Genomic DNA, 1,099,146 nt, shown 5'->3' with positions numbered 1-1,099,146 from the left:
TTAGCTCAGTAAGGATGTTATTCTGCAAAGTGTAAATTTGGATCTGCTGCCGGGCTAAGAATGTCTGTCATTGCATGGTTAAAGGTCTGATCAGGTCTGAAGTGAATTAATGTAATTATTTTCCTACATTTTCTCTCCATTAACTGTGTGGTTATTTAGCTCTTTACTGAAGTAGTTGGGCTTTTCCCTTTCTGTCACAACACAGCAAGGAAACCTTTTGCCCTGCCAGGTCTGAGAGCTTGACAGATTAGTTCTATAATTTGAGAGCCACCATCCAGAAAGTAACTACTGCTTTTAATATGAAAAGAATATACTGAATTCAACGAATGAGAGCTGTTTCTGCACACTTGCTTGTTTCTCCATAAAGTTTGCTCTTCTTCATTATGCCACAAAATATTACTATTAATCATCAGCTTTTTACAAAATATTTATATAACACATTTTTTTACAGAGATATTAGTTTTGTACTAACATTGTTTGTAGCCTTAACATTTAAAGGTGATATCCTTGAACTGAAGAAACTTGATTACTATTGATTACTGCAAAGGAATTTGTTTGTTTTATAAAAGGAAAAACAAACAAACACCAAAAAACCAGTCACAAAAGTAGCATCTTTAGCCAGATTCTTTTAGCATGAGGTTTTGTGGTTTATGGATTCCTAGCTAGTCCGAGAGGATGTCTCCAAGTGGCCAAGACAAAATAACTGCATGTCCTAGTTGGAAGAAAACTTCTCCCCTTCCTTTGCAACTAAGCTGACTGTGTGTGCTGAGTCTCAAGAGCATGTAGTATCCACTTCTCTTGCTAAAACACCTTACTCCTGACCATAATCTTCTTGCTTGTGCCAGCTTGCACTTCAATTGCTGGCAAATTACAGACACCTTCCCTTAGAATAACATCAGGGAAGTTCACCTCACAGGTTTTCATAGTAGCAGAGAAAATGCAGGTCTTACTTTCCTGTAGTCTCACTTCCAGGTACAAGTTACCTCTGAGACATTGTCAAGACCATTATAGGCAATTCAGGCCATTCACATTCTGCAAGAATACAGCTTTTCTTTGACTGCTGCCAGCCTATATATTGCTATGATGGACAAAATAAAAGGAGGTCTTTGGAGGGGGAAATATGAAATTTCAATTCTTACCTTTCTTCTCAACTTCCTTTAAAGCATTGACAATGTGGGGAAACTGAAAAAGGAATTGTGACAAAGGAATTCTGCTTACCAACAGAACCTATTTATTTTTACATCATTATTTCCTGCTAAGATGATTAATTATAAAGTTTTTGGCCCACATCAGCAACAATAATAATAATGCACTGGACACCACCTGTGACCCTTTACTCCTAAAGTTTGCCATTAAAAAGTTCAGAACATATATGATAGCATATCCACATATATATTAAGAAAGTGTTTAGATGATCAGTGCTGCCAGGGTTGCATACAAGCTAAATGAAAAACGATTACTTATTTGCAATTACTCCAGGAAATTCTGAGGACATGCCAGAATAGTAGAACAGCTGGACAAGGAGAGGAATACGGTCTATTCAAGCTGGCATTCGGAGATCTGTGCAAAGCCATAGTCTTAGTGGCCTATCATGTTTATCCCACTGTTGAGGTGGTACACAACAAACGTGCACTGATAAAGCTGTATGCTAGTGATATCTGCCCATCAGTGGGTTATTCCACCAGCCTTCATTACATTTGAACTGTCAGCATCAAGTGCCACAAGAGCCACAGATCAATGTATCAATGTATCACTGAAACTAGGACTGTCTGGCTGTGAGACTATTCCTTGTGTCTCCCTGGGTAATAGCCACATTTTCATTTTCCAGGCGCACCATTAGCTAGAAAGCAGAGTTAGGAATGGTTGAATAGCTACTTGAAATATTCATGTGAAAATAGCTTCTAATGAGCAGTAAAGAACAGATAAAGTTCTGTGTAGCCAACACAAAGAAAGAATGCTTACAAATTAGTCATTTAAAACAAAAATTAGACCTAAGAGCAAAACTTCTGGTTTCATACTCTAAAGGATGTGCCAACAGCCCAGGGAAAACCTTTCTGTTTCAACTGCATCATAGTTGCCTGTTCTGATGCTGACCCACAATTAAGTGCATTACATAGTCTCAGTGGCCTGTGCATGTTCCTGAAATCTTTTACTGGCAAAGCTTTCATATTATATTACTGCCTTACACAGAGCCCTCTGCAAATGCTAAACAAAAGGAAATTATATCCAACTGCTAACAAAGAAATTTCATGTATTCAAATCCCCCCATCCCCACAACCAAAGTGACAGTCAGACAACAGCTTTTTCTGAATCCTTGCTCGTTTAGCAAGTACAACTCAAAACAGTCGCAAAAAAAGATGCTAATCATAGTCTTCCATAACTCTACAACTGCTTTTTAACATTATACTGCGTGCTGAGTATAGTTTTCAGTGTTTGCAGACTGCCAAACAAATACAGCCTTTATCAAAACAATGAGGGTAGTGGTAGTCCTTTAGCAGGGACTCCTCCACAGCCAACTTCAGCAGTTTGTAAATATATGGATTTTCAACAAAAGTTAGAGGGTTGCTTGTTTTAATAGCTGGAGATGTTTTATTTTGTCGGTTCTTTTCCCTTTGAAAAAGAGTTGATTCTTGTCATTCAATGCCCAATACCTGAGGTCAAAAAGGACTTCATACATTTGGCCAGAAGCATTTCCTTGCAAGAGATACAGACATCAGAAAGTTAAGACATCAACGGTATAAGGGAGCACAGGGAACTTGAATGAAAACAATTATAAGTCTTAAATCAATAACTGTCAGAAGGCATCTGCCTATAGATGCAGTTGGTTTCAGTAAACATCTGTTGAGTGTTTTTCAAGAAAATACTTTGGAATGACTTTTTATGGGTTTCTGGGACATCAGATTACTAACTTCCAAAAAACTTCAGCACAACTAAAAGGTGTAAGAGTCAGGCAGAATACTTCAGACATTAGTTACAGCACATTCTGAAGATTTTCCAAGTGAAATGGAATTGTTCAGGGTTTGTGCACTACTTACTACTTAAAGATGACAAAATCTGTCTAAGGAATAATTACTGAACAAGACAGCTGTAGGGTGGGACACTTATCCTCATATGATCCGTGCACAAAAAATGATTAATCGAGAATTAGGTCTGAGATACAGTATAGTCATAAGACCGAGGGTCCTTCTCTCAGAGTTCCTTTCCTCCATCAAAATGAAACTCAGAAAGCCTCTGCTATTTCACAAACTCAAAGTTGCTCCTAAGGGCAAGAGCTACTCTGCTATGTCATAGTTTCCCATGGGAAGCAGTGGAAACCCCTTCAGCTTGATACAGACAAAGAAGGGAAAAAACAGACTGCAGGATTGTTCTCTGCATTGGCAGATGGGCTGAGGAGATGACCTAACAGGTCTTTTCCATCTATAATTTTATTCTGGGCCTTTGATGCTGAAGGCCCTGTTGACATCCACAGTGCTATTGCTTTCCTGGAAGCTTTATTAAATATCTGGTTTTGAACTTGGAATCTAACCCCACTGAGCAAGTAACTCTACTTATGAGGTGACAGTAAACAAGAATGCCAATGAGAACATGCCCCATCATGGCAGTTAGGTTTATCCTGGGCCTAAAACCAAGATACCCTGAAATACTTGCATCAGCATATAGTAGGTGCAGTGGATATCAGTGTTCTGCTTGATTCAGTGCAGAAGTTAAGCAGTATGCAACCACCTACTGCACTATATACCCAAGGTGTTTGAATTTATAATCGCATCTAGCATGAACTGAAAACTTAAGAGATGCAGGAATTCAACTAGAAATCCTCAGTCAGCCACAATGTCAGTATTTCTTCCCTATTCTCCTGCCATCTAAGTTAACAGAAACATTACTCTCTCTTTACTACAAAACATTCATATGTAAAAGATTGGTACAAACTCACAAAAGCCTCTTCATCATTTGTTCTTCACTTGAAGGACAAGTTTCTACTTTATCTCATTGTCAGGAGTTACTTCTGCAGCCAGCACAACTAGTTACACCTCAAAGCACAGCAGGAAGGTCTGTGACCTCTGTTGTTGCAAAGAACTTGGGAAGGTGACAAGGCTTGATTCTCAGTGCGAGATACACCACTAACCTCAAGGGCAAAACAACTCTGTAATGTTTCTGTTGGTCCATAGAACAGAGCTCCTCAACTAGTGGTCAGCTCTCCAATAGCTTGCAATGCCTAAAGGTATTTTGCCAATACAGCAACTAGATGAAAAATGGTAGAACGCAGCCTACCACAACCCAGATCTGAATCTGGAAATCTAGCCTGCAGAAGTACGGTGGTACTGGAGGAATATTCTGACTCAGCTGAAACAATTTCTCAGATCTGAAAGAAACTTTGCCCAGTGGGAGCTCACAGCAGGTCACAGCTCTTTCTTATGAGGTTGGCTACATCTGTTCCCTTTTATGCAAGAGAAACACTTCATTAGAACCCTGAGTAACCTTCTGTTGGGCAACACTGGGCACTTCTGGTTTCATCAACTGATGAATCAGTGTGTCCCATTATTGCTTCATACCTCATACAGTAAATTTTGGGTGGGTTCTTTTTGCCTACAAAATACATTTGTTATGGCAGCTTTGGGCACAGCCATACTGTTCTTTTGTAATAAATGTCTGAAATATTGTATTTTTTTTACTTAAATCATTAAGTATAAAATGAAAGCTGTTTCTTTTACTACTGTGTAGCATTAAAAGATAAAAACAAAGCAAACAAACCAGCACTGGTATAGCTCTTATTAGAGTTTGGGAGTTGCATCTCCTGCAGTTTCCCACTCACCCAGGTGCACTGTGTGATTTAGGAAGGTATCTTATATTCTAAACCTTTACATCTGCAGCAGAAAGATGTGTGGAGATGCCTTCTGTAGAGCTGAAAGCAGGCTGTTGGGGGTCCACACAGGCCAGCATTCTGACATTTAGCAGAGCAGACTGCACAGGTGTGGGAGGCAGAGCAGAATTTGTCATTTCATAATGAAGAAATTGCCATTTTAAAAGCTATATCAGTACCTTTTTAACATTTTATGACTTCAGTGGATTGTTACTTGGCTCTATCACAATTCACTTTTCTCTATTTCCTGCTAATGGCAGAAAGAATTTGAAGCACATTAGAAAGCACGAAGGACTTGGTTGTTATGTCAGTACTGATGGTAGCTGTAATTTTTTTTCAGAAGGGCAGTGGGATAAATCCCAGCTTTGCTAAAACTGGTGACATTCAGACTGGGATTTAACAACAGAACTATTTTTAAATTGAATGAATACAGAGAAAGACTTTGAGTCTCAAGCTCTTGGCCTTTATCATCCTTCTCCTTTCAGAGAAGGCATGAGGAAACTGGGCTAAAATTCTGTCACTCTTAATCCAGCTGTGGGCTTAAGACAGAGCAAGTGTAAGTGGACATTTGGAGTTAGACTTGGTTCTGCACCTGTACTGATACCTGAAAAGCTTTTAAGCGTGGAATTGAAGGTACAGACAGGACATTCAATCAGCACAAATCCAGTCCCAGGTTCATCATCTCTGAATCTAAGAAAGCCTTCAGTAGAACAGGAAACTGAACATATTATCACTGAAAGCCTATTTAGCAAGTTGATCCCTCACTTTAGAGAAAAGTTCTTAGCGGATAAGAAGTTCTGTTCGTTCTCATTTTTACCTCAGTGTAATGCTGCTGCTGTATGTTATTCTCCAGAAAGCACCAGGGACTGTGGCATCACAGCTTTTTCTTTCCACTAAGTGCCTCATGTAAATGACACACCCTAGCAGTGCTGGGCCTTAGCTTGGGAACCTCAGCCCGTTCCAAAAGCCAGAATTCCCACATAACTACATAATTTGCTGCTATCGAGTTACTGACTGCCCGCAAATTGACTAACGCAATACTCACTGAGGATCAGGAGATTGTAGCATGAGTCTTTAATTTCCAGGAGAGGATGATTTGTCCTTTAACATCTTAAACATTTTAATTATTAACACACAAATTAATACTAAATCTCTATCTAGCAACCAGACACAATACAAAACAAAAAACAGAATTCATATTAGTGAGGATTCTGAGACCTTTCACTTGCTGTGATCTACCTAGACATTAGGGTCTTCTAAAGTCTGTCAGCAAGATTTGCACCGCCAGTGTATCTCTGGTTGTGGGGTACAGGCCAAGGAGAGGAGAGGAGAGCAACTGAGATTCAGTACTGCTTACCTTACTACAATCAAGGAAGACCATTCTCAAGTTGGATATCCCTCCCTCTCACTTTGTGTTTTCAGCCCACAAACAAGACAGCAGCAGCTACAGAGAGACATTTTACATCCCCTGTGAGCCTCCCCAAAGGAGAAAAGCTTTTGTTAAGAAAAAATTTCAGTCTTCAGAAATATCAGAAAAGTTTTTTTCTAAGCCAGAAAGGTATTTTGAAGTGCTCCTTAAACCTAGGCTTCACATCATTCCTTCTGTGTTTCTCAAAGTCTCTTGGCAACTGAACTGGTTCACAACCTGCAAGGATAAATTTTGTTCCAGCTATAACAGCAGCTTTGATTTGGAAAAACAGAACTTACTTCCATCTCCAACAGCTCAAAATCCTGAACACATTGATTCTACTTTCTTCACCAGATCAGCTCAGCAGTCCTACCAGTCCAGAAAGTAGGTGTAGGAGAACAGGGTATAATTATTGGCTGCAGCTGTTCACACCAGCCAGTCTCCTGCTAGCTACCTTGAATTGCCAGCATTCTCCAGCACAGGAGAGCTACATAAACATTTGCAGCTGTTAACAGACATTTCTTGCTTATGCAACTTCCAAAGGTTATATAAAGATTTTTTTTATACTAAGAAGGAAAGATTCATGCTACAGCATTTAAAAAAATCCCCAGCCCTTAGACAGCACACTGAAGAGAAGAGGCAAACTGCTGCAGAAAAGGATTCTCTGAACTCATTGATAGAGAACTTGCAGGGAAGGTTTGTTACAGGTGTATTTATCTCTGTTAGGGCTAACAATCTTTGTAACAATATGTTTTCTGGAACTGTAAAGTCTGAGCTGGGAAGCCATTTTAGAGCAGATCATCCTTCTCTGGATGAGGAGGAACATAAGCAAGCCTTTCCTAGCATTTCACATACGTATTAATCAGTGGAGGATTTAACCCTAATGCTTTAGTCTACTGTTGGCTCTTCTATTCACTGTGTTATTTTATTTTATTCGTCTTAATAAACCCCAAGTGCAGAGAGAACAGCTCAGTTATCCACACACATGTATGTGACATCCATGGGTGCTGACTGTTTTCTATCTTAATAACCCAAAGATCAGGTGGAACAAAGAAGTCAAATCAGGTCCCAGAGCAAACTGCATACACAGGGTCTTTTCCTGAATGCTTTGCAAAGGAAGCAGGTGCCTCTTGTTTGGTGGCTATATTAGACCATGCTGTACTGAGAGCTATTAAGGAAATCTATTTGTATTTCTATTCTTCCTAAAAGGAAATGTGGCTTTTATACCATCTGCTTCTTCTGACCTTGAAGGACCAAACAACCACAGATTCCATTGAAAATGCTGTAGGAGTTTTTGTCTTAGACTGATTGCTCCTTTGGACACATTCTCTTCCCTGAGCAATGATTCTGAAGCCATGAAACCACTGGCCAACTATCTTTGAAGTGACCATGAAAAGCAGAAAGGAACTGTGCATCCCAAGGAGTGAAAGGGAAATTAAAATAATGGAAGGATTTCAGAGTCCTACCTGATATGGATTTGGCTGTAAGTAAAAACCTGTGTGCTATCTCAGCACAAGGACTATTTCTAACCCACCTCCTCAAAAACCAAAACAAGACAGAAGGCACTCACAAAACTTCAGAGTCAAAGAAAAAAATAACAAGAAGCACTTTTGTAATTAGCCTCTATTGTGAGACAGAGAGGAGTGGAAAGAAATCTCTGATACTGGTTGAAACTGTGGCAAATACTGCACATTTGAACTTCTTCATGGAGATTATAAGCCATGAGCTAACTTCAGTTCTTGGTGTTGCTTTCTCTGTATTAATGCCCAAGCACCTCCTTTAATAGCAAAGCTGCTGGTCAACTTCAGCCAAGCAGAACCAAGTGGTAAATGTCAAACAGCTGCTGTGCTCACACAGCCTTCTAGGAAAGCAAGCAGTGACAGGCGGATTAGTTACCACCCCCGTGAAAGGATGGGGCATGAGCTTCACCCTTATTAGACCACAGTGGGAAGGATGTGTTTCTCATGTTCTGTCTCTGCAGGGACTGAACCCAACTGAACTTTGGGTCTTAAAAAACATTAAAAAATCCATGTATAATTCATGCCTTTACAGTAACAGGCTGCTTTTATCTCAGATTTGAACCCTCCACCCAATACTGGTGTTAAAAGAGCTCCAAGTATCAGAAATCCCACAGCATAGTTTAGAAATGAGCTCACCTGTGAGCTGTGGGAGGACAATTCTAAAGTGTCAAAGAGTTGCTTGAATTCAAAATGGAGGAAATGTAATGGTCAGATCAGCAAATGAAGATGTATGGAAAAGTCAGCCAAACAAGAAGAAACCAGTGACATAACTTACTTACATAACAGCATGTAACTTCCTTAGCACTATTTTCTGGAATAAGGTGCTAACCTTGCTTGTTCATTTACCTGGGCAGGTGGGAAAGGAGTTGTATAAACTGGGGTGATGAGAAAGCATATGAGCAGGAAGCAGTTCAGTGGCTGCAAAGAAGCTGGGCTCGATATAATGCACCGTATCCAGCTAATGGACTGGCCTGAGCTTGAAGGTAGATAAAGCAGCTTCAGTTATGGGTCATTTGAGTTCTCAAGTGACAGATCAGACCTGTGAAGGGGCAAGCGTAGCATCATTACTGAAATAAGTGTTGGCAAGGATTATGTGTGTGCCGTTATGTTTAATAATGTTTAATTTCATAAGCTGTTCTGGATGATATCAAGTAGCTGTTCAGTCAGTTAAATGCACGCAGCACAGTCACTAGAGAGGCTGGGTTACTGGCACTGAGCTGAGGGTGTGATATCTCTCCATGCATAGAAAATTTTATTTGTTTGTTACTTATGCTCTGGCCCTCTGAGAGCTCAGGGCATGACTCCAATAACCTATAAAATCCTGTTTCTGTGCCAAGGTATCTCTGTCAGCTGCTTCAGATGCACAGCAATCTCACAGCCAGGCCTGCCGGCGTTGCTGGAGTGGTATTCTCAGCACATCCGCTTGAGCAGGACCCAGGATCAGCTGAGGGAGCACCAGGACCCTTCCCTGCTCTGTTTCTTTTCTCCCACTGGAACCATGGATGGTTTTGCTGAGCACGGTTGAGCTCCCATGGGCGATTTGAAGGTTGGGGTAAAACCTTACTCCAGTGAGATCAGTTTTGCTATTGACTTTGGTGGGGCCTGCCTTCATTCATAAAGCGTTGACTGTTATAATAGATTTACCAGCCCTGCAGGCAGCTCATGCAAGAAGAGTAATAGATTTAGCACTCTTGCTTCTAGAAATGAATCCCCTGGCTCAGGCTGAGGTCTGCAGAGAGCAGCTTCCCTGGGCCAAGTTCTTTATCCGGGAAGCCTACCACCCAGTACTGCACAGCAAGCCCGGAGCCGGCCGGAGCTGACTTGCACCTCCACCACAGGAGGACAGGCTTGTGCTGGCACACCGGCCGGCTCAGGGAAAAGCCAAAACCCCACGGAGGTGTGGCCCTGGTGGTTCTGCATTGCAGCAAGCCAGTCCCTCGAGGAACAGCAGCAAGGGCGGATTTCCCCGGTTTGCACCATAGCCAAGATGGCCTTCAGCAACCTCGGCTCAGAGGAGGCATGAGCCACTGTCTGAGCCAGCATCAGAGTGAGTGAAGGGATAGAGTCTGGCCTGTTACAGGGCAGGGAACTGCCGCAGCAGCCAACACTGACCCTGTGCTGCAGCTGCAGAGAGGACTGTGGTCTGAGCGCTGCCTGTCATGTGTACGGCCCTGGCAGGATTTAAAAAGAAGAAAGGAGAGAAAGGGATTCCTGCTCCATTGTCCTTCTGCAAGTGGAAAAGGGCTGAACTAATTCAAACCAAACTCAGAACAGAAACTCCTCCCAGGCGGAGACATTTTTCTGTCAAGTTTCAGCCCTGGGAGAATTTTTACAGCTGAGCAATAAACTCTTGAAACAGAGGTTAAGGGCCTCACTAGCTCCAGGCTTCTAATACAAGGAGCAGCGCAGAGCAATGCGCATTCTTTAATCCATAGGAATGTGTCAGGCTGGCAGGAAGCTGAAGGTGCCAGGGGATGGAGAGGGTTAATCACCACAATTGCCCAACACACATTTCCTAACATTGTCACTTTTTACCCACAAGTTACAATTTCTCTGTTACTATAGAGGCAAGATGTTGATACTGGATTCATTTTCTGGGTTTTATTCCTCTTTGTCAGTTTTCCCATGAACTAATAAGCCACAGTGGATTTGAAAGTATGAGCAAATGTGAACATTATACAAAGCACTTTTATGTTCTATTGACATTTTCTTCCCACCCTAATAATTTAGAGCTGTTAACATAAAAAAAAATTAAGATGATCATACTTCCCATCACTTTCATTTCCCAAGTCTATGAAGGAAGAATCATGAGTAATTTCCCATAGTTATTGTTTGCAGCGCAACACATGGTCTCAATTACTGGGATAAGAAACATGGAGAGGGTATTGGTGAGGATAAATCATTTATCTGTGCATTTCGTTCAAAATTCATTTTCCATGCCATAGTTTATGTTATACTGATCAACCATAATCTTTCTTACTTCACTTTATAAACATAACCCAGCTATTCTGAGCAGGGCACCAGGTCACAAGAGATCAGTTTGCTGATACATTTCTGAAGCAGTGATGCACACAGATCCTTGATCAAACCTACCTGCCATTAAACGAGTCTGCCCAAAAGGGCATCTCTGGACAGATCTGTACTAAGAGGGCACAAAATAACTCTTTGCCCATATCTAATCTCAGCAGTGTGAGCTCCATCTATGGAGCAGACGTACATCAGCCTTGTGGTTCATTGCTCATGCACAGGTAGCAGGCAGGTATGGGCAGTGTGTGACTGTGCTGACCTGCACATGCTGTAAACCAGTGGCTTTAGCACATACCAGAGCAGCTTGGATGTGGCAGAACTATCATTTCAGGACTTTGATCTTGCAGTGGATTTGTACAGTGGATTTGTACAGTGTTGTGCTGCCTGGCTGAGGTGAGTTGATTGCACAGCTGAAATTCATAGCAAACGGAGGGTTCTGTTTCTTGCAGATTTGCAGTGTTTGGGGTTTAGCCCTGCTGACTTTAAAACCAGGATTCCGTGCTCTTTCACCCCACCTTCCTGATGCTCAAAGTGCAATGAGCTGGTACTCTCACAGGACTAAACTTGCATGGAACACAAGGGGACTACTTAGGGGGCTGGTAAACAGGTCCCACTTATTAAACCCTTTACCATTTCTCTACTTTTCAAATGGATTCCAGGCTGTTCTGTGGAGAGCCCAGAACTGTGCTATTTGTTAGCTTGAATGAATCAAACACAACTAATTGGCCTTTTCCAACTGAGCGTTGTGCAACTCCTGCCAGACTTGGCCTTCAACCTCATCCCAGCGGTTGTGTTGAGACCCACAATTTCCTTCCCTGGTTTTATCTATGCTGTCATTGTGGAGAAGAAAATGCTCTGGTTCCCAGCATATTCTGGGATAGACGAGCATGTAGTAGACTATGTATAGACGACAACACGATCTTTCGTAAATTCAGCCTCATAAATGATGTCATCACCTTACAAGGTGATGACCTTACAAACAAACAGTGGGCAGTTCACACAGAGTTGGCTTAGTAGAAACACAGTTCCACATCCATTATCTTGTCTGTGCTCTGAGAACATGAACAGTGTTATTTTGCAGCCTTTTTTGTTTGTTTTTTTTTACTTCCCTTTCTTTGCTAGGTGCTGCTTTCAGCTTTAATCTGTGCAATATGGACATGATACAGTGATTAAAAGTTGAAGTGAAGAACTGGTCTGCTTAGGTGGCTTTTCTCACTCTCCCCTCCATCCTTCATCCAGTCTATGCTGTGCTTTCTTGGCTGGAGCAGGATTCTCCAGCTCTAGAATGATGTTTTACACCACAGGAGTAGAAATAGTCACTGGTCTAACATATGGCAGCATCTCATCTCCAGGGAGGTTTGGTGTAAGAGCATTATGGAAAGTGCTTCAGATCTTCAACTGGGGCTACTTCCTAGTGCTGGGAGAACTTGGAAAAAGCACTGAGGTCTCTTACAGTGGCAGATTTGAAAACTGCAATTAAATATTGATGGTGAAAAGCTTTTGATGAAGGGTTTTATGCCTTTGGTGAGTACAGTTTCAACACGGGCAGCAGGAAATCTGTTAAACTTTTGCTTGCCTCATTACACTTTTGAATACAAAATGAGAAATTGTCTTTAAGGACTTAATAATCTACACTCAGTACCTGCTAAGGTCACATAATGGTCTGGTTCTGATGTGCTTTTGGGACTTTTCTGTTTGACTCATTTGGTAACTGCTTACCCACCCCACAAATAGGCTGCGCCCTCCAAAGATGAGCTACAGTGAGCCACAGTCCCACGGCCCTTAAACCACAGCAAGCAGATACAACTTTTGTCCAAAAAATGCATTTTTCCTGCTGAATATTTACAGAATTTCTTAATTTGAAAAACAGAAATACTTTGGAAGGACAAATTTTGCACTGGAAAGACTGGTACCAGGTTTTGCTCACCTTAAAGACCTTGCCTTCCACATCCATCCTGCAAACTGGCCATGCCTGGATCACATCTGTGAGCTCCGAGCAGCTGAAATAACTCTACCTTTCCCAGCTGAGTAAGAGACTATTTTTGCTAGTGGAGATGGGAGCTGGTAAGCAATCAGGAGAGTTTGCCCCATGCAATGACCTCTGCCTCTGGATTAGGATGAAATGGGTGAGCTCATTCATGAACGAATGAACACCGCAGGAAGGCAGCAAAGAGGGAGAACTAATAGTTTGCTTGACTGCACACAGAAGGAAACCTGGAAACATACAGCAAGTATGTGATAGTTATCCATCTACCAAAGCCTGAAATTCTGTGTTCCTCTCTGTTCTTCTTTTTGTCCTTTTAACCACCTTCCTTGCTATGCTTTTTGCCTAAGGAGTTTCCTTATTGCCCTTTTAACAGTGGAGAACCTAGGACAGGGATATCACTGCCAAGGCCCCAAAGTCTGCTGGTCCCAAAGCTCCCCACCGGGCCCCAGTTCCAGTAACTCACTGGGCAGACCCCCCTCTCTCCTTACTTGATCCATTTTAGTGCAGATGCTGTACAAAAAGCACCATGTCCATCGAGTGCTTGTTGGCTCAGGAGCACCAGCTGAGGGAGTAGGCTTCACACTAGTTTGTAGCCTGGTGGAGCTGGCTACGAGAGCAGATGGCTGCTGATACATGTCAAAAAACTTTTGAGCAGCCTTCCTGAAGCCAGCAGAGCCAGTGCTGCTGAACTGCTATTCCCTTTCTCCTTTCTCCTCGTTTCCTGTTGTTTCAGCTTTGCACTGATGTGAATATAGACTGACAGTGCGGTTCCTTGTCTGCTCCGCACTGGCACCTTCCTTCTCCCTTCCTGCCCATCCCTCCAGTCACGTGCCTCTTAAAGCAGCAGCAAACTGTGCTATCACCTTCTTCTCTGGATTCAGCACTTACATTCCCAGTTCAGCTGTTCATATTTTGCCTGGTAGTTGGAGCCAGATCCCGCTCAAATATTTTCCATCTACAGTTTATGTTTGGCACAAAAAGAATCTCATGATCAAGGGGTTTAATGATGATACATACTTTTTTATTTAAAAGGACAAGTTTCTGTCTGGAGATCCCTTTAAAACTCCTGAAGGAATCTAAAGACATCTGCATGAAAAAGTCTTCTGAGCTCTTTTCTGTCTTCCAGGTATCCGTGCAGTGGCAGATCTGGCAGGACTGGCAAGACGACACCTGTAGCCCCATTGGACACCTCTGGGCTGGAGAACTGATGCTGCAGTGCTCTGTGTCACGGGAGTTCACTGAAGCAACAGGTAGAAAGTCTGTTTTCCCACTTGATGGCTTGGATGTGAGCCATGTTGTAACACAGCACAGGGATGAAGACCCTAGGTCTTATTCACCTGCATAGACTTCTTGTCTGAATTCATCCTTCAAAATGTGAAAATGCAGCATGGACTGGATTGTGGTTGCACAAGTCATATCTTAAGTCAGTGTACTCCAGTCTTAGAAACTGCACATGCAACTTCATATTCAGAGTTCTGAAGAAGGCTCAGTTGTTTGGACGACTTACAGAAGCAGCACTGGTGGGACATGTGGGAACACCTCTGCTGCTGGCAGATCATCACAGATTTGTGCTTTAGTGTGGTGCAGGGCTTTGGGCTTCCACCCAATGAACCCATTTCTACACTGTTTATTCACGGGACTCACCTTTCTGTCCCAGCTGTTTTGGGTTTAGGGTCAAGACTCAAGATCAAAGCGAAACTTAGCCAAAATGCCAAGATTTCCTGGTTACAGAGTGAAACCAAGCTAAGACTTCAGAGTACGTATGGTTTCTACCTAAAATCATAAATCATCTCTTATTCACCTAAAATTTGTTCCAAATTTACTCAAAACTTGGACCAGATTTACCTGAAACTTTGCCCAGGACTGCTTGAAACTGAGCCCAGCTTCAGAAAGAGGTTCATGAACCTCAACAAACCTGGCCTGAGCCTCCAGTATGTAATGAAACCTAAAACCAGGGGAGTTTCACCTGGTTTGTGTTTGGTTATACTGTTTCTCACTGCTCTAGTGCTTACCGTGATTACAATAACAACGCATCTATGCAGAGCTGTAAGCATACACATAGCATAACAAAGGAGAAGAGTCGAGGCAGCTTTCCTACCTGTCTGAGCTTACCTATACTGCCACACATCTGCAGTCAGACTGAGCCCCAGTGCACACTGCTTAAAAAAAATCTCATAAAATTCTTCTGGGTTGTCACAGAAAAAATAAAAACAATCACCCTGAAGCACCTCACATAGGAATGATAGGAATAAAAGATCAATCTCCAAAGAAAACTAAGCAGTAGCCCTGTTTTCCTGGCTGCTTCATCCCACAGCCTTAGTGACGAGCTGGGAAAGCTGGCAGAGCCAGGCCCTGCTCACCAGCAGTGTCACTTTTGATTACCTCCGTGCAGTCTGCTGACCTGGATACTCACCCAAAACCTCTTATCCAGCAGAAAACCACCAAACCACCAGGCACTGCCACTCTGCATTTCTCTAAGTGCTGCCCGCAGGGACAGCTTCCCATGTGGATCCCTGTGGGGAAATGGCAACCCCCAGGGGCTGGGGCTGAGACGTGTTTTTCTGCAAAGGGGCTGTTTCTATGGCTTCACACGTGCTGGGCCTGTCATAGCAGATGAGCCCATTTGGCTTCTTACCCTTCATTGCAGAAACACTCCAGTATTTCAGAGCTGCTCCAGGCAGGACGACCACTGACTATAGGCTCTTCCAAACTGAAAGATCTGGTTCTTGATTTTTACCCTGTAAACAGAGGATGACAAACACATCCCAACCTCACAAGGGTGTAGTAAGGATCAGAACATGTGTCTGCAGGGCGCTTACATCCTACAGCCCTGGGAGCCATAGAGAAGGTCATAAACAAACAAACCCACAGATGTGAATGCTGAGCCAAGGCCAGGGCTGGGCCCACAGTGCTGCCACACAGAAGGGAAGGGTCCTGCCCAAGAGACAGAAGAAGAAAAATCTTTTCCTGGGCACTTAGCAGAGGTTTAGCAACAACATGAGTTCAGTCTGAAAGCACTGACGAACAGTTACCCCTCTCAATTCCTTAGAAATTAAAATACACATTTCCACACATGCATGTGAACAATTTAGGACTCAGCCATATACTAACACACAGCAGTAGCACACACTGGATCCACCAAAATGAACTCCAGGTTTTGAGCCAGCTCTGCCAACACGCTCCTACTGCCCAAACCACCCCAGCCTCCACTTCCCACCTCAGCAGTGCCACTTACGAGCACATCAGAAATGGGAGAATCTGAAACAAAAACACTCTTTGGTAACCTCTCTGGCCTCAACACTGCTGCACTGAACTCAAGGGGAAGCTCATAACCGAGGAGTTGGCTTGGGCACAGTATTCCTCAAAAGCATTTGTTACAAGGGTGTGATGTATTTGGCAAGTTCTAAGGACAACAGAAGTAGATGGTTGGAATTTGTCAGAGCTGAAGTCATCAACATCTTCAAGGCTTTGCTGGAAAGCAGAGGGTCTCATCTTTGGGCAAACCAAAAGGCACAACCCCCTTGGGAGAGTCCAGGATCTGTCCTCAGAGTCTCTGTGTGGGCACTGAGGGCCTTGGCAAGGCACACAGTGAACACAGCAACAGCACCATCCAGCCCTGCCACGGAACGCCTCCAAGGTACCAGGGACAGCACAGGACCTGTGCCTGCAGGTGAAACAACAACCACGTGCATTGGGGTGTTTTTAACAACTGCTGCATTCACCCCTTCCTCTTTTTTCCCCCCCTTCTGGTTACTGCTGCAACCACTGCAATCATTTGCCATTTACTTCAGTGTAAGTGATGGTACACTCTTCCCCAAAGCACAGCCATATGCTCACCCTCTCCTCAAGTTTTCCTTAAGTTCTCACAGCATCCAAAGCCATTATGATCTTGCAGTTTAACTCAATGCCTGGACCCACAGTGCTGATGCATGGGCTTGCACGCAGAAGCCCTGCATACAAACACAGAACTGCAGGAGCTCACCCAGGAGCTGTGCAGGTTTCTGCAGAGATCCAACGTGTTCAGGCCACTGCCAACAATGAGAAGCCCTGTTTTTTTTTTCTGAACAGTTTTAGCTGAGCATTACATTGCCAACACTGTGATAGTATGAGGGCTTATTCTGGGCGAATACCCTGGATTTACTGGATTAACCTGCTGTACATTGTATCTTGGCTACTTCTGCAAGCATGAAGCCAACTAAAACAGACAAAGCTTAAAGACTTGCTCGAGAGAGAGGGACTAAGTGGGTAAGATCCTGGGCTCAGATGTCCCAGCTTAGGGAATTCCATGTGTCCCATTAGCTCCTGTGCTACCTGGCACAGGGCAGCTGCAGGGGCACTGGGATGGGCACACAGCTCCTGCTGCCCCGCACACAGCCACAGCCTCAGCAGCTGCTGAGTTATGACTTCCTCTCTACAGGATATCTTCTACAACAGTGAAGCTGAAAGAAGAGAGACTTACTCCTTCCCATCCCATTCCTACTCAGAAAGTAGCAGTACCACGCTGCAGCATAAGCTGCCAACCTTGCTCAATGCAGTCTCATTTTGGCAGAAGCCATCAGAACTATAAGAAGTTTTAATGATTCCAACACAGCATCATTTTAAAGGTGGAATCCTAAAAATTCTTTTGCAGCAAGTAACAGTTTTTAAAGGTGGTGAGAAGACTTCTGCAATGCCAGCACCTCCCCCACCCTCCCCTCCAGTCTGGTGTAGTGCAGCTGCAGGCTGCTCTGCATGGCACTTACCTGCAACAGCGCTGCCAGCAGGGACCAGATGTTCCCAAACACGGATGGGGAAGCTGTCAGGCAATGCCTGTGGTGTCTGTCTTGCTCTTCAAACAGCCCAGGCCTCTCTGTGCTCAGGAGTCTTGTCCAGAGGAGCTCTTCCAAAGCACGAAGCTGAACTTGAATCACAGCGTAGAATATTTATTTTAGAGAAAACCTGAGTGTGACCCATTGAGACCTGCGGTAAGAAAGTAAACACTTGGGGTCCTTTGAAAGTCTGCGTAAATGAGAGACTGTGGAAAAAGCCACATTCTGCCAAAATACATGTCAGCCATCAAGTTTACAAGATACTGTTACAATACACAATGAGTACGATTAGATGTGCACAGTCAGAAGCCATCTTTGTTTAACAGTTAACCAAAACCTATATTTATTATCCATGCATGCATCTACACCTAGTCATATGCACAGCTGTGACAGAGGGAAGCCACGGAGTTATTTCACATATTTCATCATTTCATTGAATTTGAAGAATAGCCTTTAATTGCAAAAGCACACACATTGGATAAAGCCTCCAGTGTACGTCGTGCTCAGTCTCTGGAATCCCACTGTCAAATCAAACACAGGAAAATACTGTAAATCACACTTACAGGTTAAAACCATTTCTTCATTGCAGCTCTCATGCAGTGTTTTCATGCAACCTTTGTGCTTCAAGAAAACTGCAGAAATTCAAGCTAATGTAAATAATTATATGTATATGGCAACTAAAAGTTACAGGCAAGACTGGGCGCTTTGCATCTTTAAACCACTAAAAGAGATGCTGCCAAAATCATATTGGAAGTATTTGAACATTATCTTTTAGTCAATGGAAGGATTGAACTACTTCAAATTGGTCTTCTCTCTGTGTGACAAAATACCAACACTCTCATCTGTCCTTATTTCTGCAGCGCAACAAAGATGACTTGTAGAACTGTGCAGACAACGCAGGGGCTGCTGGAGCACCATCAACGAGGTTTTAGCATATTAAGGTGTTACAAATGTGAAGCCAACACCACTTGGCAGAGCTATTTGTGAACCATTCCTTTCAGTTCCTCTCAATATTTGAGGGCTGGAGAGAAAATACCCAAACCATACACTATAACCAGAAACCATTACAATCTTACACACTGAAAAAACCATCCCAATGTGCTGAAGTTGAAGTGGCACATACAGCTGTAAAGCTCTGATTACATTTTGCCATAGTTACACAAGATACGGAAAAATAAAAATACCATTTAAGGTTTTGGCACATCAACATGTAAAATCCAGACATAGTCTATTATAGATATCAAGGTAACCCTATGAGCAAGTACCAGCTTCATTCTGTATAGTTGTATTTGTTAAGCAGAAAGAAATCCAAGAGAGCTGAAGTTGAATTACAGAGAACAATACAATTGGGGGTAAATTGTTACAGTGCATTTTCTTTTCAAAACGAGTATAGCTCAGTGTACGTTCCCTCTATCAATTACAACACAACCCAAACCGTATTTTCATTGCCACTACTTGCTCCATTTCTGCCCCCAGGTTTTGAAGCATCACATCTCAGTAGAATGTTCTTCTGCTGCTCAAAGATGTACTGCAGCACTTGAGTATATGAGAACATTTGCATCACCGAGTAACTCCTTCCACATTAAAATGCATCTACAACTGATGGCTGTTTTTGGTATCGGGTTATGACTTTGTGATCCATCTTAGGTTATTTGAGAACAGCTGTTGCAGTAGGGGTAAAAGAACTGAATATTTAAAACAAGGCACTTTCAGCAAATGACATTTCTAATGATTAAATGCTGATTATTACTTTTTTTTTCTGTACAGTGACTTAACATCCACTTCTGCATGCTTTGGCTGTCAAAGTTACTGACTGACGTGATTATTCAGGTAAGAGTCATCAGAAATGTTCTAATGCACTTTCTGGAGCCACACAATTATTTTGGAGTTCCGCTGCTGCTCAGCTTTGTGAAGCTTTCTGTATTTCCTTTGCACGAAGAGTGAACAAACGATGGCAGCATCCCTTCATGAAGAAATCACCTGTGCACACATACAGACAACAAACCCTACCAAAAATGCCTGAAACGTAAGAATTCAGTTTATCATTTTCAGCAAGAACACAAAGCCACAGAATAAACTAAAAAAAGAACTGTTTTATTGTGACATTTATGACATTGAACCCTTGCTGATATGAATGACTATGGGTACTCTTGACATGTTACATAATGTCATGGCGTAGGATGGCACTGATTGTCATCTGACTTTTGAGAATGTTTAATGGTCCCTACTGACCTCAGTGCATTTTGGCAAGTCACAGAAACTTTATCATCAGGTTTGTGTATACAGTTAACAAGTAGTTGGTCTTATAAGCACCATTACAAACCCTCACATTAAGGGTATTATTAATCTAGTTTACAAATGCTTCATTGATAAAAATAGCATGATTACAGTATACACACACTTAATTTACATGTAATGTATTATAGGCATAACTGAGATAAACTACTGAGCTAACTTTGGTTGATTGAAGTATTTAGACTGAATAATGGCAATTTTGGCTTCTAAGTTGTGTAAATATTACAGTGCATTTATAAATCTAGGTTGAAAATTTACTAGCACCAAATGGATATCATAAATGGCTGACCTAGTAAGTTGTAGTTGGAGAAGCGAAGTTTAAGAATTACAAAAATAGAGCTGTCCATTAGTTGAAAGCACATTCTTGTACCTCTGCTGAAATGATGACGCGTCTCAGCATCAGTGGCCAACTTCCAAAGGCAAAAGTCCCAGTTTTCAAGATTCAGCATATCAAGGTAGCTCAGCTACAGTTAAAAGCCTGAGAAAGTGGTTGTTTTGAGCTAGGGTATTCATCCTGTACCTTGTTTATGTATATAATAGTGCTTGTTCATACAAATGTACTCATGTAAGATTGTACCTATGATATGGAGAATCTGATTGGGAGAAATATTCAGTCCTACCTATCTATCTTTGGTTTAATTATTTGGTCTTTGGTTGATGAATTAATGAAGCAATATCTGAATTTTCATTTTCAGGTTATCTCCCAGCTCACCACTGAGGTAGTCTTTGTCATGTTTCTCTTCAAGCTGGTTAAGTTCCTTCTTTTTATAGAGTGGAATACTACTGATTTGTAATGAATAGTTTCCAGGCACTGGCTTCTTCTTTGTGAAATGAAGGTAACTTATTCCGTCCTTCTTATTGATTCTAAAGAAACCATCTTCATTTCCGGAGTCAATTAAATATCGGTTATGGTTTGTCAGTGTTGTGAGGGCAGGAAGCAGTTTCAGGATGCGATCTTTGTTACTGAGATCGGAGATGTTGATAGAAAAGACTGCTGCTTTCTCAATATCCCAGCTGGCAAGACTGATTGGAGGCTCCAGCTCTTGCTCATCCTGCACAAGAACAAATGATGTTAGCTGCCTTTGTCAGAGAACAATTCACAGGCATCAACATGTGTATTTCTTACCCAGCTCATCCATTATTAATGAAATAGTTTTTAAAAGGAGGTCCTGTTAAGTCACCTGTCTAAACCACTCTTGGAGGCTTACTGGTTGTCAGAATCAAGTATGGTCTTTGACACCGGCCCTGCGTGGTGATGGGAGGCACACAGTTTCTCTATGTGGGTCCTGCTGCCTGACATCTGATTGTGCTCAGTGTCTGTGCTCAGAGTCCTACACTCTGCAAAGGGCTGATCTGCTCCGGTCAGGGGGAATCACAAGCTAATGGGAACGATGCACAGAAGACAGCATGGTCTGTGGGAGAGGCATATCGTTTAGGTAGGAGTTTTCTACTTTGTGATATTCGCTGTTTAGATGTGAAACTGGGGGGAGGCTGCTGGAGAAGCAGCACTACCCCTCACCTTCAAGTGACAGTTACTGTACTTCCCAAGTCTTGTATGTGTGAGTCGCACTGCAGGAGCAGCTTTTTCATATAAATATGGGTTCTGGAAGCAATTGTTAATGTTTGGTTAATATAAAAGAAACCAATGACAACAGCTAGGAAGAAGTGGAGTTGAGTGAGCACTGCGATAGGTTTTACACGTTCACTGGCACACAATTATCCCACTGAGCAGCAAACAGAAACCTGCCTCTGTCCCTACCAACTTCCAGGTGATGAAAGATGAAGCTCAACCTCCCTAATTCTGCCTGGACCAGCAGAGAGCAAAATACATGACCTCACCTACAGCTTTGCCCCCAGGCTGGCAGCCTGAGTGACTGCGAGTGTGGATGAGCCTCAGGAAGAGCTGCAGCACTGGGACACCCTGGACTCCCTTGAAGTTCATTGTTCACATCCAGGGCACTTTGTTTGCTTTGATGTGGGCTCCAAACCCAGACACAACATGGTCCTGCTTGGAGGGGTCACCATCCACCTTGTCCAACGCATACTGCCTTTCTGGCCACAAGGTCACACAGATGTTTTACATACCCATCATCCTCTAGAATCAAGAGCCTGTTTTGCAGGTGAGAGCACTGCTGTCAGGACAGCTGGGTGGTTGTTATTTTAGTGTTGGATGCAATGATGTAGGTAGTAGGAATCAAAGGGCTGCAGGGGACAATCTTTGCCTGACAGTGACAGAAGTTTCAGAAAGCCCCGTCCCAGACACCTCCCGTCCAAAACCCAAAGCCCTTTGGTCTACTTTGGGGTATAAATTTTTCAATGAGATTGCTTCTTGGCATTCAACAATCCAAGACTGGCTTTCACAAGATAACAGCAAACCCTTTCCCCCCAGAGGGTCAGTTACCTCTGCTTCATTTGCAGTTTCATTAGTACTTCTGCGCTTCCTTCCTCTCTTGGGGTAGCCATTGATTTTACATTCGTAGCAAGCTTCTGGAGAGAGGGAGTTGTCATCCATTTCTCCGCTGAGGGAAAGCTCTTGTCCTTGACCTTTGCCTAGCCCGACTCCAGATACACAGTGTCTAAGGAAGGGAGAAATCCAGATTTAATTCCAGTGAGACAGATACCTTAGCAAGAGCTCAATTTGGGGACTGTGCATACAAATAATAAAGCAATTGTGTTGCACTCATTTCCCAGGAAATTTTCTGTTCAGTTTAACAGGCAAAATTCTCACTGAATCACAAAGCAGCTACCTCTGGTTTCAAGAATCTGTTTCCATGGGGCTCTGTCTAAAAGAGCCCTGCCAATATGTAACAGATCTAAAAACACCAGTTTAGGCTCTGAGAAGTTGTTAGTTCTTTCTGTCATCCAACCTTAAGCACATTAAGAGTGACCAAGTTTTAGGAGGTGCTGAAAAATTTGAGAATTGTGGTCTTTCATAATGTAGTTCAAGTGAGCATCCCAAAGTCACTTCTAAAATGTAAAGCACAATGTTTCTGCTTTCCAACTGAGTGCTTGGTCCAACATGATGCACTGCCCTAATGCTCCCACTGGGGCAAGTGAAAATTGGTTTCCTTGATAAAGCAGACATTTATTAAAAAAGTAATTCATTTGGAATGCATAAGAATATGAAACACACAAGAACATATAAGAGCATATGAAGTTGTAATTCCAATCACCACTTGCATAATATCATTTGTCCTTGGAGCTGGCAAGGCTTATTTTGCTTTGCTTTTAAAGCGGACAAGTGATACAGCACAAATCAGAGTGAGAGGTGTCAGCTCCCAAGAGGTGAGCTCAGATAGCTTGGCTGGCTGCTGGGGTGTGCGAGAGAGAGGTGAAAGCAGTGAGTTAAAAGGGATTATGGAATCTGGTAGTTGTGACCAGGTTCCCTTTAACACTAAAACCATGTAACTCCCTTCTCTCTGTTAGCTCTCCCCTCCCTCATTTCCAAAAGAAGCAGGTGAATCCAAACTCCTGAGCACCTCCACAATCCTGTCCATCTCTCATTGGTGATAACAGCCTGGTTCTGCTGCTCCACACTACAGAGAAGGGAGCGAGTTACGTCGCCTTTATGTCTGTTAGTTTAAAATGAGAATCCCTTACCCTTGTCCTATTCTGAAGTAACCAGGTGGACATCCACAGACATAGCCACCTTCAGTATTTGAACAACCATAACTGCATGGGGCTTGTGCAGAACCGCATTCATTGATATCTTGGCAACCTCCACTAAACTGTTCATACTGAAATCCGGTAGGGCACATACATTTATAGCTTCCCAAAGTATTGTGGCAAGATGCTCCTCCACAAATGTGTGCACTTAGACATTCATTTTCATCTGGAAAGGAAGAAGAACACACCATGTTAATTTCCACTCTCAGGTCAGTCCCTTCAGAAAGAAGTGCTGCGGTTCCAGATGCACAGAAACAAACCACAGGACTTGGCCTCAACCTTGGCTGCTAGGAGGCAACTATTCCATACAACAGAGCAACATCTGGGCTACTCTACTGAAGATGTCTCAGACCATGTCAGCTTGTGCTCCGAACAGCTGAGAAGCAGAGGAGGGAACATTTCTTGTCCCAGAAAAAAGCCTGAGGATAAAACTTTACACGGTTGAGAATCTGGTCTAATAATCCCATGTTCATAATTTGTATTCAAGATTAAAGGAGAAAGAGAGGGAATCAGGCTCTGACACCTTTTCCAGGCACTGAAAAGCCCTGAATGGATTAACATACAAAGCCCAGAGCAGCATCTCCAACCTTCACATCCAGGTTAGAGATGATAGAGAATTAGATTAGATGATTAGAGAATAAGTGCCAATTCAGAGCATTATTGTCTTTTCCCAAACAATGTGACTGTTTGCTCTTCATTTAAGAGCAATGCTCTACTTTTTGCAGCATGATTTATGGCAGGGTGCTCCACAGAATTGTCTGGGCAGGGGACACAGTCACACACAGCACAAGGCATGGGAGGAACCAAAGCATTCTTCAGTGATTATCTAAATATGTGTTGCAGCAACATCAAAAATCCCTGAACACTTCATCAAATAAGCTAAAAAAGGCAGAAACTGTTTGCAGAGCTGGGATTGCCAAATAATATGAAGGAGTTGTTACAGAAAAGCCTATTACATGGATTCTTCCCCCGTGGTATGCCCAGGAGAGCTAGAAAAGTATCAAAAGCATATAATTACAGACATTAACAGTGAACCTGTGAGGACCCTAAAGAGTTAAACTTGGGTCTGAATTCTAACTAAGTCCATAAAAGCTTTGCCATTAACTTAGACTGATGTTTCAATACTCAAGGTACCTAACACAGCTGAATTCATAGCAATTAGGTCTACATCATAAATGAACATTTGAAACACAGAAACTTGTTGCACCGCAAGGATACACACTCACTTTGCCTTGTTCCACAGCAGATAGAGTGTGAACATCACCAAGGTTAGGTAGCTCCTACAGGCTTGTTTGATTTTTCTTTTGTGCCAATTTTATTAGATTCTAATTTAACCCTATGCTCTGCTATTTTAATTAGCATTCAAGGCCATCCTGTGTTTGAGCTCCCTCCTTGTTCTCTTGTATGCACTGGAACACAAGCAAGCAAATGTTACAGCAAGGGCTGCATAAAAGGTCAGGAAATTTGGTAAGCACAATGAAAAGCAGAGATCCCCCAGAGCACCGCAGTGCTAACAAGGTAAGGCATTTTGTTTCTGAAAGCAAAGGAAGCTGAACAAAGAGATATGAAGCCCTTTGTTCTCAATGAGGTAATCAAACACATCTCCGCTATCTACACAAGAGGAACTTGTGTGAAAGCACATTAGATGTAACTGAAACTGCAGGAAGCTGTCACTAGAAGAAAACTTATTTAAGTGCTTCTTCTGTTTGAACAAACTACATGTTACACCATGGGGAGATACAGAGACATTTCTCATGACTCCTGCAGACGGCCCAGCTCTATCTGCTCAAGTCACACCCTGCAGCAACGCAGCCTCTGCACATGCAGCCTCATCTAAGAGGGCTCAGAGAACCAAGTTTTAGACAAGGAAGAAATACGCATTTTAATTTTCCAGTGTATTTACTTCTTAGCATAAGTAACGAGCGCTGGCTTTTAGTTCTTATAACCAAAGGTGAGCTGTGAGCGCTTGTTACTACAGTCTATCTCAAAGTTGCAAGGAAACGTCTTTAGACAGATGGCAGCAGCTGTAGGATGTTAATAGAATTCAAAATGCTTTACTCCAGAAGTTGAATTTTACTGTGTAACAACCCAAACTTTTAGTTTTGATTCTGCCAGGTTTGACCAACAATAAACTCAGGTTGTTGACTGCTGCATGGCTGGGAGCACTTCCTTTGTTCACATCACAAGACATGTGTGAGTAACGCACTTTTCCTCAGAATCAGTCCAACTTCAAGCACCCTCAGAGCTCACCTTGTTTGTGCTTACCTTATCGAGTCAGGATACGAGCTACTGGCTGTTTCAAACCAACTGCCTTTCACCGGACAACTCACTTGAAATGTAACTCCACTGAACATGGTAAATTATGAGCAGAACGTATGGCAAACTGACCCACTGCCCTTCACTTGTTGCTGCATGCATTTCCATACATAAACTATTAAAAATGACTTGCCAACGCATTGGTTCCACTGGTAATGCTGGAGATATCCTTGTGGGCAGCTACACCTGTATCCTCCGATTATGTTTTGGCAGCCGTGCTGACACCGATGGTTTCCATCGCATTCATCAACATCTAAAAAGGTGAGAGACACTCTGAATTCAGGGAGAGAGGCTCAAGTTACACTACATTTGAAAACTGTGTTACAAGTAATCAGCCATAAGTACAGGGATATTCCAGGATTTTCCAAAACCCCAACCAGCAATGGGAGTCCACTTCTGGCCTTTCAGGTTCACAGTTCTGGCTCCCAGAGAGAGGAACCCAGAGAAGTGAAGTCAACAGCTCACGAACTCCCAGCAGGTCACCTTGCAGATGCAAGACTTCCTGCCCTTGGTGAGTCCTTCAGAAATCCAGGCAGGATTTGACAGAAGTTCACTGAACTTGTGATTCTTAAACTAAAACATTCCAGACTAAATTGAAGCATCCTCAGAAGTACCAGCTCTCTAGAACCCTGCAGGTTATCTGTGTCTTCAGACCCACAAAGAGAAATACGTCCCTGCTGATTAACTTCCAAACCCCAACCTCCCTTCAATCTGAGCATCCTTACTACATAGGATTTGGTTCTTACACTGTATGTCCCTCCTTGGACAACAGCAGGATGAGGAAAGATATAGGAAAGCAAGATGAGATGAAATTAAATGCACTGTGCTGTACCTACCTTCACAGCTAAGCCCGGTCTGGTCAAGTGAGAAGCCACGCTGACATTCGCACACAAAACTTCCCGGAGTGTTCTGGCAAATACCTTTTGCCCCACATAAATTAATTTCAGTAGCACATTCATTATTATCTGAAGGAAACCAAAGTCTGAGTGTTACTTCTTATTCTTCATTGTAAAGATGATGATTTAGCAATGCTGACAATGAAAGGTCTGTGACAAGCAGTACAGAAACATTAGCAATATCGCTGTCTTAATGACCGCCCCATTTTTTACCTCTTACTGACAATTTTAATTTGAAAAAAATTAAGAACAGCTATGGGAAGGGAACGCTCCTTTTTTTCCCCAAGAACGTGTAGTTTGATATCCCAGTCTTCAACCAACCACACCTTCACACCAATAACAGAGGATCAACAGAAGAACAATCCAACACGCAGAGCACAAAGGATGTTTTGTTGGAGGAGTTTCATTTGACATTTCCACAGACCTGAGGTGCTTCTGGTTTTGTGTGTTTCTCACACCACTTACCAATGCAGGCTGTATGGTGCTGAGTGAATCCGGGAGGACATTTACAAGTAAAACCCCCAATAGTGTTGACACAAAGGAACTGGCAGTTGTGCTGCTTTGTTGCACATTCATCAAGATCTAAAAAACAAGCAAACGTTTTTCATTTGTTTCCTTGGGAGGATCGGACATTTCAGCTGGACTTAGAAGTGGCTGCAAATAAGTGATGTGTCAGATAAAGGTATTTGAATCTAAATCTCATTTCCACACTGGCATTGGTTTCCTTGAACATGGAGTCCCTCACATTATGAAGGGGACATCATAGCTACAGTAGTGTCTGTGCTAATGCAGGATTACAGACACCACTCTCACCTGTCTGTAAAATGCTGTTATACTACAATGCCCACTCTGGCTGTACTCAATCAATGTGAGAAGCAGTGGCAGATTGAAAGCATTGTATTGAAGAATGCCAAATTTAGAATCACTGCTCAGGCTTGTGTGGTTTCAGTCAGAGCTCTGGTAACAAGATAGAGACATAAGTGAGAATACAATGAATGTTTCAAACTCTCTCCTGCATTGTCTGTTATTCAGCACAATGCAGAGGAAGTAGGTTACAACTCTGCTTATGCTGGACAATGCACTGAAAACAGTGTTCTCATTTGAGCTGAAGGTCATTAGAATTATTATAACTAGCATTTGTAAAGATTTACATAATTTAAATGTTCTTGGATTAGTATTTGCCCACAAAACATCAAGTTTCTGCAATAAATTGCTTGTTTGTTACCTTTGCAGCTTCTCCCATCTTCTTGAAGGATGTACCCTTTTGGACACGAACACTGGAAGCTCCCCTCTGTGTTTTTGCAGATGAAATTGCAAGGTTTGGGGGACTCGTTACATTCATTCAGATCTAAAATAAGCAAAACCAGACACTGTCATGGTAACAACCAACATTTGTGATGGTTTATAAAAGGCTCAAAACCTCTTAAAGAAACACATTTTTTTCCTTGTTTTTCAAAGTTTTTGTGTTCCTTTCAACAAGCCATCTCTTAGTAATAAGCATTATGTACATACAATATAAATAACTTTATATTCGTAGAACATAACGAAAATCCTACCTATGCAAAGAGTGCCAGTTATATCTGTAGTATAGCCGAGGTTGCAATGACAACGGTAAGATCCCCTTTCATTGATGCATTCCCCATTACGGCAGACATCATGGATAACCTTGCACTCATCAATATCTGCAGTTAAATGAAAGTTAGTCCACAAGAGAACATCATAAAGAGCTCATCTTATAAAGTTACAGTATGTTCTTGTGATCTGACATTAAAAAGCCCTACATAAAGTAAAAAACTTTATAACAGAACACTGAACAGATTGGGGGGAAATACTAAGTAGAATAATATGGAGCATTAATCTAACTTTCAAATACTGTAAGTGTAAGTGTAAGCAAACAAGTGGAACTGATCGCATATTAGCCTCCATGAATCAAACATCACTTTGCTCTCACGTACACAAACAGCTCTCGATGTGTACCCACAGTGCAGTCAAATGCGAGAATGCAAACTCCCACCTGAGAGTGTGTCAATCAGCCGGCATGCCAAATAAATATCTGCCAAGCAGGATGGATGCCTTCTCATCAAAGGTCTTAGGCTACATACCTTCCTCCCAAGTGACTGTGTTCTCTCAACATGAAAACTCTCAGAGAATTTGGATTAATATCCAAAAAATGTAAATGATCTAAGGTGGTGTTTACAAGGTAAGTCAGTACCTGCTCCATTGGACATGTATCCCCGACCATGAGGACAAAGCTTCTTAAAGGCCACAGTGCCTGGGAAGGGGCAGACCTCGCAGTTTGGCCCCCAGCCTCGGCCACCATCACAGCAGCATTCAGACTTGGTGACAGGATTCCTGTTGCTTGATCCAATTTGACACATACTTTGTAAGACTTCAGTGAAGCAGTAGCCTTCCCTGTTGTCTGGAAGACAAATTATGCATTACAGAGAATCCTAATGGCGATGACCTACAGAAGGTCATGAGATATTAGGAATTCAGTTAGAAATATAAAAGAAAGGGCATACTTCACCCTGAGACTGTGCAACTGAGAGTGAAAGACTACCAGCAGTAAGAAAGAGAGCGCGATGTCTAAGGGAAACAAAGAAGACAGGAAATTTAGCAGAAGGTGGAAGACAAGTTACATTACACTTGTAAAAAGATACATTTCTGCTTCATTCCAGACAAGAAAGGTTGGCTGAAAATCTGACCCAGAGAAAAGGCAGCGCAATTCCAGGCTGACTGATACTACCCACTGTCAGCTCGCACAACTAGCCAACCCAATGCAACTGATCAAAGCAGGCATACAGTTAGCACACAATGAGTGAAACTGCAGGAGGACACCTACTTAATAAGGTCCCTTCTTGCAGGAATGTAAACTCAAGACCATGTTTTCACTGTTATATTTCTAAGTTTAAGCTTCTGAGTACTTTTGCAAAATGAGACAACTCACTAAGTTGTAAAACCGCCTCAAACAAGAGTCACATTTGACTGCCAAAGAAACGCAGCTAGTGTGACTCCCAGAAAATGAATTCCCGTTACCAAAGTGATTATTCATTAGGGCGTTACTGTTGGACTTACCAAGGCATTCGTTCTGAGTGTCACTGACTGTGAATCCCTCATTGCATTCACATCTGTAACTTCCCACTGTGTTGACACACCGGCCATTCTCACAGAGCCCAGGCTTGGTCTGACATTCATTCTCATCTGTTTTTTTAAAATGATGTGGGAAAAATCAAGTTCATTACTGTTTTAAAGCAGACTGATGAAGTTTGTATGAATTTTTTAAGCTGAACATTCTATTTTGTTAAGCTTTATTTTATTTATTTATTTTCATTATAAAGATCTATTCAGTTTTCAGAAGAAAGATGGCTGTCCAGCTCACTTTACAGCTGCTGTTTCTAAGCTATCTCTGCAATACACTCCTCAGTGGTTTTCAAAACTGCTCACACTTGTAGCTGCACTTCTTAATGTCATCCAAAGTTTTACAACAATTCAGATCTACCTTTATTCTTGTTAACAGAGATCAACAAGCGCACAGCAGTGAGCCCAATTCTCTGCTCACCATGAGCAATTCATCAACAGCATTGCAAGCTGGTTGTACAGACAGCCATATTCAGATTTTCTACTTAGCGCTCAGATGTGTGAACACCTGCACAGCAAAACAATGTGTGTATAGCACCGATGATCCAGTATGCAGGTAAGTGCATAATTCTTCCCCTGAATTCTTTAATGTTTTGTTAAATCCAAAATTTTCAGCTCTAACGAGAGAGACTGTGTGTTTCAAAAGCTACAACACTCCAGGGCCACCTACCTATACAACCTTCTCCATCTGGTCTGCGCTGGTAACCTGGTCCACAGATGCACATATAGGTACCTATGAGGTTTTTGCACTCCATTTGTTTTGAGTCACAATCATGAATGCCTTCTTCACACTCATTCTGATCTAAAACACAAAGTTTAGACTTCATTATATGGAGAGATGCTGTTGGAAATTCATAATAATAAATTCTGACTTTGGAATTTTAATGCAATCAAATTTAGCACTGTTATTGTGCTAAACTTTCTACCAGATATAACAGTCTAGAGCAAATTCATTTCTCCCAAGTGCCCTTTCTATCAGGGCAAGAGAACTCCACTTTCTGATATGATCTCACTTATTCAGATGTCCAGGTTTACAGGCAGGATAGGACTAATACCACCAACTGTGTAATACAAACCATAGAATTTCATCCCGAATTCTTTCTGACTCTGTTACCTCCTGGGATTTAAACTCTGTCCCACTCAGTGAGTCAGAGCCCTGCCCCTGCAGGAACTTGAAATTATTAGCTCACAACTGTGAGATTCTGGTAGGAGCTTTACCTCTGCACATTCTCCGGTCCTCTCGTAGAACGTATCCTGCAGGGCACTTGCACTCATAGGATCCAAAAGTGTTCACACAGCGGAAAGCACAGAGCAGAGGGTTCTGAACGCACTCGTTGACATCTGGATTCAGAGCAGCAAAAATGAAGTGAAACAATCTTTTGCAAAATGAAGCAGACTTGAACGTGTGGGTTTTAGTTACAGCCAGTACCAAAGATCCCAGTTTAACACTGGTTAAATTTTAATTGTTGAGGACTCACGTTTCTACTTGTTATGGATATCTGTACAGGAAAAGGCATCAGACATGCCAGCATGTTTGCACAGCTACCTCAAGTCTCAATATCTCCAAAGGCAAAAAGACAACGCAAAGAATTTCCAGATCTATGCTGCCAAACTCCTGTAAGTGAAAACTGCACCTTTTTCATGTCTAGGCTCAATTTTTATTGATATTTATTTTTAAATCCTAGGTTCACTAATTCAGCTTCTTCATACACTGAATTCCTTAAAACACTGTTCTTACTAGGAAAGTGCATTTACGTACACTCCGGGCTACTTGAATAATTACTGCCATATATAATGATGTTTACACTCTCTGCTAACTCCTCTGCAATTTGAGCTTTTGACCAAATTCCACAGGGAAGTAAATGAAGCTCTAACTGTATATAAAACTAATGCGAGCTGATGCAAAAATAGAACCATTCCTTTGTATGGGTTTGCAAACTAGATTGTAGCAGATAATGGAAGAACAGCTGTGTCAGGTCAGATAAAGTGTCAGAATGTCCGAGGACATTCCCCTCTCTCTGGCGATAACTTAAGGGGAAAAGTATTTAAAATAAAGGCACCATGTATGCAGAGATCTTTCCCCTGATACAGCCTCTCAAGTTTAAGGCCTTCCACAGCCAAAAGCCACACAGAAACTATCAAGCTTAATTTCCACTGATGGATTCCCACACAAATTTGTGCAAACTCCTTCTGGATCAATTTATGTTTGTGGCCTCACTAATGTTCTACAGCAAAGAGTTTCACTACTTAAGTAAGCACTATGCATATAAAAATGTTTGCTTTGGTTTGTCTAACATGCTCCCTCCAGTTCTGATACCCTCACCACTTGTGGCTTTATAAATTTAAATCATATATCTCTTCAACCACATTTACCACACTGAAAGATTCTAGTCTAATTAATTTTCTCTGTGCTCCTTCTATAACTCTGCTCTTCCTCATTCCTCCCCTCTTTGTGCACTTTCACACTTTAACTTCTGAAATAAAAGACCGAAGGATGAAGAATATTCAGCGCAGGGGTACCACTGCAATCTTACAGTACTGTGCTAACAGCATCTGTTCTGTTTCTTTCCTAACAAACCGAAGTAGTCCATTTTCTACTTTCACCTTTGCTTAGCATTTCAGAAATCCTCCACAGAGCTGCTTTACTCTCCTCGATTGTTTTCTAAAATGAAGAAACTGTTTCAGCACACAACTGCAATGGCTGTCCTTAACATGTGGGAGTCTCACCTTCACAGGTCATCATTGGTCCAGGCTCAAACCCATCAACACAGGTACATTCAAAACCACCCACCACGTTCCTGCAAGTTCCATTTCCACATGGATTTCCAACAGCACATTCATCAGTATCTGCAAGCAAATAAACCAAGGCAAGACTACACAGTTATTCTCAAGTAAAAGGAACAAAACTCTAGTAAGCAACAACAGCAAAACAACAAACATAACATAAGAACTCATTTAAGCTACTGAATTATGGTCACTTGAGGTTTTCTTGGGCAAGCTCCCAGCCAAGGAAGTCTGACCTAGAACAGGTTGCTCAAACCCTGCCCAGTCATGTTTTGATCACCGGCATGGATGGAGACTCTATATAAGAATGATATATCTCCATTATGTCCTTAATGTCATACTCAGCAATTCAGGAGTTCTTTTAAAATGGAAGATGAAGCAGCTATACCTACCCACACATTGAGTTTCTTGTAGGATGTAACCATAGGGACATTCACAGCGGAAAGATCCATCTGTGTTGATACACTGGCCAAATTTACAGTTATCCGGATCAAGGCACTCATCCACATCTGAACAAGAAATACAAACAACACATTAAGTGTAGTTTATTTCATGTGGTTTTAGACTTCTCTCAAAGAGCAAATGTTATTCTAGTGAGAAACATTCCTGATCACACAACAAAAGTGCTATTATTTGAATTCTGATAGATTAGGATGTGGGCACAACATTTGGCTTACAGGGAAGCTTTTGGAACTCAAAAAAGGAATTGGTTCTGAACGTCGTATAAAAATCTGTCTGAGTGAGGCCACGAGGGGCAGGTAAGAAAAACAGCAGCCATTTAGTGCTCCTTGATTAACACTTTTGCCAGTGAGGCTGAAGGGGAACCTGTCTTGGGTGAAAGCAGAACGTACTGAAGGGACAAACTGTATCTGACAAACTGTGGCTTGCACTTCTGGAGCCTGGGAACATGTTACATATATTGTACAAGGAAAGGTGGGTACACTGTGATCCATGCTCTGGATCCTGCACAGGTTTCCTAGCAAGTCTGAGAAGCTTAAATTAAAAATGCCAAATTAATTTCTAACATATGAGACCTTGAGATTTATTTTTAAAACTGGCTTAAATAATAGAAAAAAAAAAAAAAAGGTTGAGAAGCTTCCAAAAAGTTACGTCTTTTGGAAATATTGATTCTCAATTGGAAGGGACAATGGTCTATGGATAAAAAATGGCATATTGCTGCAATAGAAGCATTGGCAATTGTGTAGCTCATTCACTTACCCAGTCTTGCATCACCAGGTCCAACAAGGATGCCAATCCCAAATGGACAAATTTGTCTGAATGCCTCTGTTAAAAAGAACAAAACAGAAAGTTCAAACCGTAAGTAAAATTATGTTGTGGAGGTGAGCATCATCCACGGGCTTTGCAGTCAGACAGCAATGCATCCTTCTCGTGTTCAGATCCAGAAATACAGTACAGAAAGTAAGGAATTTATGTTGGTCTTACAGCCATGTAGTGACTGTACTTTACTTTTCACCTGATATCCTCTGTGTGCAAATGTAAAACCCTGTGAACAATGAGCATTATATAACTTGCTTCAAGGATCAAACAAATGCAACATTTCCATCTTAAAAGCATCAGTACCAGTGACTGCATTCTTTTCTACTGTAAATTAAAGAACTCTAAGATTTTCTGAAGAAAATACAATCTCATCTGTAGTTACTAGTTAGTAGAAATAACTTTACTACAGGTAGGATGAGAGTGTAATTTTGGGGTTCAGCTTAGACTGAAGTTACTGTTCTGTTTTCAGGTCCACAGAATGCTGTGATACGTAGTACAGATTTTCAGCTGATTGGTTCAGATGCTCCAAGGGCAACTGAATGACTCACACGGGCAATATGCCTAGAAGGAATATTGCAGCTGGCACATCTGATTTCTCTTTTCTCCCCTTGTTTTTGTGTGGACTGTCTGCAAAACATCCACATGACATATTAGTGAAATGAGCTCTATTAATGTATTGCTGAAACCAGTAATGCTGTTAACCACATCTGTCAGTATGAATTAAAGTGTGTTCAGCAAATTGCACTATGATGGTACGAGGGCCTGTTGACTTGTTTGATGCTTAGTTGCAGTCTTACAGAGGGTACTAACAAAGGAAAGTGTTTCTTTAGTACCAGCCCATGGAGGCTTTCCCTCATAGAGGCCTCTGTTTTGTCATTCTCTGTTATTTCTGCAAGCCATTCACGCTGAAACTAATGCAAGTCAGACTTTTTCAAAAGTAATAAATTTTAGTCACAAAATGCAACATAATGATTAAGGTGTGGATTTAGTTCTATTGTTTGTAAAGTAAAAACACACTTAGATTTCATTTCTATGGCATCTCTTCCTATACTTGGGCTAATTCTATTTGCAACTTGCAGGTGTTTCCTCACAGAGCCTATTACCTTCCTACTGCAGTATGTGACACTTCCACAGCTAAACATTCAACTCCTGATCATACTAATAAACCTATAAGCAAACCCTGAGTGCGGTTGAGAGATGCTTTTTGAGACTGCAAAACCACCTACCTTAAAGAGAACAAAGGTTAAACAGCTATGAAAAATTATTATTCTTACTTCTTTCTTATAAGAAGCCCAGACTCCTTTCAGTTCTGAGCAATTACCACAACACTAAGGTCACCAAGTCAACAACGCACCATCTGCTTCCTCTGGGCAGAGTTCACAGGGATCTCCCCATCCCTGTCCTTTCAGGGCACAACAACACTCTTGTTTGGAGTGGTTTCGGGACTTTGGCACAGAACATTTTCCATCTTCAAATTTCGTAAAGCAGTAACTCACTCTCAGATCTGTAAAGAGAAAAAGAGTTGTTGTTATGTGCAGCTAGAGTGACTTTGACACAGTTTTCAATTAGAGGTGTAAATTGCACATTACATCAAGCCCACCCCCCAGGCCTCCAACAAAACACAGTTTCCATCTGAGTCTAACAAGGACAATTACTGCCTCTGACTGGAGAAGACTGGAAGAAGGAGAAGCACTCTAACCCAGTAAAGGAAAGCTACGAGGTAGAGTGTCCTATCTCAGTCAGGGAAAATATTTCCTCCTTTGTCTGGCAGAAATGTGAGGGCCTCCCACCTTCACTCCTTTTTGTGAGAACTGAATACTGATTTACACTTTGTTATTAGTAAGAATCACTTCAGTCAAGAGATTTGAGTAAACTTGCAGTGATAATACTGCTCAGTGATGAACTGAGGAGCAAGCTTCAGCAACACTTTCCTTCTTCATTCTTCCCTGAGGCACACACAGCAAAGAAAACTGGACTTGTGGCACTCCTTCAAGCTGGGCAACCAGGATGCTGGAGTAGAGCTGAGATCACAGACCACAAGCATCCAGCAGGCAGAGCTGGCAGCTCCCTGGGCTGGCAGGGGAACAGCAATGGGCCAGTTGTGGAAGCAGCTGCTCATCCAGTTTTCTGGCTACTGCATCAAAGCTGGGCTATGTCCAGACTTTACAAAAGCAAAGTAACAGGAAGTTTTAAACAAAAGTTCGTTTGCCCCCAGATACCAGAAAAATACCCTCTTTTGGGGAGGATGGGGAAAAACATACTTCCTGTGTATATACAAGCATGCATTTTCCTCTGATATTAAATGTGAAACAGTGGTCTGTCTTTTACAAAGAAGATTAAGCTGCATTCTTTATTACAATTTTGTTTCTTGGTTGTTGTTTTCTCCTTACCTGGAGAGAATAATACTCTCAGGGTAAAGAAACCTCATTTATATGAGCTACAAAAGCACAGCAACATAGCAAAAGCAGCCGTGAGACTTTCTTGAAGTTAAGGGAAGTAGCTGCACCAAACTCTGTGGTGGTTTGAAGACTTGGATCAACATTTACTGCAGGTTGGGTTCCTTTTTTTTTTTTTCTTTTTTTAAAACCAAAACCACAGTTTCATTCAGCCCACTGTGAAGGGAAGAACTCCCCACGGTGTTAATAAGTATCACCACTCGGTGCCAAGCAAAACTACACAGGTCCTTATAAAGGTCTTACTCATCAGTGGTTACCACTGTGCACACTGTATACAGGACATTCAATGATGAATCTATTTAATGGTTTCCCAAACCTTTAAAACAACTCACTCCCTAATTTGCTGTGCTTTTTTTTTTTATCCACGCAATTAACCAATCTGTGGGTTTTCACTGCTACATGTTCAGCTTTTAGCATTTAACCTCTGTTTTAGTGCCCATGTTTATGCTCTGAACAGTGTACATGGTAATTTTGAAGCCTTACATCTTGTGAAAGCTTCTGCTTCTCTATTGTCCACAGTATTCTGTTTGCTTATGTTTTCCATTGATCTTGTTTCCACCCACACATTCGTGGAAAGCAACAGCATTTAACAAGTATTATGTAGCATTTGGGAAGTGCTAAGAGCTGCCTTCTTCCTGGAAACGCTGCCTGTAGCACTGCACGACAGCAATCTCTGGTGCTCATGCTTCATCACTATGTCAAACGTGTCACAGTCTATACAGAATCTAGGTAGTCTCAGCATTTCTTCCAGGAGTGCAATAAAGGGCTGTGGAGCAACATGATTTCCCCACTTAACTTAGAGCATTTAACATAATCTTCACCCCTTTTATTGCAATGCTCTCTTTAATGACAATCAGATGTTAGAGAAAGGCAGAACCTGGCCACAACTGAAGAATTATCCTGTTTTTCTTGTGAAAAATACTGTTGGAGTCCAGAGCTTCCTTAGTATATTAGAAACAGGCAGCTAGCAAGGCTTTTATGAAACAGAAAACAAATTCTGAAATGCCAAAAAATAAGGATGAGATTACCTTGGCATCGCCTTCCTGTGGAAGACAACACAAAACCTTCTGGACACAAGCATTTAAAGCTGCCTGCAGTGTTGCTGCATGTGCCCAGGGCACAAATTTCTGGCTGTTCCACACACTCATCAATATCTGTAAGAGAAGCAATTAGAGAGATGAGAAACAAGAATGTCTACTGACAGATGTTCTACATCAAATGTAACTTTACATCACTGCTGATATCTAACATCTGAAAATACAGATGTCAGCAGAAAGACAGACAGAAAGAGGAATAAGAAATCCAGGTACAAAATCTAGGGTTAGTTTTTCAAAGCCTCCAGCTGTGGCTACACCTCCAGCCATGTGCCAGCAACACGTCTAGGATCAGATTATTCTCTTGGGATCTGATCAGGTAGTTGGGATTCAAAACAAAACTTGACCAGACTTCATCAGAAGCAAGTAACTCATCAGTGGCTACAGTTCAGAATTGCATACCGTCACACAAAAAATAAACATTACCCATGTTTAGATGCAGAGGAAAGTGGCAACAACTATGAGTGGCTAAGGAAATGGACAGAACAAGGACTGATCTATACACACCTTCACATCTGTCAACTTGCAGGACATATCCAGGAGGACAAATGCATCTAAATGACCCATCCAAGTTCTGGCATGTGCCTGGCGCGCATTTTCCAGGCTCCAGTGCACACTCATTGACATCTGAAAGAAAAGAAAATCAACAGCAATTATCTCAAATAAGTTATCACAATACATTTGCCATTGAGGCTGCTATACATTTGATTCCAACAAACTAACTGTGGAACCTTCCAGGAGCAGAAGAGTCCTCAACCACTTCATCTAGGTACAGTGACAGCAGTTTCGACAGCTCTCTGACCTCTCTCACTGTTTTACTGAACACTGTCTACTCAAGGTCTACTGCACCTTTTTCCTCCCCTAAAAGAAGGCACTCACCAACACAAGTCCTTCCATCCAGAGCCACCTCATAGCCGTCATTGCACAGACACTGGAAGGATCCAATTGTGTTCACACACTGGCCATTCCTGCAGAGCATCCCATTTCCACTTGCACACTCGTCGACATCTAAAAAAAAAAAAAAAAAATTGAAAAACACCCGCACCAAGTAAAATTGGATAGATGGGATTTCTGTTTCCACTGTATAAGCACAGTAACTGAATTCATCAGTAATCCCGTTTCAAAAGGAAGTGAAAGAAAAGTATTGCTACTGGTCTAATTTAAAAAGTTGTCAATGCAAGAGTTAAAAAAGGAATGGGGTATTTCACATGCAAACATTTAAGTGGTTGCAGAAAAGTGAAGGGTAAATAATCAGAGGCCTTCTCAGACTGAAGAAATAGCTTTCTGTCTTACAGACCATTCAAGTGTGATCCTTTAATGCAGAAGATGGTACTAATGTTAATTTTATTAAAAGCAAAAAGTCTTATAAACCCTTAACTGGTCTCAACACTCCTCACCTATGCAGTCGTTGTTGTGTGAGAGGATAAATCCCAAATTGCAGCGGCAGTTGAAGGAGCCGATGGTGTTTCTACAGGTTCCATTTCCACAGGCATCTCTCTCACACTCATTAATATCTAAAAAGGAGAAAAAAGGAGCAGCAAGAGTTTTCATCTTTGACAGGGCAAGGAAGGCTTGTAGCTGTCCCACAGGCAAGAGAAGTAACCTACTGCCAACACAGACCAAATACAAGTGAAAAAGATTTTCCTATCTTCCAAAAGGAAGATTTTACAAAGGTTTATATATTTGATAGTAACACCTATAAAAATGATCAAGTTTTCAATAATCACTTATCTTTCTGTAGCTCCTGTCTCAGCTTTCCCAAAACATTTCTAAGCTATCTGTGTTTACAAACATCCTGAAATTTCCCTGTCTTACCCAGACTACAGACACTAAACTAACAGCTTTGAATGGGTTAAATACAAAGTTTCCTTCTTTATGAAGATGTCTCTGTTTCTGAAAAGGCCACTTTTTTGGCAGGAAATCTATCCCTGACTTCTCTGTTAACAAGCAGGCTATAGAAAATTGTTGCACTGCAATATTCATCTACTAGATTTCTTGCCCGAAGGAATGAATGAGACAAAACGTTTCAGAAAACTCTGAAGAAAGAATTATTTTTATGAAACAAATGAAAGCATTAGCAGTTTAGAAAACAGGATATATATATTTAAACTGTCTGTCTACTGTACTGAGACATTCTCCCTTTCATTATCAGCTTCTTATCATCTCCAGCTGTCAGCTATGGCGGATTTGCATCTTTGCCTGGAGGTAGATGGTTCACAATCAGTTTTGTAATGCCATTCCTTGTGGCAAGGAGATTAGACTTCCATTAACACAGTTATTAAGTACAACTTAACGTGATATACTTGCCTATACACATTGTTCTGTCATCGTTGGTCTTGAACCCATTGTGACAAATGCAGTAAAAACTTCCGACAGTGTCAATACACTGCCCATGGCTGCAGATATTGGGAATTTCTTGACATTCATTCCGATCTTAAAACAAAGACAAATAGGACACGATAAGCTCAAACAACAAGAACTACTGTTGTATGAAGCAAGAAAGTGTTTTGCTAACAGAAGCAAGCACTCATCTGTATAATTCTGCAGAGAAAGATGGGGAAATCTACCCTGCCAACATGTGATATGCTGCCTTATAATAGCAGGGCATCTACTACACTGGTATAACAGCTGACTGCTTCCTGCTGCTTTTGTTATAAAGAACCACAGGACTGCAGGGGTTGGAAAGGACCTCAGGAGATCACAGAGTCCAACCCTGTGCTAAAACAGGTTCCCTACAACAGGTCGCACAGGTCAGCGCCCAAACAGGGCTTGAATATCTCCACAGAAGGAGACCCCACACCTCCCTGGGCAGCCTGATCCAGTGCCCTGTAACCCATACTGCAAAGAAATTCTTCTGCACTTTTGCATGGAACTTCCTGTGTTCAAGTTTTAGGCCATTATTCCTTGTCCTATTGCTACACACCACCAAGAAGAGCCTGGCCTCATCCATTTGCCTCCCACCTCCCTTTAGATATTTATAAACATTAATCAGATCCCTCCTTTAGTCTTTCCCCCATTTATGAATGCTTTTAGGCAGAACACAGGATTTTACCCACAGCAAGTGAAACAAAATGTCAAAGAACAAAATGTTTGCTGTCCAGTACAACTTTTCCATAAAAGAACCAGAAACATAAATCAAACTAGGTCTCTTTTTTGACCTTGTCAACAACAAAAGCTGGTTTGATTCAATATGCTCCTTGGCATTTTGCCTGATGCAGCTCCAAAACACAATAACTGAGGTGCCCTCATAAGCTTATACTAGAATCCATTAGATTTTAGTGTTCTGTAATTTTCTTTTACGTATAATTTAAGTGAAACAGACCCAATTTCATAACAAATCAGCTCCAGTGCTTTGCAAAACAAAGAGTGAAGTTGTTCATAATTGCAAAGAACTGCATGTACCAAATCTTGTTTTTCTTCCTCCACTGCCTGTTCTTCTCACTGCACTAAATACGTGGAGAATCCCAATAACCCCCATCCTTAGGATTACTGTATTTCCACTGGGGACATCAGTAGCTTTAAATGAGGGTTCACTGATGACTGAGCTCTCCCAGTGCTATTAATGATACTGCTGCTAAATAGAGTCCAAAGAAGGCAGGAAGGAAACCTCTGCTGGATAACATTAAAACTTAAGAAATCCAAATTCTCTCATCTTAGAAGACTGATGGAGAAAGAAAAATTTGGACTTTCTTCAGTGCTCTGCAAACAGTGAATTAGAGCCCCAAGCAAAAATAACTTCTTTTGGGGTGAGGGGAGAAGGGTCTTTTCAAGGCCATCTAGTTCAGCTGCCCGACCACTGCAGGGCAAAACAAAAGTAAAAGCATATTGAAGAGGGCATTACCCTGTTGTCTTTTGAACACCGACAGGCATGTGGCATCAAATACCTCTCTGAGAAGCCTGTTCCACTGTTTGACCACCCTCACAGTAAAGAAACTGGGAGGCAGAATATAAGTGTTTCTATGAAAAATTATGTACTGTATCACAATAGAATATCACCAGAAGAATGCTATTTTTATAGTAAGTTAAGTGTGGTACACCAAGTAAACATGATGCACCATAGTTTTGATTCAGGAAGATACAAGCCACTGAAGTGTAATCGTTTCTCATGCAGTAGTATGACTGATTCAGTATTGCAAGGTGTTTAGCACTTTGCTCTCCGCAGAGTCATTAGGAGTTTCCTTTCTTCGTTGGACCAAGTACTTTAATCAACCACTCTTATTTTTACTCTAATTGTTTATTTTCACTAAATGTAAAATAAGAGCAAAATACAGGGAAGTATTACTCTTTGTGCCAATTCACGCTGGTTTATTGTAATCCATATCAGAACCTTTCCTGGCTCTTCCTGTACTACTGTAACGAACCCATAAAAACAATTACATTGAGAATATATTGGATATTTACATATGCCATTGCATAGATTTACAAAGCAAAGTTTCAGTTCTCATGGTAGGGTTCTGGTTGTCCCTACGCCCTTTTCCCTCAAGAGTCTCACAAAACAATGAAAAACTACTCTGCAGTGAAAGTGTACTTCCTCAAACTCAAGTACTCAAGCAAAATCTCAAACGTCACCAATTTCCTTTGTACTTATTATTTTGTACAGAAATGTATATAGTATTTACAGCTGCTTGGCTCCCAGCACTCTAAAATCTCTGCAGTTCTTCAAGTAATCAACACAAATGCCTCTCTGGACTATGATTTTAAAAGAAATAGCAAATAGATTAGAGAAGGGCAGTCCTATTCAGGGAGTATTTAAAAATAATGTTCTGGGGCCCACTTAAACCCACAGAAAAGTTAGGAAGTGTAACAATAACCTTTTTAAGTTAGCTATTGCATATGGCCTAGCAGATAAGTCCACCTTATCAGAAGAGACCCCAGCAAGCAGTGTTATCTGAAAATATAGCAATATAGCTGGCAAATAAATTACTAAAACACATCCTGAAAATTAAAATGAAAATCAAATAATTTATGCAGATGAAGGGAGAAATACTGTATGTTCTCTGTACAGACAGTAGCTGAACTATTAGTGTCAGAGAATAACTAGACAAGAAACAGTGAATATAACTTGGGCTACAGAAACATCTTTGCAGTCAGTGGGATAGAGTGGAATGAACATCATTTATGCCCAATAGATTTCTGGTAATTAGAAGAATGATTATGGGAATCCCTAACGGGTTTTAAGAGTAGGGTTCCTGGAGCCCAGATCATCATAAAATATGTCCTGAAGTGGAGACTTGCTTTATTAGTTTCTATCTGAAGCTACTACTTTCTGCAGACATTCATGCAAAGAAGACAGATGTACTCACCAGTGCAGCGGCCAGTTGATGTGAACCTATAGCCAGGTTTACAGTCACAGCGGTAGCTTCCAGCTGTGTTGACACATTCTGCATTTTGCTGACACACTGGTCCATTTTGGCATTCATCAATATCTGTCAATGCAAGAAGGAATTTGATCACTATGGTAACCACAAGAATGACAACAAAACCACTTTGTTTTTACTGCAAAGGAAATACTGTCTTACCAAGTATATGCACATCTTTCAAACTGTGAGAACATCGACATATTGACAAAAGTAGACTTTTGGTCAAATTTAGGACCAGGACCACCACATGCTATTTCTGCTAGTAGTAGGATCTCAGAGACCAATACCTCAGGTACTAGTGACACAGACAAAGAATGTCTGATGGAAAAAGTTAGTTTCAAAAGGCATGAGAATAAAAATTAACTCTTAGAACTGGATTTGTTTATAAGTTCTGAAGATGGATTCACAGAAGTAGAGTTTTACTGTGGGTGGACTGCTTCCAGCTCACTGCTTCCCAAAATATGGAAGGGAGATGAAGCATTTTATAGAGAAGATGGTATAGCCAAGAAATAACTGTAAAAGAACCTTCTTAGAGAAATACAGTGTAAGAGAGTTGACTCACAATCACTTTCTATTAATGGATACTGACTGCAATAAATAAACATTATTCTAGAAAAAATAAAAAACAAACACACAAAGTGAGGGTGGAGCACTGTGCTTAAATGCAATTTTAGTCTCATGCACAGCATGCACAGTGTTGGGTGACAAAGCAGAGGATATCCCCTGAACTGATTCAAGCCTGGGTCAAAGACAGTACAACCCTCATTTTCACTTGGGTTTTCAAATTAAATAGAGAACTTTATTTCCCTGGAAATCTAACTGTGTTTCAGTTAGAAGGTGTGTACAGAAGATGCCTGGATTTGAAGCTCCTCGATACCATGTTCTGCAGTACCCAATTGGTCAGCAGTCATAAACCCCAACAGGGAATGAAATAATTCATATTACTACCTTCAGTTTGTTCACAAAACTGACAACACAATGTTAAAAAGTGTTTAAATTGGCAAATAAGTTATCATGTGTTTTTACTATTTACAGAAATCTTTGTTCCATAAGAAAAAAAAAATATTGGAGTAAAATAATTATTCTCATGATCTGACTTAAGGCAACTATTTTTTCTTGGCTTTACTGTCAAATGTGAAAAACAATGTTTATTCCCATGACTGCTGATTCATGCTCCTTCAAGCCCTGAGATGTCTGATGAAAGATCTGGTATTTTCTATGCAAAGGAATTCAAAAAGTCTTAACTAACACAGACCTATTAACGCTGAGGCCGGTATTGTCCTTTGTTAAGAGTGACTTGCAAACATATCATAATTGCCACTGCCTGAATTGCCAGTTGGTGAAACAAAACTTCTCTGAATGGGATTAACATTGTACCTTCACAGATCAGTAGCTTGTCATTGTAGAAGAAGCCCACCGGACACTCGCACCGGAAGCTGCCAACCATGTTGATACAGATCCCATTTTCACACACTCCAGGAATCTCTCTGCACTCATCAATATCTGCAAGAAGAATTTTTAAAAATACTTGTAAATGGTACTTTGTGAAATTCTCTGCTACATGATACATCTTGCATTTGTCCTTTCTATAATTATCTAATGTATGTGATCACCAACATTCCCAACTGCAATGGACAGTGAGCATGGAACACAGAAATCTGCTGTTTCCCAAAGTACTTTTCATTGTAGCCCAGCTCTATCCTGCCACATGGAAGCCAGAAGATGGCATCCATTCTTCCTCATCTCTCCCACCCACAGCCCTGATGAACATTCTCATTCATTCTGAGTGCTGAAATGGAGTTACTGGGAAGAGCTGAATGGAGAGAATGCAAATTGCTTTGTCTTATTATAGGAGAACTGAAAGCAAGCACTGATCAGAACTCACTTTGCACTGTTTTATCCTTGCTAATCTGGGTAATAGCCATGCATTTCTTTAACAGTTTGGGAGTGTCAATGCCAGGTAACATCTGAAGTGATGCCAACATACTATTAATTAGATTGATTAAGCCAGGTGGCCAGAGTTTGCTATTATTCTGTATACATGTGGATTATGTAATTGATTTTGGCAGAAAAAAGCATATGTTATTTCAATTATATATGTCCTGTCTATTGGGTTCCTAAATTAATTATGTTTAATATTCTGACAAGAAGAAACAGAGAGTCCCCCAAAACCTCTCCCTTTAGTAATAATTGCTACATGAATTGTTGTGTATGAGAGAGAATATAGTGGGGAATGAGCAGGTAATGTGAGTTTTAACCAGCTAATGTCTTTTAAAAATAACAAACTAATTTTATTTTTTTATTACTAGATTTGAGTCCTCTGATTAAAAACAGAGATTAGTAAAACTAACTCCCTCTCTGAAACAGCCACCTGGGGCAAGTATATTCAATCCAAACAACAGATGAGTAACATGTAAAGACTGTGACCAAATATTGCAAGGTACATAGAGCAGTGTCCCTGCAAAGCATATGATATCTTGTTCCCATGCTCAGTGCTTACAGATAAAAGGTAAAACAGGAGATGCTCAGCAAAAGCAACAGGATGAATATTTCAGCCTAGTGACACCCACCAAGACACCAGAGCGGCAGGAAGAGCCCCTGGTTTGCACGATGTAAAGCTGTGTGTTCATCACTCTCAGTGATGCACTGGAGGACGTTGGTGGCCTCCCTGGTATAATCCTTTTGTTTCAGTTGGCTCCTGCATGTGCACTGCTCTGTGGTGTGATGGGGTGGAGAGACTGAACACTCCTGGCACACAAGCTGCTACAGGTGCAACTTTTATTTCTATGAATGTTAGGATAATCCAAGGTCTTTCTGCAGTGCAACACCCCGTTGAGTTTATATGGCTGAACATAAATTCCCATGATACTGAATAGATCAGGTCAAACCTTAGTGCTTCTTGCCTTTTTTTGATGAATGGCCCAGCTGATAATAATTTGGGTAATGTAACAATGAGAAGTGGGAACTTGGCTTGTAAGAAACAAGCATGGTATATCATAAATACAGTTCAGTAACTTATTTAAAAGAAGACATTTTCTACTTTAACTACAAATACTTTCACCTAACTAGCTGAACACCACATCACAGCAACAGCTTATTACAAAAGCACCTGATAGTTGTCTGTATATTGCCTGTGTTTGTTAAAGGGCACACTATCTGCTTCTTATTTGCATTCTTCTGTGAATAAAAGCAAAATGGAGTCCCAGTAGGGATTTACTCAGATCCTTGTCTTTGAATTTCTCATTCTCTCCCTCTTTTTGTTTTGCAACTTGTTACTCACCATTCGAAAGTTATACACAATAACACATGTGAGAAATATTACAGTTAAACAGAAGAAAGGATTTTTGTGTCAAACCAATACACTTGGGGACTGGTGTGAAATGTCAAATTAAATCTGTACTTCAGTCTCAGGGAAAGACTCCTAATTCTACCCAGACCAAATGCTGATTGGCCTTACTCCCAGTTCTTGTATGCTTGGTAATCTGTGCCCTGCTCATGTAGGCCTGATGACAATTTCTTTTGAGCTTTATTTTGCCTTAATAACAAGCAGCAATAATCATTGCTGCCAGCTAGGAGGAGCTATACAGAAAGCTCGCAGGTTCAGAGCTAGATGGGAGGTTCAACTCCATTACACTGTTTGAAATAAATAACTGGGAAAGCAAACTTCGCCTCTTTCTTGGGCAGAGGTAGTATAGGATTTAGTTCAGAACAGAAATCACGACTCACCAACTGGTAATCCTGTGTAAATGTCAATGAAGAAGCCAGGCCTTTGACTTCCACAGAGTGTGGAGAACTCATCTGGAACAGGGAAACAAAGCAGCAGGAAAATAAAGCATAGTTTGAGTTAATCAACAGCCAAAAATTCACTATATCCTTAATCTACAGTCCATAATTCACAACATCTATTGTCTAAGAATTTTTTTAGTCTGCTTTTAAGCACCTGAAGGGCACGCAGGAGTACGCAGACCTCCAGGGCTCACCCTATGATGTGCTTGGTACACACGCAGGTTTTCATTTAAAGGCCCCTGAGAACAGCGTATACAAAGATACAGAACACTTGGGCTCACATCCTGGTTTTCCTGTGCATATGCTTATCTTTGCATTACATTTTCTGTGTACAAGTCAGATCTGACTTTAAAAAAATCTAAACCATAAGTTGGAAGTTATCCAGTTAATTGTCTAGAAGTTTGATCTTGAAGAAAACCAACTCCAAACAGAATGGGAAGTCCTAGGCTCAGCTATTTGGTCTAAACCAATGTGGAGGTTTCCTGTATGCCCACAGAATTCATCCAGAAACTGCTACTTCTTATATGCAGCTGCTTGACACAGATCATTCTCAGAAGAAACTGAGGTACTTCTGTCAATTCATGGTAAACAAAAAAGCCCCCTATTGCAATCAACAGTCAGGGCACAGCAATGTTTGTTGGAGCAATGCCAGCCTTGTCCCTGCCTCAGTATGCCTTGAGTAACAGACATGTGCAAAGAGACAAATGAAGTCTCTCATACAGGGAAAACATCACAGAGGAGGCATGTATGGCCCAGCAGTCTGCACACACACCACTCCAAAAGGATGTGAACATACACCTTCATTGTGACTAGGGCTGATTCCATATAGACCAAAAGCAATCACTACATTTTAGACACATAAGACAAAAGTAATCCATCTCTTCCCCTAGCAATATTGTGCCTGCTGATTGTAAGCACATTACTAAAGCTTTTGCAATGCTTTGCAGTGGGAAAAAAAAAAGTACCAGTGCTAGGGATAGGACACTGTTCACAAGGCTTATTCCATGCACGTCCAATGTTGTAGGAACAGCAGCACATTTTCTTGGTCATGTTGAAGAGTAGTTCGCCATCACAGGTTTGATTGTCAGCATAGTAATTTCTGTAGCATAGACTTCTTCTCATATCTGTAAAAATGAAAAAAAAACAAAAACAAAACAAAACCAAAGGAAAATGTTTTAGCAGCTCTTATGGATGATGATGAACTTGAAGGGCTTTGGAGCTATCTCCTTCATATATGCACTTATTAGATGCTTGTCACTTACACAGGTAGATGCTGTGGCACTGTAAAATACTTCGTTAAAATTTATTCCTACAGTATTTCTAGTTTTACTAATCACCTGCAAAGCTTTCACCTGAAAGGGTGAGGTGAAAACTGGAGTGAATATAGAAAATATCAAATCAAAGGAGAAATTCTGTTGAGATACTAAAAAACCTTATAAAAGTGACCTACCATGATTTATGCAATAAGATTAATGAAAGAAGCTAGATCTTTTATTTGGTTAACTCTCATATAATTACATTTGAGGAATAATTCTGATTTGTGCCAGCCACGCCCCTGGCCCATAAAGCTTAAGAAAACCCTACATACCCATACAGTTGTTCCCTCCATTGACTTGCATGTAATCAGGAGGACAGATGCAGGTGTAGTTCCCAACAGTATTGTAACATGTGCCAGGTCCGCAAATGCCAGGTGTATCACACTCATTCACATCTAGAGGAGAACAAAATGGCAGTGAGTGGCCACAGCAATTTTCTCATTATGCTCCCAAAAACACAGCAATACCTCAGGCTCATTTTCAAGGAGAGATCAATTCTACAACATGTAGATTTTTCATCATTTTATACAAATAAAAGCAGAAGAATAGTTAAGCGAATGCAACCTACCATCACATACTCGAGTCTCCTCATTCAAATAGTAACCTGATGGACATTGACACTGGAAGCTTCCAAATGTATTAATACATTTCCCTCCTTGGCAGAGCCCAGGCAGTTCTTGGCATTCGTCAATATCTGTTCAAACAAATTCACAGATATTATATTATCTCATTCATACTTTTCCACAAAAAACAACACTGAAGATTTTCATGGTTTTGGATGTGTAAAAATAGGAAAATGTAAATATTACCTTCTAAAATAACTGTAATAGGGTTTGGTCGGAATCCTTCTCCTCCTGGGCAAAGAACCTTATACTCAGCTGTAAACAAAATAGAATTATGAATCTGCAATAGTAGAAACATTTTCAGCATAATTATCTTTGAAAATTAATCAAATTATTGTGGGAAAATTTAGACATAAAGGTGCTCAGTTACCAGATATCAACATTAGGTTTTACAGCTGTTATTCCATTTTGTAATGTCAAGTGTTTTATGTAATAGAATACATACATAAAAATGACCATAATATTCTAAATAGATAATCTTTTTGAAAGGTATGTAAAAGTTTTGATTAACAGTGCTGAAGTTCTTCAGAAACCTCTTCCCTGCATGCATACAACAAACGATCACCCCAGTACTCATTAGAAAAACAAGACAAAACAACAAAAAAAGATGTATTGTTAACTGTAACCAGGGAAAGCTGACTTACTTGTGTTCACAGATGGGCACTGTTCACAGGGAACTCCCCAAGCTCTGCCCAGGGAGCAGCAACAGGAAGCCTTAGAAACACCCACTCCAATCTCATTGCTACAGAAGGTGCCACCATTATCTCCACGAGTTTTAATGTCCAGGTAACAGTTGCCAGATCGTGTATCTATTTGGAATGCACATAATAACAAACATATTACCAGAGAAGAAAGCAAGTAACAGAAACATGTCATGATAAGCACACCCTTAGAAAGCCCTCCTTCCTTTTACCACATCTAAAGTAACTTGTGTTGTCCGTGAGGACCCAGCCCTCCTCTTTTAGGATAGTGCTGCCCATCTCTTTGTTTTGTTGGACTTTTCACAAAGTAGGGAATATATTCAATATGACCAGGGGAAGTTCAGCCACATTTGAACAGAATGAAAACATCTACACATTAGGGATTTTAAATACATTTGAATTTTTTTAGCATCTCTATGCCCATATAAAATAAAAGCCAAAAAAATATCAGAGGAGTACCAAGCAGTTGGAGTCTAATACAAGAGCTCTTCCATGGGTCATGAAAGCTGCATCTAGCCAAGCTGCACTCAATACTACAAGAGCATGAGTGACTTTGTGCCACAACTTCATTTGCCTTCCACCTTGAAGCCAGCTGGATGTTGGTTTAAGGTTGCTGAATTTTAAAACAGTCTTATGCTTATTTTAAATTGTGGATACCTATAACAAGCAGCAAGGTGTTGGCCCTGGCAGCAAGGCATTGCTGGCATGTTACATCACTCTGGACATATTCCCACTGCTCTATTAGAGCTTCTAAAGCTGTGGGCAGTGGGGTGAGAGTTTCTAGCCCTCCTCCATGAGCTAAAACATTATTCCTAAACAGTTAGCCTTACAGCCTCTCTGTGCAGCTTCACTTGTTAACGAATGCAATGAGTGGTTCCTTACCAACACAGCCAACACGGGTGGGATTCAGCTCAAAATCAGGAGGGCACTCACAGGTGTAACTACCAGCAGTATTGACACATGTGCCACTAATGCAGGTTGTTGGGTCTGCACATTCATTAACATCTGCAAGAAAAAAACAGCAGGAGGTAAGCAAGTACACACTATCAATATATCAGATACCACATGCTGACCACCATATATTCATTTGTTCTGAAGTGCTTATCTCCAAGAAGCTTTCAAATGTACACAGGCACTTTAGAAGTATAACACTAGCCTAAAATCAATTCTTCATTGCACTCAGAAAAAAAAGAACAATCTATGAATTCACATACAGTATTCAAAAATACTTAAAAGGAAAGCTACATAGCAAGCTCATTGCTTATGATACAGTGCTGTGAATGGAAACTACGGGGCACAACACATCTATGCCTGGAAGATGTGAACAGGCAGAATTGGTATCTTTGCTGTAATTCTTTCCTTCTTTATTTAAGCCAATGTGATATCAGAGGCTGACAAAGAATGGGAAAGAGCAATTTAGAGAAGGCCACTTAGAGTACAGTCCCCAGATTTTTAATGGAATTTTCTATGGAGTTGATAATAATACTAACAGAAAATTAAAAAGTGTGCTGTTCAGAATCATCTTTACCTGTGCAATTACCACCACTTCTGTCCAACTCATAGCCCACTTCACATTCGCATCGGAAAAGTCCAGGAAGGTTATGACAAGTTCCGTAGACACAAATGTTAGGAAGTGAGCACTCATCGATATCTGACAGAGAAACAGGAGGGGAAAAAATATGAATTTTCTTTATCTTTTTAATACAGGTACAGGAAACTACGAAATGGTTCAGAAAACGTGCATCTGGAAGCCAACTGCTCCTGCGCACTGCATAAGATCAGAAAAAATAACATGCAAGGTTAATATTTGAGGCCTAAGTAACCTAATCCATAGCCTTTGTTTTGGGTAAAAGGTTCTTTGCAGTGTCACTAGAAGCCATGCCAGGAACAATCTGAGCTTATTAGTGGGCTAACCTGACAACTAGCAAAATTAAACATGGCAGGAGATAAGGTTTAAAAATGAAGTTTCTTCTAAATCAGCAGCCATCTCCAGAAAGCAGGGCTTCAGTGAAACAAAACCTCCCAAAAATAATTAAAAATCAGAAAACAACAACTTGGGCACAAAAGTGAATACTAATATTCAGGTTTGACTGATTTTGAGCTTGGCACACCTGGAGCTCACTTTTGTGTGCTATTTGTCCAAATCATCACATCTGATTTAGCATTTAAGCAATGCTGCACTGCACAAAGAACAGCTAACTTGATACAAAAAAAGAAGAATGTTTACAAAGTACCTTGAAATCCTGCATTTAGCATGCACATCTGAGGCTTCCAGGATAGACTGTTTTAGCAACAGGAGTTAGACTCTATATAAGCTATTTAAAGTTAGCTAAAAGCTTTCTAAGTAAATTGTTGCATGAAACACGATGAAACCTAATATTGTTTCAGTTTATAGAAAATTCAAGCTCATAAATTATTTCCCTTGGTAGATTACTTAAAATAATGCACAGAGAACTTCTGGGGGAAAAAATGCTATTTATAGTGGTGCACTTATGAACTCCATTGAACATCAGTTCTTATTAGTATGTCTGATGATACAGCTGGTGCTTCTTAACTGTCTTAACTGATAAGTGCCACACAAACTGTGGATTTCAAGTATTACTACTGAATACAAGACCTTAGTCACACTGGCAACATATTTAATTTCTTGGTTCTTATTTTGTTAATCTTGTTATACTCAAAGCTCTTACAAAAGACTGGTAAACAGGTAAGTGACAAATTACTTTCAAAACAGTAAAAAACTTTCTGTGGGGTTTCAAATTCTGATTCTGCACATGGCAGAAGCCCCCAGAGCACATTCACTGTGTTAGCTTCAAAACCAGCGTTTTTCAGCTTCAAGGCCAAAATAACAACTTCTGCTTAACTGTAATGAATAAAATGAAGAACTGTTTGCAGACTAACCAAGATGAAACGGCTGTTGGTCACATCATTTGGGTCATCAATCAGACCACAAATAACGTGCAGTAAGATGACAGTCTCCAAAAACAATTTCTCTCTATACAACAGGTCAATGAAGATACAAGGGCTCATAATAAACATTAGCAACCTTTTTCTGTTTATATGACTGTAAATGAAAAAAAGGCAGTTTGCAGAGTGCTGTTCAAATCCTATGGAGAGTTACCTTCGCATGCTTTCCCATCCAGACTTGGCAAAAATCCCATATCACATTCACAGCGATATCCTCCTGGGGCATTGAGGCACTGCCCATTTTCACAGAGATTCAAGTTTTCTGAGCATTCATCTAGATCTGTAGAAGAAAGAGAAATTGCAGGGTTACAATAAACACAGTGTTATCTGTAACACTTGTTTCAGCTGCAGTATGCAGTGTCCAAGGATTTTCACAATTCTGTACATGCAGAAGAAACCATAGTCTACTTAAGCTTAGAAGCTACTACATGCTACAGATTGGTATATTTTCTACATTAGGAAAATGCAGCTCCTAATAAAAAAACAAATTCAGATAGAGGGACAGACTGCTAACATAGCTACAGCTAACAGAAACTGGAGGCAGAATACATGGTCAAATTTGGACTCAGAATGAGCATGTGAGTTTTATTATTGTTATGACTTCTATTACAGAAAGGCCTAGTGGCAGCAACAGAGATAAGAGGTCTACTGTGAAATGAACAGGTACAGTAATAGGTGGTCTCTATGCCAAACAGAAAACACTAGCAAAGTGGCACTGAGGTGAAAATATAATCAAAATCAAACTGCAGTTAAACAGTTGAGAAAAGGAGTCTTGGTAGTACTGGGTTACACAACCCTTCAGATAGATTGTGGCCATTATTTTCTAGCTGACATTTTATGCATCACAACCCAGGTGTTGCAGCTGGCAGTGTGCAGGCTATGGAGGCCACCGAGGAGATGGATCAGATTCAAGACTAAATTATAGAGACTGAATTAATTATTCAAAATCACCTTAAACCTGTGGAGCCATTTTCTCAGATGCCAAGAAAACTACTGTCATTCATAAAGTGAGACTAGGTATAATACACAGGATCTTTCAAGTTTGGGCATCTTGTATGAATTAGAAGACAGTGAAGGATGACATTCAAGAATAATTTCAAATCTTTAAAAGGTGGCTGTTTTGTTAGTTTTTTTTAATCTGATATTGAATCATAGACTAACTTAGGATGTAAGGGACCACTGGAGGTCATCTGGTCCAGCCTCTGCCATAAAGATTAATTTTAAAATTAGATCTGATTGCTCACAGCTTTGCACATCTCAGTTCCTAGTAACTCCAAAGATAGAGATCTTACAATCTCTTTGGGCACTTGCTGCAGCTTAAATGCTATCCTCTGAAATAGCAACCAAATATTGGGAGCATCAGACTTAATACAACACAATCCTTGAACCAACTTGCACTTTATATTCCAGTTGAATGGGAATTATGAGTACAAAATCACAGAGTTTACACTGTGAATATTAATTCACTGATATTTATGCTTAAATTTTAATACTAAGAAGTGTAAGTGCTGGGTGAATATTCAAGCACGGTGCTTTTATTGTTCCTAAGAAAGCTCACCTGTACAAGTGAAGCCATCTCCGGTATAACCTTCTTTACACAGGCAGCGGTAAGAGCCCATTGTATTCTTGCAGTCAGCATGTGGGCTACACATGTGGGTTCCATTGGAGCACTCATCCAGATCTTTAAAATAATAGTAATTTTTTAAAAATCAACATTAGTCAACAAAACAAAACCATTTCAGCACAAATACACACTTTAAATAGCATATGGCATACAGAACCTCTACTTAAAATAATCATCTGTATATATATATGTATATATACCTACACATATGTGGAGTCATGTGATTGGAAAAGCAGGCACAATTTATTTGCCACCCAGAAAAGCAGTCTGACAAGGTAAGTGTGAATGAGGAAGACACATGGCACCCCTCAGGCTAAGAACTTGTGTTACATCTTGTTTTACTGAGAGACCTCTCACTGTCTCTCAAGAGCCACAAGCTGCTCTGAAGGACGCACTGTCTCTCCCCATGGTCCAGTCCATTTCCACTGTCTCATAAGCCAAACATGAGATAATGTTGATTTCAGTTACCATGGCAGAGAATTTGCCCTCCAACGGATCATGTCGAATTGACCTAACAAGCAGGATAACAGTTTCTCTTCTCAGTTTGTAGGTGTGGTATTGTTTTTTCCAGAGTTGCTGAGCTCCGGTGTTGATCAGACCTTATAAGTAAATACAAATGCATACAACTCTCACCTGTGCATTTGATACCATTTCCAATCCAGCCGGTGCTGCAGCTACATTTGAAACTTCCTGCTGTGTTTGTACAAATGGCGTGTCTATCACAGTTATGGGCTCCAATTTCACATTCATTGATATCTGTAAACACAGAGATGTTTGAAGAGCTCATGGATCAAACTTTCTCATAGACAGACCACTGATACGGTTATTTCTCAGGAAAGAGAACATGAATATGAGTCAGCACTTCTTTACAACATGACGTTTAAAAGTGATACAGAGGAGAAATAAAACTAAAAAGAAGAGCAAAGCAGCATGCAGTGTGTTTCACACATACCGTCTTTCTACCTATTTTTCTAGTAAGTATTTAAAACAATGGTTTTGCATTTCGCTCCAACACTTTTTACAACTAAGGAGGAAACATGTAGCATAGTTTATCTTCTTTTTCTAACCAGTGCATTCACAAAGAAGATGAGGACACAGCCTTTGGGAAGAAGAGGACTAGCAACTATAAAGATTACCACTGCAGATGTTTAGCATCCAGGGATGCTGCATTCCCATTTGCCCATCCTGGGGTCCACAGAGAAGGACTCAGGTGGCTCTGCAGTGCATGGCTTACTAAAAGGTCTCAGAGGAGACTACTGCACAGAGACTCCTGCAACATAGCACTCCCATGTTCCTCGTAGGTATCTTCAAGGATGCTGATGAACATCAGCTGGGTACCATCTGCAAACTACTAGAATCATCCCCAGACAGTTAATGAAGCCAGGTTCTGCTTTGCCAGATACTGTGTGGAAGGTGGAGAATGGGCTCTGTCACCATATTTCATGTGATAGCTGATGGAGGCAAAGATTACCAGGCATGTAGTCTATTAACACAGTGAAAAAAAGGTTAACATCCTCATCCTTAGAGATACCAGGCAGCAAGCAATCCAAGCTTTTATGTAACACATTCATGCCAGCACATTCTACTTGAATATTTGCTTTTTTTCACATTATTTTGATTCTCAGACATTCTCTGGCAATGTCAAAACGTATAGACAGAAAAAAAACAAACTGAACTCCACTCTTCCTTGTCATTAAACAATATTAATGTTCCGTATAAGTACTTGGAGAATGTATAAACTCAAAGGCAAAGTTTTCAGAAATTACTACTGGTAACTAAAACAAATCCATCAGAAATTTTCTTACACATCTGAGCTACAGATTTTACAGTGCTCTCTGTAACCAAGACCTAACTGTGCTTTACAAATATACAGGATGTAAATCATTTAGAATTCACATCAAACCACTTAATTTTTTAATCAGTTTTTCAGCACTCCCAGATGCCTTTGCTATTGCAGTAAGCCAAAGCACGACATTTTGTACAAAGCTGATTGAAAAGGGAAAACAATGCAAATGAACTATGCATTATTCCATACATAAAAATCCAGCTCAGATCCTTTTTGGGAAGATGACTAAGAAAGGATATGAGCCATTGACCAGTTAGCAGTCACCAGGGCTCTTAGTCCCAAAACCCTTAAACCTTACCTACCATAGCGCCTAAAAGTAATTAGCTCCTTAAGGAGGGCAAGAGAGTGGAGCTACTAGGGAGACTGTCCAGATAAGATCTTAGCCATTTATTTATATTTATTTATAGCCCATAGGTTTTCTGCTCACCCTTCTTTAGATGTAAGGCTTGATGCCCTACACATTTATTCTGTCTTTTCACAAAAGCTACATGTTGCTCTGAGAAGCAGATAATACATAACTTTCATCCTACTGTTCAATTCTCAGGTCCAGAAATTACCCAAACACACCAATTACTTAAGTCTATGTAGGGAAACTGCATCTAATCTTATTCCTCTGAGTTTTTATTTCTAAACAAGACACTGAATCAAAACTCCAGACATGAGTATTCCCATAATCCGAACACTGAAGTTCAGATACAGATCTAAGTCTGGCAGCTGGAATCTACTACTAATGAATGCTGACTGCACCAACAAGATTGAAAAAATACAAACAGAAACTAACTTTCAAAAACTTTAAAAAACAAAGAAGCATCAGGAGCAGAAAATCTCAGAGAATATTTGCCTTCATCATGTGCAGAACCTCATATGCCGATAACATCACCCTAACAGGAAACTAGCGTCTGTTCGAAATCTTCAGGGTGGTCAGAAAAAAAACACTCATTTTGGCTTGGACTGAAGGGAAAGACTAGAAGGAATTTCTAGAGGTCAGTTATGGTATAACACTGACATAAAAAAGCTGAGGCAAACACTCCATATTTTAACCTTTACATGATTTTTAAAACCAAATTGTTAAACTTCAGCTAACATTGTGATTGCTCTGCATTTGATTATTTGATGCTTTGAAATAATCACATGCTTCCTTATACCCTTTGAAGCACAACAAAACAACAAAAATCATCATCAGTTGAGATTCTTCTGCCAAGAATTCTTCTGAACTGCCAGCAAACACAAACAGAAACTTGCATGCAACAGCTACGCCACAATGAAGTCATGTTCAGGCTCAATTTTAAGGCAATCTAAAAACAATTTTCAATTCTACATGAAGCATCTCCATCCCATTTTGCACTGGTTCACTAACAGCTTGCACCCAAGAGTCTCCATCAATACCTCCCAGTGGAAGAGAAAGAAATTGCTGCACATTCTCACAGCTCATGAGCTGAGCACCTTTCTCCCACCACTCTTCTTGTTCACCCGCCAACTCTCTGACACAAAGGCTAAAAGGCTTGGAATCTCCTGTGGGATGAAACTTGTGAACACAACTGTATATCTAAACTGAGTTTGGATATCTAACTCAGATATCACCCACTGAAATGCCATTCCACTTTGAACAAAACCCTGAAATCCTTTTTAGTTTTTATCCACACACAAATAAAATAAAATAAAATAAAATAAAATAAAATAAAATAAAATAAAATAAAATAAAATAAAATAAAATAAAATAAAAAAATAAAATAAAATAAAATAAAATAATAAAATAAAATAAAATATTTTTAATGCTTTTTGCCTGGGTAAAGATCAAATGAGGAATTAAATATATCTTCTAACACCATCTACCTCTAGAGGTATGTTGTAGGGATCATCTCATTGATGTGTGGAAAAGCTTTCATATATTAGATGAAAGCTGATCGAGGTATATAACATACCATCACTAGCTTTGTCCCAGATTTTACTTATTTTCAAATCTATCAGTATTTAACTCGCTCATTATTTTACTGTAATCCCTATTCTCTCCTTTCATTGCATAGCTGAAGTACAAGCCTAAATTTATTGCATTGCAATTATTTCCAAGGCAGAAGAGATCTCAGACCAAACATGGTCCTGTGTAAATGGGGCAGTGAAATCAATGGAATTTATGCCTGCTTATACTGGAGCTTAATATGGATTTATGTTGCCATAAGTATTGAATTATGACTTCACAGAACGAAAGAAAAAGGAGAAGTTGAGCTCTGCAGGGGAAAAATTAATACAACATAAATATCTTTAATAAGAGCAAGAGTCCAGATTGTGCTGTCTGCATGGCAGTACAAACAGTACTACTCTTCAGATAGCTCCAACTCTTTCCACGCAATTGTTTGAAGAGTAAGGCATTACTCAGTATGAAGTAAAGTTATCAAGACCCAAAGAGCACACACGAGGGTGCTACTCAGGACAGTGTTTAACACAAGGATGGCCTATTCCTACTGACTTCAGTGGGATTTTCATTAAAGAGTAAAAGAATGAGTCACTGATTTATATCAACCTTCTACTTCTGCCTCCAGTATGTGGCTGTAACAAGCCAAAGAAAATAAAGACATTCCAAGACTGACACTGCATCCTCAGCCAGTCCCACTGTGCCCCAGTCCTGCTGCACACATGTTCTCAGCTTTGTAATTGCACAACTCCCATTAATACTAAGGGAGTTGTCTGCCTACAGCAGATGAGAATACGCATGATAAATAGTATGCAGATCTGACATCATAACAATCCCAAGCACTATGGGAAAAAAAAAAACAAAAACGTCAGTCACTCTATTTTCTTGGCTTCTTTAGTTCTCTTCTCTGGACAAATACTTTTTCTCTCAAGCAATTAATAAAGCATCTCTTCCATTAATCACAGAGGTACAAGTTCTTAGGGCTGTGCACGTGCAGCAGAAATGCACACTTAATATAACCTGTTGTGTAGGCAGTATGTTTGCAAATACATCAACTGAATGCAAGAGACAGACAGAACCTGCATGGAGAATCTCCATATAGTCTGCAAGTGGATCATTAAAAATCGGTCGGGGAGCAGTAAAGAGATAAATCACTTCATTCTCACTTGTACTCTGGAAACATCCAAAATTAGAGGAAATTTTATATTTGAACAGAGTGTGAGTAAACACTAACCCACGCCATGACAATTCACACATCTGCCATAATACATGAAGGCATCAAGGTACTCTGTGCACATTTTCTTTTCATTTTCCCTGTGGATTCAATAGCCTATAATGTTTCTTAGCAAAGTGTGAATTTAGTCTCCACCTATAAATTAGTGCTGCTTGTCAAAAATTATGCAAATCCCTTAAGCATTTTTCTGGCTTTTTAATTTTTTTTGGCACTCTTTGCAGATCTGTGCATTCTATTCCACTGACGTTCCACTGGTATTTCAGGCCTGGGCCCAATTCCCACCAGGCCGGTCGTCTGATGGAAGTCACGAGGCATTTCCTCCTTCTGGGATGCTGCCCATGTAATCAGGTGAGTAAAGGGAGCCATGAAGGGGGGAATACTTTTCAGAAAGGAGAAGACTGTGAATTTGAGCTTAGTGCTCATTGTAACATAATCAGTAGAAACATACATGGAAAATTTCTCTAGTCTAGCTCTATGCCTGTAAGATTGTTTTCTTCTTTTGGAATCATTCTTAGATTTTATTTAGCATACTGCACCATGAGTTGAGTTCCTCTTGGAATTTCACAAGGGGCAGATCAGTTCTTGCCTTACATCACCATCTTGGGGAGCAGTGTGTTGTTGCTGGACAGATGCCTACTCAAAATACTCTCCTTCTGTAATACCCCCAAGCTGGCGGGCATTAACATTATCATTTTTTGGTGCTTGGCCTGATACAGCCTGCTCCCAAGTTCATAACAGGAAATGCATGTGTTTCACTGATACCAGAATTCTCTTGTGCCATCAGACTGAAGCACAGTGTACTACGAAGGGCAAGAAGCCAAAGGAAGGGGAGAGAGAGGCAAGCACACTGTACAAGTGTTATGGACCTACTTCTGAGGGAACAAGACAGGGCTTACCTCCTTCTTTCACCTTATCAGGTATCTTTATCTTTTTAGTCATTATTTTCAGTCATGTAAGTATCGAATAGTGTGCACTCACTCTATGATTATCATTATTGAGTTACAGCAAGTAGCATTAAGCAAAGTGCCACCTCACCAAGGTCATTGCCATACACTTGCCTCCAGCCTTTCCCAACACAATACCACCACAGCCCACATGAAGTCATCAGAGCAGAAACCAGCCCCAGCTCTCCAGTCCCAAAGGCACACTGGGGAGAAGGCCAACCAGCTATCTGAACATCTCTGATTTTGATCTGATGAATGTCTCAGGCAACTTCAGCCCCCAGGTTCCACTTACTCAGCTTGACTTTGTGAAGAGCACCCCAACCTCATGTGTGTTCAAGGAGAGCTCCACCAGGAGCACACAGCTCTAACTGGCAAAGATGGGTGGGACCAGTCAGAGAAAAATATTTTCCTCTGTGAAAGTATCAGAGCAAGGAAAGTTAAGACTCTGCATCAACAATGAAATATTGCAAATTTACAGGCAATGCTCCAGAGTGGTTATGAATCACAAAATGCAGATGCATGTGCCAATACAGAATTTAATCTCTGCACAAACACACAAATACTTTATTAACAGAAAAAGAAGACAAATTTGTCATGAAACTCAGCAGTCTGGAACTGGGATAGCGGAAAGCTTGCAGTCTTTTCACTAGTGGCTGTGTACCACTGCCTGCCTAGAAAAAGCCAAAATGAACTGCTCTGTGTCAGCCTTGTAGCAGTTTGCTTTATGAAAGGAAATTAAGCCATCTGTAGCGCTTTACCTTTACTTTATCACACAGTTACAATGTGTAGCTGTGCATACAATATTTTTACTTTTATATTTGTTACTAAACTCAGTCCGCATTCTTAGTGAGAACCAGGGAGGAGGGGGGAATAACATCTGTGTGGGATGGGAATGTCAGTCAGTGGGTGGATTCTGAATCCTGTTAAGTGATTGGGGAAAAAAACATGTTTATTTGTTAAAATGGAAACAATCACTAATGACAAGGGAGATGAAATATTTAGACAAAACTGTAATGGAACCCAGAGGATGTTATTTAGTTGTTCTCATGGAACAGAGAACCTCCCATTGAACACATTTTTGTAATTTTTTTTCATGGGAGTTCCTAAAAACTGTGAATGCTTTTGATCTCTCTATAAGACAAGAGTTTAGCCCTGGGGTCAAGGTGCTGTTGATAGCGTCACTCCAAAAGATGTCTTATAAGATGCTTTTATGGTCTCCTTTACCTGAGTGTATGAAATTCAGCTCTGATAACTAAGGCCATGCAAATATGACATGTGGAATCCACAGGTTTTCACCAGTATATCAGGCCTTTTAAAAGTCAGAATACAAGAACCTGTACACTGCAGACCCTCCAGCAGTACATGTAACCTATGCTTCAGTCCATACACAGAGCCTCTTCAGCAAGAAACTAGCCTAAGAAGGCTCTGCTTCCTCCCTTCTCTGAAGAGTTAAATCCAAAAGATTTTGGTGATATGAATATGATCCCATCTCAGATTTATCATTGTAACTTAATACTTCACCTTTTTACTTTGGGCATCTTTTGAATTACTGAAGGCTTCTACAGCATCTGCCATAATAAAGGTATCCTGGTGAGTACCATCCTCTCTGGGACATTGGTTTTCACCCAGGATAAGCAAAGGATGGGCTGCAGGAAAGGCAAATACATGGGAGGCAGTGGGAAAGACCCACATGGCAGATAGCATCCACCCAGAAGGCTGGGCTTGGCTGAGACCAGGAGGGAGGGATTTCCCTGCCTCTCTGTTAACAGAAAAAGTGTTTATTGGGACATTTGCTACTACCCAGAGCCACATGCTGCCAAAATTGTGGTTATTTCCAGGCACTTCCTCAGAAGCCATACCTCAGATTACTCTTGCCTCCAGAACTTTTCTCTGCCTTTTGTCTTCTACTAGTTGCTTCATCTTCCCTGACTGCTCCTAACCATCAGTTATTATACTGGGAATGATAGTTGCACCATGTGTAACTGATCAGCATGAGGGTTTTCAGGTCTAGAGAACTGAAGAGCTACACATAATTTAGGGTAAAAACAAAGAACAATGAAATATTGGTCTACAGGGTACAATTAGGTTTTCTTGGATTTAGATCAGTTCATATGTAAGTCAAAGGCAGCTGTTACTAATGCATAGCTATTCATACGCAATCCAATATGCAATGTACAACTTCAGCTCATGGATTGTTCTATGAGAGCTGTTAAAAACCAGCTTCTATACTTGGGGCACTTACAGAAGTATATTATTAACTCTGTACAATAAGAGCAGACCAAGAATAAAAGCTTGTCTCAAAAACACTGCCAGAAATGTGTTTACTCGAAGTCTACATTGAAAATTATATTAAACATATGTTCGTATTCATATTTTGGGCAAAGCTTAAGACTCTCAACACCTTGGCTTAAGACACCAGCACTATGATTATTAATATCATGCCCTCTAAGTCTGTGCATTTGAAGCTCATTTATGTTAGTTGGCAATATATTAACTACTCCAAATTCTGATTTCACTCATATAATGTAGTTGGGTAGCTGTATTGTTGCCTCTTTGCACGGACTGAGAATATATTTCAAACGATTTTTGTTTGCCAAAACCACACTTGGAACAGATACCTGCTATATGCACCCATAGTATACAATTAATTAATTTTAAACCACTGTGGTCCTCAGTTGTCTTAAGTTACAGCCAGCAGCATTTTCTGTTCTACTAAATCAACAACAATGTGGTGAGCTCCTAGCAGCCATTTTATCACTCATTCCAGCAGAAGGTGCATTGGGCAGAATGCTGTGCCGCCCAAGATCAGCAGAAGTTCAGCACATTTGGATAAGGATTACATTTAAAGCAGATAAGTAAAAGAATCTCAGTAAGAGGAGAAAAAAAAAAGACTTGCAGAATCACAACTGTAACCCAAGGTTAACTATTAACTTTAAAACATACCTGTGCAACCAGTCGTGCCTTTCTTGCCTGAATATCCCATATCACAATGGCAGATAAACGAGCCTTTTGTGTTCTCGCAGGTTCCACTCAGACAAATGTTTGGATGCAGATCACATTCATTAACATCTAAAAAAAACCCACATTATTTAATATTTATTAAATAAAATTCTTAGAAAATAACCAGCAAAATCTCTGAGACACAATTCATTGGAAAAAACTCAGAAGCATTACTACTGTCCAAAGAATGACTATGGCTGTTCACTTATGTTTTCTATGTGTATCCATGTTTGTGTGAACACAGTTACAGATGTCCTTATATGCACACACAGCTGCATACATTATCCTGTTTTGCACAAAACCTTTATAAAAAATATCCTCCAGATTTTTTATTTAAATATGAAAATCCGGTTTGGATTCACTCTTTCTCTACTTTATTTTACCAAAGCACAGTACTTGCAATTAGTTTGACTTAGTGACTTGTTTAAATCAGTGCTGACAATTTAACTTCCACAGTGTCACCCATCTGCAGTTCCTCTCCACAAACCCGCTTTGGTTTTAGCTACATAAAATCTTACTGGAAGAGCATCCAGAGATACACTATTGTAGATCACTATGTCTGCTTTTCAACTTGGTCTGGGAGTTTACAGGAACACACACAGATTACACCTGAATTTGAAAAATGCAGCTTGTGCACTGGAGCTCTTCCTATTTTCAGGTGGCCAAAACAAGAGCATAAGAGCAATACTCTGCAAGTGTCATTGTATGCCTACTTGGAAACACTGCCTTAATAAATATTATTTCCTTAGTTAAGGCAGAAAAGGTGTATTTTCACTTACCTACACAAGTCTTCATGTCTTCAGATGCCATGAATCCATCATAGCAAAGACACCTGTACTCTCCTGGGATATTTGTGCATTGGCCTCCATCACAGATATTAGGATTGTCTTCACACTCGTCAATATCTGCAGGGAAAATTCGGATTAAAACATGGTTACCTTTATGCAGTGCAACCAGCCATAATCATGGCAAGCAAACATTTAATGCTCTGGTAATCATAATTAAGACTGAAATCCTGTAAATAACTGAGTGGTATGTTGCAAAATCCTCATGATGAGTAATATCCCCTTCCTGGGAAAGTCAGTGGTAAACATTTCCCGCTGAATCCAAGAGGAGCAGGAACCGGATTTGTCAGTAGAAAAGTCATTAAGAGAAACAAAACAACAACAACAAAAAAAGAAATAGAACCTTTGTCACACAACATGGCTACATGTAATTGGAGACTCTGAGATACAGTCCGTTGTTGTTGAAGTCAATGGAAGCTCTGAAGTCAAATTCAGTGACAAAAAAATATCAGACTTCACATAGCTTAAAAATGATATCGTGTGTACATGTCTAGAGAGTGGTGACAAACAGAAAAACTGGACAAACTGGAGTCAAAGCCTTGATGGGAATAAGTACAGGATATATATTTAGTTCACTAACAGAATTTATGTTTGCTTGTTAGGGGTTTTGAGGGGAGGTGGTAGGGAAGGGTTTTTTTTAAATGTGCATGTGTGTAATTATTATTTCATTTACTTATTGCCATTTCAATTGACTGGCCAGCCCAGACACATATTTACATCTGCTAGCATATAAGATGCTTTTTCAGTTCTTGAAAGTGGCCATCAGTGATGGAGGCCAACTGCAGGAGCAGACACTTTATTATACTAATGCAGCCCTGCTAGCGTCTGGAGTCTTTCAACGTCTCTGGGGTTATATTAGTGTTCCTTGTAAAAATTTTAGAATCTCCCTGTGTCAGCACCAACATAGACCAGCAAGAACAAATATCAGAAACTGTGTAGTGATTCCATGGGAAAAAAATCAGCACAAAAAGCACAAGATTCAGGAACCCCCTCTGAGAGAAAGGGTGTAATTCATTATCAGTCTGGTCTATTGTGGATTGCAGTAATTATGCAGCTGCAGAAAATGAACTCACTTTAACTTAAAATATTATGTTCATTATTCTATATTTCTAGCAGCTAGTGCTTTTGTGAATACACAGTTTTTGCAAGGAAGAAGGCTGACCCATCCTTGTTCATCTTAAAGAGCAAATAATGTTGGCATGGACATTAGCCTGGAAATGTTAATTTGGAATGGAATTTGAATTAACATGCAAAATTAAGCTCTAGAAATGGGGATAATAATGACAGAAATAAAGAACTTTATTTACTAACCTGTCACTGTATTGATTTCACAGTTGGGGGAAAATCATCTGACAAAGAACTTGTTGTTTCTCCTAATTGAGTGGATTATTTATGCATAACCTCACCAATTCAAACCTGACCTACTACTGAACTGAACAGCATTCTTACCAGCTCAATTATCCAGAAATGTATTCTGTAGTGGCTTCTGGCTTTGTATGATGTTAAAAATAAAAGACATGTTCACACAGAGTGCAAGCAGAAAATGTAAAAAAGGTATTTCACATACTCTGGTCACAGAGCTACTAAATCATGTATCTTGCACTAACATACAACATACAAAAATCAGACATTCTCTACAAAGTAGAAAATGTCACAAAAAATACTCTTTCTCATTTTTCACTAACCTCGGGTAGAGACCAAAATTTCAACAAGCAGACTGAATATTCACAATATATTTATACACACAATTGATTTCTCTTCATGAGAAGGTGGCAGAATTTTTAGATACTAAAAGAGTGATGGAGATGTCCCCTCACTGCTCTGGCTATTTTCTTTAGTAGAGTTTTTGACTTGACATTCAAAAGTATCTGGAATTTCTGCCATCAGCATATGACATACATGAACAGATAGCTGAAATCTGGCTACACAAATGGTATGAAAAAACCTCTGACCAAAATATAACCGCTTTTTGTGCCCACAATTAATTGTATCTACAGTCTTTTCTGGACATGCTCAGAAAGATATGTAGTAATACTAAAAAATTCCATCCTCCAAATCCCACCTATTGGCTACATCTCTTATTAAAATTTCTTTCACTGTCATGATTTATACATTTTTTAAAAAAACTAAGACAAATACAGTATAAAGGAAATACCACCATTTCTTTATAAATACAAGATTATAGTGCTGTGAATTGGCTTTAGAAATGAGGACAAAAACTAACTTTTAGATTTGGCATAGCATCCTACTCTACTATAGTAACCTGTTCTAGCATGACATCAGTAGGTCTCCACAGATGCAATCAGTTTTTGGAAGTGTTAGCCATCTATTTATGGTGACACTTTGTGTTAAACACATGAACAGGCCTACAGATATCAGCAGGATTATGTAGACCTCCTTACACATTGGCAATAGTATTCAAGCCTTTCTTAGAGGATAAAACGAAAAAACATGCTATTAATGGCTAGCCTATAAGTGAAATATGATTTTTTAGGGTCCAACTAATACATAGAGATGCAAAAATTAGCAGCATCATATGCTTCTACAGTCCTCTACTAGGTAAAACCTGACTATAAACCTCTAAGGCCTATCATCAAGTTAATGTGTGACAAAAACTCTGAGAATCCATGCTCTTCACTCAGAAAAGACAACTGCTTCCTCCCTTTTTAACTCTGAAAATATTATAACTTTCTATTCCAAAGTTTGTAGCTTAATAGGAAGGAAGATGCTCTGATCCACTCTCTTCCTGGGTTTAGAGATTTGTCTGGGTGACAAGGGGCAAGTAGGGCAAAACAGAGAACGGTTTGTAGCCTGCAGACCTGAAATCCCTAAGACTTCCCGAACACACACTTTTGTTATTCATTTCCCAGTCAAGCCAAGAAGAAGAAAACACAAACATGTATCACTGACTGCTCCCCATCTTCCCTTCCCTCTCATGTACATACAGTGTAGTCCTATCAAGTTTAGATTTTGGTTGAGGGACAATTTTGATCGAATTGTTTTACTTTTTGCACTGAAAAGGTGCCCAAAAGACCAACGCTGATGTTTTCTGCATGGAATAGCCTTTACTATAAACCTGACCTATCCCTGGTCACTAAATTAAACTGGCTCTAATTGAAGTATTGTATGTTTTTAAATACTTAACTTTCTAGAATTTTCTCATTGAGCAAGGGTCAGACGCTTGCTGAAGATTGGCTGCTTTACAGCATTGTGACAGTGTAATCTTTCAATGGGGGGGAAACTAAATTTGACTATAATTTAAAGGCTCTTTTATTCTTTGCAATGGTAGCAAGTGGCCTCAGGGTACATTAGACCCTGGTCAGAGGTTTATAAATATTTACAAATTCTGAATGTGAGCTTTCTCTACTAATTCTGTATAGAAAACTCATTTGTTCAACTTGAAAGGTGATTCTATTCCAAGGGATTAACCCTGTTATATTTCCCATGCTCTTCAAGGAATTGGCAAACAGCTGGCAAATACATGTGCAGTAAGATGTAAGAAAAGAGCAGAGAAGAAATATCTTTCCAGTAACCTATGTGGTAACTTTCCTGTAACCAAGTAGAATTCACTTATTGGGATTATGAATCCCAATGGAGAACACCCGGTTGATACAGCTCAAACAATTTTCTCAGCAGTTCTGCTTAGAGTGCAAGAGAGCTGTTTACCTACAAAAGTTTAGGACTATTCAGATTTTAGTTTGTCTGAAAGTCATTTAGTTTTGAAGTACTGCAGGATATTTGCATTCAACTAAATGAAGATTAAAAATAGGACTTATTTTTGCTTGCTTGAGGGCGATAACACGCAATGATAGAACAGGATAAAATAGCCAATTTTATAGCATTTCTGCCAGTTAGCCCTCCAATATAATTATACAGTATACAAACATGGCATTTTGACTTATGTTTACGATGGTATTTGTTATTTCAGATTTTGATCTATTATAATACCTTAAGGGAAAAAACTCATCTGCTACCAGAAAAAAAATCACAGCCTTTTGTTACCAAACTCACACTCAACTTACTGAAATTATGAACATCCAAGTTCCTTCCAATTCAGCCTACAGTTGTCAAATTTTGATACTTTGGAGACCTTTACTTTAGAAAAGGAATTTCACCTTCAATGCATTAATTACATTATTTAGTCAGAATATTCTTAATAAAAATTTTAATTAAAAAAAAAATATTAAAAAGCCCATTTAAAAAAAAATACTGAAATGATCCATTACAGAAGAAAAGACCCCAAAAATCTCCTTACCTGTGCACGTCCTGTGGTCTGGCATGAGTGCAAATCCTTGTTTACAGCTACATTCATAGCTGCCCTCCGAGTTTGTACAGAAGTTCTCACAGCCACCATTCATTATGCTGCATTCATCAATATCTAAAATGGAGAAATTTACAATTAAAACCCACAATATCATTTACTTCGAAGCACATTTCATAGTCATACTCATGCTAGCTTCCCAGAACAGCAGCAATCCAGCTTCTACACTTGAGTTTTGCAAGCTCCTTGAACATTCAAGTGCTTACAAACAGAGGCTGAATGTCAGGCAAACCACAGAGGAAAAAATAGGAGATTATCTGACTGCATATACAAATACCTCTGAACTTCCTTTATGTATAAAAGCATCACTGTTGGGTTACCACAGTGTCATGAAGGTAACAATATTTTTGTAAGGATTATCTAGTAGGCAGAATTAAAGCCTGCAGATTTTTGCATGCAATTCCAATGCATGATAAAATGTAAGCAAATACAAGAGTGCATAACAGATTATTTAAGCTAAATGTTATTTACAAAATGTGGCTTTTGGGAAGCAGTTACAGAAAAAAAAAAATATCTGAGATGATTGCAGATCAAAGTAAGAAATATTCCACTGACCCACATGATTCTACCTCATGGTCTCTCAAGAACACAGATTTTTAATAAAAACGAGTACTCAGGAGTTAACAAAGAATTCCTGCTTCATGATCAAAGCCCTAAGTGTTAGTCCATTTAAAACTGTGTTCAATTTTGTGCACTGTGATTGATTCACTAGAAAAAACAAGATACAGTCAGTTAACTGCAGAACTGTCATAATTTTACTCCTCTCAGGAAATGGCTTGATTTTTGAATCACAGCTAAAAATGTCTTAACTACTAGAAATAATTATTTTTATTTTATCTTCCCCATTCATAGACATTCTGAGTAGACTTTGTCCTTACCAATACAATATAACTTGTCAGGTGTGGATTGATAGCCAGGGTTGCAAGCACACTGATACTTTCCAATCAGGTTGACACAATGTCCATTTCGACACAGGTTGGTGCTTAGGTCACATTCATTAATGTCTGTTGCAAAAGAAAAGGACAAACACATTTTTCTGTCTGCATGGATTGTATACTAAAGCAAACAAAATAAATGCCAGGGCAGCACAATATCAGTATAAACAGTTGTTCACAATACTGATTTTGTCTCCATGCCTCACCTATACACGCAGAGATATTTGGTGATATGTGATGGCCTGGAGGACAATCACACCGAAAACTTCCCTCTGTGTTGATGCAGGTGCCACCTCGGCAGAGAAGGGGATTGCGCTGACACTCATCGATGTCTGTGAGGAGAAAGGAAGGCACATCACTACAGGATCCAGCACTGCCACCACAGCAGCCTAGATAATGCCTCAGCATTGCATTTCTTGTGAGTGTACCTCTTTACCCAATCTCTTCCTATGTACCGACCCTGCTGCCCCCCTAGAGGTCCAATCCACAGGCTGAGACAACTACAGCTAGCTATCTCTTAAATCACAGTGCAGCATAAACAAACAAATAAATGAAAAAAGGCTGCTTTTAAATTTTAACCTGCTTTAACCTGACAGTTCAGGATGATATCCCACCCACTGCAATGGGGACTCCTGGGATAATTTTAACCACCTAAAATCCTGACCATTGCTCATTTATACTTTGACATCCTACAGAACTAGGGAATTCACATTGAGGGTGGAAATCAAGTCAAAGTAAGCTTTAATAAGATTCAAAAATAAGAGGGAACTAAACACACATTCAGGACCTTGAAATAATCCAAGTGCTTCATAGAAATAAACTTTACATAGGATACTACTGCACATCTGTGCCTATAAAAAAACATACCCATGCAGTTTTTCATCATCATAAATCCACTTTCATAGCCTTCAAAGCATTCACATTCAAAGTCCCCAGGGGTATTGACGCAGATGCCTTGGCCACAAAGATCAGGAGAGATGCGACATTCATCAATATCTGCAACACAAAATAACATCCACAGTATTTTCAAAGTAGTCCAGTTTTTCCTTTTCCAAATCAAAGCTATGAGAGAGAGATCTACGCAGTTTACCTGTACAGTTTCTCTCTTCAGAATCAAGGGCAAATCCACTGTCACATCTGCATTTAAAACTGCCAATGGTGTTTCTGCATTTTCCATGAGTACAAAGACTGGGGACCATTTTACATTCATTGATATCTATAAATGAAATGGATTGATATTAGGCATTTTGACTGTATAGTGAGCTAGCAAAATGTCCAAAATGTTTCAAGGACAAGTTAGTAAAAATGTATGTTCTGCAATAAGGAGCCAACCACAATTTACACATGCAAGTTATACCTCCGACAACATAGCAACAATCATTCATAAGCAACTACATCTTTATTATCCTTAACATTGGATTTTGGAAGAGCTTCACCGGAACATAAGTATTCTCCATCTCTCAGAATCTGTAGAGTAACAAATGTGCTAAACATCTCTGTTCAGTGCAATGATATTCTACCACAGCACAAATTTCCTGCTTCTTCTCCTTCTAGCCCTGAAACCTCAGAATGTCTGAAAAAGAGGTGATATAGGCCATGCAAGATCTTGATAACATATTCTCTTTAAGAACCCATATTTCACAGTCCTATTACCTCCCAGTCTACACCTGCAATGATACAGACATATGACTTCTTGCAAAAACAGCAAACAAAAGAACAACATTGACACCAGAGGTCATTCATTCTTACAATAGTGATCCCTCCTTTTGGGAAACTTGTAGGACACACTACATAAATTGATGCTGCTTTCTGTATAGACATTCTGCAACACAACTGCCAGAGTCACCTTTCTGTTATTAAACACTACTCACTTTTCCTTTTATCTGCAGAACCTAATTGCAGCTCAACAATAAGATTTCAGCAGATGGAAGATCAAACCTACAAAGGGAACTTCCAGAAGATCTACTCTATCTGCTGGTTTCTGAGAAAAAATGTGACTATCATGAGTCACAGAAAATATGACTGTAAAAAATAGCACGTCATAATTCTTCATGTAAAATTAGTAACTTAGCAACTGTTTATAAAACTAAGACTGAAACTACCAACAGCAATTGTCATTCGTGTGTATTTTCTCATCCTTCAAAATTTCAAAATGTTTAAGTATTGGTAACTGGTTTTCTTTAAGTATATTCACATTCATTTGTGCTTCTTCCAGCTTAATCCCACTGGAAACCCTGGAAGATGGCTTTAAAAACATGACGCCAGGGTGTCACTGTGTGATTTCCATTAATTTTTCTGGAATTTTACCAAGAACAATCATAACAAAACGTAGTCTACAGTAAATTCAATTCTGCTGATTTGCGCTATCATGCTGGAAACATTTTTCTCTACTTCTTCCAGTAGCTCCACTAGAAATTATCAAAATTATTCACCCTTCCTTGCTTGCTCCACAGTAGAACTGAAATTAGTGTATCTTGGGCAGGTAAGAAAGACTGCTCTTTCCCTATGTCCAAATCTGACTGTACAGCTTGTTCCATTTCTTGTAGCATGAAGTTCCAGGTTTTCAAAGCTATTTCACCAGCCAGAGATGTCATTAGATGCATCACAGGAGGCAAAGTCATGCATAATTTAACCTAGCTAGCAGACAGAGATTTAGTACTTTGAGGCTGTAATGCCATACGGTTTTTAATGATCTGACACAGACTAAACAAGCTCATGTTTTATTCTGGCCTTATTTTCCATGAAACCTAATAGGATTTTAAAGTGTGACTCAAGACAAATGAATTGCCTACTTAACAACTCCCACGAATTTACCACGAGAATATCAATAGGGAAAGTTAGCAGGATTTAGTAGCAAAGAACCACAAACACATCACATACCTTTAGAGAAAGGTTTCCCAGTTATCTCTATCTTTGTGGAGAACCCAGGCCCTCGGGGACAAAGGGCTTCAAATTCAGGTGATCCCTTTAGAGGGCATTCCTCACACTCAAAGCCCCATGCTGCCCCCACTGAACAGCAGCAAGCATCCATTCGGTGTCGGCCTGGTATCTGTGCAGTGCATTGCTCATCTTCATGTTGCAGGTAGCAGCTCTCCAAGCGAATGTCTGTTGGGCAATTGAACAACATGTTGAGAGAGAAAGAGAAAATTTAGTTCACCGCAGAAGAATTCCTCTTCCAGAATCCCTTCATAAGACAATTTGTTCCATGTTGTTGAGGTCTTTGGCAGAGCGCTGACACTGCATAGCTCCTAACAGCAAAATATTAACAGTATACTTGAAAACTAACAACTGAAATAAGTTTAAAGTTTTGTGTAAAATAATGCTCAATACTTGGAGCATATTTTGGATCAAAAAAAGTTGTTCCACCAGCCTTCCCAGCCTTCTCAACTTTGGTGGGGATTATGATGAAGAGCACTAAGAGCAAAGATCAGTTGTACAGATCTGTCAGATGAACAATTTTGAACCAAATCTATGTCATTAAAATAGTCAGCAGATAGTGATGGACTTTTACCATTGCAATCTGTTCGTATTCCAATTGAACAAGTTCATGTCCCTGATCAATTCTACTTGAAAATGGCTTATGTTGACAAAAGTAATGCCCCTTATTTGCAAGAAAACGATCAGTAAAAATCGATTTGCTCACCAGACAGCTTTCCCCTATTAGATCTGTAAACAGAATAAATACCTACCAAGACATGTCCGTCCAGAAGCATCTAAAGTCATTCCACTGGGGCACTGGCAAACAAACGATCCCAGGGTATTGACACACTGCCCATTGGTACAGACTCCAGGAAACACCTCACATTCATTTACATCTATTTCCAATCAAAATGTGATAAAAGACATCATTAGTGTGCTAAACATTCACAAACCAGAAAAAAACCGCACAACATTCTAACTTTTAAGATAAAATTCAAAACCACATAAGTTTATGACCTGAAAAAATTGCAAATATTTATGATTTCCTATGCAAGTTTGCCAGAATCCACTAATTAGAGAAAACAGCTTATGATATAAATATAAATATTACATGCTGTTATTCACTATTCTCACATATACTGAAATAAAACTCAAAAATGACATCTGCCTCTCCCACCAAAATTAAAATAGTAGTGATTTTTATTTAGATTTTTGTCCATATTTTTAACTCATACGGGCATAGAACGAAAAAGGCAACTGCGTAACGAGATCATGTGTTATTCTGTCAGGATGTAGCTATGGCGCATTTTGTAATGTTTTTGAAATGTTTGCACTCTTGTTTCTGCCTCTTCAGGCACACCTCTGAATGTCTGGAAACTACAGCACTGAAATCAAATTCTATGACCACCTATGACTGGTGGGTCCAACCACTACTGTCCTTGGTGAAAAGCATATGCTTTGCAACTGCCTCCATAAAAAAGCCTCCTGGCTTAAGTATGACCCAGGATGAAGCATAATGATTTTGAAAAAGACAATTAGAACAAGGAATCAGAAAGAAATGACTGGACTACAGCTGAACGCTCACATATAGAGAGCAATAAAAAAGTTGGTAGGCTGAATTCACTGATCTTCCAAACAAAACTCCTAGTGTCAACAGCCTCTGCAACACTCAGACTGCAGGGAGCAGTGTGGAAGATACACATCCAAGTGGACATTGGTGGCCACTGCCCTTTACTAGATATTATAAATAAAAGGTTCATCTTGACTGAAAGGCAGGAAGTAAAGCCAAGGGTCTATTTGAAACCAGCGGAACACAGTTCACAGCTTGCGAACAATATTCCAGCTGACAATTCCAGGGCTCACCCATAAACTAGAGAAAGACTGCCAATTTAGTTTGCTTATTTCCTTGCACAAGTTCCATTACTAATTTTACAGGGGCTGTGTATGGGAGAACTGAGTATCACCTTTTGGGAACTAAATTTACTCCCTTGTCCTGTATCTCACTTGCCAGTAAATTTCCTAGAGCTCTTCCCTTGTCTTGAAAAATGCTTACATTGGTGGGAGCCCAAATACCACTTTAGTATGTTAAAACCAGGAGAAAGTTCTCTGAAATATCTGGGGCTATCCAGGTCCCATTGAAATCAGAAAGATGAAAGCATATAATAGATGTAATCCAAAGTGCTAGTAAAGGAAATGCTGAAAACAGTTATGTCTACATCTTGGAAGGATAAATTTTCCATCCCAGCAGTGTTGAAAATGTTCTAAGACTTTCCCTGTATATAGAGAAAGGTGGGGCCACTTTTTTTTTCTTTTTTTTCTTTTTTTCTTTTTTTTTCTTTTTTCCCTTTTTCTTTCACTTACTCCAAGAAGTGTTGCTGAGGTCAAATAAGTTATGTACAATGGGTCTGCAGCACGGATGTGCCAAGATATTCAGTCATCATTTGGAAAGCAAAGAATATGTGTGAGGGTGTTCCTCTTTCTTTCTTTCCTTGTTATTGTTTGTTTTATTTTATTTTTCTGTTACAGGGAAGAACAATGTTTCTTTATGGAAGTTACATATGGGAGTAATTTTTTAAAATATTTTAACTGCAGTGTCATGTCAGATGTTGTCAGTCAGGATGACCCATAGCAGTACAAGATGCTCTGAGCTTCTGCATATTATGGAAATACGCAGTTCTTTGTCAGGGGTTCAAATCAATTCAGATGAAGATGAAATAGGGTGGGACCTTCAATTCTCACATGACACTGTATAGTCTTCAAGCAAAAAGCTACACATTTAAAAAAAAAAAAGATCAATCTTTAATGAAAATTTAAGTGTGTGCTGATGCCCGTTTTTTGTAAGACAATAACTGTGCTTTGGAACATGTCTTATTTAATATAGTGTTATGTGGAAAAAAAGCGAAGCTTAAGAAAAAAAACGTCCATTTGAAATATATCCTTTAAACAGGTCTTTTTTATAGCACAGAAATGGCACTGCATATTGTATCAATAATGTCATGTTTTATTGCATATATAAAATGCATTATTTGCCTGCATAGGTTACACATTAAATAGTATTTGAAGGGAGAGCCATCTCTGTATGCTGGCAGATACTGTATTTTCAACTGTGTACTTTGAGATAAGCCGTATGTAGGAATGTTAAATAGACTGAAAACAAATTCATCTCTGACATAACCCTAAGAAAATCAATAGAATTATACGAGGTAAGAATTTGGCTTCGTGTTCCTCTATGCTAAATTAACCACTTAACCCAAAACACTGGCTTTTTTTTTTTTTCTTTTTTTTTTTTTTTTCATTCAAGCTCTGATTTATATCAAGGCAACAATAAATACCTTCACATACTGTTCCTCTTACTCTTGAAAATCCCTTTTGGCATATTGGGTCTGTAAAACAAACAAAATGACCTTTTAGAATTGTGTAGTCCAAAACTCACCATTAGCTTCTTGTGTAAAAATGATCATGTGAAATATCTACAGTTCATTTTTGTTAGTGCTCAGAATGCTTAGACAATATCTTAGTATTTTCTGAAATAATAAAGAGGCAAGATGGGTCAACTAAATAAACTATGCATACTGTCAGCCATTATCCTGCTTTGACTCCAGTGTATTTCAGTTAGCTTACCCCAGTGTGGTTACATTATTCCTGCTTTGTTCAAATCATTCATTTAACCTGGTCTCAGCCATATTTAAAAATGATAAATGATGATGGATTCTGCTGAGATATCATAGATGAAGTGGACTTGAACAAAATAGCAACTTTCAGCACGTTTAAATAACATCTCACCCACATTTCTGCATTCACCTGATTACCCCTGGGTTCCTAGCTCATCCCACAGATAAATCTAATTATCAGGTGCTTATGCAGACACCTCAACTGATCAAACACATGATTCTCTAGACTATCAGTTAATCTACAGAGTATAATAAGGTTTCTCCCTCTCCTCCCTCCATTACTGCACCAAAGATCGATTTGATGCAAACTTTACCTTGAAAACTCTGGGGAACAGGCATCAACTGCTACATCATTACCTACTCTAGATCGCTAACTATAACAATGCAAAAGTTATGCGCAAGTTACAAGCTGTAGGCGTGGTCCTCTCCTTTCAGAATTTAACTTCCTGAACTGTTTACTATAAAATCCAATGTTACTGGAAATCCATCTACTTGCCACCTTTCAATATTGAGATGTTTTTATCTACTTATTTATTAATTTATTTCCCAGACGGAATAAGCAGTTAATGCTGCATAATAGGAAAAGTAAAGTAACAACTCTGGTATGCGACCAAACTTCTATGACAACATACGGCACCAGCCTCAGAATAGGAAAAATCCTATAGCTTCCTGAGAATACTTGTTATATCTTATGCAATGACACCTTCATCACAATAAAGCAAACCTAAAGAAGACACAGAACAGCTCCTCAGTCTTCTACAAATTTATGGATTAATTGAGAATAAAAGCTGTTTTGTTTGTTTGGTTTTTTAATATGGGTATACAGCAGGGATTTCATAGCTAGATGCTATTATACAGTCAGTCTTCTTAAGCTTATTCCCTTGCATGGAGTATTAGATTATTCATGTATTCAAGTAAGATGGACAGGCTCTTGTAATGTCACAGTTGTGAGGTTTAAGAGCTGTGAATGGAAATTTTAAGAGAACAAACAGACAGTGTTACCTCGTTCACACTGCGTACACGGGCTACCCCAAGCAGCACCTAGTGTTGAACAGCACTCAGACTTCAGAGTTGCTCCATTGATATTTATCTCACATCTTCCATCTACCATGTTCTGCCAACAGGTACCCTTAACAGTTTCTGTCAGGAAAAATGAAAAGGTATTGTCAGGCAGATAGCTAGAATTATACATGAAAATATTAGAAAATACATCTGAATTTAGCCATAAAAAGAATCACAGAGATCAGATCTTAAGAAGAACGTGTCCACCCCTCTTGCAGGATGACTTAAGTGGGTAAGTATATTCCTAAAGAACTGCTCTGATCATTCCTACCTATGTGTTACAAAACTTTTTTTATCTCTTTCAATTTTGACATGAAATCACTCCCATGTGCAATCACACTTTGTTTTCATCATTACTGTGAGTACATAAAACTTTAACATTGTTTCTGGAACATATTCCACACTAACATAAGTTATTTCAAAGTATTTTCTAAACTGTTTGAATGTCACTGGACATGTTCAACCAGACAACAAAATTTTTTTAAGAAAAAATACCTATGCAGATAGTTCTTGTTGGATCCAAAGTACTTTCAGGAGAACATTCACAAGCAAAAGAACCTGGTGTGTTTTTGCATACCCCATTAACGCAGGGATTAGATTCACACTCGTCAATATCTGTAAGGGAAACACGCTGACATTAGTGCCAGGAAACACTAACAAAAATACACATGACATTCATTGGCTGAGGTTGAACTGGAAGAAGCACTTCTAATAATAGGATTCCTCATATTCTGGTTCAGTCATGAGGCTTTCCACACCACACAGATGTGTGTGCCCTAATAACATTAGAACATTAAACAACTGAACTCAGCAGCAGCATCTCACTTTTCTGAGATATCCACCTGTTGCCCTGCTTCTGTGGTGATACCTTATTGCTTAAGTGACTTGACACACATCCTGTCTATGGATCAAAAAGGATTCAGACAAGCACACTTCTGGCTCTTTCTTACCCACAAAAGAGAAAAGATGTGTAAAGCCTAGTGACTGCCATATTTCTATCACTCTTGGCACAATGCAGGCCCAGTGATGGTCATCAGTAAGGAGTGCTAGTATAGACCCGATACAGGCCATTCCACAAGTTTATCTAATCTAAAACTTTCATGTTTGGGTCTTGTCTTTCCTCATTTCCCTACTTCCCCACATCATTTTATTTTTTTCTTTTTTTGGTTTATGTTTTATATACAATAATCTCAAGACTCAAAGTACACCTGACACAACACAAGAACAAATCCAACGAATCAAATTGGAATGAAATGAAGTGCTATCCATTACCTTCACATGTTTTTAGGTCAGGAGTGTATACAAATCCTTTGGGACAAGTGCAAGTGAAACTTCCAGGGGTATTCCTGCATTGCCCATTGTCACAAAGCAGCATGTTCAGCGCGCATTCATCAATATCTAAATTGAAAATTAAGAACTGTTAAGATAGAAAACAAAAACTAGAATAAAATTTCCATGTTTATAGCCACATTTTATTAAATTTTGTGTATGTGGAGAGAAGAAGGAGACGAAGGGATGAGAGAGAAAGAATACTCATACACACACCTTGCACTGTTTACCAAAGATTTCAAGATTCTTGAGCTGACAACAGGTTTGGAGTTATTTTTACATGGAAATAACTACTCCAAGTAAACTAAAACTGTACTAAAGATCCCACTTACTTTACTCTCCTTATTCACAACAACTCATCAAAATAACAAAAGCAATAAGTTATATAATTCCAAATCACACAAATATTACTTACAAAAAATACCTTTTTGGGCTTTTTTTGCTTTTAAACATGGAGTAAAGCACAATGTTTTTCTCTGTACTTTTTTTTTTGTGTGTGGTTTTTTTTCCCATGCTTTATAATTTAGAAGGCTATTTTGCTTTTACAAGAGTTTATACTTGATTTCTATATGAATTCATAACATGTGATAGCCATAGCACTGTTTAAAATAAAGCTGAGAATCACGCTTTCATCTTGCATTTATTACGGAATAGGTCTATGCAGACTCTAATTCCCTGAGCAACAGCCACCACACTCATGAAAGAAAAGAGGAGATGATTGTTTTGGAAAGATTTGCTTGTCATTCTGTTCTTTATATTGACATTTTTTGCCAAGTCTGCTCTGAACTGTCTTAGATGTTGTGGTTAATAAGGCCAATGTGAATCTACATTTGTTTCAGAGTTGAAAAATTTAAACAGAAATGCCAGTGCTAAATTTCAAGAGCCCTTAGGAAATCTTTGGAAGAGCTGTGATCATTAGAGAAAAGTTCCAAGAAGGTGGCAATGGGCCACGAACGGCAGGTGAAGATCAGGAGAGACCCCAATAGCAGACAGGAACAATTGGCTAAGTCAGGGAGGCCTCAGAAAGTGTTGAGAGAAGTTGGAAAGACTCAGAGGGTCGGTTCAGCAGCTGGGAACAGCAGAATTACTAGGAAAGGCAGGGAGATTTGCAGAATAAAGCAGACCGTGTGGGAAGCTTCACAGGAGTTCAGAAAAATTGAGAGAGGGCCAGGTAGAACATTATGGAGGAATGGGAAACAGCTGTGATGGAGCATGGATGTGGGCTGCAACAGGGCGGGCTGGAGAGCAGCTGGAAAAGTTACAGATGGAAGGGGAGAAGAGAAAGGATGCCATAAGCTACAGACAGACACTGAAATGGGACGTGGATAATCAAAGCCAAAGAAGAAATGGGAAAATGGGATAAATTACATCATGACTTTTATCAAAGATGGATCAATTCAGATTTTTTTTTTTAAATAAGATAGTGGATAGTTTAGAGTGGAATAACAAAGATGACTTAAGCTGTTTAGGTTTAAATAGAGAATACAGAACCTACATAAAATTACTATGTAAGCTGGCAAAAAAAGGAAGGAATTTAAGAACTTAAAGGTAGATCCAGATCTGTCTGAAGGAGATATTACAGTAAGGTACATTATAAAGGAGAGTCATCATAATGGAGAGACAACATTAAGAATGCTTTAAAAGGATCAGTCTTGGGACAGGTCCTATAAAAAATGTTTGAATCTAGAAATAAAAAATTAATGGGACCAAAAACTACAAACAACAATGAACTGTGTTTTGAGAAACACTTAGGCTACAGAGCATCTGTGAACTGATCTGAACTGTCAGTGATTTCAATTATCAGTAGCACTGGTCACTTCTATCCTTACATTGGAGGACTTCACAAGCACTGCAAAGCACCAAAATTAAACAAACAAAAAAGAAAAAAAGCAAAAACATCCAGAAGAGTAGCTATTGGATCTGACAAAATACTGAAGGAAAAGGCAAAGGAGGATAAACTCACATATCAAATTTCACAACAAAAAAAGTGTGACATTTCATACCGATGCAATTTCTCCCAGTTGAATCCACTTCATAGCCAGGATTACAAATACATTTGTATGTTCCATGCAGATTCTCACACCGTCCATTAGGACAGAGATCAGGATCCAGTAAGCACTCGTTAATGTCTACATAAAAATTAAAAAATAAAAATAAAGAAATAAGGAAAACAGTAACAGTAAAAAAACACTGTCAATTATTGACGACTGCAGACTCCCCCTTCTTATTCTCCAGACTAGAATAAGATACATTTTTAATATCACTAACCTCATATGTTACAAATGTTTTAATCATGTATTTCTGATCTGATTTAAAACCATCTCTAGCCCAAAGACATTTAAAAGAACATACATCATAGGTATGAATTAGGATAATAAACATCCCTCCTTTCTGAATGTTCTCCCTTCTCTACTGGCAGTAAATCTACTAGTGAGCATTGACTGACTTAATGTTTGCAATTTTTATGGTACAACCACAAAGCATTTGCTGTAATCACTTACTCCTGCTTTGTAATTATTAACCAAACACTGCAGCTTGGTCTTTGTGACTGAGATGAAAATAAGTGAGGAAGCTCAGTGTTCAGTATGATTTTATTCTTCAAGATCATTTCAGTTGAAAAATGTAAATATGACTTATGTGATTTCTAAGTCATATAGGTAATAAAACTGCTTAAAGATTTGGAGCTATTTTGTAAGAGCTATCACACGCATTCAAAGGCATAAAGTAGGCCATGCTGATGAAATGGCACGTTCCACTTATTTCACCATAAATTCATCTATTCTACTGTGTTACAAACATTCTCCTGGATAAACCTTCCTACCTCTCTTTCCAGCCATCATTTCCTCCAGCACATTTAACAAATCAAGAATATCCAGGTTCGTATTTTCAGTTAGAACATAAATAGTTTGAACTATATAAGATGATCTTACCATTTCCTCCGGCAGTCATACCAGATCCACTACTGCACAGAGCCTGATATTCAGCTGGAAAAAAAAACAACAACTTACTAGAATACTTTTTCTTATAACTCACTGCTTTCATTTTCATCATCTACAGCATACCAAATAATTATTCCAATTTAACGTTAATATTCAATGCATTTTGGTGACTAAAAAAATAACAAAAAATGTCCTCATGATATTCTGAACCTGTGAAACATTTTCGCAGACTCAAGGTCTGCACCTTCTGATGAGGATGGAGAAGTAAAAACTTCAAATGTAATTGAGTGGAATCAATTTGTCTGTCAAACAAAAGCAAGTGATGCAAAGATATTCTGCATTACACAGCTTAGAATAGGACTTTACAAGAGAAAGGATCACCTCCTGTGACAAGATTGAGCCCAAAGGAATTCACCACTTCCCTCCTACACCCTGCTGCTTGAATCCCTGCCACTGAATGTGCACCTACCCTGGACATCCATTAACAAGATTATTAGTTTAGAATGGAACAAACTTGTGCAGAGAATTTCTGAGGAGCAGAGAGACAATGTCTTCTTTTGAGGGATTCTTTTCAATCTCTCTGATGTGATGTTTCTTTGTAAGAAAATTTCTCCTTTACTCCTCCACTCAAAGCCCGAAGAAATGTTCCACTTCACTCTTAGGGAGGTTATTTTGTTGTTGTTTGGTTTGGTTTTTGTTTGTTTGTTTGGTTTTTGTTTTAATTAAAAACACAATCAAGAAGGCAGACAAAACAAAAATGAAGAATAGCTTCCACTTGTGTAAGTGTTCTGCTAAAGTCATTCAGATATAAAAGTCAATGATACGGTGCCCAACATTTACAAAAGATTTCAACTCTACTGCACAGTATGAAGGTCCCACTGATTACAGCAGAGGATGCTGGAAAGGCTCCTTCTTACTGTATTAAAATTCCCAAGGTGTTATGCTATTCTAAATAGCATGGAGCATTACAACACGGTGGCCAATAAATTCTCACTGAACTGTTCACATAAGCTCAACAAGCTTGATCTGTTCCATTTGTTCTTGTCTCTCTAATGCTTTACATAAAGCCACCAGTTTAAAACTGAGATTTAAAAAAATGAACATAAGATATTTTTGTCCACAAAGCAGATATCAAGTCAGCGTGAGATGTTTTTTGAGCTACATATTGAGTGGCATATTTTGTCAAAACAACAAATTTGCTGAGTGAAAAGAATAACTTGACAAAGTTGTGCTTCAAATTAGTTCCCTTGCAGTCACCTCCACAAAACCAGGGTCTCTTTATTTACTGGCTTTAGGACAAGGATTGTGTCAGTATAGTCTTCTTGGAAGAAGTGCTTTCCTAAAAGCAGATTCTACCCATGAGAATGATTAGGATTCCTGTCTTGCCAAAAAGCAGTTATGTTCCAGACAACATCGCTTGGTGGGGATTTTGGTGAGAGACTTAAATATTCTCAACTGTCTTAATCAGGCTTTCATTTTTGTACTGACTATCCAAGGTCTAGTTTCTCTATAAACAATTTCAAAACACTTGGATGATGTAGAACTCAGATAGCAAATATCTGACTGGCAGGTATACAAAACTATTTGAATAATATATATATAATATATATATTGCCATGAATAATTTGAGATTGAAATTATATTTTTAGTAATTTATATCTATCATACTAGAGGTTGTTGTGTGGCAATCTGTTTTCATGCATGTAATGACTCTGGAACAGGTGCTGGCATTGACTATTGCCTCAAAAAAATCTCTTATATTATTCCAACATGCAAAATAGGAGATTGCTCAAAAAATATAATTTGCTGTATGACAATGTAAATTCAATTTAAGATGCAACGTTAATACAGAGCTGTATTTTAACTTCCTAAAAATAGCTTACCAACATAAATCTTAAATTAGAACATGTAACAGTAATTATGCTGTACCTGAATTTTGTGCTGGACAGGGCTGACAAGGTTCCCCAAAGGCATAGTCAGTGCTGGCACAGCAGCACTCTGATTTTGTAACTGCACCAGTTAATGGTCTCACACATTGTCCTCTCTTGTAGCCACCGTAGCACGTGCTTCGCATATGAGTATCTGAAAAAAAGAAATCGCTCTTAATCCTACTATAACTAACTATAGTGCCATAAATTACAAGTGTTAAATCTAGCTTTGGTGTAATAAACACTGTGAAATAGCTGTCAAAACAAAACATTTTTTGCCATTTCTCTACGCTTTTCACCCACCTATACACTTGCTATATTTGGGACAGGAAATTCTTCTTCCTCAAGCTACACTGAGTTCAGACATAGAAACTCATTATTGCATTTAAGGACTTAACCTGCATTAGTGAACTACAGAAACTGTCACTGTGGGCTTTAACATGCAATGAATTAAACTAAAACTCTTTTATTGACCATATAATAATACACTTTACAATCCCTTTAAATATTAAATTGCATTTAAAATAAAAAGTACCAAAAAAAATACAATACTGTAGCTCTTCTCATAGCAACTCTGTCAACTGAGATAAATTAACTGCATTTCTAAGCAAAAATTAGTGAAAAATCCCTATTCCCATGGCTTCTGAATGTTAACTGAAGTTTCCTTAATGACAGCAATTGTGGTGCACTACATAGGCACATTCAAATTTTAAAATTTAAAACCTCAAACCTCTTTTATTTATTGAGAAAAAGAGGGAACTAGAAAAAATGATATGGCCCACTATAAAGAGTTGAAAGACTAATTAAATCTCTAGTGAAAAAAAAAGAAGAATTTTAGGTTGACAGAAATAGGGCAGATTCTCACCTGCTCACTCACTCTCAACAGCACTATGCTATACAGTCTACATGATTTTGTAATTTGACCCACAGGATTTTTCCCTTTAAATACAAATGGAAAGAAAAAACTGCAAAATAGGTCACCAAAGTAAATATCCCAGAGCTATTAATATCTACTAGTCTAGTAATTCACTTCCCTAATAGGCACCAACCCATTAAAAAAAATAAATAAATTCTGCATTCAAACTCTGACTTGTCCATCAGTTTAGCATTAATGCCCTTGCATTGTTAGTGACTTGCTCACATTGAACATATCTTACCAACACACACACGTCCATCGAGTCCTACTGCAAGGCCAGGGAAGCATTCACATCTGAAAGAGCCATCAGTGTTCACGCAGCGTCCGTTCATGCATATTCCAGCTGTCTCACACTCATCGATGTCTGTTGGAGAACAGAATAAGCTTTATTAAATTAAATTACATAGTGTTCAATGCCTGGCTGAAACTTGCATTTGCGCAACTTGCATTCACAGATTACTTTCAGTGCATCCTATAGAAAAATATCAAGTGAAAACAGAAACTAGTTTTGACGAAGATCTTATCAAGAATGATTAATCAACTCTGTAAAAAGGAAGAGAAAAATGCAAAATTCAGGAGAAATATGGGGAAAAAAAAAACCCAAACCCACACAAATAAAGCAGCCAACAGATTGACTCTCCCAGCATTTTCCTGCAGCTCGAATGTCTATATTTTCCCTAAATGTTCTCAAGAAGTATGTATTCCAAAATAAGGGTCATTCAGGCAAAAACAGTATAGGAGGAATGAGGAAACAGTGACTGCTAAGACAAAGGACTTCTGTATTGTGTAACAGGGTATTCCCTGTCTATGTTAACCACTCATTTGCATTGTTAAAAATCAGTCCAAATTGCAAATTGAATATTTCACCCTCCCGTTCTGTTCCGCTCCATGGGGTGCCTTCACAGGGACACCAAAGAATTTCCCTTCCTCCTGCTGCAGATTCAGTTTTTGGAAGAATATCTGATTGTTCGTGGTTGGACCTGCCTGTACACAGCGTCTTGCTGGCTATCTGCATGATAATTGTTTTCTTCCTATCAGATGTTCATTACAGGCCATATTATAAACTCTTAACAGACAGGCTACACTCCAGTCTTGAAAGGAATTTCTTAATGATTTGTTTACTGAGCCATTGCTGAGCACAAACTACCATCTTTGCCCAACATTAGTACATTAAACAATAAGATCCTTAGCAATGAAACAGAAGAAAAAAGCCTCATAATATCAGACTTTCATAAAGAGATGTCAAAATAGTAAAAAGAGATAAAATTATAGAATGCTTATCCTGTTAATAGTAAGATTCCCTAGTCACAGATTATGCCATTATTTTAAAAGTGATTAAGAAAAGAAGTGTTTAAAATATTGTTTGGAAGCAGGTATAGCCTTTCTAAAATAATCACTTCATAACAACTCTCCTCCATATATACAAAAGACAGCATGCGTGTGACTATTTCCTTTTTTCTGACCTTAAAAGGGCAAATTGAGAGTGAAACACCTCTATGTTTTACTTAGTTTGTGTTGTTTGGCATAAAACATGGTTTGTATGATCCAAGATTCCTTTTTCAAACTGCATTTTAAAATAGACTTATACTTAAGTACATGGGCTCAATTAATTTCAGCTTCACCCTGCGGTCTTCTGTCCTGCATCAGACAAATCTTAAATGTTTTTTCCTCTTTAAGTTTAGCTCTTACTCAATGTAAGTAAAAACTGAGTCAGGACATCAAAATGTGTCCATGTTATCTAAAGGTATAGACAGTTTTTGCTAAAAAACAACGATTTCCTTGGACAGACACATATGCTTGAAAAAATAAAACCAAAAGGTTTCCTTTCTAAAGGATACTTACTGAAACAAAAAGGCAAAGTTAACTTTTTTTTTTTTTGCCTTTTTCTCTATTGAATTTAAGAAAAAAGATTTTGTAAGCTAATAAGGGATGAAATGTGCAATCCATTTTGCTTTGCAGTGATTTACAGATGTGCTGAAAATACTGTCATCGGTGTTTTATAGAAAGGTACACTTGGTCACTCAGTACTGCAGAGGTAGCTGAAATCCTGATTTAAGTAAAGAAGAGCAAAATCTCTTTGCTTTTACCAGGGCTGGGATTCCACCCAGTAAATCAACTGCACATGCAGGCATAAAGTCTAAATGCCTAACCCTGACATGGCTTAGTGGTAGAAGCTGCCATTCTGAAAACTTCAGAAACACTCGTTTTTCTGATTTTTGCCAGAAAATCTCAACCTGGTTCTGGAAAACCACCTATTTACATTCATTCTCCACGTTCAACTGGTTTCAGCCTTTTCTGCTTAGCTTGCTCAGCAGTGCCAGCTGGGTACTCTGAGTCCTTCAATTTTAACCAGGAAAAATTTACTCAGACTACTAAACTGCCACTTCCAGTTGCCTTGCAAAAGCTTTCAATAATGCTTTAAAATCTCTGCCTCTTTGATGTAAGTATTTCTGAAAAATTGTCCACAAATCATCAGTGAAATAAGTTAATGGTGAAAAAGTTTAATATGTCTTGTATTACAGAGAATACACAAGACTGTGGTGTAACATTCTTTTTTGGCATGTTACTTCATAAAGCCTGAACGGAATTTTTACCAGACAGCCAAGAATATGCCCTGTACTTATACTAAAAATTCCAATTTTATGGAACTAAGTGTCAATTACAGTATTCCTAGCTTTGGGTTAGGAATTCTTCATAAGATTTCAAAATTCATCTTACAGTGCATCAAATGAGATGTTTATAGGAGTGATATGTTTCATGCTGCAATTCTTATATTCTTTTGTTAATCCTCTAAAGAGCTCAGCAAAAACATGTGTTCAATCCCATACTGAAATTGCTCAGGCAGGTAGCCAATGCGCAGCAGAAACATCAATTTGTACATACGCACATTCACAACTTGCATGAGCATCAACTGCATATTAAAGCTTGTGTAAGATCTTAATGCATTTAATGCACAAATTCAGTTTATACTGATGAGTCTTTCAGGGTCTAAATGTTCTGCAGGACAGAAATTATTTACTCTGCACATGTGCTGTATGGAGAGAGAACTCAGTAACGATAAATAGTAAAATTTATAGAAGAAGAATTCACTAAAGAGCAATTATAAACTTTCATTCAGGTGACTAGAGACATTTACCAGAAAATTGTGTTTACTGTAGCCACGAAACTCCTGGGAATTATTTCATGATCCTTTGGGTAAGTGGAAGAAAGGAGACATACAAAGTTGAGAATAAAATTACTTTGGGTGTCAAGGTCCCAAAATCTGGTTTGATTTTGACCCAATAGTAATTTCACACATAATGAATGCTTGCATGCTTGTTCATAGAGAACAAGGCTTACTGTAAGTGTTGAAAAGCAGTGGGAGAAATCCTTCACTTTACTATAAGATCAGTTCCAACTTTCAGTAGGAATCAGTTGAGTTGCCTGCAATTTTGGATAATTTTCAAATATGTTCCCTTTGATGCACAGAAGAAACATTTCTCTAGGGCCAGAAACCCCATTTTGGCTGTATCCATACTCTCGTTTAGCCAGGAGGTACGTAAGAGATACTGTGAAGACCAGTATCCCAAGTTTGATTTTGAAAGAGTCTGAAGCAATTCACGTACCAAATTCTTGGATGGCACTTCAGTCAACAGCGTAATGGAAAAAAATACAAATAAAACTATCCATCAAACAAAAATTAATAACAACAAAAATATACAAAAAGATGCTCAGTACAAAAAAAGAAGACAAGCTTTTGGGATGAGCTTGCTTGAAAATGTCAAATCCCTGATAATGACACAGTGGTCTTTGGGAACACAACTGGCTGGTGAACCAAAGCCTGTTGGACATGGAGGTTTTCTCTGACAAGTTTGAGACCAAGTCTCACTGCCTTCCCACACAAGCCAGCTGGAAAGCAATGCTCGACAAAGCACAGACCTACATCTACTATTTGGAAAACAGGTAAGAATGAAATTAAAGCTGATGCTGTAAATGTGTTAAAGCTGCAGCCAACACAGACAGTAGCTTGTAAGTTAATGGTATGCTTGCATTTATTTGTTTGATAAATTAAAGGACAGTTTATTTTCCCAATTGAAAAAACCTTATTATGAAGCATGAATGAATCCCCTTCTTGAAACCTGAGCAGCCTCAGGTTGCTCATTTGGTGAAAAGGTACCCAAATGCAAGAGAAGTTCCAGATGTATTACCAATAAATCATAGTTCTGGTTTGTACCTAAGCCTAGACAGCATGCAAGCTCAGATCTAGGACCTATACAGCACTCAAGAAGTAAAAAAAATCCAAAGTACCCTGCCTTTAGTGCAAGTAACTCCCAGACTCCAATTATTATTTCAAACATGAAATGTTGTTACTAGTCCATAAGACAGAACGGGAACTCTGATGACATAACTAGCAGCCAGAATACTGCAGCATCTCCCACAAGGGGTACCACTGAACTAGTGCAGGAAATGATAAATACAATTTTGCCATGGTAATCACATCTTCATCTTGGACACTCGGGCTACTGTGCACTTCTCAGAGATACCATATAGAGTAGGGATACCCAGGCAGAAATGAGAGTCAAACCCCAGCAAAGCGATGAGCCAGGATGTTTGGTTAGTCAAAGGCAGAAAACTTTAAATGCCAAATACAAAAACTGAGGTATACTGGAGTCAAACTGCAGAAGACCTCATAGGCCAAAAAAAAAAAAATAAAAAGAAAAGAAAAAAGAAGTTTAACTAGATTGGATCTAACAGCCCTTGATCAAAGAATATTCCCCATTGATCAGTTAAGGCTATTGCTCAATGCTGTGGAGAGGACTGAGTGCTGTTTTGTGCAATAACAAATCATTCTAGCCAACTGAAAAAGCATATCTGGTGAGAACTCTGCACAGCACTCCTTGTCCCAAAGGATCACTGTAACAAAACTGGGTAACTCTTGAAGCTACCATAGAGTTCAGGTCTCATGAATCTATTACTTATTGTGCCCACCTCTGCAATAGCGTCCATCAGATGCCAGCTGGAACCCTGGTTTACAAATACATTTAAAACTGCCATCTTCATTGATGCACATCCCATTCAGGCACATATTCCTTATGTTACATTCGTCCATATCTGAAAGTGCATAAAATAAACATAATCTTAATACCTTTTACATACAAGAACTTCTAATAATTATAGACAAAAGATAATTTCCTATGTGGTTGGTCAAAATCTTAAAAAGGAGAAAAGGTACATGATTTAAGAGGGCCTACAATCTCAATGTAAACTGAAGCCAGGTTAGAAGCAGACTGCATTTGGAATGGCAATGAACACTTGTGTTAGGACTGAAAACTTCTGTAACCTGTTTGATGAGTCTAAGACTTAGAATGTGGGAGACTCCCAACACTGTACTCAAACATGCAGAAGCACTCTACATTCTGCAGCATTTTCATCACCACTTTCATTTAAAATAAAACATACTCCTCCCTGGACTCAGCATAATAGGACACATCAGAAGGTACTTAGAAATCATTGCTTCACGTTGGCATTATTCACTCTCTGAGCTAATGGCACAGCATGAAGAATTCAAATAGAAAAGCTGTAAGCCCCAGACAGTGATGTTCTGAATCCTACACAGTCAGTCAGCCATACACACACAAGAATTCTGCGCTTGATTTAAGTAAGCTATTACATCCTCTTTACTCTTTTACTCTTTACTTGATCCTGGCACAAATCAAATCCATTTTGGACATTACCTACATGAAAACCAGCACTATTTACTAGTTTCATGTAAAGAATTATACACAGTTACATTAAGGGATGGCAAAGTCCCATGCTCTTTACTGATTAGTGTGTGCAGATGTATTCCTAGGAACAAAACTCAATTCATTACAATGCCAGAGATGAAACTGTCTCATAAGTGGATGCAACAGACATTCTGGCAACATATGCAATGGAATTAAAAATGTTTTACCAGACTGCTGATGTCTTGGTTCTTATTACTATTAGCACATGGTATTTGGTGGGAAAGGAAGAAATCAGAATCAAGCTTTTTTCCAAATTATATTCATTTTCAAATGTATTTAGGCAATACAGTTCTGTAATTAGATATTTAAAAACTAACTTAAAGTGCTAAACTTCATCTAAAAAAGAGTCAGGAAAAACAGTTTTAAAATGTCTGTCTCTACTAAGGATTAACAGAATCACTACTAGCACATAAAATCATTGGATCATAATGACATTACAATGTATTCAGAATCATGCTATTTTCCTTAATACTGCAGCTGTCTTGGACAGAAATTACGCTTCTAGACATAGTGTGTTTTCTTTTTACTTACAGGCTGTCAGACAAAAATAATTTATGATTAAAAAAAAAAAAATCGTGTATCTATCCCAACCAGGAATTTTGGCATTAAATCTTTGAGCTGAATCACTGAGATAATATTCTGCCAAAAATGTTTCTAAGAACAGTGCTTGAAATTCCTTTAATGTATGAATAGATCATTGGGAACCCTCCCAAGGACCTTGGGAAGCATGATAAAGAACATTCTTCTTTTTTCCCCCCTCTTTGCTAAAGGTCCGGGAGGTAGGAACACATCAATTATGTTTACAAATTTTTCTTAAAATGGTTTTTATAGGTCAGACCAGATTGCATCTGCATAAGACACTCTGCTAGTCACCCAGTTAGATCCCATAAAGCATACTGTTAAACACACAGTAAAATCAGGCAGCATGTGACTGCTCCGTTTTAAAATGTGCTCCATTTTAAAATGTACCACTCCCATCAAAGAAACTGCATTTTGCGATAGTGGTATGTGCTATTTCTCCTGCTGGACAGACATCCTGTTGAGGTTTGCCAAGCCAAGGCTCCAGAACTGGCTGCAAAAGACAGTTTACTTGCCCTCCCAGCAAAAGGTACTTAGAAATTCAGTTTCTTGCTCCTTCCCTTCCCCCCTACCAAAGGACCTTTTCTTTTTTATTGACATGAATAATGTCTTGCAACTGTAATTACCGATATGGAATCACTTCAGAGGAGTCTTACCTTCACAGTTTTTCCCATCAGCTGCCACTTGAAAGCCAGCATTGCACACACAGTGAAAACTGCCGTCTGTATTTATGCATCGTCCATTATTACAGATACGGCCATTCTGTAAACATTCATCGATGTCTGAAAGCCAAACAAAAAGAAAAATAATGCTTGGATTTTTTTCTTTTTTATAGTCAGGAGGAATTTTTCCCATTTCCCCATTCCCATGGTTTTAACCTTACATGGAAACTATATTCACCTGAGAAAGAAATTATTTTCATTTCCATAACCAAATGCTAAAGGTGTGGAAAATGTTCATCAGCTTGAAATTTCACATTGCTGTGAAAGAATTTCGGTGAACATTACCCTGCAGCTTGCTCAAACATGAATCAGACCTTTTTAACTGTTATTTTTTTTTCCATTTTCATTCACCATGAAAATGTTTTTACTGAAATTTAACTTAACAATAGCTAACTACTGAAGGAAAGACAGGGGAAGCTTGTTTTTGTAAGGTAGGAAGAAAGATTGAGATTTTCCCACTTCAGGAGATATTTCTCCTGCTTATTTTATATTTGAAACATCAGCTCCTCATTTCCCCCTCTCTGCAGGAGGTGCTTGGCAAGTGCTTTGGAGGACCTGAATAGTGATATCACACAAGGCTGGCAGCTCTCCCTCGCCTCCAAATGAGGGGAGAGGAGATGCTGAGACAGACTGTCTAGACATTTTTCAGATTGCTCAGTGTTCTCCATCAAGGCCTGGACCATCTCCCAGAGATTCCTGCACACAAGGGACTCTGTTCACAGAGATCTCAACCAGCCCATGCAAATGCATCTAATGTACAATCACATCTTCACAAATATTCGAGGGGTGCCCTTCTCCAAGCCCTCTTGACAGCAGGACACTGCTATGCTTGAGGAAGGAACAACGGATGAGGTGTCCTCCAGCACTGTGCTTCTGATCTCTAAACAGGTATTTGAGGGACAACTGATGCTGCTCAAAATTTTGAACTTCAATTTGCAGCACTGTTGTTCTGGGAAGCTGCTAAGAAATCTATTAAAATAAGTGTTTTGCCAGCAAGGAAGCAGGCCAGCAGAGGCAAGAGCTGCTCAGGTGGCAGTGGCAGCTTGCATCTCTTGACATCCAGCAAAAGCATACTGGCTTGATAAATGCCTTCTCAATGGATAAACAAGATCAGTAACACAAAACGTGAGGCTTTTTCAGTGTTCTGTGCCTTTTCTTTTGTGGCACTTGGTTGTCTCTGAGCTTGGATTTAGCTACTCTGCCACCTGTATTCCTTAGGTTAGCAGAAACACTAAATCATCTCAAGATTTTCCTGGCCTTTTAGTTTTTAAGGGCTCGTTAGGATCTTTTCCTTCCTGAATGAATAAAGATTTTACGCTAAAAGAGGGCAGATTTAAGTAAAACTTGAGGAAGAAATTCTTCAGTGGGGATGCACTGGCATGGGCTACCCAGAGAAAGCTGGGGATGCCTTACCCCGGGAGGCGCTAAGGCCAAGCTGGATCAGGATTTAGGCAACCTGATTTAGTGGAAGGCATCCCTGATCATGGAAGGGGAGTTGGAACTAGATATTTCTCGCTGAAATATATGTAACTGCTGACACAATCAAACAAAGTTATGATGTGCCAGTGGAGGTTTAGGTTGGATATCAGGAAAAACTTCTTTATAAAAAGGAAAGGTTGTTAAGCACTGGAATAGGCTCCCCAGGGAGGTGGTTGAGTCACCATCCCTGGATGTGTATAAAAACCATTTGGATGTGGGGCTCAGAAACATGATTTAACAGAGGGTTGTTAGGGTAGTATGGTTAGGTTGCAGTTTGACTTGATGATTTTGAAGGTCTTTTCCAACCTGAGCATTTCTATGATTCTATGATCTTATCCTCTTAGAAATGTCAAGTAGATTATAGCAAATACTGAAGTATTGACTCCTGTAAATTCATAACTAATAATAAAATTTCACTTTAAGGTCTATTTTAGAACCCTCTTCTGTATTTCAAAGCTTTTTTTTTTTTTTTTTAATCATTATTCATAGCACTGCTAGCCTTATTTATTGGAGTTTCCAATTAACATTCAATCTTAATTACAGTTTAATCAGTAGCTTGTAATATAGCCAGCAATGTTTAAGGAGCCACCTATCAGATTTCTGTGTAGAAAAAAACCCTCCCAGGTAACTTCAGAGCAAGGAACAGATAAATATCTGGTCATAAAGAAGTTTTTCAAAAGGGATGCAAGGAATACATTTGCAAAAGCATATCAGCAAAGACAACACTTATGTATGCAAAAAAAATAAAAAAATAAAAAAAAATAGTCATGTAAAGAAATTTTACAGCAAGTGTTGACTTTGGGAGGCTCCAATGCTATATGCATATTTTTCCAAACGCATCACACTAGCATTTTTTGTTTCCCTAAACTAGTCCTAAAAATACCTTCAGAAAACAAAGATTCTGCGCGTCTTAGCACTTTCTGAACTGCCTGTCAAGCAAGCGCAGCTCTCATAGATTGCAAAGGAACTGCTAAGTGACCACACTTTAATGCCATTAAGCTACTGGGCTTCTGACAAGCATGTGTTTGTGTAATGAATCAGTCAAATTAAAAGCGTGTGACAAAAATGACTCATGAGTAAATTCATCACCACCAAGACTCCACTTCAGCACTCCTTCACCACTAGTAAGCTGAGTTATGAAGATGCTTCTACAACTTGGCTGTTTGGCAGCAGTTAGCAATACTCCCAGCAACACGCAGCAGCAGTGCTGGCTCTGCACATCGCCCTGGATTGGAGTAAGCTTCTGTACCACAAATACCTTTTGGATTCACAAAGGAAAAAACACACTAATATAGATAACTTTCTTCTGGCTCTTTAGAAACTGCTTCAGAAAGCAAAAACAAGCTAGGATATTTCAAGCATCCAAATTTATCCTACTTCACTTAGACTCTGCATTTTTTATGGAATATCAAAGTAGTAATTCTCCCTCATGTTTTCTCTCATCATGGCTTAGTGATATAATGTTGCATCCACCTTTGCTGTCCAATTACTATTCCAGGACAATTTTGGAGCCTCAGAACCCTGATCACTGAGGAGCAATGTCACTCCTGCAGGAAGGCAGGAGGAAGAAGACAGTGAGGACTGTTGTTGAACCTGTTCTTCAAAAATACCAAAAATGGGGAGTCTGCAGCTTCCCTGTCTAGCCTCTTCCCATGCGCTGCTACTTTCTCATACCTTATCTAAGCTGTCATTGTTGTAGTTTACTTCGATTTCTTCTACCATGAATACAATAAAACAGATTATGCTATAAAACGGTGATTTACCTCGGCACTCTGTTCTAGTTGGTGTGCTCTGATACCCTACTCGACACTGGCACATGTAGGATCCCTGGGTGTTCACACAGTCTCCACTGATACATGGATTCTTCTCACATTCATCAACATCTGCAAAAAACAGTGTATTTTTATTAAGACATTGGCTGAAAGACAGTTGGGTCCTCAGAGTTATTTTATTGTTTCATCGTTGGTGAAATAGTGTGCTGCAATCTAAAAGGAGAGGTTAATTGGGAATTCTTATATTTGTGTAACTCTGTGGCAAGTTACCAGATTTGTTAAATGCTGTTCTAAAGGCAAAACTACTCTAGAAATAACTTTGCAGTTGAAAATAGTTTTTGCCACCTTTTTAAATATGAGGTCTATCTACTGTTACTTGGGGTTTTCTTTTTGAGGATGTTCTTTTCATATAAGAACTCAGAAATCACGTAGAAAATAAGAAGTTGATTACTTAAGGTAGAAAATATCATACCAATACATTCCCCTCTAACGTCCAGTTGGAATCCCTTGTTGCACTTGCAGCGGTAGCTCCCAGGAGTGGGAATACAATGTCCATTAAGGCAGAGATGCCGGAACAGCTGGCAATAGTCAGTGAAGTTCACCGGCAAGATCACTGAAACAACAGTTAGAAAAATATTTTAATAGTTCATCATAATCGTTTTTTTGTAATCTGCGATTTGGACAGCATTTTCCATAAAAAGTCAACAATTACCTTCCCTCACAACGTGACTTATGTTCAACAATCAGCACTGAAAGAGAGAAAGTAGCACTTTGTCTCTAAGAGATCTGTCTGAAAACAGCAACCACTGCCTTTTTCATTGTGGCAAATCTGACATGTTTTTCCTCTGTTGCAGAATAAAAGGAAAAGGAAGTAGAACCTACTCATGCCTAGGGGAAAAGTGGGTGAGTAGCACCCCAGAGTAGCAGAGTTGGAAGAATGGTTTAGTTATCTCTATTTCCAAAGACAGCCCAGTGAAATAGGGCAGGAATAATGCTGGAAGGTATGCCTATACAGTCTTTGGCAGACAGATGTGAGCTGGCTCTATTCATGCTCCCAGCTGACTAGAAGCAGTGCAGCTACGTCAGTGTAGTGTCAGGCCTGAGTTAGCATGCTTTGCCTCTTAGGATTATTAGCTCAGCTTGGTGCTGACCCAAGACTAAATAGCTTTAGCAGTGCCAGTGCAAATGGAGTCTGCTTGCATCTGTACAGATGGGTGAAACAAACTTCTGCTTATTTACAAAAGACTATGTGGTTACACCAAATGACTTCAGGTTGTACATGCCTACAGCAGACTGTATGTTCACTTAGTAAATTCCCTGAGATGGGGACAGAACAAAGAATGCATCATTATGCTGCTCTGGCTTCCTCCTTGCTCTAGGGAAATCTTACCGAACCCTGTGTATCACTAGAACAGTTCCTTCTTCCAATTGGGTTGGCTTCAGTACACACCAGAGTAATATTTTTATCTGTATATCTACTTGGCCAAGCAAGAGTGAAGAAAACAACCTGAAAGAAGCAGCTTGCTCACAGCCAAGCTCTTTAAAGTAAGTAACAGTTAAAACTTAAGAGCTATTCATGTTCCACAGTGTTGACACACAGCAAAGCTCACAATAGCCTTAAACAAAAAGTAATGTAACTGCTATAATACATACATCTTAGTACAGATAGTGAGGATGGCTCCTATATAATAGGATAGCTGGAATCCTATTTCAAGGAGAAAAACACTACCTATGAGGGATACTTGCTGTGAAATACACGGTAACAAGGCTATGATCAGAAGGATATCCAGCTAAGTGCCAGATAAAGTAAACAAAGATACCATGAGCTGAAGGGAATATACTGCTCCTGAGAAACATATTTTTTAAAGAAGCTAAATGCAAATGGTGTAGCAAAAGGTAAATATTTCCTTCTTACCATGAGGTGGTGGAGCCCGAGATGGATAGACAATTTCTGGCTGTGGAGGGACTAGAGGAGGGTAAGGACCAGGAAGAAGGGGTGGAGGAACGACCTCAGGACGGCCTGGAGGAAGGTCAGGTCTTGCTGGCAGCAAAGCAGCTACTGTGCACAATTTGCGATACTCATCTGAAATGTGAAAACATGGATGCTGTGTTAGACAGTTGCAGCATATCCCATTTTATCCAGCACTCCGCCTTCTCACAGCATTTCAAATAAACAACACATTTTAAACAATCTGGAAACCCTGAGCCTATATCAGTTTTCTTCATAGCAACAAGCTTTGTCCTGTGAATCAAATCATTAATCCAAAGGAGGATATTAATACCGCTTGTCAGAAGAGTGTTAGAAAAAAAGATAACAAAACTGACACTTTGGATACAAAATTTAACAGTGAGGCTGCGATCTGATCTTAATCTCATTTTAATCTTCAGATCTTTGATGAACTCAGTGAAAAGTTTACCTAAAGAAGGGCTTTTGGACATGATCCCATGTTAATTTAATACAAAGCTTGCCATAAAGTTAGAAAAATACTGAGCAGGGAAAAAAGCCCAGTTTCAACTGGATTTCTTAAAAGTTAGTCTCCTAAAACAAAGAAATATAAATATTAGCCAAGAGGCAAAACCAATTAGAGAATGAATACACTAACACTATTTCACTGTCCGAAGGAAGTTCGCCAGAAAAAGCAGAAACCAAACAAGGTACAGCCTAAGGAGCATAGGGAAAGAGAAATGGAGTCCAATCAACAGTAAATTCCTCCTTCCCCTAATGGGAAAATGATCTGTTTTTCTGTAAACAAAGAATATACTGAGTGTCATACATTCTTTTATTATCTCTGTTAGTGGCATCTGTCCTACTAACCCACTTTCCCTCCTGCCCCCAACTCTTTTGTCCTCGGGAAGTGTGGTTTTGGAAAATTTGATCCAAAGAATGCACAGAGAGTATCACAATTAAAGATCACATTTCCAGCTGACCTGATTCGTGGCCGCAATTTGTATATACACAAATTACTATTTGTGCAGACAGTATCTTTGAACTTTAACATTTTAAAGTTTATGGCATAAGAAGGGAAGGGAATTATGAAAACAAAAAGCTAAAATGATGCATGAATTGCTGAAGCAATATAAAAGGAGAACTGAAAAATATGTTCATTGTTCAGAGAACAAGGCTGAATATTTCAGCCTTCCACACTTTTATCACACTTTTTCCCCCCCCACCTATAAAACATATTAGAAATTCATCTGGAATCACAGAGGCTTTTTAAATTAATGTGGTAGCCCAAAATTCTGCCCTCCCTTATTATTATCATGTTTATTTTAATGCTCATAAGCATCAGTTTGTTTTATATGTCAATTCATTTCCCTCTAGTGTTTCTTAGGGTGATTTTAATCTTTAAATAATTTTAAAGAAGATTTCATTGCATTTTATTTGTTTTGTTCTAGCATTCTATTTTGTCTAGTCATAACTAAGCTGAATCTGTTCTCTGTCAGCGGCCTATCTGTGACAAAACAGACACAGAGACATTCAGAAGAAACAGCAACTACATAACTGCATACACAAACCCCACTATGCAAATGCTTGCTAATGATGGTTTTAAGAGTCAATTCTCTAATCATCCATTCTCTACAACCTACCAATCAGTCTCTGTGAAAGAAACAATACTGTATTTCTTTTCTACTCTAGACTGGTAATGCCCAATGTCCAAAGGCAATTCACCAAGAGCATAGGCCTTCCACACAAAAAGAAGTCATGGCCTTGGGGCTGCCCATTTATTGAATGGAATTAGCACACATGAAGGAACTGTTTAGGTGAGAATTGAGCATATGCATTAGTGGGTGCCTGAGACACCACTTTTAAAAGTATTTACAGCATCAGTGGTGAACACCGTCATTCCACATAAACAATTATTGCCACGTTATGCAAAGAAACACAGTGCAAGCCCTTTTTACTGCAACTTTAATCTCCATGTATAATTTCCAGCCATAAACAATCTATTTTATAGTACCATCTGGTCTGCTGACATTGAAAATAGCATATTGCTACATATTCCCATTTCAGAACTAGAGTGACTCTGGGACACTGATACACTTCACAGGTAGCATTAAATTCCTTATCTTGCTTTCTCAGGATATATTGAGGAATAAATGAACATGATTAAATAATGACAGCAATAACTTGCACATATTTAAGGCATTTCAAATAACTTCAAAACCTATTTGAAATGAGAAAGTTTGGTCTCAATCAATATCCCAAGTCAGGACAAAAATTTGAAATATAACCATGATCTGAGAGACCCCTCCTGGATTTTTGCATCAAAAAGTCCTGGATTTTAGCTCTTCCTCAGTCATGTCTCAGTCAGCACCATGAGCTTAATCACTTCATTTGACCATCCAGCTTATTCAGCAGTCAGATATCAGTAATTAGAACGTATGTAAAAAAAACATGGGTTGTCTCAGCCTGTTAAGATTGAGGAGCTGTCTCCTTCCTATTTCAGATGAATATCAGTAGATTGCACTGTTTTCATAGCATTATTTGTCAATCTTGGACATTTGAAATAGTTAAAAACTATTAGTAAGATAGTGTCAGAACCAGGAAAAGACCTTCCAGAGTTCTGACCTTAGATCCTTCATTATTACAGTTCCTCTCAAAGGATTAAAATCAAGAATAACAGACACTTCCATATGTGATCTCTGATAATTCAGAGCTATACTGTGGTAGTGTCATGACCTCAGTTCCTCCCTAAACCTTGCACCTCTCTTGAGCTTTGCCCTAGCAATCCTTAAGCTTCTTGTGTTCTTTCTTTCCAAAGCAGTCCTAAACAAACTCAAGGACATATTTCCTCCACTCCCTCACACTTAGTTTTGCAATATTTGCTAAATTCTAATCTCCTATTATCTGGGGATCCTGATACACAGCAAGGCAATAAAGTACAGCACTTTTTGGTAGCAGACAGAAATTATGTTCTTGGTCAAAATCTGGCACAGCAGCCCAGAATGCTAGTTTATAAAAGAAAGGAAACCCCAGTTGTCCAACAAGAACAAAATTACAGAGGGATCTATTAGAAGGCTCTTGAGACTAAAGAGAATGTTGAAAACAAAGCCCAAATCAGGTAAGGTCAGAATATCCAGGCTACACATCATCAGTAAGCAACAGATAAAGTCCTTTGACTATGTTTGCTTGCTGCATCCTGTTCTGAGCAACCTGCCATAAGAGACTCTTTGAGCAGTGGGATTGGATTAAATGATTTCCTAAGGTGACTTCCAGCCTCAGTTATATTGTACAGTGGTGTAATGAAAATATTACTGACAAAAGAAAATGACTGCCTAATTCAGTGCTTGATCACAGTCATAAAAATACAGGTGGATTCATACCAGTGGATCTGATTGGGCACATTTCAGGAGCGCTGGCTGCAGTAGAAGACCAGCATCGGCCGCTGTCACAGCAACATTGCATTTTGGACAAAGGCTGGGGGAGCTGATTGCCACAGCGCCCATTGGTCAGAGTAGAGAAGCAGTATCCAGGACGCACATCTACCAAAAGAGAGAGAAATGGATATGTAATCATCAATCCAAAGAGGAGTATGACTTTAAGAGAAAAGTCCTGCTTTACTTGGTTTCTTACACAATCTATCACATAGCACTTGCAATATCAAAAAAAAAAAAAAAAAAAAAGGCACAAAACCAGAAGAACATTGATAAAATTCTGCCTACTTGGAGTTCAATGCAGGTGAAATAGTTTCTGTGTGAACGCCAAAGTGAAACATGCAATGTCAGTGAATCAGAGAAGGAAAAAGGAATGGATATGCCTCAGTGTCTTCAGAGAAAAATTCCAGTGTAATCTCTATTAAAGATAATACCAGATCACTGCTGTTTACGCTTTGATTTGAAAGACATAGATATACAGCCATAAACTCAGCATTGCAGCTCTCAAAGCAGTAATTCACTTTTCATTAGTCATGGCTTCCCCAGCTGAAGTATGTCATGATTTGACAAGATATAGGCTTGCAGGCAAGAAAGAGCAATACAGCTTTAACTAGCGCCATCACATTGTTTATGGAGATGTGTTGGCTTCCTGTCTGAAGGGTGAGCACGTGCTGTACAAAGAACATCTCGTACCCGGACTTCATACAATTAGCTCTAACAATGTTGTACAGAAGATCCCCTACCTTAGAGAAGGAAGAGAAAACATGGAAGGAAGTAAAAAAGAAAAACAAAATAATCTTATGATAAATATAAAGCTCTGAGCAATTGTTAACAACAGGTCACATCGCGTCACATTCAATAAAAGCTGAAGTGTGTTTTGATGCTACATGATAAAACCAGATCAAGTTTGTTTCTAAAATACACAAACATTTGATGTTAAAGGGTACTGGAAAAAGTTGCAGATACCACCTTACAATGGCAGATACCATTTTCTAAGGAAACAGCATCTCAGTTATACACAGAATGGCATCTTTATCTGTCTGGTAACAGTGCTTCCCAGAGTTTACTAGATCATCTAGAGGATATATATATATATATATATATATATATATATATATATATATATGCATCTACTTTCATTTTCCTCTTTATACAGAGTAGAGGTGTATTTAAATGCTTAGTGTGATGGTGGAGATGCACAGTAAGGAATGAAGTATCTAAGCAACACTATCATCTCCTGTAATCTGTCCTTCTCAGTTTTGGCCAATATGAACTTTTGAAACAACTGAAAGCATTGATAGGCAGAAGAAAAGGATCAGATGGGTTCTGTGCAAGCAAAAACAAAATAAACAAAGAACAAATATCTTTTACTACCTACAGATGTAAAAGCTTATCCCAAAACCAGATCATTTTCAGAATAATACAGTAAACTTGAGAGGAAAAACAGCAAATCTTTTCATATTCCTAATTAGTGATTTTCTTATTTAGTACTTTTTTTTTTTTTTTTTTTCTGTTTTCATTTTCTGTTGCAGAAAGGAAAAGACACAAAAGGTCAAGAACAGCTGGAAACAACTTCTGTTTCAGAAACATAAAATCATTTTCAGCTTTTAAAATCTTAATATTTTTCACTAAAAAAGCACTGTACTTTAAAAAGACAAAAAAGTCCCATGGATATGGCTTTCAAGAAAAATAAGCTTGCTTTTTTTCTTTTTAAATACATACATCTAAAGCTAAGACTGAGATTTTTTTTCATAGCATTCCCCATATATTTGGTCAAGGTGTCCTACTTTTGTTCCTGCTCTCCAGCTCTAGGAGATAGCATTTTTGCTTTGTCTATTCTAATCTCTAAGGTTTGGAACAATGGAACTTTCAGTTCCCCCTTTGGATATTTGGCTCCATTTGAGTCCCATAAGGGATATATTTCTCAGAAGCACTTCCTCGTCTCTAACAGAATAGACACGTTCTGCTCACACTTTTCACTTAAGATAGACATGTTGTAATTGAATCAAGAGTACATGTTTTGCCCAGCTCTAATACAGACTCAAGCTCTATCCCTGTTATTTAGGCAAGTATGTGAAGTGCCTTTTAGACATTACTCCAAAATATCTGTAGATAATTAATAGTGCTTCCCATTTAGCACGTTTTGCCTAGGACATGAAGCCAAAATTTTAATGATGGCTCATGGTCTGGCATATTACTTAACAAAGCCTGTAATCATTTAAATCCCCAATTCTTTAGTTAAACTATTTCAGATTGCAAATGCAGTGGGTAAAAAAGACTGGAAAAGTGCAGGAATGTAATGCAGTGTAATCTGTCTGAGATATGAGTATAAAAAGTAGAAAGAAAATAGCCACTGAGCTTCTCCATAGAATTTCTTTAGTTCAAGAAGCTACATAAATATCCTTTGTAAATAATAGCTACAAGCAGAAATCAATGATCCACAGTCACTTGAGAGCTGTTCATCTGGGACAATAAAAGCAATGTTCCATCAGCATTTTAAGTGAGCAGTATGCATCTAATCTACCAAAATGCTATTCCTGATCATTTCATTTCTCTTAATCTGCAAAAACAGAATGGCAATAGAATGTACTTGAATAGAATGTTTGAAAATTAATCATAAGCCAAATTATTTCCAGAACTCTTGAGAGAATTATTATCACTTGGTACTTTTCTCTGTGAAATCATTTCTATTCAACTCATTCCCAAACAATTTTCTACCAAAGGTACTAAATACAGCAAGCTCTCTTGAACTCTGGTGCTGTCACTGTGTACAAGCCGTTAAGGTTTGCAAGCTAAAACAAAGGAAATAAGAAGTCTTTAATTTGATTCCTAAATAATGACAATGATTGCTCAGAATTCAGCATTGGCAGTCAAAAAAAAAAGAAAAAGAAAAAAAAAAAAGCAATTACTGCATTAAATTAAGAGAAATTAAAAAAAAAAAAAAGTAATAAGATACTCAACCTGCTGCAGAGCATGCTATGTGATTCCCAGAAGTAATGCATAAGTGAACTAACACCACTCTTTCATGGCTTTGGCACTGCTGTGGCAATCATTTAACTCACACAGTCCTTTGATAGCTAGTGTAATGTTTGAAAGACTGATTCTGCTGTACCACAGTGAAAGCCAGAAAGAACAGCACTGCCACATCATCAACATTATGAAAACAGATCCAAGTGCCCCACACCCAGTTTATCACACTATGTCTTTTAGTGACAAATATCTGCTGCTTGGAGTGAGCTATCTTCATTCTGAAGTGTATTCGCTTCTCTAAACGGCTACCGAATATAATATAGACTAAGCATGAATATCAAGTAGATCTGTTAATTAGGTTCTGCCTACTTTAAGATAAAAAATATGGCATGACAGAAAGATTCTAAAATGAAATACCAAAAGAAAGTTACAGCAAAAAGTGAAAGAGGGAGGAAACATCATGAAAATGGAAAAATTATTTCAGAATGCAGATATAGACACATGATGGACTTCTATATAACAGGATTTAAAGAAGACAAGTTGAAATGCATTTCTTGTACACTGTTACCCATTTCTGATGTTAAAGAATGCTCATGACACCTTCTGACTTATCATTTACAGTATACAACTCACCTATGCATTTTAAGCCATCTGGAGCTGTATAAAACCCTGGAGGACACTTGCAGAAGTAGCTACTGACTGTGTTTGAGCACTCGCCTCCATCACAGATTCCAGGAACGGTGCTGCATTCATCAATATCTTCAAGGAAAAAAAAAAAAAAAAAAAAAAAAAAAAAGAAGCAGGGTGTTATTACTTATATTAGGCAGATAAGTGTTTTATAATTACTATTAATGACCCAACTTTCTGGCATGAGATCCTTATTAATTCACATAGTAAGAACGTGGTCATCAGTTTTGAACCAGGATCAGATTCTCCCATTATATATCTTAAACACGAGTAAAATAAAATCTAAGAAAATATCTGTAAATTGCAGAAAGAAAGAATGTTTGTTCTGCTGCTTGATAATGATGGATGAAAATCTCTAACTGTAGAAATTAAAAGCAAGAAAGCCATTAGCTCTTCAAACCGAATTCTGCACAGTAAGAAAATTAACATGGGGCCTGTAATGACTACAGTGATTGGGAACATAACTATTATATCTTATGGTATCTTCAGCAGTACAGCATCTTCTGCCACCAGACAGCCAATGATTCAGTGCTGACTCGAAGGAAAGCACAGCACCTACTGAACTGTCTATCCATCCTACTGCACTTGGTTTCTTTTCTTGGAAATCCCCAGTAAAGCACTGACCAGCTGTGCAATTCAACAGGATTACAGATCAAAGTAGGATTGACTGCAAGCAACAAAAATTACCTTTTCTGTTTTTTACTTGTTTCTTTGGCAACAAAAAGGCTCTTAGGGGATTTCTCCACTAGGTAAATGCTCTGAAGTTCCAACAAATTTCTAAACAGAAACTGGAATATCCACCACAGAAAGCACAGCACATGTCATACCCATAATTCTACCCAGATTTTGTTAGAAATTTTAAAATAAAAGTCCATACTATGAGTGCCATCACTAACAAACCCATATACTAAACATCTGATCATAGCTACATACATAAATAGAAGGAAAGTAAAGGACTTTTTTTCCACAGTTAAGAGTTTGAGTAGCATAAGGTCCTGCCAAAAACAACCTATGCTAGTCCTAATTGCTCCTTAATTACCAGCAGTAGCCTGTCCGTGATGCATAGTTACTTTCCCCCTGGTTTCCAGTGACTGTCTTAACAATGCAGCTGTATCTACTTAGCAGTGCTCTCATCTTCAAGAAAGCTGGAGTCCAGCTGAGCTTAAAAACAGCTCACTTTTTTCCATGGTATAAAGGTAGGTTACTTCTAGAGCAATCAGTGACAACTGCCTGTCACAACCACCTATGATCACTGAGTATCTCTCCTGTTATGGAGAATCCAAGAATCCAGCCATAAACAATGGCTTCAGAGGATTCTATCCAAACTCTTCTCCAGAGATCTACAAACAGATAGACACATGGCTATAATAATGATTTCACCAACCACAAAAATTTTTGAGATGAAATAGTGCAACACCACCCAGTGCACCAAGGCAGGGAATGAATAATACTGTAGTCATTAAAAACGATTGTAGGAATTTAAATGTAACGCCTAAACTGGAATTTGGCCCCAACAGATGGGGGAACACCCGAAGTCCCACAGGCCCATTAATGAGCTTTTAAGCAAGTAGAGAGGATCTCTGTTCTGCTTCTCCTGTGAGGACAGTAATATAAAAGTTACCTATTCTTCTTTCCAAAGGTGAAGAATTGAGCTCTACTACCATTGTGGCCCCTCACCTTTGCAGAAGAGTAGAGGGAATGAAGTGGCATACAGACAGCTAAACTTCACAGTCCCATCCTGAGCTGTGCAGGGCTCTGGGCCCTCTGAGCACACATTCCTCCCCAACATCTTGCTAGTTGTCGTGATGTGGGTCACATTCCTCACTTGGGTGTGCAAGAGGGGTGTGACGTTTTGTTCAGTGCTACTTTAAGGGTGTTGCCAGAGCCCTGAGTCTGAGTGCTGTGGGAGCATTGCTAAGAGACTTCTGGCTCCTGCTCCAGGAATATACTCTGCAGGAGTCCCGAAAGTCTCAGTGACAAAAAATGTGGAAATTGAATTTTGGTCTGAATAGAGCCCTTAATTAACAGAGAAAAATGCAGTTGTAAATGGATCGTATTCAAGCATCTTCTGACTCAAATTCACCAGTGTTTATCTTAAACTCAGTTTTGCCACTGTTTATATAGTCTGACCTTTTGAAAAGCAAAATCACCACTCTTTATTTTTGGGTTGAGCCTAACCCAAACAGTATTTCACTGTTTATATTCGTGTTGACATTCATGTAAGCAATATTGTCATTATTAAGAATGCAAGTTTTATAAAGGTAAGTATACTCAGTGTACTCACAAATATGAATGTCACTCAAGGAAAAATTACTCCCACCAATCACCACCAAAAAAATTATATAATATTTACCTCAGCTTTAATGCAACTGGAAGAGGAATGTTGATATGAAGCAGTGAAATAATGCAACACCTAAAATCTAATTTTCCACCAGCTGTGCTAATAAAGAGAACCTAATCCAGCACATCTCTTTTTTCCTATCTTCTTCTACTCTCTCTCTGTATCTAGTAATTTCTATCATGATCTTTTGTGAACTGGGACACAAAATAAAATGGTACAGCTAGTAAAGCAGATAGCTCCTAGTTCTAGTTCTTGGGCTCAGTCAACTATTACTTAACTGTTACCAACTGCAGGCTCTGAAGGTACTCTTCTACATGATTTAGCAATCAAAACTATTGTAGCAATGTTTATACAGTGCAGCATATGCAAGCCTACAGTTCTCAGTTTTCCAAGTATTAACACTTAACAAGGCTCATGTTCAGTTTTTTCTGTTCGCCACGTTTTTGGTACTTCATCTGCAGAAGGAAACATTTGCAATGTTGTTCTGCCCTGGAGTTGGCCTACTGTCTGCCAAAACCATTGGCAGTAAGTAAGAAAACCATGCTATGAACAAACTCTTCTGAAATTGCTTTCCCTAACCTGTAATTAAACTATAATGTTTTCCTTGAAATTAGAAAAGGTGGTGGATGCACACCTCACTTTCACGATCACCTTAAATTCCTGGTGGTGGTGGTGGTGGTGGTGGTTCATTATTCCAGCTATTGAAGGGTTTAATCTGCAAGATGCTAAATGCTTGTCAAGCAATGAAAAATTCTCTGGGGACAGCCAAGATTGCAGAATCTATGCCTGATTATTATATTATAGAGAGGAAAAAGTAGTAACAAATCACACTTAAAAATTTGCAAGAGTCTGTAATCATGCAGCCCAAATTTTCACAATAATATCTAGTACACACTCCTCTTTCAAATGAGGACTAGGGATAAGGAAAGATAACTTTTGTCCTTCTTAAACATCTGCAAATATAAGGATAAGTTTAGAGCTTAGTCCTGCACTCTGACACTTAGTCAACACTCAGCAGTATCCAGCTCTCATTAATGTCAAATTCAATTTAATTGAGTATGTGGGGATGTGTGGAATCTTCTACTCACATACACTTCTTGCTTAAAAGATACTCACACAGAATGGTGTCTCAAATGTTTCTTAAGAAACATATCAGTTAAAAACATTTTTTAGTTTTAATGTTTGTTTCAGATGTATCTTTAAGTCTGTAAAATGTTACATGAATAAAAGGTTGGGAAAATTTGGAGGGCTAATAAATAAGATTCTCTGGTTTAGAAGGAGAAAGGACAACTATCCATATTATCTATTATCCATGTGAAGAATTCATTTGCATATTCAAGGAAAAATAGTCTGTAAAGTTTGTTACAGACTTGTAAATAAAATTGGCCCCCAAAAGACTTCCCTCCTCTTCCTTCGGAAGAAAGTTCTGAAAGTTCTTACCATCGCATTTTTGTGTCACTTCATTAAACTTGTGTCCAGCTGGGCATTTGCACTCAAAAGATCCAACAGTATTAATGCAATTTCCCCCTTGACAGATCCCAGGGATAGCTTGGCATTCATCCACATCTATCATATAAAAAAGGAAAAAAAAAACAAAACACCCACTTTTAATTCATTTCTCATGAACAGCCATAATAATTTGTCTACATATAAATTAAAGTAAATATGCCTAAATCCATTATTCACCCATCATAATATTATGATACTTGCTTGTGAAGACAGACACTAATTTTGTAATTACTCTGTGCAAAGTATGATTAAGTACAGTACTCTAAATATTTTCTGCAAGAAATCATATGGTTATTATTGTTACAGACATTAAACATCTAACTGTTATTGCTTTGTTTTTGCAAAACATCTGGGGAATGGTGATGCAGAGAAGACAGCCTGCTAAAACCCAGGTTCCTTTAAAGAATCTGAAGCTGGGCATTCAAAATCACTTGCCACTCCGAAAATCTTGGCAACTCCATATAGCACATAACCAAGTGTGCTGGCCACTTAGCCATTCAGGAGCCCCAGCTGAGCAAAGGAACAGTGTGTAATGTGCACGATGAGTGCCTCATACAGGGAACTGCGCAGTTGTTATTGATGGAAATGATTAACTCTTCACCGTAGTAAGACCAGCATCACGACTTCAAGTTGTGGTTAGGATTTGACTCAAGGAGTTTCACAGTCATAATTAATATATCAAGAGGCATTATTAATGATGTATTTAGACATTCATAACTGCCTTTTTCTTTCTAACTTATCCCTTTGTTTCTCTCTCTTTGCTTTTAATTTTCACTTAAGATAATTAAATGACAATGAAGATAATATAGGGTAGGTAGGAAGCACAAGACAAATATTTTCAAGTTTCTGGCCTGACAACTATTTTAGCACAACATATGTATCATCACTAAGCTGCTGAAGTGTTGCTATGGCTCAGTAATAGCCACAGAAAAGAGACTAGAGGAGGAGTGATACTGCAGAAGGAGACAGCGGAGGTCTGGCTCACACACCCCTAAGGGCAGCCCTGTGCCTGCTGCTCCCTAATCCTTTGGGAGCAAACAGAGCACTCACCACTCTCCATCCCAAACCGCTGTGCTTTCCATATCTCCCCAGGGTTTACTAGCTACTGCTGGCAAAATCCAATTTATTGAATTCTTGGGCTTCATGCTAGGGTCAGTTTCTACACAGGAGAGAAGCTGAAGGAGATGATGCCTTTAAATCTCCCTGTATAATTCACAGAGAGACAGCTGTAATGTGTCTTCCAGCCTGAAAAGCAAAGTATTATGTCTGTACAAAAGGCCAAGAAGCAATTTCCCTGGGAGCCACAAGTAGGAAGTTTCAGAAACGCCAAGGGGCATATCTGTACCACATTGCAGAGCATTATGTAAAGATCCCTCGGCTGTCTGAACCAGGTCGGGAAGCAGGACAGCAGTCAAGAGCACTGCCATGCGTGCATTACCTGCTGTGCTGGGAAGCATAGACAAGCAGCACAGCTTTAGCACCCACCAACAGCCGCACTGCTGCAAGGGACTCAAGCTAAAGCAATATGCTGTGCTTTAATAACAGCCGTCAGGCCAGACTTCACGGCATTGTATTGAATTTAAATGAAAAAAGTAGAACTCATGCTCCTGAGTCATGATGTCTGTTTCAAAATCCCACCTTTTGGCTTTCATTTTTGTAGTTTGTATCTTTAAAAAATCTCAGCTGTAATATTAATTTAACTTGGAGCCAGCCAGCCAAAGTCAAACTTTGGGCAGTGATGCTCTATTTACTTTTTATAACAAACTTGTCCTCCCCTCCATTTTATTTCTTCTGATTTCTCCACACAATAATAATGGTTTCTTTTCTACTCTGAGATTTTATTTAATCTGCTTTTCTTCAGTTAGATTGAATATAGATGTGAAAGCCTGAAATGTCTGAATGGATGTTATCTGATTTCAAAGGGACTGGATTTAGTACAATTGCATGGAAAATAAGGCTGATATGTAGTTCTATAGCAGATCTGTTGAAATTATGAACACATTACAAGAGAAAACTGGAAAGTACAGGTCAAACACACAGGGCCAAAATTGTGTTGGCACTGCGTATGAATTAGCATAAATGTATCCGAATGCGAAGAAACGTGTAGCAAGCAGAAATAGCCTTATTGTGAACTGCACAAAACCAGAGGAGAGGTTGCTGCACCTTTTCCATGACAGGAATAAGTGGGATATAACTAGGTGTGGCATGAGGTCAGGGGTGTGGCCATTTATTTATGCACATAAGATCTCAAAACACCAATTTACAGACTTCTACACAATTTAGTTCTGACCTTTAACAGTGAGAGGGAGAACAGAATGGCTGGGGTCAAAACATGTGCAAATTACGTGGCATACACAAACATGCCCATCTTAAAGTTCATCTTGTCTATCTGCATGCACCAACCAGGACTTGGCCTGTGACAGATATCTACATTTTTTAATACAATGGAATGCCTTGAAGTCCTTTCATAGGAATTTCACAATTAAATCAAATTATTAGTAGATTTATAATCTTTATCTCCTCTGTTTTAAAAAAAATACTGCAACTTATTAGAAAATGTTATACAGATCGAAATAAACTAGTCCCAAAGATACGGTCCTGGGAATTTATAATGCACATCAGTTTAATACATAGCTGCCCCTGTTAACTTTCTCCTGTTTCCTGCCAGACATCCAGACAATAAAAGAATTTATACAGCTGGAAGTATTAGAATAAAAGCCAAAAGCAGTGTAAGGACTTTCTGTGGTAAGGCATGCTCAGAAAGAAGTAAGCAACATCTGGGTGGATTTTACGATTTGAAACAAATGCAAATGCATTTCCAAAATTGTATAAAATATATAATAAGTAAAATAAGGCATTTTAAATGGCACAGCACACGCTTTTCCCCAGGATGAAACAGTGTAGCTTGAGAGGTAAGATGCCCAAGGCAAATCCAAAGCCAACAAATTTTAGCTAAAAAAAAAAATATATATATATATATAAATCCCCCCACAAGTTAAATAGAACAGTATTGCCACGGATTGATGCATGTTTTGAGTGATTTCTGAAACAGAATACATTCCTCCATGGAATGTCTGAGTGGTAAACTCTGAAAAACATCGTCACAGAACCAAGGGAAAAGGCTCCTGGCAGTGAGAAATTCATTAAGATGCTGGCTGCTCTCACATGACCTAAGTTACTAATGTACTCACTTGAACATCAGGCACTCACTGAATCATGAAGTAATGCATTTGACAATGTTTTTCCATACTTCACACATATAGCCAAGAATGGCTTAGGACAGGTTATTCACAGCAGTGTAACTCAATTAAGATTAATCCAGTAACAATTTCAGCAGCTTTTGGGGAAGTTTTGCTGTTAACTTACCTTGACAGGCCCCAGTTCGAATGTTTGGAATGAAACCTCGCCGACAGGGATGCGGCTGGGCAGGACACATTTCACAGGGGTGGCCCCATGCTCTCCCAACCGTTGCGCAGCAAAGGGTTTTTGTGCAGACTATTCCACTGAGCTGTCCCTGGCACATCTGGTTCGTTACCAAAGTGAAGCAAGGGCCAGTCCTGTAATCTGTTTCAAAGACAGGAAACATAATGAGCACCACAATAAAAATTTGTAATGAAGCAAAGCAACAAGATTCAGGCAATTCTTTTGCACATAAATATTTCTGACTACCCCAGCATTTTTATTTAGCAGTGCTCTACTAAGGGTTTTTCTCAGATTTACTTCTCATTCAAATCCATGGAAAATAAGCTCCTCTACCAATACACTGTGACTATTTTACCAATGGAATTATATATTTAAGATTCTCCACAACTCCTTTGCAGCTTGGTTTAATACCTAGTAACACTATCTGGACAGTCTTTACACTAGCTCATTTTAAACAGTCAGAACATTCATTAAAATAATACAGATAAAAAGGTTAGGATGAGTTTATTCCCATAAGTTATTCTCAAATGAATCTCAAGGGATGCAAATACAGATTGCAGAAAGTTTTTTGAGGACAGTTTTCACTGTTATTCAGGCATATGCTGTACCAGATATGTGGGTAAGCTTTGCCTACAGCTGAAAGGAGGGCATGTGGAACACATCTGCTTTGATTTGTTTATGGTAGGACAGGCCACTTATCCAACAGAAAGAATTAAACTAAGATGTTAATAAAACACTAGTAGACTTTATTTTGTTCCATTCTCCAAGGGCAACAACCAAATAGTGGTACTGCCAACTACTGCCGTCTCCTGCACATCCGGGGTGCACACTACAGCTAATTCTTTGTGAGTGACCCTAAAATGTTTTTCTGTTACACAGCACCCGGACAGAGTCCAGCATCCTGTGAGCACAGCCAGCAAATTATAAACCTGATGTTCGTCTGTACTGAAATAGTTACCAGCTGCCTAAGCCAAGTTCACTATGCAATTCACACCGCCCTGTAGTGATGACATCATGAATTCCTTCAATTTTCATGCCACTTCCAAACTTTGTTAACAGTAACATGTTTCCATTAAACCATTGGTATAAAGTGTTAAAGACTGAACGTCTTTCCCTTCTGCCAACAGTTCTCTTGTTAGACAAGAACTCCAGAATCGCTTCCCAAACCAGGGACACCTTGAAACCAACCACTTAATGAATCTTTATTCCATTCCAAGGACATAATTCTGTTGACTAACCAAGCCACTCTTCAACATAATAAGTAAAATGTCTTACAGCAGTCCTATATGCCACCGACACTGATATTGTAAAACTTATATAGCCAGTGCTACAAAGCACTGACATGGGATATGAACTTAAAACCCTAAATTCCAATGTTTGGTGATATTTCTAACGCAAAACTTCAGCATGTGCAAGTAACCTTCACTATGGCAACAGTCATGGTTGTCTAACAATTTTATCTGCCTCTTCACATATTTCTTAGCTATTTCTACAAGGGAAGCTCAGACAACTGAGAAGACAGATGAAACTCTAAAAGCACTTTAATTTCAGCTATGTCAGAAAGAGCAAAAGGGCAATGGAGTGAGGGTAGTGTACATCATGTGAGAATCCAGTTTGTTAAGTCCAAGGGAAAGAATCAAGCTGCATTCTGATCTACTCCTTGTTTTAGCCATAATCAGCAAATAATTTTTGTTATCCTCACAAAAGATCCCTTATATTCCTAAAACCATCAGAGAGGTTGCTGAAATATGTAACTTTGTCAGACTTAGATCAAAACTAAGCACAGCAATAAATACCAATAACTGTTCCAGTTTAAGCTGGACAGCACCAATGAGACTTAAACACCAGGATAGTACAAGACTTTCAATAGCAGATACTCTTCTTAAGTTCTCAACTCAGAAGGCTCTCAAGCCCTCAGTTCGTGCTACCTGCTGTTTGTTTTCAGGAACAATATCCTATTTCATGCAAAAATAACACTTAAATATGATTTTGAACAAGCAGAACCCATACTAAATGATTATGCCAGTGAAAGGATGCTGGATCAGTCTCCAATATTCATTCCACATAAACCTCCTATACAGAGTACTTGATGGTTCAAATTTACAGCCTTATTTTATAAACTTATAATCAGCTGTTGATGAGATTGACAGACTCCTCCAGCCCTGTTAAAATAAACTGGAACTGGATAAGTGCAAGGATCACAGGATGAGATGCTAGTAAGCCAGCAATCATCTTACCACAGTCAGGACTATGGGTAAACTCAGCATGAACCCCAAAATCCAGCTCAAATTGCCGTGCAACTGAAAGTACTCTCAGCAATGCAAATGGACAACTTTCCCTTTATTCCATACACGGAAAAAAAGGAACAAAAATAATTAAGCGATTCTGTTTTCTTGATGTACAAGAGAGAAGCACAAATTACAGATTAGAAAATATAGATTAGGAATAGAAAAGCAGATGACAAGATTTCCAAAGGAGTTTCCATAAATGTGCATTGGCTGGTCAATTGAATCACAGCAAAAATTCATGGAAGAGAAGGGAAGCCTGCACACATTATCAAGCTTATCTTCTTCAGAGATTCTGAGTTGGCCTGGCTATTCATGCACAAACAAAACGCCTGCCATTTTTCCCAAGCTTAAAAGCTAGGAGTTGAATAAATGCAGATCAAGTAATCTGAGTAACATCTGAAACAAATGGGGACATAATAGCTGCATAGATATGATGAGAAACTTAAATCTTAGTTCTATGAGAAAGCCATGTTTCTTGCCTGGATTGGAAACCATACATTCTTCCCCCTTTGGTACACAAACAATCACAATAACAAAACAATACAGCTTTCACTGTACTTCAGTCATCTTACTCTCTTCAGAAAAGGAGCAATGCATTTAAAGATGATGGAAATAAACATCACATATCAGAAAGTTGTGCTCAAAATGGGATTTTTTCCAGTAAAATTCCAAGAATTACAGGAAGGCTCAGAATTGACACAGTAGGACAAGACCAAGCTGACTGCAGCAGCAAGCACCACCATAGCACACTGAGTTTTAAAGGCTGAGAGTTTCAGGCTAAATTACAAAATGTCTATCAAAGTCATTTTGGGTACCTCCAGTGATGAAAACATCTCCTGATAAGGACAGAGGAAACAGACAGAATGTTTTACAGATGTACATTTCCCAAGAAGCTAATGCAAAGTAGCATGACACTTTGCCAGAGGAACGGGAAAGGCTGATGCGCTTGAACATCATTTTCACTTATAAAGTGCTCCCTTTCAGTTGTTTTCAGGTTATCAGGAAATCACCTTTTACATTTACACTGGACTTTATGGCTTTTAAGCACTAGGCAGAAGAGTAAATGATCATCGTCAGGAACCCATGGGATAACAACTATTTGCCTCCATCTTTCTTGGTAGAGGAAGATCACGCAACTCACCCCACAGGCTGAATCAAGAGACACTGATAATGAAATTGCCCCACGTCTGCTCAATGTACTGACTTCCAACTATTTAAAAAGTCAGACCCAGTAAGTCTCCACTCACAGGTGACACTGAAATGCCAGTTGATAAATGCATCCAATCCCAACATTTACTTCCACGCGGGCAATTTCCTCAAATAATTACTCACTGTTAAGCTCTCTCCTGTCCCCTCCTCCCCCAAGCCAGACACCATTACTCATCCTAGTCAGATCTCAATGTGTCATCGCTGGAAAGTACATGGCAAAGATATTAGAGGGTGTTCAGAAGAAAACAAAACTTTGTAAATATTTTAAACCTTACGTCCTACAATGTCCCAAACTTCTTACCAATGATGCCTGGTGGATTTAGCTGTGGTATGTGAAGAAAACATTACCATGTCACTTCTGTCTGCTGCTTTCCAGTGCCAGAGGTTGCTCCACATATTTACAAGACCACCTCTCATTTGCATCACTGCACAACCCAGCACAGAGCTCAAATTGTTGAGATTTAATGCTATTTATTGCCAGGATATCACTGGAACTGGAAACTAGTGCAGCCAGTCAGTGCTGTATGGCAGAGGTATGAATCCAGCAGTAGAAATGGCTCAAAAAACCACAGCTGTGCTGTGAACAGATCACTGCTCCAAGCTGCCTCTCATTAACTTAACAAGACAAAAAACATCCATAGAGGCATATCCAACACTTGCAATAAATAACTTCCACTGCTATAATAATTTTTTGTTCTGTATTAGTCAACCACAAAATCAGTTCCTGCTTTACGTATCCCACACCTAGAAATATCATCTTCTAATTCATGAACCTGATGACCCCATTTCTACATGTCTTCCTCACCTCTGCTTCTTGCAAATTGTTCTCATATACTGAATTGCTGGCACACTTCAGTCTAAATTTATTTTCCATTCTGTAACCTTCTTCACAAATCCCTTTTTGCACAGATGATCAGTTTAATATTTCCATCTAGCTAATATTATCTAGTCTTCCTGGGATACTGGTTAAAGAACAGGGCTTTTAAATAACTGCTTAGTAACCGCACAAGACTAACATTATCAGTTGCAGTGTGTGTACAGAACAATTCAGGCTGGCCATTTAAAAAAGTATTTTGGCAATCCATTTTCAAGAACAAATATACAACTGCTTTCAAGCCAATTTTATTCTTGACCCAGTTCTTGAAGTCTGTAACTGAAAAGTAATAACATTACCATAATAAAATAAAAAAAATAATGTTCAAAAAATTATTAGGGAATTGGAGTGATTTGTTGCACACATTTTAATCCAACACGCAGACTAAGCATTTCACCAAAATCAAGTCTGTAGCTCTGTTGTTCCCAATTATGTACGGCTGCAGTCCAAATACAGAAAATTGTTACCACATTTTATCCTTTTCCATGATGAAGAAAACAGTAAGCAATGCAGCTAAACGCAGAACAACTCCTCATTTCTGAATAAACAGTTACCTGACAAACTCTAACCCACTCTACTTTGCTATGTGAGATACAAAAGAACACTTCTTTACAGGTTTTAATTCTTCCAGTTTCTTTCACAGGCTAAAAAGAAACATCTCTCTTTTAGCAGAAAAAGTAACTAACATTGGTGACACATTTGTTGTGAAGACCCAGTGACTGTTCAGGAGAATACATTCAACTGAAGAACTCTGGAAGTTTCACTTAAAAAGACTTAGTTGGCTGAAGTTTATTACTACTTTTTAAAAAGTAGAGTTCTTAAGAAGTGCCACGTTATAGAAACAGTCTTAACATACCACAAAGTATTAACTATTAAGTAGCAAGGTAAGGAAAAGCTAGTAGACAGGCTCTGAATTTTTTCTCTTTGGCTCCAGAAGACACTGACTATAAAAGAGCTGAGACCATCCAAAAGTAGTGCAAACTGTGTAAGAAAAATAGACCCTAATGAGTTACAGTATATTAAATAGACCGACATCCAAAGGAAGGGAAAATGCTTTCAGACAATGCAACACACAGGATTTAAAGGCATACTGCTCACATTTTAAAAGGAGTGGTACAAATGCACTAGAAATAGCTGCGGGGGAGTGGAAAGGGGGGAATAGTATAGAAATGTTTCTCTGCAGTGTCATGAAACAAAACGCAATTGCAGATCACTGGACTCAAACTCAGCCCAGAACTCAAAATAGGTTATAAATAAAAAAGGGAGGTGAGAAGATGAGGAGAGCCAATTTCACCATTTAAGCTAAGTGAAATACAAAGAGTAAACATACAGCAGGAATGGCAAGAAGTTGACTCTCTTTCAGCTTGCATAACTTAAAGGGAAGGCAGTAAATGTAATTATGGTGTTTGGGGTGTTGGTAAGTATATATTATCATAATGACACACAGGCAAATGTTTGTGGTCCTAACAGAATGCAGAACTTCCAAGGTCTTGGCAGCTTTTTAACAAGGTAATTAGAGCAATCAACAGTTTCTTCTTACTTCTTCCTAACAGCTGCCAGGCTCTTCTTAAGGCTTGCCTTAAGAAAGCTCCTTCTTTCCCAGAACTATGTACAAAAAATTACTTCAGGCAGTAATGTCTCATCTCTAACTCTACAGTGAAATGCATCAACTTGAAATACCATGTCACTCTTCTTTTGGAAGATCCTTCCTCAGTGAAACTGTGGCATCACTTTGTGTTTACACCAAATTATTTTATTAAGTGTGTGTGCATAGACAGACATTGATTATCAAATACATGAGATACTCATGTATTTAATCACTGGGATTTGTTTGCTTGTTTTTTGGTATGATATTGCTATGGACTCTACTTCTCAGTTAGCATTCTTCTGGTCTTTGGATTTTACAGGTTTTCAGTGAGCCTAGGGCTCCCTCTTCATAATTCCTTTCCCTTCAATATTTACTAAAGCATTAAAACGATCATCATGAACAAGCTGCAGAAACTTCTATATTTATTGGAGAGAGCCAACAAACATCAGCTATGTTATAATTTAATGAAAGCAAGTAAAGGTGCATTATTTCTTCAAGATGTTCTGTCATTCATGTCTTCACTGACAGCTTAGTTGAACATGTGTCTTTGCATAGCACTAAGAGGAGGATATCTCCCCAAAATCAAAGAATTAATGGCTTCAAATGTCTGAGGATTTTCTGCATACATCACATTTTCAATCCAAGGATTAGAGAAACTGTTCATGATGATTCTCAATTAAACAATCTGTCAAAACTAAATAAAAACCAAAGAAGTAATTATAGCTATCTATATTCCTGGGAATACATTCCTAATAGGAATATGTTCAAAAAAGTCACTATGCATGGTCCTGGCAACCTGCTGGAAGTGATCGTGCTTGAGCAGGGGACTAAGCCAGCTGACCTCCAGTGGACCCTTCCAACCTCAATCATTCTGTGATTCTGTGGGGAAGCCCATTTTTTGTGACTGTATGCACAAACTGCCACACAAAAAGAACAGCCACTAAAGGGATGAAGGGAGAGACCGATTCTGCATCAGAGGCCTTTTTCCAAAATCAAGCCCATACCAGCTCAACTGAAAGTGACACACAGCAATTGTATTTAATTCATTATACTCTCATGGAGAATAGCATCAGACTCCTGGAAACATAAATCTGCACTGAACAGTTCATCACATCAATCCCTGCACATTTTCAAATGATTTCTTACAACTTATTTTGGAGATTTTGGGCTGAAATGCAAGGTTTCCCTTATTTCCACTCTGCATAAGTGCAAGTGATTATTACTAGGAGGACCACTCTCCTAGTAAAGAACTTCACCCTAACATCCAACCATTTAAAGCATAAAATATTGCAGCAGAAGTTTTGTAACACTTGCTATACAGAGAAGACAAGAAAGTACTCAGTAGAGTAGGAATCTCCCATACATAGGTCAGCTAACCACTAGCATCACTAGCTCCCCACACAGGAGTACTTAACCATCAAGAAACACAGGTGAATTAGCCTGTTATGCCATTTGAGCCTCCCTTTTTCTGTGTAAATTGTGTACCACATAGGCTGGTACAGCACTGTTATCTAATCAAATAAACAGGAGCAGAACCTAAAATACATGAAAATTAAGAGCACCACAGAACACAGAGGTCCTTTAAATACACTTTCTATACATTCTCCATTCCTGAAAATCATCAAAATGCTTTGTAATTAAGTATGCTATGTACAGATTTAACTATGAAATTTATAGATAATAATTTATATGAAATGCACAAAGCACCAACAGGCTCTGCTTCTGTTTACAGATAAAAAGATCTGCAGAAACCACTGTTGATCCAGATGCCTGTCTACTACATAATACTTCACAGCCTTACAAAACGCTGTGTATAAAAGGATGGAAACTACTTTTTGGCCTACTTTCTACACTGACATACTGAAGAGGAGGGATAGTCTTGTGGTTGAGACACTTGGCTGGGACTGAGATGACCTGGGTTCAGTTTCAGACTCCGCTACAGACTCCCTGTATACCCTTACACAAGTGACTTAATCTCTCTGTATGTAACATAGGGCTGCCAATACTTCTGGACGCTGTAAGGTTTTTTCCTCTTCAGACTACACAGCCTTCAGGACACAGACTTGTGCATTCTGTGAATGATAAAGGGAGCTTCAAGATGAATTCAGTTCTCTTGGCATTATAACAATAAAAGGAGAAAAGATTTTTTGCATAACATTTTTTGTGTTTTGAATCTTCAGTTCTTTTTTTAAATTCAATTAATTGTCTGTTTGTAATAAATGACCAAAAGAATTAGCTCTTGAGATTTTCTGTACTGGGCAAGTGCAACAGCAGCAGAACACATTCCACAGAACAACTCATGCACAATCAATTAGGTCGTCTAATTAATTTTCCAACTCAATAGATGCTATGAACTATTTTCTCTACAGAAATATATCTATACTGGACACACATGTGTAAAAGCAATCTAAAAACTTTAAAAATCATAGAGAAGGACAGATGATATTCACTTGAAGGGAATGGGCTGCTACACGGGAACAATGTCCCCTCACGTGGGATTCGTATTTCTGAAGTCAGAGGAAAAAACACATGGGGGGGAGTATTTTCCAATGGACAAGGCTGTGTATTTACCATTAGAGACTGACTTGTTAATCAGTATTTAGAGTGATTTATGACATTTCCCCTATAATCATGGAGAAAGAAAACTGGCACACACATACACACAAAAGCAAAAGAACTTAAAAACAGATTTGAGTAAAACAGGGACAAAACATAAGGATACTTAATGTGGTTCTTAAGCAGAGATGACATGAGGCTACAGAATCTAACAACAAAGATGTACTCATCTAGTCCTAACTCAGGCAAAACTTCAGGTAACAACAGCATGAACTGTGTCCGAATAAGGACAGCAGAGCAAAGTTTGAAACAAGTTGAAGAAGGGCCACAGAATTTATGTTTTTTTCTCACGGCATCTTCAGCACTAAATTTTTATCTGCAATGAATTCTGCTTGCACTGCCTTTCCCATTGCTGTGATCACCCAAAAACTATTCTTCCATACGAACAAAGAGAAGCATTTGTGAGACTACAGTTGTAATTGCGATGTCTGAATTAGAATAGTGAATTGAGACATTTCTAGGTCCTAAGGGAAATGTCAGGGAGTTTTAGACATACACCTCATCATTCACAATTATGGGAAAGATGTCACAGAAGCACAAGACATTTCAGTTAGGGCTCTACCATAGGCATTTCTATGTAAGCACAGACTGGTTCATAAACGAACTTAAAAATCCTACAGTAAATACAGAATCAATCAGTTTTCCAGCAAAACCTACAGCATTAATCAGTTTTCTATTAGCAACTGCACATTGTCCTCTGTTGCAAATACAGTGAGTGGCTCCTAGATCAGACCAGAGTAAGAGACAGCAATCTCAGGAAATGATGTACACTACCTGTAGGAAGGGGAAAGCCAGTGCATAAAGCTTTTAGGGGACACGAGTGATGAAAATGCAACAAGCCAAGGCAGCAAAAAGAAGAGGGAAGAAAAACACAAAGCTCCTATCTAATGATGGGAGTTAAGAGTTGAGATGGCTAAGTGTACAAAAAACAGTATGAAGCAGTTCAAAGTTCCTCAGTGGGAGCTCTGGCACCTATCTAAACTGCAAGGTTTAGCAATTCCAGTGCCAATTTAACTTGCACTTTGAAATACTGGAAATATTTTCTTTTTTAATAGATGGGTACCTTTAAGAATAGAGGTGGTCACAGATACACACAAGCATCACTCTAAGCAATGCTAATGGAACAGACTATGTCTGTTTTTAGTGGTGTCTAAAGTTTCAGCTGGTTGTAAACCAGCACTGTGGGAAAACTTTCAGGTGGCTTTTAAAAACTCCTATAAAACAGTAGAAAGCTCATAATTCAATACACTTCCCCCTGTTCATCAGAGGTATTGAGCACTATATCCAAAAGGTAAGTAAGCTTGTTCCCAGAAATAGCGTATTCTATCTACATCATTCCTGTAAGGAAATATCTATTTCAGTAATTAAGCTTCAGGATTCAACAATGCTTGTGTTAAACAAAATTCAAATTAGAAAAAATGTTTTTAAAGCATCAAATAGTGTCGTCTTACAAAATAAAATACACTGGTTAAACTGCCCTTACACACAAACATTTCATTTGTGTGAATATACTATAAGCCTAAATAAGAAAGATAATGTAATTTAGCCCACATGTTTGAACTGAGATAACCACTGGATGGAACTCCTACCTGGCAGCATTCTGATTTCCTTCCTTCCCTCATTTAAATAGGAATTGGAAATGGGATCAGCACATTTAAAATAGCTGATTAAAAGCCCTGCTCATAAAATTGATCTTATTAATTTTTCACGTGAATATCAGGCAACCCCCTTGCTTTGAATGAGGTGCAGAAAGTCACTGACATGCTGAGCAATCCATCTGCACAGGACATCATCTCATGGGAAAAGAATGGCCCAAAACTCCCACCTATGTGCTCAAATTTGGGTATAACATGAATCCAGCTGAAGTGTGTGATAAGGCCCTTTGGATTTCAAAATAGCTATTGGAGGGCACGTACACACACATTTTTCAATTCATTAACCAATGTATTTTAACATATCTGTATACAAGAAACATTTTAGAAAGGAGAATGTGAAAAACAGATTGTGTATGCTGCATATAAGTCCAAAAGAAAAGGAACGCTATATTATAAAACAGAATGAGATAGTATGTGTTTTGCCTGCTGTTTGCTCTGTCAGAGCTTCTCTTATTCATCATCCTAAAACCCCAAATTGCTGTTAAATGAACCCTATTACAAGTTACAGTATTTCTGTACCTTAGAACCAGAGTTAGTAGCCCTCTTTGTTAGAGCTTGTTCGTATTTCTGGCTTATATCTGTGAGCACTTCTAACTTTTATCCTAAATTACCAGCTGACATTAATGCATTGTACTACAGCACAGAGCTAACTGCTTTCTCATTAATCTCATGCACCTTCTTAAAATCTGGCTGAAAATGACCATTCCAATGTCCACATCAGCTCTGAGGTCTGATTCAAAGCCCACCCAACTCACTGGGTGAGTTTTCCTTTCTCTGACTTCACTACAGTTTCAATCACCTCCATACTTCTCAAGAAGTTTCATCCAAGCTTCATTTCCCCAAACAATATAAGACTTCTACCATCTGAGTTCAAACTACCACTCATATATTTGTACATACAGCCAATATGCTTTTCTTGTAGCTGTTATTGTGCATGGGATGTATGCACAATCCACCCTCTGGACATAGCCAAACAAAGAGCTGTGGAACAAACGTAAGCCACTGCCTGCAGGGTTTTGGCAACAGCTTGCAATAAGTGGCAAATAATTACTTGTTTTGATGCTCACTGTAACATTAGCCATCTTGAACTTTTCTGGCATTTCTTTGGATACAATGAGCAATTGCCTAGAAATTTCACCTGCACTCTTTAGTGAGGAGTCATTACATAATATTTGATAAGATTACCCAAGTATTATGAACAAGGAACAGAAGTGGCTATGCACGTGGATATGCAAAACATACATTCATCCAATTTGTTTGAATGATCTCAGACACTGAAAAGCACAACTATCATAGCAAGAATTCCTTCAGCAAACATACACTAAGAACAATAGCAGTGTCTAAACTGGCATATGTCAATAAGGGCTTGTGAAGCCACACTCTAAACAACTGATGTTAATGTTTCAAAACTAACTCCAGTCTTCTTAGTCTGTCATCTGTCACACTGAATTCAAAGGAAGCATTTCCACTGATTACAACAAGGGCAGGATACCAACCCCAGTATGTTCTGTGGATAGCTGAATCCTTGGAACTGCAGCAAGACTTTGCATCAGAGTAACAGAAAGAAATTCCTCCCTGCTTGAGACTGAAGCAGACATCAACGACATAGGCTGAAGGAAGTTGTTATTTCTATTCAAAATTCTAAACAGCTGTTTTCAAGACAGATTAAAAGATTTTTCAGTGTTTGGATTCAACTCAAGAGCTTTATCTAATGCATACTTCATATTTGAGTATTTGTTGAATTAGAAATTTAATAGAGCAGCTGAGTATTTTAAAATCTTTTGGAAGATGTGAAAAAGGGATGTGAACTCTAGCACACCCTGTAAAACATAAATTTCTTACCAAAAGAATATGTTATTCATGTGCTCTGTACATTAGGTCAATTATTACTCACTTTCTTTGGAGAACAACCAAGTGCCTCCACCCTTTATAACAGAGAACTGTAATCAACCGTAGTAAGAATAGCAGAACTATTCTAATACATGTTGGTGGCTCAGGCTCTAGCTCAGGAGAGTCTGAAGAGTAAGAAACTGAGAGTGATTTGCCATCACCTCTACTTACTTTTATTTTCAAAGAGAGAGGGGAAAAGAAAAAATAAATAAATAAATCGATGTTTCCTTTTATATCTCAGTAAATAATTTCAATTTCACATAAAAGGAAAAAAACTCTTAAAAAAAAACCAACAACGAATGCTTTAAATTGGCGTTCCAATTTAAACACTTCTGTTATTTAATGACAAATTCCATAAACATTCTGATACTAATATTTCTTCCACTGCATGCCTTTCATTTCCGCTAACCCAATTTAACCTCTCATCTTCCTTGTAGTCAGCAGCTGTACAAAGCAATTTTTTAATACTGACATCAGCAAGTGACTGAAGTGCTAGTGCTAGATTCAAAATGCCTTCTAAAAACATGACTTTTTGTATTGAATTTGGAACTGAGTTTGATACAACTTGTACTGTTAGTTTAATATAGTATCACCTTTCATGAAGCCATATCTTGTTGGGCTCCTGCTGGGACCTTAGAGCTGAAATAGCACAAGGTTTAATGCATGGCACTTCATTTTGCCCAGAACTGCCTCAGGCCAAGAGAAGCATTTCAAATTGTTTAGATAACCACACAGATTAAATACCCAGCAAGGTAGCTTGCTAAGTCATTCATCATTTGCCATTCCTGGACCGTGCTCGCGTCTAGCAATGTTTTTACTAGAAGAGCCATTCAGATGGATGGAATGCACATCTCTGCTGGGTTTTCCCGGCCTAAGAAGCAGACTAAATTTCACAACCTGCTTTCAATGCTCTCTTCCTGTGAGACGCATGAAAGTATTAGGCTTGATGTCCTCTGCCATCTTTCTATTATCCTTCCTCACCTGCTTCATTTGTTTTTCCTTTATAAATTACTCTGTAACAAACCCCCTCAAGAAGCTCACACCAACAAACTGTCTGGTTGTTTCAAGTAACTGGGATAAGTAATGCTATGTCACACAAGTCTATTCTACACATAGTATCTGCATCAATAAACTACACTTTAAAGGAGTCACTGATAACATCGACTGTCCCTTCACAGTACATAACATTTCTTTCTTTTTTAACTGACCATTTCAATTGCAGATCTTTTTCCCTTTCAAGCCTGCAGTCTGGAAGTCATTTTTGACCCTGTGGTTTCTTTTGAAGCTTGTATTAATCCGACTGTAAAGCTGTCATACTACCATTTTGTGGATCTCTCCAAGTTACCACCCATACCGTCCCACCGGGACATGGAGATTCTCAGAAAGGCTTTCATCATATCTCAGCAGGACAATTATAATTCACTGCTTGCTGGTTTTACTATTACCTCTTATAAACATTTCAGGCTTAAGTAGTATTCTGTAACTTATATTGCTCAGCTGAGCTGAAATGTCTGGACATACTATTCCAGCACAGAGACATGTCCAATGGCTCTCAAAGAAGTATTTCAAAGTGAATCTTACAGTGAGACATCTAATTGCACTTTAAAGGAATTATACAGCATGCTTTTCACAGCAAATGTTTCTTGTTTGCTTTCTTGTCCCAGTTCTCAGAAACTTAAGCAGACATAGGAGGTTTTGAGAGCTTAAAATCCCACTTGACTTAGGGACCTCGTTTCCTTCTAACTCAGATGAAATTAACAGTCAAGACAGGGGAAAAGATTTCAAAGCATGTCTATGATTTTGCTTATTTGCACGTTACTTAGCTGTGCCAATTATAATACATAATATTTTCAAGTTAAAATCTCATAGTGAAAAATAAATGGTGAATCATGGAAATGCACACTAAGAACAATGTGATACTATGACATAAAAGCATAGTAGGCATAATGTGATGAGCGTGAATGAGTACTACAGCTCAGTAAATTACTTCTGTGGATTTGAAGTGTGTAGACTGTTCACATTCACTAAAAGAACATGTCCACAATTTTACCAAATACCCTGAATTCCACTACATATTTGCCCTCCTTTCTTCCCTCAAGTTCAAGCTTGTCAATACCCATTCACAGACAAACACTGTGCACCAGCAACCCCAATATGTAGCCTTAAGTAGGTCTGATTTATAGCTGGGACTCCTCATGTTTTTATTTTAAGTAACAGAAGTACAGCCACAAAAGTACAGTGCAAGCAGAAAAATTCACCTACTAGTTTGTCTGCAGTGTAGTACTAATGTTATTAGGAGTTACAACTATTCCCTATCCCACATCCCGTGAAGCAGTGTAGTTTTGTCAGCCCATTTCTTATTTTTTAAACAAATTTTAGAATTTTATTACCAAGTCCACTAGAAATTAGCAGCATAGTATATGCTTTCATTTCACAGCCTCCAACTAATCATTGTCAAATACACTTCAGAGAATATAAAGCAAAAATAAAAATAAATAAATAACACCTCCCCCCACGCCCCCAAACACACACACACAAACCCACTACCACCAACAACAAACACAAAACACCCAGGATTATGAATGCCTTGACAAAGTTAGCTCTGGGTCTTCCTTCAGTGACTAACAGGCTTGAATTGGATGTGCTACAACATATCACAGACTAAAATACATTTTAACTCAGTTTCCAGGAGGTGACTGGATACAGTCCTAGACAACCTGCTCTGATTCTGCTCAAACAGGAGGAGGTCTTTTCCACCAGGAGTGATTCTATAAGATGAAATACTTAGAAATTATTCCCTCTCTCTTCCGTAATTCTTATGACTTCATTAAAATCAAACAAACCACAAAAAGGGAATACCTTCTTTGGTACGTAAGAGTCACTTCACTGAGCGACTGATTTCCCCTGCCTTGCTGAAAACTTATCTTACAGTAGATTCAGTAGAGCTATCATAAGCAGTGGGAACAACACAGGCAATATAAGCATCTCGTCTTACAAAACCAGTGGCTTAATCTCAAGACTAAAGAACACTAAAAAATCGCCATCTATACAAAAGAAAAAAACAACAGAACAGTGAATCTAATAAAATATCACTAAATTTATTACCACTGCTGCAATGTCAGTGAGGGTCCTTCTGCCTCAGCACAGCAGAACAGGGGCTTTGTCCCATTCACACACAGTGATATGGGCAGAAAGGCCCAGCCACCACTTCCTCAAGCACAAAACTGCAAGCATTCTCCTAAGCTCCCATTCCCCTATGGCTGTCAGCACCTCTGTAGGAAAAGGAAGCATTAGAGAGTCACATCCCAAGGAGTAAGGACATTATTGAAACTCCTGGAGGTCACCAGGTAAACTTTGCAACACTAAGTGATGAGAACAGAGTCATTATAGCACAATCTCAGCACCATTCACTACGCTAGTGTTAGTCAAGTTAAAAATCACATGCCACACTAAACATTCATGAAAGAAAACAGTGTGGAGGCTACCCCTTCCAAATGGGGCCTGGAACCTGATTTATACCACTGGAAAAGAAAATTAAGACTTTAGCTCAGCAATCTGAAGTTGAGGCTGCAGTTATGTTAGCCCGTGTTAGCACAGCATGGACAATACCAGCAGCAGATACATGGTAAATGTGTAAGATCACTATTAGGAACCAGGTGCTTACAAGTTTCTTATTTCTGCTTTAAAACATATAAATGTGTGCTTGTGTGCACGTGTATATGCCCACACACTTTACTAATTTCAATTTTTTTTCTCCTCTTTTTTTTCCCGATTCCTTATCACTAGCTCTCACATGTCTTCTTACAAAGAACATTTTTGAGTCTCGGTTTCTTTACATAAGGAAATTCCCTCTTTTTCCAAAAGAGATTTTTTTATTTTTTTATTTTTTTTCCTTCTGGATAAGGAGTGCAGAGCCAGACTGTTTTACAGCATAGCAGAGCTTGGAAAGTGATCTTTCTCTTAAGGCTTCTTTCATTTTAGACCTTATTTAGGCCTCTTTTCTTTTCCTACAGCATTTCTCCAGAGTGCCAAACCGTACAAGCTGTCACTGAAAAAAATTACAAAAACCACTCAGTCATTATTCCTGAGCTTTTTGAGGCCAGTTGGAAACGTGAAAGTGACTGTCCTTATAACCACTCTTAGGCAGTTATTTCCTATAACTTTTTGCCACTTTTACGCTGAGATGGGATATGAGCTATTTTTCTAAATGTAAAAGATTTCATCAACTCTGTTACAAGTATGTTGCAAGACAACTTACATATGATGTAACACTGACCATTTTGAGCACCTCTGCTTAAGATGTATTCTCATTAGCATTTCGCTGACCTACATAAAAGAATTGTTTTTCTTGGAAATGCCCTTGTGAGTTTATCCTTGCATTAGGTAAGACCTACAGTGTTTTAAGAGAATTCTCTTTTCTTTGTTAGAAAATACCACCATGAAGTCTGAAAAACGCCTAAATCCTTAATCACCTAAAAACATATAGTACCAAAAAAACCTGAGACACAAACCTGACAGAGGAATGGTATCTACTGATATTTTTTCTGTTGCAGCTGTAACAGTAATTTTCAGCTTACCAGCTCAATAAGAAGAAAGGTGTGAAAGGAAAAATACTTATTTACATTTTCAAGGTGATTCTCAAGGAAAACATTAGTTTTCACTGCATGATATCAAAGCATTTTAGGTAGCTATTCTTTCTTATTTCAAGACTTACTATGGCCCAGACAAGAAGTAACATCTTTCTCCACAAGCAGCCCAGTCAGCATCTCTAGATACGATTCCATCTTCATTTACTCATTCCCTGTATCATGTTCAGCTGCAGAGGTCACCATCAAGAAAGCACCTTCTCTATTGGAAGCTCCACAAGAAATTACTTATGCTCAGCTACTTTACATTCTTAAAGATTCATAAGGACTGAAAAATGGGGAAACAGCTGACATTTGGAAAAGGGGAATAATGTGGTATTACCAAGAGTGCAAGAATGGTTTGAAGACATTTATCCTGAAGGCCTCAAAAGCTGTGCTGCAACAACAACTAAAATCAACAAGAGCCAACTCAGCCTCTCAGAACACACACAAAAAAATCTGATTTTTATGATACAACATCAGACTAATTCTTCCCAGTTCTCCTTGGAGCTCTGCAGAGCACAAATCCAGCAGTGCAGGACATTCAGGGAAGTTCTATCTTTCATCCGCCTCCACCATGTATAGAAAAGTCATATCTACATTAATGAAACATCCTATAACCAGACAAACATAGCCACCTCTTTGGGTACGTAACTTCAACAAAGCCTTCTGATGAAAGCAAAGGGTTCCACTCTTTATTTCCTAAGGCATCACCAAGCAGACCACGTGAGGAAAGCCAACAAGAGGTTGGCCCTGACTGCAGAAAGCAGGAATGAATTTCTCGTGGAGCAAAGGCATGCCCAGAGGCTGCCAGCACACCTGGAGGTAGGCGTTGGGTGCAGCAACACAGTTGTCTGCAGTACTGGGAGAATGATCTCAGTGATCCTCCTGTGAGTCCCTTCATATCCTCCGTGCAAGAATCAAATCACACCGATTAGAACAACACAACTGTTTCATTCAAATGCTTGTACTGTAATTCATTAAAGCTGTTTGTATTAACACATGCCATTACCACTTAGAAAAACTGTTTCTACCTTGACCAAAGCACGGGCTCCTCATTTTGTGATTAAATTTGTATGCAGCTCCACTGTCACAACTAAAACCAAGTCAAAGCAAAATACATAGGCCAAGTAATACCTTGCTGCACAACTAAAGGTCAGTGCCCTTAGCAGCCAATCAAGAAGGCATGGAAATACAGAGAGGGCTGCCAAATAGCTGAATGAAAACTTCGGATTTGTTTGACTGAAACCAAAACTCAATTTGGAACAAAATGTAAATGTTCAGCTTCATGTACAAAAGTTGGAGTCCTTACATCTCACAAGAGACCTAAGCCCATATGTACTGAATCATTTACGGACCTTGATTAAGCTTTAAGAATATATCTGTAAGAACATTTCAAAACACGTTATATGGTATTTTCGGATGCTTTATGTATAGAGCAAGCAACATACAATAGCCGGATAATGTATTCACAAGAAGCAGAACAATGGATAAAAGCTTTCACATACAAAAGACTCTAAAAGCGCTTTTTGGCATTCAGAAACAAACTGAGCTTAGTGAATTCTGGTCCAAAGATCTATTGATTATATTGCTAAGTATTCTAAGTGGTCTTAAATCACATCTACTAATTCTGTATAGACTGACTTCCTCAGCACTAAGCTGCAGTTTTGGTTTAAAAAAAAATTAAGAACTCCTCATCCATTCAACTCAAATTCTTTCACTGAAAAGGTATTCCTGGGTGCTGACATTGAAGTTCTGTTTTAAAACCGCAAGACACTAAAGATGGCAACATGAATTCAAATTCTGTTAAAGACAGTAAAACATCAGCCTGTGACTAAATATATCTAAAGTCAGTGCGAAGCAATTTTTCATAATTTATAGATTCGGGGGAAACCGGTGCAGTAGAATACTTCTTCCTGGCCTTCAAGTTTCACCATCCTTTACTTTGCTGCTATAATACCATACACACTGTATTCATGTTACAGGGCTGAAGAAACTACACGTCTATGTCAACAGATGTGTTTCTTGGAAGACAGCTACAAAAATCAAGTTTATTCAAATGTTTGCCAGCTACCATATGCTGCAATACTACTTCAAATGCAACATAAGGCTTTGGGAACATACTTTTACTGCTATCTACACTTTGTTATTTACTTTCCGTTTAGACTAAATACCAGAGACGGGGCACACTAAGGGGTGCAGTGTCCTCTTTGTGTAAATGTTCAGCTCGTTGTAATATTTAGAAAGAAAGAAATGCACACAGCATTACACTACTCTCGACCACTTTCAGCGGCTGCAGTTTCATAGAGAGGCTCTGGGAAAGATATTTTTACATATGGCATTAATTCTGGGAACTTTTAATAATGGCCAAATATAATTAAAAATTAGGCAGAAATTCCTGCCATGGAGCGAGCAGTACAGAAACAACTCTGTGTGAAGAAAAAAGCAATCATTTGCTCATATTCTGAGTCCAGAAAAACACAAAACACACGTGGTACATTTTTAATATTTGAACTACATCAGGCCCTACTCAGCTCCTACGTGAAGCGAGTGGCAAAACTCCAAGATGCAGCAGGATTGAGCCCCTGATGTTGTCATAAGCGTTCAAATAAACAAACAGGGCTGTAACACATTCTAAGCTTCCACTGTGTTCCTCTAACTGGACCCAGACTGGAAAAGAAAAGGACATTTCATTTCATTTTTTTCAATAGCAGAACAACAACAATATACAATTTTATATTCTATGGAATTGACTCTGCAACTATCTGTCAAACTGTTCAAAGGAAAAAAAAGATTCAAAGAGGTCAAGATAGCTACTGTGCACTAATTTGGGGGACAACATTCTATCAGATCTAATTGGGATGTCTGATCTCTCTGAGTCTGTAACAACACTTCTGGATATTACTCTGGACTTTCATCAAATCCATGATAGAGGGATGCTTTCAAATGATCCCAAAGTGGGCATCTAACACAGCTAGCTCAACTCCCCAGGCTCTGTTTACAGACAACAAAAAGAGCTGTCAATGTTCTGAATCATCCTCAGGGAAAACTAAGCTAAATCTCTGACTCAGTCTCTTCAGTGACTCTTAAAAGAACTGCAAAATTTGTAACTCATTCATTATTAAACGTTAAATGGTGTAAAGGTGGAATCCGTTTCTTAACCAGCAGCAGAAATTTAGGTTTGCTTGCAACTTATCCTTTCCATAACCTGCAATTTCTTTTTGTCAGCAATACGACTAAATGATGCACTTCAAGCTGAGTACACATTTCAGGCCTACCTTTCAGAGCTCAGAAACCTCAGAGTTCAGAACCGACTCTGAAAGCTTTGGCCAAAATCCAACAAGACCCTTAGCCATTTGAATAACATTATGCATATTGACATCTCAAGTTTGCATTTAAATGCATGTCAAAGTCCATCACCAGATCACAGGCATAAAACTCAGCAACTTCCAGAATTAATGGTTAAAGTTCAAATTTTAACCGAGTCAATATGCATGAAACTTTTTCCTTTCTGGACTATGTATATTAAACATATATTAAATTGCTGCAGGGAAGCATCTTCCAACTTCACTAGTTTTTTTTACTGTTCAGCTTATGTCAAGTTCTCCTTTTTGATGAACATCACCTCAAAGGAAAAGCAGCTCTACTGTATTTGTTATACACCTGCATACACCTGTCAGTATGCCTAAGAGGCTCCCCAAGCTCTGGAAGGATTCCAAGCACCACAGACACAGCTTAGGAGGTGATGATACATGTGATAGACTCAGCCACATCACAGATATTGATGCAGCCCTGACAACACATATCTCACTGGTGACATGGTATGCACTGTCCAGAACATGAAGAGGAGCTCCACTGACAATAGGGTTTGTAAAAACTCCTTTTGATCATATTTTGTGGAGCTTTATACCAACGTTAACACTTCTAAGCCACACAAAAAGTAATTTGTAGGCTGGAACTCTCCAGTGCTTCTCCCTGAAAGAATAAATACATAAAACTGCTCATGCCACAGATGTGGTGGAATTTGCTGCACTGTGAAACAGTAGGTCTTTTACCAGATAAGCTCTTTCATTATGCATGTATTTGAAACCATTGACAAAGAAGTCTTGTAAATATTCGTTAACAATCATATGGTCCGGCATTCATGAGGTAATACCAACCAAGATAATCTGTCTTACAAATATGGCTTACATGTACAGAAAATTAAAACAGCAGACATAAAACAACACAACACGCAGCTGAACTTAAGAAACTGGCTCAAACTCTGACACATGCACCTCAAACCTTTTCATCGTTTTCCATACCTGGTTAATGGAACAAGCCCCCTGCATCTGGTTGTTCCAACACTGTTTTATTTAAGACAGTTCTAAGCTATGACACACACAGCAATGGCTGGAATACTCCTGGGTCTGTGACATACATGCCACAAACACTCTGCAACTGTTACCATTAGCCAGTGGTTGCAGAGAAAAGCACTGTGTGATACGCCGTAGTAAATTACTTACATCACTGTTAGCCTGTGGCATGACATACCCTAGAAGTCAAACCACAGCTAAACATGGAAAATACAAATGTCACAAAACCGTATCACTTCACATTACATTTATATTGAGAAATGGTGTTTTCACAACAATCTGCCTCTCCTTCTTCTCCCAGAAATGGGATAGTTCCAGAGATTATTTCTCTTGAATAATTTCCCATTTTTTCCCCCTCCATGTTTAGAGAAGCTTTGGTTATTAAAAATAATAATAAAAATCTTCCTTTGCAGGGCATGAAACTTGTCAATCTATTTACTGGAAAATATCCATCCACATATACACATCAGAAGCCCACTAGGGAACATCATAAATCCACATAACGTTCCTCAGCAAGACCCAAACTATGGATCTCTTTCTTAGCTGACAGATGTGTAAAATCATATGCAGCCAGACAAGTCCCTAATGACCACACAGGTGCACGTGCTGAAACAATGCAAGCCTACTAAGATCAGCATTAGCTTAAATTTGAAAAGTTATCTTCAGAAAACATTTTTCTGATGGGATAATGTAATTCTGGGACCAAAAAAGCACCACACCCTTTTTTAGAGGAGGGAAACATATTAGCTCAGCTAGGTAGAGAGGCTGGAGGGAATCTCTGTGAAAGAAGCCAAATGTCAGAGGTTTTCTGGGAAGATATGACTATCATTTGGCCTCAGTACCACAGTGATCTTTCACTAGAAATACTGCACCTTATTAATGCGTATGTTCTCTCTTACTGATAACTACAGAATCAAGCATATGCTCTAGGTAAAAACATATGGATGACATATATTGATTACAGCTTTCCACTTCAATTGTGCTCAAAGACATGCATGGGATTCCATGACGGTATGATTTGGCTCAGATGGCTTTATGTCACCAGTTTCACACTCCACCCAACACTAGGAAGGAGCCCTAAGGGACATGACTGAGGCTGTTAGCAGGCTTCAGCCCAATCAGGTGGAGTCAAACTGGCTGCTGCAGGTCAGGCAACATAAAAGCAGCATTGAACAATCCCCTTCAGAACTTGTATGCTACAGCTCCTCACTGGACTGAAGGCTCAGAACAAATGGTAACTACTTGAAATTCAGCAAATTTCAAGCAATAAATCAAAACTATTGTAACCTATAAAGCTTTTATTTTTTCCAAACTTCAAGCTTTTAACTGAAAACAATTAAGGTTTTCCATTCTTCTTGTTGAAGAATGAAATTTCCAATGGAATAGATCAGCTGCTAACTCTATCAAATGAAAAGGTATTATTTTTAAGATTATAAAATTCAACAGAAGGCTTATCCTTAAATATTCTTTGCTGTATCCCTCTCAAATCAACAACTAAATTGGTTGAACATTGTGAAACAAAAAATATACACCAGATGAGGCAGTTGGCAGTTTGATAACAACACAGCTGTACAAGATGGGAAGTAGAACTGAATAATCTCTGCCATAATATGTGAAACACAGTGGCAAGGTGCTACCTATCACTGGTAAGCAGACATACCAGAGAGATACAAACAGCTCTTCTGATGACTTAAAAACTAAATGAAAGACTGGGTAAAAACAATTATTGATATTTTTCACTTGCCAGCTTTTCCACTTACCTCTTTCACACTGGGGTCCAGTAAATCCATATGTGCATGCACATCGGTTTGGGGCAACGCATCTTCCTCCATTTAGACATCCATTTTCACAGACAGCTGTATCAAAGGGAAAGTAAAAGTAGTCTCTATGATATTATTCCCAGAAAAACAGGAAACTAAATGCTTAACCAGCTCAGATAAACTAGTAAAAAATGTAAACACAACAGGTCAGTACATCCTTCACTATTCCCTGGCCTTGTTAGTAGAATGAATTAATCTTTTCAAGGAGGTATAATGCAAAAATGCTAATAACCACAGTTCCTCTGACCTCTCAGAGCCTCTTTAATGACCAGACAATTCCACAACTTCAAAATAACATCTATTTCAAACTGTCAGCAAAGAAAAAGTAGAGATTGCTCATAGAAGGTGCAGGTGAAAAATGCACCTTTAAGTTCCCAGAGGCGTTCCCAATATTCCAGCACATTTAACCATCGTGCATTTGCTTCTCCGCCATAATAGAAATAAAAATTAAAAATCCAGTGTTAAAAGGCTTGTTACTGGCGTTTAATAATCCATGCTACCAACGAGGAGAGCAATATGCAATTAGCGTCTATTCTGATTTAGTTAATCCAAGATTCCCCGCATTACACAGTCACTAGAGCCCAGTTTTCCTCATATTAAACTCCAAAAGCAATTTCCTTCAAAAATAATCAGAAAATGTAACCTTCATATGAAAAAAGGGTTTTTAAGTACAATTTGATGCTCATTGAGTAATGTTATTCTTTGTTCCATTTCACATTTACTTCAGTAGAAAGAACGTTTCCATTTATCCTCTTTTATCCACTTGATATTTCACAGAGAAGGCAGAAATACAATTCTTAATCCTTTCACCATGTGATCCTCTTCCAGATTATTAGAGTAAATTCCTGGTCTCACTGAAGTTCATGTAAAGTGTGCCATTGACTTTGACAGAGCACAAAAGGTTTTCATTAAATAAGCTAAACACATTTTCTCTGTCAGACCAATAGTTCACTAGATAGCAACACGACAGCCTTGGTCAAAAACAGCATGTACATCCTTATTTGAGTTTCTTCACAGCATTGTAGCCAGGAGCAGCAAGAGACCACCATAATCATGTTGGGAGAGGTTTCAAGCAGCAAATCCAGGAATGTTGTTGGCTCAGGATTGATTGAGGAAATAAAAAATATGTTGATCAACCGTATCGAGACAATATCAAAACAAGTAAAACTCCTTGAGTGTAAGAGCTAACTCTGAGACAAATCCCTAAAATAGAAAACGGGCTTTGTATTAAAAAGCTCAATTTTACCTAAGATGAAAACTGAATCCCATATAAATTCTGTATTTATGGCCTCTTGCTCTAGTGAGTGTAAAGCCCTGGAGTTCAATAGGAATTACGGTAGTGTGAGAACTGCAGGATCAAGTTATATCCAATTATTATGAATTCACATGGTGTTTATTTTAATAGCACTGATCAGAAAGAATTCACTCGGCACTCATTACAAAGTCATGTGTTTTCCTGTAAAATTCCACTGTACCTGATCAAAAACAAGCTCAATACCAACTGAAATTTAGTGTTAAAGGCACACAGTTCGCATATCTCAGAATTACTTGATCATACATGATATCTCTACTAATAAAGTGTACTTACGCTGTCCACAATGCGTTCCCGTATATCCCTTCTGACAGAGGCAGTGGTCATCACTACAGCTACCTCCATTCATGCACCGGATGTTACAGTGTTGTACTCGAAAGGAAAAAAGATTTTACTGAGTTAAACCAAGCCAAGCAGAAACATACAACTATCTGTTTCTTCAGGGACTGATTATACGAACTAGAAAGCAGTACTAGAAACAGAAGATGCATATTTTAAGACATGTTTAAAATAGCAGTACAGAAAACAATACTGATTTACAGTTCCTAAGAACTACAGGCTGCAGTGCAAGAATTTGACACTACCTTCACACACTGAAATCAATAGCACTTCATAGGGAGCATAAATCTGCAGAATTCATCTTCTATCTTGCAGTGGTGCAAAGAGATCATCAGTAGGGGGAAAGTACTGGACTTCTGGTAGATATCACCAAGGAGTCGTATCATATGGGCAATGGGAAAAGGAGGCATTAAAGGTAAGGAAATAAGAAAGCTCCTGAGGACAGCCTGGCTCTGCCAACACATACAGTATCAGAAGCTGATCTACCCAGGTAGGACTTCTTGCACAAAAAGGTAAAGGAACAGGATAATTCCCTTTTGCATGCCTTCTATGGACTCACCCCATCACCACATAAAGCTGCTGCTAGCTCCTGTGCCTGCAGAGCTCACAGACAGCGCTTCCCCAGAGCCAAAGACCTTCCCTGCCAGGAGCAGAGGCTGGGGAGTAGCACAGCCTGCTCTCTTCAGCAGCAGCCCCACCATTTGTAACGATTAGCATGCGGGCCAAGTCCAACGCCAGTAAAGCATAAAAGCATGTGCTGCGTTTTTCTAATAATAAGGACAAATATGCTTTTTAACTAGAGGTCAGGAACAACTTAAAGCTTTTCATCAGGCACAGAGCAGCAGGCAGGCCTCTCAGCAAAGTCCTCCTCGCAGCTCCCACTGCCTGACACAGCTGCTAACAGGGGCCGGCACACAAGTACGCAGCCGGGAAATGCTTTCCCTCTTAACAGGAACCACATGAAAGGCTCCTCCCCAGATAGGATTACGGGAGATCAGCATTTTAGTAGGTTGTGATGGAGCACTGGATACCTACCCCATGCTGTCTGAAATGCTCAGGTCAGAAAAATACAAATTGCATGTACTGCCAAAGCCTGCTGCTAACAGGTGCCATGCCAACCACTGAATTTTTCCTGTTGCACAAAGCCCTTAAGCATTGTTTGGCTTTTTACAGTTTGAAAGTATGTGAATGGAATCTTTTTTTTTTCTTTAAAAGCAGAATTAATATTTTAACTGTATTGCCATCTACAGAGATTTGAATCCACAGAACAGAAGTTAAACGTACAAATGAAGGATTTAAAGTAACCCAGCAATTGAAACACTGGTACGATTAATTCTTCAATTATAAAGGTAAGCACTCTGCCTCACAGTCCTTTTCTGTCTAATATTTAAGATACATCTTTGGATGTACTTCAGGCAACAAAAATGTGCTAACATTCCTCAACAAAAAGAGAAATTGTCTGCAAATACAGAGTGAGTATTTGGTGAAGATTTTTGGACAATATCCTAAGTAGGTCACAGAAAGGTGTATAGTTTCTTTAAAATGTGTACTTCAACTTAGCTTTATACAATCTTAGAAAAACAGAGGGGATTACAAAAAGCATAGGAAATGATATCATCTGTCAAGCAGGGAAGGAACTTAAAAACCACAAACTGATTTCAATTAGAGCAAGCTATGCCAAGAGCTAATTTCCATTCCCATATGAAGACCAAAGCCATTTAAATAGTTTGAACTACATTTTAGATAAAAAGGTTAACAGTAGCTTATATGATGATTTTTGTATTATTTGTTCAAGTAACAGTAAAGTATATTTCCCCATTTTGGGATAAGGAGTGGTTTTACACATAACACGCACACACAAAAGTTTCCATAATTTGTCTTACTGCTTCTCAAAGGAACTTTTCCAAGGTAAAATACTTCTTCCTCCTTTTTAAACTAAAATCATTATGGGAGAGACTGTTGGGACAACCCATCGTAATTACTATAATGAGCTGTTCTAATCAGCAATCTTTCTCCCTTATTACTATGCAATAAAATCAGTGACATCAAGTCAGTAAACTAATCATTTTCTGTTGTCTTTTACAGGAATTCCAGTATTTCCAAAATAATACTGACTATTCTGAAACATTACCCTTCCAAAAGTTTATAGAAAAACATGCAAAGGGTTGTCTGGAGCTTAGATGATGACTTTAAGACTGCATTTTTTAAAAGCAGCATACTAGTGCAGGTCCAGAGCCTCAGCTACATCAACAACTCCATTTGTGTTGGTGGAGATATTCCATTAAATGAAATAACCTGTCCCAAGGTATTGCACTGACTGAGACGAGGAAAAAGCACAGGAATTACCATAAGGCTGGTAAGTCTATACTTACAGCTTTGCATTTTCTTGTTAACATTAACAAGTTATTGCTCTTAATAAATTATCATTCTCTTTCAGTTCCAATTTATAAAAAGTCTGCAATGGAAATTTCTCAAATCAAAACAGAGGTAACTGCAGGAATGCAGCTTTATAAACCTGCAAAGGAGATGGCAAGATCAAGAACATCCATGCACACTGTGTGTGGGCAATGTTTGTACTGATTATCAAAGAGAAATGACACGCTGCACATCTAAACATCACAGTTTCTGACTGTCTTAGTAAATTTCTAGCAAATGAGAGCAAAAACTTCATCCATACAGAGTACACTATCACATCACAACTGTTCCCAAAACATTCAGGGGATTCAGCAGCCAAAAGGTAACACACCCACACCATCAGCTCAGCGCTATCACCTAAAAAATATGGGGGTGAAAAACCTGAGGAGCAGAACCTGGAGCCTGGAGCCCAGTGCACTCCACAGGAGCAGCTGCCTCATCTCTCCATGCCACTGCTGAGGGAACGCTCCCAGCCTGGCTGTGCATGACGCAGGGTTTTGCCTGCCAGGAGCTGTAAACAAGGAATGATGGCCTCACTGCATCCCAGATGCTCAGCGTGCTTTCTCTGTCGAGTGACTGACTCAGGAGATGGCAGCCAGCACCAGGCCGGGATGCAGGGCTGCATCCACGCGAGGCAGCAGCTGCCTGAGAAAACCCACAGTAGCCTCAAAAACTTTGGAAACTTCCAAAAACTCAAGGCTTTTCACCACTTCTGACAGCAGCAGAATAAATCAAGGGGCCAAGCTCTGGCTGAGCAAACCTCTCCCACACCATCTCAGGGAGTGACCTCTGCGGGTGCAGACCTGAAGGCCTGGGTTGGGTTCAAGGCATCCTGCCCAATCTCTGAGGAAACCTCAGAATGATGGCTCTGATAGCACTCACTGACTGCAGCTAAAGGAACGTCTGTCCTCCACGTCACTCACCCCCAGCTCCCACAAGGGCAGAGCAGCAAATGCAACATGTCAGGATGGTGGGATGTGCCTACAACATAAGCGTGGGCCAAAGCAGCTGTGTCTGGGGTGGTTTGGTTGGTAAGGGCAGGGAAGCCAGCACAGAAGACAAACTGCCTTCCCCATCCTATGCACTGCAGCGTCAGACTCATGTGCTGCAGGTTGAGGGATGTCTCCACATGTGGCAATGCTATCTCCATGCCTACTGTAAACAAACCCCAAAAATTCAAGAATTACTGAGAAACAACCACTGCTCCGCCAGCAAGTTCACTGATGTCATGACAATCCCTGCTGAGAAAACCACCAGTTGATCTTTTCAACCACGAATCAGATTCTTAAAGCTGATTTGTAACCAGAAAAGTCCCAACAAATGACCTGCGTAAGAATCGAAGTCAGAGGCTATGTTTTGCTTTTCAGTCTGCACTATTTGAGTCCAGCAGACAAGTAGCCTGTCAAAGCTATTCTGAGTTTGGTTTCTGACTATGGTTGAACACAAATTAAAACCTGTAACCACTACTGATTCCTTAAGTACTAAAAGCAGATACAGCTTAAAATCTTCAAAAGAAGACTAAAACACATCTCATGTACAGGGCCCATATTTTTAATTGTGTGAAGTCCTGGTATTTTCACCTTCTATCCATTATTTGCATTTTAAATATAACAAATTTGTTTAAACCTGAGATGTAAAGCAACGTCTGCAATATACAGAAAAAGACAGCTGGCATTTGCCTACCTACCAGCACTCAGGGCAAGACACCTAACTTAGCATTCTTGCAATACACTGACTTTTGGCATTAACTAGATTTTTACAGAGTATAAAATGAATTGACAGATCATTTGATATGACTTAATCAGTGTGGTAATTACACTAGCATAATGACTGGACAGCATCCACTTCTGACTTTTTTGTATTACTTGAGTTAAATTTTTTCTCATTTGTTAAAGTGTAATTAATAGATGGGTTTATGGATGCATATACCGTCAAAATATAAATTGTAGCCAATGTGAGTTGACAGTAACCCTTTGATGTCAAATGGTATTTTTTATGTTTATATTTCCTTTGTTTTCTAATAGCAGATCTAAGCCATTGTGGTCTATTGTGTAAATATGTATCATGGGCTTTGTCTGCAGTGCCAACAGAGCAAATGACTTTCAGAAATTGTATGTTCTGTAAGTCCTAATGAGGTGCTGGGTCATAAAAGTTATTACACAAGAGTGCACAGAAGCAGCAGTTTCTCTGTACAACAACTCAAGACACTTTTCCTTTTAAGATTGGTTTGCTTTACTAAGTAGAGGTGATGTGAAAACACACACATAGAAAAGTATCTGAAACTACTGCACTAATTATGCAAGATATAAACAATATGTTTATATGTTTTTACTCAACTGCTAAATGTATTTGGTATAGCACACAGAAAAGCAATTTTAATGTAAGCCTTATAGACACATGCAGCAGTATAAAGCAGTATAAAGAAGAGGAAGTCAGCACTGATTAAAGCTTAAAATATGTAGAACATCCATACTTAGAGAAAGTATTCAAAATAGTAAACAGCTGTAGGCGCTGAATATAATTAACAACTGTAGTAAAGTGCTCTGTGGACCATTTATCTGTGCATTCAACTCCAACTAGTGCTACAGCTACGGAGAAAAATGGTAGAATGTGTAAGAAAAATCACCACAAGAACAACTGTAACTTTACTCATACTCTATTTTGCTTTTAAGTCTTAACTCATAAACTACTTCAGTGTGGCCCAAGAAAAAATGAGGTAATACTAAAGCCCACTCGTTCCTGTCTTTTAGAAAGGTGCCAAAACATGTAACAGATGTAGGGATGTACCTCTCCTTCTCTACCCTGGAAGGGACTTAGGAGAACATCATGCTTTTCTTTACTAGCTTACAGGATCAAGGCGGATGCACCTGGTAAAACAGTAGATGCAAACCCAGGCAGGAACAAACAGAGACACTTGTGCAGATTTTGTGCTCTTTCTCCTCCTAGTTCTCTCTGGGAGCTACACAGCTCCAAACTCTCCTCACCTAACAGACATTGCAGGAGCATGAGAAAGGGGCTGAACTATGAAGAACAATATTTACCATTTTAGTACATGCCATTCCATTACATTCCACAGTTGTTATTGTTTCTCCACTGTTACCGCATGAAAAGGATGCTAAAGCCACAAACTGAAGTGGTCAGTTATGTGGGAAAACTCTTTTCAGCTAGGAAAGCAGGACAACAGCTAGGTAGAATATAGAAGCCAAGCAGGTCACATATTAAGACTAGAGAGACATTCAAAATGAAAAGAGTAATGGTTTTGCTTAACATTACAGACTTCCCCACTGACTTCAGTTAATATGTTGTTCAGATAGTTACAGACATTTGTGTGGAAAAAAGTTTCCCCCAACCTCCTTCCTCAAAACTTCCTTTTTCATACAAATATTGGTGTCTTCTATATTCAAAGAGATACACACCACATTCAAATGAGAGTATAGTGGAGATAAAAGTTGGCATCTCATATATGAATGGAGAGACTATCTCAAGTGTGATCCCACTCCATAATCAGATATTCAAGATTAACTGTTGAGCTGTTTTGCTCAGTGTATGAATTTCACTTCACTCATTTTATTCTGGGTCTGGGAAACATTCCTTGAATAACCGAAATCCAAACATTTCTAGAAAAAGTCATCTCTGAAAACTTTTACTTCCAAAGTATCTGAATTTTTCAGATGAAAAGCTGTTTCATTTAAAAACTGCCACCCATTATGTGCCTCCAGCATCTACAGAAGTGTCACTTGAATGAGGTCAGCAGCATTAGATTCAGTAGATAAGTACCAAGTCTGACAAGGAAGTCCTACAACACTTGATTAATTTACTGCAAATCAGTAAGCCGATATGTGTAAACAATAGAATAGTGTCTGGTTACAGTGATAGTAGAATTGCAAAGCAAGATAAATTCAGCCAATTGCCAACAGAGATCTCTCTCTCATTACAAGGGCCTATCTGTATGTGTCTAATGTTGAACAGAGATATGATATTTTCCAGAAAGCAAACAAAGACTGGAATTAGTATTACAAACTGACAAATAAACATAATTTATAATAAAACTAATTTAGCCAACAAAAAGCATCTCCAATAGCTAGCTTCTGAGTCATTCTTCAGTTTCATCATAGAAGGCTACACTCACTGTCTTTCCCATGTTGATGTATGCCTGGTGACTCAGATGTTATTTGTCTTAAATATGAAGCACTGAAGTATCTGACATGCCTTACCAGCTTGATGGGCTCAAAAGGAAAACGAAAGACAAAGAAGAAATACTTACTTGATTTTGAACCACAGGAGGGGGCTATCTGACCATTTGGGCATGTGCACATGTTTGGTCTAGAGCAAAATCCATCCCCACAGGAATGTCTGCAGATTGCTACAAATAAAACAAATACCTTTACAACTTGCTTTAAAAAGCCCCAAACACATTACAATAACCAACCACATGATAGAAAATATGCATTCAGCACCATGACAAAAACACCTATAAACCCACTAAATGGCATACAACAGATTCCAAGAGGGTCCCTTCCAATCATCTGTGCCTCTATAAGAGACTGGCAACACCTGGAGCTCTAGTCTCTTCTGAAAAGGCCCAGGTACACATCACAGACTGCATTAAATACACAGGGAGATTTCCTTAGAAAAAAGAAACTGTGGTCCATTTTACCAAAGCCCTCCTGGAGGAAGGATGGCTTAGATGCAGTGCTACAATGCTCCCTTTATTTCTGCATCGCAGACACATCAGCGTAACAATTCCCAAATGAGAGAGCAAGCTGCCTCAGTATCTCTGAGGAGGCTCTTACCAACCTTTGGGTTCTGCTTACAGTACAATGTACAATACGTGTGAATACATACACAGCAACATGATGAGCATATGTATACACTGATGTCCCTACGTATACATTTCAGGGACATGGTCCAAACAAGCAGAGTAAATGTACTTGCTGGCCCTGCCTCCTTCCATTTACTTAAACAGATTAACATATTCCACAGCTACTCACTCCTGAGAGTCCACACACCCCTTGGATCGCTTTACCACAGACTTAAACGGAACATGTGGATGTGATTAATCCTTTGTTAAATACTAGTATCACATCACTATATCGTAGCCCACAGAACTTTGTATATTAGCTTAATATATTTAAAACAGTGAAGAAATGATGTGTAGCTGCTATTGAAACCATGCAGAAACACATTTCAGCTCTGGTATACAATTAAAAATACCCTGAATTACAGGGACAAAGATAAACCTCAGCCATAACATATAACTAGATTAACTTACGGACTATGCATTGGTTTCCACCAGGTAAAGTTTTCCATCCAGGGCAACAGTAAGCATTGTAACGTGATCCACACACATTTGGTCTGGAAAAAAAAAAAAAAAGAAAGAAAGAAAGAAAATGACTATTTCTTATTTTTGCTCAGAAATGTGTCTTAAAAGTAAGAGTCATAAAGATGGAAAAAGTAAATCACTGCAAAATACACTAAATAATTAAACCTAAAAGTGTGGGATGTTTTTAGCAGAACTACTCATCTATGATCACTGGGTTTTTTAGGTGGGACATAATTTTATCAATTAAAGATGACATAAAATAAAAAATCAAATCAGTAACATGTGAACAACAATAAAAGCATGGACAAAATTGTCTCTTATCAAGCCATATCCAAAAAAAACACCTCATAGGATTTTGTAGCAAAACACCCCTTTAAATATAAAATCCATTGGTGAACACAGGAAACTCAGTGCATTTTGAATCATAACTTCTAAGCTCCCGGTAGTTCTCACTTCTTCACTTTGTAGCACTATTACTGTTCTCTGCTCTGTCTCTGAGCAACACTTTGCACGTATGTATGAGTAAAGTCATGCCATCGTGACATAAGCCACATAAATGAGCCCAATTATGCATAACATAAATGACTTGCCATTAAAAAAATCAAGGATGTGCATGTAGACAGACAGAGGTCACGTGACATGCAGGTGAAGGGCCTACTGCAATGAGAACTTATTGAACTTCTTAAATGATGGATCCATAGGATTTTTTTTCCACCCCATCCCCCTCATCAATATTTGCTCTTTCAAATAAGTACCTCAGAAGAGTCTCTAACATAAGCTGAAGGGACATGACACTAACACTACCACGATTACACTGGTAAAAACTGAAACACTGACACTGTTCTATGCCACACACTAATAACTTCTTTGTTAAAATCCAAGTAGCATTTATTTAATGCAACGATCTACGTATATAAAGCTAGTAAGGCACACCTTCGAAAAAGAAAAACTTGTCCCCTTTTGCTGTGTGTTTCATAATCTTAAGGAAAATTTTACAACCTGTATTTACTATTCTGAGGAATTATTCAATAGATTAATGGAACTAAAGCCAGCTGTAAGCTAGTACTTCCCAGAAACTGCTATTTTAAAATATTGTATACAGATTAGAGACAGATTTAAAGTGCTTATTAGGAAGGGATATATTTTTTTTAATAATTATTTTGCTCTTTCTCTTTCAGAAAACTCTTCATCTCTGGTATTACAAAGTCTAAGTAAACAACAGTTACCTCATATGGTGAGGCAACGTAAGAAAAACAATCTTAATATATACAAACATTAACTTCTGCATATTTTCTGAATAACAAGATCTTTTACTGTATTTATTTAGGGATTTCCACTGTTAATACAATTTCAAGTACCCTGATTAGCCCAGTTTTGGTGACACCTAGTATTTTCATTAAGTGCTTGGTCAGAAATACTTAAGTCAAGGCAAACATTACCATTTTCTTCCACTGGTTTTCTGTAACTACAAAGGGGTAACTGAGACTGTGAGCAGCACAATTGGGCATGTTGCAGGGCCCTTTTCCCTTCTTGCAGTCTTCTTATTCATACAATTCCGATGTATTCAGTTTTAGTAATGTCAGCTACTTCCCTGCAGGGCTATAACCATGTAACTTTCCTAGAGTTCCCTGTTCATCAATGCCAAATGTTGCTCCGTGATCATCTGCCAAGTAAGACTGGCAAGCAGACAAGTGAGATTGCTTTTCACCTTCTCCGGTCAGAAGAAATAATGGAACTTACTAAGACAGAATGGATTTGTTGCTACCTGCTACAACTACAGGCATAAACCACCCATTTCTGATCCAAGCTGTTAATAATCTGTAACCAGCTGATCATAAAGTGATACGCAGATGCTCTGTTAAATTTCACTCTCAGCAAGTACTTGGTTTTCGGGACCATCTGGTCCAAGTTAAGAGCCAGGAGCAGACTTTTGAGTCACAGGGAAACCCGATTTTTAAAATCTGCTTCCAAAATGGGGTTCTGGAAAACCTAGAAGTGCCAGCAATCATGAAGTCAGAGACCCTGAGAGCCTTGAGGCTGCCCAAATGCTAGACTGCGCCATACACCCAAAAGCTCCAACTCCGAGGCAGCTCGCTTAGCTTTCAGAAGAAAAAAAAGAAGAAAAAAAAGTCATCAAACTGTACTTCCATGGAACAGTCTGAGTCTGACAAGTGTATTTTCCAGTGGAACACTTTTTCGTCAGAAAGCTGCTGTCTAGCTTATAAAAGAAACCTGTATTAAATTCTGAGCTCTACTGTAGGCTTCTTTCAGAGGGAGGAGGTGTTTTCTTCTTGTGCCTAATTCCTTTAAAAGGAATTAAGTTTGAAGGTTACTTTCATTGATATTTATGAGGTGATCAGACAGTAGGCCAGTAAGTGCCTGTAAATAAATAAAGCATTTAAAGGGATAACAATTTACCTCATGCTAAATCACAGACACCATCAATCAAATTTCAAAGGCTCTATCATGGTATTTAAGCAGTTAAGTACCACTGCGTTTAATAGAACGCATTTTCCCGCTGATATTATAGGCTATGAATACTAAAGAAGCATTTTATATTCTTATAAAACTGTTCTCACAAACAGCACTACCGAGTTCAGTAATAAAGCCTGATTTGTAATGGTAAAGCAGGAAAAAATGCTCCTACACAACTTCACCCCTCTCACAAAGCGGGAACCCATTTCCTATAACTCAGCACACTCTCACTACGATGCCCAGCATGAAGTCAAAGATGGTAGGGGCAGACAATTCCATATCTCTAGAGCAAGTCACGCTTTAGAAAGCTCTTGTGGTCCCAGCCAGTGTAGTACAGTTAGGAAACAAGGAAACAACTCAATGGAAAACAAAGGTCCAGCAGCTCCTGCAGCCTTGTAAAGAGTAAATCCTGTCTGAAGTGGTCAAAAAATGATCTGACTGATCTTTCCAGCCCCCCCTTATTTTGGATTATAAACTGGATAAAATAATGACTTCCTTTCACAGATCAATAATCTACGCTCATAGTTTCATGGAAGGTTCTGGGGGGGGATTTTCTAGGGGCTTTTCTTGTGGGGGGAAGGGGAAGATTCAGAGGAAAGGTGAAAGGCTTTCACTTTATTTTAGTCACTACTACGCTTGTAAATCATATAGGATTTATGTAATGGTGCAGTGCTGAGAGACACTGACTGATATCCAGAGTTTCATCAAAGACATCCAAAATCAACAAGAAGTTATGTCTTTGATGATCCGTAAGTACAAATTCAGTAGCAAAGTGAGTTGAATAATTATCAAAAGACATTAGTCATGCACTAAAAAAAAAAAAAAAAAAAAAAAAAAAAAAAAGCAGAGAGAAAAACATGCATCTGGAAATTCCAGTCATTAATATTTGAAAATGACAGGCTTGGCTGACAACATCTGCATGCACCAAACCAGCAGATTTCTTAGGAATAACCGCAGGGAAACTCCATCCCCACTGAGAAGGGACCACCCAGTGCAGGAGCAAGTACCTGCAGCATCACTGCGTCCTCTCAGGGCCCTGCAGCCTGCCCAGGGGCATCCTGATGCTGCATGTCCCCATTCGCCCTGCCCAAGACCCCTCTCCTGAAGACAGCATCGCCCATCAGCTGCTCCCAAGGCAGGAAGAGCTTCTGGCAGTGCTGTGTGCGAGGCTTCGGGCAGACAGCCGGACAGCAGCACTGCCATGCGCCGGCCAACACTGGTGTAACCCAGGTTGAATCAAGCCCAAAGCGTGGGTCTCGGGTAAATGAGACAGAGAGACCAGACAGAGTGGGCAGGGGACGGCTGCACTCCAGATAGAGCTGAGCCAGGACGCTGGGGAAGGTTTCTCTTCACTCCCACGTCCCACTTCACTCCCTGCGCACACACACGGGGATTCCTCATGGCCTAATGAACAATTTCGATTAACTCCTTGGCTGCAGCAGCTGGCCTATGTTTAACATAGCATAGAGACACAGCTTTCTGGCAAAAGAGAGGCAATTTAAAGCAGTACCGTCAGCCAACTGTTATTTTTAGAGGAGCAGTTGCCTACTTTCCTTCTTATGTGCACAGGACCGGTACTTGCTAAAGCTGACCCCCAAAATATTTGTTGATCCTTTCCAGCTAGAATTTGATCGGGGCTTCCTTGCTTGCACAGGGAGTTAAAAAGAATGACAAACCGCACTGAAAAAAAATGGTATTCTGGACTTAAAAATGTGGCTCTCTAAGTCAGACTTTAACCAACGTACTACGAAATAGTAGCTCTGGAATGTGAAAAGGAGTAACTTTCAGTCTTTTTTTCCAGAGACACATCTCTACCTTTTGCTGTAAAACAGCTTTACATACCTTCTCAAACTACTCAGCACCTCAGAGCAAGTGCTAAAAGCACAAATTGGGCCTGACCTGTTGACTGTGCTGCAGCTTCACTCAACTTTCCCATAGATTCAAGAACTTCCACCCTTACTGATGCTCAGAGCCTGACCGGGCAGAGCTGGAAGCAGCCCAACCTAAGTTCACCTGCCTGGAGGAGGGGCTAAGCCAAATTTCAATCACATACAAGGAAAATCTCAGAAATGATGCTAGACTTTGAGAGCAAACAAAAGAAACTGAGTTCTGTTATCTCACAAAGTACACATTTTTAAGCAAAAGATGTGTTTTACACACAAGGGATTGCTTTTGATACACTCATTTTTGCCAAGCAATAAGTGAGCCTGGATGTCTGTGCCATGCAGAGAGCCTAATATGATAACTATTTCTCACTCTAACAGTAAGGATACCGCTGTCCCAGAATCCTGGCTCAGTTCAACTAGAAAAATAACATGCTGAGCAGCTCTACGGGTGTCTTTGGCTCTGGCCTATGTACAAGTCAAGAGTTCAGAACGACATGCAAGTTTCCTGCAGCAAGACTGAACACTTTTCTAACCCTAACTTCCATCACACTGTGACAGCTAAATACAGCAATCCCACAGCAGTATTTGACATTAAGTGAATTCTTCCGCGCTTGCTCTGAAAATCTGCCTGTGTCTTTTCCAGGGAAGACTCATCTAACCTGACAGCCAGGCTTTGTTCCCATTCACAGCCAGGGACAGACGCGTTTCTGGCACGTATTCCCTCATTGTTCCACATGAGAATGTCAGTGGGTCCAGTGTGACACCCAATTTACATGGCTGTATAGGGCATGTAAATAAAAAAAGTATGTCGCCACAAAAACTGTCTGCTGCACCAGACAAGCATAGCTGGGATCCAGCAGGTAATCCCTTAAATAACATTAAAAATAAAAGAATAATAACTATAATGACAATAAAGATAGTAATTATAATATTTCCTTCTAATTTTTAAAAGTGCATTCAGAGGAAAAGAAATTGGAGCCTTTCTACCCTGGTGTCCCTATATAGCACCCCACAGGAAAAAGCAGTAGCAGTGGCTCCAGGGCAGTGCTCAGCCCTCCAGACGTCACTCCCACTGGGGGTGCAGGAAGAGATGAGGTTGCAGCTCCTGCACCACTTCCAGCACTCGCTCTGTAACTGCTAATATCAATGCAGGTGGACCTCTAACAATCTTCCAGGGTATCAGCTAGCACAGGATTTGCCAGCCCGTGCTATGCATTGATTGGGCACCAGCACAGGAACCGTGTGTGGCACATGGGTGGCCGGAATGGGCTGGTGCTATGCCATCCCTCCTCAGAGCACATCCAAGCACTCACAGAGAGAGTCTCATAAACCTGACAGCTGTATCAATGCTTGTCAGCAAATGCCCTCGGGTGTTAAGCAACTCCTCTAGCTCGTATTTTAAAACGCTCTCTGGTAGGCTACTGGAAGATTTATTTTTGCTAAGACAGAAGCGTTCCTCCTCCTCCCTCCACCACACACTGTCTCCTACCCTCTGACTCTCTCCACGCTGGGATAGCAATGCTGCGGTTTATAAAGGTCAGTTAACTGTATATCTGCTATCGTGCAATGGGAAAGCCCTGTCGATGCTGGTCCCCAAGTCTTAATTCACCCTGTCCCCAGCAGTTACTAGTGGTTTACTTTGTATACAGGGAAAAGATGGAATATCAGAAGGAAAAGCAAAGAAAGAGAAAAGAGACAAAAATAATGTTCCTGAAAGGAAACAAATTCTATTTTGAAACATCACTGGATATTCTGATGTCCTCCAGCAAAACATGAGAAAGAGGGAAGCTTGAAGAAGAGGATGAAAATGATTAAGGCTGTAGACAAAAGAACTGCGGCTTTTGTTCGGTATTTTTGAGGCTTTAATGGTCATGAATCATTTCATAAAATGAAAAGTAAAAAGGAAAACAAAAGATCCTCCAGCAAGTCTGCATTCAAAATATTCTCTCAGATAAAAGCTGGAACTCCTTCATACTTCAGTGAATATTTATATGCAAAAGCAGAAGGCACAGGTTTTAATTTAATCGTTCCGCTTTGCCTTCCAGTGTACCTGCCAGAGAAAAGCCCAAACTTTAAAGAGCTGCCATAAAAAGAAAGAAACTGATTCTCCTTGCATCTCTATCTACACATCAACCTTAGCATGAATGAAGCTGGTTCTGTAAGCCCAAAACCCCCTCCAAAAAAAAAGAAAAAGAAAAATTAAACTGAAGTGGGAAAGTCAGAAAACAATCAAAAGAGACATCCACAATACAAGGCTGAAGAGCTAGAATATATTTTCCAGCGGAGTGCAATGGATAATCAGAAACACTCCAGGCCACAATTGTTCCATTTTACAAAAATATTTACTGAGACTGGGGAGTAAGACCAAAGTGACATAGATGCATCTACGACTTCTTTGTCTTTAGGATTCAGGATGGAAATGAAGAGTAACAAGATGGAAGGTGATCCTACTGCGAGAGAAAAAGCCCATGATTAATTTCTGACTATTTCCATATGTATACATTCAAAGACCCCTAGCTCCTAAAGTCTTGTTTAAGGAGAGATGGCTTCTGACCAGCCAATGTCCGCTGCACTTACATCAAGAGGAAGTTCTGGTGATCCCTGCAGCTAAATAGTTCGTGCACTACTGTTCTAATAACCAGAGGCTGCTAAATCCATGTATGTATTTAAAGCTACCCTTGTCAAAACTTGCACTGAAGTTTATACAGAAAGCATTCACATTTGCAGGATGGAAGATGAATGATGACAAACAAGACTGTTCAAAGTGAGCAGCACAGCTGAATGACACATTGCAGGAAAGGAAAATAGGCATTAGGAAAACAGAAGCTGCAATTTCATTCAATAAGAGTCACTGTAAATGAAGCAGACAGACAGCCCGTTCCTGCCAAACCCTGGCCCAGTGATTTTCCCATTGCTCCCAATGAACTGAGGGCTGCCCTATGCTGCAAAGTCCATAGCCCCAAGCCCACTCCAGTCCTCAGTGTTGACACTGCAGTATTTTACTGCAATGAAGCTGCATGTAGAGCAGCTCAGCCAGGTAATACAGCGAGCATACCCAGATCAGACAGGACTGCCACTGAACACAAGACAAAGTTTGTATTGGCTGTCAACAAGGAATAAGTTTACTTTTGCAAACCTTAAACTGGCCCTTTATCGAGGAACATATTTTCAGAACCATGATTTGGCTTCTTCAGTCTCCTCCAAATAATTCTCCCTGCAAACCTGCACAGTAACCACAGATAATTCTCTGCCTTCCAGATGCCCTCTCCACAGCTGCTGTTCTTCCCCTCAATCCTTTACACATCCTACAGAGCTAACGCCATCTGCCACTCAACAAAAGTCCAACAAAACTTCTACAAACTGAGAATAGAAAGGGCCCAGACAGACAATCCTGCACAAGATGAGACAGTCCCATCATGTATCCAAGGAAGAAAATGATTACCTGGAACACATGGAAAGAAGCAGTGTAATCCACATCTCTTATTTTCTGAGCAAGAGCTGTAGCATAACTCTCATTCTGACCTTGCAGCCAGCTATTCGTAGCCACAGCCAGCTTTCAAAGGACACATTCAGGATGGAAAACAATAATGCTCCTTCCTAGGATGGATACAAAGTGGCAAACCCAAACTGAAGTTCTCCACCTGGAGACTAAGTACAAAGTGATGGCAGGCCAGCTGAGATCCATTCAGCAGCACCTGGGTGAGGGCAGTAGGCCAACCTGATGCAAGCAAGAGCAACGTGGGGCAAAGTACCTATATAAATGCATTAATTACATTTAAAAAAGTGAAAGAAGGGAAGAAAGGAAAGGAACTACATCCAACTCCTGATCATCAACATGTTGTCTTGGCAAAGTGGGGCTTGGTGACAGGAAGCCTGTCTCATCCAAGTCCCCTGAGCCAATACAATATTTCCAACACAACCACGTTTCACACAGTATGTCAAGAAGATTGCTGTGCTGCTTATTGTAGCCCTGTTCTTCTGTTTGCTCTTTTTGCAACTCACTATCATCAATGGAAAACAAACACCAAATAATTCAGAAGTATTTTTCTGATGTACTTTGGAGGGAGGGGATCTGATTCAAATTTCAAATCACAGACACAGAACACATCAAAACTATTTCAGTCCAGCTGCAGTTTGATATAAGAAAAGCTCACGGGGGAAGACGGGCTGAGAAGCTGGGAACAGATGCATGTGTTGTGTCACTTGTGAAAGGCAGCCTGGGACAGGGCTCACCAAAAGTTTATGCCATCAGATGGCTTTTCATGGGCATGCCCAAAACGCACTGAGTCCTAATTCTGAGCTGCAATCCATGTAGGCCTGGGAATCCAACCCCATAAACCATAAATTACAGATTGGATTAAGGCCATTTAAGAGAGACGGTGTCCAAATGACAGGATTTGGAAATCTCAGTGGAGAGCACCAGGGTTACATAGGCCTGGATATTTATTTACTTTTTAATGTCTGCCTTCAGCTCAAGAACAATGTGGAACTGCAAGAAGAATGCCACCATAGGAGCTCCTGCATTGCTCCTGGCTCTGGATAAAGCAACACAGGGCACGCTACTGTCAGATAGCTTTCATTAAATGCATTTAAAATTTACATACAGTGGTAAAACTAGTGTATTCAAAACCATAACTAAACCACACCATGGCAGTGACAAGGACATCTATCTACATGATTAAAACCAAAAATATTATGTTATCCCTCTCAGTATGAGCCCTTCAGCAAGCACTGATAGCAGCCAGTGCCTTACATCCCACTCCCCAAAGAAAGTCACACCAATCCACATCCTGGGAGAAAGCAACCAGGCACACAGGACGTGATGCTGACACCTATGAACTCATTTCACTCCTTTGTTAAGATTTCCATTTATGCACAGAATAATACTATAAAAATAATAGTAAAAATAAGATCCCGGCCGCTCTCCTGCTCACAGAGGGACACAGGCAAAGCGCGGCACCAGCAGCCAGAGGTGCACAGGCCAAAAGTGGTACGAAAAATGTTTGAGGTTTTTCAGTATAAACCAATATTTACCGGTACGGAAAGTCTGCTTTTCTTCAGCAAGCTTTTAGTGGTAAATATTGGTTTAAAAGGAAAACCAGAAGCCCTAATTATATACTTTAATACTGGAATTATGTTATAGGCTTATAAGATCTGTTTTATTTCTGAGAGTGGTGATGTACAAAAAGGGTCAAATCCAACCAAGTTTACCCAAAGAAGCCTATCAGGAAACTTGTGAACTTCATTGCTTGAGTGCAACCAATAGAAATTGGTCCAAGAAGACCAACTGCCCATTGAACAGCCTTAATCTGTGAGTTTTATGAATTACATCGGAGCTAATTATCACATTCTGCAACATTCACTATCATTTCCACTTAGTAACAACCATGAAATTAAATCACTCCCGCACAAATGTATTTAAGGAGCATCTGAATTAGAGGCATGCCACAGCTCAGGTATCTGGAAGAAGTTATAGATCTTTCAGCGTTTCTGCTGAGTTACTTATTAGGCAAACGATTGGTTTCTTTGGACATTATACTGAGAAGAGGCTGAAAAATGTTATTTAAAAAACTTAAGATCTGATTGATCCTCACTGAACTTGAGGTCCTTGTCTGGCGTCACAGAAAATGGGAAATCTTAATTAATCGTCGGATCTTGAAGCACAGTGATTCCTGTATTCTGCAAAGTCCCAATCAAACCAGTGGTTTATTTTTGACTTTCTATTCCAAAGACTGAAACATATAAATGGCTTTCTTCAAGTACGCGCTGTTTAGAAAGAACTTCCCACTCACGGCACAGTTCTGTAGATTTAATTCCTTCAAAAAGCAGTGCTATACATTCCAGTGCTTAAGGAATAGCAGGATAAAGGCTTGACACCTTCTCATTCAACACACTATCGTTTGTGCTAAAGCCTTGGGGAGTCGGAGGATAAAAGTGTCCCAATAAGATGCTTATTATTTTAACTTGCTGAGTCACAACAGATTCCAGCTATGTTTCTGTGAAGGGTGAATATAAAGATGATGAATTTAGTTATGTACTAAGATAATTACTGCCTTTATTCTGATTGCTTTGCGATCACTTAGAGGCAACAGGCACCACGTTCAAATGCATGGCATTACAAAGACTTCCTTGCAGACGTCTTCATAGCTGGATCAATTTTAACTACATGAGCAGCAAGCTTCAGGTCAGCAAGCTTTTCCACTGCATTTATAATTATGAAAGCTAAAATATAGAACCACATTATGTGATTGGAGAATGCGCTGGCATCAACCATGAGACAAAGGTCACAGGAAAGACAGCAAACATCTGCAATCAACAGCCTGCAGTAAAAAATGATAAGATGATAAATTCCCTCAGGCTTCTCCACTGCTGCAAAAAGAGCCAGTATTCACAGAGACTTTCCCCACTTGTTTTTTTAATGCTAAGACATTTCCAGTAGTCATTATAATTAAACACCTACGATGTCTAAACTTTAAGGATTTATCTAAGATTGTATCCTTGTGCTCTTAGCATGAGAGCAAGAGTTCACTTCAAGAGGAAAAAAAAAAACAACAAAAAAACAAGAAAAGAAAGTCTTAGTCATCCACAATAACATCAAATAAGGTTTCCCAGCAGCTGTTATGACTTGTATTACAACTCTCAGACTCCCAAATGTATCTGTGCTGATGAACACATTAAAAAGTCTCCATGTAAAATCATATTTTTAGTGTTTTGGTCCATTCAATAATGAATTTGCCCTGTCTAATGTATATGCAGTTCCTGTCCATACAAAATATGTTTTCCACCTGGATATCCAAAGAATTAGTTCCAACCTTGTCTGTTAAAAAGACAGTTCTCTTTATTCATCCTGCACAGCACACTACCACACCTAAGGAAGCGCTCGCCATTTCCAAATGGTCCATGTCATGTGGGAGTCTGCCCACAAAGATAAAGAGGACTGTGTGTTGACAAAAGGATTTCCACCTCCTCCAAGCAGCCCTGGCACTTTCAGCCTCAAATGAGATTTACAAAAAGGGCCTATCAACCAAACTAACAGCTTGCTTTGTCATTCCTGTATCTCGCAATTACGCTATATAAGAATCTGCCTTCCCAAGGACATTCATTTAGAATTGTATTATTCCAAGTATTTGACCAAGATACAAAGTACCTGAATTTGATACACCATTATCCCCAGCATTGTGGATTACCAAAGTGATGCGTAACTCATATTGAAATGAAGAGCCATTGCAAAGTGCACAGTAAGCAGAAGGCTTCAGCAAACATAGGAATCATAAGACTGAATACTCACCCTAACCCATTTTTGCTTCCAAAAATAATTAACAGTGAAATACCATCTGCTTTATTATACATCTGTATCACTCTTTGAACAGCACAGTTGCATTCAACAAAGAAATGTATCCTCTGCTACGTGCCTCCAGCTCCCACTCAGGCCATCAGGGCAGTGCCCGTGTGTTGTGTGGCACACTTTGTCCCAGAGGACAGAAAATGGTGTTTGTCAGTCTGATATTAGCTCAGAGATCTAATATTAGGAAGTTCACTAAAGCACCTTGGAAGAAAAAGGTTCTTTCTGGTAAATATATCTCCTTACAAACTTGTATTACTTGCAATTAATCTGATGAACATTGATATAATAGCCCTTAACTTCAAGAACATCCTCTGTGATAATCTGCTTTGTCCTCTGGTGACAAGGTATGAGGAAACACAATGAGCCTGACCCTACCACAGCAGATCCCTGAGCAGTGCCAACAGCTCGCACGTGTTGTTGTAGAAGAAACACCAAAAACCATCAACCCTTCCCCAAAGAAAAAATAGCCAAGATTTCAAATCTGCATATAAATACAATGACAACACAAGGATGAGGAGATTAGCATGAAATTAAAGCATCCTCATCGAGGCCTCTAAGGAAATAAAGTTGTAACAGCTCCTTTTGGGGAAACCAGGGAAACAAAACCCCATTGCATCCTTAGCACGGCACAGCTGCCTCTGGCCCTGTCACATCTGCCCTCTGCCTGACCAGAACCACCCGGCTGCGGGCTGAGCGGCTCCATCCCAACACTCGAGGAATCAAACCTCTCTTTTATTTCCCCTTCCACTATTTCAAGGCTCTCAGCCTCACAGCAAACTCTGTTTTCAGCCGCCCGTTCCCGCAATACCTTCCGGCTGACGGAACGGTTCTTTTCGCACGGGAAAGGTGCTCCGTCAGGATTCAGATCTGCAGCGTTCTGCCTCACGCAGCTTTGCTTTCTAAGAGCGCCGTGCTACGCATCGTCCCGCAGTGCCCCGCGGTGAGCTCAGGCTCTAACGCACGCGGGCTGCCGAGCACCGAGCACAGACAGCTCTGCTGCCAGCGGTCCCCGCTCCCGCCTCCCCTCAGGTCACGAATAGCGGCAGATAAGCGCAGCACGACGAGCAACGGGGCGACGCGCCGGCAGGAGCCTGAAGGCGGCGGTGGGGGCCGACAGCCGAGGGGACGAGCACGCGGGGCCTCCGCGCGGCTCCGCTCCCTGCAAAGCGGGACGGGGGATGCGGGAGGAATGCGCGAGCCCGCAGCGAGCCGTGCTGTGCTGTGCTGTGCCGTGCTGTACCGTGCTGTGCTGCGCTGTACCGTGCTGTGCTGTACCGTGCCGTGCTGTACCGTGCTGTGCCGTGCCCCTCCCGGCAGCCGCCTTAGCGGCCCCGCTCCGCCACGGCTCCCCGGGCCGGGACGCCGCGCACCCGCAGTGCGGAGGGGGCTCCGCTCCCCGGGGATGCTGCGGGCGGTGCCCGACGCCCCCCCGCCCGAGCCGGCCCCGCAGCCCTGGGGTACCCCCGCCCCCGGCGGCCCCCTCCCCGCACGGGGACACCCCTCACTTACCCTTTGAGCGCGTCGTGCCCGCCGCCGCCCTGCCCTCTCCTCTTGGCCCGGCTGGCTCGCAGTTCCTTGGCGCTCGCCCCCTCGGAGTGCCCGGCGGCGGCGGCGGCGTCCGCCTGGGACGCCCACAGCACGGCAACTCCCAGGGCGATCCCCAGCAGCCGCCCCCGCCACATCGCGTCCCCCGAGCCCCCGGGCTCAGAGCGGCCGCCTCCTCCTCCTCCTCCTCCTCCTCTCCTCCGCCGAAGTCCGCCGGTCCCCGCCGCGCCGCCTCCGCCGAGCTCCCCCGAAGCGAACTGCGGGGAGAAAAGGGACGAAGGGACGTCAGAGGGGGAGCGGGCACGGCCGCCACGCGCCCCCCGCCCCCGCCGGCCCCCGGCCAGCCCGGCGCTACCCGCCCGCGGGAGGCGGCGGACGCGGGGGATGCAGAGGGGCCGCTCGCGGCCGCGCTCCCTCCGCCCTCCCTCGACGGACGGCGCTCTCGGTGTCTCGGTGTTCCCGCACCCTCCGCGCACCGCCCGCGGCCGCCGCCGTCGCCCTCGGAGCCGCTCCAGGCTGTAAGCGCCCGCCGGGCACCGCGACGAGCCGGGAGCGCGGCGCCCGGCCGGGACAGGGAGCCCCGCGGACACGGAGCCCCGCGCCCAGCCCGACCCGCCCCGGGAGAACCCGCTGCGAGGGGCGCGCACCCGCTCGAGCCGCTGCCGCCGCCGGCTGCCGTTCCCGCTGCTGTTCCAGCTGCGGCCGCTGCACCCACCGCTACTCCAGCTGCGGCTCCAGCTGCCCCCTCCCTCCCTCCCTCCTCCTCCTTTTTCCCCTCCTCTCTCCCCCCCCCTCCTCTTCAAGTATCGCCCGCGCACCGCTTTCTCGCGAGAGAGAGGTGAATAAAAATGTCCCCCCACCCCCGAACCGCCACCCCGGGGGCTCCGGAGGTGGGAGGCGGCCGGGCCGGGCGCTCGGCGGCAGGAGGGACCCGGGCGGGAGGGCACCTGCATCCCGACGGACCCCGGCCCGTAGGCGGTGCTGCCCGGGGCCGGGGCTCGGCCGCTGCCCGCTGCGGTCACCCCGCGGGTCCCGGGAGGGGGGAGGCAGCAGCAGCGGGAGCTCGGTCACGTTAATTTACAGAGTAAGCGCCTACAGCGACACGAGGGGACTGCTGCAGTTCCGTCTGAAACGTAGACAAGTCCTAAAGGTACAGCGTTATGCATCCAGTTAGCAGCGTTCGAAAAGTAAAACACAGCATCTCTACTTCCCTTATAAGGAAAAACAGCAGCGAGGGGAGCTTCACCTTCGAGGATCCTGCATAGCCAACAATAGTGCCTTTTACTTAGCATGGCAGAGATAGAGACCCGCTGCTTTGAAAGCCCTGGGGCAAAAGCTGGAAAGAGCGAGAGTCCAAGTTTGGCACACGTGGGTCAGTACACGAACAAAGTGGCCCCATTTAAATGAGAGAAACCAAGAATTAAGCGGAAAATCCTAATGCTACAGATCCAGTATTGCTTTATTCCACTGGTAGAAGCAGTGGATTTGTTAACTTGTGGCTTTGATAGATTTTATTAGCATCATCATCTGTGCCCTAGGGCAGCAGGGTAATTCTGAGCCTGGATTACAGGAAAGCTGAGTTAAGGGCAACAGAGGCACAGTGAGTACTTTTGTGAATAACTGTGTGTCTTACAACACTGAATTTCTTGATTCTTGTTCACCAGCAGCTGTTTTTCAGCAAAAATGAAAGATGAACTTCCTCTCAAAGTGGAAGTCGCACACTCCACCCCTTGCAGGGGCAATTCGCACACAAGGATGACACGGATCAACTTTCAGTGGTGGAAAACAAACACATTCAATGTGACCCATGCTAGAATCAACACAACCCATACAATCCAAACTGTTAGCACAGAACCAGGGGGAATGACGAGTCTGCACCAAGGAGTGCCCGCTGGAAATAAAACACAAGTGGGATCGTGGGGTAACAAGAAAGCTCCATACAATTACTTCCAGAATTGCACAAGAGATGCTTTTCTGCTTTCAAAATTGCACGCAGCTCCTAATGCTTGTGTGGAGTTGCTAACCATGATGTAGACCTGAATTTACTGATGTCAGTGAAAAGCTCTTCTCCAACTCATGGCACCGTTTGAGTTGGAAAGGAGCTTTAAGGGCCCTCCAGTTCAACTCTCCTGCAATGAACAGGGACAGTCACAGCTTTATCACCAGACTTCAGCTCAGTACTTACAAGATCAAGAAAACTCAAGCCATAACCTGGCCCTAATAACTAACAGATTCGTGGCTTTCTCAGGGCAAGAGAACACATCCATATGTACTCCTAATTCTGTACAGACAACTCTGGAACAACTGCATGCCTCATCCTTATCAAGGAAAGAAAACACATCCTGCAGTTTGTATTTGTGGGGTTCTGTTTGTTTTGTTGCTGGTGGGCTCTGCTAAGGCTGACTTACAGATCTAAGGAAACCCACCGCCACCCTGAAATGTAGGAAACTACAATTCTGAATGAAACACCCAGGTGGTGTTGGTTAATAGAACGCAGTCCCAGGTAGATTCTCCAGACAAGCAGATACATATTAGAACTAACCTGTTCCAACACACACAGCAAAGACAAAACCAGTAAAAGCAACTACTGTGAACCGAGAATAACTGATATTTATGCATTCAACTCTTTACTTATCATTGTTTTGGCAGAAATTGCTGAGCACCAGCACACCTGCCAAGCCACTGCCAAAGGTAATGGTGAGCGTGCAGTGCCTTAGGGGAAAAAAGGCCCACTTCAGACTCACTGGTACGAGGCTGTTTGCAGCTTAAGTATAATAAGGACATAAAATGACAGATGCTACTTTAAATAAGATGTTTAAATCTCCTTTTAGAACATCAGTTGTTGTATATACATATGTATGTACATACATATAACACACATGCAGTATCCTAAACGTTCACAGAAGCACTACAGGAAGTGCTGTAGCTGCATGTGCTTGGCTCTGTAACAACATTTAAAGCATTTTGGCTGATTTTTATCATAAAGGAAATAGGCAGTCATTTGATTTTGGCCATTCTGGTGTCACTGATTAATGTGGTAACAGGAAAACATAGGTACAATATAGACATGCAGTGACGTAATAGGAGATACTGAAAAAAGAAAGAAGTAATGCTGTTCAGAGCATGCTCTGCAATGTGTCTGAACGGGACTGAGACGGTAACAACCCAAACCCTGTACCACTCTTCTGTAGCCTGTACAAAAGGACACAGTGCAGTTAACTGAGTTTGCATACAGAATGTTGCTGATCTGTAGCTTGCTCCACAAAAATAGGAGGGAGTTCAATAAATCCAAAGTGTTCATTTAAACCTCACCACTGCTAAAAATCAAATGCCGTTAGATATTTACCAGTTATGTCTGTAGAATCTACCTGTAAGGAAGTGTAAGTTATAACAGGAATTTTGGTTTCCTATTTATTCTAATGTTCCTTTGCATGCTCTATTGCAACAGCTTTAATTTTCTAAATGAAGAAAGAATGTCCACCCTATATACCAGATTAAGGGGATGATTTTCTCGTATCTTCGAGGACATTTAATGATGTATTATTTGGTATCTTGCATGGTTGCAGAAATATGGATTACACTATATGAAGTAATGTTACATGATATGTGGGCTGTCCGTTAATTAATCTAGTGAAATATGCAGCACATCATCAACTTGTGATGTGTCATTTTAAATAATATGTTTACATACTAGAAGTATTTAAATTATTTACAGCTTTAAAATAGTGCCAACCTGGCCTCCCCAACCACTAGAAAAATACACTGTGACAGGCAAAAGATTTACAGCAACTTCTGCTTTCTGCTGCTAAGCAGAACGATGAATAGGGGTTATCCATTCACTTTCCTATGAGCACCTGAGTATTTTCAAACGTTTTGGACTTTGAAGAGCATCTACACAAATGGATTTCTATTCAACCACCGAAGTACTTGTCATCCACAAGGTCCTGAATGTTTTCTTGAATAGAAAACAAAGCAGTAATTCTGATGATCCAGTTGATCACTGTCCCTAATGGCAAAAAGCTGAACGCTTAGATTAACTGGGATCAAATCCAGAACTGAGAGATGCTGAGAACAAAGCATATAGCATTATGGTTATGTGCCTAGAGGGATTTGACATCACACATAATCAACCGCTTTTTCGAAACGTCAGTTCTTCCAGATGATTGTCAGTGACAGTCCCAGAGGATCTGATAACATTTCTTGGAGGTCGAGGGTGGTATGGATTACAAGCAGAGCCCAAAAGCAGGGAAGAATAATCATAGCTAAATGAACTATATCAGGGAATGAAGACTTTGTATCCAAGCTGATACCCAATTGCAGTGACCCAAAATATTTACATAGCAACTCCCCCCCACTCCCCTAAACACACACACCCTTTAAAACAAATCAGGTGCATTCCTCTAATAAGAGATACATAGCAAGCCATGGCACAGTGCACTGCCTCACGCTTATCAGCATCACAGACAGAAATACTTAATTCCCCACTGTGACTGAATTACAAGGATTGAGCTAATCTTCATAGGCAAACCTGTTCATCCTGCTGTTCTATCTTCATAAAACCAGAGAACTGAAGTTTTCAGTTCCGTGTCCAGCAGCAGTGCTGTGAAGCACCATCCTTCCTCTTTCCTGCCCTTCCGTGAGCTGGTCCTTTTCATGTCAGGCAAACATTCCTCTGTCTCCTTCAGTAGGATGCTTATGAGAATTTGCATATTCATTAGGCATTCATATTGGTTTGAACATTTGCAAAATATAGATATACATATATACATTCCTTACTGCATAGAAGTACTATGGTAGAGTTGGGAATTTCTTTCAGTTCAGTATGAATTCTTGCAGTATTTTTTAGATCTGTAAACTTACCCACATGAGGAAAAACAAGTTATGTCCATTGTACAGATTCCTTAATGTACAAAATACATATTCCTTAATATACAAAGCCTTGATTAAGCCAATGCAAACAAACACTGTGGATAATTTTGGTGTGTGTATTTATTTTTTTAAGGTACATTATAAGCACCAGGAGTGATTTCATCCAGACAAAAGTTGATATAAATTAACTGGTTTAAATCTAAATTATATATTTAAAAAGTAACAAAATAAAACAATTACCCATTTTTCTTAATGCAACTCGGTCTGATTAGCCGTACTAATTAGCTGTGAAATCCATTAATGGTAGCTCTGGGGGGACAAATTTCACTTAGCACTTTTACTTTAATTTTTACAAAATAAATAAGTGATTTACTCTGCCAACTTAGTTTATAACGGAGGAGGAGTAAATCTAATCCTGCAGCAGAATGTAAACTCAATCGCTTTTCCTAGGGAATCTCAGCATTTGAAATATTGGCCTTTTCCCATTATTTCCCTGCTTGTTTGGGGGGATTTTGTTGTTATTGGTGGTTTTTGCCCATCACCACAGTGGTATAATAAGCTGCAATTTAAGAGTAACTGTGTGAGGTGCTGGGTAGCACTACTATCTCAGTAGTACTCCAAGAATTAGAAGAAGGGCACTTTTGGTGCAGGCACTGGGAGCCTGGGTACCACTGGAGAAATGGCAGCTTTTTATCTCAGCTGTATCTTATGTGACCATAAAGCTACTAATTTCATACAGGTTTGGTACATCTCCCTCCTATTTGTGTGCATGGAACAGTTTTAGTTCAGGAACTGTCATCTTAAAGAAAACAATTCATCTGATTTACAAGAGCTGAGCACATTTTGACATAACCCCACCAAAATCTGAAGAATTCAAAGAATGAGCAGACTTGTCCCCACCAAGGTCTGAAGGAAATGGACGACCTTTCTCTGCTAAAACACCAGGATTTTTAAGTATCGGTGACAAAGTAACCAGAAGGAAACCAGAAATGCCATAATCCGAACACCCTTTGTGCTCAGTACTGCTTTAAGGAAATTTCGGTACCACATTCTTAGATATTTTCTTTCTAAAACTGTATTTTAAATCAACCTTCACCCAATAAGAGCGACCCTGTTATAGTGCATCTCCTTGTACTAAAGGCATACAAGATCACATTAACAGCTTTTCATTTGCCCTCAAGAAAAGCTAAGTGAACTGGAAGAAAAACTACAGTTCCTATTCTGTCTTTAAGGAAGGGGAAGCACAATCTGGTTTTGTACGACTAGCGCTGAGTAGAAACACAACTGAAATGCAGAGAGGGGGAAAAAATTAATTAAAAAAAAATCTCATCCCAATAGAGCACACATTGACATACATTCAATTCTTCACATAGAAATTTTAAAATAGCAATTGTTTCTTTGATTTAAATATGTAACAGCCTGAGTGCAAGCAGAGGAAATATACATTCTTGTCCTGTCAGCTATAACTCTGTCAAATTTAATGGGAATTTTGCCAGAGTAACAGTTGCAAGGCTACTTCCCTCAATCTTACATTTGTCCCAGGTGACCTTTTAAATCCCACCTGTAAGCACAGAAGTAAAGTGAAAGAAATTTCATGGCTTAGCATGAAATGTCAACTGCTGGGTGATTTTTCAGGCTATGGCACTGAGCAAAACGGATATGACTTTTTATGAGAATTAGTTCATTCCAAGTGGGTGGAAATCAGTAACTAGCCTCTTCTCGTAGATCTCATTTATTCAGAACTCCCTACTGACTCAAACAAAGGCAGCTGAATCAGGCACTACATTCCTTCAGACATTGTGTCAGCAAGGGATTGGGTGTCTCTGCCTCTGTTTTCCATCCCAGTGTTCCTCTAGCTATGAGATGTCTCGGTTGATAGGGAGTTTCCCCATGATGCAGTTGAAATAATAAAATAGGTAATAGGAGACCAGGGATTAGACTCCGAACCCACCACATGTGATATACAAGGCCCTTCCTTTGAGAAATACCGTGATAGCATTGCATATGGACTTGGTGCAGAATCAAACACAAATTTAAGTCGCGGAGCTCATCTGGTACCAACGTATGAGCAGTGTGTTCAGGCAGATCCCTCAGGCAATTCCTCAGCCTCTCTGGGACAACCTATTCCAGTGTTTGACAACTCTCAATGTGGTGAATTTTTCCCACTGCTTAATAGGAGTTTCTATTGTCAAAACTTCTGCCTGTTGTTTCTTATCACTTCTTACCACTCAGAAGAGTCAAACTTTTTGTCCTCTGAAAACTGCACCAAGATTCTCCTTAACCCGCCCTCAGAGGTCACTTCTTCAGCTCTTAACCATCCTGCTGACCCACCGTAAGGCTCACTAAGCTACTAGTGCTATTTTTGTTTGGTACTGAGGTACCCAGAACTGGTTGCACCACTGCCAATGTAGTCTCCCAAATGCCAAGAGGGGAAAAAATCACTTCTCTCCACTGCCTGGATAAGTTCCCGCTAACACTCCTGTCTGCAGTTGATCTTCACTGCAAGGGCACACTGCTGACTCACGTATGATAGTGATTAGTCTCCAGCCAGTGAAAAGTTCAGTACAGCTCTGCTCTGCTCTGCTCTTTCCTTTATTCAGTAACTTTCCAAAGGCTGACTTCATTTCCTCAGCTTTTCTAGATACCGGTCAACTCAGTGAGACAACCTCATCTGGGCTCTGTGACTTCTTACTGGACATAAAATCATTCTGGGACATTTTTTTTCCTCCATCCTGTCTGTCTACAGTGCTAAAACTTACCAAGACTCGGCTCGGGGGCTGTTTTACCAGGCTCATAAAGCATCAGCAGGTGGTCCTCATTGTCTCAAAATGTCTGTCAGCTGCAAGGTTCTTTATACACCACACTGGATACAACATAATCCAATCATTAGCACATACTTCCTGAATATACTGTGTATCAAGCTGCAGTACTGTTACATGCCTATATTCATCCCACATAAGTCAATGTGAAAATTCAGTATTAGCCCATTGCCATTTATGTACTGGCTCAGCTTGCATCAAGCTGATTGTGTTCTAAAACAAGTAGCTGTAAAGCACATAAAGGAAATAAAACAGGCTGCATTTCATTTTAAGGAAGCACAGGAAATAATAATTGCAGTTAAGTCAAAACCGTATTACTTTTACAAAGAACCAAATGAAGCTAAGGAAACCTTTCAAGTAGGAAGTTGCAATAGATTCCAAATACTGCAGCTCTAATTGGGAACAAGATGAGAAGCAGGAAGAAACCTCTACATGCTTCTGAAACCTCTTTTTCTTCCCTACAAGGAGGATTAAGATATATGGATAATTTAAAACTCATTTTTTAGAACTCCAGCATTGTGAGTAAATTGTACCTGTGTTTCTAGTATAGATTATTCAGGCTATGACATGAGTAGAAGAAGTTTCTCACAGTGGCAAATACATTTAAACCTTATTTTGTTTGTCCCCTGAAAATCAGAGTTACTGTGGAGGACAGAGAGGAGCTCAGAAAAGACTGGCTGCACTGCTGCATCTCTTTGCTTTTTTCTTTTAAAGGGACAGGTTTTTGACACTGGAAGTTTAAAATAAAAACGTTGAAAATCATTTCTAGCCATGTGAAATCCTTCCCACACCAACAAAAACACCACATAACTTCAGACAAACAAGAACAGAAGTCATACAGGCACGCGGTCAACTAGAGGAAATGTCATCTGACACCCATAAGGGAGAGCCAAGGAAAAGTACTTATGGGTGGGAGATGCTTGGGAAAATGGGGATCTATATCTATCCATCTATAGATACATGGATATATGGTAAGGCTGCCTTTTCCCACTCCTGTTTGTCACTAAAAGGAAGGAAGTCTAATTTTATGGATAAAACAGTGGGTGGTGTAAATAAGGAGATTCAAGCTGCCTTTTCAAGATAAGTTAATCTTTCAGAGACTCCAGTCTGGACGCATTTTGTGATAAACTATTGGGAAAACAGAGTTTTACTGCACTGCAGTGAACTGGAGAAGCTTCATTTGGCAGTACAAGCCTAGTCCAAAGCCTGAGATCATTTTTTTCCCTTCTTTTATTTCAGTGGACTTCAGAACATGCCCCGACTGCAGTGTTGTGAGTACTATTCCATCAGCTAAACTTAGACAAAGCGATGGAGTTCCTGACAACAGCATTACATGGATTCTGATGCATTACGGAGAACTGGAAACAATTCATCTCATACAGTTGGCTATGATGCCTTTCCTCCTTTTCATAACACGCAGTCATCACCATTACTTGGCTTATAGATGAGGCTTTTTACTTATGTGGCTGAGTTTTTGTCACTAATGGTGAAAGAGCAACAAGTTGCAGCTTTGCTGGCTAAATATTCAGATTCCTCCATGGTGAAAATACAAAGAAATCTTTGCAGCATTCTCTGAAACATTAAATTAACACTTTTTGAATTTACTCCAACTCACAAAAACCAAGTCTTCAGAATTCACATGCATATCATGCTCTAATACACATGTTCAACAGTAACAAATTCAGAGCTTAACGCGTTATAAAAACAGCTGCACTATTGTATCAGTTCAGTGGATCCCTGATATGCATTATGTGCTGATGAAGATCATTCTCCATGGGAGGCTGGAAAAACTTGCTTTTCCTGGGGAATCCCAGCATTTGAAATATTGGCCTTTTCCCATTATTTCCCTGCTCGTTTTGGGGATCTTGTTTTAGTGGTGGTTTTTGCCTATCCCTACAGTAGCATAATAAGCTGCAATTTAAGAGTAAGTTAGCCTAAGCAGGTCTGGTAGCAACTGGGCCTATTTTTGCGTTCTCTTAACTCTAACAGAAGGACCAAAGTAGAAAGAAAATCTAAGTAGCATCTTCCGTTTGTGTTGAATGCAGGTGGGATTGAGCCCGGGCGGGTGTTGTACTAGGAAGTACAACAGCACGTTAATTCAGGAGTACAAAGCACACTGACCTAAAAAGGCACAATCTGTAGGAAGGAGACAAACTGTTGGGGGTTGGATATTTTGTAGAGTTCCCTTCCAACCTCAAACATCCTGTGAATCTGGTAGGAACTTATTTACTAAATATAAGTCTGCCCAAAATAAATATGAACCTGCCTTACCTCACCACCTACCTGACAAGTGGGTTCTTAGCCAAGATGAAACCTTCTTGAAGTATAAAAGAGATTTGGAGGTGACTGAGAGCACTGGAACTGGTTACACGGATAGGTTGTGTGGTTTCCTCCCTTGGAAATACTCAGAAACCTGTAAGACTGACTCTGGGTGGTCCTGTTTGAGCAGGGGTTGGACCAGATGACCTCCAGAGCTCCCTCACAAACTCAGCCATTCCGTGATCTGACAAGTAGGGTTATAGGGATGATGAGCTTCATATTGGGATACAGCCAACCATTTCGTCTTTGATACTTTACTCCGGCACAGTAGATTTTCTCTCCTTTGGAGGCCTGGAGTCGTTGAGTCTGAATCCACTCTGACCAAGATCCCACTTTCCCCTAAGCAGAGAAACACAAAGTTCTACTTAGACTCACAAGGTAAGTTGGGGAGCTCTTAAATGACCCCATTTGCTTCTTGCAGGAGGGTAACTGGAGCATACACATTCCTGAAGTTACGAGCCTATAGAACTCCTAACATAGATTTGATGCAAAGAATAACATCAAAACCACCCAAAGGAAGCAGAGATATTCTTTTGAACTATCAAGACCAAGTACCCACATTGCAATGTTGGAGTGACACAGGTGGGACATGGCCTCCACCCCCTGTAGGACTGCCAAGTATCAGACAGGACACACAAAGCGGCAACGGATCCTCCTCTATGCAGGCTTACGCACATCCTCACACAGCGCCTGTTAGCTCACTTGAGTAAAAAAATGTCTGCACCAGCTGCCTGCTGTGTGGTTTCTACAGCTAAAGAGATGACTTTTTGTCACAATACATATCTTACCTGCTTCTTAATGCGTACATGTGATTGATTTTGAGCTTGTTTGACTGTTGACTCTGCTGTCCAAGAGAGGAGTTGAGAATAAGTTAAACTTCTTGGCTGATGACCTGGTCAAAAGGGACTGCTCCGACATACAAAACGTAAGTATAGTCAAAGCCTCCATTGGCTCAGTTCCTGTTTATTAGAACTATCTATTAATGACCTAAAAGGGAACAACACTGGGAAATGTAGGAAATAGTTTCCCCAGCTATTGGTTGTTATAACATGCATCACTGACAGGCAAAGCATCTCTTGCAAGAATGCAGCAGGAAGACAAAAGCTAATTTTTATGATGGATTTTACTTTTCAGATTTGGTTTCCTTCCAGCTTGGAAGGAAACTGAGATATTTAAGTTTTCCACAAAAGAAAAATCTTGGAGGAAAATTTTTTAAAAGGCCAGGTTTATTATCTCCTAAACTTTCATCTTGATTTTGTCTTCTTTGAAGTTGTAAAAGTTTACAAACTAAGACTGCTTTAAAAAAAAAAAAAAAAAAAAAAAAAGGTTCCACTCAAATAATAGTAAAATGTGCTCATGCTTGGAATGCTTCTATTTTTTATCCCATAGCTAAATATGAAGACAGATTTGTGATGCATTTTAAGATAACTTTATGTTCTGATTGTAAATAGTCAACCTTCTCCTTGTTGATTCTATGTCCTTCTTTCCCTTTCTTTTCTTCCGAGTAATACACCAAGGTGTTCTAGAAGGAAAAAAGAGCAAGTTCCAAACAGATTGTTTGAAGAGAGCAGCTAGCTCCTGAGAAGCAAAGCCTCAAAGTACATTTTTCTTAATAAATTTCTGAGCAGAGAAAGGAGAAAGGAGTCCAGCATCTTACGTTTTCCAAGCATTCTGTATTAACAACTCATTTCAAAGCCTTTAAAACACAGACCCTACAACACAAATTTGGCAAGAATGTAACTGCTGCTTAACAAGGCCTGCTGCAAACCTCTGTGTTAATGATTACAAGATCAGTAATAGGAGCAAAGAGCCAGGGGGATTACTGAAAAGCAGCAGTTTCCATTCTGATCCTGTATGTTCTCATCTATCTCCCAGCTAGTAAAAGCTGCATCCCACACAAAGTGGCCAGTTGGCAAGCTTAAAAGGCAGGTCCCAGTCATTCAGCAGCCTCTGTACGTCCCACAGCTTGCAGAGGCTCAAATGACATTAGGTGCACAATAAAAGTGACGTATCTCACAGAAAAATAGAGTACTACAGATGTGATTAGATCCTGCTGATGTTTCTACATCCTTGGTTGCAGTTTGAGTCACTAACATTGAAACTGAAGTTGCTTTGAAATAGGTTTGAAGGCATAGGGGAAAAATTGGTTCAGCACACAGCTCTAAAGCTGTGGGTGCAGACTGGGTTTTACTAGAGTCAATATGAAAAGAACAGTTTTGTTTAGGGAGTTACAGTGGCAAGTGTCTGGTTTCACTGCAGGAAGAGATAACGAGCAGAGGAATGAGTAGTTAACAGTAGACTTTTTGTTGTTGTTTTTTTTTTTTTTTACCAATTATTAACATTATCCTTAAATCGATTGTAATTAGATATTATATAAAAGTACATATGGCATAAGACCACTAGAGGGGAGTAAAGTAACTTAAAAGTGAATATTTCCTCTATTCAGTTTTGCTGTATAAATTGCATTTGCACATGCTAATTAACAGCTATAGTAAAACCAGAGTATTAAAGAATTGCATTTGCTTAACATTCTAAAGCAAAGTTGATTAGATAATTACAGTACTTCTGTACCATTGTCCTCTCTCACTAGGCTGCAGGCTTGACAGGGAACATTCATCATCTGGATGAAGCCAGAACACCAGGGATGGCATCCAGCCAGAACATTTGGCAACAGACATGAATTTCTTTACTAGTATTCAGATTTACAAAAACGTATCATTACATGATGGAAACAGACTTATTTTATCAAGTGTTAAAAAGCTCGCTTGGTAGGTAAGCATATACAAGAGGCAGGAAAACAAGAATCTTTTTTCTCACATAGATCACTGCTCCAAGCCTACACAACACTGAAATATTTGCCCAAGCAATGAGAACAGAGAGAAAACCATTTCTTAATGGTTTTAACTTGGAAGTGTCAAGTACTCCGCAACAGAATGCTGGGTGAAATCTCACTGCAGCTGCAAGTAATGTGCTCCTGTACCACTGCCAGGTTACCATCGTCTCCATTGTAACCCATCTACACTGTGGGAGACAAGACTGTGCAGTGAATCTGCACAAAAGAACAAACATTTAAAATAAATTTCAATGGGAAATCTTAGCAACTCCCACAGAACAAAAGGAAACATGAGAAGAGTTCCAACAGTAGAAGAATGGCTTTGACAGCATATTTTAAGGATGAATGACTGAAACATATATATGTGTCTGTGTATCTGAATACTTCTGGGAAGTATAGCCAGCTTGAGATTTTATGGGAAAAGTATATGGTAGTAAGTAGATCTCCAAAGTTCAGTGGGAAGTACCAACCTACCAACTGAAAAGCAAAATAAGAGATGAGGGCTGTAATGAGATATGAAATTCCAAAGGTGCTAAGGAGAGCCTGGAAACACAAGCCAGAGTTTCCTTTTTGACGTATCCATAGATAACACTTACCGAACGTGGATTTTATCATAGCAATCTTAAAATACATCCATAACCACAGACAGGGTGTTCTACAAACACTGTAGTAACTCAGCAGAAGAGCTGACCAACAGTTGAACCAGTCTGAAGGCTGTCAAGCATGGTTGTGCCAATACTGTTGGATCCAGGTTTTTTTTCCCCCATTTACTATTTGTGGTCCTTTAGGCTCTTCCTACATTAACATGCAAAAACAGACCCATGCATCTTACAGATGTCTTATGCAAGGAAGATTAATAGTAGCAGCATTAGTTAAATGAAAGAAAATTGAGACTGATAACATGAAGATAAAAGAAATCCCTATTCCACGTCCTTGGTACATTGCAGAAGAAGGGGTTAAAGTACAGAATAAGAGCTCAGGTAAGACACAAAGGGAGTGGAGAATCAGACTTCAAGCATTAAGAATAATGAGATACTGAAAAGTATTTGTCTGGTTGGTTGTATAGTCTCCATCACTGGTGCTCTTGCACAACATATTGGACAAACAACTGACATAAATTCGGCTGACTGCACTGTGGGAGGAAAAAGAATGGTACAACTTCTTCAGAAAGCTAAAGGTAGAGAAGGTCTGTAGTATTACATAATAGCAATTCACTATAGCAATAGCAATATCAGTGTTTTTCTTATCTGATTCATACGTATCTGTCACTCTGGTGAAGAAGTTTATAATGACAAATAAACATCCCCTGCAGTGAAGGAACAACAGGACAGAGGGGAAAAACATTCCTAAAACAACATGATATTCAAGGAGAGAAAAAATAAAGAGTCCGTGCAAAGCCAAAGGGAAACAGAAGCTAAGATTAAAATTGATGAAGGAAAAAAAAGGAGTCTGAGTACAAAGGCAAATAAAACAGGCCAATATAATGACAGATTTTTTATGTTTTTGTATTTTTAAAGAAAGGACAAGGGTATAAACTAGATCACAAATGAAAGAAGAATGAAAGCACAGTTAAGTCATCAAAAGAAAATGTAACATAACAGTTCAAGATCAATCCCACAATATAAGAGACCTGCTTTCAAATTCCAGGCTTTGAAAGTTACTTAAAAAGCGACCTCACCTCTCACAGCCCCAGTTCCAACTCATAACTATCCTTCTGCACAGGAACTTGCTGTGGTAGGAGACAAGGTTTCAAATGTGAGCATACAACCACAAAAAGCAAAGAGCGTGGGAATTCAAGTCTTGTCATTGCTAGATCTATTCTGAAGCATTTTCATTAATAGCTACAGACATTACACAAAGATGCCACTACAGAGATGAGATAAAACACTGACTGTATGCTGAGAATATGCATGAGTTACAGACAAATCCAGTTATCTGGCACCCCTAATTTAAAGATCACACAAATACATTTTTAATGTATTTGATTTGGGAGCTGAGGTCCCACAGTGATGAGGACAGTTCTGCGTTACTGACAGCTCTGGAGAAAGGCAATGGTGAAGCAGGTCCCAGTCACCAGGAGGAAAGCAGGTGGCAGTTATTTCAGGAGGCACATTTAACCATATAAAAGATGACCAAGATCTATATAAAAGATGAACTCTAATTAGCATCTAAATATAGCATGAAAAAAATGCGCCTTGGAAATAGCTATTCTGTTGGCATTGTAGCATGAAATTGAGTGGCACATATTTACAAACAGGCTAAGAAATAGTTTCTTAGTTTCTATTCCAAGAAAGAATGTGCAAACATACTATACCTGCAAGATAAATCACCTCAAGAAAATACAAAGAACACAAATACAGTAGCAGGAGCAGAAGTACCACTGCACTACACCTCTTTGGGGATGAAAGTACTAAACAGAGCTTGAGGAAAATAGTGCTGAACTGCAACATCACTGGAACAAAACCAAAACTCTGGCTACCATACAATACACGCAGTAATAAAACAAGGAGCCATATGAATGAGAAAGGAGTAACAGCGCATGAAGAATTCTTGAACAAAACAGAGAAGTCATTTCAGAGTATAACGCACTTTGTCAAAACATGTGGCCAATTTATTTTAAGATATCTTGTGGTGATGCATAGTTGAACCGCAAGTAACAAGTACTACCGCATACATTATGCAATGCAACATCCCCCAGTTCTAAAGCTGTCAGCTGTTCAAATTCAGGAATTGCTACATCCTGTTAGAACCTGTCACGGTTTCTTCTTTCCTATGGGCATCAGGAGGAGGATCAAGCAATGCTTTTGACCAGGACCTGCTGATTCTTAGGCTAAGTATCTCCTTGTTCCTGTAACATTACTCACCAGGGAATGATTGGTGCTGCTTGAGTACAGAGCTTCACTTCAGGCCTCAGGAGTTGATTTTCCTTATGGAAAAAATTAGAATTCCATCAGCAGCATCAGAATTCTTTGGAGATGCACAGTAAATACAAGGTAAGCAAGGTTTTAATTGATTATTGCAATCTACATCCATATTCTCACACATGTGTTGTTGTTTAGGCCGTTCATGTTACATGGAACTAGGATGTGATAAAAATAAAAGAGCAACCATCTAGATCTGAACATTGTCCTTCTTAGTAGTGGTGATTAGAACATAATTTTTTTCTTTCCCCTACTTCCTCTACGTGTTTAAAAACTTCTATCTGTCCCACAAGAGAGGATGAACAAATGTAGGAGAATCTTCCATTAAAACACATAAAGGAGCATCCTGAAGAAACTAACACTGGATTGTTTGGCTGGACCAGCTGCATCTTTGCCTTTCTCCAGAGCTGTCAGTAATACAGAAGGTCAGTTCTCATCACTGTGGGGCCTCAGTTTCTAAAGGAAACGCATACAAAATATTAACTGCTCAAACCTTTAGTGTGAGTGGGGTCAGCAACTGTTTCATTCAGCTCTAAAATCACAGAACATGTTTACTTCTACAGATGCACACTTTCTTCATCCAGCAAACATTTCTGAACTAGCCCAAGGAACAGGTTACTGTGATAAATCGACTTATACACCTGTTCAAGTACCACTTAAGCAGGAATAAAGTACTTCTTTTTTGCCTTGAGCTATGTGGGGGAAATGTTTAAGCAAACCAAAAAAGCCACTCACATTGGAAAAAGAGCCTCCCCACAGGGTTAGAGGACAACCAGAAAAAACTTTCACCCTGCACGCAAGGCCACAGTTATTTCCTCAGCTTAGAGATGGGAATTTGGACCTCAAACAACCACAGCTTGTGTTTGTATAGGCACAAGCCGTCTCTCGTGGCTTCATTTCGCTCCCACTGACTATGACAAACCCCTCCTTCACCAAGGGGAAGTGAGGCTGCGTTTATGGGCAACATTAAAGGTCACCAAGAAATGTAGAGCTCTCATTCAACCACCTGACCAAGCCTGCAGTCACAAAACAGTCTTGCTGACCAAGAACTGTAATGCATTCTGCTATTTCAGGCCAGCTGGCCTGAAATACAAACAAGCAGCACATTTTTGTAAAGGAAGCTAAATACGTTTTTCTCCCTAAGATTCCTCCTGGATCTTGCACTCTTTTCCTCTTAAAGGAAAAGGTAAACAGAAATCTATCAGTTGAGCACACACAATTGTGTCTTGCAGCAGCATCTACCTGAGTGACAATGGTCATGTAATGGATTCAATGTAAGTTTCTCTCCATTTCTTTTTATTTTAGTATTTTAATCATTACAAACCAGGAACTGCTAATGAAATATGCTCTTGGTTTGTTAACAGCTGTAGAAATTAGTGCCTCTTTTTGCATTGAAGATATTTCCATTGCCTTTCATAAATTACCTCTGAGGAATAGTAATGTTTTCTGCAGTGAAAGAGGACCTGATGTAAGGATGGTCTACGTAGTATGTATCACTTCAAAAATCATTGGAATTTTTACTCCCAATACGAACATTTGAAGTTTCTGTTTCAGTCTGCATTGTTGATTCAAGTCATATGGAACACATTTCTGAACACCTTTATCATTAGCTTAGACTTAGACAAGTCTTCAGTACCAAGGATAATTCTTTCTACACTTCTTAAAAATGGGTGTGACACTGTCTTTTTTTTCCTGCCACCCGAGACTTCACTGAGACTTTTCAAACATCACTGAGAGTGGCTTGGCAACTACATCATCCTAATCCCATAGGAATCTGGGATGCAACTAATCAGGACCCAAAGACTTAAGTATGTCGAGATTTTGCAGGTAGTTGCAAATCTGATATTACTTACAGTTTGAGGGATGCTGTTCCACCTATCCCCACCTTCTGACGTAATTACTGATGTCTTTCATCAATATGGTGAAAAAGCAAACAGATAAATAAGCCAACACACCTGAGTGAGTAGTTTTGCAATGCAATGTGTGTCGAAGAGAGGTTTCCAGTTCTTTAGCCATTGTAACAAGCTGCTGGCAGCATTCATAATTTTCTTTTCAGCTCTGCCGATAACCAGAGAACATGACAAAAATTAAAGATCTCCAGACTCGGCATTTTACATAAAGGTAACAACAAAAGACAAAGAATACTGAGGACAAGGTGTCAGACAGCTAAGCAATACAACACTGGGAGGTTGAACTGTCACTTATCTATCTATCTGTCTATCTACCTGTCTATCTACCTGTCTATCTACCTGTCTATCTACCTATCCCCTTACTTATTTTTAAAGCCAACAGCCAAACAGGGCCTGCTGGAGTCAGCTGAAGGAAACTCGCCCAGCTGGGAAGACTCACACGCGGCTGCATTGAGTTAACTTAAGAAATTTACATAGACTGGGCTACTTCCAGGGGAGCAACGGCTGCTTTCTATAGCCAGCACAGGGAGCTCGAGAGGCAGAAGGGCTGCGCTGCCTGCATTGTTTTGCATTTAATAGATGGTTTGTTATTTTGGTGAAGAAATTCAAGCCGCGGTATAGGCACAAAGCCAAAGACTCTCTTGGGCTTTCTCCCTTTATGTTTTTTGGTTGCACAACAACTCAAACTAAACTGAAAGCCCCAGAGACATTGCAGTGCCTCCCATGAAGTTCCTCCTGAGCTACACAGCCCCCAGTCTTGCTATGGTGCATGGGACTGCTTTGGGAAAAGCTACAGTGCACAACTATCAGCACGTTTCAAGGGTCGGGAGGGAGATGGGAGCAGGGAGGAGGAGGAGAGAAGCATTGCCTAGGGGATTCACATTTCCTCAGCAACTGAACTCCTCCACAAAAGAACTGGAAAAACTACTGTGCCAGCTGAAGAATCATTCCTGACATAACAATGCCCTTGATGCAAAGGCATGGTTCCTTGTATTGGCTGACAGCTGCAGCAAGCAGGAGATTTGGGGCTTCAAAGCTCTGCTTTAATACTTACCTGCTTTAAGACACCATTTGGTCTGCACCCTGCTCACCAGGCTCAGCACTGGCTTGCATATAATCTTTCAAGCACTTTTTGTTGTTTATAAAACAGGCTTCAGAGAAACAGAACAATTATTTGTTACCTGTCTGACAAGACGTCTACAATATTTGCTTCCCAGTTCTATTTCAAGCTCTTTTAAGACCTGTTCTGTTCCCATATTTTCTTTCAGAATATTCTGGATCTGCAGCTTCTGACACTCAACAATCCTTGCTAACCCTTCAGCTGAGATTTCTCTCACACGTTACTCTGTCCATGTAATCAATGCAGTCTTTACATTCAACCACAGGGTGTTTTGTTTTGATTTCTTGAAGCCTACTTTGCCATTCTCTTTCTATCTTTGCAGTGACCTGTCCTTTCTGCTAAGGAAAAGAAAAAATGATTTAGGCCAATCTCCCCACTGTCTGAATATAAATAGAATTTCACTGGCATTTAATAGCAATAACAAAAAACAGCTTAGACCAATAATCTTGCCTGACAGCTGAACACCAAAATCACACCCTCTGAGCAAAGAATTTCTTCCTTGCAAGGCTGGGCTCTACATTGCTGAAGAACACCAAAACCTAAACCCCTTGAGGCATATCTTAGCATCCCTGACACTCGCTCACTCCCCTGCACTGTCCAAATTACATCTCTGACCATGCGTTTGATATAGGAGTTTATTTTTCTTCCTCCTGGCTTGCCTCCATTGAGAAGCACATGGAACAGACCTTCATGAGATGACTGAACCAGACACTATAGAAAGCAGAGCCATTCACCCTCAGGTTGAGGTAGATATTTTTCTGAAAGAGGATAATTAAAATGAATGTTTACATAGGATTATCATACCTTGAATTCCTCTCCCTGAAAATAAATTCATCAAATTAAATCAATACAAACCTTGGAATTCCCTGTTATAAGCTCACACCTTTTCTTTGTTCTCCCAGTAGACTTTGGGTAATGTGACTTCCTTTTCAGCCTGTTCTTCATTTTCTTTCTACAACTGCCTCTTTAGTTTGGTAATAGAATTGCTGCATTTCTCCTTAGACTCTCTCCTCAGAAGGTTAAGAGAATCTTAAGAGAATCTTCCTTTTCTTCTAGAAACTCATCCTTGTGCCAGGCAAAAATGAACAATAGGGTTTGGTGTTTATTTTTAAGAAAAGGATAATAATTTGAAGTGTATATATGCATAAATCTACCATACGTACATACAAATCCTCCTCCTGAAAATAAATATATTAGTTAAATTAAGTCAATACAAAACTTGAAATCCCCTGGTACAAATTCCATGTAAAAATAATAGTCAATTTAAGTAAAGAAGAAACCAAACCAGTCAACAGTTATAGCATTCTTGCAGGCATAACAAACTGCTCCAGTGCAAAGCAGTGAGAGCTCATGAGATACACGGTACTTTCTGTTGAGTTTGTCCACTGATTTTGGCAACAACACTTTGACTTAAGATTTAGATTGAACAAAAAGGGTGACTTTAAGGCTCAACACTGGAAGTTATTAACAGCTGTTACTCCATTACTCTTTAACAATTGCAAGGTGTTGTTTTTTTTTTCCTTTCAAAAATAGGAAAAAAACCCAAACAATAAATATACTGCACTGGGAATACACATCAGTATCGGTTGGAGTTCCCTTTCAAAACTGAGACTTTTTTTAGCATATTTTTTTCTTTCTGGGGTTTTGCATCATCAAGGTGGAAGTACTGCAGATGGATAGCAGAGCACATTGCCTACACAAAAAATACTTCTTTAGTGAATTTAAAGATTGTCAATGTATCCACGAACAGTTCTTACTCATACATCATTGCTTACACAAACTTACATTTTGAGTATCAGTTATCATAAGATGATCATTCCACTTTCCATCTGGCTTTCAAAGCCTGCATGATTTAGAGAGAAATAACAAGTTATGGTGCTTAGGACCTCAGGTTAAATTACAAAAAACAAGCAAACAACTACTAAAGTCCATTTCATTAAACTAAGTGGGATCTACTTTGTTTCTTAAGGAACCCCAACCATACTGCCCTTTTTATTTAGGTTGCTCTCATACACCCAAACAGCTAAGGTATGGTTCTGTTCTCAAAAGCACAATTAAAGCACTGATAGAACAAAAAGCCTTACTGCTCTTCAGTCTCATTAACGCTAGAATCTCAGTGCTTAGAGAGCTGGTCTTCACTGTCCTCCAAGAGCTGCTGCAACTGAAACAGAACAAACAAGGTGTTAACTGCTTTTCAAATAAATGCATACAACTCCCTCCAAAGATAGGCAGGCACAGACAAAAGAGACTGCCCGCACAAAAATCAGGGTTTTATTTCTGCACTGAAAAGACATCATTCATTTACAACACTGGAATTCTCTGAAGAGATCTACGCTATGTAATGTTTATAAGACTACAGTTACTTACCTAAACATTTTTTCCAGGCAACCTCTTTTTAAGAAATGAACCACACCAAAAAGAGGTAAGGGAAAATCCACAAGATAGAATGGACAACTTTGGAAGAATAATCAGCAAACCTACCATGCTGAGATTCCTCCCTGAATACTGGGCATTCAAAACCTGCTCTCAAGAATCTGCATTAAAACCCAGATGAAAAGACACAACCCTGTTTTACTACACAGAAGTCATCACTGAAATGATCTGTTCTCTGTCTATGTGTTCAGAAAAGTCATCAAGCAACTGGACCCAAACGGAGTGTTGGTTTCTACCACTTCCAATTCATCAACCCCAAGGAAAAATAATCAGCACTCAAGAGTATTGTATATACAGGGAGAGTGAAGTTAATATTGCAAGCGAAAAATAAGAACTGTAGTTACAAAGAGGATCTTCTGCATCAGTACCCCTATGCCATTTCTCTTTCTTACAGATGGCAGGAGTGAAGCACATTAAGTAGGTCTCCCAAGGGAGATGACTTAGAAAGAAAGAACACTTAAGATACTGCTTTTGGCAACAGTGATCTCTTTCAGGTCAAGTATGCCATTCCACAGAAAGAAAGCAGCTAAGCGTGAAATATGTGTTAGGTGCACCTGAGCAGAAAATCTGTCCAGTGTTCACTGGTGTGTAAGAAACAAGCAGGTCACGTTATATAACAACTCCTTGGCTTGGAACTACATTTTGAATTCAGTAGAGGGCAAAAATAACTGCTTGATTACACTTTAGTTCATACAGACTTGATAGGCAATATGTACAGTGGCAAAATAATAAACAATTTCAATTTAATAAAACCAACAACATAAACTGAGATTAAGGAAATTAATTTCTTATGGAAGCATATAGCAGTCTGTTGTGGTTTAACCCAGCCGGTGGCTAAAGCACCACAGTCCTCTGCCCCCACCTTCCCAGCGGGAACCCAAAGAATTTAACTGCTGAGAACTCACAACTTTTGTGGCTTATAGAGGTTTTCAGGGCTGATAGAAACTTATAGAGTGATTTCAAACTGTCAGGAGCACATCCGAATCACTGCGCCAAAAATAAGATTACTCCATTTGTTTTAAAATAGTTGCCGTCTTTTGAGAAAACAGGAGCACTTTGGAGGTATCATTTATTCAGGATCAAGAAGCAATGCTATAAAGGAAACAAAACAACATCTTCAGTTTACTGACATACACAGTGTTCCAGAGCAGTTTAACCTGCCCTTCAAAAAGTTAGTCAGTTCTTTTGTGTCTGAAGAAGTTATTTTAAGAAATAAAGAAAACAACAATAATTGAAATAAGCAAATAAAGATGACGTATCAACTCACTTGTACCAATTCCCATACAGAATGCATCTCTTCTCCCAAATCTTCAGAGAAGCTTTGATACGTGGCCACATACACAGCTTCTGGTACATCCCAATAGGCCTTTCTGACTATTTGACAACTCAAGAACTGCACAGTGCATTCAGTTACTACTTTGCAGTATTAGTAGCCCAGACCCATTTTTCTCTACCGTGCCAAAGCATGTGCTCATTGGAGCAAAAACATCAGCTGTCTCATGTTAAATTCTTTTTTGTGTTTTCAGTTGCAACATCAAAAACAAGTCATCACCTATAAAAAGTTTCTCTTATCTTAAAGGTATCACACATCCTCAAAAATTAATTGAAATATTCTCTACGATGCAACTCAAAAGCTGGAAGCGCTCCCCTAATGCAGAAATCTCTTTAATTTTGAAGGAAAACAAACAAACAAACAAAAAACCAACAAAGTTTTGCTGCAACTAAAAAATTATTGCAAAAAGTCTTGGAACTGACTGGGGAGGACACAGGAGAGCCTCCATTTTTCAGGGAACTCCCTAGAAGTCACATCCCATTGAAACTGACCCCACTTCTGCTCTTACTCACTCATGAAGATGAACAAAACACTTTACTGATTATAATTACAGAACACCTGAACATTTTTCAGTAGACAGTAGCAGTGAAATTCTACTAACACACTTCAGCTATTACCAATTCACTTTCATTTGGGCACGCCGTCCCATCCAAACCCATTTCATCACAGCAACCAACCATCTAAAGAAGCACATTTTCTATTTCACTCCAACCACCACATAATTAAGATCCAAAAGGCCATTCTGGTACCAGTGGGGGTCACCCAGCCAACCCCAGCACTCCAACACTACCTCCAGCAGTCACCTGAGGTTTCAGTTTCACAGTATGGAATGTTTTGGTATACACCCATTGCCTCTTATTACACCACTGGGTATCAGAGGAACCTGGCTCAGTCTTCTTTCCACCTTCCCTTCACATACAGTGATGAAATGATCCTTAAGCCTCCACTCCAGGTTAAGCAGCCCACATCTCAGACATTCATCCCAAGAACAGATTCAGAGCTCTCTGAAGTTGTCAGTGCAATAAAAGATACAATAAATATGAGGTTAGCAATGAGCACATTTTTCTGCAAATGCACACGTCCTTCATAAAGCAAAGGTTTCTGGACTAGCCCAAGGAATGGGTTACTGTGATAAACTGACTTATACACCTGTTCAAGTAGCACTTAAGCAGTTTAAGCATTTACTTTTCTTTTTAAAGGAGTTTCTTCGTTGTCAATAAATCTTGAGCTACATGGGAGAAATGTTTAAGCAAACCAAAAAAGCCACTCACATTGGAAAAAGAGCCTCCCCACAGGGTTAGAGGACAACCAGAAAAAACTTTCACCCTGCACGCAAGGCCACAGTTATTTCCTCAGCTTAGAGATGGGAATTTGGACCTCAAACAACCACAGCTCATGTTTGTATAGGCACAAGCCATCTCTCGTGGCCTCATTTCGCTCCCACTGACTATGACAAACCCCTCCTTCACCAAGGGGAAGTGAGGCTGCGTTTATGGGCAACATTAAAGGTCACCAAGAAATGTAGAGCTCTCATTCAACCACCTGACCAAGCCTCCAGTCACAAAACAGTCTTGCTGACCAAGAACTGTAATGCATTCTGCCATTTCAGTCCAGCTGGCCTGAAATACAAACAAGCAGCACATTTTTGTAAAGGAAGCTAAATATGCTTTTCTTCCTAAGATTCCTCCTGGATCTTGCACTCTTAAAAACTGGGAAGATTCCGAGATTAAACAATGCTCTTTGACTGAGAAAGATCAAATAAGAGCATTCTGATAACAGTTAAATATTATAACACGTGAAATGTATACACATTTCTTATGAGGACAATGTTCAGCCCTCTTTTACTGCTGCTGATATCACAGAATAACAGGCCAAGTAGACTGTCTTTTTTTTTTTTCTTTCCCTGTGTTCTATATTATTATTGATGTGAATTGCTGACTGAAAACCAGGCAATTAATTACAACAAGCATTAACCACACTAGGCAAGCAACACAAATGAAGCCAATAAAGCAAGCAGTAAAATGCTTGTTTTTCATTATAGTATCCCTTGAAATTAAATCGTACCACAAGAAAAACAACACATTTCATGGTGCTCTTAAATTCAAACAGGCTCTTAAAGGCAAGCTTTTAAACAATCGGGAGGAGAATTACTACAATTCCATTTTAAATTTGTAGCTATTTAAGGAACACCTGCAATATGTGGTTACCTTCATCTGTATCTTCTGCCCACCATAATCTGTTTTTTGCTACAACCCAATAGAATAACACCTCAAGCTTCATTTATGATAATTTAAGTATTTATACTTACTATGAAGACAGACACAGAGGTCTAGAGGGAGTCCCTCAAAATAGAGAAGTCAATTGAAAAACTCATTTCAAACAACACCTCTCATCGAGCTCTGAAGGAGTATTCATAACTGTTTCAAAAGGTTACCATGCACGACAATAGGTGCAAAAGATCAAAAAGGTTTTACGCAAGGAACAAAAGGAACAAACTTTTTGTGCAAGGACAAAAGGTTTTATGAAACATCATACACTTCATTTAATATAAAAATAGATTTTTAATAAAAGCATATAATACACTATGAACAGCTATGAAAGCATTGTTACAGAGGTAAACAAAAAGTCTACATTAATATTTCAAGTGATTGCATAGAATTCATGAAACAGTCTCCAACTGTAACAGAGGTCATGAAATGGACCCATTAAAACAGGGTCATTTCCTTTCTTCACGCTTCCATTTATATTCACTTTGAAGGGAAAAAAGTGTTATCAGTGATATTGGTTCAAGATGCTTTCTGTTTTATTTTTTATTTCAAGTGGGCTATCAGAATCAGTGCCTTGCTGAAGAGACTGAGGATCCCACGCCATTCTTTCCCAAGTATTGTTGCAGCATTTTCCTGTACTTCAGATTGGCAGCATATTAGTTCATGTGTTGGCAGACTTTGATTTGTCAGACCCAAGAGATGAAATATGATCTGAGTTTGACCTCAATTGGTCTCTACTGTAAACTACAGCTCTGTTTTTTACACTAAAATTTTTGACATTGCCATTAGTGAATTCTCTCCAAGTACCACCAAAATTTTCATCTCCAGCAGAAAATGATTCCTCACAGTACACACTCTGCCTCTGCTCATTAGTGCTGGGCTTTTCTTCAGAATACACTGCAGACTTATCAGAACCATCCAGATGCAAGCTTCCACTTGCAGAACTCCATTCACTGCAGTTTCCTTCATCCCTCTGAGGAGTGCTTTGAAAATCAAAGTCCTGAATTCTTTCATATGTAGTTTGCCAGGTCCCAAGTGAGAGGATACACTCATCTTCTTTCAAGGCTGTTCTCTCATTTTTACTCTTAAGCACGTGACGAGTTGACCCTGGGATGACAGAGCCATTTTTAAGTCTGGCTGCATCTATATTATCTAACTGTCCTTGACAAGCAAACGGAGGGACATTCAGATGAGCAATATTACCAGTTGCACATGAGAGTTCTTTGTCTAGGTTTATGATGGGGCTGTATTTTCCTTCTCTTCCATCTACATTTGGAAGAAACTTTGACAGACCATCTCTTCCATCATTAACTAGATGTTTATAAATATTCCTATTCTGAACATTTGAAGTATCTGTTTCATGAAGCATGTGTGGTGTTTCAGTCTGTCTTGCACCAAATTGTTGTCTCAAGTCACGTGGTTTGTATTTCCGACCAACTTTATCATTAGCTTCTTCAGTAGTATTTTTGCCACAAGATTTGCTTTCCTTATGGTTTGGCCTAGACTGAGACAGGCAATCTCTTTTTGAGTATTCTACTCCAGTTGGCAGGTCAGAATTTAAGAGCAGAGCTGGAACAGCAGAGAAGAAAACAGACCAAATGAAAGCAAAATTAATAATGGAAGAGGGAGGAGATAATGGACCATTTAAAAAATAGGTCAATCAGCATTCTCAAAATAAGCAGCCTATGTTTACCAATCCATACACAAGCTCGTAAATACCTTGTACCTCCCTAGACACCTACATTTTGGTTACTAAGAGCAATATACATCTACACAGTAAAGAAGCAGATAAATAAGCCAACACACCTGAGTGGGTAGTTTTGCAATGCAATGTGTGTCGAAGAGGGGTTTCCAGCCCTTTAGCCATTGTAACAAGCTTGCTGGCAGCGTTCATTATTTTCTTTTCAGCTCTGCCGATAACCAGAGAACATAACAAAAATTAAAGATCTCCAGACGCGGCATTTTACATAAAGGTAACAACAAGAAAAGACAAAGAATACTGAGGACAAGGTGTCAGACAGCCCAGCAATCCTCTGTCAGCAAGCTCAGCGGCAACTCCACACTGGTCTCATCAGATCAGGCCAGAGTAACACTTGCGCCAACATAGGATGAACAGTGCTATTGGACAAACAATGCTATACTCAAGTTGACATAACTCTTTCAAAACCAAAGATATCCACTCATGCTGGAGCTTACCCTTCCTGTTTCCCATTGTCAGTAAGAAGCTGTTGAAGACACGTCAAGTAGTACTTCCGCATTTTCCGTGCCGTCTCCTGGCGCTCTCTGAGAACCTCTGCTTTAATCATCGCAGCAGCTCTCTCCTTACTTTCACGGATATAACACAGCATATCACCTACAGAAACATCCTTCATTAGGGACAGCTCTGACACAGAGGGGAGAGAGAAACACCACCAAAAGGACTGTCAAGTAAACATGCAGCAAGGCAGTGAAGGCCCACATTTATCAGCCAACCTCCTGCTCACAGCCACACACCCACTGTACTTACTTTTTATCTTGCTTACAGATTTAATGTATTGAACACGCATTTCTTCCAGCCCTTTCACAGAGCCACAGGATGAACAGGCTTTTGAGACACTTCCCTTGGAAAGCAACCTGAAAAATCATACAAGTCACATGGCATAAGAGCAGCCTAGATCTTAGAATCATGCCCTTGTTTACACTGTTTTTTGAAATACCTCGGTGATGTGCCCACGTCTTTCAGTTTAGCCTTCATCTCAGTGTTTTCTGCAATTAGACATTCCACAAGCTTCTTGTTTTCTAGAAAAGCCAGTAATGAACCATAAAACAATGTACTTCCCAGCATTCAAGCAAAGCTCAACATAAAACATCACAAACTGCTGCTTTAATGTAGAAGACCTTAATGTCAACAAGTAACACCAGTAAACAATCAGCTAAGGCAGGGACAAGCAGGAAGGAATCAAACAGCACATTTTGCAGAAGCTTAAGTAAATGGACCCACAGGACTTAGCCTGAGCAAACCATAAACTTGCGGGGCCCAAAGGAAAGACCCAGTTTACATCCACAGAAAACAATGGTTTCCATTTCATTTTGCTAAAGTACTCATGCGCACATACCATTACATCCACAGAAAACTGTATCAAGCAAGAAAGAAGATAAATGCAGCCAGTCCAGCCAAGACATTCATAGCTTTCCTTTCTGATTCACCACCCTTACCTTGGACCTGCTCTGACATAGCCCTCTGCTCCCTCACTGAGAGATGAAGATGCCTGCGAGCTGTCTCCAACTCTCTTTTCAAGTCCTGGCACACAGTCTCTTTCTTTTCCAGCTCCTGGCTACAGTGTTCACAACACAAAACTTCCTGAGACCAAAGGATCTTTTTTGCACCTTGCTGATCTAAAACAACAAGCACTAGAAGTGACTCATCAATCAAGGGTCCCAAATGAATCAAACCCAACCTTGCTATTTCCACCCTATGCTAAGGGAGTATACTGTATATGAGTCCAATTTAAGTAATCACAAGAGCCTGGATGCCACTTACAGAACCTGCAGCAGCTCCAATCAAGTCACAGCCTCAGCACGCTCCCATCAACAGTCACATGCAGAGGTCTCAAAACTGGCAGCAATACGACACTGGGAGGTTGAACTGCCACTTATCTATCCCCTTACTTATTCAGTTTAAAGCCAACAGCCAAACAGGGCCCGCTGGAGTCAGCTGAAGGAAACTCACCCAGCTGGGAAGACTCACACGCGGCCGCATTGAGTTAACTTAAGAAATTTACATAGACTGGGCTACTTCCAGGGGAGCAACGGCTGCTTTCTATAGCCAGCACAGGGAGCTCGAGAGGCAGAAGGGCTGCGCTGCCTGCATTGTTTTGCATTTAATAGATGGTTTGTTATTTTGGTGGTGAAGAAATTCAAGCCGCGGTATAGGCACAAAGCCAAAGACTCTCTTGGGCTTTCTCCCTTTATGTTTTTTGGTTGCACAACAACTCAAACTAAAATGAAAGCCCCAGAGACATTGCAGTGCCTCCCATTAAGTTCCTCCCAAGCTACACAGCCTCCAGTCTTGCTATGGTGCATGGGACTGCTTTGGGAAAAGCTACAGTGCACAACTATCAGCACGTTTCAAGGGCCGGGAGGGAGATGGGAGCAGGGAGGAGGAGGAGAGAAGCATCGCCTAGGGGATTCACATTTCCTCAGCAACTGAACTCCTCCACAAAAGAACTGGAAAAACTACTGTGCCAGCTGAAGAATCATTCCTGACATAACAATGCCCTTGATGCAAAGGCACGGTTCCTTGTATTGGCTGACAGCTGCAGCAAGCAGGAGATTTGGGGCTTCAAAGCTCTGCTTTAATACTTACCTGCTCCAACACGCCATTTAGTCTGCACCCTGCTCACCAGGCTCAGCACTGGCTTGCATACAAACCTTCAATCACCACAGGAGCAACTGTTCCCCCATCTACAACCTTACCATCAGAACAATGGCATCTCCCTCTATCATTCAAATGTTCGCAGGTTCAGTGCTACCATCAAGCTTAGTTAGATAACATAGACCTCTGACAGAGTGAAAACAAACTCCATACCTCCACCTGTTCCACTTTTATGCCTTTTCAGCCTTCTTTGTGTTTCTGCTTGCTGTCCAATGTTGGACAAAGGAGATCTTGCCATGTCCCCAGTTTCTCCACTGCTACCCTGCATGCAGGGGCACACTTCTTTATTTGCATTATTCAGTAGCTCTTCAGTTTTCTGCAATTGAAAGAACACTGTCTGAAAATCCAGCAAAGAGCCAAACACCATGTTCTGCAGCATACTACTTATTAAAGCTAGGATGAAGATGAACAAGCAACACAACTCTATTGGCTCTGTTTCTTGCATTCCAACGGTATTAGTCTTGAACTAGAACTGAAGAAAGCAGCTGGAACAGCAATGGAAATGAGTACTCTTGCATAGAGGATGGTTACTAAGCATAATCCTGTGAAACAGCACTACCTGATAACACCCAGAGTTTGACTCACAGACAGCAGCTGAGTCAGAACAGAATACTGAAAAGTCTACAGAAGGCACAACAATGGATATCATTCCAGGAAGCTAAAAAGTATGGGCAGGGCTTCAAATATCCTGCATCAGATCAGATGCACGCTTAAATTTGCATTATTTTAAAATTAGCTTTAACTGCCTCCACAGAAAGTCAAAAGACCAGCCAAAAGTATGCCATGCATCCCTGAAGATGAGTTAACAATAGAAATGTAATATCCAATCACTACTGTACAGTTCTGAGTTCCACTGAACGACAGAGGAATACCTCCATTTATTTGCCTGTTTGCTCTGACACACAGAAAGAAATTCCTGAATCACAGGACTACATACCTAAGTAGCCACTATGAGTTTTTAAGATGCTCCTAACTTAAGACCATGGATGTACATCCTTAACCAATCAATGTGGGCATTAAAAAAAATAAATCTCACTCCTAACCTGGTTGTCTTCTACTACAGACACAGAGTCTCACAACTGTACCTTGCCATATCCTTTAAACTGCTGGCCATGGATCTCACTCTCTCAGACAGTTCTAAAGGACTCATTACAAATGACTGCAATTGATGGATTCTATAATTCTCTGGATCAAGCGAATATTACATAGTGAGAAGGAAAAAGGTATGAATCATTCATCCGTTTTCTCACATTATTCATAATTCCCTGAAACATTACCTCTTTCCACTCTTGTTCATGCTTTGCCAGAATTTTATAAACTGTTCTTCTGTAGGCCTTTTGTAGACGTGCCTTCAGTTTGTCTTTGCACTGATGATTTAATTCAACAGGAGCATCAGAATACCTCTCCTCCCAAGAACGTTGACTACAGGTGCTATTAACAAACTCTTCATGGACTTCTCTCAGCAAACACTCAAGCTCAACCACAGTCTTCTCCTCATACCGATTAATTTCATCCTGAAGTCTCTTTGCTTCCTGAGCCTCCCACTCTCGCTGCTTTTGGTCTAGTAACATCTTCATTTCTGCCTCCTTCTGAGCAGAGAGATCATCCACCTGCTTTGCAAGATCCTCCTTTGTTGTTGCAAGTACCTCTTTAATCTTGTTTCTGTGGTCATCTAAGAATGATCGGTAGTCTCTCTCATTTTGCTCTTGTATTTGTGCAATTTCTTCTTGCTTTTCTTTGTTCCACTGAGCACGGGCTTTTGCTACTGCTGCTTTGATAGTCACAGGGATTTCTTCTTCTTTTAGCTCCAATTCTTTTTTGAGAGAAACTACCTTTTCCTCAAGATCTCTAATTCTCAATTCAGACTTCTCTGTATTCTCACGTTCATTCTTCCTTTTTTCTTCATCAGAAGAGAAAGCCAAAGCCAACTGGTTAACAAGTAAAACAGAGTCGTTATATCAAATATACAGAACATATACCGCTCACTGATAAGTTCCTACAGCCTTTAATAAAAACATCATCATTAATGCAAAAGTAGAAAAAAAATATCAGTGTAAGACTATATTAGAAACATCATTCCTTAGTGATTCCCTGTACACACTCATTCACCCATTCGACACAGGACTTGGAAATCCCATTCAGAAGGACACTTATTTTCTGTTACAAGCTCTGCTGCAGTTTCTTTCTGTTCCCTTGTTTGCTTTTCTTGTCCTGTCTCTGCATTTACCTTGTACTCTTTGAGGTCTGTTAATTCCTGCAGTGATCTGGCACGTGCTTGGGTTAAAGCTGCCTCAACCTATAAACAGATTAAAAACAAGAGTTCAGTTAGGACTGCTTACGTTTAAAGGAAGCAATACAATCAGACTAGCTGCATCTGATGGATTTCCAGATGCAAAAGAAGATTCCAAAATGATGAGGATTAAACTATTTTCTTTCCATTAAAACAATATAAACAAAATGTAACTTTCCTCAGTTATGTTCAAAAGTCCTGAACAGCTCAACCAGCTGTGGTCAAGTGCTAAGTAAAAAATCAGAGCTATGAAAAAAGTTATATGATTCTAATTCTTATATCTAATATATGAAATATCAACTACTGAGCTTGAAGAAAATTAGAGGAAAAGCATATTTTCTAAGGAAAAAAAAAGTTAAGGTGACTCAGTGGTTCATGTAACTAGACCCATTCAGCATATTAGCACATACGAGTTACATGAACTCCAGGCAAACAGGATAATCATTTGTTACCTGGCTGGCAAGACGTTTACGGTATTTACTTTCAAGTTTTATTTCAAGTTCTTTTAAGGCCTCTTCAGAGGCCTTTTTTTCCTTCAAAGCCTTCTGGATCTGCAGCTTCTGATCCTCAACAACCCTTGCTAACTCTTCAGTTGAAGCATCACTCACACACGTTACTCTATCTGTTTGGCTGCCGCAGTCCTTACATTCACACACAGTTTTTTTAATTTCTTCCAGCCTACTTTGCCATTCTCTTTCTCTCTTAGCAATGATGTCTTCTCTCTTCTAGGAAAAAATATATATCTATATAGATTTAAGACATTCTTCCGCAGCATTCAATTAGAAATAGAATTTCAATAGTATTTAACAAACAAAGCATTGCTGAAGAGCATCAAAACCTAAAACCTTAGCTGGACCCCACATTCCCACCCTTGACCCCCCCCTCCTGCACCCTCCAAATTACACCTTCACTATGCATTTGGTATAGAAGGAGTTGTCTATTTTCCTTCCTTCTCCCACCTAGCCTCCATGGGGAAAGATGTGTAAACGGACTTCCATAGAAGGACAGAGCCCAACAGAATAGAAAGCCAAACTATTCACCCTCTGATTAGGACAGCGAACTTCAGTATGTTACATCCGTGATGACATTCTGCAGTATTACTTTATAAAGCCTAATTTTCCAAAGATCACAATCAGCTGTAAAACCTACAGACTTCAGAGGAGTCTGAAACAACAGACCCTCATCAACCACTTCAAACGCCAGAAGAACAATATATAAGACTACCACATATACATATAATCCTTTTCCAAAAAATAAATAAATTCATTCAGTTAAATCAACAAAAACTTGAAATCCCCAGCTTCACACCTCTTTTTCTTCTTTTTCCCAGCACGCTTTTGCAATTGTAATTTCCTTCTCAATCTGCACTTCTTTCTCTTTCTGCCACTGCCTCTTTGCTTCAGTCATAGAATTATTATATCTCTCCTCAAGCTCACTTCTCAGAATTTTAAGTGACTCTTCTTTTTCTTCTAAAAGCTGTTTCTTGAGCTAGAACAAAAAACACCAGTAATTAAAATAATAATAATAATAATAAAATAAAACAGTTAAAGCAAACCTTTACCAGTGAATGACCTATCTTTAGGAGCCAACATTTTAGGGAAGGACAACTACATGAGGAGTAGCTGCAGAAAGAGTTACCAACACTATATTTTAAACCAACTCTCTGCCCTGAACAATTACAAAGTTGTAATACACAAGAGTGCATTAACCTTAAAAGCACTAATATGATATGATGCATTAATACCTTATCTTCTTTCATCTGCTGCTCACGTGCAAACGTCTGTCTTAAAGTAGTTTCCAAGGTGTCCTTCTCACCACAAACTGCTATGTAACATTCCTTCACTGTGATCATCTCTCTGTTCAGCTCCTCTATAGTAGCCCTTTAAGGTACAAATCAGACATCAGCAATCCATCTTTAAACTCATAGGATATTAACCACTTTGAAAGAGCATTTTTAAAAGCACTAAGGGCCTGACATGAAGTACAAACATTTCACAGCAATGAAAAAAACTGAAAATGCTTACTTCAGCTGCAAGACTGTCTCTTCATAACCTTCAATAAGCTGCTGTCTTTCTGCAGCAAACCTCTGCATCATGTCTTTCTCAAACTGGGCTTTTGTATCCTCATGGTGTTGCTGATACATTCTTTCACACCTATGATTTCAAGAAAGGAAAACACTGCCTATATTTCTTCCTCTTCAAAATGGGGTTCAGCTTTTGTTTAAGAAAGAAGCTAGATTTCCAGAGCAGACTCTCCTCATGAACACATGCAGGATCAAAGTTCACAAGAGAAACTAAACAGTGTTAATGGACTTAACCTGTCAATGGCTTCTTGTTTATCCTCATCAAATTCTTGAACCATCTTTCTCATCTGACAGCAGAGATCCTGGTTTGAGCTTTTCAGTTTTTCCTCATTTTTTTTCAGTTCTTCGATAGTCAAAGTGTGGTTCTGCACATAAAGGAGTCAAGTAGCTGGTGAGTTTTAAGTCACCTTCTATAATTGTAGGTGGGTTTGGTTTTTTTTTTGTTTATTTGTTTTTAATAGGAATTCAAGGCATTTTTGTCTTACCTGAACTTCTCTAAGCAAAGTTTCATTTGCCTTTCTGAGTCTCAAAACTTCTTCCTTAAGATCATCAGAAACTAATGGATGCTTTGGTGACCGGTCGTTTTGATTTGTCACTGGCTAAAAAATAAAATTAAGATGATAACTTTCAAGGTACACACACTCTAGAAACAGATTCCTTAAAGAATTACAACTGTATCTTACTTAGAGAAAACAAAATCAAGAAAGAAGTACTGCAGGGCAGTAACAGTATCACTGTTACTCTTTAAAAGTTTCATAATGCTATTTCTAAAAAGTATATACTTGATACTGTATTTGTTAGCTGACTGCTATTAACCAGCTGAGAGACTACACCCATGAAGCAAACTGTATTTCTGTCCCCCACATCCAGATCAGAACACACATTACAAAAGTGCAAATTGTAATGTAGAGTTCACATTAATCACGGGGTCAAGAGATACACAACATTAAAGAGTTTTTTTTCATGGACCACAGATTTGTCTGAGTTGGAAAGGACCTTTAAAGATCATCCAGTCCAACCCCTGCCACAGGTAGGGACACTTCCCACTAAATCAGCCCTATCTAACCTGATCTTGAATACTTCCAGGGATGAGGCATCCTCAACTTTTGAGCAACTTGTTCAAGTGCCTCGCAAACATCATAAAGCAAAGAATTTGTTTTCCTTATACGTAACTTAAATATTATTTTCTCAACTTAAAACATTATCTCTTGTCCTACACTACATGCCCTTGCAAAAATCTCTCCATCCTTCTTATAAGCAACACTTAAGTACTGAAAGGCTACAATAAGGCCCCCTTGGAGCCTTCCTTTCTCTAGGCTTAACCCCAGCTCTCTCAGCCTTTCTTCAAAGAAAAGCTCCAGACACAGGTGCTCAAGCTCTCTGAACATTTCTGTTGCCCACTCTAACAGGTCTAAGCCTTTCTTGTGCTTCAGGTACCACAGCTGGTTGCAACACTGCAGCTGGGGTCTTACAGTGGTAGATTAGGTGGGGAACAATCACCTTTCCTCAGCCAGCTGGCCATGCTTCTTTTTTAGGCAGCCCACAATAGCGCTGATCACATTAGAGAGCAAATGCCATGAGAAAGCAATCTGTTTTACATCCCATCAATGACAAGATAAATAAAGTCTTTGGGATAAAGAAACCTACTGCCCCAGTGAAATTTCAGTTTAATCAAAAAAGCACAGTGGCTATTATGCACTATCAGGCAAGTGGATCACTGTATCAGAACTCACTTAAAAAGACATATTCTGCCCAATCCAGTTTCTCTCTTTCTTACCATAGAGAGGAAACAAGGTATCACCAAAACATTAATATTTCCCTTAGGATGAAAGCCAAATCTATTTAATTGTTATGAATTGTTACATAACTTTCACTTTTTTTTTCCCCACCTATTTTCATAAGAAATTTTAATGTTGGTCTGGTTTACTAAACCACAGTACAAATTACAAAGTCTTGAAAAATATGGGAAAGAACAAACCTCCGACACTTTTGATGCTTTTTCTTCTTTCAACAACTGCTTGAATTCCTCTAAGTTCTTCTGGCAATCTTTAAGATCATTTTGTAATTGAGTAACCTGGTTTCTCTTCATTTTATTACTGCTCAATAAGCGTTCCAGTTCAGCTTTTAATTCCACAATAATTTCATCTTTAGAGAGTTCTTTATCCGTGTCTCTGTTCTGTATTATACTATTAGGGAAAAAATAAACAGTTCAGAGTTTGGAAGACAAAACACTTTATCCAGAAGTCAGTCTTAACAAGAAGAGCAACTGATACTACCATAAACACAGAAGCTGAGCTCTAAGAGGCAGGAGTAAAAAGAATGAGAGAACATGAAAACAAAAGCAACATGCTTTTTCATTAAGCTGTCATTCATGCACATTCCACTGTTACCCCCAGAAGATCCATTCTCATATGACACAAAGTACTTCAAGATGACTCGCTATAAAGACAACTTGGGTATTAAGTAGTCATGTGGAATCTCTGAGCAAATCCATGCACACAATCCATACAATTGGTAAAATAGTTACCGGTGAGCATAATCCATGCAAGCAGGAAAATCAAATTTTTCCACAGGTAAAGATATTGTTGAGAAATTCAGTGACACTCCATACGCAGACCAATTACTCAAGTAGGTTGCTACATTCCCTATGACATATTTCAGATTTTATAAGATTTAATGAAGCAGAGTTCAAGTCCTGAAGGACACAACACTAGTCTCCTATACCATGCAACAGACTGCTTTTTAGGCATCACAAGGAAAAACCTCCTTACTTTGTTGCACACGTTAAATGCTTTCCACTGAACTCTCATGGTAAAAAACAAAAAAAAGAAAGGAACTGCACTCCAAGAGCAATGACAGTCCTTATGAAACCTGAGTATGCATTAAGCAGAGACGAGGCATTCGATGTACACTTTTAGTTCAAATTCTTATTTCCCCAGTTCCCTGGGGACACAAGCACTATTACAAAAGAAAAAAAATAGGAAGTAAAAAAATTGAATTTACATATTATTTATGTAAATTATGGAAGACTTTAGATTTTATTTTTTTTCCTCCCAATAAGAATCACTCAGTACCTGCAGAACCTTGAGTTATTCATGGTGGCTCTTTTAATCCCCAAATCTACACAGGAATCACTGAGGTTCGTATGCAGCTCTCCACCTGCATCATTCAAAAACACTCCAAGCTTGGCAGCAGATTCATACAACGTTATTTCTTCCTTCAATTCCGTTAATTCTTCCTTAAAAGAAGGGACAAAAAAAATTATAGAGAAACTCCAACCAAATGTATTAAGACAACAACTCTTACAAAGAAAACAGATACATGCAGTTATTCTTTCTATATGCCAGTTGTAATTTTCTTGAGTGATCTACTTTCTTTTTCCTTTTTAAAACCAATCATTTTGATAAGAAAGCACAACATACAACAACTACAAACAAATCAGTGAATATTTTCTGTTGCTCAGCACATTCTGTTCATCTTATAGTTCATACATGATATTAGATGTTACTGCATCTTTCTTTGTTCATTTCTGTCGTTCATTTTGCCATACAAAAAACATATACAGTTCATTACTCCAGTACCTACTAGGATTTCTTGCTTTAAGATGACAGATTTAAACAAACCACTGATTGCTGGAAACACAGACTTCCAGTGGAATTTGAGGACTCCTTAACATTCCTTTTGATGGCACAACAAAAAATTTCAGAAAATAAAACCCACAGTCTTCCCTACAGGCCAACTTATGACATTCCCAACACTTTGAATTTATGTTCTTCCTTTTCTATAAGCAGGTCAGACACACAATATCAGACTTGTACCTATATACATGTATATTTGAAACCACCAGCTATAATGCTGACCCCTCCTAAAATCAAATCTAATTAAATGATAAATATTTAAGAAAAGAAACTAACCTGCAAAGCCTTGTTCAGGTTATTGCTTATCATGTGCGCAGACTGAGCTTGTTGCAACTGAAACCGTAACTGATTTGCCTCCTGTATCGAGCCTATTGCAGGGAAGAAATTAAAAAAGAAAAACAGCAAAGCATAAACATACAAGAAAGACCACAAAGAACAAGGCAAGAATACACACTGCACCAAACAGGTGAACTTGGGCTTCTACTGCTCTCCAATTTAAGTGACAATTTGTTTTCAGCTCTGGGAAATATGCTGACTTAATTTTTATTGCAGCTTTAAAACTACCATGAGAAGCGAGATGTGCCAAAGTTTTGCTTTCTGTGTTTCTTTGTTTTATGAGTTTGCCAATTTACTATTGGTGTAAGGCATTTGATGCATAAATCATGATGATTTTCCAGCTGGCAATTACACTCTTAAAAATCATTTATATAGTTTCTACATAATACAGATCTAATAGGTTTTTTCTCTTCTTCCATCCTCACCACCATGCTCTCTCTGGAGAGACTTTTCTTCCAGATTACCACAGTTCTCTAGCAGAACATACACTTAAAGCCAGGATCTGGAAAGAAAAGCATTTCAGCAACTTGTTTGCTTTCTAGGAAAGGACTATTAAAATACTTCCATAACTAATGGAAGGTAAAAGACATACACATAATGAGCAGAAAATTCTATACACTGTTCCCACAGATATAAATTGTCAAAAAGCAGTTTCTTAAGCACTTGTATTTGGAATGGCAATTCATACTGAATTTTTTTATTGAATAACAGTAGAACTCTGCTTCACAAAAACTTAGCTAGTAAAACAACATTGTGGTTGTCAATACTTAAACTTCCCCAAAATTAAAAGCAACTGTTGTATCTCTCTCCACCAGATTTTACTTATTTCAATTACAGAATTTGTGAGCAGACATCTACTTCAAAGGAAACACAAAAAGGCATGTAAGAAAAATGAATAAATAGATTTTAACAACACAAGATAATTGGCTACCCAAGCTTCCACTGATTTAATAGTGGATATGTTTTAAATATGCTTATAGTACAAGGTACTAAGCATGTAAAGACTGAAGTTGCCATGTACGTGCAGATATATCAGCTACTTGAAGCACTGTGCTGATCCAGATTATCGACCAATTCACATCAGATAACACTAAAGTATTTCTTAAACTAGTCTTAAATGAAGAAAGCATCAATGGTAGCATAACATATTGGCAGAGTCCAACAAATACATAAAAACTTAGATGAGAGTAAGTGGCTGTTATTTAGTCCAAAAGTTAGTTTACATATATGCGGCATACAAGACATAGAAAACATTACTCATTTGTTTAGTGGTCCATTATACATTTAGCTTGATGTTGAACACAGATTTGCAATGTCAAGCTTTAGTTGTTTCTGTAAGGAAAGATATCATGTGAGCAAAAGACTTACCTGTTTGCAGTAAGTTTGCACACTGTTTTTGGCTTTCCTCAAGACTTCTTGTCAATCGATTTATAATTTCAGTTTTTTCACATTTGGTTTCTTCCAGCATTTTCTCAAGCTCCTTAACACGTTCTCCTAGATTTTGGCAAAGCTCTTTCTAGGAAGAAAAAAATATGTTAACTCATGCAACAAGCACTGAACCATCCAAGATAGACAAGTGACCTCTCAGAGCAACAAAGCTTCCACTATGAAACAGTAAGTATACCCATAGAAGAACAAACATAGATGCAAGTAGAGTACATTGTTTGAATACACAAGGCAGCTCTAACAGTAATACCTATTTTATTTTGTGGGCTTACAGCAGAGGCAGATGTTGGTGATACAGCAGTTGAGGCTGAACCTCCCTGCCAATATTCTATTACATCTTGTTACCGTGTGACAGATGGCAGAAGAGGGGCAGTAGAGCAAAATGGCATCTGATATGGGAGAACATATAAAGCAAAGGTGTGTCACTGAATTTCTCCATGTAGAAAAAAAAAAATAATCACACCCAGTGACATTCATTGACACTTGCTTAACATTTATGGAGAACAGTAGATGTGAGCACAGTGAATGGTGCAGCAGTAACAACAGTGACATGAAAGACAAGCCATGATCTGGATGGTCATAACTGCCACAACAGAGCAATGCCATCAAAGCATCTGTAAAACAGTGAGTCACCTCCACCAAAACAGATTTTTACAAGCAAAAGACGTAGTTACATGCAGATCATCACCTGCAAAAACACATAGCTAATGGTGGCGGCTATGTTGCAAAGTAGCATTTGATAGCTGAGAATTTGTTCTATCAAACAGTTATTGTGCTCTTTGTATGTGCTGTAGTTTCCATGGAAATAAACAGTAGGCATTGCTTTCAGAACAACTTCTGTATTTCATGGCATAACAGACCGTTACTGTGTATCAGATAACCACATGTCACATGATTATAAAACTAAGTCTAAGTAGTGCTTCTCTTTCCCAAATTCCCAGGTACCCAATTCAAGAAAAGACTATGCAAAGGATGAATGTTCAGGAGAGATACCAAGACAATTATTTCTTGCCTCATCTGGTAATACAAACTTCTTTTTATCTGTTATATAGGCCATTGTAACTGCTAACTGTTTAGTGATGTTTTTAATACATTATCACACAGCCTTCCTAACACTGAGACTCGCACAGTATTTTATTCCTCTTCAGTTAACACCTTCCATATGGAGCTCTTTGGATTATAAGTCAAGAGCATTCAGGAGAGCACTCAGTACCCTATAATTATTTCTCACCTGCTCCTGTAGTGCAGATTTTGTAGTATCAAGTTTCTGCTCTAATGATAATACTTGCTTCTCGTGCTTCTGTTTGAGTGCTGTAACAATAGCATCATGTTGTTCTCTGGCTCGCTGAAGAGTGTCTGATCGCTGAAGTTCTAACAGCTGCTTCTGCATGCTTTCCATGGCTACCTCTGCCACTCTGGATTGCTTCAATATCTGTAGGAATAGTATTAGAGTAGCTCACAGTTATTTCATCTTTGCTCCAATATTCCATGTGTCAATTCAGTTTTTTTTTGTGCAAGAGCTGCTAAAGTTCTTGATACTCTCTGAATTTTAATACAAACTACTTTTCCACCAATACGCCCCATTGATTCACCTACAATCATCACGCAGTGCATGCCAGCACTAGCATTTACTTTTAATGTGAATGCACTACAAATATACTCTAAAGATATTTCACAATAAGCAGCTTAATAACGTGCACAGTACCTGTTCTTCATTGGTTGTAAGAGTCTGAATTTGAGTTTCAAGTGCCTTTATTTGGCCTTCAAGATACACTTCCCGTTCTTTTCCATTTTGATAGAGCTTTTGAGATTCATGAAGACTAACAGCCAAACCATCCTTTTCATCTTTAGAGAGAAGAATAATTGTGAGAAACACAGCCAAACACCCAGCAGCTTCCTGGAACATGACTGTTCAACGTCCCTGCTCTACAGAACTCTTGTCTATGAGCCTTCCATCTCATACTGTAGGCAATAAGCAGAGAAGCTGAGTCAGGCTCTGTCCAGCAACTACTTTCTTCCACTGATAGCTGAATAGATAGTGATACTGTACACTCAGAACTCTCACAAAAATGAGTCCTATTCTGTTAGCATAAGGAATTAGTGCTTAAAACTTAAAACTTGTAAATGGAGAAACAATTCCTTTGAAGGAATAGTCAAGGCATCAAAGCGGTTGACAGCAGAAACTCTCTCCCTTTAATGTCCTAGAAATTACATTATTAATTCTGTATGCTCATGATCCTTCTTTGTGTAGTCCTATATGAAAACTGAGACCAAAATAACCACTCATCTATAATACAGCTTTTATCACTTTGGAAGTCCTTCCCTATAAGGAGTGGAGCCTTTGGAGAGAGTCCAGAGGAGGGTTACGACAATAGCCAGAGGGCTGGAGTACCTGTCTAACAAAGATAGCCTGAGGAAGCTGGGCTTGTTCAGTCTGGAGAAGAAAAGGCTCCAGGGAGGCCTCATTACAGCCTTCCAGTATTTAAAGGGAGATTATAAACAGGATGGAAATCAACTTTTTACGTGGGTAGACAGTGATAGTATGAGGGTGAATGGTTTTAAACTAAAGGAGTGAAGACTGAGATCAGTTGTCCCTGGAAAACCTTTCCACAGAGAGGGTGGTGAGGAGCGATGGAAAAGAAGGGTAAGTCCACAAAATCCCAAATCAAGATTATGAAGACCTTCATTTCTTGGAGAGATTCTACCTAAGTCAAGGTACCAGAATAAACAAGTCATTAGACATGGATAAAAATCAGATACCAGTACAATATTTTACCTGTGACCATTGAAAGCTGATGACTCAAATACCTAATCTGCTGTGCACTCTTTTCTAGCTTTTCATTAAGCTCCTCCACTCGTCTCTCTCTTGCTTTATTTAAAGCTTTAAGTTGAAGAATCTGCATATTCTCTGAAGAATCTGCCAGAAGTTCAAACAGAGTGTACCAACAAGTTAGTGCAGTCAATTAATTAAGTTGGGATCAAAAGCAATTATTGACACAATATAGCTTTTCCACAGAGACAAATTCGCTATCAGTTCAGAGAAGCACATTATTTTCCATTCACGTTTGATTTAGATCAGATTGCTCTGTTGGGTTTGAACTCCACTGCTCAGACCAAAATAAAGCAACATATCAGCATCTGATACGTATAACCTGCTGTTGATTTCCAGTAGACTTTTAACACAAGTTCCAATTCTATTTCAAGTCTATATAGAAATTGCTTACTTTCATCGTTGCCTGGGAATTCATGCTGCAAATCTTCAAACACTTCATTTCTTCTCATTCCTTCTTGGGTTACTGGATTTTTTTTATGACCGTCATTTTGGTATGGTTTATATATTACTTTGTAAGATTCTGCTGACTGGCCATTAACAACTTCAGATGTAACAAATGGCTGCTGTGACAATATATAAGAATAAAGAAATGAGAGCTACAACTGCAGATTCCTCCATTAAAATATTTTTCCTTTTTGTTATACAGGTTGACATCAAGAGCTTTAGCAGCTCCTCTTCTCATTTACAAGATCCTATGCAGTATATCATTCAACTGTGATAGAAACCATAACAAAGGCTTCTGCTTTAGCCTTCAACAGAGCAAGCACACGCTTCAGTGCACCACATTCATTCCTACTCATGGACTTCTGGCCAGCTAATGTGAGGGGAAAAAAAAAAATGTATCATGGTCATATAAAAATTCAGATATTTAATACTTCCCAGTTTTAACATGCAAAATTGACTACTCATATCATTGTTTCAAATGATAATAACAGATTAAAGGTATGTGGAAATATTACTATCAGCAGCTAAAGCCTATGAAAATTTTTACAAAGTCAGAAAAATGCATCAGTTTCTAAAATACCTTAAAATGTTCCTTTGGAGCATCAGGAAAGTTTATGATTTGATTCTGTGGACTGTTAAATTCTGGATTATGGCCATTAGTGTATGGTCTGAAGTTCTCAGGAAAATGATATAAATCGTTCTGTTGGTAGCAACCTGGATCATTAAATTCATCTCTATCAAGATAGATATCACCTGGATCCTCTTGATTCTTCTGGCCAGTGTAATCTTCTTTCACATTATATAAATGTTTCATCTGTTCACTGTTATGTAGGCCATTCCAATTCTTGGCATGTTTTTCAACGTGGTCATTTTGCTGGTCACGCAAGAATTGGTCAGGGTATAGATTTTGTCCTTGCTCATAACCCTACGAATGAATAAGAGAGTTAGAATTTGCTCTTTGAAAACTCAACATTTTTCTTACCAACTCTCAAGGTAGAACTACTTCAGATGTATAGCAGAGCATGCTGCCTATGGTAAAACTAGTTCTCTAGTGAATTTAAAGAATATTTAATATGTAACCTATAGAGACAAAATAATAGACAAGCAGTCGCTATTCATTATTTCAGTTTACACAAGCTTACATTTTGAGCATCAGTTAACCACCTTCCATCAGGCTTTCTAGTTTCCTGTGATCTAGAAAAAGACAAAAAGCTTAGTTATGGTACTTACAAAAACAAAACAAACAAGAAACACCAACAGAACAACAGCAGCCCACTTAATTAAGTGGTGCCTACCTTGCTTCCCAAAAAGCCCCAGCTGTACCGCAGTACAGCAACCTTTTTACTTAAATTGCTTTCCATACACCTCTTTTAGAAGGGTCTGTGGTGACAGAACAAGTGAAAATAGCTTCAAGCTCAAAGAAGATCAATTTAGGTTGGATATAAGGACAAAGTCTTTTACTGTGAGCGTGGTGAGGCACTGGAATAGGTTGCCTAGAGATGAGGTGGATGCCCCATCCCTGGAAGCCTTCAAGGCAAGGCTGGATCAAGCCCTGACCAACATGATCTAGCTGTGCACACCCTGAATAATTGTAGAGGAGTTGGACTAAATGATCTTTAAAGGCCATTTCCAGCTCTAAGGATTCTATGATCAGCTGAGATTTGATTCTATTCTCAAAAGCACAACTTAAGAAATAAATTTTAATATAGAACAAAAGGCCTTACTGCTCCTCAGTCTCCTGAATGCTAGAGTCCGAATAGTTGGAGAGCTGGTCTCCACTGTCCTCCAGCATATCATGGGGAAGGTCTGTCAACAGCTGTTGCAACTGAAACACAACAAACAACATGCATTCCACTCAAGTCTGGCAGACGTATTAAATAAGCTGCTAGCATAAAATTCTTGTTTTCTTCCTTCATTCAAAGAAGTCACTTGTTCACAGCACAGAAATTCACAGACTTACACCCCACAGTGCTTCACAGACTACTTATTAACCTAGTGATCTTTCTTACAAGTCTTCTGGTGCAGTTCTTTTCCTAACAAGAGATAAGCAAGAGGACACCGCGTAGATGCAGTGAATAGGGAATGAGGAAGTGGTTCTTCATTTTTTTTCCTCAGATGGTCAGATTACAGGTGTTGCTAAGTAATTACTGTACATGAAAAAGCTACGAACAATGCACAAGGCAGGTGACAGCAGCTTTTAGCGTTCTACCTACTGCCTAGGCAAGAAATAAGCAAGGCCTTCCAGCCTGTACACACAGCACCGCAGAGCTCATTAGTGCTCTTATCTCTTCAGTTTTTACATCATTCTTGCAAAACAGCCTGCGCTGTTCTACATTCTCTTGAGAAGAATAATTGGTAAGTTAAAAAATGAAAAGGACAAGGAATGGTGGGATATTAGATACATAAGCCTTCAGATTATCTTTCTTTTCACCTCTTGTTCTCTCGCATAGTCCTCTTGGTCATAGTCTTCATCTTCATGTTGAGTTTGTAGAGCTGCACTATCAAAGTCAAGGGACATCGTGCTCTAACAGTATTTTCCAGTACGCAGGAAAACCTACCACAAGACAGGCAAATATCACACGTGAGCAAAAGGAGAGGAAAGAAAATCACTCCAAAAAGCTCATAAATCAAGGAGCCAAACAGACAAGTGTCTATTTGAAAGTAATGGTACACATTACTCATATAATTCACTTGAATTTGTTTTCCAGTACAATCAGTATCATCATCATAGTATCATAGTCTCATGCCCTCCCCCCGGCCTGTGGAAGAACGAAAGGAGGCCAAAGCGCGGGCCCAGCCGCTTCTACTCACCTGAGAGGCGGGCAGAGCCGGCCGCCCGCTTCCCCCTGAAACGCGACAACGGCGGCCCCGCCGCTTTTCCGCATGACAACGGAACCTGCGCCCGCCGCCCTGACCGACAGCAGCGCGTGCCAACCAGCAGCCGGAGCAGCGGCGGCTCCGGGCACAGGATGAGCCGAGCAGGGCCGAGCAGGGCCGAGCAGGGCCGAGCAGGGCCGAGCAGGGCCGAGCAGGGCCGAGCAGGCCGCAGCTCCGCCTCACTCCGCTCCGCCCCGGCCGCGCTCAGCTGCGCCGCGAACCCGCCGCTCTGAGTGTTTGAAAGCAGGCGCGCGTGGCCGCGGGAACGCGCCTGGCGCTCTGATTGGTCTGTTTTGCGGAGGGGCGGGGCGTCATCACGCAGCTGCGTGCCAGCGTGCGTAACGTCATCATGGCGTTGCCCTCGTGACGTCATCACGTCTGTGCCCTCCTGACGTCATCACGGCGATGTCCTCGTGACGTCACAGCCCGACGTGATGGGAGCATGTCGTGACGCAATGTTGTTACAGTGTGCTTTAAGTAATAGTAGCAGTGGTCATGCTAAGGCTCGTAGTTGGGCCTAGTCTGTGTTTCTCACGTATCCCGGTGCTCTTTAACATCTTTATTAATGACATCGATGAGGGAATGGAGTGCACCCTCAGCAAGTTTGCTGATGACACCAAGCTGAGTGGTGCAGTCGATACGGTGGAGGGAACGGATGCCATTCAGAGGGACCTTGACAGGCTGGAAAGCTGGGCTCAGGTGAACCTAATGAGGTTCAACACGGCAAAGTGCAAGGTTTTGCACTTGGGCCGGAAGAACCCCAGGCACCTGTACAGGCTGGGAGGAGTGGTCCTTGAGAGCAGCTCAGCAGAGAGAGACCTGGGGGTCCTGATAGATGAGAAACTTAACATGAGCCAGCAGTGCGCTCTGGCAGCCCGGAAAGCAAATGGGATCCTGAGCTCCATAAGGAGAGGGGTGGTCAGCAGGGATAGGGAGGTGATTGTCTCTCTCTACTCTGCTCTTGTGAGGCCCCATCTGGAGTACTGTGTCCAGGTGTGGAGCCCTCAGTACAAAAAAGATATGGAGATTTTGGAAAGGGTCCAGAGGAGAGCCAGAAAGATGATCAGGGGGCTGGAGCACCTCCCCTATGAGGACAGGCTGAGGGAGTTGGGTTTGTTCAGCCTGGAGAAGAGAAGGTTGCGAGGTGACCTCATTGCAGCCTTTCAATACCTGAAGGGAACTTACTCCCAGGAGGGGAGTAAACTCTTCAAAAGGGCTGACAATAGCAGGACACGGGGAAAAGGTTTTAAGTTAAAAGAGGGAAGATTTAGATTTGGATGTTAGGGGGAAGTTCTTCACTAGGAGAGTGGTTAGGCCCTGGAACAGGCTGCCCAGGGAGGTTGTGGATGCCCCATCCTTGGAGGTGTTCAAGACCAGGTTGGACAGGGCTCTGGGCAACCTGATCTAGTAAAGGTGTATGTTTGGTGGCCCTGCCAGGCAGGGGGTTGGAACTTCATGATCCTTGAGGTCCCTTCCAACCCGGGTCATTCTGTGATTCTGTGATCTAGGAATGCAAGTTGTGTTTCTTATGAACCCGAGCATGGATCTAAGTAATAAATCTTGCTTAGGAACAAAGCACAATGTATGTTAAAAATCAGGTTTAGATTTATGGTGTGATGGTAGAGCGGTTAAGCATTTTAGAGAAAATGAATAGTAAACAGAAAGGGAGCCTCTAATAGGAACATCCAGTAACGTCACAGATCGAAGGAGGAGAAGAATGTACAGCACATTTCCTTAGGTCTTTGTGGGATAGTCTTACCTAATTGTAACCAAGGAAACATGACAAAAGAGGATGAAGCAATCCTGAAGAAAATGTATATAAACCTTGTGATTTCTTTATAGTTTGGGGCTCTGACTTTGGCTCCCAGGGCCTCAATAAAGCACCGCATAAAACAACTCAGGTTGTTTTGTGTTCCTTAACTATGGGCAACAATGTGACATGAGCATCTCTCACTGCAGGGTGTATTTTGAGGGGCTGCTGTCACCCCATCCTCACGCAGCTGCCACGAACTGAGTTCCCATCCACTCCCCACGCAGTGCCAGCAGTGGCACAAGGTGTCCGGCCTTGCCACCTTTAGCCCTGCAGGGGCACAGCCAAGAAATGGCTGCAATGGGGATGCAATGGCTGCAATGGGGCTGTACAGGAGGAGCTGCGTGTCCTCCAAGCCTGGCCACAATCTGCTTAACAACAACAAGTTTGGGTGAGCTCACAAACTGCTCGCACACGCAGAACAGCCTGCAGCAAACAGCCAAAATAAATCAAAAAGGAAAAAAAAACTTTTTTTTTTTTTTGGTGTTGAACAATGAGCGCTTTGTTCAGCGGGGAGGAAAATATGTAATAGCTCCATCTGGTGACACTTAGACTCAGCTGTAAGGAGCACCCTGCCCACAGCTGAAAGTGGAATCTGGGGTTGGGGAGAGGCAGCTCAGACGGTTCTTGTAGTACTTGTATTGATGGAAGCAAACAGATACGCGCGCTAATGTGCTTCAGTGATGTCTATAGGCACTTTGAGATGGAATTAACATGCAAAGCCTTGTAAATGAGGCTTTATAGGCAGCATTAGCTGTTTTTCCCAGGGGTGATGGTAACCATTACAACAGAGATTAACCAATGCTTGCAATTTCCTCAGTGTTTCCACTGGTAGTTTGAAATGAAGTCTAAATGAAGTTATTTTTAAAAGAAGTTCAGGTTAACCTCCTCAAGGTGGATATTTTGGAAGCCTTTCCTCAGTCATGATAATTTTTAACATGGCATAATTGCATGGGAGAAAGCGTAGCTTACATGAGGCAGTCCACAGAGGTTAATAGTGCAGCAGTGAATGTGGCCTGAAGGAGGCTGCAGCCCATGTGTGGTTAGTTTGGGAAGGACTGCATCCCATGGGAGAGACCTCATGCTACAGCAGGTGCAGAGAGTGGGGAAGAAAGAGTAGCAAATACAAAGTGTTATGGGCGTATCTCCACCCCTGTTCTTCTGTGCCACTTAGGAAGGAGGGTAGAAGGTGCTTTTGCCTTGATTTTAGTTCTTGCTTCTATAATCTGTTATTAATAGACAGCAGATTACATCATTCTTCCTTATGCTGAGTCTTTTTTGCCCACTATAGCAATAGGTGAGTGACCTCCCTGTCCTTATCTCAACCCACAAGCTCTTACTACCATATATTTCACTCTCCCATTCTGTTGAGGAGGAGCACTTAGCTGTCAGCAGGGTTCAGTGAACCACCCAGTTAATTAACTCTTCTTCCCCTTTTCCTTCATAGTTTTGCTTCATATACCAAAGATTCAGAAGCAACAAGATAAAGATTCTGGTCTTACTTTTGAGTTTGTAATATTCATAGAGCAACACTTGGGGACTGTTACACAGTGTTCCAAACATCACATACAAACTCTGGATGTTTTTGCCTACCTGTAGAGTGAAAAACTGGCGGAGTAAAAAAGTCCTTAGGTCAGTATTTTGACTGTCAAATTAATACAACTTTGGACTCAAGCTTTCCCAACGCAAAACACTATTATTCCAGTCACCAGTAGCTGTGATTTGTGTTATAAAATAGAGTTCTGCACATTTGCTTTCTATGACGGGTCATAAAACTCACCTTTGATGAAAACATCACAGCCACCTTATGCAGGTCTTCCTGTCCCCCTGGCATACCACAGTAGTAGCTATTTTTGCTTCAGTTTGCTCAGTGAGCTAACATCAAGCATTTTACACTATACAAAGTTTGGTAAGACCTAAGAATAGCAAGGAAACTATGCAGGCATTTATTATTCCAAACTTTCCTGGCCATCTGACCTTGCAGTGGCACAAAACTTTAGCAAGAACTTCTGTTGGGACCTTTGTTGTTTTTCTGTTGTTTTTTTTTTTAATGCCAGAGTATCATCAAGGATAATATTTTAAAGGATCAATATTTTAAAGCTTCTCACTTCTTCAGTTATATGTAATATCGTGTTGTATACCCATAACTTTCCCAGGCTATTACCTGGACTACCAGTCTACTTCCCAGATCCTTCTTCCCTTTTCTTCAGATATTTACTAAATCAGTTTCTTCATCAGGAAGCCCAAGAAACCTCTGAGAACTCGGAATTTACGAGTGTTTGTATTTAGATTATTTATTGTGACCAAACAATAGATACGTTTCCTTTAAAAGACTTTAGGAACAACTGGACTCTACATGAATAAGGGGAAAATCATATATTGTTTTGGAAAGAATACTGAATAAGGGCACATGCAAAGTTCAAACAGTCGTTTAGTTTTCTCTCAAAATGTATCATTAGTTTTGTTCACCTTTTCTAGTTTGTAAACAACTATGTAACCAATGAAAATATATTTAGCCTACCTTTAAAAAGAGATGACTCCAGTATTAATTGGTAGTAATAGTAAAATTGTATGCAAGACAAAAATATTAGGATCTAGCATGCTTGCCCCTTAGTAAGTTCTATTCCAAAATTATATTACACATATCAATCTCAACTCTGTAAATATTGCATAATCTCAATCTTTGAGTTGTCAGACAGTGATAAAAAATAATCAAGAAACCATACAATCTTTTTGTATTGTGAACACCATTCATTTCAAACATTACTTGCTAGTAAAGTGCTGTTACAAGCAAAATGAGATTGTTAGTGTCTATCGAAAGCATATGATATTTTAGTAATAATCAAATTGCATTTGTTTTGGCAAATAGTGAAAAGCCTAGACATGTTTGTTTAGCCATCCAAAACTAATTCAGTATAAATAATATTGGTTTCCAATAATTCTATCCTAAAAGGCACGTACTAATGTTCCAGTAGTTCATTCAAGTGAGCTTTTACATGTAGAGGTTTGATTGTGCTTTTAAATAGTTACTGATTCAGTATGACCTTGAAAGTGACATTTGTGCATGTCTAAAATATTTTCTCACAAATGAATCTCACACTCTGAAGGTGTAACTTTGTTAAGATTATATATATCCATATAACTATGCTTATCGATCTCTACAGATCTACATAGATATACACATATACATATATTCATATATACACACACACAAAAGGATATCTTCTGGAACAGCAGTAGAAAGTGCAGTCTATGCTTTTTGAATTGTCTTCGTAATATAAAGTTTTATAATAGTCAATGAAGGTTCCAAATACAAATTGTCTTGGGGTTTACGAGATCCAAGGGATTATTTGTGATAATGCAAGTGTCCCATATTATTCTCTTTCCTTACAGGCTGTTTCAAGCTCACTTCACTTCCAGAAGAGATGATTGGCAAATTATTTTCCATGTGATATTGAATAAGATGACCCACGCTGTCAAATATATGGTCTTTGGTTCTCACCTAATAAAAGAAGGAGAAGAATTCATTTAAGGTTATATTGTGCTTATGAGTGGTTGGATTTGAGGCTATTTGATTAAAATCAAAATGCATTTAAACCACTGAACTTAATGGAGCAGCATCATTAGGTTGTAGACAGCAATTCAGACCTACCCTTCGACTTATCGAGAGACTGAATGTATATAACTAGGGAGTAAAATAATCCCTTTTTTTCCTCCACAGGAAAGAGGCGTTTTTCCCCTACCTCCTACTAAGGATTTGTTTTCTGATTTATGTCACATTTGAAGATTGTCACTTAAAAGTCCTCTTTTAGCCCTGAGCAGAAACAAGTAGAATTCAGCTGACATCAAACCAGCTCCACATTTTCTACATCCAGAAGTACGTTGCTAATCAACTTCATTACTTAATGTTACGACCCTAAGGATACATTAAGTATGCACACTAATTATCAACACCTGGACTAACAACAATATTTAAGTACCTCACTTCTATTTCCACGGTGCTTCAGTGCTTATAAGTTCTTGAATTGAACTTTAAAAGCTATTGAAGTCACCCACTGGCCAAATTTAAATTAACTTGAAGGGAATCAGATCAATTTCATGTCCAGGAAAGTATTTTGCATTGAAATAGCTGAGCAGCCCTCAGTTTTCCATACGAGAAATGTTCATACCTTGCCCTCAGGATCCACCAAGAGAAGATGCTTTGCTTGCCCTCCCTGTAGTCCACTGAGGACATACTGACCAGGTGATGTCGTGCTCTCTCGCACCAAAAAATCCCCATCGTTGACTAAGAGGCTCTCTGCTGCTTTCCTGTTTAATTTGCCATGGTAACAATCTTCATTCCTTAGCTGTTGTTTTATTTGTGGCAGAACACAGAGACCAGCTGTGTTGCTTGTGGCACTCTGCTGCACAGTTTCTGGTAACTCTGAAATGAGATGAAAGGGAACATATTGGACACTTCTCCTAGAACTGTACCCTAAAAGGAAGAGAAAGACTATTTCTGTAGCTTTTTAAATAATTCTAATGATTCAGTCTTGAAGCTGGGATCAGACCAACCTTGCAGACTGCAATAGTATGCAAACATGAATGCTCACAATCCTGAAGTGCATCCGGTAAAAAGACCATATGATCTCCTCCCATACCTTAGATGGATAAACACTGGGTTGCTAGGTAACAGGGTTTGGAAAACATGCATTTTTTCTGATGCTCTACTGTTTGGGGTTTGTATTTCTTCGGTTCTATTAAAGTCAAATCTTCCCTGTTTAAAATAAGTAAATAAATTAATAAATAAAAATCTGTTGTTTTTAGCCTTTAAGATCTAGTCTTTCCTTCTTCCTTAACAAGCTCTGAAGAGGTTGTCATGGCTCATTGGGAGAATCATGTTGAGTGGCTCCAGCTATGTGCTGGAATGTAAGACAACATAGCCAATGTAGCCAGAAGGGAAGGATTACAGCATGATGCATCTGCTGTGAAAAAACGAACAATTACTGAATGTACTAACAAAACTGGGTGGTTTGGGATACAGCCAGTCAGACTGCAAATGATTCACAAGCAGCATTTTTGTAAGGAAAATAAAAAGGATACCACTTCTTCAATGAAATTGTGCAACTCAAGGGTCCTCAGGATACAGTTAGTTCCTTTTAGAGCATAACACATGCCTGGGTTAGAAATGTCTCAATGGTTACAGATTTCCTTTACAGCGGATATGATCCAGCCCTCAGCCCCCTTCTTTGTGCGTGGAGCCAACACTGACAGAGAAAACACTCAGTAGGAAACCATAAGATGTGATTAAATAAAGTATTTCCAATAATGAGGATAATCAGCAGCAAGCACGTAGCCTCCTAATGGATATCCACCACTTGCAGTCTTTAAAATGAGACACTTAATTGGACGTATTTAATAGATAGTACTGATCAAACAATCTGCTTTGGATGTTATTGGATGAGATTCAGTGGTCAGATAACTTGTGCAAGAATTGAGAAAAGGCCGACATCATGTTCCTGCTTTGACCTTGCATGCTTATTGCCTGTGAAGCAAAAGCATCTGAGGTCATTTCTAGCTTAGAGTGGGTGAGATATGAGTGTGCAAGAGAGCCCTCTTCCTTGAGGCACAGTATAGGCCCAATCTTTGATAGCATCTTAGAGACTTGTTCATTACCAGTAGAGGAAAATCTGATACTACATGCTGTCACCAATCAACTACAGAAGATGGAAGATTATTCTATATACTTGCTGTCTGAACTTTTCACTTTTAATCCCCTTTGTCTTGAATTTAAGAAAAAAACAAACAAAACCCACCAGAAAGGACTGCCCTCTTCCCCCCCCCCCCCCCCCCCGCCCACACACACACACTTTCTGTATTTCTTATGAGGAAACCAAACTCTTTCTCTTTGCACATGGCCACCAAGTTCCCTCTTTTCAAAGCTTAGAAAGATGCAGTATCACAATTAGAACCTACTTGTCTGACTCAGTGGGCTCCCATGGATCTGCGTTGCTGCTGTACCCCGGGCTGTACAGACTGCAGATTGCAGGGCCTGTGTGTTGATGTAACATGGATCATCAAAAAGATCTGTTCTATAGGCAGACTTCAATAACGTCGCACCTTTCTTTGTCTTCTGTGATCTTTCACCACAAGGACCTGCAATTAGTGTATAATCTGCACAGATGCCTTTTTCATTTCTAAACTCAAGTTAAAGTAACTGCAAAAAAAATGGAATATGAATGTTGCTGTTCTTGTATATCCCATGAAAGTCATTCAGAAGGAAAACAAAAATTGGCAGATGAACTGTTTTTTCCTATGGCACAAGGTACACTATTCAGAGTTAGAATGAAATTTTCAAAGATGTTCCACACTGATTCAGTTCTGCTTCAGTTAATGCCAGCACTAAATCCCCTGCTGATTGAAAAGAAATTAATACATATGACTCTACAGAGACACAAGCTGTATGCATTGTTTGTTGCAAAGCCCCTTCCTTCCCCTCTGTACCACAAGCTTTGTGGGAAACTGAACAATTCTCTCTTGCTATTCTTGTGGAGCAGAGAGAAGGAGGAGGTCAGTGCTTTTGTGGCACTGCCTGGAGAGCCAAAGCCACATCTGTCAGGTTAAAATCCCAGCCTAGAATCAAGTTAACAGCATATTCCCTGCAGGATATGAAAATAATGCCCCTTCAGCTAGCCAAATAGCACGCATATTTTTGTTCTTCAGCAAACATTTTAGTCATAGATCTATTCATTCATTCTTTTATTTGTTCACCCTCTCATTGCAAAATACTTTTGATTCTCCTTTCCTTAAATCAGAAATAACACAAAGAACTGAACCATTCTCCTTCAACAGTGTAACCCGTCTCTTTATAGCAGTGCAGGAGGGAATTCAAGGATGTCAACATGCACTGGAAGAGATGAGTTGGGGAAGCACTCTCAGGGCATCAGCTGTAGCAAATGAAATCCAGAAAGGGACAGAGGGTGGTGATCCTCTGGGGCACCAGAGAGCAGGTTTCTCTAAGATGGAACTGATATGGGCCACAAAGCTCCCCAAGGAGAAGAACAGACATACTTAAAGAGAGAAGCCAGTGACACTGGAATCAAGGTCACAGACTCCACTGGAACAGGAATTCAGTATTTGTAGGGGGAAGGGATATTTTCAGAGACTATTAAAGCAAAGAAATATCCTCCTTCTTCAAGGCGTATGAAAGAGAATTAAACAACAGAGAACTACTGTACAGTATCATGGCAAGTAAAATGAGTAATTCTGCCAGCGGACACAGCAATGGATTAGTGCCCTTTTGAAAATCTTTGAGGCTTTCTTGTCTGCCCTTCATCTAGGAAACCAGAAGTGACCTACTCAGTGACCACTTTTCAACGCTGTATTGAAAGCAAAGGGGCATCCCTTCCAGCCAGCCTGCCCTGGTTACTTCATGCATACGCATATGAAGGGAAACAGAACACATACCCATGGTTTTGTTTTCTTCTGGGCAATTTTCATATATGTTGATGAATGTCGGGCTGCCTGTCTGCAAAGAAATGGTAAAAATGGTCACATACAATAGTTCCTTAGACTCTGGAGAGCTTTGGAAACAAAGTCAGGACTGTGGAGACTACCAGGCCTACAGCAGGGATTTAAGATAACACTGGAAAACAGATGGGGCACAGGACAGAGCCTGGGAATAGTTGCCTCCAGAGACAAACCACGCCTGGGAACAGCAGCTTCCTGAGCAACACCAACCAGCCATGTTTGAAGGTGCACCCTCCAAGCAAAGATGGTGCCTGCATCACTGAATGGGGAAATGCTGGTGTTTCCAAGAAACAGAGCAGACTATGAAGTCTGTACAGCAAGACTGAACTCTGCTGGTTTTACTCCCTAATTTTTTTCTGTTCCTGAGTACCTTGAGCAAAAGCCATTTATTTCTACCATTTTTTGTAGCTATTGCAGCTGAATTAATGGAGTCTCATCAAACATTTCAGATGTAATTAATGCTGTATATACACTACAATCAGTTAATAATGTATGTAAAGGTTGTAGAACATAATGGACAGGAGGAAATATTTACTGGATCACAGAACTGAGTTAGGAAGTCCCAGGTTTTCTAAATGTTCTCTTAGATGAGCCATTCAGGTCTGTATCTATTTCCTTCTCACAGCTAACAAGTTAACAAGGGGATATTACTCCATCTCCTAAAAGTACTCTAAGGACAAACCAGTTAATCTTCAGAAAGTGCTTTGGGACTCAATTATGTACTAAGCATGATTAAATCTCGCCTAAAAAAAAAAAAAAACCCTTTCCCAAGATAGTCAGAACCTGGTTCTGATGTTAACACCATGCTTTACACCACAGTAACACTTTATTATTCATTCCCATAACAAGCAGTGAATAGTTCTATCAGAAGATACACTTACCAAGGAGTGCTGCTTTTTGCACTGTATAAAACAGCCAGACCTTTGGTCTGTTGGCACTTTCATTCGCATGTCTAATACTCCACCAGCGGGAGGCTCTTTCCCTGGAATTTCATTGTAATATTCATGATCCTCCCTCTCCTGTAAATTCCCAGCTGATCCATCAGCACTCGCTGCCTCACTGAAACAAATGTGGAAATAAAAGCAACCTATGTTATCAACTGCTTTCTAGTGTAGGCAAACATCCCAAGTGTTCGTGTATCACACAGCGAACAGATTAACCATACAAAGGTCGTAACGGAGTTTGGGCCTCAACTGTCAGAATTGTTTACTTTAATTCTCTCCAAATTAAAAATGGAATCCCCATGGTTCAGGCTTCAGGGAGACCATCTTGGCACTGAACAGCCCAGATCCCTGGGATGCCAATGTGCAGTTCACAAAGGTATCCAAAGTGTCAACTGTAAGAATGATTCCTCTGGCTTCTTGTCTCAAGTGTATAAATCTAGGGATGGGGACAGGAGTGGGGGGTGACACGACTTACAAAAGAAAATTAAAAGCTCATGTGGCATTTGGGCAGAAAAGCCTGCATCTGTTTCAGAAAAACAAATATTGCTACAAAAAATGTAGTCATCCTAAACGGAATGCACTCTGATTTTAATAATCAGAAACAATACAACTATTCTGTTTCAGCCTGAAGAAAACAGTGAATGACATGAAGGATGGTACCCGATGCTTTTCTTGAGCTAAAACAGAACGATGATAGCTTAAATGTACAGCTGATACACTGCAAAATAACTAGGTGCTTCCTGTACTGTCTCCGGTCCCAAAATAAAAAGCTCATCTCAAACCTTACTTCTCTGTTTAACAAGAATATAATTGGATAAAAGACCTTGAGCAGGAAAGAGATAAAGTTCAAGTAGTTGATTATGTGATATGCAGTGCAAGTATTTGATTATGTGATTCATAGTAGTTGGAGGTGGGTGACTCATTCACACAGCAATATCCGAGTTCTGTCTGAGGACCATTCTCCAAGACTGGCTGCGGTTTCAGCTCAAGGAGGGAATTTAATTAGCATCTTCCATTTCTCCTTTCTGTGATTTACTCCTGGCATAACTCCGCAGAGTTTCATAGCAGAGACTCTTCCTGTGGCCATCGTCTCCAGGGTAAACATAGTATTAGCAGTGGAATGCCAAGAAACACTATATGACAAAATAAATATAACCTGGAGGTGGTACTGCTGGCAAGGAGCAGAACCAGTTTTATTGCATTGTTTCAGGCACTGTACCAGTGACACTGCCTGCACACTCATTCTGGTTTTCAGGAAGCAGCAAGGTGGCTTTACAGCTTTACCTGCTTCTGAGAGGTAGCGAGGGATCAAATTCTGCATGCTAAAGGAAAGACTGAGAAAAATATGGCTCCTTAGACAGAGCCGTAAGTCAGACCAAGAATTGTGTGTCCAATGCACTGGAAATAGGGAACCAATTCACACTGGCCTTACAGTTTGAGCAACAGGCTGAAGAATTTATACTTTAAAATGCCAATTGGTGGCTAGGTTGATTTTGGTATACAGGGCTCACTCAAGTCACACTAGGTGGAACTGCAGGTCACTGCTGGGTCATGAACAGAGCAGCAGAGAGGTGAATTACAACTGCTTACATCCCCAGCACAGACTTTCTGTAACTGCAGCAAGCTTAAACTTGCTCAGTTTGCAAAGTGTGCACCATATTTATAGAGCAAAACTTCTCCACCTAATTTACCCTGCCCAAGTAAGGATGAGATGATTAGAACATTTGTTCCATTTCCTTGCATGACTTGAAATAAAGTGGTCTTAGCTAAGCACCTGTACAAACATCACTGGAAACAGCGGCATTTACTGGAATAAGCTAATGTTACTCTACTGCTCTATGTACATACAGCATGTATTACGGTTAGCATACATCCAGAATGCATAACATAAACATCTTACTTATGGATCATTCTTTGGAGTACCATTGTTCTCTGAGAAGTACTGAAGAGAAAAAACTGTCAGAGATGTGACTGGGAACATGCTGACCTTTCATTGGAAGTCACCAGGGTGGATGGGTTCTTCAGGTACTGTTTGAACCGGAGCTCAAAAGCCTGCCCTATGGTGTTTATCACCTCCTGTGCCATCCCATTGGGACACTCCAGTATGTGGCATGCTGCAAAGAGACACCTTGCTTTAATTAGGTAAATGTCCTTTATACAGAAAAAATAGAAAAAAAAACCATAGTCAATCTCTATTCTTTAAAGCAGAAAAGTTAAGCATGAAATTATCTAGGTAGCCTTAGGGCATTAGTTAGGACTGAGATTTTTTTTTATGTGCTATGAATATTGTTCTGCATATATTTTAGGCATAATATCAACTCAATGAAAGAAGCTCCATTCATAAATGGTTCCTCTACACAGAACAGCCCTATATCTCCCTCCCCAGGCAAGGCAGAGCCCCCTTTTGGCTGCCTTGGGAAGGACCCTGTCCCAGTGCAGAGCCAGCAGCTGGCACAAGTTCAGTCTGACCTACAGATCCCCACTTAATGGCACAAAGAACACGACATTTAGAGCCACAGTCTGCATGCAAACCGTCACCCCATCCACACAGCAAAGTTAGAAATTGTAAAGAATCTTGAGCTGCTCAGAAAATCTCCTTTTAAAACTCAAGCAAGTCCTTGGCAAAGATAAAGCAATCGTAAAGACATACATAATGATTTGAAAATTGCTTCCATACCTCTCTGATTAACAGGATCTTTTGCTACATATGCAACATAGTCTGTTGTATCCTTCAGGAAAGAACAAAACAAACGTTTTTAAAATTATCATTATGAACAACCTTATCATCATAACAAAGGAACTTAGTTCACTGAGAGATATTCTTAGCTTTAAAAATAGGTTTCAGGAAACCTGAAGGTGCTGCACAAGGGGGTAAGTGAAAGATCAGTGATGATCTGAGTGGTGGATACTGATGCAGTAATTAGCAATGCCTGTGCTTGTGATAAATGCAGGGGACCCTTTCACGTTCTTTGGGTTTGCAATAAGCTGTTTTACTCTGTAAGAGTGAAGAAAGTCAGCAGGTGCCTCATTAGCAGACAGTGCTGAACACATCAGGACAATGTGACTTCCAGCTACATCTTTTAGCTGGGACAGCCCTCATTGATGTCTGTGGAACGCTTAAAAGTCTGCAATGGCTGCAGAGACCGAATCAGAATTTTCACCATTTGTGGCATTAAGATTGACTTTTAAAGGCGTCTTAGAGAAAAGGTAATATTTAAAATATCACAGAAGGAAAGAGGGATTCCATCTCAACCCCTGCTGCCTATGCCAGTCTGGTTAACATCAGGTTAAATTACTCCGGATCTCAGTATAATCAGTTGTCTGTTTCAGACTCTCTTCACAGCTAGTGCCGAAATAATAATCACTTTTTCTTGTGAAGCTGAAATGTGATCCAAAATAGACAGAGTAACATTGCTAGTCATATTGCAAAAACAAAGAATGGCTTGATAATTCAGCTTTATAGTAAAAACAGTGGGGAAATGAATAACATTCTTTTAATTATTAAAGATGTATTTTGTTATTTTGGATCTTTAAAGTTGAATGGGGAAAAAACAATTGGCAGCTTAAAGGCACAGCTCTCTTGGGGGAAGATGTAATCAGCTGGCAGGAAACAAAGGCCCCATTTGCAATATGCACAAGAACAACCATTTAATAATTCACAATGAATGACACAGGAGGCACATCTCAGGGTCAGCAGATCTTGTCCTAGATCATTCAAAAAAAAAAAAAAAAAAGCCCTAAAATCTCCCAAGGTAATATCATTAAAGCAAAGAAAGCTAAATATTTCTCATGCGTTTAGAAAACTCAATTTCCTTTCCCTTCCTCCCAGGTTTTTCTTAAGGCTCATAAATATTTTATGATATTTTACTTTTAAAATAAATTAGGTCTTGACTGTAACTAGAAAACTGAAGCAACTGGAGCAGTACCTGCTATTTTTATATCTTTGCAACGCTTACGTGCCTGCATGGATGACTTTGCTTTGAAATAAAGCCCCCTCTAGAACTGAACCCTGGCATTCCTTAACAGTGCAGAGCAACACAGAACTGTGCTCAGACCTCAAAAGTAGGGACAGTTGGAGAGACACATCCTATGGAAAATAAGGCTGGAAATATATCCCTGCCTGAACTATGCTGAGATGTTATATAAAGACAAACTTAAGACTGCCAGCATCTAGGACATGGTACATACTTCAGAGACAGGACAGTTCAAGGATATATATTAAGCTGTTTAACTATCAAGAAAACTGGAGTTTGAAATGAAGCTTTGTGATGCTCAGCACAACAGCATAGCAACACTTGGAGCTACCAGAAATGGTCTGCAAAGCCAAAGGACTGTACTGCACAGTGCAGAGCACTAGGATAGCACAAGCACCTAGTGGTGAAAGTCAGACTTCTCAAAACACCTCAGTCGTTAATGGGATCCTTACAGATCTAATTCTTTGGCACCAGCTCCATGCGGTGCTTCCCTAGTGGGTACAGGACTGGCAGTGCAATGCCTGCACACGTGTTCCATCCACACATCCCTCCCCAGCTCCAGGAAGCTCCTGCTCTCAGGCAGCTTGGGCAAAACCTCACCAAGCAGCTGGGCTCCTTACATCACCCCATGGCCCTCCATCCATCACACAGGGCTGGTTCCCAGCTATTTTCCCTTGACTGGTCCTAAACCCAAAGAGGCAGATTTGTCATTTTCCAGTCAAAGCTAGATCTGGCTTCCACTCCTTTGTTTCATAACACAAGAACAAGGAGACATTTATCAAAACTGAAAGGCAGAAAATTCCAAACGGATTAAAAAAATACAGTTGTCACAACACACAGAGTGTGAAATTCAGAACGCTGGGAACTTGCTGACACTGGAGAAGGGAATAGGATGTGTTTGTGAATGACAAATTCCTCACAATAATTTCAATGAAAGATTTGGAAGAGGAAAGAAAACTCCTTGCATGATAACATCAATGAGTTCATAACTATTACACTGTGAGAACACCCCATATCTGCAAGAAAAATAATGTCATGTTCATCTTATAGGAGCTTTGTTTGTCTTGAAATTCATCTCAAATTTAGAGAGGCTGATGCTGACCTCTTCTGTAACACGGCATTAGATTACAGGGACCTCAGAACTAATGTAACTCCCAACTTCATATATTCTTATTTTCAGGTCCCCAAGCCTGTGGCCTTGTGAGTTACCCCATTCTCACCAGCAGGCAGTGGGAACAGTAACTCTACCTAGTTATCAAATCCCCACTGAAACTCCATTCAAAGACTCCGCTCCCAAGCCCCCTATCTATTTTAGATTCCTGGTCATGATGCAGAAGCATGGCATACTCTGTTAGTGCTTGCGGATAAGAAGGAATGAAGTAAAGTATTTGCAGGTATTTTTGTTCTCATAATAATTTCATTATACCTGCAGAAGTCTTATAAATCAATACTTACTGGGTCACCTCCAGAAGCAAATGAGATGGACTGCATGTGATGGTTGGCAATAATCTGAAAAGCATGACAAATTAGTTAAACATGCTCACGTGCATTTAGAAAACAGCAGAGCAAGCAATTCAGTTCATGACAACCCCATCTATTAAGAAACACGTGGGCATATCATTTGTGAAGGAAGAAGCTAAAAATAAGAATATTTTTGGAGACTATTCATTCATGTTTGGTAATACCTACATCCTGAAAGGGGTTTCAGAATGAGTTCAGACAACATTTCTGACCTAGTGAGTACACAGCTGCCTACTTGAGAGTTTCAAAGGAGAATGATGGAAGATACTAAATGCATTTACAAACTCTTGAAAAATTAATTCAGTTCAAAATGACCAACAATCTTATTTAAATACATGGTGTATATTGTATATAACAGTGGCATTTTTACAAACAAACAGTGCCCACTGATGCTTGGACCATCTTGTCTCCCAGCACCAGCACCACATTGTTATGTGGCAGGAATTTTGCTAGGCAGATCAAGCACAAACTTTGTTTAAAACACTACCTCATCTCTGGAGACAGGCTGCTTTTTATTATAAAATCAAGTGCAAGAGATTGTGCAAGTGGAAACACAATGAAAAGTGGTGGCAGTGCAGGAATGGTACAAACAGGATTTTCAGCTTGGAAAGGCCTAGTAATGAAAGACCTAGGAAGAATTTCAAGACAGTCCTCTGAACACATGCATGCATGCTAACATGGCATGTCAGTGCACTTGGAAAGAGATCTGTTGGTCCAGATTTTAGTCCTGTATCAAAAAAGGAAGAGCTGAGAGGGCCAGACTTCACCTGCCAGCTCCCAGAGCTTCCTCCAGTATAGAGAAGCCCTTTGCTGCACGCTGTAGCTGAAAGGAAGGGAGACCTCAATCCATTGGCCCTCCCAGCCCAGGAAAGCCACAGGAGCTGCCCAGCGCTCAGGACAGCATCGAGTCAGTGCAACAGGTCATCAGAGCCAGTGAGCTGGAACTACCTCTCTGCTGCAGCTCGTAAGGAAACCCACTCCTGGCCTGGCAAAGACCATGCTGGAGCTGAAAGAGGAATTTGGTGGGCAGCACAGAGCTCCCAAACTCATCTGCCAAAGGAATGCACTCCAGTCCCAGAGCAGACCCAGACTCCCAGGACCGTGCCCAAGTGAAGCCCAGGGAATGTGTACAGTATAACTGATGATGCACATTTATTACCCAGCTCTAATGTAGCTTTGAACAATAGCAAAGCTAAGCTCTAACTCATTATTTATATAATTTTATTTTACTCTAGGACAGTCAGAAACTCTAGTCAAGATTAACACCTTGTTTACTAGACACTGTACAGAGAGTGAGAGCAAGAGAAACACTTTGCCAAGTGCTTAGAGATCCCTGGATACAAAGGACACCATCACAAACAAAAAGGGCATGTATCACATCTTGAATTACCCCCAAGAGCTCTCATGTTAAAAATCAGCTTTACTGGGCATGCATAGGAAGACACTGGGTGCTGCTTTCTGCTCAAGCACCCCACCTATCTTTCAGATGTCACAAAAAGAGAATATGGTAGCAATGATAAAAGGACACTAGTTTACACATAGCCTACCTGCTGTGTGTCAACGTTAATCAGTGTGAGGCTGTTTGTTGAAATGGTCAACTTTATGCTCACACCAGAAAACTGGAGGTTACTTTTGCCAAGTACGGAAGACAGAAACTTAGCTGGAGGCTTTAAACACAGAAACAAAAGAAAGACATTGTCAGCTGGCTTGGCTAGCAGCAGAAGTACATCAGAGTCAAGTAAAACTTTACAGCGTCTTATTGAGAATGCAATGGGAACAAGGATAACAGCCTGATTATGGGAAACACATTCTGACTAGCATCAGCTTTGAATTACACCTGTATGGATGCTTTTTATGTCAATAATGGGGAAAAGTGTTAAAGAAACAAAACCTCAAAGTTACATGTTATAGCTAGCTAAGGAGTTCTGATCAACTAATTTCTCCAGTGAACTCTGCTTCATTTCTTGAGGATGAAGTATTTCTCAGTAAATTAGGAAATTTTCTCATGCATTCATTCTTCAGGAGTGTGTTTGCTCACTCTGATCTCCACAAATACCAAAGGAAACCAATAACTTCCCCTGGACACTACCCCAAGGCAGCCACTTCCACTGCCACTCTCTGCACGCCAGCCATTGAACAAATGACAGGTCCATTCAACGCTGCCTTTCTCCTTGTCTGCAATACAAATAACCATCAGGTTGTCTTCTGATGAATGAGCTCCCTTTCATTATCCAAAAGGCCTCCTACATTTTACAGATCAGAACCTAAAACTCAGAAACCACTGAGCACTGCAGAGGCTGGTAGGAGCAGAGCTTTAACACTGGGGGAGAGAAAGGTCTTGCACAGCCCTGCCCCCAGAACACAGCAGGCTAAGCACTGTGCTAACACTCAGGTGAATTAACACTCACTAACTCCAGCACAGATTGAACCTCATTGGGGAATCATGTATCCCGCTTATCAGAAGCAGATACAGAAGAGCAATTGTTCAGCTGAAGCAGTACTTACCTTCCGCTTTCTTATCGCTCCATTTGTACCTGATACAGCTTCACACAGTCGGCTTATTGCTTCCCTACAAACAGAAAAACACAGCACAAACTGTTGGATCATTTAACATGCATCAGCTGTAACAGGGCCAGCGACCTCATGATTTATTGCTGTAATTCCACTTAGAAACACTTAAATCTTCTGGAAAGTCTTTCACAGTTGTTTTTCCTTCTTTCTCCCTCCCAGCGTTTAAAAGAAAAACCTATTTAATGAAACACAATAATTCAGCAGTCCGCTTTGGAGTCATTCCTTTTCTTCATAAAATATACGAGCATCACCTAATGACAATTCTTTGTTCCTAAATAAATCAATAAAACCAGCTTACCACAATGAAACCCAAAGGACCTCGTGCCTTCCAGTCCCTTCTCTCAGTAAGGCTGGCAGGCAGCCTTCCTACCTGCCTTAATCCATCTTCGTTAGAGCACCAGGGGTGTGCTGAGTGAGCCCAGCTGGGTGCCTTTATGGGCTATCTGGTGTTCAGGGGTTTCTCTTTTTTGAAACAAGAAAAGAAGGAAAGAAATCACAGAAGCGACGTTTCACCTGCACTTCAGCCAGTTTCCCACACTTTTACATCACAAGAACATTCTTGCTGCTCAGCCTACACTGTTTGGGAGTTATGACTGGCCATTTCCTAGTGCTGCCCTTGCTAGGTGTGACAATTCTTCCAGCATTTGATCCCTAGGCTGTGCAGAGCAGTGACATTCCTGGCCAAGCCACAGGTTAGATATCTATGCATACAGCAAAGCAAATGCTTTCAGTGTCGCTGCCAGCAGTGCTGTATCCCTCTGGGCAGGAGGCTTTTCCCTGGGAATGACACACAGACCTCTTCATTTTCAAGGTGCATGGTTTGCTCATCTGAAGCTGGATCACAAAGCTGCTTCTCTTAAGCAAGGTGTTCTGCTGTAGTGCTTTGTAATGCCACAGCTCAGAGGGGAGGTTTGGAGGTTCAGCTTTGAGATTTTTGCAAACCAGAGGTCCCAGTTCACCTCTAGCAGCTATTTCCCAAATCAGATGTCCTATCCCAGCCACTCAGTAACCTCTATAGGTGCTTCTTGCTTTGGAAAGCAGAAATGTAAGGCAGAATGTACTGATGGTCTGTATCAAAGACAGCTGTATTTCTCACTGAAGGTAACTGTTACAAGCTGCATCTCTTTTCTGAGCTTCAACAAAGCAAGTTCTGATGTATGGTCAGCCAGGTGCTGCTTTCCACAAACACAGCAGCATCCCGAGGGCAGTTAGCTCAGCAGCTGGGAAACAATCTTTTACTGGCAGCCACTGACTTTTCCCTGACTTACATTCATTGTTTTGAAGCCAGTAGAAAAACGGTGAGCAACAGGGTTGGGGTGTGCTCAGCAGATTTCCTTAACATTCCTGGACATCCTGGAGATGAGGGAAGGTCAGCTCTGCTGCAGCATGCCATGGATTCCAGGATCCAACCTGACAGCCTTATCTCAATAATCCAGCAATCACAGGTGTTACTGGGGCAAGTTTTCCATGTGCTGTCTGTGCAGGATGTCCTGGAGACACTGAGCCAGGTTGGCAGGCAGTGAGCCAGATAAGCCCCGTGCTGCAGGAGGGCTGGAGCAGGTGGGCTGCCAACATCATAGAAGAGCAGCATCATAGTGAACTGCTTTAGATGGACCAGATTCAGTTTACAAATGCAACCTTTTAAGCACAGCCTCTTTTTGTAGCTTTTTAAATCAAAGCACTTTCCCCTACAGAACTGAAAATATGAAGTGAAATCCTGACACCTCTCTTGTTTAGCTTGGTGATATTATTTCAATGGTAAAAAGGGCAAAATTAATCATAACAGGAGTGGCATCCTGCAGGATGATCTTGCAGATTCCAGCGATCCATTTGGAAAATGAGAGCTCATCTTCTCATTCAATATTAAAGGAAATTAAAATCAGAGCCAAGACATTAAGGCTACCTGGAGCCTTCAAGTCTAGTTCTACCTAGAAAGAAAACCAGAATCTGAACAAACTGAAGAAACAGGGAAGTGTTCTATTTTGATGACAAATGAGTTCCCAAACACTTCAAGCATCCTATATGGAATACTCAGTTGCAGACAAAGCTGTCAGCAGCAGATCCCATCCTGGTACAAGCACAACTTGTGACTGCCCACTTCACCCCACTGCCATGCAATTGTCCAACAAACAGGAACAAAAAAAATAAGCAAACCATTTCTAATTAAGTTTCTATTTCCTCTCTTTCCTAAGGGAAATCATCTTCTCACAGCTGCTCCTTGCTTCATATCATCAGATGGTGTTCCAGATGACTTAACAGGCCTTCTCATATATTACTTTAAAGGTGTGAAAAGCAGTTGTTCAATAATACCTTGCTGATAGAACTGAACATCTCTAATTTTCAATCACTTCCATGGGGCAGGTGGACCAGATCTAAAACCTTTGTAGGCCTCACAGTTATCCTATGGATGAATGTGCAGCTCTGTGGCTTCTGGGATTTGCTTCTCCATTTTCCATTTGCCAATCAGAAGCAGTAGATGTTGCCTTGTTATTCCAGACATGTTGCTGCTGCTCCTTTCTCTCCTCCTTGCCACTCATCCCAAGGCAAAGCACTTTGGTTTGTTTGTTTTCCTTTAAATCACACTGACTGAGATAACTCCACTGGTGCACTCTGCAGCAGCTTCTCTCACCTCTGGGAGCCCCAGAACAAGGAAAGCCATGAGGAATTTAAATTGGTTTAGTTTAAGGCAAAGAAAATCTCACCCCTCAACAACTCAGCAACTTACAGCCATCTGAAGAGGTCCCTGCCTGCCAGTCCTGCAGCGCCCATGCAATTACACACACCGACCACTGGTAGTCAACACAATTTTCAGTTCCATAGTGAATGGGAGAGATTTGGGTCAGCTCCTGTGCTGAGGTGAGCTACACACCTGTGGGACTGAGCCATGGAGCCCCATGCAGCCAGACAGTGCTGCAGGGAGGGCAGAAGGAATCTGTGGTGGCTCAAAAGCCAGCAACGAGGTGGGCAATGGGAAGTGACAAAGACAGCCCCCTCTTGGCACCTGTGAGCCTTTAGATCATCTCGGTGGTACACTCAAACCCAGATTTCATCCTCTAGGGCTGCACTTCTGCAGTAGGTCCTGCCACAGAAGAGGCTGACAGAGAGGCACTTTGTTGATTGTTTCACCAAATGAGAGCAAAAGAAGAGCAAGGGGCTGATGTAAGCAAGCAAGCATGCTGCTGGAGATCTGCTTTTAAGCACTGAGGGCTCTGCCCACACCACTGAACAGAAAGGGATTGTGTGTCTCAACAAAGTTGAAATTAATCTTCCAAACAAAGTCAGCTTTCTTCAGGCAGCCACCCCACCAGCCCTCTGCAATGCCCCTTGCCCCAACCATGCTGCCTGGCCATTCCCAAGTAGGAGAGCCATTGCCTGGATGCAGAATCCCTTTTCCCATACATGCCTAGATGCAATCACTGAGCTTGACTTAACATAAGTGGGAGGTGGGAAAGAGAAAAAGAGCCAAAGGGCCAGGCAAGGGGAGGGAACACTGGGCTCTGTGCAGGCATGGGATGGGCAGGAGGGCACCTCCACAGCACAGGGGCTCCAGTTCCATTCATCAGAATGCAAATAACCCATGGTGTACTACAGCTGGTGCAGAAGGGAACTTTCTTAAACTGACCTCAGTCTGGCTTGTAGACATAAAGCAAAACAGGGAAGAGTCATAATTAAAGACCCCTTCAAACAGAGCATGACCCTTTGTTTAGTGAAATGTCATCAGGGTAAAAATATGTTTTTATCCCCAGTAAAAATAATAGAGATTATTAAAACAGAATCATTTCAAATAACTCCTCAACTGTTGTGCTGTGGAGAGCATCCATAAAGTTACTCGCCTGGGAGAACAATGGGAGAACAATCAGAGTTATCATCACTCAGTCAGGTCATAATCAATTGAACTTTAAAGTCAGCATGCACCCAGCCCTTCAACAGGCAGCCTGCAAGCAGTTTAAGGTTTGAAATTCTCAAACACAAAAGAGTCTCCCAAGGTCAGCAGTAGCACAAGGCTTTTTTTTGAAGTGGTGGATCTATTCCCATTGTTAAGCTCTCTCACAGCCCTGGTTAACAGATCCGGACCATTTGGGCCAAATTTAAGTTGGCAAATTTTCTTTGGGTAGTAATTCATATTCAGTATTTTCCACTGTGCTTTAGAGTGTAGTATGTAAGCAGTTAAAGAGTTAGGTTGTGCAGATTCTTCCTTTTAGCTGACAGGTCTGGGAGCCAACAGGTAGATTTTTAACACTTATCTCATCGTGCACCTTTCCTGCCTTCAGACTGTTTGACATGAGCACTTGAAGAAGCAAAAGAGCATCTGTAAATCATCTGCCAGCAGGAAGGAAGAGCTGGGCAGCCACAGGAAGCCTAAACCACACTTCTGGCATCCTCAGCATGAGCCAAGCCAGAAAAAAGGCTGAGGAGGAGGGAACAGGGACACAGCTGGGCAAAAATACTCTGCAAGGAGCATTTGAGGTCAGGGAACAGGGAGCTTTGCTGCAGGACCATGGGTGCATCCCAACTGCCCCTTTGGAAAATCACTAGTATGATTTCTTATAGACACAGCAACTCTGCACATAGGAAGAGACTGAAGGTAAAAAATAAAGTGGGGTTGTTCTCTTCCTGATGCGCCGTATGGTAAAATGATACAAAGATGGTAACAAAGGTGGTGACAGATATTCAAAATGTTATTTACGAAGAAAAACTCACCAATATGGAGGCCTTCACTGGGAAATGCTGAGACAATCTCCACCAGGAAGCAATCTTCAAGAGATGCTGCCTTAGTGCTGGTCAGCCCTTAAATGAGGTCTAGAGGAGGTGGAGTCAAGCTCCACCCCTTCTGGGAGCACAGCTGAATTAGTCTCACCTGTGTTCTCACAGATGACCCGACACTTGCCTCAGCTGATTAATCAGAGGTTCAGGCTGTGATTACCAACTTCCCATACACGTGCCAACAACCAATTGTGAGATGACTTCACTAGATGGAAGGACCCACAGCACCCTGCACCAGGTGTGAAGAAGGGAGAAGGCAGCAGAAGAGATGCCTGGAGTGCCCAGGCTGTTCCTCGGCCACAGCATCAGCAGCATGGCCGTGGCACAACCTGCACGTTCACCTTATGCCCCATGTGAGCCCAGGCTCATGGCCCAGCTGCCAGAACCAAGCACTGAATATGCCTGTACCATGCTGCAACTGCAGGGGGATTCTCTCTGCATCTAAAACCTAGAACTGGGAGAGAAATTCAGTCTGTGCCTGAAACAATCGGTTTCACAATGGAAACAGCCTATTGTAATGACCACGTAATTCAAGTCATCGCTTGGGAAGAAGCAAAGCAAACTACACAAACTCCTATTCAAAAGAGTCTGAGAGTTTGGCACACAGCGGTGGCTTCATACAGAAATCAGAGCTCAGGCTTTTCTTTCTTGCACTGAATTCCCATTCAGCAGTGCCTACCTGGTGACTTGTGTTCGTGTGCCAAAGTCCAGGGACCTCATTGACTGCAGCACTTCAATACAGCCCATGTACTGTGGAGAAGAAAGAGAGAGAGAGAGAAATGATGGCTATGTTAATACCTGCAGAACAGCTGAGAGGAGGTCACAGAGGAAAGCAAGTGTAATTTCAGCCCACTGAATTTATGCAGAACTACAATCTATAGGAAAATCAAATCAGCCGTTCTAAAGCAACTTCCTAAATAGATCCAGGTTTACTGAAAAGTGTACAGAACAGCAAGGAAGGTACCAGCAGCTTCAGCAACACAGCACAAAAAAAGATGAAACACTCTGGGGACACAAAATCCAATCCTTCCTCTTTCCTAATTCTGCTCATTGTCACTGATTAAGTTGTGCCACTGAGCCAGGAGGAGCGCATTGATGCTGCATTGAAATTCCCCCATGTGCAGAGGACATCTGCAGGACCGCTGTGCTCAGGGGCCCTTTGGAGCAGTGGGAGGCATTACAAGGCATGAGGAAAACACCGGCCCCGTGCTGCTGCAGGTCTGATGACAAATAACCAACCTCTGCAGAAGATGGAGGAGGCAGAGTTGCGATTCATGCTCTTAGCAACAGCTCTTTAAGAGCCTGCACCACAAACTGACTGTTTTAAGAGGCCGAATCCCACCTTTCTGTTGTATGGGGCACAGCTGAGGGCTTTTTCTGTACTTATTAGGGATTTGAGCAGGACACATTTTTGGAAAAATCATGACTGGGATGATCTGTGACCATATAAAACCCCCTGACATTTTGTACAAGCCTATGGAACACTTTCATCTCAATGAAGTGCACCAGGGTAACTCTAGCCACTGAGTTTACCTCTCCCCAAAATATTTTATTTATTCCTTTATCATTTCTGCTGATAGCCATCCTTCTGCTATTCGAGGTCTGTGTTTCCCAGCTGGCATCCCCTGTCTGTCTCTGCAATAGTCACCTGGGAACTAAACATCCTGCAACAGCCCGGCCACACGGAGCCCTCCTGCATGGAGTCACAGCCTCTGGGATCCATCACAGGGAGCCCCAGGCAGGGTCTGCATGCCCTGTCCTCTTGTTTTGCACGGACAGAAGCAGCACTGTATGCAGAGAAAGGCACCGGCCTGTTTGTGAATGGATTCTCCTGCAGTGCTCAGAGGCAGTGAACACAGGTGTCTGCTCCAGCTTTAGGGGCCTCCAGAAATGACTGTGTTAAAAAGAGAACGTGTGTGAGCAGTCAAGCAGGGATTCCACAACAATGGTATTATATCCCTGTTTTGGTTTCTTTCCAAATAGCAACGCAACCCTTGGGAGAACTCCAGAATTAGGTCAGAGCCCTGGAAGGACATCAATAAGAATCTGAAGGGTTTGCAGAACTGCTTCCCTAATGAACATTTAATGACTTTGTAAAGGACTCTGAGAGCTATCTTCCTTGTTAAAGATATTCCTGCTTAACGGGAACAAAGCAAATGTGGAAGATATGCCTCAAGCCTCAGCTCATAGCACGGCAGAGACCTCCGGCCCTACAGGATAAGGTCAAGCATCCTGTGAGCTGGCGGGGTGCCCCTCGATCCTTGAGAACAGCAAGATTTAGAGGAGGAGGTGAGTCATGCGCTGATAAGCGAGTCCCCGCTGCATTCTGAGCAGATGCGTGGGAAGCTGCTCTAAGCAAAGATGAAAAATCAATATTAGGTTTTTGCATAAGTGACCCTGAGTGAAGCTGAACTTATCAATGATTCACAAAAGGCCTTTTTTTTTTCTTTTTTTTTTTTTCCTTCCTTTCTTTAAAAGCCTGAGTAAGGAAGTGCATTAACACGGCTCCTCACTGCATCCCTCCTTTATTTTATCTGAATGAGAGCAGTCGGTAAGGCTGAACCCCCACAGCCCTGGGCAGGGGGAAGTGGTGGGGCTGGGGAGGAGAATGTCGGGGTCACAGAGCTGGGAAGAAGCCCAGGGAACACTCAGAAGGGACAATGGGATGCTGGAAGCCTGGTAGAGAAAATAAAAGATATCTCCAAGGAAGAAAAAAAGAAGCGAAAATTGCACAAGGATGATTAACCCTTCCATAGAAGAAAACACCAACGCAGAACAGAACCAGCTGAAAAGGATCTGACCTCACTGATGAGGGTGGATGCTTTGCCCACTCATGCCTTGTCCAGCACCTGTAGCAGTGACCCATGCCAAACCATGCCCCCATCTCCCTGCAGTGGGATGGGGGGTGGCTGTCCTGCAGGAGCTCCATCTCACAGCATCCAAAGGGGAGGGAGATCTGTGGATGAATTCTGCCTCCCCACACTACCAGGGCTGGGAGAGAAGGCTGCTTACTGAAGATGCACATCTTTTCACATCTCTCTGCAAGAGATGATGGAGAGTGACTGCAGACAGGATGAGGGACTGCGTGGGAGGAGATGTGAATGCACCCGGCAGGGCTCGCATGAATAAGCTTTTCAGGCACCCTCTAACACAGCCCCACGTCTCAATGCATTCCTTCCCACAACACAGTGAGTGGCTCCAGCCTCAATGACAGCCAGTGATTCACCAGCAGCAGCAGTACAGCTCGTGGAGCTCCTAATTGAACAATACAGCTGCAGCCTCATGATTTGACTTACTAGTTAACAGGCATTAATTCATGTGGAATGCCAAGGGCAGCTCCTACAGACCCCACAGCCACCAAACAAAGAATCCAGGTGGCAGGATTTGCTAGCAGAGGCACCACTGCTGTTACATTGCCTCTAACCAAAGGCATGTCAGATGCTGCTCAGATTCCCTAAAAACATTACAGCTACCTGGGAAAAAAAATAAATAAAAACATAAAACAATCACTGCGTGCAAGTGAGGGTGGCAGGAATCCACCGCCCATCCAAGTCCTTATTTTCCCAGCACCTGCTTTAACAAGGTGCTTTTGAAGTGAAGGGAAAAGATTTCTGAGCCTCCCACCCCTCTTTCCTCCAGGGCTGCCAGGTGGGGAGTGGGGAGCTCTTCTTGATTGTTGTGAATAACACCTCGATGGATGGGGCCAGATGGGGAAAGCAGTGCACACATGCAGCAGCCATGAGCATGTGGCACCCACACAGCACAGCAGGGCCGGGGAGCACAGGCAGAACGGCCTGGAAAGCAGCCCAGCTTTTGCTAAATAGGACATTTCCAGGGAGGGTCTGACCCTTTCATTTGTGTTTTCAGTTTTTAATGCCCCATCCCTGCAGGCATTCAAGGCCAGGCTGGATTTGGCTCTGGGCAGCCTGGTCTGGTGGTCGGTGACCCTGTATGGAGCAGGGGGGTTGAAACCAGATGATCACTGTGGTCCTTTTCAACCCAGGCCATTCTGTGATTAAACAAACGTGGAAAAAAAACAAGCCAGGAAAAGTTCCTAAGTTTCTGTATGTATGTATATACATACAAACATATGTATACAAACACATTTTCAATGAGTGTATACACACAAACATATACACACACACTTTCTCTTACTTTACAGTTTTGATCTGAAAAGCCCATCCCACAGCACTGCACCAGCACAAGGGCTGTGGCAGGTTTGGTTCAAAGAGAACCCGACACAGCACCTGCAGCTGTAACACACGTGAGCAGCCCACAGAGAAGCACTAACCCAAGGCAGAGGCAGTGACAGCTGTGGGCTGAGGGCTGCCCAGCACCCCGAGCCCTGCTCACCCCTCACAGCTGCAGCTCTGCAGCCACGAACCACCAGAGCTGATCTCCTTCCTGCCACAGAACTGCACCAACAGCCAGGCTCCCATTCTGCTCTTAAAGGTAGCGGTACAGCGATAAGCTCTGTCCCAGCTCCTGCTTTAGTACTGCTATTTGTGCTCTCTGGTATTCACACAGGCAGGCTGGTAGACAAGTAGGGGGCTCAGCATCTTGCACAGCCCAGGTGACATGAGACACATGTGGCCCCTCCAGCTGCTGTGCACAGCTGCAGTCACACCACAGGGCACGCCACAAGGAATCCCATCACTGGCACCTCATGAAGCTACACCAGAAAAACAACTTCTGCCTCCTTCCAGCTTATGGGCGACCAGTTTTGATGAAAAGCTTTTTATCACTTCAGCAATTTCTGTCTTTCTGAAATACCTGGTCAACAAGCCACCGGCTTTGGACACAGCACATTAGGTTGTGCTCCTGCAGCTGCCCTGGGGCTCCTACAGAAGCAGAGCTGTAGGAGGACATCTCCTTGTTGTGCTGGGAGGCCCCTGCCAGTCACCCCTTCAAAGACACTTCCCTGTGAAACAGCCTGACCTCCATGGCAGGAAAATGCCCTGGAACATCAACCTGGGGAGCAGCAGAAGGGGGCAGCCCCTTCACCACTTCTCTGGACCTTCCCGTAACTCTGGGCCTTGGTTTTGCTTCCCCTTTCTGGTCAGCGTGGCTCCCAGCAGGTAACACTTGGCTGCTTCTGCCCATGGGCCCATACAGGACCTGGGAAATTCCCCTATCAGGGGGCATCCACATCCCTGCAGGGACCTCAGAGCCTTGGCTGTGACTTGCACCATACAACAGGCAGGTGCCACAGGCCACGCACCATGACACCACAACATCAGCACAACGCACACCAGCACTAGGAGCCCCTGCAGGCACTGTGCTGTCATGCTACGTACCACCAGCATCCCCATCAACCCAGTCAGCCACCACTGGTACCGAAGTAACAAGGGCCCACATCAGCACGGGGCCTTGCAGGAAGACAAGCAAAAGAGGACAGGCACGAGGGCAGCTCAGAGAAACCCACCCAGTACCAGCTCCCTCCTACTGCTGCCTTTTGCAAGACAAATGCAGATGATTGCACTCTGACTTCCATGCCCATCCCACAGCTCCCACAGCCAAAGACCTCACCCACAGTAGCCAACCTGCTTGGGAAGGGTGGGCACAGCCACGGCCCCATTTTGTTCTTCTCCCCTCTGATGTGCACGGTCAGAGGTTCAGCACACGGACAAGGAAGCAATTGCCATTGGCTTTCCAACTGGCAAGGTCTGGGCACAAAATAAAACATCCAGAGAGGAAAAATGGAAAACAAGAAAGCTCCTGAGCACGATATGGGTGGAAAAAACAAAGCCCTGAGCCCAGGGACTCACCCAGCAGCACAGACCCCTCAGCCAGCACCAACAGTGACAACACAGTGTGAGAAACACCCAGAGAAGCTGTGGTTGGGTGTCGTCTGGAGGTACAGACAGTGCTCTGTGTGCCCAGAGCAGTGGGTGCAGCCCGGCAGCACAAGTGGAAGGCAGCCTCAGCACCCTGCACTATGCAGAAGGGGCTGCAAGGCCAGTGCTGGGTCCAGCACTGAGAGACATCACAGTGTGAGCCAGCACCTGCCTGGCACCAGAGCTGCTAGGAGGAATGGGACCTTGCCATAGTCCTTCCACTCCAACACACATTTCAGAGTGACCTCATTTGCAGTGCAGCTCAGCTGTGCTCTTCCAAGAGCCTAAGGACAGACTCTGTGGCAACTGATGTTGTCTACCTCTGAGGATAGCTGTGCTCCTTTTAACTCCCTCAGGCCACCAGCACAGCCCTACATCCGTCATTAAACAGCAGATACACAGGGTAAGTCGGTGACCAGGGGCTGCAGAGGTGGCAGTACAGGCTGCAGCCCCCTGTGCCGGTACCCGCTCCCAGCGCTCACTACTCACCCGCACACTGTAGGCTGTGCCCGGCTCCTCTGCGCTCTCCCCGCTGGGCACGAGGCTCCCTCCCAGCCTGCCCACCACCTCCGCTGCTCCTCTCCCTGTGCAGCCACCCGTGGGCCTTGGGGTCAGGTGTGGTCCTTCTGAGCCGGGCTGAGGGTACGAGGCCGAAAGGCAGCTGAGCTCAGGTGAGGAGGGACCGCCAGGGACGGTGACGCACTCAGTCAGTTTAGTCCTCGGCACCTCCTTGCTCCCCAGGCAGAAGCTCTTCAGGCTGGGCAGAGCGGAGGGGTTGGCGAGTTTAATGTTGGCCATGCGCGGGATCAGCGCGCACAGCGTGGTGCAGGTGTCCTGCGGGCCCAGCGGGACGTCCTCGGCCAGCAGGCTGGGAGCTGAAGGGTGGGAGGAAGAGGAGGAACCTTTGATGTTTTGCGGCCCTTCGTCCAGAGACGTTACGGAGTCGTTCCTGAAGCGGCTGTACTTGGCCCTGTGCAGCATCCCCGGGTGTCGGAGCAGCCCCACGTACAGGACGTGTGCACCGAGGCTCTGCGGGCCGCGCTCTCTCATAGCCCTTGCAGTTCGGTAACCGGAGCCTCGGGCACAAATCGCCTTTGTGGATAAATCAGACGGAAAGCAGGCAAGTCAAACACCGTTAAAAACAGAAACCTGACCGAGATTTCTGCCGATTCCCTCCCGAGCAGCGTATTTTCCTCGGTGCGGGAGGCTTCCAGCCCACGGCCGGCCGGCATTCCCCGTGCAGACCCACGGGCGGCAGCAGCCCACGCCCAGAAATGCCACCCGAGACCGTGTCCCCCCCCAGCCCTCGGGGCCGCGCACCGGCCGCTCACAGCCGGGATGGCAGCACCGCGCTCCTGGCCGCAGCCACAGACCGAGAGCGATCCGTGCAGAGCCCAGCACAGCAGAGCAGAACACAGCAGAGCCCAGCAGAGCACATACAGCAGAGCAGAGCCCAGCAGAGCAGAGCACACACAGCAGTGCAGAGCCCAGCAGCCGAGCCCCGCGCTCAGCCGCACCTCCAGATCATCCCGATTCCCTCCAGGTGCGCGGCTCTCGGCGCCTTCATCCTCAGCTGCCCCCACGGGGAAGCAGCGGCAGCTCAGCCCCGCTCGGCACCGCTCGTGCCCGCACACGCGTTAAGCCGAGCCCTCCCGTCCCGCAGCAGCTCTCAGCCTCGGGGCTGCCAATTCTCGCTCCGGAATCCCTCAGCTCCGTTCCGCGGTCCGTGCGGTGCCCGGTACATTCGTACCACCCTCGTCGTGCGGGTCAGCACCGCCCGAGCCGCTCCCGCCACGCCGAGCCCGGGGCGCCGCCGCCGCCGCTTTTATGAATGAAGTTAGTTATTTTTTTTTGTGAATGAGGCTGTGCGCGTGCAGGCGGCCAGAGCCGTGAATGGCGCTCGGCGGGTGGCCGCGGCCCGGCGGCACCCGGGGTGATCCCGGCAGCCAATCACAGCCCGCCGCCGAAACACGCGCCATCAGCGCGCGAGTCAATGGGGGGAGCGAGGGGCGGGAGCGCGCATCGGGATCCCGCATCTCACGCGGCGCGTGGAACGGAGGCGTCGTTGCACGGGACGGAGGTGGTGCACGGCTCGGAGGGAGGCGTTGCGCTGCTCCCTGCGCTGTTCGCAGCCGCGGGGCTCGTGGCGGAGCGGCGCTGCACCTGCAGCTCTGACCTGATGGCCGAGAGCCTCCGGACGGGGCTGCCCCGAGGCCGGTGATGGGGTTGGAAGGCCGCCCCTTCTGGGCACGTTTGGAAGGAATAGAGAACGATCCCGCGGCCCCGTCACCAATAGCCCCGGAGCCGTATCCCGGGCGCTGCACCGCACAGCTCTCGGGGCTCCAGCTGCTGACTGCGGCGCGCGAGGGGTTTGCAGCGAGGGCCGTGCTGGAAAACGCGGTGCTTCCAGCAGTAGGACACACATATAAGCATGAGAACTGAACCAGCAAAGAGCGGCATTGTCCGAGGAACATTAGCCAGGGAGGGGGTGGAGGGCAAAAGAAAAATGCCTTTGTCCATTAAAAAGTCTTTTCTCGGGGCTACAAACAAGATTTCTGCTGAACTTGCTGGGAATCCAACCTCCAGCCGCCCCAAGAACAAAGCGCCTTTAAGCACCGGCACAACCGAGCCTGCAGAAAACGGGCCTCTGCCTTGTGTGAGGCCCACACGAAGCCGTGGGTGCTGCTCATGCTTGGTCTGGCTGCCCGCAGTACTGAGGGCCTCCAGGTGCCTGCAGCCTTCTGACCCCCCTCCCACGGTGCTGCCCCGCGTGGGAGCTGCCCCGCACCCTCTCACGGGGCTTGAAGGCAGCAGCTCAGCGCTGCTTCTGAGCTGGGCCTGCACAGCAGAGCTCTGTGCCTCCCTCGGAACATATGGAGCAAATGGAGGATTCCCCCCACCCCACGTAAATAGCAGCAGCGGTGTTAATTCATGCAGACGTGCACCGAGCTCACACTGCACACATCCCCCTTGACACGCATGGCTGCAGGCAGAAAGGAGCCCAGCACTGCTTACAGCTGGGTGTGGGAAGCTGCAGGCAGCCCCTGCAGTGTGTGCTTCTCTGTGTCCCATAGTGCTCTAAAAGCAGCGGCCACAGCCTGGCTCCAGCCCTGCTGCAGGAGGGAAGCAAAGGCAAAGCTCTGCTGAGCCCAAAATAGCTGCAAGCTCCATCCCTGCAGAATTCCCCTCCCTACGAACAGGTTTCAGCAGCACAGAACTACAGCCAGCGTGAAAGGAAGTTGGAAATGATCGTGCTTTTATAGCATCAGGGGGCTCAGTATCTGTACTCCAGCACACAGGGAACATCAGCTCCTGTCACATGGATATAGCAGCTTAGGAGTGTTTTTCCACAGGGTAAGGCACTGGCACACATTTGAAAGGGACAAGCAGCAGCACCACTGGGCCACCCCACACTGCCCCTCTCAGAGCCCCCAGGCTGGGCACTGTGCTGCCATAGTGAAGCTGAAGGGAAGCTGTGGCATGAGGACAGTTTTGTTGCTTTCACCTCTTAACATGTTCCATCCGTCCACCATCAGCAACACCCAGTTCTAGTCACCTACAGCTTCACCTCACCACCTCCAGGTGCCCTCGTGTTGAACTGACAGTGACCCCTGAAAACCACGCAGGAGCTGACACTGCAAACCACAGGCAGCACAGCTCCCTCTGTGCCTCCATCATCTTGTTATTTCCACAGCACAAGTTATACAGGCTTCCTAAACCTGTCTGGAGTTGAAGAGACACGTGCAGAGCTCAGGTCTGAGGAGCGATTCCACGAGCAGCATTGCTTGCTGTCTAAGGTTTGTCACAGCAGCACTTTGAGGAGAGGACAAGTGCAGGAGCAGAACTGAAAGAGGAGGCGAAGGCTCAGAAATAGAAAACTGAAAATTACAGGATGAAGCCGTGTCCTTTTTGAATTGCTACAAATATTCTCGCCCGTAGGAGTTGCAAAACCAGCTAATGACACACTGTTAGTAGCGGAAGCGTGAGCAGTGCCAGTGAGTCACTGCACAACAGGGGCAAGGTGCTCCAACACCCGGCTGCTTCCCAAGGTAACGCAGCACATGGAGGCAGCAGCAAAGGGAAGGAGACTCTGATTCTCAGAATGCAAGGAATCCTAATTGAGCTCCCCTGAGCACACAGAGCTGGGTGCCAGCACTCCTGTCCAGCCACCCCATCCAGCCCCAACCTGACCTCAGGAGAACCTGAACAGCAAACAGACACATCACCCAAAGCCATCAATTTCTACAATCATTTTTATTAGTTATGGAAGAATCCCCACTAGTATTTACATAGTGCAAAAAAGCTGTTATTACTCCAAAAAGTAGACAGAACAATTATCCTTCATACAGCAAAAAAAAAAAAAAAAAAAAAAAAAAAAAAGGAAATGGAACAAACCCCTTCATATTGTATTTCATAATTTTTCTACTGCTTTAACCTAAGTATTACCAGAAATCTTTTAAGACATTAAAGATTAAACAGCTTTCCTAATTAGCCTATTTAAAAGTAAGATACAGGAACTATTGATGAACACTGAGAAGGTGGGCTGTGCCAACTGGGTTTCTATTTTCACTGTTACCATTCACAGGAGTGGAAGTTTGGGGTTGAACATTCTCCTTTCCTTACGTAGGCAGGTGGGGCAGAGCCCTGTTTTTATGGCTTGCATCTGCTGGTTTTTGTTTCATGGCCACGTCTCACCTTGACACGACTAACACTGACACCAACGGCTCCATTGGTCGGCACAGCTTCACAGAAAATACTCAGTGACAGCTTCAGCAAACAGCAGCTTCTCAAACAATAATACTCTTTACAGACGTGTGTAAGGTAACGCTACTAAACGTAAGCTCGTGTTAAAGAACCGGACAGAACCACACTGTGTAAGCTCCCCCCCACCCAGATGAGCACTAAGGACCCCTCTTCCCCTTACCATAAGAATACCAACAAGTGCATCTTTGAACATTTTCTATAATTAATGTTTAGAACACAGGTCAATACCCCCAGTCACTGTTAGCTCCAGTTGTACAAATACCCACGTACAGCCTGAGCTGCCTGACCGCAGCCCGTGGCAGCAGTGTGTGCTGACAGCAGCAGGTCCTGAACCTCCGCCATCTTCCACTCGGCACAACTAAGGACAAAAGCTCTTCAGTATTTTTCCCTTTCACATATTTGCAATCCACATTTTGTGTCAGGAGATACTTGAAGTATTTATATAAATAGGTTGCATACATAGCCCGTCTCTATCAGCTTTAAAGATCCCTACCCCTACCACAGATACATTACTTTTGATTTTACCAGATAAATTAAGTGGTGAAATCATCTCTATAAAGAATGTCTTAAGAAAAGTAGACTCCTTTTCTGAATAGTCATTTTCACAACAAAAATATCTATACACCCATAACTACAGAAACACCTTCTGTTGGGAACCCGAGCAGCCTGTATAATAAACTGTGGACTTGTCTACCAAATAGAAACTCAGCTACTCAAAACAGAACGTCACGGTACTGTAAAACATTTTTCCCCCCCATTCCGGTGATAATAAAAATCAAAGTTACCACAGTGAGATACTCTTCTCAAGTGCTTCAAGTGATAAGGAACTTCCCTAAACTCAGATGCAAATGGATCACTCCCAAAGGACCTGCAATCTCATTCCTTGTTATTGCTCATCCCCGGCCTACCCTAAAGGAAGCACTGGGACCAGTTTCCTTTGCACCTTCCATTTGCTCCTCCAAGGGTGATCTGCCACTGAAAGAGACTAGTTCCTTATTTGCTGGCAAGTTGAGAGATATTACAAGTGCTATGTCACCTTCAAGAGCTATTAAACCTGTAGCAAAACTGCAGTTAAGTAGTGGGCTGAATATTACAAGTTTCTTTTATATATATATATATATAAATGTCAAAAAATCTTAAAATGACAGTCCAAGTTCAAAAAGATATACAAAAAGATGCATTTGATGCTAATACTTCAAGATCAAAAGTCATTTGAATCACTGGCACTGAAAAAAGCAAATGGAAAAGTTACAAACATCTTTTTTTCCTCTTCTGATGTTCTGTTTAGCCCTCAGTGTACACACCGATCCCAGCTGACGCTGAGACGTGCTTACACATCCAAGGGCACGTTTTGCTTGTCAGCAGTTCAAACACCTATCATTTCCTAAAGCAAGAACTCTGTGCAAACACACAGACGGAAGTCTGCCATACAGAGAGTGAAAAGTTTAACATTCAGGAGGCGTCAATCTTCAGTCTTTGTTTTCTTACAAAATGCCTGTTCTAGTATCTAGGAAGATTACAGTAAGGAACTAAGAACAAGACAGAACAGCCAGTAGTCCAAGCAGCTCTCTACACTGCCTATGTACATAGCATTTGCTATGCCAGTATCTATCAAAGGTTTATTTACATGACACACAGATTCCATTATTCTCGTTAGCATTCAAAAACCCAGGGGTGGACCATTACTAAACCCAGAGTCTTATTTCCCCAGTGCAACTCAAGATGCCAGCACTACTACTACTACAAGCGCTGGTCCCACGTTAATAAGTGTGGACTGAACACCCAACTACGCTACCTCTGTGTTTTTCTTTCAGCTAATCCAGAGGGTTTTGTGTTTTTTTTTTTTAAATTAATTTTGATAGAAGTGATAAAGAAAAATGAAGTGAAATTAAAGTGTATTCATGCGAGTTACTCTTTGGCTACTGTTGTAGTGAAGCTCCTGCTGCTGGCTGTTTCAGTACATCTCTTGCCAATTTAAAGACAAAGATGGAAAACACTCCTTGCGTAAAAGGTTTGAACATACTCCAATTTGAAACGAAGTCATCATCAGTTAACAAATTCCACAGAAAATCTCTACAGACATGTGGATCAAGGTGGGGATGCTTCTTTCTTGTACCTCAGAGCAACTGAAACACCTCCCCAGACTGCAGAGCACTTCCCCCTTTCCTGGGATAACTACTTCCTTTCCTACTCTAGAGGACAATTCCTAAAGCTGCCACAAATGAGAACAGGCAGAAAGAGGTCATATTTGGAGTACAAACCGAAACCCATCCTGAACTCAATAAGAAGGTGGCCAGGATCAAAGCATGCAGACAAACTTATCAGTAAACTGAGCCACTGCATCATTTGCACTCTCTGTTAAATATTCCCTCTTTTTGTAATGTTACATAGATTACAATATGCAAAAACAGCTTTCCTGAGGTAAGTCGGAGGAGAAAAAGGAAGTCATCAGTTTACTGAAAGCCCTGGATAGGGATTAGTTAGTGATCTACTTTATGGTTTGGCAGACAGCAACCTGCTGAGAGCATGGGCAATTTTCCTTTCCTGTTTTTATGCAATATTGCCAATTTGTAAATAAAATAATAAATACAGTAGTTACATCCCTCTAGCTTAAAGTTCTTCTGATATCCAAAGCTGGTACAGCTTATTGTAATCATTTCCATCTGATCAGCAGCTTTTTAATGATGCTTTCACCAAGTCCAACAAAGAACTTGCATTTACGTCAGCATAAGAAGCACATATAGAATTCCTCTATTTACTTTTCATGAAGATGACAAATGGTTTTTTTCCAGCTTTTTTTTTTTTTTTTCCTTGAAAACAATCGCCTCAATCTTGCTTCTGTTTCTAGACAGAACTAGAAAGAAATCACAGCCAAATACACTGACATGCCTGGCAGAACACCAGTGAGAAGCACTGGTAACTTGTCAGTCTTAAAATGCACGTTCTCTCTTTGAGAATGAGCTAAATGGTCACATAAAAGAGCTCTGCTTAAAATTGGTCAGTTGTAAGAAGTTTCCTTTTACAAGACATCAAGTGATTACTTACCAAAAGATTTTCCACACTGTTTCTACTCTGGGAAATAGATGGTGATTAAAACCTAAGCTCGTTTTAAATCAAACAAGTAACAGAGAGCTACAAAAATATTGTGAATTAAATAAGCATTAAATGTTTAACAGTGCAAAATGCTGAGATGAAGCATAGGGAATAATGGCTGCAACTTTTACAACAGTTAGTTTAATAGAATTTCTAAAAAGTTCCTGAGTTCCTGCTGATTTTTTACGGCATGTAGATGGAATCTGTGTGTTCCTTATTCAGAGAACCACAGATGGTGGGCTTATGCTGGATGTTACTTGCATGCTTATCGTTTGTCCATTCCTCACTATCAACAGCTGGATCGACCTGCTCAGAAGTCTCTATTTCTTCCTCCTCACTTTGTTCTGCATTGTCTTCTTCAGCACCACTAAGGGTCTTCCCAAGCTGGAGAGTCTCCATAGTTCTCTGGGTCTCTGAAACCCAAGATTCAATTCTGCTATTCAGCTGAACCTCTACAGAAATTGGTTCATGGGCGTAATCCTCATCATCTTCCTCATCTTCTTCATCCTCCTCTTCAAGCATTCCTGGTACAAGAGTGCTGGTAGTACTGATCATGGAGGAATTCAGAATATCTCTGCAGCTGCCATCCAGTGATCCCGTCTCCGTGCTCTGCTGTGAAGCCCATTCCAAGTTGTCATCTGGTTTTACCTCTTCTTTCTCACCTGGTGTGGCTTTCCCATGATTTGTTGCTGAGGTAGCGCTGGTTGTAGCCAGTGGTGGCTGTTTATTAAGGGTAGATTTTGCAATTTGACCACTGCCAGCTTTTTCTGGTACTGCAGTCTTGGATGAGGATTCTCTCTCATTTTCAGAGGTTTCTAACCCATCGGATGTCTCTACCATGTTTCTCCAGTTTGTTTCTACAAGTTTCAGAAGAAATTTGCACAGGAAAGAGATTAATTTTTATACAGAATTATTTCTTTCAAACATCCTAGAAACAATCATTTTAAATATTATTCCGCATTTTCCATAAAAATCTTAACTAGAAAATCAACTGTTTATTTGGTACAGCTTTGCTACTAGGTTTTTCTATGCAAATTCAGTAAAACTTGGGAATCTACCTCCACCAGAACACGTTACGTAATTGTAACACTTCAGTAGAGAGGAACCTACAGTTATTTTTTGTATTGATCAGGAAAAGTGACTTACAAAATGAATCAATTTTAGCATTATCCCAGACAGCTGTAGGCTACTAATGAAGAAATGCTGTATTTTTAGCTACATTTTCCACTGAGTAGCATCAGTAATCTCCAGCTTCTGGTTACAGAAGTAATTTTTTTTGAACACTTACCATATTCTTTCTCATTCACTTCGGATATGGGTTCAGAAATAACACTACAGAACGAGATAGCACTTGCTGCAGAGGGATTACGAGAATGACCCATGTGATGAGGTGCCTTCTTGACATTCTTTAGGGCTTCTTCTGCCTGTTCTTGTTCCATTGCAGCAACCATATCTCTGTACGCTTTCCTGGCCTCTTCAGTCAGTGATACCAGCTTATTAAATAAATCCTAAGTATGAAGACAGGGTGTTTTTTTGTTTGACTTATTTAAAAGAGGGGAAAAAAGTAAATTTCTACTCTTAATCAACAGTATAGCACATAACAAAGCTTATGCCTACTAACACCAAACACCTTCACTTCAACCAAGAAGTAGCTCTGCATTCAATATAAACACCATTGCCCATTTACAACGCTTTCAGATGTTCTTACTTGAAAACACTGTTTTCTTTACAATCTTAAGCCTTCCAGAGAAATTCATGTGGTCTTTTAAGTCTACAGGAAAGCTACAGAGGTATCGTGGGCAAAGTGTTTCAATACACTGGACTTTGAGATATCAGGGGAAAAAAAGCTGAATTTCAAAAAACAGAACTGAAAAGAGATCAGTTCAAGACCATTATCAAACATACTTTATGTACTGCTCTATGCTAAAATAATTCTCAACTATAAGGAACATAACTGTTCTCTCCAGCCATATACTAAGTGAACCACTCACCTCAGCACCTGAGTAGTTGAAGATACCCACTACACTAACAGGAACCAGCTTGTTCACACAACGACCAAGAGCTTTACGTCCAAGAGCAAAGACAAATGGAATTTCTTGTTCCCGGGCCATGGCTATTACGTTATACAGAGCTTCATCCAATCCGCCTTGAAGAAAGAAAGAAATTTAACAAATACCTAGTCAAAAGTCACAGCATGGTGACACATCCTAAATCCCATCTTTAACTGAAATTAGCCAGTAAAACTTTGAGAAACACTACCATAAAACTACTGGGTACTCTATTTGTATTTCTGGTAGGGTCAAAAATGTGTTGGTTGACTAAAATATTTCCTTTTGAGCAATAACACTCCTCTTAAGTAATCCTCCTTAAGAGGACTCTGAGATCAAGATTTCAAGTATATCAGAGACACTGGAATAAAGCTGAAGTCTGCTATAGGCATTATCTGCTCATCTTCAGCTATTTCACTCCTCATGGAGAAGTTTCTTCCAAAACAGGATATTAAGAGAATGAAATAAATATACACTGGCAATTGCACAATTGATTCTAAAGAGCATCATGACACAGCAACTAAAAAGTGGTACTAACCTTGCTAATCAATGCTACACAGCGGCACAAGAAAACCATAAATAAAATGAGTTAAAGGCGTTACTTGTTTCTATAATTTATACCTTTTGATTGGATTTTTTCACAGTTGGGAGATATAATTACACACTTGATCTTGTTAAGCTTCATATGCTTAGTAACCTCACGCAATCCCATCACAAGTCTTCTCCTTGCTTTAGCTCTCATGGGATCTTTTTGATAAATTCGTTCCTGGAAGCTGACAAGCTCTTGCAATAACAGAGTCACACATTCATCAATTTCTTTACTCAGAACTTGGTTACAGTATCTGTCAATTCAAAAGGCATCAAGTATTAGCAAAGCACATACTCAATTCCCACCGAGCCTTCCTTACTAAAGGAAGAACTGTATTACCTTCAAGATATTTGAAGATAAAAAAAGTTATTTGAAGTTGTTAAAAGGGACTTAAAATCAGACTGCATAAGCAAAGTTTAAGAAGTATCTTGAAAAACAGTTACTTTACTAGTAAAATTCTTTGCCTCAAAATGTTGAGAAAAAGGATTATTTAAAAGGGCATAGAAACACTCCAGGAAGTGCCACAAACAATTACACTTCCTCTTAATGATCTTAAAAATAAACACAAAATTAGTAAATAACACAAGAAGAGCAAATATTACAATATTCTCAACATTTGTAAACATTCCTCTTTTCCATCCACAAAGCATACCCAGCCCTCCTTTAAAAAAAATTCTCAAGATTACTTTGTTCCAGCAAAGAAAATCCACGTGGATGTATACATACATAATATACATACACACAAATCTGTGTGTAAGTGTACATACATTTACACGCACTGAAACATATGTAGCTACCCATCAACAGGAAGACAAAGTTGCAAGAAAATACTTGCACAGGCTTGTACTGACTAAAACTAGTTTATGTTCATTCACTACATCTATCTATATTTAAAAATGAAAGAGATCTAAAGTACAAAATTTGAATCCAATAATGCAGAGCTCTTACTCTCTGAATCTCTTGCTGTGAATTTTGGTTATTGCAGAAGATGCCATTGGACTACCTATTCCAGAGCTAGCAGGCGAGCCTTGGGACACTGGGGTCATGCAGTATGGAGAATTCTGACTTGCTGGTGAAAGTGAAGTATCACTGGGCATACTTAGCCCCGTTTCTGAAAGACAGTTTTGAAATACTATGAAGTACAAAGACATTACAATTATCATGTCTCTCACTTCCTCCAAATTACACTCTGAAAACACAAATACTCCAATTTATTGACAAGTATTATATCTGAAAACCATAATTTTTTAACTTCCGCATCTGGATTACTTCTGGCTTGAAAAAAACAACAAAACTAAAACAATGCAATCAACAGCATCCATTTATCAAAAATGATAATTAATCCCACAGGTTTCAAATATCCACTCTAGATAAATGAATGAGGATTGTATGGAGGTTGTGTACCTAGAACAAATACTACACTGAGTTTTCCCACAACCGAGGAAGAAGTAAGACATGTCAGGAAAAGAAAAGGTCTAGTTTCTAGTTTTTGTAATGCTAGAAAAAAAAATTAAAAGATAACACCAATAGACTGCGTTGCATAAAAAGAAAACATCAAGTAGGTTAGTCATGGTGCAAGGGGGGAAAGCAGGAAGGGAAGGAAGAGAAACTGACCTTCTTGAGAGGCCAACTCCTGAGACTGATCAGCAGGCAGGCTTATATGAACTTCTTTCTGCTCATCAGATCCCAAAAGACTATGATCAACTGATAGTCGGCCTTTCTTCTCTTCTCTCTCTTTCAAAATGATCTATGAACAAAACCAACAACACCTTGAGATGTTTAAGTACGTTATACGCCTAAGACAAGGTATCTGTGTAACAAGAACCAGAGAGAGGAGGTCATGATTCCTTACCCTACAGTAAGTCCTTACCCTACACTAGTTCTTGGGTAACCGTAATAACTGTTCTTACTTTTAAAGTGAGAATGCCAATCAGAACACACTATGGCTGATCATTTACCTTTTTAAGTGCTGTAGGGCGTTTCAGTTTCGCAATCTCTCTCTCTTTTCCTCTTTTCACTTTTGGAGCAGTTGAATCCAAAGGATTAAGGCAACCCATAGATGGTTGCCCCTTTGTTAAAGACTTCCTGTTGGTAGGCTCTTTGGTATGAAAGGGAGCAGCACTGCCAACTAAATACGAGAAAGATGTTAGTTTCACTAGAAGACATGTCAGTTTTCTTTCAACATTTCTTTCAGAATTTCCACCAATGAATTCTTAAAGTACATTTTCCTTCCTTGGAAAAAAGCAGTTCATAATGACAGGAAAATTACATCATCTGATATTGTGACTTCCAGATGGTTTTAAGATTTCTTTAATTTAGCCTTGTGTTTTCGGAAGTTATGGATTCCAGGAAATTAACTACTTGATAACACTGATAATGGATCTCTCAAATGACAATATGTAACATCACAGTAGTAAGATAAATTGCAACTATTTATCCAAACAGTTGGTTTTAATTCTGCTGTCAAAGACTTAGTTAGCTAAAGGATGGAACAGATGAGAGCGCAGCATGTAATTAGGTAACTTCTGTTTCTCACAGAATAAAATAAATATAGCCTCAAATGAAAATGTCAGCCATTCTTTGGTGAGCTGTTCAATATAACTTCACCAACTTTAATTAATGTTTGAACACAGATGAAACTCAAAGCAGGTAATTGAAGCAACACACATGGTAAGCTGCGCAACAATGGACTCTAGGATATATACCACTGCTCAGGAATGAGATTTGGGGGTTACAAAAGATGACAATGAAAAGTATCAGTTCTGTGCTCAGCAGCAAGCATACAAAAAGCTATTCTTGCACTAAGTATTGACATGAAAAGCATACTTAAGAGAACAATTACATTTCAAACTTACATCGTCACAAAAATGCATATAGTGACTGAAATACCTGTGTATGAAAGAGGTCTGGTGTTGGTGATCTGACGAGCTTTCATTGCTTGCTGCTGCTTTTCAAGAGCTGCTAACATGTCCCCTAAATCCAACTGAACAGGAGTCTTGCTCTTCTTTCCAGCAGCTTTTGATAAAGCCTCCTGTAGGATGAACATCAAATGCTGACAAATAAACAGCACCTGCAAAACTGTCTTTGAAAAGAGCTTCTTGATTTTACAAAAGAAGGCAGCTGCTAAAAGATACTCCTATCAACTGCACAGTGGGAGAGAAGGGCAGAAAACTAAATACCTGGAGTTTTTTCTGTTCCATGCTTATCTCTGAATACTCCTGAGCTGTTGCAAGTGCTGCTGCCAAGGCCTTTTTCTTCTGACTTTTAGCACGCTTTGGTACAGAAGTTGTAATAGGAATTGGAGTTTGGACTATATTGATTGGAGAATTCTCAGGTAAGTCATCTAACTGGAGCATTAAAACAGTACATACAACACAATTAAAGACCTTAAAGACCTCAGAAAGCATTAACATGCTAGAAGACAAATGAGTCATTGTTTTAGCCAGCAGTAAGACCAATTAAGTACATCTGGATGACCCAAGTAAGATAAGAAAACTGATAAATTTTAGGTATTTATTTTCAACTGGAAAATTATATTTTTTCCAATTATCTTCAGGGTGCTCTCCAGTCAGATTGCTAAATGAGGGTGATTTTTTTCCCCCACTCAAAACATTTCATGCAGAACTTGCTTTTCATGAACAGCAGCCAAACAGGTTAAGTAGTTTACACAGTTCTGACACAAAATGTTTAAGAAGATCACATATAAAAGAGTGCATCCACAACACTTGTTTCTACAGTCTTAATGCAGATGTTTACCTTATTTTCCTTTTAGAACAACCTAACCAAACTAATTACTTCAGAAAACTGTAACACTGTGTATTTGCAGACATAACAACCCCACATCAAAGCACTGGTCTAAATGCAAGTCCCTCAAGTCAAAGAATAACTAGGATGTAATCTAGGTATTCATACAAATAAAGCCAGATAATCTTCAAAAATAAATCTCAGGAATCCTTTTGCATGTACTATTCACTCAAAATTTAGCGTACAGTTTCAGAAAAGCAAAAAAAAAAAACTCCTGAGAAACAAGCAGTGAAATGGTTAAGTGTCCAAACATATTGCACCATCTCATTAACAATCTCATTAACAGACAAGAAGCCAGTAGTCTTTTTAAGACTGGTTCTACGTTCCATTTAATTCATTTTTAAACATTTGAAGCCAGCAATGCAAATATCACAACTTAGACATTACATAAGTTTATATCTTTTTTAAATGAATCTATATTGGAATATTTAGTTTCAAAACAACTTCTGCTAATTTAAAAGTAATCTGCTTTCGTTTTAGAACAATTACTTACTACTTTGGGTGAAATCTTTTGCTGCATGTTACTACTTTTGCTGTTGCCATTGTCACTATTTAGTTCTGGAAACTCATCCTCATCCTAAACAACAAAAAAATAAGAGCACAGAACAAAAGGTCACATTGAAAGTACCTATTGAAATAGCTGAAAGGACAACAGCAAGTTTAATCTAATCCTGAAGATCCACATAAACTAGAAGTGCTCGAGACTGCCAGAGAAAATGACAGAAAAAGTTCTGTCTGCATAACTTTAAAAAAAGAATTATTTATTACCTCTTCAAATAAGTTCTGCTGTATTTAGGAAGGAAAAGAGTCACAGAACAGTAGTTGCTATTTGCAGGCCAGAACACAGTTTTGCAGCTTTTCCCTTTTGATAACATCACTTATTCTACATTTATCTCACCAATGCACTAACAGTTCTCATGCAACACTACCTCAAAATACAGAGGCTCAGGACTCTGCTCTGCTCTACTCGACTGACTTGTAGTTAGAGGCTTTTCATGTCGTTTCTGCAAATTCTGTCTTCTTTCTGAGGATGTGCTGTGGCCTCTGCATCTGAAACCAGACTACAAAATAACCAACAGGGTTGGTATTATGCAATTTCAACTTTTCAAGATGTGCGTATGCATGTAGGACACCCATATTTGTTAATTAGCAATGAAGAAAGCACAGTTTATATGGAATTATACTTAACAAGCTGACTATTTTAAACATTAAAAAAGCATTCTACAGATAGCATCAAATCTATTCTAAGATTCCTTATTTTCATATTGTAAGAAACAGCATACTTAAATTTAGAACCATTAATAACATACCTGTGAACTATTTCTTTGCTCAGCTTGTCTTCCACCTCTAATAAACGTCTGTGTTTTTTCAATCCAAGGCTTTTTTTGAGTTGCCTGGGAATTTACATTAGTCCAACTTACACCAGCTGTAAGGAAAGTGCCAGCTATAAAAAAAGGAACTGGTATGACAGTACATCACAGTGACATACATGGAACCAGAATCAGGAAATCAAACTTAGTACAAATACAGTTCTTTGTGTAGTTCTACGCTTCTTAGAACATTTATTTCTGTAGCTATTTACAGAAGTTACCTGAATCATTTTTATGGAAGAATCACACAACAGGCACTCAGATTGTCATTATTGGCAAGCAGGCAGATAAAGGAAATACTGCATGCACACCCACAGCAGTTTCAGTCCAGTCATAAACAACAGCCACTAGCATGCCATTAAAGTATGTGTGCTTCTCACTTCCCAATGAAGAGCACCACAATTCCATTCTCAAACTGAAGTCCAACAGAGTAAGTTAGTATGAAAATAAAGTACAACAGAAACACAGTCTTGTGTGGATGCTTCCATTGCAAGCCCTGGATTTTTTTTTCCCTCCTTTGAGGAGAGAAGGGTTTTGATAAATTATTAGTAAGAGCTACTTATATGCTTCCATTCAACAAATCAACAAAGCAGTATTGATAAGGGTGATGGATATCAAAGTGAAGATAAATCTTCAGAAGTAATTGATGAGTTACAGCAGAATCTAGGAAGCAGAACACTCCCAACAAGACAAAGCAAAATAGAGACATAGCCTAATAAAATATAACACAGCTCACTACAAAAATGCTTACTTGCATTTATTGATGGCTCAACAACCTGAAAAGAAAAAAAGAAAAACACAAATGTTTTAGTAGTTTTTTTGGTCTGCAGGATATAAATATAGTTAAACTTATCAATTATGCTCACATACATTCATTGCACAAGAATCTGCATTTCTTGAAGCCACAGCTGCAGCCTGGTTATTGCCATGCTTAGGACTACAATAGCCGCTATCACTGTCAATGTCCGCTTCACTTGCGCCCTGCTCACTAGAGGACTCTGCAGCAGGGTGAGAAGCTCTTCTGCGTCTGCCTTTTGACTTCCAAAGCATCGTAGAGGCACTCTCAGAAAGTGACTTATTAGCTATATCTGAAGGAAAGTCTGCAAGACAGATTTAACAAAGAAATTAGTCAGTAAGACACAAAAAGCCTCCATGTTAAAAACAAAAGGAAAAAACACAGTCCTTGCATGTGACAAAAAATTTCCTTTAATATTAATGAAACCACCTTCCCCCCCAAAAAAGCAACTAAACATTTAGATCCATCTCCCTCAACAAGATAAAGGTATTGTTGGCAATAGCAACATCTCTGCAGGAACACATTATTGCAGCATTGTACTGCCAGATTGAAAAGGTTTCTGCAAATACCAGCAGCCTTTCTTCATTATCTTCTTTATCTGCAAATATCTCTCTCAGAAGCTACCTCTTAAAAGATGGACCCATTTCAGAAAGTTGGTAGCCAAAGTTCTAGATACTTTGCACTCCCTTCCCACCCCAAAACAAACAAGGAATTACCTGTTTGCTGTGACGCATCAACCAACAAAACAATCTTTGATCTGTTCTCAGGACCTGATGAACTCGTCTCCTTTTGAGTGGCTACATTTTTCACTGGAGGACGTTTATTTTTTATGTGCATCTGTAACTGCTGCTGCTGTTTCAAGAGATGAGCCATGCACACACATAAGCCATACAATATTTGACTTTGTAGTTGTAATCAAGCTAAATAAACTGGAAGTTCTAATGTTCCCTACAGAAGCCACATGCTTGAAGACAAGTGGCTAAGGGAAATACTCATTAAGGACTTGCAATAATGCTGTACATTGGATTTATTAACCGTTTCATAACATTTTCTGTATGAACTTTTTTTGGCTACTTCCACATCCTAACAAAAGGTTAAAAAAGCATGAATATACGTTGTTCTCTCAGGACATAATTCAACTCGGAACAAACTAGCAGAGGCAGTGGGAACTCCCCATAATACACTTGCAGACTTTAAGCTCACCAAGTATTTTAACCCCAAGATATCACTGTACACAGTCATACAACTCTCCAGTTAACACCTTCTCTGCCCACCTTCTCTTCCATTCATATACTTCCATACCTGCTCTTGCTCAAATGAGAAGCATGTTTCTCTGCAAGTACTTTTATTTATAGCTTTACTTTTGCCATAAAAAAAAAAGACTGTGCCAGGCTTACTTTTGGTATGACTGGTCCTCTGTTACTGCTTCTGCTTCGCTGGGTGGATATTGGAAAGACCTGGCCAGATGGGTTGGCACGCTCAGTGCATTCTGTAGTAACCGTATTTACAGCATTTGCTGTTTGAAAGGGTGCTGAATAAGGGGGAGGAAAAGGATGATAGAAGCCCATGACCTGAGCACAGGGTGCTGGCATCAGCTGATAGTAAGTGTATTCTGTAGAAACAGGTGGTTGTGCAGATATTATAGGATAAGCAAGGTACGGCCCTGCAGGATTTGGGTTGGGTTGCTGCCATCTGATGTCATTGTTATATAATGGAAACTGTCTGAAAAAATTCAAAAGGAAAGAAAAAAGATCACTCAGTAAGTTTTTCCTCATCAAGAAAACTCCAGATATCAGAAAACTATCACTCTTAGATAAAGCCAAAACCCTTTTACAGACCATTAGTTTTTAGTAACTGATCTTAAGGATTACAATTAAATGTTCAGATCTCCAACCATATTAAAGATTAAAAATACAGTTTTGTTTATCTCAGCACATACAAACTTATTTAATTTCCAGTATTAAGTTTAGAAATCAGAGGGCACTTCTCTTGAGAAATTATTTGAACCAACTACAAACAATTTTTTCAGCATCTCAGAGAATAAGCAACTTTAGAGACAAGTTCCCACAAGTAAGCTAGCAGAGAGCTAACAGTCTGGTAGCTTAATATGCCTGAATATTTGGCCCTGAATAAGAGCAGGCAGCCATTTCATCCTTGCTCAAAATGCCTATGAAAATGCAGGCCTTAGGAAACACCTGTAAAAGCCAGCTTATGTTTGAGAAGCTTACTAGTGAAATGAAGTGTGGGTATTTCTTCCAGTGTTTATCTGAGGTACAGCATACCACAAGACCACTATAAGCCCAATTACTCTCTCTCTTCACATCTCAGGAACCCATTTCACAGAGAAGGCCCAAATATTACAGAAAGTAAATGAAAAGTAACAGCAGAATAGTTTTACAGATTTGCTGTAGGCAGTTGCTAAAGGATTATTTTTGTTTTTACCTACGCAAATGGAGCAGCACTATAGAGTGCTATTCTAAGCAAACATTGAGTAAACTTATCAACATCAACTAACAAACACATGTATTTACATAATGAGCACAAAATAATGATCGCTACAATTGTGGATTTAATACAAACATTTGGGCTAGAGTGATAATGCATTATAACCAGTTACTCAAGGAAACTGGATACAGCTACACTGAGTGCAACAGTGTCAGGTGTTCCCTCATGGCAGGATACTGGTCGCACACCTGGAGCCTTGCTTCATAAGCAGAGGTTCAAAAAGTCTCCTGTTTGCCTTGGAAGGCTGCAGACAAAAGATTAGTGCCAAACCTCTGTAGCACAGGAAGGGAAAGGAGCAAGGAATACAAATTGAGGAAAGCAAAAGTAAGCAAACAAGTGAAAAGCATCTCATCCTCAGTAATGAACTGAGGGGAGATTAAATGCAGCAAACAATGAATATACAAGCAGTTGTCAACAAACAAGCAGTTTTGTCAACAACAAAATTTCAAACTCTTTCACAAAGGTTTTCTTCCATTAAGACCACAACCACATGTATTACCTATTGGATTGATTTTCCTGTACGAATGGATAGCAAGTGATCAGGTAGCTGGGAATAGGAGCTGGTTCCACACCATTAATTCCTCCGCTGTCACCAGGAAGCGCCATTGGTATCATTAGTGTCTCTGGACCCTTCTTTTGAGGAATAAATGGTTCTACCTCAGCTGACAGCTTGACATTCTGAGGAAAGAGAAAGTGTTGTAGTTAAACACAGAATTAAATCATTTGAAAAACTTAAAGATTCATAATGTTGTGTGGCAATCATCACAAACAGCAGACAAAAGGGTGACAAGGCTACAGGCCTTCTGCAATAAACTAAAAGAGACGGAGAACAGTTGGTAAGTGGTTGTTAGATCCTTCCAGTCAACATAGGCTGTAACAGATCAACATCTAGCATTTATATTAACCTTTACAAAGTGCTGCACAAACACCAATTAATTTAAAAGAACTGAAGTTCTGATCTTGCAAAGGAAATGCTAGTCTGAACACAGAAAGAAAGAGACTTGCACTGTAGGCGGAGCACAGTTGTGTAGGCTTGCATAATTGAATTCAACATATGGAAGATGTAGTAATGCCTGGTGTGCACTACCAAACTGACCGTGTTCCCAGGCAATTATAGAACAGATTTTTTAGCCACCATAGGTTTACTGCTAAAATAGACGGAATGTGTGTGGGGTTTTCTTCTGTGATACACCATCTGCACAACTAACATATTTTGAAGTGTTAAGAATATGATTAAATTTTGTGATTATAAGAGAATTAATGACTTCTTAGGAATAAGTTTTAAACCGTGCTCTCAAAAGAAGAGACTACCCCCAGCCCCAAAGGCATCCTTAACAGCTTAATAGCTTTGTTACCCACAGCTTTGGTCTGGTAATAGATTAGCTGGATCCTATGTTTCAATAACGACAAACACTCCATTCAGTCAGTCTGAAGCCCTACTCTGAGATGCAGATGCACTATAACCTGAAATTCCATATTCCAACAGAAGTTACGTTTAGCCAGAAGAGACCTAATTTTCCAAACTTTTTCCCTTCAATTCCCTTGTCTCACACTAGTTACCAAGTCATTTCTTTCTAAAGCAGGCAAAGACTCCACAGCTGTTTCTTTCCTTTGTCCAGGAGACTATTCCAAAAGCCACACACAACCTGTGGGAGGACATGCTCTTGTATTAAAGAAGTGGACCCTGAAGGTTTAGTGTGCACTGGACAACCTTACATCCCTGTCACTATTGGTTCAATACCCTCCCAATCAGGTAAGCAACACTTCTGAAAACACCATGACAAGTAGTCACAGCTACCTTGCAATTCTTAGTTCATGTCTTCGCTTTGTCTTTAGCTGGATTGTGGGATTGACATTTTTGTTACTGCCCAGAATCTCGATGTAATAGCTTTAGCCTCCCAAATTTACTTTTGAAATAAAACACGTGCAAATCACGCACTTCCTTTATCAGCATGGGGTGAGGAGCAGGGAGAAGCAGGAAGGGGAAAGTCCAAAAGCATTTTGAAATACAGTTGCCTGACGCCAGTAAGCCAGTTATTTTTTTCCTTGATGAATAGGCACTTTTAATATATCAGACTGAACAAGAAAGACTCCCGGCTTAAACATTTGTTTGAGCAACAACGAAGTCGAGACACTTAAGTAGAAGAAAGTTTAATTAATCAGCAAAAGGCAGAAAATTATAACTAACAAAATGACTACAATCCTGCGACGCACTGTAATTCACCAAACAAATGAGCTGAAAACCAGCAGTTAATTACTTGGTTATAACTAAGAGAAGAGGAAAGAAGTTTGGTTAGTAAATGCTCCAGAGTGACTTACTCTTAAGTCACCAAAACTGCCAGTGCTTGGTGCAGCATTTTTATTATACTGAAATATTCTCTGTACATGTACACATAAAACTTAATTGTGATGTGTGATATCTGAATTCCCTGCTAACTTCAAAAGTCGTCAAAAGTATCTCACTAAATTCTGTTCAACTCCATTTGACACCCAACGAGATGTAACTGCAAAGATGGCCTATGAGAGCCACTGTAACGACTTGCAGGAATGGAACCAAAATTTTTCAACAGGTATTAAATGCGTATTAAAAAGCATCTCTCTGTTTATTTTATCCTTCCACCATCAAACCTGCTCATTTATAGTTCTTCCATAAGATTTTACATAGTTTTAGCTCAAATTTCATCATTATCTAATTCCTGTATGCATCAATTTACTTCTCAGCAGAAGGAGACAACTCCCAGGTGCAGAAGTGCCCTGCTCTACTCAACATTCCCTCTCAGACCCTGGGCTTATCACCGAAGCTCACCAGTGAATCACAGACCCACCTGTGAAATCAAGTTATCCACTTCAACACAGAATCACAGGACTCTTTTTTTAAAATATACATACACAGAAAATCAACTGCTTTCAAACAGTGATCATGTTGTAATTGACTGAAATATCAGCACCCCAAAAATGAAGAGATTTTTCCCACAACACATAAAGATTGCCCTGCAGAACTGTTTGCAATAGAGCTCAGTTGTGTGCTAGCCTACAAAACCAAGTTGCATAAGTGTTAAAGCAACATGCTAAGGCTGCCTCATCCACAGGAGATTCAAGAGCATAAGTAGGATGAGCTCTGCAGAAATACAGGACTCTTACAAAGCACTGAAAGCTCTCAGACAACTACACTTAACCTGCTGGTCAGTGCCTTCCAGCTACACATTGACTGAACTTTGGCCTGAACACTAACTATAAACCACTTGAGAACTGACTAGGAGAACAGTCAAAACATCTGATATTTGTGATGCAGGTGGTACAAGATTCTGTATTTTAAGGGGTTTCCCAGTCTGCTCTTTTGGCAGACTGATGTAGAAATATGAGAAAAATGGCTAGTATTTAATAACAATTCACTTGCAGAGCTCTCATAGGAAAGCGATCTTTGTGATAACGAATTGTATCATTATTACTCTCCCAAGGGAGTAGCCTTTCACATTTCACTTTTAACAATACCTGATAAGTGATCAGCTCAGGAGCTGACTGACTCCATCAGCAGCATTGCCCCAGCAAAGGCATTTCTTGCCAATTGGCAAAGATAAACCCTACCTGTTAAGGGACCGATAGTTTTGATCAGAGGCCTTAAATTATGCTGAGATTGCAGAACTCTTGATTATTCTAGCTGTAATATTTTCAAGACAATACATTACCCAAACTGCTTCTGCAAAATTAAAGTTACCTTAGTTTTCCATCCAACTACTGATAAAACGTACTTGATTTCTTTATATCTTTCCAGTAAAGGCAGGATTCTCTCTCTTCGTATTTCTCCCTCCCACCCCTGAAGAAAGATTTGGGTATTTCATAAATGAACAAATCTAGCAAAACAAAGTTATTTTGCTCATTCCATAAAACCTAGATATGTGCACTAGAAGAATAACTTCAACGTTTCCTCCCCGGTTGCTCCCTCTTTTATACAGGTAATGATTGTCTATTGCTATGACAGAGCAATTGGTTGTTTTAAGTACTGAAAATATAACTATAAAGTACTTATTTATAGTGGTAATCATGTACTGGTAAGGGTGTGTTTGAAAGTTAATACCACTTCTCACCTGCAGAACTTCTACAGTGCGTTACTTAAAGTAACCCAAACAGACCAGCTACATGCAAGAATAGCAATCTTAGCCTCAATTAAGGTGTTTAAAAAATCCTGCAAGCACAGAATAAAAGACAAGACCCCTTTTTGAAGCAGCACATTGTTTCAGAGGCAAATCCTAAGCAGACAAGCCAGGGAGCACAGAGATAAGAACCACAGCAATTCCCCAAAGGCAGCAGTCACACTGCACAGAGCAACAAGTGCAGACGAACAGAGCAGTGCAGGTCTGATCATGGAGCTGATCTACAGCCGTGAGCAAACAAAAGGCACCCACAAGAAAGACGCCAAACGCAGAAACAAGCTTCTGGTAATCTTTACAACAGAACACTTGTGATACTATTTAATGCTATGATTGCTCTCTGGCCATTTACCCTGCAGCCAATAGAAATCAGCACTTTGCCACTGACATCAGCAAACATGGGGCTGGGCCCTGTGTAGTTAATACCAAAAAAAAAGTGTTTTGATCAGGCAACCCAAAGGCAAACACTGCGAGACCTAATTTTACTCTGGCACGCAACTTTCTCGTGTTTATTCAGCCTTCCACATCACGAAGTTGAACAAAGCTTTATCGAAACTGACCTTTGATAACTAAACTTGTTTCAGCATGACAACAATTTATATTTAGAATCTGCAGATTTTCAGCTATTTGCCTATCAACAGAAACATTCCATCAAATGAAACCAGGACTTGCACAGAAGTCCCTTTTGTAGATACCCCCTAGCTTTAATTTGCAAAATGCTTTGCACTGCCTCATTACATATTTCAGTCCAACAATTACAACTCATTCAAGACAGCGTATATATTGAAGAGAGCCTTTGTTTCCTATATAAAAGCTACTGTAGTCATCAACAGCTGCAAAGACAGAGGATGACACAAGCAGGGACAGACTGGTAAACTTTGTCCTATAGTTATAGCGCTGTATGTTTAATCTTAGAAAAGTTTTTGTTCATTGTAGTTTAATGCCATTCAGTGTTAAATGGGAGCACTGTCAGCTTGCTCTCTCACAGCAGAACACTCGCGTATCTATCTTACCATCTACAGGGTGAGAAAAGAGACACAGATGCTGCATTTCAGTGGGCTACAAGGAAATCAGCTGTTTTACTGCCACAAAGTCTGGAAGCGATAAGTCTCATCACATACATGAGATAAAAAGCATAGCTCAAATAACTGCTTTTGAAAACCCCGTTTCTTAATTTTAGACCTCAAAATCCAATAGTACAACAGGTGACATTTCATCCATTTTAGATAAACTTTACAAATATGGAAGTCGCCGTTTCTATAATTAGCTGCTTCTAAGTGGCAGATGCTTCAGGAATGGTAAATATGCAGTCGGACTGGAAACACCAGCAGCGCCGTTTTACAGCACACACCATTCCATCCGACCTTATTTAAACACAGTAATTTTGATCCAGCACTTAAAGCAAATACACTATTGAGTTGGCCTTTCCCTTTTCCCTTGCTCCCATACACAGTTCTTTCCTTACACAAAAGAAAATGCCTTATATTGAGAAACAAGTAACAAATTATTAGGAACTGATATTTTAATGGCACAACAGGACAAGTCAGCTTTTGTACCATTCAATAACAATATTCTAGGGGAAAAAAAAGTGGGAGAAACTAAAATGCCGTGTTTACAGTCACAAAGCTTGTCCAAAAGATAACAAGCTGCAAACAGGATCCTCTTCACTTATCGTACTTACAGCACCTGATAGCGTGAATTCAGAGGCTGATGTGCCCTATCGGTGTGAAGTAGGAGTACGAGTGCCTCGCAGTCTGCACACTGCAGGTGCCAGAGCAAACCACTCACCTGTCTGCTTCCTCACCACCACAAAGCAGTCAATGGGAAACACCTGTGATCAGAACACTCAGAAGACCTTCATGTACCATAGCATTAGTATTTCTAACGCATTCAAAAACACATCCTGTAATAACACAAATGCGCTAACAAAACCCAAATTCCTTTGTACTTTCAAGGCTCAAGAGAAAGCAATATGTAAAACCTAGGAAACAGATCTTTTCCAGTCTGCTGACAGTCAAAAAGTCTGCCATGAGTAGGAAACAGAAGGAAATTAAATAGAATAAAGAGCACATAGATCTAGATTGGCTACCACAGCAAGCACTTTATCAGGCCAACTGTTGAATGGTGGAGAATAGCAGAGGCAAGCACACCAGGCAGCACTGAAGCAATAGCAGTACAAACACAGGTACTTGATTTTGCAACTTCACCTAATTTCTCAACCGCATTAAAGAACCAAGTGCCTTAATCACAGGGCTAGACAAGCGCCTGGCACTTAGGAACGAGGCACAGAGGTACCCTGCAGAGGAGAAGTGGATTCGCTACCACGACCAGCTTCAATAAAACGACTGCTGAAGGTCACATACTGCACTGCCTCTCACATAGAGAAAGCCTACACTTAACCATTGAAACTCATCTGCTTCTAAGCAGAAGAAGCTTTAGCTCACAATAAATGCTAGTATAAAAACAATTATTTTTAAACAGGTGGTTTTCATTTAATGCTTCCCTCTCCGTTAGCTGCCAAAAGATCACTGGGCACATCACAACAAGCAAAGCCATACAAGAATTAAAGTAACAAAAGTCAAGAGCAGCGTGCAGCCGCACTGTTTACTCATACAGGTGCCTACATGTTCTTGGTGCCTGATGTCTCATCCGGATTTACTCATTCAGCACATATTCTCCAAAGGCACCTGCCATCCTCCCTTACCCTTGAAATACTACATTTTACCATCGCATGGTATTCCTACCTAGCCAGGTTCTAATTCCACAGTAATTATTCCTATCAGCAGGAACAGTTACTTTATTGTGGTTGGGTGAGTAATACGTGGGAAAGGGAAGAGAAGAATTAGAAAAACTGTTATCGTGCTTTGATATTCATTTATCAGACGTCACACAATACATGTGGCAAAAGCAGACCAAATCAAAGAAATCAGAACTGCACCCAAAACTGATGCAACCTGACCGCACAGTTACACTGATAATGGAGATTACAAGCTATCTCACTGCACTAAAGGTAAAGAACTCAAAGCAGTTAGGAATCTCTTCACTTGTTACTGCATAATTAAGAGACAAAAGCAATATGACAGCTGAACCATTTTAGAATCTTCACAGCTATTAATTTGCCTGTCTAGAAGCCTTACTAGTGGGCAAGGCACCAGCAGGCATAGATATGCTGCAAACAGAACGAACAACAGAACGAGCCATACCATAGTTCTTTAAAAGCACAAACAAAATGAGAAGCAATGTATCTACACAGTGCTCTACTCTAAGCCTGTGTTATTTACTTGGCTCACCCTACTACTAGAAAACTCTGGTCATGCTAAGGCACAAAGTGACCAAAAAGGAACATCTGAAATCTACACAAGAATTGCAAAACGTTCTGCTGAACTTGAAGCTTAGAATTACAATGAGGCCACAATGGAGGACAGCCCTCACTGCAGATGGATCATCCAGATCTGCCTCCTGACCATGGAAGATCCCATTGTGTGTATATAAACAATGATACAAACGCTTTTGTTCCAGCGTAACCTTTTCCATAGTTATAAGTTGAGGAGTGTTAAGAGTAACGCAGACCAATCACTTGGAGAACAGCAAGTTCACTATTACAGGAGAAAGAAGAGAGGTGATTTCCAGAATTAGTGCCCTCTATGCCCAGATATCAGATATGTTGTTCCCTATCAGCAACACCCAGCACTAAAGAGTTCAACCAAAGCCTTGTGCATATTATTATTACTCCAACCACCAGGTCGCAAGCACCGTGAAGTTCTGACGAAGCCTGCAGAAGTCCCTCCTGGTGACCACACGGCCTCAAACTATGCCTCACAACAGCAATTATTCCACAACCTTCAAACTGAGTCTATCTATAGGAACCAGAGGGAGAGGCCCAAAATAGGGTGCAGGGCCCTTCACGAGCAGCAAGGGGCGAGTCCCACAGCCCTGGAGTTAATGCGGGCAGACCCAGTCCTGGCTCTGGAAGCTGAGGAGGGACAGACAGCCCCACTCTTCCCGCAGGCCGGCGCTCAGCTCCAGGCCGGCATTGGAAAGGGCCGCGCCGCAGCCGCTCCCAGCGCTGAGCCCGGCCGGGGCTTCACCAGGCGGGGACGCCGCCCCGTCTCGACCCGCACCCCCCTCAGCCGCCGCCGGTGTCCGCAGGCCGCGGGCCGCGCCCCGTCCCCGATCGCGGCAGCCCAGAACGACACCGGCCGGGCCCCACAGCCGCCACCCGCCGCTCCCTGCCCCGACCACCCGCCGCTGCCCCCCTCACCGCGGCACCGGGCGTCGCCACCGCCTCCCACCTCGGTTGTTTACGGCTCCCCAGCGCCGAGCCCGCCCCCCGCACCTTGTCGGCTTTGTCCATGGCTCCAGCTGGGCTGGGCGGTGGCTCTAATAAGGGCGACGGAGGCTCCCAGCTGCCTCCTCCATGGCGCCCGCTGCCCGCACCGGGATGGCCGCGCTCCCGCACACACCCAGGGCGGCGCTGGCCCCGCGCGCAGCGATCACGGAAACCGAACCCGGCTACGCCACGGCCGGGGGCGGGGACGGGAGGGGGACGGCGGCGGGGCGAGGGCGGCGGGAGGAGGGATCATCTGGGACGGAAGCCGGGCGGGCCCAAGCGGCGCCGAACGGCCGCTCAGCAGCGGTGTCCTTGACGTTATCTGGAGCGATTAAGGAGAAAAAAGAAATAATACAAAAACCTACCGTTTGTTTGGAGGATAAAAAGCCGAAGATGTGGCACGAGTGTTAGTGAGCGCAGGGACGGGCTGTGAAACAGGCACACCGGGGTTGGGATCACCTCAGCCTGGCCTGACATCAGCCTTTTAAGTTAAAAGAGGGAAGATTTAGGTTGGATGTTAGGGGGAAGTTCTTCACTAGGAGAGTGGTTAGGCCCTGGAACAGGCTGCCCAGGGAGGTTGTGGATGCCCCGTCCTTGGAGGTGTTCAAGGCCAGGTTGGACGGGGCCCTGGGCAACCTGATCTAGTAAAGGTGTATGTTTGGTGGCCCTGCCAGGCAGGGGGTTGGAACTACATGATCCTTGAGGTCCCTTCCAACCCGGGTCATTCTGTGATTCTGAGTAATCCTGAGCCATGGGACCACGTTCACCTGCCTGTTGACCCACAGAGGATGGGCAGCAAGTTGAGCCTCCCACCTGAGGGACTGCACAGTGCCATCACACACGTGTGCTTGGCCTGGCTGCTGTGCCTGCTGCCTGGCGCTCAGTGGAAGTCAAGTGCTGTTTGTTCCTGTACTGCTTTGTTTCTGGTGTTTTTATTGAATCCAGAAGGGAACTGAGTAATAGACTCGATACCTACGTAAAAGAGAAAACACAAAGAGTATTCTAAATGCTTCCAGTTAAAATACCTTTACAAAGCGTATTGATGCAAGAAACAGGCTTCTGACTGAGCTAGGTTCTGGTGAGAAATAAATTGTATAGCCAAGGGGATAAGCAAGCAAGTCTGTGTCTAAATCCGACAGAATAAAACTGAAACCACCACTATCTGCAGAGCAATCTTGGTGCAGCTTCTTCAGCCTTTCCAGAATTATGTTCAGCGTGCAATGTAACAATTCGTCAGATTTCATAGAAGTTTATTTGTTGGATTAATCCATGTAATCTCTTTGTATATGGAGCACTGCTCCATTAGAACTTTCTGACATGGAATTCTGAAGATGGCTATTACATTGCAAGGTAAGATTTCATCTTGCAAACTGATGATACGAATATAGAACTTGCACGGAGACCATCACTGCCTTATGTGCTATTTCACAACAGCAGGATTGCTATGTAACTTTTGCCTGGATGCCTCTAACATTACTTAGGTTCTGTGAATTAAGTCTTCATGGGGTTGCAGCCAGCAAAATAATCATTCCTGTGGATCACGAAGGAAATGTAAAATTGTGGTACCAATGCAATGTAACCATAGGGTTCCTGTTCACTTCAGAGAGCCCAGTGTTTTACCACAGATGAAGAGAACAAGATGGCTGCTCCTGACCTAAAACTGTTACAGAAACTGCACTGCTTGTATACTGGGTTTGCATTTCCATATCTCAGCACTTTCCTTGATGAGATTAATAGAAGTCTTCACCAACAGACAAGAGCTCCTGCTGGTCAGCTGTGCACAACAGCAGCATGTAATGGTCTTCAGCAGGAGCACTTGTTCCTAACCTTAGGAAGCCATGTGAAGGTAGCAGTACAGATTGAGGTCATGATGTTATGCTCCCAGGGCCTTTTACACAATGACATTTGTTATTTCAACACAAGAAGTCAGGAAAGTAAAACTGGGGATTAAGCTGGTAATATCAAGATCTTTCAGCTGATGCAATTGAGCATCATTTCATCAGTCACTCATGAACTTACATATGAGATGTAAATCTACAGTATAAGTAAATAATTATGAAACATCTACTAAGCCACCTAATCCTTAATCTCCATAAACTGAACAATGACTGAAGTGTATTTTATTCCCAATAATTGAGTGTGTTTTGCTTATTTTTGCAAAATTATATCGACTTATTTAAAACCTGGTCGCTTTTCATCTCCTGAGTAATGTGGAACAACTGTGAGCCAGACTGGAAAGAAAACAGTGAAAAAATCCCACTGGAACTACTATAACAATTGTCTTCTTGTATTGGCAGACCAGCATTTTGGCTTGGAATGCAGCTTAATTTGTCCAAATTGGTGCTGACCACGGAATATATATTATGACATTTGTTTAAGATACTTGCTGTATTTTTTTAAAATAATGACTCTTTATGGCAAGGCTGTTCTTTATGAAATCCTTCTTTTGTTCCCAAGATACATACCAACAGAAAGGTCACACTTGAAAAGGCTGTTATGCATACTTGAACAACAACAACAAGTAGTTCTAAGATCTAAACTGGGCAGTGATTAAATAGACATCAAATCTACAAAATCTATACAATATACATAGAACAGAAGGTTATGCTGGCTGACCTAAGTGGCCACTTGAACTCAAGTCTCCCGTAAAAATTAACTGTATTATCACCCAGAAGAAAAACATGTGAAAGCGCTTAGAACCAGTTATGTTTGATCCGCTGTCCACAGCTATTACAACTACAGCAGGCTGCTATCTGGTTATACCAACATCATCTTGATTGAGGGTTGTGTAAGAGTACCCAGCAGTATTACAGTACAGAAAGAAGCAAAAAGAAAGAAAGAAAGAAGTCAGCCAGCCTAGCAGCCAAATAAAATCACTGCTTATCACACTGGTAACTGCAGTAGCTGCTTTTGAATATTCAGTTCTATGGGTCTAGTTCTCAAACATGTCAGTCTCTAAGCAATTATTGCTATTTCTATTGCAACACGGAAGAAATAGTTGGGAAGCAAAAATGCTGCTTTAATCTAATGGGTGCTCACTGCGGTTTGCTAATAAATTATTGGGTTTATTGCTACATCTGCAAGATAAACTTATCCTTCCTGAATACAATGGAGGACACCAACCAAAATGAAGACAATCTCAGTAGACAGAAAGATAATTCAAGGCAGTCTAAACCAGAATACCTTAACAGTATGGAAAGGCACGTGATAATGACTGTGTGTGAATCAAGATCACAGAACTGCATGCAAGTCTAAAGCGTCTGTGTGGTCACTCATGCTCCCTACTTACACAGGGTTTATTTACATTCAGTGAGTAGAAAGTCCTGCACAGTGTTTAAGGATGCAATTAAGCACATCTCAGTGAAATCAAGGCAACTTCTTACATTGAAAGCTGAACCTATGTACAAACGTAATTGCACTGGTAAAGTACGAAACAAAGATTGCTCAATAACACCCTTTCTCCGTGGTCTCAGCAGGCTCAGCCTGAGCTCTGCAATGGCACAGCCTCAATGCTGACCACAACCAACAGTGGGTTTGGAGGGAGTTATGCCACTGGAAGAAGGGGGAAGAAGCAGCAGGAATGAAGCTGACTCCAAAATGACATCGCTCTACTGGACTGGAACTACAGTCTTCAGTAAAATTACTGAAAAAGACAAGCACAAAATAACGAAGTATAACTTGGCAAACAAAACATATTCCTCTGACGTGTGGAGATAAAACATGTTGCATCCTGCACAGGCAGCCAAAGGCAAACAGCAGAGAATGCATCGAAACCCAAGTGGGAAGGTAAGCTGGGAGCTTGTCTGCAGTCTGAGAATGACAATTCTGATAGCAACATGCAATTGCTTCCAGCACTCCCACTAAGCTGCAAGGTGGCACCAGAGCCAGCCAGGATGGATCCTGCCTTGCAGTTCTTTGTAGCACGGCCAGGCAGGGATTAGCCCTCTCTCTTGCCATAAGGCTTAGAGTTATTACATCTAAAATTCAGCGCTAAATATGCAATTATTATACAATATATACAATAATATACAACTGCAGTTGTAGTTTGCAAACTACCTTTGAGCTGATTTAGAAGTATTTAAGGAGGCAATAATCCTTTTTGTAAAGATCTCTATTAACACAACTATTTAGCTGTAGTGTAGGGTTTTTTTTAAAATCTTGTTCTCTAATTTAGGTATATTCTGGCTCTGAAATGGTATCGTTAGCAATCTGAAAATGGAGCAACGGCTAAAAGCTTAGAAGTCAATACTGACACACATATAAGGAAATGTAGCTCAGATAATTGCTGTATGTCTGCATAAGGCTGTGGTACTGTCCAGAACGGTATCATTTCACTGTTAGTCCATGCAAACAAAGCCAAAAAAGAAAAATGTGAAAAAATGACTTTCAAGCAGGATTTACAGCTGACCATTTCTGAGTAATTACAAGAATGACAGCATTAACAGACTCCAATTCAAATACCTTTGTTATATTATCCTGCCAGGTGCATTTCAGCTGCCATTTTTGTTGTGTTTTTGTTTGGTTTTTTTTTGTTCAATAAGCTCTAAGCCTACTCAGTGTAAAAAGAAATTAAAATCCTCGCCACATCATGGTTTCAGATCCAGATCATAGGAGAATCTTAAGATGAGAACTGAATGAATTCCTCCAAAGTATGTTTGCTAAATATTAATAAGAATAATCTAACACGCATGCACATATAGCACCCAGATCCTCTAGCATTTCATTTGCATGACGTTCAGTTTTAATGCATAAGTTGCCAGCTACTCAAATGAGGGGTTTATATACACAGCTTAAGCACTATTGTAATCTTTTATAAAAGAACATTAGCATTTTCTTTTGCAAAGAGATAGTTATTGGCACTAGCTAAGGCACTAGTTTATCTTGGACCAACAGCAAAACATATATAAAACACAAGCATGGCTACAGCAATTAATGACATTTGCAGAAATTTAATGGTTGGAACTGAGACTGGAGAATGCAGCAAGGCCAGGAAGTGAACCTGCAGTGCAACCTTTCTCAATAAAAAAAAGTTGCTCACCTTTCAATTGTTTGTTCAGTTTTCCCAAGGAGGTGGAAATCACATTAGAGATGGATCTACCACATGGGCTATGGCAACTACTTGCACTTGCTATAGTAGTTTCATGACAAGGCAACTCCTCCCCCCATTCTCCCAAAGACGAGTTTCATCCGTGAGGTTAACAATGACGTGAACACAAAAAGATACTGATTTATATAAGCCTTCACTGCATGCCTGGAGCACATATGCAAAGTAAGAGCTAAACTCTGAGTGCCAATAACAATAGAGGTAGACTGGTATTTTTCACTTTAAAAACACACAGTTAGCTCTCACTATTCAAGCTAGTAGTCTTTCACTAGACAGCCTAGTCCTACTATAATTAGTATTTCATAAGCAAAACCTTACAAGAGGCAACTAACTGCCTCCGCAATACATACAGATATGAGAAAAGTTACATCACTTAAAATAGACAAAGGTGGGAGTGGTTTTCTGTTTTGTTTTTAACAAAACTAAGCTAAGCACAGTTCTTTTTTTCTTCTCTCCTTTGGAGAAGAGTAGCTGTTCCCACCCACAGTAAGGGTAGCTGGAAATGGCAGAAAAAGGAGTCACGCTGAAATAGCTGTTGAGGTTCCCTGTCCCAATGGGAAGGAGAAACTCACAAGGCTGCCTATCCATCTGAAAGTCTCTGGATCTGTAGATTTGGGGCCCAGGACTTTCAGAGGATGATGCTGACCACCAGTATCACTTACCATGACACATTATACACCCATCTGATTTTGCAAAGTTCAATCTGTCACTGCCAGATCTTAGTGGAATTTTCAAAGGAAAAACTGTTCTAGATCACAGAACTGTAAGGCAGCACAGTACAAACAACATCCTTCAGTAAATGTTACCTATGGATTTTATGAAGGTAAAAAATCTTTGCTTCTGCTTAAAAACCTAAGTTCAATTTATATTCATGTCCTGAGTGGGTAAATTAGAAACAGAAATTTGTAAAAAAAAATAAAAAAAATTAAAAGAATGCATCAGTGAAGGAGAAATCCAAGATCCAGCACCATGCTATTCATGCAGCACGTTAAGTTTTAATGTGTAAACACAAGGAAAAGAAGAAACCACTCACTTTGACAACTACAAAGTAATTTTCTAAGGGAAGTAACTACCCTTCAAATGAAAGGGTATTTTGTCCCATTTAATACTATGCTGTTACCCGTTTAAGTCCTACTTTAGTTTAACCATGCTGTCTCGCACATATGTGATAGATGTGTCATTAGAGGTGCTTTTTTTTGGTGCTAATTGCTCTATTCACATATTTTTCCTTCTACTTTAATAATGACTGTATGTGGTACTGCTTTGTAAAAGACTATATCTTAATCTTAGCTTTAAACTGGAGCACTTGATGTTATCTCAGACAACACTAAACAAGCTGGCACAGGAATGCAGGTTGATGTGGCAGATACTGCAGCTCTGATTTTAATGGATGAACCTCAAATCTTAGGACATAAGAGGCACATGCCTACTGCGCTATAGGGCTTCAGGACTTGAATAGACTACAGTAAAATCAAATAGTTGGAAAAGAATGTATTCCATTATTACCAAGTTTACTGTATTGGGTCCCCACAGTGTGTCTTTTTGTATATACTGAATTTGGTCAAAAAGATCACTGACTAGGAAATGAGTTAACAGTCTCTTAGAGGGTGACAATCTCTTTGAAATTGTTACCCTTTGATAAGGGCAACAGTCTGAAGGAGTGGTCAGGCATTGGAACAAGCTGTCCAGGAGAGCAGTGGAGCCACCATTCCTGGAGGTGTTCAAGGAAATGACAGATGTAGTAATCAGGACATGGTTCAATGGGTAATATTGGTGGCAGGTGGGCGGTTGGAGTAGATGATCTTAGACATCTTTTCTAACCTTAGTGATTCTACCATTCTGTAATCAGAGTCTGCATTTCTATTCCCATGATACTGCCTGGAAAACCTGTACTCTTAAATAAACCAAAATAAAAAAGGATCAAATTTTTGGTCAGTGCCAAATAAATGCTCACCAACATCAACCAGATAGCAATAATAAGTTTGGTATACTGCAAGATAAAAAAAAAACAACAACAAAATCAGTTAACTTAGACTGCTAAATGCCAGTTTTCGAACTTCTCAGTATTTACGTTTAGCTACTTCACGGAAAAAAATGAACAGCACAGATACCAAAGTTCAGACTTAAAATCTCCATATTATCCTTTGTCAGTGAGGTGAAAATGAAATAATCCGTCTTCCTTTAAAAACAATGGAAGTAAAATCAAGTATAATGAAAGCACATCAAGAAGCAAACTGTACAATCTCTGAACTGCACTGTTTATTTTGCTGCTTGAAACCTAAGTGACAGTATGCCACTAATTATGGGGTTTCTTCTAAACCTTTACTACACTGCAGGTACAGAAATATACGGACACATTTTTGGAGAATTGACATTTTTTCAAAATGCAGCAAACATTTCAATTTATACATGAGAAAAGGAAGTGTTCAAAAGGGTATGCATTTCAAGTTATTGCAGGTTATTTCTGTGAGAATTTCTGCAAGTAAAACATGTTTTAAATTTAACCAACAGTAATGTGTCAGTGTATTTAAAATCATGACAAAAATCTTCTCTCTGGTCATTAACTGCCCTTTGACAAATTACTAGGATGTTGTATGTTTAGGGCAAGATGTCAATACAGCATAAATCCCGTGGCATTTTGGTTTTCTTCTGGAGATTAAAGCTGTTTTTTTCTTGGGATAAATGCAGCAGCAAAACACAAACCAGCTGATCAAAAAAGCACTTCTGCCATAACTCCAATAATTTCAGGGCACACCAACCGACAGTAGTTTTGCCATTCCCAGTTCTTTTTAAGGTTTACATCACTGCACTTTTGCCTTAAGTACGTTTGTAAAAGCTTGTTTTGTGTTAGGCCAGTTTGCTGACTACAGCCTGGTTGAGAGAATTTAGTTGGTTGGTCCATTTATCTAACGCAGTATACCGTGCACCTCCTCTCTTCTGATGATCCAGTTCTAGGAGCTGGTTGACTTGATCAATTCGGCCATGTATAGTGCTAGAAGGGAACAAATAAATAGCTACAGTCACTAACGTGCATAGCAGTAGGAGCTAACAATCAAGAGGTAAAGAAAGAGGTCTTCTTACATAAGAGGGTGACACTATTTAGTTGTCATTATGGCTAGAAAGCAAATTAAATTAAGCCATTGAGCAATTAATTTGTTGGACAAGCTGCCTAGCCATATAAAGTCTGAAGTAATATGAGGAAAACAGTTCATTAAAGACAAGGAATCATGAAATACGGAGATGTGGGAAGCATTTTCCTAATACATAAAATAGATGGCCCTCCAAAATAATGTTTTATAAATTGTTGTTTAGCTTTTCCAGTCAGGCAGATCATACTAATAATATAATTTGTGAACTTGAGAATATATGTAGGTATAAGCACCAAATACTAAGAATAATCATAAATTTTAATCACAATTCAGGTATTTTTATTTTATGTAATTCAAAATCAAAGTAAAAAAACATGCCACGCAATTGCTATATATAATTCTCTTGGCTCACATACTTTGCTTATAAGTCAAGCAAACCAGTAAAGTCAGCATTATTACTTTTGGCTTAAGAGTCAAACAGTATTGTTGTTCAGCACAGAAACACTGTTTTATTGCTTCTTATATACTTTGATTATTTTAAAGTAACAGCAGATAAGTAAACAAGAAAAAGAATACATACTTATCCAATATGCACTGCACAAGCAAGCTTTCCACATCAGCTACATCTATGTTTAATTCCTTTAAAAAAAAAGGGGAAAAAAAAAACAAGAAATGCCATTGCATTGGTATTCTGTTTCACAACATTAAATCCTTCCAGTGTTTATTTGCACATATATAACTTGGTTAGATTTCTGTTTCTTACTGTTTGAAAAATATCATTCACAAGTCATCTATCAAGCAAAAGATCTCCAGCCAAAATAAACACGGCCAACAATCTAAAGATCAGTAACTTCTCAGAAAAGGCTGAAGAGGATAAAGAAAAAAAATCAGGAATCTCCAGAACAGTTCCTTCATTGATTGAATTTAAAATAAATAGGTTTGTTTTAGATTTTGTTCTTTAGAGATTAGAGAATGAAATCAATAGTTCCAGTCTTACAACCGTTACCACAGTTCTCTTTCACGACACATATTTGAAAATTCTCTCTTGAACCAGAGATTAAAACCTAGATTTTTATATCTATAAAAATTCATAATTATGCAAATCTAACATTTTATATTTCTCTTCAAAAATGTCCTTTTCTACAGCAAGTAGAATACAGTAATTGTGTACTACTGAAATATATCACAGTGCACATTATAATATAATATAATGCAATGCATCGGTATGACAGTACAGTTTACATTATACTTTAGATGTTCTATTTCTGGAAACACTGTATTTAAGTGTTTTTATTCATAATTTATCATTTACTTAAGCACATGCAAGGCTCCACTGAGACATACCTTAGAAATAAAAGGAATATGTATTCTTGTGTAAGGCTTAATTAATTTTATAAGCACTTGTGTTCTGATGTTTCGCAAAAGCTCTGTAAAAAAAACCAGAAGTATAACAACAGTACTTATTTAACAAAGATATAATAGAGCTCCATGAAGAAAGAAGGCCTAAATACTGTGATGTATAAGTAGCAGGAAAGCACAGCAAAATAAGGATCCTTTTTTCTCAGGGGACAGCATGGCAATACGTAACTCTAGGATGGATAGATGAAGCTGAAAATTCTTTAAACAGGGAGCAATATATTCCTTGGTAAAAGCTTGAATTATTTAAACTAACTGTATTGTCTGCCCCTCTAAATTTCATATTTTAAGTCAAAAGTCAGAGCCTAATGGTATAATTATGATGAGGAACAGAAGAATGGTAAAACATAGCCTGCATGAAGTGGCAGATTGTGGATAGGTACAATTCCACAGCCACTGTTAATGAAAATCTGTATAAAATGGAAGCTTATTACTGTAAATTAACAGAATGAGAAAGCTAAATGGATCCTTAACTAACTGGTAACACAAGAACTTTTTATGTGGCATTACTGAAGACAAGATTACGCTTCTCAATAAAACAAAAGATATTTAAAGAATAACAAAAGGTATATAAACACCTTAGCTATGAACATGCAGTCCGTATCATTAAAGACTGAAGAAGATGAGTGTCTTTTTCCCTGTGTATCACTAGCGGGCTTCATATAAGGGGTTAAACTCAAATTCCCTACAGTGCTTGAATTCAACTGTCCTTCTTTTTTTGGCTTCCACTTCTGTTAGACTCACTTCCTTAGGCATTCACTTCTCTTATCTCACTGAGTTTCCCCACAAGACTCTGAAGTTCACCTGTAGCCTGTATGTAACAGCAGTAGAGATATTATATTTAGTTTCCTCTGCTGTTTGCCATGTCCTTTTTAACAAACAAAAAGTGAACAGTAAAGGAATGATCTATTGAGTAGTAATAACGAAGAATTCTCATTCTGTCAGAGAAAGTAAACCATAAAAGTTTACCAAAAAATTAAAAAAAAAAAAAAAAAGGACTGAAATAGTCTGTAAAAATACCTTCAATGTGTTCCCTTATGAAGGGATCGTCCATGATGTTGCTGTGATTTGTTTTCAGAATCTTCTCAAATTCAGTAATGTCGTTATTCTGATAGGCACTTCAGAAAAAGTGAGAGATTAAATTAATATTTTTAAAATTAAAAACAGACTCATTAAGGCTTCATTCTTCTAAATATATATATATATATATATTAAGCATTGGTGAAAAATAACAACATTCACAATCTTTATAAGGAAAATATATTTCAAGATTAAATGCTTCAGAAATGACCTTTCTCTATTTTCAGTTTCTGTTAGCATTTACAAAACTTCACTCAGAACATTTAGTTCTTCTGCAAGTGTACTCTGTTTTCCAGATCATTATACTTAAAAACAAAATAAACAGAAAGCCCTAAAGCCCCAAACCTGCCAATTTTAGACAGTATAATTATTTGAAATTTGGCTTAATGAATCCTTGTGTTATGTAAAAACAACAACAAAAAGATGAGTAAAAAGATTCCAGGGTTTGTTGTTGTTGTTGTTTTAATTCTTCCTAGAATGTCTTCATTTAATTGAATTCTAAAATACTGAAAGACAGAAGAAATGCCTGATTTATCAGGACTAACCATCACTAATTTTTGGCATAATACAGTTTAGATTCTTACTTGTAATGAATTTTTAGTTTAATTGCTCAATCTTGTTATCCAAGTAAAGGTTACAAAAACAATGTGGGTTCAGACACCAATTACTGTTCAGTAGAGGCATCTCAGTAACATTTAAAGGTAAGAGTTATAACCACTGAAACAACATTTTTCTTGGAATATATCATCTTACAATTCAAATCTATCATTTTTTCTTAAGGGAACAGTCAGCCATTACTGGGACTACTCAGTGAAACCAATGAAACTTAATTTAAGCTACAGGCAAGCAGTATTTAGCCTGAAACACATAATGATCGATGCAGGCTTTCAATTCCTGCTCAAGACCAACACCAAACATTTTAGAAACAAATTCTAAAGTGAATTTATGGTCTCTGTACATTTTGAAATGATAAGAATTATTATCATCAAGAGGGACAATATAAAGACCAGTGACATTTAAGGTGGAACTTCAGGAGTTTATGAACAGACTCATGAGAGGACGGGACTGTATCACATGATGACTGCATCACACAAAATTAAATGGTATATCAGTTAAGCATATTCTATTGCTTATTTCAAAAGTCTCTTTTTACCATATGTAGCACATTCAAGTTACCAACGTAGAGTACAAGAATTAAAAACATGATTGCAGTGCTTGGAAATGATTTTATCTTCTGCACGTTTCTTATCTTAACTGCATTATTAAGTTTATAAAAGCAGTTAAATGTCAAGATAAAAGATATAAATTAGGAATATGAATAAAATCAGTTTGGGTAAGGCCATCTGGAGTTCCTTCTGTCTCAAATTCACAAGGAACTATGAAAGCAAAGTAGAAAAGACATGCCTGAAGTGGAATTAATGGAAACATTCCGTTAATGAACTGCCAAACCATTTACTTATCATTATGTCAATAAGGGATGAATATCCTTACTTTCAGAAATGATTTGTATGCATACAATGGTGCAGCACCACAGCAATATCACAGCAAGGTGATATGAGACTGTGTACTGCAAAATGTGAACAAGCATTACTTTTTACAAGTAAAGGTGGGAAGCTTTCCTATGTGGTGCTTTCTTTTTTATTATTTGATAAAGCAAAGAGTGGATGGAACAAGTTAGCTTCATATAGCAGAGTATGCAAAGGCTGCCTCAATTCAATTTATTTTCCACGATGATGTTGTCAATACCCTAAAAGTTCTCAGCTGGCAGCTGTCTCTAAGAGGTAAAGAGGCATGCTTTTGATCTCCATGTGTATTTAAAGGATACTGGAAAACACGTGAAAAATTCATCTCATATTCCTAAATTATGAATCTCCTTTAGTAATCATGAAACATCCAGGCATGCAGTTATTCTACTGGCTTTAGCATGAGAGTCAGTCACCTCAGTTTATCACAGAGTCAACTAAGCCTGGAATTCAAGTCACAGCACTAAGCAACAAAACTTCAAGGGAATTTGCCATTGCAAACTTAGCAGAAGATAACAGCGTGTTTCCATATCCCTACCTGGAACAGTACAGATATTTAGGTATGTCATGGCAAACAAAAGTTGCTTTAAAGAAGAAATAATAATAATAATCACAACCACAATCAATCAATCTACAAGTACTTGCCCAATAACTACTATAAAATGTCAGCTGTGCAAAGAAAAACCACCACTTAAAAAATTACTCCATTGCTGTCTGAATGCTATAGGGGTGTTTTTTTCCTTTTCTCTGGAAAAATTAAAATCTTACCTTACTAAATTCGTCATTGCTAGAATCTCTGGATCATTTTTGTATGGTTTAGCCTACACAGAACAGAAAGCAAAACATGGATGTTCAGATTTTAAATATTTTTTTCCCCACTGTTGTCTTTTGGGTAATATTCCTATAAAGTCAGAAAAGAAGAAGAAAAAAAAGACAAAAAGAAAAAAAGAGGCAGTAAACCTAAATGATTTAATGATAACTCTTGAAGTACCTCCTGAGAATCAAACGGATTTATTCCAGACTTCATCAGCATGTTTGCCAAGACCAAGTATTTTAAGCAAGTGGTTCTTCTGGGGCTCCCTGATTCATCATAATTCTTGAATGCTTCAAAAAAATCAGTATGTGCCTTTTCAAACTCTCCTTCTCTTAAGTGCATTTTGCCTCCACATTCTGAAAAGAAAACAGAGATGAAAAGAGAAAGGAACGCTCTGTGCTTGTTGCTGACTGCAATAATTGTAGTCAAGAGTTCCACGCTATTTCTAAATAGATTACTGAAATATTTTCAGGAGTCTTTTCATTCTCCAAAAAATCACTAGGAAAAAAAACCAAAAACCCAAACACTGGAGCCTTCACACAAAGCTTTGCCATTTGAACAAACCTCTTCTAAAGTGGAAAAATACAAAACCAACCCACACTAACAATTTAAAAGAACACTAATCCTCACAGCCAGTAATTATTTTAACCTTATGTTAAAATACTGTAAAAATTGAATCAATTTCAACTTTAAAAGTAATGTACATCCTGTATTTCTGGAATTTTCTCAACATGTTGAGCAACAGTATACAGAAAAATTGAGAAACGCTTCATTTCCCGTCATTCCTGAAGTACCCACTACTTTCAGACTGCCTGCACAACAGTAAGGGAGAAGGCACATCAGTACTGGGGAGTAAATAGTTTTTCTTTCTTTGAAGACACACAGAACAATTTCACTATAATTCACCCTTACTGATAATACCACTTTCAAACACATCTTAAATGTTGATGGGGCAAGACACTGCACTAATCTATAAAAGGGGACTATAGAAATAGCAATCTGCCAAGCCTTATGCATTTGTCCTCTGTTGTATGACATCATTTCAAACAGATCAGGTCTTCCCAATGTTCTTCTATTGCTTCACTCCTACCCTCTATGTAGCCAACTGTCCTGCGCGACTGAGCAATGCATCTGGTGCTTGGGCACTAGAGCAGCAAAGCTCAAAATCCTACAGAAGGCAAACATTAAACAAGACCCTAATCACAGCACTTGTAGTCCTTTATTCCCATCAGGTTTGCCTGCCTATGAACCTACAGGATCCCTTGTCATTCTAGTTCAAACTGAAAAAATAGTAACTGTCAGATTTTCAGTACACTAATCTGCAACAAGTTAAATGAAAGATTCACTTGCCTCTGATAACTCCCATGATCAGTGGATGAGGAATAGCTGACTTGATGTGCAATGACTGTTCGTATAGTGCTTTAAGTTTTTTGTTATTTTTCTGTGCTGTATACATTTGAATTTCCAAAGCATAAATTTCCAATAGCTGAGTACCTTTTTTTAGATCATCTTCCCCATCATCAGTCTAGGATAGATTAAGTAACAAATAATGTAAAGTTTTCAGAGAACAGCAATTTCAAAAAACACTCAGCATACAAATATAATGATTGATATAAATAAATAAATAAATAAATTTCTCCTACTGCCTATAACAAAACCATTTAACATGTATTTATAACCTATTCTCCAGGCTACAGGAAGAAGCAGAGCAGGCTGCATGGCTGTCTTTATTCCTCCTCCCTCCCCCCCACCTTTCCATATCAGAAAGTAACTGCTGTAGTTTCAGACTGCAGTGAAGCTTGTTTGGAATCTTCACTACATTTGAAACTAAGCGTCTATGGTTTTAGATTATTCCTATGCACTTCTTCTTGCACCTGACTAAAATGAAATTTAATCAATAGTAGTTGTGAATTACTTCTTTAAAATCATCCTTAAGCAAAGAATAAAACATTTTTCTCACTTTTAGTTAATGTTATTAATGTTATTAAACAGACAGCAAGCACAGTATTTCTTTTCTTTGTACTAAAAAAGCTCAGCAACACATCTCAAATGCCAACAAAAGACACAAAAATCAATGCTGTTTACCAAGCTACAGTGACTAGAGTATAAAGGTACCTGGCATGACTGATGCAGCTGGCGTAAAATCTTTTGTAACTTCCCATATTCTTCTCGTTCTAAATATAATTTGCCAAGCTGTAATAAAAAAAAAGTTAAAGCAACTAAGATCTATTAAGACTTCATAATTATAGTTTAAGTTTAGCTGAGGGTATCACAAAAATAGCAGAAACAATGAGTTACTTATTTTACCTTTGTATTTGTCTTAAACCACAATCTATCGTTCTTAGCATCTTTCAGAGCTTCAAGTGTTGTTTCATAGAATTCCTGAAGCAAATCCATCTGACATAAAAAATCAGAATTCTATAATTGTAAACAGCAAATTTGTACCTGTTAATAAAGTTTATCTGAGCAAACTAAAACTGCATGCTTGAACTTCAAAATAAGAAAGATCTGCATCTTACTGAATCATACAGAGCTTCTTAAATAACAAAACTAAGTAAACTTGCTTTCATTATATCAAATAAAGATCACTGGAAAGTATTCACATTTCAAAATTGGCAGTCATCTTCAGTGCTAGATAAAAGCGAAAGCAACCTTACAAAAACCCATCTTATATAACCAAGCACTATAAATTCTTACATTGTGTAGCAGAAGACAAATAGTAACAGCCATTGCTGCTACATAAAAGAAAAAAAAAAAAAAAACATATGAAAAAAGCAATTTCTAAAGAGAGAAACGTTCAAAGATGCCTTCTTTCTATACTACCAACACTGTGACCAAAAGCTCTACAGCACAAACTACTTATTTGCTTAAAAAACAAACAAACACCACAACAACATCCAAATAAGTCAAAAATCCAAACAACAGAGCACCATATACAAAGAAGTCTGCAGTTCAGGACGCAAGAAGGAAAACTACCAAAACAAGAACTGATGATCTAACCTGTTTTGAAGTCGAGATATAATCAAGAATAGAATTGATGGATTTTTCAGAGTAATTCCTTGTGACTGCACTTCGTATGTAAGTCAATAGCTGCTTATATCTGTTCATCATTTCAGGAAAGTTAGTCTATGAAGAAAAACATAATTGCATCATTTTAGCCTCAGTGATTAAAATCTGAGTTAAATCTTGCAAACATACATACAGGAAACAAAGCCTAGCAGACAGATTATGCAGTAGTGGTTGCTGTGAGGAACTTTTACATCACTGCTTTATTCTTAAGTGGCAAAATTAGGAATAACTTGATTAAGGCTCCATAGAATTGACATCCAAAATACTTGTCTCAATTGGCAAAATAGGGTTGGCTGTACAACTGTTTGAATTCTTGCATATGCAGCATAAAATCATTTTTCACTTATTTGCTCTGGTGAAGTACACATACAGAGATACAAGTATTGAGATACAATATTAGCAGTCTGAAACCACATAATACCTCAGGATAGCAATGGCTGAGCCTCAGACTCTCAAGAGAGTCTTAGCCAACAGCAGTACTTATTTTGCATTCACTTTGCCTTTAACTTGCAACCACCACATATACTGAAGACTGCAAAAGAAAAGTTGTGTCACAGCCATAATTCTGAATAAGACTATAAGGCCTCCAGATCAAATTTGTATTTATGCTATTTATTCAAGCAAGTAATTCCTACCAATTTAAAGTTTATTTTAATCATCTGTTTCAGAGCTTTGAACCCCCATTCTCCTTTTTCACCTTCGAGCTCCAAAACCTGAAAGAGAAAAAAATTTAAAGTAGTGTTTATTAAAACTGTATTGGAACTTGAACAGACTTGCATCCCTTTCAAAATGTACATACCCCATTAAAGCATTTCCCCCCACAATGTCATTCTGCACAAAGTAGTGTTTTACTCTGTCCTGTTCTTCAGTTCTACTTTTTCAGTATTACTGAGGAATTCAAGAGAAGGATACATGTCTCTTTATTCTCACACCTTAGCTGATGCATGGATAGCAAATTGTTATTTACAGACTGTGTTGCTGTTGCCTAACATTAAATACAAAACTTTACTGCTGTTCCAAGAAAACATATAGTGAAAGTTGAAACACACTCCAAAAACGACTCAAACTATCCTGTTTGATTACTTAAAAAGTAATTAGATTACTTAAATTAGATTACTTAAAAATTACTTTAAAAGTGTTCACTTGGAATTGCCATACATTTTTCACGTATCATGAAGACTTCTAGGCAGAAGTCTTTAATGTAAAAATGGTATTTATTTATTCATAAAGTCACCTCATGTATTGCTTCCCAGTGACAGACTGAAAACTTAAAACTGACACCAAGGAAAGAAACTCTACGTCATTCAGAATTTATCCATGTAAAGCTTTGGATTCAGACAGCAAACCAAAACCAATACATTATGTAAGACCCTGGGGAAAACGCCAAGTCATTTAAAAAAGAAAAAAAGGATTTGTTTTTTAAACTTGGCACACAAAACAACACTTAGGATTAATTAACTGACTAAATTCTGAATATTGGTGCTGTAATTAAATAGGACTTGCTTGTCCTATGGATGCTCCCTAAGCACGATCCTGAAAGGGAATGAGCCAGGAATCCAAGTAGGCCAATGATAAGCTTAGCACATTAGAAAGTTAAAATATAAACACGGCTCTTATAATTCCAGAAAATAACTCAAACTGCAAGCATTTTAAAATACTGTACTTGCAATAATCAATGTAAAAGAGATGAAATAAATAAAAAAACCTTCTGAAAACTGCTTAGTGCTGCTTTTGGATCATCTTCCTTCAAAGCTTTGGAATTGTAGTATTGATTCTCCAGATCCACATTAGGTTCAGAATTACTGTCCTCTGAGTATTCCTACATTAAAAAAAAAAAAAAAAAAAAAAAAAAAAGAAGAAGAAAGGAAAAAAGAAAAATTAAGGTTTGGAACATTCACTGAAAAAGAATAAATAATAGTGAGATGGACTGTTCAAACAGACGTGGAATGACTGCATACTAAAATCTCTAGTTCCATAGCGTAAGTATGAACTCATGATGTTCTCTCACCCAACTACCAGGCCAGCTTACCATCCACCAACACTTCCCTCTCAACAGATTTGTTTCCGGACCGATGAACTCACAGCTCCACCAACTCTGCCTTTATGACAAGAACAGACTGTATTATTCAAATTCAACTAATTTTAGTGTTTAAAGACAGATGCCTAATAGCATGTGCCATCTCTGTATTGGGGAAGCAAACCTGCTGGCCACTAGGCTGCCAAGAGGTGCCCCATTACATGACCTTTGCTATCTGCGGTGAAGACGCTGGCTGAGCTGCTGCTCAAGTAATGATTCAGCAAGAGAGGGTATAAAAAGCTTCTGTGAATCTCCAAACTGCCTTTCTACATACTGAAGAGTCATCCTCATTTCAGGAAACAGTAACGGTAACACCAGCTGTTTCTTTGCTGAGAAGCAGAAAAATGCTAAAGGGATGTCAGTGTATGTGGGGATGAAGTGCAGGCACAACAATTTAATCAAATAATTACCCACCACTCACGCTAGCAGCAAGTACTTACTTCCAACGTTACTTTTTTTACACTAACAAAGTTGAATCTCAAATAATAATTTCGAGGTTTACATGCATCAAAGGTATTTGACAACTTGGCATTCTCAAGCCAACTTCCTTCTGGAGAGTGCTCAGTTAACAGTACATGAAGTGTTTAAGAGAATCCGGTTAAGCCACAAATGTTATTGCCATCAGAGTAACTTCCCCTTTTAACAATATAAATCATGTGTATTTGGGTGCCCTTCTTTAAGGGGCAATTTCTTATTTTATTGTACTTGTTCATCTGCGCTAAAGATATTCTGTCATCCATTCATGTATTGCTAACTGTTCCTTTAAAACTATAGAAGATTTAAGTTTGTTCTTTAGTTTTCTTCAACTCCAATGAAAAAGGGAACTCACCCCTGACCCAAATTTTAACAAACATGGTCCTTGAGGAGTTAATCCTCCACCCTTCAGAACACACACCTAATGTTTCCATTTGTTATATGCTGACTAGTTGCTCACGTATGCACTTATTTATACTTACCCCAAGCATAGCACTCAGTAATAATCAACAGAATGAACAGGCTAGCAAATTCTGCCAGCCTGTTTTCTGAATTCCCCTTATTAATACTCACTATTCCAAAGAAAACAGCAAACAAGAAGTCTATTTCATTGGTGAGACATTCTGGTTTGCTTATTTCTGTCAGTTCTTCACCCTATTGATCCAGTGCTGAAGGAGCAACTGCAGGAACACACATACGAGGCCACCAGCTGTGGCACCTTCTGAAGGCACCTACTGCCAAAGCTTAAACAAGGTAGCATTCAAGATGCATGTAATCATTTGATGCCTTGTTTATACTAAACCTAAACAAATGCAAATATTTTTGGCAGAAGTATCTATTTATAAAGATAAAAGGAAGGCAAACTGAATTAATTCCTTTTAGGAAGCCACGTGCTCTATAAGCCTACAGCCAGAAACATCGATGTTTTCATCCGGGCTCTGGCAGTGATTCTGGGTGTGGGCTTGAGCACGGAGCCCTTTTTCAGATCACTTTTCTTAATGCTACTTAAATATTCCATAAAACTATTTTCATTCTTTATTATGTATTAATATCCTAATAAATGGTAATTTTGGAGATTAACTTCTCCTAATGGAATCACTTTGAAATGCATCAAAGGAAATGTTCTATGCTCTCATCGCTACATTTTTCCTTCACTCGATGACTCTTTGCCTCATATTAAATTTAAGATCTTGATATTGTCTCCAAGTTCAAAGGCAGACAGAGCTTTCTGGCTTCCTGAAAAGTGCTCTTCTTAACAGCACACACTCCTAAAAACAGCTGGTGGAGGCCCTGCATTGGAATCCTTTGTAATCTAAAGTGAGAATTTACACTGGAGTTCATGCTGGAAGCAGTGCTTGCTCCTGAATGTGGTTTAGCTTGTTTTGAAGTAGTTTATTAGCAGGGCACATCTATCTGTGAAAGCTGCCCTAGGGAGGAGGTGACACAATGAGTTACATACACCTTGACAGGTATTGCGGACAATTCAGCTTATACAGGTACACCTAGAGGCCTGCCTGCTATTTCATGTGATTTAAACTTACTGAACGCTTTCAGAGCTCAAACATAACAGCTGTTACAGCGGTCAGCAGCTGGCATCAAGTACCATGCTTTAAGATGGGAAAAATGCCATCAGCATGTAACGATTAGCGGCACTTTGCATCCTGTATCTATTATAAAGACAAGGAATAAAACGTATTTATTGGATGCTGAACTTAACAAGATGATCAAGTTTCATTATTACTTTTATTACTGTTAACAGCCTTAGAGTAAAAGCAAAACAAAAACTAAGGCACTTACTTTAAAAGGTCTATTTAGAATTAATGTCTGAGAAGAAAACATTTAAAGCATGCTGAACTAAGTATGAAATGATAAAGTGAATCTACAGACAATCAGAACCAAGAACATCAGCCACTAAGGTGCTACATCTTAATTTAAACATCAGTGTTAGTTGCGCTGATGATCAATTCAGAAGGAGCAGCACTATCTTCTGATGTAGAGGTGGTTTAACGCAGTATGGAACGAATGCAAGAACATTCAGCTTTTGCCAAAAGCGAAAGTGTGAAGCTCTCTTCAAAGTTCAGACTAAGAAAAAGACGTTCTCTTCCCAATGTCAAAACCAGAAACTTTGAATTATTTAAACAATAAATTCAGGTACTGAAAACCCAACCTTTCCTCAGCCTCTGACTGCCCTGCATCCTATCTGAACTTCCCCAGTTCAACACCTTGCATAGTAAAGGTAACTTCTTTGTAACTTCAAGATGTGAAAGTACTTGTGCGCTACGTTTTAGCTCTGCTCAGTGTTAAAAATAAGCCTAAGAATTTTTTAATGAAGATCTTGGTAATACTTTTAAATGGGCATCAATATCACCACAACAAATAAAAGCAAATGAAACCTGACTATGCAGAACTGATCTTAGAAATCCCCGCCTGTAAGGAACAAAACAAACAAGTGCTTGATTAATTATTACTCGTGAGAATTATACAGCCCTGATACAGCTTAGAAAGACCTGCAGCTAAAAAATAGCTGTGGTATCACTTAAGTATTGTTCCACTACAAATGTCAGTTACAGACAATCTGATCCTATCAGACGCTTTTTAGAGAAGAAAAATTACTAGTTAGTTCATCTGTAATGTAGAGAAGACCTCCCTGGTATCTCACTCTGCTCTTTAGTTTTAATAGAAGTGAATATAATAAGAAGTTTTAATAGAAGTGCACCAAGGAACTAATTTAATTTACAGGTCTTCAGTGCACTGAGTTTTTACTAAACTCATCTCATCACATTTTTAAAACACTAAGCCTTGGCTTCTAAGATGAACACATGCAGAAGACAATTAACCCGACAGCTTTAAATATAGCATTTACAGCATGGATTCATTCTCAGTTTCTCCAGTAGCAAAGGCAGGTTGGAATTAGTTTAGTGCTTCACTACCCTCTTTTCATTTCTGGTCCCAGCGCTCCTTTTCCCTTTCTTGTGCAAGTCCTGGATGACACCTCTGCATGGGCTCAGAGAACAGGCCCACTGACATTCAGTGGCTTGGGAGGGTGAGAAAATGAGCTGTGGTTGCAGCTGGAGCCTCAGTGAATACAGCCCTGAGACTGCAGCCAGCTGCTGTAGCACAGCCCTGCTCCTCAGTGACAGAACACACACAAGCCTGGGGACCTTCACATCAGTGACTGCAGCAGCTCCTTGTGGCACTCAGGCAATGATACACCAACCTGATAGATACGTGTGCAAAAACACAAGAAATTGTCATTTTCTGAAAACTGCCTTTAATTAGTTACTGATTTTCTTCTCTTGCTCAAGGCTCTCCCCTAAACTCTTCATTTACACGTGGAGCAGCAATCGGAACTTTCTCTTCCCATACATTGTGCAGTTTGCTGCACGAGGACCACACTTCGCAAATCTGTTCTTGAAAAAGGGAAAGTCTGTGTGAAGAATTACTTTCCATGCACACACACACACCCCCATAACACAAAGAGTTCTATTTCTGTGGAGATGTGCCTTTTTAAGCATTGTTAACAACAATGTCCTCGTCGCTGTCATTTTCAATTACTGGTAACTTTACCAAGTTCCAACCATTGGGCTGATTCAAAACATTCTTTTTTGTGAAGTTCAATTGTTTCTGAGAACAAGTCTGGTAAAAATCGGATTTTACTTCAACTGACCCTGTTTCATAACCATGGCATTTAGGAGGTCCACAAACTCATTTAGAGCGAGCATCTGATATTTCACAACACTGTGAGTGATGTGGGTTCGGTTTGTTGCTGCTGTTGCCCTTTGGTTTTGTTTTGGTTTGGGTTTTTTTCTTAAACACAGAAATGCCCAAATGAGTCCAACCAAAAAAGCCTTGAAAATAACTGCTCAATGCATTATTCTCTCAGCTTGCCAGCAAGATTTCTTGAACATTTCATCTCGAATGAACACAGAGCTCAATGCACACCCCAAGAGCGATCAACCACAGTGGCAACCACAGTGGTCCCTGGCACCAGTGTGGCAGGCAAAGAACAGTTTCTATGTGCATTTGTCAGAGTGGGCACTTGAATATAAAGAAAGAAATCAGAGCGGGGGAAAAAAAAAAAAAAGGAAAAAAAAAAAGAAAAGAAGAAAAAAAAGAAAAAAAAGAGGAGTTAAAAACAGAATAAAACATGAAGGTAAAAACAACAGTGATTTGTGTCTGCAACTACTCAAACACACATTGGCGGCCCTGCTTTTCTTTTCTACATTCCAGGTCTCTGAAATTCTCTGCTGCTCCTCACTACCTCTGTGAGCCATCCAGCGCCTGCTGGCTCATGCCACGACTGGTAACAGCCCGTTACTGACACCAGGAATAATTAGGCTGTGCAGCCAGTCATTTGCAATGGGGTCAGCACAGCTCCACTGAATGACTGCTTCTGCCTTTCTGTTATTTCTTCAAGCAGAACTTGAGAGATGCACAGAAATGGAACAGGAGACTACAGGCAGAAAAATGGCATTGCGACACGTAAACAGTATCCAAACTAAGTGCCTTTTCTTCCTACTGCTATCACACAGCCTTCCTCTAATTCTGGGCACCCTTTTCTAAGAGTCTGGCAGCTAACTTGTGTTTCACACTGAACTGCCTCTCAGGCTGGGGGGAGCTCACTTCTCAACAAAGTGATAAATACTTTCTCTAAAATAATAACTGTAATAACAATCAGAACTTATATGAAGCTTATCGAGGTTCAGAAAGAAAGAATTTACTCACTAGTTATACTCCTCCTCTTTGCCTCAATATTACTTGAGAATCATAATGATGAGGAAAATAAGCCCTAAATATATTTATTCCATGCTTACAAATGAATCGGAAGAGAATGCATAAAATGGAGTATCAGGACACACACTGATCTATATCAAATATGAAAAGGTAATGAACTCAAAGAGCAGTGAATCCCACGTCCTTTGTGAAATGCACTGAATGCTCCTTTACAATCACATTATTAATGTCATTAAATACAACAAAGAAACAGAAGAGTATAAACTGAATCTGCCCGATTTGGCATTTGCCAAGTTATGCATGTTTGGTTTTGCTGCCTCTTCTTTGCTTTATATATTGACACACATAAACAGTTTTTTAAATGATGGAAATACTGAAATGTAAAGACTGAGAAGAGGTGACTATCTGTGCAAAATTTCAACTCTATCTATTAAAGATGCATCAAAGTAAGGCAGAATATTTTCCATCTGCTGAGAATATTGCTTATAAAGTTTGACAGCATACAGAAATTTCTTCTGAAATGGTTTTTGCTTCCTAGAGCTGCCTGTCCGACAGCCTGAAATAAAACGTGCAACTGCAAACTTGTTAACACTGCCACAGTCTGAACAGGGAAACCCTCAGGAATCTGCATGTCCCCGGCATCTGAGCCACGCTGATCCTCATCAATCTGTAGCAACCTCCCAGGAATGAGAACAGCCCTTCATGCAAACTGTACAGAGCTCCTCTGCTGAAGGCACTGAAATAATGCAACAACAAACATAAACACACAAAGTTGCTCAGCAAACAGACTTGGCTACCTCCCCCCTGATTAATTTTTAAAATGAATTGCAGCGCACAATAAGATGTCTCATTAACAGCACAACAGACAAATCCTTACGCGTTTAAAGCAAAACAGAATTAAAGAAGAGGATTACAGTGACTGTCAATGTGTTGTCATTGTGCCTGGAATTATCGGTTTCTAGAGAAAGGCTGAGTTCAGTGTCAAAGTCAGTTCTAAGCACAGCTGCTCTCAGGGACTGAGAACAGAAATGGTGCCACCAAGGTCCATCCTTCCTCCTCCTCCCTTCAGCTGAAACAAGTGAAAGCAACCTGGGCTGAAATCATGTAAGGCCCCAAAGAAGCAATTAAAATGTAGCGGCTTCCCAAACCACCAGTAAACATTACCCTGTTTATTGAAGCATAAAGTGCAATAATCCGTGTTATAATCAAAGCTGTCAGCGTACATTATTAGCAAATTCTGAATCTAGCTTCATCCACCCAGAAATAATTGACTTTTTTTTCCGCTGATGAACAGATCACCAACAAATAAAGTTAACTTCTATGACTGCGGGAGGTCACCTACAGGAAAAACGTTCCCTTTTCATCCAGTGGAAAACTAAGCAGAAATAATTCTAATGTGCTGTTATTGTCATGTCATAGAACAGCCATCAGTTGTTTGGCAGCGCAGCACTTCCTCTGTCTACAGAAAACTCAGGATGAAGTTGGAAAGAGATTCAGATGATCAGTTCATGTTTCAGTTCAAGTGCTCTCTCTGTTGTTTTCAGTTCTGTACTATTCTGTGCATTACCCTGCACTGTGCTCTTTGTTTCTAAACTCCCTGCAGCAGCACGCACTCTGAAATGAGAGCTGTGTACCCTCTTATAGCCCTGTGTTAATTATTCATATCAACACGAAAAGAAGAAACGAATCCCTGTCTTCATAAGAGGTTTATTCAACCATTTTCCAAAACAGTCCTGTTGGACACTGCAATTACATCCTCAAGCATGTTTGAAAACAGCATCCAGTCACAGTTTGTTAGTGTATATTTGACACAAACTCTGCTGCTTATTTAACACCATGACATGGAAAAATAAATGCAGTATTTTAAATCAATCACCAAATTTAACCTTTAAGTTTCCAATAAGCAAAGGGTGGGATTTTCAATGAAGCTGCTGTGCTGTAAGTACAGGTTTAACAGAAATAAATGACATATATTGCAGTACTAAGTTACAGAGAGGTTCTGGAGGGTGCCTCAGTTCTAAAAATCTTTGCAAAGTTCAGGAAAGCAAAACAAACAAAACAACCCAAATGAAAACATGAAGAAAACGAGCCAAACCTCGAGCCCCAATTCGTGATGATGGTATCAGCTATAACTGACCAGAGCACCCAGAACATATTTTGTTTCGAGTCACAACTATTTAGTTCATTAACTTATCTCAAAATGCTTTTCTTTCTTTCCTCATATCAAAAAAGTGCTTTTAATAACGGTGAACCCTTAGAATAAAACAACTCCATTACATCCCCACTTTTTTTTTTCCTGGGTAAATCGGTCTGTCTGTTGCTAAATGCGAGCGGCCTCCTACTGTTATTTCTTTTTTTAACTGTAAAAGCTTAGAACGAGACCTGATGCCACAACGTCACTAAACGCATCACTACCAACCAGGCACTCCGCAACCAGCGGAACGAGCGGCTCGCTCAAAGGAAACACAAGTTTACGCCGGTCTCACCCCGGCAGCCCCTGCAGCCCGCGGCCTCCCCGGGGAGCGCAGCCCGTCCTGCAGCGCGGGGCAGCGGTGCGGGGAGCGGCCCGCACCCACCGCACACCCGAGGCCGCACGTCCCCCTTGCCCGCGTTCTCCGCCCCCCTCGTGGCGCCCTTACCAGGTCGTAGTCCTCCTCATCATCGCACATGAAATCATCCTCCATGTCAGACATCTTGGCCGGAGGACGGGCGGGGGGAGGGAAGGAACCGGCCCCTTCTCCCACAACCCCGCGCGGCGCCGCCCAATGCGGCTCCGCTCCGCCCGGAACCCGCTGCCGCGCAGGAGCGACGGGCTGTACCGGGCTGTGCTGTGTGTGTGTGTGTGTGTGTGTTACCGCCCGGCCATGGCAACGGCGGGCGGGGCTGAATGCGGGCACCGCGCTGTGCTACAGGGCGCTGCTGAGTTTGCCGAGCAGACACCACAGCTCCAGGTTTATAAAGGCCTAAAGTGAGGGAGAAAAAGAGCCTTAGAGGTCTTTTGCCCTCATTGCAGCCTTTCAATACCTGAAGGCAACTTACTCCCAGGAGGGAAGTAAACTCTTGGAAAGGGCTGACAATAGCAGGACACGGGGAAATGGTTTTAAGTTAAAAGAGGGAAGATTTAGGTTGGATGTTAGGGGGAAGTTCTTCACTAGGAGAGTGGTTAGGCCCTGGAACAGGCTGCCCAGGGAGGTTGTGGATGCCCCGTCCTTGGAGGTGTTCAAGGCCAGGTTGGACGGGGCCCTGAGCAACCTGATCTAGTAAAGGTGTATGTTTGGTGGCCCTGCCAGGCAGGGGGTTGGAACTACATGATCCTTGAGGTCCCTTCCAACCCGGGTCACTCTGTGAGGTCACGGAGCTGCTGAGCTCGTAGGGCTTTTACCGTCCTGGTGCGAACCTTGTGTTCTCGTATCTCCGCAGGGTCTGTGGTGTCTCAGAGACCTGGCGGTGTTTGCACTGGATTGTGTCGCCAGAGATCTGCTGGGTGCTCTGTGTTGTAACGGCTTTTTATATGTTTTTCTTTGTTTTTGTTCGCGGGGCCGCTTGTCCTTTAAAGCCTCCCTTCCAATTCTGTAACCGTATTAACCTGAGGTAAAAACCCGCCTGGCCGAGGCGTGCTGACCTCCGGCTCCATGTGGTGTGACGGATCGCGATGTGCTTTCCCTCATCCCGAGCATTTAACCCTGCTGAGGTGGCTGTGGGCCGTTCAGTCAATCAGCGGCCCAGAGCGGAGGAGGCCGGGCCGGCAGCTCCGCCACCCGGAAGGACGGTGCCCGCCTGGCTCGTGACCGCCGCAGCCACCGCCCGGGGCTTCGGGGAGGGGCCGCCATGGCAGCAGACGCCCCCGGCACCGTCCCGGTGCAGCTGGTGGAGCAGCCCAGGTGGGTGCTGGCCGCCCCGCTACAGCTTCCTGCCGCAGCGCGAGGCCGCATCCATAACGCGGGCGGGCGGTGGGCGGGCCGCGTGAGGGGAGAGCGGGGCGCGGCCGGTGCTGGGATCCGCCTCAGCTCGGCCGAGCCCGGGGGCAGCTGGGCCGTGTGGCCAGCGGTGGGTGGCAGCGAGCTGCGGCCAAGGAAGGCCTTGTAGAACTGTCTGTGCGCCTCGCCCGGCCGTGCTGCAGGAGGGACATCACCCTACTGACACGTCTAGGGATGTGGGGACATCGCTTATCTCGGCATCAGGTTGCGCTGTCTCTGTGTGAACCGCGTGGAAGGCAGCTCAGCGTTTCCAGAGTTGAATGTGTCAAGCTGTGAGGGATACGTTTGCTTAACACTTCTGATATAGGTGCTTACATTGCAGCGTGTGTGTTGCAATAACAAGGCCGGAGCCCAGGAATGGCCTTTCGTGAATGGTTGTAAAACCCACGTTAAAAAAAACCAAGATTAGTCTGCACTCAGATAAACGTGCCCCCATGGCTGCTCTGCTTGGTGCTAACACCGCTGTAAATGTACCTGTGAAACAACGCTGCCAGAATAACGTTAACATTCAGAATTCTGCCAACAGATTGATTTTACCATGGACTACAACAGTAACATTCATGTAATTTAGAAAAAGGGATTGTACAATGAAATGGCAGAAATTGCATCTGCTAACTGGAAGTGATAAACCAGTCAGTATTAGGGAAGATTGTAGGCAAACCAAAGAGGGAACACAGTTTTGCTGTGGGGCTCCAAGGCAGAAAAGTGCAGAAAGATCTGTTTGAAAGTTCACAGCAAATATTGTTTTGTAGCTTTCCACCCAGAGGAATCTTACAAAACATTTGGATATGTATACTGGGACAATAACACAGCTTTGACAAACAAGTACAAACTAAATAATTGACTGTGAAATTTTGTAACATCTGTTTCTCATTGCTGTCTTCTTACTTAGCTTTGCATTGACCAGGCACCCAATTCTAGTTTTAATCTGAATGTAGAAGGTTCCTGTTAATGGATTTTTGTTATTGCACAGAAAAACCTAACTGAATAAATGCTGTGTGCTTTCAAGTCACAAGGGTAAGACCTGTCCTAATGATTAGTTTTCTTGTCTTCTTACTGCTTTATCATTTTAGTGTCTAGCTTATGTTAATGAAAGTTAATGAGTTAGTGTGTATGCTATATTGCATTAAGGTAGTCTTGAAGTGCATCACAACATCAAATCACTTACGCCTCAGTAAGATAATGGCTTAATTCCATCTCTGCCTCTTTTTACCCACTATTCCTGTATGACACATGGAAGCATCCCAAGTTTGCAAACACTGAGTGGAAGTTAAATATCTTCACAGTCTCATGAAAGAAAACAGTATGTCAAATCTTTCTCTATTCTGGAATTTTGATGCATCCAGAACTTCTACATGGACAGTCTGATGGAGAATCTGAAGAAGCTTCTGTTGTAAAATTGTAAATACTGCCTGAATAAGTCACAGGGACAGTCAGGGGGTTGGAATTTTAGTTTTGTGTATGGCTATTGGTACTGAAATGGTGCCGAGTCTTTATGAAGTCTGAAAAAGTCAATACATAGAAGAAAATCTTGCTGAGACCTGGTGTGACTAGATCCATCTCTGAAGAGAGTACATCTCTGCCTGTTCATGTGACAAGCCCTGATGCCACCTACGAGCCATCAGTCCACGCTGCCAGATTGCTGTACAATAGTTTTAGAGATCTGGGGCATAGGAAATGTAGGTGAAGGCCATGATGTTTTGTTGCCACAACCAACAGGAATAAAGAACTCAATGTTGCTCCTGATATAACAGAAAAAGCTCCATGTACTTCAGAAGTTGAATCAAATTTACTTCAGAACACATTTTAGGCTGTAGCCTTCCTGCCTTTTATCCATATATTGTCCCTCTGAAGGTTTCCAACTTGCCTTTCAGATTGCTGAAGCTGAAGGAGAGTTTTATAGCAAAATTTGGATCAGCTCCCAAGTTTTATGTTCGTGCACCAGGGCGAGTCAACTTAATAGGTAAAAGAGCAATATTAATCTTTTGTTATTTTATCTGCCATCACAAAAGGATTGTAATTTAAAACATATAATCTAAAAAAAATTTTTTTCCTAGATAAGTTGCTTAAGTAAGTGCAGTTACCACATAAACCGGCCAAACAGCAATGCATCTGATGAAGCATGAAATGATTCTGCCATGCTCTGTTCTTCACTCAGCAATAGAGCTGTATCCACAGAACAGCTGGCTGCAATTCACTGGCTGCCTGGAGTGAGAGAGACACTATTATTATTTATCCAAACCTTACCTGTGTTTCTATGACAGCCTTATTATCTTTATCTTTAAATTTCTCTGTGTTAGGTTTTTGCTTTCCCTAGAGCTCAATTTCTTGTGTATTTAAAACAAGTAACCATATGCATATGTAGACTTTGTAAGTTAAAGAACTTCAGAAAACAGAGCTTTAAAGTTAATTAATCCATTGTGCAACTAATGATAACTTTTATCTTGGTGTTCTGCATACACCTAAACAGCATGTGTTTGCTGTCTTGTTCATAAAGGCAGATGTTCACTACATGCATTTCATGTCTGAATGCCACCTTGTGTGTTGTACGTATCTGTGTTAGTTATTACTATAATTTTCTTGGAAAAAAGTTCAGAATCTTTATGGAAAGAAAGGCCTCCACTTGCTTTGTCCAGCAGCTGATGAATCTGCCACATGTGCAGAGGAAACCACATAATGGAAGTCGTGTACGGCCTTTATCTCTTCCAGTCATCAGTTAAATGTCACCAATAGAATTATTTTTTCATGCTGACACAAAAGCGTACAAAAAATGTAGTTGTTCTCATTCTGAACAATAGTATTTGTAGAGGTCTTTAATTTTCATAACCCAATGTTAAAAAATGAAGATTTGTAAATAGATGCAATAGATAAAGTCACTAAAGAGAAGTCTTTGTGTGGAAATACAAAATGGAGGAAATATACCCCAAACTATCAGATGTACATTAAATAGTAAGAATTGAGTCTATACTCAGAAGTTGTCTAATATAGAAAACAACACTGAGGTCTGTACAAGCCTTGTTTCTGTTACTCTAGAAAGACTTATATAAAAATATCTTTAATTCTCTGTCTCCTTGGTAGGAGAACACATAGACTACTGTGGTTATGCCGTGCTCCCGATGGCTATAGAACAAGATATCTTGATTGCAGTAGAACCTGTAAAGACTGAAGTTGTGCAATTGGCCAATATAAATTCTTCGTACTTGTAAGTAATTGCTTTGTTTATTCACAAGTTTTTATGAACCTCTTAATGCAAGTGTATGATAGGTTAACTTCTGACAAACTTAGATTGCAGTATGGAGTTTAATTGTGTACATGGAGTGATACAATCAAATGGAATCCATCCAATTTGATCAACGCTGTGCATATTGGTTTAGAGCAATAAGTTCTCTGCTCCTGTCTCCCACTCATTTTCAGTCACTCTGGAAGTGCAACCCTCTCTTCTGTTAGCTCATCTTTCTTGATGTAACCTTCTCTACTGGCAGCAGTTCAGTTTCTCCTGGGGAAGGGAGTGAAATGTTTTGTAATCAATTACTGCATATATAAGCTAACACTCCCTCACGCTGGAGAACCTGGGGCTGTATTTTCACAACACGAGGGCTTTAGCAATGATCCCTGATCAGAGATGCTGTATTCCCTCTTCCATTTCCTCCACAGCTGCTTGTACACAGAATCATTGAATAATTTAGATTTTATGGGCCCTTTGGAGATCATCTGGTCCAATCTGTGGCTGATGGAAAAGTTACAGCAGGTTGTTCAGGACACTGTTAATTAAAGTTTTGATTATGTCCAAAGCTAGAAACTCCATAAGCTCTTTGAGCAACTTTTTCTCCAATTTGGATGCCCTTGTTGTGAAGAGTATTTTCTTCATGTCTAATTGTATCTTTTCCTTGCTGCAGTTTGTCAGTTACATCATTTCTCCGTATATGCATAAGAAGAGTTTGGTTATATATCCAGTGGAGCCATGTGATGAGTGGTCAAAGACACAAATTAGAGTGTCCACTATAATCTTCTTTTGCAGACTGAATAAAACCAGCTATCCTCTCCTCTTTTTAATAAGTGATGTGCTCCAGTACCTTTATAACCATCATGATGGCCTTATGCTGGACTCTCTACGGTTTGCCAATTTCTTTCTCTTACTGGGAAGCCCCCAAACTGAAGAGAGTATTCTAGATGTGCGCTCACAAGTACTGAACATATGGAAATATTCCTGCCATTCTTTTCAGTTCCTGCTGCATTTTTTCCACTTCCTTCTTTGTAAACGAACTGATATTTGTGTGGTTGCTTGATAGTTCAGATCAGGTCACTCATCCACATGAAATTTCATGGGCATTTTGCAAAAATCAAATCAGCACCAGCTTCATTGCTTTAAGCCAATAGCAAATAACTCCTATGTATATGGCAGCACAGGGACAGGAACACAGTGCCAGGAGTGGCAAGCAATCTATGCCTGCTTAAAGCTCAAATCTTATAATGATATGTTCTGAGATGCCGCTTGCAGGTTAAGCAGTTAAAACCAATTTTCACTTCCATACAACATATAAATATTGAAATACTTTACCCTCACTTTGTGGAGTATATTTTCACAATATGACTGGGCTGAATTAAGAGTTTGCCACTCCCAAGTGGGAATGCCCTGGCTTTGTTTATTTTATCCGCAGTTTCCTAATCTGCATTTCCAACATCGATACACCCTCTGCCTTTTAGCAGGTGTAGTATTTGTCTGACCTTAGGATAAAGTGTGCTGTTCACCCATTTTTTTGCCTGGCTAATTTTCTGTCATTTTAGTGAGTTGAATTGTAATGCACTCAGCACAAAAAGCCAACTCAGGGCTAACAGTGGGAACATGCAGTGGTGAGCAGGGGGGAAGGAAACTGAGTGGGACCTTTACCTCTGAGTAGAAGAAACCTGCTATATTGCAAAACCATTCTGCAAGACAAAGCTCCAGAACTGCAACAGCTTTGATTTGGGAAAGTTGTTATAAAGGATACTAAATAAAGCAGTAACCAAAAGGTAAATGTTTTCACGTGGTCTTTGAGCTTTGGCACATTACAGAGCAATTGAAATGGCTTTCTGAGGCACATACAGTTTCTACCTCATCTAGAATTACAGCCTTTGTATTCAAATTATCTGCACAGTCACTATTTTTATATATCTGCTTTGGTTTCATTTTGAAATCATACATTTTAAACTATAAGCCAAGAAGAGATTTCAGAACATGGCATTAAACATTCTCTCTTTTGTTGAGACACTGTTGCTTAAAAACAAAGTGAAAACATGCCCATAATTTCATAACAAATAGTTTTCAGCACTTGTAATGTTACATCACATAACAAAATTGTTGACAGTGTATCTTTTCCCCAGACTGTTGCCCTGGCATAAACCTGTGGTGAATATCTTCCACTAACAAGGACCAACCATAAGCCTATGTAAAATCACTGCTATCTATTCCATTCTTGTTTTTGAACTGGTAAAATGTGTAACAGTTTGTAGCTCTCATCCACTCCCATTGCTTGTGTTAATTTTAGGAAAAACAAAACACTGTTGTGTTTGCTTTTCGTCATAAAGCATCCCAACTGATCAAATCATTGTTAATTATTATGTAGATTAAGATGCTCTTCAAAAGTTAAAGACTTGAAATTCTGGATACCTTCCTTTCACGTAGCAACTTTATAATTGAGAAACACACGTACAAAATGCTTTCAGAAATATCAAAGGATGATAATTATCCGTGAGTTTCTCATGGCATAACCTGAAATTTTCTTTAAGAGGGTCTGTGAGAAAATGCCAAATTGGTCTTCAGAAGTAAAGATTAATTACTAATCAAGGAGAGAAGAACACATCACCCATGTGTTTCCTTCACATTATTTAAAAAACTGCTCTCTTCTAATTAAGCAGACCAATTAAGGGTTTCTATTTAGTACCGGAGGAGGGGATCCCCATGTCAAATAGCAGGTGTGGAATAGAAATATTGGAGTATTTTTACCTCAGTGGTAAATTCTGCGTACTTTTTTGTTGTTTCTTTAACCAAGTACTTATATCAAGCTGCCTACCTGCCAGTATGGGGACAAAAGGCAAGACTGAAGATTTACTGATTTAAGATAAAGTTTGGACATTTAGGAATGAGTTTTTATAACAAATTGAATGTGATAACAAAAAAAAATAGACTTAAGCATTCTGGGGACCTTGCCAGTTCCACATCCTGTGTTTGTATGAATTATGTGCATGTGAAACTTGCCAAATTCAAAGCCAACTTTTCTTTCTTTTTCCGTGTGAGAAGACTTAAGAAATACGCAAAATGCATTTTAAGAAGTTGTTACTTTCATTTATCTAGAAAACCAGCAACTATATCCCATAGTATAAGTCTTTTGTTCATTTAAGCTTAACTTCGTATGATTGTACAAAAATAACGATGGAGATAAAATATTTTATAACTGCTTTTCAAAGAGGACTTCAAATTCATTTTCCTTTGATAATTACACAATGTTTTGCATCATTTTTGCTGTTTAAAAATAACCATTTTTGTGTAAACCAAGCAGAAGCAAGCATAGGATTATTTTATTCTTCATGAATTTTGACAATCATATTTTACTGTACTTTATTGTTCTCATTTTGTTTAAAAGCCATATGAGAAACAATTTTGTTTTATTATCTGGAAGACTGTTCCAAAGACACATGAACCAATATTGGAAGAATTTACTGCTATTCTTGAACATTCCCTGTATTGTAATCTTAACATTCCCTTTCAGATCTTTCTTATTACTCTGCAGTCACCAATAATTTGCACTTACCTTTGTACAACTCTTCAGTGCTGCACTGCTGATGAAGTCCAGTAAGTGGCACTATTCAGAACCATTCACGTTGAAAAAGAGCAACTTATGAAACAGTATAGAAAACTGTGATAGCTTTGTACTGTACTGAATATTGAAATGGAATGTATAAGCAGCAAAGTGGTCACTCTAAGTTGATACTTGAAGCCTGAGATCTGTAGGTTGTATACTGGCAGTACATAGCTAGCATTAGACTGTATGTTTGTATGAGCACAAAAATTGCAGCCTGCCAGGTTTTAATAATATTTTTAGCTTTTCCTGACACTCTGAGCACCTTTACTTTTTCTTTGTTGGGCATCTGCTGTACTGGCTTCAGATACAGTTATTGGGTGTTTGACAATATAGACTCATAAACAGTCTGCCTTGTGTGTTGATTAATGCATGCATCTCCAAGGCCTCTGCACATCACTGTACATGGGTACATTACAGAGAACCTATCTGTAGCACTGGTTCCTTTAGGAACATTCAAGTTTACCATTTTAACACTTTTATTATTTCAAAATTCAGTAGGAAAACCATTATCAGCATTATCCTGGAGATAGATAAAAAATCCCGGGAGTGGATAAACTGTTATTTTAATTGTATCCTGTAACATACATAACAAAATTTTGCAGCAATATGCCCATTTTAGTGACCTGCCATTCAGGGCAAATGATGATTAATTCCTGAGCAGGGATCACAAGAAAGCCTGAAGAATATTTATCTCTATTCTAGGTTTGACAAAGTGATTACTTAGAGTTATATTTCTCAAAGAGATTCAAGAGAGCTTATACAACTGTGATGGAAGTTATACTGCCTTGACAAAGGGTGCTAAGGGCAGTTTATTTCCTGAATTTATGTAAAAATACCCCTATATATTAAGGAAAACTTTATACTTCTATCTAAAATATACTTTAGAACTGACTAATGAAGATCTGTATGAAAAACCAAATGTTGTACTGAAATAAATGATTAACATAGAAATGCTTTTGTGCATCAGCAGATGGCAGTAATAAGCCATGTGGTTTTTTTCACACTAAAGGTACCGACAAGTTTAAGCCACAAGGTTTTTCTGTTTTTGCAGGGATTTCAGTACTAGTGTCAATAACATTCAGATTAACAAAACCAAGCCTCAGTGGCACAGCTACTTCTTGTGTGGACTGAAGGGCATTCAGGTAAGCCAATTCATTTAACTTACAAAATTAATGCAGAAGTAAATTATGAGAAGCGTATCTATTTACCTTCAACATACTTACATACTTCCCTGCATTCTCTTTCTCTCTCTCTTTTTTCTTTTTTAATATACAATTATTTGAAGAGGAGATTTGAGTGGTTTTGTTTTAAAATATTGCAGAGTGCAATATTCATATTTATTACTTACATTATGATAACAAACAGTTACTTATTTAGTAAAGTCATGGTCAAACTCATGAATCAAGATGGCATTTCTATATTTTAGAGTAAAGAGGAATGTTTCCCAATGGAATCACGTAATTAAAGCTTGCTTTTGAAAGGTTCAGAGGCTTGTCTGCCAGAACACAAAGGTTATATTTTAGTCCTTTTCCTCCCATGGAAACATTTTAAAAAACACAATTAATTTCCATTAGCGCAGAGAACCTACAACTCATGGCCAGCAACTGAGTGAAGCTGACTCATGCAGGAGGTAAAAGAAATCATTAAAGTAAATAAACTGCATACAGAAGGAATAATTCAGTAAGAATCATTACTTATTCAAGACTTACAGTGTGGAATTTGAATGGGAATTTCAAAATTTCCTAAGTGAGTTAAGAGTGCAGCTATGCAGGAAACAGCACACGTACGGTAAAGGCTGGAACACTGAACAGACAGACGTTTTCCTGTCTGCTCACTTGAGCTTTATCTTCTCCTCTGTGAGCTGGCCTGTCTCCGGACTGGCTTGAAGACTGAACTGCTTGTGATACCAACTGCTGATTGTCAGTATTGTCCTGGGAAGCAGCCTGAACTCAGAACTGGGGCTTCTTATAAATCTCACCTGTCATCTGCAGGTGATTCATGGCCTTTGAGTTAAAAAACACAGTAACTTCTCAGCCCAATGTCAGTCTAGAGACTTTTCTGAAGGGACAGATGGGATAAACAGTGATGGCAAGGTCAGGTCTCTACAGCCAGCTCAAATTAAGGAAAAATGTGCTTTTGAAATTTGCCTCTAGGTGGGCCATCTAAGTTACCCCACAGAATGGTCCAATAGATAAGCACTGCAAACAGCCAAGAAAGCCCGCATCAGATCTGGCACTTGTATCATCAAAAGAAGATATTTGGACCAAATCACTTTATGATTATCCACAGCTCCTAAACAGACCCCCATACACCATGTTTAGCATGCCCTTGCTCCCCTTAAATATGTTTGCAGTAACATGAGTGTTCTCAATTTTGTATAGCTCAGTATTATGCATTTAAATTGCATTGACTCTAGAGGTAGAGATACAGATTAATTTTTTTGCAGTATATCTTTTCTTGTATTAAGGCTAGCATGACCAACTGACTTGTTTTGCAGTCTGCTACTGAGATTTGTTTCCTAAAGACAAACTTTTATACTTGAAGGTTAATTTGCAAAGCAGGTTTTCAGACTCTGGTGCTGGCAGAAAATGAGCACAAATGTTACAGACTTAAGAAACACTGAAATACAAGTATTTAGAGGGTCCGGCGGGATAATCTGTTTATATTGAGTTGAACATGCTATCCTTTTGGGACAGAACTATTGCAGAACTTGGCAAAGTCCATTTTCATTTTTGAGACTGAAGTACGTTTTCTATTTAAACATTGCGTGATAAGTTTGCAAGCCTGATTCACATTCAAGACAGTCCAGAAACTGTGGATCAGTTTCTGGTTACTGAAGCATTTTCTGTTTTTGAACAAGCCTGTCTAGTGTTCTTCATGAAGGGCAGAAGTAGTATTTCAGGTATGAATTCCCTTCTATTTGTAGAAAGGGAAATTTTAATCTGAAGCGATAGCAGAAAACATTAAAGGAGGTGTTTTGTGTTTTCTGGTCTCCACCTTTGGTATTTATGGTTGAAGTTATTTCAGGAAAAGTAGAAATCTTTTGAAGGTGGGCATTTCTGTAAGGAAAAACACAGCTATCACTCTGATCATTGAGAGTATTTGTCTGGTTATGATAACATAGTTTGTTAACATATAAATCTGTATCACCATGTAGCTATTAATGTATCCACTATATATATTCTAAGATTTTTGTATGTATTTTGCAAAATTTTAGAGTTATGGTAAATTAAAAAAAAAAAAAGTGACTGCAGAGTAATTAAAAAATATATGCACAAGGATTTATGACTTCTCTGCTAAGTGTATCATCTGTGGTAGTTTGCCATGTATGTAAAGTGTTTCGTTATTTATTCTAGAGATAGCATGACAGATACTATCAGTGCTGGTTCCTTCCAAAGCATAACATCTTTCAGGTACCACTGTGGTTTTCTCAGTGCCAGTACCATGGATAATACAGGAGATAGCAGTATTTGACTTTGAACTCGGGTAAATGGCTACTAGTTCCTGATCAGCATGATGTGGCTCTTCAATACCACATGCCTGCATTAAAAGTAAGGCGTGAAGTGGACTTTGTAAACTTCAGGATGCATAAATTGAGGAGCTGAGGAGAAAAGGACAAAAACAGACGTAACCTCTGGTACCATCACCACGACAGCTTAGAGCTGAGCCAGTGCTGTAAAACCCACCCACGAAGCTTGGTAAATTCCTGGGCATTTAGCTCACCCTGAATTCTGCTTGGGGTACAGTTCTGTCAGCCCATTTATGTTAGTGTACAGGAATTGCAAACATACCTTTGGCTGAAGCCCTACCATTGGCTTTGTTCTGGAAGAACAGAATGAAAATTCTGCTTTATTTTGAAGATACCAGAAGCAGGTCTTTGGTTCCAGCAACTTAGCAGAAAGATTCTCTTTCTAAGTATCAGATAATTGCAAGCCTGAGCCTGTCTGTACTTGAAACTGAGATTGTTTATTTTTTCATTGTTAGGAACATTTTGGTCTTAATAACCCAACTGGAATGAATTGTCTGCTAGATGGAACCATCCCTCCAAGTTCTGGTCTTTCTAGCTCCAGTGCTTTGGTGTGCTGTGCAGGACTCGTGACCCTAAAAGCTAATGGAAAAACCCTCTCTAAGGTAATTTACTGTAAAACACAAGAGTGTCAGCAGTAAAATTCTACTTAAAATTAAATATTGTTGATGCCTGTAAACATTAAAAACACGATGCAATTGTTTTTGCAAAGAGTTGTTGGATATAAACTTAAGATATTGCACAATTGAGCAAACATCTTTGGCCAAATTTTGGCAGGATTTGAATTTGGCAAGAAAACAGGCTTACATTAAAGCTGAAAAAGGAGCATTATTGTAAGCCTGTGTTTTGGCCAACCGTCAGGTCCATGCCTGGACCAGATGTGCTATCTGCAGGCCAGGACTGAGGATATATGTGCTAAAGGATGTGGACCACACCCCCGAGGCCTTTACCCTCTCCCTGAATGACTTTTCATGGCTCTAACAGCAGAGCATCTGTTGGAGGCCTGTGGAACAGTTTTTTTTTTTGGTTTTTTTTTTGTTTTTTTTTTTTTTTTTGATAAATTATATAATCAGCACAAAGTAGAGGTAAAATTCTTCCATCTGATTCTCCTTACTCTTTTCACAGTTTTTTTGGAATGAACATGCTTATAATCCAAAATGTATTCCTCACTTTTTTAAACAAACATTAGTCTAAAAACAAACCCCAAGTATGTGACCTGTTACCAATACAAGTGCTAGCAGAATTTGGCTCATGTCATGAAAATTATTGGAGGAGTCATGGTCCTTGAAAGTGCCGTATGGGAATGAAGTTCTCTCCAGTAAAAATGTCTGGTTAAGTGAAACTAGGATCTTAAATTAGAACATTGTCAGGAAGAGAAAAGAGCAGATCTAAATATGACTGTTATGCATATTTTTGCCTATTGTCTAAGTAAGTCAGAAATTATGGTACGAAGCCAACTTAAAGTGGTACATGATGATGGCAGCCATTAACTGTGCTTGTATACAAGCACTTATCTAAGCCATAAGGTAAACAGTTCCACACAGAAAGTTTTTTTGTTGTCAGTTGTGGCTGGCTTCTCTGCGTGGTTGTAGCTCCAATAATCTGCTCAAAGTTCTCCAATTCACACTGCACAGCTCAACGTGGGTGCTTCAGGAAGGTTTCAAATAGGGCTAAGGCAGCAGGAAGCAGGATTCATAAGATGGAGTGGCTTCCCAAGAAACAGGATGCAGTCACAGTCACTGTCACGTTGCTTTGTGTTGGTGCTGTGTGTGGTCAAAAGGTAAGTAAGGGATTAGACCTTTAACAAAGGCTGTAGTTTGTGAGGTGAGACACAGTGCAATGGTAGATGAAAATATGCAACTGAGGGTCCCAATTTGATGGATGAGAGGTTTGCAGGAAGAGGGTTGGAGGTGACAGTGTGCTTCTTTGACACGTGTACCTGGCCTGCCAAGAAGCTTTTGCTCACATCACAGGTCAGCAGCATTTGTGATGATGGTAACCAAATGAGCAAAGCTTGGGAACTCCTGATCAAAGTCACTAGAGAACGTGTACAGAGAGAAACCGGGTATCTGCAAAGTCCATAAAACTGACAGAGGTTAGAAAGCCCAACTTTTACTAGGTAGTAGAGATCTGAAACTGGAAAACCAGAAGCCAGGTTTCATTATTCCAAGAAATACCGCAGAGCTTTCTTCAGAGAATAAACGATACAGTGTGTTTCTTGAGTTGAATTTACCCAAGGCCTGTGAGTACTCAGCAGAATTATGTCAGACTTATTCTAAAAAGAGGTGCAAAACTCTCTTTAGCGTTTTTACAGAAACTTCCAGAGGAACAAAAGGAAGACAGAGACTACACTTAGTGTCTTTGTTTGTCCTTGTGTGTCCCAAAATCTCTTTTGCTGCTGGTTGAAAAAGGTGCTAAAAGTTAATGTTTTCTCTCAGATATAGTTGCACATACACAAGAGACACAATCCCACATTTTTGCCAGGAACTCCTTCTGTCTGCAGCCAAATATTTTGCACCAGTGATGAAAAAGAGCAATTCATCTACAGATGAGGATTCCCAGTAGTCGACACAGGAGCAGTCAATAATATATCCAAGGTTTTGTGTGCTTTGATAGACATAGAAGGAGACTCCACCACCTCTCTGGGCAGCCTGTTCCAGTGCTCCATCACCCTTACTGTAAAGAAGTTCTTCCACATGTTTATATGGAACTTCCTATGTTCAGAATTGGACTGTATAAGGCAGTGCTTTTGGGAGTATAAATTAGAGCAGCCTAGGCCTGTCAGCCCTCAGAAACATAAAATGTGCTCTGGTGACTTCTGTGGTTCCTGCTGCATCCTCCTGTGCTGGTGTCGAATGCAACCTGTGCAGCTGGGAGCTGCCCTGTGGCAGCGGACTTCTTAGCTGATCAGAACTGTGGGCATTCCAGAACCCAAATCAGGACCTTGCACTTTTAGGGCTCTGGGTATTTGTTTGCTTATCTTTATGGAAGAAATAATCACTTCACCTCTGCCCCTCACCTCTATTTTCAGATACTTATATTTTCAAAAGTTGTAAATAATAGTATTTATAAGTAACAACATTTGGTCATTGGCTGTACTGTCTCAGTCATTTTATGAGAAAAGATTGGCTTTTTGCCCCCCATTAGTCTGATGAACTTGTGCAAAATCTTAATACTATGGTGCACAGCAGCAGGACATAGAACTTCTGGCTTTGGAATCAAATTTGGCTGAATGGTAGTGCTTCTGTAGCCAAAACTATGAAAAACTGACCTTTTACTGAATGGAACATTTATCTGTTTTGCTTCCATGAAACTATTTTTATTAGAATATGTGAGTTATGTGCTCTCTTCCCCGATAAATATAAGTTTAAAATAGCAGCTGCAGAGTAAAAGTTGTTGAAATTTAGAGATTTTATGAGATAACACTTCCAGTGTGAAGTCTGGGCCTAGGAGATTAAGAGGCCTGAAAAAAACCAAACCCTAACACGAAAAATATTGTAAAAACATACTTAGAATTTCATGGTGGCTTAATTTAAAAATAGTGCTTTTTTGACATTGGAAACAAAATCAGGAAAAAATATGCTCTCTAATTACTGTGTGCAGCAGTCTGCAATAGGGCATTGTTCAGTCTGCATACAGTGTTTTTTAAAAAAGCCATCACACATACACAATAGTTGAGGGGAAATACTGGTCTAAGACAATTCAGCCAGATGTGCAGCACTAACCAGTTGCAGCAGCGCAACAGCATTCAAACAGCAAGATGGAAAATTTAGAATGTGATCTTTAAAAAGAATCCATTTTCCTTCTTCAAACAGGATACCAGCCTGAGACTGCTGGCATCATTTAAAGAACGGCAATGCTCAGTATTGGCATTTGATTTTAAAGTGATTTTTATTTTACTGTTACAAAATCAATCTTTTGTATAACTTTTCATCAGGAAAAGACACTTTTTGTAAAGGAAATAGAATAATGCTCTAAGTTGTCCCAGCTTTGTGTTTCATGGTAGGAACTAATGAGTACAGAAAATCATTTAGTACTTTTGAATAATTAGATTTACTTGAAAGATGTGATGATAGCATTGCTGTCCAAGTGTTACATCTTGTGGTCCTGAGTTCTCTTCAGGCACCCTAATATTTTTCTGTTGCTCAAGCCTGAGCAGCTGTGCACATTACTGCAAAAAGTACATCAAAACTAAATAATGTTCATTTAATTTAATGTAAAATGTTGAGCATAGGAAGTTAACTAGTTGGAGTGTGGGATTTTCAAAATAACACTGACCTGTACTTAGACAGTTAGTTAAAATACCTGGTAATATCATTGATTTCAGTGGGAGAAGAGAGGGGCCATCATCGCTGTCTTGTTTCTGAGACCTGTATACAACAAAGGAAAGATATGTTAATTTTTCTGATGCACAATAGGGCTTTAATATCTTTGTATTTAACAAGAAAATCTGTGAATATTCATATTGAGAGTGTGACTGTGGGTGTTGATAATTCTGATTGGGATCATTTTATAATGTTGCTGCACCAAGAATGTTTGATAAATCCATACTGAGGTTATTTCCGTAAGAAACTCAAGTTGCTTACACAGAAGACTGTACCTAGCTGCTGTATTTCAAAGCACTGGTAATGCTGAGAAATGCTAAAGATCCCTTCTCTCTATGGATTTAAAAATCAAGGTTCTTTGCTAAATTTGACTCTATGTGTTTGTAATCAAGGGGAAACTGAGCACTTCACAGCAGTGGTAATCAAAGGCCGTAATCTCTTATCAACCAAATTGATAATCTTTTATTTGAGCATGTTAGAGGGCAAAGTCAAGCTAAGATTGCTGTGGTTATGAGGACATTCAGATGCTATCTGACAAATGCTTTCCTATTTCTGAAATAAAGTATGCGCAATTACCTTGCAGAACGTATACGAACTTCAGCTAATTGGGATTTTGTATGCAAACTGGAAGCAGATGGTAACTTCCATCAGGCTGTATCGTCAAGAACAGATATTAAAAATAAGGACATTCCTGGTAGTAGAAATAACCTCAGAATTGGAACATCGTTCTATAATAAATGAAACAGTACCATATATTTCAGAAGGTATTTTCATGCATACGTATACAATTAAAACATGCAATGATTGAAAAATTATCAAAGCTCACTTGACTTTCAATATACCTTATGTGACAAAGAATGTTTTCTTACATTTAAATGGTGTCTTCTCACCTTTCAGCTCAGTCCCTGGAGGATTTCATAGAAAATCTACCCGGTCCTAAATTTGCCCATGACCTCCAACTCAGAGTTGGAAGGGGAAGCAGCAGAATGAGTCTGACTTTTCAGATGAAGCCAGACAAAATATTAATGAATGTGCACTGGAGAGCCATTACTGTATTGTCACAGAGAATCCAAATGTACATACAGGAATTTTGGCTCAGTAGATATTGAAATATCAAATTAGTGAAATTTGCTCACTGAATTGATTTTTTTGATCACTGAAATGTCAGCCTAAAAATAACTCTCAAATGTATTTTCATAGACCTTCCCTTCTTGAATTGTAAACTTTAAAACAGGAAGAAAATTGGTCTTTCATTTTAAAGATTAGCAATCACGATTCCTGTCTTGTTACATATAGAAAATGCAGCATGTTTAACTGTGGCTGGAGTGAACTGACAAAAAATCACTGAGGTAGATGTAATTTAATACTATCATTTTATTGAGAAGGCTGCTTTATTTTGGTTGCTGTCATTCTGGGTTTGTATATATCAAGTTTCTGCGTAATGTAGGATAAGCTGTTCCAAAAAAGTACTAAGCAACACTAATTCTGTTTTACTAACAAATATTTGCCTGTCTCCTACTCACTAATTGTCTTCCTCTTTTAAGGGGTTTAATCTTACACAAGTTTACTTCTTTAAAGTTCCGTGTGAGATTGAAAGGGATTGATCACTTGGACGTAGCATATTGACAGTGACAGTTATATAGGGACAAATTCTGTCACAGTTTACATACTGTCCAGACCCATTGCACTGAGTGAAAATCAGGGCAGTTGGCCCTTGGCCTCTTTGGGAGCAAGGGGACTATTAAAGTTGAAACTCCCTTATCTGTTCTCACTCAGATAATTCTTTAGGAGGATTCTATTTTTAGGAAAGGTTTGTAAGTGAATTTTGTTAATTTTTATTACACATTTTATACCTGAACACCATTTAGGCATTTGTGGTCATTATTAATAGCATCAAACTGAAATAAAAATTATGGGGCAGCAGAGAATCAAGCGAGCTGTATTGTGTGGTTTGTTAGTTATCACACAGCTGAATGGTCAAACATAATACAGTGTTGGATCGAGCCTGGAAATAGTCAGAACAATTCTCTTTATCAGTTCTTCAGCATTTTTGAAATGCTCAGTTGAAAATTAAGACCCGAATGTTAGGTGTTTCATATTGAAAAGTAAACATGCAGAGAAAAACACACACTAGTGAAAAGTATCATTTTACTGACAATCCACTTTTCCCATTAGAAAAACAAAGAAACGAACATGATGCAGAGCTATTGATGAGCTCTTATTACAAGTAATCTCTCTATCTGGAGTAACTACACATAAGGCAACTAATAATAAAACATCACAACCCTTCTTTGTCAGACTAAATTATATCCCCACTAATATGATTTCCTAGATAGACTTTCTGCATGCTGGATAGGAAATCTTGTGGCTCAAAGATAAAACAGGTTTAAGTGGTAGTAATTTCTTTCCTTGTAACCCAAGATTGACTTGCTCCTTATCAGGGAGAACCTTAGATTGTTTTAAACAAAAAGCAGAGGTAGGTAGTAGGGCTCTTAGATCAAAGGCTGCCCTAGGCCTGCACATGGGAACCAGTTGCCTGATAGACAAACTTGTAAGTGCTGCCTCCTGCAATAAGATACATTCTGAGCATAATTTGGAATTAAGCTTCTGAAAAGAATAGCCTGAAAAATATACGTTTTATGTACTGTTAGTTTTCACTTTTCCCAAATGCTCCAACTAAAGTTGTCTAGAACCTAACAGTTCTGTTTTGGAACTCTTGAGAGACAGCAGCTTCCTTAAATAGATTACTGCTTTAAGTAAGTGAGTGACAAGTATGCACTGTGACTCTACTCTGACTGTTGTTGCTTTTATTGTTTTAGTTAGTGTATTCTCATTTAATGTGCTGTATCTTTTATGTTGGATAAAACAGCAAAAATGTTAAGCTTTGTATCTCATGTAACTCACTGATACTAAACATTCCCCACTCACACTCAGCCAATCTGGCATATGTACTTGCCAACAGATGTAAAAGTACTGCTTGTGTTTGTGTGTATCATATTGGGTCTGGATTCAAGAGTTGCAATGTTTCATGTTTCCTGACAGAACAGGGAGATTGCAAAATTTAACTCACTACCAGCTACTACTACTGCCATGTTGTGCTCATCCCTTCTCACGTGTTCAGAGCCTCAAGAGACCAACTGTACAAAACAGCTCAATATTTAAGTGCGCACAGCAGGTAAAGGCAAAGGACTTTGCACAGTAGTGGTCACAAGCTCAGTGAAAGAGGTGCAATAATAGCACTGAACTGGCTGAGCCTGCATTATCCTGTGTCTGCATAAACACATTGATGCATTTTTGTATCGCTCATTTGCCACAAAAAAATTGCAAAGGTGCAGTGAAATTTTGTCTCAGATGGTCTTAGGAAAACTGGAAATCTGCCTCTGTTCTTTCTTAAAAACCAAGGCAATGAACCTGAAAAAAAGTTCAGGGAAAAGCCGTATGGATGATTATGGGTACAGAAGGACCTCAGTAAAAGTAAGCTAGAAATCTTTGAAAGATTTTGCTTTAAAGAGGTGAGAGAAGTCCATAAAATGAATAATGCAACTGATGCAGTGGATAGGAATCAATTGTTCATTGTCTCTCATGCTGTAAGAGCCAGAGTTCAAATGAAGCTGGCCAGGAGCGTGTTCAGCATCGACAAAAGGAGATGCTTGTTTACCTGAGAAGTTGTGGAAGTCTTTGTTACTGGATGTTCCACATGGGAAAACTTTGGATGGGTTAGAGTAGAGTCTGGACAAGTTCATAAATAAGGAATCCATCAGTGGTTACTAAGAGCACAGACCTCACGTTCAGCTCAGGAAGCTGTTTATCAAAAAATTGGGCACTGGGGAAATGTCTTCTACACTTGGCCTTTGCTCAGTACTAAGAGCCTACTTTTGGATACAAAAAACTGAACTAGATGTGGATTTGGTCTGATCCACTGTGGTTTTTTATATATTTGTCTATATATTTATTCTGAAACAAGCCTTAAATTGGTTTTAGCTAACTGAAAACCTGCTACTAACTCAGGACCATTATGTTATACTTCTTGGCCAGCGTTAGGGGTTAGGAGGGAAAGAGGAAGGGTACGTTAAATATATTGCTTTGATTGTTAAATAGTGTAGGTGACAGCTTAGGATTTATTATCTACATGATATATATTATTCACAAATGAAGTTCTGGTCTAGCCTGTCTTGTTAGAACAACTTTCCTGGGAGAATAATAATAAATCCAGAGGGCAGTAGCATATGGATCACAGAACAGTTGGGACAAGGAATTTTTGATTCATTTGATGAATTAAGTCATTTGTTTTTAGTTGAAATGCTGCTATTCAGATCCAACTGTGCTTTGATTTCAGTATCTTTTTGTTCCACTTTTCACTGCCGTCACCTTAGAAAGATTTTAAGCCCAACCAGCAGACATCTCCCTGATACCATATTCTTTAGAGAAAAAAGCCACAGTACTGGAAGTAGGGAGGTTTTTGAATTCTTATTTCAGCTTTGTGACTGCTTCACGTGACTTTGAATATATCATGTAAATATCTGTACTGTGTCTAAAGCAAAGATAACAGGAATTATAGGAATGCTTTTAAGGTAAAGTATGTGCAATTCTATGAAGACTTAAATTAGGATTTATTAGTGTTTTTGAAATAGTGCTTTAGGGATGGGAAGATCATGCTCCTGAGTCTTAGGTGCACAGAACTATTTATATTTTGTGGTTAGCAGAAAGTGACCTCACATACAGACCAGAATACATGAGATGGCAGTATGGTCTGCGTGCAGATGGGGTTTAGTCTTTCAACAGTATTCCTTGTCGTACCTCATTAAGAAGAAACGTCTGCTTTTACCTGGCTCTACAAGAACACCTGATCACCATCTATTCCTCCACTGCAAAATTCAGTAGGAACAGAATTGTTTTAGATGTGATGTAGTTGTACTTTTAGCCCTACTGGGGAGCGGCTGCTGCCTCTGAAGCACTGCCTGGCCGGTGGTGCTGTGGTGTAGCCTGGGGGGCGTTCTCCCAGACCTGGCTGTGAGAATGCCAAGTTGACTGTGATGCAGCCAGTGGAAAGAAGGCCATGCGTGCATAGCTACTGCTCAGACACACACTTGGGATCTTGTCAAATTGTGCAGTGAAATTTGGGATCTGAGAAACAATGCATTCTTACAGGTGAGACCTACCTATAGTGAGAGATGAATAACAGAGGATTGAGACAGCCCCTGCCCAAGGTCTGGGTGTCATGAGTTGAACAGAAAGGAGGCATTGCTCCGAGACAGGCACAAGTTCGTCTCACTGCAAGGTTATGGCGTTTTTCTTCCTTAGAGCAGTTCAGTGTGGATGCCTTAAGTCAGAGATCACAAATACCCAAATACCAAGATATGCTCTTTTTTTTTTTTTTTTTTTTTTTTTAAATTTATTTATTTATAAAAATCCCAAGTAATAATTGCTAATTACCAAGAAAGGGAAGATACTCCTCATTTTATGGAGGAAATGGAGCCATGATGAATTAAAGGAACTTTCCCCGAATCGCAGGAAACTTAATGTGGAGCTAGAAATTAAGCCCAGACTTCCTGAGGTTCAGTTCAGCATTTCAGTCCATCCTTTTCCAAGTATCAAGTATGTACACAAGACTCTCCAATTTAGCCTTCGTATTAGCTTCCAGTGCTACAATTCAGTTCCTCTGAACCTTGCCCTCTCATTCATTTTAGCAAAAAGGCAAACATTTGGCCATTTGTTTCAATAGTGAGTAGAAGCTGTTTTATATACAGATGACGCTTTCCCCTCCATTCACATGCTTCTCATCCTAGTATTAGAAGGCCTGCCTGTGTCAGCAAGGGCCTGTTTAAATTAGAAACGAAATCATGTTTCAGGGATGCCTTGGGCTGTCTTGTGGAGAGGGTTCTTCTCAACCCTTGCCAGTTACTACTTGGTGGTCCTGCCAATCCTTGCTGAGTTTCAAAACAAAAGTTGCTCAAGCTCAAACAGCTCTGTTAGCCCAGCGTACACAGCTGGATGGCTGGTGAGCTGAGCCGGAGCAAGGCCCAGCGCTTAACCAGGCGCAGCTCACCAGGCCATGTAAAGGGACAGAGGGGAGTGGCACTGTCCTAATTGTTAACATTCCTCCTCTGTGAGACTTCTCCTGATATTTATTTAATAAACCCAGGCTCATAAATTCTAAATGATTTGAGCAATCAAGTGGTAGCCAATTTGGATTTGTATATGGAGATGACATGCAGCCAGGCTAAGCGAAGGCTGAAATGCTCCATTTCTGACTTCTGGTAAAGCAGCTGTGCCCAAGAGTGGAATATACAGTGACGGTGCTTTAGGAGATGTACTTCAGGCCAGGTTTGCAAAGCCATGCCTCCTGTTTAATTGCACATCGCCAGTATGCTGGTATGGGCTTTTTCAGCCGCCGTGGAGAAGTTTCTGGTGCTGCCAGTGAATAATATTCATCAGTCTGATGTCTCCTGCCAGTGGCTGCAAAAGTCAAGGATGTGGTAATGCTCTGTTCTCAGACAGGTTCTGCAGAACTGTCTGAAACATGCCTGCATTTCCATGTCCCAGCAGCAGATGCTCATAAACAGACACTCCTTCACATGTAAGAAGGAATTCATCCAGAGACTGCTTTGTGTAAAGGTTTGTTCTTTCTTTCTGTGGAACCTTGCCGAGAATTTTAGCATTAAGTGGAGAAAAAAAGCAGCATTACATGCATTACCATTGCAGAATTATTTCTAACTTGTAGTGAAGCAGGGACAGATGGTGAGAGAACTATGAGGTCTAAGGTTCAAACTGGAAATGGTACTATTTGCTATGGATGTGGGACAAGAGGAAAAACAAATGCTGATGAACCTGATCTTCAATAAAAGGCACAGGGAAATTATTTTCACTAAAAAGTACAAAATTAAAATGTGTAATGTTTTTGTATGTTAGGAAAAAAAAGTATTATCTCTATTTCAGCTCATTTAAAAATACACAAAAGAAAGGCAGCATAGAAAAGAAGAGCATTTTTGCTCTTCCATGTTCTCTCACTAGTGTTCTTATTCTTATGAGTGGTCCTTTCCCCTGTACAGCATCCATATGAGGTGAACAAACCCTTTGGTGTTTTCACCTGTATAAAGGGATCTGCTTAAACAGAAACACCAGCACGAGTCTGATGACGACTCAAACTCCCTTGATGTTTGATTCAGAGATCTGTAGCCTGCATAGTTTTAGAGTAATTTGTAAATGCTCTTTTGATAACTTTTGCTTATCAGCTTGAGGTTTATTGGCCATAACTGCATTGCGATCTGAGTAAAATGGTTGTTACTGCATTTGCAAGCAGCTCAGCCTGATTACACTGATCTAAGCACCACATTTACAACTTTGTCTGTGGTGCCATTACAGAAATTAAGTGAGCCAGCAGGAAGACACGGTGCACGTATCTCACTCTTAGCATGCTGATTTACTGCCTCTGTCTGCTGCCTTTTACAGTTCTGTACTGGCTAATGTCCCTGCCTTGCTGCTTAGCTTGTTTAAGTCGTGCGATGCTTCATCTGTAGTGAGGAATCTGAATCTGACTTTGCCACCAGACTGAGAAACAGACTGCAACTTTATTTTGAAGTTCTTTTCTCATCTTTCCTTTGGTTACCTTGCACTTAGAAAAACAAACTGGTAGGTAGGGGTCATGGTATGGGGATGTGTGTGCTTTCCTTTTGACTTTCTTCATTATGAAAAGTCTGTGTTATTCAACTATTCTCCTCGGCTTCTCTGGTGTTCTGTTTTGTCTTGGCCTGATGGCTGAAAGCTTTCCTGTAAATCATTACTTTTGACAGTTATGATAGTGATATTCCACACTCCCATGGTATCCTCTGAACTGCAGGTATCAGAATGCACAGAGATATGCCTAAAATGTCACAGAAGAATGTGAATCACATATAGTTACAAATTATGTCAGATAAACAATGTAAGCGGAGCCCAGTATCTCAAAGAGAAATGACAAGCATCACTGATTAGAGTATTTACAGTGAGAAAGGGATTCTGAGTTAGGTTCAATCCATAACTTCTGATTATTGAGTCAGTGCATTAAAACAGTGTAATTTGCCATAATTCTGTAAGCTAACAAGATAAGTGCACATATGGATTCAACTAATAAATCAACAAAATATTAGTTATTGGGATGGAGGAGTGTGAAGTGAATGAGAAAGGTGGGTGAGGACAGCTACTAGTGTTAAGAATCTAAATAAAGTTACAATGAAAAGCTGCCTGTGGGGGGTCCAGTGGAGGCTGCATAGTTGATTCTCTTTTTCTTTGGAATAAAAGGAAAAAGAGGCCATGTGGCATCCTGATTGACACCAGCTTCTACTACTCAGTGTGTAAGAATGGTCTCAGAGTTGTTATTATCTCCTTCACTTTCTCTCTAGTTTATGTGCAAGCAGTGCAAAAGTATCATCATTAATGTTGGCTGAAGGTTTACATTTAACGTTTGGGTTTTTTTCAGGTGGAACTTGCAGAAATTTGCACCAAGAGTGAACGTTACATTGGCACAGAAGGTGGAGGAATGGACCAGTCAATCTCTTTTCTGGCAGAAGAAGGAACTGTATGTGAATGACTGTAATCTAAGCCAACAGTTTATCATTAATTAATGTAAACAACAATGTCTTCATAGGTACCTAGCAGAAAGACAAGAAACTGGAATACCTTGGCAAGCCGGATAAGCACCACAGCAAATGAAATAGGAATGATATGTATAATCTTGTGTACAATTGAGTATGAAAGTTTGAAGGACTAAGATGGTAAAAATTACAAGTGGAGAGAAGGAGGAAAGATGTAGGGAAAGATGCATGAGGTCCAGGTTCCACACTATTCAGCTAATTGATCACTGAACTTAGAACACTTCCCATGTAATGAAATCTGAATAGTCGGTATGCCTTGTATTCAGTGCAAATGGGATAATTATTACAAAAATGCTTTCTTGAAACTTTTTTATAACCAGACATTTCTAGGAAGTTTTGCCAGGTCAAGTTAGAAAGACAATGGAGATTTTTTCCCCAGTTCTGCTAATTCCAGGGTTGGCTGAATTCTATTGTAAAAGGTATTTAGCTGTCTCAGATGTGGTGACAGAAGGTGGACTAGCCACAATATGCAGGACCTGCCAAGTTATGCACGAGTGCCTGCTGTTGAATTCACAATGGTGTTCATCCACCGTTGCAGAAGGCAACAGGATTACGAGTGTTCAAATCCAAAATGTGCCAAAATATGCTTACTGAAATTAATGTAGCCTTTTATGGGAAACATTTACTTTGCTCATAATTGACTTAAATTAATTTTATTATCTGTGCAGATTTTGTGCCTTAATGCTGCATCTTGAATGAGTTTTCACAAAATGAGCTTTTTTTTGATGCAATCAATCATGACATCTTTCTTTTCAATTTCACATTACCTGTGCCTACTCGACACCTTTCTTTCACACTTCATACTGCTCTTAGTAAAGTGAAGGAAGCTGCATATTTTCCCGGCATTCACACAGAGGATCATGTAAGGGGCAATTTTCCCGATGTACATTGGTGGTGGTCAACAAAACAAAGATTAAAAGAGAAACTGTGAACCACACAGAAAACATCTTTGCTTCAGTATAGCTGCAGATGAATGCAGTTCTGGCCACCCATCTCAAAGAAGTTATACTAGAACTGGAAAACTTGGAACACTGGCTGAAAAATTTAAAACGTCACCTTGGAAAAACAGTGTCTTGCAGGGTGATGTTTTGAAGCTCTGTAAAATACTGAATGGACTAGAGAAGGTAAATTGAGAATGCATTGTTTTTCGTAACCAAAGAACTAATAGAAACACAATGACATTAACAAGCAGCTTGTTCAAAAACAAACAAGGAAGTTGTTCTTTCAAAGCATTCATTGTTAAATTGAGAAATACCATACATTCTGGAAGACAAAAGTTTAAAAGGGGTTCAAAAAGGACCTTCATGGATGTGCTAATAGAGCATTGGCCTATGTGTGGCTATTAAACAAAATGTGATGAATCTTCCAGTAGAACTGCCATAACCTTTCCTTATGGGAAGCTGGAAAAATCCATCAGAAAAAAAGAAAAGAAAAAAAAAAAAAAAGAGATTGCTTTATATGTGTCGTATTTTCATATTCCTTCTAAATACCCATTTAAGGCTGCTGTCAAACACAGGAGACTGGACCAGCTCAGTGGTATATTCTGAACGTAGCAGCTCTTCGAGGCTATACTGAAATGTAAGCAAGCTTGTCTGCCTTGACAGTAATTTTGTGACGTGGTCCAGAATCTCAATGGCAGGGAGTAACACAGATGCTGTACATAATGTACAAGCAGATTTGTCATTGTTTATTCAGCACTGTAGCTGCTCAAGGAACTTTCTGGGGGTGAAAAATGCCAAAACCGGTAAAGACATCCTTGCTTGCAGAGTTACAGTCCATACTAAGCAGCGAAAGCAGGGCACATGATTTACAACTTATCCTAATGAGAAACCAGATGTGAATTTAATCTCTTGATTACATTACATCCTGAATTATTTAATTAATGAATGCCTAGCTTATTCCATGAAAAGGTCACATAATGTTGGGAACATCTTGCACGGCCTATGTAGAGCATCTGTGAGGCAAGACAGTCTCTTATCTTAGAAGAAAGAAGTTGGTAACTACTTTTTTATATAGTTTTATTTCATTTCTCTGATTGCTGGTGTGTAACATGACCACCATCTCCAGTCAACCCTGTTGAGTTTGGTAATGCGCTGTACCTCAGTGAACTAAATCTTCTTGATTTAGTGGAAAAATAGAAAAATAAGGGGGAGACAGATATTGGTGGAGGGAAGGGAATGTAAAGCTGCTTGTTTCTAGTAGCACACACATTAGCTTCAGCCAGGTCTGGTACTTTTCTGTAGATCAAAGGAAAACTGTTGTCTTAAACAGGCAAGAAAAATAGGTTGGGTGGGGTTCTGTGAACTGCTGAGAAAACCCAAAGACTTAATGGAAACATTTTAAAATCCAGCTACAAGGGAAGGGGTTGAAATGTATGTGCAACTCAGCCAATGAGGTTAAATCTCTTTTCTTGCTGTTTCATGTCAGTTTCCTTCATTAACTGTCCCTGGATTTCCAAGAGAAAAAACATGCAAATTTGCATTTGATTTATAGAACTAAGTGCACTGTTAGCTAGTAGTAAATTAAAACTAACCAGTCATTTTTCTTTCGATAGGCCAAGTTGATAGAGTTCAGTCCTCTGAGGGCAACTGATGTTAGACTTCCAAGCGGAGCAGCGTTTGTTATTGCTAACAGTTGTGTTGAAATGAATAAAGCAGCAACTTCTCATTACAATATTAGGGTAATGGAGTGTCGTCTGGCTACAAAGGTAACGTATGGCTTATGTCAAACTCTAATGAAACCTTCATCTAAATATGTGCTTTTCTCCACTTCTGACCAATCATATCTTTACTTTAACACCTGGTTAGGTGCTGTGTTAAGTAGCATTTTTTCTTTCCAGCACCAGACACTTCCATCTCTGCAGAAACAACTCCCGACGAGTTTAATGGAAGTGCAGGGGCTGTGCCCTTATATAGAAGATTATGTGATTTTAATTCTATTTAATTTATTTTGTGTTATATTTGAATAGAGGAAATATGGCTATTTTTCAGCAAAAAATACTCCGAGTTAATGAGATAGACTGTTTCTAATTAAAGCTGAATAATGACAAATAATGGAAAGCAACCAGTGTGGTCACATGTTTACTTGTATATATGGCAATAGATGTGTATTTTCGAGGATTTGGAAGACATCAAAGCTACTAGTTGGAGGCCTGGAAGTAATATTGGAAATACTGAATAGCAGCAGCACGTTAGTGTAAAATTTAAAAACAGGCCTGAATGAAAACCCAGCATTTAGGTTGAACTGCCTGTTTACAGTTTGCAATTCTCTTTAAAATATATGGATTCTGAACATGACAAGTCTAAGTTCTTCTTTAATTGTGGATTTTATACACCATCCATTTGGGAATATGAGGATGGAGGGTCTGAGTCTTTTAGAAAAATACAGTGGATCTTCTATTAAGTTAAATGAGGAGTAAGCGTAAAGATTCACTGCAGCTATAACCCACATGGAGTGCTGCATTAAAGAAACAAAACTGGGTCATATAGCGCAGATAAAGTTTATAAAGTACAGCGTGGAACTCCTTGTCACAAAACATTTGGCCAGAATACAGGTTTGGCTCCAGTACTCAATCTAAACAAACAGGTACTTCTAGCAACGTTCTATGAAAGAAAATACTGCAGTTACTGTTAAATAATAAAACAAAATTGTTGAATAGATTAAAATATACTGACAAAATGTGATGTAAAATATGATGGTTGGGATATTTTTACAGGAGGGAAGTAAAATGGGAGGCTTTTAAAATAGGATTTCAACTCAAGTATGAAGAATAGCTACATTTTAGGTGCGTGTTAGATATGGTAGAAATGATAGCACCAGTGAGTGCAGTTTAAGTTGTTGTCATTGAAGTTAATATAAAGATTCCTATGCCTTTAGAAAAATGGAGTTAAGGACCTCTCCATGTTACGGATGTAACACGCTGGATTTAGGCTGATTGACTAGATCTTTTAGGAAGAGTTTATTTTGGAAATTATTATGCATAAGACACAAAGAGCCTTTGGAGATGATATGTTTTGAAAGGCAAACTGTAACAGTAAGTGCGTTAAGTTGGAAGACCTTTTAAGGTATTGTTCTCTATGCCACTTTTTGCGAATCAAATCACAGTTTTCTAAACTGCTTTAAATTATTGAGTCTGTTTAATAAAATGATGGCAAGGAAGGATTTTATTTTTTTTATACTACTGCTATGATGCAGCCTTTAAATAGGTACCTATAGCACATCCATGATTTTAAGTAGACTAACAACATACACCTGTCTATTTGAAAACATATGCTGCCCAGATGGAAAGTTGCACATGCTGCAAAAATATTTTGAGTCAGGAAAAGACTGTCTTTAGGAAGAGGTCACAGTGGGGTGAAGGAGGGCAGGTATGTAAGTGGAAGCAGGGAAGTCTTTTATGCACCGTTAAGCTAACGGAAATATGAAATAACATTCACAGTTGTGCTTTACAAGAAATTCTCATTGGGTTTTTTGAGGATGGGCATTTTTCTATTGGCCATTCTAATATTTCTTAATTGTTTGCAGAAAGCTCGCTGTAAATAAAGATGCCAACACCATCTATTTCTGCTGTCACTAGTGCAGAATATTTTGATATCAACCTGTTGTACAGTAAGCTCCTGAGCATCCCAACCTGTCCTTCTCAGGTTCTGCACCTTTCCCTTCTAGACCATTATTCATTTGCTTACGTCATTTGTTCTGGGGCACGTTGTCTTTTCTTATTTTTGTTGTAGTCTCTCACTGCTTTCCTTTGCACCATTAAACAGTATGTTTAAAGTCATGTCTGTTCCTCAGAACACCCTCAGTTCTACAGGAAATTAACTTGTTCGTTGTGTATCAGAGCACTTGTGCAGTACATACTGCAGGATGACTGAGCATTAATGCATGCTCTGCAATCCCCATATTCACAGTGTGTGGTTCACTTCAGTCTCAGCTAGAGTGGAGCCAAGAATTTCTGCAACTAGGATGCCATGTACTTAATCAGCTCATGTTTGTTAAATGTGGAAAAACACTCAGATGGTATTACGGAAATGTAAAGTATAAGAAAGGGATGTTGCTATATAAGGGCAAGGCATTCCTGTACTTATTCTAGTCATTTATATTTGTCCCATCATTCTCTTAGTTAGTACAGTGCTCCAGTGTGCCTGTGTTGAACAATAAAAGACAATAACGACTACAGATGCTGTATCCTGACAGTTCAGAGCCAGCTGGATGCTGTCCACATCTTTAATCCATCTAGTCAGAGATCAGCAAGAAAATATCCAATTGTGGGATCGGTACTGGGTTTACTTTTCTCTATATAATAGATGGGACCATTCCCATCTCTGTTCTGTGTCCATTACAGTTTGAGCTGCTGCAGTTCGATATTTGTTCAAAACAAAACAAAGCAAAAACATTTCTTTGCCTGTAACATCTTTTCCAAGGCTGTTATAGTTGAAACATTGTTATAAGCAACTTCTCCCAGCAGGTCCCGCTCACAGAGCTGAGGGGGTCAGCTTCCATTTGGAAAGTTTTACCTGTACAACTCAGTGTAGGTAGCTCTTCTAAACTGCAGCATCTCCAATGAAGAACAGAAATGACAGTAGATGCAAAAGAACATGGGACAAAGATTACAGCTAACTGGATTATTTATTTTACAAGTAGAAAGATTTTTGTTGCCTTGTAGAATGTTATATTATTTTTTCTGAATTCTTCTGTTTAACTTCTGATAATAAAGTTCAGGGGATGCTGAACGTCAGGGTTACAGTTATTAGGGGAAAAAATCCATTCATTTAGTACCTTGAAATGCTGTTAAAGTCTTATCATAAACACACACCAACACAGGATTTACCAAATATGTAAATAAAATAACTGAAGCAATAATTGTTATTGTAACTGATCCATAAGTAAGCTAAGATGCTGTAATGCTGAGGCTATAGAGTTCTAGATGCTCGGTGTCTTTAAAAGTAGGCCAGAAACAATCAATCTTTCACAACAAATTGTCCCACCTTGATTTCTGCATTAGTCACTACACACTGCTGCTTCTTTCTCTACCACTGAACACAAAACTGTTTTAAATGGCGTCAGAGTCATATGAGTAGGATTTTGATTGGATTTTGTCCTGCCCTGTTAAGCTTCACATAAATCTTAGCAAGTCACTAGATGGCACCAAAAGTAGTTAACTTTTATGTACCATAATAAAGCAAAACTGGAAAAGCTCCTGCAACAGTACTGCTGGAGGGGAGCAGGAGGGTGAGAATCTATAGCAGATAGCTGGGCAGTAGATCTGCTTAAACAACCACCTCATGCTCCAACTTCAGACAAAGCAATGTAGATACTTTTCAGGCATGTATGTGAATCCCCTGATATTTTTAATACAGGAAGTTACACACATGCTAAATTGCTTTGCTGGACTGAGACCTAAATGATTTCAAACCAATCTTACTCAAACCCACTGTTTATTGAAATGAATAACAAGACACACTGGGTGAAGTTTGGGCTCTGCTGATGAAGAGTTTTAACATGGATTTGAGTGGGAAAAGGATTCCATTCTCTGATTTTGCTGCAATGCTTTAAACTCTCTGCAAATATTCAGCCCGATCTGGTACACACAGAGCCTAAATCCCAATTAAAATGGTGAAGAATTAGAGGCAGCGAATGCAGTCAAATGATACTGGCACTTTCCTGCTAATCCATCTCGGTAGTGATTTGTTGAAATTGGGGTGTTGTATCAACAAGCTCCCACAGCGACCACTTAACATGATTTGAACATTAATAATGTTAAGAATGTTCCACCTCATGAAAATATGAGGCAAGTTGTTTTACTCAGCTTTTTTCATTAGACACAGGGGAACATCATCGCATGCCGCAACTTTCTAAAGAAAAACCTCTTTGACGTATTTCCTTTTAGGATTCCAGTGCATTAAAGTAACTACCTTCAACTGCCAAGAAGTCAGAAAGATACATTATACATGACCTCGTTATGTGGAGTGGGAAAAACAAGCGTACCTATGACTAGTTAGCACAATGGCAATCACATAGGAATGGAACAGGTTCCAACTAACACATCATAACCTTCTTGTAGGGCTCAAAATTTCTATGTTTAAAAAATGTACTTATTTAAATTTACTTTGAACACTGCAGTATGGGAAGGACTATTGTTAATTCTTTAGCACAAATATATATATTATGTTTTTAGGGCTATTATGAGAACAGATTGTTGTGTCTTCCTTGAGTTCAACTCTAGGAGCATCTTAGTTTTCAATGCTAGAATAAATTATACCAGGATAGAAACAGACTCCTTGGGGACCTGCAGTGTTACAGTGCTGTAGCATTGTATAAGCAATAGTCTGAATGTGGCTTTGAAATATTAATAATTGTTTGAAGTAATGACATCCACAGAAAAGGAGGAATGGCTGAATTGATATCACACAATGTCTCATTCACAGACCTGCTGTACACGGATAGGAAATGGATATGGATAACTCCCAGTTAATAAGTGAAAAGAGCACGTGGGTCTTGAAGCTGCTGATGGAGAAATTTGGTGTTAGTTTTAACCTGGGAAGCACAACCTGACTTATTTTTTAAATTTCAGATTCTCGCAAAGTCAAAAAGTTTGGACTGGAAAAAAATGCTGAGACTCCAAGATGTGCAGGCCAGCCTAGGAGTCAGCCTAGAGGAAATGCTGACCATTGTCGAGGAGGTATTACATCCGGAGCCTTACAGCACAGAGGAAATTTGTAAATGCCTGGGAATTAGCCTGGAGGAGCTCCGCTCTCAGATCCTGAGTCAAAACACACAAAATGGTAAGCGTATATGAAATACTGTTTTTCACTTTACAGTGCTTGTGTTATATAAAATAGCTCTTTATTAATAAGTGGTGCACAAGACTCACCAGAATACTTCTCCAGAATCTTGAGAATCTAAATAGCAGAATGGCTGTACAGTAGAAGAAGTAGCAGATTATAGATTAGTCTGTACTAGTTTAGAGTCATCTCTAGATAGATTGAAGAGAAGTCTCAAGTTAGGCTTCCTTTTTAAGCCGAATCTCTAACAAAACCGGACAGTTTGGCTGGGTACAGCATCAATTAAATAAGTCCTGTTTGCTCTCTCTGGACTCCTTTCTAAAGGAAAGAATTGCCTTAGATGTATATAGTAGGGTTGCTAATGGTACTTAATAATAGAGCTCTTATGAAATAATTAATTGACATTCACAGTCATTTCCAATTGAGATTAGAATCTTGCTTTATGAATTTTAAATAACCCATATTTCTTTGTTTCCACTCTGTGGCTTTAATGCCTCTACTGTTTTCCACAGCCAAATTATATCCTTGCCCAGACTGGTTTCAGCGAGGTTTATATTTGTTGCATGTAAATCAGTAACATATATATACATACTGATGCATACATTTAAAAATATGCACATCTGGAACAACTGTAAATGTTATACATTGACCAGGGACCAGGTCCTGAACCTATAACCTTTTTTGCGAGCCAGTGATATCAGAGAGCATAAAATTATCTTAGTGTCCAATTACATTGCCAGAGGGGTACCAGCGTGGAATATGGTGTCTTAACCCAGCTTGTTACCTTCATAGGAGGAGCTCTGTTAACTCTGTGCTGTACGTACAAGAACAGAGCGATCTATGTACGTGCACTCAGGAACATTTGCAAGGGGAACTACAAAGTTCTGAGTGCACTGTGCTGTCCCCTACCTCTGCCCTTTATGAAGGTGTACAAGACTCACAAAGATGTTTATAATCCATATACCTGGTTTATAAAACATAATTTTACAGTTCTGTTGAACTGAGTTGTTTCTTACAGATTGTGTTTTTCCACACCCCTTCAGAAAAAAAAGGTCTGGAGAAAAAGCTGAAACAGAAAAGCTACAGAAGAAACTGAAGGAAATGTTATACTGCAGCTCTGAATAGTGTTTGCAGATGTTTGCTGAATGGAATCTCTTAAACTTGTATGGCCATGATTTCATTTGATAAGGCCAATTACAATGGGTTATGCTGCAAGTCTCTTTGCATGTACAGTATAAAATTAGAGATTTCTGTAAAACTATATACAAAAAAGAAACAAGACAGACACAGAAAGAAAGAATCTAATTCCACTGTTGTGTTCTTTGTTAACACACCAGACAAACTGCACTTTATGTTGGCTCTGGAAAACTAGGGGGTGTTTGACAAAAATGCTTTTCTTACCTCCCTGCCACTTTCCCACTATACCTTAACAACAAAGTGTCACTTCTTCATGTGAGAAACCCTACCAATAAAGTACGTCATTTCTGCAGAGCATTTCAGTATATGGTTGAACTTTTGCTCAACATGAACAGAGTTAAAGGTACCTTCCTTCCTTTGTAAAGGTTGCATTATCTTTCCTGTTACAATACTACAATGTGAAGTGCAAAATATTTGCATAAGAAACACCAGGTAGGTCATTTACTGGATTGTAGGTTTTGTCTGTGCCTGAATATAAATCAGTCAGTAATTTTAATTCGTTTGTATTATTCAAAGCCCAGAGTTAACATCTTGTACACACTCTGTACCTACTGCTTAAGGATATGAAAGCGCTACGTCTGTTATTTTAGCCTGAAGTCAGCTTTCCCTCGCCTGCTCCTCCAGTGATGACACTGTGTGCTTGCCCGTAGTTCTGCATGTATGTAAGGCTGACCAAAGAAAAACTCCAGGTCCCAAAGAAGAATTACATGGACAGGCTTTGGGCAAGTCTTGAGCTGTGGCTGGATGCACAACAACTTCTAATCTCTTTTATAGGCAGGTACTCGAGGATTCCTGCGGTGTCTCACTGCACAGCCCACTTGTTCCCCAGGTTTGGAGAGATACAGGTGCTGCACAAAGCCTCTATAAAGCCTCACACAGCTGTTCCATGGCCAACTCACAATCCTGAGTTTAAATCCCCCTTCCAAATGTTTACACATGGATTGCACTTGTGGCTTCTGAACATCTCTAGAACCAATAATATATTTAACATTCGAAGGTACGCAATACCATAATTTTGTCTTGGAGTCGAAGGCTTCACAGAACATTTAGTGTGTGGTTATTGTGGGACGTGAAGTATTTATAAGCCTCACCACAAGAGAATAGTTGCCTGTAAAATAATGTATTCCCTTAACTATAAGATGTTTTTTCCTTCTTAGATGACTTATTTTTAAAATATTTTATTCCTTTTCGCAAATAAAATTATAATCTAATTTTGATATTTAGACCTGGGAATGAAATCATCATTGGAGTAACAGGTATCTGTTTACCATCAAGATTTGGCTGTGTAACTGCCCTCTTGTTTGTCCCCTGGGAAGACAATGGATCTGAACCTTTTCTGTAGTTGCAATGAGTGCTGTTTGAATAGCATTTCATTCCCACTGCCAAGTCATGTGTATTAATGGTGATCTCAGTGCAAGAACAATTTTTACTCTCTTTGTGCAGAAAATAACACACAGCTTTATGTGAAGGTGGACACAGATCAGCGATACGTAAAGCTCTGTCATGTGCATCGGTGGAGTGTCCTTGTCTTACAATAGCAGAAGTTACCTCCATGCTGGTGCACCTCAGAGCACTTCCTAGCTTGGGGGTTGGGGTGACAGCTTCATCCTCATCCACGTCATGGAGGAAATAGAGCACATACCGTTCTCCTTCCATAAGGATGTGGATTACTTGGGATGAGCCCTAGCATGTGGCTGCTCCAGCTGCCATACAGGTACAGGTAGAAGCAGACATTTTGGGTGGGCCACAGGTCAGGCTTAGGCACTGGATGTTGTAGGTTAGTTGCAACAGTTTTGCTAAGGCTCACATTTCCCTGGAGAATTACCTTAAGCTGGCAGTTCCTGTTCTCTCAGAGCAGGTGTCTGCTCTGTGGGTCACTGAACCCAGCGATGACTGGTCCCTTGGTTTATTTTCAGAGAGCCAGATTACAAGCAGTTATTTGAGCAGTCCCAGCAGAATAACTGTTCCCCACTTTGAGGAGGGGGTTCAAATCTGGCTCAAATTAAAGCCATCTGGCAGCATTTTCTTATATACATTATGAGCCAGAAACCTTCACCCTCTTCATGTTCAATCAGCAGGATGCCTAACAGAGAGAGGTACTATTCCACGTGGGTAATGCTGGTAGAAACTGTCCCCTACATGATTTTGCATTGGTGAATTTTCCCTGTTGTAAATTTCTAACAGTTCCATCAGCCATGTGTAGCTCATTAATCTACAGTGAAGCAGATTGTAAGAAGCTGCCAAAGCAGCTAGAAAAAAATACACAGCCTGAAGAGGCTGGTCTTTTGCTAAAGGTCAGACAGAATTGTACAGGAAGCCCCTAAAGAAAGGAATCTGCTGAAGTTGAAGTTACAGCAAATAATGTGAGTTGCTGGGAAGCCACAGTGTTTAATTATAAAGCAAAAATTCCATCTAAGAGGAGAGTACAGGTTTACACAGTTTTCAGTAAGTTAAAACAAAAAATATGACGACGCAGTTGCAAACACACAGTAAACTTTTCTCTTACATTTAACTAACATTTGTTTGGGACAAATAGCCCAGGATTTTTGTTTGTTTTAGCATACTTTATATGGATTTTGGACAAACTTCCATTAACGTTAGTCAGTTGGGTCTTAACAAATGTCAGGGTTCTCGCTGCAGTGTGAAACGTTAGCGCACTGGAAAATGTTACTGCTTCTTTCTAGGGCAGTTAGTGGCTGTAAGGGAACTGGATCGAGCCGCTCATAGGTGGTACCGCACAACTGCTCTGTGGAGGAGCAGAGTGAGGGTGCACAGAGTGCACAGAGGGTCAGCAAGAGTTCTGACATTCTCTGAGAAGCAGAAGTGGAGGGGTAACATGAAGCAGTTACAGTGGATGAGATTCCTTGAGGACCTGCAGAAATGCAGTTAGTGGAGCGATGAGCTGAAGGTGGGTTAGTGACAGCCTGACTGCGGGTGAAATGTACTAAAAACTTCAAAATTGGTCTCATTTTGACTTCTTGTGTTTCTTTTTCCTGATCTATATGTGTTGCAATCCATAAAAAGCACAGCTCACCTTCACTTCAGTCCACAAGAAGTTTTTTTTACCAGTGCACATCTGATATCGTACAAAATAAATCACAATCTCTATATTTTTTCTTCTGAAAGACAAAAAAGACCCCAAGATTCTGATCGTGCCAGCATGGCCAGGTCTAAAATCAAACAGCTCCCTCTTGCATGGCAGTAAGTGGCACAGAAAGAAGCAGAGAAAATACGTGGTGATTTTCAACAAACAGCTTTTGGCAGGATGGTTCTGGTCAGAGGCTGGATCCTTAACTGATACAAATCTCTATCAGTGCAAATGGTGCTACATCATTTTAAACAAATAGAACATTAGAATTGGGTCCTTTTATGGGAGAAGCATTATTCTGGGCGTGTGCTGGGCAACTGCTCTTGTGCCAGTGTGCCATAATGTCACTGCAGCAGGGATTTTACATTCCTCTCCAGTCACCAGAGAAATGGGTATCAGAGGGCAATTCAGGCCTCATGCAGTTCTGCAGGCTGCCCTTCCACTGTTAGGAGAGCGAGCTGAAGATCTCTGCACACCTCGTTTGGAAATCAAGTGGGAGAACCCAGGCCGTTATACTTTACTGTATTAGGAAAACATATGTGCATTTTCAGTTAGGTTAAGTACCTGATTTCCATAAACAATACTAGATTTAAGGACCCAAATGCCTCTAAGGATCTGGCACTAGTTCCCTAAGCCCTGCTTTTTTGCTGTGCTCTGAGCCCAAGAGGGCGAGAGCTTATAACCCAGTCCCTGTGTAATGCTGCATGCTTTACTTTGAGGGCTTCAGTTTCAATTCTTTCAGAGCCCTGCAGCCCTACCTCAGATATAAACTAACCAGTTGTGCACACTTAAGTTTTCTTTTAACCGTGACAAAATGTGGCTTAGGAAATCTCTCTCTTTTAATTGTAAAAGATATGGTTGTTTTCCCATGAAGCACACAGATTTTGATCAGCTCCTGCACCCTTCTAGAATCCTGTGTTTCACAGCTCCTTGGCACAGACTATCAATTCAGATCTCACTTAGGTGGATCTGATATACAGGCGGCGATGTAAGCAAGAAGGTTCGAATTTAGATGCAGTTTCTGGAAATAATGTGTGCTCTGCTATCTTTTATTATATGGAGATGGTTTGTTGGACTGCCCATCCAAACAGAAGAGATCCAGAGTTTCTCTATTACCAGAAGCATTTGGTGTTGATAGCTGAAAGTATGCGAATCGTTTCATTGCTTTAGAATAGGACTTGCAGAGAACTTTGCTGTCCTGAAGAATATTCTACCTGAACAGCAAGTATTCCAGAGAGAAGAGCAAGTGATTCTAGACCTGTTCCAAACACAAACATTGCTTGCTGAAATAAAGCGCCGTCTGTAAACAACCAACGCTAACATAACGATAGCAGACTCTACCCAATGCTAATCCTGTAAATATCCACAAAGGACAAGTCTGAAAATAGCACACAGCCACTCTTTCTCTTTTGAGAACCGCCTGCCAGCATTGCATTCACACTGACAGAAAGCCAGCGTCGAGGCAGCGACTTCTCCCCTACACCCACTGACTCTCCCCCAAGTGAGCGCTGCTGCCCAGGGCGCAGCTCAGAGCTCCAGCACTCCACCAGCACACCGTGCCACTGCGGCTCCCATTCGTAACACGACCAGCACAACACAGCCACAGAGATTTTAAAGGTAATCTGGCCAGTAGAACATTGCTCTACCAAAGGGTGGTCTCTGAATCAATCACAGCCTTTGGCAAGTCTCTTGCCTTACAATTGAAAACAGACATGTTTTCAGTTCATTCTTTGGGTTACTACTGTTCAATGGTGATTTACAAGAGAGTGTGAGCTATGGCAATCTCTCACGCAACTTTAGATATTCCCTAAATGAATGCACATTTAGAAATCTCCTTGCTCTAAAACAATGGCTTATAAGAAAAGCATATTTAAAGAGGCACCATCCTTAAAAAACACCAAGCAGCCTTTCTCTAACATAACAAACACCAAAGCTTTGCCCCACAGAACACAGCACAAGTAACTCTAGCAGTAACAAAACAGTGGAGTGAAAAACGCCTCTGAGCAGGAAAAAAGAACACACTTTTCCCCTGTGAAACTCACAAGATGTTTCTGTGGGGCACCCAACTTTGTCATTTCTAATGTGAAATGCAGGCGGAAGGGCTGCTCAGAAGGCAGCGTCAGAGCGCGTCTCAGGCTGTATTACATCACAACATACACAGCACTGGAAGCATTACCACCAGCAGCAGAGAACTCCTGTGTTCAATATTTCTCTATCATTTTAGACTATTTATGTCCCTCTCAGCATTGTATTTTCAGCATTTACATTTGTGATTCGCACTTATTCTGGAAAGATAAAAAGAGATGGTGCAGACACTGTTAAGTTCATAAGGGATGCAATCTGGGTAGCACGTATGAGAGTCTTCACACTGGACAGAATTTTCTTTCCAGTCTATCAGGGAAGACTTGAATGTACAACTGCAAACACTGACTGCCAGAATCACTGAAGTGGTTCTGGAATTTGACTCCACAGAGCAGCCCAACAGGAACTGCACGTGTCTGGGTCAGAAGGCAAGTTCCACATCCAGGGCTTGTCTGTCTGTGTTTGCCCTTTTATCTCCATTGGGGTGTTTCATCAGCCATCTTAAAAAGTGAGAGGCACCAGAAGCCGATAGCAGGGAAAGGTCCTCGATCTGGAGGAGAACTGAGATGTAGAACCAAACTGAGGGATACTCTGAGTACAGCAGGTGTTCCAAGTAAAGATTCACGTTCACTTATCTACTATTTACAACATAAAAAGCTCAAGTAAACCGATTTTATCAACAGTTGTCATACGTGCTTCTGTAATACTTCTTCAATAGCAGATACAAGTCCATGGCATTCAAACAAACAGAAATGTTCTGGGTGAGGAAAAATAATGACCTACAACAGCCTATCCCTCCTGTAAGTCACAGTAGTTCGATGGGCTTTTAACCACAGACATTCCCTTTGCTGCGCTCCACAGTCCAGGCTTGGCAGGGGTCCCTGCCCGAACAGCCACATAGGTTTGAGCTCCTTCCCACCCGTCCCAGAGGAACTGCTCTATTTTCACAGCATGATTACAAAATGTTAGCCCAAGTCTGTGCACCAGCCTTTGATCTTAGTTGGTCAGTGCTAAGAGGGACTTGTTTGGGCTTCTCTTTTCATGTCTATGCAAGCAGCACTGACACTGGATGGTAGCATACCAAAAATAAACCCTTAAAATCAAACTGAAAGCACCTGCTTCCTTCAGTGTACCATGAAGGCAGCATTATTTGCAGTCAAGGTGAGCCTGCACTGTGGAAATTAGAGAGGACTTCCTTACCCAGGCACCAGGAAGAACGAATAATGTCATTTTAATTACTCTCAGTTTAAAATCAATCTATCTGCACACTGAAGGAATGGATGCAGGTCAGGCCTGGAGCGGTTGCTCACAATGTCCAGCAGGTGCAGGCAGCCTGCAGGGCACCAGGCACCCTCCAGTGCTCCTGGGTCAACACCTCTACAGTTTGGATCTCAGATTTTTAAATGATGCTCCTTCTGATACGTGCATGAAGTTATAAAGCTGGAAGAATGTGCACGTTGTATTCGGATGAAAGCTAAATACCGCTTTATTTGGGCTTTTAAAGATGTGGGTGAGGTTTTGGCAGCAGTTTTTGGCAGAGTTTCAGCCTAGAGTGTTCAAATATGAAATATTAATTACTAGAAATAATTCTTTTACTGTGTTTTTATATTTCATTATTCCTTTTCTAGTGAAAATTTATAACTGCGGTATTTCATATTTTCATTTTGTTTAGTTTCCACCTTCAAGTTATACCAGCGTGCAAAGCATGTGTACAGCGAAGCTGCCAGAGTGCTGGAATTTAAGAAGATATGCAGCGAAACACCTGACAATGCAATCCAGCTGCTGGGAGACTTAATGAACCAGAGCTATATCAGCTGCAAGGAAATGTATGAATGCAGCTGTCCCGAACTGGATCGGCTGGTAGACATCTGCCTGTAAGTTCTGACCACAAGGAAGAGTAATCCCTTGTTGAGAATATTGTTTGAAATGATGAGAAAAGATGACATTGTTGGCTATTCCGATTTTAAAATGAAAGTATTCTTGTCTCTTATTACAGAATTAATCTCCTGCAGGGACATTACATGGTCAATTGTTTCCCTACTGACATCTGTGTAATACTTTCAGATGAAAGCTTCAGTTTATGGCTTTATTACAGACTTTGCTTTTGGACTGATTCATCATCACAAGTGTTATGTTAGAATGTGTTAGCTATTTTTTTGTAAGTTGTAGAAGTCATAACTGGTTTTCTTTAAGCATCATCTTAGTTTCTTTATTTCAACCCTCTCACTTTTCAAATGTTACTTAACCATTTAAGAACTGCCACCATGGGACTTCTAGATCATAAGTTAACTGTTAGGTTGCTTTGAAATCGTAATGGCATATTGTTAAATGCTGCTGCATTTTTTCCTTTTTACTTGACAAGGTATTTTGGTATTTTATCTACGGCACCAGGTAGGTTGGAAAGTGGATGGCCATTTAAATGATGGCAGTCAATGCAGTGGCTGACACAGCTTCAGCTGAGCCTTCACATCATTCAGCCTCCATCCCTGCCCCAGCCTCATTTACTGCATTCCCAAACTCGGTTGGGCCGCAGCAAAACAAGACCTCTCTACTCCAAAATATATTCCCTGCCATTTGCCCCTTCTCTTCTCTCTTTACTCCTCCCCAAGGAGCAGGCCATTATTTTCATGACTCTTCTACAGTGGATAATAAAATCTGGTATAATCGCGTGTTAACAGAGAAAGTAAAAATGAATACTTAGCACTCACATTAGATATGGTATTTCATCCACACCACAGCAACAGCACAAAAGGATTGACATACTTCACTTAATTCCTTTTTCTTTTTTTTTTTTTTTCTGGTATGTTTAATCATGGGACAGACAACTTATGCTAACTTTAATCTAAATTCAGTGCCCGTGAAAAGCAATCAGTGGTTGGTAATCACTTTAACAGAGGCATAGGAGAATAAACAGCTGCCCAGTCAAGCCATCTCACTGCTGCTTTATCCCTGCCACTGCCACAGCCACCTCCCAGCTGCTGCTCTCATTCATTTCATCACAGATCCTGGAGATGCCACCTCTGTACTCCTGCTCACCTTTCACAGTTCCTGTTCTCCATAGAGAAGGGCATGCAGAGTTTGGGAAGCTGCCATAAGACGGAGCATTAAGAGGTTACTGCCATTCCAGAAGGGAAATGTAGTGTGCCATAAGTGTTTGCAAGCCTGAGGTCGAGGAATGTTGTTTCCCTGTTGTGCAGAATTAGAGACTATAAAAGCATCGTATCTTTACTCCAAATCTCTAAATCTCTGAGAAAGCAGAATCTGCTTCAGATTATCATTAATAAAAGGAACACCTTACCATTTAAAAATGAAGGTTACAAAAGCACTTCCTTAGCAGCAATCAATTTTTAAAATGTATATATATATATATATGTGTATATATATATATATATTACTAATACATTAGTCTGGCTTGTAATGAAAATACACATTTTCCAAAGAGGCAACCTGCCATATGCATTCTTACTTTTATAGTCGCACACATTTATTAAGTTGTAATACCCATTTACCAGGTTTCTAAATTGATACAGTATGATACTGATGATTATTTAATACACCAGGTTACTCTCATTAATTTGGCAGACAAGACGGAAAGCCAAAAGAACACAAACTTAAAAACCAAATGCAAGACTTTTGGACACTCACAGATTGTTTTGCATGTGGGATGCACATGCTGTTTTGTGATAAAACACAGAAGTCCTGATAGCCATTGGACAGTCTGGTAGTAATTTAACAACATAATTTTTGTTCCTTCTCTTGGCAGCCATTCCTGTATGCAAGGCGCAGGCCACATTCAGTCTGTTATATGGCACAGCGGGCACAGAACAGAATAAAGCTCCGACAGTCCCTGGGTTAGTGAGGTGACTGCAGCATGGCTGTCCCAGCTACTCAAGGAGGCCGTCTCCATAGTCAGGTGAAGACAAGCAGCCTATTCTGTGACTCCACTGACAGAGGAAAAGCTTTATGAATTAACCTCTGTGTTATTGTTAGTTACAGTAACTTCCCAGTATTGATTTCTTGGTCAGTAACACTGGACAGCTGAGCTCTGCAGAGGTAACCAGCCACATCAGGTACCTTCACTAAGGTGTTCTAACAGGTATAAACTAACAAGTTCTACACTACAGCATGCTGCTACCTGCGCTGCATCAAGTAAGCTAGTACTGATGCCTGCAGTAACGTATAGCAGAACGAATCCCAGTACAGGGATGGAAATTCTGTTTCTCACTTGTGCTGAGCTCTGTGCTTCCACAGCTCGGCAGCCTCATGTGGGTATCGTGCCACTGGCTTGTAGGCAGCAGCACTGCCATAGCCACCAAAAGGAAAGGAGCGTGCAGTCAGGATTTCACTAAATTCAACTGAAATTAATCAGAGCCTTTCAGTTCCATGGACAAAAATACAAAGAGTGAAGAAAAAAGTAATGTGTGTGCCCGTGTTACATCAGATTTCTGACTTACCAACAGAAGTGCCCATGGCTACTGAGATGGCATCGCTGCGTGCCACAGCAGAGCGCCATGTGTGAAAAATGATTCCTAACTGCTATCTTTTAAAAGATTGCAACTGGTTTTTATTATATTCATTGCAAAAACCAAATAAATTATTTGTTTGTTCTTTACAGTCTTATCCCATCACGGATATTTCTTAAGAAATACCTCCTTTCTTAGAAGCTTAGTTCTCACTAATGACTTTCTGATTAGAGCCGTAACAGTGTGTAGCTATTGCAGATACACGCAGCTTGACCAGCACGTCATTTTTAAAACTATTGGGCAAAAACCTCTATTTTTCTCAAGTTGTGCATTAAAAAACGAAGGCATGTAAAATCTCCAGTCACTCTAGGAAACCTTGGCTGATGTGACTACAGGAATGGCCAGCAACGACATAAATTACATTCTTTACTTCCAATGATATACAGCTGCCTTGTAACTTTAAAAAGCCCTTCCAAAAATACATTCCACAGCATTGCCCAAGTCTACTGCTGCTCTCTCCTTACAAGGTTTAAACTGTGAAGAATAATCTGCATATCCAGATGTTTTCTGTTTTGCCTAAATCTTTATGTTTTACTGTACAACATCTGCCAAGAAGGAAAGGGATCCATACTTGCTGTGGTTTGTAGTGCTGAAAAGCGTAACCACCAGTTGGTCAGTATTTTATTTTTCACGAAGGCAGAAGACTTGTACTTTGTCTAACCTCTCCCTGCTATTAATAGCTGCTTTACCTGTCGGCCTTTTAAACCACAGGTGGTTTACTAAACAGTTAAGGGACACAAAGTTGAAATGAGCTCTCAGATTCCTTAGGTGCTTTCTCGCAGACTGTTTGAATGTTGCAAGTAACTTTCATTCCCCCTCTCCACCTTTTGAAGGTATAAAAGCTGATCATTTTTGTTGCCTGCCACACCTCTTCCAGTTGAAGACGGCTGAATCCTCTATGATGGCTTTTGAAATGGTACAGTTATGTTATATCCAGGTGCATTACTTTCTTAAGCCTGGAGCCATGACACAATCTGAAAGATCAACTAACAAAACCCCAACGAGTTTGCAGCACTTTCAGAGAGAAAAAAAAAAAAAAGCAACCAACAAAACTTAAAGATGTTGTTCAAATGCACCCTGAGCTACAGAACAAGTACACACCACACCACCCCTTAATTTGTATTGAAATCTCATCATCTTAACTCCTTTCTAAATAGTTGTATCACAAATGTGAGCATTGTGAATTAACAATATGGCTGAGTGTTTTTCACGTGTCCCAGCAGAGCTGTTTTTAAAATGTAGCACTGCAGTGTCGTGCCTATCACTACTATATCCCAAACTGTGCGACTGCCATTCTTATTCATCTCTCGTTTGCTGTAGCATTTATGTTTTTGCTCACACACACACACAGAGTTCTCTCTTTAGCCAGCAATTACTGGAACAAGGTAGACGAGCTCCTCAAGAAGCAAAGGACTCAGTTGAGTGTCCCCAGCGCTGGATGACTGACATCCATGGCCTTCCTTTACATACTCCTTCTCACCCCCCATTACTTGTCCTCATGACTGCCCTATAGCCCAGGCAGTGCATGTGGTACTTTCCCACATGTTATATCCACATCATCCTCTGTGTGGGTGAGTGCTCCATCCACAAGATGATTGTTGAAAGAGTCACTGTTTGCTCTCACTGCTCCTTTCTTCATAAATGCATACTTTAAATGCTGGTGCACAAGAAAAGAATGTGCGGCTATGAATCCTGCTTTACCAGAAGAGTCTAACACAGCACTGAGCCAAGGGAGACTCAGTGGAAAAGGCAGTTTCAGACCTGTTCCAGCGTTCACTTTCTCATGTTTGGCATCAGTAATTCCCATGCGCTGCCTCCCCAGAGTGTGCAGCAGTAGGTGCTGGTTTCCGACCTCTGCTCACCCCAGGTGCCCGACATCCAGGTGTCAGAGCGCCGGGCCCCTCAGCATCAGATCACATCACCACATTTGGAACTGGCAGCCACAGTGTTTTGAAACACAGTGACTTCAGCTCTGAAACAGGCCTATTTTCTGCCTACATTATGCTTTATTCCGACTAAGTATTTTAAAATGACTCAGTAAAAATGAGGCATGAGCATGACCACAGAGAATTATGAAATCAATGAAAGGTTCAGAACAATTCTGAAGGGATTTCAGTTGCCCACCAAAATAAAAGCCAGACACCATCTGAAATACGACGTTCTGACTGAGATAACAGACCGAACAAATACAGACAGTTGATTTACCACTCTGAAAAGAGGATTGGGCTTTACAAAGTCAATGGGTATTTCCCTATTGATTGCAATTGAGACTGGATTGGATCCTGCTCATTTTAGGAGGTTGCTCCATGGACCATAAACTACAGAAAATTGCATCAGAGAATGAGCGGCTTACAGGAATAATAAGTAAAATAAAACACCAACAGGAAATAAAGAAGGAACATAAAATCGAGTCAATATGCAGGGTGGCACCACACAGACACACTGAAGAAAGTGTTTCTATTCAAGAAGATATGTAAGCATGTTTAGAATGAAACACATATGTAAGTACTTGCTTGAAATATGACCTAAACTTCAACTAACCCAGCAGTTTACCACATTCATTTAACATAAAATGCACATACAAAAAATCACTACAGCCTACTTGGAATGAGCTGTCAGTTTCTAATGCATTGTTCACATGATGCTCACTCTCCTAAAACCAACTCCAGGGCCAGGAAGTCTCACAAAAGCAAGGATCTTAGAATCATATCACAAGTACTTGTTTGCAAATTAGATTAGACCTCCCATGAGAATTAAGATTTCCAATGTGTTTTCTAAACCATCCTGTCCTAACTATGTTAGAAATGCCCCAAAGAAATTCATGGGCTGCCGCGTGGCATTTTCCTACTTATTTTTGAATCTAACTAAAGATAAGCAACACAGGTCAGCAAACTAATGAAAGTAATTCATCTAAATTCTAATGAGGTGGCATCTGAATGTTGCACAGTAGTGGCGTGGGATTTGCTGTAGGACATTTCTAGCAGGCTCCTATCTTGAGCCTGGGAATGGTTTATATTTCCAGTGTTTTATTTGTCATTGTTCTCTCTCTTCACCCTCACCTTAAGGGCATTTTTCTTTTCCGTTTCAGAATATATTCTTATTTTACCTTTACTGCTATAAATCTGTTAAATTCCTGATGGATACCTATCCCAGTCCTTCCAGCATTAACAGACGTTTGACTCTGTGTGTGACTGTTCAGGAGTTTCTGAACTCTCCTTTTCTTGCCTGGCCCTCTCAGTAGTCCAGCGGAAGAAGCCTGCGAATCTTCAGCATGTTTTAGATCTGTCCTGGAAGAATAGAGCTATTTGTCTTTGCCACATTAGAAAATGGCTTGCATGCCTACATCCTGTGCAATTAGCTTATGAACCCTCTTTTGTTATTTTTGTCATGTATTTCTGTTTTCACTTCTGGTGCCTTATGAATGTTGCTAACAAAATCCCTCTTCTTCCCCTGCTTTCTTCATCTGGGCTGTGCTGTGATCCTTAGAACAGCTGATGTTGAAGCACTGTAAAAGAGGATGACTCAGAACAGACAGAAATGTCTACACTGCAGTTTCAAGGGTTGGAATTTTTTGGTCCATAATGGTAACTATGCATTGCTGGACTATCACGTGCAGCCAAGTGAACTTCAGCAAGTCAGATGACACGGGTGTATTTTGAGTTCAGTATCCACTGATTTTCTACAGGAATTTTATATATGACAAATTACTCCCTTCTGGTTTATTTTTCATTATTTTTTTCTATTATTTTGTTTTAGGCAATTTGGGGCCGTCGGGTCACGTCTGACTGGAGCTGGATGGGGCGGCTGCACTGTGTCAATGGTGCCTACTGACAAGCTGAATACTTTCCTAAAAAATGTTAAAAAAGCTTATTACCAAAACGATGGCCAAAGGTTAGCACTGGAGAATAACGGTCTCTTTGCTACCAAACCTGGAAGAGGAGCTTTGGTTTTTGTTGAGGCCTAAAGAACATAGAAATTGTAAAGAAACTATGTGGAGCATTTCTAACTGGCAGGACTTCCCACGCCACAATAAATGAAAGCCTTTTCTGGGTTTTATTACGAGTAGTTGCTATTATCAGAGTATATTTCTGAAGAAGGAATTAATCAGAACACTGATTACAAAATCTGTTTTTCCCAATATTGAACTATTTTCAGTGTAAATGCTAATTCACCAAAATCTATTGATACGCTGGAATTGAAAAAGGGATAATTGTTCATTACTACAGATCTTTATCTTTCCTTTTTCTGCTATAAAAGTAAGACCAAGTAGAGCACTGAACTATTCTCCTGAAGGGCAGGAGCCTTGTGCTGTGTGCAGGGCTGCTCAGTGCTGACATCAGGGGCCAGATGTCAATTCTGGAATCCTATGAAAACGGAAGATCAACCTGATGAATTAGAAACAAAAACGGATGGGCCTTGCTGAACATGGCATGTTTTATGCCAGTCTCAGATACAAATATTACTGTTGCAACTAATGATAACATTGGAGGGGAACCTACAGGCCAAATAAAACATGGGAACACATTATGTTAAGCAGGAAAGCTTAACTTCTAGCTGTAGTATCTTGTAATAAGGGTGACTTATGAATGTTTCAGTGAGAATGTTTATCTGTGACATGTACAACATTACAGCATGCTCGCCTTACCAAATGAGTGAACAAAGTAAAGTTTGGCTTTGAGTTGTCCAAGTACCATATACTCATTGGTCAGTTCCAGCTGCGTGTTTACAAGGTAGATGAATTTGCATTTTCAGGCAAAACTGCTATGAAGGACTAAATATAGTCACAAATTGCATTTCAATTCATGTCGTGCCTAAAGAAGCTCCTGACAGTCTCCAAGGTGTAACCACAATGCGCTGGAAGCATATCACCCACACTGCAGTGCCCATCTCAGTAGGAGAAATGATAATGGTGTGACTGTCATGTCAGATGGCTGACTAATGGCTGACTGTACATTAAGATCTGCCTCTGCTTCCTAACAGATCAGCTTCCTGTGCCCTGTTTCACAGCACAATAACTGGCACTTCTCTGCCATCTCCAATGAAAATGCAGAAGTTTTGCTCATGTCGTAACCCTTTCAGCCATAAAAGACATAACATGTGCATATTTTTATGATGCTAAGCACATGTGAATGTCCAGAAGTCTGCATCATATTAGAAATCTCTCAGAAGAGATCATCTGTACATTACCCACACTAAGTCAGGCCAAAAATGAATTCTTAGAGGCTACTAACTCTGTGAGAGGACTCTGCCAAATTTGAGCACAGCAGATGAACAAGAGCCAACACAGACCGCCAGATCTTTTCAGGAACCTCAGAGGGGACATGGAACATATCTTTAGTATCTCTAAAGAAGATTTTTGTATTCTGACAACCAGGAAGAGATGAACAGAGAATGCTGTAGATCAAGCAAATCGAGCACTTGAGAGAAAAGGCTCTGGGCACCAAGAGAAGTGAAGAGATGGGATTTAGAGGGAAGACAGTTAAAAGGGTACAATTAAGAAGAGGAAGCAAGGGATAAGGGAGACAGTAAAGAACAGGAGCTAGAATTACAGAAAGGTTTACTCTCTGAACATTGACTAACACTATCAATGGAAATGTAATACCTTGTAGCCCAGTTGTAACGTACAGCAGATGTGCTGCGCTTGCAACCAAAGCTGTAAACATAAGACTCCAAAAATGAAATAACTATTGGTTATCTTCTTTACATCTTTACATCTTTACATCATCTTTACATCTTCAAGAAGTTCCAAGTTAACTGAGAGATTTCAAGGAAAAATAAAGCCATGGCTTTACCACCACCTGCCTTAATAGAGAGCACCCTTCTCTCATAGAAACAGCATACAGTGTAGAGTGTACCAGTTCATTCAGTAATGCATCCGAACTGAGCTTCAGCTGCGTTAATGGAAGCTCTCACCACTGTATGAGAAGAACGAAGTTATTTTAGATTCTTTTGTTATGTCTTGAGAATGTCACACACTGTCATGGAAGCTTCCCAAAAACGTGTGGGCAAGTTTATGGGCTGCAGTGCATTTCTGTGAGTCGCATAAATGATATTCTCATAAACAAAGCAGAGGGAAGCAGGAAACTGGCATAATGTAAAAGAGTAAGAAATAAACCTTCTAAACTTCTGATTCATTTCTTTCCTTTCTCTTCTAATTGATTCAATGTTTTTACCATAATTTTGCTGTAATCTGCAATTAATAAAAATAATTTTTAAACAAAAAATTGAATGAATCCATGTCTGTTTTATTGTTATTTGCTTTATAAATCTTAGAAGGCTTTTTTTTTAATATAATTGTTTTACAAGAAAAGAACAAGAATGATACGCCACCAATGTGTCAAGTAAGCAGCAAGAACTTCGGTAGGTTTTCTTAGAGCAAAGCACAAAGATTTCAGATGAGCATTTGGCACATAAAGCAGCATCACCTGAGCATGTTAAGGCTTTCCAGACCTGCACTTTAAACAACTTTTTCTACCTATGTCTCTTCTGCAGTTAACAATAAAATAATGCAGAGCAGTATTTACAGACACACTTGGAAAACAAACTGAACCCAGTGTCAGAGATCATACATGGAGGTGACTCATACTACCAGCACAAGCATGATCATTATCACTGGAGGGCTCATTCAATCATGAGTTTCATCTTACTGTGCAGTAAATGGGTCCTAAGCCTTTCCAAAAACGATTTGGAATAGAGACACTGTCAAACATCCAACCGCAGCAACATCGCCTGGTGTCATATTGATACTCTGTATTATCTTGATCCCACTGACATGTACTTCTCCATCTCAATATTTGCTGACTCCATTATCTTGTATGTAGGAATATACTCATGATCTCAGATAGAAGAGTGACTTTACCATCCAGTTCATGGCAGTGGATCACGACTGTCTATTTGACATTTGCTCCCTTGGACTTGCTCTACACCCAAATGTATAAAACTACGTGCTTAAAACGTAACATACAGTAATTACTTGCACAACACCTTCAGGAACATTTCTAAATGAACACAGTCTGGATGTCAGCTTTTATGTTAGTAACTGCTGTGCACTTTCTCAGTATAATCCTTCTGAAATTCCTGAGTCCATGTGCCCCTTTCATAACATCTTGATAGGTCAGAGCAACTGCTGTGCTACAGTTACAGTCAAAAGAAAGGTTTGTGTTTTCAGCTCACTTGGAAGCTGTTTGTGTGCTCAGTCCCAACCAGGCACAGCCATACACACACTGAGCAGTATTCACAAGACCTTGCTCTAAAAAGATACACCACGCAAATCATTCCTGTTGTGGATAGGACTGAAGAGGTTCTTCCTGATTCTTGGAACTATGGTGCTTCAGCAAGAAGGAAATTCTCTATGAAGGGACTTAATGCTGCAGCAACAGCTTGAAAGCCAGGCTAGGAAAGCTTAACATCACTAAACCCTAAAATGTCTTACAGCACATTATATTAGATATTAAATGCTAATTTTGAGAGGGAAGCCTCGGTGTGGATAAGTCACTAATTCAGAAAGCAGGACGAGGGGATGTGAAACTCACTGAGAATCACTCCCATGAAGCACTGCTAAGCAGTACCGCTGTCACACATGCACTGCTGCAGCTCTTACAGCCCTGCCAGACTTTTTGCTGCATGACTAGAGATTCAGTATCACATAAGAGGAAGACAAAAGTTGAATGGCATTCTTGATCATCTGTCTTATAGTTTGCCCTCTGGTTTGGGACTTGTATCAAAAGTAGTTAACAGGATTCTGCAAGGCAAAGCATCACAGCCTGTGATAACTAAGTTATCTTATCTGCCACTGCACTGTCAGCAGCACCTCACACCTCTGCGAGCTGCCTCACCACGGCTGCCCTGCTCATTCTAAGGTGGGAGGACCATGCTGTAAATGACACCTTAGGAAATGGTGCTCTCTGGACCGATCTTTTCCCTTGGGTCGCCCACTCCTGCCAGGAAGGCCTATAAAGGAACATTTCCTGGAACCACCTCGGTCTCTGCAACGCTGAATCCAGCACAGCCTGGGCTCGACCCCAGCCCACACGCCCCAGCAACCAGTTCATTCTGTAGAGTAACACGGAGCATGAGCTTACATGTAACACTGCCTTGCCCAGAATCCAACATGCAGCTAAGGAACATGTTCCAAATCTATGGTATGTGAAAGACTTACTGATGGGAAAACTGCAAAGGAGTGGGAAAAAAAAACAACAAAAAGAATGAGAAGACAGTAAGAAACTTTCAGAATTAACAGACAAATAAAACGTTTGGGATCCATTTCCAGTGGCAGTGGTTCCTGCAGAAGCAACAAATGAGATGAGGATTTATACTAAAGCATTTGGTATATTTATTGGATTTTAACTCCAATGCATTTAGAGAATTGCTATTGTCTCCTAAGCTCTACTTTGTTGGCCAAAATCACACATTAATATTAAAAGAAGAAAGAAATTCTCTCCCCACAAAAGCATGCCTTTCTGCACTTGGCACACGAGGCTCAAATAACTCAATAAAGATTAGATGTACTTCAAACTGAAGCACACTAGTGCCCATGCAGCTGTCTTCTTTCCAGCCAAGCTGCGTGTGATTTGGGATGGGAGTCAGAATACGCTCTATTAGCCAACGACCAAACGACCAAGCCAAACGTGGCTGTTTTTATAAATACAAATTCATTTTTCAAGTAACACTGAAGCAGGTTTGTGTGAAATCCTTACTGCAGTATCTGATAATTATGGCAGGCTGCTTTTTCGCCAGATTTCATACAATGGAGAATTTTTTTTTATGGTTTGTGTTTTTTTCTTTCATTTTCCAGCTTCTTACCCATCCCTTACATGTCACATACGTATCTAAGGTTGGCTGAGATGCTGCTCTGAATTCAAAAGGGATTTTGTGTGTGCGTGTTTCCACTGATTTAAAAGCAATAGAATTAAATCATTAAATGTTGAAGAGTTTTTCATTGTTTTCCTCCCAGTGAACACCCACCCTTTCTTGTAACCATTCCCTTCTTGTCCAGGCACCCGTCTTAGTTCTCTGTACAAAGGTCTTACAAGACCCTATCCCTGAGGAAGGACTCAGAGAGCCACTTTTAAGCAGCAATAGCAACTGCACAAATTATATATGTATTTTTTGAAGGTCTAAACCTCATTTCATGATATTAGAAACACTCAGCTCTAATTTTCATAGCTGATTTACAAGGTCAAACAGGAACAGAAGCTGAAGTCGGAACCCAAAGAGTCTAGCAGGGCTTCTGCAGAACTTCTGCCTGAACAAGTTAAGGCCCCAAAGTTGAACCATGAACTTAATCAGAGCCAAATACTATGAATGGAAATACTGGGGGACAAAGGGTTAACGATCAATGGAGAAATATCTACGGAGCTGCTTCAAGTCTGTTATAGGCAGGCCTGGGCCCTGTAAAGATATATTCAGCTACATTCCTGGATAATTCTGTGTAAAGCACATCCAAGTGCAGCAGCAGCAGAACAGATGATGAGCTTTCACAAGAGCTCTCCTATTTTTTTTCCATTTCAGGCCTTTTGAGAGAACGAGAGGAAGCCTTTTGTTTCTGAAGATCTATAATCTGATGATGGCCAATGGGGAGAGAGCGGGGCACTGTTGGAACTGATTTTCAATACTTCCTCTAGAGGGAATATGATGGCCAATGCAAGCAGCTTCAGCAGTCAGACTTACGAGCCCCTCACTATTGTTGCTGAAAAATTCCACAATTTATTGTCTTGCCTGAAATTCATAAAATATTTAACCTCCTTGACCATGAGATTTCAGGGTGCTGCCCCCCAAAGCTGCTCTCTGGTGAGCCCTTGCTAGAGGTGCAGATCAAGCAGCAGAGCTCAGCCCCAAAGGCTGAGAAACAGGACAAGCACCACCAAGCCCAGCAGCTCCATGTGGCTGGACGGGCAGGGCTGGGACTTCCTGGGCACTACTGGAAAAGCAGATCTGAAGCTGCTTCTCTGACCCACAGACTGTCTGAACGCTCCATCCAAGATTATTTTCCACCACAGAACCATCAATACCATGAAAATAATCTGTTGCATAGTTAGTCATAATAAATTAAGATTTCATGTCTGAAGATGAATTCTATGACCTGTGTCAGCTGCTTAAACACAGTTTTACAGACAGAAAAACAATGATTTGTGAGATTTATTAGTGTTACACAAAGCTAGTGCACCAGAGGCCTTGCACAACCAGCTCTTGGCAGCCTCCTTTCTCCGTGTGCTCATCGAGTACACCCAGCAAGAAAAATCTCCTCCGACCTCTGAACAGGGCCAGCTCAAACTGTGAGGCCAATGCCAAGAAACGCACACAAACGTAACTGCAACACACTGGAGTTGGTGGACGCAAGATGCCTGTTCACATCCCGTGCTTCTGACCCATCCTAACAAAAAGGCAGCGATTTTGTAAGCTTTTTCATGCAAGCCTAAGGGGCTGCGTTAACAGAATCTGAATCTCAACTATCTGCTTTAGCTCCCCTAATGAGATCTTTTTTTCCCCCATGTAGGTGGTCTTTCATTTCTTAAATGCAATTAGCATACAGTTGTTGCCTGATGTTTTTATTTATTTTTGAAAGTGCCGACTACTGGACTTAGTTTCATAGTTATAATGTTTCCAGAACTGACTTTTGTGCTCCACAGCCTATTTTCAGGAAACATGTTGTAAGAGGAATGATATTTGGAACTCTACTTTTATGGTTGCCAAGGCTTCTCTTTTCTTTTTTTTACTTCCTTTGTTTGTTCATTAGGGGCCACTTTTAATTCCTAGATGTGTCTTTTGGAGGTAAGCTCCTTTCCTTTGAAATCCACACCGCTGCAACAGAACGTTACAAATACATCTCGAGACAAAACACCGGACCTCTTCCCTGTGATCCTGTGTGCTGTTCTGAGAGCTGAGCTGTAGTCTGAGCATCTGTCCATATTTAGGTTTTCTCCAGACACTTTGATGACGGCTTCATGAGCTGCCTTCAGTTCGATGCATAGAGGCACTGAGAAACCTTCTGTTTAGCTGCAAATTGAGCACGAGGTTTCAGACTTATAATCAAACTGTGAGAAATTTCAACCTCCTGTGTTTTTTGGTGTTGGTTTTGTTCTTTTAAGGGTGACACCGATGAGTGCTGCGCAGTGCTTCCAACTTTTAACTTCTGTTACAGTCCTGCTTTCCGTGAGCCGTGAATTTATAACTCATCCTCTCAAAGAAAATGGAGCATTTCTGAAAATCACCATCACGCGTACTGCAAATTGCAATAAACGTGTCAGCAAATGTGGATATACTAACAGTTCATGGTGGCCGGTTTGCTAATTTATCCTTTTTACATAAATGGACAAATTATAACTGCCCATTGTGGTCACATTAAAGGGAGAATGGTGTGGAAATTTCTATTCTCAATCAACCCATAAAGAAGTGGATGCAACTTATTTTTAGACATAATTTTGCTGTGAACGGTCACCTAAAATGTGCTGAGAAAAACAACGTTTCACAAGATGTCTAAACTTCTCTTTTTAGCCCATTAGTCAGCCTAATAACAAGTTTTACAATTTTTTCCTTGTAAAGTCTGTAAAAAGAATGGGACAAATATAAAAATAACACACTGAGAACTTGAAAAGAACTTTCCCAGTCTCCCATACGATGATTTGTTAAAGGCCACAAAGTTAAACTGCAGTAACAGAGAAGCTGACACCTAAATTCATGCAAATCCTGGGACTCGTCCTCTTGTAACAGAGGTTTGACAGCGATCTTTAAGCTGTGATTTCCCTGCCCTGAACACTTGGTACCCAAAAGCAGTGGCAAACTGCACACACACATTGTGCACAAACACCTCTGTACGTAGAGAACACAAATCCTGAGTATTTGCAACAGAAAATACCTGGTGGGAAGTCCAGTAAATTTTAACTAGATGCAAAACTTTGCATACATCAGGAAAAAAAACAGAATTAATTAGGAAATATCTGACTTTGAAAGGCTCTGAATATCTGCACTATACAACGGATAAATCCTCTCTACATTCAGAAAGGTAAATGCCAGGCAGAAATATGCCCCGATTCTGAATAGACTTTAAACTTCCCCAAGATTTATACACGTTTAGACCCAAAGCAGACAGTTCAGAGCGATAACAGAACCGAGCCAATACGTAAGCCCAGAATCCAGCTGTGATAGGAGCTCTGTTACATTTTGTGAGGTTTGATTTATGTTTCTCATCCAGCCTCGTTCTCCCCCACAAACAAGAAAGTAACTGAACTGAAGTGCAGTGTTACTGAAGACACTTTAATCCATATTTTAGGTTAAAGGAATAATAAGATGATGATCAAATCTTTTTGTTGTATTTCTAAGGTTCTCTCTTTCAGGCAAAACACTTGCCGAGACCGTCTGCATTGCTGTGGTCTGCCTCAGTCTAGAAAAGAGAAAACCATCTCAGCTGTTGTGAGCATACCAGAAAAAGAAACGAAATAAAAGGGTGAGATTTTAGTAATGCATTCTTCTCCTTCTTGCCCCAGCTGGTTTAATCCAATTTGGCACAAAGTTTTGAAGAAAGGTCTTAAAATGCAACATTTTGGGAGTCAAAAAGGATTCGGTAGTTTGCAAGCTTTAGTACAATCAGTTCTGCCAGTCACGGAATGTGAACGAGCATTATCTATTTTATGCTTTTTCAGACAGTAGGAGACCGAAGGACGTCGGCCATGAAGTCTGAAGAGCACATGCTGATACAAAAAGACTAAAATGAGAGAAAAATCTTATAATAAAACTATCTGCAAATAATAGCAGAAGAGAAGAGAAACCTACACATATATGAACAAATATTTCTGCTGAAACTGTTTAAAGACACTCTAGTTTAAAGGAGTTCACCATGATATTAGCACGACCCATCAAAATACAGATTGGAGACTCTGACAAAAACTGGTGTTGTTCTTATCTCAGAGATTTTCCCTCTTAATTTTTAAGCAGGAAAACTGCAGACTACAACAGGCCCGAGACCAAGCCTTCTGCATGGGACAGAAACACCTGCAGGATTCAAAGCCATCGATAGTATCATCTATACAACTTAAAGATTAGATTTCTCTTTGACTATTTTAAAAACAAGCCATGGCTAAAATTATTGCAACTAAGATGAACAGAGAAAAATCCTCATATTTCAGCTCCTTTTCTCCAGCTTTGCATGTTTCCTCTCTATGATCATCTATGTTCTGATGTTGCCACTGCGCAGATCACTGTTGTGTAGACTATTTTAATATCGCAGCTCATAAATATGAACGGAAACATGGCTCTTGTTATGAGCTACCCTCAGTGTGCTCCTTTTAACGTCAGAAGTAAATAAAGCAAACCTCTGTTACGGTTTCAGATTCCTTTGGCTTATCATTTATATGTTCACAATCCTCACTTATTTCTTCATCTGCCATATATTTCCTATCTTCAAGTAGATCTTTGCAAATTATGTCCTCTGCTAACAAAAACAGAAAGAACATACTGTTCCATTTACTGGCCATACGTAGATACTGCTGTCTTCCTATTCTTCTGACATCCTTTTTCAACATGCAGGACTTTTTGGTACTGTAGGATACACATTGCACTCAGTGAAACATTTTGTAAACCCAATATCCCTTTAAGACACCAAAATGCATTTTCCATACATTTTTCCCCATAAAAAAATGCTACGCCAGAGATTTCACTGCAGATAATGAATCAGTCAACACAAAATGGTGCTAAGGCAGCTGTTTAATCCAGTTACTACATTACTGGAGACTTACTGGTCTGTCAGTTCACTGGGAACAAGACAGCACCTTACTATTGCTAGCAGTACAACATGGATCCCGAGCTCCATCTCATATGTTTTAAATAAGTATTATTAATAATCCTAGATTGCTAAGGTGGCTCAAAGTGGAGGGCAACTATCCAGTCTCACCAGACCGATTACCTTCTGTTGAGGTCAAAAAAGAGTCTGTAAAACATGGGTGTGTGAGTATTCAGTTTTGGGCAGCTTGAACAGGAAACTGCTAATGGGATTTTGACTGTGTACCCTATAGAAACATTACGCTTCATGTAAAGCACACACATGCACACATGTTTTCCAAGTGCAAACCTGCAAAGCTCCCCTTATTCATTTCTGCCACAGAAAATTATAAGACGATTATTGAACAAGCTGAGTATGGAAGAGTGACACGCTGAATTTTTTTAGATAGATCTTCAGTGCCCTCATGTCCATTTAGGAAAGCTGTTAAGGAAAAGAAGTCACAGGCTGCTTGAAGGTCTCTGAACCGACTGGTGGTTTTACAGTAAATAGTCAGGCATCCATGAAGGCAAAGCCAGATCTTAACTGGGCAAGTACGTCTTAGCCACAGGTTATAAAGCAGACACAGATGTACAAAACTATCAGGACAGGAAAACAAAAGTTTGGAAGAACAGTGAGAAAAGCTTTACATTTTTGCATAACAGGAAATCCACTGAACAAAAAAAGAATTACAAATAACCACTAACATGCCTCATTTGCCTTAAAGAAATACAAAAGCTCCTAAAATGAGAAATAAAATCACCAAATGAAAAGAACCACAAAGTGAAGAATTTTCTTTAAGAACGAAAACAAAACAAAACCCCACCAATTTCTCTTTGAGCACAGCTACTCAGCACACAGAAAAGATGATGGAGAGCAAGACAAAGAACTGCCAAGCAAGAACTGGAAGGAAATTATCTCCTCCAGTTCTGATGTTAGCAGACAAATGCCATTCAAAAATGTTTTCCTGCAATGACAATTATCCCACAGGCCTTCAGAACAACTCATCTCACCAGCAGATGTGCAAGAATGAGGTTCCAAAATCCTGAAAATTAGCAGAAGGGGAGGATGATGCACCAAGCACATTCATATCAGCTGATTTGAATTCTGAGAAAGACAGTGCAATATGATAGGAAGAAAGGTTGCTCAACACTGAGATATGCTGCTTTACGGGCATCTGCTCAAACATCCACGTCAGGAGCTCACATATTAGGAGTTAGCTTTCTGCCTTAGCAGTACACACAGATTACATGGAGTCATCCACCTCTTAAATGCTACTGCAAGTAGCAGGGCTTGCAAGAGTGACTTGCAGAAAATGAGGGAAAGGACTGTGGATAGTGAGCGTGTACACTTGGGCAACACATCTCAAATCTGCAGTTACTGGAAAGTATTATTTATTTTAACTTGTCCTTTTCTGCACTGTCACTCGAGATGCAATCCCCACTGCAGAAGCTCAGTAATGACTTCAAAGGATGTCTGAGCTGCTGTAACAAAGCCACGATTCTGGGACTGTGAACAAGGCACTGTACCCAACTGCAGAGCTTCAAGGAGGCGTGCATGGAGCTTTAGCTAACTGCACTGCAGAGACATGACTTGGAACCATTATTTGGCCACATCCTTGCTTAGCTTACACTCTTCCTGGAGTAGGTCTAATCGTTAGTGAAGAAAATCATTTTGATTGTCTCGGCAATTGTCTCTCTATGGCCCATCAGTTAAGTCCACGTTCCTTCTGCAGAGATGTACACACTCTTTATGTCTCAGCTTTAAAATCAAATGAGAACAACACTGAAAAGGCTTGGTTTTACGGACAGCTTAGGACTTTCAATAAGCACAGCAACATTTTAGCCCTCACATATGAATTTAGGAAAGAAAATGAAGAAGTTAGTCTTCATACTTAAAGTGAACATAATCTAAACCCTGCTCACAAAAAGGTGGCAGACACGTGCTATCTGGCAATAACATCTGTGTGCCATAAGAAAACCTCCCACTGCTTGCAGAAGTGACGAGCACAAGCCAAAATACTCTAATGGAACAAGCAGGTGGACAAGGGCCTGAAAGGCTGAGCTCAAGCATTCAGCTGACACTGAAATCAGATTTTACTGGTGTGCAGTGTCTGTGAGGAACAAACACCTTCACACTGGGAGTAGGGAAGACTGGGTGTACCAAGGGCTAAAGATACACTACTTATTAAAATCAGGAGGGATTTCAAATCCTGGTGGTCTCCTGCCATAGAGTAAAAGAATAGCCAATGTAAAATACAATGCCAAAATGCCGGACAGGAGGAAAAACAAGAGAAAAATTATGCCAAGCACCACAAAGACTTTCTCTTCCTACCTTGATCCCTAAAGGATCCCACTGTGCTGGTGCAAGTGAGACAGACGGCGTGCATCCCAGCTCGCCAGCCCAGCAAGAAGATGGAACACAGCCATGGAACAGCCACATCTCAGAATGTGGCCAAGCCCTGCAGCCTGAGATGATAGCTGTGAGGTCTTTGTTGACAAGATTTTAGCATATGCTGAACGACTGTGTATCTGGCAGAAAAAGGAAGGAGTGAAGCATTGCTGCTGATAACGCTCCCTCCTTTACTGCAGTGACCCAGGTCAGCAGCACCATCTCATAAGCACTGTCAGAGGCCACACTTACATTAATCTCAACGTTTGCTGGATTGCTAGCTCTTTTCCTGATAACATCTTATTACAGCTGGATCTAAATGACCTGCACATCTGAGAGCTGATGTATTCTAAACTACATCATTTGATTTAATTAAAATACAGCTTCTTCCCACAACCTTTTCTCATTTGTGCTACACATGTATGTTTAATAGTCAAACCTATGAGAAATCTGTGCTCACACCATGGCCAGTAAAGCCAGCGGGGCTTTTGTAACTCCTGTCACCTCACCCATGGATCCCTAACAGCAAAGTGAAATTAATAGCACAGCAGGTTATTCCTCTTCTTTCAACATTCCTCCACAGTAGGTAGGTCCAGAAGCCATTTCAACAGAGGTAGTAAGAAGGAATTAATCACCAATAATTAAACAGACTCTGATTTTGACATCAACAAAATTAAAATTCATTTACAGCCCACTGATGGACAGTATAACTAAAAGACAATATACCCTTAAGCACCTTTTTATTGCTGACAGTAATACTTGGGTTAGAATTAGCACAGCGTGGTTTTTAAATCTCAAACTGAGACTGCAGAGAAGGCAGTTAAAAAAGGGCTGTTTGTTGGCGGGTTGGCTTTTTTGGTGGGGTGTGTTGTGTTTTTTTTCTCCCTAACTTGCAAACTGAGCAAACTCGATCTGGAAGTCATTAACAGATAATAAACATAACCTCCCCCCACTCACTCCCAAGATGCCATCTCAAGTCACTTTTCAGAATACAGTTGTATTTTTACAACATGTCATCCTACAGAGAAGAGCCCCACAGACATTCGTTTTATCTGATTTCTCCCTTACCGCTAAGGAATTGGTGCATTCTCTACAGCAGGACCCAGTTCCTGGCAAGGAAAACGAAATGGAGTGAAAGGAGAAGGAAGTTGGAAAAGAAGTATGAGACATTCAGGAGTAAGTTACATCTTTGCAAAATTCTCACACTGATTCTTCATTTTGACAGGTCTTTAGGCACAGCATTTGTACACGATGGATGCATTTAGCGTGACAGTAACTCCATGGTGACTGGTTTTGTTTCATCGCTGCATATGCTAAATCTTTACAGCTCATAGAGATAATAGTAATGGTGGCAGATACTATCTAACACGCCCAAGAGTTTTTTGGTCTGCCACGCTGCATTTACAGATGTGTGACTCTAACACAATAGTGAAGAACACAGAACCATTATCTGTTTAAAGGAAAACCAGAATCACATTTTAAATTTTGAATCAGCTGAAACACATTAAGTCGTGCCGTTTTCATTAACATCTCGCTGTTACGATTATTGCAGTTTCTTTCTTAGAGAATTCTTTTAGCCCTTCTTCCAGAGGTCTGGATAATGAAGACCTTACACAGCTGAAACTCCCACCGGCACCAAACACTATATTTTTCTGGATGGAGTCGTTGCTGTTCTATTACAATTTGTGCTCAGGTGTTTTGCAAACGATCTCTGCTATTGTCCAACTTAAAAATTAAGTGTTTTACCGTTGTCTTCAACGCCAGTGAACTGTTAGTGACTGCCTAAATTAAGGCTTACAAGCACAGCTATCAGCAGCTGCAAAAAGAGCAGAACTTCTCTCTAGTTTTCCAGTCCCTTGTGGTTTTTTGAGCACAGACATCATTCTTTTTTTGGAAGGAACTTCATTTCAGTCATCAAGATGCAAATAAAGTTGTATTTTAAATGCAGTGTGTAGAAATAGCTTAGTTATCCCTTCTCTTTAGAAATACATTAGTATACCCACCTTTTGCTTTTCTATCTGCACCTTTGTAACTATCCCTCTTCAAATTAACTTTTCAATATAAAGCGATGTTAATGTTGTTTTATTTAAACTTGCCACAGAAATTACTCTGATGATTCTAATTATGAAAGTTCTACAGTTTGTGGAGCACCCTGATGCCTCTCAGAAGGTCTCGATACTTGTTTGTGATTCTGAATGCACCCAAACATTGTATTTCAAAAAGGTTCCCACTGGAGTGTCACGTTTGTGCATGTAAGTTTGTGTAAATGGATGTTGGTTTGCTTACTGAAATATGTCACTGAACTCTCTTGAGGATTACAAAATTCATTCTGAAAAGCAAGTGGAAAAGTATAGCAGGTCAACTTTGAAGAGTGCAGCAAGTCTCCAACTGATATCTAATACAACTAGACCGTTATCTAATAGACCTGGTGATAAGCAAAGAGACCAGCTGTTACTTCTTAAGAAATTAAGGAAGAAATCCTTAAAGCAATCTTCAAAAGCATGTTTGGAGATTCTTAACTAGTCTCTTTCCATGAAGCACCTGCATCCTTTCGGTGCTCAAAAGCAACTACCCTACTTGGCATGACAACCTCCCAGACTAAGCTGTAGTCTGTTTTACCGCATCATGACTGGCAACACACTAACACCCAAACAGGCTCAGAGATGCACGTCTTTTCACTTGCTGTTTCCCAAATAAATCATTTGAAGATGGTATAATTAGTAGGCTTTTTAATTGTTCTGCGAACTCTTGCAAGGAACCCAGTGTCTGAGATTTGTGCAAGATCTTGAAAGCCAAGGCAACATGGGAAAAATCAGTCCAATCATTGTCATTGAAATGAGAAATGCTGCCCCTGATTAGACAGAAGTGCTGCTCTTTGCTCAGATAAAGTGTGGCGGTTTCTAACTTTTGAAGTTTTCTGTTCCAGATTTGAATGAATTACAAACAATGCTTTTCAAAACCTGACTTCAATTTAAAAAGAGAAGATCCTTAGAGTAGTGGTGCTCCTGCCATTGTGGCCAAAGGGTGTGAAGAAGGGTTTCTACAGAGGAGATTCTGTTCTATCTCACTGAGATTCATAAGCCTGCATTTTGTCAGTGAAGAAAGAAGCACAGCTTATCACCTCCCTTATTAAAAAAGGAACTCAAAATCAGGCATGGTATAAACACAACGGGATCCGCTTTGCTAAACTTAAATGTTACCATCCTGGTCCTATGAGCCTTGGATGAAAATGGATTTGTTGAAGAAAGAAAGATCTTTCTTTCTTTCTTTTGAAGAAAGACCCAAGGAAGATTTCAAAGAAAGATATTCAGTACTACAGAGACTAAGCACAGGATACACAGAGCACAGAACAACGCATCAGACAGAGACTGGAGATTGAAAAGTTGGACGTTGAAGAAGTCAATGATGGAAAGATATTGCAAGTTGTTATTTAAATGACATTCTAACATCAAAATTAAGAACAGCTTTGAGAAATCAGATACCACTTATTTCCACTGACACTACTCAAAAACTTGCAGAGAACACAAGAAAGATATGCCTTTCTAGCAAGCCTGTGGAGCTAAGAAGCATGGGCTGTGAGTAAGAATGGAATTAGAGAATTAAGAAAAAAACAAACAAGATTTGCTATTGATTCTTCCTCATTTAGATATTTTATATATATATGGACTAGGCTTTCAGATCTCATGAGAAAATTTTAGAAGAAAAAACGAACGTATTATGAGTTTATAAGGGTAAGAATATCAGAGAAATAATTGCTGTATCCGACATACACAGAATGCTTTAAAATCTGACTTCTCTTAACAGGAAAAAAAAACAAACAACAAAAACAAACCAAGACTTCTCTGGACTGTTTCTTTGTATAACAGAATGTAAAAGTAGCGCCAGTCAAACCAAAGGTACATGCAGTGCAGCATCCTACTTCCAACTCTGACCAATATGAGATGCCTGAAGATGCCTGTAAGAGCATGGCAAACACAGTGATGTTCCCACAGAAATCTCTCCTGGCCACAAGCATTCTGTGGCTCAGGAAGCACAGAGGTGGTGACTGCATTTCAGAGTTCTCTTTGGTGTTTTCTACTAACCAACTCTGGAATCCCTGAAGTTTTACACAGTTGGTATTTAACAGCATCCTTTGGTGCTTATGAAAATTGTATGAAGAGCCATTTCTAGTTTGTTTTCCTTTTTAAAAAAGTTTAACCTGATGTTCTGCTGGTCTCATTTGTTTTAAAATTAGAAAGTAATCAGAGAACTTATAACACATAACATCTTGCAATAGATAGCTGAAGGCTTTTGTATATTGAAACATCTTGCAAGCAGAAAGCTCATATGACATTATGGGAGAAGGAGCAGAGGTTCCTTTTCCCAGTTCTGCTCATTTAATATTCCCAAACCACTGCATAACAATTCCTGTTCTCTGGGTTCAGTATTTTCAAGTTCATATACTATAACCAAAACTTCTAATATAAATTCTGTAAAACATTTTATATTACGCTATAATGCACTGAGAGATGATTTTACAACACAGTTTAACCAGATGAAGATCAGCTGTGCTCCCTCTTTTTTCTTTTTTTTTTTTTTTTTTTAAATCATTGGAAAAATGAGCATCTTTGCAGACCAAGATGTTCAATAGAGAGCACTACTTCACATCTCAAACCTTAAATAGAACAAGTGCACCTCACTTAACTCAGTCCTTAAGCAAAACAGATATCTTAAAGGTTAAAGTAAACAACTTTTCTCAGTTGCGATGTATTCAGCTATTGAAACTCTACTCTCAGTGGAATTCTGCCCTAGTGGGAGGAAGATGCAGAAAAAACAAATTCTACCAGAATAGCGGAGCAACATTTTAACACTGAACAGTTCTTGAATGCTATTTCAGCACGTAAGAAGTTTAGTTTCCATGATAAGCATCTTCAGAAGTACATTCAGAGAGCACCTTTCTGCTGATTGCAGGGCACCATCATCCACCAACTTGTACAAGTATATGCAAAAAAAAAAAATCAGACCTCATTGGTATCCTCTTGTGTGCCTGCACATAACAGAACATCATGGCATAAAAAAAGTAACACAATTAATGATATGTTTAGGGTTTGTTTTGTTGTTGTTATTTTCTTACATGTGCAAACTATTACTATAGTTGTTCATTTTTCTCTTCCTTAGATTACTTAAAGCATTCTGCTCCTGACAGCATTAACATACCAGCCAAACTGTCCAGCAGATTTTTTTTTTTTCTTTAAATTTTTTTGCATTGATTAAATTAACAATATATATTATTAAAATGTTCAGCTGTGACTGCAGTTTGTACTGTCACCACTGGCACTTCATGCTCCCAAGTGGAGAGTGGTTTTAAGAATAGGGATGTGGTTCTTCAAGAAGCCTGAAGCCATCAGACACCACAATCTATACAAAGCAAACTGTTTAGTTACTGACTCACATGAACAGTACATAAGCCTCACCTCACAAATGCATGTTTAAGCAGACACATAATGGCTATTTATCCCTTGATCACACTGGCAATATCAGTAATAACTAAAAGTGCACATAGTTTGCAGTTAGCATGGAGTGCTTTGAATCAGCTGCTTCTGGACAACAAGCAATGGTTTGGGGAGCTCCTGGTCTTTCAGTATTATTTCTTGTATATCACCTTCAGTGTTAGCTTGAAGGTGATTAAAAATTACAATTAGGAGGGAGCATGGACATTTTCTGGATAGCTATATTATGTCCATACAAAACAGAGCAGTAACAAGAGTTATAAAAGCCTGATTGTATCAGCTCAGATACAATCATTCTCAATATCTTGCTAACATCTTACCTCACCAATATCTTAATGTGTGGTGGGAAGGAATGACATCTGCTGCCGCTAACTCAATGACCTGAAAGTGTCTTGAGCAGGATTTAGAATATATCGGTTGAGACAAGCAGGCCACCCAGAAAGACCAAATGTCATGACTGGCCTCCAGAATATTTCTCCTCTTTCACAGTGCAAGGTAATAATTTGATCAGTTTGGCTTTAACATCTGCTGCTGGTTGAGATCTCCAACGGGCTTTTCCAACTGAGATACATTTTGAACGTTATTAATTCCCATGACCTAGTGTCAAAGTCTGATAGAGAAAGTGATCTGGTTGCCTTATCTTCCAGTATTTAATAACAGTACTGCACAGAAACAGCTGGAAACAATATCACATTAGCTGTAATAAATTTTCAGAAGACTTTGTTGAAAATAGCTCAGATCTGGTAGAGCCAAATCAGAAAACAGCCTTATAAATCAACAGCGTGTAGAGGAACAGCCACATGAGTACATTGCTCCAGATGATTACCTCATCTGGTTACGTAGGACACAATCGGAAGTAAACTGATATCTAACAAAGTCATATGGAAATCCGGGTACAATTTTGTCCTAAACTTAAAGTCCTATTTTTTCCTCAATTAAAATAAAGTCAGATTTTGACACTTAGTAATCTTTAAGCTGTGAATGGGCTCTGCAGCACCTCTTCACATTTTAATAGAAGCTTAGTATGCAGGAACTTTATCAATCTCTGGGCCTGCTCTGGTATCATGCACAAATTGAGTTACCTAAGTTTTCACTCTGCTGTTGTTTTCATCTTAAATAATAAAGTGTTACACACTTAAATAAAACACTGGTCATATTTATGTTCAGTGTCTAAGTAAAGGAAAAGCATTGTGATGAAATTAACCAGCAAACATTTACAGACTTGAAAAAACAGTGCCTATGGCTGTGGCAATTAGCAGATTAATTAGTGCAGGGACAACACGATACCCTAGAGAGAAAACAGGACTGCTCCCTTTGATTTCTGCTTTGACTTCGACACACATTTCAGAACAGCAGCATTAGAAAATGCTTTTACCAAATGCCAGCATCAGTACAGAGAAAATAAGTTGGGTTAAAATCTATCACAATAAGACTATGAGTATATTCATACAAGTTTCGTTATATTGAGCTGCAGGTACTTTTCATTTCTCCAAGTTTCTTCTAAATGACTTTTCACAGCAATTCAGTATGCAAACCTGCATCTTACTTTCAGTTACGTAAAATACATGTTAGCCATATGTTTTTAATTAATAAAAAGGAATGGTTAAAATTAGAATAATGAACAAGAAATCATTTGAGCTTTTGACTGCTTTAAATCACAGTTTGAAAAATCACGGTGCTATCCTTGTCTCTGAATAAATTGGTTCCTGATGCCCAGAAGGCACTAGAAATGCATCTCCATTTAAAGAACTGACTGGGTGCCACACACAGATGTATTCTCAGAATAGCAAAAAGCTTGAACAGGTGCAGGCAGGCAGGGAATTGTGTGTGAATTGTAGGCATGTGGTGAAGGATCTAGAAAGAGCCCAGCTCTAACATCTCAGGTATTTTCTGTATTGGTTTGAAACTCCATCTCTAAACATTCAATTTTCATGTTTACCTTTTTAATAAAAACAAAGAAAAATAACCACAAAGGAATAGATAACCTGGGATAAACATTTCTTACTTTGTGAGCATAGGCAAAGGTGGAATTTAGCTTCAGTTACAAAAGGCTTCCCATATTATGAACTATGCAATAAACATACAATGAATTCTCTATCCACTTGAATTCCTTGGACTAAGTATAAAATAATACATTGATTTTAGGAACACATTCTATAACAGTGTTTAATTTTGAGGTAAATCTGGTTTATTCCAAGAGCAGTTAATCAAGACAGATTGATTTCTGACAGCTGTTACTGTTTGAAAATTTAATATTCAGGAATTTTTCTGTATTGATTTGAAAGGGCATCTGTTTCTAAAATGTGTAAAGTTTTGATAAAGCAGAGATCATTTCCCTGCTTTCATTTAGTACAATAAAGCTGCTCTTACTATTCTTATCTTCTAATATTGATTGCTAAACAGAGTGACTTTATCATATCATCAGTTTTTAAGAAAATCATTGAAGTCAGCTGGGTTTTCTATTCCAGAATGGAGGAATCATATGATCCAGTATCATCACCATCTTTGTTGCAGTGAGAAAATAAAACTAATGATTTTTATCCATATAAGAGATGGATGGAGAAATAAAGGCTGCATTAAACCAGATTTTTAAGTAATACACTTATTAATAAAAGTGAGAAATCATAAATTTAGCTTTAGTGAATGAAGTAAGTTTCATTCTATTACAGATTTGGTAACATCAACCTTGTTTGATGAACTACTGGAGATTCACACCAAAGATTTCTTTCAGCCTCTCTCTCACCCCCATGCATCTTATTTACCCATCCATGCTGGAAAACTCCAGATTTTTACCTGGAAAGTACCAGATCACTACTTTTGTGAGCCCTCTGGCCAGTCAAAGGTGTTATAGTTCAGACAGAACGCAAAACTGAACGGCCTTCTCTAAACAAGACAGCAGCATCTTGCAAAGTGGAAGGTGAACTTGTGACTGTTATCTACACAGTTATGCCATATTTTGAAAGCAATTACACAGCTCACATAGAAGTTAAATCATAATACGTACAGGAAACATTCTAGAGGAAAGAACTTGAAGTCAATCAAAAGAATATAGAAATTAAACCAAAAGCACTGAAAGACAGATCTGGTTCATATTCAGCGTAAAATTTCAACACTGGATGCAGTGCAAATCATCAATGAGCTGAAAAAATTCACAGGTTGGAAACTTGGTTTAGTACCCATAGATTGACGTTGGCTACTTGGGAAATCTAAGAGTGCCAAAGAGAAAGTAAAATTGGATCCTCCACCCCATTCCTTCAGTAGAAGCAAAAGTAGTTTTGACTCACAAAAATACTTCCAAATTGGAGCGCTCTAAGGATGGGAAGAGTTTCTGAAATACAGCTGAAATTGCACAAAAAAAGAGGAATAAAGGTCAAACCAAATCCAGTTCACTGAGGTAACAAATCAGAAAATCTTCCATCTTTCCATTATTTGCAATTCTGTAATTCCACTCCCCCTCCCCACTTCACAAGAAAGTATCTTTTAAAGTTCTTTGTTTTTAGATAAATAACTGTCAAAGAAATATAATAGCTACAAAATATGATGGTCCTAAAGTAGGTCTGTAAATAGTGGCTAGTAATATTTCCTTTTATCTACCACTGAAACACATCTATATCTGGCAGCAATGTAATATCGCTTCAGATGTATGCAGCAGAAATAATCAGTTCAGTATAAGAGTGAAGTATATTCTGCCTCAAAGATGTCATAAAAATTGGACTCAACCAACAGAAAGAACCACATCATTCTAGCAAGTCACTCCTTGATGCATAACACCAAGGAATAGCCTTTTACACTCACTCTCATGTCAATGGGAAGTAAAAAATCTAACATTTCATCAGCATAACTGACTGTTTCAGGATGATGGAATAAAGCTATTCAAAGCATTTCTTTGGCCAACAAAGTTGCAATATCATTCATGCACTTGTTTCTAGACTATTAAAAATGCAAAACAAAAGCATGAAGCAATGAGATGTATTGTGGCCTTTCCAATTTAATGAAGACAGTCGATATCCCTCACCCAATATTCTGGCTTGAGATACATCTATGTATCTATGTACATATAATCTATGTATATAGATTGATTACAGAAGCTCAGATAAAATTCTAAAAAGTTTTCTGTTCTGCAAGTTCTAAAGAATCCATTGCTTTCCTGTTTTATATAATTTGCTCTTTTAAACCTGTGAGAGAAAAAACAGCTTATTTTGCTCTCAGGAAGGATATCGTGGAAGCATTCAGACATTTGTTGCTATATTAAGGCTTGCACTTACAAAATAAATTATGAGCTGTATTTCTTAGCTTTCCTTAAAACCAGGTCAGAGCAGAAAGGACTGCAGACCATGAACCACAACTTCCTCATGGTATTTTAGTCTCTAAAATAATTAACGCACAACACTGTCATCCTGCCGAGAATGTCACTCCTGATTCAATCACACTGAGATTAAATTGGACCTTCACTTTTAAAATATACCACATCCTGCTTCAGTAGGAACCTTGCTGAACCAGAGTGATGAGAGAAGCGGGAATATATTAAAGTGACAATTCCATTAAATATTTTGAAGGCTGAATGAAAGGGTTTGATACTCTGAAATTAGAGCTTGCATATTCTCTCCACTTGCCAAAGCAATTTCTAAAGGAAAACTTCTGCGAGTTATTCTGAAATAATGAGAAAGCCTAGCGTGGAGATGGCACCTGTGGTCATACTTTAATGAAACTGATGATGCAAGGACATATATGAAATATAACCGAGGAAGGTCAAGGCTACAACAAACCTTATCACTTCACATTAGGTATTGGAGCCTGCTGTTTTCCTGACTGTTACGCACTCATTTCATAGATACTGTATTTGAACATAGTTGCTTAAAGTATGCACGCAGTCCAGTCTCTCTTCTTTGTTGCTGACTCGAACCAAGAAAAAAATACTGCCACATGAAGGTTGTTTGGCACCCTAGGTGAGCTGCTAGCACACAACCTTGTAATAAAATAATCACTGTCACTTTCTAGCAGGCTCAGTGTGTAGGCCAAGTACTAAATCAACTAACAAAGTAAAGAAAAACATGACTAAGACCTCCAACCCTACCACCTCTAAAAGCACAATTTCACCCATAAACAAACACAGGGGCTGCTTTACTGATTTTCTTTTTCAACAGACTGCTTCAGTTTCCACAACCTTTGGTTTGGCACTGTCTGTAAATACTAAAACATTTAGACATTTAAAAACACCAGGAATTCCTGACGGTTCGAAAGGTTTGTCTATGTGGATGTCAGACGTTTCTCCGTTATCAGGACCCAGGGTGCGTTTAATCTACAAAGAGATCAGTTGGCCTACATCATTAACACACTTCTACAAACAGTGGATAAAACAGTTTTAAATTACCAGAAGTTGCATCATTATGGATTATTATTTTAGCATTGTTAGTCTTCTATAATATGATGTTGCTCCCCCTGGAATACAGATTAAAATAGGAACCAGATGTGCTTTTTCATGACCAGATCAAAAAAGATAAACATCCAGAAAATCAATTCAAATAAAAAGGATGCCCTGAGGGTGTTTCTCAAAACTGAAGAGGGAGAGCATATGTATCTTCAGAAAGGTGGGGCAGGAACTGAGAAAAACCTCAAAACCAGATCTCTCCTCTTTTACAAAAAGACCTAAGAAACATGGAACAATCTGGCCCTTCAGACACCTAATTTGGTTACACTACAATGCACCATTATCTTAAAACCCTGTGAAGGAAAAAAAAAAAAACAAAAAAAAACCCCAAAAATCAGTATTTTCAGGTTTGCTTACAAATGAGCAAGAAATAAAGCTCATAGGAAAAAAAAAAAGTGACTGTTTTATATCTGGATCTCTATATTTTACAGGAATACTGCTTTGGTTTACAAGCCTGTAAATACGATATGAGAGTTCCAAAAATAATCTTCAGCTCCAGAGAGCCACTAAATGGAGGCCTTATCTTCTTGCCAATCCTGATGGGAGCTCTTTTTGTGCTAAATGCAAGCTAGTATCTGGAATCTTGAAAACTGTGACTAAGACATAATGGGACTGTTTTGCAGAATAGACCAGCTGTTTTCTCCACATGCATTAGAAAAGATCAAGATTTCCATTCACAAAGGAATCACATGCCACAAAAGGAATTTCAGGATCAATCCTCAATGTCTCAGTTTCTACAACAAATTTCTGTGTGGCCATACTGAAGCCAGATACTTTTCCTTTCTACATTTCAGCATCCAGGATAGGCACCAAAGACCATGCAAAAGGGAGCTTCTCTACTTTCTTCAGTAAGCGTGCAATTGAATGGGTTTCTTGAGCAGGAAAACAAAACAAAACAACCAACAAACGACAACACAAAACAAATCATAGACTCACAGAGTCATTCAAGTTGGAAAAGACCTTAAAGATCATCGAGTACAACCATGACCTAACCATACAACCCAAGCCTAACAGCCCTCTGCTAAGTCATGTCCTTGAGCACCACATCCAAACAGTTTTTAAACACAGAGAGGAATGTTGACTAAGCCATCAATCACATCAGTGTCTTTGTCCCTTATCTACCTAACTTTCATGAGAACTAGAAGAGTCCCAGGTTGACCTTGCTCAGCACCAACTCTAATTGCTACTATCCTGGTTAACTCAGATGAAAGGAACCTTGGGAAAAGCACAGGTCTCGCAATTGGATCTGCTAAACTTGCCTTGAAACAGAACAGTTTATAAAAGCAAAACAGAGAACTTATTTCTGACTTTTATGACAAACAATTATTGTGTGAACAAAGCTTTTTCCCTGCGTGGTACAACTGTCTCTAGAAATCTTTTATTGCACATCAGTTGAGTCAAAATACATTGAATATTCAATATATTCACACTAAACCTAGAAGTGATTCCACACAGCAGAGCTTCATACATATTTGATTTGTCAGATTATGTTATTTCTTTCCTAAGTTTTGAAAGAAAACAGTAGACAGGAGGAGAGGGGATTTGTATGAGAAATTCCTTGATCCTTCCCTGCACTTTGGTAAAATGACCCCAGGCTATTTGAGCTATTTTTTTACCTACACAGTATTCCCTATTTTGTAGCTCTTATTTCTTCTGACTTGCTTTACATGTTAGGAGTTCCTTACTTTATTCTTTCTCAGGGTTCACATCTCTCTCTCACTTCTTATGGCATTTGCCAGGATTTTTCTATTATTTCTTCTCTTTCAGTGATTGTAATGCAATTTAGTTTCCTTCAACACATAGCAAACTCTCTGTTCTCTTCCATGTGCTAGCACCTGTTGGTACATTAAGAGACCCCTTTGGATGCCTGAAGATGCTCAACTATCTCCTTGTGCAAAGGCTGACTAATCTTGCCAACTCAGACAATAAGCTACACAAGAAGAATGTGGATATTGAAAAGACTGGTATTTGATCAAAGTTGAATTTTTTGATTCATTTGCTGTGTTTGTGATAACAGTGCCTGTAACTATTACAGAAATTGTTTGGTTAGAGGAGTCTAAAGTAAAAATATTTGGTCCTCACATTGTAGAAAGAAGCAGAAGCACCTTGACTCAATACTGCAAACATCCCTCTGAAGGCATAAGAATACTTTGACAGTGCAAAATATTTCTAAAGGAATAAATGTCAGCTTTTGCTTATTTTTAAATGTTTAGTGATTCTACTCTTCCTATTGATTTGCACTACAAATTGTGGAAATCGGCAAGTATAAATTTTCTTCTGATGTTGGAGCAGTTGATATTAAGACTGCAAAACCAAAAACTCTGAACCTGGTAAATCCATCCATGCAAACTTGCTTCATTTTTGTGGACATAATCAAGTGCTTATTCCACAGCAGTACAAAGAGAGATTCATCCATCACAGAATCTCACCGAATCATCGGAGTTGGAAGGGATTTCTGGAAACTGTTTATCCACCTCCTGCTAAAGTAGGTTCTCTACAGTGGGTTGTGCAAGCGGGTTTTGAATATCTCCAAAGACGGAAACTCCACAGGTTCTCTGGGCAATTTTCTCCAGTACTCCATAACCCTCCAAGTAAATGAGTTTTCCCTTGGTACAGAACTTCCTGTGTTCCAGTGTGTACCCAGTGCCCCTTATTCTGTTTCTGGGCATCTCACTGAAAAGTGCCTGGCCCCAAGCACTTGTCCCTCACCCACTGAGGTATTTCTGAGCATCGATAAGATCAAGGTTGTTTTCTTCTCAATGCTGATATAATGTCCATTAAAGTCACGTTGGTTGCAAGGCCATGGAATAAAGTAGAGGAAAGGGCATTACTGACAAAATCTCACAGTCCTCATCTAAGGGCTGTAACAAGGTTTTAGCATACTTTAAGATAACCATCTATTCTTCCACAGGCTTCACAGTCAAGAAAAGATAAACATTTTAGACACCGACAGGATTTGTCAGAAAGGGCACAGACCATTTACTTGCATAGAAAAACTGTTCTGTAACTAAAGATTATAGAATACATGTTAAATTTGATAAACTATTCACCAGAGACATCTTAGAAACCAAGAATTTATACCAGATGCTGCCAACGTATTGTTCATTCCTAACAATGCTATGAAACAAACAAATAAACAAAGGCATGATCTTCGGAGAAGGATTTTATTGCAATGCGGTTAACTAGCAAAAAATTGACTGTTCAAATTCTTTCAAGTAAAGAAATAAATAAATATTTGAGAAAAGAGTGATTTTATCTTCTTAGTCTGTGTTTTGTGTTTTGGTTTTTTTTTGTAAGAACTGGATCTAAAAATAAAAAACACACTCAGTTGGCTCCCATGCTCAGAAAAGTAACGTTATTGCTGGAGCTGATACACCACCTTCTGTGTTTATAAACCATTTCTTTTTTCATATGTATCAGGAAAACCAAAATGTGGTATATATACACACGAGAATGTTTTAAAATCTATTTCCAAGGTACAGAATATTTATAAGATGTCACATGCACTTATTTTTTATGCTTAGCAGTCTCCAAAATCACATAATTCCTACGTGAATAATGGGCATTCTTATGAACATCATCTTCTCAAACATGATGCAGATTTTTTTAAACATATGCCACAGTTTTTCATCTGCAACGGAGGAGATTTAAACATTGAAGCCATTGAAGTAAAAGGTTGGTAGTCATACATTCTTTGTAGTCACACAAAGTCAGTTCAGAAAAATGTTCTTTTAATACAGAAAAAGATTTGCTGCAGTAACATGTGGTCACGCATGGCATAGCCATGCAACACGTAGAAAAACTAGTCAGATGCTGCAGATTCAGTCAATCCAGTATCCTAGGTTGAAAAGCTACCACTGCTCTACACAAATTGCTATCAAGGCATCAAGTTTTCTTTCCTCTTTAGTACTGAAATTTAAAATGTTGCCTGCTATGGGAGAAAACGAAATTCAGATGACTTAGGCCTTGGTTTCTCCTCTGTCTCTTAATCACCTCCCAAACATTCTGCATTCCAATTACACTTAGCAGTAATTTTTAGGTATGAATGGATAAAATTTAGCTACAATGGACCGTCTTTGTCAAAAGTAAGTGCAAAAAAAAAAAAAAAAAAGAATAAAAAAAATTGCAACTGAAATGCTTTTAAAGCATAGAAATTATCTGAGCCATGTAATAATTATGATAAGCAAAGCAAGCCAGGAGTGAAGAGGCAGATTAGACCTGTATCAGTTCTGATTCAGATCTGTTTTAAAGCCTGACCTTCATCAGCTGCCAACAAAATTCTATCCTTGCTAATGCTGTAAGCCCAGCAAATAACTACTTAACAGTGTAACAGCTGCAGTGGGAGACATTTAAACTCAAGAAAGTACAGCTGTTCACCAACAGAACAGATCAGTCCTTGAATCTACAAAAGAACTACATGTATAGAGAAGCAGGACGGTACCTTGGAATAAAAACTACCTTTGTTCTAGGCAACAAAATGTCACATCTTGCCTAAACTCTCTCTCTGGAACTCTGAAAGGAGCCTTGCAATTCTGACACATTCTCCATTTTCCATGTGCTTTGAATGCAAAGGCATTTTGAAACTTTACTCTGCTCATTATATTCAAGCCACAGAAAATCTGGTCCACTGGTCCATGCCAGACGCCTCAGGAACCATGCTGACACACCTGTTATAACCCTGCACCTGTGCCTGGCATCTGACTACAGATCACAGCATCCTTACATCCTCCTTTCACACTCTTATCAAATGATGACTCTGGCCTGAAGTCACACAGATTTAGTACAATATCATGGACTTCATTATCAGACAGGGAATGGAGAAAAGTGAAGAAAGTGGTGGAGTACACACTGTAAATCAATTATTAACGCAGTTTCTCTATTAAAGGCCCACTTATTAAGTTCACTCAGTTCTGAAAATGCTTATTTGTCATCCAAATGATAAACAACTGGAAAGTACTACAGCTGTGACTAAATGGTGTCCCTGTCTCAGACAGGTGTTTAATAACATACAACTATTACAGAGAATTGCTCTTTCTCTGAATTTACTCACAATTTTCTGAATTTACAAATTATGTGATTACCCATATAGATATTTTCTATTCCTTTTGTTGTTCATTTATATATACATCGGCTAAAGATCTTGATGTTAGGTGAGTGAGTCTCAGTGAAAACATTGTCCTTTCAGCATCTGCATGGGAATATCAAGTATTTGAAGAAAGGAAATATGCTTGGGAGAAAGAAAAAAAGAAGAAAAAGCAAAGAAAAAAGAATGAAACATGCACTTTGCAGGAGCAAAGGCTAGGAACAAGCCTCCAGAAAACCCATACTACCTACTCAGAATACATTAATGTGATTGAAAGCCAGATGTTTAGCTGTGTAAATCACTGCAGTATGATAGAAATCTGACTCATAAATCATTCTAATCTATGTACGAATATATTACCCATAATTTTATATCTTTAATGTTCTTTTAAAATGTAACTATTAGTCAGGAGATGACAAGAGTTTACTTTGATAACATTAGTTTGGCAGTCTCTGTGAGTATGCAGTATGATACAGACTTTAATCTGTGTCATCATTCTTTTCCTCACAAGTTCCCTCCCTAAGTTAATGCACAAGATAAATAACTGGTGTTTTGTGCCCTAGGAGTACATTACCCCAAAGCACCAGTAATTTTTCAACATGGGGCACGTATGTGTGTGTGATTAAGTTTTTAAAATTCCATCCCAGGAGCGCTGTTGCATCCAGAGTACTCAACTGGAAGTAGTACACTTCAGATCTATCACCGCTCTTTGATTACTGAAACTGCCAGCTCTAGCAGGCTGTAAGCAAATTCAGGTCCCACATATTCTGGGCCATGCCAAAGATTTTACTGTAGGTTCGTGATCAAACAAAAAACTGCTTCTGTGTAAACCCTGGTTTCACTTCAAGTTTTGGAAGTATTCCTGTTATATTTTCCTTGCCTACTGACTGTCTCTGTATTTTGGTCCCCATCCCTTGCTCAGCTTTCTGCAGTAGCCCTTCTGAATCATCTTCCTTCGGTGCCAGCTCCTCCTTCCCCTGCGTGTTCCTGGCAGTGTTCAGTCCCACTCCCCTAATTAAATCCTAGTGCTCTCTCACTCAAAACATTCTATCACAAATTCAGACCACTTGCTATCTCTGCTCCACACAGCCAGCTTTCAGATCACTTAAATAGTATAGATACATACCTATTAGATTACCCACTACTAAGTGACATTGCAATCCTTTCCATTAAATACAAGCATTTATCTATACATGATGTTAAGTCACACGTCATTCTAGTTCGTTTCCATGATGAGATACTAATTAGAGATATAATGAAATATTTGAGTAAGAAGATAATTTTCCATTCTCAATCAACCTTTGTTCAGTGAGGTATATATGCAGTGTTAGAAGATGAATGAAGACACAGTCGAAGAACTAGGAAAAAAATAGGTGGAAAACTGTCCTCCAAATCTGCCTTCAGATGGAAGGTCCAATTAAAAGGAACTAACATTGTTTTCTAAGATAAAAAGACATGCAGATAGGCTAATAATCAGTATTATTGTGGTAATGAATTTTCATTCTTGCTTTAGACTTCATACACGAATTACATTTTTGTTATGGTCAATAAAATGTTTAACTATCAAGTAAATCACAAGAATTAAGCTATGTGGAGCTAGGTGAAGGGTTAGAAGTGTCTGGCTTGTCTGAGTACTTAAAAAAACAAACACAAACACACTGTGTGCATATTTCATCCTTGAATATCTGTGCACAGCTATGCTCCAAGTTAAAAGCAAAGTTTGAAGAGATCATTTCACATTTATTGCTCATAATATAAAATTTATAATTGCAGGTGAATTTCATAAGAAATTTCCATCCCATTTTAGCTATTGCCACAGGGTCCTAGAATCCAGCTTCTTCAGTTTAAAGTCTGACACTGAGACTATCTTCTTACTGTCTCCAATTCTGAGACTTTTGGCAGATGTTCTAAAGCAAATTGGAAATGGATTGGGGAACAACGAGCAGTAGAATGTCAGGTACGTGTTGCCCTGAAGGCAAATTTAAATGGAGTGTTTTCTTGGTGTGATTTTTTATTTTTTATATAAACTGCCTTGATGACCCAATGCAAAACTTGGATGGCACATATTACACAACTTTCCTAACTAAAAGCAAAGTTATTTTCACTTTCTCCTTTCCAGTATGTGCACAGCCCACAGCACTGCTGCAAGGGAACGCAAGTGAGCAGGAAAAATGCATGAGTTAGTGCAGAGGGGCAGGTTTTAATATTAAAGCACATTTTTGCCAATTTTCACATGGCCACTATACTTAGATTTATTTCATTGAATACAGTCTTTGCTAGAGAAATACAAAACTGTCAGAATTTCAAGTCAATTTCTCTGTATCATTAAAGACTCGCTTGGGATTCAATTTGCAAAGCCCTTAGTGTGCAAGTTTGTAAGAAGTCAGAGGAAGACATGCCTGTCAAGCTAAATATTCCATAGAATTAAAATAATTTAAGAAGGTTTTTAGTTGTGCCTGGTTTTAAGAGTGAGTTAAACCCATGCAAAAAATCATGACTTGCACATGCAGATGAAGATGGCATCCTTTCATAAAAATTAAGCAGCTGTACTTGTGCATCAAGACAAATGTGCGTGATTAAATAAAAATACAGTCAAAGGATTTTTAAAAAAGTTACATAACTAGAAAATGTGAGAATGTTGAAACTATCAGCAGTTATTCTTTAATTACGTTGGCCACCAACTAAGCTTATAGCTCGTGCCTTATTTAAACTTGTTTTATTCTAAACAAAACTTCTTAAAGATCTGAACTGAAACACAGCAGAAAAACACAGAAAATGATTATTTTTCAGACTCAAGAGAAATACATGTCGATGCCCAGACCACGTGTAGCTCCAGCTACCCAGATCTGACACCTCAGGTACAGATCCTTCTTCTGTAACTAACTCTCAAAAACAATAGCTTAGCAAGGAATTAAAAAATTTCAGTTTGGATCTGAAAGTGAAAGCTGTTACTGCTCATAAAGAAATCCACACAGAATATTTACAAAACCATTTTTACTTGGATCTTACTTTGCTGAGTAAAACACAGTTTACATGCTACCTTTGGTTGCTTTCTTTTTAATACACAACAGATAAGCCTTTTGAATACCACAGATTTTTTTCATTGCTATCATTCTGTAGTCAGACTGTGGAATAGAACTGAGAACACACTGATATAAATCCAGCAAATGTACTGGCAAAAACACAATTGGGATAAATCACTGCAGCCCCACTTCTGGTCAGAATGGTAGATATGGGTTGACAAGACACAAAGTCAAGGCAGAAACAACTGTAATCACAATTTACAAGGGTTAATTTAATGAAAGTCTCTTTGTGTATCTACTGTGGGCATTCAGCCTTTGGAAGTCACATAATGTCATGTACGTACCAAGCCCTAGCTGAACTAGGAAAACTAGGCTGAGTCACAGAATATAGAGAACAGTTCAATATGCTGAAATGGAGATACTAAAAAAATTGATCACCCTTGGATTCTGAGTGGAAAATGGTTATAAATAAATGAAATGTGTGACAAATGGGATTAATCCAAGGGAGCACTAACAGCGAAGCTGGGTACTTCAAGGAAGTAAACGACTCATTCCCTGTATAAAGGAAAGGCTGTGTAATACAAGGTCAAGTAGTCCCTTCTACCTTTGATGCTTACTTAGGATCATCCCAGTGAAAGCCCCCATGCTATTTGTGTCCCCCTTACCACAAGGTGGCACGTATGTACTCTGCATGGTGTTTAGCTGCCTCTGTACAGCATTTCCATTATTTTCTAAGAAGTAACTGTTATCCATTTCTATAGAGCAGCATGTATGGTAAGGGAAGCAAAGCATGGAATGAAAAACTAAATTATTTTATCAAGTATAGACAACTAAATTCTTGATTAATGAATTCCAAACTTTCCTTCTTACTATTATCTACAAAAGTGTTTGAGATATATTCTCATTAACAGCACGGAAGTTAAACAAAATAAAGAGGTATTTTAAAACCTAGATTTGTAAGCTTTAAAAATAGATACATTTTATAGGTGAAATGGAGTGCAGACTGATGCTAGAGACAGATACAAAAACATAAGCAGAAAGCCAGGCACCTTTACCCATTACTCCTATTCCAGGGAGTGGAAGTCTGCTGGCCATCCACTGGCTGGTGCATGAGAGATTTACTTGTACTGCTACAACTTTTCCTTCTCACATTGCACATTTCAGGAACTAATAACCACCTACACTAAGGAAGGCTGATCCCCGGTAGCACTTTTCCCTTCACGTTGATAAAGGTTGTGTTTTGAACATCCAAGGATGCATTTTCATTTTCCCCCAGTGGAAGATCAAGTAAAAGCTCGGTGATTTATTTATTTTGCAGTGGCCCCTCATATCAAGCCTACGATATAAAAACAGGCAGCACAATCCGTATCAGCCACAGCATACTCTCTCCACAATGAACACACGTTTTGTATGTCCATCAGAAAGGCAGTAAGCAGAGTATATGAATCCACTGAGCTGCAGAAAAGATCTGAAAGAAAACTGAAATAAGTGCATGTCTCTAAAAGAGAGGAGAACTTTTTCTTAAGACAGAAAAATACTGACCTAAACCAAAGCACAGAAACACTAACTAGCACGCAACGCAATCCTATCCACACATCACGGGATCTGTGTTTTTAGAAAGTAGATTCTTGGAGATTTGAAGTATAAACTATGTACATAGCTCCCTCTGATGACCATTGGACACGATACAATGCAAGCCTCCTTTTATTTTTGTTCGTGCATTCAACTGACAGCTGACTGGTTAAATTCTAATTGCTTCCAAGTGAGGTCAGCAAAGGTATTTATCGAAAAGGACTGAACAACAGGCTCTACACACACATGCACGCACACGCATAAGCACACATCTCTCCAGCGTGTTGATTTATGGAAACAATTATTATTTTGGTGGAGTCTTTCTGAGCTGAGAAAGTTTGTAGCTGCAGTGCTGTGTCTCATGTTGCAAAAAGCAGACAACAGAAATGGAATACTTGGGTATCCAGCTCTTATCAACAGGAACAAGTAAGTTATCTGTCCTTTACGAGAACGTTTTACAGTGTCTAACAGTTAACAAGCTTTATCTTCGTTTGTATATGCTAGATGCTAAAAAGCATTAAGAAAACTGTATGTACTGATAAACTAAAAAAAAGTAGGAATAAAAACACAGGCTTAGACTCGAGTCTGTCTTGAAATTCAAACTAAGGAAACGTTACCTGATAATCGTGTTAATAGCAAAGATATATGCATGAAGTAATCAGCAGAATTTTGCCATGCATGAGAAAGTATTTCTGCTGTATCAGTAGGGGATTTTTGGAAGGACTTAAGAGTGAAGATAGAACAATGTTTACAATCAGTTTAAATGTCTGTTTATGTAATAAATAAGTTATGTGAAAGATATCTACTGTATATACATTTGCATATTTATAAGAGTCAACTTAGCATGTCATACATTTATGTAAAGTACTTTTCAGTAGCATAATGTATCCTTGCACGTCTGTAACAATTGAGCATAAAGACTTACACATGCACCTTTTCTCACAGATTTTTTACTTTCAGTGCAAGCAGCAAATTCAAGTAGTACAGAAGGTTACAGCAACAAAGGTTTTTATAACTTGTGTCTTTAAAGGATATTCTGACTGAAGAGATATTAAAGAAGCTCTTCTATTTCGCCATTAACTAATAAGGAATAACGATCAGGATTCTAGAAGAGGGAACAATCTCATTTAAATGAATCTGTAACTCATAAAGACAGAAGGCAGGTCGGTGACCTAAGAGCAACAGTCTACTTGAGATTTAATTTTCATTATGTTGTTCATGAACACCCAGAACACTGCACTATAATGCACAAATGGATACTGACATGGATCCTGCCAATTTTGCTCTACAGATCATACTTTTACATTATCTTTCTAATGGGCACTATATCTTTAGCTTGCAATGACATGACTCCAGAGCAAATGGCTACAAATGTGAACTGTTCCAGCCCTGAGCGACATACCAGAAGCTATGATTATATGGAAGGGGGGGATGTAAGAGTGAGAAGACTTTTCTGTCGAACTCAGTGGTATATGAGGATTGATAAGCGAGGCAAAGTAAAAGGGACAAGAGAAGCAAACAACAACTACAGTAAGTAATATCTTTGCTTTTCCTATTTGACTTCTAAGTTTTTAAGAATTTACACACCATTGTTTCCCTATTGTTGATTTATAGTAATTTCAAAAGAATTGTGTATAGCGTACTGACCATTGTATAAGACAAGTTTGCCAATTAATCCTACAGCAGGACATTTGTTATTGATTTTGAAATGCGTCATTTTAAATACTACATGGTAGATCTGCTAATGTATTAGTTACAGCTGGTAACTATTAGCAAACAGAGAGCCTATTTTAACAAGTGAATTAAGGTTGTAAGTATGAAAATGTATAACCACAAACTCTGCTCATAAAATACTTACGAAACATTAACCTACGCTTATAGAAACTACTTAAAAGTTTGGTATGTTTGAGTTAACAATTAAAATATATGCAATACTAGAAAGTTCAATGGAAAGAATTATGTAAACTGTCTTGCAAAATCTTTCAGAGAGCTTGCCAAGCCAGGGATCAAATCTATTATAGTTTCTGCAGTTCATTATTACAATGATCATGATGATGAAAAAATATTCTCTCCTCTTTCTTCCAAAAAGATGACTCATCTAGAGAGAATGGACATATAATATTTTGCAAAGCTGTAGCAAATGCAACTTTTGAACTGGCAAAAGAATTGCTGTGCTAACCTATATTTTTCATACATACCCTATATATCTCCCATTAACAACTACTGACGACATCAATTTTACAATCACTATTTTTCATTGCTTGGCTTTCATGTTATATAGATGGCATACTTAAGCATGACATCTACTTAAAGAAGTAATGTCTTAAAACACAACAATAAAACACATAGGATTATACTGCACACTTCAAAATAAAAGTAGAAGACAGATACATGCTGGTCTAGAGTTTATAGTCATCTGAAAGATCAAATTTCTTTCCAATGATGCTATTAAATACAGTTTTAATATAGGATGCTCATGCCTTCGTAGTTTGTATAATAGCAGGAGCAAAAACAAGCAAACAACTAATTAAATCATCAAATGTAAGAACTGTTAGTGTGATTCATCTTTCAACAGAAGTTTACAGCTTATTTACTATAAAAACAGCACTTTTCAATGCTAAGCACCTACATAGCAGGCTTCATAATTGATTTCTTCATTTCATGACTGCATTAATTACTGTCACCTTGAGCACCTAAAGCTCAGTTGAGTAATGGTACCATTTCTTTTAAATTCTGTTTCCATATGCCTCTTTTCTTCCTGTTCTATTATGCAGTGAGCAGTCATATTGCTCTGAAAGACAACACATGGCCAGCAGCCAAATAAATTATTTGGTCCATATTCAAGAAGTCTCCCATTGAGTTCCAGGAGGACACTGTTACAATAGAGATCCATAGTGCTAGTTTGGAAGTGGAATGTAGCTCCCATAAAAATAACTGGAAGAACTATTGCTGGCAGTTGAAACAGTTTCTTCTGATTTTTGCAGAGAAGCAAATATCGGCTGTATCCATTTTTTCCCCTGTTTATTTACAAACAAGTACTTAAAATACTATAGCAGCAAATAGAGCTCGGCAGTTATATAAATTTGTTTTTTGTGCTTTCACACTGCTTAACTAAGAACTGTGTTAGTAACTTAGCATTATTTCAAACTCAAGTAAGGTTCCTCAATTATCTGCAGGACTCCATGCTGCTGAAGCACACTAGTGACATCCTGAATTGTTTTGCAGTAAAACCAGCAGAGGATACCAGATCATCATGTGTTAAACCATTCTCCTGTAGAGTTTCCCGAGTACTTTATGAAGATTTACTGATGGTAATAAACAGCTACAAATTACAGAAACACAAACTTGAGTTATTATACCCTTACCTAAAAACACAAAACTCTTTCTGGCAAATCTAATGAGCATCAGAAGAAAAACAATCAACACTAGAAAGGTTTATCTGGTAACTGAGATGCATTGTGATGAAATGTCATCAGTAAACTTATCTAAAGTATATGGGAAATTTCTCACCATCTTAAACTTGGGTCCCTCTCCATAATTCAGCTGTTGTCCAGTAGGAAATAATACCTGAATGTTTCTGTTAGATAAGCAGAAGAGGGAAATACAAACAAAGGGAAACAGAAAAATATGAGCACTGAATTCCTGAGAAACTCAAAAATTTAGCCTTGTTTGTTTATTTTGCCAAACACGCAAATCAACAGTAAGAAGCCTTTCTGAGAATGTGTTTATGGCTCTACACTAAAATACACTTAGAGAAAGTGATGAGAGAGGGAGGGGGGGAAATAAAGCGACCTGAACTAATCTGCTTTCCCTAAGCAATTGTTTTGTTTGGTGAACATCAGCAGACAACTGGCTATTTTTAACCAGGATTTCTGAAAAGCACCATTTAAAAGTTGTATCCATTGCTAAGATGGATTGTTCCGTGGGTTCAAACATTGCTGCTCTGTGAACTCCATTTCTGGAAGTTTTAAATTAGTAAAATGTAAATCAAACCTGTTTCTTAGGATGGAATCCCAGAACAGTTACAGCAAAATTAATCAATAGGTATGAAGAACTGCTCTGAGAAGCGTCTTCAAATTTTATCCTAATTTGCCACTAACATATTCTCTCCCCACTGAATCATCACTAACATGGGCTGCTAAACTGAAAATTAAGAAAACATTTTTCAACCAACATTAAAGAAACTGCATTGACAGCCTTGCAGAGTCAATGATTTGTTTTCAGCCCATGAACTGTGAAGCATGAACACTGTGAAGAGCAATCTTCACAACTAGAATAGTCTGTAGAATGATAACTTCATCATTCTACATGATAACTTGGGCAAGTGCCAAAGTACATGCAGCTTTTCTCAGCCAAGACTACAAACATATGAATGCATAGATGGTGAGGGACTACAGTTTCAAGTTTCTCAAGTAACAGAATAATTGTGCACCATATTTACATAATGCATAAAAGTAACAGCTGAAAAAAAATTCTTAAGATGTTTATTTCATATCTATTGCATTAAGTGTGCATGGATTGAACTTCCATTACATAACAATGGCTCAAATCTAGACTCACTAATTGTAATTAACCTGACTTCATCATTCACTTGTTTCAAACTACATTGTAAGTTAATTGCTTAGTTCAAGAAAGGTGTGTACTGTATCAATGAAAGCAAACTGATGAATCCCTGCTTGTAACAGTGATGACCTTGTTACATATGCAAAGAAAATCATTCTGTGTGTTTCAGAAAGCAGAGGAGCCTTCTGGTGGACACTAAACGGGTAACACAAAAGTAAAATAAATAAATAACACAAGAGTAAACTAAATAAATTTTCACTAAGTGGAGGAAATCACTTTGCACCTCACAGAAACAGCTCTGCTTTCACACTGAAGACTAAAACACTGAGAAGTGTCAGACATTAACAAAACTAAAGCAAGAATAAGAAAGCAGCCAAAAGATGAAACCATCCAGAAAAATCTGTCATTATTTCTCTCTGATAATCACTAATTATACTTTGCCCAAGCATAAACCATTGGCTTTACATTCAAAAGTAAATTTGGTACCTTGTTCACATAAAACAATCTAAGTGGGCACACAAAACAGACCTTCAGAATTAATAACTGGAAGAAGTGAGTGATGGAGCAGATCATGGAGATAACATCATTTTGTTAACTCTTCATCTTTGACAGAAAATAACTCTCTCCTAAACACTGCTTCGCTTTTAAGTTTGTGACTATGAATTTCATAAGATTTTATTTTTGTTCAGAAAAAAGGAAAGCAAAAATCAGACTTCATACTGACTCTATCCAAGAGGATTTAAAACTACAACTGGATGATGCTTTAGGACTTTCCACGCTCTGTTGCCTTTGGAATCTCATTTTAAAGACTTCAAAGGGCCACTTAGTTACAAGAAAAGCCTTCCCGGAACCTGAATCCTAACATGTCTGATCCTATCATATTCCATGTGCACTCTAAACCCAGAAAGTGTCTGTTTCCTCCTCTTCTCAGTGGGTAAAGAGGACCAAAAACGTAAGGAAAAAAAAAAAAAAAGATAGCCTAGTGATATCTAGGCATGAAATGGCCGCAATTCGGACTCAAAATTTTATCCTAAATAAACTTCTGTTGGAAAACTATTTTGGTCAGAATCCAATATTTTTCATAATGTTCAGCAAAATTAAAAGCCTAACTTGGTTTTGTGCAAATGTAATCTGTTGACAGAATCATCTGTATCTCAATGATTAAACATTCAAATTTGCCTAGAAACCAGAAGTATTTCCAATAGTATTTTATATATGCTTCTTGGGCAAAAACAGGTATTGGTATGCATAGTGTGCTTTCACATCAAATTTTACTTCTGTTCTTTATATGAACATTAAAGAATGGAGAAGATTCGATATTTGAAAATTGAATCCTTGAAAGCAGATATTAATGTAGCACATTTATTTGAGGGTTATTGTGCTGCAGCCATGCAGAATCCCTGTCTTTGCAACTGCATTCTTGATTTTTCTAGAGTCTGTTGATTCAACCAATATGTTGGCTTAAGTAGAAAACAAACCCTCACTCATGTGAAAGTGGTTTTGCTTCGTGTTAGTACACTGCTAATCTTTTCAATTACTTTCACAGGAAGAGATTTCATTCAAATAGCAATTTATGTATCTCCTCTAGAAATAGCCTACAGTGCAATTATGACTTTCTCTCTAACAAAATATTAATTAATCAAAATCAAAAGATTTCTCTAGATCTCCCCAACCTCTTGCTCTTTTCCCAGCACTAGCGGTAGTTACTGACCCTGAAGTTTGAACCTGTGATAGAGAGTCTGATTATACCTTTATCCATTCCGTACTAAAAGTCCCAACTTTTCTCCATCAGCTGTCACTGATAATGTCTTTTAGCAAAGATGAAGGTAACAAATACCTGAGATATGACTGTCAGCTTCTACTGACTTCTTGCTAATGGTGCTCTCTGGGAGAAGTATGGAGTAAAAAGGAAGGAGTAAAGTCTTGAATCACTGCAGCGAGATTCTTAAGAGCTCACCTATCAGTTTTCAGATCTAAGTTCAACTGAAACACTATGACAGGGGTTCCAAACAATACAATTAGAAAAGTCTTTATTACTTCCGAATTCACCTCTTGAATCTTCTTCATCTTGTCCATTCTGTAGCATTTACCACAGAAAAAAACAAAACAGAAGCAGTTTATACTCGGTGTTCTTCCCACTCTGAGCACAAGGTGATTGCCTCAGCTGTGTAAGGAGCCCTGGGCTCAGGTGCAGTCAACAACCTCAGGAGCTCACATATACCAACAAGGCTGTGCCTACCCGTGTGCTTCAGAGCTGGGTGATGAGCTAGGAGAAATGTAACAGTGGAAAACAGACTGAGACTACATCTGCTGTGCTTGAACTGATTAATCTGACTTGATATCTTTATAATTCAGCTGTGACTGCAGAGTTTTTCTGAATCACTCAAAAGTGAAACTTCTCAGAACTTCTCAGAATCTTCTTTGCAATGTCCCATTTTAAAGGAACCATCAATCAAACCCAGCAACTTACTGCAGTAGTTGACAGATAAATTGAAAATGATAAAATACATTCCTTCTGGCCCACATCTTTTCCTCCATTATTCACAATTTCTCAATAGAAAGAAAGAAAAAAAAAAAAAAAAGAAAATGAATTAATCAGTGCTGTATCACTAAGCATGTTAATTATCTGTCCTGTAGAAAATTTGCTAAAGTGACCCTGACCTGAAACTCAAGAAACTTGAGGCTAATCCAAGTTTTTAAGCAACTTGCTTACAGACTCTGGGAAAATTCTTCCAACTCTCCAGGCCTCTACACACACACACACACACAATAGTAATAATACTACTAATAATAATTCACAAGCTTAAAAATAAAATAAAATAGTGAAACAACTTCCAAATCTTCAAAAATATTTATATTAACATTATAGACAATAAATACTTTTATAATAAAATACGGATTCATAGAATAGTAACAAGAATAATCGAACTCAGCAGCTTGACAGAGAAACAGAACTCAAATCTTAATAAAGCCATTTTACATATCGGTAAATAGATTTTGGCACATATAACACAGGTTATTTGTTATGCCACATTTGAAACACAGAACAAAAATCCAGACTTCTTCCTTCACAGTTTTCAGTCTTCTGTATTGTTTAAGTATTTGAATGTGATTTTTTTTTACATTTTGGGAATCCTGGAATACTGTGCAAGGCTGTTTCTTCCCCCATATTTGCCTTAAACCTCAGAAAGATCACGACATCCTAAAGCAGGCAATCACAGTTCTCCACACTGCAAGATGTACCAGCTAGTCATATATTTTGGAACACTTTCTTCATTAAAACTGAGTAAGTTCAGGCCACTGAAGGCTGTTACTCTCCTTGGGTGGCACAATGGTTTCATTGCATAATTGACGGTCTATGACTATATTTGGCAACAGTATTTCAATTGTTTTTTTTGACCTTTGACTTTATTTTTAATTTTTAATTCTGGATATGAGCTGATGGAAAGGTCAAGTTACCCTCCTGGTGTACATAATTTAGAAACGTTATTAAGAAAAAGTTAACAGTGAAAATTCCTGTGCCAGTAACAAAGGTTAACAATCATAGCGCTGAACTGTCATACTTCAAGACTTTCATAACACATGACATCATTCATACAAATGGAAAATTTTTTTTTGGTAACAATTGGTGTTGAAAAGTTGGAAATGGATATTCACAGATGTGGCCCACAACTTCATGCAAACACACAAAAAGGCAATAAAAATACCAATGCAAATCAATACACTTTCTTAGCTATTATTTGGCTTTGGAAACAACAAATGAGATGAGGATTAAATCATAACATATTCTGTTTACAGCATTCGCACGCTGCCTCTGTCACGAAACCAGTACCTGAATACTTCAACAACAGAAAACTAAGATCTCCTAAGATAGCTGGATTAGTCAAACAGACAAGTATATCCCAGTTAACAACAGCAGAGCTACGTCAATTTGTTCCCAAGCGAGCACCTGCTTTTTTGATTATATAGTAGAAATCTGACAACTCAAACTAAACACAACAGGCTGAAATATAAAAGAATCCTGGTATTCCTTCTAAAAACCAACATTTATGTAAAATGCAATCCTTCAAATTTACCTACAGACAGAATGCTGATAGATGAATACAAAACTAAATGAAAACACAGAGATCTATTTCAAAGAAATAGTACCAAAATAACTTCTGAGACAGGCAGAAAAATAAACACCACTCGACTCCACCACTTCAATTACAATATTCTGTAAAAAGCCCTATTACCTATGAGGCGTTTTGTGGTTTCTGGAGGAGTCTCTTCGCATTCTTAGCATTGCTATTTCTGAAGTTTACTAGCACATATGTCATATTCTACTTCTGTTTTTGGTAAGATGGCTTGCTTTCATCTGAATGTGTTAATAGACACTGGGAGGTGCTATAGACTATAAAAAGAAGTTGATCAGACTTGTCCTCAGTCATTTTGTTACCAGCAAATTTGATATTTTCCTAAGTAGAAAGTCTTTCCAAATGAAACCAACCATACTAAGAAGACCATATGTTCCTTAAAAACCTGTGCTAATTTTGTAAGTCTTTATTGTTACCTTTAAATGTCAAGTGTGTTTTCATATTTCAATCAGAAGTGGCTACTCAGAGTAAATACACAGATACACCTCCGTTAAGGACAGAAAAGATGATGGGTGAACACATAATCTACAGCTGAAGATACTAGGATACCTACAGTAAAAAGGGAATTTTGAAAAGGTTGCATGTGCATCTGTGCTGGGCTGCAATCCCTGGGCTGCACAGGTGCCACAGTCCTGTGGATTGTTTGTATGCACAGCTGTAGGCAATATGGTGGTGAATGTGAGGTTCTATATGCTTGTCAGGAATGCATGAATACCCACTAGGGGAGCTTTCTGGCTTCTTGAATAACACAAAATGCTGCACGATGATGTTAGATTTGCATTTGAGCCGTCTACATGAACTCTAGCAGGGACAATGTTGAGGCTTTTCAGCTAGCCACTGAGCAGCTAATTTTGGGAGAAAATGTGGGTGTAGCTAAGAAGGAAAGAAGGCAACGCAGAGCAGGAAAGGAATCAATTACGTTTGCTACTAATATAGTTTTTGCAGCAAAGACCTTCTGAAAACAGAAGTTGTACTACCTGATAGAAACTTGCAAGAAAAATAGAAAAGGTAACTGAATCCCAAAGGCTGCAGCCATGACCAATGCAATTGAAAAATGCAGCTTTCAACAACAAAATTCTACTATGCTAATGTATTTCCATTGGATAGCCTATGCAGCTTAGGGGCACAGACATCCAAGCAGTTGACTACATATTGGTGAGATTTTACAAGAATTTAGTAAAACAGGTCTGTAAATCCAACAAATGACAATTCAAGCAGCGAGACATGCTAGTGAGGGCCACCTTGCAAAAAAACCCATAGGTTTTCACAATGAGGAAGGATGCTACAAGATCCTCCTAATTAGCAGTCCTTCATGCTTGCTTATACAGGGAAACTGCACCTGAGAAGCCCTGAAATCACCATGGACACGGAACTTCCCAACACTACAACAAGAAAATCTGTAATGCTACTATGCTATAAGGACAGGGGCAAAGTCTTGTGTCCACAGTGAAATTATGTTATCCCCACCCAATGCTGTTGCTTCTATTAGTTGAGCACATCTTATTATTCAATTACATTCAATAACACCAATTTAGTACAAAAAAAAAGAAAGCCCCCAAAACATACTAAACACTTGTTGTCAATGTTTGAGCTGCAAGCATGAAAAATAATTAAACAATATTTGTGGAAAAGGTAATGTCATTAAGCAAAGGCCAAACTAAATACAACTTCAAAAGGCTACATTCAAACTACAGGTGAAAAAAAAGCCTATTTCCAGTAGCTCCACTCTTCTAACTGAACCTTCTGCATCTTTAATGAGCATGGAGATCCCGGCCAGCATTTCCATGACAGTTTTAAAGCCAGAACCAAACAGAAGGTGGATTACATTCTAGGGCAAGCAAGCACTTCCTTAGAACACTCTAAAACACCACATGTAAGTCAGATCAAAATTAATAAAGTATACTTCATCTCTAAATTGCAATACCCCCAAAAAACACTCAGGAAAGAAATACTAGCACTCACCTTATCGGGTAAGAATACAAGAAACGTGAAGAAAATCATAACAGGAAACAAAGAGAGAGCCTTTACTCTGTAAGGAACTCTCCTTACTCAGCATCGACTAACTAAATTGTGCCAGCTGTGCTATCCTGCTGAGCTAATCAATAAACAGGTGTTCTAAGACTTCTGCTCATTCACACCCTGCTACCCCTACAGCACCAATGCTCTGTTCAGGGCTTTGCTATTCAGCCTGATCGTGTGCTCCAGCAGCTGTGAGGAAGTTTTCTTACCAGGGCTGTAAAAGACAAGTGCTCTGGCTTATTATTCCACCTTTCTACCAATGTGACAGCCATGTGTTTGGGTGAACAAGTGCTGGAGTTTGTAGTTAATATCTGTTAGTTCAATGGAAATAAAACCAAACGATACACAAATTTTGAGTGTAAACTAAGGAGAGTCTGCATAAATTATAAAACTAAATGGCAGGAATCCTAGGCCACTTACACTTGTCCCTTTAAATGCCTCATAAGTTGAGCAACAAAAATAATACGACCATTAGTAAAACCATTCTTGGGGATTATTACGCACCCACTTCAATCAGAATGTTCAAACAAGTAAACTGGTGCCCAGACCACTTGATTGTAAATATCAAACTAAATGAGTTCGTATGACTTCAATTCTGTCTGCTTCTTTGTGTGACTTGAGAAATTCAGAAATGCAAATAACTGTCATGCAACAAAATTAAAGGAAAAAAAAAAAAGATTGCCACATTTTTCTAGGAAACTATTACCACATCTTTCAAAGAAATCATGCTCTGCTAATTTTTTTAACTAAGTAATCAAGTGTTTTGAATTTGAATTGATCTATTTTAATCATGTTGTTCTAGGGCATGTTCTCAATGATTCAATGACAATTTGTGAAATAGAACTTTCATCCAGATGGAATACTGGAAGCAAAACTAGTCTATACAGCAGTGATAAAACCAGCACCACTTAGAACAAAGGCAGATTTTTTCATATGATTTGTAACATGCTTAGTAAGGTGCTGTACAGCCTAGCTCTGATCCAACCAGATTATTTAGGAGAATGCAATGAGAATTCCAAGGCCTACATCATGTAAGGAGAAAATGATCTTGTGAGAGAAGTTCACTGTAATTGCTGAGGAGAAATATTCAAAATCGTTTCTCATTTGGAATGTAATAAATACCTATCTTTGTCAAAAGAGAACTGAATTTAATCCCATTTTTCTTCTGATAGTTTCGGATCACAGATTATTATAATGCCTTCTCATTTGTAACACAGCTATGGATACTTTCAGATGATGTCAGTACGTGGAACTACCAGTTACAGCTCCTGTTTTGCATCTTGGAGCTGGCTACAGCTCCTAGAAAAGTTTGCTCTCTTCCAGCTCCATGCCCATCCCAGTGGGTCTTTCTTTGTTTTCTTCTTAGCCTCTTTTAGGCAGCACTAGAGAATTATTTGTATATACCATCTATGGTAATCACATGTGGTGCAATTTATCACAGTGGTATTGTACAAAAAGTGCCTGATTTGAGCTGTGCCAGACTGTGCCATGTTTATTTCATTAATATAGGTTTCAGCATGAAAAAATATTCCCTCATTAATGCACAGTATTTGATTGAAAACTCAAAAACACAGAGATGTAATCAACATGAGAAAGTAATCATTGGGAAGTACAGCATAAACTTTCATTTCAACATATATTCAAGACTCGGGTGTTCTATTCCCATTGACTTACTGACTAACCATAAAGAACTATCATTAATAGCCTAAATAGCCAGTTCTGAAAGTGAAAAAAGAGTATTGTACAGCTGTGGAGGAGTTAAGTTACTGACTAGTGGAAAAGCTATCTAACGCTGTGATTCATCAGGAAAAGTTTGCTCAGGAGTTGAAAGACCCATATTAGGAGAGAGAAAAATACAGACTGTGTAAAAGCCTGGCTCTCCTGAAATCAGTCTGAGTTTTGTTACTGATGCCTACAGGGGCTGGGGAGTTAATTTAAAGGATGCCAAATAGAAACTCTTGCTTCTGCAATTCCGCGTTCTTTCACTTTAAGATACTGTTTTGTAACATCGGTGGTACAGATTGGGAATAAAGAAAAATGAAATTCTTATTCCACCATTAATCTTTTCCTGACTTACAAGTCAGAATTAGTTATCTGTATCTTACTGACATCTATCTTGTAGTAAAATTCCAATTCCTATTAATTCTACAGAAGATACAGGCTTAGGGACACAATACATCATGATATACTCAATTTAGGATATTCAACTTGAAAAATAGCTACCTGTAACTTCTCAGATTTATGTGCAAAATTACCTTCCTGTATACAAGATATAAACAGAAGCATACAGTAAGTTTTTTGGAGCTATATTAAAACCACAGAACCACACATCTATACTGAGTAGAAAGTATTTGCCTTATTTACTCTTACATTTAAGTATATATATTTAATAGTGGAATGATAAAAACCTATTTTTGTGGAAATTGTTCTACAGCGTAATATTTGCATTCCTCTATGAACCGAGAATACATTGATAGTCAGGGAGGAATTCACATCTCAGAAAAAGAGGATGAAAAAAAGAGCACACACAGACCTTCTCAGTCAGTTTTGGTAGTTTTTCTCCACCAATGTCCTGTTGCAATACAGCTGGTCACAGATATTTTAAGAAAGAGATTTATTCATCACATTAACTGCTTGGAATACCCATAATTGCTTTAGTTAGAGCAAAACCGTATCAAATTCTTTACCAAGAACAAGTTTTTTGTGTATATTTTAAAAAGTATCAATATGGGCATTTTCAAACATCATAGACCAGCTGCTTTCCAGATTTTAAAGGAGTCCATATAGTCTGCTACAGATTGTTCATGTATCCCTTCTGTGGAGCCCATCAAAACTTCATGACATCGATGCATAAAATAGCAAAATAAGAATTATATGAATTGTCATAGAGAAAATAAAAAGTGAAGCATTCCCAAAGGCCCCTGTCTGAAGCTGTTATCAAATGCTTGAGTGGTATGAGATCTTCCATTTGTCTAAAGATCAAGAGAAAAGTCTGTCTTTATGCTTATGCCAGTGCACTGCACTGTAGTCTATCAAACAGGCTGTTTGATTATTGTCAGAGATGGAAATTTGGATTTCAGCCAATATAACAATATGGCTGCTTGGATGGATCTGAATTTAAGGTATTTAATATTTTAACAGAATGGTCACAGACAACTTCATTATAAACAGCCACAATGCAGTGATAACGTAGTACCTGTGTGCTGAGAGACAAGACAACTAACTACTGCAACTCACAGGTACAGAAAGGCTCACATCTTCCCTTCTGCAGTTCAGGGCCATACAACATATTCCTTAGTTGGTAAGGAAAGTAAAACATTTCTTTCACATTTTAAATAGTTTCCTACAGCTACTTGAGAGCCAAGTGTTAAAGCAGACCAATTTGGTAATGTTTTAAAATTGAACCGAATCATGTTGCGTTAATTTCTATCAAAAGGACTCTTTAATCTTTCTAAGGGACTTGTTCACTCTGAGCCAGGTGCTTAAGAAAGGCAGAATGAGGCAGCAGTACACACAGAAGATCCCATTCTTAACTACCCTGTAAGGTGGCTATTGGGGTAACGTGAACAAATGGCTGATAAGGCACAGAAGCTTTCCAGCTTCATAATTTCCCTTTTATATGTTCCCTCTGTGTACCCTTTGCTGACTTAAATGATTATAATGTAACTGAAATAAACAGAACTGCACTGATTTACACTTGGGGGTGTAACAATCAGAACAAAAGCTAGAGAAACAGCATTGAGTACGCAAACCAATAAGGCATAACAAAAATGTGCTTTAAAGAAACTCTTCGTGTAATGTGGCTAAGGCTTTGCTCTGTTAACTGTTTAGTCTGCTGTCTTAACTCTGTGACATTCCACAGTTTAGCTGGGACTGATAACTTCTCTTCAGAAAATAACGTTACATTACCACATCACTGGAAGTAGTTCTAGAGCCCGTCTTTCTTCTTCTAAGTGAATGAATAACTTCAACTAAAATGCTGGAACATTATTTCCATGTTACAGTTTAGAAAAGCAGAGCACAGAAAAGCTGTGCACCAGTGACAGATGGTGCAAGGTGCTTATTACTATGTGCAACGTGATGAACGGTCCCAGTTGCTACTGGAATTGGGTTTCATGGCCACCACAAGTGCTGTTATGACAGAATCTTTCTGGAAAAGAAGATCTGTCAGCACATACTATGAAAATGAAAATAATTAGCTATACACCCCAGGCATGTGTGTACAAAGCCATCACATTTCAGAATCTGCTGCAAATAGCCACAGATGGCATTATAAGGAATTCACTTCGGGAAACACTTACATGACATCAGCTGCAATAGTTTTCTCACTTACTTTACGATAATTACACGTGTGGGCAAAACTAAGTGTATGCATAACTTCTTCTGTCAGCAAATTCAAAATGGTGAACACCTGCTTTTCACTACATCCCAACATTCATAGTCAGGATTGAAAAAAGCTTAGGAATGATTTTGAAACTGGATAATTGGAGCTGTGTTTAAAATAAATATAAAATTAAAGAGATATTTAGCTATAGCTCCCACAGTATATTTGCTCTGGCAACACTAATTGGTCCTGAGTCAGAGAAACAGTTTTCTCCACCGCTGCTGCTGTTTTACTCAGTTTTGCTGTGGAATCATAAAGATAGTAAAGTCCTAGAGATTAACATGAGGAAAGTAACACATTCATCAATATCTGGTCATGTAAATAGAAAGAGAGGTTTTAAAAACCTGCCTGTGTGCATGTAAATGGCAAATACCATATTGATTTTCATAATCAGGATGATACATTGGACAGAATTTGTTGAGAAGTGTTCATTAACTAGAAGTAAATTAATGATATCAGATGAAATAAAGATCTATTAAGCTATTTACAAAAAACAAACAAACAAATAATCAAGACAAAAAGACCGTTGGATAATTAGCACACTTTTTGATCCCTATTGTGAGTATGACAAAAGAAATATCAGGTATAAAAATCCTTATTTATTTATAGGAATTAGGTTAGATCATTTGTTTGTTTTGTTTGGTTTTTTTTTTTAATTCAAGTTTTGAGGTTGTTTGTGGGTTTTTTTTCCCATTTTCTCTTTCCATTAGCTTTCATTTCAGTGTTTGGTCTAATATATATTTTTCAAATTCAACTAAAATCGAAATTATTTGTTGGAAGCAAACAGAACAATTTGAGAGACCATATCATATAAATATACGTCCAGCAATGTTTTGAAGGCAAAAAGAATGAGCCAGGTGGTTTCTATCACTCCCCACTCTGGTGCAGGAAAGGGTTAGTGTGGTTTTCTTAGCAGCTTCTTACATTTTGTACCTTGAAAGGAATTATGTACTGCTTGATGTGTTCTTGTGGGTAATGTAATTGATGTATTTAGATGTCTGTCTTCAGCTGGTCCTACCCCAGGTAGCAGATCTGATTTGGAAATCTAACTGAAACGCATTCAGTTGAGTAGCATTGGCCCTACATTTGACTTAAGTACTTAGAGTAGGAAAAGCTGCGTATCTATCCCAGCAGAGATTGCAGTAGTTAAGAATTAAATTTTCTGAACTGTGTGAAACAAAATCATTCAGTCCAAAAATAAAAACAACTTAAAATTATTCGTCCCTATGCCAGTGGCTCTTCAGTATAAAATTAAGCTCTGGAATACTGCGGCCAGCTTCTTTATGTGTTCACTTTCTGAATTTTACTGACTTTAAATAATTCAGTTACTAGCTGCATTGGGGAACATTTTCACTATGAAAAAAATGCATTTCATTGTATATTTAAAATAATAATATAGATTTCAGCCCTAAGAATGTCATTATGATCATTCTCTGAGCGTTTAAAAATAGATCTCAGTAATGTTTGTCAACAGTGTACAGTTCTAAATAATCCTGAGAGAATAGGAGGGAAATTTTTAGACTCTTTTTGTCCCCAGCATGCAGCTACACTGTTTGTTTCCCAAGCCCCTGTCAGGGATCAGAAAAGCTGGCACAGGAATGGCTGGAGACACTGCACTATGCAGAACAAAACAGCCAGTCCTTGTGAGTGAGGGGATACTGCATACGAAAAAGAGCAAGTTCTGGTTTTGATGCATTTTTGCCTCCTTTAACTGGATGAGGCCAGCAGTGCCATGATACATTTATGCCATCTTTCCTACTGCCTGCAGCCACCTTACCCAGCTGTTATATCACGTAAAATGCACCAGGAAATGAAATTCTTCAGAGCACAAAACTGACAAGTAATCCATTTCTTATACCAACAGAAAATATCTGAATATGGATTATTCTTCTTAGAAAAACAGATGAAAAAGTCTCCCAATGAAAAGACACAACTAATTTTACATCAGCAATGATTGCTAATTCTGCACGGGAAAGGGGAAGGAAATTTAACCCACGGTGACACTGGGGAATATTTCCAAGACAACAGCTCTTTCTTACATGAAAACATGAAACAGGATAGTGACAAATACTGAAGAAAAAGTTGATTTATTTATAGGACACTCTGGTCTAATGTGCAGTTTTCCATGTTTTGAATTAGCAAAAGAGCTGTAGGGACTGAAGCTCTGAATTTGAGAATTTATGTATCACTAAATGAACACATCTCATTTTGCTGTGAAAAGGCTAATCAGCAGTTTCACAGAGTTTCACTGTTCTGAAGCTGGATCCTAAACATCTGCAGCACTAAAAGAGACAGTTCATTCCAGTGAAATTACCACGGGAGATTTAAATACTAGAGATATCTGTGATATGACCGTGATTTGTTGTTCAGCACTAAACTATTAATCTTCATAGTGCTTTTAAACACTTGTAACTATTCTGTAAACAGGCATTCCATCATCCTTTTTTCCATTTTTAATACCAGTAAATTATTAATGCTATAATAAGAGAGTGCTTTTTCAGTCTGGGAGTTAAGAATAGGATTTTATAGGATACCATTAATTTGAGAAGATATACTATTATTTTTCACTGAACCATATGTTTAGCTGCAAGGCAGTTTTTATTGGAGGGAAATTTACTTTCCAACAGAAACGAGAAACAACAACATTATATAAGAAGCTGAGCAAGAAAATATTTATATGCACCGTGGAGCTGAGCAAAACTGAAGGGTTCTAAATGAGTTTAATGATAAAGTGAATGACTGACTGGGACAGCAGGTTACTCCACTCACTTGCTGTTCACAAGTGAGACATTTCAGCTGAAAAGTTCCACAGTTTTTCCATCTACTTTGGAGAAAAATGTCACACCCTTTTGATTCTGAAGATCAACTCAACAGAAAAACTGCAAAGAAAGTGGTCGCAAGCACCAGTGTTCCCAAGAGACATTCAAAGGAGAGGTGATTTTAAGCTTAGCTCAATTCTTAACACGCTGTCATTCCAAATGAAGAAGGATGCATTTGATTTGCAAATCTATCTAACCCACCAACATTAGCAGAAAGTCAACATAAAAACAAAGCCAAATGATACAGTACAAGGGAAAATACTTTCAGAAATCCGAAGCTATTTCTCTTCAGCAATAATTCACTGCAATTCAGTTACTGAAATCCACACTACTCCACTGCAGTACTTAGTGGAGGTAAGATTTACTGAGTGTTGTAAAACAATGAGCACTGCTTCACATTTATCATTCACTTTGAAAAGTAACTAGAAAACATATTTTTGCTTTTAATATTTCTTACTGCAGATCAAATATGATAAGTTTGTGAGTAAAAAGGCTGCTATTCAAACCAGACTTCTTGTGCTGTGATACCAGTAATACTTATTCAGATGGACAGATTATACCTTTGGTGATGCATGTGAAACTGCAAATACTTTGCACAGTGCAGACTTAGGAGAGGAACTTAGCTTACTCCTTCCTTTTCTGACATAATGGTAAACACAAATCCAAGTACACATCTTGTAAGTAAAATAATGATTTTTGTAAACACTTATGTTAGCTTCCTCCTGAGCCTTCTTTACTCTTTTTGGTTCTGATCTTTTACTTTTCTGCCTTCATGGAATTATTAAGTTAGCAGCTTCTTAAAGAATCCTTGACACGCTGCCAACACTGTAACCAGTCAGCTGTTGAACACCACCAGAACGATGTCCTTATTAGAAAGCTGTTCTATCTAGTAATCCATGTTTTAATCAATTTTTAGTCTTAAGAAACAGTGGATACATTTACGAACCTTCAAATGACAACGAAGGAATCTTTAAACCATATGTATATGAAAATCCAACAAAGTACAAAAATATTTTGATGAACTTTTGTTTAGCAGTTCATAATTTTTATATATTACACCTACTGTTCTCGTGCCCAATGAACTGCAAAAATAAACTTATTAAATATCAGCCACTGATGCTTAACTAAACAGTTGTTCTGCATGCAGAATCTTATAAGCAAATTCTTGAGGATGCTCGGCCAAAAAAGATGCTGAACTGCGTCCTCTAGGAATACTTCTCTATCAATAACTACGATTCCTTATACAACTACAGTTTTCCTGCCTGGAAACCACATACAGGAGGAAACCAGGAGTTTTAAGTGCTTTGGGTATTTGCCCATGGTATCCAGATGTCTGGGACCTCACTGAGGCAGTGCCTTCAGCTGCTCTGCTGAAAATCCTTGACAGACGTGTACATTGCTTATGTGCAGGTCATTTTTATAGCCATCTGCATATCTAGAATGCTTCTGATAGTCTATGCATACACAGTAAATGTGTGCATGGATACGACACAAAGCCTCTAAAAGAAAACTTTTTCAGTCTTTCATATTGGTCTCTGCCATAATAGCAAAATATGCTATGTCTTTCTACCATAAAATCCATCTTCTGAGTGTCACAGGGAGAAGTAAGCAAATTGCAGTGAAAAGTGGGAAGTGACAGTGAATACTGAATATACATACTGATGAGACAGGTCTGGCACCTTGTTTTCTGTTACCACAAATAATGGCTTATTCAGAATATATATACAGACAGAAAATTCCTGAGAAGGGGGACAACCTAATCTCTGCTATGAAAACTATTATGATGTGTACTTTTAGACCTATTTCTACTTACAGAGAATATGGTCATATGTTCTACAAGGTACCACCTGCTAAACATTTCCGCTCTCTTGCTAAAGAGTATGTAACATAGAAAAGCAAATTTGACATTCTGTCAGTTACAATTTAACAATGGGGGGATTATAGAAAAATAACTAAATATTACCCTATCTCTTAAATCAGTAACATTATTTGTTACCATTAGATTTGAGAGAGAATGAGAACACAAATACAAACCAAAATACAAACTTTTAAATGCATAAGTTTTAAAATAGGATCAGGAAATAAAATAACTTAAGCACAAACTAATACTTCACATATATACTCCTATGGGTTACTATTTTTTTAAACCACTGACTTACAAAACTACCTGAAGAAACTACCCATTTACTTTCAGAAATCCAACACTGACAGATTCCTCTGGAGAAGCATTTCAGATGCAGTATGGCAGCTGATGAACAAATTTATCGTGCTGCCTCTCTCAGTGCACACATACACAAGTAACACTGAGAAAGCTTTAGGAAACTCTTGTGTAACTGACTGTAGTGATTTGTATTTCCTTGTTTTAAGGGGTACAAACAAACACTAAATCAGTAAAACCTGGATCAAAAGAACAAATTGCATTAACAACCATAAGGCACCGTCTTGTAAGCAATGAGTGCATTTTTCTTGGCCTTGAATCATTTTTCTAAAAGTCACTTGAATTCATAAATATGTACTCTAAATTTAATTAGAAACACAAGTCAGACGTATCTTAGAAGTTCCACTTTGTTTTGACTTATTCTCCTTCCAAGTTTTTTCTACCTTCTGTTTCCCCATTTGAAATTTCATGTTTTATATCAAGATGATCCTGACTAGGAAAGGATGCACGAAGACATCAAGTCACAAGTGTTTAGTTGTCAGTGCCAGCCTCCTTTCCTCAAAAATTCATCAATAGAATGCTTTATCAACTGCAGTACTCAGAGAGGTGACAGTTAAGAACCACAAATATATATTTATTATAGAGAGTATTTTAAAGCATTTAGTATATTTTTAAAAGTTTTCGATATATTGTCAGTATTCTGAAAGAAAATAGCAGAAGTATAAAAGAATATACGGACATTTTATTTTGCTTTTCTTTCATTCAAAACCCTACTTTGCCATTTCTTCTTCCCTTTTTTTGAGCATTTAGAAGACTACAGCATTCTTTGCAGCAGTAGGCAAAATTCCATCTTACCCATAAACATATATACCCAGCAGAACAGAAGAATACTGGGATGAAATTACTGCTGGCTTTGCTGAAGAATCTACTGGATGTAAACATTTCTCTTTGTATTAATGCCTAAAGACATTCTGATACTAACTAATAACAGTAGTAGTGACCAGAAATACAATGGAACATTCAGTGGATACCAACAACATATCACACATTTGGGAAAAGAGATGGCAGTGTTCTTTAAAAGCTCTTCTTAAACCTCCCACAATCTTATCACCCAACATACTGGAGCAGCTCCCTGCCATGTGAAAAGATGGCTTGCTGGGTATTTTTGTTCTCTGTCCTTTAGCACAGAAACCAAAGGCGATTCAAAACAAAACTATCAAGTAACACCAGCAATGGAAAAAAAAATTGCACAGGAGAAAGCTCAGTTTTGTGCTACTGATTTAGCGAAATGCCAATTTTTCTACTTAAATTTCCAGCCCAAGGTACTGTCCTGTTCTCCAAGTCACAGTCATGAAATAAGTCCCCAGGTACACAAGTATATGTATAAAGCACTGAGTAGCTGCCATTCTAGACCACAAAGCATTTGTCTCCAAAAACAGAAGTATATTCCACACACGAAAACTGCTGTGTTAACTTACTGGGTTACTTTCCGTATTTTTTTTTTCTACTGGATTTTGTATCAACTGTCTGATATTTAATTTGCCTCAAGTGGTTAAAAATACTGCTGCCAACATCCATAGACATCATTTTCTAAAGAGAAATCATAGGCTATCTCAGATGGGTGACCTTTAAGTACACCAGACAGATTTTCAGGTCTGCAGGAATCTTCATTCACTCTGGCAACTCTGAGCTATATTTGATATGCTGACCGTACAACCATATAAAATTGTTTGGAATTTCATGCTGATTTAATAGAAATGACAGTTGTTTTCAGTTTTACATGCCCATTTTCAGGTTTTTTTTTTCTCTCTTTCTGGCTTTAATTTGATTTCTTTCCCAGCTAATTTGTTGTATATTCAAGTTCTTTTAAACCTTTCCTAAATTTTTACATGGATTCTTCAGACAAAGCAACTGGAAAACACAGTTTACATTTTCATTGTTAGCTCAATCCTCTATAAGACTTGTTTGATTTTTGGCCTTGTGAACTTAACCATCATCATCATCTTAATCATTTAAGATTGTCTTTAAGAAATGTTGAAATTATTAGAATTTTAGAAGGGTACTTGGATGAAACAATTCTCAAAACCTACGTACAAGAATTTTCTCTTTCCTCTTCTGTCTTGGTGAATTTTTCTTTTTTTGTGAATAGACACTGAAAGGATTAGAACTTTTTACTTCACAAGGAAGCCTCAAAGAATGGACTTGCTGAAATAAGACAATGAATGTTGTACTATTAAACTGTGGAGAAGAGGTAGAGGTTATCCTTAGCAGAATTTCCGACTGTCCATTTTAGTTCTTCATCATTTCTCTGAAGTATCAGGTGCTAAACTAACATTTGGGAACAGACAACAATAGATCCCACATGTAAAACAGCTCACCATTTTTTTCTATAGATATTATGGTTTATACACTTTAGATATAAAATTGCCTACAAAAAACAGCACAACATTTCTTCTACTATCATTTTTCTGCAGTTACTGAGATTTACCTACTTGCACTGATTCAGCTAATAAGAACTAAGCACAAAGACTTGGGTTCACAGTGGGGACCAATGAAACTAACACATTTTCTTTCATGGTAAATTCATGTCTTAAGTGCTGTTAAAAATGGTTCATCAGAATGGTAAGAATTGCTTGGCTGACATCACTATCCACATAAAGCCAATAAAACTAATCTTTAGAGTAAACTGCTGTACTGTCACTGATTTTAATAACACCAGTTACTCAAAATCAAAGGCCTTCCAGCATTTATGAATGAGATTACTGAGTTACTTTCCAGTAAGCCAAATGTTCTTCCTGGTTTGTCCTATCAAAGACTTAATAGTGGTACTGAATTTCAAAGCAGAAAAGATTTCATTCACAGACTTGTCTAAATGTAACAATGAAAACTGTACTACAAACCATAAACGTTAAGAACATAAGCATAACCATATCGGCTCAGCATCCTCTTGGCAAAAATCACCAGAATAGAATTGACAGAAGAAACAGAAAATATCTGTGGTTTACAAAATTCTGGTTGAACAGATTTCTTACCTCATGACACCTACTGGTAGATCTGTTTCCTATTCATAACAAAAAACCTTAGTATCCATTTACCATCATTTAATTTCTCTTGTAGTAATGGAGTTATCAGGAACACACAAAAAAGAAAGACATGCTAATATGATTATAATGCCATATTCTATAATGTTCTATAAATATTCTATAATCTTGGTATCTTGGTATCTTAACACACATTCTGAATGGAAATTAAATAAGGAAGGACAACTAAAATGCACTTCCTCTATTTTATGGCTGTTATTTTATTTTTTTATATCCTCTATCAATTTCCTACTCTGGTGCTATATTAGAGAAATTCACTTTTGTTTTTTCATTATAAAATTATAATCTGAAGAGACAGTGATTTCATTATGCACATCTCTTTAACCTCAAAGTTTGGGTTTAAATCAGGCTAAGTATAAAAAAATAAATAAACAGAAAAGTAGATTTGATGTTTTCACAGTCATATGGCATTACTTATAAGCATAAAGATTCCTTTAATTATTTAATAGGTGTGGAGGGAAAAGTTGGTCAACTTATGTCTTGTGTGCTCAGAAGCAACTTGTAAAGCAGTTAAAAAAGTAATGAAAAGTCTGTCCATGTTAGATTTAATATTACTCAAAAATCATTCTTCATTGTCTGTGGAAGACCCCTGATATTGGACATTAAATTTAACCATGTGACATAACTGTGGTGCTGGTATAGATAAATTAATAAACCTTCTGCATATGACTTCTCAACCTCAGCAGCTTCTTTGCATGGTTTCTGTATAAAGGAAAACCTTAATTTCTTAAACGTCCATGACACTTTGTAACGAACAGAACAAGTAAGTTCCATACAAAAGATTATTTGTAATGTCTCAGTTTTCCAAAAGTTTACTAGAAATGTTTCCCTTTCCTATATGATTTAATTTAAAATTTTGATTAATTGTAGTAATGCTACATTTCTGAAATAAATAGAAGAGTTACTGAGGCAGAGACTGGAGAAGGAAAGTAAGTTTACCATATGCTGTCATCTTGCTAAGGAATTTGCATCATACATCTTAAAATAGAGTGAGAAGCTTAGTGATGATTCGAGTAAAGAAGTGCACAAGATGCTACCTCGGAGACCTAAATCTAATAAATGCTTTGCTAGAAAGGGAAAATTTCTTGTTTGGGGATTGGTTAAGACATAATAGAATAGCAACTATCTAGAAGTAGGAGCAGAAAAATGAGTACACACAGTCTGTGATAGGCCACAACATTCTCTGAAGAGAATCATGAACATACAAGCGCTGTTTCCAGAGAGCTCTATCTGGTTTCTCTTCTTTGTCTTGAATGTTGCCAATAGTACAACATTTTTAATGTGACATAAAGTTTGTATAATTATTTATCTCATATTCCATCACTAAAATTTATGGAAAGATGCACAGATAGACAGAATACTTTAAAAATGTGCAATTCAAAGGCATCTTTGGATATCTCATCACTTCTGTGTCAGGGTGTTGAATGTTATTTATGTAAAGCTAATCCTAATTCTGAGGGCACATAATCGCTTACAATTCTGAGGAGCATACAATAATACAGTATCACATACACACAATAATTTATGAATGTAAACTTATGTCTTCAATTACAAATCCATTGCTTTTCATGCACAAATTGTAACAAATACAATGTAGAGCCCGTTAATGATCTCTGAATACATCTATCACATAAACTGTCATTTCAAAGAATGTATAGAATATCATTTTGATTGGTAACATTTGTCATTCAGATTTTCTCTGCAAGAGGATTTTAAAATATTTCTGCTTTTCTTATTTCTATCCTGAACTCATCAACCGGAAGAACTATTCTGAGTTTTATTTAGATGATGTTAAGCATGCACATAAACAACATTTCTATCTGAACTGAGTACTCAGTAGAAAAACAAATACCCAAAAATGAAATAAAGTAATTCCTACAGGTTAGTATGTCAATATCTACTTCGTTTAACAAAAAAAAAAAAAAAAAAAAAAAAAAAAAAAAAAAAAAAGGCTAAAATAACATAAAAATTCTAATAATAATATTGCCTTAGGCAAAAGCTTTTGGCATTTCCTTTTTAAAAGCAGTAGTATTTCTTAGTCCCGTAGCTTCAGCCAACGGCAGCTTACTCAAGGAAACCTACATTCCTATTAGAATGGCTTGTTTTACGAACTCATTCTGAATGTTTCATTTTTTTCAGTTCTGTATAAATAGAAAATTCAAACATAAACTTCAAAAAAGAAAAAGTCCTCTCCTTCAGATAATGGCAAGCATAGGCAGGAGAGCAAATGGATATAAACTGTCGCTGAAAAAATGCAGATTGCAAATTACTACAGAGTCTGTAGGCATTAAAATAAATCAAGCTCTGGAACAGCCTTTGGCGGAAACACTGGGGGCAAAGAAATAACAACTCCAATTTAGTATTGGCAACGTTTATGAAAAGAGAATTATCTGATGCAGTTCCCAGGCTAGCAGAACACTGGACTTGATGACCCAGAGATCCCTTCCACTCTCATATTTTTTGTTTGGCTAGATGCAGATGTTCATCTGTTTTTCAGCCTTGCTGTGGTTTCTCTCAAGTGAAATTTAAATGAAAGTTAATACAATTTTTGCAAGTTTCGGTTAGAAATTGCCCTTTGTAAGAACTGTTGTTAGGCCTGCAGCAGAGTGAGACTTCTCAAAGAATTCTGAAAGCTTTACTTAAAGTTGGCTTAGCATTAAGAAGTAAAACTGTTCAGAGAAATGAATGCCCAGCAGGGCACACAACAATAGAAGAGGTGACTAACCTACTGGTGGGGAAAATGGGAGTGAAAAAAAGTAAGTAATAAGGTCAAGACTGATACAATTGTAGTATCAAGGAAGGGAAGACAGCAAGATGGATGTTATTAATATTAAGATATAGAGAAAGTATAGGGAAAGAAACAGCAGCAGCATTCATGCCTTCTAAAAAAATAACTAATGACAAAAATATTATCACATGAGGTAGCTGTAAAGAGTCAATACAGATTTGAAAGGAAAGGTTTTATTCAAGAGGAAGGTCATTGTTCAGGAGACCAGCTGACGCAGTTCTCCCCTCCTCCCTCACTCCTCTCCCTGTGCTTAGCTGTTGAGTTTCTGCCTATAGTCGAAATGGCCCTGAAGAACTTTTTCCTACAAGTCACAAGGCAAACAGTCCTGCACAAAGTTCTGTATGTGACCCAACATGGAGAAAAACATCTCAAACTCAGAAATGTAAATCTAAACCATTACTTAAAACAATAGTAATGTTTAAGCTTGAAAACAACCTAGCATTCCTTAATATCTTAATTTAACCTAAATATACTTTTACGTTGCAAGTAATTTAAATGTTATCAAAGCAACTATAGAAAACTGTTGCTGATACACATCCGCCAGATGAAAACTTAAAGAAACATACAGAAAAACGCTCATTATTTTCTGGTTTTGAATAAATAAGGTCTCAGTGCAATTTTTAATTATTTTCAAATACAGGTATCTTTGCCCATTCCTATCAGTCATAAAAGCATGCAAAGGTCAAACAAATACCTTATCTTATATAAGACACTGTGGTCTGTTTCCTATCACTTTCAAGTTGCAAGGTTTACACTTGTTCATTTGTGATACAGCTACACGTGTCTTCAAAACAAAGGCTTTACACAAATTCCTTGAACCCTGATGGCTACGGATGTAATTCTTCTAAATGAAACCCGGAGTACAATAAATCCTAACATCCATCAATTCTTTGAAAATATAAAAATTTCTAACATTTCAATTTCATTAGATATTTAAAATTTATCCTACAGATTGTAAGTGGCCGTGATGATCACATACAGAGATTTTAAAAATCTAGCCCTTTCTTCACATGAATAAATAAATACTTTTTCTAATAAATGCAGATAAGAATTTTTGATAAGCACAGAATTGTATTTGTTTAAGAAATCATAAAGGTAGAATTGAAAACAGATATTTTGCATCGGTGTAATTTTTCCTGTATACATTTGCAGGTATTCTAGAAATCCGAACAGTGGCAGTTGGAATAGTGGCAATCAAAGGAGTGGAAAGTGAATACTTTCTAGCAATGAACAAGTCAGGAAGACTCTATGGAAAGGTATGGAAGCTAAATTCTCCTCAACTGTGTACACAACTACCCTGCTAACTTCTCTAACAATCCCCACAACTCTCTTAAAAACAGATGTCATACTTTGTGTGAAACAGGTTGTATGACAGAAAGTCCTAAAAAATTAAAATGTATCCCATGTGTGCACAACTTTCATACACACTTTCAAAATTTAGTTGTTGGAGTTTGTGCACTTTTTTAAAACTCAAGATGTTAGAACATACAAAGCTGAAGTATTCAATACTCAGGTTTCAGAAGCGTAATTTATTTATTATCACTGTTAATAATATTATTTATCACTAGTATATCAATTTGTTTAATATTCATAATATTAAAAACGTAGCTTGTGTGATGAACCTTTTTCTCCCATCTCCCTCCATCTAAGTATTCTCTGATTGTTTTTTAAAAACATTTGTATTCATTTTACTCTAAATTATTTATTCTCAACAGAAAGTATGCAATGAGGATTGCAACTTCATAGAACTAATTGAAGAAAACCATTATAATACATATGCTTCTGCAAAATGGACACACAAAGGAAAAGAGATGTTTATTACATTAAACCACAAAGGTGTTCCAATGAAGGGTAAAAAAACAAAGAAAGAACACAGAGCATCCCACTTTCTTCCTCTGGCAATATCCTAATCATACACGATCTGTACAGAACTAGTTCCAGCAGGAAGATTATTTTTAAGAAGATTATTTGACAAGGTATCAAGAGAGGCTGGAATACTACTGAGAAACTGAACAAGCTGGACTTGCGCATTTATGTTTATTTTTAAGAGACTACGTGGAAAAGATTTGAAAATATACGCAAAACCAGATTTCCTAACTAAAAGCTGTAAAGAATTCTAAAGAGTTGTACAATCATTATCTTAGTCATTTTAACTGGGTAGTTTCTTAAATTAATTTACCCTGAAGAATAAGTCATGACTTGATTATCTGATAATATTTAATTTAAATGAAAAAAGAAAAAAAAAACACAAAAAAAAACAAAAACAGAAAACAATCTGCTTCTTAAATATGGCTGCTATAATAATAATAAGCAGATGATAATGTTGTGTAAAATATGTCAGACTCTAAGGCTGCTGGAACGAGTTGTCAGATTATCAAGTCAATAGTAAGTGTGGAGGCTGAGCAGTATTTTAAATACTTCCCCAAGAAACCGATAACCTATACATAAACTATATGATCAGAAAAAATATATAATCGTGTAAATGTCTATTGTTGCATTTCAGATAAAAGAGTTAGTTTGGAAAAATTAAGTTTACTCTACTACAAAAATGTTCCTATCTATTAATGAAACAAATACTTAATGCTGCTCTAAAAGATGTTTCAAAATAGTGTATGTAAAATAATAGGAATAAATAACATACTTCATCTCACTTTTCACAAAGTAACAATTTATATAACGACGAAGAAAAAATTCAGACATATTAAGGTATTTTATGTAACATATCCTATCTTTTGTATAATTCCTGCTAGGGCATACAGCTTTTAATAATGTTGTTTGTTGTTTGTTTTTTTTTTTTCTTCCAACCTTATACATGCTTTTTCTGTTGTTACAGCATTAAACTTTATTTTAAGTTGTATTTGAACTTATTGTTTTAAGTTATTTAAATGTTATTTATAAAAGAAAAAAGAAAAAAAAGAAAAAATCAAGAAAAAAAAACTGATTAAGCTGCATCTGTTTCATATGCTTTTAATTCTAAAGGAATAACAAAATGGTCTGGCTGAGATGCATGAATTTTTTTCTGTGACCAGACACAAAGTCTAGTACACAACCCTCTTGCCAACATACATTGGATGGCAGACAAAAATGACAGCCTGCAGCAAATCGCACAATGGACATCTCAAAGGAAACAATGCAAAAACGTAGAAAATCTTTGCCACACACTCAAGTTGATTTAATAGCAGCTCCGAGTTATACTAGGTAAAAGAAAGTTGCAGAATAAATCCTCAGATGGTGGAACCGAGACTCAGAGAACAGTGTAAGAACCCATACGACTAATCTGAAACACCAGCCAAGATCCACGTGACATGATAAAGAAGAGACACAACTATTTTTCTATGTATCAAAGTGTTCAAAAGTAAGCCCTACATGACCAAAAAGTTATTTCATTCTGTTCAGTTTGCCTACAAGTTTTCTCAGCACTGTGATTTGGGCTCAAAGATCAGCAAAATTTAGCTAAAAGAGCTGTTGCATGATCATTACCGACTTGGGATGGAGTCAAGTGGAGTCAATGGACTTAAATGCTCTACTTTTCAGCACAGGTATCTAGACACAATCCTTTTTTTTTTTTACATATTGAGACATCTTCTTTGAAATTGCACTCACACAGAACTGCCTGCAACAATTCTCTTTAAGAAATACATATATACATATATATTGTTTTTAATATCTATTTGCTTAATGAATACAATAATTTGGAAGTTACTTGTGGAGTTTGACCTAGTTATATCAAAAACTGAAGTGTAGATATGAACCAAACCATGCAGAAAATTTGTCATTACTCCATCAGTAAACCTTCACTGTGCTTCTGCTGCCTGATCTACTGCTTGTTCAGGGAAAACAACAGACTGTACTATCAAAGAATACTTTTTGCAGAAAACTTCTCTATGAATATATAAACACTGAAATAAAGTTCCTATTCACAATTACCATTAAAATACTAGCAAAAGTTTCTAGATATAAATTAGCTTAGTTGAAGCCTTTAAATGAAAATGGAAAGAGCAAAATCTCCCAAAGGTTGTGTTTTAAAGCTCAACTGAAGTTTAAACTTGTGTGCAAGTATGTATATTCATATGCAAATATATGCAAAATACTGCTTAAATTAAATACAGATAGGTTCTTCTATAGATCTTTTGATTATGTTGGTCAAGAATATAAGCATATAGTCAAGCAATTATTGAGTCCCTAAGGTAATCTGCACATACTACACTATATTTTATACAGTGAGTTATCATACTACCATCCCAATTAGGTAAACCAAAGCTGGTTTACATTTTACTGTTTTATCTTACATATAGCCTACAGGTGAATGGTTCAGGAAAAGATGCCCAAGCTCAAATCCCTAGTGTGTTGCAGTACCTTCCTTATGTTGACCTAGGAACAGAGCTGTTGTAATCAAAAAAAAAAAAAACCACATTTTTTTTCCTTTTTTCTCATGTTTTCTCTTTGTTTTTTGGCACTTTAACAGTCTTAAAGGCTAAAACACATCCTAGTTTGTTCTTTTCCAGTACAGAGTGGAAAAGATTAACAGAAAGCAAGATAAGATTATCAAATTTGAGACTACCTTTAATTTAAAACTGTCTTCTACACAGAAATCCAGGAACATTTACACAGTTTTATATAAAACAGAGCTGCAGAATTTGATCAGAAAAATTTGCAAGCCAAACTGATTGCAAATTGACTGATCTGCAAATCGGTCATAGCAACTAAAAACCACCAAGTGTTAAAACCTGAGCTCTGTAAATAACTTTGCAATACCTGGCTGAAGAAAGCTAGCTTGTAAATCTCAAGCATTCCAGACAATTCTAAGCCTGCTTTACACTCCAGACATAACAAATAGGAGGTTTTATCCAACTCTGTTTAGAAGGCAGATGCTAGATTACTAAAATAGGTTTATTTCGTTAGGAAACGCTTTTACTAAGAGTTCTGGCCCTTGACTAGATTGACTCATAACATAGTGGAGAAAAAAAGAACAGCTCAGAGAAAATTACTTCCTGATGAGAATGAAGTATAATTCATATACTTGGCACATAGTTTACAATGATTTCAAACTGAAGTCCAACACAGAATCACAAAAGGACAGAATGATCGAGGTTGGGAGGCACTCCTGGTCCAAAACCTCTTGTTCAATAGGGCCACCTAAAGCCGGCTGCTCACAGCCACATACACACAGCTTTGGAGGATCTCCAAAGAGGGATACTCCAAGGAGAGTTCCATTGCTCAGTCACCAGTGCAGTCAGGGTTTCCTGATGTTAAAACAAAACGTATGTTTCAGTTTGCACATCCTGTCCTGGCACTGGGTACCACTGAAGAGATTAGCTCCAGCTTCTCTGCATCCTCCTTTTAAGTTTCTGCAAATATGGATAAGATGCCTTCCAACTCTCCACTTCTCTAGGGTGAGAGTCCCAGCTCTTTCACACTTTATTATTACCTTAGACAGCATCAGTTTTGATAGACACAAACCAAGTCATCAGCTAGTTACTGCTGAGTTAACATCATTCATCTACTGACCTTTGAAATTTGGTTCTGCCATAAATTTCATACATAACTTTAAGAAAAACATTGTCAAAGTCCCTATATAAGTAAAAGAGGTACAAGCCTGACGCATGCTGCTAATACATTAAACATATTTCCATGCTAGTTTTAAATCACCATAATAATCTCAGCAGGTCACAAGTCAGCAGGGGGGATATTGCTGAATTTATGCCTACATTCACAGTGATTTCGGTCACAACACAGGACACCATATTGTCATGGTTAGACTGCCGTCTGTGTTCAAGCTAGCTAACAAGGTTAGCTTGTTTACGTCTAACTGAGTTGCTGTAATATTATTGCATAGTATGGGAAAGCTACATGAGACCTCCAGATGAAATTGAACATGTGGAAACCATGGATGCTCAATTCTTGTGTAAGACACAACACACTGACTTGCCTATACACCCTTTTCCTATTGATTTCATGGGACATTACGCACCACAGAGGATCTGGGCAAGCAACAAGCTTCTCAGTGTTCATAAATGAGAACAAGAGACTATTAAACAAAACTGAGAGTGCCCTGAGAGCCTAAAGCACTGTGGTAGAGCACAGAATAGGATAATAATAGGAAGAGCTAAAATAGAAAGACTTCTCCCTTTTATTATATTTTCATAGGAAAAAAGAAGTCATTCTATCTTCTTTTGCAAAGAAGCATTAAGACCACAATAGCTTCAGTGACTTCAAAGACGTACTGTCATTGAAACAAACTCAGGCCAGAAGTGTTGTTATAACCAACAACTGAGGTGATTTATTGAACCTGCTCTGCAAATAATCACTTTCTACTGAGCTTCATGTTCTTATTTTTTGTGTACTAGCAAAACACAGCAATGATCAAAGTCCAAAAGGCAAAGGGAACATGATTATACCAGAAGAAAACCATTGGAATTTATAAAAATCATGCAAATGTTTCCACTGGCTTTTGGTTTTGTAAAAGCATATTATATTTTAAACCCAAATGTTCCTCTGACGATTGTTTTCAACAATATAATGCATTTCTGTTTCTAAAACCTGTACTGCAAACAAAGCAGCACACACACACAAAAAAAAGAATTTTGAAAACAAGAATTTCCATCCAAGACTGTAACATGAAGAGAGTTACACTGACTTTCAATTTAAAAGAAACGGTGGTTCTCTTTGTTTTTCTCCCTTCTATTATACTCAAAAAGAACTACTACAGGAAAAAAAGGAAAATTTTTTAGATTTCCTTGCCTCTGATATTTCTGCAGCATTTCATTAATTTAGGATTTCCTCAGTACATGCATGCAAACATTGTCAGTACAAGCATGCTCCAAACATTCTCTCCTTGACATTAATAAATATGAGAGAAGCCTCTATCTTTTCCTAACCATTTAACACAGCTGTTGGCAACATTTCTCAGAGTAGTATCATTGAGAACAGTGGAGGCTGGAGATCTGCACACAGACATCTTACCCCATTCGTGGTGATGGCTGATTCCATCACTAAAGAATTTCTGATTTTTTTCTTCAGCTTATCTTTAAGACCAGCAAATTAATAAGTTTTCTCACAGATGTTTTCCTCTGAATTGTTTTACAAAAAAAAAATCAAGTTTCCTTACCTTGGTTGTGGTGGAGTGATCTAAATCCACAAAAGCACATAATCACATGAGCATGTGAGAAAAAGGATAGGAAAAAAAAAAGGCAAATATTGGAAAAGCTTTGGGGGCAGAAGGAAAACTAAGAGTAGCAAGAAAAGAGTGGGAGAACAAAGAAGGAAGGAAAACAGAAACTTCAGACGTGGGAGATATGATACAAGATACAATAATCTGGCTAATTTGAAGAAACAAAACATTCAAAAAGGAAAAAGTGAGAAGCAGCATGAGCACAAGAACTGTGAAGGAAGATGTTAATATAGCAGTAACGAGAACGAACAGCCATCTAGCACCATAGAATAACACAGCCAAATATCTGATTCACCAGGACAGGGAAGACAAAGAGGTAGAAGACAGAATGCAACAAAGAATGAAAATGAGAACCACGTGCTAGACAGAGGAGAAGCAAAAAAATAGCTGTTAACAGGATTAGAGGAAATGACCAATCAATTTATTTTTAATTGCTATGACATTTTGATTCTGGGCAAAAATAAAGTGAAAATATTACTAGTAATTTATGTTGACAATTAGATTTTGCAACGTACTGTAATTTACATCACAATATGCATAAACACAACGTGCATTATGAGTTCAAAAATATTTACAAGACTTACGATCTGCTGTGGATCTGAGAAGATTCACTCGTTGGTTTGTCAGCAGCAGCACCTTTACTGTTATGATTTGCAGTGGTAACCTTACAGCTTTCAAGATTCCATTTATTCCATACATGTTTCCTTGGTTTTAGATCTGAGAAATAAATAAATAAAATAAAATTTAGAAAAATGCTGATGTTACTCTGAAACGTGCCCCGTGATTCATCCCAATTTAAATTAAAATTACTTTCTTTCTTGTATCCAGTGGAAACAAATGTAAACAATGTTATGCTTGTGCTCAACCCTAAGCTAAGGAAAAAACCCCAATAACTGAAATAACTATATTCACATTTTTAAACTCAACCAGAGATTTTTTGCTATCTCCCTTCTACCTCTGCTTGACTTTGTACATGAATAAATATCCTTATTTTGTGGTTGTTCCAATTCCAGTAATTTAATACATTTGCATATTTTTTGTGAGGTTGTGAATGATTCTGGCAGCGATACTTAATTTACTTTAGTCGGTGGTTTTCAGTATTCATCCCAGTAGAATTTTGCACAGCTCCCACACTATAAATTTCATGCAGATATAGAATCTCTGCCATAGCAGCGATATCCTTGTTTCTCAGGATTTCTTTTCTCGGTCTGACTAAATTTCAGTTAATTCCATCCATTATCTATTTTTACACATTACAGACTTTACTGCGGGTTTATGCAACTCTTTCAAGTTAAAGACCCAGTTGAGGTTTGGTACATATAACCTTGAAATATGTAAACCTTCTCCAAATTAGATTTTTCAGGGTATTTTTATTTCTATACATAATTTTCTCTGCCTGTAACTAAAAAGAAAATTCTGCTCAAGAAACACTGAGTGACATAAAGAAAGGTTTTGAGCAAATATTTTTGCATTTTGTGCCTACTTCAAAAACACATTTCTATTGCATTTGTCAATCAGCTTCAACATAGAAGATAATGAGTTCCACATTGTCATGAAATCCAAATAAACTTGAACTAAAGTTAGAAATCTGCTCTAAATCTAAGTTTTGAAATGGATATTAAGTAACATGTACAATCTAAGAATCATAAACACTGTTAAGACATGGAGGTATTTAATGGTAATACCACTCCCAAGGGAACCTTCTAGGACAGGTACAGTCAAGAATCCTGTAAGTATATTTATATCTTTCTTCTGGTTTGGGGTTTTTAATAGAGAAATAACCTCAAGGCCACCTACAAACAATCAATGGGGAAGACCTCCTAGTCTTCTGTTTAACTAAAAAGCAACCCATGCTTACCATGTTCAGCAGCTTTCTCAGAAATTAATACATTTTTTCTTGTACTTCATTTGAATTTTATTACTTCTATCCTGACTGCAATTGCATGCTTACTCTTAGATTCTTAACAATAACTCTTCTGTAATGTATCACAAAGAAAGCACTGAAACAAACAGCATTCATCAGCTCAATTCTGTCTCCAGGTATGATTACCCCCTTGATGGCTAATTCTATAATATTTAAGTACTTTTACAGCTACAAGAGCTGTGCCAGAACAGAGTCACTGCTGTAAAGCAATAATAGGACTGGATTAGAGCATATGTATAATCTTCAAAATACTATACTTTCTTTTCAGCATTACCCTGATAACCACCAGCTCTAAAGAGACTGTCAGTCGCCACCCACTTTGACTCTCAGACACACAAGCTTTCAAACACTGTGACATCAGAGCTCTCACTATACTCATAGCTCTTATACAATGTGTATATGGCGATTTTGCCCCAGAAATAGCTTAATTTACTGGGGAAATATATTTAATTCTCAATCATCTTATACAGAGCTAGTTGCAATACTGTAGCTGAATTGTATCATAATAGATAGAAAGGTAATGTGGTTGTCTGAAATTTCTCATATTCGCAGCAAGACTTCATCATTATTGAACATTGCAAGGTCACACCCAGCTAAACTCACTGCTCAGTGTGACACGTTGTATCTTTATGAGACAAAATACAGCACCTTTCTGTGTATCAGTGGAATTACTAAGTGTTTATTTACCTGGAAAAAAACCCCATCCTTACTATCCCTGCGATCGAGATTTTAAAGCACCACAAAGCTTTCTGCAATTCAGTCAGAAAAGTGGTCCTGATCTTCCTGATTGCACTTCAAAGGGTGAAACATGAACCCAAGAAAGCAGCATCAGCATGAAGTCATATACTGTTGTGAGCTCATACACTGATCCATGAGATTATTAGAGCTCATGTTTATGTATCCTATTATGGGAGCTGCTGACAACACAAAGAAACAATACTGAAATATAGTCTTAAAATAATTCCAACTCTCACTCTAACATTTTATTCTAAGCATATTGACAGATTTTTTAAGTATACCGCAGTAGCTCCTGATTCACAATCATACTTAAGAATGTCTATTATTTGAGGCATATGTGGTGTGCCAGTCAATAATTAAGATGGAATCTAAGTGCTGTACTGAATTGAAGCCATTTTACATAACCACCGTCTCCACTATTTGAATATTTTCCTTCTCTTCTTAATAAAGAACACAGTGATCACCTGAGGTAATAGAATGTATACGTTTTTAATTTATATTCCTAACCTAAATACTGGAAAGTCATACCTCATGTAGGTCCTAGCATCAATACACAAAGTAAGCAAAGTAAAACGAACAATTTTGACCAAAATGCTTATCATAGGCATCGTGGTATAAACGCGCCAACTAAATCAGCTGTTCATGTGTCTACCTACTGCTGTTTAAAGTTATATGTGTCAGTTAGTCTTGGGTCTGTAGTTGATGTACTCGGTCCTCACCTATAACCACCCTGCAGAATCTGCAGCTTATTTCTTTGATGCCGGGTCTAGGAATGCATCAAATTCACTTATACCTTAAACTTTTGGAGAAACCAGCACAATAAAAATCCCAAAATGCTGCAGTAGATGATTTTGAGAAAGAAGCTTCTCCAGACTTCAAAATCTTCCTTCTGTCAAACCAGCAATAAAACATTTATGACACTGAATGCTGCAATTCTAAAATCTTAAAACCACAGAACAAACTGAAGCTAGAACAGGATAGGAAGTGCAAGGGTGCTCATCTGGAACACGGTCCAGAAGCAAATGGGAACCTTCTTTCAGATTGAGGAAATACTGAAGGAAAAAAAGCTTGCAGGGAAATGTTCAGCAGATTCTTTGGGCACCTCACCATCACATCACCCTAAATGGGGACACATCTGCATTAGCTGGTTACCAAAAACTCTCTCAGCTCTTCCGTGTTGCTTTTATTTTGTTTGGGGCTTTTTAAATTAATTTTCACTAAACTTACAACAGAAATGTTTAAATATATAGAGTTAAAACCACGAAAACTAAGTCACACAGAATTAGTAAGGCAGCAAATCACACTTGTTGCATTTAAATTTTAACATAATTAAAAATATGCAAGAGCACAAATACTGTAACTAATCCTAACAACAAAGCAGATACAGGCACCAGATAAACTTCCATTGACATCTGGAGGCAAGCGCTGATTTGAAGTTGTTCCAGAACCAGTGCAGAAGTGCTAAAAGGATTTTGATACTATGTGTAACTTGGATATCTGGGTATGTTTGCATATATTTAAGCAAAAATAGCCAAAATTTTTAAACCCATCAAGATTTACCAACACTTGCTGAACATTTGTGGAGCCCCAACAGTGGATGTGAGTGCAGCAAGGCAGTGAGAGGTACATCTCAGCAATGGTGGCAGTGACAGTGGGTCACCTCCACAAACGGGCTTCCCCAAAGAAAATGTTACCCTGGGTCAACTAACAGCTCACAAGAACAGAAATCACCATCTAAGGCTGATTACAAAGACAGCAGAGACATAGCTCTAAGTTATCCCTATCTTTTCAACCGTTAATTAAAGTACTGACCACACAAGAAAAACCTATGCCTTTTCATTTGTCTGCTAATAAAGTAACCAAAGAAATTGAAGACACTGCTAATCCCCACTGAAAGGAGTAGAAAATTGGAATAGAAAGGTTACAATTACATTAGTACTCCAAACTGTCAACTGCAATTTTCCTGGCTAATTTAGTCCAGATGCAGGTGTGACAGCTTTAACTTTAGACAGAATTAGGATCCCTCATCAGTAGTAAAAGATGGGTGCACACATACTGAAGGAATTACTATATCATCAAATAAATCTTTCATCACCTAATGAAGAAGAGTCATTATCTAGCATTAATTGACAGGACACCAAGAAGGTCTTGGACACTGTCTTCATTTTACTTCTGTGGTCATAAGAAAGAAATAAGGGATACTTTCACTTTTTAAGTCTGCAGGTGGGAGACGTGAGCATATAATCACAGCATATGTGGAGAGGCCCTGTTTGATATGCTAATGCAAAATCAGTTTCACAGCCATGAGGTTCATACCCACCAGCTATAGAGTATGAGAGTATTATCACAGACAGAAGAAATTCATTTGGAATTCATTTGCATAATAGCATTCAAGTATTTTACATACTTGCTGCAAATTCACACTCAAACAAGATTACAATTGCTGCAGTAATTAGACTGAAGTGTCACAATCATTTCTATTCGTGCATAATGTCCAATCATTCCCTGAGTGCTGTGAGATACGAGCAGTCAATGATACAGTAAAAAAGCAAACAAAAAAACCCACGCAATTTAACATGATGTGTAACACATATGCCAAGGAGACTGTAAAAAAAAATTATGTTCTATATTGTACCTCTGGGTTTACCTTGTTTTTGAAATTCTTTTTAATATGAATCTTACATTATTTGTTTCACTACTTTAATTACTGGCCAACAGCAGGATACGGGACAGAGCAGCTAGAAGAATTCTTCAACAAAAATGAGTTCAAATTAAACAGCTCCCAGATAAGGCAGTTTTGTAACTTCAATAAATGCTAAGAGTGATATTAAAACCTGTATGAAAGTGGAACACACAAAGATGACTGAGTCAAAATGTTTTGCAATACTTTTTATTGGCAGCTTGTGATTAGGATGTTGAAGAAAAGAGAACATACTTGGCAATATCGACCTCTTAGAACTAAGTCTCAAAGTTTTGAAGCTTCCAAATGTCTTGATGATTCTAAAAGTTGGTTTTCGAAACCAGGGTCACTACTGCTATAAAAAGAAAAGAAAAATCCTCAATAACTCCCTTCATGAAGCTTCACTGAGAAAAAAGAGCTTCAAACTTATAAGCAGTTATTTTTCTAAATTAAAACCTACAGAGGAACCTTCAGCAGAGCTGGTGACTCTATTTTATAAGAATACTTTTTCCTTTTTTTATCATAAGTCTGTCAAAGTACATGAAATGATGGCTTCCATCTTTGACTCAACTTTGTTTCTTGTGAGATTTCTCAAAAAAAAAAAAAAAAAAAAGTTTCTATTAGAGAGATTTAGTAAACCCTTTCCAGTTTTTCATTCTTGACAAGCTTTTTGCTTCTTTCAGCCTATATATATTATTTTTCTCAATTTGAGATGATACTGTTTCTTGGCCATCCTGGATATATTTGGCATATTTGCTCCTGTACCAGTTTCCAGACAAGTACAGACTTCTGATTGGCCATACAGCAGATACACTGACTCGCAAGTGACAAGTGGCTGTTTGTTTTCCTTTGGTTTTTCCCCACCCCAAAAATATACAGAGGTAAATGTAATCTATCTTCTAGATCCAAGGAGAAGACTTGCAAATTTTATCTTCCTCATCTAACCCACAAAGAGAACTAAAAATACATAATTATGTAATATACCTTTGTTTTCCTCATCTCACTTTTCTGAGTCCGAAGTTCTGAATCAATTTTCTCAGTAGGAATCTCTTTAAAAAAAAATAGCAAATTTTATCTAGAAATAGAATCTGGACTTTATGGATTAAAAGCTCTGATAGGACAAAGACTACTGATTTATCTATAGCTATGTCTAAATACATGCATGCACAAAACAAGATGCTGCATCATCCTACTGCACTACTGCAAGGATCAAAAGACATGAAAATCAACATTTTTGTCCTCCTACTCATCTCATCCTTCCTTTATAACACCAAGATGTGTGGAGAACATGTTTTCATAGACTCTTTGGTTAAGTCTGGATTAAAACATTCCAGACAGAACTGGGACTTCAGTTTATCAGATTTTTTAAGTTATAAAATTGACACTTCATACTTGCAAATGAGGAAAAGCTGCAAACACTTCTCTGGAACAATATCTTTGTTTTAAATAGTACCTAGAAAACTTCCAACGTGCACTGTTAACTTTACTTAAATTTCTGGAATTCTGCAGACTCTAAACCTATAAATTCTGCCTACACTTACATTCTTTTTCTTTTTTTTTTCCTATTGCTTACACTGTTACCAAGTATTAGGCAATGTACATAGTTATGTACATCTTTTAAAGGCATTAGGATTTGTTTTCTCATTTTGTAACTAGAGTTTCTACTTTAAAAATATGAACTGATTACTACTCTGTTCAGGGGCAATCAGCTGTTCTTCTAGAGACGCTGGTCCACACTGTAATGAAAGTATTCTTTCAGCGTGTTTCTCTAGTTCAGTAAGGCATGTGTTCATTCTCTTCTCCAAATCTGAGAGTGAACTGACGGTCAATGAAGCGTGTTCATACAGACTCTTAGAGACAGCGCTGAAGGAACAGTCTTTTCTTAGGTTCTCCACCAAAGAATAAGGCTCCTCCAAACAGACGTATCTTGGCCAGTCCTTCTGCAATCAGTCCATATCAAAAATAATTATTTCTGAATATGGTACAAATGGAAAGATTAAATTTGGTAACCTGTGAAATTTATTCTGGATACAGAGTTGCAATACCAGTATAAACACATTTTACTTACACATTTTAAGAACGTCAGATCTTGGCAATGTTGCTAACATAGACTGCAATTTCCTGCTGCTCCATGTGCCGCATTCAGAGATGATTATATCATCTCAAAAAGAGGGAAAAACAGAAATAGGCCAAGGAGGCCCATTACGGCATACACAGAGCAATTAAAAGGACTATAACTTTTTAGTTAGAAAAAGAGATAACTTGGGGGGAAAAAAAGGGTTGTTATGTTTCTAAAGAGACAAATAAAATCATGTGCAATTTAAGTTCTCTGAAAGGACGGTAATGTCTTCCATCTGTTGAGAACAGCCTTGGAAGCACAAGAAGAAATTGCTCCTTGGTCAGGGAAGAATTAAAACTAGTAGCTTAAACATTTGAAATACCTGTTGAAACCAATGGTAGTCATTTGATGTCAATCATCAAATTGGTTACTTCCATGAAATTACTTAGTTAAGTGTTAATATGGAACGATCAATTTGTTTTCAGAACCCCTTATATAGCTGAAAAACAATGACATGTTCTACAATTATAGCTGGACAGAGAAACAAATCATTCTCTCTCTTCTCCCTGCCAAATCAAATGAAGAGCAAACTAGTAATTCACGCAGGCATTTTAGGATAAAAAAGGAAAAGGCAAATAAAACCAACTGGAAAACTAAAATACATTAATAATTCGTTTGCACATTATCCAAAATGACAACGTTTCAATTTTTATATCAGATTGTTCCTGCAAATAATTTGTCCTTAAGTAAAAATTAAATTCTTATAATGAAATGTTCCACTTGAAAAAAACATTTTTAAACAATTTTCTTTCACTGTTTACATGAGATAACGAGTTTTGGTTCAATGCAGTAGAACAATTTTCCTCATAGCTCTGTAGTTCAACGCTCTGAGTGAATAATACTTGCATATTATGTAGGCAGGTCAAAAGGAATTTTCTGTTTCCTTCAAAAATAATGTAATTTTGAAGAATCATTGGTGTTCGCATTATATCAAATTATTTACCAGAATATAAAAGCACATTGAAAGATTTCCCTTAACACGCTTCCCAGTACAAGAAAAGAAAGCAAGCTCATTAAAAAACAAAACTAGCTCACTGTTCACCCAGTCATACTCATCAGCACATTCTGCCTTAGGGTTCAGCACTTTGTGTTATGTTAGTAATGCTGTGGCCTGATCCAATATTTTAAACAAAGCTTGGGTCAGTGTCATCACTCAAGCATGCTTCCAACAATACAAAAGTGCTGCACAGCAGAAAAAAACTTCCTCTGTGGTTTACCTTTCTAGAAAAAGGAAGTTAACAGACAGGCTACTCTCTTGATGGGCTGCCATTGCTGCAAACCTCTTAGTTTCCAATGCCTGAGGGTTTAGGAAATACAATCCATGTACAAACTCAGTTCTCGATATTTACATTCACATGGCTTTGCTCGTGACCCCACTTCTGCATGTTCACTCCATTGTACACATGGGAAGTTAAAACAGCAAGCAGTTGGACTCACCAAGTCTTGAGAACGTAGGAATTCTTCAAAAGTCAAAGGAGGCTTTTCCATTTTCGACTGATGTACAGTAAGAATTGTTCTCACCAGAATGCCCTGAAAATCATAAGACAACACACATGAACATATATTTAAACTTTGTATTATTGAAAGTTACAATTAAGGCAATCACTGTTGCTTATATACAGCTCATTCATAGTCATTTCTGCACAAAAAAAAACCAGAAGAATCACTTCACATTCGTACATGTTGAGAAAGATGCTAAAGAAGACACAATCATAAAAGCAGAACTTCCATTTTCTTCTAGAAATATCCATGCAAAGTAGCAAGATATTTATATTATTTACATAATAATAAGTTGCATCACCAAGTATGTCTGCTCTGCTTCTATATGCTCCAGTTTTGTTTATAAATTGGAAGCAATGCAAGGATTGCAGATGAGCAGAAATCTTACTGAAATCAGTCGACTCGCATATCCCAGGTTCAGTATAATTAAAAACTCAATTTACACTGTTACTTCCAAGCACAAACCACATGTAAGAAATGTAAGAACATAAGAAACGCCCATTCAATTAGGAACTCAGAACAAGATAATGGTGCAGCACCGGTTCCTAGGAATGGTTAAGATGGCAGCTTTCAGTGCTGCACAGGATGAAATAGCAAGGAGTGATCCTAGTTCAAGACACGGCTGCTGAATGCTGAGCTCTGCTGTTCCCAAGAGCTGGGTAACGCACCCAAAGCAATCACTGGAGCAAAGCAGATGCACAGCTCGTGGAGTGCTGGATGGAGCACACGGTCAGAGCGCTGTGCACTGCAGGCCGCAGCACCAACCAACGCAGAGAGGTCTGCGGGCTGTAACAGATCAAAACCGGGCACAAACTGTACCCAGGATGTTAATCCTTCCCCTAGGGCTCCTGCAACTAAGATACCACAGCCTGCCCTTGGCTGGGTCAAGATAAACATTCTCTATACCAAAATTACTGCTTTTGAACAGGCACATCAGCCTCAAAATGCAGCCTGTGACCGCAGGCTGTGAGCGCAGGGCAGTGCCCTCGCTCAGCCTGAGCTCCACCGAACAGCCTGCAGTCCTGTGGAGAGAGATGAAAAATAACAACAACAACAACAAAAATACCGTGTCAAAACTCTGCAGCCCTCGTTGTCAGCTGTAAACACGAAGTTACATTCATCCAGTGGGGAGGGAAATAAATAAATAGAATAGACTAGAAATGACGGGGCAGAAAGGCCTAAAGCTCGCAGGAGCTGAGTGCGGGCGGCCACGTGCTGCAGGCCGGACGCGTGCCGTCGCTAAGGGCCCCTAGCGACCGTTTCCCTCCAACCAGCGGCGCCGCCACGTCCTTCCGCTCCGTTCCTTGTCGTTCCGGGGCCGCGCTGGAGCCGGGCGGGAGGAGCGGCGGGAGCTGCGCGAGACACGACAAGGCACAGCGGGAACGGGAGCACGGGGGGCGGGCGGGGAGCGGCGGAGCGCGGCGCGGAAGTAGCGGCCGCCGCACTGCAGGGCGGAACGGGCCCACCTCCGCTCCGCTCCCTTAACTGGGTTCTGCTGACCTTTAAAACGTTAAAGCTGGGCGCTGCGGGAGGGAGAGGTATCAAAGCGTGCACGAGTATTTAATTTATCTGGGATTAATTTTACGTTCCTGTTGTAAAGTCTGCAGAGCGTTTTATCTTTGTTGTTTTTTCAATTAGATGACGCTTGGCTTTATCTAAACAGTTCCCTTTGGACCACAGCTGGGGAATCGCTGTTTGTTTGTTTTCGTTACGCGGAGCTGTTGGGTTCCATCATTTTTCAAGTGCGATCCCTGACATAAAAGGCAGCCTCGGCTCGCTAGAAGTAAACACGGGAATTACGGCTTTCATTTGAAGTGGGGCAGCGCGGCTTAGTGCTCCTGCAGGGGCTGAAGAGCAGCCGGAGTGAGCCGGGCACACAGCGGGCCTGGGGCTGTGCACACAGCTGGAGTGACCCCATCTGGGGCAGGTAGAGTGTGTTAGTACTACTCAGAGCCAGAAGGAAGCCTGAATAAAAGGCTGTTCCGTCAGTGTTACTGAACAAATGTGCACCTGCAGAATGAGTTTAGACTGTCAGTGCTTAGTGTCGAGTATATGGAGTATCACTGAGCTATTGTAGCTCTTCAGAAGTGTTAATTTAGCCTCAAGCTTCATTCGTGGATGATTTGCTTTCTCTCACAAAGCTCTATGAACAAGAATTTCGTTTAGTTTCTTTGCCTGCCTGCACACGATACATTTCAGCACAGATCCAAGTCTACGTATAGTTAGACATTAAGCTTTCTGACCTGTAGACGTTGAATTCTTTATCAGTGCTTATGCCAAAAACTGATGGGGCTGCTCCTGCAGGAATGAACTGCCAGGCAGTGCTTCACAAGCTTGACACAGATCCTGCCCATAGGAAAGAAAAAAAAACAAAACCAAGCAGCAAAGTTAGTAGGCTGAGCTATCAGGGTAAAATGATGAGTGTCTGTGCAGTAAGAATACGGATCACAAGTTCTCTCTGGCTGTTTACATGCTCCTGAAATCTGTTTGGGGCTCTTGGTACTACAATAAGTGGGTCAGATAAGATCATATGGAATCACAGGATCGTAATGAATAATCTCTTTCTACTATAGCAGATCTTTATTTAACAGGTAAATCATACTGTCTGTTTCAGCTAACCATGTCTTTAAATTCATCTACAATTCTAAATGAAGAAAACTCTCAAGGACCAAAAAGAAATGTTGCATGTTTGGAAAGTCTAGAACTGCAGACTCCACCATCATTTCAAGATGACCCGCTTCAAAACTTACAGTTGGCATCACAGAAAGTACTTGAAAAGGCCAAAAAAAGTGGGAGATCAAAATGCCCGCGATGCAGCGGCTCAAGGATGTTTTATTGTTACACCTGCTTTGTTCCTGTTGAAACTGTCCCTACCACAGAAATCCCAACAGTGAAGGTTAATATTTCTTAAGAATATTTTATAATATTCTGGTGCCTTTTAGTTACTAGGGACATAGAACAGATGGTCTACCACCATTTCTTTTCTAATTCACTCTTTACAAACAGTAATTTTTAACACAGTTGTGATAATGTTTGAGTAAATGCCATTTAGATAAAACTATTGTTCTGATTTGAGAAGTTTCATGCACAGGCACTGACAGCTCGAATGTTTGTGTGCCTAATTGTTGGGAAGATAAGCTGAAGTCACTCAAGTCACTGAAGTGAGCGTCAGTTCACTTTGTTTTTAAAAGTTTCGTTACCTTCATTCTTCAGCTTATAACAGCTCTGGCCTACAATATGTACTCTGAATAAGGTATGATTTGTCTGTAACCAAGTGTGAATGTGTAATACAGATGAGTATTCACACTTTCATTATATTGCTTAAATTAAGTCCATATCTTATCTGTACTCTTATACTGTTTCTAGAGCTTTTAACCACACCAGTGCAACAGCATTCCAAATTGCATTCATTGCATACTTAAGTATTTACATGAACTCAGAGAATGTGACAGGTGCTTCTTGTCACTTGTCTCTGGTTTAGATCTAAACATTAAAAAAAAAAATTGCAAACTATTTAAAGGAAGTATGTCTTAATTACATGCCAATAAGGATTTACCCTGAATTTTTTATAAGCTTTTGTGTATCTTTTGTACATAATAATAAATACTTCTTTCTTTCTTTACTGCTTTAGTTACCTTTGAAGATTGACATCATTAAACACCCAAATGAAACTGATGGCAAGAGCACTGCTGTGCATGCTAAGCTCCTGGCACCTGATGATGTTACAATTTACAAGTACCCCTGCATTCCAGAATACAAAGAAAGAAGACATGAAGTAAGAAATTCCGGATAAATAACAGGGCTTTGTGCTGGGGAAAAAAAGAGTTATCTTCCATACCTCCTGCAGCTGATACTGCTGTCCTCTGGGCTCTCCCAGAGAGAGGAGAAAGCACTATTCTGTTAATCCAGTTCATTCCATCTTGAGCTTCTCAAAGGATGGGCCAACAAATGTATAATGGTTATGGTCTCTCCCACAAACCTTGAAGATACCACAGCACCATCTAAGCATCTTGAATTTCTGTTTCCAGCACCTTGGGTGGTAGATAATACGTGATACTGTGTACCATAAGAAGTGGTATACCCAGGCATTCAAAAATAGTCAAATAGGTATTCTGATCATCCTAGACAGCATCTGCCAGATTTAAACACCCTTAAAATTAAGCGTCATTCATTATTTTAATGCAATCCTTTAGCCTTTTAGAAAAGAATATATATAAAATATTAATCTTTAAAGAGAAATTCTTGCTCTCTACTGACTTAAATGCTTGTGGGTGGGGCTCAAAAGTTTATGTTCTTTAATTAAGCAATTTGTACTGCTTCATTAGCATATCGCTCAGATCTCATTAATTTTCTTCATTCAGGTGGCACTTATCTTTCCCGGCCCCGATTCAGTTTCAGTAAAAGACATTGCTTTTCATCTCCAAAAATACTCCAGGAAAGGTGTTGGTGACTCTGACAATGGCTGTTCCAAAGAGCCGTTTCTTAAGAAAGCAAGAGTAGAACCTACAGAAGAAAAAGATTTAAATGAATGCATCTCAAGCAACGTGAATGAAAGCACTAAACTGAAGAAAGTAATATTTATTGACAGTACCTGGAATCAAACTAATAAAATAATAACTGATGAAAGACTTCAAGGTAAAAAGAAAAAGGTTGTTGCTACAGAATCGGTTAGGTGAAATACCAATATACAAAATTGTATTAAAGTTCCCTACGTCCTCTTCTACTCACAAATCTCTTGTCCTTTTCATCTCCCTTCTTCCCTCAAAATCAAAGGTGGAGAGTGCTATGCAAATAAGTGGGGATTCTGTCACAAGTTTTTACATCCTTTTTAAAATAATATAAGTTGATTTATCATTCAGGGCTCTACAGCAGAGACAAGGAAAATCCAGGGTATGTCAATCCTTTCTGCCTCAGCCTCAAAGATGATAAAGGTCTTGGAGCATCTCCCATATGAGGAAAAGCTGAGAGACCTGTGTCTGTTCAGGGTACAGAAGACTGAGGGGATCTGATTGATGTTTATAAATATTGAAAGCGTGGGAGACAATTGGACAAAGCCAGACTCTCTTCAGTAGTGTGTAGTGATAAGACGAGGAACAATGACCAAAAACTGGAAGACAGGAAGTTCCACACAAATACACAGATGAACATTACAGTTTGGGTAACAGAATGATGAAACAAACTGCCTAGAAAGATGGCAGGGTCTCCTTCTATGGTGATAATCAAACCCATTTGGATGCCAAACTGTGTGACATACTGTCACACAGCTGCCAATCAAACCTGGGAATACAGAAGATTAGGGAAGGAGTAGAATTTCTGCCTCAAACAGTATTTTCAGTCTGCTACTAAGACCTCTTCAGAAAATTAACAGTATAGTTATAATAACAATATGCGTAGCAGTAAAACCATAGAATTACTAACTACTGTGGGCACAAGCCATAGTTACTCATTACTTAAAATTTTCAGCGCTGGAATTTCTTGATTTGTTCCATCAAATTTCACAGTGAATCACAAAGAAGATATTGTTGCCATTTTGCAGCTGAAAAATGAAGGTCAGGGAGGGAAATGCGTGCAGGCAGCTAGCAGGCTAGCAGCAAAGCCAAAAGCAGAGCAACTGAGGGCTTGTTTGGCATCCTGTCCCCCAATCCACCTTCTCTAATCCATGTCAATTTTTTGTTCTTGTCAGGGTTACTACAAATTGAGTTGAAAACAAGGAAAACTTGCTTTTGGCGTCATCAGAAAGGAAAGCCAGATACATACCTTTCCACAATAGAAGCAATTTATTATTTCTTCGTGGATTATCACCAGGAGATTTTGAAAGAGAACTACAAAGGACAATATGATAATCTGCTTTTTTTCTTTTCATTTATGTACACATTGATTAAAAATGCCAAGTGTGGCGCAGGAAAAGAATAAACTGTCTGTCTATAGGTAACAACCTTTTATTTTGTTTCTTTTGTAATGATGATCTGTCGTAATTTTAACCTGACCGAAGTCTGGAAACAGATGGTACTTTTAGTCATGGCTAAGGGTTTTCCTCTAAAAGTAACCTTATGTGTGCATGACATGAATCGGTTAAGTGAACCGTGTGTGCATGACATGCACGCATAAGGCTGTAGAGCTATTCAGATGAACAGTCTGATTTAAATTATTGATTTGAATAGAATTAATGGTTTACTGAATACTGTACTGTAGTGTTTGAACCTGATCTGCTAATCACTGTGAATTTCTTCAGGTGGGGATTGGAGAAGTTGCCCCTTGTCCCATATGGATCTAACTCTAAAAAAAGGATTTTGCATTTTGCTTGTTTTATTATTTATGTTTTGGATGTTTCATATGTTTTATCCAGTACAGTTGATTTCAGCTATGTGACTTCAAAAGCTTCCTGAAGTTATTAGGACGGTATTTAATAGAGGACTGCAGAAAAAAGTAAATGAAAAGCCACATTGAGCAAATGGAGTATAAATTACATACCTGATGATTGAATCCAGCAAATTGTCCTTGTAATAGAAAAGAGGTCTCTCATTGTACAGTGCTTGATTTCTATAGTCCCATTCACGTACTGTTGTATTAAAATTATTCTCAATTTCCTGGATAACTGCAGGCTCCTCCAAACAGAATTGAGGTGTTTATATAAGTATATTATTATTTTGGGGAACACCAACTTATATTATTATGGGTAATTTTTTTACATGTCATCTTCTTATATCGTAAGCAGCAGAAAGGGCTGATTGCGCACTTGGAGTTATCTGAAAACGTAGATCTTTTTTCAGGACTGAAGCTAAATAAACAGACAAGAAATATGATAGATTGTGGTTCTGACCTCAGTGTTCGCAACAGCACTTCCTTAAATTAGACAGGCCGTGAATCTACTGTGTTTTCTTTTGCAGCATTGTGCAAATTTGCACAACATAAATAAGGCTCTTTTCTAATTTAATTTTTGCTGGTATATGTAGGACTGCTGGCAGAGTCATCACATGTGAGTGTAGTTGTGTGTGCGCCTTTGCCAAGCTCTATTAGTGAAGGCAGTGCTGGCAGAGGTCCCTTATCTGTTATTTTACAAGCAAAACTATACAAATATGTATTTTTTTAATCTAGTTGTTTTGCCAAATAAAATTATGTTGGTAAAAATTACAGTCTTGAGATATTTAAAAATGTTTGATGACAGGTAGAATATAATGTGGATATACATTTCTGAGTGTTTTCATAAGTGTTACTGACAAAGAACGAAATCTTGTCAAAGTGACACAGATTGAAGAGCTGTAATAGATAATTTTTAAACAGAAGTTCCAAAGTTTCTGTTGTATATTTTCCTGTAGAAATCTGGCTGAATTATCATCTACCATACTCTCCAGAAGAGTGCCCTCGTATCTTAATTAGCATAGAAATGTTACATTGAAAAAACTTCAAGAACATAATTTTTTACTTTTACACAGGAATCCATGCAGACTCAAATAACCAATTTGCTGTATATATGTATATATATTAATGGATCAAGATACTTATGAAATCCAACTAAATATTGTCTTAAACAAGCTACAGATACACTCCCTGTAGGTTGCACTTACCTTCAGATTTGTAATCTCATCTGCAGAAGTGAATGCACATAAAACCCCATCTCAATGGACAACCAAAGCATATCTCCATTTGCAAGAAGAAATGCCAGTTAAGTTATATGACTCCATATGAGGAGTGTGAATTATGACAGTGCTGAAGGAAGCACGGGTATGAAGTCAGAAAAATAAAATGCATTTTTAAATGTGCGTGTGTATGTACAAGTACATAGATACATACGTTCATATATGGCAAAGCTGTAAATAACATGGTGAGTTCTTGTGTACCAAGCAGAAAAATCATTTATGTCTCAATGCTATTGAAGCAACACGTTTCTTATTCATTTTTACTGCTACTGAGATGTTATTGGGGTTTTTTTTACAATGATTAATGCTATCTCCTTTGGTTTGAATTTTGATGGCTTATTGACACTTTCATCTGTTTTTATTTTTTGAAGATTGCTGTAATGTTTTTTTAAATCTTAGAAGGGATTTGAAATCACACAAATTCGAGATGGAAACTTTCATCAAACAAAAATAAAATGCACCCACTAACCTGGTGTTTTTTACAAGAACCAGGGAGAAAAATCTTGGGGGAAGGGGAAGGTACTTTCAAGACACATTTCCCTGAAAACATGTTTTTTTATTTAAGAAGTGGAGGTCAGATTGAAGCTTATATAAGCTGCTCTTTGTTACTTTCAGAACATAGTTTCATAGGGTTAAAAATGGCTTCCAAATTTAAGTTTTCTGTACCTCGCTTTATTTGAACAGTGGGAATTAAGGATCTGTTTCAAAAGTAATTTTAATTCCCAAGTGAAAATAAGATTTTAAATCCAGGAATTGGTTCAGGTTCGTTTTCATCTGCTGTGACTCTTGCATTACACTGAGGTTCTTCTTATACCAAGTGATAGAAGCACATCTAAAATCCATAATTAACATGCTGATATTCCTGCAAAAACTTTTTATAAGGACAGAAAAAGGAGTTTATTATCACTCTTGCTGCAAATCTGTACTGAGCACCAGATGTACTTCCCCACCTCCTGCTCTCCCCTCTACAAAAAGATTTTAATCCTCTATTTAATTTCAAAATTGGTATAAGCCAAACCATCCAGGTCATCAACCTCACGCTGAAAACATCGTGATACCTCTGATGCATTTTTTCAACTTTTAGATTAATGAATAGTGGTTTTTTTCCACCAAATGAAAGCAATCAAGTGGTTAATCCTTTCAAGTGCAATTAGCAGCACTGACCTCCCTGTTCTTTAAAATGAGGGTCACTGGGAGGTAAAGGCCAGTTCTGGGCCTTTCCTTTCATATCAGAATACCCCTTCACTAACTATCTCTTCTCTTTCCAAAAACATCAGAGAGCAAGAGGGAAAAACAGGCTTCTACTTCCATTAGCAGTAACTTAAACAGCCATAACTTAAAGGGGGAGGAAAAGGAAGAGCATCTCTATCTATCTCCCTTCACAACAGAAGACATCTGGCCTCCTGTGGGGAGGCCCCAGATAACAAAGAACCTGTCATTACAAACCTCTGAGATGTGTTCAGAAAGCCATTTTACCTGCAGTCTGGCTCATTCATTTCCTGCCACTGAAGCCATCTGCTTTTGCTTATTGTGGGTATTATTGTTCTTTGTTTGGCCAGGAGCATGAAGTGGCTTCACTTTAGCATGCCTGTATGCTTGGTCAGAGGAAAGATTTAATCCTTTTCTCAAAATGAGTAAGAAGGAGCTGCAAAAAAACAGTTCCTTTCCTGGAAGGTAGCACAAAGTCATCCAAACTTAGGTTGAATAAAAGGTCACGTCAGTGAGTGGGGTAAAGATATATTGAGATTGAAAAGAGATGACAACTTCGAATCTACAGCAGAAACCTTCCAAAGTACTTGTAATCCTACCTGATTTAAGCTCTTTGCCACTGCTTCTGGCAATTTTTTTTCAGCTCAAGTCTCTCTGGTTTTTAGGTTTCACTTAGGCTTCTGCAGCCCCCGTTGCATAATAAGCCATTTGTACTTTCCTTTTGCACTGAGTTTCAGTATTTACTCTCTGGTTTTTGTCTCAATGGTTTGCTTTAAAAATGTTTCTTAGCAAATGAAGCATATTTATACAAAACAGAAGTTGATGCAAAAATCCAGTCCACCTACCTCTATGATAATTTTTCCATCACCCTCAGGTTCCATTGACTTCTGCCAGCAGAGATCGTCCAGATTGTTTTGCAGCAAAATGGTGAACACTGCAATGTAAAAACGGGAAAGCTTTCATGCTAGAATGAAAAGACTACATGCCATTAAGATGCTAATCTATTGATACCAGAATAGAAGGTTACCATTCAGGTACTGAGGGACTGTCAACATAATCCCTAAAGGGTTATCCCTTGTTTTAAGAGGCAGAATTTCAGTTTAATCCCAATACTTAAACATGAATACTGATTTTGGTTGGTGACAATTCGTAATACCCAGATTCAAAGTGTTTATGTGAAGAAAATACAGTCGTCTTCCTGTTCCCTTGATCACGTATTACTGCCATGGTTAAAAGCCCTGAAGATAAATCAGATGCAGTAGAATTTTGAAAATCATGTGAGATATTAAACTTGAAAAACACCCATAACCGTGTGGTTTCTTCACCACTAACTGCCAGAGGACAACATGAAATATTCCTTAAGCCTCACAGCAAGAGGTGGAAACTGATTCTCCAATGCAAAACGACTTTGCATTTTCACCTCACTGAAAATGGAACTCTTTGTCTAACTGTGCAGCGTCTTTTCTGCAGAGGAACACTGCTCTGAGTTACAGCAAAAATTTGCTCAAGCTAAAACTACACACTTCAAATGTTGTTGCTAATGCTAAATAAAAATACTGTATTTCAAAAACATAAAAAATATTTTAAGCTTCATTTTTGTGACTAAATTGCCAAACACAGCATGAATTTTGGCTGACCTGAAGCTGTGTTTGCCAGTGATCACAGTGCAACTGAAACATTCTAGTATTTTCTGTTGATAGGCTTTAGGACAAAAGCAATGCTGCAGTTTATTATTATTATTATTTACAGCAGACAAGCAAGCTTCAATTTTCAGAAAGTTCATGTAAAGCACCTCAGTCTACATATTCAAGCAGATGTATTGCGATACTTCCTCTCAATCTTACCAAAGTCTGTTTACAGTTGTTGGCTTCAGTTAGGATATCTATGTCAGTTAAGAGTACAAAAATGCTTGCATTCTTTTCAGTCAAAATTGCATTGGCAAAAAAAACATAGAATAGAAATCTTTGCGTTGCCAAAAGCTTCTTCTTTTCCTTGAATATGGCTTATTCTATCTGGGGAACTGGTTCAAACTTAATGACTGGAGCAGCTGCCAGGGTATTTGACAGTAAAATTATATTGCTGAGTTCTTAAATGCACAATAATGCCTAACTAACAGTGACTTTGCTCGTTATAAAAAGAGCGCACCAAAAAAAAATAGAGAAAGAAATAAGATCATCTTGAATCTTTTCAAGTCCATGAAAGCTTAACACAGTAGATTCAAGGCAATACACAATATTACAGCTCTGTGATCTACAGATGGTCCTATGAAAATGGATGGGATTTCTTTTCTTAGGACCCTGCAGTATTCTGCTTTCTCTTCATAGAGAATGGACATTTTCAGTTAAACTTGTGCTTATGTATATTCATCTACCATGTGAGGTGTCCATTCAGAAAAGACATTTCTTGTCTATCATTCTACGTGTTGGCACTTTTCTTGTGAACAAGAAACATCATGTAACTAATGCTGTGTGAGTTCTGCCACTATTTTCTAGCATCTTTTTCACTTTCCAGAGTTCTAGTACTGGCACATCAGCAGTAATAGAAATGGGAACTTCCAGTACTGCTGAGTTTGCCGGGCCACTTGAACCAATGAACAGAGCCAAATATGCATCTGAGACAAAAATAAGTGCATTAAAATTGTATCACTTATGAAAGAAAAAGCCACTGTTTCAAGTTATCAAGACAACATTGAAGTACATTAATCAAGCATACAATAAACTATGGAAGTTTGTTGTTTCATCTAAATAAAAAAAATTACATCCATGTGTTGCTATTCACATCTAGAATCACATCATGGCAGTTACATATGCTAACATTAAATTTTTTTGTACCTTCTCTATGTAAGGTATGAAAATAAATACTCTTAAGATTTAAGAGGCAGTCTAACACAAGGCCCTTGTAAGGCTAAATAGAGCACATATGTGGAATCTGAGGATGACATCCATTATGTTATAACACATAGTTTATTTCAATACTCACTTTTGCTCCAAATCTACAATCTCTATTTTGTTTAGTTCCTCAGTTCCATGGCTCTGCAAATGACAAGCACTGAATTCACACACAATCCATTGTAGGTCCAGGAATTAACATTTTCAGTAATCAAAGAGATTCCACATTTTGGGTTCAAGTGGTAAAACAGAGCTCTGAAATTTGTTAGTAATTCCTAAAGCTTCTAGCCACGGTATTCATGTATAGCTAGTATGTTTCTATACTAGCTCTACTAATAAGAAAATGGGGCTTAGTTTGAAGGCACAACGGTGCCAGTAATATCAACTAGATTACCCTTATGCTCACTGAATCCATCAAAAACTCTTACTGGGTTTTTGAAAACTGGCATTTGCAAAAGCAGCAGCGATTCTGTGCCAAACATTCCCACACTCCTGCCAATTCCTTTTATTTGTTTTTTAAATAGTCCTACACATTTGCCCAGTAAAGTCAAGCTGCATGGTCTGTAGTTCTGTTCATTCTCCTGGAGCCCTTATTAAATCAGCATCACATTCTAGTTCCTATTCTTCTAAACCTTTTCAACCACCAGATCACATTATCAGTAACAGGTCAGCAGTTTCGTATTTGAGTACATGTAGAACATCTGGGCAAATACTGTTCAGTCCTAGCACCTTGTTGCTTGTTCATTTAACAAATTTGATCTACAGCTTATAAAAACCTACAAGTGCAGGCGCATACTTGTGTACCAGCAGAGGGAATTTAACACTATTAAAAGTACGTCTTGAACAACCCCTAATAGATGTTCTTACAATGAGACAGAGACAGAGAGAGAAGAAAGGCTGAAATATTTTACCTTATCCTCATCCTTATTTCTCTACCTTATCTTTTAATAGTTATCTCAGAAGTTACTTGAGGAAATTGTTCAGCATAGAGGCCCTACACAGATCACCCATGGAGACCATCGGACATATATATTATATTACAGAGCACAAAAAGCATTTAGAGAATTTTTATCTTGTCAGCAGTGCCATATTTGACCCTGCCTGTCCAAAGGCCCACCTGAACCATCACAATTACACAACAGCAGCCGCTCATTTCCCCAGAAACACCACATAGCACTCCAGTAACAAACATATTCCACTGAATTAGCAACTAAAGAAAATCAACACAGTTCAGACGAGAGAGGGCAAATGAGCAAACTAAATTGCAAAGGGGCAGTTTCATTCAAAACTTAAAATGTATATTGCACCTATGATAGTTCTTTGTTGTTTTTTTATTGCTGTTATATTTGGTTTGGGGTTTTTTGTTAGTTTGTTTGCTTAGTGTTGCTTGTTTATTATTCCTGGCCTTATTTTAAAAGAACTGAAAAAGTTACAGATACTGGCTTGAATCAGTTTCTCTGGAGAACAACATTTCATTTATTACCTCCACACATGGCTGGCTACAGCTCCCAGGAGCCTGGCAATTAGAGAGTGCAAGGATCTTCTGGCCACACCAACTTTATACCTTCTGCAAGATCCCTCCAAGTCACAGAGAGGCATGAGCCAAAGGAATTTAGTGTACTGGTACATGGAGAACAGCCTTCAGTCATAAGACAACCATAGGTCTGCTTTGAGAAACTGGTGGCTGATAAAATGATCTTAAACACAAATGTCTGTCCCTGGTGCTTCTAAGAGATTCTAAAATGCAGGCAAATACAACAGCGAAGTCACAGCATTGGGTAAAATTACACAAGCAGAATAGCTTCATTTTCAGCAGTGAAGCTATATGTATTTTACAATACTGAAACATAGATGCATCATCTTGCCTTTCCGTACTAAGCTTATAGGATGGACGGTGAGTCAGAAAACTTAAAATTGCTAGGGAAAAAAAAAAAAAAATTGACTTTGAACACTTGTGTTTACTGTCTCAGATAAACCATAGTACTAAGTTTTATTGTATTTAGCTTATAAATCCTCATTTATGAACTATCATCTCTGATTTTGCTTGGACCAAAAGCATTTATGAGTTTCAATCTCACCCGCTAAGCTGGGTCCAGCGAAGAAGAGAAACTCTAAAACAATTGCAGTAGCAAACAGCTCTTCCATGAAATAAATATGGCTCGCACAAGGTGACTCAAAGGTGCTGCTGCCTATGTGGCCATTGGAACCTCTGGTTTAGTAGTCAGCAGCCTCAGAGCCATTTTGTCTTTCTTTCTTCCTGACGATGTAGATCACATGCATTTCCAGAGAAATGGCCTCCCTTCCTTGTGCATCATGGAATATATTTAGAGACATTAGCCATCTTTACAAACTCGGGACTTATGCAGCAAGATAAATAAATAAATAAACAAAATCCAAAAAAAACAACTAAGTGAATATTAAAACCACAAATCATTAGCACCCTGAACATTGCTTTTTGTTGTTGGATTATTTTAATTCACACACACACACACACACACACACACACCACCATGGTAAACACTGCAGTGTTTTATTCAGAATTCACTATTTTATTGCACATAAATCCTTAGCCTTTTAAAAGAAATTTATTTAATGTTTGGGGGAAGAGTATATAAGCACCTTGACTAATACCATTTCTCGTATTTAAATGTTTTCTGTTGGACTCGTTAATTCCAGCTATTTGAAAACAGCAGCACTTAACATTACTCTCCACAGCATCCTGCTTTGCTGAAGGAGGCACTTTGGCAGTTCCCTTCTATTTTCTCCCTATCATCTCCTCTCCTTTCAGAGGCCCCTTGTCATGATGACCCATCCATTTGGCTAAGGGCTGCATGCAGCTGCATCTGAAAGAAGCCAACTGTATTCTTGGGTCAGCTGGGGAAATTTGCTCAGTTACAAATGTAGGTACATACCAAGCTTTTACCTCCTGTAACTTCAGGGAGAAAAGGCCTAGGCCTGAACTTGGGTTCCAGCTGAGGCACAAAACAGATCCACTGGCTACATTGCAAATGCTCAGCAGTTTCAGAAAATCCAGTGCATAAAAACTGTTTTATTAAAGGATTTTCTCCAACATATGTGGAATCGTAGACTTTTGTTCACTGAAGTCCTTGAAGTACTACAAAGTTTTGTAGTTTATTACAGTGAAGGAAGAATGATTAACTGACATTTCAACACACCAGCTATGCTGTCCTATAGGTATGAGATTTGAGAAGACCGAGCTCGTTCAAGTTGAAGTTCCAACTATTTCCATAGGTTTACTTCCTGCAGCAGGTGCTGGGCCATATCACTTCCCCAAATGACATTTGGCAAAGACATGCCCTAAATGTGAACTTATCAAATGAGCATATGGGTCAAAAACAATAGTTTTGACTCCATTAAAAGAAAACCAAAATAAATAGTTTTCATGTAGTTTGTTTGGGAAAGCAGACTGTATTATTCTTCAGCTCATTAAACTTTACTTTAACAAGCTGTGAAACCAATACAGAGATGGTTCAACAGTTCAGTATTGCTTTTTATTTTATTTTATTTTTGCAAAGCTTGAGCATCTCACTTGGCATAAAAATCACATTTTGAAGCTTTTGAGAAAATCTTGTTTTTCTTCCATTAAAAAAATAATCTTCCTCCCAAAACTACCTTAATACTTTTCCCTGGCAAAACAAAGATGTTCTTTGTTTAAATAACATTTCCCTTCTCGCTTGTTATGAAACAGCACATTTCTCATTTCCTCAAAGGTAGTTGCTGGGTGAGATCTTAAGTAAAGACCATTCTCTTTTTTATTATTATTTAATTAATATTAAAATATATTGTTGCTTTTACCAGTCAATCATATAGCTATTATTTCTACTAATTGTTTCTAAAGTTCAAGTGCAGTAGGAACAGTTTACATGCAGAATGTCTACAACTCCTGCAAAGCTACACAAGCCCTGATAGCACAAAACCTCTGCTATGATCTGACAGCATCAGCTCTCACAGGCAGTAGTTTAATCTCACTGCCCACATGTGAGTATCAGTCAATGCCCATTACACCACGCCTGTAACCAGCAGGAAATGTTTGCAAGTTTACACAGTACAGTGAAGAGCCATGTGCAAGTGCTTGAGGAAAGGAATTACTGAAAAGCAGGGTAAAAAAGTTCAAGTGTTGCTCTGGTACACAGGTACTGCTTGCAATCCTTATGTTGGCTAGACTCTCTGCACAGCTCCACACCCTGCACACCAGCCATCCAGTCTCCAGAAGCATCTTATTTTTAAGTTTTCAAAGTCTATACTCCAGACTCTCACCAAACAAAGGTTCAAACCCATAGTACTTCCCTTTCCACACACGTTCTGTGACAGGAGCTCCCTCCAGAGGAACCAATCCAGGTGATTTTAACCATCAGCAGAAACTGGTTAATCATTATCACTATTCACACATTTTGAGCTCTGTCTAAAAGCCTTTAGAATTTCTGCTGAAAGATTACGTAGACATTATAGAAGCTGAAATCATTTGTTATTTTGCAGGATAAAACTTACAGTCTCTTATTTCTTTCCTAAACTGGCCCATAGTTACAGCAATGGCTAGGAATGCATATACATCCGACCAGTTAAATATCCACGGCTTATTTTACTGCAGTGCTGCTGGCTAAAAAGTTTTGGATCTCTGCAGTGTTGGTTTGCGGGACCATTAAACCTGTGGTGCCCAGGTAGAAGCAGTGTCAAATTCAGTAAACCTGGAAGCAAGTTTGGCTGCTGTACTGAGTTTAGCACTAAAATATTTTTAATGTCAATGCACTGGAAAATAACACAAGCTACAGATACAGAATAAAAATACTAAAGTATTGGTCTCCATGGAAAGTAATTTAGCTGGAAGAAAAATATTTATAGCAGATAAAAGACAAATGTAGGATTTTTATGGTTTTAAAAAGTTCTCAAAAATAGAAGTGCTTCAGTTTCTGCCATACTTCACAATTCACAGACAAGTTTGAAAGGGACATCTGGAAGTTATATGGTCCAACTCATCTACTTAAATAGGGGCACCTGGAGCAAGCTGCTCAGGACCACGTTCAGTCAGTCAGATTTTGAAGGTATCCAGGAAGGGAGACTCTCTCTATGGAATTTGAGTCTCAAATACTCTCACCAACCCAGCAGAAGGAATACTTAAGACCAATATCAATATATTTCCCAATCAATGCTAAAGTCAAAATTGCTATTTTTCCTCTTCCTTGTTTTCCAGGGCAGTCCCCTGGAGTGTTAATCTAAGGAACTTCATCCACAGTTTCATACAACAGAGCGAGTACCTACGAGATTTTCATTAGTCACTACAGAAGCATTGAAACATACACACCAACATAGCGCCCAGATTTTGAGAACGCTGGCTGAAAGGTGAACATCAAGGTGTGGATATGCGATCACGTACTCAACAGCACATAAAGACCCACTGACAGACCAACCAGGCTGAAATGTAGCCACAGAGTGAGGAAGATCAGACATTTAAATTTGTTTCGCAGTGGTAAGACCTGCAAAATGAAATGATTTAGATCCAAGATAAAGCATTACGTCATGTTTCATACTCAAAGCATAAACAGACTGTTGAGCAAGAAAGGACTGTTTACTTTTTAATGTTGTTTTCCTTTCCTACAATGAAATAGAAATATAATAGTTATAGGAAATTTTAACCTAATTAAGTATTTTCCAAAAATGCATTGCTAGAACATTTTAGGATGACAGTTTGTATGAAAGTAAGCCAGAACTGAGCATTTGAAACAACAGCTTGTTCTTCATCTCAGTGTAGGGCAGAGTTTTGCGGACGCATCCATCTCAGTTTCCAAACACATGTTCCCTACAGGGAATCAAGCATGCAAAATGCCTCTCGAAGCATCAGAAAAGTGGCACAATTCTAAGGGACAAAGTGGCTAAAATAGTAGTGCCTTTCCCTTTTCTCTTTTACCAGATTTCAACCTCAATTTTTGAGGATTTCTATGGGCCCCCACAGCATCAGATACAAAATCCTCCTCAAAGAATCAGCATTAAAGCTGAGTTTTTCAAATATTTATTTTCCTTTAAATTCTAGTTCACATCAACTGAAACAGATTACTGCTATAGATAACTCTGCAAGCAATCACGGTGCTCCTGCTGTTGCTTGCACCTGACCCTCCAGCAATAACAGAAATACTAAAGGCAATTTCCAAGTCCAGAGCAGAAGTGCTGTGGCTGGATGACCCTGGCAGCTCATATCTGAGCTGAAATACATCACCCCCGCCAAAAAAAACAGGACTATAAGCAGGTGAAGATAGCGTAGGTATGCTTCAAATTTATTCCCTGAAAAGGTATGTAAGGATCCTCAAAGACTTTAATAATCTCTAGAAAGACTAATAAATAATAGTTAATATTTTACATTTAAGAATAAGAAAGATTTCTTGCTTGTTAATGCAAATGAATATCCTGCTCCGATTATAAGAATTCTGCACATTGCTTCTTTCAATATTTTCTGGTTTCTATATTTCTTTATGACACCAATAGAAACCATGGAACTAATTAGCATCCCAGCAATTCAGTTCCAGGATCCAGTGAAACACATTTGAATATGTTCTTAATTATCACAAACATTGATGTATTGTTTTCTAATATTAGTCTACAATGCCTCAGTTACTGCCTTTTTCTTTATTGTTTTCATGCTTAGTTCCTCATATACTGTCAATAGAAAAATACCTGTCATATTACTTCAAGTTGAACGATACTGTGCCTTTGGTAGATTTGTGCTACTCTGAACAAACATAAAACTATTTTATTAATAACCTTAATCAGTAGGAAAAGGGTTATTTGAGCCAAGCTAAATATAAACTTCCATTTTGTATTCTGAATTTTAAAATATTTTGTTACAAAACATCCTGAAATTCCTCTATGGCCATATTTAATAAACACATGGCCTCTCTTCTGCTAGTAAAAAGACATGAGATGACTTTATTTCAAATAATAAGTTGACTATTAAGCTACATTGCTGATTGAGTTGAAAGTATATTTACTATATTATTTTGAATCATATGCATGTATGTATATATATACATGTATATATACAACTGATAGGTTTAGCCACTCAGCAATATCCTTCAGACACCGAGAAAGGCCAAAGATCATGCAGTGCCTGATATCTTCTAGAAATATTTACAGGCTTTTCAGATGTCTAAGTCCAAAGACTTAGGTGTGACAAAAGGGAAACTGTCACCTAAAGATACTAACAGCACTTGAGTTGAAGCAAACTGGTAGATACTGCATCCTGAGAAGATTTGGTATTAAACAATAGCTGAATGATTGCATAGCTATGTCTTGCCTGTGGAAAAGCAGCAACATAAGGAAGCAAGAAACAGCAATCTTCCCATAACACACCTCAGAAGTACTCAAGTACTTGTTTTTACAAGTGGGAAAGAGAGTAGCTGCAGCTATTTCACACTTTATCTTTAGGGAGCAACAACACAGCACATAGTTTTGAACCAGTGTTCATCAAATTGTTAACCCAAGTCTCACAGTTAATCAGGTAAAAGTCTAGGAATTAGTAAATCCTATATTTGTGTGTAGAATATAAATTGAAACTATATGCAACTGTTTTCAGTATTCACTTTTTGAGGCATTTATTGCATGTAAGATTGAACTGGTCAGTAACTTCAGTGAGTTACAGCACAGAGGGAAATATTTTACTTTTTTTTTTTTTAAATATACATTACAAACTATTCTACTATGTTAACATAATCTTATTATAAGAATGAAGATTTCATACTAAAAAAAAAAAAAAAAAAAAAGTAGAACAGTTCAGGAGATAAGCTTTGTTATTATCAGTAGCAACTGCCATGTAACCTTCTTACAAGTCCCAGGGCGTACATTAGATTTTTCTTCAGGGATGATTTTGTATTCTAATTTAAAAAAATAAAAAAGAACAAATATTGAAGAATAAAGAAGTGTGACACCTGACTTTGTGCAGAGTTGGTACTGAATGGTTCAACTGAATATAGGAAGCCTTAAGGACAGGTAAGTAAACCAGTTCAGTTCTGATTATTATCAGATTGTTTTCTTCCCCAAATACTTCCTTTCTCTGTCTTTAGTGAACATAATTGCCAATGAAATTCTGCCTCTCATAAGAAATAGCTCAGTTTCAAGTAACTTTTGAGCGATTCATGCATCTAGAGGCAGATTTAAAAATAACCAGTAAAAGTAAACAGGGTGACTTCTTTCCTGATGTTCTTATGCTGGATACAGATTGGTACGTCTGCAAATTACCTAGTTGTCACTCTGTAACTGACTGAATACCAGGGAATTGGAAATGCAAAACTGTTTTCTCTTGAATTAAGCACAGCAAAGTCACAAAGGAATGTGCTCTAATAAGGACAGTAGAAGACAAAAAGCCTATAATATTGTCTCCCTGGCACTAGGGATAAGATATTCCATGATCTAATAAAAAGGGATGACAAATATTTGCCCATATAAGTAAAGAATTTTCCTAGATGGTCCAATTCTGTACATGTCCTTTGTTCCTCACTGCTTAAAGCATTAATATCTCAGCCAGAATCATTTAATAACAATGATGATGATGATGATGATGATGATAATAATAATAATAATAATAACAACAATAATAATAACAACCTTTCAGATTACCCAGAACTAGAGAGGTTTCCAGCTAGAAACCCCCTCTGTGGAGAGGCAGTATTAGTGCAAATATGATCAAATTAAAAATACAATAATTCAGTCCTAAAATACCTGCCAAGCCTATAAAAAAAATAGAGATTGAGAAGAAATACTTTTCTTCGTTAACAATAAAATAAAACCAGGCATAGAATCCAAGCCCTCCTTTGATTGAAGCTGTGTAACTGACACTCATGGCAGCAGAAGGCATTTCCTGCCCCTGTTTCTACATGCAGAATTTGTGTACCTCATTGTTGCCAGAAAACTAATTTTGGAATAACAGAATCATTGTCAACCTGGGGATGAAGTGGGGACACCAGGGTCTAGCAAGTGCATATGGGACTACCAAACATTTCTTATAAATAAATAAATAAACTTTCTTGGGCAAATATGGAAAAACAGTTCATTAAAAGAGAAACAAATTGAAATATGTCAAACTCCCCAGTGACTTCTCACAACCTTTACCACATTAGTAGGAGTACAAACCACAGTGTAGCATCTGAACACTATTAAAGGATGCAGACCACACAAACAGTTCAACAATGCTTCCTTGGGATACAATATTATTGCTCCCAGTACTAGTCCTTCTGACCATATGTGTTGGGGGTATAAGGAAATGTTTTTCCCTCTTTAGGAAAAGACTAGATCATTTCATTAAGCCAAAAATAAATTAATAAATAAATTTTACTTGGAGACACATTTTGTCATCACTTGCACAGTGTTTTGTTAAAAGATACCCGAGTAAGCACTGAGCAGATCAGTGTACCAGCATGAATTTCTCTACTCAAGAGAAAACCTAAAGCAGAAAGAATATCAGACTCTGGCTCCTAGAGCTCACAGGAGATTCATTTTCAGTTCTATTATCATTTTAGGAAGCTTTTATAAAAACTTTAAAACTTGCCCACAAATTGCCTAACAATAATCAAAGAAAGCACCCGGGTATTCAAAGAACACTACAGTCACATCAGTGACTGTAGGTGGAGACAGTAAGGAAGGTCCTTTGAATCCTACACAAAATTTAGATATGGAATTTTTCCCTGAAGCAGTCTTCTTTCTCTTCTTTATTCCTTTAAGAACAACTTCTTGTGTTAAAGGGGAAAAAAAAAAAAATAAAAATTGTAATAGATATTTCTGCTGTTACTTACTTTGTACAAAAGTTTCCAAGGTGGTGAACTTTTGAAAAGGTGAGCTATCTGTATCCTTTGCCTGTTAATATTTGCATTGCTCTTTTCCATTTCTATTTTATCAGTGTTTTTAAAGGTAGTTAAATATGAAAAGCATAATCTTGTTTATGAGGAAAATGTTATTCAACATAATCAAAACCTTGCTATATGATTCATTTTCCATTTCAGACATACATTTCAACACAGACAATGACATCTGGAGTTATGCAGTGTGCACAGGCCCCGTTCCAAAAGCTTTTGAGAACAGACTGCGTTAATTTCAATTGGCCCTGGATTGGGTCCCTAACCTATATCATATTGGCTCTTTATTGCATGTATAATTAACATCAGAAGTTTCTTTTTAACATAAGGTATACAGCGATTCACCAAGGATCTTAAAAAGCTGAATTTTAAGCCTTTCATTCAGTTGGTAAGCAACATGATATATTAGCAATCAGGGCTTAGCACTGCCTGCTACTTCTCAATGTAAAGCCATACTACCTTTCAGGAGCTTTTTTTCTTTCTTTCTTTTTTTTTTTTTTTTTTTAAGCATAATTATTCCTGACTGGCTCATTATCTAAATGCCATGTAGACTACTACATATAAAGGAATAATGAATTCCCTTGCACCTCCTATAAAAAGATACAGAAATGGTCATAGAACCATGTAAAATCCTGAGCTGGAAGAACACATAGGGATTTGAGTCCAATTCCTGGCTCTACAAAGGACCCAAAATTCTAACCATATTTCTGAGAGTTGTCAAAATTCTTCTTGAAATCCAGCAGTCTTGGTGCTATGACTGCTGCCTCAGAGAATGTGTTCTGGTGCCTCATCACTCTTCACAATGAAGAACTGTTTCCTAAGACCCAGCCTAACACAGCTCCATGTCATTCCCTTGGATCCTATTCCTGGTCACTAGAGAAAATATCTTCCTAGATCATAAGAAAGTGGTTATTCTTGATTATTATTTTGTTTTCCTCTAATGGGAATAGAAGGCAATGTTGCTTGAGAAGTTTCTGGAAAAGATGAATTTCTAAAGTATTTTGTGTTTATTTATGTCATGACAGACTGATCCTTCAGACAAAGTAGTCATGATTGTCATCTGTTCTTCTGAAATTAGTGGGATTATTTAGGAGCAAATAAAATGGGATTTGACTCTTATCTGGGACTGATGATGGTAACCCCTTGTCCATAAAGTAGCACTTCATTGAATTGAGTTGGTTGTAACAATCATCTTGGTGTTCTTGTGGCACCAAATTTGGCCTAACAAGCACCACTCCCACCCTTCAAGATTAAACTAAAAATCCCGAATCCTTTACTAATGTAAGGATCCCTTACTAGCTGATCTAGTAAGCTTTTCCTTACAAACACTTTCTTTGTCAAACAGTAATTCCAATCTGCTAATGTTTGTTTAGCAGGAATGTACTTTGGTTTAATACTACCTGTGGGCAGATATGGACTCAGTCTTAACTCACTGTGGCAACAGAAGTTAATCCTTGCTCTCTGCTATATCCAAAATAAACGTAACAAGGCACTCTTAAGAAATTTGATGCATAAAGTCACAGTCACCATATAAGCAATCTCAGTTTTCATGTATTTCAAGGCCGCCTTGCAGTTTAACTGCATATCTGGTTCTTTCTCTCTTTCCCAGAATAAGCAGTCAAAGAGTAGAAGAAGGTTACTGTTACTACAGAGAATATGCAGAATGTAGTCTAACATTGTCGTATTGGGGTTGAAATTTCATTTTTTGAGGTTACAAAAAATGTTTCAATAGAAAGCCTGTGTCCTTATAAGCAACAATGTTCTACCTTTCCTGACACTGGCTGAAAGACACAGTAGTAGCGAACTATTAAGTTCTATATTTAGTACTTAAAGTATTGAAAATCATTTCGAGTCTCACATGCAGCTCACCTATTCCACTGCACTTTTGTTCAGTGCATACTGATGAATCCATAAACAAGCCCACAGTTTCTTACGGCACAGTTCAGTAGCTCAGCAAACGGGCTGGTTCTCACCAATGCATTCTTTAAAAAGCACGATTTAAATGTGCAATATTGATTTTACCCTACCAATATTTTTATAAGCCTATTTTAGTCCTATCAACATCAGTGCTTGTCAGTGCTTGAAACACATTAAGAACTGTTCACATTACCAGTGTAGATACTGAATGACAGGTTTTCATCAAATAGTGAAAATCACTAAGAAAACCCCTGCTTTCATACAATATTTTATTCATAAAAAAATGTTTAACTGGTGTTGAAACTCACCTTCATCACCAAAATTCATCTAGTGACAAGATCAGTAGTTCCATAATCTAAATCACCCTTTTGTTCAAAGGGAAAATATTCTTTGTCAGGAGAAATAGCTTTAATAATTTCAAGATGTTATTGGAATAAATGCTACTGGCTTGAATAGCCATTCTACTTGGCAGGTCTGTGTAACCAGTGTTCACCACACCCTGATGAGAAAGAAAAATAAGTAGTTGTCAAAGCTTTCATGTATTATCTTGGAAACATTTCACATGTTCTTCACAGATTCGATGCCTGTTTTGTACATGCTAGTAAATCAAATTTGCATATTACTGTAGACATGTGAGTTCGTAAAGCTTTGTTTCAGAAGTTAAGGGTTCTGTTTAGAACTAATACTTTACTGCAATGCACGACCAAAGAAAGTCAACAGTTTTGTCAGGAAGCCAGAGACTAAATGAGCTGGGAGGCCAGTCAGGGAATCAGTTACAAAACCACATGGTGCTTATTTTTGAGAATAAGAAATCAACTACTACTTCGACTTTAAAAACACCTCATGACTGTCTGATAAGAATCACATTGTACAATGTGTTTCACAGATTAACTGTACCCTGGTCAATCCCAAAGTAGGAGATATAGATACCTTTAGACTTAAATTCTTTGCAAGTACGTCTGGAGGAAGATCAAGTTTCTTTAACATCCTTTCATATTATTATGAATTCAGACCATTAAAAAAAAAAACAAAAAAACACCACCAACAACAACAAAAACACCAGGAGAATTCTAATGCTGTGCTCTGAAAACAAATCATATTGAGTTCTGATCTTGAATACTGAGCCCTAAATGATCAGTTCATCCCATACACAGCCACGTGTGTTGGCTTCAACACATACTAAAGGATGTCGTTACACAATAGTCAAGGATGGCAGCACCAGAAGTCAAAACAAGGTAAAACTGACATACTTTTAGTTGGAAGGTTCTTTTCATATAGCTTTCCAGAACAGGACAGAGTATGTATCTGATTTAATGAGGAAAATGTAAAATGAAAGCGGTAAGTATTCTGTTATTACTTTATGACCATCTTTCCAAGTTGGTTTCTAATGAGATACCTTGCCTCAGGAAAACTTTCACATACTTAATGAATTACTGGTGTTTTTTATTACTTCAAATAATGGCTCTTTACAGAGGAAAACAAATGACAGTACTGCAAAAGTGAAAGCTTACAGCATTACAATTATTACTAATGAGGGTATAGCAGAAAACAACAGGTGCCTAGATGGTTTTTCTTAATGTGTACAACAGAATTTGAATTATTTTCATGCTGCAGGAATCTCACAACTTTGATAAGTTTTCCCATTCTGTAAGCTGACAATTTAAATGAATACGTATAACAAATCTTTGAGCCCTGCTCAGGTCTTGTGTGTGCCTAAAAAACCCACTGCAATACCAATACAGAGCAATGTGGAGCATGAAGTATAGGAAGAAAATCTAGGCAAGGCACATGGGCAAGAGATGTAAGCAATATCCAAGCTACTGATTATATGCTATACTAGATAAGCTTTGGCAGATACAACTCAAATGAGAACAAAAAGTAAAAGGAATACTTGAGTTTGGAAAGAGATAAATGAAAATCAAGTATTTCAAAATTTTAACAGCAAAACAAACAGAAAGATTTCTTTCCCTTGGAAACAGGCAAAACTGTTCATTTTATTCATTAAATTAAAATAATGATGGCAAAGTTCTCATTATTTCTGCATAGTGTAGAGCTGGAAATTACACAAACTTTGCTATCTTTAATCAAGATCCCAAATTCCTGCTTTAAAATAATTCTGACAATCAGTTTAGCAAAAAGCTCTAGAGATGCAAAAACAGGGAATAAAAATCAAGGCTCATCAAGAAGAGCATCACTTTGAACTTGCAAGTTTATGAACAGTCTTGATTTCACTACTTGTGTTTGTCAAAGCTGACACCATGTTTTAGCTTCTAGAATTAGATCATTACAGAAAAATAGCCTTCAATTTAAAAAAGAAAACTATCCCTGTAACTAAGTTGGAAATGTGACTTCTGAAGGGATCACAAAAGAGTAAGCTGAAGATTGATTACACCTTCATGTATTTTTAAGACTGTCTCACACTTCAGACTGCATTGTTTTGAAGATAAGAAAAAACTGATCGCATCTAAACTTCATATGAAAATGATAATCTTGAGTTTAAGTCTACTGCACCTACTGTAAAATAGCAACACAGAATGAGATCTTTTAAAAATATTGAAAACAAATCTCTAAGTTGAATTCACTTCACTCTTCTTCTGTATTTGGATTTTGAGCACTCAAAAGTCTTGCTAATGAAGATCTATGGATGCATTTAAGGGCATTTTTGGTATTACTGTTAAAAATTATGTTACCATGCTTGTAAAAGTCACAACACATAAAATATTCAAGGATTAAATGGTGTCTGGATAACGTTCAAATTTGTGGTTTCGTTACTTAACAAAGAAAAGACTCTGCTTTAGGACTCCACAGCACATTGTTAACAATTCAATGACAGACATACAGTGTCATCAAGGAAAAGACCGTCTTCATTATTATAACACAGGTAACTTTTCCTTTCTTACAGTAACACTGGTATTGTTTGTATTTCCCCTGCACCTAGAGAGATTAAACAGACAGTAAAGTGCATTCTATGTACACTTATTCCATCATATGCTCAGTCTGAGATGTGCCTTGTCTATGAAAGCATCTGAGAGTATCAGCAACTACAAGCTTCAGGGAAGCAACAAACAAACAAACAAACAAATAAATAAATAAATAAATAAATAAAAAGCCTTTCTCAACAGCGTAACATAGTTTAAACAGCTGATTTTAGGCAGTAGGAGCAGGTGGTCATTCATACAATGCACCACATGTAAATAAAAATAAAGTTAAATAAAGCAGCACAAGAGTCACTTTCCCATTCCACAGCATATAGACTTCAACTCTGAAACTTCAATAACAAGAAATGCTAATCTTGATTTCATCAGCTACACGATTCTCCTCTAGTACAGCTCTTCTCAGATAGGAATTCTGACAGGTGCACTGAAATGGGTAGCAGCATGCAGAGTTCAGACCCAGAACAAAAAGTAAAACATACTGTTTGAAGTTCCTTAATACATGTTTCCAGCACAAAAACCTACTGTGTAAACATAATCTGTAGCAACTATAGCTTCACAAGCAAAACTTGTCCTGGCAACATTATCTGATCAGTAAAATACCTGCCAAAATAGTCAGCAGACCATACTACTGATTTCTATCTATAACCTTAAAACAGTAGATAGCAGGGAGTGACACTCTTATATAAGAGAACACCAAATGACTGCACCAAAATGTGTGCACAAAATGTAACAAACTCTAGAGCTCAGATGTCAGAACAAATTACAGAAGCAGAGTCAAAACCTTGTGAGGTAAATGCATAAACCAAGTCAATTAGATAACTAATAGAAGCCTCTCGAAACAGTAACTATAAAGTACAGATTAAAGCAGCAAGACCTGAAACAATGCACTGAAGCACCATTCCAATTTATACCAGTAGTTTGGAAATTAAACACTTGATGGAGAACAGCTGATGGGAAAAGAACATTTACCAAAGGTGTTGGGACATAACATGAGTAAAATGCTTCCCAAATTTGCAATATCTTAATTATTTTCTATTCTGTGGAACAGCTGATGTCTATAGTTGACTGTCATCCCACTCACACAGAACATAGACAGTGCACAGAGCTGCTCCCAGCTATTCCAGGAATTCACAGAATAGATTCCATTGCTGAAGTAACCAGTTGATGATTATATGAACTTTACATGAACTAAGAAAAAGGGTAAACCTTTCAGTTACCTCCAAAAGGAAGCAAATGTTTGAAATGTGTAAGTTCCATCCATGGATACATGCATTTTGAGCACTTCTGTAACTTATTCCTCCCGATAATCTATTGCAGAAAAATATTTTCAATTTATTGGCTTTTGTTCAGAGAACAGGAGGTAGCTCAAAAAATATTCTTTCAATTTTTTCCCCATCTTTGCCTTCACTATGAGGACCGCACTAGAATAAAGATAATGTAGAAAAAAACTAAGGAATATATATTTGCTACAGCAGCAACATCTAATACTTGACTTGGCTTTTTGTTTGATTGTTTCTGACTTACTGAGGAATTTAGGAAAGAATCCCTGACTACTTTGCAGTACTGCAATTAGAGGGGTTGGGGCTGCTGTTTTTATAGAATAGCTTTGAATGGAAGGAACCTCAAGAATCACCAAGTTTCAACCCCCAGTGCCAAAAACAGGATTGATAACTGCTAGATCAGGTACTAGATCAGATTGCCTGGGACCCCACCCAACCCAGCCTTGAACACCTCCAAGGATGGGGGCATCCACAGTCTCTCTGGGCAGCCCGTGCCAGCACCTCAGCTCTCACACTGTGAAGAACTTCCTCCTACCATCTAATCTAAATCTCTCCTCCTTTAGTTTAGTTCCTTCTTCATTCAACATTTAGAATAAATCTAAGATCAGGAATGGAGTAAAACTCTCAAACCAAAGAGTAACAGATATAAAACCAAACTCATGTCATTGGACTAAATATCATAGCTAAGTGCACTCAGTTCAACACTTGACAGTCCAGATACAGATGGCAGAGTGGTTGGCCAATTGTCAAGTCTGCAGGACAAGATAGGCAGTCATTCTGGAAATTCCTACAAAACCATACAAAATAAACAAATGCAGAATGATAATTCATCCCCATTTAAGTTAGTGGCAAAATTTGTACTGGCTTCACTGAAATGAACTTTTACCCAAAAGGGGAAAACAAGAGATTGGGAAAAATTAGTTATTCATAGCACATGTCTTGCCCTGAATCAACATTGATTTCTGTACTAGTAAAAAACTATTTTCCTTCTGCGGGTACCATTTGTTTCATAGTTGCAGACATACGATTCTTAGATAATAATTTATTTTGGTCCACAGATGAAGAATAAATTTTAAAAACAAATATTTCAAGATAAGTTTATATAAAAATCAGCATTGTTTAGAGCCCTGTGTTAGAACCACTGGATGGAAATCAGAGAGCTTGACACTAGGTTAATTAGATTTGAATTGTTTCAAGGCGGAAAAAAAAAAAAAAGCCAGAGAGATAGAATGCATAACAGGAAAATACTATTCATCCCTGTAGCCAGATTGATGAAATTTACCAGGGTTGTCATCGAGACCTTTTGGAGATTGCGCTCATGATTTTGTTTATGGTTCTGTAAAAAGAAACAATATTGACTGCTGACATTATCATGGCTTGCAAGTTTTTCCCCCTTAAGTTCACTGCAGCTGAATACGTAAGAACTGATGCAAGTTCATCTCCTTCTGAAAGAAAAACAACAACAGCTGCTTTTAGTAGGGTAGGAAAATGCATCTCCAAGGCACATCTTAAGTCACGAGGTCCAGTGTCCTCCAAAGGCAAACACCACACGGTCTTTACCATGAGCTAAATTTGTCTTCGGAAATACATAAGCAGGAAAAGTTTCCTACTGTAGGCCTTACACAGATACCAATGAAGGTACTAAACTACTGAACCAAATTTTAAGTGTAAGGAAGATCTTCCTTCATCCACATTTAAATCCATTTTTCATCATCTGATTTAATTTTTACTACAGTCAGATGAAAAAGCGAAAAAAAAACCAAAAACTACCAAATGGAAAGAGGAAAACTGACCACTTGCTTCTTTTTGAAAGTACAGAACGAAGTCCTGTTTCACATCCATAGAGATATGGGAAGGACAGAGTAGCAAATGCAGTGTTGAAAAAGCAAGACACAGAATGGCTGGAGATCAGTATCATTCATATTGCTTATGATTATGTTTACTTAGAACTATACAAATATATATAGTAACCACAAGACAACATGATATTTAGGTCATTTGCATACAGATGCATCAGCCACTCACTAGCTCTCTGGAGTGTTTACTTAGTTATACAGCCCAGTTGTGATACGATTAAAGAATATTTTTCACCTCACAAATGCCATCAGTTCTGATGGCACTGAACTAGCATCATTTTCCTCCGAAGAACTGTGTAAATACCCAGCTGCTGTTAGCTAACTTACAGCTTGTCTTCAAGCTACTACACTACTTACCAACCTCCCTCACCTTGCTTTTTTCATTCTCAGATTCAGAGAGAAAAAGATAATTTCTGGTTTGCATAACATGATTCAGTTTTTTCTGACTACAGAAGTTTGGTTTGAAAGCAGTCAGGGAAATAAAATGTCACATCAAAGCTCTCCAAGTAGCAGCACATGTGTATTGTTCTCCTTTCTTTAGTAACCAGTACTGAAGTATTCTGTGTTTTCTTTGACACTGAGCAAGTATCAGGGTTGCAAGCTTATTTTTTTCCCCATGCTGTTAATGGAGAGCTTATTTACTTCAGATTATCTCAGTTTGGATAGACAAACGCTAAACTCAGTCATAACGAATTAACTGCTTACCTCTGCATGGTTTTGTTTTTTAACTACTTCCTTGTATATCCTCTCAACAAAGAAAAAAGATAGATAATTTTTGTGTTACAAAAAAGAATAATAATTAAAGTTCTAGTCCAAAAGATCTGGTAGAATAAAACAGTAGCAGAATTTTCACTTTTATTCACTTTTTTAAATAATAAAGAAGGGCTTCAAACTTATTTATCTTCTGTTTTTTCCCACAATTAAATTATCTTAAGCATAGTTACTGCCAGGAGGTGAAAAATGCACCCATACTAAGTGGGGAGCTGAAGCTCAAAACTCACAGGGAGAATATTGCACCTTTGGATGTCAGAGGCTGTAATTCTAAGAGCAGTAGCAAATTCTTTTACTCAGTTCACACTGTCCCTCAAAGTAAACACAGCAACTTCAAAGACAGCTTGGAGTGGAACCCATAATCCCAAAGGTAATCCTGTCTGCATGTTGTGGCCAGTTCACACTTTCCTTTGCAAACAATCTTATGTTACACTTCTATTTATGTAAGATTATCACAGAAAAATAACAAAAAGTAATATGTTAAAGCTATGACAAATGTAATACATTTATCATGCCATCAATGTAATTTCTTCCCATACATTTCCCTGGTAACTCCCACAACCAGGTCTTCACAGCAGACACATACAAAATAAAAGATATAAATAAATACAAAGACTTTTCCCTCTAATTCATAGTCACTTAATTTTTATCAGGTCCAAGGGCACAGATAGTGCTTTTACTTTCAATGGATTTCAATAGACACGAGTTATAGAATCATAGAATCATTTGAGTTGAATGGCAGCTTTAAAGGTCATCCCATCCAACTCCCCTGCAGTGCACAGGGAAACCTATAGCTCATTCTAGTTGCTCAAAGATCTGTTCATCCTCACCTTGATTGTTACCAGGAATGGGGCATCTACAAGCTTTCTGAGCAAAATGTTCCAGTGCTTCATCACTCTTACTGTGTAAAAATTGTTTTCTTTAATATAATCTAAATCTTCTATCATTTGAGACCATTTCCCCTCATCCTATCACAACAGACCATGATAAAAAGTCTTTCTCCTTCTTTCTTCTAGCCCTCCTTTAGGTACTGAAAGTCCACTGTCAGGTCTCTCCAGAGCCTTCTCTTCTCCAGGCTGAACAGCCCCAGTTATCTCAACACCTTACAGTTTTTGAAAACTCCATTCACGTATCAAATCCAGTAAAGTTTTATGTACATAAGTAATCCTTACAGAAATATAATCCCTGGCTGACCTTAGTGGGATTGTTAGCGTGAGAGAAGGTGGCAGGATTGTGCTCTACATTTTCATAAGTAACAAAGAACATCTCCAGATGAATGTTCCGCTGTTAGTTTTTATAGTGTCTTCCACAGCCAGCCCACATGGTCTCACAAACACATTTATAGCTGCCAAAACAATAACAAAGTTTGTTTTATAAAAAGGCCTTGGCCCAGATGCTGCATATACAAGTTCACATGCTGTTTACTCTGAAAAAGGTGTGGAACTGACCACAATGAGGTGACAACCCCAATTCCACTCACACATGAGGTGGGAAAACCAATAACACAACTGCACGATGGGGAAAGGACACTTTGTTTTTCCTGGCTCATGCGTGAATAAGCTGTGTTGCGTTAATAAAAAAAATGAGGTCATTTTGTAAAGCAGACTGTAGAATTTCTGCCTCCTCCCTATAGTAGATATCTACATGTAAATATATATTTATATACTTCTATGTAAATATGGGGTTTGATTGAAAAGTAATGCCTCCTATTTTATTATGTTGACCCACAAAGACAGAGGCAGATGTTGGTGGTATGACAATAGAGACTGAATCTTTCTACCAGTAGCGTTTCATGCTCTTTGTATCTGTCCTGGTTTTCATGCAAGTAAGTAGGAGACAATACTTTTGGAGTGACCTACATGCATATGTACAAACATTTCCGTGCTATGTTCCACATTGTTCAATATACAACTGTATGAATGACCACACATTTAAATTCATTCAGTTGACAGTTTTGTTAGTCAAGAAAAAAGCCCAGTAGATCCGTGTTCCACAAATCACATGTATGAACTCACAGCTATCAGGAAGGTTCATGATCTTACCTTATTCTCACCAGAATTTGTAACTGAACATCTCTAGTTCTTTTTCTTAACAAATTTCACGTTTTACATGTCCAGAGGTTTGGTAAACATGACATGGCAGGTGTAACCTAAATGCCAGGTAAAACTTAAATACCAGAGTATCCCAGGTGTAGTTCTGAATTCTAAGTATTCTGCTACTTTGCTGATTACAGGATTATTTGTGTGTGTAGTAAATGAATACACTGTCAATTTTAATAATAACACTGCCAGATTAGAAAGAGTTTCATATTTATTCTTCAGAGGCATTGATGGTGCAGGGCTAAAGGAACCAGGTCAATTGTCAGCATTGCCAGCTTGTGTAGGAGACAGATTTTATTTGAATACCAATTCCTGAAAAATTCTCAGTAAAATGGTGGAGAACTAAGAAAGTCTTACACAAGAAATATGGGCAGCATCTCAATACTGACACATTCAAAGAAGGCTACAGATGGTAAATGTATAAATGGAAAAGTTTCCTAAAACATGAAACCTGTTGGCAGTTGTTTGGGGTTTTTTGTTTGTTTGTTTGTTTGTTTGTTTTTAAGAGTATATTGAGGAATTTTGACCATTCAAATCCTTAGCATTTCTTCATATTAAAATAAAATAATCAGAAAAGATAAATAAAGGCACTTTTATACACATTGGCTGGCCACCTATGTATAACTGATTTTTATTTTCTGTGAATTTAAGAGGTGTTGGCAAAGGAACTTCTGAGATTTTTATTTGTTTTGGTTGCTCAAATAGAAATCAAAATTCCTTATAGTATAACTTCCTCTATAAATCAAATACCTTACAGGCTTTCTAGAAAGTTACGTCACTGTCAGAAAATTACAGTCAGAAGCACCCTACTAAAAAGGCAAATAGGTCAATCTTTCTGTGCATCTCTAATGCATTCATGCTGTCTGTATTAAGCATATAAAGTAAGCTATCACAGAATTTGTTCAGAGATTTGCAAATTGGGATTTTCCTTTTTCCCAGATAACTGCTTATCTTAATAAGATCTTTTGACAAAAGAAAGACAGAATTAATTTGGGGTTCTTACCATTAGACTTTTATCTTTATCCTCACAGTTGCAACATTGTGTTCAAGGTAATCTAGAAATATAAGGCATGAAGTCTGTCAAATGAGATTATTAGACACCCCAGTATAGCTGAAAAAATGAACACCCAGACACTAACAACCCATGTTTCAGTCTGAAATAGAATCAGTCAAAGCCGGTGCAAGTGTCCATGTAACAAAGTGTAAAAACGATGTAACAATCCCAAAGATTAATCCTAATGTGTAGCAATCACTTCCCATAATTCAGTTTTAACAATTCTTCCATTGTTTCACATACATGTAAGTTCTAACAAACAAGATGCAAAACTGAACCACATGAACATGTATTCAAGTGCTGATGTGAAGTACTGTTTTGCTTTTAAATGCCAATAATTGCTGCTACACTTCTATCATACAGAAATTGACCTTCAGATAGCATTTGAATTTATATATCATTGAATTTACATTCTGTTAAAAACCAAGACAAAATATTATTGAAAACCCTTTGTATTCTTTGTTATATCAACATAATGTATGTTTTCTGGTCTGACAACTTCACAGGGTTTGGAAATCACATAGATTGCCATCCAGCTTCTGGGTGTGATATCTCAACACTAGCACTGAAACAAGCACTGAGCAACTGATGAGGCAATGCAGTAAAAGTCACCTGTCCTGTTTAGTGTAGCCAAAATAACACTCTTCAGTGCCCTTATTGTTGATCCAGCTATCCTGTAAGTATAAAAACGTTAATAAAAAAGCTACTTAGTTAATCCAGATCTCATCTATTTTGTGGCCAACAAACATACGCTACATGAAGAGAGGAAAGAAAGGAGAAAGCAATCAGCTACCCTTTGGAGTAATTAATGCCTATGAAAAAAGGAAGCATGCTGAAAATAATAAAAGAATGAGTACTCCATGAGCATTCTTGATCTGAAAGAGCAACATAAGGATACAAAGATTTGTTATAGTAAAACATCCAAACACTGAAGATGTCATACAGTAACTTCTTGAAATGTTAATTTAACACTCCTAATGCATCTTGCTTCTCTAAAAATCTATGACTACACCCACAGTAAAAGTAACTTCTTTAGAGAACATTTCTTCCTGAGGATTAACAGAAAATAAACATGGACAATGATTCTGAATAGGCATTTTAAGCATTCATCATTACATACAATAGATTACTCAGCCAACAGAAGACAGAACATTACTCAGCTACTTAAAAATGATATTAACTGAAATCAGACTGGTTTGTGGCAGGAATGAGGAACTCTTGACCTACAAAGTATGAGACTTGGTTGTGGTTGGGGTTTTTGTTTTGTTTTGTTTTCTAATTATTACATTGGAAAGTCTGAGAAAAGCCTTGACCAAAGACAAATGAATAATACATTACTACAACATAACCACATCCTGTGTATTATTGCACAGTCTGACTTCTGAGATGTTGCGCATATATTTTATGAAAGTGAATTATAGCAAGTTTTTTGTTTATCCTACAAATAACTCAGCCCTCCAAAATATTTTAAGTATACAGTTAACATAGCAAATGGTAAAGTTAATATTTCCTGTGGGTACTGTAATGATAAAAGTGTGTCAGACCCAAAAATATTAACCTGCTTATCCACTATAAATTCACTGGAAAATTTTAATATAAATCAAAATGAAAAAACAGTGCAAAGATTAACTACATTATTCCATACAGTGTGCAAGTGATGTAGATTACATATTTGTTTTAAAAGTAATTTACCCTGATTTAAAAGCGACTTCTGGGTAAAACTGTTATTTGGACATCCAGAAGCTGCTAAAGGTTACAGGACTGAGAATGGAAACATTTCAAGAACCTGCACATCTTATCCATGTTTCTACAACTGACATAATCTTTTCCTCATTGTCAGGTTATTTGCTGCACTTCAGGTGATTGACGTAAATATTTTACTTTCTGGAAGTAGTAAGCAAACTTGACACAGTTCATCTTTATTTCATTTTAGCTGGCATCCCAGATCTTATCCTGGTGTAAAGATACATCATACGGTTATGCATGTATATCACTACAACTCAAATGTACTTTTTTTGACCTGGTGAGCTAAGTTGCATATAAATCATCACTAAAGGTGTTTCTTGCCTTGAAATACATAAGAACCATCAAATATTTCCATACGAAAAAGCTTTGCTAACAAAAATCACACTTGCAAGATTGAAACCAAATGTTAACCAGTAAAAATCAGTAAGTAAATAAACCAGTTTTTCCATGGAATCTTAGGACTTGAAAGGATTAACAACTTCCTCTAGACTACCTTCTATCTCAAAACAGTATAATGTCTACCAAAAAAAATTGCTGGCAATGCCAAGAATGACTGTTCCACCATCTGAGAAAACATATTCAGTTCCCTATTATCTTCATTTACCAAACATCTAATTTGATTCAGCTACAATTTCACATGCCCTATCCACAAATGACAAGAAAAATCAATTTTTGTTTTCAACAGCTTTTTACATATCCAAGAGCTGATATAAAAGTTAAACCTTCAGTGAAGAACATTCAATTTCACCTCTCTTTCCTTTAAGTCATGCTTTCAGAATATTCTGTTGTTCTTCTCAGTATTCTCTTTTCAATTGAGGATCTGCACTGACCCTCAAATGTAACAAACAAAACTGATCATACTAAAGTTGAAGGCACCCAGTCTGTTAAGAACAGATAGATTACTTGATATTGGACTGTCTTTTTAAGCACCTTGAATGTTGTCTCCTATTCCTTACAACTTTCCAGAATGTAAAAACTTTCGCTTTTACCTAACATTAAAATTTAACACACTATGGCACTAAGATCTTTTTCTACAGAACTGTTTCTTACTGAACTGTTTCCATCACTGTGTTTAGGCAAGAAATTTCTCCTAGACTCTGACAGCTTGCTGTCATCCCTGTTACACTTATAATACCTCCCCTCCTCCCACCCCCAAGCAAAGTCCCTCCCAGCCTGCAAAGATGACTTTCAATTTAATTCCATCCAACATTAAAAACCCAGTGTTCACCAGCACAGAGTGGTTATATTAGATGTATTAATTATATTATCATGAAAGAAAATTCAAAATTACATTATATGAATAAGGTTCTGAAAATGAGTTTCAAAGCATAAGCTGGGGATTTCAAACATTGCCAGATAACATTAAGATTCACATGCTTTTGTAGTTCTCATATTGTAAAGCTCACCTAAATAAAAATATCCCAGTTAATCAAGAAAATGGGTTACAGAAGATCAAAAAAATAGATACCATGCAGTTAATGATTAATGATCTTTGGAAGAATAGAAGTGAAACTCAGATGTTAAATTTAGAAATACTTCAAGATATAACAGAAGCACTACATGCAAATTATTACACAAAGTTTCACTTAATTTCTTTGTGGGATATATAATAGCAAAAAGCAACTGCTATAATGTAAATAAAGGCACACCTGACCATTTAATGTTTTATTTAAATTTATACTGAAAATTCAGTGTTGTAACAAGAATTGCATTGAGAGAATGACAAGATAAATATCTTCAACGTTGAATCAAAACTCATTCACTTTCAAATGTCACATGTTTAAAAAGCAGACAAAGCATCACTTACTAAGAATACAAAAGATCAATTTATAAAAGATGAAGTCTTCAGATTTGAAGAGATTTCAAGACACAAGCAGGTCTTTAAATCTTCAAACCTAAAGTCTCAGAAAAAAAACAAAACAACAACAACAACAAAAAAAACCAACACATTCATGTACTACATCTACTAAGGTGAGCCAAAACAGCAAAAATACCCATGTGAAACATACTATTTTCTCTAGTGTTCACCAGGAGCTTTCCAGTACTATGTAATTCTAGAAATTGTAATCAAAGGTCTAATTGCCGCAATTACTGAGAAACATCCCCTTCTACAGACATGGAAAGGTTATTTCCCAAGGCTCAGAACACTAACATATTTTCACAATTATTCATGCTTTCACACAATCCTTGATTCTCCCTTTTTTGGAGCTGTGCCAGCAGCATTAGGAGCTGTTTCCTCTTCTAAAGTTACTACTTTGATATACACTGCAGCTGCAGTTCAGGGCTTTCCCTCAATTCCTCTACCTGGTTGCAGGAGTTATGTGTGGACAGAAAAAGCTTCAAGGTATTCAGGGAAGACATCTCTTTGCCTTCCTTCTGCCTGCTACATCAAACCACCTTAGAAGCCAAAGCCTTCTACCTCTTTCTCATCTACTTTTCAGCATGACAAGAACGCAATCAGCTTTTAATTCATAAACAGTGAGAAATAGAATACCACTTTTCAGCTGAACAAGAGGTGTGCGTAGAAGAAAGATCGCTGTAAAATCATGATGAATTCAATGACAAGAGCTAAAGGGCATTAAATGGAAGTAGCAGACAGCAGGCACAACAGGGAAAGGAATCTTCAATTGTGAAACTCCTTGCTGCAGGATATTGTAAATATAGGAAGACAATCCTTTGACAAGTATTAAAGCACAAGCTTTAGTTAAGAAATTCCTTCAGCTGTAAACTTTTGAAAGTGAGGAAAGTAACATTACACACTTGCCCTAGCTTTATATTCTCTGTAGCTGTCTGTTGTTGGACACTTGGGACAAGGCTCTTGACAAGACAAGGTAATTTGTCTGGCTTGTATGGCCATTCTTAAGATCTACTAAAAACTACCAAGCAGAATGTAGAAGATTTTGCGCAAAGAATTTACAGGAGACACAAATGAATCCTGCCTGTACAAAGACGTTGTTAAGCCAAAGATTGGAAAGCTAATTTTTTTCCTACAGAAATTTATTTTTCACTAAGAAATTTGGAAATGAAGAATCTTAAGGCTCATCAAAAAGGCTGATGAAAAAGATTAGAGGTCACAGTTCTTTAAGTCATCATTCTCAAAACATCTGAGGTACTCGATAGACAAAACTCAGGGTCTGTGCATTAAACAGCTCTACGTATCATCTCCCCCACTGGTGTCCCTTAGCAACACAGTAACTTAAAACATGTTCAGTTTGCAAGGACTCTGCTCTTGGCCCTCTCCACTGCTTCTTAAATCACCAACCCATTTCCTGAAGAAAAAAGCCCATATATCAAGCATTACAAAAAGATAAGAAATCTAGATTGTGTCTTAAAAAAATAAAAAAATAAAAATTAAAAAAAAAAAAACAGCAGGAAATTCCAAGACAGATTTTGCCCTGGTATAAATGCCTACTGGCTGGCTTTTTTGGTGAATATACTTTACTTAGGGGCAGTCATGTTGTCAGTGCTTATCTACACACACCTTAAAACCACAGAGAGAAGCCCTGGGATTTACCTTTAAATCAGAACACATGGTGCTCTTTTCCTTCTAGGTATAAAGGAGTATAAAATGATACCACACTATGTCTCAACAAACTTCTAAAATGAAAAAGATCATTGGGTGTAGTAGATAATCAATTTTCATTTTATTTTTTTCAAAACAAACAAGCTTTAGTGGTTTTACTAAACTTCTCACCTACTGCTCTCTCAAACATTCAGATTTCAAAGGTAATTTTTAATGAATTGCAGTTGTTTGTTGTTTTTAAAGTAAATATTTTAATATTATTTTAATATTTAGGTACACTGTGTGGAAAAATCACTGCTTTCTTTTATTTATAAACTTTGAAAATACAAACTAACCTGAGCAGAGGATTCATAAAAGATAAACTAGAAATCCACCGATGGGAAAGTATAGATTACACAGAAGAAATAACACAAGTAATGGCACCTTTTTAAATAGGAATGCCTGCTGTGAACAAGCTGGGGCTGCTGAAGCACTGGGCAAACAAAGGCATTGGCCAGAACTGCTTCTATTCCCTGCTGTCCACAGATGTCAAATCCTGTGTGCACACCTGAAAGCAGAGTAAATGTACTACTACTGAATAGCTGAAAAACAGCTGTCAGCTTATTCAGCTCTCACACAGACAGCATCAGACAACAGATATATTTCCTGACAATGGAAAATGTTATCCTAGACCAAAAGAACCACGAAATGGAAGAGGGAATGGTCTCATTAACACTGGCCTTCAGTGTTTATACAATCCCTCCAGTATCAGTAGGTTAAGAAACTCCCTGTTCAAGCAAATTATTTTATAGTGGTTATTATATAATTAACAGTTTCTCAGTTTCTTTCTCAGTTTTATCCTTCCACATCCTCTTTAATGTTTGCCTTTTCTACTGTTGCTCAGCAATACTGAGAATAGTAACAACAATCAAGAAATTTTAAAATGGGCGCTGATGAGAGGAGGTGAGCTGCTGCTTTTCCCCTTTGCATCCCTACAGTTGGGATAGAGCCGCCACCCAAGGACAGGCCGACTTCTGCTCACTGATGGCCACCTGGTGGTTGAACTGGCAACTCAAGATAACAGTGCATTCCAGCTCAAAAACCACCTGAGCAAAGGCACTGTGTAATAGGGGAAGCAAAAACTGAGCTGTGCATATGAAGGTGAACGGTTAGATAGGCCTTACTGCAAAATGCAGCATTAAGGCTATTAACTGAAGGAGGAAACTACTTGAAAAAGTATTCACTTATTTGAACAAGCTTAGGAAAACACTATCACAGTTCTTTGCATAATTTCACATCCAAGATGTGCATTCATTAATAATAAGTTTGAGATGGATAGTTTTGGGTTAGAACTGCCTTCTGGCAGCCACAAAGCAGTGGAAATAATTACAGAATGATGACCATTATTAAATGCTTCACACAGAATGAGGTGGGGAAGAGAATTAGAAACATTCAAGTCTGAAGTCTCTTGTCCATGCCTTCATCAGAGTTCGTACAGCTCTAACCATACTAAACATTTCTTTAAAGTTTGTATACTGCAAAAGTTGTCTAAATAATGCCTCAGGAGTAAGTAGTATGAATTCTGGGATTCTTAATTCAGATCACTTCTATACTAATGACTGGATTTTATTTTACTTAAAGTTCATTCGAAGGAGTGAAAGTGCAAATCAGGCTAATTTATATGCTTAAGGAAAACCAGACAACTGCTCTATTCAAGTGGTTTAACATACCTGATGGTAGCACCAGCCATTAATAATTTTCAGCTTTCCATTTGCTAGACAGCACTGTGTTACTTGGAGAAACAATACATTTTGTTAATATTCAGCTCTACAGAGTAAATAGATTACGTAGGAAAAAGGTGGATAAAACTGTGTGGATTTCTCTTATGCACATTCCAAGAAAAAACAAAAAACAAAAAAACAAAAACAAACACAAAAAAACCAACTATTACACTTCATACTGTTTCTATCACATTCTCACGAGTATCCCCAGGCCATAAACCTCCATCATTAATATCCAGGCTGGATTTTCTCCCTTTATTTTTTATCTGCTTGCCCAATAAGTTCAAATAACTTAAGAAACAATAAAATTGATACAGTGTAACAGCTCTGTAAAAACTGTGTATTTTAGTGTAATAACATATCATGATGTTGTGTGAATTACAAACAAATGGAAGAGTATGTCTTGAAAATACAAATTTTTCTACTTTCAGATTTAAGTATAAAACTGCGGTGCACTTCTTCACAAACAACAACATAGCCTGACCATTCCCCACATATATCTAGTGAGAGATGTCACCACAAACTGCGGTTATAAACATACCACTGTGGCGCTGCCTTCTCCAGATGGCAGCTGCACCCCACACACAAATATACTTGCAACTGTTAAACTTATAAAGTGTGAAAAACATAAGATTTTAGCATCTAAGCAAATGTTTAAAATAAATAAATAAATAAATGAAATGCCAATGATTCCAGCTTTGCTTTCATTAAAAACAAAACAAACCCAAAGCACAAACCATGCTCGCCTTCTGGATAGGATTAGAAGAAAGTCAAGTAAACTTGGTTACAAACAGCTCTATTGCAGAGAGAACAATGTTAGCTATATGTTATGATGGTTTAGTAATGTCACAGACATCTTAAAAATCATTAAGTGGTTTGGATTAAATGAACACAAATCCCTGAAAAAAGAAATAAATGAGAATTTTATTCAGTGTTTTAAGTTCACGCTGTATGAGACTCCCCAACACAGAGAACACTCTTTAAATAGCATATTGAAATGGATTATTTGCACACACATTCAGCAACTTGAACTAATTAAGGACTGGAATTCTAAGACACGGGTTACCTGCATGTAGTAAACATTCTAATGGTTTCAAATATTAGTGTAAAACCTCAGAGACCAAATTATTTACTTGAATTTTCTGATCAGCTGCAGGAACACAAAAATTGGACCATTTGGCTAGCTTTAGAGCAGGAAAATAGTCCATTCCTGATTCAGATGATGTTCCTGCACTTAAGCACCTACCTTCACTAATAACATTAGTACTGTGAAATGTTAAGTATCTAAATTGGATATCTCTTCATTGGATGCTGAATATTAACATACATTTAAGGAAATTTCTGAATTAATGTCTCAAGTGTAAGCACTTCCACAGTTGGATGCCAGAAAGATTAATTCCTAATGGGACAGACAAAGCCATTCAAATATGACAGCACCTGCTCCCTCACAATAAAGCTTTATCTGACCATTCTGATTTGTAAGTGAAAAAGAATAGAAAACTGTTCTTCCATTTGTTGTTTTAGTGTTTAAATATAATTTCATATCTAATTTCTGTTTTCTAGCCAAGGCTATCATATTCTATCTCCATAAAGCAGTTGACTATCTGAAATGGAAAGCCAGAACTCAATTTTATGAACATATGATTTGGGGTTAATTTTCAAACTAAAGTGCACTTCAAAGAGGGAATAATTACTGCAACCAGAATCAAAAAGCACAACACAAGTAAAATTCAGCACCATGAATATACACACAAGCAGCTGATAAAACAGCCATTCTGATGAACTTTCATGTATTCTGACATTAATGTAGGTTTTATATATCACATTTTGAATAAGATACACTGCTTTGCCTGAGAATATGGTTTATTTGCCCTAACTGGTCATTGAGTGTTGTAGCTAGAAACTGAGCAGGCATTTCTTTTTTAGAGTAATATAATTTTATGATCCAAATTTATGAAGGAGCTGTGACAAATAGCTACCACACTGAAAATAATCCACACAAAACCACTTCAAAACACTAAAAAGCGTTTTGAAAAATGCCTGCATATGCAGTAAGCTGGGTAACTGCTACTCTACAAACTCACCCTCTGCTCAGAGGTGCAGAACTGATAACTTACTGCTGTTACAAACTCAAAATGCAAAATGTGCAACTGCTATGAATTTGCATAACTTCTTGTTCAGAGTTTCACATGGAACTTTACCTGAAATAATTAAACAGAGAGAAAAAAAGAGTACTTACAACTAACATCCAGTGTGAACTGGATGCAAAAACTTTTTTTTTAAACATGTATTAGAATCTAGAATAACATTCACCCCCACCAAACAGAAAAGGAGCAGTTCTTTTCTTGTCATAAAAATAGAGTTATGCTAAAATGTACAAAGTGTCATTCTGCGGATACGTATATAATCATTAGAACTATTACAACAGTGATGATGATGACAGACTTCATTGAAATCAGCCACAGCATGCCAGGTGGTTTACATAGCCATGATGAAAAAACCAGCAACACAAATACACAAGTGAGAAGCAGGTAAATATATGTAAGAGCTGGAAGAAACTGCTGGATGTCATGGAAGTTCTGCCAGTATGAGCTACATTAAAACTTTAAATTGCTCATCATTAACACTGGTACTTCTTTCTCTGTTAATCTCACTTTGTGAATTTACCATCCTGTAACAGAACTTATGATTTGGCAGTCATCTTATTTCAACTGCTAGGGGATCATAAACAGCCGTCAGTGTCTGTGCACAAGAGGAGAGAAACAGAAATAATCTCAACTTTAAGCACCTGAACTGAACACACAGATTGTCCAAGCTACAACTCAGTGAGTAGAGGCAAGTCTGCAAATAAGTGAGACTTCTCTGAATCATTTGTTAGAGGACTTTACACTTCCACTGACTTAGGGGGAAACCTTCACAGCTAATCACATCACGTGAACACCTCCAAGGCTGCTTACACAAGCTGGCTCAGAGAAACAAGACATCCTTTCACACTACAAATAAAGAGCTCTAATTAAATCCTTAGATAATAGGCTAAAACAGAAAACTAGCCAATAAGATCCCTATCTTGCCTTTAAACAAATATTACACATAGGGAAGAACATGACTCATTACACTTTAGAGCTAAGGTTCTAGATTCACCTGATAAGAATTGTTTTTCTTCCCTCAGCAAAAACTCAGTCTTAAGCTATCACAACAAACAAACAAACCTACTCTTAGAGTGAGAATCAAGCGTGTATCTGTAAGAGTGAAATCATGCTACCTGTCCTTTGAAAAAATCTTCCTTTATATTTCCTTACAAAAAAAAAAAAAAAAAAGTGCAATATCTAGGTTTTCAAGAAAACATTTGGGGAGGAGATAAAAATTTGCATTTCCAGTCTTTTGCTTATGATAAAACTCCTTACTGCTGGCTGTGCCATAAACTGTGCTGTATTTTCAGTGGCTTTATGACAGAATACTCTTTACTTCTGTAAACGTTTTGGTAAAAATAGGAATGATCTTCTGGTTAAATACTGCATACTGCAGACAGAAAACTGTGGCTCAAGACAAGCACAGTGCATTTTTAACCACAGAACACTGCTCGTGTTTATTTAAGGACTGTACTGGAATGCCAGTGATTCTTTTCAGCTGTCCCATTGCTTCACCCCAACCCACCCCCCAAAAAAAATTTTGATTAATTTTTTCCATGGGTGTAATTAAGCAATGCTCAAATTTGGAAAAACCAGCAAACATACAGTACTGTACAGCAGATAACAAGATATTCTAAAGAGATTCCATTAGCAACGCCTTGGACGTCATATGATGCAAGACAAAAAGCAAACACTTGTAGCAGCCTATTAGAATCAATTCTTCTACAGTGACAACAGAGGTTGCAACCTACAGCTTGAAGAAACAGAAAGCTGAGAGTGAAATCAGCGGCCACCCACATATACGGAGGTGATATAAATCAAGCATCCTAAGCTTGGTCACTAGTTCCAAATTAATAAAGCATCTGTCCTCAGTTCACATACCCTGAAGGTTAAGAGTGTAGCACAACATAAAATGTCAAAACTGAAGTGCACTGGTCAACATAAGATTACTCAACTCTGTAGCCTGCTGCAGCATGCAGTAATTATCTACTATGTGGTCTAAAACACGTTTGGTTTCAGCCAAATACACATTTTGCTTTAATAGAAGGAATGTTCCTTCAAATTATAACTTGTAATAGAAATATCATCTAGGATCCTGTCAGGCTACAATACATCAGAAAAATGTTTCTCTTCTTTGCAGATTTTTGTTTTCACTTTGAAAAACCCCTCTAGCATTAGCTATACATTTTGTGTTATACCACTATGCCGATACTTAGAATAACAAATGTGTAATTCACATGAAATCTAGAAAGTAAATATTTAAGAAAAAAATGACCAAGAACTTTTAGCTGGATTATTCGATTTATCTCTTGGAATGAAATCACAAGAACTCACAGAATCATTTTAGTTGAAAGAGACCATTAAAGGCCATCTGGTTCAACCACCCTGCAGCAAACTACGGGACACCTACAAATCAGGTGCTCAGAGCCCCATGCAGCCTGACCTCAGCTTTCTCCAGGAGAGGAGCACCCACCACCTCTCTGATCCAGAACTGAATTCAGTTTGCTCTTTTCTCCATGACTTTAGGTGGCTCAAGTGAAAACAGCAAAAAAGAAGGTCATATCTTACAGCTTCCTGTTTTCATCTTGCACCATTTTATATTCTCATACAATTTGGTTTTAGACACATGCAGTAGTGTCCCCATCTTTATAATCTCAGTCTCTTCACAAGAAAAGATGGACTGGCCTAGAGAATGAGCACAGCTCCAAAGGTGATGCCACCTATTTTATGTCAGCCCATGATGGCATAGGCAGATGTTGGCAATATGGCAGTAGAGGTTGAACCTTCCTACCAGTGCTCCATTACACCCTGTTGCCATGTGACAGATGGCAGCAGAGGGGCAGTCTGACAAAATGACTTCTGTCATGGATGTGTATCTGAAGCAAAAGGATGGAATTGAATTTCTCCAGGCATCTCCTGATATTCATAGATGCTTGCTGAATGTTTCTGGAGTCCAAAGAGTAACATGTGAGCACAGTGAGGTGGAGGGTGGTGCATTTCAGCATTCTGTAGCTGAGAATTTGTCCTATTCTAACATTGTTATTGTGCCTGTTGTAGTTTCCATGGAAATAAAGAGGAGACAACTTTCAGTAACATTGGTATATTCAGAGTTGGTGCTCAACTTGTATGCGCTAAATAGCCATTTGGAAGAGTCTGTTTTGTTTTTGAACATACAAGTAATCTATGGAGCAAAAGCAGCATATTCCTATGAACTTGTTTGGCTGTCAGATAGGTATTTGCCCTTGTAAGATATCACAATATTTCTCTTAGATATTACAATTTACAATGGATTATTATAGTAAAAGAAAACCAAAGGCTAAGAAATTGCAGAAGTGTTGGAAAGAAGTGGTTCACTCCTCAGTAATGCTGATTTTGGTTGCCTATTTTGTCACAGTATAGAAAAATCTTAATTGTAAGCAACTGTCATTAGATGTACAGAAACAAGTTTATCAGTGGCTCATTTTCATACAAGCTTAAAGCAAAATTTTAAAATCCTCAATACTTGAAGATTCTACAGTATTACCATACATGTAATGGGGCCTGTTCATAGCTACTTCCAGCTACTTCATCATATTGACATCTAGAACTCCTAAATGACAACTCAATTTCTCTTATATAAGGCCAACCTAGTTTTTCTTTAACTGTACAATGTTCATTTGTAAATTGTTTTTTACTAATTCGTAGCCTCGAAGACACTGAGCATTAAAAGCTAAGTCCTTTAAGACTGATGATAACAGCCTAGGGATCATAATAGGGTGGTAGATTTGTGACTAAGTCCTTGCTAAACTTACACTTGAATTCAGCTGCCCTATGGTTTCATTTCTTCGACTAGGCTTTATGTTTGAAGTCTGATTTCAGCTCTTCATTTCATTAACCACTTTAAGATAAACATAAATACACTCCTAGTCCTTCATGCTATCAAGAAAAGTACTAGAACATGTAGATGTTTCACTAAGCAGGTTTTATTTTTATCCTTTTTCATTTCCTGATAAGCTGTCACAGTGACCACATGGTACTGAATGTTTTCTTGTGAAGGACTCCTAAACCTCTTCCTAGTATAGAATTTAGAATTAACAGCCTTGAAAATATGTAAACTTGCCATAAGTTACATAAAACAGATCACAACAGCAGTCAAAAATCAGACTGCTAGGCAAGACTATTAAATGCAAAGTGGCACATGTAGCCCTTTCATTCAGAAAAAAAGACTAAAATATACTCAGCTTCTGATATTTTTAGACTACTCTTACTTGGAAAAATTGTAATGCCTATAAAGTTCTAGTAATACACTAAAGAAATGAATGCTGCCTCAGTATAAACATTTGTTCCAGTGTTAGAAGTATTTATATTAGTTTAACAACTGTGTAAGTTTTGCCTAAACTACTCTTTTGTTTAGGAGAGCAAAGAATGAGTTTAATTCAAAGTATCAAACTAATATTTTCACTTTTATAAGCTTTTAAAGGCACTATTACAAAAAGAGCCTCTATTCTACCCAGCACAGCCTCTGTGCTTGGTAAGTCCTAAAAACTAAAGTTCAAAAACATACAGGGGCTTAAATTTAACATTCATCCCACAAAACTTAATTTGTGAAGTCATGCATGAGTTCAGAAATAAATGCTATGTAATGTCCAAACAGAGCACGAAGAAATCCTTTTCCAAATACCAAGAAAGGAAATAATTTTCTCTGAAATTCATCACAGTCAGCATCAAGTAATTTTGACGAAAGTATGGCAAGACAAATGTTTCATTCAAGCTACAAGCAACCCCAATTATAAAAGCAATTATAGTCTTTATATCTACTATTATGTATTCATAATTTAATTTTTTCTAGATTTGACTCATCTGTATGAGAAGTCTTTGTATTCATAATAATTGATTCTCCAAATGCATAATGAATTATTGTAATTCTTTAAATGAAATTTAAATTTCACCTAAGACAATGTTCTGCCCCTACATCCATAACTGCTTATTAAATAACAATCTCCTGTTTATCAAAATACACAAGGGAATAAAAAGAAATGAAGATTAAATGGCATGCTGCAGCTTAATTGGCTTCTAGTTCATATGGCGTAACTCCAAATAGATTGCTTTAGGAGTGTTCATTCATTTGAATTGATTGAATAGAAATCATCCTCCTCCAGAGGAATCAGCATATCAAACCTTCCTGTGAAGGCTTCTAGAATCTTCTCCCATTGGTACAAGATCTGATAGAGAAAATCTAGTCAGCTTCAGCTCTAGAATTCTCACACACTTAGTCAAGATGACAGTCAAACTAAGTGATTTCACTGGCATCTTTATCTACCTAGAAACTCACTTGCAATTTCCTGCCCTTTTTCTTGGCAGCTCCCAGAACAATGTTCTTCATTTGTCCACAACTAATGAGCAGAAGTATTTAGGAGTTATTTAATATTAATATTAATATTAAATATTATTAATAGTTATTTTAAAAGTATTTAAGAGTATTTAAGATCATATAAAATTGACTTGTAAATCTCTATTTTTAAATTTCTGTAACCTGGCTCCATCTAGAATAAGACAAAACTCTTCTGGAAGGTGCTGGAGTTACTTTAATAAGTTTTTTATTGTATTCTGTAAGAGTAAGATATAACCAAGGTTTTCAGGAAACTTAAAATGAGTATTTGAAAGGGTCTCCATAGAAACTATCAAACAATGAAAGGTCTAACCTTTGCATTTTACTCTTTAGGGAAAATGTGTTGGGAAATGGTAGGAAGGCCTAGAAAATATTTTTCAAGGAATATTTTTCAGACAACAGGGACTCTGCAAGGTGGAAGATAGAGATAAAATGAATAAATTAAACAGCAGACTTCAAGAAACAATCTTCCTTGAACAATATTTCATATTGTCAGCATTTGCAACAATATTCTATATAGCATTAACTAAAAACAGAGGAAAAGGCCATGGTCATCAATAAATATTACTTTAACAACTCAAAGTAGAGGTCTATTAACATTTTTACCTAAAGGTATATTGGCTATAAAAACTGCAGCTTTGAGGGGTTTCTAAACATCGAACAGAGCAGCATTTCACATCTTGTTTCCTGAAGCTATTAAGAGTTAATAGAGTGCTTCTCTATGACAGTAATACAGCAATTTTGAGCTACTGGAGTCAATTTCAGAAGAAAAACACTTAGGAAAAACAGGTTTACTTGCTTTTAGCTAAGATTCTAACCTATTTGTTTTATGGACCGGAAAGCAGTTTAGGTATTTGTGTAACTGTGAAATATGCCCTGCACTATCAATGTGCTAGGTCATCTGGCTTAGACAGTCACAATACTTCTCTTTAATACCGATCCAAGTACATGTTGTTCTGGAAAGAGTTCAACAGCAGTATTTTCATCTAAAGCCAGAATGCACTGGTTTTCCATTTCTATTGTCTTCTGTACTTTATCTTCAGTAGGGAAACATATATTAGTTGCAGCATATTTAACTTGATTTTATTTAGTTTTACAGGTGTGCTAATGCATTTGGATAATCTTTAAAGAACACAGTTGTAGGAAATGTAATTATCTGCAGTATTTCTCCAGATAATTTGTAGAACAAAGCTTAGGTCAAGATACTAGTTGATCAAAATGGAAGTTTTAATCTTTACTAGCAATCTAAATGGAATCTTAGATCCACAGTCCTCAGAGTTTTACATCCCCAAACAAATGCTGTTTATCATAGTTCATTCTTACATCTGAATTATGTCGCCTAGACCATCTACTGTTTTTTTGTGAAGTACGAAAACAATAATTAAAGAGTATTAATACCAACAAGAGCTTAACTACTAAGTTGTGTTCAAAACAAAAATCAAGTATAAATAACCCTGATCCAGCTAGCCAGTATGAAGACACATAGACTGCAAACTGCCTTCCTTAGAAGTAATGCAAGTCCCCATCCTGATGTCATTCACTAAAGCAATAAAGGATTCATATGTAAAGGAGCCTGATACTGCTTTCACAGAAACTGGAACAATGGCAGTTTATGCTACAGACATCCTAGAAACAGCAATATAAAGCTGAATCACAGTGTAACATTTAACCTCACTTTTCAGCTAGCTTGCACATTTAAATACTACCATATGATTGTAACTGAACAGAGTAGCTCTGCTTCTCCCATCTTCTCCATCTGATGAAGTCAATGTAATACATCACCAAGCAGTCCTAGAGTCAGTCTGCATGATCTAATGGTAGCAAAAGCAATGATCATTGTTTATATGGACAGCTGGTACAAGATGTTTAAATTCATTTGTTAAAGACCATAGCAACAGAATAATGATGAACAGAATCACATTCACATATTACACTCCTGATGACAGCATAATATTGTTCTTTTCACTGCAAACCTCATTTTATCTCTATCAGTAAAATTGCTTGGGGCTTATCCATTGTTAAATATCTTAGGTTACAAATAATCCTTTACATGCTGAGTTTTAAGCTGCAGTGCCAAAGCCTCTGGAAATACACATGAAGCAGGACTTCTCTAAAAAGTATTTCATTTTAAAATGGTTCTCATTTAAAAAAAATCTCTAAAGTCAACCTTTCCTTACACAGTAAAGAACAGAGATCAATATTTATGTGACTAGCCAAGTCATCATTAGAAGAGCTATTCAGTTTTATCTAGTAGAGCTCCTCATTTGTATCTGACAAGGTTAAGAGACTGCAAAATATTTGTAGAATGTGAAAAATTAGTGACCTTTTTCAAGGAATATAATGCCACATGTGACACAGGAAAAAATAGAACAGTGTTTATGGATTTCTCTAGCTGACAAAGCCAAGAATGAGGTTATTAGAAATCTTTTCTTGAAGCAGTGAATTCTTATTTGGAAGTGAATAAGCCTAGCCTTGGGACTTGGCCACATGCAGAATAAGCAGTTCCCTGAACCACTACTATGCTTCTTTCCATCTACACACACATGCCTGAAGTCGTCTCATTAATATCTTCCTGAAGTTTGGCACAGGTGGGGAGAATTGAAAGGTAGGCACTGAGCAAGTATTCATACATTAAAATTCAGGTACCTATAAAATTTTTTATGAAGATGTGGCATCAGCATATATAGAATTCCAAGCATTAAATCCATTTCATAACAACTTGTTTTCTCCTTAGAATGTAAGATTTCACAAAACAGTGTCCCTGGAAAGCATTGCATCCATGTTTACTGAGAATAGAGCCAGACCTGGACATAGAGATAAGTAAACAGAAAATGAGTATTTATGCATGTGAAATCCAAATACTTCAAGTTTTTCCACACACGAAATAAACAGGCTCTTGAATAAGACTTTCATAGTTCAGTATAAATCACCCATTACTTTTGGTAAGAGACAACACATCAGCGCCAAGTAGAGATACCTTAATTGGCTGCTAATGTGCTGACCTATATTTAGAAGCAGTAAAATTAAATTAAAATAATCCACACAGGCTAGTTAGCCTGTTTGGAGCACCATGCTGTGTACCTATACTGTTCCACAAAGTATTTAGAGCTCCTCCTCTTATGGGTTGGCATGAAATTTTCAAAGCTTCAAAAGCTTATTTGCTCCTCCTGACTGTAAAAAGTCTAAGTAAACAGGTTTTCAGTAAGTGTTCTTTTAAACTACGTACCTCTAAATCATCAAAAATACACACAGAACAGAATAGCAAGGACTGTCTGACTACTTCGAGGCTAGCCCAAAGTAAACCATATCATTAAGAGTGTTACAAAATCATCTCTTAAACATGGACCGGCATAGGGCACAAATCTCTTCTCCAGAATGCCTGTTCCAGTTTCTCACTACTCTCTTGGAAAAGAGGTTTTTCCCCACATCTAGTCCAAACAGCCTCAACACAACTTACAGCTACCTCCCCTCCCCGACTCCGGCCACAATCCCAAAGAGAAAAAAAATGTAGGCGCTTCCCCCTTCACTTCCCCTCCTAAGATGGAGGCAGAGATCAACAGTCAGCCCTTGACCACCTTCTTTTCTCCAAGTACACAAACACAGCAAACTCTGCCTCTTCTTGCAGCTTTGCTGCCCTCCACTGGATGCCCTCAACTGTCTTAATCCTTTTTTGAAACTTTAGAGCCCATACTGCACACAGTATTCGAGATGAGGGCATGACAACACTAAATACAGCGTGACAATCACCTCTTCCAGCTGTCTGTCTATCCTGTGGTTAACACACTACAGATGTTCTGCCCTCTCAGCTGCCACAGCACACTGCACACTGCTGGCTCTCACAGCCTGTCAGCCAGGATCCCTAGATCCACCTGCACACTGCTGCACTCCAGCCTCTCATCTGGCATTAATCTTACCCAACTGTGCAGCCATGGATACAGGAAGTCTAAACAAGCCTTTAAAAGTCAGCCTAAGCACTGGGACCAGTGTCCACTAAAGACTTGTTCACACTAAAAGGAATATACATGTATTTTTCTAAATGAGTTTAGCAAACATTGTTAACCTTTGGTACCATATAATACTTCAAAGTGCTTTACAGTTAGAGTACTGTAATGCCAAGGGGCAGTAACTATATCCAAGAGTTTCTGAACTGTAATATTGCTCCATTTATAAATGGAGTAGAATCAAAACTGACCATGAGGACTTCTGTTGTCTACATTACTTGTAAATAACACTCAAAATGTTGACTTCCCTAAGAAACACTTGGTAAGTTCCAGTATTTATAGCTTTTAGCTAGATTGATAGATATTAAATATATACAGCAGACCACTTTTGAAATCATTCATCTGCTCATAGCAGTGACTTTCCTGAGATTCTACCAGGAAGTAGCAGTGACCTAAAGAAAGTTTCAGAAGTGCTCACAAAATGAAAAGTCCCTGTACCTAAACAGTCAGGAAATCATTAGGATGCAAAATGACTTTTTATTCCTTTTATGGTAAAAAAAGAAGGAGCCTTTGTGTACTTTATATGGGTCTATTTTCATTCACATTATGAATATAATTCCTCCTTTTCCTTTGAACAAAACTAATGCAGCAAGAGAACAGGATCCAAATTTACAGGAGAAAGCACAACTTTCCTAAGAAAAACAACAACAGCCATCTAAGTTTCCAAGGCAGATTCTATTTTCTTTATTTCATTATTAATTCCCCAAAGATATCTAGGGCCCATCAGCCTCCTACAAACTATTAAAGTATGTCCTCTCTTCCAAAAGAAACAGCAAAAGCAGTAGGAGACAATACTAGTGATGTGCTCTGCACATAATAAAGCTGTTCTTTTCATTCCCCTTATAGCATGATCAGGCAGTCAAAAGCTGTCAGGGAGTCCCAGCCCATGAATGAAAACATAACAGTTAATGTGAAAATGAAAAGTAATTGTTGGTGTCTCATGAGCTAAGAATTTGGATCAAAGAAAACCCAGAAGAATCAAAAGTTGTCTGTCTATCATTAAGATTCCTATGAGCAGATCCTCAGCTGGAGATCTACCCCCTACATTTCACTCTGCGTTCCAAGTAGATACATAGAGTGACTCTGTCTTTCCCAAAAAGATGATCTTTTCAAAGTCAGAGAAAACTATGGCAATAAACCCTCAATCTATGCAAAAAGTCTCATGCCAAAATCACAGTCCTTTCTATAAAAACAACAATCAAAACAGGACAGGCGTTGCAAGGCTTTCAGGACCTGGTAACACAAGAGCAAGCATTTAGCATTTTACTTTAGTATTAAGAAGGCACAAATACTGAAAAATTTGGATCTTTCAATATGAAACCAGACAAGTCAGGAAAATATTGACATCTGGAATTAGTAAGAGAGAATCTACCCAATGCACACTAAGAGTCAGCTGAAAAACCTGCAAATAGATCTCTTTTTCCATGACACAAAAATGACCAAGACAAATTACAAAATCCCAGTGGAATATAATATTTCAAAATGCAAACTAGGCTTTGCCAGTTCAGTAATCCATTCCAGATTGAATCCTCTCACCTTCCCTCATTTCTCTAATATGCGCTTCGCAAGATTTTGCAGCCAGACCACGAGCAGGACATTACTTCAGATTTCCTTTTTTGGGAATAATATCATAGACAGAAGTTCTAGCTACATATTCAGAATATTTGCTTTAAGACAAAATAAACCTAAAATAGCATGTAAGGAGAGCTCTGAGAGATGATTACAGAAATGTTTCCAGAGCTGCCAATCTACTTATCTTTTGGAGAAAAGCTTTCAGAATGAAATATGTCATAGTTAGAGATAACTTTTTATGTTGTGGTCATTAAAAAAAAAAAAAAAAAAAAAAAAAAAAGGATGCTGTTCAGGAAAAATCCAAAGAAATTGATGGTGTGCATCTCTCACTAGGGGCATCCTTAGCAAAAATGAAGTCCCTTAAATGAATAACCAGAAGGGAAGAAGTTAAGCCTCACCTTCTCAATAATAGTAGTCACTTGGTCTGTACAGCTCTGTACAGAAAGTTTCGGATCTCTATATTCTATCACCTTTGCTGTACATTAAGCCCAGTGGTAGCATCGCTCTGTGATGTGGACATTTTTCATTGTAAAACAACTAATTTCTCCTACAGTTTCCAACAGCTTTTAGAACAATAATAAAAATGACAATACTTTTTACAAGACTTGGGGCAAATGAAATTAGAGTTCTGGCCTTGTTTACATAGAAACTGTGAATACAGAATTAAGAGAAGTAGTGAGAAATACACTCGGACTGTTCACAACAGGAAAGGTACCTTGTTCCAGGGAGCACAAGATTATTTTACAAAGACTGACTGGAGACTCATCAGGTCCTTAACACTTCTGTGTTTGGAAGGAAGAGCTGAGGAGAAATCACCCTGGCATCATGTATTAATTCAGTCAGAACAAGAACAGGAAAGCAAAACTGAAAAGCATGACACAACTCAGACTTTACGTAATCTTACTGAGTTTGTACACCTAAAATATTGCAGGAAAAGCAGCTTTTATTTTTAAATTTGAATAATGGAATAATCCGGCTGTACCAGACAACAGAAATAGAATGAGATAGTACCATCCTTTGTGCTTTGAAAGAATGACTGCAGTTATAAAGGAAACAAGTGATTCTGACTTAAATGCCTGGGCAAATGTGTATGCATATGGATATATCCAAACACAGAATGGATTGAAGATTGACAGTTACCCATATGGTTTACTATAAAAGGACAGTGGATCTAAGCTCTGTACTATTAAAATGCCAAACTATTTAATAACAAACTGTTATTAAAAAAAAAGTGAATGTGTTGTCAGGGTTGTCAAATCTGTTAGAACAGATATTTGAGGAACATGCAAAAAAGAAAGAGTACATCCATGGAGGTTGTCTGTAATTCCCTTCTCAGCAAGGATCTTGTTTATTCAGATTTCCCTTGTATAATACAAAGTACATAAGCGTAATTGTGACAGCATCCAAAACTTAGGACTGGACTGCTTTTCATTACTGCTCTGTGTGACTTACATGTGTCACTAATAGCAGCATGATTTTAACATGGTGTGCTATGCAAAGGCATTTTGAGAGAAGAGTTGAAGAACTGTTAGCATCTGGTTATTAAAAAAAAAAAAAAAAAAAAAAAAAAAAAGAAAAAAAAAATTAAGAGAAAAGCTGAAGATACCAAAAATCAGGAATTTTTATCTCACTTATTTGGTTATGACTAACTGCACTGATGGATGCTTTGGGGCATGTGGTGTACAAGTGGTGAAAGATTAAGGGCAAGACATCAGAGGGGATGAGAAAAAACTTACTGAGCATCACACAGTCCATCTGCGTTGGCTATACAACAGATACTATCAAGTAACCGACTGGCCAACTTTAAGTCTGCTTCAGCAATTGGGTCATCTAAAAAGCAGTTCCAAATTAATTCACTAACGCACATTTAAGACTCCTGTGAATCGTCTTCAGATACATTGTCTCACTTAGAACACAGCCACACACGAGTGAGAGTTCATGTTTAAGCCTTCCTAAATACCATTTAATATGGGTTGTTTTATTTTGACACTTATGAAGTTATCTAATGTAAGGAATTTTGCTGACTATGAATCTAACAGTACATAGTTAGGCCTGTAATCTTCCTTATTTTCATCTCCTCTATTTAAAATGGATAAATAATTATAGCATACATTGGCATCTAACATCTTATTTGCTGGACCTCTTTAGGTGAGCATTAACATTTGTTATTACACATTATCGTCATCCTTTATCAGCTGTCTTTAATTCTTAGTGATATCTGTTACCTCCTTTGAGAAACCCGCTAAGCAACTTCTGAAAGTTCTACTTCTCAGCACACAGAAATCCCACAGTTTAAGTACCAATATTGTATGGTAATGGTCTGAGATCTATCAGATAACCAAAAACTCCGTAAAAGTAAATTACTAAACATTATTAGAGTTATTTGTGGCATTTTTGCAATAATCACTAATACTAGGGCTAGAGGCACAACAGTAGGAAAACAAGATACGAAGGATTCCAGTGGAATCAACCAAAAGGAGGCATGACTCCAATTATATAATATGCAATAGTTCCATTATATAGAAATCAGTAAATATCTACTTGATTTCTTGGTGTTTTCATCTAAAACATGTATAAAGTGATAAAACAGGAGACTGAGAGGAGAATATAAAGCAGAAAAGTTGATTATCTAAAAAGAAAGGGTAAAAAAAGACACAAGCTGAGGGGAAAAAAAAAAAAAAAAAAAAAAGATGTAAATTGAATTCCAAGTCAAAGTAAAAAAGATAAAATCCAGTTGCTGTATAGAAATCAAGTTCTTAGCATGGTAAGAGTTATCAGTGTAGAAAAGATTCCTCTGTCCTAAATAAGAAACACTGATCTATTAAGGCAGAAAAATACTAATGTGAAAAGAAATAATGCCTAGGAAAAAATAACATATAGGATAAACCACAGTAAGTAAAGATCCAGGTGAGTTGCCTTTAATTCTTGCTCAAGAAACACAAATAAAACAACTGTCAGAAAATAAGTGATAATCGTACATAAAGGAAAACAAAAAAATATCAGAATTTCAGAGAAAAAAAAAATGTATTGGTAAAAGGAACTAATCAGGAACTGCTTATACAATAGTGATTTTTAAGTATCACTTAAGATATTCCAGCTGAGCACTGCAATTTGCTCAGATTTTCAACCAACATATTATATTATAAAGCTAGGCATGGACTTTGAGGTTCCTTATCCAATTATCAGTATATTACCATCACCGCTTCAACTCTACAGAAATAAAAAGTGATTTCTTATCTGTATTTTCCCCACTTTTCAATTATTTTCAGTATTTATATACAAAATATAAAACCAGAAGGATAAGTGTGTATTTGGAACATCCATCAGTATGACACAAGTTTAGCATTATGAGTAGTTATATTTTGTAGTTATTCCTTAGTACAGCTCCATCTGTATATGTAATGTTGATAAGACAAAAAGATAGCCTCAAATGTAGAGTGCAATTAACTTTCATTCCAAAGTGCTGTATTTACAATACAGGCTTCCTGCTTCTCCCAGCAGATGTCACTGCAAGGCGGGTGCAGTGAAGGCACAGAGGTTGAAATAACTGTAAAAACGCAGCAACATGCCAAAGAGGTTCACTTGGCCACACTTCCTAGATCATTTAAATTTAGTGCTACTGCCTGCCTGATAGGAAAACACAAGACAAGATAATTATAGTTAACTACTGCAAAAGCTGGAAGTTCTTGCACAGAAGGAAAAAAAATCTGAAAATAAAACTATTTCCTTAATGAAGTGTACATTCTATATCTTAATATTCTACTACACACTACCCTCACTACTGTGAATTTTCTATTTGTCCTTTCTAGTTTTTAACAAGACCATTAAAAATAAAAAGAAAAAAAGTTAGAAGCAAAAATCTCATGCACTCTTCCAATTCTTGCAAAGCTGTGACTGTTACAACATACAAAACACCAGCTAAGTTATTGTCATGAAAAGGAAGTGAGAGACAGGAGCTCAAGACAAGTTAAGCTTTCTTGGTGAGGCACCCACATACATCTGAGGATAACGCTGCATCCTTTGTATTCTTGGCTCAAAAGAAGCAAACAGTGGCTCTGAGCTGATGCCTAACTACAGTTATCCTGTCAACTTTTATTCTCATGGATGACTTCCCTGACAGACTCCTTAGGCCTTAAAACATTTTCCTATTCCAATTTTGTTGCGCAAAGGATTTTATGCGTGCAAACCCATCACAGCATTTCATTTTCAATCCCCAAACTGATGCCACACATTACAGGGGGCAGAGGCAGGGGAAGCACAGAAATGTTCCCCCTGGAGCCAGCTGGCAAAAGAAGTGATGGGAGTTCCCAAACAACCACCTCCCTCCAGCATTTTCTCCAGTGCAGCAGGAGATAGTGACAATGACAGCTTTCACCATGCCTTTCCCTATTGCTAGAGCACCCTCTCTGGCTCTCTACTGCATGTTCTTGTTTATTACTGTTAACAAAGATTGGAGAATACTTCATTAAAGTGAAAGGTCTGCACATTGTCTGCTTGCTAAACATCATCATCTATATTATTGAGTAATACTTACTGGAAATTTAAATGACTTACTTGAAATATTATTCCAGCAGATTACTAAGGCTAAAAGAAAGGAAAAAATAATCAGACCAAGTACAAGAAAAAAGGTTTCCTTGCAAGGACAGTGAGAACAAATCTGACAGAAGAACACTTTACTACAACAGCTGATGTAAGTCAGGATATGGGTGAAGGGTGCTGCACTTCTCAAGCTGCACAACACTTCCCCTGTGGAGACATGTTTCCAGAAGTCAACTGTAGGTGGCTTTTTTTTTTTAATCCTGCCTTCTAATTTCCATGTTAAGTTAATTTTTCTGAAATATGACTTCAGAAAGGTCTGTTTTAAATTAGTCTCAGATAATGCAATGCACCACAGAGGCAAAAGTATGTAAATTACTCTGAAGTGTGTAATTTTATGTAGCACAGATACATTTTCCAGTAAAAAGTTGAGAGACACAGGAGAATCTGAACCTGGAAGACTCTGCACCTACTCAGCCCCAAACCTGAGTTGTAGTAAGAACAGACACCCTCTGGGTAGGTGTTCATACAACGTTTGTACCATTTAGCTAATTACTCTCCTTCTCCCTGTTCAGTCACTTCCTTCCATTAACCACATAATTAATAAAGCAGATCCTCAGCTCCTTTTGAAAAGCCAATACATGGAAACACTTCCATCACTTCATCTCCCTGTTAATAACTCTCAAAAAGAGTTTCTTCTTTGGAAGGCAGTATCATTTTGGACCAAGAAAAAATTTAACCATCCAATAGAGGACAATACATTTAGAGGAACAGAAAAATAAAACCTTGACTGCTAGCTGTGTTCACAAACATCAAGTATTCTACCTAGACATTCAAACCTCAAAGTCTAGAGCAAACTTTATACCAGAGCATGTACTTAAAACAGTGCATTTAGTCTGAAAAAACACTTTGATCAGCAGACAACAATTTGAGAACTAAACACAGCCACTTACACAGGGACTTCACAATCCTCATGCAAATATGAATGGTTATGTACTACTATGTGCAATGCAGACGTTGTTCCTGGATTGGCTGTCAGGGTTCTGCCCAGCTCTCACTGAAGTCAGAGAGATTTCTCACACAAATTCTCTAAGGCTTTATCACCAACTGAGCTGCTATTTCTACTGTCCAAAAAAAAGTTGTAACTAGGCAGTGGAGCAAATAGAATGCCAAAGATTTTGTCCTTACATCTCAACTTCCTGCTGGGTTTGGTAAAGTTGGTATAAACCTTGAACTGAATCAGACGGTCTGATTGTTTTCTTAAGGGAAAATATGAATAACATAACCTCCAGCAGCTTTGAAAGACTAAAAAAGCTTCAAAAGTGAAGAATCAAGTGGATAAAACACACTTTACATGTGAGGGGAAAAGTGTTTCTACAGAGATCTTCCCATTCAGAAAAGATTGGAAAGAAGTGAAACTATGTTTTTGACTGTTGTTTCAATAGCGGGATCTACTTAGATCACCCAAACTAAAAGAACTGACCTTCAGGTTCTTTCAACCATCACTTTCAGTACTCTGGATCTATGGGACAGCATTGTCACTTGTCTCAGAAGTATGAACTCCTGAGTCACAATTTATGCAAGTTAATACACTTTAAGGATACTTTCTAGACATTTTCACTAAAACAGCTTCACAGTAAGTGTACTGAGCTACACATCTGCTCCACTGGATTACAAAACCGGACTCTGAACTATAGTGCAGTTAAAAGCTAAATGTAACTTGCAAGCTATTTGTCTGGAAAGTTCTGGTTCTGGAGGACTCCCCGCAGAAGAGGCTTCCTTTGAGATAAATTGAGATGCCATACAGTTTTTCTTTCTTTGAAGTGCACAAACTTTGCCAAGAACTTCCTGAATTAAAGAACCTGTCTTATTCAAACAAACACAGCAAGATGGCAATGATTACAAGCTGGTATTAATGTGTCAATAATTTTAATATTGATGTACCAACAACTTTGTTAGTACTACTTTTAAGACTACATCTTTATGCAATAAGAACTGTATGTTTTAACCAATTTATTTCAGAGATCAGTATATTCTTATTTTGCTGTCACATACAAGGACATGTGAAGTCAAATTGGGATCTGCTGTGGCTGGATGCAGCTCCACCAAGCCCAGCAGGTAAATTTCCCTAACATTGCTTTAGAGACCATAGTTCAGCACAATGGTAACAAACAGCTGCCTACCACTAACAAGAGTCTATTTGACAAGTGACTTTATTACTTTTTTAATCACAAACTTTAATCTTTCACAAACTTTAAGTACTACATTCAATTACAGTTGAAGCGACTCTCAACAGGAACCTCCTTTGGGAACGATTCTGGAAATAAAACAGTGCCTTCAGGCTAGCAAAGTTCAAGACATTTTTCAAGTTGCCAGAGCAATTTGAGTGATGTAGCAGATTACCCATCAGCTAATGTGGTTAGCTTGATAGATGGGAAAAAAGAAAAAAGAAGAAAAAAAAAAAAAAAGAAAAAAAAAATCAGTGTCCATTTTCTTGTCTGCTTTTGTTTACTTTGGTATGACAACAAAAATACAAGATGTATATATTTCACTGTTGGTGACTGGTAAAGTAGTCATCCCCAAATGAGTTTGGAAGAATATTCTTAGAATTCTGACTTTCCAATTCAAAGTAATTACTCATTACACAAATTAAACAGATGCTTTAAACTTTGAAGGGGAAGTATTTCTCTCGCAAACACTTCCAGCCTCCATAGCTCTTCAAAAGAGATTCTTACTTGAATACATTATTAAGAAGGGATCTCTAAATAACAAGGCAGGTATCTGAATCAAATAATTTCTTGCATAGGTTTAGTTAGCTAACTCCCTGAAGCACTTTTAAAGCACCACATAAGATCTCAAAGCAGACCCAGCAGAATGTTACGCAGTCCCTTCAGTGAAAAGGTTAATTAAGATCATAGTCAGATTATGGCATCTGCATTACTGCAATAAGTTTATTACTTATTATTATTTGTTATTACACAGGATGAAGTCAGGATTCAGAAAAAGTTAAAGAACAATATTTTCTACTGGAAAAAAAAAAAAATCCTCACCACAATTATTTCTAAAAATAAGGTATGTCCACAATACTTGCAAAAGAACAGAGGTCACCTGAATCTGAAAGCTGATGTAAATGAGGCAATCGCATTATTGATCACTTACAGTAATCAAAACCTTTAAATTATTAGAGCAGATAATAGCAGGAGAATCACCTCACCTGACTGGCTGGACATACTGGGTTTAACAATCTCCAAAATGTGGCTTGCCCTCTTGCCTGCCAGGAGGCAGTCAGCTCATACCAGACTTGTCAGCCAAGACGTCCTGCTTCTGTGCAGCTAGGCTCATGTATACTGGTGACATTTGTTAGGTGTTTGAAAAATACAGCTGTCATTCTCAAAAATTATAAAGGAGGAAAAGCGGGCTGTAGCAAGCAACAGATGCTTTCATCAGAACAGCAAAACATTTGTGACAGTACTACAGTCTGAGAAGCAAAACATGCCCAGTTTTCATCAAGAGACTGACAATTTAAACCAGCTTTTAGATGTGAGTGTATACACATGACTTATGTTACCTACTTCATCATTTTCCCTGCAATGCCCTGCCCTAGCAAAGCAACAAAAACAGTAACAAAATTTCACAAAATGTTCTCTGAAATATCAGCCAACGAGATACGTTGGACATCCCCAGAGTTCTACACTAAACAGTAGGAAAGTTGTAAAACATCATTTTCAATTTTCCATTTAATAACTTGTTGTTTAGATAAATCCCGGCCAGAGATTCAGTCCCTTGGAGCCCATACAAAGGATTTTTAGAACAATAAAAACCAAACAAAGTTAACTATTGAGACCGCTGGTTTATTTTTCAATAGAAGGAATTCTGTTACACAAGAAAGTGATGTTATAACTTCATTAGAGCACTCAAATCCCAGTTTTGAACACCCGAAGTTGAATTTCTCAAGTGATCTTTCCTTTGGAAGAAGCTAAAACTAGAAGTGTTGTTTTCAGTTGGTTTGGCCTTAGATTCAAAATAATCTCTGATGCTTGGACAGTAATAGATCTCTGTCAGATGGAATACCTGAAAAATCACTGTGATAATGAACCAGTAAACACAGCTTATTAGTTGAGTCAGGAGGATTATTTCAGTAACTGCAATACTCATTGTTCTGAACTTTAACAACTGAACTTTATAACAGGACAGGAATAATACCCATGTGAAACAATAGGGAAACAACCTGCACACGTATTACACTAATTTCATTAACAGGAACAGATGACATTCAAATTATTGCTACTTGGTATCTGAATTTAAATTAAAGAAAAACTAAACTAGCAACACATCAAGGAGAATTCCATTACTTACCTGCCCACAGAGCTTAATGAAAGTTCTAAAAGCACAAGCAGAAACAAAGCCAAAGATGGTGCAGTGTGAGCAGTAACACATCCACATACCACTCTTGTCCTGTCCACTGGGCTTCACATCCATAAGTGTAGCAACACGACTTAGTCTTTGAATTTGGACGGCCCTTCAACACTGACTTCTTTAAAGAAAAAAGTCTCACTTCCATAGTCAGGCCTAGCATAAGCTAAGGAAGTAACCCACTGAAATTTCCTGCTATGACCTTCTTTTATTACTATTCATATGAGCACTTGGGATGCATTACTTAACTGCTGGCACTTAAAAGTCAGTATGTTTTAAAAGAGCATTTAATTCTCTGAGAATGTTCTGTGCAGTAACATGAAGACATGGAACTCTTCTGGCCATGTCGCAACCATTCCCACTTCCCCTGTAAATCATAATCATCTCACTTCAGTAAGCTCAGTAATCAAAGGTTGGGGTGGTAATTAGCAGGAAACAGCAAGAAGTGAAAACAAGGCACCTTGAAACAGAAAGGCAAGAACACAGACAAGTGACAATTCATACAAGCCCAAAATAATTTATCTAATTTTAAGCAATGATGACAAGGGAAAAAATGTTGATATTTGGGCATGATTGTGTTCCAAGATCTTTGTTTTAGGAAAGAAGAATGCTGAAGGCATAAGACTCCTCCCAAAGGCAGAAGGAAAAACTAATACCGCTAAAAGACAACCGCTCCTACCAGCAGATGGACTGTCTCTCCAAGGATTTCAGAAGCTTCTCTTGAGCTTAAGTATAAACTGAGAATAAACATGAAGAAAATATGTAGCAGTTCTGATATTTCATACTCCAATAAAATCTGTAGAAGCGTTCATACCCCTTCCCATAAGAAACACAGGTTTCTGTCCAAAAGACTACTAGGTTTCTCTTCAGACTGTCTTTCCTATTCTATACTACACTTCATAAAAACTTTGTTCCAGATTTCTGACCTTTCTTTGCTGTCTTGGTCCCTTTCTACTTAGGCTGCTATTTGTTCTTCTTAAGGAACACAGATGACTTCTATTAATACTGTAGTATACTTGATGCCTGAAAGACAATTGGTACAGCAGAAAAACCAAATACATTGTACTTAGTTCACAACACAATAGGCTAACAGAAATCAAGATTCACCACTGTATGTGGTATATCTGTATCAAATTACTGGTAATAAACTGAAGTCAGATTTGTCAACATAACTGGCATTCCTTCGGTAGTGTCAAGCCCTCAGATTCCTAGGGAAGTTGAAGGTGCTTGTCCATCTCCCACAGTTAGGCTACTTGCGTTTGTTTTTATGTTTGTTTTCTATTTCTGTCTAAACAGTATGCTTCATTCTCTTCCTGCAGTGAGCATGTATCCTTATGGAAGTGAGGCTACAGTGCCAGCTTTATAAATTTTCATTTCCAACCTTCTCAACAAAAGGCTACTGAGAGTTGGGAATTAACAAAACTATCTCTAATCAAGTATATTGAGTATGATTAGTATAATGGATATAAATATATATAAAACTAAATCCTACTATTACCTCTCCTAGAGTTCTCATCCTCTTTACAAGAGAAAACAAGGAAAGCATGTGAAGGAATTTGCTTAATCTCATGCAGTTTAGAACTATTCTAACATTTTAATATGTTTTCATGTGAATCACCAAAACAAGAATGAGGGAAGTAAGTTATAACTAACTGAATTTCCAAGCAGTGACAGAATAGTTTTCCCAGCAGTACATTTCTGTGATACAATGATCATTAAACTGAACAAGCTACATAAGCATTTTCAGCCAGCCTATTGTTTTATAAAAGAAACCAGCTTATCCAGTTCACTGCAAATACATAACAGCAATAAAGTTAACTGCCTACCATCCACTTATTTAAACATAAGGCAGCATTTGTTTACTCCATGCATAATATACTCATGTGAAAGATCTTATTTTTTTTTCCTTTAAGGCATTGATGCATCAGGTTAATCTTCAGAGAAGCAGGCCTGACAACCTCCATAATCAACAAGCAAAGCTCTCTGAAAATGTACTAAGTAATAGAATATAGTGTCATTCTTCTGCATCAGAACTTCAGATGCTGGAATACATTTTTAAAGGCACTTCAGAGATTAGGAGCTAGAAATTAAGTTGTCCTATGGCATTTAGAAGCAATTATTTTAATACCGTTAAACAGATGTTCTAACCTTGCTAAAGTTTATTACATTCTCTGATAATTCAAAGAGAAGTAGAAATAAATCTGTAGAATTCCACATGTAATCAGAGTCCAAAAGTAAAGAACAACATTTATAGAAGAGCAAGTCCTATGGTAAAGTTGCAGAAGTTGTAGTGGCTGTAAGTATAAAGTGCTTCAGCAGAATAAGCTATCCAAATCCCATCTAGGGTTTATTTAAAATAATAATCAATGTGCAACTTCTGATTACATGCTCTGCCTTCACACGGTGCCCTAGTCTGCAAGTACAGCATGTGATTCCTCATTTCCAATGGCCTCACAATAGCTGTCTGACAGTAGTCAGAGATTTTCCACACCCTTCTTTGAAAAATATAGGGCCCAACATCACATGGCTTGCACGTCCAGAATTCCTGCTAACTGCAAAGGGAATCTCTTCCATATAAAGATACAAGACTGGATTCTCAATGGAAAATTAAGTAAACACATTGAGGGTGGCCCTCCCATAAAACCATGCAGACATGAAAGAGATCATTCCCATCCTTCTTTAGGAATATCTTTACAATTTATCCATGAAGTTTTATTATAATGGAACATGGTGTTTTAAATGTGCAATATCTGGCATAGGTACAATATGGCATTTACATTTTGCCAGAGAAGCTCCATGAAGTATGAAAGCAAACAATAAGGGAACACTCCTCCCCATAAATTAGCAGCAAGAAACTGAACATTAAAAAAAAAAAACAAAACAGGGAAATGAAGATGGAAATGATCTGAACACTCACTGTTCTGGATTTTCAGTGTGATATTTGAAACACAGCAAAGACAATGATGGGCAGCATTCGATTTCTCCAATTGCTGATGACTGCTCCCTTGGATCTGTTGGATCTGCAATTAGAAACGAGTCATTCTTGAAGATCAGCTGCCATCTAGTGAATGTCGTGAAAATCGTGTTGGGTTTGTTTTGCTTTTGGTCTTCTTGTTGATTTTGGGGAGTGACTGACAGTTTAAACTAGATTTTTGGTGGTAGATCTGTTTGTCAGGAGTGAATTTAGGGTGTGTAAAAGTTCTGGGAGCACTGGCTACTCAAAGGTACACATTCCAATCCAGGGCAGCCATTCAGCAATGCTTCCCATAAAAATTCTTAAATAAGGTTTTCATCCTACCAGAACAAAACAAAACAAGGCGATTTTTCACACTTTCAAAAAGCTGTATTAATGATTTTGGGGCTCTGCTTCCTTATAACGAGTTCCTATGAAGTATTTAGAACTAGCTGAGCTAACAACATTCAGATTGCCTCTTTTTGTTCGTACTGGTTACTGTTCTGTACTGGCTCACACAGGGCCATGGTAAAGGACACCGTCAGAAGGATTTCCTTATGCTTTTCTGCAGGAGCCTTCGGAACAAACCTTGACAGCCCTGTCCTGCAGGGCATCCCTCCCTGCCCCGTGTGATCACAGTGTGTGGGGTCTCAATTGGAGTCTGTGCGTATTACTTTACTCACAATTAAGCTACTCGCTGGACTGAAATCACGCACACTGCAGATTTCACAGACGATGATGCTTTTCTCTCTCATCCCAGCAGGTTCGTACGCTACTGTGAAGGTAACGCCGGGCAGGGCTCTCGGGAAGGAGGCGGCTGCCAAGTGCTCCGTGGAGGCGGGGATGTGTGAGGGGAGGCGGGGAGGTGCGAGGGTTGGTTGTGGATGCCCCGTCCTTGGAGGTGCTCAAGGCCAGGTTGGATGGGGCCCTGGGCAACCTGACCTAGTACAGGTGTGTGTTTGGTGGCCCTGCCAGGCAGGGGGCTGGAACTCCATGATCCTTGAGGTCCCTTCCAACCCGGCTCATTCTGTGACTCTGTGTGGGGGGAGGCGGGGCCGCGGCTGCGCCCTTCGTGGCGGTTGTTGGCGCGTGCTCGTGCCGCCATGGATCCCGTGTCCCTCAGGCTGCTCCCTCCGGACCCGAGGGATGAGGGCACGCAGCGGTGCCGGCTGGGCCCCGCCGCCCTCTCGTCCCTCGGGGTCGTGCTGGGCGCTCCGCTGCGGATCTCGCTGCCATCCGGGTGCTGTCTGTGCACCGCGTGGCCGCGGCCGGACCTGGCGGACGGGTACGTGCAGGCGGACCCGGCCTGTAGCACCGGGCTGACATTGGCAGCGCTGCGCGGGCTGTCGCTGAGTTTAGGCTGCTTCCAGCCTCTATCCGCCCGCCGCCTGCGGGGAGCTGCGGTGCGTGTGGTGCTGCGGGGCGGGGCAGCCAGGCGGGATGCGGGGCTGCAGGAGGCGGTGCGGGACCTGCTGAGCAACCTCTACGTCTCCCCTCACTACGTTGTTACCGTCGGCCCTAATGTCCGCACTCCCGTGGTGCACATAGAGATCCTGTCTGTAGAGCCCGCGACCGAGGAGGCCGGGCTGATAACCCCGCAGACAAATGTAACGATTAAAGAGGTGATGGCGTTAGAACGGTACAGGCTCTTAACGGAAGAGACAGCAAAAATTCCTGTGGCGGGGCTGGACGATGTGAGGGAGTCTCTGATAGAAATGGTGGACCTGCCGTTCCGCTTCCCAAGGACGTTTAACAAGTTGGGGCTTCCCGTCCCCAATGGGGTGCTGCTGGTGGGCCCTCCAGGCGTGGGGAAAACGCTGCTGGTGAAGGCGGTGGCGAGAGAGGTGGGTGCGGATCTGCTGTGCATCAGCGGCCCAGCGCTGTGCGGCTCCAGGCCGGGAGAAAGCGAAGAGAATTTGCGACGTGTCTTTGAGAAGGGCAGGGAGATGTCCTGGGAAGGGCCCACGCTTCTATTTATTGATGAGATCGACGCTTTGTGCCCAAAACGAGGGAGTTCCAACAGCGCTCCTGAGGATCGCCTTGTGGCTCAGCTGCTAACGCTGCTGGATGGTGTCGGTCCTAAGGACAGGATGGTCGTTGTGGCAGCGACAAACAGGCCTGACGCCTTGGATCCTGCACTGAGAAGACCAGGCAGGTTTGACAGAGAAGTAAGCAGACATTGCTATCCATGCTCAGTCCTCTTTTCTTCCTGTTTAAGGGAGGTGTCATGGGGCTGGTTAGTAAAGACAAGCCCGCAGTTCACATAGTCAGCCTGGAGGATGCTTTTGCTTTTGGCTTGTGTTTTACATAACGTGTTCAATTAAATAAACCTGTTATCTAATTCAGCCTTTGAGAACAATGAAATAATAACCTTATTGCTAAGTCAGATGTTTCTATTACCTTAAAACAGGATTTAATGGACAGTAACTCATAGTGTCTTATGAACAACTGATTATACAACTATTCACTTGGAAAGTAGGCATAAATTAAAGATGCTTTAAATATCTGTAATCTATTATTAAGTTTCTCCTAAATTCTTTGGTTGTAATGTAAGTATGTATAAATCCTTAGTAGTTGGTTTAAAGTGGAGACAAATTTGCGTGGACAGGTTGACAAAATGACAGGAATATGGTGAAGTAACTATTGAAAATTTCATCTTCTTTGGATCAGGTTATTATTGGGACCCCGACGCTTACGCAGAGGAGATCCATCCTGCAGATGCTCACCTGTAGCATGCCCATTTCTGCAGACATTGATTTGGTTAAACTGGCAGAGATGACAACTGGGTACGTTGGAGCTGACCTTACAGCGCTCTGCAGAGAAGCTGCCATGCAGGCTGTGTTCCACAGCTCCTTGGTATGGTTGTAAATCAAGAGGAAAGTCGTGGTTATTATCTAACACCCTTTCTCCATTAGCACTTAGTTTTACTTGAAAATCTGAACAAGATGAGGAATTCAGAAGTTAAAGTGTTATAAATGTAATTGAAAATAGTGAAATAATTTGAGCCTGGTATCCTGGGAAGACAGAGATGGGCAAACGAAAATAATCAACAAGTAGGTGGGCTGTTTGCCACGAGAACTGCAGGCTCCTTGGTAAAGCATATCACAATACTTCTGTTATTGCATCTGTCATTTAAGATTGGAACTTGCAGTCTGCTTGAGGGTTATGAATGTTGGACCTTTTTGATTATTTAAAAGAATATGGGAATTCGTGTATAGTAACCCTGAATTAGCATCTGTTTAACTTAGTTGGAGCTGTGATTTAGGGAGAAAAGTAATTTTCTGTCGAACACACAAGTCTGATAAAATTGTTCTTTCCTTATAAGATCTTGCCACAAAGAGTGTATATTCTGTCTTGTTACATCTTTGTGTATACACTGTTGGAGCTTGTTAGGGTAGGAAGTTTAGTGATTATGGCTGTCTTTGGCCTTTTGTGAAGTGTTTTGTGTAGTAATAAAGCTTTATAAATTATGATGTGAAAATGTGGCTAATACACTGTGTTTTCCTTCAGGATTCAGCTGAAGTGCTGATTAACATGTCAGATTTCCAAGAAGCTTTTAAAAAAATTCAGCCATCCTCTTTTCGAAGTGCAATTGGACTCAAAGAGTGTAAACCCGTCACTTGGGAGCAGATTGGTGGTCTTGAAGATGTGAAGTTGAAGTTAAAACAGGTAAGGTGTAAATGCGTTTAGGTCAAGAGAGTTTCTGCTGACCTGTTCTCCAAACTGTTCTGTGTTATGTTGCAGAAGTGCTTTATCATGCAAATTTCATAGTTCTAGATTTTATTTGGAGTATTACTTTCAATTACATTAAATGACAAGCACTATAATAATTTAGCATCTCAAGATAGGAGCAGCAAGCATAACACAATGAAATAATTATTCTGCTTCCCAGTACCTGGTAAACCCTGCAGCAGTCCATTTCTGAATGTATAGCCAGAGGTGGCTCTTGCATATCATTCAACAATTGCCTTTTATTCTGTTTGAGACAGAGAGGGAAGCTCCAGAAGGGTGGCTTTGTGTTTTTTCTACCAAGGAAGACCAAATTAGCATTCTGCGTTGCTTTCAAATTAATATATGCACTAAAGAGTTGGAGTATTGTGCTCTGCTGTTTTGTTGGTTGTCTTTGATCTTCAGTTCTGTCACCGAGAATTTCATCCCTTGTTTATGTGTTGACAGAGTGTGGAGTGGCCCATGAAATTTCCTCAGGCATTTGTGAGGATGGGCCTGTCTCGTCCAAAGGGTGTTCTTCTCTACGGGCCATCGGGCTGTGCCAAAACCACGCTGGTGAAGGCTGTGGCCACAAGTTGTCACTGTTCCTTTCTCTCTGTAAGTGGTGCTGAACTGTTCTCACCTTATGTTGGAGATTCAGAGAAGATTTTATCTCAGGTACAGTTTCCAATTTGTATAAGGTGTAAAGATTCTTTTTGCTTGATTTTTTTTGTAAGACAGGTCTGCATTTTGCTCTTGAAAAAATGGTAGTTAAAACTCTTATTTGATTAGGATTGATTACTAACTTATGGTTTCCTGTATGTGTGGACAGGAAGTCTAGCCCTAACATGATGCCAGTTTTCAGCTTTGAAAATATTTCTACCCTCTTGTTTTCATTTCACTTCAGAATTTAATTCAGAGGCAGAATTTGCCTGTAGTGAATGGAAGCTGGAGAGGCTTCTTGGATGAATGTGTCTTTTTTGAGTGTGAATAAATTTAAGTCTTCATCCCTAAGTAAGACTATATGTAAACAGGTGGATTCACCTTATCTGAAAGAACGTGTACATTAACATTTCATTTTAAAAATCAGGTTTTCCGCCAAGCAAGAGCAAATTCTCCAGCAATAATATTCCTGGATGAAATTGATTCTATCCTGGGATCTCGATCGCACAGTAAAACTGGCCATGGTGTCTCAGAGCGGGTGCTGTCTGTTCTTCTCAATGAGTTGGATGGTGTTGGACTGAAAGTCACGGAAAGAAGAGGAAATAAACTACAGCTTGAGGGGAGATGTGAAGAACCAAGTGATGAGGAAAGACAGGTATTTATGTTCCTTTTTCTGTATGGTACATATGATTCGTATGAGAAGTGCAGCCCAGCTGTTCAAAAATAAGAAGGTGCTATTCTACTTTATCATCGTTTCTGATTTTTATATAATGCTGTTTGAATGCTGCTCACTGTTTTTATAGGTCTGTTCCTCAATGAAACTGAACAAATACCCACACAGGCTCATGAACAGAAATAGCTGGTGTACTTTTTGTATCACAAAAATCATCTTGCTTGACATAGATTATTCTTTTAGGCTGTGTCATTCTTGCTGTTATATAGGTTCATTTCTTCATCTCAAGAAAACAAAGTCCTGATACTGAAAGGAAAATAATTACATACAGAGATGCATTTTCTATTCTCCCTCCCCCTTTTGTCACTAATAGTTAACAAATGTCTTAACCTATCTCTGTTTTAACTGTGTTGCACTAATGCCTTCATACCATCTCTTTACTCAGCTGGAGTTTCAGGAGACTTTGAGCAGAGATATCATGGTAGTTGCTGCAACAAATAGACCAGATGTGTTGGATGATGCCTTGCTGCGCCCTGGAAGATTAGACAGAGTGATCTATATTCCACCTTCGGATCTAAAGGTGCTGTATGACAAATCCATACCTGGTGTTAAATGGAGAGAGAAAAACTGCCGACATGCAAAAAGAACAATCTAATAGTGTGTTTTAGAACTGAGACACAGCTCACTGGAGATGAGTTACCGAACTCAAGGTACCCCAAAAAGGGAATGATTACATTTGTAGTTTAAGTACCACAAAGATTTGAACTGATTATGTAGATACGCTACTCATAGAAAACAGACAACCTGGGGCAGTTCTCTATTCATAAAAACAAGCTGTAGGAAGTATCATGTGAAGTTGGCTGCCCTTTCTTCAAACCCTTATTGTTCCCTGTAAATATTCAGTGGTATAAATGCTTGTCCTGAGCTTCCCTCCCCACCCTAAAACGTAAGAGATGACCCAAGGCAGGCTGCGTATGGAATCATATATCTCAAATAGTCCATTTTTATGAAGTAATGAGTAACTATGAATACTAGATGTGAATATGAGTTAACCATAAAAGTAAATATGATCTCCATTAATAATACTTCATTTACTCTTTCACCAAGAACTTGCTAATTCTGTTTTTGTATTTTTCTGTGTTTTCCTTTGTTCTAACATGAAATTTAGAACTGTTTTGGAGTGGGAGTAATTGTTTGCTTTGCTTTTTCTCATTGATACGTGCCACCTCACAGGGAAGGCTTTCCATCCTGAAAGTCTGCACAGAGAAAATTCCATTAGATGCTGACGTGTCACTACAAGATCTAGCAGCACTAACAGACCTCTTCTCTGGGGCTGATATTGAAAATCTATGCAGGGAGGTAAGAAATATTTGTGGTTATCTGTGAAATAAAGTATAAAATGTGGCCTTTCAGTGGGAAAAAGAACTAATTTATATGTATTACTAAGCCATCTGCAGTACGGCTTATTCTGCATGTGGGGCATACACTGGTCTCATCACTCATAAATACCAGGAGTCCTACAGTGCTGTTGTCTGATTTTGTGTAACACAGTTCAGTTACTTCTGTGCAACTTAAAACCAGGAAGCACTTGTTAATATTCCCTTTCTTTTTTTAAGGCTGCTCTGCTGGCGTTGCAGGAGAACGGACTTGAAGTGACCGCTGTAAAACACGAACACTTTGTAAAATCACTGCAGACTGTGAAGCCATCTTTAAGCATGAAAGACTTGGAATTCTATGAAAACATGTATAGTCAGGAATTAACTTGTTGAATCCTAAAGGAATTATGTGGCCTGAGTGTTATTAAATGGATCATGGGACAGCTTTGCAGTCTCTCTTGTCTTCTGCTCTGTCACGCTGTATTTATTGCCATTTTCTATTTGTATGAAATACAGTAAAATTTCACTTTTGGAAAATCTGTGGTGTGAGTGATGAATGGAACTGTGGTTGCTGGGGTTGGGTCGCCAGAGGCTGAGGGGGTGATTGAGATACAGTGAGGCTGTTTGTCCTTACAGCTGTGGCTGAGGGTCAGCTCTGTCTGTCCCATAGACTTTCAGTTTCAGGCCGTAGGGCTGCACTGCCGCAGCCCTCTGTGTTTCGCCCGCCAGGGGCCGCCCGCACCATTGGAGCCGCGATGCCGGTGTGTGCGGGTTATGGGGTGCGGGCTGCGGGGCGTGTGGGCGGCACCGCCCGGCCCCATCGCGTATATAGGGGCGCAGAGCGCGCTGCCCGCACCGCGGAGCGCTGCCCGGCCTGTCCCATCCGCCAGGTAACGGGGTCCCGGCGGTGCTGAGGAGCGGGGCTCTAACGGGACCATCTGCTGCCGGTCCGCAGGCAGGATGAGCGCGAGCTTCTTCCAGCTGCTGAGAAAGAAGAAAGAAGTAAGTGTGCCCGGCGGCACCGCTCGGGGCAGCGCAGCGCGGGGACAGCGGGGCCCGGCAATGCAGCGGGTATCGCTTCTGCGCTCCTGCTGACCGCTCCGTGCGCTCACCTCTCCCCTCGTGTCTTTCAGCTCATCCCCCTGATCGGAGTCTTGTCCTGCGCTGCCGTTGGGGCTGCTGCTTTTTCAGTCTATTCCCTCGTCAGCAAATCCGATGTGATGTAAGCGAACGCTGCTGGGAGCTGCCCCGATCCCTGCGCTGCGGGAAGAGTCAAAAGTCCGAGCCAAAGTTCCAGAGCACCAGGAACGATAAAGTTACCTGCACGTTTTAAATGCTGCAGAAGTTGGTTCGTTTAGACTAAAGCGAATGTTTTCTCGGCTTTGAATAGGTTCTTTCTATGCTTTAGGCGTAGTTGGCTTTAGGTGTTCCCAGGAAGGGACACTGAGGGCTCAGGGATGCAGGCAGGTGCACCTGAACAGCATGTGATTGTGTGCCCTTCCTTTAAGTCAGTGCTGCCGGTGGCTCAGCCACACACTGCAGCCAAGCACTGTGCTCATACAGCTTGTGGGGAAATGGCTGTTTATTTCAAAGTGACAGAATCGGACACATTGAGCCACCAGGATTAAAATCCTGTTGTCATTTGAGCCTTTATTCACTTTTGATTATTAGATTTCTTGCCTTAGGATGGCACGTTATACTTGAACCAGGTTGGCTGTATTTGGTGCTCTGGAAGCCACAAGGAAAGGAAGTGTAATTGATTCCTATCCAACACTGAAAAGAGAAAATCCCAAAGCTGTATAGATGTGTTTCAGGTCACTGCTTACTTACAGGAATAGCTGTGCTGATCGTAGATTGCTCATACATTGCTCTTTGCTTTATCTTCTCTTAAAGCATTAACAAGAGTGGCAATCCTGAGCCATGGGAAACCATTGATCCTACCCGGCCTCAGAAGGTAATTAACACAAATAATAGTGCCAATGGTGTGTATTTCCAACACAAGGAATGCACTTAAATAACTGTAAGAACCAGGAAAATATTAATAAGAGGGGAAAAAAAGAAGCTGACACTTATTTAAAAGTGGAGCTAATGGTGTAATGAATCTCATTGCATTATTTAAAGAGGGGAATTTGGGTATTTCATTCCGGGCCTGCTTGGTGGTGTTGGCCCACAGCTGCTTCTTACCCCGTTCCATTGCTAACAGTGGAAATGCTGGTTACACTCACTTAGTTCCTGAATTACAGAATTGACTAAGGATGTTTTTTAGTACTGCAGCCATAAAGAAAAACATCTTAGTTCAGTGGAACACGTGGGGTGATGAGGAAAATGAGGTTATCTGGGGGTAATAGTTGAGTTCATTATTTGTTTCATACCAATGTGTTCTGTTCAACAAATTGTTGATATCATATCCCTTGTTACCTTTGATTACTTCTAATGGGCTAATGTAAAGCTATTGGATATCATTCACTGGTAAATTCATCTATGATATTGCAGGAGAGAAGACTAACATTTTATTGAGAGAGACCTGAACACCAGGGTTTTACTGACTTCTTTCATGTTTCTCTTTCAATTTCTTCCAGCTATTAACAATCCATCAGAAATGGAAACCCATAGAAGAGTTGGAAAGTGTCAAAAAGCTTACGAAGTGACGAGTTTCTGTTGCCCCTAATGGTACTCTATGAATCTAGTGGAATCACTTCTGCACAAACTTGACTACTGAAATCAGTGTGCGGAAATGCTTCTGCTACATTTCTAGGGTCTCCCTCCATTTTTTGGGCTCTGTTTGAGGAATTTCATGTTGCCTTAGAAGTTGGCACACAGCATCCACTTAGTCCAAAAAGTCTGTGTCAGAGCTCCTGATGTTGAACATTTGCTGCCAGATGTTGAACATCCAGGTTTTATTCAATATGGAAAAAGTTTTTGTGCTTTTTAAAATAGAATTTTGGAGTTTGTTTCATCAGAATTAATACTGTGGTTTTATCACAATAAAATCTGTTCAGCATTTTGCAACATTCTTTGTAAATTCCATAAATGGAGACTACCCATAAGTTCTTCTGAATTAGTACTCCTTATTTGCTCCCTCTTTATCCTATACCTTTATGTTGTATGTGCACTGTATACAGACCAAAGTGTCGTAGCCAGAAGATGTCTATGCATGGCAACATATGTTGCCAAAAATACACTTGCATTTATTTCCTGTATTAGAGGCAGTGACAATTTAAGTCAAAGTTAAGGTTCTGCTGCTGATACTAGAACTTATATCTGCACTGAGCTTAGGCTACCAAGGAGTCTAATAGGTGAGTTAAGGCTGCATTTAGGAACACAGGGTGAAAACATAACTTCAGCACAGCTAAAGAGGAATTAAAAATGAGAAAGTTTGGTCCATTTAAATATTGTTCCTGTTTAAACTTGTAAAAAGTTACTAGAATTGGAAAATTTACATTACCCAAAACTACATTAAGCATTAATTTCTTTATCTTCTGCTAGGTGGTTCACATGCAAAGTTAATTTTACTGCATAGCCAGCAGGAGCTTTTTAACATTTTAGATGAGGGACAAAGAGAAAATGAAAGAGATTAAAAGTAGGAATGACTCTTTAGAGAGATGCTTCCTCTTTAAACATCTGTTTTCTGATAGATTGGCTGGGGAAATGGTGCAACAGGCAGATCCTCACCAAGTAGGTGTCCCATTCTGTGCAGGATCACATGCATTACAAAGTTTCTTCTACTCTGGATGGTAAGGATACATGTTAGGGCTGAGAGGAGGAAGAAAACTGAAACAAATTAATTTGAAGAAGTCCCTCCTCAAGTGAGTAATACTGAACTTCCTGCTGGAGGTTACTCTGCTGCAGCACATACCTAACAAGTCAGCAGTGCGGCTTCAGGGGATTTATATTCTCTTGGGGGTGTATTTGATGCTGAGAAGAAAACATTACAATGTTGTTTATCACACTTGTGCTAAGTTGCAGCGTAAAAAATGAACAAGTAAGTATGACTCAGCAGCATTTAGGAGTGATAGGAATTACAGGACTTCAGAGCGCAAGCTTGGCTTTCATTTTAAGGAATGATGCTATGAGATAAATTGGGTGGTATGTAACCACAAAAACCCAGTTCTCTGGGAAATACAACTTCTATGCATTTAAACAGAAGTATTGTAAAGTACTTTCTGTAAGTTGGTGTGTATTTCCGTGTTTTGCTTGTCTGTATCAGTCCAAAAACATCCTGTGCTGTGCTCTGAGTTGATATATGAATTAAATGAGTTTGTCCTTCAGTAAATCTCTGGTATGGGCTCTGAATACCAGTGATGCTTCTGACCCAAGTATCTTCACCCACACTCTTTAGTACATTTCCAGCTTTCACATGAATTACAGAGTTTCATTATAATATTCACTGGCTTGTTAGATTTTTCAATTTTGTATTAACAACTATTTGAAATCATGGTGATTTATATGGTTGTGCTTTTCTAGCTGCAGCTGGCTGACAGTTGTTAAAGCCTGTTTGTAAATAGTCTTCTGAAAGAACAGAATGTTGCTTTCTGTAGTTTACATGCAAACTGAATAAATATTCCCCCTTAAAGTGTGAGTCCTTTTTAAATCCCTTATCTGTATTTCTCTTAATCTGTCCCAGCCTGTCACTGACATATCTACTTTTTTTCTGAGTTAATAAGAGAGTTATGGCCTGAGAAAGATAAAACTTATTTGCCAACCTCCTTTTAGCCTCTCCCCTTTCTCCAGCTTATCTGATGTACCAGTGAATATATATATATCCTCAAAGAAGCCATGATGTGGAACAGGCTGTGTGTCCCGGATGTCAGGACCATCATTTTGTGTATGAACTCAGTAAGTTCACAAGATCTTTAAGCAAAACTTCAAATTCTCTTAAATCGAAATCATTTTTGCTTTCAAAAAGGAAGGTGAAGCTTGTCAATAAAAAAACTAATAACTTTATATTCTTTTTGCTGTGCACTTTTATTTTAACTACAAGTCTTTGTTATAGTAGTACTTACTCAGTAGTACTGAGATTTGCAGGATACAAGAGCTGTGCTGAGTTCCTTGTTTGGTTTTCTTTGTGTGTCATAGCCCATGTCAGCATTTCTCTGCCTGATGCTCTATGGTTCTCTGCTGTATTTTACTACCCAGCTACTTCATTGGTGCATGTGTTTTCTGTAGTAAGTGGTAGAAACAGAGTGCAGTCAGTAAAGGAAATTGTTCATCCTCCAGTTGTCACCTGTCTCAGCACAGAGGGCTGTTGCCCCCAGGACTATCTGTAGAAAACAGAAGCAATGGGGATGATTTACTGACTCTGTGCAGTAGCTTTCAGATTTAACAAACATGGCCGCATTACTCAAAGCAGTTTTAATTCATTGTCCGAAGTCTTCAATGTATTGCACATCTCTATCACACAAGCAGCAGCATGAGACAACACCATCACATAAAAGCCTAACAGGAATGAAAATCAAAAAGCATTACTGAGGAAATGGACAGAGGGTGTTGCAATTGTGCTCAGAAGCTGTTTACCTTCAGGTGCTGATTTGAATAGAGAGCAGGTAGATTATTTGCTGAAAGCATTTTCCCCTCATAAACCAGCCATCGCTACCAAATAAACTCTTCAGAGGAAGCTCAATGTGAATAGGCACCAATAGGCCTCACCCGGTTCAAAGATCAGACACCTCTGCAGGGCACTTCATGGAGGCTGTATGAGCCCTACCCATGATGTACCTTGGCCTAAGGATCAAAGGATTTTAGTTTAATAATCTGTTATTTTCAGATAATGTTATCATATAATCATAAAATGGATTGGTTTGGAAAGGACTTCAAGACTGCACAGCCCTGGTTTCTGCTGTGGGCTGTGTCCCCCAGCTCAGCTGCCCAGGGCCCACCCAGCCTGGCCTTGGGCACCTCCAGGGATGGCACCCACAGCTCTGGCAGCCCATGCCCGGACCTCACTGCCCTCTCAGTGAAAACTTTCCCCAACAGATTTAGCTAACTCTAAATCGTGTGCTGTGGGCAGGTTGCACGGTCTCTCTCTTTGCCCTTTGCTCCATGTGTGGCAGAGCTCTGTGCTGCTGGAGCTACATCCTGTAACACGAGATGTGTTGCAGTGACCCCTGCCTTATGTGCCTTGTGTGCGCTGCGTTCCTCGTGCTTCCATGTGAGTGGCCGTGCTGCATGGCAGCCGTGTTGCACAGCAGCTGGTGATGGCCTGGCCTGGCTGAAGGCATCAGCCCGCTTCTTAGAAAGCTTTTTGTGTGGATGGGTTGGACTTTGCAGTGTAAGGTTTTAAGGTAAACCAGGCATCTTTGTGACACTCAGAAATTGTTTGTGCTGGCCTGTTACAGCTCAGATAAATATGTTTCCAGCCTTATGAGCTGTCAAGCAGCAGAAAAAGCCTCTTCCACTTCAAAGGTTTAATCCTGGCTGTAGCACAACCTGGTTATACCTGTGTTCTGCCCCTCACACGCTCCTCTTTTCCTCTCTCCTTTCTTCTCGCTGCATCCCTTTACTGAAGGGAAACCTACTGAAACCTCCTGAAACAAACACATCAGAGCACCTTGGTCTGACTTATTTACATTGCTAGTACTGTTTACTCATACACCAAAATCTGACTGATCTCACTGTTTCCTGACAAGAAAATGGTGAAGTAATTTGCTGATGTTCTGTGACTCCAAACTTGAAGTGGTCAGGCAGTTTCTTATTCCCAAAAACTGTGAATCATCTGGATTCCTGCAGCCTTGTAGGACATGGTACTGGCAGTCCAAGCAAGGGCTGTGAAACAGCTTTCTTTCTTTTTGTGTTTTCTTTTCTGTTATATTATTTAAATAAACTGGGAGGTGTTATTTCTTTATGTCCTAATTCATTCAAACAGACTCTGGGTGGCTTTGCTGACTTCTTCTTCTAAGTGTTGAAGCTGAAGCTGAAGCTGAAGCAGTGGCTCTTAGATCTGAGACCCTGTAACAGCAGTTTCTTCTTTATTTGTTTACTTATGTTTTAAAAGCAGTGTTCTCTGCTGTAGGGAATGGAAGTTCTGTACAGACACTGACGATACAGATGGTGTTGAACTGAGCATCTACAGACTCAGAGTGAAATGTCAATAGCACCAAAGACAGACTGTGGTGAGCAGAGCGTTGCCTAAAGGAACATCTGAGAAGTGATGCGGTCACAAGGCAGCGCTGCCGGCCGTCCCACTTCACAGACAGAGCTGCAAACCTCTTCCTGCCATGTCACTGCTTCATATGGCACTCAGTATGTGTCTTCTCTGGTAGGTTACCAGCAATTGAGCACTTGTCTGGTTCGTTGGGCAGAGCTGCACTTTGCCTTCTGAAAGGACTGATGCCTGTTGTGAGGTGCAATGAGCACCTGCCTTGTCCCACTGGATTGTTATGTGGATTAACAGCCTGAGGTTCTGATAAGCTGGAGTTCCTTGTATTCCCATTTCAACGTTTTATAATGTGTGGGTTTTTAATTGCAGATTTAATGTAGGATCAATACAATTCAGTTTGTTTAAATACATTTATAGCACAGCGTGATGTGTAGAGAGCAAAAGGGGCGCCTATAGGTGCAAACAGATTAGCTGAGAGGTCAGAAAACCACAGCAGTTTGAAAACCTATTAACTATAAATAATGTGTTTAAGCTTTCATCTTCAGCGAGGCTCTTCCATTCCTGGTTGCTTGGTGGTTTTTTAATTATTATTATTTTATTCAAAGTGTATTTGCAGTAAGTAAGTGCCATCCCAGATCAGACTTGGTGCTGCTGCAGTGCAGACAAGGAAGTAAGGGCTGAAAAAAACATTCTTTGTAATCCTGCTAGTTACAGGAAAACAGTACCAAAAGAGCAAAGAAAAGCAAAGTCACAAACAGCTTGTTGTGAATCACTGCTCGGCTGCACTAAAACAGCCTTCCTTTTTTCACATTAAAGCTGCTCACATTTAAAAGAAGTACATTTAAGGATTGGGCGTCTCATGGGTTCATTAGTTCAAAGAGGAAGCTTTTGTTGTATGCAAAGCAGGGAGGTGTGTGCATGTTTCTGTTTGAGCTCCATGCTGAGCGTATCACTTCTTGATACACAAAAAGAACAAGGAGTTTACGCCCTTATGGGGCAGCACACCAAAAAAGCAAATTCCCACCTAAGTTATAGATGTAATTAAGGAAGAAAAGCTGTGTTTGACTCCTCAGTCCATTCCTCACAGTTGTGTCCTTGGCACTGACATAGTATCTGCCCCTCAGTAAGAAATACTGAAGCACAAGGGTATCCTGATGCCATAGATAGAGACGAGCATTTTGTTGAAGCAACATGTAATCACTTATTGAAATCATGAGCTAAGGGAACTTATTTACCTATTGGGGTTTTTTTTTATTCTACACTAAACAGGTGAAGGGATGCATGGAACACAACAGAGAACAGAGACATGGGCAGCAGTTCTCTTTATTATTATATTATATTCTCTTTGTTGGTCCATGGTTGGCTGTGCAGTGATGTAAAGGAGTTCAAAGTGTTTGGGCTGCAGTCTGGAGCACCATGCTCTGGCTTTATCTGTTTTGTTTGGCTTTTAGTTGCTGACTCCCTTTTGTACACAAACACACCTCGTATCACCAACAAAGTACGAACTACTTAAAAAAAGAAGTTGCTGCAGTATGAATATCCCCACTGAGCCATGGCAGTCAGTGGGCTGAGCAGTGAGATCTCATCTCTCATCTTGGTGTGGGACTCTCGCCCCATGGGCTGCTTCTTTCTAGCTAACTCTGTAAGAGGTAGAGGGGCTTCCTTCTAATAGAGGTGCAACCACTCCCCTTCCTCCAGAGAAACCTCAAGTGTAATAAATCTGTGAGGAACACTGACATTGAGGTGTCACTGCTCATTTACAAAGACAACTCATTAATCTAATGTAATAAGGTATATCATATGGCTACCAACACGTGGGCGTATCTAAAACCTGTCTTCATTTACAGCTTGCTGTACGCACCCTTTAACATGTGATACACAATGAGCTGCTTGCTTTTATATTTTCTATGCTATGTCTTGACTTTTGCTCCATGGCAAGTCCAAGCAGTGAGGATACCTTAAAACCATCATAATTTGTTCCATCAAAGTTAAATTTAAAGCAAATATCAAAGCACTGAGAAACCTGTCTGTGCAACCATTTGGGCGGTTTCAGTTTCTACTTGATGTTGTGTTCTCTGCAGAAGCTTGGAAAATACAGAATTGCTCAACAGGCTGAAGAAATGAAAGAAGACTTTACAGGAAGGAAGATGTGGTTCTGAGTTGTTCAGCCTCTGCATGAAGCTTGTTGGGCCAGATTAAACAACAGTGGCAATTGTAGCAGTGTAAGCACTGCAAGTGGTGCTCTGTATTTATCTCTGTTTCTCCCTTATTTGAAGAAAAATGACTACTCTGTGTATGGCTTTGATTCAAAGTGTCATCAGATCACTTATTTTAATCATAAAACTTTGAAAAAGGTTGTTCTGGCAATACAAATTCAGCACCCTGTAGAAACTGATGGCTTGCACAATAAGTAGTGTTGTTTACATTACTGAATCTACTTTGTTCTAATTGCATTTGATAGCCATACCCACGGTCAGTTTCCAGTCATAGAACAGTTTTATTGCACACCTGGGGCTGGAGGGAGGCAATGCTTCTCTGTATTCTACGGATATTATTTGTATAGAACTTTAAAGAAGTGTCTTAAATCTTTCCCAGTAATCAAACAGCAAGTCAATATTATGCTTCAGCTTTTCCTTATTACACCCCTGATCAAGTGACATCCCATTACACAGCTCTCCTGCCCTGCTGGCTGCAGGCAGGGCACCATCTTCTGGGCAGCTGGGGAAAGGCCTGGAAGACCTGCCTGTGCTGTTCGGTGTCAGACGTGTTCTTATCCAAGGTTTGGAGAGAAGCCACAAGGAATCTGTGAAAATAGTGAGTACCTGTAATCTAGGTTCAAATATTCACCAGTATCTTGGCTGTGAAAATGTTTAATTATGGTATTTTTCCTCAAAAACTCAATTTGGATTTAAAAGGCCATTTACTATAATCAAGTATCTAATTTTTTTTTTGCACCTCATCAATTCCCTTGAGGACTTTTTAGCTAAGTTCCGTGTGTGCTATAGGAAAAGGAAAGGAGCTGGGGTCTCTCCATGCACATAAGACAAAAGAAGTGTTGCTGTGAGCTTTCATTGGTGCTGCTGCACCAAAATCCCTGCATGTATCAGTACTGCCCAGAGTGTGAAACACCCTCTGGACAGGCAGCCTCACCTGCTTTCTCATACCCGCTTAGCATAAGAACGTTTCAGAATATGAGTGAGATGTGAGGGCTCGCAGCCTGCTTCCCGGCTTTTACAAGTGGCTGTAGAGGAAATGCTGTCACAGCTTAAAGCACTGATTGAGCACCTGGTGAGAAGGCAGGGCCAACCCAGTGGAGCTCAGGTGCATGTAATGCATTGCAATGCATCTGAGTGACTGGAAGGGCTGCAGCCAGGATCAACCCCTTCCCACACCTCATTTAAGGGTTAGCAGTGGAAATAAGAAGCTCTTGCTGGGGTTTCTTGCCTACCTGAGGATTTCTGGAGGTAAGAAGATTTTTTTCCTTTATTTTTTGTGGCTGTTGAGCAAATTCTCACTTGCTGCAGCCTGGGCCCTTGCTGCTCTGCTGTCACTGCTGAGCTTTCTATCATGTTACAGTTGTAATTGAAGCTATACCCGTGGTTCAGGAAAGGATATGTGAAAAACCACAGCTCAGGATAAATTTCTTCTGCATGGATTGCAGTAGGTGGCAGAATTCTAACAGGATTTCAGCTGATTGGTCACCTACAACAATCTGGCGTAGCTCTAGAAAGCAGAGGGGCTTGCTGTGGAGACCTCTAATCTTAGGCAACTATTGGTTAGAGACTAATCATAAAGAGTAAATGTGTCCTTATTTCCCACAGGAGGGTTTCCTGTGGAGATAGAGAAATACAGGAACATGCAAATAATCTTGTGATGGTCAGAAGAAATAAACTGGATGTACTACAGAGCTGGTTGGGAAGGCAGCAGATCTGATTCTCATTCCTACTAATGCAATGCTTCTCTTAGGTGGTACTCAGAATGACTCTTCAATATCTGTAAAGATAACTTGTCTTCTTTCATGGACACCTCATGCTCACATTTTCTGTTACTTCATGGGAAACAAGACCTGCACTTTTCTGGCTGAAGAGGGAGCCATAGTTCATTCTAAAGAGCATCACAGGGCTGAGTGGAGCTTGTGTTCACAGGCACTCTGAGAAAGAACTGCTGTTAGACTCACCAAGAAAAGGGCACGAGACCTCAATACAAATAAGATTAATATTTCATAAGACAGAATGTGAAGTTTAATAATTGATTTAATAAAACCCACAATAAAGCAACACATCTCCGCTTTTTCTTCAATTAAACAAAAGTGTAGTAAATCATTACAATAAAAAAACTCCAAATACATTACATGTCTACCATACTTCAACTTCTAATTACATCAACTGTAAATCCCAAGTTAGTTAAAACCTGCTTGAGTACTAGTATGTGCAAAATACCTGTTGTGGTGGGAGGTTTTTGCTTGATTTTAGGGAATTTCTAAGAACAGGGTGCATGTATTTTCATGAACTGTGATATGGCTTAATTGGTGGCAATGTTTGTACTGAAGCATTAACTTTCAAGCACGGTGTTCCTTAGTGTCTGAGCTGTGCGTACTCCTGTGCTGTACTCAGGTGTTCCCACTTCTTGCCAGAACAAACCCAAACGTATTCTAGTGTTATTAACACTGTGCTGTGAGTTCTCACCTCTGCAAATTCATCATGAGCTCCTTGTCTTAATGAGAAAACAAGCCAAGACTGTTGCTACCAATTGCAGATATAAATCGCCCTGATGAATATGTGAAACCCTATCAAGTTTCAAGACAACATCTCAAGTATTCACAGCTGAGCATCACTATATCTGTTACTGGTCCAAAACTTTCTGCTCCACGTGCAGAAATACTTTTGATGTCAGCTGAAGCTTTGTGTGAAGATCAAAGCGCAGAATAAGCAAAAAATACTCAAAGCAAAGTTCTGTCTATTGAACGCTGCGGGTCATTCTTGTTGCCCTTGGTTTCAATGCAGTATTAGCATCAGCAACAGGCATAAACATCAGCCTGGATGTGTGGTAGGCTGGTGGTGGGTAGAGGCTTATGTTTTATTATCCTGCATACATTCAAAGTACAAGGATTGAGCTATGAGGCACAGCAATTCAGTTTAGTGGACTTTGAAGTGACAGGATGAGAAAAGTCTTCTCAAATTGCTCTGATTCTCAATCAGTAAAAGAGCTTTCTGTCTCTGTAGGTTGCTGTGATTGCATTGTCCAGTGTGCATGAGGCCGCTGAGCTTGCTCGGATTTCGTTTTACTCCTAGAGCTCAGTAGTGAGGGACTGCTGTTGTATTGGCTGTCCTGTGGGGATACTGCCTTCCTGTCCTCACAGCAGAGATGAACAGGTCAGAGATCCAAGAAGGAGGGAACACTCCACCTAAAACTTCTGCTCTCCCTTTCCCTTCTAGTACATTTAAGTATTTTGCACGTCTGTAGATTGTATCTGAGAGTACCTTCACGTCAAGCATAGTTCCTGTCATTTTATTTTTTCAACAAAGCAATCATGGAAAATGTTCCTTTATAGTACATGTATTAATTATAATTAGAATGCATGCTAATTAACTGGCCTTCTAATGTGCATCAAATGCTGGTTTAGACATTCAAAATTATTAATAAATTTCATCTTACAAGTCAAAAAATTGTAAAATAAATAACCTCCTTCTAAAATATAAACCCTATTCTAAAATATATCACAGATAACCAACCACTGAGAACACTCTGGGTCCAGTGCTGGGTCTCCAGTTAAACTCCAGAAGTTTGGGCAAGGATCTTCCTGTCTGGATCTCTGAACATCCAGATTAAAGCTAAGTTTCTGCTCTGGTTACATTAAATCCTCTGTTTTCCAATGTCTCTGACAGGACAATTTAGGAAAGAATTCAGCTAGCACTGCATGCATCGTGATTTAAAACACTGTATGAAAATGGCTGCTGTAAAAATACTGTCTGATGAATTTAATGTATGGAACCCTGGCATGATCAATAATAGTACAGATGTTAATTGAAATACTGAATACTCGATGCTCCATTTGGAGCGCAGGTACTTTGTGGTACACAAAAGACAATCTCAAACTGTAATTTGTGAGGTATCTGCAGAACCATGTTGCAGTTTGTAAACAATCTGAAAACAACTTTGTCTCAAAACCATAATAAGTTTAATAAACCAGCACGAGGGAGAGAATGAAATGCTCTGTAGGGCAACCACTGCGCTTCTTGCAGCACCAGTTCTCCCTGCTGCGTGTTAAATGGTACAAATCCACATGTTAATTATTTTTATCATTCACTTTGAATTTATTGCTCTCAGTCTTTGACAACAAGATAAAGAATAAGGCAGCAGTTCCCAAAACATGAGATTAGGCACTGGAACTCTGACAACTTGCACAGGTCTTGCTTGATTCCTGTTTGTAACTCTGAAGCTGGACAGAGCACTTGTACATTCCAAACGTGTTCAGCAGCAGTTGTCTGGCCTTGAACTGAACTTCCTCCCATTTAGATGAGCTACCAGGAACTGGAAAAACCAGGAAAAGATTTCATAACATTCAATCCTTGATAAAACTGGACAATCCATCTGTCTTCGTATTTACCACGTGATCTCACCAACTCTGATGTCTTTATTCAAACCCTCTTATCAATTGTCTATTGTTCTGTGACTGTCATACATTATATGTATTATTTTACATCTTTATCTCTTATCTAGAACTGTATCTTGGTAAAACTGTCCCCATTAAATAGGGTTACAGAGAAAGCTTTCCTCTGATACACCTGATGTTGTGTTAGATGTCAATATCAGCATGTTTTATCCATGAATCAGATCCTTCCATAAGGGAATTTCTGAAGGAAAGTACTTAACGCCATCAAATAGGAAAAAGAAAATTCTGTACTGGATCAGTATGGGACCAATATGCCTCAGTATAAATGTATTTTCTTTCTTTCCTAACTTCCATTTACACTTTGTCCTTATGGGTTAATGGTTTCTATATCTCTCTGTACAAGAGCATAAACAATAGATTATTTTTCCCCCCAGAATGCTATTTCCTGGATGTGAGTATGAATATAAAGATGAGAGATAAAGTGCTTTGAGTTTTGTCATCTTCCCCACCCCTGGCTGGACTGAACCTAAAATTATGCCATATAGCAGCTTACCTAATTGCAAGTGGACTATGGCAGCTGTTTTTCCTGCAGTGAGAGACCAAACATTTAAATCTTCTATAGAATAAACATCTTCAATTTTCATCAAGTCTTCTTTAATACGATCCACATTTAAATGCCTCGGAACTCCTGTGATACCAAATATAAGATAAAATTAACTGTCGTTCTCAAAGTCTGTAGTCTTCCAAATAAAATGTCACGACAACTTTCAAAACATTAAAGGGGTTCATTGTCTGCGCTGTTGGAAGCATTGAGTAACTTTAAGTTACTGTTACAGAAGAACATGTAGATTGGGATATTGATTCCAGTATGGATACTGAAACAGTACAGGAATTACACTGCTGTCTCAAATATAGCTTGTCCATTCCAGAATCCAGTCTTCCTTCAGAGCAATGTTCTTCTATAGATACAATTGTATTATAGCTCCTAGTCCCTAATAGCTGCTTAGCTCAAACACTTCAAGAAAAGTATAAATCATTATGCACATAATTAGGTTTTCAGCCTGAAAATCTTTGTTATGTTACCAGAACTTGACAAAAAAAAGGATACATTTTCTCCTTCTGAATCGGTTACATTTCTGAATCAGAACTGAAAGACAAATCATTGAAGGTTTTCACCGAAATAAGTATTTGAATAATCTTCAGGTGAGATACATCGAAGTTGGGTTTGTTTCTGTGTGGTTTTTTGCTGCTGCTTTTATGGTCTTCAAGAAGCTGAGATTTTGCTTGTTTACAGCGAGGAAACTGAAATGTTATCTCAGAAGGGATGCCTTAAGAATGTCTTATGTATTTATATATATATATATATATATATATATATATATATATATATATACATATATTTCTTGCAAGCCCATTCTCTGGAGCTACTGAGTATTAGTTGGAAGAATTACCTAATACACGCTAAGACCATCTTTCATCACATTAATAACATCATTAATTCAGATATCTTGATAACAGCTGGGATACCTATGCAAACAGGTGCAACTCAAACATCTGGAATTCAACACACCATTAGTTCACCTTATCTGTTCAGCTAAATCTCAGATGTTGCCTTGGAGCTAAATGAGATTTCTTAAGTATATTTTACCACTTTTTGCCTTTGCAGAGAAATTCCATTGTCCTTTTTTTTTTTTCTTTCCCTAAATGACAAAGAAAGCACTTGGCATTGAAGGTTTTGAGATTTTTGATTGCAGAAGTCAGCAGTAATTCATATGGAACAGATGGGATGGTGCAGCTAAGAACCACGATTTTTTCTTCTCACCCCTACGTGAAAGTACCAGATTAAGCAGTAACATGGGCAGATTAGTTACAATAATGCAAAGAATGTTGCTGATGTTTTTCCCTTTAAGTCACCACAAGAGGACAAATGATAAGCTTATCTATGTTCTGCTGCTGCTTTTCTTTGCCTCCTTCCTTTTCACGCTGCTTTTGATTTCCAGTTTTAGCTGACGTGTAGCAATACTATCGCATTTGTGGAAAAGGGAAAAACAGGTCAAACATGAACCACGTGTCCAGATGTTTTGCCTGAATTTGTCTTTTCCTTTTACATGTGTTCACATTAACCTTACAAGTAATCAAACAAAGCATGTAGCTGAGTCTGGGCTGATATTTATTTTAGCTGAAAGTTTTATAAATTCTATTTCTACCATCTCAAGATGGTAAATTGTGAGCATTGCTAAGACCTGGACCTGTGTCATGCTGGTAAAGGTTAAAGACTCTTGAAGACTCTTAGATGAGCCAGCAAGAGCTGTAATCCCAAAGCAAGATCAACGGAATTCCAGACACAGCCCGTGTTGCTGGAGATGGTGGTTGTGATGTCCAAGTGCCAGAGCTTCACCTGACATGTGAAACATTGCACACTGTGCAGATCTTACCTTCCAAAATTATAACTCCTGTATCACACAGAATTCGGACTGTTGTCAAAACCACCAGTATGGAAAATATGTATGTACAAATAGGATCAGCAATCTTGTATTCTGGCTGGAAAGGAAGGTCCAAAATGTTAAAAGATGCATTAAATAAGATTATAAATAAAAACAGAACTCAGAAATACAGTTGCTCGGAGCTACAATTTCTGTGAATATTTCATTGTTTGAATAATTACATACTACAAAATAGTCTCTGCTTATTTTCCATGACTACAGGAAGCTTATAACAGAAAACAAAGTGTATCATTTTCATTGCTTAGAAAAATAAGCCCATTTTTAATGTATTAACTACAGTTGAAGTGAAAAATCACTTTGCCTCAAAGATTAGCCGTTCCTTACCTTGAAACGTATGATGTATGCAGCTACAAGCACACCAATGCTTTGTACCAGGTCCCCAAGGGCATGTACAAATGCTGCTCTCACTGCAAGGCTGCTGTGTCCATGGCCACTGCTGCGGGCTGCACTAGGAGAGTTTGACTGAGGTACATGGGAGTGAGGGTGTGAATGGGAGTGGGAATGAAGGTGTCCAGATTGATTCAGCAAAAAGCCCATTCTGAAATTGGAAAAAGAAAAGTGCTCCAAGAAACAGCTTAGAGGGTTGGGTGGGTGTTTTTTGTGATTTTAATTTCTTTAATTTCTTTAATTCAGAACAACAACAAAAAAGCGGTATCATTTCCTGTATTATTTTATGAGGAGAAAGAGGTCCAGCAAAATGACATCCCGTGAGAAAGTTACAGGCCATTAATGAATGAACAGCTTATTCAGAAATATATTTGTGAGTGTCAATAGAGAGAAAGGGAGATCTTACATTAAGTTAACTGCAACACCAACAGCTGCTGTGATCAGCATGATATCGCCGTTAATTTCATAGTCCATATGGATGGTTCTTTGAACAGCTTCATACAACAGGAATGCCATAAGGATATAGACCAGCAGCACACTAATGATGGCTGACAATACTTCTGCAAACAGAAAGGTAAGAACATCATCAAAGTGAGTCTCAGGTCTACTTCTGTTTCCTATTTGTACTACGGACAGGGCCGTAATTATTTAAGCTTTCATGTACAGTATTAATGAACAGCTAGTAAACCATAAGTAACATTTACAAGTAAGATTAATCATAAAACCACAGAGTTAATCTAGACTTAAAGATGACATACATATCCTTTTGTTTACTGTCACTCACCAGATGATCACTGGGATCTTAACCTTTCTATGTGAATTCAAAGATCAGGGTTGGAATTTATTTGCACTGAATTCTGACTGTTGTTCTCCCCTCTGCTCCTGCACATTTAGCCCTGATACATTCCCCAGGTATCAGCTATTAGTTACCCCATAGCAGAAAGAATATTGATCTAAGAACTGTCTTTTTCCCTCTGCTTTGAATCTGTCAGTGTGCAGCACAACTCCGAGTGCTGAAATGTCATTTCTAACACAGAATTGTCTCTACTCATCAAATAAAGGCATTATTGCAATATAGAACACACGTTCCACAGCATCAGAATAATTTGATCCATACACTGAATTGGTGACATAGTTATGGGAGAAGAAACTCACACAGATGCAGTCAGCTGCTCAGCTCTGTGTCAGTGCCTGGATGAGTAGGCAGTAATGAGGCTCTGAAAGGCAACTATCATAATCCCTGATTTCAGAGCAATGTGGAATCCTGGAAAGATCCACACAAGTGGAAGCTTTCTTTACAAAGCAGGCAGATTATTCAGGGTAACAGCCATTACTTTTTTATGTATTTTAAGGCATTTCTTCCATTAGGAGAACGTTTGTTGGTGGTGGTTGAATTTGTCAAACTGTAGTATCCTGGTATTTACCTGAGTAACAACATGCTGTAGCTGAACTATCTAAAAGCATATATTCTGCAGTGGAAGCCAGCGTGTTCTTTGCAGTAGCTTTCACAGAGTCATTATCATGTTGACATTATAGATCTGTGCTAAGATCTTTCACTTGTGAAGTGAAATATGCACTGTATCAATGTTCTGATGGATCTGTCATTACTGACGCTGTCTCTGCAGCAGTGGAAAGATGCCAAGTTCCATATCTGTGTTTAGATCTGCTCAGTGCCTTTCTGAGAAGGAGGTATCTCTGCTTGGTGAAACAGAACTATTTTTGGCTTAAAGAATAGAATTCTTCTCAGATAAGACTGCAATTTTCTTTTTTTTTTTTTTATCTTCACTTCTCCAGCTCATTCCTGGATCTGTCAGCTTCACTTTCACCATAGGAAATGGAAGAAACTAAAGATGGAGCGTATGTATTATATATTCAAAGAGAATTCAAAAAGATGAAAAATGGTGCTTTCTGCTGGAATTTGAATAGGCAACCAATGGGTCTGCTGTCTTTACAAAGTGACGTTTATGGCTACTAGTAGGACAATTCATGGTTCTGCAAACAGAGGTGAAAATGAGCACCGGAAACCATGCACTGGAACATTTTAGTGCTTAGTGCATGTATGAATTATCTTAAAATGTAATGCAAAGCAGATTGGTTATGAGGCACTTCTTGTACATGCTCCCAGCTTTAAGCAAATGCACATTTTTTGGTGACAGATGCTCTATCTCTACCCTATTTTTAACATTCTGTCATGTTTTAATAGCTCATGAAATTCAGGCTATTGATGAGTTCATGTTATTTTGCTGACGAGCTTCTTACTGTATACGATGTTTGGAAAAATGTATTACAGCGAGGATGTAGCCCAGACTCGGCACTGTTCCATTGCCACTGTTCACTGATGTGTGAAACTGTGTGTTCAGGCCACATTCAGAAAGAGTGCCTAAAATCAGGCAAATAAGCTTCACAAAAAAACAGTGAACCAGTGTTCACAGGGCCTAGCTCAGGGTTTTGAGGGTTTCTTGTAGGTTCCTTATCAATCTCTCCTTCCCCACTGCAGCCACAGAAGCTCTCTTCCCCCTCTCACAGGCTCTAGTCCTTTGCTTCCTACACAGATCACTATGCTGCTGCTGCTAACACAGAATGGATGAGAAGAGAAGGGGCCTCTGGAGTTAGCCCTGTCCAGTGTCCAGCTGAAAGCAGGATCAACGAGAGCAGACTGCTCCGGGCTGTTGAGTTAGAAGTTTTTCCAGCAAGAGAGACTCCATGACCTGTCTGGGCAGCCTCATCTGGTGTCTGACAACATCCTGACCCTGGGCAGCAGAAAGAGAGGAGGAATTGCTGCACGAGTGAGAAGTCACCCCCTCTATTCTCCAGGGAGAAAATGGTGGGTGATAACAGATATGGACCACCACTGGATCAATCTGGTCAGTACTTTCTTTGGCAGTAAAATGAGGAAAAAAGTTGTGGATTTTGTTGCTTGTTTGTTTTTTAAAGTGAGGTGGCAGAAATCCAAAAGGATTCCTGTTTGCAGAGTACTTATGGAGATCCTGAATTGATAAGTAAAAATTTATAAAACTCAGTAATATGTGATAAAACTTTTTCCTTAAGAACTATTTCTGTCATAAGGCCACGTCATGATCCTTCTTTGTACTTTCTGGTTTTTGAAGAGTTACAAATACAAAAACAGCTCAAACTGTTTTAAAATGAGGTTAGGGTATGTCTACACACCAGCAAACATCCTTGTGGAAAGCAGGAACAAATGCCGGGGCATACCTGCAAGGTCAGGTTTATTAGGGGGAACTCTCAGCACAGAATTAAAACTTCTTGAAAGAAAAGTTTGTAATGGGAAATGCTGGCACTGTTAGTGCTTTCTTGCTAAAGCCCAAAGATCTTTGCTGGTGTACAGTTATGCATTCATGCATTAGTGACTACCTGATGACAAATGACTAGGAGTGATGGAGCTGTTGAATTCCACTGCTGTTCTGGCAGCCATCATAAGAATTTAAAGTAATAGCAGCACAAGAGCTTTAGATTCCATGAAAAAATACATCCTATAGAAAGCACAGAGGTAGCAAGCTGTAACATCCAGAAGGATCTATTTCATTCAAATTTTTGGGACAATGCCCACAAGTCAAGACCTTCATCTGTACATTGTAGATTATTAATATCCAGTACAGATGGCAAACACAGGAAAGCACCCTTTATCATCATTACACTTCCAAATGTGAAGTAATGAGTCCTGAAATTACACTTCCAACACTCAGTACATATTTCTGCTAATACTTGTTTTTACAAAAACCTAAAATAGGTGCAAGTTAAGTAACCTTCTGTACTGGACATGAAGGGACATCTTCATTTCTTCTTTGTGCAAGAACAGTGATTTATGAGACTTCTTGCAGAGCTGATATCTGATCCTGTGCTCTATGGAACTTCTTACTTCTGGGAGTCAGCACAGGATTAATCATTAATCACGTTTCGTAGGACTTTGTTTCCAGATGTAGCATTTGTACTGTTTTGATCAGGAGGTTTATTCCCCTGTGGCAATACACCCCATGTTGTGGATACACAAAATACAGACTGTTAAACCTAAAGTTACTTTTAGGTTTATTACTGATTTCCTTCCAGTTATCTCTTCTTCTTGAATTACATACTTTTAGCATTATTGTTTAAAATACTGTTACTAGCAAAAGCTGAAATCTACGTACCTAGGCGATGAAATCCGAAAGTGAACCTCTTTGTGGGAGACTTTGCAGACAGCCAGAGAGCAAGTAGGGTCAAAATAATACCACTAAGGTCAGTTAACATGTGCAGTGCATCTGTCATAATTGCTAGGCTGTTAGCAACATATCCACCTGAAAACAAAATTGGAAGAGTCAAGAGCAATTCTGGATCCCGTCCTCTTGGCATAATTTTCAGTTATTTATTTTCAGAACACTGCACTAAGTGCATGAGAGCACCTCTTATCACTGAGCAGGACTGTTTTTTTTGCCATTATAATCAACGTGCCATGCTGTAATTTAAGGCTACCATCATTAGAAATGCAGTGAAGCGTGCTCTCAGTGACAGCAGCATAGAAAGGAGTTAGTCCTGTTATTCTCACTGAAACTACCTGCTTGATAATATTTGCAAACTACTTTAGTATCTTTCCTGTGTATGCTATTGCATATGCTTAATTGGCTAATGCTTTTTATTTCAACTACAGCTGTTAAATATTTTTGCACTATGGAACAAGGACAGAAATCCAGTGACTCACTGGCAAAGTAATTCACCCCACCCTCTTTTTATTTTTATTGCATCTTCTTTTAACCTTCACCATCTCCTGTCCTGGCAGAGGTGTACAAATTCTGCTAATGTATATTGCCGATAATAACTTTCACAGCATTTTCCTTTCTTATTTCTTATCATATTTTTTTTCATAATTACGAGCTGTATGGAGATGAACGACCTCAGATCGAAGGTCAATATCATTGTTCTGATTCAATTGCTAAATGCTACTAGTAGGTAGATGGGTGAGAGAGATTTAAACAATGCGCCTCACTCTCAAGCATCCCTTATCCAAATGGGGATCAAGGACAGCCAGCATCGTCTTCCATCTGCATGAAGATAAGCCCATTTATTGAGAAAAGATCACATCTTCAGTGTCAGCTCAGCTATTATTTCATTTCTCATTTTACCTTGAGATCATTCAAACTGTAGATTCTAGCAAGCAGAGCAAGCAGCTGGTGTGCCATTTGGCAGGCTTAGGCTCCAGCCAACGTATCTCGAGTAAAGGTATCTCTGTACACAATTAAAAGCCTCTTAGTGAAGAGGCTGACCACGAGGAAAGAGCAAAGGGAAATTCACAACAGGCTGACTGCTTTCAACATGGGTGAAAAACTTGTGTGCATCCATCTGTGAGTGCAGACCTGCAGGCAGAGCTACACCCTTCTTCCCACACACACAAGCAGCAGGGCTGACACTGCACAAGTTGCTTGTTCTGCCCATAACTACTGACTGACCTCTGTTCCACCTGTTCCTGCCCACCAGCCCCTTTATTTAGATGTCTGTAAGTCTCAGAGTGAAATTCTTTAGAGGTTGGAATTCTCCACAGGCCATCATAGTTCAAAGATAATTTGCTTTCTCACGTAATTTCAGAAAATATGTCCCAGGAATGTGCAGCTCAGCGTGTTTTATTGTCAGCACAGAGAAAATGATTTATGTCTAACAACATTCACTTCAATGCTTTCTGTATACGATCATTTACAGTACATACGTTAATCTGTGAATATTAAATTGAGAAGTGCTTCAGCCCAAGAGAAGCCAACTTTATTTCAGCTAGTCTCCCTAGAGACCACATAAACACAGAATTCGGATATTGAAAGTAGTCTTAATGTAGCGTAGGATTAAGAAAATATCATTGAGAAGAATGAAATTCTGAATTTGAAGGCCCTGTTTCCAACTGTATTGGTTCCTTGCTTGGTGAAGCACTGCCCAGGGGCTGCTGAAACACAATCAACTCCAAGGGGAGAAAACAGGAAAACAGACATCTACAACCTTTGTGAATAGAAGCCCTGAAGGCTCACCCACTGTTTTCACCATGTGAAGGACAGCAGTCCTCTGTGAATGATCAATTAGAACTCTTTGAACATAACTGAATGTATCAAAAAGCTGTCAGGAAAGGTGACTGGATTTGCATTGTTTTCCATTTCTTCATACTAAAAGGTTCCCATAAAGTGATCTGACTTCTACAATGACTGGTGATCAAATTAAGCAACCAACACCGATGTGGGCTGGATTAATGAGCCTGGCAGTAATTGGAACAAAACAGATGCCAACTGAGATTTCTCATGGCAGCTGCTGGAACACAATTTCCTTCATCTTGACAGAAAGTTTCCTACCAAGCAAAGTAACTGTCCAACCAAAAAGTGCCAAAATTCCAAACCAAAGGAGACAGAACTCAGTGCTGGGCCAGAATGAAATACATTGAGCGTACATACAGTGTGACCCAGCGCTTGCAGGCTTCTTCACTTATTCTGCTGCTGATTGCCTGCCCTATGACAAGGTACTCACATCAAGGCCCACAGAAGTGCACAGATACTCAAGTCCTACTTGTTCTCTCTGGAAGTTGGATGCCTGAATATTTTATAGGTCTGGGCCTTAGCACTGTCTGCCGCAGTGCCCAAACACTGCACCACTTCTGGAAACCACATACAGGAACCTGAGAATGACGAGTCCACACTACAGTAGCAATGCTTCATAAGGAGAAATCAGTCACTCTGACCTGAGCCTGCAAAAGTCCTGGTTGTGAGGGAGAAACAGTGGATAAAGTGACAGCAATGAGAATATTTTTCCTCTCAACACCTATAATTCCTGGAGCTGACCATGCATTAGATATGGAGATGTCTACAACAGTGTGAACACATTGACTCTCTGTGACTTCAGTATCAAGCTGCCAACAGCTCGGGAACATTTCTCAGCACCATGCCCTTCAGATGGACTAAATTCAGTGTGTATCAAAATGCCAATATGAGTACAATCAAATGAATAATAATGATAATAATAATAAGTCACGCTTACCACTAATAATGACCACAGCCGAGATGCAACTCCGCACTAACACTAACCCCTCATCAAATTTACCTGAGCTCACACTGCGCCACAATCTCAGACAGAGAAAAAACAGAGCCAGAGGGCAAATGAAGGCATTCAACCAGATCCCTGTAAGCTGAGTGCTGATCTGCGATGAGCTGATGTGTTGTGGCAGTGCTACTAATGACTAACTGCACACTGAAAGCGAGGTGTTGAGAGACAAAGCCACTGTTTTCTCTTAACCCACATTCCCAAACAAAACTATGGTGCAGACACAGTCGGTTATTTACTCTCTCTGAAAAAAAAGCCCATTTCTCTTATGGCTTTTTATTTTGTTCTATGAATGTGGGACGAATGGCATCATTCTGTGCTACAGTACCCGAGCTGCTAAATTCACTCAGTTTTCTATTATCTGGACCTGTATGTTAAATGCAAGCAATTAAAATGAAATTAGTTGTCAGTCATTGTCTGCTGCTAGAAAGATCGGGCTCAACTTAACAGGCTGTTCATGACTGCTGGGTGCTGTGCGTCCACGTGCAGGCACCGTGCATTGCTCCCTGCTGCTTCAAACAGCCAAAGCGAAGCAGAGTTTCAGCATTCTGCAGGTGGCCGAGCAGCCCCAAGCACTTACACTGAACATCATGGGCACATCCAGAACCAGGCGGTAACGGGGCACTGCTATTGCATTGGTGAGTGAACAAAACATAAATGGTACGCCTTGTGGAAATGGGTAGAGAATGGCACAGGAATAACATTTAAGAGCTTAGCTACCCATCCAGAGCACTTCCAGCTTTAAATTTGATGTCAAGCCCACACTGCTGAAGCACAACTGTATTTAGTGGCTTCAGTCTGCTCTATTATGCACGGGTTCTACTCAACCTTCATAGTGAATGACAGCATGACTTTACGAGAGAGTAATAAAAGCTGAACTTGAGCACCAGACTCACTTTTCGAGGTAAAACCAGCAGATCTTTTCCAAGTACTAACAAACAAAAACCACAAAGAACGTGATTTAACCAAGGAACTTGCACCGTGAACTGCTGCACTAGGAAGCATTAAAAAGCTGCTTGTTTTAACTCTTATATGCTTTACGTCTGGCTGGAGCATGCACTGGTCCAGTTCCATGAGTGGTCCTGGCGGGACGTCAGCAAGTTGTCAATAGAGCAGTGTGCACTGCACTGCACTGCACTGCACTGCATGGCACTTCATCTTCTTGGGTGCAAAAAGCAGAGTTTTTTACTGCTGGATCTGATGGCTAAAGATAAATACATCCCAATATTGGTTTTGTTGTTATATCAGTGTCACCCTTGTTAACTATTTGCCCGCTGTCCTTGCAAACAAAGCAAGATTGCATGTCAGTAATTAAAAAACACTGGAGATGACACTACCCATCGTTCTTGTATAGCCGTGTGACACCATGCAGACCACCCTTACCAATCACACCTTAGAAACTTACAGAACAGGAGCAACAAAAAGCTGCGAGCCAACCAAACGCCCACGTTGTGCCATTGTGGGGAGGCGATGAGCTCCAGGTAAGGAAGCCGCAAGTTCCCCTTTCTCTCCTTGCACGGGAAGCACGGCCGGACTTCGCTCCCGCTCCCCCCGGGGCTTATCACATTATCACATTATCACATTATCACATCACCAACCGCTCCGATGTCTGCAAACACGGAGCACCGAGGCCGGAGCGGCGCCCGACTCACCTACGAGCTCCCCCGTCATGAAGAGCAGATAGAGGACGGCGGCGGCCAGCAGCCGCTTCTTGTCGCGCCGCAGCTTGCACAGCTCCGTCCGGCTGCGGCACCTCCCGCAGGGCTCGGCCCCGCGGCGCAGCGCGACGTCCCGCTCGGCCAAGGACTCGTCGTCGGACGGCGGCGCGGGGTGCAGCCCGTTGGCCGGAGCCTCGGGAGCCGCCTCCGCCGCGTCGTCCGCCACCACGACCCGCAGCTTGTTGAAGCGGGGATAGTCCTCGTCCCCCGCCTCGTCCGAGAAGTCGAAGGCACCGGAGTCGTTCAGGAACAGGGGCGGCTCGCTCCTCCGCAGCGCGGACTTGATGCTGCTCCACAGGCCGGGCCCGGCCATAGCGGCGGCGGGCAGCCCGCGGGGCGCGGCCGATCGTGGCGCGGCTCCCCGCGTCCCTCAGGGCATGGCCCCGCCACACGCCGCCGGGCCGTACCGCGGCACGGTCCCACGTCGCGGGGCACGGCGCGGCTCCCCCGGTCACGGAGCGCTCGGGCAGGCGGTGCTGGGCGCGGGGCCGCCTCCCCGCCGGCGCAGGGGGAGCGCCGCCACCGCCGCCACCGCCGCCATGCGCGTCACCTCGCTCAGCGCCGCGCAACGGGCAGCGCGACCGGGCGGACCGAGCCTCGAACCCGCGAGCACGGGAAAAACGCGATGGGGGCGGACACGGACGGACCGGAACGGACGGACAACGGCATCGCCCGCCGCGGCACTGCGCCTGCGCCGCACGGGACAAGGACGCGGGTTCGAGCCCCGCCGCCCGCACAGCGGGGCGAGGAGGGAGCGCGCAGACGGCTGCGGAGATGGATCGAATCTGTCGGCACACGGAGATGGATCGAATCTGTCGGCACACGGACTGATGGCGTGGGCTGAGGGCCCGGCCGTGTCAGGTCTGCAGCACACAGCCGCCTCCTCTCCATGTAGAAGCCCCCTCCTCACACTGCTCCCAACAGCTGCGGGGCGGTGCTGTGTCCCAGGGGGCGGCATCGCCTTCAAGGATGTCGGGAGAAACGAGCCGTGAGGCCCGGCACCGTGTAAGCCATCCTTATCTGGATTATAAGGGATTACAGGGGTGCGAGTTCTGCTTCTACCAGTTCTGACACAACAGTATCTCCGTGCTCCCATGGCTGACTGCCAGCCTACAGCCACCCACAGCCAAACGCTGTCACTGCTATGAGCCCGACTGATAAACCTGCATGGAAACAGCGCTGTGAGGGAAAGCACATGCTGTTATTGTCCTGGCCGAAGAAGTTACCAAGTAATGATGAGAACACTGCACAAAGCTCGACTTCAAGCTCTGATTAGATAACAGGGGCAATGCTAGTAATGCTTTTTCACAGCTCCTTGACATTTAAATACTTGAGCTGCAGGTGAGTGTGCCTCTGAACCAAACATTTACGATCCTTACTGCAGGTTCCATGTAACTCCCTTTTCAAACACCTCCACTGTCAGCAGAAATCCTCCCTGAACCCCCTGCAGGTCCATGAGCTCAGCAGTGCCCGGACCTTCCACTGCAACACAGCTCCCAGTGTGGATGTCACCATGACAGTGAGCGATGCAGGATCACTGCAGGCAGGAAAGGGAGAAAGGCAGACTTCTATCAGCCTCATTTTTGGAGCGTTGGGTTCGATAAATAGTGAAGTTACAACCACTGTGGAGAAACAGGCTCCTAATGTAAGCTCCTCGGGAAGCAGCGCGGAGCACGGAGCGGCCTTTCCGTGCCGGCCGAACCCGGCAGCGCTGCGCTCCCACCCCCCCCGTCCGAGCGTCGCTTCCGCATCCGGAGCGTCGGGCGCGGCCTGCGGAGCCGTGCGGAGCCGGGCGGTGCCGGCCGGGTCTGAGCCTGACGGAGAGGCGGCCATGAGCGGAGCGGAGGAGGAGGAGAAGGCGGCGGGGAGCGTGTCGGGTACGTGAGGGGCGGCCGAGTAGCACCGCTGGGCCCACGGCTGTGTCACAGCTTAAAGAGCTGTCGATACGTTGTCGCAGTGACTGGTAGCATTGTTCTCCCCCCGCTTTGTGTGCTGCGGGACTTGGTGGTTTCAGGGTGTCGTTGCTTTGCCCCGTCTGCCGCCTCCCGTTGTGTCACGGTCCGGCTGGGAGGTGACCGCGCCGGGCGGAGCTCACAGAGCGGTAAGGATCACAGAGTGACCCGGGTTGGAAGGGACCTCAAGGATCATGTAGTTCCAACCCCCTGCCTGGCAGGGCCACCAAACATACACATTTACTAGATCAGGTTGCCCAGGGCCCCGTCCAACCTGGCCCTGAACACCTCCAAGGACGGAGCATTCACAACCTCCCTGGGCAGCCTGTTCCAGGGCCTAACCACTCTCCTAGTGAAGAACTTCCCCCTAACATCCAACCTAAATCTTCCCTCTTTTAACTTAAAACCATTTCCCCGTGTCCTGCTATTGTCAGCCCTTTCCAAGAGTTTACTCCCCTCCTGGGAGTAAGTTCCCTTCAAGTATTGAAAGGCTGCAGTGAGGTCACCCCGCAACCTTCTCTTCTCCAGGCTGAACAAGCCCAACTCCCTCAAAGGGAGGGAAGGAGAGCGGTGTGAAGAACCGTGCAGCTGGGTGCTGAAGTGCTCTTTAATTTCAAGCTGGAAAGTACCACTGCTGTCGGTGATACGGTGTAAGTGCTGCCCGACCCCGCTCACCTTGCTCCTCTCTTGCAGGTGCCAGTGATGCCTCCCCAGATGAAGGAGTCGAAGCGGATCTGCCCATTATAGATGACAGAGCAGTGGAGAAGCTGACTGAGGGGCTGATCTCTCACTATTTGCCTGATCTTCAGAGATCCAAATCAGCCCTGCAGGAACTTACGTAAGCAGGTTTTTAAATGCAGCTCCCTTTATGTGCATGCTGTTTTTCCACGTGATGTTCTAGCTTAACTGGAAGGCAGTTTGTTGTAGCATTTCTATATTTTGACTGTCCCATTGTTGCCTGTTGGAATTTTGTCTGCAGAGCACCCAGCACTAGAGCACTAAATTCCCATAAGCCAGGCACAACAGATGGGCAAATTTCTTACGAACTTGTTCCATAATGCAAAGTTTGCTGAAAACAATAGATGTACTTTGTAGCAGTAACCTTCATGTTCAAAGCTGCCTGTATATTGTAATATGTTGCAGTATATTGTTGCTGTGCAGTTTGCATCGCTAAGCAGATATAAATTTTTTATACACTGGTATCTTACTGATAATTGAGAATAGTTTGTTTCAAATGTAGGCTGGGTCTACCATATGAAGTAACTGGAGGAGGCTTTACACAGAGCCATCTCAGCTTTGTAGGCTTTGAGTTTCATTATGTGGAATGTGGTTATACTGCTGCCAAGGACAGCCTGTGTCTGGCAGGAATTTAGCTGATCTGTGTGGGTTGAAAGATTCTTGTTAAGCCCCGTGGATTCACACAGGTTCTATGCAGAAATAACATAGTGCTGCAGCGTGACTCAGAGGAAGGGGTGGAGCTTGACTTCACCTCCTCTAGACCTCATTTAAGGGCTGACCACCACTAAGGCAGCATCTCTTGGAGATCGGTTTGGAGGGGATTGCTTCAGCATTTCCCAGTGAAGGCATCCATATCAGTGAGTTTTTCCCCATAAATAACCTTTTGAATATTTGTTACCATCTTTGTTACCGTCTTTGTATCGTTCCACCTTACACAGGGCCAGTTTAAAAAAGAATGCAAAATTTTCTCCCCAAACTTTCTAAGTATAACGCTATAAGAACTTGCCAATAAGGAAGCTCCTGATCTAATGAGTGAGAAATATCCACTCTGCATACCTAGCTTTTGCAGTATATCCTTAAACTTCTTCATCTGTGCTGCTTTACTCTAGTTTTATGGATCTTTTCTTGTTTCAGACAGAACCAAGTGGTATTACTAGAAACGTTAGAACAAGAAATTACAAAATTCAAGGAGTGTAACTCCATTCTTGATATCAATGCCTTGGTAAGTACTATTAATGCTATTATAAATCCCTACGAGCATGGATTCTCCCACCGAGGTATTAGTAGCAGGATGGCTAGCAACCAGTTAAGATACATGGGACAAATTCCTCCTGGAGAGGGTGCGGAACCAGCAGATTTCCTTTAAATGGAAAGGGCACTGGGAGGAAAGAACAGACTCAGTCTAGTTTTCTAAACCAGTAGTCAAAGCAAATGTATGCATTTGTTGAGCAGGACTAAGGTTCCAAGGTGAGCTCTGTGCACATGTCCAGTCTAGCAGGAAAGGTGCTTGAAAGACACGTGGTGCTTCAGTTGGCAATGCTTGTATTCCATTTTGGTGAATCTCAACTCAGTAGACTGCTGAGTGTAACCATTGAGATATGATAGCATAGCAGAAATACTAAGTTGTGGCCTGAACCAGTGATTGAGCACATGGTGGGAAGGCAGGGCCAACCCAGTGGAGCTCAGGTGCATGTAATGCAATTCAGTGCATCTGAGTGACTGGAAGGGGTGCAGCCAGGATCCACCCCTTCCCAGACCTCCTTTAAGGGTTGGCAGTGGAGACAAGAGGATCTCACTGGAGATCCCTGCCTACCTGAGGCCTTCCAAGGGTAAGCAGATTTTTTTTTTCTTTGGTTCTGTGTCCATGGCAGCTGCACTTGGGCTAATCCTCACCTGCTGTAGCATAGGATTTTGCCACCCCACTACTCACTGCTGCGCCTTCCATCAGACTATAGCATTACAGATAGTTGTTTGTATTTATGTCATATGTAAGCTTTAAACATAAGCATGAACAGGTTAATCTATTATCAAACTGCTCTGGCAATGCTGTGTTTGTACTTATTGTTTTGATGCGTAGTTTTATGAAAAAAGTGGGTTTTTATTTTTAAACTTGACAGTCATTGCCTTAACTGCAATGTTTTTAAAGTTTTCAGAAGCTAAACACTATCACAGCAAGTTAGTGAATATTAGGAATGACATGATGATGCTCCATGAGAAGACATCTAAGTTAAAAGTGAGTTGAGTAACTTTTCTTACTTTCTAACATAGCAATTTAGTTATGTATTACTGTGTTTTATTTTGGATGCATGCTGAACATTCTGGTGAAGATAGAATCTCTGTTTAATACCATCCATGACTGTTTTTTCCGTGTTTTCAGTAGCACTTAAACACTTTTCAAACTTCTGTTTACTGCTTTCTGTGTTTAAACAACTGCAGTATCTTAACTATTAGTAAGTCTCAGAATTGTTGTCATGGTTAAGCAGTACATTACAAGAGCTGTATTTCATTCTGTCTCTTAATCTGCTCCATTCCAGCTAGTTTTCTTCATTGTTTCAGTTTCTGTGCTTCTTACAATGAGAACTAGACTGTCATAAATGTAAGACTTTCTCCTGTTTAACGTACTGTTAAGTGGCACAGGTTCACTGACTTCGTGCTATGTAAGCAGTCGCTAGTTAGTTCTGGCAAAGTCAGTCTTTCAGTATGTTCAGTTAGAAGAACACGTTGCACAGTGCACACCTTGTCTGATGCATGAAAACATAAACTGTTTTCCCTTCAACCTCGCTAACTCATCCTTTACACTGTGTAGGGTAGAGTTTCTGCTTGTAAGAAGAAAGGAAGTAAAAGAGAGGAAGAACACAGAAGTAGTTTACAGAGCATTCAGTCATAACTGCTGTGAATTGGAGGAGAGAGTGTTAAGAGAATGGGAGAGATTTTGTATTAGTTCCAAATCCCACTGCAAAACTTACTGTTTGTTTTTTGGCTTTTTTTTTTTCCTTTTCTGTTTAGAAAAGAGCACTCAAACTACAACAAAAGAGGCAGAAAGAAGAACTGGAAAGAGAGCAGCAACGTGAGAAGGAGCTAGAGAGAGAGAAGCAGCTAACAGCAAAACCTGCAAGGAGGACATGAAAGCAGAGCGTGCAACAACTTGTCCAAATAAATCACTTCTGCATTCTCTGGAGTTAAGGCAAACTTTGATTAAGCCAGACTGTAGTTATTACTAACAACAGTCTACTCTCATGCTGTAATTTCCAGAATGATAATAATCAGTGGGTAACATTCAAGTTTTTCACTTTGGTCATTCAGGTTGCCTTCTTTTGTAATGCTATGCAGTTTGATACTACTACAGTATAAGTTAATTTTTATATATAAATATAAATATGTATATTGGAGAACCTAGGCATCGTGGGTATTTAAATACCTATAACTTTTTAATGTGTTTCTGGGTCTTAGAATTCTGAGAGCTGTTTGGTTATTGGCATATATATTTTCCAGACAAAATATGGGGTTGTAGTTGTTAAAGTTCAGTTGTGGTACCTGGACTTCAGAGCCTGTTATACTGAATCTGCATGGATTCTGGCCGTTGTAATTTCTTTTCAGTGCCATTAGTCATAAATATAGATTGATTTTTCTTTGTGTTTTTTTTTTTTCAGCCTTGATTTAGTTGGTGGTTGTTTTCCTTTTGTTTGACTAATTGAGGCATAACCAGAGCTGAGCATTGTCATCTTCACATGGAATTCAGTTATCTGTAGGAAAAGTTACTGCATTTGCTTTTGTTCCATTTATTCTTGTGCATTCAGGGGCTATGTGAGCTAGCGTTGCAGGCTGTCCTTACTTAAAGTGATTATTATTAATGAACATAATGATAAATATTGTATGGGTGTTGATATCCATTTCTCTGAATTGAATTACCTGCAGCACTTGGTGTGAACTCCCATTCAAATGAACGTACACATTGTCTAGACTGGTAAAGGAGCTCTGGGCTGTTTGTGCCTACAGTCTAACACACCAACATGTTGTCCCTATTATTTAAGTCATATGGTGGCACATATTGAAGTAAGATGAAGGGCAAGCTTTGTAAAGCTTTCCATACAACAAGTATGATAAGATATCCAAGCGGCACAGTCAACATTACTTTCATTTTTAGGTGGTTTAAACATTGTACACCTGCCTGGACTCTGCTGTGCTGTATCTTTCTGAAGTCCTAATTTCTACTCGTAAAATATATATCTTTTTTTTCTTTGAAAGATCTACTGTTATGAGTAGTCATCAGAACATTGTTGCAGTTTACTTTGTGTGTTTGGAGCAAGGAGAACAAACGACTGGAGTAGTTTGAAATGCCTTTTCTGAAGTAGTAATAGGTTAAAACTGAAGTTGCCTTTTGTTCTGTCTTAATTGCCAGTGGATTGTTGGCCTGTGCTGTGGTTTATGTGTATTTCGAAAAGAAATGTTAAAGAATTTCTACAGTCCGTTTTTGGAGCAAAATGTACATTACTGAATATTAAGGTTTTTTTAATTTTATTTTATAATGTAACTTCAAAGTTAGTTTTTAGGAATTTAAACAGTTCTTATTAAAGCATAACATGAAACTAGATGCCTTGGTGAAGTATCCTAATCAGGATTAATTTCCTTTGATATTTCTCGTTTGTTATCTCATCTGGTATCCAATTCGGTGTTTCGTGTTGAGCTCTGTTGTGTGTTGGTTGGTTCTCTGTCTGCTTGTTTTGGGGGGAGGCTTGTGAGTCATTTTGCTTTTTCCTTTTTTTTCCCCCCCAGTACCATGGTCACTTCTACTGAAAATACAGAATTCTAAGCATAAGAATTGGTGCTTTTTGCTAAACTAAGTAACTTTATTCCTGTGTACATTTCCTTACTGATTGTACCAACTTGGTTTTGAACTATCAGGTACTTGCAGTGGAATTAATTCACTTAAATATGCAATACCACCTTGAATTTTGATTTTCTAAGATTATACAAATGTATGGATTACAAGTGCTGACTGAGGAATCTTGGCTTCTTGTGCTTTTATCACTAGATTTAACCTGTATGCTTAATTTGGGTACCCACTCCCACCACTGTTCAGGTTCACAGTAGCCAATCTTTTAATTCAGTGAAATTTAACTTCTTTGTTGGCAGTGGTAACTTTGCTTTATGAGCATAGTAAATGTTTGTCTTGTATTTTCCTTTTGGAAAGTAATCATAGAACATGCTACCTGGTTTTAGTCTATGTGCCATGACTTAAGTGGCAGTAGGCACAAATAGTACTGTAGTGTGCCATGACTTCAGTGACAATAGGCATAAATAACGCTGTGCAGGTTGCTTACGTAGCTGTTCAGTTGGGATTCTTTGGGTGTCCTCTGGCTGGTAGATTCCCAGTGATGCTTCAGTAGACGCTTTCTGCCACCTACCGTTTGCTTTGCAACACTGCTGGGTCTTTTCATTCTCTGCTTGGATTTTCAATGCTCTGACCCCACTGGAGTAATTCTTTTTAATCTAAGTGGTTTAATTATTGATTGGCTGATTTATTTATTTATTATTTTGTTCCCCTTTTCTCTCCTCCAGTTAGTTGTGCAAATGCATGATGTAACGTGGTTTAAATGAAGAATATCTGGGCTGACTAGAACTGCTGAGAAGAGCTGTACAGTTGGGACCTAAGTAGTACTTCCATTTCTCATTGTCTGTGCTCTCATCCATCCATTTCTGTCTATGGGGAAAACAAATCAAACATCCTGCCTGGCAGATGTGAATGAAAATAGGAGGGGGAAAAATTCTGTAGAACTGTTGCAACAGGTGGATTGCAACTTAATGAAGCAACTTAATTAAAGCTTGATGTAGAATAATTTCAAAATCTACACACTGGAAGGCATTAATCTCTAAAACAGTAACAGTAATTAGTTTGGCACTGTCAATAACAGTGAGCTGTGAGATAAAAGGCTGAGCTACTTTGTCTGACATACTGTAATAAATATATGCCCCAGAACTGCTGTGAAAACAAGACTGTCTGTTCATATGTCAGTCAGGCAAACACTAGACCTGTAAATTACCAGTCTGGCTTATTGCCTTGATGAACAAGATCTGTGGGGTTTGATTTGTTTTATTTTATTTTTTTTCCTGTTGTCTGGGACTCGGAGTCCCAGATAAAGAGTAATATCCTGTGCAAATACAGCCTGCAAGAGTAATTACAGTACAGTTGATTGGAACCTGTTGCTGCCCCACCACCTGAAAGCAGCATTTCAGCCCTTCAGCAGCTCAAGACAAGTTGCTGATTTTTCCAGTTCTTAAAACTGGGGAGCAGTCATGAATGTATATTATGCATGAGAATGTATTTTTATTTCTGCTTTGCTTTTACTACTGCTGATCTTTTGTAGCCTCACAGATGCTCTGACATAGAGGTATGCCAGAGGAATAACTCAAAAAGAAAATGTCAAAGATGATGTGAAGGGATTACTGCATTTCTTCTACATCATCTGGAGTTACCAGCATTCATTTAAGACTGTACTTGCTGTCAGGTAGGCACTTTCCAATGGAAAATAATACCTGCTTTCTAGAGCTCATTGTTGAAGTCTAGACAAAAATGTGTGTAAATTGCATTTAGAAAAGCAAAAGGAGGTACAGTTCTCTTTGAAGAGGAGAGCTGGTAAGTGACCTGTTGCTGTAGGCAGATATTGAACTGTACTTGGCTGGGCAGATTCAGTGCTGCGCTGACTAGATATGGGATCCCTTACCCACAAAGACAGCAGCTGCCTCGGGCACCTCAGCTGAACTGAAGCAGATGGCTGTTTGTGGAAGGTCATTACTTTTAGATTAGATTTCACCAAGTTGTCCTGTGGAGCATCAGTATAATGAACAGACCAAGTGATACCTTTAGAGGTATTCACTTTAGGCATGTACCAGGCCTCTCAGCTGCTGCTGAGCAGAGAGCCCTACCTGTCACTGCCATGGGGTAGAGCAGCCCCAGCTGCACAGCCAGGCAGTGTGCCTTCCCTCTGTGGGGAAAAACATTTTTCAGAGCTGAGCATCAACCTCTTAGAAGAAAAACGCGCACAAGGCTGTGCTTGGAGTCCAGCCAGGCAGCTGCAGTTGGGCAGCAGGAAGCACCCTGCAGGTGGCCTGTTCCCATCTCCTGCTTCTTGCACGAGGACTGTGGAAAAGCTTCATGATATTTTCCAGTTTCAGTCCTCAGCACCTTTGCCCCATTCTTTACAGCTTCCTACAAGGGCTGTTATCAGCTCAGCTGTTCCACCTATGCAGAAAACGTGCCAGGAAGGGAAGGCCAAAGCCCAAGAAGGAACTGTTTGACACATGGTTTGGATCACTGCTTTTTTCTTTCTTTGCTTTCAGTTCCTACGATGATTTGGCATAAGTCGTTCTGTCTTTGCACGCTTCTCTCAGCTCTGATCTTTGCATGACTTTTCTTGGCTCAACAAACATGACTCAGTGGATTAACGACTGTTACTACTTCACCTGTCAGCGTGCCATAAATCAAAGGCCCTATAAAGCCTTTGGGGAGAACGCAGAGAGGCTGAGCTCAGCAGCAGGATCCTTTGTTCGTGTATTGAGGTGAGTTGCAGCCTGGTTTCGCTCTGAGGCTTATTTTCTGATTTTGGTGTGGGAAAAAGAAGTTACACCGCACCAGCAGACGGATCGGGTAGATAACGAAATCTATGCAGAGCCGGAGGTGCGGGGCAGGCTCGGGGCCAGCAGCAGGACGGGGCTCGCTGCCTGCTCGGCCTTTGCCCTCCCGCAGCCGGACAGCACCTGGCTGCACACACCGCTCAGCTCCGCCCCGCCGCGCCCCCGGGGGCAGCACCCGGCGCTCGTCGAGGCGGCGGCGCGGTCCGGCAGCGCTCGGAGCCCCGGCGGAGGAACAGGGAGGTGAGTGCGGGGCGGAGAGGGGTCGAGCGGAGCTGGTGGGGTGAAGGGTGAGGGGGGCGGGGGGTCACCATGGTGGGGTGGGCGGTGTGTGTGGGGTGCGAGGCGAGAACCCGCCGGCTGCCATGTTAGTACGGCGGGCCGAGCGTGGTCGGAGCATTGGACGCTAACGATACACGCCGGCTGCTCGGGGGGCTGCGCGGTGTTCACGTTCAGCGCTGAGTTCTCTATCCCGGCTCCCGGCGTTACACGGCTCCGGAGCTGACTGCTCGCTGGCAGTGACCGCTCTCCTCGTGCGTTCTGGCTGAGGTTTGGGCTCCTGCAGCCGGGAGGAGAGAAGGCTCCGGGGAGAGCAGCCTTCCAGTGCCTGAAGGGTGATTAATAAGCGGGAGAGGGAGCGACTTTTTGCACGGTGTGGTAGTGGTGGGACAGGAGGGATTGGCTTTAAACTAAAAGAAGGGACATTGGGGTTAGATGTGAGGGAGCAGCTCTTTACTGAGAGGGCGGTGAGGCCTCTGAGCTGCCAGAGCTGTGGGTGCCCATCCCTGGAGGTGCCCAAGGCCGGGCTGGGTGCCCTGGGCAGCTGAGCTGGGAATGCACAGCCCACAGCAGTGAGTGGGGCTGTAGGGTCCCCTCCAACAAACTGTTCTGTGATAGGACTCTAGAAACACCATTTCTGTTCTGCTGAGTTTGCTGTTTTATTGGGTGAGGGTTGGGACTGCTTAAAATGCATGAAAATGTTGTAATGAGTTGCCTAACAAGCCCATTTTCAGACAGGTTTTTCTTTAAAGCAAAATGTAATAGAAAGTTGGCAATGATTTCCTCTATTATGCTTTTAGAAGTGCGGTTTGCTTGTTTTTTCAAGGGCGGCTTAACAAGAATAGTTATTGTTTTGTTTTCTCAGACCCTTAATGGTCTGTAAGCTCCTAATTCCAGGAAAATATTTCCACTATTTGTTTTTGACAGGAAAGTTACTATTCTTATCTTGATTTCATCTTTTTAATGGCATTCAGGCACTAAGTAACACTGAGCTCTCCTGGTCAGTCTAACTGTGGTTTTTGAATGTGTTTTCTTCAGTATTAGGCAGTTATTCCAGAAGCGTGCAGTACACAATATTTATTGTCACATCAACACATTTTTTTTTCCTTTTCTGAATCTCCTTTTCCTACAAATAACCGTACAGTAAAAGAGACAAGAGAGTTATGGGCGGAATCAGATATAATCTTTAAGCTAAAACTGTTTTTAAAAGGCTTTTAAATGCTGTCCCTCCTCACAGAAATGCCATTTTTGGTGAACTTGCTCTGAGTCACATTGTGACCCGATTCTTATGTGGTGCTATAGGAGTTGTGCTGCAGTAGCATTACGCAAGATTCTGTCACTGTAACAAACCACATCCTGAAAGTATTCAGAGTAAGTTTACCTCTCATGGTGACAGAACTAGTTTTACACAGATCTGCCCTAAGCAAAGAAGAGTGCATCACTGAGTGGAGGAGTGCTACGATAGGCTTTGCCTTTCCAGGCAGTGCTCTGAGGCACATCAACATGTGAGTTCATGCAACATAAGGGATGTTTTGTTGTGTGTAGTTCAAAGGACACTTGGTAAAAGTGCTGTATGTTACAGTGGTCTTCTGAAAGCTTAAGATTTCAGCTCAATTCAGTAGACCAATTACTGATTTTCTACTTCTTCTTTCATTTCTGCTATTCCTCTGTCTCTTTCTGTCCAAATCACAGGACTGCTCTGTTGAGGGAGTGCAGCTGTTAGTTTGAGAGTTTAATACTAAGGATTTTCCTGTTTGTTTTTGAACATCTGCCTACAAATGATGTTTCAGGTTGTTGTTTGTGCGTGCTCTAAAACAACTTCAAAGCAAAGAAATGCTGCGTTCTAGTCATTCCATTAGATGTTTGTTAGTTAAGGCACATCTCGTGTGTTTATGAGCATGCTTAATTTAAAACTATTCAGTCAGAAAAGATAATTATTCCTTACTTAGCATTACAAAAACAAAGTTCTATTCCCTTGGTCTGGGCGTGCTGTGCACTTCAGAACAGCTGTTCTCTGTGCTTGTTTCTCTTGCTTAATACAACCCAAACCTCAGGTTCATGAACTTCCAGAAATAGGCTGCCCTTAAAACTGTCACAGACGGAAGTTGCAGAAATTACTTGTCATTAAAATTCCTCTTCCTTAGTTGGAGAGAGTATGAAACATCTGCATTAGGTAGATTTTACTTCTAGTGCTTGACCAGCTCCCTCCCCATGGCTGAGTGAGGCTGTTTGCTACAAACAGCAGCCTGCACTGGGTAAGCAGCAAGCAGCCTTTTAAAGTGAAACTAATTTACCCAGAGTTGATGTTCTTTGGTGGAGAAGAGGATGAGAAGAATGTCTGTGTTTTGGGAACTTCCTTTAAAACAAAGCGGGTAAAATAACTTATACTGGGTATACTTCCCACGTTTCTTCTTCTCCTTCCCAAGCTGTTTATGCTTTGGGGATAATAACAGCACTTCTAAAGGATTTGGGGTACTCAACTGAAGGAGTTTTAGATGGCACATGAAGGTGCAGAACAAGTTGCTCAACTACGTCTCCAGTTTTGGAGAGAATTCTTGAAATTGACCTCTGGAACTTTTCTGGAAAATATTTGAGTTCTATTTAGTTTTCAAACTCCACTCTGTAAGTACCATAAATAAGTTCTACCCTTCTAAAGTGAACGATGATTCAAGGAATTAAACAAGAGGATGTGGACAAAAATCCTGCCATAAGTTCCTTTTCAAGTTATAACACCTTATTGGCAATGCTGCAATGAGGAAATGAATTGAAATGAGTTTATACCTGTTTTATTGCCGAAAAGCTTCAAAGCAGTATTTGTCATGTGCATTCATCAGAGGGAAAGATTTTGTTGGTTGTAGCAGAGGGAGGGAAACATTCATGGAGATCAACTTTGACTGACTTCAGGTAACACAATTGCACTACCCAGTGCTACACTTTATGGTTTTAACTCTTGTTTGTCAAGTGAAAAGTGTAGTTGTAAGCAAGGATACGTATGGATTTTCTGACCTTTTGTTTGCAACTGTTTTGCTGTTGTAATATTTGGGCATTCTCAAATATCTAAAATCCAGGAAGGTGTAAAGTGTTGTTTCAAGGAACTTTATTTTCCTGTCAAGTTTAGGGCTAAATATCTCTCCTGCAAAATTAGACTAGCCCATGTGTCCTTGCTCAAAGCATCGTGAAACTGTCTTGCTTACCATGATGTCTTGTAGCCCAGAGACCTGAGAGAAGGGGTCATTTGCTAGGATTCATTTGCTTGTATGAAATTTTAGTTTTCTGGCAGAGTCTATGATTTATTTATTTATTTTTTTTTAACCCTCTCCAGATTGCTTACAGTCAGTTTGGAAGTTCAGTGTTTTAGCTGCAACAAAAATTTAATGTTAGAATTCTTGCCTTGAAGACATATCTGGCCATATAAATAAATAAAAGCTGCCTTACATCATTAACTGGTACTTCTCCTTATCTTGCAGCTTCCCCACTTACTGAAAGATGTCACCAGTTGGAGCAGCATTGTCCTGTTCCTGTCTCCGTCCTGGTGTATGGCTGCTGCTGAAGCCAGGCATACAGAAGAAGAGCTCCCTTGGTTTGCATACAGCAGCCAGGTGTGCTGCTAAGGATTATTATGAAGTACTTGTGCTGGGTGGAGGCTCTGGTGGAATCGCCATGAGTGCTCGGATGAAGAGGAAAGTGGGGGCAGGGAATGTGGCTGTTGTTGAGCCAAGCAAGGTAAGTCTTCCTAATGCTGAAAGAAGAAGCATTTGATGTATGTGATCAGTTTGATCTGATTCTCATCCCTTTCCAGCCCTGCTTACTGTGGAGAGGAAGCCAATTAAGTTGATTTTAGTAAGCTCGGCATGATTATTTTTATTTTCCTGCCCATCACAGAGATGCATACATCCATCCAACTTTGTTATTTGTGTACATTCTTTTGTTAAGAATAGAATGTTAATAGATATCGCCTCCTATTTGGAGTGATGTGCCTTCATAATCAAGAGCAATTAAATTATTCTTAAATGTAAAAACATTTATTTCAGACTCATTACTATCAGCCTCTGTGGACCCTGGTTGGTGCTGGTGCAAAGCAGCTGTCAGCTTCTGCACGTCCAACAGAAAGTGTGATGCCTGAAGGTGTTGAGTGGATTAAATCTCGAGTTACAGCATTGGATCCAGATAAGAACTGTGTCAGGCTGGAGAATGATGTCAAGGTAATAATGTTAGAAGAATGTTATTCTGTGTCATGAGCTGTCTGTTCATCTCTGCAGATCCCTTGGAACTGCCAAAGGAATAAGGCCTTCCCCAGCATCTAGGAGGTTAGCTAATTTGCTTAGGTCTTATAAGAAGTACTTGATTCTAAAATCTATTTCTAGTAATTTTTGCAGATAACTGTGTGAGAACAACTACATCTTAAGACATCACTTTTGTTACAGGTCTTTTTCCTCTTCATAGAGAACTGAACAGAAAAGATGGAATGCCTTGCTTGAAATATCTGGTTTTGTGCGTAGCAAAGCCTGCGTGTTTAGCATTTTAACAGTAAATTATTATTCAAGCTTGATGCCTACATAACTAATGTCTGCCTTTATGGAACTATTCTGTCAGATGATTTAAATTTGCTTTGATATAATATTTTGTTGTGTTCAATCTTTTTATTTATCTAATTTTTTTCCATTTTCTCAACAGATATCTTACAAATACTTGATAATTGCCCTTGGGATTAGTCTGCATTATGAAAAGGTATTTATTTTACAGTAATCGTTCTTACTAGTTTTAATGGCATCACATGCCCTCATGATTCACTAAAGTAAATGGTTTTTCAGTGCACTTTCTTATTTCAGGATAATAACAAATCTAACACACTAATATGAAATAAAGAACCAGAGGGTAGCCTAATGACTTAAGTATGTCTGTCCATAAATCTATATGCAAAAAAACAAATTACCCTTAGAAAGCTCTTTTAAGATAGCTTTGTGCCTGTTAGTTTTCCTGTATGTTTTTTTTACAATGGCACTTAAAGAAAGATATTAGTGCTGCTGGTGCTAGGATGATTGTAGCAGTGCACAGGAAGAGGAAAAATACAAAGGCAGGATGTTTGTGGAGTTTGACTACTGGCTTTAACGTAACCAGCATGTGATGTAGTAATGTATTTGAGTTTCTTTTTTAATAGCTCCCAGTTGCACACACAAAGCAAGAGTTAATTAACCAAAGTCATGCCAAGTGAAGTTCAGCTGCTGATCTCGGCATAATGAGGAACTGCGTTGTGTTTTAGTAGTTTTATTCAGTCTCTGTGTAAATCTCTACAGTACAGCTTGGAAAGAAATAAACTCAGTATCTGGAAATCCAGAGTTTGGCAGCAGAAGCCGTGTGATACAGTCAGTCACTATTACTGCATAGTGAACTTAGTGAATAAAATTCACAGTAATAGATTAGTATGACATTAAACCCAAAGTGGCCAGTTTAAAGAAGTTGATTTCTCTTATTTGTCTTCACTATCAACATAGTTCCCGGTGTAAGCTGTAATGTCTCAAACACATTGCAGTGTATGTTACATGACTCAGTTTCCTCTTATAAGTCCTGCAAAGCATTACTGCAAAACAGGGACAACTGCCTTTCTCAAAAACAGATCTCTTGAGCACAGCAGAAGTAGTGAGAAAATAATTATTGGAGACAGAACCAAAGCAGAATATCTTTAAGAAATACTTCAGATATCTGAAAGTGAGCACTGAACATCTTTGTTCACTTTATGAATTTTTGTAACACTTTTAATGTGAGGTTTTTACTTACGATGATGTGGCACTGACTTTTCCTGTTCTTACTACAAATTTGATGCTTCACTTTATGCTGAACACTTATGGTATGGATGTTGCAGAACTGTCATTTTAGTAAATATTGCATCTATTAAGTCATCTACTAAGTAGAGCTTAGAGCTCTAGAAACGTATATTCAAAAATACCAACTAGCATATGGGCTGTTCTAACTGTGGGCCACTTAAATAGTCTTGAGAAATCTCAAGTCTCCATTTAACACTCGATGATGAAGACAAAATTCTTGCTGTCTATATGTTAAACCTTAATTTTGTTTTCTTAGATCAAAGGCTTGCCCGAGGGTTTTCATCACCCTAAAATAGGTTCCAATTATTCAGTTCATACAGTAGAGAAAACTTGGAAAGCCTTGCAAGATTTCAAGGAAGGAAATGCAATCTTCACTTTTCCAAACACTCCGGTGAAATGTGCAGGGGCTCCTCAGAAAATCATGTATTTATCTGAGGCTTACTGGAGGAAAGTAAGTATTCTGTTCACTCTTACAATGGCTCTTCCCACAGTTGTAAGGAAGGTTTGTTTTAAGGGGTTTGTTGTATTTCTTTTATGACAAATAAAAACTGCATGAGATAGAAATGACTCACAATTATTAAACGAAAATGACCAAGGGGCTTTTTCTGTTATTAATGTGTACAAAATGAAGCTAACTGAATTATGCATAAGCATCTTAGAAATTTCTGGAGTAACTTGCAGAATTCAGAATTTATAAGGGATGAACTGCTTAACCTGCCTAGAGAAAGCTACCAACACAGATGTTCTCAGCCTAATTTACAACTTCAGATGGAACACTATAATCATATTGGCTGGGTTTTTTACTTGTTGCTGTAAGTACTTAATATTTGATGCAGACTGTCTTTCTGCTCATCTGAGAAGTGATTATCCTCACTCGTCCTGGCACACAGTCTCAGTGACAGGAGAGGTTTTTGCTGGGCTGGGAAAGCAGATTTAGTGGAAACAGAAGACAGCTTCAAGTGAAAGTGTCAGACCTCATGCATGCTTTACATTTCATGAGCTGTCTACTGAGTGAATGTCTGAATAATGCATAGAACTGATGGTTTCAGAGTGGAGTGCTATGTAGTGGTAAGCTATTATATTTAACCTTCATACAGCATTGTTGTTCAGCATATTGCAGCCACCTCTTTTCAGTAGCAATCTGTGTGAAGCATCTTCAGTATCTCACTCTGAACGGGTGAGGCATCATAAATGTCAAAGTACAGGGATGTATCTTGTGTAATGTGCTGTGAAATAGCTGTTTCTGATGAGTTCTAGTGTTAATACTGCATTAAGCACTGAAATGCGCTAATAGTTCTGTCAACTCCAGTAGTGTGGCACAATTCTCTTGCTTCTGCTATCTTATCTTAGTAATTTGATCTTTCCATGCAGACAGGAAAACGACCCAAAGCAAACATAATGTTCAACACTTCACTTGGTGTCATTTTTGGTGTTAAAAAATATGCTGACGCGTTGCTTGAAATAATAAAGGAGAGGAATATTGCTGTTAACTATAAGTGCAACCTTGTTGAAGTTCGAGCAGACAAGCAGGAAGCTGTGTTTGAAAACCTGGACAAACCTGGAGAGACTGAAGTTCATCAGGTTAGGAGATTTCAGTTCTCTTTGGTCCTTTCTCTTTGTATATACGGTAACGTAACTGGTGTATTATAATAACATAATCTCTGTTGCTTTATTGTAAAACTGCCATTTCATCCTTTTAGTCACATCCTCAGTTTTCAAAGATTCAGAAGCTCAAAGCTAAGGTGGTGAGAAGGGGTGGGGAAAGTGGGGTGGAAGTAACAAACTGCACCTGGAGCTCTGTGTTCCTTGTGAATATAACTTGTCTCAGGCATAGATGGAGGAAAGCAAATTGCTGTTATGGCAGCTTACATGGTTTATATATGGCAGCTTACAGACTAATAAGGTTCCTGTTAATAAAGAATTTGGAACAGATGCATCTCAAATTTGAGAGCAGATTTTCACTCTATATACTTGTTTTTAAAACTTTTTTTTTTCAATATGTTCTTATATATCAATATAGGATGATGTGTTTTTATTAACTAGCCATTTAGTACTTTTTCTTTCTGTCTAGTATGAAATGCTTCATGTCACACCCCCAATGGGGCCGCCTGATGTACTTATCAACAGCCCTGTCTCCGATGAAAACGGCTGGGTAGATGTAAATAAGGAAACTCTACAACATAAAAAGTATCCTAATGTTTTTGGTATTGGAGATTGCACCAACCTTCCAACATCAAGAACTGCTGCGGCTGTAGGTAAAGGTGTATGTGTGTCTGTTCATGTAGTGATAAAAGTGTAGCAGTGCCAGTAAGCTTTTAAACCAGACATCGTTTAGTTTGTTACTCTTAAGGTCTTAACTCCATTTTGTTATTTCCTGTCTTTCAAAAAGTCTTCAGTCCCTTGGACTAACTGGCTAGTGATTGTACTGATGCCATCAGTCCTCCATTTTCTTATTCCACATACTTCACAGTTGGACTAGTTCTATTCTGTGTTCTCAGAATGGTGTAAAATGGAGTTGTTACTGAATTCTGGAAGAATGCAAGAGTAGCAAGTCTTTCTGCTCTATCTTAGAAGCTCACATGTATGTGTCAGCTGATAAGTTACAGCTGAAGAGTCACGTTTCTTTACTTGTAGCCACAGGGTACAGTATGAAAACACCTTAGGTATATAATATCATAACTAAAAATAAAAAAGAGAAATCTGAGGGTGAAAAAAAGGCTCTATGATATATTATTAGTCTAACAAGAAAAATGATATTTTGAAATGAAATGAAAATGCTGCAATAGGCAACTATTGCAGCATTAGTCTGGAACTTCCCTTGCAGCATTAAAAATGAAAGAGAGCAAGCAGAACTTACATGCTGCAGTCTTAAGTTTGGGAAGACCAAACAAGTGTAATTTAGCACAGGAGTAGACATATGCTAAAAACATGCATTTCAAGTTTTCTCAAGCCTTTTGCCTCCAACATGCAATGAGGCAAAAGCATTATTTCAAATATGATTTCCCTCCCCAGTCTCGGACTTGAAATAAGAAAAGCTGATTTGACACAAGTTCAGTTACAGCTGAATTATCCAACAGCATACACTGTTACTATTGTTTGCTGCAGTAATGACATTAGTTGCTGTCTAAAGCAAAGTCTTACTATATTTATATATAGATGTATTTTAAAAATATTAAGTATTTTATATGTTTTTCTGTTTATTCTTGTGTAGCTGCCCAATCTGGAGTGCTTGATAAAACTATTTCCCTGGTAATGAAGAACCAGTCACCAACTAAAAAGGTACCTACAGATCATGTCTTAGGGACAATGTTATTGTCCCTAATAGAACAGGAGGTTCTGCCAAGACAAGCAGTTAAACTATGTGAACTGAAGATAGAAAGGGCTTCGTGTCAGCAATGGAAGTGCTAAATAGCTTCTTACTGTGTATCATAATTTTAGTAAGTAATTGTAGTACTACTATAGTAGTAATTAAAATAGCATAATTATCCACAAGTTCTTCAAAAACTTGTATTTAAGTATTTGAGTTAAAAGAAATTAGGTTCTTCAAGATGGATTTAGTGTATGCTACTATAACCCCCACTCCAAGAAAACCCTCACAAACCTTACATGTCTATGCTAGGCACAACTTGTCTCTCCTGTACAGAAAGCTATCTTCTAAGAAGGAGTTAAATTTAGGTTTTAGTACTACAGAAGCTCTTCAGTCTGTAACTTTGTTCAGACTTCTTTTTGAGACCTAGCTCTCATTTTATGCATGTCTTCAGTTAATATTCCTGGACTGATACTCACCTGAGTATCGGTCTGTGCTGCTGTGATCCCCTGCAAGTTCTTACAGTTGTATTTGAGATAGTTTATATTCTGTTAAAAGACAGCACTAGCTCTCATTCTCTGCTCTTGTCACCTGTTCTGTTGGTTACATGGCCAGCAATTAATGATACAAAGCCCTTTAAGTAGTTGTTTAGGTTGACTCTAATTCGAGGTCTGTTACAATGCCAATCTACTATCTCCAGCTGAAAGAAAATGGGTTAGTTATGATCACTGACCCAAACTAGCAGACTTTTAAAACTTAATTAGCACTACAAATTCAGAAACCTGGAAACTTATTTTGAAATAAAAATGTTTATCACAAAGCTTGCAGTACTTGAACGTTTAGCCCTTAATCAGATTAATGAGAAGGGTGTATTCTTTGTTGCAGTATGATGGATATACCTCCTGCCCACTAGTAACAAGCTATAACAAGGTGATTCTAGCAGAATTTGACTACAATGCTCAGCCTTTGGAGACCTTTCCTATTGACCAAAGTAAGCAGAGGACAACAATGTACCATATGAAAGCTGATATGATGCCAATTCTCTATTGGAATGCGTTACTCAAGTAAGTATTTTAAGTCAGGGCAGGCAGAGCTGCTATGATTGTTTGTTTTTCAGGGTGAAGCCAGGTATCTGTTCTGGCTTACAATTCCTTGTAAGAACAGAAGTTGTTCAACTTATCCTGAAATCTAGCAACTGAAGTGTACGCTTAGTCATCACTAAGACCTCAGCTTGTTGAGTATTCTGGGTACCTTGCTACTAGTAGGTTTTGTGCAATATTTCACTTAGTACCTCTAGCACTCATCTTAGTAAATAGAAGTATCACATGAAAGAAAAAACCTTCCTCACGCTGTGATAACATGTACAGATAAATGTATTTGACTTGATGAAACAACTCTTCCTTTCCAGGGGATACTGGGGAGGACCGGCTCCTATCAGAAAGCTGATGCATCTAGGCTTGAAGTAAATGCTGGTTCTCAGCTGAAGTTCTTGAAGAAATAAGACTGGCCTTGTGCTGGATGTGTATGTATACTTCCTTTTGGACATCTCTTCAATTGACAGACTTCTTTAATCATCACGTTTTTGTCCCAACTTTAACTTTCTGCCTTACTACTTTCTTGTATGTGATCCAAGGCCTTAAATTAATAATGTATGTAGATAGCAGTTTCAGCTCAAGTGTCAGCTTGCCTTCAGCTGCAAGCCACTCACTACTGAAACTTCCTACAGTAATCAACGTCCTTAAATCAGTTTTGTATGTAAGGAATTTTCTGTGACTGTCTCCCAACTTCCTTACTTCCAAAATCTAAATGTGCACTTAATAAAATAATTAAATGCTAGTATTTGCATTATTCAGCTTTTCTCACACTTGAATTTTTTCACAAAAGCCTCGTCTATTTTTTAAGAGTAAAGTTTTGTGTTTGATGTATAATCACAGTGAACCATGATGTAGTGTATGCGTATTAGCAGAGTTGTGCCACCTACCATCAGTTCTGTTATGGTGCTTTACTGCTATAATTTAAGTACATGCAAATAGAATTTACAGTAGACTAGATGGTAACAAGACTTAAGTCGCATGAGGCCAGCTACTAGGCTCAAGCACAAATTAAGATGACAGCTGAGGGGAAAATGCTTTTTAATTAATGACCATATGTAACTCAGTTTTAGGAGAAAACTCAATGAAGCCAATTTCAGGAGTTGAGTCTTCAGAAGCTGGAACTTCAGTGGCAGTCAGGTAGACAGCGCAGAGCAAACAGGAGTCATCTTCAGTCACAAGAATCAGTGGAAGCTTATTTCTAAACAGAAAGACATGAATACTTTTCAAGTTACAGCTTCGTGCTTTTTGTACATAGCTTTTAAAAGGGTTACCCTGGAGTTAGAAGCATGAAGACGTACCTGCATGTTAAGTAGCTCTTCAATCTTATTTTGGATCTGTCCATATACCTCATTAAACAGTTCTTCCTTGGATTTTGTTCCATTCAAGTGCACTTAAAGTAAGAATATATAATGAGAGCTATAATAGAATTATGCTTATCTAACCCTGTCAGATTCTAATTTGAAGAGCATGCATTTGCCTTACTGGAAAAAACATACTCCACCCAACAGTTTCAGATCATATACATACATATATCCTGGGTTTAAAGAAAGAGCTTTTTAACAGCCTTATTAAAGTGCTCCTGTTATTAAAGACTTACCCACATCAACACCAATATCTTCCATTATCTTCCTGTGCTTTACATACATAGGCCAAACGTGACCATCGAACAACCCAGGTGGATCGGGTACAGTGTAATTCCTTGAACTATAAATGAACACAGTGTTAGTCAAGAGCAGTCTAATTACAGCTCAGGCAAATTACATCATGTGCACTCAAGTTTTTCTACACCCTATTTTGAATGCATTTCATTCAGCGTAGTTTTAACCTTATCAACAGTGCTACCACCAGCAAGCAGAGAGGTGCCAAAAGAAGTTGAAATGTGAAGGTTTGAAGTTTGCAAGATGCAGAAATGATTCCTAGATGATTGATGTTGGTGTTCATGAACAGCCTTCTCCTAAGGCTGCAGAAGTTTGGGTGAGATAGTTATCTGTTCACAATAGTCTGATAAAAAACCGTGGGGTTTGGTTGCTGGGAGGAAATATGGTTTTTCAACATAGTAACTAAACTACGTTATTGTTTACCCTGTCAAAGTAAAAAAGAGCTTTAAGGAAAAACTAAGTCTTGAGCTGCTGAAGATGTTACTGGGCTAACAGAGGAATTTACAAAGAAACTCACCTTCTTCTCCTTTTACACTCTTCATACGGAATGGAAAGAAAGTACCGATGGTGGAATACATCAATCAGGGGCCTGAAAGAGATGTGTGCTGGGTTACAGCTTGTCTGTACCAATGAACAGGAAGGGAAAACCACACCTGTCTCTTCTGTCTGGTGCGTGCTTCATGCTGTGACACCTGAACTCACATCAGTCAATACTGGCACCCTTGGTAAAGTCATACTGTGTGTACCTGTAGGTGTAAAGCAGGAAGCCCTCAACAATAAGGATGTGGATCGCTTCATCTCCTCCCTGTCTGTCTGGTGAGATCTGGGCATCCAGTGTGTTGTTGATCCCATGAGAGCGTTCAAACTTGACCGGGTTCTTTATCCAAGCGTTGATGGTGCTCATCATCGCCTCCATATCTAATGCACTGATCACTGAGACGAAACACTATCGTTAGACAGAGCACCGGCTCTATCAGTCAGCACCAAGAAGGATCAAAGTATTAAATCGGAGTTACGCTGTTCAATAATGCTGGAGAGAGACCTTACCATCGTACTGCTTAAAGCCATCTTCAACTTCTATTTCATCTTGAGGCTGTAACAGCAATAACAAGAAGCCGTTTGGTTGGTGCCAGGCTCGGCACAAAGCAGGAAGGATTACACAGAGCGGGATTTGGAGCTGCCCCAGCCCCGCAGATAACGGGCGCTGGGAACGAGGCGCGATAACGCCGCCGCCCAGCGGGCAGCGAACACACTCACCTTGAAGAAGTCGTCCTGGTGCACCACGCTGCAGTTGGGCAGGGCCTGCATCAGCCGGCGGGTCAGGGTGGTCTTACCGCCGTTGGTCACCCTGGGACGGAGCGAGACGGTCACTGCCGGCCCGGGGCGGCGCCCCTCGGCCACGTGCGCGCGGATCCACGCGGCGCCTTCAGCCCCGACGCGCCGCGCCCCGCACTGCGGAACCACCGGAACAACCGGAACCACCGGAACCACCCGGAACCACCAGAACCACCCGGTACCACCCGGCCCCGCCCGCCGCTCACCCGCCGATGCCGATGATGATGTTCATGGCGCGGCCCGCAGCCGCCCGGCCCGACCGCTACAGCCTGTTCCGGGGGGGGAAGGGAGGGAAGGAGGACGGGGCCGGGGACTCGGGGTCGCCGGTAGCGGCCGCCCACGTGCCTGAGCCGGGACCCGGGGAGGAGAGGGAAGGAAGGAAGGGACAGAGAGAGGAGATGGAAGAAGGGGAGAAGCCCAACGTCAACTGCCGGGCAGCGCCATGGCCGGGAGCAGGAGCAGCAGGGCCGGCACCGCAGCGCAGCGCTCCGCAAAGGGACAACGGCACCCGCCGCACGGGGCTTCCCTGAGCTGCCGCGCGCCTATTGGGCGCCTGCCGCCCGGCCGCGGCCAATGGTGAGCCCGAGACGCCGTGCGCCCGGCGCCCATTGGGCAGGGAGAGCTCGCCTCGCTCCTGATAGGGCCGCGGCTCGGCCGCTGGGTGGCGCTTATTGGCCGTGGAGCTGAGGGCGGGTGTGGTCACAGGGCGGCGCTGCGCGACGGGAGGGCCCGGGGGGGGGGGGGGGGGGTGGAGAAGTGGTTCCGTGCTGCCGCAATGAGCGGCCAAAGGGCGGGCACGGCGGACACAGAGCGCACAGCGCACAGAGCAAACATAGCGCATATAGCAAACATAGCGCACAGCCGGCACTGCCGGCACAGCCGATATGAGGCATCGTTGCCGGCATCGCGGCCGGTCGGAGCTGCGCCGTGAGGCCGCTGCCGTGCAGGCCGTGCTGCGCTCTGCTGCGCTCTTCCATCCTCCATCCGCGGTCAAGGTCACGTCCCGCCCTCGGGCCCGAGCCGAGCTCAGGCGGGCGCGTCCCGTAGCGCCGTGCCGGTGCCGGTACCGGTGCTGGTTTGCTGACACGGTTCGGCTCGGCCCGGCCGTGCCGGCGGTGGCGCTCAGCAGCCTCGGCTGTGCCCGCGCTGTGGGCGTTGGTCGCACAAGGCCCGTGTGGCAGCAGGCCGCTGTGCTGTGCTGTGTAGTCAGGCACTGAGCCCAAACCGTGTCAATAATCCACACCTGTTGGGCTCTAAGGTTCTTCCACAACGTATTTTCTTGCTGTTATTTTGTTCTAAATCTTTTTACCAAACAGAATCATTTTGCTGCACTCTTCACGTTTCACATCACGTCCAAAGCCTGTTTTTTATATAGCAGCATGAGGAGCTCTGCCTCTTGCCGTACCCCTCCACTCAGACACGGAGCACGCAGCCACTGGGGGATGATAACGCCTTGTGAGCGATAACTGCAGAGCAACGATAGGGCAGTCGGACTGTAACACTCAGTAAAGGCTGTGTGGGATTCAGGCACTGTGTGTCAGCACAGCCATGCCCTGCCCCTCGCATTCAGCAGCTGTGTCTACGCGTGCTAGCCGTTCCCCCGGCCCTTTGTCTCTCTCTTCTTGACGATAGTGCTGCTGTGGGGAAAAATAGAGAGGCAGAACAACAGGATATTGTCCGCTTCTGGTCCCTGTGCCAACGGTGACAAAATGTTGTTTTCTCTGTGGTTTTGGGATTCTGGTTGGCTTTTATTACTCGTGGCTGCGCCTGAACGCGTGGAGATTTGTTTTTAAATACTTGCAGTTATTGTGGAAACCTTGAGTCCCTGGGTGGAAGGTGGTGCCCCGTGGCTGCACACGGACGTTCCTGCTCTGGAGGATGATCCCCTGACCCGTGCAGAGGAAAAGAGGAGCTCAGCTGTCAGGCACAACAGGAAGGAGTGCGGTGCTGCGGTTCACTGGGATGACACCTGCAGAGCTGCCGCAGGCGTGGAATTGAGCCACGGGCTGTACAGTGCTGCTGGGGGAGCCGCGCTGCTGCACCAATCTCGTGCCAAACCACAGTGCTGTGCTGGCTCCCGTTCTCCTTTTCTGACACCTGTAGTGAGTCTGAAGCACGCTGCAACACAGACTAATGCAGCAAGTTCTGAAGTGAAGAGGGCATGGACCTGCGCTGAATAAGCCCTTTTAACCATCAGCATTGCAGGCCAGGGACACGAGCTGCAAATGTGCCGGGGCTGCCAAGCCGGGAGCTGGCTGCACACCAGCACTTGAAGGACGAGCAGTGGGACGCCTGTGGAGGCACAGGTACACGGTGAGCACGGGGCTGAAGGCAGGGGGGGCTGGGGAGGTGTCCCCGTGTGATTTGATGCTGATAGACTCTCAGTAAGCTGCTTGCGGGGTAGGTTATTGGGGTACAAACATGCTGTATGATTTTAAAGAAGACTGTAGATTTGATGGCCTCCTTAACATGAAATAAACCCGAACAGTCTGTGACTAATGCAAAGTGTAGGCTACAGCCTTGATTTCTGCATGTTCCTATGGGGCCACGGTGCCTTTACTGTGCTCACACAGCGGTGATAATGGTCTGAGTAAGAGGACGAAGTGAGTGGAAAATGGTAATTTAGTCAGAGAATGAGTTGTATTAAAACCATCCAATATGAAATGGAAGCTTTGCATTCTGCAATAATGCATCATACCGGGCACCTACAGCTAAGAGGCGAATGGAACAAAAGTTCTGACAGATAAATGGCAGAAATTTAACAAACCTGCTTGAAGTGTGAGAAGTGAGGAGGTGAGGGAAAGCTCCAGGGGTGGAAGAAATAGAAGTGCTAATCACACCACTGCAGGGCTGCACAAGAGATGCCTGCGAAGGGGGAGTTCACACACAGTGAGGAGATTTCAGTGTTAATTCAGAATGTCTGCATTTGTAATGTTGCAAATTCTGTTAAGCTGTAAGCCTTTTAAAAAGCTTTTAAATAGATTAACCTGGTAGTATCTTGCTTTAATAATCTGGGATATGAAAAGGTTGTTATGAAAGGCTCCTCCAGAGCCCTGAATTTTATTTGAAGGAGCTTATGAATCCCTAAACCTGGAAAGTTGGGTTTTATCACAGCTTTAGGGTGCTGCAGCCAGGGAGATTTCCTGTTTGTGCCTCTGGCTTATGACTGCTGTGTTAACAGTTCTGTGTTCTGGGAGGCTCTAGGCTTTGTCTGATTAACAGCTTCTGTTGCTGATATAAGTTTTTTTTGTGGTCTAAGGGCTTTTTGGGTTTGTAGAATTCTCTTTACTACAGAAGATGAAAGAAGACTTTCTCTTGCAACTGTTTATAAAGCTTAAGCATTCAGTCTGTTGTCTCTTCAAGCTATTATCTCTGGAAACACTAAAAGAGTTGAGAAGCTCTGGCAAGCTCTACCTGCAGCAGGGCCATCTACTGTTGAAGAGGACTTAATGTAATTGTCATGTTGCTGTAATTACACTTCTGTAAAGAAACCAGGATATATTCTACTGTCTGTCTGGGAATAAACGTGCACCTCCAAGGGCTGATTTCTGATAGGAACACACTGATCTTTAAATTGACCCCACTCTTCTGTGCGGATATGTTTAAGCCAGTTTTATGCTCTTGCTTTAGTCTTGTTGCAGTGCCTGGAGCTCAATAAGTGCTACAAAACTTCTGCATTTTCATATAAATTAAACAATAAACTTTTTCCAGGTATACCTGTCAGATACTGTCTGTGATCTTTACCTGTGAATCTACAGAAGCGATTCCTTCCTAAACTCACTTCAGAGAAATAATTCAATAAGGAGACCTTACGACCTGCTGAAAAGATACAATGACTGAGTTCCTGGTTTGCTTTAACTGGTGCAATGGTGAGCAGCCCCAGCCGGTAGGTGGATGCACAGCTGTCATCTCTTTTCTGATTTCCTGATTCATAATGTTGTCTTTTGTTTATATGGGAAACGCTGTCATTGTCATGTTCTTTTGATTAAATGAGATAATAAGTAATGTAAATACTAAAAATGTGTTATGCTGTGTTTGAACTGCATGTATTTTATCCAGAAGCTTTGTCTATGTGACTGCTTGTAGTCTCAGCCCCTGCTTGAAGGGGAATGGCTTTCCCAACCTTTTGCTGAATATCAAATAACAGTAATAAAGGTGAGTTTGAGCCTCCCCTACTGTGAGCAGCCAGAAACTTCAGCTATGTTGCCATGAGTCACTTAAGTGTGGCAGTGCTGACTTTGTTGTTTTTTAACTGGCTGCTTGTTTCTGCCTGAAAGCTAATTCTTATTTTCTGAGTAAAGACATGAGATATCTTCTTTCTCGTAGAAGAGGCATCAGCGATTGGACCGGAACATGATAGGAGAACCGATGAACTTTGTTCACAATGCACATGTGGGGATAAGAGAGATGAGTGGTGACTTCTCATCAGTAAGTGCGCATTCTTGGGTAAGCAGAGATCTTACTTCAGCAGCCTGTATAGCTGGTACATCCTAAAATAATAGATAAAAGTATGAGAGGAAAAAACAGAATTGTCCCTTGGTTTGTACATGTTCAGCAAGAGAATCTATTCCCCAGTGTCATTGTATCGGATAGGAACCTGCTGGGATAATGATTTTGTGGAAGCTCTTGACAGGTCCAGGTTTCACATCACCAGTTAAAGCTGTGTCAGAGTGAAGGATGTGAGAGTAATTGAATTTGGGACTGTGAGACCCATTTCATGCACTGACTTAAAATATTTAAAAGTTCTGGGTTTAGTTGCTACTTTTCCCCATTACTGTTGGAACCCAGCACTGTAAACAAGTGGCTCAGCTGCTTCCTTATCATTGAATGGCCTAGGTTGAAAAGGACCATAATGACCCATGGGCAGGGCAGCCAACCACTAGACCAGGCTGCTCAGAGTAAAATTAATTAAATAAATGAATATTTATAAAGCCTGGTTGTCAGAGCAGTTTTTAAAGGATGAATGTTTTAATTCTAAATGTTCTTTTTTTCTTTTTTCTTAGGCTGTATCAATTCAGGACCACATGAAATCTAAAGGTGGCTACACAAACGGCACTTCTACAGCTGCTGAGCTATAGGAAATTGAAAGAAGGCTGACATCTGCTCTGTCTTACAAAAGTCTCCTGGACTGTGCTTTCAGATTCACTAAAACCTCTTTATCATGGAGTATAGAGAGTACTTAAATTCTAATAGGTCAGTGCAAGCTTTTGCGTTCTTTGCACAATAGCTTCTGAAGGAGTTACTGTAAATTACCCTGGAAGTGGTCTTGGCGGTGCTGTAGTAGCAATTGTAGTTTGTCACTGTAGATGACTTCCTAACTGTGTCCCAAAAACCTCAAATTTGCCTTGTAGGATGGGATAGGAAGGCAGTTTGAATTGCCTGGGGTTTTGGTTTGTCTTTCTCTTCAAAAATGCAGAGACTGATTTTATTTGAAAGACAAGATGTTTGCACTTCTTACATGGGATAGATTGAATTTCTAGGTAGTATCTCAGTCTACAATACAACTTTTGACCTAATTCTTGGATCATTTACAACCTGAGACATAATTCAACTGAGCAGTGATTTGGGGTTTTTTCTTGTTTGATTGTTTTATTTCTCCGAGGCTTTTGATAGTGAACAAACTCTAGTTTAGTCTGCAAAAACTAGTGGAACTTCTGCCTTCTGTGATAAAGATTTTATAGTTAAAAATGCAAGTTTTGCAGACCAACCAACTCAGGAAAACGAGCATTTCTCTTAACTACTCCCCTCCTCAAAGTGTAACTGATGGGTGTTAATGCAGCAATGCTAATAACAATATGCTCCCCAGTGTATGCTAATTTTGCACAACTGCTATTGAATTTTAAACAAAACCTACTTTAATATCACTCAATTATAACCTATCTATAGCAATAGCTTTACAGAATTTGAAGGGATATCTCCAGATTCTGCCTTCTTAATTTCAACACTCTTCTCTCAGATGAAGTTTTTATTATATGTGGTTTTTACTTAAAGTATGGTTTAAGTGACAGAGACAGGAGAATATTAAACGGAAACTGCCGGAGACTTTCAGCACTTCATAAATACAAATATTTAGGCATACCCACACTACAGTTTTTCACTTAGTTCTTATTAATATTTCTTTTAAGTGATATGCTAAAACTAGTGAAATAGAGCTAGATTTCTCTCTTATCCAATCACTGACAACTGCTCTCTGACAAAATTATGAGTGAGTATTGGGGTAGAGACTTTGGAAATTTGCTTGCTGTCATAGGATTAACTAAATACAAGTGTTTAAATTACTGAAAAATCTGCACCAGTTATATTGTAAGTTACTGGAACTCTTCCCTTCTTGCTGCAGGCATAAGGTCAGCCATCAACCCTTTGTCATTAGAAATAAAATATTTGCCAGCTAGGTTTTCTTGCGAGGGAGATTTTTAATAGTATGATTCTGTTTATGGCTTATGAGGCTTATGATACTGCTTCAATCTGAACGCTTGGCTTTGCTATAGTTTTGTGCTGCAAAGCATGTAATACAGTGTATTAGGGAGGTCAGAACATGAAAGGTAGTTCTGTGTTTCTGTGTGTGTTCCCAAAAGAAACTTTTTCCCCATGCTTCCTTCCCATATTTCATCTTCAAGGACTAAAGAGGAAGAGAATGTTACTTAATACTCAACAGCTGATGGTCACATTCAGCAACCACATCAAATAGAATGTTAATATCCATGTCTTGCTACATCCTTACTTTTGAACTAGAATACATGTGATATTTTAATACCATTTAAAATCAGCATGTTAATCATGAATGTAGCTTTTTAAACACTTTCATATTTCTGTCTTCTAACCTCAGACTCATTCCAGCAACCTAGTTAGGATGCAGAGTTCAAAGAAGCTAAATTCTATAGACTGTTGAGAAAGCTCAAGTTATCGTAAAAGATAAATTCTAACTAATCTGCTATTAAATTGAATTTATGTGTTCATTAGTCTGTACTTACCCAGAAAGAGCAGTGAGAGAAGAGCTGTGATGAAGAAAATGGGTTGTATTTTCTTAATGTTATAAGAAAACAAGCCGGAGAAGAATTAGTACATCCTGAAGACCCATTCTGTGTATTTTTAAGATAAGGGTGTGGTGTATGCATAACTAGAAGTAAAGAAGTCAGGGATCATGTCAGTTCTCATGGCTAAAAATACACAGACAGATAATCTTGTTATTAAACTTGTAGGAAAATCCCGGTCTTCATTCTATAAACCAAGCAGTGCTACCTGGTACAAAGCTCATCTTCATCACACTGTACGGTATTAACAAGGACCACATATAAGTAAACTTAGTAGTCCTGTTATTAAAGGAAATGTTTTGCTGTTGCATTAAAGGTGCCATTATTTTTTAAATGTAAACAAGCATAAAAGCATGTCTCAGGCTTTTTCTTTGTTGTATAATTAGAAGCCTTATTTAGCTGTAGTCTCTCATGTAACGCAGTATAAACCAAACTAGGTCATAATAAATCTGTTGACAGAGGCACTGCACTCCGTTCATACAGTGAATTTCTTGGTATTTTTCTCTGCACTGAAAATCTGTTGGTCAGGTAGATGAATTAACATGGCTTGCAACTTTACTGCGCAGAATCACATTTCTCCACTAGAGAGCACAGTTTGCCATCGAGTCTGTTCTGTCACTGCTCTATACAAGTTGTTATGCCAGCATGGAGTGTTGTTGATTATTTTATTTCAGCCAAGTTAAAATGAAAAAGAAAAAAGAGTGAATGACACCAAAGGATCAAACTTGTCCATCTGCCTTGTAGGCTGTGATTAAGTTACACCAACAGTGCAGAGTGGCGCTGAAAGTTGCTGCTGTGAGTGAATGGCATTTTTATCATTTCTTTTTCATACTCAGAAATAAAGTAACTTCTGAGCAGAGCAGGATTGAATCTTTCATATGGAGTCTGTCAGAGTCTCAGTGCTGTCTCTGCATATCATCTGAGTGGAGGAGAGCAGCTGTGATTTCAAATGCGTGACGTCCCTGCTGTACTTTACTGACAATTCCATGCTGTTGACTAAGCTTACAGTCAACTTTTAGAAAAGGTATTTTGCTTTTCCACAACCGAACATGTCCTCTTATCTCTTGCTGTGGCCTTGTAGAAATTGCATGGCATTACTCTACATTCCAAGTTGTCCTGTGATGTGGTAGCTTGTAACCCATGCAGTAGGGCTATTGCTTTGTATGGCTTTGCCATGTTGGACTGCCAGGTGGTTCAGTAGCTTCCAGTCTGCATAGACAAGAATTGCAAAGAACAAGACAAGAAGCGAAATTTAACAATATGAATTTCCATGGAGCCATGGTTGCAAAATTTATTACCTGTTACTAAATACAGTAACATTACAAGAAATCACATCTGCCACTTGAAGACGATTGCGTGGCTGCTTGATTGTCTTTGGATGTACTTTGTTATTATCACTGTGACACTGCCATAAAAACTTAACAGTGAAAGATAAGAATGCATTGTCTGCCTCTTAAAACTGCTGTGTAGAGATGAGGTGAACAAGGGGAAAAAATAGTGCTGTGTTACAGGTGTGTCAGTAAGATGTCCTCCTGTGAGTGGGATCCTGTAGGGCTTCCAGACGGTTTGTGGTTCTTAAAGCACTATGCTGTAAAATCATTCAGATACAGTTAGACAGTTATATAGGATATTACTATTACATATTAGGATAATACGAGGTAGAAGCTAGATCTTCCCTCCTTGTGTTTCTTTGTATTTTCTTTTCTCAAGAGAGGAAACTCTTCAGTGGGACTAGTTAAAAGGAATACTGGCTGTACACTGACTTGCACAGTTTAGTAGAGTGTGTTTCTAGTTGGGGTTGTGGTGGTCAGCTTTCAGTTCTTAAATCTGTAATGCAGATAAGGAAGAGTTAACATCAAAGGTGTGGAGCCCTGAAATAAAAATTGTTCTGGTTGATCATTGCAGGTTGGCAGCAAGGCAGAAAATGAAGACAAACCATAAATAGAACAATGATTTTAGAAAAGCAAGGCTACCTGGAATAAATCGTTTATAGATATAATCCACATTTCAAAAAAGGGGAGACTCTGCATTTTAACTCTTTGCAATTGTAGAACCACTCTTACTATGTATCTTTCTGCATTAATATATGGGCTAACTCAGTAGATTTTAGACTCAGAGTGGCATTTAATGATTCAAATTCACAATTTTAGATGCTTCTGTCTATACCCAAAGTTCCTGAGCACCTAAGGAGGTGCTCTGTGTCTACAGGCAAACTACAGCAATGGCACGTAAGGCCCAGGCTGCTTCTGTCAGTGGCTTCCCTGTTGATATTCACGTGGTTACAGTGTGTATATATAAGAAGTTTCCCAGTACTGTGCAGAATGCGATCTTTCTAAGAACTGGCCTGTTGGAGAGTCGTTTCTTCAACTGAGCCTTAAGGTATGGATTTTGATTTATCGCCACATGCAGCTGTGAGCCAGGGTTGTGTTTTGCTACATGAAAGAATAAAGTCTCTTTGTTTATTGCTTAGTTCCTTATACTTTAGAGAAGGAAGTGGGAGAGGCAAGTACAGGAACCACAGAAAAAATGAGATAGACAAGGGAAGCAGATGTAGAAGCCATGGAGAAATACTGTGGTATATGTATATGAGGAAGGAGCAGAGAGCAGACTGTGTGCAAGTTAATGTTCATTTCCTATCATGCACAGGACAGCTTTCTTAATATCAATGTGGAAAATTGGTAAGGTGTGTACAATTAGTATATGGAGGAAATTGGGCACTTAAATGCATGACTAAGCTGGGACTTTATACCCTTCTACTTGCACTGTTTAATGTGATGCTGACTGCCAATGCCATGCCAATGGCCGCTGGTGTGCCTTTTCTGCAGCGTCTTCAGCTCATATGGAGAAAGCCCAAATGCTCTTTCTGTGTGCAGCAGTTGCTGACTGATGGCATGTGTGAGTTTGGAAGACAGGACAGCATTCTTTTTTCTAACAAATGTGAGCTGCTGTAACAGCTGAGGCAGAATGCTGAGGCCTGCTGTGCCCACCACAGCCTGCATGAATACCAAGCAAAGAAAACTTAGAGTTAAAATAAGTGGTGCTAAAGGGTATTTGACTTCAGTTTACAGTGCTGCCAGAATCTCAGGGAAATTAACTGGATCAATCTGGTGCTCAGTTTCCAGGCATTGGAAAAGTGTGGACAGGTTGGAGCTGAAAGGTGATGGAGACTTCCTCCTGTCTGAGGGGGTCTGAGTGATGTTCTGTGCTCACTGTGGGCTGAGATACCAGGAGGTACCTACAACAGCTTTCAGCCAGACCTCTGCTCCTGATGCTGTGCAAAGAAAGGAAGCATGAAAGAAACCAGTGAGGGCACTTCTGAGTGGGGAGGGCATTACCACTGTGTGTTCTTGTGCCAAAAGAGCACACAGCGTGAGGTGCTTGATACTGAGCGAGGACTGCTGTCTTCTCCTGGAAGCTTCCAGCTGAGCAAAATCATGTTAGAATTAAGAATTGTGCCCTTTCAGGGAGTCTGGGGTGCTGGCACTCTCACGGCTCTGTATCACATCTACTCAGTGCTAATGAACTAATTAAACATTGCAGTATGGCTACTGAACAACTTGTTCTGTTTTTGTGCGCCCTGTCACAGAAATGTAGCTGAAATGGGAAGTTTTCTTAATCTAGTTTTAATGCTGTTTAGGAGAGACTTGTCACAGACAGACAAGAACACTGATTTTCAGCTCCAGGCACAATTCAGCTCATCATCTGAACTGTGAGTTCAGGGCAACAAAGCTGTTCTGAAACTCTGCTCAGACAGCCTGTTCTGAATTCTATTAAATCAAGGTAAAATTGGTGTCATAAGAATCTTATTCCCATTATGTGTTTCCTCAGATACTTCCATGTAAATCCAATGTGGACAAAGCCAAGGTTTTTTTTATTTCCAGATGTCCACCTTTATTCAGGAAAAAGAAATTCAAGATGAATTCTATCTTTTATTGTTAATTTTCTCAGATTTTGAACAATCCATCCAATACTGGATGGAATATTTAATTGCATATATAATACATGGTTAAATGTGTATGTAGACAGACCTTGCGTCTTAAGTAATGTGGAAGAAAATAATCCATTCTTTTACACTGAAACAAGTTTGTCTGGCTTAGTGAAGGGTAGGAACTGAACTCAAGGCCACTTCTGCACTTTCTGGGTGTGCTGATAGAGCTGACATTGGCCCATACAAGTGGATGACTAATTTTAGATACTTCGTCAAATAATTAGAAAAAGTGTTTGATTATAGGATTTTTTGTGATGGTGTATTTACATGCATCTGATCCTGCTGGTCCTTAAGAAAGATGTGGACCTTTCACATCACTTGCTTGACCAGAGGTGAAAAGAAACTATTCAGATAATGAGTAATTAACCTCTTCATAGTGAGCTGTCTGAAACTAAGGATTTGTAGATCAATCAAAGCAATCCCACTTTCTGTAGATATAAATCTATTAAAAATAATATCTGTAAGCTTGTAGGTTGAGCCTCAGGAAGTGCTAAAGCTGCAAATTAGTAGAGAAAGTAGCGTGCTTTTAAATGCAGTTATCCGTGTTTACCCACACAGTCTCTACCATCAGGGAAGATTAAAACCTGACTCAATACCTTTGAGGGTATGACACAAACTTGAAAATATAATTCAGAAGTAAGGCTTCCAGTGCTTCCTTAATGCATGCTAATGTGACCTTGCTGCATAATGGCATGTGAGGAAGGCTTTCCCTAGTTGCTCTTAACTACTTTAAACATTACCTTTGAAAACACCATTTAAATTGGCTGTTTTCTCTGCTGTATAATGTCCAGCAAACTAAGGCACCTCTTGATAGTGTAGATTAACATTAACTGATGCTCAGATAAGGCTGTTAGCACATGGGGAGAAGTTGCTAGATGCGTGTTTGTATGAGTAAATAATGCTTAACTGCCAGCATTACTGTGTTTTGGATCATTTTATTGAGAGGAGATGAAGATGTCAGGCTGTTCTGTATGTTCTCCTTTTTGCCGTGTGGGTACATCTCTCAGAGATGGCATCTTCCAAAAACAATGTTCCCCGTGTCACTTTAATCAAGAGGTTTCACTGTGAAAGAGACAAGACTTTCTCGGGTGGTAGAATTTGCTTTGGTTGAACCGCTTCCTTTTTCGTGCCACCTGCTTTATTTTGCCCTATTACTCTGCCCTTTGCTTAGTTTTCCTATGAATATATTTATGTTGAGTGTTTGAGTCTCTGTTCTCTCTTAGTTCTTAGAAATTAACACATTAAAAATTCAGTCCTTTTGAAGCCTGTGTGTTAATTAACCCCGAATCCCTGCATTACTGATTTTTAATGAAATAACTGTTCAATGTGAAAAGTCTAGTCTCTTAATTACAATGTTAGCCCTTTAAACATCATGCATTGTATTTTCTTTTGAGTGTTTGATGCTGATAGCCACCCTTGTAAGTCGCCTACCTAACGAGGCAACAATCTTCTGTTTACAGTATTTCACTCAAAATTAGTGGATAGTAACTTGAATTTAACAGCAGAACAGATTGAAATGGATGGAGAGATATAGGAAAAGGAGCAGAAAAGACAAGTTGGTTGGGATAAGCTTATTTAAAAGCTAAGCTGATATGCATGAAAAAGAATACCCCATAAAGCGGCTCCCAGTGCAACTGGAGAATCAGGAGAATGGCATTGGAATGGAAAATGTTTCGGATGCATTTCCTAATGTGCAAAATAATTTGTGTTCAGAAGTGTGTGCACGTTGTGGAAAACAGGCAGGTGGAAGGAAGGGGTAATTTCATGATCTCTTCAAAAAGGATTACAATATATGCATGTTATTATTCAAACAATTTCTTCTCTGTGCTAATGGCTATTTAGCTTAGTTTCTGCTTTCAAACGAATGTGCTCAAAACCTGCTTTAGATGTGTCTGTTCCTAAAGCTTTGAAATGCTGCAGGAATGCCTGAGTCATTACAGGATTTATTTCATGTTAATGTTTGGCTTAGGGAAGGGATTTTTCTGAGAGAGTTGTTTCTGTTATTTTCTTTGATGGATGTAATTATGGCAGTTCCGGAAGGATGCAGTTCTTGGGGTGGTTTGTTGGTATCTGATGCTGCTTAGGTAGAAGCTGTGGGCAGGAGTTTCCCTCCTTGCTATATCCAAAATAAGGAATTTCAGATTGAATACTGGGGGTGTGGGAAGGGGGAAGGAATCTTATAGGCCTTGAAGTCATTCTCCAGCTTCAGAAGGTCTTTGCAACCTAATTTTCTTCTGTCTGGTGTTAGACATAACCGTCATTTTTTTTTCTCGTTCTGCTGAACTTTGACACTATGTTACCTGTTTTGATTTCTGGTTAAATGTTAAAGCTAACATTAAATTTAGGGACTGTTTAAATTGCCAATAAAGATTTCCAAGGAGGATATATGGATGCCCAGGTCATGAACTAGCATTAGGGCTCTTCCCTGCACGTGTTTCCAACCTGCACAGTCCTGCTGGACTATAGGGAACATATTTAACATTTGAGATGTTGGCACAGCATCCTTCTACATCTGTCGGATCATAGAGTCTTTAAGGTTGGAAGAAACCTGAGATCATGTAGTCCAACTGTCCACTAAACCATGTGCCTCACATCTAAACGTTTCTCCCACCACTGCTGTGAGCAGCCTGTCCCAATGCCTCACCACTCTTTCTGAGAATACAATTTTCCTAACACCCAACCTGAACAACCCCAGTACAACTTGAAGGCATTCCCTCTCATCCTATCACCAATTACCTGGGAAAAGAGGCCAACCCGCAGCTCACTACAGCCTCCTTTTTGGTGGTCAAACAGAGCAATGAGGTCAGCCCTGAGCCTCCTCTTCCCAACTCTGGACACTCTCCAGGGTCTCAATGACTTTCTTGTAGAGAGGGGCCCAGAACTCAACACAGTACTTATGTTGTGGCCTAAAGGCCCTTTGTGAAGGGCCTGAAGCTCCTAAAAACCTTCACTGAAAGACGTTGCATGACTTCCTCAGTGGTAAATCACTGAGCTGCTTTGGTGTGCCTCCTTCCTGTGTGTCACAGCGGTTCTCACAGTGTGCACATCACAGTCCTAGTGCTCTCAGATCCAAAAAACCCCACCTTCTCCAAAGCACTCTTTATTGAGAGCCCGTTCCCTCAGACACTTGTTGCAGGCCCTTGTGCTGCTCTCTCATGGCTTCATGTTCGCATCCACATCATCCAGAAAGAGTGCAGCGAGGCGAAACACTGCGGAGCCATGGGGTAAGAGTGGTTGCTCCCTTTGATTTGCAATGGCAGCATCAGGTAACAGAAGCCCAATGCCTCGGAGCTGTCAGGTGGGAAACTGCCTGCACAGAGTCACAGCGAAGGCACGGGACGAGATGAAGCGCTGCTGAGCAGGCGGGCAGCCCGGCGACACGGAGCACCCATACCCCGCATTGCAGCGCAGCGCCGCCCTCAGGCCGAGCCCGGGGCCGCCCGTCCCCGCCGCGCCGAGGGAAGGGGCCGCTCTGTCCCGGCCGTGGGCAGCCCCCGGCGGAAGAGGAAGTGGAGCCTCCCCGGGAGCCGGGACCGAGGCTGAGTGCTGGGCGGCCCGGATCCGAGCGGGTGGCGGCGGCCGAGGACGATGAGGGCCGCCGTGCTGCTGTGGGCCGCGCTGTGCGGAGCGCTGCTCCCGCCGGTAAGGGAGGAGGGCCCGGAGCCGGGCGCTGCGCTGGGCCGCACCGAGCGATCACGGGCGGTGTTGGGGCCGGGCCGGGTGCGGGCAGCCCCGAGCGGCTCCGTGTGTCCTCCCCGCGGGGCCGGAGCTCTCGCCGTCTCCAGACGCGGCGGGGACTGTCCTTCTTACAGCCCGGCTCGCAGCTCCGGGGCGGGCTCGGTGCGCTCCGAGGTGTCCTAGGCCTCCCCAGCCGCCTTCCCCTGGGCCGGGCCCCGCGGTTCCCCTGTCCGTCTCCGGGCCCAGGGCGGCTCCGGGTGCTCACGCAGATCCGGGCCGCGCTGCCGCTCCCGGCGCTGGGCGCTCGCGGCCTGTTGTTTTGTTTGAGTCGTTGTATAAATGACACTTGGATTAATTCATGGGGCAGCACGTCACGGCTGGATGTACAGTGCATTGGGAATGCCGGGGTAACCTGCTGCCTAGTGGAGCCGGGAAACATGGAAATGAAAGATGATATCACCTGTTGAAGCTGTATTGAGGGTACCCCTGCACTCAGTACTGCCCTGCTGAGGGTTTCTTCCTTACTTCTTTTTTTTAAACACCTCTTTTTTTTTTTAAACTTACTTTGGTAAGCCATAATCCAGAGTAACCTGCTGGATGGTCTGAAGAGTAGGCGCAGTTTTCTTTATCACTGCGAGCGTGGCTTTGTGTGAAGCAGCTCACGTCTCTGCAGAGTGCTGCCTTGCCATCTGTGAGCCCCATAACGCTGCTGTCAGTTGCATTGCAGTTTTCTGATGTTACTCTGGCCTTAACCCTATGGTTTGCTGCCACTGACATAGGCAAGTGTTTCCTTGGCAGCCTGTACAACTCCAGGCTGTGTCCTGCCTCTTCCTGTGCTCCACCTGTCCCTAGCAGACTGGTTCTAGTTGAGCTGTTAGGTCAGCTCACTGGTCCCAAGAGCAGTGCCCCAGGACTGGCAGCACGAGGAGCTGGGGCTGCTCAGGCAGCAGACACAAAGAGAAGGATCACTGCTGCTCTCCAGGCACGAGGAGCTGTTTCTCTGCTCACAGTGCCCAGAGGGAGGGAGTATTTGTATCACAGTGCCATTGGAGAACTGTGAGTGTTGCTTGTTCTGTTCATGCCAAGCCTTTCCTGCCTTCTTACCCTTCTGTGAGGTTCATGTTTTTACTTGCTGCCTGTAAAGTACCTTTCTCATGTTCTACGCGTTTGAGTTTCTTGTATGTCCTATCTGGATGCTAACAATGGTGGACCTTATAAACTCAGGCGTGGCTTGATCTCCATGCCCACTGAATCAATCCCATCAGTACAGGTGTTCTACATGGAGGGGTTGCCAGTGCGTTCAGAAGCAGAACATTGAGCCCACGGTTATATTCCTGCTGCACCTGGGGTGCATAGTAGGAAAAATAAGGATTGAAAGATGGCTTATTCTCTATGAAAGGTGAGGAATTATACATGGAAGGCCTAAAGATGGTAAAAGGAGGCATGAGGAGGGAACCGCTGGTCAAAAACTGGCAACAAATTGAGTGCCATTGAGAATTGTCTTCATTGAGAAGTGCCTGCAGCCAGGGGCAGCAGCTGGGCCCTCTCCTCAGGTGGGAACATTTTTCTGAGGCCTTCAGTCCCAACTCGTGGCCTTTGTCTTTTGTGAAAGAGGAAAACTGAAGTAATTGCAAAACAATATAGATTCAGTTGGATGCAAAATTACTTCAGTTGGGATGTTCCAAGCGAGGTACAGCGTGCCATGTTTATCTTTGTTTTTTACTTCTAGATTAGAGCTCAGCAATGAATATGTCAGGGTAAGCATCCAGCTCTGGGTCCCTCTCCTGCCTTGTGAGCAGGAGTTGTATTCCCTGCTTCATCCCTGGAGCAGGAATCCTGCCAAACACAACATGCGTATCAAATCAGCAAGTAATCACTCCTTTTAGGCAGGCTTGTGCTAGTGTAGCATTAACACTTGATTTTCTGGAGCACAGAAAGTACTTCTTATTCTCTTTCAGGGAGTAGAAAGAGCTTTAATGGATGGAAATGTCAGGGTTTTGCACCTATTGAAGTCCCTTAAGCTTTTAATTTGCCATTAATTTGTAATTTCAGGTGGCTGCATTTAAGAGGGAATCTTGGTAGTTCTGTACTAGTGATAAATCAAGGAACAATGTGTCTCACCAGCAGCTGAGGAACTGCTCTGTGCTAAACAGTTAATGTGCTTGGGCCCTTTGACACAGTTCTCCCAGCAGATGTTTGGGCTCAGTGGTCCATAGAATGGATTCCTCTGAAGAAGGTTTTTGCTATTCAAGCCAGGCAGACATAAACCTCTAAAACAATGTTGTCACGTGGCTTTATTTTCTCAATAGGTCTTGTAGAATAATGATAGCCAGCCTGAGGAGGGAGACTTCAGTACACTCTTATTGATTAGAGCTATGTATCTGCCAGATATTTGGGGTTCTGACCTGTTACCCAGCTTCCCATCTCTCATAGAATCAATCTTTTCATGTATTTTTGAAAAATTCTGGAGGCACTTTCTGTTCCCGACAGATTTTTAGGGGGACATCTCTACAGTGATGGTCTAAAGTTTAATTCAGAACACCTTGCTTTATTGCAGGTAAATGCAGATGAGGGAATCCTGCACGCTTCTGGAAATGGTGTAACTCCCTTAACAAAGGATTACTGCATAGCTTACAATTCTAACTGGATATCTCTCCCAGGCAGCCTGGACAATGCTGTAAGTAGCTTTTAAACATACTTTGTAAGGAAAATTAGATCACAAGATGAATTTGGGTCAGCTGTAACTGATCTTCATTTCTTTGAGTTAAATTGGTGCTACACTGAAAACAATGGATTTCTGCATTGAACATTTGTGTACTTGAAGTTGGTACTCTCTCTGTTTAAAGCCAATGTAAAATACATTATCTTTTTTCTTCAATGCCATCATCGTGTCTGAGTTTTAGGTTGGCAAGTGATGTTTTCTTTTATATGTTTATAAAAACGTTGTAAACCTGTGAAATGTTTTCTTTTATTTGTCAGTTTGATTTCCTGTTCAATTGTATTGAAACTGTGTGGTGGAAGAGGAGACGGCCTGAAACATTCATCCTGCCACATTTTTGAGAGTTTTTCAGTCCAAGGTGTAAGGCAAAAACACTTCTTCATCCAGCATTCCTCCTATAAACAGGAAATGCTTTGTGTTTGGAAGTGGTGAAGGCAGTATTATTCGTCTCATTTCTCTCCTTCCCCTTCTGTCATTCATTAGCAGGTTAACTCTGTGTAAGACAGGAAAATCACCTGTCTTCCCAAGCATCCTTGCTGTGCTACTTTGGCCACTAGGATGACTTGGCTAACAAGAGTCAACTGTTTTAAAATCATTGTCAGTCTTGAGTTCAACTTTAAGAACAGAAATATTTTTTGAAGCACCAGCTGTTTTTGAACTCTTGTGCCTCAGGGTTGCTCTGTTGCACTGGTTGAGTTGGGTTTTGTTTTTGTTTTTGACCCATAAAGGTTGAAAACGCTACAAAATGTACACTGGGTTCTCCAGAGCTAGAGGCAGCGATTTTCCAATGTTATATGATATTCCAGTGGAATTTATATGAATATAAGGTTTCCTATGTCATATGTTTAAATTACAGCTACAACTGCTGTGAAACTTGCTACCAGCAGCCAGGTGTTTCAGCTATACATTGTTCTAAACCTCCTTCAGTATTGTGGGTTGGAGAAACTGTTGCCCCGATGTTATGTTGCTAAATGCGTGACTCCTTTTAGTTATGCCTTTTTGTGGCAAACCTCAGATTAGGCAGCGTATTAATCAGTCCTTCAGGTAAGTGTGTTATCAAACTGCCTTCTCTTCTCTCTGCAGACGTTCAGGTCTCTGGAGAACCTGACTTCTACAGTACTCTGCGATTCTTCTGAAGTTCCCACTGTTGTAATGAAGGACAAAGCCGTTGTCGTGATGAGAGGGAACTGCACTTTCTTGGAGAAAGCAAGAATTGCTCAAAGTTTGGGTGCTAAAATGCTGTTGATTGCCAGTAAAGCTAGGCTGGTAAGTTACAACATGTGATTTTCTTCTGTACTGAAGTAACGTCTTGTCTTTTTGGTCTGAAGTCTGAGGTAGTGTTGCTCAGAGAAGTCACAGAAGCAGAGGACCACAGGGATGTGTGGGATTCCAGAGTGAGTTGTTAACCGTCCCTGCTGAGTGCAGTGCTAGTGCTACTGCTAATGGGACTAGAGAGCTGTGCTCCCTGTCATCATAAGTAACATTTTGTTTTACATACACCATGAGAATAAATCAGGAAAACTTCATCCAAAACTGGAAATATAGAGGGCACGGGCACATCTCTGCAGATACTTCTGTTACTTTTTTGTTCTTTATTGCAGCTGCAAAATATAAGTACAAATATTTGCAGTTTCAGAATTTGTGCCATCACAGAGAGTTGATTTTTGCTTTGAAAGCATAGAACATTAAAAACATGTTTTGTTTATTCCTTATATACTGCAAAAGCACAAGACCTTCATGAATCCAGATGTGTTGGTTTTAGCTCCCATTTTTGACTTGAGTACATCCGCCTTTGTTAACCTTTTGCCAGAGGTGAAGAATTAGCTCTGTTTTCTTCCCTACAAGTATGACAAAATTAAAGGATGGCCTGCTTATAGAAACCTGCTTAGCAAATAGACACAACGTATGTACCGCTGACTCTTTCTCTTCTAGTCTCCTCCTTCAGATAACAAGACTGATTTTGAAAATTTATCTCTACCAGTTGCTCTTATAAGATATGACGACATAGTGGATATGCAGCTGGTAAGTAATGTAATTTCAGCATGTAATGGGTATGTATAGTGTAAGGTTTTTGAACAAATAGATAAAATAATTTCAAATCAGATGTGAATGTCTCCCTGATTTGAATGTGCCTTGGTACTCTTTGATAGGATGGATATTAAGTCATGAGTAAGCTTCCTTCTTCAAGTTAGTTTGAGAAAACGTTTAATTAGAATGCTAAGAATGGGAAACAATACTGGAGGGAGGGTAATAAAATCTTCATCTTGAACAAGATAAGTATTCTTCCAGTAGACTCGGACAGAATTGTGGCTGCCTGACAAACGTCAGGAGCTGTACAGTAGCAAGAACATCTGAGCTCACATCTAACAGCGTGGTATCTTGCAGGCAAGCAGTCCCTTGTCAAGGTGGATCTTAAACCACGTGTGATGATTATTTTTTTAATTATTAGTATTATTTTACTTTTTTCTTAATTATTGCAAGATGATATGTTCTGTTTCTGTAGCATGACAGCATCTGTTGCAGAGAAGCTAGTTGGTATAATTTAAGTTTCTGTGGATGAATTCACGGTGAGATGCCATATGGGTAGCATTGAATCTGGCAGTTTGGTATCTCCTACACGTATATTCAGGGGGATTCATTTTTGTTTGATTTGCTCACTTTATTTAGTGTCAAATAGCTTTGCTAGGCAGAAGTTGCACTCTGCGTTTTCCAGTAAATAGCAGAGGCTTGCAGCAGCCTGTGCAGTCTTAGCTCCTTGGATTGTATTTGCAAGTTCATTTCACCATTTCTGCTCTTAACCTTCAGAGCTGCCATGGGAAGTTGTCCTAGGTAAGTATGTGAACTGAAACTGTGCCTGGATGTCTAGGATTATGGTTATTTTCTCTGTTTTCCCAATTAGGATTGGTTCTTGCAAAGCAATGATGTAGTCATGGATGACTAGTTTTGGTTTAGGTTGTCCTTTGTCTTGAAATGTCTTCATTTAAGCAAGAGAAGATGATGGTTTTTTTTTCTTATTTGAGTGGCTGTAATGCATGTCTTACTTATCTGGAGGGAAAGTAGGGCAAGGAAAGATCCCTGATTGACGCAGACAAGACTCGGAACAACTTGATTGCCTTGCATTGTTCCGTGTTGTTTCTATGCAGCTATAACAATTCACCAAGTAACTTTGCTAGTAGATAAGCTGTTGAATCAAGGAGAAAAAATACCCTTATTTTTTTAGAAGGAAGCTGTCTTCATGACAGTAGTAAGGATTACAACCTAACCCTCAGGTGATTCTTTCCTAGTTCTGGTGTGTTTTTTGCTAAAGCCTTCTGTCACATCACCAGCAGTAGCTGTTCTGAATGGCACGTGCTGCCCAGGTGCTGTCAGCCATCATACTCTTCCCCTACTTCATCTGTGTTTGTTTTATTGCTTTTCAAGGCTTCCAGCTTTTTCATTAGAAGAGTAACAGTCCCAGTCTGAGGGGAGCTGATTGGTGTTTTCATGCAAGACTTCATTTCTGTTAGCTTTCACCATTTGAATCAGGTGCATGAGAAGTGCTGGTAGCAACACAGCATCACAGACCTTATGGGAAGTGGGCAGCTCCTGTGCTGTGTTTCATTCTAATGCTCTGTGGTGGCAGTTGAGACTTCACAATTTCTTAGTGAAGAGCAGAACAATAGTAACAAAAGGAAATGATGAACTGGGTTTAGACATAGAATCATAAAATGAAGGTCAGAAAAGATCATCCAGGGCAGCCTCCCACCTCTTACCAATACTGCCTGTTAATTTGTAGTTCACTGCTGTAGATGTGTAAGTCGTTAGTTTTTTGTTTGTTTTTATTTACAGGTTGCAGTAATGAGAGTAAGACTTCTTGCCTTTACCTAATTTGTTTCACTTCCTACAACTGTAATGTTTCAACAGTTTTTCTTCTATATGTTCTAAAAGTGTGATAATCTCTTCTTCCATAACTTGAGGCAAAGGAATGATTCTGACTTCTGCAGGCTGCAAAAAGGTTAATTTCTGTAATTATCTAATTCAGGTGCTGAGATGAACCTACTTCCTTCACAAGTGGCTGGTGTTTTCCACTGCACTGTTCAGCTTCCCATTCAGTCTCTCCACTGCCAGTTTGATCTTCCTGTAGCCAAACTTGCCTGACGTTCATATTTTCTGCTTTTATCCCACATGCAGGCTGTTAGCAAATCTGTTCTTCTGCCATATCTCTGAAGTCTTTTCTCACTGTGGGATTGCTTTAGGTGCCCTGGCTTACTTCAGTGACAACAGCAAACTTTGCCCATCACCTGTCAAATTACCATCCTTTCTTTGAGTCTCACCTTTCAGTCTATTTAAAGCATGTTGGTTTCGCTGTCGAGGCTTCTGTACAAACTGGTACTGGTTATGTCTCTGCTCCCTCTCACCTTTTTCAGTATTACATTTTTTGAGTTGCTTGAAATTGCTTTCTTTTCTTTTCGAATCCATCTCAAAACCTGTTTGTGAAAACTTTAAAAACTCTCTGTTGCTGTGAGTTTTCACCGTGTCCTGTCTGAAGCATCTTGCCTGTATCTGAACTGTGAGCTTTGTGGTTTCAGTATTGAGAGGCAGGTCTCTGCTCAAACCTCAGTGTTTTTCAAGGTAATGCACTTTAGAGATGCTTTCCTGCAGAGATGAGGTCTTTGCTAGCACTTGGTGTATTTTGGAGATGAAAAGCATTTGGGCTGCAGGTATAACTTCCAGAAGTGTTGTAAGATGGCAAAGAAGTACCTTGTTCTGTCTATATGTTGTCACAGCAATAGTAATAAGGCTGTTTTCAGATCTGAGCATCCTGAAGGTGGCATGAAAGGCACTGGTGCTCTACAGCAATAAAAATGTGGACTATGTTATACAGTATGTTAAAAATGTGATTGCTGCCCTTGTGTACAGTAAGAGCAGGAAATCGTATTGCGCTGGAAAATAAGTAACACTGTTTCCTTCTAGTCCTCCTGAACCAACTTGTATGTTGTTTTTCAGACCCTTGGAAACGAAATTAACGTGACTCTCTATTCACCACCTTTGCCAGAGTTTGATTGCAGTATGGTTGTCATCTTTGTAATTGCTGTGTTCACTGTAGCACTCGGGGCCTATTGGAGTGGAGTAGCAGAACTGTAAGTCTGTACAACAGAACTGATTAAATTACATGGACTGCAAATTCTGTGAAATCTATAAATGTGATTATTAAGAAAAAATGTTCTTTTAGGGTACTAGTTGAAGAGTTAGAAGATCCAGGTGCAATTAGGTGCTTCCCCTTGAGCTTCTTCTGTATATGTGTAACACAATTGTTGTGACCTAAGCTGCTTAGAGTTTTCTGCTTAAAACAATTTAATTTGATTAATATGACAATATTTTGGAATAAGAAGAGTCTGAAGGCAGGTTTGACAGGCATGCAAAAAAAGCATAAGATAATGTACAATTTCCTGGTCTCTTCCTCTGCTGTATCCCTCAGCATGTCTTTGAGGAACCCTAAGCATTAGTTTGTACAAGTCCCTGAGGGGTAATGCAGCTCTTGGCAGGATGAGTGAGACTTAGTGTTTTGATAATATAGGGTTACCAAATACCCTATAACTAACATCATAACACTCCAGTATATGTGGCAGAAAGTATCATGAATTTCAGTGACACCTTCAACATCCAGTGACGCAGGAGGTATGTATACATATATGGTCTGCTCAGAGACCTGTACAACTTCTTTCCCCAGCTGGCTGGGTGGCACCTTCTGAGATGTCTGCACTACAATTCTGTCACTGGGAGCACTCAGGAACACAATTCACTTGTGTCTGGGTGGCTCCAGCCAAAGTCCATCCAGGATAACTACCTCAGCTCTGTGCGTTATTTGGTGGATGGCAGCAGAGCCAGGGGGCAGAGCAGCTCTGGGACAAGGCAGGGGAAATTAGATGCGTGTAAGAAGTATGGTGTGTAGCCAGAGCAAGGAAACAAGTGGTTAAGAGAGATTTCTGCACGGTGTTGGAGAGCCATGCAGCTTTACTGAGTGAAATGAAGCATGCTGTATGCACAGAATTTGTTTTAGTCGTGAGTTAAATTGGATGTAGCTGGTCTTGTATATCTACACACACTACAGGGGCCAGCGTGCTTTACTGCTTACAGCTTCATGCTCTCTGTTCTAGTACTTTGTTCCCCAGAACTCTCAGTGGATTGCATGTGATAACTACGACTTCCTCTTTCCCACTGGTTGTTATGCAAATAGTAGTGATTTTTTGTTTTCTAAAGAGATTAAAGAAATAGAAGGGGGGATTCTTTCTTAAAGGTTGGATGTGATTATACTTCTTTTTTGCCCCACAGTGCTTTAGGGTGTGGCTGCACTGAATGCTAAAATAACAAAATGTGATGCTGTCTCCCATATTGGAGGGAAAAAAACCCTAGATGTAATTATATTAAACTTGTTAGACGTGCACTTTCATAAGTCTAGGCTGAGCTTTTTTTTTCATTTATTCAAAGCATATTCTCTAAGAAGGTGATTCATCTTGCTCCTATGGGCTTTTTTCTTTTGAAGGTAGTTGTTTCAGTGCTGAATTCAGCATTTTGTTGTAGGTAGGCACTGGGATCCGTCACGAGCATGCTATCTGATGGGCAAGTTTCACTAGTGTCTGTACAAAGAGTAGTAGGGCTGTCTGCTCAAAGAACAGAGAAGAACACAACAGTTTGTCTCCTTATTTTGGATGGTGAGCTATAAATACAGAGTATGTGTGCATAGAAACTTGACTTCTGGTGAAAATGTCATTTACTCTGTGTTCTAAAGGTAAAAGCATTAGTTACTAACTGCCTTTGTTAATCTTATTTGTGGGGGTTCTGCAGAAGCTTACTGAAATTACAGAATTGAGGTTTTAGATGGCTGTGCAATGTGCATGGTTTTAGTTTATCATGGAGATTGACTGTGTTTAGCCCAAGATATTCTCTAGTCAGAGGTGATGTGCTAATAAAGCTGTGAGCACACATCCTGAAAAGAAGGTTAAAAGTTTTGATATTAGGCAGCTTTTCCTCATACTGATCAGGATTTTGTTTGGGAATTCTCATTAAAGTTGACAGTTCTTTTATTGTTGGAAAGGAGGGCAGTTAAAAAACCTTCTTCTTGTAAACTGTGTTAAGTTAGAAGCACGTATCTTCATCAACAAAGCGGAGAGAAACCAAATTGACAGACATACAGCTTAGATAGAAATAAGGTTTAGATCTAAATGCTTTCAGTCTGATTGCTTTATAACAAACAATCATAATCCCTTATCTGAATATGTTTGTCATTTTCCTAATATAGTGAGAATTTGAAAGCAACAGCAAGTCCTGGGGACAGAGAAACAAGACGGAAGAAGGAGGAAAATGTTACTTTCACCACTCTAACAGTTGTCTTGTTTGTTGTCATCTGTTGTGTCATGCTGATTTTACTTTATTTCTTCTACAAGTGGCTAGGTAAGAAACACTGGATAATCTCATCTGATGTCTTTTTATGCATGATCTTATTAGGTGCCTAAGTATGAATAACTGGATTTCTAACTGCAAAGAAGACTAAGACAGGGAAGGTTTAGGTTGGGTATTAGGAGGAAGTTTTTCACACAGCCGGTGGTGATGCACTGGAACAGGTTGCCCAAGGAGGCTGTGGATGCCCCATCCCTGCAGCCATTCAGGGCCAGGCTGGATGTGGCTCTGGGCAGCCTGATCTGGTGGTTGGTGACCCTGCACATAGCAGGGGGTTAAAACAAGATGATCATTATGGTCCTTTTCAACCCAGGCCATTCTATGATTTTGAGATATGATTATTATTATTTAATTGTGTGCTCTGTCATTAAGGAGAAAATTGAAAAAATGTAGTTAGTAATTAACAAAGAAGGAAGCTTTCTTCTGCTGTCTTATAGTCTGCCCGTGCAGTGCTCCTTCTGAGTGAAGTTCTGTGGAGGAGAGGTGACTGGTGGGAAGTTTTAAGAAAGAAAGAAACCCTCCTTGATAAATACTGACAGTCTTGAGAGGATGACAAGGAGAACTTTTCTTTGGAGTCAAAGATTTGTTTTGTGTATCACGCACAGTTGACCTTGAGTTTGTGGTTCCAGTGCCCTCGTTAAAGTATCAAGCTAAATGGCACTACCCTGATAGAAAACACTGAGGCACAGTAGCAATAAGGTTGTTTCTTGAATGGTGCAATTTGATTATAGTCTTGTTTCCGACCTGTTGATTTCTTTTTCCTTCTACCCTCAGATCATGCAACCAGAAAACACGCACTGTTTTAAATGGCATTTTCTTGTACAAATGCTGTAGCTTTCATTCTGAAATCAAATTCCTTCTAAATTCAGTCTTTCTTAGAATTTATTCTAGTTCACCCTTCTGTTTCTGCAGAAGAATCTTCACAATGCTCATGTCTGACTCTGTTTAGCTTTAGTTGTCTTGAGCGTATGGGCAGTGCCATGCTGGCTAAACTTATCTAAATAGAAGAATGATGGATCTTTTAATTTGATCAATAGTTTTAGCTTAAAAATTTCACTTCTTTACTCAATTTCAGGTGAGTTTTAGGAAGAAGTGAAGGCAGAGACCTCTTAAAGGAGAAAGGGACAGGAGGATGAAGTGAAGAGTGAGGCCCTTTAAAGGCGGAGAAATGGAAGGGAGTAATAAATTGGACAGGGAGAAAAGAAAATGTGAGCAGTTCAAAGAAAATATGTAACATCTTTTTCGAAGAAGCCTTAGTTCTGTGCACTTTGGATCAGACACGAACTGTTACCATGGTATGATATGCTGTTCTAGGGAAAATTCTGTATTTAATTAAAAACAAACAACCAAATAAAACCCCACCACGCTGATGTGATTACCACAGCATGTGAATGTAAATCCTAACATCATTACTTGACATTAGGATCAAGTAACCAGTAGAGCTATACAATTTCCCTTACCCAGCCTCTCTATGTAGACTAAATTCCAGATTTTTATAGGTTTCTAAGGTCCTTGTATATTTGTTACCTAAACTTAAATAATGACTCAAGTTTTGGGTTATGGAGTTTTCTCTGTTGTTGCTGGTGTGATGCCTTTCTGGTAGCTGGAATTAATTCTGAGCAGGTCTGCATTAATAAGAAATTAGAAAGGTGAGGGTACTGCTCATACTAAACTAAAGGGCGTGGAGGAAAAGTAAATACTTTAGGAAAAAAAAAATCCTGACACTCCCTCAAGTTTTCTGGCTTTTATTGGTTCTGTTGCTTTCTTTGGTTCAGTTATAAAAGGTTAAGCACACTTGCAACTTCACAAAGAATTAAAAGGGAGATGATCTTTAAAGGGCTCATACTGGCACAATACATTAACAACTTAATGTTACAACATTACTATCTTGAATATACGGAAGAGAATTGCACAAAGTATGCATGAACTTGTGTTAGAACCATGCTATAATCATGGTCTTTAAAGCAGAACAATGCTGATGTGTGCGTTTTTTTGTTGCCTTTCTAGAGGTGCTAAAAGCAATTGCTTATTTAAATATACTTCTCAGACTGTGGCGTAATTGTGTAACTGAAGTGCTACAGGGAGTGTTTCCAGCACAAAGCTGCTTGTTTGATCCCCTGCAGCAGCGTGGGGGAGCAAAAGTGAGAAAACTTGTGGGTTGAGATGGGGTTTAAAAGTAAAGGAAAGGCTGTGAGCACAAGGAGAGCGGAAGGAGGAATTCAGTCACTCCTTCCCATTAGAAAGGCAGGTATTCAGCTATTTCCAGGCCTTCATCCTGTGTAATGATTACTTGTAAACACAGATGCCTCAAATGTCTTGGGACTTCTTGTAGTCCTCCAGCCTACTTGCAGATGGACAGAAGTGTGTTATCCAGGCTGCATTGGTCACACATGCAAAGTGCAGCTCTATAGAGGCTGCTATGAAGAAAATTAACTATAGTCCAGACCTGTGTTGCAGTCAAAAAAAAACAACCCTAAGCAAACAACAGTTTCAATTGTCTGTCTGTATCTCAGGGAGCTTACTGTAAGTTAGGATTTGCAGTATATCACAAGTTGGATCTCAGAATATAAGGACTCATCCCAACCAGATAGTTCACAGCTGAATGGAAACACTGGAAGGAGCAGAACGTTTAGAATCCTGAAATGCCACTGAAATCATCTGTCTGATCTTGGAGTTGCTGAAATTTTTATGGATGAACAGACAAAATGACTGCAGGGAAATTTGGTGGGAGGAGTATTAACAGAAATTGAGAAAGCTTGTAGTTGTAAAAAATCCATCAATTGTGGCTATAACCATAGAAATGTATCTGAAAGCAGTATCAGATGTCACATTTCTCAAAGAAAGGAGAAGAAAAAGGTTGGCTTTTGGTCTTTGGTTGTGGATGTTGCTTTGTTGATTTTCAGTTGTTTGTTTTGTTTTTTATTGCTATTTGGAGATGTCTTGAGGAGAACAAATCACGGCAGAGACATCTCAGAATTTGGCACTTTTTTTGTAACCTGTTGACTGTGATCTCCAACCATGGTGCACTGAGTAGTGCTACCACTGTTAACAGCTTGTACCACGTGTACGTTCCTGTTTGCCATGTTTTTTTTCCCTACTGTATTTTGTCACTGACTCCCATCTCTCACTCTTTTTATCTAGTGTATGTTATAATACTGGTCTTCTGCTTGGCATCTGCAATGAGCCTGTACAATTGTCTTGCTGCATTAATAGGAGAAATCCCTTTTGGACAGTGCAGGTACTGTATGCCACTCTATTTTTATGATGTATCTTCTGGTTTCTATTCCAGGTAGTGTGAAAATGTGAATGCAGCTTGATAAAGTCTGCAGTTGCAGAAACTCCTGAGTGTTGGTGAAACAAAGGAACAGAAAAGGGGGTGTGAGGATGAGAATGCTTTGTGAGCCTAAGGCACTGCAACAGCACAGGCATGTGTTTCGTCTGTTGTGGGCTTTCCTTTCACTTGATTACTTTTCTTTCAGGATTGTGTGTGGCAACAGAAATATTGAAGTGAGGCTTATTTTCCTTGCTGCGTTCTGCATAGCAGCAGCTGCTGTTTGGGCTGTGTTCCGAAATGAAGATAGGTGAGTGACGCATTCGGACTTGAAAGGGAAAGATGAATAATTGTGCTCAACAAATTTCCTATTGTGCAACTCATTCTGGCTCATGGTGTCCTTCTACACTCCAGTGCCGATTTCAAAGAAATTATAAAAGTATTTATGAAACTTACCAAGTATGGGAGTAATAGAGAACAAAGCTACACAAATGAACTGTGTGGTATTTTGGAGTTGCAAAAAAAATTATGAAGGTGAGGATCAACAAGCTTGGTTGTTACTGATCACCATGGAGTACAAAGGTGCAGAAACAGGAATGTAAGCATGAGACCATAAATAAATTCTGTAGTAAAATCCTCTGTAGCATCTAAAGCCATGCTGCAAGCAGGGCTTCTGGTCCACTTGTTCACTGAGCAAGTGGGCAGCCATACAAGTGAATATCATGAGCCTGCAGTGTCCTGTGCTGAACTCATTCTCTGTATACGATACTGACATGTTTATGATTAGGGAACAGTATAAAAGCTAATGTATTGTTGCAGTTCTTTTAGCAGTGTCCATAAAAAATAGCATCTTGCTTTCTTTTCCCTTTTGCAATCTTGGTATGTCCAGCAAAATCTAAAATATCAGTGTTATACGTGGATTCCATGAGTAACATGGACAAGGTGTAAAGGTGTGTTCTTATGTTTAGGTGGGCTTGGATGCTGCAAGACATTTTGGGAATTGCTTTCTGCCTAAACTTCATTAAAACACTGAAAATGCCCAACTTTAAGGTACTGTAAGTTACAAATTTCTTTTTTTAAATTAAAAAAAGGTGTTCTAATGCCATGTATCCATATGTTTAACATCAAGAGATAGCTTTTCTGTACTCAGGAAGCATTGGAAAACAATAATTATTTACTGCTTTTAATAATGAAGAATAAAAACATTGGTATGATGTGGTTTTCCCCCTTTTTTTTCTGCTTCCTTCCCTCTCTATATATATTTTTAACATTGTGGTACAGTAATTTTAACAGAAAGTAATTGTGTAGTCATTGAAAATTTATAGTAACAGTTCTTTTGTTTTGCTTTTTCTTTGTGCCAGTCCTGTGTGATACTCCTAGGCCTTCTTCTCCTCTATGATGTGTTTTTTGTCTTCATTACTCCATTTATCACAAAGGTATGTCTGTGAATTTCTCTTCAAAATAAAAATAACATCTGGCCATTGTGGCAGTATTTTTGTCAGACAGATTAGTATTTTCGTATTCTTGAGGCAGAAATGCAGACTTCCTTTTCTTTCTTCCCATTTAAGACAGCAGTGCTTTAAATTCCTGTCTTATACAGGCCATAGGTGACAGTGCTTGTTCAGGTGCCATGAATTTCTTAAATGAGTTAAGTCTTCTGCCGTCTTAGACCCAGAAATACTCTGTCCCCAATTGTGTGACAAGGTGATGATGAGAAACGACTGTTCTCCAGTTTTCTTATTCTTCCTTCTTTTGCTTTCCCTTTTATAGAACACATTCGTACTTTCCACAGCACTCATTTGCAGTGTGCTATGAACTGTATGCAAATATACTTTCCTTTCTTTGGAAGCAGAAAGGTCATGGCAGAAAAAGCTGGCACCTCTTTATCTAAACTTCAGCTATATATGAATTGTGGATTTGTACCAGGTAGCACTGCTTTCCTTCTGATGGTCAGGATTTTTCCTGAAATTTTCTGGAAAAAATAGAAGGCTGAAGTCCAAGCATTTCTTTGTAGATGCAGTATTAGAATGCTTTGGAATAATAAAGTGCTAACTTTGGAAAAATAACCTTAATTTCAGAATGGGGCAAGTATAATGGTTGAAGTTGCAGCAGGTCCTTTTGGAAACAGTGAAAAGGTATGAATTTTTGTTTTAATATTCACAGCGTACAAATACTGACATTTTGTAGCTAATTCATAGTGTGCTTTTCGGCATAACTTTCTCACAAAATATAGCCAGCTTTTGCTATTTTCTTTTAAGTATTAAATACCTGTTGACTTGGGTTTGATCCTAGAATGATGGAAACTTGGTGGAAGTCCCTACTGAACGCTCAGCTCCCCATGAGAAAGTAAGGATTGTATTTCAGATACTGGATTTTTAAATCATTCCCTCTGAAAAGACTATTCTTTTGGGGAAAACCTGACTATCCAAATTTCTCTTCAGGGCCTGGAAATCATTGATCGATACTGTATAGTTAGGATAATAACCCAAACTTGCTATTCTCATTATATGATTGAATTCTGTCTTAAGTTGGTTTTGGTGCGTGCATATTATTTGTAAATCTCAAATCCCAGCTTACCTATTGCCTTAGGCATTATCTGCTCTCTGTTGGTTCCTGGTTTTTACTTTAGGTTCTACCTATTTTGAAGTCCTGCATTAGTGATACATTAATGATACTAAAACTGCTCATTCATTTAAAAATAATAAGATGCTTTAAATTAGATTTATGTGGGCTTCTAAAATACTGTTTTACAGTTACCTGTGGTTATTAGAGTGCCTAGACTTGAATACTCAGCAGCGACACTGTGTGACATGCCCTTTTCATTGCTGGGCTTTGGAGACATTATTGTCCCAGGTGAGCAGACATTTTTGGCAATTGTAACTTACTTTGGTTTTGATTCTCAACTGACTTACATTAGGATTTATTCTACAAAGTAATTATTAAACCAAATGCAGCAGTTTGTGTTGCTGTTGAAAGTCAGAGTAGAAGAGAGCTCGTTGTGTTACAGTATAATTAAATAGTGAACAGGTTTTGTTTTTTTTCCCACTTTTCTTTAGCACTGCATTTTTTTGACCATGCGAGTCCCATAGATAAATCCAGTTGTCAGTATTAATGAAATCTCACTGAAATCTGGCAGAAAGCAAGGATTCTGTGACTTAATAGCATTTTTGTGTCATAGGCTGCGTAATTAGAGTTGAGGTAATGGAAAATGTATCATCAAATTTTTCTGTCTTTCTCAGAAGATCTGAATTTGGCCGTAGCTCGAGTCCTGGGCAAATTACTTAGGTACAAAGCACCATCTCGTGATGACTCTCCCTTTTCCCATGATCTGCACTGGTGCAAAATGGCTGATTGCTAAGAGCATTAAAATTCTACTGAAAAAAAGTGTTAAAACTGGGTTGTTACTTTTTTGTCTTGGTGCCTTTGAAGTAGCACTGATATAACACAAAGTACTTAGCTTGCTTAAAAGTAAGAAAACCTCCAAATACCCCCTCAGGACCATATTTGTGCTATGGTTTAGATTTTTCAATATTTACTGTAGGATTTCTGAAACTGGTTCTTGGCTTCTAGAAAAGAATTGGGAAGAAGATAAAACACATTAATGGAAACTCTTATTGTAATTCCTTTCTATGCTGCTTTGATTTGGAGAATGGAGGAGAAAGAAATTCAAGGCTAAACATCTCATTAAACTATTAAACTGTTTTTCCTCTCTGTTCAAGGCCTTCTGGTTGCCTATTGTCGAAGATTTGACGTTCAAACAAGTTCTTCTTCTGTATACTATGTATCCTGTACAATAGGTAAATTGAGATTTATTCTTTTTCCAGCAGTAGTAATCTCCATGCTATTTGTTTTAATGGCAGAACCACATAGTTTTCTCCAAATAAAGGTTCAACGTTGTCAAATCTTTTCGTAATCTTTTTAGTGTGGCTGCCCATACTTTAGGTGAGTATTTTTATATCTGCTTTGATAAAGCATGCAAATACATAACAATCTATTGTCCCTCTTCCATTATATTAGCAAGGTAGATACTAATTAAAGAAAAAAATGTATTCCTGGCTTACTACACTACTGGCTTTGTTTAAAAATATACTTGCTCTTGATTGTGTTTTATAGCTTACGCCATTGGTATGGTGCTGACTTTTGTTGTTCTGGCATTAATGAAGATGGGACAACCTGCCCTTCTCTACCTTGTACCATGTACACTCATTACCAGCTCTCTTGTTGCTTGGAGACGCAAAGAGATGAAGAAGTTTTGGAAAGGAAGCAGTTATCAGGTAGGGTGGATGCACTGAATGTTTTGGTTCTGTTAATTCCTTTGTACGTATGCTTATCTAAGTACTTGGTAATACCAGCAGTCCATTTATTTTTTCTAGTCTTAATGGTTAATCTTGTATAAAGAAGAGCAGGAAGCTTGGATTCTTTGAAAATCTTAGCCTTGTATGTGGTATGACAGAATGAAACCTTGAGGAGAATGGAATAGCTGGCTCAGTACTCATAGAAGGTCAATTCTGCTGATTTATTTTTTTTTTAACAGTTCCTATCTATCATCTTGATGTGGTATAATATTAGTCACTGAGATGAGCCTGCAGATTCCAATCTGCAGCAGTAGTCCTGTGTTAAGAGATGGTTCAGAGGAGTTGGTGATGAACAAGAATTTTAGACATTGGATGGTTATCTGTTTCCTATCCCAGTGCATGTGTACACATCAATGGGATTCTGCATTTCCTCTGAGGTACTCTCTGCCACTATCCAGGCACTGCAGTACCTCAGTACCACCAACCATCTGCCTCTGCCTGTAGACATGCACACCTTGCCCTGATCGTGCCGCAGCTGTGTAACTGTATGTGTCAGGAGCCCCTGGCAGCTGGCATTTATTCTAAGAGGGACTGATCTCAGTATTGCTCTAAGTGTAATGCTAGAGACCTGAAGTGCAACGTTGTTTGAGTTCAGAAACTATCTGCTGTATCTGGGCTGTGCTGAACTCAGCTCAGAGAAGGGAGAGTTGATTGTGAAAGCTGATGGTGCAAAGGAGCAGCTTCTGCTTACTCAGCTTCTGGACTGCAAAGTTGAAGTGGAGCAATGGAAGCCAGGTGATGGCAATTCCTCTAAAAGTAAAACTAGTGGTCCTGCAGCCCCTGAGGTAATGTCAATTAGCATTGCCTTCTGTTGATGCAGTTAATGTTTTGCACCTGTGCCTGCTTAAGGCTAACTGACTTACAGTTGATCAGGGAAAGATCATCACTTTAACTAGGTACCACATATCTTTGTCTACAAAAAGTCTTCTCTTTTGTGGGTCTAGCAAATAGAAATGTATCTCTGTAGGTCCTAATGAGTTTGGTTTACCATGCATTTGAATATAAATTGGTGGCTGTTTGCTACTCTGAAATATGCGTTACATATCGAAACACAGTTATTCTGGCTCTGTTGGGAAAAGAGCTTCACTATTTATTTTCCTCGCTTGAATTCTGAGTAAGGTCAACCTATCGGCCTAAGCAAACCTGGCAAATCTCTAGCAACAAAAATTTCTTGCACTTCTAATAGCAAATCTCATACTTGGGAGAATTATGTTGCCATAGTAGTTACTTCACATCCTTTAAACTGGTTCCTTGAAGGATTAAGACTGCTCTGAACTTTAGCATGTTTTGAGGTCAGATGATCTCATTTCTGGCACAATTTAAACTGTTGATTTCCACCCCCACTACTCCACCCCCAGTTAGACTTGTCTCTGACTGAATGCTTTTGTGTAACTTCTAGTAAAACTCTTCCTTTTCTATCATTTTCCAAAGATCTTTTCTATGCTGTTCTCTTTTCCTGAGGATGTCATTCAAGTTATGCTCACAGAATGCTGTCATGTTGATCTTATACGTTGTCACCCCAACATAAGGCTGTAATTTGAACTGCCCTTATTGATACAAACAAACAAAAAATCCATGCAACCACAATGTCCAAATCTTCAGCTTTCAGTGCTTGTTCTGAGGAGAAAAGATACGGGGAGGTGACAGGATTACCTTTAGCTACCTTGAGCCTGCTGAAACAATGGTAATTCGGGCTTGACTAGAAGTGCTCCATGGATTAGGGGTGACCAGACGTCTGGGGAGCTTTGCTTTGTCCTTATGGGAACAGTGAAACCTTGCAGACTTGACCGGCCTTAACATGCTCAGATAGGGGCACAGCAGGATGTACAGGGTGTCAGGTGACTGAGGTTCATGAACGCTGCTATTTCTTGTAATCCAATAGTTAGCTTTTTTTTTTTTTTCTAATTTAAAAATAAGTTGTCATTGTTGTATATGATTTTAATAATTGAATGAATTTTATTTAGGTGTCGGACTCCCCCAGGACGCCTTTGCTACAAGGTGTGCTTATAGCCTTCTTTTAATGCAATTTGATTAATCATATTATGGGATTTTTTTGCTTTTTGTCCCCCTCTGCTTCCTCTTTTTGTTCTTCTTCTCATCTGTTTTCCTTTCAGTTTCTCAGAGTAATTCATTAGAAAGGAGTTAGCAGTGAAGTCAATCTGTAAACCTGCTTTTATTCTCAGTTGTTTTTTCCTTTAAAGGAGCACAAAGAACTTCATGAAGTGTGAACAAAGCCGTGATTCCCAAGACTAAAGGGAGGCTCTGTGTTCTTTTTTTAATTCTTTACCTTCCCAAATCCCTAGGAGTGTAACTTCAGGTGTTTAAAAGTGGTGGTATCTGTGCTGTTACTGAATACATGCGAGATCCCCAGCTAATTGTTCTGTGCTGCTGCACTTTCCTAGAGCTAAACAACAGTTTCATTGTCTTCTGTCTGTTACAATGCTAAGCATTTTAATTTTAATTTGTCTTTAGTAACTGCTTCTGCAGTCTCTCTGTGATCTTGCTGCTCAGCGATTTACTTCATCCTTTACTGTGCAGTGCTTGCAGCAGGGTAGGGGGCAAGGATTCAGACCAGCTTTTGAGGTCTCGCTGCTGCACGGCTTCTAGACTATAGCGAGGTTTCACCTTGGTAGACTGAAGCTCATGACTGCTGACACAGACGTGGTTTTTATTTTCACTGTCCATTGTCTGAAGCACAGAACGTAGAGAGCAAGGCAAGTTTTCAAATTTCATCTTTTTGCAGAATTTAAGCATCCAAATATAAGCTTGAATTACAGTCAGACTAGTTGTGTATGTATGTTTAAAGAGCAGAACTTGTCTGCTTGCTCTTTAAGTTTAGATAAAGGAATATTTCAGATAGCGAACTTTGGCTGAGTGTATCTTAAATTCTGAACTGGAAAGTACTTTTCTCATTAGCTTCTCTCTTCTAAAAGTGTACTTTAACAAGTTAGGTTTGATTTAAAAGCCTTTATAATAGAGAAACTAGATACTAACCCAAGAGGAAGCTAAGAAGTGGAGAAGTTGGTTACACATTAAAATCAGATGGTCAGATGGTATCGCTGCTGTGAGGTTTATAGTAAGGATTTTTCTGGGTCTTTTAGATTGCTTATACTCCTCACCCCTGTTTGTGCGGTGATGTTTGATGCTTATTTCCTAGTTGTCAACTTGAGAATACTATTTAGATTTGATCCATACAATCTATGAAATCATTTCCATAACACCGTGGAAAATCCAGCAGTCATAGAACTTTCTGGTCTTCCAGTTGTGCAAACAGTCGTGCCAGATTTATACAGCTGGTCAGTGGGAAGTGCTTAGAAATGTTTCTTACCTTTCTCTGAAACAATAAATCAGCAGATTGGCATGTTACACAGCGAGCATCCGCTGCTTTGTACTGTCAGTTTAAATTATGCTTTCAAGATGCTTGTGAATTAATCACAGGTGTGGTTTAAGAATTATGTGAGTGCAACGTTATTGGAGTGAATCTTATTTTCTAGTGTGCTTAAGTGTTACTTACTCTTTTTTGTCATGATGCCCCAAGCAGCCCCCCAGAAATGTCAGGAATTTGGATGTAGGAAAAAGGCTGATGAATTTCTTTGAACACTGATAAATGTTTGTCAGCTCTCCACAATGTACAGTCTGATTCCCGTGGCTCTTCTAAGACTTAAAACACCAATTTTGTCTATAGTTTTAGCACTTTGCCTTCATCATGCATTTGGTTGTCATAAAGATTTCTGCTGCTTCAGCAATGGCTTTGAGGATGCAGTTATCCTGAGAGAACCTACAACTGAGATGAACTTATGGAAGAAGCTACTTAAGAGAAGCCTTCATGTTTAGAAAGGCATCTATTGTGCTTGACTTCCAAGCTGTGGGCTATCCTTGCCATATATTGTGGAGAGATTAGAAATAGCAGGTTTTTTGGTCTTGTGAAATTTATGTTTATGTGAAAGCCCAAAATACCTTTAAATTTAGAATCATCATAGAATGGCCTGGGTTGAAAAGGACCACAATGATCATCTTGTTTCAACCCCCCTGCTAAGTGCAGGGTCGCCAGCTGCCAGACCAGGCTGCCCAGAGCCACATCCATCCTGGCCTTGAATGCCTGCAGGGATGGGGCATCCACAGCCTCCTTGGGCAACCTGTTCCAGTGCATCACCACCCTCTGTGTGAAAAACTTCCTCCTAATACCCAACCTAAACCTCCCCTGTCTCAGTTTAAGACCATTCCCCCTTGTCCCATCACTATCCACCCTTGTGAACAGCTGTTCCCCCTCCTGTTTATACGCTCCTTTCAAGTACTGGAAGGCCACAGTGAGGTCTCCCTGGAGTCTTCTCTTCTCCAAGCTAAACAAGCCCTGGTTTCCTCAACCTTTCCTCACAGTAGAGGTGCTCCAGTTCTATGAGCCATTCTGATTCTAAAGGGACCTCAAATTTACATTAAGCAGAGACTTTAAAAACTAAATACATATGGTGTCATAACCACATTTTGTGCTGCTTATCTGATTCAGAGGAGAATCTTTCATGTTGGGATGCAGTGAGTTGTTGTGAATAATGTCAGCTCTTCCTTCTGGAAGCAGTTTGTCACTTTAATGTGGGAAACACTTTACAAAAAATGCTTTCCAACACTGTCCTCTCTATGGGAGCTGTTGGACGATACTCCCTAGGGTAAAGGGGAAGCCATATTCACCATACTTGGTGTAATGTGGTACTGGTTGGTTTTCTTTTTTAATTCTTTATTTGTTGTGTTTTGTTTTTCCTGGAAACAGATAATTGAATCCTCGTTTAAAATGACTGTTTGGTTTCTGTAATTGTAGGGAGTGTTTTGCTTTGGTTGACTTTTGATGTGGGTTTTTGGTCATAGTACAGGGCCAGTGTTCTAGATATACAGAAGTGAATGTAAGGCTGTCATTGGCACAAGAGTTTGGTATTCGCTGCTGGACTTCTTGTGTGCTATTGCTATTCTTAGGTGTATCAGCAAGCCTTAATTCTCCTAAATTCCGATGCATGAAGGTCAGAGGTGTGAAAAGACCTCTTTTGATCTTAGTTACCTTGATATTGTGCCCACCAGACTCTCCTAATCCTTACTGTGAATCCCAGTACCTTGTTTCTGCCTTGGATGTGTTGTCACATCTTGCTGTATGACACGCTGGTGCACCTGGATTTAAAGCAGCTTAGTTAAAATAACCTAATTTTAGTAAGATATGTTTGCATACCTTGCAGTGACTGTGCTACATTGGTATAAAAGGATGTGGCACAAATGTGGGTCACAGGTAGAGAAAAGGAGAGATTAACAGAACTACTCTTTTTTGCCCTGTGTGGAGAGTCGTACTGCGCTTAAATGCTTGTGATACAGCAGTGGATAGGGAGACAAGCTGCCTTTTAGTCAGGGAAGAACAAAATTGTCCTGTGTTACTCAGGGGGCTTCTAATCAATGGCATTAATCTGACGTTAAAATCAATTGGGTGATATTCTGGCTCATGTCGTCTTCTGCAGCACGTCTTTACAGTTCCACTTTTTTAATTCTTTGTAAGATAAAAGGAAAGTTTACAAAGAACACATTCGCAATACAGCTCGCTTGTGCTGTTATGAAAAAAGACAGAAAGCCAGTCTTTTCTATTCAAGCTATTGCTTGGTAACTTTAAATGTTAAGCAGGATCATAGGCTTTATTTCCAGTTCTCCAAAGTGTGTCTTTGAAGTTTTCTCTTAACCTCAATCTCTTCTTTTGTTTTCCATTTCAGTAATTGAGACACTTAAGATGTGTACACTTAATTTCTGGAAGAATACTTGAATCTTTGGACAGCAAAAGCTTTTATAGTGGAAAGCATTAACTAAGAGAGCTTTGATTACTTGGCTTGAATACTCTTCTGATCTATATAGAGGACTTCCTATCTGTATGCTGCTAAAACACACTCCTAACATACGTTTAATTATATTTCTCTTAGCTAACAAGTGCTTGTACCGGTGGGGGGGGGGAGGGAAAGCAATATTTCTGTATAAAGAACTATCCTCTTTTTTTATTACTTTTTGTACCTAGATGATGGAACATCTGGATTACCCAGGAAATGAAGAAGGCACAGCACCAGCCAGTGAGCAGCCTGGAGGACAATAACATGTAGGATTCTGGTTTAAAATAGTATTGAGATTTTTTTACAGATGAGTTGCAGTAAATTTGGTGAAATTTTTGGAGTATTTCATACTCTGTGTAGAAGGGTTTTTACTCATGCACCTATATTTTTATGAAAAATATTGTTAATAACATAAGAGTAATCAAAATAGGTCTGCATTTTTACAGCCAAAACATATCTAATAAAATCGTGCCTTATTTTGATTTAAATAAATGGATATTTTCTATGCAACTTTCCAAATGTTCTTCTATACAGTGTATTTTTATAACATCTTCTTGCCCATATCACTTTGCATGAGGTGTTTTGTTAATTTTGAGTAAGGCTGGTCAAATTCAATTTAAAAAATAAAGAATAATAGCAGAATTCTTCACAGGATTTCTTTGCAGATTCCGAATGTGAAGACAGACAGAGTAATGTAACCACAGTAACTGCAGAATGAAACTGTAGTTCCGTTACTGCGAGTAATTGAAGAAACTGTGTGTGTCAATCTCTGTAGATCGTAAGCCATAAAGCAGATAACAGGGCAGATTTTAATTTGTAGTTGTGAGCTTTCTTTTTTTGTATTATTTTTCTTGGTGGGGTTTTTTGTTTGCTTTTTCTCTGTAGCTTCACAGGTTTATGCCTTGATCATGAAAATTGTTAAGCTTTGATGCACGTCTTTGGATTATATGCATTGTCAACCATCAAAAACACTAAAAGTGTGTGTGGGAGGTACTTACAGGGTGGCACTGGAAACTTAGATGCAGCTCCTGGAATAGCTGGCAAACAAGATGGTGTTAAAGGCCAGAAGTTTTTGTTCAACAAGTGTGATGTAAATCTTTGAGAAGGGAAAAAACCAAGAATTTTATGTCTGGGCTGGTTCTTCGCTCACCTGTCGGGACTTGGTCTATATATGTGGTCTTCGTTTGGCTTTGCATCAGTTCAAAGAGGTGGGGGATGAGAGGGCAGATCTTTCCAGCTTTTGTATCTGTGCTGTAGCTTTTTTTTTTCCTTTTCTACATGAAAGAAACAACTGTTTCTGAAAATTCTTTGTGGTTGGTAGGCAAACAACAGGTTTGAATAGTATTAGCACTGCTTGTGTTAGTTAAGGCCACTCAGTGCCTTTGTTTAACTTGATTAATCCTAACTTGTTGTAGCTTTTTAATACTCTGAAGTTAAATACTCTTAAAGACTTGGAAAAGGAAAATTAGTTTGAATCACTGATTTGCTTTTAGAAGAGTTTGAGTTTGTGTGCTTGTTTGATGATGCTTCTTTTTTTTTTTTTTTTTTAGTTCTTTTGTGGGGGGAACTGCAAATTGAGGGGGATTAGGCATAAGAAATTGGTAAAACTGTAATGCTAACAATTTACACCAAAGACAATTGGAGAAGTCAACAAGGAGCCACTGAGTTCACTTACTGCTACCATCAGGTAGTCATGACAACATTTTTCCTGTTTTTAATTGAATGTAATTCCTATAGTCAGTACAAGTCCAAGAACCGTACAGAAAACAACCAAATAAGCACATGCTGGGCAATGGCAGTGCAGCCCTTCCTGCGGTGCCTCACGTAAGTGCCTCAGTGTTGGTCTGAAGGTCACCTCTAGACACGAATAGTTAGGGGCATGTTGGCTCAGGAGAACTCACACTGGTTAAATCTAGTTGAGCTAGATTTGCTTTGGAAGTATGCTTATTAAGACAACTGTAAAACTATATTGTCAGTTAAAAAAGGCTTACTGCAAATGTACTTACTGCAAATACACTTAGCTTGGGCTAAGTATAAAGTTTAAAATGTTTTGTTCTCGAGAGTCCTGATGTAAACAAACTTACAGTCTCAATGTCAGTTGTTGCTGTTCACACAAGTTGACCATGGTGCCAGTTGATACGGGTAAGATAACCACCTTGTTTGTTGCTTTGCAGTTTCGCTAAGAAAACAGGAAGGGTTTTCAGGTTACAAGGTGCCTGTCATACCTTTCTTGATCGAAGCCTGAGCTGACAGCCTCACAATAAAACGATCTCATGCACTATCTTTAATTTTTATTTAAGTCAGGCAGCTGGGCTTGCTGACACTTAATCAATTACGGCATTCCTTGGAGTTCTGACAGCAGGCAGAAAACTGTGCTGGTCTGTTGTCATGATCCTTGACAAGCCCAGTGTCTGCCAAAGCCAAGTGGTTGTGTAGAAGTGTTTGGAAATTCCTGGAAGACGTGGCATTGTAACTCACTGCAACTCAGAGCACTCAAAGCTATCAGAGCCTTTGTAAACCTTCATGAAACGACTTCTTTTTCTGTGAAATCTTCTGTGTAGAGGATTTATGTATTTTTTGCCTGTAACTGATAATGGTACTGATAACAGACTAGTATAAATGAAGATGATTGTTGTCAACAGAAGTGTGCATTCAGCAGCTGGCTGTGAAAACTCTGTCGTGTTCTGTGCCTAATTATACTCCATGCCTGATAATGCCCGAGGTTTCACACACGTGCTGTAGTTTGATGGGATGTAAACTAACCTTTTCCTTTTAAATGCTTAGGAGCTTAGTTTACAAAAATGATGGAATTTTAAATTTTATATAAATAACTGGTTAGTTCTGACTACTGAAATTAGGTTTTTATAAGCTTAATAGAATTCATTGCAAGACTTCTAGTGGTTTTGAGTGTTTCTAATGTTAAATTTGGTTGGGCTAAACACTATGTTAAAGTCATTTTTAATAATATAAAAACCTTGCTACTTTACTTTGTATGTTTACTGACGACAACCCCCTTTCTCGTGACTCTTAAGTTATCACTTTAAGATTGTTATTAATAAATGTTACGTGTGTTTAAAAAACAACACAGTTGAGCAGTTGCTTTGATTCATCTTTTTCTTATTGTGAAAAAATGGGAAAATGGTTACGACTCTTAATAGCAAGTTAATTAAAATGCATTTTATTAACCCTATAAGCAATGTAAATGTGGTTCTTATCCATCCTGCCTTAGGTATAGAAGTTGGTCTGAATAGAGGGTGAGTACTGACGTCTGTGAGTTAAGCAGCGGTTTTACTGGGCTAACTCAGGGTGTGCTTATTGCACAACTGTTAACCATGGGCTCTGTGAAAGTATATCTGACAAACAGTGGTAAGTTAAAAATGTAACACATGCAAGCTTCTTGATGGCAACAAGCTTATTTGAAAGCAGCCTAGGAAACAGTGCTGGAACAGTGTCATTCAATGGAGAGCACTTAATCTGAAATGTGAAGGCCAAGAAAAAGCCAAGCTTCAGTATTGAATACCAGGATCGCTAAGAAATCACTGAACATGGATATTTGATATGTGATCCTTGGCACACCCTTAGATCTCTGTGATTCTGTTTGTATTAGGAGTTGAATGGATTTTAAAATACTTCTCCCTCTTCTGCTCATGTCCTGGAGCCTCTGGTAACAGTGATTCACAGTAGTGGAGCATTTAAATAGGAGAAAACTCTCCGAGACATTGTCTTCCTTTAAAGTCCAAGAGAGGCTGGTTGCCTTGTGGTACTTTCATTTGGCATTGGAGGCTGTCTTGCATAAGTTGTACAGGAAATCTCTCTTCCCACTCAACCAAGTCTGTAGGGTGGAGGAGAAACTCAGCTGTTGTATTTCAGTCATGATTAACAGCATCTTAACTTGTTCTTCCGCAACTCTTTTTCTCCATTAGAGCTTGAACTGTGAGGTGACTGAAGTGTTCGCTGAGTTAGGTGGAGAGAAAACTTAGACTTCTGAAGAGTTTGTTCACGTGTGAGTAATTTCAGAATAACTCCCAAGCTCAGATCGTGTCAGTCAGGAATAAGAGTTGAATTAGGTGAATGTCAGAGCACTTGTTGCAGTTCCTATTATTATTTGTTTAGGATAATGTGAATATGTGGGTAAATCCTTGAACAGATCTCCTGTTTTAAAGGTCAGCTGCAACATAGACTGCTCTGAAGAAAAGCAGCTTCTAGCTCTGATTGTCCTTCCTGTTGTGGAGTTCAGTCTCAACTGCTGTGTAAAGTCCTGCACTTGCATACGTTGTGTGTGTGTTGGCTCAGATTCTAGGAGCTATGAAAACAAATTGCATGGTAAGTGAAATTAAATTATATTGAGGTATCTTTGACTAGAATTTCACCTACTTGCACATCAGCCCAAGTCATACGTGACTTTTAAAATTTGTTTAATATGAATTGCAGCCTATTGGATCTTGGTGCCCAGCCTTAGTCAGCCCTGCCTGTTCTGGAAGCGTTCTGCTTGCCAGCAGAATATACAGATGATACTGAAGTGCTAAAATATATATTGCTTTTTTACATCTTATTGTGTAGAAACCTATTGTCGAGCTCTGCTGTACCTGTCCAAATGTTTGGCTTGAAGTTAGGAGGAAGATTCAGTAAGCAAACTGTTTTTGTCCTGTTCCTGGTGCATTCTGCTGTTAGGATTGGCACGTTTGACATTTCTGTAAAACCATACACAAAAAAAGCTGGAGGAGTAAATTTTCTTCTAAGAAAGTGAGTTACTGTGACTAGTTAATGGGTGTTAGCCTGTTTTGACACTTCTCGATGTCGTTCAGTACCAGGACGAGAAGTAGCGTGTGCACATACAGATAAAATTCCATAGTAAAATCATAAAACCTTTTTTTTTACTGTGGTGTTGGTCAGACACCTGGGAACAGGTTGCCCAGAGAGGTTGAAGAGTCTGTCCTCGGATATATTCAAACCCCAGCTGGACACAGGCCTGGCAGCTCTGGACACAGCAATTGAGCCAGGCAATCCATAAAGGAACCTTCCAGCCTAGCTTAGTAAGGTACTTCTCTGCTCATTTTCCTACCTGTGTTATCTGTGACTAGTCTTTTTCCCTTTATGAGAATAGACAAATTTTATCTCTGCAACTTGAGTTTGACTTTCAGCTTTTTTACTTCTTGTAAGTCTTGGATTTAACTGTATTTAAAAGTTGTCTTTGCAGTGCTTTCAGAGATTAGAAAGCTGTTTTATTTTCAAATGGGTGATAAGTACATCTACATTACTTTTGTCAGAAGTGACTGATGAAAGTTCAAGGTGTTGCATTCTTGAGAGAGGTTGATGATGGAGACTCAGGTATCTCTGGAATTCCTCTTATTTATAAAGAATGCAAGATCCTGTTCCCTGAACACAGAAGGCATCAAATAGCTGAGAACAGTCTTTTACTTGCAACTGAAAGACCTTTTAACCAAGGCTGCATTTAGATCGAAGAGCTCCCTTTTAGCTTTTTCTTAGGAGTGTACTCACAGGTATTCTGCTGTCTGGTTTAACTGTTCCCTCTCCTTGCTCGTGCAAGATACTCATCTCCTTTCTTTCCTCCCCTTTTCTATTCAGGGCAATAGCAGCATATTTTGAAGCATTTTTGCTTATTACTTTGCTTTGGATAATAACATGTGCCTCTGTTCCAGTGTGGAGCCTAGTGTTTATGAGGAAGCTTAACCTTTTGGACTCTCTTAAAACAAATGCAGCAGTCATGCACACCAGCTTATTCCACCCTGTAGCAGTAATTTAAAACAATAGCTTCTTTTCTGTACGTCCTTATCTATGTTCTTGTCCCACTGACTCCCAGGGTTGTGTTAACATTGGTGCAATAGCCTTGACTTAGATTTGAAGAAAAAAGATGAAGCTTTCTACACTTTTATCAGAAGCTGAAATGAACTTATGCTGGCTCCATGATTTCTGTGGAGAGATTACAGAATATATCAACTTCTGTATTGTAATACCCAAGAATAGAAGGAAATACAGCAGGTATTGGTACACTTAAAAGTTCAACAGTATCTCAAAGAAATCCAATATTGAGTTTTGTGGTGATGTGTTCTCATCGTGGCTTCAAGAAAAGTGGGATATTTATATACTAGAAACAGGCAATTTTCTCTGATAGCTGATTTTAAAAATAAGTGTTAGCAATAAATTAAAACTATAGTAACAATGGAAAAAAGGAAACTTTTGCCTATTTCTACTTTTTTCTCTTAATGAATGGGACAGCAATCCTCTGCAGACAAAGCACAGAAGTGAGTTTTGCTCTAGAGAAACAGGTTTGGCTGAATTAAATAAATCAATTTATTTTTATTATATTTTATGGAAGCCAACTTAAACATTGTAAAGCATAATATGAACATTTTACTATTAGACAGTTGCTGATTCCTGCTTTCCAAAGTAGACAGGTGCAGGCTGAGCTCTACTGCATTTTTCTGTTCATGTGTTAAGAAACTGCTTGATGGAAGAGTGGAAACAGGTTTAAAAATCTCCTAAATTCAATGATAATTCATTTACTTGGTGTGGAAAAGCTCTTCATTGTTCTTTGTGTGATTTAATGTGCTTAGAAAGATGTATTTGGGTTCTTTAGGAGCCCATGTTTTCAGGAACTCCACCTGCAGAATTCCTCTTTACAGATGTGAGTGCAATAGGTGTATGGTAGGGTCTTCAAGACCTGCCTACAGAAGGGCTAAGTTTAGGTCAGTAAATTCTATCAGCTGGTGTAAGAGCTGAAAACAGTTTTTATTAACTTAGGTCATTTTCTTCAGGAGGAAAAACAGGCCTTGAAAAATCAGTTCTTGAATCTGTGTTGGTGGCAATACAACAGGAAGGAATCCAGCCAGTCATATTTACATGTCCTTCAGATAAGTATTTTTCTTAAAATCAGCCATATTTTGTGGCCTTAGCTTGTTCCAATGTTCTTTGACGTGTCAAATGGGGCTTGCTTAAAAACAGTAGGGAGGTTTATGAAGTGTTTATAGAACTGCTGAAGGGAGCCCACCTAACTTTTAAAACAGATCTCTGCATATGCAGGTTTTGTAAAATAAGGATGTAAGCTCAGGGTGTTGGAAGTGTGTTGAGCAACTCTGAACTCTGGAGTCTGCTTTTGGCACTACAAGAAGATCACTGTCAAATAAGAGTTCAAAGTTGGATGATTAATACTAGACTTGTGTTGGGTCTGGCAAGTCAGACAGCAGAGGTGTGGAAGGAGATGCTCCAGCTGTGCAAGAAGTGGAAACGCAGCATCTCTGTGCACCACGTATCCACTGTGCACCACGTATCCACTGTGCACCAGCTCAGCTGCCAGCAAGTTAAAACAAGAACTTGTAAGTCTGAAGATTGCAGCAGAGACATTTTCATAGAGAAGTTTTGCAAATCCTGTAGAAGATACAGGGAGATGAAGTTCAGAAGGAGCAAAACTGACAAACTCGCTTTAGCTTTCTTTCTTTCTTTCTTTTTTTTTTTTTTTTTTAAGTCAGGCACTGATGGAATTTTGCAAAGGGTCAGTCATTATAGTGCAATTGTCCCTATACTGCTCCTGGCAGCTACTGATTTTATGCATGTAAGTAGAGACATTCAGAGGCACACCCTGGGCTGTTTTGTGCAAGACTTTGGCCTGGGTTTGTTAAACTATGTATTCTGAGCAATAAGTAAGATATCATATTCCCAAATGCAGGGTTTGCTTATATTATACTTCAGATGATAGGTTGGGAAATGTATCTTTCTGTACACTTCTGGAACTTGTATAACGAAAAACCGCTTGCTCAGAACTACTGTGTGTATTCAACCTTAATTCGCTCATCAGCTTGAACATCCCTTCCTTCTCTTGGAATATCTTTAATGCTGATTTCTAAACTGGATAACCCACCCCCTCATTTGCCTAATTTGGATGTGACAAGCCATACCACATAGCTGAACTTGAGTTACTGGTTCTGCACCCTGAGCTTGGAGTGTTAGGTCATGGGGCACTTTGCATTGCCATCAGAAAACCCACTCTACGGCCCTTTCCAAGTGTTGTAAATAATCTGCCTGTCCCAGAAAAATGGGTAAGCACTGAAAAACTAAATAGCCTCACATAGCTTTGCTTGCATGTGCATTGCAATGAGGTGGCTGACTTTGTAAGTGAAATAATGCTCTAGCTCCAAGTTAATGCACTAAATACATGAAAAACGCCCTCATGCTTTTGTGATGGTATTCCTCCTCTTAGAATGGTAGCTGAACTGCACAGCTAGCCTTTGGGTAATAGCACATCAGCACTCCTTATTCTCAAAAGATACTCTGTGTCCATGCTCCTTTTTGTAATTATTCCATTTGCACAGAACTCAATGCTGCTTTATCAGTTTTAATACATGAGCAGCTCTGTCACTGTGAGTTAAATCATACGTGCACTGCTTGGGATATTGGAATCAAAATCAGTTGTTAAAGGGGGTTATTTGTTTTATGACGTTTTATGAAGTTAATTTATGCACTCGTCATTTTTTCCTGATATATTCGGAAATTTCTGTAGATTTTATGACCTATTTCTTGAATGTATAAAGGCAAAGTTCTTGTTCTTTTGAGGGAATGTCTTCTCAGGTATGAAAACTAACACACTGTTCAAGTAATTATTTTTACAGCACGGAGTTTTAAGAACCTTGGTACACAGCAAAAACATGACTAAACCTTGAGTTTTATTTTCCCTGTCTACAACAGGAACAGGCCTCCTGTTATATTTCCTAAGTTTTGTAGTTCACAGCAATAAACTGTTTCTCCTTTACCTCCTTTTGAAATAACATTTTGAATCCTTGAGAAGTTGAGTGTTGGCAGTGTTATGTTATTTGGTGTGTTATCTGAGAGACAGCAGGCAAAATGTTTCCACAGAAACGTCAGTGACTCTGGCATTAGAAAACCCCTGCACAAATAACAGGGAGGACTTGTGATGTCCCCTTATCTAGTGTCATCATATGCTTCTTTGGGGGAGTTTTCAGTTTGGGAAATTCACTTTTAAAAGAAAAGTGAATCGATAATCTCTCTTTTCTGCCATAGCTGGCATCAGTAAGAGGGCAAAAAATGAGAGAATCTGTTTGACCTCAAGTAGGATATTAACTAGATCTCCCTATCAGTTGGCATTTATGTCTGATTTAACTATATGAATTCTAGCACACATTTTGAGAGCTTATTTAAAAGTGAACCTGCAGAGTAATAAATCTCATCTCTGGGAGACTTCATAGTGGAGTCAAGAAGAGTCAAAACCAATTACTTTTATTTAATGGTTACTCATATTATTTGTCGTAGAAATGAATGAATCTTTCTATATATGACTCAGTAGCTTATCTGCATGAGAGTGAGTGAGCAGTCAAACAGCTTCTTCGTGGCTACTTGGCTTGCAGTATTGAGATAAGGGTTTCCTTAAAGTGGTATCTTTATGCTTTAGCACTTATTGTGGTAAGATCAAATTACAGCTGGTTTAATTCAATATAAAACTTAGTAGGTTTGACATTGCAAATTTTACTAGTTCTGATGATGGTTACATAATAAATAATTACCCAAAATAAAGTGCCAGTGACAGATTAATACTTTGCTTTGAAGATATAAAAATGAGATACAAGAACCACATAGCAAGAGTTGAGTTTAAAGCAGTTATATTCTATTTTAGATAACAGAAACTTGCTTTAGGTTAAAGATCTTCAAATGCAATTAATTTTAAATAATGTTTTTATTGTTCTAATTCACAGCTGACAGTTATTCATTTAGAAGAGATATTAGAGGAATTTTGAGCTGACCGTCAGTGTGGTTGGAAGGTAAAACAAGTAGGATGGATGTGGTTCTGGGCTGCCTGGTCTAATGGCTGGCAGCTCTGCCTGTGGTGGGAGGGTTGAAACTGGGTGATCATTGAGGTCGTTTTCAATTCAGGGCATTCTGTGATTATTTATCCAATATCTATTCTGCTGCTTTGGCCTTCACTGCTGAAGTTCAGTGATGGGAACAAGATTTAACATCTGAGTGTATTGTAATTCACTCTTTTCGGATGACTAACACTGCAAGCCTAGGGTCTAATCATGTCATTTTTGTATGACTGAACAATGTAATAAAAGGATATAAGGTGACTTCCTTATGCCATGTGCCATCAGTTCCAGGTCACAGGGATTTATTTCACTGCGGTGCTATGTCCTGCCCCCTTTCACAGTGCTCTTTCTGAAGGCTGACCTCCTCCCCCCCACACTCAGACAGAGTGAGGCACAGAGGATGTTGATGACTCATTTTCCCTGTGTTTTCTTCACAAGCTGTTCCAGTGGAACAATGTGCTGTCTCTCCATCTGAGCTTATTGCAGTTTAACTCTCAAACAATTTGATGTCAATCTTTTTACAGTTTTGCAGGGATCAACAGGAAAAAGGGCGTGGAAAATTCCTCACCTGAAGCACATTCTCCTAAAACAATAGAGAAAAGTCTCCCGTCGTGTCCAGGCTGGCCTCCAGCTACTACTTCTGAGCTCCCTTGCTCCTAGATCTTGAATTTACAAATGTGAAGCCTATGAGAAGCAAATTACTATAGTCCAGATATTGCTGTGAGATGAAAGGAAGGTCCTAATCATTTAAGAACTTGCTCATAAACTTCATTGGTGATGTGAAGAGGCTTGATTAATTAACTAGGAATGGAGGAAGCTGGATTGTGGTGCATTGATAGAAGTACTTTATATTGTTATCCGAAGAATTTCAGAAATCCCCCATTCTCTCTGGTTTCCCTTTGGAAAGTTCTTGAACCATCTCCAGCAAATCTTAGTAGGCTTCCACTGCTCCTTCTGTTCCTGCTCAGTAAGCCAAGAGTGAGCACCAGCACAAGGGAATCTGGGCAGGAGCAAGTGGCCATAGATCAGCAGAATTAGGTTTTCTTCTACACCAAGAGTGAATTTAACTTGTTGTGAAATGTTGTGCTCAGAACTAATTGAAGTGTCCTGAATTGTCCGTCCTCTGGAAACACCTGATCTTAGGAGCCTTATTTTCATACCTGTGTAAGATACCACAGATTCCACTGAAGTTAGCTGAAAGCAAGCATTAGGAAGTCCCTTGCAGCAACACAGTAAGGTGGAGCTGAATGCCCCAGGGTTGTATGGATTTTATCAGATTTGCACCTATTGTCTATGGCAAATGGGTGTTTCTGCCTAAGTTTACTGCTCAGCTCTGCCCTGATACATTCCTGTTAATGCAAGGACACTTCGTCTCTTAATATCTTCAATTCAGTTTAATTCTGTTTATATTAAATCTTGTGTAGTACTCAGTTAACGCCAGGTTGAAATGTTAGTTTCATGTGTGTATGCTTCAACCTTTTTGTTGCAGTTGTTCCATTGTTGGTGCTGAATTGCATTGTTGGAATATGGTGTATCCATCCTGTAGGCCACGTGTAAAGCTGACGGTGGTTGGCATCTAGCTGCCAATTCTGCTGCTTTTATTAATGCTTGATTTAATGATCTCATTCTGATTATCGATGTAGTAAATCTGCAGTGTGCTGAATCTAGGCTGTCAGTGACAGATGCAGCACAAACTCAGAACAGGGCAGACAAATGACGAGGCCTGATGAGCAACATCTACTTACCGTGATACTTAAAATGAACTTGAACCATACGAAATGAACACTCTTGTAAGGCTGTGGTGTTTTATAAACAGTGCCAGGGCCTTTGAGCCAGATTTAACTCGCTTTTGAACCATGCTGTGTTTGCAAGAGAAACAGGGAATTAACTGAGCGCCTTAAATAGAAGTTAGCAGCCTCACAGTGATGTTGGGCATCCAGTTCAGAGGAGAGATTTTTTTTTTTACTTGGAAGTCTTTATTTTCCATGTTTAGCATACACAAGCAATTTGAACCAAGCTCAAATAATCACTTGTCTTCCTTTAGCAGTTCTGATTGTTGGTTTGCTTTAGTACACAGCTTGATGTAAAAGAGAAGTGTTGAAGTGAGCAGTGGGAGTTGAAGTACAAGGCTTGTTGCTTAGGGGTGCTGATCCACGGCTGCTCACAATCAGACACCGGCCCATGTGGGCTTCAGTAGAGATGGAATAGATACAGCCCGCTCATGCTGATGCTTCTAAATGATCAAACGCATTTCTAAGTTTTACAGCTGGTTGCTAAAGCTCACGTGTTTGGTTAAAAAAGGATCAAAAAGGCGACGAGCTCTCTGGGTGCGGGGCCATTTATCGTGGCAGGGTGCTTTGGGCCGCCGTCCGAGCTGCGGATCTCAGCTGGAAGGCCGAGTGCCGGCCGAGTGTCAGCTCTCGTCCCGCCCCCGCCCTGAGGGCGGCCGTGAGGAGCCACGCGGCGGGCGGGAAGCGGCGGCAGGGCCGGGCGGTGCGGGCGGCTCCCTCCTCTCGGGGGCGGTGCGCGCTGACGCGGCAGCGCCGCTGCTCTCCGCCGGCCGAGTCGCACAATTATGAGAAAGCGCTGCCGGGCCGAGGCCGCCGCCAGCGCTGGGTCCCGGTGCGGAGTCGAGTTAACGCCGTCCTCCTCGCCCCGCTCTTCCCTCCGCCCCGGGAGCGTCGTCCTCGCCCGGCTTCTCCCCACCCGGCCTTTCGCAGCCGCCGAGCTCAGCCCCGATAGATGGAGACAGGCCCCGCCACCGCCGACGCCGAACCACGAGCAGGAGCTGCCCGGCGCGAGGAGAACCAGAGTCGGCGCCGAGACCCAGCCCGGCCCTGAGGAGAATGGTGAGGGGGGCGGCGGAGCGGGACCCATGGCGGGGGATGGCGGGCTGTCAGCTCCGTGCCGGAAGGGGAGGCCCGGCTCTATCGGCCGGCACCGCGCCCCGGCCTCGTTCCCCCTCAGCGCCCGGCCCGGCCCAACTCCCCCGCGCTGTCTCGATCCGCTGGGCTCCTCGCCCTCCGTTCCCGCAGCCGCTCCGTGCGGTGCCCGCGGGTCCCGCAGCGCCGCCCTGCTGCCCTCAATGCCGGGGCTGCGCTGCTGGAAGCGGGGCCCGGAGAGCGGCCGCCATCCGTCATAATGGCTTTTGCTGCTCCGGTTCACGTGCTTCGTTCCCCGGGCTGCGCCGCTTCTTTCGTCTTCCTACCAATTCATTTTTAAAGTTTTTAAGCCTTATCGCGTGACCTGGGGAGCGCACGCCCTTACAAAGAGGTGCGAGAACCTCTGCAAAGAAAACAGCTTTAATTCCTTTGCTGCTTCTGGCACTGGAATTAAATTCAATCCTTCACGTTTATGTTAGCTCATTTCACAATCGATATCTACTGAATTCGGAGTGAGCCATCGTGCGGAGAGTGCTCACACATTGTTATGGGAATCCGAGTGTGGAGAGGGATCCGTGCATTTGGACACTGCTGGAGCTTCCCATCAGATGCTTTAGTTGATTTTAAATGATTAGTGCTTTATTTTGCAGTATATTGCACAAAACCACACGGACTCCCACTTACAAGTCTGACTGTACCTGTCAGCTCTATGGAAATGGGGACTTTTCTAGAGTCTGAAAAGCTGAAGCAGTTTCAGAAGGAAGCTGGAAGTGCAGCCTGAGCTCGGTGCCTTCCACACCTGATCCCCTGCTCTGCTCAGCTGCGGGGTGTTGGCTTTTCAAGTTCAGTTCTGTTGTTCTGCTGGGGCTCTCTTGACCTAGAAACATACTGATGGCTCTGAGCCTTCACAGATTTGTAAACTGATTCTTTGTAACCTATTAGCAGCGTGTCGATGCTTCCCTGGCCATCCCTATTACATGATATTTTGTAACTACTCTTCAGTCAGCCCAGATAAACAACCTGTTAGAGGACATCCCATACAAGTTTATTTTACTAAAGGTTTCTCTGCCGCTCTGTCACTTTGTAGCAGCTTTTAAGAACTTCTGGACCGTGTCCAGCCTTAAATCAGGGTTTGGTCTGAAAAGGCTGTTGGGAGTTGAGCTTTTTTTTCTTTTGAGAGTGTGTGTGTGAGATAAGTGTGTGCTGGATCATCCCTCGTACCTTCTGGTACGATGCTACTCTTGACTTTGCTATTTAAAGTGCGGGGGGAAAAAAAACCTCTTGTGCGTTTGGAAGCATTTAGGCAGTTCTTGTGCTATTTCTATTTCAGTTTCCTGATATTTTACTTTGATTTTTCTTTTTCTTTTTTTTTTTTTTTTTTAGCTTGCTTGGAAGAGTAACTTACACTCATTGTACAAATAGAAGCATCTGAAGGTACCTTGAATTGTGACCTAGCCTTCAACAGATACCTCACTTAGATTTAAAAGTTTTGTCAGGTCATCCCCCACGTGGATCCAGCTCTTGGATCGAGGTGCTTGATTGCATCTTAAACTTGTGTTTTTCTTGTTCCTTGATGTTCTTTGTAGCTCCAGTTTTGCCTCATTCACCTCTTTGTCTTATCGCCTCCCCCTTGCTTGCTCTGCTGTGCTGGTGATAGACTTCAGCATCCCAACCCCTCTCCTTTCTCATGGTTATCTTTACCCCTTGCTGTGTTTCCTTTCCTGGAAGTTTTGCACTAAGGCTAGAAAATTTCCTGCTTCTCTTTGATGTCCCTCCATGAGATGCATTCTGTTAATGGTTTTACTTCTCCTGGACCATTGTGACAGTTGAGTATTTTCTAAACAAGCCAACATAACTCATGCTGGCATGGTTGGGTTCAACATCGCCTGTTTTACACCTGTACTCTCTAAGCAGACGTGTTAAAAAGTGTGTGTGAAAGGAAGGGAGATGCTTTTATAGTTTGATTTATATGCTTGACAGAATTTTGCATAGTAAGTTGGATTTTCTTTCCCAGAAAGACCCCAATTAATCTTATTAAGAGTTTAAAACCTGGTGGTATGAAGCTGTAAGTGGCACTTTTATTAAACTGGTAATGTCAGCATCTAGTCTGATATAGGCCCAAATTTGAAGATCCAGACTTTAAAGACTTAGTGGCTTCTGCACTGCAAAATCAAAAGAATAATATTATATACTTAACCTGAAAAATGTATCTCCATTTCTTTTTTCTTCTTTTTTTTGAGAGAGAGTTTTATTTCTTTTGGAAGCTTTTTTCCTTTAACTGTGTCTATTTTGGCCTCAGTAGTTGTGTGTCATACTAATTTGCTGAAAGAAGTAACATTGGTTCTATTTTTTGTTCCCCTTCTTTAAAGGCAAACAGGCAGTAAGATAACGTGTGTTTTTCAGAGCTGAAGTTTTACCTTTGAGTTCGTATTTCTTGTTTCTGATCTGAATAATTCTGTCTCACAGGGAGACACACAGCAAGAGACGTGAACTCCTTCATGTTAGGTGGAAAGCTGTGTCTTCTTTGGATAGTTGTCTTTAAACCTATTCAGCATTAATAGGCATCGAACTCCGGTAGTCATTGTTTGGAATGGTGTTTTTATTAATTAATCTCTGTAGTTCTCTTAAAAGCTGAGATTCAACCACTGTCATCTGATTCAGCCCCTGATTGTCATGTTTGGTTTATTCCAAGCAGCTTTGTCTTTCTTGCCTTTCTTTTTTCTCTTTTCCTTAAGCATTCACAACATGTTTCCCTGGTTGAAATCATGTCAGCTGGCTTTCCATTAGATAGACTGCTGAGTGATATCACTGTATGTATGTGGATAAGGCAGTTTTATGGTTGTTAAAGGTAACTTCCCTTTCTCCCTCTGATACTCCTGAGTAGTGGTGGCCTTTAACAAGAGAGAATATGCTCCACAGTTTCCATAAGGAATAGTGAGTAGCTCTGACTGACCTGGGGACCAGCTCTGAAGAGGTTTGTTGCTTTCCTCACTGGCCCCAAATGTTCTTTCTTCACCACTGTATTCCCCACAGTCTTGTTACTGTGTTTTGTTTCCTAATAGAGTTCTTTTTCAGTCTTTAAAGGAATGTGATTTTTTACACAGAGCTTACAACTTGCGCTGTGCTCTTCAGTTGCACTTATGAAACATTTTTGAGCTCTTTCAATTGATTTAGGGATGGAGCAATAATAGCAAAACCTGTTTACTTAGCAGCATCCCCCAGCTAACAGAATTGATTGGGTTAAGGTGGATTTGTTTTATTATTTTTGCTAAAGCTATTGGAGTGTAGAGAAAGATGGATAGTAATTGTTCATTACAGGATTCGGAAAGTTGTCTTCTTTACTGGCGTGTAAATTTCAAGCATATCAGAGGAAGCACTTGGTGTTTTATCTTGGGGTTGTTTCTTCAGTTAAACCTGTCTCTGTTTGGAGGCAACTGCAGTAGCATTGATCTTTTATTTTTCATGTGTATGTTGAAGTAAATGCATGCTTTTTTAAATAGCTTCATTGATCACCAGAAAGTAATAACAAATGTTGCTCTCTTGGTTAAAGGTCATTTTCCCTCTTTCCCTGTAATGAAAGTTAAAAGGGAAGATGGGTTTCATCACTAGCAAAAAGGATGCGATCACATCTCAATGATTAGAACGTACAGGTTGAGGTGTCGTGTCAATGGACTGTCTTCAGCCTCTCCTGAAAATGATCTGACCTCCCCACCCTCCTTTATTTTTCCTCCAGTCTCCTTTACACCTATATTTTGGTAACACATAGAAGTGGAGGCAAGCTGTTGGGAAGCACGGGTGTGAACCGCTTGCTTTAATTCCCAGCTTTGTTAAGGCCATGGTGCAGCTCAGCTGAAGTTTGTGGTTTTATTTTGCTTTTTTTTCCCCCCAGCTGCTGTAATTCTTGCACGGAAGTAGGGAGGATGCAGATTGTGTCACTGCTGTAGGCAAGCAGAGGAAGTTCCTTGCCCATCTGTTCTTTCCAACGAGTGGGCACTGTACTCCTGAAGGGATAATGACATAAAAAATCAAGAGGAAAACTCAGCAGTAAACACTGCTCAGTTATCCTTTCTTTTCCTTAACAACTGAGGGAAGAGCATCTCAAATGTATGAGAGATACAGGTTGAAAGAGAACTGTGGTGCTGACTGTGGTGCTGAGAGTTTTGAAAAGCTGCCTCACCAGAGGGCTGGGATGTTTACACATGAGAAATGATGTGACACCTTACGATGAGAGGAATGCAGGGATAGTCTGTAAGATAAATGCAGCCATTAATCACTAAGGAGAGCAGCAAGTACAATAGCAACTTGACACTGTATTAGAGCTGAGTTAACTTATAAACCAAGTTACGCCTTTATTTTGCCTTAACTAATACAAAATTCATGTTACTGAGGTGGTAGGTCTGGATTAAACTTCTATTTTGTTCTTAATTCTTAAACTTTTAAAAATCCCGAGATCAGATTACCTACCTAATTTCTGCAATAAATTGTTCTGGTGCAGTCAGATCAGTGTCATGGGTTACTGAACTTTTACGTTAAGAACAATATATTTTTTTTCCGATTGCCTCTTATGAAATAACTTGAAGGAGATATCTGAGATATCTGAACTTTGTTCATGCAGAACTGTGATTGCTGAGTTGGTGCATCCCAGAGCATCTTTATTTCAGTCGAAGGAGGGTGGTAGGTGACATGTGCAGATGAGTTCAGTGTCTTAGTCCGGTTTCTATAGCTGCAAAGTCATAAATAATATGGGTAACTGTGTGCATAGATTTTACCTACATCTGAAAATTATTAGATGTGAATCGTATCAATGCCTGGACTTACTGCTAATAATTACAAAAGCAGCTTAGGCCTTCACATTCCAAAGCAAAGTATAGAATAAGAGATCCAGAAAAAGGATCTATTCAGTGGCAGGTTTGGTTTGGGGGGAACTGAGAAATCATGTTTGAAGCTTTTCCTCAAGAGCCATTGTTAGCTGTAAGCCAGCAGTGCTGCCTGCCTTCTTTTGAAGTCGTCTCCCTTTTAAGAGCGGTGTGGAAATGCCCAGATGCAGGACTAACAGTTCTTAACATGCGCTGGGTGTATTTTTTTTCTGAACTGGATTAAAACATTTTGGGCAATGGAAGAAGAATTGACTATTCTCAAATTATAACATTGGAAGTGGTGAAACATCTCCCAGTTTCTGTGCAGCCGTTGAGTGATGCTGAATTTCCTTTTAATCTCTTCCAACAGCTGGAAGAGTTCCCAGATACACGACTTTGATGCATCCTCCATCATATGGATTGCCATCTCCTCTTTTCTATCTTCTCTTTTCTTTTTTCTTTCTTTATTCTCAGGCTGACTTAATACTTCACAGTGCTTTGCAGCTGAGCTGTTGTTATGTTGGGGTGACTGTTCTGATGTGAGGCTTTGTCGTGGCCTGACAGGTACTGGAGCTGCAGACCCTGGAGCTGCGAGTGTTCCTGTTAATGGCGCAATGCCGGTGCTGCGGGCTGCGGAAGCTCCGGGTGTTCAGAAACCCCTTGATGTGGTGGCACATGTGAATGCAAGAGTGAGTGTGCAGCCTGTTTCTGGATTGGAGAGCATGGGAGCTATTTCAGGGGCTGTGGCCGCCTGGTCCTTGGTTACTGCTTGTGTATATTTTCTCTTGTGCACCAATACATTCCAAGAACGCTTTTGCATTTACAACTATGAATTAATCTAGTCGAATCTTTCACCACGATATAACTCAGTAATTTTTCAAGCCTTGGGAAAGTGTCAGTTACAGCTTAGTCAGTTTTAACACAATAGTTACTGCAACTGAATACTGGCCTTTGTTTCATGCATCGATCCCACATCTCTCTCTGCCAACAGGTACTTGTTTTCTTAATCTTGTCTGCTTGATTCTTGCTACCTTAGCTAAATGGTGAACAGAAACTGTTCTTGCTTTATAGTCCACTGTCTTGGATGTCCATGTTTGACAGTTTTTATCCTGATACCTGCAAAGTTTTCCTCCTCCTAATATTAATACTGTGAAGTGTTAATTTCTTTTTGTGGAATGCAGTCTTGACAAACTTGACTTTTAAAACTTAAGCTTATAGCTCTATAAATGAATTTTTAGTTGCTCTGTTGGGAGAGCTGTATTTCAAAAGCACTTACTGCCTAAAAATATCAAGGCTCAGGGCACTCTTAGAGCTAGTGTTAGTTAACAGTCCACATCTTCCAATAATTCCTCGCTCCTTTGACAGTTTAATTCCCAAGACTGTCCTGGAGTACATGAGGTGTGAGTACATGTATGACAGAGTCATAATCTCGGATAAGGGTTGAGGTTGATGTTCAATACCATAACATCTTTAGTAGCCTCTCCTAGATCTGCTGGAACGCTCAGGTGTGGCTGTAGGTCAGTCTAAACCAGGCACGTACAACCTCTGGGCCACGTGTGGCCTGGCACAGCCCTGGGCCCGTACCCAGCACTCAGCAACAGCCAAACCATCGGTGTGCTGTTAACACTGGGCTGAACTCAGGGCATGGGGTGCAGTGCAGTACTAGCTCAAGCTGTGGCAAGTAATTTTATGCATTTTGATATATCAGCTGAAAGCACACTACTGTGAATAGTGAAAAATATGCAGTCCTGCTTTCTGTTTTGGTAAAGGAATTTGCGAATAGGTTTCAAGACGGCTGAGAAAAATGATCAGCATTGTTAGTTATAACTGTAATGCATATTTTATATTCAGCCCAATACAATTTCTCTTCCCTTGTTGTGGGCCAGGCAAGCCCAAAGTCTGGACATCCGTAATGCAAACCCTTCTAAACCCTGTTGCCCTTCCACTCCTCCTCTTATGCATCGCACTGCTCAGTCACTCAGCTGTTGCCAAGATCTGAATTGAATTAAAATTGTGTCACTTTTTTTTTTTTTTTGAGGATTAATCATTTTGTTGGTCATTTCCCTGAATCTGCCCTCCACGTGACTGTGTAAGTGCTGGCGCTGCTATGAGATACGGTGGGATCATGTGCAGAGTCTTAGGAAAATGTGATTATTTCACCCCAAACTTGACATTAGCTGTGAATTTGCTGTGGACGCTTGTTCTGAGATGCCTGGGAGTTGATCTGTGCCATCACGCTGGTAACTGTTCTGATTGCTCTGCGTATCACCTTCTCTTCAGGATTGTTTTCTCAATCTTACAGCTTTGTGTGCTGACACGGATGGCGCTGCGCCAACACGAATCAGGTTCTGTGGCCTCATCAAGATATAAACCAAACTGTGCTGCAGACTTTGTCTAATGGTGCTGCAGGCATGCAGTACCTGTGCTTGAATAAAGATGGTTCGGAGAGGATGTTTTCCTTGACCTTTTTTGAATATGCTCTACTAAGTATAGGTTAGCTAACATTTTTTTCCCAAATATGTTGTGAACTGAGCCTGCACAAAGGTGGGTCTGAATCCCTCCCATCAAGCTATTTATAATGGCAAATGATGCGCTGCAGGTAACAGAACAAAGTATTTGCTCTCACAAAACAAATCGTTTCTGTTTTCTTTTTTTTCCCTCCATGATGTTAACGTGCTTATTTGCTTCTTCATGCTATTCCCATCCTTGTTTAAATTTCTGAAGAAGCTGAACCAGTTCATTTGGGGTAGGAGAGAGTGAAGCTGTGTTCTGCTAATGAGTTTAATAAAGCTCAGCACTGTAACCATGTGACCAAGTTCAAAGACAGTCATGTTGATGTACCACATCATTAAAACTGCATGTCTAATTAGCTTTGTGTAGTAAGCTCAATCCAGCACACTAGTTTGTGGCTAGAGCCAGTCTGAAAAAGCTCGGCTTCCTTTCAAAGCCTGGCCCAGTGGTGGCTGTGATCATGCAAATACTTTTGGGCATAACTTCAATCACCTAAATAGGTTAAGTTATGTGCCTAAGTGACATGTAATTGGAGCCTAAAAATACCAGTTGTGTAATTGCAGAACTGTTAATCAACTTTCTCTTCAATTATAAAAATTAGTTAACCTACAGAAGTGGCTGCAGCTGATGATATTTTAAATTACAAAGTATTGCCAGTTTTTCTTCTGTTCCCTGACTGCAGTGTTGTCCAAACAGTAGATTTCAGAATTCTGTTAAATAGCAAGAATAAAAAACTGAACAGAAAGCATTCGGAGACTGCATGGCTGAGGGTGAGCTTCAGACCAGGAGGTTTGAGAGCTGTTTATCAGGAAGGAATTGTTGCTCATAGAAGTAATCTTGTTCTAGGGAAAGAGTAATGAATTGCTGATACCAAAGCTGACAAATATTCTAGACAACTTTCTAGGAATTTAGTATGGTCTCGTATTGCAATTCCTGTGGATGCAGAGCTCATTGGAAGGGGCTTGTTCTTCCCGATTTCACAAGCTACTGTTTGCTGACTTCTCAACTGTGCTGCTGGAAACATTGTGGGGTTGTGCTGCAAGCTAGTCCATGGGGCAGCCTGCTGGGCACTTACCTTGGCCTGGAAGAGAGGCACTAAACAAAGATGTAGAGATTGGGGTGGACATTAACCTCCAAAACTGGCACTGTAGCCAGAGGCATTGAAAAGTGGAATATCCCCTTAACTAACCTTTGTCCTTTAGTTTGTTCCAGCTTCAGAAATGCTTTTGATGAGGATTTAAGTCTTTGCCTTGTTGAGCAATTGACCTTACTTCTTCTTTCTTTTATAAAAATCTTATGCAGAAAAATCCTTTGAAAGTTTTTAAGCCATAAGAAAATCAGTTTGTATGCATGCAGTTTTATTCTTAAATTCTGCCTCTTTGTGTAGAACTCGGAGATTCTTCACTTCTAAATCCTATGTATTTGATTCTAATGCGTTAATAGAACAGCGTGGTGTTGTTAGGTTGATTATGTAGGGAGAAGACAGAAAGCACTGATCATGCGTGTCCTGGTTTCGGCTCCAAGCTGGTGTTACAGATGACAGTCCTGCTAACAAACAAATCATTGTTTGAATGCATCACTTTGGTTGTATTGGCTATTTCGTAGACCATGAGAAATATTTGCTGTGAAAATAATTACAGTCACTTGCTAGACAACATAATACAATAAATTTAGGGCTGTGTGTAGAAAATGCAGAAGTTTTGAACTTTTATGTTTTCAAGTAGATGAGGTAGATGGGGGGAGAGCAGTAGGTGTCATGTAGCTTGACTTCAGCAAGGCTTTTGACACTTGTCTCCCGTAACATCCTGGTAGGTGAGCTTAGAGTGTGTGGGATGGATGAATGGACAGTGAGGCAGGTTGAGAACTGGCTGACTGGCAGAGCTTAGAGGGTTGTGATCAGCTGTGCAGAGCCTGGTTGTAGGCCTGTACCCAGCGGTGCTCCCTGGCGGTCAGTCTGGTCTTGTTCAGCGTCTTCATCAATGACCTGGATGGAGGAATGGAGTGCACCCTCAGCAAGTTTGTTGTTGACATGAAGCTGGGAGGAGTGGCTGACACATCAGGAGGCCTTGCTGCCATTCAGTGAGATATGGACAGACTGGAGAGCTGGGTGGAGACAGCAAGGTCAAGTGCAGAGTCTGCACTTGGGGAGAAATAGCCACATGTATCTGTACAGGGTAGGGGCTAATCTGCCCTGTGGTGTCCTGGTGGGCAAGAGGATGGTTGTGAGCCAGCAATACACCCTTGGGGCCAAGAAGGCAATATATAAATGAGGAAAAACGTTACTTTCAGGATGTCAGGGCACTGCCAGCCAGAGAGGATGTGGAGTCTCCTATGGAGATATTCAGAACCCACTAGGAAACTTCCCCGTGTGACCTGCTGTAGGGAACCTGCTTTAGCAGTGGTTTGATCTGTGTGATCTCCAGAGGTCCCTTCCAACCCCTACGATTCTGTGATTGTGTGAATGTTACTCTTAAACCCAGGGCATCTGCTCACCTAATCTGTGACCTTAGGCAATATGTTTTTGCTTTGCTGGCAGCTCTCCAAGAAAAAGGCAGCATCAGCTCAGCTTCCCTTCCTTCCTGAACATCAGGAGGCAGTTGCTTAAAGAGAATGCCTTTTTGCATGGCAGTCTGTGATCTTTTCTTGGATGCCTAGAGTAAGTGTGCTTTGGGGGATGATTTTGATGCATCTTGACAGTACGCTTAAATCAATGAGCTAGCCTGGTAGCTTACTGCTGGCTGTGGGGTTGTCTTAATTCCCTTGTTCCCACTCTCATCATGACCACGTGGTTCTTTCCGCTGCCTTAGCTTTTGCATCTGAATCACTTAATTCTGACGTCAAAGCTACTTGCTATCTGCTTTCCTGGAAATAATGTTATGCAGGCTTGGGGAGCTGGGTGACCTCCAGAGGGCTGCTGTGGGACTTCTGCTGGGAAGAGAAGGCAGGAGCGTGTCTGAGGAGAGGGTGGGAGGGCACAGTGGTGACTTGCTCAGCTTGTTTTCTCTGACGGTGCCCTCACTGTATGATTTTAAGGCTCGCATCTGTTAAAACAAGTATTTCTCATGTATCTTTGTTTTGCTATTGCCAGAACACCGCCTCAATACTCCTGACTTTGTTATTCTAGAATTCTAGCCTGCCTTCGCTCCTTTCCCTCAGTGAGCTGCTGAGGAGCTCAAGGCAGTTCAGTCCAGCTTAGGCAGGGCTCTGTGCTACGTGTCACTCAATGGTGGTGGATTTAACTGGAAATGAGTAGCTGGAAAAAAATGAAAATAAACAGCAAATTTTCCTGAAGTAGCACAGTGGTCTTACAGTATCATCTAGGTCAGTCTTCCCTACACCCTGCAAAAAAAAGAAAAGTTGGTCGCTCTTCAGAGTATACTCAAAAATCGTACATTTAACTGGAGTGTGATTATTTAAGCTTGTGGTTTTAAAAAACATATGTGTTGCAGGTAGCTTGTTTTTATGGGTAACCTGCAATTCTGCATTAACATTGGGTAGAAGAACTGGAAAATCTGTAGCATTTTCCATCTCCTTCAGCAGAGGATAACTGGATCACTGTGCATTTAACAGAAGCCAAGGGAGAAGACTGAGTCTGTAAATTGTACATCCTATGGAATTACCAGCCTTGCTTCTCCCTTCTTTCAGTTAGGGAGCAGCCCTTTGGAATGGATCTGTAGATTAGCTTTGTGGGAAAGCAACAAAATCAGATTAAGTAGCTCAAGCAACTGATTTGTTCATCCCAGAAACAGGATGGAAATCATTAGAAGTATGCCTATAAATGAGGATTATATATCATTTCTGGTAAAAATTAGCTGCTTTTACATTTGCCTAAATAAGCACGCATAACTTTTTTCTTTGTGCTTTTCTGGAATAAACAGAAACTGCCCGCATATTTTTTGCGAAGAACTTTATCTCCTGATAGTTTAGGTCAGTGGGTGTCTATAGAATGCTGCTGTGTTACTTTGCCTGGAGATTAGGTTTGAGTCAGTGTACACTCTTGAGCAAGCACAGGCTTAGCTAGCTCTGTTACGAGAGCTGGTTCTCTGTGCTGACAGGCAGTGAAAGCCTAACCGAGTCTAGCAGCAATGTGTTAATGAGCTGAATGTCAGAATACTGACATTTTCATAGTTCTATATCAGGTAAGCTGTACCATAGCAAATTCTTGTTTTCTCCTAATTTGCTTCCCTCTCATTCTGTTTTCTTCATCCTATTTTCATCTCTAACAGCTCTGCTGTAGAGAGTTGACCCGAATGTTTGCTTCCCCTACTGTAGCTACCAAGAAATGTCTTACTTGTGTGCACAGATGTACAGGCTGGGAGAATGCAGAGGACAGGAGTGAAGACAGTGCCCTGCCACAGCTCCATGATCTTGCCCATGAGTAGTTCCTCTTAGCAAGGAAATAAAAGCACTTCAGAGATTGTATGACTAATTCCTGTCTCAGACCACAAGTCTCATGCTTTAAAACTAGCCTAAGATTAATAATTTCTCTGATCTGAGTTGATGTGTGTTGACTATGTAAAATGAGTTTTTGATAGTGCTCACTGTAAAAGTGAACAAAATTCCAGATCTGTTTCAAACAGCTCTTTGAATTCATGTTTGCCGATGGGCCTTGGTCCTGATGCTGGTAATTCTGGTTGTAATCATAAATTGGTTCTCCTTGTTAATGTGTCTAAAGACAAACAATATGAAACTTCATCATCATCAACAGTGATCTGGTGCTGTCATCTATTCCACATGTGTGCTGGTATGTTTTTCTGCTCTTCTTCTCACCTATGCTACTCAGAGAAGTATTATAGATCTGTAATAATTTAAACATGGGTACAAGCCTTTCTTGTTTGTTTGTTTTTAATTTTAAGACATTCTTAATTTAAAGGTAACGACAGGGTTGGCTGAGGCCAACTATGTCAAACATCCCTTAGTGATAACAAAATTCCTTTGCTCTAAGTGAGTTAATAATAGCCTACTTGAGTCAGCGGGCACCAGAATCCAAGCTGTGATGATAGAGAAGTCCCTTCATATGACATTAAAAATAAGTCAGATATGCCAACAAAACAGACTAATAGGTGGTAGAGCAAGACCAACAACATGTGCCGTTGCAGTTCGCTTTTGTCATTCTCATGTGCTTTAGCATATAACTATATTAATCAGATGTCCTTGTACTTCATGAACAAGAAAGGGAGGGACCTTCTTTAAATCTGAAGCTCTAATAGAACTGAAATGTGTCTTTTCTGCGTCACGTGAGGTTAACTTGCAGCCTGTATGCTGCTTATGAATAATGGCAGCCAGAGCTGAGCTTATGATTTGAAAGAAAATTTGAGGGTAGGAATAATTATTTGAGTGGTGGCAGGAGCCCTTCCTCACCACTGTGTTTCCTGAGCTAATTCGTTTGTCACATTTGTGACTGTACTCCCTGCATGATGGGGAAGGGGCAGCCAGTGGATCCAGGCTCTGCGGATTGTTTTACCTCTGATAATTTGCTCCAAACATCATTCCTTCCAAAAATAAACCAGGAGTTAATGGGATGCCTGTTCATACACCCTGCATGGCCTACATGAAGTGAGCCTTGTATTTGCAAGAAATGGGAAGGATGAACTGAACTAATTCTCTCCTGCAGTAAATCTGGTGAGGCAGAAAATGCAGGGCTCATAGCAGATATGCACAGAATGGCCCATTGTGCCCTACAGGAGGGACCAGGGAGAGGGGCCATCCTTGATACTCATAGAAGCTAAGTGACCTAATTAAAAAAAAGGCTCAGCATCGTTTCTTTAGTGTGTTGGTAAGCGGGCTGACTTAACTTTACCTTCCTGCTGGTGTGTAGGCTTGTAATGTGCAGACAACAAGAAGATAAGAATGGCTGTAGACTGCAGATAGATCAGTGCTGAGAGAGGTGAAAATGATGCAATTTTATCACTGTAGTTGAGGAAGGAAAAGTAGATTGTGTATTTTAAAATGTAAGCTGTTTGGGATTGGCTTATATTTGTGCCTGGACATCCTAAAAAATGAGTTTTGAATGAGGGACTCTGGAAGAAATAAATAGTGAGTGTATGATATGGGCTTGAAAACATTTCTATTCTGTCTTTGTTTTTTATATAGAATCGCTCATTTGAACAAAGAAAAGTGGGTATTAAAGTTAAAAGTGCAGGCTGAAAAGTTGTAGCTGTATTCTTCCTGTGGTTTCCTGTGTGTTCCTCTTCTGTCCTTTTTGTTTCACCTGTCCCATCTGAAATAAATGCTTCAAATCTGGGGGTTGAAGAATTCCTTTCCTTTGAAAACTCAATGGATTAATTCCTGGCTTGTTACTTCTAGATCATGGCTTTGGTGTATGAGCTATTTTGTGTAATGCACTGAGATTTGTTTGATCTCGGAGCTCACAGAAAACCATTTTGGTTCTTCAGAAGAGCTAAATTCTTTTTTGCTTGTTATTTCATTAGTCTGGAGAATTGTGAATGTTGAAATCAATTTACCTTCCCTGATTGACAGCAGCGAAACTGGTTTATCTTCTTCAGTTTTCTTAATAAAATTCCCAATTCTATAGTTCAGAGCTGGGAAACGGAGCACAGAATGCAGTGTCTGCCGTTCCCTCCCCCGCTCTGTTCTCCCACTTAGGGTTTGTTCTGAGCTTCTCCTTGAATGAACTACATTGCAGTTAGGAAACAGCTTCCTTCATAATGGAGGAAGTGGATTGTGTGTGATCATTAGAAAGGTGTTCCTATGTTATGAGATACGTGGGTTTTATTCTGGTTTATCTGGATGAAAAATGAAGGCTTTGGAACATTAAGTTCTGTATATGAACTTGTGGTCTTCAGACATAAGTCTGCAAAAGAAAACCAACTCCGTTTCATTCTTTGCAGTTGTTTGATGGAGAAATTCTCACAGGAGCTGCCCAGGATCTGAATAGTTGGAATCATTTTTGTCAAGTTTGAGAGAGCACTGTAAAAATCGCCTTTGACAAATCCCAAGTATTCTTTGCATCCAAAACTGCAGACAGATTTGGTGAGTTAAGTGGTGGCTGTGTTACGTCAGAGAAGAACTTGGCAAAACAATGGCTGCTCTGTTAGAGACCTGGGCTGCTGTGAAAACTGTTCAGAGCAAATCTCCTGAACTGTTCCATAAAGAACAGGATTGTTGAACATTTGTTTTCAGCACTAAGGGAGCCATTGATACAGAGATGCGTATCTGTGCTTGCTGACTCAGTTGAGATGTGTTTCTGAATGTGCCGTGCAGTAGAATTGATAGAAGATACTCTTTGACTACTCTTTTTTCACTCCCCGCTTCCTCAACAGTTCTTATTTGCAGTAAAAATAGTACTTTTTGGCTGTTGAGGCCAGTGTTTTCAGGTCTGTAGTACTGCTTTCATTGGTGAGACGTTTCAACCCGAAGAACTAGAGCTGCTTGGTTTCCTACAAGTGGAGTTTAAGTCAGGTGAGCTGTTCTGCTCAGAACAGGATCTTCAACATAGCGAAGACACCTGGTGCAATGGGACCTGCCTGTGTCTGGGCTGTGCAGGTTCTGTGACAGGAGGTGCTGTGTTGTGTGTGAGGAAAACACAACTGAAACCACCTCCTGCTGCAGATGAGACTCATTTCAGAATAATAATAAAATAACCCAGATGTGGACCGAAGGTTAAATAGCCTTTCCAGTAAATAAATATCAAACAAGGATTACAAGTCAATGCAGTAATGCAGTATCCTTCATTGTTGAGCATGACATTTCGTGTCCTGTATTCTGTTGGGACAGATGAAAGCACACTTCATAAACATGTTTCGGCATTATAATGCTTAGGCATGTGATTTTTCCAGCATTGCACATAACGACATACATTACTTATAAGGTGTTCAGGTTCACTGATACCTTAATTGATTCAAGAACAAGTTTTGTGGCTGTTTTGTGTGTGTTACGTATTCAGTGGACGACCAGTGCTACTTTTCTTCAGCCATCTTCTAAATACAGTTTGTAATGCTGTCTGACTAAATGCTTTGTTTTCTTCCTCTCTCCTTTAAGAAACAAAAACAACCTAACAAATAGGTAGCCAACAAGCAAACAGTAATTACAGAGGAATGTAATTTTAAATTGCAAGGAAAACAGGTGAGTTATAAGTCTGGAGGCTGCTGGAGCCAAGAGTTTAAAATGAACACGAGGCCTTTTGGTGCCATGTATCTGCTGCCTTTCTCATTTCTCCACCCATCTGCTTATGTACTTAATGTTAGTAAAGAAGTCCTGAGGACTTTCTGCAAGTCTCCAGGTGTTTTCTTGAGGAAATGGGCTGTGCTCTCAGGATTTTTCAATACAGAACTTTTCTTTGTGGTATGTATGTGTAGCTGTTGCCTCTCAGGTAACTCCACCCCATGCACAAAGGCTTGGATCCCTCACTTAACTTGTACTGCATGTTTTCAGTATTGCTCAGTTAGATGGTAGTGAGAACAAGTTTAGCACCATGCCTGCTTGAAGCTGCTGGAAATATTTGCAGTGAAATCCAGCTTACATCTTATTTATGTCACCTCTTGACACAAGAAGTTTTGTGAATTCCCAGCTACTTGATAGGGATTACCTCAGTTTGATCCCATATTCATCTAAGTTTGGGTTTATTTGGTTTTATTCAACGTGACTACAGAGGCAGTAAGGTAAAAGTTGGTCTGGAATTTCTGCCTTTCAGCTGTATCTGCAGGAGCCTGGTGCTCGGCTGTGTGTTAGCTGAACAGAGATCACAGTTCAGTCCCATGATACAGCACATGTTTGACCAGTGGAGTGAGTTTCTTAGATAAGAGTGTGTATGCTTACATAAGAAGTAGTAACTTATTAGTGGACAATTCCTTGAATAGACAAGCCAAAGTATGTTCTTGAGTACAGAAAGTCTTTCTACAAATGTTTTAAAGTTTATTTTGTTGGTTTTTGGAGGCCTAGGCAGTTAGGGCTGCTCTGTGGCAGTGCTAACATGCCATGGTTTCCATTGTATCTGCCTGTTTTCCGGCTTGCTGAAACCATCTGTGATTGTTCTTTACCCAGATGGAAACCTCAGCTTTTTGGGAAACTGGAGGCAGTGGGGAAAGAATATACAGACTACTTATATCTAAATGAAGGACAAATAAGATTGGAAGATCTTTTTCTTTAAAATCTGTTGCCTGTATTAAACTACAGTTGTGGTGTAAGGAAAGATTTGAAAGCTGGAATATGAGATAGCATAGAAGGTGATACCACTTCTAAATTTGAAACTGAGGTCTATGATATCTGTGTTACCAGACTTCCACTGAAGTCATGGTATGAAATATTCTGTTTATTTATTTATTTTTAATCCAGATCAGTTTCCTGATTCAGCTGTTTAATTCAATAAAAACGGCTATCAGAAGAGCTGTTGGATCTGTATGCGACATTTGAGTGTTACGTATTTGGGATAAATTTATACTTAGTTTTGTAACACATATTCTATAACTTAGAATCCTTTAGCAGTATGGACTACCAGAAATCAGTAGAAAGAATAAACTGATTTTTTTTTGCACATGGAGAAGTTTGTGATTATCAGCCATACTAGTATATTTACTACTGCTATATTTGTGTTCCTCAAAAGCCTCGCGAGGTTTTGCTAAGTAATCTTACCAAACACGAAACTACTATGCAGAAAGTAATTCAGACCAAATTCAGATAAACAAAGTGAATTTCAGAATAGCTTGGTGAGGTGTTAAAGTAGTTCTGCCACTGCTTAGCTGTCATCTTCTTGTAGTACATTGGGTAAGGAACTCTTACGAAGCACTTAATGTCATATATATATATATATGTATTTATATATGTGTGTGTGTGTAGATACACACACAAACCTGACCTCTTATTTTAACTTAATCTTAGCTGACAAATTAGTTACAGTCATTACCTCTAAGCAGTGCTTCCTTAAGTGTCCTCACATCATCTTCCTTCTTCGTCTGGCCATCTCAGCAACATCATGTAATAGTTCTCATTTACAGCGAGTGTAATACTATGTGTCACTTCTCCCTGTGTTTTTTAACATGATCCTCACCCAGCTATGGGACACGTCTCTTGCTTTCTGTTCTTTTTGTTTCTTTCCTTCCCTTGCCCTGCTCCTTGATTGGTAACAAGACTGAAATCAGCAGGTTCTTTATAAAATCTCTTGTGATAAGTATTCATTTGAGCATGGGAATGCTACTGAAGAAGGACTGTTTGTTTTAATAACACTATAGATCCCCCTTTATGTCAGTAGTACAGGTGTACCCATGTGCTGCTGAGAATCCTTTCAATGCCGAAGAATAAATAGAAATCCTTGTAGAATGATTCTTTATAGAAAAAAAAGACCAAATCTAACTGGCATTTTACTTTAAATTTTCACGTCCACTTATTATGAGAACCACTGTTGTGTCATGAATGTGTTCCTTGTCCCCAGCTTTGATGACTTCTTATTAACAATAAACAATATTGCTTTGGAGTGGTTGACGCAATTACACGTGGTTTCTGTACTTATGATTTCAATAGCTAGCATGTTATGTCTGTGAAAGCTTGCTTCAAGGTATGGTTTTAGCCAGCTGACTAAAACATTTCCATATTCTCTTTGCTACTGTGTGCAAGTCCTCTGTCTTCCACGATTGTTTCCCAGGGATGTAGCTCTACCCTTCCCCTGCCCTTCTCCTTTCTCTGCTGGGAAGCACTGGTACCATTGCAGCTTCCAGTCCTCTTGCAAGGAACTGGTGCCCGTCTTGGTGTGAGGCCAGAAATTGGGGCAGCAGTTTGTTGCTGCCTTGACAAATCCATAGTCTAACTTTGTTAAACAAAAAATATTGGAGGTTGGTCACGATGAGCGATGTGGGAAAGCTCTGCTGAGTTTGGGAGAGGTTTCGAAACAGGGCAGGCAGTTGAGGAGTAATTTTCCATGGGCCGAACTAGCTGGTACAGTCCTACTTCAAAAATTTGTCTGCATTATCTTAAATTGATTTTGTAATTGCAGTGGGTTGAAAAATATATCTTTACAGAGACTGTTAGCAAAAAATGAAAAAGAAATCTTGATTTCTTCATAGCTCCCACAGAACTCTAACAGGTACCTGTGAATAGCGCATACCTCCCCTGGATAGAATAAAGCAAATATTGAAGTTTCTCAAAGTTTTCTGAAAGTAAAATGTAAATGTAAAACAGAGCAAGCTGTTGACAATGAAGAAATCTTAATGTAATCCGAATAAGGGTTTAAGGTAATATTGCATAAGGTGCAAACTGCCATCCCGAAGCTTTATCTTGTTTTGAATGGCTAAAAATCCATCTGAGTTCCTTTCTCAATGTGCTGCTGAAGCCTGACGCAGACAGCATATAATCTGGAGATTATGGCGGAACACAGTTGTAACATACACAGTGTAATGTGCTTTCTTAAACAAGCTGAATTGCAACTGTGACCAGCTATTAGGACAGGTAAGCCTTTGAGGAAGAAAATATTCTTAATTCTACGTTTTGGAACACATTTCAACTTTAAGATTAAAACTCCACTTAGAGATGTTAGTTCTCTATTGAAATGAAAAACTTCTTGATGAAGATAAAGGTTATGATCTGATTACGACGATCAGGAAAGTCAATTAGAAAAATTCCTCACCTGCAATTTCAACATGAAAAAAATAACCCAATTAAAAGAGGCAAATAAACAAAACTACTGTTATCGCAATTATCCTTTTATTTTTTTAATGAGGTTTATTTTTTTATTTTTATTTATTTATTTTCCTTGGCAACCTGGGTGAACTAGGTATATTTTGAACAACTGTTTGTGGTGTTTTACATCTTTATTTGTGGACTGCAAATCTCTGCTATTAAAATATAAATAACAATTTCAAAGCTAACATTTAGAAAGGTTTGTGTATAGAATGAGTTAGTGTTACTTTGTGATTCTGCTCATCTCAAGGCACTGTGAGATGCTATTAGAACTGTTACAGGGTCATACATCTTTATTAGATGTTACATGGCTTCCTCTTAAAATTAAAGGAGTTCTAATTCTTGTTTCTTCAAAAAGCACTTTTTCAGTATAAGGTTTAATTCTGTGTTACTTTTTTTTTTTTGTTTTTCAGTCACAGAAATCCTGGATAGAAAATACTTTCACCAAGAGGGAGTGTGTGTATATTATACCAAGTTCAAAAGACCCCCACAGGTAGGAAGAATGCATGATGTTATTAGTTACTCAGTTTCTACTAAGTACTGTTTTCTTACTTCACCGCTTTTGTCTGGGCCTTGTCACTCTGTGCGCCTATTATTTTTTTCTTGAATATATTTTGCTTTGCAAAAAATCTCTAATCAGTGTTCCCCTGTTCTCTGTGCTGCTTCTTACCAGTCCTTCTAGTTGTGTCTGTAGTGTCTACGGTGTGGGCTGATGGGTTGGTTTGTTGGTTTGGATTTTTTTTTGTTGTTGTTCCTTTTTTGGTGGCATAGTTCTGAAAAGTGAGAAAGTCTCAGAGAAATGCTGTATTTTGAGAACAACAGTGTGATGTATGGTAAAATGTAAAAGCAGACCTGACAGCGAAATAAGAAGGGATGAAGAATTTGTAGAAAGAATAAAGAAAAATGAAGATTATAATAAGGGTGAAGGTGGGAGTAGTTCCTTCCAAAACAGACTTTGGAGATAGCTCCAATTTCTGAGAATATAAATGAAAGAAAAATAGTTCAGGTATCAAAAGATTCCATATCATGTCTAGTTGGTTTTCATCCTTTAAGATCTGTAAGGAAAAAATGAATTTGAAAAATGGGGAAATATATTTCCAAAGGGGAAGCTGAGATTACTGAAGGACGTCTTGCGTGTCTCTGGTTCTGTTTTGCTGTATACTAATTCAGAGATAAGAAATTAAGCAACAGAAACGTAACATTTACTTTCACCAGTTGTTATAGTGATGATTTCTTTACTCCTACAATACGTGAATTTGATGAGCATAATCACAACATCTACGTTGCAGATGAAAGTCAAGTAGAATCTAAATTGGTATTTTAAGTAGTCTTGTCTATTCAAAATATGAACTATTGCCCTTAATTTCACATTGGCATTTTCTTTTTAACAGTTGAGAAACGATAGAAAACCTCTATGTCAGTCTTCTCCATGGATAAAAATTATAAATCAGCTTTGTTCTTTTGGGAGCAAGGTATTATTTTATGCATAAGAATTTGTTTTTAGGAAGAAAATTAACAAAGTAAAAGCTTCAGAATTTTGAAGTTAAAGTAAATAATTTGCTGTGTTCCTTGAAACCATGTGATGTGTGAGAAGCACTTAGAATTTATAACTGTGATTGTAGCACATGGAAAATTTACAAATGCAAACAAAGTAATTAGGAAGCTGTTAAAATTCCCAGAGCATTTCCCAAAGAACAAAGTGATCTCCTACACTTGCCCTTTTAGGTTAACTCATTTACAGTGTATAGGGACTTTACAACTTATCATGATGTCCTTCAGACTCAACTGTTGTTTTGCTGCTGCTCCTGAGTTGGGTGTAAAAGAATGAGATGCAGGTGGGAGAATTCTGTAGCTATCCCTGAGCCGTATGTTTTAGCAGAGATATTTATACTTTCAGAACTGCTAGAGAAGGTCTGAAGCTAAAGGTACAGTATGAAAGTGTAGATGATGTGTAGCTGAGTGTAACTTCTAAAGAGCACAAAATTAAAACAAAATGGTTCTCCTGTAAGTGTGAACATTATTTAAGGTTCTTATATAAAATATGTAGCTGTATGCTTTTGCATACCAGCTCTTAACCATGGTTATGGTTAAATAAAAATTGTAAAAGTGATAGAATTTTATATCAGCTACGCTACTGTTAAAATTTAATAAAATGATCCTCAGGAAAACAAAAGTAATGTTTAAGATGAGAGAGGGTAAAAAAGATTTGTTTTTGTTTAATAAACTTATTGTGTAAAGACACTTCTGAGATTTGTCCAAACACGTCTTTTTCTGCAGATGCAGCAGGAAAACGATGGAATAGCCTTCCCACATAGGCAGCTCAGCTTGAATGTGTGTTGGTAGTGCAGAGGCAATGATGTGTTGTTAGAATTTGTCAAAGTAAATGCCAGTAACTTCTTGGCACCTGGCAAACTGTTTCCATTTGAGTGTTTCATAATCCAGGTTGAAATGTTCTTGGGCTTCAGATACCAATGGTCCAAAAACTACAAGACAATTTGAAAGCTCAGAACTGAAGGTTTCACGTTTATGCATTTTTTGCTCAAAAAGTCAACAACAGTCACATAAATTAGAGAAGTTACCATGTTTAAAGTGGGCAAACTTCTGCAGCTTGTTTTCCTCTTATTGTAGTGCAGTAATCTTTTTGTAAGCAGGTGAAGTAGTACGAGTGGCATTTGATCTATCTTTGTTTGTTTGTTTCTCCACCCATTCCCACTCATCCCTTAAAATTTAAGCTGATGTTTACTCATGTATTTAAATACTTCTTATAGATGCCTTCCAGGATGTCAGATTTGTCAGCAACTTGTCAGGTAAGCATCCTTTTAATGAAGGTATTTATGAATAGTTTTTTTCCCCATTAAATAATCACTTTTATAATAGCAGTTATAAAAGTCTTGATCTGCAATCACAAGGCACTGTAAGGTTAGATATAAAATAAATGTAACTAATGGATGAAGAACTGTCTGTATAACGTAGATAATCTATTTATGTAACTTTATTAAAGTACTTAGGTTGAAGAATCAATTTCAGTTCTAAGTGTCCTGGCTACTTATAGTTACTTCTGTTTTCCTACTTTCTGTTGCAGTGATCTTCAACATTTTGTATAGCAATTGTGTATATTGTCATTAATTATTATCTCAAATATATACGGTAACAAGGCTTGCTCTAGAAGAGAGACATTATATTTAGCATCTTTCTAAATCTAACTAATCTCTGTTATGGATAAAAGATTTATTCTCTCATCTTGTATTGGCATATTTATTAAAGTATTCTAAACGATAGATATGGTTGGGTGCAGGTGCTGTTGTGGCCGCTTGGTCAGACAACATGCTTGTTTTACTGCAAGTCTCGCTATGAAATACTCCGATGTGAAGCTAGGTGAGAACTGTAATCAGGAAACAGAAGAGTGGTCAGTGGAAAAACATACAGAACAAACATCTACTGATGCTTATGGTGTCATCAACTTTCAAGGTGGCTCTCATTCTTACAGGGCTAAGGTATGTATGGCAATTAGTTCTAAACTAGGACTTCTTACTTTAAATAACTTGATACAGATGGTGGATGCTTCGTTTAATTTTTGACAGTGGAGGCTGAAGGATGAAAATGAAGTTTATTGAGGCAAAACAATGACCTTTGTTATCATAGCATTTCTATTGTGGTTTGAAGTCTTTCTAATTTCCTTTATTTAATTTAATAACAAAAATCACTCAAATCTATCAGAATTACTTGAATTCATGTATGAGTTTGCCTTCATGTTGCCAATGGTGACAATTCCTAATCATTTCATCAAAATCTTACATTAATAATTCAGTGTCATTGTTTCAGACATCATTAAAATACAGCTTACTCATCAGTGCTGCTGCATACACATTGCTGTTAAATGTTTATGGAGTCTGCTAAATAATATCTATCTGAGCCCTCCTGAAAAATCATTTATGATTATGAACAGGTGAAATATGTGATTTTTCTAGTAGACTTGGTCAAAATTATTGCAGCAAAATCAAACCTATCAGAACAGCCACGTTTCTTGGGTGAAGGGTTATTTAAAAACAGGGATGCTTGTAATTCAAAATTCTGGTAAATGGCTCTTAATTCACAGGTGCGTGTTTAACAGAAAGGCTGGAAAACTGGAAATTCTGGCATATGTTCTTTTTGTGAAAGGTTTCTAGTTGTGATGGAAATTAGTTAATGCTCATGCAATTCTATCCTTGCTAGTGATACAGTGTAGCTCCAGCAGTCCAACTGAAGCCTTTGTTGAGGAAGCTGTGTTCTTTATGAAGCCAGCAGAGCTCCCACGGGCAGTCTGGTGCTCTAAATCTGATCATGGCTGGAGAGAAAGGGCTCTTTGCAGAATTATTTTGTGTTGGTAATAGCTGCATATTTGTTTCTTCATACATATAGTATACCTTAAAATTGGTACAAATCCTTTTCTGGGAGCACAGAAATAGCAAGTTGCCTGTGGTTATTTCTGCTGGCTGCTAATGAGGTTGCTAAAATGAAGTTGTTGGGATAGCAGTCTTTTTAGTTAGAACATTTATCCAGATTGGGCTTAATTTGTGTGCTATCCCCCTCCTCTCTTATACAGTATAAATCAAAGATGCAGAAGTATTTTTAACTGACTATTAATCTACCTAATCTTAAGCTGATAAGCACAGCAAGTTACAAAGCTTCTGTTAGTGAAATTTCCTATTAAAGAATGTAGATTTCCTTCCCATCAGGAACAGGGATGGAAAAGCTAGCAAATATCTTTCTGCAAGACTTTTCACAAGAAAATTCAAGCCTCTCCCTATTAGGTAGCAGAACTATTAATATTTCGGAATTTCTTCAAATCTAGAGATGATCCAGTACTTCCTTTTTTTTTTTCTAGAAGGCTGTGCCAATGAGATGGAATAATGTAATCTTTCTGTAGTTATTACCTTTCTAGAATTTGCCTTCAAAACTATCCATTGTCTTGTCCTTAATTTTGAAAGGCATAAAGTAAGAGTGCTCATTCATTGCATCTACCGTGGTTTGGGAAAATAAATTATATTTTCCATATTGTTGAATAGGGAAGTATGTCCTGAAATACATCCTGGTTCTTTTCGTTACTAATTAATTCTCTGATTGTTTCCTTTAAGAACGTTTCAAATCTCTTCTTGTGTCTGCAGTATGTGCGATTATCATATGACACTAAACCTGAAGCTATTCTGCAACTTATGCTTAAAGAATGGCAGATGGAGTTGCCAAAGCTTGTTATCTCTGTACATGGGGGCATGCAGAAATTTGAACTTCACCCACGCATCAAACAGTTGCTTGGCAAGGGTCTTATTAAAGCTGCAGTAACAACAGGAGCCTGGATTATAACTGGAGGAGTGAACACAGGTAAAGTACCAATGAATGTGAGCAGCTAAGAAGATTATAGTTTATAAAAGCCAAAAGTCTAAATGAATGAATAGCTGTGTCTTGAAGTAAATGTGGAATTTGGTCAAGAAAAACTAAAATAATACATTTTGAATGTGTGTAGCAGGAAAAGCAACATGAAGGGTGGTGGGGGTTGGTTGGGTTGGTTGGTTAGTTTTAGTTTTAGAAACTGCAAGAAAAACTTGATGCAATTTCAACAAGTAGGTTAAGGTGCTGGAGACTCCATATTTCTACTAGTACACAGTACTTTGTCCTATACTTATAGGTGTACTGTGGGTGCTTTTTCTTTTCTGTTGCATAAAATAGATTCCCGGATCCTTACAGGCCCAATTAGCGAATGAAATAGTTGTATTTCTTAACAAGTTGTGGTATTTGATACATTGAAATCTTTTTTGTGTACAAACACAAACAGGTGTTGCAAAACATGTTGGTGATGCTCTAAGAGAACATGCTTCCAGATCATCTCGAAAGATTTGCACTATTGGGATTGCTCCATGGGGAGTGATTGAAAACAGAAATGACCTTGTTGGAAGAGATGTAAGGATAAATTAAATTACCTAATTTTACCTGCTTTATTTTTTTTTGACAAATCTGCTCAAGAAGTTTTTTTCATTGCTTTGTATCTTTGAGGTGTTTGCTTTACTATTAAAGTGCATTGACGTATGTGACTTATTGCAAATTCATTAGTGTAAACGTGTTGCAAAGTGCTAATGTGCTAGAGGAGGAGCTTGTTCTTAAGCACTGGATCTTATTTCCCCCCCCCTACTGATATTACTGGATAAAATAGCAAAAATGCTGAGGTATCACAGAGAGCTCACGTTTACAGAAGGGGATAAATTTTGATATCTTTAAAGCTAATGTTTGTGAGAGCAATTTTTCCCAAACACATCTTTTCCATGTGCTCTTTCAGAACAGAATTCTTTTGTGATAGATGCACGCTTTCTTGCATGAAACGAAGCTGCTGCAGCTCTTGGTGAATCCTGACCTGTGGCAAGCTTACATGTGTCATTTCTTGCTGTGTCTAGAAATATTGTTGAGTTTTACTGAGGCAAACGTGAATCTCTACAAGTAAAATGTATCGTGTGCTTGTGTTTAGGTGGTTGCTCCATATCAAACCTTGTTAAACCCGTTAAGTAAACTAAATGTGTTAAATAATCTCCATTCCCATTTCATTCTGGTGGATGATGGAACAGTTGGGAAATACGGAGCAGAAGTTAAATTGCGGAGAGAACTGGAAAAAACTATAAATTTGCAGCGGATCCATGCAAGTAAGTAATTCTGGTCTGAGTGTTGTTGTGCTTTAATGAATAAGGTGCTTTCTTCAAGCATTTGAGTAAAAAAAAATAACACAAAAATCAGTCTGTTTTGTATGTTTCAATTCTGAATGATTGTTCTGCAAATTTCAACTGCTGCTTTGGTCAGAGCTGAAAAAGCAGTCAGTGCAGGTGATGAGCAGTAGTTGTCCTGTAGCTGGTCAGTGTGTTTAAATCTGTTTCCTTTTGTTTCAAAGCGTGGGAATGATACTTAGAAAGTAATTACTTTACTCATACTTATGGATGTGTGAAGCAGTGCAGACATAATATCAGACATTGTTACTGCTTTTATGTAAATAAAAGTGACAACTTGTTAACATCTGTGTGAATATATAACAATCTCTGTTAGTGTCTCTCCTTTAACTCTGGCACTGAAACTTCTTTTGCTGGACCTGGTAAAAATGCTTTCAAGTCTTATGCTTAATTTTTTGTTGATGCCGACAATGGTGAAAAAATGTGACTTAAATATTAAAAGACTTTTTTCTTTTTTTTTAAATGTACAACTTTATAGGAATTGGCCAAGGTGTACCTGTGGTAGCACTCGTGTTCGAAGGGGGCCCCAATGTCATACTTACAGTTTTAGACTTCCTTCATGAAAGTCCTCCTGTGCCGGTGGTGGTATGTGAAGGAACAGGCAGAGCTGCAGACATATTGGCATATGTTCACAAGCAAACGGAGGAGGGAGGGTAAGCTCTAGTACTGCTAGCCAAACTGGCAGTTATGTGTAAATGGGTTTCAAGAGCATTCCTTAATGAATTGGTGTAGGAGCTTTATCCATGGAAAGGCAAAAGCTGTAAGTGTAGAATGTAACCTTGCATGTGACGTAGCTTTCCAGACTTGTTGCAGTAACAGCTTTGGCTGAAGATCAAGACTTCTTTACTAGTTCTAGGTTCCTCCTATATGCCCTGTACCAGTTGTACTACGTACTTGAGTGTACCTGCAATTAGCAATACTTATTAAAGGTTAGGAAAAGCATATGCACCTACGTCCTAAACAAGAGGAAAATGTCTCGTGTAACTGAGGTGTGGCAATTTTGTTAGACTGCTGTGACTAGAAAGTCCCGCTCTCTGTTTTAATGATCTGTCTGCTTCAACTGGATTTTAATTAAGGCACAGTAGCTCAAGTGAGAAAAATAAGACAATTATTAAGTGTACACAATAGACTTGTTAAACAAAAGTCAGAGCTGCCCAGGCCTTCCAGAGTTATGAGAATAACACAGAATAATGTTAACCAAACTGCTTGAAAGTATCTCTTGTCTACACTGAGTGGAAATATTTTAATCCAGTTAGCTGTTGTTTAGTAGTAACATTTCAGAAAAGAAATTTGTTTCTGTACTGTTTCTTCTGAGTAATCTTAAAATGGAGCTCTTAAAATGGAGTCTTCTGTTTAGTGTAGAAAACACTTATCTGTTTAAGTTCAACAAGTAAAAGGAATACACTTGTGTTCCACAATACCTAGTGGTTTCTAGTTGGTTGTCAGACTTGCATTAATCCTTAAATGTAATTGGGTCTTAGTTGCAGGGACTGCCTCAGAACCAAGAATGTAGGGCTGAAATGTAGCACTAAACCAAAGAGTTTTATCCATAATGAGTAAAGTCAAAAGCAGATCTTATTCAGAGGGATGAGTGCACAGTATTTTGTGTCAAAATATTTTAGATAACTGTGTCTCAGATTTGGCTATGGGAAGGAAAGGGAGAGAGTGCAGTTACTTTTAGGAAACAAATTACAGTCATAGAATAGGCAACCTATGCTTCTAAAGGTTAGCCAGGGTTTAGACACAGGAACAATAATAAGCTTATAGATTACACAACTTTGAATGGACATCTTGAAATGAATTAATATGTTGTCATTCCTACTGTTCATGTGTAACAACATGTTTTCATGTTCAATCTCAGGAATGTTCCTGAGGGTGCAGAGCCTGAAATCATTTCAACTATCAAAAAGACGTTTAACTTTGGTCAAAGTGAAGCAGTTCATCTGTTTCAGACACTGCTGGAGTGCATGAAAAAAAAAGAACTTGTAAGTAGAGCTTGGTGTAGAAAAATGTTATGCAAAATGTATGGCATTTGTGGATATAATATTAAGTTCTATCTGAGTGTTGTGTATGATCAAGTGTTATTTAAAATCATTTCTGGTGGATCTCACCAATTATAGAAGTTAGATTACCCACAAAAAATGACTATCTCATGATCAAGGGAGATTTAAATCTTTTAATTATTTCTGGTAATTCAAGTTTATTGTTTCCAAGCCTTTTTGTTTTCTGCATACTGGATTCTGTTTTGTTCATGGAATGTATGTATTTTGTATGTGGGATATGGGATGCTTTATCTTGATTTTTTGAGAGCCTGTGGTATTTTTTCTCTTTTAATTATTACAATACTAAAAAAGGACTCCTATCTCTTTATCATTAGGGCAAGAGCACCTCATAGAACTACATATATATAAATTCAGATATGATATCCAAATGAGACATCAATAACATGATGTACTAGGGGTTAAAATTGGCATAATCATCTAAACGTGTCTGTTGACAGGTTAATCTCATAGAGTGAACTGAAGGAGTAAATAGAACACTAGGTGATCATGGAGTGTTTATAGCCAGTGGAGTACTGTAATTGTACTGGGAAAAGAAGTTCAGATTGGTTGAAAAGTGCAAGGGATTTCTGCTTTGTTTTTTCTTGGCTGATTATCTTGTGTTGTCCTGTACTACAGAATGCAAAGTAAAGGTGAAATTAAATGGGGTGTGGACTTCAATGCAATTTAAGATAAGTCATAAAAATTTGGAGCTAATCACTTTTGTCTGAAAATAATTTTTTAAATTTTTAATCCATTTTACTGTTTTTAACAGATTACTGTCTTTCATATCGGGTCAGATGAACATCAGGACATAGATGTTGCAATACTTACAGCATTGTTAAAAGGTGAGACTCATAGGTTTCTTGGAATCTCTTGGAGACTCTTGGAATCGCCAGCTGTTGTTTCTCAGTGGTTGCATGATTATAAAATTCTGAAGTAATCTTTACTTTTGGAGAAAATAATTATCCACTGTTTTCTCATTTTTCAGTACCATAAACTTTTCATAGCTGATGAAATAAACTGTGTAACATTTGGATGTACAACTTATTTTACAGGACGAATGAATGTTTATTACATTTTAATTAATCTTTTTTCATTGTTTTTGCTTCTTAAGGCACAAATGCATCTGCATTTGACCAACTTGTTCTGACACTCGCGTGGGATAGAGTTGACATTGCCAAAAATCATGTTTTTGTTTATGGGCAACAATGGCTGGTATGTAAATGGCCTGGATTAAGCGGAATGGTATTTTGTAAGGGAGAAACTTGACTTGCTGTAAAGAAAGAATCTTTTGACTTCTGTAGAGAAATGCTGTAGAATATGGGCAGAGTTATTTTTAGGACAGTATTTTTTTCATATTTCATAGTCTTATAGCTGTATTGTCTTGTAGCTATTATTGTAGTTGAAAAAAGCCCAAAAATTTTAGAAATGTGTTAAGTATTCTGGGCTAGAGAAGAAATGGTGCTGCCAAAGTTGGAAGCTGAATTGAAGTTAGTGATATGCAATGATAGTTCTGACCATTTGTCCTTCAAAGCAAACAGTGTTGTAAATATTTGATGTCTTCATGTGTTTCATCCAATATCAACATGTGAGAAAAGCTTAACTACATTAAATCAACTATCTTCTTAGGTCAGTGTACTACTATTGAGTGTGTCAGTAAGAGATACCTATGGAAGAGTACACGATCAGAGAAAACAGTCAAATCCTCATAATATTCTCTTGTTTTTTAATTGTGTGAAGCTCAGGGGATTTTATGAACTGTATGTGGCCTTTGGCTTTTTAGACATACAGCGTTTCCCTGTTCCAACTCTGGAGAAGAATGAGGTTAATTTGTAATCTAAATATACTTCTGTGGTATTTCTGTGGTTCTGTGCTTGTAGGTTGGCTCTTTGGAACAGGCTATGTTAGATGCCCTTGTGATGGATAGAGTTGCATTTGTGAAACTTCTGATTGAAAATGGAGTAAGCATGCATAAGTTTCTTACAATTCCCAGGCTGGAAGAACTTTACAACACAGTAAGTGAAATTTTGGTCATTCTTTTTGTATTTTTATTTATTTTAGCTAACATTCAAAAATATTGGGTGTTTACTGTTGTCACTGCACTCTAATTTCTTTTTTTTCCTCTTCTTTTTTCCTTTTTTATAAAGAAACAAGGCCCAACCAACCCAACACTCTTCCATCTTGTTCGGGATGTCAAACAGGTATGCTGTAATTGTAAAAAACTGTCAAACTAGAACCGAATTTATTATTATTATTTCTTATGTTTGACTGTTTATTTAATCTTGGCTTTACTAATTAGGTTTTGCTGAAGCAATAAACTATGTATACAATCATTCCTTTGTTTCCAGTATTTGTAGTTGTGTGGAGTAGGTGGTGCCTTGCTGCCACACAGATGTGTGTTATTTAAGTATTGTCTTTTTCATCTTAGTTGTGATTGCTTAGCTTTGTGAGAGTTTGGAAGCTGATAACAGACAAAAAAGCCCCAATCCATGATGACCCCTGCCTTCTAGCATCTAACCTCATAGGGGAAATTGTACAGAAGAAAAGCAAAAGGCTTGTTTTTTCTGAAATTGATAAATATTGAACCATGTAGATACTTTGTGTCTTTTAAATATAAAAATTATTTTGTTTTTATTTGTTTATACTTAAAGCTTAGAATGTTCCAAATCAGCAAAACAAGGTTAAATTGAGGTTGTAATTTGCAAATCTGAAAATGCCTTTTGTATTCTTAGGGAAATCTTCCTCCAGGATATAAAATCAACCTGATTGATGTGGGGCTAGTTATTGAATATTTGATGGGAGGAACCTACAGATGCACCTACACAAGAAAACGCTTTAGAGCTATATACAATAGTCTCAGTGGGAACAATCGGGTATGTGGCAACTGGGTTACAAGACATGCTGATTTGTTTGTACATAATTAAAAAAAAATAGATATTTTTATGAAAAATTGGAGCTATGTTATTCTGTTCTTTATGTCAAGGGACTGTTCTCTTATAGGCTGTGATACAACATATGAGGGCAGCTGCAAGCTAGTTGTGATTGAGAACAAAAAAAATTTTATCATTTTCTTTCTTACTCCACCATATCCAAATTTCTTCTGGTATTTTCTCTCTTCCTAGAGGGGAAGAATGGGTGCCAAACACGCAGATTCCCTTGGGCGTGGGATGCAGATACTGTAACTTCTTGGCAGTTACACTAATTGCTTTACTATTTTGTGAGTTTAAAATAAATAAATAATAATCCTTCTTATGTAACCAATGAGAACACTAATTGTTGCTGTTATATAAGTTCATCACTGTTTAATTGCTCAACTTAGTATCTAGCTGTAAACAACTTGTTATATACTGTTTAGTAAGTAGATGTGAAGAAAGCAAGCCAAACCTCTTACTATCTTTGCTACAGCGATCTGGGCGAAATCCTTCAAACACTACTCCTCAGCTGTGTAAAAGCCATGAGCCTTTTGGCAACAGGGCAGACAAAAAGGAAAAAATGCGACATAACCACTTCATCAAAACAGCACAGCCATACAAACCAAAGGTACGGATGTTTTAAGGGGAAATTATTAGATTTATTTTTGAGCAGTTAAGAGTAGAAAATCTGGATGAAATCCAGGTGCAACTGAAGTGAATAGCAGTAGATTTGCTGACTTTAGTAAAGCTGGAATTTCAGCCTTTTGTAATTGCTTAAAAACACTTATAGGATTCTATAAGTAATGTTTGTATTAGTCTTACAGATAATCTCTGGTGTGCGAGTGAATAAAAAGCTCATCTATGGAACATTTCTGTCACTGGGGGGAACCTACATGGTTTTGTAGATGAAGCAGGATTTGGCCAGGGTATTTTAGAGGAATTTTCATGAGTTTCTTCCTTTCTATGTAGGCATGATAAATTACTGCATTTCATTTGATCTATAAAATCAAGGTAGTCCATTCTCACTGTTATTAAAAATGAATTGTACTTAACTGAAGATTGAAGCTGAAGAACAAAAATTCTATCTGCTTCTGAATTGCTCAGAACTCTTGACATTAGAGCACACAGTATTTTAATTCAGATTACATAATGATCAAATTTAGTGATATAAAAATCTAACTTCCTGATTTTATTTTAAAGATTGACACCGGTGCAGAAGAGGGAAAAAAGAAAAGAACCAAAGATGAAATAGTAGACATTGATGATCCTGAAACAAGACGTTTTCCTTATCCTCTCAATGAGCTGTTACTTTGGGCAGTGTTAATGAAGAGGCAGAAGATGGCCCTTTTCTTCTGGCAGCATGGAGAGGAGTCCATGGCAAAAGCCCTAGTTGCATGCAAAGTTTATCGTTCAATGGCATATGAAGCAAAACAAAGTGACCTTGTTGATGACACTTCAGAAGAACTGAAACAATATTCCAAGTAAATTACGTTTATATTTAAAATCTGTTCTTGGAATTTCCAATAAAAACAATGGGCTGTATAACTAACTGATTAAAACAACTCCATTAGCACATTCAAAGGAAGTTCCTTTTTGCAAAAAGGATTCAGTGTTACTCTAGTAAAAGTTAACTATTAGATATTGCTTGCTTAGAGAGATGTTAAAATCTGGTTTTATATTTAAATTAAAATGGACTGAATGTGCCGCTTGGAACAGTTTGACATTCTCATATACTGTTTTAGCAGCTACTTGTAGTCCATGTATGTTTTTTAATAGAAGCCAGAAATTTATGTTACAAATGCATCTAGCAGAAAGGGCAGGCAATAGGTCCAGTCAAACTATGTTCCTGGGAACTTGGTTACACAAGAAAATTCGACTCAAAATCTATACATACCAAGTGGTGTTTGTTTTGATGCTTTTTCTTTGCATTCTAGTGAGTTTGGTCAACTGGCAGTTGAACTGTTAGAACAGTCCTTCCGGCAAGATGAAACTATGGCAATGAAGTTACTAACATATGAGCTTAAAAACTGGAGCAATTCAACTTGTCTGAAGCTGGCAGTGTCATCAAGGCTTCGCCCATTTGTTGCTCATACTTGCACACAAATGTTGTTATCAGATATGTGGATGGGAAGGCTGAATATGAGGAAGAATTCATGGTATAAGGTAAGCGTCATCACTGTTTATCATTGGCATAAAAAAGGTCAACAGAATGTATATCTAGATGGAAGGAAAAATATGAGCTTAAATGCTTTCAGTATAAAGCTTTCACCACTGTAGCTTGTGTTAATAAATCCTGTGAAACTGTCTCCTAAAACATAATCAAAACTGGAATTATTTATTGTTAACTCTTCTTTTGACACTGTTGTCTTTTCAAATAAGGTACAGAAATACAAAAGGCAAAGAACAGGCAAGTAGTCTTTGATCATAGGCTTAAAGAGATCTTGTGAATACTAATCCCTTACTAAAAATATAGTGGTTAAAAAATAACAGACAGAAAACCCACTGTAAGAACATAGTTTCGTGCATTTTGGATTTTTACAGGCAACACAGACTTGATGTAGAAAAGCTTTCTATATATTCTATTTTGGAGGAAGAAGCTGAGCAAAGAAGGGCACAGAGTGAAACAAGGGTAGGCAAATCGGGGATAGGATTTCTGACAGTGCCTTTTGATACAGATCAATTGAACCAACATGAGAGTTGCATATATCTTTGAAGAGCTGTACCAAAAACTTACTGCTACTAGGAGTGTAGTGAAGTACATCTTCCCTACAAATTACCTACGAGCATAACTTAACTCGTGACCTACTAAAATCCTCATTGATAACTGATTAACAGTTTTCTTGCTTGCTTTGTAACCAGCTAATTGCAATAAATAGCTTTTATGTAATCCCGTCATACATACTGTAGCTTTCATTTTTCTACCACAAGTTGAATGACGACTCCCACTCACATCCTTTTAAAATATGCCTTGATAGTTTGTGGCTCTAGAGTTTCTGGGAGTGGATTAAAGAAAAAAGTTGATACAGAATTTCTCTGGATCCTCAGGCTCAGAGTACGTTCTTTCTAGCTGCTTTTAGGTCTAGAATTGATTCGTTCCCTTTCCCGTTTCTAGAAGTGAAGGAATACTCTGTGTATGTCATCTTAGCCTCCTAAGTTTGTATGTAAGTAATAATAGCTAATTAGTTCCTACACCTTTATCCTCACTAACAGGCAAGGGCAATCTGGCTAGTATATTTTCAGCAAGAATATTTTATGTGTTGCTGTATTCTTATATTTTAACCTAACCGTGAACCATTTGAACTTAATCTTCATCTTTTTCAGGTGATATTGAGTATTTTACTCCCTCCCGCTATACTTCTGTTGGAATATAAGACTAAGGCTGAAATGTCACATATTCCTCAGTCTCAAGATGCACATCAAATGGCAATGGATGACAGTGAAAACAACTTCCAGAATGCAGCAGATGAAATACCAATGGTAATGGTGATGGATAATAATAATTAAAAAAACCCTAATTTAGAGTAAATAATTGTATTTTTCAATTAAATCTCCAAATGCATACCTTTCTGTACATGAAGCTAAGAATCCTTTCATTTTAGGAGGTGTTTAAAGAAGTGAGGATCTTGGACAGTACCACAGAGAAGCATGATATGGAGACCCCAGCAAAACCTAAAAGGCTTCCAATTACACAGAAGTTTTATGCATTTTATCATGCGCCAATTGTGAAGTTTTGGTTTAATACTGTGAGTTTTCTACTGTGTAATATGTGGGTATTTGGGTTCTTTCTGTAACATAGCTCTGTGACTTGCATCAGTTTGTGCTTTGTTTAAAACTGGAATTGAGAAGTACTTGATTCTGAAAAAAATACACATGCAGTGCTTAGCATTTTTAATGTTCATGAGGTTGGCTTTGAAAAATAGTAATTTTTTATGCTAAGATTAATTAGTGTGAAAATTTTTATTCTGGCCTGAGTAATTAAGTTCATCATTCATTTGAAGGAATTCTGTATTTATTTATAGGATCAAAAGTCTTAATGCCCTGACTTTAGAAAGTTATTCTGCAAACTTCTGTTCTAAGTACAGTTCCCATATCAATAATAACTTTTCTGATTAAAGAGTTAAAATCATAGTTCTGTAACTCTACTTGAAGCTGTTATTTTATACATTTAAAAAAAAAACAAAAACACTTATTTATAAGAAATTAACTTCTGTAATTGTATGTATAATTTTCCTTGCTGTTTTTAGTTGGCATACTTAGGATTCCTCATGCTCTACACATTTGTGGTCCTTGTAAAAATGGAAGAAGTACCCTCTGTCCAGGAGTGGATTGTTATAGCTTACATTTTCACATCAGCAATTGAGAAAATTCGTGAGGTATGTCTCTAATAGTCTGTGATTTTATTTTTGTGTCAATTACAACAGCATGCTTCAAACTATGGTAATAAACAAGACACTCTTAGAAACTGTAAGAATCTGAGTATGTGGTGCATATATGCAGTTCTGTAAGAATTTTTCAGTGGGAGAGGGAAAGCTGTGCTAGCTGTGCATTTCAGGTGCAACTGAGAGACAGGAAGTAGGGCTTTTTTTCACCACAGTAATTGCCTGGAGGAAAAACAAAAACAATAAAATCAACAAAAAAACACCTCCCAAGAAAATAACAAATAAAACAATTCCTTCGAAACTTGTTCAGACAGAAGGAAGCACTGTTCCCTTGTCATAGTTATGAAGCTGGCACAGTTAAATGCTATTCTTTGGATTCCTCAGTGCAAAACTCAAATAGGTGTTTAGGTCCACTCAAATAGGTGTTTTATTTTTGCAAGTATAAAATTTTCCAAATGTGATTCATCTGTTCCGGTGGTGTTTTATTTGGACTGAATGTGAGCAGACCTGTTTATTTTTATATTGCAGATTTTTTTTATGTCAGAAGCTGGGAAAATTAATCAGAAGATTAAAGTGTGGTTCAGCGATTACTTCAATATTAGTGACACAGTTGCTATTGTCACTTTCTTCATTGGATTTGTTTTAAGATTTGGAGCAAAGGGGAATTTTGGTGAAAACACCTATAGAGAAAATTACGTATTTGTTGCTGGAAGAATAACATACTGTCTCAATATAATCTTTTGGTACGTGCGATTACTGGATTTTTTAGCTGTAAACCAGCAGGCTGGGCCTTACGTTATGATGATTGGAAAAATGGTAAGGAAAATTCTACTTTTGTCTTTTTGACTGAAATTCCTTTTTCTTGCCACATTTGTTTATAACTTCTCAGTTTTATTTCAAAACATGTTGTTTATCCTGTTGTATACGTCAACAGTTCAGTGTGTAGAATTAGCTAACTGGAATCTAACTTAATGTGTTTCAAAACAAACCCTGTTAGAAGTTATCTTTATTATGGAACTTTCTCTGTCATGGATCTATAAAAAGAGGATGATCTTCCTTTTGAACTCTGTTGAATGTCTGAGGCTTGAAAGAATATCACAGTACTCCTTACTTGGTTAATCTAGAATTGCTTCCCTTTTGGCTTTGAAATATATTTGTACTCCTCGGGGTTTTCTTGACTTTGTGCTATCTACTACAAGATTCAACTTTATAAGTATCTTAACTTCCCTTTAAGTGAGCTGTTCTAAATGTTTTTGGGTTGCTTTCTACAATTGCTTTTAAAATTAGATACTCCCCACAGACTTCTTCTCTTACAGTTGTGTGTACGCTCACACTCTGCTACATGTGACAATGTAGCCTTTAAATTTTCTTTCTTCCATCCTGGTAGAATGTTATTTGGTACGTTAGCTGATGTCCAACACTGAGGTCTACGCCAACTGTGTTCATCACCAGTCGTATAGTGTAGTTGTGTTTTGTTGTGTGACAGCATGTTTTCAGGCAAGCGGTTGATGAATGGTGGCTACCAAACCAGAATTAACACAGCTGGAGTAGAGGTAGAATTCTACAATGAGATTGAGAAAAGTGATCAATTAAAGTCATAAGAGGAGAAACGAAGAACATGTGACAGTGTTTTAAGCCCATATATATGAAGGGGTTTTCCCACTTCCCCTAAAATGGTTTCTACAAAGTTAAATGCTGTCATTCTTTAAAATGTGTCAAGCTGCTTGTTTTCTCAATTTGATTTCTTGCCAGTAGCATAAGTTCTGTTTTCTCAGTCCTTTCTCAGTCCCTCAGAAGCTACAGATACATTTTGTATTGCTGTTCGCTGAATTCAGGAAATAATACTTCTTCATCAGCTGCTGCTCTTCCACATAATGAGTATTTGAGTTAAAAAGAAAATAGCTTTTGGCTAAGAACAGTAAACATTCTATAAGAAAAGAGAGGAAAAAAATGAAGTTTTGTACAGGGTTTGCTATTTAGCAAAATTTTCTGACTGTAATGCAAGCATCTTAGACTTGTCCTTAAACAACACAAAGAATTCATCAAACTTATGCTGTCAGTGTAAATATGTTTAAAGTTGTGAAACCCTAATTTTGACCCTGTGTTTTAATTGACATGTATGCGTGTGTGTATATATAATAATAATATAATAATATTACTTTTGTGTAGGTGGCCAACATGTTTTACATTGTGGTGATTATGGCACTCGTACTGCTTAGTTTTGGTGTTCCCAGGAAGGCCATATTGTACCCTAATGAGGCGCCATCTTGGACTCTTGCTAGAGATATTGTATTTCATCCATACTGGATGATTTTTGGTGAAGTGTATGCCTACGAAATTGATGGTAAGACTCTGAAGCAAGTAAGATGGCTTATTCTGATAATATCTTCTTAAGATTTCATTTTATGACATTAAGTGCCCGGTGCTGTTGATGTAGATTCCATTCATTGGATTATTGTCACTTGCAGCTATGTGACTTCTTGATTTGACTCTTCCACTATACTTTATAAAGCTTAAATAGCTGAGAATTCTACTTAAGTGGGGTTTCTAAAAGGCTATTCCTAACAGTATTTTGGCATTTTTCCACACAGATACCTTGCCATAATTTTTGGCTGTTTTGATACTATGCTATTTCTTTTTCTTCTTCTTATGTATGTGTATTTCTTCTTATATATATGTATTTATTTTAAAAGCAATAATTTAAGTATACCATGGTAGTAACTGAGAACTGTCTCCTGTATCTACTTCTATATTCCTAATTACATACGGGTATTTTGAATTGTAGAACAGTGCATGTTGGTTATTGTACAGTCTTTGATCTTTTTTCCTGTTTAATATCTGCTATGAGTTCTAAAAGTTGTACCTGTTATGCTTTTTTTTCCCCCAACTCAGTTTGTGCAAATAATTCTGAGTCGCAAGTTGCTCATCTGTGTGGGCCAGGAACATGGTTGACCCCATTTCTTCAAGCTGTCTACCTCTTTGTACAGTACATAATTATGGTTAATCTCCTTATTGCATTTTTCAAGTAAGTATATGGGGTAATTACTTATTTTTGCTAATCCTTTGATATACTAATTTCACTTTAATAATGGTAAGATAAGAACTATTACCAGTTTGAGGCAATTCAATTTGGTGTAAAGATTTTCACGTTCAAAAGTTGATCTTTCTCACTGCAAACAACATGACAAGGTAGGGAGATTTGTGATGTGACTAATGTGTCATATCTATGAGACTGAAGGGAATGAGATTTTTATCCTCACTTGGAAAGTATTTTATAATTTCTTTTCTTTGAAAGGAAATAGGGTTGTTTCTGGATCAGTATATTGACTCGTGTTCCTAAATTCATTTAAATCTCCCTTCAACTGAGTTCAGTTGTAGGGTAATTTAAGTTTATTGGAATTATCTGCAAGTATTTTATGTTTGGGAATAAGCAGCTTGCTAACACCAAGGGATGATAGGCTGCAGAAATAATGTGGACTGATTTAAAAATAAATAAATAAATAAATTCAAAACTGTTGAGTGGCAAATACTTTTTGACAAATTTTCAGTTGATCTCAATGCCTTCAATTTTCGAGGAGGGGTACTGAGATGATGCCAGATGAGGGATTTCTAATTTTCTCCCTGCTTTGGAGCATGATCTTTTCTTGAATGTTTACAGCTTCCACTGCTATTACTTGTGCAGTGAAAGGCAAGTTTGTGTTTTCCTTTCTTAACTAAGTAGCCTTAGGACTCAAGATTGTTGAAGGATTTTTATTTTATTGTTTTATTGTTTTGTTTAGTTTTTTAAACACTTTGACAGCAAGCACTAAAAAAGCAACAAAACTTGAATTGTTAAACGCTTTCCTTTTTTTTTTTCCTTTCAGCAATGTATATTTACAAGTAAAGGCAATTTCAAACATTGTATGGAAGTACCAACGCTATCATTTCATTATGGCCTACCATGAAAAACCTGTTCTGCCTCCACCACTTATTATTCTTAGCCATATGGCTTCCCTGTTGTGTTGTATATGCAAAAGAAGAAAGACAGACAAGACTTCAGATGGGCCAAGTATGAGCAGTTACTATTCTAAAAAAAAAAAGTTATGATTTTTATATGTTTAAAGCAGGAAAGTGCATTCTTGGTTAAAATGTGTATTCTAAACAAAAAGGAGAAACTGGACTTTGATAATCCTAGTGGGTCCTTTCTAACTCGGAATATTCTATGATTCTAAGTAACTTTTATTTTTTAATTGTCAGTTGTTGAGTAAGACTGATTCTGTGCAAAGTTTCGGTGTCTTTACAAAGTATAGTATGCAGCCCCAAGAATATCTGCATTTAGACTAAATTATAACTAAAACAAACAAGCCACCAAGATATCCCATTTTCTTTTTGTGTTAATGGGAAAATATGTATTTATAGAGATTGTGTGTGTGTATTTTTTCATGAAAACTGATCTTATTTCCTTTTGAAAATTAAAAAAAAAAAGTAAAAAAAATCATAATTATAAAATCCAACTAAGAAATATAAGGAATCTAGCCCATGCCTTAAAGAAAGAAGGTGTTGTGGGTATGAGGTGTGTAAATATCATTGTTCTTATTTTAGGCAAAGTCCTTGACTTTTTCTGCCTTTTTCTCTAACAAGGAAAGGAAGGGTTCTAGATTTCACTTTTTTGTTTTTCTTCTAATACCATTTGTAAGGTTGTGGCTATTAATCTCCATTGCCTTATACTGCTTTACTTCATATTCATCTTCTGAACTGTTTAATCTTTTCTTTAGAGCTCTTCCTGACAGAAGAAGATCAAAAGAAACTTCATGATTTTGAAGAGTTGTGTGTTGAAATGTATTTCAATGAGAAGGATGACAAATTTCATTCTGGAAGCGAGGAGAGAATTCGAGTCACTTTTGAAAGGTAACATTTTTTACAAATAAAATTCTGAATAGAGAGGCTTAGAACTTATGTGATTTTTAACTGCTTTGAGGAGATAACATGCAGTTCAATAAAAAAGTCCAAGTATTTGTGCAAACTTAAGATGGTGCCTTTTTGTTGCTATACAAAAGTTAATAATGTGACTTGTTTCCTGATATGCAGAATAGCACTGCCAGCACTTGGTAAGCTGAAGCAGTTGTAAGCCAAAGCATTTGAAAGCTTGCTGTAGGCCCTTTGTAGATGTGTACACTAACTCTGATAGAAAAATACGTATGAATATTGTATTAGAGAGAAGTCCAATGCTCTAGTTTATAGAATCCTGAAATCTTAGTGTTTTTTGTTTTGTTTTGTTTTTTTCTCTTCAGACAGGCAGAAAAAGTTACAAAGATATTCTGTTTGCTTATTGAAAAAAGTACCTTTCATAGCTCCTTCATAATTTGATTTTTCTTAGGGTGGAACAGATGTGCATTCAGATAAAGGAAGTTGGTGATCGTGTTAACTACATAAAAAGGTCACTGCAGTCTTTAGATTCACAGATTGGCCACCTACAGGATCTCTCTGCTCTAACAGTGGATACTCTGAAAACACTGACTGCACAGAAAGCTTCAGAAGCTAGCAAGGTTCACAACGAAATTACACGGGAATTGAGCATTTCAAAACACTTGGCACAAAACCTCATTGATGATGGCTCTCTAAGATCTTCTGTGTGGAAAAAGCACAGCATTGGAAATGTCTTCGGTTCTTTTCCTCAAGGAGGCCTTGAGAATAACAACGCTTTACTCTGTAACATTTCGATACGTGATGACAAAGAAGTCCAGCATAGGACAATTGGTCAGGAGTTGGCTCAAGCTGCCCGAAGAGAAGAAATAAACCTTCAAGAGGCAGGTTCCTCAGGCAGTGCCTTATTTTCCAATGTTGCTTCCCCTACAGAACTTCGCCAGCGAATACAGGCTTCAGAGATCTCAAAATCCTCTAGTAAAAGTAAAAAATTAGGCAATTCATCTAACAGTATGCCACATGTAACATCCCCAACAGCTAAATTTTTTGTTAGCACTCCATCTCGCCCCAGTTGCAAAAGTCAGCTGGATTCTTCAACAGAGCATGAAGAGACTGTTTGTTCTAAGGCTACAGAAGGAGATAATAATGTAGAATTTGGTGCATTTGTGGGTAAGTATAACAAAGTAGATTCTGAATGTCCTGAAGTCATAATTAGCTGCTCTTATCCTCTTGCTTCTGGCTCTGCTTGCCTTGCTTTCACTCAACCTTGTGTTGAAAATGGAGGATACATTAATTGTGGTTTTATTCATGATGAGAGTGACACTAATGATAACTACAGCTGCAGAGTTGACAAATGTGATCACCAGTCCTCTGTCAACTTATCGAAGAACAAACCCCAAACGAAGTTGTCTTTGTCAACTGGCGACTTGACGTCAACAGTCAACGACTCACATGGAAAATTGAATGTTAAAGATGAACTTTCCAAAAGTCAGCATGTCCATGCAATGGAACTACAAAACCAAGATTTATGTTCTAACATCCTTATGGGACTGCTTCATAAACTGTGGACCAAATCTAAACCACAAGGTTTGACTTATCAAGAATTGTATGGTATTTTGGGTGTATTCCGGTTGCAGGTGACTTTATTCTACCATTTTGCTCTGCTTTTTTTGCTTTTAACATCTCTAATTTCCCTATGTTGCTTGAACATTTTTATTTATTTATTTATTTTTAACTTAAAAATTACTATTTCTTTATAATTCTGTCACATAGACAATATTTTTCTGGACAACATTAACCAGTTGTTGAGTATAGCAGTTTTATGCAATCAGCTGCTCTGCAACTTGGTGCGGCCGTTGTAGATAAACTATGCAACTTATTATAAAGCTCATTTCACTTCATAAATTTAAAAATATTGTCTATTCCTTGGCTTAATTACAGAAGACTTCTTAGGCTGATGGAATCCTGGATGAATATCTTTGTGGTATCTATGTCAAACTGAGGGATCCTCCTATACTGTGTTTCTAAACACTGTTGTAATTGGGATCTTCCACTGTTGCTATGTATTTTTTTAGCAGTCCTTTCAGAAAGCTTCCAAAATCCCTTCATTAAATAACAGCATTATTAAATTTAATAATAATAATAAACCCTTAAATTTTGCTTACCACTAAAAAGTCGCATCTTCATATTTGAATGGTAAAACAGTGGCAGATTCATTGCAAAATACAGGTGTGGGTTTACTAACCGATTTCTGTGAAACAGACAAAGCTTTAAGCAGGTTCAGTGTATCTGGAATTGTTAAGTTGCCTGTTGAAGTGTTGTCTTGCCCCAGCGCAGGAATGTCTCTAATTCAAAGATGTGCTGAGGATGTAAAGTTTTAGTTTTTAGACAAGAGTTTACTACTGTGAAACTGAGAGTTCTAAGATGATGCCTACATACATCGCTTATAGATCTGTTACTGTAGGAAGAGTGTCTCTGCATTTGTGCATACTAACTGTTTATCATTTCCTCCTGATTTAAAGGAAGAATGCCACCTCCTTTTTTCTAATTCAGAAAGCAAGACTAAACAGAAGTACTGGATTCAGCGATCGTATAAATCTATCTAATCTGTGAATGTACTTCACCACTAATAACTTTAAATACTAACTATACTTATTTTACTGGAGCCAAATTTATACTGTATGTTGGTTTTTTTTTTATATCTAGCATTTTGAACATACTCTTCATTCTTACCATCCAGATTTTACAAAACTTCTGGGGCAGAGCAGCTTTCTATTATCAATCCAAGTTGGCTTTCATTCATTTCAAGGCCACGTGCTTGGTAAAGTCATGGAGAGTATTTCTTAAAACTGGGAGGATGAGGGGTATGTTTTAAAAGCTACCTCATAAAACTGCCTGCTTTTCCCTCATTTATCATGGCTGCATAAAAGCACTGAATGCAGACTGCCTGGTATCTTTCATGTGAGGAATGTACATTTAGGTAAAATCTGAAAAGGCTAATTTCACATTTTGAATTGTGGTAGTCCATGCAATGCAGGAAAAGCAGCAGTTTTGTATTATTATTTTGACAGATTGATTTTACTGTGTTTGGAAAATGTTCTCTGGTGCGTTCAGGCACACAGAAATTAGATGGTTTGCAGCCCTTTGCTATGATACAGTCTATTGCCATAGTCAGGACGTGGCCAATTGCCATTGATTTTAAATACTTTTTCAATTCACTGTGTCAAAGGTCACAGAGACAGCATGGAATTGCAGCGGTTCAAGGAGGCAGCAAGCAAAATTAAAGAAAGAAGTGCTGATATTGAGGTAAGTGTGGAAATTTGTATTGATTTATCATTTTTATTTTAACTTCACTGTGATTTGAAAATGTCTTAAGAACAAATACAGTGAAAGAGCTTTGCAAAATGCAACCTGGAAGGAATGCATCTCTTATTGTAAGCAATTGGGTGAAAGCTCATGCAGCCTTAAGTGTGCATCAGATACTGTTGCTTCATAATATGAAGAGCTTACAAAGCTGAAGTGAAACAACTGTAGATTAAAGTTAAGATCAAATTTTCTGTCCCGTAGTTAGTGGGTGATGCTTTCAAATGAAACATATGACGTGAAAATTTCAACATCAGCATTTAGGAAGATTTAAGTGATTTATAGTGATATTATACAGTGCAAGATGGTATGTGACTGAAGTAGTGACTGCAATTAACACAAAAATTATTATGATTTGAAGAAGAAAAGCCCTTTCTGGTAAACTTGTCTTCAGATAAATGATGTGTAATTATAGTTTGCTTAAGTAAAAGTATAAATAACTACTGTGAATTTATTAATCAGGATGAATCCGTATTCCAGATGCTTGTAGTGTACATGCACACATGTGCATGTGTGTGTATATATATATATATATATATATATATATTTATAAACTGAGTTTTTTTACTGCAGTGTTAAATTAATAAATCAATGAATCAGCCATAGAGCAGCTTGGTTACAGGTTAACTGTTTGCAGTTACCCCTCACTTGGGGAAGAGTCTGACTTAAGAATTGCCTAATGATCATTTGCAATGCCAATATTGCCAAGTTGCTCTTTCTATGCTTTCTGATAAGTGCAACATGTGACCAAAAGGCTTTGTGTGTGTGTATTTTGATGCTCCTATTAATAATGTTAACAATTTGATGTTAACAATTGGTCTTTTTCTAAAGGAGCAACAGGAAGACTTCAAAAAAGCCATACTGGAGGGCATAGAGACTACCAGGCTGCAAGTAAGTAAAGAAGGTTTCCATTTATTAGAGACAATTTTCAACAGAGAGCGAATGTATTCTTTACAGCGAGGATGGGGAACACTGTTTCTGTAGGTCAATTATCTGTAAAGGAAAGATATTTTGTCTGAGCCTTAATTTCTCTTTGGAAACTGTCATTTTTTCCTGAAAGCTTTACTGTCACTCATGAGTTAGAAAACTGTGGTTGGGCCAGATATAGCAAGTAGATATTCAGAAAGTTGGTAACTAAGAAATGTGTCTGTGAGGAGATTCAGTTCATAAAATGTAGATTTTTGTGGCAAAACTTAAATGTTATTTTTATTTTCAGTGGCTTCTTTAAACTGAACTTTAGTTTCTGTCTTAGCCAAGTTCTCAAATGAGAATAGGTAATTAATGAAGACGTGACAGAACAGCTGAATGTGATACTTGTAGAGATCCAGCATAATGTACATTTCTTGCAATCGTATCTTAACATTCTCTTTAAAAACATTCCTTCAGAATAGATCAGTAGTCTTGATAAGTCCCTGGAAATGTTAAGAGTTGATATTTACTGTGAAGAGTGCCAGCTGAAGTAAGTGTGACTTGAGCATTTTTGTGCAGAAAGGTGTTTGAGGTACATCTGGAAGTTTACAAAGTATCTGTACTTTTACTGTAGTTATAGGTCGTCCTAAAAAAGAAAAGTAGGCAGATTGAAGGAGCAGTAGCTTTAAACTGATATAAATGTGTGTGTGTTTCTTTTGTAGGGTCTTCAAACTGACTGTGGTCTCAGACAGTCTAGTTCTTGTGGTGGGTTTACCGACCCTTTGGCAGTCCATTCAGAACAATGTAAGTGTGTCATCTTTTCAGGTGACCTATTTTTTTTCACTCAGTTGTATTGACAGTGCATATTCCAGGAGGGTACAAAGGAGTCACAAAAAGTTAAACATGCCTGATTTTATGATGGGTGCCATTTGTATTCCTTGTGATAGATGTAGTTATGCCAGCTTAATTCCTGTTACCTTGAGCTTGCCACAACAAATAGCCAAATAGTTGTAAAAAGGTAAGGAATTTAGTCAGAACTGTTGGAATTTTGTGATGTTCACATAGGCAAGTAAATGAAATTCTTTATTCAATTATGAATCTTTTCATTTGTAGTAGCCAGCAAGAGTGGAAGAGCATCGAATGAAGACGCTCAGCAGGTGGACTCTAAAGCAGCTTTGCTGACGGTTTGTATTCTCTTCCTGCTTCATTGCTGCTGTTGCTTCTGTTGTTGTTGCTAATGTTGTCAAATAGAACAAGAACTGAAGGAGTAAAAGGAAAAGAAACAAAAGAATAACACTGATTTGTAGTCTCATTTGTTCAAGAAGATAACAGGAGGAAACTGTTTTTGCTGAGAGAAGTTGTTTCACATACTGTGAATATTCTGACTATGAAACTACGTGTTCCTTCCTGTTTAAATGAGCCTTTTGTTTAAAAATAAAAATGCTTCAAAAGAAAGGAAAAAAAAAAAGCTAAAAAAAAAGCCTTTTTTAAATTATTTTTTTTGTCTTTACCGTTCCTTACATGTATTTGAATATTTCCACCCAACTACAGTGTGGCCTAATGGGATCTTTCCAATAAACAGAGTGCACTGCAAGATCTTAAAATGTGTAACTCTCTCACCCTCACAATTAAATATAATATGTTCTCCTTACAAAACTAAAACTTTTTTATTTTTTATTTTTTTAATTATTATTTTTTTTCCCCCTTTGATTTAAAGGATTGGTTGCAAGGCAGACCTTCAAGTAGCAGTCAAATGTAAGTAACTTTTCTAGTAGTGGAGAAATTCCATTGCTCTTTCTCTCTATATGTTCTTTTTTCTTTTTGGTTTTTGTCTTTGTCCGTAGTGGTATTTGGTTGTGTTTAATGAAAAAACGAGGTTTAAGGATTTTCCTAATAAATAACTGAATGTGTTCACTGGAATACTGTGACCGGTTCTATTTAAATTAATGGGGTCACATCAAAGGGCAAAATGTTCTCACATGAAAATGTTTGTATTGACGCTTGTTTGGGAGCTGACTTCTTGGTGAAGGTCTTTACCCAACCTTTCCAACTTGTAAACCTCTGAAATGGTGCCATAATTGCTGTTGTTAACAATTATCCCCTGAGTTAACTGTTAAAACCATTACCTTGTTAATCTGATAACAGAAGTGTTAGCTGTTGTGAACCAATGTAATTAAAGCACTTCTGTGAGAATGAGCTCTTGTGATGCAAACTTTGCATAATGTTGTACGTGACTGGGTAGTATTTAAAGTATTGCTCTAAAGCTGTGAGATTACTTAACAGCCTCCCATTACCATTTCGTAATTAAGCAGTAGCGCTGCCCTTGAAAAATAGGGTAAAGGCACTACTGTCAGTTTGACAAGGTGACCTAGGATGAAGTGTTAGAATTTCTGAATGTAAAGCAAGTTCTTAACAAACAGTGACAGCTGCTTTTTTGGCATTTCACAGGGCTTCTGAAGAAGATGCATTGAATGGTACGTTGATCATTTCTTCTGTAGATAAGCTGGGAGCTTTTTCATATCAACAAGCCTCTGAGAATATTTTTTGGAGCAAAGGGACAGATAGCTGTGATCACTTTAAGTAATAGTCTACTGCCAGGTACTACAGTCTCTTCTGATGTATTGAGGTGCTTAATTTTCTGTGTAGCGTCTTTTTCAAAGCTCTGACCACGTGAAAAGGTGGTCTTTGTGCACGGTTGTTTCAATACACAATGCAGATGTTGGGCAGTTTGTCTCATAGTTTCTGTTCTCTCTCAGGCATTGCTTCTCCTTTCAAGCCTATCATGGATATCAACTATTACTACTCAGGTCAGTGCCTCTTATTCATAAGTATTCATATTTTTAATGACACTTGTTAGGTCCTTAAAATCTGATGAATGCTTTTATTTTTTTCCAGCTGTAGAAAGAAATAACTTGATGAGGTTATCACAGAGCATTCCTTTCACTCCTGTGCCTCCAAGGGGTAAGAATTTCTAACTAATGTTAGTGGGTGAAGGGAAGAGGGTCAGAGTTCAAACAACTGGATTAATGTGCTCTTTTGGAGAAGAAAACACAAAGCAAACCCTGTCCAGATTTCTCGTACAGCCAATTTCACACTTAGTTGTAGCAACTTTAATGTAGATAGTGAACTGAAATAGTGTCTGTCTTGCAACACTCAAAAAATAAATGTGTGACATTCTCTACAGCAGGTTATTTGCTGTTATATGAAGCCTAAATCTGGCTGTGCTTGTCTTCAGAAATGGTGATACATTTTTATGAAAAGGCATTCTGGAAGGACTCCTTTAGATTAAGAATTGTATTGACTTGTTTAAAGTGTGTGTAAGCATTTATTCAGTGTTCTAAATGTAGTCTGAACAGAATGCTGTTTTAGTAGGGGCATTAGTAGTTCTAATCAGAGGGATCAAAACTTTGTGCTTCTGTGTTGCTGATATGACTGAAATTGGAGAGAAATTCCGGCCAGCTTGTCTAAATTTTATTTTTTTTTAAATAATTTAGAGTGTTAGTAACAATTTCACATGTTGCAATCTAAGATCCCAGAGATATTAAATGCTTCGGTTTTATACCTCAAAGTTAAAGGTGCTAATCGCTTTTTGTATTGTAACATAGGTGAACCAGTCACTGTGTATCGCCTGGAAGAAAGTTCTCCCAACATCTTGAACAACAGCATGTCTTCCTGGTCACAACTGGGGCTCTGTGCGAAGATTGAGTTTTTAAGTAAAGAGGAGATGGGAGGAGGTTTACGTCGAGCTCTTAAAGTTGTATGCACGTGGTCAGAATATGACATCCTGAAATCAGGACATCTTTATATCATCAAGTCTTTCCTTCCTGAAGTTGTGAACACTTGGTCAAGCATTTATAAAGAAGATACTGTGTTACACTTGTGCTTGAGAGTAAGTTTTATTCTTGTCATTTACTGAACATAGACGAGCATTGTGCTTAAGTTGGCTTGCTGTTCTCTGTGAGCTAAAGAGCCAAACAGACAAAAACCCTGCTCCATTATGGTTTAGTTAATCAAAAAGCTAAAAATCTTGAAGTATAGATGTAATTTAAAAAGCAAGCAATTTGGCAGTTACTGTTCTCTCTGCCTTTTCAACTGTGTAATGTTTCCTGTTATATAATACGGCAATAAAATATGGGCTTTGAATTCTAGGAAATACAGCAGCAGAGGGCAGCACAGAAGCTCACCTTTGCTTTCAATCAAATGAAGCCCAAATCCATTCCACACTCCCCACGGTGAGTATTCTTTGCATGTTTTTGATATAGAAGAATGTCTACAGAGTTATGAAGATGTCAATCAAATATATTAAGATGTTGATTTATATGTTTCAGAATGTTATGAAGAATGTAATAAGTATCAACTCGGCAATGTTTATATTGATATTTTCTTGCAGTAATTCTAGGTTTGTGTGATAATATACATGATTTGATAAAATAATTTCAAATGTTTTAAATAAGTAAATCAAATAGTTATTCATTAGTTATGGTATGCTTGTAATTTATTTTGGAAATATGCTCATAATATTCTTTTTACCAGGTTCCTGGAAGTTTTCCTGTTATATTGCCACTCTGCTGGGCAGTGGTTTGCAGTTGAAGAGTGCATGACAGGAGAGTTTAGAAAATACAACAACAACAATGGTGATGAAATAATTCCAACTAACATGCTAGAGGAGGTTATGCTGGCTTTCAGCCATTGGACATATGAATATACAAGAGGGGAATTGCTTGTACTAGATCTGCAAGGTAATGTCCCTGTTTTGAAACTGGGGTAAAGGACCAAGGAAAGATGTATGATGTATATGGGTCTCTCTCACAGAATCATAGTATATCCTGGGGCGGAAGGAACTGATAATGACCATTGAATCCAAGTCCTGGGCTCACTTGTAATCGCATTTTATTAAGGCTTCTTATGCTGGTAGTAAATAATGAGCAGTATTTAGTGCGTTTTGATCTAGTTAATCTGAATTGGTGGTGAGCTTATTGAGCATGGCACTTGATGCTAGAGCACTAAAGAGAATATAGGTGTATACAAGATTTACTACTGATAAGCACCGTAAAAATAGTATGTCTGTAGACACATTTGAGTAGCAGTAATATAGCAAGCTGTGCTTATACTGAACTGTGTGCCACATATTCTGTCTGTGAGAAGTTCTATGTAAGAAATTTCTCTCAGGTGAAAATCAGTTAAGAATTGCAGACACAAAAGTAGTGAAGGAAACCTGAGAGGTACAACCTACTTAAGAGCAATTCGTGTAAGAATAAACAGTGTCCTGTACTGCTTGATTCCTTCTGCCTTCGTTCTTGGGAAAGCTGAGAAGTCATAGCTGACAGTGCCAAGGCTTTTCAATATTAATGTGCTGATGTAATATATTAATCTGACTGTTTCCTCCTGTGCATCTGAAGGTGTTGGTGAAAATTTGACAGATCCGTCTGTGATAAAAGCTGGAGAAAAAAGGTGAGATTGAAGGAAAGTGTAAAGAACAATATACTTGTTTGTTTGTTTGTTTGTTTCCTGGAGAACACAGCCTGTGTTTCTGTGCCCTTTATTTCTAAGGTCATATGATATGGTGTTTGGTCCGGCCAATCTGGGAGAGGATGCAATAAAAAACTTCAGAGCGAAGCATCACTGCAATTCCTGCTGCAGGAAACTGAAACTCCCTGGTAAGGGCAGCTACTGTGCTTTTTATGAGACTCTCATGTATCATGGCATGCAGTGTGACGTATAATTTAGCAGTTGTGTCATGCCATGAAAGTAGATGAGGTAATAAACATCAGTTTTGTGTTTTTACTTTTAAAAAGATGCTTTATTTTAAGGAAAAAAAAAGTCTGAAATGAAGGATTTATTTCAAACTTTAACAGTGTGTGTATATTCTGTATTTGTATGCACAATATTTGAGGCTGGTAGGCTGGACTGATCTGGAATTCAGAAGGTAAAATAGAAAAGGTCATTTAAAAACAAAATTCATAGAATTGTAGAACCATTTTTCTTGAAAGGGCCATTTAATTGTCATTTAGTCCAACTCCTTGTATTGAACTGGGACCCTGGTGCAGCCTGACCTTGAGTTTCTCCAAGGGAGAGGCACTCACTGCCTCTTTGGACAACCTTTGCCAGTACCTAACCACCATTATTGTAAAATCTTCTTCCTTATAACCAGTCTACATCTCCCTTTCTTTAGTTTGAAACCACTTCCTCCTGTCCTGTCACAACAAACCTTGCTAAGAGTCTTTTCTTTCAGCCTCCCTTTATATAGTGAAAGGGTGCTCTTGGGTCTCCCTGGAGCCTTCTCTTCTCCAGGCTGGACAGCCCCATGTCTCTCAGCCTGTCCTCGTGGGGGAGGTGTTCCATCCCTTGTGACCCTCTTCTGGACATTGTTTGAGCTATTGCTCCTGGTAAACTTGAAACAGATAATAGAAGAATCCATTTTTCCCTTAAAAGTCGACTTAATACTTGCTGTGTATCTATAAATAGGTCCCGTTACTTTTTAAAGCAGAGCTTTAGGCTTCCCATTGCATGTATGTTAAAAAGCATCCATTCTTAGCACTGAATGTGTTTGAGGAATTCTTACTTACAAGTCCGTATGTATTCAGTTATTTGAAAGACTTTTATGCTTCATTGATCCTGCTCTACAAAGCGACAGTGACCAATATGACTTTATGTTGTTTGTACAGATCTGAAGAGGAACGATTACACACCCGACAAGGTTATATTTCCTCAGGATGATTCCCCTGAACTAACAATTCAGCCTGGAAGCTGCACCAAAGAATCAGATTCAGCTAATTCTCTTCGTTTGATGCTCTAATGATGTGATCAAATCGGTGGCTTCATCCAAACATCACGGAATGTCACAAAGCTGTCACTTATCTTTCGTTCACCCTGATTAAAAGATGCATCAAAACAAGAATTACTGTGTTATAAGTGAGATTTTGGCTGGTCCATATTCTAAGGACCCAACAACTTGTGATAACCATCTTCAGAGATCAGATTGGCAGCTGGTTGTTTTAGAGGTTGAATTATGATGAGTATTTATGGTATGTTTTTAAAAGGGGCTTTTTAGCAGAAGGTTTATTTTTAATTTTGTATTGGTTTAGTGGAGGATTTTCTCTCCGTAGTCCTGTGGTGTGCAATATGCCTTCAACCAAAAGGATTTTGGTAGCTGATGTTTTAAGGTAAAGCGTTTGTCTGTTTGGCAGCTATCTTACTGTCATTTGGAAAAGGATTGGAGAAAGCACCTACCTCTGTGATGCCAGAGCATTCTTGGAGCGTGTTTGGAAGTGTTCCGCTATTGTTTTCTCACCAGATGACTTGCAGTCTGGCCTTTTGGAGAGGGCAGAGCCAAATGAGGGTGTGTATGTGACGCCAGTAGGCTGAGGTTGAAGGTAGGAACTTGATCTGTTCCAATAGAGAGAGTCTTCTGGATCAAGATTCAGCTTCGTAGCTGTAAAACTGTTTATTTTTTGTGGAATAGAGCCCTAATTGTGCAGAATGAGATTTCTTGTTTTATACATTTCAGTTTTCTCACGTCACCATCGAATAGTAACAAACAAAGCCATGATAGACTGGTATAATCATCTTAAATGGAAGAAATAGTTCGTACTGGTCCAAATAAGTTGCCTTGTGAGAACACAAGTTGGAAGTGCTTTTTGTTGTACATAGTGACTGCTTCAGAAGTTACGCCTTCCAAAGATCTCGTCAAACCAGTGTATCAAAGCCGAATGTACACATAACTTTTAAATGTATTTAAAATTGTGTAGAAGACATCTTTAATGTTATGTTATTTGTGGTACTTATTTAAGAGAGACTAGGGTTGGATTAGCATTATGTAAAGTACGGGAGATTGCAATGCACCTTCATGCAAATAAAATATAATTTAACTGTCCCAAATATTGTTGAGCATTCAGCAAGAAAAATCTGTTGTCCAACTGAAGTTTCATGCTGCGATTTTTTTGTTACATAGGTACTAATTTGTAATTTTTAATTAAAAGGGCAGTATATAGCTCTATAAATTTTTTTATTCTGTAGTGTATCTTATAGATACAGACTTAAGGCACGAACACAATAGCTGTTTAAATGGTGTTTTATGTTTGACGGGGAAAGGTAAAATGTTATAAGGATATGATACTGTATACATTTTGTATATCATTAAATCTTCAAAGAATCTAAAATAAATCTATTCTTGTTTACAGACTCCTGCTGTCTGTCTTGGTCTGAAAGGTTATTTGGGTGAATCTGATGGCTCTGCGTGTGGAAATGTATTTGCTGTGCTGGGACACAGCAGTTGGTTCTTTGAGGTATCTGGGCTTTGGCTGACAGCAGAAAATAGGGTAAAAAATGTGAGAAGTGTATGTCTATATGTGATAGGATTAATGAGTAAATGAGATAGAAAGTCTTGAAGCTGTTTATAGCGTTTGTTTAAAATTAGGAGCTCATCGTTGGGTGGCTGCTTTCATCCCTTCTGCTGATGTGAGGTGGTAGGCAACGGTTTGAGGCAGGAATTACAGCTTTTTGTTGGCAAACTGTTAGCCAAGTAGAAGCAGCACACAGTGCATCACAGGGGAATGCATTGCATTGCTCTTTAAACTGGGAAGGATTGCTGGAGAACAAAGGGGTAAATAAAGCCAGGGAATGTATGGATGACTTGGAGTGGTTACCAGTGATGAACTGTACGTGGTTTTGTACATCTTGCTGCCATGAAGTGCTGGCTGATTATATGAGGTTACAGCCAGAACTGCGTGAGAAACCTCTGTGTAAACCGAGGGGAAAACAGTGGCAACTTTTACATATGGTCTCTTTCATGCTAACAGGAAACAATGGTAAATGTAAGGAAGGCACTGGAAAGATGTGGTGGCAAAGAAGTGTTGGTTTGAAGAGGCATCGTAACCTTCATGTTGTGTTGCATTTTCCACAGGTGAGCTGCAGGAACACGTGGGATGGCTGAGAACATCCAGTGTCTTGAAATCTGAGCAACCTGGATGTGCATTCCCATGTTATGCTGTTTAAACAATGTCTTCCATTAGTGGAAATCGTTAAGCTACGTTCTTCTCCTAGTTAGATATCTGAGATTCCCTACCACAAACCATGTATGTTTACATGCTGAGCTTTGGGGGGTTGTGACTTGTTTTTCTGTATTTGCCTTTTTAGAGCAGGGGATGAGAATGTTGGTACAACAGGAGCTTGCCAAGAAAATCAGAAGTTCCTGACGTGGAGGCTGCTGCTGACACAGGCAGGGAAGGTAAGTTATGCAGACATATGGGCTAATTGCTTTTTCATCACTAAATTTGAGATCTACCTCATCATTACATAACCTTGTAGAAGTGTAAGTGTATGTAAGTGTGTACCTGTGTGTGTAGCTGCACTATGACCATAACTACTGCTAATACAGTTACCTGGGATTTACGGGATATGAAGGATATTATCAACTGCTCACCTATTGACAGAAATGAAGAAACAATTACTCTGCAGTAATTGGGCTTCACAGAACTGTTATATAAAGTAGCGTTTAATTTCCTGTTCAGCATTTGCTTTCCCTGCCATGTTAAAACAACCTTCTGGTCCTCAGCTGTAGCTCTTGGCCATGTATGAAAGTTGGGAAGTAAGGTGTGTACTGAAAGTTAGAGGAAAAGAGGGATGGAGTCTGGCAAGAAAGGAGAGCTGACAACACAGTCCAAAACATTTAAGGGCAGGTGACAAAGCACAGAGGTTTGACTGCTGTTGCTTTTAATACCTGCATCCTTTTCTAATAGATGGAGGCTCAGGCAGCAAGATCTTTGCTTTTCTTGCCGGACATCGTTTGCAGACACAGTGTGTTTGTCAGCTGATGGTAGTAATCAACATTAACACAGATCCATTTCAAAGCCCAGGGCAGCCGTTAGGCGTCTCCTCCTCCCCCAGGAAAGACAGTTTAAGAAAACACAATAAAAAAAGATGAATGTTACTTAAAATAGTTCAAGATTTTATTTCAAGTTTGAATGGCAAGGCAGCTACAAAAGGGAACTCTTCCCTACGTCTGCTGTCTGCTCAGCAATACGGATCTCTCTCCATATGGTTACCCATTTTTCTGCAAGAACTCAGAGTGCAGCTTGTGTGCTCTAATGCTGAGCTTTGCCCTTCCTACTTCTACGTGTAACACCCCACCCAGTGTAACAGATAAAGCCTGGGTTCTGTGGGACTTAAAGCTGCTTCTGATCCAGGCACTTAAACATCCAGCGGTTTGAAAAGCACACAAACATACAGAAACCCCAACAGAACCACCAGCACCTCCCCACCCCTCCCAGCTCAGACTACAGATACATCCAGTAAACGAAAGTGTTTCCTGAACAAAACCATCACTACCTGAAGTTTTTCAGCAGGAGCTGGTACACACCCTAACAAAAGAGCACGTGAAATGGTCCCTCTTTGCTTGACTAATCATCTACCAGTAGCGTGGTTACACACACACAAAGCTCTCTCTATACAGTTGATTTTGGAATTACGTTACTGAGCACTGTCAAGCTAAATTAAGCCTATTGTGCATCCACTGAGAGAAATGCACATCAGAGGAATCCATGTGAGTTCAGTCTCCAGCCAGAGATACAAGAGTCGCAGTTTGTAACCAGAGAGAGGTCAGCACCTCTACACCCTTCTCTCATGCCACGTCCCCGTGTGGATCCTGCCCATAAATAAGGACCGAGTGGGCTCTTCTGTCACTCTCAGCTCATAATGACCTGTACCAGGGGCTAACAGCTGGGTTTCATGTTTAGTGCTGCAAAATAGATAAGCATAAGTAACCTACAAAGTGTTTCTTTGCTCTGTTTAAAGGCATTTCTTAGAATTAATATTTCTCTCTGCAGTCCCAGAGGAGAATCTTCTCTCACCTCTTCCAAGTGCAAACAAGAAACGATTGCCAAATCTCAGCTTTGTCTATAAGGAGAGTTTTAACAGACAGTGCTGTTGGTTACAGAACCACTCTGGCGTTCAACAACACACAGCTCTCATCATCTGCAAATCTCCAGAACTCCTCAGTGCAGCCCAATGGAACCGACTGCCTCTTATACACCTGTCAGGTCATTTCTGCACCCACAAATGGCCAACAGCCATGAAAAGCCAACAGTGAGTACAGAGGTCTGCCATTGCAATTCCCACAGTATTAGCTACCTTCTGTTCCATCATTAAATTGGAGATTCGTATTACCTCATCATCTGCTGTGGTCTCCCAGGAAATAACTTGAGAGAAGTCTGGAAGCTTCCAAGTGTGCTAAGGAACACACATCATCCACTCCCTCTGTGCAAGCCCCGATGTTTGTTTTTCACCACAAACTTCACAGCCCCCTCAAAAGAGCAGAACTGCTGAGCGTGCCGACCTGCTCACCTGAAGGTTCCAGTTTCTCTGTCGGTTACGTGGGCAGAGAGAAGTTCAGATTGTAGGATTTAAGATTTTTGAATGCCAATCTAATTAGAGAAGGAAAACCAGCCCAAATCCAGACCAGGACAATGCACAGGATTCAACTCCAACAGTTTCTAAACGAACCAGTTCTACACAAAGAATCATCTGTTGGTCTGAAGAGCCTTTCAACTGCCTGAATGACTCAGACTGTCCTTATGGAGAATCCTGACCATTACAAAACCAGCAGAGAATGAAAACAAACCCAAACATACGTTGAACAGGATATATTTTTAAATAATTTCTGAAGGTTTTTAATGCGTGTATACATGAAAATTTATATTAAAAAATTAAAAAGGAAAGTCTCGTTTGTTTAGAGTAACTCTGGAGTGCACAAATATTGACAAAAGCTAACAAAAAATACAGCTCTGCTTTTTGTTCCTTTTAAATAAGTAGTGTTGCAGTTACTTAAGAGCTGGCAAATTAAAGCAATCCTCTGAGTTTTAGAGTTTCTCACAAAAAGGACGACATTTTATTATATACATAGTTCTGATGTGCAAGTATGCAATCAATATGTACACTTACATTCCTAACTGTTTACATCGTTCTAGAGTATTCACAGTAGAATCAAGCTTAAGGTTAGAAATGTGAAAAGGCCATAACAGTGAAAGGATGAAGATAAAAATCAAGATCTGCCTTGGGAACTGTAGACATTTCCAACTACGTGTTAATAGACTCCAGATGACTAAACTAGGATTTAATTTTGGAGCAGACTCAAAATATAGTTGTTGGTTGTTTTTTTTAAATAAATTGAAATGCAAAGTATGCGTTTAAATGGTTTCACAGCTGGCAGTATTACCACAAGCGTTATTAATCACTCTGATTTAAGCAGTACTGACCAGAAAGAGCTTGCTTGCAGAGAAGCTGCTGCAACCATCCCCATAACTTTAATGTCTGCATCTGCCATAGTTCTGCGTGTTTATTTGCCCTCCCATGACTACTTTGTTCTTATAAAAAGAAAACCAGTTTTCTTAACCCATACTACTTTACTTTATGTGGCCACATCCACTGCTCGTTGTTCGTAAGAAGTGTAGAAGAGAATATATGCAGCTGCGGATTTCACAGACGATGCTGAAATCTCAGATACTTCATGGTCATCAAACTTAAACCAGCGCTGTCTGGAGGCATTTTTGCAGTAGGCCGTATAGTGCCCTCCGTCCAACCCACCATAATGATTCTGTATGTGGAGAAAGAGAAGAAAACATGGACGGCTTTGAAAGCTTCCATTTCTTACCTTGTCAAGTAAAATGGAGTAAATACGAGATTCTGAACTAAATGCTGATCGTTCATTTTAGAACATAACTTCTTTTGGTCTCTGTGGTTGCAAGAACAGCCTTAGCACAAAGATCACGTAACTTGAAATGTGAATTACTTACTGATACTGAGAACAGATTGTATCTCTTCAAGTTATTCTTTGGACCAATAACGTACTGTGAAAGGTCAAGAGTTTCCAATGGGAAATCTACAGAGGTCTGAAGCTTTTGCTTCCATCTTCCATCATAGGAAAATCTAGAGAATTAAAAAGCATCGTTACAAGTCATTGAGAAGCTATTTCAGAATGTTAGAAGCTATTTCAGAATGTTAGAAGCTATTTCAGAATGTTAAGCCACATGCAAGTTTTCCCTGTTTTTAACTCAGGTGTGATATCAACTGAAGATTAAACTGTTTCACAAGCAGTTCATGCTCACACTTGTGCTTCTGAGCACAAATGAGAAGCAGCTGCCTGTACGAGTGCTTTGTGAACACAGCCCAGTAAATGAGACATCCGGTGTCAATACAAGAACTTTATCAGTGCAACTGGAAATACAACTGGAACTTTCTCTAATTAAAAATGGTGTGTGACTGCACCAGAGCAACCAATCTTCATCAAACCCTGGACACTTCATCCTAATCCATCCCTGCTGCTCATTATTTCACTTACCGTTTCAGGTGCACAAGAAGCACGGGTGGCAATTTCCAAATTTCTATTTTTTTCAAAGAATCCCTTCGAGTTTTGCAATGGCTGCAGTAAAATCTGTTGTTATCGGTGAGCTTTTCCTCTTTGGAGAACAATCTAAGGCATTCCTTAAAACAAGAGAACACACAGGTATGGATTGTGAAGGACGGGTGTTTAAGATGATGGAGTCAAAATGCTCATTTCCTATTTGCTTGTTAACCTGCAGCACTTTGCTTGTTATCTGCAAGCCACGTTTCACAAAGGTGAAGAAAATGGAGTTAAATCCATCTGTGAAAGTTTTACTGCCTGTATTGTCTGCCAGATCTTCATTGTATGCCCACAGCATTTAAAGAAGAAAACCACAGAACACTTATCCTGTGACCAACAAGAGCAATTATGAGATGTCTTCTCTGACACCGTGGTTTCAACATTTCCATCCCGCTTGTGTTTTAAAATTCTTAAGATACGATCTATTTTTGTTAATTTAGAAGAATTAAACAGCAACAGACTCAGATCTGTTCACATTTCAGGTTGGTGCAAATTAAGTGGGAGCACTGAAAACTGAAGGGTCACCTGGAGCCAACTGGGCCACCTCCTGCTGCTTGTCCCGGACCACATCCCTGTCCAACAAGGGACAACCACAACCACCCTGGGAAGCATCATAACAAAGCCAAAGGGAAATGTTTTCAATGTTTGTCTCTAGTGTCACCTTACCTGCAGTGTGCATTTACTGGTGGATGCAAGTGGTAAAGACAAATACATGAAAGCCTCAAAGGTCCGGGACTTCTTGTGACACGTGAGACACTGCACTGTCGATTTGAACTGGCCTTGGAAAAGTGCCACAATAATGGATTCGTTGAGCTGTTTGTGCTTCTGCCAGGCCAGTTCTGCTGCTCTCAGGTCATCGAGATGATCGTTGTTTTCTTCCTTGTATCTTTTCCTGTTGTCAGCCTGTATAACAGATGTTGGAATACCTTAGCAGTATATTAACGTACTTTAAAAATAAGGAAGAACATTTAAATGACATTCAAATGTGTCAGGACAGCCTTCTTGCCTGAGCTCTCTTCCACTGTTCCCATCAATATCTTACGCTTTACAAAACTGAATTCTATAATCCCAAATACTTAATTTCCTTCTATACGACATTGCAATAACAGAAGCAGCAATATGTATCCGCTGCAAACTAATGCAGATTTTAAACTTCTGCTTTGGGATTGATCCTGTTTTCTTCCAAAAGTCACCTGCTACACAGCCATAACAGCAAGCCATGTTGGTAATGTAAGACTTGCCAGCCAGAGGGATGTCACAGAATTGGGACTTTGTCTCCAAAGAGCCGTTTCTGTGCCATTAAAGCTCCATGGGGAGCTTAACATGCATTTGTGCTGGCTCTTTCAACCATACCCAAAAGGCAACTCCATTTGTACAGGAGGATTTAAGCTGTGTGCTAGTGCTTCGTAAGGCATTTTATGTTTTATTTCTCATGCTCATTTAGCAGATGTACAACTTGTAATGTATTTGGCTTACTTTATTGAGGTCTTCGTGCAAACCGTCCATTAGAAAGAGAAGCAGCTCCTGGGAGTCTTGCTGGCTGTATCCTGCAAACTGGTCGTTAATCTTCCCAATTGTAATTTTGAAGTCTTTTGGACTGATATATTTATACTGTCCTGTCCACAAGGCTTTCATTATTACTCCAAACTCTTCAGCCACTTCACCTTTATGCCCCAAGAAATTGGACCTATACAATGAAACAGATCCAATAAAAACAAAAAAAGCTGTTAGTCTGAATTGAAATTTCTGCCTACATCTATGCTATAATTTGAATATTCAACATTGGTCCGATAGAAGGCATCGCTATTCCCACCTTGCTATGCCAGCTGCTGTGGAAGTGCATTACAGTCAACTAAACACAACCAACACTTATGTATGAATGCACTCAGCAGAATTTAGTTCAGGCTGCCCAAAAAAGCCTCTTCTGACCCACTACTGAATTCTGAGAAATCCCTGGAAAAAATCTGCAGCTCTACTCATCTGACTTTACAATTGTTAATTAACAAAACACTTGCAAATAAAACAAAACAACTGCAAATAAAAGGATGAGTATGAGAGATCGTTACCTGTTAATATCATCTTGATACAAGTTTCTGTTAAAATACTCAGCTAGATGAGGTGCGTTGCACAGACACTGTAATATGGAGTTCATGTAGCAAGTGTTCCCTAGATTACGAAGTCCTGTAAGAGCTGGTCCCGATCCCCCAAACACGGGATTAAGGTTCCTAATCTGTGATGCAGAGAGTCTTGAGATTTCTGTTTTAGGGTAATAGATTGGTCTGAAAAGAAGGATTCATTTATTTTTTAGCAGTCTGAGAGTTGATAAAACCACGCGCACAACCCACCAGAAGCAAATTCCCTCACAGGCGGCGAAACATCTGAGCACAACAAGTCACCCCAATGACATCATTCAGTTTACTGAAGACCAGTTAATGAAACAGCGACAAATCCAGATACATTGGCCTACAGCCAGGTTGAGGTATGGACTAAAACAGTACTTATTTATTTATTTTAGTTAATTATGTAATTAACAGCTAATTCTTCCCATTTAAACATTAAGAATGCTGTGTTTCACAGACTGAAAATGCCAGGAGACTGGTATTTCATACATTAACACAAATACCTAACGAGCAACTGTCATCCCACAACAAGCTATAATTGCCTAAATTGGGATATAAGTTATCAAACATACTTATTTTCACGATTGACCGCAGGAGTTACAGGAATTCTTTTCTTCTCCTCCTCGTGAATGGCTTGCGTTATATCTGGGGATGAGTACGAGCGCTTCAATTTGGAGGGTTCTCGTTCCCGCTCGGCAGCCACCTGCGGTTTGGGTTTGTGGGTTGGCGGGGTGGCTGGAGGGGTGGATGAAGGAGCCATTTCTGGTGGGTACATCTGAACGGTGTTCGTTGGTGAGTGATAGTAACGAAAGGTTCCAGTGATTGGATCCAGAAACTTTGGGGAGGAAAAAAAAGGAGTTTTAAAACGAGGTCAAGATCTATTACAAACCCTACCCATTTCTGAAGTACTGTAGGAATAATACATGAGTTTCTTAAACGCTGAAGCCTTAACAGTAGTTACTGTCCAATGTGCATCTAAACAGCAACTCCTCAATACTACAATCAGCAGATGAGCTTCCCTGATTTCATTACAGGAAATCCAGAAAAAAAGTCAGAAAATAAATCAAAGAGACAACAATACAGATGTGACTTTAAAATGTGGCGCCGAAAGGCGCTAGGATATTGCACAAGCTCGATTATGACATCAGAATAGAAAGTTACCTTGGCCCATCCTTCAGGCAGTCCTGGTATTATCCTCCCCATTTCTTCACTTCGCGCTCTGATCAATGGCTCCCGCTGAGACTAATAAAGACAACAGAAATGTAAGGCACGTACAGTTACCTGCACAGAGCAGTGGGCTGCCTGTGACTTCTCTACATAGCTGCACGATCGAATGCAAAGCAGTTCAATGAGAATTCCTTCGTGACAGCTGAAAACGCAACTCATGGTAGGACATGAAAATGGTAACATGGTACCACTATTTCATACCACTCAAGGTAGACAAAAGCCCTATGCTGACATGCTCCAGGAAAAAGACAATTCAGCTTTGCAGTAGCCTGACCACTCCACTCCTCCCATAGTTAAGCCACTCTGTTAGAAATACGTGCTTTTGTTAAACACACAGCAAAGATCTCCCTTCCCAACTAGTACGAAACAGTACACGTGAGATGAGAAATGAGTGTGGAACAATTGTTAATGCCATGAGGAGCACATGGAAATTTCTAGTGAAAGTCTCACAATTTTTTTGCAGATGAATGTGGCAAAATAAAAGAAACCCAAACAGCTATGAGCATAGCATGGTCTCTTCTTACAATAATGACTTTGAAAATTAAAGTGAGGTAGAATTTAACATGAAATAATAATCACGAAGCATCTGTGCTTGATTGTTTTTGGCTACATGAAACAGTGTATTTACTTTAAGTCTTTCAGTATCTTGTTCAGAATCCTCTCTAAGGGCTCCTGGCTTTTGAGCTCCATTGTCTGGTTGTCCTTTAACCTCAGTTTGCTGTAAAAGATTTGGAGAGAAGGCTTTCAATTTTCATCTATGCTGTCAGTGAAGAAAGCTGATGAAGTAAAATAGGGAAGAAGCAAAATTCAGTTTTCTCATTGCTATTAATGGAAGTCCTTACAGCAGCTATCTGCACATCACTGTACTGCTGGCCCATGCAGTGACTTCCTGGAATAGCCTTTGTCACTGGATGTTTTGTTATGTAAGACTTACTACTTAAAAGAGCTCAGAAATTAAGTGTAGTGGCATTAAAACTTTGGGGCTGAGACTGCAAATATTTCATGAATTGGAGAGAAAACGTGACCCCCAGAGAGCTGGAACTGCGCTATTCTCAGCAAAAGTAACAGATGAGTGCTTACTTCACTTCCAGTGCCAGCCAACAGAATCCTGTTACATCACTGTTCATGCAGCTGGGGGCACTACAGAGTTTGTTATGGTAATGTGATTCTGTCCTAAGAATTGGTAACTACTGTACAGTAGTGCACGGTACTGGAGTGGTGTGAGAGAAAATGCTGCCACGGCATCCATTCTACCTTCACGATGTAACTGTTATGATCCTACGGGGGCTCCACGCTGCGCAACTACAAGGAAGAACTGAGCCAGTTTAAGCTCTCCTGTGCGACTATTTGATTTTTGGTTTCAACTTTCTCCTACATGGTTATGTAAAGACAGCAGGCCTAAATAAGATTCCAGTACTGTATACATTTAAAATTCACGTTGATGCTATCGTCTCACTTCAGAAGGCCCTGAAATCACCCCAAACATCCCACGCTCCGCTTTTCACTGACCTTGCTTGGAGATGCATCACCCACTGCCCGTCTCTGCGTATCTGGTGTTCGAGTTCCCTTTTCTCTTTTTTCTGTAGTTATTTTGTCATTCTCAGCCTTCTTTGCATCAACGCTTTCTGGTTCATTTTTATTTTGCTTTTTTGCTTCTATCGCTTCTTTGCGTGCTTTTTCTTTTTCCTTCTCCTCCTGTTCTCTTTTTATCTGCTCGTCTCTCTCCTTCTGTTCCCTCTCCTCCTTGGATTGCTGTAGCTTTTCTTTGTGTTCTTTTTCTCTCTGTTCTTCCTTCGCCTTTTGCTCTTGTTCTTCCTTTTCTCGCCTGAGTCTCTCTTTTTGTTCTTCCTTCTGCCTTTCTCGCAGTTCTTTTTCTCGTCTGTTTTTCTCCATCAGGGCAGCAGTTTCTGCATGGACGCGGCTTTTTTCTTCTTCTGTCAGAACATTCTTAGCATCAAGTAATGGCTTTGTGGACCGGTCCGGAACCATGCGGCCATTCTCAGCAGGTTGGCTGTCACTGTGCGTACTTTCAGATTTTGGTTTATTATCATCAGGTATTTTTATTGAAGGCTTTTTAGAACGATCAACCTATAACAGAGCACAGGAGAACAATTCACTACAGCTACTGGTGCTCTCTTGGCTGGACTTCTAAGTCACATGTATAAAAGAATAAAGACCATATAAAGTTGATTTCTACCAGATAGAGAATCAGCCTTCAATTTCAGTAATCTGGTAATTCAGATGCTTGTTAGTAAAATCAGGTATTCATTTGACTTCCAGATATGAGGTAAGAGTCAACAAGCCCTAAAGAACCATAAGCACAGCATTAAACATGTTACTGCAACTCAGGTCTTTCTTTATTCTTGAGCTTTTGAACATTTCAGGGCAATCAGGCAGCCCAACCTGGGCACGGCTCTCTCAATCACATGCTCTGTCACCTAATTAGGGCAGGTGTGCCTGATGGAAAGAGGCATTTAAGACTGACTTCTGCTCAGACCTAGGAGAGCAGGTTGTCTTAATGCCAGAAGTTCTGAAGAAATGAAGACCGCTCCAGTTCAAGGAAGAAAATCCAAAAGGCTTTTGTTAACTGAAATCTATGTTAAAGGAATTATCTAAAAAGGCAAAGAGTTTGGTGTTTTTAGCCTTATCTTCCCAAGAAAACAAATTATTTTAAAGCAAGGATTCTGCAAAGGTGTCTTTAGAAAGTTTCATGCCCCTGAGAGGAAGAAACAAGTCCCTGTGTTTTCAGCTCTAGACAAGGAGTAACAAACCACCCAAATGTTTCGCTGTTTGAAGGAAGATACTGAGCCTGGAAAGGAGAGCTTTGGAGTAGCCAAGGTAAGACATGTTTAACTGCCCTTCCTGTTTCATCATCTGTATGTTTTGATTAGAAAAGCTTGCTTATGGACTTCCTGAATTAATGAGTACCTGCTGACCTTTACGTTCTGCTGTGCTTGTACAGCAATCCTCGGCAAAAACTGCAGTTGCATCAAGTATATTCAGCTGTATAAGGTTTTGTGGATTATTTACTATGGCTTCACAGCCTCTAATAGTCTCTACACCCACGTTCTTGTTTACAAGGCTTAAACAAATACCAAGAAAATCTCTCTGTGGATTTAGGCTTCTGCACATGATAGATTAACCTTGTACTAAATGTGAAAGAAAGAAGCACAGCTTACCTCAGGGATGCTTCTTGTAATTGATGCTGGATTAACTACAGAAGAGCTGTCGGGTTTTGGAACAGCAGCACCTTCTACACTTGGTCTGTTCAGTGATTTTAGTCTCTCTTCCAAATTAGCTCCTGTCTCTTCATTTTCAACCATCTCTGCTGGAGAAGGCTTTATAGGGGCAACAGGTGGAGCAGGAGCTGGCTCTTCCAGAGATGGATACGTAAAATCCACTGGGGTAGAAGGGAGAAAAAGATATGAGCTAGGATTACTTTGTTGTTATAAGAGCTCAAGTTCTACCAGACCCTCCAATTTAGATTTAGAGATGTAGCCCAAGACAAGGCCATGTCAAACACAACTGAATGATGTTACAGACATCTTTATACTTACAAGACACAGTTACTGCTTCATTCCTGCCGTGCTGTGGTGGAGTTACTTTAGCATTTGTTGTGTACTGGGGAAAGCAAAGGAGCCAGTTTTCATAGCCCCCTTCTAGAACCAAAGGTTCATTCTGCAGTACCGTTTTGCTTTCCCACTGTAAGGGGAAAAAAAAAAAAAAAAAAAAGCTTGAAATTAAATGATTTAAACAGAATGTGGAAGTTTCTCAATCTTAATCATGTCACTGAAATTTCTAGTCATTAAATTAAGAAGTTGCTTTGGAGATATTTAGATAAGAATTAAGCTGGCTGCATAACCACTTTGGGGAACAGAGTCTGGAGAACTCCCAGCATTGAAGTTCCTCTCTCTCCCTATAACAGGGCCCAAGTATTTCCAACACAGACCCACTTAATGGCTTATTCAAGTGACAATCCTCTGTGCAGAAAAAATATATTTATTATAACATTTACTTCAGCATTTTATCTAACCAGCTTGCTCGGTGATTAGGTGCACCGGTAAACAACACATTTGCTTTCTGAAAAGCCCTTCAGAGTTCAGGCTCCAGCATGGCCTCCTCCTGAGGTCCTTAATACTAGAATGTGAACAAGACACACAGGCTTGTGTTCTCTTCTGTAAAGCAGTAAGCAGGGAGAACTGTCTGAATGATATTTGTACTTAAAGTTTACTAACTAACTGTTGGGGAGTTGAATCATTCTGCTCTTTGTCTGTTTAATGAATTCTTTCTACTACTACAGCAGAAGCAGGGGGAAGCAAAGCCTCAGTCTATACTTCTGCTATCAAAATAAGCAGTCTTGGAAAACTGAACCAAGATGTTTACCTGGAATGTCTTATTTATGAGATGAAATAATACAAAATATGAAACTTGCCAACCTTAAAAAGTGCATCTTTCAGGCTCCGAAGAGTTGTTCCTAGCTCTAAGTCTTCTGCAGAACTAAACCAGTCCAGCAGTACAACATAATCAAAGTGTCCTCTCTTCTTCCATGGATCTTTAGAATCCTCTGGGAGTCTAGCTTCAATCCAGCTAGCAGTAACTCTGAAATGTATCAATATGCATTGAAATGGGAGATGGCAACACTTCATCCAACAATACATAGAACCATATACATTTATGAGTCTGGATAAATTACATGCTCTCTGGATTTAAGTTGGTACATGCAAGAACAGTCTGGATGTATTTCAACAATTTGTATGTATTGGGGACTCTGAAACTAAAGTGTCGGAGCTGTAAAAGCCTATGATCTTTCTAATGCAGAGTTAGGTTTTTTTTTGTTTTAAGAGAAAGCAAGAAACACCATTTCAGGGAAATGAAATGTTTCATTATCATTTAACATTATTCCATACCCAGCACTGATAGCTTCTTCTGGGACGCTGACAGATCTTGGAATACAGGACTCCTGGTAGTCCTTCAAGCTTCGAGCATCCATTATAATCAATTCAATGCTTTTGTCTGTCATCATTGCAAACAGTTTCTCGGCTGTGACTGCTCCTAGAAATATAAAAACTGTTAGATACTAAAAGCTACAAAAAAGTATCATTGATTCTGGAGTAATCAAGACTGCAAACCGATGACATAGAACAGAAAAGTACACAATACGTTAATACACGTTCTTCCCACAAAGCCATGGAGCTGAGAGTGCAAAGCAGATTGATTCTTTTGCTCCTGCTACTGCAGTGATTAACAGCTAACCTGCTGAAATTGACAATACTGGATGCTTGATGATAAATGAGTTTAATTTGTCATGGACTCTTTTAACTCTTATAGGTAAGCACTCATGAGCTACATACTGCAGATGTTCTCTAGAGTTCTCTGCTGAGAAGGAACACTTTCACATTTATTACAGGACCGGGATGGGCAGGAGGAATTTCTTATTTAACTGAAAAAGTTGTCACTCCTCAGCCTTGCTTAGATTTTTTTTTTTCTTATCAGTTGAAAAGACATTTTTGTTATCTATGAATTTAGTTATTAAATTAAAAAACAACAACAAAACAAACCTCAGGTCCACTTTCTAAGTTCAAGAAAAGTCATGAGGATGTAAATACAGAGCTTTGTCACTAAGCTGTTATTACTGAAATACAGGATAGCAAAATTTTATCCAAATATTCTGACAGTGAAATAACCTTAAAGAACTGCAGCAGCAGAAGCAATAGGTACATAGGTATGTAGAGACTTTTATCACACCTGTGTAAATGTTATTATCTCTTACCACTAAAACTCTCAGCCTGATCCTTTCTTTCCAGTGAATGCTTCGTTTCACCATTAATCTGTGTTGTACAGAAGGGAAAAAACAGTAAGTTAAATCAGGAACTAATCCTGAGAACCAAGGTGGCCAGCAGACACTGATTCTCATACAACTGGAGGGAAGCTGGCCAAACTATGCCACAGGAAGCAGTCTAGGAAAAGAAAGCTTCTTTACAAGACTGTCTTAAAGACTTTGAGGTTACTAGAACTCAACTTTTTGAGTTTTCTTTGGAAAGGTAGTAGGGAGTATAAATTAATTAAACAAAAACAACCCACACCAAAACACGATTCAGTACGATTCTGAGCTGGAGATGGCTAATAAATATCAAACAGTAGATTAAAACTATAACTGAAATAGAGAGCTTGCAGATATCTTCAATTACCCTTTGGCTTTTTCCTTTGCAATCCACTGTACTTTCTGATGAGGTTTTGGCTGAACTCTTTCCGTCGTCTTTTGGTTCTTGCTTTTTCTGCAGCTCCTGTCTGTCCCTCTCTTCAAGTTTTTTCCGTACTTCAGCTTCCTCATATCTGTGGAAACATAAGTGTTGTGTATCTTCTTCCCCGCCCCCCCTCCAATATTACATAATAAGCTGGCAGTAGTTAATTACTACCAGCAATAGCAAGTCCTGGTGTGGGGTGGACTTGGGTGAAATACTCCCCAGCACCCACTCCTTGCAGCAAACCCCCATTTTCATCCATGACTGCTTGTATTGTTTCTCCTGCTTTTGGGATGATTTTCTTCTCCTATTCCACAGCCATTACTCTTAAGGCTTACAATTCTTTTTCTTTAAACTGCTGTCACTAGTTGCAATAGATTCTTTATTTCATGGAAGCAAGAGTACAAATGGGTCACTTGCAAGTAAACTTCCATATACTGTGACAGTCATCCAAGCTATTTTATGTGGTTTTGCAACAGTGCAGATAATAGTTAGACAGTTATCTCAGTTCTCTGAACTTCCTTTTTTTGGGAAGTTGGATCAGAACTACCTGTACAGCAGTGGTCATCTTCAGGGTGTAAGCTGATGTTATAGTTCTGTTGTGCCCTCACCAGTTTCCCTGCTGTTCAAATTTTAGGTCTACATTTACTTCTATGCAAGAATCACATACACATTTTTCTGCAGACCGAAGTCCTGCATGTAGATGTTCCTTTCAGCCTTGAAAGTTAACCTCCCAGCCACTTGCTTTTGTAAGGACAATCACAGAAGTGTAAACCAGTGGCCTCTGTACTACAGCTTTTAGATCAACTTCAGGCTGTTACACTCACAATGCTGTTAAAGGGCATTATATTATATTTAACACAATTGAAATGATGAGGCTTAATAGTGCTCTACAAAGCAATAAGTGTTTGGAACTAACAGTGTTGATGACTGAGCCAAACAGTAGGGCTTGAGAACTGAATCATATCAGTAACTGCTCATTCTAATTAGATGATGACTAATAAGGATTCAAATGACAACTACTATGCAGCTTTATTTCATATTAAACACTGCGTTAATAAACTAGATCATGACATCAAATTCTGCCTCAAACTCTGTTCTGCTAATTGGCCACTAATAGGAAGCAGGCTGCAAGCCTAATTTTATTTCTTAAACAGACTTCTAATTTACAGTGACTTTGCCAAATCAAGAACAGAGCTTGTTAGCCGTGGAAGCTAATGGAACTAAAGAATATTTAAAGCTTTTGCTGAGTTCAGTCCATATGGTGTATTTACCGATCAGCTTCCCATGTACCCTGAGGTACACAGCAGCTCCTTCATAGAAGTAATTCTAAGACTATACAGTGTGTCAGCAGCTCCCCTTTGAGTTCACAACTAACAGTTCAATTATTTGCTGGCCTATGGCCTGGAAGAGAAATTATACAAATAATTCCTACGGTTCAGTGTAGCTGCAAAGTGGTTTCCTGTTTCACCTATCCTCCCTTTAAACAAACACGATTTAAGTTACAGTAATTGGAAGTTATTCATTGTGTCAACTTTCAAAATTCAATTTCATAAAAAAAAAAAAAGCTCCAAATGACAATTTAGAGATTTATTGTGTAGGTTTTCATAACTTTTATCAGAGAGTCAGTGCTTTCAGTGAATTGCAAGGCCCAATGAAAAATAGGGAACAGTTGAAGTCTGTTTCAAATATAACATCAGACTTCTTTGGAAAGTCTTTATGTCCGTATAGCTATAATCTTATTTCATTGTTCTTTTTCAACTGACCTTTTAAATTAAGCCCTTCAAAAGGCATAGGGTGGGTAAGCTTTCACATTGATGTGGGGAAGCAGTGGCTGATGGGGGAGAGGTTAAGAGGCAGAGAAGGGGCAAAGACAGCCAGCAGCTGAGGATGTGAACAGTAACTACAGCTGGAAGCACAACAAACTGTACTACCATGTAGGATTGAGTCCATCTTACAACATACTGTCAGAATTTCATGGCTTACAGCACAAAGGCCTAGAACTCACTCATTTATATAGTGGTAAACCTGTGTTTCCATAGATATGTACACAAGTGGTAAAGAAAAGGTGTAGCAACTAGCCAAAGAATTGCAGGGGAAAAATGTCACTAGAAATGTGTTCTCTTAGTACAAACCAAACCATATTAGGAAGGCTTTAAGCATATGTAAATACCAGTAACATTCATCAGTTTTTGGTCCCACATGACTGTGATGAAAAGAGGGAGGAGGAGGAGGAAAACTGCATGCATAGGTTTCAGGTTTATCAAGTATCATCCACAGTATTCACATACCTGAGTTTAAGGCTTTCTGAGAGTCTTTCAGCTTCTTCAATAGCTTTTTTTAAATTTGTAGGCCCGAGAATGGAATGGAAATAATCCTAGAATGACAAGCGTCAGCCCACATATTAACAGCACAGCTTAATGATGCCCACTTCTGTGTGTATCAAGAACAGCTGCTCTATAGAAATACTGTATTATAAGGATGATAATGCCAACAAAAAGTACTGTTTTGAGTCAAATGTTTTCCTCTCAAACATGAGTTTGTAATTAAAATTCTATAGCACTAATGCCAACAAGGCAGTTCTGCTCAGTAAAAGCAGGCTCTAGTTGCAGAAGTAAAAGCAAAAATGCACATTTATGCATTTTCAGTGAAGGAGGCTTGAAATGAATAAAAGAAACACTCCACAATCCCCCAAAGTCCTTAGTACTGTCCCAAAGGATGTTGGAATGCAAAAGATGAGAGGATTAGCTTTCCATGAAAAGTATTCACGCATCTATTTATGCATCTTATGTGTAATTGATAAGAGCAAACTGTAAAAGTAATTAAGAAGAAACTTGTCAAAAATACGAAGGAGAATGTGAATAGGAGAGTGTATGTGAAGCAATTTATTTAATATCAGTGTAACCCTTTGAAAGTGCATTAGTGTGATTTTCTGTACTTCTAGCACTTTCACTAATGCAGAGAAGGTTAGTCAGAAGGCTTTTATACCTGTTGCTGCTTAAAATCAGGCCTCTTTTTAATAAAGTTATAAACTGCCACATATTTCATGTACAGGATGTAAGCTCTTTCTTCATCCCGGTCCAATCTGCTTTCTTCTGCAGCTTTGAAAATCTTAAGGGCGCTCTGCACATAACTGAAATCAAAGAAGAGGTGTAAAGGTGTAAAGCACGTGATTATTGGCTTGTCCCTAATTTAATTGCAAGATAGCATTTTAAGTGTTCACAGCCTCTGCCCACACATTGTTTGGTTTTTACCACCATAATACAAAGCCTTCACTAAACATGAATTAGAATCGTACTCCTCCAAATGATGTTTCTCTTTGCTAATCTGTTCACACGCTTCACTTAAAGTCTTCCGTACTGAAAGAGCAGGAAGAGGTACTTTTAAAAAGCATTTTGCTTAATACATAAGGAAACAATCTAATTTGCGCAGGTATCAAAATTCTATTCGCTATGTGCTACTGGGAGATGTATTTTGTATAGTTAATTCCAGAACACTTAAAATGTAGATACCTCTTTGTACTGGTCTTTTCAGGTTTTATTTCTGTCTTCTTGTTGAGATCTTTCAGTGAAGTACAGAGATACAGCTCCTTAGGTACAGATGCCACAGCAGGCATGTTAATGTTGTTATTTATTTCCCTTCTAGGATGGTACAACTTCTTACAAGCTTCTACCAGTAGTTTTCTAGGGGAAAAAAAAAAGAAAGCCCAATTATGCTTCAGTATTTTAATACAGTTACTACAGTGATCTGTATGTGGTTATTGCCTAATCTAGCTCGTGTTACATGAATCAACAGGAATATAAAACAAACTGGAACTCACACAGTTATGTAAATTAGGCATAGGTAATCACTTGCAGCTCCAGTGGTTGGTCTGGTCCACTATAACCTGGTGACGTGTTACTCTAATACTGTAGTGTTGGCACCTATGTCTTTGGCATTTAACCTACATTACTGCTTTAAAACCAGAATTTCTTATAGAAATCACAGAACTGCATGGACTGGAAGGTACCTAAAGAGATCATGGAGTCCAACCCCTCATTAAAGCAGGTTCCCTGCAACAGGTCACACAGGTCGGTGCCCAAACAGGGCTTGAATGTCTCCGTAGAAGGAGACTCTACCACCTCCCTGGGCAGCCCAATCCATCATCCAGCTGCTAACTAAAGGACGTTCCCAATCTAGACACGTTTTTTGTCTAAAGCAAAGACGTACTTGTTTTTTAAATAATCTAGCAGACTTACAAGGAAAGGCTTCACTTGTGCTAAGATCTTAGTGCTGCACTTCTAATCCTACCTTCAAAACACATATTTAACTGTCAACCTTGAACTGCAAATAGACTTTTTCTTTGAAGCTCTAAGTCCTTTCTAAATATATCTTCAACGTTTGCTGTTATGCAATTGGTATTTTCTTAATCTTAAGTGGCAAAATTTGGCTGAGTTCTGTCAGAACACAACTAAATAAATCTGAAAAAGATGTGAGCTTAATGTTACTGTGTATGAGGAAAAAACAAGACGATGCGGAAGATGAGAGTCACTTAATGAAAAGCAGAAGGTGCCTGCAAAATTGCCAGCATTGCTGACACACGTTGATAATGCAGCTCTTCTGGAACCTCATTCCTACAAACACAGAATGAATGGATAGAAGATAAACCTGAGCTCTGGCTGAGAACAAAAACTGACTGTCCGTATTTTCCCAATCTTATTAACTAGAGTTAAAACTAAAGGTTTTTAAATTGCCAAACACAATGCTGAATTGACTTTTATTTCCTTATCTAGAGAAACTTTTACACCTTTTTCAGAAGATGAGCAGCTCCTCGTGGCAGCTGATGAATGAGGTATTATTACTCTTTGACCTCCCAGAGCACTGTAACCCATACATCACGCTGCAGTAAAATGAGTTTAGGATGGATTAGAAATAATACTTTTGAGGAGGGTGGGGGAGGAGGGAATCAAGTTCTCAGCAGCCTACTTAATGGAATTACATGCAGCATGTATCAGATGTTAATATAAGGTTTTTTTATTACAGCTTCTAATTCATTTTTGTATGTGGAAGAAAAGTTAGTTCCTTAACTGACTGCTATCAGGGCTGGCTGTTCAGGAGGACCCATAAAACTCCTCAGGCTTCTCCTGCAGTTCAAGGTGTGCTTGTACCTTCATGTTCTCGTTATATTATTATTCAAAGCAGTTACCAGTCTGTGTGCTGATGGAGATTGACAAAGATAAACTTTTCAATTCTGCTCAAGTTGCTGAGGACCCTGACAATAGAACCTGAATGAACACACCTCTGAGACAGACAGTGCTTGCGACCAACAAAGGCCACCACTTACAGTGCCACCGATCCAAACCAAAGCTGGTGTTATTCTTAAGAAAAAAAGTAGCTATAGGAAAATAACAACCAGCTGTTTTGGGGAGCATATCTGGGTCTCTTCTCCATTATTCAACGCTGAGAAAAACAATGAACACAACCAGTGGAACAGCATTTCTGATTACAGTAGGCTTCTTTTCAATCGCAACATCTATTAAAATCATGACATACGGTAACAACCAGGCAGTATCTCCCTGTAAGCCAAGGAAAGGAGGAGATGAGCTCTTAACGGCTTTTTAGCAGAAACTATCTGCTGTTTTACCACTGCATTTTGGGCACAGTGCTGCTAGAACACAATGAGTAAAACTCAGAGATGATGCTGGGTATTCAGCTGATCCTTGGCCTGACTCCATTCCAGTGGGGGCTTGAGGCATCGCTACCCAACTGGTAGATGGTGGATGGAAACTGATCTGTGGTCAGGCATTACAAATACATGGATTAGTACACATATATGCAGACAAGGAGTAACACACTTTTGTTGGTCATCCTCTCTTCTGCTACAGAAGCAAAGAGGAAACAAAAAGTGGACATTCTTGCACATGGACACGAGTGCACTTTTATTGTGTTGTATAGAATATATAGGATTGTAGACATACCTTCCATTAGTTTTCCCTTTTACTATTATTAGCTATTCCTTTTACCCACTGCAGTTCTTATCTTTTTATCATTCTATCATCAATTCCCCCCTAAGAACTATTGTTCTGAAGTCAAACGCTGCTGCTTTTTACCAATGATCCACTTCCATTTAAGAACTTTTCACTGACCTGATATTTTATGTTTGCAAAGAATTTAGGATTTCAGAATTCTAATCAGCTCCTTTATGCAAAAACACAGCCTTGGTGTTCATAGATACCAGATTCCCAGCTGACCTGGTCCCTATGGTTTGTCCAGCAAAATAACTGCAAACAGAAAGGTGTCTAGGAATAGTCAACAGCAGTGAAACAAATGGAGATTGAACCAGAGCTTGGTGTAGGTGATCCCACTCCAAGAGTTGCAGTGAACAGGACTTATCTGAACTGCATTAGTTTTATCAGAATACGCTCCTGCTGAGCTAGCACATATTGACTAGTCTCGCTTTTGCCTTCCATTGCCCTCCACACTTACAGTCACTGCATCAATACAACAGCAGTGCTGAAGAATCAGTGAACCCTTCATATACCTCCGTGCTTCTGTTCCCAGCTGAAGTACTAGTTCGGGTCCCTTGCTCACTCTCAGGAAAGCTAAAATCAAGGCCAACATCCCAAAAATATAATGGCAATCATGTTTGGGTATGTAGAGAAATACTTAAAATGAGTATTTTTACATGGGCAGGGGCAGCGTACCTCTTGGTAACAGGTTTTTCTACCTCTAATTACCATGCCTGCTTTACTACGGATGTGAGTAAGCTTTAAGTGGAATGACAACAGCAAGAGCGACGCGCAGGAGCAGTTCCACTGCAGGCAGCGCACAGCGCTGTGGTCTGAGAGAAGTGCTGGTGCTCTCTGTGAGGTCTTGAACTTTCATGTGGACTCCTGCGCTCCCACAGGAGCTCTGCAATGTAGTGTGCAGAGCAGACACAGGGCCTGGTGCTCACACCCAGCACAACTGCTGTCCCTGGGCTGTGCCACCCAGCAGGGTGTCACACTGTGCTTGTGGCCTGGCAGCACAGCAGTGCAAAGGAACAGCTCCTTTTGGGAAATCGAAAGGGTTTTTCAGTATGTTCGGTGTTTAAGTGGCATTAATGGACAGAGGAGGGGAAGAAGATGCTATGAAGTTCACTAAAAACCAAAAAAAGTTTGGTTTTATATATTCAGCTTTAAAGGTCTTTAACCTGAGTAAAAACAGACGCATCTTTACGCCCTTAGATACAGGATTCCGGCCTACAAGCAGCCGGTCCCAGGGCGGTGACGGAGGCGCCCGCAGCGGCTCATCCCGCACCTCGGCCCGGCCCGCAGCGACCCGTGACGCCGCCCCGCCCCGGCAGCTCCTCTCCGTCCGTTCCGTCCAGCCGCCCCGGCCCTTCACGGCTCGGCCGGGGGCTGCGGCCGCCCAAGGTCACGGCGGGGCTGAGCGCTGCGGCCCCCGCCGCTCCCCGCCCGCCGCTGTCCGCTCGGCCCGGCCCCGCACCCTTCGCTCCCTGAAGGCCGGCCCTCCCGTTCCGCACGGCTCGGCGGGCTCCGATCCCCTCCAAGGGCGCCCGTCCCTCCCGGAGAAGGGCGCGTAGCCCGGCCCCATACTCACCGCCGCGGGGACGCGCCGTGTCAGCCCGCCGGCCCGGGGCAGGCCCATGTCCGAACGCGGCTGCCGAGGAGACGCTACGCGTCCATGGCTGCTGAGGCGGAACTCGGCGGCGATGTTCCCTCCTCCTCTCCGTCCCTCCCCGTCGGGCCTCGCTCCCGCTCGGAGGCGGGCACTCTCCGCCGTCCTATCGGGGCCGTGAGGCGCGCGGTGCCCCGGCCCTTCCTCCCCGCCTGGAACCGCGCTGCCAGAACGGGCCGCCCAGAGGCGGCTGAGGGCGGACGGACGGGCGGGTCGCTGTGCGAGTGGAATAGGAGCGGGGAGGGCACAATGCGGGCTGGAGGCTGGGCTTGTTCGCAGGGGAAAAGCAGCAGCGGCGGCCCAAGCACCGTCCTGTGCTGCAGTCCTCTGCAGAATGAAGCCTGCAGAAGACAGATCGTCTCCTATAGGAAAGTCAGGCGGCTCTGAAACCACCGTGACGGTGGAGAGGATGGGGAAGGTGATGCTGAGTCCACACTGGCTGCTGTCATAGAATCACAGAATGGCTTGGGTTAGAAGGGACCCCAAGGATCGTTATGTTCCACATCAACCTCTCCCACAGGCAGGGCCATGTCTCCAGATCTGGTACCAGGCCGGGCTGCCCAGGGCTCCATCCTGCCTGGTCCTGAACACCCCCAGGGATGAAGCATCCACCTCACTGGGCAGTGTGTCCCAGCACCTCACCACTATGAAGAACTTCACCCTGACGTCCAGTCTAAACCTTCCCTCCCTGAGCTTAAAACCATCCCCCTTGTCCTGTCAGCGTCCTTTGGGTTCAGGCCATTTTGTCCAAAGGGACGTTTGGTTGCTTCTCTTTTACAAAGTGCCTCATATTTATTGCCATGGAAACTGCAACAAAGAGCACAGTAAGAGTTTCACAGAGCAAATTCTCAGCTGCAAAACACTATTTTTCATGACAGTCACCACCACAAGGTGTGTGTGTGTTATCACCAGCACTGAACAACAGCCTGCATGCAGCACTTGTAACAATGTGCACCAGCTGAGATGACCCACTGTGACCATGGCCAAAATGTACCACCACTGCCTCACTGTGCTGATGTGCTCCTTGTCACAACGCCGCTCTGCTGCCATCTGTCGCATGACAACAAAGTGTAATGGAATATTGGTGGGAAGGTTCAACCTCTAGTTGTACCACCAACATCCACCTCTGCCATTGTGGGATATCATAAAATAGGAGGCATTACTTTAGGAGCAGCCCTCTATAACATGTAGGTACCTGGCCATATAGAGGAAGGGGAGGATGTGCCTGTACAGTTAGTGCACGCTATTGGAACACCCGATAAAATATGCTGTTATCTCCATTGCGTTATAATGAGCTTCCTGAGGTTAAAAGGTGCTTTCCTACCAGCACATCTTTCTGTGTAGCAACAGTGAATAAATAACAATAGCATTTCAGCCATAGGAATCAATATGCTTTTTAATACAACATATCCAGCTATTCAGACAAACGCCTCAAGTTACTCTGCCATACACCTGGGCGACATCAAGCAGAACGAATCATGCACCTCACAGATGTGAGCTGTGCTCTGAGCTGCCAGCACGGATATTAATGCCATGCTTAAATGTCATTTTGGTGAACTCTAACCAAAATATAACCTTGTTCTTCACTACGTTGTGGCCATCCATGATAATGGAACTCATATGGTGATAATGGAACTCCTATGGTGGTAAAGGAACGGAGGCCATTCGGCCTCAGGGCAGGTAGAGCCCCGGGCCGAGCAGCTCCGTGTGGTGGCCCCGCCCCCCCCCATGTCATGGTTCCTCAGTGCGGCCCCGGCCGGGCCCAGCCCCTACGGGCGGGAAGCGGCCGGAACATGGCGGCCCCTCCAGCCCGCGCTTCCCCCGCCTTTTCCCCGCGCCTCCGCGCATGCGCGTCAGGCGGCAGCGAGGCCGTATCCCTCCGCCGAGCCCCCTCCGGCCGCGGATTTTAGTGTAATAAGCGAAATCCCGCTCCCCATGGTAAGTGCCGCTCGTCCCTCCCATCGCCGTGCTGTGCCGCCCCGCTCCGCTTCAGGCCGGGGCTCGGGGCTCGCTCTGGCGGGGCGGCCGGGCCGCGCCCCTCCCCTCCGTCCGCCGCCGTGTCCATCCGCCGGGCGCAGCGGGGACTTTTGTGTGGGGCTTTTGGGCGCCGATGAGCGGCGGCTTCCCGCTCCCCTGCTCCTCGTCGCGGCGGCCGGGCCCGGCGGCACGGTAAGGCCTCATCCCCGCGCCCCGTCTCTCCCCCACCCCCCTCGGCCGGCCAAGCTTTTCCAGGTCAGTCTGCGCCTTTGTATAGGGCCCTGTTACCGGATGTGGAAGTTGATCTCTTCGCTGGTAAAAAATAATTCCACTTCCCCCGGAACCCGGCGCCTCGGCTCCCTCCGCAGCGCCCAGCCCAGCCAGGATTTCCTGTTGGGGAGAGCGGGCGTGCTGGCCGGCCTTCCGGGGACCCCGCCGCGCGAGGGGCGCGGGCCGTGGCGGCGGGGCCTGGGCCGCGGTGGAGGCCTGGGCGGGCGGCGGGCGCGGCCTGCGGGGCCGGGGCAGCGTCGGGGTCGGGGGCCGCCGCGCGGCGGGAGGGAGAGAGGAGAGGAGACGGGGAACGGGGCGACCGCGGCGGGGCCTGTCCCGCGGGACAGCAGAGCGGGGCCGGCCCGTCCCACTGCCCCGCGTGGGGCCTCCATGCACGGCCGGGGCGCGGTTCTGTCAGCGCGGGGCCCCGCCGGGCCCGGCTTGGCGCCAACGCCGCCTTGAGGGGAAGCGGCCCCGGCGGGGGGGAGCGGCTCCGCTCGGCGCTGCCCGCGGTCTGTCACCCTCGCTTTGTGCTGCTCGTCACAGCTGTGGTGGAGCGCAGACACGGAGCTGTGTGGACACGGAGCTGGGTGTCAGCTCGGGACGCGGTGCCGTTTTTCCCGACTCGCAGCCAGGGCGGTTTGTGAGGCCGGTCGGGTGTTGCTGAAATCCTCCAGAGTTCTGCTGCGTTTGGATATAGTAACTCGTATCGATTGCAGCGCCCTGTGGGTTCCCTAGCACCGTGCCTTTGAGCTGTCTGAGTTTTGTAAACACTGGTGAGACTGAAGCCCTTTGGACGAGGCGCATATACTGTAAGGACACAGAAACGTGCAGTGAGTAGGGCTCAGTACACATGGCAGAATTAACAGCCAGTGTGTGCTACGGTGTTCTTCCTCCTGACCAAAGTTCGTTCCTGAAAGCAGTGTTTTCTGGGGCTTTTCTCAGCCCGTGTGCAAGAAATTGCTGAAATACCTCCTAATAAAACGCTACTTTAATTAAAGAGGCTGGTGACTCATTTCCAGGGTATATTTCCAGTTTCATTTAATCTGAGAGAGGTTCTCAGGTTGTGTTTGTGTTATTGTTCCAAGGCTGCACACAAACCCTGGGGTTCCTCATGTCAGTCAGTTCTGCTGCATGACACCTTCTGTTACTTGGTGCCAAACCTGTGTGAGCTCTGCAGTTGCAGTGCCAACCCGAGCTGTGCGCCAGTGGTTCGCCCTTGTTGCATAATGTTACTTCTTCGATGTTACCTTTGCAGACAAATCCGCTCTCCTTTTTTAATGGCGAGTTTTATTTACTATTCATGCTATTTTGTGCAGTTATGTTGGTGATTGGTGCTGCTTACACTTAATGCACGCACCTAACGGGATACTGACCTGTGTAAAGGCAGGTGTGGTTGCCTCACCCATAAGCTATGCAGCCCAGTGTTAGTTTTCCTGATGGGCTCTTTGTTTGTTTTTTCCCTCTGGTGCTTATGTCATCCTACATAAAAGTGATCATTCTGTTTAAGTAAATGAGTGAGAATTTGGTTCTGAGCGCAGCACAATCCAGAGAAAAGCTAAAGGTGCCAAAATTACAACAGTTTGCTGTTACTATATCAGTATAACTTTTGTTATCTATAAGTGTGAGCACTTGAAGCCTGTGGTATTTATATTGAGATCTGGGCTGTGACGTGGAGTCTCTGCCCAGATGCATTTGGAGGGGTATGATTCTGTTAGGAACCACTACAAAACCATTTGGGTTTGTCCCACAAGGGTCATCAGAACCGCAGTTAAATGGTATCACACAAGGTAGAATCCTATTGACCCTGTGAAGAGACGTCACCGTATGGACATGAGTGTAGGTTTAGTGCAGGCCTTTCAGTTCCCGTAGGAGTTACAAAACTGCAATTGAAAGAAGAAGTTGTGTTTGAAGAGTTGTTCAGGGTTCAAGTATTCTGCTTGGATTTAAAGGAGAAAAAATAAATCAGTCCTGTTAACTCTATTAGTGATCAAAATGAAGTTCTTGATTAAGGATTTAAACAGTTAGCACTGACTGTTTAAACGCCGTACTCATAATACGTGTATTGCTGTGGTGGGGTAGGTGTAGTAAATATTGCTGTAGTAGGGGTGGTAAATAAACTAGAAATTGCTGTTCTCAATTTGGTGTGACACCATGTTTTATTGAAATCTGTGCTAACAGCATTTCTGAAGGCTGGGCCTGGGGATGGGGTGCGGGTGTGGGTGTCTTTTTCCCCCCTACCATTTCAAAAGAGCCGTGCTGATGGGGATGGGCTTTCTGGGACGTTTGGACTGACTTCCCCTGCAGTTCTGCTCTGTCACTGAAGCAGGGGAACCTCTTTCCTCGTGTATTCTAGGACTTTGATTGTTCTGGGGTTCTTGGAAACGGTTACAGATGGTTATCTCATGCTCAGTTCACACCGCTGCAGTTGATGCTGTTCTGGCACACCTGCGTCTCCTGTAGGAACATGCTTTGGTAGCACTGTGCTGGCAGCTGCACAGTCCCCCTGTCCACAGCTGTTCTGCAGCAGCTCTGCTTTGTGCCCGCTGGCTTTGATAAATGTGGGTGTGCTGCTGCAGTGCTAGAAGCAGAGTAAGGGCCAGATGTGGTCTCCTGGGCATACCAGGCCCAAAGATGCTGTGGTGCTTTAAGTCAAACTTAAAACCAATCCCTCCGCCTGCAGATTGGTGCTGTACCTGCAGGCGGTGCTGTGTACCCCTCTGAGAGGCCATTCCCTTTCAGATAACATACAACTTGAATCTAAAACGGTACTAAAATGTGGTGGCACCTGTCTGATGGCATTGCAGAACCCGTTTCATGTTGAGATGTGTCAGTTCGATTTTTAGTGTATTTTAATGAACTGTATAGAGAAGTTTGCTTTTGATAGTGTCACTGTGCTATTGCAGTGTCACAAAATGATCTCAGGGTGAGGGAAGGGCAGCAATTGGGCAGCTGAAGGGTTTTTCTGGCAGAAAGGGATTCTGATTCTGCAAATCCTTCTTGGTAAGCAACGATGCCAGCGGTGAGAAAGCACTGGGGAAAGAGTGGGGTGTGTTGACTTGAGGGTTTGCTGCCTGATCCCTGGGGGTCTGCCGGGTAGAAGTCAGCTTTGGGCTGAATGCTCCTATATGTTGTTAGGAAATGTCTGAACACATGCAGGTGTTGTGTTGGAAAGGCAGCAGCATTCCCTGTTGTAGTGCAGTGTTGGCATAAAGGTGATTTGTACCGAGTTCAGCAGTGCAGTGCTGCTGGCTCTGTAGCTCATCCACCAGGTGGCCCACGTGTGCTTCTAAGGGCCCTGCAAGATGTGAAGCTTCCCTGCTAAATGTGCTTGTGTCCTTGTAACTGAAGTTAAAGCTCTGTATCTTGAAAAATACAGGAGCTTGTGTGATGCTTTGTGCTTGTTTGAGATACAAACACTTTATAGCAACTAAAGAGCATACTGGTTAATGGATGAGGCCTGAGTGCTGGCAGGGGCTTGTCCTCCATGCTGAGCCCTGCACTATGTGGGTGCTCTGCTTGCTGGGTTCAAGGAGGGGGGGCGAGGGTGAGGTCTCTTTGGTCTCCACCTGTAATTCCTAAACTTCACTATTTCTTTCTTTCCTGCTGTTTTTTAAAAGTGAAATTAAGTACAGGAAAAGAATAGTGTTTCTGAATGAGTTCCTAACTTAAATGTTTTGGGTTAAGCTCTAGCTAGCTTCTGTGTGGTATTAGGTCACCAGAAAATGTGTGCGTGTGTGTGTTCTTTTTCCTTATGAAATGCAGCCCCCTTTCCTAAGAAGGGTGCTGGATAAAGGGAGGACTGTGCTCATTGACTTCACTGCTGCACTTGACAAATGCCTTCTGTGCTGTTGTTTCATACTGTTACCCCACAGCATCCCTGTGAAACAGGAACAGGAAATCTTTCTCTTATTCTTCTTTCTCTTTTGCTTTTTCTTTCCTTGGAGGGGAGTAAGCTGCTGTTTTTTCCTCTGCATCTGACCATGCTCCTTGCCTTCCTGCCCACTGTCAGAGTTTGTGCTGTCCTTGCTGCCCTCCTGCTCCTCTACCCTTGTCTGACTGGACAGGATTCTGTGTGCGGGCACAGATGGGATGTTATCATGCTCTGATGCCAGCAGCAACTTCTGCTTCTCCCTGTGGCTGTGCTGACATGTTGAGGATCTGCATTTGTATGTTTCCCCCCTTCCTGCTTTCTAGTTTCTTTTAAATCTGTAGCTTTCAGCTTATTGAGCAACATACCATGCAGCTTCTGCCAGCTGACCCAGGTGCAGATGACTTTCTTAACACATTGGCTTTGTGACAGAAGCATCGGTTTAAGGAAAGAGATTAAAAAATGACCCTATTGAGATTTCTTTCTGAACTGTGTACTCTTAGTTTGCATAGGAAATAGGCAGCACGGCTTTGCTGTTGTTAGTCACACGGGTTAACTCTTGCTTGGGACTGGGAAGTAATTGCTGTGTGTGATGCTGTTTTTGCCATCCTGGCAGTGGAAAACATAGATACCAGGCCACAAACTTAGTAATGTATTTTTGTTAGTAGCATGACTTAGGATTTAGTTCTAAATTTTCTTACTGAACATATTTAATAGCAAGCATGAAATGGAGTGGATTTAAGTCTTCAGTGCAATAGGAACATAGCTAGGTGTCTCTTGTCAATGCATACTTCTGTATGCTCTGCATTATATAGAACTTTCACTTGAATGTTGTTAAAAAAGGTGACCTAAAGACGATGCAAAGGTTTTCCAGCTCATGTCTCAGAGCATGTTCAGAAACTGTGCTTGAATGTTCTTTCAGTAACTGTAGGCAGCTGATGAAGGCAGTAACATTGGTTTTCAGGCACACATTTCCGTCTGGTGCAGATAGAGCAGAAACATGTCTATGGCTTCAGGCCCTAGATAGGAATCCAGGCGTTATTTCATGGTGAACAAAATGAAGTGATAATGATGGACAAGATGTCAGAAAGGGGCTGTGTTTTGTATTTATTGAGGTGTCTTTGCATAGTGGTACTTCTAATGTATATACAGGTATTTCTGGATAAGTGATTGTAATGTCTTTGGACATGTGGCACGGCAGCTCTGACAGTACCACTTGAAAGCTGGACAAAGCAGCAGAAGGCTGCAGTATCAGGTGAGAGCTTCCAAACCACTTTTTACTATTAGAAATGTGTGCCCAGTTCAGTTTAACTTAAGTTTGCTGTAACAAGGAAGGTGCTGCAGTTACGGGATTGTAATCCTGAAATCTTCCCCCCCAGTGTCACTTACGTTTGGCAGGAGTAACTCTAAAATCAGTCTGCTTCTTGCAGTCAAGAAAGCTTGTTGCCAATATTTAAAATTTCAAGTTTTCTTAAAGATCCAGTTGTTAAAAACAACAGCAGTACCTGCATACTTAAAATAGTCCTAATGTTAAGTATGTTTTTTTTTCTTTCTATTCCTTTATGTCCTTAACTAGATGTCACTAGTAGATTTGGGAAAGAAACTTCTAGAAGCTGCGCGAGCGGGACAAGATGATGAGGTTCGCATTCTGATGGCCAATGGAGCACCTTTTACCACAGATTGGGTAATGGAAACTTTTGCAGTGTTTCATCAGTTCTCTTAGGGAAATTTTGCGGTAGCATCGTCTGGTGTCTAATTCAAAGTTAAATTTCTTTCTGTGATTTAACCTCCTACTAATTTTTTTTAACAGTATGTGAATGGGTTCCTTCTGATGCCTATTCAGGTGAACTTCAGAATGGTTAATGGGAGAAGGCAGCAGTTACTGTGTTTACATATTTAATGCAGTAAGAGTACTGAATTAAGAGAGCAGTCCTAGCTACCTTGAACATGTTCTCTAGGTTGTGTTTTAGAGGTGTGTCTGCTTTGATTAGATTGTGTAGAGAGTCTAAGTCAGGTACTTCAAATTTTAGGGTATTTGCAATCCCTTGGAAGCCTTAATCTATTTAGTCACCCAACTGTAAAGTTTAACCTGTTTTGAACAGGAGATTGGAGTTAATGACTTCCAGAAGTCCCTCCTGGTGTTGGCTTGGTGTGGTGTGACATGTTGACCAGCACTAAAAGTGGGGTTAGGTCTCTTGAAACTTCACAGCTGAAAAAAACGGGAATAAAAATAAATCCATCATGTAACTCAAAGTTGCTTCCAGTGATCTGTTTTTAGTGTGTTCTGATTATGGAAAACTATCTTAAACATTTTTGTTTTTCCTCTTTATACTTCATGAAAACCACAACAGCTTCCTTTTCTGATGTCAGGAAAGGAAAATAATTTGAAATGGTGGCCTAACATTTGTTAGCTACAGAAAAATAGGTTCTTCATATTGCTGTCTGTTCAGGGTCTGCTTTTTGTTTTTTTTATTTCCCGTTAAATTACAGTTGGGAACATCTCCACTTCATCTGGCAGCACAGTATGGACACTACTCCACGACAGAGGTGCTGCTGCGAGCGGGTGTAAGTCGGGATGCCAGAACAAAAGTGGACAGGACGCCGTTACATATGGCAGCTTCAGAAGGCCATGCCAGCATAGTAGAAGTCTTACTTAAGGTAAAGACTGCTGAAGCTAGGGATTTTACAATGGCTTATGATAAAATATGTACAGTTTTCTTTCAGTCACAGAACCTAATATCTAAATGATGTGAATATTTATACCATATGTGTTGGGTGCTTTGTTTCTCTACTCAGTTGTGATTTATTTTGGTATTATAATCAGCATGATTTCAGACACATTATTTATCGATGTTCCAAAAAAGACTCCTTCCTAATTTGGCTTTGAGTAAGTAAAAGCTTTTAGAACCAAGAGGTGTTATGTTTTAGGAATCCTTTGAGATAAATAATCTGTGGTACGTAGATTGAAGTCCTTTTAAGAAATCTATTAGAATAAGGTAACAGGACATTACTACTGGAAAGATGGTTTTGGGCTTCATTCCACAAGCGGTGTTATTTAATTCATGTACTTCTAATGACACAGTTCATGCAATATTCTTGTTTGTAGCATGGTGCTGATGTCAATGCTAAGGACATGCTCAAGATGACTGCACTTCACTGGGCTACTGAACATAACCACCAAGAAGTTGTAGAACTCTTAATAAAGTATGGAGCAGATGTTCACGCTCAGAGTAAATTTTGCAAAACTGCATTGGACATTGCAATAGACAATGGAAATGAAGACCTTGCAGAAATATTACAGGTAACTCTTGGTTCATGATGCTGAAGGCACTTAGAGCAAAGTACTTGTTCAGATGTGTGATCAGCTAAGCTTCTATAGCAAGCATGCATCGATTATATTAACTAATAATGCTGGACTTTGGTCTAGTTTTTAGTTGGAAATGAGATTGCAGTTGATAAACTGTTGGCTGACGAGTATTTTACCACCTGTAAAGTCAAGAAGTTTTCTTCACTTTCTTAGTGTGTGGTATCTTCGCAGATGAAAAATTTAATGCATTGCCATAGCAGGAAGGTTTCACTGTACCTTATTATTTAGTTGGTTTCATGAGTAAATTACAACATTTCCTGTTGGAGCTGGAAATCAAGAGTGGAGAGAAGAGATGGTAGTTTTTCCTGGATTAGGAAAACTGGGATTGAATTGCTGGTGAAACGTTTGGGATTGGGATAGGTAACTGCCTGGAATTACGAGCTGTAACTTTTCAGTAGTGGTCACAAAGGCAAATCAAGTGCTGAATTATTGAGAAAAATATTAGAAAAGCAAAAAAGGATATTATTAAGCCGCTGTATAAATCTGTTGCTCCTCTGCATTTTGAACTGTATACCTATACTTCTGGTCTGTCCCTTCAGCTTACTCTTTGTTGCAAAAGGGATATAATAAATAAAAGCCAAAACAATTCAAAGTAAGATGGAAAGATGATTTGCCATCTACAATTGCTGGCAATTTGAAGCTGCTGAGCCTTTTGTTGTTGTTTTGGTTTGGTTTTGGTGGCATATTGGTATTGCTGTAGTCTTAGTTCTTCTGGCCTCTGTTTTAGATATTGACCTTATGCATCTTCAGAAAGCCTTTGTCTTTACATGGTCCTCTGTGTGTATGATAAATGAAGAGGAGAGATGGCAGCATGCCATTATTCTTTCTCACTTCAGTGGACTTTTTTTAGCTTTAAGACAGAAAAAACTTTCTTATTCACTTAACAGAGCATAAGGTGTGACACTGCGTGTATATTGAACAAATATAGCTAGCGAGATCCACCCTGCATGGGTGGCATGCACAGTAGTTCTAGTTCTTGCAAAGTAAATAACTTATCTCCACAGCTGGAGTGATGTTATTACCCTTGTCTCCTAGATTGCAATGCAGAACCAAATCAATACGAATCCGGAGAGTCCAGATACTGTGACAATACATGCAGCAACGCCACAATTCATCATTGGACCTGGAGGGGTGGTGAACTTAACAGGTCTGGTATCTACTGCAAATACATCAGGTGGAATGGGTATTTAGTTGCCTATAGGATAGCTACATTTAGTGAAGGAATTTTACGTTTAGTGAAAAGACTTGAGGAACAATAATGGTACAAATAGAGTACTAATGTATTCTTTTTCAGTGTTTCTTATGTGTTTCAAAGCATCTTAGTACTGAAAATAAGTCTTCATACAGTAAATTATCAGAAGCTGTATTTGCTTGAGAAACTTGCTTACAGAATAGCACTTTGGCTTAGCAGAATGTTACTAAGAGCTGTGTGTATTAATACCTTCAGTACAATACAAATATAAAAGGTGCTTTGTGGATAGCTTTTTTTTTTTTCAACAAACTTTTGTTTTCCTCCTGCTAGATGAGACAGGAGTGTCTGCTGTCCAGTTTGGGAATTCATCAACGTCAGTATTAGCCACATTAGCGGCTTTAGCAGAAGCGTCAGCCCCACTGTCTAATTCTTCAGAAACGCCAGGTGAGAAAGCCGTGTAGTTTAACTTCATTTAATAAACAAAACTGAAGTAAATAATTGGTGTCTTCTGAGATACAGTTCATGCAGAAATGAGAATATAATCTTATTTCTTTGTTCAGTGTGAACAAAAGCTTTCCTTTTCTTTCACTTGAAAGGTTGGTAGATACATGTGAACAATTACTTCTTAGTGAGATTTCTGACCGTGTTGGGTGTTTGTGGGCCTAATGTTACTAGCATTCATTCTTGCTGAAAGCAAGTGTGATTCAAGAGACTTAATTCACATCTTTGTGAATGCAGCGGTCTAGTTGCATTTGATGTGAGAATGTTTTCTGCGAATGCTTTTTTCTGTTAAGTTACGAGAGATAGCCCCGATGTTCTTTCTATGTACTTAATCAGCACTTCTCTTAACATTTCCTCTGATAGGGACAGGAATATTTAGTGACCTTAACATGAAAAAAAATTAGCTGAGAGAATTCTTGCTTGGCTTTCGTTTAGCCTTTTATTTAGCCTCCTTTATATGAGACTGTATATATTTGGAGCACTTGGGCTCTGCCTTCTGTTCTGTTTCTTTCTAGACTTTACTCCCCTTTTCAGGTTAACTTTACTCTGATCTCTTCCTCTAGTTCCTTGTGGCTTAAAAACACATTGGTTTTTATAAAATTAAAGAAAGTAGAATGCTTCCGACTGGAGCTGAGTAGAATGCTTGTTTTAACTTCTACTTGTGAAGTACATATAAGGTTATGGATGTTACATGCTAATAAATGGTTCATTATATACAGACCTTTGAGATGGAAGGGGAATTCAGAGAAATCTGTTTTAACATGTGTATTTGGTGTTGGGATGAGGTGTGTGTTTCTGGCTGCATGCATTGGAGGTCATGCCAGTATTTTTCATCATATGAAAGAGTATCAAATCGTGATTCTAGGTATGTTGATATAGAAAGAGAGCAAGGAAAACATTAGGACTGTATTTATGGGATTATTTTTCTTTTACATCAGTAACTATTTTTCAGACAAAATTTTGAAGGTTTTTATTCCTAAGTCTCCTACAGAAGTCCTGGTAATGTTTCCTTCTGTATTGAAAGCACAGTGTTGATTCTGAAGCTGAAAGATCAGGGCTTTTTGCCCCAGCAGTATTGGCTCTTGCAACTTGGTTTCTTTTTTATTTTTATTTTTTTTAACAGTAGTCTCTTACTGCTGCATCCTTACTTGGAAGCCAAATGAAGTTCAATACAATACCACTTATTCATGCAGGGCTTACTGTTTTGATTTACTGAATAAGCACTCTGTGAATATGTAAGCAGGGCTATAGGGCAGTAATCTCTTTACATAATGATCTTCAGAAGGCAATGACTGCAGTCATTTGGACTACACAGTGACTTCTGAGTGTGTTATATTATAATTTAAAAGATGAAAGCTTCAGAATTTTATCTACCTTCTCTCATCTGGAGCATCGCAATATGGTCTGTAGGGTTTTAATTGGATCTCTGTAGATAGGAAGCTCTCTAATGTCTGTTATTTGAATCAAAGGCTTTGCTTTTACCCTCACAAATTGGAAGTGAATTACGGAGTTATGTGTTTGAAATTCTTTGATTGCAGTACCAGTCATCTTGCCCTTTGTCTCAGTATCTTGTTTTAAAAAAATAGGAGTGCTAGTGTGGGGCCCTGATTACAGTATGTGTAGTGCATGCTGTAGTTCTGGATGCAGTCATTGTCTTAACTCAATTTGATTTATACATGTAACATAAAAGAGCAATGAGAAGTAACTACTATATATTTGTTACCGAATCATGAGTATTCAATGAGCTGGGATTTTTTTCTTTTTACTTTTACCTATTAAGTTGTACACGTACAATGTTTATTTTATTTTCTTAGTGTTTTCCTTCTCCTTCTAAGGTGTAAAAGTGTCAGCTATGCAGAACTTTGCATTTAGTTGTGTTTTGTGCTTTGTATTGTCATTAAAGTCATGTTTGTGGTTGAGGAACATGTACAGTAACTTAGCATGTTACTGGCTTGAAAACCACTGTGATAGGCACATAAGTCAGGGCTTAGTCCTGAGGTAAACTTGGTAAGGTACTTGTTGAGGAATGGTTGTGGTTTTCATCCTCTTGCTGCCATGCTAATGCAGAACCCTAATAGTCACATTTGAGTGGGGTGAATCTATTAGGAATGTTCTAAATGAAAACTGATTATACGAGGTAAAACAGGACAAAATTGCATGTATATTGCAAAATATGAGTGCATTGTATGCATGTGGTGAAAGTTTTTCATTAACATAATATGTAGAATATGTATATGTTGTATTGCATTAAACTGAGGAAGATCAAATTTATAAAGACATGGAAGAATTCTTTCTTGGCTAAAATGCATTTGAAACAATGAAACTTAATTCCTTGTGTTTTTGTTGATAGTTGTGGCAACAGAAGAAGTGGTGACTGCAGAATCCGTGGATGGTGCTATTCAGCAAGTTGTCAGTTCTGGAGGTCAGCAAGTTATTACTATAGTTACAGATGGCATTCAGCTTGGTAATCTGCATTCAATTCCAACCAGTGGAATAGGGCAGCCAATAATTGTGACCATGCCAGATGGGCAGCAAGGTGAGTAGAAGCTTGTGCCTTTTGAGCTTGAGAAACCATTTCAGTTACAGTAATGAATTGTTAAATGCAAGTAGCTTGGAAAATATTGTATTGCTACCGATCCAGATACGTTTTTGAATTCTTGAACTGTAAAAGGCTCAGGCACATGAACTATGGCAGTTCAGTGAGCTGCTACAGGTCAGCTGAGACTCAGCATTAGGATAAAGTAGAAGGATTACTAAACTATGGGTGAGAAATGATGCATCTAAGGGAAAAGTGATAACTACTGGTTTCATCTTCAGAAAGTTTGATGTTCTGGAAGAGTAGTCTCAGAGCACTGAAACCAGAATTACACAGATTGTCTCTTCCTTTTGGACCACATGTACTTTGTGAAAGCTTCTAGTATGCTAAGTCTTGTTCTGTGATGTGTGTCTTTTGGTGGTTTCTTTTCAAGATGCTCTGCCAGTGCCTTTTAGATACAAATACTTCCCTCTCTGGTTTATTCATGAAGATTCCCATTGTGGAGCATGAAAAGCTGTACACTGAAAGACAAAAGTTTTGGTCCACTATCTTGTTGAATAAATACACCTGCTTGTCAGATAGCATTATACAAATGGCTAAGGCTTTAATAATTTTTCTCTGTGCTGGCCTCTGCAACGCCACTTTTGTAGAGCCGTATTTTCTTAAGGGAAAGACTGCATTTTACTGCTGTTTATAAGGTTATGTAACTATATGAGTTTTATTTTGTGTAACTACTGCTTGAAGACGAGTGCATTTCAATATATAAATATGTTTTTAGTATTAACAGTTCCAGCAACAGATATTGCTGAAGAAACAGTGATAAGTGAAGAACCACCAGTCAAGAGACAGTGCATTGAGATTGTTGAAAATCGTGTGGAGTCTGCAGAAATAGAAGTAAGGACTCTATTACATGATGTATGTTAACCAGAGTGTTCAGCTCTACATATGTGGTTGGCTTTCTGGTGTTGTTTTAGAGTTAAGTTTCTGTGTTAAAGCAGAATTGAGAGTGTGATACATTAACTTGTTCAGTTTCCTCTGTTACTGGAATTTATCTGTTACAAAGATGTTGTAAAAAGTACATAGGCATGCTGTTTGCTTCATCTGGTTGTGTGCATACAAATGTTATTTGTTTAAGTTTTTGTTAGTTTTATTCCCCTCTCTAAGATCACTAGCTAGTTTTTAAAACTAGATGCTGATAATGTTATCACATAACTCAATTCTTTCCATAGCAGTGAATGAGAATGGTGTCCCCTCATCTGTCTTTTATGACCATGTGTTTGTCCTGATTGTGAGATCACAGTCTTAGCAATGTTTCCTTTCCATTCAAGATAACTGTTAATGGAAATATGAAACAATGAGATTCTGTGTTTGTCAGTTTTTATCTCTTTTTTTTTTTTTTTTCCCTCTCAATTCTGGAGCTGTTACTATTATATGTCTCTGCATTATAAAGTTTTTTGAAAATACAACCCGGAAGACCAATTGATATTAAAAGAGCTTTTCTTATATGACAGATGAACCTTTTTAATTTAAATCTGTAGCTTTATTTTTTCTAAATATATTTTAAGCCAAGTAAGTCAACCATCTCATTCCTCCTTCTGTTACTTCTAACTGTGCTGGCTAGTTTTGCTCAAAAGATTAAGGACATTACTGTCAGCCTTGATAAGGCTGTGAGTTCTCATTTTGTCAACTCCATGATATTTCCATTTATCAAAAGTTGTATTTTGACTTTGTTCGTATTATTGAATAACACTTTGTGCCTAATTGAGTACTGTTTATTGTTCAGTATGCCCTATGCCTTGTCCTTGTCTAATAACAGCAATTGCCTCTTTCCATCACTGAATTTGTCTGTCCCTAAGTTGTCATATCAAATACCTTTGGCTTTTGCAGCTTTGTGGTCATTACATATTATCACAACACTTAACATTTTCTTGCTGCATTTTTTAAAAAAATGTATGATTATTACAATAAAAACTTTTCTTTTGTTCACGTTTTTAAACATCGGCTTGAATTATTCTTACAGGAAATTACAGTTAGTAAATAATAATCAGTAGCTAAAGGAAAAAAAATCCAGATTGATTAATAATCAATTGACCTGATCCTAGCTAAAGGTAGTTACTAAAACAATACAAATAATCCCCTAAGAGGACTCCAGCTTCAATTACATGTTTGGAAAACATTTCTGGAATCTTAAAAGTAGTTGGTTAAAATGATGAACTTTATCTGTTACTTTTAAGAGCAAGTTTTGAATACTGATTTAATCCTTGATTGGACAATTGAATTCATGTGCAGACCTTTGCCTCTTGCTGGAGGCCAGCTGGTTTCAGGAGCCTCAGTGTGCTCCACACTTGTGGTGCGTCCTGTCTTTGGTAACTGGGGCATTAAAGGTGTGCACATGAAATCAGTTTGCTTGACAGGCTAACATAAAAGTGTATGCTTGAATTTGGAGAGAGCAGAACTCTGCCCCATAAGAAAAAGATTTTTGATGTGAAAAACCTCTATTATAATGAAGATTAGCTTCTTTGCCTTGTTGGTGATTCATTCCTCTTATTTCATTACAAAGACTTGATTCAAGGCAAAGAGTGCTGTCTTCCAATGTTTTGCATTGATAATTTATGAACAGTTAATTGTAGTTTGATAGCCTTTTAAGTTGAACTCCCTCCCACTCATGCAAGGTGACAAACATTCCATCCTGATAGTGGTGATTTCTGACTATTTGGGTCTGTTGAATTCAACCACTGCAGCTCATTTCAAGAGGTATAGCAGTCTCTTGAAGCTATGTGATGGTAGCAACAAATGATCCCTGTCATGCAGATACTGTTTTTCATTTTCACACATAATTCATTAACATACAGTGAATTTTATTTTCATTCTTGAATTTTACTGTCTGTCTTTTTGCATGTTGGAAAGGTGACATGCTTTAGAAACAGTCAGGACAATTAGACTAAAATAAGTCATAATTGTAGATGAGTTGTATTAATGAATTCTTATCCCTTCATTTCCTTGCTTAGCTTGGCTATTATTTGTTATTTAAGTATTTGAATTACAGCTGCCCCCTCTTCAATATGAGGACTGTTAAGGAAAGTTGTACATAGTAAAGAAAATTCCCATGTAAAACAGAAGATCCATTAAGAGTACTCAGACTTCTCTGACTTTTCAGTCAATTCAGAGAAACCTGAATTGGTTTCTCTATAGTTGTAACGGACTTTAGGGAATTAAAACATTTCTTAGGATGTTCTGAAGAGCACCCAAAGAACGTTTTCTGAATTTGCTGAAGTTGAGTGCCCAATTATAGCCTCCAGTTTTAAATGTCAGAGTTGAGGAACTAATTTTCACTGATCTGTCTGCAGCAGGTGTACATTGCTCATCCAGAAGTACTGGTTTCTTTCACTGCTCAGTTGGTACGTTTGGCCCCAGTTCCTCAGCTTATTCTATTTATATTAACACTAAACCTGTTTAAGAACTACACCTATTAGTTCTTGGGCTAGCCAATATGCTGTGAGTTGCCAATATGCCTGGAAGATACCGGTTTTACCTCTGCCACCAATATTATTTATTTTTATCCTGCCCTTGGCCATGCTATCACGCTTAGTGTGGCTGTACTCCTTGTGAGTACCTGGCTCTGTTCCTCTCTTATGTGGAGATAACTCAGAAGACTTATTCTGGGTTTTGGTCTCCATCCCCAAGTGTTTGCAGTTTGTGTGTGCTCCATAGTAATGGCAGCGCCTTTGTTTTGTAATGGATCACAGAGCCTTGGCAGGTGAACTGCTGCTAGTTCTCGTTTTTCTGCAGCTTTGCTCCTTGACAGTAGGACATTTAATTGTGTAGACATTTGTGAGACAGATAAAGCTCAGGTTGGCACATGGGTGCCCTGAAGTGGGAAAACCTGCTTCCCAAGCATAGTGGGATACCTGTTCTGGCTGCTCTTCTGAGAGCTGTCTGAACTCCTTTGCCCTCAGCTTGATACCTACATGGCTGCTTTATGTAAGTCATATTGGTTCTGTTTAAGTTACACAATAAGTTATAGAAATAGCAGTATGTTCAGGCCAGACTGGTGTTGGAACATCCCTGGTGTATTTCAGATCCTTTGTGACATGCAGACTCTACCACTAATTTTGCATTAATATTTGGCACAGGTCAGTCCGGCTGCTACAGTAGTTGCCCATTCCTAATGCCGATTAAAAAGCAGAATCCTGATTTGCAGAGGTGGAGACTGAAATTCCTTTTCAAATAAGCAACAAGATCAAATTAGCTGTCATTTTATTAGTGCATGCTCCCAGTGAAGCAAACCCATCAATGTTAGCTTCCTTTAGCTCTTAAAGCCTTATGTAGAATCAGTTTTCATTTACAGTTTCATCTGTTCTGTATTGTAGCTAGTCTTTATCAACCTGTTAATAACATCTGTCCTTCACCTGTTGTTTTTGCTATACAGATGCTGCTGCTAGCAGTGATCAGATCACCTGTGTTATTGTATTTAAGCACACTCAGCACTGCATGTGACTGCTAAATGGCTATGACAAGTACTGAGAGCAGTAGCAAGTAGAAGGGAGGCAGAGTATTTTCTGTTTTCAGGCTCTGATCATGAAAATACGTGAGTTCATCGAAGACGTGAAGAATAGAGATGCTGTTCTGGGGGTGGAGGGGTAAAACTAAAACTATTCCAGGTATTCAATGGGAATGTGATGCTATGTTAAAAAAGCAACTTACTTTCACTTGGTCTCAATTTTTTACAGCTTTGTTTTTCTGAGAGGGAGATTGCTTCTCTGTCAGCCTCCCCTCTGTGGCTACTGAGAGCTGTAGTGGAAGGAAGGAAGGGAGATCAAGTACTACCTTACTCATAAAACATGGTGCGCTTTAATGAAATAGTATGTGGTTGAAGATCAAAACAAAACTATTTTTCCAAGCAAATAGCTTTATTCAATTAGGCTCAGTACAGGATCAAACAAAATAGGTGTGTCAGAGGAGGCAGAAATACATTCTCCTTAGTTTCTAAGGCAGCCTCATAAGAAGTGATGTTTTATTTTATGTGTATTTTATTGGAAACTATTTTATAGCTATCCTCGAATAAGTTACTCTTGTGTTCAAAAAGTTTATCTAGCTAATTGCCTCTTAATTTGCAATAATGTAGTGTCCTTGGGGTTGCTGTTATACCTCTGGGTAGTGTGGTATCAGTCACTTCAAATCACTTCATTTAGAAACCTGGTCTTAAATTCTGGTTAGTGAGCAGATGTTGCTTTCTGGCACACACTGCTGTTAGGGAACAGTTTTTTTGAACTATCTGACGAGAAAAACCTATGCAGAACAGAATGCTTAACAGGAAGAGGCATATTGGTTTGAATCCCAATCCTATTAGAAGTTAACTTAAAAAAAAAAAAAAAGTCACAGGGAATTGAATGATGGGGAAAACATTAATAATGTTTGATTGCTATCGCTGTCCGTCCACTTATGTACTTTTATCATTTTTCTATGAAGGCTGGCTTGGTGTCTTTGCAGTGAAAGAGATTTGGGTTTGCCTTATTTAGACTTCAGACCTTACTGAGGGGAATTATCTGCTGTCGTGATTCCTGTCTAATTTACTCAGAAGCATTAGTATAGATTTGCCCCGGTAAGACCCAAACAATTTCTACATGATGGCCCTAGTACTTGAGCTGCATGTAAAGAACAAGTATTTGCCATTTTACCTGCATTCGATACATATTTGACAAAGTGTTGCTGGTTCTGTTTCTAATAGGAAAGAGAAACTCTTCAGAAGCAGCTGGATGAGGCAAACAGAGAAGCACAAAAATACCGTCAGCAGCTTCTGAAGAAAGAACAAGAAGCAGAGGCCTATCGGCAGAAGTTAGAGGCAATGAACCGCCTCCAGACTAATAAAGAAGCTGTTTAATAAAAAAGAACTTACTGCATAGCCTGTTACTTTCAAAAACCTGCAGTACAATCTTGAACTGTTCTCTGTATAGGTGCAGACACAGGATTACATGATAGAGAAGATGCTACGAGTCGATAACTGGACTTAAGCCGTGAGCTCTGATGAGTTTCTTGTAACATAAAAACTCTGAATTTAGAAATTGTGAAAAGTATTTAAAATGAAATACTGTAAATAGTTGTTTTTTTTACAGTTTCAAAATGAGTTGATAAATCTTTTTGAAGGGATCCAGAAGCACGAAGCCAATGTTTTTGTGAAATTTTTGATTTTAATATGAATCTAACTTCTGAAAAACAGAACAGTTTTAAGGGTGATGTTGATTCATCTGACAACTTGAAAATGAATTATGTGACAAAAGGAATTAAAAGTTATTTCTACGAGGTAACAACTTCTCTGAATAAGACATTTCCAGGTGGAAATCTTTGTACAGCTTTAAGAAGTTGTCTCAGATTCTCTGAAAACCATTTTTTGGGTTTGTTTGTTTGGGTTTTTTTTAGGCGGTGAAATTTTTATATTTAATTTCAGATATATCCAAGTAGATTTACATGTATATGAAGCTAATATTTTTTAAACTTTTTGGTTTGTACATATGCTGCATGTTTTTATAATTTCTACACGTACAACTCGCATAGGTATTTTTCAGCAGAGATGAGGGCAAATTATGAGAACAACGTTTAGCCTGTAGGTCATTGGAAGTAAGCTAGCAGCTGGTTTTATTGTGGAAGATACGTTTCTTGAAGAATGTAATTTGTAATTAAAAAACAAAACAAAACCAAAATCTTAATTTTCATAAGAGACGATTTAAAGTTTGATGGTGGAGGCGTTGCAGCATCAATTTGTGTGTCTTGCAGTTTTCTGAGACAAACGTTTTAAAGTTTGGAAATGAATAGAAAAGAATGTCTCCACTGGAACACAGCTTGTTATTTTAGAGTATTTTTATTCATCTGTTTTCTCCCGATAGCCTTGAAGTCATTTCAGTGATACCTTTTTATTCTAGACAGACTTTTGCATTTTAATTATGCAATTGGACAAGTAATTTTTTATGTTTTAGTGATGCTGCTCCTTACCGGCATCATTGTTCTTCACTGTGATACTGTGTCTGTGTGTGTCTGTGCAGTGATATGTTACACTTAGGATTTATATAGCACATTACATCTTCAGAGCATCATAAAATCTTTTAAAGAGCCCTTACTGTACTGCCCGAGGCAGGTAAGTGAGTGTTATTGTCTCAGTTTTATAACTGGTATAAGCGCAACACAGGGAGTATTAAACAATTGGTCCAAGACCACAAGAATCTGTGGTAGACCTCAGGAGTTCCTGGCTTCTGGTCCTATGCTTAGACTGAGCTGCCTTAAGATTGTTCAGTGCTGTGTTACATTAAATTTTAAACTACTGTGCAGGTTCCTTTTTTTTTTTTTTTTTTTTTTTTTTTTTTGTAAGATAAAACTCTTTGTGCTTTGCTTTGTTGTTCCATGTTCCACTGCTTTTATGGAATTGTTTATATAAAGTTAAGCAAAAAGTCTAGTTTACCTATACTGTATACAGGACGATTACCCTTAAAACTGTACTCTGGCCTACTTTTTCTATTTTACAATTAAATATCTTTTCCACATATGTGTAGTGGGGAATCAATTCTATTTCTGTTGTTTTGTATGTGTGCTGGAAGGTCAAAACCAGTATGTTGCATCCTGGTGTTAGTCTTAAAACATCCATCCTCAGAGATAGGAGGGAAGAGTGGGAATAGAATGGCTTTATAGAATACAAAGTGAATCTTCCCCCTTCACACTTGGGATTGAGTTTGTAGAATTGGCAGCTCTGAAAAAAAACAAACAACCCTAACATGGGTAAGAATCTGGAAAATTGGGTCTGGTTTGGAAAATTTGATCTCAAAATAGTCAAGAGATGGTAGAGATTGAAAATTTGTGCTGGTGGTTTTTAGTAGGATTGCTTTCCAAGAATGTGATTGTACTCAGTTTGGTGTTACGACTTGATGCAAGCAGTGACTAATTGGAAATAATCGTGTTTTAGGGTTTTCTCAAGAACTAGCTCTGACGTCACTAGGGAATGCAGGGACAAGTTAATCAGGTTAAAAGTGCTGGTTAGGTGTTTCTCCAACTGAATTATTCCGTGATGAATTTAACGTTTGAGTCCTCACATCCCACAGATTTCAGTGCAGTTTAATCTCTCTGAACTCTGAATAATGATAAGAATTTCAGCATCAGCCTGGGTGGTGATGGTGGTGATAGTGGTAATGTTTGCGTCCGCGTGGAGAATTTCCCACGGTTTTGACAGCACTGACCTTTGCAGCACACAATGAAATGAACCTTTTCTATTCGTTCTGCTTCCTGTGGGCAAATATTCTATTCCTCGTGGTCTGTAACAAAATCCTTCCAGGTGCAGGGTAGCTAAAACAAAACCAGATTTATCTCCAGTAATATTTACCCTACCTGTGATCCATTATTGCCTGTCTTATTATGGTTCCAAACAGGTCCTGTTTATTCTCTTCCTTATTGAATGAAAAGACAACCTGGTCAAACTGTCAGCTTGAGCAAAAGACGTAGGATATATGTCACACAGAGTATTTATTGTGTAGTTCAGCTCTGAAAACACTGTTCAAAGTATTGGTCCTTATTTGCTGTTCCGAATTGAAATCATAATGGTAATTGGCTGCCAGCTTTCTTTGATCAGACTTGCTTCCTGTTGAAAATAACATATTTGTTACTCATGATGACCTACAGTCACAGTTTTTGATCACTGGGCTCTTTTGGCTTGATCCTGCCAACCCTTTCCAACCGCCTTTGTTCTCCTTTATGAAAGCAGTTACAGTACGGACGAGAGAGGTTCTGAAATTCATATGAAGTGTTGGGAGTGCCTTGTGAATATTTTTTGTGATGTTTCCTGAGGAATGAGAGATAAAACAAGTGATGATGCATACGGTATGTTTCTGTGTGCTCTTCTTGCACTTCTTTCAGTGCTTTTATCTTCTTTTTTTAATTTCAGTATATTAATCTGATGTGTGTATCAGCATCTGTTTTTATCTCTGAAACAGTTCTTTCTCCAATATCTAATCGCAGCATGAACTCAGGAAGGTTTTTACACTGTTCTACAGAAAGGAAGATGTAGCAGCTTTTTAGAATCATGAAAGAGTTCAGGCTGAATTGAGCTGCATTGAGGGCTGCTTCCTTTCTGTATGATGTGAATGGGGGAACTGCTGCGGTGTATCAGACCAAGGGTCTGTCCAGCTGGCACTTTGTCCCCAGCAGTGGGCAGCCACAAGTGGAAGCCTGGGGAGTAGCAAAAATGAGTATATTAGCCTGTGTAATTATTTCTCTTTCTAGAGCTCAGTCTTTTAGGCTGTTAAGATGTTTAAGTCCTACTTCTCTCTTTTCCCAGGGCTGCCTGATATATCAGTGTAGAGCAAGTCAGTTGCTTCTGCTGAAGATGGTTAGTGCTCCACATCGAAGTGTCAAAGACTGCTGCCAAATACAGGTCAGGATGTGTTTTCAGTTCCTAAGTGAAACTGGAGCAAGGGGAACTCTGGCTATTTGTTCAAACTGAGAACAATATAGATAGAGGACTTGAAGGAATTCTGGAAATACAAGGCCAAGTCCCAGTGCTTGTGCATACCAAACGTGAGAAAAGCAAGCACGATGTGCAAAGCTGTGATTTCCCAGCTTAGCACTCTAGAGTGGTATCAGTGGAGGAGTATAACTACACTGAATAACCTAATCTGATCTGCAAGGGCAGAATTTCCATGAAGAATCACTGCTTTGTATCACAGGTCTAGAGCTGGTAGTGTTTGTAATGCTGTTTCTTCCAACAGGGTCAGTGTGATGAGATGAAGAGTTGTGGAGATGTTCTATTCTTGGGGAGAACTCACTTATAGATTAATTAATTAACTAATTGATTAAATCCTTGCTTGCTCGGAAGTGCAGTGTCTAGTTTATGTGCTGGTACTTTTGTTACAATGACTACTGCTAGTGCTGATTTCACCCTGCAGAAGAAATACAGCTGCTTTTATTTGTTTTTGAAAGCTCCTTCTCTTGCATGATTCTGATTTTAATGTGTCTTATGTCCACGATGGATTACTGCATGTCTTCTGAAAGGTGCTTGCAAAACAAGAAAGAAATGGATTCGAGGCAGCTGGTCTCACAGATGTACTAACTTATACATCAAAAGACCATAAATGAGGATGTACAAGAGACTGTAAAAGCCCTCCGTTGGGAGGAGTTTGATAAACACCAATAACCTGCCTGCGTTAAACCTTGTACGCAAGTCTGAGATAAAGAGAGCTATAAAGGGTGAGCAGCTAGCAGGGCACCAGACCAGTCTGCCCACAACTCCCTGAGAGGTTGCAGGCCAAGCAAGAGGTGAAGAGGTGCTCCTGGGAGGAATCGGCATGGAACCTGAGGAGTACAGACGGAGAGGTGAGTAATCCTCTGCTCATGGAAATGGGTAGCATTTGCCTCTGAGAAAGAGCTGTTGTAGGGCTGTGAGTAGTACCCAGCAATGAGGGTGGGCTGTGGACTGTTTAACTGCCCATGTCTTTGGGGCTTTACATCTGGAGATGATGGTGTGTCCCAGGACTGAGTTTGAATTAACAGATTTAGTCAGTGGAAGACTTGGACTTTTTGATCTTGCATTTGAAATACTGTGGGAATGCCCCGTAGCCATGATTCTAAATAAACTTGTGTGAAGGGGTTATGCACAATGGCTCTTCCCTTACTGACACTGAACAGTTCTGGAGATGGGGAGCAATCTTTGGTCCCAGCGCTGGGGGAGGTTACCTCATAACTGGAGCTGTGTAGTTGTTTTCAGAGGATGCTAAAGGGATTATGCTATAATAACAGGGAAGAATGGTATGTTGAGAGAACTGCATTTCTCTATGTTTTCATTTTATCTGAGGAAAATCTATCCCATCTGTAATCAGTCTGTATTTGCATTGTGATCTTATCTTAAAAGGACATTTAAACTATTAAGCGATGACAACCTTGTGAATCTGCTCAGTCTCCATGAAGTCTGTTTCAAAAGCTGTGTCCCAACCTTATTAGTTGGGACTAATAATATAGACAAGGCATAAAGTTTGAGTAGCTTTCCCTAGATTATCTGGTCACAGAACCAGAGATTATTTCAGGTCTCCTGGTTGTTACCTGCTGTTTCTCCTAATGAAGAATGTTTGCTCTGAATCATCTGAAACCTTCTAGAGGTCATTCAGCTCCTGTGTGTGGGGTGCCATGTGCATGTTCCCTGGTAAACAGGAGCACTAATTCATGGGACTAGTTCGTAATACATTGAATTGAGAGTCATACTGTGGAATATGGCTCTATTTTCTTAGATAGGTAAGGTAATGAATTTATTGTTCTTAGATAGGTAAGGTAATGAATTTATTGTCAGAATGCTGACAATAATTTTTTTTCCATTAGTGGACCATGTGGTGTGAAGTGATGATTCAGAGGACTGGTCTGAACCAAATGTTGAGCAGAATGTCTTTTTTTTTCCTTTTGTGTAAATCCTGTATCCATTTTAAAGCTGTTAATAGATGGGGTAGCATGGAATTTTTAATGCAAACTTCTCTCTAGCCATTATCTGGCAACAGTCTAGGCTGTGTCCAATGCTGCTGACAGATTGCGTGATGTGCTAATGCTGCAGTTTGATTTTCCTACAATCGTAAACTCAAAGCACTGGCTTGCTTCTTCCAGGGAAAGAGATGGTGGATTACATTTGCCAGTACCTGAGCAGTGTGAGAGAGAGACGAGTGACTCCTGATGTACAGCCAGGTTACATGAGAGCTCAGCTGCCGGATTCTGCCCCAATGGACCCAGATAGCTGGGACGACATCTTTGGAGATATAGAGAAGATCATTATGCCTGGGGTAAGAAATAAAAAGTCATTACTAATTGGGGTAAACACCCAAAACCTGGGAATGCACAAGTTCTGCAGGATTAGTTTTTGGATGCATGCTTACATTGGTGATCAGGGTGTGAGCTCTTTCAGGAGTACTGAGGAAGGCTATAAAGCTGTGGCATATAGCTAAAAACAAGCTCTGGTTGTTTCTAAACCTGGTTGTGAGGATTCCCCATATCAGGGTAAATTTTTCGGACTCTGTTGTGCAATTTTGTTCAGTTCTTTCCTGTTCACAATCTTTGTCTGCCTGTTAAATCCAGATAAACACTTTTGCTATAATTTGGAATTTATCTAATAACGACACAGTTTTATCATTTGATAATGCTGCACTCCTGTTGATACAATCTTTGTAGCTTTCTGCTAGCAATTCTGTAATTGCACATATTATGCTGCTATGATGCTTTCCCATCACAAAACAGACACTAATCACTACATCTTGTGCAGAATTTTCTCACGTTTTCAGAATTGACTTCCAGATAAATTCATTCTAGGTGGTCCATTGGCAAAGTCCACACATGCATGCCTACTTCCCAGCTCTTACTTCTTGGCCCTCACTCCTTGGAGATATGCTGGCTGATGCAATCAACTGCTTGGGATTCACCTGGGTAAATTACTCTTATTGTTTTGTTACTTTAGAAATTCTTCTCCTGTGTATATTATACAGATCACAGTCATTACTTATGGTTCTTTAAGTCAGTATAAATTTTTACCATAGAACAATGTAAGCTATTTCTGTGACTGAAAAATGTCTCTTGTAGGAATAAAGCATATATAAAAGCAAATATTGCCTAGTATTAAGAGTTGAATGAACAAAATACACCACTAGAAAGGTCTGTTTTCTAATTATTTGCATATCTCACATTAAGCATTGTTCCCTGGTGATTTAGTCTCAGTACTAAGACTGTTGCAGAAGCACTGCAGGCAGTATTGCAGCCAGCACCCCTTACTGCAAGCTAGGCTGGGCTTCATTCCAGTTCTGCTCATTTGAGAAAGTGCGTTTTCTATTCTTTTCCTTCCAAAATAGAATGTTTGGTGGTCTGTCCCCTAATGTCTGAGTATTTGGTGTCCCACTTAAATATATCTCCATGATAAGAAAGCAGTAGAAACCCATAAGCCTGTAAGAAATGGGGGGTTACAGTCTCTGTGTGCTTGTATCAGATTAGCTCGTCTCATACACAGAAGTGTCAATTTCCAGGTTCTCTATTTAGTTTGTAATTCTCTTTGTTTGTTACCTTTGTAGTGTAAACTCACATAAACTGGTTCTTTCATAAGCAGAAGGCTTGATACTGCAGTACTATTTCAGTCTTTTGCTGCTCTTCAGAAACCCACCTTAACTGGAAAAAGGATCAGAGACTTTTTCTGCTCTGGGACTGTGAGCAGTGGTGGTGAACTGCAATTCTGCATTTTGGCCTCAAATAGCTTGCTGCAATCTTGACACTGAGGTCCCCAAACAACATCATCATTTTTATTAAAATAGCATTGTGCGCTGCTGGGTAGGAGTCATAGTTTTACAGGGTTAGCTATTTATATATCCAATGTTACCAAGCTTGTAATCTGTGTCTTTGTTGCATCAAGGTGAGATTTCTCCCAAGGCAATTAAATACTAACAGCTATGAATTAAAATGCAGTATGTGGTGTACTCTCTAAGGCTTAAACTCCTACTGTGTTTGCTGAGTGAGTTTACAGCCTTGTTCTTGTTTGATTTTTCTAGGCCTCCAGTCCTGCCTGTACGGAACTGGAAATGAATGTGATGGACTGGCTGGCTAAAATGCTGGGCCTTCCAGATAAATTCCTGCATCACCATCCTGATAGCATGGGTGGAGGAGTATTGCAGGTAAAGGAGATCAGAGTTAGTCCCATCAACATTTCTGGTTTCACTCAAGTAATTTCCTTCTCAGTGATCATTTTCTTTGAGGCAAAATCAATGAAGTCTAAATGGAAACAAGTCCAATATTGACATTTCTTTCCCAGATTGTACATTTATATTTGGATGATAATGGAATAGGAATTAGTATTGCTTTTAACCCTTAATATGTTATGGACTAGGAACAGGTATTCTTGTGAACAGACCTAAAGATAAATGAGATAATCAGATTTGGTTGTCTGTTGCTTCACTGAAGTTATTGCTACGTAATTAAAGGGGAAGGCTTACCACTGTCCTCCCAGCAGTCCTCATACACATAAATTCTTTTTCCTTTATCTCACATTGACTCTGTGTCTCTGAAAGCCCCAAGATCCAAGGCCTGAACCTCACCTTCTTTCAAATGTTCTCAGCAAGTACTACCTGGAATCAGTGCTAAGGCTCTGTCTTTACAGCAGCTTTCTTTAGGCTTGTATTATTTATAGTAGATACTAAATTTAATCTGTAGAAGAACAGATTTATTTGCTCACCTCAGTACCGTACATGAAAAATACATGGCAATGAAAAGGCTTTGCTTTGTGTTCTTGGCCTGAGAGCTGCACATCAGCTAGTGACTTTCCACTGTGTCTGAGAAAATTGGTAGGAGAACCAAGAGACCGGGTCGGTAACTGGGCACTTGAATGGCTTTGCTAAATCACTGGCAAAATAGTAATGAAGTAGGGAAATGTTGCAGTAAATGAGCAATGTCTTTGCAGAGCACCGTGAGTGAATCAACCTTGGTTGCACTCCTGGCAGCACGGAAAAACAAAATTCTGGAGATGAAGCTTTCTGAGCCAGACGCTGATGAGTCCTCACTCAATTCTCGACTCATTGCTTACGCATCTGATCAAGTAGGTTGCAAATTACAAAGAGAATAACTTGGCCTCAGTCTCAGGCAGACCATCAGATGACAATGTGAACTCACATTACTGTATAGAAACTAAAATACGAGTATGAACAAGTCACTCTAAAACCCTTTTCTTCAGAGGGGGAAATGAAATAGATGTGAGATGAGATTTTGCAATATTCCAGAAGTCTAAAAAGGACTTTTCTCAGATGACTGATTTCTGCATGTCTTTCCTGTTTCCTGCAAAACCTTCCTTCATACCTATAGCTATGTGCTGATATCATGTTACTTCAAGCTCTTGTTTCTTCTCAGCCTCTTGCCATTTGGAGACAGGCACACTCAAGGCTTCAGTGTTGCTGATGTTGTTGTTGTCTGCACTCTAGGCCTGCAAGCTTGTTCTTGGAGAAATGCCTACAGAATGATGTGATTCTGTTTGCAAACCTGTTCTGTCCTTTGGCTCCTAATCTGAACAATCACATTCCCCTGTGGAAGACAGCAGTGGGAGTTGCACTCATGCTGGCTTGCCCTTCATATAACTAAAAGGGCTTTTTCTTGTGAGATGTTTAAATCTATGCCAGCCTAGCACAAGGCATATTTCAAGGTTGTCTTACAACAGTGAGGAATGCAAATGCTGAGACTGATCCATTTCTAGCGAGTCCTTTAAGATTTGAGTTTTGGTAAATGACCCTTACAAGAGAAGTATGGTATTACTGGATTTTAGAGACCAGTGCCTGAATAAATTAATTATATATGTTTCTTGAAATTACAATGCGGTTTTTCTTTTAGTTGCTGGATTACAACAATTACCTTATCTATGGCTTCATTGCAACCAATTTCTTTTATAATTCCATAATTTATTACATTTGTTCAGGCTCAGAATTTGCTTTCTTACTGTTCTGTTTTTTGTTGTTTTTTTTAAGGCTCATTCTTCTGTAGAAAAGGCTGGCTTGATTTCACTTGTGAAGATAAAATTTCTGCCTGTGGATGAGAACTTTTCCCTTAGAGGTGAAACTTTGAAGGAAGCCATAGCAGAAGACAGAAAGAAAGGCCTAGTGCCCGTCTTTGTATGTTCTGTTTTCTGATTAAGAGTATCAATGTACTATTTTATTCTTAATGTCAATGTAAGAAATATCTTAAGTATAACTTTGCTGTGTTAAAATGCCTTCATTGAAGGTGAAAATGTGTAGGAGAATTTACGTTTTACTGAAACAAAACATGTTGGTTTCCTTTTAACTATACTGATAGCCTTTCAAGTTTCAAAGTGCTGCATCCATTTATTTAAAAAAATGCCATCTGAACAGTCTTATTTCATTTCAGGTTTGTGCAACTTTGGGTACAACTGGTGTCTGTGCATTCGACAATCTCTCAGAGCTGGGACCAATATGTAAGAGTCATTTATCCCCTTATTTCTAAGAATTCTGTTGTAGATCCAACTCTACATCAGTTGACGTACATGTAATGAGAATCAGAATTCAGTGTTTTCCTTTGTTTTGTGGTTCTGGTTCCACAGCCTTAAATTAAAATTAGATTTTCAATTTCTTGTCTTACATTTTATTTTCTTGTCAACCTGTCCACCACCTGCACAATGGTATGCCTGATTTGAAGAGAGGAAAGTAGTGGTTTAATTGAGGAGGTACTTTGATTCATTGTATCCCTTGTGTAACAGCAATTTCAATTCCAACAGGTGTTGCTGAGGGACTCTGGCTTCATATTGATGCTGCATATGCAGGAACAGCATTTCTGTGTCCCGAATTTCGATTGTTCTTGGATGGAATTGAGTATGCAGATTCCTTCGCTTTTAACCCTTCTAAATGGATGATGGTTCATTTTGACTGCACAGGATTTTGGTGAGTAAAGGCAAAACAGAAACAACACCAAAAAGATAATAAGTAAAGTATTTCTCTGCACATTTTTTTTCCCTTTCTTTCTTTCTTTCTTTGCTAAATATAGTTCATTCTGCAATTGATAGGGTTAAAGATAAATACAAGCTACATCAAACCTTCAGTGTTAACCCCGTCTACCTCAGACATCCCAATTCAGGAGCTGCTGTTGATTTCATGGTAAGTTTTTATTTGAGTTGATGTTTTAAATTGCCTATAGAATGGTCAAATGCTGACTGAGAAATTCCTCCGGAGTTATTTTTAAGGTGGTCTTACTACTTAAAAACATTAAAAAAGTCATTTGGAGGTCATGAGTAGATTAATTAATAAAGCTTTTGGAGATTTATAGAGATTGAAGTGCACATTTTTTACACAGGTGGGGATCTAGCCTAGCCTTTTTAGTTAGAAGGATCATTTTGGTGCACTCTATTGTTTGCATAATTCCCACTGATGGCATTTTGAGTGGTTTTCTTAGATTTCTGCTATGTGACAAAATAGGAAGAGGAGTAAGCAATGTAAACACCAGGCTCTGAAACAGCTGTATAAGGAATTACATTTCTCCTCTGATTAAAATGTACTGAGATAAGAGAACTGAGGCATTTTGCTTTAGATCCATCTTAAAGCAGATTTCGGTACAGTTAACCAAAGGGATACTCTACTGCCAATTGTTTCTGCTGTGATCTCACCCAAGTCCTGAAAAGATGACTGTTTTCTTGGAATCAATGGTGCTTTTCACTAGGAGTTGTGTATAGAGAGTGGAAAAAATAAGTCAATGAGTCTCTCTTGTGGTAAAACAGGACCTTGCACATTATTGTGTAGCTCCTTAGAAGTACACTTGTGTCACTCTTTTCCATACAGTAGGTGATATTTTCTCTGCAGGAATTTTCTCCTGCATGAATTCTTGCTGTTGACTTGGGAAGATTGTATTTAAATATGCAAATTACAGAAAGTGAAGTGAACACTCAATCCTGAATTGTAAATAGACGGATCACATCTCAAGTTAATAATGCTCTTTGAGTGCAAACAAGTTGTTAATTGCCACATGCTGGAAATTAACTAAAAATTCTGAGCATGTCCAAAGATTAACACCTCACTTCTAGATGAAAGGGAATAGTCAAAATCTTACTGTTGCAAATAATTGAAAAAGGCAGACATAGGATTTCCCTGATGGCTAATTCCTAGGCTTACCTGTGTTTCAGTAACATTAAATTAATTGTCAGTAAAGATTTCTGAGTTGAGCACAGGTCTGAAGCAGCTGACCATGTTTGGTAAGGGGATGGTCCTTCTGTTGCTTTTGCCCTTATTGATACGCTGTTGTGTTTTCACAGCACTGGCAAATTCCACTGAGTCGTCGATTTCGTTCTTTGAAGCTGTGGTTTGTGATTCGTTCATTTGGGGTGAAAAAGCTTCAAGCTCATGTTCGACATGTATGTGCATTGACTGTGCAAGCATAAGTGTGTTATGTTTCATTTACCAGTAGCTGAGTTTCTTAAATTCAGTCACGCAGATGAGTAACAGAAATTCACCATGTGTGCTAATTTTACCCTTAAGTAATACGTAAAGATTGACTGTGTTGGCAAAACATTTCCTGTACCCTTCTTGGAAGCAATAGGCAGTGAAGCAACTTGATAAACCAATGCACAACACTGAGTAAGTTTGTAGAGTCTTTCTTTGAACTGAAGTGGTAGCTGTTTGGGAGGCAGGATGGAATGGGTGACTGAACACATTGCTATGAAACTTCATGGGATTAAGTCTTTGATGGCACGTAAATACAAGAGATCCTATTGTGATTAAATGGTTGCTGCAACAGGATTTTAGTCTGATAAAAGAAACATTCAAATTTCTAACTTTCTTTGAATTCCTATATCTAGCCCGGGTACTCCTGATCACTATCAGGGATATGGGCAAGTAGAGACAGCATTAACCATTCCTAGCTTTGTTGTCAGCTTTGCTACCATACTTGTAAATGGAATGGTACCTCTTAGGGAGGATGGTAGTTTCTTTTAACAACGCAGTAGTGTCTTTCAGTGGGTTTGTGATAAACCAGCGTATAACTGCACTTTTTTCCCTTCTCCCTCCCCCCCAACCACAGGGAACTGAAACAGCCAAATTCTTTGAATCTTTGGTGAGAAGTGATCCACTGTTTGAAATTCCTGCCAAGAGACATCTTGGACTGGTTGTGTTTCGTTTAAAGGTAAAAGCTGGGACATTTGCGTGTCCTTTTGGAATAATTTGACTACAACTGGTATCTCCATAGACATTGAGAACTGTGAATAAGCTTTCATGTAAGATTTGTAATGCTGACAGTCTTGCAGATATTTGGATGTCACTGGAAATTTTAACAGTTGTGTGTTGTTTGTTTTTTTTCCTATCCATATTTAAAACAGGGTCCCAACTGTCTGACAGAAAAACTCCTGAAAGAACTGAGCAGTTCTGGCAAACTCTTCCTTATTCCAGCAACCATTCATGACAAGTTCATCATCCGCTTTACTGTAACATCTCAGTTCACAACCAGGGAAGATATTCTGCAAGACTGGAACATCATTCAACACACTGCAGCCCAAATTGTTAGCCAGCATAATGAATTGCACCACATCAACTCTGGTGATGAGGCAAAAATCCCTAATACAGTATCTGAACCTAGTTCTAGTGTTATTAATCATGCTTCTCAGCTCTGTCTAGAAGAAGGAAAATACAAAGTACCTTCCAGAAAAATAGTAGGCCAGCCTAAGAAGTTAGCAGTGAGTCCTGGTACATGTGTGATCAGTCAGCAAGTGAAAGGTCAAGGGGATCTAGATGATTGTTTTCCAGACGATGTGCAAGATGTTACCAAACATAAGTTAACCTCTTTCTTATTCAGTTATTTGTCTGTTCAAGGCAAGAAAAAGACATCACGTTCACTTAGCTGCAACAGCGTGCCAATGACTGATCTTCTTGAGCAATGTAATCCTACAGCAACAGACCCTGACAAGAAGGAGCCTCATGCAAATGCCAGAATTCTTTCCAGGCTGCCCGAAGAGGTGATGATGCTCAAAAAAAGTGCCTTCAAGAAATTAATTAAGTTTTACAGTGTCCCAAGCTTTCCAGAGTGTAGCATTCAGTGTGGTCTTCAGCTGCCTTGTTGTCCCCTGCAAGCCATTGTTTAACAAGTAAAAGAGATTTGGTGCTTAAGAGCTCTCTAGGTAGAAAGAGAACCAAAGTTTGCTTATTCATATGCAATACTACGTGTAATTTTCTTCAATATGTACGTTGTGGTAATGACCTCTGAGAAAATTCCTGTGCTTTTATTGGTGCAAAACCGTGTGTATTTATAGATTAAAATGTCAAATAAACCTTGTAGACATATAACATGAAACTCTGGTTTGTAGACTGTGGTAAAGAAAATGCTAACTTATGCTTTATAAACCACCCTTTGCCAGGACTGATAATTGGTAAACTAGAAACATATTGACAAAATATGTTGGCTTTAATAGGGTGTTAAAATTCCTTTCGCTTTGCTCTATTCTTTTTATTTTCTTTTATAATACCTTGCCTTCAACTCTGTAGATTGCTGTGAGGCTTGGTGTATGCAGGCAGTGCCAGCATCCCTTCTGCATTGTGAAAAGAGGATGATGTAACCAGACATTTACTGTACATTAGTGCAATTTTTTCAACTCTTGAGTTTAAAAGCAGCAATATCTGCACTAATCAGCTAATAGTACACAGGAGGCTTTATGTAACCACGTTTCAAGAAAACAAGAATGGAATTGACCTAAAATGATGTACATGTGTCTGTCTCCATCTGACTAACTCAGAATTGTCCCAGCATGTTCCATTTGAGAATCTAATTGAGGAAAGGGAGTACCTACTCACTTAGAGTGAAGAACAGGACTGGACAGGTCAAGGTCAAAATTAGTCCTGTGGAGACTGGAGATTTTGAGGATGACAGCAGCAGTGCAGTGGAGCATGGAAGCACCCTTACTGTAGAGCAGGCAGCTTAGGAAAGAGGAAACTGTTTCTTGGGTGGTGATGCTTTTAACAAGCGAGTCGTTTTAGAAAACAAACCTTCAATGAGACATCTGAGTGATGAGATTTTACTTCTTCAGGCTTCAGCGCTGTAGATGCCAAACAGTTTTCAAAGTCGAGCATGGGAATAATAGATAGCAGATATTTTGGAAATCTTCAGAACAACTTTGGAAAAACAAGTCTCAGTATTCAGAAGTACCTGCAGCAGCGCTTAACTGTGTGTCGATGTTGATTTACTTCACAGTGCAACGTGGAAAATCTGCTCTTATTTGTTCTGCTGGAAGACATATCCATGCAGAAAGACGGCAGAAAGGAGTAAGACCCAGTTTATTGCCAAGTGAACAATTAATTTGATGCTGCAGAGCTCAGTACTTCAGATCTGTTACTTGGCTACAGACTAGGAGGGATTCTTCCCTCCCCTTCTAGTGGCTGAGGACACCAAAAAAACAGGAATGTTTTGGTGTTCTGACAAATTCCTGGGTATTTAGATAATGCAAGTAGATCAGATCTGAGCATGTGGCATACCTGTGAGTAGCCGTATGGTTATTTCTGTTATGTTTCTATAGATCATTTGAGAAGGACAAGCACTAGAGCGCTTGTGTAAAGCAACTACGTGGAAACAGTATTATGTGGAATTTCACATTAGAACCACACTGCCATTGCTATGAGTAAAGGGGTGGTGGTTTTTTTTCTCTCTCAAAACAACTGTAACTAATTTGAGCCACCTCCTCAGAAGAGGTTCTAGCAATGCCGTGCTGTCATGCTGCAGCAGGCTTTCTGAAGATGAGATTTCCTATGCGATGATCTCTCATTCCATTATGCCTTTGGCTTTTGTATGTGGGCTCTAGCATTGGTTCTACAACTCTAGCAGGGAATCATAATCTGTGGTCTGGAGAGCCTTTGAGAAGTTCTAATGTTGTATTTCCTAGGTTGGCTGCAGGAACTGAGCACATTGACTGAAAACAGTGAGTATCACACCAGGTTTTCTAGCTAGATTAATATACATCAAACCTCGGCAGGTGACATATTATATTTATTAAACTGTTTAAGTTATTTTTATGTTGCTGATAAAATATGCTTAAGTATTTGAAAATGGAGGTTCCAAAATTAAGCTTCCAAAATCAGTTAATATTTTAACAACATGTTAGTAACCTTTTACTTTTCTTAGTGTCCAAACTTGATTCTGAGCTAAGTTATTGCTTCTAGCCTCTGCCAGTGATGTGCAGGAATACTGAGAGGGTTAGTTGTTTAATACTTGTGGGACACAGTGAGCTGTGATTAGGTGGTTGTTATTTGCTTTCTGTGACCACCATAACAAGCAATGCGTAGGTTCCCCTTGACTTAAGCTGGCAAACCCCCACTGTTTAACACTTGCTTACTTTAAACTTTAGAAAACAGTACCTGTTTATTAATAGAAAATGCAGTTCAAGGAATTTACATGCTGCCCTTCTCCTTGAGGTTTCTGCGCTCACCTCTCCCATTTGATTTTTTTATGCTTACCTTTATTTTCAGTTCTTTGCACAGGGCTTGTTGCTGTAGTAGTCGATTGCACTAGCCATGGAGCAGTAAGGGAAAGAAAAAATAAGGAAAAGCTAAAATGTATAGGATGCTACAGAGCTCCTTGGACTCAGGAAGAGGCTTCTATCCACAGGTGCAGGCACCCGTGGCGTTGCCAAGCGGTAGACAAGGGCAGCTTGTTTTTATCCACAAGATGTCACTAGAGGGTAACAAGTAACTGCAAGTTCGTATTACACTGGGATTCGAGCTCACTGTACTGCTTGTGAAGGGGAAAACAAGTGAGCAGGAATCATAGGAAAGCGGAGTAATCCTTGTACTCCCTAACCACAGAATGCTCCAGGCTGCATTTTCTTTTCTGTTCATACAGCCTCCTCTCTTTTCTGTTTTCTATTTCTCAATGGTTTGGTAGGAGATCTCACTGTAACAGTACAAGACAGCACAGTCCATTCTAGCTATCTCAAGCGACAGGAACCAAACCACAAAACACCTCTTATCTACTCACTAATCAAGGGCAGAACATTGGGGTTCAGAGTGGATGACTTGTGGTTTGAATTAATCTGTGTCACTGATCAATCAGAATGTTTTCTGTTCTTGCCTGCTTCATCTGGCTTTTCCTATGGAAAGCCATAACTGGATAATCTTCAGGATTGCTAAACTGAAATCTTGTACCTTCAGTTTCCAGTTTGAAATGCCTTTCTGACTCATTTTGTTGTTCACAGTGAATGCAGTTGCTATTAAGGATTTATTTGCAGTATTAATGCAGTGTTTCTGTAAGGTCATTTTAATTTGAAGAGGTAAGCTGACCTGAGCTAATTCACTGGTGCAAGAAAAAGGGCTGATTTTGTTTCCCTCTCATCCCTATCAGGTCTCTTAGCTCCACTGCCTCTTTTGCTCCAGCTCTGGTGCTCTTTTGGCACATCAGTGACCAATCCAGCTCACTAAACCAGCAGAATATATTTTTCTGAGTGAGTTCTCCGCTGACTCATTGGATAGAATTGACTCATCAAGGGTTTTATTAGTAGCAGGAACTATGAAAAGGGTGGAGTAAGGAACAATAAGCAGCATCTTGAGCTCTGAAATTCTCTGTTTGTTTTCCTATTCTGCATGAGTTGCAAGATGTCTATTAACCAGGAAAAATCACTTCTTGGTATTCATAACCAAGTTCATTTTAGGCTAGAGTTAAATCAGTGAACCTACTAGTGGCAAAGTTCAAGCCATTCCATTTTTGGCCTCCCAGTCTGGCAGAGATTCATGAGATAAGGGTCAGTAAAATAAATGCTATGGCACCACTTAAACTGTGCTAACATCAGCAGCTTATTGGTATTCTTTTCCAGATCTTTCCCCACTTCTGAGAGATGATGCTCACAAATTTGTAATTCATCAGGATTTCTGGTCAGTCACCTATGTGAGCTGACTGGGCAGCCAGCTCTGCAGCTGATCTGACACCTCTGTTCACTGAAACATTTTGCAATCAGCAACCTCCACAAAACTCTTGGAAGTGAGTTAACCTCTCCTGTCATACTGGAATTTCTTAGAAACCTGTTAGGTTGCCCTGCCTGTTTTACCTTCCCAGGAATAAAAAAAAGAAGGAAAATAAAAATTAAAAAAACAAGAAATCTGTATGTTGCAGGGAGCTTTTACTTTGCTGCACTCTATCACAAGTTCTTGTATGTTCCTTCTTGATGAGGAAATTGCTTTTAAAGGTAAAAGAGGTGCAACCTTGCTGTGAATAAATATAGCACAACTCATTAAACAAAGCTAGATAGATAGTCCAGATTTATATGTCGTACTTATGACATATATATATTACTTATATATACTTACAGATATTTAATTGTGCAGATATGCAGGAGGTGTATTCCACTCCAAAGGAGATGGGAGCTATGTTGAATAGTATGAAATGACACTGCTATTATTATATATACAGTTGATAACTATGGATCTCAGCTATTCCATCCTGCATATTATGGCTTTGCTATTTGTCATGGCTTTGCTGTTCAGCCCATTGCTTAGGAGCATGTATAGTATCTTGAGAGGGAACCTGGTCTTCAACAGCTTCCAGCAGCTCTTGTTGGAAATTAAAATTATTTTCCTGTGAAGCTGGAAGGTTTGTAGTACACATGCAGCACTCACAGCGGGCAGTCAGTATCTGCTTTCCCAGTGGCCTGTATAGAAAACTGGAGCTAGAAGTAGTAGAAAGAAAAGAGATCCTTTTTTGTGTTCTACCTGCATATATTGGATCTAAAACCTCTTAATGAAATTTTCTTGTTGAAAAGGAATAGGTGTTTTCAGCTGGAAACTTGTTTTGCAAGGAAATTTCCTGCAAAATCTCCTTACAATGCCATGTTTGCTTCTAAGATTTGAAAGTTGTAACCTTAAACTACTTTCTATTGAGGTGCCAGCTCAGCTGTAGCTCTCTGTTCAAACACAACAGGCTGAAGGAATTTGAAGTGAAGTTCTCTGAGTCATAGTGAAAATCATCTTTCTGTTGCAGAGGTGTTAAAAGCAACTGGTGTGAAATTCTAGGAATCAAACTGTAATATTCTGCAATGACATAGGAGAGATTCCTGGTGCTGGTTAGTAGCTAGATTCTTGTCTCTGAGCCCATCCCCATCCTCCTTGGGTAGAGATGGTTGGAATTCAGCAGAACAGATGTGGTTTTCAAGGTCAGGGAAGAGAGACATCAAAACCCAGGACTGATCCCATATCTCCTAATACAGAGACTCCAGAGGGAATCTTGCTCAGTTTTCTTTTGAGGAGATGAAACGATAAGGATTAAACATACAGCTTAGATGAGCCACAACCTCAGGAGAATTTCGAGTTACTCTTTCTCATAAAATTTCACTTTTGCTATTTTTTCCTTTTCATTTATGATGGAAAAGTAGATGACATGCATATATCCAGAGCAAGTGTTATTTTTGAACCACTGACTTTAGGCTTGAATCAGATTCAGTGTAAAAACTGCAGCGAATTTGTGAAATAACTGTTCAAATCCTATCTTATAATTTATTACCATCCTACCGTCAGGACAAGCTTATACTAGACAGACTTTTAAAAGGAATTAAAACATAAGCATTAGTCACAGATGCTGCCAAAAAGAGCATCAAGTGATAGAACATGCTTATCAAACAACTCTGTTCCCTTTGAAAAAGGGATGAGGAAAGAAGCAGCTTTATTCTCACAACCTTATTTGCTGAACTATAGCAAACTGAATGGAAAAGATCTGTGATCTTGTGTAGTTCAAGAGTTCTCCAGCCTCTTTCACAGGAATAAACTGCATGCATACACTGTAAAATAATACTTGAGTAATTGCTCATCTGTCAAAGGGAATGTTAGAAACTCAAGAAGCTGCATGGAGTAGCTGAGGTTCTGTGACTTACTACTTTTTTCAGGGAGTCTCTGCAAGACATTCTGTGCTTGTGTGTGGAAAAGGCAAGGAGAAAGAAAGCTGCTTTTGCAGCGTTCTCCCTAAAGTATATAGAAGTCTAAGAAATTTGGTGCTTTGAGCTCTTCTCTCCTTGAAGCTTGAGTGGATGAGGTTGTTGGAAAGCCCATGTTTTCTGTCTCTTCCAAGAAATAACAAACAAATGGAACAAATATAAAGTATCGACAGAAAAATCACTCAAACCTCCTTTGCAGAAGGAGGTCAGCAGTTTTCTTCATTGCCGTTGGTGCAGTGGTTAAAGGAGCTGGAATTTTGGTACCATTCAGGTGCATTTGTCATTGCTGCAATTTTAACTCTAGGAGGAGTGAAAGGGGAAAAAAGAACACCTGCAGTTGTTATTTTAGGTGCACAGCAAATTTCTGTTATTAACGTCAAGAAAAAAAACGTGAAACAGCCTTCAAATTTTACATGCTGATGCAAATAAGAGTTTGCCAAAGGCTCCTATTTGAGATTCAAGAGATTTCACATGTGGGAGAGCCGTGAAGTTCAGTTGGCAGCCCTGACAGAAAGTATTGTCACAGTACTGATCCTGAAATATGCTGGCAGATCGTGTTACTGTATGCATGGCAATACCGGTCTGAATGAAATCAATCCAACCAAGAGATGTGCCTTTTGCTGCATGAACCTTCTGCATTCTACAGTAGTCAGCAGTGCGCTGTCTCTAGAAAGGACAGTGTAAAATGTCATGGATTACGATCACTAAGTCCCTTGCATTCACAGAACTTTCTTCAGCTCTGTCACCTTTCTATAATAGAAACATGGCATCTAAAATTAAAACAGATATTTATATGTATGTTTGTACTCATGTTTATAAGCACATACGGTGTAGTTAATCAGAACATGCGTTTTGCAAGCTCTTTTAGGAGAAGAAATTGATTATAAAGTCCAGCATTTCTATGGTATAGCATGATCTGCAGGTTGGCAGTAGGACAGTAGAAAGTCCTATCTTCCTGAACTCAGATGGATTTGGTGAACAAGGACTATTTTATTTGCTTAAATTTCAAAACTTCTTTTGGACTAACTTTAAGCAAAAGAATTGACTAATGGTTATCTCACTGGAGCTCTGTCATTATTTACTATTTAATTGCAACTTCTAGCTCCTTGTTGGCCCCTGTCCTGTCCTTCACATATATGTGCCTCTGCTACATGTACTGTACTGTTTTGATTTAGTTGTATTCTGCACTATCATTTAATAGACATTTTAGTGGAAAGAGATATGAGGTATGTTTGCATAAATAAAAAATGCACTAACTGAATCATGGCAGTGAGCTGGGAATCTTACAGAAGTTTGTTTTGTTACTACTTACGTTTCTTACATAACACATCTACATAACTCACCCATTTTCATGTAGGAGAGCATTTTTCAAATTTCATTTCTTTAAGACAAAGAAATCTCAGTCTTCTTTCCTAAGATCACAGGTTTCATGATTATGGATTGGATGTGTGCATATATAGAACTTAAGAATGGTCTGAGTAGGAAGGAACATCAAAAACCATCTAGTTCAAGCCCTTTACCATGAGCAAGGACATCTTAAACTGGATCAGGTTGCGCAAAGCCCAGGCAACTTCCATGGATGGTGCATCCATGTCTTCTCTGCACAAGCTGGTTCAGTACCTCACCATCATTATAGCAAGGAAGTTCTTCCTTATATCTAATCTAAATCTAACCTCTTTCAGTTTAAAACCACTACTCCTTGTCCTATCACTACATCTTTCTTATTTTAGTGTCCTTTATGTACTGGAAGGCTGCAATGAGGTCTCTCTAGAGCTTTCAGCCTATATCTGATCCTCTTTCTGGCCTCCTCTAGACCTGTTCCAGGTTTTCCTGAGGGATACCGCTCACCACCAGTCTCTGCCTAGACGCTGAGCCATTCACAGCAGCTCTCTGCATGCAGCCACACAGCCAGTGCCTCACCCAGGGGATAGTCCTTCCATCAAATCCATGTCTCCCCAATTTAGAGGATGTTGTGTGAGACCATATAGAGTTGACAAGAAAATAAATAAGAGCTCAAAAGAGAAACAATAACGCATAATATGCAATTTTACTATTTTTCATGCATCTCTTTCAGATTTCTGAATTTCAGGAATTTTGGAACTTGCTTTCTAAGAAGTGTGTTGGGTTCTTCTGTGTTGCTCCTGCAAGCAAACAGATAAGATCTGCAGTGCCAACTTCTCATGGGTGAGTTCTGATGGAATTTAGCAAGCGGTATCCTTGAATTAATGTAAATTCTAGCAGCTTTCTTCTATTTGAATGAATTTATCCAACTTTACTTGAATAATTATTTGAATAATTGTTTCTGTTGTGCTCTAGGACTTACATCACTGTGAAAACTTAAATGGGTAGATCAAGCCTCCTTTTAGAAGGGGAAGAAGATATAAAGAACTTCCTGGCATACAAAACATCAGAGGACTCTCATGTTGATGCGAAAGTGTGGACAGTGAAGAATGACAGATTCAAACATCACAAACGTGAGTTTTATGAATTCCTATTTGTATTAGAGAAAAAAAGTATGCAGAGAAATGTGAGTGATTACTTTGAGGAGACAAGTGAGATTTATTGATAACTAATTGCATTTTAGGTGATGGGTGCACAGGTAGCATTACAGATATCAAGGCTCTCTGTGTGGGCAAACTGGTGGTCCAATGGCCTGGCCTCTGTGAAGGCTGGAAGGAAAATGCTGTGAAGCATGAATAAAGGGTCTAAGGTCAGACAATATATATGTACTAGTTAGGAGAAGGAAAGGATTTCTGCTTTGATTGTACTTAAATGAAGGTTGGCTTATGTCCGGGAAGAACTGCACCTCAGATAGGAAGGAACAGACTTTTGAGATGTGAGAATGTTTTTCACTATGAGCAGAAAAAATGCAGTCCAGCAGGAAAATAAAGAAATGGTGGGGTACTCAGCACAAACCTGCTGTAATGGTAGTGGCAACAATCTTAGGGACCCTATAAAGTAAATGCCTCCTATTTTATGATGTTGGCCCACAATGTCAGAGGCAGATGGTGGTGGTATGGCAGTAGAGGTTGAACCTTCCCACCAGTATTCCATTACATTTTGTTGTTTTCTGACAGATGGCAGCAGGGGCGCAGTCTGACAGAATGGTGTCTGATTGAGAAAAAAAATGGCTCCTATTGACATTCATTGATGCTTGGTGAATGTTAATGGAGACCAAAGAGTGGATGTGAGCACAGTGAGGTGGTGGATGGTGCATTTCAGCAGTGCTGACAGTTACAGTGTCGGATTCGATGATCTGGGGGTTGGACTCGATGATCTCTAAGGTCCCTTCCAACCCGCACGAGACTACTACCTATTACAGTGGGTCACCTCTGCTGATGCAGGTTTTTATGAGCACAGCGTGCAGGTTCTTGTTCATCAGTGGTGAAAACACATGGCTCATGGTGGTGATTGTTAAAAAAGAGTGTTTTGTAGCTGAGAATTTGCTCTACGAAACAATGTTATTGTGCTCTTTGTATTTGTTGTAGTTTCCATGGATGTAAATAGGAGGCATTACTTTCAGAACGACCCACGTAAATATAGTAAGTTGGAAAAGAAGTATTGTGCAGAGTCAGAAAAACCACATAAAAACTATGTAAACTGAGTTGAGAAAGAATGATCCAAAGGTCCCAAACTAGCTGATAAGTTGAGAAGGACAGGAAAAGAAGCGAGACCTTTGGATTTAGCCTCAAGCCAATCATTAATTCTTTCAGAAGGTCAATGTGAGTAGACTGACCTTAGCAAAATTAACTGAGTGAAATAACAAGCGTTTGAGCATACTTAGAATAAACTTTTGTCAATAAATAAATAAATAAAATTAAATACATGGTAAAAGGAAACTGTCTTCTGAAACAATGAGGAATGAACTTTTTTATACAAGGAAATATTCAATACAAGGACATATAGTTTGAGACAACTATATTACAAATGAGTCCTAACAAAGATGAGCGAGTCATCCAAAAGTTCCACTGTCAGATGAAACGGGACAAGCATTCCAGATGTTGGAGCAGCTACAATAACTAACTTTTCTCCAAGAAGTATGTAAATTCATGAATTATACCGTCCTATTTCTCCTGTAGAATTTGTCTGTTAATTACCTGGTAGCATAAAACTTGCTTACTCCTGTATCTACCTTATTTCTGGTAAAAGCTGTTGTTAATGTGTTATATTCTAAGATCATAGTTTACATTTTAATATACATTAGTGCTAATGATGTTTACCTTTTGCCATCTATATACATGTCAGTATCATTAGCACTGCTTGTGGTCTTATATATAGAAGTAATGTGGAGTATCATGTCTATTCATGGGCATCCCTGCGTCCCAGCACTGAGCAATGAACTGAGGGGGGTTGAGCAAAGCTGAGCACATGGCACTGCATGGGTGGGAAAGGCAAAAAGTAATCGGGTTGGAAGGAAGGTTTTTATTACTTTAAATAATAAAATAAGGATAAAATAATTTTTGCTATATCTACTTCAAGCAACAAAAGCAAAACGAAAAAACCCCACAACCTTTGTAAGGCAACATCAGGAGAATGTAGAGTCTCCCAGGAGCCAACAATGGTGGGTCTCCACTTTAGGATGACTAGTGTGCATTGGAGGAAGCCAGGGTTTGCAGTTATTCGGGATTTCACGGAAATCCGCCCTCAATAACTCAGTATCTGCGACGAGCCCCATGTACGGGCAGGCAGCGCTCGCTGTTTGGGGACTCACGCGGACAGCCCCACGAGGGGGAAAATGGCCTCGCCCCCCAGCGCTGGGCTGGAGGGAGGAGCGTGGCCGGCCGCTATAAGGGCTCGGGCCGGGCGGCGCGGGGCTGTCGGGGTCCGCCGAGATGTTGCGTGTTCGGTGTTTGCGCGGGGGGAGCCGGGGAGCCGAAGCGGCGCATTTCATCGGCTCAAGGGTTGGTGCTGGGAGGGAAAGTCGGGGCTCAGCGCGTCCGGGGCTCCTCATAGAGGGAGAGTGGGAGGGGGGCGGAGACCCCCGGTTCGGCAGCGCCGGGCTCGGTGGCACCGCTCACCGCTGTCAGCGCTGTTCGCCTGAGTGCGCTGTAACAGGCACGTTGTCCTTTAAGCAATGAGTATGCCATGAATCAGAGCGCTTCTAATAAACTGTGTTACTGCCGATGCTCCGAACGATGCTCGTCGCTTTAGGATCGCAGCGCGAGGAGCTCGGCGCGGACTGAGCTGTTGCATGTTGGCTTCTGTGAGGAAAACGTGATCTTTGTTTCTGTTTTAAGCTCGGAAGGGCCTTCACGGGATGGGTGCAGCGATCTTTGCAGAGCACCCAGGCGGCGGCGGCATCCCAGAACCGCTGTACTGCTGAGGACAAGGCCCACAGCCCCGCAACCAAGGAGTGCCCTGTCTGCTCCTACAACGAGTGGGACCCCCTGGAAGAGGTCATCGTGGGAAGAGCTGAAAACGCCTGTGTTCCTCCTTTCTCCGTGGAAGTTAAGGTAAAAAAGGAAAAAAGCAGCTTTAAGTGGGAAGTAATGCATGTTCTATATATACAGCTTAAGCTTTGCAGTGCATAAGGTGTGATTTTTGCTTAGGAGAATTCCCCTCTCAGGGTGGTGATTTACATCCGTGGGGTTATACACCATCATTGCATTGTTGAGGGATATGGTTCTTGTTCGTGCTGCCAAACTGCACCTTGCCATATTCAGGATTAACCTACATCAGCCCTGCCACCCCATTGGTGAACTGGGGCTTGGAACTATTTAGAATTACTACTTGAGGAGGGAGAGTGTCATATTCTAACGAGAACGACAGGTCTGTAGCTGCAGGCAAACAGGACTGTTCTGTTTAAATAGCTTTTGCTGGAACTCCCGTGTTCTGTATAGAAGTATATTCTCACCCTTTCTTCGGATTCTTCTTTCATGTATAAAACTGTAGCAATGATTCAATCCATGCTTCTTTGTTCTCTCAATGTTGCATTTCAGCATGTCTGAGAGAAGCTTTACACAGAATAGTAGAATTTAAATGAATGAGAGCAGAAGCTCTCATTCTCTAGCTTAAAAGGAGCAATCAAATTCTGGGCTTCCTCCAGACTCTTATTTGTGAGCTTTACCTGGACTTTAAGGTGCTGAATGTGTGGTTTTACCTGCATTCCTGGGGGTAATCAGGACATACAGTGCATGGCTGTCCCAGTGAAATGGCACAACACATCTGCTGAAGGGGTCTTAATAAAATGTTGAGAATGTATTTACAAAATTGGCTGAAGATCTCAGTATAAAAAGGGAAGCAGGAACACAATGACTCTAATGTTCACCTCCATGTCCCCTGCCAGGACCCACACCTTCTTGGCAAAGATGAGATAATACTAAAAAGATATTTGAGGTCCTGGAAATGGCAATGTAGAGGAAGTGCTGGATGTACTAGTGGAAAAGACTTGCCATCCTCCAGTCTCTTTCCCCTTAGTAAATTATCATTTAAAACCTGAATGATGATTCTGAGCAGAAGTGTCGGCAGGAATATGAATGAATTACTGCAGCTCGGTGGTTCTGATTGCCAGTTAGAGGAGTGCTCCTCTGACGTACGCTGGGATACTTGAGAAGATATATTGGCCCCAGTGAGCTCAATGAAAATCTGCTACTGACTTCTTTATGGCTTCTATTTACACCTTGGAAGCTGAAGCTTGCTTACCAATCTCCAGAATCCTATTTCAGACAGCCCAGAGAAATTCTAGCAGCCTCGGAAAAATAAGCTAATGAGTTTAGCTTATATATAATGGCATTATAATGTAAAATGCATGTATGTACATTTATATATTTCTATATAAAATACCATAGTGAATGGACAGAAAGCGTATGCAAAAAGACCCAAACCCCTAATGTCTCTCTTTGTTATGTGGAGTAACATCACATTTGGGTGAAATTCTGTTCTCAAGTAGTGCATTAATGTCAGAAAAAATATACTTTCAATTGTCTACCTTGCTGAAATGTCACAGTTAGCCAGGTTTTAATGAATGCAGAACTTCACTTTTTGTTATGTGCAACAAAAAGATCAATGAGGAGTGCCAGAGTATGCAATTAACTCTGCAATTTGAAGGCCTGCTATGGGAGGTTAAAGAAAGCTTTAATTTAGCTGTTCTTTATTTAAGATGTCAGATCTGAGGAATGCATTGGCCACAACAGGTATTAGCAATAGAGTGTGCTTGATGAAATGTATGTTATTCTAATTTTCTCTGTTTTCTAATCTTAATTGTACTGTAAAAGCTGAGACAGTAATTCTTCCTTGTGGGCATAGTTGAATAATCCTACTTTGCCAGTAGTGAAAGATATTAATAGATTCAGATGTTGTTCAAATCTCGGCCACCTGTCTGAATGGTAGGGGAGGTCTGTGCATGTTGCTACAGTGTAACACAACAGCCAGGAATGGGAGGTAAATAAGAATCTTTTTCTCTACAACTTTCCTTTGATGGCAGTTCTTGTGTTTTATACATATCAAACGACTTCTGCCAAGTATGAATGAGGGTTTTAAAAAGCAACATTAAAAACAGGCAGATTAAAAAAGGAGAACTAAGGTACCTGAAATACTTCAAAAAGCACATCTCAAATTATAAAACACTTTGGTAAATGCTTTCTTTGGGGGTACTTCTAAGTTGTGTATGAAAATTGTATACACATTTGCAGAATATAAGGAATTACAGCTGCATTCAGCTCACTTGTGTGTATCAAAAGTACGAGGAGTCTTTTTGCTGTGATGTAGAAATGAAATGCTCGGCATAAAGAGGAGATGTGAATGAATTTTGCAGTTAATTTATTGCGTATTCTTTTGGGAGCTTGAAATGGAGTATGTAGGTTATGTAGAGGTAAATACACTATTGGAAAACCATGGAAAGTCTTAACTACAAAGCTAACCATTAATTAGGAAGATGCCCTTGTTTGAATTAGCACATTCATTAGAAGTCTTGTCATTCACTTGTGTTCTTCTGAAGCAGTTGATATTAAGCCAAATGGTTGAGCCTTATGACTTTGTCCTTTGCAATATTTTATCAGTATGTTTTGTGAATAATGCATTTTTGATGAAGAGGCATTATTATATGAGAGCTGGGTCATAATATCTCAAGTGAAAGCTTACCTTAAGGTAGGTCCAGAGATCAGTGGTAATATTGTTTCCCCACTATAAGGGTTTAAAATGTAAATCAACTATAGGGAGTGATTCTCCCATTTCTTAAGTATAATCCATTCTTACATTTCTTTCTGGAAATGAATTTGTGTTTTTATTGTTTTTTCCACTCAAAGGCTACTACAGTTTCTTGGATGCTTTCAGGCTATAGCTCATAATGTGCACTGAGGAGATTATTTAAAGCTCTTTCCTGTTTCCTGTCTGCAGTACTTTTTGGACAGACTGAAAGAAGTTGCAAGTATATGATCCGAGGGGCCTGAAATCTTAACCCTGAGTTAATACAGAAGAGACATCCCAGATGTATAGTTTTTTCCTCAGCTATTCAGAAGGTATAGGATAAGAGGGGCGTTACTGCTGTGTTACTCTGACTGCCTTCATTTTAAGATTACACCATTGGATTAGTGTACCTCAGGTGTCTTTTTTCAGGTTTGAAAAAGAGGAGCTGTACCTCTAAGAAATTAATGAGATTAAAATACATCATGGGTGGCTCTGAAAATATCTCGCTTTACTCCTCAGGACAAACTTATCTCCTTAACAGAACAGGATTCCATAGGAATGCTATGGGGTTCATGTGATCTGCATGTGGTGTATGCACAGCTGGCAACCCCGTGGTGATCAAATTACCCAAGACCTCAGCTGGGGTTGGATAGGGATGGAATAAACTCACACAAGAAGGATGAGAAGTTGTTCCAGTAATGCAGGAGCAGGATGGCCATACTGAGGCTTTTTGCCTGTATATAAGTGTTAAGAATATCTATAAGACTGACTTTTTTTAGGTCTTTCTTACATCTCTAGTTTAAGGGTAAATTCCCAGTAGTAGAGAACACGGTGCATAGCTTGGATTGTTAGAAATACCTTCAGATGAATTGCTGTATCAGCAATACTCAGGGTTGGGGATTCATCTCTGCCTTGTCTCTGCTGCTTTTGGGAAGGCAGTTGGGGCTGCAGTGGCAGGAGATGCCTTGTGTTACAGAGGGCAGGTCCTCCTGCATCCTGTTGCTGTCCCTCACTCTGGCTGAATGAGCAGAACTGATAGAAGGAGGTCCTGGCTCTTTTATTTACTACTTCTGATCCTTTCTGTTGTCATTCCAAAAGGGCTCTGTTTGCACTTGCTCCTCTGTCTGTCTGAGTTAGTGTTAGCAGAGAACCATCCGAGCTGCTTTAGAATTCCTGATGGCGCTGCTATGACAGTAGCAGGGTGAGGCTGTGACAAGGTGACTGTAGCTGTGTGCACTTCTGCTACCTCTCTGTGGTGTGTTTGTACAGGTCTGGTGTAATGAGGCCCAGATCCTTCATGGCCACATGGCAGCACTACCTAGTAAATAGTAACTGAAGTGTAAATAGAAGATGTTTCTGTAGTCTGTCATGATTTTCGTCAGTGATTTGCTAATATTGAGACTGTCTGTAGGGCTGTGACTGGAGAGGGGAGAAGGCTTGTAAAGAAGGAATTTACTATGTTATCTGTGATAGTATTTCCATCAGTAGAAACAAGGAGCATAAGCTACTGATCCATCTATAGCCAATAATACCAGGAAATATAATACCCTGAAAATCCCATCTCAAAGTCAAAGCACTACGTTTGCAAACGGGAATGAAATGTATACTTCTTCCCTTTCCTCAACTGATTTATTTTATTTTGTTTTCTGCTGTTCATGAAAAGACACTTTATTTGGGCACTGTGCCACATGTACTGTCTGTCAGCAGTGCTAAAACTGTCTGCTAGTTGAGTGAGTCTTCTCAGCATGTACAGCTGAAACTGAACTCTGTTACACTGTGTGTAAGTATTTGTGAAGACATCAGCCATTCACAACTAGTCTGACACCTGCACTTACACATTATCTAGTAACTGGACACATGCACATCATAAAGCATCTGAGCAAAACCTTGCCAGTGGTAACTATTAATAGCAGAAGTAAGCACAAAAGTACAGTGGTGTACTATTAGGGCAGGAATTCTCAAGAAGGAATAATTGGTAGCATTTATCTGAAGTCTTGAGGCTTCTCCCTTCCTCTCCCTGCACCACCCTTGCCATATTCTAGAAGGATCAACAGGACAGTAACAACTCTTACCAGCTCCTAGAATCATTGCTAGACCTGAATGTAAGATGCACTGGGATGTGATGGTGGTAACTTTATACAAAGCAATTAGCACTGGTGAAATAACAAGTAACTCTAAATGTGAAGATCTGTATATTGTGTATCTATTCCACTTTTACAAAAATAACTGCTGCTTATTCCTTGTCACTTGTCCTTTTGCTTTAGGCCAATACATATGAAAAGTACTGGGGATTCTATCAGAAATTTGGAGGCGAAAGCTTCCCCAAAGACCACGTGAAAAAAGCTATTGCTGAAATTGAAGAGATGTGCAATATTTTGACAAAGGAAGGTGTAATTGTCAAGAGGCCTGATCCAATTGACTGGTCTGTGAAGTACAAAACTCCTGATTTTGAATCTACGGGTAAATGTTATTCCTTTGTTGAAGGCGTTATAGGCTGTTCAGACACCTCGTCTTATTTCCTGTTTCAAGCAGGAGTATGAACCAGTGCTAGATAAGGTCATAGTGCCTCCGTGTAGCTATGACTTAGACAATCTCTGTAGTTGGAGATTCTGACACCCGCTTTGCTGACATGTTACAATGCTGCACTATATAATAACAAAGCTGTTGATGGTTGTTGGCTTTTGTTTTTTGGTTTTTCATTTGTTTTTTCTTATTTAAAAACTCTGTTGGGCCTATTTCTGCATTGCATCAAATTCCTATTCTGTGCTATCATTGTTAAAAAGGATGCAATATAAAGAAATGCAGTCAACTTGGAAAACCAGCTACCTCTTTTTTATTGAACTGAGTAATCCATAGATGCCTGTTAGATTGTAGATGACCCCCTTCTATCTATAAACTTGTTATGAGTGAGGCCTTGGAGCAAAGTACTGTGAGAATTTGTAGCAAGTATTTTGATTAAGAAAACAAAACAAAATAGTAATTAAACCTGAAGAATGTCAGTAAGGTCTTCTTTATGATCTGGTTTTCTGGTTCTGTGAAGGTACTATTTAAAGTCCTTCAGAGAGCAGTAATGGTGAAAATCAGTGTGAAAAGTGAGTAACTTGAAAGAAATGAAGAAGGTGTATTTGTCTCATCAATGAATGGAGTTTTTCCTTTTAGGTATGTATGCTGCCATGCCAAGAGACATCCTACTGGTGGTAGGAAATGAAATCATTGAAGCGCCTATGGCTTGGCGTGCTCGTTTCTTTGAGTACAGAGCATACAGACGAATAATTAAAGATTACTTCAACAGTGGTGCTAAGTGGACAACTGCCCCCAAACCCACAATGGCAGATGAGCTCTATGATCAGGTATTATTCTCATTTTGCTTCAGAACTTGTTAGTTTCAATGTCTGTTTCACAAAATTGGAAGGGATGGGAGAGAAATAGGGAGCTTATCCATGTATGCAAATTATGGCCTTTCCAGGTGGAACTGAATGTATGCCTGGGTAATAGGAAGCAGGAAGCTGTGCCTGTTTAATTCAGGTCTTCTTAGAGTTGTTTTGATTGCTGACTGAAATGTAGCATTGCTGGAAGGTCATTACGAAGATTGCTTTATAGAATTAAGGTTCTCCGAGGGTGTCTGTATTTTCTGAGTGTATCAGCAAAGTCAGACTGTGCATGTTTTTCACCAAAAAGACCTCATAAGTCTTGTTTTGCATGAAGTTTTGGAAGTTAAATGAAGAACTAGTGGAGGATTTAAACTGGCTATTTACCTTCTAAATATTTAAGTGAGTTTTTTACTGCTTTTTCTCCTCTGTAATGGTTTACTTTGACTCAGACAATTTTGGTAGTTTTCTATAGGTCCCCAAATACTTTAGGGTCTTGACAAAAGCATCTACAGTAAATGCAGTAAAATTGCTTGTGGAATCATTAAAACTTTTTTGGTACAGTGACACTTCCCAATGATGCACGGTAGTCTTTGTTAAATGAAATTACCTTAGAATAATTGTTCAGTATTAGGAAACATCCAAAGCCTATCCCAATGCATTCTTACTTATCTAGTAGCTTTTTAATGCTCTTTTCCACCTAATTTGTTTTTAATTCCATTATATGATTCTAAAATGTATTTAACTTTCTGGAGATCTACCTTCTAAGTTGAAGTACTGCTCCACTCTAAAACATGGATAAAGTACAAAGTCCTCCTCTGTTAGGAAAGAGCTTGCATATCAGTATTTTTGTCACTGTGCAATGATTTGTTGGACTGATAGTTAAACTCCACTAGTAATGAATACTTTGAATCCAGAAGCCAGTTTACTGTAGAAACAGAGGCTCTAAGGAAATACTTACTTCTTAGTATAACTGATTTATCATCAGCTATTCTTGTATGTGCTTGAAACCTCTTATTTAAGCTTCCATAATTAAGGTCTTTTTTTCTTCTCATTTAGAAGCAAGAAAACTAAACTAACTTAAAGGAATGTGCTAGTTACTGGCCTAAATGTATTTTCTTCATTTCAAAATACTCTTTAAGTGTCAAATAGATTAAGAAAAAAACTTTCTCCTACCAACATCAGCCTAAAGTTGTTCTCTTTTTATAACCAGGATTATCCTATCCGCACTGTTGAAGACAGACATAAACTTGCTGCTCAGGGAAAGTTTGTAACTACTGAATTTGAGCCATGTTTTGATGCTGCTGATTTCATTAGAGCTGGAAGAGATATCTTTGTACAAAGGAGTCAGGTAAACAAAGGTTTCTTCCAGCAGTTTTGTTGCCTATCTTAATGACTGGCATTTATATTTTTATATTCTTTAAATTCCTGACCAACATTAAAATAGTAGTTTTGGCAAAGTAAGTTATTTTATAGAGTGCCTCTTAGCTGTTAGGAGCTAGCTAGAGGCACAAACTTCTGATCGCAGAATCACAGAATGGCCTGGGTTGGAAGGGACCTCAAGGATCATGAAGCACCAACCCCCCTGCCCGGCAGGGCCACCAAACTTCCACATTAATATTTTGGTGTTGAATATTTATTTAAATAAAACCTTACAAAAACCATGCTTGGATGCTGTTCATATTCTAGCTAGTGAAACTTAGTTCTGTTTTTAGGTTACAAATTATATGGGCATTGAATGGATGAGGAGACATCTTGCACCTGACTACCGAGTGCATATAATTTCCTTTAAGGATCCAAACCCTATGCACATTGATGCCACATTTAATATCATTGGACCTGGTCTTGTGTTGTCCAACCCAGACCGTCCCTGCCATCAGGTAAGATTGTAGCAAAAGAGAAGGTATCAAGTGTTTTATATTTAAAACTTATTCTTCTTGTTCTAATTCTCATTTCAGAAGCCTCTCCATCATTAACTGAGTTGCTTACTGAGTTTTTGGAATCAGAGCTCCCTCTCGTGGTTAATCATATACCCATATAACCAGGAGCTCTTCCAAGAATTCAGGCAATGCAGTTGAAAAATCAATTCTATTTTAGCCAAATTATCCTCTTCTTATTTTTACTAATTTTTTTAATCCTTAGAGAATCATATGATTCCATACAATGCCTGTACTTCTTTTCTTTTGTTAAATAAAATGCATACTAAGTGTCTTAGGAAGCATAATGCAGAAGTAATTTCAAGTGATATTTTTGCTGATTCTGTCTTTATTAATGGCACTTCAACTCATACCAGTGATTCCTGTAGTCATGTAAGAAGTAATAGTACTAACAATAGCAAGCATAATACTAATATAATACTCTTACAAGTATCATTTTAACCTGACAGGCTCTGAATTGCACATATCACCTTTGTCTGTAATGTATCTTTGTATATCTAGATTGCATTAAGGAAAATACTAGAAAATGAAAAGAAGTGGAGGACATAATGTGATACTTTATGAGACCTGTTTAGAATCTGCCTAAATTTGTCTTTCAGATTGAGCTCTTCAAGAAAGCAGGCTGGACAGTGGTTCGCCCACCAGTGCCACTCATCCCAGATGGTATATTCATACTTTCATTTTTTTTAAGAATTTGCAGAGTATTCTTAAGAGTGTTCTTATGGAACAAATTCTACGGTTACTGTAGAAGGTTCATTCTCTTTTCTTTAGATCACCCACTGTGGATGTCTTCTAAATGGCTTTCCATGAATGTCCTAATGCTTGATGAGAAGCGTGTGATGGTCGATGCCAATGAGATTTCAATTCAGAAGATGTTTGAAAATTTGGGTATGTCTTAATTTATTCTAATTATTCTAGCATACTTTTAAAGTTAAATGATCTTGAGTTCAGCTATGTGCATCAGGATGAATGGAGGCCTTGTAGTAGCAAAGCAGACAGCATTGGAGAAAGTATTCAAACAATTGGATTACTGAATAAGAATCATTTAGTGATTTTATCTCCTGAGTACTTAAGTCATACGAATTCAAGCTTCTTACACCTTGTGTCCCCTATGGCTTGCGGCAATGAAGGTATGAATACTAATTTAAATTATGAGTAGCATGCTTTTGAATTAGCTTTTTTAATATAAAACTGTCTGTTTGATTTGGAAGTCAAATTCTGTGCTGGAGAGATTGCATGTACACACTGCTGAGTGAAGCAGCCAAAATGCTTCAGATTTCTCTTCTAGTTCCAAACTTTTTGTACTTCAAACTAAGACTGCTTAAACCAGATACTTCTGATCACTTATGGAGACTTTCACTCCTGTGAGACGTAACCTCATTACAGGGAAAAATATGATATGCAGTGGCAGGAGAACTGTAATTGAATATAAAATCTGAGTCTTATGCTTAGCTCCTTGGAAAGACAAATAAAATAAACCTAGTTTGTTGCACTCATGCAGCTAATTTAATTGTTCCCATCACATTTGGAGGGAAGGACGTAGATGTATACTTACAGCTCATAAACTGCCTTCCTCCTAAGCAACTGCTTTTGCTCAATGCTAGAACCATATGACACTTGCTGCATGTTAAGTTCATGGTCATGCAAGTGTTAATGGGTTAGAATGACTGGTTAGATAAGAAAAATTAGGGAGAGTGAGAAATTATATTGGAGAGTAAGAGATGATAATCCTCAGTAGCATAAGACTCCTTTAAAGGGGAGTGAATGAACTAAAGGTGAAAGATCGAAGCTAGAAGGAGGGCTGGTGTGTTCACAGATGAATGCACTTCATTGAAGCTTCTCTCAAATCTGAGAGTGCTCACAGGGGCAAACCATGCAATGAGCAAGGAGCAGAAGATGTACAAGTGCTTTAATTCACTTAGAAAATGAGGCTATTAACACCAGTTGTGACACATCCTTCACACTTGAACTTTACTCCATGTGGATTCTATGTAAAATCCTGCAGTCAGCAAGTTCACAGGACTGAGATCAGTCTGCTGGGAATTAACATATTCCTAACTGAGATGGTGGATTCTGCTGAGCTTCTCTTGAGTTCACAAAAAATACCAAGAAGCAAAATGACAAACTTCAGACCGCAAAAGTTTTCTGATCCTAGTCCATCTGTCAGGACTTCATATAAGCTGTGCCACAGCTGAAAAAAAAATCAGATCTGAAAAGAAGAGGGAGGAAACTTACCTTAACATAGGTATTAACTGCAGCAGCCTCTTTTTTCCCTCTCAGAGAAGGAAGGACTTGGAGATCTGCACTTTGAATTCTGCTTTTCTTGAAAGGCACTTGAAAGAGCACCTTCAGTGACTGAACCATAAACACTTAAAAGAAATGTAGATTAACATGCCCTGGTTGTATATCATAGCAGATTTCAGCAAATTTTTCACATACTGAAAAAAATATTTTTTCTTTTTATGACTGACATGTCATAACACATCAAATACCAGCTGTGCTCTGGGTACTGTATATTCCCAGGGGCATGGCTGGAATTAATGAATAGACTATGTTCCCAGCTTGTTCTCTGCCTAGAATTCAGGGAAATAAATTCTTAACAAATGAGTAGGAAATACCTTCTGTACTTGCATCTAGCCGTATGATCTGATAAAGTATTAATTGATGTCCTGATCAAAGCTTACTGTATGAATTTGAGATTTTCATTTAAAGGTATTCAATGTATGTTTCTTGCAGGCATTTCTACAATTAAAGTGAATATTCGCCATGCCAATTCACTGGGAGGTGGTTTCCATTGCTGGACATGTGATATCCGCCGCCGTGGTACCCTGCAATCTTATTTTGACTAGTCACAAGCCATGAACCATTTAGGAAGCAATGGTTTAGCTTCAAGTATAAGCATAGGGAATGAGTTCATGCAACCAGTTTAACAGAAGTGAAATTAATTTGTTCTAGTGCTTTATCAGTAGTGTCCTTACAGTGGTCTAGGGAATGATTTGTTCTTAAGTACTCTTCACTTTAAGCAACGTAATTGGAACTACTTCCATCAGCAATACAGGCTTTCTGGCTGGCTTTTTGAAAGACATCTTTTATCTGTGAAGCCTTTTCACCTTGGCTTTCAATGTAAAGACTTGACAAGACAGCTAAAGGCTCTTGCTTGATGAGCTTGGTCACCAACATTGGACATCTACCTCTGTCTAGTACTCTATGAAGTAGGCAGCTTGGAATGTTAAACTTGAATTAACATTTCTTATTCCTTTTAATCAGTTTATTATTCTAATGTTAGTGTTTCATGCAGTTAAAACAGGCACAACTGTACAGATTTCTTATAGAACCAGATGATTTCATAATGCTTTTCTTGTTGGACCATACAGAGAATTTCTAGTATGATCTAACTTTAAAACAATATTTTTATTTACTTGTGATGTCCTTCTGCATTTTCTTCTAACGCATTTGTCATGCATCTGAACACATTTTTATATTACTTTTTGTATTGCTGAAATAGGTTCTCTTATTTAACTTTTTAAAGTATATAAATGATAGCTAGTCTGCATTTACGGGTTTTACTGTGAATTGTTTACATAACTTAAAAATGGAAAAGAAAAAAAAAATTAGAAAAAAAATGAAAGCAAAAAGAAAACAGACAAAAAGACACAACATCTCCCAGCTCAAAGCTCCAACACTCTTAACAATGTCCTTCAACATTAGCAGGTACAAAAATTCAAGTATTGATTACTGAATATGTACTTTTTATCCTAATAAATGTTTTTGCATTCTCTGTTTGTGTTGCCCTTTTTCTTCTGAAAAGGAGTAAGCAGAAAACATCTGGAGGGCAGCTAGAAGGAAAGGTAATAAATCATTTGCCTGTTCTACAGAGAGAGATTTCCAGGGTAGGTCAGACTGGTTCAGCTCAACTGCACGGACTTTCACACCACTCCCTAGGCAGGGGCTCTGGGTTTGCTTCTGAAACACAGCTGCTAAAGGCTCATTGATTATGAGAAGCTGTGTGTATCTGAGACAATGGCTGCAATAAAGGTTCCCTTTGTAATTTAATTTTATTTTTTAAGATAAGATATAATCCTTGAAGTACCATTGCCAAACCAGAGGGGTTGTGGAAATACGTTCCTGCCATATATCTATAGTTTGTGGCTGGGAATGCTAAATGCTGATAACATAGTTTTCAGTAGTGCTTTCTGCTCTCTTTGCCCTTCTTAGTGGACAGAAGGGAAAGAATGGTTCTGTCCAGTCAGCTTCTTCAGTCTGTGTCAGCAGAATGTGCTTGTGTCTTGTTTTTGATTCCTTCTGATTGTTTCTGCTGTTCACTTTAAAATACCATATTTTGGTTCTATTATCTGGTATCTAATCTGATTAATAGCAAAAACTGCAAAGCTTGGACAGCACTGCAATGGCTATTTTGGTGCTTAAGAGGTGCAGGCTGATATCTGTTTGATTACATATTTTTTTTTTTTTTTTTTTTCTTTTAATAAGAAATTAGACCTGCTAGGGAAAATAAATGCTGATTTTATGTGGTGCTGGTGGAATTAAGATTTCTGGATCCACAAATGCTTCTGCTAGTCAAATATCTTGCCAGAACTGAATTCCCTGTTCCAGCCATGCAGAGTGGCAGGGGCTCTTCATTCATGCTAGGCTGAGAACCCACTGTGTTTAGCTCTGCTGAAACTGTCAGGATGCCCCTCAGCCTCAGGTATTTATCACTTCTCAAGTGTGTGTGCTGCTGCTTTTCTTCTGCTAAAGTATTCTCAAAGCTTTAATGAGCAGGCAGGAAATAGCTTTATGATAATGAATGGTATCCCAAGTTAGTGGCTCATTCATTAGTTACAGCAAATGGTCATAATTCATGTCTTAATGAAGCTAGATGTAGAATGAGAAACAGAATTCTCCAAATGGTTTCTTAGTAGAGTGGTATTTTCATAAGCTTGGTAGTATGACATGTAAGGGATCTCTAAAAAAAAATAGTCTAGCAAATCCAATGTATGTGCTGTAACACTTTATACCATCTCCCTGTTCACTTCATGTCTTGCATGACAACAGAAGTGGAAATATTGCTTGACTGAGACCCAGACCAGATAGCTTCAAAGTGGTTATACATGTCAGGGATAATCAGGAGGTAGAACTGGCAGAGACAGAAGTCAGCTACCCTGATTTTCTGTCATCTACACGGATGATAGTTTAGGGATCTCACTGACTTACCTGTGTTTCTGTGATAACTATATTGTTGATACTATTTTGTGTTCCTGCACAGGAGATGTGATTTACTCTGCTTTCTGATGTGAAAAATACCTGTCTTACAGCCTTAGAGCAGACCCATTTTGAAGTAGGACTTTTTATTTGAAGTTCCATGGCATGCCTACATGGAGTTTTGGATCTCAGCTGGAGGTACTATTATGCAGCTGTTGGCAGCTCTACAACTGCTCCGTGATTTTGGGACAGCAGTAAGTGGTTTTTAAGTAGTACCCATCTGAAGTAAAGTAGGCCTCCCACCACCTCTGTTTTATATACAAAATTCTGCCTCGGTCTTTTTCATTTATGTCCATCACAGTGACAGATGAATTTTTAGCCAGTCTACAGACCTGGATTTATGTGCCTATTTTGCTACGACTGTCAGTAGTTACTTCTCAAGTTGCATCTCAACATTATTTGAAACTTGTGGCAGAATTCTCATTTCTCTTTCACTGCACAATCGCAAAATAATCTATCTGTGCACTGCTCTTTATTCCCATTGCTTGAGAGGTGTCCTACTGTGCTATAATGGCTTTTAACACATCACAGATATATTAAGTAATTGCAGCTTAAACATTTGTTAATACTGATTGATTTGTCACCTATGTCTCCTTTTGTCCACAAGATGGTGTTGATATTCTGCCCTAATGGTAAGCTCTGTGTTGTTGGCAATGTTCACTGAGGCATGTAGCCTAAACAGAGCTCACCATTAGATAACCTTTGGCATTGACTGTGAGAGAGAACATGAAGGCCTGGCAAGCTTTTACAAAGTAAACTTTATTCCAGTGAATTAAGGGAGATGCAGGAAAGGGAATGCCGCATTAAACCCCCTTCCCAAAATCACAGTCCTGCAATAAGCTTGAAAACCTGTTTGGTAGTTTGCGCAGAATAGTGGGATTAATTCCCACTTGTAGATCTATGCAGGCTTCCACTGCTCAGTTGGTGTGATGTGATGAGTGCAGTGCTGCCAGCAGTCAGAGCCCGTTATGCCACCCTGTGCCCTGCATGGAAACCTCGGGGGTCACCCCTAGGTAAACTCACATCCTGACACAAAGCACCACGTTTGATTTAGGTATTGCTCTTGCCAGTGACAACTGTAGAGGGAGCTGCTGTGATGCCCATAACTTTTCTCCAGCCTACTCTAGGGGACGGTGCAGAACATTTTTTGTTTATTCTCGTTCCTGTCGATATTTTGCTCAAAGTAAGTGAAAATACCTACAAGTAAAACACTTTCTGAGGTATCCTTTGTTTGGCCACACACAAAGTACTATTGGTCAGCATCAGAAATAACGTTTCTATATATGTGACAGTGATTGCTGAGGATTGCTAGGATGCAGTCAGCTGTCTCCTTAGGAGTCAGCGGAATTGTTTAGCTTTGCAGAGCATCAGAAACTACATTTAATTACAAATGAAAGTTCATTCTGCCTTCTGGCAGCTCCTTTGCAAGTGCTGAGAGCTACAAAAAGGTATCAGCGTAACCACTGATTTTAAAGACGTGGCCCAAAAGCCATAAATTTATAGGACCAATACCTATTCTTTAAGGCATCTCCTTCAGGTTCAGTTATCCCTCTCTGTCTATAGGAAATTAAGACAAAATGTCGGTATCCTATTCAGCTCTGGAACTGGTGAGATTTCTGTGGCAACATGGTTTATTTCAGGAGTTCCTGTTCCCTCAGATCACTACTCAGAATATTGCCTTCTGTTATTCACAATATACTGCTCACTTTTAGAAACAAATAATGTTTTTAGAAGAACCAGGAGTTAAGCTATTGATATGATCCTTAACAAATACCAAGTCATTAGGACAAAGTACAATTCAGCTTTCTACAGAAGCAGCAGTTGCGTTGGGAATTGCAAATTATTTCTAATGCAGATTTGAAATCTCATTTTAGAAGTACATCAGCAATGTCCTTTTGAACAGCAGATTTAAATTAAAATGCAATCTATCTTCTTTATTCTTCTTTCTGTATTACTTCTGAGTCAGCAAAGCCCTGAAATAACTGTTAGGTGGCTTGCTTGGCCCTGGCTAGCTGTAATACGGAACTGTGTGCAAGGGAGCTGGAGTTCATTGACCCAGGCTCTGTAGCACAGTTCACGTAAAAGTTATACCAGAGCTGTTAGTTTTTCTTTCCCTCCAGTTGACTAGTAAGCACTTTGATAGCCATTAAGTTGTCACATCCTTGTAGAATGGGAAGATACAGTATTTTCCTTATCTCACGTTAAAGGTACCATTACTTGACAACTTGTGAAGACAGTATGTATCTAATACTTCATACGCAGGCATATGTTATTTACCACAGGGTAAATAACTGTGGGAGCAAATAATCACTGCATTTCTCAATATAGTAGTGGTAACTGTGACTTGTTAATTGTGACTTGTTCTGGGTTTGTGGGCTTCCCAAAGCTCAGGAATTTTAAAGACTGAGGATTTATACGCATTCAGCCTTCCTTTATGGGCAAGAAGGACTGAACCAGATTTCTTTGGCCTTGTGGTGAGCTGGGATGGCTGGCATCAGGAGCTGACGTGTCCAGTTGCAAGGTGTTTGTGGTGCCATAGGGAATTTTTGAAAGCAGGAGTGAGAAGGGGACTTCAATGTACCTGTTGTGGCTTTGTTTTGAAGGAATAGATCTCCAGCTTCTTCCCTGTAATCCTACTTACAGAGTCCTTGGGAAAGCTCAGGGACTGTCAGAAGGCTGGTGAATATAATCACAAAAAATCCCAAAAATCCTGAATTGCAAAGACTGCATTTCTTGACCACCATGAAAGTGGAAATCAGGCAAGACAATAAATAATTGGTCTAATATGTGCATGGCATGAACTTTAATGTACTGCTGTTCTCTTTTCTATATATCCAGCAATGTGGTAATTGGGAGACTAGCTAAGAAGAGGCTGGGTAGAGGACTGCAGTGGCTGTGCTTATCAGTTGTTAGGCAATGATTTCACAATTGTAGTTTATTTTCCTCATTATGATGGCTGGAGACGGGCTGTACTGCACCACAGCTGTCAGTAAACACCAGCAAACTCAGATCTTGTCCCTGCTTCTGCTGAAAGATGAGCACAATATGATGCAAAATGAGATTTCTTTCCTAAATGAGAGGAGATTTATAACAGCCAAATGCTCAAGATAGGTCTAGCAAATATCAAAACCTAAAGCCTTTGCAATAATCTTCAAGATACAGTCATTGCTGTGATAACTCAACTTCTGATTTCAGCTCACAAACCTCTTTAATCTGGAACGAGCAGGTTTATTGCACTGAACCAAGAATCCAGCAGCAGCCCTGATCCCTGTCTTTCAGCTTGCCTCAGAAGCAAAAAAGTTTAGACCTTTGTTTAGTGTTGACTGATAGCATTGAAGTTACAGTAGGATGTCAATTAACCTAATATGACATGTTTCTTGTGACAGCAGCTTGTTACTCACAGGCAGGGCAGCCCCTGCAATGGTCTGCCTCATCAGGGCTCAGGTCAGAGTTTGCAAGACTTGTGGTCTGAGTTTTATGCTCGTGTCTACTGTGAGTTCAGCCCAGCACCCAGCCTGGTGAGATCTGAACAGTGCTGGGTTGTCAGTAAGAGCCCAGCACTGCCAGGTTTGGGGCAGCTTGGTGTCACACATACACCTCTGTAGCATTGGCAGCTTCCTTTTAGTTTCCCACATTAGCCTTCCTGATGGCTTGATGTCGGCTGGGAGCTTCTTGTTCAGCAGGGCATTTGCAGGATCCCTCCCCTCAGACCACCCATTTTCACAAACTCAACTTCTCCTCTCTGCAGAGTTTGGCTCTTTTCCCAAGAAACTCAGGCAGAGCCCACAAGTAATACAGTGCAATTTCCTTAGGAAACAAAATGAGAAATAGTTTATAGCTTTTGCTGCTGATCCAAAAGAAATATGTTTCAGACGTGTTCATGAGGATTTCTCCTTGCTTCCACATTAGAAACTCAAAGAGTTGTTTTGTCTCTACAGCCCTTCAATTTAACAACTCTTCTCATGCAGAGGTAAATGTTATTCCTGCCTGTTTTCTGAGGCAGAGAGAAAAACTGCATCATACCGTGGGCTCTCCTGAAATAAAAAAGGAAACAGATACCCAGATGCAATTACAGCTCTCACTTCCTGATCTCCACTCCTGCACTGTACTTCAAGACCCATCTTTAGACCCATCTGCATTTCTCATTTTCTTTTTCCCCTTCTTCACTTTCCTGGTTCAACTTGACAGTCAGGACTTCACAGTTACAAATGGCCTGAAAAGTCTTTTTTCCTCCAGCCTCAAGTCACCTTCTGATGCAGGGAAGAGACATCACTGTTGCTTTACAGGGGAAAACCACTGAGCTACACAGACAAATGTGTCTGGCTTGTCGTTGCCCAAGAGGTTAGTGACTAATCCATGGGGAGAGTCCTGATGTCCTAAATTAGTCCATAGAAAACCAAGCTGTGGGCTCTCCTTCCTGTGATCTGACACAGCTTGGAACAGATGTCTGGTTTACACTGAAGGTTCAAGCTGAAAACCTTGTTGAGTTTGTTTCTCCACAGCAACCATAGGAAAGTTTATTGTATGTTATACTCTGCGTGGGGAAAGTGTTTCCTTTAATTGCTCTGTTTTAAATTAGGAAATGGCCAATTCAAAACCAGAAAAACTCTGACAATTACTGCTATGGGATATCATCAAAGCAGGAGGCATAGCACGGACACCTACGTGGATAATTAGATACAGATCTTTTGCTTGTTAGTTAATGCAAACAAGTTTTGGAAGCCTAGTTTGCCTCTACTCTGGGACATAGCTAATATGTCATGAAATGGGTGACCTGTGAAGAGAAAAAGGGAAAGAAAAATAAAACCAAAATATAAAGAAATTTTATTTTTCATTCGGGTTTTTTTGCCTCCTCCCTCAAAATCCAGCAGGCAATTAGTGATCAGAGATTTTTGCCCAAGAGACTCAAAGGAATGGCAGAAAACAGAGAGTCCTTGAAGCTGCTGTCATAAAGAGCCCTTGTGAATAATTGGGCAAAGACTGGCATAACTCCAACCTGTGTGCAGCAGAATCTTCCAGCTGGGCAGGGAGTAATTTGGCTGATCCGCTGCTAGTGGGGATTGTGAGTTCCTGCGACCCTTGAATTATTTTAAAATGGGCAAAACTTGTTGTCAGAGACTCAGCGCCTTGAGGAACACAGACTCGTGTTGATCACTGGGAGAAGGCTGGGATGATGTTACACATTTGTCACCCATGGGAGATGTCAGCTTTGCTTTCCTCAGACATGTGTGGGCAAACAGTAGGATAAGGAGTGAACATCCTCAGTGCACAGCATGCTGTTCCTGTGAGATAGGAGTGTGAGTATTGCTAGTCTCGCAGCACAGGTGGGGAATCTGGGGCACACACCAGGTGACTGGCTTCAGAATTCACGCTTTCATCCTTTGCTGTCTTGCCCCACAAGAGACATCTGTGTCCTTACACTTCTGCCCTATTTTGTTTGTCATATTTGACTTCATTTCTCTGAAACAGTCGTGTAATCAATAATGCACACACCTGGCGTGCAGCTAGACATGCACTACAGTGTTTCTATTCATGCCCTAACCTCAATAGATGCTTTTAGTCAGTTACCATTTTGTAAAATGTAATCTCAAACCTCCTTAAAGACCAAGTTTAATTAAACTGCTGAGAAATGCCTCATGAAGCCAAATTTAATTATTTGATTAGCAAAAAGATGAGTGCATGAATCTAGGATGTGGTCTTGAGTAAATCACTTCTGCACTTTGTGCTTCGATGGCAAAAACAGTTTTAAACATCTGATCCCAGTACCTCTAACAACTAGAGGTACACACTGCCAGTGTGATCAATTGATTAAAAGGTTTTCTGCTTTGACAGAACTTAAGTTAATCTTTCTCTGTAGTCACCATTAGAAAATAAATAGATGGACTGCTACCACATAGACAATCATAAAGAACTGCTCAGCAAGGAAGAAAGTCATGCATTAGACAGAAGAAAAAGTGGCCAGTCCAGTGCCCTGGACTCCTCTGTTTTGGGGATTATTCCAGGGACAGCCTTTCCTGAGCAAGTCAAGCAGCTGCACTGAGCTCGAAGCCACGTGCGTCTTGGAATAGATGCCAGAGATCACAGTCAGTTTCGAAATTGTAGGGCACCAAATATCTGCAACTGCACTGCCTGATACGCAGTGCAAACAGAACAAAGAGGGCTGTTACCTGCTTTTATTTGTACTTATTGCAGCCCCCCTCTAAGACGTGCACAAAGTATTTGAAGAGGGATGTCTTTCTAAATTGAGTGTGCTCCTTTAGGTACACGATACCTGAGATAAATGATCCATTTGCTTGAGGAATCTTCCTCAAAAGAGAAAAACCTGCCTCAGCCTTATCAAGCAGCCTGATTTTTATCGACTCTGGCAGAGAACTTGAGACTATTTGGTAAATGTGTCCTTCTTTTATGAAGACTTTTGAGAAGGAAGCTGTTTTAAGCTGAGTGTGTGGCAGGCACCTGTGTGGGAGCTTGTGTTGTCTCTCCTGCACATGGTTGGGCCAATGCACCAGGCTGTGGGACCCCCAGGGCTGCTCGTGCTGAGTTAGGAACAGCCAGCTTCCCTGCGGTCTCCCCTGGATTTCTTTCATCTAATAACAATATTTATCTACCCCAGCAATAAGTTGAATGTAAGTTGGCTTTATTGCTGCAGTGACGTGGAACGTTGGTTGCTGGGTGACCTTGCCTGTGATTTTATGGCCTAGGCCAACTCTGCCGCGCAGAGGTGTGGCCAAACCGCTGCACTCCATTCTCACCTTTCTCCTGAGATGATCAGAGCTTCAGTGTCAGCTCTCTTCCACTACCTGGAAAGACAGAACCTGATAATCTGATTTTGCCATTTGTCATGTGGAAAACCTGGATCCACAAAGAAGACCCAAGGGAGATCAATACCTGAGTAGAGAAGCTGCAGAGCTTATCAGAAAGGCCAAACTCTGTGCTGCTGTCATCCAGCAAGGAACCAGGATCTGAAACCTCGGATTAGGCAAATGGCCACACAGCTCGTGTGTGGTTTACTGCTGGGATCTGACAGACTGGAATGCTAGAGCCTCATTGACTTGCTTTGGTTTTGCCTGGAGGGTGATTTAATGTTTTCTTTTGGAAACCAAAGTTTTTCAAATAAGCAGACATGGAAGAAAACGAAGGAGTAGATATTTTGGAAACCAGACCTGTCTCAAATGGTCCTCGGAGCAAGGTGAGGGCTTCTTTTTTTTTTCCAGTTACAGAAAGTATTATATCTTTCTGCTGTTTCCAGGTGACTTTGGTAGATGATTGCCTTTGGGCCAGAATGCCTGTAAATCCTACATCAGCCATTGTAAACAAGTTCAGAAATTCCTTACAGCCGGGCTGTGCTAAGCATTAGAAATAGAACTGGAATGGTAATGTTTTGGGTTAGCTACCGTCATCAACCACTGTGCTGTGGAGAGTATCAGAACAGTTTTCTAGGTTCCTGGAAAATCCATAGGTGACTTCTTACGCTAGCAAAGCCACTGCTTTATGAACTGCAGGTCAAACATATCTAGTAAGCCACAGCAAGCATAAGGTAAGACAGGCGTTAACTTGGGCAAAGAAATGGACAGTTAAACTGTGTGGAATGCAGTGTGTAGCAGCAAACTCCTAATATTCTCCTTGAGTTTGCTGGAGATCATTTACCCTTCCTAACAGGTCAGCTGTGCCTCTTGTCAAATCTTGGGCAGTGACGTTCAGAGATTGTTTTCTGTTTGCTTGTGTTTGTAATTTGATCTCATGTAACAACATTGTCCTCAGCTCACATATAACCACAGGACAACTCTGACATCCTGCCTGAAAAATCCTTGTTGTTTCCTGTGCCTGAAATCTGAAAGACTTCCAATTTGGACAGGTTAGCATGTTTGTATTAATCTCATCCTGTTACATGAGATTAAAAGATTAGTGAATTGGGAACTGGGCATTCGACCTCCATCTTGTTGTACCCCTCAAAACTATTTTTTTTTCTTATTTTTTCCAGTTTTGGAGGGGGTTGGTTGAAGTTTTGCTATTTCTGGTGCTGAGGCCAGGATTTCAGCGCAGACTTTCTTGCTTTGGAGAAAGCTTCTTTGGGATCGTGTCAGGAATGTGCCAGTTCAGATTTTAGCTCAAAACTGCTTTTTCTTGATTGGAGTTACTGGAAATTAAGAGAGAACTGGGAACCTGCAAAATACCTTTTTTTGCTACTCGTTAAAAATATTCTCAGTGAATACAGAAATGTGTGTATCTAATGACAGTACGTTTGGTTGCAAGAGCTGATTGAAACAATCACCTCGTCCCGCTGGGCATCATTCTCCTGACTGCTGTTGGTACCAGTGCTCAGCACCCTTCACCTGAGTATCTCCAACAAAAATATCCATTGCTGTTGCATCCTCTGTTATTTTTATTTTCTGATTTAAAAGACAAACATCCAGCTAATGGGCACAAGCAAGTAATGCTCCAAAAAAGCATCCAACCAACCAAACCAAAAAGAGATGAAACAACAGAAGTTTTTGAACACTGAGGGTGAAAATTGTTCCCCTTGAGTATTTGGCAAGTGGACAATGATAACAAAATACGTTCACAAAGCTCCAGAGCAGCTTGCAACCAAAATGGCTGCGCTTTGGTGGTGTTACCCATCTCAGATCCTGACTCTTGTGGAGGTGGAGAGTTAAAATGATTTGTGGAAGTACTGTGCAGCTGTGCCCCTTGCTCAGTCATATTTCTACCTATCTGCAGGCATGCATTGCTTCAATAATTGGCAGAGCTCTAGATCGAGTTCAGGGGAGCCTGGGCAGGATGCACGGCTGTGGAATGATAGAATATGCCATATAATCATTTGCACTCTCTCATGGCCTAAATATTCAAACAACTTGTTAAGTTTTACATATTATGGTACCATGGCTCATACAATGGGATTTTCCCTCTGCTGATCTGGAATTTTCTAGTTTTGCTTTAAAAACTGAAAATTATTTTTATTTTTATTTATTTATTTTTTTCTCTGGGAAAAAAAACAGTAGGATTTTTTTTTCAATCTAATTCAATTCAATCTTATTTTTTCAATCTTTATTGTGGTCTTAAGATACATAACTAACAAAACAAAACTGCAGCAATGTGACAGCACATTCTTCCCAACAATTACCAAGAAATAATATTGAGAACAGCTCACTAACCAGCTGTTCAGCAACTGCCTTCACTTCTTTTTTCCTAAGTGCAAATCTGCGTTTGCAAATAACTTGGTGTGTATGTTATTGTTGGTACAAATGTTACTCATTAGAGCCTCTTTGTCGGCATCGCTAAATGTGTAATTGAGGATCCAGCTACAAACATTTGCTCGTGTTCCCTGCCTTCGTGTTCAGCTCAAGAGGATTCGGTCTCATTTCAAGATGCAAGTGAAAGTGTGTTGATGTTCGTTGATTTGTTTACTATAAAAACATAAAATATCGTTATTTTCCATAATTAGGAGGGACAATGGCTATGCTGTGACTCAGGAGGAGACGTGCATGCAGGCTGGCTCGCACCAGTGCCAACAGGGCCCTGCTTTCATAGAATTTTAAATGCGCTTGTGGGGTTCTTAAATAAAAAGAAGCTGGTTAGTTATTAACTTGCAAGAATATCTGATTTTAGAGAACAGAAGATTACAAAACAAACTGGATTTTCACCAGCTCTTGAAGGGCAAACAGCACACTGCGTCTGGGGGGAGAGAGAGAATTTTCCCCTTGCATTTCCCTGCAGTGTGTTTGTGCTGAAGCTTTTTCGCTCTCCTAGTACTTGATGTAAATGTTAATTAGCACTCCAGGGAAAATGTGTTAACAAATGTACCTTTGACACAGGTCCACAGCCGTGCTTTGCTCTGTAGCTGCAGGCTGGAAAGATTAGCTGGCAAAACACCTTGTGCTGCTTTTGAGGAAACTCCTCAAACACAAACTCAGCAGCGCTTGCTGCGCGCTTCGGCTTCGCTGCTCTGTTGCAGCTCAGGCTGTACATGCTGCTGTGAGGAAGAGGTGCTTGGGAAACCTGAGCAGCTGTAAAAAATAGGAGCTAACTCCTGGAAAAAGGAGGCCTGAAGCCATTAACAGGCTGCAAATAAGTCTGCCTGGGCTGTTGTTTTCACTGAATTAGGAAAAATCGTTTTGACTTAGTGCGAGCTTTGGCAGAAATGATTCTTTCTCCTCTCGTAGTTCTGATCTTGATTAGCAATAAGTATGGGTGGGAAAGTCATCACTGTAAGCTGTTAGAGTAGAAAGGTGACAGTAACGCTTTCATGAACTCATTTATTTCCTTTCCATTAACTGCAAGTCAGAGATTCAGAAATGGAAATCCTTCGGAGGTGGATTTGTTATTAGCGATCAGACCATCTTTAACTCATGTTGGTACACAGACATTCCAGTGCTGTCTGTCCAGTTTAATTCCTGATCATTGACGTATTTTGTACCATAAATTCTGTGAAAATATATGCAGCCCTCTTCCAAGATTTGTCCTGTTCAGCTGTTTCTTGCTGTGCAATATCAAGTATTGATTTATTCCCTGTGAGGAACAGCTCATTTAAGATGAACACACTGAGAAGTGAACTGGTGGTTGGCGACCCTACCTACTGCAGGGAGCTGGAACACAAGTCATTCTATAATTCTATGATTCTATGATTGTAAGAGCCCAAGGTTACTAACAGCCCTATGTAATTAGGTCAGTGATTTCAACCCAGCTTGCCTGGATCTGGCTTGGGGTTTGCACTAGCAATGACAAACCCCCGAGAGGACAGTCCCTGTGTCTCAGAGGGATGAGCGGTGCAGCTGTTGGACATCTTCTCTGTTTATGCAGCAGGATTTCATACAAAGGGTGCTCATATAACAACACAATCTGGCTCTGGCACTTACATGTAGCCCTTGGTGGGTATTTGGAAGAATTTATATAGCTTGTGATGACCTAGCCTGGTGCAGGGCCATCAGTGTCCACTTTGGAGCTGACTTTGAGGTTTTCTGAGGCATCAGTGAGGAGTGGCACAGGCAGAACACGGCCACGTGTCTGAGCTGCAGGTAGCCCAGAGGACACAGTGCTGACCCCCGGGCAAGTCTGATCACCCAGCATGGCTTGGACCTCTGCCTTGTTGGACTGTGGATGTTGCTTTAGTTGCTTAAAAGGAAAACATTTAATAAATGCTGAATTCTTGTTGGCCCAAAGAACTGAAAGAAAAATCACAACATTCCCTAAATCAACAGATGGCAACTTTCTAAACAAAATCTGAATGTCAGCCAGGAACTTAGACTGGATGCTGTGGCCAAACAAGTCCTTGAAGCTGCCAGGCCCAGGCTGAGCTGGGAGCTCTGCCTGGTGATGTTAGCCTGGAACTCAGAAGAGTTGCTTGTGTATGACCTCACCTGGTTTGCAGTCAGGAAATGTGATTATCGCTTCCACAGAAGTGCACCTGCTGCATGAAATATGCATTTATACTGGACATGTCCCATGTTTTTTGTTTTCTGTTTCCGCATATGGAGTTAAGGTTAATGTTCCATACACTGTGGACAAATAGTAGTTGCCATGAGTACCATTGCCTTGAATTTCCCATCTACTGAGTGATTAACTTCCGCACCTTAATTTTGCTTTATTGGTTTATTTTTCTAATTCCTGATTTCCTTGGTTTGCTCTCTCCTCATGAGAGCAAACCAGGACATTTCACAGGCTCCTTGTATCTTCCTGGGCATTGCATTTTGCACACTGGTCTGGAGGAACACGTAGGGCGTTGCTTTGCAACGTGCAGCGGCAGATAAGAGCAGCGTGACGCCCAGCTCCCAGAGGCCACGTGAGCCTGGGGCTCCCTAGGGAACTCCTCATATGCGAGGTGTCCCCAGGCACAGCTCTGTGCCTGAAAGGGCTGCACGTATCTGATGGACTAGGCAAGCCTGTGCTATGCTGCTGGCTGCTCTCCCCAGCGCCTTGCAAACTCTCTGGATGCTTAGGTTTATTCCATAATCCCAGCCCTCCAGAAAGTGGCATAAAATAATATTGAATTGGGAACCGCAAGCTATAAAAACATAGCTCTAGTTGGTAAGTAAAATGAATAAGTAGCTGTTAAATGCAAAATGAAAAGGTAGAACGGGACACTGGGTGCTTTTGCTGTTTAATCTGAAGTGTTTTATAAATAAAGCTAGGTTGCTACACATTGACAAAATTGGTCACCCCCTAATTTAAGGCATATCATGGGCAATGGAAAAAGTGGCCCATAGACCTGACTAATATGGATAGAAATAGAGAGCAATTTGGAGAAGTAATGATATAATTCCAGCCTTGTAACTGCAGACCTGCAAACTGGACAGCAGCACTATCAGTTTACTGGCGCTTTCCTCCAGCAAACTTAGAGCAGCTGACGTAGATAATCTGAGACTGTTTACTTTGAAGTCATGATAATTAAAGCTAGAGTGTCATCTGCACTGTAATTAACAAGCTCCTCTACAGCTAATTTATTCTGACAGTATAGATTAATGATGGTAAATGACCAGCAAGCATTTATCATGAGGTGATTCTCTGTTCTGCGGGCTGCCTTAGACAATGACAGGAAGCGATTGTTAAGTTTTAGGCTATTGTCCTGATGTAATTCTGCATGCTCATTTGTAGCTTTGTTTTGCAGTAAAACTCATCCAAGGGCTTAATAAAGATTTAGTTATGGCCCCTATGAGGCTGAGCCATGTTTGTAAATGGGAGAGACACAAGCTGGTGATACTGCTCTGATTTCCCTGTATCGCAGTGTTTGTATCCCTGCTCAATAGGAGCCAGGACCAATTGGCTCTTCTGAAAATCAGGAGCTTTAGCTGATGGTGAGAGGTTTAAAAGACCAAGACAGGCTGTATAAAGGAGATGCTCCCCAGAAGGGAAGGTATCAAGTTCCTTGCACACTCAGTGCCTCAGGGGCTTTCACTAGTCCTGCTTGCAAAATCTTAACTTTCAAGTCAAACCGGTCACGGCTCAGGGGACAGCACCATGTCATGCCAGGCAGAAAGTCATGAAAAATGATACAAATGAAGTGAAATTTTCCAAGGTGTACATGGCTCTCAATCTCCTGTTACTTCTGGCTAAAAGTAGTTTCATCATTGGCTTTCCTTAATAATAGCTTCCTTGTGTACACAAGGACTTAGCGTGGCTGATTTTAACTGCGTCATGTATTGCCTCAAGAATACTTGACTAACAAGACGATCAAAATGTGCTGTTCCGTGTGTCAATCAATAGGAATTAATATGCAGGATCCTAGTGAAAAAAATGTGAGATTATGATGGAGATTTGGTTTTCTTTGCACTTAAGTGTTGCTGTGAGCAAACAAATGCTAATACAGCGAGCATTGTTTCTGCTCCCCTAGGCTGGCATTTTTCTTGTTCCTTGCATGTTCCCCCATTTTTACCAATCCAAACCTCCCATCTTGCTGTATTGATGCTCCTTCATGTTTGCAGCAGAGGTCTGAGATTTTTGAGTTAAAGCAGTGAAACAGCAGATAGCGATAGCATCCCTTGAAAGACATTTTGGCCATTTCAGAGGATGCTCACTTAGCAACCTTTTTACTACCGAATTCAAATTCAGGCTGTCTTTTGAATAGAAATGTACGTAATACATTTTCAAAGGAAAGAGTATTTCATGTCAGTTTTCATTTGGAGTGAGAGGTAAAAGTTACCTACTCTGAAACTCGCAGCTCACATCCCATTTCATTTTTGTTCCCAACTGTAGCGAAGGGAAGATGGGGAGAGTTGGATGATACAGTTTGGCTTGAAAGGGACAACTAATTCCCTTTCCCTCCTCTCAGAAGGTAAATATGGGGACCAAGACCTGCAGTGTGTCAAGGGGGAGAGTGTTATGGGATTGGCCCATGCACAGGGGCACTGATAGTGTCTGCTTTGGGAGCAGCTCTCCAGTCATTGCTGGCCACAGACACACAGTTGGCCAAAACATCACCTACCCCACACAGACTTGTCAGGCTCTGCTATAAGTGATTTGCTGATGTGATGTTTGGTAGGCCATTGCTTATAGACTTGCCCAAGCACAAAGCTTAAATGCAAGTGCCTTCAATGTTTATAGGAAAATACTGCTGTGCTTTACCCTGGGGGCACCAGCTTGGCCCTGGTGGCTGCTGACTGTAAAGCGGTGCTCCCTATGCTGCTGGTCTCCACTCCATAACCAAATTGTTTCTCTTCTGTAAGTGACCACACAGGGAGAGTAAATACATGAGGGGAAACAAGAGGGGTGGGGAGAGAATGAAAGTGCAGAAACGCCTGTTTTATTTCCCTTGGAACAAAATCTTTTGGGAAATGAGTGCATGGGAATTGTTGCACTTTCTCCAACCTCAGAGGGATGATGACGAGGTGCTGTTGTAGAGGAGGAGCATGTGGATTAAAAAGGAGGTCTCTGAGGCACTGAAGCCATGGAAACTCACAGTGTTGGCAGTTGTCGTGTTAGTGTTTGCTACTGTTGGCTGTAGAGATGCCTGCTCTGCACTTTAATCCCTGAAGAAACTGGGGTACATGTGAAAGGGTCGATAATCTTTGCAATTTTTCCACCAATGAAATATGAAAATAGGGGTTGGGACCAGAGCTGGATGAATGTGGAGTGGTTCTGGTTTGCTATTTGAACACCCCACCCTGAATATGAAAAATAAACAGGTCAAATGAAACCAAAAGCAGAAGTTTCTTTGGAGAAAATTTAGAGGTTTGGGAAGAAAAGAAAAAAATGCACCATGTTTTGCTCAGTACTGAAGCGCCTGATGCTGCTTTATAAGCTCTTCATTTTGGTTCCATTTCATTCTGGAAAAAAAAAAAAAAAAATTAAAAAATCAAACCCAAGCCATTTAATTTAGAAAATACCAAAGCAAAACACTTAACAGAATCACACAAGAGTTGATGCTGGAAGGCACCTCTGGAAATCACCAATGCCAACCCCTCTTCTCAAAGTGCATTTGAATGTGCTATAAACAGTTCTGTTTTGAGTTTCTCTTTGTGTCATTTCCCAAATTTGACTTAAATTCCGAATGGGTCTGGAGCCCACAGATGGTATGTTGGGGTGGATTTAATACATATTGATTTGTCTGGTTTTTTAGGCTTCTGTTAGGAATATTTGTGTCCCCTTTGCCAGGTTGGCAATGTACACCATTTTTGGACTGTGTATACAAAGTGTTTCCCAGATGTCATGGATTTCACATAGTCCCTCTTTTCGTCTTCCATTTGGTTTGATATAGCCAAGACAGTCTGACCTCGTGTTTGTTTATTATAGTGCACTTCTTTCTTGTAACACTTAAACTTAAGAACTTAAGTTAACTTAAGTAAACTTAAAAAAGTGTTGGACACTTGTGGAAGGAAGGCATCTGTACTTGTTATGAAAAATAAGCACACACTGTCTGGTTGGCTTCATACCTGTGCTCATGTGAATCAAAATGCTCATTGATGTCTGCCAATGATTTACTAAAGGGACAAAATAGGATCTGCTATTTATCCATTAACTTCTTTTGGGAGAATTAAAGGGTGAAGGGGCAACATTCAGAGCACATAAAGAGCAGCTGGTGACCAGAAACATGAATGAATGACTAGGATGACTCTGCTTTCAGCCTTGGATGTGCCCAGAAGTTTCATTAAAGCCTAAAAAAAAGCCCTCAGAATTAGGAAAATAATTATCTGGTGCCCATGACTGTCCCTGTCCCGTGTTCTGTGAGCTTTGGTAAGGATTTTTAATTATGATTGGTGTGGTTTGGACACCGACTGGAGCGGTAAAATAGGTCTTGTCACGCACGTTGTCATAAGGAGCGGTGTGCATGAATGAGGAACTGTCCTATGCTGACTGCTAATGTACAGCTCAAATAAAGCACAGCCCTGCTCTTGCTTCCAGCGCTGCATGAAACGTGCTCGCTCTTTGTGAAATGGAAGGACAGTAATGGTTCTGTCAGCAAATGCAAGTCAGCACTTCTTTTTTTTTTTTTTTTTCTATCAAGGTTTATTTTAGTTTCCTGTTCTGCCTTTTCTTATTGCAAATCATAAAACCAGACTCAGGCTCAGGGGTTCCTTTGCAAAACCGTTCCCTCATGCTTACAGCTGGAGTAATTTTCCAACATGGACATGAGCTCACAAAATGTTAGTCTGACTCTAAAGATTTTCCAGAGTTGGCTGAAGGTTTTGGCTTAGTTATAGAATCAACCATTCCAAAAACCATTCTGGAGTGGATTCTGGATAACCTGGCACCATTTAAAGCATTAAGAAGTCATGCATAATTTGGCCTTCTAAAATATATAAGGCTTTTACATTTCTTACCTCAGAAATTATCTTTCTTTTCATCAGATATCAGCTGTTTCCAATTGCTTCAACCTATTTTGTTCACCTATTTTCCTCTTTTTAAAAAATTTTTATTGTTTCTATGCATAACTAAATACCTTCTTTTAATCAACTTGAAGTAATTCCTTTTTCCATTCATCCACTTGCTTGTGCTGGTTTCTTTTCTGATTGGAATGCTACATGAATGTCATATACTGAAGGAGCAGTATCATCTGTGCAGTCCTGAGTGCCGAGTTACTTGGCTTCATTTCTGCGGCTTAATAAGCGAAAAACATGAAGACAGCTGCCAGTTTCTGCATGTTTTTGCTGCTTTACTTTCTGCAGCTCTGAGCAGAAGTGCTGAGGCCACAGCAGCTCGGCACAGCATGATGCCCATGTCCGTGGTCTGGTTAGTGTGCCACTTCCTGACTTCTAGTTAAAAGCACGGAATAAAAGCCTTATAAAATGCATCCATGCAAGTTCTGCATCAAATGTGACTGAGTGTTGCCACTTCTTGGTCCTGCCAGCTCTGTAACACCCAAATACAGCTTTGCTCTGCATTGATGTGTGGCTGGCAAGCATGTCTGCTGCTCTTAAGTAACCTTGGTTTGTTGCCCTCAAATTAGAATGAAATTTCTCCAACATTATACAAGATCTCTTGTATAATGGCCAAACACCCACCAGAATTCTGATCAGTGTTCATGTCACACATGTATATTATATATACATATATATATAGCTGTGCTCCACAGAGGAGTGGGGTCAGGTCTGCATGCAGGCCCCAAGCACTAAACCTTACTGTCCAGAGTGGGATATGTAAAACTGCATTTCCCCAGGATCGCTGCCAAATGACTAATCTTGGACACTTCCAGGCATTCCAGCATGTCTGGTTAGTGGTTACTCTAGCCATCCTATCATGTTTTTGGGAACCAAATGTTTTACATGCTAAAGCAAGGTGCATGTTATACAAGGAGTGTTTATAATGGATTGAGATAGAGTCTGTAGCCAGCACGCAGTGGCTTTACATCAAAGATAACCATCTGGAGAGGGAACACTATGTATGTGCTTGAAGTCAGAGATGAGGAGGAACTGAACACCTTCCTACTGTTTATTTAGGAGCCATGGGCAGAGGGATGGATGGGAAGAAGGGATTTTTAAACTCTGAGTGAATTAATTTGTTCGTTGACTTCTGTTTTGATTTCCATGCAAGTGGCAACTACATGTTATGGCCAGAGCTGACCTAATGAGACGTGCTCTGGAGTAAGCACTGCTCAGACAAGCATCAGACTATTGCCAGTAAAAAAGAACTTGAACTTTTTGCAGAGACATCCTGAGCTCACAGACTGTTCCATTGCCTCTCCTGTTCACTAACGCCCTAAAACTGCACTATCATTGGTCACTCCATCACTGCTTGCTTCCCAATGGACATCCTGACGTCATCTCACAAGATTTCCTTTTTTGCTTAAGGTACAATTTACATTTAATAAAACAGCCAGTACAATGTCTGACCAATGCCCACTCACTGCCTGAGGCCTGAACCCTTCCCTGTAGCCAGTGTACTGCCGGAGGGCATGGCTGGCTCTTGAGAATGCTCTGTAGGACTTCACTGTACTTTTTGCTTCAGTGATACACTATTGTGGTTTCCAAAGGTTAACTGTAAGTGCTCTACAGAAGAGATGCCCTGTCCAGATAGCGTGGTTTCCTTTTAATTGTGAATTTGGATCCAGCTTTGTACTTCTTCTACGTGGTAAAGGGCCAGAGGTGGCACGGTGCAGGCTGCGTTGTTACCAGTTGAGTCTTTTTACAAACTCTTTTGTTCCTTCTTTTTAATCCCGACTCTTTCCTCACTTTATGTGGGAGCTTTGTGTCTCCTGCTGGCGTCAGAGCTGGACTGGGTCTCAGTATTCACAGCCTGATGGAGGGTGCAGGCAGGAGGATGAGCTGTGCTGGGCAACGTGTGGCTGAAGGCCGCTCCCAGCCATGGCTGCTGTGCGCTGTGGCCTGGTGTGTTAGGCAACACTAAATCTTCTAAGAAATGTGTTAAACTTTGTGGTTACATGAATCTATTGTCTCTGCTGAGAATTTCACTCAGTAACCTGTTATACCAGTGCAAGGAGCAGTTTTCATGTTCCAACACATTCCCCTAAAACACTGGGTGCTCAGACAGGGCAGGGCTGACAGCTCCCTGTCAGGGTCCCTTCACTCTGGGTAGCTGAGCTCGATTTTACACCCATGCAAATAAGCACTCAGGAAACACACCTTAAAGGAGGCCTAAATAGCTGGAACTGGGTAGGACTGGAGGGCTTTGTGGCTGTGGGTGCCACCCACCGCCATCCCACAATGACTGAGTGCTGGACTGCGCCCTGCAGATCTGCTGGGCTCTGGGAAGGGGAAGCAGCACCCCAGCTGTCATTTGGCAGCTTTGTCATTAAACAGGCTCAGATCAAGCATGCCAGCACACTTCTGGGCCTTCTGCTCATCTTGCTAGTGTTCCTCTTTAAGTTCTTCCTGAGCAGGACAACTGCAAATGCAGAAAATGCCAACGGATCCATGCTCAAACAAGAACTTAGAAGTCCTTAAAACCAGCAGAGTTGAGAAAATGGAAGATGAGAAGTGTTTCCTTGAACAGCTGCAGGTATCAGGTGACCTGTCATTGCCCATATTCAAGTCAGATGCTGAGAGAGCCCACTGCACTTGTCTGTCCAACTCACAAACTTCCTGCAGGAGCTCCTATCTATAACAAAGCCAGGAGACTTTCCTTTCCAGGGGTAAACCTGCTATGCTAAGTGCCATCTCACTTCATTGAACCTGGCTAGAACTTTCATTATATACTGAGCATCAGAGAAGCACAGTCTTAAATATCAGCAAGTTGTGTTTTAAAAGCCTCTTAGATGAGCACTGGACAGTTTGAGCTTGTGGTTGACACTGAGCAATCTCTTGCTGGTCTTGACTGAGGTGTGCTGACTGCAGGAGAGGCAGCGTTATGCTGTGGGTTGTGCCAAAAGTGCTTTAAAAACATAGATTTTTTTTTTTTTTTACTTGACTATATTAACTATTTTGAATATGCAATTGCCCAGAAAACTGAAATTTCAAGAGAGGGATTCTGTCATGAAGGAAGTCAGATTACAGCCTTTCTTCCAGGCCATGGCAGATACTTCCTGGGTGATTTGGGGCAAGTGACTCAATTTGTGTTTTCCCTTCTGTAAGGAATTAGAGTCGTAGATCAGCCAATATTTCTGATGTATTCAAGTTTGCCTGTGATACAGCTGTAGAACTAGAGATCAACAAGAGTTTATTTTCATTTGCAGCTCAAGAGAGAAAAGAAAGCAACGCGGCAGCACTTGTAGAAGAAATCCAAGGTTTCTGTAATCTCTTCTGAGGCTCTTTTTTCACTGAAGCGGTTAATAAAGCTTGGATGTAGTGTATTCTAATGTGCATAATTGAGTTGAGCACTTTAAATTCTTTTAGTTATATGGCTCCTGTCTGTCTGTTTTTGTTTTACTTTTTTTTTTTTTTTTTTTTTTTTCCTTTTTCCATTGCTGAGCTCCATAATTGTTCCTTTTAGCCACAGTCACCTCAGGTCAGGCTGTACCTTGCGAGGGAGCCGAACTGCAAACAAGGCTGGCTAAATCCCGTTCCTGTTGTTAATCCTCCCAGTTCTGGGCCTAGCACTTGGCAGAGCAACAAAAGCAAACTTTTTATCATAAGTTCACATTCTCCTCAAGTGAAGGATGAGTTGGGTAATTCCAGGCTGCTCTAAGAAGGGTGTAAAGTGGCAGCTAGCTCTTATTTCCACAACGCAGGGGCCACTGAGTACCTTATTTAATGACCACCAGGGTGAATTTAGTGTGATGACATTGTTTCTTTTCTCAAAATGTGTATGTAAAAGGTAAATGTGGGATGTCTTTAAACTGACGAGAATACGGTGAAAAGCGTCTGTAGTTTGTAGGCTGGTAGAGCACTGGCCTGGGGCTTCAGGTTTTGTCTGAAGCTTGCAGCGCTATAAAGGATTTGTATCCCTGCCTCAGCCTCTGTCTAGCAAGGTCCGTGTGTAATTTGCTTTCTCTTCCTCTTACAATTTTTTACAGTCTTCATCTCTGCTTCAGTTCTTTGCACGTTATGTTCATTGCGTGGGAGCAAGCAGAGCAAATTGAGAAAATCCAGCTGGAAGCAGGGAAGGCTGATGTGCTTCAAGCCCAGAGTCTCAGGGCAGCCTGGGGGAGCCCAGGTGTGGCCAGCACAACCCTGTGTGAGCACAGGGACCCTCAGATGGCAAAGTGTGCTTATTAATGTGCTGGTGTTACCAATAGGCTACTGTATTAAAATAATATAAATTGTTGCCGTGCGAGGAAATGGTGAGAAAAGTTGGAGGGGAAAGAAAAGGATAAAATGTAGAAACCCTAAAAAGAGACAAAAACTGTAACCCTCATCATTTGGGAAATTATATATATTCCTCAACTAGGTCAGTATTTAGTTACTGAGTTTGAAGGCCATATAGGGGCAAGGAGGAGAAGCTTTGGATGCAAGAAAAGGGTGCACAGTGAGAGGGAGCAAAGCATCCCCCTCTGCTGCTTCAGCCACCACCCAAGCAGCTTCTCCACAAGAAAAAGGGTCTGGGAGTAATTATGTAGGGCAACTTTCAACTTTTCAGTCTGCTTTTCCTCAATATTCTGACACTGTGAAAACATTAATGCAAATACCTCTGAAAATGGAGCAAGTTTCAGACACTTCTTCAAATAAAGATCTTTAGAACTAGTGATAGTTGCCGCATTGTGTTAATGTACAAGTAACTGAAGCTAAAGCCATTGAGCAAAAGTGACGGTGGCTGTTGTAATGGGATTGTCTTTACTAATGAAAACACAGAACTTCAGTGAACAGCCAAAGAAGGGAAAGCAAGTCTGGTTTAAAATCATTTGGTTGCCAAAGTGCCACGTCATTGCTGTGAAGGTGACCTGTAAGCGAGGTTCTGGGTACTAAAACTGAACTTCATCACCAGCAGGAAGTCAGCAGCCATGCAAATTCTCCCTCGTACCCCAGAATCACCTTCTGGTGGGGCTGTGTTTGTGTCTCCCACACCTTAAGGAACAGCCAGCGCAGCTCGCCAGCAAAGAAAAAATAAACAGTGTGTTTTAGAAAGCAAATGCAAACAAGGGATCTGCTCCCACTTATCTAAACCTGTGTGTCAGTGATTTTTATCTGAGTGTCTAATGTTGCAGGTAATTTGTGTAGAGATGCCTATCCCTAAATAGAGCTATAGGTTAGCACCTCTTTTTTTCTATTCTTAAAAGTGCAACAACTTGCACGACCAGTTGGGAGAAGTTTGCATTTTTCTGGTTTGTTTTGTAAAAACAGCATCCCCATGAAAGCAGTCGATGCATTAAACTTAACATGTACACCTACATTCTCCTATGATAATGCTTCAAAATATTCCCTGTATGCTTTTTCCTGTTTTTTTTTTTTTTAACTTATGATGTTAATAAAACTTGAATGGGAATGCTATGAGGAATGGAATTTGCCGTATTCCTTTTTCTAATTTAATTTATTTTTCTTTTTGATCATCTGTTACATAATCAGTGCAATACCTCCCAGCTGGAAGCACAGCTTCAGCTGTGAGATGCCTCCAGCTGTTTTTGGTAAATGAGCAAGTGGTTTAAAAAATCAAAAGAGAAACATTGCTTAGAAACTGAGGGTTTGGTCCTGTGTTTTCTCTCTGCTGGTGGTTCAAGGTAGGAGTAAAATGGGGACAGGGCTCCTGCCTCCATGCTAAATATACTTTATGTGGCTTTAAGAGGTCTCCCGTGTCTCCCCAGGTGGCATTTGGAGGAGAGGTGAATGGTATCTTGCTTGCTCAGTGGCAGGAATGAGTCAGGGCTAATTTGCTGTAGAATTATGATGTTTTAGGGGAATACCTGCAAGTGAAGGCCAGTGTTTCCTGGTGTCCCTCTCCCAGAGGTTCCTAGAAATCACCCCTAAATAAAAGAGAGATGAATTGTTGAGGTTTGCCCCCAAGACTGTATGTATGCTCACCTACTGTGGATAAGCTGAACTGCCAATTCAAGTAATATTTTTCTTGAATAACTGTATCTCTCTGGAAAACAGACTTTGCTGGGATTTGCTGTTCTTGCTGAAATCAAGCATGGCTGTGCTTGAAAAAAAGTTTTTGTAGTGAGGTTATTTCCAGTGTTTTAGTAAACAACATCTGTAGTATGTATGCCTTTGCTTTACCCCTCTCCCATAAGGCCAGATAACTGTTCCTGTGCCACTCTGTGACATGGGCAGTTACTAACTTTGTTTTTATAGGGTTGCTGTTTTAGATCAGGCTTAGAGCTCTCTTCTATTTTTTTTTTTTTATAAGACCTGGTTGTTCCTTTAGCGCTTTTCAAAAGGAAGATGTGATTTGTAGGTGTTTATACTGGCTGGGTAAGAGGGAAGCTCCTTGTGTATTCACTCGAATTACTCTGATGCTTGTCTAATGAACTTAAAAGTGTACAGAGATGTGTCAGTCTTCCATTGTTTTGTCCAGAGTGCTATGCTTGTGGTAATGACTGGTTCATTTCAATTATTTGTGAAGCTGATAAGCCCACTAGTTTCCTCTGAATCCAGAAGTGTAAACCAGCTCCGGTCTGAGGAAAGGTTTGGTTAACACTTGGGGTGAGAGGTATGGAGATATCTGTGGCTGTGGTGTGAGCATTTTTCCTACAAGGGGATAGGGAGTAGAAAACCATGCCCTGGAGGCATCCTGGGATAGGAATCTCCCCTCAACAACGAGGGGAGATTAAAAGCCTCTAGACTGAGCATGAGGAACCTACTCACATGGACAGTGTGAGTACATACCAAGGAGGGATTGCCAAGGTGAACAGAAACCGTGAGATGTGCCTTCCTCATCGGCAATGAATTTGTCAGATAACGCCCTCCCCAGCAATCTGGAATCCTCTCATGAGGGTAAAGGACACGTCTTAAAGCCATTCTTCTGCTTTCAACCCATTTTGGTGATTTTTTTTATAGTGCTCATGATTGTGACTGTGTTCCAGAGCCTGCTGTGCTCTGCAGCACCCAGCTGTGCGGCTCTGACCGTAACTCATGCAAACTGCCAAAGGCTGCTCTGCTTAATGTGACAGATCCTTCCGTGACAGCAGCACTGCGGCCAGCCCTGGGGGAAGTGTGAGGAGGGATGGTGTCTGTGTGGTAAGATTTGTTTGTTAGGGCTGTGGTGAGTGAACCTACAAAGGCTGCCTTCCCTTCTTCAAAAACTCAGAAGATTTATCTCCCCCCACACATCTTGAGCGAGTTGGGTTTCTCTTTGCTTTTTCCATTTTTAATAGCTATCCCCAGAAAACTTGCGCTGTCTGGTTTCTCCACCTGCTCTCAGTGTGGTTTCGCCTTATCTCTCCTTTAAGTTGTCATCTCCTCTTGCAATTCTTGTGGTGTTGCTCTTCCCGCTGCTCTGCCGCATGTGCAGACAGCTGTAAAACGGAGTTTACAAGGCTCATGATCTACGAGCAGTGTGCCCTGGCACCGCAGAGGTCAGGTTCTTGTGCATTCCTCCTTACAGCTGTCTGCACGCAGAGCCGCATGCAGAAAAGCCGCACGGAGCGTAACTTTCCTGATGAGAGCTTAGAAAAACACAAATACAGTTGGAAAAAACTGTATGAATCATGAATGAAACTACTCACAGAGTCTGATTGCAGCGTAGGAACTGGATGTCAGACATTCCTGGAAGAAGGAGGGTACATTTGACGAGAATAATAAATTGCACAACTCATCTGGGTTATCTATCTGATGGTACGGTATGTGTCTTGTTGTTAACTGAGGGCTCAGCTTCTCACAAGTAAATTATACTGCCTTGCTACACAGAGAGACCCAGGATCAAGGGAGATGGACTGTGCAGATAGATAGAGCTGAGCATGTTTAAAGGTACTGGTTTGGCCCAAGGAAAGGAAATATACTTGAGAATGCAGCTAACAATAGTTAAATATTCAGATTAGATCCAGTCCTCTGTCCTATGGAATGAATTTTTCAGATGTTTGAATGATCTAGCATCGTGTCACTGCCACTATGTGGGATTTTTCTTTTCATTTTTATTTTTTGTGGTGGAATGTGTAATAAATTACTGCTTAATATAACCACAGGTAATGGATCTGTTCCTTAAATAATAAATTCAGCAATCAAAGAAAGCCATCTACTTTGCAGGTGTACAGCCTGTCTTAGAGTGATTATTATTTTTCTTTTAAAGAGAGTTTTTCAGCTCCTGCTGCTGCCACGATGCAGGGATATGTTTCTACCTCTGTGTTTTGTTGTTCTCTCTGACATTTGTACCCCATGTGTCTCTGGGAAGGATGCTGGCACAGCAAGGGAGTTGGGGGTGGGAGGCACTACTGATCCTTAGCACCTCTTGGTTAATGAAAAGCAAGTAAGAAAGGAGCTGCTGGATAGGAAGGAACACCTGTCCTGGGATCCAGACTCTTGATGTCTGCTGCAGAGGGGATGTGGAGTGTATGGGAAACTGTTGATCGCAGCCTGAACCTCTGATCAACCATCTGAGGCAAATGACAGGTCAGCTGCAGGAGCACAGGTGAAGGTAATTCAGCTGTGCTCCTGGAAGGGGTGGACCTTGACTCCACCTCTCCTAGATCCCATTTAAGGGCTGACCACCACTAAGGCAGCATCTTTCTGGAGATTGCTCCTGTGTGGAGTTTCTACAGTGAGCCTTAACATTGGTGAGCTTCTTGACCATGAGCCTCAGCATCAGTGAGTCTTTCCTATATAACCTCTGACTATCCATCTACTTTACCTTTGTATGATTACAACTGTATATGTTTATATAATTACAACTGTGTATGGGGGAAGGAAGAAAGGCTTCTGTCTGGCTTTGAAAGCCTTTCTTGAGCACCTCTTCCTGCAGGAATTGGGCCTGGTTTGCTGCTGAGATGGGCTTGCTGATGCTAACAGCTGGTTCTCATGGCTTTGGTGACCAAATAAAACTGGTGCACTGCTGCATGTATAGAAGAAATGCTAAGCCACAGCCTGAAGCAGTGATTGAGCACCTGGTGGGAAGGCATAGCCAAACCAGGGGAGCTTAGGTACATGCAATGTAATGCATCTGAGTGACTGGAAGGGGTGCAGACAGGATCCACCCCTTCCCAGACCTCCTTTAAGGGTTGGCAGGGGAGATGAGGATTTCTGTCTGGAGTTCCCTGCTTACCTGAGGTTTTCCAAGGGTAAACAGATTTCTTTTTCCTCAGTTTTTGTGTTCATGGCTACTGCATTTGGGCTTATCCTCATTTGCTGTAGCCCGAAACTTTACTACTCCTCTATTACTGCTGAGTTTTCTATCATGTTAAGGCATTACACCATGTTACTTGTTTCCTTTCCTGATTTACTGCCACTTGCTGGATCCAGACAGGCAACAGTGTGTTATAGTGGTTTATACCATCAGGACCCGGTTTACAAGTTGGAAGAGTTCTAAGGCTGGGGTCGCTGCTGGGCTTGGTCAGATGCTGGCTGACTGGGATTGGCCCAATACTCTGGGAAAGCAGAGGGGTAACAGGCAGACAGGCCTGCAGAATAGAAGAATTGGGGACAGTTTTCTAGGAGAAAGACCAGTTCTCATCCCTAGCTTAGTAAATCATAATCTGCAAGGGATGCATACTAAACAAATGAGAGTTAACTTAAAAATGTTTAGGAAGAGAAAAGGCAAAATTCTCCAAGAAAGGAACAGCTTTCTCTATGGTCACAACTGGCATCATGGTGCTGTGTATCCAGATAGATAATCCCATTTGTGAGGCACAGGATAATTATAGGGGAGTGGGTGGGTATAGCAGTGCTTTGTTCCTCCCTTCCCCACAGATTTTTGGCTGACAAAGCACTGCCAGGCAGTGGGAACTGTTGGAGGCCACCTGAGCAGCAGCTGGTGGAGCAGCTCTCTGCCACTGAGCTCTGGGGCTGGTGTTATAGCGGGGCACCCTGAATCCCACAGGGATGTGCTGCCTGGGCTGAGGAACCAGAAAGAGAAGGTTTAGGTGGTGAAGACCTGGATATCTGGGAGGAGGGGATTGGGTGGGAGAGGAAAACTGAGGCTTTTAGGCCTTATCAGCTGAAGGATCTATATACCTGCAGTGCCTAGGGAAATCAACGGTGCTGTGGCATCAGCCTCAGCTGCACCCAGATCCATGTTCTTCTTCCCTGGGGGCAGTGGAGATTCAGAGACTGTGCTCTCACCATTTTCCCTGCATATGTCCTGCCCTGCTGAAGCTAGGCTACAAATAAACCTGCTGAGAATCAGCCAGCAATGGAAGCCCTGTGCCCTGTCTTTATGATGCTGCTCTTGGGTGATCTGAAGACAGCTTTCAAAAGACAACATAAAGTTGTGCTGGAGGAGACTAGGTATGAAGATAGAAAAAGGGGGGTACATTTTTTTCCTCTCCAATACACTGTCTGTCCTGCAGATCCCTGAGCAGTGGGATGTAGGTGTTATAGCTGCAATAGCAGACAGAGTTTTGTGAAAGGACGGCAGATGAAGTTTGTAGCTGCTTTGTGTATGTGAGCTGTGGATTCAAATGTGTTAGAGTTTAAAAAGTTGCTGACCTAGAATTTCCTGAGGACTCTGATTTCCAAATGCTACAGACAATTGTCTGTATTCTGCAATCTTTATTTTGCAACAATGCCGGGACACCAGGGAAGTGGTGAGGGAAACAAACCCACTGTATGCATTTCTGTATTTGCTAGGAGCTGAGGATGACCCAGCTCAGGATGAATTTTACACTTGTCTCCCATCACCTGAAAATGCCCAGCTTGGGGATGTTTGTTCCTTATTCACAAGCAAGCTCAAGTACTCTGCCTTTCTCAAGGGATATAATGCTACCTGTGGCTAAGACAGAGCAGGGACCCTGTTTTGTCTTCTAGAATGACTTGGGATGTCTAGAATGAAGAGATGAGCTCTGCTGCAGTTTGCATGTCAGTAGTAAATGTAGGGACCACTCAGTTATTTTGTGGCCTGGCACATTTTTCCCCAGTTTCTCCTCCTCCTTTGCTGGCCCAGGGACAGACAGGATTGCCTCATTTGGAGAAGGCCAGGAGACACACTTGGAACATACAGCTGACTTGGGGAGAAGAATTAAAACAACATGGAGCAATCCTGTGTCGAGATTGTTCCCTTGTGCTCATAGACACGCTTGCTCTACCACCACATTTATTTCTTTTTTGCTTTTGTTTTCCAAAGCACACCATCCTTGTTGTTCATGCAGGTATTAGTCCATTGTTTCTTCTGCATAATTTTGCCTGCCAGGGTCTTTGGCATTGAGTTATTTTCAGCGCTGCATTTTGGTACCAAACCTGTTCTCTGAGCCATCACATGTGGTTTTTGTGTAACTGGACAGGGGTGAATTGCTGTAGTGCTTGTGCACAAGCTCTTGCAAATGTGTAACTTGGAATGGTCAAGGACTATGTGAAATGGGTGCCTGCTGCTAATGCATCAAGGGAAAGTGCTTCTGTTCAGACATCAGCAGGGATATCAGACGTGGGGTGCAGCGTCTCTCCCAGGTCTAGAAGGCAGCGTGGTGTTCTGTCGAGAAATGCAAGATCCAATCTAATTTGTCTTTAAGATGTACAAGGAAGTGGCTGAATACTGTAATTTTCAATCCCTTTTGAATTTTAAGCTTCTGCATTTGCTTTCCAAATACTTTGATCTTCCCCAGCTCCCACTTGTCCAGACCCAGCTGATAACAATCATTGCAAGCTCTTTCTTAGCCTTCGTTCTCATTCTGCAATCTGGAATGAAATTCAACTGTATTCTCCATAAATAACCTTTCTCGTCTCCCAGCTGCCTCCTAGGGCTACTCTTCTTCTGACCTCTCACTCACTGACTGATCTGACCTTGCACTTCCCCCCCATGGCCCTAATCTGCCAGCGTCTACGCTCCTGTTTTTCCTCTACTCTTTTATACTATTTAATTTGCTGAATTAGCTGGGCCCACCATTTCCTGAGCTGCCCTTCGGTAAATAACCTTGTGCCAGGCCCTGTACCTGCACACAGCACTTCTGTAGTGCGGTGAGAAATGGCCACTGCTGGTGATGGTTCGGATATTTCCATCTCTTCTGTCTGTTTCACAGCTCCAGGCGTTCTGTGCTCATCTCATCCTCTCATCTGAAGCTGCTTGAATTCTCCTTAGACAAACTTGCAAATGTATATTTAGTTTTAGCTCTTTGAAGTTAGGCTTAATCAGTGCAATCAGCAATAACCTGCCTGTGGTGAGAGTAGGAAGAGTGGAAGAGAACGGAGAGATTGAGTGCACTGTATCTGCATGGGCACTTTGTTTTGCCATGCTGCTGCTATGGAATGTTGAACAAAGCTTTCTCCCTCCGGTATTTGTTTGTTATTTGGATGAACTGAGTAGCAGTTGAATGTGAAATGCAGCTCTCTGTGTAGTACTGGGTAGTAGTTGAATGTGAACTGCAGCTCTTTGTGTAGCTGCAGATCAGACCGATCTGTTCCACGAGGAGCAGGCTCAACTGTAGGTGTCAGCACTGCGAGCTGAATGCGGAGCACTGAATAAAGTCACGCTGTCTGTGGCTCCCAGTGCCACCAGGAATAAAGCGCAGCGCAGTTCTGCAGCCAGATGCTTTAGGGCTGAGGACAGGAGCTCACGCTGGTGGCTGATGGCCCCAATAGGGGTTTATCGGTGTTTGAATGGCGGTGCCCATGGCCCCATCGCTGCGGGCCGTGCGTGGCTCCCGCACGCGGCGGTTTAAAGTTCGCTCCCTCGGGCGGGGCCGCAGCGCGGGGCTCCATTGGCGGGGAGCGGCTCGTTTGCATTGACGCCAGCGCGGGCCGGAGGTCAGAGCTGCCGGCTGCTGTTATTGGCTCCGCCGCTGTCAGCAGCGGGGAGGGGTGGGGAGGGACGGGCGGGTGTCGGGGGGCAGCGCCGCATCGCTACAACCGAGGGCGGGCGCGGAGCCGGAGCAGGCAGTGCCCGCTGCGAGGGACCGGCACCGCGGCCACGGGAATTAGGGCTGTCGCCGCCGCAGCGTTTGCCGTGACGATGGGACGCTAGGATCGCTCCGTGCTACTTAGCGCTATTTTTTTTTTCTTGATTTTTTTTTTTTTTTTTTCGTTATTTCATTTTGAATCGTTTCTCGCCTCCCGCCGCCCCACGCCTTCTCCCCAACATGGAGGAAGCCCTTTGATGCCGCCCCCGCCGCCCCGGCCCGGCCGCAGGGCGCTGAGCTCCGGATGCCGCCGCGGCGGGTGGGAAGCGGCGCTTTGCCCGCGGACACCGCGAATGTCACCGGCGCAACGTGAGGGGCGCGCGGGGCGCCGGGGCGGCTGTGGCTGCGGCTGCTGTGTGCGCTGTGTGCGCCGTGTCCCCGTGCCGTGCTCTCGGTGATCGTTCCGGTCGCCCAGCGGGACCCTGCGGACGCGGCGCTGTCGGCTCTGAAGACGCGGTGGGGAGCGGCTTTACCCCCCCAACCCCCCTCCGGGTTAATCGGTAACGCCGTGCGAACCCAGCTGGAAAATGCGCCGAGCTCCGGACTGACAGGGAGGAACGGTGCGGTGCCGACGAGACGCCGGGCTGTGCGTGCGGTTGGGGCTCGCGTTTTTGTGACCTCCCTCATCGACCCCCTTCCTTCTTTTTCTTTTTTTTTCCCCCCCTTTTTTTTTTTGTTGTTTTTATTTTTTTCCTCATCCCCAGAAGGAAAGTGCAGCCGAGCTTTCAGATGGCTCAGGAAAATCCCTAACAACCTGTGACACCATGACGGCCCGCTGCTGACCGCCCCCCCCGCCCGCTGCCGGGCCGCCGTCACCGCGGAGCCGCGCCCGGGGCCGAGGAGCGCAGAGCCGAGCCCGGCGGTGCGGAGGGACCGATGGCAGCGCCCCGGCGGGGAACCGAGCCGAGGGACTCGGCCCGTTAGCAAAGCCAGGCGGGGGGAACGTACCAACGGGAAGGAGAGAGAGAGAGAGATACGCGTATATATATATCTCGTATATATACAATTGAGAAGTGTTCCCCAGGTGGCCACAAAGCATGGGCTGTGCTCCAAGCATCCACATCTCTGACAGCAGAGTGGTCTATCACAGTAGCAAAGAGTCTGAGGAGTGCCATTCCCCTCACCAGACCAACACCACCATGTCTCAGCAGCAGCAAGGCAACCCCGTCCCGGGATTATTCATTAAATCCTCCAACACATCCACTTATAAAGTGAGGACTAATTCCTCTAAGAAAGACAAGAGGGAGAACAGCCAGAGCATGGAGGCAGAGACCCAGACCAGCAGATCCAGTGTTAAGGTAAAGGGGTGCGGACCACGAGCGCCAGTTTCTCCCACTGAAGTCACGCATTGCGGGGCAGCTCGTCCTGCTGGAGCTGTCAGCATTTGCTTAAAACTCATCAGCCCCACAGAACGGCTCTAGTGCTGTTCTGGGCCGTGGGGTGGATGCTGTGGGTGCAGCCACCAGGCCTGGGGCTCACCTCGATGCTGGGGTGGGCTGCTGGGCGGGGGGGGGGTGTTCAGGTTGTGTGCCGGGTGCTCTTTACACCGACAACTTGTTGACCTTGTCTGTTGCTGCGAATAGCGTGTTTCTCTTAATTCTGATTTATCTCTTTATTTAGCAAACCTTTTAGTGCGTGTACTTAGCGTGTTCCTGTAGAGATGCAACATCAGCCCTGTAAGAAATCAGCAGGCGCTTACTGAAAAGGAAATAATTGCATTTTGATTTCATGGCTCTGTTTTAGTGTGTGCGGTGCTTGCTCGCCTGCCTCTGTTCCATTGGTGCACCGTTGCTTTATGTGTTGTACTTTCATTCCTAATGCTGCCTGTTATGAATATTCCATATTTTCTCTTCTTGGAGGGAGCCGTCTCTGTTTCTCCAAAGTAAGTTGTTGCAGACGTCAAAGGAAAGCGTAGCACCCCAGGGATGTTGTATAACATGGCTGATCTGCCCTGGGCTGCTGTGATAAGCACCGAGATACGCACACTGTCAATAGGAGATAGGGGCTGGAGGTGCAGCAGGAGCTCACACAATGTCAAGTGCTTTGCACACACAAAGACCAATGATTTGTAGCTTTCTCAGGACTTTTACATGCTCAGGAGGAGTACTGACCAGAAGCAGTTTTCCTCTGTGTTGTGGCTGATTTTCTTCAGTCATTTTCCTTCAGATTTCCTAAGTTTGGTTCATAGAAGTTTTAAAAGTGCTGTGGGAAATGGGAAGGCGTTGTGTGCAGTGAGTTACAGGAGGGATGAATGGTGCCTCAGCCTCAACACGAAGGTCGGCCGTGTCAGAGGAACCTCAGGTTTTGTGTATGGCCGTGCAGGAAGCGGAGCGGGACGGCTCTGCTCACACACAGTGCTTGTGCTTATATGGCACACAGCGGGGCAGCTCTACTCAGAGCCCTGACCACCGCTTTGCCAGCTTTAGTTTTCATCGTGGTTGTTCTTAAACTTTGTATTGCTTGAATTTGTTTTCATGCTCGCTGGGGGGAGGGGGAGTGAATGACTCCAAGATCATCTTGTGGAAGCCTGCGCATGGGAAGAGGTCTTAGTTGTGTAGGAATCTTGTTGTTTGATTGCAGGCACTTTGTAACAACTCTTGTTACTTGGTTTAGATACCCCAGCCAGGTGCTGTGTGTTCAACTGGGACTCCTTGTGCAGCTATTCTGATTTTCATTACTCGGTGGTTTTCTGCCCTTGTCATCGCTCTGAGCACGTTGCTTGGGTTTAGAGAAGTGAGAATGGAATTCTGTTTGTGGTCGGTCGAGTACAAAATCTGATTGAAACCTCCTCTCTGCGTGGTTTTTACGTGTCAAAGCCTTCTCTTTGGAGATACAAGGCAGCACCGTACTTCATCTGCTGCTTCTATCACTAAGTGTGTATATCACAATTGGATTAATGGGTTTGCCGTGTGTGTGTGCGCTGTGCCAGAGTATAACCATGTTATTGCAGAAGTCGTGCTGCAGAGAGCTACGTTTGACAGCGGCTTTCACAATGCAGTGCTGTTGTTTGAAGCCAGGAGGGTCATAGGGCAGCGCTGGGCACTTCTGGAGTTAAAGGAATTTTTGGTTTGAGAAGGAACTGAGGGAATCTGGGCGCTGCTGCACAGAGCACATAGTGTGTAATGGCACCTGGGGTACCCTCATCCCAACAGCAGATGCTGAATTCCTTTTGTGCCTTGGGGGTGTAATCAGCATTTGTGTGAATGGCCACTAACCTGCCTGAATGCTTTCTCCCGTTGTTTCAGGGCACTTCAATTGATTTCTTTCTTGCTCGTGTATTGCTATGCTCAAATTAAAGCCAAGGAAGTGCTACATGAACAAAACTTGGTCAGTGTGTGAATCTCTTGTTGTCACTTCAGCTGACAACAGCGTTAATTTTATTTCAATAAGAGTAATAGATAATACAGTGACTTCTACTGCATTGGTTTGGTAGCAACAGTGCACGTATTTTCTAGTCAGGCAGTGTCAAAAGAAGAAATAACCCACACTGATTGTAAAATGGCCTTATTTATATCACTAATTAACCCCCAGCCTTATTCTGGCATTATGGTTATGTCTTATTAAATCTTTGCGCTGTTCAGATAGCGGCAGATTGTTTGTCAGGGTGTGTGTTGTGAGTGTTGTGTGATTTGCATTGATTTACAACCTGTGGCTCAAAACTTGCCTGCTGTTTTCTAATAAGGAGAAGCCTAAATTTATCTGTAGTAAACGTGCAGTAAACTCCTGGTCGCGCCGTGAGCGGAGATCAATGCTGCAATAGCTACTCCCCGTGTAGATGAATGTGGCAATAGTGTGTGATGCATGGAGAAGCCCTTGTAATAAAATGCTTGGTCCTGGTGCCTGCACGTCCCTCTTTAATTAGTAATTTCGTATGTGGCTTTCATTTGAAAATTTATGAGCAGCTTGGAAGCAGCTCCTGTATCTGAATGGTGAACCAGCCCTGAAACCCTTCCCTCAGTTTTCAATGCAGACTGCACAGCTTGAACTCTGTGCTTTCCCCAGTGGAAGATGAGCAGGACTTACACAGTAACTGCACTGTTGCAGAGGAGAGGTTGACTGACTGACTATTTTTATTTAATTTTTAATTTAATTTTTATTTTTCCAAGCTCTAGATTGCGGTTTCAAAATTGTGACAGCCTTTTTGTAGTTATCACTATGATTTGCTTCTTCAGACTTCTGTGAAGCTGAGTTTGTATTAAGGGTGCTTAGCTGGACACAAATCTGCTTAAATGCTTTCCAAGCAATAGCTCTGTTGACATATAGCGCAGGTAAGGGCTGGCACGGTGTAAGAACCTCATGGGCATGTGTTTAACACTGGCTTGGCTGTCTGTAAGCCTGTGCTGTCCCAACAACACGTGTCAGTGTCACTCTTCCATAGTGCAGGGATGCACGCTGCAGTGCATGCAGCACATTTATTTTGCTCCCCATTCTTTTGAGTATGTGATTTCCTTCTTCTTGTCCTGTCTAACTCTCCCTGTCACGTATATTTAACACAGAACTGCATGTGTTTGAGTGCAGGGGGGTCAGAGAGTAAATCCGTACTTCCTTTACTGTAAGTTAACAGTTGCTGTCAGCCAGCAGGACTAGATCTGCCATGGCCTTTAGATTGCTCAGCTGATGTGGGGCACCCGGTTACACCCACGGTGCCACAGCACCAAGTTTTCTTAATTCCAAACCTGTGGAACTGTCTGTGAGTTTCAGGGTCACCGCAAAGCAGTGGTTGTGTAATTCTGCGCTCAGGAGGACGAATGCTGACTTGTACTTTCAATGCTGAAATGGATCTCACTCCAGCGTTTAACAGCGCGCTATTTTGTCTGTTCAGCCGTCTGTTCTTTTCCTGCCTGTCTGGAGATTCCTTCCCCTTGCAGCCTATCAGCTCTCCCTCCTTTGAAACTCCCACACGCTCCGTCCCTGCTCTCAGCGAGGCCATCCGACCCTCCCGATCCCTCCCTGTTCCCACTCAAGCTGTCCTCAACCATTTCCCCGACAAACCTCCCAGCGCCGTCTCCCTCCCACTTCCACTGACGTCAGCCCTCCCATGCAGAGATCCTTGCTCCGCCGTGAGGATCCTTCCCACGCTGCCATACACTGGCTGTGCTCAGCCCCACGGCTCCGCGCTCCCAGGCCGATGGTCACAGTGCTTTTATTGCAAGGCATGAACCCTTCTTTTTTCCAGGGAATGGGGAGGTTGAATTTGTAAATGATGTGAAGTGATGGAGCGATGTGAACTTTCCATAGTCATGACTGGGTTATTATTATTTTTTTAATCTTCACCTTTTAATTTCCTGTTGTTTGTAATGTCAACTGGAAAAGAACTGGAAATCACTCACAGCGTGTATCTCACCTCTGTGAAAGTAACCAAAGATGTGCTTTTGATTTTTAAACCATTTTTACCACATCTCTTGGTCATGCAAACCAGCAGCAAAGCCTGCTGCTGCATCTGAGGGTCCTTTCCTGTGTGACTGAGATGAGCCTGTGTTTTTGCAGTGCTTACTGATGGTGGAAGCTCTGCTGAGTCTCCCTTCGGCTATAAATCCTTGCTAGTCACAAAGCACTGCCTTTTCTCTGCCCTTGGTACATCCCTTACCTGGCTTTAACAGCTTTAAGTTGTCTGCCACCCAAATGTGTTGGTAGATGAAGTATTAAAAACACATCTTTATTTCTATGGTTCTAAATATTTGTCTTGCTGTCTTGCACCTTTTGTAGAGCTGACATGAAAGCAAAGTTCATCCACAGTGAGAAATGAGCATGTTGGATGTACTTGTAAGACAGGCAGAAGAGCGGGAGGTGGTGCAATTAGCAGTTCTCCATCCCTTCCCACATACCCAGTATTAGATGTGGTGTGAAATGTGCTCTGCAAGGGACCAGCATCGCTTTACATTTAACATGCCAGCCAGGCACTGAAGTCATTCCACTTTTTTGAGCAGCTAAAATGCTGACTGACTTTCAGATAAGTCCTCAAAGAGGAAATACGTATTTAGGGATATGGACAATTAAAGCTCTTATTAGCTTGCAACAAAAAAGTGAAAGAAAAGCAAATCTGATAATGAGCAGCTTGCCCTCAGGGTGAAGCTGTTTCAATGGAAGCTTTGCACAAGACAGGGTTGTGTCAGTGTCAGGGGACCCTACACGCACCTGCACACCTAGGAGAACAATTTAGCACTGTGTTCCACTTGGGTTGTGAGTATAGATACAGTGTACCACATTGCAAACAGCTTTACCAGCCGCTGGAGTTAAATCCTTGTAGAGGTGTTTTCAAGATTACACATGAAATGTGATTTTACGTCCATAGTGCAGTGCTTGGTGTGAATTGCATTCAGTGGTGTAGGTGTTAGGCTCATTAATTCACCAGCGTTTCAGTACGAGCTTGCTCGGCCCTGTGACATTGTACTCATTGCTGTCAGCCCATCGGGTGAAATAATTGGGTATCTTCACTTAACCATAATTTAAATGGGCATGGGATGACAACATGCAAATTGAATAGCTTTAACGTGCATGTCGTGCTAAATAGCTTGATTGCTCAAAGTCAGATTTTAAGCTTTCAAGGACATGGAGAAAGGGATGTCAAAGCCCCCATTTGTTGGAGATTTTGGCATCCAGCTGCTTTTACCATCCTTCTTAAAATCTCTGTTAAGGTCAGAATGGAATAAACAACGCTGACAAATGCACTGTGGGACTAAATAGTGCAGGATTTAACTTGTAATTTCTTCCAGACCATCCCCCTTTACTCTGGGCTGAATTGTTGGCCTCAGATCAAACTCCCAGGCCCTTTTCTCCTCTTCCTTGTAAAATCTATATGTGTGTCACTGTACATAATGTAAAAAGCTTCACATTCTATAAAGCAGTACCTGCGTGTGTGGTTTTCTTTCAATGGAAAGGATGAGGGCTGAAACCTACTTTTCTGACGTGGAAATGTGTTGAAATGCATTATTGGTTTTACTTTTTTGGTCAGAATAGAAATGAATCCATTTGCTAAGTAATGTCGAGCAGATTTGAGTTGTTTCTGTATTAGAAATGAGGATTCACTCCTTTTTCCGGAAGCAGAATTAGTTTAAGCTTTGGAAGTTGCACAGAAAACTCTGGGTGTTGTATGTACTTGGAAAGATCAGACCTTTTCAAGCAAGAAGTGTTTTTCTATGTGAAGCAAACCCGCATAGCTCCACAAACAGGTTTCTGACTGCAGCTTTGTGCAGGGAAAAATGGTAGCCTCGAAATCCTTGTTAGATCTCCTGTTTCCTAAGTAAATCCATACAAAGAAAACACAGAATCACTGGGCTAATATGAAAGAATGACATCCTCTGCTTCCCATTGTTTTTAACTCTCAGAGCGACCTTTAGCTTCCTACTGGGATGCAGTGGAAACTTTGAGGCCCCACGTTACTTGCCACTGAAACACAAGTTACACATTTACCATCAGGCTTTTTTTTTTTTGTCTTTAAGCTTGAGGTTCTGTTATGTCTGATACAAACTGGCCAGACAAATAGCTTCAGTAAGTAAACCTTCTTTACACAGATCAAGCTTGAAGAGGTGTGCGTATAGTTTACTTAAAGCACAGCAAAAGCCCTTTGATCTGCACTGACCACGATCGTTCTGTATTCTGTGATTTGCTCCATCAGACACTCGTGCTGATATCACAGCTGCTTTGAAGAGGAGCGTAGAACTCTGCCTTTGCAGCAGCAGTTTTAGTCCCAAGCTTTGAACTGCGTGTGTGCTGTGCAATAGGCAGGTGGGTCAGGATCTGTGTCCAGCTGAGCAGGCTGAGTTTGCAGCTGTCTATTCCTTTATCTTTGGGGTACTCTGTCTGCTGGTTCAGTTTTTAAGATTTTTTTCCTTCTTTCTTTCTTTCTTTTTTTTTTTTTAATAAAAGTTTGGTGAGAAATTCCTCAAATGGTTGAGAACAACCGCACCTTTTACTCTGCTATGTTGAAGCAGAAGTGACTTACCCTGTGTACTCCTGCAGATTTACAGACTGATAAAGTCACTCTGTCTCACTTGCTGTGATTTAGTAATAAATGTCCCAGGGCCAGGAGGAGGATCCAGGGGTCCCTAGGTAGCAGCATTTAAAGAAGCTCTGCCATGTCAAATGTGGATGGTATCAGGACTGCTGGTGAGATATGTGTGCTTTGTTTGTCAAAATAAAGAGCAGAATTATTTTCACATAGCAAAGAGGTTTATTGGTGGGTGCAATTCAGGCTGAAATTACAGTCCTTCAGCCCCATTAAGCTCTGTGGGCTCAGGAGGTGTAACCTGCGGCAGGGCTTGGACAGCTCTGTTCATCTTCCACTGTTGTAGAAAATAGCTCCATGTTGGGTATGAGATTTGGAAATAAAAATAGTGGCAATAATACTTGCATTAAGGGCAGAGTTGTTTTCTGTCATTCCAGAAGGGTGTTGGTATAGCTCTGCTAGGCAATTTCTTGCCTGTACTGAGGCTAATGGGAAAGTTACAGCTTTAGAACAACCAGAATTTGGTCTCTGGTCCATAAATAAAACTGGATTCTGAAGTGCAACCAGGGTATGTGCCCTTATGGTTGGGTACCATGTTTTATGATTGCTTCATCTGGCAGTAATGCAGAAAAGCTACCAATAACAGATACTATTAACTGCTTAATGATGGGAGTAATAGGATAGAAGTGAAACATTTTTTTTCTCACAGCTTTGTGTAGCAGTGAGGGCTGTTATCATGCAGTAGTGATGTAAAGAATATAAATTGCTGTGGTTCCAGGTCATAAAGCAAGTCTGTGAGTCTATTGCTGATCTTCAGAGTGCTGGCTGTCAAAGTTAAAATGGGATTTCTAGGTGTTCAGAAAGATGTATTTTTCTGTATGTTTGTAGCTGTCATTATCCAGTTCTGTCTGAAGTATGCTGGGACGTGTTGTTTGCAGGGTGTTTTCTGGTTGCAGATGGTTGCTCTGGGAACTCTGCTGCAGCCAAGGCTAGAGATACGGAGCTGAAGGCAGAAGTAGGCTGCCGGCGGTTGTCGTGTGTCTCTGTGGACGAGTTGTTGTATGTTTCTGCTTGCATGCTTGATCTTAATTGCGTGTCACGCAGGATCAAGGCCACCATGTACCCAGGAACAGAGGAGCTGCTCTCAGATCAAACCACGTCCATGTAATGCAGTGCTTTGCTCTGCCCACAGTCAGCAGAATGTGCTCTGGGGAAAGATGCAAGAACCTATTTAAAGTTACAAAAACGAGAAGAGTTTTTGATGTTCCTCTTCTGAACTGAGCCTGGATGTGCTGGTTTACTTCTCCTTTCTAACAACTCTGGCATGTTGCATGGCACTTGTATTTTAGTTTTATCTCCTTAAGACTTTGTTGCTAAGCTGATAAATGCAATTAAAAATGTGTACTCTTGAGTGGAAGTTTTAAATGGCAGAATGACTTCCAGAGGCCATTGTGCCATGGCAGTGCATGCTTACCACTGATACACTGCCAGTGTGGAACTCCTGTGTATTTGCAAATCTGCAAATACTGTTGCAGGGACCAAGAGCAGATGGAAGCATTTAAAAGAAAGCAAATGGAATGAACTGTAACCAAAATATGAGATTGCCTTTTGAAGAGAACCTTCAGGACCAGAAAGGCAAGGTGCTTGTTGTGCATAAAGCAGAGTCTCCTGCAGATGGTAAAAAGAAAAATGGGGGGGTTGCATTGGTATTTTAGAGGGATGAAACATTTACAAACTCAGGCAAAGAGGGCTTTGCAAACCCAAACAGCTTTTGTTTTGTTAACAATTATACTGGGAGGAAAAATAAGTCCTGGGAACTCAGAATCAATGCTGCCATTGATTTCCCTGAAACTTTAAATTTGTTTATTGTTTGTTTTCTTTTTGCCTTTTGCCTTTTTTTGATCGGCTCTCTGCAGAATTTCAGACAAAAGGGCTGTTCTGCGTATGCTGCCACTCAGCTGTGTTATCGTGTGTCCTCAGCGCTGGAAATGTTGGGATCCTTCCTTGCTGTTTAATGCCACTCTGTGACGTCTGTTATGACAACAATTGAGTCAAGTTCAGTGGTAGTGCTGTTGGTTGCAGCCCCTCCTCCAAAGAGCAGCTCGATAACCTTTACACAGTGCCCTGCAGAAGCCCCCAGGAGCTGCAAGAACCAGCTTCTAGGTGATTGGGAAAGCTTAGATTTTTGTGATCCTTGATAACAATAATAAAAACTCATGAAATGAATGCAGCTGCTCAGTGAGGAAGCTGACCTATCCCCCTTACACTGGGCTTTGCTGGGAGGGGAAAAGGCAATGCTTGCTTCTGAAGGACAGGTTGTTGAATCTGGGTGGACATTTTGGTTCCCAGAGCTAAACAGCGATGGATCAGATAATCGCATTTTACTGAAAAACAGAGTTTTGCTGTCAGTGTTTATATGTTACAGTGTTTGATTATTTTATTTTTTAATTAGTGCAAAACCTCAAAGCTAGAGTGGGAGAGGGACCAAGCTGTGCTGGTGGTTGATGTAGGGATCAAACAGCTCTTCTGATCCCACAGTTAGCCTGAGTCAGTGTGAGCACTGAGGTTCATAGCTGGGCTGTCAAAAGAGAGTGCTGAAAATACTCTCTCTTATTTTGCCAATTAAACTGAAAGAAGCTTATTATCAGAGATTAAACAGCACTGAAGTTTTCTCCTAACTTAATCTTGGCTGTTCCGATTCCTAAAGAGCTCTTACAAGGCTGTCTTGTGCCTTTTGGGTAATACAAACTCTCTTCTGCTAAGGCTGTCGGACTTAAGGCTGCAATGAGTGCATGTGGTCTCTTGCCCTTTCCTCATGGATGACCTGCAAAGAAGAGCTATCATTCCTCTCAGGAAACTTGACACTTGTGGTCAGTGGCCCCTTGCATTTTTCCCCAGCTGGCTGGCATTCTGGCTGACTGATCACAGAAGTGCCCAGTTGCATCCACTTGTTAGGATTCCCCATGCCAGTGCTATTCCATTTCAAGAGAAATGTACCAAGGAGGTGCATTCTGTTGATTGTATCTGAAAACAAAGCGGTGCTTCCCTGGCTATGGACAAACAGCTCGACTACTTTAGGTTCTTCCTTTTCTGTAGCTCCGTACCAATAAGAGTAAATATGCATGTGAGATATTAGCTGGGGATCTTTAAATGCTTGACTACTGTGAGCTTCATGCCGTTTTGTGATGGTCACAAAGAGATCTAATGTATCTCTGACCTTTTTTTTCAGCCCCCATCCTTTTGCAGGGAGGTGGGTGTGGGTGAAGGGCTTGGTGTTTTTCATCAGCAGAGAGGTCCCAGTCTAGCAGGTGGAATCCCTATGAGATGCTTCTAGTAGAGGGTTCTCCACAGTTTGCACTGAAATAGTTTAGTGATTTGAATGTAAACCAACAAAACAAATCATGGAGAAAGAAAAACATGGCAGAAGATTGACAGGGTGAGAAAGGGCTCATGGCTGCCAGCACTGCACCTCTGCTGTTGCTGGGAGCTGCAAAATGTTCTTATATCCTTCGGAGTCTGAATAATGTTTGGGAAACCTTGACCTCTGACAGAGGAATAAGCTGAGGCCAGTGCTAATGGTTTGTTTAAACACAAGTTCTTAAACTCTGATTAATTGATTGCTATAACTCTGTTTGGTTACTACAGATATTTTTGTCCTAGAACAGATGTCAGCAGACTGTCTGGGGGAATATGTGCATACGAGATGTTTGCCAATTAGTTTGCAGTTGGTTTAAATAGAAAGCAAAAGCCTAAATTCATATATCCTTAGGTCTTGTTTTCAAAACCAGTTTGGACAGAGCATTTAGCATGTGGTAACCTGGTTAAGGTGCAGGAAAGATAGTGACACATCCTTAAGTACTTTGCCCAAAGCCATGAACAATAGCAAGGAGGTAGTTTTAGGGTGTACGGGTGCCTTTCCCGATGCCCTCTGAGATTTTCTGCCTTCATATCGGTAGGATGGACCTGTGGGACCATGGCTGTCACATCAGCACATCCATCTGCAGCACACAGTGCTGAAAGCTCAGATCTTCGCAGGGTTTCCTCAGGAGGATCTTCTTCCTCTTTCCAAATCATAAGTGTCTTTCTAAAGGTCAGATCTATCTTAAGACACCATTGCAGACTGTTCTCAAGTGATTATGCATCTTAATTCTCTAAAAATAGAAAAAAAGAAAAAAAAAAAGATGTAGCTCCTAGACATGCTGGAATGACCGGGGGGCTTTCTTAAGATGCTTTCTTAAATAGCACTCTCTCTCATCATATGAGCTTTTAATTTCTCAGTTCAGAAAAGTATGCAGCACTTCACAGCAGCGCATAGCCGGGCGCTTTGAAAGCCCGCTTCTTCAGACAAAGTATGTGAAAGATGACTGTTAACTAAACTTGGCTTAATTAAGTTGACAATTTCACAGCTCCTTTGAACAGCTCATTAACTGCAGGCTACAGTGTCTTTGCAGCCAAATCTCCACAATACATCATACAGTGAACCTGCTGACAGAAGGGTACAACTTCCAACACAGGCTTCAAGAGATCAGATTTATTACTGCAGTCCTGCTTCTTCTAAAACCAGTTAAGGCCTCTGTTAACAGATGCTGTAATATAGACCTGATTTAGTCTCAATGGTAGCTGATAGAACATCTGCTGAAGGCAACACAGACTAAGCTTTCTGACTTCAGTTTAGCTTGTTGGGTCTCTTCAGCTCGGCACTGGTGCAAGAATTCATACTGTATCAAAGTAGTCTGCAAACCTCTGCTGTCCATGATCCTCTGCTGAAAGGTGCTGATGTGTGTTATGGAGCTGATATGTAGGGTTTGCCTCTTGTGTTAGCATTGCAACGGTCTGTTCTTACACTCATAATTCCTTACTGACACAGCTAGGGAAAAGCCCTATAAAACTGCAGCAATTCTGATACTAATGCACTTGCAACTGCATGATTTCTGCCACTTGAGAGCATAAATGAAATGGAATAACTTCTTCCACAATAGAAGATTTTCCAGTATTTTATTGTATTTTTTTACATTCTTGACATTTCTGATTTAGGCAGCCTTAGTACAATCGAGTCTGGGACTGAACAAAGAATGCCACCTAGCCTGGAAATGTTCTGCTGAAAGAGCTGGATTTTTAATAATACCTTATTTTGGTAAATTCTCTGTTACTGATAAACTGATAGTGGCAGAAAAAAGCCCCACAAAAGTGGCCTTGCTATTAAATTCTAATGTGAGTATTTGCAAACCTTTGGTAAGAAAAGGCATTTTTTGGTCAGCAAAGCTGTGTATGCTGGACCAGGCAGCAGAACAAACATGACGGAGCAGTCCTTGAATCAGGACAAATAAGTGATTGTTAATGGCCTTTGTCCTCTGTTGCTGTTTTTGTGCCTTTTAGTGTAGGACATTTTGCTCACTTACTGTAAGTATGGGGCTCTTCATTCTGCAACTTCAGGTTATTAAGGAAAAGTTGAACTCTCAGTTAATTAATTGCATTGTTTAGGAGCCAATAGACTGTAAATAATTATCTCATGAAACTGTCCTAGATTTGTGTTGAAGTATGAGACAAATTATTACTGTACAGAAGATACCAATTTACCAGGTTTGATTTGATGGCAGCTTGATAGTAATGCAGAAAGGCAACTTGTGGTACAAACACTGTGAAGCCACAGCTGCTTCTGCAGCAGAAGAGCAGCTCTGCTGCTGTTTGACCACGTTACTGCAGCATCTGCAGCAATCTGTAGTTTCTCTTTAACTTGTTCAGCTCTACACACTCGAGGTTCCTTCCTACAACCCCTTTGATGAGACATGGTTTGTACAAATCATTCTCCTTCCTTTTACCATCTGTTCCGTCTTTGGCTGCCATTTTTATGTTTCTATACTTTCTTTTTTCACAAGCAGCACATCTCATCTCGCTGGCAAAATCGACATCAGCTCCTCTCTCTTAGTACATTCCTTTTTTTTTCTTTTTTTAATAGGGAAGATGCTTTAGTTGGGTTAAGGTCTTTAAGGATGGTCTGACTTCTTCCCATCCACTGCCATTAACGCTATCCTAGAAATGGTATGGTCTCTTTTTGTTGTTGTTGACAAAGAAGAACAGCTGGTAAACAGATCTCTCCCTGAAATTCCTTATTTTGTACATGCAGAATACCGTTAATCATTTGCACCAAGGTCAACAGCCCATGTAATGCTATATGATAAAATATTATGCTTAAAATATTTTCCTTGCTGACATTTTAAATTGTAGGTATGTTTGGTTTTTTTGTGTCGCTTAACCAAAATAAGTAACGTGTGGGATAAAATAGGTTTGCTTTCTTTCTTTTTATAGCACAAAGCATAAAGAATTAGCTGATGTGTAAATTACTTGATTATAGTTTGTGGATATGAATTTTACTTATTTGAATGGGAAGAGAGACTGTCATAAGTGACACTGAGCCTGGACTCGTAGTTTTGTATGATTCAGCTGGTGCTGACACACTTTGTTATACAGATTAGACATTTTCCCTCTATTTTTGTAACCACATCAGTTCAGGTATTAGCTCAAAAAGGAGAATAGTTACAGAAATAGTTGTGATCAAGCTGAACTCTGTTCTGAAATGGAAAATGGTGATTACATGCTGGTGTCTGGGAGCTCTCTGTGGCCTAGTGATGATGGCTCACACCCTTTCCCATGTCAGACTGTAGATTAGAGATAATTACTGATGTCTTTAGATGTTTCTTTTTCTGCTGAGAATTTTTTTTTAATTATTATTTTTTTCTCCTTACCAGTGATCTTGAAAGGCCTTCCCAAAGTATTGAGCTCAAGGTAGTTTTGTGGCAGCTTGATTTCTGGCAAGCACCAAGTGGAAGAAAAAGTTATTTTTCCTCCAGACTCTCCCTGTAATGGCCATCTTTACAAGTTGTTTTCCAACAGCCACAGTTATGGTGTCTCTAATGTAATTAAGTGCTGTTTTATATCTTTCAATAGCCTTCGGTGTTTCCTGTTCTCTCCTGCACTTGCCAAGCTGGTGGCCGCTCCAGAGGTAACTGGAAGTGAGTGCTCTGTGAGTGCCTTCTGGCTTATAGAGATATTTCCAGTATCTCCTTCTGCAGTCTGTTTTTGGGCTGCCAACTGTTCCTTTTTGGTTTCCTGAGAATGGTGTCAGTAGAGGAGTGAGGGAGGCCTGGCTGTGATCCTGATTGCACCAAGATGGGAGGAATTTCATGTAAGTGGGACTATGCAAGGAAATGGAGTTGTAAGACAAAGCCTCTTGCTTCCGTCTGTGTAGCCATACAAAGCTCTACAAGCTGATGCTTGTGGCCTGTAGGGTTAACTGGAAGGCTGTTAATACACTCGTGTTTATAGAATCATTTGAGTAGGAAGGGAACTTCAAAGGTAACCTCATCCAGAGCCCATCCAGCCTGACCTCGATTGTCTCCAAGAATGGGGCATCCATTACCTCTCTGGGCTACCTGTTGTAGTGCTTCACTACCCTTATAAAAACAAAACAAATCTTGTTTTATGATGTTATTAGATAGTTTCAGCTCTTTTTTTGTTGTCTTTTTTTGTTGTTGTTGTTTTCTTTTTCCTGTCAGAAATGACCCTTGTGTGATGACCTCCATATAGTGCCCATAATGATTTTAGCATACCGATAACTTCTGGTGCCATGTTAGAACTCTGCTGTGCAGCGTAGAGCACAGGTGAATGAACCCTGCTGGCTTGGAAAAGGGAGCAGTGAACAAAATGTTCTAGCCCATTTGAAGTCAGCTAGGTGTCAGTGGCAGGGGTGGTCATAATTGTCATTAATATGACATACAGCCAAGAACAGAAGTGACAGAAAATATTAAATGAAAAGAATTAATTTGGGTGATTTTGTAACGTTGCCATAACAAGCTCTGTGAAGTGAAGCTTAGCACAAAACCCTAGTAATGTGTATTGGTACGGAAATTTGTTTAGGCAGGAGATAGGTTTGTATATTGTAGGGAAGCTCTTTATTGAGTCAGCAGTAATTTCTTTTACAATTCATAATCTGCCAGTTCGGTCCATGGAAAATAATCCTAAAATCTAATTATTGTGCCTATTTTATTCTTCGCTCTTTACATTTTCTTTCCCTTTTTGATAACAACTTTCCAAAATGCCTCACCAGCTATAAACATTAGGCTGTTACGTTTCTGAAGCTCATGACAATGTTATTCCATAGATGTGCATTTGCTGGCATTTGTGGGGTAAACACCCTCCAAGCAGAAACTAAGCAAGCTCAGTCTCTGTGGCACACTGAGTCCTCATGTGCCCTGGGATCAAGAGTCCCTGGTCTGTTTTCATGTCACTCACATGATGTTGTTTCGCACTTGGCATACAGCGTTGGGTCAGCACTTCTTTGCTCTTTGAAAACGCTTCTCTTTTTAGAAAAGAAAAGCACTCCCTTGATTCTAACTGCCCTTTGCAAAATAACAGCTTGTTAGGGCTAATAAGTGAGTATTCCTAAACTTTCCAGCTCCTTTCCAGGCAAAGCCTAGCAGCATAGAATTCGAAATTACGCAGCAATAAAAACAAACGCAGCAACAGCAAATAAAGCTCAGGAAAACAAATATTGTTTCTTGGGAAAGGCCTTCATTATTTTCAGAGGTTGATTCCTCTTTAAAAATGCATCGGGCTGATCACAGTGTGCCTTGGCAGAAATGTTTGCCATGTGGAAGGATATTTTACTCAGTGACTTGTGGGTTTGCATTGCTCAGGCAAGAAGATAAGATGGTCAAATAGAAAAATGTTAACTTTGAATGATGTCTAATGGTCAGTCAAGGCTACTGTATAACTTGTCTGCTTCATGGCAGATAAGCAACTGCAGTGCAAGGACTACACGCATTTATTAGTTTAAAAATTCTCCTTTAGCTTTGTCTAAATCATAGGAGCTTTTTTATTTTTTTTTCCTATTACTGAAACTGTAGTAACCTCTCTTCATGGGATAATCAGTGTGTGACTTGAGAGGGGGGGAAAAAAAGGGAGTAGGTATTTTTATGAGATCTGAAAACAGTTTCCAACTTCAGTGCCTTGAGTGTACCTTGGTGTTAGTAGATCCTTTGATGCTGCCTCCCGTAGTATTCACCTGGGGAGGCTGACAGCCCATGGCTTGGACTGGTGTGATCTTTGCTGGGTAAAGAACTGCCTGGAGGGTGAGGCCCAGAGTCGAGTGGTAAATGGAGTTAAATCCAGCTGACATCTGGTCATGAGTGGTGTTCCCCACGGGCTGGTACTGGCACTGATCCGGTTTAATATCTGTACTGATGATCTGGATGAGGAGATTGAATGCATCCTCAGTAGTTAGCAGATGACACCAAGTTGGGAGGAAGTGCTGATCTATCTGAGGGTAGAAAGGCACTACAGAGGGATCTGGACAGGCTTGATTAATGGACTGAGGCAGCTTATGTGAGGTTCAGCATGAGTGTTGAGTCCTACACATTGGTCGCAATAATCTATTCCTTACATGAGTTGTTGGGGAGGACAGAGAGGAGAAGGCTATGCTGCATTGAGGAAAACTGGTTTGGGAAAGAAAACAAGCTGTGGAACTAATGTAGCTGTAGTGCCATTGCATTTGTGTTAGTGTGGGGTAGCATGCAGCTTATGAAGGGATCTTTATAATTGTTTTGATGTCCAGTCCAAAGAAAGTGGAAGGAATTAGCGCTAACAAGAAACTTCCATCTTGAAATGTAGATTAACAGATATAGGGATCATCTTGTGTGTTTGTAGGGCTGTTGCACAGTTCAGTGCTTGTATAACACAAAGATGAAGTAAAAACGATGTCAAGAAGTGATTTCTCTGTTCATTCAGTCTCTACAGTGACATGCTTCTCTTACGGCTTAAACTCATTTATGCATGAGGAGAGAGCAAGAGTTGCATGTTGAATTAGAAATAATTTAGTTCAGAAATAGCTGGTTTGTTCTTCTGCTGGCATAATCAATGATGGTGCCAGCTTTTAGTGTTCCAGTTATGTGTATTAAAAGAGAGAATTGGCACTAAACTTATCAGACTGCAGTTATCAACTGGAGGTTAAAAAAAATAGTCATCAGTCAATCTTATAATATCCAAAAGAGCATATTGCTCATTTCTGTATGTTTGCCTGGCTGTGTTTTTATAATCAAATGTAATTTTAATCCCTGATGTCTTAATGTTTAAAAAACAAACAAAAATAACAACAAAAAAAAGGAGATGAAAGAATCAAGACAGTCTACGCTCGCTGTGTTGTTTTCTGCATCTGATTTTGCAACCGCAATCTTCAGTAAATGGCGTTGCTCTCCCTGTGGTTGCCCGACTGACGTCAGTGGTGGCACCACAGGGGGGGGACAGCAGTGGAGCCCTCCCATGGAAGGACACATGATGCTGAAGGCAGCTGGAGGCCTGCCAGGCAGCTCTGTACTCTCATAGAAAATGATTTTCTTAACCTGTTGCCTCAAGCCTGAGAGAAATGAACAGGTCTACCAGAATAAAGGATATCGTGATATTTGAAACCGAAACGTTGCTGGTGGTTGCTGAATTGAGTATCTCTTAGGAAGCGTGATATACTAAACCAGAACTAGATAGAATGCTCTGACTACTATTCTTGCAAAACCAAAACCAACCCTAAACACCAGGCTTTGCAATGCTGCTGTCTAATGTTGGCTGCAGCAATCCCGTGTGCTTCTCTGGAGTATTGCTGCTGGCCAGGGAGCATGGGCTGGGAACCCCAGCACAGCGGCTCCAGGGTGACCCCAATGCTTGAAGTGATTGGTCTAGCAGTTATAAAATAAACAGTAGCTATGAAGCAATTAAAGTCCTTGGTTGTTTTGTTGTTTTTTTTTTTTTAGTAAGATCTTGGACTCTTAAGTGCAGTACAGTAATTGCCTGAAATAAGTCTTGATAATAAGATATCCAAAAGTACAATCTAAGATGGAACTTGAGCTTCTTGGAATAATTACTTTCTTTCCTGCCTGAAAGGGCAAGGTGTGCTCTGAGATGGCAGTCCCTGCTGTCTGGCCGAGGTGCCAGCAGGACTCTTGCAGCAGAGCGCTGACCTCAGAAAGGCCCAGTGCCCTGGGGAGAAATGGTATTTATTTAGCTTTTACATGATTAAATTGGGATTAAGTTGGATATGTAAAAGACTGTCCTGTACTTCATGCTCTCAGCTCAGACATTAAGTAACTGTTTCCCAGGATGTAGAATGAAATCCTAACACCGACCAAAGTGCCTCGTTCTTTTGTATCCAGGGAAGCGAGATCCAGGTGTGGAGGGTGTTGTTCTTGGGAACTGCTTTGTACGGCTTCATCCTTCCTCAGCTGAACCAGTAAAGAAATCTGAGGGTAACTAAAGGGCAGAGGTAGAGCAATAATACATAGAGGAACATGGCTCCCCAGGGAGATGGTTGAGTCACCATCCCTGATGTGTTTAAACTTTGTTTGGATGTGGTGCTCGGGGACATGATTTAGGAGAGGGTTGTTAGAAATAGGGTGGTTTGGTTAGGTTGCGGCTGGACTTAATGATCTTTAAGGTCTTTTCCAACCTGAGCAATTCTATGATTCTATGAAATGACCAGGCTAGCCTGGCTGACGGAAATTGGAGAGCTGTGAAAACATGGGGACTTGTTGGTGCAGTGTGCTGTGGGAATAGAAGTGTGCCATTTCCAGTACCTGAGGGAGGAAAGTTGGAGCTGGCTTCGATATTCACTGCCCTGAGTCCCACTATGCAGATCTCCTTGCAAGATGTTGTGAGGGTCACACCCTTGTGGGCAGGAGCACAGAGCCCCTTTGGTTCAATGCAGCCTGGCCAAGGATTCTGTGACCATGGCATGGGATTGTCCATATCAGCATAGGAGGTGGCACAGTGTGGTATGCAGTTGGCCTGCAGTGGTATGTGCAAATGGCAAGCACAGGCTGGCAGAAAGCAAGGGAGGCAGGCGGCTGTCCTGTGGTGGAGTTGTATCCAGAAGTGACTCTAAAATGACAGCAGAAGGTTCCTATGCTTGTTCTCTCAATCATTTTCAGATAAAACGTTGCTTGGTTTACAAGTCACAAGGTGATTTTTCTAACGGGCAGTATTTCAAACTCTCACATTTGGGTTTGACAATCAAGCTGTTTTCTGTCTGAAACTTACTTCATTGCCAGTAATAAAAATTCCAGCTCGCTCAGCCATGGTAATATTGGTTTTGCAGAACTAACAGTAGTAAAAGCTTGTTTTTGTCAGCAAAATTAGCAAGATTACGTCTCAAAGAAATGTTGCCAAGACAACGGATGTATGGGAAAGAGCTTTCTTTTGTTGGTGACTTACCTTGGACCAAACTCTACAGGAACAACTAAGGGCTCGTTTCACCATCGCTGGGCTTTGCTCATTGCCTCACCTAGATGAAGTAAAGATCTCACTTCAGAAGTGCTGAGGCTTATGCAACTTGCTCTGTCTTACTGACTACTGCAACAAAATTATTCCTTGTTACAGGACACATTTCCTCTCTTACTTTGGTTTTATTGCCAGTATTTGAATCTTGGAAATTAAATCACATGTTATCATCAAGCAGATTTTTTTTTCCTCATGGAATTTTGAAAACTCTAATGAATCGCTGATGGATCCATTCTTCCTCGTTGTCCTCTGTTTACTATTCTTTCCTTACTTTGCTGGTGTATTGCAATTTCTGTTTATATTTAATCCTTCACAGAGTTGACAACAACTTCATTTTGAAAGAGGAAAAAAAAAAAAAACCTTAAAAGAAAACGCCAAATATATCTGCTTAATTGTCATCTGTTTACTCTGCAGTCTGTCAGCTGAACTATCTGTCTTCCCTGCCTCCTGCTGATCGTCATTTTCCTGCTGTCACAAAGATTATCAACTTGCAAATGCTCCTGTGAAGTCGGAATGCGATTTCAAAACCTTGTGCGCATTAGTCCTATTAGCAAGTATCTCTTATCTTCTTTCCTCTCACCCTTAGCTTTCAGATGTGAACATGACAAGTATTTTATAGGACCACAAAGTCAAAATTCACAGTTTGAGGCAGTGCCTTTTGAGGACAGAGAAAAAGCATATTGGTTAAGGAAGTAATGCCACAGAAAAGGGATGCAGTCCCTTTTTGATACTGCCTCGATGTTCTGTTAGAGGAGTTGTGCCTGGGTTTTTCCAGCTGCTGTCAAAGATGTTTCTTGGCTGTTCAGCTGCTGCATTTGCTTGTGGCGCTGCAGGAGGTGTGGGAACTGAGGATGCCAGCATAGGCAGGAGTAAAGCTTGTGCAGCCTGTCTTGTATTCTGCAAAATACACTGAGGACATTGAAATCTGTGGTATCCTCATCCAGAAAATAAAGAACTTCTGCAGTGTAGTTCCCATGTTGGTGGACCTGCTGTGTGGTCACTTGTAGCATAGTCCCATGAGTATCTTATGGAAAATGAGTAAGTGCTGTTTGCATTTCCTGACTGATTTGTTTCCCCTTTAACCGAATGCAAAGGGACTTTTCTAACAACTAAATCACAGAAGATAATGAGTTGGAAGGGACTCACAAGGATCACAGAGTCCAACTCCTGGCTCCATACGTGACCACCCAAAATTCAAACCCTATGTCTGAGAGCATTGTCCAAATGCTCCTTGAACTCTGCAGATTTGGGGCCATGCCCACTGCCCTGGGAAACCTGTGCCCGAATGTAGTGTGCCTTGTGCTGTAATATATAGGGAGCAGGTAGGAGATTGGGGGAAAAAAATCAGATGCTGCTGGTTTGTGGTAGGAGCAAGATTGTGTCGTGCTGTGTAGATGGCTGTGCATTTTTCAGTGTCCTCACCTCCAATGAAGGCTCCTCTGGTGGGGCATGGCTCAGTGTCTGTCAGCTGTTTCTTGTGTGGAGTATCTGAACTTCTTTAGTCTCAAACCTCATTATAAGACAGATACCCACATCTTGTTTTGGAGTTGGTGTACTTGATTAATTAGAAATTCACATGAGGGTTGAGCTGCTCCCAGCAGATTACTTCTGCTGTTGTTTTTCTTCTGCTCTTGCTTCTTCCCTATACATTAGTTCTGCTAAGAACCTGCGTCACCTCCTGCTGGAGTTTATGTCCTACCTCCTCTGACAGTGCTTGCTCTGCTTACTGCAAGAGGACCGTGTCTGGCAGCCCTGCTTGCAGTGGGGAGCCCCATGCTGGGCCCATGTTGGCAGTGGGGAAGCAGCTCCAGCCGCAGGGTCCGCCCATCTCTCTCCATTTGGGGCAGGAAGCATCTTTTGGAAATTATTTTGCCTATGAAGTTTGTACTGGGGAGGTTGTTAGTCCTTGCTGTTGATTCTAAGCCCCGAGCAGATCAATAGCGAACACAGGAACATAAACAAAACCAAATTAGACACTGCCAGTTTGAGGTTTCCCCCTCTGTGGGGCCCTTGTGGTTCATGGGCTCAAGCTGTGAATCAAGGCAACTGTGTTGCCACAGTGATCTCTTAACCAATGGCAAGTGTTTAGTTCCTTGGGCTCAGCATGGCGATTCCATTAAGCTCAGCACAAGAACGTGATTTACTGCAATCTTTTTGGCACCGCTCGTTTTTCTTGTGGACTTATCGACTCAAAGGGCTTCAGTGTCCAGGTTCTGTGGGAGGTTTGGGTCTTTTTCTTTCTCTTCCTTCCACCAAATGTGTTTGCGTGCCAGGTGTGAAGTTTTGGGGTGGCTAGTGTGATTTTTCTCTTGAGAAGCTTATACAAAACAGATTTTGCACTGAGTAGTCTTCCTTTTATAGCTTCTGTCAGTTACACGCAGAGCCCCTTTCAGTTTATATTTTCCCCGTTCCTCACAGCAAAGATTATTTCTTTCTTCTGCCTTCTTTCCCTAATCTGTTTGTTTATTCCCGTATATTTCTGGCGTGGTTTAACTAAAGCTGGGAGTTCAGTGCAACTTTGTGGCTTAAACTGCTTTGTGCAGGCTTAGGCTGTGCAAACTGTCCCTTGGTGACACTCAGTTTACTGATACTCTTCCTTTGGAAGGTGGACAGACGCTATTTGCAAGACTTCTGGAGCAGCAGGAGCGGATACCTCTTACTGCTGTTCCTAAGTCATTGCAGAAGACTACTTCTGCTGAAGATCTGCAGGTCCCAATAAATTACCATGGTGAAAAAAATCTTATTTTAATACACATATTGATATGCATCTCTTCTGATCAAGGTCCTGGTTGTTTTGTTTTGTTTTCTTACCGAGTTAAAACATGAATACCTAGCGCTGAGTTTGGAGATAACATTTTCTGGATGGAAAAGCAGCAAACTGCAACTTCTGATGATCCATACCAGCATGCAAATACTCTAAATGCCTTGGCTCTTCCTTCTGATGCAGTGTTAACCTTTCAGCTGACACATCTGTGCTTTCAGTATTCAAACATGGAGAAGTTAATAAAAAATGGACAATATAGATGTATCTTCAGTTTTTTACTATGCACTCTTAGGTAGCTCTGGGTACTGCTAATGAGTTGTGGTAGACTTTCAGCTGCTCCGTCAGCTGGGGCCATTGGCAGCAGAGGGGAGGAAGGCTGCCAGGTGCCTACTGTTTTAGCTGTATGGTAGGTTGGAGGTATTAGAAGAAGATGGGTTTGTTAAATTAAGCTTCTGTAGTGTTTCTAGTCAGGGACATGCGTGTGGCTCTTGAGCCACTTGGGGAAAAAGAGAAGGAATAGTTAGTAGTAAAATAAATAAATAAAGTCAGCAATTTGGACTTGAAAAGCTGTTTTCTGGCCCTTGCAACCTGGGTAAACTTTTGTGGGTTGAGTGTTCTTGTTTGTGCATGAGGCTGATTAGCATGAGCCCAAGATTGTTGGGCTGTGTCAATCGTATATGGATCTAACAACAACAAAAAAATGGCATTCTGCAGCCAAATCCAGTTTCTGATGACTCAGTTGGTAGGGTGTGCAGCCAAGATATGTGCCCTTCAGTGACATGAAAACCACATTTGCTTGTGGAATATAGGTTTCTTTTCCTTTCCATTAAGCAAGTGGAGCAAAAGGGTTTGCAAATATGGCATATTTTCTAGGTAATAAACTTGACTTTCAGGGCATGCCATGAAAAAAGATCACTTTAAAGAAACGTCACTAAGAAAAATAAAGCAATTCTTAAAGTGCATCAAGTTGGGTCAAGTTCTTACATACACAAAGAAGAGATGCAAAGTGCCAGGGTGTTTGGTTTAGTAAGAAACTGGCTTAGAAAAAAAAGTTAACTTGTAGGAAAAAAGATTATGCAAGGCTGTGAAATCTGTTTGTTCTGTCTTAAAGTCATTCAGACCTTGTTCTTAACATAAACCAGGTTTTGTGTTGAAATTATTATAGTCAGAATAAAAAATGGTAAGCTGATATTTTTTTTTAACTGAACAGAATATAATTTTATTTTATACCAGCCCTGAGATTTAAAGCAAAATGGTTTTATAGGGATGTCTATCTCCTATGCCTAATATTTTCTCCACTATCATTCGATACTAGAAAGGTTTAAATAAAAAAATCATCCCTGGATAATCTCTCCTCCAGATAACCTTTAGAAAAGCAACAGCATGAATGGGCTGGGAAGGAGGAGCAGGCCAAAGTAGGGCGGCAAGGAGAAGAGAACGTGTTAGGGAAGGGAGCTGAGGGTGCCCTTGGTCTGCACGTGTCACCATGCAGGTTGGCTGCAGAGAACTCCAGTTTATCCTGTATTAGTGTGCCAGTAGATTTGTGAGTCCTGTCTGATGCAACATGAAATAATTGGTGCTCAGAACTTTCACTCAAGATCAGTAGATGCTTGGACAGGGATGCCAGGAATGAGCCTACTTGGATGTGCCATCTTCTTTAGCAGACAGGCATCATTCAGACAAAGGTTGGAGGTGCTTTGTGCTGCAAAGGAAAAGCTCAGCAGTTGATAAGGTCAGGCTGCAGTGGTAATGAAACTGCTTTTTATATTTTTAGTTTATTAAAAAATATATAAATAAATAAAGGTTTCTCCTGAGAAACAGCATCTATCTCTGCTGATAAGGAGGAGCGTAATTTTAATCTATGGAAACTTTAATCCATGCATCAACAGTTAAGTTTCTGGGAGGAGCACAAAGGTACCAAACTTTGGGCATCTCAGTAGAGCCCTGAGACAGCCCGAGTCTTTTCATTTCTTTTTATCCGTGTTGGAAGTATAATCTTATAATCTTAAACCCTGTGCTGTTTTCCTTTAGGGTAAAAAAAAAAAAAAAAGAAAAAAAAAAAAAGAAAAAAAAAAAGAAAGAAGGAATGCTTCTTTAAGGGCTGAGAAATCAGAAACAGAAGCTCGTCGTACCTGCCTGAGTAGAACATTTCTGAAGCTTTTTTTGTGCACATTTCTGTCGCCTTTCCCATCTCCCGTTGCATGTTTTCTGTTGTATAATTGTACATATTTCTACTCAGCGCCAGGCAGCTTCTTAGCAAAAATTGGACCGACTGAACGCCTTAGTTTCTTAAAACAGTACATTCTGGCATAACTTCTTTTCTTACTTGTCTTCTGAGCTGTCAGCAAGGGAGATTTAAGAACTTTCAGCGGAGGTTTAAATGTCTGGCTTTCTGAAAACATTGCAGCTCTCCAGTTGTGTATGTAATTTAGGACTTGCTGGCGTTCCGTAACAAAATCTTAGACTATTTATTTCCCCCTTTCTAATGTTAACAGAATAGTTTTTAGTGTGGAACTGTAACATCTTTATATACAAAGCTCTGAAGTTCGTAGCAGTTTGTGGCATCCGTTAGCTACCTCACAAGTCTCGTGGAGACAACCAGACTGTAATTCTTAATAGCAACACTCTTTACAGCATCAATTTTAAAATTAACTTTTACATTCTGAAGCTTTTAACCATCCTGTTTATTTTGGAGCCTTCAGGGTTTTCTGCTCCGATGCTATTAAAATAATAATACTGAAAGCTTGGGTATCTGACTTAAAAAATAAATCCTGACTTCTAAAACAAGGGATGTTACCTAATATTTCCCAAATGGACATTTTGAAAGTGTAAAATCATTTCTTAAATAGTGATTCTTCAAATGTGGGTAACAGCAAAGCTGTGAGTTTGCAAAACCAGCTGAAGTGAAACGATGAATCCTGGAACACTTTGTCATTGCATTAGCTAATAGTGCCTGCATCGCTGTCCAGAACTTCACTTTTGAAGCCTTAAATACAGGCAGTAATAAAGGAGTTGTATAATGTGGTGTTAGTCAAAAGGAGCAAAGGGAAATATCTGGAAGATACTGCCTTTAGGAAATGAGCTAATGAGTGAGCTTTATTTCTCAACCTATGATTTCTGATATGTTTTTGTGATACCACAATATTCTGCTCTGTTATAGAGCTGTGATATGGGTAATTAATTTTGTCTTCTTGTGCTTGTATTCTTTTCAAACTAAAACAACCAAACGATGATATGCTTGCTTTTCTTCATGCAGTCTTTGCTCACAGTACCTTCCACTTGGCCTATGGCTTTCCGTGAGCAAAGCCTCCTTAGTGCCACGTGTCCATAGGAAGCACATCGAGGCAATGGAAGGAGCGATGGGGCAGCAGCCAGTATCTTCCTGGTAGTGCTCTTGTGTAGCTTATTGAAGCCAGCCTGCTTTCCTGTCCTGTGTAAAGATCAGGGAGAATTTGCAGTGCTGCAACCAGTAGGGTTCAACTGACATGGCTTTAAATTAGCTCAGGCCAGAGCAGATGTAATTTTGTAGGAATTCATTTGATGGTGGGGTTTGTAGAGTCTCTTGCTGTAAATGTTTCCTGATATAGTATGCTTGCAAGCCTTCTTACTTCTTTATATTGTTATTCGGTCAGGCTTCAAGCACTGACTTTAATTTGCCACTCAGGGCTCTGCCTCAGGGGTAGCGTGTGCTTGTGCCTGGTTGTGTGTGAAATTCCCAGCCCAAAGTGTTCTGCTGCTTATAGGAGCAGTTCCATTAAAACAGACTTATTTGGCCCACCTTAAAGCCCTGAAACTGTTTCTTGTGAGACTCTGTCATAGATTGGATCCAAGAACTTGACCGTTATTTGTAGCTGGGGTTCTGGGCTTGCCTGAAGAACTGATGGGGGAGCCTTTGTGGAGGAAAAACTTAGGGGCAGAATTCCTTCTTGACGGGTAGCTCTTTTTACTGGATTTGTTTGTTTGTTTTAATTACGAGACTGTAAATATTATTCTATCATATAAATGATGTTGACTTCATATGGGAACAAGCAGTGTTTACAATAGGAGGAGAAAATTAACAGTATGTTATTTGATCAAGGGAGAAGCTGCAGCATGCTGTACATTTTGGGAAGTAAGCTGCTTGCAGAAAAGGGAGAAAATGGAAAAGAATTAAAGGAATCACATTTGTGTGGAGTTCCACTAATGCTTGAGAGTGATGTGCACAGTGGAATTATAAAAGCGTGATGTTCCCAGGAAACATAATTTATTGCTTTATATGGCAGTCAATAAAAATTATAAAGGCTATCCTGTATGTAAGTGTACAGATGTAGTGACTGTGATGTCGCAAGTATCGTACTTAAAAGTAAACCGAAATGCTGGTAGACAGAAAGTTGTTTTTAAAGTTCAGTAAGTTCTGTTTTTCCATTGTTTAGAAATACCCAAAGGAAATGGCTGCATATAATGGATTAATAGTTTATACATTTCCTTGTCCACAGCTGGAAAAAAAAAATCAAAAATATTAGTATGTGCAATTTGAGCACTCAGTATCCAGCTACAAATTGCACAGCCTTTAATTTGCACTAATTGTCGTATCTCCTCTGTGTATTTCTAAGCCTGTTCTCCTTTATGGGACTGTGGATTCCTCTTGTCAAACTGTACTGCTAACTGGTAGCAAATGGAACTGGATTTATTAAACTAACAGTTTATTAAGATGTCATTAAACTATTACAGTCAGCTGCCAGATAGGGAGCAGTTAGAATTGTCTTAATATGTTTGTTGGAGCTGCGGGCTGTTCTCAGCTTGGGAACTCATTTTTATACATGCCGTATTTTGAGCACCATCTGCCTTTCAGCCCCCCACCCCTTTCCCTCTGACCAAAATCTCGCCAACCGAAGCACCCCAGCAGGCAGCTTACCCTTTGGCTGGCTTGCTTTTTCTCAGGACCACATAAAATTAGAAGACTTATCTATACGGTCAAAATCGGAAAGCTTTGTTAAATTATTATTAATTTTTTACAATTGAGCTCGGAGAGAGAGAAGAGCCTGATTAGCATTTCAGACTTCATTTGGCTCCAGCAATTTGGGCGTGCTCCCATTGCCCTAATTAGAAGCAGCCCTGGGCGCTGGCTGCCGGGAGCAGGGAGGGATGGCCCAGCTCCTGCCTTGGTTGGGGCAGAGCCCACTGCAGCCCGCGGTGCTCGCTGGCAAGGCAAGGCTGGTGGTGCTGTCTGCTGGAGACCATGTTGGATTTGTATAATGCAATAATTGTGGAGCAAATACGACTCGTTCCCTTTTTGCTCCTTGTTTTGAATGCCTCTCTTCAGAGTGTTTGAACATTTTATGGGGACCTTTCGGTTGGCTGGAAAGGCAGGACAGCATCCCTTTCTATAAATGGAATAATAATCACACTGTGTGCTGGCCAGCAGTGACCAACATCTGGGTCCCGGTTATCGGTTATCTTTTAATCTTAAATATGTGAAACGTCTTTCTTGTCAGTTGCTATTTGCCAGGGCCCAAGGCATAGTCAGGAGGTAGAGCTGTTGGCTGTGTGCTCCTTGCCTGGAAAACAAGGAGAGATACAGCAGCGCAAAGTGAGCGGATGAGGATGGTGTTCTGACTGCACAAATAGGCTCTTCAAGAACCTGGAATTTACCTCTTGCTCAACAGTACTGTTTTTACCCTTGGATGTTTTGGAATAAATAGAGAATAAAGAAAACGTGTGAATGTGTTTTAGATGTTAGAAAGAAGTGCATTGCTTGTCAGCAAAAGGTGCATCAGGATGGTCAAAGTAGATGAGATCCATGTAGGAGGGGAGCATACAGGTTTTGCTCTCTGCTCCAGGGCTGAGAAGGGCTTTGCCTCTGTGTCCCCATGGAAAAGGGGAAGGATGGAATACTTTTACGTAGAGTTTGATTGCTAGTGCTTAAAAAAGAGGAACATTTGAAAGGCCTGGCTCTTCTATATATCACTTTTACCTTCTTAATCTCAAGAGAGGGGGGGGGGGGCTGGAAAAGCAGAGTTGACTTCTGCAGTTATGATAAACAGACATTTATCAAGTGTAGACTGCCTATGTACTAGGCTGTTGGGAGCCCATGATATCGCGTTTCAGGTGAATAGAGCTCTTAGTTAGGGTTCTATCCCACAGAAAATATTTGAGGTTTTTTAGTCTATACAATCCTAAAAGATGCAGATTTCAGCTTGCAGGAAGCTGAGCAGTGTGAGGGGAAGCTGGAGAAGTCTGAAGTCAGTGCTTAAGTGCCATCAGCTCAGGTCTGGGGATGGCACTCTCAGAGCCCTCACAGCACCATCACATCTTCCCTCTGGAAGGTGCTCACGTCTCCCAATGCTCTGAGTAGGCCAAGTGTTGTGAAAGGGGGGAAGGAAAACAAATACAGAAAAGTAAGCATGGAAAAAAATGGAGGCCAAAGCTGATCAGAAGTTCTAAAGTAAGTGCATAGAAAGGAGGGAGAAAACTGAGTGTATCAAATGTGTGTATATGACTTACATGAGAAATAATGAGCCAAGGATTTGGCAGCTGCTAAAAGGAGGGGGGAAAAAAAGAGCATTTCTATTCTAGCTTTGGTTGAGCAAAGACCCCAAACTCTCCATCCTGCAGAGCACACACACACTGCTTTGGAATAATGGCCATGCATCGCTTTTTCTTTCTCTTGTGGACTGGCAGCTATGGAGATTCATTTCAAAACAGATCAAAACTTAAGGAAGCGTGGCTGCTTTTTATTTTAGCTCAAAATCTACTTGCACGGGAAAACAGTGGAAAAAATGCTCCAGTTCAGAAATAACGAAGTGTTCTGTTTGAAAGATGAAACCAATGTTAGGAAGCTGAGGAGTTGAATTATCTGGTGAGAAAAGTTTGTTTTCTCAAGGAAGTTCAACTCTGCTTTGGTAGTGGTGAGAAGATCTGACAGGGCTGGAGCAGGGTTGGTGGGCTCTTGAATCTGTGTTACTAGAAATGCAACAGCACTGCAGAAACCTAATTGCCAAATGGTTTAACGGGACCAATCTTCGGAAGAATTATAGCCGTTAAGATAGGTCGTTTTTTAGAGTGTCACCAAGAACTCGTCCTGAATAAAGCCTCCTGCTCTTTGTCATGCTAATCGATGCTGAGTTATTTGCATTTGAAATAAACGAGCAGCCCAAGGACGGATAGAGAGCAGGATTTTGCAAGGGCTGGTCAGTGAAGTGCTTTGTCAGGTGGTACTCTTTTTCTGCTTACAGATACACATTTGTGTTGATGGGCAACATGGCAAGACTTTCATTTTCTCTTGATTTATGTATTTTTTTTTTCCCAAATAATTCAGAATTCCACTATTATGGTTGCTGCGAAGGTAGCGCTGTTAGGAGTAGAAAGGTGAGATTTTGGTCAAGGAGGATTATACAGCTGGTGCCTTTGGCTGAGTGATTTTACTAACTAAAGATCAGACTGTGAACTCCTCAGGCTAAAGACTTTCCTTGGTGTTTGTACAGTGCCTTGCAGAATGAGCTGTGGCGTGTGGTTGGAGTCCTTAGACTCCAGCACAGCAATGAATAAAAGGTAAGTAAGGGGCAGCCGGACTGTTTGGCTGTCCTGGGAAATCTTAACTCCTCTTTTATGGACAAATGTGCTGGAATTGCTTTGGCATCAGCCTCAAAATGAAGTACTTCAGATTGCCTGAAGGGGTTCTGCTTCAGTTACTCTCAGAATGTAAGGTAAGGCTGAGATCCTTCCTAGGCTTCCCACAACCCTGCATGAAAGCTGGCTTTGGATGTTAGCAGTGTTACAATTACTGCTTGATGTACTGGAAATCGAAGTGTAGATTTATAAATCAAATCAGTGCAAATGTTTTCTGTACCTCTCTGCTTGCTGTTAATGTTTTTCTGGTATCTCTAGTATTGACAGCACGTTACTACTTTTAATTCCATGCAATTAGAAGGCATGATGGACTGAGACCCAAAGCTACTTGCCTTTGCTTTCTACTGTAAATGGTGAGATGGAAAATAAGACTTGATTTTGGTTAACCTTAAAACCAAGATAAAAAGTAGATGACACAACAGTAGGAATTTGAGATGCAGGTTTTGCTGATTAAGATGCAGTTACATGACCGACCTCCAACAACTTGGAGAAGACTGATGAGTTTAATGCTGCTGTAGCTGTGACTTGCTAGTAAAAGCGCTCTGACCCATGTAGGACTCGCTTTCTACCTGTGCACTCTGTATTTGAAAGCTCCTTTAGCAGTTCTCTCTTAACCATCGCTCGATCCACAGCCTGTTCAGATGAATGAATCCATTCAGTGAGTGCAGGAAGTATATTGTTAAATACTGCTCTGGAGTAACTGAGATCAGGCTGACTCTGAGCTGCCTGTTTCTTTCTGCCACAGACACTACATACCAAAGTTAGATGGATTTGTTTGTTTGTTTTAAATCAAAATATAGCTCTGCTTTTTTCCAATATGGGGCACCTGGCTAAAACGTAAGAAAAGTAATCTTTCAGCCCTTGCTGAAGGTAGCTTTCAGTATGTATTTCAACAGGAGTCTTTTGGTTGAGGGAGGCAAAACATTTGTCGGGATGCTTAGGAAGTATAGCAGCAGTTCAACAGGCAGTCACAAGGCAGAAGAATTTATATATGATGACTTCATTTGTTCTGAGTGTTTGGAAGTGAATCCTAAGGTCAAGTCTATTCTGAGTCTGAGAAGCCTCTTCTTGTCAAGCGCCTTATTTTGCACATGGCTGACTGCTTTTTGGTGGGTGCTGTGTAGCTGCATCTCCAGCTGCTCCCGAAGGGGTGCACAGCATTGGTTGCCTTTCCTCATTCTTTCCACACTTTGCAATTCTTCTCGGTGTCTGGTTTGCTGTCCTTCCACACAGTGGCACCACCACAGAGGTATGGATCTGAGCTGGTGAGGAATGTCACCTCCTGGATGTTGCTGTTCTTTCTGCTTCTCCTTTTTTCCCACTGCAGCTGCTTTGGACAAGCAGTGAATCTGTGGAGGTGCCGTCCAGCATTGAAAGCTTTCTGCTGCTGACAAGGGGTAAACCAGATACAAACCTCACAGCAGCTTCTGTGGGTAGGAAGTCATATGAATGAGACAGCAGATAAGTTTGTTCCACAGCAATGGACAACAACAGGGCGCTCAGTGGAGCTGGGCTTGGCTTTGTCGAGTTAGGCACTCCTGTTTTTCCTTTGGTTTTTAGTGACAGCTTCGGAGTCAGCCTGAACATTTTCACTGGTTTGAGAGTGGAAAAAAGAACAGAATGGAGATATGGGGGAAGAACAAAAAAACGTGAAAAAATGCTCTACTGGGAAGTGTTCCCTTTTGAGTTGCTGATGGAGCTTTGGTCCCTTCAGCAGCAAGTCAGGCGTGTGCTTTTGTCATGCTCTAAGGCTTCCTGTGAGTTTCGCCATTGCCCCTATCAAACCATATATATTTTGAACCTGAGTGCTGGTGTAAAACATTCATAAAGGCTTTTCATTTCAGCTGCAGGTCACTTCCTTACCTTGTGTGTTGTGGGTGGGTTTGAGGTTGTGCTGAGAGCTGAAATTTGTTTTATGTTGTTGAGTGTTCTCAGGGTGTTTGTGCATGATAGAAGCTGTGTCTGTCAAATATGCATATACTGAGTGCTGAGTCAGAGCCACACAATGTAAAATATTTTATCTATGGCCTATTAGAAAACAAAGAGCCAATAAAAATGTAACATCTTCTGTCCTCCCCTTTAACAAAAGACGCCATCCAGCCATGGAGATGCAGTATTATTGTTTTCAGAAGAGTGAAGTAATACTAAAATAGGGGTCATCAGTTTCCTGACAGCACTTCAACAGCCCCAACCCTCGCTTTAAACCTGTGTATTTTGAAGCTGGTTGTGCATTTCGTCCCCCAGCTCAATGTGAATTGCAGAAAAATTTCTATAAGCAGGCCTTGAAAAGTTGCACAGGGTTTGGAAGTGGAGGAATAGCTTTCTCCTGCTAATTCTGCCTGCCCTGACCAAGGAAAGGTGGTAAATATCTCCATAATTAAATGCCAGCCGGGAACAGTTCCACTGTTGCTGGTTCAAACTACTTCATGTGCTTTGAAACCTGAAGGCTTTGACAGGGTGCTTACTATGAACTGATGCCAAGCTGTGACTAAACAATCTCATTAAAAATGCAAGGTAACTGAAGCAAATATTTCCTTTGAAGAAGCACTATCAGTTAAGTACTCATTTCCTCTTTTAAGTCTTAGATTAAAGGGGCAGAGACAGGTGGGCTGATAAGAGCAAGATAAGGCTTGTTGAGTTAGTTTACCAGCTAATTTGGCAAAAAAAAGCAGTCTTGTTTCATGCAGTTTTAAGAGCTTGTGTTTGTTATATGAGGCATCAACTGTCTAAATATCTAGTGTAATTGTGAAATGTTTTTGTATGCACAGGTAACCTGATATATTTACATATTTTCCACAAGATGTAATACTGCTGAGATAAGATCTCACCTCCATAGTACCCATAACCTCTGATGCTAATTCCAAGCTCCTAGCTAGACTTCTCTCTAACAACAGCGAACCCAGGCCAGCTGCAGTAATGATGTTTGTCTCTGTATTCCTAGAACTGATCTTGAACCTCAACATATTTGGTGATAGACCAGTATTTGGTCCTTCTGTAGGCTCTACCAACAGAGTTAAAGCAAACAACAACCTCACCTTACATGAGTCTGCTGCGCATTTCCAAAGCAACTCAAACATGTTTTCTTAACATTAAAGGACAGGATGGAGTTATTTTTTGTAGTGTGGTGTTCAAGCTTGTACCTGGGTCAATGACTTGATCCAAGAGGAGAAGGTCCTTGGACAAGAGCAGTGCAAGAGCCTTTGTTCTCGTGTGTCTGTCTGCTCCCTGCAAGGAGTTGGTTCATGAAGTAGCTTGTAGCACCTTCTGCTGTAGGGCACCAGTGCAGCTCATGGGATTCATGAACAGCTTTATGGTAAGGTGAGTGAACCGTTTGTCACTGCAGTACAGAATATGCTTGATGTGATCAAATTTAGTAATTAACTGTAATTTTAGCAGTCTTTTGTGTGTGTGTGTGTGTGTGTGTGATTTCTCTCTCAAGTCATTTTAAAACACAGAGAAACAAAATCTGTCATAGCTTTCCCAACCAGGGCATTGGATGCTGAAGTCAGGAAAAAACTTGGAAGTTTTCTGGTGTAAAACTCTTGTGGATCTATTTTACACATCACATCTATTTTACCCGCTCACAGACAGTTTGCCTACAGATAGTTTGCTCACAGATCTCAGAAGAATGTAATGAAGTTAATGATAAAACTGTATATCGTGTGTAAAAACTGGACCTGGAAGGCGGCCCATTGGTTTTAATGGCTTTTGGATAAGGCCCTAAGAAAATACAGAAGACACTTTACAGAGCGGACAAAAATCATGCTTTAATTTTTTTTTGGCAGGCTGCTGGCCTTCAAACCTCTGCCTTTTCATTTTTCCATCCCCTGAAATTGTGGAGGTATTTTGATCCCAAAATACAAAGGTGCTGTGATGATCGGCCTCCCAGACTGCTAAGATTTAGGGAGGGGGCGGCTCTGATGCAAAGAAGTTGTGTCTCTGTACAAAGCACATAAGCATCCCGTTACTGCTCTAAAAAGTTGATCAGTTGGACACATTGAGTTCTTATTTCTCTTGGGAGCCCCCCCAGCACCTAGTCGTGAATCATAGCATTAATTCTGGAAGGAAAGAACATCTTCAGAGCTATCTTTTACCTCCTATTTTAGCGGTCTCCTAAGCTTTTCTCTGGGTCAGGATTCATTCAACTTTAGAAGATGGGAACATGTGGGATTACAAGACATCCGTGACTTTTTCCATGAGAAAATAATAATAAACTTTCAGTAATTTAAGGATAAGTTCAAGCTTTCCTCTGGAGACTCGTACATGTATTTGCAGATGAGATAGTTCTGATGTTTGCTAAGAAAAAAAAGAAAATAATCTCACAACAGGAAAGAATTTGTTTGGAGGAATCTCTCCTCCGCCGCTGAGGCTTTTAACCATTGTCTGCACTGAGAAGCTTTGTGCAGGGCTCCCAGCATTGCACGCACCAGATGTTAGCAGGAGTTGGCAGTGAGCAGAGCATGGGGTTCACGTGGCTCCAGGTGCCCTTTGGAGGGCTGTGGCTGTTTGCACAGTGGGCTGTGAGAGCTGGTTTCTGTTCACATTACCATCTAATCACCAGTAAGATTAGGATTCCTTCTAAAGCAGTGGTGGGGGAACACCGGGGCTAAGAGGCCAGGCTGCAAATCTAACAGCTCTAATCACATGGGTTGGGGGCAGGAGATTGACAGCTGTGGCCCCAACAGGGTTAAACAAGATCTATGGGGTGCTGCAGGTGAATCATAATTACAATTGCAGTTCCTCTGCTGCTTGCAGTCCTGTGTGAGTGACCGTGGTGTCAGGGACCAGGTGAGCATCCCTGGCAAGGGAAAGCCCTGCAGCTGCTGTGCAGCGCTCACTGTGTGCTGCCCTGCAGCGCTGCCAAGTAATTCCGTCTGTTAAAGATGTAACTTGTCCCTCTGGCATGCCCTTCACACAACACCAATTGTTTTACTCTGTTTCCTTTCACTGCGCATTCCCTCCTACCTTTCATATTACAGCCCGAGGTGCAAAGTGATCCTTCACTTTTTCTTTTTTGGTATCTTCATGTGGGTGGGTTGCTTGGATGGTCAGCGAGGTGATGAAGTTATCTTTACAGCAGGGTTTTTTTCTTAAACACTCCTGGGTTTCTCAGAGCAACGGAGGTGGTGAGACGTGTGCAGGCTGAGAAAGCAGCTCTGCATCTGGTTGTGATTTGGGCCTGGAGGCCGGGTCAGCTGTGCAACCCATAAGGAGATAACTTGGAGCTGAGAGAGAGAAACCTTTCTGTTTGTGCCAAAGGTGCTCTCTGCAGGACAGCTCTGTTCTGTCCTCAGTGGACTGGCAAGGCAGTGCACAGGGCCCCCACATTATGTTCCCCTCCAGTCTTTTCTTTTCCCCATCACTTTCTCAATGTTCTGTGTGTGCATAAGTGGCCCTTTAATGGAATTGTTTTTTCCTGTATCTCATCACGAGAGCTGCACATTTATCCTTGTGTTTGGAAAGGTTTCTAAATATTCACTTAAGCTTCAACGTAATTTATTTTCTTCTGTAGCTTAATAAAATCTTGGATTTCGTTCTGACTGGCTTTCTACAGGGATTTACAGAAGGCCGGTGGGGCTGAAACACAGGATTAAGCTCAGAGACAGAGGAAAATAAGGAGCTGTGTGAATACCCAGCATTTGCTTGGCATGCAGGGATGCAGCTCCAGTGCTGCTTTGAAAAAAAAAAAATAAAGCTCGTAAATTATTAATACTTGTAGGAGGAAATGAATATAGTCGTGGTTCAGCAATGTCGGGGCTGCTCTGAAATGTCGGGTATTTATGCAGACTTCAACCACAGCACATTGAGCTGAAGGTGTTCTTGCTCCTGCTGCATTACTGGAGCCCTTCTCTCTGGCAGGGCTGACCAGCATGACCCATTTCTGTCAGGCATTTGCCATCCAGGTAATGTCTGTGTACCTCCCGGTTACTTCAAACAAACATTCTTCTTTCCCAGGTTATGGAGGAAGCTGCCCGATAGCTGTGCGTTCATGTGTAAAGTGAAGGAAGAGAGAAATGTTTAGCCCGTTTAGTGTTGACTGAGGTGAGACCCATGGTGATGTTCTTTTTTCCTGTGGAAGAATTTCCGTGGCCAGGACTAGCACCAGCAAACCTCTGTCTGGAACTCGGCAGCGTGCTGACATGCTTGTTGGCAGTTCCCTTCTGCTGCTGGAATGGAGCTGCTGTGGGAGATTGATGCTGCAGGAGAAAAAGAATTGTAGGCAGTGATGATGTCAGCCTACCAGGGTGTTAATCTTCTCCTTTCTGTCTGAAAAGTGTGGTGGTGGTTGTGTCTGTGCCGCAAAATCTGTGATTCTTTAGAAGGTTAATTCGCAGAGTGAGGCCGGAAGAGAGAATTTGGTACTTTGGTATTTCTAACCAGAGGGAATGATGATGAAATGAAAATTGACAAATAAATTCGTATCTTCCTATGCAAGTTGCTTGAACACAGTGGGAGGACTTTGAAATACATCCCCTTTCCTTTGTGTTACTGGAGACCTTCCACTGTGCCAGTCAGCTCTTAGGTGTATTTTAGGTGCTTGGGACAAATGTATTTAATTTGAAATGTTCTTTATATTTCTTAAAGATGATCTAAAACAAGTTTATTTATATGTATAAAATACGAGTTGTTTTTTGTGGTAAGTAGAAGTAATAACGTGCTTTTTAAAATGGAGATGTGGCCAAATTCCTCTCAAAGCAAACAGTATGAGATAACACAGAGGAGTAGATACAGTAAAAATATTGGCTTAGTTAATGGTGTTTTGCATTTTAAAACAGTTTTTACCGAGTAATTTACTATAAACATGGCAAATGAGATGTATTCACTTTAAAGGCCTTTCTATTGTGTTTATCAAATAGCTGTTATAGTATTTACAATGCTGTATCGAGTTGGAAAAACTCTGAAGCTGTTTTGTGTATTTTCTCTCAAGGTTAAAGCTTTGAATCATGGGATAATGTGTGATATCTCTAGGGCTTCTTGAAACAGTTCAAGAACACGCACAAAGCACTGTGGTTTGGGCTATATTTGCACAGAATTTAACATCGTGTTCCTTTGGCTGAAGAGCAAAGATGCAAATATCAAGGAAAATATCCTTTGCATTAGCACTGCAGTATACATTTCCACAACAAAAATCCCTGCTGTAGCTGTGGTGCAAGGCACAGAAGTTACTCACCAGCAGCTGGTCCTGCGGGCAGCTGGAAGCCCTCACAGAAACACAAAGCTTACGTTGGCAGGGAAATGCCTTCAGTTCTCAGGCCTTGTGATCAGCTGAAGGAAATCATTGCAGCTCTTGTGTCCCCTAATACTTTCCTTTGCTTACGCTTGCATTAACATTTGATGTCGAGATTAATGCATGTATCGCTTTGTCACTCACTGCTCCCTGAGTTATTCTGTCCAAGTGGTTTCTGTATGTACAGATACACCCGTTCTGGAGCCTGCATCCAAATACCTCGCAGCCTCTAATGTGTTTCTTCTCAGCGCCACCCACAGAGCTGCTGCTCTGGCACATGGGGGTAAACAGCTCGGCTGGGTCACACACTGCGATAGACCAAGAACTTGAAGCATGGCTCCCTCTGTTCCCTGACTGTTCTTTGTCATAGGTTTTAAACTTACTTTTAAGCCCAAAGTGCTTTGCTTCGTGCTCATTTAGCTGTTGGGGCTGTGTGCTCTGTGTAACAAGGGATATTTAAATGCATGTACAGTCTGTTCCCCAGGGCTTGTGGTCCTGTCTGTGCAGCAGGGCCCAGCACTGAGCCCTCCATCCCTGGCTGTGCTCGGGGATCTGCCAAGTGTTGTGAGAGTTGTGATGTTAGAGGGTGTTTTGAATTGGAGTAGGGCATGTGTTTCAGTGCACTGTGCCAGATTTTACCTGTATTTCACTGTCATTCTGAAGCTTGTCAAGAAGCCAGTGCTGACATTCTGCTGAGTAACCAATGGAAGGATGGAGGAGCTGTTTTGATCTCTCCAGCCTCAACATGCAGTATTTGGCCTCTGGACATTTCTAACCATGCTTCTATCTGGAGATGCATTTTTTTCCTCTGCAGCAGCAGCATTGTATTTTATGGCTGGAAAAAGAAAGGTGAATTCTGACATTGGCTTTCTGACGTGTACAATTCACTATCTGCTTAATGCAAACTGCTGGTTTTGATGTCTTTTCAGGAAGTTATCTGTGAGCATTTTTTCAGAGGCTTGTGTGACAGCTGGATATTACTTACAGGTTCCCCGCTTTCTTTATAGCCTTACTCAAATATTGCCTGACTTGTTTTCCAGATATTTTCAAAGGGTTTGTGAAAGCTTAATATTGCTGTAATCTCTGTACATGAATAATTGCATGGAACCTGTTATGATTCATTCTTCTAGAGGGGTTTTGAAGTCAGCACATGACAATCTATTTATGAGTTGCAGCTAGTCCTCCAGCGTGCTGCATCACGCTTATTACCTTCTGCATTTTACGACTTTGCAATGCTTAATCTGTGTTGGTTCTGTTTAGCAGTGGGTTCCTTGTACACTTTTAGTGTAGGCTTTGAATGTTTTCCTGTTTGATCCGTCCCTTTGTCAGCATATGTTGGCTTTCAATGGTACAGCTGTAATGCAAATGATTTGCCCGATCAACACTTTTTTCTGTTATGAAATAAAGTGCAGGAAAAAGGTCATACAGACTTCAAAGGCAAAGCCTCATCCATGGTGAACTTCTCCATTGATTGTGGTAGAACAAGTGCAGGTTTAGATGAGCTACAGCTGTTCCTAATGAAATGCAGTATAAACCTCTGTAGCTTCATCTGTACTTTGAGAAGCAGGCAAGATGTGCTGGTGCAATCTTAGTTTGGTTAACAGGTTGCTGGAAAAAGACAAAATGAGCTACCAGACAGACTGCTGCTTCATCACAGTGACAAATCCTGTTCAGGCTGTTTTCTATTTCTTTGGCTTTCTACAGTCATTTCACAAAAATAAGAATTAAGTTGGATAGCCTTTGCCAAATGAAAAACAGCACTTTAGCATTAGAGCTTGGAAATATGGACCTGGTTTTACACTGAAACCATTAATGTACATATTTTCTTGGTGGTACGGTCAGCTTCAAGGGTGGCAGCAATCGCTTGTTCAGGAAGTGGCTGTCTCGTTGGCCCAGCTAGAGCTGTGCCATGTCCACCTCAGCACAAAGCCACAGCACAGTCATGCCAAGTAATGAATACACGGGATGCATATGCATGTCTTTGTTGACAATAATAAAACTACTTCCATACAGTTTCTTCTTGTAACTGTGTAACTTTATTAGTGATTGCCTCCATGGAGTAGCTTCTGTCTTTTCCCTTTGTAGATTCTAGTTTGCTTGGGTTCGGTACATTTATCTTCAAGAAACCCCTGGGGAATTTGTGTTATTTGTTCCAACCTTTTCTTCACAATGCAAATTGAAAGTTTGCTCAAGAAGTAAATAAAAAGAGATGATTCTTGTGTTGAAGAGTTTAGAAGTTAATGTAGAAAGGCAAGCAATCCATACAGAAATAGTTTGGGGGAGGATTAGGATATTGTTGGAGGATTTGTTGGCTAATGAGTAAAGCATGAAAAGTTTTTTTTAAATAAAGGTCTTGGGTAAACAGACCTACTGATGAGGTTAGGAGGAAAAGCTGGCTGAAGAGAAGTGAGAAGCTGTTCTGGATATGGGGAAAGATGCAAAACTGAGAAGGAAGAAAATAATGGGAAGAGTGGTAGGGGAGGAAAGATGGACATAGTGTGGAAAACATACCCAAGGAAGAAGGTTTTTTTGTGTGTTTTCAGTAATAACAGGAAACCACTGGAGAAATTCAGAGATTTTAGTGGTTTGCTTTAGGGTGGAGAAGAGACGGGAGGTAAGAGAGCGTGGGCAAAGGAAAGCAGGGATGGTTGAGATGAGCAACCAGTGGCAGTGTTGGCTGTTAGAGGAGTACAGACCTTGGAGCAAATTTAGACACTGAATTTACTCTGTTTTGTTTTGCAAGCTGTTTGTAAAACTGGCGTGGCAAACACCTGTAAGTTTTGCTTTCATCTTCAAGACAAATGGCTTTAAAGTAGGATCTTCCCACCTTAAAAGACAAAACAAACTTAACCAAAATACAGATTTTTGACTACTTAGTTTTTCAAATGAAATCCAGCAAATGCTCAGAAGGCAAAGTTATATGTAAATCAAAGGAGGACTGTCTCTATTGTTTGCTTCCTGTATGGGCTGTTGCATAGGTCAGAAGTATGTAGTGCTAGATTTGACATTCAAATGGTCAGCCTAGAAACTTGGCAGTGCTGTGCACTGTTTCAGTAAAATCAAGTACAGAAACCAAGTCAGGTTTCTTATCCTGTTGGCCAGAGGATCTGGGACGTTTCCTGAAGGTGAAACACTTGAGTTGAGGGTGAAAAGAGTGCCAACTACTTCAGTGAATGTCACGAGCTGGAAGCATAAAGATCACATTGGGGAATAAAAAGGTAGCGCATTGAAATAACAGTGAACTGCAGTTCCTCAGCAAATGTTTAGACAGATGACTTTAGGATGAGGAGATGTCGCAGTTCAAATGATATTGCATTCACTGTGTATTCCCAGAAAAAAAGAGGGGACTGAATTAAGGAAATAAATCAGACAAATGTATTTTGAAGGATATCTTGAGTTCAATAACCTTACATGACCCAGAAGAAACAGTTTCTTCTGAGTTCTGCATTGCTGAGAAAGAGTCTCCTTGGAGTCCATTAGAAGTCGATGCCAACAGGATCTACTGGAACATTTCCATAGTTTGCTGTCTAACTTCCCAAGGTTAATTTTGGGAGCTCAGCAAATTCTGCAGACGTGACATGCTCTTCTGAAGTACAGAGCACCTCAGAGGCCTCACTGGCTTCATTTGTGTGGTCAGCACTTCCGAAGCACAAAGAGCATCCAAAACTTCAAAGTACATTAAATAGCGAAGATGTTTGACCTGAGATTCTTTCCTCTGTCAGACTGCTTCCCAGAACTCAAGAGAATATGATTTACTTAAGTTGATTAAATACAATTTAAGCAATCATATTACTTTTCATCCTAACACTGCTTCTTTTTGACCATGATTGGATGTAATCTGGTGTAGGAAAGGGGAAAATAAATACATATTATTTAGTTTATTTCTCCATTTTGTTTCTATACATAACCCTGTGGACTAACCTTATTCTCTTATTCTTGATGTCCCTCTGCTAGGAATTTACATGGTAGTCTGGGGCTTTTATGAACGCGTGTGGATAAACTATGTTGGTATCTAAATTGGTAGATTTTGAGATTGAGACATGACACTTAAACCCAGAGGTCTCTGTCTCCATCTGTTGGAATGAGAAGGGCATAGCCCCAATGGCTGCTGTTGGAAGAGTCATCACAATGAAACTGTAATTTCATTTTAGCTTTGTCTTCACCCACAACTTTCAGTCTAACCAATGTTAGCAACAGCAGTGATTTGACATTCTGCTTGTGCCCATGGAGATGGGAAGCTTGTCTTCGCTGGAAAATGACAGTATGGTAAGACCTCTTCAGGTTCTCAAACATCACTTCTGCTTCCTTAAAGACTGGCTGGAGTACTTTGTAAACCAACTCCCTTTGAAACCAGAGGGAGTGCAGTCTGACCTCAGTACTAAACAGAACTGGGCCATGTAAAAGGGTGAAGCTTTCACCCTGCATCAACCAAACTACAGGCTATGTGCCTGTGCCAGGGGCTTGAGTGTAAAATGGTGCAGTAGCTCCCTGGGTGCTCCATTCAGATATTGGCTGGTCCCATTTTTCCTCCTGGGAGCCATTTCCCTCCCTGCCCTTGGAGCTCGTTCGCATCTGAACCTGCCTTTCTGCTTCTGAGAGGGCACTGTATGCTGCACTGGTACAGCAGGGAGTTTCCCCTGTCAGTTTGTTGGAACCTTGCTTTGTGATTTGGATGAAGTGTGATTATAAATGTTAAAAGAGCAGGTAATGTTTTTCTGCTCATGCAACAAAGGGAATACTATTTAAAAATGTTGGGACAGGTTCTTCTCTTGCTGTGATACTGATAGTTAATATCTGTGTAGAAGGCAAAGGGAATGAGAGGAGTGAGCTTACTCATTTTTAGGTACCCTTATATCAGGACATTCAAAACCATGCAGTGATAAAAAGGATTTCAGTAAATGTCTGAAATTATCATTGCTCTCTGTGAAATTGAGGGGTGGGTTTTGACCAGTTCCCAAAATGCATATGAGCACCAACTGGGATATTCAGCAGCCCCCATTTTATGCAGGTTCCTTGCTTGGGTGCTTTGGGAAGTTGTGTTGTCTCTCTTCATGCTTAAACACCCTGGATTTGTGAATTAAGAAAATTTCAGCCTCATAATCATTTGATTAGAAACCTACCTTGAAATCAGCGGTGTTTGTCATCTCACTGTAATTAAGGATCCAGGAATTTCAGAGCTTAGTAGGCCAAAGCCACTTTCTTCTATGTGAGCTTTTGCTGAATCCTGTTCTGTAGTAGGGCTCACTGCCCAGTGGCAGGTGGTGTACCAAGGCTGTAGGAGCAGGGAGCATTGCTTTGATTTGATGCCTGTGCCTTGTTGTGGAGGATCTGTCATCTGAAAGGTTTTCAGCACTGTCTTTAAAATGGTTCTGTGGCACGTTTCTTTGTTGCATGTTGTTGTAAGGCTCTCATCCTATCTTGGAGTAAGTTTTGGAGTTTATCCATCAGAATTTACCTGAGAACTGCTGTATTTTGGCTTTTCATGGATACAGGAGTGCATTTGGCTTTGGAAAAGGCAGTGTTTCCTTTGACAAGAATTTGGAATTCCTAGTTTTGATGTAGTACTCATTAGGTTATTTAACCATCTGCCTTTGGTAAAGCCAATCAGTACATGTAGGCTCATATCACTTCTAGGGGAAACATTTTCTTCTTACAGCAAATGAACTCTGTGCATTCTGACATACTAACAGGTTATTCAAAATACATTCTTTTTGTTTTGCGTTCAATAAAAGCATCTCATCGTTGCCTGAGATGTTGCATGGTTACCTGAGGAGTCCTTCAAAGCCCATTGTCCTTTCTTGGAGTAGGGCCACTGGTGGAACAGTGTTGGCGATGCTGTATGTAAAAGTGCTTTTGATTTACAGCTCTGTGTGTTCAGCTACACAAATGCACACTAACAACGTAACGCACAGTAGAAGCTGGGATACAGGGTTGCCAGGTGAAGATTTGAGATCGCAAGTTTTAAACAAAGAACACTTTTTCATGTACTGCATAACTCTAGAACTCATTGTCTGGGGTTGTTGCAGGTGAAGAAGTTTTATGTAGCTCCAAAACTTGAACACAGCAGGTCAGTGGAAGAACAATTAATCCATGGTGTCAGAGAGATGTACAGCTCATGTTCTGCTGTGGGAATCCCTCAAGCCATGGGCTTTAGGGAGAGCAGCCTCTGCCTACCCAGCAAGCAGTGTATCCCCTCACTGCAAGGGGAGGGACACCTGCATGGACCCTCAGAACCTGGTGCAGGAGCATGGTGCCTGCAGGGTGCTGCAGCTGGGATGCACTGCAGCCTTCCTCTGTACTGGAGCTGCTGGCTTTGGAGTAGGGATGATGTTCTGGGCTGGCTTTATGCTTGGTGTTATTTTTATTCCTCATATAGATTTCAAAACAAAACAAATTGTTGCTTAGCTACCCCTCTGGAGGGATGGTCTCTCACCATTTTGCAGCTCAGTAATCTTAATATTGCATTTTTCGCTTGTTACAGTCTATTTTTGCTGGCTGGTGTTTGATGCAGACGCTTCTGGGACTTTTGATCAGCAGCAGTGGGAGGGCTGTGTACTGCTGGTTAGAGAGGAGAGAGGTGCCTGGCTTGGGAGGTCTGGGAAAGGCCCCTCACCAGAAACTGGGTGGTATTACACCATTCAGTTTGCTGTTGGTTTGGGAATGATTCTTACCCTGATGAAACTCCATACTGGGGGTGGCTGTATTTCTTTGTCACTATGACACAGCTCTATTAAGAATAGATTAATCTCACATAAGAGTAATACCAGAAAACAGAGGATTTGACTCCCGTTTTCTCAAAGTTGTCTTGAAGGAGAAGCTGTAAATTGGCATTTTGAGGTCATGGTACTGCTTACTACAAAGCACAGCAAAATGGAGCTGGACAACCTTTTGTGCAGTTAGAAATGAATGCAAAAGCAACACAAAAAAACAACACACACAAAAAAAACAACACTAAAAAACAACCCAAAGCTCTAAATTATTTCCGTTGAAAGAAACAAGACATGCCTAGTGCCCACAGCTTGTACTTTTACCCTTTGTACGCGGCACTGAGACAAAAAGGAAGAAAAGAAGCTTCCTTAATGGAGAGTATCACTGCTGAAAAATGCTCCTTGTGGTTAAAGAGTGTAGATTCTGTTTGCTTCACTGCCTGAGTAGTACTGTAATACTGGGCTGAGCAGCATTAGGCATTGGTTGCTCTGGAGGAAGAGCTCACTGGGGCTCCTGCATGCTCTGGCCACTGAGCTGTGTGTGGCTCCATGGTGTCCCAAGCAGCCCTCGGCCACATTCACAGAATTAGCCTGACAGTCTTAAATACAGCCCCCTTCTTCTGCTAGGTGCAGCTGACTGCTTGACACATTTCTGTCTGCTCTTACAATACTTAGTTTACAGCCCTTTGCCACAAAGCCACTTTCTGGCATTGTTAGAGAAATCAGAGTCTGTTCCCATAAAGCTTGTTACTTGACAGCATTTATGCTGCGTGAATAATACGGTGATGGCAGCAATTTGCAATTAGCTGTTTGAGCCCTGTATCTCTCCTCATGTCCCTGCCACGTGCCTCTGAGATTGTGTGGCTAAGTCTGACCTGCTTCCCTTTACAATTTTCCTTCTCTATAATGTATGTCTTTAAGCTCACTGGGGGTACTGTGAGACTGGGATGACTAAAAGGTTGGGTGGCAGCTGCAGAATGTGGATCGTTGTGTTAGGTTGGACTGAGCCACGAAGCCATCTCCTGCCCAGCAGTGATGTGTGAGAGATTCAGCCCCATGGGCAGAGTGCCACCTGTGGACAGGACAGACAGACCCCATCCCTGGAGCTGGCTGAGGCCTTCTGCTGGAGCTATGCTGGACAGGAAAAGCCAGCCCCTGGTCTGGAAGTGAATGCCTGGCAGGGTATGGAAGGTATCCGGCTTTTGGCTTTGGGGTGTCCTCACCAGCATCCAGAGGAGTGAGATATTGTTGGAACCTATTTGAAGCACGTGGTGATCTGTATATAAGGTGGTTTGTCCCCTCTGAGTGTACCAGGAGTGCCCTGCGGGGCCAGCTGAGCATGCAGCAGCTTGGAGGAGCCTCCAGGTGCCAGGGCCTGGCCAAGGCAGAGGGCAGGAGGAAGGTGGGCAAGTGGGTGCTCCCATCCCTGCAGAGCAGCTCTGGCGTGTCTCCCTTCCCCCATCTGCAGCCGGTGCTGCTGAAGCACAGCTATAGAGCAGGATTGAGCTGCAGCCAAGGAGAGGAGCTGGCTCAGATCCACCAGCTAAAAGTGAGCAAAGCTTTTGAGCTTGATTGGAATCTCTCACAAAAACAAACAAACAAACAAAAATCCTTCCCCAGATCCATGTTTCCTCCCACCCCCCCTCCCCATTCTGGTAAAATCATTCCTTGCCTTTTCATTTGTTTTCCAGGTTTTTATCTTCTTTTTCCCCTTCCTGGCTTATATAAATGTATCCCTCTATGTGTACGTACTTGAGATGTTTTCAGTCAGTCATGGAAAGTGTTCCTTTCTGTGGTGTTTTCATTGAGACAATCAGGGGCAAAGTTCTTGTGGCAGTGCCAGGTCTAATACCACAGGAAGAGCTGTGTCCGCTGGAAATACCACAGAGAGTACAGAACCCACAGTATTTTCTAAAAACACAAAATGGTTTTGAAAGCAAGTCCAATACTGCAAAGTCAGCTCAGATTATTATTTTGTCTTAAATTGTTTATTTGGCTTTGTTTTGTTTTCTTAAAAGGGTGCTGAGGAACATTGCTTACGTTAAATCTGGTTTTGCCACCGTGCCCTTCCAGTCAGAAACACAGCTGTAAAGTGATGGAAATGCCACGATTGCATCACTTCTAGTCCTGTAGAGGCACATGGCTCAGTCAGCAGTCTGGGTGCTGCTCTGCCTTTGGCTTTTGTTGACGCTGTGTCTTGTTGGTGTTTGCTCCTGTGGCATTCAGTGTGACAGCCAGAGCTCTGCTTTCTCCTGAGCTGTACCTGGGAATGAGTCCTGTGAGATGCAGCGTGCTGCTCGGTGCACAAGAGTTTGTGAGATCAAGGGCCCCAGTCTTAAAGAACATAGCATGAGTAAATATCCCTATGGGAAACAGGGGCAGGGAGCAAATCTGTGCCATTGGAATGAGTGCACTCCTACCCAGTCACTGGTACACATGGGTACACAGCATTTCCTCCTCCACTTTGAGAAGCAGTTTGGGAAACACCAATTTGATCTTTTTGTTTACGAAGGCAAATCATGAGCACAAACAAACAACTTGATGAACTGTTTCTTCATAGAAGTCTGTATCGCAAGAGATTTTAAAATCTCAAAAGGAGAGTTTGAAATACATGGGGAAGCAAGTGGTGAATGCTGAGGTTTGGAAAGATATCCTTATGTTTTTGGAATGGCTTTCTTCTGTAGCAAGAATAGCCAGCTCTGTGTGTTACTAAGTAAATGATTTCCCAGTGACAGTGAGTTAGCAGTGGTTGTTGTGCAGAGGCTGACAGCTGGCCCCTGGAGCCAGAATACACCCGGGTCTGTGCTGATGCTGTGAGCTGTAAGAACGCACCAGTGGGTTGTGAATGGTGCAGAGCCACGAGTCGCAGCCTTCTCTGGGGATGGTGGTTGTTATTGCACTGAGTGCTCAGGCTCCAGCCTGGGGAAGTAACTTTGGTTGCTTAGTGTTAGATGTCAATTTAAAAGTTTTTCCTGTTTTCACAAGGGCTGAATTTTAATGCTGCTTAATTATGCCCTGTGTTAGCTCTGTTCTAGGCTAAGAAGTCTTGTGTAGCCTGCAACAAATTGTTAAAAGGCCTTCAAGAATCAATAGTTCTCAATCATTAATAAATGAAAAAGAAGGAAAATATGACATAGTTCATTTCAAAGGCACTGTATGACTGAGAGAGGAACTTGGTAACTGTGTGGAAAAAGCCAAAGCCAGTGTGTAAACAATGTGAATGTCATCAGGGAAGTCTAGGTGCTGCTCCCTGGCCGGGATATTTCTGCAGAGATATAATCCTTTTCCTCTTTGTCTTTAATGTGTCAGCATGGTTCACTCAGGAATTTGCTGTCCTGCCCTGCTGTCACAGTGGCTGAGGTCTGCAGTCTGTCCTGAACTTCAGCCTTGCTTTTGGTGTGAGGGAGCAGTAGCACTGTGATTTGGGGTGGTTCTCATCAACAGGATCTGCTGCTTTTCTGCTCGCTTGTCCTCAGAGGAAGGTTCTTTTTGTCTCTTTGTTATCAGATTAAAATCCATGTGTGTACATGCAGATTCTTCCTTTCTAATTAGCTTATTCCCAATGACCGGTTGATTCACTGTCACAATCCAGTCTTAGATGGCCTCACAATCCCCTTGTGCCTCTTCATCTAAGCGATACGATGCAGTCAGGTCCAAACAAAAGCGTACAGACAATGCTGTTTCTAAAAATGCACTTATTACAGGTTTGAAGTTGACACATGTCAGCACTAAGCAAAACCCTCATCTTTTCCCAGCCCACAGTAAATATGACACTCCTCATTCAAGGCAGCTCTATCCACCCTATGAGAGTCTGGGAAAACAGGCCCTGCAGAGAGCCTGGGGGCCAACAAAACAGGCTCTGTTGGGCAAATTAAGTATCAGAGCAGAAGTTTTCAGAATCTATATGGTTTAACAACAAATCACATACAGCAGACAGCGGGAGTCTGAATATGTGGTATAAATGAGGCATTTTGTGTGCACTTTTCTTCAGGTTCCTTAGGTAACTAGTTATTTATTGCTGTATAAAATTTTCTAAATAAACCCATAAAAATGAGGCAAAGATGAATCAAAAACCAGATAGCACTCAGCCATGCATGGAAGGCACGGGTAGCCAATGTAACCCCAGCTGTGCTACTCCCATCTTAGTCCTCCTGTTTGTTTATGTGCTACATTATGTGCCAAAGTAAAGATTCCCATCATCCTGGTGGCTTTCTTTGATGTCCAGTAGAGCAGATCCCTTGCACATATGGGAGAAACTGGAAAAATCTGTGTTCTGCCACACTTGATGTCCTGATTCCCTAAGAGAGAAAGCACAAGGAGTGCTCACCTCCTGCCCTGCTCTGCTAGCCAAGCAACCCCATAGCCACCTTTATGATGCTGCAGACCCCAGAGCATGGCCTGGCCTTGTGCATTTGTTGTTTCCCAGCATGAACAATTCAAATTGAGCTAATGGAGACTAGGCAGCAGGAGAGAAAGGGAGAGAGCTCTGCTATCAACTGTACCATCTAACCCCTGTGGACATCAAAGATGGCAAGTTGGACCTGGCCTTGGTGGCAGTAAGGCTGGACAAGGTGTGAATGGGTTCATAGTTCATGTTTCTCAGTATGGGAGTGGGATTTGCAGCACTAGAGGATTTTGCAAGTGGTTCCAAGGTCCGTGGAAACTCAGACTCTTGGCTTGCCTTGTAGTTGTGTTGGACTCCTCCCTCTGCACCCCTGGCCTGGCCACTTGGACTTTGCTTTGGTTATGGCTGGGTTAGAAAGGATCCAGTCCACAGCATTTTTGGTTGTTTTGTCCTTTTTTTCTTCTTCTTATTTTTTTTTAACTTTTTTTCCTCCAGCACCAGTTTGCGATCTATTACCTATTTATTTCTCATTCTCGCTGTGGACCTTACAGCTCGTTCCCAGGACTGGGCCCTACGTGTCTTTTTCCTGGAAATTTATGACCATTTGCTCCATGATAACTGCAGTGTAAAACCTTCTTGCTTGTGGGAAAGGTGTATACTGCTGTGTGCGTGCATTTGCACTGAATGCCATGTGCCAGCAGTGTGAAAAATGTCTTTGAAAGTAAAATAGGCCAAATAGATTGTAATCTTAACTGCTTTATGGTTCATTGAGGCAATTAGCAGCTGTCAGAAAGGAGCACAAGAACTCTAGGTGCAGATGGAGAAGTTTTATAACTGTATCTTTTATTCTGCCCCATCCCTGAAGAGACTTTTACTGACTGGAAGTTACAAATGTTTTCACATCAGGAAGTCCTTGGAAGTCTCCTGCTTTGCTGCCAAGACCCAGCCCAGCTTCTCCTTAGCTGATAAAATACAAATGCCTGAAATGGGGAGGAGAGCAGCAGTACCTTCTGTGCTGCTGTAGCTGGGACGTACAAGCAGACCACCAAGTGGGATCTTGACTGTCAGAGCTGGGTGCTCCTCAGCCTCTGCAGATAGATGCTTTGAATGCAATCCTAAGGGAGAATAAGACTCTTCCGTGTGGCATTGACTGCAGGACAGATGAGGGGCTTTTGAAGAGGAGCCTCAGAATTAATTTTTTTACCCAGCCATACTTCAGATTTGAGTTTTCCCATTCTCACAGGGCAAACCAACTGTACTGAAGGCAATGGAAACCTGTTCTAGCTTTGAAATGCCATTTGGGTGCTTTGCATGAAGTACCTAAGCTGACTTTTGGCTGGGCGTTACAAAACTTGTAAACAGAAAAAAAAAAACCCCACACAAATCATGCTTTCCTTGATGAATGTTTATGCCAAATTCATTGGTTTCTTTGGAACCTTTCTCTATAGTCATTGCAGTGCTAAGGCAAGTCGAATAGACATGGAGTGAGGCTGCACCATCAGCATGAAGGCAGGGAGCTCAGAGCCACTGAGGTTTGTTTGCTGTGCCAGAGCAGGTCCTGCAGCCTGTCACTGGCTGTGCAGTGCCATGTGTGATGAGCTGCAGAATGGAGTCACGCTGCCTGGACAGCTGAGCAAATAAACAGAGAATTTACAGCCCTTTGTATACAAACTGTGGGATCGTTACCTGAGGCTCTCAAAATGGGAGGCAGCCTGAGCTGCACGTCATGCGTGGCTGTGCAGGCTGCCATCTGCCTTTCTTTGGGATGAGCTCTGTGTGCTGCTGAACCATTACTTAATTTCAGATCCCTAAATTCACATGCTGACTTTTGAGATTACTTTTCAGTCAAGGCATGGTTGTAATTATATTTGAAGTATTAGAGGCCTAAAGAGCCAAAGTCAATATTTTTTTTTTTATGACCTGTTTAATGCCAAACATAAACCATGCAGATTTGATTCCCCAGTCACTTTTGCGTTTTTATGCTTTGAGTTGGAGATGGCAGATTTAAAAAGTTGAATTTCAATAGTAACGCATTTTGGCTTCGATATCCTGATTTATTCTATTTTTATATAATACATTTTCTTAGATTAACAGTTTTTTTCCTATTCCCCTTGCTCGCTATTCTACTGGCTAGTGTAGCGGTGGATTAAGGACAAAATAAGCAGATCAGCAGAGGGGCTTTGAACAAACAGGATTTTGGCCCTTTCTGTGTTCTGGGGACATAGACAGTTACTGGAGTGGGAGGGATGACCTGGGTCGTGGAGGTCACTCCTCTGTTATTATGGGCAGCCGCAGCATTAAATGACTGTCATAAATGCATCCTGTACCATCTCAAAGCTAATTACTTTTCAGCTGTTCCCTGTTCCTATTAGAAGGTTGTTCCAGATCCTTCCTCTTCTGAGGGTTTCTAATCCTCTTTATTTCAAGTCTATGCTTACTCATGGTGAGTTGATACCTATTTCTTCTTGTGACAGGGTTTTACTTTGACTTCTGTGGTTATTTTCCCTCCTTGCTCTTTTCCTGCCCCAGCATTTTGATAGGGAGCAGCCATACATCCTTCCAGCCTTTATTTGCATGTGGGTTTGTACCTGGGCTTACCCAGGGAAAGCAGGAAGAGTGCAGGGCGGAAGGACTCTGCCCATTGGAAATGCAGATCCTTCTGTCATTGGATCGTCTTTGCACTAGTTTGCTGTTCAGAAAAGCTTGCCAGTGCTGCTGATGGGTGCAGGGTCAGATGCAGCCATGCTGGACCCAGTAACTGCCTGTCTCTGGTCTGTTGGAAGTGCTGCCTTCTGTTATGGCCACTGCTGTTTTCTTCATGTGCTCCATGCCTTATATTTGCTCTGTAAGATGCTGCCCATCATGGTGGTGATGCAGCACAACCATGCCCAGTCTGTTAAGGAGGCTCCTGGATACTTGGGCAGTGCAAATAAACATGCATAGTGGAGCTGGAGGGAGAGCAAAGCTGCAAAGGCACTTGAGGCTTTCCCATTGCATGAACAGCAATAAAGGTTGTTAGAAGGAGCCAAATCCAGCCAAAAGAGACTTGATTTAGGTTTCCCTGTGATCCCTAAGCCCTTCGGTTAGCTGCAGAGGCACCTGAGATGTGCTGTCCTTAAAGTGCTTTGCAGATCATGGCCATCTCATGCAAGTCTTCCTCTTTGTATTATATTCCCTGTTAGCATTTTTACTATCCCATTTTCTTTAGACATCATGTTTGCTAATAGTGCATGTACCAATGTAGTAAGTAGTAACTAGTGTGCGTATAAGTAGTGTACCTAGTAGTCTGTGAGTGATTAAAAATCTGTCCTATGGAAACATGTAGCAGCTTTTCTCATTCCCCCCATCCAAACTGTTGTTTAATTGAGCAGCCTTCAGGTCTGCAGACTCCATTGATTTATTTCATGCAGGCTCTTTGTAGCGGTCTGTGTTGTTACTATGGCAATGGGAAAACATAAACAGTATAAATGAGTAATGGCAATAAGGAATTGTTAGCTGGCAACAGAGATGATACATTTTGACCCTTTGTGAGATTTCTTTATTGTCTGAGGACAGGCAACAAAATAAAGGGATGGTTTTCATCTGTCTCAGGAACAACATCCAAATAGAGAAAATGTTGAATTGGGAAGGGATGCATTAACCCCAGAGCAACCTTAGACCTTTGTTACCTGTGACAAAACTCAGGGACCCAAGAAAATGTCTAGAAAAGTGTTGGATGACTTGACTGCTATCAATCTGTCCTGGAGCTTGAGCTGTTCTGGCCCACAAGTGTTTCTGCAGGAATTAATTGCCATCTGTAAGATGTTACTCAGAGGTAGCGCCTCACATTGTTTTACCTCCCTGACAGGTCCCAGGCCCTAGCAGCTCCTTCCAGCAGGGCAGGCAGAAGCACTGCAAGACTCATCCCAACCAAATGGATGAGCCCAGGAACACCACTTTGTTGCATGGCTCTGCAATTGATTTGCAGAGTCCTGGCCCGATGGAACTGCAGCCTGTGACAGCAGAAATGTAATTGCTGAGTCACGTGAAAAGATTAAAAATGAAAAGAGTTCACTCATGCAGATCCTGAAAATTCTGTTCTGAATGTGGCCTCTTGCTGGTGTGGGTCCACACAGCTCAGAGGAGCTCAAGGCAACTCGTGTTTGCCCAAAAATCTGGATGTGCAGTGAGTTATTTGTTGGCTGCTCATTTGGATCCGTTCACAGTGCTGGGGTGAAGGTTTTTTGCTACGTTTGCTCTCAAAATCAGTCTCCCCAGATTCAGTTTAAGCATAAATCAAATTGCGAGTCTAGATACTTGCTTCATCTAGACTTCTAAAGGAGTAAGGTTCTACACAGCAGGAGCAAAAGTATCAAAATCTGTCATCCATGTTTAAATGAATATGGCGCCTTGGGTTAATAATTGCAAACGTGGTGGAATAATGACCAGTGACTTGATAGATGTCCTGGGTGGACAGATGATGAGATCTGTGCTCAGCTTGTGCGCTGCCATTGTTGCTTTTCTTGTTTGTAAGGAATGGGACTTTAGTGTCATCTGTTTGGGATGCTCGATTGTTTGGTGCTGTAACATCCAGAAGGCTGTTGGCAATGAAACATACATACTTCAAACTGGCACAGCTGAGGAAAGTGCAGCTTCCTAAATAATTGTGTAAAAAGGGTCAGGTCCTCACCTGGGTCAGTTGTTCTGCTACCAGTGCTCATGCTCACTTGGTGTGGTTGGGGAGCAGTAACAGCAGTGTGCTGTGGGTGCATTGGAGGCAAGTTTACCTCAAAAGATGTCGAGTTCAGTTAAATTACCCAGACAGGCAAAATTCAAGACTAAAAGCACTGGAGGTGCTTTTCTTGGCACACAGTTTTAGAAATCCTGGAATGTGTTGGCCTGACATTAATGCCTGGCATGTGTGACATATGGCATAACATCACAATGGGAAGACTAACATATTGTTTCTAAAAGCTCAAAGCCTGTTTTCATGGACTAGAGTGTAGTTTCCTGCTGGTGCAGCTGAGGACTGTAAAAGCTGTGCCTGTTCAGGCCAGGACATCATTCACTGCTTGTTCATGTTTCATCTGTGAGAACACAACCGCTGCTGTACTCCTTTGTTGGTCAGTGTATGGTGTGAGTCAGACAGCAGAGAGATGGGGTATGGATTTACCAGTACCAAGGAGATGCTGCTGCATTTATTACCTGGTCCCATGGCTCTGTCTTCCTTGGCTTAGCTGCAAGGAAGTTTAGTATTCAATCTTTTTCTTTTTTTGGTTTTATTCCTATTAAAGTCAAACCCACAACTTCCTATCAAGCAGAAATTACTCTATTTTCAACATAATTCAGGGCTTGCCTGATACTGTACGATGTGTGCACAGCTTTTAAAAGCTTTAGTGATCGTGGCCATGATTTCCTATTTCAGCAAGCTGTGTACTCCAACCCAGTCAGTCCCTTATAACAAGCCAAGATAATAGAAGAAGCATTTTTCTGTTCTGAGCAGGCATTAGGCACTACACAGCTGTTTCCTTTATTCTTTCTGATCTGCCAGAGTCTCATTCAAACTAAGTAAGATGTGTGGCCAGTTTGTTGTTTTCCAATAAGCTTTTCTCTTTCCTTTTATAGATCTCTGAAAACTTCTTTTATGAGTTTATGTGCTGTGGAGATGTCAGTACGCACTGAGATTTGTATTTCATTCTGAAAAGTCTATGGGAAACGTAGTTATGCAGTTACCTCCTGCTAGGATTCCTAGTGTCTTTACTAGAGCACATAGTTAATCCCAGCTGTTGTAATAAATATCCAGTGAAATTCTCTTTAGGGACTGACAAAATCAGTCCAAGCGCAATCCTAAGAACAAGATGTAATTCATGTAATTTGTATAATGTCTAGGTTGTCAGGCTGAAAATGAATGCATATTATAGACTTCTTTGTGTACAACACCAAGCCACGATTCAGCAGAGCAATCATGCATGAACTTAACTTAAACATTCTCTGGATTTTAGAAAGAGGCAAGCAGGCATTCACTTGTTGCCCTGGGCACAGTCCCCTCCTTGTGGAGATGCAGGGCTGCCTTTTTTAGCAGAAGTGGCTGTCAGTGCCTGTGCTCTCTGGGCACTTCTTAGAAACTGGGTCTATCTGCTAAGGGCTGCATCCTGACCCAGGCTGCAGTTAGTACTGTGCTGGCTTACGTGGGTCTGTTCCTGCTGCTGTAGCAAGGCATGCGCTATAGAAGCAGCAGTTCCCACCTTTGGCCTTTGTGCTGCATGTTAGCCTTGGTTACTTGTGTCTATCTGGGACTGTCAGACCATGTGCTAATCCCTGGGTTTCCTGATTCTCATCTCCCTTACAAGAGGCAGCCCTGTACTTGGGAACTGGCTGCTGAAAACGGCCATCTGAATATTGATTGAGGTCTGGCTTCAGGAGCAAGACTTAATCGAGCTGATCCTTGCCCTTTTACCCTGTTTTGCTGAGTGCTTAATGCCTGTCTTGCTTAGATCAAAGTTCTGCAGTGGTCGTGACCCATTTCTGCTGCACTGATGCAGTACTGCCAACTCCTGAGGACGAAAGATCCCCTTAAGAGATGCTAGATCCGGTAATGTTGCCACTCACTGGTGAAGAGAAAATAATGTGTTCTGGCAAGAATACACAGCCAAACTACTGTTAGGAAGAAAATTTTGTCCAGAATGGTTTGGTTTATAAAACCTTTGTCACATCAGTGTTTGGGTCTCTCCCAGAATACTGTTTCTGAACTCTGAAATACTTAAAAGAATGATTTCTGTCATGTGAAAAGGGCAGAGAGTCTGTGTAAAAGGCCGCCTTCGCTTTACACTCCTTACATAGTGTTTCATTCAGATTTAAAATTTTCCACATAGAAACATTTGCTTTTTAGTAGAGTAGTTATCATTTCTTCAAGAAGAGAAACACTGCATGCACAGTTCTATATGGTGATATGAAGCACTTTGTAAATTAAAGATGCTAAAGATTCTCTTTTTTTAACAAAGCTGTGATTTTCAAAATACACTCATTATTTCCCTATGGTATGGGGAAGATTTTTGTGATTTTTATGTGATCCTTTGATCACGTCAGCAAGATTACATTGTTTATGGCCATTTTCTGCTTTTAGTGAAGGTTTGGTCCAGTGCTTATCCGTGATTTTCCTTTCTGTGTCTAAGCCTTGCATTTCTCTTGCAATCTGAGTCTCTTTCCCTAAGCACAGGTTTCTTTATCCCCACCTTGAAGCGACGTAACGTCATCTCCCTGCAAGTCACTCCATGCCTCCATGTAGCCAGGAACATTGATTTTCTTGTTCGAAATCTTCCACAATGTCAAAGAATTTTAAAGTATACATTCCTACTATATGACCTCTCTGGCTATATGGTGATTATTAATATTACAGAAACAAGTAAGGAAATGACATCAGTAGATAAGATGGACTGTGCAATAGCAGAAGCTTTATCCACACTGAATACACTATTCATTTGCACAGAAAGATCATTTCTCAATTCAAAGAGGAATATTCTAATTTAAGGTCTAACTTCGGCCATATGTCAAAATCCCTGCGGAAACAAAGCTTAGCACTGTGCAGGGTGCCCGTAAGAAACACATTCCCCTTTGTGGATGGTGACTGGTAGGTGCATCCAGCCCTCGGAGCTCTCGTTTTTTTCCTGACAAACTCTCTTTTTATATTGGAAAGAGCTTCGGTTCAGTCTGTTTTTAATTGAATGTAAAGTGACTCAAAATAGGTGTAGAAAATGGGAAATGCCGTAGTGAGTGGCCTCCAGGTTAACTCCCCCGTAAGCCTTGCCTAAGGGGTTTTTATGTCTTGTTTGAGCAGATCAGAAAGCGCCGTTGCATCGTGCTGCTGAAGTACAGCTCCTAAACGTACTTCCATGAAACAAACTTCTGTGTGAAAATTCCATTGAATATAGGTGATAGCAGCGAACATTCCAGACACAGAAGGTCAGAGGAGTCTCTGTTTAGCCACACAGGTAAAGCCAGGAGATGGCTGCCTGCCTGCAGGGCCAGTCTCTGTGTTGCGGTGCTGTAGGGAGGGTAGGGGAGTGCTTTGTGTCCTGTGCTGTACCTGCTGTGAGGGCCTCATGCTGGGAAGGGGAAGGGAGGTCCTGCAGAGGATGATGCCTTTTCGGCAGCCCCTCGAGGGCTCCATCAGCAGATGGCCAGCGTGGCCACCCACCCTTCCTATGCAGTGCAGTTCCTGTGCTCAACACACAATAGCGTTCCGTACTTCCATTTATATTTGGAGCCACGTGCTGCCTGACTTTGGTCACCGCATTCACCTCTGGAGACACAAATCAGTGCTTTTCTATGGAAGGCCCTAAACAAGCACAGTGTGTAGAGATGGACTGTATGGCTGTGGAGCTCTGCTCAGTTCTGTCACAGCACCGTCGCTGCTGTCACTGCAAGTCAAGGCCAGGTGCCTGTCCCTATCTGTGCATTAGCTGTAAGCTGCAATGGAATGAAAATATGGAAAGGGAGCTGTGGTAAAACTGTTTCCATCCTGGCAGGCTTTGCAGAATCCCAGCCTTCAGATAAGATGTTAACTTTTTCACTTTGTTGTCACACCCAATTGAATGTCATTCTCCGATAAATACTTTGGCATTCCTCCAGACTGTTTATTCTCGGAAGTGTTGGTCAGTCACATGTATTTTTAACCTTCTTTTCAACAGAGTTAGAGGAGGTTTGTGAACAATCAACTCTGTCTGCTTACAGAGGAAGTGGTGCCCTGGTTCCATGCCTGGGCAGATCTGTGTCCACTGATGAGAAAACCAAGCTTTCTGTGACAGATCCCAGGAGCAATCTGCAAGCTATGGCCTGTATTGCACAAAGGGAGTGCATGGTGGGGTTCTTTCCTGGCTCCAGTGTAGTCAGAGCAGCTCAGGGTCTGCAAATTAACACCTTTGTTAGCAGCTGAGCGAGGCAGCTGAGCACTCAGCATGATGGGAGCAGCGTCAGATGCCGTGTGATGCACAGACGTGCAGTGTCCTTTCTCTGGTTAGGTCTTAACATGCTGTCGGAGGTTCTAACGTAAGCTGTGAGCCACTATAAGCTGCTTGATAGCTCCCAGTCTGTCACCACCAGCAACTTGCACCTGCAGTGTTTGCTTGAAGTGGCTTAGGTGTGCTTGCAGCACCCTCACTGCTGGCCTGAGCCAGCCAGATTCTGCCTACCTGCATCTCTATTCTGCATGCTTATGTTCACTTGTTGAATCTGAGGGGACAGAATCTCCCTTTGTTCCTTACTCAAGCAGAACACTCACCGCAAATTAGCTCTGCCAAAATCACAAATTAATTGAGACCAGGAAAATCCTGGTGTAAGTAGAGTGAGGAATGAGAAGCAATTGGTTGTCTTTCTGTTCTTTTTTTTCTAGCCATTTGTTAGCCTAATGCCACTTGCCGGTGTTTTGGAAGAACTAAGCCTGTTTACCACAAGAGCTGTGTTACAGATAGCTCTGGCCCTGTGTGTGTTAGCCGTGTCATCTGACTGCAGTGCTGACATGGTCTTGGTGTGTCCTCCTCCCCAGGATTGCATTTTACATTTTGTGTCCCTGAGGAGATGAGAATTTGGCAAGGAACACTGAGAAGCATCTGGCTTTTTCCTGTTGTTCTCTCTCTCTCCTACTGAGAGTGGACAGCTCTAAATGTAGCTGCTGATTTTAATTGTTGGAGTCTGTTCTGCTTAGATTTTGGCTGGCAGTGTTACCTGGATAAGAGGAGCATCTTGAGATTGTCCTTATTGAATTGCATTCTTTCAGAGAAACATCTTTTGGTAAGATCCCTCAATTTTCCCAAGCAGTATCCTGGTCTGTTTGTCATGAGCTCCTTGAGAACTTGTTTAGCTTAGGACTTGATACACGACATCCCTTTGTAAGAAGCAGCTTAATGGCATTGTGAAAGAGCTGAAAAATGATGTGCCTCAGTGCTCTCTTTACAGTGGCTGGATAGGGATGAGTTTTTTTCTGGAGGATACCATTCTTCTTGATACAGCTGCTTGGGATGCAACAACAGGGCTCTGTGTTTGTGGTCAGTGGTCAAATATTACTCTTCATGGTGAAGGGATCATTAAATAGGGCAAAGATGGACAGAATGACGTTCAGTCAGAGCCAAAATGCCATCCCCTGCATTTCCTTCTTGCTGGCTGTAACCTGGCTTTGACTCACTGTATGCCCAGCTGAGAGGTTATTTTTTTGGATCAGGTTTGACATTTGCCCACAGCTGGAAAATGCGAGAGGAGATTTCACAAAGCAAATGCTGAAATACATAAAAGAGATGTTACGCCATGGGTGGGGTGCTGAGCTTGCTTCTTATCAAAGCGCTTTAACAAGAACATATAAAAATATAAGTTGTTATTGTTCCACATGAAAGACTGATGGTGGTATGACCATAATGGAATGGATCTTGCATTTCTGGTACTGCTGCCTGTATGTTCACAGAAATTTGTCGTTTTTATTCACAGCAGCTTTTTGTGTCCTAAAATAATGAGAATATTTACAAAATATTCCAAGTGTTAACCATGCGAAAATGATGTTTTCATGATCACATAGGTAAAGATTTGGGATCACATCTTACACAGGCCAAATTAACGTAGTTCCTGGATTTCTAGGGAGCAGCTTCAATTTGCATCAAATGAAGATCGCTCCCTGTTTCATTGAGACAGTAATTTTCATGCAAAACACACCAGACATCACAGGATTCCAGTAGTTCCGGCCCATTTGTCTGCTGCTGCTAGGAAGTTGTTTACTCTTTTGTATCACTCTCTGCTGACGTCTGCTCACTGAACAATGTCATGAAATTTCCTGTTTTTTGGCTTGTGGAAAGTAGCTCCCCCACCTTAAGTTACAGCTTTGCAGCATGGAGAGCGGTGTTGCCGGATGCACCCAGCAGACAGGATGTAAGGTTAAATGCAGCATAGCTAAATAAATAAAGTAGGTGTTGGGTGGTAAATGAGAGCTGCCTGCTTATCGTGAGAGTAAAGCTGACAGTTTCAATGTTGGGCCGTGATCAAAATCCACATTTGTTTCAGTGATTTTTTCTAACTGGTGTTTGGATTTTTTTATTTTATTTTTCCATGGGTCTCCCTTGCAGAAGGTGATCAATAGATCCCTTCCTGAGGCAGCCAGGCTTATAATATGAAAGGTTTATTATTCAATGTTGTAGGATGTGTATGTGAAAACACCTCCATCCTGATCTTGTAAAGCATTCTGCAAACTGTTGAGCCTGAAGCTGCTGCTCATGCTGTCACGCTGGGGCAGAGAACTGCCAGCAAGGCGTGCAGCAGCACTCCTCTGCTTGCTGGCTGAGATCAGGAGTGCTGACACGCTGCCAGGGGCCTGATCCCCTTACGTTTTGGTTTGCTTGTGTTTTGGCCAGTGGCACAGGGTTATTAACTTCCCCTTGGACAAGAACCAGTGATGAGCAATGCAGACCTTAGTTCAACCATTCTTCGAGGCGATGTTTTGGGCAGCTTTACTCGATCATAGTGACAGCAGCACCCTGTTTAGCCTCCTGTCACACACAGCAAAAGGAAACACCTATTGGAAGGATGAAACAGCCTTTGAAAAATAGGGCGCATGGTGCACCTGATGGTGCTTGCATTGTATTTCTCTTCTGTAGGTCTGTCATGCTGCAGATGATTTCCCCGTCACCCCATTTCCAAATCCTATTTCTGTTTTGCCCAAACAGCTTGTGTACTTGGCTGAGAGCAGCAGATCACTTAATGAAAGCAGTTCTTTAAGGAATCTTCTGAAGTCTTGTATTTAAAAAAACAACCAAACAATTTAGAGTTGCTCCACAGAGCTGTGGAAAAGTGATATTTCCATCTGTGTATCTTTATGGTCAGAAAGTGCCACACCTGGTTCACATATAATCCAGAGCTCCTGTGCTTCCAGTGTCCTGCTTCATGAGCAGTCAGTGTGCAGAGAAACGAGCTGGATGCAGTGCCCAGCTGTGGGTACTGGTGTGAGTTTGCTTTGCATGCCCAGGGCTTTGGTTCCATTTGCAGTGGGGTTGTCTCACTAAGATCACACCAGCTCCTAAATGTGAGCTTTCTCCAGGACAGCCTGCCAGGCTAAACAGGATGAGATACGGCCAGCTTTTGCTCCAGGCCGTTAAACCCTTGCAATGAAAGCCTTGAACACCATACAAGTAAAAATAAAGAAGTTTCTCTGGTCCTCATGTGGACCTGCCCATAGCACAGGACCAGATCAGTCACTTTCTGCTTTGGAACGAGCCCTGTCTGTGCTCAGGGAGGCTCAGGAAAGGAGATGGCTGCAGGCAATTAGCGTGGTGCATAGGCAGGGGTAACCTTCATCCCAACGATTGGCAGGGCCTTCTCTCTCTTTGTTTCTCCACTGCCCTTCTTCCTCTCTGCGTATTCCCTGTTCCCTCCTCTGCATATTTTCAGAGGTTCATCCTGTACCCTTGTGCTCTCCTCTCATCAGGTGACAGCAGCGGTGCTTGATTTTTTTGACCTCTGCCCCCTTATCACAACCTTGTTTGCAGCCCTGACCTCCCCAATTCATCTTGGGGTTCCTCACTTCCCCTTTGCAGCTTCAGATGAAGCTAGAATGCTTGAGGCATCCCGTGCCTCCAGGCATCATCCCCATTCTTCCCAGGCCCCTAGGAGAGCTGCTGCCTCCTGCTCCTGATTACATTTGTTCAGAACTTGCCTTCATGGAGGAGATTTAGAAGTACAGGTGCAAGCTGGAAATCCTGAAAAGATGTCATTTATTTTATTTCAAGCAGATAAATTCCAGATGTTTGTCTCTGACTCTTGGAGTGCTGATGGAATCAGCCCAGGGCTCTGCTTGTAGCCTAGGGGTAGAGGTCAGAGCAGGGAGAGAAATGAACACTCACCTCTGCCTGTGGCTTGTAGTCACAGAGATTCTGATTTTCCAGCCAGATGAAGCTGGGAGAGTTCCAGGTGAGACTGTGAGGGAACTGTGTGAAGAAAGCATCTGATGGGCACTGTTAGTAACTAAATGAAAATGAACTTGTATGACAGATTATTCCTAGCATAGACATGTTTCACTTGTAATAGAAAAGAAAATAAATTAGCCCTAATTGGTTATAATGAAGGAGACTTGTTACCGCTCAAGGAGTACCTGGTTAACATTGACAGGGCTTAGCACTGTAAAATAAAGAGGAGACACGAGGCTGAGGTATCACATTTGTACCTGTTAGATTAACTTGACAAAAGCAATTTGCAGGCAATCATTCATTCATTCAGCATTCACAGCCAGCTGTGTGGAGAGGGCACCGACAGCAGCAGCCATGGAGCTTCCATCCTTATGGGCATCCTGGTCAGCTTCCCTGGTGCAGGACTGAGGAAAGGGGGTTGTACACGGAGATGAGGCAGGTTCAGGGCTCCAAATGCATTGGGTCATCTTCATCCAACAGCAGAAAATTGTTGATTGTGTCACACAACCTCCGCAAATCACGCATACTTCATCTGGAAAGTATTTCTGGGTAGAGCCTCATATTACGGCCTGCAAATTTTGTTACTCTGCTTCGTGGAAAACATGCTGTGAGCAATTTATATCTAATGGGGCAGTGGTTTGATGCCGCCTCTAATATTTTCCTGCTGTTCTAGAGGAGGTTTGTTTTGTTGAAAGACATTTGAACGTTCTTAAGCAAAATTAGATTACAAATATAACTGGATTAAATTATGCACCTTGTACTATATTCTGAAGTCATCCAGAGTACAACATAATGGTTCAAATTAAGCGGTGAAGAAACTAAAGTAAACCTTTGGTGTTCCATGGCTGCTGCCTAGACTGTACATGTTGGTGGCTCGTGCAGTTAGTCAAAATACATTATTGTCGCAATGCAGCACGAAAATTGCAAAGTTCAACGTTTAGCAACACGCCATTTGTTGTGTCTTTGGAGGATAAGGACAAAAGAGATGCAGAAAAATCTGCTAACCACACAAGTACGAATGCGGTGAGGCCATTTGTCCCAGCTCAGGGGAACACACAAACACATAAATCAAATGAAACATCTCATGATTGATAAAGGCTTTCCTAATCAAGAGCACGGCTCTCTCCCACGCTTATAGTAACTACAGCCTTATGTTCAGGGTTCATAGAGGATGAAAAAGAAATCCAGGTGATCTAAGTAATAAGACTTTCCAAGAATCTGATTTATGTTATTCTTCAATGAGTATATAGGATTTTTTTTTTCTTTCTAGTTTTCCAAGTGACCTTGGAGTATTTCATTGCTGGGAGGAAAAGGAGAAAAAAAACAAGTGTGTGCAGTTGGTGCTGCACTCAGAGCTTTGCTCAGCATGCTGCAGGCTGCCGGAGCAGCTCTGTAGTCTGCATGGGGCTGTGCAGATGCAGCACAGGGAGGACACCAGGGCTTGCAAATGAACATTTCCTGCTAAAATTTCTGGTAAAAACTCCCTGCCAGAGCTATCAGCAGTCTGGATCGCTGTCTGGGAAGAAACACTTGGTGCAAGGGAGGAAGAAGGAAATGGTGACTGTGAACTTGTTGACGGTCTCGCCAGACAGGACTTTGTCTATTTCTCCCTTATTTGTGCTTTGGCGTGGAACTTTCTCACTTGTACCAGTAAGCCCAGGCTTACTGCATCCATTCACAGGAAAGACAGGAGACTGAGAAAGCTTATCCAGGAGGGAAACATAGTTTGGATAGCTGAAAAACAGATGAAATGAGCTTCCTTCTTGTCAGGTGCCAGAATTTGTATCTCAAGGGAGATAAATTATTTCCTTGCGATTAATTACCCTGTTGTGCAGATTGACAGCATTTTAGTGTGTGACAACTAGGACATTTTTCTTCCACACAGCTCCTTCTGCTTCATTGTTACTGCCTGAATAGAAGGAAGAGCTGGTAAGAGATGCTGAGTGGAGCTCAGAGGCACATGGCTCTTCCTAACAGTCTGTGGGCCTGTGGCAGGGTCTGATGACCTATAACTGGAAGAGACTGATACAGCTTCTGGAAAAACAGATTCCAGACAGCCTACCCATGTTATAGGGAATGGAACCACCATTTAAAACTGGTTGTCCAAAGAGTACTTGAAAGGCCAGGTCTGCTTGACCAGGTGCAGCCCTTCACCACCACCAGCTCTGTGCTGTGTTGGTGATGTTATCATGCAGTTTGCAGGCTAGCTGTGCAGTCAGTGCATGTGTTTACATTATGGATTTATTAGGTGTTTTTTCACCTATTTTTCTTGGCCTGTGATCTCCTTGCACAATACGGACCTTTCCTTCCCAATTTGCTGTGCAGCCAGGCTCTCTGAAAGCTTCACTTACTATCATAGCCAAATAAAAAGATATGATGCAGGGATCTCCAGATGCTGTCTCTCTTTCCTGGAAATCTCAGGGGTAAATAGAAGATGGAATTTATATGAGGTTATTCAATATCAGTATATTACGATCTGCACAGTTATGGTTCTTGTACTTTGAGAAATACAAACCTTAGATGTGGAAAGAATCTATCTAGACAGTTGTATAGTCAACAGACTTCACAGTGGGCAGGGTTTTGCCTTGTTGGCTGCTAGATACCCAGATGGATTTACATCCCCCATTAACAACCACAGTGGCTGCTTTAAGGGCTGTTGATTAAAAGGGAGCGGCTCTGCTCAGAGCTTGGTTCCCAGTTTTGGTCTGTGAATCTTTACTGGGAGTTGGTGACATACTGGTTGCTTTGGAATTCCTGGAGGGAAAAGCAAGCCCTGTGTTAACTCATTTTTATGCCAGTGGTGTCATCTTTGGCACATCAGCAGCTCTTTGGTAAAGGGATTGCTGGGGCTGTGGAGATTATTTCTCAGCAAACACAGTAATGCAGTTAGATTCTTTAAGTAATGTTTTGAGTTAAGTTAAATATAAGAGAGTGCTGGAGCGTGCCTACCACAAATGCAAGAGAGCTAAAATGAAAAGTGGATTTCTGATTATAATGAAAAAATCTGCTTTAATAAAGACATGCAAGCGAAGTTCAGGGGGATTGGTGTGACTGTAAAAAGGTTCTACTGTATGTGAGGAAAAAAACACCAAGAGCGATCCCATCTACAGCGCGTGCAATGTAATATTTCAGGAGCGCTGTGGGCTGGCAGAAGCGCCGTGTGTTCCTGACCCAGACATGAGCACAAGGCCTGTGTCGGGTTTCAGGCTACCCGGTAGGTCCTCTGAAATGAAGAGGCATCTGTGTGAGAGGAAAGCAGCCACTGGTTCCCCCTGCTAGTGAAGTTCGGAGAGGGCAGAAGAAAGGAATGATTCCAGCACTCTTAAATCCATCTGTCTGTTTTCTTCCCTATGATAAAACCTGGAGTTATCCTGTTGGAGTGGTCTGCGGTACAGTCATGCTAAATGAATGCTGGAGAGCAAAAGAGAGGACACAGTGCTATGAATTTTGTAGTATTTAGTTTAAAGGCTGTCTAGAATATGCTTGCAATCTCAAGTTTTCTGTGATGTATTGGAGATAAAGTTCTCCATTTATGAGAGGTTTGAATGCCAAGAGCATCGCTTTTGGTTTTCTCAATTATTAATGGACAGTTGCATTCAGTAAACAAAAATCCTGAAATGTTTGCTGTCACTATTGAACGTTTCCCTGTGCTGATCTGTATTAGTTCATGGTAGTGAGTGGCAGCAGATGGAAAGGATTATTATGGTCAGTGGAGCCTGAGCTGTCTTTCCCTACAGTGTAATGCTTCAGGTTTACCTTTCAGTGAGGAAAGTTAGACAAAGATTTTTCTTGTAAAATTCTCTAAGTCGTTCAGCTGGGAGCACAGGGCTCCCAGGAGGCAGGCTGTGCTGTCAGCCTGTTGCACACATTGTTTACCAGTGCTCTTTTTATAATGTGGTGTTGCTCTGACAGTACATTTGCCAAGGGCTCAGGCTTCCACCATATCAGCATGAACAATGAGTTGTTAATGGCAATAGGAAAATAAACGTTGTTCCTTAATAAAGGGAGTCTCAGGATGGAGCAGAGATAGTCTTGGAAACCTAACAGACCCACCAGTAGGTTCATACTGTTTTCTGCTGCACTTTCTTGCTTTGCTTGATTTGTTTGTGTCAATTACAGTGTTGGTAGATGAAGGCATGAAAATTTGATTTGACACAAAGAAACAGTATTTGGAAATCTTCCTAATAGACTGGAATTTCCTTTTAGATACTGAGCCTATTCAAATCCAGATGGTTTGATGAAAATGCCACTGAAGAAATCCATATGAATGAAGGAAAAAATAAAACTTAGAGTGACAGTGATGGAGATGTATTGGATCCTGATGTGTCTGTAATCATCTCTAAAATAAAACTAACAAGTGGGAGCTGCTAGAAGGAAGGGAACTGGTCGACAAATATAAAACAGATTAGTGTTTATTGCTGCACTCCGGGATCTTTTGGCTTCTGCGGAATCACAAGAGAGCAAGAGGCTTGAATATTATTAAACAATAGAACTACTGTGCCATATTTAAGTCTCCCAGAGTGCTGTGCAGCTCAACTGTGGAAGTGCAGGCAGCAAGAATTTCCCTCTGGGCCAGAAGAATGCAGTGTTTGTGTGGAAGCGTCCACATAACTGGGGGACAGGAAGCAGTGATGCTGCAGCTGGCCTGCAACGTTCATACACCTGAGGCAGCAGGAGCAATGAGTTCCTTTGGAGTTAGACAAAGATGTTGAGAAAGCCAATGCTGGATATGTTTGCTTGCAGACCCCAGTGTACCCCAAAATACTGTGAGCTTCTGATTTTAGATGACACTTCCCCTCTGAGGTGCCAGATATTCAAGCCAACACTTAAACTTTCTTTAAAACAGAATAAGATGCTAATACCCTGAAGATGCCTTCTCTTTTCATCTGAAGCAATTCAGTTTCTGCATTTTGCACGTTCTTAAACTGGACTCTCTGAAGAGGCAAATGCTTAAGAACCACGTTTAGCTTTGAAAAGCTGAAACTGTTCTTACTACTTTTTTTTTGTCTTGATAAAGGCATCCATTTGTGCAACCTATGTATAGCAAACTGTTATTATAGGGTTTAAAAAATTCTTCTAAAGTACAAGCCAGATCATTTAAGCTGCTGTTTTTCTCTTTAGTGCAGGATATAACTACAAATGCTTTACAGCATGTCCTCACCACACAGAAATATTTGGCTATAGTTGAGTGAGCATTCCAGGGATCCAACGTGGGGAGAGCCCGCAGCCTCCAGCCGAGGTCTGTGCGTATGTGGCCTCTATGGAGATGTTCCAGGAAAGCTTCCAGTCACAGTGGGCAGCCTGAGGGGAGACCCCAGCGAGTCAGCTCAGGTTTTAAGGTGGTGAAGGTGTAGGGCATTTTAAACTCAGTGCTGGTTGCTCATAAAGGCATTTGACAAAATGATGATGATGGACCACAGACCAGTGTTAAGGGTATTCACGTTCCTGGGGTTGCTGTAGAACATTTGTTTCACATTTTTCCAATCTAATGCAAAATAGAGACAAACAGATGAAATTTCAAGCCCAGTGTGTTTGTGTACATCATGCAGATCTCTAAAGGATCCCTGGGTCAGGGGGGTGCTGCAGCAAATGTCACTTGCTGGACTTGAATATCTTCTGATGTGAGAACTGGTTTCCGTTCCACAGTGTTCTCTTTGGTTAGAAAACATCATGTAGATTTGTAAGCTGCCTCTGCGGGTTTGAGATCTGTGTAGTTGTGCTGTAAGCATGCTAAGTGTTAACAACATTTATCATTTAAATATCCTATCAAGAGCTGAAGGAATCCTTAGAGCTGCTGTTGTGTTCTGTGTAGAAGTTCTGACCTTTAACAATGGTAGAGGTTACCATCTTCTTTGCTGTTCTGTAATCGTACAAAGTTGACCACAGAGCCTGCTGGTCTGGGCCAGAAGCCACCCAGGCCTTACCACATTGCACATAATTATAAAAGTCCCTTTGGGACAGCATTTTCTTCTTCTTCTTTTTTCTTTTTCTTTCCAAAATAATGAAATGATTCACCTCTGATAATGTCACGCTTGCAAAATGATAACAGTAATTTCATATTTACAAGTATGGGAAGATTTTCCAGAAGGTATAGAATGAGTTCTCAGTTGGATCCAAAGCGTGCTGGAAGGCAGCAAGCCCAATTTCGTAATGATATTACTCCAGTTTTGTTCTAATTTAGTTTTATGTATTGCATTAGACTAATCCTGAAGCAATGCAAATGGGAATTGGATCCAGAATGTGACAAATAACGTACAGAGTTGAAGGCTCACCAGGAGCTCAGGAATAAGAGCATGGGTCCCATGGCTGGTATGCTTAGCAGCCTCACTTGAGAGGAAACTCATTGAGCTCTATAGAACTTCTCACACAAACTAGGAGCTCTCCAAATTCTATGTTCCTTATGATGTGAATCAGAGGCCAGAGCTTGCCTCCCAAGGGCTAATTTATGTAATACTGATTCACAGCTGTTACTAGAACTTCAGAAATGGAGAATGGAAGGTATGTTATCTCATCGCTTGTGTTGGTTGCTGTATCATCATATGGCAGCATCATAAATAATTCTCGTAGGAATTAATTTAATACTTTGAATATATATATATAATATATAATACCAGACCCTCAGGTGATTTTTAGACCTTGAAATACAGGTCTGACTCCATATTGTTTTGTTGACAAGGATGTATCAGGGGGAACTGGATTTAGAAGAAATGCTAGATTTCATAAGAACAAATTGCACTGAGTCAGAATGCTGCGTTATTTAAGTTGTTGAGTCTGTGACATTTGTCTACTTTTCTTATGAGGCAAAAATAGGAAAAGATATCAAGGGATAGAATGAACAGGTTTCATCTGGGTTGAACAGCAGTTTTGATAAATGTTAGCTGCCTTCCAGAGCTCTGTATTTCAGCAAAAAATAAACTGAGTACAGTCTTTAGGAGCCCGGCTTGCCTCCATCCTTGAATCTGTTGAATGAAGGCAGGTAACCCTAAGTGTTTTATTCCCTCCTTCTTTATTCCAACTGTTGTGGCCTCCAAACAGCTGAAGGAGTAACTGTGGGGCCAGTCTCCTTCTTTATAGTGAAGTAAATCCAGGCTATTCTTTTTGTGGAATTGCTCTGATAGCCAGTGGGGTACTTTCTGCCTTCCAGCATCCACCAGCGTTTGGCTGAGGTCTTTGAGAATTGATGTTATCATGTGGAATTCAAATTTCTGCCATTAATCGTTTCCAAAGGAGTTGAAGTTTGAGGTATGATCTAAACCTGTGAGTCTGAGCTTTCCTTCTCAGGGGTGATAAATCTATGCTTAGTACAGCAGGTTAAGGAAAGAGATGCTTTTCCCTTTGTAAAATCTATCCCTTTGTTTTTCTTAGCACAATCTGAATTTTGAGTGTTCTAGCAGTCCTAATGCTCTGAGCATGTTTTGGTGTTTGGTTCTTGCTGCAATGAGTCAAGTCTTCCTGTACCAAGTGCATGGGCAAAACTTAAGTCTACATTCTAAAACTAAATAAAACAAACACCTTTTCTATGGTGTGTTAAAATACTGATCTGAGTAAAGTGATGAATTTTTCTGACAGTAATCTGATAAGCCCAGTGATGAAGTCTTATATCACTGTGGTTATCCATGTCCTAAAATAAGGAATCAGAGCCTTAGGGATGAAGTCTTTATTTGAATGGGTGGTTGTCTGGTGTGGAACTGCACACCATTTCTCACTGCCTGCTTTTTAAACCTGGATGTCAGCTGGTTGCCTCAGGCAGCCCAAGGCTCTGCTTTAAAACATCCCACAAACACTTCGTGAAACAAGTGACCTAAGAAGAAAGCTCCAAGAAAGAAATGTGTTTGCCACACCATAGTGGGTGCGCTGCATAGGAGTTAATGGCCAGAGGGTGTGGGGGGCTGACGCTGCCTTTTAGTTTGCTCTCCTCTCCAATTGGTAATGGTAGGAGAGGCACGCTGGAGGGAGCCAAGATGTGAGACCTCTAGCAAACAGAGACCTGCGGAATGCGGGCTGCTTTGATGTGTCCTGCGCCCCAACCAGGCAGTTTATCACCACAGGGAGTGTGCACATCGAGCTGGCTTTAAGTCCACCCTTCAGTCCTTACTATATTTATTCACTGGGCAAACTCCGCAAGGTTTGTGTAGCTGTTGTACTTTAATCAGATGGTCACAGTCGTTTGGGTCTGTATTTATTTCAGTTGTTTTTATTTACCAAACATTCACTAATCTCTGGGCATGGGAAACATGCAGTATTTCTATCAGCAGTCACAGTGTTTTCAGTTTAGTGGCTGCAACAGGCAGTGGGGCAGAGAACACGGGATGGCTGCAGTGCTGTGTGAGCACTTAGGCTGGGATTGGTTCTTTTTCCAGTAGGAAAGCAAAACTCTTGAATGAATAAGGATGTGTTTGTGCTGTTACAGTACGTGTGAGCCTTGGCTGGGCTTGGTTTGTTGTTAGCTTGTGTTTGTAAAGCTCATTTTGTTCACCCATAGACTTTCAGTTCACCTTTGTTGCAGCTCTGATACAGTTTAATCAGCATGCTTTGCCTCAGTGCTATCAGCAGCAAACAAAGAGCTGAAATGATTAATCAAGTGATTGAACAGATTTCAACAGCATTAAGAATTAACTGGGGTTCACCGATGTTTTGTAGTAGAGATGTAGAGCAGGGTTTTTCTTTGGCCCAGGACAGGCAGTTAATGTGTAATGACAGCTTTTCATTTGGGCAGTGCCTGTAACTTAAGCTTCAGTGGTGCATGCATGGGTATTTTCAGTGTCGAAATGCCACAGGTTGCTGGCATAAAAGCATTTTCCAGGCTCTGCAAACTCCCTGTAGGATAAATCTTGTATCATAACTTCATGGAGCTTGGTTCTGTGTTGGAACTGGGTGTGAGGGTGCACTGCCCTGACACACAGGGTTCACAGCTCCCAAACTGCAGAGCTCAGCTCCAAGTCTGTGCCCAGCAGCTCCCCATGGAACCGATAACACTTGCTGCTTTATGCTGGCGGCTGGAGAGCAAAATAAATAGTGCAGAATTTAATTTGAAGTGTGGTCATGGCCAGAGAAATGACTGTAGAAAGGCATCTCTTCAATAGATACACCTCCTCTGTGTCCTTTGGGCATGCCTGCTGATCCCTCTGAATGAGATCAAGGAGTCACTGCTGGCAGTGCTGCAGGGCCAGCACAGCCCTGGCAGATGGGGCTGGATCGCCTTCTGCTCCGTGCACTGTCAGCAGAACTATTTGCTGTTTTCTGGTGCAGATTTGGAAGAAGTAGATGATGGGTCTCAAGGGAGAAGAAAGCAGTTTGATTTTTTTCTTATGGAAGAGAGGTTTGGGGTCTTAAAATTAGAAGAATTGACCAGAAAGTATTTAAACTAAGCCACTCGAATCTAGAATGGCTGAGAGTAAACCTGAAGCCCACCCACACCATTTTAATGTCAGCTTTTTGGGGCCCTCTGAAATAACACAGCAAACCCTGGCCCCTTTTTTGTAAGTGCTACGTTGCCATTTTTCCTTGATTTGTGTTTCTTGCTCATTTAATGTTACCCTGATGATTTCCAAGTCGATAAATAAATAAAATCACACATGAGAAACTTGGAGGGCTGAGCGATGGAGCAATGAGGTCAAAGAAAGAATAGAGCATGTAATTCAAAAAGATTTTTCTGTGGGATGTGGTGAGGTTTCTCTAAAATTACTTATTGGAAACGTTCTAGAGTGCAAAGCAATAAATCTGATCTTCAAGTGTGGTTTTACTTTGAAAAACAACAATGTAAAAATGACACCTTTGTACTCAAGAGATCTTTTCTTTGTACATGAGAATCCGGAGATATTTTCTATTTACTGTCTTACCCATAGCAATTTTCTGCTGCGTTCTCACTCCAGTATCCTTGAAGAGCCTGTTCTCTCCAGGGACCATTGGCTGGACGCTGCTGCCCTTTTGGAATCAGTAGCATTGTTACTCCTGATTTCTAGTTTTCATTTCAGAGATAAGAGATGAGAACCACTTAAGCACATGAAAGTGCAGTTACTTGCCAAGTGGGAATTCCCAAAGACTCTAACCTATACAATCCTATTAGTCTCCTCTGTATTTATATGTTTATCTCCTTGAGAACGTCTGTCCCAGATACCTTGAAGAGTTGTTCATGCTGAAGCCTGCGCTCCAGCCAGTGATACCCAATGATTAATTGCATCAGAGCCAGCTGCCATAAGCAGCACCTGGGCCATTTGCCTCCATCGCTTCCAGTGAGGAAGAAAAGATTGTGACACAGTTCTCGCACAAAAAGCTAAGCTGCTTTGTTACTAGAACAGAATCCAGTGCAGAAATCACGGTGTGCACAAAGCATGCCATGCTACAGCAGCATTTTACAGGGTTCCTCAAAGCCAGGCTGCATGCTGAGTGCATGCAATGTCAACACAGATATCTGGGTTCTGATGCCTGCCCTGGAGGGGCTGGGTGGGAAGGAGAGAACCCAGCATCCGTGGGGCTATGTAGTAAAATGTAGTAATTTGTGTGCTTTGGTATCACTTGCCGGCACCTATGACATAGAGAATTCTAGGAGTAACATTTTTTTGCCTTTCTCCAGTAGCTTTAATGTTCTATAGAAGTTGTTGGATTTTTGGTGGTTTTAAAATGCTTCGGTGTTTTGCAGGGCAGCTCATGTCATACAGGGGTTACAAAAAACGAAGAAATAACAACAGTCTGTCTACAGAACTTTCAGGACTAATCCATTCTTTTTAAAATATAACAATCAAAACTGACCTGATTTGTAATGGTGTTAATGCTCAGCATGTGCATTTGCAAAAGCAGAACAAGACAGTCATAACAGTGATTATATATCTATGCAAGCATAGTCAATAAATCTTCTTTAACAGAGCTATTTTTGCTTCTTCTCTAGGTGTGTATGTGCTAATAAGATCCCCTTTTATATTTTCTAGACACCAGTTACAGATGTGCAGTTTGGCCCTATGAGACTTCATCAAGATCAACTTCAGGTAGGTGCTACAGTTCCAACTGAAATCTTAATTTCTAAGATATCACAGAAGTCAATGTTGGATTATGTCTGGAGTTTCTGTAGTGTGGAGATCTCCACAGTGTTTTCGCACAGTGATATGCACACACCTAACAGGTTGTGACCACATTATATGTGACATGCTAAAAATCCTGACAAACTCTTTTCTCCAAGCATCTCTCAACTCGTAGAAACAGAGCCATCTATAGCCCTTTCTTCTATCAGATAGCTTGTAGTCAGTGTAGTATGTTCCATGATTAGCATTTTACTTAATGAGTTTTGCATTTACTTTATCAAAATCTCATCAGAACTTTGCTAAGTCACATGTCCTGTTGAGGTCTATTGCACCAGCATCACTACCAGCATCAAACAGACTTGCAGTATCACAGAAGGTAGAAAGTGAGCTTGGCAACACATGTAATTGGGGTTCTTTAAATTATTGTTTGTTGTTGACTGGCATTAATTCAGACTCCTTTCTCTCTTTATAGCTGTCCCCTTCTTTTGTCTGGGATGGTAGGAGGTTTGCAGATACCTGACTCCCTTAAACATCCTTTGAAAATTCCCCAATGTCTTGTAGCATTCTGAAGTATTAATAATAATAACAAGATGTTCTCAGTGATTAATTACAAAACTCTTGGGTGAAACTTATCTGAGCCTGCTGATTTGAAAATGTCTGTCTTCAGGAACTGTAGTTCAAAATCCTCCTGAGCTGTTGTCAGAACAGACAGTGTTATCACCTCACATCAAATATTAGGACAATCTAATCCAGCTTTCCCCAGTTATAAATCAGAAACATTCCTTGAATATTCCTGCCTCTCTTTGTGGTTATTAATGGTTGTATGACTTCTGTCCAGTCATAAGCCACTCTACCAGCTAATCCTTGTGATACAATTGGCAGATAGGAGGGAAGGAAAGGTCAGACAACATTACATTTTTGTCGAAGTTGATCATACAAGTAAGATCTCCTGACTGCTCTGTGCTAATGCTGAAAACCATTATTCCACTCCTAAGTGTTATAAATTAACTCCACTAAATATAGCCCAAAGTATGACATGTTTTTCAGGCAGGTTTGCAAAGGTTACTATAAAAGGAATCTGAACTAAATGAGTACTAAGTCCTTCATTCTTGCAGAAATATGCACGCAGGGAAATGTTGAGATTTACTGGTAGACATTCCATCAACCAAAGTCCAAAGTGTAACCAGCACCAGAATTCCTAAAGTCACCCAGAAGATAAATGGCAGTGGGATGCGGTGTGAGTTACACATGCTCCACATTGTTGTCTAACCAAAGCATATATTTAAGTGTAGTTTGATTAAATTACTGAAAGATTGGTGTCCTGAGACAACGGGACAAATGTTGGTCTGGTTTATCCATCTTTCCCAGAAGACTGCATCTACTGAGTCATCCACAAAAGCAGCGTTAACATAGATGTATATTCTATCAGCCTGTGTATTCTCTCTGCAAAAGAAATTATTCTGTATAAAATATTACCCCAAAGCAAAGCACAATCACGTCAGTGGGAGTCTTCCTTAGTAGACTTCATGTTTATCTTTTATAGTGTATTGCACAGTAGAATTTAAAACACGTTTCATTAGGAATTAGGAATGTTAAACATTTGGACATTGTGTTGATTTTAAAAAGACTCCGAGAGAGGAATGCTACTGGTAATTGTGCAGCAAGTTGTGACAGAGCAGATCATAGCTCTCCTGACTTCCAGTTCTGGATGTCCAGCATGTCAATCCCCTTCTGTGATACAGATCTCATGGCAAGCTTTGCATCGGAGTCACAGGGGTCTTCATATACAGAAATACTCCCGTCTTGTATGAGTTCATGTTGGCTAATCTTGTTAAAAGTGGGTAAAAAAAGAAAAGTGGGTCATGGATTCTAACATATACATACGAGTTGTTTGTAACGTTTTCTGTATTTGAACCAGGTACTTCTAGTGTTTGCCAAAGAGGATAACCAGAGCAATGGGTTCTGCTGGGCCTGCGAGAAAGCTGGATTTCGATGTAATATCGCCAGAACACCCGAGTCTGCACTGGAATGTTTTCTCGATAAACACCATGAAATTATCATTATAGACCACAGACATTCCAGATACTTTGATGCAGAAGCACTGTGCAGGTAAACACCATTTCAGGGTAATTAATGAATAGCTATGTAGATAACTCGTCATGAAAGATTTCTTGCTTTTTTATGACCCTTCTATAAAATCTATTGAATGTTACTGTTGGAGTTTTTCTTGGACGGAAGTCCATTTTCATCATCAATTAATGTTCTTTTATCTCAGTTCTGTGGCATTTTTGATTGTTTGCTAGGACAGTTGAAGCTTGACCTGGTGTGGAGCTACAGTGTGCAAATTTGTTGCCATAATGGGATGTTTTTTCACATACCTGGCTCTGCTCATTTTTACCATTCGTCCCCCTGTGAAGTGAAATGCTCCTTAAATTAGTGAGGCCAAATCCTTGAAACTTGAGGTTTCAGTTAACATACATTCTGTATGTCCTTTCTTCGACATGGAGTTTCAGGCATTGCTTATTTATTCTCTCTTCCCAGTAATCCTGCAGGCTTTGGATCTGACTTTCTTGCTGTTGTTAAATCAAAGCATGCAAAAGAGGCATGTTAAGGAAAATAATGTATGAAGGTTCTGTATGGGCACAGTTTCTGAAGTGTGAACTTTATGAAATGTTAAATGTTCTTTCTTTTTATTTAAAGGTCTATCAGAACAACGAAACCCTCAGAAAATACAGTCATTATTGGTGTAGTACGAAGGTAAATACATCTTTACTTATAAGTTTCATCAACAAAGTGTGAATCTTAACAGTATAAATATAAATTCTGCAGTGAAAAAAAGCATGAATTGCCCAATAGGTTGTTCTTGGATTTTAATAAATATAACATAATGAACTCTTGATCTGTCTTTCAGTCTGATCAATCACAGCACAAATAGGAGATCTGTAGAGTTATGAAAAAAGTGTAGAAGAGTTTGAGCAGTGAGAAACAGCACCTGAGCATGGAAATTCTGACAATAGCATAGACTGCTAAGACATCTCAGTGTAGCAGTGCATGTTTTTTCCTCCTCCTCCCTCTTGAACACACTACTTATATATCATAAAGTAACACAGAAGTAACAAAAATGCAATATAATTAACTGGTAATGAATTTGAGCTAATTTTCTGAGTACAATTTGAGACCAGCCATTTCTCAGAAAATGTTTATTTTGGAAGCTGAGTCTGAGGCGTTTAATTCTCATTAAGTGGTTAATTTCTCATTAACAATCTTGCTTTCCACCACCATCTCTACTGAACAAAAGACCTTCATTAAACATTTCAAAGGATTCCATTGTGAATATAGTCTTTATTATTTCTATGTTGGGAAGTCTTATGACTATGGGAACCACTGCTTCTACAATCAGGGTAATCTCTTGTCAAAGTAATACCAAAGAAAGGAGAAGAACAGGAGCAGGGGAGAAACTGAACTATCTCAAGAGCTTCTTTATGTACATCAGAGAGAAAGACCCCCGTGCTTCTATGAGCCAGCAAGTCCTTTTTAAAAGGTAGGAAAATTGGAAGCTGGGCTTGCTGACTCACAATTAGGAAGTTACTCAAAAAGGGAAGAAAAAAACCAACAACCCTGCAATTGATTTTGTCTTTTCAAAATGTTCATATCGTGTGCTGGGACAAGGTAAAAGCTCCCTGTGGTGACTAGCTTGAGTTCTCAAAATTTTCAGATGTCTACTACCCCTGTTTGGGAAACTTCAGGAATAAGCCTGCTCTCACTACCAGCAATTTGATTGTTTCAAATTCCTGTGTGCTTACACATGCCTTCTGTAGTCACTATTCAGGATTTCACAGAGTGAGAACTTTCACACATTCCCTTTCTTGCAAGAAGCGTATTTGTGAAAAAGCCTGACATTTAGCCAATAGCATGTGGAAGGGCTTCTCTCTGAGGACTGCCATCCTTCACTTTCCTGCAGTTCAGTTTGTTGAGGTTGTTTTTTCCTGCAGTATTCCCGATCGCCTTCTTTGTACTTTTGGAAGGCAGCATTACGAGATAGCTGGCATGAGGAATGGAGAAATTTTCTGCCCTTGTCTCCCTGCTTAGTCTTGGTGGGTATCATTCTCTTTGTGCTTAGGAAACAAGTTCGTGGAAAACAAAAACAAGACATGCCATAAGATCCAAAATTTCAGACATAAAGAAAAGCTATTGTGCCATCTGCTAGACACAACCAGCTTCCATCTGCTTGTTTAGAGAAATCTAGCATAATGACCTTTCTTCCAGATTCCATTCATACATCACATATGTTGAAGTGTCTTTTAACAGTTGATGTAGCCAAGATTTTCAGGATGATTTAGATATCTCATTTTTGGAGTATGTCATTCTAATATGACCTGCTAGTAGGCGCTTGGTAGTCAACATTGCCATCATCATGATGTCAACACATCCATCATTCAGCCACCCTAAGTTGTCCACTGAGGTTTGGTGTACACAGATAACAAATCATTTCTTGAAACTTCGCTCATGTAGACTTTCAGGTGCATCTTTGGATAAGGACAACATGAGTAACAAGGACCTGGCACAAAAAAAATGATCCATGCAACAGTCTGGCTAATTGTTCGAAGCATTCCTTGTTTGCTATGCAAGAAGCTCATTACTTACAAATAGGAAAACGATATATTGGCTTATTTGTTGCAAAGATATAAGTTTGTAATATTAAAAAAAATAAATAATAAAAAAAAAAGGTAAAAAAAAAAGTTTGATTCATAGATCCTGTTAAGATTTAGACATATTAGCCTGTAATGTGACATCTGGTGTACAGGTACAGGTATGTTAATGGCTTGTGAAATTGGGTTTCAATTGGTTACAAAAATAACATCTGCCTTTATCCTTCTTTTAAAGGCACGCTGATCGTGAAGAGTCGTCGATATTGCCCCTGATATCTGCTGGTTTCACAAGGGTATGTTTGTTTCATAATCTACTAGTTAGCTCTGACATTCCAAACCTGTCACTGTGTCAGTAATCCCACCTGTAAATCTTGTTTGTGCTGCTCATTCTTACGTAGTTCCTCATTCTGAACTACAGTGCACTGGTAGAGCTAGAGTAGAGCTGACTAAGCAGGCAGGCAGTCAGGAATACCAGAAGTGGTATCGAGGCATTTCTTCAATGCATGTTTATTTCAAAATAAGTGTACGATGCTCTGATTTAAAGGTTGACGTTGGCAAAATTGACTAATTACTGTAGCAGAGACAAAGAGCAGCTTCTATGAACAGCAGAGCATGCTGTGGGAGATCTTTTCTATCAGATGCCAATTCACATCTGTAAACAGATTTCAGATGCTGTCAAATGCAATTATCTTTTGTTTAGAAAGACCTAAAAAGTATCACATTGAATCTGTTCCTTGGCAACTATTGCAATTAAACAGGAAAGGTGCTTATTAGCCTGTCAGTTGAGTGGATTCCTGACTGCATTTAGCTGACAATGGAACAAAAATGTGCATGATTTTACCATTGTAATTCAGAGTATATTGGTTCCGCGCTCACCAGATTTTTTACCATCCCATCACAGTTCATTTGCTTATTTGTAGCAGGGTCCTAATACAGGAAATGCTAAAGCCTGAAAATAATTGTGCTTGTATGCACAGAGTCATTCCAGTGGGCACATCAGTAATCTGACACAGGTTCTGAATTATTTATAGACCAGAGCCTTGGAGATTGGACTAATGGCAATGCACAGAAAGCTTTGTTTAGCAGCCTTGATGTGTTGGCTTATCTTTGATAATCCCCCACCTCCCCCCAAACTATCAACATCAATGGCGGTTTATCATGAGCAAAGATGTAACACTGAGGCTCGTACCTGATTAAAATGAGAAGTATAGAAAAAAATCTATCAGAGAAGATACTCGGGTCATTGCTATCAGGACCAAGAATTTTTCTAGTCCCAAAAAATAACCTTATCAAGTTGCTTACATTGCAACATGTTTATTTTATGCATATCTGAGCCTTTTTTGTACTCCACTGGGCAAAAGAAAGCTGAGCTTCATACCCTTGAGTACAGAAATGTGTACTAATTAAGTATTTCTAATGTTTTATTTGCAGAGATATGTAGAAAATTCCAATATCATGGCCTGTTACAATGAGTTAATTCAGCTGGAATTTGGAGAGGTGCGGGCACAATTCAAACTAAGGTAATTTTAGCAAAAGCATCATCAACAAAATTTGCCATTTCAGCCATATCCTTAAAAGAGTATCCATTTTTCTGTACTGCAGTTAATTATAGAATGTCAGTTAGCTAAATACATTAATCCTTGCAGTACAGCTTTGTTCAGTATGGAATTACAATAGCTTGTTAGCATGTGCAGTTAAGAATTATGTAGATCAAAGCTAATCAGATGTCATTTTTCGTCTCCAGGGCTTGTAATTCATTATTCACAGCATTAGAGAAAAGTCAAGAAGCCATTGAGATCACAAGTGAAGACCATGTAATACAGGTTTGTTCCAGTTATTTTTATAGGTACAGAAAATTGCTCTGCAGGCTGACTGGATTTTATTTCATTCATGATTACATTTACTTTTTTTTTCATGATACAAGAGTCCAACCTAACTCAATTGTTCTTGTAAGGCTGCTGTGAGTTTAACTGGAGAGCAGAATTTTCTCCATTTGCAATATATTCCGTAAGTCATATTCGAGGGAGGCTGCTGATACTGAAAAAAATAAGCACTCTATTGGTTTTCTTTTTCATAATTTTTTGATATCATGAATGAAAACTGGTGCTTGTTTGTTTTTTTTTTCCTTCCTAAAAATACCAGATGTTAATTGTGTTCTTTAGAAATTAAACCAAAGTGATGCTCTGTTTAAATAAGATGCTATTTGTTGAATCGGGATTTTTGAGTGCACTGTTTTGGAATGCAATCGTCTCTTAAGAATGTGTTGAAAAGTGGAAGAGAAATTGTGCTTAGGTTTGCATTCCTGAAAAACATCATCTTTATAAGGCAGTTCATTCCATCCATGACTGTGAAGGCTGTGAGGAGTGATTTTATTATCAGTAAAGAGGTTGAGTATAAGCCTCTGGGAGTTATAATGTGCATATAAATTGTACCCTCTTGACCCAGATCTTGACAATGGTAGTTTCATTGAAGGATGTGCTTTCTACATCCCTTTCCCAAAAAGAACAAAGCTTGTCCTGGAGCTGTCTGGAAATACATCTTGCAGGCTGAATTTTGTTGCTCTTTGGACAGACTCAGAATATAAGGGAACCCACAGGAGGGAGTCCTGCAGCTCCAACAAGCTTTTTTCCTTGATGGGCCAGGGGAGCAATGTTAGGAGCAGTGAGCACCCAGAGGTGCCCTTTCCATATCTGTCACATGGAAACGTTGCAAAGTGTGAGGCATTCACGTCCTGTTATGGGGAAAAGACACTGATAACCATTTTCAGTGCATGCAGAGGTTTATTCCAGGTTGGGGGAGCGGTTCTGTTTGGTAGATTTAGCAAGTGGTTAAAAGTTGATCTGATGTGCTCTTAGCACTGTTGAACGTTTTGGTTTGTTTTTATTTCACAGTACGTCAATCCTGCATTTGAAACAGTGATGGGCTATCAAATAGGTGAATTAATAGGAAAGGAACTAACAGAAGTGCCTATAAATGAAAAAAAAGCTGATTTCCTAGATACCATTAATTCCTGCATAAAGATAGGAAAGGTAAGTAATGCCATTGTACTGCTTCTTACTTTCTGTATCTGAACTTTATTGTTGTCCAGGGATGGTGTGTGATATTCACAGCCATAGAGTATTTGCACCTTTATTACTTTAACAATATAAGGAAGTAAAAAATGCTCATTTTTAAAGGCTTCTTCCGCTTTAGTTGTTTGGAAAAGCTGCATGTTTTATGAAAATTGTTGACCTGCTGTATTTATTTGATAGCACAAAGGGGAATGCTACTAAAGAAAAGGAGTTAAGATTTAAGTTAGATGTCAGGGGCAGTTTTTCACAGAGAGGGTGGTGAGCTGCTGGAACAGGCTGCCCAGAGAGACTATGGATGTCCCATCCCCAGAAGTGCTCAAGACCAGGTTGGATGGGGCCCTGGGCAGTCTGCTATAGTACTTGATCTAGGGGCTGGCAGCCCTGCCTTTGCTGCTGGGGTTTGGGACTTGATGATTTTCGAGGTCCTTTCCAACCCAAGCTATTCTATGGTTCCAGGACTGTTTATAATGTATGCTATATATGGCAAAAAGCGTAGACGTACAAAAGAAAACTAGAATGAAAGCACGTTATACAAAGTATATAAATGAGCAAAGAATAATGTGGAAGTACTTTAATTTGAAATGTGGAAGTTGATCTGCAACTTTAGAATGTAAAAATATCAGAAAAGACATCTTCAGTATCACATGAGAATGATAGGCAATGCCAGCTGCTGGCTGCCAATATCCTTTATCCTCTAATGGCATGGGAGCTGTCTAATGGATTCCTGCTAGAAATGTTTGTCACACCCAGAAAGTACATGAGAAATCCAAGGGGGGTCACTAGTCAGAGGCATCGCTGCTTGCCAGGTATCTTCACAATGTTCCTTTGGGACTGTTGTGGCTGCAGTGTGAGGACCATCCAGGAGCTTTCATCTGTGTTTTGGCAATGAGCTGTAAGTGCTTCTGGTGTCACTGAATGTGTCATCGTATCCTATAGGAGGAAAATCATTGAGGTAATAGAAAGGGATTTGGGAATTGGTGTTTGTAGATATGTCACTGTCTGTGCTCTGACCTGAGTCCGGGTACCTTATGGGGTCATTTTGGCTGCCTGCTGCTGCAAAAGCACCGATGCAAATTTGCAGCGAGTCCTACTGTGTAAATCAAGGTGCTAACACAGACATCCCTTAACAAACCTGCATACTGATTGCACGTGCATTTCAACAAGAACGTGTCATTCATTTCTCTGTGTGTGTTGGTATTTTCAAAGAGATCCAAGCAACAGGCCACGTTCTGTTCATGCTGGGGATCATGGTGCTTTGTACCTCTGTCGCCTGACCAAAATGGTTTCAGTAAATGTGTGTAATACAAAACTGATGTTAGAAGGGAGTATTTATTAAGTTATAATTCAGATACGTTAGACGTGTCAGGCTTTAAAACCACAGCATCAATTCTCAAGATATGAAGTGATCAAAGTTTTAATAATTTAGCGTGCTGATAAAAATGTCCTTAATAATGGAAACGTATTTCACTCCACGAATGATAAAAATCTAACCCTAATCCATCTCTTTCTTTGCAACTCATTTCACTCTTGGCTCTAAGACTTTCCAACCAGGATGACTAATGAAATACTGCTTATTCAAACCTGTCTGTCTGGAACAGCTTAAACTGTTTCAAGTGGATATGTCCTGTCTGCAAGTTTTTTTGTACTTCCCTTTGCAACGCTGTATGGTGTGCAATCCCTGTAGCCCCACTTTTATGTATTAGTAGAAAAATGAATTACAAATTGAAGTTATTACAAGGAAGTATTTGCAAGTAGAATTTGACTGCGTGGTGCAACCTTTGAAATACTCCATCTCTCTGAAGGTGCTTTAGATTGAAATGAGTTGTGTTGGGGTGTTACAGTGCTTTCAGAGGTGCCTGACTTGTGTCTGGGTCACACTGATTTGGTCTGTTTGTTGCTCTGAGACCCGCAATTACTTTATATCCTTATTTTAAAACCTGCTTCCTATTACAATAAACCATATATTGGTTACTGTAGGATATAGCATGCCAAAAAAGCCAGCTGTGTCCTGTGATACTCTCCTTTTAAAAGGTTTAGTTCTTCTGCTTTGAATAAACACGGTACTCTAACAAAAACAATAGAAAGTGAGATTTGGCGATGGATAGAAAAACTGAGCTGTGGAAAAATTGCATCTCTTCTTCAAATGGAACCTCGGAAGATGAACTATCGCGGCATTTCCCTTCTTGTGCCAACAGACCTCACGCTGTGAGCAAGGCCCGTATATCAAACAAGAGCTGATAGGCGTCACCCTCAGAGATGGTCAATTGCGTGGTTCATAGTGATGGCTGGGTCAGGATGGTGCTCTCGTTTCTTGTTACTACAGCTGCCTGTCATCTGCAAGAATCAACATTATTGGGACACGGGGCCTGTCCAGACCTGAGTTACAAAACAAGTTGCACTTTTTCAGTGTTTTGTGATTCAGATTACATCCATTAAGGTGAAACGTATAATTTTACTTCTGATGGCATTCCTTGCTTCCCCGGAGCTCTGCACGTTGACACCAAGCTGTTGACCTTACTTTCACTTGTCCTGAAGTGAGTTAAGGGCTATCAATACGTCAGACCAGATGTGCGATTCTCTCAGCCCTGTTGGTGGGTGTGGGCTGCCCTTGCAGCTGGCTGTGCTATGATGGGCAGCTCTGTGTGATTGCTTCTGTGGCACATTGTGCTTATTTTTCCTCTGTTTCTAGAAGGAAATGTCTAGTGTGAGAGGCACCAGATTTACAGGGCAGGCTGAGTGATTCCTTGTTATGTTTGAATGAATGGTTTCAGAGGATAGGTGCATGCCAGAGCCTGCTGAATGAAGTCTTAAGTCGCAGCATTGATTCCTAGCATACTCAATTAAGGGTGGAACCATTATCTTCGTACTGTGCGTGGCTCTTACTCTGTGTTTGAAGTCAGCCTGATGGGTGGTACAGAAGTGACCGATGTCAGTGTTTGTGTGGCTGTAACGCGGCCATAACAATGGGCTGAGGGACAGCACGCCTTGGGAAGCAGCTCTTCTCTGCTGGACTGCCGACAGGCTCTGCAAGACCATATGCTGTTCTGAGATATGTTCAAGTAACATCCCTGTGCGAACTTAACAGAGCAGCAGGATCTTGGCTTGGACCTTTGATTTTTTCAGAATTCTGCTGGCCTTTTTCCTCTCGCATTTCCCACCACAGCGTCAGCAGTTGTAGGCATTCACACGTTGAAGAATCTTTCTGTTGATGATGACGAGCACATCGGTGAACAACAAAACCCATCCTGAAAAGCACACATTTGCAATGTGATAACTATCCAATCTGTACCTTCTGCCTTCCCCCTTTCATCCATATTCCATCTTTATTACCTGGATTAGGGATCGATAGCTCATCTCTGCCTCATCCTGGTTGTCAAGAAAATATTGATATGCATTCTTCTAATTATGAGATCACTGAATTTCGTGGTGTTGGCTTATCTTCATTTGTATTCCTCATGCAGCTCATGCAGAGATGTTATGTCTGCTTCCTAATTTGTTATTCACAGCACTTTTCTCTGGCAGATCTTTGGAAGAGCTGTTGGTATTCTCTGCTGTGCAGCCTCTTGCCCTGCAGCTCTGTGTTTGTTAGCTCCATTAGCATAAATGCAAAACTCCTCTGTCTGTGCCTGTGCTTTGGCCTGTTCTGCTCTGAGATTTGTCAGTCCATTGTAAAGAAATAGGTGCTGTGTGCCTCGGGAAGGCATTTCATGTGTATCTGTGGGACCTGAGCTAAGGTCTGTTGAGCTAAGCTGATGGACAGCAGCTGACACGGGTAGTTTGCGCTAAGTTAATAAGTGAGATGGATTGCATTAATTATTAATCATTTGGTAGTTACTAGCCACCCAGATCAAAATCTGATGCTTTTTTAAGAAAAAAAAAAATAATATATATATATATACTGAAAAACCAAGCAGGAACAACTACTCTAGAGATGGAAACATGTAGGCAAGGCTGTAAATGATGCCTGCTGCTGTGTACCTGCAGGCAGTGCTGGTGGATGGACCTTGGGCTGCTGGGGAGCCTGCTGGCTTTACAACCACTCAGTAACAGAAGTGAGTGTTTGAACAATATTACACTCATAAGAATGGTTGAAAAAACGAGGGTAGGGTCATTTGCTGTGTCTCATTTGAAAGAGAGGATGAGGCTTTGGAATAATTTACACTTTGCACTGGAAAGAAATGTCTCATTTCTAGAGGAGAAAAATGACTTCTCACTGCAGATTGAAAATTTCCTTTCTGCCTTGTCTTTTTGTTCCATTTGTGAGCTTAATAATAATAAAAAAAATACAGTGATACTGGCGGTGACAATCTGATACTGCAGAATCATCTGCTTCAGTGTTATCCTGAGATGGGAGTGCTTTCAGAGGGGAGGTCAGCAGGTGGAAGGCAGAATCCAGGAGATGTTCTAAGCTCTTTTGCTCAAAAAAAACCAACAAAAAACCAGGATAAATCTCTGAAAGGCTTTGAAGCTGAATAGAGGCAGCACAGAAAGTAAATGCACCAGGATCCCAAGGCACTTCTAGCTGCTGATATGTGATGTCCCACCATGTGCTCAGTGTTCTGGTGCAGGGCCTCCCCACCACTGAACATGCAGGTGCTCCTGTAGTCTCTGCAGCAGCACTGCTGTGGTCTGTCCTCCTGCAGGGCATGTGCTGGGGCTCCAGCAGCTCCTGGAGAGCTCCTGAGAAGGACTGCAAAGCGTGAGGTAGCATCTGAACAGCATTGTCATCACATTGCGTTTTTACTGTCAAATGTTCCTCTGATGTATTCTTTACCTTTGTGACCCTTAAGGATGATCCCTTAGGTTTGTGTTGTACAAGAGTTTTCATTGAAGAAAGGTATGAAGCTTTATCTTCTCGTCCTGTGTCACTGGGCCCCTCTAAGTTGCCAAATGAAGGGGAATATGTAAAACACTGTTATTTGGCCTGCTGATCACATCTTCAACTTCCTTCCACTTGAATTCCTTTTTCAGGAATGGCAAGGAATGTACTCTGCAAAAAAGAAGAATGGAGATAGCATACAACAAAATGTGAAGATATTACCTGTCGTTGGACAGGGGGGGTAAGTGTGACAGCTGGAGCTGTGAGTTGGGTTGAATGGGGGCTCACTTAGAGTTCAGTCATCTCAGCAGGCATTGGATAATCTCATTTCTGAGTATAAAAAGAACATGCACAAACGAGGGAACCTCAGACCTCTGCATTAATTCCGTGGCGTAAAATCAAATTTATACGTTGTGTACAAGGAAAGTGAAATTCTTCTAATACTACCCAGCAAGGAGCCAAAAATCCAGGTGTGCTCTCTTGTGCCTTATTCTTCTAATACTCATGGAGGCACATGTACTCCATCCTCCTTGTCTGTGTGCAGTGCTGGGAGCAACAGAACCCACCTGTGCTTTGTTCTGCTGCTCAGCTGCATGGTGTCCTTCCATGCTCACCTGCTCTTGGCTGTAGTAATTTCAATGCCCTCTAAGGAGACCTGAACGTTAATTAAAAGCAGTTGGCTGAAATACTTGTTCAGAAAGGTGTGCCCTCATGAGGGAGGGGGCTGAATGCAGCTTCTTCATGCAGCTGCTTCCTTAAAAAGAAAGTTTTTCAGGTTGATTTCATCCCTTGGAGGTAATTCATGCTCTCTATATCAATGGAGTGAAAACATATTTTCAGCTTAATATGCCAGCCTTGCAAGATGAATATTTTTTAGTTACATCATACCTGACATGTCCTACAATAGCCCAGAAGAAGCCATGGGGGGCAGGGAGGAAAGAGGAAGGGGAAGGGAAAGGGGTGTTCTTTGAAAAAGATGTTTCTATTTTGTATTCCCAATCATGTACAGCAGAACTGCTTTTAGTTTTTCTTTTTCATTCCCTGCTGAGCCCTCCTGCCGGAACACGATTTGCCTTAAATTCATTTGTTGCTATTACCCATTTTGTGTATCAGCACTGAATTAGAGCTGAGGTTCAGATGGGAATTAACACGCTGTTTTTTTGCCTACAGAAAGATTAGACACTATGTGTCAATTAGTAGACTGTGCAATGACAACAATAAGGTAAGTAAAAGTGATGATATGCTTACTTTGGTTTGAGCCCTAAATACTGCAAAATAATGGAGAAGTTCTGACTGACTGGATTTCTCATACTGATTTGCAGGCGGAGAAGACATGTGAACGTGTTCAGGCTGAATCTCAGACAGGTATGACACATCCCTTCTGTATTACTAAGAGGAGTGTATACCTGGGGAAAGAAAGATGGTAGATTGTAGTGAGCTGGCTGAAAACCAGAGCTGTACAGGACTGGCTGAACTGTACTGTGTAGCTAGCAATAAACTGGGAATTTAGCTCTGAAGTCAGCAAAGTAAATGCAAGCTCTCTCTCCCTGCCATGCTTCTCTTAGAAAAGGTACAAAGCGACCCACCCTTGAAAATGCAGTATTGTGGTATTAGTGCCCTGGTGACATGTTTTAGTTGTATGTAGTGGATCCCTGCACCAAAATCAGAGAAATTGAGGATGCCATCTAGATGGCACGTTGCTGTGGCTGATCCAGGGTTGTGGAACATGTGCTTGCATCGCTTTTAACTGTATGGGGGAGTATTTGTTTGTGGTTGGAAATGGGGATCGCCACCACTACTGTTCATCCTTATCCCATGTGTCAGCACTGCATCTTTGGCATCCGTGCCACAGGTCCCTGTTAACCACAGTGCTATAGCACAGACTGTACCTGTTGGAGGCTGTATGGGGTCTAGGATACAGTGACTGCTTTGGTAGTGTGTAGTGTACTTTCGGATACCAGTTCTATGTGCAGTTGTTACTTGAGTGAATTCAGGTGTGTTGCACATATTGTATTCACAACTATACTGTATCAAGAGAAGATCACTTCCCTCCATGCTCTAGTAGATCCATTCTGAACATGGCATGTTTTGTTAGAAAGCATGATTGGGTTTGTGGCAGTGTAATTGGGCTGGAGGTTAAAAATGAGTTTTCATTGACCCTTGTCTGCTGGAGCCTTCTGCTTCACTCAGCTCCTGTCATGCTTTCTCTGAGTTTCAGTTCCTTTCACATACTTCTTAGGCAGAGCTTATGCCAATGCATTGTATCATTTTCTCAACAGATATTCAGAGTTCCAGACACAAAGACAGGAGGAAAGGATCACTAGATGTCAGATCCACAACATCTCGAGGGAGTGATGGTATGTTAAACCAGCAGATTTTTTTCTTCAAATCTATATATTCAAACTTTTATATGAATGCATAAAATGCACGTACAAATACAGATAAGTGTGAACATATATGTGTGCATACATACCCAGACACCAGTAAATTCCAAGTCAGCAATCTGTGGACAACTTCATGTTTGTAGAACAGCTCCATTTTCATCTATTGAACTATTTCAAACCTACTTAGAACCACTGAAGAATGGGAGGCCACGAACTTCTGTCCTGTGTGGATAGAAGACCTAATGAGATTGAATAGAAACACTTTCCAACTACTCTAAACCTACCAAATTATTACATTTCTTATCTCTCAATAAAAATATGAAGATAATTTTCTGAAGTGTTTTATTTTCTTTTCACTGTGTATTATTGTGCTTCATCATATCCCCCCAGCCTTGATAACTGAGACACATATTCAGAATTGGTGCTGATACTTGCATAGTTCTGTTAAGCACAGACCATTGCTGTCTGGGCAGCATGCAGTAGTGAAACGTGGAAGGAGATGTGCGGCAGTGAGGATACGGTCGTGTCTTGGTATGACAGGAATAGCATTGATTCTTCTAAAAAGGTGCTCAGCACAAAGTAATGGTGATACGTCTGTATTTTCTAGGTAGCACAACATTATCATCTAGAAACATCTCATCTTTTTTTTTTCTCTACAAAACCAGAATTGCTAATTGATATAAAACATTTATTTTTCAATTTCCAAAGAATAAGAGGCCAGAGCCTCTACTGTTTTAATTTGGCATAGCTGTCTTCACTGATTTACCTCAGCATGGAAGCTGACTCATGGCTTGTCGTGTTGAACCAGGCAGGAAAAGTATTTGTATCCTGTAATACCTAACGTAGTTGTTACCTACGTGTGCCAGCCAGGTTAGATGCAGGCATAGCTATATAATCTTTTTACTGAGTATTCCCTTAAATATTTAATTACTTTAAATACAAAACCAAAGCTGTGATTTAGCCTGGCTGTGATAGCTACTTATCTCTAATCTGGATAGCAGTGGTTCAGCATCTCTGCACCTGTGTGTCCCCAGCATTACCAGCGTGTGCATGCATCCTGCAGTAGATAACTTGTGAAGGGCAGTGCAGAGTAAGCCATTCAGAAAATAAACCCAGATCTCTTGGCTGAAAGCTGCTGTCGTGCCGTGTTGCTGAGCTTGGTACTGTTTCTGCTTTGTCCCATGCAGGCAGCTCACAAAGGCGGCACTCTTCTATGGCTAGGATACATTCCATGACTATTGAAGCACCAATCACCAAGGTAATGAGCAGCTGTTGCTAGTTGTTGTCAGATGTGCTGTACTGGAACACCATGGCACAAGGCTCCAGCACAGCATCTGGATGGAGGAGGAAGGCAGTGCTGGCTTCCACTGTGGCTTCTTCCCCTCTTCTGCTTGTCAACAGCCTGATGCTTTGAGCTGAGTTCCCCCAAGGCTGCTTAACAGGGTGTCCTCTTTGTGGCCAGCCACAGCACAACCCTTTTTAATGGCTCTTGCCTGCAGGGAGAAGGTGACAAGAGATCCTCCTTCTTATGCTTTGTAAACAACTTCCTGGTACTGTTCAAGGATTTGTCACAAATTGATGCCTTCATAAAGTGATAGAGGCAAATGCAAGAAGGTTGTACTAAATCAAAGACGTTCTGAGACTGAGGAAAGTAATTAATAAGAGTGCTGTCTTCAAGGCCATGAAGTCCTAAAGCCAGAAGCAAAAATCAGTATTTTATTAACATCCCTTTCACTTTGATTCTCCCACACATGGATTAAAGGTTTAGATCTCACGTAGTTGCTGTGAGTTTTCCATAATAATTGATGTCTGTTCTTTCTTAAATAGCTTTTAAATTCAAAGCATGTCTGATGTTAAACTAGGTAATAAACATCATCAATGCTGCACAAGAAAGCAGTCCAATGCCAGTTGCAGAAGCGTTAGACCGAGTTTTGGAGATATTAAGAACCACTGAACTGTATTCTCCACAACTGGGAACGAAGGATGAGGATCCACATACAAGTGACCTCGTTGGAGGGCTGATGACAGTAAGTACATGCTGCCACAAACAGCTCTTGATTCATGTTCTGCTGCCTGATGTTCCTGGATACCTGATTTTTTTGTCATCTTGCATATGCTTTGCCTATAAAATGCTACATTCTTTTTGTGGTCCTCATGGACCCCATTTTATTAATGTAACTCTGGTATAAAACAGACCAGTTCCTTTGAAGCATTAGTTTCACTGGATATGGGAAGGAAAAACTCTTTCTTTTTTTCAGTGTGTTTCATTTTGGAAAGACATAGATGGAAAAGAATGAAAGACAGATACTTAGTAATTAGGATTAGAATTGAATGAATGAGAAGTATGTGAATAGGCAGTATGTGTTTTCAGAAGAGTACAAAATGCTGTTTGTTGCTTTCCCTTGGATTATATTTGAACTTGCAGAGATTCATGGAAAGATCAGTATTTTGCACTTAGAACATGAATGTTGGCATTTTAAAATGCAACCGCACTCCACAGAACTCAACAGTTAAATAAATAAGGCAAGAAAGACTGAAGAAGTCATGTATTGTGTTACTATGTTACCCAAAAAGGAACAGGGATGTTGGAAAAAGTGTACCAAAGGTTGAACAAAGGGCATGCAACAAAGCAGAGGAATGAACCCACATCCTCAGTCTGTAGTGTGGCGCTCCTGGTGATAACTAGATGAACTTGGATGCACCTGTGCCTTAAGGTTACGAGTTCCCTTTAGGTTGCATATAAAAGGCTTCCTCAGGAAAAAAAAGCAAACACACAATGGTGTGTTAGATGCAAAAGGATCAATGGATGTGAGCTTTTCAGAGAGATCTCTGGGCTGTTGTCATTTCAAGCTCAAGATAAATTTGCAGAATCCATTCAAATCTTGATACAGTTTACATATATTTTTGTCTTGTAAAATAGCCCAGAAAATGTCTGATTAGGAGCAATGTACAGAAGGCTTCAAGAATTCCAGATCAGAATGCTTTGTGCTGAGTTGAATTTACTAACTCAGGAGACAAAATATTCTTACATTAACTGTTAATATACAGCAGGAGTGATGCGTTAGTCTCAAAGTGAATCTTCGCTCCTGCTGAGTACTCATGCAATGCTCAGTTTTTAATCTCAGCTGACCACTCCTTGTCATGGATTATTAGTTCTTTACATACATTCATATGCCACTTGAACTTCAGCCCATTTTTCCAGCAAAGTGTTAAAACCAGAATGATAGAATCATAGAATGGCTTGGGTTGAAGGGACCCCAAGGATTATCAAGTCCCAACCCCAGAATCATTCCATTTCACATTCAGAAGCTGTACCTGAGCAGAGGAACAAATAGCAGGTTATTGGATTTGGCCTGTTACCCAGAATTCATGATGGGAAGGGCACTTGGAGTTCACAAATGCAGCTGCCAGATACAATTACACCTGCTATTCAACTCTTAAAAAGATACTCTTTGATTCTAAAGGGCACACAGCATCCGGTGTTCTAAATACTTGTGCCATAGCAGTGCAGTTGGAGAGTCATCGAGACAATTGTAGTGGTAGTGCTCCATTTTAAATCACAAAACGTAGACTAATTTACTTATGAATTTGAAAAATACAAAAATTTCATGTTCAGATAGCAGCATCCATGTTTCCTTAAGCTATGCTTTGTGCAGAATTTGGGCCACTGCATTTACAGTTATGAGTTGAAAGGTAAATATTAAATGCGTCATTCTTTAGGTTTTAATCCTTCAGCTCAGCTTGCATATCAGGCTTCATACCAGACTTACACCTAGGAGGCACTGAGTTGGAGAGCACGCAGGGATGTTCTTTGATAGAAGGGAAGTCCCACAGTAATTGTTGCCCTGCAATCCCAGCAGCACATTATGAGATTCTTATGCTGCTGTGGTGACCTGATCTGCCTGCACTGGAAGGAGAGCAGAAGTGTGTCCCCATCCATCCCTTCCCAGCCCCCAATGCTGTTTGCTGATGGGAAACGTACAGACATACTGCGCCTGGTTTGTGGCACACAGCCAGACCTGATGTCTGTGCTGTCCAACAAAGGTGTGTGTGAGGCTGTAATTCCATCTGCACCTGAGAAACTCAAGTCTTTACCTCCCAGAGTTAATATTGGACCCCACCACCTGCAGTGTCTCATCCCTTATGATCTACACATAAAGCATACATATCAGAGGTAGCTGTGATGACTGTGAGAGGTCATAATCAGGCTTCTGTAAAGTCAGGGTGCTGCTGTTTGTTGACGTTATTTTACAGACCTCTTTTACAATGCCCTGCCTTTAACTCTCAACTTTCATTGAACAGGACGGTCTGCGAAGATTATCAGGGAACGAATACATATTGGCAGCAAAACGTAAGTCTTCATTTGGCAGCTACTGAGATGTTAAGATCTTAAAACATTTACAAAACGTGCAAAATGGAAACAGATGGGGATTTTTGGTGTTTGTTTGTTTGTTTAATGAATGTTGTTTGTTTTTACTTCTTCCTCTATAGAAACTCATCAGGTCGCTGGCAGCTTGATCTCTCCCATCTCCCTCAATGACATACCCCCCCGGATAACACAGGCAATGGAAAATGAAGAACACTGGGATTTTGATATCTTTGAACTTGAGGCTGCCACTCATAAAAGGTCAGTAAACTATGGGCTCGTGAATGGAAGTTGCTGACAGTCACCTTAGGAGTCACCCTGTAACAGCTCTTAGACTTTTCTACCCGTGCTTTTCAAATTGAATTACTTTTATTTTCAAAGTGAAATGTTTGAAATTTTCTCCCAGTGTGTGAACCCATTAAATAACTGCTGTTTCATCACACACTATTTCTCGCACATTCCCAGTGGGTGTAACTGCAGATGATGTATCTTTGATGTGGTTTAATAACAAAGCCACACTATTTTACAAGCTTTCCTTCTCTGTTTTCAAAAATAGAAGAGTTCTATAAATCAAATCGTTTTCTTGTGGGGATTCAAATCCAAGTTACATCCAACTGCACAGAGTCAACACGCTGATCTAATCTGGTCGGTTGGTATAGACCATGCTTTGTTCTGTCTCTGTGTAACTGGGTAGTTTCTACTCCCAGTTTTGAGTACAGCTTTTTGGCAGCATTCTCATTGCCCTTCTCTGGGATTAAAGGAAGGTTTTTGATTTAGAAACTTAGCAGGCTACGTGTTATGTATAAGAGTATCTGATAGAATATAAAGATACAGTTTTCATCATTGATGTTTTCAAAAGCAGATCAACAGTTTTGATGGTCTGTACATCACTAGCAGCAAAAGCTCCTGCTGTGACTGTGAATCGATCTCTTGCTTAGATCTTTGGTTTTATTTCCTGATGTCTACCAAAAATTCTCCTCTGGGTCTGGTTTCACGCATCATGCTTTGTCGTAGCCCAAAGCTTCTGCAAGACTGTAATTTGGAGGCTATATCCTTCAATACATTTCTAATGAAGTACTACAGATAAAGTTATATATATAGAGTTAATCCAGCCATTGTACAATATGTTCACTGCAGTAACTCAATTCCATATCCCAGGCAACGTGCATGATGTGACCAAATAGGTTTCTCTGTTCTTATCTCTTATAGAGACCAAAGGGGGACAAAAGAGGTATTTTGCAGCCTATGTGCTTACTAAAAGATATAATAATTAGGAATCCTCCTACTGCCTTTAAATAAAAGCATTTCAATTACTAAGGAAATTAAGGTGGTCTTCAATGGATCACAACTACATATAGATCACTAGTACTGTCTTCAAGTCTAAGCAGACATAAACTGATAAAGCCAAGACATTTCATTAACCCAAAGCTTATTGCAGGAGACAGTGCAGTTCCCTGACACGGAGCAACCTCTGGCTGTTCTACATGGTGCTGATGAGCTGGTATGCAGGGAGACCTCGTTGCAGTGATATCCCAGCCAGCACCTGTTTTCATCTTCTTCTAGAATACCTCATCCTTTACTGCATGCAAAGTCAGTGAGCAATAGAAGCCTTCAGGTGGCTGGTGTTAAAGAAATGGAGCAGGTGTACAGAGAGAAAGAATAGTGACTGCAGCGCTGTATGGTATAGACATACATAACCTAAATGTAAACAAGCTGGCTTAGGAAACTGGCAGTAGTAATACCACCTCCCTCCTCTCACATGCTGCATTCTGGACATGCTGATTTGTCTTGTTTTTGGCTGCAATCAATGTGCGTTTAGCCAGCAGAGACTCCCCAGGTACCAAAATGCTGCTACATGGAGTACTGCAGCACACAGAGCCTGCCTAGTGTTCCCAAACCTGTCAGGGACTGCCAGGTTCTGAGAGCTGGCATGTGACAGGAAGGCAGAAGATACTGAAGTTCTGTAGCATCCGAGTCTGTGTGCAGATCTGGCACATCTTTGGTTGAAAAAGCTTAGTATGAGTTGTGCTATTCACACTCCACAATACTCTTTCAACCTCATTTGTTTTAAAGCTTTGTTTATTTTTCTTTACAGGCCTCTGGTTTATCTGGGTCTCAAAATATTTGCTCGCTTTGGAATCTGTGAATTCCTGAACTGCTCAGAATCAACCCTGAGGTCGTGGTTACAAGTTATTGAAGCTAACTACCATTCCTCCAACTCCTATCATAATTCCACCCACTCAGCAGATGTGCTACATGCCACTGCTTATTTCTTGTCTAAAGAAAGAGTCAAGGTAAGTCCACATCTATAGAAAAAGGTGGGAAGTACAGTCAGGATTAAAGGAAGATCTCTCAGAAAAGATGCCAAGACCCAAATGTCTGCCTAGAGCCAACCAGTTTGGCAGCTCTGAGGTGAAAGAACTGGGCTGCTTTACATCAGATCTAGAATCTGCCATATGGTAGTGTGTGTGGAACAATGGATACTAAGTAGTACTATAGGCATTGAGCTATTCTTGATGATAGAATAAGAGAGCCTCCTTTTACAACAGAACTTCCCAGCATCATTCAGTTTTCTCGCATAGGTGAGCTAATGACAGAATTATTTTTGTGATTATCAAATACAGATTTAACAAATTGTCATTTCTTATGCCTTGTGATGGTAATTTTGTGGAAAACTCTTGGAACAATATAGGCCATAAAATATGCTTAGTGCTTCCAAAGCTGTTTTACCCACTGGATTAAATGCCCTGAGGCTTAAAGAGGCTGCATTGGAGGAGTGTTGAAACAGATTACTTGTTGAAGTTCCCTGTACCATAATGCCCACTGGTATATTAGAGCCACTGACAACCAGAATAAATCAGAACAGCCTTTGTTCTCATGCCCAGAGGGCAGACTGGAGTATGAGAAGGCAAATTAAAGCAGTGCCTGCATGTATACTGGATGGCAATACATGTTTCTGAGTTACCTTTTTGGATGGAAATTCCTTCTCTGAATTGGCCTGCCTAAGGATAGTGTTAGCGATTGGCACCTGGCTGAGACTTTTGTGATTGTAAACAAGCTTCTGACAGCTCATTAAAATTGTAGTCTCTTAACCTGGAGCTGTATCTTATTAGTGTGCTCTCCAGAGGCTGACTCACATATACTGTATGCCAAGAGGGAATAGAACTTCTCTAGAAATTTGCAGCCCCTTAATTGCCAGAGGTTTAACTGGTTTTCCCAAGAATATCTATGAAAAGCAGACAAGATCTGGAATCATTTCAATGCCACAGAAACATGACTGCCTCCTCCTCCAAAATGTTATTTCCATTCCTCTGTAGGCATAGCAAAAGAAAAAAAAAATGTTGCAACAGAAGAAGAAGCCGAATCAAAGTTCAAGATTTGCTTTTTATCTTCTCAGAGTTACAGCCCAGCTGCTTTTGCACTGTACAGAGTTCAGCTTAAGTTAAATACAGAAAGCACAATTCTGCTGCTTTGATTCACACTGAGATTTTTTTTCAGTACATTGAACTCAGTTCTTGACTGGGAAAACCTTCTGGTTCCCAAGCTGAAGCAGTATTCTCAGTATTTCCATTTCTGTGGCACAGGAGTTAATATGACAGAGTTAGAATCCTTGACCTGAAGTTGGAGGTAAAGGTACTGTAAATCCCTTCAAAGTTTGTTATGTCACACTCAGGAAATAAGCTTGGAATACATTGCTGTGGTCCTGCAGTCCAAGTCTTCTCCAGGTTTTTGCTACTTTCCATCTTCTCAGATCGAGCACTGATGACAGTCTGTCCCGCTCAGGAGAACCTGTTCTACAATTCCACTCCCTACTTTATGCCTCAGTAGCAGCTGAAAGAAAGAAGCTAACACAAAGGAGACAGTATTTCAGACAATTCTAATTGTGAACATAGGGTAGGAATATTTCTTCGCCTCTTCTTGTTCTGCACAAGACCCTCCTTGTGGTCCTCAGTGAATAATAAATATCCTAGCTCCATCAAAGTCAAGTCTCTGTATTAATTTCAGAGAGTCAACTAGTGTAGGGATGGTCTTTTCACCTACCAAATCTGAGCATTGTGAATTTGTATTAGCCCAAGACACTGTTATAGAACTGGATGTATGTGAAACATTCTTTACAAATCACAGGCCTAACTTACACATAGATGGAATATGATTAGGACGTGCTGAGTTTCCAAAAGAAATGAAAGGTTCTGCTGGAAACAGCATAGTTTTTAGCACTACTAGGGTTTTTTTCCAAGCCAAATACCCTAACTGTGTGAAGGCTGTTTATCTGCTGTTAGTAAGCACAAACTAATTTATTATTTTGCATTAATTTAATTAATTTAGCTTATCAAATGGTATGGCCAAGGCAAAATTCAAGAGGCACAAGATGACAAAAGTGCTAGCAGTGTTCAATAAAGCTTATAATGAATTTTCCAGAGCGCTGTCTAGAATATCTGACCCTTACTGATTTGCAGAGTTCTGGCTTTTCTCCCTTAGCAACTTGGCTTAACCTTTATGGACAGAGTAGCGTTTCTAATGAGTCTGCCAGGAGAACTAAGCATCCTTCTGTTTTCAGCAAACTTTGGATCCCATTGATGAAGTTGCTGCACTTATTGCTGCCACAGTCCATGATGTGGATCACCCAGGAAGAACAAATTCTTTCCTGTGCAATGCTGGGAGTGAGCTCGCAATTCTCTACAATGACACCGCAGTGCTGGAGAGCCATCATGCTGCCCTGGCTTTCCAGCTCACCACCCGGGATGACAAATGCAATATATTTAAAAACATGGAAAGGTAAGCTCGAACGCTGTCTTGTCTGCCCACTGACATCCCCCACTTTGTTCTGTGCAAGGCAACAGTATGCAAGCAAGGCTGCTCCTTGTGGATGAGTGGACACAGGCTTTGTAGAAGCTTTCTTAAGTATCTATACAAAGCTTCTGCCTGTTCTGCACAGGCAGAGCCATTCCTGGGCTCCTCCTGTGAATAAAAAGACAGAGCTCATCTGTGGAACTTAAAGTAGAAATCCTGATGTTAGCAACTAAAGGAGAATCATTTCGTATTACTGTAACGCAGAAGAGAAGCAGTGGCTGAGTGGGTCTATGTTTGCTGGGTACAACAAGGCTGGAAGGAGTCAGGAAGTACTGCTAAAACATTAAGTGCTTTGTTGCAATGGGAAGGATAGTGAAGGACCTTGCTCTTCTTCTTCCAGCCCAGGAAAGATGTTTAGGGTGTAGGATGTGACCACTGCCGTAGCCCCTTCAAGATACAGCAAAAAAATATTCCTGAAAGCTTGGCTGGAGCTTGAGCCCTGGCTGAGTGTCTGTGCTAAAAGCCCTGGGAGCACATTGGTGTGGCACGTCCTGGCAGCCCTCCTGAGTAGCCAGTGCCTCTGCTTCAGCCCAGCTCTTGCACTGTTTATCCCAGAGATCCAGTCATGCCTCTAGCATATATGTCTCTGCACACCAGATGCTTCATCCAGCGTAGGTGCAGCTACCCAAGCCTTTCTGTCTATTCTTTCTTCCCCTGGCACCTCTCAGCAACACAAGCCGCCTTTAACACAGACTTGTTTTAGCAGGCAGCCCTTTGTGAACCAGCCAGCATTCTTAATTGTTTCCTTCTTTAAACAGGAATGAGTATCGAACCCTTCGCCAAGCCATTATTGACATGGTCCTAGCAACAGAAATGACAAAGCACTTTGAGCATGTCAACAAGTTTGTCAACAGCATTAATAAACCCTTGGCAGCGCTAGAAGAAAATGGGGTAAGCAACAATGCAAATCCTCCTTAAAATGAATAGGCAGGGACTGGGAACCCTTGGCCGTAGGAAATCTCCACGTGGTATTCTGAGAAAGTTCATGAGAAACATGGAGAAAGAGAGATAAGAAATGTGTCTTTTGCCTCTGGCTTCAAATGCCCTTTTTACATCGTCATCTCCCAGCTTTGAAGATGAGTGGGACTTGCTTGGTTCCTATTAATACTGCAGCACTGGGATGTCTTATGAGAACCAGCCATGTGCTTGGGACCAGCAGCTTGGCCTCTATAATTCCCAGCTTTAAAAGCCATTTTGACAATCACAGTCAGTCCTATGGAGAGTGCTAGCATAAAGACTTGGTGTTCTTGTTGGCCATTTCTGCAAAGGTGCTGAGATTTGCCTCAGAATAGGAGCTGAATTACTCCCTCACTCACAGCAGGAATGCTGGTGGTGCAGTGAGGGCAGGTATATTGACTGCCATATGGCACATTCAGTGGAAACGAGGGCCTTCAGCTTTTAGTGCAACCTGGCAGCATTCATGGGTTTTCTGCCTACTTTCTTTTTTAATCTTTGAAATAGATGATAGTGGCACTATATATCATATAGACATAATCAATAGCCATCTGGAACCCCATGGACACAATGAAATTGCCTGTTAGGAACTCACTCTAAAAAACCACACCAGTTTCAATAACAGCTTCAACCAGCAGTTTTGTTGCCAGTAAGAGTAGCATATAATTTTGTTGGAATGGTTTTTGCAAAGAGAAGATTTTCTGAATAGTTATAATAAAGTTTGCAACAGTGGCAATGTCCTGCAGGAGCTGTAATGGTTTTCTGTGTTTTCTTAACCATGTTTTTCTAGAAAGCCACATTTATGGCTATTGTGTATGGGGAGGGTAGGGCAGACTTTTTGTTATCAGAAGGTGGGAGAGGAACAGACCTTGTTCCTCACCCATCAGAAGCAGAATGGAGCGTATCTGGAGGAGAGTGCCCTTGCTCACAAGACAATAAGCTAGAGTTAGTTTTGTTCTTGGCACTGGGTGATGCTCATGAGAACTCTGTGAATTTGGAGCCACAGTTGCAGTGGGATACTGGTTTTACTGACTTAAACTAGAAGAAAGGCTGTTAATTCTGTGACAAAACTACCACCATCTCTTCAACTTAGCAGCTTCATTTATGTGCACATTACAATGCACTCAGGCCATAATTGTTTCACTGGATTCTGTTTTGCACTGACACTCTTCTCTCGTGTCAGAATCCCTTTGCTGCCCACTGGCTTGTCACGTCATTTTCAGTTCTCACCCACCATTCTGCTCCTTGGCTTCTCACTAGCTCTACCTCTCTTTCTTCTCCATTTCCCAGCACGAGCTTCCTTGCTCAACAGATCCCTCCTTTTTCAGCCTTCCTTCCCTCTTCCAATAGTGTTGGCTTGTGCTAGTCCAGTCTCTCAGAGTTCCCAGGATTTCTGTGCCTATCTACTCATTTTCTTCTTGACTTCTGCATTCAGAGCAGGTAACAACCTCTTCTTCCCTGCTGCTGTTTTTCTGCAGGTTTTGTTTACTGCAAGTAGTGGAGAGCCAGGTTCCCTGTTCTTAGTTATAAAATCTGAACCTGGACAGATTCTGCTCCACCATAGCCAAGAACTACCGTTACTGTGAGAGTCCTGCTCAGTCCCAGGCATCAGCAGTTCCTATTGAATCTACACAAACCAAGTTTTTCCCCCTGATATTAGTAACACGTCCAGCAGCTTTCAACAGAGATGGCTACTGACTTACCCCAAAATCATCCCTCCAAATCCATTCCAGGTCCTCACTCATAAAGGTGTGAGGGTATTTAGAAAAGAAAGAAACAGCAGCAATTTTAACATCAGCACGAGGAGCTGATAAATTCCCCTGCCCTCATATTCAGAAGCCACCAAATCATTTTAAACTGCAATTTTCAGAAAAAAAATGAAATGAATAAATCTTTGCCTGAGGCGGACACCTGGTGGGGAAACTTCAACCAACCAATTTCAGTTGGCAGTTTGAACAATATTAAGTAAAATCTTTTAATGTGAAGCATCAGCCTGCCGGCTACTCAGCAGCTGGAGCAGAAGGCGACCAAGCTGTTTCATTGTAGATGGGGTTTTTTAAACATACATACCTGTTAATTCCTGGAAATTTCCATGGAACCTGATTTTATTAGTTTCTTTATTTGCTTTTGTGAGACAATTTGGAGAAGTAGCATGCTAATACATATATTTGAGGGCCTCATAAGCATTTTGTTTTTCTAGGGTGGGATATTCCCCCCTAGAAATGTAAGGCCAGCAAAACGAGTGGGAGATTAGGAGGGTAAATGCTTCTCTGCTCAGTGCCTTGATTGTAATAAACACGATAAGAAAGGAGAGTAATTCTTAGTTGATTCCAAACAAGTGAGGTGGCCCCAAGCATCGGGCTGCAGCATCCATCCAAAGATGGATGGTCTTTCTTATTGATGGTTACAGAGAGCTGGCTGCTCCATGCTGTTTGGATGGATCCATCCTCCTGCCTGTTACACAGAGCTGGATAGCTGCTGCCGCTTCAGCCTGTACAAGCAGACAGTAAAAGTAAAGACAGCAGCATGCGGAGATCAAAGTTTAATTCTGCCTGTGAGCCCCAGGGGCTGTAGGAAAATAATCTGCCCCACGAGGTATTTGCGATTCATAGCAAATCCTGCCCAAGAGTGGGAAGAAAAAGGCAACATAACTTTTAGAGAAATCGAGAAGCAAAATGTTTTCCTTCTTTCAGTTGGGAGTTTCTCAGTTCAGCAGGTTCCTATTAAAAGGTCTGTAATGTGCGAGTGGGTGAAACCAATCATTTGCTGTGCTTGTTACCAGCAGAACAACACTGACAGATCCCTTTTCAAGTCTGGCTGTATATCTGGTTGCAGCAGCAGTGAGTGTTTCCTGGCCCTGTTTCCAATCGTGGCTGTGACTCAGTGTAATGTTTGCAGGCTGAGCTGCCAACCATGTATTCCAAATGGGACAGTTCCACTTATTTTTTATTTATTATTTTTGTACATATTTGTTCAAAGAGCCATGCTGAGAAGCTGCTCTGTTTGTTTCCTTTCTTCTTTTGTTTCATAAACCGAAAAAAAATCCTTTCCAGCTCCAGCATCCTTTATCCTCCCATTTCCCTTCATGATGTCACCTAAGCCTATGACAGGAAGCCAACATCTGACATGGAGAGACGCCTCTGCTCTCTGAGCAGGATGCTGGGACTAAGCACAGTGTGCACATTTTATTCCCAAGACATCCGCAACCAGCAAGCAGAGCTGTGCCCTTGGTTTGAGCAGATCCCAGAAGCAAACATCCTTTCTGCATTCTTGCTGGCTCACCTAGGAGGATGTTATCTACTGTCCTTAGCTTGAACGATCTCTGATTATTTTCAGTGCTTCATTTTCACGTCTTACTTGTGTTTTTGGAGCTTCCATCACTTTATGTTGACTTTCTTACATCATTTTTTCATGCATTTGAAGTTCTATGCAACTCACTTTGTTTCCTCAGTACTTCCTCTTCTGCGTATCCACAAATGAGGGTAAAGAAGAAATCTGAGAATCTAATTTTGGTAGGAACTGTGTTTCTGACCCAGTACCCACCAAATAATACTGTTTATATTATTAATTGTGATTTTCTTTCTTTAGGAAGGATTTTCTTCCCCAGAACTTCCTTCTGAAAAATACATCCTATTAAAAGATCAGAATGTTTCTGCTGCTTTGTAGAAGCTGACTCATACCTCCCTTTTTGTACCAAGTACTGCAAGAACTTTTGGCTTACTGTTCTCTTAGCATCATCACAGTTGTTTCTGTTACTCCTTTACTGCATTTAGACTAAGACCCTGTTAGACAAGCCTAGTAAATTCCTGGCCTCCAAGAGATTTTCTTTCGAGTAGAAGACAAAAGACCTTGTGGTCAATTTCTGTACTCTACCCATCCTGAAAGAGTCAAAGTAATTATGGGGTCTTGCTGTGTGATTTTTTTTAAAGGTATTTTAATCCTGAGCATCTGTCTTTCAAAACTCACCTCATAAGAGATCCACAGAGAATCTAATCTGGATCATAGGAGCCTTTACTTATGTTAGCTATTTGCTGGCACCAAGGACCATTTCTGCACTTGTATGTGCAGCCTGAGAACCAAATATAAGCTGTGTGTGGGCTGAAACCTTTCCTAGACTTGCAAAGGAAAGATGAGGCTGTACAGAAGTATGATTTTAGTATGAGAACACTGACAAACTCTCAGAAAGCACAAATCACAGTCAGGTTAGAGACTGGTGGGCTCCCATGGCCCTGGTGGAAGGCAGAGCAGGAGTAACCCTGGAGGCAGCATGGGATGTGACTCTCCTAAGGCAGCAGTGCTGTTAGTATGATTGATGCTCATGATGATGAGGTTTGCATGCAGAGGATGACTGTGCATGTCAGGTCAGTCCTTTTTTTGTTAAACCAGCTGTTCCACTATTAATGTGCAAGCCCATTAATCCTCACGTTTCAGCAGAGAATTGCATTTTCTGCCTACGTAGTGCTCATCACTGTGTATGCAGTGATTAATGGCTCCTTACCACACATGTAAGGAGGCAGACAAGGCGTAGAGGGATTAGGTGACTTGCCCAAAGATGCCCAAGACTTCTGTCACAAAGACTGAATGAATCCAGAAATGAGCTCAGTGCTAGTTTGGAGCTGTGGCTAATATTCATAATCCCCCCATGAATTCAGCTGGACATCATATATGGTAGTCCGTAATGGTGCTGATCCTTATAGGATCTGCTGAAAGCATTCCCAAAGCACAAAGCTTTTGAGTCAGTATGCAGAGCTTTTCCTAACGGATTGCTTTTAATTCTCAAATGTTACAGAATAATGGTGATGGGGATTCAATAAAAAATGTTCTCACGTCTCCTGAAAACCGCATCCTCATCAAACGCATGTTGATAAAGTGTGCAGACATTTCCAATCCATGCAGACCTATAGAGCAATGTATAGAGTGGGCCGGACGCATCTCTGAGGAGTACTTTGCACAGGTAAGACAGCTGAAATCTGTTTAATTATATTAAATTAAATTAAAAGTGCTGCTGAAATTTCAGGTGAGCAGCTCTTAAAAAGGGAAGAGAAATGTGCATGTGTGACATGTTCCCAAACACATAGATAAGAGTGCATTAAGTACCTCTTTAAAATACCTTTTTTTTCTTTTTTTTTCTTTCTTTTTTTTTTTTTTTAATGATGGGATATTCAGTGTCCAACAGTGGGCAAGGAGGTCAAACGTGACAAGACAATGGTTTTGAAAGGGATATGATTGTGGATAAGGAAAAGGCTCTCAAAAATGGGAGCAAAAGAAATGTTTAGATGTGGCTCTAAAGGATAGGGTTTAGTGGGGTTGTGTTGATAGTAGGTAGATGGTTGAGCTGGATGATCTTGGACATCCTTTCCAACCTTGATGATTCTATGATTCTCATGCCAATACCAGTCTAGGTACCTTCAGACAGACGAAAGCTGGCATCTACAATTCAGTTATGAAAAACTAAAGCTCTCAAGGTTTCCAGTTTCTGACTTGAAGTTTGTTTAGTTTTGTTTTGCCTGTTGTGTTCCCATCACAAAAGGCAGAGGAAGGGTGCCTTCTGCCTACTGTGTGCTGGCTGTGTCTGAAGAACAGGATCACAGGTTCCAGTGTTAGCATGGGAGCAGCACTCAGCCCAAAAAACATGCTCTAAGACCTTAGTGAGCCATGCTGAAGAAAGGTGCTGGGGAGATAGGGACAAGGAGCAGGCATTATTACAGATGACAAACCAAATACTGTTGGGCTTTGGTACCTCAAGGAGAAAAAGAGGAAGAAGATAGTTTGCCATCTCTGATTGGTACCAAATGCTGCTTCCATTAGAGGCTGAAAATGGATACACATTCTAGATGCACATCAGTCATAACTTAAAGCAGTAACACATGGTTACATGGGGCCAGCTCTGTGTGTAAATGCAGAAGGTGAATTTATCACTTTGTGGGCAACACTGGAAGGTTTGGCTGAAACCCACCCATGTAGGTGCTGCTGCTTCAGACTGTTCAGGTTTCTCTGTTTATTTAGCAGTTGCATGCTCTAGTCAGTCCCAAACAATCTGCCACTCAAAGAAGCCATTAATGGAATGTAATAGAATAACCACGAGTGTTCTTTGCAGACTGATGAAGAAAAGAGGCAAGGTTTACCTGTTGTGATGCCAGTTTTTGACAGAAACACTTGCAGCATCCCCAAGTCCCAAATATCATTCATCGATTACTTCATCACTGATATGTTTGATGCTTGGGATGGTAAGTAGAATTCCACAAATCTTTTGTAAACATTTGAAGCTATTGTGATAGAGAATTGCTTTCTTGTAGCTCCTAAAGAAAATGGGAGAAAAGAGAAGGTTCCTGCAGTTCAACTATGCTTAATAACTTATTATTGCTTGGAAGTATTTTGATCCTGCTACGCACCATTCTCATGGCTTCCCTTTAATATATCAGTGTCAGGCAGTGTTTAACTCTCTTAGTTTTAAACTTGCTTCTCTGCAAATGGAGGACAGAACCCTTCTCTCTGAGAGCACTTTGGGTGCAGTCCATGTTAATATCAGTTACTCTTCAAGACAGATTTCTACAGTCTGGAAAATGCCTGGGGGAGCAACTGTTTCCTTCCAAGCACTGCCTCTGTGGTAGAAGTGGTCAGAAATGTGACTCTCCTGAATGCCAGATCGTGACATGTGACTGAGATTTGATGAAGTAGGATAATTACAAGCATAATTAGTTATGCTCCTCCTGGTAAATGGCGTCCCTTTGCTGGTGCTTGCAATAGCAGTATTAAATAGACTCTCAAAACAGCTCTCAGTAGCCTGGGAAGATCCATGAGTGATGAGAGCTATAAAGCCAGAAACATTTCAAGTAGCAGTATGACAGATTTAAGCCTTCCTACTTAACACAGTTGCCTGGACATTTAAGTGATATTTAAGAAGACAGCATCATGTGACTATTCCAATCCTGCAAACTAAATCCACTCTGCCCTTTCTCCCCTAGCATTTGCAGACCTGCCAAATTTGATGCAGCATCTGGATAATAACTTTAAATACTGGAAAGGACTAGATGAAAGGAAGCTGCGGAGCCTCCGACCGCCACCACCAGAATAGCAATTAGACTATGGTGTGTAATTTACTAACCAGATGCATATTTATTCAAGTTCACTTTTGTTCGTGTGATTTGAGATATGTTTCGGTCTCTTCAGTATTACAGTAAGGATAGCCCACGCGCTTGGGGAACTTTCAAATTCAAGAGAACAGGAGGTCAGCAGCTGACTTCCACAAACTACCATGTGTGGACTCCAAGGAAATAAGCCTGTCAAGTGGAATTACACTGGATTGCTGCAGTACTTGTTCTGAAGGGGGTTTATTAGTGAATGTGTTTTGCGCTATCTTCTTACCAGTGTACAAAGCTGGAAGGCCTTGAAGAATCCATACGACGCGGACATTCACTAGAAGATTGTGCTTAATCCTCAACTCTGCAAGTGAAGAAGAAACACCTATTAATAGTGACTCACAGCTCTTGTGAGAAAGCTACATGCTTTTTATAAGCACTTAGGACAGTTACACAGAACAATCGGACATTTAAAATGCAACTCTCCATGAAGGAATTTTTGATCTATGAAAAATAGATGTACTCTATTTTTTCACATCACAGAAGGTGCAATCATTCACTTCTGAGCACTACTGAAAGTGAGTTCTCTTTAAGAAATTTAGTAGCATATGTAAAAAATAACACAAGAATTTTTGAGGTTGATCGTTAGCATCTATGATTAAAATGATATGTTTTATTTATTTTGTTAGATGTTCAATATTTTCTATGAATTTATAAATACTTAAAAGCCAAAGCCAACTTTAGATGCATTACAAATTTACATGATTCATACTCATTAATATACATTTAATTGATGTACAGACCTTTTATTTTCATAATGCAAATACAAAATACTATACAATGATACATTTTTATTGCACTGTAAGGATAGATGTGTATGTTTAAATATTGTCTGATTTATGTTAATTAAAATTAAGTTTTATTGCAAAGGTCTCACTTGAGAATAGTAGAATAAACAAGAAATGTATACTGAGCACCAGAACCGCAGTAGTTCTCCCCTAAACCAGTGACCACCACCTGATCTTCCCTTGGCTGCAAAAGGTGATAATAACATGTTGGGACTTTTTGTTTTCTCCCTTGAAATTTTATGACTGAATTCCCTGTCAAAGTCTGCCTTATTTTATATAGTGTTTCTACAGAGCATTCCACAGCATATACGAAGAGGTGTTCCTACACATCTAACGAATTTCAACATTTTATAGCCTATGTATTTTCCTCTGCCGTGAAAGAAACAGAAAATAAAGCCACCAACAAAAACGTTCAATTCAGCAGGTTTGTAAAGGCTGTGTACCTTCACAATTTGAATAAAACCTTCATAGCAAACACCAGAAAATAATAAAATGTATATTTTAAGGAGCGTCAAGGTCCAGCCCGTTTCATTTGGAATGTACATGTACTCTGCAGTTTGCAGGCTAACAGAAGCATGGAATTCCATTGGAAATAACTGCTGTCTGGGGAGGGGAGAAGCTGAGGGGGTTGGACTGTTGTTAAGGTGCTGAATGGTGGGATGCGGCTGGTGAGTCCCTCTGCGGCCTGCTCTTGGTGAGTCCATTGAAGCCCTGTGAGCACTGAGTCAAGGAACCACAGCTGGGAGCCATGCTGGGCTGTATTGTGCTGAAGGACTGAGGGAGGATTCTACCAGCATTTCCTGTAGGCAGGAAGGCACTCCAAAAGCACTGAAGGAATCACTGACTATTGTCAATTCAGAGGCAATGGACTGACTTTAGAAAAGAGGCATTTTGAACTGTTCTTCAGGAAACACAAGCTGAGGAGATGTGGATGATGGAGCGGTTCAGGGACTGCAGCAGTTGGAGCCCTAAAGCAGGTAATAAATGAACAGGTGACCTCTCCTGTTGTTACCTGTTTCTGTGTTTGTCTTTTATCTCCAAGCTGATGACATTCATTGCTGCCACCATCTGTACCTCACTGCTCTTTGTGTTTGCATTGTGCCTTTCTTCAGTGCTGCCATTACCCTGCTCATGCGTTCTCCCCTCGTGCTTGGTGTCTGGGTTAGGTGCTTCGAGATAGAGGATCCCCTTTTGTAATTCCCTTTAGTTCATCAGTGCTTGCATATTGTCAAGCCCACTGGGGCCCAGATTCTGTTTAGAAGCACCCAGACCTTAGCAGTAGCTCAGTGATTATACTTAGGATGTAGGCTATAGGATCACTGTTGATCTTCCAAATGGCTAACAATCATTACTGAAAGAGCAGACCAATTTCCATTGAGGACTTACAAACAAACACAGTATTCTCTCTCAAAGGGAACATGAAAGGAAAGGGAGAGGTGGCTGCCAGGTGTGATGTTTTCCTGGCAGTATCACAGTCTGTTTCCATATACACGTACCTATTGTAATTGGCTGTCATTTGCTACCTGGTGTTATTCTCTTCCCCTGCATGCAGGCTCCTGTATCTAGTTCAAGGAAAGGCTACTTTGGCTCCATCAGGGGAAGCTACAAAGCGGATAGGAGAGGAACAGCAGCAGCATGTGAGTCCAGAGAACGTCTGCAGGAAAGAAGTAAAAATATTTCTTCATAAGCACAGTTATTAATGTTCTGGGTTGTATTGATGAGCGGTGAAAGCAGTTAATTTAATCTGCTTTAAAAAATGTCTGCTGAATCATCACTGAAAAGAAGTGATCAGTGTGATTAATTCCCTGAACTTCACACTGCATCCCTAATGCCATTACTTGGAGTGTAGAGCTATGCTCATCATCCCGTTGTATCAGCTAGATTTATGCCCATACTGGTGTATAATAATTTCACTTAACGTAAAACAGTAATTTGCAGCCACTGAGTGCAGCTCTGTTCATTTTGTTGTCCGTCTGAATGTTGCTGTTGCCAGGGAAAGATTATATTTAAAGCAAGTTTGAAACCAGTGTGCCAGATCCTCACCCAAGCTGGCTTCCCACTGAGCTTCCCTCTACAGATACATCCCTTTTGCTTTTCCAGTCTGGCACCCAGTGATGGAGCTCTGCTTGGGACAGAAACCACGGGTTTACTGATGTAGTGCTGGTCTTACACTGTTGAAGGGATAACACTGGAGAAAATTGGAAGAGTACATCTGAAATGATTCCCGATTTCAGGCAAGCCAGCAGTATTTGACAGCATCTATGTTTTTCATTTATTCTTGCTTTAATGCTAATATGAAAGTAAATTGCAGCATAGCCGAGATGATGGGGAGTTTTCTTATTCACCTCTGGGGTTTTAATCTTACAGTGCATTTTAAAACTGAATAAGGTTCAGCAATTCAGCATTAAATGAGCCATTCAGAATTACTGGCTGCTTTTCGTGCTGCATATTTTCAATCAGGTCATACTGCTGCTAAAGCCGGGTATCAGGTCTACCAGCTTTCAGGTGAGTCTGGAACTCTTCTGATCTGGTAACAAAAAAGTTTGTTCTTTAGCATGAATATCTTGGTCCCTTCAAGAGGCAGGTATAAAATTCTTGGTCATAACTGCTTCCTCTGATAGGAGAAACCAGACAGGTATTGCACACAGCCACCTCATCGCAAGTCTGAATCTGGCTTTCATATCACAGTTTTCCCAGTGACCATTTATAAGTTAAAGATCGCCTACAATTGAAGGAATGTCTTCATTTATGTTCCAGTGCTGCGTCTCAGTAGAGAAATCACTGATATGACATTTAAGAAAATGTGTCATGAACGCGAAGGTGTTCAAGCAGTGACAAAGCCATTCCTACATAAAAGAGGAGAAAGGATAACATTAAACGTCTACTAATCCCTCACAGGATGCTCAGAAACAGCACAAGGGAAGTGTAGTGTAGTCAGTTGTGTCCTGTGAGGCAAGGAGGGTTTGAGTCATGACTGAGTGGAGCTCTCTGAAGTGAAATCTCGGAGCTATTGGCAAGCTTCAAAACAAATAATCTCTGCTGACGTGTGACATCACGCCTCCAAGGTACAGTGGTCCCAGGGGTGTTCGTTAAATGAGAGTGGGATGGATTGCATTTCATCCTGACGTGGTATTCGGATGCAGGAAACAAGCTTTCAAATTACTGCCGTATCCCTTTGCAGTCTGTAGTGCTGGTTCAGAACGAAGGGGACATCCAAGTGCTTCACATATTTCGTTGTTCTGCTGCAATGATGGCTCTGTAGGCAAAGGGTTTCTGAATGCTTTCTCTTGTTGCCTGCTTTGAACATTACTGGGACAGTGTCTTGTGTTTTCATTTTCTTTCCTTATTTAACAGCTTTAAGAATCTCCTCCCACACTTCCCAAACAAACCTCAGCAAATTTAGCTTTGCTAACCATGCCTGGTTAGAATCCTCTATAACAAGCAAGGCAACTGAATTTAAAAGGCCCGGGGACTTAGAGCCACTAAGCAAAATGGGTTTGAGGCTTCTAAATGCCTTTCAGCTCCTGAACCTTCAGGCCAGCCTCTGGTCTAACAGTGTTTCTCCAGTCAGGGAAAGGGTTCTCATCTTCCTGTATTCCACTTTTTCCCTTTCAGAACAAGAAAGTTGTCTTTTTTTTCTGATTGAAGTTAAACTGAGCCTGGAAGAACACCCCATAATGGCTGAAAGCCTTGTGCTGGTATCCACAGCCAGGAGAAAGCAAGCGTAGTTATGTAAAGCAGACTGTGAGCAACGCTTTGCTGCTGCCTGTGGGGTGTACATGTGTGCAAGGTCTTTTATATTGTTCTTCCACATGCAAACTGAAGTTCAGGAGTGTTCGCAGGCACCTCAGCCTGTGGGGTTGCGCTGGCAAATGCAAGCGGGCATGGACACTTGTTGAAGTCTGAATCATTCCTTTCTTGGGTTGCTTGCTCCCCCCCTCGAGTGGCAAGAGTCATTGCTGGAGCTAAAACTGATCTTAGTTCAGACCGTGGTAATTAACAGAAGTTACTTCATCCTTTAATCACATGCACTTCCCTCGAGGTTGAGGAATAGCACAGCAGTGTTCAGTCTTAGAAAGAAGTGAGGCATGGACTGCCTGAGTTTGGGATGGAAGGAGGGAATGAGCCAGTGTGCAGTCATTCACATGAGAAGCTGGTCCTGTCTGTCTTTAATATTGCATAGTAGTCTGTGATGTCAGTCCTTCCTCAGCTCCCATTTATTAGTTCTCAGCATTAAGTGCAGCACAGCTTGTAACCAAGCAGATTAACATTATCTGGTGATCCTGCAGCAATTCGGGGGGTGGGATAGGGGTGTCACTGCTTGGTCTTCAGCCTGAAGATGAAACGGAATATGGAATATGCTTGACAAGATTCCCTTGGTGTCTGGAGTATGGAACATACAAGGAGCACTGCTTTTCCACCAGGTCCCTTCTGGCCTAAAATAAATGGGTTTTGGGGGGTTACGTGTCACATTAGACACTGCAAATAAACTCTACCCCCAACACAACGCCCTCACCTCCCACCTCAATACAGCCCCGCCCGCCATCACGCATGCGGCCCGGGCCGGGCAATGGCGCCGCCCCGCAGCGCCCGGAAGCGCCGCGCAGCCTTCAGGAAATGGCGGCGCTGCGGGGTGGGCGCGTGGTGTCATGGCGGTGCGGCTCGAAAACGTAAGTGAACGATGTAAAGGTGGGACTGAGCGGGGCAGGGAGCTGCCTCCCGAGCACTGTGGGGAAAGAACAGCCCGGTGCTTCTCCCGGTGTCGTCCCGGAGGAATAAGAAAGTGGAGTCGGTGCCTTCATGCCGGCTCCGCTGATACTATCCTCCAAGAGGAAATGGTGGAAGAACAAGGCCTGCCCGCGAGTTCAGGGCAGGGCCTGCTTCCTCCACCGACACTGCTCTCGTGGGGAGCGGAGGGAACGAGCCGCTCTGGCCGCTCCTGTGGTGCTCCTTCAGCTGGTTTGTTTCTGGCTCCAGTGCTGACCGGGCCGGCCCTGCTCGGTAGCCGTGCCCGTAGGCGCGATGCCCTCCAGTGGCAGCCGTGTGTGCTCCTGCTGAAATCAGGAGACTGGGAAGGATGCTCTGAAGTGTTTCACGTCTCTGGGTGCAAAGGTATCTCCGGTTTGTAGATGTTCCTCTTACAGGGGACGAAACGCTGTTGTTTCCTGACGGGATTCAAGTCCCTGTTGTGCTACAGTGCCTGGATTGCTTGTCCTGTCCCTCTCACGTGTTATTGTGGGACGTGAGAGAACAAGGAGCCTTGAGAGAATCCCAGCAGCGCCTACGAGCAGTCCAGAGAACAAATCAAATCAATATTTGTATCAGCTATTGACTGAGCCCTCTGGCTGCGACAGAAATAACTGAGCTCTGAGGGAGAACGACTCCAGCCAGCTCTGTGCTTTCAAAGAGATGCTGGCAGCTTGCAGCAGTTTCAGACCTGTTTCTGTTTCTTCTCTTCAGACAGCACTGTAGTTTTAATGGATGTTTTTTCTGCTTTGTTCTCTGTTCTGTACAAATATGATTCTTGCTAGGTACATAAGGCTAGTTCAGCATTGCCTTCTGGCCTTTTTGTCTGTGCTTAGAATGGACTGAGTGTAACTTGTAAACCTGGGGGTCTGTAGGTAGCCCTGGCAGAGTCCCCAGTCAGCTGCTGGGTGAGTAGTTGGGACTGTCCTGTCCTTTGGCTGTTCCTGCTGCTGCTGAAGTCTCATGTAAACTTATTTCCTTTTTTTTTTTTTTTAAAGCATGGCAGCTGATAATTGTTTGTGTGTTCTTTTTTCAGATGTTCCTGTTGCTGCCTTAGCAGCCTCGTATGCCGTCCTGCTCCTGTGATCTGCAGATTCACTGAGCCAGCAACATAATGGCAGAGCTGTTTTGGTACCCTTAGAGTCTCTGTTGCACAGTGTGCAAGTACCTCATAGCTGGCTCAGCAAATCAGTCCTTGCAGCACACCTGTGAGATTGCTGTGGAGTCCCAGGGACTGGGTTAGTAAAACATCAGAGACGAGCAGCTCATCCTGAAGCAGGAATACAGGTACAGTTTAAGCACTTGAGGTGAAAGCTGTGGGTGGAAGGTGATTTCATGGGGCCATTCCTGGGGCTGACAGAATGTGGGCTTTCGTCAGAATGGCTTTGTTCACCTGGCAGTCTCTGTAGTAAAGGTGGCCTTGAGGAGTGTCAGTCATCCTGCTACCTCTTCTCTGATGCTTGTTTGTTTTTGTTTTATTTTTGCAGGTCTTTCTCTAATTGTAAAGAAGAGCATGGCGTTCAGATTTGGCAGATAAAGGTTAAATACGCTCCGTTGTATGGAAGCTGAACCTTGAATCAAGGCATACGTTTTTAACTGAAGGAAGAAAAAGGTGTTAGAACAACCCAGCGGTGTGGTGCTGTCTCATCACTTTGTTCACTGTATGCTTTGGCTGCTGTTCTGTGGTACAGCCTCGCAGTATGTTAGCAGAGCTTTCCTGGCCACCTTGTGCCCTGTGCATTGACAGTGGTTGCTGGTTTGTTCACCTGTTTGTAGGAGACACAAGTTGTGCTCACTGCAAGACACTGAGATTCTCAATCTGCCTCATAGGGGGTTTGACAGAGTAATCATAACTGCACCTTCTGTCTTGGAGGTCTGTGAATTCCTGGTGGGCTAAGAAACGGAGCTATTTGTGCATGGTTCAGAGCTGCTAAAACCGTATTGTTTTGCAAGCTGCGAGTCAGTATGCAAGTGAAGATGATATAATCACTGCTGTAAGAGCATATTCCACTCCTGTGTTTGTGGCTTCTGCAAAGCCCATTTTGGGAAAACACATTTCTTCTCTTAATTTCTCATCCGTTTGGGTAAAAACAGACAAGCTTTTGGCACACAGTTCTACATCGAGTCTCTGTAAGTTTTGCCAAGCTTTATTTATAAGGACCGTGTCTATTGTAGAGACAACCTGTTCCTGACAGTCCCCTAGAATAGAAAATTTGAACCAATTATTTTTGTAATGAACATACAATAAACCTGTTGAAAAGCTTCCTGTTAATGACTCTTGCTTAAATTCTGGTAGTTTGACACTCACAAGTGAGGCTGTTAAGAGCTGGACAAGCCCTGCTGACAGGTGGTATTTTTCCAACTGTCTGGAATCTGGAAATGAGGTCTAACCAAGGATGTTCCAGTTGAGCATTGGGCCAGTGCTGCTGCTGTCAACACACAATGGAGGCCTAAAGCTTCAGAAGCACCAGCATCAGAGGTGGAAAGCAATTTGTGCTGAGGAGCAGGGGAAGAATTTGAGTGAAGAACATACCAAAGCAGAGGTGAGGATGGTCAGGAAAAAAAGTAAAAGGGTGACTTAGAATTTGATGTATGGGCAGCCAAGTGCTGCAAAAGGCATCCATGTGATTTTGTTTTTTGCTTTTTCCCTAGATGAGTAAATGAGAAGCATGGGCATTTGGTAAGGATGGTTTTTTGTTTGTGTTTGAGACTTTAGGGCATACTTGATTATTTCAGTGAGTGTCGCTGTTTGAGTCCTGCTGTATATGGTATGTGCTAACAATTCACACACAGGGGAGGTGTAGTTGATGATCTTGTGCAGACCGTACTGACAAGAATACTTGACTGTGAGATCAGCTTCATAGTTACAGTGTTTTCAGCTTTGTCTAGGATCTGTACAGTGATCGTGCCTTGTGCTATTTTAGCTTTTTGTTGAATTTTTAGCTTCTCAAAAGACACAAGAGTGAAGTTAATGATTGCTGTGGAACAAGGGAGTTCCCCATACATAAAATGGGTATTGGGGGAACCAGTCATCCATCTGTCACTGGTGCTTGGTGTCACTTGTGGGAAGGAGAGTATCTATTTCTAACCCAGAGGAATTCTGCAAACAGCTCCAGGGTGCTGATGAGCCTTAATCTCTTAATGTGACTGTAATGGCTTTCTTCTAAAATGCTGCCTAAGATGAGATAAAATTGTCTAAGGGCTTAGGCCTGGCAGATTGTTTGGGTCAGGGATGCTTTGCTGTCTTGGCAGAGCTGGGTTTTAGGGGGTGTGATGGGACAGTGCTGAAAGAGGACTTCTCAGTATTCGCTGTGTGTGGGTAGGACTGTTGAGGAACGCAGGCTTATAGGAGGGCAGTCCATGGGGGTACTGTAATACCAGTATGTACCTTTAGGGTACCAGGCGTTTCCAAAGCAAAGCAGGGATGGACGTAATGCTGAAAGTGTGAGTTGAATGTGTAAAGGTGCTGGGCAATATCAGCATTGTAAAATGACAGTCTGTAGTTTTCATAGTCCAGCAGGATACCAATCTTTGTGGGGGGAACAGTGATTCTGATGTCTGGTGTCATCCCACTGTGCAGGAATTCGTACTTGTGCCTGTGGGCAAGAAACACAGTCAAAAATACCCCATGGCACTCTGCATGCAGGCATGTTTCAGGGTATGTTTTCCTGCTTTGCATGCATGATGAAGATGGTCCTATCCCTCTTCCCAATTGTCTCATGTTTATTGCCCCAGTCCCATTCACTCTGCTGAGCAATGCTGTATGCTGCTTTTCCACACAGCTTTATCCCCCTGCTCAGATATGTGGGTGAGGCAGGCACAACAGGCCTTTGTACCCACACCTGGCTGAAAATGAGCAGGTACTTTTACTTAGGACAGGACAAGGTTAAAGGGACTTTCCATTTTTCCCAGCTACAAAGCTTTATAAGCTTTATCTGAAGATATTATTTCCTCTATGAAAGACTTGTGCTCTGCCAGGCGGGTTAGGCTTTCCCCAGAGCAACACTTGTCTTAAGTCTTGCATCTTCCTAGTTTTAAGTGCAGCCAAGGAGAGAACTGATGAGATGACTCAGTCCAGTCCTTCCAGGCCCCGCAGTGCTGCCCACTTACTCTCTAGGGCCTGTGGTACTGAGCCCACTTTCCTGCCAAAGGCACAGGAACTGAAAACGCTCACACCCTCAGACTGCAGAAGCAGTGAGGGAATATAATCCCTCAGGCAGGGGCAGGCTGACTCAGTGTGACTCTGCATCCTCCAGGCTATTTGCTGTCATATTTCATTTCTGGCTGCTTTCATACAAGACTTTACATTGCTCAGCCAGGGTGCTGCTGATGGGGACTTTCCAGTCATTAGTTACTGAAGGGTGACCTCTAATTGTGATTCCTGTCCTGTGTGCTAACGGAGGCCAGGAGGATGCTCTGTACATAACTGCTTTGTCATGAGGGTAGCCCTTCCCTATGTAGTCGCTGTTTGAGTAATGCCAAGATCCTTTAACAGTTACTCAATCAGCTGCCCCTAGCATGGCACACTGCAACCAACAATATGAGACTTTTATGGGAACATGTACCATTCTGGGGAGAAACAAGATTTATTCAGTAAAAAAAGTTTTCTGGTATTTCACAGGGAGCAGCTTCTTCACTAACCATCTCTTCCACCCACACAATACGAACCTTAGAAAATTTCCCTGTAGAAATGGGTATGACAGTGACTCAAACAGCAACAGCCTGGCTCTGTTTTCTCTTCCCTGAAGTCCATGCTTATTGCTCCAGAAGAGTAAGAGCAAACCTCAATGTACCTCTTAGATCAGTGTAGCAAAGAAATCAAATTAGCCTTCCTGCAGCGTATGGGAGAGTCATTAACTTCAGTGGGTTTAGTCTCCCTCATTAAGCAGCATTTCTTGCTGTGTGGGAGGCAAATGTCAGCATTGCTAAGAACTTTGGTTATGCAGCAGGCCAGTGACTGGGGAGCTGTGAGCAGCAGGCATCTGGGAATGTGCGCTGTAGACAACCAAGCTACATCCAAAACTCTCCCTACATACTAACAGACAGAGGACTGAAAGCAGTGGTACCATGCTGTGTCATCATTACCATCTGCTGACAATGTGTGTGCTGGGGCACTCAGTGCCTTGTTCAAGGGGACCCAGCACCACAATGGTAACTTTTAAAATCTGAGTGCCATTACAGGTTGAGGCAATAGGGATTACTGGAGGATGTTTGGTATGGAACTTGTTTGCTTGCTCCTAGTTTCTTCATGGTATGCTGTAGTATTCATGGATGCTAATTCAGTTGTCACTGCCCAGGGTAGAGCCAGTGGGTGCTGCTGAGGCATGAGGGAGTTCTGGCTTTTATGGCTAACTTCTGTAATGGAATTTATTCAGGTTTGGTTTTTTGGGCTGCTCCTTTCAATGTGAGAATGGCACAAAGTAGTAGGATTTGCTTAAAGGTTCCAGAATCATTCCAACATCAGTTCACAGTGCCAGTAGTAGAAATGACCACAGGCCCCAGTTTAAGTGTTTGACCTGTCCTGTCTGCCTCCTACAAATAAGAGCTCTTTGCTGCTTAGCCTTCAGGTATATGTGTAGGAGGTGTTCCTATAGGAGAGCTGTAGCCTGCACGTTCCTTACCTTGATGGTGTGATGATGTGCCTCATACACCAGGATGAGTTGTTTGCCCCCAGATAACCATGTCTTGGAGTGTTTTCAAAAGCCACACCAATTCTGTACTCTGTATCTTCCTCAGCTTCCACCTCCCAGTAATGCTTTCCTGGAAAAGGGATCAGGCTGCCCAGGATCGCGATACACCTGTGAGAGAGACAGGAATATGCTCTGGGCAGGAACTTTGCACAATGCTAGCTATGCAGTGTACATGGATGTTGCGTATCAGTAAATAGAAGTCATGTTTATTGTTTCCGTAACAGCACAGCATGAGTTTTTCAGTACACTGAGGTTCACATGCTGAGGACCTGGCACATGATGACCTGCAGGTTTCTTGGTGATTCTTACTCTGTTTTACCTTTGGGTAGTTTTGTATTAATTAGCACCCTGGGCACTTTCAGGAACAGGGAGAACAGCATCCTGTGCTGCCTGAGATTCCTGGGGAAAAGAGCACTTTGGTGGAGCCCAAGGTAGTAGGGAAAAAATGTCTACATGCTTTTTATTTCCTTTCCAGTGAACCCAGGACTTAAGTGTCACCTACCATCAGGAATGGAGCACTGTAGCAATGTGAAAATCCGGGGTCAGTTTGGGAGGGGGAGATTAGCCTGTGCTGTGGTAAGATAGACAAGCAAGCAATGAACATGTAAGAGACCTTGGAATAAATGTAGTACCTGGGCAATGAAAAGTTTTGGCAGTAGGCCATGGTTCCTATCCTTTAAAAGGATGGGTAGGTGAGGCAAAGGCAATGCAGCTCATAGGGAACTGTCAGCTTGATTTACAAGCATAGTTTCAGAGTCAAAGGAATTGAGGGCTTTGAAGATGCAAGTCTGCAAAAACACGGATTCTGAAGGAAGAAAATGGGGCAAAACAGGCAGGACCAAATGCTTCTGAAACACCCTCTCTCAGTTTAAGAGGGTAATTTGAATCCTGTGAGACTACATCCCAGTTCTGCTTTAGAAAAATTACACGGGGTATTTGTATTAACTGTCATTGCTTCATCACAGGGCATAGCGGGTTTCAAAACACTGCTAAAGTTTTGGATGCAGAGTCACAGCATGTATGTTTTTGTGGTAGGATCATGTAGGGATGTAAATTAAAAAGACAAAGGTTGTTGCTGGAACACTCTGAGCTCATCTGCCTGCAAGTGGTACTGTATTCATCATGATGAGGGCCTGATGAGGACGGGAACATCAAGTGCAGGCTGTACTTTGTGCCACCTCAGCAGCAATCACGTAACTAAGTGTACAGTTCGTTAGAAGTGCTTGTAGATGTAGTGGGAATAGATTAAAGGTTGGTGAAATTGAAATGCAGAGAGGCTACGCTGCTACAGCTTGAAAGGGACAATGCAAAATGGATGGCAAACATCTGTGAACAAAATATTACCATACTAATGAGAGTTGTAAAGCCACCAAGGCAAACCTGAATCAGCCTGTAGGAGCTGGTGTGGTTAAGAAGCATATTAGCCCGGTGGAGATCACACAGACTTTAGAAAAAAGACATTACTGTGTAATTTCCTTGTGCAAGTATTAGTCATTTCAACATGGGAGCTCCCCCCCCCAGTATCTTGGCATGAAAAGAGGCTTATGAGAGTTTACAGTGACATCAAAATCATCCTCAGAGTTCAGAATGAGATGACTGCCGGCTGGCTGTTTATGTGAAACATAAAAGCACCCTGTAGAAGGGTGGGTGAAATCCCATTTAGACTCATCTTGATGAATTTAATGAAGAGAATCTTCTCTCCTGGCTCTTTTCAACAAAGCTCCCTAGTAATGTTGCATGGCAAAAACAGCCCTGGATTTCCATGGAGGGGCTAAGTTGTGTCTGTGTATTACTATGTGTCTGCAGATGCCTCTCCTGCTTACATGTTGTTTCTGTGGTGCTGATTGGAAACTGATACATTCCAGCAAGCTGAGGCCATAACTTTAATGGCAAAGGGCCTAATTCTATTTTGAAGCAAAAATCTGTAAGCCCAAATAGCACGAGCTAAGCAAAGAGTTGGCCAACTCAGCAACATTTTTCATCTAAAGGTAAGTATTCTCTCCTCTCCTGTTCAAATTTAGCACAAAGTGTCCAATGTAAGTGGATTTATACATAACTGCAGCTGGCTGCATCTGTAATCCTTTTTGCTAACTTGCATTGACTTCCAAGCAAAGTTTAAGTTCCAAAGAGCAGCTGGAGGGAGAGAGTTCAGCTCACAAAATCAATGAAAACTGGCTGAAAACTAAATTAGATACTTCTGGAGTCTATTTAAAAAATGTCTATGCTCCATGCTATGGAAGCCCCTTTTGAAGAAGAGTTTCAAGCACCTAAGGCACCAATAGCAGTGTTTCTGTTGTTGTTACTGTTGTTCTGTCTGTCTGTTCTGCACTGTGTTCAGTGGCTTCTATTGAACAGAGCTCTATAAGAAAATCTCTTAAATCGCCGTGTGTGAGACCAAGAAAGGATGGGCAGAGCCTCATGTACAAGTCTGTATCACCCTGGCATCCTGCAGAGAAGGGCAATGAGGAAGGAGCAGCTGCCAGCAGAAAGGAGCAATTCCTCAGATCTTAGAAACGTGCAAGTACTGGATCACTATAATTAAAGGGAACCTAATAATTATAAATGTTTTTTTAGTGCTGCATTAATAGTAAATGGGTGATATATTGTGACACTTACCTGGGTTCTTTGGGCTCTGTAAAGAATTAAATAGGAAGAAGTTTCAGAAGTTGGTGAAAATGGAATTTTCATGTTTACCTTGTAAAGCTGTTATCATAGACAGGCAGATCGCACTCTGGGTTTTCCAGTTCATCACATGCAATCGTAAATCCATCATCTAGGATTGCCAATAAAGGATGGGCTGTGTCCTCATTAAGACAGAAGTAGGTGCCTGCAAGAGAAAAGCATGCGTGAGAACTACAGCAGCTTCTCATGACATTGTGATTTGCAACAAGGGTGGGGAGGAAATGTTTGGATCCACAAAAAGAATAGCTAGCATTCTGGAAGGAATCTGGCTGACACTGAGAGGACAAGGTTGTCCATTTTGAGATTTTCAGATTAATGGGTGTTACAGGAACAACTCACAGCTTAATACTGTTTAGTTACAGCCTTGTTGAAAAGCAAAAAATGGGCCTTAGCCTTGTTTTAAATCCAGCTGAGGTTCAGAGCTGCAGGCGTAGCACAGGAAGCAGCTATTCACAGATGACAGCTCCTTCCTGCAATAGCCTGTCTAATTCCAAGGCATCTTCCTTAGAGGTGAAGTGATATATTTTTATTAGCCTCTGAAAGTAGAATAAAGGAGTGGAGAGGTTCAAGTCCTCTCCATTGCTCCATTCTTCCACATAAATGATATTTTGAAGAGAAAAGATGACAAAAGTCACACAACGAGGGTCTTCCTGTTTGGGACTTGAGAACATTTCTGAGGTGTTAGCAGTGTAGCCAGAGCGGTGTTAAATCTTATTTGTAGATTCTTACATGGGTCAACTTTCTGAGTAAGAATGATTTGCAAATGTCTCACAGGAGGTAAGTGCAGAAGAGATGTAAGTATGGCATAAATGCATTTGTGAGTGAAATGGAAGGTTTGGGACACCTCAGTGATGTTGAAGCTCTGTTATAGCAGTGGTAAAGATGAAAACAGGTGTCTACCTATGAACCACTAATCTGAGCTCTGATAAGACAGAGGGAGGCAAAAGAGCTTCTAATTTCCCCTTGGGGGAGACACTTAATGCTTGTCTAGTGTGGCAATAGGAGCAGAGATAATACAGTACTGTGATAGTTGCCAAAACCAGCATTCAGTTGAATGCTGAACTGCCTTTTTCCGACAGATAAAGAAGCCTTCAGAGTTTCCCCTAGCCAAACTGGAGATGCACTGATACATACAGAGGAAGTTTTGCATATCCATATTGTTCTGGAAACTGCCAATTGTTTCAGCTGTACTTTCCAGCAGCTGCATTACAAGGTAATCTCTGAATTAAGGTAAAAACCTCAGCTTTCTCTTCCCTGGTGTGTCAGAATTTGGCAAGCCAGTGATATCTGGGAGCGCTGGGTTGATCTAGTCTTTTAAGTGTTTAGAAATTAGTAACTTTCAAGTCTCAAATAGACTGAACAAAAATGAATTAAGGAGCTAAAGCAATGCACTTCCAGTTGCAAAAGGTTGCTTTGCTTGTTGTTGTTGTTTTTGGGGGATGGCACGGTTGGTTTCATTTCTAAAAGGTGGGTAACTAGAAGTAAGAGATTAGGACCTGATGCAGACACCATTGAAACCTAGCAGGATGATTTCTGTTGAGATAATAGATGCCACAATAGGCAGTAGGAGTTGATCCATGCTGTACAATACCTGTGGTGTGTATCAGGACAGGTTCACTTCTCTCACTGGAACCACCCAGGTTTAGGGCTTTAACACAAATGTGATAGCTTTGCGCTGGCTGCAGGTGAATTAGGGCTTCACAGTTAGGAATCCCAACAATGGATCTACAGCAGATAAATTCATGGAGAATGGTAAGTTAGTTGGAGAATGAGGTTGAGGTTATTTTTCTGAACAAAGAAGAAAACACACGACCAGCTTCTTTTATAATCCTTCAACAAGACTTCATCTTTTTGAGTAAGGATTAGTAGTAGTAGGGATATGGGAGCCTGAGATTTTTGCCTTTATTTTTGCCATTCCTCGTATGCCCTTTATATTCATTTTCCATAAGCATGTATACAATTACATTTACTGACAGGAATGTTTCTGAAGTTGAATTCCTACAAATGTAAAACAAATTTTAAGTTTGCTTCTTGTAAGTGATCACATCCAGCTCCTAACAGAGGTTCCTAGCGAAATGAAGAGGAAGGAGCAAATACTGTTATCTCATTTGACCACTTACAAATAGGCTCCATAACCTGGATTTTTAGATTTCAGACTTCATATAGAAAGATATTTTTGCAGCTGGGAAATGGGGAATGTCCTCAAACTGTCTCCAGCAGAGATTAGAAGTGAAAAAATGCCACAGGATGTTTATGAATAGTGTACAAACGCAGAAGTGAAATTGTTTTAAATCATTTGTTATGAAATATTCACATAACTATTACTTAAAAATGCATCCAATTATTTTGATTTCATTTAATTTTCATTTGTTCTTAAAATCTGATGGATTTTAAGCCAAATCCAGCTTGATTTTCAGGGAGGGAGATGGTCTCTGATTGTCACTGTAGCAGGACTGGATTTTTGTGGTTAGATTTTATGTACTTCTCCATTTTGGCTGGGTTAAGGATGTGCCTGATGTTACTTGTTACTGGTAATGTCAAGGCTAGTTCCTAATTACATCTGAGTTTTTCTGCTCCCTAACCCAAGAAAACCCAGTCATTGGCTACTAAAATGCTTATCATGAAATTCATTTCTTCAGCCCAATATTGTCCTTTCTTCCTCAGAAGTTGTTCTGCACAGCCTTAGACTTGCACTTTTCTAAATGAACTGATTTTGGCTTTTGACTAAAGGGCCGTGGATCCTTTCTTAGTGCTACCTGAAGCCACGTTGACTTGAAGTGGTTTCATCACTAAATTTGTGGACTTGGTAGAACATAGACTCACTCAGTAATAATGTCACCATTTTCTTCATCTGTCAGCTTGGACAATTCGACCGTGTAGGAATCAACAGGATTTATGTCTCTAGATTCCCAGCACACAAGTGCTGCATTTTCACAGCTTCGTATCTTTTTACTCTTAATGATTGGTGGTGAAGGAGCTAAAAAAAAGGGTGAGAAAAGACCAATTTAACAATTGCTTCTAGATATTTATAAATAGAGCAATATATAGTCAAAGAAATCCACCTCCCCAGAGGACAGTAAACAGCAGGCATGATGATCAATAGTACTATTCAAACACTTCATTTGGACTACAATATTTTTAGAATAATTAGCCAGAGAAGAATTAGTTGGCTCTCCAAATAAAAGTAAGAAACTCCCCTGTAGTCAGAAAATTTGAACCATAGGAAACAAAGCACCCTGAAAACATTACTAACATAAAATCCAGAGGCTACTGTGAATTCCACTATGAAAACCACACAGTCACGTGAACAAAGTATGTTTACCTGTTACATAAACAGCTCTTTCACTTGGTGGACTGATGCCTGAAGCATTTAAAGCAGTGACCCAAAACTCATATTGTGTATTCGGCAGCAGATTAGAAATGGTGCAGTATGTTTCTTTGACTTTTAGCATATGCTCTGAAATGGAAACAACAAAGCATTTACAATGCTTTTACACAGTTACAAACCCTCCCCCAAAGCCCTCTAAAATAATGCAGTTGTAGCTTATTTTGTTTGCTGAGTTCAGGAGCTCCTATTCTCCCTACCCTTTGATTAGGCTGCTTCACCATGCCTTCATCTTAGAAGGCAGAAATCAGATAATGCTTCAGTCTCTGTAGGAGAAAATCACTCAAAAAAAAAAAAAAAAAAAAAAAAAAAAAAAAAAAAAGGAAAATCACCCACCTGTCATTGTCTTTTGAAAAATATTCCTGCACATTCCCACACTGGGGATGCCATCTGGTCAGCTCCTTCTAGCTGAACCAATTTCACTACTCATTTCTCATTCTTTGCTTTATGAAATTTGGACAGGTTCTGCTTTTCTTTTTGAGCTGCCTGTTTGGCACTCTATGGAGTTCTCCGTCTGGAGAAGTTCTGGGTGTTTTCAGTAAAAGGTTTTGTAACATTATTACTAGCAAATGCTGTTTTATCATAAATCCAGGAGATTGTTGGACAGTCCAACGGTTCTGTTTAGTGTATGTGGGTGATGAGGAGTTACAACCTATTATTAGCTTTGAGATAAACTGCAAAATGACTGTGGGGGTTTAAGCAGGCATGCTGATAATATGATGATTTGCTTTCTAAAAATACAGTGCTTTGCAGTTGATGTGATGCATGTGTGTTTAAACGCAGTTCCTGCCCCCCAAAAGGAAATGCTTTTGTTGAGACTTGGCTCTATCCTCTGCCCCCTGCCCATTCCTTTTATCCCAGCTGCTCCCCTGGTCCTGTCTTTGCTTCTGTGGTGGGTTCTGCTGCAGCTGGCATCATGGCAGACCTGGCAGCGGAAAAGTGACAAAGCCAGAAGCTAGAGCTGTGCTGGCACATATGTTGGTAGCAGGGAGAGTAGCTTTAGAAGGTGCACTGGTTGCCACAGCAAAATCCAGGAGCACTTTGGAACCAGTTGTTTTGTCAGCAGGGAATGAGGTGTCCTCTTGTTTCTCAGTTTCCTTTACCTGCTTGTTCATCACTGTGCCTCTCATTGCTCACTGGTTTATAGCATAGCTGGTAGCACTCCACAGTGTCATCTGAGAAGAGGCCCCAGCAAACTCTCAGTGAGTTGCCAGTTGCTGCATTGGGAGCCTGGGGGTTGATCACAGGGGCACAAGGAGCTGCAGAAGGGAAAAATGTGTCATTTTTTGAAAGCATAAGAAGCACATTCTGTTATTCACTGGCAAACATTTCTCCTCCCACAAAAGAATAAACACAAAGTCTGGGCTCTGAATAAAGTCATATTCCTCTCTCACTGAGAAAAGTTAGGAGCTGATCCGTTAAATATTTGGAGATGACCATCAAGCCTCTGGTGTATGGACTTAAGTCTTGCTTAAAATCAAAACAACAAAATAACATAAACCTCAACCCACTCCTCTATGAACATTCTCTCCCCAGCCTCTGAAAGCTGCTTTTTCTCCAGCCAACTGGTATAGACCTGCAGGAGTGATATTCCAATGGGCACAGCGCCACTGAGGGCTAGCTCTGCTGCTGAGGATCCAGTGGAGGAAAGATGAAGGAAAAGTGATCCAACTCAGGGTCAGCAGCACAAACAAACTCATGGTGAGTACTACTTTATTGTAAAAAGAAAACAACAACAAAACACCAGTGTATGTGCAGAACAAAATGTGTTCTCTGACAGTATTTGCAATGTGCCAGAAATGGTTTACTCTCTCAAATTTCCCTTTTTTTAAAAATCATTAGGAATTTGTTTGGGTTTTGCTCTGATTTCTGTGCGTGACAGAAAATATCTGCCAAGTAGAAGAGGAGCAAGCTACAGTCATATGAAAGCTTATCAGGTTGTTTAATACAGCCGGTGCCCCCCTCTACTTTGTTCAAGCAATTACAAGGAAAGATGGATTATCACCAAACTCAGCATGTCTGATCCTTGAACAGAAGGGGAAAGACTTGGTGAGTCTTCTAGGAAATCACCCAGCAAAAAGCAAGGAAAACCAAACTTGAAATTTCTGGTAATTTTATACTGAAAACAAATGAAAAAATAAAATCCAGTAATATCTTCCTGAATCTCTGAACAAGGAAACAAAAAATATCTAGGAGGTAATCCAGAGAGAAGGTAACTCTGCATTTGCAGTTTTCTTTTAAAATAAGCAATGAGCTTCTGTTTGATGCACATACTTAATTAAATGTAAATAGGTCTAAAACTATGATCAGATAGGAAGAATACCTGGAATAGTGTTAATGGAGTTCATTAGTTGTTCAACTTCTGAGAAATCTATGGCACGCTCTTCAAAATCTGGACATGTTGAAAGCTTCAGATTCACTTCTTTCTTTAAGAATTCTTCCAATCTACAGTAAGAATAAAAGCCATCTAATTGGAAGTGTCACAGTATTGGAGATACCATTCTGTGTTAATCTGTTGTCAAGAGGAAAACAGCAAACTCTAAAATAACAGCTATTTCCTTAGACCAGTGTTTCCATAGTTGCACAAAACTCAGCCCCCCCCCATGCTCTTTGCTTGGATATGTGTGGCCATACATCAGATCATTGCTCCAAAATGCCAAATGCAAATGCACCCTGCTTCTGAGTGAGATTTCCCCTAGCAGCTCTCAGTGCCATTAGCTCCACAACTTTCATCCTATTATTTAGAATTCACGACTCTCCTACTAATTCCAGACTTTACAGTTGTAGGTGGTGTAAATTTGAAACAGAAGAGTATCTTTTCTGTGTGTCTTCATCATGGATGACAGACTTCTTTTTTTCCAAAATGATTTAGCATTCCTTAAGATTTCTTCATGCTGCTGTAACAGCTTTCATGATCTGTCTTGACTTCCTGCCCCACTATGTTAATGTATAAATAGGCTTGTTGCTAATCTAGTTTTAGGTAGATTTGTATCCAGAGCCTTTCTTTCAAGATCTTTAGAAATCCTGTTTCTCAGTCACTGAAATCTATTCCTTGTGACTAAACTGAAAACAGAGATTTATTCATGTTCTACCTCTCCTTTTAGGTTTTTTGAAATTAGCTCAACACTAGTTTTGAATGTTGAACTTCTTAGAGCAACTTATCTTGCTGCATTTTGAACAAGAAAAACAAAGGTTTCAATGGCTCTACTAGCTCAGGTGAAGTACGTATGCCCTAATGGAGTCTAGAACATGCATTTTGTCTCCAAAAATAGATCCAGTTAGTAGGAAGAAATGTGACACAAAATCCCAGACTGTGATACTACCTGTCAACCATGGTCACTGCTTCCTGTAGAAAAAAAAAAAAAAAAGAGTTTGTGTTAAAGACAGAAAAGATACATTTTCTGCATAAGAACAAAGTAGACTACATCGTGCTGTTGACTCATGGTGCCTTCAATTTCAAAGTAGGCTTCTCGGTCTTCAGAAACCTCTCTCTCTCATTTTACTTGATTTATTAGCCTCAGTTTCAATTAGATTGTATTATATTGTGTTATCTTGCATTCCAGTATCATAGTTAGTAAAATAAGTTTTCATCCTTAGATTGTTGCTGCTGCTCTGTTTGTTTCCTTGAGCCCAGCTCCCATCTCCTTACCCCTTTCCCTTTTACCCTTCCCACTTTTGGGGGCCGGGGGGCCCACAGGCCTGCTGCCCCCTGTCGCAGAGATAGATTGATCTGGATAACTCTGTGACTCTACCATAATGTATTCACACAGGAGCCATACTGGTAACAGTGCATGAGACCCAGGGCAAGCACTAATCTGCAGTCCAAAATGGATGCATCAGCCTGTCTGCCTTGTGTACAGCGAGGAAGCTGAACCTGAACAAGTCAATGAGCACCAGTAAGCATTTACAGTTTCCTGAGGTAAGCTTTCTAGATAGGTATCTTCTCTCTAAACCCTTCCAAGACTCGTAAATTGTTGAGCAACCAAGTGACAGACATCTGCCCCTGCAACTGTATTTTGGATCCAAATGCCACCATGCCAAACACCTGGAGCAGCAACAGCAGATTGACCAGGCACCCCAAATTCTCTCTAGCAGTTAGGTTGCTTGAGGATTTCCCAGCTGGAAACTACCTACAAGCAGCAAAAAGCATTTAGAAGAGGTCTTGCCAGTCAAAGCTCTTTACCTTCATAAAAGTGACTTTGTCATTTTCTTGGTAAAGCTTGTGGGTTGTGTCCATCAGCTCCTTGCAAGTGTCAAGATGTTCCCCACAACTGACCAGCTGCTCATACAGTGCTTCCAGCTTCTGCCTCTTCTCTTCCCCCAGTGCTTCCAGCTGTTCTTCATATTTCTGAGCAAGCACTTGCACTGCATCGTTGTAATGAACCTCGAAGTTCTGCTCCTGCCTCCCAAAATTCTCCTGCAAGGCATTTGGGGTTTTGTTGTTTGATGTCAGACCTGAACCGTAACTCAGCCAAAGAGAAGTCTTTCTTGGGCCTGCCTTAAATTATCCTTGCCAGGGATGCAATGCCAGTAAACAGAAGATGTTACTTGACTGATTTACATTTTTGCTAATCATTCACCCTCACTAAGGCAAAAGAGAACGTCAGAGTTGGTTCCAGACATCAAGAGCATCAGAACTGTCTCCAACCTAAATCCAGGAAACACTGTTTGGGAGATATCCTAGCTATAGTCTCCCAGGTATTTCTGCCTACACAGCCAAGCATACCCTTTCACTAGAGAAACCATGGCAACCCAGTTGGATCCCTGGATTTGCTCTGGGGGACCTGAGCAGTTAATGCTGGTATCCTCACTCACTGCTGGAGAAAGCATTAGGAAGGAAGATTTAAGGAGGCAACAAGGCTCTATTGCCAGCAGCTGCCCACTGATCAGGCACCAATGTTCTTTAGTGCTACATGCAGCAGAGAAAACACAGTAGGTGCTTTGAGTTACTACTGTCATCTAACTTGAAGACAGCTGGGCCCCCTTCCCCAGAGCCAAGTTGACATCAGCCGTGCAGGAGCTCAAATGCTGAAGTGGTACATCTTGATGCAACTGGCCCAATGTCTCTGTAAATGGAACAGTGTATGTACAAATGGTACACTGTGGATGGATTTGTTAGATCAGAGTCCTTAGCCACTTAAAATCAAGTTAAGTTGAGTGGGAAAGGCTTTATTTCTGAAGGCAAGTGGTTTAATGTGTTTTTACTAGCCCATCTAAATATATATATATATTAAATGATTGGGATGAATTTTCCTGAGTACCTCAGTCCAGGCAAACCCCAAGATAACTCTTTGCTCTGTTACTGTAATTACTTACGCCATTAACAACAATATGCTGTGACTGTCAAAACAGTTCCAATCCCAGTACCAAAGTGTTAACTGAAGGAGAAATGCCTTACCTCTACAGTAATGAAGATCTCTTCCAAGTGACTGGCAAAGTTTTCCACCTGAGCAATCTGCTCTTCCAATTTGCACATGTTTTTATGAATCTCCTCCTACCAGAAAAACTCAGTATGAATCTCAGTATGTCCAGACACTCTTTAGAGGCACCACAGTGAACTTGCTCTATTCTTACCTTTTCACTTTCCACAGCACTGGATAATTGAGCCACTTCATGATCCTTGTGCTCACCAAACAGTTTGTCAAATGCTCGAATCGGTATCTTGCAAGTGCAGCAAAAAACATCTGCCATTTCTTCCTCCTCGCTGACAGCCTGGCTGCTCCGCTCATCCGACATGCCACTGCTGCTAAGCCCCTCTCTGAACCATGTGTTGCTATCAGCTTCATCCGCTGCTCTGGCTTTGTTCTGATCTTCATCTTGAGAAACCTCATCAGGAAGTTCCTGGTGCTTTGTGCTTTGACTTTGACCTTTCATAGGAGAGCTGCTTTTTGATCCATTATATACAGAGTCCTGCAATCCTGATCTTTGTGTGTGAGCAGGGAGCCATTTGCTGCCTGCTGTCTCCAGATGTCCTCCAAGAAGCTCAAGCTCTTTTTCTCTGTCCTCATCAAGCCCATACATCTTGGCCAGCTCTGCAACCTCCTTTTCCAGGTCATATCCAGCTTCTTGTGAGTTCTGACATTTTTCACTACTCAGTGAAGATTCTTTTCTGGTATTTCCCTGAAATCTGCTTCCTTGACCAGATGGCTCTTCAGGAAAGATATCAAACCTCTCATCTGATCCGTAAAGATCCATGTGATAAAATATCAAGCCTTCAGTTTCACTAGAGTTTGGGACTGGTGGAGAAGCTGAATGACCAAGAAATTGGTCACTATTTTCATACTCTCTTGCACTGACAGATCTGGATGACATTGGTATCCTCTGTGAGGCTTTTGAGATGATAAGTCTCAGTCCTGTAAAAGAAAAGAAGAATCCCAGCTATGTGCTTAGAATCAAGCGTGACATGTTCTTTCTTAAAAATGTAGAAAGGAATAGGATTGGCTGAGGACAGCTCTGGGCCTAGGGTTAAGCATGGGAAAGGCTAAAGCTTCATTCCCTAATGGGATGCTTGGCTTTTCTCTCCCCTGTGCAAAGAGAGCTGTCTTTAGTGTGTATCTTGTATTTTCTGAGTGGCTTGTCTGTGACCTGACATCTAAATTCCAAACTGTGGGGTAGTCCCATCTTCAGCATTACATTGGGATGTGCTTTGAGTGCATTTAATGGTGTTCTGTACAAATGGAGATAGACTGATCTGAGGTCTGTTCACCCTTTAGCTGCCATCAAGCGCTGCTTCTGAACTGTCATTAAGGTATCTTGTAGGATGCCTTGTTGTGACTCCTGATGCCCCATAAAACATTAGCTAATGACCTGAAAACTCCTGTTCTAGATTTTTCAGGTTGTCTTTCTTGAAGTTGAAACTTGATGTTCCTTTTAGATTTATTCTCACTCCCGTTCTCAGGTCCTTTCCATAGAACAGGGATAAATTCTGTCCTTTGGGGATTCTCAGGTGTTGTGAAAATACATTTTTTAACATATGAAGTTTGCAGAAAAAGATGATCCCCATGATAAATCACAGTCTCCAGGAAGCAAGGCAGACCCTTGAACTGAGAGAAGCCTGATCTGATCTGAAGCTTGCAATGTGGGAGGTGTGAAAAAAGCATATGGATGTGGAATGCAAAGCTGTATGATAAAGCAGATGCACGTGGGACAACATTAAAGCAATCTTTATGCTGACTCCCCAGGCCCACTCCTTCTCAATATCCCACTATTAATAACAACAAATGAAATAATGCTGGTACAGGGAGACCACCAGGTGCTCTGTCAGAGCTGCTACATCCCCCCAGCCCTCCACCACTCAGCAAAATCATGGCTGCAGAACTGAAAAACAGTTCTGTTTTTCTAGCAATTGACTATGACAGCTAGCAGAGTTCATAGGGATATTTCAGCCAAAGTTAAATGAATCTATAGTTACATCTAGTCCTAATTCAGTGAAACAGGCAAAACCTTGGAAACCATTTTCTCCCAGAAACAAACAAACAAAAAATTCTCCAAAAAGCTAAAAGTTCAGTCACTCATCACTCAGGATTTTAGGAGCTTCTGCAGAAGCTTTCACATAAGCTTTGCTTTCAAACTACTTTTTATAGTCTTCATAGTTACAAGTACTTGCTATCACCTCAACTTTGTTTCATCAGTATTTTACTAATATTCCTGAGGATTACTTAGCTATCAATGCCAACAAATTCAGTGATTTATTAGAAACTTATTGAACTGGTGAAAAATGCTAAGAAATTTCCCACTCTCCAGTTGGATACCAATGACTGAAAGCAATCCAGCCCCCTGGATCTCTAAGAAATTACACACAGAAGTTCACTGTTCTCTTCTGGCACTGCAGAAATGAATGTAGATTCTAGAGCTAGTGATTTCTTACCACGGCAAAAACAAACCCCACAGAAGTTATGCAGAAATACTACTATTTATGCTAGAGCTGATAAAATAGATCATGCAAATTCTAACATATGGAACAGAGTAAAGGACTTGAAACGTACCAGCAAATGTTGTCTGGCTCCCACAAAGACTTTTTTCCCCATAATTGTAACAATAAGCCTTGCTTTGCAAGCTACAACTAACTAAAAAAGTGAACAAGTATTTTTCCTACCAAAAGAAAATTAAATTATATAAATTAAAATGAGCATAATTAAGCGTGTCTGGAACCCTGCTGCCTAAATAAGGTTTTCAGATGATACGTTTGCTCAGTTTACAGACGCAGATACAATTACAGTGAAGAATGTTTAAGTCCATAACCACCAATAATGAAAAAAATACAGCAAAGAATGTTACTACCTAAAAACTTGCCTTCTATCTTAAGACGTCATAAATTCTTCTGATAGCTCAGATGATATCAAACTTCACATTTATTTCCCATAGTAAAAATTAATTCACAAAAAAGCAATTCCCTGCCACTTTCCTACGTCTGCAGTCGGAAGACTTATTGCAGTAACTCTAGACTGCCTCTTTCCTCAGATAGGGACACACCAGCAATGAGCAATGGCACAAATATAGATGTGCCCCAGCTGTCCTTGAGCTGCACACTGCTTGAGTGTCACCAGGACGAACACCATCCACCGAGAAAAGGCTCTGATGGTTCTGTGTGATTCCTGAGACAGAGTACTTGGAACATTTATACCGACCCCTCTCTAAAGCCAGAGCACACACTCAGTTTCTGAGCTGATATTAACAAACCCAGCAGAGTGCAGTAATAGACTCTAGACATGATTTCCAAGGGTGTAGTTGCAGGTGCGTTATCTTGTGTTGCATGCACAAAATGTGCATTCTTCACGAACAAACTCAAATGGATATACACATGCAGACAGCAGGACAGTTAAACTGAAATGCCTATGCTGTTCTTTGCAAAAGTTTTATGGCAAAACCTGACTATCAAATTACTAGAAATTGCTGCTAGTGATCTGAGTTGGAATCAAGATCAGGTTCTAGAAAAGACGTCTAGGAAAATATCTAAAAAACAACAGAATTTAGGGGGAAGAAATGCATGATGTGCACTTGTATATGTACACCATCCCCACTCTGTATGTATGCTGGGACTTTGGAAAGCTATTTATAGTGAAGCAAGTGGCTAATGGCCAGGCCAGGGGAGGGATTTCACAGAAACATAACCCTTCGGTCTGTGTTTAGCAATGGATCACCTGATAAAAAACATAGGCACATATTACTGCTGAACATTGTGATCACAGTGATTACTTCAGCTCTATGTAACTGCTCAAGCCCACAAAACTTTTAGTTGTCCAGAATACATAATGTTCTGTTTGTAAACTTGCTAGTGAGCTGACCTTGCTGGCAGGAGATGTTTAAGTGTGCTTGAGGACACTGCAGTGTATACTTCTCGAGCTCAGTAAGATGGGAAATGTCTATTGCATCTTGACAGAGCTCTGCTTTTTCCTCCATTCCAATCACACTTGGTGTCATTTCCTCACATTTTTAGCAGTACAACTGCTGGCTGTTTCAGCGAGGAGTTACAAGTTAATTACCCATGTAGTCATAATCTCATTACTGCTGATAGCGTCTCTATCATCTGCGAGATCAGAGCAGAAATGTTTCCATGTAAATGATGCAGCCATTGCAGGAATGTTAACACTGATGCTGTCAGACGGATGTTATTAATTTTTCAGATGGGAGCTCATTTATGCCTCTTTGTTGTTAATCTACAATATCTCACAGGCTTTCATCTATTGAAAAATTAGTAGTGTCAGCTTTACTTCCAAAGACCAGAACACAATGTTTTGTTTACCGTAAATTAAATTCAGCCTCGATGAGAGATACGTGCTGTACAAAAAGCTGTGTCACTTCCCACTCTATTGCGAGGCCTGCAGGTCCTTTCATAGGGGCTCATTGGAAAAGGCCAACACATGCATTCAGGTTGGATATTAGGGAATATTTCTTCTTGGAGGGAGTGGTGAGGCATTGGCACAGGCTGCCCAGGGAAGAGTCGCTGTCCATGGAGGTGTCCGAGAGCAGGGTGGATATGGCACTGAGGGGCATAGGAGGGGAAGGGGTTATGGTTGGACTGGGTGTGGGACTGTGTGCCGCCCTCCTCCTGAAGTCATTCAACAGCCAAGAAAGGACTGGGATATTGACAGGGCAAGCACTAGATGCCCCCAAAGCAGTACCCTATGGAAGCTGCCTCATTTTGCTCTCCTGTTTTTGAGGACCGGTTGTTTATTTCCGTACCGCAGCGCGTGGTTCCGCTCCCCCCGCCCCTTTTCGCTTCGGTCCCGCCCCCGATCGGCTCCAGCCAATGGATCCCACCCAGGCCCCTCTGCCCGCTGCTCCCTTAAGGCGGACGAGTTTAGTTTCGTTTTGTTTCGCTTCGCCGCCATCATGGAGCCGCAGCCCGACAGCCTGGAGGGGTGGGTGGCCGTACGGGACACCGCCTTCACCGAGCCACAGCCGCCGCCGCGCCTCCGCTTCCTGGTGGGATGGAACGAGGTCGAAGGCGCCTTCGCCGTCACCTGCCACTGCCGGGCCGAGACTGCGGAGCGAACCCCGCAGAGCTGGGCGGGCCTCTTCTCGACGCCGGCCCTGCTCGGCGTCCACCGGCAGCTGGCGGCCGTCTGCCCCCGCCTGGAGCCCGCACTGCCCGCTCTACCGCCCGCTCTGCCCGGCTCCTCGGGCGGGCTCTGGGCCGTGCTGTTCCCCGGCGGCGCGGCGCCCGATGAGGCCGAGGTGTCGGAGCTGTGCCGGCAGCTGGAGCGCTACCTGGGCTGGGCGCTGGAGCTGTGCGGCGGCCGCGTGCTGCTGGACGTCCTGTTCGCCGCCGACAGCCGCCGTGACGACGAGTACTTCGAGAGCCTGCACGAGTTCCGAGGGACGGCCCTGAGAGGGCACCTGGCCCGGGCTAAGGACGCCCTGCGGCGGGTACGGGCCCTGGGGAGGGGCTGGGAACGGGCTTTGCTGCCGGGGGTCGGCCCTGAAAGCAGCCTTTCAATAGCTGAAGGGAACTTACTCCCAGGAGGGGAGTAAACTCTTCGAAAGGGCTGATAATAGCAGGACTAGGGGAAATGGTTTTAAGTTAAAAGAGGGAAGATTTAGGTTGGATGTTAGGGGGAAGTTCTTCACTAGGAGAGTGGTTAGGTCCTGGAACAGGCTGCACAGGGAGGTTGTGGATGCCCCATCCTTGGAGGTGTTCAAGGCCAGGTTGGACGGGGCCCTGGGCAACCTGATCTAGTAAAGGTGTATGTTTGGTGGCCCTGCCAGGCAGGGGGTTGAAACTACATGATCCTTGAGGTCCCTTCCAACCCGGGTCATTCTGTGATTCTGTGAGCGGCGCCGGTACTGTGACAGAAAGACGCTCTTTAGAGAGGAAGCTGTAGTTTACAATGTATCCTCATACAGTGTTACATAGAGTTACAGTTCTCGTGACAGAAGGGCTGTAACAGTTTGTGGGCCGGTGAGAAATACGCTGTAGCAGCTCAGGAATGTGTGCTTTAGGGTTTGGTGGCTGAGTGTAACTCAGCGCTTTTTTCTAACTGTGTTTTAGGTGAGTCTAAACATAAAGTGTTGTTGCACATGAAGGCCTGGCAGGGACATAAACTCATTCCATTGCAATCTAGACCAAAGTTACATTAGATTTACAGAGCAAAGCTGGAAATAAAACTTCTATCTACAGGCTCTAAGCTGGCCCTAAGTATCAGAGCATTGCCCTTCCCCTTCTCAATCTTCATCTTTCTCAAGTATTTCATCCTCTGGGCCAGGATGGAAGAATTCAGAACTTCTGAGCGTAGTATGAGAGTGGTGCCATATAAATGGTGTTTGTTTGCTTGCTCAAAGGCAGCGAGTGCTGTACGGGAGATCAAAAACCCAAGGGCAGCACTGCCAACACAACCAGAGAGTGCACTTGGACACAGTAATGATAGAGCAGTTCCATGAAAAGAAGAGCGGATTGTGTAAAAGCAAGGATTTTATCCAGACAAAGCCAAACAGGCAAGAAACCCAACCAAAAGCAAAAAATCCCTCTGCAAAAAGAGAATTCTGATAAATGATTTTTCTCATTAAGAAGTGAACTATTGTTTCTCTGAAGAGAAAGAGGGGAAAGTCTTTTATACTGTTATACTGCTGCAGGTGGAGCTTCAGATCTCCAGGGGTTATCAGAAATGCTGCAGTTCTGTCCTGCTGTTCTCCTGCCACAGAGCTTCCCTGAGGAGATTCCTCCACTGCTGGGACCTTTGCTCCTGCTGTTGGACTCAGCTGGCAGGAGGACGGGTGATGATTTAATTCCAATGCTTCTCAGTTGCAACATAACCAAGCCAGCATTTCTAGATGTGTTTTCTCACTTTGTTCATTCCCTCAAAGAGCCACAGACCAAGCAGTGTCTTTCCAGGGAGATCTGTGGCCCTCAGCTGCCTTGCTGTGTCCTGCAGTGCACCGTGCTCTGTGGTGCCTGGTAGTTGCTGTCAAAGAAAAATCTTTGAAGTTTTGATTTTAGCCAGTAAACAAAAGCAATTAAGGGAAGTTTCCTGCTTTGTTTTTTTTTTTGCTAGAGGAACAACTAAAGACATCAAAGGAAGACTAATGTGTCAGGAAGAGAGTAGCTCACTGCATGAATGACAGGTTATAAAATCTTCTGCCACTAGGACTGTGATCTGAGTAAGCTGTTAGAAATTGTGTGAATGGCAATGTGATTTAACTGCAGGCTATATCAGGAGTAGAATTCTTATTTTTAAGTCTAATCCTCAAGTCAGAAATTTGGGGTCCAGACACTCATTTCTTATTAATGGGTATATTGTAATTGTGGACGAGATGCAAGAGTTTAAGAATACCTTCCTTGTCCTTTTAGTATGCAGAATTCTCCTTTACCAGTCCTGTTTGAGTCACCTATACACGACCGCTGGGATTTCTGCTGTAGGAGGCCCTAGGCATGATGATGGCCTGGGCAAGACTCCTTGCAGTCTCCTAATGCAATACAGAGCAATCAGTGCCCGTTAGTGTGGTGTTAATAGTATTTCATGCTGGGGTGGCTGCTGGCTGCCTGGGGTGCTGGGAAGCTGTGCCTATTTCACCTGGTGATAAATGGCAGGTGCCTTCCACCACAGCCCATCAGCAGCCAATACACAAAGCAGCCAAGCCTGATTTACCTTTTATCCCGCTAGGTTCTTCAGCTGCATAAAAATGCTGACACAATGGTGGCTTTGATGAAGGTTTATGAGGAAGAAGATGAAGCTTATCAGGATTTGATTACCATGGCAACACAGTTCTACCAGTACTTGCTGCAGCCCTTCCGAGACATGCGGGAACTGGCAACACTGTGCAAACTGGAAATCCTGGTAGGTTCTGTCTTTATGAAGTTTACGGGTTACATAATGACAGTGAGGCATTGCTTCTTACTCTCTAGTTTTGCCTTAGCCTGCTTTTGCTTTTTTCCTCCTGTGAAGCCATCAAATATGACTGAGAAATGTAGACCTGGGGCAGAACTGCTCTGAAAGGATCTCAGTCTGTGGCACTGGTTTGCATGAAAATGCAGCTGTACTGCACCAGTGTCCCCCTTCCCTCCATTTTGAGGGCTTAATAGGAAAACATGCCTGAGCTCTACCTGTCCACTTCACTTTCCAGTGAGCTGTGTTTGCAGAGATCTAAGTAGCTTTCATCATGTCACCTTCAGTGGGATCGGTTTGTGATGATGACAATGCCATTCTACCCAGTGCTGATGCAGTACATCAGTTCAGCTCTGGAAGTAAAAGAAAAAGTAGAGAAGACCTGACCAAGAAAACAGGCATGTATTGGTGCTAATCCTGTTAGGGGTACAAGCTCAGTTGAGTCTTTTTTTTTTCATTTCCTTTTGCGTGCATCTTAAACTGGAAGCACACAGTGAAAGTTATGACATCCCTGGGGAAGTGAGCCATCCACTATTTGATCTGTCAAATTAGAGTTAGCTGTTAGTGTACCAGAAAGGATCTGAACCATACGAAGTTTAGGTTAAGGAAGGTTTTTTAGGAACTATAAGCCTAAACTGTGAAGGTAAAATATGCTGTACTTAAAAATTAAAATGAAAATTGGAGAGAATGAAGCCCAAAGCTTGCTACTATATAATTCAGAATGATGTGCAGGCTCATTTGAAATCTGGATGCTTATATTAATGAATACGCTTATATAAGTGAATACTAGTCCTGTACATGTGTATTCCCTGTGGACTTGAAAATGTTCTCTTATGTTTCTTCCCTATATCCCTGTTCCTATGTGAAAGAACTGCTGAGCTGGAGAACCTGACATGGTGTTGTGCTGTCAACACATGAGGGAAAAATATATAGAAGAGTGTATCTGTGTCACTTTTAGCAACAAAACCACTTCAATTAGTCATTATTTTTAAGATCTTAGTTTTTAAAAGCATTTTAAGAAATAAACTGATCCAAAGTGAATGCTTCAAGGTCATGATTTAGGTACAAAGATTCTGAGTTAGCTCAGAATGAGGAGTGGTCATGCACAGGTGTGAGGTGTGGTTTGTTTTGTAGGAGGAGAGAAGTCCATGCTTGCCACGTGCTGTGCCTTGCTAGGAATGTCTGTCAGTATAGTTCAGTGCAAGATATACCACTTTTGCAGCCAGCTGATAACTGAATTTTTTTAATGTCTTTGCAGAAATCTTTACAGTATGATAATCTGGGACCTAAAAGAGTAGCAGCTCTGCAAAAAGATGCTGAAGAATGGACTAAGCGAGCGGAGACTGCTGTGTGCTCTATTCAGGATATAACTGTGAAGTACTTCAAGGAAACTGTGAAGGCTCTGTCAGGTAATCAGAATGGTTTTCACAAAAGGCTTCCTAAATACTTGATTTAGGATATTGAAAGCTATTTTTAGTACCTTTGTTGCTCTCTCTTCAAACTCCAAGGTTAGGTAAGCTCAAGAAACGTTTTATTCACCTAAGATTTACATCTTTAAACCAATTTGATTTACAGCTTATATTTTGCTCGCACCCAAATATTGTTAAGGCCTAATACTTGTGGCTACAAACCTCTGAAGAGAAAGCATGAATGCTTTCAGTCCTTGGTGTGCAAGCGTGTACAATTTCAGCATGTTAAATGTGCAGATCACTGTGTAATTGTTAAGACATGTCAATAAAGTATTTTACTTAGTATGAAATAGTAAATTCAATCTTCTTTAATTTTAAAAAAAGCTTTGGACATTGTTTGATAGCATCAGTATTTTTACTACTGCAGTTGTTGTATAAATACACTCAGATTATTTTTTTCTCCATTTTTAATCTCTTATTGCAATATTTGTGTCTACAGCAATGCACAAGCAGATGGAACAAGACCAGGAAAGATTTGGTAAAGCCACCTGGGCTTCAGCTTTGCCACGACTAGAAAACCTGAAATGTATGTTGGCTAAAGAGACCCTTCAGCACCTGAGGGCAAGAGAATTATGCCTGAAACACAAGAGAGCTTCTATTCAGAAAAATGTAAGACTCTGCAACGCCTCCTTTGCTGTCAGTGTTTTGTGGAAAGCTGATCAAAACCTACCGAGGGCGTCACAGGGGGAATTTCAATCTCTTTGTTTATGAAAAACTTGAGAAGACCTCCTTCAGCAAAGCACCTACACTCAGTGCTATGTATTTTACAGGGTTGCAGAGCTGACCTAAATGTTTTTAAACACTAAAAGTGATGACAAAACAACCTGGTGTTTCTTCACAGTTTGGGGAAGATAAATCAGTTTTTAATTTAACAAACACAGAGCTTGAACTGGATGGTTTTCAGTGTGGTTTTAAGTTATGAGAAAAAGCTGGTTTCTGATTCTTGAAATTGCTCCTGCATGGAGACACTTAGAAAGGGTTAAGATAAATACCCATGTAAGTATCAAGTATCTCGTTAGCATTTTTGGTGTTGACCTTTAAAATTATTGATTTTAGGCAGACAAGGAGCAGAAATTATGTTCAGTGGACACTACAGAACCAGAATATTAATTTTAATATTCTGACCTACTCTGCTTCATGTTGTTTTACTGCTGCTGGGTGTATCTGACTTTCATTTTCCAAGAGTAGTATTGTTATTTGTGCAGATCATGATGAAGTCTTTCCTAGTAGACTTATGGTAAAACTACATCTTTAGACTAACGAGGCTGCTGCCTCCTTGGAATTCTGCTCCAACCTTTTCTAGTATTCTGTCATTTCCATACCAGAGCACTTTAGCAGCTGCCAGATAGGTCAGATTCTGCAGGTATCTGGGCAACTTATAGGCTGAAGTATGCTTGCATGCTTGTTTCCTGTGTGTATATTTGGTTATCAATGCTTTTTATTTTCTGCTTTGGGCTGTACAGATGGAGAACCTCAGTGAACAAGAAGAGAATGTGACTGTAGCAGAGGAGCTAGAAATATATTATTATGAAACCCAATTGGAATTATATAATGTACAGCTCGATATATTGAAACATGAAGAAATGCTGCTTATTGTACAGTTGGACACTTTGAGGAGACAGATTAAAGGTAAGAAAAAAGAAATAATTAAGCATATATCTAAGATGCAAGAGTGGTGTTCTTTGTATTTAAAATAATAATATTTAAAAAATAGAGGATTTTTGCTATTGAGGTCTTGCTAATAGAAAGCAATCTGGGAAGCACTGGTGTTTTGGCACTATCTGATATTATGTCTTTGACAGTAGTTTGATACAACACAAGTATTTAAAAGAATATATATGTGCTGGTAGTTCATTTTGACATCAGATATGACAAATGTGTGCCCTAGTTTGGTATGTGGAATGACTTGCATGGCAAATACTTACTGCTTGCATAACTACAGGATCTATGTATAGGATCTATGATACTGTGACCTATTGAAATATGTCCTGAAATTAATCACAAGTTTGTTGTAATTTTACATATAGAAATTGCAAAATACATCCTGTAATGACAAAAAGAAGTAATTAAATCTAGACGCTACTTGAGTGCTCCTTATATTTCAGTTTGAAAGTTTGTTCATAATGTAAGATACCAAGTTAGGTATCTTTATGTTTACTTGTCCTTGGTGAGTTCTCTGTTACTGTGTACCCTGTGGAGTAAACATTGCTCCTGCTTGTTGCTTAACTAAGTAACTAAGTAGCTGGTAAATAATAAAGTAAGTTACTCATTCAGAACAGCCTTCAGTATTCCAGGAACACTCCAGTTGGTGAAGGTAGGAGTTAAAGCACAAAGAGACATTTGAGAGAGGAAGCTGAATAACAGCAAATGTTAACAGCATAAATCTGATCCTGTAAAACACTCCTGTGAGTAGCATGACATGTTTGCGTAAAGCTTGAAAGGTCCAAGCTTGGCTCTGGAGCTTTACACTTTCTAATAACTAACTCACTGCCCTCAGTGGCTTTTAAGATGTCATTAGTTGTTTAAATGTTTAAATAACCGTGGCAATTTTTGGGTTTTTAAAAAAAATACCAAATGCCTTTTTAGAGAAACAGGATGAAGTTGTTTACTATGATACATGTGAAAATCCAGAGGAGCTCAAGGTCATTGAACAGACAATGGAACACCATTACGCTAACTTGTCAGAAATGACGGTGCTGAGGCAGAAGACTAAGCAGTTGGAGACAAAGCGTGGGACTGTCTGTGCGAGGAGAGCCTACCTCAGGAACAAAAAAGTAAATGCAGTCCTGGAGATGTGCAGTTTCTGTAGCCAGTGTCATGAGTGTTGACTCATGAGGGATCGACAGGAAACAAATAGGGAAGGTTTGGGTGGAGTGGAGAAGATGTTGTGTGATTCTGTGCCAAGGCCCCTAAAACAGGAAGAGGGGCAATGTGGTTTTAAGCCATCTTTATGCTCTGCTGTGTGGTATGAGTGCCTCTCAAATGTATTGAGAGCACAGACTTACATGAATGACTTGGGAGGTGTTTTTCTGTCCGCTAAACTTCATACAGAGCCCTGCTGTGGCCAGCTGAAGCTTTGTCCATGCAGTCTTTCACAAAGCAGCTGCAGCACAGGAGAAAACCTGGCCTGCTATGAAGGAAGCTGCAGTGACAGAGCAAGCCACGCAGTGATACCTTTGGAGGGAGGGGAAATTTAACTACTGCAATACTCTCTCCAGCCTCTCAGTTCTGTGCAAGATGCAGTTTTTTCCTTTGTTATATCATCTGAAGCAGAACACTAGGAAGACAAGTGAGAACACAGCTGACTCTTGTGAACCTTCCTAGTGAGCTGGGCTTATTTTACACTTGCACAGTTTCACCGAAGTAGAGGGCAGAGCTCAAGCTCAAGTCTGTTTGGCTTCCTACTCCTAGCTAGGCTGGACAGAGTGGGAATGATACTTAGAATGTTATGTGGATGATTGTTGTCTCTTGCTTGCAACAGCTTCCTCTGCAGACACTTTCTTTGCTTTCATTTTCATTCACTTAATTGCTGTCTACTGGTTACACTGATTTGATTGCACAGACATGTGGGCTTTCCCCCCATAGAGTGGCAAATAATGACTCCTAGAGAAAACACTGAAGCCTGCAGCTTGCCTGAAGGTGAGACTTGAGTAAAATTTCTTCAGAGCTTGTTGCTGCCTTTTTCTTGTTTTCTCCATATCTTTTTCTCTCTCTTTTTTTTCTTTTTTTCTTTTTCTTTTTATTTTAAACATAAGACAGATTTCAGATCTGGGTTATACTCCCTCTGTAGCGTGAATAACTATCATTAGTTAGGATAAAAACAAATCAAATTGGCTTTAGTCTTGAAGGAATTCCACAGATCTCACCTTCACAGTGTCTCTCATTTTGCCACCTGTTGAGCTTAGCCATCATTCATGGCACAGCCATGCACTTGGCACTGGTTGTTGTTAGTAACTTGTGCACGGGGAGTTAATGGCACACAGTGAATGTGAACTAGCCAAGGATCATATGAATTTTGTTGTTCTACCAGGATCAGTGTGAAGCAAGCCATCGGCAGAGACTCCAACAAGCAGAAGAGTTGAAAAAGCGTTTCCAACAGCATCACAGCATACAGATAGTGAGTACTGAACAGCAGCTTTGAAGAATTAGGCAGCTGCTTGTTTTCACACACAAATGCTCACTCACTTATGTTTTAATGCAGAAAAGAGACAAGCAAAAAGAGGAAGAGAAAAAGAAAAAAGCTTGGATAAGCCAGGAACGTCAGAAAACGCTGGAGAGGCTGAAGACATTCAGGGAGGTAAGTAGTGTGTTACATTTATCCTTTATGATACCAAAACATAACATCGGATATCTTGAGCATAGTCTAAATCTGAGACCACCATTTGGGTAACATAAATAGGATTGTGTGTAATTGAGTAAACGGAATTCAGCCTGCTAAAGAAATAGTTTCCAGGTGAGATCCTGCTGCAAATAATAGAAGAGGAAATGGCTTTGAAAAAAACACCTTTACATTCCTTTAAATATGTTTGGTGTTGAATTTTTACCTTAAGTGGGTGAGTGGTACAGGCTTGTGTTCTTCTGTTTTTAAACCTCTTTGGGGATGTTGGTTTGGTTAGTCCCATGGAGATGTGACCTTCTGCTTACAATTTGTTTTTCAGAAGTGTCCAGCTCACGTTGTGCTGAAAACATCTCATCCAGAGCCTCTCAGTCCCAGACTGCCAAGAAACATCACTCAGAAGGCTGCAGTAGGGCAACCTCCTCCCCCATCAAGAGCAAGACCAGCACCAGAGCAGCCGAAGAGCTTGCTGCTAGTAGAAGCACAAGTATCAGAAACTTCACAGCAGGATAACCCAGCAGATATCCCTGCCCAAAGTTTTATTACTGCTGGTGATTCGAAGCAACAAAATCACAGTGAGGAACTGATCTCTCTATCCTTACCTCCACCACCACCCCCACCACCTCTACCTCCTCCACCTGCTCCACCATTACCCCCTCCCTTACCTCTGCATTTAAAGACAAGACCAACAATAGAGGACAAGCCACTTTCCCTTAGATCTGATGACTTTTCAGAAAGCCCTGCACCAAACAAACAGGATGATTCAGCCAGGAGGTCTATAAATAATTGCATAGGTAAGTAGGCTCACATTGACTTTCTGGTATTATTCAGTTCTCCCTCTGGTTCTAGGCAGTAATAGCATGCAGTCTTTCTCAAGAGAAAGAAGTTCTTAGAAATTTAAAGTCATTGGCACGCAGTAGCACCATAACTCAGGATTCTAAATGAGTAAGCATGGTTGGTTGATCCAGTTTGATATGCTCTACAGGATTCTGACTTCCAGACTTGTGTTTCTGGGGCAGTGCTGTCTAGTTGAATATTCATGTTGATATTTTAAAACATCTGCATTTGTTGAAGATCCTGCTGGTGTAAGAGGTAGAAAGGTGTCAGAAATTCCAGGTAGAGGGAATTTATTCATGTTGTTCATGTTGGAGGTAAGCAACCTTTATTACCAGACTTATTTTTTCCATGATTTTGCAACAGTTGTACAGAATGACTCATTTTGATGAGGGTAAATAATCTATCCAGTCAAAAGACCACTGTAGGTACATATGTGGTTGTACAAAGGCTACACTTCAATGCTTATGATGTATGTACAGAGCTAGCAGCTGGGCTGCTTGCATTTCTAATGTATGCACAGCCTGTGTCTGTTTACAATTTGCTTGGTTTCTAAATAAAGGATTCTTGAGAGAATTCATGCAGAATTCCACCAGGATTTGAAAGGCAGATGGGTAGCTTTGGCATATTTGCATTCCTAGGGCAAAAATACTTCTCTGTTACCCCCTCAGCTTTGTTAGCAAGATCATGCAGGTGAAATTGAAGGCTGAACTTTGCAAGTGGAGCACAGTCATTTGAATGAGAACAGAGCTCAGCAGCCCCTCTAGACTGCACTGGTTACATCCTGCTAACAGACTTATTTTTGTCTCTAAAGCAAGTGTTTGGACTGAGCCAGACAGATTGAACTAAGTTGGTAGGCAGAAATTTTTTGTTGTTGTCACAGTAGAGCTCTGAAGACTGAAGCAGGTCTTTAAAAACAGAGCATTCCTTTTCAGTTTATTCACAGTCCATTTAAGCAGGATTTGTATCCTCTCAGTTAAGAGGCAAACCACAGGCAGAAACTCTGAGAAAGCTGAGCATTTTGAATTCTTCCAAGGTGTGAGGAAGTATGAGCAGTTGGAAGGCTGAACACAGTTGGGCTAGGGTGACAAACTACTGTGCATCCAGTGCATTAGTGTGCTGACTTCAGTCTAAGAGGGCTGTGGGATTACTCTGCCACAGATACTCACAAAAGGTTTTGATAAGCAACACGAGTTGTACACCAGAGTATTCAGATTGCTGCTGGAACAGCATCACTAGTGGCTTGCTTACTAAGAGGTGTTGCAGGACAACTTTGTGGGTCTCTGCTTAATCCTTTTCTAGCATCTCTATCAGTCTCTGAAGGTACCACAGGATTCAGCAGAATGTTGCATTTTTAGTGCTCAATCAGCTAACACTGTGCACTGTGTGTGACAAAAATCCTTGCAGTTGTGAGGTGTGGGTGGTCTGTGTGGCTGTAGGACTGGACTGCTGTCCAGGGAAACAGCCTTTCCCATCTGACAGTCTAAGAATCCAACAAGAGGACAACAACACAAATTGCAGCGTGTATTGACAGAGCCAGCAGAAGCCCCCTCACTGGGGTGTTCTTTACGGTCTGAAGTTCAGAAACATAGCCTGAGATTGAAATCATGTTGTAATATAGGATATAGATAGATAGACAGACAGATAGATAGACAGACAGATAGATAGACAGACAGATAGATAGACAGACAGATAGATAGACAGACAGATAGATAGACAGATAGACAGATAGATAGATAGATAGATAGATAGATAGATAGATAGATAGATAGATAGATAGATAGATAGATAGATAGATAGATATTTTAAGTCGACACAGAAAAGAGCTGTCTGCTTGCCTGCTTGGGCTGTGATCTGGCTCCCACTGACTTCAGTAGTGTAGTTTCAAACCCTTCTACTCAAATCTTTTCATTTTTCTCTTGGCTGAGCAAAAATGCAATTGACGGTCTCAGCAGGCATCTGAGCAAGCCAGGAGTGGTTGATTGTTTCTAATATGGAATACAAGAGATTTCTTGGTTCAGTAATTTCTTTTCTTTTTTTTTTTTTTTTTTTTTTTTTTTGAAAGGCCATGAAGTTATAAAGAAAAAAAACATTCTCCTTTGTGTGTAATTTCTTTGTTAGTGTTCAACCTTGTATAATGTTAAAGAGGTGTTGGTTTCTCAATTCAAGATACAAAGGTTTAACTCAGTGCTGGAGCACGGCACTGCAGAAGCTGTTATGAGTCTGTGCCATAAGGGACTATTCTTCGTTCTGTCTCTAGTGAAGATGAAAGGAAGAACCCTGAACACACAGGTAGGATTCTGTACTTGTAACTGTGCTTGCCTTCCTGCTGTTAACACTAGACTTATCTGTTGCAGGCACGATGGATGAGGTGCTGGCTTCTCTAAAACGCGGTGAAGTTCACCTTCGCAAAGTGGAACAGCCAAATCCATATGCCTCTGTGAAAGACAACATCCTCTCTGCCATAAGGCAAGGAGTTAAACTAAGAAAAGTGAATAGAGATACTGAGAAAGACGCCAGTAAAGAATCTACTAATGAGCTAGAAAGAAGCATTAAAGCAGCCATCCAGAGAATTAAGAAAGTGTCTGCCGATTCTGAAGAAGAGGAAAATAATGATCAGAATAACGGAGAATGGGACAGCTAACCAATTTAGAGTAACAGACTTACTGACTGGAACAGTATTGCTCTCATTTTTGCACATCATGAAGGAGTGCCTTTCAGAATGAAAGAACAGCGAGACTGTGTGTGTGTTCTTAAAGTGCACAAATCTTTATAGAGATAAAGGGTCCTGTTGATTTTCTACAGGAGCCGCAGGTTCTTATTTTTGCATGAAATGCAAATGTATGTTGGAGTATGACTTTAACAGATATTTCTGTTTCAATGCTATGTAGCTTTCACCCCATCTGGAGATAGCTAAAATACTGGATATAGTGGATTGAAACATACATTATATTTAGGTTGTTTCTCCTCAGCAACGTTATCACAAAAGCTTTCTGGGAATGAAAAATGAAATGAAAATCTATTTTATCATGTGGTGATAAAGGCAGTCCAGCAAACTTGGCATAATTTGGTACCTCAGCTTCTTACTTCTGTTGTCTAGAAATTTCTCAGGCATTTTGCTTGTCTGATTACAGTCTGCTCTCAGATAACTGCACTGGATACTCCTCTTACCATTATGTTGTAAGGTATGCATGTATGAAAGAGTCCAGCAACGCTGATTGGAAAAGATTGCTACTGAGTTTGTGATAATCACTGCTGTGGTAATTACTGAAAAGTTTACTTTTTAGCTGGAAGCTTGGAGCGGTTCTAGACTAGAAGGTGTTTCTCCTACATCTACAGTTCTACTGAAGCCCTGGCAGAGAAGAAAGCCAAAATATTGTATTGATATTGTCTGGAATATAGCCCTGTACAACAGAGCTGCATTTCTCCAATGACAACATCAGTATGTGTTTATAGCTCCTTCCATGAGTTTAATTAGTTATCTGATGTACTGTAGCTATACTTGCATTGTGCCTTAAAAACTCAACTACATTATATTTAAAGACTGTTTCTACTTTGGGTAGATGGTGACAAAAATGATTCAACATTTCTTCTGGAATTTACACTGACCATTAATAAAAATAGATCCAGACAGCGTAAGTGGGTTCAGGGTGCTCTGGTTGTGGTAGCAAGTGTCAACCATGCAGCAGCAATTCACTATGACGATATATGTATATCCATTTATTGTTTTCAAGTATTTTTGGAATGTGTAGGTCAATAACAAATTTGTAGATATAAGCAGATCTATTTAATCTGTAAATGCTGAAGAGCTGATGGATGAAACCACTTGAGACTCTGGGCTGGGGGCTGGCTCTGTGGTGAGCAGGTCTGTAGGGCTGGATTTGTGCTTTGCATTGCCATTAAAGCAGCCCCTTCTTGGGCCAGTGAAGGAACAGGCTGCCCTTAGTGTCCAGCTGCAGCATTTGTTGAAGCAGCAATGCAGCTGTCTGGCTTTAAGGGGGTTCATAGCACCAGGAGCTACTGTGTAGCCCAATGGTGAGGGCTAAGTTCCTCCTAACCCCAGTTCCTGTGCCTTGTGAGCTTTAACAAGATGTGGGCAGGCAAGGCAGCAGCTGGCAGTGCTTTTAGGGAGACTTGTATTCAAAGACAGCCTGGGCTGATGGGGAGAGCTGTGCTCTGACAGCCCTGCCCTTTGATTGCAGCGGGACTGCAGCACCCAGCAAACGCAGGCCCTCAGCAGTGACTGGGGATGGCAGCACAGATATGGATTTGTCAGCAGTTCTGTCACCTCACTGCTTTTCAGGATGGATGAGGCTCCTCTGTCACCAAGCCCCCAGCACACACAGGGCTGATTCATGGCTGAGGCTGTATCCTGCATGCGTGTGCCCCCACAGCCCTGCCTGGCCTGAGGGCACGAGCAGTGCCTGCCAGCAGGCTGCACAGTGTCACTTCTCCATCCCATAAATGAACAGTTCAAGGCTTCATCACATGATGGATGGCTCTGATATGGTGTGAACGTTGAACTCTGTTTCATTTCTCATCACTGCAAACAGAACAAGAGTTCTCCCCAGCCACACCATGACTGCACGCTGCAGATCCATGCCTTCCTCTGTTGCTTTGTTAAAGCCAAGGGAGAAAAAAGCAACACCAAATTACTGTTTCTAACCAAATAATCAAGGCCCAATCTGGTCTTTACAGGACTCATATAGGGTTCCTCTGCTCTGTTCTCACCTTTTAGGGGTATTGGCTCTTTAGAAGAGATAGGCAAAGTAGGGAATGGGAGTTGCTCCCTATGTGGATAGACCATGAGGAGCTCCCTCTGAGAAACAGTCAGGAACAGGCTGAGAGCCCCGTGGACCCCAGAAGCCCCTTTGCCCACCTGCACTCCCTCCTTTTATCCCTTTAAAATAAGAAGATGCAAATCTATGCAAGGACACCTGGAGCAAGGAGAACAAAGCTGGTCTGTATGAAGGCATTGGTTAGGACTAACAAAAAGATGAGAGATGCTGCTTCGTTCAGCCTTTTTCAGAAAGGAGGTGGGTAGATAAATGTGAACTCTTTCTTTTTGAGGAAAATGAGATTTGAGGTTACGCATACTTCCCAGTTGAAAAGCATTTTTAATTCCAAAACTTCCTGTTTGCATCAGAGAGAACAGCTGCACACCGTGTGTCATAATAACATGATACAGCAGGAAAGAGGGATGCATCATTTCAATTAAATTCACAGCAATGATAAAAGGTGAGTGGCAGTGAAGGTATCTTTTAATAAATGCTGCTGCAGGGCCTGGCACTGGAAGCAGCTCCCAACAATCCATAAATAAATCCCAGGGGAAAAGCACACACTGGAAGCTGCTCCAGAACATTGTGGGGCTTTCTGCTTCTCTTTCTTTCTTTCTTTTTTTTTCCTCCTAGTGGAAAAGCATGCAATTTTCATTCTCAGCATGTCACACTAATCTGAAAGCGAGAAGCAGCTGAATTAAATCTGCTCAGGTAGATGTGACATTAACAGCTCAGCTACTTGTGAAAATGCTGCATAAAACAAGCTGTCTACAGCAAGCCATTGCTCCAGCGCTAAGAAAGAGCTGCTAACTGCACCAAAAACATATTAAACCAAACCTCACACTTGCTCATTTTCCACCAGAAGCCCCCTTTCTGCCACAGCTCTTAGTCCCTTAGTCCTGGGCTCCCTCTGGTCTCAAGCAAATCCTCCAGGTCTGTCTGCTGAACTCTGCTCTCTGTTTTCTGCCCTTGACCAGTGGCACCTCCAAAGGACCAGGGCTTGTTCAGCAGGGAGCAGAGGACATGGCAGGTGGCTGCAGGTGGGTGAGTGGGCAAGAGGAGTCCATAGCCAAACACAGAGCTGCCAATGGCCAGAGGATGAGGAGTCTGGGGAAATGCTGTGACATGGATTTCACTTCTGTGGCAAACAGCTCACCAGCCTGAAACCAGGGGACAGCACAGACCTCTCCCATACCCTTCTTACTGGTAGGATGCAGCTGGGGAAAGGTGCACAGCATCCTGCTTGGATACTGGTCCTATAGGAGTTCATTGCACTTACTTAAACACTCTTTTATGCCATAAAATCTGCAATATCTTTCTATCCCAAGGCAACAGTCCTTTGTCTTGCTCTGAACACCATCCTATAGATAGAAACAAAGCCAGCAGCCATTCCCACTCCCCTGCTGGCCAGCACCCACTGCCCACAGAGGTGGGTTTGGATCCTGGTTCCATCAGCAAGGTCCTGGCTCCACAAGAGTGGGCAGCACAGACACTGGGGTGACAACACAGATCTGTCCTGCTCTTACAAAGACGCCAGAGTTGATACTCATCAGCAAGTGAGTCACTGCCCATCCCACAGCCTCTTCCTGCTCAGCAGTGATGACGGCAAAAAGGGATCCTGCACCCACACATCCACTGAGCTACACAGAGACTGCTGCCATCTCCCCCTCCGGAGCTAGTCAGCTACTTCAGAGCAAAGGAACTGAGAAGTGCTCATGGACACTGAGTACACAGAGGGGCAAAGCAGAGGCGTGTTCTGCCTCAACTCATGCCTCCTCTGCCCGCCTCACCTGTGAAGGAGCACTTCCTGCTGAGGGGCATTTGGGACTACAACCTGCAGCCCCTGGTAAACACAGCAGTACCCAAAAACCTCCTTAATGCTGCCTTTGCATGCATTTATCACATGCAGAAATGAGGACTATCAGTAATAGCCTATCCTTGCCTTCAGGCTTCTTTCTGAAAGAGAAGCTACAAAGCTGACTGTATCCCTGAATGACCAATGACATAGGAGCATAGCAGCAGCTCTCTCTGCTGCAGATAAATGCTGCCTGGGTCTGCCCAAGGACCTCAGCATGTTGCAGAGCTGTCCCCCAAACACCAGCTGCCCCAGGTGGGACACGAAGCAGAAAGCTGAGGCTGTGAATCCCTAGGGACCTGGGACCCTGTTTGGTTTTCATCTGAACCAATAGAGTGTACAGATTCTCAGTTTAATAAAGGAGAGCTGGGCTGCCATGCAATGCATCACTGCCTCTTCTGCTCCCCATTTGTTAAGCATTTGCGTGTCTCTCTCAGTGCTGTCCTAAAGCTGTTCCCATCCCACAGCAGTGACTGTGCTGATGGCCAGGAGTGCAGTGAGATGCAGTGAGAGGAGAGAGTGAATCACTGCACTTTCCCAGGCTTCAGAGCCAGGGATTATCTCTACCAATGCACCCAGCACTGCTCTATGTAAGCAAGATCTGACTGACATAAATACTTAGTTACCTGGGTCCTTTCTTCATGAGCCTCCAGGATCCCGTCTGGCATCACTCATCTCTAGGTTAATGAATGGTGCAAAACTGCATCTCCCACAACTGGAAAGCCCTGGCTAGTGGCAGCACTGAAACAAATGACAAAAGCCTGAAAGTAGATAGCTTTGAAAACTGATACCATTCAGAATGATATGGTAATGCAAAAAGGTTGCCCGTCCTGGTGATATTTATAATTCCCTGTATGCCTGGATTCCCTCCAGCCAGCATACATTACGCTCAATCCAGGGCATATGCAACAAATCATACCCAATTATGGAAACTCAGGAGACAAGCTCTCTCTTGATTACTGCCACAAATTTCTTTTCCATAGACCACCAGTCCTAGCAAGGGAAGCAGACAACAGAGGAAAAGAAAAGAAAGAAAAAAAGCTCCAATCAATGCCTGTCATGTACCCATGGATATATCCTCTCATAGACCTGAATGCAAACCATTGACAAGAATTGTTCCTTGGGCCCTCAGGCAGCCCATGGCACCCAGCCTGGCTGGGCTATCAACAGGGTGCTCAACACACTGCTTCCTACTGCATCACTGTGTAAATGCAGCCCTGCCATCAGTTACAAGAAGCATGGTGAGTCCATCTCACCCAGCACACTGCTGTTGTATGAGACTCCCACTGGTAGGATGGTGTTTTTTCCTCCAAATCAAGGCTTAAGCTTTTCCTGTGTTGCTGATACAAGGAGAATACCAAAAGGAACACATATTACAAAGTCATTCATCTGTTCATGTGTCAAATATTACACTGAAACTTCATCTCCCCTTCACTTGTACTTTTGCCAGAAATCCCATGGCAGCGTATCACAGCTCGCTATCACACAGCCTGGCAAAAAGCTGTTTAATGAATAGTTCGAGAAGTACAAACCTCTTTTTGGAGACTCTCCAAGCTTCCTGATAGGAATCCAGTCAAAAGTGACAACGAAGGCATTATTGGCATGCAGTAGCTGATTTCCCTGACGGCTCTGCTCACTGACCTGGCTGCTTCTACTGGGAACATTCGTCACCCATGTGCCAGGCAGCCGGCAAGGAGCCACAGGCAGCAAGCAAGGAGCAGTGCTTCCCACCAACTGCTGCAGTGCATATGAGCCGCTATCATGGCTCCTGGTTACTCAGGGGCTGCCCCAGATTATTGAGCTGCTTGGCAGAGCTATGGATGGCTCCTGATAGAAAAGCTTTGGAGAAAGGTCAGGGGTGGCCGTGCTTCCTATTCACCCCAGTGCTGACATTTGCAGCCGTGTAACCCCAAGTAACAAAGGCACAATAAGCCTCATCCATTTAGCAGTCTTCAAACCTTATAAATCCCCTGGGGGAGGCCTGGGTTAATGCCAAGTTGGCAAACACAGTTTCTGTGTGATGAACACAAGGATGCTGAAAGCATCTTTATGTGCAATCTGCAGCAGCAGCACAGTGCTATCACCACCCAGGGATGGGCTGTGGGACACAGATGTTTCACCTCAGGAAACTGCTTCTGCTGGGAGGGTGCTGCTAACCTCTGGGTCCTGATGGAGAGCACTGCTGTCCAAACACCTCTTATTTCAAAGCACAGACTTATTCTTGGGTTCCATTTATCCCTTCTAAGAAGATACCAGAGCAGTTCCAGCTGCCACCAGGGCTGCTCCATCAGTTACAGGACTCCATGTGGTTTTTGGTTCTAAGCATCCCCAGCAGGACAGCACAGAGCCTCCTTCTAGTAACAGGTCTTACCCAGAGTGCAGTAAATCCCAAATTTCATACCACAGTGTATCTAGAAATGTCTTTTCCAGTTCAGCTCTTATCTCTCTGCCCAGCCCTGCACTCCCTCTAGCTGTTCTAACAGTAGAGCGGGACAAAGTTTTCTAAGCTCCACCTCATGGAAACAAGGTTTTTAGAGTATGTATCTAAGGTACTACAGCATACACATAGATCTAAACAACATTCCATGCTGAGTGACAGCATTACCTTCAGTCCAGCTTTGCAACTGTGTGATACACTGCAGGGAAAGGATATCCATTTTCTGAAGTCAATGAAGACAGTGAGACGAGAGATTTTACTTAAACTATATATTTTTACGTAAAACAACTTTATGTTACAATAAAATCAGATAAAAATCACAAAGTTGTATAAGTTCATAAAGCAAAAAATCAAATTTTTCTTTATATATATGTATGTATATATATATAAAACCCAGCATTTACTGCTACTAGGAGTCTAAATGTTAACACTGACTGTCTATGGCCAATTTGAAAAAAAAAATATATATTTTCACAGCAGACAAAATGACGAGGTAAGAGATGTTATTACAATGATCCAACTGTAGTAAACACTCCAGTTTCCATTAACTTATATACTAAATATAACAAAACCAAATAAAAATATACATGTAGAGCACTGCAGTGTTTTCCCACAGTTGTGTATCAACAAGTTCTCATTCACTAAACGTCACTCGAGACAGTTAAAACAGGGCGCGTGGATGTCTCCAGTACTAAAGTCTCATAATAATCTAAGTATTTTGGTATTGCAGATCACACTAAGACACTCTCAGAACTCTCAAAGACAAAGGGATATATTTCTGTTAAAAACAATGTGCTTCGTTCATCATTCATGGTGAGTTTTACAGAACGTGATGCTCGTGGTCACTACCAGGCAAGGGAAGGAAAACAAAATGCTGCAAAACACTCCGACCAAGCACAGTTCCCTTCCACACGCCCAGGTTGGGCAGCACACTGCCAATGGAGAAGCTTAGCTCACAAATCCTGTATTATTGGTCTTTTTTTTTAGCTAGTATATGGCTAAAATAATTATTGCTGACAGTGTTAAAAACAAACGAACACGCAAACCCCCCAAATACCACACACAAATACATGAGTGGATCAATTTTCCTCACGTACCTTTCTTGCCTGTGCCATCATTAGGTAACTGACTGAGCAGAAAGGGAAGAGCTATCTATTTCAAAATAGGCATATAAAAAAAGAAAACGAGGTATAGGCACCTTCATTTGAAGACCATGTATTTAGACTGTCTTATGGAACAAAAAAAGAGAAGCATAACACAGAGCACAGCAGAAAGTCAGACTGTGAGAGGCTCCACTCTGCCCACTGCCCGCAGAACCCCATGGGAAGTATGGCTGATGCTCTGTTGGCAATCTCCTGAATGTGGGGTTGACTTCAGGTATGTTGGTTAGAACAGACATCAATACTTCGGACATGCAAACTTCACGTAATGGTCAATTTATCTCCTAGAGGTCAGCATGAATGCTGCCAAGCAATCAGGCCTGCAAATGCCCCAGCCACCTGCATGGGACCTCTGCTTGGAGCTGCTTCTGGGTTAAGTGCCTTGTGCCTACACGTTGCTGTGCTTAACACAAAGGTGAGCGAGCAGGCATGACCCCAGGGCAGCTCCATGCCTTGCAGCCACCCAACTATGCCAAGAGCCCCATCGCTCCCCCATGTTCTGACACAAGCTGTTTGGGCTGCCAGGCTCTCGTGCCACTCAGCTGTGCATGGATATTCACTTCTCAACCCTCCCCCCATCTTTGATATGCCGAAGACTTGGATTCCAGCAGACTTCAGGAGCCAAGAACTGCCCATGGTAGGGCAGAGGGGCCAGCAGTGGCCATCTCAGACCTCTGATGCTCCATCAGTGTGGGGCTGAGCACAGAGCACATCCTGCACTGAAGCTTTTGCCACAACCATCACCAAAATCAGACACAGCTCCCCAAATCCTATTTAAACCTTCTCCCTTTGGAATCAGTATCGAGAATACACTGAGACATACAGCCATTCACCCTGACAGCAGTGTTATTTTCTTAATCCACAGGCTCAGGAAGACAACACTGTATTTGCAAGAAGCCATCGAGGCTTTGATGGGTTTAGTTTGGAAGAGCCTAACAACATGTGAACCTTGGATTCAGCCAAACAGGAAAAGGGATAAAAAAAAGGAAAAGGTTAAACTGTGTTATTTTTGTTTGTGAAACAAAGTTTTAAGTTTCTCATGTTGAATTCATTTATTCTAACCATTAGGCTAAGGTCATCTTCCAATATGCTAACTAACGTGCCAGGTGAAACATTCCATTCCCCCGACAACAATTATCTCAAGGCATTTTTCTTCCACTGAACAGTTCTACTGGATCTGCTAGATTACTTTGGCAATTGCACCAAGAGAAAAACCAACACTACCAGCAGCTCCAACGCTGTGTCAGAGGAGTATCTCTCTGGAGAACACGGAAGACAGACAGACACTCTCACTAAAGAGTGTCAGTGCAGAATTCTGTTCTCAGAGCCCCAGCTTTGCAGGTGCCATGGGGGCAGGCCACGGCTGAGGGGCAGTGGCAGCACTCGAAGCCAGGCAGAAGGCCTTTGCAAACATGTGGCCATGCAGCTGAGGTAGGAGACATCCTGCCATGCACCACTCTGGGGGAAAAACCTGTGTGTGGAAAGTAAAATCACGGGTGCTCAAGGTGAGATACAGTCTCATATACAATGGATACAGAGCTGACATTCCTTATTTGCCAGCCATATGGGTTTGCACGGCCCTGAGCTGAAATAATGAATAAAATCAAGCTCCGGGATCTGCGACAGATCTGACTAAAGCTGGAAAAAGCCTGAATTAATCCCAACAGAATCATCTCTTTGCAGAGTCTTTTGCACACCTCTGACCGTATTTTATATTAAAACCAGAGCAAGAAGCCCTAAGATCACTCAGCAAACAAAAGGAAGCAGAAGATGGAGCAGGGTGCTTAGTGCAGACATGATGAGCACTGTGACCAGGAGCCCCGACTGCTCATATTGCTCCTCCACACATGGAGCTCTGCAGCAGAATGGGGGGAGCGGAGAAGGAGGACAAGCTGCCTGTTCTATGATCGTGGACTTGCTATCAAATGGAAAGACTAAAAATGGAGACTGCTTGCTCACCACCACACACAGTTTCTGACGTCATTCTCAATTTTGAGAAGTCTGTCCTAACCCCACATTATGCAACTGTTGAATATTCCAGGCTGGCAAAGTCTAATTTTCACACGCCTACATGCCATGTACCTGATTTTTATTTTTATTTTTAAATTTCAACAGCCTACAGCATTTGTTTTTTAAAAGACTTCAATGGTCATAGTGGTTATAAAAGGTCCCAGCTTCACATGTGTCAATTAAAAGGATTAAAAGCAAGAGTACAAAAAATCCAGTCTAAAAAATAGGTGATGACTGTAACGCAATGGATGAAATGAAAACTCATGGGACAATGGCAGACAAAACCCATCTCCAGCATGTGAATTATATAGCCATGTACAAAAATAATTCAACGCGTGTTTCATCTATAACCCACATCTTTTAAAGGTCACTTTTATAATAGAAACGTGCCAAGAAAGAAAAAATCCCTAAGAAATAATATGCAAACATTATGGCGTGGCTATTGAATCAGTCACTTCTGGAATGCACTCACCTGGTGCTTCACCAAGCTTTCACCTGATAGGAGAAAATATAATATCCATAATCACAAGTTCTTTCCTGAATGAATTCAGATGCAGCGTAAACAGAATCTCAAACCAGGATACGGAGAAAGAAACGAAAGAAGCTGATGGCATTCCTAGGGATAAAAGCAAAACATGGGCTCCTCTCTGTTCCTTCTCACATCAGTCCATGTCACAACAATGTCCTCGCTGCAGTCTGGCGTATGAGTCTGCATTTCCCAATACCTGTTTAGAGCTGCTGGATAAACAAAGACTACATTTTCTGCCTTTGAGGTTGGGTTTTTTCTTTGTCAGTCTACCCAGGTGACTAACTCTCACCCACCTGTCTCCTGAGGGGAGAACGCAGGAATCATAGGAAAGAAAGGGGTTTTGGTTTCATGCAGTCATTACCTGCAAGTCTCCTGGGCAGGAAGCTGCTTCCTATGACCTCCTGATGCTTTTCTGATCATGCCTCTTGAGCCCCTGCTGTGGCAGCTGAGCAGCAGTGATGGAGGTGCGCAGAGGTGCACATGCGCTGCGTACCAAGCAGCAGAACGTCTCCTCCTAAAACAAATATCTGGTCCCAAGACTCAGGTGTGTACTTTTCAGTGGCACACATAGTGACTGAACAATAAGGGTTCAAAACTGAGATGACGGTTCAATGAGAGATGGACTTGCTAAGCAAGAAGAGCTGTTCTCACCTATGTGTAATGTGTGACTTGAAGTGTAAGAGCTGGAATTCATTTCTACAGTGTTGACTTGGCGCTGCACGGACCCAAGCAAGCACATGCAGCCTGAACTGGAGGTTATATGAAATCCTCTAGATTTCACTCTCTGCATCAGACCTGATCAACGTGGTCCCTAAAGATACTGGCACGCGTGTCAAGCAATTCACTTGACTGCAGATCATCACAGGCACATTTCACCAGGCTGATTTACAGACTGCAGGAGCTCCATCTAATCTCTCTGCTTGGCCAAGGAATAAAAGGATACGTTGCTAGGAGTGCTGATAGTCTGGAAAAGAAAGACTTGTTTTCTGTTTCTATGGTTGCAACAGCCCTTAAGAAAGATATAAATTTCCCTGCAACAACTAACTGCATATTCATTTTAAGGTAGATCTAGTTCCAGATTCCTGAGACATAACCCTCTACCTGTTCCCAACCCCACAAAGCCAGAGCAGCAGCATAGAAAGTTTGTAACCTCAACAGAATTCAGTGAGCAGCATGATTGGTTTGGAAAACAAACAGAGAAACAAAAACCCAAAATAACCCACATCAAATTTTCAGCCTCTATGTACAAAAACAATGCAAACAGGTGGAACATTCTAGTTATATTTCGTAAAACACATGATTGGGATCAACAAAACATCAAACATCCAGACCCTAGATTACAAAAATCTATTGCCATCTAGTTGTCAACTCCAAGTTTAGACAGTCCTTGTCGGAAATCATGTAATTCATCTATCTTCCCATCTAGTACATCTAAAAAATTCTTTAATTCAGTTTTAAGGTTGGTCTGCCTGTGTTTGCTCTCTTCAACTTCTGTCCTTAGTGTTCTGACTTTCTCTTCAAGATCTTTGTTCTTATTCTCAGCATCCTTGAAGACAAAAAGACAGTAAGATGAATCATAGAGAAGAAGAGCAGAATTTAAGAGAGTAAAGCAACAAACGGCATCAGACTGGAAAAGTTTGCTCCAACTTCTGCAAACTGATTAACACGAGAACCTCTGAAGCAACCTACACATGCCGGACAGATTAAGAAAAGCCCACGCAGAAAAGGACACAGATTAACTGGAAAAGACACTTTGCTTCAGATTTTGTCATTTGGTTGATATCTTAAAATTCAGCCGGATTTAAATCACACACCACGCATACATTTCTGTCACTGCTACAGTTGCAGAATTAGATACTGTGCCAGCAATTACATACAGAATTATCCATGGTGGTTTAATCTTGAAAGACAAGCTTTAGAAAATACTGCCCAAGGAATGCTACTGCTTTATGCAGTACTTCAGGAATTATCAGTGTTTTTATTTATTTATTTATTTTAAAGTTTGCCCCTGCCCCTGGGGAGCCCTTAGGCACGCAATGGGGCAGCCAGGTAAAACACCTCCCATCCTTTAGTACGCTCCTGCACAAGTTCTTCTGGTCTCCGTTTCATTAACAGAAGCACATGCTTACCCTCACTGAAAGCCATCAGCATCGCTGAATCAAACCACGCTCAGCACCTGCCTTCCCTCAGCAGTCTTCTATCTGATTTGACACCAATTATATTATTACAGTGTTGGTGTCATTGACTGATTTCGTTGATGAGACTGCTTACATTTATTCTTCTATGTATTACTTAGCTAAGTTAAGCAGCCCAAGGCACAGCCCCACAAGTGCTTCTGGGCGCAAGCACCTCCACAGCAGCACAGCCATGTGCCCCAAGGCCCATGGAACCACAAAGCACCAGCAGAGCCTCTGTAAGCTTTGTCCCCAACAACACACAGCTCTGCCCATCTATAACTTTCCAAAGAGCCTCTGCAGGGATCAGCCACAAGTCCTGGGGTGCTGCTTGGCACAGGCTCTGCTGGGGCAGCCCCACAGTGGGAATACAGGATGTGGGATAGCCTGGAACCAGCAAGGAGTTGGATGCAGCGTGAACCAGGGCACGCTAATTTATGCAAGGGAAGAAATAGAGCAATGAATGACTCAGTGCTATAAAGGCCATGGTGCATTTTGCGACTAGCAAGTATCTTTTGGTTTTGTGAACTGGGGTTCTTTGCCTTTAAGACTTGAATTCCAAACAGAGAACTTCATGGGTTATAAGGACAAAATAAATTCATCAACTGCTTTACAATTAATTTCACTGCTAAACTGTACCTGTAATTGTTGAGATACAGATTCACATTCTGACATGAGCTGTGGTATAATTTCACCCTGCTTTCGGAGCTCTTCCAGTTCCTTTGAAAACATGAAAGAAATGAAAAATCATTGCAAGCTTCAATTTAAAACAATGAAAATTTGAGAATAATTTTGCTTATTTTATTATGTTCTGCATTGTAATTGGACTTAAATACTCGAAATAGCATGTCTGCATTCAGAAACATGCTAGAATACATTTTTCACAGCATTTTTGACTTTGTACTGCTATAACAGACACTGTAGTCCAATCCCTAGCATGAATGTCATTAGTTACATTAATGAAATCTTAACCTAAATGACATATCTACGCAAAAGATGTATTCAATAAGAGATAATCTGAAGTGCTGTAATGCTATGAGCAATTTATAGATGGTAGCAAAGAGCAAATTGGACGTGAATTTCCAGTGATAGATGGCAGCAGAAAGGACCAGTGGAATTATGAGCTGCGTGCAGAGAGGCATCATTACAGAGCACAGCTGTGATGGGCTCTCCCCTACTGCACAGCCCTGGGCAAAACCTCCCCAGGTTTGTGTTCTATTCTACCACTGCTGTCAAAACTGAGAGGAGTAACTGAAAGGAGTTCATGAACAGAACAACGTGACTCAGTAGGAGACCCTGTCTGGTGGAAATAAAGAGCGCTGAATGCATTAATACCACAAACGAACACCGCCAACGTGGTTAGTAGGGAAAGATGCTAAGAAAGCCTGTGCATCTTGCAGAACGAATGCCAGCATCTCCGAAAAGCACGTTTGCAGGTCCAAGAGAAGCTGTGCCTTGAAGAGAGTGCAGAAATGCTGCCCACACAGGTCGTGGTCTCAAGAACAAATGTGAGTATATTCTGTTTCTCAGCATCAGTTTACATTCATGTAAGACGGCACACCATTTAATACTGCAGAGTTTTCTGAACTGCACTGAATAATTTGTTTAACTGACGTATGAATAACTATATCCAGGCAATATTCCAGCTATTGATATGGGGAAAGGAAAAGTAATTTTCTTTTTATTTTGAGATATGAGCTCTCATGTATATGCATATGTACACACATATACAGTGCTTGAGAACTTGTATGTAAAGACATACAAGTATTATACTATATAAACTATTATCCTGTTTACTTACTTTATATACAATAATACAGTATGTATGTACATAAATATATACCATGTAGTATATGGCATATGATGTACAATATATGTCTATATAAATATTTCAATAGATAGTTCCATCCTGACTCCCATGCCTTTAAATTTCTCTCTCCTAATCTTTTACATGAAGAGAGTATCAGCAGTTCTTCTCAGAGGGCAATGCTCACAACCAGGCTTCATGCTGGTTACTGGGTGGTTTAGACCTAATCAAGGACCTGCTAACGCAAGCATGCGGTTTGAAAACAAATTAATGAACTGGATGACAGGAGATATTCAGAAGATAGCTGAGTTTCTGGTTCATTTGATATCACAAAAAATGTGAAATTGGAGCAAAGTGCTAGTAAATAAGGGCTCTTATATGTGCTGTTAACACAGGAAGGCTGGGAAGAAAGCATCACATTTTCCTTGGAAACACAGCGCTGAGAACCACATTACATTTATAATAGTGCATCAAAATCCATCTCCCTAAACTATTTCCTTGTGCCATCTTAAAACCCCTTAATAGCATGGCTTTTAAGAGTGCCAGCTGAGATGTTGTAATGGCACATGGCAAACTTTACTGCACCTGCTGACACCTCTTTCTTTCTCAAACAGCACAGAGCATTTGGTCCCTGTAATGAAGGGAAGACAAGGATCCCATTATTTTCCCGCTGTTCAGGGGCTCCAAGCCATCAATATAATTCTCCTTAGAAAAATGACCACCTGTATATCAAAAATGACAAAATGGGCTACTCCAAATGAATCTGAGTTTCTCACTTCTGGCCTTAGTCATGAGATCAGAGGGAGGCTGTAAAATGGATAAACTGAGCACATGAGCCATCTGGGGGGAAAAAAGGAAACAGGACCTGCCAGGCGAATGCCCAGTTGCTTTGTAAATTCCTTTTTAATCAAAAATCCTGCTGCTCTTGATGTCTGAGGAACACAGGATGTGGGCAATGACAACAAAAACTGTTTTCAACAGACATCTGTCTGACTTGGGGCAACTTGTTTCACCTCTCCAGCTCTTCTTGTGGGAGTAAAGCATGCATACATAAACCACCAGAATAAAGCGTGCTGTGACAGTACATCGTACTGTGAAACTGAGATGTGAGAAACTATCAAACAAGCGCTGAAGAGTTCTGCCCAGATAACAGGCTTTACCTGGCTGTAGGTAAGCCAGACTATAAGCCTATGCCCAAAGTGAGAAGCATCTCCAGCTGTGGAATGTATGAATGTATGCCCTGTCTGTATTTATGGCACTTACCAGCTCTTTGTCTTGAAGCTCTGTTTCCAGCTCCTGGAGACGTCTGCTCAGCTGTGCATTTCTTTCCTTCTCTTTATTTATTTCATTGCACTGCTCCTCCAGCTCTTCAATCTTTAAGAGATGCCAGAAAACAGATGTAATAGTCACGTTTCAGAAAATCTGGGGCAGACCACAGCCAATGTGAACAGGCATTGCTCCACTGAGCAGAGGGAAGCACAGACAAATTTAACATGTCATGGATCTGCTTCTCAGATGATAGCACTCAACTATTACAAAATCGTTGCTTCTTGCCTTAAAAAGAATCAGTGAACACATCCACGAGGGAGCACTGAGGCTGTGCTTAGTCTCTTTCACACCATATCTCACGTAATTACTACAAAACAACTGAGCTGCTACAACAAGCAGGGCTGTGGAAACTATCTGCACATCAGTTCTGTGAAACTAATGAGAGGTTGTAATGAACATGGTGTGTCAGTGTGGCAAGGAAAGAAGTAATCCATCCCATGCTCCCAGCATGGCCTCCTCAGGGGCTGCAGCAGGAAGGAAGGGGCAGCCATCTCCATTCCTCACTGCAAGGAAAATGACAGCACATCATACTGACTGCATTGCTGCTCCAGCCAGCCTGCAGGGCAGTGACACTGCAGCTGTAGCAAGGGGTGTTTAGATAATCTCTTCAGTTGAAGGCTACAGCCACTGAGAAGTGGTAACGTTAGGAGCTGGTTTGGTGCTGAAGCAGCAGCTTACAGCTCTGCTGCCCATCTCCAGGCCTGGCTTTATTGCTGCGTGGGTGACCATGCTATAACCACTCCTGCTCAGCCACCCTCCAGCAGTGCTGAAGTGAGCTTTGAAAGGCATGCACAGATGTACCCCTACTTTTATCACTCTCCTGCTTATCACCCTGACCAGCACCCCCTGCCGACACCACAGTGCCCAATCCAAAAGGCTGGAGATTCACACTATGCAGCAGTACACATCCTCCTCTGATCCCAGCTTTGTGAACTCCCCTGCCACTGCCTCAGCCCCCAGACTTCTCTATCAATGACAACAACTGTCCCCTAGCACACACACAGACAAAGCAGCAGCAACGTAAGAAAAGAGCACAGCTAACCCTTAAAGCTCCTTGAGGACCATCCCATTTAATGCTCTCACTACAGACACCTTCTATCCAGAAACCATATTTCTATCTTCATCTTAAAAACTGCCAATTTGAACTTGCTGGCTGCCTCTCTCATTGTTCACTGTTTTTGGCCACCCTCAGCAAAGCTCATTAGGTGCCCTGTCATCCCCTGGTTGCTGCTGGAGCAGGGCTACCTTGCTTCTGAGCTGGTCGTTCTCCTCCTTGCAGGCTGAGAACTGCTTCTTCCAGTGCTCTATGCTGGCAGCTGACTCCTGCAGTGCTGTGGTCAGTCGGGCGTTGCTCTCCCTCAGCGTCTGCAGCTCTGTCTCCCACTTCTTTACATTGGAGGAACTGGGAAGGATTAGATACTGTTAGATGAGCTGACCATTTAACTCCACATTTTGTTACTCTCTGTCTGACCAGTGCACCCTGCCGTCCTGCACCTGTGCATCTCAGTGCCTTGTCAGCACTGCTGGGACCCCTCAGGATGGACAACATACAGCCGTTTTATAGCGCAGTGCATTTCCTTTAAGAATTTTAAATATCTCTACCTATTTGCATTGAAGTAAACACAGCAAAAACAAAGAAGACAAACAGTTTAACTTCATATGTTACCAGTAGCAATTGCTTCTCAGTGACTTAGGTCTTATATCTGTAGCTCTACAACTCTGCAGAGGAAGGTGTGCGGCACCACCAGATAATGTTATCTCATCATGAACCAGATCAGGAAAAAGTAAATATCTCCCAATCAGATACCGGGAGGTGCCTGCTAAAATGTGCTCATTCATTCCTTCTGCTGCATCATTTTAAATTATGTTATTACATCTAAATCATTTCTGCTAACACCATTAGCCATCAGATAATTACAGCGCACCATCTTGATGCAAAGAAGTTACTAAAGGATCCTCACCTTTGGGCTAGAGCAATTTTTAGTTTATCATTCTCAGACTTGAGCTGTGCCTCAGCAGAACCACCATGGGATGCCTTCTCATCATCTGTCCCATTCACGCTGGATGCCCGGGTGGAAGATGGTGTTTCACGCCCAGATTCCTGTGGCACAACACACAGATTAATGCAGGGCTTCTTTCTACATCCCACATCTCCTGCAAAGCAGCCTGACTGCCACCACCCAAAGGTTACACAACTTGCATGCAGAGGCACACAAGAAGAACATGGAGGGTTTTTCTTCCTGTCAGCCAAAAAGGGCTTCTGTCCTCCTTGTACCCACACATGAGTGTGTCAGTGCAAGGAGGTACAAATGCACAGGACAGATAATGTGTCATGAGCTGAATGCTCACACTTGGTGAGAAGTGCAAAGCTGCTCTCTTCATAAAAGAATTAAAGAATGTTAATGATGCACAAAATGAAAGTGTTCAAAAGTAATTTTTAAAGGTTTTAACAGATGGGGCTTCTGAAGGGCTTTTGGTTGTTCGTGATTTTTAAGGTAATGAAACAATACATTGCCCCTGAAAGTACACAAAGTGTAAGCCAAAAATATACGAAATACTGCTGCTCCAAAGAGATGAACTGCACATCTACTTGTTGCTGACCACAAATATGGAACAAGCAGAGAATCATGGAAACCATGACCAAAGTCTTCAAAAGACACAAATATCCAGAGGCAGCCTCTGTGAGCTGTATCTGGACCTCTCCCAGGGGGTTAGTTGCAGGAATGAGCCTTCAGCACCTTTTTCTCTTGTCATCCAGCTCTATTTCCCATACAAAATGAATATACCCTTCCTCCAAATACCAGCACAGGCCAACCACTGCCACCAAACCAGCACACATTCTTTGCTGATACACCACTGCCCAGTGACCACTGCACACAGAGGTAGGTGCTTGGCTATATGGAGGCGTGCTACCTAAGAAGGCACGTAATACAAATTGCAACATGAGCTCTTCCATCCAGCCCCTCACTAAAGCACTGCCTGTTTCTGCAGTGCAGCTTTCAATGAATCACATCCAGGCAATGAAAGACAAACTGGCCATGAAGCAAACCTTTGCACTGGCAAACCCAACTCCAACAGAAGTAGATTAGACAGATGACAAAAAGGAGCATCTTAATAAATCTTAACTTACTGTCTGCTGCAGAACTATGCTGATACACTTGCTAGTGACCCAACCTACGTATAACAGTACAAATCAAAAGATGTATAGCAATCCCTGTTATTAAAAATTTGTAACAGCTCAGAACTGCTGAAAAAAACTTACAGGCAAAGAGCATGGATGGATGAAAAATATTCCTCTGACAACATTAATGCCCAGCAGCTGATAATTACCTTGGGCAATCTTCATTTGATATACTCCCCCCCAGCCTGCTGCCAGAGGCTGGTAGTTCATTAGAAAATTTAGCTTGAGATTATTTATCCTGTATGCATACAGGTATTAAAGATAAATTACAAACCTGTGAATGATTGCTTGAGGTCTCAATTTTCTCTTGAGATCTGTCTCTTGCTAGCTTGGCAGCCTCTTTCACTTCTTGGAATTTCTCTGCAAACTGGAAATAGCATAAAAGATGCTTAGTAAAATGATTAACTATACATTAAACTCTTCGGTTTATCATCTTTGTATGTCTTGTAGATCTCCAGAAATGACCAACTAATTTTGATAATTTATTATTTTTGGCAAGAAAAAACATTTTAATTCTTTGGCAGGAAGGTTCTTCCAAAGGGATGGCAATGCTGTTTCTATTAGTGGGACTCTCTACAGCTCACAGTAGAATCCCACAGAGCTATTGGTGCCCCTTGGTATGAAGTAGTTTTATTTCTTTCCCCTCGACATTCTGCACTCAGTGCTGATGGTCTATCAAGGTCAAAAGTATGTATGATTCTATGATCTTATATACTAAGCCCAAACTATGTAAGAACATGGAGTCATAGAATCACATTGAGATAAAAAAAAATTATCAGTCTTCTATTCCTCGGAATAAGTCAACTAAATTAAAGAATATAAATGAGCTCGTGAAACGTGCAGGATGTGAGCAAGGGATTATCAAGACAGAAAAGGTGATCTGGATGTGCTATGGGATCCTATGAAAATGCAGCTTTTTTGGTCTTAATTTCTAAGTACTGGGAAAAAAAAAAAAAAAAAAAAAAAAAAGGTAGGAGACTTCAGGAAAAGGTTTGAATGATTTCTATAAATATCAAACTGGGGGAGTCAGTGGAATGGAAAGATAAAGATGAAAAGCAACAGTCTAATTCCTACGAGTTGCTGGAGGACATCTGCTCCTAAGCCAGTCTGGCAGCTTTGAAATACAAGTACTATCGCAGCCAGTCAGTGGTGGGGGGCTCTAAACACTTTAAACTGCGTGTAAAGTTTTAAAAGGATGACTGCAAAGATGGAAGAAAAGGCGTTTAAAAAGAAGTAATTAGGATGCAGGCAGTATACGACAGGTAACTTTGTCTCTATGCTGAAGTAACCTGTGATTTGGAAAACCTGAAACACTAGGAAGGAAAGACATTACAAGCATATATAAATAGATCAATTTTACTGCACAGTTTGTGGCTAAAAATACTGTCATTATATCCTCAGAAATTTCAGAATACTTATGACAAAACTGTAAATAAAAGCCTTACAAAAATCACATTTTATAGTCAAGGAATGGGAAGGATCATTATCCACATACTAATCCCTCTAACTTTCAGATTTACAGCTCATAGTTAGCATGTTTTCTCCCAGTACAATACTGGGACTGTCTAGACTGATAGAACAAATCTTCAACTGGTCTAAAAGAAGTCTGGCTATACATATGGTGACAGTGCACACAGAATGGAGATTTCCAATAAACACACACACATCACTCTCAAATCCCATGGAGGAACATATTTTCAAAGCCAACTGAAAGTTTGCAAGTCACTTATGAAGCACCGTGGACCACAGACTATAATGGTGCTTATGAATAACGAATATGGAGCTCCTGAATCCACCTATGTTCTATACAACAGCTGGAATTGAATATGTAAAGTATTGAGCTTCCATTTGATGGCACATGCCATCCCTACACACAGAATGACTTGATTACCTTTGTAGCTCTGTAAAGACCATTAGCATCTCATACTCTACATTTTGGCCTTATGTGATTTAACTCCAACTTTACATAAAGCATCTCCATAATATCTCCCACTGTGACAAAACAGCTACAGCAAAAGGATTATTTCTAAAATACTGTGTCAACATAAGTTCTACACTTCGATTTCTTGCAAACAGTGAAGGGCTGTTTTGAGTCTCGCTTTTCCAATAAATCCTTATGGGCAAGTATGAAAAATTTATGAAGGTTCTTCATGGACTTTATGAAATATGAAAGAAGAATTAGAAGTGATCTATCAAATTTTATCTTCACAGCTATCTTCATAAAGCACACAGGAGACTGCTGTGAAAAATTATCTGAGCCAAGAAGAAAAGGATGTTTTTACACAGTGCCATAATGGAAATCGTATGTGACTACACAAAAGCAACCTTCAATACAAAGCTGATGAAGACCTCTTCACACAGTGGGTTTCAGCCTCCAGTTTACCAGCACACACATTTAACACGCTTAAAAACAAGTACCAGGAGGTGAGATTTTCACCAATCTCAGACAGACCCTTGGCTTTAAGAGTGAAAGTATTATCCTTATTTCTACGCACTGTTACAATGTAAAGAAAGCTGCAACAGAAACCTCTCTGTTATTTGCTTATTCCATACATTTGGGTGCAAGTCCATAGCATTCTGGTGCTGCTCCTTTTTTATTCTTAGCTAATTAACAGCTGCTACATTTTGCTCACAGTTTATTTTCAAAAGCTAAAGAGGATCTCTTGGCTCACTATGAAATTAAAGCCTTTCACTTGATTGTTCTGCCGAGTGCAGAAACACAACAGCAATAGCCCCGACCCACACAGCATTACCGATGCTGACTGCTGCCTCCCTCCAGCAGATGACCAACTCTGCCTCAAACATAAACAAATGACAAATAATCAAGATACTAAAAAAAAATAAATGTAAGCTCCTGATGAGGCACAATGTTTCATGTCTCCTCCTGTGGCAGTGTCAGCCATTGAGCAGCTGCTCCCACCCACAGCAGTTCCACACAGACCTCCTCACCCCCTGGGTTTATAGAATGGGCTGAGCAGTGCTCACACTTGGGACCACTGGATGCCTGACTCACACACACTGCATGTGTGGCATTGTCACTGTGGCTTTCCCTCAGGCAGATTGTCAGGGATGAGATCTTTTGCTCCTGAAAGTGGCCAGGGCTCATACTGCACACGTAAACACCCACGTGCATAAACGGAAAGCAAAGGTCTGGCACTTCCCAGAAGCTGGCTTCAGTTGCTTTATAACATGCAAAGTCTGTGCTTACTGGACTTCTCACCTGTATAAATCTCTCCCTGTGCCCTTGGCTAGCTACTGTTCCTAAGATTATCATGTCTGTACCACAGCATCTTGAGTGATAGCAGAAATGTTACTTTACTGCTTGGTGTGCAAAACACATCACTGGTTTTACAGCATCAGCCCTGCCTCTCCATCACAACACCAAGCAGATCATTAATTCTGGATTGATTCCTGTTTCAATTTTGGTGTAACAACATCTGAGACATTTTTGAGGTAGAGGGTGAAAGAGGCAAATGAGGGGCATTGGCTCCTGTCAGGACATTACCATCCACATTGATTGGGAGAGTCCCAATGTCTGTGGTTAATTAGGTTACTAGGTCACCGAATGCAGTTTTCGTTAATGGCTCATGTTTAATTTGAACTGCTTGTCCCTATAGGTATGGATTAATGCTTAAGAGTCTCAAGAGAAGAAAGCCATTAGAAAGAGGCAATATCTTTTATTAGGCCAGCCAATATGCTTAAAAAATGCAGGAGTTGATAGGTGTGCTAACCACTTCTCATATCTCATTATTATCCATTGTTTTCAGCAGACATCCTTCATTTTCATGTACTTATTTATTTTAAGCCAGGGCTATTGATCTCTGGTTCACAGGAGTTTTAGCACACCCTCCCAGCTCCTGGCTAAAAGCTTCAGGTATTTTCGGGAAGCCTGGCACACTGTTATTTGAATCTTTTTAAGGAGTGTAATCACATCAGCATAAAAATGAAATGATTTTGCTATTCCCAGTACACTTATACGTCTGTAATCTCTTCACCATCTTTGATCTTTCATACAAATAGCTTAATAATTAAATGGAGGAGCATGATCGTAAGGGAAATCTTGGTCCCATTGCTTTGCGTGACGGTAATGAACAGCCTTTCTAACATTTTCAAAACAGACAACTGTCAGATTTTCAAACACAACATTTTAAGCCATTTTCAGAAGCGCCCTTTAAGCCATTTCTTTTCAATATTCTGATCAGAAACAGCCTTTCTGCTGGTTTTGGAAGCTTCTCCTGCAAGTAGAAGGCTGTAGCAGGGCCAACTGGCACTTCAACAGATTAAAGACATTAAAGAGTCATTTAACGATATCAGCATTAAACTTACTCTAGGCATATCTTTGGTCAATTCCAGACAGCACGGTAAAACGCAAGGACCTCCGAATGTGCTGATTCTAAAGATGCCCAAATGTTGCATTGTATCATGCTTACCTGTTACCCAAAACAAATGATTCCCCTCGATCCACATTAACTCTCCCTGCTACTTATTTAGCTAATATAAACATGCCTTTGAGGTGAAACGAGCACTCCTCTACAACTAAACATCACAAAAGCTCACTATCACCAACATCACATTTTTTAAACAGTTTTGCATGTGATTGACTGAGTGGCCTTATCACCCCAGGACAGCATCCCATTATTGCCATGGCAGTTTTAGTTTTTATTATAGTTCAGACCACAGGGTTTGTAATGCAACCTGCATTCAACCGAGAGACACTAGTTATAGGAATTGATAGATGCACATGGATGAAAAGGGTTTGCAGAATCATGAAGACTGGAAGAGGCTGGGTGGGTACACGCACTTCTTCACCCTCAGCAAACAAGACTGCCATGGAGCCCTGTTACCTTGGACAACTGCTGCTCAGAAGGAAAGCCCAGCCCGAAAACAGTGTTGGCTCTGCTGTCTGCCCACTGGCCGAACTTCTGTGAGGTTTTGGTGAAGGTCATGTTGGGGGTGATTGTGCTGTTTATGATCACCTGTTTAGAAACAGACCAAAACAGAAGTATAAGAAGCCACATCAGAAATTTATATCCTAGCAACCATATAATTCAAAGTAGTTAGCAGTCTGAACAGAGAAGCTGCAGTGCTCCCAATAATTTTTCCCAAATCATATATTTTATGCATTGTCTTACTTGATGCAAGAATTGTGATGTTTTGTCATCTTTTATTACCATCACAGTCCTGCAGTTTAACAACACAGAACTCAAAGCAGGGATTGGGGGGGGGGGTTTAAAATGACCCTGTCAGAAAAGGGGAGTAGATCTCACTTTTTCAGCACAGAAGCACACAAATTATAGTTTAACAGTGAGCTTAACCAGGTAAGGTGGTAAATGCCATCACCAACAATGCACGTGCAGTTTCAAACATAAATGTCTTCAGGACAAATACCCCACCCCTTTTACACCGACTGATATGTGACTCAGCAGCCTTGAAAGCAGCAGCAGTTCTTGTGAAGAACCACTGTCCAATGCTTCTTGTGAAGAAATGGACAAGAGGAAGGTCGCTGGGATGCCTAGTTCTCAGGAACTTGGTAGGAAAAGCATAAAGTATACCCATACCAAAAGGAATGAGATCTACATACCAGTTCATTATCCAAAAACTGAACTTTGTTTTCAAGATACATCGTTATATGAACCTAGAGACTCCTTTTGAAAACGAATTCATGAGCAAGAGTCTTCCTGCTAGCAGAACAGGAGCTTTCTTTAGTAACGTGTACCATCATTTCCAATATGCAAATTATGGAGTAATTAAGCCAAATCCGTGGGACAGCTTAATTAACATGATCAGGAAGTATCCTGGCAACATCATTTGCTAGGTATTCCAAGCAGATTTTTTCCTAAGCTATCATTTACATTTAGCAAAAAGCGTGAATTAAATTCACCAGAGAAAGAACATTCCTTGCCTCCATCCCCTCGCTAACTTCTGCCCTCTGTGTGCATGCTTCTATTTTCCTTCTTAGAAACTGCACATCTTTGGTGGCTCCCCATACTCTGTGCTATGACTTCCCAACAAGCATACAATTCCCTGCTGTGTGCACAGGACTGACTCTGGCACACAATGATTCGACCCATACCAAGCTCAAAAGCAGGATGAAATCATTGCTGCTGGATGCTTCTCACCCAAAGGATGAAAGCAGGGCAGAGCCAGGTGGCTGGTACTCATAAATTCTGTTTTACTTTTTAAATAGGAAGAATCAGGATGAGAAGGGGGAAGAGGTGATTGTTCCTTCAGCCAGTGCTGGCTGACATATGCTGTGTAGAAATGAACTGTTGGAGATGAGACATGGTTTAGTATGGCTCTCTCATAGAGATGGAAGGAAAGCTGTCCAGATGCGCTGTGCTCCAGCTGTGTCACATAGCAGAAAGGTGGCCAATATAAAAACCTCAGTTCAATTCCAGTGATTTAAATTAAAAGAAAACCAAAGACTTAAAAGATTTTATGCATGGTTTTGACAATTCAAAGGGAGGATGACAGTAGGAGGATAGGATGCTACAATGAGTCACAAGAAAGCGGGGGAGATCTATGGCCAAACGAGAAATCAGGATGTTTTCCATAAACATTAAAAGAAGTGCTGAACGTATATCCCACATCAGACAGGTGAGCTACTTAAACATACCTGTCATACTGAGTTATTTTAGAAACTCTGAAACAACCATAAGTTTCAGGGGACAAAAGGTATTATTCCAGCCCTACTGTGCCTATCAAATTAGACATCTCTGGGTGAAAAACTAATAAAATGACCCTTCTCATTGAAAGGCGAGACCTTCCTTCACGGGAAGCCAACAATGAGAGTAATAAAAATCCCTAAAATAAACATCTAGAAAATACAAACATAAAAAAACACAACAAAGAGAACTTTTAGATCCCAGCCCAACATCAAAGATGTGATAAGAGGAATAATGAAGACTACAAACTATAACATAAGGCAATGTATTGAGCAATGAGATGAAGTACGTTAGCTTAGCACCTTAGAGGTTAATTTCCTCTACAGCCTGTGCAGAATCCATGGGAAGGTTGTGGTGATCACATACCTTCACAGAACTGTCAGTTCATCTGCTAAATTTATGAAAAGCTGTAATTAGTGAAACTGCTTGGAAGCCAGCTTCAGCTTTCTGTTGTTTGGTTGTTTTTGTTTTTAAGCCCTCCTCTGTCAGTCAGATGCCCCAGACACCACAGACAAGTGAGAACCTGAGGAAAAGCTGGGGAAGCAACTCAGAGCTACATGGAAACAGTCAGGAGAAGGGGAACACAACTCAGCTCCGTGAGGTAGCCATGATCAACACTATTTTCACCAAGAATCCAAAACACAACACCATACAGGCCTCTATAAAGAAAATAAACTATCCCAGCCAAACCCACAGCGCTGTGGGAAGACTTCCCATAATCCATTACTGAAGTCCTATAAGAAGAATCCACTCATCATTCAAATGGGCTCTTATGAAGCAGCTTTGCATTGGCCCTCATTCCTATAATGCTTATGATGGAATTCTGACATCAAAACCCCAGATAAATGCAGGGACTCTCATCCAGGGTAATGTTTTCATAGACAAACGGCTCTAATGAACTGCCATCAGTCCCTGAAGCGGTTAACGTGTTCTCCCTGCAGACAAAGGCAAAGAGGAGCATAATGTAATAAGCACCTTACAGAATAATAAACTCATTCATCACGCTGGTGAAGTTGTCTACATGTGGTTAAAAAAAAATCTGCCTTGGCTCTCATCTTGATGCCAGCACATCAGATGGCAAACACTCCTGCTATGTCCGCACAAGCCAAGCAAAATCTCAGGCTAATTTCACTTCCTCTGGGAGAAAAACAATCCTGACAGATCTAAATTTTTATTTAAAGACGACACTGAATAATTTTTACAGTACAAGGTGGTGCTCCGTCAACCAGAAATGATTTGAGACATTTAGGAACATATTCATCAGATAAAAGTAAGCAAATAAGCTGGTGCAGGGCAGAGCCCTCTCAGGCTGAAAACACACCCAACCCCACTGCCTTCCCATGGAGAGAAGTTGCCAAATAAAACAAGCAGAAAGGTCACAAGATAACCTGGGTAGAAGAAAAAACTGTATTGGCTGCTGAAATTGCCCATGATATATGAGTGGTGTATGTACGTGCAACCACCTTTTACCATGGAGAATGCTTAGTGCATTTAAAGGGTCCTTCCCAAACTTCCCATTGTCACCAAATCACACTGATGTATTTCCTGAAAGGCATTTTCTCAAGTAAAGTTGAGGCAAACACACGCACAGGAGCCCACGCAGAACAGTACTAGAGCAGCCAGGGGCTACCAGCAGCTTCAGATATCCTTGGTATCATGGTAGGTTTCAAGAGGCAGCAGCATAGATGGGAGCAGGGTCAGCCCCACAAGGAGAGAGCCAATGGCTGTGAGCATCTGACAGAGCCACCAACACACTGCCCTGAGCAGCACCAGGACATTTCCTTGACTGGGACACCCACCAGCGGACGCCAACCCACACAACCAGCTCTGGCAAACACCTCTCTAACTGGGAACAGACCAAAGTAAGAGCTGTGGGATTGCTAGACTAGCCAATTTGTAAGTTCTAGAACCACATCAAATCAAATCAGAAATGGGACAGATATAATCTCATCCTTTATTCTGGGACCAAAATCCCAGTTCACCAGATTGGGAAATTCCAGAGTAATTCTTCTTTAAATTCACATCACCTGCTGTTCTGAAGCAACTTCACCTCCAGAAAAGCCCTAAGGCTCAAGGGCATAGTATCTTCTCATTAAGAAATCACTACATTAAAACCTCCCCATTTCATTTTCACACCTCTCAATATGTGCTTTCCAGTTTGCAGCCCTTGTGAAATTTAATTTCCTCAACCCACCAGGCTGCTAATCTTCAGTAAAGATGTATCTCAGTCTAAAAACAGAATTGATGAGGGCAGGGAGCTGCCAGTCCTTGGGCTGCAGCTATCACAGGCTCAGCGGGTTCTTCCAGCTCATCAAGCCAATGTGAATCAGAAGTACTCATGACCCCAGACGTGAACACCAAGGGAAAGGGATGGGTTTGCAGAGAAATTCTTCCTCTATTTCACATGTTCAGCAACTCCCTCATTGAATTTATCCACCTACATTGCCATGATTTGCACTTACCTTCACTATCTACCATCCTTTGCTGAGGGCTAGACTGAAATGTAATGTCTTTTCACCAATAAATCAATGGTCCAAGAAAGCAGAAACTGTATATTACATGAGTGAAATGACATCGTGAGGAAGGTGCTAACCTTGGCATGGGGCTTAGAGTTCTTCACCTCCTTCTAAAGAAAACAAAAACACTACTGTAACCTGGAGCCTAAATCATCATGTTCACACTGAATTGCAGAAACAAACCACCCACCTGTGACCCCATAATATCAGATCATCTCTGCTCCGGCCTACAAAGACAGCACACACCTGCATACCGATGCCATTAGCCACGACAGAACTAGCAAAAGGTAAAAAGGGAACTCCCTCCTGAGCCTACCTTCCAAATGGGATCAAGAGTAGCACAAAGACACACTCACAACAAGAAACTGAGATGAAAAAAAGAACAGCTCTTGACCAAAACAGTGAACTTGTAACGTAGGAGAATTAATAATAGCTGTCTAACAAATCAGGGCCAATAGAAATCTTTCTCCCCATCCTTTGAGAGCACCATAAACATGCCAAAAAGAACAACAAATGTCTCCATTCTGCCTTTCTTCCTGCTCTGTTCCATCACTTGTGTGCAATGGGGAACTGTAGCAATGGGCAGGGGACAGCTGCCAGGTCTGCCAGGTAACTGACTGTGACTGCTATCCAGATGCACATTTCAGAAGCATCTGTAACATGCAGTGCTAAGAAAGCAAGCATAGAAGGGGACTCGCATCGATCACAGCCCTCACACACTGCCACTGATGGCTCTGTGGGATTAAGGGCCATTTCTGCAGTTGCACTTCTCTCTCTTTTCCCTACAGATCCACTCTGCAACCCCAAGACTGTGTGTTTTTAACCCCATAAAGCAGCAAATCCAAAGCCATGAATGACATATATGTAGAAGTAGCTCTTGGCCTCCTGTATAAGAAAATATGTAAAAAACGTCCTCCCCCCTAAGTAAAAAGACTAATAACTGTTTTTCCTCTACTAAACTATTTCTGTTGTAAAGTCCTTATTGTGAACCTGTCTAAATGCAATGAAAGTGGGTTCACAGTGATGTGAATTCTATTAAGTAAACCTCCTGCTACACCTACTTCATTGTGCTCTTTTTCTTCCTGAAGTAATTAACATCTCCACAGAGTTGGTTTCCCACCTCCTCCACCAAGCCTAAATCTCTACAGTCTCCTATTTTTGCTTTGACATCTGATGAGAATTTCTTTTCCTTTTCAGCACAGCACACACATCCACCCACCACCCTGCTCAGCTCCAGCAGCTGCTTCTTGAAGCAAAGCTACAGCACTGCTTTCCAGCCCCTCCCCTCTGCTCTCTCCAGCCCCTCTGGAACAAATTGTCACCCAGGAATTTCATGCAACGTTTCATAAAAGATACAACCTGATAAGCCTGTGTGTTATTTCCAGATGAGAAATAACATTTCTAAATTTCTAGAGATTAAGAATTCAGGAAAGACATTTCTTCCTGGTGACTACAAATTGGGTGAGCGAGAAGGCTGCATTACTTACAGTTAGATACAGCCAAAAATACATAGCTGTCTCACATTTGTGCTTTGAGGGATTTCATATAAAGCATGTGTTATTTGCATAATTGAATCCCTACATGAAGCATTAAAGCACACCTCTGTCTGCACCCTTGAAGCTATACCATAGCCTCATTTCCTTTTCTTCAGCTTGAAGGCCCTGTGCAGAGCTCAGACAGGATTTATCCCAGGACCCCAAATTGTTCCACCATGTACACATCACGAAAACACCATCAGAAGGTAGGTATAGTTAAAGATGCAGAAACTGAATGAGCCAAACAAAGAAAAGATGATCAACGCTGCTTTTAAAGACAAGGTTGAGATGATGTCTGAGAGGCAGAAGCCAACAGCCTGGAGCAGGGCTGCAAGACGTGAGCAATATGACACAGGTAGGATGACAAGACCATGGCCATCCTTAAAGACTCTTCTGTTCTGAATAGCAGCCTACACACCCCAGGGAGCATTTGGCAGTAAGAGAGAGAGGCTTACCACTGCCTCTCTGAAATCTGGAAATAACTGCCTTCTGGAATGAGGAACAACCAAGAAGGACAGGTATGTTACTCTTGGCAGATGGCAGAACCTGCCTGGCATCTTCTGAAGTACCCCGACAAGGTCAGTTAAAAGACAACACAACAGGTGCAATCTGGTCCTGCAACACTCAGAAGCAATATTCTAACCTAAGTGAAGATATGAAGTAGCTGTGGGAAAACATAAAATAACAACCCTCCTGCATCCTCAAAGATGCCTGATGGCTTATTTTGCTGTTAGAGAATGGAGGCAGGTGGAGGTTAGAGAATCCAAAGAGAATCAGCTTTGTAAATTACCTACTATTCTGTAGTTGACAGTCTTTTATTAAACTACTCCTGGTTTTCCCTCCAACAACTACAGTGCCACTAAACGCAACTCTGCAATGCAGAATCAAGGAAGAAATGTGTTGGGGTTTTGTTTGTTTTCAATAAAACCAGGAAAATATTGCACTGATTTATGCTCCATGCTCAAAATTTTAAGAGCACACAAGTGCAGTGTAGTTTATTTATAAATTCCATCTGGCATTACTTGATTAGTATGTCTGATACATTAACTCTAATGGGGGTTTCCAGGTACTAGATACCTCTGGAACTACAGCAAGAAGAAGGGAACAAATAATGGATACAGCAGCTGTTTCAAGGGAAAAGCATTCCTCAGAGCTCCATAAAGCACAGCTTAGAGAAATGATTCGTTACTTTTGGCAGCTGCACTTAAAAACAACAACAACACAACAAGAGGGACTAAAAAATTCCAAATCAGTCAACTAACTGCTAAGCAGAGCCATGTTCATTGTGATTCCTGATAGATGTGCAGCACTTCTGCAACACATCAAAGTCCTTCTGGGATGAAGCTGGGGAAAACCTGAGTAGATAAAACAGGTGTTCAGCTCATCCCTGGGCACAGGGTTCCTCAACACTCTCAGTAAATTATTTGGAAGAAAAAGCACACTGCAAAGCCTGTACCCAACCTGAGCAACATTGTGCTCCCTGAGCTTTGGTGAGCAAGTGTGAAAGCTTTTGGCATGTAAAAATATGCCTACTCTAAGAGTCTTGCTCTGCTTAACTAATGAGACCAGAAAGACAAGAGAAAGCATCTGCAAAATTTTCCATGTGCCTGTGATGATGATACTAAAAACCTTCATTTTATCTTATCATCTAATTACAATTATGGATCATTTCCCCCTCAGACTTTTTTTTTTTTTTTACGGATTCTTCAAAAGCTCTATTAAGATCAAGGACCATGACCTGAAACAGCTTTACCAAGAAACTTTACAGAAAGGCTATAAAGAGGGAAAACCCATCCAAGGAGGAAGGTTCCATATTTGCTTCTGCAACCAGAAATCCTCCAGCAAGTATTTCCCTTCCCCTCCCCCCCCCATAAATTGCATTTATGAATAGGTTTCTGCAGCACAGCTTCAGTTGAGTGGTCTCACCATGGAACTGGTGGCACACACACGTGCACTGTACCTGCCAGGCAGGATCAAACAGCAGCAGGTGTGCTTCCTATTCTTTCGTCAAAGATTCAGATGCTGGCACTTTGTTTTCTGCTCTCCTGAGCTCACTAACTGGCTTCTGAAAGACTTCCTTTCAGAAACAATCCAGAGCAAAGGATTTTTTTTCACATTTCAAGTGTAATAACTTGGAAAAAGATTAATATAGAAACACTTAGGTGATGCGAGCTGTACAGCTTTACCCAAATCCCATCCTCAGCACATGCTCGGGACTTCTGGCTGATGCAGTCTCAAGGGACCCACCACATTTCCTGGTATTTACTTTGCTCCATTTCCCAGCATTTGACAAGCTCTCTTTCACTTGCAGCCCCGGGTCTTGTTTGCACAAACATTTTTAATGTTTCCCTCCATTCCCAGCTCATCTCCACTGCTATCAGCAACTCAGAAATAACTGCTGCAGTTATGCAGTTCTTCCCTCTGAACGCTCAGGGCCCCACTTGCACAAGGGTACCCCACGTTACCTGCTCTACCACCTCAACCAGGACCAGCAATGGCTGGAAACTTCTGCAGACACAACTCCAGGGTACATAACATCTTCTCCAATTATTAGAGTCTGCAACTCCCCTCTGCCTGAATTTCTGAATACATGATGTCACCTTGAGCAAATAAAGGATGATGCATGCAGGCAGTCCCACGCTTGGCTGGCAGCTCTGCGTCTCCTTTATGCTGCTTTTCCTCACCACCAAACTTCAAAGAAAGTATTCTCAAGTTATTTTAATGTCTAGAGAGAAACAAAACCGTAAGTATTACCACAAACGCAGATAACATGAATATTTAAAGATCATTGGGGACTGTCATTTTCCCTTAATTTCATTCAGTTATTTTAAAACTTCTTTGACAAGAGTATGAAGCCCTGGATTCTGCAGCAGAAGGATCCACTGCACACCTCAGTACACTGGCTACGTGCAAATATTTGTCTTTAAAAGGTGTATTTTGTTTTCTATTTGCATCTGTCCAGCTTTAGCTGCCAGATTACTGCCTGGTGGATTATCAGAGGAATTTTCCTTGTGTCACCCCAAAAGTCACACATCTCCATGCCACTCCACAGGCTGAATGAGTTGAATGAGTACAGGAGTTGCATCTCCTGTATGGTGGAAAGATTCTCTTAAACAAAGAGTCCCTCATGGAGCCCTTCAGTGTGACACCACAAATCTAGAAGCCGTGCTCACCCCAACTCTGCTACATTTTTAAATGGAATTAGGAAACAGAAATTAAAACCAACATGAAAAAAGTATTAATTAGTTTCACTGAATGAGAAACCACGGTTTGGGTGAGCCCAGTGAGTTATGACCCAGGGCAGGACAGATGTTGCCCTACTCCTAATCTGCTCATCACACATAACCAAGGAGAGCATCACTACAAACAAAGCAGCTGCCTCTCAGAGAGCAGCCCCATCCAGCCTCATTACTTACAGCAACAAGCCCAAAAGGGGCAGCAAGAAGCAGTCAGAGACCCTTCTAGCATCAATTCCAAAGCACTTTTTGCAGCACCATTGGTGCTAGAACCTGCCTGGTAGATGAGCACCCACCTCCAACTTCTACTTCAAAGTCTGAAGTGGGAGAAGCCCCACAGCAGCTGCCTTACCAAGCAGTAAATTAAATGGCATCAAATCATTCTTAAGGTTCTAATATGGATTTGCAGAAGTTTAACATATACACACAGGCTGGCAGTTAGTCTGTCTCAGTGGAAAAGTACTTGTCTACATTACATTTTCCACATTTAAAGATTATAAAGCCACAACTAATGTTTTTACTCACTAGTCATCAGGCTAGCATAAAAACAGTGAGATGTTTGTTATACATATAAACAAAATAAGCACGCTGGAAAACAGGATTGTGCATTAAAATTATATTTTATGCTGTGTTTTCATATTTCAAAAGATGCTTTTTTGATGTGGGGGGTTAATTAGTTCCATTTGTTGGAATTACCCTGTTATGGCTCCAGTATAATCTCCAGTGCTAATAATCATGTTGAAGTTGGTTCCAATAGTTCATGAAATTCTTAACATACCATGATAGGGGTAAAGAGAAGATGAAAGCCATCACATATGCTCATTTTTCTGTATTACAGCGGAGGGCTCATTCAGTAAGAGATCTATTGGCATAGGAAGGTTTCTGTCTCACTTGGACCTTGAGAGCTCAAGGCCTGTCCATCTCTCTGTTGCCTTTCCTTTGGAGCTGGGATACTTTGGGGGCTCATTACACACTAGTGCGTGTCATATACCACCATTTCATGAAAGGGCTTTTTCTTGTTGGCTTTCAGTAACAGAAGCATAAGTAACACTAAGCTCGTGCCCCTCCATTTATGGTGGGCAGTCCCTCTGGGACAACCAGAGAAGAACCCTGGAAGAAATGGGATGAAGGGCACGAAGAACACAACAGGAAAAGTCTTGGGGGAAAAAAAAATAAATAAAGGAATCTCCATCTCAGTTACTCTGCAGTGAAAAAAAAGTCTTGTGAAGCTGGAATAAGTATTTTCTGCTAAATTAACCAGATGTTACCAGCAGGGTCTCTCTGGGAACAGCAGTGCTGCTGCCAGCAGAGCAACACACAAGGAGAGGAGCATCAGGCACAGGGCAGCCCGCCCGGCCCCAGGCAGCACACAGCACAGCTCAAAGGCAGTCACAGAGCTAAAACTAGGGCAGGTCAAATGGGAAATAAAGGAACCTCCGTCTCATTGACAAAACACATATTTGCTCACCCACACCTTTGAAAAATCACTGTGTTTTATTAAGGATCTCTCTACACCCATTGAAAGAAGAAAAGACAACACTTCAGTTTCTAAGGTCACTTTCATTGTTCGTTTCCTTCCCATTATCTTTTCTACCCAAGGCAGTGAAACATCCTCCTATCATTTCACTATGAAATTATGACAACCATTACCTGCTTACAGCAGAGAAATGCTGTGGGGCCACTCTCGCCCTACCACAGAGGAGCACATCCGTTCTGAATGCGACAAGAGGAGGTGCCATGTTTGTTCTGATCTCTCTCCATCACAAGTCACAACCATGAGGCCTTGGAGGCACAGTTAAAAGCCATCACAGCAGTGCAGAGCTGTTGCAATGCACACAATGCTAGAAGCCTTTGTTCAATTCAGTTCCAAGTAGTATTTAAATTACTTGGTAGGTTTTTTCCTGAGCAAGAGTTGATATTGGTTTAAAATTACATCAGTGAAAGAAAAACCACACAAAGGAACATGCCAGATGAAGGAATTTCATCTCTGATACCTTACCCCGCAATTGCTTTTCCTGTAAAGGGAAGCTCTTCTAATCTAAGAGTCACCTTTTGGCAAAGTCCCCTGGAGTATTTTTAACAACTATGACTTAAAATAATTTCATTGCCATGGGCAAAGAAAATAATTTGTTTTGAATCTCCGAGTACAGAACCGGTGGAACTCAGAATTGCCTATAAATGTGCAGAAGATGCCCTGCCTCCACTCATGGGAACAGAAAAAACATTGTTGTGAAGAGGTGGGTAGCAATTAGGGCTGGAACAGGAACTGAGAAAGCCAGAAATATACCAAATATTAGCAGATTTACGCATCATTCATTCCTACTGCCCCAAATATCTGCTGCCAAATGCCACTGGGGCTCTGATTCTGCCCCTCAAATCACACCATACCTTCCTGGTGCAAGGCACTCAGACAGACCTTTATGTCTAAAAACGACTCTTGCGTTACATTAGCTTTCAATTTTATTTTATTTTTTCCTAATCACCTGATTAAAGATCCCACAAACAATTTCACACTGTCATCTGAGGTGCCTCTCACTGCACCAGTTTACTTGCCTCCAGCAGTTTCAAAATGCCCCCTACAGAGTTTATGGCTGGTTATTAACTTTTAAGACAGCTTTATGATCATTTTTAACAACTTATTTCTCTAAAGATGAAAAGGACGCTCTCACAATCACAGGTTTTGTAGGCATGTAACATCAGAGCATTTGAAATTGAGGACAACAGTTTGCTTCTGAGGTCCAACAAGGATTATATTTCTTTCTCGAATTCTGTATTGAAACAAGTTCCATATCCTCTCCCTCACTTGGATAATACATATTTCCAATTTAAAACAGGTGAAAACAAACCCACCAATAGGGGCGCTACCATGCATTATTCCAACAGGTGCTGGAAGATACCAGTCTGCGCAATTTGTATGCTTTCCAACCTCCTTTCTGCCTCTCAATTGCAGCATAATGTAGGTCATTTTTAATGAGGAACCTTGCATGCGGCTTCCCCCACACACTACACAGCAACCAGACACTTCTGAGTTCACGTTCTCCCTGCATCATTGCTGTATTTTGTCATTTTTCAACAGGTTTGGCTCTTGCCCACAAAGCTGTGGACTTTCATACAACAAAGTCTCTTGGCTGCCTCATTAACCCTGTATTGGTGTGTGCTCTTGCATTTTACTGTACCATTTCCTTCAGCATTCATTATGCTGCAGTTTAAACAGCCTCTGGCGAGAAACTTCTTAAAACATGATGATGAAACTGTTTTCTAGACAACATACAAGTCAATTATAATGCAATTAAAAGATAGGCTAATCTATTCTTTTGTTTGGCAATAGTATCTCAGTATCTCATTGAGTGCAAGCGTTTATGGTATCTGAAATCTTTTGCTATTTTCTACTGTTTCTACAGTTTTCTACTGTCCACAGCACCTGTTTTTGTATAGAAGATGTAGGAATTTTAAAGCCTATTCTCTTCCAGGCTTGGAAATAGAGAGAAATTGAAGTGGTTTTGCACTGGGCATGGCCTGTCAGGCTGGCAGTGCTTCTGAGGGGCACTTAGCCTGCTCTGGGCTGGCTCTGCAGCCTGCCTTGCATTCTGCACAGCAGCACGGCCAGCAGGCTTCAGCAGCCCCATGCTGTTCTGCATTCTGGATTTAAATGACATTTCCCTGCAAGTCAGTGCAATCACATGTTTGTCTAAAACTGCCAGAACAGGCACTTTGCATCCAAGGATGGTGAGCTGTTGGAGATACGTGTCTTTCATCCCCACCTTCCTTCTAGGCCCAATCACTTCTTTCCCTTGAGCTTCAGTTTTCTGTCATTAAAAGAGGGATAATTTTGCCTGCAGCGATGCTAATCTACCTGATACTTGCCAACACACGAAGACTATTCTAATAAGTGACATGTAAGCAGGACAGAGCCAACCAATGCTGCCTTTACTCTTCCTCAAGGACCTACTGGGCTTCACTTTGGGCGAGGAAAGTAGGTCACAATGCTAAGCAGTAGTTGTGTGAGGGAGAAGAGGGACTTTTATCATTAGCTGGGTACAAACACCCTTCTTTTTCCACATCAGCACTCTTAAATGGACAGGCTGGGAAATGGGACTCTCCAGAGGAAGCATGCAGGCAGCGTTTCTTCTCAACCTGCTCCTTAATCAGCATGGGTTCGATACAAGAGGAATAATTCATGCGATGAGCAATTGATCCTTGCTTGGGAAGCCCCAGGGGAAAGTTTGCCCTATTCTAGGGCATGCTCAAACAGGGAGCTGTTTCCTTTCGGATAGTGCCTTTTGGATAGATGAAGGGGTTCTGACACCCATGCAGCTTGCAGCCCTGGGCAGGATGCTCCAGCTGCAGGCACATGGCTTCCCCCTGACATGCACAGTAATTACTGGCTTTTCATTAATTGCTCATAACGCATGTGTGCACACCCACAAACCACACAGGCCACGGGATGTGGCACCAGCCCAGCTGCTGGAGCCTGAAGGTGAGCACACCAGCACGAACAGAGTTACAATGGCCATGCATTAGTGCTCTACCAATGTCAATGAACATCACCATCAATTTAAACAGGTGCTTTGGCTGATTTATAAGCCACTATACAACCAAATACAACACAGAGGGTGTTTGGAAAAACAAATATTTTAAATAAGACTGACAAATATAAACAGATTATTAAGGGATGATTTCTAAGGTAGCTCTCCCAGGATGGTAATATTTCAACACCCTCATCTGAGCAGGAACGTGGGTAAACAGGCTGTAAATCTGTCGTCTTATTCTATGTTTTGCACTTCTGCAAAAAAATAGCCAATGATTTTTGTGCAAGATTGGAATGTTTTAACTTACAATTCTGTAGACTGTTAGGGAAATGCAGTCACCTCACAAGTTAATCTGGGGGGGCCAGATTGGAAAAAGAAGGCACTAAAGGTATTACAGCAGTTGTCTGAGGAACATCCTCAATTCAAGTGATGCAAATACTTGCAGAAAATACTACAAGAACACTGTTTGGGGATGTAAAACAAAGTCAGGTGAAAAAAAAAGAGCCTGTGTGTGGGGAAAACAACTTCATGCCTAATTTGTCACTCAACGCTGATGAACTCCAGTAGAAAAGCTATAGAAAATTAAGTGCTAACCTGTAAACATTTCAACCATGCAAAATGGAATATGTACTTGGCATTTAAATCAAAAGCCCCAGTCTGCACACATCTGTCTCCTTAAAAAGAATGGTTTTTTCACCAAAGAGATCTCAGTGTTATCTACCTTGCACAGGAGGTGGGTTTAAGCACTGTGCTACAGACTCAGTGTTGGCAGTTGAAGCCCTTGGCACGTTAAGACCATGAAGTCAAACTAATTGGAGATAAAATCCTGTCTAGGTCAATTCATTTGGGAAAAATCACTTTTAAGTCGCTGTCTTTTCAGTTGTCACTACGAGTGTCCACAATGGATTACATATCGAAAAAGCAAGTATTTATCAACTTATGTGTTTAATGCAGCTCATCTACATATACTGCCAGCCAGGGCTGACAGTCACAAAGCTCTCCACACAGCAAACACACCAGGATACCATCAGCCTCCTACCTTGGCTCCATCCACACTGATAATCCGATAGCTGTTTCTCGTGCTGTCATAGAAGTAGGAAACAGTTACAGCCTGCTTGCTTGCAGGGACCCAGTTCTTCTTCGTGCTGGGATCAATTTGGAAGACATGGGCTCTGGTGGTGAAGATGGGCTGTTCTCTGGAATAGGGAGGGACAGGAGAAATGGATGTATGAGTCTGCGGAAGATGAAATGTCCTAGAAGCCCAGACATCACCAGGCAGTACAAAGCTAACTTTTCTTCCTTGTGTTACGATGACTTTGTAAACCAAATTTCCTTCAAAACACCTATCTCCAGGAAGGGATGCTCATGTGCGCTCACTCTTTCCCCATCCACGTGTTCTGTACCAAAAGCACCAACAAATCCCACACAGCTGGCTCTCCTGCTCACTGCTGTGAGCCTGTCTGGGGCCAGAGTTGCTCTGCAGAGGTGCTAACGATGCTAGCAAAGCAAAGGCACAGTATAATTACTGAAATATTAAAGTTCCTGTCATTAAAGCTGCACTACTCCGTGGGCAGTTAATCAGCATGAGAAGTGAGGGGGGAAAGAATGAGGTCCCAGGCCCCATGCTGCCTGCCAGCACAGGTGACTACATCCAGTGAGGTGTAGCCTCCCTCTTCCCATCCTTATGCATCATGAGGAACGACTCACGCCCAGTGTTTCTGCCCTAAATACAGACAGCCCAAACCATACATGACAACAGAGAAAATGCAGGGCTGGAAGGACAAGGCACGATACACATCAAGGCTTCTAGTGCATAATTAACATCACTTACAGACAGCAATACTGAATTATTTTCAAGTCATACCTTTGAGCCAAGTTTAGAAGTGAACTACAAATCAAGACATGCTGTTTATATATATAAAATACCTATGTATATTGATGCTTTTTGTTCCTAAAAGCTACAGCATGTAAAGGTATATATTAAGTGCACTATTCAATATAGTCTCGGTACATACAAAATGTTTCATCATTGATGGTTGAGCTTGACAGAATTCTGACAGCATTCAAAAACAACTGGACTACAATAGAGTCCACCATTGTTAACTCCCTAAAATATTTACCTCATCCACACTCAAAGCAAATGAAGGCAGGTATGTGAAAGGCCAGAGAAATCTCTCCGCACTTTAGTCTTTCCCACCCATACAAATAAATCTCTTCAATTATTCTCAGTCCTATCATTTTGGAACTATGTTTTTAACCATTATTTTCAGCTGCTTTTAAATCCACCTCTTTCTAAAACACAAAATCTTCAGGTACTGCATGTAGGAGCAGCACAAAACAACATGCACATTCTCGACCATTACACTTGAATTAAAATTGAGGGGAGTAGCTCACCAGCACCCCTCAGATGAAGCAATCTAACTGCAGAGCCAGCAGAGGAAGGCGGGTGTGATCTTGCAAAGCCCCACAAAGCCCCAGAAGGAAGAAAATGAAATGATTTTTTTTTTCCTTGCAAGACACATTTAAAGTTTTACCTTTTCCAGGGGCTGCCAAGCATGTTTCTGGATAGACAGTGTGCCAAACTGTGTGAAATACTTCAGCAAAATCAATTTAAATTACAGAAGGAACTGCTACATTACAACTGCGGAGGAACATCATTTACTGCACTTCTTCCTCACTAGCCACAATGGGAATCTGCCTCCCATTTCCAGCGCTACCATCACTGATGCCCCTGTCTGGGAGGAAAGCAGGGCAGAGCTCTGCAACACTTAAAATACTTCCATCACACATTACATGGGATTAGCAGTATAATGCCCTTGGAGGCCATGGGTCTGTTTGCAATAAGGAATGCAGGGAAGGGAGGTTTCCCCCAAGCGACTTATTCCTTTATTCTAAAAATATACACGTCCCCTGAGTGGAGCATAATTTAGAACTTACCCTTCTACTTTGCTGAATATTTTTAGCAGATTCTATTGTTCTTACTGATAGTAATATGACCTATATATCGCAGCCTGAACTTTAAGGAGTTTCAGGCTTTTCCTTCATAAAAACCCAACCCACAAGCAACTTTATAAACACATTTCTGTTAAGTCACCTTAACAGTACCAGTACCACTGCTAAAATTATGCTTGGCCTCACTGCAGCAGCAACCATACAAAGTAAATGTGGAGATATCCAACAGCTACAATGCTAACTTGACACTCGTTTGGCGCACGAGCCCCTGGAACTTGGTGGCAATGGGAACATCAAGGCCAGGAGCAGCAGCTCCACCAGGCAGCTGAGATAAGAGACATAAATCAAGAGACAGAGAGAATTTATGAATGTTTAAAATTCTCATGAATTTTAAACAAAATTGTTAATGGCTGATTAAACACATTTCTCTTTAAGGAGAAAAAAAAAAAAAAGCAACTTAAAAAAAATCAACTTGACATTAACATCCACCGTTTAGAGAAAAGCAGCCTGAAATCCAGCAAATGGAGGCCTAAATTATAGCCGATGATTTCTGTTTAATAATGCAGATTAAAATAGAGAAGGAGCTTTGATAAAGTGTATTATTAAAGGTGGCCAGCATGTTTTATAAACACAATTACAACTTTCAAACCGTGGTTTTATCTATTGTAGTTGATTTTTAACATCCGTCTCTGTGCCACGTGAGACAAATTTCATGTAAAAAGCAATACTTCCCCATTATCTAAGAAATATGCTGCTAATCTTTTCATAGGCATTACAAAATCAAAAGAACTAAAGCTCTAAAGCTCAGTAGCTGCATCCACAGCAGTGCAAGGTGCAGTGCTCCTTTACAGTTGATACACAATCATGCATATTATGTATGTGTCTTTAAAACGCATCTGGTGCAGGATGCACATGCCTCCAGTCCGTGCAGTAGAGCAGTTTTTGGAATGTGATGCTTCCTGCTACAGGCCACCTTCTGCACATGCTGAGATTTACACTGCCTGACAGCTCCGACAGATCTGCAGTGATGTGCTCTAACAAGCATTAGATGAGGGGCTTTCGAGAAGGAAAAGGAGTAGGTATGAACATAAGATCCTACACTGTGAAATACATACTCTGCATCACTGCAACATGATGCAAAAGCACGCATTTGCTAAATGCAGCACGATAAGCACTGTGCCAACAGCAATTTGGATCAAGCACCACTATTATTGCCTTTATGACAGTGTAATAAAATGAACTAATCTCTTATATATGCATATATTTACACAGAGCGTAATTTGGAGTGCCACATGTGTTTATTAATGATAATGTAAAAATAACATTGCTGAAACAAAGAGTTTGGTTCTCCACAGTCCCCATCCAGGCCCTGTGGGACCAGGACAGCACCAGCTCCCAAAGCCACCAGGAAATGCTGGTGCTCCAGCTTCTTAAAAATGGACAGTATGGATGAGGAGGAGTCTGGAGGGCAAGGTGCACCAGGAGCTGCTGAGGGCACTTGGTTTGGTCAGCTCAGAGAAGAGGATTCATGGTAGCCTACAGCTCCCCAGAAGGGAATAACACTGAGCAGCGTCAGGTGAGTTTCGGGTTAAGAATTAGGACAAGATTATTCTCTGAGAAGGCAGGCCTGTTTTCACGCCTCCACAAGACTCAGTTGTCCAAATCTAACCAGAGCTGCCCATGCAAAATCAGCTGGGATTTTCAGAACACACTGTCACCATCAGGTAGCACAGCATGGAGCAGAGCAGAGGCAAAAGCTAAGTGTGGATGTTTTGCAGATGTGATGGCAGCAAACCAGCATTACAAAAGCAGGCAGCTCTCTACCCTCCCAAATTGGCATGTGCTAATTAATTCAGGTCAGTCAAATTTCATCAGACGCAACACGGAAGGCTGGGTGCTGGCTGCCAGCACACATAGCCATCAGGAGCAGAGAGCCTGCCTAGACTTGCAAGACCGCAAAATCGGTATCACGGAGCAGGCAGGTGGTAATGGCTCCATTTTACATCTGAGGAAGCAGCCATAAAGAACGAGATGGCATCCTGGGATAACAGAGCCAGTAGCAAGCCTGGAAATAAAATTAATTCGCCTCATTTCCCATCTGCAGCTTCACTACTGCTAACATCACAGGGCAGTTTGATAGCAGATCTCCCACTATGGGAAATCTTTTGATCACATGACTGGAAAAGCCTCACTCAACAGATGAATATTCACTGCTCACCAGAAGCAACTATTGTAAAAATTAGCAATCTTGGCAGACTGAGGGATGCTGACAGAGGTTTCAACTCCTGCACAAACCACATCTGCATGGTACTCTGCAATAGGAAGTGCTCCTGTACCTGGTCAGCTCCTGCGGGTCCTGAAATGGGAGCAGGTCTTCTCACACAGCTATTGCCACAGCAAAAATTACTTGGAAGGATGGAGAAGCAACCCTGAGCAAAACAGGGCAGGCAGAGAAAGGGAAGAGAGGATATCTGGTGTGTGCAGTGAATAGGAGACCAGGGCCAGAGAGACAGGTGGGATGAACAGGGCACAGCTACACCCAGGCTTTGCTCTGCCATTAGTGCCCTGCTGCAGCAGTGCTAACTGAGGGGGAGGTCATGCAACTTGTTCAATTGGCCACTGGCATAATTCTTCAGTGCTCACTTTGTACTGGTTGTGGAACCAGCTCACCTGCAGAAATGTATTACATTCATGAAAAAGAAAGACATCTTTTTAGCTCCCATCTTTTAAAGTCATCATTATTTCAACAGACAATGTAATCAGCAAAAGTGCTTCTTACATTTGTAGGAAACATAATAGTTCCAGTTACTTAAACCAAAAAAGAAAAAGAAAAAGAAAAAAGACCAGCTAGCTAAAGAGGAATTTTCTGTCAAAAGCACAGATGTTAATTAATCTCATTTTTGATTAACAGCTGAGTAAGTCCAAAAGAATAAATCCTCAGGACAAAAGCTCTCAGTGCAAAAATCACTGCAGCGTCTGGCAGAACTCACAATACCATTATGCCTTTATGAAGACAATATATTAATGAAAAGGCTTAAGGTGGACAGTGAAAAAGCTCGCTCTTTACTTATGGGCTATCTCCAAGCAGTTGTTTGTCTTCTGAAGCACTCAGTGAATAAACACACACAAGAGGCAGGAGCTGAAAGGACCCTGAACTACTTCACTATAGGTAAGATCATTCCAAAAATAAAATTAAAATAAAAAATCACTCAAAAAAAAAACCCAACAAGTATAGGGATGTGTGTGAAACTGGTCTTGTTACTCCTGTTATTGCAGAGATCCTTCTTGAGGAGGCATTGAAAAAGAATCCATAAATCTGTACCTCCGGTTTACTCAGCCTCCAGTGGACATAGGGATAAATTCAAAACCAACAAAACTGGGAGGGTTGGGGGAAGGAAATAACAGTACTCTGTTTATCCCCTTTGCCAGGACAGAAACAAAGTCTCCTACCCTCATTGAGGAATGAGGCAGCACATAAAGAGACCCCCCAAAAAGCCTACAAATTCCTGTAGTTAGGTTAAAATTATATCCATGGGGCTCACCTCAGCACCAGTAGTGTCAATGTTTCCAGCAGAGCCTCCTCCAGAGCACAGTGCTCACCTGTAATATTTCAGTGATAGCTTGGGATCCAAAATTGGAAGCATAAATAGCCTGCAGCAGGTAGCGCCACGTCTGTAGGAGGACAGAGGGGCTGCCAGCCTGCCCTGCTGCCAACTTCTCCCACCCAAGCAGGAGACAAGTGTTCCTCACAGCTTATAAACCTGTGTACACACACACTGGAACTCATCCCATATGGCTCAGGCTGGGCAAGAACAAAACCAGCACAGCACAGCCCAGCTGGGGACATGTTCTGCACCAGCTTCCTTGAGTAGCACCTGAAAACAAGACTCTACACACCCCAGCCCTGCCACACATTGTCCCATCCTGCTCACATCTACGTGGGTTGGTGTCCATCTCATGTTAATGTAGTGAGACCAGGGAGGAGAAACTAATATCAACACAGTGCTTGGAGCAAGATGGGGGAACTGTGTTTGCAAACCAGCAGGACAGTCCCTCCATTTCTATTATTGTTATCAATCCTTTCCAACATCTTCTGAGTTGCAGAAAGCTGAGGATATTTTCAGGTTGCGTGCACTGTTTGGTGTTCATTTAAAAATGAAAGAGATTAAATGGCAGAGGATATGTCATCAAAATACACTGTATCTACAAACGCAATATTGGAACAAAAGACCATGAGTGCATCTGAGCATGCAGACCCACTGCCACCAGCAGGGCAGCATCTTCATAATCAGGATTAATGCTCAGGACATTTTCCTTTTACTTGTCATAACCATTTAAATGGCAGATGAGGTCAGCTGCACACACAAACAAACCCAAAAAGTTTATTTTAATCAGTAGCATAATCAAAGCCTCACTACAGCAAAACAACATGATTAAAATCTCCATCATCTTACACACCACGGCGCTAAGCAGATCCCTGGAGCAGAGCACTTTGCTGCACTAATCCACACACACAATTATCAATATCCTTTTCCATACTCTATTCAAACGCTCTCCCTTGAGGCTTTTATTCCACTTACACTCAGGGAGGAGGGGTGGAGGGGGAAGCTTATCAGTTCAGTTTAAAGAACAAGCCAGATAACTCCTTCTGATCGACCGCCTGAAGGAGCGAATCAGGAACTCCACCAAGCGTAACGCCAGGAGAAAGCGATCGGGCTCATCCTGCCCACGGCCAGGTGTGGGGTCAGCTGTACCCTGTGCAGGTACACGGAGCTGCTGGCACAAAACCACAGGGCTCAGCACCACCCAGGCCTGCGTGCTCTATTAGAGGATACAGAGAGTGCCAGCGGATGGCTTAACAGAAGGATGCATGCTTTTAATGAAGCCGAAGCATGTAAAAATTAAAAGCAATTAAAGAATCAGCAATTCACTCCATAAAGGATTAGCGAGATGCAAAGCCATGCTCACACCAGGTTTTTCAGCACACGTTTCAGCCTGCCTGTGCTGACAGCAGCGGCCTGGTGACAGCAGTGTCGTGTTTAAACAGATCCCCAGTTCCAGCCTCCTCCTCGATTAAGCCATCCAAAGGACAGAAAACACCAAATGCAGACAGGAACACACAGACTGCATTTTAAAAGGGGAAAGGACAGCTCTGAGAGCAAGCATGTCTGCCACGCTCACAGTCTCCAAAGGCCTGGATGTGAACAAGCACTGCCACAGCAAGCTCTGATCTGCACTCTGTGAATTTGGACCGCGTGGAGCAGATTGCCATTCCCAGGGAATTGTAATCAAAGAGCTTCAGCAGCTCTAATGCTTTGTCTGCTGCTGGCACACAGCAGCACCTCTGAGGAATGAGAGAACAATTCTTAGAGCTACTGCATTTACAAAGGCTGCTCTGAAAGTAATACCTCTTATTTTATGATGCTAGTCCACAGCCTCAGAGGCATAGATATTGGTGGGCTGGCAGCAGAGGTAGGACCTTCCCACCAGTATCCCATTCCATGCTGTTGCTGTGGAACAGATGGCAGCAGAGGGGCAGTCTGACAGAACGGTGTCTGGCATGGAAGCATGGATGGAGCAAAGGGGTGCCTCTGAATTTCTCCATGCAGAATAAAAACGCACCCATTGACATCCACTGACGCTTGCTATGTTTATGGGGACCAACCAGTGGATGTGAGCACAGTGAGGTGGGGTTGGTGTGTTTCAGCAGTGACGACAGTGACAGTGGGTCTCCTCCAATGGTGCAGATTGTTATGAGCACGGCATGCAGGTTCTGGTTCATTGCTGATGAAAACACATAGCTAATGGTGGTGACTAAGCTGAAAAACAGTGTTTTGTAACTGAGGATTTGTTCTATCAGTGTTATTGTGCTCTTTGTATCTATTGCAGTTCCCATGGAAATAAATAGGAGGCATTACTTTTGGAGTGACCTACATACTAGCAGCCAACAAGAGCACTTAATGGCATGTTTTATCTGCTTCAAGTTAAAAATACAAAGGAAATTTCAAACACTTAGAGGCTAATGTTATTCACTGATAATTTTAATCTCTGCCAATATTCCACCATCTGCTGCCATCATGTTTACAGTACAGATCTCAGGAACGCACTTCTTCATTGTATTAAAAAGCCCAGCACAAAAGTGAGGATTCTCAGGAAATCTCCTGAGCCTCAGAGAGGAGTAACGACTCAATCTGAGAAACAACCTGCAGGTTGTATACAAAGAAACATAGAATACCTCTACTGCCCCTCCCACAAAGAAAAGGGAACAGTGCATCAGCAAACCCCGCCACAAAACTAAACCCCTACAGCCTTCTAACTCTGCAGTAAAGCAAGCTGCACTTATCTGTGGGCAATATAAGGATAAAAACCCCCCAGCAATTCCTGAGGCCGACAGCCACCTGTTGGCAAAGCCCTCTGTTCCCAAGGCCTTGACATTCCCAACTGCAGCACTGCTGTCAGGGTTATGTGAGGTGTGGGTTCTGCGAGGATTTCGCTTCGAGCATCAGCATTTTTCATGTGATGCAGGTTACATAACTAGGAGTTATAATGCAAATAATGTGAAAAACGGCATTCTTGTATCAGCAGACTCAGAAATTAGCGTGGGCTGGCTGGAAATACACAGGATATACAAAAGGCAGCACATATTTTTGCTATGAACTTCCTATCCAAGATGTGGCTGGCTAAGACTTAAAAACCAGATGAGGAGCTCCAGGGCTTTTTAGATGTGCATTGCAAAATTCACCCAAGTTCTGAACAGCCATGGCCAGGGCTCCGGAACCAAAGTATCCCCCAGAAATAAGGCACAACATTTCTCCTTCACATCAGTGCAGACTTAGGGTTTTTTTAAACAATGTCTGTCAAGGGTGAAGGGTGCAGCTGAATGGCACTTTCCCCCTATCTCATTTAGATATTGACTACAGAACAGCCAGACAGGTGGGCTGATTCTGTCAGCAACTGAAGTTGCCAGGACTGTGAATACTGCCACTTATGGATTGATAAATGGACTACATGGACTAATTGCATTTCAGCCTCTCTGGACAGATGGCAAATCTTACAGCCATATGTCAATTATTTCCACCGCACCAGAAGTATATTAACGCTTACCAAAAACATTTAAAGCAATGAGATAATCTAAAATATTTTGTTTCCACAGACTGGGATAGAACCAGCTCGGAGGGGCCGGGCTCTGTCCCAGCATTCCCACTGGGCTCAGGCTTGATGCCGGCGGACATCACACAGTTATCGATGGGAGTGTATGAGTCCCCAGCTGGGCACAGCACTGCTGTCATAGCCAGAGGAGAGCTCGCATTGCTGTAGCTGTTCTGATTGCCCTTGCTCAGCTGCCGCTATTTGCGGTTTGATATTCCAGCCACCCTGTGAGCTGGCAGTGCTCAGGTACATACATACTTTTCCTATTTTTATTTATTTTTCCAAATCCCTTTCTGCTGGAGCTGTGCTTTAAACCCCCACCAGCTGGATTGCGACCAGGGACTCGTCCCATCCCCGCATCAACACCACTAAGTTGGGCAGTGCTACTTCAGCGCAACGCCTGGAGCTCATCCATTTACCAAATGCAGACAAAGCACCGATGGGTGATATATCAGGCCAACACACATCCCCAGTGACACAGCCTGCTCGTGGCCATGTCCCTTATTAATACTCTGCTGTAGAACTCTGAACCTTTTGTAGGATCTATGGGGCAGTAAATTCACCCTTCAAAATCATCAAAGAGCACATGCAGGAGAGGTTGATCCTCTCTGCCCCAGGTTACTGTTTATTTACACCCAGCAGATGTGACCAAAATCAGCTCAATATATTCTAGCTAAGCTTTTTATGCTAGAATAACAAACTATGTTACACAACTCAATGACTTCTTGCTTCATTTACAGAATATAACTCCAAACACTGGTTTTAAGATAGGATTAAAAATCACGTCTTGTGTTACATAGCAATTTGTTTCAAGTGCACTCTCATGGCAGGAGACACTTTGCTAGTGGAGGCAGATGCATACACGTTTTGCACCAGCAAAGGAGGTACCAGCTTCCCCTGCTTGCCATGAGTAAATTATAGCGGGTCGAGAGCTGGGAACTGAGCTTGAGACCCTGTGGACTAAAATTAGTCCCTAGTGTTAACGTGCAGGATGGATCAACTGCTCACCCAGCTGCTGCAGACAAGGTGCCAACTGGTAAGAAGTTCTTACTATGCTTTTTGCAGGTTTGCACTTTAGCACCCTAGGAGTTAAATCGATTGGACTCGACAGGCCTCTATTACAGAAACCAACATTCAGAGAGATCTTTTAAGATTTACTACTCTTAAACAGCAGGGTAAAAAACAAAAGCATTTCAATGGCCCACTTCTCCATAGACAAGCAGACTGACCCACTGTAATACCACAAAGCCACCAGTGAAACACAGGAGCCAGTTCCAGGGGAGAGGATGGGTGGCAGAAGACTGAGAAGACAAAAGGCAGGACAAGAAGCTGAGGTCTGAGATGTTAGATGTGGACAGTCCTACCAGCCTTAGAGAAACCAGCCACTGTTGTAAGGAATAAGAGGTAACACTGAACTGTCCAAACCACCCAGCAGCCACGTGCCTGGCCTCTCCTCTGGCCAATAATTCAGAGGACATCCAGTAATGGAGCTGACGAGCATAAACGCTTTCCAGTACAGCCCTGTGTCACTTGTGTGATGTAACAGTTACCTGAAAGTGCACTGTAAATCAGTGCAACGTTACATTTCCACATTTCATGGGAGAGGCCTCCCAGAGTTTGCTGCACCTCCTCACGAGGATGATGCCAATTCATAAGGTAAGAACGAAAGATTAAACTGGGATTGGATATTTTGATTCCACTCCAAATGCAAAGACTTAATTTAAAGCTTAAAATATAAGGACTTTGGCAATTCCTCCTGCACAGAATTTGGAACACTAATTCCTAAGTCAATGGAGAGATGTTCCCGTAAATGGATCTAAACAAGTGGCACACAGGGTTACTGCTTCGAAAGCACAAAACTCAGAGCAGACTATGCAGAGGGAAAAGAGGTGACTGTGACCAAAGGGAAGGCTCTTGCCCCAGGCACTGTGAGCTGGAGGCAGCAGCGCTCTGCAAACCCACCAGCCTGCTCTCTGCAGGCCAAGCCAGGTGAAACTGGTGGGAGCACTGGACTGGATACTGCAAATTAAGTCCTTCAGAGCTAAAGCATTTCCCATGGTATGCAGTTCTGGAGGCCTCAAAAGTAGATGCTCGGAACTACCTGTGCCTTGAGAATGGCTTTGAGAAGAGCAACACCAAGGGGGCTGTGAGGAAACTTTAAAGACATTATTTGTCCTTAGGATCTCTCCAAAGAGAAAGCAGAGTTTAATATAATGCAGAAAGCCCATTCTCCTGCTCTGAGGCACAGAGGAAGGTAAAAGAAGCACGGAGAGAGCTCACAGAAGAAGCACAAATCCATGAGGACCTATGGAGCTCTGCAGGAAGTTGGCCTCCCCACCCAGCCCAAAGCCACTTCCCCAGAGCAGCAGCTGGCTCCCCTACCTGAAGCCTACCCTGGCTCCAAAGCTGTAGGTTTCCCCCGGGATAAGAAAAGAGGTACAAGCTTTTAACTGAATTGCCTTGGATCTGGGTGTAGCAAAGCATCAAGTCTTTGTTCTCAGCCAAGTGAGTTTCCATTCATGCTGAAAAAGACCACAAACCAAATCAGGGTCTTTCTATGCATTTGGTTTCTTGTTTGTTTGTTTGTTTTTTGCATGATCACTAAAATAAAACCTTGTAAGACAACTTCTGTAAACAAGTAACAAAAAACAGGCTCTCTCTGCAGTGGAGCACATATAAGTGACAGACAGCTGTCATACAGAAAAGATAACATCATCAGGAAGAGAGCTCTCATTCACCTCTGTGAATATAAGTCAGCTAAATCTCCTACATTGTCTCATGAAAGAACAAACTCCTCCCTCTTCCAGACGGAGGAGTGGAGATTACTGTGACAATCAATGGATTACACACATACACAGTGTCCAAAGAGGCATTGTCTCCTCCCGTACACCCAGGGGCAGTCACTGCTTTACCTGTGAGCACCTGGGGCTGCCCCTCCTACACAGAAGCTTCCTGGCAGATGTGGCAGCCAGTAAGTGGCTGTTACCACCCACAGGTCCTGCAAGCAGCGCAGTGACCCATGTGGCCCCAGGCTCTGGCCACTGAGATGTGCTCCAACTCGGAGCATCACTTCCCTTTACTGAAACGCTCTCATTGACAGTTTTCAATATCACAAACCAGGTCACACGCTCCCACTTAAACTACTGCAGGGAGACATTTTAGATGTGTGCAACAGCCTCATAGTGGGAAGCCTGAATACAAAAGCCCAATAAAATCAGGGAATGAAACAAAGGCAACAAGAGAGTGTTGCTGCTGCAGATCGCTGGACAACTCACCAAAGCACAGAACCTGAGTCAGTCCCTGCAATGCAATTAATATGAAGTAGAGAAAGCGAGCATCTCTGTTGAAGCACTATGTCTGCAGAAGGGAGAGCCTTGCTGACTGCTCCCAGCACTGGCTCCACTACTGCCCATACTCCAAGGAAGGAACAAGCAGTGATAAATACTGAAAATAAGATGCTCAGACCTCCATGTGATAAAATTGTTTCCTTCCCAAGTTTTTCAATATTGAAGGTTTATATTTTTTTCCTCAAAACACAGTGTTCCCTCTCTATTGAGAATCTACTGCAAAGGATTAAGCAGGGGCAAACAAGAAGTAATTACACGGGGCGCTTGTACACACCACTTCACAGTCCATAAGGAATGATCTTCAGCACAACTAGGAATAGCTCTAGGGAAAAAAATTATATTGGACAAGCTGGCTATGTAGTCCTGAATGTATTCCAGAGAGGTCTCTGCTGCCTTGCTGCATCAACGTACTAAACTGGGCTGGCAGGAATGCAGTGGCAGGGCTTCTCTTATTGTTACAAAGCAAACACCAGTAGGGAACAGTACCTTGCAGCTCCAGGGGGCTCATTCCTTGTCCCAAGGTACAGGCAAAGGAGAGCAACTCCTACAGAAAATGTTGAGTTTCTAAATCCTGTAGGCTGCAGTGAGAATTCCAGACAGAAATAAAGCAGTTCATCATTTCAGCAATCCCTACCATCTCGCATTTTGATAAACCCCACTGGATAAATAAGATCAGGCTGGCGTGTGGGGGGGGAGGATGAGCTGCCACAGAAAGGAACCAGCTCCACACAACAACCAGCAGCCACTTCTGCTCACACCTCCACTGCCAGGCCCTCCCTTCCCCTGTGTCAAATCTGCTCCCTCTTCCCCACCATAAAGCCACAGTTGTTTTGCAGCTAACGCTCCCAGCCTTGCCAGCCTTCAACATGAAGCCCACAAATCCTACAACACCTACACAGCAGAGCCTACTGCTCCCATATGAGTCATTAAGCAGGCTGTCCCGCTTAGTGATGTCATCCAGCAGCACCGCTTTTTTTTTTCTTTTTAAACAAATCCAAAAATGCCCAGAGCATCAATTATTTAAAATATTTCCTTCATTTGAATCCTGACCCCAGTGGCAAAATTATCATTATGAAGCATTTCCAAGCAATGCAGGAGGGCCCCATCGCCTCTAATGGTCGCTGCATCGACGGGGAGTGAGCAGCCAACCCCCCGTGCCATGCAGGAGCTAAGCTCTGAGCATCCAAGCCAGCAGCGCCGGGCAGATTTCTCCCCTACGAGCAGACAGAGAGCAGCTAGCATGTGTCATCAAAAATATAATCAAAGATCAACTGCAACATCCCATCTCATCTCCTACATTTTGCAGGAGCAGCTATTACACAAGCCCTCCTCACCGTCCCCAACCCGTGCGGAGTGATGTGTGGTTGCGGTGCAGCAGTAACCTTCCTTGATGTTAATGGTCTATTCCCTGCCTAATTGCTCTTGCCATTAAAAGTGCTCCTTTATAGCTCAAGCTTAAATGCTTCCTGTCTTTGTTTGAAGGCAGTGCCCTTGCCTTGCCACATTCTGAGATTTAATAACAGGATTGTCAGCTATTTACAGTGCAGAGCTGAATTATTGGGAGAAACTTTGCTGAAATATGTTCCCCTAAGCACATTTACATCCTAAAGAGCCACCGCCAGAGCACAGCATCAATAAGCCACACGCTGTACTTGCAGCACACAAGGTGCACAGAGGTGATGGACGGTGCTCAAGGTGAAAGCGGGCACAGAGCTCACCGTGGGACACCCTGCAGGCCTCCCCACTCAGCAGCTGCCCTATCAAAAAGTCAACAGGAAAACCAATGGCTGACTCAAAACGCTTATGCTTCCTTAAATATATTTTCATGGGTGAGGCTATTTATTGTAGGCACTGCATTAATGCAGCCAAATGAGTGAATAAAAAGCAATGCAGAAAATCAAGCTGTGAAACCAGGCTTGCACCCAAGCTTTGGGTTCCCAGCAAGCTCACTGCTCCTCTCTGCCCCTTCCAGCCATACAGGAAACCCACTCGTACAGTTGCAGACACTTTGTCACATCCCAAACCAGTTAAAACTATTTTCAGTTAAAGGAGCTGAACATCAAATAACTCATCTTAACATTTCAAATGATGCTTTTGTTACCAGGAGACCTACTAGCCCTCCTCTTTTCAGACAGAAGAGGGACATCCCAACTTCAGGGAGGATATTTTATTTATGAGCTTATCCTCAAGTGGCAATCAAATTAAGTGATTAATTAGGCAAGCAGCTGAAAGAAACTTGGCTGCAATCACTTTCTCAGCATTAAAGTTTCCTTTTTGCTCGCTGCTTTCAGCGCTGCCTGCATGAGTAACTTGGGCTTTGAGTGTGCCAGGGCACTCCCGCCAGTTGTGGATCGGTGCTGGTGTCTTTTGCTGACATTCTCTCTAGCAGACTTTACGTTGGATTTGCTCCTGAACCCCCAGTCTGTCTCTCATGTCAGTCATTCATTCACTCTGTCTTCCCTCTCCTCTTCTCATAGTCTGTTCCATAATTCCTCCCAATCTCTTATTTCCCTGTGGGTTTACTTACACTGGGAATTTTTGCACTAATTCGGTTGCACACATTTAACTACAGCGTTACAAACCTCTCAAACTGCTGTGTCAGAAGGGACCAGAGCTCCCATCCAGCAGCAGTTGAGAGGGATTGCCCCAACACTGGGACAGCAGTTCGCTGGCTCACCCCATCACACAGCAGTCCTGAGCACACACACATCCTTATGGCAGCCGAATGCCTCTGCCCCCACCTCCCTGAGCTCCACGCCTCTCTACCCTGATTAAAGTTGTATTAGACATGTGAAAGGAGCTACAAAGAACAGGTTTTATACATTCTGTTGAGGTCAACTGAGTTCTCCCATCCATTTCAGTGAACTCAAGATGCTGCTGCGGAACTTGAAGCTCTCTGGACCTGACTTTTCCACTGGATTGTGTGCAGACACCTCTATCTGCACACAGAGACACTGAATTCTGCAAAGTGGAACAGCAGCCATTCATCCCCACTCTGCAGAAATAGGAACAACTACATAAGGAAGCAAGGTGGTGACAAACCGAGCATCCCCCAGCCAGCTGCCTCAAGAATCACAAGAAGAGCTGCAACGTCTGTCAGATCTCAGCCTCTTGAGCTCCGACACGACCACCAGTTGGAAGCTGAGCAGTAGAACTCCCCAGCCCCAGCTGAAGGACACCAGCCCTGCAGCAGCACCACGTGAGGTGGCATGAGGCTCTGCTGATCCCAGCAGGTGCTGGGTGGAGGCCACAGGGAACATCCCCTGCACCAGGATGCTACTCCATGCTACAGAGCTTCTTCAGCAGCTTATCACTGTGGTATCTGAAGTACTGAGGGTACTGGGGAAGGACAGCTTGGACAGCATCCAAAATTAATATTCTCCCATAACACTATTTTCATCACTTTTTGTATCCTTCACCTTTTGCTTCCCTTCTCCTCCCTTTAGTCTTTTACCTCCCAAATTGTTACAGCCATCCATCCAATGGACATTGCTACCAGCAGAAGGGAAAGTGCAAGGCAGACTTCCCTGACACTCTTAAATGTCACTGCATAATAAAAGCACTGCTCTCAGAAACACTGGCCCCCAACTGCTCATAATAAACACCACAGGAAGGGCACAGATGTGCTCAGGACCCATGTTCTGTGCAATGAGATTGCTCCAACCAGTGTCCAGCCCAAGTCTGGGGCCTCACCTTCTCTATCTCCCTGCAGAGAAGGCAGGGACTCCCACTGGGTGCCCATGGCAGCAGCACAGAGCAGCACCTCACACCAGCCAGCAGAAACATCTGCTAATTCATCATTAACCTATAAAGCACACACACATCCACGCTTGCATCGCTCTCACATTGGTAGGCAGCTTCCTGCAGTCATCTCTAACACTCAGAGGCCCAATTTTCACTTGATATGGTTTTATAAAAACAGATTTGAAACTTGAATTTATTGCCAGAGGATATTTAAATTAGTTGAATTTTAATCCAACAGATAACATAAATACCAGCTTCAGCAGCAGTGAAGTGATTTCCACATCTAATCCAAACTTGTGACATGCCTCATAACAAGAAGTATTTTGTAACTGACAGATAAGGAAATGCAAAGATACTAAAGAAATGAAAATAGGAAAAGAGCATAAGCACAAAGGATGCAGCTGGCCAATACCTCCTTAAATCACCTTGTAAGTGAAGCAGCTTCATAACTGGAAAGTTAACTTATATTGCTCAGATTGAGGTCAACTAACTTGGACGACAGCTGTTCAATCAGAGGGCAAAGCCCACAGACACTGAAGCCACAGAGAAGCTGCCCATCTTCTGCACTTTGGTTGCACTTGGCTTGCAACACCAATACACAAATAAAGAGATTTGCAGGCAGAAGCCTCTACAACTGTAAATTTGGTACAGTGTGCTACATTTGAGCTTAGTCCCTCATGCTGTTGAGCTGGTGACAGCTGTCAGATAAGTTGGGTAGAAGAAAGCGATAAATTACAAGAGGGTTTTTCCCTACAAAGTAAACACGTGCATAGTGAGACCTCAAACAACAGCTTGACCCAAGGACATGGTTTGCATGGACACAACAAGCACTGTACCAGACTGCTTTTGCTCATACGCTTTGTTTCAACATCCCCTGGCTTCCACGCTTCATTGGTTTCCAGCATGTGAATGACTTCTGTAAAACCTGACACTACCTTGCTGCCTACTAAGCTGAACTAAAACAACAGTTTAAATAGCTCAGCTCACAGCTAATAAGCAATTTAAATAGCTTTGCTGAGCTCGAGTGGCTCTATCGGGTTTCATAGCGCCATCCATCACTGCCAAATCCATAGGAAGCACTTAAATGAATCATTAGCAACAGTCACCCCCAAAGGAAGAAAACAGAAATAGAAAATAAATAATAATAACATACTTTAAGTGCTAGGAGTCAAGTTATTGCCACAGTTCCCATGGGAATCTGCCCCACGTGTGACACCAAATGGAGCCCAGTAAGTAAATCCTGGGGAATCACTGGGACAAAATCTGCTCCTTTAAATAAGGCTGAGCTCTGCGCTGCCCCACGCAGCACAGCACGGGGCTGGGTGAGCACAGAGATGCCCATTTCAATGAAGGAAAGGTTGTGGCACACACAGGCAGAGATGGAGCGGGGGTGGCTCCTGGCCAGGTGAGCCGAGCCCTCCCACCATGACTTGAAGTTCTCTGTGCCAGAAAGGTGCATGGCAAGGTAATGACGTGAGACACCTCCAACACATCCATGCAAAAAGCACCTTGTCTGCACTCAGCACAGAGCGTACCCATGTGTGCAACCCATGCTGCAGTCCTAGAAATGGATGGTGTCAGGAGAGCGAGCTCCCTATCAGACCAACAGGAGCTGACTGAAGCCACACACACTGAATCAGGTACCAAACCTGCACTCAGGGCACCACAGAGCCCTTCTTGGGGTAGCACAGCACCAAGCAGGGCTGGGAGTGCTGCCTCCACCCCTTGGCTGCACTTCCCAGCTGAGCTCACCCAGCAGCACAGAGGGCAGTTAAAAACGGCAACAGCAAACACCTGCCCTTAGAGACACACAGGTGCAGAGGCACAGGTGGGCTTCCCTGGGCCAGGTGTTGCTGCCCAGCCTGAATTCAGCAGGGCTGCAGTGCCCCAGCAGAAAGCACATTGTGATGCTGCTTTACAGGACCCCGAGGGTACTTTATTTAATTCTAGTGGTACTTTACATGCTGAAGAAGCAGATGAGCCCCTTGTCACCCTGCATTGAAACATCAGGAGGCACCTGCTTGGATCTTATTTCTCCCCTCTGCCTCTGGATTTTTATTCAGTGTTGCCAGGTATCAAATTCAGGCACATGCATGGCATTTTAATTCATTATTTATCCATACTGTCTCAAATTATAGCACTCTGACAGCAATACACCGATACAGAGGGGGAGTTTGAACAGTTGGAAGCAGCACGAGGATGCCCGGAGCCTAGAGAGCAGCACCTGGACACGGGCGTTGAGAAGAAGGTGTAAAAGAGCATAACGGCACCAAACTAAAGCAAACTGAGCGTGTGGGCTTGGAATCCCCCAAGGCGTTTTGGTCGCGAGATTCTCCAACATTTAGGCTGAAGCCTAAGGAACCACGTTCACGTCCACTCCAATGTTCAGCTCTCACACCGCTCAAACGCCAGCACTCGGCTTTTGTCCTCGAGTTAAAGTTAGAGAATAGGAGAAAGGCACGAACGCTTTGGGGGAAACTCAAGATGAATTCTGCGAGAAATCGCCGTATACGAGCAGAGATTAAAAATAAAAGGACGAAGGATATCTGCAGATTCCCGAACGCCTGACACAGTTCGGGCAAGTTTCGGCCGCCGGATCGGGGCACGAGCAGCTGCCGGCGGCTCCGGGCACACGGCGCTGCCCGGGGCTGAGCGCTGCCCGCCCGCTCCCCGCCCGTCCCGGTGGGTCCGCACCGCCGACCCCGTGGGTTTCGCTCCAGCAGCGCGGCTCGGGTGGGAGCTCCCGCCGCGGGTAAATGATTAATTGCGCTACAAAACGGCGGCTCCGGGAGCGACCGCAAAGCACCCCCGGCACTCCGGCACCTGCGGCGGGGCCGGGCCGGGGCTCGGCGGACTCACCCCATGTCTCGGCACCTCTCGGAGGCGGCGGCCCCCCCGGGCGGCTCCCCGCGTTCGGCGGCCAGCGGCGGCCGGGTTCCCACTTCGCACATGCGGCCGCCCCGCTCCCGGCCCCGGCTGGCTGCTGCTACCCGGCGGCACGGCGAGGCGTCCTGCTCCTCCTCCCGCCGCCTCCCTTCCCCCTTACATAACCTCCCTCCCGGGCGGCGGCGGCACCGAGCAGCCTCCCGCGGCACCCGCCGCCCCGCCAGGCGGCAGAGCGGGGGCGGTGGGGCGGAGCGGGGCGGAGCGGCGGGCGCGCCCCCGGGGTCCCTCCGCTCCCCGCCCCCGGCTCGGGCAGGAGCCGAGCTGCCGGGATGGGGCTGCCCGGCAGAGGTGGAAACCCCGGAGGGGGGCAGCAACCCCCAACCTCCCGGCTCCTGCCGCCCGCCTCGAGGATGCCGGGGCCAAAACTTTGGGGGAAGTTGTGAGGGTGGCTGCCGAGCGGCCCCGCGCACCGGGAGCGCTGCCTCGACGCCGTGAGACTGAGAACGGCGTGGGGCCGCGAGCCGACCGGATCCGGCTGCGGTCCGAGAGCTCGGAGAGCCCTCCGGCCCCGACAGTAGGGATGTCCCGTGAAACAGAAGCCGGAGATTTCCTGGCTCAGAAGGGAGCCGGTTTTGTCCGTTTCTTTTCACGCTTTTAATCTGTTTTCCCAGGGAAACGACCAAATCCCCGCATCCTGCAATGGATCCCAAGGAGCTCTGGGACCACCGGGCAGCTTCAGCCCCTGGCAGGCCGAGCCCCCCGGCCCGGCCAGCCCCCCACCATCCAGCCCCAGGCACAGCCTGCATCAGAGGGACGAGCGGCACCGACTGGCTTTGAGCCCTCGCAGCAGCCCTGCAGAGCAGTGCCACACACGGTCGCCACGCGTTACTTCCCTCTAGGTTCCGTGAAAATGAAGAGGGATGTTCCCTTACTACTGAAGGCAAAATCTCTCTAACGTGGAAGGGCCGCGTTGCGCTGCCCGTGGCAGTGCCGGTGCCCTCCGACATTCACAAGACGCAGATCCATACAGAGCCATGGCCCTGCTGTCCTGCTGCTGGCTCAGCAGGCAGGTTTGTTCCCTGGGAGAAGGCACCCAGTCCACAGAGAGGATTTTAGCATCTCCCACACAAAGTTATAATTAATACCTTGCCAGCAAGAGTGATTATTTTCATCTTTTCTTATTATCTCGCGTCAGTTCATCTGTCCTTTCATGGAAAGTTTTGAAGTTGTTTGAGAGGCTTTATGGCTGCTTGCTTAACCCCATGTGCAGTGACACCAGCACAGCCCCCCACCTTAGCAGACAGCTTATTCTCAATGTCTGGAGAACCAAAATGGAATTTCAATCTCATATACTAAAGAAACACAACCCCACGTTTCTTCAGAAATTCCCTCCATTGCTCCATGAGGATGAGATATTCTCCTTTATGAAGTGTGGCACACTGTGTTCTCCTGGCCAGCACCAAACAAGGTGAAGTTCTGTTCCAAGCTGAAGTCAGTGGCAAAGCTCCAGGGGTGGGGATGAGGCTGAGGTTTGTGCAAATCACTCGGTTCCCATCAGCACTGCATGAAGCCATCGCCCTATGGATGACTCCATTCCTCTGCTGCTACAAGGTGTCCTGAGTTGTGCATCACTCCCATTGATTCACACTGTTTGATACAATATGGTTTGCCGTTTCCTTGAGGTATTCTGAGATCTCTGTAAATGAGAACTATAAATACTCTTTCAAAATGAATCAGTACTTAAGCTTCTGTGTGTGACATGATAGGTCACTTCTGACCTGGCTCCAGCACAGGATGGTGGTGATTCCCTCCTCCTTTGGTATTCATGTGTGTGAATATTACAGGACTGTGGTATGGGGAGACCCAAAGTACAGAGGGCACAGATGCCCTGCACAGCTCAAGCTGAGCTCTAAGCACAGCCCCCTTCTGCAAGCGGATGTAACTCCTTCAAATGAGACATTCCCCCTCTTCCCACGGGCTTCCTAAAGGCACCTTGTCTGACTGCAGGATGAAGAGAGAACAGCCCTTTTAGGAAGCTGGTCCGTGTGTGTGCAGTACAGCCTTTCTGCTCTCCCCTTCAGTCTCACTCTCACTACTGTCATCTTTTGCCGCCCTCCTTTATTTCATACATCATTGTATTTCAGAGCAGCTGCTGCTTTGTCGTTTTGAACAATTACACTCCAAGGCAGTCTCCTTATTTCCCATGGCAGACAGTATTAAATAAAATACTCAATATTGTGATTCCCCCCCTTTTTTTCCCAACGAGATCAGTGAAATCTGTATTTTTCTTTACCAAAACAGAGCCGTGCCATTTTCCTTTCCTTTTTTCCTTCCTCCCCTTTGACAAATAACCATCTCAAAACGTTATCCAGAAGTTTAACCAAAAAAAAAAAGCTGCCAGGAATTCTTGATTTTTACATTTGAAGCAGAGAATCAGCTTTGAAAATCCCCTGACAGCTGGAAAATTCATGTAATTATAATATCACTGGATAGAAAATTTCCAAGACAAGCAGCTGTGAAGGGAAAGCATTTCAAGCCAGACTGCTGACAACGCTCAGATTTATGATTTTCGTTGTTAAACTCCACCTCATCAAATATCTAACAATTTGGATAAATAATCCATTGGGTTAAAAATGAACCCAACCCAATGCTCATGTCCTTCCAATTACAATGAACGTGAGACCTTCAACCAGTCCCTTAGCAGGGCAGAAAAGCCCCACAGCTGACACCCATCTGATTCCTAAGGCAAAAGCTGCTCTCTCTGCTCTCCAGAAACAAACCAAAATGATCCCAGAGCAGTCACTGAGGGCTCTTTTCCGTGTCTTTAAACATGACAAGGATAAGGCCACTTTTAAAACCATTTTGTCAATCATCTATACAAGAGTAGGCTGAACGTTCTCTTACTATTCTTTGCAGTTGATTCTTATATGTATAATAAGCTGGTGCCAGGAAGCTTGTGTCTAAGCATAGTAATAGAGAGAGTGAAGCGGTTTATATCTAACTTTCAAAAGGTTGTGCTGTAAAATATGCAAATATCAGCTCCTGACGGTAACACAAAGCTCTCCCAGCCAATGTGTTGGATCCTGAATCACTCCCCAGCACTTCCCAAATGTGTTCAGTTTTTCCCTTCCAACACACAGCTCTTTGCACTTCATAGGTTGCATTAGAAGTTATTAGCTTTTTCCCTTGATATTTATTTGGGTTGTTTTCTTTTCAAAACCAGAAAAGAAGGGGGAAAAAAAAATCAATTTCAATTGCAAGTACAGATGAGGACTTTGGTTTCCTTTTAGACCAACCTTACAAAAGTCCATTTATTTGTAATTTATAAAATGGAAGTGAGAGAAATCAGGAACCAAATATACAGATGGGGTAAATTAATTCTCTTCTTAAACGAATTCAGATCCGTATTTTTGGTCCTGGCAGGCCAACCTGTGCCAGAGATAAGAGAAGGAAAAACCTGCATGTCTTGCCTCTTAGAAAGAGGACTTTCCCAGTCAGCTTGGTAGAGGGATGACCGTGACAGCCAAGGCTGCCAGTAGAGGAGCAGACAATGCAGAAAGGAAAATATATTCCTATTTTTGGTGAAATAAGCTTACGTTTCAAACATGCAGACTTGCGGGAGCATTCATCTCAGCAAGTCATTTTGCTCACATGTAAATTTCCTTGTAGCTCAGGAGTTTTTAATTCTCGGGCCCTTTTTACCATCTGTAACTCAATCTCTATCTTTTTTTAAAGCAATCGCAGACATCTGTTTAGATACCCATCTTTTCCATCACATGGAATTTTTGATTCAAAAACCCAAGCTCGAAAATAATACCATCGTTAGATTCCATTTCCAAGCAACCAGGGGCTGGCATTCTAAAGGCTGCCTTTTTAATTAGCCCATTCCACCACCTTGGCTGTGCTGGGCTGTGCAGAGCATGGAGCTGTGACTGCTCTTGAGGTGTGGGTGTAGGTTGGTGGTTGGGGTGAGGAGGGGGACAAGAGGCTGGGGGATGTGCTGACCAGTGTGGTTTCCCACAGCCTGTCCTCCCCAAGGGAGCCTCCCTCTGCCCTTCACTCAAAAGGATTCACCATCTTCACTCTCTCAAAAAACCACCATTCTCATCTCCTGTTCTGTATCAGAAAGGACAGAGGAAGAGAGGCTGGGGCTGGACCAGACCTTTCAGAGCATTTTAATTCTTCAGAACCATTGGAGAAGTCTTAGCTGCTTGCAGGAGTTCATAGTTTGGTGCAAAATACCTCATTCTTTGTATTTTTTTAGAACTCATTCATTAAAGGATTTTGCCCCTTAATTATCTCCTTGCTTGTCTTACCAAGAAAGCTAGACTTTTTCCATGGGTACATAGAGCATCTGATCCATTTCCACGAATGCCCCTTGATAAAGGCTGATACATTCCCTGGGGGGCAGGAGTAGATGGATCCCTCTCCTGTATGAGTTACCCAAAGGACTGAGCAGCACAGTGTAGAATGAAGCCACATAGGATTTCAATCTTATTTACCAAAACAGATGGTTGAGGACTGTTGGTGCACCCCTGCCTCTCCCAGAAGCTCATAAGGACACACAGTACGTTGGCACAAGAATTTCTTCCTCCAGCTGGGAAAACCATCTTGACTTCAGGGAAGCCAAACCTGGTTCAGAGAGATGAAAGACATGAGATATTTGGGCATACAGCTCCCACAGACAAAGACGCCAGGCACATTTTGATGAGGAAATACCATTTAAAATAGCCCATTAGGTGGTAATCTGGGCTGCATGTACCCATTGGATAACACTAGCTCAAGGGAGATTCTGCATTCCTATTCCCAGCAGCATAATTTCATTCTGCAACAATACCTGGATAAATACACAAACTCTACCAATTAGTTAAGCAAACACAATCCTATTTTTTCAGCTTCTTGTTTGGCTTCTCAGAAAATATTTACTGTCAACATGCTTACACCCAATGTTTTGTAATGCTGGTTAACAGAAGCTGGAAAAGTGCTCACCTCTAATACACAGATTTCACTTTTCTGGTGAAATTTCACAGTGTTGGAGGTTGTGTCAAATCCCAATTTGGGGAAAAATAGCAAAAATTTTGCTCAAATGTATATATATATATAAATATATGTATATAAAAGGGCATTTCAGAGAGATATTCACAGCTAGAGCACTTGAGGAAGTACTGCTCTAGATCCAGAGCACTTATCCATGTTATGAAAAAGTACTGAAAGGATGAGGAGCAGCAGCAGTGCCTATCAGTATCACACAAAGCTTTTCAGCCGTAGTTCTGTTTGGGTTTTGGAGCCAAGGAGATGACAGCAGGCACACGGTTATGGAATTCAGCCTCACTCTACAGGGTTGGCAGAAGGTGGATCAGAAGAGCTCCAGAAAAGCTTGGAGCTGGGCACTTCAGATGTGGTGTTTTAAATTCATCCATAGCCAGTGGAGAAGTATTAATATACACACATCAGAACCTTTTCTGCATACTTGAGAAAATGAAATCTAGTCAACACCGTGAGGTCTGGATGACACACATCCTCTATTTTTCATTTACTGTTCATTTGCAGAAGAGCATAAGAATGATGTTATGTGTGGACCAACATTTTTCTGGGTTTAATTTGATAGTTCCCCTACAGGGCAAGGCTAATTTCATCCACACCTGCTTTTAATAATATTTATTACTGTTGTTCTGCTCCTCAGTGGCTGCCTGAATATTCTCAGTGTGTCCATCTGGTGAGTATACCTCCCAAAATAGCCCATGACCACTCTTTCCTATTATCCCGTTTGCATGGAAGAGGTTAGGTGATCCTGCACCAACATTCTCGGTGATATCATTCATCCACACTGTAAGTTGACTTATAATCTGAAATGTGACATCTGGAGTGGTATGCAATGAGAGACTGAAGCAGAAAATTCCTTGCAGTCTCTCAAAGTCTAGATGTTATTTACGTGCTCTGTTTCCTTGCCCAGAAGAATTAACATTTGGTCAGAGAGAATAAGCAGCAGCCATTGTTACTTAGTGTCAGTTTTCTTCCCATATTTGAAGTTGAATTCTTCGTGGTTTTCAGAAAGTGGTTTCTCTGATAGGATTCCATAACATCAGCTGAACTGGGAATAGAGCAGAGCCAGCTCTGAAAGCGTAACAAAGCGTATTTTGAATGTATGGGACATGAAAAGCCACAAATGCTGGCCAAGCAACACTGTGTGCTTAAAGCCATACTCAACAAACTGGAATCTCCTCCTGCACAACAACGTCTGCTGCAACAAGTAACTATGCTCTTGAGGAAACAGCCTTTACAATGCTTGCAGTCACTAGCTGAGGCAATTCTCACTGCACAGGCACCTTCAACAAGGCAATGCTTTGCATTTCTATTTGCTTTTAGGTGCAGGAATCTCAAAATCAAAACAGGCACACCTGACGCCAAAGGAGAAATACCTTTTGACTTCACGGGCATCACGAACTGGACATAATTGATTAATCCTCACTCCTTTGCTATGAGGCAAGTGAGGGATATGAAGAGAGCACTTCACACACTGCTGTAGTGAGGCTGTCTCTGGAAAATATCAGCTGTTCCAAAACAGAGGAGCCCAGTTTGGAACAGGATGCAAAGGCCAAGAGCAGATCCAACTGGAACAATACGGGAAATGCTGATAGACAGAGTGGAATCCCCCAAAATAGATTTTGGCCCAGCACACCAGGATTAAGAGCCCTGCTTTTAAAAAGGTGTGCTGGGACTTTTAATAACCATACATAGCCAGGACTTTGTTTTTGTGTCTCACTGGAAAGATGGCCCTGCTTGTGATACGGCATCCCCTCACACCGTGCTTTCCCACTGCTTCGCTGCCGGATCAGCTGTGGCTTTCAACAGGACTGATGTGACTTCAAAGTTGAGCAGAGGGCTGCAGTGATGTCCCTGCCCTGCTGAGTGCAGCATGAGAGTGCTCAGAACTGGTGGGATGAGGGTTTCTGACCCAGCAAATAGCCCCTGAGATCTGGTAGCAGCATTTCCCATCAGATAGCAACCATGAGATCTCGGGTATCTTATGTAACTGCTATCCTTAAATAAAACATATATCTAGTTCATCTTTTTTTTTTTTTCCCCCTCTGATTTAATTAGAATCTTGCTTAGATTTTCAGGTTGGCAAAGCCTTATCTGGCAATTTGCTGCAGATGCTACTGCTTGGAGATTAACGCTTGCTTTTTAATTAAAGTTTTTCCTCAGGAAGTTTTTGATATCCCCATAGCATCATTTGAGACCAAGAAAATAACAGTGTATTATTCTTAAATTGAGCAGCCATAGCACATCATGAAACAATCACATCCCAAGAATCGCCAAAAAATTACTGTGTGGTTCCACATAAGTGTGAGCTCTTCTGGGCTTTTCTTTTAAATGAGCCTCTATTAGGAGCTCCATCAGAATTTTGCATTTCCCAAGATATCATCTCTATATTTTTTTAAGTTTACACTGATCAGTAGTAAGCACAGCCTTGTGCATTAGGTCCCAGCCAACACTAGAAAGCAGTGTTCAGCTGAGCACTAGCTGGGTTGCCACCACCCTATAGTACAGGGATGGGAAAGAAGTGGCAATAACACATGGGGGTGGTGAAGAGAGAGACCTGAAATTGGAAGGAGAAGAAAAGAGCTGTACTGTGGAAAGGCTCCAGGAAAGAAAACTGCCACAGGAATCCAGGGTCAAAGATGGAGAAGGAATTAATGCTACGCTGGGTGAGGTGAGGATGATGTGCTTTGCCATCTGAGGTCTTAGGGGGGCAGAGGGGAACAGGGGGTGGCAAACATGGCAGAGGCTTCTAAAAGATTAGGAACCCTTGTCTGCTGGAAAGAATGATCACCAGCACTAATTTAGAAACAGAAGGGAGTTACTGCTGCTGGTAATGCTGCTGAATGGACCCTCTGCCAGGGCTCAGCACCAGCACTGCACAGACATAAAATGAAACAATGCTCTGTGCCCAGCGAGTTTCCAGATGATGGGTGGGATGAGGGATGCAGCCAGCAAGGAGCCCACGCTGTAGATCCTGCAGGCTTCTTTCTCTTCATCTCAGCCCATTCACACACACTGTGCCTTGCTCCAGCGTGGTGTGGTCTCGCAACAAATCGGTGTCTCAGAGAAGCACTGCTCCACAAGGCTTTTTAAATTACTTCAGACTGAGAAGACACCCCAAACTTGAAGCAGCCTTGGCTTTCTCTAATGGCCCTTAATTCTATGAGGAACTGCAGTAAACATGCAAGAAGCCTCTTTATGTATAAAGAGAAGATGAGAAAGAAGAGAGACAAGTTTTCGCATTAACTAACAGCTTCCTGGTAACTTTGGGGGACACTGAGGGACCTGGGTATCCCCTTTGTAGGTTGAATACATGGCTTTGTATGTGAGGCAATTGATTGCCGTGCAATATGCAAACTGCACAAAGCATCCAACCCAGGAGAAACGTTAGACGTTTCCTAAAGAGGCATAACCATTTCCTTCTGCCAGGCCCTAGGTTACGCAGGGATCTGAGTCCCTGCTTTAAACACAAAGTGTTCCCAGATGTGCATGCTCGGGTCCTGACCACACCATCAGGTCTTACCCACACTGGGCAGCCCCTGGGTCTCCCCACAGCCCTGCCCTGGGCCCAGCCTGGGCTCTGCTCCCTGCATGGCATCAGGTCCCATAATCTGCCCATCCCTCTGGGTTGCCAGGGTTTGTGGGATGGGCCCCTGCCCTGCCAGCTGTGCTGTCACACCTTACTCCCACTCCCAGCCCTCCTTGCTCCTGACAGCAAAAAAGGAATTCTCTGCACTCCCCTTCGGGACTCAGCGAGGTGCTGCTAATTTGTGTCAGACTTGCACATTGATGTTTCCAATGTTTCCACGCTGCAGTAGATTTGAATGTATTAGACTGGAGAGGAATGCTAGAAATGAGCCCAAACTAAAATTAAATACCAAAATACATCAGAAAATTGAGCATGAATAAAGCTAGATCTAGAAACTTCTGCAAGCACCTCTTATATCCTGCATGTATCTTCACAATAGGCAAATCCATGGCAGCACTGATTCATACATCCCCACTCACAGGATTTCTTGACATCTAAAAAGCAGCTGGGTTGGAGTTTAGACAGCTTGACGATTAGGATGAGTTTGATATCTTAACATTTGGCTACTCCATTTTCTGACTTTCAAACAGTTCCACAGAAGTATGCGTGAAATATGTGAACATTCCTCCCACTGTTTTTCAGCCATGGAAGGAAAATAACCTGCGCACCAGATGTGCTGTGCAAAGCCCCTGCCTGCCCCTCAGCCGCAGCACGCGTGCCTCTGCGGGGCCTGACCCACCTCCAGCCCAAATGAGGAACAGATGGAGCACCACGAACGGCAGGAACAAGACTTTGCTTTGAACCACATTCCTCCTATCAAAGGGCCCTCTGTCTTGCCTTCCCCTCTGTTCCTCTGGGTAATCATAAGGAAAGAACCGAGCGTTTCGAAAAGCCTCCTGGGGACAAATCCACTTCTAGTGTAACTCTGCTGAAGTTAATGGTGTTGCGCCATGAATTAAAACAGCACCATAATATTAAAAAACAGACAGCACACTACTCTGTAATTACTGTCTAAGAGAGCAACAATAATAAAAATGATTCATTCTTACAGACCCCAAAGGGCACAGCTGGCTCAGGCAGTTTAAAAGGTGAAGATAAAAGGAGGCAGCTAGAATGCAGTGATTTTTAATTTGTATATACATATGGGTAAATGACAGATAACACCAGCTCTGCACTCATTTTAAGAACAATATGCTAGAAATAAAATTTAATGTGACTGTGAGTTTTAAAAGACTGATATAACAGAAATAGCTCTTAGGAAAATTAAAGGCCTTCTTTCATACTGCCTTAAATTAGAAACAAATTCATTCTAATCAAGAGTTACTCCGTTGTAAGCTTAGTGCAAAGGAATTTGCCCCCATAGCACCCCAATGGGTGTCCTTAACACAATCAAACACCAGGAATTGTATTTTACCCCCCTCAAAAAAAAGGACACGGTTATTTTTTTAGGCAGATAACATTTAAAGGTCATTGTAATGGGAAGGAAGCATCTCTTGCATTAAGTTCTGTGTAGTTGGTACAAATGGTGCAGTCTGTTCCTTTATGGACTTCCCCTTACAATAGCATATGGAGGTGCGTGGAAGGCGCGCTGAAGCTCAGTGACGTTACACAATGCAATGGCAAAGGCAGAGATCTGATGGAATTACTGCATTCAGCAGCAACTGCTGTATCTCACTCTTTCTTGTTACTTAAGTGAGATTCATCTAAGCAATAATCCTTTCCAGCCAAAGTAATAACACCCCCATGATGAGAATTGATCTTCCAAGCACAGGAGGTTCCAGTGAAAGAGCCCAGTTCCAAGTATTCCCACAGACTGGCTGAGGAGAACCTCTGCTTTCCCACCAGCGCAATGAACGATCCAGCCAATACTTCATGGTCATTAGTTACTCAGATGTCCCTGGTGGCCTTATGGCCTCTTATACACACAGCAACACAGCTTTCCTTTTGTGTGCAATCAATAACAAGGCTGCCACACGCGCCCTTTGTACCTGCCCTCAGCCAGAACACAAAGTCTCACTCTCTAGCGGTGCCAGCCATCACCATTTCCCAGAATAAATTATCTAGGGAAGCAATGTTTTATTGCAAAAACAGCCCAGGCTTTCAGTTACAGTGTAACTGGGAAAATAAACAGAGAGAAGGAAATATATAAATATATATTCTACTGCTAAAGAACAACAGCAAACAAAACAGCAGGCTCCATAACGATGTATGGAAGTTTATCTTCTTGATCAGACAGGCCTTGATTACAAGGGATGCTAGCTTCTCTGTGGATAACATCCTGGTAGATATTAACACTGAACTAAAAGGATTCCCCCTGCTTAAAGACGTACCCAGGTTCTCCTTTCTTTCCTGCTACCAAGGTACATGCTGACTTTCCATTAGAAATGCCACAGCTGTCACCCAGTACTGAGATACAGCAACAAACCCAGGCAAAAAGGAATGACAGAATGTAAAACATGTAAGACTTTGAACAAATACAACTTTAATAATGCTTTCCTATTTCCACTTAGCATGGGCTGCTAATTCTGTGCAGAAGACATAATGCTTTTCCCCAAAAGTCACCGTAATAACAAGGGCTAGAAATGCATTTGTTAAATGAAAGCTGAGTATAATGAAAACACACAGGGTCAGAAGCTGAGAGTCCATGGAAAGCATCAAACATGGAGTCCCGTGATGGAACAATATGAGTTATTAAGACTAAAGAATCGTTAAAAGAACCCTGCGATTTTCCATCTGTTTAAGGCAGACAATACTTTGTTAGTTTTAGTGCACATTCCTTTGTTCAGGCAGAAAGATCCACACTACAAAAGCTCCTTTAATGGGCTCAAAGGAACAGCTCTCAGTTTGAAACTGACAAGGTTAAGCTTCACCTAACAGTGCGACATTTAACAGAACAAAATCCACAGAAAAATAGAAAAAAAAATGAAACCTTTGAGGCTTTGTCACACTGCAGAGCACTTCAGAGACACTGATTATGAGATTGTGTTTGTACTAAAACAACACATTAATCACCTGGAGAGGCTGGAAGTGAGGAGGAAGATTGCAAGAGTGGATTATCAAACCCTCAGACTTAACAACACTTGGAAGGAGACCTCTTAAGTGCTTGGCCACCTATGTAGGTGTGTGCTGTGTGAAGCTCTTAGTGGGCTCTGAGAGCCCTTCTTGGTGCCAATATCTATTTCTGAGTGTCTTATTCCTTTAAAAATCACCTGTCATTTTGGCTTTTTCACACGGGGCTTAAACCTCAGTAAGACATCTATATAGAGAGCTGAAGAACTGCCACATAGACTGACACTTCTTGATGTTACAGGTATGAAGACGTCGTGGAAATAAAACCTAAAGCACAAAGATCTAAAGTCCATATATATATATTATACATACATATAATGTAACATATAATAAGGGCACTTCGGCTGGCTGTTGTATTAGCGATGTACGTGGTTCTGAACCTCTGTTTGCTGGTGTCTGAGAGGAAACGACTCTAGTAAAGCGCAGTTCAATCTCTATATACGCCGACCAGCATCTGTATGCGGTCAGGCGGAACCGAACCCGGTACCAGCGGCTCAGCCGGCAGCGGAAGCGGCGGGGCGAGCAGCGGAAGAGGCGGGGGCTGTGCGAGCAGCGGCGGCTGGAGGTGCTGGGTGAGGGGCGGCGGGGGCGGCTGTGATGGAGGGGAAAAAGGAGGGGGTATAGGAGTCTTTATAGGTTGTTAATGCATCTTTATTGTGTTTCAAATATGTAACGCTTTCAGAATGACGTCCTTGGTTGACGTACCCCTGGATTATGAGAAGATGTTTGCTCATCGGTTCACGTCAGATGATAAAGAGTACCAGGAGTACCTGAAACGCCCTGCAGATCCCCCTCCCATAGTTGAAGAATGGAGAAACAGATCTGGTGGCAATCAGAGAAACAGAGATCGGTACTGGTGTCTTTTTTTGTATATATATATATTGTATGTATATATACATACATACATATGACAAATGTATACAAATACCTGGTCATACTATCACTTATTTATTTCAGAGTAAAGATAGGAATCTGTAACGATAGCAGAACTATCCCTGTAGTTATCTACGCTTAAGGAACAGTCTAATCACATCATTACCTGTTGCTAGCTGTCCAAAACCACTTTCCATTTGTAAGCTGAACATTTGCTGCTCTGTGTTAGACTAGTCTGCATTTCTTCTATTAGAAGCACCTGTAAAATCAATCATCTCTGCCTAGCAAAGGCAATATTACCTGCCTACAGCTAAATACTTTAAACTATATTATTAGTTTTTTCAGAATGTAATTGTAGCTTTTTACTTAATCCTGGACAGTAACATCTCATTTCTGTGAGACTGAAAAAGGGCTGTTCCAGCATATGGTATGTTTCATAATGCTAACATTGTCCATAACAATAGTGCTACAGCTGAAAAGCAACAGTTGAGCCTGAACAGTGACAAACTGACACTGATAATTAGCTCATTGAGCATCATCAATTTATGCTATATACTTGTACTCTTGAGTATGGGAATCCACAAAGGACTGAAGCAGTAAGTAATATATTAGGGTACAGACTCCCAAGACCATGCTGTTAGCCATGTGAAAGGAGTTCATTATTGTCAACCTTTTAAAAACTCACAGTTTATTTGAATATTTGATAATTCTTTTCTTTGCAGGTTTCAAGATGGCAGGTACTTCAGAGGGGACAGATACAACTGGCAAGGTGACCACAGATCTAATCAGAGGCCAGACAGAGGTTGGGGTAACAACTACCAGCAGCACAGACAAGGACAATCCTACTATGGACAGTATGGCTACAACTCCTACAACCCAGGGCCTCGTTACCATCCTTACTGATGGTACCTGTGGTTACAAAGCCCAGCAATGCTATGTAATAAGTTAGATTTTGGATTTCATTTGTCATCAGTTTCCTTTTTTTTTTGGTGGTTTAGAGATACCTAAAGAATCTATGTTGAAGTCCATTGTTGTTTATTTGTAGTGTGAATTGAACAAGAGAATACCTTTTATGAATAATAAAAGTCCATTGTATGGTTTGTTTAGTCTGTAGAAATGTAACGTAAGATCCATCCCATAATCTTTTATCTCCATCACTGAGATCTTCTCTGGTACATTCTGTAAAACATAACAGGTCTGGGGAAGGTTGCTGTGGCTTGTCTGCAGCCTGTTAACATTGGTTTAAGATAAATGTTTGTAAAAGTGACAGACTGACAGACTGTGGCTTTCTCCAGAGAGCATTTCTTAGTTTGGTTTTTGATAGTGAGATAAGCTTAGTTTGAATTTCTGATGCCTTAAAGAGAAGAAATGTGATATTACAGAAGCATTTTATGGGGTTGGAATTTATGGAAACTCAAAATAGGAACTTCTTTGGTGTTTGATAGAGGTATAATATCTCCATATTTGATTTGTTGTCAATAGCAGGAGAAATAAGAACTCCCATATTATATAAACTCCTGTCCATTGAGCCAATGGCTTAAATCTTTGTGCAGCATTCCTTCTGAAACATGGTCTAACAATTAGTGTAAGAAATAAGTAGTTTAAATATTTAATCTTCTTACTCTAGAGCTCAGTGGTATGCTACTTTAACCTTAGATGTGGAACCAGACTTAGATTAATTTGTATCATCTTAAATTTGCTATGTGCATAACATATTCTGGATTTCCATTTCAGTGAAGCTGTAAAACTGTGATGTCTACTGTAATCAGTTTGTATGAAATACTGTGTGGCTGTTATACAAGAAAGGAACGATAATCAATACTGTTCTTTGTTTCATGAGAAAATAGCGTAAGCAGTGAAGAGTGGGGTATTTTGGGGGTTCTTTTTGGTTTGTGGAATTTCAATACTGTTAATTATTCACACAATAAAGGTATTTCAAGTTTAAGGATGTTTCTGAACATTTATGAAATCTACTTCTGAAACATGCAGAATTGCACCGCTCATCTGGGCTGGCTGCTGCTCAAGAAGCAGTACTAACAGATAAGTATTAATACTGGACAGCTGCTGGTTTGAATTAGAAGAGTAGCCTACTCAGCTAAAATAAAGAGGATGAGACATTGTAATTAATTAGAAGTCTGGAGTGTTAATCCTCTACCTTATGCCTGACTGTAATAGGGTCAAAGTCCCTTATTTCACCGTTTGCATGATAAGCTAATTTGTACCGAGGGAGCTGTGCATTTCTTTGTACTTGACATTTACTTCAGCTATTGTACAAAAACAGAATAATCTCTGTTGACTGTTGTAAAAGTCATGACATTAAGGGGTAAGTAGTTCAAATTATCTTGTTTTAAAAAGTATAAATACAGAAGTCAAAAGCACAGTCTCAGCTCATAGGATGTTGCTAAAAAACTAAAGAGCCTGGTTACTGTTGATCTTACAAACATGCTGTATGTAGCTTTTAAATAGAATCATTTAGGTTGGAAATGACCTTTAAGGTCATCAAGCCCAACCATCGCTTAGCCCCAAACCTCATCTATGTGTCTTTTGAATACCTTCAGGGATGGGGATTCCACCACCATTGTGGGCAGCCTATTCCAGTACCTAACAACCAGTTCTGTGAATAAATATTTCCTGGTATGCAATCTAAACCTTCCTCAGAGTATCTTGAAGTCATTTCCTTACTTCCTATCTCTTGACATGTGAGAAAAGAGACCAACACCCTCCTTGCTGCAACCTCCTTTAAGGTAGTTAAAGAGTCGTGAGGTCTCCCTTCAGTTTCCTTTTTTCCTAGACTATACAGCCCCAGTTCCTTCACCTGTTCCTCACAAGTCTTGTGTCCTAGACCCTTCACTTGCTTTATTACTCTTCTATAAATGCATTCCAGCAGCTCATTATCTTGTACCAAAAAGGAACTCGGTGCTCTAGGTGCGGTCTCACCAGTGTCAAGTACAGAGCATGCAGTCTGTGATGCTAAAGGTCCTCACAAGTGTTTTTTCCCCTGCCTGCTAAAAGTTCTCTTCTTTTTCCCTTTCCATCTATTATTAAGAGCTTTGATGCAATATTTAATATCATACTCCCCAGAGTACTTGTCTTGAATTCAGCTATTTAACCTCGGAAAAGTAGTGAAAGATTTGTTCTTCCTTGAGGAGTTCTCCTGGATAAAATGCACCCTTTTTAATCCTTGATACTTAACCACCATTAACATGGAAGAGCTTTTACACCAGAGGATTTAAGAGATCATCCAAAATTCCTCTCTGTGCACTGAAGAAATCCTGCAAGGTGGTTTGGTGGAATTCCTTTTTAATGCAGAATCACATGCAAGATGCCAGATAACCCAGACTCCTACCTCCTAGAAAGGAGAGCATCTCTTTCTGCAAAGAGCCCGATGCTGCCTGCTGTGCCAGGGACGCCAGGCTGTGCCAGGATATTCTTCCTCCTTACCATCTGGAGTACCATCTAAGGTTGAAATAAAACCTGGCAAAAATCATGGGTTCTGTCTTATCTGTTACTTGTCCTCAAAAGCCCAATGACTGTTTTAATTTTAGTATCTTTCAGTGAGTGAATAAATAATCCACACAACTGTGAACAAGCCGTAGAAGCAGATACATATGGATGGCCTAAGTGGAAGTTAGCAGAGTCACATGCTCAGTGGTCTCTGGTGTCACATTTTGAGTGATCAGGAAAGACATCAAGACCAAGTGCAGTTTCCTGGTTTCTGTCTTTACACCCTTGAATTGTGCTATTGACCAGCCATGTCACCATTAAAACTCAGTTCAACTTTAAGAACTTGTATGATACACAGAACTTCCTTGGAATAATTACAGCAAGAATCCATTCTATTAATGAATGCAGTTCTAAATAAATGCGTGCCTCGCGCTGGACAAAAAAGCCATCAGAATTCAATATATTTTAGCTCCAGAAGTTTCCATTTAGATGAATAATTATCTGTGATGAGGCCCAGTTTATTGCTTCTGTCAAGCTAAATAAAGCCATTAAGTACTGTTGTTGTAGATGATAAAATTGAAGCAAGACAAGGTTAACACCTGCAGCTTCGAACACTACAGAAATGGTTTGCTTTAAATATGACGGAGCTCTCAAGGTAAACACTGAAGTTACACATTCAGTGCCTGGAATCTGACTTTAAAAGAATTCTTCCACCTGACATTTGCTCAGATGTCATTATTAATATGAATAAAACAAAAGAAAGATAAATGTTATGTTTTAAGAAATGACTGCCATGTTACCAGGAGTCTGAAAAGGGCCAAAGTTTGTGGATGGCTCTTGCAGCCATTTGAAATCCCTTCCTGAACACATACAGCAATTCTGTGTAGATGGTAAATCCATACCAAGGAACTACCGTACTAGATTACAGATGCAACTATTTGCAAGAAAACTATTTGCAAGAAAACTCAGTAGCTTTCATACAGTTCCCAACTAGTACTTTAAAAAACACCAACAACTAATTCACTATGTAGCTGAAGGCAAAAGAAAGTGCATGAAAACATTCTTAGCATGATTTGTGAGAGACAATTTTACAAGCATTCACTGCAGTTCAACCTCTATTTTACCCTAACTCTGCAGCTGGGAATAGGAACGCACAGACGTGCCTTGAAAGGTTAGCTTGAAGCTGAAACACCTTCAAGAGGCACTTTAAAAGAGATTTCAGACATTGAAGAGAATGTCTTATTTCTGGTATAGGTATCATCAACTCAGCTTCTAGAAAATGTGTACTGCATCGTCTGCACTTTCAATTTACTTGAATGTACCTAAGCTCCTACTCATCATTTGCAAGTAAATATTCTGCTTAGCCAAGAAACACCTCGTTTGCTCCTTACACTGAGGTGTTGGAAGGAAAGTTCTCTTTATATCAAATTTAAGCTAACGTTTCCCCTTTACTACCACTTCTATGGCCTATATTCTTACTCAGTACAGCATGGGCTGCACTTAGTGGTTGTCAATCCTCACCTGTTTATGTGAACAGCGATGCTGAAGTGTTATCACAACTCCACTCCGCCCTTGACTTCTTAAGTGCCCTATCCTATTAAAATGCAAATTTATTACAGGAGATGGTAAAAGTTGATAACAGCTACATTTTTCTGCAAGTCTAATAAGCACAAGGCATCATTTCTATTGGTTACCTCCTTTGTTACTGGTAACAAGCAGGAATAAGAATGAATGCTGATTTTTCTTAAAACATAAAAGCTTCTTTTTCAAATAATATTTCATACATACCCACAAAATGTAAAAATCTAAGGCTAAAATTATTTGTATGAAGGTATGTATCAGCAGATATACAAATGTATATCAGCACACTGTAACATTTCATACAGTTTCTGGCCACCGTGTTCCAAGCACTTCTTGTGACCAGAAGGCAGATGCTCCTTGTCCAAACTCACATCTGAAGCCTGTTTCTGAAGAAATATTTGGAAGGACCTATTTTCTATTGACCCATGTACATAATAAAAATAAATTAACAGTAATAATCACCAAACTCAACCAGCCCCGAACTATTATTCTTTTTAAGTAATAGAATTAGATATTCCACAGCAAAGCCTTGCTTCAATGGTTTTAATTGCATGAGCACTTGAATACAAATGAAACCTCTGGAGTTCAGGTTTAGTGCAAGAACTGCATGTGGATACATATTCTTCTCTGATCCAGCTCGTGTTACTCATCTTTATGCCACATGCTCAAAACACCCACTCTGAAATGAACTGATGCAGCACCAAGCTCGGGGTCCACATGCACTCTCATCTAAACCACAACCGCAGCTGAACTGCTGCAAGAACATAAAGAAGCTTAACCTCAAACTGCCACAGGGGCAAATCCTATTTCTGCAGCCCTGAAGCTCAGGGAACATTTCCATCAGCACAATTACGGTTTTTGTTGTTCTAAGGAAAGATAGGAGTGGGAAGGGCACATTGCACTGCCCGGGGAAAGATTAGAAGGTGTATGGATGGGCTAAAGGAGCAATTGTTTCACAGCTGCTCATACCCTTTAGGGGAAAATATGTTTTGAGATTTAATTATTGGTTATCAGATGACTTCACTGCCACTCCACTACCTGGGGGGAAAAAAAAGAAATTCCTTCCTCCCCCGGACTGCAGGGACCTCCACAGACCACAAGAAGCACAACAGGAACCCAGGAATCTGGAAGCAGTTCAGTACACTGTCAGGATTTTCATGCCCCTAAATAAGGTGGATAGATCCAGGGAATGATAAACAAACCGCTATCGATTACATGCCCTGCAGCCTGTGCAAATCCAATTGAAGAAGGTCTCCAGACCTCACCAGCACAATTTTAGTCTTTAAGAAACAAAATGGATTTAGTGCCAGCTAATAAAAGATCAGCCTACTTCTACATCCCTTCATACTTGCATTAGACAAACTCTTAATACCGGTCTAATGGTGCTTTTTTCAGTCTCATGCTCTTTTTACTCTCTCCCTCCTATCATTACACAGGCATTATGCTATTCTATGTCAGATATTCATTTTAACAAATTCTCATATTCTTGAAGGCTCTTGAAGACATTTTCAGAGCTACTGCATAATTCTGAAAAGACAACTTTGCTGCAGTGCCACTAATTCTGCGTGAACAAAACAGAAAGTTAAAAGGCAAGGATGTTTTCAAAGACAGAACCAGACACAAGTGTTAATTCTCAGCTCAGCTACAAACCACTTTCAATGCCTTTGTGTCTCAGTTTCCCATCTGTAAAACAGTGTTAGGTCTGCCCTGCTTCCCTTCTCTGTGCTGTGCACTCCAGATCTTCCAGACAGGTTGCCTCTTTTAAATGTACAGGTATGGAACATAACAACCTCAGCTGGATCGCTATGACCCAATATGAGGTGTTAGAAACATTCTGGTGAATGAATTGATTTACTTTCCTGATGATTTTTTTTCCCTTTTAAACAAAGCCAAACACATTCTAGACACTATGCAGGCTGTGATGATTTAAACACTGCCTTTATTTCACTGTGTAGTTACACAGCACAGTATTTACAAGTGCACAGCTGGGATTATGTGGCCTAGAAAGCTCTCAAAGCTAGACCTATGCTAAATAAATGATTCTAACTCCTATGGGTGCAATAGAATAAACCCTCTAAAATATAAGCTGCATAAAACCAGCCTCATCATAACAGTACAGCTTGTCCAATTCGACAGTTAATACAGAATTAAATACCAAATTAAAAAGAGGTGAACTAAAAACAAAGGGACAACACACATAAACTTGATTCCAGATCAATAAAACTGATGATGGTACTACTGAATGTGCTATTCATCTACATTTAATTAATTTCTTAAGAAGCAAGTCGGGTTTTTTTTTGTATCTAAAGGAAAGGAAGAGGAAACAAAATTCAGTGGGATAAGAGGAGGAGTGGAAGAGTCAGCTGAGATGAAAGAGGGGAATACACTGACGCAGGCAAAAGAAAGAAGTGACAGATTATCACTACCAATGTGTCTTATCAGAAATAAAAAGTCTTCTACAAGAGTCTACTGAAAGGTCAAAGAGAGTGTTCTTAGAAGCTGAGAAGATGAAATCATTTGACGGAAGGTAAAATACAAATCTGTTTAAAAGCCATTTGTGATTGAGGAGAACTGGAAGACAAAGATGGCATCACAATATCTTGGCAAGAAAATTCTTCCAGATGGCATTTCTTTCTCATTAATGCTCTGGGGGAGGATCCTAGACATCCCAGCAGGTCCCGTCGTGACTTTGGATTCAAATCCATCCACAAACTCAGCTGCTCTTTGGCTCAACTCCACTTTTGCTGCATACGCAAATGGCACACTGCAGGACACGAGCTGATGAATGAGTTTATCTGCTTAGTTTTTTTCTCTTTGGATCACACTTTCTAAATATGCTTTGGAAGGCACAAACCTGCCCATGAACATGTCCACCAGTACATGGCTCAGAAAACCTCAAGATATGCAGGTTTTCCATTACTAGCACTTGTAACATGCACAAAGAAACTTTAACAGCTGAACGTCAGCTTTTTTTTAAATCCATTCCTCCCTAAGCAGACATCAAGATGGCTACAACGACCCTGAATTAAGACCAGATTTAATGTCTACATCTTGGCTTCCTTCGTCAAAATTAGAGCACGGCCTTAAAACAGTCTCTTTATGGAAAAGCAGCTGCACAAAGAGAAACCAAATGTCAGCACTGTCTTGTTCCTTAAAGACTGGCCAAAGGCACATTGTTCAGCATAAGCTGACATAGTTGAAGTACCCATGGTATGCTTGTACACGAGGGTATGGGTGTGCTGCTTTGGTTTAAATTAGACTCAGGAACTTAGGAGAGCCAAGGAACCTATTAAAATCTCTCCTGAGCTCCCATAGTGTCACTCAGCCACACACAGTTTACTGTGGCTACCTCATAGTTAACTGCACAAGAATGCTTCAGTTTCAACAGCTGACAGGAGGTTATTAACAACAGAAAATGACAGAAGGTACCAAAAAGTCATGGACGTCTCACTAAGATTTGCCTTAGAGCACAGAGGGATGGGCAGTGCTACAGATCTGAAAAACAAGCAGAGGTCAAAAAGCAGAATTTATTTGAATTCCTACAGATTAAGCTGCTAAGTAAAGCACATTCCTTCCTGTGAACATAACAGACATAAATACATAGGAGCCGACAGCACACTGCTGCATGCTGGGAAGCTAAACAAATGTTATAACACATGAAGGATCTCATGCATGTAACATCTGCATTGCAACTGCGGTGGGTAACACCATGCAGGGTCTGTGCAGCTCTAGAGCCTGATGCTGCCCTGCTTGCCCCTGTGCCATGCTGGCCTGCAGGCAGAACTGCAGAGCGCACCATGTGGAACAAGGCTGATGGTCTGCAGGCAGATGATAAACAGCAGACACCCATGCAGTAATAGCAAGGACTTCTATTTTAATTGGCAAAGCAGTACAGCAGAACCACTGGTGGGTAGTTATGACTTCATTTAATTCAATAAATTATTTTGTGTCCACACCTTGCTCAGTTTCCAAGTCAACACATCATATCAGATGAAGATAAGCATGACATCCTGAATACTGATGTAGGTCAGAACGCTATTTAAATTAAAATAGTTTGTAAGTCCAGTCCACTGGCCCTTAGTCAGCAAACTTTATGATACACAAGGCAAAGGAGGTAGAGGAATAAAGCAAAAAATCAAACATAGTATGTTTTGAGAACAGTTAAAATAGATACTTTAATTAACATTTGTAACCTTGTAGGAGCTTTCAAATTCATATGGCTTTAAATGATGATTTTGACAAAAAAAAACCCACTTTTTTTTTTTTTTTTTTTACATCTGTAAAAGGCATTAGTAGGAAATTAAAAAGCTGCAGGAAAATTGGGTTTTTCACATTTATTATGAGCCTACTCTAATAGTGCCAAAGGAGAAGTATTTATCATGCACTGCTCCTTCCCTTTGGATGCTCTCTTCCTATCTGGTCTATCTCACATGGGGATCTTGGGCACCTTAAGTCCCAGCACAACTAATTCCATTACCTGGTTTCTAGATGCCTTTATCCCATTTGTGTTTACACAAAGTCAAGCATGTGAAAGGAGCTTTGACTGTGAACACATTATGATAGAGGACAGGAGACAGATACCACACTGCACTGGCTTAAACAAATCAGGATGCTGGTACTGAATAAAGCTGTGTGGGGCAAAGGGCTGGGTCACAGAGCCATGTCATATAATGCTTTCACATCAGTACACTCCACAAGTCTTCAAAACAAAGTCATAACCCTGGCTGTACAATTCATAAAGCCATCAGATATCATGGTGAGAGGAATGCTGAGGCATACAGAAGACTTGCTTGCTTCATAGTTCTATTCCTACCTCTGAGCACTCAATGCAGTTTCTCTGATGCTTACACAGAGGGAGATGCAGTGCTCCAAAATCACAGAAAACTAATTTTTGTGACTGAGTTGACTCCTGCCTCGTTTCTCCCACATAAACCTGTCTTCTATATGGCATGCTTTGCCCTTAGCACAGAGGAGCTGATCTATGCTACAGCAGTTTGGAAATTGTTTTAAGTTGGTATTTTGCTATAAGAGAGAAGAATGCAGTGCCTAGGGTACTGAAAAAGACAGCAACATTTTCAGCTCCTTCCACGAGTCTCATGATCTACTCTTCAATCTTTTGCCATTAGTATTTAATGGTATTATAATTACTGTGAGCCTCTAGAGTTCAGAATAACCGCAAAACAAATACAACCTTGATTACGCTCTTATTATTATTTGTCTTACAGAGACAACTAGAGACTTGGAGCTTTACCCATGGAAAAGAGAAGTATGCATCTCCAAGAACCTGCAACTCATCTACAGTGAGAATACATAGATTATTACAGATAGAAAGGAATGGGGGAAAAGGACAAAACACAGATTGCTATACCCAGTTCAGATGCTCTTGTTATTTTAAGTGTGACATTCTTCTTTGGAAAACATCCTCACAAAACTGGACACAAAGATAACTGGCAGTCCTAGTCAGTGAAATTGGCTCACATCTTAATGTTTAGGACATGTTCTTCTTTAAAATACTTCAATACAGCTCACTCTCCTCTGCTGCCAATTCTAATCTCCCAACAGTCTTGATATAGTGTATTCTCCCCTGACAAATCTGGTGGCAGTCACGCTTGTTTGTTACAATTAAGAAGCCACTGATATATTTACCCTCTAAAGTCATAGGCTGTATTTATCCCCTAAAACTGAACAGGAACATAGCAGTAGAACAAAGGCTTCTTTGTGAAGAAAAGCACTTCATTTTGGAAGAGACAAAGGATGGGTGACATTTTTACTTGACACTGTTCACAGGCAGCAAGGCAAAAGAATACAAGTGTTTGATTTACCTTCTCATGTACAACACTGTTGAAAGAGTCACTTAATCAGAAGACCTAATTTTACCATTCCTAAGTGATTCCACTTAAATTTTGACATGTCATCCCCTTTTGGTATTTGCCCTCTTTCAACACTGGAAATTAATATAGCAGAGGAGCAATGATCAGTATGAATTTCTCTGAGTTCAAATTTCTCTTTTAATTAAGTCTTAATGCTTTCCTGACAAAGAAAAAGAAAGGAATGTCTCATTTGGAAACAATTTTTAATACAGTCCACGGTTATCTTCCCCCTGCAGAGCAAACCCATGTGGAGTGCACTAACCTGAATGAGTGCTTCTGGCAGCAGCCCGTCCCGCTGCAAGGGGACCACAGGGCTGCCAGGTCAGCATCATGGAAACCTGTGGGAGACCTCACAGTGCTTTGGAGGGAGCTCTGCAGATGAGGCAGGACCGTGGGAGTTGCAGCTGGATGACAGTGGTGTCAGGGGGATGTGCTGACCTCAGAGCAATTACAAAGTATTAGTCCTGACTTGCTGTGAAGGACAGAAGTTCGGTCAACAGAGAGAAAAAAAAGAATACCATCAACCTGTAGCTGCCTTAGTAGAATCAGTTCACTTGCATGAGATGAGAGGGCAGGACAGATGAGCTGAGAGTGGCACACAGATTTTTCCATCTATATTTGTATTTGAACCCGCACGTCTCTAAATAACAACAGCACCAGTAGATGCTCTTTCCTTATGACACATGGGCAGCCTTTGCACGGATCTATGATTTCAGAAGATGAATCTCTTCTTCCTAAAAAAAAGAAGTCTGGCATTTAAGGACTCACAATTCACACTAAATAGGGCCATAGGCAATATAATATCCTCTTTCCACCTGGATTCACAGATTGTAAGCAAACAAATAACTGTGAAAGATGGGGGAAATTATGTTGTGGATTATTAGATTTACGGTCCTTGAAAATATACCTACAAAAATATTACTCTTGTGACAGTTTCTCCCTATTTCGACTTGAGTGCTAAACAGCAGAATAAGTGCTACAAAACATCCAGAGTTTCTTCTCTCCTCTATTCTGTGCATGATTTTCTCCAGCAGAACTTAGTATATACTGTAAATACTTCCAACAAACAAAGAAAAACTGCTACTAGCCCAATAAATGACCTTTATAAAACACAAATTATTCTCTTTTTTCCCCCCTCTAAGTTTTGTCTTCATTTTCAGATATGAGAAGTTTACCTATTATGCAAACTCATGACAAGCAAATGACAACCAATGGATACCGGTGGGTCAAAGACAAGAACCCAGGACAAGGAGAAATGGTTTTAACGGCAGAACAAGGGGAAATGGTTTTAAGTTGAAGGAGGGAAGATTGAGGTTGGATGTCAGGGGGAAGTTCTTTATTGTGAGAGTGGTGAAGTGTTGGAACAGGCTGCCCAGAAAGGCTGTGGATGCCCCGTCCCTGGAAGTGGTGAAGGCCAGGTTGGATGGAGCCCTGGGCAAACTGGTTTAGTAAATGGGGAGGTTGGTGGCCCTGCCTGGTAGGGGGGTTGGAGATTCATGATCCTTGAGGTCCTTTCCAACCCAGGCCATTCTGTGATTCTGTGAAGAACCCAGTCTGGAAATAGTTAAAATATTAAAATGAACTAACAAGAAGTGTTTGTTTAAATTTATAAGCCCAGGCATGTACAACTTGGAGCACTTCACCAGATTATTCTCAGGTAAAGACTGAATTGGTCCACTGGGCTGAGCAGGAATTGCAAGCAGCTGAGAAACGGAAGCTTTTCTAAATAAAAGATTGTTAAACAACTTTCATAAAACACAGATATAAGCCAGAAAAAAACCTCTATCTCGTGGAGATCTATTTTACAGGAAGATAAAATAAGAACCCTTTCAAATTCCCATACAGTGCCAACCTCAATGAAGCTGGCACAACACCTTTTTTCATCTTGCTTCCCTGAGTGCAGCTTAATGACAGCACTCGTCAAATCATTGTTTTCAGATGCTCTCGATTCACATTCACACCTTGCCAGAAATATCACCTGGCACTTCATTAAAAAAAGATTATTATTATTATTATTATTTTAATTCTAGCTGATAAATGACAGAAATCACAGCAAAAAGAGGGCTGAAGAACATCAGTAGAAGCCGATCATCTTTTAAAAAGACTTTACCAGAAAGCTCAGGGTCTGCTTTAATAGTTGAACTTGAACTCTGCAAGGAGGTGACTGAGCAGAATCAGACATCCTTATTAAGTGAAATTAGTCAAGTACAATTTGCCTGGCTGGTCCCCTCTCCATATGTATCAGGACTGATATTCAGACAGCAATGAGCTTTATCATGGTTTCCAAACAAAAAAAGAAATAAACAAACCCCATGAATCTATCACGTATATTAGGAAAGGGCTGCATTTTCACTGCCAAAAGGCAGCAAAGAAGCAGCTGAAATAATGAAGAAAATTCCTGTTCAGAAGTGCATCCTAGTAGCAAATAGCAATCTTCCCTCGTAGCAGGAACACGACCTCAAATATGTGCTAGCTGATTGCTGTCACATTTACTGAAGACAAAAGGAGACATTTTATTAAAGGGCAAATGCCAGGAGGCAACAAAGCTGCTGCAGGGCCCCACTAGAGGGACGGCTTGGCTCTCTGATTGCAAAGATTATCTCGCAAGGACTTTTTTCCCCTTCCAAAATGAACATGCATTCAGATTCACTCAAAGTACTGTCAAGCCCCAAGGAATCAGAAAGATAAAGTGGTATCATCTAAGGAGATAAGCACCAGCAAGAATGCTGAGGGAAGAAATACAGAGCAGAAACAGCCCCGAGCCTGGTCCTGCTAGAGGGCACTCACCTGAAACACCAGCAGCAAAGGTGAGAGGGCAGCAAGAGAGCCCAGGGACTCATGCTGGGGAGGCAGCTGCTGGAGCTGAGCACCTGCAGGGATACTGCTGCCATGGCTACTCCTCACAACTGAACATCAGAAAAGAAGAAAACTCTGCAGCACAATGTGCCCTTCCCAAGTGCACTCCACACCTAACATGTAGCAGAAAAAAAAGCAGCTTCACGGCAATTACCCCAGGATGATCATTTGCGACCCCAGTTATTCTCATATGACAGACTGCTTCATCTGAGCAGCACAAAAGAGGCTTTGAATGTCTGTTGTTCATTTCAACATTCTTTTCTCCTTAAGGCCATGGTCAATTGTTACCTTTACAGCGTGTTTCTATAGTGACCGACAGCTATAGCAGTACTCGATAAGTTTCTTTTTCCACATGAACTTATAAACTCAAAATGGGATTCAAACAACTTTCTAAAAACTGAGTTGCATGCAGTAAGATGGTATGGTAGAGTACTTCACTTCAGCTTCCCCAGCTCTTGAGACAACACAAAAGCAAACAAATGAAGTATTTATAGAGGAAAACAAAGTTCTACATGGCTTACCAACAATTACTTGAAAAGTTGCATGTAAAGGATCAGGAAGAATTGAATTCCCATTACCTTAGAGCAGTATCAGACTCTTCCATTTAGGCAAAGTATTTCATTTCTTCAGCAGCTTTCCGGCTGTTTATTGCGTGTTGGCTACATCATGAGGACCCAAGAAAGGCTGCTGCACTTAGGGGAGAGAGTAGTAAGCAAGAGAGGGTTTACATGCAGGTAAAGCACTGCACTCCCACGAGGAGATGGCAGCACATTTTCACACTAATGTGGCAGTGAATCACCCCCCTGGGATAAAGGTGAAAAACATTAGGAGGGGAATATACTGGGCTGGAATAATAATAAAAGATGGATTCAGCTGGTCCAGCTTTTACATGTACAAATAAACAGTAGGAGAGAGGAAACAGAGAGAGAGACCTGAGGTAATGAGGAAAAGGAGCAGGTGTATCTATCTTCCTGGAGGCTGAAGGAAGGAAGATATTAAACTGCATTTTCTGGTAAATTGCCACTGCCAGTTATTGACAAAGTTGTCAATTACATGGGATTATTAAGACTGATGATACAGGAAGAAATGGGGATTTAAAACCACGTGGGACTAAAAGCAGAGATGGGGATGTGCTGCAGGTGATAAATGGAGTAGATTGAAACTGAAAGAGCAAGGAGGGCAGCCTCAGAGGATTTAGTTAAATATCCTTAATTAGCATATTAGAGTAGCGCTCCAATGAAACCATATACCTACTTTCAAAGTTTGATTTTAGAAAATAAACGTTAATTGGGTGGAAGAAAGAGCAAGAATGTTCTATGCCATAGGACTGCATAGACACCGAATGTATTCAGATCACTTCCCATTTCCATGTTCAGATAACGCAATTACATACAAAAATACACAGACTGCCCACAACTCGGATATGAAATCACATTAGAACTTACTGAAGTCATTCAGACAAAACATTAGGAAATGGGGGCAGAGCTTCAGTAAATAGCAGGATTTCAAACAGTCAAACAATCATGTTGCTTAAAGAAAAGGATGCTTTTAGACACATGGATAAACAGGAGACCAACAAGTAAAAGGAAGCACTGTCCTACTAAAAATACACTCTGCTGAGAAGTGATAGAATATTTGCTACCACTATTTTTTAAATAGCATTAAAGTGTTCCATTGTGCTCATGAGGAGAGTTGATGGGCTTGGACTTCAAAATATGATGTAAAGAAGCCAGGCCTAAATCACAGTTATGGCACTGACATCTTGTTGGGCGCACAAACCACTTACCTCCACTGTGCCTCTTTGCTGTGTCATGGATCAGCAATATCTTCCTGCCTCCCAGGCATGTCATCAGGACAAACACATCAATGACTCAGATATTATAGTTATAACAGGGAGACTACACGAAAACTTTGATATAAGAGGTTCTCAGACACAGCAACTCCAGGGTTATTTATATTATCCTTCAGAAGTAATTTAGATTGGTGATATTCCTCCATCTTCGCATTGTTTTTTTTCCACTCACAGTAAACAAAAGCTTGAGAAATAAATAAAAACAAAACGAGCCAATCAATCAACCCCAAACATTTACTTTTTGCTTGCTTTGACTTTTCTGCAAGACATGGCACCCCTCTGCTGAGCAAGAACAGACAGAATGGCTGCAAACCAAAGCTGACAGAACCGTACAGAGAAATAGGCCCATATGGTCTGGAAAGCAAATATGAGTGAGGCAATGTATAGCTGGCCATAAGGCAGAGAAATTAAGCAGCCCAGGTGCAAAACATTAAGCAAACACCAGTCACAATTTAGACTTCGTTCCCCAAACACAGTCCAAACAAGATTTTTCATAAAATCTCCTAAAATAAGACACCTACATGAAGGTGACAAATGTTAGTTCTCAGACTCTAAAAATGATCATTGCAATATTTAGGATAATAGGAAGCAGAACATTTGAGAAAACAAATGAAAGATGGAATCTGTGAGCTAAAGTTTGCAGCAGATGAAGCTGCCTAGAGGAATTTAGCTGCAGCTTTTGCATCTGTAATATTATTGCTATTTTGTTTTTTTTTAACCTTAGGTATAAAATACAGATATGCGTGTGTATTTCTAGACGTATGAAGTATGACAATCATAGTAAAGATAAAACAGTTTCAGTCATAAATGGTGACTCAGATGAAACAGTACGTGACATGTGGGAAGTAATGTATTTGTTAAGGATGTAAACACAAAACAAAGGTTGGTAACATTTTTTGCCCTTTTTATTAAAAAGTCATAACACTTGAGACACATTTTGTAGAGCTGCCACAATTATAGTTCTGCGTCTCAGGTCACTCATTACAGACTACTACAAAGTGCCACTATGTATGCAGTCATTAGGTGCTGGGTCACCCTTTTTATACTGTGCAACCCTGATTTTGATTCAGTTATGCAAGTAATTCTGGTTTTAGCTTGACTGTGTGATGACCAACCACAGTATACATATTAGCTTTAAATACATTAATATGGGATACACATATATGACAGTGTGGAACTGCACCCAACACCAGCCACCAGACATTAAAGAGAACACTCCTAGGGTCTGTAACACCCAGACTGATTGTTTTGTGCTTCACATTGTACTGATGCCTTTGAAGCCCATCACTCCAATTCTTCTGCTTTATGAACCAAATTTTGCTGCATTCAGAAACTCTGAGAGAGCAGGGAAGAGGACAAGTCTTACTGACAGAAGCAGGCACAGAACCTCGGTAAACACAATTTTCCCTACCAAACCTACAGGAACAGTTCAGCTTTACAGCAGTGACATTAACAAAGGAAGGGGGAGGCAGAGGAGCACATCTTTTCCCAGTCAGTATCCAAATTCCAAGAAGAACCTATTTACATAAGAAAAAAACCCATCAGTCTGTTCACCAAGATGCAGTACATTGCTCCATTTTCCACTCCTGTTTTAGCTCAAGTAGAAGCTTCTTTTTTCAGTTTTTCTAATACTTCATCTGGTGTCACTGACGCCAAAATCTTCACAACTTTGTCCCGTGATTTACCACCCTGTGTTAGACACACACAAAAGTCACCTTGCAGAGAATTACCACCAAACACACATTTCCAAGAAGCTCACTATGATGCCAACACATCACGTAGAAACTTAAAATAATTCCCAGTGAGTAGCTATGCAGAATTAGCGGGAGTCAGAAATGGTTCATCAACATCCTTTGTTGTTATTCTAAAGGTCAAAACCAGCCTTATCTGTTCTCCTTTTAAAACCAGCTGCAGCTCCCAGAGCAAGCCCTGAACTTATGCCTTTCTTATAGACTAGAACAAAAAGCAAGGAATGGTAAGTTTCCATTATTCAACTGTATTTAATTTAGCTAGAAGCAAAATTCCAGCTGTATCTTGTTTGAGGTTTTAAAAAGCTACTGCAACCATTAGGTAGATGTGGACTTTCAGATCTTTCTTTAACACTGACTCCCACAGAGTATTAGTTACTCTTAAGCTGAACTCTCCAGGTGATAACATCAACTAAATGATAACAAATTGCACTGTATGCAGCATATAAAACACTTGGATTCAAATAGCTGTTATTTTAAATATTATTGGCTTGTTTTCGAAGCAACCTAGGCAGTTGATAATGAAAATCAAGCCCTTTGGATAGAAACAAGGTAAGCCTGGTATTATACCAAATCACGCCACATTGGATTGTTTTGTCAGTGTTATCACTTATCATAAAGCAAGTAGCACACAAGAGAGAGCAACCAGTACAAAACGCACTCAGTGTGTGCACTGAGCATAGCAGAATGGAAAAACACAAATAAAGCACAAACTTTAACACAGTGCTCCACCAAGAACAAACAGCGGTTTGAGGAAGACAAACACTAGCTTGTAATTATTTGGACACTGGAGGTCAGAATGACTGAGTTAAGAAGGTCAGAAAACGTTGGTCTCTTTTATGTTTAGCTCTGCTTAGCACTTGTATTAATCTAGTTAAATTTGAACAACTACTTAAGGCAGGAAAACTGTAATTTGTGAAATACTGACAGAAAAAAAGAATCTGCTCGGGAGTCAGGATGCTTCAAGGCCAGGCTGGAGGTGGCTCTGGGCAGCCTGGTCTGGTGATTGGTGACCCTGCACATAGCTGGGGGGTTGAAACTGGATGATCACCGTAGTCCTTTTCAACCCAGACCACACTATGATTCTATGAAAAAAATAAGGAAACCAGCATCTCTACCTTTCCCCAAAGCAGGGCTCAGTTCTTTGATCATATTGCCACTGACCAGCCTTTAAAAGATTTCTCCGACTAGTGCATTAAATATAGAAAAATAAGAGGCACCATTTTCCATTGAGTCCTCACCTTCACAAAGTTTACATTAGAACGGTTGGAACAACTGACATTTAAGTCCAACGAACGGATACAATTAATTAATTATTCGGTGTGATGAATAAAACAGTTTCCACCTAACACAGTCAACAAGTGTCAACACACAGCACAGCTCGTATCAAGAAACACCTTTTTACCCCAGTCTGTTTTTTTTCCTCCCTTAGTGAATCATCCCATTAAGTCAATTAAAAGCTTTTCAAATGCCTTCTGGAGTGAACTTGGTAGAGCAGCTTGTTGTACTCAGTGAATAACATTCCAGAGCCTCGAATTTACAGTGCAGCTGAATAAGACTGAAAGGGGGTGGGGGGTGGGGGAGGAAAGCAGTACCTTCTCTAAAATAACGTCACTCTTCTTCACTTCTAGCACCTTAGAGAGGTACCGGCACAGCTCTGCGTTCGCCTCCCCTTCCGATGGTGGTGCAGCAACAGCCACACCGACTGCCTCGGCTGTCACATCTACAACAGGGAACGGAAGGGTTTTATGCTGCAAATATTCAGAATATTCACTGTCAGTCCCTAGAAATAAGCGTTTATGTTTTCAAAAGCATTTTAATTTTAAACCCAAGGAACTCCCGGATCAGCGGGCAACTGAGCGTCTTCCAAACCCTTCAAGCTGTTAGTGAGCACCGATACGAGGCTTCCATCAGCCCAGTGTCAGAGCGCAGCCATGGGGCCCAGCAGTAACACTGCAGGCACAGCGCCGCCTTACGCTGCCGCCCTGTCAATTGTCGGCCCAACAAACAGCAGCTGAGCGGCCTAAAGCTGCAGTTTCCGACCGTGCACACAGCGTTACGTGCAGGCGGACAACAAGGAGCCGGCCTACAACACGCTGCGCTGTCCCGGCCCGGCGGCCCCACCTGTCACAGCGCTGCAGCGGGAGCCGGGCTTGGCGCGCACCGACACCCTCACCCCGCCGTCTCCCGCTGCCACCACAGGCCCCGCGGCGGCGCCGGGTTCATCGCGCTCCTTCCCGGCCGCTTTTCCCTACAAGACAGAAACGTGCGTCTAGGCCGCAGGCACGGAGCGCTGGGTGCTGTTCCCAGCCGTCCCCATCGCACCTTCCGGGGCATGGCCCCGCCGCGGTTCCGTAGCGATACCGCCAGCCGCTGACGGAAGCCGGCCAGGCCCAGCATGGCTTCCGGGAACGGCATAGCCCCGCCTCCCGGCTGCGCTAAACACCACAGAGTTGTAGGGCTTGGAAGGGAACTCTAGAGATCATCGAGTCCAACCCCCTGCCAAAGCAGGTTCCCTACACCACAGGAAGGCGTCCAGGCGGGTCTTGAATATCTCCAGAGAAGGAGACTCCGCCACCTCCCTGGGCAGCCTGTTCCAGTGCTCCGTCACACTCACTGTAAAGAAGTTCTTGCATCCCTGGCCTGCAGCAGGGGACCACAAAGCAAGTTACACGCAAATAGCCCATAGTTTATAATAATTCTTTAGTATTAGATTACCCAGACAAAATAATATCATTACAAGGCTTGTATTCCCATTTTCACATTGTATGTTTTCCTATAGGCACATTATGTATATACAGTGGCTATTTCCATAACCAAGCTCCATATTCCCAAAAACAGCCCTTCTTAATTAAAAGAGATTCTGGAAAGATCCATTCATGGAAGAATTTGTTATAGCACTTCCTCAGTGCAGCTGCAGACACTGCCTGGAGTGCTAAGTCCATCATAGCAATAGGAATCCAGCTTTGCTGATGTACTCAGGGAAAAAAACCAAATAATTAGTAGTAATTCCTGTCCACGTGGTCATTCCAAGGTTATTTGACAGAGAAGTGCAGGCTGGGAGCACAGCAGCAGAGGTATTGTCTTTGTGAGAGAAGTTGAGGAACATGTAGAGATGACATTCATAACCAGTACATATTTTCCAGTTCAAGAAATGAATTCAACTATATGAAAAATGAAGGGTTCAAAATACAAAGCCATTAGATCACAACATACCATTCGAAACGATCTTCTGTATACAGAGCACTTAACCCACACTTTGTTAAAAGTTAAATTAGGTTCCACCAACCACAATACAGGTAAAAATCGCTCTCCTGGTACTTCTCAAACAAGTCAGTTCTGTTTTGACACGTTCGGGTCATTTCACAGCACTGCCTACTCACTGTGGGTGACAGTGGGAGTCCACTGATATGCTGACATGTAGATGATTGGGTGAAATTATGTATAAAATATTATTTCTGGTATCTGTCCATCTTCTATCGATGTACCATTATTGTTACCTGGCGAGCTATAAAAGACAAAGCATGTTTTGCTAGCAGTAGGAGATTCATGAATAACTTTCTTCAATCCCTTTGTTCCATAGTGGGAATCAGGACCCTGGAAAACAGCAGAGGAGATTAGCAACAGAATGGAAATGACCCAGGCAATGCTGAAGTTCAAACACTACTGACTTAGATCACTTGAACAGTAAAAAATGTCTGTATCCACATAACAGAAGTTACATACTACCTTTCAGATTAACAGAAACAGATCCTGTAAGTCTAAACTAAACAGGTTTCTCTGACAGTAGACTTAAACTGCCTGGTTTTATCCCACCAATAATGAATATTTTCCTTGTCATACAAGTTGTCTGTATTTCCCCTTAATCACCCACCTCAGATGCTTTAATGGGCAGCATTTTTTTCCAATCCATTCAACTCTGTATTGCGTACAGGGAATTATCTTTAAAATAACATTATTCTTACAAGATTTCACAGAAAATATTGAATGAGTCAATTTCCCTAGAACAAATCGTTCTTTTCTTCTATTTTAGCACAAGTATATAACAGTGAGAAAAGAAAGCTGCCAGTGTTCTTGACTATAGCTAGTCCTTAACAAAAGAAATCAAACAAGTTTTGATAAAGACAGCTGCCAGATTAAATATTCCAAATAGTGCTTTTGCCCACACAGAACCACGGTGACTTCCATTGGGACTCGTTTTAACTCCTGTAAGTGGGAAGCCACAAAGAATCCAGTTATAAATTCTGTGCTGTGACACAGAACAGAGAGAAAGCAGCTTTAAAAGCTTCCATATAGTTTAGCTACCTCCTCCTTTCTCACAAAGCCTAGAATAAGACCAACACGACACATTCCAATCACAGAACGGATAAAAGATAAACCTTTGCAGCATACTAATATTTTATAACATTAAGCATTCTTACTTTTAATGTTGCACAGGCCGTGTAGCAAACTGTTGGCAAAATCTCTATAGGCTCTTTGAACATAACTCTGAATGTACTGGCAGTTCCATCACAGCTAAATCCAGTGTCATTTTGTCCTAGGGTTTGATTCTTCTCATAGTCAATTATCTGCAGAAAAACATGAAAACTGTGTTTTTAGATTTACAAACTTTTAAAAGGTTCTCACCGTATGCACACTGGAACATTACAACAGAACACCTGCCTGTTCCACCCAGTTTAATTGCAACAATAGTGCACTCTCAGATTAAAAGGTAGCTTTAATTTCCTAACAATAATACCACAAGAGCTGACCCGGCCTTGCACTGAACCACAGATTCTGAGTTTCACACAGGCTGTCCATTCTGTATGTTCAACCCAGCCCACAATGCCGCAGCAACCATGTTAAAGCCTTTGTCTGAGAGGAGATAAATAGCTCTTAAACCTTTAGCTTTTGACCTTAATAAACTACACATGATCCTGTAACTTAGATTTGCTGATCTTTGCACACCTACACAGCCCGCATGAGGGAATCACATGAGGCTGGACCAAAATGTTTCACTGGCTGTGGCTCATTCAGTAAACAAGATTTTACAGATGAAGAGTCAGTGACGTATTCTTAGAAGAAAACTGAGGGAAGACAACATAATTGTTTTGTAAAAGACAGACACAGAATTCCTGTCCTTAAGTACAAAACAGAGCAGCAAGCATCAAACAGGAAACAGAAGACAAGCTGCCCTTTAAATACAATGTGAAGAAACAACCTGAAACAAAATTGCCAACAAATGCTAGAAAAGTCTATCAAATAAAGTGGGGACAAATAAGATGGGGAGTGCCTGGCCCCAGCTGAAGTCACAGGTTCTTTCACAAGTTTTTCCACACACACGGTCAATCAATGTAATGTTATAGTGCCAGGCTTTGACACGCACAGCACAGAGTAACCGTGCAGCCGCAGAATGTTAAGACTTTGTTAGAGAGCTTAAAATCAAATCAAAGCTAAACTCAGTAAGAGAATTCAAATGGAATGGAAATTTCACGCTTCAAAGGGGAGGATACAGTGCTGGATTAATATTACTAGAAGGCAGTTATCAGCACAACATGCTGAGAGAGATCAGACAGGCTACAGGAGCAGGAAATACAATTTCAGTGGTATCTTCAACTAGCCTCTCAGACTGGGAAAGTGTCAAACCAGGACACGAAGCAGAGGAGACATTTTTAGATACTATCACCAATCATTTCGTGAGCTTGCCCACCACTTGCTCAGTAGGAAGAAACACAACCCTTCATTTGGTACTGAGTGATTACCAGGATCAGATTTAAAATTTCATAATGGAAACACTATGTAACAGTGTCCGTAATATACTTAGAATCAACATTCCTACACGAACAACAAAATCAAATCTACCACAGCTGTGCTGAACTTCAAAAAGGAAAATAAGGAAGCTGGCTCAAAAGAAGCTAAAATAAGAGTCTGAGCTGCATTCCCCCAACATCCAGAACTATTCCATTAGGGAAGAATTAGCGTACATCTCTCTTCCACAATCTTCTGAGGAGTTTGCTATTGATGAATGAACACGTTCAAATACGATCAGATCCACAAGAAGGATACATTACCCACTGCTCTCCTAAGTATGGCTCCCATCTCCCCATTACCTGCTCTCCTATGAATGCAAGGGTCCTAGCTTTTCTGGTCTCTCTTTCATAAAGCAGTAGCTTATGAATCATTTTCATTATTCTTTTTACTACCTTCCACACTTTACAGTAAGAGACCAATACAGTACTCAAGATGTGAGCACACTCTGCTTTCATGAAATAACACAGTGTCATCTTATCTTTTTTCCAGTACCTTCACGATGACATGGTGGGTGTTTTTAGCAGACTTTTTTTTGGCACTCATTGCATATGTCAATGATTTCTGACAGCTGCTATTGACAAACACAAAATTCTTTCCTGAATTACTAGAAATCTTATTAAGAGGACAGACTTAATGCACAACTGAACAGATTATAAAGATGTGAAATTCCTTTATAGAAAACTTAGAGGAATCTGAGGTTAGACCATACAAGTATTCCGCAGCATGATTCATTGGGAGTTACCAAACAGAAAGGCCAAACCAGCCTCAAGAAATACCTACTCTGGAAATGACTGAAGAATAGACCAAAAAGGAAGGAAAGTTTAATATTGTTCTTACATTTCCCTAGTCATCCAGTTGACTGCTGGGGATAAAACAGGTTAGATTCTGATGTATCAAGCTGCTTCCACTCTATTCAAATATACTCCAAACCTTTTGTATTAAGCATAGTTTCTGTTTAAATAAGTGTATATAGAACATACTGTATACAAGTGTATATAGAACATACTGTACCTGTATATTAACTTGATAGTCTGTGGGTCCATGAATAGATCCATATAATCCAAATCCCACTATGGAAATTCTTCTATTTACTGTGAACCTAGTAAATCAGAAGAAAGCGTGATGGGTGCGTTAACTTCTTCCAAAACAAGAAAAACTTGTATTGTAGAAAGCTAAACCAGAAATAGCATTGCATTCATGTTTTCAATAGTGTTTTGCACTTAGATGTGAACAGTAAGGAAAAAAAACAAACCACATTAAAGATACCATCAGCTTCATAGTGTCACATTTTGCTAATCCACTGAGCTTTTTAATTTTTTAAATTTTTTATTTTTTAAAATAACCTGATTTTTTTTTTAGTATTGCTGAAATAAAAACAGACCAAGACTTAGTATTCTAAAACTGGATGTGCAGCCAACACCCCAGGACTCCAAACTTTCAAAGTTAGTTCTCTGATACATGTTTGTTACTGTATCTTATATCAAAAAGCAGAAGTTGAGTAATACCCTGCCTTTCTTCCCACACTTGTGTCTCTCCTTCAAATAGTTTCCAAAGCCATACCTAATGCGATCACTTGTTCCACTGTAGCCCCAGCGACTCTCCACTTGTTGGAACCTGTTAATGCTGCATTCTTTTCCTCTGAGGCAACATCTTGGTCGGTCGATATAATCTACTTTTGGCTTAGGATTGACAGTAAAATGTAGAAAAAGATTTACTACTTCCCGATCTGACAAGATTCCTGACTGAGCAGGGCCTGCAAAAAGAAAAAACTTCTAAGGTAATTCTAAGAACTACTCCAACTGTTGTATTTAAACCACATTTATTTGCAAACCAAGGATGACGCTAATATTTTCCAGTAGTCAGGGTATATTATATAGGATGTTTTCCTCTCCTTAAGATTGCATCATGATGCTTATTAGTAAGGTATTAACAACGTAATAGAGCGTTAAGCATCTCAGCGCTCACAGGTGAGCAGTGCAGAGCTGTGGTCTAACAGTAAGAGAAAGAATCCCTAAACTCACCTGCTGCAAACTCTTCAATAGTCATTAATGGAAACCGGATTAAGGAAAGAGCTCTTCCAAGGACCTTCTGTTTGTTTCCAAATGTCACAGGCAGTTGTTGTCTTTGACATTCAGCCTCTGCCCAACGAACGACAGCTCCAAAGAGTCTGCTTTCTCGGATACTAAGGGTATCTCTTTCTAGAACTGCACACAATGTGTCTATAAAGAAAAATGTTAACAGATGTAGATCATAAGTTCTACATATTTTAAGTAATCTTAATACATAAACACTAAGAACATTCATAATATCACACAACATATCCTAAGCCTAATAAGATTTTCTAATAATTTAGGGACTCGAAGATAAAAATAAACAAAATTATTTCTCTTCCTGAAGACAGCATATAAACTTTCCTCTTGATTCATACGAGTGTGACCACACATAATCTACACAGTGACAAGCAATATTCTACAGAATTTCCAAGGCTACGGCAAGATGATTACTGGCAGTAATCATGTAAAGTGGTTAACATCCACTATGAAGAAAAACAATTCATGACAGCACTGCCACACTCTCATCCATGTACCTGCCTGCCAGTCTGAATCAACTACAAACACAAAGCAGTAGTGCACACAAAACCAGTTTAAACATAAAGGATTTTAAACATTGACACATCTGCCTCCCGCAAAGCCTGAAGGTGGAACACGGTGTGAGGAAAGGTGAATGGATTTTACAGGAGCAGCTTCTCCTGTACTTCTTATTCACTGTTGCGTTTTATAAACAACTTAAGCAAAACAAACAAAGCAAAAATCTATAGGGTATTTAACATTTAGTCTGTTCAGGTTTTCCTCTCACTTATTATTGAAGATGAATCTAAAAAGCCGTTTTCACACTCGGAACCTGTTGTCTTCTTAAGAAGTTTTTATATGCCCTGAATTTGAGCAAGACATGTTTGCAATTATAAAATACATAACAAAAATGCAGGCTGAATTAGAGATTTATCAAAAGTTGAGATCAACATTCACAGTCTGGGTGTAAGTCCACTGAACACAAGTTAACAAGATGTTGAAGCAGCTGGAATATCTTCTTTCAGCCTGAGTTTGAGACTGAATCTAGATGAACTGGAGTGAAATCTTATATGGACATACAGAGAAACAATCAAATCTAAGCAAACTGATTTATAACTGCTGGCTTTTTGTAAAAGAAAAAACACAGAAACCAGAAGAATTACAAGCAGAATTTCAAACTGTTTTAGATTTATTTTTTTTTTTAAACATATTCTATACATTGTATCTGATTTGTGCAACCCTGAAAAGAGAAGTAGCAACAAAACAGTATGATTCCCTTTGGAAGTTTAAGACACAAGAAGAAACTTACCTATATCAATATCAGTAAATCCTTCTGCACTTATTGCATCCATAGTGCTTTTGTCTATCGTATCAAGACAAAGACTAGCAAGCTGAGGTTCATCAAACAAACGAGCCTAAGAAAGTAAAATAGATCTATAGTTAATTTGCTGTTGCAAGCACCCTGTTGATAAGCTACTGATTCTAAGCAGCAAGTATTTTTTAAATCTAGTACAGGTCGAGAATATAATAGGTTGATTTCTCTAGAGCTTGTGGTTTTATCTTCCAGGGCAGTTAAATTCCAAAAGGAGTACGTAATTGAAAATATGCTGCAGCCAGATTTTCCTTCCTGTTTGTATTTTAAGTTTGGGAAATATAATTTTAAGAAGCAGACATCAAATCACCAAATCCGTTAAAGCAAACTGTCTTAACAAAAGAACAAACAAACAATTGAGATATTCACATAAACATAATAAACTGACCCCACGTGAAGCGTCCCAGTACATCATACAATAACAACAGAGAATCCTCTACATTAATATCATTAAAAGCCAAGAAAGTCTCTAAAAATGCCAACAAAGCAACAAAACTATTTTCATACAGAAATTAGATTGTATGATGGCAAATCAACCATGAAGTAAAACTATATGCTCATTTCCCCCAAAAGACTGATTTTCATAGAAAATCAAAACTAAGCTTAAATGTACCCACCTGAGTGAGGAGCATGAAGGCATTATCTGCTCGGAGGTGCTTCGTTAGAAAATCTACACAGTGTGCTTCCAGGGCTGGAACTGCATATTTCTTTGCAGTATAAAGAGTAGTCATGACTGTTTCCGGACCAATTTGAACTTCATCTGAATAAAGAAACCTAGAAATCAATATACAAATATATATAATAAACACACATCTCAGGGCGCAGTCAAGAATGACAGTCTGTTTGTATTTAGAAAATAGGTCAGAGATTTCAACTGCCAACATGCAGTAGTTCACTGTGTCGCATTTTTTGTGGATAACAGTTAGTGGATTGAAGAAAAAAAATACAAAATTAACCTAAAGGCATAAATTTGTTTTAAGTATGTGTTACTCTAAGATTGATCTGGCTGTACTAGTTACACACCGCCATCCAACTGTAAACAGCTGAGCTTCCAAATTACTTACGTATTAATGCACGCTCTTTTGATTAACTACTAAGATCCATATTCACACATATCAACACGTAACTCTCTACAGCTGTATTATGTATCTCAATCTACTGAAAATGCACATCAGCTTCCTTGCAGCTCTTGAGAAGAATGTCAACAACGTCTGATGTGACAATGTCTTATGTCATGTTCACCATTCTCTAGTGCTCAAAGAGGAAATGGGAGTAAAATTCTAAGAGATGACCTTGACTCTTCTATTCTTGCTGCAGACTGCCACAGGAAGAGCCTTGGTTTCTCTGCACTGTTTGAGGTTACGCGATTTGTTGAAATTTTAGCATAAAGCAGCAAACCAAAAGATAGAAGTTTCCATAAAAAACAGGAGCAAGCCCCTGTATCTATACTGAGCAGCTGCTACTTGAGACAAGTTTAAGGTACAGTTTTCAACATGCTTTTCTTTACTTCAAGTTTTTGACAAGACCAAAACTTCTCTGGAATTTTCACAGCCAGAAATCTTTTGCAAATACTATGAAGTACGAATTTGCTAAGTCAAAAGGTAGCTGTAAGAACTATTACATATGGCAATAAAGTGCATTATGTTGCATAATGCTGATTCCTTTTAGTATATGGCTGGATAATCACAATGCATTCATCTGCTCATAAAAAAGAACTCTAGGTGTGTCTTCTCTGTAAAATCCTCTCTGCTCATGAGCCGAGAGCTCTGCCTCTGTGTTGATGCTCCTCTTCATGGCATGCCTGAACTGGCACAGCTGTGTTTATGCTGCAGTTCTTCCTCCACTCAGCTCAGTGGGGCTGAACACCACTTCTCCTGTCAGAAAAGGGAGCAACTGCTGCAGCCAACTTAAAATAGTGAATAAATATGTCCACAAGAAAAACTGAAAGATTGTCAAAATAGTTTGGTAAATATCAGGTGTTAAAATTGTTCAGTTTTTAACTACTAGTAAATTATCTCCAACAGTTTTTGCATTACTTCATTACTTTAATGTTTCTTTTATCTTGATGTTCCCTGCCATGAATATACAAAGATCCAACTCAGTCCCAAGCAATTATACTTCAAAACGGTCTCTGCAAAGATTAAAGGAGTGCCCTACAAAAAGCACTCATCACTATTTCAGCAACTTCTTTATGACAGATACAAGGTCAGCAGTAGCCAACACCAAGGAAATAACAAACAGCTTGTCTTACAGTTGGTATACACTAAGAACAGTGTATAGGGGCACAGAAGTCCAGTACTAGTTTGTGTTAAAGAAGATCTCAAGTATGTTTCTAACAAGGTGTTACAATTTATATTTACTCTAATATTAGCTTGTTGCACATGTATCAAGGCCTGAGTCTAGAGAGGGAGCACTATAAAATACTTAAGTTCATTCAAAAAAGCTGCCAAGCATTCCATAGCAAAGACAACATCAAACCTGAGCCACTCCAGCAGTTGATCAGTCTGGTGATGTTTAGACACGATACAAGTATAATCAATGTACTTACAAAAGTCCCCTGGCCATTACCAGCCCTACAAACACAAGGTGGCTTTTGTTTGCTTCTAACAGCAACTCTACGCTCACTTCTACTTCTTGGCCTTACTCATAACTCTCCTGCTTCTGTGCTTATGTATGTAGTCAAAACAAGCACCTCTCATAACTTCTCACTGTCTGGTGGCTTTTACACATACACACACATATACGTCACAGTGACTTACTTTTAACTACTGAAATCATTTCTGCTTGGAAGACAACTTCCCACTACTCAGCACCAGCCCCTCACCTTAAAGTCTGCCATTCCCTCTTTGCTAAGATAGCAGAAAATACAGTTTGTTTGCAAATAAGCAACGAACTCACCACACTGTGGCTTTCCTTAAAGCAAAACCAGTTGCTGCAAACCTTGTTTCCACAATTACTAAAGCACCGTGTTATTCTTCTCACAGTTCTCACCTCAAACCAAAAAGAAAGCTACTTTTTTTCTGCAGTACTAGAAGTTTAGAGACACTACACATTTCTTTCCAGGCAATAATAGTGCTTGATTTCTAAATGTTCATTACAGAAATCTGCTTAATGCATTTTATACAAGTTTTGCCTAGCAAAAAGATATCACTGAGCAGACGAGTTGTCTGACCACAGGTCAGCAATAAGCCTGATGCACAGAGAAACTATCAGGAATTGTCTCTGTGACCATTTACCACCACACTGGGTAAAACTAAAATGCAGACAGGTTTGTAACAAACCCTTCTGTGGTCAAATCAGAAACCAGTACCCACTTTGCATACTTCCCCATCACCGCACTCCTGCTCTCACTTATGTGACTTGTGCATCACATCAGATAACTGTGTTCTGCTGCGTGTTCTCTCCAGCCAAAGCTATCTGAAACGTGTGACTGCAAAAGGGATGGTAATTATTTGGTTATGATGGTAAACACAATTTGCTCTGCCTCTGAAAGATAAAAAGCTCATTGTGAGAGGAGTGATGGTCCTGCATGGAACCAGGAGTGGGATGTGGTGATTCTCATTCGCGTTCCTTCCAACTTGGGATATTCTATGATTCTACGAGTAAACCTTTAAAGTAAACTATCAAATGAAGTGAAAAGCTCAGTACAACAGCTTCAGTTCCTTCCCGGCGCTGTTGGGTGGACGAGCAGTGCCAACAGAGATTGCCGAGCCACTAAATCCCATCGTATTACAGAAAACACACAGCCAAACAGCCCGACAGGGCAACACAGTATCACAGAATGACGCGGGTTGGAAGGGACCTCAAGGATCCTGTAGTTCCAACCCCCTGCCTGGCAGGGCCACCAAACATACACCTTTACTAGATCAGGTTGCCCAGGGCCCCGTCCAACCTGGCCTTGAACACCTCCAAGGACGGGGCATCCACAACCTCCCTGGGCAGCCTGTTCCAGGGCCTGACCACTCTCCTAGTGAAGAACTTCCCCCTAACATCCAACCTAAATCTTCCCTCTTTTAACTTAAAACCATTTCCCCATGTCCTGCTATTCTCAGCCCTTTCCAAGACTTTACTCCCCGAGCGGCCGTCCCGGAACGAGGCCGCTGCAGTCGCGGCAGGGCGCGCAGGCCGTAGCAGCAGCAGCAGCAGGACGGCAGCAGGACGCCGTGCCCTTGCCCCGGCCGAGCAGCGCACACTGCCGTCCCCACCCCCGCGCCGCCCCCTCGCCCCGGGCCTGACCTGAGCAGCGCCAGGAAGGCGGCGGGCTCCACGTCGGGCAGCTCGATCTCGGCCGAAGTGGTGGCCATGCCGCCGTTAAACATCGCGTCGAACACGGCGCTGCCGGCCGCCAGCACGAAGCGGTGCGCGGGGATGCGCTGCTGGCCGGGTCCCGGAGGCGCCGCCCCGGCTCCGCCGCCTCGCGGGCCGCCCTTGCCCACCACGAAGTGCACGTCGCTCAGCAGCTCGTTAGAGAACAGGAAGGCGAAGCGCTCCCGCAGCGAGCCCTTGGTGGCCTGCCAGTTGTACAGCGGCTCCCGCTGCAGCACCGCGCCGCTCTCCGCGCCGGTGGGAGCGGTCGTGGTGGCTGAAGCGGCGGCGGCACCGGCAGCAGCGGGAGGCGCCTCCACGGGCGAACCGCCACCGGCCGCCGCCATCACCGCCCTGAGGGGCCGGGCCGGGCCTCACTCAACCGGCGGTACAGGCATCTCCGCCGCGCGACGGGACGTCAGCAGCTCAATGCGCATGCGCGCAATGACGCCATTCCGGCCCGATGGGCGCGGCCATGTTCGGCGCGGGGGAGGCCGGGAGTAGCGGGGGGTGTAATGGGACTAGAGAGTGGGGCTGGGGATGGGATGTGGAGATGGGACTTGGTGCGTTGACAGGCTGAGGGAGTTGGGTTTGTTCAGCCTGGAGAAGAGAAGGTTGCGGGGTGACCTCACTGCAGCCTTTCAATACCTGAAGGGAACTTACTCCCAGGAGGGGAGTAAACTCTTGGAAAGGGCTGACAATAGCAGGACACGGGGAAATGGTTTTAAGTTAAAAGAGGGAAGATTTAGGTTGGATGTTAGGGGGAAGTTCTTTACTAGGAGAGTGGTTAGGCCCTGGAACAGGCTGCCCAGGGAGGTTGTGGATGCCCCGTCCTTGGAGGTGTTCAAGACCAGGTTGGACGGGGCCCTGGGCAACCTGATCTAGTAAAGGTGTATGTTTGGTGGCCCTGCCAGGCAGGGGGTTGGAACTACATGATCCTTGAGGTCCCTTCCAACCCGGGTCGTTCTGTGATTCTGCGTTAGTGACCGAATAACGCTGTGCTGTGAAGGCACGTGGGATGCAAATTGGGTATAATAACACCTAGTGAACAGGCAAAACGAGCATTTACGCCTGTTCTAATTATTTCTGGAATAACATCAAAATATTGTTGCCTTTTGAGTATGTGTGCTGTGCCATTTATGTACAAAAGCAATCGGCTCGAAGGGATGTGTTTATTTCCATCACAGACTTATCACCCTCGGTCCAGCAGTGCTGTCCTTTGAGACATAAGCTGGATCCTTTCGCCATCTGCTGGAGCTTTGCTGTACATACAGCAGCAATGTACGGAGCTGGAGGTATCCGGCACAGCTCCTGACTTGTCAGCGTGTGGCTAAAAGAGGAATAGAGTATGTCACCTCTCCGCGTTTAGGTTTATTATTAGGACAAAACTGAGACCAGGAAAATGCGGTGTGCTTCTCAGAACGAGTTTTAGGGAACCTTAGGCGAGATGGAAGCGATTGAAATGGGATAAAGGGCACGAGAAGACATAGTATACCGACCGTACAGCAGCGAGTAGCACAGGGGCTATATTTAAAAGTAAGGTCATACTGCTGACTTGGAAGAATGAAAGCAGCACCTTTGTGTTTTCCTTGCCCCAAGGTGGACAAGGAGCAGAAAGGAGGCAAAGCCCAGTTACCCTCCAATAGCTGAGGCTCTGAGAACCCTGGAAGCTGAGATGTTCTGCAGCTTGCTGCTTCGGTGCCATATAACATTCAGAGGAACCTGAAGGGACCAGCTTGAGAGCTCTTTGTAGGGGAGGAAAGTGCCAGCTTTTATGAAATTCAATGAGTCAGTTGTCATGGGAACTGGGGAAAAAAAAGCACGAGGGAAATGGTGACAATGTGGATGGGTACATTACTGTCTGGGAGTCGTTTTGTTTCAGTCAAGGGATGACCTGGGCATTAATGAGTTCTCTTCGTTGTTATCTTTCTCCTGTCTTTCAATGATCGTTCACAGGTTGGTTTGTCAAATGGGAGCCAACATTTGTGACTGCCCTGCTTACAGAGAACTTTGTGAACATACTGTCAGTAACACACTGTGTGCTGCAGGAAGCTAATTGATATGGGCTGAGGAGAAAAGAGGGAAAGGTGGGCTAATGAACAAACAGGGTAGTGAACAGGATAGTGAGTGGCTGGGGCAGCCTCCTTCAGAAAAAGAGACAGCCATGCAAGAGAGAAGAACTAGGAAAGACCTATGAGACAGCCTAAGAAAGAAAGAAAAAGGGGTGTCAGTGAAAAATGAGGGAAAAGAAACAGAAATGAAAATAGCACAAAAGAAATCTAGAGTCTTAAAATACAAAAACAAGGGGGAAATAAACACAGGGCTTATGTGTGATTGTCACTAAAATGCTGTCCTGTTCTTTTGCCTTCTTTATATGCTCAGTATTTTATCTAAGAAATATAGTAGGAATTAATACCGAGGGAAAAAACAAACATATAACAGTTCAAATTGGCCCTCACAGAAGCTTTTGTTTGATCTCATGTAACAGAATGGCTACAAGTCAACGGCTGCAGACAAAAGTTCAACCGTATTGTATTATATAGCTATGAAGGTTGTCCTGATTGCTAGCCAGCAGAACAGAAGGTCAGGGAGTGTTCGTGCTTTTGAGCAACATAATTTCAAGGCCTGTGTAATGGCCTGAGCTAATTCATGCTGTGACTTTTTGCTATGGAAATTCATAAAAGAACTTTGTAAGTTTTGAGATTCCTTTCCCCATCAGTAAGAGGACAGAGAAGCTGAATTTACTTGTTTTGAAGAAGAACTGAAGAATTTGGTGATCAAACTGCAGGGATTTCTGAGGTTCTTGTGATGCCATGGAAGTCCCAGGGACAGGAGTGCCTGCCCAGAGGCCCCGTTCTTCCCTCCCATTGAAACCCAGCCAGTTCTGTGAGATCTGTCAGCAGGGTTTGGGTTACAAATCATATTGTTTTCAATCGTTTGTTCCTGAAATCATTCAAATTCTCCTCCCTTTCCTTCTTTTCCTCACACGAACTCAGCTTTGTGTATGTTCTAAGCAGCTGTTTGTTGTTATGATCCGAGTTTTTGAGCTGGCACGGATTTTTACAGGGACTAGCAATTGTTCTCATAAGTAGGTAGTACCTCTGCTCTGCTTCGGGAGGAAAAAGAATGCGGAGTAAATCATGGATTTGTTTCTGATTCAACTTCCTTGTTAGGAGAATTTAACAGCTTTTCATTTCCACGCTCAATTACATTCTTAAAATCTCTTACATAAGATTCACACTATTGCTGTGAATTCCCCTAACAATTGCTATTAGCATTAAAATTATCCTTGTATGTAAATTCATAGCAAAAATGCTTTCAAAATAATAACAATAAAGTTATCTCCTTGATCTTTTTACTGTTGTTATTACTGTTTTCTTTCAGGTTTCCATTAACCTGTACTGCTTCAATTGGAGAGTGCAGGTAATGTGACCTTGCAGTTTTGGAGCACTGGATCCATGCAAGCACAGAAAACAAATTCACTCTTACATTGCTGCCCTACTAAAGGGCAGGGAGTTTTTAATGCCTTTTATAATGCCTATATAATATTGATTAAAAAAATCCTAAATAAGAGCAGCTGATATCTTTTCCTCTATTAGAAAATATATTGTAAACTAAAGCTGACAATAATATGCAACTGTTGCAGATTGTTTTCAAGTGTATAATTCCTTGCCATATCATTTCTACAAGCAATTCTTGCTAATAAATACATTCCTGAGGATATTTCCAGTATCCGAAGTTAGAATACTATGTGTACGACTGGCACAAACATCATGGAAACTTTGAGTCACTCCAGCTGCAGAGGTAGCTCTTTCAGTTTTCATTGTGCACGCTTTATATGTTCCAAAGATAAACAAGAAATAACATTCTTCACATTGTTTATCTGAAAACATTTTATGAAACCAGTTAATTAGGGCTTAGAAGATTCTCTCACCACGTACCTATTTTAAATAGCATTTCCAACACTGACACGGCTGGCTCTATAAAATGTTACACTTTGGCATGTTTTTAAACAACCACATACATTCTGTTACTGCACAGTTGGAGAAGCAACTTACTACTACTTACTACTTCCTACCAAGACATCTTTACGATTGAACAGTGAATATTTTTGCTTTTCAGTTGGTGCTGAATGTCTGCGATCTGTCAAGGCACGATATTACTTCAGACAGAGGACACATCTCCTCCACTTCTAACAAGGTGTTTAGCTGGCATTTTGATTTCCACACGATTAACAAGATTCTTACTGAGGAGCCACACTCTTGCCACTTGCAGTTTATGTCAAATAGTACAGCTGACATATGTACTCTCATTTGCTGCCTATTAATTTTGTTCTAAAATGCCTCTTTCCCTGAGATTATTCATTGCTGAGTAGAAAGTCTGTAACACAAAAAGAAGCTCCATGATTTGGGTCCCGATACTCAGTTTTGTAAGTGAAATGGACACTAATGACTACCTTCTCTTGGCTTGTTTCTTTGGTAGTGCGATTGCTGCTGGAGAATTCCCCCAGATCCTCAGCAGATCATTAGCATGTGCCCTCTTGACTCCGAGTGCATACCAGATGAACTACGCTGTGTTGCCTCTGGTAAACCGTGCAGTCTGTGAGCTACAAAACATTATTTATTAGGTCTTATACCTTCAACTAGCAAGAAATTCACAAATAGAATAGGTTGGATTTAAAGCTATCAGGGGGTCGCAGTTATAAGTGGTCTAAGCTGCCCCCCAGCAAATGAATAAATAGAACAAAAGCCCCAACCATGAAGCTTTTAATTCATTTTTTAACTCATTTTTACCTGCTCAGTTGGTTACTGACTTCTACTACCTTCAAAACTTATTTGCAAATAAAGGGAATATACTCTGAAGAGTCTACCATCTTATTTCAGTGAAACTGAGTGACACAAGTTGTTTTGTAGCTGGGATGGTATTTTGTAGCTGGCATCATAATGCAATGAAACTTTGCTGCTTGGCAGTGTTGTATGTGAACACATGAGCAATGCTTCCATGAGCTATAAATAGGGTCTCTTAATCCCTGAATTGATCTTCATATGCTTGCTTAAGGTTCACCCTACTTGTATTTGTATAGATTCATGTCATTACTTTGATTCAAGATACAATTCGCTGTGTCTCAATATAATGTTAAGCCCTCCAGTTTGTTGCGATGTTAAAGGCAGTTATGAAATGTAAGAGCTGTTTCCCAGACTAAAAGTAGACACAAAGTCCTACTGGTCTGTTAGTCTGTTTTGAAGCTGAACATTAATGAGCGGGCATATTTAAGTCCACAATATTCTTTTGCTGGCATGCTTACAAATGCCTTCTAAGTGCTGACAACAAGACTGATCTGCTGCCATTTAGTAGACAGAATGAAGAAAACCATCTTCCGTGTTATAAATGATTATTGAGCCAGTAATGGTCTCATCAAGAAGCTGGCATTGTCCTCAGCACATCACTTGTGAGTAAAGATCTGCTGGTCTGATGGCCAGACATCTGGATCTGGTTTGTTGCTGAGGACAGAGATTCCCAGTGAGGAATCCTTCCTGTAGAATGAGGTATTAGAGAAAGAGTTGAGCTACCTATCTAATAATGATCATTTAGACAAAAATCTTCTGATTTCTGACATGGGAACATTACAGTGTGGTGAGGGATCATCGTTTTTGACACTATGCAGCTTTAGAACTTGCCTTTCAAATGAAACACAAAACCAGAACCCTAGGAATTATGTTATCAAAAAATATGATTCTGGGACAATTTCTTCATGTCTCCAAATGTTCATGATTTTGTTAATCCATTTTGCTTTCCTGCCCTTCAGTGCTCTTCAAGTGGCATATACTTGTTTTTCAATCTTCAACTGACATCTGATATTGCTGGGTAGCTGAAAAGTTGCATGATGGCACCCATATGCCTCATGAAGACGGCACCATTTATAACATTCAAGAAAAACTAAGAAAAAAATTGCTTTCGCGACATCAATATGTGAATATAATTGATTTTAGATGCTGCTGTTGGAGGACAAGTTCAGTTTGGTGGCTTTGCTTTGCTACAGCTACAGAAACAAAAATGCTTGAGTTGTTGTTTTCTTTATGAAGACTGAAATAGAAGCCAGGATATTTTGGCATAGAGAAGCAAAACTGGAATTAGAAAGATCTGTAGCTACTAGAAATTAAGATGTATGTAGTGGAAAGGTTTGAATACTGGAATCCACATGTTCAGTGCAGTTAGAGATGGGTGTAGGGGTTCTTCTGTTCAAGCTGGAAAGGAACAGCAAAGCAGGAAGACTCAGTGCCTCTTTCTCCACATGGTGAGAGATGAGAATGTAAGGAAAAAAACATGTCCCTTCAAACAAGCATTTCAAACATTCCCTTTCAGTGGTCTTTTCTGCTTGCAGATGCTCATAATCTATTTTTTTTTTTTCTTCTCTTGAAAAGTTGGTAGATCTTAACACAATAGATTCAAGCAGTGAACCCCTCTACAGGCAATTTGTTGCTAGTCTACCATGCCCAATTTGCTCTGATAGTCCTTACTCAAGCTGAAATAGGACCCGATAAGCAATCACAGGGTAAAATCAGTGCTGGAAAATGCTGGCAGAGTGCTAAGGAAGAAGTTTCCCACATAGCATTTGAGTATACAGACACAGGAACTGAGCGAAGTTTGAGACATGAATCTTGAGACTGCACAGTGGCAGCTGCACAGGACTGGGCAGCCTATACATTTGAGAGCTTGAGAAGTAAACCGGCTGTGCATTGAAAGGTAGGCATTTGGAGGTGATAAATTTAGCCCTGACTCATCCAATGGCAATTTTGACACTGGGGTGGACTAAATTACTTTTAGGAGTTGCATCATGTTTTTACCAGATCGTTTGTTTGGTTTAACCCATTCCTATTCCTTTGGGTTGACATTAGACCTTTCTCACTTGACATAACTACACAACAGTTTGTGTTTAATGCACAGAGCACAGACACACTGTGGGCCACCAAGTTCCTTTCTCTAAGAGATGGACACGTAAAATAGTCTACTGAATGTAATCGTACTAAATGATATCTTGACTGGACTCCTGTTTCTCCTTAACTTAGTCTAGAAGAATCAGCCCCTTCCCTTCTCAGAGCCAAAAAATCTCCTCCAGAAAATGACTGAAAGTTTCTTCACAGCTCTGTCCCACACATTAAATGGCTCTTTCCTCCCCCTGGTGCTAACTCCTCAGGTATTTACTGGGAGCCTTCGTACGCTTCAGCAAATCCTGAGGGACAGGGGCCATCTCCTGGTCCTCCCGCTGTCCTCCTCTGCACCATTTCTGGTGGATCCCAAATCCTACAGCAGACAGCACAGTTCTGTGTTTCTGACAGTGACCTGCACGGGCCGGCTCACAGCTCAGTGCCGGCGCTCGGCGTTCCCCCGCTCTCGTGCTCCGACTCCGCTCCACCGCGTTCTCCCCCGCTGTCCCTTCCGACGGGGCTCCCCCCTCCCGGCCGCCAGAGCCGGGGAACAACGGGCGGCTCCGGTTTCCGAGGCTGCGGGGCGGGAGGGGGCGGCCCGCGGCGCCGTGCGATGGGGCGGGCGGCGGGCAGCGGGCGCGTGAGCGCGGCCCTCGGCGGGGCGGGAGGCGCTGAGGGGCGGCGGCGGCGGCGGGGCGGACGATGAACGGCTCTCGCTGAGCGGCCGCCGCCTCTCGCCGCGGGATGAGCGCCTCGGCGGCCACCGGAGTCTTCGTCCTGTCCCTCACCGCCATCCCCGTCACGTACGTCTTCAACTGCCTGGCGGCCGGCGGCAGGTGAGGCGGGCGGCGGAGGGTGTGAGGGGAGCGGGAGGCTGAGGTGAGGTGAGCCGAGGCGAGGGGAAGCCCGGCGGGTATTTTTAGCGGCCGCACGGGGAGCGAGGGCAGCTGCGGCCGCGGGGCTGAGCGGGCAGGGCCGGAGGAACGGGGGCACAGACGGGGCAGAGCCGCCCCGGGAGCGATGCGAACGGCCCCGCACCCGGCACCGCCTGGAGGGACGGCGGCGGAGCAGCCCTTCAGCCCCTCAACCCTTCAGCCCTTCAACCCTTCAGCCCTTCAGCCCTTCAGCCCTTCAGCCCTTCAGCCCTTCAACCCTTCAGCCCTTCAGCCCTTCAACCCTTCAGCCCTTCAGCCCTTCAACCCTTCAGCCCTTCAGCCCTTCAGCCCTTCAGCCCTTCAGCCGCTGCCCGCTGAGCTCACAACCACACGTTCTGCAACTTTGCTGCCCAGATCGTTGCCCCGTGTTTGTCAGGCTTTGCTGCCTCCTTTCCTTCCTCATTTGCCTCCTTCTGGCTCATAACCTAGTATTTTGTTTTTGTTTTTTTTTTTCTCTTGGTTTCTCGCTGCTGGAGAAGTGCTGACTTACGTGATACGGTGCCAATGTTTGTTTCAAATTGATAAACCACAGCACAAAGTTGCTACGATGGCTGTAATGGCACGAAAAAATCCATCACTGGTAGAGCGGAGCAGCAGAAGACTGGAGCCATAAAGCAGGGCAGCAGGCTGGGAGCACCCAGCACGGCTCAGAAAGCATCTGGGTGTATATTCCAAAGTGGTTCTTGCACTTCTTTTCAGTAGTTTTAAAACGAGGCTTCACTAAGGCTGAAGTCACCACGATCAGCATTGTTTGCTTACACACTGTTTGTTTTCTGGATACACACAGCGGTACTCAGTGTATAATCACATGCCAAATATTTCTTAGCTGGTGCTCCTGGAGTTTCCCTAACTTTTCTCTCTTTTTACTTTTTTTTCCCCTCTGTGCACAAGCACAAAAGTGAGGACTGAGAAGAGGGTCTTCTCAGAACCAAGTACCAATGGCACATACAGGGATTTAAACCTGAGCCCACCTGTGTTACTGCTGGAGAGCTGGTTCCTGCATCACCTCAAGCAATGCTGCCTTGTAGGGCCTGAGCGCCCTTTTGTAGCACTTCCCAAACTGGACATTAGATCCATCACAGGTGCTCTATGCTGCTGCTCTTAGCCCATGAAACTGATGCGCTTTACTTGCAAATATGTAGTTTCTAGGTTAGGTCAATGATTGCCGAGGTCCGGCTGAATGTCCCTGATGATCCTTTTTGGCCTTGGAATCTCTACAATTGTGACTTTCGCGTCTCATTGGCCTTTGCGTTTTCCGTCATTTCTATTTATTTTTGCAGATAACAGTATGAAAACTGATTTTAGTCAGACAAATCTGGACTACTGGCCGTTTTGTTTATCTAGCTATTTTTGTATTTTCTTTTTTTAGATAATGACATGTAAATAGACAGACCCATAAATCATGCAAAACTACAAAATGAATCCTATGGCGGTCTACAAGATGGACTTTTCAAACAACCTTTTCAGTATTAAAAGCAATTACTTTAAGAGTATGTACACATCAGAGTGGGCCTGTCATTTGGGAACAGCTGGGAAGAAAAACTGAAGAAGCACAATTCTACCTCTTTCCCTGCGTCTCTTTTAACCCCCGTTTCTCTTTTCCAGCTCCTGGTCCATCGTTGCAGTTGGGTTACTGGTTCTGGTTTTTATTGCTTTGTTGGCTCGTGTTCTTGTCAAAAGAAAACCACCAAAAGATCCGCTGTTTTATGGTATGTCTTGATAATGTGGGAGCTGAATTCGGAAGGTATCGATTTTTGTAAAGGATAATATATGGTGATTGTTTCAGCTTTAAAATTTAACCATGTCCTCAGAACTCATTCAATACGTTTCTATTCTTACACTTTGCCATCAAAGAATGGAGATATCAATTACTTTCTGAAAGGAAACTTTACTTGTAGATTACCTTGGAGCAATAACACTGCAGCTGGGGCTTTGGCTGGCTCAGTTTTCTCTAAGCTGGAAATGTTGCAACACTGCACCATAGGTGAAGCAGCACATGAGCTTCCTGTATTTATCTTCTGTCTTCCTCCTCATTACAACTCGTAGGCATCTGTCCTGTAGTGTTCTGAGCGAATTTGGGAACTCTCAATTCCCACAGATGTCAAAGGAAATGAAAAGCCTAACATAAGAAAGTTTCCTGCCTTAGATGAGTGGCTATGAATGACACTCTGCCTTGCTGGATAGGTCCCCCATGCACTGCAGGGGCTAATGCTGCTGGCATTGTTCTCCTCTCAAAATGGCAAGTTACACTTTCTTCTCCTCCTCCTTTTTTAAGCATACTTATGGCCTTCTGGAAATGCTGATTTTTCCATGGAGATTAATGGGGGCTGTGCCTTCAGCTCTATGGGATTTCACATTCCTTTGAAAAGCTTTCTAAGAACTTCCCGAGTTACTGACTATTGAAAAACACGAAAAATGATGTGAAATTGTCATGTTGTATGTTAAATACCTGTGACTCAAAGTAGATGCATATAGTTTAGTAGATCTCTGCTTGACTGTTCTTATTAGGTTGTGAGGTGAATGCATGATTTCAAGTCTATACACTTCTAAATGTTATTTTTATTTGTTTTTAATTTATTTTCTTCATTCTTCTTTCAGTTTATGCTGTATTTGCCTTTACCAGTGTAGTGAATCTAATAATTGGGCTGGAACAGGATGGAATTATTGATGGATTCATGACTCATTACTTGAGAGAGGTAAACGACTGCTTGGCTTACAAATATAAACATAATCTTCACTATGAATAACTTGTTCCAGTATTTGCCACAGAAAAATCAGCCTCTTACATGTTCAAAGGGACCTTCTTGTATTTGGTCACTCACCTGTTTAATTGCTGTTATGGACAAAACTTTCATTGACTTGAAATCACTGACTCATTTGGAAAATTAACATCCCTTTCAACTCCAACAGTATTTATTTTAGTTGAAGTAACACTGTTCTGTATTAACTTACGTGGCCATCATATGGATAGAAAACATTCGCTGAAAACCATAGTCAACACACAGAGTGTTGCCATATCTAAATGCTTTACTAAGAAGGGAATAAAATCACTCCTTTGCTTTAATACGTGGAATTAAAGTAGAGTTAAAAAAAATGATGGTGCCAAACACCTTGTCAGCAGAATCTGTTGGCTGCTGAGTAGCAACGTCCACCAAAAATAGCTCAGTAAGATCTTGCTTTGAAAGTCACCGAAGTCACTGAAAAGGTTCCACGAGCCTTAGTGTGGAGTGAGTCGGGATCTATAAAGCTTCCTGTTGGCATCATTAACATGTTCAGTACTGTTGTAGATCTCTAGGCTGTCAGGTGTATCTTTGTTACTTGTTAAATGTATCTCTGTTTTGTTGCTTTTCTCATTCAAATACAGCAAAGTAATATTTCCATAGTGTAGCAGAACAATGATAATGATGATCATACACAGTAGTTATCCCTTCCATCTTGCACTCTGTTCTGTAACCACATAACTGATTTCATTATACTTATCCTTACTAAATCAGGTTTGTGCTTGGAAACATCTTTATTGACAGTCAAAAAGTGTACCTCTGAACTGAAAGATCATCAGTTAATTTTCTCAAATTGTTTCCTGCTATTTATTAATTGGTTATTCTTTCTTGAATCATTGCATGATTTTTAAAGTAACTTTTCCCTAGGGTGAACCATACCTGAACACTGCGTATGGCCACGTGATCTGCTATTGGGATGGCTCCGTTCATTATCTGATGTATCTTCTGATGGTGGCAGCTATTGCTTGGGAGTAAGTCATTTTGATTTGTGTAATATTTACTTTGCTTGCATTCTCATTTAATCTACAAAGGGCTTTCTTTCTATGTAGCATTTAGATTTTTCTTTCAGGGCTGCTTGATGTCATAGGCTAAAGCAACACCACTAAAACACCATTACTTTCAGAACTGTACCCTCTCCGAGTTGCCTTATCTCTCAGCTTAGTAAGACCAGCAAATCTGTTGAGCTATGGTTTATCTCCTTCACCTTGAGCATAGTCCATCTGTGTGCTTTATGTTAGTAGAGAGCAAAGGACTGCGCTTAAAACCATAAGATATCTTGCCCCCATTAGCATATTTATGGCTAGAGCACTGCATGGTTTAGCATTATGATGCACTCTCTCCATTTTAGAATCACCCAGCTTGGGAGACAATAGCCCCTTCTAGCAGTTCTTTATTTCTGTTGAAGAAACTTTGAGAAGATAATCTGAACTCCAGAGGCTAATGTACACACTGGCAATAGAAGCTAATGTACACACTGGCAATAGAAGCATCACCAGAATTCAGTTAATGAATAAATAATTACTCAATCGTATTCACATTACATATTACATGCAAAATCACACAGTCAGCCTTCAGATGAATGAATCATAGTGACAAACAACTAAGTATGAGCAGATCCTGTACTATTCATGCAATAGCCTGCTCAGACAGGAGCTTATTATTCTTCTAAGTTCCCATCTCAGAACAAGAGTCCAGTGCTGTCATGTGGTGCAGATCTTATAATATTTGCTTGCTAGGACACAACCACAGCAATCTTATAATACTTGAAGGTGATTTGGGGTAGTGGATTTTTAGGGACAGTGCAAAAATTATGTTTTTATATTTATATCTATTTTTTATTTTTTATTTTTAACAGACAAAGCTATAGAACCATTGGCCTTTACTGGCTGGGTTCCATTTTCATGAGCATCATTGTCTTTATGCCTGGAAACATTGTGGGTAAGGATGTAATTGTATAACTACAGTTTTCCTGTGAAATGTTTTCAGAGTTTAGCTGTGAGTTATTTCTGTTTTGCTGCAGTCTAAGTCTTCCAAGTCTTCCTGTCTATTATAAAATGAAAGACGAGTTTTGGGACTATCCCTAACAGAGGCAGAATATTTAAACATTTAAATATGAAATATAAAAATACGTTGTTTTGATTCACATTCTCAAGCAAAAATATTAGTATTGTATTTTGCTATGCCCGTAAGTCTTTCATTCACGTTAGGTTTAATTTAAGCAAGTATCCAAGTAAATAATATAAATCTTATTTTGCAGAAAATTACTAATTTAGTTAATATTCTGACTTTCAAGCAGCATAAGGGGCATCCAAATCACCTTTAACAAAATGAAGTCTGGAAGTTATTCAATTTTCAAAATAAATTTAACATTTTCCATGCTTAAGGTTGCATAACTGCAGGATGTTATAACTGTAACTTAAGTATTCACATCATTTCTTTCTGGCAGGTGGCACCTTAAAGTGCCCCCACTTTCAGGACATTGGAAAATACACAACATACCAGATCTTAAGAAATAAATTTCTCTTTTTTTCTTTTCTTTTTTTTTTCCCTCTCCAAAGCATAGTCTCTATTTGAAGTAGGTTTCTATAGGAGAGTTCTCAGCCTTCCAGTCCTGTAGGATTACCTAGTGCACAGTCACTGACGTGGTTTCCTGTCCCCTCCAAAAAAGTCTGATTTCTGACATGTCTTCCTGTCTGATAGGTCCTGTCTCCCCTGTGACTAGCACTGTAGAGTACATGATTTTCTAGATTTGCTTTGCTTTAACAGCAGCTTCCAGTGTTTCATGTCTACACTACCATAGCTGCTTCAGGTTCGATATTGGATATGATATGTAGGATTCAGCACATATCACAAATTCTTCTTATGATTATTTTTTTCTAACAGGAAAATATGGAACAAAAGTGTGTCCTGCTTTTTTCTTGAGCGTACCATATATTTGCCTTCCCATATGGGCTGGGTTCCGAATTTATAACCAACCTCCAGCAACTCATGATACTCCAGTCAAGGTAATATTATTGTGTTTAAGCATTGGTTACTGTTAGAAAAACTCAAATATGCTTATTGTCTCTATGGAGATTTCAAGGTCCCTCAGTGATGGAGGAATGCTTTGTAGTTGTTCACTGTTATGACAATTGCTGCCAGGCTGTGTAGACACTGCAAATATACCTGTGTTACAAGAACATATCATTATGGTGGGATAAAGGAATAGCAAAATTATCTCATGTTTAAAGCAAAAGACTCATTTCTAAAGGAAATGTTGTTACTTCCCTCTATTTATTCAATTTTTGACTGTTTCAATTCCTTCACTGATGGAAACATTAATATATACCAGTGTTATAATGTGCCACAAAATCCTTAGAGACCTACAGACTTCATGTAATTTAAACATTTCCTTCCTTTTTGCGTGTGTGCGCACGTGTGTATTCTGCAATATTAGACTTTAGAAGTAAGATATTAGCTCATTAATTGGTATAATATTGTTTCCACACTTCGTTTCCAAAAAAGATTGTAAAAATCATCTTTACTTACAAGCTGCTTAGGCTGTTGCCATTGAATTTAATAGCTGGTCTGTAATAAAATAACTGAGCAATAAAAAAATATGCAGTAATGGCTTATGCACTGTCTTACTAAAGAGGAGCATAGACAGATGTTCATATCTCCTAAAGTCTGAAGATAAGCTATGGGCTGTGCCTGGCTTTTGGGGCAAATCCTTCTTAAAGGTAAATCAAGAGGACTCTATGTGCCAAACTCCCTTCTACTCTCCTGCATGATCTTGTAGGAAACCATATCCCATATCATGGAAATCTGATCTGATTTACTTAAAGTTGTCAGCAATTACAAGCTTATCTGTTAGAAGAAGTTAAGTGTAATTAAATGTAGCATTGACTTTTGTTGAATGTATTAGTGAGAACATTGTTTGCATGAAGGATGGGTGAAGGTTTCAGTTTGTTTTCCTAGCAAAGAAAACACTGCAGAAATTGCTATAATAGACAATACGTGACAGGTTGCTCATTTACTGAGATACAGCCATGTCTCCTGTGCTCACAAGGAGTTCAACCACCTACTTAGGTCTGATACTGGTACATAAACCAGGGAAACTTACTTTCTAAATTTTCTTTCAAAAAGAGAGTGAATAAGAAGCCAGTGAGCTGAAAGTTGAGCAGCTCATCTTTAAGTGAATCCCTTCTTGTGAAGCTGAACTTCCTTTCCTTAGAAGGCCATAAAGAAAAAAAGTCTTCATTCCTTTCACTGAGGCCACCAAGCCTTGCCCAGCCATCTCTTTTTTAGAACTTGTTTTATCTTCACAGCCATTTTATCCCCTGTACCCAATGATTAGAGCTGGGAATTTATACCTTGGTCCAATAACAGTATCATTTAAAATACCTTCAAGCCATAACAAGCCTAAGCATTATTTTTTTTTAACTGTTATTGTTGTAATAAAAGTTTCTCAGCTCTAAAGTAAGTATTGTTTCCAGGAAACAATTGTGCATAATGCTACTGCTAATCAGTTTAAATTATCACTGTGAATCCTGGAAATAGTTTTCTTTCAAAAGATCAATAGCTGAAAGATTGAACGGCTTCAGCTATCATGAGGGCAGTATAGATTTAGGTAGAAGCTTTAATAATGCCTTTAAGTGTGATAGTGCAAATATAGAGAAGAACACTTACATGGAAGCAACAGATGCAATTCTGGTGGTCAAAATATTCATTGTTGTAATGCTCGGATTAACCATTAAGTGAAATAAATAAATAAAAGCCAAACAAAAGCAAAGCAACAAAACAAACTGTCAGGGAGGAGATGATCAAATGTTGGGTGTTTTTTAATAGAAGTGGTGCGTAGGAAAGGAAAAGAGTTGTGTCCTCATTTAGAATCAAAGCAAACTGTGCTGCGCTATTTTACAAAGCCCAGCGGATTATCTTCAAGTGCATTGGCTCAGGGAACAGGTTAATGTAATTTAAAATTCATTAACAAAATTAAAGCACGTAGATTCAGATTCGTACATGAATTCTGGAGGGACCGACTTCTACAGACAGCTCAAAAGATAATTCCTGTTCCTTAAAGCTGAGCACGTGAGGAGCCCCTCACAAGTTATGGAAAATGCCTTTGCCTGGAAGTGAGAGAAAATGCTCAGTGTGCCTGCACGCTTTGTTAGCACACAAAAGAAACAGCAGTGTTGGCAGGACCTGTGCAGAGGTCAGTTTTGTTTGCAGTAAGTAGGAGCCCTGTAGCAGGTTATCTCTGCCCAGCCGCTGTGCTTAGCACCTCATTCATTTCAGCATGTGCTGATGTGGCTCTTCTGTGTAAAACTTCTGTGCAGCTGAGCTCTGACAGCAAAGTGCATCTTTTTTCCTTCTTAAGCTTTTCATTTCTATTTTGCTGAGTGTAGACATAGAGAAAATGGGTTCATTCATTTCTGCACGTTGGCCATTTCACAAATTAGTACTGCACCAAAATTTGTTGTAGTTTTGCAACCACAGTAAAAATATACATTTAGTAACGTACCTTTTGACAGGAAGGAGTGATGCCTGTAAGTGTATATAGAAATGTGTATGTGCTTCAGACTTAGGCTAAGTGGAATGTCCACGTTGTAGCTTATATCTGATAATGATTTAACTCAGCAGCCCTGGGAAGTCTTTGCCTCTCACATGAATAAATATTAGAATATGTATATATATAATTTGCATGTATTTAAGTGTAGCAACATTTATAAAGGTACTTTAAATACTGCAAAGTAACAGTTTTTTACCTGAAAAAGACTTAAAAAAAGAATAAAATAAATAGGCCATCCCTTTCTTAGAGCTTGTGTATCAAACAGCCTTATTTTTGTGAAACTACAGTGCAGATCTTACAGTTCTTGCCCAGGAACTGAGCTTGCAAATTAGTTCTCCTCCTTTAGGGCTTTTATTGTAATCTCGAGTGCTTTTAACTGTGCCTCTACATCCTAATTATTGTTTTGTGCTTTTGGAGACAATTCCACAAGTGTACGACAGGAAGGAGATCAGGTTTTTCTTTTGCTGTGTGCATGCCAACACATGGCAAATAAAAAGGAAGAGGAAATGACTAACACATATAAATGGGGAAGTTCTCCCTCTGAACTACAAAGATATTCTGATGTGCTTACCATGTTGTCTGTGAATACGCAGTGCTGAAACTGTACCTAGAATGATTTCCATGAGTCTAATATGTCCTACCAAGCAGGCAAAGCAGTCGCTCTGGTTCCTCCATGCCATCCTCCTTGTTAGATTTCCAAACAGCTTTTGGTACCATAAAGCGATCAGTAGGCACACATGGTGCTCTAAGGGATTCCTGCTCTGAGGCCATTCCTGCATTACATATTTGGATATATTATTTGTTCACAGATCTCAGCAGAGACCACAGAAATGTGGCTTTTTTCATCCACTTTCCTTTAATTTCAGTAGCATCACAGGCTGCTGAAAATAAGCATTCACTGTCACTGATGAGACGAGCTCTCATTTTGCTGTCCCTCCAAACAGTCCTTGGATTCGATTTCAAATGTTTGAGATAATAAACCAACACTTCTAAAGCTTTTCTACATTTAAATTAACAATAGATGCAATGTTAAAGGAAGTCTGTAGACTGCTTTAAAGACTGAAGTGAGTTGAGGGTTAAAGTGCTGTTTTTTAGGTTGCTTTAAAGTTAACTGATCCATATTGAAATGGCTTCAGTTGGATCCATCCATTTCTAGAGTTTATTCAGACTAGTTCTTACTGCATACTATCAAGCCCAAGGTCTCCTCAGATGCAGAAAACTTGTAGTCCCTGAAATCAGTAGAAAAATAAGGTAATGTAAATGTGAACTGCTTCTATTGCAATGTTTCACTGCTTGAACCTTATGTAGTGAACTATCTGGAGTCAGGCAGAGTTGGGATGTATTAAATGTATTCTGTATTGCAGGTGGTTCAGGAAGTTCAGAAGAAAGGACTCTTAAGACGACCAGTAGATTTAATGTTAGCTGCCTATCTCATTCTAGCAGCGGGGTTTTGCATATTCAGAGGCATGGTAAGTTGAAGATATTTTAATATTATGGCCTTGAATTTTCAGTCAAAATTTCAAACTCATTTTTCTAAATGAGAGATTTTTGCAGCTGTGTGGAAAAAATGGGTACATTTCAGTCAAGGAAAATTCCTTGATTTTCAAGATTGGATTAGACCTTAGGTACATCAACTGATACTTAGGATAATCATTGGTTCTTTGCTTCTCCATTTTACCATATGTAAAGTATGTTTTTCAGAAGAAACTATGCACACAATTACAGGAGTAAATAGCATCCCAGGTGCAGATCAATGGGACAAAATTGTTTTGATTGATTTAGAGTTGCATTTATGTTCAAGAACACTGAGGTAAGTCAACTAAATTAAGTCTGTGTTTTTATAAAGAGATACTTCATTAGAATATATAGGAGAAAAATATAGGAGACATATATATATAGGAGACAAATTTAACTTATTCTATGTCAGAGGAAAAAAACAACCAAACAGAAAAAAAACCGCAAAAAACACCCAACCCCCAAACAAAAAAACCTGCTGCTGTTTCTGCTCACTAAGCATCATTTGCTTTTGTGTTTGTTTTAAGCACACTTGACTGAACTAAAATTTCAGAGGGAATGAGTCAGTGTTGAAAGTGCTTGTTTAAGTAGATAAATTCAGTCGTAGGCCAATCCAGTTATTTGTAAAGCAAACGCCTTCTGTCTTAAGCAGAAAGGAATTTGTGTATCATCCAGTGATCAAAGTTCAGATGTTTAAGCATCTTTGACCTAGTGCCGATTGCCCTGCTGCAGTCCTGCTCCTCACATTACACTCATCTTCTGCTGTTTCTCCATATACTTGCCTCTCAAAAAAAACTCACTTTATTTTTTTTTTTTCCCCTTTTTTTTTTTTCTTTTTAACTTGTTGCAGATCATTTCTTACATATAACACTACTCAGGAGTACTAATCATGCCGGCTAATCTGCTGTTTCACCCACAGTTTTGCTATGGGAAGGATTATCTCATGCTCTAGCATCTAACTTTAATCTGTAGTCCCACTTCTTCATTTCCAATGAGGAATAACCTGCTGATTTTTTTTCTTTATTGTATGTGGTCATTTCTGTATATTTTTACATAACCAAAACGGGAACAGCTCACTGTCCTTACTTCTGCAGAGACCCACTGAACATCTCCATGTAAGCTGCAGGAACCGTGATTTTAAGAAAGTGCTAAGAAAGAATAATATATTAGAACACACCCAGACCTCCTTGGATGCTCGTGTTGGAAAACAACAGGGAGGAATATCCATGTCTTGTAAATCTTTCTATTTCTTGTCAAAGTCAAACAACAGCTTCACATAACATTCGGTTGAGCAAAAGTCACGTTCAGCCCTGCTGGTAACTACACATTAATAACGCCTTGCTGCAAGTCTTACTGAGACAGCTCTAGATAAAGATTGCTTACTCCTTTTAGAATAGTCATTTTTTGTAGTAGGTGTTTTAAGGAACCCTATGAAAAGTAACTACTTTTGGAACTGGATCTTTTTTAATGGGAACTTTGCTCGCTCTACAGGAATGTAAAATCCAGTTCTCTCTGTTACTCCCTTTAAAAATCATTGTTTTTAATTTACACTTGTCTTTGGAATCTGCATTGCTCTCCACTACTACTTTGTCACAGTGCAGCTCTTTTCTTGGACTACATCTGTAGCTTGCTATCCTAAACTTGGGTGCTTAACCAGAAGTTTCTTCCCACTCTTTGAGCCATTTTCCATTCAAAAGCTCATTCATGGGGACTGAAGTCTGCTTATCAGACCAAATGAATAAGAATAATAATTATTTTTTACTACCTCATAACCAAGTGATTGAATTCTCTTCCAGCCAAAACTTTTCAAGCACGCTGTGAGCATTTCCTCACCACCTCCCTGAGCAGCACCTGAGAGGAGACTGCATTTCAGCTTTCTTTTTTTTCCCCCCCTCTATAAATTAGTGATCAAAGGAATCACCTTTGGAACAGATGCTAAGCAATTCTCCTAGGGAGCAGCACTTCAGCCCACTCCCAGATCATTAGGGCTGCTAACAGGTGTCGGATTAGCTCGTTTTAGAGGTTCTTTGTTCACGGGAAGTTTTAAAAATTCTTCTTAGATTGCTCTGGATTGCCCTGCTGAACTCTGCCGGCTATATATCCAACTTCACGAGCCTTATATAAAAGATCCTGCTGCCTATCCTAAGCTTCAGGTAAAGCATTGACTGTGAAAGCACAGAGTGTTACCAAGTGATTTGTTACCTGGCACAAAGATGACACCATGGGTTTCACAGATGACAAGATCAAGAAGGGAAGTATTTGTTTATGGCAAGATAAACAGCATTTTGTATTTCCTACTAAACTGCCTGACAGATACCAGGTCTTCACTGTGGTAACTTTAACCTTGATTCAAATCTGTTACTTAGAGTTGCACATCCTAATTACTCAGGCTTCTTTTAATATATTTCACAAGATAGATCCACATGCTTTTTATAATCATTACCCTCCCTTGGATGGAGGAAGCAGACTTTCAGTCTGGCATAATGGAGCAAAAAGAGGTGCAGGAGAACTAGGTTCCTTAAGCTCATGTTGTGCTTCTGTCACCAGTGACATGCTCCTTGAAGCACGATGCCTCCTATCAGCCCTATTTACATAAATGTTTGCTTCAGTTTTGTAATATTTGCAAAGTTGCCATTCTTTTGTAACTCTGGCTGCTGCAATAAGGGCAGGTCCTGAAGTGATACAAAGACTCATTCAGACAACCACAGGTTATTTCTGGAAAAAGGGGTGGCTTCAAATACCTCACACTCCAAAACAGAAAGCACTATGGGGCTTAGGAAATGGACATTAGATAGCATCCAGTGGATGTACTGGATGGTGAGTTAGGTCAAGCCATGCTTATTGGCATGATCTCAAGATGGCAAGCAGTATGAGAAGGAAAACATGCCCTGGGATAAAGAGTTTTTGGATCAGGCTGAGACAACAGCCACTGATACTGGTTGGGGCCTTGGGGTATATGGATCCAGTCAACAGCATCCTCTTTTCTCAAAGAGGTTTTAGATACAAAGTTCTGAATAATCTCAATCTTTCAGTCAACAGCTGGCTGTTTTTTAAAGCACCTCCCTCATATTGCAAAGGAACTAATATTTGTGTTTAAAATGCAGATGCTGGCATACATGTTCTACTCTGTGCCATACTACGTGATTGCTTTGTATGGCCTGCTGGTGCCTGGTTGTTCCTGGATGCCTGATTTAACCCTTATACATGCTGGAGGACTAGCTCAGGTATTTCTCCATAAAATATTCACTCTTGAATTAGTAGTTAATAAGTAGGGAACTACAGAATATGTAAGGAGAGCAGGGCTGGACCTTGCCATGGTGGTTCTATGCCACATTAACACATATCATCTTTTATATCTATGAAAAACTAACTTGAGGGAATAGAGTCTCAAGCTTATTTTATATTTGACTGCATTCTTGCCTTGGTAGACTTTTCTTTTTCTACTGAATCATTCCATTGGGAAAATGCAAACCTTATTAAGTGCCACACATTCTTTAGCTGAGACTAGGAAGGAAACCTGTCCCAAAGTTCTAACAGTGGGTTTGGATTGCCAGATCAGTGGTTTGAAAAGCACAAGTGGAACAAGTAGCTACCAGTCCCACCAAACGGATATTACTGGTTGAGGATGTTGATATAATTCAGTGACATTAAGACACGCTCCTGTTGCAAAAGACATACCAGTAATCATACTGAACTCATTCTGTTCGGGTTCTCTTAAACAGCTCTCACTGCTGGTAGTTGTAAGACTGACCAGAAGAAAAAGAAACTGACAGTAATAATAAACTACCTCTCACACCATATAGATAAACATCCACAGCTGAGACAGTGACAAATAATTGATTTGTCCTGTATGCAGGAAATGTATTCTGAGTATCCAGCCAACACAGGAAAATATGCACACAGTGCTCTAACAATAATGAGAACACTGAGACACAGCAGTAAGGGTAAATCAAGTACTGTTGTTAGACAAACACAGACCAATACTTTGTTCCCTGTTGCAGAGATAACATTCATGGGTACAAATTGCAATCCAGCTTAACTAAGGATGGGGGGGAGCGACAGCTTACTTCCCATTTGTCAGCTGCTATCACAGAGAATGACATTTTTATCCAACAATTTATAGATAATCTCGAATCACCAAATTATATCAAAACAGAATCTGACAAACATATTATTCAAAAGACATTAAAAAAATATACAGCTATATCTGGCCCAAATCTAACCTAAAAATGCCCAAGCTAGCTAAGGTAGGCAAGGCAGTGGCAGGGCCCTTTCTCTACTGACAGGCTGCTCAAGTTTCATGCACTCCCCCATCTGGCAGGTAAGGAACTGCTTCTTCAGTGACTACTGGGCCCGTTGTGAAATAAACTAGAAGGCAAAGTATGCTGACTGTCACAACTCAGACCCTCACACTGGAGGGGATCTGGTTTTGTTGTTTTAAAAGAAATCTTTCTGAAGTGGTGTTTTTTACTCAGAATTTCCCACTTCAATCTTTGAAGCCTGTGCTATGTACGGAACTTGGTGGGTTGAAAAAATCTAATTGATTATGGGAACTGTATGTTGTTGTAAACTCCTCACATTTCCTTCTGATTCTAAAACATTTTGTAAAGCTTTGGGTTGTTTGGTTTTTTTTTGTACTTTTAACTGTAATGCATGGCACAATGAACTTCAGTCATCCCACAACAGAAAAAGATTCACTTGATTTGACTTCATGAACTCTGAGCTGCTCAGGAAGAAAGATGTGACATAATGGACCAAAGGCACCTTTCTAGAGGGTTTTTTTTGTTACTCAGAGGGACACAACACATTTTTGGGTTTTAACCATCAGGTTAAAATGGTGGCAATTGATGATCAAAATAACTGCAGCACTGAAATGGATTTTGCCTTTTGTTATGAGCAAAGATCCAAAAAAAAGGCAAACAATTAGTGATAGAAATGGGGCATTGACCCCAGGAATGAACACTGCTCCTACAGATGTGGGATGTTGGCATTTCAGTTGGTTTTATTCCTATCATTAGGAAATATTTACTTCTAGCAAAAAAACAAGTCTCAAAATGCCATATGATGCATCCAAATGAAGACCCTCTCAAAGTACCTACCCTTTCACACACAAAACTAAACATTCCTCTCTGTATTTATTGCTTCAGAATTAAACGTTGCTCTCAGCTTAAATGGTTGTTACTGACATTTAGACTTCAATGCCAAAAAACCAAAGTACCAGAGCTTTGATTATCAGAGTTTGAGTAGTCTCTGTGAACTTGAAAAAACTGGTGTTCACCTGCACAAGTGAGCTGCATGTGAAGCGATTTAAGAGCCATACAAACCCCTGCTACCCACAACCCACTGTCTCATCTGTCACACCAGTTTTTTGCAACTTACTTCTTAATACTGTCCAAGATACAGAAGGTCTTTCTTTACTCCTCCATAGAACTGTCCTCCTCAATTCTGCAGTTTTTGGTGGCTTCTTTCTGCAGTGCCTCTGATCTACAAGAGAACTAAACCATAGGAACATATTTTGCTAGGTTATTCTCCCTATTCCATTAGATGACATTCTTTAGGTACGTAAGGTCTGATCCAAGCCCTCCTAACATCAGTTATAATTTTTTTTTGTTTTATTTTAATCTGTATTAGAGGGAACCTTTTTCCAGACTCTTTTTTCCAGGTTGGAAGGCTTTCTTGTTTGCAGGGTAACAAAAACCAACAACCAACAACTACAATAATGTTACAGACAAAAATATTGTAAAAAACCCAACCTACTTCATACTGAGACTGATGTGTACCAGCAAATGTAAATTACAGTTGTCACACTGAACAGTGCCAAACCCAGCACCAGCCATCTTCCAGTGACTGGAATGGCCTCCATCAGCAGCCTGTCAAGGCTTTGAGTTTAACAGAATGTTCAACAGAAAAGGCTACCTGAGGAGTTAACCTGCAGCACATTATCTGGTTGATTTCTCAGCCAAGTTCTGATTCTCAGAATTCCCCAGCTGAAGAAAGCACCAAGGATTGGTTTATTCACAGGGAAGATCTGATCATAGCAGACTCCAGGTTAAGTGGAGGTGGTTAAAATGTCCAGAAATCCAGCTTTCTTTTCTATTTTGATGTATGTTCTCAGCCCAGCCCCTTGCCAGAGAGGTGTGTATTAAAGCACCTGCACTGTTTCACTTCCTGCTTTGCTGAGAACTGAAGCCCAGTCGAGGGTGCCATTTGGCCATTGGGTGTTCCTCTGCAGTACTGACATCCTGCTGTCCCTTTCTCTTGCTCTGCTTAAGATTAAATTGATGTTCAGCTCCTCAGATCTCACTCACTACAAAGTAATTAAGTAAATGATTGGACACACGATAGTTAACATGAACTTCAAGCTGTTGCTTGAAATAGCAGGTAACAGATGGAGACAAAAGACAGTAACTACTATGACACTTCTATCTTTAAGTATTTGTTTATGCTAAAAATACACTCCAGCTCAACAGTCCTGCCTTTGCATATCACCTTCCCTGTGAATGTATCCCACGCTTCAGAACCATCCCAAACCCAAGGCCAATTTTACCCCTGTATTCTGAAATCACCAGGAGTTCTGCTATTTGTATCTGTAAGGCTGGATTAAAAACAAACAAAACCAACATCCACTGGAACAAACCAACAGAACAGAAGCCAACACGGCTTTCAAGTTTTCATTTTCCATCTCAGCTCAGAACGTCTGCCTGCTGCTCACTGGTGTCCCTGGGTAGGTGGCTGCAAGTCCCACCCCCGCCTCTGGGCTGAGACCCAGCGCGGCACCCAGCAGCGATGCACCAGGAAGGATTACAGAGCCCAGTGTATGAATAATCACCCATAAGCAAGGGAGAAATCCTATACACGATGTAAAGATCAGTGCCACTGCGTGCATAAAATACACCTCTTAACGTGTCACTGATAGCTCCCTTTCTGTCTCTTATACCAAGTTATGAATGACCTTAGTTCATAGTGAATTTCCTTTCACTGCCATGCAAACATACAAAGGATAATTCAGGAATAAAAGGGTTGGCTGGGAAAATGTCACAGGAGATGCATACTTGCATGTGGAATTTGCTGCCTTTCCAAAATATTCATCAACTTTACCTTCTTTTTTCTTCTTTTTTCTTTTTTTTCCCTCCAATACACACATTATACACACACCACAGGCTCAGTTTTCCCATATTGGTGCTTCTCTTCATGCTCGAACTCCTTACATCTACAGAGTCCCCGAAGAAGCAAAACAGTTTTTTCTGATACTGAACATAATGTATGGGATTCTCCCCCAGCTGCTGGCTTACAGGTGTGTCCACAAGCCTGAGTTTTTTATGAAGGCAAAAGAAGAAGATAAAACAGAATAGCACAACTGTTTCCAACTCCTCTTTCTGGCTGTGTATGTAACTGGGTTTGGATGTAATGGAACTGCTCAGATGGAACCCGAATGACGTGTGTCACATTGCACAGTTGTGTGGAGATACAAGGCCTGTTTTGTTCACCTGACTGAAAAAGGGAAAATAAAGATCACTGCTTTCAATATCACTTCTCAACATTTTGCCTTCGTGCTGCAGCGCTGTTGGTACTTCATATGCAGTTTGTTTTTAAAATATTGCATGGAAATAAATAATAACAACGCCAGCGTTTTGCCTCCACACCCTGAAGAATATCAGTTAGCAATCCCAATACAAAGTTAATAGAGAATGTGAAGGTCAAGGTTTTCAAGTGTCAAAAATTAACATACATAACTCTGTAACATGCACATGTTTTATTGGTCAAAAGGTAATGGCTCATGGGTCAGCCTCATTAAAAACCCCAAGAAATCTTTCAAGAAGCAATGCACTGTGATGGTGTGACCCCATTTATGCTGTGCAAATAGTAGAGTTTTCTTAATACTTTCAAGGATTCACTTCTGCATGACTGCTCGTCTGCTTGAAGTTAAGCATGTGCTTATTTGTGAGCTGGGCATGGAGCGCTCACTGCCCTTCCACAACAGCATGCATTGCCAAGAGGAAGGTTCTACTGAAGTGTTACCCTACGCGGCTCCTTTTGCTAACGGTGTTAGGTCATAAACAAGTAGCAGCATATACAGAGACCTCGCTTGGTACGGTTTAGGTTTCCGCTTGCAATTACAACTATTTATATGATTGCTGTTGGCATTTATACTCAAAGCGGGGCTTTCAGTGCCTTTCTTGCAGACGAAATCAGCTGATACATTTAAACTGCAAACACTTTATTTTGGGGATGTTGAATTTTGGGTGTTTTGGCTTGGAGAATTTCAGTTTTCTTTTTAAACCTAATCGGTAACATGAAAGCATCAGCTCATGCGCATGCATGTTGCACTCTCCACAAGGGGACTTCCAGAGCAGCACGAAAGTCATGCGTTCACACCCTGCAGTGAAACACTGAGGCGCTCAGAAGACAGAACCCATGGTTTCATACCTCCAAGCAGGGGGCAGGCTCCAAACCCACAGCACATCTTAGTCAGTGCTTCTTGGTAAAAGGAACTTAAGCGACAGTTTCCTTCTAGCACCCAACCTCCCTACTGTGGAATCCTTCCACATGCACTTGAATTTTGGATAGATCCAACCCCATCCTCCCAAGAAAACCAGCCCCGAGCTGTTGGGCTGCAGCAGGACACGACGTCTCACAGCCATTTGCACCTCTGATGCCACTTCTAATGTTTTTAAAGAAACTCTGAATACATTCAAGGTGAATTTAATAACCTCCCGTTATCCAGAAAAGGCAAAGTACAGAAAAAATAAAGATCTCACCTGCACTTGTATCTATTATGGTCAACTCATGTTAACAGAATGTTTTGCTTTAATACTTGACTTACATTAATACCTCACATTATTACACGTATGAAGCCAAATATGACGCTAACTTAGTTGCTTACAACCTCAAACCTTACTCCCAATACACATTCCAATAAATTTATTCTGTAAAAACAATACATTTTTTTTGTTTTCTTTTTTGTTTCATTTTTTGTTTTTTTGTTGTGGTTTTTGTTGTTTTTTTTGTTTGTTTGTTTGTTTTTAAGTTTTTTACAGTAAACTCGTCAACTACAAACCTTGAATACGCAAAAGATGTTCCAAGGACAAGCATAACAAGGATTGATAAAACCAGACTAAATATGTTCTCACAAGAAAAGCTGGCATAAAAATAAATAAAAATCTCTATTATCACAATAGCAACAATAATGTACACAGAATAATGGATCTGGAATGCTTACTTACTAGTCTAGTTCTATTTCCAAAAGGAAAAAGAAAAAAAGCCAGAATGACAGCATCCTTTTTAAGCCTTTCGTTAATTAAAATCGATGTTTTCTTTTGGTTTCCCATAGGGTTCTATATCACAGTAAGCTTAAAAGTGGAAAGCATCCAAATGAATGATCTCAAATCGTGTTGGCATTGGAAAAAATCCTTGTATTAATCTAAAGAAACACAAAAAGACTTTCACTAACTTCACATATAGGAACTAAGTCAGATAGTGTACATTACATCATGATTTGGAGGAGTATTAAGATATAACTAGCTAGGTACTTCTAGGAAGGAAAGGTTCTGTATTACATTATTGAACTTGGCGGTGATCTCAACAGAAAAAAAGTTTTGTTTCTTTCATGTTGTAAACTGATCAAAACCCAAGAAAGAACGAACAGGGGGGCATTGAATTAATGTCTGTGGGTGGAAAATACTGTAGCTTTGTATGGAAGGGACTCGTTGCCAAAATGCTGACATAGAATGATATAATTTGGAGTCACGCCTTTTCTGTTTAGAAAAGGGATCTAAAACATGTTCAAGTATGCGGCATCTTCATAAACCTCAGCCACTGGGGAAGGGCAACTTCATGCAACCAAATAATATGGAAATCAAAACGCAACCCTTAGAAAAAAGGGTAAAATGTCATTTCTGCAAACACAACAGATAGGAATGTGAATAATGTGCATACAAACGGGGATGCTGTTGATGATACTAATGAACAGATGTGATGACTCATATCAAATCCAAGAATATTAGACAACCAAACATGTAACCTTCTCGTGTTTTCCCTTAATATTCAGCAGTCATTGTGTTGGTTAAGTCTGAAAGAGAGAAAGAGAGAAAGAAAAAGAAAGTCACATGTCATGTACCAGAAAGCTTGTTCTAACACACCTGATAGAGTCCATGCCTTGTTCCTGCACTTCAAGGCTGCTGGCACAAACAGCTGCTCAGTTTCTTCAAACAGAATTTTGGCTTTTTTTGGTAGTTTTTTGGTTTTTTATTTTCCTAGAGAAAACTGCACGTGTTTCATCAACCAACCAGACCAATATAAAATATCAAAGAGCACGGCCTAAATGTTTCAGGCTTTATTCAATTGAGCAACTCAAGCCGCATATGCGAATTGTTTTCCTTTGTCCCCGGCCACTCAATACCGAAGCCTTGCAGGACACGCAACCAGATGCTGCATGTTTCCAGTAGCCCGGGTCACTGATGTCCTCATGCAGGAGTGTTCCTGAGTGCTGTGATCCGAACGCTCTTTGGCTCAAACAAACCAACACTTCACAGGCACAAAGAAAGATAAACACTTCTCACAGCTAACTCGTCTGAATGTTACTTCTGAAAGGGAAAGTTTGGCTTGGAGTTCGCTGTAAAGAGACGACAGAAAAGGAAGAAACTCCCACTTCAAGACTGAGACAAGGTCAGCTCTTGCTCCCACTGACACTAACAGGAACAGGATCAGACCGTCCCCATGCCCACCTGGCAAGCATCTCCAAGTCTGTTTCTTCACATTAAAGAGAGAGCTAAGCTCACTTGCAGGCATAGGGACACACTACTTTTGCCCAACAACACAGAGACACGCAGTGCTACTTGGCTGCCTAGCCGTGAGCAAGACCTTCCTTCTCCTTGTAAAGAATTCAGGACATTAGTGCTTGTCCACCCACACCCTGACAGATGGAAAAAGCCACAACACACAAGGCATTGAAGGAGGGCCCTGGTAATTTCATCGATCATCCAAGAAAAAAAATCTTCACTAAGAAATAATGGAGTTTGGGTGACAGGTTAAATCCACTACGGATGGTGGAAGTTTCATTCTACAGGGGATCTGTGAGCGAATATAAGGTATTTTAACATTCCTGCACAAAGAGTTTGCTGCCCAGGTTCTCTCCCATTCTGACCAATCAGACCTGCTGTGTGTGATGCCATGGCTAGAAAAGAACACACTTTTCTGCCCTTGAGGATAAGAGCATTCCAATGCCCACTGGGATCCCAATCCGGACACTGCTCCTCTGAACTGTGGGCTCTATTAGTTCACTGTAGTTCTTTTTTCCTACAACAAAGCGTTTGCAAACTACTGCAGAGCAAGCAGTAATGCACTTCCCATCTGTGAGGTCCTGGTATATCCTGACTAGTGACACATGATGAGGGGTTACTCCAAAACGCTCACACACATCATGATGGCACACAGGTAGCAGCCTGAGCCCTGCCTGCCCTGGAGACACGTAGTGACAAAGCTCATCCCAAGCACCACAGGTCCAGGACTTCCCTGCTCTCTAAGATTCAGTAAGACTGTGTTTACAGATGCTTTGGAGACACAACGTGGAGGGTTTCACTGCCATTTCTCTTCCCTTCAGAAGGTGGTGTGGATATCCATTAAGGCAACTCCAAATGATAAGTCAATCAGCGCCTTCAGCCAAAGTTCCTAATGACAGCTGCTGACCAGTCCTGGTAGGCTGAATGGGTGCAGAACAGTTGGTCCCTACGGCACTGCTGCCAGATCCAGCAAGGAAAGCTGTCCTTTAGCAGTATTAAAGCTTTGCACTTATTAACAACTATGCCGCACTGGGTTAATGCCAGCAGCCTGCATAGCACCCTGCTCAGGTGGCCTGCTGTGAATATTAACAGTTCTATTTCCCACTGTCTCACAGATGTGTCTGTTGGACCCCAATGCAGCACAGGAGGGAGAACAAAGAGCCAGGTGTGCGAACCTCTAGGACTTCAGCAGTTTGCAGCACCTTCTCCCATCACGACACACACACTGTGCCCCATGCACACTCCCAGCTGTCCCAGGAGCCTCCTCCCCACACTCATGCAGCCCATGGGATGTGTGGGAGCACCAGGATCTCTCCTGGCTCCGTCATCCAGCAGGGCAGCATGATTGCAGCGCTCCCATGTCAGCCGCTGAATGAACATGTGGCACAGCTGAGCTGTTTCCATGGTCTCCATGGTTTCAGTTCTCTTCAGAAACAAATCCCCTCGCATCATTGTTAGAACACATCGCTTGGCTTCCCTGTAAGGCACAATGCAAAGCGTGCTGCACTGGCCTGTGCTGCTGCACGCAGAAAAAAACAGCACAGAGTCTGGATGATGCAAACAAGAGGCTTCAGCCATCAGTAAAACTGAACCTGGCTCTAATAGAAGGACTGAGCATCATGACAGCAGAGAACAGAAAGAAGCCCCCACTTTTACTTTTTGTTTTGGCACTGAAAATTCCTTCTTTAGCAGTACATGGCAATTCAGCCATCCTATTCTCTTGCTGGATGGGCAGAAGGAAAATTATTTACTTGCTCTTCGTGATCATTGTTATTCCAGGCTGGTTGAGGTCAAAGCGATTACAAGACTCAATGCAGATAGAGACACACAGGGCATATCTCATCTATGCTGGCTGCTTGGATCTCAGCTTGCATTCAGCCATTCATGTTCCTCCTGCGTTGCCTCACTGAGCAGTGCTGCTCTCCAGAGCTGTAGGAAGGCAGCAGTCATTGCACACCTTTACACAGCAGCTTTTAAGTGCAAAGCTTTAATACTGCCACTATTTCACTCTGCACAGAAATTGTTACTGTGCGTTTTTACCAAAGTTCTCTTCTTTGGAAGGGGAGATTTTAACTTACCAAGGAGTGCACGTTGTGTTTTAGTTCTCTGGCAGAATGCCCACGTAACGCTTTCACATTGAATACAGCCCTAAATGCTACATGTTTAATGCCAATAAAACCCCAAAGCTGCTGTGCAGTCTGGCCCACGTTATTCTTGGGAAGCCAAAAAAGGAAGAGCCAAAGCAAACTGCTCAAAACCACACCCGAAAGCCACGGTGAAGCCGTGTTTCTCAGCCCAGCGTGGCCATAATGCTTTTCTTTTATAACAGTAAATGGAATTGTTGCTACCCCATAAGAACATCACAACAAAAAATATACCCCAGACACAGGCTGTTTTAAACACGTTCTCCCAGTTGCAATAGTATCAGGTGGCTGTAATTTTGGAGCAGATCTTGATCCCCTTATTTATGTTGGCAAGCAGTTGCCTCCACAAATAGATCCACCGCCTCCCATCTTAGTAACTGATTGTTGGCGTGAGTAAAAAGATCGGAGTCCTTTATGCCACTGTAATATTCTGGCTGCAACAGGAGCAGAACCCCAAACCAAACAACACACGTATCTACTTCCCTACAAATCTAGTCCTTTTCAAAGACAGTAAAATAAATCACCTCCTGAAAAGCATCCACGGGCATCCTTACACAGCCTTACACAGGCAGGTGTGCACCAACACAGCGCCTCACTTAGCAAGACAGTACCTGGACTAGCAAAACAAACAGTAAATGCCTCGAGGAAAAACAACCCCAATGTGCTGAGCTTAACAGTCAATACTTCCCTATAGGTTAGAGACTACAGTCAGGACTCGGGGTTGTTATATAGGGATCCAGAGCAGTGGAAGTAAAAGTGATTGGGGTGGTCAGTTCTAACATCTGGGGGCACACCAGCCAAGAACTAAACACACGGGTCACGAGATTTACCTGCAGAATGTCAACATGTTGCCATCAACTCACTGATTTGGGAGCTAATGCCGTATCCTATAAAGGAAGCAATACAGAGCCATGAATCCCCTTCTATGGGAATATTCTGTTTACGGGGTGTTTCGGATAAGCCAGCACCATTCAGTATTTAACAGCAAAGGACTATTATGGGGGTCTGTGTCTTGGCTGAGCAGCAGAGGTAACGAGCAGAAGGATGCAGCTCTCTGCTCCAGACGGTGCCCTGAACTCAACCTTTTCTGTCCTCTTTCACTCACCGACCCTATTGACAAGACAGTTGCCTTCACCCCCGTCCATTTTCGCTTGCTCTTGGCGCCATCTGATGGCGCTTGATCCCCTCGGGCTCGTGCTGCTGATTGCACAGAACCGCAGGGCTTGGAACGGACCTCAAGAGATCACAGAGTCCAACCCGCTGCTACAGCAGGTTCCCTACAAAAAGGTTGCAAAGGTCCGTGCCCAAACAGGGCTTGAATATCTCCATAGAAGGAGACTCCACCACCTCCCTGGGCAGCCTGATGCAGTGCTCCATCATCCTTAATGTAAAGAAGTTCTTCTGCATGTTTGTATGGAACTTCCTGTGTTCAAGTTTTAGGCCACTGCTCCTTTTCTATCACTGTGCAGCACCGAGAAGAGCCTGGCCTCTTCCATTTGCCTCCCACCTCCGAGGGGCAATGCTCTCCTCACATTCAGCCTGGATTTGTGTGGGTCCGGCTGCGAGTGTCACAAGGCAAAGAGCCACAAGGCTGATGCTCTGTACCTCAGAGAGACAAGGGGACAGGAAGCCCAGGGGGAAGTCCTAAGCATGAGATGACAGCCCCTCCCCAGAGGCTGTGTTTTGTGAGAAAGGGCTGAGGCTGAGCACACAGCCGGGTGCTGAGGCACCTCAGCAATGTCAGAAGAGAGCCTGAGCTGGCAGGCACCCTCCCACACCTGGGAATCCGTGTCACTCCGCAGCTCTGGTGACAGCCCAACTCAACTGCTGGCCACGTGGCAAAGCCTTGGCAGGGGAACCAACCATGCAAGAACTGGTTCTGAGAGGAGCAGTAAGTGCTGGAGCACAGAGGCTTGTGTTGCTCCAAAGACACAGAAATAGTGCTGGTTGTTAAAGGGATGATTAACCAACCCCCATGCCAATACCCTGCACAGCAGCCTGCCTCTCTGTTGCCGTGGTCATGATAAAATACTGACACAAACACACAAGGAGAGCATCTGAAGCTGCATACAATGACATATACACCACCCATAATTATGTATATTCATACACACATTTTATATACACACACACACAAAAAGTATATATGCTATTGCATACAGTAGATTGTACACCTTCTCCTTAGAAGGCCGTATCCTAAGGCAGGGTCTGCCCTAAAATCTGCACTATACAAGGTGCTCAGGAATCCCCATGAACTCTAAAGAAGTCTGTGGGATTGAACAGCTTTTAAACAAGTGTGAAAATATGAGCAGGCTCCCAGCATTCAGTGAGGGAAATGCATTGTGCAAACAGTCTGATCCTGCTCTCGCATCAGTTTTGCATCATTGCAACTCATGGTTTTCAGGAGTTACTCTCAGCTGACATCCATGCAAGTGCTGGAACAAAAATAGTGCTTGTAGTATCTTTTCTCATTCAGTCCTTTCTCTGGGGCAAAATTTGGATCAGTGGGGGACCGGCCCCATGCTTCTGTTCCAGACACGTTCTGACTGCTGAAACACAATGCAGAAGGATCTGCACATGATATGTACAGGTCACTGTGACACAATGCCTTTCACCCCAACTTCAAAGCCTTCTGGGAGCAAATTGCACGTAAAGAGAAGGATATTAATGAAAGATTACCCCTTCACTGGTTTTCTGCAAATCTGAAGAAGTGTTTCTTGTGTCATTGCCTGCGTCCCCAGCATCAGAGCTGCTCTTATTTTCTTCCTCTTTGCAGTCCTTATCATCTTCATCTCCAGGAGATTTCCGTGACTGCTTGGAGGATTTCTAAAACGATCAACAGTGAAGTTATAAAGCAAAATCTGAGCTTCAGCCTTAGAAAGACACTTTTATAATGCATCTGCAATGCAGATCTGTCTGATCATGTGGTTTGCTGTTCAAGGTATATATCGGGGAGGACAAGTGGGGTGAAAAGCAGTTGGAGTTACTGACATCAGTGAAGCAAAAAAGATACTCTGTGCTCAACACAGGCTGGCAGCACAGCTGACTGTAGGACAGACAAAGTAATAGGAGATGGGTATTAGTGTTGGGTCACCTGTAGGTTTTGTTAGTTAATGAAACAGATGGTGCCAGCTTGACAAAAGTTTTGATTAAACACAGAGATGTAAAATGAGAATAACATTAGCAGAACTGCTTTCCATACTTTTTTAGTGCTGTCAGCTTTAATAAATTAACAATAAAGCCATGTGGAACCAATATATCTTTCCTGCTCCCTTTACGTTATGCAATTCCACAGTACAAAAGGATAAATTGTGGCATTAAGCCACCATTTTCCTAATCCTCTGTTTGCCCAGAGTCTTCTGCAGAGAAGATGGTAGACCAGACCTGAATTCCTAATGTAAAACACACAAAGGGGGTGAAATTACTTAAAAGATTTTGTTCAGCAGATGAACCACAAAAGCCCCTGCTCCTCCCCAAATTAAGCCTGGATCATATTGTTTGCTTGCTTCTTTTCATTTCAATTATTTTTCACTTTCAGAAGAATAACATGAATGTGAATGAATGTGACTGCCAGACCTTCAATGATTTTTGAAGCAAAGGACAGATGTGGAGGTGGGCACAGAACTGGAGAAGTGACTGCAGCGCCGCTCCCTTTCACACAGATGTCAAGAGTAGAATCCACTTCAACCCACAGTTGTTGCCTACACAGGTGATTACACTGGCCAGTTATTACATGGCCCTCTGAGACACACTACCCTAAGCTTTCTCATCTGTCCTGTTACTTTGATATTCACAGAGTAGGCAAGCACTAGAATGGGAGTAATTAATTACCCTACTTCTTGCTTACAGAATTAGTCCTTAGAATCACAGAATCAAAGAACTGTTTGAGTTGGAATGGACCCTTCAAGGCCATCTGATCCGACTCCCTGCACTGAACAGAGACACCTACAGCCGATCAGGTGCTCAGAGCCCCGTCCTGCCTGACCTGAAGTATCTCCAGGGACAGAGCACTCACCACCTCTCTGGGCAACCTGAATGGCTCTTCCTCACTCTGATTCTGTTCTTTACTGTACTGAAGTATCTTACAGACAGCACACCTGACCCGACGCTACCTTGTACCTTTTACCACAATATCTGTGGTGGTCACACATCTTCAAGGCAGGAGAAGTAATCTTGAATTCTCCTAGACAAGGACCAAACCTCAGCTGACATTTTGCAAGAGGCACAACTCTAAAAGTACTTAAATAGTTCTTTATGGGGCAATAGCTTTCCAAATGTATCCAGTTCCTCAACTCCTTGAAAAATCTGAGAACCTCTGGCTACTCTTTCCATACTCCTTCCATATAACTTCCCAAAGCTCAAGAACAGGGTAGAGTATTTCAACTGCTATCTCACCAAGGCTGTCTCAAGCAGCAAGAACACTTTCCCTTGTCTTGGTTGAACACTACAGATATGGCAATGGAATTAAAATGCTGAAGAAGGAAGGACAGATTGCCACGAGGTGAATGATGTACTGATTAGAAACACACATGGGTACCAATGGAAAAACTCAGATTACCTTTGAAGTGTAAGATTTTTTTCGTTTTGAGCCTGCTTTTTCGTTCTTTCTTTTGCCTTTTCCATCCTCTTCTACCCGATCACCTTCCTCCTCACTGCTGGCATCTGCTGTATTTCCTCCTTCTCCCTCAGTTTCTGATGAGCTCTGTTGCTGAATTGCCTTTAAAGTAACAATAGTGACAAAGGATAACAATACTAATGTAGATAACACAAATATCACTACAGTCTGTTTTGTAATTGCTGTTCTGAATTAACAGAAAGCCCCAGTATTGAGAACTCACACTTTAATCGTTCTAGACAGGAAGATCTTGGTATATTCTTGCAATTAACAAGAGAAAGGGCTGTAAAGGCAGTTTTCTCAGCCACCACTTGAAAACGGTTATTAGATACAGATCCTGGGATAGCACATTCTGAAGGATTTACACAGAAACTGATCTGATAACAAAAGTGCTTGGACTGGAGAACTCAGTGGAGAGACCTGGCGAGTTCTACTTTGGGCAAAGCTATAGAAACCTCTACATTTTGGCTGAGTAGGGGAGACTTATTCTGGAGAAAAGATGGCTGTTACAGGCTCCCCAAAGGGCAAGAAAAGGTATTAGGAAAAAGCAAACACTGACCAGAAGGCTGAGAGCTCTTTGACAGCCCATCTCCCACAGCCTATTTGCTATAGTTTTTTAAATCCCCAAGTGTATGAAAAACATCTGTAGGGCTGAAAATATGAAACAGGAACAGAGAGGAGCAGCAGCTTGTCTGCAGGTGGTCCATATCTCTGGTTTGTAGGGGTTTCTGCTAATAATGTAATAGGCGTTTGCTATCTTCTGGAGGTGATTTCTACCTTCAAAGGACCCAATTTTTTAATGAGAAAAGTTCTCTGGCTTTATGCAGCCCACTGACTGCTCTTCTCGCTCCCTCCCCAGCTGTGCTGACTTTTTCCTCCCAACATCCAACAGGGAGAGCTGTTGCACAGCAGCTACAGTCTGGGAACAGCAGCCCCAAACTGCCTTCTCACCCCTCACAACACATGCAGTGGTATCCTATGTGCTATATTTGACCAATGTAAAAATCAAAAGTGCCGTGACCTTGAGGTCTGGGTAAAATACACTAAACCTGATATAAAATAAACAACAGAAAGAAGAAGTTGTGGTTTTGGGGAGCAAACAAAACCTTCCATTTTTAATTCAGCTAAATGTGCTGCAGAATCTCCCCCTCACCACCCCAGAATTTCAGAGAAAGCAAAGGGCTCTGCAGCACCATTAAAGCTCAGTTTGTCACAGAGTGCAGGACTGCAGTTGTCTTTCCATTACTCCAATCACCGGCTGTGAAACTTTCTAGCTCCAGCAAAACCAGGCCATTCCATCATCACTCATACAATGTTTACATAGATAAGAAGTCTTCAAAGAAGAAAACAAAGATAAGGAGAAATAGAAGTGAAACTCATTTACCTGATATCCAGTAAACTTTACTCCAGGGTTGTTTTCTATTTCCCACAGGCCTTCATTAAATCCTTTTCGTTTGTTCGACTTCCCAAACTTATCTTTGTATTCTTTATATGGGAAAAGGTCTTTGGGCCCCAGGAACGCACTGCATTTTAACAAAGGTAACATACATTAAAAAAAGGACTTAGACTTCTGTTCAAATTAAAAACATTAACAGAGTAAACGCTTTTCTTATTCTTCTACTCATTCTCATTTTTTTTGTTGTTTTTCATTTTATTTATTCATTCATCCGTCTACCCACTGGCTTTGGGTTACTGCTGTGAGTCTGATTTCATGGACTGGCTCACCATCCCCATGTTTGAAGTTGCAAACTCACGCTGTGTCTCTCTAGAAACAACTAAACCGAGTCTCATTTATTATATTAACTGCTGCTGGGAACTGGCACTCCAACAGTTTATGAAAGGGATTATATGACGTAATTGCCTGCAATAGCAAGAGACCAAACCTCCAATCCTATGTGTTACAATTCCAGAAAGGCCTAAAAATAATACCGTATGAAAAGATAAAGCATTTAAGGAATGCGTAGAACTCAGGGGCAAAACTGTACCCCTCTACTACCAGACAGAAAAAGCAGAGGCATTTATCAGCATCAACACTGCCAGGAAGCCTGGCAGCTTCTGCCATGGAATGAAGCCCCCCACGTGCTGGTTCTGTGCAAACACAATAAAAATGTTCTCTTCCCCAAAAATCTTACAGTTTTGTATAAGAAGAAACAATGGGTGAGTATAGGCAGATGAGTAATACAAGGAAACAATGAGACACACAGGGTGCTTGTGGCCAAATTGTTTTTCAGACAGCACAGCAAAGGAAGAGTTTGTGCCCTGCTGCTGCGTGTCAGCTACATGCTGTACCAACTAATCTTAGGTACAGACACCACAATGCAGGTGAAAAACAAAAAGAATGGTCATTTATCCTGCTTTGCTTAATTTACAGCACAATTCAAAGCTCTTGTATAAACCTGAAGAAAGCACCATTTTCCTTCCATTGGCTCTCTGTATCTGTGCTCTGTATTGCAGTACAAGGAGAGCTATTCACAGAATTGTAGGGGCTGGAAGGGACCTCCAGAGATTATTGAGTCCAGCCCCTCTGCAAAGCAGGCCCCTAATCATAAGTTACATTAAAAACAGTGAAGTTAAAAACATAAGACAATACTTCATTCCTGCGTGGAAGACTCCATGTCACCAATGATCAGAGCTGAAGAAGTTACATCGTCCTACACTATAATCACCGTCCTACTTTCCTGATGATCTCAGCAATTGCAGCTCTCCCTGTGCTGTCTGTTAGCACAGGGTCTGGGAGCCCACCCCTCACCCCTCAGTTATTCTCCTTACATCCTGGGTGCAGAAGCTGCCCATTTATGCAGGTGGGCTCCTGAGGTGCAGTGATCCACTCAACACCAACAAGAACAAGCACTTCTAACACAGATAACGAAGAGAAACCTTAGGAAGCTTTCCATAACTTACCTTAATTTCTCTCAACAGTAACGTATGGAAATATTTATACAGTCTTTTATGTGTGATTCTGTGTACAGTGAACACTGAAAATTCATCCACATCTTTGAAATGCATTCATTGCCACTGGGAGTGTGTAACAGTTTCTACTGCTCAGCTATAAAACTCACGAGCTGCAATCTACAGTTCATTATCAATAGTTGGGCTTCCTCAATTACTAGGGCAATAACTACCAAACACTTTCCACTTTCAGATGCTGCAGTGAGATCACAGACTACTGAACTACAAAACAAAAGAGATCAGCAGTTTGGGGCTCACTCATTTGGAATAACAGTGGACAGATATTTGTTTTTCCCTCCCTCAAAATGACTCTCAAGAAAAATGTTTAAAATTTCATTTTGGTTTCTGATTTCGAGGCATCAGAAGTTTATTTTTTGTTTCTCCTTTTAGATAATCTCACGATAGCAGCAGTACTTTACAACATATAAAAGCATCAGATTATTTCATTACAGCAGCAGCAGGAATTAGTTTAACTAGAAGCTATTTTGATTGTGATTATGCAGAAACTATCCTTAAAGGTCTTAAAAATGAAACGTGGTATAGGAGCTGGGGACCTTGTTATGTTATGGAATAGCTGCAGAACTCAGAAGAAAACAAAAACATGGAGTATAACTTCAAACCTCTACAACTGAATTTAAATGTGATCAGAATTTCATTTTTTTCATGTCTCCTTTCTTAAGAATTTCCAAAAAGCTCCTTCCTTGCAAGCAGGAAAGCTTTACAATGTAAATATTACATACCAAATAGAAACGGTGATGTTTTAGAAGCCAGCTCAGATACTGTTTAAAATAGACTGGAGGCTGGTTGGATTACAAGGCGAACCTCTGTACTTTGTAGCAATTACTATGGTACCTAACTTCCCCTCTCTGTTCTGATCCTTCTCCCTCCCTACAAGGTCAGCCAGCTCTGTTCTTCCATCACTTGTGAGAGCTCCATCCCACAGTATCCCCAGCACAAATCTCAAAGGAATGCATATATTTCAAAGCTATGTGAGGATTGCGTGAGACTCCAGGGTCTGCTTCCTTTCATTTTACTGACTACTGAGTTCTCATCCAGGGCAGGAACCCAAACGTGTCTGAATACAACAGTCTGATCTCTGCTATCATGTACACCTACCTTCAGGTTTTACTCTGGTAAGTTAACACAAACGAGCTGGGCTCTTATGACCTATCTCTAGTCTTTCAATTGCTTTAGTTAGGATTTGTTCCAGTAAAAACAGTGGAGGCAACTTCAGCTAAAGCAGAAGATGACAGTCTCAATGGAAAAGACCTTGTTTGTTCACTTACGTTTCATGAGTCCCAAAAAAGAAGATGGGGTATTTATTTGCTGGAGGCTTCACAGCTCCTTCAGGGAGTTCATCAATCTGCAAGACAGAAATGGACACAGCATTACTACCAAGTGTGGGGTCCTGTGGCAGAGCCCCTGCCCAGCTGCAACAAAACACTTCGGAGAGACACCAGAAGACCAGCGGGCAGGCAAAGATTTGATGATTTCATAAGCACTGCAACATGTGAAGGCAATAAAATCAAGTCTGCTCAATTGAACTGTTAAACTTGGATGCTGCCTCCTCAAAGGCACAGAAGCCTGGAGAGTGATATGTTTGTCTCACAGGGTTCCCTAAATAACTCCTACAGAAAATGGGAACAAATGGCATCTCTGAGACTCTGGAGCAGCATCACCGGCCCACCTCACACCAGGGGTGACATTGGCACCCGGTGCAGAACACACAACGCACATCAGGGAAGAAGCTCCAACACCCTCCTCCCCCTGGAGCCCCAACACCTGCTTTTGGCCATTCCCCTGCCCCTCCATCTTGTCCAGCTCAAAGTTTACAGTCCCCTGCAACAGAACAGCAGAGCCCAGGTGCCTGTCCACACAAACAAGAAACATAGAGCAGCTTCAAATAACACAGGGCCCAACAGTGGGCATGGTGGTGATGGGTGGATGGTTGGAGTGGATGATCTTAGTAGACTTTCCAACCTTACTGGTTCTGTGATTCAATAATCTGGGAGATCTTTTCCAACCTTGATGACTCTAAGACAGTGCCTCTCTTACCAGAAATACTGCTTCTGGGCATGTGTGAGCATCTAAAATGAAGTATCCAGATAACTCTGGTTAAGAAGTGAGAGCCCGGTGAATCTAAAAATCTACAGGGCAACACTACAGAGCAGGTGAGTGGCTTGCTGCCTGCATCTTAAGCAATCCAGTCTGAACTTAAGCATACAGAGTCCTGCCAAATGTCACTGGAACTGAAAGGAAGGTGCTGACATAGCACTGCCATAAAAAATCTGCTCTTCAGTGCAGCCAGGAGAAGCAACCTGCCTGTTTTCACTCAGGAGACCAGGCCCACATGTGTTTTCCTTCTCTATTCCAGCTGAAGGACCCCAAATACTGAATTCTTGTTGATTAATAAACACCAGATTGTTTTCAAAGGATCTTCTCCTTCACTGCAAAGCATCTGCTGGCTATGCAACTCTCAAAGGACTCTGGGCACTGACACTAATCCAGGTCCTTTTGGTCTTGCTGAAGGAACACTGGTAGGGGACAGAGAAACCAGAGCCATGTTTGGAACATCACAAGGCTCCTCTCTGCAAAAGGAATGGGTGCTCACCTTCTAGGCCTAAGTAGAGCATTCTCTGAAATTATGCCTATATGGGGGATGGATGAGACCTCCAGACCATCTCCTGCAGCCAGGGCCATAACAGTGCAGGCTGTAGCACTGTGCTGGCACCCTTCTCTTATTTAACACAGCCAATGAATTGACAAATAGAAGGAGAATGCACTACTCATGCACACAAAAGGAAGATGCACGTTGCTGGAAGGTGGAGGCTCACATTCAGTTCTCATTCAGCTGCACGTAAGAAAGTACACAAACAACACAACAGGCTGTTGGGGGGGCTCTTCATCACCAGCAATATGCAGGAAAAAGATCGCCAAAGGTATTTTTCCAGAACTCATTATTTTCTGACATTCACTATTTGTTTATAAGTAAGTGCCCATAATGTGATTATTAGCTCAATAATTCATGACTTAAATACAGTTATATGACTGTAACAGCGAGAGGAAGTACGAAGGGAAAAACACTGCAAGTCACTTTACAAACTGATAGGATGGCAGGGAGATAATATGTCTCACTCCACAACACATCATGTGCTGCTTGACACCATGCTTCGGAGCAACAAAGGCCATGCTGGCAGTTTACCAAGCTCTGGGGTAATACACCTTGACAGCACTGCAGCCATCCTCCCCTGCGTGGTGACAAGGATGATGTCCAGAGACAGACAAGAGCCCAGAAAAATGTGGGCTCCTGTGACTGAGACAAACAATGTCTGCTGGGACACGACGGGATCTTCGGTTGCTTGAAATGTGGAGCCAGCTCCAGTCTGCATTACAGCACAGCACAGCCCAGTTACTGCCTCGGCCCTTTAAGGCTTTCTCAGAAAATAAAGCTAGCAGCTGTAAATGATCAGTAATGTGCAGGAATGAAGACATGCTTAGCAGGGAATGCTGACCAGAAGGGAACAGGGATCTTACATCATACACTGTGCTGCACTACAAGGCAGTAAGGATCCTTTCCTAAGCAGCATCCCAGGGCAGTTAAGCCCCTTGTCATAATCCCAGCAACTCACTCTGCTGGCTATGGAGTGGTACCAGACAGGATGCACACGTGTCTGTCACACACCTCTCACCTGCCCCCCACGTCACAGCATATTCCTTTGTTCATCTGAGTGCCCCTCAGACTGGGTATCACTGCAGGGAGCCGTAGGAAACTTTCCATAACTTGTAGAAGTTGGCATGCACACACACGCAGTATCAGTCTGCAGTAAACATCTCAAGGTCAGGCTGCTAATGCTCTCACTCAAACGTTTCGCTGTGTGGCTGAGGTCAGGACTTCTCCTGCCTTTGCTGCTTTTGCCTTGAGCCCCCCAGCTCTCAGGCTTCTCTCTCTTGTACTATAATGGGGCCAAATATGAAGCAGTGGCGATGTCTTGCAGCCATTTACATCCATGACAAAAACACCAGGGAATATAGGGAGGATGAGACCCTCTCTGCCATTCAGGAAGACCTCTTCCACCAGCTGTAAATGGGGGAGCAGGAGATGCGAGCTTTGTGCGCTCTCTGTTCTCAGCACCCCTCCTCAGTCCCCTTTGAACGGCGAGGCTCTAAGTGCTTATTTAGCTGCAGAACAGCCCCAGCACTCCTTGGTGATTGCTGCCGTTTTGTCATAATGGAAAGCAAGCTGTACAAGCAACCATACTGCAGCCCCCTGCTGCTGCACTCAGTCACAAATTATTCCCATCCTACAAGATGCTTTGGTTAAATAAGCTGAAGATTTGGAGCTGATATTTTTCCCCGTATCAGCAAGATCAAAGGCAGAGAGGGAGGGAAGGAGGGAGGGAGAGAGAGAGAGCGCGGGTGCATGAGCATACGGGTGAGGGAAGCATCGCTGCTTGGAACCGGGAACAAAAGAGATGAGAGCACCCGTGCTGGGGTGCAGTGCTGTAGTCACAGAAACCTCCCTAACGACTCCATCATCGGGGAGCCAGACTGCTGCATTTTGCTGCTGGAAGGAAGCAAACAGATTCTATAACCTGCATCCAAAGAGCAGAGCAGCAGGATGCAGCTCACTGCCACAGATGGGGGGAGAGCAGCGCATGGTGCGCAAATCTGATACGTGCAGCGACATGACGGGCAGCCGCTTCCATTATGGCTAAAATTAACACAGGTGGTTTCAGATTGCAAGTTTTATCCCCTTTCCTCCCATCACTATCATCTGCTTAATGAATCACAATCGCTTTCTTTTTTTTGCACAGCCTCAGCAGAGCTGCACTTCCCAACGTTTGTTTGCCAACCAAGCAGCAGAGCTTTAAAGATGTAACTGTGCTTTTTCATTTGGTAAACAAATGCCAGGCTTCCAGGGTCAGGAATGCTGAACAGAAAACGCAGCCTGGACCTCTCAACCCAGGGCAGGGCTTTATGAAATGGTGTTGCTAGGGGCTACCAGCATGGAAGCAAGAAATCCGCTTGCCTACATTGTGGTGCGCAGACCAGGATGTATAAGCAGCTTGAATATGTTGCTCTCAGTGGTGCTGAGTAATTACTGACCTCTCAGGTAGTGCTCCTGGCCTGCTCTCAGCCTGGCTTCAGCAGTCCTCCCACTGCTCATGCTGGCTCAGTTGCAGAGGGGCTCAGTTGGGGGGCAGAGTCCACAGCTGCATCCCCACAGCCCCAGCACTGAGCTGTCCCCCCGGAACAGCAGAGCTCCCTGTCCACAAACCATCCCCTGCAGGACAAGGCAGGCGGATCTGCTCCCTGGGAGGGCTGCTGCAGAAGCAGAGGGGGCTGCAGCCCCTCCTGGGTGTTCTGCTCTGCAGAGCTCTGCATTCCCTGTAAAATGGGAAACATGTCTGTGTGACGGAGCCGCAAGCTGTGTCTGTGTGCCTACAGAGAGCAGCTTCCTGCAGAGGCTTACATTACTGCCGCAGCCAAGGCAGAGGCAGTGCTGCCTGGCACAGCAAAGGACATCCCAGGTCCGTCCCACCACTCCAAGGGACCGCAGGGCTGCCCAAAACCCCTGTGCTGCAGATATGCTGCCAGTTAGAAGCATGAATTCCAGTCTGTCGGGGTGGCTCACGGGCCAGAACAGTTCCCAGATCCCGATCCATTATGTCCCAACACAATTCCACACTGACAAAAACCCATAAAAAAATATCAATCAGGTCCACATGAAAGAAAGCTTTACTGCGGCATTCAGAGATGCTTATGTGGGCACCGCAACCGCAAGAACGAGGCCTTTTCTTTTGCAAAAGGAGAGACCTAAAACTGCAGAGCAGCAATCACTGATTGTTTTGACATGCTGTAAATGCCTTTGATTGGCAAAAGTACACAGAAGCATTGCAGAGATCTGTATCTCCCACTGAAATCCCTGGAGTCCCCGCACAGCAGTCAAGCAAAGGCCTATAGTATTTTTGCTGGAAAGTGGTTTGAGCTGCTCACGATTGCCCAACACATGCAAGCAGCTTGATCTTCTGCAGTTAGCTTCTTAGCAAAGCTCTAAACGGATAAGAGCAATACTCTTCAGAATACATTATTACAATGGGATATTTTGTGTTTCAACAACATGTAGCTTTTATTCACGTGGATTTAATACACTTTTCAATAGCTGACGCTACTGGGAGTCAGCAGCACAGCAATATCTTTTCTAAGCCATTGTTTAAAACATTGCTCAGTAAAAATGTAAAAAAATACATATTTTCCCCCCAAAGGACCCTAAAATTTAAATAATCACAATGATAATTAAAATACACATCATCCAACCTTCTCCAACCTAAACATTTTGTAGCATGGAACTGAACAAAAACCCAACTAGAGCTGGTTGGAGACTGCAGAATTTTGCTCTCCTTTATCAGGACTACACAGTGTTTGAAGCAGAGCACAGCTCTCTCCCTGATGCACATCACATACTAGAACTCCCACTGAGGAATGCTGGCATATGCACTTTTTCACCCATTAAAAGAGATAACTCTGTGAAGGGTGAGACTAGAAGCAGAATCCAGCTTAATTAAGGTGGAATTGCACAGCTACAAAAGTAAAAATTAAGAAAGTCTCTGGGCATGGAAGAGTGCCACCAGCAAAAACAAAAAGCAAAACAAGATTAAAAACAGCAGAGCATACTTTTGAGCACTGCTGAAAATGGCTGAAGGGGATCCTGCAGACAGCCAGAAATGACAATATAAAGACATCAATCCTTTCTTTCTGTGCATGCTCAGGACCTCAACGAGATAGAAGACAATGAAGGGTTAGTTGGAGTCCAAACAATGCTGGCAGGCAGTGTCTCGCTAGGAAAGATGAGCAGTCCTGCAGCTGAGTTCTGCCCCTTTACATCCCTAATTAGCAGCATATTTTTAAGACAGAAAGTTGAAACGCACTTTCTCTAGAGCAGCTTTCATCTTCAGTATGAAAATGGGGCCAAAGCTTAGTTCTGCATGACTAGTACCTGTACTCACAGCTTTGTAGGTAACAGATGTGTTGGTGTGATTCAAGGCCTCCATGAGCTTTCAGGGCTGGAGGACAGGGATGCTGGTGGAGGCTCAGCAGATACAAAGCCTCTGCCAACAGCCTCTGGGATGACATTGGCCACACTGCTGCTCTCCTTCACTCATTACAAATGGGGACAATGGCACTTCATACCAAGCACCTGAGGCCCACCGATGAGTAGCGAGGTGTCGCCAAGAGAAGATACTTTCAGCTGGGTCAGATGAGGATTTCAGGTCACAATCCTCCCACTGCCCACACACCAAAGTTGGGCTATTGCAAAACTACTCCATTTTCTCCAAATGAAATGTTTCCCTGCCACTTATAGCAAAGTAACAGTGCTAACACTGGGAGTTTGGGTTTTTTTTCCTCCAGTCTGTTTCCTAAGGAAGTGAAAGGATGTGATCACACAACTATCAGCCAGACTCTTACCTGTAATAACTCCAGCCAAGTTGGCCACACTGGACAGAAGAGGAAAAGTCAGAAGTCTACTAAGCATCCCCATGTTTTGTGACAAACAGGCTGTCCATCAGAGGACAGACAGACAAGCAGTGGATACGCTGAGAGGCAGCTTGCTGAGCAAGCTGAGCTGCAGTGAGAGCCAGCAGGGAACCCACACAAAGGTGTGCCAGAGAAAAATCATCTTCTTAAGTTTCACGGCTCACAAAATTACTTTTTACTTGTGAAGAGGTGGTGAAAGGCTGTTCATTTCTAACAAACGCCGCCAGTCCTGAGGCACGTTGCATTTACTTCTGATTACCTTTAAGCATAAGCACAATGATGTCTGATTCTCCTTTATCTGAATTATCCCTGTTATCAAACTAGATTGCAACGTGCATTCAGCTGAACAAACCACTGCGCTCACAAACTCCTCATTGAAGCGTATGATGATGACAACATTTGGTTATTCTACTTTATCATCTTACTACAAATATTTTTGTCTTGAAATATTAAAAGACTGCGAGAAATGCACATACAATAATGTGTTTCAAAGACATGCAGAAATAAGATCTAATTAAGCAGTCGAGACACAACAAATGAGAAGCTGTCAGGGCTGAACACACACAAACACCTCATTTTTCTCTTGCCACTCTCTCCTGGTAAGCCAAAGGGACACAAAAATCGCACCATTTCCCTCCCCTAAATGCCCAGTGCATCCTGCCCCATCACATCAGATCTGCTGGAAGGAGCGAATGAATAATGCTTTAAGAACATGTGAGGCTGAGGAATATTTGTAGGCCTTCAATACGTATGCTAGAATGTGGAAGAATTAAGGAAGAATGTGCTATTCATACAATTGGACATTTTGCTCAGTCAGTTTGATCAGAACCTTTCCAGCCAGATGCAGCATGCCCAGGGCACTGACATTTGCTTATATAACACTACCAAGTTTTGTACTCAAAGTCCATCGGCTCCACCTGCCCATTGTTCTGCACTTCCCCATCCAAGTTGCTACTGGAAGAAGTGTTGCTGGTCCTTAACACTCACTTTGCTATGCTTAAAGATAAAAGGTAAGCACCTTTCTGGAGGGCTGCAATCTCCCCCCAACTCAGCTGTCTGCATTTACTATTTCTTTTCCAATGCAAAGCACTTCCCCAAAGACTCGGTTAAGAAAGACAGCATGGCACATATTTCAGGCTGAGGAGTACTGCAAGCTCAGGTGCAAGATCTGGCCCAGCTTCCCACAAGGTACACAGAGCCCTGTTGACACTACAGCTCACGTTTAGAATTGTTTTGAGTACGGAAATGTGAAGGTATGAACCCGCAGCTTACGGGGCATAGACACAAAGATCTGAGAGACAGAGAAGGAAACAGCCTGACTCACCTGCTGCAGTGAGTTGCCAACTTGGGGACCTGGGAGGTTGCAGCCACCTGGACCTCTGAGATCAGCAAACCTTCCCCCTCCAGGACCTGTTTTGTTAGCTGTATGTGCAGCTAACAAGTACAAATAACATCAGAGGACTGCAGCAATCCTCACTGAGGTGACTCTACAGCAGTTTGAAGATCTGAGTCTGGAACTGCAATCACTAAATGCCATTGGCATCCAGGTCTAATTATTTTGTTGTGCAAATCACATGTACAACAACATGTAGTCAGTCCATGGGGAATAAGAAACCACAAACTACCTGCAAGCCAATGAGACAGAGTGGTCTGCAATCACTTCTCACTCAAAGTCAGGCTTTCCTGCTAACTGCTGACAAACTACAGATCTGTACCTGCAGAAGAGAAAAAGGACCCAGCCTTGGGTCACTGCAAGCTGAGCAGTTGTCCTTTAACAGCAGTTTTCATCACTGCCCCAGCCTCTGCTATGGCACAACCTAACTGATGGAGCCAGCACACTGTTTTGCTTTAACTTCTTAATGCACTGGTGAAGGCATGTGCCATGTCCAAGCCATCTTTCGCAACCACAGCTGTAGCTCTTAATGCTTGTACTTTTTATCCTACAGACCCCAGCTCCACCCCACACGATGGCAGTCCCTTCCAGCTGACCTGTCCTGCAGCCAGCTCTGACATTCCTGATATGACACCAGGTCAAGTGCATTGCCACCTCTGACAAAGGAGTAAACCAACACTCCATCCAGCAGCAAGTGTTTCAGGAGAAGGAAAAGCTTCTCATTAAAAAATTGCTCCCCTTGCTCCCACATCTGCTGAGGAAGCTGGTATTCTTCTTAACATATTGCCACTAAAATCTTTATTATTATGAGCTTCTAGAAACGTAACAGTGAGGAGCTTGATCCTGCAGCACAGCTGGGCACGCAATTTGGCAGCACAAACAAAGCCTCTGCCTTTGTGTGATCAGGTCCCATCCAGCACAATAACATGGCAATTATACACACAGGTGAATCCACTCATTTGTAAGGCAGGCGATGGCATAAAACATCTTGCAATAGACAAGGAGAAAACATTCACAGCATTTTAATGCTTTAGAGCCTTGTCTGACAACTGTGTCTTCTCTAATCGCTGTTCATCTCTTAACCTGGAACTCTCATCATTTCACCAGAAGCACCAATTCAAAAAAGCTGTGCAGAAAACTGACTTGCTCCCTTAATGGCATCAGAAAGCTGCAAAGCAGAGTATCTCAAACAAACGTGGAGAAAGCAAAATATTAACAGACAGGACAGGCTTATTACAGGTGACGTATTGCTGCAGACATTAAAATTCTAGCCACGAGGCTTAATAACTTTATGCTACCTTCCTCTAAAGGCTGCGACAGAAATACCGTGTGACAAAGAAAAATAAAGCTCACACAAGAGGGAGATCTTGAAAAATAACTCCTGATATAAAGCAGCAAAAGGGAATACCTGAGAATGCAAACACATGTGTGTCACCTGATCCAGGCTCCATACGAAAGGAATTATCTGTGGAGTTTGGTGCACTGCTAATATCTTACAAAAGCCCTGGTATTTGGAGAGGCACTGCAGTGAGGAATGTCATCTTTTATTTTTTTTCCTCTTTGAGATGAATGCCTGCCTTCCCCCCAAGGCGCTGGTGTTTCTGCAGGCAGGGCACCACACATGTAAGTGGTTTTATTGAAAACAAGGGATCTTTGTGCAGTTGAACTCTTTAGCTTGCTTTGGGACACTGTCTTTTGAGATCGCAACTATAGGGAAAAGCATTTTCCTTCTGCTGTTATGTAGCAACCAGAGCAGTGACCCTCCAGCCCAGCAGCTGGTCCTGCATGGGGCTGCTCCTCATCAGTAGGGTGAGCTGGACTGAGAACAAGGGCATGGTGCTAAGCTACAGCAACCTCCATAGTACTAACACTTCCATATGTAGCTAATCCCGAGTGAATGCTGCCTAATTGGATCCCAGACAACACTGTATCACAAAGTCCTTGAATAAATACAAATGTACACGGAGTCAGGTAGAAAGAGGGACATCTGGGATGAAAACCAGAGAGCAACCGACCAGTTTAAGCAAACAAGATGCCATGATACTAGGGCAGATTGCCTGGCATGAGCTGCCTTGCTTGGGTTCCTTGTTGCCCAGATCTGTCCCCATGCTCTGGATGAGGCAGCACAGGGCAGCAGGCTGGGAGCTTCACAGCACCACAAAGGTAACCTCATGCTTGTGTGTGTGTATGAACATGCTGCCACTCCCCCAAAACCAGCGACAGTGAAATGGATCTGACAAATGACTCAGAGCACTGGGTCGGTGAGAAATGAGAGCTGCAATGGCAAACCAAAACTTAGACTGCAAAAGGAAAAGGCAAACACATCTGGGAAAATGGGTTGGCAACCTAAGAGAGAGAAAGATGGAAGCAGTAATACTACAGGAAGCCAATAATGGACAGCCAATGTGCTGCAGAGGTCAGGGCAGCGTGCAGAAATCCCCACATGCAAACACACATCCTGCTGGAGCGGGCAGACACCCGCTGCGTGACTGCACCCAGGAAAACAGTTTCATCAGGACGGCCAGGAGGGCTGGTAAAAGCTGAAGGGAGCGCATGATGCACACACATCCAGGTGCCAGCACATGCCACAGCAGCAGCCAGCAGGGTTGAAGGGACTGATTCAGTGCTTAGCAATAACTGACACCCAGGAATAAGGCACCTTGCCTCCATCCTGCCACACTCAGACACCACACAGCTCAACCTTCACAGCACCTCCTTGAAAGGAGGAAGGACACAAAGCCCAGCCTGAGGCACAGGGCTCTGCTTCCTGCTGTCACCTGACAGCAGGCCTGTCACACAGCCTAGTTTACATGCCACTTGATCAGGGCTTCCTTCCCTCCCGCCCCATGGAAGATACTGATACGTGCTGTGGAAAAGGTAAACCATTAAGTGCCCGACATCTAAAGCTCTCCCATGAAGAAGGAGCAACCAAACAGCAGGTTAGGGACATGGGGAATGGCCACGTTTGGCTGGTTGGTTCTTTCAGAGGTACCAGCCTGTCCCCCTGCATTCATAGAAGGGCTGGTTCACAGAACCCACTCATGGAGGCTCGAGCACTGCACAGCCTAAGACTCAGGGAGACAAAGAGAAATTGGCAAAAAAAAAAGAGCTGCTCGAATCTAATGACTTTCAATGCAGAATGCATAAATCAATCAGGAGATGGACTGGAAGATCAGTACTGTTCTTTGCAATGATTTGTTCCGCTATCTGCATATTCCTGCTTCTCCCACCTGGACTGCACATCCAGACGGATGTTTCAGATCTGTTTAAAAGCAGCTCCACAAGCAGAGCTTTCCGAGCCCAAAGATTACAAAGTTACTGACTCCTAAAGGATACGCTGTTTCCTTGATGACCTGGGTGACAAGACAGCGATCCTGCAGGGTCCCTACACAACCTGGAACTCCTCCCCTCCTCCCCAACCCTAACCCTGCTGCATGCAGGATGCTTCGTTAACTTACAGATAGTCTTACAGAAATTCTCTGGCATATGAAATTCCTTGCTCTGCTTTCCCTCTTTTGTTACATGATGCCTTCTATTCGAGCAGCCAAACCAGAGCTGGCAAATGGTCTCTCTAGGTTTTTTACATGTTGCTGCAAGGCAAAATAAACAGTTGTTTCCAGTTTACATTTTCAGGGCTACAGATGTACGTTAATTATCCTTTCAGCCTGCTAATGAAAAACTGAAAGGGATCTAAATGTGTTTTTCTCAGGTGGACCCCAAAGTCTGTGGATGCCTGTCCCCTCCAGCTGTGGGCTTTGTGCTACCCAGAGCGAGGTACAAGGTCTCCTCCTTTCATGTTGACTCTGAAGGCATTTACAGATTTCAGCAAGGCTTTATAAAAGGCCATGAGATGGGGATTAAATCTTGCTGAAATCCAAGAACTTCATCTGTTTTTTTAGTGCAGCAAAGATACAGCATGGGCTGACCTGAGAGCATCTGAAGGACAGGGCACTTCAGAATGAGGCAACAGGAACTATATTGTAACATGGGCCATTCATTCATTCATTAAAATGCTGCAGTATTTAATCAAAATCCAACCTTCCTTTTGTTTTCTGAAACAACAGATTAATATAAAATAAAAACCACCAGGTCTCATATGCTGTTCAGACAAAAATACATATTATCAAGCCTCTCCTGTCAAATAGCCTGAGTAGAAGAAAGAAGAACTGGATACGAAACTGCAGTTTATTTCCAGTTTGGGTATCAGGTTTAGAACTGGCTGTTAAACAAAGAAACAAAACAATCTTAGAAATGCAAAGGCAGTAATACAGGGACCTTCCCCAGAGGAGGAAGTAAGGATCCATTTCCTTCTTTAAGTTTTAGAAGCTTTAATTCACGATACTCACTCGTCTGCCAAATATTTCTTGGAATCTTTAAAATAACTGTTTATTCTAGTTGTTCCTACCGTGCTTCAAGCCAAACTACTGGGCTCTCCTCTGTTGATGCTGCCTCTTTCAGAGTCCACAGTCAAGAGCAGCGCTAACATGGTGAGGTGTGACACCCATTAAGCACCTATCACTTATATGAGTTTGCATACACATACGTACAGAGTAGGTATGCACATAGACACACATACATACCCACTGTATCTAGAGGTCAGAGATACAGGCGACACAGAGGGCAGACTTCAAAAGTGCTAATGCACCTACACAAGCAGCATGACATTAGCTAATTCCCAGCACCTTCACAAAGCCAGCTCCACATCCTCTTCCTGCCCGCTCCACACAAGCTATTTTCCAGTGTTTGTTGCTATATTTACCACTTGAATTACAGTATTACTGAGAGGCCTCAGGCAGCCTCGTTCTCCCTGACGCCTTTTGTACAATGGGAAGGTCTGCACTGGTCAGTTAGCCTGTTTGAACAGTTAGCTTGGCCAAAAGCTCTACACTGTCATCACTTTTCCAGCACTATCAGGAAATCCTTCCACCTGCCCTCAGCTGACAACTATATACACTTACTGACAGCAGTCACTGGCTTGTAATATTTTTATCACCCTAAATGCAGGAAGACTATTGTCCATTAGTATTATGATGGGGAAAGCAGGAAATGAAGAGTTAAGACTGCAGACAGCCTTGTTCTGCTGCCTGTGCTTCATTCCAGTTGGGTCTCCTAAGAGGTTCTCCACCACAACAATGAAAAGAGGAGATGTGTCAATTAATGCATGTAATGGGAACTAACAGAAAGGACACATGCGTTGACTTGACAGTCTACTGAGTTCCCTGAAAGGACAAAGAATGTATCTATCCAGTTAATTACTCAGTAGCTTCAGCATGGGAAGGAAAAACATCTACCAAAAAGCGTGCATGGAACGAGTATGAAAATCTGTAAGTGCTTATTGCCTCTAAACTTGTGAGTCAACTGTCTTCGTTCTGGACTAGCTACATTTCGACTTACAAAACAAGGCACTGCAAGAGAAAATTATTCATCTATTGTCATTTACACAAAAAGATCAGACTTGCACATTTGAGGATTGTTATTTAAACTAATTAAAAAGACAGAGAGAGAGATGCAAGGAAGTGAATTTTAAATAAGTTCCCCCAATATTCCTGCCTGCGCTAATATCAAACATAGAACATCTCGGCCCCAAAATGATTCATTTGCCAAACAAGAGCAATTTGAAAGGTTTTACTTACAGCTTATGATCCAATTATATGTATAAAGACGGCTCCTTTTTAAGCTACAATCCTCAGATGAAATCTGTTTATAAGTCACACTTAAAACAGAACACAAGAGTATGGATAAACAACAGCAGTTGCTGAGGTTCCCCACCTTACAAACACTGGGAGAGTTCACACTTCACTCCTTGTTATTTTTGTTTTAGGAAATGAAGGAAACAGTGCCCTGTGCTGATGAACTCACTGAAAAGGCACTCACACCCACCCTAAATATGACCTGATATTTGCAAATATAAGTTTAAGTGTGAGTTCTCTAAGCAACAAGTGTCAACCAGGTGCATGTTTAGATGGTAAAAAAGAGTTCCACAAAGATCTTGCTGCATTAAATATCTCTTTTCAGATGCAACACAACTGAATTCAAGGGAGTGCTGTGTGAAGAAGCCAACACCTTCAGAGTCAGTTCCTTGGTCAGACCTTAGCAGTGATCAGCAAATCCTGTCTCACCCCAGAAAGGAGCAGAGACCTGCTGAGAAAAACTGCTTACAGCTCTTTGAGTAGTGATGTATGAGAGAGGTACATAATTAAAGAGGGACAGAGTAGGAAAGAGCCCAGAGTTGGTACAAGAAAAGTCACAGGAGACTCATATTTAGTAACACGGTAAAAGTGATGTCATAGAACAGAGCAACCAAATGGGAAAAAAAGGAGAAAAGCACATGGTGAAGGACTGGACAGGTCCCAAATGGCCAAGGAGAAAAAGATTGCAGACTGTGTTTTGGCAGAAAAACACAGAGAAAGATCTGTTGTCTATTTCTGATGGACCCTTTGAAGTTTTCTGGATCTAATCTGATTTTTGCCTGTCATTCTTTGCCAAAAAAGATAAACCTTGCCAGGGAAAACCCACCTTCCCTTATCCTCAAGCTAATAAGAAAACAAACGGTCTGTTTTAAATATCAAACACTTAAAATGTGCGGTTTTTCTTCTGCGATGTGTTTGAGACTTTGATATTTCCAAGCTGCCATACTTGCAACGGACCCAGCTTGTTCCTGGCTAAGTCTCTTGTGTTTGACCAAATTCAATCAGAACACAGGCCTTGGTCCACAGCTGTCACCCCACCAGCTCCATCTGTATATATGGAGATACAGGTTTCTTTTCTGAAACATCTGTGTGTCAGTGCCCAAAATGCCTCCCCCCCCACACCCAAATTCTGTACTGAAAGTCTTCTGGAATTCTGTCACTCAGTAATAGCAATTGCTTTTAATATTCTCCAATAATGTATTAAACTATAACACCGCTGTATTATAAGCCTTACCTTTTTAGCATCCAGTCTACCAAAATCTCATAAGCATAATCTTACCTTTCAGCCCTTCCCTTGGGTTGCTTTAGCTCTTACTTTAAGGTGTCATGTCTTGCTGTGTGGGGGTCTGCTCAGCAAGACTGAAGACTCATTCAGCTCAAAATTATCATGCATCCATCCCCACATTTATGATGCCGGGCCTGCCACAGATACCAATTTCTATTTACTACACACTGCTGTAAGCACTGCACTGAAAATTTTATACCTATTTGCAGCTCTAACATGTTAAAATGCCCCAAATGCCATTTTGCAATCACTGCAGGCAGATGCTTTTTAACAGTGCTATTCACATATGAGGATTATCAGATAACTCGCAAAGCTGGAGCTCAAGTAGGTGCTAATTCAAAGGAAAATAAAGGCACTGGGCAGGAGGAAGACAGGAACAGGCAGTCAGAAAACAGCACATTTGTATTCAGAAGACAGTAAATACACCTTTGAACCAGTTGCTGTGGCACTGCTACTTTAAAGCTGGGTCCTCCTCCCAGCATGGAACACTCTTCCTACCCACTGTACACAGACACACTGCTACACACACTGCTCTCCAAACACTGGGTTACCTGCTTGGATTTCCTCTTGCCCAGATCAATGTAACCATCCCCACACAGACCATCTACCCAAATCTACTTCTTGCCTCCCCAGCTGTACGAGGCCAGATTTCCATTCAGTAATGGCACCAACCATTTACCAGGGCATGCTCTTATTTTATTGAGGTCATTCCAGATTTTTTTTTCCTCCTCTTTCTACAGCTGCATTAACAGCTTCCTTCCTATTTTTAAAGCAGTAGCTAATTTCAGCAACTAAGTGCTTATTGTTTCTTTCAGGGTCACTCATAAAACAAACACCATTATTGATCTCTCTGAATCCACCACCAATTTTTCCCTTTTATCTCATCTGAGTGTCTATTCAATGGGCAATTTCTCAATAATACAAGACATCCATGCTAGATAAACCAGGGTATCCAAAGAAAGAGATCTTTCTGTCCACGTGTGCTAATACAACTCGTATTACAGCAGTAGCCAAGCAACTCATAAGTGTTAGTGGTTTTTATCTCCACAGCACCCTTTCAGAGGGAAAAGAGCTATTACTTGTCCTTTAAAATAGGGAACTAAGGCACAGAGTGATGTGGTCCCTCAGATGCAAAGACAGTTCACAAGATGTAGAATGAAATGAATCCTTTTTTCCCTATATGTTAAGCAGAGCAGCATCTACCCTGTGTTTCCACGTGTACCCTTGGCACACGGTTGCTTATTTGTTGGATTACAGGACTGATGACCCGAACAGTTGGTATTTATCGTGTATTTTCAATCAGTATCTGAACACAAATGACACTAAAGGTGAACACACACACAAAAAAAACCCTGTTAGACTGAACTGCTGCAGTACTTTATCTGGTCTGACTATTAAGATTCAACATCATTCTTGGAGCCTAAGCCCTAAACCTACTCACGGTCCCACAGTTAAGCTAAAGGACATTCTGGCTTTGCTCCAAAGAACATGATACCAAAATGCAAAGCAGCCCTTCCAGATGGTAGGACCTGAGTGACATCTTCCACACACCAGCAATCTAAAAGCATCTTTGAAGACAGTGCACTTATTCACCAGTTCTACTTGAATGAGACATGCAAAGATAGAAGATTTACTGGCCATTACCACTTCAGCTAAGTGTAGCAAATTTGGTTCTTTGCAAATTAATCCCAGATTGATTCACAAAGAAACATTAAATGCAGTTTGGCTGCTATCATAACGCACCATCAATCATTAGACAAAGTTTTTTCAATGGTCCCTCTGTATATCATCACTATCTGGCCACTTTCTTTAAGACTTCTCACTCTTTTCCTACAGCAATGAAAGACAGCCTTGTTCCTGTGACCAGCATACACTCAGAGGCTGGAGAGCTAATGGCCTTGGACCAGAGACTGCTGCTTATGGTGGATGTGTCTGTAGTGTTGTGCCACATGGGGGCTGTGCCCACAAGCATTATACCTAATAATAAGACAAGAGAACTGAGCTAGATCCAGGTTCAGTGCAGCTCCTGGAATCTGAGCTAGCTTTTCTGCATGACAGTACCCATGCACATGGAAACACACAGTCGATTAAGAACCAGGACAGTTGTGCCTGTGCACTTCATTATAGGGCAGGCTTTCTTGTCCTGCTTTAGCACTTCTCAGCTCTATTAAAGACAGTTTGAAAAGTATGTTCCTGCACAGGAAATTCCTGCCAAAGGCTCCGGAGATGCAAAGTACCATGTGGTAGGGACAACAATATTGCCATTTTAATGTGTTGTGACTTAAGTTAGTATATTAGCAGCAAAATAGATTGATTTTCACACGAGAATACAAAACCCAAACATGCCAATTGTGTAAAGAAGTAGGTAGCAAACACTCAAAGATTAGGAAGCAAGTAAACCCCTGGATAAAGGGCATTCAATTAATCAGAATATCTGTCTCAACTTAGACAATTCTCCTCTTCTCATACAGGTATCATAATGTTTTCTGGGAAACAAAACCAAGACCAACGTCATGACCAGGATTTCCCTTCACTTAAGGAAGAGCATATCAGGCAAAACCTGGCAACAAAAATGAGGTAAAATCCTAGTAAAGACAACACAAATTTTTAACACACATTAGCTTCAGGCAGATATAAGCATAGTCTCACATGGAGTTTATATGTCACCACATTGCATGCAACAGGAGCAGCACATTCAGAGATGTTTGACATCCAGGCCAACTACATCCCAGCACCAACGCCCCCCATCCCGCCTGATGATCAACTCTGGGCTCTCTCCACCTTCCACCTCAGCTTGCTAAGTCATGTTCAAATGAGAGACTGCTTTACCTTCACTTGAACTTCACATCCTGTTAGTCTGCACAAAGGAAGTGAGTTATGATGTTAACAGCACACCTATTTTTTCCAAACGAAGATACACTTTCTTGGATATTATTGTCATTTTCATACCTATTTAGACACCTAGTCAAAGGCTATGACCAGTTGTGTAGCATATAATTATTCTTCTTATAGGAAAAACTCTCACTGAAACAAAAGGGCCCTTTCTGCTAATAGGTAAACAAATGGGAGTTCATCAGAGGTTCAAAAAGGAAAGGGATTAACATGCTTCCATGTGGCTATGGTCTCAACTGTTCCAATTAAAACTTTCACAGTAAATTAAACCATGACAGAGGTAAGAATGAAGTCAATTTTCTGTGGATTGTGCTATTCCACTGACATAAACTGCCATTATTAGGTAGTATATTCAGCAATCTGTATAACAACAGAGTAACATGACCACAACCCAGCGTTGATTGTTTGGCCTTTTGCATGCTAATTTTGGTCTGCTCTGCCAAAACAACTGAATGTACCACCTTATTTACACACCTCTACATAATTAGAACTCTCTCTCTATTCCTCCTTTACCGACCTTTGCTTAAGCCTGTGGTGCTGGCCTTCACTCCTTGTAGTGTTGGATGTCCAGCACCACTTGGCTGCTCCCTCAGCGGTGCTCAGAGCCTTCCCAGTCACTTTTCACCACTTACATGTATCCTCTCCAAGGACTCCCTTCTTAAGGGTAATGTTAGATGTCAGCCCATCTTGATCCTGCCCATCTCTGTTTTCCTACACGCCGCACTCAACACTTCATTGCATTCATGCTCTCATACGCTAGAACCACCAGCAACTTTCATTGACTAGAAAATGATGGTACCAACTACCACGGGATTGCCCCAGGAAGGTTGGAGAGGACAACAAATAAATGGACTCCTACTGCTCAATGCCTGCTAACAAGTTCAAACAACACATTACCCAAGGCATATACACAATACTGACCAAAACTGGGGGAAGGGACAGCCTTGTGTGCGTGCCATGGTACCAGACCCCCCTGGAGAAAGCTCTGCTCCACATTACTGAGGCTGCACCACATACGGATGTCTCAATACAATGGGGTGCTTATCTGGCTGCCAAACGCCCGCTATGTTCTCCCACCTCCGCTCCATCACAGCAGCACCAAGTAAAAGGTGACAAAGGGCTACACAAGAAAGTCAACGCAGTGCGAGACAAGGTGAAGCCGGTGGATGGGTTGGAGGCCCAGAACCCACCGACCTGCGTGCAGGGGGCCCGAGGGGCCGCGTGTGCGACACCCCACGGGGCAGCCAGTCCCTCCGCGGGGCCGCAGCATCCCACGGGCTGCACCCGCCGCCCCGAGCACCTGAGCGCAGGCCTCGTCCCCAACCCCGCGGGCGTCCCCGGGCCTTCCCCCGCCCGCTCCGGGCCGCGCCGGGCCTGGGGCCCCGTGCCCCGGGGGGAGCCGGGGGGGCCGGGGCGAGGGAGGGCGTATAATAAACAGCATCGCTGTCACGCAGGCAGGGCTGCCGGCTCCCAAAGCCGCCTCCCCGCGATAACAATCCAGGTACAGCCCGCGCTCGCCCCCCTCCCTCCCTCCCTCTTCCTCTTCCTCCACCTCCTCCTCCTCCTCCCGGGGGGCCGGGGAGAAATCCGCAGATCAAAGAAAAGATGCACAACAATAGCGGGGTGGGCGCGCACCGCCGCCCCCTTGTCCGGCGGGGCCGGGGCCGGGGCCTCCGGCGGAGCTTCAATGCGGCCCGGCCGTGCCCGCCCCGCGGGAGGGCGAAGGGAGCGGCTGCGGCCCGGGGGGCCGGGAGCCCCCGCCGCGGTACTCACCCGGGCCGGCCAGTGCGGGTACCCCTTCATTTTGGCGAACACCAGGTCTCCAGCCTTGTATTCTCGGGGCCGCGGACGAGCCATCGGGAGCCGCCGCGGGAGCCGCCGTCCCCCCCTCCCTCCCTCCCTCCCTCCCACACCCCCCGCGCCCCGCACACGCCGCCCGGGGGCAGCCGGCCGAGCCCCCGCGGGGTGCGATGCGGCGGGGCGCAGCCGGGAGCGGGGCCGGGCCGCGGGCAATCAATCCCCGAGCTCTCCGGCGGCGGCGGCGGCAGGAGGAGATGGGGTGTGTGTGTGAGTGTGAGTGTGTGTGTGTGTGTGTGTGTGTGTGTGAGTGTGTACGCGGGGGAGGGGGAGGCCTTGGACACAACCCCAGCAGCCCCCGGTACAGGGAGCCGGCTGGCGGCGGGGCGCCTGGCCGGGCGGGGGCGGCCGGGGAGCCCTCACCCCGAGGCGGCGGGCGGGCGCGGCGCTGCCCGCGGCCCCCCCGTACGAGCTGCTACGCCGCCCGCTCCATCCCCGCCGCAGCCGCCGCGGCCCCGGGAATATGGAGCCGTCTCCTCCGAATTACTCCTCGGGCAGCGACCGAAAACAGGATCTTCTTATCCCCCCCCCCTCCTCTCCGCCTCCCCCCCGCGCTTCGCCTTCCTGTTATTTTCTAGGTACACAGATCGGTTTCTATGAAAATAGGAGAGCAGAGAGCGGCTCCAGTCCCTCCCGGCCCTTCCTTCCCCTACTGAAGCATGACATGGTTCTTTATGCGCGCCTGACATGGAGGCTGGGCGAGGAGCAGCAGCCGCTGCGCCCTGCAGATCGCTGCAGCCGGGTCCCCGGCTCGCCCGGCCGTGCGGCCCCGTTCCCTGGCACCAAGGCCCGGCCTCATGGGGCGGCTCCGTGGGGTGCCCCCCTGCACACCCTGCACACGTTCTCCCCATACCCCGCAGACCCCTGGGGCTGCCCCCGTCACTTCCACACGGCAGAACACGGCAGGTCCCGGTGCACAGGCCAGCACCCATGGCGCATTGCTGGGCTTTCCCATCTCCATACCAACAGCCCTTCCATGTTCCTCAACACCCTACAACTAAAAAAAAAAAACCAAAACCATCACAGCCACACCAGCAGAAAGACAGGAGCTGGATTCCACTTAAATTCACTTACATTCGCAACAAGAGCTTGGCCTTTGAGAACATTTGGGACTTGGCTCTTGCCAGATGATGCCAGTTTTTAGAAGCATGCACCTCAGTGGAAGGGAGCACTGAGATCTCACCGATTCCAAACCCAGACATCACCATTTTCACCATGATGTTACCAGTTCAATTGTAACATTCAGAAATCAATTGTTATTGATGTTAAGCATACTGAAATGATGTCAAGGGAAGCACCTGCAGCCTGGCTCATAAGCAGAAAGGTTTTCCCCTAGGCTTGGGTGGAACTAAAGCGTGCAGGATGGCAGCCATCCCCTTTGTGTTCAGGGAGACAGCTGGGTCTGAATTTCCTGTCCCAAGAACAGCACCTGGCAGCAGGCAGATGGAGGAAGAAAGATGGGGCTGGAAGATGTATGGTCCCATTTAGGGAATGAAGCAAATGGACCAAAGAACTACCAGTCTGTAAGGGCAGAGAAAGAAGGGAAGCAAATACCTCTTGTGGCACTGGGTTTGGGGTTGGAACAGGACCAAGAAGGCTCTCACTGCTTATGGTGTCCCCAGGGATAGTTGTGGTACCCAAACACTGCTGTCAACAGTGCATGAGTAAATAACGTTTGGCACTTTGAGGTTGTAAAATAGGGTATGGGCTTCTCTGCTGGGGGAAGCATTACTGTAAAATCATTAACTCAGGTATCAGTAGCAGACTAACAATGGGAAAAAGCACACAAGAAGCTGAATAAGCACTTAGGTGGTTGGCCTGCCCTCTGTCAATGCCATTATTTGCCTGAGCAATCCAGATCGCTGACAGTTGCCAACACAGCCACCTTCAGTGTAGACATGTGGCCTAACAGCTCACTTTCACTTTCACATCAGATAGGACTTTGCATTCTTTCACATTTATACCTCATTTCAGTTTGAATTCCCTTCTGAACAAATGTCATACAAAATCTCTGACCACAGCAGTTGAGGACTCTGATCTGAGTCTGTCTGAAATAATTCAGATTGCTGTGCCTTACCACCATACTTCTGCTATCATTCAAGGCAGCCTTGTTTCCATAATACTTGGGAGAAAAACAGAGATGGTTTATTTATTTTTTCCTATTTACATGATTTGCTTTTCATTTACAGGTACTAACAGCTCTTTCTAGTAACTTATTTAATGACCTTGAATCACAAATGAGCAGGATATATTTCTTCTGAAAGGAAACTGTATGGGCTATATACCTACCCATATTTGTATGCATACGATAAATATATTGCTAGTTAGAACAGCTAATTCAAAATGACTCGATATTGAACTGAAATTTCTCAACAAAATACTCACTTTTTATTTTAAACTTTCATTCATCCCAGCTCTGGTGTCTGTGAAGGATGCAGTGAATAACACTACTTCTGTTCTGCAGCATTAGAACTCTAAAGGAAACTCATCCCATGGACACATAGGGACACAGCTCTCTTTATCTCTTGCATATCAGTTGCAGCGGATATGAGTTGCCGAGGTAAGATTTCAAGGTAAGAACTCTGCTCAGCTTTGACCAGCTGAAAAGTCTTAAATATGCTTTGCAAACAGTCCCACCATCAAGCTGTAGTTAATATGCTAAGAAAGGATGGAAGAAGCTGCAAATTTCACTGCTGGTAAATGAGGAAAGAAATCAAACACTCCACACATTTACAGCATGGCAAATGACCTCAGCAGAAACAAACAAAAAACGAGTTTCTTAGTATGCATACCTCCATCAGCCACTGATGACAGCAGAAAAAGCATGGGACCTGCACAGGGCCCGTTCTGCCATGTTGCCTACATTCTGTCTCCCTCTGAATAGAATGTTATCTACCCTTTCTACACAGAAATGGGAAAGAGAAATCTGCTTCCCATCCTGCTGGCCAGGTGTTATGTTTCCTGGGCAGGGTAATATGTAAAGGCAGAGGCCCTGCAGGGCCATGCAGAGAAGTGGTGGCATGGCCAGCCATGCAGCCGTCAGTCACTGCGATGAGTGGTAGCAGAGGGACCTGTCCTGAAGTTGTGTCCACACTGGTGGATTTTGCTTTCCCAGTGATTCCAGGGAACAGTATTCTTAAGCCATGGAGAAGCTTTAAACCAGTCCTGATTATTCCCCGCTGTTTACATGAGGAGAAAAACAGCTACGTAACACATTGAACATTTTCATGGGGAACAAATTCCATTGATTGAACGGAGTGTGGATCAATCCTTAAGAAAAGTGAGCGTGGACATAAAAGGCCTAATTTCAAAAGCACCCTCCAAAGTCATGATTAAATTTTTAAACACACGTAAGTTTTGCATGAAGTACTCAACGATCACGGTTTTACGCACCGTTATTGGACATTTGTATGCTGCCTTCTCTACAGATTTTATTCATATCGCAGTCTTACACCTGCTGCTTTGTGACATGCTGCTTATATAAATGCACAAAGATGATTAGATTGCCTCTGAAATTCTGTGTCTGGTCATTTTATAGAACTCAAATCCCTTCTAAGATCAGACTATAGATGTTCTGCAGCATGGCCGTGTGTATGATGACTTTACTATGAGATACTGAAAAAAACCCATCTTTTTACTAGTGTATCGGTAGCTGATACAATTTCCTTTCCTTCTGCATCTCTTTTGTCTGCTCATAAAGATGTGTTAGCGATGATCACGATGATCAGTAATTTGCTTCTGTCTGCAGTAAGCTAGCGCTTATCTGTTAAGTATTTTAATAGGAAATTGTTCTGAGTCACAACTGAGCCATTCCCCTGTGCAACACATGTCTGAGAGCACTGTCTGCAACTGCTGCACTCCTTCAGGTCAGCAGAAAGATGCCATAATGTCGTATGTCCATCCCAACATGCACAGAAAGGCACTTACCATGCCCATTAGGATATTCTTAATTACTGAAGATAAGAAGCTCACCAGGGGATCTCAAACCTTCTCCGTAATAAGATTAAAAGGGAGAAGGATGTGTATCACAGCTGGAGCTGGTTACATACACCCAGTTCCATGAATCTTCTTAGGTTATACACTGGAGCAATCTCCTAATCATATTAAATTAGACCATCTTCAAGGCAATTGCTTTACATGTGGCAGAGGTGTGAACACGTATCCCAGAGGCTGAAAAGACTGGAGTACTTCAGTGAAAATTACCTTCCTGTGTGGTTGGGAGCCTTCTGTTGTTAACTGGAAATATTTGTAAGGGATGGAAATGTTATTAGCAAGTATGCATTGCCTCCATTCCTTGTTCTCTGTACTATACTGTGGCTAAAGCTACAGCAGATAATAGATGCCTACAGTTAGAGCTGCTTAAAGATTTCCAATTCAAATCTTAGCTTTCAGTTGCTTGCATGTTTTTCATAATGTAAGCATCAGAATTGAAATTGTCCATGATCATTGTGCGGCTAATAGTAAAACTCCCACAAGGAGTTGACAATGATGGTAAAAGAAATAACTGTAAAATTGCCAAATTGCCAGGTGCCTTTTGCTGTCCTAAGAGTATCCACAGAAATGTAGCCAAGTTGCAAGACTGTGAGAAGCATTTGTATGCACCCGATAGGGGCTGATAAACAAGTCTCAGATGTTCTGTCAGGACTAAACATGCTCTAAGTTAAAGTGAATGTGATTCAGCTCAGGAGTGGAGATGACTGTGGAAGCAATGAAAAGAATGAAAGAAAAGATGGCTGTTTCCCTACTAGTACCCAGACAGTACACCAGGGTGGAGTGACCAGACATCTGTGCAGAGAGAACTGGGAAAAGCTGAAAGGGGAGCAGGGAACAGTTAAAGCCTGGGAAGGTCATGGGAAAAGCAGAGAGGGATCAGGTGATAGGCAAAAGCAGCCACAAGTGGAAGAACACAGAGATTTCAGAATGTCTTGGAATATATTAAAAAATCCACATATGTTCTAACAAAATTCTGTGGCCCAGTGTGTTTCATTCTTTGCCTCTAACTCCATAATAAGCTACGACTGTGCTGCCAGTAACCCATCAGCTCGAAAGTAAGTCTTGACACTGCGTTCAAGGGTGTCAGGCTCTATGACCTTCTAAAGTCTCTAGGTGAGAATCAGCCCAAGCTCTTCTATGGGGGTGAAAACAGACAAGCACAGGAAGAGATTATTAAAGATTGTGTGACAAACCACCTAAGAAGAGAGAAGAACAGAATTTGCACCAGCAACCTGGGCCTGTGTATTTCCCAACATTTGACAACCTGACTATGCAACTTCGTTGTTTGAATTTTCTTTTGGGTCGTGTTACATACTTTGGCAGCTGTTTGTTGAGAAAAACTCATCAAAATTAAGTACTTGCACTAATATTCAACAAATGTAGTTTATTCAATAAACTAACACTCAAAAAACACTGCATGAAGGTTACTGCGTTGGACAGAAGTTGCACAGTCTCCTTTCACTTTGCTGTTCCCATATTTTAAAGAGTTTGGTAGGGATGTCATTCATTACGATGAAATTAATGCGTTTTCATCTTCATTTGATATACTAATCTATAAAATGCCTTCTAGAAAGGCTGGGTGACAAGCACCATCTCTAAGGCCATAAAGCCATAATACCTAGGAAAGAAAACCTGCAACTGACATTTCTTCTCTGGAGACATATTTTAAATGTGTCATCTAAAGCCCTAGAAATTTATTGGGTGAGAAATATATTGAGAATTGGCAGGAACAATAAATTTAGCACCAGATTCATGACACTTATCCCACCATAGTTTTCCCTCATAAATACTGGAGAAAAGGATTTCTCTCACCTGCCCTTTGGTACATTCATCAAAGTGCCTTTTGGGATGTGCCTTAATGAATAATTACATTCCAACATGGACAGATGAACGTATTGACTTAAGGAGCTTTGTAACTTTACTTTTATGTCACCTGAATGACAGTTCCAGAAAGTGGGGAACAGAAGGAAATAATGTGACTTGCATGCCACCCCTTGAGACTGTCACTGTTTTGTATCAAATATTCCCTCACAGGAATAGGTTTGATGTTGGGATTTACTCTGGAATTCACTTGTGTCAAAGAACCTAAGCTCTAAATCTTATGTTGTAATGCAGTGTGATGCATAGATATTATCACAAGAAGAATCGTGAATTAATTAATAATTCTGTCAGATGTTTCTTCCTGGATAGCTTGGCACTGACATAAGTTTCATAGAATCCACACTGTGCTACTAGAATGTCCTCCCAACTGTTGAAATTAGGATAAAATCTCTTAGTGATTTTCCCACGATGTTACACCTCAAACTTGTTTTAGGTTTTCGTTCTCTATTCTCTTGGCCAACATCACCAACCTCTTGCTGACTCAGATCTATAAAATGGGCCTTACCCTCAGATCTCTCCACCTCTTTTCCTCAGTTGCTTCCAAATTTTACCTAGTATTTATCTGATATTTTTTTCTTCTTCATGAGTGCATTTTTCTCCAGTTATCACTGCTCTGTGTTCTTTTTTGTTCTCCCCTGCCCTCATTCCCTATCTCTCCAATCCACGTAAAGCATTGTTCTGCTCTATCTGTGTTCTACAAACTGGCCTTACTGGATCAAGCACCTTTCTCCTTCTTTCTCTCCTTCCCACCCTTGTCCCTCTAGACCTGCTGCCTCATCCCCACAGGATGGTACTAGTGCTCCAGTGGGCTTAGGATTAAGGACTACAAAATTACTGGGGCTGAAGGTAGTCCACAGAAGCTGTGTGACTTGTGATGCTGAGAGTGAAGACCGTGAGAGCCATCTTCAGTGATGGATGGCAGGGAATGGACGCAGGGAAAGTCTTGAGCCAATTTGTGTGGATGACACTGCACCTGATGGATTGCATGGGAGGAAGGCCATCACTGGCCAGGCAGAAAATGTGGCGGGTTACTTTTCCTCATTTTCCGATTCCCAATGAAGAAGGACTTGGTTCCTTGGGCAGACACTCCTTTCCTCTCTGGGGAAAAGAGGGAATCTGGAAGGGAGAGACCGAAGCTGATGATCCTACCACCACACTTGGTCTGAAACATTATCACTTAAGCCTTCTGGCATACTCTGAACGATCAGCACACCACCTTGAGCAACACAAGAACTGCTTCCAGCTGGCTCCCATGAGATCTCCTGAAAAGCACATTTCTTCACACATTCCTCATCCCCGCTGCCTCCAGATCATGTTTCTTGCAGTGGCCTGCAAGGCTGCCCCTTCCTACTTACATCTTGTCATGTGGCAGCCACATGTTGATTGTTTCCCCGTTAGCCATGCCAAACCTAATATCCTGCTCACCTATTTGTCTCTCAGAGATCTCCAGCCTGTACTCCCAGCTTGTGACATGTCTTTCTTATGCTGCTTCTTGAGAATCACAACCTCAGTCTTTTCAATTCCTTTCCCCAAACTTCACCCTTCTTGGACACTCAGGACAATTGATTAAGTTTACACACTTCTAATGAGGGAGGGTTAGTGTAGGAACGTAAAGAGCCTGGAACTGAAATGGTATATAGGATGAGAAGAAAAGGTCATGGGTAAGAAAAAAGGAAGTTTGCATGCTTAATGACAATTAAGATTCTAGCTTGTAATTGAGATGACTTTGCCCAGCATTTCAGCAATCCCTTTGTTGTATAATGTATCCCTTTCCCCATGGTCTGACTTTGTTTTCCACAATGCTGCCCTCTTCAAAGAAGGCACAGTTTTCTTCTTCTGAGTTTGGAAAGTTATGTGTTTATAAATAATAAATAGAATAATAATAAATCAGGGCTACTGCACTTGCTAGCAAACAGCCAATATGCACCAGGTCTCTTTGAAGTCAAAGGGGCTGTTTCTGCTGCTCTTTATGCCAGTTTCTCTACTTCGGATACAACAAAGTTGCTCCTGTTTCGTATCACTAAGAAATGACTTGCTAAAATGTAAAAACTCAATAATCTGCAAACACAATAGAAATATTACTACATGATAAATACACATCCTAACAGAATTACAGGGAAAATACTATCAGACAAGGAATTCACTGCTGAGAAGTGACAATGTTTATCTCTAATTGCAACATAATGACCTGATAAGGAAATGGCACGCTTCTGTATACTTGTTTGTTTTCTTCTTTAGCTCACTTTTGTTTATGTGGATGCTATCTTATTGAACAGAAACACCAGTTCAAACCTCACCACTGTAGTTCAGAGAACTACAGTGTTTCAGAATAAACAGAAAAATGATACCCATCTTCACTGAGTAGCAGCAAGGGGCTCAGTATATTGCTGGAAGACAAGCATAAAATATTTAGGCTGGTTAGTATTAAGAAAGTCAAAGAGAATATTATGAGATGAAGCAGCCAAACAGAATTGGCAATGATAGTCTTATGGAAAGGTATTTATAGAGTGTTGCTCCCATTGGACAGGATGCTGCTGTCTTACTCAGGCAAATCCCCCACTGAAAATTTCAAAGGGCATATTGTCTGCCTAGAGATGAGCAGGGACTTGGGGACTGAAAGTACTACACAAAACTTCTGTCCATTCATGTCATGCCTATATTAAATGATTGTATTGCATGGTGGTGCAACTGCAGTTCTCCAGCTTCTGGGCTCTGTGTGCTTGCTATATGGGGCAGAGCTGGCTCTACAAATGTTAAAGTCAGTCTCTGTTGCCCTGTCTATGCCCACAGAGAAGAAAAAGTTCAAACGTTGACTTTTTGCTATCCAGTGATCAACAGTGAATTTCTGGAGCATGGCCAGCAGTGGAAAGGCAAGAGCTGGTACATGCAGTTAGGCACCATAGACCTTTAGTTTAAACTGTGCTGCTCTGAAAGCCCCAGGTTAAAAAGAGAGCTTAGCTCTCTGTAGGTTTAGCTCTAGACTTAAGTGACATTTTATCTATATATAGAGAGAAATATAAGTACAATGGCATTCAGTGAAATAAAAACAGATAAAGCTGGTATGAACCTTCAGACATCAAGAGTGTTACATACACATTCCTTGATGTCATTGCATATGAACTCATTCTCTCTCTGACACACACACACACGATAATGAAGCTACTGATTCCTACTGATCCTGAGAATCCCTGAAGGGCTCGGCAGAGGTCCAAAGAGCTGTATCATAGCAGGTCATTCTGCCACATATTTGTCTTTTTGACACTAACATTTGCCAGGAAATCCATCATTGTCAGTGCAGCACAATCACGCAACATGGTAATAAAAATGTTTATGTGCAGTCACTGTGAGTGCTTTGCAGAGAAGGAAGTATTAGATAGAACACAGATAATGATGTACCCTCCTTTTAACTCCCTTGCTCTTTTGGCCAAAGCTATGACACATTTTGACCCACGGTGCCTTTCTACTGACAGTAACCACTCTAGTTTAGATTCTTCCTTCCTTTTATTTTTTTCTTAGCGAAGTGTCCCACAAGAACCTTTATTTGAAGGTTGTGCTTTGAACACCTAAAACTGAGGCTTGGAACATCTGAATGTTTGGTCTTCACATTCAAGGGATGTAGTTCATTGCCAGTCACACCGAAGGCAGCTGCCCCACTACACAGCATGCTCAGCTCCAGTCTGCCACCAAATGGGTAGGAGTAGGGAGCTGCTGCTCCAGTAAGGAGCAGAAGCCAGGTCAGAACATGTACAGTTGTTATTACTGTAATCAATGGGAATGTGGGTTATGCCATGATGCTCCTGGGGCCTGGTGCTTTATTGCAGCAGTCTACCCAATTTTCTGACTGAATCACTCTGATGTCCTACAAAAAGCTCCAAAAAATAAATGGCTGAACAAAATTAATATAGTAGAGACACTTCTGTGATGACAAAATTCTACAAACTCTTACCTGAAAGTACTAAAGATGGTGTCTCTTGATGTTGTCGCCATACATTTGAATATGCCTATGCAATGTCAACAGTTGAATCTCTACTGGATTCAGTGGAGTTTTTCCTTTCTGGGCTAACAACTCTGCTGGGGATGGATTTGCTTTCAAAATGCTAATTTATTCCATCTTTAAGGCTGATTCATCACAAGGCTGGGCTTTTGTTTTTTGGTTAGTTGGAATTCTTCAACTAGGAGGAAGTGAAACTAATTTTGTCACCATATTGACACTTCTAATCTGTTAAACCTATAGAAACCAGTTCTATATAACTGTACATGTATACGTGCTCCTGACACGTGGGCTCTTGCTATTTAGATAGAATGCTTTTTTTATCTACATTTTAGTTTTGCACTAAAGTCAGGGAGGCCCAGCTGGGGGCTCCTGCACTATATGAAAGGATACCGCAGGGCTGCTTTAGTGTAAAAGTAAAACCAGATGACACCATGGAAAAAGGGCCACTTGCTTGCCAAAACTGCTCCAATTTCAAAATTCATCTACACACTTTTTCATATTTATTTTTTGCCATTATTTTTAACATAAAAATGCTTTTAAATTGGCCTTCAAAGCAGACTTTTCCAAACCATCTTTTCTTCCCATTGGACTTCTAATCATTTAATTTCTAATGTGAAAGGAAAATAATGCCTTTCTCTAAAATTAGCTTGTTTTCAGAAATACAGTAGGTTTCCTGCTTTCCTTACAATGCAGATACTGTACACAACAGGTAAAAATACTAATCAAAACAACACACATTTTAAAGCATTCCACAGATTACATTTCCCTTCCAGCTGTAATCTCAATTATTTCATCCAACTTGAGTTCATGTAAACTTCTGCCCAGTGCTTGAGCCTCTATGAAATAACTGAGTTTAAATGCAGTTTTGTACATGCTGTCCTGGGCTGGCCATGTATTTCTTTATGAGCATTGCTTATGTTGCACAATGACTACAAGGCTGATGGTTTCTTCAAACAATTCTAAAGTCAAGCAGCCCAGAAATCCTTAAGACATATCTAGGATACAATGTGAAAAGTGTTTATTGAGAGGAAGAGAGACAGACCCAAATAAGATTATGCGGAACATGAAAACTCACTGAGAAGGAATTCTGAACAAGCAGTTGCATATAAAGGCTGGGCTCTGAGGTGGGGTGTGGGATGAAAAAGCTTCAGGCCAAGATCATCTGATTTCTTCTTTAATCAGGAAGTCTGTGACTGCATATTCTGTCAAATGAAGAGATGCGTGAACTAGACATGTCTTCATATCCAAGTGTTCAGCATTGGCTGATAGGGTCAACAGAAGCAGCAAAGAGTTTGGATGAAAATTAACTGAAAGAAACACCAGCAGACAGAGTCATAAAATGCTGCAAAACTAGGAGTTCTGAATTGCTCTTCAGTCTGAGAGTAAACCAACATAGTTTTGGCAAATTCTTCTAAGGAAAATGAGAATTCCCTTGGGAAGCTTATATTAAAAGTTAATATCTCAGCTCCTCCAAGAAGTCTGTCAGCCTGTCACTCACAGAAACCTTTACTGCCATTCCTCGTACACATGGCCACCAGCTACACTCTGCTTAAATGTAAGCAAAAAAACCTGTTGTTATGAATGGTTAGGGATAGTGCATTAAAGGGATGCCACCCAGAGGGACCTGGACAGGCTTGAAAAGTGGGCCCACACAAACTGAACGAGGTTCATCAAAATCTAGTGCAAGGTATTGCTGAGGCAATGCTGTGCATGTGTGTAGACTGGGAGATGAACTCCTAGAGAGCAGCCCTGCAGAGAAGGACTGCGAGGTCCTGGTGGATGGAAAGCTGGATGTGAGCCAGCAGTGTGTGCTTGCAGCTCAGAAGGCCAACAGTGTCCTGGGCTGCATCAACAGAAGGCTGGCAGAGAATCACAGAATCACAGAATCACAGAATTACCTGGGTTGGAAGGGACCTCAAGGATCATGTAGTTCCAACCCCCCTGCCTGGCAGGGCCACCAAACATACACATTTACTAGATCAGGTTGCCCAGGGCCCTGTCCAACCTGGCCTTGAACACCTCCAAGGACGGGGCATCCACAACCTCACTGGGCAGCCTGTTCCAGGACCTAACCACCCTTCTAGTAAAGAACTTTCCCCTAACATCCAACCTAAATCTTCCCTCCTTCAACTTAAAACCATTTCCCCTAGTCCTGCTATTATCAGCCCTTTTGAAGAGTTTACTCCCCTCCTGGGAGTAAGTTCCCTTCAGGAACTGAAAGGCTGCAATGAGGTCACCCCGCAACCTTCTCTTCTCCAGGCTGAACAAACCCAACTCCCTCAACCTGTCCTCATAGGGGAGGTGCTCCAGCCCCCTGATCATCTTTGTGGCCCTCCTCTGGACCCTTTCCAAAATCTCCATATCTTTTTTGTACTGAGGGCTCCACACCTGGACACAGTACTCCAGATGGGGCCTCACAAGAGCAGAGTAGAGAGGTAAAAGAGAAGACTGTCTCATCAGGAGGACTGTGTCCAAGCCTGGGACCCCCTACACAGGAGAGAGGTGGCGCTGCTGGAGAGGGTCCAGAGGAAAGCCATGAAGACGTTCAGAGGGCCGAAGCACCTCTACTATGAAGGAAGGCTGAGGGAGTTGGGCTCATCCAAGCCTGGGGGACAGAAGGCTCTGGAGAGACCTCACTGCAGAATTCCAGTACTTAGAGAGTCCCTGTAAGCAGGAAGGGGACCAGCTTTGGGGGAGCTTTTTTTTTTTTTTTTTTTTCCAATTATTTTATTTTATTTATTATTATTATTATTAATAATTTTATTGTCAAGAAACAAACTTGGGATTCAAACAAACTGCCATGATTAATAAAGTAAAATACCAGTGAGGAATCTTCTGCAAGGCATACTGGCATGATGGTGGCTTCAACATCTCACTGGTCATTTCTTGATGTAGTTAATGACTCTGAAGCTATTTAGCACATGGTGGTGGGTGATGCTAAGCATGGTATACTTGCCAGAACAGCTTGTTCAGCTGGGCTCTTCTCCCTGGGTGCTCTGCCTTAGCCAAACACACATTCCCTGCACACTGACCCATGCCACGGACATGCTGCTGCTTGCCAAGACACTGCTGGGTCAGATGGATTGCTTTTGCCCAGAGGCAGTCTGAAAGGGATGCCATTGTTGTATTCACAGATACAAGTTAGAGCTTCTATTTTATGTAAAATAAGCAGTTCATCTCACACAGAAAAGATAGAGGGAAAAGCCATACGGGGAACATTTATGCTACTATTAATGGAGCCCTTCCCAGACCTCTGACCTTCCTCACTAGGAGGGTTTTTCATGTTTTGCTCTAATCATTAAGAGAAACCTGTATTTCCCTGAAGTACTGAACAGTTTCCAGCAGAGGTCTCTGCCTACTAATAATTAAAGTTTGGCTGGACTGCTTACACACAGCAGGGGTCAAAAATTGCTCTAAATCGCTGTTAGGTTTTGTCCCTTTGCAAGATTAAGAAACAAACCTGAGACTTCATGAATGCGAGACCCTACCTTTAAATCATCATCTATTTCACAGAGTGGTAATGCCTATCCATTACATACACAGAGATTCTCAAGAAAGATTTTCTTATATAAGATATTTAAAATAAGTCTGCTGAGGCTTGCACAGCAGATGTAGCCTATCTATCATAACCAACATGTTTCAAAGGACTTAAGAATTAAGAGTCAGAGTACATCAGAGAATTATTAAACTGTAAATATCACACTTCTTCTGGATGCAAAACAGACGAATTCATTTCAAGGGAAGAAAAGAAACTTCTTTTTTCTCAGAGTGTACTGTGATCCCTAACTTGAGATCTAACTACAATCAAGAGCAACTGCTCCAAGAGACATTTAGCTTTTAGGCTATAATCTCTTTGCTTCTCATCTGTCTCTAATACAAGCTTACTTTCTGGTTATGAGAAAATGATTTATTTTTATGCCTACATTTCCCTGTCTTTCATTTTATTTACTAATCTACTTCACTGAGTAGGATGCACTCCTAGAACACAAGAAACTAAAAATAAGGATTAAACTTTTCCACCTCTAGGTCTGTTTTCTAATTGCTCTGTGCAGGATCCTAATTTACCAAGAAACTTTAAGAAGTCCCAAACAGAGGCTCTTTTGAAGCTCAAACAGTATCACTGGGGTGGGGCAGGTTCCCATCCCTCACCTCAGGAAAGAACTTTACCCTGATCTGTGCCAAGCCATTTGCTGGTATGTACATTTTGCTATTGCAGAGAAGAGTGTGATGTGAGTTTCTCAAGGCAGAATCATCATGTTTCCTCAAGCTAGCAGTACAATTGCAACCCTTTCCTGAATGTTAACGTTACAATTTTTGTGCTACAGCAACAAGACACTGCTAATGGTTTTTCACCTTGAAACCTTCCATTCTGGTGTTAAAGATGTTCCTTTCCTTCATGTCCAGCTTTCCAAAAATCATAGTTCCATGTTTCAGACTGAAATAAGGCCAGTAGCCAGTCCAGCACATCTATGGTATCACCAGCAGCTTCTGTAAAGAGAAGACCACTGGGCAAATGCTACTGAAGCATTCACAGGATCTGATCCTACCGATCTCACTAGGTTTTGTAGGGAATGCATGAAGAACCACAAGCCAATTTTTTAATAACTATCACTCATTTTGCAAAATCTAGCACTGTTGCATGACAGCTCTAGATATGTACGTACATGCTCCCAAACATTCACTTTGTTCCCACAAAACATATGACCCAGCACAAACTGGGACATTCCAGACAATACTGAAAGCTGCACATACAGCCCTGAGAACAACACTAAAACAAATACAGCCCTAAAACACAACACTGAGGAATCTTTCCCACTATTTTGCATTTAGGTGAAAAAAAGCACTGTGATTCTGATGAAAGGCAGACCTGCTGACCCTCTCTCTAGATAGCAGGGTTCAGTTAGTGCTATGCAGTTAGATACTTTTGTCCTGCAAAGCTGCAAGTCTGGGTGGCATTGTATACAAAATTCCCTCCTTCTTCTACCCTTCCAGGTAATTGCTGAAACACTGAATAGCTTAAGAAATCTTATAGCTGAAAGACTCTGGAAAAGGCTGCAATGGAGGCAGGTCTGCCTGGGAACAGGACAAAGATACAATTTGGAAGTCATAACAATATCAAAGATTACTTTTCAAGAGACTATTCTTCCCCTTCTCTAAAGGCAACTACAACAGTGTTCTCCTTTATCCTAAGCCTGACAAAGACTGTTTCATTAACACCTCTGACTCTTTGCAGCTATCATACAAGTATCACTATGATGTGGAACAGTAACTACAGCAGTCCATCACATCCCTCCTCCTTACTGCCTTACTTTCCCCTTAGTTTTCCTTAAGTATTCTACATTGTCCCAGAATGTTTCCATGAGACAAGATTTTCAGACCACAACTGTTCAGAAAGTTCATACCAGGAAGAAATCAAGGGTATGGCAAGTTAAATGAACTTAGGGTACCAGTTCAAAAGAACAGACCATCAGTTCAGTAGAAGTTGATGAATAATGCGACCAATAGAGAGGGTTTGTGGGGATCTTCTTTCTTGGCCTGTGTTCCTTATAGACAAATTCTGGTAGAACTGCTCAGAACCATCTTATTACACATGTTCCCCAACATCTTTCCTTTTACTTTCCATGTACTGAATCTAAACATTCAAAGGTGTGCTATTGAGAGAGCTCATTTTAACCCGGAAAAAAAGAAACCCAGAACTTATTTCCCCCTACATGTTGACTTCAACAGAGATGTACACTTACTACATGAGAGCAGAATCTAGGAATAAGAGCAGACAGAAGCAAAAGTGTATGGATTGCACAGGATTTTCACTTTTAAACTTGGAATATGATCCAGACTTTAACACAGAATAGAAAAACAAAAGGGAAAAAAAAGTGTCCAATGACAAAAAAAAACAATGCTGAACAACTCACAGAAAGGAACAAACCACGAGATCACAATTCTTCAGTCACAGAGCCATGAACATAAAGATCTTAGTAGTGTTCCAGAACTTGCAAGAGGACTCATACGTTCATCATAATCATGCCATAACTCAGCTGTTTTACAAAAGCAAGTGCTAATAATTCAGTTACCTGCAGGTGTGAATTCAAGTCTTTCAACAGATTAGGCAGGTTCATTCCAACAGCTACTGTCATTTCCATGCCTAAGAAAATTCCACACCAAATATTCATACTTTAGAATACACTTTTGCTGCCCAAAGTTAGCACTTTGAAATGAGAGTCACCTTTGCAGGGCAAAAGGCCTAACTAGTTACACAAGAAAGCTATGATTTAATCTTCTTTCCTTATATTACAGTCCACATATCAAGGATCTCTGTTATGAAGAAGCTTTTACAACATCATGCCTGATATTCAGACTGAGAAAAACAAAACTTCACAACACTTGGAAGTATATGCATCATGTTATGGGGTGAATGGACAGAAGAATATGATTTATGTGGAATAGCTAAGCACTTTCAGACTACATTTACTATCATTCACTAGCGGCTCTAATTTTTCTATGCTTGGGTCCTTTTTCTTCACATTTCTAATTCCCACTTATCAATAGGTTCTGTAAAAGCTGATGGGACTGAGAAACAAAATATGTATTTTTTTCTTATATTTAAACTAAACTATATTTCTACAATTTTGTTTTGGCAAAAAGAAGCCACATCAGTGCTGGGTTTGAAAAGCAGGACGGAAATGTCTATCATTCTGCTATGAAAAAAAATCAACACCAAAAGGCACACCCAAACTAACTGTAATATTTGGAATCATTTCAAGCCATGCAGCTTGCAGTGAAAACAATGCTGGGTGCCCGCTGTTGGATGCCTTAGGGCATTAGTCCTTAAGACACAAGAAGGCTACTCATCAAGCCTTGCAGCAGGATGAATGCAGGGGTCACACACCTGGATCCAGAATCTTGAAATATCCTGCTGCTTCTATTGGGCAGACACCTGTCTCCAGTATCCAATTCCCCTTGTTATCCCTTCCATACACTAACTCTCTTCTGCTAATATGGCAGTGTATAATTATTTTAGACATGTAGAAAAAGAATAAATAAAGCACTGAAATCCTACTTGTGCCCCAGCCTCAGCCCCATGACTTTAAAGAGGCTGCAAAGTTAAAACACTAGGGAGGGAGTTTTCTTTTTTCCACTGTATGCTTTACTTTAAAGTATTTTCTGTACACAGAATTAAACATTTTTATCTTCATTTGAAATGCCCCGAGACTCTCTTTTGATGTTAAGTCAGGAAAGAGGTACACTCCTTGTTGTTCACAGACTCTGTGCAATTTTGGATATTTTAAAAGACTCTATTAGTTTTTTACTTGCATCCAAGTTGAAGTTTCTTTTCGAAAGCAGAAATATGTTTGAGAGAGAACTATGATTTAATATAAAGCTAGAATCTGCAAATATGAAAGGAGAAACTGGAAATCTGAATATTATCTTCAAAAGCATCACTGCTTCATGAGGTCCTCGAAATTTAAAGAGCAGTACATTCAGTAGGATGATACTTCTGTGATACTTCTGGTCTGCTCTGCTAAGCCACGTTCTGCAGAGATTTCTGGGGTAAAATGCACTCAGTTTGTGGGATACTTTTTAGTATTTATATTAGACAGTGCAAAAGTTGTTGATGTAATTTCATGATGGTGGTCTTCAACCATGACACAACATGTAATTAATGTGATGAAAAACACTGCTTTTCAAAGAAGCTTTGGCATGCTTTTACGGAAGGGTATGCAGACTTCTTGAGTTTGCAGTGCATATCTGAATGCAAATACGCATGCTTGATTTCCCCTGAGTGTTGTGTGATCTGTTATTATTACTGACCTGGAAATTATTCTCCTTTCCCTGTTTGACTATCCTTTTTGTCTGGGTTATATGCATCCCTGAAACCAGATGTGCACACTTGATACATTTCCATTACTTATAATTATCGTGTATATTTATTATCTCAAAGTTGTACAGTTTGAAGTAGTAACAGTTGGTTTTAGCTGCTCATTTCATGATTGAGATCTGTTACAGTGACCAACAGACTTCCTGAGACAAAACACAGAGTACTGTAAGGAATCTCCATTATCTTTGGCATTGCTATGGACCTCTTGAAAGAAGGGGAGAAAATTCAGATTTTAGTTTTCTAAAGCACGTATGTGTAGATTTTAAAAAGGCACCCACCATGTGAGGGAACCAGAATCACCTCCAGTTGTTAGCGAGGACAAGGCTGAACCGGCCTGTTCTGATTCCATCCAGAAGAGAGCAGCACTATATATCTGTGCTGAGCATCTCCTCAAAGTACAGACTCAGACAACGACCAAAACCAACCACCTACTCTCTTCTGCAATAGGCTGACATGTAAAACAAAGTAAATGCCCGTTTAAAGACAAAGTTTTTCAGTGACTCTATTAGTGACTCTATTACTCTAGTAACAGATGAAAGGGGATGGGAGTTGACATCAAATGTTGGCTGTTGCATGTTAGCTCTAAGAAGTAATTTACTTTCTAGCTCCATTTTGCTTAAAAAAAAAAAAAAAAAAAAAAAGACTGGTGATGTAGAAAATGATTGCTTATGAGACTGAATGTTTCTTAAAATAAGAAATTAAAGCAGTGGGGAAGTGTGATGTCATCCAAAAGTCTACCTTTGCAATAACTTTCCATAGGGATGCAGAACAGATTTTATAGAGCTGAGTTCTTACATGGCCTGCAACATCACAACATGTACCCAAGTCTTTACTAGCTCAGTTACCTTCACAATTATCCCGACTAAGGAACAAAAAGCCTTTGTAGATCTGCATCAAAATGCTGAAGGCCAAACTTAAATTTGAGATGTGGCTGGAGTTCTCAGACCTCCTGAGCTCCAGCCCAGCTCATTCACCTGCAGACAGCCTTCCCCCCACTCTCTGCTGCGAAGAACACATCCCCAGAGCACACACCCCATGCTCACATGGCATTTGCACAAGGGTCATCTCAGAAGGCTTTCCTCCCTTCCACCATACACTGCATGGTCAGAATTGCATGGTCAGAACAAGGAGAAAACCCACACCTCCTTACTATACAGAGTGCTGCAAAGATACAGATGAGAAACAAAGACCACTTTCCAGCTGTCCCCTTACATGAATTTTCTTCTATCATAACAGAACACAAATAGAAAGTCTCAAAGTATTCTCTGTGAATGGTGATAACACACAGAGATACACAAATAGGAACATCATCATTATTTTCTCTTGCACTCCTCTAGCCTGTGGAACAACCACTGTGACTATTATCCAAATTATTACCCTTACTCTCATTCCCATCTGCTGTTCTTTGTTCTTGTTTGTGCAAGATAAGACTGAGAAAAAGCAAAAGGAGCCTGGAGATTTTTGTCAATCCGCAGGAGTAAGAGAAACCTGGATGCCTTCCCCATGCCTGGAAAGGAAGGAGATGGAGAAACAGCTGAGGGGTAAGGGTGGGCACAGCTTGAACTACTGTATCCTCTGTAGACAAAGAGTAAGGATATGCTCCTTTGCTACAGCAGTGAACACTGAATGCTTGGAAAGCAAGCTAACTAAATTGAACTCAAATGAGTTTTTCCAGTATATACCCCTCAAGGCAGAGAAACTCAGTCTACAGGACTTTGGTGAAGGACAGAATCTGCACAGTGACTTTCTGAAGAAAGAAGTCCTCGTTCCGTAGATACTACTAACAAGAATGTTATTACTCTGCATATGGCAGTAGTAAGTAAGTTGTTACTTTGGAGAATGCTTTATTCAAGCTGTTCACAGCCTGAGAAGCCTGCATATACCTCTCACTTGCACATGGCCTCTGTGCTTAGGAATCCAACGTAAGGTTTATATCATCCCACACAGAGGTGCAGATGTCGGCTTCCCAGGGCAGCAATAATGTGTCTCCTCTCTGGTAAGTTATGTTGTTTTGCCAGTGATTCCTCTGAAGTCACTCTGCTTCCACATCTCTACACGCCCTGTACTCACACAGCTTGTTCTCTTTGAGACTTTTTGGCTGGACATATTTGAATGCGATAAGATATATCTGTCCAGATTTTGAACTTGCCGAAACTGGCAGAGCTCACTCGGAGTTAAGTGCTTTGCATCTACACGAGATCTGTTTCACGCCATCTTAGCAACAAAGGTAATACTTTTCATAGGATTGCTGTTACACTGGTCACACAGAAATGCAGCTCCAATACATTTATAGTGGAGATGGGGGTATAAAATTAGTAAGACTTCTCTGGTCTTTTGAAGTGGTATATTTTGACCTACTTCAATAAGCTAATAATCAAACCAGTATAAGCAGCCAACAGGAGCCTACATACACATGTAACTTACAGACCTTGTTGAAATGTGACTCTGGTGTTATATGCCCTAGTCTACTGATTTTTTTGAGGTTATTCCCAGCATCTATTGCCACAAATGAGAGTGGAATTGAGTTTAACATGAACACGCTGTCCTAATGCATGTACAAATATACAATGTATATGTGAATAATTTACCTGAAATCTTGTTTATCTGCTCAGCTTTAATACAGGATAGGTTTTCTCATTACAGACCTCAAAAATAATATTACTTGCAACTCACAGTTTATTTATTAATATTTTTTAAAAGTTAGGAAGCCAATACTGACCCACTGCATTTTATCACTGTGACTGAATGGATGTTAGGACCAGCTCTCCTCCTGAATCTTTAATGGATAGAAAGGGGAGGTAAAAAACATCCAGAATGGTTCAGTTGATTCCTGACAATCGCCTTCCTGGTAGCTGGGTTTATGGCTTTAGGTGTGAATGAGAAGGGTATGCTGAGCTTCTGAAAATTGTAAGAGATGTGCAGACAGCGAATGAGTAGGAAGCATGTTTCCCTTAAATTTGTAAAATTCAATAGGGTGGTAAGGATAGGAACTAACAATAAAAAAAGAAAACACATTACAGAAATCCCTACGTTAAATGAACATAACCTATAGAACAAGAATATTAGTAATCCAAGATTTAAAAGACTGAAGCAAAGAATCAGCTCACACTTGAGGAGACACGTCTGGATCAGCAGCTTGGATTCACAGTCAGCTTTACCAGTTTAAGACAGCAGCTACAGAAACACAAAACAAATGGCCACAGGTGCTTCCATGAAACACTTAACTGGAGCAGAATGAGACTTGGCTTACCAAAGAGGGATTGCCACTTTGTGACACTTCCTTTTCTTATACCAGTTTATGGAACACAGGTGAAAGCAGAGGAGTGCTCATGGGGAACCCCGCTGACAGGGCTACAACTTAACAGGGTGATGTACAACAGTACATTTGCAAGTTAGCAACTACGTGCAATCCAAGGAGTGCCAAAAGGCACAGGGGCCAGGGGTAGGGGACTGAAGGAAATTAAACACCAGTCTACCATTAGAAATGTGCTCCTTGAGGTTACATGGAAACATTGCTAGCCAGCAAACTCTTCAGAAAAGTTTTTCAAGTAATTCAAACCTGAATTGATCACTCTGTAAAAACTTTATCTAACTTAAAGCTTTGCCTTTTACATACAGACTTGCCCTCCATGCCCCTTAAATCAGGGGAGCCAGCAGTAAATAGTGCTCTGAGCAAACCCTGCAGCCTGGCTCTCTGGAAGAACATTTTGATCCAGCCCTCCTCCTCTCACTGCATCATTGCCTCCTTCCCAATTCAGATTCAGACTCTCATTTCTGTTTTGAAAACTGCATGCTGAACAGAACCCTTATGGCTCATACCTTAAACTCCAAAAAGTATTTTTAGTTTAGCTGCATTTCTTTAACCTCTGCTTGCTGATTTATCAGAAGCTGTTTGTGAACCCTTTTCAAGGATGGCCTGCCATCAAATTTAAAGAGCCCTGGACTAAGTCCAGGTAGTATAGATGTGTTTAGGCTTCCCCATTCAATGCAGAGCATCAAAGAGGTATTTTCAGAACTTGTTTCTCCACTTCGCTGGTTTTACTCTGTATGTTACTAAAGATTCATCAGAATCAACCTCTGGTTTTAGCACAGTTCTTTTCAAAGCTCTCAGATAACTGGAGGTATAAAAACAGACCCCTTCTACTCTGTTAAAAACAGATTTCTGTAACTACTCCTATAAGCACTATGATGCCCATTCTTCCAGAGCTATAGAGACTTGCTACCAGCAACTACAAAATACCTGTATGAGAAATCGGGTGTTCAACTGTACGGAGTGGCTACTCTGCAGTGTGCATCTCTGCCTTCTCCTTTCGAGTCAGAAAAAGATGACATGATCTAGTGTTTGAGGCTCTTGTTTTCTACAAGGAAAAAAAAAAGAAGATACAAATGAAAAAAGGGAGCAAGATACATGCACAGCAATGGTGGGCACATCCAAGCCTACTTCAAACCTCATGCAAGGATTTGATCCTCCAACTGCATGTACTCACAGCATCACAGATGAAAACATCTCTGGAACTGAGCCTCGGTCAGTGGAAGTTGCCACAGGCATTCCAGAGCAACTATGAAAATCTCAAAGAAAAAAGTGGTGCTACTATTCTGAAGTGAGGTTACTTCCTTCAACATCTGTGGTGAATATGTGATACAGGCTGCTATAAGCATCACACATATTTAAAACTAACAGGAGATGTTAAGGCTTGGTCCAGCCACGTTGCGGTCATTAGGAGGAGGGAGCTACACAAATGTTTCATGAGATACATATGGTATTGTAGGGGCACTGAGTGCTCAGCCTGTTCTCGTAAATCTCCCATCCTGTTCAGACTTCAGAGAAATAACAAAAAAACCAAAACCCTTTCAAAAATATAAAATAGAGCTGAAAACATTCGTTTTAGCACAGTTCTCAGTGCAGAGATATTTACCTTCTGTTTAGCTGGTGACATTTAAACTAACATCTCCCCTTGCCCACTGCTTAAGGAAAAATCAATGAAATATCTGATAGCATTTATTATATCACCTCCAATGGCTCATTACAATAATAACACTTCCTTACTATGGAATAAGTGAGTACCACTGTCAAAACAGTGATCCCTACAGAAGGAATGTGCTTTCAAAATTGTTGCTTGAACAGAAGTGAAGAATAGGTATTTATTCTATCACGAAAGCCTACTTTTCTGAATCAACCAGAGGCATTATTATTTGCTTTTATTAACATATACAAAACTGTTAGGATATACAAATGTGTTTCCTTTTTGGACATGGTGGAAGTCATTAATGGGCATTACAGCATTAGTTTACAGCACATAGTTTCAAAAATAAAAAACAAAAACCAAACAACACCATTCATGATTAAACAAATAGGTTTATATATATATAATATATACACACATATATAAAAAGAGCTCGAAATAGCTGTATAACAAATAAGTGATTTACACTATCAAAAGGCTGAAAGCAGTTGTGTTTCCGACAGTTGTGCCCTTTGCTTTCATCCACAATCGCCATGAATCTGAGGTCTCATTTAAAGCAAATAAAGAAAAATCCCAAAACATCGGCCTCCACCTTGCCAAAGCACAAAAAAACAAAACAAAACAACAAAAAAAAAAAAACAACCAAAAGAATGGGACAGCTCTCCCCAGGCTAACAGTTCCTCCTGATGGCTTCAAGCACAAATGGGTTATTTTAAATATCACAAAAACCTACTGTAAATTAAAAAAATAGAAGATTACTTTACACAATGCATGGAAACCGTTTCTACTGAGCACAAACATTTACAACTGTCATGTTTTTTCCTTGCATAACCCATACTCACATACAAACCAGTTTTCAAAAGAATTAATGAAATATTCAGTCCACTTCTGTTTTCTTTATACAATATGAAATGGTTACAATACCGTAGTATATTTTAGAATAAGTTAAACATCAAGACATATGGCAATAGCATTGTACTAGTCTTTCTACATACATACCAAATCCAGAAATTCAGTCTATTTTTATTTAGTCACAAAAATGAATGAAGACTAAAGATCCAGTTATACTGGAAAGCTAGACTAGAAACCACAAATACTGTAAGCACTTTGGTATAATATGTACAGGTTGTGCTGTCAATATCATGCCTGCCTACTACAACTGTTCAGATGATTTCAGTTGGTGAATTCAAAATGTTATTGTAAGACTCGCTTTAGGATTTCTTTTTCAGTATGGAAATCATTCAGTCAGAGAAGATGCACCACAATAACATACACAGTTTTTGTATGATGACTACAAATTAAATATTAAAGTGATTTTTTAAATACAATGCAAGACCAATCTTAAGTGCATAGAACATAATGCAGAATACTGTTAATTACAGTGATGAGTACAATGGTTTTAAACATTATAACAGATACTGAACAATGTCCTCATTAAAAGAGATATGAATTAGAGTAAGTGTTCTACCGTTACATAGATCAATGTGTGTTTTATATCACCAGTAAGATGAACAATAACTGATTTATCATTAAGTATATCTACTGCATCCATTTTTTCTCTCCCTCTCAAAGGTTTGGAATTGCACCTTCAAACTCTTAAAGCAGTTTGGATTTTCACATTTTTTTCCCCTTCTCCACCCCCTATTTTTAACAAAATGTTTTCTCTTCCCGAAAGAGAAACTCAAAGTGCATTTTAATTTCTTTTTTCCTATTCCATGGATGCATTTGCTGTAGTTTAGAAATTTTAGCTAACCATTTTCTTATTTGCTTCCTTTCTTTCTGTCTCTACAGTCTGTAAGAGCCTCCCAGTTAATTAGGCCACCCTGCCAAGTTAAGCGGCCTCTCCTTTTGCAAAGTAAACAGTTTCAAATTCTAAAAAAAAAAAAAAAAGAAAGCTGAAATATTGCTATCTGTATTGAAGGGAAATTCCCACATGAAGAGTAAGGACTGCAAGGTTTCAGACAGTTTGGACTTCTTTAGATTTCAAGGTACAATAAACTGCAAATGCCATGTTCAATTAATACTTCATGTCAGCTTCAGATTAAGGTCTCAGGAATGAAATGGTAGCCCCAGAACTCTCAAGCCAACCAGAGGAAACAACACAATTGTTACAATTTCTTACACAGCACAACAACCCAATTTACATGTAAACACAAAGGATGACAGTTCCCATTTGAAGCTCCTACTGTTGGCAAATAATACTTCACAGGTATCGGAAATATTTTAGTTAACTCCATATCTCCCACCTTTCAAGACTGCTTTCTCTTCCTTACAGAAGCTCTAGCTATTTCATGTCAAACTAAACAATTGCACAAAAAATACAGCACCAAGCTTTGTTAAATGAAACTGCTGGAGAGCATACACAGGAGAAAAGAATTTGACCATGGTTGTTGAATGCACCAGAAGTCAAATGTGTTTAAATGAAACTAACACATTCCTTAATTGAAACGATTAATTCCTAGAAGAAATAAATTCAGTTAAGCATGGTCTTACTGTAGGCTAGTTGGAGACCCAGCCAGACTTTTATGCAGATTAGGGTTTTGACTGTGCCTGTTCCGACTGCGAACAGAAGAAAACATGGTGTTGCAACCTGGGATTTTGCATTTGTGGAGCTGGCGGAGATGCACAGTTTTGTAGTGAGCCCTGAAAGTTCCCTTATTACTGTAAGATTTTTGACATATGTGACAAGTTATTGGCAAACTGGAAGGTAAATTTATAAAGTTCTGATTAGCTTTCTCAATTAAATTACAGTCTTGGTAGAGTTCATCACTGGGCATTAGGCTGGGTCCTTCACAGCTTTCATCACTATCATCCAAGGGCATGGTGCACACTTCACTTCCTCCATCAGAATCCCAAGAAGAATGAGCACTGCTCTCAGATTTAATGCTGGAAGTAGTGCTTAGATCCAGAACAGCTCCATCATTCAATGGATCGTATCCGTAACTCTCAGAACAGGGTTCTCTAATTTTGCTCATTGGAAAAACCAAGCTGCCTGTTCTGTTCATTCCTTTGAAGATTACAGAAGTATGTCCAACATGTTGTTTTAAAGAGACATCTTGACAAAACTCCTTAGCCATGTCTTTCAAGAGGTATGTTGCATTGAAATGGTTGTTGAATTCCAGTGTATCTTTAGTCAGAAGCTTATGATGAAGATTTAGGTTTGAACTATGTCTAAAAGAACAAAGACAAGCTTAGCAAGAAAGTGTTTTGCCTCACTTAACAGTTGTTCCATAAGGATCATTAACAAAGAGAAAAATCAATATTTAGTAGCATGCAAGAACTGTATGCTTCTCATTTGAAGAACTGCCACAGAGAGAGTGCACACGGATGATTTATACATGACTGGCTACCTGAAATTGCTTATACTGGTATATATCAGAAATAACTCTACAGAAATCAATGTTTCCAATTCTATCCTGCATTGTGGATAGCTGTTCACTCCACTAGATCTAGTGCTGGCCCTAAAAGGGTTGGTGAACGGACTAAAGAATTCTGGGTGCTGAACTGAGGTCAGAGTAAGAGGAAATGTGATCCTTTCCCAATGGACAAAGCAGGAAAGGAGTGATACTCGAGACAGCAAAATATATTGATGATCTTAAGGACTGTAACCATGTACCAAGAGGCAGCTACACACAACCGTACAGAGCTTTTCCTTAAAAGATTTTTCTTGAATGAAGGAACATTGCATTTTACGCAACTTCCAGTTTTTGAATGGAGATCTCTGGATTCATTTTGCAACCACCAAAACATAAAAAAATCACTGCTCTTCATTCAATATCATCAACTCACTGGGAACTTCCAGGCTCTGCTTAGAAGACTGAATTTATTGCAAGACAGGGAGAACCTCCATTTTCCCTTGCCATCACCTAACTCAGCTTCATCCAAAGTATACAAAAGGACACAGATACTTTCCACCTGCACTTACAACACTATATATTAAAAAGAAGCTTCTGCAAAATTGTTTCAAATAATTACTCTTTCATACAAAGCTTGTAAACTTCCTTGTGGAATGACTTACGTACCCCTTCTGAAAAGTTATCCATTTATTTACAAGGTTGTTAAATAAATCATCTCCTAAAAACACCAGTGTTAGAATTTAACTGAATATATTGATGTGGGAAGGAATTTGTGGCATGCGAATGCAAATTTTACTGCTGGCCTTCTTTCCTGCGGCCCATATCACAATTAACATGGATAGGAATTCACATCTGGGAAGATGCAGGCAGCAGACCAGGGTATGAAGCTCTGCCAGCAACAGATGAATCTGTGCAACTCACATGCAGCAGCCAGTCCTCAAAGACTGGCTCATCCTCTCTGGACTACATCAGTTGGCTCCAGCACTCCTAGCAGATTACAGACAATCTAAACCTCGTGTCACTCTAAACTACTATCCAGGCACACTTTCTGCAGTCAAGATCTGCTGTAACACTGTTATAGGAGTGTTAGAAAACTTACAAGGCTTAGTCCCACTTTAACAGAACTGTTATCTACCCCTTCTCAATTCAAATACATAACTGACAGACAATAAAACTTCAGTTCTTGTTTCTCAGCCTATGAGCAAAATAGACTGAAATAAAATGACTAACAGCAACACAATACTGCAGCTAACAGTAAACTGAATCAGGCTTGTGGTATTGTTTAGTATTTAGTATGCAATTTCACATTAAAGCACTACCAACACACACCAGATAGCATTAGTTCAACTAACAATGCGTAAGGTTGATTTTGCACTGACATAGGGTAATCTAGCTTTTATTATGGGATTTCTCCTACAAGGTTATTCAAAATCCTTGTGTAACAGAAGGACAAGGATAAGTGAAGATTTCCTGAACTGATTTCATTGCTCTTTCATTTAAAAAAGTACTTTATACATTTTAAAATACACATGAAAGTGTGCACTGAACATGTAAGTCCACACATGCATCTACTGGAAAATAGCTGAATTCATACCCTTGTAGCTTTCCCTTTATGTTCTAAAGTATTCTCTCAACTACTGAAGACTTTATCAGTTATGAAATTTTCATGGCTTTATTTAATACCTTGTAGTCTAGAGAAAAGGAAATGTTTCTTTCAATGGATTTTCATTTCATGAATGTTCTGATAAGTTATCGTACCTGTTATATGAGGATACACAGAAAAATCTTTGCAGGCTCCATTTTTCCAATACCCATTTTAATTTCAAATTAGGCTCCATTGTGATGGTAAAATAAATACAATTTTGTTTATAATTTCTTACCTGTCTCGACTTCTACGAGAAGGGAAAGCAGCATTACAGCCCTCAACTGTGCAAATATGCATTTCTTTGAGATGTACATTTTTAAAATGCATTTTTACACTGTAAGGGTTTTTAAAAGTCTTCTTACAGATGTCACAATGAAAGCGGCTTTCTTCCTTCTGAATCCCTAGTGCATGTTGGCTGACATGATCCATATCTTTAGAGTCTTCAAAACAAGCAATGGCAGCACCCCTGTTTGACAAAGTGCTGAAAAAGCCCCCGGTCAGCAAGTGGTGTTGCAATTCAGGGCAGTCATCTTTAGAAATCCTGCGTTTTGACTGCTCTTTAACATACATGGGGGATTCAGTCACCGGTTTTATAACATCACTGTGGTGGTGCATTGGATCTTCATATACAACCTCATGGGAAACTATTTTTAATGGTTGATTTTCTTCTGGTTTAACCTCTTTCTCACAGTGATGTAATTCATTCTCAGAGATATCCTTGATGTATTGGTTATCTGGCGCAAAGACAGACTCAAAATACTTTGGGCCCTCTACCCCAGAGACAGATTTCCATGAATTACCTGAATGGGGGTTATTTTCCACCCCGCCGGACACCTGCTTCTCTATCTTATGCTCACAGGACTCAAGCTCTCCATCGCTTACCACCTGCAGACGTGTATCATCTTCAGAACTGGCAACATCACTACTTTCATGAGGCGTTTCAACAACTTCTTTCTCTATCTTAATAGGCATACTCGATTTACGAGATTTCTTCTTGGGTAGCACATCAAATGGCAATTCATTTGAAATAAGCTGCTCTGGTATTGAGGAAGAAACAAGAGGCAGAGAAGGAAGAGTACCTGGAGTATTAGCTAGCTCAGCTGGTGTAACTGGACTACGATAGAAAGGAAGAACAGGCTGTACTGTTTTCAGATTTGGAAAGAGGACACCATTCTGTCCAATACTAGGAAATCCAGCCTGGCCCTTTGCATCTGTACAAGAGCTGGCATAGCTGGTAATTGTTCTGCTATCCGGAGCTAAGATTGTAAATTCCGTCCTTTTACTATCTCCAGGTCCAGCAATTGTCAAACCATTTCTCAGATCTTTGTCCCTGTTATTTCTGTTCATTGGCATATGGAGTCTGGGGTTAGGATTTGCGCTATGACGATTTCGACTACGCAGAGAGCTAAATACCATATTGCAGCCCTCAATTGTACACTTGTGCTTTATCTTCAGATGAACAGCATTATAATGTATTTTCAAAGTACCTTTGTCATAAAATGTCTTTTCACATGCAGTGCAGAAAACACGCCCTTTCCTTGGCCCAGTGCCATTTTTTTCAACAGACTTCATTTTGGTTTCTGGAGAGAGTGCTGTCATTTCAAGCTTTGCTGCTGTATTATGTGAACCTGAATCGCTTAAAAGGGCATCATCTTCTGTCTTAGCGGTGACATCCGGACCATTTATGATCCTCTCATTTTCAACTTGAAATGGTGCAGAACTAGAAGTTAGGAAGCTGCTTTCAGTAAAAGGTAGGTGGATATCTTGTTTAGTTTCACTGCTATGGTCTTGACCCTGCTCAATCAAGTGTCTTTCTGGTGGTGAACCTATTAAAGGTGGAGGCACTGGACTGAAAAACTGGAACGGCAGCATGAAAGCCATGTTATTCACAATATTCTCAAAGGGATGAATGTTGGTGGGGCTCATTTTGTCCAAGGAAGCAGAAAAATTAGGGCTATGTTGATTGCAGCTCTCTATGAATGCCCTAATATCCAAATTAGCAGTAGGTGGTGGTATTATAATTGACTGCCCTTCTTTCTCCTGAATTGCCATTAACTCTACAATGGACTTAGTTTCTCCAAAGCGAAGAAATTGCTGCAAAGTAGCCAGTTCTTCATCATTGGACATTATGCTCCAGTGATCCAGCACCTTTCCTGAAGCATCCTACAGCAAAACAAACAAATAAATAAATAGAAATGAAGAAAATAGGAAAAAAGAAAGCCCCTTTCTTCCCCCCAACCTCCCTCCCCCCACCAACCCAGTCTCTTCTCTACCCATCTCCCCACAGACTAGAAACTCTTCAGCAAAATCATGAAATTATTCATTTAACAAGAGATTAACAGTAATTCTGTGATATTTTCTTCAAATTTTACCACATTGGCTTTATTATTTCTTTCTGAACTAACAGTAATACTTTCCAATAAACCATTTTTTTTTTCCCACTAAAATTAAGACACACATCATTTGAACAACAGTATTATCTAACAACAGACAGCAGAGATGGAGCAATCAGACCAAGATTTAGCTCCTCATTTAAGTCAAGTATTCTTTAATTGCAAGTTTAATAATCTTCCAAGTAACTAAGATCAGAGAACAAATGAACCTGTATTGATCTATTGCCAGTGTTCACAGAGCACAGCTGTAATTACACTGGAGTGTTGGAGTTCTTTCAAACTCTAGCTATGCCTAACTTTTCCCAATAACTACAATAAATATTTTATCACAGAACATGTATTTGATGGCCTACTGAGATTTTTCACAGTGCATGTAAGAGTTTCTAAGATGATGAAGAACGTAACATTATAAATTTTTCATGTGGTAGAGGTTCAAGGTAATTGATTCCATATTTTTAATCCTAACACTAAAAAGCAAGATTATCAAGACCATTAAATATTGATTCGTGTCATAATGTAAGATCATCATATTACTTTACATAAAAGGTAACTTCCATAGTAGCAAGGACTAACATCAGTGTAAGCACATAGGGCCCAATTTATCCTTGATGTAGCTCCAGTAAGCTCAGGAGCACTACATCAGTGATGAAGACTGTCCCTGGTGCTTGAAATGATGGCAAGTTTATTTGTTAGTGTATTATCCTGCCATATTAAAGTAAACTTACTGGTTAAATAATATTTTGAGTAAATTTGGAAGCTTTTCCTAGTAACCCTTTTTCCCCTCTTATTTGTTGTTGTTGTTTTTGTTTTCCCCTCTCCTCATTACTTTACTTTTATTGATAGATTTGAGCAAAGAGGAAAGACTTCAGTTAGGCTTGAGTAAGAAAAGAGCAATGACCAAAAATTAACCCTTCCTTTTCTGGTGCTACTTTTTACAAGTCTATTACTGCCTCTCAGATGTACTACGTGGTTAGCACATTGTGAACTACTGAAAATACCAATCTAGAAAATATTCTAAAATATGACTTAATTATCATAGTTATATTAAAACAAAACAAAGCAAAAAAAAACCCTCTTAATGCAATACCTGCAGCACATATCCACGTATATAATCCTGCAGTGTCCAATCTAGAGCATGGAGAATCTGTATCACCTCTTCCTGCTTCAGAACACTGAAAAGACGATCCAGCAGAATTTTAAGGCGCACGGGAATAGCTTGGGTTCCATACAGCATGAGGCTACTGATATCAAAGACAACATTGGATTGAACTATTTCCACCTGGCTTGATGGATAGAGGTTGGGAATCCTTAGTTTGCTCAGGGCTGTAAATAAAACCATAAAACATAAATAAACACAAGTAACAAATGATATAAAACTGAATGTAAAGACTATTGTGGAAGGGAGTGCAACACACAACAAAATAACACATGAGGAAGAGCGTAGAATACTTTATATAGATTGTAAGAGTAAGTATTACCATGTGCTACCCATCCATGCCGGCACTGGTCACATTGTCGCTGATTTATTTTCCCAGGTTTGAAACACTGACAACTACAGCTCACCAGAGTGCATCGGATAGCCTGCAAATCAATAGAAAGATTGATATGTAATGGATAAGCCATCTAGACCATGCACATTATACCTACACAGGCCTAATATCCACAGAAGTCAGATAACATATAAGCTCATTCCTATTAACGTGCAATATAATTAATCCAGGCAAAACATGTATTTAAGCAGAATGAACTGAAAGAAGAAAACTGGTCACCAGCTAAAGCACTGGAATATGACAGCAGTAAGGTACTTAGTGATAAGCCTAGCAGCACCCCTGAGGATCTATTTAGACTGATGCACCATTATAACAAAAAGAAACCATTCTGGAACATTTGTCTAAGATAGGATCTACGTGTAAGCATGGCTATTTTTCAGGAAAGCTTGAAAAAGACACACAGATGAGAGTTCTGCTGGATCTCTAGAATTGCAATAAATGCAGTGCTAATGAGCAATATTAGGTCTGCAGAGATACAACTCCTCATAGCCAGTATTCACATAGAGTATGTGCTTCTTGTCAAGGATGCATAAGTTCACTATCAATTCTCAGGCATAGATTTCACCAGAAAGTACTCCTGTCTCCTCAGAAATGATACTCTCACATCTTGCAAGGAAATACTTGAAAGGTAACAAGGAAAACAAAACATACAGATAGCAATCAGTTGCACAGTTCAATTTGTGCATCACTTTATTCTCACCAAGGTCATCTATAATGCAAATCAAATTAGTAGTCAAAAATTACTAATCAACAAGGCAACACAAGCTTGCTTCCTGGAATATATGTTTTCTTCTGTATGTGCCCATCTACTGCAGAAGGCAGACAGACAACTTGGAGGTCCTCATTAAAGCCTCATAGGGACTGCCACAGAACAAAGCATTTGTATGACTCTAATTTCCATCTGAAAAAGAGTATTTATTTTGGGTGGGAAAAAGAAATTTATGTACAGAGGGTCTGAATTGGAATACAAGCAATATTAGATTATGTGATTGCAATGTGCACATGATTTTTTCTGTTCTTAAAACAAAATGGTTTACATCTCAACATACAGAGAAGCAATGTGAAGTAAGGCAAAGTTAAGCCTACCACCGGCAGCTTCTGAAACTCTTTAGGTCTCATGCAAATTGGGATCTTCCGCTATTGATCAACATCCAAGGAAATGAAAAAACAGGAGTTGAAGGAAAAAAGTAGCATTTCTTTTCAATGCTGGCATCAGCACACCGGCACTTCTGGCAAATGTACAAAGCAGCAAGTTTTTGGACAGTCGTGGTAAGAAAGATGGAGACAGGAATTGCTTAAAATAAAAAAGGTGTGGAAGAAAGGTAGTTTAAAAGGAGAGAATATGGAGAATGAGGCTGGCTCAGGACAGAAGAGTGTACTACACAAAACGGTCTTCTATAAACAAGCATGTGCAGGAGATGGAATGCCTACTGCTTTACATGACAGCCTGGAATTTTCAAGTCTCAGTTGCTTACTTATCAAGGACTTAACTTATAAGCACATTTCCAAATTGCAGTGACTTGATATTGAGACTTGTCTTTATTTGAAGGATTGGAACAAGTGGCAACAGTGCTATTGAAATCTCTGAATCACTTTGCCTTTCATCTTCTAAAGGAGTCATTGCAAAATACTGAATTCTTGAGAAAAGCTCTATGCTCCCCATGAAGTCATAAAATACACAGCAATACCCTACGCAGTGCGAATTGCTTCACTTTAATGGAGGATGTATTTTCATTTGGATGCTAAAATCCTTTAATATAACAATAAAAAGCCATAAATATCTTACAGAAAGGTAAAAAATGAGGCATCGTTTTCTGATGATTCATTTCTATCACAAAACATCAAACAAGAATACAGCTTAATTCTTCTACTTTGCTAATACGTAACATTCTGTGATTTGCACAGACTGAACTGCTTCCACAGGCCATCCCGCTACGTTTAGTAAGCTGAATTCCACAAATGAATCCTTTGCAGTCTCTCCAGACAGAATTACAAAAGATTATATCCTACAACAGAAATACATATGAGGAAAAAAGCCATGCAGTACGCGTACTCGTCCTCCTGTCTGCCGCTATAGGTGTAAAAGGTTTTACACGTTAAAAAACAGAAAACACCTAAGGAATACATTTTGTTTTACATGTAGGAAAGAAGCAATCAGACATGGAGCATCATTCTCCCTATATTCAAAGCATGGAATTAAGCCATCCTCAAATCAATACATTAAAGCTTCTGGACACCACTCTTAGATGTGGTTAGCTTGCATACTGTTAACATACCAAAAGTACGCCCTCAAATCAGTATCTGTTACTGACTTAAAAAAAAATAAAAATAACTCATAAGAAACCCCAAGAAGAAATAAAGGTCATTTTCAGGTCAGCATTGGTGGCATTTCCCATCATTCGGGGTTATCAGACTCCATTTCCTAAAACTTCTCCAGCAACATCTGCAATAACCCAGTCATGGAACAGAACATGGCAAAATTAATTTCTAAAACAATCCGTGAGTCAGAACTTCAAATCTTCACTCACTGCTCAACTTAAAAAGACACTCCTAAAAGATGCATTTTGATTATCTCCCAAATCAACTTAGATCAGAGTTTAGTGAACGAAAACATAGCAGAAATCCATGAGATTAAAATGCTTGTCTTTTGCATGTTAATCCTGTTATCCTTAGTATGCCTAGTCTAAGGTACTGTAATTATATCAAGTCTTTTAATGAGCTTTATTTTCCCAGCACGTGGAACATACACACAATTTCACTCTGCAGAACAAAGGAATAACTTTCCACACTGTAAAGCTTCAAAATCATAATTAAAGGATTGGATATGTAGAGGGAAATTAAAGTGGAAAGTTGGTTTGTTTTTTTTTTTTTTGTGCAGCCCTTTCATTCAGGGCTATTATTTCATTTCTTTTTCCAGAAACACAGAGCAGATACTAACGTTAATAGAAATAAAAATAAAAATCTTCTGCTGTCATCAAGGATGCTGCTATTGTTTTGCAGTCCTTCTCCCTACCAGAAGGATTTCTCCAAACTCATTATTAGTGACATCACTACTTTGTTTTTTTTTTTCCTGCATTAAAATTCTGATCAAATTTTCTGCGGCTTTAGCAGCAAACCTGTGAGAATCTGAACCTTGGATTTTTAACACAGGTAACTCTTCATTAACAGAGATTAACCATTAAACCAGCCACCAAAAACCACCTAAGCGCTCATCACTGAATAAGAAGTCTTAACTCTCCATTGCCTGAAAGTCATGACTGCTGACTTGTTTCTTGTTTTCCAGATATCAGTGTGGTTTCGATTATGCTTCAAAAGTTACCAAACATTTCTTTTCAACCCACTCTTGGCCTTCATGGCTAAAGAAAAGTACAAGATAATGGGACAAGTTCATTCTGATTCTTGCTATAATATCAGGCTTCATTTCAGAAAATACATCTGTGATCATCTATACATTTCTGAAGCCTTTGGGGACATACGTACTAACAACAGGCTGAGAACTGCAGTAAGAGAAGGGCAAAAGGAATGTCTGTGATTACCCAAAGATGCAGAGGAATAACTGTATCAAACCTCAATCCATGTTCAATGGAATCTAGTTTGACAGCTCTTCAGCATGGGAAACAAATTAAAGAGTAAATAATCCTGCAGATGCTGCCAGCCTGAGCCATGGAACCCAGCCCACACTGGGATGCGGGCTGGTTCTGCATGAGAATGGCAGAGCAAATCCCAGGTCCCCTGGGTAGTACTCCATATCAGCAGCGCACAGGTCAGCACCCTACCTTGCTCCTGTCACGCAGGGAAACCACTTCCCTTCTTCGCTGCTCACTTTAGAAACTGCTTCTCCTCAAGTTGCTGCTGTCCCACAAAAAGCAGCAGCTTCACAGCTGCATGCTGCAGATGAACTACAAAATGGTGCCTCCAACGCTGTGTTACAGACATTTTTTTGCAACTAGGAATTAGAAAGTCTTATCAGTTTATAGTGCAAGTTTGGAGAAAAAGGGTAGAATTACACGAACATTATGTGAGAGCAGCTTTCATAGTTTCATAAGCTTTCCTTATGCAGGATGTAATACTAAGCACTTTTCATGTCTTCATGGAGGGTTTATAGCAACAAGCAGCATCTCTTACAACCACCTCACCTAATTCCAGATGAATTTATCCCAGTGTCCATTCCTTTGCCAGACAACATTAGGCACTTCCCTAGATATCTACTGCATAGATAAGCCCATCTTTCAGTTCTGTCATGATTTAAAGTAAGTTTTCAATCTACATTTTGTCCACTTCACAAGCCTACATATGCCTCCCTGTACCACATCAATAGATTTTCACTTCACCTGTCCCACAGATACTCACAACATTCCACCCTGCCCACTTTGCAGTATGTGTTTAGTTCTCATGGCTCTTCATGACAGACTTTGGTTTCTGCTCCTTTGTTGAGCTCCCTGCAGTTTGTTAAAATTATATGTTCCATCACGATCACAAAAGTTGGTTGACTGCTCTAGGTGGCGTAAATTCACAGAGCAGTTATTGTAGGCTTAAGCCCAACATCTAAACCTAATAGTTCTGAATGTTGATGTCAGAGCTTAGCATAAGCATCTTTTTCTCCCTGAAGATTCCAAAGCACTCCAAGCTGAGGCAGGCCACAGCTCCCACCTGCTCAGGAGAGGCACAAGGGGCCCTGCAGCACCTTAGGCTGTAGCCAGTTTTCCTCCGACATGCTCACCTCAAGGATGAGAGCACATGCCTGGATGGAAGGCCTTCCCTGCACAAAAGGAGAATGGGAAGGACACACATGGAATAGCAAAGGTGCTCACTAAGAGACAATGCACATACAGAGGTCCAACAGCAAGGCCAAGCTGAGGGTTACTTGCCACAACCTGCACATGTTCAGCTCAACGAGCAACCGTGTTTCATTCAGTCACATGCTTAATGCCCTCAGTTATGGGTGAGGACAAAGCTGTACTGGTAAAACACACACTGATAAACTTGCACACCATTGATATTATTTGTTCACTGCACATTTTTGAAGGCATTACACTTTGAAACAGAAGATTTTCCAATCACAGCACATTTACGCACACTGCAAGTACATCTGGTTGTTGCAAGTTCTGCTGCCTCTTTACTCAGGCTTAAAAATATTTGAGACTAGAATAAATGAACCTATGAAGTTATTAAAATGAGGGAGAGGTGCCTACAGGATGTCTGATCGTATCGGACTGAATGCTGCACACACTATTTCCACAGTCTTATCTCACAAGAAACGTTCCTTACAAAGTAACAGTGCTGTTAATAGAGTTATTTTATAAACACAATAAACAGCAACAAACATTTCTCACAAGAAGAAAGCAGGCCTGACTGTTTGCTGTATTCAGAGAGCATCTGATATTTTGCATATTAGGAGCTTTCAATTAAGTACAGAAAAATTTGATGTGGATGTGACAGAGTAAACAGCACTGACCAAATAGCTCCAACCTTCTCCACTAACAAACACATTCTATGCCAGCCCCAGATGATTCATTTGGCAAACTGCTTATTAGTAAAATAATTTAGCAAAATTCTTGTCTCCTGTGTAAGAGACTAACTAGGGTAGAGATGGGAAAGACAGAGATGGGCCACAACTTGCCTTTTCCAGCTCCAATGCACATGAAGTTACACTCGTAATGGAGCTCCTAAATCAGCAACGTAAGCTGGTTGTAAGGTGGTCAGTAAGCAAGCTGGGTGCTATATGTGCTAATCACAGCACTGCTGCCAGGCTCTGGAGGTATGAGAGTCCCCAGATACATAGAGCAACAGCTTTTGTTTCACAGGCCCAGCACAGATTTAGGAGTCAAACTTAATGTCTATTGTGCTGAACGCTTTGGCTGCTGCTGACAGCACCGCATTCCCACTTAGTTTCTCTGTGGAGAGATTCTGTTAGGATTTTTACTCCTGAAAGAACACAAAGGCCACAAGTTTGAAAACAGTTTCTAGACAAGACCACAGAATACATCCCATTAATTGTCAGGATCCTTATGTATATATCCATAATATTTATTTGGGGTCAGATGCCAAAACCTGACCTCCTTTCAAACAGCCCCAGCCTGAGCATACAAGGATGAAGAATGCAAGCCAGGTTCTGCAGCCAGTGGCATTACTGCCTCCCTTTGTGGTGCTCAAGAAGCAATTTTTGGCTGGAATGGGACTGAACTTCCCTCTTGCAGGTACTGTCTAGCACCCTGAGCTGAAAACATGTAATTGTACTTGCCATTATGGACAAAAAAAATCTTCAAAATGGGCCAAAAGGCAGTGGAGCAGAAACAGCTCAGTGAGATAGAACTGAAATTAGCTGATACTTCTGTGAAATGGCAGCACTCTGTTAAATCAACCACAGTGGTGGATTTGAAAGAGTTTTAGTTGGCTACTGAATTACGGGCCGCTTGCCTGTGCATCACCATAGGGCGAACAGCTGTGATAAGAGACTGAAACAAATAAAGACTCGAAATCCTGGAGCAAATCTGGCTAAGCAGCAGCTGCAGTGCTAACAGAGAGGTGCCCTGGACAGGCCGGCCAACTCAGTGAGTTGAGTATGCAGAATGAGGATGCATCTGAGAAAGGAGCACACTGTGAGGCCAAACTTCAATCACAGCATAACTTGTGGGATGAAAATCACTCCTCACTTACCCTAAAGGGCCCCTTAGGGCACCTCTCGTTAACGGCACTGTCAAAATAATTATAAGGGAATGCACGTGTGTATACGTGCACATGAACTGCTACTCTTTAAACAAAAAGCACTGGACAGCAGAGCTCCATTTTGCTGTTCAACAAGGTGCTCGTAGATACATTAGCTTACACTGCAATTAATCTCACTTGTTAACAACAGGTGTGTTGAAAGACAGCTTGGTCAAACTGGGGAATACATTTAGCTGCTCTTTTCTTTTGCTGTACCATTGGGAAAACATAAGACGTACAAATTACAGAACCAAACATGTCACACCATCATTACCTTACAGTTGTGATTTACATTTGGTTCTGAAATAAACTACAGTGCTACGCTTCCTGTGGTGCACCTGCCATGTCTGTGTAGCTCACAAACCCTTACATTTTGCTGACTATTAACAGCAGTATTTATCATTTAGAATCTCAACTTTGTTCTTAATAAACTTACAGAAAAGTAATTCATATTAGTGTATTTCAGGAATGAACAACAGATTGCTGCAGACTGATGAGAAATTCACGGTAAGGATGTATATCCAAATAGAAATGGTGTGAAAGCTGTTATAATAAAACACTATGTTATTTAATCTATCAAGTAACTTATGCACGTACTTTATACTCATATCAACATGCTGTGAAACCCATGTTAAATGCTGAACCTACAGATCCGTCCAGGAACTGAAGCTTACTGAAATATTTATTGCTGAGCTCCATGTTAAAAAAAGATTACAAACATATATACACAAGTATCAGGGAAATTGAGAGTATCAGTGTAAATGAACTGCAAGTACACACTTTAAGCCTTTATCTATTTAGAGAGTTTAGAATGTTCTATGGGTGCAATGTGGGTGAAGTAACGTTTCAAAGACCACCCCAATGTGTACAGCTCGTCACAGCACTGCTCAAAAGTCTTAGAGCCATAAAGCAACACATGCTCAAATTCTTCCCTTCAGTGTTACAGACAGAAGAGACAAGTGAAAGAGTAAAAGACAAATAACGGCACTCCAACACAGTAGATGTAACACAATTTCATTTTGTGCAGTTGTTTAAGCTCCGTGTTTGTACACATAGGATGCTGCTATCTGTACTGCTGCAGATACGCAATATTCTACGCAACAGCGCAGTTCCATTGATAGTTCCACAATTTAAAACTTTGTATTCCTTTGTACCGAATGCAGGTGTGAAAAATTAAAATGGCTTTCTGACACTGACATCAGCTTCAGTAGGTAATAAGAAAACAATTCCTGACTTCAGTTTTGAACTACAGCCGATTGTGAGTAAGAAACAGTTATTCTCTTCCCTCAAAATAATTTACTTTGAGTTTGATCATTGAAGTTTCAGTCCCAATAAATATATACAGATATGTTTAGATATTGATTGGCAAAAAGAAAACAAGAACTCAAAGAGGTGTCGCTTTTCGAACTTGAGCTGTAGCATCTGCTCGGGACAAAAACTGCTGGCAGCACAGTGTGTACAGCTGGCAGTTACTGCACTGCTGAAGCCACGAAGGGCAGGAGATGATCCAAAAGGCCAAACCCAACAGCTTTTTTTGCCTGCATTTTGTGGGGGTTTTGCTGGAATAATGAATTCAAGATTGGTACCTGACTTATAGCTCAAATCTCCATGAAACTATTTGGCCATGCCATAACATACGAAAGGTGGTTTAAGAACATAAACATGTAGCAAGAAGTATAATCTAAAGAACAGAAATGTCCTGTAATTTATTTACCAGAAGTAAATTTACTTTTATAGGAGTGGACTCTTCATTACTGAAATCAAAACTAAATGACTGCCTTGCCTGATTGGAAATAGAATGGGATGCTCAATACTGCAGGAAATGTATTGCAACAATAACATGAACAGCGAAGAAGCTGAAGCTGAGACACTTGGTATAAAAAGCCCAACTCTTGCTGCAGCCTAAGGCGGCATAATTCGATCTCAGCTATAGAGAACCCGTGAAGTGGCCCAGAATTTGGAACACCTTTTCCTGTCGATGATGACAAAGCTCTCCTGCAGGTCTGGATATGTTTGCAAACTCTTTATGGTTCTACATTGGATGAAGATGGTTCAGCAGTTTGACAGAACAATTTTTAAAATCAATCAATCAAAACTCTTATAGTAAGTGTGACCATAAGTGAGTTTTCCATAACGTGGGATACCTTTTGCTTGGTCACTTTTGTTAAAATAAGCTTTGACCAAATAAGCTGCTGAAAACTCTGAAGTTTGATTCAAACAGAAATTCAGAATAATACTGATTATTTTTAAAAAACTAATGATAAAACTCCAAACTTATTAGCATTACATGGGTAGCTGTAAGAATGTTGTAGGAATGGAACACATAACATTCCATCCTTGAAAGTCAGTATTTTTCCAATCTCATTACATTCTTCAGTGTATTTTGTTCTAATCATCAGAACAAAGAAAAGCAACACGCGCTGTTGTTAGCAGTTAAAAACAATGCAAGTCCTACTTTGCAGCACAACCTGCAGCAAGGCTGCCCACCTCACATTCCCCGAGCAGAGAACTGAGCCACAATTCCAGCGTTTTAAAACCAAAGCAGAGAAACAGAGCCTCTTGTCTAACATATTTTCCAGCAAACTGCAGTAAACAGAACTGTATTTTCAAAAAAAAAGGTTAAAAATAGAAACTTATGATCTTTCCCCACCTAGAATCGTATCCTTACAATTAAAGACTATTAGCTGGCATCCCTTTTAACCGTCAAACTCAGACAGTGGCAGTTCTATAGCCACAAAGAGAAGCAGTAAATGAGAAGAACATGTTACTACACTGCATTTGAGAAAGTTTGGCTCCAAGCTATGCACTGATTAATATCAGATCTCCTTCTTTACTTGCCTCTTGACAATCTTGTCACATCTGGCTGACAAATCCTTACAAGCTTATCCAAACCAAGGCAGCCCAGATCATGCTCCGGGAGTAGCTTGGAGGAAGCGGCAACACCAGCCATGCACTGATGTGCCATCATGAAACTAATGAAGCTGACTTCACTTGCAGACTGCAGGAACACGAAGAAACACAACATGCCTCAAGGTTTTTGCAACATAGCGCAGAGTTAGCTCACCAAAGATAAGGCAAACAATCAGCTCGCGAGGTTCAAGAAGCCAAGTAGTTATGTGAATTACAGAAATTTATATATAAATTGCTCCAACAACAATCTCAATTAAACGAGCACACCAAAGTCCAGCTTCCGATCGGATGTGAAAATTGATTGCTGACTGCCCTTAAAGCAATGATTTGTTTTGAATTGAAACAAAACCAGTTCATTTCATTTGCTCTCCCCCACATCCACAAAATCTCAGAGTTGCCTGGTTCTCCAGATAATTCAAAAAACAAATACAGATATATGTTAAAAAAACAATAAAATAAGAAAAGAAGAATAAAAGAACAAGGCAGGAAAAAAAAAAAAAAAAGGAATAGGGCCACTTTTATGCTCAGGATTTTACAGAAGGACAAACCACAGTCTGTATATATCAGCAGCCTTCCCTTGGGTTAGCGCTCTGCCCTCTCCTCATTTCTAAACCAAGGATTACACGCAGGACTTGAAGTATTCGGGCAATTAATAAACCAGAAAGTAAAATGCTGTACCTTAAACACACCTAACAGAACCTCTTTATGTCCGAGATGACAATTGAACCACCTTTATTTTTCTTTTACATGATGGAAAAAATTAAAAATTAAAAACAAATTAAATAAGCATCCTTTATTCTGATACATTTAACCTCTGAATGAGCTCAATATATATATGAAAGGAGACAACATAACAGAAGACACCCCCATACACACACACACACACACACGCTTCTCCCTCTCACCCCCCTTCTGCCTCCCCGAATACAAACAGGCTGATCCTAAGAACAGAATTACCGGCCTTATTTTCTGGATGCTAAACAGTCAGCAATAAATTGTATACAAAGGGCATACATTAGGTTCCACTTTAGTGGTAATTTCTAAAGAACTTCTTACTGATATTATATTGTTGCCTGCTCTCCAGTGCATTTATACGTCATAATAATGATAATGTATCTGCTTAAAGCACTTGAGTCAGAACACATCTGAGTCACAAATCACAGATTTTACTGCTATTAACGTATATTGAGGACTTGTACAATTAAACATCGTCAAGTATTTATGATTTACATGCTACTACTTCAATTGGAAAACAATTACACAAGTGATGGCTCTGCTCATTATAAGCAGCTTGCAATTCAGCATTACTTACTGTAGGATAGAAAAGTCATACAGTTGTTTACAGAGCACAAGCAGAAAGAAAAACAGGATTTTTTTTAAATATATTTTTCTACTTTCACAGTATCTCCGAGTAATTAAAGAAACGCAGAGTGCAGCTCACTACAGCTTTCATCTCCATTGTTCATTACCCAAACAACACCATCGCAAGAATTTTTATATCTCCACAGTGCATAACCACAAGTAAAAGTTGCACGGTAAAAAACACACATTCATATATAACTGCAAAGAACTTTCCTTACCTCAGACATTCTTACTGTGCTTATGTTTCCAGAGCTATAAAACAGTTTCCCATTCCCTCAGTGAGTTGTACAAAGAAGTACTGGAAACACTCCTGTCTGTACAAGTACTAAGGCAGAACCATCACACGCCTCTTTACTCTTGTCTGACTCTGAGCACCTCAAGGTCTGATGTATGCTCGGGCTGTGCACAGGGGAGTGAAATAGGATCCTCCCCCTTGGTGTTCTCCAGACCTACAGTACGAAGTTGTGTCTGCCTCTCACCTCTGCAGCCGGCTCTCACCTCGCTGCCCCGCGGTGCCGTGCTCCGCGTGCTCCTCCAGTCGCAGGGCAGTCCCCTCACAGCTGGCTCGGAGAGGGCATGACACTCATCTTTCACAGAGATTTGATCAAAAGGAGTCACGGAGGCTTGAGGCACTCCTAATGCAGTGCGAGGAGATTCTACCTCTGCTCTGGCAGCCTAAGTAATGCATTAAATCAATGCAGCTGACCTAAGGCCTATTACAATTTTTTTTTTTTTTTTCTCCCCTCTCCAGGAGTGCACAACTATCTGCAAATAAGCTGAGGTGCTCACAATTAAAAATACTTCTAGTATTAGAGGGTTGTTTTGCAAATTGCTGCGGCTGATTATTTTTTCCTTCTTTTAAGCATTTGCAGATCTTAAGGGTTCATTGGGTGGGGTGTGTATTTTTTTCTCTTTATTAAAACGTTTTCCCCTATCAACCTACTTTTGAGAATTTTATTTCTTTTTATGAAGTTGAAGCCTCCTATTAACAGAGGTGCAGGCCATAAAGACGGGAGAATTACTTTCCAGTAATTGGGCCAGAATCTGTTTTCATTTATTCAGGTGTTGGGTTGCATTCATGGGTTAGAACAGGATTTTTGTCATAGTCATCTCTCACCCATTTAAAAAACAAAACAAAACTGCGATAAAAACACTTCTACCCTTCTCGCTCCTCTACTTTTGCCTCCCATATATTATTTCTTGGCACTCTCCTAACCCAGGAGGAGCTCACCACGATACGCCCAGAAATACACACGAATAAGTCATATTGGACTCAGTAGGAACCCTGTTAGGAACACACCAATAGGTTTGCTTTAGAACAGTACCTGATCAGATGAATACCTGTAATCCTGTAGGAATGGTGGCAGGAAATATGATGGCTGTAGGGAAAAGAGCGCTAACGTAATGAATAATTGTTGGGTAATTTGTCTTCTAATCCTGTTTATTATTTGGTAGATACATGCACAATGCCTAATGAGATAACCTACTTTACATTTTATTAAATACAGAACTAAAGACACCAGAGTAACTAGAATGAGGCCACATAAAGCCAATGTGACCCCAGAATCTGGTCCCACAGAGCACGACACAAAGCCCACGCTTTCCCTGAATCCCTTGGCTTCTCCACCCTGCACCTTGCTTCTCCCACTGAGCTATTTAACAAGACTAGAGGGGGAAAAAACAAACAAAAAAGAAGAGGCATTTAATTTCATAGTACAGTGTGCCAGATTCTTCTGCCAAAGCACACTGAAGTGTGCAAGGAGCGAGCCACTGACGGCAGCTCAGTCCTCCCCAGGCATAGCTCAGGCATGGGCTGCAGGGCCACCCCTGTCAAGACAGCAGTGCAGTTATATACATGTCATTTCTGAGGGGGGGAGGAAGGGTGGGTCATCAACAGCAGGACAAAGTACTGGAAATGATGGCCAGCATGCTACCTTGTGTTAAATGTTTTAAATTGTGTATTTTGTAGAGAAGACAAAACGAACTGTCCTCTCATGACGGTAACTCAAAGCCAAAGGCACACCTCGTTACTAAAATCCTATTTCATTCTTAATGAAACAAACAGCAGTGTAACCAAGGAGTCTACTTAACTGAGAATTCTACAGCAAAACTGCAACTGAAGAGCAAAGAGTGGCTTGGGATTAACTGAGCTGCCAAAAAGTCTGACTTGACTTCTGAATGATAGCCAGTTCCCAGGAAGGCCCTGTGTACCACCTACCTGCCATTTGCCTAGAAGATGATAATTCTTATTAAATTAACTAACTATCCATAGCAAACAATCTAAGATCAATTCGCTTTTTTTTCTTCCCCTTAATTAATTATCTTCTAACCATCTTTTAAGCATTATATTCATTGTTCAAGCTTTTTCAATGAATATTTTATGGGAGCATATTCCAGTATTGCTCTTTTAAAACTGTTTGCTATCACTAATAAGCAGTTTTTCAGCTTTTTACCATCTGTGTTCCTTTTAGTAAAATCCAACACTCTCTAGCATAATGTGACACATTCAAGACAACCTGTATATACTGGTTAATGAAGAATCAGCACTCTAACAGCATTTTTGGTATTTTCAGCTGATTCATAGTCCAAGCTTGCTTGTACAGAACAAATTATCAAGACACATCTTGAAGAATGACCAAAATGGAAATCAGAGACTCCTATAACTCCTCTTCCAGTAGAGAAACTTAACAGAGAAATAGCAAAAACCTCAGGACAGAGCCCCTGGCTTGAGTCAAAGGCCTTGGGTTCAACCTGAGGCTCAGCGACTGAGTTGTCGTTTGATATTGTTGGGCAGGTTATTTCAATTCTTTTTTTGTTTTGGTTTGGTTTTGTTTAAATGAATTTGAGTTATAAGCTCCTTGAGGAAACGATGGCATCTGTATTCTCAGGGACATTGCCAAAGGCAAAGGAAAAGTTCCCCAGGCCTGAAATCCATGACATCCAAATGTAAACACCAAAATCACAGCACAGCAATGCAGCCCAGAGAGCTGCTTTCTCGTCCTATGTGCCCCAGCCTGTTCCTCCTTTGCCGTGTCTCAGCCTGCGTTCAGAGAGGCAGGAACGTGAGAGGACGTAGGGCAGCTTCCGAGGTGCTAAAACTGCTTCACCAAATTCCAGAGTACTCATAGTTTTCAGAAGAGCTCCCACACATGGAACTGATTACAGACAAAACGCTGCTCCTCTTACCTGATTTTATTATCTAGCATTCTTTAAGAAGTAGTATTAATCATAGGGAGTCACTACAACCAAGAGAGTGTGGTATAGTGTAAAAGCACAATATCATCCTCGGGAAACTTTTTCCTGTCATGATTTGTTGGCCGATTCAAAAAAGAAAAGAAGAGTCATATTACTAAGGCCATCATAAAACAGATCAAGCTACACATTAAGAGTAAGTTTGCTCTTCACCACTGCTGCTTCCTTCTCTGTGCCAGGCAGGCATGGAACTTGCCCAAGCACACGCCATCCATATCAATTCCTTCTACCAGTTAGCTGCAAAATGGTATTAAGCTCTGTGTGCTGCCTGCTTAGCCAAAATTCCAAACATGTAATACATGGTGACCCTCTTCCTTAAGTCAGTGCTAGCAAACACTTCAGTGCTAATTTAATGGACTGCTCACTGAGCACCCTGGAGAGATGTGCAGATTAAGCATTTCACCCTACCAAGACATGAGTTCATGGTCAGCCCCATGACCAGATGCCCATAGAGATGGGCAGCAGGTCACCTTTCTGTGAGAAAAGCCAATGGGTTCAGGGGCTGTACACTTGTCCAGAACTGAAGGGACCTCAGGGTTTGGAGAGGTAACAGGGAAAACAGTAAACAGAACTGAGGCTGTGCCAACAGGACATGAACATAGTTGTGGGTCTGGGTTCCAAATGACTTGCAAGTCCAGAAGTTCTAAAAGTTAATGAACTTTTGCATTGGAAGATGAAAATAGTTGTAAACTTTGCACACTAGGGCACAGGTTATGAGCACTAGTCTAACTGCAAATAGAGCAGCTTAAGCCATTGAAGCACTTAAACTTTCTCAAGAGGTGTGGAAGGTTCAGATTCAGCAGCACAGCTCTCATATAAGCAACAGAGAAAGCCAGGCTGACTTTGTAATGTGGTCCAAGCAGATAACTCTGAGTTACAATATCCAAAACTGTTTTCCAATAACAGTATGATCCCAGTTTAAATATTGATCCTTATCTAGCTATTTACATCCCACTTACTGTAATTAGACAAAAAGAATCTAATGAAAACATGAAGTTGATTTAATACTTCCTACATTTGCACTACAGCTTCAGCAGAAATTTTCTTATAGCTTTTCACTGAATTACTTCTCTTTGTCAGCTCAAGATGCTTAAAGCAGTATTTGAAGTAATGGTCCTGCAGGCAACCTTCCTAACAAAGCCTTCCCCCATTTCCAACAACTGTGCATTTTCATTCTCCTATTCCCATTCCTAACTCTTGCATACTTTATTTTTTACTTGTATGTCATAAGATCACCAGAAGGGACACGCTGTCCCACTTGACTTTTTGATAGCATTAAACATACTTTAAATGTTAGACTATTCCACCCTTTTGCTTTCTATCACTTTACTTTCCTCCATTTAATTTATATTGAGCAAAAGAGACACACAATTAGCATGCACTTGATGACAAACAGATAAATACAGCATTTTCTCTCTCCTAATAAAAGCAACAGAGTTAATCCATTGCTCATATATACCATTCAGATGAGTTCATCCAATTTTCTGATAACTGGGGCTTTCTGTTGAATGCTTACAATATCATTCCAAGCCTTGACAGCATTTACGAAACCTCCAGATTATTTCTTTCCAGCATGCTCTACTTTGAATTTTTTCAACAGCTTTATCTGCTCTTCAGGTAGGTTTATTAGCTCCTTTTGGAGAGGTTTAGAATTTGGAGTCTTAATGAGTCCAAACCATGTATCCTCTCCATAAGCAGCACTTCTTCTGTACTCTGTCCAATCTCTCCAGATTTTTAATAAACACCATCTGATCCAACGCGAAGCCTGGAGCACCCAATTAACTACCAGCCGTTTGCAAACTCACTGACTGGTCCTATTTTTTGTGCCATGTCTTTTTGCCAGTTTGAAACATTAAACTAAATACATTACCCTTTCACCTGCTTACATAGTAGATGCTTTCTATGCTTGGATTTCAATACAGTCAAAGAGAAAAAGAAAAGAATTTATGAAGAGCTTTAACAATGAAATTAGCTTCTTTAAGATGTTCTTCGAAGCAGTGGCCACAAAATCCTAACTTCAAGGAGGGAAAAAAAAACCCACAGAAACAGGTGCTTTACATAGAGAATATCGAGACTGGAAAAACTGTTACAGAAACATGAATTGCAATGCATTGCAAGTATGTCAGGCAGATCAGTTAAAATATGCTTGCTTTGAACAGCAGACTTATTTTTCTTCTCTCCTCCCGTTTCTTACCTCATGGCTGTTAGACAGAAAAATGGATATCCACTGCTTTTTTCTTTCTTAATTTCTTTTTTTTTTTCTTTAAAACAATGAAGCATGCAACTTCTATCTAAAAATATGGCAAAATACCATATCAATTTGTCATAAGTGAATGTGCTATACTGACATATATTTATACATGCATGGCACATCTGCCCAGAGCTCTAGAGAGCGTGATGGGCACGATGCAGTATGGATAAGATACCTAAGACAACTCTGCCCATCTTCTGCACGGTCAGTCTGGTTTGGGGGGAGTTAGTACAAAGGTACTAGCAGAGGACACAAACCTGCAAACTTTCAGCCTAGATAAGAAAAGTGTCATCAAGTGAAATGCAATTTTCAAATCTTATCTAGCCGCCAAACATTAATGGGAGCTGAAGTCTTTTGGTGTCAGGAATTAAGGTGGGAGCTGTACAGGCGAAGCACTTTTGTTTCTGCACAATTTTACCAATTGCCCTCTCATCTTGTAAGCCTTGTGAGGAGTTTAAGACATTTAATTGCCAACTCTATTATTAAGGAATCTGCTTTGTCAAACTGCAGCCCCTAACAATGTTAAGTCTCTCAGAGCAAATCAGTTTTGATACTGGTGTTTCTCAGATGTGCAGCATTTAATCCTCAAATTACAACACAAGTTTGAACAGGCTGATTCTGTCTGTCACCGAGATTTAGTAATTAACAACAACAAAAAAAAATATTCAGCCCCCCTTCCTAGCACCAACAGTTTATCAAAAGAACACCAGTAATTTCAGTTAAGATATAGCGATGATACAGGCAGAAGTACAATGGGGAGAATGACTTGTTTATGCTATCTGATTTAAAGTGCCTAGACAGAATTCCAGAGACTTTGTGTTGTCATAAAAGGAATAGTCAGTAACCATGTTTGTGCCCCTGGGCCAAAGGGTGTGACACTGGGCCAAAGGTGTGTCAAAGTCTGCATACAACGTCTGCCATAAAACCAGGATCAACTCATTCACAAGGCTAAAGAAAAGGAGAGTTGGCACTGTAATACTTGAAACATTAATGGCATTTTGTGTTCCCCCCACTCCCCACCCCCCCCCCCCAATAAAGATGATCGAGTTTACCAATGCAGAGGATGCTTCATCTAAAGCACTGAGCTTTGTATTTATTTTCACAGCCTCTGGCATTTTCCTTCCCCCTTTTTTCCCCCCTTGTTCTTTAATACCAGGTAGTGGTTTTCAACTGTTTAAACCATGGCATATAATAGCTGATGAGTAACATAGCAGTAATACCAGTGGTGGCAATTTTACTTTGTTTCATGGGAGTGTCAGAGTATTATAGAGATGACTAGGACATGTCTCAGTGGCAGGCTGATAAAATGAGATGAATTTTCCCTGCCTACAAGTTTTGCCAACTTTTAATCATAAACAACATACATTTTTCCAGGCAATAAAATAGAAGGCAAGCATTTCTAAAAGAAGAGTGATTGCAAAATAAAATAAAACGTTACAGATTGTCTATTTATCTATATCTATCTACATATTTTTTCCCCAAGCTTACAACCTACACACTGACTTGAGGTCAACAACCAGATCTGAAGTACTGTTACTACTAGGACAACCAGTATTCATTATGGGTACTTATTTACCAGCTTTCCCTCTCTGTAAAAATGTATCTTACAACTGCATACTATGGGCCAGATGTTTTTTTTTTGGCTCCTCATATACCTTTTTGCATTTAAACCCACATCTCACTGAACAGAAAGGAATTTTAAACTTCTACTTTATAATGATATTCCAAGAAGAGTCCTTGTAAATGGTCCCCCACTTTCCATCCAGATGATTTCCATAAGGCTACCTATTCTATCAGCCTACTCCAAACATGCATCTAGTTTTCTTACATCCAAAATACACAACTTCTGAAGTTTACCCGGTAGTAAAAGCAGAAGGTATAGCAATGTCCTGGAGTAGCATCCGACTACCCCTTCAACCAGGATACCACATCGATACCACAATAGTTTCCAGCGAGCTGTTTTTAATGGACAGCTCCCAGGTGACATCAGACACTGCTGCTGCAGCTGCCGCAATATCATACATCCTTGATTGAACTTTGATTAATTTTCCAGACTTTCAGAGCCCATGGCAAAAAGGATCCACAGCGGTAGCTGCAGCCATTAACTCCATCTTTTGCGATTTCTCCTTCTTCATTATGTTTGGGTCTTGATTGAACTTTGTTCCAAGTTAGTAGCTTTTGGCTATGGACGAGGGATGTAAGGCTTTAAAAACAGGAGCGCAGGAGGATAGTATGTGAAAAGCTTTCAGAGAAAGCTATCTGGTTACTTGGTGGTAGCTTTGGATATACCTTGATGATGTGAGCGGTGTTCACAAAAAAATGCTGGAATTCCAGTTAAAACCAGCCCAAACAACAAAAGCAGCCACATTATACAGTTGTATTCCAAGTATCTTCAACATCTGAATGCGCATAGTGGACACTGCTTAATTATGCTGGACCGATTCAAAGTTTCTACATTGACATAAGGAATAAAACTACCACTCCTGGGTAAGTCAGAACTATACAGAACTTGTTTCAAATCCACAAATAATCCCAACGGCTTCAAAAGATTATTTGCAGAGCGTGCTGCTAAATGATGCAAGCAGCTCTCCCACTATTTGTCTGCTCAATATGACAACTTTGCACTGCATAGTCAGCCTACTGCTTGTTATAGTACCTGTTCCAAAAAGGGGCTTATGATCAGCTAGGACTGATCTTACACTTGTTATGAAAAACTAAGCCTGACATTACATCACTGAAAATGTTACACTGGACTTTTCCAAGTGATCCCTCAGTATTTTTATTATCTTATTCTCCCTCTCTTTTCTGGTCATAGGAAATTGGGGAAAAAAAAAAAAAACCAAACCAAAACACACACAACAAAACCCACCATCTGAATGGCTTAATATTTTGCTAGTAATGTGACATCACAATACCAAGATTAATTCATAAATGTGTCAGGTTTTCCTTCTACCCTACTCTTTTTTTTCCTGTTACTGGCCAAATCTACCACTGCGATACATTCACAGCATCACTTATATCTACTTTTATTGCCAGCTATTGATATTTGCCAATGGTGGTATATAAATGGTATGCAGAAGTGGCTGTAGTGATCTGTAAAAAATTCTGCCAGAACCTACAAATGCTGTAAAAGCTCCTTTCAGAGCTTGAAAACTGAAATTAACAGATGGGAAAAAATATTAAACTATTACGGGTAATTCAAAATCCACTATGAATCAAAGATATACATGATGTTTCCACAAGATCTGACACAATGGAGCTTTGTCCTTACATGAGGCCTCTGGGCATTTCTGTGATATAAGCAATAATAGATTTGTCTCTGCGAAGCTATGAGTTATTGTGGCACTCCAGCATAGGCAACCTTTGAAATAATTGAAAACTTGGAAATAAAGGCAACCTTTTAAAAATAAAACACATGCATACATATCCGTATGCACACACACATCTATAAATAAATATAACTTTTCCTTGCTTTAACCTTTTTATTCACTGCCAAGAATAGCTGGCTGAGGCATCAGCATCTGCCAGGAGCTCTCATTTATTTTCCAGGGCTGCCTTGCCCCATTGCCCAGGCCGTCTCCGCAGCTTCCCTCCTCTCACCCCTACCACTTCGCCTTCCTCTGAACCTGAGGACACGGAGCAGCTGCCCAGCCTGAGCTCTCGCCTTGCAGACACCCAGGCTCTGCTTACAGACACCCAGCCCCTTGCCTCCTCCTGCCAACCCCTCCCTTGCAGAGCATTCTGACAGGAGGCCGCTCACACAAAGCCAGAATCTCTCAGCTACCAGATATTTTATACACTGCACTACTAACAGTGTTTCACACTGGAAATTATTAGCTTAAACACGTCCAGATTGGAACCGAGCTCCCTGTCAGCTCCAGCTGTGTACATCTGGGTGCTCCACCAACAGTCTCTGTACATCAGATAGGGTGCCAGGTTAGACTGCTTACACGTTTGGAAACAAAAGTGCTTGTGGGAACCTCTGAATGCTGCGACAGGTAGGAGCAGCTCAAGAAACCAAGTTGCTATGAATAAGTGTGGTGTTCTACAGAGTCCCTTACATTTAAGCTTCCAGGCTCTTGAACAAGCACAAGCCTATTATAAGGTGAGACTGGAGCTGCCCTGTTAACAAGCTGGAGGTGCTGTGCAGGTTACCAGGGCTTTCCCTCCACCAGTATACTGGTTTAAAATAATAGGGGAATAGGCATAGCTTGAAAAGTGGGAAAGAAGAAAAATGATTTGAGACCAACCACTTTTTACGAGATGCCTGGGGACTGCTTGGAGGGACGCCAGGCCATGAACAAGGTGCGAAATCATACAATTAAAGGGACCATGGCAGGTGTAAAACAGAAGGTTCTTATGAAGCAGGGCTTTAAGTCTTAGACCTGCAGGAAGCCAACGGCCAGACCCACACAGAAGGGACTGAAGAAGTGGGCCAGGCAGGATTAACACAAGGAAGTAACAAGCCTTCGGGTGTATTAAACACACACACACACAGAGCGTGTGTGACTTTTTCACAAACCTCTTTCACTTTTACATTGTTCTGCTGCTAAAAATAAACCATACAGTGGTGGGAAGGTGTTTTATCACTTACCAACAGTGACCTCAAGCTCTTGTGGAGAAGAGCCGAGTGGCCATAGCCCTGTAAGACGTAAAGGCCACCACACTGCATTAGGCTGCACTGAGGCCACATGGGAGCTGAGATTACTCTGAATGTGTTTTTCAGAGCACCTGGCTCAGTCTCTGCTGCTGAGGCCTCCACAAGCTGAAGGACTTGCTCCTTCTGCATGGCCAGTGTCACCTGTGTTCTTTACTCCACGGGAAGCTGGATCAAGCTCTCCTCAGCAACCATGAGACAATTTTATTAGTCCAGCCCCCTACCTCCTTCCAAAGCCTCAGCCTTACCATACATCTTTTGCACTATACCCTTCACCCCTCCATCTCAGTTTACCCAACAGATAAAGGGAATATTCTTTCTGAGCTGTATTCTACAAACAGGAAAGGAAGGACAGCATCCAGCTTAAATGGCTGCATATTTGGTATGATCTTTTCTCTAGAATAGAGTGCACTATCAAGAGGGAAATGCCTTTTTGGACTCTGATCACATTCATATCCTCACCAGTAAAAATCAGTTTCACTCCAAGAATGACATTTTATACCAGATCTGTAATAAATTCCATATCTCTATGAAGCAGTTCTTTTCAAGTAAACTCAAATCATTTTCAGTAAAAAGCACCAACAGCCATATACTGAGCATCATCTCCCTTTTACAAGGTGGTAGATTTGTGTTGTATCCAAAGTTATGTAATAAACCTGTGACAATCAGCCTGTCACACAGCCAGTTCTGTGGCTCTGTCCTCCTAAGAGGAGCATTTTCTCCTGATCACCATTTTAGCAAGTGACAATTGCTGTTTATAAACATTACAGAGCAGAGGTACAATCCCAGCCTTTACAAACACTTCCTCTATTGACTCAGAAAGGGACACCTTTGTTCAGAATCATCATATTATAGTGGCCAGTAAAAAGAAACAGCACAGCCTTTGCAATACAGCTATTAAAAGAATTGGCTCCTTTATAAAGCTCTGAAAACTCATTTATAGCCTGAGAAATTGTGTATTCTGTTTATCAAGATATTTTCTCTGAACTTCAAACCACATTATCTGGATGGCATTCATTTTGAAGCATCAGCCTCACAGAACGTGAAATAGATGTTTATGGGGGGGAGGGATGCAAGCTACTTTTATATACAGAATTTATGGTGTAAAGAGGCTGTTGAAAGTCTGTTTGACAAAACAGCAGTATTTGGTGCTGTTTTACCCTGATTAGTAACTGCTCTGTGCAGCCCAGCCATTGGCAGTGGAACACTCTGCTTGTTTTACTTACCAGTGCAAGTGTTACATCGTGCCTAGTCAGTCACCATTAGAAAAACGGGCACAGTGTGCATAGGTAAACTGGTGTGATCAAGAGTATGCATAAGATACGTGCTCTGATACTTCACTAGTAAATCAGCACAGTCTGAAATGAGCAAAGACTTGCACTTTGCAGACCTCAAGGTGACTAACAACTCTATCCAAGACTTGGCATTTTCAGCTTCTTACAATCTACAACAAACTCTGAGCACTCACTTCCTTTGCAAGTGGCTGAAAAATAAACAAGTTAATAAAGTAACAGTAACCTGGAATAAAGACAGACATTCATGGTAAAAAAGCCACTACTCATCATCTCTGGTTCTTGACCAGAAGGTTCCATACCTCTAAGGCACACCAAGGAACACAGAGGGGACACCAGGTTTGGTATCCTATGGGGTTGCTCTAAGTGGAAATGGCGTGGCTGTACACCTTCCAGAGCAGCACAGTGCTTGCGCTGATCTCGCTATCTAGATTACTTATAAATAGATGTGTTTTTTTCCCCCCTTAATTTGTTGTATTCTTAAAAACTAACACTGAATAGAAGTTCAATATTCATCGAGTTACTTTCCAAATGCTACTTGTAAAATTTCCACCCTACAAATAAAACTGCACAAATGATCCAGATGTTTAATGGCACTGAACCTGCAACTAAAATACAAATGAACAAACCCACAACCCTATGAAAGAAAGATCTTGCCTTTGTGCTAGCAAGATTTCACTCTCTCTCTAGGCTCCTCATACAGCAAAACTCACAAGTTTCACAGTAGAGCAAGCAGATAATTAAGAGTACATCCCATTTCAGCTGCTGAGGAAAGACATCAAAAGGACATCTAAGGGATCTGCAGAGAGGCCCTGTGAGTGCAGTGTTCCAACTCAGTACTCAAAACCAGCTCTGGAGAGACCAACTCCAGAAAAACATGTTCTCAATTTACAGCTGGTTCAAATCCCTGCTATTCCTGATTTTGCTGAATATGATCGACTATGATC

General features: G+C 40.7%; 34 protein-coding genes, 11 long non-coding RNA genes and 1 other non-coding gene across 147 annotated transcripts; 27 read left to right on the top strand and 19 right to left on the bottom strand.

Moving 5' to 3' along the window:
• Nucleotides 1-13,799: 13,799 nt before the first annotated feature.
• LOC146758457 (uncharacterized) lies at nt 13,800-17,667 on the bottom strand. 2 transcript variants are annotated; one of them, XR_014934382.1, is made up of 4 exons: nt 17,543-17,667; nt 15,436-15,538; nt 15,214-15,313; nt 13,800-14,038 (listed from the first exon to the last, which is right to left on the bottom strand). It is a non-coding gene; the product is annotated as an uncharacterized LOC146758457 (long non-coding RNA). The 2 variants fall into 2 exon arrangements; XR_014934383.1 differs by lacking the exon at nt 13,800-14,038 and adding an exon at nt 14,227-14,347.
• Nucleotides 17,668-19,681: 2,014 nt separating this feature from the next.
• FBN1 (fibrillin 1) lies at nt 19,682-156,676 on the bottom strand. 3 transcript variants are annotated; one of them, XR_014934361.1, is made up of 66 exons: nt 156,537-156,659; nt 155,854-156,146; nt 142,588-142,670; nt 141,580-141,678; nt 134,838-134,933; nt 133,190-133,285; nt 110,273-110,470; nt 106,838-106,963; nt 103,003-103,128; nt 99,349-99,507; nt 95,939-96,106; nt 94,496-94,636; nt 94,015-94,134; nt 90,707-90,832; nt 88,675-88,797; nt 83,948-84,070; nt 82,792-82,944; nt 80,854-80,907; nt 79,927-80,052; nt 77,867-77,992; nt 77,090-77,209; nt 76,535-76,672; nt 75,194-75,244; nt 72,632-72,757; nt 71,823-72,047; nt 70,033-70,158; nt 69,810-69,938; nt 69,149-69,274; nt 68,886-69,011; nt 67,942-68,064; nt 63,621-63,746; nt 62,785-62,910; nt 54,542-54,664; nt 53,843-53,965; nt 52,439-52,564; nt 50,846-50,968; nt 50,200-50,322; nt 49,261-49,425; nt 48,803-48,871; nt 48,562-48,687; nt 48,266-48,388; nt 47,643-47,801; nt 46,618-46,689; nt 44,269-44,394; nt 42,835-42,957; nt 39,839-39,964; nt 38,929-39,045; nt 38,411-38,539; nt 38,039-38,158; nt 37,466-37,591; nt 35,336-35,485; nt 33,922-33,987; nt 33,096-33,212; nt 32,647-32,766; nt 31,138-31,260; nt 30,590-30,721; nt 29,857-29,982; nt 28,994-29,367; nt 28,338-28,463; nt 28,007-28,129; nt 27,247-27,363; nt 26,722-26,850; nt 26,019-26,138; nt 23,504-23,735; nt 22,305-22,479; nt 19,682-20,955 (listed from the first exon to the last, which is right to left on the bottom strand). XR_014934361.1 is itself a non-coding variant. In XM_085515482.1 (66 exons), the coding sequence occupies exons 2-66, from the start codon at nt 156,024-156,026 to the stop codon at nt 20,566-20,568; spliced, it is 8,610 nt and encodes a 2,869-aa protein (XP_085371608.1). In that variant the 5' UTR covers nt 156,027-156,146; nt 156,605-156,676; the 3' UTR covers nt 19,682-20,565. The 3 variants fall into 3 exon arrangements, 2 of the variants coding, with proteins under 2 accessions (XP_085371608.1, XP_015728443.1); XM_085515482.1 differs by having other exon boundaries at nt 28,994-29,200; nt 156,605-156,676; XM_015872957.3 differs by having other exon boundaries at nt 28,994-29,200.
• Nucleotides 135,852-139,150, top strand: LOC107318755 (uncharacterized). Its single transcript, XR_001557480.3, has 4 exons — nt 135,852-135,958; nt 136,151-136,249; nt 136,986-137,256; nt 137,338-139,150. It is a non-coding gene; the product is annotated as an uncharacterized LOC107318755 (long non-coding RNA).
• A 17,018-nt stretch (nt 156,677-173,694) lies between the features above and the next one.
• Nucleotides 173,695-176,848, bottom strand: LOC146758456 (uncharacterized). Its single transcript, XR_014934385.1, has 2 exons — nt 176,765-176,848; nt 173,695-176,523 (listed from the first exon to the last, which is right to left on the bottom strand). It is a non-coding gene; the product is annotated as an uncharacterized LOC146758456 (long non-coding RNA).
• A 4,139-nt stretch (nt 176,849-180,987) lies between these two features.
• On the bottom strand, nt 180,988-201,319 carry CEP152 (centrosomal protein 152). 9 transcript variants are annotated; one of them, XM_015873017.3, is made up of 28 exons: nt 201,009-201,319; nt 200,629-200,751; nt 199,922-200,022; nt 199,340-199,391; nt 198,778-199,122; nt 198,145-198,316; nt 197,697-197,837; nt 196,626-196,765; nt 196,152-196,352; nt 194,843-194,990; nt 193,415-193,506; nt 192,575-192,738; nt 191,479-191,686; nt 189,986-190,099; nt 189,735-189,865; nt 189,442-189,570; nt 189,162-189,297; nt 188,726-188,905; nt 187,870-188,142; nt 187,355-187,423; nt 186,405-187,055; nt 185,281-185,443; nt 183,909-184,088; nt 183,410-183,491; nt 183,220-183,326; nt 182,910-183,066; nt 182,520-182,623; nt 180,988-182,282 (listed from the first exon to the last, which is right to left on the bottom strand). In XM_015873017.3, the coding sequence occupies exons 2-28, from the start codon at nt 200,713-200,715 to the stop codon at nt 181,375-181,377; spliced, it is 5,235 nt and encodes a 1,744-aa protein (XP_015728503.2). In that variant the 5' UTR covers nt 200,716-200,751; nt 201,009-201,319; the 3' UTR covers nt 180,988-181,374. The 9 variants fall into 9 exon arrangements, with proteins under 9 accessions (XP_015728503.2, XP_015728504.2, XP_015728505.2 ...); XM_015873018.3 differs by having other exon boundaries at nt 187,870-188,139; XM_015873019.3 differs by having other exon boundaries at nt 198,145-198,313.
• A 3,833-nt stretch (nt 201,320-205,152) lies between these two features.
• SHC4 (SHC adaptor protein 4) lies at nt 205,153-231,991 on the bottom strand. 3 transcript variants are annotated; one of them, XM_015873022.3, is made up of 13 exons: nt 231,522-231,991; nt 230,494-231,096; nt 224,847-224,917; nt 219,338-219,401; nt 218,380-218,499; nt 216,767-216,820; nt 214,015-214,066; nt 213,325-213,451; nt 211,275-211,452; nt 210,331-210,391; nt 208,840-209,019; nt 207,054-207,307; nt 205,153-206,386 (listed from the first exon to the last, which is right to left on the bottom strand). In XM_015873022.3, the coding sequence occupies exons 2-13, from the start codon at nt 231,052-231,054 to the stop codon at nt 206,231-206,233; spliced, it is 1,878 nt and encodes a 625-aa protein (XP_015728508.2). In that variant the 5' UTR covers nt 231,055-231,096; nt 231,522-231,991; the 3' UTR covers nt 205,153-206,230. The 3 variants fall into 3 exon arrangements, with proteins under 3 accessions (XP_015728508.2, XP_085371607.1, XP_015728510.2); XM_085515481.1 differs by lacking the exon at nt 216,767-216,820 and having other exon boundaries at nt 231,522-231,984; XM_015873024.3 differs by lacking the exons at nt 205,153-206,386; nt 207,054-207,307 and having other exon boundaries at nt 208,995-209,080; nt 231,522-231,984.
• A 2,248-nt stretch (nt 231,992-234,239) lies between these two features.
• SECISBP2L (SECIS binding protein 2 like) lies at nt 234,240-257,652 on the bottom strand. 8 transcript variants are annotated; one of them, XM_085515445.1, is made up of 18 exons: nt 257,383-257,652; nt 249,473-249,651; nt 247,866-248,190; nt 247,185-247,320; nt 246,543-246,772; nt 246,424-246,448; nt 245,613-245,761; nt 245,232-245,363; nt 244,796-244,879; nt 243,678-243,845; nt 243,388-243,529; nt 242,457-242,626; nt 242,113-242,245; nt 241,447-241,609; nt 240,531-240,751; nt 239,853-240,007; nt 239,150-239,369; nt 234,240-238,718 (listed from the first exon to the last, which is right to left on the bottom strand). In XM_085515445.1, the coding sequence occupies exons 1-18, from the start codon at nt 257,473-257,475 to the stop codon at nt 238,045-238,047; spliced, it is 3,399 nt and encodes a 1,132-aa protein (XP_085371571.1). In that variant the 5' UTR covers nt 257,476-257,652; the 3' UTR covers nt 234,240-238,044. The 8 variants fall into 8 exon arrangements, with proteins under 8 accessions (XP_085371571.1, XP_015728454.2, XP_015728455.2 ...); XM_015872968.3 differs by having other exon boundaries at nt 245,613-245,746; XM_015872969.3 differs by having other exon boundaries at nt 245,613-245,728.
• Nucleotides 257,653-263,515: 5,863 nt separating this feature from the next.
• On the top strand, nt 263,516-264,053 carry LOC116653896 (uncharacterized). Its single transcript, XR_004308499.2, has 2 exons — nt 263,516-263,908; nt 263,964-264,053. It is a non-coding gene; the product is annotated as an uncharacterized LOC116653896 (long non-coding RNA).
• A 739-nt stretch (nt 264,054-264,792) lies between these two features.
• COPS2 (COP9 signalosome subunit 2) lies at nt 264,793-283,542 on the bottom strand. Of its 3 annotated transcripts, none has more exons than XM_085515464.1 (13): nt 283,471-283,542; nt 275,252-275,365; nt 274,182-274,259; nt 273,478-273,603; nt 272,785-272,895; nt 272,593-272,670; nt 271,828-272,002; nt 270,655-270,833; nt 270,432-270,484; nt 268,081-268,178; nt 266,989-267,071; nt 266,225-266,283; nt 264,793-265,547 (listed from the first exon to the last, which is right to left on the bottom strand). In XM_085515464.1, the coding sequence occupies exons 1-13, from the start codon at nt 283,522-283,524 to the stop codon at nt 265,403-265,405; spliced, it is 1,353 nt and encodes a 450-aa protein (XP_085371590.1). In that variant the 5' UTR covers nt 283,525-283,542; the 3' UTR covers nt 264,793-265,402. The 3 variants fall into 3 exon arrangements, with proteins under 3 accessions (XP_085371590.1, XP_015728487.1, XP_085371591.1); XM_015873001.2 differs by having other exon boundaries at nt 272,785-272,874; XM_085515465.1 differs by lacking the exon at nt 272,785-272,895.
• Nucleotides 283,543-283,608: 66 nt separating this feature from the next.
• GALK2 (galactokinase 2) lies at nt 283,609-333,023 on the top strand. Of its 12 annotated transcripts, XR_014934345.1 has the most exons (12): nt 284,638-284,712; nt 286,683-286,771; nt 287,887-288,010; nt 291,555-291,637; nt 292,699-292,789; nt 295,632-295,778; nt 307,954-308,052; nt 310,683-310,835; nt 315,699-315,909; nt 323,949-324,150; nt 326,040-326,189; nt 330,556-330,690. XR_014934345.1 is itself a non-coding variant. In XM_085515459.1 (11 exons), exons 6-11 carry the CDS (start codon nt 295,662-295,664, stop codon nt 330,761-330,763), a joined length of 990 nt encoding a protein of 329 aa, XP_085371585.1. In that variant the 5' UTR covers nt 284,638-284,712; nt 286,683-286,771; nt 287,887-288,010; nt 291,555-291,637; nt 292,699-292,789; nt 295,632-295,661; the 3' UTR covers nt 330,764-333,023. The 12 variants fall into 12 exon arrangements, 9 of the variants coding, with proteins under 9 accessions (XP_085371579.1, XP_085371585.1, XP_015728407.2 ...); XR_014934344.1 differs by lacking the exons at nt 284,638-284,712; nt 291,555-291,637 and adding an exon at nt 283,609-283,824; XR_014934343.1 differs by lacking the exon at nt 291,555-291,637.
• FAM227B (family with sequence similarity 227 member B) lies at nt 286,786-407,972 on the bottom strand. Of its 11 annotated transcripts, XM_085515473.1 has the most exons (6): nt 406,702-406,745; nt 405,573-405,665; nt 397,259-397,391; nt 351,714-351,768; nt 299,452-299,543; nt 296,716-296,936 (listed from the first exon to the last, which is right to left on the bottom strand). In XM_085515473.1, the coding sequence occupies exons 3-6, from the start codon at nt 397,371-397,373 to the stop codon at nt 296,866-296,868; spliced, it is 333 nt and encodes a 110-aa protein (XP_085371599.1). In that variant the 5' UTR covers nt 397,374-397,391; nt 405,573-405,665; nt 406,702-406,745; the 3' UTR covers nt 296,716-296,865. The 11 variants fall into 11 exon arrangements, 5 of the variants coding, with proteins under 5 accessions (XP_085371599.1, XP_085371597.1, XP_085371598.1 ...); XM_085515471.1 differs by lacking the exons at nt 296,716-296,936; nt 299,452-299,543; nt 351,714-351,768 and adding exons at nt 403,001-403,065; nt 403,707-403,956 and having other exon boundaries at nt 397,273-397,391; nt 406,702-406,960; XM_085515472.1 differs by lacking the exons at nt 296,716-296,936; nt 299,452-299,543; nt 351,714-351,768; nt 397,259-397,391; nt 406,702-406,745 and adding exons at nt 402,211-402,371; nt 403,001-403,065; nt 403,707-403,956; nt 407,879-407,972.
• LOC146758455 (uncharacterized) lies at nt 336,698-339,681 on the top strand. Its single transcript, XR_014934360.1, has 2 exons — nt 336,698-339,241; nt 339,438-339,681. It is a non-coding gene; the product is annotated as an uncharacterized LOC146758455 (long non-coding RNA).
• Nucleotides 363,774-392,366, top strand: FGF7 (fibroblast growth factor 7). Of its 5 annotated transcripts, none has more exons than XM_015872929.3 (4): nt 363,774-363,961; nt 364,871-365,065; nt 390,656-390,759; nt 391,219-392,366. In XM_015872929.3, exons 1-4 carry the CDS (start codon nt 363,922-363,924, stop codon nt 391,411-391,413), a joined length of 534 nt encoding a protein of 177 aa, XP_015728415.1. In that variant the 5' UTR covers nt 363,774-363,921; the 3' UTR covers nt 391,414-392,366. The 5 variants fall into 5 exon arrangements, with proteins under 5 accessions (XP_015728415.1, XP_085371595.1, XP_085371596.1 ...); XM_085515469.1 differs by having other exon boundaries at nt 364,827-365,065; XM_085515470.1 differs by having other exon boundaries at nt 364,566-365,065.
• DTWD1 (DTW motif tRNA-uridine aminocarboxypropyltransferase 1) lies at nt 406,945-412,763 on the top strand. 5 transcript variants are annotated; one of them, XM_085515468.1, is made up of 6 exons: nt 406,945-407,006; nt 407,299-407,562; nt 408,250-408,531; nt 409,267-409,410; nt 409,997-410,270; nt 411,319-412,763. In XM_085515468.1, exons 3-6 carry the CDS (start codon nt 408,256-408,258, stop codon nt 411,546-411,548), a joined length of 924 nt encoding a protein of 307 aa, XP_085371594.1. In that variant the 5' UTR covers nt 406,945-407,006; nt 407,299-407,562; nt 408,250-408,255; the 3' UTR covers nt 411,549-412,763. The 5 variants fall into 5 exon arrangements, with proteins under 5 accessions (XP_085371594.1, XP_085371592.1, XP_085371593.1 ...); XM_085515466.1 differs by having other exon boundaries at nt 407,274-407,562; XM_085515467.1 differs by having other exon boundaries at nt 406,945-407,173; nt 407,274-407,562.
• Nucleotides 411,573-472,037, bottom strand: LOC107318738 (uncharacterized). Its single transcript, XM_085515480.1, has 4 exons — nt 471,821-472,037; nt 471,102-471,204; nt 415,327-415,415; nt 411,573-412,240 (listed from the first exon to the last, which is right to left on the bottom strand). The coding sequence occupies exons 1-4, from the start codon at nt 471,890-471,892 to the stop codon at nt 412,007-412,009; spliced, it is 498 nt and encodes a 165-aa protein (XP_085371606.1). The 5' UTR covers nt 471,893-472,037; the 3' UTR covers nt 411,573-412,006.
• A 165-nt stretch (nt 472,038-472,202) lies between these two features.
• AFG2B (AAA ATPase AFG2B) lies at nt 472,203-478,094 on the top strand. 3 transcript variants are annotated; one of them, XR_014934341.1, is made up of 8 exons: nt 472,203-473,305; nt 473,808-473,923; nt 474,648-474,806; nt 475,314-475,523; nt 475,936-476,163; nt 476,627-476,761; nt 477,415-477,540; nt 477,798-478,094. XR_014934341.1 is itself a non-coding variant. In XM_015872919.3 (8 exons), the coding sequence occupies exons 1-8, from the start codon at nt 472,241-472,243 to the stop codon at nt 477,948-477,950; spliced, it is 2,262 nt and encodes a 753-aa protein (XP_015728405.2). In that variant the 5' UTR covers nt 472,203-472,240; the 3' UTR covers nt 477,951-478,094. The 3 variants fall into 3 exon arrangements, 1 of the variants encoding a protein (XP_015728405.2); XM_015872919.3 differs by having other exon boundaries at nt 473,808-473,993; XR_014934340.1 differs by lacking the exon at nt 477,798-478,094 and having other exon boundaries at nt 473,808-473,993; nt 476,627-476,891.
• A 317-nt stretch (nt 478,095-478,411) lies between these two features.
• COXFA4L3 (cytochrome c oxidase associated subunit FA4L3) lies at nt 478,412-482,133 on the top strand. Its single transcript, XM_015872933.3, has 4 exons — nt 478,412-478,559; nt 478,691-478,779; nt 479,451-479,511; nt 480,137-482,133. The coding sequence occupies exons 1-4, from the start codon at nt 478,518-478,520 to the stop codon at nt 480,203-480,205; spliced, it is 261 nt and encodes an 86-aa protein (XP_015728419.1). The 5' UTR covers nt 478,412-478,517; the 3' UTR covers nt 480,206-482,133.
• A 2,433-nt stretch (nt 482,134-484,566) lies between these two features.
• LOC146758454 (uncharacterized) lies at nt 484,567-488,928 on the top strand. Of its 2 annotated transcripts, none has more exons than XR_014934357.1 (3): nt 484,567-484,812; nt 486,735-486,875; nt 487,326-488,249. It is a non-coding gene; the product is annotated as an uncharacterized LOC146758454 (long non-coding RNA). The 2 variants fall into 2 exon arrangements; XR_014934358.1 differs by lacking the exon at nt 484,567-484,812 and adding an exon at nt 488,620-488,928 and having other exon boundaries at nt 486,813-486,946; nt 487,326-487,467.
• On the bottom strand, nt 488,889-503,809 carry SLC30A4 (solute carrier family 30 member 4). Its single transcript, XM_015872938.3, has 7 exons — nt 502,869-503,809; nt 498,303-498,449; nt 494,564-494,717; nt 494,095-494,308; nt 493,702-493,807; nt 491,820-491,954; nt 488,889-491,184 (listed from the first exon to the last, which is right to left on the bottom strand). Exons 1-7 carry the CDS (start codon nt 503,245-503,247, stop codon nt 491,030-491,032), a joined length of 1,290 nt encoding a protein of 429 aa, XP_015728424.1. The 5' UTR covers nt 503,248-503,809; the 3' UTR covers nt 488,889-491,029.
• LOC107318744 (uncharacterized) lies at nt 494,592-497,176 on the top strand. Its single transcript, XR_001557468.3, has 3 exons — nt 494,592-494,731; nt 495,952-496,014; nt 496,710-497,176. It is a non-coding gene; the product is annotated as an uncharacterized LOC107318744 (long non-coding RNA).
• An 878-nt stretch (nt 503,810-504,687) lies between the features above and the next one.
• On the top strand, nt 504,688-510,215 carry BLOC1S6 (biogenesis of lysosomal organelles complex 1 subunit 6). The gene is made up of 5 exons (XM_015872939.3): nt 504,688-504,811; nt 505,580-505,724; nt 506,759-506,846; nt 507,771-507,857; nt 508,631-510,215. The coding sequence occupies exons 1-5, from the start codon at nt 504,766-504,768 to the stop codon at nt 508,748-508,750; spliced, it is 486 nt and encodes a 161-aa protein (XP_015728425.2). The 5' UTR covers nt 504,688-504,765; the 3' UTR covers nt 508,751-510,215.
• Nucleotides 510,216-510,437: 222 nt separating this feature from the next.
• On the top strand, nt 510,438-524,497 carry SQOR (sulfide quinone oxidoreductase). Of its 11 annotated transcripts, XM_015872935.3 has the most exons (11): nt 510,438-512,130; nt 512,963-513,181; nt 517,000-517,255; nt 517,564-517,734; nt 518,207-518,260; nt 519,611-519,805; nt 520,726-520,935; nt 521,426-521,609; nt 522,566-522,633; nt 523,547-523,725; nt 524,070-524,497. In XM_015872935.3, exons 3-11 carry the CDS (start codon nt 517,019-517,021, stop codon nt 524,125-524,127), a joined length of 1,356 nt encoding a protein of 451 aa, XP_015728421.1. In that variant the 5' UTR covers nt 510,438-512,130; nt 512,963-513,181; nt 517,000-517,018; the 3' UTR covers nt 524,128-524,497. The 11 variants fall into 11 exon arrangements, 5 of the variants coding, with proteins under 5 accessions (XP_015728421.1, XP_085371587.1, XP_015728423.1 ...); XM_085515461.1 differs by having other exon boundaries at nt 511,749-513,181; XR_014934348.1 differs by lacking the exons at nt 510,438-512,130; nt 512,963-513,181 and adding an exon at nt 513,421-513,496 and having other exon boundaries at nt 521,426-521,605.
• Nucleotides 524,498-524,776: 279 nt separating this feature from the next.
• Nucleotides 524,777-527,246, bottom strand: LOC107318743 (nicotinamide riboside kinase 2-like). The gene is made up of 8 exons (XM_015872940.3): nt 526,955-527,246; nt 526,671-526,761; nt 526,461-526,506; nt 526,160-526,346; nt 525,931-526,002; nt 525,353-525,459; nt 525,054-525,145; nt 524,777-524,953 (listed from the first exon to the last, which is right to left on the bottom strand). The coding sequence occupies exons 1-8, from the start codon at nt 526,978-526,980 to the stop codon at nt 524,948-524,950; spliced, it is 627 nt and encodes a 208-aa protein (XP_015728426.1). The 5' UTR covers nt 526,981-527,246; the 3' UTR covers nt 524,777-524,947.
• Nucleotides 527,247-528,192: 946 nt separating this feature from the next.
• Nucleotides 528,193-540,152, top strand: LOC107318711 (CDC42 small effector protein 2-B-like). 4 transcript variants are annotated; one of them, XM_085515477.1, is made up of 4 exons: nt 528,193-529,054; nt 530,460-530,634; nt 531,075-531,176; nt 531,752-540,152. In XM_085515477.1, exons 2-4 carry the CDS (start codon nt 530,581-530,583, stop codon nt 531,824-531,826), a joined length of 231 nt encoding a protein of 76 aa, XP_085371603.1. In that variant the 5' UTR covers nt 528,193-529,054; nt 530,460-530,580; the 3' UTR covers nt 531,827-540,152. The 4 variants fall into 4 exon arrangements, with proteins under 4 accessions (XP_085371603.1, XP_085371600.1, XP_085371602.1 ...); XM_085515474.1 differs by having other exon boundaries at nt 528,263-529,061; nt 531,075-531,194; nt 531,752-534,638; XM_085515476.1 differs by having other exon boundaries at nt 528,268-529,061; nt 531,752-534,638.
• Nucleotides 540,153-541,269: 1,117 nt separating this feature from the next.
• Nucleotides 541,270-568,153, top strand: SPPL2A (signal peptide peptidase like 2A). 4 transcript variants are annotated; one of them, XM_015872863.3, is made up of 17 exons: nt 541,270-541,409; nt 544,003-544,122; nt 545,248-545,430; nt 546,097-546,186; nt 549,151-549,284; nt 551,444-551,595; nt 554,743-554,839; nt 555,081-555,182; nt 555,841-555,922; nt 556,234-556,308; nt 556,951-557,007; nt 557,165-557,218; nt 557,626-557,725; nt 558,592-558,669; nt 558,986-559,146; nt 561,192-561,225; nt 565,259-568,153. In XM_015872863.3, exons 1-17 carry the CDS (start codon nt 541,356-541,358, stop codon nt 565,288-565,290), a joined length of 1,605 nt encoding a protein of 534 aa, XP_015728349.1. In that variant the 5' UTR covers nt 541,270-541,355; the 3' UTR covers nt 565,291-568,153. The 4 variants fall into 4 exon arrangements, with proteins under 4 accessions (XP_015728349.1, XP_015728351.1, XP_015728348.1 ...); XM_015872865.3 differs by lacking the exon at nt 557,165-557,218; XM_015872862.3 differs by lacking the exon at nt 561,192-561,225.
• A 9,312-nt stretch (nt 568,154-577,465) lies between these two features.
• TRPM7 (transient receptor potential cation channel subfamily M member 7) lies at nt 577,466-630,211 on the top strand. 5 transcript variants are annotated; one of them, XM_015872855.3, is made up of 41 exons: nt 577,466-577,752; nt 583,206-583,330; nt 597,194-597,273; nt 599,549-599,587; nt 600,076-600,274; nt 601,925-602,138; nt 602,590-602,714; nt 603,274-603,445; nt 604,002-604,176; nt 605,385-605,508; nt 606,338-606,410; nt 606,680-606,780; nt 607,446-607,580; nt 607,713-607,766; nt 608,298-608,438; nt 608,971-609,105; nt 609,678-609,958; nt 610,412-610,640; nt 611,799-611,954; nt 612,077-612,220; nt 612,722-612,850; nt 613,385-613,672; nt 615,026-615,200; nt 615,749-615,881; nt 616,720-616,904; nt 617,611-617,743; nt 618,213-618,928; nt 620,988-621,064; nt 621,953-622,012; nt 622,753-622,834; nt 623,144-623,214; nt 623,748-623,785; nt 624,479-624,504; nt 624,787-624,837; nt 624,926-624,991; nt 625,636-625,919; nt 626,180-626,262; nt 626,564-626,769; nt 627,430-627,481; nt 627,581-627,687; nt 628,696-630,211. In XM_015872855.3, the coding sequence occupies exons 1-41, from the start codon at nt 577,479-577,481 to the stop codon at nt 628,824-628,826; spliced, it is 6,069 nt and encodes a 2,022-aa protein (XP_015728341.2). In that variant the 5' UTR covers nt 577,466-577,478; the 3' UTR covers nt 628,827-630,211. The 5 variants fall into 5 exon arrangements, with proteins under 5 accessions (XP_015728341.2, XP_085371568.1, XP_015728343.2 ...); XM_085515442.1 differs by having other exon boundaries at nt 618,213-619,345; XM_015872857.2 differs by lacking the exon at nt 583,206-583,330.
• A 1,744-nt stretch (nt 630,212-631,955) lies between these two features.
• USP8 (ubiquitin specific peptidase 8) lies at nt 631,956-652,701 on the bottom strand. 2 transcript variants are annotated; one of them, XM_015872858.3, is made up of 20 exons: nt 652,597-652,701; nt 648,528-648,698; nt 648,004-648,148; nt 647,307-647,392; nt 644,962-645,106; nt 644,544-644,601; nt 643,681-643,825; nt 643,210-643,372; nt 642,331-642,475; nt 641,953-642,173; nt 640,283-640,861; nt 639,402-639,491; nt 638,708-638,788; nt 638,119-638,381; nt 637,493-637,705; nt 636,903-637,113; nt 636,093-636,329; nt 635,364-635,506; nt 634,819-634,951; nt 631,956-634,619 (listed from the first exon to the last, which is right to left on the bottom strand). In XM_015872858.3, the coding sequence occupies exons 2-20, from the start codon at nt 648,629-648,631 to the stop codon at nt 634,434-634,436; spliced, it is 3,348 nt and encodes a 1,115-aa protein (XP_015728344.1). In that variant the 5' UTR covers nt 648,632-648,698; nt 652,597-652,701; the 3' UTR covers nt 631,956-634,433. The 2 variants fall into 2 exon arrangements, with proteins under 2 accessions (XP_015728344.1, XP_015728345.1); XM_015872859.2 differs by lacking the exon at nt 639,402-639,491.
• Nucleotides 652,702-654,575: 1,874 nt separating this feature from the next.
• Nucleotides 654,576-673,920, top strand: GABPB1 (GA binding protein transcription factor subunit beta 1). 6 transcript variants are annotated; one of them, XM_015872868.3, is made up of 10 exons: nt 654,576-654,612; nt 660,369-660,476; nt 661,283-661,450; nt 661,899-662,093; nt 663,195-663,306; nt 663,682-663,795; nt 666,203-666,388; nt 667,167-667,282; nt 671,119-671,232; nt 672,117-672,276. In XM_015872868.3, exons 1-9 carry the CDS (start codon nt 654,610-654,612, stop codon nt 671,224-671,226), a joined length of 1,110 nt encoding a protein of 369 aa, XP_015728354.2. In that variant the 5' UTR covers nt 654,576-654,609; the 3' UTR covers nt 671,227-671,232; nt 672,117-672,276. The 6 variants fall into 6 exon arrangements, with proteins under 6 accessions (XP_015728354.2, XP_015728353.2, XP_015728352.2 ...); XM_015872867.3 differs by lacking the exon at nt 671,119-671,232 and having other exon boundaries at nt 672,117-673,920; XM_015872866.3 differs by lacking the exon at nt 671,119-671,232 and having other exon boundaries at nt 667,167-667,303; nt 672,117-673,920.
• A 1,805-nt stretch (nt 673,921-675,725) lies between these two features.
• HDC (histidine decarboxylase) lies at nt 675,726-686,194 on the top strand. 2 transcript variants are annotated; one of them, XR_014934342.1, is made up of 12 exons: nt 675,726-676,735; nt 678,008-678,180; nt 678,704-678,817; nt 679,924-680,046; nt 680,829-680,963; nt 681,880-682,023; nt 682,277-682,343; nt 682,644-682,806; nt 682,910-683,019; nt 684,168-684,266; nt 684,932-685,033; nt 685,227-686,194. XR_014934342.1 is itself a non-coding variant. In XM_015872860.3 (12 exons), the coding sequence occupies exons 1-12, from the start codon at nt 676,708-676,710 to the stop codon at nt 685,983-685,985; spliced, it is 1,998 nt and encodes a 665-aa protein (XP_015728346.1). In that variant the 5' UTR covers nt 675,726-676,707; the 3' UTR covers nt 685,986-686,194. The 2 variants fall into 2 exon arrangements, 1 of the variants encoding a protein (XP_015728346.1); XM_015872860.3 differs by having other exon boundaries at nt 682,929-683,019.
• Nucleotides 686,195-687,575: 1,381 nt separating this feature from the next.
• Nucleotides 687,576-694,289, top strand: LOC146758453 (uncharacterized). The gene is made up of 3 exons (XR_014934359.1): nt 687,576-687,809; nt 693,877-693,986; nt 694,119-694,289. It is a non-coding gene; the product is annotated as an uncharacterized LOC146758453 (long non-coding RNA).
• Nucleotides 694,290-696,612: 2,323 nt separating this feature from the next.
• Nucleotides 696,613-709,009, top strand: GATM (glycine amidinotransferase). The gene is made up of 9 exons (XM_015872873.2): nt 696,613-696,703; nt 697,040-697,255; nt 702,191-702,386; nt 703,086-703,276; nt 704,508-704,645; nt 705,010-705,174; nt 705,831-705,894; nt 706,003-706,119; nt 707,968-709,009. Exons 1-9 carry the CDS (start codon nt 696,635-696,637, stop codon nt 708,078-708,080), a joined length of 1,269 nt encoding a protein of 422 aa, XP_015728359.1. The 5' UTR covers nt 696,613-696,634; the 3' UTR covers nt 708,081-709,009.
• An 8,545-nt stretch (nt 709,010-717,554) lies between these two features.
• On the top strand, nt 717,555-846,097 carry PDE8A (phosphodiesterase 8A). Of its 4 annotated transcripts, none has more exons than XM_032446938.2 (23): nt 739,674-741,021; nt 812,478-812,534; nt 814,486-814,676; nt 815,268-815,324; nt 817,452-817,509; nt 818,648-818,736; nt 818,961-819,039; nt 820,108-820,245; nt 825,259-825,347; nt 826,277-826,328; nt 826,429-826,471; nt 827,386-827,463; nt 828,678-828,748; nt 829,353-829,517; nt 831,793-831,841; nt 831,982-832,117; nt 833,952-834,150; nt 836,415-836,632; nt 837,466-837,598; nt 842,451-842,615; nt 843,759-843,888; nt 844,627-844,749; nt 844,832-846,097. In XM_032446938.2, exons 1-22 carry the CDS (start codon nt 740,761-740,763, stop codon nt 844,734-844,736), a joined length of 2,568 nt encoding a protein of 855 aa, XP_032302829.1. In that variant the 5' UTR covers nt 739,674-740,760; the 3' UTR covers nt 844,737-844,749; nt 844,832-846,097. The 4 variants fall into 4 exon arrangements, with proteins under 4 accessions (XP_085371556.1, XP_032302829.1, XP_032302828.1 ...); XM_032446936.2 differs by having other exon boundaries at nt 739,714-740,283; nt 740,428-741,021; nt 844,627-846,097; XM_085515430.1 differs by lacking the exon at nt 739,674-741,021 and adding an exon at nt 717,555-717,679 and having other exon boundaries at nt 844,627-846,097.
• A 193-nt stretch (nt 846,098-846,290) lies between these two features.
• Nucleotides 846,291-847,525, top strand: LOC146758452 (uncharacterized). The gene is made up of 2 exons (XR_014934336.1): nt 846,291-846,565; nt 847,141-847,525. It is a non-coding gene; the product is annotated as an uncharacterized LOC146758452 (long non-coding RNA).
• A 2,675-nt stretch (nt 847,526-850,200) lies between these two features.
• Nucleotides 850,201-853,805, top strand: LOC146758451 (uncharacterized). 2 transcript variants are annotated; one of them, XR_014934334.1, is made up of 4 exons: nt 850,201-850,258; nt 851,371-851,621; nt 851,822-852,877; nt 852,987-853,805. It is a non-coding gene; the product is annotated as an uncharacterized LOC146758451 (long non-coding RNA). The 2 variants fall into 2 exon arrangements; XR_014934335.1 differs by lacking the exon at nt 850,201-850,258 and adding an exon at nt 850,356-850,700.
• Nucleotides 850,356-850,486, top strand: LOC116653936 (small Cajal body-specific RNA 15). Its single transcript, XR_004308602.2, has one exon.
• On the bottom strand, nt 853,678-870,491 carry FSD2 (fibronectin type III and SPRY domain containing 2). 2 transcript variants are annotated; one of them, XM_015872913.3, is made up of 13 exons: nt 870,372-870,491; nt 867,666-868,444; nt 867,490-867,585; nt 866,275-866,508; nt 865,415-865,437; nt 864,415-864,536; nt 863,195-863,350; nt 862,029-862,163; nt 861,530-861,683; nt 860,298-860,431; nt 858,719-858,851; nt 855,956-856,132; nt 853,678-853,930 (listed from the first exon to the last, which is right to left on the bottom strand). In XM_015872913.3, the coding sequence occupies exons 2-13, from the start codon at nt 868,401-868,403 to the stop codon at nt 853,678-853,680; spliced, it is 2,355 nt and encodes a 784-aa protein (XP_015728399.2). In that variant the 5' UTR covers nt 868,404-868,444; nt 870,372-870,491. The 2 variants fall into 2 exon arrangements, with proteins under 2 accessions (XP_015728399.2, XP_015728398.2); XM_015872912.3 differs by lacking the exon at nt 870,372-870,491 and adding an exon at nt 870,077-870,199.
• WHAMM (WASP homolog associated with actin, golgi membranes and microtubules) lies at nt 859,783-885,691 on the top strand. Of its 8 annotated transcripts, none has more exons than XM_085515434.1 (12): nt 859,783-859,919; nt 863,628-863,792; nt 865,862-866,010; nt 875,192-875,365; nt 876,672-876,822; nt 877,322-877,491; nt 878,346-878,511; nt 879,469-879,656; nt 880,913-880,999; nt 881,084-881,179; nt 881,541-882,012; nt 884,410-885,691. In XM_085515434.1, the coding sequence occupies exons 3-12, from the start codon at nt 865,978-865,980 to the stop codon at nt 884,694-884,696; spliced, it is 1,824 nt and encodes a 607-aa protein (XP_085371560.1). In that variant the 5' UTR covers nt 859,783-859,919; nt 863,628-863,792; nt 865,862-865,977; the 3' UTR covers nt 884,697-885,691. The 8 variants fall into 8 exon arrangements, 6 of the variants coding, with proteins under 6 accessions (XP_085371560.1, XP_085371561.1, XP_085371558.1 ...); XM_085515435.1 differs by lacking the exon at nt 859,783-859,919 and adding an exon at nt 863,934-864,140; XM_085515432.1 differs by lacking the exons at nt 859,783-859,919; nt 863,628-863,792; nt 865,862-866,010 and adding exons at nt 872,305-872,960; nt 874,164-874,304.
• Nucleotides 885,692-891,376: 5,685 nt separating this feature from the next.
• On the bottom strand, nt 891,377-942,118 carry HOMER2 (homer scaffold protein 2). 2 transcript variants are annotated; one of them, XM_015872916.3, is made up of 9 exons: nt 941,845-942,116; nt 922,833-922,989; nt 908,157-908,288; nt 903,587-903,679; nt 902,093-902,232; nt 901,377-901,533; nt 900,066-900,176; nt 897,635-897,715; nt 891,377-896,367 (listed from the first exon to the last, which is right to left on the bottom strand). In XM_015872916.3, exons 1-9 carry the CDS (start codon nt 941,934-941,936, stop codon nt 896,179-896,181), a joined length of 1,152 nt encoding a protein of 383 aa, XP_015728402.1. In that variant the 5' UTR covers nt 941,937-942,116; the 3' UTR covers nt 891,377-896,178. The 2 variants fall into 2 exon arrangements, with proteins under 2 accessions (XP_015728402.1, XP_015728403.1); XM_015872917.3 differs by lacking the exon at nt 908,157-908,288 and having other exon boundaries at nt 941,845-942,118.
• A 4,228-nt stretch (nt 942,119-946,346) lies between these two features.
• On the bottom strand, nt 946,347-965,657 carry LOC146758450 (uncharacterized). The gene is made up of 2 exons (XR_014934337.1): nt 965,543-965,657; nt 946,347-946,503 (listed from the first exon to the last, which is right to left on the bottom strand). It is a non-coding gene; the product is annotated as an uncharacterized LOC146758450 (long non-coding RNA).
• On the top strand, nt 954,049-956,330 carry RAMAC (RNA guanine-7 methyltransferase activating subunit). Of its 2 annotated transcripts, none has more exons than XM_032446920.2 (3): nt 954,049-954,077; nt 954,195-954,362; nt 955,108-956,330. In XM_032446920.2, the coding sequence occupies exons 2-3, from the start codon at nt 954,196-954,198 to the stop codon at nt 955,286-955,288; spliced, it is 348 nt and encodes a 115-aa protein (XP_032302811.1). In that variant the 5' UTR covers nt 954,049-954,077; nt 954,195; the 3' UTR covers nt 955,289-956,330. The 2 variants fall into 2 exon arrangements, with proteins under 2 accessions (XP_032302811.1, XP_015728511.1); XM_015873025.3 differs by having other exon boundaries at nt 954,049-954,084.
• A 4,547-nt stretch (nt 965,658-970,204) lies between the features above and the next one.
• C14H15orf40 (chromosome 14 C15orf40 homolog) lies at nt 970,205-974,152 on the bottom strand. Its single transcript, XM_015873000.3, has 4 exons — nt 974,062-974,152; nt 973,861-973,987; nt 973,332-973,459; nt 970,205-971,677 (listed from the first exon to the last, which is right to left on the bottom strand). The coding sequence occupies exons 1-4, from the start codon at nt 974,134-974,136 to the stop codon at nt 971,585-971,587; spliced, it is 423 nt and encodes a 140-aa protein (XP_015728486.2). The 5' UTR covers nt 974,137-974,152; the 3' UTR covers nt 970,205-971,584.
• A 270-nt stretch (nt 974,153-974,422) lies between these two features.
• Nucleotides 974,423-985,700, bottom strand: BTBD1 (BTB domain containing 1). The gene is made up of 8 exons (XM_015872999.3): nt 985,204-985,700; nt 981,585-981,741; nt 980,905-981,010; nt 979,548-979,745; nt 979,087-979,279; nt 978,538-978,625; nt 976,158-976,304; nt 974,423-975,333 (listed from the first exon to the last, which is right to left on the bottom strand). Exons 1-8 carry the CDS (start codon nt 985,617-985,619, stop codon nt 975,175-975,177), a joined length of 1,464 nt encoding a protein of 487 aa, XP_015728485.1. The 5' UTR covers nt 985,620-985,700; the 3' UTR covers nt 974,423-975,174.
• A 7,146-nt stretch (nt 985,701-992,846) lies between these two features.
• TM6SF1 (transmembrane 6 superfamily member 1) lies at nt 992,847-1,010,509 on the top strand. Of its 4 annotated transcripts, none has more exons than XM_015872973.3 (10): nt 992,847-993,034; nt 994,739-994,842; nt 995,732-995,829; nt 996,781-996,884; nt 997,769-997,851; nt 998,797-998,918; nt 1,002,829-1,002,933; nt 1,005,040-1,005,132; nt 1,006,084-1,006,203; nt 1,010,140-1,010,509. In XM_015872973.3, exons 1-10 carry the CDS (start codon nt 992,943-992,945, stop codon nt 1,010,329-1,010,331), a joined length of 1,113 nt encoding a protein of 370 aa, XP_015728459.1. In that variant the 5' UTR covers nt 992,847-992,942; the 3' UTR covers nt 1,010,332-1,010,509. The 4 variants fall into 4 exon arrangements, with proteins under 4 accessions (XP_015728459.1, XP_015728461.1, XP_015728460.1 ...); XM_015872975.3 differs by lacking the exon at nt 1,010,140-1,010,509 and adding an exon at nt 1,007,301-1,007,592; XM_015872974.3 differs by lacking the exon at nt 1,005,040-1,005,132.
• A 1,157-nt stretch (nt 1,010,510-1,011,666) lies between these two features.
• HDGFL3 (HDGF like 3) lies at nt 1,011,667-1,044,158 on the bottom strand. Of its 2 annotated transcripts, none has more exons than XM_015872976.3 (6): nt 1,044,035-1,044,158; nt 1,024,752-1,024,828; nt 1,021,901-1,022,039; nt 1,020,460-1,020,618; nt 1,018,581-1,018,727; nt 1,011,667-1,013,048 (listed from the first exon to the last, which is right to left on the bottom strand). In XM_015872976.3, the coding sequence occupies exons 1-6, from the start codon at nt 1,044,116-1,044,118 to the stop codon at nt 1,013,043-1,013,045; spliced, it is 612 nt and encodes a 203-aa protein (XP_015728462.1). In that variant the 5' UTR covers nt 1,044,119-1,044,158; the 3' UTR covers nt 1,011,667-1,013,042. The 2 variants fall into 2 exon arrangements, with proteins under 2 accessions (XP_015728462.1, XP_085371566.1); XM_085515440.1 differs by lacking the exon at nt 1,044,035-1,044,158 and adding an exon at nt 1,033,803-1,034,001.
• On the top strand, nt 1,043,104-1,046,702 carry LOC146758449 (uncharacterized). Its single transcript, XM_085515439.1, has 2 exons — nt 1,043,104-1,043,762; nt 1,046,583-1,046,702. Exons 1-2 carry the CDS (start codon nt 1,043,109-1,043,111, stop codon nt 1,046,586-1,046,588), a joined length of 660 nt encoding a protein of 219 aa, XP_085371565.1. The 5' UTR covers nt 1,043,104-1,043,108; the 3' UTR covers nt 1,046,589-1,046,702.
• Nucleotides 1,046,703-1,067,198: 20,496 nt separating this feature from the next.
• Nucleotides 1,067,199-1,087,384, bottom strand: BNC1 (basonuclin zinc finger protein 1). Of its 3 annotated transcripts, none has more exons than XM_085515428.1 (5): nt 1,087,227-1,087,384; nt 1,075,699-1,075,801; nt 1,075,308-1,075,543; nt 1,072,063-1,073,990; nt 1,067,199-1,069,997 (listed from the first exon to the last, which is right to left on the bottom strand). In XM_085515428.1, exons 3-5 carry the CDS (start codon nt 1,075,452-1,075,454, stop codon nt 1,069,316-1,069,318), a joined length of 2,757 nt encoding a protein of 918 aa, XP_085371554.1. In that variant the 5' UTR covers nt 1,075,455-1,075,543; nt 1,075,699-1,075,801; nt 1,087,227-1,087,384; the 3' UTR covers nt 1,067,199-1,069,315. The 3 variants fall into 3 exon arrangements, with proteins under 3 accessions (XP_085371554.1, XP_015728512.2, XP_085371555.1); XM_015873026.3 differs by lacking the exon at nt 1,087,227-1,087,384 and adding an exon at nt 1,086,966-1,087,216; XM_085515429.1 differs by lacking the exon at nt 1,087,227-1,087,384 and adding an exon at nt 1,086,966-1,087,218 and having other exon boundaries at nt 1,069,848-1,069,997; nt 1,072,628-1,073,990.
• Nucleotides 1,087,385-1,099,146: the final 11,762 nt, after the last annotated feature.

This window comes from Coturnix japonica, chromosome 14 (genome assembly GCF_054131305.1).
Source record: "Coturnix japonica strain WE chromosome 14, WE-NBRP24, whole genome shotgun sequence".
In the NCBI taxonomy this organism is placed as follows: domain Eukaryota; kingdom Metazoa; phylum Chordata; class Aves; order Galliformes; family Phasianidae; genus Coturnix; species Coturnix japonica.
The sequence above is the reverse complement of the archived record's forward strand: the minus strand, read 5'-3'. Positions and strand labels throughout refer to the sequence as shown.

Bases quoted from the DNA above. Each gene is read 5' to 3' on its own strand.
- FBN1 (XM_085515482.1), bottom strand. From the start codon at position 156,026: ATGTGGCGGGGGCGGCTGCTGGGGATCGCCCTGGGAGTTGCCGTGCTG. The intron at 99,508-103,002 runs GTGAGTTGTATA...CTCTTTTGGTAG, and splicing joins AGATGGCTTAAAATGCATAG to ATGTGCGTCCTGGATACTGC. The intron at 31,261-32,646 runs GTGAGACTCCCA...CTCTGAATCCAG, and splicing joins ACCAATGATGACCTGTGAAG to ATGTCAACGAGTGCGTTCAG.
- CEP152 (XM_015873017.3), bottom strand. From the start codon at position 200,715: ATGTCCCTTGACTTTGATAGTGCAGCTCTACAAACTCAACATGAAGAT. The intron at 189,866-189,985 runs GTAAGACAAAAA...CTTTATGTGCAG, and splicing joins CTTTGCTTAGAGAAGTTCAG to AACCACACTTTGACTATCGA. The intron at 182,283-182,519 runs GTGTGTTGGCTT...CTGCTGTTCCAG, and splicing joins TTGCAAAACTACCCACTCAG to CTCTGCTCTTAAATTCTGAC.
- SHC4 (XM_015873022.3), bottom strand. From the start codon at position 231,054: ATGAGAGAGCGCGGCCCGCAGAGCCTCGGTGCACACGTCCTGTACGTG. The intron at 214,067-216,766 runs GTAAGTATTGAT...TCTTTCCTGAAG, and splicing joins TTGCTTCTGGAGGTGACCCA to GATACAACAGACTATGTTGC. The intron at 211,453-213,324 runs GTCAGCATGTTC...CATTTGTTTCAG, and splicing joins CTGGTGACTTCCAATGAAAG to TGAGGCAGCGAGTGCTGATG.
- SECISBP2L (XM_085515445.1), bottom strand. From the start codon at position 257,475: ATGGACAAAGCCGACAAGGTGCGGGGGGCGGGCTCGGCGCTGGGGAGC. The intron at 245,762-246,423 runs GTAAGCATTTTT...CTGTCATACCAG, and splicing joins TGAGCCATCAATAAATGCAA to TTCCTTTTTTTATAGCTGGC. The intron at 240,008-240,530 runs GTATAAATTATA...TCTTTCTTCAAG, and splicing joins TGAAAAAATCCAATCAAAAG to GCGGATTGGATGAAGCTCTG.
- COPS2 (XM_085515464.1), bottom strand. From the start codon at position 283,524: ATGTCTGACATGGAGGATGATTTCATGTGCGATGATGAGGAGGACTAC. The intron at 272,896-273,477 runs GTTAGATCATCA...TTACAATTATAG, and splicing joins ATATCTCGACTTCAAAACAG to AATTCTGATTTTTTATGTCA. The intron at 272,671-272,784 runs GTAAAATAAGTA...TTTTTATTACAG, and splicing joins GGTTTAAGACAAATACAAAG to CTTGGCAAATTATATTTAGA.
- GALK2 (XM_015872921.3), top strand. From the start codon at position 284,660: ATGGCAGCAGACGCCCCCGGCACCGTCCCGGTGCAGCTGGTGGAGCAG. The intron at 288,011-292,698 runs GTAAGTAATTGC...CTGTTTTTGCAG, and splicing joins AATATAAATTCTTCGTACTT to GGATTTCAGTACTAGTGTCA. The intron at 324,151-330,555 runs GTAAGTTCTGAC...ATTTTGTTTTAG, and splicing joins CGGCTGGTAGACATCTGCCT to GCAATTTGGGGCCGTCGGGT.
- FGF7 (XM_085515469.1), top strand. From the start codon at position 363,897: ATGTTGCAAAAAGCAGACAACAGAAATGGAATACTTGGGTATCCAGCT. The intron at 363,962-364,826 runs GTAAGTTATCTG...TTTGCTCTACAG, and splicing joins GCTCTTATCAACAGGAACAA to ATCATACTTTTACATTATCT. The intron at 365,066-390,655 runs GTAAGTAATATC...ATACATTTGCAG, and splicing joins AGAAGCAAACAACAACTACA to GTATTCTAGAAATCCGAACA.
- FAM227B (XM_085515472.1), bottom strand. From the start codon at position 405,623: ATGGAAAAGCCTCCTTTGACTTTTGAAGAATTCCTACGTTCTCAAGAC. The intron at 403,957-405,572 runs GTGAGTCCAACT...GACTGATTGCAG, and splicing joins TCCTACGTTCTCAAGACTTG to AAGGACTGGCCAAGATACGT. The intron at 403,066-403,706 runs GTAGTAATCAGT...TTTTTTTTAAAG, and splicing joins GCTGATTGCCCCTGAACAGA to AGATTCCTACTGAGAAAATT.
- DTWD1 (XM_032446779.2), top strand. From the start codon at position 408,256: ATGTCTTTAAATTCATCTACAATTCTAAATGAAGAAAACTCTCAAGGA. The intron at 409,411-409,996 runs GTAAGAAATTCC...TTCTTCATTCAG, and splicing joins ACAAAGAAAGAAGACATGAA to GTGGCACTTATCTTTCCCGG. The intron at 410,271-411,318 runs GTAAAAAGAAAA...TGTTCTTGTCAG, and splicing joins AACTGATGAAAGACTTCAAG to GGTTACTACAAATTGAGTTG.
- LOC107318738 (XM_085515480.1), bottom strand. From the start codon at position 471,892: ATGAGAGAGAAAAGCATCATCGTCTGTGAAATCTGCAGTGTGCGTGAT. The intron at 471,205-471,820 runs GTGAGTAAAGTA...TTCTAATTGCAG, and splicing joins GTCCAGCGAGTAGCTTAATT to ATCCAACAGATCCAAGGGAG. The intron at 415,416-471,101 runs GTGAGTGTTCAG...TTTACATTGCAG, and splicing joins CACACTGAAAATCCAGAACA to TGTTCACCATTTTGCTGCAA.
- AFG2B (XM_015872919.3), top strand. From the start codon at position 472,241: ATGGATCCCGTGTCCCTCAGGCTGCTCCCTCCGGACCCGAGGGATGAG. The intron at 475,524-475,935 runs GTACAGTTTCCA...TTTAAAAATCAG, and splicing joins CAGAGAAGATTTTATCTCAG to GTTTTCCGCCAAGCAAGAGC. The intron at 476,164-476,626 runs GTATTTATGTTC...CTCTTTACTCAG, and splicing joins CAAGTGATGAGGAAAGACAG to CTGGAGTTTCAGGAGACTTT.
- COXFA4L3 (XM_015872933.3), top strand. From the start codon at position 478,518: ATGAGCGCGAGCTTCTTCCAGCTGCTGAGAAAGAAGAAAGAA. The intron at 478,560-478,690 runs GTAAGTGTGCCC...CGTGTCTTTCAG, and splicing joins TGCTGAGAAAGAAGAAAGAA to CTCATCCCCCTGATCGGAGT. The intron at 478,780-479,450 runs GTAAGCGAACGC...CTTCTCTTAAAG, and splicing joins GTCAGCAAATCCGATGTGAT to CATTAACAAGAGTGGCAATC.
- SLC30A4 (XM_015872938.3), bottom strand. From the start codon at position 503,247: ATGGCCGGGCCCGGCCTGTGGAGCAGCATCAAGTCCGCGCTGCGGAGG. The intron at 498,450-502,868 runs GTGAGTCGGGCG...TTTTGTTTTCAG, and splicing joins CATGACGGGGGAGCTCGTAG to GTGGATATGTTGCTAACAGC. The intron at 491,955-493,701 runs GTAAGATCTGCA...TTGGTATCACAG, and splicing joins AGGAGTTATAATTTTGGAAG to GAGTTCCGAGGCATTTAAAT.
- BLOC1S6 (XM_015872939.3), top strand. From the start codon at position 504,766: ATGAGCGGAGCGGAGGAGGAGGAGAAGGCGGCGGGGAGCGTGTCGG. The intron at 505,725-506,758 runs GTAAGCAGGTTT...TTCTTGTTTCAG, and splicing joins TCAGCCCTGCAGGAACTTAC to ACAGAACCAAGTGGTATTAC. The intron at 507,858-508,630 runs GTGAGTTGAGTA...TTTTCTGTTTAG, and splicing joins AGAAGACATCTAAGTTAAAA to AAAAGAGCACTCAAACTACA.
- SQOR (XM_015872935.3), top strand. From the start codon at position 517,019: ATGTCACCAGTTGGAGCAGCATTGTCCTGTTCCTGTCTCCGTCCTGGT. The intron at 519,806-520,725 runs GTAAGTATTCTG...CTTTCCATGCAG, and splicing joins CTGAGGCTTACTGGAGGAAA to ACAGGAAAACGACCCAAAGC. The intron at 521,610-522,565 runs GTAAAGGTGTAT...ATTCTTGTGTAG, and splicing joins AAGAACTGCTGCGGCTGTAG to CTGCCCAATCTGGAGTGCTT.
- LOC107318743 (XM_015872940.3), bottom strand. From the start codon at position 526,980: ATGAACATCATCATCGGCATCGGCGG. The intron at 526,003-526,159 runs GTACACACAGTA...CATCTCTTTCAG, and splicing joins TTCCTGCTTTACACCTACAG to GCCCCTGATTGATGTATTCC. The intron at 525,146-525,352 runs GTAAGTCTTTAA...TCTTACTTTAAG, and splicing joins AGATATTGGTGTTGATGTGG to TGCACTTGAATGGAACAAAA.
- LOC107318711 (XM_085515474.1), top strand. From the start codon at position 530,581: ATGACTGAGTTCCTGGTTTGCTTTAACTGGTGCAATGGTGAGCAGCCC. The intron at 530,635-531,074 runs GTAGGTGGATGC...TCTTTCTCGTAG, and splicing joins ATGGTGAGCAGCCCCAGCCG to AAGAGGCATCAGCGATTGGA. The intron at 531,195-531,751 runs GTAAGCAGAGAT...CTTTTTTCTTAG, and splicing joins CAGTAAGTGCGCATTCTTGG to GCTGTATCAATTCAGGACCA.
- SPPL2A (XM_015872862.3), top strand. From the start codon at position 541,356: ATGAGGGCCGCCGTGCTGCTGTGGGCCGCGCTGTGCGGAGCGCTGCTC. The intron at 549,285-551,443 runs GTAAGTCTGTAC...TTCCTAATATAG, and splicing joins TGGAGTGGAGTAGCAGAACT to TGAGAATTTGAAAGCAACAG. The intron at 555,923-556,233 runs GTACTGTAAGTT...TCTTTGTGCCAG, and splicing joins TGAAAATGCCCAACTTTAAG to TCCTGTGTGATACTCCTAGG.
- TRPM7 (XM_085515442.1), top strand. From the start codon at position 577,479: ATGAGAAAGCGCTGCCGGGCCGAGGCCGCCGCCAGCGCTGGGTCCCGG. The intron at 626,263-626,563 runs GTGAGTATTCTT...TCTTTTTACCAG, and splicing joins TCCATTCCACACTCCCCACG to GTTCCTGGAAGTTTTCCTGT. The intron at 626,770-627,429 runs GTAATGTCCCTG...GTGCATCTGAAG, and splicing joins GCTTGTACTAGATCTGCAAG to GTGTTGGTGAAAATTTGACA.
- USP8 (XM_015872858.3), bottom strand. From the start codon at position 648,631: ATGCCTGCTGTGGCATCTGTACCTAAGGAGCTGTATCTCTGTACTTCA. The intron at 635,507-636,092 runs GTAAGGTGACAC...TCTTGTTTTAAG, and splicing joins CCAGTAAATGCACACTGCAG to GAATGCCTTAGATTGTTCTC. The intron at 634,952-635,363 runs GTAAGTGAAATA...TTAATTCTCTAG, and splicing joins CTTCTTGTGCACCTGAAACG to ATTTTCCTATGATGGAAGAT.
- GABPB1 (XM_015872866.3), top strand. The intron at 660,477-661,282 runs GTAATGGAAACT...GTTAAATTACAG, and splicing joins CACCTTTTACCACAGATTGG to TTGGGAACATCTCCACTTCA. The intron at 661,451-661,898 runs GTAAAGACTGCT...TCTTGTTTGTAG, and splicing joins TAGTAGAAGTCTTACTTAAG to CATGGTGCTGATGTCAATGC.
- HDC (XM_015872860.3), top strand. From the start codon at position 676,708: ATGGAACCTGAGGAGTACAGACGGAGAG. The intron at 678,818-679,923 runs GTAAATTACTCT...TGATTTTTCTAG, and splicing joins ACTGCTTGGGATTCACCTGG to GCCTCCAGTCCTGCCTGTAC. The intron at 680,964-681,879 runs GTAGGTTGCAAA...GTTTTTTTTAAG, and splicing joins TTGCTTACGCATCTGATCAA to GCTCATTCTTCTGTAGAAAA.
- GATM (XM_015872873.2), top strand. From the start codon at position 696,635: ATGTTGCGTGTTCGGTGTTTGCGCGGGGGGAGCCGGGGAGCCGAAGCG. The intron at 702,387-703,085 runs GTAAATGTTATT...TTTTCCTTTTAG, and splicing joins TCCTGATTTTGAATCTACGG to GTATGTATGCTGCCATGCCA. The intron at 705,895-706,002 runs GTATATTCATAC...TCTTTTCTTTAG, and splicing joins AGTGCCACTCATCCCAGATG to ATCACCCACTGTGGATGTCT.
- PDE8A (XM_032446938.2), top strand. From the start codon at position 740,761: ATGGGCTGTGCTCCAAGCATCCACATCTCTGACAGCAGAGTGGTCTAT. The intron at 826,472-827,385 runs GTATGACACATC...TTTTCTCAACAG, and splicing joins TCAGGCTGAATCTCAGACAG to ATATTCAGAGTTCCAGACAC. The intron at 831,842-831,981 runs GTAAGTCTTCAT...CTTCCTCTATAG, and splicing joins ATACATATTGGCAGCAAAAC to AAACTCATCAGGTCGCTGGC.
- FSD2 (XM_015872913.3), bottom strand. From the start codon at position 868,403: ATGTCATCCAGATCTGTCAGTGCAAGAGAGTATGAAAATAGTGACCAA. The intron at 862,164-863,194 runs GTAAAGGAAACT...TTTCCATTTCAG, and splicing joins GCACAGTGATGAACAAGCAG to AGCATATGCTAAAAGTCAAA. The intron at 853,931-855,955 runs GTAAGGAACGTG...TCTTGCCCACAG, and splicing joins CACATCATCACACCATCAAG to GCACAAGTACGAATTCCTGC.
- WHAMM (XM_085515432.1), top strand. From the start codon at position 872,424: ATGGAGCCGCAGCCCGACAGCCTGGAGGGGTGGGTGGCCGTACGGGAC. The intron at 876,823-877,321 runs GTAATCAGAATG...TTGTGTCTACAG, and splicing joins AACTGTGAAGGCTCTGTCAG to CAATGCACAAGCAGATGGAA. The intron at 881,180-881,540 runs GTAAGTAGTGTG...TTTGTTTTTCAG, and splicing joins GGCTGAAGACATTCAGGGAG to AAGTGTCCAGCTCACGTTGT.
- HOMER2 (XM_015872916.3), bottom strand. From the start codon at position 941,936: ATGTGCGAAGTGGGAACCCGGCCGCCGCTGGCCGCCGAACGCGGGGAG. The intron at 902,233-903,586 runs GTTTGTAATTTA...GTTGTGCCACAG, and splicing joins CCTCAAGCAATCATTCACAG to GAATCTGGGCGTGAAACACC. The intron at 901,534-902,092 runs GTGAGGATCCTT...AATCCTTCCCAG, and splicing joins AAAATTGCTCTAGCCCAAAG to TTCCTCCAATGTAAAGAAGT.
- RAMAC (XM_032446920.2), top strand. From the start codon at position 954,196: ATGACGTCCTTGGTTGACGTACCCCTGGATTATGAGAAGATGTTTGCT. The intron at 954,363-955,107 runs GTACTGGTGTCT...TTTTCTTTGCAG, and splicing joins AATCAGAGAAACAGAGATCG to GTTTCAAGATGGCAGGTACT.
- C14H15orf40 (XM_015873000.3), bottom strand. From the start codon at position 974,136: ATGCTGGGCCTGGCCGGCTTCCGTCAGCGGCTGGCGGTATCGCTACGG. The intron at 973,988-974,061 runs GTGCGATGGGGA...TCTGTCTTGTAG, and splicing joins GCGGGGCCATGCCCCGGAAG to GGAAAAGCGGCCGGGAAGGA. The intron at 971,678-973,331 runs GTACTGCTTTCC...TGTCTAACACAG, and splicing joins GTGACGTTATTTTAGAGAAG to GGTGGTAAATCACGGGACAA.
- BTBD1 (XM_015872999.3), bottom strand. From the start codon at position 985,619: ATGGCGGCGGCCGGTGGCGGTTCGCCCGTGGAGGCGCCTCCCGCTGCT. The intron at 981,011-981,584 runs GTGGGTACATTT...TTACTTTCTTAG, and splicing joins CCTTCATGCTCCTCACTCAG to GCTCGTTTGTTTGATGAACC. The intron at 979,746-980,904 runs GTAAGTTTCTTC...TTTTCTTTATAG, and splicing joins ATTTACTGATATTGATATAG to ACACATTGTGTGCAGTTCTA.
- TM6SF1 (XM_015872973.3), top strand. From the start codon at position 992,943: ATGAGCGCCTCGGCGGCCACCGGAGTCTTCGTCCTGTCCCTCACCGCC. The intron at 995,830-996,780 runs GTAAACGACTGC...ACTTTTCCCTAG, and splicing joins TGACTCATTACTTGAGAGAG to GGTGAACCATACCTGAACAC. The intron at 1,006,204-1,010,139 runs GTATTTCTCCAT...CACACACCACAG, and splicing joins ATGCTGGAGGACTAGCTCAG to GCTCAGTTTTCCCATATTGG.
- LOC146758449 (XM_085515439.1), top strand. From the start codon at position 1,043,109: ATGGACTCCTACTGCTCAATGCCTGCTAACAAGTTCAAACAACACATT.
- HDGFL3 (XM_015872976.3), bottom strand. From the start codon at position 1,044,118: ATGGCTCGTCCGCGGCCCCGAGAATACAAGGCTGGAGACCTGGTGTTC. The intron at 1,022,040-1,024,751 runs GTAAGTGAACAA...GTTAAAATGCAG, and splicing joins TTTTTTGGGACTCATGAAAC to TGCGTTCCTGGGGCCCAAAG. The intron at 1,018,728-1,020,459 runs GTAATCTGAGTT...TGATCGTTTTAG, and splicing joins AAAAATCTTACACTTCAAAG to AAATCCTCCAAGCAGTCACG.
- BNC1 (XM_015873026.3), bottom strand. The intron at 1,075,544-1,075,698 runs GTAATACTTACT...TTTTATTTACAG, and splicing joins GCATGGATGGGTAGCACATG to CCCTGAGCAAACTAAGGATT. The intron at 1,073,991-1,075,307 runs GTATTGCATTAA...GTTTTGCTGTAG, and splicing joins TACGTGGATATGTGCTGCAG to GATGCTTCAGGAAAGGTGCT.